This window comes from Chrysemys picta, chromosome 1 (genome assembly GCF_011386835.1).
Source record: "Chrysemys picta bellii isolate R12L10 chromosome 1, ASM1138683v2, whole genome shotgun sequence".
Lineage (NCBI taxonomy): Eukaryota > Metazoa > Chordata > Testudines > Emydidae > Chrysemys > Chrysemys picta.
In genome coordinates, this window is record NC_088791.1 from 28,688,117 (window position 1) to 29,710,746 (window position 1,022,630).

Consider the following 1,022,630-nt stretch of genomic DNA (forward strand, 5'->3'; position numbering starts at 1 on the left):
TGTCAATGAAAGTGGTTTGGTACCAGATTCTTCACACTGCTTCAGAAGTTCTGCACATTCTGTCAGGATTCAGGGCCTGCAGCAGAGCCAGCCTCTGGGCAACCTCACAAGTACAGTTGGCCTGTAGTAGACTACCTGATTGGCTATGCCACCTGACTGGTTGGAAGTCAGGAGACCGGATCTTAAGCCCAGCAGCAGCTCAATGGTGACTCAAAGCATTCCTCCATGGCTGCGATAGCACCTGATTTGTTCCAGTCCTGCTCCTGCCTTGGACCCAGTCTTGCCTCATCCCAGGTAACTGTGTTCTAACACTTGGCTCCAATTTCTGACTCTGACACTGATCCTGGGCTCTGGCCTCTGACTTCGGTTCTGACGCTGGGCTCAGACTCCTGGCTCTTGATTCTAGCTGTGACCCTTGGCTCTGGCATGTGACTCAGTTCTGACCCTGGGCTAAAATTTCTGGTAACCAACTTCTGCTCAGACTACTGTGCCTGACTCCTGCTCTGACTATGAGGCACAACTGCCACATTCTACGTTCTCGTCACTGACACATTCCTCATTTAAGCAGGTGATGTAAGTCTTTTGGTAGCCACATGGGATGGATTTAGTGGCTGCTTTGAAGATTGCTTTTGAAAAGTGTGTGTAAGCATGTTCTCCAGATGTATTATGTGGTATGCACACTATAATTAGGCAATGTATCTACTCTGACACCTTTTTCCAGTCTGATCTTCTATAATTCCACCATAATCTAGGGAGAGTGGGTATTATGGGGAAACAGTTACTCTGAGCTGAGTAAGAATGGGGGGGGAAGGGCTGGCAGTGTGGGAATTTTCCGAGAACAACGCAGGAGATTGATAACGGTTGACTCCCTTGGTTGAGGTTACTCAGCTGAGGTCAGAAGAATAGCCCTGCTTCCACCATGCAGAGAAAAAGGTGATGGCAGTTTAGTGTAATGCAAAAGATACAGATCATTTATAGAAGCCCAGTCTATAAGATACAGATCATGGGTCAGATTCTCCCTATTAACGACTCTATTAATATTTTCAAGTAGGTGCCACCTATATGTTTTCAAGTACATGTTTAAAATGCTGCCACCTACAACACGTATATGCTGGCTTAGGGAGAATTGCCTGAGGTGTAGACTATAGATCACTGAAGCAAACAGCTAGTAATTGATTCCAGCAAGTGACAGAGAGGCTGGGGTTTCAATTTACACCCCCACTCTAAAACATCTAAGAATGTAGCTTTTGATATGAGGGTTGGATCGGTGCCATGTGCAGGTTTTTGGAGAAGCTATTAAAGCTAGCAACACATGTTCATTCTTCCAAGTTCTTCATTAGACTGTACATTGGCCAAACCGGACAGTCTCTACACAAAAGAATAAATGGACCCAAATCTGACATCAGGAATCATAACCTTCAAAAACCAGTAGGAGAACACTTCAATCTCTCCGGTCACTCAATAACAGACCTCAAAGTGGCACTTCTTCAACAAAAAAACTTCAAAAACAGACTCCAGTGTAAGCTGCAGAACTGGAATTAATTTGCAAACTGGACACGATCAGATTAGGCCTGAATAAAGACTGGGAGTGGTTGGGTCATTACAAAACCTAAACTTAATTTCCCCAATACTAATTTCTCCCTACTGTTATTCACACCTTCTTGTCAACTGTCTGTAATGAGCCACTCTCTTACCACTTCAAAAGTTATTTTTCCTCCCTTGGTATCCTGCTGTTAATTGATTAATCGCGTTAGACTGACCTCACACTTGGTAAAGCAACCCCCATCCTTTCATGTATTTATACCTGCTCCTGTATTTTTCACTTCATGCATCTGATGAAGAGGGTTCTAGCCCACCAAAGCTTATGCCCAAATAAATTTGTTAGTCTCTAAGGTGCCACAAGGACTCCTCGTTGTTTTTATTGTCTTGTTAGTAACTAGAAGCCTCCATTCTCTAGGGCTGTCATTTTAGTGCCTTTGACAAGCACTGGATTCACAGGGTTCAAAGCATTCAGAAAAATCAAACCAACAGTTAAACAAAAAAGTGCAGTTCTAATAATATGGTGAACGTGCTGGAGTGCATGGGCAATACAGAGACTAAAAGTCCTGCACCACGTCAAGGATGTATACAGAGCCATAAACTAAACTCAGAGAGTTGGATTCCTGAGAGGATAGCAGGAAAGCTATCACATGCAGGATGCAAGGGCCAACAGAAACTGCAATTGACTGGGCATGCAGAGTCTTAGCTGGGGAAGACCAAGAAAAGCTGCTTTAAAGCCAGTCCTAACCTATGGGAAAAAGTTGTAAACACTAAGATTCCTACATCCATCCTCCACTAATGTAATAAACAGTCACCTTCTCCTCCCACTAGCATCAGATGAGAACATCATCCCTTATCTCTGTAGGTTGGATCAAGGAAAGTAAAAGTATTGGGCATTGACTGGTTGCCAGAATTAATGTCTGAATGGGGTAGCCAATGAGACTCGTTGGAGCTAACTGACAACTGGAATTGGAAACCGTCCCTAGGCACTCACATTGGCTGCCAAATCTATGGTGCCATGGCTAGCTCTTAATCAGAAAATTGCATTGTCGGGAATGTTCCTTCTCAGTTAATTAAGATGCAGTTAATAGCAGATTAGAGAGCTAGGGGTCATGACTGCAAAAAAGTTATGATTTTAATATAGTACCTTCCCTAGCCACAGCTTCTCAAAGCTCTGTACAAAGCAACAAGTTAGATATTGATAATACAGGTGACGTACCTGCAAACATGTTAGCCAATGTGTGCTTAGCAATAGCTCACACACCGCTGTAGATATTTGAGCATGTTTTAAAAAGAGGAATGAGGGTCAAAATTCCAGCATTTACCTCTGATGCTTTTCAAAAGATGACAGGATTTTACTCTTTTTATAGGGCACATACCGGAGTTCAGCAGAATTAGCACTTGCCTCATCCAGCAGACACCACCCAGAACTGACTCCATCTCGTACTTGAGCAGAATGAGCTGTGCTAATTAGAATCAGGATTTGCTCCTTTTTTCATATTTGCTGATCCATCACACATTTACCAGCAGTGCGTGAAAGATTTTGCACTCAGCATTAGATTTTCAGAGTTGCATAGGGATTAGCTGTCTTGTCTGATCTCATCTTAGAAATGTAGGCTGGGGAAGGACCTCAAGAGGTCATCTAATCCAGCCCCCTATGCTGAGGCAGGACCAAGTATACCTAGGTCATTCCTGACCAACGTTTATCTAACCTGTTTTTTAAAAACTCCAGTGATGTGACAGGGATTCCACAATCTCCCTTGGAAGCCTATTTCAGTACTTAACTATCCTTACAGTTAGAAAATTTTCCCTAATATATAACCTTAATTTCCCTTGCTACAGATTAAGTCAATTATTTCTTGTCCTACAATCAGTGGACATGGAAAACAATTGATCACCGTGCTCTTTATAACAGTCCTTGACATATTTGAAGACTTATCAGATCTCCCCCTCAGTCTTCTTTTCTCAAAACTAAACATGCCCAGGTTTTTTTTAAACCTTTCCTCAGAGGTCAGGTTTTCTAAACCTTTTCTTAGTATTGTTGCTCTCCTCTGGATTCTCTCCAATTTGGCCACGTCTTTCTTAAAGTATGGCACCCAAAATGAGACACAGTACTCCACTTGAGGTCTCACCAGTGCCTCAGTTACCTCCCATGCCTTACATATGACACTCCTATAACATAACACGGGCCACAGGACTTCCCTGAATTAATTTCTCCTTCAGGTCCAATAGCTGTGGATGAACTAGAGCATATCTTTGAGAAAAATATCCAATCTTGATTTAAAAATTGCCAGTGATGGAGAATCCACCACAACCTCTTGGTAAATTGTTTCAATGGTTAATTACCCTCACTGTTAAAAATGTGCACTTTATTTCTACTCTAAATTTAGCTAGTCTCAACTTCCAGTCACTGGATTGTGTTGTAGATTAATCTGCAGGACTGAAGAGTCCTCTATTATCAAATTTCTGTTCCCCATGTAGGTATTTAGAGACTGTGATCAAGTCACCCTTTAACCTTCTCTTTCATAAACTAAATAGCTTATCGCAAGAGAATCCAGGAACACAAAGGCATGATTTTCAATCCTTTTATCACTCTCATAGCTCTTCTCTGAAACCTCTCTAATTTTTCAACATCCTTCTTGAACTGTTGACACCAGAACTGGACACAGAATTCTAATAGCAGTTGCACTAGTGCCTAAAGCAGAGATAAAAATAACCTCCTTTCTCCTACTTGATATTCCCCCATCTTATACCTACAAGAATTGCCTGGATCCTTTTAGCCAGAGAGTTAAGCTGAAATTGAGCTCCCAGTGCATTATCCACCATGACTCCCAAGTCTTTTTCAGAGTCACTGCTTCCTAGGCTAGAATCCTCCATCCTGAAAGTATGGGCTGCATTGTTTGTCCCTAGATGTCTGACCTTTCATTTGGCCATGAAATGCACACTGTTTGTTTGTGCCCAGTTTACCAAGCAATCCAGTTCGCTCTAGATCAATGACCTATCCTCTTTATTATTTACCACTCCTCCAATATTTGTGTCATCTGCAAACATTATCAGTGATGATTTATGTTTTCTTCCAGGTTACTGTTAAATACATTAAAAAATGTAGGTCCAAGAACCAATTCTTCTGGGATCCCACTAGACAAGCCCACTCAATGATGATTCCTCATTTACAATTACATTTTGATATGTCAGCCAGTTTTTAATCCATTTAATGTGTGCCATGTTGATTTTATATCACTCTAGTTTCTTAAACAAAATGTCATTCAGTACCTAGTCAAATGTCTTACAGAAGCCTAAGTATATTACATCAACATTATTACCTTGATCAACCAAATGTGTAACCTCAAAAAATGATATCAAGTTAGTTTGACAAGATCTTATTTTCTATATGCTCATGTTGATTGATATTGTATTACCCTCCTTTAATTCTTTCAGCAGTGCATCAGCCATTCCATTATTTTGCCCAGGATCCAGGTCAGTCCGACAGGCCTATAATTACACAGGTCATCCGTTTTACCCTTTGCATGCAAATTTACCCCTACAAATATAAGGGGTAGCCACACTCAAACCATATATGACAAATCCTGAAACACACACTGATTTATATTATATATAGCTAGGTGCAGAGACCTACCCCACTTCATGTTTGTAAGTTTGTTCCCTTGTGGTTCCTGCAGCTTTGGGTACAGGAACTACATTTTCCAGGATGCACAAGGGGAAGGGAGGCAGGAGAGGGGAACAGAGGAGAAGGAAAGTTAGAATGTGAGCTCTGTGAAAGAATGAGGGGTATAAGCCTTAACTTGCCAAGATCTGCAAATAGTTCCGAGAAGGGAGGACGACTGCCAAAGTCCAGAGGAGGAGCCAAACTTTGCACAAGCTGCCAAAAAAGAATCAAGGATAGTTATTTTAGAACCAGGGCCACCCCAATATTGATCTCCATAGACAACCTCAGCAAGCAAGAGAGCTAGTAGGTGTTTGTTTTCTTAAAGGGCTAACCCTCTTTTTAAACTGTGCTAAACTTCCTAGAGAGCAGACTCCTGTGAGGGAAGGGGAGAGCACATGAGAGCTTTCCCTGCTCTTCCTAACTGTCTGGGTCCATCTGCAAAAAGAACAGGAGTACTTGTGGCACCTTAGAGACTAACAAATTTATTAGAGCATAAGCTTTCGTGGACTACAGCCCACTTCTTCGGATACATAAATTTGTTAGTCTCTAAGGTGCCACAAGTACTCCTGTTCTTTTTGCGGATACAGACTAACATGGCTGCTACTCTGAAATGGGTCCATCTGGTTAATTGATCCTTGTACAGAGCTTTCACAAAGAAGAGATCAATTCAAAGAGATCCTAGATCACAGAACCCATCACAGATCTGCTTGATCATAGCCCGGACAGTCAGACCAGAGCCCAGAAAGAGGTGACAGTTTGCAGCCCAAAACTAACTCAGAAAGTAGAGCTGGAGGATACCCACCATTCTGTCCAGATCCTAACTCAATAGTTCATATCAGCTTTTCAGCCTAAGAAAGTACTTGCCACTGAAGTCACCAAGCCAGGGAACTGCTTTTGCTAAGAGAGTAGTTATTACATGCTTCTGGCCAAGGACGAGAGGACCTTAATGCATGCAAGGTCCCAACCTCATCACATTAAAAACTCTGAGGTGGGTTTGAAGCTGGTGAGTGGTGACTATTTGGAAGAGTCCAAAGGCTCATTCCCCCAAGTAAATAGGGCATACAGTGTAGGCCATACCCAGGATAACTTCCTGGGAGTTGCCTGCTTTTTTTTTTTTTTTCCTGCACGCTCTGCCACTAGAAGTGAGTGCTGTGATTCACGTGCATTGGGAGCAGGTTTTATGTTCGTTTCAATCTGGGATGAATTCTCATGGTAAAGTTTTGGGGGGTTTGATTTTTTGGTCTGACTACTCATCCCCTCTGCTTCTTTTACCTAGCGTAACCCTTCTGCCAGGTGTTGCCAGCAGCCACAAAAGCTGGGTTCAGTATCTAGGGGTTCCTTCTAAAATTACAAAACAAACCTGGGAAAACTAAAAAAAACCCCCAGAGCACTCTTAATAGGCAATACTTCTCCACTCACAAGCACTGAGTCTGTGTATACAACAAAGACAACTTTTATTATGGGAGAGGGGACACAGCGTTAATTTGGGAAAATGCAGCAATTAACAGTCTGTAAATAATAAGTAAAACACCTACCCCAAAGCATCTTCACAGTGTCCTTCATCTCCGTTTGTCCACTTGCCAGCGTGAATGTCCAAGGAACCTTTAGCACACCATTTTATCCCTTCCCTTCGCTACATCCCACTCACAGTTCATTGTCAGAGGGCAGCAAAGTCCCAATGCATTCAGGCAGGTTCACCTCCAGACCCTGTGGGGAGAGCAGTCCCTGGCCTTACTTCCACTTCTGTGTTTTTTCTTCACCATCTTTCACTGCTGCTGTCAGGGCCAAATGTAGGCAGCTGGAACAGGAGTCAGAGTTGGGAGTCAAGCCAATGGTAAGAGCCACATTTGAAGACCAGGGCAAAGATCAGGAACAGGTCAGAAAACTAGGAACCAGCCACAGAAGCAGGGTTCAGGAGTCAGGCAACAGGGCAGAGTTCAATGTAGCAGCCAGGTAGAGCCCAGTTATGCAGACAACTTCCTGTGCCTCTCTTTGGGTTTAAACATGAAGCCCTGGTGGCCAATCAGAGTTCACAGTGTTCCTTCAGTCAGGCCCCACGAAGCCCGCCCTGATATAACTTCAGGTTTCATGCTCTCCTGCACTGTTGGTTACTAGTGAGTTGCTGGTTGGGTGTGGGACGGTGCAAGTTGACTGGGAACCCTGTGCACTCAGGTTCAAGACCTGCAGAGTAGTGACAGCTACTACAACATGTCTATGCTGGCTCTACTGCCTAGCCTAGTGATTTTGCCCCTAGTAGGGGGACAAAGGCTCTCAATGAAATCTAGTTAGGCAGCTCTTTTATTGCACTTTTATTGACTCCCCAGCAGGGAGCCACATGGGTGAGGGAATCAAATAACAAATAGGACCCTCAAGCAGAGTCCTCACCAACAGGTGGAATGTACCATTCTGCTTCCCTCTCCTCCCTCAGCTGTCAACTCTCTACCCAGTGATGGGAGAGTGAGATACTGGTTAGGGTGACCCCTTCAGTACAGTTCTGCTACCCTTTAGTCACACAATAAGGATAACATTTCATTATCCCTACATCCAAGACTTAGAATCATAGAATTGTAGGATTGGAAGGTACCTCGAGAGGTCATCTAGTCCAGTCCCCTGCACTCAAGGCAAGACTAAGTATTATCTAGACATCCCTGACAGGTGTTTTTCTAACCTGCTCTTAAAAATTTCCAATGATGGAGATTCCACAACCTCCCTAGGCAATTTATTCCAGTGCTTAACCATTCTGACAGTTAGGACATTTTTCCTAATGTCCAACCCTAACTGGCCTTACTGCAATTTAAGCCCATTGCTTCTTGTCCTATCTTGAGAAGTTAACAAGAACAATTTTTAATGTGTTAACCCAAAATGGCCAAAAAGGATCACATTGGCACCATATAATAAATAATATTTATTATTATTAGCGCATGCAAATGAGGTCTGCTCATTAGGTCTCTTCCTCTGGTTCAACAATAGATGGCGAAGAGTACTCCTTCCTTCTAGAGTCCTATTCGCAATCATTTCTCTGACCCTTCCCCCTCAAAGGAAGATCTAGCATTATATATGTGTTTAATCAAGCTAAAAAGTTTGCTATGAACTCAGGAAATTCCATGACCAGGCAATGTTGGATCTAGGACTTCTTGAATTAGCAGGAGAGCTTGATCCTACAATGTGCCACGTGCCCTGCTCAGCATGTTGCAGGATCAGGCACCTACCAGCTAAGAACTAGAGAGGCACACTGGGAGGGAAGGGGCGGGGGGAAAGTCTTGCCCTGGTGCTGTCAATGGGCATTTTGCCACAGACTGCACCTGGACCAACATCTCACCATAGGTTTCTAGCAGGGCTTGTTCTAGTATGTTGTCTGATTTAATGCATTCTTATGCTAAACCTGTGTCACTGCTACTTGCTTGCTGGACACCCAGGTAAGTTCCAGTTACTTGTTTGCATGAGGGTCATCCTGCCCTTACTTCAGACTAATATACACTACCCACAGGTTTTAAAGAAAATCTTTATAGACTAAGAAATGCATCATAGCTCCATTGTTTATATCTTGTCACAATCCAGAGAGGGAACTGTAAGGGGCGGATTTTTTTAAAGAAACAATCTTGGAATTTAATTAAGGAACCTGAATGAATGTTGTTACTATCTGTGGCTCTGCCTGGCTGATTGGAAGTGTGATTTACACAGTCCCCTATTCAATGGACTGTTCAGCTGGTGTGATTAAAAAGGGGATTTTCTATTATTAGTTCAGCAGCAACAGTGGGCTCAGTGCAGGGCAAGGGGGAAGAAAACACAATCTCTGCTCCCAAAAAGCTTAATCAATCATTTAGGGGCAGATCCTCAGCTTTGTAAATGGTCATAGCTCCACTGAAGACATTGGGGCTATGACATTATATATCAGCTGAGAATCTGCTACAGCCTTGTCTACCACAGGAAGAATTAAAAAAATTACTGAACCAGATCCATCTATATCTTGCAATTTTAGGTATTCTGTCAAATGGTGTTCTAGTCTAATTCCTTTATTTAAGTGTTTGTCTTACAAAATTTGGATCAAATTGTACTTTTTAATGTATGCATTTCCTTTCTTATCTTAACCTCTTTGAAGATACATACTATAGATTCATTTTGACATACTAATTGATCCACCAAAGAACTAGGTTAAATTGTAACCATGCATTACATTTCATAGCTGGAAGTGTATCTATGTTCAGACTTCAGTTTTTAATAAAGCATACAGATAAATAAATGAGCATCCATGATAATCATTACAGCATGAAGAGCACCTGCAAGCATTAAAAAATAAATCACTTAAAGAATGAGACAGCTACAGTTTTAGACACCTTCCTAATGATTTCTTGCTAGGGTAAATGACATGGTTCCATTTTTGCATGCAGTGTTTTTGCAGCTGTGTTGGTCCCAGGATATTAGAGAGTCAAGGTGTGTGAGGTGATATATTTTATTGGACCAAATTCTGCTGGTGAGAGAGACAAGCTTTCGAGTTTACACAGAGCTCTCCTTCAGATCTGCCTGAAGAGATCTGTGTAAGCTTTAAAGCTTGTCTCTCTCACCAGCAGAATTTGGTCCAATAAACAATATTATCTTACCCACCTTGTCTCTCTATGGTTCCATTTGACTCTTTAAAGAGGAAAGGAGGGACTGCAGTGTGATGATGGTGAATACATTTTACCTCTCTTTCACTCACAGGTACACTCACTCACTACAGGTACAACAGAGGTTCAGATTTCAATAGGAACTGATGAAGGCAACTAGTAGTGTGAAAGAATGTAATTTGAAACTGTCATCCATTAAGTGAAGAAACGTAGTCTAAGCATGAAAGGGGGGCAGCAATATATGAATTTGCCACGGTGCCAGTTAGATTTTAAAACTGAAATCCAACATATTAGAATCCAACCGGATAATCCCTTTTATTGAGTCCAGGAAGTGTTATCTTACTACTTTAATCCTAGGTTCATTTCAAGTCAACTTTTAACTTAAACAGTATTTCTCACATCACGATACTGCTTATTGTTAACCAACCAATAATTTATTAACTCACCCAGAACCACAATATTTAATCAACAGTTCATCACCTATAGAAGCCTTAGTGACTCCACATGACTTTGCATTTTCCTTTAGGTTTATAACAGAATTGGCTAGACTGGTCTCGGTAGCCAAAGCTTAAATGACTGTGCTCTTAAATGACACAAGAAGAATGATGGCTTTTTATGGATATGCAAAAAAATAGAAAACTTTTCCAAATTTTAGCCAGCTAGGAATTTTTACCAGACAGTTAACAATAAACTCTCTAGGGTCCCCATCCATCCAAAATGTCTACAACTTTATGGGATGTACAAAGCCCCAGAAGATTAGGGATCCAAACATCAACAGACTACTCAGTTCAGCAGAGTGTTTTGTGTATTTTAAATAAACCCCTTGCAATTCTGTAGAAAGAAGATCCTGATCACTATAGATTTTGAGGTTCAAAGGTTGAATCTCTGGGTCATGGACAGCCCCTTTGCTGCATTTCCCTTCCCACGGATATTCTGAGCGATACAAGTATAAAAATACCTCAGCCAGTGATGTGTCCAATAGCTAAATGCTAGCAAACATTTGACCAACTAGATCAGGGGTAGGCAACCTATGGCATGCGTGCCAAAGGCAGCACGCAAGCTGATTTTCAGTGGCACTCACACTGCCCGGGCCCTGGCCACCGGTCCAGGGAGCTCTGCATTTTAATTTAATTTTAAATGAAGCTTCTTAAACATTTTAAAAACCTTATTTACTTTACACACAACAATAGTTTAGTTATATATTATAGTCTTATAGAAAGAGACCTTTTAAAAACGTTAACATGTATTACTGGCACACGAAACCTTAAATTAGAGTGAATAAATGAAGACTCAGCACACCACTTCTGAAAGGTTGCCGACCCCTGAACTAGATCCTAGAAGAACTTCCTCTTCTATTAGAATACCTGAGGTCTCTGATGGCAACCATCTTTCTTGCCCACTGTTCCGACCATGGCCAATCCCAGTGCAAATCCCTTCATTGCCTTCTCCTCACCCACCGAATTAAAATTCAGCTCCTTGTCCTCAGCTGAAAATCCTGACACAACCTGGTTCCCATTTACAACAGCTCCATTCCTGTCTCCTATGGCTCCAATTGAGCTACCCAACTCTACATCCCATCTGTGGTGTTCTCTCCCACACCTTCTTCTCTGATGTCCCCTTCACCTGGGACTTCCTTCCTGACCCAGCGCACCATGCCACCACCTTCTCCTCCGTCAGATTCTTCCTCAAGCTGTGCCTTTCCCAGCTAGCCTACAATTCCTAACGCCTTTCAGGACAGTGCTCACCCTTTTCAGATAGCTACAGAGAAAAAAAAACATCATGGACCTGAAAGACCATGTGCCCAATTCCATTCCTCATTCACATGGCTTTACTGCCCCCTTGCTTTGGTAAATTGTCTACCCATACTCTACACTGCTCTGTGTGTGTGTGTGTGTGTGTGTGTGTGAAGCACCTAGCACATTGTGGGTCCTATAATAGTTAAACCAGGCAGAGTCAGAGACTCTGACCACGGGGCTGAGATAGCTCTGAAAACCTAATTGCAGGCATTCTGTGGCTGCTGCATAGGAAATGCAATTAGCCTTTATGTCCATAGCCCAGAAGGAACCCGTGAAACACATATGAGCCAATAGCTAGTTTACGATAAGAACAGAAGAACGGCCATATTGAGTCAGACCAATAGTCCATCTAGCCCAGTATCCTGTCTTCCGACAATGGCCAATGCCGGATGCTTCAGAGGGAATTAACAGAACAGGTAATCATTAAGTGATCCATCCCCTTTCGCCCATTCCCAGTTTCTGGCAAACAGAATAGATGGATGGATCACTCCTTCAGCAGACTGGGTGTTACAATAAATTCCATAAAAGTTAAGGAATGCAGTGTATGAACTAAATACATTTTGAGACGGGCCAAGTTGTGGGACAGGCTATTTCAGGCTAATTACAATAAGATCTGCTTTAATCAGAGCAAGGAATATAAAAAATTAATGTAGTGTCTAAAGCTTTCAGTCAGCTGTGTGTGTGGTACAGCACAAATGTGTTTAATACAAATAGCATCTTTATCAGATATTGACCATTTTTGTGTATTCTCATCAGATGGCTCTTTAGATTGCGCTAAACTTTCTTGCCTTCATGTCACCAATGCTCTTTTTGAGCTTTGCACTGAGATCAATTCATAGGACTTATCTTTATTGATTTTCTGAGGCCTTTTATCTTGTAAATATTGTTGACTACTCTAAATTAGTTTAAGCTGCATGTTACTCTAGTTGCTGGTCAAGATTCCAAGTATTAATCATAACCTAATTAGTACTTTTGAGTTTTGCTCTGCAGGACTCAGAATGCAGATTGCACCATGTGTGTACGTGATTCATGCAAGCTAAGCCAGCAGAAACCCTGAAAGGCTAAGATAGTTGTGTAACACAGTCCTGCTATTATACAAGTGCAAAATTCTCAGAAGAAATCGAATATGAAAAGTGGAAGTCAGTAACCACCACTAATAATGAAAGACTATTCACACATCTACTGATTTCTTTTGCTTAATACTCTACTAACAAAGAATTAGGAAGCCAGCCCTTCCCCCACCCCCTCACTCTCAGGATGTGTTTGAGTCATAGTCAAGAGCTTCTAGCATTTTTAACTTAGTTTTGTTTTCATAGACATCTCTAGGGCCAGTTCTTTTGGCAAGGGCAAGAGAATGCTTCAGAAAGCAGTACAGCCTCCTCAGGGTAGGTTTTGACTGCTCTAGCTTCAATCAGATATAACATGATCTTTTCCTGCTGTGGCAAATTGCCTCTGAGCACACCATCAGGGCAGATTTATCCAACCATTGTGACAGGTCACTTTTTTCTGCACACTTTTCGATATCATCAACTTCTACTAGCAGCAAGTTATGTGGCAGTATCCACCCTTTTCTCTAGGACGTTACCCTGGATAAGGTTTAGGGCCTGTGCACAAGATGGCAGCCCTATACACCGTTGCCTCTCTGCCCTGCACACTACAAGCTAGGTTGCCAACCCGCCAGGATTGTACTGCAGTCTTCAGGAATTAAAGATTAATCTTTAATTAAAGATTATGTCATGTGATGAAACCTCCAGGAATCGTCCAACCAAAATTGGCAGCCCTACTACAAGCCATGGCGGGGGAAGCTCCTGAAAGCATGGACAGAGCCACAGTAGACGTTTAGGGCCTATGCAAGGACAGTGCTGGCCTACCACAGATCCCAGAGGGGTTTGCCATGTTTTGGGACAACAAACTCCATCCCTTCCTCCCCCCCTCACCCGCCCTAGTGGGATAATGCAGTGGAATCTCCAGGAGGAAATCCTGACTGAGATTTCCTCACAAAACAAGTCCTCTCCCCATGGCTTTTAACACAGGGGGGACAAACTAGGTCTTGGGGTTTGTCTAGAGCAGTGGTTCTCAACCTACTTATTACTGTGGGCCCACACAGTGTTAGCTGGGCTGCAGGCTGAGAACCACAGTGCCCCCCACCTGGCACCCCCCACACACACACACAAACCCCTGTGCTCAGAGCCCTCTGCCCAGAGACCCCTCCACAGAGTGGGGTCAGGAACAGAGAGCTGGGTGTGGGGTGGGGGGAATGGACCTTGACTCCAGACCCTACTGCATGGGGCCCCCCAACCCCTGCCGTGCAGGGCCTGACCCTGGACCCCACTACGCAGGGCCGGATGACAGCCGCTGCCTAGATCTTGACCATGCCGCTCGCGGCTGGGGGCAGCCAGGACCTCACACCCTGCTGGGACCCTGGACCCTGCTACATGGGTCCAGGAGGCAGCCGCGGGGATCTGGGGGGCAGAAAGGACCCCAGTGTGACAGTGTACTCCCTGCAGCAGTAAAGGATGCAGCTTCAGGGGCAGGGCTGGTTGTAGCCAGTTCCTATAGCCCCGGGGCTCAAGGGAAGTTCCAGAGGGAGGAGCTGGATGAAGCTAGCTCCCATCCCCTAATCATCTCCCCAGGGAGGGGGATGTACCACCTTGTAGCAAGGAGGCCACCACAGCTGCTGACTGCCAGGAAGTTGCAGGTCAGCAGGGGGCCGGGCCTGCCCTGGGGTGCACAGAGGTGTGTGTCCCAAAGGTGGAAGTTGGGGTCCTGGGGACCGCTGTGGTGGGAACAGGCCCCAAGGACTCTGTAGCTGGGTGCCAGCCCAACCCGAGTGGAAGGGGGGGGGATTTTGCTGGCCAGTGAGAGGTCTGTCGTAGCTGGTAGCTGTGAGTCCACAGTTGGGGCAGGATCACGTTCCCTTTTGGGGGACACAAGAGTGTCAGACCCAGAGGGGAGCCCAAAGAGGGAAGCCCAGATGGAAGGTCAGGGGGGGCCAGAGAGTCCACCCACCTTTTGGAGGGAGGGGCTTTCCCAGGAGGAGGGTGAAAAGTCTGCATTCAAAATGCCAGCCCCCTCTCCTGTGGATCAGGTTTTAAGGGAAACCTGGGGATCAGGTCTCCAGGATGAGGGGGTCCATCCAGGTGACCCATTGGAAACAGAAAGTGGGGTGCCCAAAGGGGTCCAGAGCACCCCGGGGAAAGAAGTTGTTCTTGCTACACTTGCAAGAGATAAAACTCTCTCTCCAAGGGGGGGGGGGGGGAATCTCTGCATGGGAGGAACTTCACAAGGGAGTGGGGCCCAGCCCAGAGAAACTCCAGAGGGAGGGGCCGAGGGCAAGCATGGTTGTAGTACACCCTTTCCTGGCCAAAGACCCAAGCACATGCCCAAACTAGAAGTCTTCCCCAAAGAGGCAGAAGAATCTGCATCAGAGTGTCTACCAGAGGGCACAGAGAACTGGGAAAATGCAATAGATACTAAACAAGTCAAATTGAGTGAATGAAACCTGTCCACCGTAGATTTGCTGTTAACCTTGTGTCTTTTGCTAATTCACCTAAGGGATAAAATAAAAGAATTCACACTAGTGGTAAACCCTTTAAAGATGTGGGACATACCTAGTTCGTGGAAGAAGCTGTTATACATGCTGGGGATGGTGACAAGACAGCCCCACCAGCATGTTACTTTACAGCTCATACCTGTAAAAAGCAGCAAAAGCATAACAGGTCCATGCTGCTGGGTAGAAGGGGAAACTGAGGCACACAGCCTCATGGCATTGGTGGCTAAATGCCAAGACACCTCCACTTTAACGGATATTGCTGCCTGCATTCTGTTAGCAATACTACATCCCTACCTGTTTGCAAGCATCTGGGGACCAGGAACCCCAAAACGGGCTAGAACCCCTAAGAGTGACATCATATGGTTTCAAGGTACTGAAAAGGAGTGTGACCAAAGACAAACAGAAATTTTACAGGTACTGCCTCCGCCATGGATAGTGTCCAAGTCTCGGGCAGTAAGTTCAGGAGGAGGGTGTGACAGTGTACCCCATAAGGCTTTATGGGGAGGGGGTGCTTATAAATGTATGTATGACATAACTGGAATATGTTTTGTGCTGCCTGTGCCATGTAACATATCTCCGTAAAGGTTACGGTCTACTATATCTATTCATCCTATTTGTACATATATATCATTTTCTACTTGAGGTTAAGAATATGGGCTGCATGCTTGCTTGGTTTCTAAGTAAGCTTTAAGAAGAACAGGAGTACTTGTGGCACCTTAGAGACTAACAAATTTATTAGAGCATAAGCTTTCGTGGACTACAGCCCACTTCTTCGGATGCATATAGTAAAGTAAGCTTTGTGAGGCATTTGGTCAGCTTCTTTAGGAAGGAATTCGCCAGGTTAAGTACCTGATCAGGAAACACTTGGGGAACAATGCATCTTGGAATGCTCCAATCCACATGAGAAGTCTTCCTGGAGACATGCAAGATACCATGTGGACAATGGCGTCGGCCTGTAAAGACTGAGTCATGCAGGGGCATGTGACTTGCCCAGGTGATTCCAGAACTCCATCTTGGAGCTGGACTTTGCATAGGAGGGAGGAGGGGGGTCTCCACCCACAAGAGTCTATTTAAACCCGTGGGAGACCCCTCCATTTTGGTCTTCAGCTGGCTAAAGAAGGAGCCTCTCCACACCCCCCCCCCCCCGGATACTTGAAGGAGACTGAAACAAAGGACAGTAACTACAGGGGGTGTGAGTGATTGCTGGACCCAGGCTAAAAGGAGATTAGCCTGTAAAAGGGAGTGCTCTGGAACTGGTGAGGAAATTATCTGTATTTAGTTTGATTAGACATAGATTTGCGCATTTTATTTTATTTTGCTTGGTGACTTACTTTGTTCTGTCTGTTACTACTTTGAACCACTTAAATCCTACTGTCTGTATTTAATAAAATCACTTTTTATTTAGTAATTTACTCAGAGTATGTATTAATACCTGAGGGAGCAAACAGCTGTGCATATCTCTCTATCAGTGTTATAGAGGGCGAACAATTTATGAGTTTGCCCTGCGTAAGCTTTATGCAGGGTAAAACGGATTTATTTGGGTTTAGACCCCATTGGGAGTTGGGCATCTGAGTGCTAAAGACAAACACACTACTGTGAGCTGTTTTCAGGTAAACTTGCAGCTTTGGGACAAGTGATTCAGACCCTGGGTCTGTCTGGAGCCAGACGGGAGTGGCTGGCTCAGCAAGACAGGGTGCTGGAGTCCTGAGCTGGCAGGGAAAACAGTAGCAGGGGTAGTCTTGGTACATTGGGTGGCAGCTCCCAAGGGGGTTTTTGTGATCCAACCCGTCACACCCAGATTCTGCCGGGCAGAGCCGGGTGACAGCCAGATGCCTGGAGCCAGCCGCGCGGGACCTGCAGCCTGCCCTATGGGGCCAGTGGCAGCCAGAAGCCTGCTGCCTTTAGCACACAGCTGAGCTGGGCCGCAGCTGCCTGCAGGCCATGGTTTGAGAACCACTGGTCTAGAGACTGAGTGGTGAAATACTTCATACGTAAGGCCCTACTTAACTTGCGATATTGTGGAAATTGTGGATTCAGCAATATTAGGCTTCCATCGCAATTTCAACAGCAGGAGCTCTGCTGTGCCCAGGGTTGATAGTGGGAGTCCAGGCTTCCCCGGGGCTGAAAGCAGGAGCCCCCGAGTCAGCCCCATGTTTCTGCTCTCTTCCCCAGGCAGCCAACAGCAGAAAATTGTGGAAAAATAACAGTGCACTTTATTACTACAAATAATATATTCCATTATTACTTTTCGGCAATTTTCCACGGCTTACCTGAAACTCAGCTGCAATTGTTTCACAATCATCTCACAATTCAAGTAAGGCCTTATTCATATGGCATTTGGAAATATTTCTGTCAGCATTTTCAAAGATTGTGTGTCCTCCTTCCCTGCAATGCTGTTTTGAAGCTACTGATGCAAAGGGAGGAGAAATGCACCTGTCCTTGAAGAAGTTTGACAGAAGCATGCAAAGTCTATATTAAGCCCCTACTTCAATAGCAGTCACTGTGTTATTGCAGGGCCCTGCTGGAGAGTGCGAGGGGGGAACCCCATGGAAATGCCTTATGCAAAGGGCTCTTTTGGGGGCTTTGTAAGAGGGATGAGAACTGGGCCCTTGCCCATTCCCTCACAGGTCACTACAGCCTCTTTTGTTCATGCTGATGTTCAGAACTTCTTTTACAAGGAGAAACCGTACAATGAGTAAATCACAGTTAAGATGGCTCAGGTCTCAAACACATTCCTTAGGTGATTAAATGGAAGCTATAATCTGATTGTTGAAGCTTGACCAGACATTTTGCTTGCACTCCAGCCATACTCAAATAACTTGTAATAACTCTCCATTTGAGGTTAACCTCAAAACAGGGCCGGCTCCAGACACCAGCTTCTCAAGCAGGTGCTTGGGGCGGCCGCTTGGGAGAGGGGCGGCAGGTCCAGGTATTCGGCGGCAATTCGGCGGACAGTCCCTCACTCCGGCTCGGAGTGAAGGACCTCCTGCCAAATTGCCGCCGCAGATCGCGATCGCGGCCGCGGCTTTTTTTTTTTTTTTTGGTTTTGGCTGCTTGGGGCGGCCAAAACCCTGGAACCGGCCCTGCTCATAAAAATCTAGTTTGTTTCCATTTTAAAATGTGTTTCTTTTAAAAATAAAGAAAAATCAGTGTCTAGTCCAGAGGTAGGCAACCTATGGCACACAAGCTGATTTGCAGTGGCACTCACACTGCTCGGGTCCTGGCCACCGGGCCGGGGGGCTCTGCATTTTAATTTACGGTAATTTTAAATCAAGCTTCTTAGGCTTGGTCTACACTACCCCCCCTAATTCGAACTAAGGTACGCAACTTCAGCTACGTGAATAACGTAGCTGAAGTTCGAAGTACCTTATTTCGAATTAGTTCAAACTTACCTTGGTCCACACTCGGCAGGCAGGCTCCCCCGTCGACTCCGCGGTACTCCTCTCGGCGAGCTGGAGTACCGCAGTCGACGGCGAGCACTTCCGGGTTCGACTTATCGCGTCCAGACTAGACGCGATAAGTCGAACCCAGAAGTTCGATTTCCAGCCGTCGAACTTGCCGGTAAGTGTAGCCAAGGCCTTGAACATTTTAAAAACCTTATTTACTTTATATACAACAATAGTTTAGTTATATATTATTGATTTATAGAAAGAGACCTTCTAAAAATGTTTAAATGTTTTACTGGCACACAAAACCTTAAATTAGAGTGAATAAATGAAGACTCGGCACATCACTTCTGAAAGGTTGCCGACCCCTGGTCTAGTCAAACCCACAAGACGCTACAGAGTGTGAGCAACAAACGCTGATTCCCCCGTAACCCATCAGTTACGCAAATATCTGTGCTAAAAATCTTGGTACTGATCCATTTTGAAACCCTGTAATACTGAATAGCTCTCACCAATTCTCATTTCTTGCCTGTAGTGGCAGGCAGTTAGTAGCTGAAGGGCACAATCTGTAACAGCACCTGCACAAGACTTCCTGCAAGATTCGATTTCATGCTGCCTATTGGGTACTCTTACACCTACCTATCCCTTTTCATTTATTTAGATTTTTAACTTTCACAGTGACTGACTTGTATAGAAGGCGTCAGGAAAATCTCTCCATGTGCAACTCCTTAGGTTGTCCTGTCCCACATTACAAGCCACAGAATGGGAGTTGAGAGATCCCCACCATCAGCTTCTTGGCAGTGCAGCTCCACAGCACCGAGGAGTATGGCAAAGGCAATACAGCCTCTAGTGCCCCTCTGAGCTTGTAGAAACCAGGGAATAGCCAGGGCATAGTGATGCACTAGCCGTGCCTCCTCCCACCCACAGCATGCCCCGTTTGCCAGGAACATTCCCTGGAAAGTTTATGGCTGCTTTGAGGACCCTTTATGCCATAAGGCAGTGACAAGTATCCTCGAGCCATAGGTCAAATTCAGACAGGTGCAATAGAGCTGCATCTGCTTCTACCAGGTCAGAATTTGGCCCACACTCCATCTGGTACCAGTAATAGAAATCTGCACCTACTTTCTTCAGTGGCCTACACGTCATCCATGTTACTCCTATCATTTAACCTCCTGCACTCATGCCTTCAGCCTTTCTTCATATGCAGTAGAGCTGATAGGGAATTTTCTGACAAAACAGAATTCAGCTGGAAAATGTCAATTTGTCAAACCTGAAATGTTTGGTGGCAACCTCTTGGGTTCAATGAAATTTTACTGAATCCCAGCAATTTTCATTGAATTCAATTTCCATCAGAAACCAGGCTGGTTTCCTGGTGGGCTGCCAAAGAACCAGGCTTCCAGGGTTTGCCGGTCCAACACAACCTTGCCATTGATGTGGAGCTGGGAGCCTGGAAATCCTGGGGGCTTCTGGGAGCCTTCTTTGCTGCAGAGCTGAGTTGCACAACTCCTGAGTGGGCAGCCCAAGGAGCCAGCTTGCCAGGGAGTCTGGAAACCCTGGGTTCCCTGGCCCTGTAGCAGTCCACATGGTGAGGCTTCCTTGGGATCCCTGGCTGCTCTTGGCCGGAATTGATATGGTTCATAAGAAATTTCAAAACATTTGTTTTTGTTCCAGATCGGACCAAAAGCAAATTTCACAATCCTGAAATTTTGCAGAAATCAGAAATCTCAGGTTTTGGCCAGCTCTAATATACAATGTAAGAGAGTGTGTGGGGGCAATGGAGTGAGAGAGCTGTCCTGCAGGAGGCTGCAAGCCTGGAGCAGGCTTGCTAAATGAGCCAACCAGAGAGATGGACCTGGCCCAAGCCATGTTTAATTTGTGCCAGGGCTGAGTCCTGGCACTTCTGGGCCTGCTCTGTCAGTTAATTGGTTGAGCCCCAGCACCTCGTTCATTACAAATTAAGCACTGGGTCCAAGGAAGGAACATTAAGCAGTTGATTCCTTAAAAGAGAGCTGAAGCAGTTCTTGGGGACTGATGCTGAAAAGCTGCAGGGGAAGCCATTTGGACAGGGCAGCTGCAAGCTGATAAGAGAGATTCTGAAGAAACCCTTTTTGCTCACCCAGGCTCTGAGGAAAGAACTATGCTCTGGGCCAGATTTTTTGAGACTGAGTGTTTGGGGAATTTCCCTTTTGAAGTTTGTCTGAGGACTCCTCCCCTGCAGAAAGTAGCCCAGATCGACTGTGTGTTCATGAGACGAACTTTCCTTAAAGCTTCTGGGACTCATTAAAATAAACCACCTCCCAGATCCTTCTGGGAGGGAAGATGGTGGGGACAGGAAGGGAGCAGATAGGTCACCCCCTAATGCACAGTAGCACAGCTTTCTATTGTTATTAGTCTCTTTCCCTCCTTCCTGTACTGGGCCAAATCCTGCTCTCAGTTACATCACTAAGGAACTGGAGTAACTACTGAAGTTCCAGTCATCTGATGTCAATGACAAGTTCAGGCTCAGGGTTATCATTGGTTTGCATAGTGTTTGCATTTGCTTACCTTGGAACTGTCTGGGGCCTGTCTCCAGCCTCACACACTTTATTTCTCCAGGGCTGGAGAAAGTGACTTATGTTTGCAGTGTGGGCTGTGTGATTTCCTCACAGAACGTGTACTTTAGCCACTGCTCAGCTTGGCTTTCTTTGCAAAGAGCCTGATAACGGCTGTGATGGAGACAAACAGAGAGCAGTGGTATCTTTTTTAAAACCTTCAGTAGTAGGGTCATTGGGTCCAGTTCACTACTGCCCTGCACCTTGTGCCCTCATTTACCTCAATAGAAAGAGAGTGCCAAGTCTGCATAAAGGCTGCTGTCCTGCTGTTACATTCACTGTGACTGCTGCAAATGACTACACCACTTGTGGGATAATGGTGAATAAGGCCCTAATATTTTGGCCTTGGCCCATGTCCAAAGGGAATTAGGCACCTAAACCCCAGATTTAGGTGCCTAAATCCCTGTTTTAGGAAGCACAAAACCTCTGCTAGGCTGCCACCTAACTCTATAGGTCCCAAATTCACTGGTTGCCTAACGTTTTGCAGTAAAAGTCACCTAGGCATTTAAGTGAAGCACTTCAATCTCTCCTGCTGAAGCCATTCCACTTTCTGTAAATACTTAAATAGCTACTGGGCCAGCGAGGGACTTTGTCTATAGCCTGTTTGGTGGGGCACTGTAGGCCTGGCTTGACATGAGTAATTGGACATGGGTGAGGACTCATTTCTTGGGAGACAGGATTAGGGAGGTAAATGGTTCCACAGGCTGGAAACAGACTGTCTGTACTAGCTAGGAGAAAGGGGACCACCCAGGGAGCCATTTACAATGGACAAGATAACAGTGGAATGTAAGATGAGGTAACGGTGTAAGTAGTACATGGCCACGTCATGCTGTACAGAGATTGGTTCCCACAAATGCAGGTGGCTTCTGTCTAGCATGCTGGCTTTTGTGGATCCCATTCTTAGGCATCTCTTTCTCTCCATTCATCCCAGGTTTTGTGGGTCCTATCGTTGTTGCAGTGATTGTCTAGGCACCTAACAGCCAGGTGTTGCTACTCCCAAGTTCCTTTGTTGAGCTGGGCCCTAGTCTACACTAGAGAAGAGCACCAGCTTAGCAAAACTGATGTACAAGTGCAGACACTTAAGTCAATCTAACTCTTGCTCATATCAGTTCAGCATAAGTCTAAATCAGTGCAAGTACATCTCCTAAAAGGGGTTTGAAACAGTTTAACTAGACTGATTTTGAAATTAATTTAGTTAAGACAGAGCACTTTTCTAGTATAGACATGGCCATTTTGAGGATATCATTAGAATTCCTGCCTGAGTTTTATCTGGGCAAGGTAATTTTTGCAAGAGGTTAATGTGATGCTGTATGGACTATGGGAGACACTTTATGATATTGTTGATACCAATATTATAAAAGTGCAAGGAATGTGACCAGATATGCCACGTAAGGTATCTGTGAAAGTGTTATGATTTGCCAAATATGATGCTCTTGTTTATATATTTGTATCACCTTTGTATTGTGAGTTATACATATGTATGGTATATCTGTATTTCAAAACTTGTACTGTGTTTCTGGGTGACACCCCCAGGCAGACTGGCATCAGCACGGCCTAGCCTGTTCGATGGCCCATCAAGGGTCATCAGTTGTACAATGAATCCATTGAAAGGAGCCAGGGGATACACCTTATGAGCCAGCAAGCCATGCAGGGACATGCATATGGCAGGAAACCCTAAGGCTTTCCCATGCCATGTGCTGTGAAGCTTATGTTTGGGACACAGGAAGCACAAGCCACATGGCAAAAGGAATATAAAGGGCAGCTGCATCATCTCCATTTTGTCTCAAATCCTGCTTCTTACATCTGGAGAATCTTTCCTGAACAAATGACTGAATGACCCATCCAAGCTGTGGATGTGTTCCAGAAGGACTTTCAAGCCAGCAAACTCACCAATACTGCTAAAAACCTGATATACGGACTCTGAAGTTTCTGTGTGTATCTGAGTGCTTGACCATTTAACAACTCTTTTCTTTTTCTTTCTTTTTTCTTTATAATAAAGTTTTAGTTTTACACCCTAAAGGATTGGCTGGCAGTGTGGTATTTTGGGTAAGATCCAAACTAATATTGACCTGGTAACGTGGCTGACCCTTTGGGGTCAGAAGAACATTTTGGTATAGTGAGCAGAGTTTCAAATAACTTCTCACTGTACTGGACCTAGGGACTAATTGGGAGCCAGAGAACTGGAATGCAATAAAGGGGGCTGTGTGATTTCTTTTTTAGCTTCTTGATAACCAGTGTGGGGGGGATTAGGAGCACAGTTTGTGACTGTTTGGTGAGTCTAACTTCAGTGTTACTCCCAAAACTGGTGGTTATCTGCTCTCCTTTTTGCAGCTGCCCTGACCTTGGCATTTTCAACGAGGACTACCCTAGGCACACCAGGTCACAGTTAATTCACCAGAAAACCTCTTAATAGTCAATGGTGTGTCCTACCACATTTATGACACTGCAAACGGATGCACTGCCATGAGGAACAGACGTTAATGGAATGATAGTGCAGCAGGAAGACACATGAATGTAAAGATAATCCAGGATCAATCCTAGAATTCTGGATCAGTCCTAGACAAGCCACTTTGCAGAGCTGCTATAGCGCCTCTTGGAAGGATACAAGAGCTGTTTGTCACATGTTTCCCCACCCTTCCCACCAGAGCTGAGCAACTGAGCTGCACATTTCCATTTCAAATGTAGATTGATGTTGTAGATGAAAAGAGGAAAGGTACAATGAGGTGCTGCCAAAAGAAAGCAGTATGACAAGCCTTCCCATCTGCAGAACTGCCCTCTGTGGTCCATGTTCTCTGTATCTGGATGAAGGCCCAGCGTACTTTTGGATCGATCCATGTTAAATCATCTGCCATGCTCCGTGTAGAGGTGTTTTATTATTCCACTCTGCTTGTCATGGTATAAACATACAGGACAAAACTAAAAAGCCGTGTAAGGCTGATAAATAATGGATGGGAACTGTAGTTGTCACTACTGATCACCCTTTGGAGTACAGCAGGAAGCCAATAAAGCACTCACTGGAATTTTTTGTCTGCCCTTAATTTGCAGTCCATGAAAATTTTACATTCAAGCAGCTTAATTCCAAAATCAAACCCACTACTGTGCTAATTATGCTTTATGATTGCTGCTATTGCCAGCTGCAATTCCTAAAGTGCAGGGAGTCCAAAAAAGGCAACTTTTTCTGGCAGAACTAATTATTACATTTAAATGCAAGAATGATATGCAAAAAAGGAGCAGCTCATACTTGCTGTTTATTAAACAAGCCTTAAATATGACATATTAGTCACGGTCTGTGCCATTTTATATTTAAACAGTTATTCCTGTTTCATTGTGGAGATGGTATAACACCTTCCTAAAAAGGAGCACTTCCAAGTGGGGAAATGTTATACCTACTATTGTTACCTGTAAGTTGTGACAGCTGAGAATACACTAACTGAACAATCAGAGGGGAAAACTATTTCTCTCTATTTTTCACCTTCTTTACTTTGTGCAAATACTTTGCATCTAGTGTGTTTCCACTGTTTTCCCCATATAGTCAGTCAGCCAATTTCCCGTTGTTTGTGTGGATCTTTGGCCCAGTGACAGGGGATACTTTAAAACAGAACTAGGACAATGCAATTGCAAACTCTCAGACAGTAGCAGGGGACCTCAGGACAAGCTTAGGATCTGGAACTCCTTTAATTTCTTTTTTAAATGAACAAGGTTCTAAGTTGATGGTGATTTGAGACGCTTATAATAGTATCATGATATTTGCCCTGTGAACCAATACATTTCATGTGGGTTGAGGAAAGCAGAAAAATCTTTAAAGGTTTGGTACAGTTTGCACTGGATGAGAATTTCCACAGTCAGCTTACAGTAGGGGGCCAAAGAACAGGCCTTCTAGGAGGTTAAGCATTTGGTTATTGGTTAGATAGTGAGTGTGCTAGCGTGGTTAAGGGCAGGGGACCAGCAGTCAGGTCTCACAGATTCTGTTTCCAGTTTGTCCACTCATTTGCTGAATGACTTTGGGCAAGTCCTTGAACCTCAGTGCCTCAGTTTCCCCATCTGTACAGTAGTCCTGAAAATAACTACAGCACACTGAGTTTGTAAAACACTTTTATCCAAGGTAGATAAAAGGTGCTATGTATGTGAGTGTTATCGTCGGTTACTTCAGAAGATGTTTGTGCTTTTTGATGCAAATTACTGTAATATGGGTCACAGATGAAAGAGAAGAGAGCTATTTTACTGTTATGACAGCACTAGATTCTAAAAGAGAGCACTGCAGGTAAAATGTTTCTAGCCAGATTTCAAAGGAAATTGCACATCCATGCACCAGTGCAGATTGTATATAAAGTGTTGAATTAAGGGAATTATCCTAAAGAAAGATGGCATGGGAGGTAGAGGCACTGATTTTATATTAGCTACTAACATTGCAGATAGAGATGGCTGAAATTTTTCTGATGGAATGTTTTGCCATCAGTAAATGCCATTTCATCGAAACCAAAACTTCCTGAGGGGACATCTCAATTTCAATGACATTTTGTTTTTAAAAAATTGAAAGAAGGGGAAAAAAAAAACAGCATTTCCATAAGAGTGAATTGTTCCATTTCAACATTCTTCAAATGGTAAGTTTTTCACTTCATAATTAACACCCATTGCAACATTTATTTTTAAAAAAATGTTTAATGTCAAAAATCAAAACAAAAAACTTTGAGTTTATCTAAATGTTTTTCATTGACCACAAACAATTATTTTAACTTAATTCATGGGAAATTTTGAATTTTTTTTTCTATTCAGAACAAAAATAAATTTTGAAATCATGGAATTTCCCACAAAACAGAAATTCCAATACCCACACAGTTCTAATCACAGCATTTGAGACTTACTTCCTCATGCATGTCTTGCAGTTGGTACACAGCTTTGTATTTCCACAGCAAAAGGTTAAGAATAAAACAAACCAACAAAATCAGGAAATTCCCAACTGAGATGTCTGCCCAAACCCTAGTCCATATCTCTGCCCCTCCTCCTGCATTCTAAGGAAGGGGTCTTCTCCAATACTAGAGATTGAAATCTGCTCTGATTTTAGTCGAACAGTCTGAAGTTCAGCTCTGGGTTTTGATTCAGGCCTTTTATAAGGCAGAGGCATTCAAATTGGTGCGCAGCCTGGGATGTATGTAACTAGGAAACAGTGATACCTTGGTTTTATATTAATTTCACCTTTATATGTTTTTCAACTCTGCCAATGGCCAGACAGCAGACAGTAAAACCAAAGACACCACTACAAGCTACTATAACCCATTATTAAAATACAAAACTAGAGCGCTCAAAGTTGGAGATCAAAATAGACTACCTAAGCCCCCAATCCTGCAAACAAGCACACAAGTAACTTTATGCATGTGAATAGTCCCACTGAATTTACAGGGACAACAAGTCAACTCACATAGATAAAATTAATCACATGCTTTCCATGACTGATCCCCATCTTTGCTCCAGAAAGAACTCTGCTAACATGGGTCCCTGCCACAGATAAGTGCGTGTGGCCTTTAACAGTTTCTTTTATTGTTTTGTCCTACTGAAACAAGCAATGAAAAAAATGGTGTCAAGTTTGGATAACCCCAACTGTAGCAGGAGGTTGTAGTAGAAAGAGAGCCTGAGGCATGAGGCTTTGTATCAGAGGCGCGGTAAGAGGCCTGAACTAAAGTAATGGTCAAGCCCTGCTAATGTAAAGCAAAATTAGCAAGAGACAGGCCATGAGCAGTAGTCCGGCTCTGCCTGCATGCAGGCTCACAGAATCTGGCAAAAACAGAGCTGATATTGCAAAAACACACACATTCCTGAGAGTGCTGGGCACAGGACACTCACGTATTCCAAAAGGGTGGTACCAGAACACCCGATACCAAGTATGGTACGAACACACTCCCTGAAGGTGATACAAGGACACACTGACCCCCTCTTAGAGATAAGGTCAGGATGACAGTATGATGGATAGAGGTGTTTTGATTGAACCAACATGTACAAGGTAAAGGGTGGTAACAAACCACATCAGAGGGGCAGTAACCAGCTACGTCAGAGGGGCAATACTTAACTTGTTTGTATTGGGATATGAAAAGGAGCTTCAGAGGGAGTGTCTTTGTCCAGCCCAGGGGGGAATGGAAAATCCTGCCATTCATAGAATCATAGAATATCAGGGTTGGAAGGGACCTCAGGAGGTCAGGACGCATTCACTGAGCTGCGTCCATTGTCGGGGCATACATGTGCTAGCGTAACCGTAGACATTGATCTGGGAAGCTAGGCCCATGCTTCACAGGCAATAAACCTAGCTGGGTGCCTTCGCTACCAGGGGCGGCTCTATGTATTTTGCCACCCCAAGCACGGCAGTCAGGTACCCGCCGCCGAATTGCCGCCAAAGCCACGGGGCTGGCGGACCTCCTGCAGGCGTGCTGCCCCAGGCATGCGCTTGGTGCGCTGGTGCCTGGAGCCATCCCTGTTCGCTACTAAACCAAGTCTTGTGGTCTTATTGGGCAGCTCGATCAGAGCCTGCTGTATGGGCTAACTGGCCTGAGCCAGTGGCTGCACGCAGAGAGCACACACACACAGCCAACATCTCACAACAATGGTCACACAGGCACATGTTCTAGTAGTATGGGCTAGTACAGTGGTTTTCAAGTTTTTTTCGTTTGCGAACCCCTAAAAAATTTCAAATAGAAGTGCAGACCACTTTGGAAATCTTAGACACAGTCTGTGGACCCTCAGGGTTCCACAGACGGCAGGCTGAAAACCACTGGACTAGTACTAATGGAGAAGCATAGCAAAAATTGCTAAATAGTTTTGTATTTTAAAAGCAACTTAAAGCGGAGTTAGGATTTTTAGTCTTTTTGCTCTTTTCTGCAGACTCTTCTGAATTGCAGAACTTCATTGCGAATGTGACTGCCTGCACACAACAGAGGGAAGGAAACCACAGAAAAGGAAGTTTTGACATATAACTATGTGAAATTAAGAACTGCAGCCATTTCTGTTCATTTATAGGAAAGAATTGTAAGCGCTGCTACTGCAAAGGAAGCATGCAAAACTGAACCAACAAAACCCTTTCCAAAACTGCTTACTCATTGCTGCTTTTATAAATCTACGTGGAACCACCGCTTGTGAAACGTCTGCTTGCCTTGATTATGCTGGGCACAAAATATCAAGTCACCAGATCTGTATAGATCACAAGTTACACCCATTCAAATAACATAACCCACCTAGAGGGCAGGTAAGAAAGGCAAGAGCACCTCCCAGTGGTCTCTGGTACTAGCAATGTTCCACCACAATCAATAACCGCACTTGGGTCTAGATTCCCTATTGTGATCAGTGGATCACTGGGGTGCAAATTAGAAACTCCACCTGCCATCTCCTCTATGTATTAACTAGGAGGGAGATTTTCAAATGTACAAGTTCTCACCGACTTTCTAGCCAATAGGAGTTAGGTGCATAATTACCATCTGGGCCTTTGAAAATCTCCCTTTACAACTTTTGGGTCATTAAAATGTTCGAGGGTGTATATAACTGAGGGCAGAATTTGGCTCTTAACTCTAAGCACTTCTATGTTGTTGGGTCTGCCTACACAGCAGCTGAGAGTTGTAATTCCCAGCACAGGGAGACATACACGCGCTAGTTCTGCTCGAGCCAGCACCTAAAATAGCAGTATAGCCGTGGCAACATGGGCAACCCAAGTACATACCCAGGGGAGCGGAGGGGGGAATTGTACTAGCAGTTCACCCGTGCTGCGGCAGCCACCCTGTTATACTAGCTTGAGCAGAGCTACTATGCCTACCTCTACCTGAGCTGGGAATTATACCTCCTGACGGCCGTATTTGATGCAGTATTCCTTGCACTTTGTGTGCACCAGACATATTAGCCCATCAGCTGATTTACAAATAGAAATAAATATTTATTTTGTGTTTTAAATGTCAGTGACAATATACCTTATCAGCTGAACTGCCAAAAGAAACACGCATTTGGTGCAATAAACATGGGGAAGGATTAAAAGTGAAGGGTGTGTTTCTGAGGTTGGTTAGACTGATTCTACATTGGGGCAATTCAAGTGACATAAGTGGAGTTACTCCTGAATTACACCGGTGTAAGTGAAGTCAGACTCAGGGTGGGGAATAGGCTAAATCTTTTTCAGGCTTCGATAACCAAAGATTTAATGAATGAGTCATTAGTTCACCAAATGGAAATAAAATGCACTGTCAATAATCAGTTGGGTGTGCCTGAAATCTTACAACTTGTTAAATCCAAACACAAAAGGTATGTAGGGAGGAGACTAATAGCTGTGAGGATGGCGATGAACGACCAAGCTTTTCACTTCTAGGTGACTAGTTCAGTCCCAGTCAGCACTACGAACCCAGTCAGCTGAAGGCTGTTACTGTCTAGTCCAGCGGTTGGCAACCTCTGGCACACGGCTCGCCAGGGTAAGCACCCTGACGGGCCGGGCCAGTTTGTTTACCATCCGCGTCCGCAGGTTTGGCCGATCGCGGCTCCCACTGGCCGTGGTTCGCCGCTTCACGCCAATGGGGGCGGCAGGAAGCCGCGGCCAGCACATCCCTCAGCCCGGGCCGCTTCCTGCAGTCCCCATTGGCCTGGAGCGGCCGAACCTGTGGACGCGGCAGGTAAACAAACTGGCCCGGCCCGCCAGGGTGCTTATCCTGGTGAGCTGCGTGCCAGAGGTTGCCGACCGCTGATCTAGTCAGTGACTAAAATGAATGGGGGCTTGACTCTTATTTCTAGATGACAAGTGTGCACATGAGAAATAATATGAGCACAAATGGCATTGACTGCTAATCTCAGCAGTGAATATTGAACTAGTCGCCTCTAGAGGCAGTCCTGCGAGAAGAGAGATGAGGCATGATGGGAGGACAGTGCAGGGAAACTTGCCTGGCCAAAGAATTAGGCTGTGGATTCAGCACCTTTCAAAAGACCGGTTTTTCATTTTTCGTTTCATAAACCCCAGACATCATGTGATGCTCTAGAAAGTTCACCTAACAGTGACAAATCTAATGGCTAACTAACATGCCAACTGAATCACTGTAATATTTATTGCATAGCAGCCACTGCAAACTTCTCTAGGGCACTTATTCTAGCGAGCGCTACCTCTGTTACCTTTCACTACAACTCATATGCCACCTAGTGGCCTCTCAGCAAATTACTGTATGACTTGAGTGCCTTTTTGACACACTTCCTCCTGTCATTGTTAGTTTCCCAATCCTGCCTTCCAAGAACAGCCATCACATGGTATCATCAAGGCATAGTGCTGTTGCCACACCAGGCATCAGCTGACGGTGAAACAAGTCCTCAGGCGAGGTTCCTTGCCTTGGATTCTTCACAGCTACACCTACTTCCCTTTAGAATGCCTACAGAGGAATGTTCTATGTCTTTCGACTTCAAACACACACAACCTCCCACATCCCTACTACCCCTCTGCTCACATACACACTTCAATTTGCCAGATCTCCCTTCATTTTCTCTTCCCACCTGGGACTCTGCACTTTCGGCACATTGCCCCCATTCCTGAAATAGCCTCTCTCTTCCTAGACAACACACACTCTACAACCTGGCTTTCAAATCCTCTCTCAAACCTGATCAGAAAATGCAGGGGATCCACCGAGTTTTTCAACTGTTCATTGAAAAACCCCAACCTGAAATTTTTTAGCCAAAACCCAGAAATTTTTTAGCTCTTTAGAAACCAGATAGCAGAAGCAATCATAGTCAAATCACAGTCACAGGGCAAGGCTTGAGTAGGAGCTGAACCGTGTGATCCAAGGAGTTTCCCTGGATACTTATAACAAATGCAGGGGCTGGAGCATTGATTGGTGGAGATGTGGGGGTGAAGGGGTAAAGAGAGACAAGGAGCAGAAACAGGCAGGACACAGAGAAAGAGCAAAGAAGCCCCCCCCACACAGCTAGAGAAGCCTTGGTAGCTTGACCCTAAGGAAAAAAGCTAAGAAGAGAGCTTTGGGGCTGAGTAAGCTCGGAGCTGTGAGCAAAGAAGCTGTCCCATGTTGTTTGATTCCTCCTGTGTTCAGAGAAACAGGACTTGGTACGCTGCTTGTGAGCGAACAGAATTCCTCCTCCTAACAAAAACAGTCGGCCAGATCCCCAAATATTAGCTAATCGCTCGGGTCAAAAAGGAGTAACGCATTATGTGCCTTTTTAATTAGCTACAGTGACTTTAATTAGATCAGAATAACAAGGATAAAAATAAACTAAAAACAAAATGAACTGAGGTAGAGGTGTGAACGGGTCCCTTATATAAGCTGCAGTCTGCCCACCCCCTCCCTAGGTTCAGTCTCCCCCAGCTCCAGCTCTAGCTCTCCCTGCCACCCCCTGACTAGTATTGTTAACTTCTCCTGCCCAGAAGTTCCAGTTCTGAAAGGTGCAGTAACCACATACAGCCACCAAATGCCTTAAGATTCCACATGCCCCAGACTAAAAACTTTGTGGCCCAGGGACCTTTTGTAAGATGCCAACTGTTCCTATGGCAGTGGATATGAAACTGTAACACAAGTCCATCTTTCCCCACAAGAGGCTCACTACGCTGTTAAGCCACACAGGGCCTTTCTGACATTCTCTATACACTCATAGTATGGTACCACGTCTCCAGCACTGGGGTGTTCTTTCTCCTCTTTCCCTTTGTATTTTGTTGGGTTTCTTTTGGATTCATACCTGTTCAGTATACAAGCTTTGGATGAGAGTGAACACCCTTGTATAGGATACCACCACTGCTCAAACAGAGGAAAACAATTTCTCAGTCTAGTTTCTGGGCAGGCACAGGGATGAGTATAAAATGAGCTGGTTATAGTAAAAAAAGAACCACTGCCCAATACCAAACGGAAACTGAACTGCTTGACTTTTGTGACACAGGGAGAACGTACTGCTATAGAGACTAACAGCTATGCCCAAGGGGAACATTTTTCATTCAAGTGTCAATAGAAAAGGTATTCTGATTTTATTACAGCCTCTTCAGTGAAATTGAAATCTCGCCACAACGGTAAAGCTAGAAGGAGAAACTCACTTCTGGGTGGATGTAAGAACTGATTTGGGTTCTTACAACTGATTGGGGGGATAGCTCAGTGGTTTGAGCATTGGCCTGCTAAATCCAGGGTTATGAGTTCAATCCTTGATGGAGCCATTTAGGAATCTAGGGCAAAAATCCATCTGGGGATTAGTCCTGCTTTGAGCAGGGGGTTGGACTAGATGACCTCCTGAGGTCCCTTCCAACTCTGATATTCTATTTCTTCCTGACTCTTGCCCTTCTATTATGAAAGGAGACCACACACTCTGTTCTGATTTTTCTCTGGCCCCAGCAGAAGCCACAAGTACCTGCAGGCGAATTCCATTTTCAGCTAAGTGAGGGGGCTTGCAAGTGCGATTTATAGACACACACTTGCCCCCTGCTGCTAGGAATGCAGCACTACTACTGCAACCCATGGAGGAGCAGGAATTGCTGCCATACTGTTTGTCTGTGTAAAGCTTTGTGTTTTCAATGGGTGGGAGCGGTAGGTGGCCCTAGGCCTGGGGAAGCTAAGGCGGTAAGTTGTTTTTAGTGGAAATACATACACCCCCTTCTGTTGATGCTTTCCCCCCATAGTTGCCCCCCATCCATGTGTGTAAGGGACAATAGATTACAACCAGGGACCCACAAAGCTAGTCTCCAGCCTCTGGGCCAGTCAGGTTAGATTAGAACTGTGTTCTGCTTAGCCCTCGGCTCAGACAGGATTCAGGGAGGAACAAAACCCCAAAGGGTGATTGGCTGTAGTACCTGAACTGTCCTAAATCACCATAGTTTTCTTTTGATGGGGGTTTTAAATATTAACAATGCCCTACTTTGATATATAACAGACTCTTGATTTTTCCTGCTCCTCCTCTCCTGGCTGACTATAAGGGTATGTCTACCCTGCATCTGGGAGCAAGCCTCCCAGCCCGGCTCCACAGACTTGTGTTGGCACGGCTCGCCCTAGCACAGTAAAAGTAGCTGTGCTTTGACATTGCGATTCAGGCTGGAGCTCAGGTGCTGAAGCCCGCCCACCAAGCTTCAGAGCCCAAGCCGCATGGCCTACACTGCTATTTCTACCATGCTAGCAAGAGTCTGTGACCCCAAGCTGGGATGCTCACTCCCAGATGCAGTGTAGATATACTCTCAAGGAGCCTGACCCATCCACACTACAGCTGTGGCGTGGTGAGGAGCCTTTGGTTCTGGAGTAAGAGGAGCTGTGGCCTGTCTCCTCTGTGGTCAGGAGATTCTGAGTGGCTAGGGCGCAGAGTATTGTGATAAGGGTACTGTGGATTTCTTACAATATGAAGAGGAATCCTTTGTGAAAGCCTTTTTCAAATACTTCCACTAGTCTTTGTACCGTAATGGTACTAAGAAGGTGTATTTGGTTGCCAGTGAGTGACATTTCCCAAATGCTAGGTACTGTACATATGTCTAAGGGTAACACAAAGACCAAGATGAAAAAGCCTCCAGGCTCCATTCTTCTGGAAGATGGCAGTGCAGTAAGCCGATGCATGGATTTCTGAGAATCAACTGCTGTTCCTGAGCACTTCCACTGGGTAATCAACAGAAGTTGCAAGGAAAGAGGTAAGTCAGGAGTGCCTAGAGCACTTCTCAGGCAAGTAAAATGGCAAATGAACAGCCTTGACATTGTGCATGAACAGCCTTGACGACATTGTGCATTCTCCAGGCCAGCGTTCAGGTGGGTAGGTCGAGGTGAAGTACAGCCTGTGCCAAAGAGAGGTCTGAGGACTAGGAGGAGCACTGTGGGTGTCTCACTAATAAAGAACATGCATAGGGAGAGTGGCACAAGCTTCCAACAGCTTTATTTATGGAATTGAATGACAGCATTACCAGGGGGGAATAGTAGATGCAAGATTTGAATTACCTAAGCTGAAGACAGCAAAGGACAGCATATAGTTGAGGGAAATGACAATTTCCTTTCTCCGTGTTGTAGCCTTCTTCTCACTTTCTGAAGTGGGTATCCCTCCTATCCAGGACTGTGTCCCACAGTGAAAATCAGGAAAGGTCCTGGAGGTGCAGGATTGGATTTGAGAATGTTCCATGTGCCACCAATGAAAATGGGATAAGGACTGAAAAATTATACAACACACACACACACAAAGACGTTGGCTAGATACAATGGCATAAAAAAACCCCATTCCTTTCAGTGCACTCCCTATGGTGTATTTGTAAATTGCAGTCATGCTGGCTGTAGCAAGGGTCTCTGATACTCAGTGTATACTCATCTCAGTAGAGAGAGGTTTGAAAGAAATTATGATCTGGATAATATGAAAGGGCAGGCAAGGGCTGCGAGCTCTGCAGACTCACTCTTTGGGAATCACTTTATCAGCCAGAGGGGACCCTGTTAAGATGCAGTGATAGAAGATTTAAAGCGTGAAGGTCTCAACACAGCAACCGTGAGGCTGGGAGGTTAGAGTGTTGGCTGAAACTCATAATTCTGTTAGAGATCTGGAGAAACCTCGGGGGAGATAATTTTCAGGAACTGCATGGTGGCATGGCTGTATCCCATCCTTTTCTACCATAACCATACACAGATTTTGAGCTATGCAAACAAAACAAAAAAAGTTGACCCCAGCAGCAGGAGCAGCACTTGTTGTCTTGGCCGACTGCCACCAGCACTAGACCCATCCTGGGGCTCAGTTCCTGCTGTGTTGTTTGGGTGACATGTCTGATGAAAATAAGTGAGCGCCTGCCCAGTGAACACCTGTGTATTTATACCCAGGTTAAACAGAGTTAAAACCCAAGTGAACATGATGGTGATGTTTCACCCTGACCCTTGGAAAGGAAAAAGCAGTAAAAGCAGGGTGTCAGGGTAGTCATACAAGCAAAACGTCCTATTTTTGTACATGTACGGCATTTTGGCTCCTTTAGCTGGGCAATCACCTCTTGGATGATCTTTCACAAACACGGGAAGCCAAGATTCCAGTTGGATCATTTAAGATAATTCACTGCAGGAAGTCCTGGAAACTGATATCCTTTGTTTAATCACAAAAGAGGTACAAAAGAGCTAGCAGGGTGAGCTTTACTTCTGAGGTGCTTTCAACCTGCTCACCTATAAAGGTGCAAATTTATTTCTATCTCCATGGCTCATTCAGCCCTTGGCCTCTTTGCTGAAATTGTCAACAAAGCATGCAGATAGTGGGAGTAGTTTCTGTGACATGGACACATGTCCACTAGGAACTGGACTGGCACCACCAGCTTAGGCCAAACAGTTGGGAGCAACTTTCAGTCACTACCAACCAGATTCAAAGCAGTAGCAGAGACATGTAGAGCTCCATAGTTCATCATCATATAATCACACATCCTCCCCAAATGCACACACACAGCTACTTCAGGTCAAGCCCCCCAATGGGAGTTTACCAAAAAAACCAAAACATCAACAACAACCATAAATCACATAACAGATCCCAACAGAAAGCACCAAGACCTATTGCCATCACATTCTCAGACTGAATTACTGCACTGCTAATATTCCAAAAAATGGTTAATCAACTTCCTGCACAGAATTCCTGGTGATAAAAATCAGTGATGTTTCCCAAAGAGATATTGGAAATAGCCCAGTGCTGAATTAAGGAATAAGCCTGTGGCATCGGTAACTCCCTTCTGTCACAACCTGCTAGGACGGTGTAGCATATTGTGGGCGATGTCTTTAAAATTGTATATTCAAGAGCATTGGAGTGTCTCCCACTGGTTCAAGGCTTCAAATGCAAGGACACATACAGGAAGAGCTCGATCCAGCTGACCCACAATCCACATGCTGTTTACATCTTTAAACTACAGCTCTTTATTAAACTATATTCAGCTGTGTCCTTAGTGAGTTCCAGAGCTCTGGTGACTGCGGCACATGCACGGACAGCAGCTCCAGCTGTTCAACAGAACACTGCAGCCATATTCCAGTATTTAGTCTGTGACAGCTGTTCTCTTATCCATGGTTCTTTTTCATATCCACCAGTTCAATATAGCATACATATATTTCCTGGCTGACAGCCTGTCCTGCTGAGTATAAGGCCATTCACATCCCTGTTTTTAAGTCACTTGCACACCAAGTAAATTAAGAATAAAATGGTCAACATGTCTTTGTGGAGTGAAAGATGGAAATAGTTGCCCACTCTCAAGCCGTGAAACAGTTCATTCCGTCAGCTTCCTGCTACCAAAGAGAGACCTGGTGAGATTTATTAACGGTTAGAGGTTTATTGTTGGGTCAAGGGAAGTGATTTAGAAAGGCAAAAAACAGACACTCTGCAGTGTATTCCTTTTATCCGAGAGTGTTCTGGGGAATTGTAGTCATTGACAGTACACATGTTACAGGAAACATTTATTAACTACATCCAAGGGTAGCGGGAGCCAGACTACTGGCAAAGCAACGTTGAGGGAATTTTATGAAGTGAATCATTCTTAAATCAGGCGTGTTGCATTCTGATATTTACTGCAGGAGTCCCAGCAGAACAGATGGCTTTTCGGACTCCTTAACTTCCTGGGTTAGGGCAGCTCAAGTGAAATTTGGCATTTAACTTTTTTGGGTAGGTTGCTGTTGCTATTGTAAAGTTTTAAAAAAATGGAGACCAAAGCAAGGCTCCAGTTTTGCTATTAGAACCATGCTGGCAGACCTTGTAGTGGGCTTCAATGGGACTCTGCACAGAGGTAAGAACTGCTCATATGGATTTGATTGCAGGATCAGGGCCCATTCTCTCATGGAATTGTACATTGCCACTGGACCAGACAAACCACTGCCTTGCATCTTGCGCAGGTACTCATTAACTCTTGTGCAAAAGTGAGTATAAAAGGGGATCAAATCAGAACGGTGGGGTTTTACACTCACTTGGGCAAAATGAAAATGACTATACAAGGTGCAAGGTAATGGAGACTCACCCCACTGTGTCTCAGACAAACATAACAGCCCTCAGCATTTACTCTAGCCTGTGCTATACGTTATAGGTAAATATATTTTATGTGGAATAACGGTTGCTGCACATCAGCAAGTAAAAAGCCTTTGTAAGCATGTAAAAATATTTTCAAAGATGAGAAACATCTCAAAGTTAGTAATATTATTGTTTTTTTATCACACACAACTTCAAAAAAAAATCATCAGACTACTTTGGGGGTGGGGAGGAACACAGATGTCACTTCCAAACCCACACCTTTTATGCCAAGTCGCAGCCTGGAGTAAGATTTTATGCCCAGTTAATAAGTCTCTAAAAAACTGAGTTTAGAACAGAAATGCTGGCACTTTAGCTAGCACCAGTCAGTTACTAGTTGGCACCATTGCCACTACCTGGCCTTGGCCAGCTGTCTAGACCAGTGGTTCTCAACCCGCAGCCTGCAAGCCGCTTGCGGCCCAGTCAGCACACAGCTGCGGCCCATGTGATAGCCTCAGGGCCATACAGATAGATATATATTGTGTGGATGCAGCCAACAATGATAAATAGGTTGAGAACCACTGGTCTAGACAGACACCAGCCTGTTGTGATTGGATCCAACCACTGGATTCCATGTGCTTCTAAATCCCCTGGGTCTGGGCAGTGACTGGTCACGTTCTTAGCTCTGTCTCTCACTGGTGACTCCCAGCTGCAAACCCCATGGGAGACACCCTCCTTGGGCAGTGGATCCCACAGTCCAGCCATCTTAGAGGCTGGAACCAGTGCTGCAGCACTCCTAAGGTCCCAGGGATAAAGCTAGTCAGGAATTTTTCAACTAATTTTTCCCCCCAAAAATGTGGATTAATCTAAACCAAAACTTTTAGTGGAGAAAAAGGTCAGTCTGCTTCTCCCTCTCTCTCATCTCTCCTGTTGGAGCCATACCATTTAGTATAAATAAATTTTAATTGGGCCAGAGAGAGAGCAAAACTGACTCTATAGCTGGGTAGTTAGGGCCTTCTCTTGGGTTGTGAGAGTCCCAGGCTCAGTCTCTGCTCAGACAGATTATTTCTTTGTTTGAGTTGCATTAAGATTGCAGGGTGATATTTTTATTTGAGTGACTGGAAGTAAGAACAATCTTGAGAAGTCATTTAACCAGAAATACCCCCTTCCAAAAAGGCACTTGAGTTTCCTGTGACTGTCCTGCAGTGCTGTCCTTGGGCCTTGCACACAGGCTGTCAAGTCCATCACTGAGAGCAGGTTGCTCTGAGATTAGAAGTAGAATAGTGTTGCAGTACTGACACACCCACGGGGGATTTACACATCCATCATGCTGGAAATATGCCCTTTACTAAAGTGGAAAATGACAAGAAGCAGCAAAGACCAAAGCTGCTTGTCTCTTGAGAGAGCATTTGCCTCCCCTCCACCAGATAAAAAGCAGAAGCTGATAAAGTCAGCAAACCCTCTATATTATTCCCTTTGAAGTCTAGCAGGGAGGATGCTTTGTTAACTCATATCTGGTTTTAAAACAGCTTGTATGAAAAGTGCTGCCTTTTCTTGGTGCCTGATTCTCCTCCTACTTATATCATTGTAAATCAAGAATGGCTTCATTGTCAATGAAGTTGTACCAGTGTATAATTTATATGAAAGGAGAATCAGGTCCTTTGTTTTTAATTATACATGTGGGCATGTCTACTCTGCATCTGGGAGGGATCCTCCCAGCCCGGGGCCACAGACTTGTGCTAGAGCGCTAAAAACAGCTATGTAGACATTGCACTCAGGCTGGAGCTTGGGCTCCAAAGCTTCCCCCAGCCCAGATTCAGGGCCCAACCCACAGTATCAAATTGCTATCTACACAGCTAGTTTTAGAGTGCTAGCACAAGCCCCCCTAGCACAAGTCTGTGGGCCCAGGCTGGGAGGCTCAAGGCTTGTCTTCATTACAGAGCAAAATTGGCGCTGCTGCAATCGATGCAGCAGCATCAATTTAGCGGCTCTAGTGAAGACATGCTCAATCGATGGGAGAGCGCCCTCCCATCAATTTCTGTACTCCACCTCAACGAGAGGCAGAAGCAATGTCAGCGGGACAGAATTTCCCATCAACATAGCATAGTGTGGACCCTGCGATAAGTAGATCTAAGCTACATCGACTTAAGTTACGCTACTAACATAACTCAAATTGCGTAGCTTAGATTGACCAGCAGCTGTAGTGTAGACCAGGCCTTACTTCCAGATGCAGCGTAGCCATGCCCTATAAGGCTGGGTCTATACTATAATATGTGACCATACTCGAACGCAGTTATGAACCACAGAGTTAGACAACACAAGGCTAAACATGATTTCTTCCAGACTACACTGATCACAGGTCTGTTCAGCATTGTGTCATCTGACTCAGATGTACACAACTGATCAACCATAGTCAAATTCCAAAGTGTAGCCCATGTCTAAAGGAGGAAGGAAAAAACCCACCATCTTCAGGAGTAAGATCATCAGGAAAGAACATGAGGCAGCCCCTCATGTGGAAGAGGGAATTTGATTACATTTATTTTGCCAATGCTGAGAGAGTATCACCTTGTGTGATTGCTGTGTACACTTTGGAGTTACACAGAGCTATGGAAAGTACTGTATTTAGGCCTAAAACTTCAGGCAGTTACTGAACACATAGACATAGAGACAAATACTCATAGACTTTAAGGTCAGAAGGGACCATTATGATCGTCTAGTCTGACGTCCTGCACAACGCAGGTCACAGAATCTCACCCACCCACTCCTGTGATAAACCCCTAACCTATGTCTGAGCTATTGAAGTCCTCAAATCATGGTTTAACGACTTCAAGGTGCAGAGAATCCTCCAGCAAGTGACCCGTGCCCCACACTGCAGAGGAAGGCGAAAACCCCCCAAGGCCTCTGCCAATCTCCCCTTGAGGAAAATTCCTTCCTGACCCCAAATATGGCGATCAGCTAAACCCTGAGCATGTGGGCAAGACTCACCAGCCAGCACCCAGGAAAGAATTCTCTGTAGTAACTCAGATCCCACCCCATCTAACATCCCATCACAAGCCATTGGACATATTTACCGCTAATAGTCAAAGATCAATTAATTGCCAAAATTAAGTTATCCCATCATATCATCCCCTCCATAAACTTACCAAGCTTAGTCTTGAAGCCAGATATGTCTTTTGCCCCCACTGCTCCCCTTGGAAGGCTGTTCCAGAACTTCACTCCTCTGATGGTTAGAAACCTTAATCTAATTTCAAGTCTAAACTTCCTGATGGCCAGTTTATATCCATTAGTTCTTGTGTCCACATGGGTCCTGAGCTTAAATAATTCTTCTCCCTCCCTGGTATTTATCCCTCTGATATATTTATAGAGAGCAGTCATATCTCCCCTCAGCCTTCTTTTGGTTAGGCTAAACAAACTAAGCTCTTTGAGTCTCCTTTCATAAGGCAGGTTTTCCATTCCTCGGATCATCCTAGTAGCCTTTCTCTGTACCTGTTCCAGTTTGAATTCATCCTTCTTAAACATGGGAGACCAGAACTACACACAGTATTCCAGATGAGGTCTCACCAGTGCTTTGTATAATGGTACTAACATCTCCTTATCGCTACTGGAAATACCTCGCCTGATGCATCCCAAGACCGCATTAGCTTTTTTCACGGCCATATCACATTGGCGGCTCATAGTCATCCTGTGATCAACCAATACTCCAAGGTCCTTCTCCTCCTCTGTTACTTCCAACTGATAAGTCCCCAGCTTATAACAAAAATTCTTGTTATTAATCCCTAAATGCATGACCTTGCACTTTTCACTATTAAATTTCATCCTATTACTATTACTCCAGTTTATAAGCTCATCCAGATCGTCCTGTATGATATCCCGGTCCTTCTCTGTATTGGCAATACTTCCCAGCTTTGTGTCATCCGCAAACTTTATTAGAACACTCCCACTTTTTGTAACAAGGTCAGTAATAAAAAGATTAAGTAAGATTGGTCCCAAAATGGATCCCTGAGGAACTCCACTAGTAACCTCCCTCCAGCCGGACAGTTCACCTTTCAATATGACCCGTTATAGTCTCCCCTTTAACCAGTTCCTTATCCACCTTTCAATTTTCATATTGATCCCCATCTTTTCCAATTTAACTAATAATTCCCCATGTGGAACTGTATCAACTGCCTTACTGAAATTGAAGTAAAGTAGATCCACTGCATTTCCTTTGTCTAAAAAATCTGTTACTTTCTCAAAGACGGAGATCAGGTTTGTTTGGCACGATCTACCTTTTGTAAAACCATGTTGTATTTTGACCCAATTACCATTGACCTCAATGTCCTTAACTACTTTCTCCTTCAATATTTTTTCCAAGACCTTGCATACTACAGATATCAAACAACATGCTTGTAGTTACCTGGATCACTTTTCCCCCCCTTTCTTAAAAATAGGAACTATGTTAGCAATTCTGCAGTCATACGGTTCAACCCCTGAGTTTACAGATTCATTAAAAATCCTTGCTAATGGGCTTGCAATTTCATGTGCCAGTTCCTTTAATATTCTTGGATGAAGATTATCTGGGCCCCCCGATTTAGTTCCATTAAGCTGTTCAAGTTCTGTCTACCTCGGATGTGGTAATATCCACATTCCCATTTGTCATCCTGCCATTATCCCTAATCTCCTCATTAGCCTCATTAAAGACTGAGGCAAAGTATTTGTTTAGATATTGGGACATGCCTAGATTATCCTTAACCTCCACTCCATCCTCAGTGTTTAGCGGTCCCACTTCTTTCTTTGTTTTCTTATGTATATGGCTACAGAACCTTTTACTATTGGTTTTAATTCCCTTTGCAAGGTCCAACTCTACATGGCTTTTGGCCTTTCTCAGTTTATCCCTACATGTTCTGACCTCAATAAGGTAGCTTTCCTTGCTGATCCCTCCCATTTTCCACTCCTTGTAGGCTTTCTGCTTTTTCTTAATCAACTCTCTGAAATGCTTGCTCATCCAGCTTGGAATACAACTACTGCCTATGAATTTTTTCCCCTTTCTTGGGATGCAGGCTTCTGATAGTTTCTGCAACTTTGACTTGAAGTAATTCCATGCCTCCTCTGCCTTTAGATCCACAAGTTCTTCAATCCAATCCACTTACCTAACTAATTTCCTTAATTTTTTTAAGTTAGCCCTTTTAAAATAAAAAACCCTAGTCACAGATCTATTTTTATTTATCCTTCCATTTAGTTTGAACTAAATTAGCTCATGATCACTCAAACCAAGGTTGTCCCCTACAACCATTTCTTCTATGAGGTCTTCACTACTCACCAAAACCAAATCTAAAATGGCATCCCCTCTTGTTGGTTCAGCAACTACTTGGTGAAGAAATCCATCAGCTATCGCATCCAGGAAAATCTGAGCCCTATTATTATTACTAGCCCTTGTCCTCCAGTCTATATCTGGGAAGTTAAAGTCTCCCATGATCACACAATTGCCATTAGTATTTACTTCATTAAAAACATTAAAGAGGTCTCTATCCATATCCAAATCACATCCCAGTGGTCTATAGCGCACCCCAAGCATTATCCCAGGGGAGGCTCTAGTAGCTTTCTTCCCCAATGTGATTTTTGTCCAGACAGACTCTGTCTTATCCATTCCATCACTTCTTATTTCTTTCGGTCTACCTCATCATTGATATACAATGCTACTCCACCACCTTTGCCTTTATTTCTCTCTTTCCTAAACAGCACATACCCTTCAATACCTGTACTCCAGTCATGACTACTATTCCACCATGTTTCTGTTATCCCTATAATATCTGGTTTCACTTCCTGCACCAGTAACTCTAGTTCCTCCATTTTGTTACCTAGGTTCCTCGCATTGGTGTACAAACATCTTAATTTTTGCTGTTTGGCTTCGCTCACATTCTTTACCCGATTAGGCACAGACATTCTACTGCTAATATCATCTATTAGACTGGTATCTACACTACTCTTCCTCCTTATGTCCATTCTCCTACCCACGGCGGTATCCTTTCTTACTTCGTTTTCTTCCCTCTCAATGTTAAAATCCGGCGTGGAGATTACCTGGACATCTCCCAACCATCTCCCCGCAATTCCTAGTTTCTTAATCAGTTGTGCTAGCCTTCATCCTAGAAGTCTATTTCCCTCCCTAATCAGCTGAAGTCCATCCTGAGAGAACAGTCCTCTGTCCATGAATGCCTCCCAGTGGCCATACATCCCAAAGCCCTCCTTATAGCACCACTGCCTGAGCTATCTGTGGATCATCATAATCTTGTCACACCTTTGTTGCCCTTCTCTAGGAACAGGCAGAATCCCACTGAAGGTCACCTGAGCCTTGATTTCTTTAAGCGTCTTCCCCAGCCTGGCATAGTCTCCCTTCATACGTTCCAGCGAGAATCTAGGCATATAATTTGTTCCCACATGAAGGACAATCAGTGGATTCTTTCCTGCTCCCTTTAGGATCCTCTTCAGCCTCAGGTCCACATCCTGTATCTTAGCACCCGGCAGACAGCACACTCTTCTGTTCTCTGGATCAGCTCTGGTTACAGGCCTGTCTATTCTTCTCAGTAGGGAGTCCCCAATCATGTACCTTCCTTTTCCTGGTGATGGTGTGATTCTCCAGTCTATCCCCTGTTCCCTCTGGCTGCAAGTCCTCTCGATTCCTATTCGCCCTTGCAATCCTCTGTAACCCATCCCGTATCCTCCTGGGGCTCATATTTGGTGTTGTTATCTCCATTGACTCTTCCCCTCTTCCTATAGAACTAGCTGCTCTTCTCTTCTTCCTTGCCCTCCCACCTTCAGTGACCACCTGCTGTGCCCCTTCATTTTCCAACTCCGCAAACCTGTTCCTGAGCTCTATTTCTCCTTCACTAGCCTGTCTTTTCCTCTGCCTGGTTCTCTTAGTCACATGCTTCCACTGTCCACTTTCCTCACCCAGCAGTCTCCCCTCAGAGTTATTTGGTCCTGCTTCCATCTGCAAGTCTGAGCTTTTCCCTTCAGCCTCCTCCTGTCTTTGCTCCATCATCTGCTCGAACCCCCTTCTAAACTCAACCAGATCTTTTCTCCATCAGTTCCATCAGGCAACACTTCATGCAGATGAAATTCTTTTCAGGTACCCCCTACAGGATCATGTACATACTGCAGCTTCCATATCCAGTCATCTTCATTGTGTCTTCCACTGCTTGGGTCACTACCACTGCTGCCTCTGTATCTGTCATAGCCTTCCCACCTAAGTCCTGTTAGTCCAGGAAACACAAACCAAACCAAAACACCACCCCCACTGCAAAACAAACCCCCAACGAGCACCACAACACTGCCACACACTCCCTTCACTAGCCTGTCTGTTCCTCTGCCTGGTTCTCCTAGTCTTCCCCCTGAGCTCCCCTTGCAAACTCCCCTGTTTACAGCTCTGTTTGCTGGCACCTGTGCCACTGCAGCTGTCTGAGACCAGGGCTAACCACAATATTAATTCCCATGTCCCTAATTTTCCTAGTTAGAGAGATGGTCCACTTAAAAAAATAATAGACCTCCCTGACAAAGGACACAGGGATTCTGCTCTAATTTCCACTTCTCAGATTGGAAGACTGAATAACCGTTCAAACTCCACTGTTCCTAGATCTAGGGAAAGTTGTTTAATTTCCCAACCACTTATGACTTCTCTGCTGAAAGACCTGAATTATACAGACCTTCCACAAGCTTAAGCTGATGGGTATGGGATAAGTGAAGAGTCTACATTATTCACCTGTGGTTATAGAGTGGCAAGGAGACAGCAAGGGGAAATAAAGTAGAATGTTTTCAAGCAGATTTTGCCCTTTCTTTAAAGAGCAGCCCACATAGAAGACTACTGGTTTCTCCTTCTGTTCACTCACTATCTCTTTTTCTATCAACCAAAAATACAGCTTTGTTTACTAAAACTACTTAAAAAAATAAAGCTATGTCATCAAAATAATTTTGAAAACTACTTAATTTTACTTAAAGTATCTGGCAGGATCAGACTGTTCCTCCTCCACTCCCTTAAAGCCCCCTCCCACAAGCTCTCATCTCACAGCAAGATTCCCACCGGCTACATCACATACCTCATGTACTTCCTTTCATAATGTCACTCTGATTCTAGGAACTGACCAGAAGTGTGTTTGGGCAGGTCAGGGACTGACTCAAGAGGATGAATGAAAGACCCTTTCCCCCCAGGCAGGGTTTGCTGCCTTGACATTTACAGTCACTCAGCAGAGTCCAAATGCTGGTAGGATCAGAAAGGATAACCAAGGACATTGCCTTTCTTCACACGGTGTGCAGTAGAATGCTGAAAAATTTAGCAGTGTTCATAGGACCAATGGAATAAATCTGAAGGACACTGTGAATCCCTGCATTGAAATCAGTGGCATAACTTCCATGGGAGCAGGATGGAGACTTCTGCAGGCAGGCATCAGAGACAACAGTGTTTAGGGCATAGGCACCGACTCCGTGGGTGCTCCAGGGCTGGTGCTCCAGGGCTGGAGCACCCACAGGGAAAAATTAGTGGGTGCTCTGCACCCACCGACAGCCAAGCTCCCCTCCCTGCCCCACCTCAAGTCACCTCACCTCCGCCTCCTCCCCTGAGCGTGCCACGTCCCCGCTTCTCCGCCTACCTCCCCGCGCTTGCTGCTGAAAAACAGCTGTTTCGGAAAGGGGTTGGAATGGGGGCGGGGCAGGGGCTGAGTCGGGGTGGGGCCGGGAGCAGACGGGGGTCGAGCACCCACCGGCGCCAGCAGAAGTCGGCGCCTATGGTTTAGGGTTAAAAAATATTTTTAGGACTCCAGGAGACACAGTACAGGTGGGTTTATCCAGCTAGAACCTGTCATAGATGGAGTCATTACCGTTAAAACCAGGGCAATTCTAATCATTAATTGATCCAAATAAATTTGGTATTTAAAGAATTTCCTTTATGAAGTCTGCATCACCCTGAAAAATAACCACATTGTAAGTGTTGCCAACAGCATTTTTTGTTTTTGTTTTTTTAAATGTATATGTACCTTGAAATAGACAGCATTGTCTCTACTTCAATCCAAAGGTGATGTCATTCAGTACCGAGAAGCTACTGGTTCCAAAGCACAGTTTGAAAGGTCCAAGAACAGTTGACAGAGGACAAATAGTTTCTATTTCCTTTATCAGCTCGTGAGTATAATGCAAACACAACATTTTTTAAATAAAAGGAACAACTGTTCATATTAGTTAAAGTGCTAGCTATAACCTCAGTCAGAAAAATACAGGACTTCTGAGAGCTGATTTTATTGAACTGGTTCACATTCCAATTTGCCTTTATAAATATCCTTGATATTCTTTTGCATAGACACTGATCATTTCTGCTAATGACTTTTAAATTGTCTCCTCCTGTTGTGTTGTAGGGTTTTCATGTAACATTGATAGTCAAGTATGTTTTCTTCCTATGCATTCTTCATCCAGTGCATACATTATGGTCATTGTTTTTGTGAAGAACCATTTCTATTTAGCTGAAATAGACTAGTCTTTGTGTCCTGCATACAGAAAGGCAAGTCTGATTTACTATGTTAAATTAGAAATGTGCCAAATTGCTCTGCAAATGTGGGATAATCATTGACCTGCATCTAGGTTGGATATTGTTCCAGGATGACATGTCATGTCTATTTTGCCAGTCATATCACGCATTTCAACAAACCTAGAGAGAAATCACTTTCTGAAAAAATGCAGCTACAACACAGAAGTCTTAAGAGACTGCTTTAAAATATATTCTTTGGAATAAAACCAGTCTTTTTACCCAAACAAAGTCTGATGTCATCCCTTAGTCTATTTATTAGAATTTGTCTGCTTTTTTGATATTGCCTGCAAAACAGACATGTACATTCAACAGGCTCCCAATGAATAGCTGACTGTACCATCACCCATTCCACATCTGTGGCTGTTAAATAGATCTAGGCCAATATCAGTAAGGTGTTAAGTTATTTCTTCTGTTCATTACACAAGATGATGTATTAATAGATAATACACCCTAGATAATAACTATGTTTCTGATACCACAATCAGATTCTTGCAAATACACTCTTCCATCTATACGGAGACCCATTAACTTCATTGTATTTGCATAAATCAGATTGTAGGATCAGGGCCTCTGCCATCTTTGACCCATATCTAGACCCCAAAATTTCATGTAGAATTGCAATTTTGGCAATTTATTTTTGGCATCAGGGTCCTAGCTTTAACTTTTGTGGTTTGTTGCCTCCATCTGTGCCCTCCACACATACTTTGTTTTCATCTGAACAGGAGGCAGAGATGCACAGCTAGATCCCATGAAGAGCCCTGTCAGTTTGTGCCTTGGCCAGCAAATGCATAACTGAAATCCCCCACCACCCAAACCAAGAGAAATATCACCATCACCATGAGAGCCAGATCTCTACCTGTCCCCAGAGCAAGAACTTCACACTTGGTTTTGACAACTGCCTCAGACTAAAAAGCAGGTAAACCCCATTGCATCAGCTACAAGCATGGTTGAGAGCTGGTTTTGTTTAGAATATCCCCAGGTTCGATTATCATTGGGATTCACGGTCTGTTACCATTCAATTTTTAAGTTCTCAGCCATTTTGACTTTACAGATTACACCTGTGTGACAGCATGGGCTTTCACTGCAGTGAGACATATATCTATGTCATGCCAATGGTCCTGTGATATCAGAGGTAACTAACCAATCACCATCCTTACTCTACAGTTGATTTGCATGCAACAATTTCATTGGTTGTATGAGCGAGACTATACAGGTGATGGATTACTTGACCCACCTACCACACCTGTACTGGCTTTGTCCTTCTGCCAGCTAGTTGACCTCAGCAACAAGGGCCAGGTTCAGATGCTCGGGGATCCCCTGAAAACTAACAAAAAACACTGGCTTGAGCCCCAACTAGAGTTTCTCGGATCACTAAATACCTTCCCTCAGTGCCCTTCATGGGCAACACTTCCCCACTTGTTAGTACCCAGTCTGTGTATAAAAGAAGGGAAATTTTATTAGGAGAAAAAGAAACAGCACCTACTTGAGAAAGTACAGCAACACTATCTGTATGCATGACAAGTTAGCAGGAGTCAATTAACTCAGTTCCCCACCTGTCCAGGTGAACATCCAATAGGCAACTGTCCCAATACCACAGCACTTCCCTCTTCTCCATCTGCTGAACTCCACTCAGAGGTTGGTGTCACTGGGTAGCAATTTCAGAGTCCTGATGCACACTGGGGCAGGCCTTTCTCCAGTCCCTTATGAAGCACAGAACAAGGGGTTCTGTTCTGAGGCTTCACCACCTATGCCAGCTATAGATATTTCGGCTTCATTTAGGAGCTGGGTAGAAAGGGGCCTTACCAGCGTTCACTCAGCTCTGCTGCTGTCATCACTGGCTTCCCTCTCTACATTGCACCCCATCAGAGTCATCTCAATCAGCATCATCTCTCTGCAAAAGTCCTCTTCACAGCACAAAGCATTTATTGTAGAGAAATCAGTAGCATATAAATTCCTTGATCAGAACCCTTACCACTAGGAACATACTCCCTATAATAACATGCAACCCCTGTTGCCTTCAGTTCTCTCAGTTAAGCTCTATCACCCAACCATCCACCAGAGTAAGGATGAGTTTGCATACAGTTATGGTGGCTCCCAAAATGTCACAGGAGGAATTCTGGGTTGAATGCTTATGCAAATGAGCTCTCTGTAGCTTCCCTCTGTTCACCAGTAGTTCAGGATAGAAAGTTTCTTCCCTTTGAGAGCGTCTATCCATTTGGAGTGCTGGGTAAATGGTTTATGCAGATTAAGTAGTTCTGTGGCTGCACTCCCCTATTAATTAACAGATAGGAGCAGAGTGCTCCTTACTGTCCAGCACAGAATTTTTCAACCTGAGGGTTGTGAGCCCCAGGGGGGTCGCGGGAGGGGCTTTGTGGGAGTCACAAGCAGGACTGGTGTTAGGGGGTACAAAGCAAGACAATTGCCTGGGGCCCCAGGGCCCCCCGCAAAGCTAATTTACCTATTTCAGCCACAAACAGGGCTACTGGAGCTCCACACCCTGAACTGCATAGGGGGCTGAAGTCCTGAGCTTCAGGTGGGGGGAGGGTTGCAATTTTGGGGGGAGGGGCACGATGATTATTTTTTTTAAGTCCAAAGGGGGTTGCCAGCACAAAAAAGGTTGAGACACACTGCTCTAGAGCTTCAGGCCACAGGGCTTACATTAGGAAAGCATTTAAGGTAGACTGAGTTGCCTTTTAACACAGTTTAGCCGGTGGAAATAGAGAGGATTCCAGCATCATGCGGCCAGTCAAGTCTCCACAAACCATAGTTAGGGAACCATAACTATATTTTTAACAGCTCTGACCTTCATGACTAATGCAGAGTTGAGAGAGATGGTCAACGAGACCTCATTTATTTACTCATTCCCCTGAGCTCCCAACACAATCATCATCACCTCACACTGATCCTGTAGGCCGGGCAACCAGGCTCCAAACAAGGCAGCTGTTGTGAAAGCCTCCAAAATTCTGCTAGGCCTCCATAGCAAAAGAACTAATTGAAAAAGAGACTCCAAAGTAAAAGGCATTCCGGGCAGGAGGGGAGGGATCTGCACTAACTTGCATGCTTTCCCACCCCACAAACCGCATGTCTTCTGCAGCTACAGTTACAGAAGGCTACTGCTGCGGCTTAAAACAGCATTACTCCCACTGTGCACTCGGTCTCCCTTGGGAATGGGAGGAGCGAGTCACACTGCAGTACAGCGGTGGGCCAGCAGCCAATAGACTATGCCAATGTAACCCACACACCTCCTAGGGGTGGTGTTCTGTCCCATCTAGTGGCACTGAGAGAGAGAGAAATGAATTTGCTCTACAGCCTTAGCTAACAGCCATATGGCTTTTAGCTCATGCAATAGAGGCTCATGCACTAAGCTCCAGAGGCGCCAGGTACAATCCCACCCGCCAACAACCACGGTCGGTCTGTTGGTATTACACCAGCACTTTGCTGAACTCCCCCTGCCCTTGTCTGTCTTTGGTCTTACCGATTCTTAAATTCTTTCAGGCAAGGACTATGTGTCTTTATGTTTGAACAGCGCCTGCCACATCTCAAGGTACCACTGCCCCCTTTGTGATTGTAAATACCTAGACAAATTAGGTGTAGGGCACATTCCAGCACCAACTGACTGTGGAACTTGAGGATATAAAACAAATAATAATACCTAGCTCTTACATTGCATTCATAGATCTCGAAGCACAAAGGAAGTTTTTATTCCAACAGACAAGAAAAAACTGTTGTTCTACCTGCCCTATAGATTGTTGCTACGATGGAATAGCCCTGTGGTTCTCAAAATTTTCAACCTGTGGAGCACTTAAGAAAGAGGCAGTTCCCCTTCCCACGCCTAATTGCACACCCTCTCCTTGCTGTCATCTGAAAAAGTAACACACTTGCTTTAATGGAACAGATCTCACTGCTTGATTATGGGCCCCTCTTTTCTTTTTTCAATCTGGGCTGTTTTCTCCCTCCAGGTTTAAGGGCATATCTACACTTACCTCCGGATCGATCCAGCAGGGGTCGATTTATCGCGTCTAGTGAAGACGTGATAAATCGACCGCTGAGCGCTCTCCCGTCAACTCCAGTATTCCACAGGAGCAAGAAGTGTAGGCGGAGTCAACGGGGGAGCGTCCACAGTTGACCTACCGCAGTGAAGACACCGCGGTAAGTAGACCTAAGTATGTGGACTTCAGCTATGTTATTCATGTAGCTGAAGTTGCGTAACTTAGATCGATCCCCTCCCCCGCCAGTGTAGAGCAGGCGTAAGACTTTACCAAGTCTCCTCGTGTTGCCTGCAACCCTCTGTGCTCTGACGCTTCCAGGTGACTTTGCAATTTAGTTCTGTTCCACTTCAATATCAATGTTGTCAGCAAGTCTGATCAGGGTTGACGTTTACATCAAAGAAAGGCTGCGAAAGAAAGACTCATTACCAGACTATTCCCCTGGGGTACAGGCCTACCATGGAGAGTTGTTGGCAGGCATACAAGGAAGATTGGCTTGGAGACTGATGCATGAGCAATTTAATCTTTATAAGATGGGACAATCACCTCTCATTTCAATAGCACATCACTCCACAGACCACCTGGGAGTTCTCCTTGGCCCACACTTGGATCATCATGGGAACACTCCATTTCTCTGTGTGCTCTGCTGCTTGCATGCATTTTCCACTGTTGCTCTAACTTGTATGTGCAAACTCTACAACATAAGGCTAGATCTTTGTTAGGGAAAGGAAAATGTGATGTGCATTCTTTGCTGCGATGGCTGTGCAAAGTTTTGCAATTTATAATATGTGTTATACTAAAAAGTGGTAGTGGCTGCCATTCAGTAGGTTTTAAATCCAAAGACAATCCCAGATCTCATTAAAGCCAATGGATGTGCCAAGCACCCACTTTCAAGCTCAATGGAAAGAGCAATTAAACAGCTGCAGACAATAGACGTTACTGCCTGAGGCACTAAACTCACGGTCAGGTCCAAGCAGAACTAATTCAGGTAGATTAACAGGGGTCTCCCTTGCTGCAGATGCAGGGACTTGGACGTTAGTTTGCACTGCAGCCTGCAAGTGTCCGAGGCAGAGCAACCCAGCTGGGACTGTCTGGACCAGCTGTGAGTATGGCTCTGAGGGAAAGCGGAAATTGTTTCTTGAGCTTACATCTCGCTTGAATGGCAGATATGGGGATTTCTGAGTGAGGAAACTGCCTGCTGTTGTTTTTATTGTGTTCAAGTAAACAAACCACTGATCAGGAGCCTTATTTGCCTCTAGCATCCCTTTTCTGGGCTTTGATAAATCTGAACCTTCTTTCCTGCCTCACTGATTGTAGGGGGATGGAGCTTTTTTCATGGAATGGCCTCTTCCACATACTCCTTCATTAGTTCCGCAGCAGCGTCTAGCAATTCCGGCTGATGCCTTTGGACCCAAACTCTTGCAGCCTAGGGGAAGCTCTGTGTAAACTGTTCAAGAATAACTGAGTCCATTATGGTGTCAGTGTCCTGCCTATCTGGCCTCAACCACCGACTGGCCTATTCAGAAACCTTTTGCACAAAAGCCTGGGAATGTGTCCCACAATTCCATCTGAATGCTCTACATTTTTGACTCTATTTCTCTGATCACGGGCCCACCCTCTTCAGAATAGCAGCCTTCAGGATATCATACTGTTTGGCTTGGTGGTCACTCAGGGCCATATAAGCAGCCTAAGCCTCAAAAGTCAGGCAAGGGGCTAGCTATAGCATCCAAGCACGCTTGTCCAATCCAGCTATCCACTCAAGAGTCAGAAAAAGGCATCAGGGTCATCCCCGGAGCCATCTTACATAGTCCCTGGCCCATCACCCGATTTCCAGTTCCTTCACTGGAACTCACCAGCCTCTGCTGGAGCTGCTGCTGTACCTGAGGACAGTTCCTTGATAAACTCTTGCCTGTGATCTGACAAACATTCATCAAACCCAACTCACTTCTGAGAGAAGTTTCAGGCTCAACAAACCAGCATCTTCTGACAAAACTGTGTTGTGTCAGAAAATTTCTGACTAGCTCTACTACCACATAGGCCATAGTTAGGAACAGAGCTGGACCCAGAGCTGTACCACTCAGTTTGAAGTCTGGATCTGGAATTTAAGCACATGCCTGCCCCAATCCATTTCTTTCCTTCCCTGCCCTGATAAGTTTGGAAATGTCCAGATTTGAGATCACTGTCCATTAGAAAGATGGGTCCTAATCAAGAAATTTGGACCTGGGTTACTCCAAAGCTCAGGTATGTTTGGGTTCAGGTTCAGGCCAATATCTAGTTAATAAAAAGAAAAAAAGAAAAAAGAACATCAGAACATCAGACCGGCCATACTGGGCTAGACAAATGGTCCATCTAGCCCAGTATCCTGTCTTCTGACAGTGGCCAGTGGGATGCTTCAGAGGGAATGAAGAGAACAGGGCAATTTTGAGTGATCCAAGTCCTGTCATCCAGTCCCAGCTTCTGGCATTTCAGGTCATCCAATGGAACTAGCATTTGCCACTGAAGGGAACAGCCAATTATCCCATGAGCAGGTGGCCCTCTCCTGCTGTTACACCCCCAAACACTGAACAGTCTCCAGAAACCACAGTAAATTCCTCCTCATATTGTATAGAATTTCCTTATGAGAACAGAGAGTTAACACCTATAGCAATAGCGAAAAGTGAGCAATGAAAATTTCCACTTGGACCCCACCTACTGGCAAAAATCTCACACTAGATACGAACTGTAATAGCTTTGCTTACTTGTTGGGCTAACTGAGAAATTCTAGTAATGGAAGAACAAAATGAGATATTGAAAAATAATTATTTCTACTGATAAAGGGGTAGTTTGAGTTGTTCTGTGCACACCCAGCATGCAAAAGGAAAAGCAGAGGAATTTATTAGGGGGTCATAATTATAATGTAATATAAGTAATGAACAGAGAATCAAACACTGTAGTACTTACAAACTGGGAAGGCAGGGAGCCCTTTAGGCCCTGATCCCTCTCCTTTCCTTGGCACTTGCTACCCTGTCCAGAGGACAGTCAAATTACATAATAATCAGCAAGATCTTTTTTTCAAGATCTCAGTATCTTACCCCTGTGCCCAAAAAGCTGCTAATCTTCTGACCTTGTTGCTATGGTTCACTTGATCAGAAGCACTGGACTCACTATCTAATGTCAGTCAGCAAAACGAAAATACTGTTCAAGAGTCCAGTCAACAAAATTCAGTAGCAAGATTAAGCCAGGTTAACCCCTTGATGGTTGGCTGAGAATTTATTAGGTTCTAAATGATTTGTTTCTGTGTGATAGAAATATTTACTTTAACAATTAAAAATAAAAGATTTCACATGGTTCTGATTTTGCCTGGTGCCCACGGAGCTATGCAGTGTTATAGGGAGAACTCGATTATGTTTGGAGCAATAGTTATGAAGGCCGCATTGTCAAAAGTGTCCACTAGTTTTCTGTGCCCAGCTTGAGACTCTTTGGGCCTGACTTTCAGAGGTGCCGAGCATCCACAGCTCCAACTGAAGTACTCAACCCCTCGGCAGGAGTGGGGCAGAAATCAAGCCTGAAGTGTGTCCAGCGGAGTACCAAAAACTGAAGCACCCAAAATTTGTGGACACTTCTTCAAATCTGGGCATAAGAGCCAGTGGATAATTAGAACTCTAACAGCTGTGTTTTCACTGAGAGAACTTGATCCAATTTGCAAATTGCTGTCTCTCTTAGATACTTGTATGGCCCCTAATATCTGAACACATTACAATCTTCAATGTATTTATCCTTACAACACCCATATGAGGTAGGGAAATACTATTTTACAGATGGGGACACAGCAAGACTAAGTGACTTGCCCAAAGTCACGGAGGTGTCTGTGACAAAGCAGGAATTGAACCCTGATCTCTTATGGCAGCTCTCTACCCACAGGACCAGCCTTCCTCTCCAGCTCCACTTCCTCTACATTTCAAAATATTTGGATCCAAGTTTTTGGTTCAAGCCAAAGTTTAATTCAAACTACATGAACACCCCCCCACCCACACACAAACAAATCCCCCAGCAGATACTGAGCGATAACTCACCATAGCAAGGAAACCCAAGATAGAAGCAATACGGTATGAATAGAGCTGAGTGGGAACTGGATTTTTAGTTTTGTGGGAGAATCAGCAAGTTCAGGAATTTTGCTGTTATGAAACAAAACAAAAACAACAACAAAATTGAATTTGCCATTAAATTAATTCTGAAAAAAAAAATGTTTCAGGTAGAACAAAACGTTTTGTTCCAATTTTGACTTTTTTCGTTTTATATTACATACACATTTCACAAACTGAAATGAAAAAAATCATTTCAAAGTGAAAAATTGAAATGTTCTGCTCCAAAAAGTGATCAAAATGCTTTTAGAAAACTGCCTTTCCTAACAAAGGTTTGTTGAAATTGGCACGTTAGTGTGAAAGGGTTCGCTTTTGATGAATTGGCATTGTTCTACAGGAAAACATTCTGTCAGGATTCAGAGTAGCAGCTGTGTTAGTCTGTATCTGCAAAAAGAACAGGAGTACTTGTGGCACCTTAGAGACTAACAAATTTATTTGAGCATAAGCTTTCGTGGGCTACAGCCTACTTCATCGGCATGTGTCTGTACAGATCTGTTCCTGTGCTTTTTCATGGAGTTTCTTGAGCAGATGGTGTAGTTTCTTTTGGTAATCCTCAGTGGGATCAGAGGATAATGGCCTATAGAATGTGGTGTTAGAGAGCTGAGATTTCCGACAAGCCCTAACTCTCAGAATACCTTATCATTGGCTGGTCAGTGATCATGAGGATAGGGCGCAGGTACCTAACACCTTCTGAGAGCTGATTAATTCTTCAGTAAGCTCTGGAACCAGAAGGCTTAGGGCATATCTACACTGCATCTGGGAGCAAACCTCCCAGCCCAAGTCCACAGACTTGTGCTAGTGGGCCTCATGCTAGTGTCCTAAAAATAAAACTGTATAGACATTTTAGCTCAGCCTGGAGCTTGGGCTCTCGAGCAAGGGGAGTGAGGAGGGGGTGGAACTGGTGGCAGTGGTGGTGCAGAGCTGACTTTGCAGCAGAACATGACCAGACCAGCAGCAGTGGGGCATAGGTGACTTTCCAGCCTCCCAACAGGCAGTGGCAATGAAACAGTGCCCCAAAGGCAGCAGTGGCACAGAGCTAATGTCACAGAACTAAACCAGGTAGCTGCACATCAGAGTGGGACCTGGTGGTGTAGACATCTCTGGACTGGAGCAGACAGGCTGGGGAGACCCCACTCTTGACTACCACAGATTCTAATTGGACCTATGAGTGGGGCCTTAGGGAGTGAAGATTGTTGTGCGATTACGAGTTTTGGAACACAACAAGCCAAACAATTAATAGTTGGGACTATGAGGTCAGCCATATTCCTGACTTATCTGTAGCCTCCTCCTGGGCCCTAAGGTCCCCTCCTGGTCCCCTGGCTCCTCCCTCTTCAGATGCTCAGTGACCAGCCTTAGCACCAGTGGACCCTGGGTACTTTGAGCAAGGTTCCTCCACTTAGTGGCCTTAACTAATAGACAGTCCCTATGACCTCTAGGACATTACAGTTTATACATACAGGAAATCAAGGACCAACAGACTAGGACAAACAGTGTTATATCCCCAGAAATGATAGGACTAAATTAAAAAGAGGGAAAGGGAACAGGTAAGGAAATCAAGGATATCAAATAAACAAGGACCCAACCAATCCCACAACAATGAACACCACTGTGACGAAGCAGCTCATTGGTGCCAAGGGGCAAAACGTTCACTGTTCATTACCAGCAACTCCTGTCCCAAATCTGACAAACTCACTACACCTAATACACCACTTTCAGGGTATTTATCGCTAAAGCACAGCATGCAAGGTCTCTACTGAAAGCTTGTAACTTATTTATATTCTTAATTACTGTGAGATGTGTGTACAGGTAATGTTTAAAGCGGTGATATTCAGACCTCAGTGGTTCAGGAGCCAAATTAGCAATCAACATTACCCAAAAGAGCCACAGTCGTGTGAATTCATTGTTTCATTTACTATAGTGCTATATATTCTACAGCTCTTCATGAGCAAGGAAACATGTGATCCCAGTAATAGCATCCTGATTGGTTAATAGCTTAGTTAGATTCGTTAATAATTAAATCACACAGAACCACTTGCGGCTCGCGAGCCTCAGTCTGTGTATCACTGATTAAAGGAATAATGTAACTATATTGAAAATTATACCCTTACAGTCACCATCACAGACAAACTAAACATTGAAATTGATTGGGAGTGAAAACGAATGATATGATAGTGAGGGGATCGCCCTGTCTGCAAATAGAACCAAACGGCTGACACCGTATATCACAGGGTAGAGAGAGACACACTGGATCCATTCACTAAGGAGACATCTTGTTTCATGAAAGATTGGATCCTCGCTCCTGGGAAGCCAGTCAGCTCTGCAACAGACTGAACATCGCAGGGAGAACCTACTCTATTAGTTAGGAAAGGCAACTATTAATAAATGTAGGCCCCAGTTTGCGTTTTATGTTTTTGTTTTATATTGTAACCATTTGTTTCCATCACGGTCTCTCATTTCTAGTGGAATCGCTATTCTTTCTTAAATAAACCTCCTTTTGTTTTGTTATAAGTGCTCATAAGTGCTGTGCATTATACAGGAGTGGTGATATACAGTAAAACTGGTAAACTGGGGTACACTGCTCTTTTGGGAGCAGAGGATCTGGGATTTCTCTGAATAGCCAATGCAAGGGGCTGGATATCACAGGGTAACGCTTCAAGGGGATTTATGGACTGGGATTCACCTCTTGTTACTCTGTAAGGCCAAGGCAGGATTGGCAAAGCCCACAGGAGTGCTTGAATGGCTGACTGGTTGGCGGTGTTAGCGAGCTAACACCCCGCCACCCAGGCAAGACTCTCACTGGAAGCAGGGGGCAACAAGGTGACTCACAGTCCTGGGTGCCCTGAGAACTGTCACAACTAGCCACAGACTAAACAAAAAATTATACAGACAAGCTCTCTCTATCTCTCTCTCCTCCAAAATTGTCCATCCTCCTAGGACTCCGCTCACGTCAGGGCAGCCCCAGCCACGTGCAGGCTCTGCGGGGCCTAAAAGTTGGTTGCCCTGGTTACCATTTGGGCTCCTCATCCAGCCCCGGCAGGCTGTGTCTCCTCTACAACAGAGGGGAGGCAGCAGGCTCAATATCTGCCTCTGTGGTGCTGTCTGGAAGCTGCTGAGAGCTGATTCTCTCTGGCCTCAAACTGGCCAGGGGGCTGTGCCCCCAATTAAGTTTGGTTAATTTTATTTAGTCCAATGTATATGGTTATCGTGTTTTGTTTTGTTTTTGTTAGCTATCTTCCCTGTTTCCCCAAATAAAAGGTACTTTGGGTTCCGTATTCTTAATGGACTGCTGAGAGCTTGTGAGCGGGAAGAGTCCCATGCAAAGATGACCAGGGAGGTTTTACTTTCATTTCTCAGGCATCTGGCTCTGGGAACAGCTCTGGGTGGGTTCTCCAGCCATAATTTTATTTATTTTAGAAAAGGACCTGTGGACAGACCGAACCGCAACCCCTGTACCTGCTATTGACATCTGGCAGAAGGATGACACTTGATGGGATTTCCACATTACCTCTTTGGTTTGATTGCTACTTCTGTCATCACCCTCCCTGGGGCTCAGATAAATGCAGAACTCAAAGCACCATAACCTGCAGCAAGACTGCTAATCTTGTCAGGTCTCAAAAAGTTAGGTAAGGTCAAGGCCTGGTCAGTATTTGAATGGAAGTCCCCAAAAGAAAAGGAACCCTATCCATCGACTCCATAGCTTTTGTGCACTAGGCTGCAGCCATGTATTTCCTATGGATTGTGCTGTTCTAACTCTACTTCTAAATCTCCCACCCGCAAATTCTATTTTAATTTTTTCTATTTTTAATACAAATGAAAATCCATTAAGTCAGGGTAATGCTTGGCTCTCACCTTTCTGGGAGTAACTCCCATGAGGTGAGAAATGTCAATATTTTCAGCTTTCCCCTTATTCTCCCCCCAAAAAACTTCTGGTTACTGATGGGACTGAATTGTCTAAAACAAAAAATGATTTGGTCTATTTGGGTCAAATTCTGTTCCGTTATGCTGGTGTAAATCAAAGTTACTTAACTGACTTCAGTGGAGTTACACTGATTTACTCCAATATATTCAACAACAGAATTTGGTCCTTAGCTTTTCATTTTGCCTGGTAACTTGTTACCACTGGAGGGAAAATGAAGCAGGCTGTTAGGAATCCCTCACAAAACCCTTGATCTCACTTATCTCCAGTCCATTGTCTTAGATGAGCCTTGGCAGATGCCAGTTACAGATACATGTAAATTTAAATTCCCTCTCTCTTTGGACTGGTCTGCACACAGATATTGCACTGATTTAGCTACATCAATTTAGTTTGATCTGTGCAACCCCCCTGTGTGCACACTCTGAAATCAGGTTAAAAGTGGCTGACACTGATTCTGATTACATTTGAAAGAGAAGACATTGATTTAAGTGTCCACATGCCCTGATGTAATTCAATCAAGACAGAAATGGATTTTGTCAAACTGCTGACATTTGTGTGTGTAGACGAGGCCTCATTCTGGAGGGGAGCAAGCATCAGGCCACAAGATACAGTCCACATCTTCCTACATTTGCTATGTCTCAAATTCACTTGCCGGTACAAGGCGGTGTGAGTATAACTCCATGGTCCAGTCTGGCTTGCTGCTTCTTAGGGGGTTTAGCCAAAGGCTTCTGCCAGATAAGGGCATCTTTAATATTCACCAATGGCTCCATTGCAGTCTGCAGCCCCTCTAGCTACCCTGCAGCCCCAGGCTACCCTAGACAGGCCCTCTCACCAGCCAGTGCTGTCTAGTCCCAAGGCTGTGCTTGCTGGCTACACTCACTTTCCTCCCAAGAGAAGTTGTGAGTACCTTGCAATGCCACAATACCTCCTCCTCTCCCCAGGAACGGTTTCAAATTTTCCCCTCACCTCTTGTTCTCAGTTGAGTGAGGCTTAGGAGAGCGCAGCCATTTTTGCATCCTGCTGCCCCTAAAATACACCATGTCTCCTTCATACAGGGCAGAATCTGTGTTACTTGAAGAAGTTCCATCCTTTACTGGGAGAGGTAGGAATTCCTATCTCCAGGAAATCATGCTATACACTCAGACATGCTTCCTCCTTGCCTCTATTAGCTAGGGTTACCATACGTCCGGATTTTCCTGGACATGTCCGGCTTTTGGGGGCTCAAATCCCCGTCCGGGGGGAAATCCCCAAAAGCCGGGCATGTCCGGGAAAATCGGGAGGGCTCGGTGGTGCTCGGCCGGGGCCGGCGGTGCGGGGCCGGGGGCATGGTGCCGGGCCGGGAACCAGGGGCGCAGTGCCGGGCCAGGGTCACAGTGCCGGGCCGGGCGCGGGGCCGGACGGGGAGCCGGGGACGCGGTGCCGGGCCGGGGTCCGGGCCGGGAGCCAGGCCCGCGGGGCCGGGGAGCCGGGCCCGCGGGGAGCCGGTCAGCCGGGGAGCCGAGCCCGCGGGGCGGGGAGCCGGGGAGCCGAGCCTGCGGGGAGCCGGTCAGCCGGGGAGCCGGGCCCGCGGGGAGCCGGTCAGCCGGGCCCGCAGGGAGCCGGTCAGCCGGGCCCGCGGGGGGGCGGGGAGCCGGGGAGCCGAGCCCGCGGGGCGGGGAGCCAGGAGCCGGGCCCGCGGGGCCGGGAGCCGGGGGGTGCGCCGGGCCGCCGGGGGCCGGCAGTGCTGGGCGGGCCGGGGGTGGTCGGCCGGGGCCGGGGCCGGCACCCCAGGGCCCCAGCCGACCCAGGCTGGAGCCGCCGGGGGGCCAGCCTGGGCCGCACCTCCTCCCCCCACACCCTCCTTACCTGCTTCAGGCTTCCCGCGAATCAAATATTCGCGGGAAGCAGGGGAGGGGGCGGAGACTTTGGGGAGGGGGAGGGGTTGGGGAGGGGGCGTGGGCGGGGCTGGGGGCGGGGGCCGTGGAGTGTCCTCCATTTGGAGGCACAAAATATGGTAACCCTATATTAGCCCTAAAGCAGGTGAACAAGATTTCAAAATGGAAGGGTCTGAATCATAAAAGAAATCCAGACAGTTTTCAGGAACTGCCCCCTGCCCTCCCATCAACACTTTAACATTTCAACTAATTTTGTTTGTACTCCATGTGGCACTTCATCACATTGTTTAACTGTGAAAGGTAAACTCCACGTTCACGAGAAGAATCGTGTTAATACCACAACACCGCTTGACGTTAAGTGGCTTAAAAGGTATTTATGACTGTAGCAGTCTTTCATTTGAAATCCAATAGTCATTTGTAGCATTTCTGCAAAGAACTGAAGGCGGAAGAACAAAATCAATGACACATGGGTAGATATAAACTCTGGCTGAAGAAGCATCTTAACTAGGGCTGTTGATTAATCGCAGTTAACTCACATGATTAACTAAAAAAAATTAATCGTGATTTAAAAACTTAATCGCGATTAATCGCAGTTTTAATCACACTGTTAAACTATAGAATACCAATTGAAATGTATTAAATATTTTTGGATGTTTTTCTAAGTGGATGGGGGAATGGGAAGTTTTGCCAAGATGGAGGCTGATTAGTTGTCTATGTGAACCTGTACCAGAATAAAAGATCTCCTTTCTCAGTTCTAATCTCCATGGGTCTCCCTACTACAATGGCAATGAGGATAAAATGAAAACATCAACCAGGAAGTTCTACACACTGTGTGAGTAAGTGACAACCTTTTTTTTTTTCATTGCAAAAAACCAAACCAAAACAAAAACTGCATATGGAAAAATGAAATAGTGCAATGCAGAGCAGGAGGACTGGATTCAGTGCTCTCCCAGTACTTCACTCCAAATGATACAGAGGGTGATGACAAGAAATGTGCCATTTTAGTGAGCTTTTATGAAGCAAAACCATAGTTTAATTAGAAGTTTGGTGGTACAGGAAAAGCCCAGGGCCAAATCCTTTGATGAGGTGGTTAAAGTTGTCACTCACTATCATAACCCCATGCCACCAGAGACTGTGCAGAGTTTTAAATTTACTGGGTTCTCCCGCCAATCTGGAATATCCATGGCAGTTATTGTAGCGGAACTGTGCGTCTGTCAGAGCGCAGTGGTTTTGGAGATACATTAAATGCCAGGCTGTGGGATAGACATGTCTGTGGCAGAAATGATGAAAGAATTCAGAGACATCTGTTGACAGAGTCCACCTTAGATTTGTAAAAAGCTCTGGAAATAGCCCAAGGCATGGAAATAGCTGCTCAGCCTGCTTTGGATTTACTGGGAAGCACTAATAGCATGTAGTTAGCCAAACAGTCGCAGGCACCAGGCACAAATTGTCCAGCGTTCTACACAAAGCAAATGAAATGTTAAGTAAACAGAGGTACCTCCATAAGAACACACAAAATTGCTTGTCATGCGGGGAGAAAAACGACCATATCTCCTGCCCATACAAGGATATGGAGTGCTGGATTTGCCAGAAGCGAGGTCATCTTGCAAAAGTGTGCTGTAAAAAATGAACACATGGAAGGGAAAATGTGGGTCACACGGAAGAGGTTCATAATACTGCAGAGGAGGAAGAGGTGCCAGAAGCCGAGGACTCAGTGTATACTATGTTTAATGTTACCAGCAAAAGCCAGAAGGAGAAGCCTTTGAAAGTGGATGTTACAATTAATGGACAAAGATTAATCATGCTGACGGGTACAGGTGCTTCCTGTCTATAATCAATGGCGTTGCTTTTCACCCGTTGTGGCCAAAGGACAATACACCACAGTTGGGAGCGGCAAAGGTGGTATTACATACGTATACAGGAGAACAAGTTCCAGTGAGAGGTATAGTCAGTGTGGAGATGACATAGCAGGACTAAAAGCTCTGTTTGCCTTTAGCAGTAGTGAAGGGGGAAGGCCCCAACCTCATGGGGCCAGATCAATTAAAGGTATTAAAATTTAACAGGGCAGACATCAACCATGTGCATACATAAGTGTAGAAACGCTTCTTGAAAAACATGCAGGAAGGGTCTCTGAAAGGGGTCCCTGGCAGAATTTAGGTGGATCCAGACACTAAACCACGTTTCTTTAAGCCACGGCACATAGTCTAAACCACGTGCCAGAAGGTAGACCAAGAACTAGACTGATTACAGGCAGCTGGTATTATTGAGCCTGTCCAGGTCTCACACTGGGCTGCTTCTATTGTCTCAGTGTTGAAATCAGATGGTGGAGTGAGGATATGTGGGGACTACAAGGTCGTGGTCAACCGTGTGACCAAGTTAGATACATATCCACTCCCCAGGGTTGAAGTTCTATATGCTACCTTATCTGAGGAGAAAACTTTCACAAAAATTGATTTAAGTAATGCGTACCTCAATATCCCTCTAGACAATAAATCTAAACCCGCTGTAATGATCAATGCTCCCAAGGGGTTGTTTTGTTACAACTGCCTCCCGTTCAGAGTGTCAGCGCCTGTGGGTATTTCTCAAAGGATGATGGACAAGGCATGCCACAGGTCTGTGTATACTTTGATGATATCTTGATTACAGAGGAATCTGAATTAGAACACTTGCAAAACTTGGCCTGGGTACTACAAAAACTGGCTGATGCATGTATGTGTCTTACGAGGGAGAAGTGTATTTTCCAGGCTGCTGAAGTCATTTACCAGGGATACAAAATTAATGCAACTGGCTTACATTCAGTCCGGGCCGGCTCTAGGCACCAGCAAAACAAGCTGGTGCTTGGGGCGGCACATTTTTAGGGGCAGCATGGCCGGCGCCAGAATGCCGCCCCTAAAAATGTGCCCCGGCCGCCCTAGCTCACCTCCGCTGCTGCTGCCACGGCGCGCGAAACAGCTGATTCGCGCACCGCTACTTACCCTCTCTCCCAGGCTCTCAAACCCGGAAGGGAGGGGGAGCAGCAGCGCGTGAATCAGCTGTTTCGCACGCCGCGGCGGCTCGGGTCTCCCCCTCCCTCCCAGGCTCTCAAACCTGGGATGGAGGGGGAAATCCCGAGCGGCTGTTTCGCGCGCCGCTGCTCCCCCTCCCTCCCAGGCTTGAGAGCCTGGGAGGGAGGGGGAGAAACGGCCCCCTCACCACGGCCACTCGGAGTCTCCCGCTCCCTCCCAGGCTCTCAAACCTGGGAGGGAGGGGGAGACTCCGAGTGGCCGCGGCGTGGCGCGGCGCCGCTTCTCCTCCTCCCTCCCTCCCTCCTAGGCTTGAGAGCCTGGGGGGAGGAGGCAGGGCTGGGGATTTGGGGAAGGGGCAGAGTTGAGGCGGGGCCGGGGGTGGGGTAATTAAATAATGGGGGGGGACAAAATTGTTTTTGCTTAGGGCGGCAAAAATCCTAGAGCCGGCCCTGCATCCAGTAGAGGACAAGGTACAGGACCATTACCAAGGTGCAACCACCAAAGTTAGTGTCCAAATTGAAATCCTTTCTAGGCCTGTCAATTATTATGGTAATTTTTTACTCAATTTGCCATCCATATTGGCTCCCTTACACAAATTGTTACAGAAAGGGATACAATTCCAGTGGGGTCAAAAACAAAAAAAACTTTTGCAGAAGCAAAGTAATTGCTAAAGTCATCAAACCTTTTAGTTTATTATGATAGTCAGAAAGAACTAGCATAGTCCTGTGATGCCTCACCATATAGGGTGGGAGTGGTACTAGCCCACCGCATATCAGATGGGATCTGAGCATCCAATGAGTTATGCATCAAGGTCACTAGCTCCAGCAGAGAAAAATTTATTTCCAACTAGAACAAGAAGGGCTAGCAGTGGTTTTTGCGATAAAGAAGTTCCACTCTTACTTATACAAGAGGCATTTGGTTAAAGATTCAGACTCAGAAAACCTCTGAAAGGTCTGTTCTGTGAGAGCAAACCTGTACCCTTTATGACATCTGCCAGAATTCAGAGATGGGCTCTCACCTTATCAGCTTATGACTACAATTGCTCTGAGCAAACTTCCTTTACCGGCAAGCCTGCCAAAAGGACCTCAGCCAACAGAAACGATCCTCCCTATTGAACTACTGTCCACTTCTCTAATCGAAACAGCACAGGTGAAATGAGACACAGAGAAAGCCCCATTATCGTATTGAGTTTAGAGAATGGGTACAAATGGCTGGACAGAGAGGGTAAGCACAGAGCTCTAGCATTGTTATTGCCAAAAGGAGTCTAAATGTCAAGGATGAGTGCTTATTACTAGGGTCTCAGGCAATCATATATCCCGTAAGTAGACTTGTGATGCTAAAGTTATTATATGAAGCACATCCTGCTATTGTACTCAAAAAGGACCACGCACACAATTATGTGTGGGGGCAGGGATGGATTGGGAAATCAAGACAGTTGTGCAACAGTGTACAGTTTTGCAATCCAGCTTCAATGCTCCACTGAAAGTTCCTTTGCACCCATGGAAGTGGCCTCAACGACCCTCGGCAAGGCATCATGTAGACCAGTGGCTCTCAACCTTTCTAGACGACTGTATCCCTTTCAGGAGTCTGATTTGTGTTGCGTTCCCCCAAGTTTCACCTCACTTAAAAACTACTTGCTTACAAAATACACAAAATAACAGACACAAAATAAGAAAAGTGTCACAGCACACTATTATTGAAAAATTGTTTATTTCTCATTTTTTACCATATAATTATAAAATAAATCAATTTGAATATAAATATTGTACTTACATTTCAGTGTATTAGTATATAGAGCAGTATAAACAAGTCATTGTCTGTATGAAATTTTAGTTTGCGCTGACTTTGCTAGTGTTTTTTATGTAGCCTATTGTAAAATTAGACAAACATCTAGATGAGTTGATGTACCCCTTGGAAGACCTCTATGTACCGACGCCCAGGGGTATGCACACCCCTTGTTGACTGGAAGGGCTAAGATCCAGGACCCTTTCCCTCTGTGGATAGGTGAGAGGAATCAGGGCCTGCAGCAGATCTAGTCTCCTGGCAGCCTCATCAGTACAGCTGGCTTGCCTGATTAGCCAAGCCACCTGATTGGCTGCTGAGGCCAGCAGGCTGGGATCTTTCTGGCTTCTCAACACTCACGCCCACTAGGCTCCATCATGTTCCTGCTGCTCCTACCTTGCACTCAGTCTTGCCTCTGCTCTGCACCTGCCTCAAACCCCTGCTAGCCTGCTTGCTTCAGTTCCTGACCTCCGGTTTGACCTCTGGCTCCTGACTACAGACGCTGGTTCAACCCTTGGCTCTGGCATCCAGTTTCTGCCTTCCAGTTTTACTCTTGGCTTTGGCTCCTGACGACTGACTGCAGTTCTGACCCCAGCCATTAGGCCTGCTGCCTGCTCTGGCCACTAGGCTAGACTGCCCTGATCCTGGTTGGCTGACAATAGGACTGAGACCATCTTCCTGTGTAAGACAAAGACTGGCATGGGGGCAAGATTTATAGCGCCCTACCCTGGCACTGTGCAAACCTCATCGTGGTGGCCTGCAGCCTAGTCACTGTCAGGAAAAGGGTGCTGCCAGTGAGAGTCCTGAACCGCACCCATCAGCCCATGAGGCTGTACCGCACCCGGGGAATTGCATGAGTCCTCCACCTTCACTGGGATTGGTAATTGGTAATTCCCAAAGAGAGACCAGATGCCTACTACCTTTGAGAGCAGCGTTAGCCTTTGAGAGGCCTGGCTCCAGGAAATAGACATGGGCACTGCACAGACTATCACAGAACAGAGGGAGCATCTGACCCAGCTGATTCAGAAACACTCCACTGCCTTCTCCAAGCAACCAGCTGAGATGAAGCGTGCAACCCACATCCAGCATCGGATCACCACAACCACGTCCCAGCTCGAGAGAGGTTCCCGCCAGTCCTATCTGCCTTATACCAACCGACAAAAGAGATGCTCAATGAAATGAAGGAAGCAGGTGTTATTAGAGAAAGCTACAGTCTGTGGGCAGCCCCCATTGTCGTAGTAAAGAAAAGACAGGAAACTCCGCTTCTGTGTGGACTATCAGAAACAACCAATTTACGTATAAGCATGCATACTCATTGTCCCGCACAGTGGGGGCATTGGCCACCCTGACATCCACCTCTCTGTTTTCCACCATTGACCTAGCTAGTGAGTATTGGCAGATACCGAAGGTGCAGGAGGACCAGGAAAAATGGCCTTCATCACACCAAGCCTCTATACCTAGGGTATCTGCAACCTTCCCTTTTCCTGTCAGCCCTAAAAAAATACCCTTTCACCTAGCTGTCTACAGGGCCTAGCTACTGAAATACCCACAGTGCTTGCCTCTGAGTTGTGGTACAGCTGGCATGCTACTGGCCCCTTAGGGGTTGGTGGACTCCATTACCAAGCAGCCCCAATATTCTAACATAATGTAATAGTTCATAGCAACTAACTGGGCAACTTGATTTCTGTAGCCCCATCCTCTCACCTACTTCCACCTATTGTCCTAGTTCATTGGTTGTGTCATGTTTACCACTCGAATGTAAGCTCTTTGGAGAAGGAAAGTGTCTTCCTAGGAAGTCTTGTGAGGGTGACTGGTTGTAGAGAAAGGGGATGTTCAAATATTTATGGATTATTTTTAGTTGCCGAACCACTGCTGGCTAAGAGGAGCTTGCATGGTTCATTTTAGAAACGTATTTAAAAAACTGTCAGAGGCATCCAGAGCCTGGCTTGGGTGTGTCTTTTTATTGGTTGTATAAGTCAAAATAAATAAACAAGAAAGCATCTCAGGGAGCATTTTAAACACTGGGGAGTGGGGGGGGGGGAACGGAGAATATTTTATTTCTCTTCACATCAAAGTGCATGAACTGACAGTTTGGCAAACCAATAATTATTTTAAAAAGAGATTAAATCAATATAGTTGAGCAGCTGGTAGAGGGCCTCCTAGTCTCACAGATTCTAGGTTCACTAATCAATAGCTTTCTGTAGCTTGCTGCCCTGCAGCCAATTGTGAAGCCTGTCAATGATGTCGAGCTGCTAGATGAAAACAGAAAACATAATAAGCAACAGGATTAAATCCTTCCATAGTCAGTTGGTTGGAACCTTTTCAAAGCTCATGTTCCCTGCTCTATCTCCTGCTGTGATTGAGAATTGTTATAGTTCTAAGTGGGTGACCCCTTTTCCAGAAGTGAAGCCACAGCTGTTATTGCTTTGTCATTAAGCAACCTCACTGACACTATAGACAAAGAGCATTCTGCTAAAACTAAAATGACTAATAATAAATTAACATCTGCTTTAGGGTAACTAAAACAGGATTCACAGTACTCAAAACCCATAATGTTTTAACACTTATTTGTGTGCATTTTCAAAGTCAGTCTCTGAATTCTGTTGCATTTATTCTGATATTATTTTAAATTGCATCATGCAGAAATGATAATAAATTTGGTCTTTAATCTAGAACAGACCTCCTGGTTTTATTCTCTTTCTCTACCAACAGAAGGCCAGGCTAAGGCATTTCAGTTGTACAGTAGACTTTGTTAGAAGGAGATTCTGTGGGCCTGTAGATTTAGGATATCAGTTTTGTCCTGTATTTGGTAAGCAATACCTTTCTGTACCAGTTATCCAGTGGGTAGCACCCACAACGCACCACATGCTGTACAATATATTACAAAATGTATAGATAAGTATGATGGGCAGGTGGTGATAGACCACATCTTGACAATTCAAAGGGTTAATGACACAATTCTTTAAATTTATATATGTACAGTTCCCAATCTCCTTATAGTCATGTTGTTTTAGTTACATGTATGAGTGACAGTAGATTTTTTAAGTTATTTATACAAATCAAAATCCACAGAATTAAAAAATAAAAAGGATGATGTAGCCACTTTTAGTCCTTGTTACTCTAAGATCCTGCATTCCACAAACATCACACTAGTCTCTATCAGTTGGGATTTAGTTGGATAAATCACTTCAAGAGGAGTCATATCCAATAGCCATCATGACAAAGTCATGAAATCTTTGTCCCCTTTGTAGGTGTATAATTATATAGGACTAATAGTATGAGTCACAGTGGTGCAATTCACCTTTCATCCAGCTGTGACTAGGCAACGAAAAAAAAGTCACAGACATTATTTACTCATTGCTTGAAGAGCTAGAACATGCTAAATCAATCATGATTCACCAATGGTGAATCACAAACCCAAGTTCCTTGGGTATGATTCATACAGGTCTTTTCCAAACAGCCTACGTTGCAACGTATTATTGCTTGATTTTTCCACAGCTATTTTTAAGCTATCGTGTAATGGGTTTGGGGACGGCAGTGTGCTAACGTCACGTATAGTATTTCTTTTCCCCTTTCTGTACTCAGATTACCTCTCTGCTGTGGTACAGGTCAGAGGTTAGTCTTTTCAGGACTTTGAGATACATGTTATACAGAGTTAAATCTCTGATGACTCAATCTCTAAAGGAAAACATATTAAAATTATCTATCTATATGGCTACATAACAGTTTCTAACCCTAACAACACGTGTGAATATTGTTAATAACTCTTTTAAAGACAAGCCTTTCACGGGAAATGTGAGGGTCCCCCAAGTCCAAAGATTTTGTACTTGTCACTATCACAAGTTCAAATGTAAAATATCAGTGTGTGTGCACATACGTACACTCTCCTAGGGCTCTTCTCTAGGAGGATTTGCCCTTCTCTCTGGCATGGTGCCCAAACACTCTATAGGGTACACAAGCTCCTTATAATGTGGGAAACAAGTTATAGTCCCAGTCTCCTTCAAACTCTCTTTGAGTCTCTCCAATGCTTTCTTGTGATGTGCACAGGCAGTATTAAGGTTGTTTGGGTGCCTTAACTGCATTTCCATACTTTAAATATTTTTATTTCTTTTATATGTAGCCTTTACTATTAATTTTCTGGGTTTGTAATGCTTGTTTTTGCAATAATCCTGTCACGCCTCTTATCCTTAAATTATTGATATGAACGCTTAGCCTTAATTCTTTTTTAACATAGTTTTAGACCCATTCGTATTTTTAAAGTGATAAAAAATGTCACCCATGAACACTAAGGGTACGTCTTCACTACCCGCTGTATCGGCGGGTAGCAATCGATTTATCCAGGATCGATATATCGCGTCTCGTTAAGACGTGATATATCGATCCCCAAATGCGCTCACCGTCGACTCTGGAACTCCACCAGAGCGAGCAGCGGTAGCGCAGTCGACGGGGGAGCTGCGGCCGTCGATCCCGTGCCGTGTGGATCCCAGGTAATTCGATCTTAGATACTTCGACTTCAGCTACGTTGCATATCTTAGATCGACCTCCCCCCCCCAGTGTAGACCAGCCCAAAATGAGAAGCCCAAAGAGAATGCTTCTACATGATATTTCTAATGATTTGAAAATATAGAAATACTATTTAGCTGTTGGCCTATTTAACTTCCTAAGTGGCTGGTGAAAAGTGCTGGATTAACACCCCTGGAGAATGAAATCTCGCTATACAAAAAGAACAGGCACAGCACAGAAATAGGGACTTCCTCATGCTGCCAAGCCAATGTGCTTCAGCTGTAACCTAATATGGGAGCTCTCGTGGCAAAAGAACAGTTTAATCTCCATACTTATTCAGTCTTTGGCCTCTCTGTTGAAATTGCTAAAGTGTTTGACATTTAGTACCAACTATGGCAGTGGCTTTTGTGATCTACGCAGTAAGAACTGGACTCAAGTTACAAGCTCATTTCAAACAGGCCACCCATCTGGACTGCATTCAAACAAAAGAGGAGATGAGTATCCTATTCCTGATCCCCTGAGTCCTCTAGTTCCTTTGGATGGGCTTTATTGATTCACCAAACTTCTTTCCCAAACATCTTAATGATGTAATGCCTCTGAGTACCATAAGCCAATAAACAGTCCATCTCCAACAGAGGGCAAAGTTATTTTTAACTAACAAATTATTTGCGTTGCACCACTATGTTAAGAAGGTGTTTATCAGACAGTCACAGGGCACTAGTAATTACCACACCAAGAAGTTCTCCAAGTTCCAGCGTGCCTGTTTATGTGGCTACTTTCAAAAACAAAATACTTGCTAAGGGGTCTGTTCAGGTTCTGGCGTTTGTCCCTTCTTCCTTGTAAGGAGTCTTATGATTTTCTCTGGTCATAGGCAGTTAATGAAGATGTGTTAGAACACATCATTTAAACCTATTACACACCTGTATGAGAGTACCATATTAAAATGCTCATGCATATTAAGAAATAAGGAGAAAGAAGTGAAGGGAGAAGAGAGGTGGGGGAGGGCAGACATGAGGAACCTCTGCTGTTTTATCTTCTTCTCTTTCTGCACTTCTCTTCCCGCAAACTTTTCAGTCCTGGAGAGTAAAATTCCATAATGTGTGACACAACATTGCTTGTGAATATCCTTCAAACCACCTTTTTCTATCTCAGAGATCTTGACTCAGTCTGTATCAATCCATCTCATTTGAGCTACTATAATTGTATCTTTATTTTCATTAGAAATCTAATTTTCAGATGAATTTCAACAGACCGGATTGATGGACTGAGACTTTTTTGCATTCACTCAGCTTGCTAAGAGGTTAAATTGTGGGTTCTGTACGATTCTAAACAGGGTGGGCCAATTTCTGCCCTTACCCATTCAACCCCCTTGAGTTCAGTGTCTGGCACTGGTTGTTCTTAGAGGATTGCTGTCCTGCACGGGTGAAAGGGGGAGAGATTATTTTTGCTGCATAATTATAGTTACTCAAATGAAATGGATTGATACAGACTGAGTCAAGATCTCGCAGTTGGAAAAAGATGGTTGAAAAGTTTGTTCTATTAAAAAACAAACAAACAACTTGGTTCTACAAGACAGAGTTCTGAGTGGAATTCCCTACATTTACACTTAAAATGGGCAACAACATTCCAGATTCTCTGGTCCATCAAGTTCACTTTGTTCCACTTAAGCAGCTGGATATTACCACTGGAGAATTCCCCATATGTAGGGGGAGTCTCGGCCAGCATAAAGCTGGTAGAGGCAGCTCTGATGCCTTCCACACCAAAAACAACCCCCCGATCCTTGCTCAAGGGGATGGTATGGGCAGGGATGGATTTATACCTTAAACGCCCCTAGGCACAGCATCTTCAGCGCCCCCCTCTGCCTTCAGCTGCTCTTTGTGATTTCTGTAAAAAATGAAACTTTTAACCCACTTTTAACTTTTAGGCGTCCCTAGAATGCCGGTGCCCCTAGGCACATGCCTACTGTGCCTAATTGGAAATCCAGCCCTGGGGATGGGATGTGTCAGGCTGGAGCATGGAAGGGAAGAGGTCATGAATGTAGCAGAGCCTTATTCCATCAATACTCCAGTAAGGTTAGCTTCCCGGGGGCCTTATGTCAGTGACGTACATTAAAGCTGCCTTCAAACTTGCACTGGGGCTGAGCAACTGCAACTGCGAATCCAGGAGCTGTGACCAGCTCTATGATAGTGCCCCATCTGCATTGCCCCTGAGTAGAGCATCGGCACAAGGGAGAATCAAGCCCAAAATATCTCAGGCTGCTGTGTTTTGTTTCCCCACCACATCTAGATGCTGTCTTCCCATTCATCCCCCAGCCACTCTACGAAGGAATCCTAGCCTTGTTTTCTGACCATAATCTCATATCCACTCACATCTAGAGACTTTTGCTTTGCAACTTACACAAAGTTAAATTATAGCTTCAATTAAATACATAAAATCAAGACCCGATAAGCCATTATATCAAATCAGACACAGTAGTGCAGGAATACAATAAATGGAATAAGGTGATAACTCCCACAGTCTGAGTGGCTACCGTACAGTATTAATTCTCTGGAAATGCCCTGAACATACCAATTGGAACCACCTCACCAATGAATAAAAATCCATATTTCTCCCTTTGTAGTCTTTTTAACATGCAACAGCAACAAGTACCTCAATGGAATCAGTAGAGGGCATTGCCTATAGATTAATGGTCAGCTGAGGCAAGTGACTTCTGATCATTCATCCACAGGGAATATTCTGCACCTGGGGCCTGCTGTGCTTTCTAAACTAAACAACAGGCCTTAGAAATGTTAACTGTTCTGGGTGAGAAATGAAGACCTTACAAAACAAATCAGAATTTTATTAACCATTATTGTTTAATCACAAATTCTGGGTTTCTTCTTCATATTCTTAGGGTGGAACAGCCATAGGGTTAGTAGAAGATATGTCCAGATTCCTGAGCAGGACTCTGGAAGACCCATGGCGTTGTCAACTTTATCAAGAGTCTCCTGATACTTAGTGTTTTACATAAAGCTCCAGGTCTTGGAGACAAGTGATTACATGGGAATCTCAGCTTTGATTTTCAAAAAGAATAAATTTCTAGCCCTCATGGTTCCAGAGAAAAGGTAGAAAATATGATCTGAGTGCAGTCTAATAGCTGAAAACCCAGAAGGCAAATAAAAAGAATACAAAATATATAATTTTTTTAAACTCATGGTTTTGTAAACCAATGTAAAGATTTTTCGGGGGAGCTAACTCAATTTTTGAATACTTGGGGTTGACAATACTGCACCAGACATAGAACACATTGTCCCCATAGCCTCCTCGAAGTTTTACACTAAGCAGTGCGTGCTGGGAGATTACTATAGGAGTTTAATTAAAGCAGCTTGTAATTATGTTCCTTGCTGTTGAGGCTCAGCGCCTTGTTTTAAGGAGCTCCCAGTAACAAGGAACACAGGTTGATTTGCAGTATTTTGAGGCAATAAGTATATAGTCTAAATCAGGGGTGGCCAACCTGAGCCTGAGAAGGAGCCAGAATTTACCAATGTACATTGCCAAAGAGCCACAGTAATATGTCAGCAGCCCCCCATCAGTCCCCCCCCCCGCGCCTCCCACCACCGGCAGCCCCGCCAATCGGCGCCTCCCTCTCCCTTCCCCCACCTCCTGATCAGCTGTTTCGTGGCATGCAGGAGGCTCGAGGGCACAGCAAACTCAGGGGAGGGGTGGAGTGGGGGCAGGGCCTGTGGCAGAACCAGGGACTGAGCAGTGAGCACCCCCCGGCACACTGGAAAGTTGTCGCCTGTAGCTCCAACCCCGGAGTTGGTGCCTACACACGGAGCCGCATATTAATTTCTGAAGAGCCGCATGTGGCTCTGGAGCCACAGGTTGGCCACCCCTGGTCTAAATAATATTTAGTTCTGCCATGAGTGCAGGGGACTAGACTAGATGACCTCTTGAGGTCCCTTCCAGTGCTATGATTCAATGATATACCTACTTTTAGGTGGCTATAAATGGGGCTTCATGCTCAGAACAAAAAAGCTTTAGAGAGGAGGAGTCTAGACCCTGTCCTGTGCTCTGGATCCATTACTGATCTCACAGCATGAGGTGGCTGACTTAGTTGGTCACTGGGTCATTCTCCCAACATAGGGGAATTCACAGGTGCCAAAGAGCCATGCTAATGGTTCCTACACCCCTTTTCCTGGCCACTGGTGCAGGGGTTTGCCTGGGCATGGCCAGGGCATCCCTGGTCACTGAAATGGCCTCTGTGGACATTGTCAGCAGGGTAAGTTAAACTTGGAACTGCACTGACAGTGCCAGCCCCTGGATCATGGGTGCACAGAAACACCATTGCTCTCCTCAACTACACCAGGCACTGCTTGGCTGCAGCTGAGAACCTGGCACATAGATTCCAATCCCTCTGTTTAGCACAACTGATTTGATGCAGATGCTTCAGTCATGTAATAAATCACCTGGATCCCTGACAAAGTCAATGCTTTTGTTCCAGTTCTGGACTAAGGAGGCCAAGGACTCAACCGATGTTGAGTTTAACATCTGCTTCTCCCTGCCTCACTGCTATATGCCATGGCAACATCCCCCTACAGGTACATAGCAGTGCCTCTTCCCAGATAACTTCTGACATACTGGTTTGCTTTTGGCAGGTTTATTTGCTGCTGCTGAAAGCAATAAATGAGATTACAGAGCATCAAGCCCGTTAGAGAATTAGTGCCAGGGAAACAAACACAGCAGCCAGGAGTGCATGAGGATAACAGGGGTGAGCAAAACTACAGAAGTCTGCAAAAAGAACAGGAGTACTTGTGGCACCTTAGAGACTAACAAATTTATTAGAGCATAAGCTTTCGTGGACTACAGCCCACTTCTTCGTACATGAAGTTGATGGATTTCCACTCCATACGGCTAAATGCAGTGCCTTGCATAATGACAGGTTTCAGAATAGCAGCCGTGTTAGTCTGTGTCCGCAAAAAGAACAGGAGTACTTGTGGCACCTTAGAGACAGAAGTCTGGGTTCTTAGGTAGATCTGAGGGTACATCTACACTACAGGGGGGAGTCGATTTAAGATACGCAAATTCAGCTACGTGAATAGCGTAGCTGAATTCGACGTATCGCAGCCGACTTACCCCGTTGTGAGGACGGCGGCAAAATCGACTTCTGCGGCTTTCTGTCGGCGGCGCTTACTCCCACCTCCGCTGGTGGAGTAAGAGCGCCGATTCGGGGATCGATTGTCGCGTCCCGACGGGACGCGATAAATCGATCCCCGAGAGGTCGATTTCTACCCGCCGATTCAGGCGGGTAGTATAGACCTAGGCTTGGTCTACACTACCCCCCTAATTCGAACTAAGGTACGCAACTTCAGCTACGTGAATAACGTAGCTGAAGTTCGAAGTACCTTAGTTCGAATTAGTTCGAACTTACCTTGGTCCACACTCGGCAGGCAGGCTCCCCCGTCGACTCCGCGGTACTCCTCTCGCCGAGCTGGAGTACCGCAGTCGACGGCGAGCACTTCCGGGTTCGACTTATCGCGTCCAGACTAGATGCGATAAGTCGAACCCAGAAGTTCGATTTCCAGCCGTCGAACTAGCGGGTAAGTGTAGCCAAGGCCCTAGCCTCAGACTCAAGCCTGGACTTGCAGAAACAAGGCTGGGAAAAGCAGAGAGCTTGGCTGGCCTTTTATATTTTGGGGGATGAAATGGTGAAGCAGAGATATAAACCCAGAGACTGAAGTGTAAAAGGGCACAATGATGCCTGTTCGGCAGACTGGAACACCACCATTTTCACCTCAGCTCTTCACCCAGGTCTAGCACTAACAGAAGTTTTTTTAATTGTGTGTGAAGACAGTGGCCCCAATCCTGTCTTCAGTCGAAGTTGAGGGTGCTTAGCACCTTGCAGGACTGAAGCCAATGTCTTCCTTTTCCCTGTGCAATGAAATGTGTCAATATTATTAAGAATCTTTGAACAGCTACAAAAAGTTACTAAAAACCAATGGTTCCAATAACCAGGTTATTGTCTGCCAGTGGGTCAAGCCAGAAATTTTGTAACGTACTATACATTATATAATATCTCTCATTTCTACAGTACTGGGAATAACCAGTAAGTATTTCTTGCTAACAAAGGGAACAGCATTAGAATATCTTCATGCAAGTACTGCTTACGAGACAGAGAGGGAAAGGGAGGATGGAAGGAGGGCGATTTATTGTTGTTATGCCAAACAGATTTATCTGTTCACTCAAAGGCAGAATGTCTTCCTAAGAAAAAATCATTGCTAGGGAAGCAGGGGATAAATAATTTATAATATAGATATTTTAAACAAATGGTCTGAATCACAGCTCAGAGAGAATAAACAACACTTATGGAAGTTTTGACACACATCGCATTAAGGGTCAGACTTCTTTTAATTAATCCTAAATACCACAACTTTAGACTTCCTTATTCCCCCATTGCATGCAACAGTAAACTAAATTCTCTAATATAATGCAGCTTTATTTTGGTCAGTGATTTTCATACACACTATTCCCCAAAATGCTTCCCCAAGAGTTAAATAAATCATAGCACAGGAAAGAAAAATAGGTAGTTTCAGATAACATTCAAAAGTTGATGGAGAATATAAGAGGCTGAAAGCGCATGGCAAAAGACCAAAATAATTTTGGTGTTTAGCTTCCAACAGGAAGCCCCCTTCCCACATTCTGGTAGTCAATTTGTCTGTAGCTAACTTCAGATAAAGCAACAAAAATAAAGACTCGTATCTCCAAGTCACATTGTCCAGGTGACAATCAAGTTTATATTAAACTCAAAATAACAATTTGAAATGAACTTAAGCAAAACTCATACTCGTCCAGTGCTTAGGAACCACCACCCCCCTCAGCCCACCCCAGTTATGCTCTAGTCTAGTTGCTTCTTTCCTGCTGGCTTCTCTCCCAATTGCTTTCCTGATTAGGTTTTAGCAGGACTGGCTTTAGGCACCAGCAAAGCAAGCACCTGCTTGGGGCGGCACAATTCCAGGGGCGGCGTTACGGTCATCCTTTTTTTTTTTTTTTTTTTTTGCACTCTCGGAGCTTGGGGAGGCAAATTTTTTGCTTGTGGTGGCAAAAAACCTAGAGCGGGCCCTGGGTTTTAGTAAGAACATAGCTGCCTTCCTTTACCCTACAATTAGAAAGCTGGAGGGAAGCAGCTGTATCTTGCTAAATCAGATGGTGACCTGACTTATACCAATGTGAGTGTGGTCCTTTTAGTTTGTGAACCAGAGATGAGGAGCCACTGGTTCACAAGAGCACACTTCAAAGGCCCTGTACATCCCACTACAGAGAACCAGCAAGACATATGGATACAAGAAGGCTGTTCCTGATGGGAACGGCAGAAGAGATGTTTCTTCTAGCAATACTGGAGAGATTTTCTGAAGGGATAGAGAATAGGCCAATGAAAACTTTTGCTTTCAGTCAGTCTAACAATGGGCCTGATTCTCCTGTCAGTGGTATAAATCAGAAATAACTCCAATGAAGTCAATGGAGATACACTAATGTGCTCTAGGAATTGAGAAGTTTTATGGTCTGTTGTACAGGGCGGCAGACTAGATGATCACCATGGTCCTTTCTGACCTTACAATCTATGAATGTATAAAATCGGTATAAGTGTGTGGAAAATCAGGCCAGTATGATCCCTGGGAGTAAGGGAACTTTGGCCCTAATCCCAGCTATGCCACTGACTCCTTGTGTGAACTGGGGCAAATTACCTAATTTATCTTTGTCTAAGGTTCCCCATTATAAAATGGGGCTAATGATGCTTACTCTTGTGAAGGACTTCCTAGTCTACAGATGAAAAGCATGGTGAATGCCATGTATTATTGTTTTATTATTAGCTAAGAATCTAAACGGATTTCTAATTTTAGATGCCCATAGAATTTACACTTAGAATGCAGCTTCAAAGTGTTAGTCTTGTCTTTAAACTTGCATTTCACGTTTATCTCTGCTTATGGAACAGACCTGCACAGAGAACAGTAAATTCAAATTGTCTGAAAGGTATTAAATACTTTGACAAGAATCCCAAATCTTTTGCCGTTCTCTTTCTTTTTGTTTTGTTTCAGCAAGCTTTGAAAAAGACAAAACCATTGTGTCAGATGCAGCGTCTAGTCACTTAAATACCTACAGTCTTGAAAGCTACACAATCATCTTCCCACAAACAAAGCTCTAAAAAGCTCTTCATAGACCTCAATCCAAACAACACAGACAGAACGAGGAACAAGTGCCATTAAGAGACACTGTGAGAATGTGAGAGCAGTATCAGCGAGGGTCCCATTGGCAGTCATGAATCTGAGAGAAGGAGAAGAGGGAGATCATGCAGGAAGGCGTGGGGAGACAGCAAAAGATTAGAAAGGAGAACCAGACAAAAGAAAGGGACTAGATGGAGTGGAGTTGCATGGGTAGAAGGAACCAAGAAGGCCAGAAGATAAAGAGAAGGCCAGACAGCAGGGAGAATAGGCGGACACAGCAATGGGAAAGGAAGTGGTAGACGGAAGTGTTGGAGCCAGGAAGGGTGCATGCTTTCATTTGCAGCTTCCCCTAGCCCAGAGTGTATGCTGCTTCTGTTTCAAAGAACAAAAGTGTGCCTCCACAGAGCATTTCACCCTAGTCCTCCCTCTGGATTCTTGCCCAAGTTGGAAGGATCCCAAGAGAAGAGGGACTGAAATAAGCAGGGTAGGATATAAGATGGTCTGGAACAAAGGGCACAGTGTTGGGAGTCAGAGATCCTGAGGAATAGCACAGGCTCTGCCACTGTCACACCGTGAGGCCTTGGGAAAGTCACTTCACTTTTCTATCTCAGTTTCTCTATCTGTAAAATGGAAATAGTAATACTTACACATCTACCTTGCAGAGATATTGAGAGAATCAATTGGTTAATGTCTCTACAGTACTTGGAACTTATAAGGCACTATATAAAACCTAAGTACTATTGTTGTTTGTGGTCCTTCAGCCAATTTTCAGACCACGAAAAAATGTTCATGTCCAGCACATTTCAATTCAATTTCATGGGACAATGTATGAAGTGCTTTACTGAATTCAAACACATTACATCTGCTACATCCCCTTCAATCACTGCTTCTGTAATTCCATTTTTTAAAAAAGTAATCTAGTCATTAATTTCACCCCCACCTCATTTTTAACATGTCTACTTTTTCCTCTTGTATTTCTCCACTTCACATCTCCCCCTCCCCCACGCATATTTGTAAAACCTTCCATATTCCCTTCTAGCTACAGGGTTATGAATACTTTTGGTTGTTTTTCCTCCTCTTATCTTTTTCCCTTCAAAACAAGCTCTCTAATCCAGTTTGGTTGCATACTCCTACTTTCATTTTCACTATAGTTGTTTTTACCCTCAGCCCTTTAAGTAGTTCAACATAAAGCCAAATAGATACTTTTCATTCTTTACTTTTTTCCTTATTCAGAGGAACTGAGATCTGTTCTACCTTAATTATGGTATGCAGTTTTATTCTACACTCATGGGCCAGAATTTCTATCTTCAGTACCTAACACTCAGCACTTAAAGAAAAGTGAGTTTTAAGATCTAGAAAGTAGAGAATCCAACCGGCAGAGAAGCACTTCTTCTATTAGAAGTTACTAACTGATAGGAAAGAACCTATTAGAATATGAGAATAATAAGGAATTTTGGCACCAGTGGTCATCAGCTATTGTAAAAAAAGTGAGACCAATGGATCCTGCTTACCTAAAGTAAGGGGACTGTAAAGTATTTAGGGACTATGGACAATTATGTTGTCCGGGGACTCTGGGTAAAGGCCTAATATCACTTAGTTCAGCAACATCAACAGAAGTCTAAGTCTCAAAACAAGGTGCCCAGAGTGTATTAAGTCCCTTTTTAACAATAAATAAGCTATTTCAAGTTTGCCCGATTCACAAGCTAAAATTATTTGGGTAAAAGAAATTCTTAGAAGGACCTGGAAAATTTATGGACAGAGTCTGTAATTTTCCATATGACTGAAAAATATAGAAACCAAGAGTGACTTGGGGTGGGTGGGAAGTGGTTTGGTTTGTCTTTTCACTGTGGATGTACGTCTCCTTTCTTTTGCTTGTCATTTATATACAACTCCGAGTTACGGGTTTAATTGGATTGGTTAGAACCTTCTTACCTTCAGGTGTCAGTGTTACTTGGTTCTAACAATTTAATCCCTTCTGGTAGACAACCTAGGGCCTGATCCAAAGACCAATGAAGTCGATAGAAAAACTTCCACTGATTTCAAGGACCTTTGGATCAGGCACTTAGGCCCATATTCACAAAGGTACTAAGGCACCTAAGTCCCAGTTTTAGGCTCCACTGTGATCCACAAAGCTCCCACCAACCCTGTAGGCCCCTACATTTTCAGGGTGAAAGTTCCCTCAGTGCCTATGTTTCCGCCTCTGAGCATGCACAATGCTGTCTCACTCAAGGCATCTGGATGCCCATCTCCCACCTAAGCCCCAGCGCAATCCATGAAGCAGGTGAAGATAGGTGTTCATCTGCCTAACTCATGTGTGGGGCCCAATCTGGTAGGCATGCTCAGAAGCCACCTACCGGATCAGGTCCCATTCGAAATCTGACTGGAAGAGGTAGCAGCCAGGCAGTGGCCTTACAACTTTTAAATCTGTAGTTAGAGCACTCCACTGGGGCATGGGTCAGCTTCAATTCCCCCTTCTCTGCCGAAGGGGGAGAAAGGATTTGAAGAGAAGTCGCCTACTGCTCAGGAAAAGGCTCAAACCACTGAACTATGGGATATTTAGAGATGGTGTACCCTCAATCTCTCCTGTTGAAGCTGTTCCACTTTGGATTAAATAATGAAAGCATGATTGACCCAGAGAGAAAGAGATTAACTGTATCCTGATGCTTAGGACACCTACCTGGGAGACCCAGGGGCTAGTCCCTGTGTTCCAGTGATGCTCTAATTATTTATCCATAGTGGAACAGCTTCAATAGGAGAGACTGAAAGAGCCCTACATCAGAATATCCTTTGGTTCCGTGGTTAGAGCACACACTGGAGAGGTCACAGACTCCTGTTCAAAGCCTTCCTCTCCCTTTGGCAGAAAAGGGGGAATTGAACCTGGGGCTCCTACATCTCAGGCAAGTGTTCTAACCACTTGGCTAAACGTTATAAGGTGAATGGCTCCTCCTTCAGCTGTTTCTTTGTGGAATGAGGCAGGCAACTCACTCATTCTCAGAGGAAACTACTGTAAGGGATGTAGGCAGTCTGGCCTAGCAGTCACAGCTGGCCTGAGGTCTGCCCACCAGGGAGGGGAGTCACCAGGCAGGAGTTGGAGAAATCACAAGGCCAGGTCCCATAAACAAGAGTCAAGGTCAGAGTCAGGCTGGGGTCAAAGACCAGAGGCTGTACCAGGTTAGAATCGAGCAGTCAGCCTGGAGTCAGAGACAGGAGATCAGAGGCAGCACTGAGCTAGAATCAGGAGGCAGAAGTCAGGGTCCAAGTCAGGCTAGAGCCAGGGATCGGCAATCAGGAGGTGAGGCAAAGTCTGGCATTGCAGCAGACCAAGGTCAGTGTGATTGTCAGACAACTTCATGGGGCAATACCTGGGGTTAAGGAGGGGCACTTGGCCAATCAGAGGGATGCAGAGTACAGTCACACTGGGTCTCTGGGCAGTACTTCCTGCAGTGCCTACTCTCCACTGTGTTCCCTGGGTGTACCGCTGTATACCCTCCTAATGGCACTGTGGGAATATCAGCTACCCCAGGCTCTACAGACCAGAGTTTTAGTCCTTAGGTCCTTACCACCATAGGTGCTGACTCCATGGGTACTCTGGGGCTGGAGCACCCACGGGGAAAAATTGGTGGGTGCTTAGCCCCACCCCCTCATCCCAGCTCGCCTCCGCTCTGCCTCTGCCTCCTCCCCTGGGCGTACCACGTGCCCGCTTTTCCCCCCGGCTCCCAGCGCTTGCACTGCAAAACAGCTGGGAGGGAAGGGGGAGGGAGGAACGCGGTGTGAGGGAAGGGGGAGGGAGGAACGGCAAGCGCTGGGAGGGAAGGGGGAGGGAGGAACGCGGTGTGCTCGGGGAAGAGGCGGGGCCTGGGCGGGGATTTGGGGAAGGGGTCCAATAGGGGCAGGGAGGGAGCAGAGTTGGGGCAGGGACTTTGGGGAAGGGGTTGGAATGGGAGCGGGGCAGGGGCAGGGAAAGGGTGGAGTCGGGGTGGGGCCAGGGGCAGGGGGTTGCGAATACCCACTAGCGCCAGGAAAAGTTGGCGCCTATGCTTACCACAACACCTTACTCCAGGAGAAAAAGTTCCCATCTGTGGACTGCTAGGAGAAATAGGTGACTCCTTGCAGCCTAGACTCAAAAAGAGGGTGTGGCCTAAAACACACCCCTCTTGTCAGCATCTCCCATTGGCTAATTTAGATGAGAGCCAAGTAGCTTGCACCTTTGTGGATCCCATTCTGAGGTAACTGTCTCTCCCAATTCATTAGCCTAGGCACCTAACTCAGACTTTATGGACCACAATGCTGTTCCTGAGAATTTTCTAGGCACTTAACACAGAGTCAAGGTAATTATAACAACAGTCTTGTAATCAAAGTGGTGCTCAGAACACAAAATGGAGTTTGGTAATTTGATATCCAGAAAGTTTGTAATATCAAACAGAACTGATAAGCTGTATGTAGTGTGCCATCAGCAGTAGTCCTCGTGGCATTGTCCCAGTACAGCTGTGAACTGGTCTAGTCTTTCCCAAGTAAGGTGAGCAGGATTTGAGCAGAACTTTGAGTCAGTGTCTTCCGGAAACTCCATGGGGTGCCTCATTCTGCTAATACGTCAATAGTTCTGAAAACTCCAGTCAACCCATTGTTTGAATGTTCATTTCCATTATGAGTTTTTCCTTTCCTGGTATTAAATGATATTCTGGTTTTTCTATTTTTAGTCATGTTTAATGTGCTGATTTCTCTATTGTTTCTGGCAACTTCTTTATTTCTTTTCACCTATTTTATTTTTAGTTTTCCTTATGTAAGTTATCTATTGAATTTCTGAGATAATTATATCTGTACTATACATATCTATAGGATGGCTTTAAAACCTTTAGAAAGGTTACCTTCTCTATTCAACTACATAGGCTAGAATAATTATGTTCCTCCCTCTTGAATTAATAGAACTTTTTCATAAAATGAATTTATAATTTAAAGAAGTTCAGTACAATAACAAATCAAAAAGTAAGATAAATAAAAGTTCTATAAGCAAATTAATAAATTGGTACCCTTACCTTGTCAAAAGTATAAAGACCCCATAATCATTTGGGGATTCATTTTAAAAAACAGCAAATTATAAATTACATCATTTGTCCATTCAAAATATTTGTTGCATAAAACTCCTTGGAATGATTCTATATGAAACAGAAATTATTTTCTTTCTAATAGTTTTCTTACATGTTCTACCTTGCATGCTGAAGGGTACTAAAGCCCTTTACAAATTACAGCAAACAGATACATGCACCACTTCTAGGATGATAAGTGACAACTGTTAAACACGACACAACAACACTAAATAATAGTTTTAGGAAAGAAAGTGAATACTATATCTAGCTGAAAATAAGGGGAAATTAAACAGGCAGAATGTATTAACCCAAATTGGAATTTGGCCCGAGCACCCATTGGAATGCATACTCTTATAAAAGGTGCCCGGGGTCTTTAAGAACCAAGAGTGGGCAGCACCTTGGTTTCATGTTTCATTATTATTAAATATTTGTTTACAGCCGTGCTCACAATGTGCTAAGAGATGGCACCTTCAGAAGCACAGTGCCTGCTAACATCTCCGGAGGGCAATGGCTCACAACTGACTTGGAGAGAAGACTATCTAAGAATGGATCCACATTCTTGAGATAAGCATGACTCCAACATCTTGTGTATAGAAGTATCTGGGTTTTGAAGGTATTACAGAGGGCATGACCTCACCTCTCCAGTTATTTCAACTATAATAGAGGAATTCCTTTACAAGAGATGGAAGAAGTGAGGGAATGTGCATCTATACACATGGGCAACCATCTTGAAAAACCATGGTTACTATGGTAAATAACTTATTTTTTCTCCTTTAAGATTTCCCCATATGGATCCCCACTCTTGGGAGATGAGCAAGCAAGTAATGATGCTCAAGAAGGTGGGTCTGATGACTATTAGTTAAAAGTGACTGCAAGACTGTGTCTTCAAATTGCTCATCTGATCTACAGATCAAATCAAGGGAGTAATGCTGCAAAAAGAGTAGAGCTCTAAGTTGTACCTTTGCATATTTCAATGATTAGACTGAGCTGAGTTGTGCTTGGCTCTTAAACGGCAAAGGGCTTGTCTGCCCTAGAAAGGATTTGCTGGTACAGCTATACAGATATTGTTATAACAGCAAAACCCCTAGCAGAGACGCACCTTATATCAGCAAAAGAGTTATTTTGCTGGCGTAGCTTATACCAGTTCCCAGAAAAAAATCTGCTATACTGACAAAAGGGCTCTTTTGCTGGTATAACTGTGTATTGTGGGCTCTCTGCTGTTATAAAAATGTAGTAAAGAGTCACACCCCAACCAACATCATTACATCAGCAAAAGTTTCTTGTGTAGACCTGGTCTAAGTCACTTTGGAAAATGGGATTTAGGCTCTTAAATCACTTAGGTGCTTTTGAAGATTTTATCCTTGTTCTATATTGATAATTATTTAAGGCTCTTTGGGCATCTAAAGTATGGAGCATCTGCCTGGATGTAAATGAGGCTCAGGGGAAAAACACAGACCAATTAATGGTCTGATTAAAATGGAAATCCACAATAACTTTACACAGGATTCTGGATTGAGACTGAGACTGTGGGAGCCCCTCCATGCCAGCTGGCAGCAGGCCCACCATATTTTAACTCACATCAGGCCTGACACACAATGCCCCAACACACTGTTGTCATAATAGATATCTAAAAAGTGTCATGTAAGGTATCATATGTACACTGATTACATACCAGTCCCAAAAATCATTGTGGGATGTATGTATGTATGGGTTGTGTATACGCTGTTATCCGCATGTGTTGGAAATATGGTCTTATAATGTGTTTAGGAGGCAGTGTGTACACCAAGCCTGACAAAGCCTACACAAAGGCATGTGTATTTGCCTGTCTGACTGGCTTCACTGCAGGCAGAGGACAATGAAAGTACATTTACATATAAGGCTAACAAATAGGAAAAATCTTAGTGAGCTCCCTGGGGGACAAAGCCAGGATGCCTTCCTGGCTCTTGAAGCAGAGACAACGGACTTCGGGTAATATAAGGGGAGCAAAAAGATATTTGTGTTATCCATCGTTTATGGGACATAGGGTACAACAACCAATGAGCCTATGAAAGTTGGTTCCCCTAGTCTGAAGGGCTAGAGATGTTGGTAACTACTTGTGAGTAAGGAAACTGCTTAGGCAAAGACATGCTAAAATTAAGTTTTAGTCCCTAGAAAGCATGTAACCATTTTGTTTGTAACCATACTGTCTTTTTTCTCTTAGGCCTGGTCTACACTAGGCGTTTATGTCGAAGTTAGCGCCGTTACATCGAATTAACCCTGCACCCGTCCACACCGCGAAGCTATTTAGTTCGACATAGAGGTCTCTTAAATTCGACTTCTGTACTCCTCCCCGACGAGGGGAGTAGCGCTAAATTCGACATGGCCATGTCGAATTAGGCTAGGTGTGGATGGAAATCGACGCTAATAGCTCCGGGAGCTATCCCACAGTGCACCACTCTGTTGACGCTCTGGACAGCAGTCCGAGCTCGGATGTTCTGACCAGCCCCACAGGAAAAGCCCCGGGAAAATTTTAATTCCTTTTCCTGTCTAGCCAGTTTGAATCTCATTTCCTGTTTGGACATCGTGGCGAGCTCAGCAGCACTGGCAACGATGCAGAGCTCTCCAGCAGTGATGGCCGTGCAATCTCAGAATAGAAAGAGGGCCCCAGCATGGACTGATCGGGAAGTCTTGGATCTGATCGCTGTGTGGGGCGATGAGTCCGTGCTTTCCGAGCTGCGAACCAAAAGACGGAATGCAAAGATCTACGAGAAGATCTCTAAAGCCATGTCAGAGAGAGGATAGAGCCGGGATGCAACGCAGTGCCGCGTGAAAATCAAGGAGCTGAGACAAGGCTACCAGAAGACCAAAGAGGCAAACGGATGCTCCGGATCCCATCCCCAGACATCTCGTTTCTACGAGGCACTGCATTCCATCCTAGGTGCGGCCGCCACCACTACCCCACCACTGACCGTGGACTCTGAGGATGGGATATTGTCCACGGCCGGTTCCTCGGACATGTTAGCGGACGGGGAAGATGAGGAAGGAGATGAGGAGGACGAGGCAGTCGACAGCGCTTACAACGCTGATTTCCCCGACAGCCAGGATCTCTTCATCACCCTTACAGAGATCCCCTACCAACCGTCCCCAGCCGTTAACCCGGACACAGAATCTGGGGAAGGATCAGCCAGTAAGTGTTTTAAACATCTAAACATTTATTTTTAACAGAACAGGAATATTAAGAATAACAACAATGGGTTTCTCATGATTAGTTTGCCCTAGGCGCTTAACGTTTCAGTCCTGGGCAGTGCAACTATTGAAAAAAAATCTAACAATGTCCGGTTTAGCATGATTGTTCTGCCCAAGCCACTCTACTGTTTAGTCTCTGCCAGTGCAGCTACAGTAAAATGCGGTCTATATGTCCGGGGATAGAGCAGAAATCCTCGTGGGACATCTCGAGGAAGCTCTCCTGGAGGTAATTGGAAAGCCTTTGCATCAGGTTCCTGGGGAGAGCGGCCTTATTGGGTCCTCCGTGGTATGAAACGTTTCCACGCCACGAGACAATCAAGTACTCCGGGATCATTGCCCTGCAGAGCATGGCAGCATACGGCCCTGGTCTTTGGAGGCTTTCCCGAAGCATTCTTTCTTTCTCAGTGTCTGAGATCCTCATCAGGGTGATGTCGCTCATGGTGACCTGCTTTGAATTAGGTAGGGGAATGTTAGTGTTGGGACTGCTTGCCCGTTCCTTTACAGAACTGTAACCGCTGGTTTGCAGCCACGCGGTGGAGGTGGGAGAGGGGCAGCATACAGGGATCTTTCCCGGGGACAGCCGCGAGGGGGTGGGACGGGGCAGAGTTCCTGCTTGCCGGATTGCTGGCAGCAGGGACTGGCATTGCTTTCAATGTGAAAGGAGGCCAGTGCTACTATTAAAGTTTTAAGCTGCCACAAGTCTACGGCTTACCATGTCTGCTACACAAATTCCGGTGTCCTGCCCCGCTTCTCAGATCTGCAGTGCAAGACCCCAGGCACTGAATGCGAAGACCGAGAATTCGACCTTGTCCTGAGTGCGCATGTGATAGGTGCTGTGCATGGTCTTGTTCACAGAGAAAGACTATGTTCTTTGTTCACAACTACATTTATCTTTCTGAGGAATTCACTCCCTTTTTCCCATTCCCACAGCCACATCTGCGACTGTCTCACAACCTAGCCTGGCATCACACTCCCAGAGGCTAGCGCAGATTAGGCGTAGGAAGAAGAGGACACGGGAGGACATGTTCTCGGAACTTATGGGCTGCTCCCGAGCCCAGGCAGCACAGCAGACCCAGTGGCGGGAGAACTTGTCCCAAATGCATCAATCACACATGGAACGGGAGGAGAGGTGGCGGCAGGAAGACCAGCAGGCGACTCAAACGCTGCTTGGACTAATGAGGGAGCAAACGGACACGCTCCGGCGCCTTGTGGATGTTCTGCAGGAACGGAGGCAGGAGGACAGAGCCCCGCTGCAGTCTATCTGTAACCACCCTCCCCCGCCACCAAGTCCCATACCCCCCTCACCCAAAGTCCAAAGAAGGAGGGGCGGCAGAGTCCATGCAAACTCTCACTCCACCCCTGCAGAAAGCTCTAGTAGTAGAAGGCTCTCATTCCCCAAAATTTGACAAGTCCTTTCCTTCCCGCCTCACACAAGCCCCCGTCCAAGTTTCACCTCCCAGTTTCATGTGTAGTTGCTAATAAAAAATACGTTTGTGTTAATTACTGTTTCCATCATGTTCTTTTGGAGGAGGGGGGTAAGGGGGTTGGTAATTGGACAGGACAGTCACCTTTAGCAGGGTACATAGGCGGGGGCAGGTCCAGCAGCAGGGCACATACACAGTGCAGTCACTAGTTACCCTGGTCAGTCTGGGAGGTGGTTTTCATGTTCTGTGGTGGGGGGTGGGTTGCTCTGTGACTTTGTGGCGGGGGAGGGCAGTTACAGATCTTATGCGGCGGTCCTTATCCTGGATCACAGAGCCACGCAGCAGGGGATCTGTAACCGTCCTCCCCCTGCCACAAAGTCACATAGCCCCCCCATACACACAGTCCCGATCAGGAGGGGTGACAGGCTCCGTTGAAACAACCAGTCCACCACTGTGGAGCCTGTCAATCCTGGAGTTTAGAAGCGTCATTTGCGTCACTACACTACACCCGCTCCCCACCACAGTCTGCGTCCCAGGTTTAAAACATTCCCGCGAAAACAGTAATAAAGAAAACGGTGTTCATTAACAAAGTAGAAGTGATTTTATTTCTAAACGTGTGTTGGAAGGGGGTGAAGGGGGTATGTAACTGGAGAGGATAGTCAACATTAACTGGGTAAAGAAACGGGGGCAGGTTCAGCTTCTCTGTACACAAACTTAAAAGTCACAGGTTACCCTGCTCACTCAGGAACCTAGTTTTCAAAGCCTCCCAGATGCACAGCGCATCCCGCTGGGCTCTTCTAATCACCCGGCTGTCTGGCTGGGCGTAATCAGAAGCCAGGCTATTTGCCTCAACCTCCCACCCCGCCATAAAGGTCTCCCCCTTGCTCTCACAGAGATTATGGAGCACACAGCAAGCTGCTATAACAATGGGGATATTGGTTTCGCTGAGATCACAGCGAGTCAGTAAGCTTCTCCATCTCCCCTTGAGACGGCCAAAAGCACACTCCACCACCATTCTGCACTTGCTCAGACGGTAGTTGAAGAGTTCTTTTTCACTGTCCAGGGCGCCAGTATAGGGCTTCATGAGCCAGGGCATTAGCGGGTAGGCTGGGTCCCCGAGGATGACTATAGGCATCTCCACATCCCCAACAGTTATTTTGTGGTCCGGGAAGTAAGTACCTTCCTGCAGCCGTCTAAACAGACCAGAGTTCCTGAAAACACGAGCGTCATGAACCTTGCCCTGCCATCCGACGTAGATGTTCGTAAAACGTCCCCTGTGGTCCACCAGTGCTTGCAGCACCATGGAAAAGTAGCCCTTTCTGTTAATGTACTGGCTGGCCTAGTGCTCCAGTGCCAGGATAGGGATGTGAGTTCCATCTATGGCCCCACCACAGTTTGGGAATCCCATCGCTGCGAAGCCATCTATGATTACCTCCACGTTTCCCAGGGTCACTACCTTTGACAGCAGTACATCAACGATTGCCTTGGCTACTTGCATCACAACAACCCCCACAGTAGATTTGCCTACGCCAAAGTGGTTCGCGACTGACCGGTAGCTGTCTGGCGTTGCAAGCTTCCAGAGGGCTATGGCCACTCGCTTCTGGACAGTCAGGGCTGCTCGCATCTGGGTGTCATTGCGCTTCAGGGCAGGGGACAGCAACTCACAAAGTTCAAGGAAAGTTCCCTTACGCATGCGAAAGTTTCGCAGCCACTGGGATTCATCCCAGACCTGCAGCACTATGCGGTCCCACCACTCAGTGCTTGTTTCCCGGGCCCAGAATCGCCGTTCCACAACATCCACATGACCCATTGCCACCGTGATGTCCTCGGCGCTGGGTCCTGTGCTTTCTGAGAGGTCTGTGCTACTCTCAGACTTCAGACCCTCACCGCGGTGCCGTAGCCTCCTCGCCTGACTTATCTGCATCTGCCTCTGGGAAAGGTGGATGATAAGCTGCGAGGCGTTGACAACGGCCACAACTGCAGCAATGGTCGCAGCGTGCTCCATGCTCGCAGTGCTGTGGCGTCCGCGCTGTCACTGACTAGAAAAGTGCGCGAACTGATTTCCCGCCGGCGCTTTCAGGGAGGGAGGGCGGGAGTGATGGACGGATGACGACAGTTACCCAAAAGCACCCTCGACACATTTTTTTACCCAGAAGGCATTGGTGGCTCCACCCAGAATTCCAATGGGCAGCGGGGACTGCGGGAACTGTGGGATAGCTGCCCACAGTGCACCGCTTCCAATGTCGACGCTTTTCCCGTTAGTGTGGACTCACAAAGTCGAATTACTGTCCTTAGTGTGGACACACACGTTCGACTTTGCAATATCGATTCCAAAAATTCGATTTAAGTAAAATCGAACTACTCTCGTAGTGTAGACATACCCTTAGTATCACTTAAATCTGTTTTGTTAATAAATGTATTCTCTTAAATCTCTGTTTTGTTAATAAATGTATTCTTGTGTTGTTAGAAAAACATCTCAGTGCTTTGTATTAAAGTGAGGTGTGAGTCTTCAGCTACCATAACAGGCTGGTTTATACACTGTCTCTTTGGAGGCAGCAAGCTGAATAGTTCTGTCAGTGTCACAGTGAGAGGGACTGGACACTGCAGAGAGATGTCTCTGGGGAATTCGGGAATTGGGCAAAGTTAAGACTGGCAGAGTCTCAAAGTTTGCTGGTGAAGCAGACAGACTGGTGTGGCAGGGAGCAAAGTTCACAATTGCTAACAGTGGCTCACAGCCATGAATGTCCTGAATAGAACATCACAAGGATACAGGCCCATTTTATCCTCATGGAACTATGTATAGATCAGTTATTAGACCTGAATCTCCCTAACTCTCTGGGCTGATGTTATGGCTATGAGGAATGCTGTCTTCACAGAGAGATGGTAGAGAGAAAAGTCTGACAAAGGTTTGAAAGGAGACCTCATGAGTTTTGTGAGAACAAGATTCAGATCCCATAGCAATGGTGAGCAATGCATGATCAAATACGTAGGAACATGCAGCAATCCTTTCAGAAAGGTACTGTAGGGTAAACAAAGACTGTTGACCTGTGAATCAGTAAGTAGAAAGATGAGGCAGCTTAGTGGATCCCAATAGTTCAAGACAGTTTTACTGTTCCTAAAGTAGCAGATAGTCCAGCAAAACAAAAGGAAGTATTTTTTCACACAACGCACAGTCAACCTGTGGAACTCCTTGCCAGAGAATGTTGTGAAGGCCAAGACTACAACAGGGTTCAAAAAAGAACTAGATAAATTCATGGAGGATAGGTCCATCGATAGCTATTAGCCAGGATGGATAGGGATGGTGTCCCTAGCCTCTGTTGCCAGATGCTGGGAATGGGCAAGGGGATCGATCACTTGATGATTACCTGTTCTGTTCATTCCCTCTGGGGCGCCTGGCACTGGCCACTGTTAGAAGACAGGATACTGGGCTAGATGGACCTTTGGTCTGACCCAGTATGGCCGTTCTTATGTTCTTAAAAACAATGGAGATTTGTCTGGTCATAGACTTCTTGATTTCCAGAAGGATCTTTTGGAACTCAGCAGAACTTTCTTAATTTAGTGTTTCCACCAATCCAAAGCAAAGCTGTCAGCCTGCCAGATTTCTGATCCAGGTAGAGAATTTTTCCTAACCCTGAGATCAGATCCATTAAACTGGGAAGCAGGACTCAGGCCGATTCTAGTTATAGGAGATTAGCTAACTCTAACTCAAATGGATGAGCCCACATCTGGGTTATGAACAGACTGTCTGACTTTCTGGATGACCATCTAGGGTAATGGGAGAGTAACAATTTCTGAAATACCTTTTGGGTGACAGAAGCTGTAATGTTGAATAACTTCTTTTGGTTTGGTTTGGTTTGGTTTGTGACTATTTAGAAATGAAACAGTAGAAATTTTTGCATCCCGGTTGGGTTGCCTCCTTCAAATAACCTCCCAGTCTCCTATCTGACCAACACTGGGAGGGAATGTTGAAGGATGCACCACAGTTGCACCTGTTCTAAGTACTGACCAGGCCTGCCCCTGTTCAGCTTGTGAGGTCTGTTGAGATAACAGCCCAAGTTATTATGACTGGAGACAGTGCAGGCAGAGATGAACATGAGCTTAGAAAGAGCTGTGTGGTTAAATTAACTGTGGGCAATTGTGCTGTTCATAGCCTCTGAAGAGAGAGAAAAATGCAGGCGCTCTTCTGTTTAGGCAGTCTGGCTTGCTGGGAATAACACACTGTAGGCAGGGAACTGTGATCCTCGAAAAACGCCAGTCATGGGGGAGAGAGACGTGGATGATGGTTGGGAACTGGAAGTGGGTGCCTTCACTGGATCATGGAGGTAAATACAGGTGCAGTTGCCCTGAACTGTGACAGTTTGTGCACAAATGCAAGAAGTATGAGGAACAAACAGGAAGAACTGGAAGTCAGTACACAAGCTAAATTGCGAATTAATTGGCATCACAGAGACTTGGTGGGATAAATTTCATGAATGGAATATTGATATAGAGGAGTGTAGCTTGTTCAGGAAGGACAGGCAAGGGAAAAAGGGAGGAGAGGTTGCATTGTATGTCGATGTAACAGAGTAGCTTGCCCCTTGGAGGCTGGGGTGAGCCAATCCTGATTACAGAATAGCTGCACCTCAGAGAGATCAGGCTGATTGTCCTACAAAGAGCAACAGGAGGCTGCAATGAAGGGGGCAGGGAATGTTCAGGGATTAGTGACTTGTAGCAGTGAACGGGCTCCAGCAGAGTCCTGGGAGTTTGGACTTTGACTCCAGCCAGATAAGGCCCGGGAGTGGCCTGCCAAAGCAGGAAAAACCCCAGGCAGGAAGGCCTGGGAGGAGGAAGAGAAATCGTTGTTTGTGTGAACTTTTGGATGGACCTGAAACCTTTATTTTCAATGTTTGTTAATGTGATAAAGCACAACCCAAGAAGGGCTGGGAATGGACAAAAGCATTTTTTTGAGTTTCTTGAACAGTCCAAGAGGAAAAACTAAGGCAGACTGGCTGCAGTGTAACCCTAGGCCACAAGGAGGTACCCAGGAGGCAGCCAGCCCACTACAGCCAAGAACATAGTCATTTGTTCTGAGCTCCAGAAGGAGATAAGAGGCAGACCAATTGAAAGTCACAGGGTGAAAATAAGAGGGGGGGAAAACAGGGGTGACATGATAGAGGTTCTCATGCCAACATAGCTTCAGCTGTTCATGGAGGTAGTTTTATTATACCAAAAGGAGAACTCTCTCCATCAGCATACAGTGTCTTCAGCACTGTATATGTAGACATGCCCTAAGGTATAAAATGAGTTACACCTAGCAAGGGATGTACAAAGCAACAAGAATAGGGTCTATACACATTAGGAGCAAAAGAAAGACAAAGGAAAGTGTAGGTCTGCTACTTAGCAGGGAAGAAGAGCTAATAATAGGATACACCGAGAAAGCTGACGTGTTTAATGCCTATTTTGCTTCAATCTTCACTAAAAAGGTTAATTGTGACCAGATGCTTAACACAATTAATATTAACAACACAGAGGAAGGAACGCAAACCAGACTAGGGAAAAAATATTTAGATGTATTAAAGTCAGCAGGACCTGATGAAATTCACCTTAAGATACTTAAGGAACTAGCTGACTCCATCTCAGAACCATTAGCAAATATTTTGAAGAACTCATGGAGGATGGTTGAGGTCCCAGAGGACTTGAGAAGGGCATGGTGAAAAAAACACACTCCGAGTAGTTACTAATGATTCTAAGTCGGGGCGGGCAAACTTTTTGGCCTGAAGGCCACATCAGGTTTCCAAAATTGTATAGAGGGCCAGTCAGGGAAGGCTATGCCTCCCCAAACAGCCAGGCGTGGCCCGGCCCCTGCCCCCTATCTGACCCCCCTCCCGCTTCTCGCTCCCTGACGCCTCCCCCGGGACTCCTGCCTCATCCAACCCCCCCCGTTCCCTGATGGCCCCCCCAGGACCTCTGCCCCATCCACCCCTCCCTGTCCCCTGACTGCTCCTGGACCCCTCACCCCTGACTGCCCCCCGCTGCCCCATCCAACCCCTCTCATTCCTGTCTGTTCCCCCAGGACTCCTGCCCCATCCAACCACCCCTTCTCCCTGACCACCCCTGGAATCCCTGCCCCTGACTGCCCCCTGCTGCCCTATCCAACACCCCCCTCTCCTTCCTGACTGCTCTCCGGGGACCCCTGCCCCCGTTCAACCCCCCCCCCCCCGTTCCCTGCCCTTTGACCACCCCAACCCCTATCCACACTCCCGCCCCCTGACCACCACCCTGAACTCCCCTGCCCTCTATCCAACCCCCACTGTTCCCTGCCCCCTTACTGCGCTGCCTGGAGCACTGATGGCTGGCGGCGCTACAGCCGCGCTATCCAGAGCACCAGGATGGGTGGCGGCTCTGCAAGAGCCCTTCCGCCCAGAGCATTGTGCCAGCAGCGCAGTGAGCTGAGGCTGTGGGAGAGGGGGAACAGCGGGGGAGGGGCTGGGGGCTAGCCTCCCGGGCCAGGAGCTCAGGGGACGGGCAGGAGGGTCCCATGGGCCGGATGTGGCCCTCGGGCCATAGTTTACCCACCTCTGTTCTAAGCACTAATGGTCAAAGTGAAAGTATGTATCTTGTTGGGTCCCTCAGGAGTGTGTCCTGCGTCTGTTACTATTCAATATTTTCATTAATGGCTTGGATAATGGAGATGAGAGTATGCTTATAAAGTCTGCAGATTACACCAAGATGGGAGGAGTTGCTAGCCCTTTGGAGGACAGGATTAGAATTCGAAATGTACTCAGTAAATTGGAGAAATTGGTCTGAAATCAGCAAGATGAAATTCAGTAAAGACAAGTGCAAAGTGCTACACTTGGGAAGGAAAAATCAAATGCACATATACAAAATTGGGAATAACTGTCTAGGCAGTAGTACTGCAGAAAAGAATCTGGGGGGTATGGTGGATCATACATTGAATATGAGCAGACAGTATGATGCAGTTGAGAAAAAGGCTAATATTCTGGGGTGCGTTAACAAGATTGTTATATGTAAGGCCTGGTCCCCACTAACCCCCCACTTCGGACTAAGGTACGCAAATTCAGCTACGTTAATAACGTAGCTGAATTCGAAGTACCTTAGTCCGAACTTACCGCAGGTCCAGACGCGGCAGGGAGGCTCCCCCGTCGATGCCGTGTACTCCTCTCGCCGAGCTGGAGTACCAGCGTTGACGGCGAGCACTTCCGGGATTGATCCGGGATAGATTTATCGCGTCTAAACCAGACGCGATAAATCGATCCCAGAACATCGATTGCCTGCCACCGGACCCTCCGGTAAGTGTAGACGTACCCTAAGACAAAAGTGGTAATTCTCCTGGTGAGGCCTCAGCTGGAGTAGTGTCCAGTTTGGGGCACTAGACTTTAAAAAATATGTGGTAAAATTGGAGAGAATATAGAGGTGAGCAACAAAAATTATACAATAAACCTGACCTATGAGGAAAGATTAAAAAAACTGGGCAAGTTTAGTCTTGAGAAAAGACGACTGAGTGGGAACCTAATAACAGTCTTCAAATATGTTAAGGGCTGTTATAAAAAGGACTGTGATCAATTCTTCATGTCCACAGAGATAGGACAAGAAGCAATAGGCTTAATCTACAGGAAGGGAAATTTAAGTTAGGTATTAGAAAAAACTTTCTAACTATAAGGATAGTTAAGTACTGGAACAGATTACCAAGGGAGGTTGTGGTTAGACAAACACCAAAGATTGGCAACCTTTGGCACGCGGCCCACCAGGGAAAGCCGCTGGCAGGCCGGGCCAGTTTGTTTACCTGCAGCGTCCGCAGGTTCGGCCAATCACAGCTCCCACTGGCCGCGGTTCGCCACTCCTGGCCAATGCGAGCTGCGGGAAGCAGCGTGGGCCGAGGGATGTACTGGTCGCCACTTCCCACAGCCCCAGGCGAACCACGGCCAGTGGGAGCTGCGATCAGCCAAACTTGCGGACACTGCAGGTAAACAAACCGGCCCGGCCTGTCAGCAGCTTTCCCTGGTGAGCCACGTGCCAAAGTTTGCCAATCCCTGGTCTAGGTATACATGGTCCTGTTTCAGCATGGGGGGGATGGACTAGGCGACCTTTTAAGGACCTTTCCAGCCCTACATTTCTATTAATGGCTCATGGCTGTGAAAATGGCTTCTTTTAACATATTACCTAAATAAATGAGTACTAGTAGTATTCCCGCCTGAGCCCATTTACTCAAAACTAGAACGAACTGAGCTATGCCCTGGTTACATCAGAGATGACAGCTGCACTCTTCTATCTACGTTCTCATGCCTTGTCCATCATCATGTTTGAGTGCTTGTTGTCCTCTGGTGCAGTATAACTGTGAGCATCCAAGGCTAAATTCTTGAAAGCCAGAGAGATAAGAAGTTCTTTGTTTCAGGCCCTTGCCTGTGGAATGACCTACTTGGAAGAGATAAGACTGAGCCAACGTCTGTTCTCAGGCATGCATTTTTGGAAAAGTCTTCCGGCAATAATGAAAGACAAGGAATAACCATAGAAAAAGAAAGAAAAGAATAAGAAAGCTGCTAAACAAAGAATGGTGATGAGCAGAATGCATTAATGACAATTCTGTAAGAATTAACTACCATATTTGGCACTCAAACACTATGGTGATGAGTCAGTCATACCTCCCCCACCCACCTCTCATCCCAATCCTGCAGCACAGCATCCCTTCTGTGCAAACTTGACATTCCAGAAAAGAGTGATTTATTTTTATAATTTGTTTGGTTTTGTTGGGAAGAGAATTCTTCTGTTTTCTTAACTTGTAGGGAGATGAACAATTATGCAGTATAGGTGCTAGGGCTTAGATCTGAAAATTTAAAAGAAATCTCTTTTCTATATATTGGGGGGCAGGGGGAAATCTTTTTCTGAGCTTTTATTTAGAATCTTTCCTTGTCTTGTCTTATATTTGAGACACCAATAATCAACTTTATCTCGGCTAACAAGGTGTCTCCTTGTCCCTTAAGTCCATTTTGTGGACATAAAAAATTCTCTCAAATTCAGTTAAAATATCTTCTCATCAGAACAAAAAGTGAGAACTTTGGAAAAAATTGAAAATCTGGTGTTTTTATTATGAAGTACTCACAATAGACTAATTTTTTCCCCAATTCTTTTGGCAATCCTCACTCCCATTTTTTTTCAAAAACATTCTAAATATGTTATCTAAACAATTATTGAAGTTTTTCATTTACCAAAAACCCACAAAACTGCAATCTGTACCTCACACTTCAGCCCATTTTATATATGTAACACTACACAGGATAGTCCAAATAGATACTTTCTGCTGTAGAGAATGCAGAGCATTGGGGAAATGCATACACATGGTGGCATTGCCCAGGAGTGAAAATACTTTGGAAGCTGGTTTAAAAATATTCTAAAACCTCCGTAACCAGCTACTTAAAAATCATCATCCATTTGCCAACTGAAGTTTTACTTGCTATGGTTACAAGTAAATGCTGTAATGAAAGAGATTACAGAAAAAATGTAATTTTTCAGATTGTTGCTTTGTGCATTTGACTTCTCCTATGTAGGAAGTTAGTCATTTTCCTCTTTTGTTTGTGTGGTTCTTTCCCACAGCAATGAGGTGGAGAAACAGTGTTACAATTGTAAAACCACACAAATTGGTAAGGAGTCTCGGGGGCAAGTGTAGGACCTAAAAAAAAAATTTAGTTCTTTTTTTAAAAAACTGATTAGATTTCAGTTTGATCATGCCCCATTAAATTCAGATATAATTTGGTGCTCAAATTATGGGGCGGGGGAAATAGGGGGCTCATGAATGGCCAGTGGCTTGCTTTAATTTAAACAGTAGTGAGACTTAAGGGGACCATAAAACAGAAGTGAGGTAGCCCCTAAAGCAGCAAGGGCCCCACCAATTTTTTTTCCCTGTAATTTGAGTATGGATATATCCCAGTGTGGCAACAGCATTGCTGGGATACATTAACATCGGGATAGATTTGGAAACGCTCAACTTCTTGTTTCAGACTGCCCGAATAACAATGGCAACAGAATGGAAGTGCCCCTTTGTGCCAAGAACAACAAAGTGGATTCATAAAGTCTGAGAATTCCTGGCAACAGATATTACTCGCAAATTAAAAACTCTAATATGCAGTATTTTTAGATTTGGATCCTTTTATTGGAAATGGATAAGATAGGACCTTGGCAAGCAAGTCACGTAGTTTGATCCCTTCCTAGAAAATAAAGTAATTCTTGATAGTAGAATCCAAATTTAATTCTAGTAGATGTTTTTCTTCATTTGGATTATTTACTGCAGCTCATATTCTCAAAAGGACAAATCATCACATATTGACAAACAAACATCAAGATGTGGAGAGGGAAATAGTGAGGCCCACAAAAGTTTGTGCTTATATCTCAAGTAAATACCGGTGTCTATAGTTTAATAAGATCCTGAATGTCCCCATCTCCCATTGACATCAATGGAAACCCTTGATGTCCAGATCCTTGCAGAAGGCACACACCATCTGGCATGACCAGGGCCTACACGAACAGATCCAAATGTTTCTAACTCTCATTATAAAATCATGAGTCTCATAATATTTGGTGATTTTGTTAAAGTCCCAGCTCATGGAGTCCTGTGATTGTGTAAGAATCTCATTTTTTTTTAAACAAGTAAAAGTAAATAAATAAATCTTTAGACTGCTGAGAATGTGAACCCTAAAGACTCAAAAGACAGAAGGCAAATTAAAAGACCCCCCCCAAATTTACTATTTTAAAAATCTCATGATTTTTAAGCCAACCTCACGATTTTTTGGGGGGAGGAGGGCAACTTTGGTTTTTGAATCCTTGAAGATGGCAATACTGTGATCCTCCTCAACAAAATTCTCTGATACTACAGAAAATCCCATGGGAGATGTTTTATTTAGACTTGACAGGAACTTTGTCTTCTTGCTTTTAAAATTCTTATTATAATCATAATACAGTAGTATCTACTAAGGAAACAGGAACCCATCATTTTGGTCCTCTCTGATGTAGATCTTCATTCTGCTTCCATTGAAGTTGATGACAAAACTCCCATTGATTTCAACGGACGCAAGATCAGGACATCAGGTTGTAAACAAAGAAAATGCTGTCCCAAATTTACATACCGAAAGTGACTGGAGACTTCCACAAAAATCTAAGAGAAATTCTGTGGCTTAATAGAATTATTGTTGTTGTTGGTAATTCAATTGTTCAGTATATGCAATATTTGCATTTTTATGTATTATTACTTGTATTTTCTACATACATTTTTCTTGCCAATAATAAAAGGTATCTTACACGTGGGGCTGCCTTAAGCACTTTTCTCTCTGCACTCTCTTTCATGCATTCATGTGATGATCAGCAGTGCTCTTTCATTGTCAAGAAGCATCAACAGATTTGACTTTCTAAAGAGTAGTAGTGGTAAAATAGCAGTGCTCATCAAGAGAGCCTGGGAGATTCAAAGCTATGGGAGATATTAAAACCTCAGTCCTGCAAATGGTTCCATACAGCCTTCATGCTCAAGTATACATTCTTCCTAACTTACTTAGTAAAGCAATGTCATTGACAAAGTCAGGTTATGTAACTCTTCTTCACTATCCCATTTTACACCGTCCATGAGGCCTTTTGTTGCTCGCTTCATCACCAGTCTATTGCTAATGCAGAGAGGATTGGTAATAATCCATCATCTAACTCCAGTCACAATATCAAACAATTCACCAGTCCTGTATCCGATCCTACTGCGTATCTATTTCCATCGTATGTTGGACATCATATGTCCTTATTACGTTGATCAGCTTGACCATCATTCCGTAGCTCCCAGCACTATTCCACGGGGTCCATAAAATTGATTACGATGGATTTTTGCCAAGCAGTAGCTGTGCTGATGATCTGTCAAAGAGCAAATATCTATTAACAATGCAGGATGGAACTCAGCCCGTTCTTCTCATACTATTTCATCCACTGCTTTCTTCATTCTATTCAGCATAACTGTATGTGATGCTCCGCAGAGGTACCCAGGGTTGGGAGGCACCTCACCACCACCTGCCCTTAGCATGAAGCACCCGTGTCAGCTCCCGGAGGCCAACAGTCTGACAGCACAAGCAGGACTTTCCAGGTCCCTGCACATCTGACTCTCTCTGTACGGGCAGTCCCTGGAGCTTGCCATGCAGTGTCCAGACTTTTATCCCCTGAACACTCACAGAATTACAGGCCCGCTGTTCCCAAAGCAACAGTACACACCAGGTTGTACGATTCAGCTCAGGAGCATCACTTTAGTTAACACCACTGCACTTCGATATATTTATAATGAAAACAAGAATAAGTTTATCATCAAGGATCAGAGATTCAAGTAACAATGAGTAAGAATATTGGAAACAAATGGTTACACATAAAACAAAATCATAACATGCTCTATAGAGACTCAACTTAACTAACAAGTTACTCTCTTGTTTAGAGAAACTTACCTCACTCAAAGTTCTCTCCAGTGTTTTCAGCCAAGTCTTGTTGAGAGCAAAATCACTGTCCTTTTATTGCCTCAGTGAAGGGTGCCCGGGCACCTTGTCTGCCCCCCAAATATAGATGAACCAACCTTTGAAATGCATCTCAAGGTAAGTTTCTTTCCCCTGCTGGTTTTCTCTTCCTGAAGTTCTGTACGTTGCATTCAGTTCATACTGGTGATAGGAAGCCCACTGTGAATGACCATGTCTTGTCTGACAGAAAATCTGTTTTTTCCCCTTTCCTGGTGACCAACCCCCACCCCCCAACACTAACTTTAAGAGCATATTTTCTTATGTTCTTAGACATACATTTCACAGTGATAAGACTCTTTGGTGAACTGGAACATACAGATGAGACTCAAGAGATCCTGGCAAGATGAGACATAAACTGGCCGCAATGCATGCCCCATTTGCTGTGTCAAGACAAAATCGCACACAGCCTGAGGCCCAGCTATGAGCCTCTTGCTGATTTACTTGCTCTCCTGTAAGTCCTGTGCACAATGCCATGCCCACAAACCCATACTCCCAGCCATAGGTGTTCCTCCAATACATTCTATACATTAGGCCCTGGATCACCCGCACCCTATAGCCTGGACCTCTGGCCCATCCAGACCCAACTGGGTAGCCACTGTTGTAGCCTCTATACAGAACAAGTGGGAGACATACTCTTCTGGTGCAAGCCCAGAAATGACAGCCCCTTCTAAGCACTCCCACAACTGGAATTTTGTTAGGAAGGAACAGTCCCTCATGCAGGAACAGGGGATCCTCATTGAGTGACCACTGAGCCACATATGCCGACAGTGCCCATACAGGACACAGGTCCCCCTCACCAGAGCGGTGCAGAGCAACAGCCTCGCCAACCCCAGCCTGATCAGTTTTTGATCTGCAGATCTTGAGCCATAGAGAGTCACCTTCTCACTGCACGTACTGTTGTTCGAGTGCCTGCCCCAAAGAGTCTCCCTTGGTTGAAAGGAACAACTCACTGACCCACAAGGCCTCAAAGAAAACCAACAGAAAGGATGCTGTCATGAGGTATGCACACCCCATCCTCCTTTGGGGGCGGGTCAAGGTTGTGATACCACTGGGGTTACAGTTTACCAGACTCTCCATAGGCTGAAAGCAGCACAGCTCAGGTGCCGGAGTCAATATAGCGGCCCTCGGGTACAGGGCTGTGCCGTCTAATGGCCAGAGTCAACACACCTGCCCTTATGTTCAGGGCTGCATGGCTTAACAACTAGAGTCCATACAACTGCTCTTGGGGTATTGGGGTTGCACGGCTTAGTGGCCAGAGTCTATGCAACTGCCCTTGGGGTCAGGGCTGCATGCAGGAAAGTGGGCCACCGTGTAGGGATGGGCGGGACTGTCTGAGGGGCGGGACTTCCACCACACATAGTGTGGAGTTAACCCGCTTTTGCCCAGTGCGGGGTATGCCCACCCTGTCACAGATGCTTTGAAGAGTACAGCCTCATTCCTTGAATGTTAAATCCAGGAAGAACCTCAATTAATTGCCTAAGGACCTGCAAGTTCACTGGCTTGCTGGCATGGCTCCATATCCCCGCAGCCTGGGCCCAACCCTCCCATGTCCTGCAGATCATGAATCTCTGATAGTGGTCTGGATGACCCACACACCTGCAGTAAAAGGCCACGCCAGATAACAGGTTAGCTATAGCAAGACCATGAACCACCAAATCTGGAGTTCTGGTATAGGTCAGGCCTGGATAGACCCTCAGCCCCCTGAAACTCCTCAAACGCTATTGTGTAATCTAAAAAGGTGCATGGTGCAAGTGCTCCTTGGGCCATGGATATTGCTTCTAGAAACCAATATTCCATAGGGAGTCCAGCATCTGTTCTGGGACTTCCTTGGCCACCGGTGCTCATGCTCTGAATCTGTTCACCTGCAATCGAGAGAGCCTGAGCACATGCTTGCCAGTGAAATTAATATTGTATGCACATTTCTGTTTGGTAGTCTTCATTATTAAACATCTCAGGACAGCAGAGAGTGCTCTGAGAGCCTTAGTCACATGAAGGTTTCCATTCAGGTGGAGTCACTCCTTCCCCTGCCTGTGAAGGGTTGCTGTGTCCCTTGCCTGGAAGGGAAATCTCCCTTCTTCCACACCTCAGTGGGTGAGACACAGAATAGACATAAATAGAATAAGCCCTGGTGTCCTGCCCTTACATCATTCCAGCAAGAGTGGAGTTAAGTGCATTCCAGTTCCTGTAAGGAAGGACATAGGGACAGACAAGCCTCTCTTCAGTGCCCACCATGCACATTTCACAAGCAGGGACTTCTTCCTAGGAGTGGTTCTGCTCATCTCATGTGCACTCCCATGCCCACTTGAGGGCACACAAGGAGAGATATGGAAGAAATTCCAATGCTGAGCCATTTCCTCCATTCAGGAATCTGGTAATGAGTGTTCAGTTCATCCAGTAAGTGACTGATACACTCATACTGTAGTCAGTCTGTGGGTCCACGAAACACCTGTCTGACCAAAAGAGTCCTGCATTGGCACTGACTGATGTGCTTGAGCAGGACTGGTATGCAAGGACAGAGATGGACACACTGAAAGCCATTCAAGACACAGTTTAATAATCCAGGCATTGTCAAGCTCCCACCCACATTAATGCCTTGCTTTAAGGCTCCAGTTAGGATATGGGGCTAAGGGGAGCTGTCTTCGGATTATCCCATTTAACAGTCCAGACCAGCAAAGCTGAAGGCTGCGTCATGCTCTGGGGACATGACTCAGCCTCATGAGCACTGAAGGACAGAAGTACATCAGGAGCTACCATGTTTATCCGTATCCCAGCATCACAGAGATTCTAGGGTAGAGGTGCAGTGGTGGATTTAGAGTTAATGGAGCCCTGTGCGCAGCTTCATTTTTGCCCTCTCACCCCCACCCCTCGGGACCCAGCCAAGAAAAAAGAACAGGAGTACTTGTGGCACCTTAGAGACTAACAAAGGTGCCACAAGTACTCCTGTTCTTCTTTTTGCGGATACAGACTAACACGGCTGCTACTCTGAAACCAGCCAAGAAAAAGAACATTCTCTTTCATCTCCCCCCCATTTTTCATTCTTTTTTCCTTCATCCTCCTCCTATATTATAAGTAATAGGAAGTAAATGAAAATAAAGTGAGGTATCTTGATTGAGGCAGGGGGTTGGGGTGTGGCAGAGGGTGCGGGGGTCGGGCTCTGAGAGGAAGTTTGGGTGTGGAGTGCAGGAGGGGATGCGAGGTGCAGGCTCTGGACTGGGGCAGGGGGTTGGAGTATGGAAGGGGGTGAGGGGTGCAGGCTCAGGGAGGAAGTTTGGGTGCAGGGTGCGGGCTCTGGGCTGGGGCAGGGGGTTGGGGTGTGGGAGAGGGTGAGGGGTGTGGGAGGGGTGAGGGTGCAGGCTCTGGGAGGAAGTTTGGGTGCGGGTTGCAGGATCTGGGTTGGGGCAGGGGGTTGGAGTGTGGAAGAGGGTGAGGGGTGCAGGCTCTGGAAGGAAGTTTGGGTGCGGGGTGTGGGCTCTGGGCTGGGGCAGGGGGTTGGAGTGTGGGCGGGGGTGAGAGGTGCATGAGGGGGTGAGGGGTGCAGGCTCTGGAAGGAGGTTTGAGTGCAGGGTGCAGGCTCTGGGCTGGGGCAGGGGGTTGGAGTGTGGAAGGGGGTGAAGGGTGCGGGCTCTGGGCGGAAATTTGGGTGTGGGGTGTGGGCTCTGGGCTGGGGCAGGGGGTTGGAGTGTGGGAGGGGGTGAGAGGTGCGTGAGGGGGTGAGGGGTCCAGGCTCTGGAAGGAGGTTTGAGTGCAGGGTGCAGGCTCTGGGCTGGGGCAGGGGGTTGGAGTGTGGAAGGGGGTGCAGGGTGCGGCTCTGGGCTGGGGCAGGGGGTTGGGGTGTGGGAGGAGTCGGGAGCGGCATTTACCTTGGGCGGCACGGCTCCCAAAACAACCAGCACACCCCTCTGGCAGCGGCTTCTAGGCAAGGGGGGGCCAGTGGGTCTCTGCGTGCCACTGCCCGCAGGCACCGCCACCACAGCTCCCATTGGCCACAGTTCCCGGCCAATGGGAGCTGCGGAGTCGGCACTCAGGGCGGGGGCAATGCACGGAGACCCCCCCCCCCGCCCCTCAGGGGCTGCAGGGACATGCCATCTGCTTCTGGGAGTGGCGCGGAGGGAGTGAGACTGCGTGGGCAGGGAGTCCCCTTAGCCCTGCTGTGCTGCTGCTGGCACGTCTCTGCGCGCCCCTTAGGTCTCTGTGAGCTGCCTGGGGCACGGGCAGTGTACGGAGCCACCTCCCCCCAGCCAGGGGCACGCAGAGACGTGCCAGCAGCCAGCCGCTTCTGTGAGTGGCGTGGGGCCACCGGCCACGGAATGCTGAGCCCTGCTGTGCCGCCGGCTGGGACACGGGGGCAGATTGTCAGATGAGATTTATCCTGCATTTTGGGAGCCGCCCCCATCAATGGGGGCCCCATGCCACCGCACTGTTTGTTTCATGGTAAATCCGCCTCTATAGATGTGGCTTCTTACTCAACAAGCAGAGTCGCTATAGCTCTATAAGTGAGGGTTCAATGAAAGGGGAAAGTGTGAGAATGTCTTTGTTGAGACATTACAGCCTCCAGTTTAAGTGAACAACTGGATCAGTTCTGCACAGCCTCACATACAAGTTCCCCAGCAGCTCATGCAGTGTTTGCTCAAGGTTCAGCTCACAGGGCTTTTTTAGCACCTTTCACCAGATGATCACCCCCATCATCTCAGTTTCTATTGGGAGGGTGGGGCTCAACAAGGTGTGGGAGTCTTCATTTGCCTTTCAAACGCAGATAATTGTCCTCCCTTGGCTTGTACATTAGACTTGAAAAAGCTGCATTCTCATGGACAAAAACTCCTGCACTCCTGGGGAGGAGCAGAGATAAAAAGGAGACAGGCCCACTACTTTTTGTTTGTTTGTTTGTTTGTTGTGGTGTGGGGAGAAGCAGCTTTTATAACCTCTACTCTGTAGTCTGTAAGGGTACGTCTTCACTACCCGCCGTATCGGCGGGTAGCAATCGATTTATCCGGGATCGATATATCGCGTCCCGTTAAGACGCGATATATTGATCCCCAAACGCGCTCACCGTCAACTCCGGAACTCCACCAGAGCGAGCGGCGGTAGCGCAGTCGACAGGGGAGCCGCGGCCGTCGATCGCGCGCCATGTGGACCCCAGGTAATTCGATCCAAGATACTTCAACTTCAGCTACGCAAAGTTGCGTAGCTTGGATCGATTCCCCCCCCCCCCCCCCCCAGTGTAGACCAGCCCTAAGTGTTGTTCGGATTTATGGGAACTGACAGCCAAGGTCACCAGAACTCAGAGGAAAGTTATGAACAGAGGAAGTTTGCCCTAATGTAACTACATAAGTGTGCAAACCCCTAACTAAAGTGCATCGGTCTGAATCAGGGCTTTAACCCAGAGGCTCTCAACTTTTCCAGACTTTACCATACCCTTTCAAGAGTCTGATTTGTCATGTGTACCCCAAGTTTCACCTCACTTAAAAACTACTTGCTTACAAAATCAGACATAAAAATACAGAAGTGTCACAGCACACAATTACTGAAAAATAGCTTACTTTCTCATTTTTACCATATAATTATAAAATAAATCAATTGGAATATAAATATTGTACTTATATTTCAGCGTACAGTACATAGAGCAGTATCAGCAAGTCATTGTCTGTATGAAATTGTAATTTGTACTGACTTTGCTAGCGCTTTTTATGTAGCCTGTTGTAAAACTAGGCAAATATCCAGATGAGTTGATGTACCTCCTGGAAGATCTGTGTACTCGCAGGCGTTGGAGACCTGTGGTTGAGAACCAGTGCTTTAACCCATTACATTGCTGTAGAAAAGAACCTTGAGTCTATATTCAGAGTGGAAATGGACACTCCTTAATAGTGTTTGATTTTCTCAGTCATGCTGACCACATTCCAGAGGGACAAAGTCACAAGCAGCACCAACATCAAACATGCTAGCTATTGCCAGTGATAGGAGGTTTCCATATGCACTTCCAAGACAGCCAATTTCTTCTATGTTGTTCATATGTTTAGGCTGCAAGCATGGCTGGCGTCTCACAGGGTAGGGGGAGACCATAAGTATGGGGAATGCTCAGACAGAAAGGGGGCTTTGTACCTGGAGCAAGAGCCAAGCCTGGCAGTGTCACACCCAGTCCCACGTCTGGGCAATCAAACGAGCCACCACATGGCCCTGCTGGAGCAGTGATGGGCCTAGGGTAAGAACCAACTAGATTAGCATAAAAAGGCAGAGTCACCTGGTGCATCCCACCCCACAGACCAGTGGCAGACTGGATTTAATCCCTGGTCAAGCCAGCAAGGGCACATCCAAGAGCTGCTACTTCCACCAACCCAAGTCCCGCAGGACAGCGAGCAGCCCCTCATGGGCCTGGTGTTGTACTTAAAGTACTGCACAGGATCTTTTCAGGGGGAATAAGACAAAACGCCACATTTATTAGTAATACATGTATTCATTAACACTGTATTATATGCATATAATATATTACACTTACACTCACACACACACACACAAACACACTCCGTCTTGTTGTTACCAATTAGTTGCTCCCCTTAACTTCACTGGCCAGGTGAGTTAGATGGGGGAGGGGGTGGAGCCGGGCTTCTGCCGATCCGGATCGATGCTCCCATGTTGACAAGACGAGACCCGGGGTCCTCTGCAAGACACCTCACTTTTATAGCAGCTTTTCTCTTATGCAAATCTATACCAGATTCAAACTCTGTGTCTGTGTCCATTGGTCCTTTGTGCTGCTTTCTTTTGAGTGTTGTCCCAATGCTGCAAAGAGGGTGTTTCCAAAAGAAGGTGCTTGCTTCTAACCCCCGAGGCCATCGGTATGTCTGCTTGTCTTTAATGAGCCCACTTGACACGTTTTATTGTCCTTGGGTCTGGCTCCCAGCCCCTCTCCAACGGTTGAGGCTGTCTGGAGGTGCTGCCTTCCATGCCTTGCTCATTCACACCTCATTCATTCAACAGGGCAATTGATTAAAGGGGGGGGGGAGAGAGCTCTTGTTCTACTGCTAGCAAAAAGAAATTTTTCTTCTATCTTATTCTATCCTTAGGGGCTATAATATTATACCAAGGGCAATGCAAAGTTTCTAAATAAGGCTTTGATACAAAGTCCCATGAAAACAGAGGTCACACGTGGGTAGACCCACCACAAGGTTATATGAAGAGGCACAATGTAAAGTCATATGAAAATTATCAGAGATTTATCTACATTGTCCCCCTTTTGACCTCTCAAGAACAATTCTTGAGTGGTCACCATATACATCTTTTGTATTTGTTGCAAACAAACCAAACAATTATAACCAGGTGAATATAACTAAAACCATTACAATTGACTAAACACCAGATATAACATAAACACAAATGCTAACAATTATAATTATAATAATTGGAAATACAACAAAACCATTACCATTACAATAATTGGGTACATTGACAAACAAAATGAGGCCCAAGTTTGATGCTGCAATAGCCATCAAACAATAAAAGTCACTGAGGTCAGGACCTTCTTAAGCACACACAACAAATAAGATTTTGTAGGAGTACCACAGTTGTTATGCAAGGTTAAGCTGATTTGGACTTAAACTAACGTTTAGTTGCCAAAATGTTGCAGAATTTTTTATTTTTAACAATTGTTTTCAAGAGGTTTCTGGGGACCTGAAAGATGGTGCCCTACAATCATGGGCCAAGGTTTTACAGGTTATGGGGGCCCAAGAACTACCCTTTAGGGCTTGGGGAAATAGAACCAGAGTGCATAGAGGAAAGTGTGGAATTAATAATAATACAAGCAAATGTAACTAACAATACAAATGTATTAATAACAAAAATTAACAATAAAATGATTATTAGAGAACCTAACAACAAATAAACCTGATGCACTGGGAACCAAAGTTTTTTGGACACAAGGGGTGATTGATAAGTTGGATGGAGAAGGGGGAAGTAGAGAGAGGAAAAGACATTTGCCCTGTCTAGTGTAGTATTCCCTCTTTTTCTGGACCCAATGCTAGCACAGGACACCACTAGAGACAGACACAGAACATGCAACACAGAACACTGAACACAGACTTTGTCATGACACTATAACCATGGTATTTTATAACTCTTCAGCTGGTACCAGCTCTTCTGATGTTCTGGTTCAGAGCCTGAAAGATAGAAGCTTGGAAACAAATTAGCACAGTGCTTCCACCATGGCAGAACCTGCTTAGTCTCTGCCACAGTGTGTTTGGTACTTGGGGCTGCACAAATGCTAATTGAGTGGTGCATTTTTTTTGTGAGTGTAAATCCTCCCTTTTTTCAATAAAAGGGCGTTAACACTTCATCTAGAAAAAAAAAATCTGTTTTAAAATCTTCAGCCATTTTGCCATGGCCTGGAGATCTGAGGCAGAAGCAGGCACTGTTGTTAACTGTTTCAATGGCATTTTGGCCCTGGGAGGAGGAATTTACCCAAATATCCCCCTTCCCAATCTCCAGAGGGGTCCCAAAGGTCTGCCCCCTTCTGGGGTCTTAAATGTTTCTTCTCCTGATGTTACTGCTGCTGTAAGATTTGAGAGTGCTGTTTTAACTCTCTGTACCCAACCTGTTTTCCAGTTTCTCTATCTGTTGCTTGCCTGGGCCCGATCCTGCTTTTTCCAATAAACAGTTTCTTTCCATGGGCACAAGCCTTGTTCCACTACAAATTTAGCAAGGAGGGTGGGCTTTCCAACTAGCCCCCACCCTTCCTGGTCCTGTTTCTTAAACATTTTTTTTTAAATTGTGAAATTACCACAATATTACTTACAAAAAACAAACAAACATAAACCACACTACACTGCCCAAACTCCTATATCCTTCAGAGTTTGGTTTAACAGAACAAGATCTGTATCTTATGATTTTAACCCACTCTGGGCCAGAGGGAGAGACGCTAAGCTTCCCTCTGTATTACTCGGTCTGCTACCACCGAGGGTTCATACACCAATTATACAAATCCTTCCCCGGATTAGATCCTTCCCCGGATCAGAGTGAGAAACACTTAGTTCTCCTCTTTAGCTCAGTCTTGCTACGGCTGAGGGTGTATGTACCTCTATAACACAATTTAAGCCTAAACTCCTATATCCTTCAGAGTTTGGTTAATCCTTCCCCGGATTAGAGTGAGAAACACTAAGTTCTCCTCTTTAGCTCAGTCATGAACACAATTTAAACCTAAACTCCTATATCCTTCAGAGTTTGGTTAATTAACTGAAAGTTTACGCTCTTTTTCCTCTAGTGCCAGTCTTGCTAAAGCTGGCGGTGTGCACACCAGTTTTATAATAACTGTGGGTTCTATGCTTGCTCCCCCTTTCGCATTCTCCACCAAAATGTTGTACTTAAAGTACTGCACAGGATCTTTTCAGGGGGAATAAGACAAAACGCCACATTTATTAGTAATACATGTATTCATTAACACTGTATTATATGCATATAATATATTACACTTACACTTGTTAGGTAAAAAAGCAAGTCCTCACTCACCTCTCCAGCACCCGAGTTCGTGCGGAGTTGGTATGGGCTCACAATCTGTCAGAGACCAGACACCAATTCGTTGATCAACGGGCTCACACTATCCTTAGCTTGAAAGGCTTCAGAGTAAGTGTGGCAAGTTTATTAGGGGTGAGCAGCAATATTTATACACAGAAGTAAACAAAGTGATTAACAGATCATAATGGTCATGCATAATCAAACAAGATTTTACAGGATAAAACGGGTTAAAATGTACATTCAGAAAGAGATAAGGGGAGATGGCTACTTAAGGGGAGGGGGGGTGTCATGAGTAGTTCGCAGGTCAGAGCTTTGATTAAAAGTTCAGACAGAGACATCAAGTCTGGGTTAAGTTTAAGCTCATCAAAAGTTCAGACTCAACATTCCTCCATTTGTAGCTTTGGGATAACTATTTACCAAAAGCTACACCCCATTTTAAGGAGCCAAGGGCCGCTTGGCAATTTCAGCCTGGGCCAACTCGAAGAGAGTAAGGCCCTTGGCTGAAGTAGGAAAAGAATAAACTGACCCACATGAGTCTATGAGGGAGGGGACACACTGAATACAGCAACACAGTATTATAAGGATTACTATGGCCCCAACAATACCCACCAAGAGTTTTTTAACCCACCCAAATCCAGGCAGCCAATTCCATAAGGCTCCCCACCAATCATAAGGTGGCTGGCCAGAAGAGTAGTTCTTAGCTATTTCCCTTAGATGTTTGGTACGTTGAAAAGTGTCAGAGTAGGTGTCATTTACAAAAACACAGCATTCTTCATTTATGAGGGCGCAAGTTCCTCCCTGGGCTGCTAACATTATGTCTAAAGCCATTCGGTTTTGCAAAGCTAACTGGCGCAGCTGGGACATTTCCCCAGCCTGATTCTCAAATAGGGTCACAGTTTCATTGGTTAAAGATTCTAGTAGTCCCTGTAGACGGATGACACCACCCCTCAAGCTAATGAGACCAGCCCACCGCTGCCACGACAAACCATCACGGATATTAATATCTCTGAAGGTTTCACGGATGTTACGAACGTGGGGAAAATGAGGGGGAGTGAGGGAGATGCGAGAAGGCGGTGTTAGCCATGCCAAATAACATGACCCTGCCCAATCAGGGGAGAGAAAGTAATAAGCTTTGGGCCCGCACACCCAGTATGTTCCATACAAAGCGTTTCGGGTATTCCATTTCTCAAAGTAGGAGGTAACCCACCACCCGTTGGACCACTGTTCCCCTGGTAATGCAGAGGGGTCATTGTGCGAACTGCAGAGGCACAATTTGGTAGTGGTGTTTTCAAAGGGCAGTGTAGTACTGCTTGAGCAGTTGTAGAAGGCAATCGTACGTCCCTTAGCAATTAGTTGGACACCCTTGTGATCTGAGCAGGGCTTCTTAAAAGCTGACTCTGAAGGCCTGCCCACCCATGGAAAAGTTGGATTGTGGTGAGGGATCCACATGTGGGATAAGTGGGATGCGCAAGGCTTGAAGCCAAGATTTTTACTAAAGGCGGTGCCATTAAAATACATGTTGCATTTACTTGTTCCCACAAAAGTTGACCCCTTTTCTTTAACAAAACACAGTGATCCTGTCTGATTGGTTACCCTGAGATATCTGTTAATTGGCACTCCTGTTTTGTCCCATGTAAGATTGTGTTGGACTGGATCTTTTACTCTAGCCAGTGGCATCCAAGTCATATTAGCAGTGGTCAGGGGAATGGGTGTGAAGGGGAGTCCCTGTTCTGCATTTACTGGAAATTGAGTACATACCCAGCAATTACTTCTATTTCCTAAAATACGAGTTTTAACCTCGTGGGAATATCTAATAAAAGCATTATCTTCATAAGCAGAAAATAAACTAAAAAGGCATAATAAAAAGCATACAGTTGTCAGAATAAAAGGTCCTCTCATTTTTTCCGAGTCAATTTAAGTCTGATGTCTGAAAGAGGTAAGCTGGTCCACTGGTTGGAGGCAGTGTCCTCAGTGGTGGCAAGAGCTGCTGGTCTGTCACTGTGGTCCACTACGGCTGGCTTGACGTGGGAGTGGTGGATCCAGGATTTGCGTCCTTCCAGGAACACTGCAGTCTGGGTTGTTAAAAGAACCTGGTGGGGTCCAGTAAACCTCGGCTGGAGGGTGTCGCCACGAACGAACTTTTTGGCCCAGACGAAGTCCCCTGGTTGGAACGGGTGGATCTGTTCTTCCAGCGGCACGGTCTGGGAAAACTGCGAGGCTTTCCAAAGGGTACGGAGGCGAGCCTGTAGGGAGAGAAACTGGCACGCGGTCATATGATCCCCTCCCAATAGTGAAACATCAGCACGTGGTAGCGCCCCGCCTTTGAAATGGGGGTGTCCATAGAGCAGTTCAAAGGGGGATAATCCCAATACACGGGTTGGGCGAGTACGAAGGTGAAACAGGACCAAGGGAAGTACCTGAGGCCACTTTAATCCTGTTTCCTGACAGTATTTAGCCAATGTAAACTTAAGCTCCCTATTCATACGCTCAACTTTCCCGCTAGACTGAGGGTGGTAGGGTGTATGAAAGGAGTGTGAAATGCCCAGTCCTTGTTCTAAACGGCCAAGGACATGACCAGTAAAGTGAGGTCCGCGATCTGAGTCAAGCACGAGAGGGATGCCAAAACGGGGTACAATGTCTCTAAGGAGAATCTTCGCCACTGTGGCAGCAGTACAATTAGCAGTAGGAAAAGCTTCGACCCAGGAAGTCAGAGGGCAAACCAAAACAAGGAGGTGCTTTTTCCCAAAAGCCTTTGGCATATCTGCAAAGTCAATTTGAAGATGTTGAAATGGAGCAGCAGGCGGAGGTCTTCCACCCTTAATTTTTTTAAGAGGCGGAGCAGGTCCATTACGCTGACGTGTGCTGCATGCTTTCACTATTGACAGGCAGTAGGGTTGAATGCCTGGAGCATACCAAAAGCGAGCGATGGTGTCCACAAGGGCGTGCGTGCCGTAGTGACCCCCCTTATCATGGTGCCAGCGAACTGCCACAGGGTATGTGGAGCGAGGGAGGCAGGCTCGGCCATCCGGCATAAGCCAGGTCCCTTTGACCAGAGTGGCTCCGAGGCTCTCCCACGACTGTAGTTCAGCAGCGGGTACTGGTACGGGGTACGGTGGAGTAAAGGAGGAGGCTGCAATAGCCAACATGGGCATGGCTAAGGGTAAGACGGCAGCCGTCTTGGCGGAGGCGTCAGCCAGGGCATTCCCACGGGTGACGGGGCTATCATCTTTAGTATGGGCCGGCAGTGAACTACAGCCAGGACCGAGGGTTCTTGGAGGGCGTCCAAAAGCTTGTGGATGAGGGGGAGGTGCTGAATGGGTTTACCGGCAGCTGTCTGGAAACCTCGAAACTTCCAGAGGTGGATGTGACAATGCACAACTCCAAAAGCATACTTGCTATCAGTAAAAATGGTAACGGTCTTACCAGCGGCCAACTGGCAAGCTCGGGCCAGGGCATAGAGTTCGGCGGCTTGGGCTCCCCAGTTGCCTGGCAGTGAGGCGGCCTCTTGAATGTCCCATTCAGAGGTGACTGCATAACCGGTGAAACGCTTGCCATCAACATAGAAGGAGCTTCCGTCCGAGAAGAGGATGCAATCAGGGTTGTCCAGTGGCACGTCAAACAGGTTGTCCCTTATCTGTAAGATGCTATAAACTACTTCCACACAGTCGTGCTGATCCTGGAGGACTGGCAGGTCAGGAAGTGTGACGAACTGGGCCTGTTCTCACTGTGGTCTGTGAATGCTGACAGGGGAGTGTGCTGGGATAGTCTGCATTGGAGGATGGGATCTGCCCGGGGGCGCATTCCTGAGTGTGTAACATGAGAACCCAGGAAGGGGTTGAAGGCCAGGTGACTCCTGAGCCCGGGAAACTGAACAAAGGCTGTGGGAGGGGTCGCTGAAGGCAGTGTGCGGGAAGCAGGCTGGAGAGATGGCTGGGAGGCAGAGATGGCTCTGACCTCCCAAGGGGGGCTGGGCTGGGATGCCCGGGGACCCCCAGATGGACCTAACTGAGGGGGTCCCTGTTGTCAGTGCCTGCAAGACCTGTCTTGGACTGTATTCCTGTCATCCAAATAAACCTTCTGCTTTACTGGCTGGCTGAGAGTCATGGTGAATCGCAGGGAGCCGGGGGTGCAGGGCCCTGAGTTCCCCAATACTCCGTGACAACTGGTGGCAGCGGCGGGATCTACTGCACCCTGTGGACGGCGCTTCCTGCAGTAAGTGACTGGGGAGCAGTAAAACGAAGGGGGATTGACGGGGACCAGGCGCGCTGAAGAGTGAGAGAGAGACGGTTATTACCCCTGGGAGTGTGTGACCAGCGAGAAGGACTTTTGCAGTAACAGGGTCCCCCGGGGGGATCGCAGCGAGTGGTCCCAGGGGCGGAGGAGTCTGCAGCTCGACCCTGGCAGAGAGGTGGTGACCTCGAGAAGGGCTGGCACACTAGGGGGCCCCTGGGAACTGTGGTGAGCTGTGAGCACACAGGCCGGTGAGTGGCCAGCAGGAAGATGTATGCCAAGCGGCTTAAGAGCGACCTGGTGGAGCTGTGCAAGCAGAGGCGGCTGCGCATTGGGAGGCTCACCAAAGAACAGCTCATTGCCCAGCTGGAGGCGGAAGATCGCGCGAATGAACTGATCCCTGTGTCTCAGGGAAGCAGCCTGGCAAATGCAGCGCAGGCACCAGTGTCTGTCCCAGCTGGGAGTGGTCAGCCGGCTGCTGAGGGCTTCCCGAGACCCCTCCTTCCTATGCCTAGGGGAAGGGTGGGGAGGAGCCCAGCAAATACCGAAGGCGCCGTGACTCCCCCGGCCAGCAGGGGATCCTCCCGGCGAAGCTCGCCGGCCAGCAGAGGATCCTCCCGGCGACGTTCGGCATCCGTGGAGCGGAATTGGCTGGAATGGGAGAAAGAGCTAAAACTGAGAGAGCTGGAGGATCGTGAACAACAGAGACAGCATGAAGAGAGACAGCGTCAGCATGAACGGGAGGAGAAAGAGAGACAGCATCAGCGTGAACGGGAGGAGAAAGAGAGACAGCATCAGCGTGAAGAGAGACAGAGACAGCATGAACGGGAGGAGAATGAGAGACAGCGTCAGCATTACCTGGAACTGGCGAGATTGAAGGGCAGCGAACCCCCGGCTGCGGTGAGTGAGGGGGGACCCAGGACTGCACGGAGCTTTGATAATTGCATCATGGCCCCATACAAGGAGGGGGAGGACATGGATGACTTCCTGGAGGCCTTTGAGACGGCCTGCGAGCTGCACCGGGTTGATCCCGCGGACAGACTCCGGGTCCTTACCCCCTTACTGGACCCCAAAGCCGTGGCATTGTACCGCCAACTGGAAGAGGCAGAGAAAGGGGACTACGAACTATTCAAAAAGGCCCTGCTACGAGAGTTTGGGCTGACTCCTGAGATGTACCGGGAAAGGTTCCGGAGTCAGGATAAAACCCCTGAGATCTCATATCTGCAACTAGCCGCCCACATGGAAGGATACGCCAGCAAGTGGGCTGATGGGGCCCAGACGAAGGAGGACCTGGTCAAACTGCTGGTACTGGAGCAACTGTATGAGCGGTGCCCATCTGACCTGAGGCTGTGGTTGGTGGACAGAAAGCCAGAGAACCCGCGACAGGCAGGCCGGCTGGCCGATGAGTTCGTAAAGAGCCGGTCAGGAGATAAAAGGGAGGAGTCCCAAAGGAGCAATCCCACCACAACGCAGAGAGAGAGTCACCATGGGACCTCCCCGTGGGAAAATACAGAAAAACCCCATCAGAGGGGAATATCCGGCATCAGGACCATCCGACCCACTCAAGGGGTCCCATGGGACATGGGCTGCTACCACTGTGGCCAAAAGGGCCACATACGGGCCCAGTGCCCCAGGCTCAGGGACAGACTGAGCAGGCCGAACCCACAGAGGGTTGACTGGGTAGAGACCCAGCCCGGCGAGAGGCAGCATTCCCAGGGAAGGGGGGCTGGCAGAGTACCACCTGCTAAGGAGGGAGGAGAGCCCCAGGCTAGCTTCTCTGGGGGGCCAGATGCCCTGGATTCAAAGTTCTCCGTTTACAGGGTTGGCGCGGGGCTGTCCCTGCGGAGCGAGTGCCTTGTTCCCCTGGAGGTGGATGGGAAGAAAGTTTATGGTTACTGGGACACGGGCGCAGAGGTGACACTGGCCCGGCCCCAGGTGGTGGCCCCAGATCGGGTGGTGCCCAACACCTTCCTGACCCTGACCGGGGTGGGCGGGACCCCATTCAAGGTTCCCGTAGCGAGGGTACACCTGAAATGGGGGGCCAAGGAGGGCCCCAAGGACGTGGGAGTGCACCACCATTTGCCCACTGAGGTGTTGATGGGGGGGGACCTAGAGGACTGGCCAAGCAGCCCCCAGACCGCCTTAGTTGTGACCCGCAGTCAGAGCCGGCGAGGGGCACTGCGCCCTGGCCTTGGGGGGGGTGCCTTGCCTGAGGCGCAGGACCCTAACCTGGTGGGGAGGGAACGCCCAGGGACGCGGCTCAGGGAGGCTGCAGCTTCGGACCCAGCGGGCGAGAAAGAGCAGGTGACCATCCCCGTCCCAGCTGCTGAGTTCCAGGCCGAGTTACAGAGAGATCCCTCCTTGCGGAAGATAAGGGACCTGGCCGACCTCAATGCGGTACAGACCATGGGACGAGGTGGCCGGAAAAGGTTCCTGTGGGAGAAGGGGTTCCTGTACCGAGAATGGGCTCCCCCAGGGAAAATGGAGTCAGGGGGGATCAGGAGGCAGCTGGTGGTACCCCAGAAGTATCGCCGCCAGCTGCTGTGCCGGGCTCATGACATTCCCCTCGCAGGGCACCAGGGAACCTGGCGTACCCAGCAGAGGCTGCTACGGAGCTTTTACTGGCCTGGGGTCTTTGTTACTGTCCGACAGTACTGCGGATCCTGTGACCCCTGTCAGAGGGGGAGGAAGGCCTGGGACAAGGGGAAAACAGCTTTAGGACCCTTGCCCAGCATAAAGGATCCTTTCCGGAGGGTGGCCAAGGTAAAAAGGGCGGCTCTAAACCAAGAGAGCCCAACGCACAGACCTCCAGACTGGAGCGCTGGGAGAAGACCACAGCCCAGTTGGAGCCCCAGAGGTATGGGGGTGGGAAAAGGGCACAGGCCGCATAAACCTTCCCACATGCGAACTGCGAGTGCCATCAAGCACCCCCGACCTAAGGGGGGGCGTGAAACTGGAGGGGCCTGGTGTAATTCTCACCAAGGAATGGGAGGGATGCGGGGGCATCCATGGGAACGGGGGTAGGTTCGAACTTCCCCAGGTCACTGGCTAAAGTGACCCTGCTCAGTTCGGTCTCGAAGGGGGGAGAGATGTGACGAACTGGGCCTGTTCTCACTGTGGTCTGTGAATGCTGACAGGGGAGTGTGCTGGGATAGTCTGCATTGGAGGATGGGATCTGCCCGGGGGCGCATTCCTGAGTGTGTAACATGAGAACCCAGGAAGGGGTTGAAGGCCAGGTGACTCCTGAGCCCGGGAAACTGAACAAAGGCTGTGGGAGGGGTCGCTGAAGGCAGTGTGCGGGAAGCAGGCTGGAGAGATGGCTGGGAGGCAGAGATGGCTCTGACCTCCCAAGGGGGGCTGGGCTGGGATGCCCGGGGACCCCCAGATGGACCTAACTGAGGGGGTCCCTGTTGTCAGTGCCTGCAAGACCTGTCTTGGACTGTATTCCTGTCATCCAAATAAACCTTCTGCTTTACTGGCTGGCTGAGAGTCATGGTGAATCGCAGGGAGCCGGGGGTGCAGGGCCCTGAGTTCCCCAATACTCCGTGACAGGAAGCAAGGTAGCTGGATTAAGGGGCCCACACCTTTCAAAAATTAGGTTAGTGTCTTCCAAGAGTTCGGCCTCTAGCTGTTGCTGGCGATGGGCCGAAAAGACTTGGGTTGTGCCCCTACGCAGAAGGGCTGACAAGGCATGAGAGGTCCAAACTGTGGTAAAATGACCCAGGGTCAGGCTCTTTGCCTTTGTGATCAGCAGGGCAGCTGCTGCCAGAGTCCGGGTGCAGGATGGGGTTCCCTGAGCGACAGGGTCGATCTGCTGAGAGTAAAAAGCAAGCGGGAAATGGTGGGGCCCGCTCAGCTGGGTAAGGACGCCACTAGCAATTCCGCCCCTCTCGTGGACAAAAAGGTGAAAGGGTTTGCTGTAATTGGGGGGGCGGAGAGACATGGAGGAGGCCACACTGTCCTTGAAAAGAAGAACAGGAGGACTTGTGGCACCTTAGAGACTAACAAATTTATTAGAGCATAAGCTTTCGTGGACTACAGCCCACTTCTTGAGTAACTGAAAGGCTTGGATTGTGTCCGGGGACCACTGCAAAGGATCAGGAGCAAGGTTAGCAGTGAGTCGGTGGAGCGGCTTGCTTAACTCCCCGCAGGACGGTAACCAGGGGCGACAGAAGCCAATTAATCCTAAGAAACCTCGAAGTTGTTTCTTGGTGTTTGGCAGAGGGCAGTTTTGGATAGTCTTTATGCGGACTGGGTCCATTTGTCTTCCCTCTGGGGTTAATAGGAAGCCCAGATATCGGACCTTCTGTGAGACCCACTGAATCTTGTTAGGGTCTACCTTGTGGCCTCTGGTGTGTAGGTATAATAAAAGTGCCTTACCATCGATGCGGAGGGCAGCTTCTTCGCGATTACCTAATAGGATGTCATCTACGTATAGGACTAACGTGGATCCCTGCGGACTGGTGAAGCCTTCCAAGTCGTGGCGGAGGCATTGGCTGAAAATCGTGGGGCTGTCTCTGTAGCCTTGAGGAAGTCGTTGCCAGACATAACTTTGTCCCTCCCAGGTGAAACCAAAGAGATACTGAGAGTCTGGGTGCACAGGAATGCTGAAAAAGGCTGATTTTAAGTCAATAACAGTGAACCACTCAGCATCCCAGGGGATTTGACTGATGATAGTAGCTGGATCAGGAACTACTGCATGAAGAGGGACCACATACTGATTAACAACCCGTAGATCCTGTACAAAGCGCCAACGAATAGGGTCTCCGTCCTTTTTAGGAGGCTTTTTGACAGGCAGTATAGGGGTGTTACAGGGAGTGCGCTGAGGGCGGACTAGCTTTTGTGCAATGAATCCCTCGATAATGGGGCGGATGCCCTCCCGGGCTTCCAACGACAGGGGGTATTGAGGGACTGACGGGGGGGTTAAGGAGGGCTTCACTTGAATCCTTACTGGCTCTGCTGAAAGGAGCAGGCCAACATCAGTGTCAGAAATTCCCCAGAGGGTTAAAGGCAAGTCAGTGAGGTCAGGGGAGAGAGAGGGGGGGGGTTTCCCAATTACCCTGAGTTGGGGCCGAATCTCCTAACACTGTCATCAATAATCCTACCCCTTCAGGAGTGCAGGTTAAAGTAGCCTCAAGCTTACAGAGTAAATCCCGGCCCATCAAAGGGATCGGACAAGCTGGGGAAAAAAGAAAACGGTGAGAAAAACATTTATCAGCATAAATAACATTTAGAGGCAAAGTGAGTCCCAGAGACTGTGGGTTGCCCTCCACCCCAGTTGCAGTTTTAACCTCAGAGGATAGCCAGGGAGAGGGGGCATGATTTAAAAGAGAGAAAGTAGCTCCAGTATCAATGAGGAAGGAGACAGGCAGTCCCTGGACTGAAAGGGTTAGACGAGGCTCTTTGCTGGGAGGGGAGAAAGTGAGGAAGGAGCCAGCTAAAGACATTAAGGAAATAAGACCATCACATTGTTTGCCTTCGCCCCCGGGGTACCGTCATTGAGGAGGCTGAGTTTGCTGCAGCTGCTGCTGTTGCCCGTAGTTGATCCAGGCCTGGGGAACGGGCTGAGCTGGTGGTGCAGGGGTGTATTCGTCCCTGGTGTAAGTATCTGCGGATGCAACCAGACCCTCTGGGCGTCCCCAGGGGCATTCACGTTTAAAGTGACCGGGCTGTCCGCACTGAAAACAATTTCCTGGTGGCTGGGGTTGCCAGGACCCTCTTCCCCGAGCACCCTGAAATCCCCTGCCACGGCCACGGCCTCTGCCTCGAACACCGCCGTGAAAAGCTAAAGCCATCAACTTATAGTCTTCCTTTTTCTCTTTCTTTTTACTACTTTCCCTTTCTTTTTCCCATGCAAAATCAGCTACGTCCAACACTGAAGTGACTGACTCACCTCCCCAACCAGGGCGAAACTTTAAGAAATAATCCCTTACAGGGGGCACTGACTGATTCACAAAAAACGAAATAAGAGTAGGGTGGTCTGCTTCTCTTTCAGGATCCATCTGAGTGAACATTCGGGCCCCCTCCAATAGCCTCGACCAGAACTTTCTGGGTGGCTCATCAGATTCCTGCCGAATCTGCATGAACTTAGCCTGATTAGGCGAGCGGCGAGCCATTTCTTTGAGTCTCTCTAACAATCGCTCTCGATCTATTCGCAGCTGAGTCAGCCTTGGCTGACTCCAGTCTAGGGGATTCCAGACAGCAGCCCATCCAAGTAATATTAACCGCATCGCTATCCCCCCATGTCCTTTCTGCCATCCACAATCTACTACGTTCCTCTCCGGTCAAAACTCTACTTAACAACTGATCTACATCCATATAAGTAGGATTATGACTTGAAAACAATCTTTCTAAAAGTTCTGTGATCTTTCGGGGATTTTCCCCAAAGGACCCTGACAACCGTCCCCATTCTTTCAAGTCCCATTCTAGCCATCCTTTATATTCCACAATATTAGTATGTTGTAACTGGCCATTATTGCCCACAAAAGGTTGGTCGTGCACCTGTAAAGGCAGTACTCTACTTTCACCTTTATCACTCACAAAAGGTTTGGCAGAGGCAGCCTCTGGGCTATTCTCAGGGGAGGGGTATGCAACCTGCTGCATCTGCTTGATCATTTGCCTAGTAATTATTCCTCCCGAGGTGTGCCCTTCCATTTCCCCCTTATCCCTCTGCAGAGATTCCGACCTGGAGTCCTGCAGATTCCCCTCTGCGCCCTGGAGAGAGTCCCCCTGCGGAGGAATAGGGGCAGGGGCAGTGGGGACCAACTGACGAGTCAAAACACGCCGTGGTTTACACCCTTCATCGAAATAACATGGAGGGGGTTCACTCTCGGGAGAATACCTGACTGCCATAATTTTTAAAGATTTCCACAGCTCTGCTGCTGTGTCCCAACAAAACCAGTAACATAACTGTCCCGGATGGTCTTTTTCGATCTGGCTCCTTACTCCTCTTAAGGCAGCCTGTTCGAAAGAGCCATACGAAGGCCACCTCATCTCCGGGTCGGCCAATACCGCGGTATACCCAGTCCAATTCCTTACACACAGTGTGTACAACTTTCTCCTAGACATTCCTGTCTGTACTGGGAGTTTCCCTTCGTTCCATAACTTATTTACAATCCCCAACAGACTCTCAAGAGGCACGCTAGTCCCTTGACCCATGGTGTCTGACAGGAGCCCTCCAACTGGCGTTTACCCTGCTGTCCAGTACACGACCCCTCAATATTGAATTGGCTGGGAGAAATCTCCCGTGGCGCCTGCCAATTCGTATATGAGTGGTCTGACCACTGGACAGAGGCACCGCACCAGAAGGATATCCCGGACGAGCCCCCAAATTGTTAGGTAAAAAAGCAAGTCCTCACTCACCTCTCCAGCACCCGAGTTCGTGCGGAGTTGGTATGGGCTCACAATCTGTCAGAGACCAGACACCAATTCGTTGATCAACGGGCTCACACTATCCTTAGCTTGAAAGGCTTCAGAGTAAGTGTGGCAAGTTTATTAGGGGTGAGCAGCAATATTTATACACAGAAGTAAACAAAGTGATTAACAGATCATAATGGTCATGCATAATCAAACAAGATTTTACAGGATAAAACGGGTTAAAATGTACATTCAGAAAGAGATAAGGGGAGATGGCTACTTAAGGGGAGGGGGGGTGTCATGAGTAGTTCGCAGGTCAGAGCTTTGATTAAAAGTTCAGACAGAGACATCAAGTCTGGGTTAAGTTTAAGCTCATCAAAAGTTCAGACTCAACACACTCACACACACACACACAAACACACTCCGTCTTGTTGTTACCAATTAGTTGCTCCCCTTAACTTCACTGGCCAGGTGAGTTAGATGGGGGAGGGGGTGGAGCCGGGCTTCTGCCGATCCGGATCGATGCTCCCATGTTGACAAGACGAGACCCGGGGTCCTCTGCAAGACACCTCACTTTTATAGCAGCTTTTCTCTTATGCAAATCTATACCAGATTCAAACTCTGTGTCTGTGTCCATTGGTCCTTTGTGCTGCTTTCTTTTGAGTGTTGTCCCAATGCTGCAAAGAGGGTGTTTCCAAAAGAAGGTGCTTGCTTCTAACCCCCGAGGCCATCGGTATGTCTGCTTGTCTTTAATGAGCCCACTTGACACGTTTTATTGTCCTTGGGTCTGGCTCCCAGCCCCTCTCCAACGGTTGAGGCTGTCTGGAGGTGCTGCCTTCCATGCCTTGCTCATTCACACCTCATTCATTCAACAGGGCAATTGATTAAGGGGGGGGGGGGAGAGCTCTTGTTCTACTGCTAGCAAAAAGAAATTTTTCTTCTATCTTATTCTATCCTTAGGGGCTATAATATTATACCAAGGGCAATGCAAAGTTTCTAAATAAGGCTTTGATACAAAGTCCCATGAAAACAGAGGTCACACGTGGGTAGACCCACCACAAGGTTATATGAAGAGGCACAATGTAAAGTCATATGAAAATTATCAGAGATTTATCTACACTGGCCCACAGCTTGAGGCAGCCAGGATTCCCCACCAGGCCATGGGGCTCAGCCCTGCCCATCCTAGGAATTCCTAACCCCAACATCCTTACTGCCCCCACTCCCGCAGGGCCCACTGGGAGGGTAGGCAGCCCTTACGTTGGCCCAGGACGAAAGTAAATCACTCCAAGGTGAAGCTAGCCAGACCCCGTCCTACTGGCTCGCGCAGCTCCTAGCCCACCTGCAGGAGCAGTAGGAGGCAGAGCCCTGGGAGGCTGCCCTGTTGTAACCCTATCCCGAAGGACAGAGGAGGGAGGGTGGGTTGACTGCTGGAAACCAGCAAACAGGAAATGGATCCAAGCAGGGGCGTGCACAGGAATAAAAATTTGTCCATTTTAGGAGGGACACCTTCTGTGCCCCCCACAGCTGGAGGAACTGGCTCTCCCCGGTGCTGGAGAATCTGGTTCTCTCCGCCGTGGCCCCGGGGCCGGTGGAGCTGTCATCTCCTGTCCAGGCCTGGGGTCAGAGGCGCTTGCTCTCCCCACCCCGCCTCTGGAGGAATTCTGTGCTCCAACTGATTGGGGGGCCTCTGCCCCTGCTAGGATTGCCAACTTTATAATGGCACAAAACCGAACACCTCTGCCCTACCCTCTGCTCCACTGCTTCCCAGAGGCCCGGCCCTGCCCCCACCCCTTCTCTGAGGCCCCGCCCCCACTCACTCCATCCCCCTCCCTCCATCGCTCATTCTCCCCCACCCTCACTCACTTTCACCGGGCTCGGGCAGGGGGTTGGGGTGTGGGAGGGGGGTGAGGGCGCCAGCTGCATGTGCAGGCTCTGGGGTGGAGCCATGGATGAGGGGCTTAGAGTGCAGGAGAGGGGTCTGGGCTGTGGCAGAGGGTTGGGGTATATGGGGTGGTATGGGCTCTGGGCTAGGGGTGCAGGCTCTGGGTGGGGCCAGAAATGAGGGGTTCAGGGTGTAGGAGAGGGCTTCAGGCTGGGGCCAAGGGGTTCAGAATGCGGAAGATGGTGCAGGCTCTGCTGGGGGTGTGGGCTCTGGGTGGGACCGGGGATGAAGGGTTTGGGATGAAGGAGTGGGCTCAGGGCTGGGGCAGGGGTTGGGGTGTTGGGGGGGGTGTGGGGCAGCCAGGAAGGCTCTGCCAATGGCAGCTGCGGAGCCGGCACTCGGGGCAGGGACAGTGCGTGGAGACTCCCTGGCCACCCGTGCACCTAGGGGCCGCAAGGACCTGGCGGCCGCTTCCGGGATCTGCATGGAGATAGGGCAGGCAGAGAACCTGCCTTAGCCCTGGGCCCCCAGCAGTGCCACCAACCGGACTTTTAGTGGCCTGGTCAGTGGTGCCGACTGGAGCCGGGGTCCCATTTTGATCGGGCATTCTGGTCGAAAACCGGATGCCTGGCAACCCTAGCCCCTGCTTGCCCACCCTTGCACACACGCCTGGATCCAAGCACATGGCTCTTATAACAGCTCCAAATCTCGTGCCAGATCCCGTGAGATCTTATGGCTCCAAATCAAGTGCCAAATCCCACAAGACCTCAAGCCTACTCTGGAAGTCCCCGTCCTGTGGGGAGTGGAAATCTCACAGGACCTACCCCCTCCGGTCCTTTTTGCCTTCTCCCATTGTGGAAGCCATCAAAACACAACCCTCACTAGGCTTGGGGACCTCTTTCTGAGGGCTATTTCAATAGCATAGCAAGCCAGAGAAGAGGAAGGAAAGGAAGTCAAGGCACTGGGAGTAGACTGCTTGCTTAAGAAGCTTTGACATGAAGGGAGGAGGGAGATTTAGTAACAGGCAGAGAAGGAGGTAGGATTGAGTGAAGTCTTCTTAAAGACAGAAAAAGCAACAGCAGACTTGAAGGTGGAGGGAAAGAAGCCCAAGGAGAGATTATTTAATGATAGAATACCAGGAGGGGCTGAGGGAGGTAACTATAGGAAATGGGAGGTAGAAAATAGTTTCTCATTGAATCACAGCAATGTAGAACTGGAAGGGACCTTGAGAAGCCATCTAGTCTGGCCCCCTCTGCTGAACCAGGACCAAATATATCTAGACCATCCCTGACCACTGTTCATGTAACCTGCTCTTAAAAACCTCCAATGACAAGGAATCCACAACTTCCCTTGGTAACGTGTTCCAATACTTAATTATCCTTATAGTTAGAAAGTTTTTCCTAATATCAAACCTAAATCTCCCTTGCTGCAGATTAAAGCCCATTACTTCTTATCGTACCTTCAGTGGACCTGGAGAACAATTGATCAGCATCCTCTTAATGACAGCTCTCAACATATTTGAAGATTTATCAAGGCCCCCTCAGTCTTTTCTCAAGACTAAATATGCTCAACTATGGCACTGTAGCTCTGCCAGCATAACCTCCTAGAATAGATGCAGCCTACAGCAACAGAAAGGGTTTTTCCATCTCTGTAGGAACAACACCTCCTCAAGTAATGGTACCTAGGTTGAAGGAAGCATTCTTCTGTCAATCTAGCAGCAGCTACACTGGGGGTTAGGTTGATGTAGCTACAGTGCTCAGGGATGTCAATTTTTCACACTCCTGAGTGCCATAGCTAAGTAGACTTAAGTTTTATGTATAGACCAGGCCTGAACTGTTTTCCATCCCACAGAAATGGGTCCTGGTCTACATTAAAAAGTTACATCAACCCAGTTAAGTCAGTCAGGGATATGAAAAATTCACACCCATGAGCAGCATAGTTGGCCTAACTGCCAGTGTACACAGTGCTAAATTGATGGAAGAATTCTTCTGTTGACCTAGCTACCATCTCTCAGGGAGGTGGATACCTATGATGATGGGAGAATCCCTTCTGTCAGGTTAGGTAGTGTCTACAGTGTCTACTACAGTGTTTCAAGTGTAAACAAGCCTGTAGGTCTGCATTTGAAAATAGAGTGGGAAAACAACCTCCTCAACAGCGGTTCCCCAGCTTTTTGCCTGCATAACCCCATTTTGAGACTTGCTGTATCCTCTGACCCAAGACAGCAACAAAGCAATGTAGGGATCAAGAAATCCATGGAATTTACACTTTAAGTACACTATTTAAAGATCTCTAATGCGACACATGGATTTGCATGTTGTGACACAGATTCTCAAATCTGGTGGCATGATAGATATTGCACATCTAATCTCTGATGTGACATCAACAGTAGATCGATATTAAGACTGGATGGACACAAAAGCTTTGTCATGTTTGCAAGCACATTTCTTGCACTCTCATTTTTCATTCATAACTGCATCACTAGACTCACTGCTGGAGGTTGAAGCAGATGCTCTGCATAAAAATGAGTCCATAGTGCCTCTTATCACAAATCAGGAAGAGGAATTCACTGATAAGCAAATGAGGCCAGTACTTAGGAAGGTCCTGTGTGGTGACACTAGGGCAGCACAGAGACAGTGACTTACAATGATTCTTTATTGAGTGCTAAAGAAGCTTTGGGCCCTGCCTTAAGGACACTTACAAGCCAGAGCAGATTCCCATCTCAGAAACGGCTAGCACAGGGTCCTACCAGATCAAGCAGACAGGATGCTCGTTGATAAGGCTGCTGCCTAGAGATAAGGATCTTTTGGATTCAAATCTCTCAGCTGGTTGCTTGCACAGCCAGATGGTGCAAATGGCAAGCCACCTCCACACAGCCAACATGTCCAGACCTGCTCAACAAATGCTGCACCAGGAGGCCACCATTTTACAAAACGGCAGCCTCCATGCCACATGACCTCACATGGACATGCAAGGTCATGCTATGTGAAGGCCGCCATTTTGGGGATGAAAATGGCAGCTTCCTGGTGCGGTGTTTGTGGAGCAGTCTGGACACATTTCGGGATAGAGGGCATCATCTCGCAGGCCAAGTGTGGCCGGTTGGACCCAAAGCCATCTGCTGATGGCGTGACCCCAAATCACAGTTTGGGGACTGCTGCTTTGTGATTGTTCCTAATACAGGGCTTTCTTCCTCTTCGTTTGAACATGTCTGTTTCAATCACTTTGATTAAACGGTTGATCTTGTTATCCATATGGCCACTGGCTGCTTATAATGTCAGTAACAATGCCTGAGTAACACAACCGTTAGTGGTAAATGCCTTTTATTGTCATGGATTTCCCTTGGGTTCTTTTTACCTCTCATTCAGAATGTTGACCTTCCTTATCAGTGAAGTGAGAACTCTTTCTAGCTAGAGATCACATTATTTAACAAGAAGTGCCTGAAGCAAACAAAAGAATGCTTGTAAATTAAGCTGTTTTATTCTTTAAAAAAAAAAAAGATCTGGTTCTTGAGGTACTGATCAAATTAACAAGAGATCAAATTAATTAATGATTGAATTAAATGGTATGCACAGCAGCCTATTCAGAGCAAAAATATATTATTTTTCTAAAGCAGCAGCAGCAATGTCCATAGATATAAATGAAAGGCTTAAAATAATCTCATGTTGGTTTATTTATTTTTAAACATATATAATTTGGTTGGGGTAAGCGATGGGACTTGGGAACGTTTTGCAGATGTTCAGGAAATCGTCATGTGCAAACTGTTCATTCGTTTGCATTAAATACAACAGGAGAAAAAAAAAACAAGCAAAAGAGAAGGTAAAATTAACGGGGGAAGAGGAACGAATTCTCCTTTTGTGGCTAGATGATGAATGTGTGGCTGTGTTAGTTCAGGCCTGGTCGACACCTAAAACTTGGGTTGATCTAGCTATGTTGATGTTGGGTGGAATTTTTCAAACCCCCTGAGTGACATAATTAAGCTGATCTAACCCCCAGTGTAGACAGAATTAGGTTGATAGAAGAATTTTTCCATTGATTTAGCTACTACTTCTTGGGGAGCTAGATTAACTTCAGTGACAGAATCCCATCACTGAATTAGCAAGTGGTGAAGTGCTACAGAGGCACAGCTGTGCTGCTGTAGCAGTTCAAATGTAGACATAGCCTCAGAGAGGTGGATTTACTACAACAGAAGAACCTCTTCCATCACTGTAGCAAGTCTACACTACAGTGGCACAGCTACATTTCTAGTGTAGACATACCCTCAGGCAGGAGATTCAGTCCGTTCTTCAGCCAAACAGAAACACGTGTTCTGGCTAAGGTCATGCAGAAAGACAGGAGTGAGAGACAAAATCAATTTCCTGCATGGAGTTTCCCCTTTCTCCCAGAGGCAGCCTACAGGAGGCACTTGTCAGGTGCACTGGTAGGCTCTAAGGCCCAGACGCACAAAGGGATCCATACTGAGTAACAAAGGGTTTCTTTACCAGGGCTGCCAAAAATAAAAGATGCAAATGCCCTAGGTACAATTTCTTTAATAATCACAACAAAAGATCAAAACAACAGTTCCTAACCCAGATCTTTGGAGAGCACTCCAGTACAGGGTGTCAGGGTAAGCACACCCTGTGGAACTGCTCAAGCTGCTACCTTTATCCTCCTGCTACTGATACGGCTGGTCCCCTGCCAGCAAGAGGCTGCTTCCCCCCCTGACTCTCAGCTTTCAGTCCCATCTCTTGGGATGCCTGCTGCCAAAACTCTCCATAGACAGAGCCCAGACAGCTGTCTCCAGCCTGCTGCTCTTGCTCATATCCTCTGGCTCCCACCCAAGCCAGGTCCTCTGTGACCCAATGGCACAAACTCTCACAGTGGTATTGCAGGGCTTACAATATTGGTGTTTTTCTTAATGCCCCCATTTCTGGAGTGAAGTGAATACATGGAATTTCAGTTTTCAGAGTGGTAGCCGTGTTAATCTGTATCAGCAAAAAGAACGAGTACTTGTGGCACCTTAGAGACTAACAAATTTATTTGAGCATAAGCTTTTGTGGGCTAAAACCCACTTCATCGGGTGCATGTAGTGGAAAATACAGTAGGAAGATATATATACACAGAGAACATGAAAAAATGGGTCTTGACATACCAACTGTAATGAGAGTAATCAATTAAGGTGGGCTATTATCAGCAGGAGAAAAAAAACATTTGTAGTGATAATTTCCAACTATTTCCAACAGTTGACAAGAAGGTGTGAGTAACAGTAGGGGGGGAAATTAGCATGGGGAAATAGTTTTTACTTTGTGTAATGACCCATCCACTCCCAGTCTTTATTCAAGCCTAATTTAATGGTGTTCAGTTTGGAAATTAATTCCAATTCTGCAGTTTCTCACTGGAGTCTGTTTTTGAAGGTTTTTTGTTGGAGTATTGCGACTTTGAGGTCTGTAATTGAGTGACCAGGGAGTGTGAAGTGTTCTATAACTGGTTTTTGAATGTTATAATTCTTGATGTCTGATTTGTGTCCATTTATTCTTTTGCGTAGAGACTGTCTAGTTTGGCCAATGTACATGGCAGAGGGGCATTGCTGGCACATGATGGCATATATCACATTGAGGTGAACGAGCTTCTGATAGTGTGGCTGATGTCATTAGGACCTATGATGGTGTCCCCTGAATAGATATGTGGACAGAGTTGGCAATGGGTTTTGTTGCAAGAATAGGTTCCTGGGTTAGTGTTTTTGTTGTGTGGTTGCTGGTGAGTATTTGCTTCAGGTTGGGGGGCTGTCTGTAAGCGAGGAATGGCCTGTCTCCCAAGATCTGTGAGAGTGAGGGATTGTCCTTCAGGATAGGTTGTAGATCCTTGATGATGCGCTGGAGAGGTTTTATTTGGGGGCTGAAGGTGATGGCTAGTGGCGTTCTATTACTTTCTTTGTTAGGCCTGTCCTGTAGTAGGTAACTTCTGGGTACTCTTCTGGCTTTGTCAATCTGTTTCTTCACTTCACCAGGTGGGTATTGTAGTTGTAAGAATTCTTGATAGAGATCTTGTAGGTGTTTGTCTCTGTCTGAGGGGTTGGAGCAAATGTGGTTGTATCTTAGAGCTTGGCTGTAGAAAATGGATCGTGTGGTGTGGTCTGGATGAAAGCTGGAGGCATGTAGGTAAGTATAGTGGTCAGTAGGTTTCCGGTATAGGGTGGTGTTTATATGACCATTGCTTATTAGCATTATAGTGTCCAGGAAGTGGATCTCTTGTGTGGAATAGTCTAGGCTGAGGTGGATGGTGGGATGGAAATTGTTGAAATCATGGTGGAATTCCTCAAGGGCTTCTTTTCCAGGGGTCCAGATGATGAAGATGTCATCAATTAGTGCAAGTAGACTAGGGGCATTAGGGGACGAGAGCTGCAGAAGCGTTGTTCTAAGTCAGCCATAAAAACGTTGGGATACTGTAGGGCCATGTGGTACCCATAGCAGTGCTGCTGACTTGAAGGTATACGTTGTCCCCAAATGTGAAATAGTTGTTGGTGAGGACAAAGTCACAAAGTTCAGCCACTAGGTTTGCCATGACATTACCAGGGATACTGTTCCTGACGGCTTGTAGTCCATAGATTCATAGATTCATAGATTCTAGGACTGGAAGGGACCTCGAGAGGTCATCGAGTCCAGTCCCCTGCCCGCATGGCAGGACCAAATACTGTCTAGACCATCCCTGATAGACATTTATCTAACCTACTCTTAAATATCTCCAGAGATGGAGATTCCACAACCTCCCTAGGCAATTTATTCCAGTGTTTAACCACCCTGACAGTTAGGAACTTTTTCCTAATGTCCAACCTAGACCTCCCTTGCTGCAGTTTAAACCCATTGCTTCTGGTTCTATCCTTAGAGGCTAAGGTGAACAAGTTTTCTCCCTTCTCCTTATGACACCCTTTTAAATACCTGAAAATACCATCTTTGTGTGGAATGTTGGTGTAGAGAGCTTCTACATCCATAGTGGCCAGGATGGTGTTTTCTGGAAGATCACCAATGGATTGTAGTTTCCTCAGGAAGTCAGTGAGCATAAATTAAGTGTAGACTACAACCAAGTGGCTGTTGGTCCTACACCACTCTTTATGCCCCAGGAGAAGACTTCAGGACACATGTGCAGATCCAACAAACATTGCTGGCCAAAAGGGTCCAATCTCAAGCACAAGGGACACATATACATTCAAGCACATATGGACATATATGCAAAGAACCAGGCTTTCAGACTTCACATTAATCCAAGGTCACGTCTATACTACAGACTTATGTTTACTCAATTTATATAGGCATACAGCCACTGCAGTTAGTATCTCACTTGTGCACGTGCATACTTGGCTCCTTGTGTCAGCGGTGCACATACTCACCAGGAGTGCTTGTGTCGATGCAGAGTGCGGTGCACAATGGATAGGTATCTGTGGCATTCCACTCTGGTGTTATCTGAACCGGTGATCTGCTAGGTCACTCCAATCCTTGACTCTGGGAGCCAACCTTACCCTGCTCCGCTGTGAGAATCCCCACTCCTGGGTATGCCTCTGGCATGTAAGCTGCTCCTTGGATTGTGCAACCGAATGACCCTAGCCAATATCTCCAGTCCCAGAAACAACCCTAGGAACCTCTGTCTTGCAGTATCCAGTTATGCCCGCTGGACACTGTAAGCTTATATGAGTTTGTCAATTTAACAAAAAAATTGATATGTACCTTGGCTTATTATCCCAAGAGGAGTATTTGAGTCTTTGATATGCTTCAAACCAAATGCACTGCTTCAGGTAGAATAAACAAACAGATTTATTAACTATAAAGATAGATTTAAAGTGATTATAACTCAAAGCATAACAAGTCAGATTTGGTCAAATGAAATAAAAGTAAAAAGCATTCTAAGCTGATCTTAACACTTTCAATGCCCTTACAAACTTAGATGCTTCTCACCACAGGCTGGCTGGTTGCTCTTCAGCCAGGCTCTCCCCTTTGATCAGCGCTTAAGTCGCTTGGTGTGGTGTCTGTAGATGTAGGTGGAAGAGAGAGGAAGAGCATGCAAACATCTCTCCCTTTTATCATGTCCTTTCTTCCCTCTTGGCTTTCCCCCCCGCCCTTCAGAGTCAGGTGAGCATTACCTCATCGCAGTTCCAAAGTGACCAAAGGAAGGGGGGTGACTCACTCGAGAGTCCAACAGATTCTTTTGTTGCTGCCTAGGCCAGCGTCCTTTGTTCCTGTGGGGCTGGGCTGGGTTTGTCCCATACATGCCCTGATGAGGTGTGAACTGCCTCTCTACTCTTGGAGAGTTTTTGCCTGGGCTTATTTTAAGTCATGAAGACACATTTTCAGCCTCATAACTATATACTGTACATGAAATTATAACCTATGACATTACTGTAACATTACTATAACAACAATGCTCAGTGCATCATGAATCTTCCGAAGACACCTTACATGACAAACTTTGCATTGGATACCACACAATCATTTTACAAGGATGAACATGGGGGTGCTGGGTGTTCTCCCAAGGTACAGAGCATCACAGAATCCCACTGTGCAACTCAACACCATCCAACACACTGTCTTTTGGGAAGTTTTGGCAATTCATGAGAGAGCCTAAAGAAGTCACACAGGGGTGACTGGGAGCAGGAGGTCAAGTTCCCAGTTTGCAACTGTCTTCATCCCATAATATTATCTGTATCCCATAATTTTCATGCCTTTTTTTCAAAGTCCCACAAAGTCCGCCTGACCCTCCTTACTGTCCACCGTCTCTGACAGAAACATGGAGCCTGCACAGCTCTGTACTGTTGTCATGAGCGTTGCAAGCACAGGGTGCATGATCCTGCAGTATTTGCAAAGCAGCACATAAAACTGAATGAGTGGGGGACATGATGATTTATTGGAGGACAGATTGCTGTGGGACATAGCAAGAACCAATTCAAAGTTGTTGGTGGTGTTCATGGAGCAGCTACAGATGGTTGAGTGCCACTTTTGGACCTAAGAAACAAACACTGGTTGGTGGGATCACATTGTAATGCAGGTTTGGGAAGACAAGCCATGGCTACAGAACTTTCGGATGCACAAGGCCATGTTCCTGGATCTGTGTGCCATGCTTGCCCCAGCTCTCCAGCACAGGGACACCAAAATGAGAGCTGCACCGATAGTGGAGAAGCAAATGGCGATCACACTGTGGAAATGCAATCCCAGAGTGCTACCAGTCAATCGGGAATCAATTTGGAGTCAGGAAATCCACCACGGCGGCTACTGTCATGCAAGTGTGCAGAACCATTAAGCACCTTCTGCTATCCAGGACTGTGAATCTTGGTTATGCGCAGGACATAGTGGATGTATTTGCAGAAATGGAGTTACCGAATTGCAGTGGGGTGATAGATGGCACGCATATCCCTATTTTGGCACCAGACCACTTTGCCAGAGAACAGAAAGGGCTATTTTTTATGGTTATGCAAGTGCTGGTGGATCACCACGGATGCACTTCACAGACATCAGCATGGGCTGGTCAGGAAAGGTGCATGACACACACATCTTTAAGAACACAGGACTTTTCAGAAAGCTGCAAACAGAGACTTTCTTTCCCAACTGGTGGATTACCATTGGCACTGTTGAAATGCCAATAGTGACCCTGGAGGAACCAGCCTATCCCTTGCTCCCCTGGCTCATGAAGCTGTGCACCAGCCTCCTCGACAGCACTAAGGAATTATTCAACTACCTGCTCAGCAGGTGCAGCATCATAGGCGCCATCTTCCTCCGGGCCCTGCAGGATCTCAACCCCCCACTCTGCCCCAGCCCCACCCTCACTCCCACCCCACCCCTTCTCCAAGCCCCCACCCCGCCTCTTCCCACCCCCACCCGCCTCTTCCCGCCCAGTTCCACCCCCTCCTCCGAGCACGTCCTGTCCCCGCTCCTCCTCCTCCCCCCACAGCACCTCCTTCATGCTGCAGAACAGCTGATCGCGGTGGGCAGAAGGTGCTGGGAGGAAGGGGATGGAGTTGATCGGTGGGGGGGTGCGGGGGCTGCCGGTGGGTGCTAAGCATCCACTAATTTTTTTCTGTGGGTGCTCTGAGTCAGCGCCTATGTGCAGCATGAGAGTTGAATGTGCCTTTGATAATTTGAAAGGACACACGCATTGTTAACTCACAAGATTGGACCTCAGTGAGAAAAATATCCCAATGGTTATAGCTGTCTGCTTGTGCTGCATTTAGGGTGACCATATTTCCCAAAGGGAAAATGGGACACTGCCTGAGCCCTCCCCCGAGACCCCCCCCCGCTGTGCGGGGCTGGCCCAAGCCACACGCTGGAGCCCTGCCCCTCCCTCCCTGGGCAGGGCAGGCGTCACTGCTTCCCCCTGCATGTTTTTCCATACCCCGCTTTTTTGACAAAAGTGGGCATTTGTCCCGCTTGCTCTTGCCAACTGATCAAATCAGCAAGAGCAAGTCAGCGTAACAGGGCACTTACATCAGTGGGAGACAAATTTAAGTATAGACACCAAGGTCGACATTAGCTGCCTTGCGTTGACCTAAGTTTGTAATGTAGACCAGGCCTAACTCCAGGCAGGGCAGGTGTGGTTTGAGGGACTATTCACTGAAAGCCCTCTTAGAGGACATACAACAATGTTACACCACCATAATAGTCCCTGGGCTTGTCCCTGACATACATGTTCTCATCCAGCCATTGTCAATTTCACCAGCACAGTTGGCTAATGACTCTTTTAGATAGGTAGTCTAGTGGAGTTTACAAAAGTCAGGACAACACTGGTTTTAGTTTGGGGACAAGCATTGAAAAGAGGGAGATTCCAGGTTTTAGTGACACATCAGTACTGTATTTATAAGAACAGAAGCTGGTTCAAAATTGAAAATTGAAGTATGAGAAATTTCTAAGTGGTTTCCATTCCATGGGGTTCAAAACTGACTGACTTTTCAAAATATTTTCACCGTTTTTTAAAAAAAAACGAACTTATCAAAACATTTAGTATTCCACAATAACGAATGTATTGGAAACCAAAAATGTGAACAGTTTTTAAATGTAAATGTGAAAACAAAATAGTGCACACAAAAATAGCGGCTTTTTGCAAAATTATTCCTTTTTTAAAAAAGTCCATTTTTAATAACTTCTTTAAAAAAAATTAATCCTACCAAAAACTGAGAGTGAGGTGTATTTACATTATCTGGGATAGGATTTGATCAGAGAGTAAGAGTCCATTGGAAAAAAAAAAGGTTACATAGGAAGGAATCGGTAATTTTCTTATTTTGCAGGAAGCTTGAAGATGAGGGGCAGGTAGTTAACATTTGTTTTTTGCTGCTATGATTCAGAGCATTAAAGTCATTAAAAGAAACATGGTGGGTGAGATAAGTATCTTTTATTAGACCAATTTCTGTTGGTGAAAGAGACAAGTTTTTGAGCTACATGGAGCTCTGGGAAGTCACTTAAGACACCTGGTTCTGTGGTATGTGAGATGAGATTGCACTAGTGGAGTCAGCTGCTAGGCGAGGAAGTAGATTTGTACATGCAGATAAAATTAATTAGCATATAGTCATTACACAAAGGATCACTACATATTGATAATACATGAGTGGCTAAAATGAAGTTGATCAGCATCAAAATGTCTATTTGTGCTTAAAAGGAAAAATAGAGAAGGCAAATGTTCTCTGCAGCAAAGCTCACCACACTGAAGAATTTTATCAAATTGAATACGGATATTTTATAATGAAAGGAAAGCTGGGAATTGAGACATTGAGTAAAAATGGCTGTGGTGCATGGAAAATTTTGGAAACGGGAAATTGCCCAAGGATTTTTAACCTCCTCCTGCCAATTTTCTGGAAACACGTAACAGAGAGCATCTGTACAATCTGAGTCAAGGGACATAAAACCCAAGCTCCAAACGGGACCACAGCTGCAATTTACAATTTCTAGAACACGAAAAAGCAGAACCCTCCTGGTCCTCAGATGGTTCCTGCTTCTTTTGTCACAGTAGTCTCACTTTGGCTCTGTCCCCAAGATGTCTGTGTTCCCACTCCTCTTCATGCTGACTTCTTCTCCCTCAATTCGTACTTTCCCTCCCTCTCCTCTCTAGCTTTCTATTGGCCCTTTCCAGCCAGAAACGTATAATGTTTCATACTAAGCATCTTTCTGTTGGACTGTTTTATCTGTCAACTCAATGTTGTTTTCAACTTAATTCCAATTAATTAATACTTTTTAGATTATCTGAAGGAGCAAGAGTGAATTGCAAGCAATATTCATACTGTATAAGAAAATACAGACAAGGGAACCAATTGTCCTTTAAGTTTATAGTAAAGACCTTTTACACCACTCAGGCAAGTTTCTGCTTTTGGAGTCCTGCCAATACTTGGGCAAAAACCCAGTTCCTTAATACACATAAGTCTCTCAATGAAAAACAGAAAGACAAAGAAAAATAATCACAGCCAACTGTAATAGAAGCGTCCCCCCAGCCATTACACAGTTGAATCCCCTCACTAATACACCCCATACCCGTGGCATGCCAGTCTCTGTGATATCTAGGGCAAGAGCTGTGAACCACACCTTTGCTGCAACATCATTCCCCCTACCAAATACAGTAATCTTATTCCAGTTCCCACCATATCACAAGCTAAACACTCTCCAGCATCCTCTTACTCCTTCACCCATTCTCTCTGAACCTATTCCAAGAGGTCTCTGGGCCTCTAGACTGGGCTGTCCCCACCCCCAAATGAGAGGGATTGGACACAAACCCAACCCATATTAAACTCAGATGTGCCTCCATCATTGCCTCTCTCTTTCTAGGCAGCACAAGCCTTAGCCCTCAGTTCCTTCCAGCTTGTCTGTACTAACTCTTCTGAGGAAGCCCAGGTCATGGGGCTCTTTCAGAACATTACCTCATATCTCACCTTCTAGAGAAATGAGCATAAAACCATGCTGATGAGAGAGTCTCTCCTCCCGTTGCCAGATCTGAGAAAACCCTGTATCCCCCCACAAGCCCTCTCTTGTCCTAGGAGGACGGGTACATTCAATACCATCATGTGATGCTTTCTCAGGGTGTCCAGAACTGTGAGACACCTTATTACCCCTCTGCCTCAGTGAGAGAGAGATTTGCTGCTGCTAAATTGTGTGTCACCTCCATGACACTCCACTGTTAGTCAGCCCAACAACCCCTCAGGATGCTGGCAGTCCTTTCCTTGGCTTAAAGTAACTCTTGGTGCCACCAAGCCCTTTGGAAGAATGTTCCACTGCAATACTCAGCCCTTGTCCCTGGACACTGACAGAAATTACCAAGTCTGCTCTCTCCAAAGAGACAATATACACAACAGCCTGTTGGCTCAGCTGAGGACTCACACCTCACTATAATATAACAGCACTGAGATGAATTTATAACAAAGCAAGAATAAGTTTATTAATAAGGAACAGAGATATAAGTGATGGACTGTAAGGTGGATAGAAAGCTGGCTAGATCGTCGGGCTCAACAGGTAGTGATCAATGGCTCCATGTCTAGTTGGCAGCCGGTTTCAAGCGGAGTGCCCCAAGGGTCGGTCCTGGGGCCGGTTTTGTTTAATATCTTTATTAATGATCTGGAGGATGGTGTGGACTGCACTCTCAGCAAGTTTGCAGATGACACTAAACTAGGAGGCGTGGTAGATACACAGAGGGTAGGGATTGGATACAGAGGGACCTAGACAAATGAGAGGATTGGGCCAAAAAAAACCTGATGAGGTTCAACAAGGACAAGTGCAGAGTCCTGCACTTAGGACGGAAGAATCCCATGCACTGCTACAGACTAGGGACTGAATGGCTAGGTAGCAGTTCTGCAGAAAAGGACCTAGGGGTCACAGTGGACGAGAAGCTGGATATGAGTCAACAGTGTACTCTTGTTGCCAAGAAGGCTAACGGCATTTTGGGCTGTATAAGTAGGGACATTGCCAGCAGATCGAGGAACGTGATCGTTCCCCTTTATTCGACATTGGTGAGGCCTCATCTGGAATATTGTGTCCAGTTTTGGGCCCTACACTACAAGAAGGATGTGGAAAAATTGGAAAGAGTCCAGCGGAGGGCAACAAAAATGATTAGGGGTCGGGAGCACATGACTTATGAGGAGAGGCTGAGGGAACTGGGATTGTTTAGTCTCCAGAAGAGAAGAATGAGGGGGGATTTGATAGCAGCCTTCAACTACCTGAAGGGGGGTCCAAAGAGGATGGAGCTAGGCTGTTCTCAGTGGTGGCAGATGACAGAACAAGGAGCAATGGTCTCAAGTTGCAGTGGGGGAGGTCTAGGTTGGATATTAGGAAACACTATTTCACTAGGAGGGTGGTGAAGCACTGGAATGCGTTACCTAGGGAGGTGGTGGAGTCTCCTTCGTTGGAGGTTTTTAAGGTCCGACTTGACAAAGCCCTGGCTGGGATGATTTAGTTGGGAATTGGTCCTGCTTTGAACAGGGGGTTGGACTAGATGACCTCTTGAGGTCCCTTCCAACCCTGATATTCTATGATTCTATGATTCTATGATACTAAGCAGAGATAGCAGGAACAGAAAATGGTTACAAATGAAACAAAAATATAATCACACCTTCTAGTCACTAAAACTTACCTCGACAGGTTACAACCCTTGTCTCAGGCAGTTTTCTTATTTTCAGCCACTTCTCTCAGTGTCACCAACCTCACATAGTTGGGGATCCACCATTCATGGATTGCAAAGACCGCTGACCTCTCTGTTTCCTTAATGATCGATAACCAGATGCCCTTTCTCTTCTCCTAACATTCCCCAAATTTCATTGTCTTTGTCTCAAGAGTCAGGATGAACCCTGGGATTCAGACTTTAGGAGGTCTTCTTGTGCTGATTTCACATCATGACATTAATTTGTTCCTCCTGTTTACCTCTGATGCAAATGAAGTGTCCATCGTGTTGGTTTCACAGTACTTGAATCATAACAGATACCCAGACAGGCAGGTAAATCTACATTCCTTTGTCTGAGGAAGACTTGTTTATGAATCCTGCTTGGCTGCATAGTTCTAAACATATTTTCAGTATACACATACAGCTTTTTAATTAACATACAATGCCTATGATGACTAATGTGACATAGGTGTTCATTTTATATCTTACACAATATTCTTTATAGCAGTGGTTCTCAACCTTTTTGGGCTCAGGAACCATTTGTAACTGTTTATGTCCTGTCATGACCCAGTAAACAGTCTGGGGTAGAAGCCCTGGGGTGGTTTCAGTTGGATCCTGTCCTTCGGGGAGGGTGGTTGGGTCCTGCCCAGCACTCATCCCACACTAGCGGCTCCTGTAGCTCCTGTGCTATAGGGCTGGTTGGGCTTGGCTCTCCACTCCGGGCTTGCAACCTCCAGGCTTGCAGCACCACTCAGGTTTGGCCCCACCCCCCTGATTAGATTAAATGTGTGTAAGTGAAGTTGTGACCTGGAGTGACGTTATTGACATGAACTGGGACCGTATAGATCATTGTTGCAACCAAGGTCCTGTAGTGATCCCAAACCTTTTATAAAGGGGGTCAAATAAGGTGTCTACGACAAGGTTATGTTTTGCTTGTTATGATTATGCTATCTATATGTGTGTATCATTTTTGTAGCTGAAGTTATGAATATTGGCTCTATACTGTCTGTATTTCAAACTTATGCTATGCTTCTGGGTGACATCCCAGACAAGTTGGTGTCAGCTCTGCCTGGCCTGCTTGATGGCCCATTAAGGACCATCAGCTATACAATTGACCCATTGAGAGAAGGCAGATACGCCTTGTGACTCAGCAAAGTATGCAGGCACTTGCCCATGTGACTCCAAACTCCATTTTGCTGTAATTTTCCACAGTAAGAACAAAGAGGTATTCTTACACCTGGAAAAGACTATAAAAGGCTGATGTAGGGTTACCATTCGTCTGGATTCCCCCGGACATGTCCGGCTTTTAGAGTTAAAAATAGCGTCCAGGGGGAATCTGTAAATGTCCGGACTTCCCCCCCCCCATGCAGACCGGGCACTGCTGACAGGGCAGCCGGCCGGATGGTGCCACTCACTTACATGGGGTTCCGACAGCCAGAGAGAGCCCCTCCTCCTCTCCCCTGCAGCTGAGATCACCCCTCCCTCCCTCCCTGCATTCGCAGATCACCAGCCGGCCGTTTGCACGGGCAATCTGGAGCTCCTCCCCCTGCTCCTCCTCCTGGCCAATGGGAGCTGCAGGAAGCAGCAGACAGCACATCCTTGCAGCCCGTGCCGCTTCCCGCAGCTCCCATTGGCCGGGAACGGCAAACCGCAGCCATTGGGAGCTGCGGCTGGCCATGCCTGCAGCCAGTCAACGTAAACAAACTGTCTCGCAGCCTGCCAGCGGATTACCCTGACAGGCCGCACTTGCCCACCACTGAGCTAGAGGGTTCCTGGCACCTGCAGTTCCCAGCATGCCCTGAGGGAAGGAGAGGACGGTGTGCAGGAAACTTTGTGCAAGCCTGTGGCCGAGCATCAGGCTGTTTCTCCCTCTGGATTGCTGGGCTCTGAGGTGAAGGGGGGCAGGTGTCTGGGTTGGGGGCCATGGCTGGGCTCTGGGGGGGGGGGAGGGAAGTGTGTATCTGGGCAAGTGGGGGGCCCTGTGGCTGGGTTCTGGGGGGGAGCGGGTGTGAGTATCTGGGCAAGGGGGCCCCACAGCTGTGCTCTGAGGGAAAGGGGATGCGGGTATCTGGCCTGGGGGGGGGCCATGGCTGGGCCCGTGGGCGGGGTAGGGAGCAGAGAAACAGGAACTGAATTGTCATAGGGGTTTCTTTAATTCTCTACTCCTAGGGGAATTTGTGTGTGTGTCCGTATTGTTACAGACATACTTGCTGACAGGTATTTTGAAATAAATTAGCAAAATACTTGAAACTGGCATGATTATGTAGAGTTATTTTGACAAATAAAATCTGCAGAATTTTAAAATATTGTGTGCAGAATTTTTAATTATTTGGCACAGAATGCCCCCAGGAGTAAAAAAGTCCCTTGACCCTGGCACTTCAAGAGTAAGCAACTGGATCAATTGGTTGTATAAAATGGTATTATGCTAAAACGAGTACCAAGTAGGTCTTTTACGAAAGCGTCTAATGTTCTGAACTTGATCATTATGAGATAGGTATACCTGTCTGTACTTATGAATCTATATATTTATGTATATAGAATAGTAAGTTCATGACATGTTGTGACAATGCGGTTCTGGCGGAACCCACCTGAGAGGGCCAACTCAGGACAAATTGCTCAAATAGGGCAGTTACAGCCCAAGGCTGGGGTTTTTTCCACCTCTAAGGCAAACCAAACCAGCCAGACTAGGAGAACTTCGGTCTCATCCCTTGACTAACCGCAAGTCTCACAAGCAATCTCCTTAGACACTCCAGTTTCCCAATATTACCACCAGTGCCACTCGTTATGGGGACAAATGGTTATGAAAACCAATACCCCAGTAAAAGAAAAAAGGTTCTCCTGATCCCAAAGGACCAAGCCCCAGACCCAGGTCAATATACAAATCGGATCTTCCCCACAAATCACGCTGTTGCCAATCCTTCAGAATCTAAAATCTAAAGGTTTATTCATAAAAGGAAAAAGATAGAGATGAGAGTTAGGATTGGTTAAATGGAATCAATTACATACAGTAATGGCACAGTTCTTGGTTCAGGCTTGCAGCAGCGATGGAATAAACTGCAGGTTCAAATCAAGTCTCTGGAATACATCCCCCGCTGGGATGGGTCCTCAGTCCTTTGTTCAAAGCTTCAGCTTGTAGCAAAGTTCCTCCAGAGGTAAGAAGCAGGATTGAAGACAAGATGGAGATCAGGCATCAGCCTTATATAGTCTTTTCCAGGTGTAAGAACACCTCTTTGTTCTTAAATTACAGCAACATGGAGTCTGGAGTCACATGGGCCAGTCCCTGCATACTTTGCTGAGGTACAAGGCGTATCTGCCTTCTCTCAATGGGTCCATTGTATAGCTGATGGTCCTTAATGGGCCATCAAGCAGGCTAGGCAGAGCTAATCTCAGCTTGTCTGGGATGTCACCCAGAAGCATAGCATAAGTTTGCCATACAGACAGTATAGAGCCAATATTCATAACTTCGACTACAAAACTGATACATACATATAGACAGCATAATCATAACCAGTAAACCATAACCTTGTCCTAGACACCCCATTTGACCCCCTTTACACCAGATTTGGGTGCCACTACAGGACTTTGGTTGCAACAATGATCTATATGGTCCCAGTTTATGTCAATAACGTCACACATGTATTACAATTTCACAGCATGGAGAGGCTCCTCTCAAGCTGGTTGTTTACACAAAGCTAACTTCAAGGATCCAGCCATTGCCAGCCAGGAAAAGACAATGATGGGCCATTAGAGTAAATGGGGAAACATAAAAACAACTTGAAACTGAAAAGAAAACCCCACCTTGATCATCTAGCCTGGCCTTTTACGTAACACAGGCCACAGAGTTTCCCCAAGATAATTCCTAGAGTCTTATCTTTTAGAAAAATGTCCAATCTTGATTTTAAAATGGTCAATAATGGAGAATCCACCACGACCCTTGGTACATTTTTCCAGTGGTTAATTACTCGCACCATTAAAACTTTACACTTAATTTCCTTCATCTGAGGAAAACCCAGGGGGGAAGGGGGGGGGGGAAGAGAATTACATGTGTCAAGAATCCAGCATCATTGCTGACATCATGATTAATTTAAATGTTTAATATTAGCTACTTTAGTTTCAGTCTGTTCATGTTACCATATTTTATGTTAATGTCTTGGACAGAACAGCTATTTTGTGACAGCTTCAAAGCTCATAGAATACCTGACACATCTGCTGCCCCTTTAGTTACATACAGAGATAGTAGGAGAAAATAATTATCAGATTACCCCCATTTGGAATAGACATTATATAGCTTGGCTTTCTGGCCCTCACCTGTTCACCATCAAAAACCCTCTACAATGCAGATTAACTTACAGGGTGTGGGTATAAATCAAACAGACCACACAGTTCCTCTATGCTATAATACACAGAGCTGGAGGCTAGGAACTAATATCAGACATCAAAAACAGTTTTATTAATTCACTTAGAATCCTCCAAAGCAGGTAACCAACTTATGTTAATGCAAAGTTTAGCCTCCCGACTGTGGTGTAGACATACTCCACATAAGCTGTCACAGTCCTCCCTCTATCCATGACTGCTCCACCATCAAGCTCTCATGAGAAGGGTAAGAGAGACAGCAGATGTCATCCTTTTTTCCACCGCCTTCCAAGACTGAAGCAGCTAAATGAGGAGTTTGCCCCAATTTCTGCACCAGCTGATTCAAAATAGGGTAGAAGGACACAGAAACCATATTACACAATGTTTCCTGCCCAGCTACTTCTCTGTTGTGGCCTGTTGTCAATTCCTGGAGTGGCTTCAGCCATCTTAAACAATTTCTATAAGAACTGGAGAAGTGCAAGATCCTCTTCTGAAGAATTCTGGTGATCCTCTGTAGCAGATAGGTAGGAATCCTTTAGATACCAAACACCTAACAAAGTATTGTTGGCAGGGCCGGCCCACAACATTTTGGCACCTGAGGCAGGGAGCTCAAATGACACCCCCATGTCCTCTCGCTTGGGCCAAAACTTTGAAAGGTCTCAATTCTGCTTTCTTCCTGTTCTACTCCTCTCATGGTACTGCTCTGCTACCTATCCCAATAAAGGAGAACTAACAACTTAAAATGCCTTGTTCAAAAATTTTAAGTAACACTTAACTTTCAAACACCTGAACAGCAAATGTAACTTTTCTTATCTGAATAGTAAACACTGGCATTTTTATCTGTTTGAATAATCAAAGTGGTGCTTTCCGTGCCTTCTTGGTTGCAAAGATTTGAACTGCTTCCTGAAGGTCCACAGTCTGGGCCAGCTCATGCTCTATTGAGATGGTTGCAAGGCCGACCAGCCTCTCCTGTGTCATTGTGGAGCGTAGATGTGTTTTTATTAACTTCAGCTTGGAGAAGCTGCGTTCTTCACTGGCAACTATTACAGGAAGTGTTAGAAGTATGCACAGAGCAACAAAAGCATTTGGAAAGAGGGTGCTCATCTTAGTTGTGCACATATATTCCAGAACAGCCTTTGGAGTTGATCCTTCTGAAATGTATCTTGAAAGGGCTTTCAGTTCATCACCTAAATCACTCGCATCAATATTGCGCATGTCATCATGTGTCAACACTGTCTCTAGTGCCCTGCATTGCTGGTGTAGGTCTTCTTCAGGTATAGTCAGTAGCGTAGCTAGTGGGGTGCAGGGGAAGCAGGTGCTTCCCCTCAGCACGTTTTCAAAAAGCGGCGTGCCTCCTGGCCAGCGCTGACCTCCTGCAGGCAAGGGGGGGCAACACGGCCGGAGGAGCCATGGGGAGGGGGCGGCACGGCCGGAGGAGTGGGGGGGCACAGCAGGGCGGCCCGTAGCGCGGGCGGCAGCCAATGGGGGGGGCAGCGGGTGCAGCCGGAGGAGGCAGAACGGGGGAGGGAGGGGCGCAGCATGGCGGCCCACACAGCGTGGCCGGCAGCCGCGGCCGGAGGAGCGAGGGGGGGCGCAGCAAGGCAGCCCGCAGAACGGCCGGTAGCCGCAGCCGGAGGAGCCATGGGGAGGGGGCAGCACGGCCAGAGGAGCGAGGGGGGGTGTAGCAGGGCGGCCCACAGCGCGGCTGGCAGCTGCGGCCGGAGGAGCCATGGGGAGCAGGGCCGGCTTTAGCAAGAGCGGGGCCCGATTCCTGGGGGCGGGGCTTGCTGCAAGCCCCGCCCCCAGGACCCGAGCCGCGCCACGGGGGGGGACGGGACCTGAGCCGCGCCGCGCCGCGCCGCGGGAGTGGGGGGGACGGGGGACCCGAGCCGCGCCGCGGGGGGACGGGGGGACCTGAGCCGCGCCGCGGGGGGACGGGGACGGGGGAACCCGAGCCGCGCCGTGGGGGGGGACCCGAGCCGCGCCGCAGGGCGGGGGGACGGGGGGACCCGAGCCGCGCCGCGGGAGTGGGGGGGGACGGGACGGGGGGACCCGAGCCGCGCCGCGGGAGTGGGGGGGGACGGGACGGGGGGACCCGAGCCGCGCCGCGCCGCGGGGGGGGACCCGAGCCCCGCCGCGGGGGGAGACAGGGGGACCCGAGCCGCGCCGCGCCGGAGGACGGGGGGGACGGGGAGACCTGACCCACGCCGCGGAAGCCGCGCCGGGGGGGGGGACCCGAGCCGCGGGGACCGGGCCAGGCCGCGGGGACCGGGCTGGATCCAAGCCGGGCCAGAGCCGCTGGGGCCTGCGGGAACAGGCCGAGCCTCCCCGGAGCCCTTCTCCCGCCCCCACCACCCCAGCTTACCTTGTGCTGCAGACTGGTGCTTCTTTTCAGACTTCCCGCGAATCAGTGATTCGCGGGAAGCAGGGGAGGGGGCGGAGCATTCAGGGGAGGGGAGGAGGGGGAAGTGAGCTGGGGGCGGGGTGGACAGCTGCAGTGCGGGGCCCTCTTGGCGCGGGGCCCAATTCAGCCGAATCGGCTGAATCGGCCTAAAGCCGGCCCTGATGGGGAGGGGGCGGCGCGGCCGGAGGAGTGAGGGGGGGCGTAGCAGGGCGACCTGCAGCGCGGCCAGCAGCCACGGCCAGAGGAGCAAGGGGGGGGGGTGTAGCAGGGCGGCCCGCAGCGCAGCTGGCATCCAATGGGCTGGGGCGCCGGGCGCAGCTGGAGAAAACAGAGCGGGGGGGGCGCAGCAAGGCGGCTGACAGCCGTGGCTGGAGGAACAAGGGGGGGCGCAGCACAGCGGCTGGCAGCCAATGGGGGGGGCAGCACAGCCGGAGGAGCCAGCCAAGGGGGGGGGGGGCGCAGCGGCCGGAGGAGGAGCCAGGGGGCGTGGCCAGAGGAGGAGCCAAGGGGGGGCGCCTTTTTTATGTTTGCTCCCCCTGCTCTTAGATCCTGGCTATGCCATTGGATATAGTGAAGAGTTTTGGAATATCATACAACATCCCAAATATACTGCTGTGTTCCTTGAGCTGCATGAAACTTCTTCAACTGACTGTATTGCACAATCTAGCACCTGGTTAAAGAATTCAACTTTGAATTGTTGTTTGGGGTCTCTTATGGGATTATCCCATGCATCTGAAGAAGTGGGTTTTTTACCCATGAAAGCTTATGCCCAAATAAATCATAGAATCATAGAATATCAGGGTTGGAAGGGATCTCAGGAGGTCATCTAGTCCAACCCCCTGCTCAAAGCAGGACCAATTCCCAACTAAATCATCCCAGCCAGGGCTTTGTCAAGCCGGGCCTTAAAAACCTCCAAGGAAGGAGATTTCACCACCTCCCTAGGTAAAGCATTCCAGTGCTTCACCACCCTCCTAGTGAAATAGTGTTTCCTAATATCCAACCTAGACCTCCCCCACTGCAACTTGAGACCATTGCTCCTTGTTCTGTCATCTGCCATCACTGAGAACAGCCAAGCTCCATCCTCTTTGGAACCCCCCTTCAGGTAGTTGAAAGCAGATATCAAATCCCCCCTCATTCTTCTCTTCTGGAGACTAAACAATCCCAGTTCCCTCAGCCTCTCCTCCAGACCCCTAATCATTTTTGTTGCCCTCCACTGGACTCTTTCTAATATTTCCACATCCTTCTTGTAGTGTGGGGCCCAAAACTGGACACAGTACTCCAGATGAGACCTCACCAATGTCAAATAAAGGGGAACGATCACGTTCCTCTATCTGCTGGCAATGTCCCTACTTATACAGCCCAAAATGCCGTTAGCCTTCTTGGCAACAAGAGCACACTGTTCACTCATATCCAGCTTCTCGTCCACTGTGACCCTTAGGTCCTTTTCTGCAGAACTGCTACCTAGCCATTCGGTCCCTAGTCTGTAGCAGTGCATAGGATTCTTCTGTCCTAAGTGCAGGACTCTGCACTTGTCCTTGTTGAACCTCATCAGTTTTTTTTTGGCCCAATCCTCTCATTTGTTTAGGTCCCTCTGTATCTGATCCCTACCCTCCAGCATATCTACCATGCCTCCCAGTTTAGTGTCATCTGCAAACTTGCTGAGAGTGCAGTCCACACCATCCTCCAGATCATTAATAAAGATATTAAACAAAACTGGCCCCAGGACCGACCCTTGGGGCACTCTGCTTGAAACCGGCTGCCAACTAGACATGGAGCCTTTGATCACTACCCGTTGAGCCCGACGATCTAGCCAGCTTTCTATCCACCTTACAGTCTATTCATCCAGCCCATACTTCTTTAACTTGGTGGCAAGAATACTGTGGGAGACCGTATCAAAAGCTTTGCTAAAGTTAAGGAATAACACATCCACTGCTTTCCCCTCATCCACAGAGCCAGTTATCTCATCATAGAAGGCAATTAGGTTAGTCAGGCATGACTTCCCCTTGGTGAATCCATGCTGACTGTTCCTTATCACTTTCCTCTCCTCTATGTGCTTCATAATTGATTCCTTGAGGACCTGCTCCATGATTTTTCCAGGGACTGAGGTGAGGCTGACTGGCCTGTAGTTCCCCGGATCCTCCTTCTTCCCTTTTTTAAAGATGGGCACTACATTAGCCTTTTTCCAGTCATCCGGGACCTCCCCCGATCGCCATGAGTTTTCAAAGATGATGGCCAAGGGCTCCGCAATCACATCCGCCAACTCCTTTAGCACCCTCGGATGCAGCGCATCCGGCCCCATGGATTTGTGCTCATCCACTTTTTCTAAATAGTCCCGAACCACTTCTTTCTCCACGGAGGGCTGGTCACCTCCTCCCCATACTGTGCTGCCCAGTCCAGCAGTCTGGGAGCTGACCTTGTTTGTGAAGACAGAGGCAAAAAAAGCATTGAGTACATTAGCTTTTTCCACATCCTCTGTCACTAGGTTGCCTCCCTCATTCAGTAAGGGGCCCACACTTTCCTTGACTTTCTTCTTGTTGCTAACATACCTGAAGAAACCCTTCTTGTTACTCTTAACATCTCTTGCTAGCTGTAACTCCAAGTGTGATTTGGCCTTCCTGATTTCACTCCTCCATGCCTGAGCAATATTTTTATACTCCTCCCTGGTTATTTGTCCAATCTTCCACTTCTTGTAAGCTTCTTTTTTGCGTTTAAGATCAGCAAGGATTTTACTGTTTAGCTAAGCTGGTCGCCTGCCATATTTACTATTCTTTCTACACATCGGGATGGTTTGTTTCTGCAACCGCAATAAGGATTCTTTAAAATACAGCCAGCTCTCCTGGACCCCTTTGCCCTTCATGCTATTCTCCCAGGGGATCCTGCCCATCTGTTCCCGGAGGGAGTCAAAGTCTGCTTTTCTGAAGTCCAGGGTCCGTATTCTGCTGCTTTCCTTTCTTCCTTGTGTCAGGATCCTGAACTCGACCATCTCATGGTCACTGCCTCCCAGGTTCCCATCCACTTTTGCTTCCCCCTACTAATTCTTCCCTGTTTGTGAGCAGCAGGTCAAGAAAAGCTCTGCCCCTAGTTGGTTCCTCCAGCACTTGCACCAGGAAATTGTTCCCTACACTTTCCAAAAACTTCCTGGATTGTCTGTGCCCCGCTGTATTGCTCTCCCAGCAGATATCAGGGTGATTAAAGTCTCCCATGAGAACCAGGGCCTGCGATCTAGCAACTTCTGCTAGTTGCCGGAAGAAAGCCTTGTCCACCTCATCCCCCTGGTTTGGTGGTCTATAGCAGACTCCGACCACGACATCACCCTTGTTGCTCACACTTCTCAACTTTATCCAGAGACTCTCAGGTTTTTCTGCAGTTTCATACCGGAGCTCTGAGCAGTCATACTCCTCTCTTACATACAACGCAACTCCCCCACCTTTTCTGCCCTGCCTGTCCTTCCTGAACAGTTTATATCCATCCATGACAGTACTCCAGTCATGTGAGTTATCCCACCAAGTCTCTGTTATTCCAATCGCATCATAGTTCCCTGACTGTGCCAGGACTTCCAGTTCTCCCTGCTTGTTTCCCAGGCTTCTTGCATTTGTGTATAGGCACTTTAGATAACTCATCGATCATCCCTCTTTCTCAGTATGAGACAGGAGTCCTCCCCTCTTGTGCTCTCCTGCTTGTGCTTCCTCCCAGGATCCCATTTCCCCACTTACCTCGGGGCTTTGGTCTCCTTCCCCCGGTGAACCTAGTTTAAAGCTCTCCTCACTAGGTTAGCCAGCCTGCTTGCGAAGATGCTCTTCCCTCTCTTCATTAGGTGGAGCCCTTCTCTGCCTAGCACTCCTCCTTCTTGGAACACTGTCCCATGGTCGAAGAATCCAAAGCCTTCTCTCCGACACCATCTGCGTAGCCATTTGTTGACTTCCACAATTCGATGGTCTCTACCCAGGCCTTTTCCTTGCTCAGGGAGGATGGACGAGAACACCACTTGCGCCTCAAACTCCTTTATCCTTCTTCCCAGAGCCACGTAGTCTGCAGTGATCTGCTCAAGGTCATTCTTGGCAGTATCATTGGTGCCCACGTGGAGAAGCAGGAAGGGGTAGCAATCCAAGGGCTTGATGAGTCTCGGCAGTCTCTCCGTCACATCGTGTATCCTAGCTCCTGGCAAGCAGCAGACCTCTCGGTTTTCCCGGTCGGGGCGGCAGATAAATGACTCAGTCCCCCTGAGGAGGGAGTCTCTGACCACCACCACCCTCCTCCTCCTCCTCCTCTTGGGAGTGGTGGTCGTGGAACCCCCATCCCTAGGACAGTGCATCTCATACCTTCCAATCGGTGGAGTCTCCTTCTGCTCCCTTCCCTTAGATGGGTCATCTAGTCCACTCTCCACATTAGTACCTGTAGAGACAACATGGAAAGGATGGCTCACCTGTATCTCCATTGCTGGTACATGGACGCTCCTCTTTCTCCTTCTGGAGGTCACATGCTGCCAAACTTCTTCACCATCCTTCTGTCCCTGCTGCACCTGCTCTGAATCTTCAGAACATTGTGGCCGTAGAAGCATCTCCTGCCGTCTGTCCAGGAAATCATCATTTTCCCTTATGCAACGCAGAGTCGATACTTGTTTCTCCAGACCTTGAACCTTCTCTTCCAATATGGAGACCAACTTGCACTTTGTACAGACAAATCTGTTTGTATTTGTCTGTACAAAGTGCAAGCTGGTCTTTAAGGTGCCAGCGGACTCCTTGTTGTTTTTGTGGATACAGACTAACATGGCTACCCCCTGATACTTATCCTGTGCCTCGTAATCAAAATGTCATCTTCTTCGGTGACTCTTGTATTCTTGAATGGGTGGGAAAATAGCTTCAGTGTGAAGTTCCTCTGCCAACTTCTGTGCACTCTTCACAACATTTTGAAATCCCTCATCTGACCAGTAAGACTGTAGGTATGACTTTGCTTTGTCCACTTGTTCCATTGCTCCAGATATATCAAGCTCAACACCTTGGAGTCTCTTGCTTACAACATTTATTTCAAACAGTATGTCATGCCACAACACGAAGCCACACAGAATTTTGAAGTTATGTATATTTCTGGTGATTCCATTTCCCTCTGCCACTATTCTCCCATGAACAGTTCCTGTCATAGCATTATCCTCCATAATGGCAACTATGGCATCATCTATCTTCCCAATTTGGTGTTTGATAGGCTTTATCGCCTCCACTTGACCTTCCCATCGTGTGGCACTCAGTCATTTCACTGTCAGACAGGATGTTCCCAGATGCTGCTTCAAAATTTGCCATCGATGAGTTGATGCAGAGAAAAATACACAGATGCTTTGAATTACATTAAAAAATTCAGCAGCCTCACTAGAAGCTGCTGCTGCTGCATCACTGACCACCAAGTTCAATGAATGAGAACTGCATGGGACAAAAAAAGCTCAAGGGTTTAACTCTCGGATCCGTGTCTGCACTTCTCTGTTCTTTCCTCTCATGTTGGCACCATTATCGTAGAGCTGACCTCTCATGTCAGCTATCGCAATTCCCGTATCTTCCAGCTTTTTAAGAAGCACATTTGTCCTACCAGTTCCTGTAGTATCATCAATGTCAATATATTCTAGAAAATGCTCTCTGACAGTCACCATTGCAGGGACATTTTCACTAGGTTCTGTTATTGTTAAAAAACGTACCATTAAAGTCATTTGTTCCATATGGTTGATGTGAGGTGTGCAGTCCAGAATAACAGAGTAATATCTTGCTGACTTCAGATCTGCCCCAATTTTCTGTTTGACTTTTGTTGCCAGTAACTGTATGATCTCATTTTGAATGGTTTTTCCAAGGTAGTGGTGTATGTACATTTCTTGGGTGGTGACTCTTCTTAGATGCTCCTGGAGTACAGCATCAAACTCAGCCATCAGCTCCACAATTTTAAGGAAGTTTCCATTGTTTGGCACATACAGCTGATCTGAAGTGTCACGCAGCGCTAGGTTTTGGGGTAGCAAGCATTCTCACAATGGCAATGAGCCTTTTCAGAACATTTTGCCAGTAAACAGACTCTGATGCAGTCTTCTCTTGATGCTGATCATCTATGGTGGCCTTTAACCTTAGTCTCATCTCAAGCTCTTTCCACCTATGGAATGCTCTCTAGTGATTTGCTGCCTTCTCATGGCATGCCAGATTTCTAGCCAGATTTTTCCAGTCCTTTGTTCCTGTAGAACCCGATGTGGCTGGAACATTAGACTGGAAGAGCTTGCAACAAAAACAGTATGCAGCATTCTGGGTTTTTGAGTACATAAGCCATGGCCTCTCCACTTTGTCACCATTGGGGATTTCACGCCAGTAATGTGTTGGATGGAAACTTCTACTGTCTTTGGGGAACATGAAGTTTTTCACTTGCTATGGCCTATGAGGTTCAAGGAAGTCCCTCAGGCTACTGCTCAAGTGGGTCCACAGTCCTGGCTCATCTAGACTTAAGGAACTAAACTCAGCAGCAGATGTTTCTTGCACCTCCACCACAGTCTTCTCTGATCTACACTTTTCTTCAGGAATGTGCATGGTTACATCCATTTGAGATGGAGATATGGATGCTGCAGTAGCTGCCAGGTCACCTGCACTCTGACTAACTGGAAGATCAGGCATATCCTCGTCACTCACATCCTCACTGGGGCCGGAAGGCTCACCGTGAACATTTGTGTCAATGTATCTCAGGAGAGCTAACTTCCTGCTTAGATAGAAAAGCTTCCTTTGCTTGCTTGCTTTTTCTGAATGCTGCCCCAGAGGGGCGTTTTCTTCTTTCACTCATGACTGCTGTTCTGTGCCAGCTACAGTGGCTCTCTACACTCAGTTGAAAGGGACAAATAAGCAGGCTGGTAGCAGGGCCTAAGTGAGGGAAGATATCAGCATCTTAAGGGCCTAACTGGCTCCTACTACTTCAGTTGACTGTCTGTTCTCCTAAAGGGGGTTCAGGGAAGCAGCAGGAAACAGGAAGCTCCCTGAGAAGCTGGTGTTAATCAGTCCAGGCTCCTGGGGGTGCTAGAGAGGTATACAAGAGGCTCCTCCTCCTCTCTCTCTCTCTCTCTCTGCAGCTCCTGCTGTTTTCTGTTATTCCCTCTCACTTTTTCTCCTGCCTGCCTGTTCTGTCTCTTGTGCCCTCCTTCCTCCAGCACAGCCCTCCACCATCTCTTTGCATCTAGAGCAGAGAGAATACATATGCACCAGCAGCAGACATAATTTTCTCATGGTAAGGCCAGCCCTGGTTGTTGGAATCCAGTGAAAAGTCATTGCTCTGGCTGATAAGACAGTCATCTGTCATACCTATGTCGACCCTGACAGTCCTCCAGCAGCTGTCCCACAATGCCCGATAATGACTGCTCTAGTCACAATTGTGAATTCCACTACCCACGGGCCACAGAGATCCCACCCTTTAAATCCCTGTGTATTTTTGAAATGCCCTTTCCTGATTGCCCCAGTTGGTGAGCACACCTAGCAGCTCTTCTTTGTTGTGTGCAACTGCCCAATCTGCTACACGCTATAGATAAGCTCCTGCCTGGAGAAGACAGAAAGTACTGAATTTCCTGAGCTTGTGGGGAGAAGAGGCTCTGCAGGCACAGCTATGGACCAGTCAGAGAAACACTGACATCTACAAAAAGAATGCACAGGGAATGTAGGCAAAGGGGTATGACAGGGATCAACAGCAGTGTCGCTGAAAGCAAAGAAACTGCAGCAGACTTACCACAAGGGCAGGGAAGCCAACAGACAATATGGTGCTGAGCCACAGACCTGCCACTTTTACAATGAGCTGCATGCCATATTTGGTGGAGGCCCCATCAGTGCCCCACACACGACCCTGGATACCTCTGAGGAGCACGACAGAGAGACCCCTGCCATGAACAGTGAGTAGGAGGAGGAAGCTATTAAAAAAAGAGGAGAGTGTCCAGGTAAGTTGTAAGCCAGGATCTTTTCGAGACTCCACCGCAGTCTAGCCAGTCCCACCAGCTAAGCATGGATGAGCCTGATCCAGGGAAAAGAACCTTGGGAAAGTGTGGGTATCCATTCTCCCCTACAATATTTAAAAGTGAAGATGGAGCCTGGCCCAACTCCAAGTTAGCAGGACACAGGTACCTACTTTTCATTGTTTTACTTGTATGAGAAGAGGTAGAGGTACAACCAACAGAGACAGAGTTACCTGCTTTTCATTCCCCTGTAGGGTTGGGGGTGAGGGGATAAGCAGTTTGTTTATATACACAGGGATGTCCCTTGTATCCTCCTGAGAGATCTCAATGAAACTTTCATGGAAGTACCCTGCAATCCTCTCCCAAATGTTTACAGGGATTGCAGCCTTATTTCTTCCTCCATGACTTCCTCCATGACTTATTTCTTTCCCAAGACTTCAGCAGGCACCGTTGCAGTAAAAAGGCGAGCGGCATATGGGCCAGGATGGCTTCGAGATGCTAGCAGCAGCTGTACTCTCTTTGAGCTTGTCTACACTGGCAATTAACAGCGTTGCAACTTTCTCACTCAGGGGTGTGAAAAAACACCCCTGAGCGCAGCAAATTGCAGCACTATAAAGCGCCAGTGTAAACAGTGCCCCAGCGCTGGAAGCCCCCGCAGGCCATATTCACCAGGGCTGCAGCTGGAGACCAGTGCTGCACAGAGGTGCTCCAAAGCTGTCATTAAGCATGGGAGTCCCCCATCCACCCAACCCCATGCATCTGTTTAAAACTCTTGTGGGAATAAGGGAAGGGAGTTCTGAAACTTAACTTTCTCTTTCCATTGTGACTGTCCATTTCATCTGTAGTTGCTGTCATTGTGATCTTGAGGAGTGCTCCCTCCACACTCATGGAATTCCTGGCCCTGAGGAGGAGGAGAAAGAAGCGGACTAGGCAGGTCATGTTCACACCAAGATGCTGCAAGTCAGTGGTGCATTGAACCACGAACAGAGGGCCTGGCGGGTGAATATAGCAGATAGACTTAGAAGAGAAAGCAGAGAAGAGAAAGGCCTAGGAGTCTCAGTAGGAAAAGGAGAGGAAGATGCACCAGGACGTAAATGGGCCATCTCAGGAAGAAAACGCAAATGCTTCATTCTTGCTGACCTACAATTACAACAATCACAGGTTTCCCTCCCTCTGCAGTCAATGGAGAGCTCCATTTCAGCAGCACCCTACACCCCCCAAAATTCCACATGTATCATGGACCACATCCTTACCCCTACCGCTCCACACTGCGGGACAGTAAGGAAAACCACAGCTTCACATACACTGACCTGTGAAAGCCATGGCTGGTGTATGTTTGGCAGAAATGGATTTAAATGGACAGTACTGTTCTACTTTTAAAGTTCTGTTAATTGATTTTATAAGTTTGCACTGTACTGTTTTTTAATTGCATATTAATGTTTTGCACTTTTTGATATAAAATATTTTTTTAAAATCATCTTTATTACTTCATAACTTATACTGCAGAAAGCTACCACTACTCAAAGCACATTGTGTAATAGAACAGGACTGGAGAATTCATAGGTAAGCACTGCATAATTCAGAGGTTCATTAAAAGACAGTGTGATATTCACAAATGTACGCCAAGCTCTACACAATTCCTAACAACCCCCAAAACTTCAGGGCCAGGCAGCACTGCAACAGCTCCTTGAATTGTTTTTCACTATGACCCCTAGCAATCTGTCCTCAAAGAAATAATCATGTCCCCCATTATTTCGGTACTTCCTGTGGCTCGGCAAATACAGGAGGATCATTTGTGCTATGTATGCAACATTCACGACAATAAGTGCAGAGTTGTGCGAGTTCCATGCCTCTGTCAGAGATGGACAGCAAAAACTGGTGCACAGGTTTGTGGGGATTTTTCAAAAAAGTGTGAAGATTATGGGATAGAGATGGCATTATTGGATGGAGAAAGTTGCATGATGGGAACTTGACACCTTGCTGCCAGACCTCCTGCAAAACTCATGTGAACTACACATCACATTGTGAAAATTCTCCAAAAGGCATTGTGCCAGAAGGTGCCATATGGCACAGAGATATCTACCCATGGTGCATTGCACTTTGTATTAACACAAGAACTCCTGGTGAGTACGCAAAGTGACAAGTATGCACACACACAAGTGATACACTAACTGCAGCAGCTTTATGTCAATGTAACATGCATTGACCAAAGTTTGAAATGTAGACATGGTCTGAGATTCATCTTCTGGTACAGCAAGAATGGCATTAGTGCATTAAGAAGTTGAAGTAAAACTGTGTCAAAAAACAAAGCTGTATGCATGTTTCCAAAAATAGGCACTGGAGCTGCATAGCCAGCAGCCAATGTCAGAAAAAATGCACCCTAGACAACAGTTTCAACCCCAACTAGAAGGCAGGATTATAAGCACAAAAGGATACCCAGTCAACAAGGTGGTGTTGAGATCCAATGAAAAGCCAGATCACTGGCAGATAGTCTTTTGTGGGGCTCTCCTTTGCCAACCACAATCAAGCAAGAATTGACAACTGCTTTGTAAGGCAACGTTTCTACTGTGTGTGCGAGGAGACACAGGAATGTGGTACATAATGGCCCTAAGGAGCTTGGCTTGTGCTCTAGCCCACTACTTCTGCCCTGATGCATCAAAAAACCTTAAGAACTGGAGGAATTCCATTATCAATTTAATTCTTAAGAGCTAAGTCTCAGCAGTGAGTATTCTTCACAGAGGGAGATTCTTAGATACACAGAAATGTTACTATTCTGTCAAGATTACCTAAACAATTTTCTATTGTACAGTGAATTTAGAGTTTGTTAAGTACACTCATTTCTGAGAGCTCACCATCCCTCCAGAAATATACGCTCGGTGCTCACTAGTTCTCTCTTGTATTACAAAAGCAGGAGACAATCTCAATTATAAATGATTGTAACAATCCTGAAATGAAAGAAGTGGGTGATTATTTTTGGAATTACTGAATTGGAAAAAAAACTTTAACAACGCAGTATCCCCATTGTAGAATTCAAGTGTTTGAATGTGTGGGCTGTGTAAAGAGGATAGTGGAAGAAATCTCCCCTGCTTCCCACTCAAGCACTAGCTTCTAAAAATCCTAGTAAGAGAAACACTTAAGTGTTCTGACTTTTCATCCAGGAAAGTCATTTGTATAGTGACTTAAGTCCTTCATTCACCCTACAAACCTGAGATTAGGACAATGCACATTTTTAATACTTACTATCAATATCTAATGGGTGTACATATAACTATGACCTCTTTGTCTTCTCCCATCATGCAATAGCAGCAACATTTGGTGTGGACTTCATACACCAACAAAGTGGACTGCTGGAGCATGTAGAAGATGGATTCAGAGAAGGTTGAAGATACAGTAAAAGTCTTCCTGGGGAGGAGAGAAAGCAAACTGTACCCAATAAACTAAAATACAGCAACTTACAAAGTTGTTGTACAAGCCAGGCACCTGACATTTGCTATAGATCACTGACTGAGTAGCACCCTCCCCAATCCTCCCACTGCAAAAACAGCAGGAGAGGACAGTCTGCATTTCTGGAGCTGCAGAGTTAGAAGCAAGGAGATGTTTATTATTTTCAAATAAAGGGTTGGAGGGTTTTTTTGCTGTTTGTTTCTTCTTTTAACCTTAAGAATATCAAGTCTCATCCTCCATAATTTTGCTTGAATGTTTTGGAATACAAGAAACTGGAGTGGGAGCTTTCTCAAACTCCAGGGGACTGTGTAGGGAAATATTTGAATCTTTAACAAAGACAGCTTTTTCCTCAAGAATATCTGTCAGAGGTTAAACAAGTACATGTAAACCATGACTAAAATTCCATTCCCCTCAAACTCCTGTGATGTCATTAAATGCTTCTGGTTCTGCAATTGTTCAGAAAGCTCCCCAGCAAAAAAATGGGTAGATATAATTTGAAATGCTTGATATCAAAAACTTCTGAAAACACTTTCAGGTCTCCTTACAGTATAAGAAAACAGCAGCAAAAAATCCCCAAACCAAACAAATCACAAACATTTTTTTACAAGCCTATAAAGATTCAGACAGATTTAAGATCATATGTTGTTTATGCATTATGGAGCACTAGCTCTACCAGAGTTAAGGATGAGATGAGCTCTAAAATCCTCATACTCCCTTTGTCCTGTAAATTGGTGTGTCTCAGCAAGGCCTGCAGTAAAGTTCATGGTGCAAATCTGGACCGATTGGTTGAGAGGGTCCTAAGATATGATGATCTCCTAGAAAGGACCAGTCAGTAAAATTTCCCAGTTCTTATGTTTTTTTATGCACACTTAGGGCTCAAACTATAGCACTGAACAACCCCAAAATGACACTACCCAATTGGATTTGATCTAGCACCTGCTGCCCTATTAGGGAAGAAATATTTTAAAAGTTATTAGGAGTTAAAGTTAGCTCTACAAACTGGTTTGAGCCTGGGTGCAAGCTGCAGTGACTTGCACATATACTGTGGGACTACTGCTCTGTGGTGTGCAAGTTTGTGGAGACAGAGTCACGGGCTAGCTCATGGCAACATGCTGATGCTTGAACCAAAGCAAAATACAAACACTGTGAGTTTAAATCCTACCTGTGGCAAATATCTGAGATTATTCTATGCCAGCATTTTCCTTGAGGCCCTTTTGGAAGTTTGGGCCTAAGAACCGAGCTTTTTGTTTAAAAGCCAGCAACTCATGCTCTAAGGGCCAAATGCACACAGATTGTTTTGAAAATGTCTATGCTCCATCAGGATAGAGAGAGAGAGTGGAGCACGTTTGGGATCATTTAATCAAGGGTTTCCTCGGGTACAACCATCACAGTAAATAATTGATTTTACTATTCAAATTACTCTAAATCCCACATGCATATGGAGACTTGTCATGAAAACTTGTGTGCAACAACAGGTAATTTGTGGTGGAAATCTGGGGTCATTTAGTCAGTGATCTCTCAAGATGTAACCTCCACGATACAAGCTGCTTATAATTTTCAAAATGCTCTACAATCAATGTGCATTGGAAGCTTGTCTTGAAAACTGGTATTCTGCAAAAGCGACTGCAGTAGAATTTGTGGGGCAAATTTTGGGTTACTTGGTCCAAGGCATTGAGGAAATATTCTCCACACCCCCCACAAAAGCTGCTTTTAATATTTTCAGATTCTTATAACTTTTTTGGTGTAGACCTGGGGGTAGAAGGGGGGAGAATTAAGGATCTGATCTCAGGAACCTTATATCACTGAAGTGCCCCTAAGATCAGCTATTCAGCACTACAAGGACCTGTTTAGAAATATTCCAAAACTTATTACATTACAAAAGCTTTATACTCCTGGGAGAATTCTGGGCTACTGTGCGTGCACAGAATTCATGTCCCCTGCAGATTTCTTTGCTTCCCTGCAGAAAAATGACTTTCTGACAGAGAAGCAAAGGGAAGCTGCAAGAGCAGTTACGCACCACTCCCTAGCTGCGCAGGTATATTTTTTCAGGCACCCAGAGCAGCCGGCGGAGAGGTAAATCACCACAGGGTTGGGGACACTCCAGCCAGTAGCTCCTACCTTGAACAGGGATCTCTGGAGGCAGGGGAAGATGGGATTTCATCTTCCCCTGCAAGGAGTGGCTGGGGCTGTGTCAGACCCATCCCTAGAAACCTCCCCCAGCTGCAGGAAGCTCAGCATCCCCCCCTGCTTCTTGCCCTCATTGCTCCTCAGCTGCGGGGGGAGGAGTCCCCCATCCACCCAACCCCATGCATCTGGACCTCCCATACCCAGACACTCCCACCAAGCCTCACCCCATACACCCAGAAGCCCCCTAGCTCTCCATACCCAAACCCCACCCCACTGAACTTCAACCCCTGCATCTGGAGCCCCCCTGCACCCAGACCCCCCCGCACCCAGACCATCCCCCCAAGCTTCCTGCATTCAACCCCCTCCCTGATGAGCCCCACCCCCCACACCACTGACCCCAAACTAGCTGCACCCAGACCCCAACCTCACCAAGCCCTACTCCTCCAGCACCCAGATCCCTCCGCTGAGCCCCAGCACTTTCATCTGGAAGCCCTTGCAGAGTCCCATTGCCCCTGCACCTGGAAACCCCCCCCCCCAAACAAGCCTCTGTGCATCTAGATCCTCCCACACCTAGGCCCCCCACTGAGCTGCCTGCACCCAGATTGTCCCACACAGAATCTTCTTACCCCATACTGAGCCCCTCCACACTTAGATCCTGCCTGGTTAAGCCTGCTTGCTCCACACCTGGTGCACATGGAGCAGAGGGGCAGGGCCCCAGGGTGTTTCTGGGGTAGACCTAGGCCTGTGCTATGTCAGGATCAGGTGCAACCCCACCACTGAGTCTGTGCCCTGGGGGTGGGGAAGCTGCAGGATGATCTCCCACCTTTGTACAACCAGTGGCCTGTGTTCCCCACTGCCATGCTGGAGCCTCTGTATTTATTTTTTGACAAAAAAAGCCTGCAGAATATTGTAGAATTTTAAAATATTATGCATAGAATTTTTAATTTTTTGGCACAGAATGCCCACAGGAGTAGCTTTAGATAGGGTTACCATACGTCCGGATTTTCCCAGACATGTCCGGCTTTTTGGTCCTCAAATCCCCGTCTGGAGGGAATTGCCAAAAAGCCGAACATGTCCAGGAAAATGCTTTGCCAGCATCCCTGTCCCCTGCTTACCTTAGAGCGGCTTCGGCAGCGGCGGCTGCTGCTGCTCCCCCCAGACACCTCAGCTCTGTGCAGCTGAAGAGCCGAGCTGCCCGAGCGCTACCGGCTTCACGGTTTGCCGGGCAGCCCCCAGACCTCCAGACCCTGCGCCCCCAGCTGGGCGCTTTCCCTCCCAGGCTCTGGCTGTGCTGGGAAAGCGTCCAGCCGGGGGCGCAGGGTCTGGAGGCTGCCTGGCAAACCGTGAAGCCGGTAGCACTGGGGCAGCTGTTTCGCGTGTCTGGGAGGGAGGAGGGGGAATGCGGGGCGCTCAGGGAAGGGGGCGGAGACTTTGGGGAAGGGGTTTGAATGGGGGCGGAGTTGGGGTGGGGCCAGGGAATGGGCAGAGTTGGGGCAGGGAAAGGGCGGGGCCGGGGCCCCATGGAGTGTCCTCTTTTTTAAATGATTTAATATGGTAACCCTACTTTAGAACCTCTGCTGACCAACAGCATCCTCTGCAAGCTATTGCCTCCTCAGGAACTCCTCTGTGAACTACACTTGCTGGCTAATGAAATCACATGACGGATCAAGAGACCCAAGCACTACCTCTTGAAACCAAGAACATGCGTGCAAACCTCTATGCAGGAGATTTGGGGACTGTGCACACTGGTGTTCTCAACCTGCCCTTTGGTTGGTGTCTTGGGCTACAATAGGACTTCTTCAGGAAGTGAGAATATCATGTGAAATTTTGAAATTCAGTACCCCAGTGCTGTATGCACAACTCCTCTCCAGGGACAGTTTTAGGGGCAGTACTGTGTCCAGGACATGAAACCTAATATGATGGTGTTAGGCAGGGATCAGAGGAGGAACTAGCTACTACACTGAAAATGACACCAGAGAGGTTGGCATAAGAGTCCTAGCCAGGATAATCACTTCTGTGCCAGGAGAGGCTCAATGAATTCCTGGCAGGAAGCAGTAGACACAGTGGACTGTGTCTGGGCTGGGAACAAGCATGCATGGTGCAGGTACACGGTGCTGAAATCAAGTCAGGGAGCTGGAAAAGGGTAATGTTCAATCATGCCATACATACAAAGAGGTGAGGGCTTGTCTACACTTAACATGCTGCAGGGGCATAGCTGTGCCACTAGAGCACTTCAGTGTAGACACTAGTTATGCCAACAAGAGGCATTCTCCCAGTGGCATTGGTAATCCACCTCCCCGAGCAGCAGTAGTTGTTGCTGGAAGAATTCTTCCAAGGACCTAAGTGTCTATACAGGGACTTAGGTCACTTTAACCACACTGACCATGGGTGTGGTTTTCTCACACCCCTGCTTGATGTAGTTAAATCAACCTAATTTTCTAGTTTAGACCAGTCCTGAGATTTGGAGGAGAGGGATTTAGGTGTAATCTTCATTGAGCTGAATGGGGCAGTTCCGGCCCCTCAGAGCTAGTGGTTCAGCCTATATTCATCAGCACGCTGTGTTCTCCTTCAATTGAAGGATGAAAGAGCCACTTCACACCTCTGTAACCTTCCACAGGGCAGAGCCCCTTCCTACTATTAACCCCTGGAGTAGATATTCTAGACCCTCCCAGCCACCACCTCAAGTTGGTAGATGCACTCTTCACAGGCCATTAGCTTTCACATTCCTCTCTAACCCTCATGGAGGGCAGATGTGGCAGCTGAATGGTGGCAAAGTATACCTAGGACCCCTCTCAATCATGGCCCCATCCCTTCCTCAGAAAACAAAGGAAAGTCACTGACAAACTTTAACACAGAGTGAAGGTTATTATCTACCATGTCTTTCCAGAACACAGAAGATAGATAAACATAAATCTCTGGAAGTCAGGAAATACAAAGTTAAAGTTAACATTTCTAATAGCCCCACACATCTTAACTCTGCCAGTAGGCAGGAGGGACCAAACCAAACCCGATCTAGCCCTAACAATTTAACATTGTCTTCATTTATCCCCAACAATTTCTTTATCATCCCTCGAAAACAACAAGGAGTCCAGTGGCACCTTGAAGACTAACAGATTTATTTGGGCATAAGCTTTTTTGGGTAAAAAACCTCACTTCTTCAGATGCATGGAGTGAAAGTTACAGATCATCCCTCTTTATATAGGTTTCAGAGTAGCAGCCATGCTAGTCTGTATCCACAAAAAGAACAGGAGTACTTGTGGCACCTTAGAGACTAACAAATTTATTAGAGCATAATTGATATGCAAACTAGACACAATCAACTCAGGATTGAATAAGTACTGGGAATGGCTGAGCCATTACAAACATTGAATCTATCTCCCCTTGTAAGTATTCTCACACTTCTTATCAAACTGTCTGTACTGGGCTATCTTGATTATCACTTCAAAAGTTTCTCTTAATTGGCCTCTCAGAGTTGGTAAGACAAGTCCCACCTGTTCATGGTGAGTGGGTGGGTGTGTGTGTCCTCAATATATGTTCTACTCTATATGCATCCGAAGAAGTGGGCTGTAGCCCATGAAAGCTTATGCTCTAATAAATTTGTTAGTCTCTAAGGTGCCACAAGTACTCCTGTTCTTTTTGCGGATACAGACTAACACGGTTGCTACTCTGAAACCTCTTTATATACTTTCACAGACCCCTATGTTAGCTATTAGCAGTACTGAGCCAGGGCTAGTTAGAGCAACTTGACAAATTCAAACTGCTCTCTTAAAAGAGATGCAGCTACAGCTTGAAGAAGCTGGGTTCCCTATTTTCTGGACTGTTATGGAGGAGGTACAAGTAAATGATCAGAGCAGTCCCTATTGGCTCTAAAATTCAGGAATGTATGAAAGAGCTGTAAAAACAACAAGAAAGGGCTGCTAGAACAGCTGCAACTGCCATCTCCAGAGGCTGATATTCCACTATGGATATGAAGAAGATAGGAATGAGTCCTTTGCCCTACTCTAATGAGGCATAGCCTCAATGAAACAAGAGTTTTGGGAGAAGAAGAAACAAGACAAGAGTTCTGAGATTGGCAATTTATGCACTCATGTTCCCACACCCTTGCTTCCTACTTGCAGCACTCAGTAATCTCCACCCCTTTCCTCCTACCTAAAAAAATCCCAAGCCCTACCACAGTATCCCTGTACTCAACTATATTTATACATTGTGTTCTTTCCCATGCATGGTGTAGTACTATAAATGCTTCAGTAAGAATGGCAACTTTCAAACCACTAGCTACCTCATCAGAATGAGGAACTGAATTAACAAGGCTGGGATCTAAACCAGAGGCTGATTTGACACACACACTCCGCACAAAACCCCCCCATAAGCTACAGTGATCAGTGATGCATATTTCTAAGAAATAGCTTTAAAAAGCCAAACACAAAGTCACAGTTCAAACTCCACCTATGTCTATTGTGTTAAAAACATTCCAGAGTCTAAATATGGGATGAAATTACGCTGAACACACAAAATAGTAATGGATAAAATTCTGATCCTATTGAAGTCACTGGAATGTTCATCACTGATTTCAATAGGGCCAGTATTTCACCCATTTTCTTATTTATTGGTATATCAATCCATGGTCCAACTTTGGGAAGCCAATGTCATAAATAAGTCAAGGCCAAATTTGGCCCTTAATACTCTGTACATTTGGGTATTTATTCTTATTACCAATTCAACATACAATAAGGTTTTTCAAGTCAGCATATAAATTATACCAAGGTATAATCTAAGAAAAATGTAAGCTTCAGATAGGATTTATATAAATATACCTTGCTCTTTCATGATTTCCTAGTGTTTTGGAATCTGAAATGGTAGTAGGGTACAGCAATCAGCTTGTCATCACATTTTATGTAAATAATTTAAAAAGCACAGCACCTACAAGACTGATGAACCTTTTGATTTTAGAAAGATATGGATATTGCTATTTAGATTGAAATGAACAATGGTATAGATAACCCAAAATATTAAGATTCAAAGAAAGGGAGAGAACTACTTTTTAATTAAAATTAGCACTGTATAACAAAATTTGACAAATGTCACTATAATCAAATCTAACCATTTCTGCTAAGAAGGAGCAAAGGAATTTGAAGAACCAATAAATTGAACAGGGAAAATCAAGAAGCAGGTCTTATTTCTAAGGACCTATAGGGATATAAATGACCAGTTAAAGCAAGTTACTTGTTCCTCTTTTGGAATTTCCAAGATCCTTTTCCCTCCCCGTACCTTTATCAACTTTATCTTCCCCACTTGGACTATTTCAGTTTTAGTATTGTGAAAGCACCAAAAAAGATTTATAGAAGGATGAGTAAAATGTTAAACAGTTTTAAATATCTAGCAAAGGCTTTGTAGTTTGCCTTAAAAATGGGCATTTGTACAAGACAAGACAGCCAAAACACAAAGCCTCAGTCAAATCGAGCCTTTAGCCATAAACTGTAACTCTCTAATGAGTCCTTGCATACCATATTTTAGCTGCAACTGATTTTCAAAAACAATACTTGAAGGAGTTCATGTTCATATTAATATATCACCACTACCGGACTCTAGACACTGAAGTGACAACCTGTGCTACTTTAACTAAGAAGGCACTAGCTACCACAATAGAGTATTGCTACCTCTATTTAAAAAGGCACTTAGATAATCTAGAATTCTGATATTTGGCCACTTGAACTAATCACTTGCTAGCACTAATGATGAGACTGTATATTGCCTGCCTTCTAGTAATCATCATACATAGTTATTTCTCTTTTACACTAGATTTTAAATAAATATTCTCACTTTAAATAACTTTGGGTTTGTTTACTAGAGCAGTAAATATGTCAAACTATTTGCTTGTTCCACTGAATTACACAAAAGGTATATAACTATCCAACAACTATCCAGCCCTTTTGCAGTTAGTCTCAATGTACTGAAACAGCATTCGTTGCTCTTTCACTTTTATTAAGTTCACTTACATTGACCAAATAAGTGTTACTGAAGTAGAGAGTATATAAAATAAGAGTGATTCAATCGGCTTCCGGTGCTCCATAAAAACAAGTACTTAATTCAGTTATAAAACTTTAGAAATGACTTTAGATACAAAAAGTATAGTACATCCTTTTATAGATCACTAAGGAAACTTTTGCACCATTGAGACAGCCACAAGTTCTGAACCTCCATATTTTTTTTTTGCATCCTTGGTCAAAGCTTCAGTCGGTTGAAGTTGGGAACACTTGGGATTCAAGATACCCTGAGCACATACTAGTGCAACATCACAAAAAACATACATAATCCAATCTGTTAGGAAAAAAATTAAGCAAGAGTCAGGTGCTTTATTATACAAGCATGACAGCAAGTTCCTTTGGAAAATAACTTCTTGGGTGGACTTCCAGACCAGTGAGGTAGTCCCAGGGGAGAGAATGGAAGGAAGTAGACCTTAGTCCCTACTTGAGATGCCTGCCAAATAGTTTATCAATTTTGGGTATAAATACGATAGATGAGGACCGTGGCCCCTACTAGGGAACATAGCGAAACAGCCTCTCAGTCCAGGTGAGGGTGGTAGTCGCAGCTGGTGACAGGGGCCAAGCAGGTTCTCAATCCGGGTTTGGGAGGGCAGGAATCTGGCTCCGTGGAGGAAATGGTCCCATCAGTCTGAGCCATAAAGTGCAGTAGAAGGACACGATCCAGACAAATGCAATGTAAACAGGTGACTGACACTTGTCTCTGTTCGCTTCTTCCAGGGGAAGAGCCTCCCCCCAGATGTCCCCGTTCCCAGGCGGGGCAGCAGCTCACGATCTGGCTACGGGGAAGCGGCGGATCCTCACCACGGGCGCCAGGTCCACTCGTAGGATCTGCTGCGCCTGGCGCCGCGCCGCCTCCAGGCTCCGCGGATTCCAGACGCTGCCCCGCACCTTGATGGTGGGGAAGGTGGTAAGACTGGGGGTGGCCGCTTTCCAGATCTCCTCCAAGGACCGGCCCCCAAAGGGAGCACACGAGGGCACCTCGGCCGAGTCGACCTGTTCCTCCTCCCGCGGGCGCTGCGCTTCCCTGCCGGGGGGACCGGCAAGCGCTGGGGCGCGTTTCCTCCCCTTCTTTGCGCGGCTGGGCGCTCCGCGCTTGGCGCCGGCGGCCGGGGGGCGCCTCCTGGCCGCTCCGCGGCGGGTCCGGTGTCCCGGCGCCGGGAGCCCGTCGGGGACCACGGCCCGGCAGGAGGCGTAGCCGTACACGTCCTTGCTGCGCAGGATGACCGGGGAGAACTGGTGCTTGAGGCTGCAGAGGAAGTTCCACAGCTCCGAGTCCGAGCTCATGAACTCGGTGGAGCGGGGCATGAAGAGCTTGAAGGCGTCGCCCAGCGCCTTGGTGCCGGCGAAGGACACCTGCGACCGGGAGTAGACAACTTTCTCCGCCTCGCCCTCCTCGCCCCACGCCGCCGCGCCGAGCCCGGCAGCAGCTCCCCGGCCGGCTCCCTCCTGCTTCATCCTCGCGGCTCCTCGCTCCAGCGCCGCCTGCCTCCGACTGCAGGGCGCAACGGTCTCGGAGTGAGGACTGGCCTCAGCGCCGGCCCCACCACGCCGCTCGCTCGCCTGTCTCCTGCCGCCGCTGCTCAGCCAGCCCCAGCCGTAGGCGCTCCTTTGCCTCTCTCTCCTCCTCCCAGGGCGGAGAGCAGCGATCAATATCCTACCGCCCGGCTGGAGGGCCCCTCCCCATTCGCTCCTCTCAGAGGCAAGGGGCAGCTTGGCTATTTTCTGAGCGTGCGCGGGAGGGCTGCGCGTGCTCAGTAACAGCCACTGAAGACGCTAGCTGCCCTCACTCTGCCCTTACTTGGGGAGGAGGAGAGAGTGTGCCGGCTGTGAAAGCCGAGGGGGGAGGGGTGGATAAAATCTGTGCAGGGGGCAAACTGAGTGCACTGAAGGCAGGGGAAGGAGAGGGTGGGAGCTGGGATTTGGAAGGGAGGGTAGAGGGGGTAAATGTTACCACATCAGAGGTGAGCAGCTGTTTGGAAAGGGGTTGGGGGTGGATAGAGGGGCTCTCTGCCCCTCCTACAGAAAGGAAATCTCCACACACCCTTACAGGGCTGTGGTCCTACAGGCACAGTCAAGGAGGCCACTCATCCAGTTTTGTACTGGAGGGGCCGTCTTTTTTGCTGGTTTGTCCCCTATCCTGTACTGGAACAAAACCATATCCAGTTCTGTCTGGTATTGGAGAGGGGACACCATTTTGAAAAGCACACTGCTCCGCTCCCGCCAGCACAACCTCACATGCTGCATGCCAGGTCAGGCTGGTCAGGACAGGGCAGTGCCCTTTCGAAAATGTCCCTCAGCAGCATGACTTTGCACACACCACATATGTGAGCTCATGCCAGTGGGGGCAGGGCAGCTGGCTCTTGAAAATGGTGTCCCCAGAGTGGTATGTCCTCGTACACATCATGCATGTGAGATCATGCCAGTGAGAGTGGGGCAACTTGTTTTTGAAAATGCTGTCCCCTGTGTAGCGTGACCTTGCACACACCATACATGTGAGATCACACCAGTGGGGGCAAAAGCAGCTCACTCTTGAAAATGGTGTCTCCTTTGCAGCATAACTTTGTCATAGGGTCAGGGTCATGCAGACAGGGGCTGAGTCACACAAGCAGGGGCAGGCCGACGCTGTTTTGGGAAGTGCCAGAATGTCCAGTATTCTAGGAACATGTTAGTGGGAACCTTAGACACACTGTGTCCCTCTGCCTAGCCAAAGCTGCTCTTCCCTATCTGAAATGATGGCTTGAACTGCTAAAGGAGACAGAATTCAGTTAAATATTTTACTCACATAACTCCTATTTTTAATACATTTTTAGTGTTTAAAAGAATCCCTTATCTGTTTATACGTCTGCATAAAGCCTCATACCGTAATTCACATATTTGTCTTATGTGCTATTCTGATTTCCTAAATTGGACTCCCTTGCTTGTAAACCCCTATAAATATAGTTTCACTCCTTTTAATTATTTTTTTTATTATTTTCTTTTTATTATTCTTAGTACTTCATCATTTACCTATAAGGTGCCACAGGACTCTTTGTCGCTTTTTACAGATCCAGACTAAGACGGCTACCCCTCTGATACTTGTTAACATTGTGCAGCTGGATGTCATTGTGCTCTCACTATTTTTAATGGCAAATAATCATTGGAAATAATAGTTGCAATCACATCTCACATAATAGGCAGCCGGTTTAAAACAAACAAAAACTAATTATTTCATCACACAACACACAACCTGTGGAACTCCTTGCCAGATGATGTTGTGAAGGCCAAGACTATAACAGGGTTCAAAAAAGAACTAGATAAATTCATGGAGGATAGGTCCATCAATGGCTATTAGCCAGGATGGGCAGGGATGGTGTCCCTAGCCTCTGTTTGCCAGAAGCTGGGAATGGGCAACAGGGAATGGATCACTTGATGATACCTGTTCTATTCATTCCCTCTGGGGCACCTGGCATTGGCCAGTGAGAAGACATGATACTGGGCTAGATGGACCTTTGGTCTGACCGAGAATGGCCATTCTTATGTTCGCACTATAGCACTTCTGTGACAGGGACATCCCACTACCATCTTCTGCTCTATCTACACACTCAGACTCAGAGTCCTTCCATTGTTAAACGCCACAGTGCAGTTTTCTTTACACTTGCTCTTTCCACCACCTTACTGCTGCATAGACTGTATTTATTTAGTTTCATTTTCTCCTCAGTTCTGTGCAGAGGAGAGTAGAGGGAAGAGATCTCTCTACCCAGAGATCCTTTCTGGTTCTGGCTCTGCTAGTTTGCCCCTTAATCCTGCACCTCCTTCCTATGTCTTATACCTCCTGTGTTACTGGGCCAGTTTGCTCATTAGTCCCCCCTTCCCCATTCTAATCCATTAATTTGGTCCCAACATTTCCACTTTGGGGGAATTAAAGGTGTTTAAGTGACCAGAGTGCTGGCTCAGTTGTTGGTTCCCAGCACCCACTTCCCAGGACTTCAATAGGTGTTGCTTCCCAGCATTCTGTCAAAATGGCCCAAGTTTTTATTGTGATTTTGTAATTTGCAGTTTGCATCATGCAGTCTTCTGGATTTCCACTTGGAAGTTGAGGTGGAAGGAGCAAAGGGGCAGCTGGGGGGCTTTTCCTTGTTCACAGCAATTCTTCCCAGTCCCATTTTGTGTTATAGAGGCTGAGGGAGAGGTCTCACCAAATAATCATCTAGCACCAACAAAAAAAATTACCTGGTTATCACAGTAGCCCTTCCATCCTACCCCACCCTTTAGCCAAAGCCCTACAAAGTAACTGCACCCCCCATTTGCAACTCCCATTTCCCAAGATATTTCCTTCACTGAAAGCCTCACAATACCACCTGGCTTCAGCTCACTCCAAAATAACAACACATTCAGAATTTCCAATGTGTATGTCAAATGTTCGTGCTTCTCTCACTTTTCAGGTTGCATTTAGAGTCCCTTTACAGGGTTTTCAAGATGCAGAAAAAAAAAGAAAGACTTGTGTAGCAACTTCAAGAGGGAAAAGATCCCCAGAGAAAGAACAAAAGACGCAAAAGGAGAACCCAGATAAAAAGAACAAAGAAGAAGTGGACAAAATTCATATGATCCTAGATTAAAATTATGCTCGTGTGTTTATATAATAATATCTACTGAAATCCCTAGATGCTATGGGCTTTTTGATTATCAAGAAAAAGTTATTGCAATGCACTAAATCAATTATTCAGTTCACTGATGTGTTGAAGATATTGATGTATTCACACTATTTACATAATTAATTTTGTATCCTAGGATAGCAGATTGGTTATGAAGTCCAAAAATAAAGACCATGTCCTCCAGTTTGTTGATTTTTTTGTGAGCCACCATCTTAACCTGGTTCACAGCACCATTCCTCACTGAGTGGTATTCATAATGCTTTCCAGCATTGCAATGCCATTTCTCAGATATCAACAAATCCCATGTCTTTCTCAGCCTGTGACTTTCAATGACTTAGAGACCGGTCCTCATAAAATAGACTAGATATAAATTGAAGAGTCACTTGAATAAAAGAAAAGAGTCCCCCTCTGTGTCCAATGTCTCCAGGAATCCTTAATCTGTGTGTGGATCATTTACATTTTGGAGATCGTTTTAAAAAGGATGAAGCTTAAATGACTCACTGAAATACACAAGGAAAAATTCTTCGTAAGGAGACATTTTGACTTAGTCTACACACTAGAAAGTGTGTGCCAGTTTAGCTATAGTTGCCTTGTCTAGCTGAACTTTTTACTGGTAAAAGAGTGTTTTGTCAGCATATTTTACACTAGTTCCCCAAACAAAATAAGCTATGCCCGAAAGCACATTTTTGCAGATATAACTGTGTCTACGCTAGGGTTTTTGGTGACATAAATGTAAAAAATAAAAAAAAAGTTGCACCCCTAACTGATGTTACTATACTGTTGAAAGTTTTGAGTATAGACCTGACCTTGGAAAACTAATCCCAAAATGAACGAGTCTCCCTACAGATAAGTGAAATTTGGAATATCTTTGACAGTTCTACCTCTTTATTTGCTTCTCTGAAGATATCGGATGAGATCCTTGCCTACACTCTGTTCCTTTTACATTGCATGAAAGGGCTGAAACGCTGTAAAGGGGCGCCCCAAAACCTCATAATCTGCCATGAGTCCCCTCAGCTCAGGCACTGCAGAGACTGCTGTAAACCAATCTCCTAAGGATCCCTTTGCAAGCCCTGGCATATGGGTAAGGCTGAGGACGCAAGGGGTATATTGGGGATGGGACCAAAACACTGCCGAAATTTCAGGGAATGCTGCAACCCATGAGCAGCCTGCCTGAAATTTGACAGGCCCCATGGTTGTTTAAGTTAGAATAGAGATCTCTCCAGTCACCACAACAGCCCAGTATCAGGAGGGTGCTTTCACAGATCAGGGCAATTGAACCTTATTTCCCCTTAGTGGTTCAGCAAGAGTACTGATCCTCAGGCTTCTGGCCCCCTAGCCATTGCCTTTCTTAGGTGGAGACCCATTATCTCTCTCCCTCCTGATCAGAGTATTTCCCTATCATCACTGTGTTATCCCCAGCAAACAACGGTCAGCCTAAACGGGCCGACTTGTTTCCTCTTCAGAGTCTGATAATAGTGTAATTGCCCACATTTATACGTTATCACACAGTTCTTTATAAGCAAGCATATTTTTATTCTTAAGCACTACAGAGAAAAAATTAAAAACAATAAAGAACCTACATGCATGCTAATAAGCTTCTCCCCCCCCCCTTGCCATCTCCAGGGCTCTTCCAACCCTTCCCTAAGGATTGGTGCCTTCCATGGATAGGAGGTCCTGTCCCTTTGCTGGAGCTGAACCAAAGCCCTGAGTCAGTTCACCACCAGGTTATTTATCGAATGTCCTTTCTTTGTCTGCTGGTCTCTAGAGAATCCAGTCAGAACCTTTGAAGACAGCATGAATAGGTATTAGACAGACAATGAGTCCCTTCCCCACAGGGAAGCTTCAAAGAACTGATAACAGGAGGAATTACATTATCATACTCCCTCCTCCTAAAGCAGTTACATACAATCTTACAATAACACATAAACTATGGCATTTTAATACATTAGACTTAATTTAATAAGGTTTAACTTAATCCAGTAAGGTTTATCCTGAATATTATCAGATCTGTCACAGGCACAAAATTGGTTAACCTTTCCCCCAAGCTGCAAGTTGGCACAGTGCAGAATTGTGCCCATTGTTTGAGTGTATTCCTACTCGCCGCCTCCTTCCAGCATTCATTAAGAAGATAACATTTTTAATGACTTTTTTCTAGGGCTGTCACACAATTAAAAAAATTAATCGCAATTAATTGCGCTGTTAAATAATAATAGAATACCATTTATTTAAATATTTTTGGATGTTTTCTACATTTTCAAATATATTGATTTCAATTACAACACAGAATACAAAGTGTATAGTGCTCACTTTATATTTATTTTTATTACAAATATTTGCAATGTAAAAAACAAAAGAAATAGTATTTTTCAATTCACCTAATACAAGTGCAGTAGAGTAATCTCTTTACCATGAAATTTGAACTTACAAATGTAGAATCATGTACAAAAAATAACTGCATTCAAAAATAAAACAATGTAAAACTTTAGCACCTACAAGTCCACTCAGTCCTACTTCTTGTTCAGCCAATTGCTAAGACAAACAAATTTGTTTACATTTGCAGGAGATAATGCTGACGGCTTCTTGTTCACAATGTTACCTGGAAGTGAGAACAGATGTTCTTATACATTGTTGTAGCCGGCATCACAAAATATTTATGTGCCAGATGTGCTAAAGATTCATATGTCCCTTCATGTTTCAACCACCATTCCAGAGAACATGCATCCATGCTGATGATGGGTTCTGCTTGATAACAATCCAAAGCAGAACGGACCGACGACGCATGTTCATTTTCATCATCTAAGTCAGATGCCATTAACAGAAGGTTGATTTTTTTTGGTGGTTCAGGTTCTGTAGTTTCCGCATCTGAGTGTTGCTCTTTTAAGACTTTTGAAAGCATGCTCCACACCTCGTCCTTCTCAGATTTTGGACGGCACTTCAGATTCTTAAACCTTGGGTCAAGTGCTGTAGCTATTTTTAGAAATCTCACATTGGTACCTTCTTTGCATTTTGTCAAAACTGCTGTGAAAGTGTTCTTAAAACGAATATGTGCTGGGTCATCATCGAGACTGCTATAACATGAAATATATGGCAGAATGCAGGTAAAACAGAACAGGAGACCTACAATTCTCCCCCAAGGAGTTCAGTCACAAATTTAATTAATGCGTTATTTTTTTTAAACGAGCATCATCAGCATGGAAGCATGTCCTCTGGTATTGTGGCGGAAGCATGAAGGGGCATACGAATGTTTAGTATATCTAGCACGTAAATACCTTGCAACGCCAGCTACAGAAGTGCCATGCGAACACCTGTTCTCAATTTCAGGTGACATTGTAAATAAGAAGCAGGCAGCAGTATCTTCTGTAAATGTAAACAACTTGTTTGTCTTAGCAATTGGCTGAACAAGAAGTAGGACTGAGTGGACTTGTAGGCTCTAAACATTGTTTTGTTTTTGAGTGCAGTTATGTAACAACAACAAAAATCTACATTTGTAAGTTACACTTTCACGATAAAGAGATTGCACTACAGTACTTGTATAAGATGAATTGAAAATACTATTTTTTGTTTATAATTTTTGCAGTGCAAATACTTGTAAACAAAAACAATAATATACAGCGAGCACTGTACACTATGTATTCTGTGTTCTAATTGAAATCAATATATTCGACAATGTAGAAAAAGATCCAAAAATATTTAATGAATTTCAATTGGTATTCTATTGTTTAACAGTGCAATTAAGCCAAATTAATTTTTTTAATCACGATTACTTTTTTTTAGTTAATCACATGAGTTAGCTGCGATTAATCGACAGCCCTATGTCTTTCTGATGGTCCCATTCTCTCGTAAATAATTTTTGGCCATTGACTACACTACAAATTTGGGGATTTTTTGCTTCCCGCTCATCAAGAGATCTGAATCGGAATGTGCTGGAGGGCACTGAGGCAAATTGACCTAACAACCAGTTTGATCTGCCTGTTCCTCAAAAAGCTAAAAAAAAAAAAATCTTTAAGCTAGAGGAGTTCTAACCTGTCTAACCCACAGGTAAAAATTTAGTCAAATGATATTTTACTAGAAGCAGATGTGGCAGGGCCCCTCCTTCATCTCACCAGACTTAGCACTTCCCTCTCTGGTGATGGCAGGACTGGGGTAATCAGCCCCACTCAGGGGAGGGTTTGCCTTCCCCCTTTCTGTATTCCCTTGGTAATACTTTCAGGGTAGGCCTGAGGGTCAGCCTACAGGGTGATCCTCCACCAAACAAAAAGGAAACAGTCTCATAAACAAAAAAAACCCAGGGGGGTACCTTTTGCTGACTCCTCGCTTGTGCAAGGTGTTGCCCTGTTGGTTGCACTGGAGTGTCAGTCCTTTCCCTAGCAGGCACTCAGGTTTGGCTGTCTCCCCTATTGGAAGGAACATAGCCTCTCACCCTGGAGAAACTTATTTCTCTACTATTTCTCTAAAATTTGTTAGTCTCTAAGGTGCCACAAGTACTCCTGTTATTTCTCTACTGCTACTAGCCTGGCAGTAGCGTGAGTCTCTCTTCCCCTCTCCTCTGCCCCCTGGGGGTGGGGGTGTTAAAGGCCTCAGGCAGCCCTTAATTGGGATAGGTGTCCCTAATTGACCTGAGGTAACCCCTTCTCAGCTTGTGGGAAAAAGGGCCTTTAACATTTTAAGGCTAACATATCGGCCTTCCCAGACCCTCTTGCTGGTGTGGAGCTGCTACTAGGCCCAGAGCACTTGTCTCAATTTTTGTCTGGGCCAGACACGCCCTGCTACCTTGCTGGCTGGTGGTCTCCTGGTTGCTGCTGCTCCTTGAGGGTCCTGCCTGCTGGCTTGCTCCCCAGAGGGGGAGTGAGGGACCCTGCCTTTGCTACCACCTGTGGGGTCCCTCCTGGCTGCCTGACTGACTGTTGGTTGCTGCTGTTTCTGCTGCCTGGCAGCCTGCTGCTGCTTGAGGAGGAGGAAGAGGAGGACTTTTGCTGCTGGCGGAGCGTGCAGGAACTCTGCAGAACATTGTTGAGGCATAGGCACTGACTCCGGAGAAAAATTGGTGGGTGCTCTGCGCCCACCGGCAGCCAAGCTCCCCCACCCCATCCCACCTCACCTCCGCCTCCTCCCCTGAGCGCGCCGCGTCCCCGCTTCTCCTCCCAGCGTAACAAGCTCCGGGAGGGATGGGGGAGGAGCAGGAACGTGGCGCGCTCAGGGGAGGAGGCAGAGAAGAGACAGGGCTGGGTTGGGAATTTGGGGAAGGGGTTGGAATAGGGGCAGGGAGGGAGCGGAGTTGTGGCAGGGACTTTGGGGAAGGGTAGGGTGACCAGGTGTCCCGATTTTATAGGGACAGTCCTGACATTTGGGGCTTTTTCTTATATAGGCTCCTATTACCCTCCACCCCCTGTCCTGATTTTTCACACTTGCTGTCTGGTCAGCCTAGGGAAGGGGTTGGAATGGGGGCAGGGAGGGAGCAGAGTTGTGGCGGGGACTTTGGGGAAGGGGTTGGAATGGGGGCAGGGAGGGGGCGGAGTTGTGGCGGGGACTTTGGGGAAGGGGTTGGAATGGGGGCAGGGAGGGAGCGGAGTTGTGGCGGGGACTTTGGGGAAGGGGTTGGAATGGGGGCGGAGCAGGGGCAGGAAGCAGAGGGAGGTCGAGCGCCCACTGGTGCCAGCAGAAGTCAGCGGCGGCGCCTATGTGTGGAGGGGATTTGTGGCTGGACTGAGTCTTTTTTCATCCTTGCTCCGTTGGTGGTGGTAGCTGCTTCTGTTGTGGAGAGAAGGGGGAGAGGTGTGGAGCACTCCCCTGTCCATCTGTTCCTCCCACTATCGCCTCCACTAGCCCCACTTGCCATCTGGACTTGCGCCTCACCCTCCAACTCAGCCACTTGCCTCACCCCTTTTCTCCACCATTTGGGATTGCAGCAGCAGCAAGCAAAAACAGCTTTGCGCAAGCACAGATGCCTTTCTCCTCCCCTCCTCTGCTGCTTTTGGCTGGTGGACTTTCCCACCCTCTGCTTTGCCCACCAGCCTCCCTGCAGCAGTTTACCCCTTTTTCCTATGCTGCCTGCCACGCCCACCCCTTGCTGCCCCTTTTTTGTCACCCCTTCTGCCCTGGTCCCCTAGTAGATTTTGTTTCCTGGCCCCGCCCAGGCCCTTGCAGTTAGCCCCTGTGTTTTTCCTGCCCTGTCCACCATCTGCTCCCAGTCCATTCCTTTTTCCCTTTGCCTTCCGTAGCCACACCCTCATCCAGTAACCCCCCGGCTCTGTTCACCCATGTCCCCTCCTAACGCGCTTGTGCCCCTTCCCCTCTTATGTTAAGCCACACTATTCACTGCACCCCCCTATGATATTGTAGTCCTTCCCCTCTCCAGTGCGGCCGGAGGAGCCAGCATTCCCATCTCACATTGGGAATTGTGCCACCCCTTCCCTGCCTTGATTGGTGCCCCCATAGTCTCCTCTCTAGGCACCCTCCTCCCTTGCCTGCAGCCTAGTGGTCAGGGCTGGTTGGCCTTTCCCCTCCTTCCCCCAACCCACTCGGTGTTCATCCCTGTCCCCTCCAAGCATGGTGGGGGAAACGGTGGGTGGGTGGGCCCCCCCGTGGGTTCCCCCCCCCCCCCCCGGGTTGACGCTGATGCCCCACTCTGCCTGCTCCGCCAATCCATCCCTGTGGCTACTCTCTCGACCACTGCTGCCAGACCACCTACCATCGCCCGGCGGGCACAGGTGCGGTCCCCATTGCTGCCATGTCTTTCTGTCTCTTCTGGAGGAGACAGAAAGGGTAGAAAGGACCAGGGGAAGAAAAAGGATAAAAGCCCCACCCGGAAGGCCAAGTCCCGCATGGTAGGGGCTACCCCCTCTGCCGCAGCCCCGCCATCAGCCATGGCTCCCCCTGCCCCTTCCCTTGCCATCCCTTCAACCAGCTCTGGGGGCATCCCTCCCTCAACCCCCAGAGCGTACACCCAGGTGGCCGCAGCCCCTCCACCTGCCACCTTGTCATCCATCCCGGCCAACGTCTCCAGTTCCATCTCTGATGGCCGGGTACCCTTTCTCACCCTGACCAGGAAGCACGGTGTCTGTTGTCTCCTGGTGCCCGCCTCACCCCACGTAGAGACCTAATGTGGGCGTTGGTGAGGGTGGTGGGACCCACGGCCATGGTAGTGGCCTCCAAGATGTATGGGAAGGTGGTTTTTTTCCTGGTATCAGAGGCTGCCACCCAGGAGGCAGTGGAGAAGGGCCTGGTGGTGGGGGGCATGTACATCCCCCTCGAGCTCTGGAGGACCTGGATCTCTGTCTCATGAGCCTCCCTGGCTGCCCACCCATATACCTCGAGCTGACTGCATGACCTGCAGCAGGTTTGCTTTAGAACTGCGCCACTGGCACATCTGTACATGCTCATGCTCCATACTCTTCATTTCCTCACCCTTGTGTCCCGCCCCAACACTAAATGGCAGGACCTAATGTCAAGGGTGAGGAACCCCGGTGGGCCAGCCTATACTCCACCTTGGCTCTACGGCCCACCAGGAATATCAGTTGGTGGCTCCTTCATGGAGCCTTGAGCATGGGCATGTACCTGGCGCGGTTCACCTCCGTTTCCGATACCTGTTCCTTTTGTGGCATGAGGGAGACCATGGTGCATGCCTCTCTTGAGTGCGCCAGGCTGCAGCCCCTATTCCAGCTACTCCTGGTCCTCCTTTTACATTTTTGGCTGCACTTCTCCCCACACCTTTTTGTATATGCACACCCTGTCTGTGGCTCCACAAAGTCACGGGACCTCTTTGTCAACTTCCTCTTAGCGATGGCCAAAGTGGCCATCTATAACAGCAGAGAGAGGATGTTGGCTGAGGGGGTTCTTTGCGACCGTGGGTCCTACTTCAGTTCCTCTCTCCGCTCACGTATCCAGGCAGAGTTCCCCTGGGCAGCATCCACTGGCTCCCTTGACACCTTTGAAGAGCAGTGGGCGCTGTCCGGCGTTCTCTGCTCGGTGTCCCCTTCAGGTTCCCTACTTTTGACCCTTTGACCCACATACCCGTCCTTGTTATTTTTTCAGTTGCTCCCACCCCCCCGTAATTATTTGAGTCCCAGGCTCAGTGGATCCTCCCGATAGGCTGGGGGAGGGTCCTTTTACCGTGGGCGAGCTTGCACCCGCCCACCTCCCAAAACCCAATATGAAGACCCACTTGCAGCCATCCGGCCTGACTTTGTCACACAGAGTTACAGGTAAGAAATTACCCTTTACTGCCAATGGAAATAAGTCAATTCTATCCATACCATGGTTATATAAACATAACCTGAAATAGGAATGCACCTGGCAAATAACCTAGAACATTACTGGGGTGGGATACTGTGGAATTCTCAGCAAAAGCAGTAGAGTGAGTTTTTGTAAGTATAGGTTAAAACATATTACACTCCTTTTATGTTAATCCACATTTATTAAGTACTTCTACTTCTTTGCTTCCAGAGTAAACAAAAGCACATAATGCAGACTTAATTTTTGCATATTTAGTGGAAGTATCATACAAAATACCAATCTCCTCTAAAAAAAAGCCATCTCAAGGAAATACATGTTACTCCAGGTATCTTTCGGTAGTTTACAATAGCTCAGTACGATAACAGTAATAATAAAAGTAATAACCCTTAGCAAGTAAATAGCTCTTCCGTTTCATCTTCCAACTGCTTGCAAACTTTAATTAAATTATCATTCACAGCACCCTTGAGTTAGGTAAGTAAATATTACTATTTTACAGAGGAGTAAAGTAAAGCACTGGATTTAAATGACTTACCTAAAAAGGATGGGTTCAGTGATCTAATTCTGTAAGTCTTTTTAATTTCTGTTATGATTCTAAAACTACAGTGATTGTCTGTATTGGAACTGGGATTAGAAATCATGAATTCCGGGGTCTCAATCATTTGAATAAGTTACTAAAACATTCTTTTTGCTATAGGATTCTTGGTAAGGGGGAGAAAAAATCTCTTGACCAAGTGTTGGATGTACATTTTACTCTTAAAAATATCTCATGATGGCTGTGAACCAATTTTCTCTTTACTAAGTCTGGTTTTATTTTTCCTTGTTCCTCCTCTTTCTCCCTTCACTCCATCTAAACCTTCTGCTTAACCACTTATCTTGGCTTTGTCTACACTAGACTGTCCCCTCAAATTTCCCACCATTGCTAGCACTGGGATGGTTCCACTGGTGGGAGCTCTAGTACAGACAAGGTGTCAGTACTTTAACCACTGTTTCATCTAGACCAGATCTGTACCGTGATAGATGACATGGTGGTTAAGACACCGACAGCCAGTCTACACTACTGTTCCCCCATTGTCTTCACTATTGGAATTGCCCCACTGGTAGTTATGGTGGGAAACCTCATAGAAAAAGTTTAGTGTAGGTATAGACTTAGGGCTTTGGAAGTGGATTAAACTAAACCAGAAAAAGGCACTCGTATTCTGGAATAAGTGTGTCTACACATGGAGTTATCCAGGAATAGCTATTCTGCTTTAAATTCACACCCTACCTTATTCTGCAGTAACTTTCATGTGTGAACAAGCCCTTCATATTCTTCTTTCATACTAAGCTTTGTGTCTTCTCTTGGTCATACTGCATTTTAGGCTGGACTGCTGTCCTTCTCCTAGTTCAATTTCTTCATTGAAATTCCTCTTTAAAATACATTTCTACTACTAATAATAATCCTCCATTTAATTTGAAAACAAAAACTATATGCGCTACTTTGGGCCCGGAGCTTCCAGTATATGATCACCCAATGTGTCTTATCTCTGAATTGTGTGGTGTGTACAATATACATTGTAAAATTATTGGGCTTCAGGGTCTGAGCCCCAGCCAGAATGTCCACATTACCTCTTTTTAGCACGCTAGTACGAGCCACACTAACACAAGTCTGTTAGCCCACACTGGGAGACTCACTCCTAGCAGGATTAATCAGGGGTTCTCAAACTTAATTGCACTACAATCCGCTTCTGACAACAAAAATTACTACATGACCCCAGGAAGGGGAACTGAGCCTGCCCGAGCCCTGCTGCCCCAGGTCGGGGAGCAAAAGGCAAAGCCCAAGGGTTTCACCCCTATGCAAGGGGCCTGTAACCTGAGCCTTGCCACCCAGGGCTGAAGCCCTCGGGCTTTGGCTTCGGCCCAGGGCAGTGGGTCTTGGGCTTTGGCCCTGTGCCCCAGCAAGTCTAAGCCAGCTGTGGTGACCCCACTAACATGGGGTCGCGGCCCACTGTGGGGTCATGACCCACAGTTTGAGAACTGCTGGTATAGATCTACCCTAAGTATCTTTGAGGGATCTGGGCCTAAGTCAATAGAAAACTATCAAAGACAATGGCAAATAACTACAACCACTCGGAGGTAAAAAAAGGACCATTACAACACACATGGGATTGCCCTGGCCATGAATAAAGACAAAAGATTGTTTCAGTATATATGCTCCTGAAGAAATTCTGCACCAAAAAATTAAAAATTCTGCACACAATATTTTAAAATTATGCAAAATTCTGCATATTTTATTTGTCAATAAATAAATGTGGAGGATCCAGCATGGCAGTGGGAAGCACAGGCCACTGGCTGCACAGAGGTGGGAAATCACCCTGCAGCCCCCTTCCTGCCCCCAGACTCTGCTGCACCTGACCCTGACACAGTGCATGGGCTGGGTCTGCCCCAGAAACACCCCGGGGCACTGCTCCTCCATGCCAGGCACACCAAGATAGCAAACAAGAGGGAAAGAGCCTCGCACGCACACCCAGCCCTGGTCCCCTGCTCAGCCCAGCAGGATCCAATGTGGAGGGGCTTAGTGTGGGGTGAGAGGATTCTGTGTGGGGCAATCTGTGTGCACGTGGTTCAGTGTGGGGTCTGAGGGGGAGAGTCTGGATGCACACGGGCTCATTGGGGGGGGTTCCAGGTTCAGGGGAAATGGGACTCTACAAGGAGGTCCAGGTGAAGGTGGTTGGGGCTCAGCAGGGAGGTCTGGATACTGGAGGATGGGGCTCAGCAGGGAGGTTTGGGTGTTGGGGGGTCAGTGGGGGGGTCTGTTTGCTGGGGGACTCGGGCTCCGTGGGGTGGGGGGTGAAGGTGCAGGGGGTGGGGCTTGTCCGGGTTTGAATGCGGGGGGCTCAGTGGGAGATGAGTGGTCCAGATGCAGGGCGGGAGGGCCTCAGCAGAGGTCCAGATGCTGGTGGGTGGAACTCGGTGGGAGGGTCGGGGGGGGCTCTGGGTGCAGGGTGTGGCTTAGCAGGGTGGAGGGTTCGGTGCCGGGGGCACGGTGAGGGGGTTCTTTGTGTGGAGGGGTGAGTCTCAGCAGCGGGGTCTAGGTCTGGGGGTGGCAGATCGGGGAGCAGCTCCCCATGCAGTGACCCTTCCCTCAGTGGCTGAGGAGCAATGGTGGCAGGAAGCAGGGATGGGAGATGCAGAGATTCCTGCAGCTGTGGGAGATTTCTGGGGTGGGTCTGACCCAGCCCCAGCCCTGGTTGCTCCTTGCAGGGGAAGAGGAAGACCCGTCCTTCCCCAACCCCAGCCCAGCCGGGACTGAGCCTGGCACAAGGTAGGAGCCAGGGACTGGGTTGTCCCTAGCACCCTCCACCCCACCCCCATGCACTGATTGATCTTTCCACCAGCTGCACCAGGCACCCAAAATGATGCATTTGTGCTGCTGGGAAGGAGCACATGACCGATCTTGCGGCTTCCCTTTCCTTCCCCATCAGAAAGGTATTTTTCTGTAAAGAAGCAAAGCACTCTGTGGGGGACATGAATCCTGCATGGATTCCCCCAGGAGTAAGTATAACACTGAGTGGGGCAAGGCACTCTGGATTCATTCACTGAGGAGACATACGAACATAAGAATGGCCATACTGGGTCAGACCAATAATCCATCTAGCCCAGTATCCTTTCTTCCCACAGTGGCCAAAGCCAGGTGCTTCATGAACAGAACAGGGCAACCATCAAATGATCCATCCCCTGTCCGCTGTCAGCTTCTGGCAGTCAGAGACTAGGGACACCCAAAATATGGGGTTGCATCCCTGACCATCTTGGCTAATAGCCATTGATAGACCTATCCTCTATGAACTTATCTAATTCTTTTTTGAATCCTATTATAGTTTTGGCTTTCACAGCATACCCTGGCAACAAGTTCCACAGATTGACTGTGCATTGTGTGAAGAAGTGCTTCCTTATGTTTGTTTTAAACCTGCTGTCTATTAATTTCATTGAGTGATCCCTAGTTCTTGTGTTATGTGAAGGAGTAAATAACGTTTCCTTATTCACTTTCTCCACACCAGTCACAATTTTATAGAGCTCTATCATATCCTCGATTAGTCGTCTCTTTTCCAAGATGAGAAGTCCCAGTCTTTTTAATTTCTTTTCAAATGGAAGATGTTCCATACCCTTAATCACTTTTGTTGTCATTCTGTGTACCTTTACCAATTCTTGTATATCTTTTTGAGATGGGGCAACCAGAACTGCACACAGTATTCAAGGTGTGGGCATCTCATGGGTTTATATAGTGACATTATGATATGTTCTGTCTTATGATCTATCCCTTTCCTAACAGTTGTAACATTTGGTTAGCTTTTTAGAATGCTGCTGCACACTGAGTGGATCATAGGCTCCAACTTTTACTTTTCTCCAGGGGTGCTCCACCCCACTCTGCCCTGAGCCCCCGCCCCCACTCTGCCTCCTCCCTGAAGCCATGCCCTCACTCCACCCTTTCCCCAAGGCCCCCGCCTGTCTGCCACTGACTGCTCTCCGCCTTCTCCCAACCCCTTCCCCAAGCCACCAAACAGTTTGCCAGCGGAGCCGCCTATCAGCTGTTTGGCAACGCCCTGGGTTAGCTGATCAGTGGCATCGCTGAACAGCTGTGGCTGGTTGGTGCTGAGCACCCACTATTTTTTTTCTGTGTGTGCTCCAGCCCCGGAGCACCCATGGAGTTGGTGCCTATGGAGTGGATGTTTTCAGAGAACTATCCACAATGACTCCAACATCTTGTTGAGCGAGGGTATTTTTCTTGTAAGATTGGATCGTGGTTCCTGGTAGGGGCACAAGAACAGGGAGAGCCAAGGGGCCATGGCCCTCCCACTTTTGAAAGCCCACTTTTTGCCACGGGCTCAGTCCCCTGCCTATCCTCTCCCCCCCCGAAGCCCCACCCCCTGGCCAGGCAGGATGCTGGAGGCCACTCAGGTAAGAGCAGTCCAGGGAGCCCGGGCAGCTGTGGGGAGCAACAGATCCTCTAGCTGCTGGCAGTGTGGAGGCCCAGAGAGCAGCCCCTGGCCTGTGTCCCCATCCTCCAGGCCCCCACCCAGGGCAGATGGAGGGTCCGTGGCTCCCCACAGCTGCCCGGTTGTGGCTCTTTGGCCTCTGAGGTCCCGCCCCCAGGCCAGGCTGGAAGCTGGAGCCAGGTCGGGGTAAGAGCTGTGCAGGCAGCTGTGGGGAGCTGCGGACCATCCACCTGCCCTGGGCGGGGGCCTGGGGGATGGGGACACAGGCCAGGGGTTGCTCTCTGGGCCCCCAAACCGCAGGCAGGTGGATGGGCCTGGGCTCCACAGCCAGGCTCCAGCTTCTGTCTTGGGTGGGGGGCCAGGACCTAGGGGGAAAGAGGAGGGATAGGGGCAGGGCCACAGAGAGGGTGGGGCCTCGTGCCCTCCCCCCACACTTTTAGGAAGTATCTGTCGCCCCTGGTGCCTGCGAAGCCAGGCCGCTCTGCAACAGACTGAACTTTGCAGGGACACCTACTTGATTAAATAAGAAAAGTAACTATTAATAAGTGCAAGCCCCCGTTCACATTTTGTAGTGTAACTATTTGTTTCCATCACTCTCTCCTGTTTCTAGTGGAACCTCTATTCTTTCTTAAATGAACCTTCTTTTGTTTCATTACAAACTGTGTTATACAGAAGCAGTGGTTCAAGGTGAAACTGGGTTACACTGCTCCTTTGGTGGCAGAGGATCTGGGATTTCTGAGGCTTGGTCTACACTAAACCCCCAAATCAAACTAAGGTACGCAACTTCAGCTACGTGAATAACGTAGCTGAAGTCGACGTACCTTAGTTCGAACTTACCGCGGTCCAGACCCGGCAGGCAGGCTCCCCCGTCGACTCCGCGTACTCCTCGCGGCGAGCAGGATTACCGGAGTCGACGGGGAGCACTTCTGAGTTCGATTTATCGCGTTCAGACAAGACGCGATAAATCGAACCCAGAAGTTCGATTGCCTGCCGCCGAACCAGCGCGTAAGTATAGACAAGCCCTGAGAGTAGTTGGCGGGTTGGGGGACGACTGGGTATCACAGGGGAATGCTTCAAAGGGACTCCAGGACTGGGATGGACCTATTGTTAACCTGCAATGCAAAGACAGAGCTGGAATAGCCCAGAGGAGAATGCTTGAGTGGCTGAAAGGCTGGTATCATTATGGAGCTAACACCCAGCCACTGCAGGCAAGTCTCCGTACTGGAAGCAGGTGGTAACAAGGGGATTCACAGTCCTAGGTACCCCGAGAACCATCACACTTAGCATCATTGTTATGATCTTGATCTCCATTGCTGATGAATGTGCCAATATAGTGTTCTTTCACTTGACAGTACATGCTGTAAGAACACAGATGCAAGTTTTGAAGGTGCAAATATCTATGAAATACTCCTTCCGTTATTCAGATAATTAGGGTAAAAAGCAATGTTAAACTAAAAAGGGTTGTGTTCATGTGGTGCAGCTTTTATGAGTTTTCTATGTTCTCATCTTGGGATTTTCTGTAACATGTAGTCCTAGGGCAGAAAAAGCTATTCATTTTAATAAGCTAATAAATATTCCTGAATGACTAGAGCCTGCAATGACAAATGATACTAAAATACAAAAGTAAGACCAAATAGACTACTAATTATGACCTTGAATTCCATAAACATAGAACAAAAGGCTGCAGATTTAGGAAGGAAATCCCAGCAGATTTAGTCAAAATGTTCCATACATTTCATTCTCTGTGGGAACCACCACGTCTAATGAGAGTATAGAACAAAAGTTGTTGAGAATGTTGCAAAAACCCTTTTATTTAGGTCAACTAGTCTAAGTACCTGAATTTTTCAGGGCCACTCTTTATGTGCCTGATCCTGCAGTCCTTACTCACTCAAATGTTCCATTGAAGTCTATGGGAGATTTGAGTGAGTCAAGTCAGAATAAGGACTGTAGGAATTGGCCCTTTTCTACTGCATAATCAGGCATTAGATTGTTTCCACTCTCCCCTGATTTAGTCTGTTTATGAAAATCTGTAGTACATAATCACGACCTCTTTATTCAAGTATGAAGTTGTATTTGGTCTTGAGCCTGCATTGTGACTTATGTGGAAAGACTTGTGATCCCACAAAGCTGCATCAACTTCAATGCGGCTCTACATGGGTGCAGCGGTCCACCACAGTACTACACAGTGTAGGGTTGCGGGGGAGAGTGAAAGGGTTAGTTGTCTACTAACACTTTTCCTAGGTCTTTCTCAGACTTCGTACTGCACAATTTTTAGCTGTGCTATTTGTGACATCCTGGACAAACCTCGTTGAATTAAGTTAAACTTTATTGAATTAGCTTTAACATCTTCAGAGTTATATTAAACATCTTTGTATTAAAAATGCAAAGGTTTATATACTTCTGTGAGGTTGTATGGAACTTCTTTAGCAGGTAGACAAGATTAATGTAATCTCTGGAAGGCATTGGGAACGTCAAAGGGCTTTTTGGAACAATTTTGGAACAATACCTGTGAAGTGGATTTCCTAGGAAGTATGTGGGGGAGAGGAGAATGCTAATTCTTCTCTGAAGTCAATATTTTTAAGCTATGCCCTGAGGCGAGAGACCCATTGTATACTAATTACTTGTTTTTGGAAACTTCTGATCAAAGACCCCTGAACTGTATAAAGGGTGGACTACATATGATCTGAGTGTGTTAGTTCTGATTTGAAGCGGTGATGAACTTGTGACCACAAAGGAAATCTCTTGGGTGAAGTGTCGAAGGACTGTTCCTGCCAGAGCCCATGTTAGAGTTGGGGTGCTGCCTGGTAAGCTTAGGCAGGTCTACACTTAAAACACTGAAGTGGAACAGCTGCACTGGTGGTTAGATCAGAATAACCTGCGTTGTTCAGGAGTGTGGATTTCTCACACCCCTGAGCGATGTAGTTATACAGATGTAAGCTTACAGCGTAGACCTGGCCTTATTAGCATGTGCATATGTTCTTTTATTGTCTTTAATATGTTTTTTCTGTAGTGCTTTTGCCTTAAGAATAAAATAGAACTGTCTGGTAACTTATAACAGTTGGAAATCCCTCTGTTATCAGTCTTTGAAGAGAAAGCAAGCAGGTGTGCTGGGCAGCCTATCACTGCTGGGAATAACACAGTGAAGAGAGCAAACTGTGCAGCCTGGAAATACGCCAGTTAGAAGGGAGTGAGACCCAGGTGTCCACCCAAAAAAGGCAACAGCCGGGGAGCTGAAAGCCTGCAAGTGGGTGTGGGTGCCCTTGTTGGACCACTGAGGGAAAATACCTGCGCAATTGCCCTGAACTGTGACACTATTTCCTATCCATTGGTGTATGAGTTTACATTTATATACTGAAACACTGCACACAATATATGAAATTAAATGTTTTTCAAGTCCACATCATGTGACTCTTATAATTTATATTCATTTTCTGAATTAATGAACATAAGAACAGACATACTGGGTCAGACCAAAGGTCCATTTAGCCCAGAATCCTGTCTTCCGACAGTGGTCAATGCCAGGTGCCCCAGAGGGAATGAACAGAACAGGAAATCAAGTGATCTGTTAGGGGGCTTATTTTTTTACCCTCTTACTTGTTAGGGGTTTGTTTTTGCATGAACGGAGAGCAACAATACCCCAAGTTCAAAGGCGCAAACAATTAGATGTTTATTGGAGTAAAGTATAGGCTTTTGCAGACAGGCTTGAATATCTATATCCTAACATGATCTATCCCTTGTCACCCATTCCCAGCTTCTGCCAAACAGAAGCTAGGGACACCATCCCTGTCAATCCTGGCTAATAGCTATTGATGGACCTATCCTACATGAACTTACCTAGTTCTTTTTTGAACCCTGTTATAGTCTTGGCCTTCACAACATCCTCTGGCAAGGAGTTCCACAGGATGACTGGGCAGAGTGTGAAAAAATACTTCCTTTGGTTTGTTTTAAGACTGCTGCCTATTAATTTCATTTGGTGACTCCTAGTTCTTGTGTTATGAGGAGTAAATAACACTTCCTTATATACTTTCTCCATACCAGTCATGATTTTATAGACCTCTATCATATCCCCCTTAGTCGTCTCTTTTCCAAGCTGAAAAGTCCTAGTCTTATTAATCACTCCTCGTATGGAAGCCATTCCATACCCCTAATTATTTTTGTTGCCCTTTTCTAAACCTTTTCCAATTCCAATATATCTTTTTTGAGATTGGGTGACACATCTGCACACAGTATTCAAGATGTGGGCATACCCTGGATTTATATAGAGGGAATATGATATTTTCTGGCTTATTATCTATCCCTTTCTTAATGATTCCCACCATTCTGTTAGCTTTTTTGACTGCCGCTGCACATTGAGTGGATGTTTTCAGAGAACTATCCACAATGACTCCAAAATCTCTTTCTTGAATGGTAACAGTTAATTTAAACCCCCATCATTTTATATGTATAATTGGGATAATGTTTTCCAATGTGCATTACTTTGCATTTATCGGCATTGAATGTCATCTGTCATTTTGTTGCCCAGTCACCCAGTTTTGTGAAATCCTTTTGTAGATCTTCGCAGTCTGCTTTGGACTTAACTATCTTGAGTAGTTTTGTATCATCTGCAAATTTTGCCACCTCCCTGTTACCCCTTTTTCCAGGTCATTTATAAATATACTGAATAGGACTGGTCCCAGTACAGACTGCTGGGGGACACCACTAATTACCTCCCACCATTCTGAAAACTGACGATTTATTCCTACCCTTGTTTCCTATCTTTTAACCAGTTACTGAGAGGACCTTCCCTCTCATCCCATGCCAGCTTACTTTGCTTAAAGTCTTTGGTGAGGGACCTTGTCAAAGGCTTGTCCACTGCTTGTTGACACTCTAAAAGAATTCTAATACATTGGTGTGGCATGATTTCCCTTTACAAAAACCATGTTGACTCTTCCCCAACAAATTATGTTCATCTATGTGTCTGACAATTTGTTCTTTACTATAATTTCAACCAGTTTGCCCAGTACTCAAGTCAGGCTTACCAGCCTGTAATTGCCAGGATCACCTCTGGAGACCTTTAAAAACATTGGCATCACATTAGTTGTCCTCCAGTCATTTGGTACAGAAGGGAGGAGAAACTGCAAATTTGACACCATCAGCTCAGGATCAAACAAAGACTGTGAATGCTAGCCAACTACAAAAGCAGTTTCTCCTCCCTTGGTGTTCACACCTCAACTGCTAGAAGAGGGCCTCATCCTCCCTGATTGAACTAACTTCATTATCTCTAGACTGATTCTTGCCTGCATATTTATACCTGCCTCTGGAAATTTCCACTACATGCATCCGACGAAGTGGGTATTCACCCACGAAAGCTTATGCTCCAATACATCTGTTAATCTATAAGGGCCACAGGACTCTTTGAAACTACAGTTAGTAGTTCTGCAATTTCACATTTGAGTTTCTTCAGAACTCATGGGTGAATACCATCCAGTCCTGGTGACTTATTATTGTTTAGTTTATCAATTTGTTCCAAAACCGCCTCTAATGACTCCTTAATCTGGGACAGTTCCTCAGATTTGTCACCTGAAAAGAATGACTCAGGTTTGGGAATCTCCCTCACATCCTTAGCCATGAAGAACAATGCAAAGAATTCATTTAGTTTCTCCTCAATGGCCTTATTGTCCTTGAGTACTCCTTTAGCATTTCGATCTTCCAGTGGCCCCACTGGTTAGCTTAGCAGGCTTCCTGCTTCTGATGTACTTAAAAAATATTTTTGCTAGTACTTTTTGAGAATTTCTTCATACAACATACAGTCAACCTATGGAACTCTTTGCCAGAGGATGTTGAAGGCCAAAACTATAACAGGGTTCAAAACAGATCTAGATAAATTCATGGAGGTTAGGTCCATAAATGGCTATTAACCAAAATGGGCAGGGATGGTGTCCCTAGCCTCTGTTTGCCAGAAGCTGGAAATGGGCGACAGGATGGATCACTTGATGCTTACTTGTCCTGTTCATTCCCTCTGAAGCATCTGGCATTGACCATCATCGGAAGACAGGATACTGGGCTAGATGGACCATTGTTTTGACCCAGTATGACCGTTTTTATGTACTCAGATCAAATTAATCCTTTATGTAACTGCACTGGCTCATTGTTTCCAGGCTGAGTAGCACTATCACCAGTATTTAAATACAATTGTCTTTCTGGAATTGTCTTTCTCTATTTGCTCAGCCTCACCCAGACATATGCTAGTATCCAAGTAACCAACTAGCAATTGTGTGGAAATCTTTTTCCAAGATATATAGAGAGGCCTCCAAAGTTGTATAATAAAGGCAAGATTTATCAAGAATTTAACACCATCCACATTTGATTCCCTTGAAGCACCTAAATTGCACTCATTTAATCTGAACTGATTTAATTAAATTGGTATAAATGCCTGTGTGAGCACTCTCATTTTGGTTACATGTGCCTTATTTCAGTTCTGTTTTACCCATTCCTAATCAATTTAAGCTAAATTGAAATAAGCCACTCTTAAACAGAAATCAGGTTTCAGAGTAGCAACCGTGTTAGTCTGTATCCGCAAAAACAACAGGAGTACTTGTGGCACCTTAGAGACTAACACATTTATTAGAGCATAAGCTTTTGTGGGCTACAGCCCACTGTGCTCACAAATGTTTGCACTGATATAATCAAATCAATTACAATCAACCTCTTCTCAGACCTTTGTTCTTATAAATCTACTTCTCGAGGCCAAGAATTTAAAGTTATATTCCTAAATTCATTTACTTCAGTTGGAGCTGCTGGGTGTTCAATACTTGCAACGTATGACCCAATTTTTAGAAGTACCGAACACTCGCCAGTCTCTTTGCAGTCAATGAGAGTCCAAGGTGCTCAGCAGCTCTGAAAATTAGAACATTATTAAGAGTTTAAATAAATATTTCAGTGCCTAACTTTAAGGTCCTATTTTTGAAAATCTTAATTTCTGGACTGTAACACAGTCTGGACATGTTACAACAGAGGAATATACATTTATTCTACAAGTTAAGAGCTCTAAGCCTGTTTCTTTTTCTTCCATTCCCCCTTCCCTTTCTCTGTCTATTTTCTTCCTGACTGTCCCTCTCCCTGACTGTGAGTTGAATCACCACAAGTCCTCCTATTGCTTCCTGCCACAATGAGTCAGTGTTTCCAGATGCAGCACTTCCTTTCAATGACTAATACATTACAGCACAAATTTATTCTGTATAATATATGTCATATTATATCCTGGTATGATTACAGAGTTAAATAATTCAGTTACAAAATTAAAAGGTACTGGATATTAGCAGAAAGGAACAACGGGAGAAACAGGGAAAGCAGAAAAGATTAAAAATTTTATGTAAACCTTGTCTACTACAATAGGAATTTGAACAATTACGGAAAATAGTTTTCAGATACTATGTGTAATCAGATGAAATCTGAAGATAGATGTGGAGTCTTTGGCCTTGGCTACACTTACCCGCTAGTTCGGCGGCTGGCAATCGAACTTCTGGGTTCGACTTATCGCGTCTAGTCTGGACGCGATAAGTCGAACCCGGAAGTGCTTGCCGTCGACTGCGGTACTCCAGCTCGGCGAGAGGAGTACAGCGGAGTCGACGGGGGAGCCTGCCTGCCGAGTGTGGACCAAGGTAAGTTCGAACTAAGGTACTTCGAACTTCAGCTACGTTATTCACGTAGCTGAAGTTGCGTACCTTAATTCGAATTAGGGGGGTAGTGTAGACCTGGCCTTTGAGGCAGAGATTTTACAGGAAGGCTGTTCTAGATGGCAGGATTTTCACAGCAGAAGGCTCTCATGCTAACAATAATTAGAATGTGTGAAGGTGAAGAGCGAGAACGAGAGAGAGAGAGAGAGAGAGAGCTGATGCTAGAGATGTGGAAGGATTGGGAAGACCAGCAGAGACAGAGAAGTACGCTGTAAGGTTTCTGTGCCACCCAACTTGACTAAGGCTATGTCTACACTACAGCAGCTACCATAGCACAGCTACGATGTTGCAGCTGTGCTGCCATAGCATCATAGTGTAGATGCTTCCTACAGCGAAGGAAGGGGATTTTCCATCATTGTAGCTAATCCACCTCTCTAAGGGATGATAGCCGAGGACAGTGATTATCTATAAATCAAAGACCCGCTTGAAGACAGCCATTTACATTTTCCAGAATAAGATTATCATAGTTTCTTGCACCATTCCCAACAACTTCTACTCTATACTATCTTTAGAAGTGGTGGTTCTCACAGAGAATGAAATGTGTGGAAAATTTTGACTAAATCTGCTGGGATTTCCTTCCTAAATCTTCAGCATTTTTTCTGTTAATAGAGTTTGGGGTCATAATTAGTAGTCTATCTGACCTTATTCTTATATTGTAGTATTATTAGCTTATTAAAATGAATAGCTTTTTCTGCCCTAGGACTATATGTCATAGGAAATCCACAAAATGAGAGCGCAGAAGACCCATAAAAGCTGCACTACATGAACCCAACCCTTTTTAGTGTAACATGCTTTTTACCCTAGTTATCTGAATATTTCATAGATATTTGCATCTTCAAAACTTGCAGCTGTGTTCTTACAGACTGTACTTTCTAAAGAAAGAACACTTACCGGCATATTCCACAGGAATGGAGATCAAGAACAAGAATAACTGAACAAGATGACAGTGAGTGAGGGTTGGGTTCCAGAACCTCCTCTACCTCTGTTTTAAGGAAACTAAAAACAAAAATAAACAGTTCATCTAATATTACTATTAGATTTACATTTTACATAATCTACACGAGGTAAGGCATTTTCATCTTAAGTTAAAGAAAGGAAAGAAAAAGCGTACGTGTCCCAAAATGCAATCCTTGGCTCTGACCCCTTTGTCAGGGTCCCAGGAGCTATTCTATTTTATATAGCACGGGTTCTGAAACTTTTTTTTACTGGGCCCCCCCTTTTTAAATATTTCACACACACACACACACACACACACACTCTCTCTCTCTCTCTCTCTCTCTCTCTCTCAGTACCAGACATAGCTTTTGCAGCATCAGTACAGAACCCTACAGAGCTAAGTAACCATCCCATGCCACCTTTACTTCTGTGCTGCTGCTGGTGGCAGTGATGCCTTCAGAGCTGAGTGCCCAGCCAGCAGCTACTGCTCTCCAGCCACCCAGCTCTGAAGGCAGTGCCACTGCCAGCAGCATCACAGAAGTAAGGGTGGCAATACCATACCTTGCCATCCTTACTTCTGTACTGCCTTCAGAGCTGGGTGTCTGGCCAGCATCTACAGCTCTCTGCACTCCCAGCTCTGAGGGCAAGGAAAAAGGACAAACGGAAAAATCACAGACATCTGTTTGTATTTCAAAAAATCTGCCAGAGATTGGAGGACCAAAAAAGAGGTCATATCCAGGAAAACCTGGATGTCCGATAATCCTATTTTGAACTCATGACCCCCCCCTAGAAAAGCGACCCCCTTTTGGGTCAATACCACCAGTTTGAGAAACACTGCTATATAGGTTCATATACCATGCTCATCATCACTGGTGCTGGAACCATTTTTATAATGGGGGTGCTGACGGCGAAAACCATGTATTTGGGTTGTTATTACTACTTCAAGCCAGGGGGTGCGGCAGCAGACCCAGCACTTCTAGTTCCAGCACCTATGCTCATCACCGTAGTATCTGAGTGCCTCTCAATAGTGCATTAAGCAACATGACTACACATCCCTCCCTCTCCTCAGAGGGAGAAGTGTTAACATTGGAGTGTTTTGTTCTGGAATTTACTTTATAATATATAAACATGTTGTTTTATGTTTGTTAGAGAACGCTAAGTCAAAGAAATGCACCTTGCTCTTGGAGCAGATGGTGGAGAGGTCTGTGATAGTCCTTAGTTCCTGGGGGAGTTCATTCCACAGTCTTGGGCTATCCCATGTCAAAGCTCTGTCTCCTGCACAGGCAACTTGTATCCTTATTGTAGATAGTTCCTTTGTGCTAGAAGAATGAAGTGCTCCACCGCAATCTTCACCCTGGGGTTTAGGGGCGAGGTTTTTCTGAGGTGGTGTTTTCTTATATATCCTGTGTGACAGATTAGTATAGATCTGTACATGTCTGAATCGAATTGCAAAAATCATCAACTGAAATTGTAACCTTTTTTAAGAATGTGACCTATATTTTGCATATGTAACAGTAACTGCTTAGAGATATCAAGGGCAGCAAGTCTTATTGTAATGCCTGAAACTCCCTGAGGGACTAATAGAAGAGTCATCAAATTCAACTGTGATTGTGTTCTAGTCACAGTCTAGCGTAGTCTTTGTATTCCAGGGGGTCCACCCCTGGAATAATGGTTTTACCATAGGGAGGAGCCCGGCGGCAGGAAACTGGTTTTCCCAGTGGTAGACTCCACCTGGTGATGCAACAAAATGACACCGGTTCTGAATGATGATTCTTACTGGCACACTAACAAAGTAGAATCAAGGGGTTCTGGTACATCTATCCCATAGGTATATCCCCAGAGGGACACAAGGGAATGGGATAACTCTGGTGCCAGGAGATTTTATCACCAGGTTTACATACCCCTAGGTACATACTCCTTTGCACATACCCCTAGGTATTTTATTGAGTGCTCATTAAAACCCAAGTTTTTAAATCACATCTTATTAATTTGTTTTAGAGAAATACTTACTCCTAACATTTCTGATTTACTGTAGTTCACTTTAAAGCTAGAGACTTTCTCAAACACTTGCTCCAGAAGGGCCAGTAATTTTAAAAGAAACAAACAAACAAACAATCAAAAAACAGGCTGGAAGCAAATAAAATTTCCCTACATTGTTACCAGCTTTGCCCGTTACTTTGGGGTGCACTCATTTATTAGGGATACTCTTCTGGGCGGGGGGAGAGGGGGTTCTGTATTTCTATCAATGTACTGCTTGTGTCACTTGGGTAGGTTTTTGTAGAGAAACAACAATGGTTCAAGGGAGAACACTAGATTTGTTTATGTGTAAACTGATGGCTCAAGAGGTATACGAAAATTGTTTTGTTCAGGCTAGACAATGGGAGCTGATCATTTTTGGCTATGGGCGGTGTTCCTTGGAGGGAGCTCACAATGCAATTAGGGAGCTTCACTATTTTAGATACCAATAAAAGATTTATTACTAGAATTGGTCTGATAACTACTGAGCTGGGTGTGTGCAGGCGTGGGTTCATTAACATCTAGAGCAGAGATCCCCCATCATGCAGTGCTTCCCTGCCTTTCTGGTCCCAGAGTTCTGTGCGGTTCTTGCCTTGGAATCTCTGTTCTCTATTCTGTATGCTAATAGAGATGCCTCCTTGTACCATCTTCAATGCAAATGAAGCAAGGGGAGTTTCCTTAATCCTGTCATCCTTATCCCAGGGGTTTAGGTGTGTCTCCCACTGCCTTTTCATTGCTTTTTGTAAGTCTTTCTTCTGATGCAGATTTGCTTCAAGCAGAGGCAGGGGAGGGATGGCAGGAAGGTCTTTCGTGAGTCAGACAGGCTGGGTACTGCGCTCTGGTTCCCCAAGAACACAGAGCTGACAGGTAATAACATGTAGATAGCAATCTATGTTGTCCTCCAGTAATAGTGACACCTTGTTTAAAAAACATTCATTGCAAGTAAGTTGGGCAAGTGGTTCTCTTGCTATGGTGCCTTTTTGGAGAGAGACTGTATCAGAGCTGTATCCTTTCATATAAATAACAGGTTGGAGATGGGCATATAATATTTCTATCCTTTCCATGAATTGTGGCCTATTCCTAGTGTTAATTTAGAATAATTCCAGTTAACTCTATCAAAGCTTTTGCATGTAACGATAGGAATACTAGAAGATTCTTTTTATTTGAGCTGAATGTAATATTCCTTATACCCCTCTTATATTGACTATTAAGATAACTGTCTTTGATAAATCTTATCAGGCCTTGGTTGATATAACTTGGTAATATGTGATATAGACTTTTTGCCCATACCTTAATTGGAATCTTTACATCTGAATTTAATAAGAAAATTGGTCTGTATGCTGAAAGATCTTTTCCAGTTTTAGAACAAACATTATATTAGTTTGATTAGAAACTGCTATTTCTTCTCCATCAATTCCAAATTAAACCCATTTTTGACAGGTCATACCTGTTTTTCTTTAAGTGTTTCATAATATTCTATTGGCAAGCCATCTGGGTCCAGGACTTTTCTATTTTTCATATCACATATGGTTATTAAGACTTCCTCCCGTGTGATGGATGTTCAAACCTGTCTAACAAAGGAAGCCTGGGTAGGTTCACTTTATTTATATGGGCCAGAATTTTCAAAAGCTTGCGCATGAAAAGTTGGCAGTATGGACGCTGGCTAAAAGGGGAGTTTTAGCTCCTCTGGCTACACCTGGCATTTTCAAAAGGGGTCTTCTAGTAAGGAACACAGAAAGGTCCATTCAGCCAAAGGGATAAGGCTGGGGTGAGGCTAATATCTTTGTGTGGGAAGGTATCCCATAATTCTCATCACATCTGACATCAGAGATGCAGTCCCTCGTACCAGGTTGGATCATTTGAAGGAGGGAGCAGGAGAAATTAAATAGATGAACAAGAGCAAATAAACTCTACAGCACCTAGGCAATATGCAACTGAGCCAGAGAACAGTGCAAGACACCAATGCAACAGTAGAAAAATCCACAGGCAATGATGGGGGTGATGGGTACATAGAAAGGCCAGGTAGAGGCAATATGATGTCAAGAATGGAGAGCAGCAGGAAGTGCAAGATAATTAACATCAGTAAGGAGCATAGTGTTCTATAATTACAGGACAGCAGACCTGGAGCAAGTCCAACATCAGACACCATCTTTAGCATGGGCATGCTCCTCCAGCTTGTCCTTCCACCTATCTTAGAGGATGCTTACTGATCTTCATGCTGTCAGCTCCCCCCACACCATTGCCTTGTTTAGGATGTGTCAGCAAGTTAGTTAGTCCATGCATCAATGACTGATCCAGCAATCATTCTGAGTATATCAGTATCACACTCAGCAAGGTTGCCCTTTTCCTTGTGCCCTTCCCCTCCTCATTTTTAATGCATGTTCAGAATCCACCCTAGGTTCTTATGTGGCAAGAACAGAATACATGATGGTTTGATGTGATATTAAAGCACCCATTTGGGGTGATATAACTCGGTGTGGCTATCCCAAATTCCTGATGATAAAGCCTTTTGCTACATCACAATGTACTTTCTTTGTCATTCATCTGTTACACACGTATTTCTAGATCACCTTCCATCTACAAATCTTAAAATTTACTACAAGTATTAATAAATTAAACTTTACACCACGTTTCTGAGGTGGGTAAATATTACCCCTACACACACATACTTACAGAGTGGTAAGGAAATGGACATACAGGCTAAATGATTTGTTTAAGACCAAGGCAGAGCTTGGAAGAGATCTCAGATTGCTTGCCTCCAATGTCTGTACCTTAACCACACAATTGTCCTTCCTCACACCCAAGTAGAACTAATGAAGAAAGAAGAGGAGGGAGTTTTTAAGTTTATGGAGAAGAGACACCTATCTAAAGTACTTACATGGTCCCCCATAGGATCTGAGAACTTCATAATCTTTATTCTCATAACACTTCTGTTAAGCAGGGGACTAGTATTATCCCCATTTTACAGCAGGGAACTATGGCAAGAGAGATTACGTGACTTGCGCAAAATCACACACTCTGTAGCACAGCAAAGAATTGAACTGGAGTCTTCCAAGTCCTAGACTAACACCCTAACCACTGGACCACCCTTCCTTGCTAGTAAGGTTAGCCTTAGGAACTCTTTATACTGTACCAGAAATAAAACAAGGTCACAGAGAAAAGTACTTTATTTCCCCTTTCATTGAAAAATACTACTACTGAGAGAAGCAGCCATTATTATTTTTCCACTTTCCCAGCAGGTGTCACTATAAGACAATGGTCTCATTTACATCCAAAATACAGTGAGTGATGTATCATTTATAGGGTGCCATAAATGTACATACCACTTGACAGTAAGTTAGATATATTAACAACAAACAAATAATTAAATTCCTGTTCCACATAGTTTACACTCTGAAGAGTAAAGCCCTGTAAAGGAAAAGCAAAGTGAAAAATAAAAGGGTGCTCACAGAAGACAAAATGATATAACATCCACTTAATTACATTATGAAAAAGTGAACTAGTTTAACGTCTTGAGTTGAGCCATTGCTATTTATTATTTGCCTTACAGTAATGCCTGGAGACCCTCAACAAGATCAGGGCCCCATTGTGCTGAGCAAATACTGAAGAATTTATAACTTAAGTTACCAAGAGGGACAAAGAGTGGGAGAAATGGGCAAGATAACACTGCCTTTTATGGAACTGTGGCACAGAGAGATTAAGGTCACAACCCCAAAGCCCATTGAAGTCAATGGGAGTCCACTCACTTCTATGAGCATTGGGCTAGGATCTAAGCATCCCAAGGTCACCAAAGAAGCATGTTGCAGAGCCAGAAATCAAATCCCTCTCTATAAAGTCCCATTCAAGCACCTTAACCATAGAGCCTTCCCTTCTCTCAAGGCATAGGCCTGTAGTACAAAGATAGAACTTGTTTTTCTCCAAAAGCTGCAGTGTTTTAATATATGCACTTCATTTAAATCGGAGTGCCAGCCTACTTCAGATGAATATAGCTTGTTATTCCCCATTAGCCAGGGCAGAGGATTCTCACTTTTTGTACTCCTCCTTTTGTGAAACCCTCTCTGAGTACATTAGTCATTTCGGTGTAATGCCCAGTTCTTCGAGTGACAGTCCACGTGCAGGCCTGGATTAACCGGTGTGCACTGAATACATGTGCACAGGGCCCCCACTCACAAAGGGGTCCCCTGACCACCTGGTCAGTTTTTTAATCAGCCTAGCTGTTTTTTCTCCTGCATTGCCTGTTGTGATGTGCTACAGGGCGGGGAGTGTGGGCATCTCTTTTACAAACTACTTGTAAATTACAAATGGAAAAAAAATGATACATTGCAAAATGCAACCATTGCTGCGTGCATACAGCGGAGTGGCAGCTGCTGCTTCCACTATGGCACGTAGGTAATATGGCCACTGGGAGCACTGTGGTGCATCACTCACATCCTGCTTCATGTGTCAGGCCCTCAACAAGCTGACATGGCAACTCCAGCTCCTCTCGGTGCCAGAAAACAGGATGCACCCAAGGCTCGTCAACAGGGTGGGATGAGGAGTGGGGACCAGGGTGGGAGAGACAGGGGCTCCTGGGAGGGGAATGTAAGAGGGGACTCCCAGGGCTGAGGCTTTTGGGAGTGGGTGGGTGTGAGGGCTCATGGGCTCCTGGGCTGGGACTCCAGGCTCCTGGTGGTGGTGGAACACCTGGGAGGGGAAGAGGAGGGACAGGCTGGTAGTGGGGACAGTGATTGTTTTTTCTTCCTCAGAGGTGGCAAACATATTTGGGCCCTGACCAGATGTGTCTAGACCAAACTTCAATGAATGGTGCCATGACCTGGTGAACAGGGTTGCAGCACCACTCATGTCTGGAGCCCTAGGGAGAAGCACAGGCAGGTTAGGCTCCCTAGGCACCTGGGCCTCTTCTCAGCACTCTCCCAGATGGCCATGGTGATCAAAGCCACATAAGAGTAGGAGGCTTCTGATAGGGGTCTGGTGTCCTGGGTCCCTTTTCAGGGTTCAGCTCAAGTTTGGTTCATTCTGCCTCCTGCTGGCATTGGGTGTCAGGAGCTATGGTGTTCTCTTCAGAGATGTGGTAGCTGGCCACCATGGCACCCAAGTCCACCCTTCCTCCTGGGGGAAAAGGACCAGCTTTTCTGCTTGCTCAACTGCTGAAGTCCAATCCCACAATGAGTGTCTGAATCAGTCCCTTCTTTGTATCAACTCAGATCAAACTAATGTACAGAGCTAGCTGAGACTCAGAGACTCTTTCCCTTAGGAGCTGATAAAGTTCCTCTTAGCCCTGCCTGCTTTTCCAAAGGCAGTAAAGCGTCTTTGTATCAGGAGGCTCAGAGATCCAAATGCTATTGTACTTGCTGTCTTCTGATTTGTATGGTCCCCAGCAAGTTCTGCTTTACTCAGGGACCCTTTCCCTTATAAATGGGAGACAGCTGGGCTCAGACAAGTTCATTTCTAAGTCCCATTTAATAAATCCACCCAAGTGATTAGCCTCCTTAGCAAATGTTTCCCAGGGCAAAAGGAAAGAAGGTACAATACTAGATTTTTAAAAAATAAAATCAAATTGCCATGTTTATCTAAATTTAATATATTTCATATTAAAAAAGTCTTCTCTGATCTAATAATCAAATGAAGATGTTCTCACATTTAGACTATGTCACAAGCTCTGCCTAGTTTGAGGAAGGTGGGGAGGGAGCCCCCAAACTCTTTAATCTGGCTCTGTCCACATGAATTCCACACTTGGTGCACATGCACCCCTTGTGCGCAAGATTGGATCCTTCTGGCCAGCAATGTCTATTAGGATTGCACCTGTGCCCTAGATGTCCTTGTGCCCCACTTTAGTGGAGCCAATTGCACCTCAGTTCCTCCTTTCTATAACGAGACTGAACTCCTGAAATGTCCACCCTTTGCGCGCGGTGCTAGTTTTCCTTTAGATAAGATTATTAATTAGTTTGTATGATTAATTGCCCACTGACTTATATGTATCTTAGATAGTTTGTTAGGCTAGACCTCCTCCCCTTCCAGTACAGGTGTGATATGTTGAACCTAAATCTTTGGGAATGAAGTCTTGTCCCTTGTGATGCTTTGATACCTGTTAATGATGTGTATTCCTGGTGCCTGCTCTGCATAGGAGAGGGACATATCCTGAAGCAATGTTCTATATGAAACTCCTCTAAGAACATTCAGAGCTAGAGAAGCCCACCTGAAGCTGTTCCTCCTTGAGAAGTCAATGCAAGCCTTCTCAGACAGCAAGTGGAAGGTCACAGCCAAACCACAGTGCTCTGGTGAGTCTCTCTCCAGTCCTGGCCCAGTAAGCCAACACCCCAACAACCCCAGCTCCTGGGCCATATCTACTCAAAGGCTCCAGTTATCCACCACTATTCAGGAATGGACATCTTCTGACAGGAGAAGAAAGAAGCCCCACCCCAGGGATGAGCCAAGTCACAGGTCACCACCTCTAGCACATAGCAAGTAGAGACACAAGAGTCAGACTTCTGATACCTCGTGGATGCAACTTATAAAGGACAAAAGTCTGAAAAGGCCTCTGCTGGTGCCCCAGTACTGACCACTAAGAGCACAACCAGTACCCACTAGATCCGCAAACTGCACTTATCTTGGACTCCTTCCCCCCAGCAACAAGTGTCTTAGCACCCAGAACCTTGGCACCAAGTGCTACAGTACTTGGAGCCCCAGTGCCTACCACTTCTGTATCAGTTGCCTCAGAACTGTGCCCAATTGGTACTCACTAGTCAATATCTCAATATTTAAAGTATACATGGTATTGAGTGACTCAACTGCAGGCCCAGAACCAGAGTCTTCTCTCTTTGAGAGATTAAGGATGGTGATATGCAAACCACCAGCCTGTCAGCTTAAGGAAATATCCCCTCTACTGGCCTCTTCTCCACAGTGGCAGGGGACTCAGTTGAAATGGCCTCTCGCTTGAAGGATGCGTATTCCTTCTCCTGTAGGCACTGTAGTGATTCATCACCCACCCATCCACCTTCTACTCCTTGGGTAGCACAATGGGAGTCAGGAAGTGATTCTTGAGAGGATTCCGTGAGAAGTAGCAGGAAGAAATCTGGGACTCATCATGAACATTCCTCCTGGTACCATCCCATGTGTTCCTTACTTCAGTATTCTTATCCCTATCAGCCATGGCCCTGTTGGAGGCCACAAAGTGTGCAGCCATATACCCAGGTCAGCACCACAAGAGTGCGTGGTGCTTTGACATATGAGATGACATGTTCACTGGCCCAAAGAACATATAGTCTAAGGCCTTAATCCTGCAAGATGTTCTGTGCAGGCAAACCTGAGCCCCTGCAGAGCCTCAAAGGTCCATTCACTTGGAATAGATGGCCACATGACTAAGCTATTTGTGATAGCTAACAAAGATATTCATAATGCAAAATTATATTGTCTGAAACTTATGTACAAGTGCTGCGGTTTTCTATCTTGTAGGTACCTGAATATTATGGATTTTGCTTTAACTTTTTCATTTCTATAAAAAGAACATACATGAAGCATTTGCTACACCAGGGTTGATTCTGGTCTATTATATCTGCTTCTAGTTGAAGTGCTGGCTTTAGGGACAATAGTCCGGAAAAGGCAGAAGTTATATTTCCCAGTGTAAATATAGGCATTTTCTCCACCAAAACTATTTGTGTCAATGAAGCACTGCCTCTCTCTCACTGCCACAGTTGTGGTCAGAGGCACTTACGGTGTATCCCCTTCATTATGAAAGAGAATGCTCTGCTGACATCCCCCAGCAGCCTCGGGACTCTGGAACTTGCTCCTGCTATTGGTCCAGAATAGCGCAAGTTTAGTAGTTTTCTGCATGTGCTGCAAAAGCTATTTGTTTCACACGGTTTTTGAAGAAGACTAAAGGCATGTTCCCAGAGTTGATGGGAGTTGGGAAAGAGGTTTTTCTGTGGCTGATTTACTTAAGGGCTGAATTGAGTTGAGATGATTTGTTCCTTTTTTAATAGTAGCATTAAAAAGCAAACAGGTATTATGTTGCAAGATTAGTTAGGTATGAGGATGCCTAGAACTCTTGTAAAGGATTTTTTTAGGAGGGCGGGGGGATTTACACTGCCTAAATCTAAAGAAATAAACACAGTAGTTTAAATTAGAAGCATTTAACATTACCAGTATAAGAAAATGCATCACAAATCCCCTAATAAAATTCTTACCTAAGGTAGCCCATGTATTACTCCAATATACACATGCACTCATACAGATACACACACATACCAACATCCCGCATACTTACACACAAAGAGCACTTCATCTTACAAGGACTAAGAATAAGAAAAATCTAGCTACTCAGCTAAAAGCAAGGGGTATTAGGGTACACAGTTATAGAAAGCTGAATAAAGAGGTTTTCACTGTGTTCTATATATAGCCAGTTTCGACTCAGATGCATTTTTAGTGAGAATATTCCAGAGGCTACTGTGACCTCTCCTATCTGTATCTTAGATTTTAAAATGTCACAAAATGCTTTTTCTCTCACTGAAGGTCTGCTTGGGCATATGAACTTTCTATACATTTCTCCTTTTTGTTCCCATTCACTTCCTCTTTCAGAGTCCTAGCACCACAAGATGATGCAATATTGCATCACTACATAATAGTGAGCCCTTTCATGATAGTCACAAAAACTAGTGAGTTCCTCTCTTTATTTACTTCCTCAAAGACCCATTTACTATCCTGAGCAATAATACCTCTCGGCTACACACATATAACTCATGCAGACTAAAAATGCAGATAAAATCTGTTCTTAATGCATTAAAATTAATTCAGTTTTACACAACTTTATCCACTGTTTTATATTTCAATTGTGCATGTACCATGCAGAGCTGTGCAGGAGTACGTTGCTTGTACTCCCCACCTCCATATCTGCCAGATCTGTAAATACCATCTTTTAGACTACGACATGAGGATTCTGTTTAAAGCCATTTTAAATCAACTAAAACAGGAGGTAAGGCTGCAGGAAGTTCATCTGCAGAACTTTCTGAAAAACCTGGTGTAGCTTCCTGAAGTATAAGAGTTTAAGACATTTTGAAAGATTTATGCAAAATCTATGTATTGTCCTTTTTGCTCAGAGGGAAGGCAGGGCTGACAGTGGGAAAAAGGGAGAAACATCTTCCTTTTGTCCGAGACCAATACAGGTTCGAATGAGTATTCGAGTGAAAGAAGAAAATTGAAACAAAGACAGATTGCAATTCAAAACAAGTGGTTGTTTATTAATGGGGAATGAATTACAACTTGGGCTGGGGAGGAATACCTTTACCACTAGCAATACTATCAAGGCAAAAATATTTACACAACTCTAATTAAAAGAGAAACAAATCGTCAATTAAAAGCATCACCAGAACAGTAATATATGTAACTTGAAACAGTCTATTTACATTCAACAATGAAGAACCGAATGATCTATAATCAACTGTTCACTAAAAGCCAGAACAGACATACAAAGCTGAGTAAACCATACATACATTAATCGAATCCCCTATATACTAATACATGAGATTTGGTACCAAGTAAGGGAGGAGAAAGAAGGAAGAGGCCAAGCAGACAAAATGTTTAAATGTACATACCACACTCCAGGCGCAGCTGACCAGCAGTACAGACACCAGGGGCATGACGGGATGTAACCCGAAACAACACGACACGAGCCGGCTAAATACGGAGGAGACCCTGGCTGAAATGGTGATCAGGCCTTTCAGCTAACACACGGACACTCCCACAGATTTTGGCACGGGACATAGTTTTATTCGAAGACCCTTACTTGTGCCAGCATTCGATTGGTCCCCCGCTCCTACACCAGCCGGGTTCTGAGCTGGTGCCCTCTACGTAAACAGATACTGCACCCGGCACACTAAGCTTATGCACACGACACGCCGGTATTGTAGCACATGGTACCAATGTGACCTACAATTGACCAGGCAGAAGGTTCGAGAACAGGCACACGACACCACAGTGTTGCAAACTACACCACGGTGCTCCGCACGACACCAATGTGACCTTTTGACCGACAATTGGCCATACAGACATCATAGGGTTGCGACACCTTTGAAGACAAAGAGGTGGATATAGGCAAGACCACTTCTGTCTCCATCAGGAGTTGCTGCTGCTACGCCTGCTGCTAAGACTCCAATCGTATTTCAAGAGCTTTGCCTTCTGTGGCAATCAGGGTCCAGACAACCCAAGAGGTCTGCACCCCCAAAGAATAAGCCATCAAATCAACTGGCTGTATACAATGGTACTGTGTATAAAATATGTTGAATAAGATCTTTTATGAAAACTTGAAATGTTCTGAACTTGATGGTCATTATGAAATCATTTCTCTCATTATGAAAGATAGACTGTGCTTATGAGTTTATGTATTTGTGTACGTGTAGAGCTGCACTCATGATTTGTGCTGCAGCAGTCTGCTCCAGCTCACAGCAGGGAAGTGAACCAGTCAGGCTGAGAGGGGCTGCCTCTCCAACTAGATGAGATTAGCTCCAGCTATTTAGTGTTCCACAACCCAGGAAAAGACAAATGATGGGCCATTGAGGCTAATGGGAAAACATTAAGACAGCTTGGCTAGAATTTCTCCATCCTAAATGACCATTAACCACCAGGCCAGGAGAAAGAGAAAAAGAAAATGTGTGTGGTGGGGAAACCCTTTTAAATAGAAGGCTTGAAACCATGGGTGGTGGATGAAGTTTCCCCTGGGAGTGGTTAGCTCCCTGTCCCACCTCTTTCGCCCATGGCCCTGCTCACATTCCACCCCCACTCCGCCCCAGACCTTCCCTGCTCTGCCCCAGGACCCCACCACCACCACCCCCTTCTCACACTGCTGCTCACCTTGTCCCTCCTCACCCCCTCATCCACTGCATCCCTCCTCACTCCCACACCAGATCCCCATGCCCGCCACAAAACACCCCCCTTGCCTGCAGCTGGTTTGCTGCATCACTCCTCATTCCCTACCTGCCACTCACCACCTCACCCCCCCCGCCACTCGCCTCCTCACCCACTCACCTCTTCACTCCCCCGCCTGCTGCAAGACCCCCCTCACCTGACATGTCCCTCCTCGCTCCCCTGTCCACCTGCCTCCTCAGCTGCTGCTCGCTATGTCCCTCCTCTCCCCCCTAGCCCTATGGGGGCGATGAGGAGGGACACAGCAGGCAGCGGGGGCCTCTGGGGGGGGTGGAGTGAAGGAGAGGAGGAAGACTCACCAGGCAGCAACAGCAGGCAGGGGGGGCCTTGGGGAAAGGGGTGGAGCAGGGGGAGGAAGAGGCGGGGCCATGGTGCCCCGGTGGCGGGTCCACAGTGGCTGCGCCAGGGGAGACTTGTGAAAAGGCCTCTGCAGGGTCCTGGAGGGGATGTGCTGTGAACGCTGCCAAGCTGTAGTGTGACACTGGCAAACCAGGTGCCAGCTCAGGTCAGAATCCTAGGCCGATTCACTTGTGTGTTAGTATAGCTCAGAGGTTCTCATACTGTGGGTCGGGACCCCAAAGTGGGTTGTGACCATGTTTTAATGGGGTTGCCAGGGCTGGCGTTAGACTTGCTGGGGCCCAGGGCTGAAACCTGAGCCCTGGGTGGCGGGGCTCAGGCTTTGGCTTCAGCCCTGGGCAGCAGGGCTCAGGTTACAGGCCCCCTCCCCCGCCTGGAACTGAAGCAGCTTTGGCTCTCCCGCCCAGGGTGGCAGGGCTCGGACTTTGGTCCCCCTTCCTGGGGTCATGTAGTAATTTTTGTTCTCAGAAGGGGGTCATGGTGCAATGAAGTTTGAGAACCTCTGGTATAGATCAAAGTGTTAAATGTATGTGTGTGTATTCAGATGTTTAAACTTCACAAAAACTTGTTGAATGTTACTTGTATTGTTTTCACTTATCTGTTCCTGTTATAATGTAACTGCAAACATTTACATGGTGTATACCCTGTGACTGATGATGATGTTCGTCCATCATTATCGATGAAGACCTCGACAACTCATTCTTTCGATGACTGGGCTTTCTGCGTCCGAAGATGACTGATCAGTCCGATTCGGGTGTGGAACGTCCTGTCACACGTCGGGCAAACATGTAATGGCACTGTCGGTGATGTACGAGCAGCTCGGGACTTGTGCAGCTCATGCTTTTTTTCAGCCTCAGCAATACGCCTCGCCTCAGAGGTGTTACTGCCTGTGTGAATGAGGCTGTGCCATGCTGAACGGTTCAGTGCGAAGATTTCCCATGTGGCAGTGTTGATCTAGAAGGACTTCAAAGAGGTCTTCAGCGTGTCCTTGAATCACTTCTTTTGTCCTCCATGGGAGCGCTTTCCCTGAGTGAGTTCTCCATAGAAGAGCCCATCAAAGAACTCTTGTGAAACACTAATGAAGGACTTAAGAGCTTTAACACAAAAGGCTAATTCCAAGCAAATGGCCATTGTGGTGATGACCCCATGTCAGAAACTCAAAGTAGATCCCTCACTCATCATCAAAGGAAAAGCCTACGTAGGTAGAGACATTGTCAGCTTGCTTTCTGTGTGAAGATACTATAAATATGGATTCAAAGAAAGATCCTTCATCTCTGGACTCTAACAGGGCAGAATAACTGAACGAGAAGACAGAGATCCCCAGAGTTATTTCTGGTAGCCCTGAGAGACTTTTGGGAAACTGGCAGATTACTACATCTCTGCTACCATTTGGAATTATAGACTGTGACTCACCTGTACATATATTTTACCTGCTTTAACTAAGGCCTGGTCGACCTAGCAGCTCCAGTCAGCACCACTGACCAGGCCGCTAAAAGTCTGGTTGGCAGTGTACCAGGGCTAAGGCAGGCTCCCTGCCTGCCCTGGCTCCACATGGCTCCCAGAAGTGGCCGACCTGTCCGGCTCCTAGGCACAGGGGACCCGCCCCGAGTGCCAGCACCACAGTTCCCATTGGCAGGTGCGGGTAGTGCACAGAGCCCCCTGGCCCCTCTGCCTAGGAGCCGGACATGCCAGCCACTTCCAAGAGCCGCCTGAGGTAAGCGCCGCCTGAAGCCCGCATCCCTGAACCCCTTCCTGCGATCTAACCCTCTGCCCCAGGTCAGAACCTCTTCCCGCACCCTAATTCCCTCCCAGAGTCCACATCCCATCCTGCACCTTAACCCCCTGCCCCAGCCCTGAGCCCCCTCCCACACACAAACCCCTCATCCCTGGCTCCAGCCCAGAGCCCACTCCCCCAGCTGGAGCTCTCGAACTCCCGCCACACACACATATCCCTAGCCCCTGCCCCAGCCCAGAGTCCCCTCCCACCCTCTGAACCCCTCAGCCCCACACCCCAGGCAGGAGCCCTCACCTGCACCGCAAACCCCTCATCCCTGGACCTACCCCCGGGCCCACACCCCAACCCCTGACCACAGCCCAGAGCCCCCTTCTGCAACCTGAACCCCTCATTTCTGGTCCAACCACGGGGCCCACACTCCCAGCCAGAGCCCTCTCCCCCGCGCCCCAACCCTGCCCCAGGCCATTGAAAGTGAGTGAGGGTAGTGGAAAGCGAGTGACAGAGGGAGTGGGGATGGAGTGAGTGGGGTGTGGGGCTTCGGAGAAGGGGCAAGGCAGAGGACAGGGTAAGAGTGTTCGGTTTTGTGCTTTAGAAAGTTGGCAACCCCAATTTAACCTCTCAATAATTTTCATTAATTTTTCTTAGCTAATAAACATCTAGTTAGTTTACTATAGAATTGGCTGCCAACATTGAATTTGGTGTAAGATCGAGAGTACCAACTGATCTGGGTAAGTGACTGATCTTGGGACTGGGAGGAACCTGATGTGGTGTGATTTTAGGTTAAGTGACCTTTCATCACAAAGTTCAGTTGTCCGGGTGCAAGACAGACCGGAGCGTCTAAGGGGACTCCATGGTAAGACTAAGAAATTTATTTGAGCATAAGCTTTCGTGGGCTAAACCCCACTTCATTGGATGCATGAAGTGGAAAATATGATAGGAAGATATATATACACAGAGAACAGGAAAAAATGGGTGTTGCCATACTAACTATAATGAGAGTAATCAATTAAGGTGGGCTATTATCAGCAGGAGAGAAAAAAACATTTGTAGTGATAATCAGGATGGCCCATTTCCAACAGTTGACAAGAAGGTGTGAGTAACAGTGTCACACCCCAATGGCCCCCTCCCTCAGGGAGTCCCCGGGGAAGGCAGATCAACATTGTATGCGGCTAACGCTGTTGCAAGCATTGCAAAGCATTTTGGGGAGGGTCAAAGGTGTGTGAGTGGAGAATGGAAGATTCCTTTGCAGGAGTACGAGAGGCCAAGAAAGGAGGTGAAGAAAGAAAAAAGCAGAGAAAGGGTTAACTCAGCACTTTAGCTAGCTCCATGTGCAGATAAGACGCTGGGCCCGGCCCAAGGTCATGGGCTCGATGAGAAATTTACAGACGAGAAATCTACAGCTGCCCAGTCGTGAGAAGAGGAGAACTAAGTGGAGCAGAGCTGCAAAGATAGCAGCGAAAACAGAGCGAATGAGGTGCCGACGGTGAAGGCCAACAGAAGACAAAACAAATTCTCCGGAGCCGGTATGTTTTGGGCAGCCGAGAAGGCCACAGCAAGCTGTTTGGGACTGGTACAAAGAGCACCAGGCACAGAGGGCCCTGGACGATGACACCCCCAAAGGAACCCAGGACTTAAAAACCCTCCCAAGAGCTGGAGCAATTCGGAGATTACAGCGGATTCCCCGGACAACCTGGGCCCAAGGCAAGAACTCCCATCCACCCCTCCCCCTCTTCTTCTTATGTTACACCCAGGCCTGTCCAGCCTTGGGTAGTGCATGTGTGAGTATGAAAGTGGGTTAGGGTTTGGGGCTCTAGTGCTCTCTTCCTGCCCCTGAGTGATGTGGGAGCGTTCCCAGTACTCTCTGCTGTATTTTATTATTTTATTAATAAAGCTTTAAAACTTAGACGCTTGGTGTGCTTCATCATCTCCTCCCTGAAAAGTTCCTGTGGCCCAGCCTGATCAACTGTGGCCCAGGCAGATTGGTAACGAAAAACTGTCGCAACAGTAGGGGGGGAAATTTAGCATGGGGAAATAGTTTTTACTTTGTATAATGACCCATCCACTCCCAGTCTTTATTCAAGCCTAATTTAATGGTGTCCAGTTTGCAAATTAATTCCAATTCTGCAGTTTCTCGTTGGAGTCTGGTTTTGAAGTTATTTTGTTGGAGTATTGCGACTTTGAGGTCTGTAATTGAGTGACCAGGGAGGTTGAAGTGTTCTCCAACTGTTTTTTGAATGTTATAATTCTTGACGTCTGATTTGTGTTCATTTATTCTTTTGTGTAGAGACTGTCCGGTTTGGCTAATGTACATGGCAGAGGGGCATTGCTGGCACATGATGGCATATATCACATTGGCAGATGTGCAGGTGAATGAGCCTCTAATAGCATGGCTGATGTGATTAGGTACGATGATGGTGTCCCCTGAATAGATAAGTGGACAGAGTTGGCAACAGGCTTTGTTGCAAGGATAGGTTCCTGGGTTAGTGTTTTTGTTGTGTGGTTGCTGGTAAGTATTTGCTCAGGTTGGGGGGCTGTCTGTAAGTGAGGACTGGCCTGTCTCCCAAGTTCTGTGAGAGTGAGGGATGGTCCTTCAGGATAGGTTGTAGATCCTTGATGATGCACTGGAGAGGTTTTAGTTGGGGACTGAAGGTGATGGCTAGTGGTGTTCTGTTATTTCTTTTGTTGAGCCTGTCCTGTAGTAGGTGACTTCTGGGTACTCTTCTGGCTCCATCAATCTGTTTCTAAGGTGCCACAAGTATTCCTCATTCTTTTTGCTGATACAGATTAAAACGGCTACCACTCTGAAACCGGTCACTATGGTAAGACTGGTAACCATAGGTGCCAACTTCTCCTGGCACCAGTGGGTGCTCGACCCCCCCCCCCCCGCTCCTGCCCCCGGCCCCACTCATACTCCACTCCTGCCCTGCCCCCATTCCAACCCCTTCCCCAAAGTCCTCGCCCTCCCAGCCCCTATTGGACCCCTTCCCCACATCCCCGCCCCGGCCCCGCCTCTTCCCCACCTCCTCCCCTGAGCATGCTGCGTTCCCGCACCTCCACCCTCCCTCCCACAGCTTGTTACACCATGAAACAGCTGTTTCACAGCCACAAGCGCTGGGAGGAGAAGCAGGAATGTGGCACCGTCAGGGGTGGAGATGGAGGCAAAGGTGAGGTGAGCTGGGGAGGGATGGGGAACTTGGCTGCCGGTGGGTGCAGAGCACCCACCAATTTTTCCCCGTGGGTGCTCCAGCCCTGGAGCATCCATGGAGTTGGTGCCTATGCTGGTAACAGTGATCCAGGAGTTCACATTTGTTACTAGCTTGGTGAAATCTAATTATAGAACATACAACCAGTTTGGGGTTTCTGCCCTATTTCTGACAGTCTGCCCTCCTGAGGTTAGGCACTCACAGTTGTGAGCCACTTCAGACAGCATGACGCCTACTACCGTGCAATAGGTCTGTGAATGGAGCATGGAGGGTCCCCTCTGTGGATCTTGGGGGGTAGGAGGATGATCTGGGCCTTAGTTTCTGCAGGCAACATTCTGCTCTTAGGTACACCAGTGCAGCTCAATTATTTTCAGTGGAGTTACACAAGTGTAACAAGGCAACATTGTCTCTGTCATTGGAACATAGTAAACAATTCTGTTCATGATGCATAAACCAAAATAAAATCCAGTTTGCTCTACCATAGCTGTTTGGATCTAAGGTCCTAACAGGAATACAGTTTTGGGGCTTTTTTTGTTTGTTGGAGGGCGGAGTTGGGCACCACAGTGACCAGGTAACCTTAAATATACACAAAACTAGGTTTGAATAATGACAGTTACAATATTCAGAGCAGAGCTGCAATTTAAAGGGATACTGTCACTTGTTTTAGGCCCCAAATTTGGATTTGCCATAAAGTGATTATAATCTCATTGGGAAGTACTACACATTCTAAATCTTTTTTCTATCTACCATTCCATCAAGAAAGTAAGAATTTGGCCCATACTGATTCTTTTTCTCTTTACTCATATTAGTAGACCTATTGCAAGCAAGAATTACTACAAAGCAAGCAGGCATTGGTCCTATTTTTTGAAGGAACCATAAAATCTGTATATTGTATTTTCCCTCTGCTGGCCCTGTGGAAAGTTTAAAAAAAAGAGAGAGAGAGAAAAAGGACACTAGATACTATTTCTGAACTGTAATGAAAGCAGGCAGTCAATGATGCTACAAAACATACACAATGTTCTGACATAGGTTGGTATATAAAGTTAGGTTATTGTATGTTTAACATGACTGCTATCTCATTTTCTTTCAAAATAACACAAAATTAGGCTTGCAAGGATTAGATTTTTATCAGTAAATGCTGAGTTTGCTGTTCACACAAACCAACAAAAATATTTCCATCAATAATTAAAATTTACAGACAGGAAAAAAAGAAAAATGCTGCTTGAGAACTCAGAGTTTGATTTAAGGAAATTTCATTTGTATATTTTGACATAATATTGACAACATGAGTCTAACGGTAATAAAGCTTTAACTTCTTGAAACTCAAAATCTACTGTCATTGAATAACTATTGTCTGACACCCCCCCCCCATTACTTCCCACAGCAGTTAAAATTTAAATCCATAAAAATGGGGGGGAATGCTTAAACATCTATTTTATCCATGAAAACTATAAAAAAATGAAAATTGAAATCTGCCAAGCCTATACAACTAATTTTTGCTAATGCAAAAGGCAGAAAAGATATAATCCTCCATTTCTTGCCCCCTCAAACCTTTAATATAATGACAACATGGCTTTTGCAGTATTTTCACAGCTGAAACGTAAAACAAATGCATGCATTTTCTCTGCATTCCAGATTACATTAGCAAAATGAAGGCTTCTTTGCATGAGAATTTTGATTGAGCTGGCTTCATTTAAATACCAAATTGGGTTCTTCGTCTTCCTGCAGTAAGCTGTGGTACTGTTGCTTAGGTAGAACTCCTGTGGTGAAATGTGAATTTCATTTTAATGCCCAATCCTGACTGACAAAAGGAATATAGATGGACAAATTATAGGAAAGGGTTTAAGTAATTTTTGGAAATCAACTGTTACAGTGCTAATTTAAAAAATATTTTCCAGAGCCACAGCAACCTATAGACACCATATCCGCTTACAGTATTCTCTTTATTACTACATCTTTCACATGAAGAAGTAAAGAAAGGCATGTTTTATGTTTAGAAACTGAAATTCATTGTGGTATAATGGTGAATATTTTATGTATACTCTTCCTAGACCTATATGTAGCCTAAAGCTACTTCAACTATGGCTTTCGATGATGCCTTAGGAAAATTATTTTCTCTACCTTTTCAGCAAATATAATAATCAATTTCTTCATGTATTTCATTGCAAATCACATTATGCTGATTGCTACCTATTTTTAAAAGTCTATTCATATATAATTCTAGCTCAAGTCAACAAGAAACGTAAGTGTGTCATTCATACTGTAAATTATTCCTACTGTCGTTATCATATTATTTTTGACAAATGAAAGTCTTTAAAATCATTATGGGCTAGAAAGATCTTGCAAACAGATCTGCCTGCATGTACCCTGCCCCCACACAGTTCCACTGACTCAGCCAGGCTCCCTGTGGATACAGTGATGCTCCTGGAAGGATCCATTTGCAAGATCTAGCCCTTAAAATATGAAGAACAAAGGGGATTTAATAGCTATTTTATCTATTTTTAAATGATTTCATAATGCATGTATTGTGCAAGGCTGGGTTTGTCACAGTTATAACTAGTGGCACCATTGCAAATTAACTCACATGACAGCCAGCACAAAGCTGAGGGTTCTTCATTGTGTTTTCATTTTTTCCGCAGAAAGGTCCTTGCTCTGCTCCCATTTTTGCAAGAAGGGGAACTTGCTTCTGGGAAGAGTTATGCTTTCACTTGGCTCCAGTGCAGTACAGTGTTTCAGAATTATGATACTTGTTCACCAATTTATAGTTCCTCAGTTACTTTCATGACCTGAGCAACTCTGCTTCAGACTGATTAAAAATGAATATTTAATGACCTGTTACATTGTCATAGAAATTTGTAAAAAAAGTCAGATGAGTGAATTACTTTATTACAAGCAAAAATAAAATGTTTAATAATGACAACTGGAATTTTAAAGGAAAACAGATAGCATTAATGACATGGATGACAGTTATTGTAGCTAGCTCTTATATTTTAGTATCTATGGATTTTAGTAATGCATGGATTATGCCTGTTATTTTGTCTCTAAATGTAAATTAAAAAGGCATATCTAGAAAGGTGATGGTCATTTTGATATATATTAAGGTAGAGGTGGGCAAACAACAGCCCATGGGCCACATCCAGCCCGCGGGACCCTCCTGCCCAGCCCCTGAGCTTATGCCCCAGGAGACTAGCCCCCAGCCCCTCCCCTGCTGTTCCCCCTCTCCCATAGCCTCAGCTCACTGCGAGCTCCTGGGGCAGCGCAGCTGCAGAGCTGCAGCCTGACCCGGTGCTCTGCGCTGCGCAGTGGCATGGCTGGCTCCAGCCGGGTGGTGCGGCTGTAGTGCTGCCAGCCACCGGTGCTCCAGGCAGCGCGGTGAGGGGCGGGGTGGATAGAGGGTAGGGGAGTTTGGAGGATGGTGTGGTCAGGGGGCAGGGAGGTGGATAGGGGTCGGGGTGGTCAGAGGGTGGGGAATAGAGGGGTCGAATGGGGGTAGGGGTTCTGGGGGGGCAGTCAGGAAGGAGGGGGGGTTGGATGGGGTGGCGGGGGGGCAGTCAGGGGACAGGGAGAAAGGGTGGTTGGATGGGGCAGGGGTCCTGGGCGGGCAGTCAGGAATGAGAGGAGGATTGGATGGGGCGGTGGGGGGCAGTCAGGGGCAGAGGTTCCGGGGGCAGTCAGGGGATGGGGAATGGGGGTGGGGGTGGATGGGGCAGAGATCCCGGGGAGGCCATCAGGGAACGGGGGGGTTGGATGGGGCAGGAGTCCCGGGGGGGCCATCAAGGGGCAAGAAGCGGGGAGGGGGGGGGGTCAGATAGGGGGCAGGGCCGGGCCATGCCTGGCTGTTTGGGGAGGCCCAGTCTCGCCTAACCGGCCCGCCATACAATTTCGGAAATCTGATGCGGCCCTCAGGCCAAAAAGTTTGCCCGCTCCTGTATTAAGGCCTTGATCCTGCAAGCTTTTCCTTACAGAAAGACTCCTTCACCCATGCACAATTTAATGCAAGCCACTGGGCAGGGCCAGCTCTGGCTTTTTTGCTGCCCCAAGCAACAACAACAACAACAAAATCGGGGCGGCCAGAACCGCAAAGCAAAAAAAAAAAAACAAAAACAAAAAAACCTGCAGGGCAGCCGGAGCCAGGGTGCAGGGGGACTCCCTGCGCTACAGACGTGCCCCGGCTAGCGGGGGGGAGGGAGCGGGGGGAGAAAGAGAAGGGGGGCGGCCCGGGCTTCAGCAGGGTGCTCGCCACGCAGCCCCTCCCGCCGTGCCGCCTGCTGGGAGGGCTCTGTGCCGCTCCGGTCAGCAGGGAGGGAAGGACGTGGGCTGCCCTGCCGGGCTTGCTACAGACCTGGCACAGGCTGGGGCAGACAGAGCCCCTCTCTTTCCCATGCACAGCAAGCAGGAGGCTCCCGGGAGCAGTTCCAAGGCAGAGGACAGGAGCAGCACACGGCAGTGAGGGGAGGGATAGCTGCAATTGCTAGCCTGCTGGGCAGCTGCCGCACAGGGAACTTAGGGGAGCAGGGAACTGATAGGGGGGCTGCCGGTCCACCCTGGTTCCAAGCCCCCACCAGCTAGCTGCAACGGGCTGCTCTTCCTGCAAGCAGTGGACAAAGCAGGCGGCTGCCAAACAACGTTATGAGGGAGCATTGTGCAACTTTAAAAAGCATGTTCCCTAATGGAACAGCAACAAAACTACATTAACTGGGATGACTTTAAATGAGGAGTTACTGTCCTCCAGATGTGGCCTCACGAATGTCAAATAGAAGGGAATAATCACTTCCCTCGATCTGTTGGCAATGCTCCTACTAATGCAGCACAATATGCCGTTAGCCTTCTTGGCAACAAGGGCACACTGCTGACTCATATCCAGCTTCTCATCCACTGTAATCCCCAGGTCCTTTTCTGCAGAACTGCCACTTAGCCAGTCGGTCCCCAGCCTGTAGCAGTGCATGGGATTCTTTCATCCTAAGTGCAGGACTCTGCACTTGTCCTTGCTGAACCACATCAGATTTCTTTTGGCCCAATCCTCCAATTTGTCTAGGTCAGTGGTTTTCAAACTTTTTTTCAGGTGACCCAGTTGAAGAAAATTGTTGATGCCAGTGACCCAACAAAGCTGGGGATGAGGAGTTTGGGTTGTGGGAGGGGCTCAGGGCTGGGGCAGAGGGTTGGGATGCGGGGGTGAGGGCTGTGGTGTGGGGCCAGGAATGAGGGGTTCAGGGTGTGGAAGGGAGCTCAGGGCTGGGGCAGGGGGTTGGGGTGCAGGAGGGAGGTCAGGGCTCTGGGCTAGGGTGCAGGCTCTGGGGTGGAACCAGGGATGAGAGGTTTGGGGTACAGGAGGAGGCTCCGGGTTTGGGGGGGCTCAGGGCTGTGGCAGGTGATTGGGGCGCGGGCTTACCTCGGGCGGCTCCCAGTCAGCAGCGCAGCGGGGATGCTAAGGCAGGCTTCCTGCCTGTCCTGGCACCACAGACCATGGTGCACCCTGGAAGCGGCCACCAGCAGGTCCGGCTCCTAGGCGGAGGCACGCAAGCAGCTCCGCATGGCTCTCGCCCACAGGCACCCCCCTCCCCCAGGAGCGCTGCCAGCTTTTCTGCCGCCCTAGGCGGCGGAAGGTCCCGCCCCAAAATGCTGCCCCTCCCCAGAGGAGGCAGAAGGTCCCACCGCCGAAATACCGCCGCAGTCGTCGCCCCCCAAATTGTAGTGCCCTAGGCGACCGCCTAGGTCGCCTAATGGGTTGCGCCGGCCCTGGCGCCCCCCCAGTTCCCATTGGCCAGGATGTTATGCTCATACAAAGCACATGGGATCTTTATAGAGGAAGGTAAATACACAGCATTTATTGAGAATACCACAGTTAGCATATGCTTTTTAGACACACACACACACACAATCCTGCCAGTGATGTTCATAGTTACCAGTCTGTTGTAGCTCGAGTCAATCTAATGGCCAGTTAGATTGAGCACGAGTGTGGAGCTGGGTTCTGTCGGTCGCGATCCGATGCTCCGAGGCTTTGCAGGACTGAACCCAGAGTTCCATGGCAAAACACCCCAGCTTTATAGTTGTAAATTCCCATTTGAGTTCATGCATTTTGCAATGTCATTCTGTAATCATTAGTCCTTAAGTGGTGTTATCATTTGATGGTTATTGTCGGGTTTCCCATCGTTATCTCTTATTTGTTGTCTCGTCTTCGGGGGTGCCTGCCTCACCTCTGAGGTCGTCAATGCTGCTAACATGTTTAACATCAGATACAATGGATGTTTCCTGATTGTCTCCTGGTCTTTCCAAGTCTCTCACTTCTTCTTAACCATCTGGACATTTGTGATGGCTTTCACACCTTATCTTTTCCTGATGCATGCATTCCTCATTCACACAAACAATCTCTTACAGAAACCTTCAAAGGTTACAGACAGCAGTATTGTATATTCAGCAGAATACATTGTAAATCAAGCCTTGCTAAATCTTATAACTAAAACAATTCATATTGGGGCTTCAGGCCCTCAACATTCCTCGAATCTTCTTAACATAGATACAATAGAGAATCCTGTCTCTTAGTTCCTAATTTGTAATACATATGGAAACCATAGTAGCTTTATAACTTATTCTAAAACAAAAGGGTGACCATAATCACTCATAAGGATTGTTCTGGTCTGTCATTCCTTTCTGCTATTCAAAAGAGGTGGCTGACAGGATGAAATAAAATCATACATTAATTCTCATAATACATTATAAAATCCAGCTCCTACAAGGAACCAGCCAATGGGAGTCAATGGAGTGCAGAGTCAGTGCTTCCGGGGTGCAGCGCGGTATCAGAACAGGTAGGAACTAGCCTTCCTTAACCAGGCAGCACCACTGATGGGACTTTTAACAGCCCGGTTGGTGGTGCTGACCAGAGCCGCCACCACAACCCAGCACCTTACATTCTGCGACACAGTACTGGGTTGTGACCCGCAGTTTGAAAACCACTGGTCTAGGTCACTCTGGACCCTATCTCTACCCTCCAGCGTATCCACCTCTCCCCCCAGATTAGTGTCATCCATGAACTTGCTGAGGGTGCAATCCACCCCATCATCCAGATCGTTAATGAAGATGTTGAACAAAACCAGCCCCAGGACCAACCCCTGGGGCACTTCGTTTGATACCGGCTGCCAACTAGACATCAAGCCGTTGATCACTACCTGTTGAGCCCAACGATCTACCCAGCTTTCTATCCACCTTATAGTCCATTCATCCAATCCATATTTTTTTAATTTGCTGGCAAGAATACTGTGGGAGACCGTATCAAAAGCTTTGCTAAAGTCAAGATATATCACGTCCACTGCTTTCCCCATATCCACAGAGCCAGTTATGTCATCATAGACTTGCCCTTGGTGAATCCATGTTGACTGTTCCTGATCACCTTCCTCTCCTCCAAGTGCTTCTAAATGGATTCCTTGAGGACCTGCTCCACAATTTTTCCAGGGACTGAGGTGAGGCTGATCAGTCTGTAGTTCCCCGGATTCTCCTTTATATACATTCATATAAAGTGCAAGGTACATGCATGTTTCATCAGAGCACAACTACTTTAACAAGGGTGTAACTGGGTGCTACCACCCAAGCACTCTCTTGTGGCTAGGAGTGGCTCTGCAGAACTCTGCCTCAGTTTTTCATCTCACAGGGTATCTCAATCACTCACCTCCTCAGTCCAACAGTAATTAGAACACTCCTCTCTTGCGGTCCAAATTATTTAATCTTTATACACAGTCCCTCCAGGCCCTAACCCCAGTTCAGCATCTCTCTCCTTGAATCAGAAGCCCCCAGCACTCCTTCTCAGGGGTGGGTTCATAGATCCCAAAGCCAGAAGGGACAACGTGACCATCTAATCCAGTGATTCTCAACCTGTGGCCCATGGGCCACTTGCGGCCCAATCAGCACACAACTGAGGCCCATGTGACATCCTCGGGGCCATACACATTGTGGGCCACACATAGGCGCTGACTTTTGTTTTTGCCGGTGGGTGCTTTTGAAGAGGTGTGTGTGTTTGAAGGGGACACTCTGCCAATTTTGGGGTAAGGCTATTTTCAGCATATTTATACACTTCTTTCATATTCTAGTTATTGAATGTGTCTATCATGGGTATCTTTACTATTTTAATAATTATTCAACAGTTATGAACTACATAATTACATTATCATAAATTACAGTATATTAAAATCATTGCAATTACCTACAAGCTGTCTTCAGTTTAAAGACATTATGTCTCACTGTAGCTTTCTGGATGAAACTATCAGCAATCTTATTTACATCTAGTTCCCTGGTATTGTTTTGATGCATGTTAAGGACAGCTACATTATTCAATTGTGTCTGTCCCATTGATGACTAGAGATAATTTTTAAGTCTTCTGAAGCTGGAGACTGAGTTCAGGATGATACAGGTACAGTAAGAAGGATACTTATGAATTTGCAGTACTCTGGAAACACAGTGCTTCCAGAATACTGCAAATGACTCCAAGCTCTCTTTCTTGATGGGTAACAGCTAATTTAGGCACCATCATTTTGTATGTATAGTTGGGATTAAATTTTGCCATGTGCACTACTTTGCATTTAAAATTGAATTTCATCTGCCATTTTGTTGCCAAGTCACCCAGTTTTGTGAGATCCCTTTGTAACTCTTTGCAGTCTGTTTTGGACTTAACTATCTTGAGTAATTTTGTATCATCTGCAAACTTTGCCACCTCAGTTTACCCCTTTTTGCAGATCATTTATGAATAGGCTGAATAGCCCAGTACAAGCCCCACTATTTACTTCTCTCCATTCTGAAAATGGACCATTTATTCCTACCCTTTGTTTCCTATCTTTTAACTTAATGACAAGCCTTTTGTTATCTTAATCACCCTGCCTCTGTTTATAAACAAATTCCCTCCCCAAGGGCATAAATTGTTAGCAGCCCAAAACTCATCACATTCCACACTCAAGCTCTGACTCCTGGGTGCTGAGCACCCACTATTTTTTTTCCCATGGGTGCGTAAGCCCTGGAGCACCAACAGGGCATATGTAGCCCACAATAGTAAATAGGTTGAGAACCACTGATCTAATCTAACACCTGTGTAACACAGGCCATGGAACTTCTCCAAAATAATTCCTAGACCATATCTTTTAGAAAAACATCAGATCCAGATTTAAAAATTGACATGGATGGAAAAATCCACCATGACCCTCAATAAATTGCTCTAATTACAATTTATGCCTTATTTCCGGTCTGAATTTGTCTATCTTAGTGCAGCCCACAGTGTGTTATGTGGGCCGCATCCAATACTACGTGTATGGCCCTGAGGATGTCACATGGTCCACAGCTGTGTGCTGATTGGGCCGCAAGTGGCCCAAGGGCTGCAGGTTGAGAACCACTGGTTAAATTCCAGCCTTTGGATCATGTATCCCTAGGACACGCTGGACAGCGGAAGATGGCAGAATGACAGCGTGTTTCTGTGCCAGAGACTTAGCTTCCAGCCCCAAAGGGCCTCGAAAATCCAGCTCACTCCTGGGTTAGCCCATAAGGCTGATCAGGAGACAGGGAACCTGAGAGGAGAGGCAGACAGGCCTGGGAAGAGGCTGCAGTCTGCTGCCTCCATCATCTCCCCCAGAGAACCTTCTGCCGTGTGCTGCTGGAGCCAGAATGGGACCTAGAGTTCTCCCCGGCACCCTGGTCCTTCCAGCCCAGCTCTGAGTGAGGGCAACGCAAACCTTGCCGGCATCTAGAGCCCCAGAGAGCACAGGGCCTCCCTTTTCTAGTAGATTGAAGAGCCATTATTAAATATTTGTTCTCTATGTAGGTACTTATAGATTGTAACCAAATCACCCCTTAACTTTCTCTTTGTTAAGCGAAATAGATTGAGCTTTTAGAGTCTATCACTATAAGGCATGTTTTCTAATCCTCTAATCATTCTCATGTCTCTTCCTGAACCCTCTTCAATTTATCAACATCCTTCTTGAATTGCAGGCACCAGAACTGGACACAGTATTCCAGCAGTGATTACACCAGTGTCACGCAAAACAAAAATAACCTCTCTACTCCAGGTTCGCATTAGTTCTTTTGGCCAAGGGTCACACTGGGAGCTCATTTTTAGCTAATCATCCACCATGACCCCCAAATCTTTTTTAGAGTTACTGTTTCCCAGGATAGACTCTTTCATCCTGTAAGTATGGCTACATTATTTGTTCCTAGATATATACATTTACCCATATTAAAATGCATATTGTTTGCTTGTGCCCAGTTTACCAAGCAGGGCCGGCTCTAACTTTTTTGCTGCCCCAGGCAAAAAAAAAAAAAAAGAGCGCCACCCTGCCGTAACAAACCCCCCCCCCCAGCGCCCAACACCCCCCTCCCCCTCCCCGAGTGCCAGGTCGGGCCGGGCTGCCCAAACCCCCGCCCCCGAGCACCGCGCCGGGCCGCCCAAACCCCGAGCGAGGGGCCGCACTGGGCCGCCCAAATCCCAAGTACCGTGCCGCGCTGCCCAAACCCCCGCCCCCCCCCCGAACACCGCACCGCCCAAATCCCGAGCGCCGCACCGGGCCGTCCAAACCCCCGCCCAAACCCCGAACGCCGCGCCGGGCCAGGCCGCCCAACCCCCCTCCCCTAGCACCGGGCCTCGCTGGGCCGTCCAAACCCCAAGCACCTCACCGTGCCAGCCCCCACTCCTCCCAGTGCCGCGCCACTGAAACAAAAACAAACAAAAAACCTTGAGCCAAAAAAACCCCACCGAACCAAAAAAATAAAAAACCCCAAGTGCCCCCCGCCATCCCAAGATGGGGCGGCACCTTGGAAGGGGTGGCCAAAGCACGTGCTTGGTCTGCTGGTGCCTGGAGCTGGCCCTGTTACCAAGCAATCCAGATCACACATAATGCTGAACCTGGAAGGGAAGCTTCTCATACTGACTCTATACGTACATTGCTCCTTTGGGAGCAGACAATCTGGGATTTCCGTGACTAGCTAGCACGGAGTGCTGGATATCATAGGGGAAAGCTTCAAGGGGACATGAGGACTGGGTTGCACCTTTTGTTAACTTGCAAAAGAAAGACAGGACTGGTATAGCCCAGAGGGGACTACTTCACTGTCTGATGGTGTGAGGGAGCTAACGCTCAACTACCTCAACCAAGACTCTCTCACACTGGAGGCAGGAGAAACAAGTTGACTCGCAATGCTGGGTATCGTGAGATCCATCACAGAGTCCCCTGACTTCCTCCATGGAGCTGGGTTCTGTTCCTTTACTCCCTATAGGAGCCAGTCTCACTCCCTACAGTGCTCACCTACAACTGCTTTTTCAGTCCAGCTACAGCTTCCCAGCCTTGTCCTGCCTCGCAATCCCAGCCCTCCTAACTAGACTGTTACCAGCTCCCATTTGACTGCTCTCCCCCAGGGGTCTCTCCTTTCCTCCTTTATCTCCCCCTGGGCCTTGCCTGAGTTAATCACATGACCTAATTACCCAACTGGGGAGGTGAACAGCTCTTGTCAGGTGGGCTCAGGGGGCCCCATAAGGAGCCAACCACCCTGTGGCAAATGGCTTGTGTTCTTAATGTAGTTTTGTGTCCAGTCTGGTGTGAGCTCCACATGGGCCCAGGGGCCCACTTGTGTTGAGCTTATGGTAGGATCAGGGACTTAGTTATCTTAATTTATGTAAATATTTTCTTTTAATGTGTATTTTATTTTCATTCTAAGCCTAATTTAGGGATCTAAATCATAGGCGCCGAGTTTCTAATCTGCCGGGGGGTGCTCCCCCCAGCTCCGCCCAGACCCTGCCCCCACTCCACCTATTCCCCCAAGGCCCCACCCCTGCCCTGCTTCTTCCCACCCCGGCTCCGCCTCTTCCCCACCCAGTTCTTCCCCCTCCCCCAAGCATGATGTGTCCTTACTCCTCCCTCCTGCCCCCATGCCAGAGCCTCCTGACACTGTGAAACAACTGATACACAGCAGGCAGTAAGCACTGGGAGGGAGGTGGAGGCACTGCTTGGGGAGGTTCTGGTATGGGGGCTACCAGTGTGCTCAGCACCCACCTTTTTTTCCCCCATGGGTGCTCCAGCCCCAGAGCACTCACGGATCTAAACCATAATTATTTTAAAAGGTATTAACTAATTGTTAATGCTGTAAGAGTGATCTAGTCCCTTTGACAGCAATAAAGGTTTTGAACTAGTCTCTTTGAAGTTGAAGTGAATGAGTCCAAGTAAGGCCAACTGACTGACAGTAACTGAGCAAGTGGGAGGGGCAAAGTCCTTGTGATTTGTACTGGCTAGATATACAAATATTGGCTAGAAATAGAAAGCTAGCTAGTGAGAGATCCTAGAGAAAGTGTCCACATGGCACAGGAGTAGACATCTTAATTAGTTGTTAGTGCACTAACGTAGAGAGATGTTGTTAAATAACCTAGTACCTTGTCACAGAACAAAAATCCTAGTTAAACTATGGAAATAGAGGACCCAGCACCAACGCTGACACAAGAACAAATAAATATAAATTGGTCATCAACAAGTTAGGTTAGAAATTAGAAGAAGGTTTCTAATAAGCAGAGGGGTGAGGTTCTGGAACAGCCATCCAAGGGGTGTGTCAAGGCTGTATCCCCACTTTGAACTTTAGGGTACAGATGTGGGGGCCTGCATGAAAACTTCTAAGCTTAACTACCAGCTTAGCTCTGGTCCGCTGCCACCATCCCAAAGCTAATTCCCTTCCCTGGGTAGCCCTGAGAGACTTTCACCAATTCCCTGGTGAATACAGATCCAAACCCCTTGGATCTTAAAACAAGGAGAAATTAACCATCCCCCCTTCTTTCTCCCACCAACTCCTGGTGAATGCAGATCCAACCCCCTTGGATCTAAAAACAAGGAAAAAATCAATCAGGTTCTTAAAAAGAAGGCTTTTAATTAAAGAAAAAGGTAAAAATCATGTCTGTAAAATCAGTATGGATATTAACCTTACAGGGTAATCAAACTTAAAGAGCTCAGAGGACTCCCCTCTAGTCTCAGGTTCAAAGTATAGCAAACAAAGATAAACACTCTAGTAAAAGGTACATTTACAAGTTGAGAAAACAAAGTAAAACTAAGACGCCTTGCCTGGCTTTTTACTTACAAGTTTGAAATATGAGAGACTTGTTTAGAAAGATGGGGAGAACCTGGATTGATGTCTGGTCCCTCTCATTCCCAAGAGCGAACAAACTCCCAAACAAAGAGCACAAACAAAAGCCTTTCCCCCCCTCGCCCCCCGAAGATTTGAAAGTATCTTGTCCCCTTATTGGTCCTTTGGGTCAGATGCCAGCCAGGTTACCTGAGCTTCTTAACCCTTTACAGGGAAAAGGATTTTGGAGTCTCTGGCCCAGAGTCGTGAGGTAATTTTTGTTGTCAGAAGTAGGGATGTAAATATTTAAAAAGTTAACCGGTTAAATGATTAAGATTATATCGTTTAACCAGTTAATCGAGATTGCTCCGGCTGGCCTGGTGCAGCCAGGGCTGGGGACCCTTCAGCTGGCCAGCAGGCACGGCCAGTGCTGGGGACATTCTGGCTGGCACAGCACAGCCAGGGCCACTCCAGCCCACCTGGAGCTGGGGCTTCTCTGGCCGGACAGCTGGCGCAACTGGGGTCCCTCCAGCTGGCCAGCCTGGCGTGGCTGAGGTCCCTCCAGCTGGCTGGGCCAGCATGGCCGGGACTGCGCCGGCTGGCAGACACAGGGTTAATGGTTAAGGTCGGTTTACCAGTAAGCCTAATGCTTACTGGTTAACCACTTAACCTTTTACATCCCTAGTCAGAAGGGGGTCACAGTGCAATGAAGTTTGAGAACCCCTGAACTAGAGTAAATGGTGGGTTCTCTGTAACTTGAAGTCTTTATATCAAGCTTTGAGGACTTCATTATCTCAGCCAAAGATTATGGGATTATTACAGGAGTGGGTGGGTGAGGTTCTGTGGCCTGCAATGTGCAGGAGGTCAGACTAGATGATCATGATGGTCCCTTCTGGCCTCAGAGACAAGGGGTATGTCTACACTTGCCAGTAGATCAGCACTGCTGCAATCAATGCAGCAAGTGTCGATTTAGCGGGTCTGGTGAAGACCCACTAAATCAATGGGAGAGCACTCTCCCCTCAATTTATGTACTCCACCTCCCTGAGAAGTGTAAGGGAAGTCGAGGGGAGATGCTCTCCTGTCAACACTGCACAGTGTAGCCACTGCGGTAAGTGGATCTAACAACGTTGACTTCAGTTATGTTATTCACGTAACTGAAGCTGTGTAAATTAGATCGATTTACCATGGTAGTGTAGACCAGCCCTTAGAGTTCACTAATAAGAGTGGGAGTTACTCAGTTTACTGCAGTAGAGTGCAAAATGTACAACTACTTGCTTGGGGCCAAGTGCCATAATATGCACCTGGGGGAAATTTATCCCTCTGTAGAGGGGCATCACAAGGCCTATGTACCACTCATGTTCAACATAAGCCCTACTTTGAAAGGTAAAGTGGTGTACAGGTCTCGTGCTGGTCCACTACAGAGGAGTGAATTTCATAACCATTGCCTTCAGTTTGTGTTCAACAGCACCTTGCAGCCACAACTCTTGAACTTTAGGAACAGAGGGAAGTTAAATTATATACACACAGGGCCGGCTCTAGCTGTACAACTTTTTTGTGTAGAAAAGCCCGCAGTGTTTGAACTATGTACTGATATCTATGACATACAGAGGTGAAGAAGTGATGACCTAGGAGCTAAATTTAAGTTAATGGAAAAAAGTCTTTAGTCACACATGAGTCAAACAGAGACATTTGCTAGGGTTACAAAACAAAAGTATCTGTATTCTTAAAAATAGGACGGAAGTTACAGCTGTACTGGACGAGTGACAGGTTCAGGCCACAAAGATAAATTTTGATAAACTACTAAGGTGTCAAATAAACTGGAAATAAAAATAGGCACATGGCCAAAAATAATCACTATAAGTATCTAAATACCAAATCATAATACAAATACATAATACAAATAGACCAGTAGGACTATATTGTTGGCCTTCAGATCAGAAGTGGGCTATTGAGTGCATAATGTTGAGAGAAATCAAAGAGGCATCTAAATCTAATAAAATAGCAATTACCCATATATAATCTGGTCAAATGTAACAGTGGGTGTAGGGAAGCAATTTCTCAACACCTTAAACAGTTACATCTTGCAACAGCTAGTTCTAGAAGGGAGTAACTATTTCTCCACTGAGGTCTTGCATAGTCTAGGGAGATTTGCACCAGTACCACTATTTACAACAGTCCCAACCCCTAATGCACACACTGCACCAGCAAAAAAACAAAACATAAACCCACCGCTTGCACCACCGTACCTTATTTCAGCTGGTGAACTAGCACCGATGCAAGCCCCCTGTCACAGGGGTGCAGGCAGCACCTCCGGGGGAGGGGGGGGCAGACTGTGCCTCACTCCGAAGTCACACACAGGATTTGTTTCAGCAAGTAGGAACATAGCAGACCGGGCCATACCAAAACCTAGCACTGCCACAACACTTGAGAAAGGGGGATTTAAAACTCCATCGCGCCCTCCCCCAATTCCTCAGAGGCTCTCCTGTGCTCTGCACTGCCCCCCTGCACTGCTCCACTCACAGAGCACCCCCGTGCCCCCCCACCCGGGCAGCCCGCCCCCTGCGCGGGTCACAGGGGATGCCCTGGGCTTTCCCCCGCGCTGTCCTTCCGCCGGGCGTTGCCGCAGCTGCCCTGCAGAGTTGTTCCGCGCCCGCCCCGGGCTGCCAGTGCCCTGCCCCGGCTCCAGGCCCTGGCTAGCGTGGCCCGTGCGCGGCACTCGCAGTAGCTGCCAGGTGCCGGGCCGGGCACCACAGGGCCGCTCCCGCCCAGAGGCTCGGCGCCGAGCTGGACCAAGCGGCTTCAGCTGCCCGCCGCGGCTCCAGGGGAGGGCTCCGCAGCCGGCTGCCCAGTGCGCCGGGAGTGGGACAGGCGGCGGCTGGAGCTCCGGGACTGCAGTCGCCAGGCTCCCTTCGCCCGCGGGTCCTGCCCGCCTCCCGGCTGGGGAAACACCTGCGCAGAGCCGGTGAGTAGTGAGAAGTGGGGCTCGCCCCGGGCTCCAGCTGAACAGACTCGTTTGTTTCCTCCCTGCCTCTCCGGGCTACAGGCAGCTGCTGGGACACGCACCTCCCCGTGCGGTCCGGGGGCGCTGGGTGCGGGGAGGAAGAGGAGGCGGGTTGTTGTAACAGCAGGACTCGGGGTGCAGCAGCCCTGGAGCGGGGGGCGGCCTTGGGTGCAAATGATATCCCGAGGGGCAGGTGTGGGCCTTAGAAAAAACGGGTTTTGCAGCTGTTGTGTTAACTCCAACACACGTTTCCAACCCAACTTGGTTTGAGGGCTTCAAAGCTTGTTTGATTCACTTTTCCTCAGCGAAAGCTATCGTATAGGCCTACTACTTTTACCTTCTGGGAGTTCCCAATTCTCAGGCCCTGATCTTGCAATGAGCTCTGTGCAGGTGGACCACTTGCCTGTGCAGAGCCCCACTGAAGTTAAGGGATAGGGGTCAGATCACCTTGCAGAAGCCTTCCTTACTTTCCCACTGACATAAGCAACCCTGAAAAAAAAAATCTTAATATAGACAAACAGAAACACACTAACCAGTGGGTACAGCTCTAACCGTTGTAACACCAATGTACTGTATACAAAGACTGGGTGGGGTCAGGGATTTTTGGCCCCTAATTTTCTAATGCTGCTGTAGCTCAATCCTCTGAGATTGGTTTATTGTTAGTTCACAAGACCTGGAAGTGTATCCTGCACACAGGTTGGCTATTCTTACAGTTGGCAGGTGTATGTGCTTTTAAACTCCAGTGTGACTGCTGTAGATTTTAGAATCTAAGGAATTTCTGCTAAATCTGCATAGTGACCATTGTAGAATTTATGAGTTGTGGTTTAACTGCTGTGGTGTTCTAAATTCTGTAGCAGTAAATACAGACCTTCTACGCTTTGGAAGAATTAATACGGAAGCATATGTAAATATTTCTTAATATAAATGACAAAATAGGTTAGACTGTTTAAAACCTAGGAAAATTCATAGACTAATGTGTTAATTACAATAGAGTTAACATTAATCATTAATTTAATGTGTCATTATCAGTGTTTTAAGTTTAAATTTATTTTCAAGTTTTTTCTTGCAGTTTTTTTTTCTTCCTGTAGCAATTTAAACTCTGACTCATAACTCTCAACGTATTTAAGCCCTGATCCTGCAAATGCTTACATATGCAAGTAACTTTACCCAAAGGGACTATCCATTTGAATAACTGGGAGTGTAGATTAAATTCTTCAAATCAGGGACTGAGTCTTCCTACATATTGTATGGTGCCAAATAGAATAGGGCCCTAATCCTGATATGCTATAGCTCAAACAGAAGTTATGGGCTTGATGCAGAAATTATTGGGTGAAGTTCTTTGGCCTATGTTATGCAGGAGGTCAGACTGGCTGATCATAATGGTCCCATCTTGCCTTAAAATATATTAATTTGATCTACTGCAGTATAAATATTAAACACTAATAAATGGATTTTCTCATCTAACAAATAACGTCTGTTGTGTCCATCCTATACATATAGGCCATAAATCTTCCAATTATTGTACACACCCTTGTGATTTCCCTGTACCTAGCATGAGAGGGGAGTGTTGGTGGAGACTAAATCGCCATGCAACTAAAGACCAGAGTGTTGTAAATAAAATACACAATAGGAAGAAGTAGGCAGTAAGAGGAATGCTGCAGGGTCCTTCATTGTGAATTTCCTTACTTTCAAACTTTTGTTTGCTTTTGTGCAATATTACTCTATTGTTAAAGTTATGTATAATTTATAACTTTACTATATCTTATTCAAGATTTCTGTTTGAATTTATGGAGGCAGCTAAAAGTTTTAGCTCATTTCAGAATCTGCCACCAAACCTCCCCTTTGACTAGAGATCTAAACATCTTTAAATCACCAGTGGACACAAACATGCTGAGGAACTACGGTAGCTGTTAGAGCATTCTGATTCACTCAAAGTCCTATTGATAAGAAGCATGAATGTGTATGCGCCAGTTGTTAGCATACTTTCTAGTGGGTACCAGCATTGGTATTCTGGTTCATCTGAGATTTAGTAATTTTCTAATGGGTTTGACATAATGGGTATGGGTACATACAATTTTGTGTTTTACAATATCTTGTTTGCATAGTTCAGCATTGGATTGTAACAAATGTGGAAAAGTCAATACCCCTGCACTGGAAGGATACAATCCCCTGATGCAGACACAGAAATTTAATATCCAGTACATTCTGTATGGGAAAGGTTATACTGAAAACAACCTAAGTTGTGTATTTAAACCAATATAGTTACACCAGTATAACCCTCCATGTAGACATCCTTATTCTGCTACGGAGTGCCTGTTTGTTTGTTTGTTTGTTTTTGTTTGGGAAACTAAACTGAAAAAAAGCCACTCCTATACCAAAATACAAGTTTTTCATATGGTGGGTTATGACAGTATGACTTTATCAGTATAACTGGGAAAACATTCCCACCTGGACAAGCTCTAATAGCACTTGATCTTATTCAAAAAGCGAAGTTCAATAGATATTGTGACTATTTCATAATACAAAATATAAAATTAAAGCCATAATAGTAATAACACGTTGTCTTTCTATATAATATTTCATCAGATCTTCTCAAAACACTTTACAAATGCTAATTATGAATTAAACCTCACAACATCATTAAGAACTAGATTAGTAGTATGCCTGTATTGGGTAAACTGCAGCACTAAGAGATTAAGTAATTTGCCCAAGGCATATCTATATTTCTATTGACTAGAACTAGATTTATCCCCGGTATAACCATTTTGGCCTGAGGAGTCCATGTTTCCAGTCCCCGAGACTAAAATGACAAATAGTTGCTAGCTATTGTTGGTGCCCCAATATTGGACCATTTGTCTTTTTTCTTCTGCAAAGATTTCTATTTGTTTAATCAAAGTTTATAAATTAAATTTAAAAATGGTCCAACTTCAGAAGTTTCACTTCGGATAAGACTCTGAAGTTTGAATGGCTCAACTATAAAATTACACTGGAAATCTTTTGAAAACTGCCCCCTCATGATATTTTCAATACTTCATAGTAGGGTCAAAAATATCAAAAGAAACATCATTTTCTTAGTGTTTGGGTATCTCCAGTGCCAAAGAAAACCAGGAAATGCAGAGACTTGCAAAAATTAAATACAACACAGAACAAGAGTTCACTCACTTTTTTTGAAATGCCAAAAAAGTTTTGGCTTAGTTCTTATTTTACCTGAACCTGGCTGTTAATCCCTAGTTACCCATACGCTCTGTTTACATAATAGAAAATGTGATCTTAAAATAACTGGTTTTGTATTTTTGGCTTTCTGTAACTTTGTCATTACAATGTAGATATGGAAATGTGTATTTAAAAAAAAAAAGGAAGAAAGAATAAAAATAGGCTTCCCGAGTGACTCGATTTGCAGGGAACTTCTTTAGTGGTGTTAGATGCCACTAACAAAGGTTCTGTGATTTTTGTCAGAAGCTAGGAACAGACAACAGGGGATGGATCACTTGAGGATTACCTGTTCTGTTCATTCCCTCTGAAGCACCAGGCACTAGGCTAGATGTACCTTTGGTCTGACCCAGTATGGCTGTTCTTATGTTCTTACTTACATGGGTCAATACACATGCCCCCACATCCAAACCGAATTACTATTAACTATTATACTATGGTATAACTCTAAGGACCCAATCATGATTGGGACTCCATTGAGGTCTTCACTGTACATAAAAGAGAGACAATTCCCATCCAAAGGGCTCACAATCTAAAGATAGAGTAGGGCATCTGAACTGGAGTGGACCTGAAGGTGGGGGTCAAGGCCCAAATGGAGATCGGAAAGAGGGACTCTAAGGCCCAGACAATTGGCATTGATGTCCTAATACCATGCACTATGTCTGAAGCAATGGATGGCAGGACCATTAGCTTATCACACAATACTGCCACCCCTGTCCTTTGCAAATGGATGAATCCAAATGAGTTTTTTAATGGCTGGGCAGTGTATAGATTTACTGTCTATTATGTAAGATGACAAACATCAGCTAGTTGATGTTTATCGGAATAGTTGACCAGGAAATGAAGTGTGTTTGTTTTGGAAGAATTGATCTTTAAACACATGCCAACCAACCGTAACAATGTTAGGACTGGTTCTTGCTGGCTTTTGCCAGATCTAAGGAGGCACAGCCATTGAGATCCTAATGAATCCAAGTATATTTAATAATGTCAGGGCAATGGGATTCCATTAGATCCAAGAATGTTTAGGTAAAACATATATGGGTCCATTGACATAAAAACTCACTGCTAGTAGTTTGTGGTTAGGACACATTCTTTCATTTTACAAATTTTTATCTATGGGCAGGTCTACACTACAGGGCTCAGTCAACCTAAGTTATGCAATTCCAGCTACGTGAATAACATAGCTAGCGTTGACGTAGCTTAGGTCGACCTTTTGCAGTGTCTACACCACGCTGGGTCGACGGGACAAACTCTCCTGTCAACTTACCTTACGCTTCTCGTTCTGGTGGAGTACCGGAGTTAACGGGAGAATGATCGGCAGTCAATTTAGCAGGTCTTACCCCCGGTGGATCAATCACCATCCGTCGATCCCCCGGTAAGTGGAGTCAAGCCCTATGATATATAGAGACAGATTTTTTTCTAACTATATTACAAAGTGTATAGAAATTATATTAAAATTATGTAAAAGAATGTTAAGGCTGCAAGTGAAGCACTCAGAAGTTAGGGAATGCTAGAATTAAAGTTGCCCAGGCATGTTTCTGTGATGTTCCCCAGGCTACAATCTGGACTGTTGGACAGCTGCATCCGCTCAGTTCTCCAACCTCAGGTACTTTTTACACTGCTTTGCTGTGAGAGCAACCACTCCAGGTCTGCTCACACCCAGCCTCCAGTGTGTAAATTACCTCTTTAGTCAGCCAGCCAGCCACCCTTGAATGGTACTCCAGGGCGACACCAGCAAATTCCCAGTCCCAGATTTTCCCCCAGTAATGTGCGTCTTGTATTACCCAGTACTCTCCTGAACAATACAAGCTCATATAAAGTCAGTCATTTCATTAATAGAGCTTGATATGCACAAACATTGTTCTCTCAAATGGAGTTCCCCAGACACTTCAATCCAAACACACACTGACCTCAATAAAACAAGTTTATTAACTGCAGAGAGAAAGATTTTAAATGATTACAAGTAAAGAAGCATAAAAGTCAGAATTGGTTATAAAGAAATAAATGGTAAAACACAATACCTAATTTTACAAGCTAAGTGAATTTAAGCAAAAAGGTTTCTCTCACCACATGCTTACAGCAGTCTGGGTGGATTTCTTTCAGCCACGACGCCTCTCCCAGTTCAATGATGCTGCTTTTGTCTTTCAAATGTTATTGAGGCCATGGGTAGAGATGAGGGGAGAGAGGTGATTTGGAGCCTCTGTTCCTCATTTTTAATCTCTCTCTCCTCTTTGAAAATCATTTCCAGCTGGGGTTCAGGTGGCAGCCAGTCTGTTTGCTCAGGAACCTTGAGCTGTTCCATTGCCAAGATGTAAATTTCTCGCTCACACCCTTCTTCCTGCCAAAGAATGGCCACTTAACCAGGTGATAATCCATTTGATTTTGTGGACACCTGGCTGAGGCATCAGTTTGCCTTTTGTCTCTGAGGAACTGGTTTGTGCCTGCTTTTCTAAACTTGGCGTATGTCTCAGCAATGTCATACAGTAGAGTCTTATAACTTTACATACAATGTGGTCACACACATTTTACAAGGACAATAATGTTCAGCAAATTCTGTGTTTTCAAATGATACCTCACAAGGCATACTTTGTACAAAATTGATCATAGTCTTGTAAAAAGGATGAACATAAGGATACAAACTTTCACAGTTTCCCCCTCACCCAGTGTATTTCTGTCCCTGTCATTGCCTACTCCTCTTCCCTTTGCATATGAGTCAGGCTGCTTCCCTGCTTTCAGTTCTGGTGCCCAGCACCACAGTGACCCTCTCATCTAGAAGGAGCAATCTCAGGGAAAGTCTTGCTCCGTTCTGACAGAATCTTCAGAGAATTTAGCTACCAAACTCCAACAAACCTCATGTACAAATGGTGATTTGCGGAGGCTTGTTATTTGGCTAATTTGAGTGAATTTTTATGGGGCTAGAAAAAAAAGCACTTCCATGACCCCAGAGCAACCTCTTCCCCACTTGCCAAATTTCAAGTCCTTGCTTCAAAGTTTTGAGGTGCTGGAGCTTCTCAACCAAAAGGATTAGGAATTTTTTTAACATTTGCATTGGGATTCCCTCCGAGACCTTTTGTACTCGGCTTATCCAGAACACCTTGTCCATTTCTGGGAGAACACTTCATCCAGGTCTCTGGGATCCCAAACATTCAGTTTGACTCTGGATTTCATCACTCAGTTCCTATAGCAAAGCTACATTGAGTTGATCAGACTCACGCGTACAGGTTGGATATAGGGCAAACCACACATCCAAAGTTACACAGACAACCTCTTCCTTTCTACACGTTTATAAAGTACATTGCATTGGCTACATATTAAATCAGACATTTTTGGATTGGGTTGGTTACTTTGCAGGAACCAATCCCTATACAGAATGCTCTGTCTGTGTGCTCTTCACGTGGAACCTAATCTTTACGTTCCAGGTTTATCTTGTCTATAGTCCCTATCATCAAGGTGTTTCTGCTTACCTTAGCTAGCACAGACATCCTGACTCCAGCATCCTGTTTGTCAAGCTCCTTTTTTACAACTTAACCTTCCCAATTATGCCCACTAAGAAATGAGGTAAGTTACTTATGTCACGCCAGGACTACAATTAGCAAAACAGCATATTTCCCCCCCAAACTCATTCTCTGAAGCAGCTGAACTTTAAAAATAAATTAGTCTGAGTCTGACACCCAGCATGGAAAATTTCAGCCCTAACTTTTAAAGTTTGGCAAAGTTAAAAGCAACTGAAAACAGCATCCTATAAAGGAAAGTGTTAGGCCATCTTAACCATTTGCATCCTTGTCAGCTCTGTCTACAATAGATAAAAATGGCTGAAAGCCATTTCTAGCTGAATGAGGTGATATCTTTTATTGGACCAACTTCTGATGGTGAGAGAGACAAGCTTTCAAGCTTACACAGAGCTCTTCTTCAGGTCTGGAAAACGTACTTAAAGTGTCACAGCTAAATACAAGATGGAATAGATTGTCTAGTATAAGTAGCTAAAACATATTTCAAGGGACGATTCGAGGTGAACTGGCTTGTTTTGTAGGTAGCTGTGAAACTCTGAGTAGGGCCATGTCTACACTTACAAGCTTACAGCAGCACAGCTGTACCAATACAGCTGTGCCTCTGTAAGAGCGCTCATGTAGCTGTGATATGCTGATGGGAGAGAGCTCTCCCATCTACATAATAAAACCAGCTCAATGAGCGGCGGTAGCTATGTTGGCAAGAAAGTGTCTCCCGCTGACATAGTGCTGTGTACATGAGTGGGTGACGGGTTGGACCCTTTGAGAAGCCATCTGATGTGCTGAGATACCACTGATTCTACCTGTTCTGCCAGCATGGTCCCCCTTTAACCTGACTTGCTGAGCCAGGCTCTTAAAACATCCTCTAATACAGACACAGGCAGAGCCATACCCAGCTGCAGGTCAGCTCTGGGAAGACTCAGCTTAAGGGACTTGCTCCAGCACTCAGATGTCCACCTCCCTTGGAGTGCAGACCCAAAGATATATTAGGAGATTTGCCCCCTTCCTCAATGTGGAGAGAGGTGTGCACACTTCTTACCCCCACAGTTAGAAATACAGAAACTGGGTTTAATAATAAACAAAACAAATTGTATTAATTATAAAAGGCAGATTTTAAGTGGTAAAAGGGGTAACAAACAGAAAAAAGCAGATTACTAAGGAAATGAAATCAAACACACAAACTAAGCTAATTTCACTAAAGAAATTGGTTACAAATAGTATTTCTAACCCTAGATATTGTTGTAGGCAGTTTGCAAATCTTCTGTGGTTCAGAGTTCCAGTTATATTCCTTTTCAGACTAGACCGCGTCTCAATCTGGATTCCTCCCTTGCCTTCAGTTTTCCTTCTTGGGCAGACAGGCCATGGCGAGGAGGAGTCCTAATTGCCTTCCTCCCCACCCTTAAATAGGATTTACATAAGGCAGGAATCCTTTGTTTCCCAAACTTGACCCCCCCCCCCCCCTCCTTACAGTGGAAAGTTAGAAGTCGTCCCAGGTAATGTTTTAGTATCAGGTGACAAGACCACCTGACCCTCTAGTATCACAGCGTCCATGAGTCAGTGGCAGTATGGAGAGTCCACAGGAAGGCCAAATTTTTCACAGTCTATAGTCCTCGCTGATGGGCCATCTCCCCTGTCTGGTTTTTCCATTGTTGTACCTGAAGTGTTAGTGGGCGTCACCCAAAACAGCATAGTTGAATGCAGATATAGTCAATATTCCTAACTTCAGATACAGAAATGATACAGGCATACAAATTGGATAATCGCATTCAGTAAATCATAACCTTTCCAATGATATCTCACATGAGCGATCTTGCATAAAGTGTATCGCAGCTATGTCATATTCATATCATAAGCATATTTTCATAAAGAATATGGAATGACACGTCACAGAGTGCTTATGCTGGCAAAACTTATGTTGCTTGGGGAAAGGTGATTTTTTCATACCCCTGAGTGACAAAAGTTTTGCCAGACATGGCCTAAGTTTCCCAGACATAAAAAAGAACTCTGTGTAATTCAAAAGCTACTCTCTCTCTCTCTCTCTCACCAACAGAATTTGGTAAGGTAAAAGATATTACCTCACCCACCTTTTCTCTCTAATATCTTGGGACTAACATGGCAACAACAACTCTGCATATTACTAGCTGAAGGCTTTTCAGTGGCCTGTAGCAAATGAGTTGACAGCTCATTGTGTTCCTTAACAGAGTTGCTATTTTGGGTCTTAAACCATGATGGCGATGCTATGAATAAGGTGAATTAGTTACTGTGAAGATTTTTTTCACCTCTGTGAAGTGTTAATTTCAGAGCCTAGGGGTATGTCTACACTTAAACTGCTACAGCATCACAGCTACAGCAACGCAGCTGCATCACTGTAGTGCTTCAGCATAGACCCTATCTACACTGCCAGGAGGGTTTCTCCCATCGGCGCTGGTAATCCTCCTCCCCAGGACACGATTCTTCCATCGACCTAGTGCTGTCATATCAGGCGTTTGGTCAGCTTAGTTATGTCTCTTAAGGTTGTGGATTTTCATATCCCTAAGAGACGCAGCTATGCCAATGTAAGTTTGCAGTGTAGACCAGCCCAAAGACTGTTTCAGTGTTTTGCCTCCTGTGTAGATGGGGCTTGATCTTTCTGGAAACCAGGAAGCTTGTTTAGTGAAGATGGCATCTTAAGTGCTGTTGTGACTAAGGTCTAATCTACATTTAATACTGAGGCCTAGTCTACACTAGCATTTTACATCGGTATAGCCATGTCTCCCAGGGGTGTGAAAAATTCACAACGACGTAGCTATACCAACATAACCCCTGGTGTAGGCTGTCCTAGGTCAGTGGAAGAATTCTTCCATCAAACTAGTTATCATCTCCAGGGGAGATGGATTACCTATGCCAATGTGAGAATCCCTCATCAGCGTAAGTCAGTGGTGGGCAACCTGCAACCCACAGGGCACATGCGGCCTGTCAGTAATCCACTGGCAGGCCACGAGACAGTTTGTTTACATAGACCATCCGCAGGCACGGCCACCCACAGCTCCCAGGGGCTGTGGTTTGCCGTTCCCAGCCAATAGGAGCTGCAGAAAGCAGGAGCCCACACCTCCCTGTGGTCCCGCAGGTTGCCCACCACTGGTGTAGGTAGTGTCCACACTGAAGCATGACAGCACTGCAGCTGTTCTGCTGTAACAATTTAAAGGTAGACAAGCCCCAGATTGACATAGCTACAGCCCTCAAGGGTGTAAAAAATCCACATCCCTGAATGCTGTAGTTATGCTGAACTAACTCCTGGTGTAGACACAACTAGGTCAATGGAAGAATGCTTCTGTTGACGTAGCTACCATCACTCGGGGAGGTGGTGTTCATACAGCAATAGAAAAAGCCCTTTCGTTGCTGTAAACTCTGTCGCTACTACAGGTTATGCCAGCATAGCTATAGCACCATAGTTATGCTGCTATAGTCCCCCTCCCCATAATATAGACCTAGCATAGGCATGGATGTCTAAGGGCTGGTCTACATTAGGAACTTACATCGGTATAGCTACATCTCTCAGGAGTGTGAAAAATCCACACCTCTGAGAGACATAGCTGTACCGACCTAACTCCTGGTGTAGACTGCACTAGGGTGATGGAAGAATTCTTCTGTCATCCTAGCGACAGCTTCTTTGGGAGGTGGATTACTTATTAATCGTGTGATTAATCACACTGTTAAACAATAATAGAATACCATTTATTTAAATATTTAAATAACTGTGATTAATCAACAGCCCTAATTCTTATGTAAAAATTAATTATAATAAAAATGTTTAGTACAGAAACTCCCCAAGATAATGATCCCTCGAGATAGCAGGAATATGAGATGATGACCTTGGCAAACAATGAAGAGTCCTGTGGTACCTTATAGACTAACAGACGTATTCACCCACGAAAGCTCATGCTCCAATACATCTTTTAGTCTATAAGGTGCCACAGGACTTTTTGCAGCTTTTACAGATCCAGACTAACACGGCTACCCCTCTGATACTTGGCAAACAATGCATTTTAAAAATCTTGGCCTACTGGGAAATGTATATTCATATAAATTTCTCAGTCACAAATCTAGCATTTTGGAGCAAAGTCACTAAAACGTAGTCCAACAAACAAATGTTCCTTTAACGTGTCCATCCCTTCTCTTTCTACCGCACCCCGCTCCTAGTTGTTGTCTTTGGCCAGTGAAGACCAAGAGTTCAGAGGTGCTTTTGCATGAGTTCACCTCCCACCCCGGGGGGGGGAAGGAGGTTCAGGGGAGAAGGCACCTTGTCCTCCAGCTTCTTGTCACTCACTCTGGCCGCTCTTGTTTGTTGTGCCACCATTCACTCCACCACTCCATCACCGATGGCCCTGTGACATCACCTTCTGCTGCCACCTGCCACTGTGACCTCTGCGAGTTGGTCTCTTGAGGTTCCACCCAGCACTCAGTGATTTCACCTCTCAGTGGGAGAACCTCACAACGAGTGCAGGCTGGGCTGTCTTTTCCACAGAAATGCAGTCCTGCAGCAGGTCTAAGCACTTAGACCTGATTATTAGTGATTTCAGCTCTAGTGGTCACTTAACAAAACAAAAGACTCTCTATGGAGCCTAATAAGCTCTATCTTTAAATAGGGGAGCGGGATAGGTCAAATAGTGCCTGCAAGTTTTAGGCACAGCCCACACCACCAAGCAAAACCCCTGTCTCTTCCTCCCCTTCACTCTACTGGGATCTGTAATGAAAGAGGTCTTTTTGACTTTCATAACCAATGTGGCAAGCCTAGAAGTACCGGGGCCCTGAACTGCCAAGCCTAGAGGTGCCGGGGCTCAGCCCTGGCAAAAATTAAGTACTGAGGGTGACCCCCTCAATCAGGGCAAGTTAAGTACTGTTCTGCTGCCCTTTATTCATACAATAAGGATAACAACATTTCATGACCCCCACATTCAATACTAAAGTGATTTGTAACTCAACACCAGCCAAAATTGATCACTTGGGCAACGCAGCTCTGTGGGCTGGATACCTAGGTAGAGTAGTTGAGTTCATGTAAATACAGCCTGGTCCTGAAGCCTTCCCCCTGCCCTGGCTGTCAGGGGAGAGCTCATTCAGACCTTGCTTACAAATCATAATTTAAAATTATAAGGTTGGCCAATATTGCCGAAACGAATGTGCCAACATTGTCAAGAAAACAACAGCTGTGTGAAGAAGCTATTCTTCGTTCTTTTCAAACCTATTATACTTTTTTCAGGTACAAGTATTTTATCATATATTGTATATGCTTTTAAAGTGTGTATTAATGTTTCAATTCAAATTTCCAACCAATGACTAAATTGGCAACACTGTGTAACTAGCTGACCACTGTCAGGGTGTTGGGGAAATTCAAGGGGTGGGGGTAGGGAAATCCCTGGTAGTCAATCTAGTCAAAAGTCCTAAGGACTACCATATGGGCAGCATTAGAGCCTTAATTGTGTCTTGTTTAATTTGTTCTTTTTTTTCCTTTCTTTTTAGTACTAAGCATCTATAATTTGGCTCTTTCACATATAGTTCATCTGTATACAGAGCATTTCTTCTAGTCAGCTAGTTTTATGCATATGTCATTGTTTTAATTTTTATTAATGTTTTTATCTAAGTAGGTAATTTTTAGCACATCCCTCCCACCCATGAGTTTTAAAATTAAGTTCTGGTTTTTGTGGTTGCCAGTACTGTAAATATATTTGTTCTGTTCTAACAGGAAAAGCATTCTGACTTTTTTAAAATGAGCAATCATATGTATAATCAACTTGGTTAAAACTTCCTTCCTGGTAAGTGCAGCACTTCCTTTGCATCTGGATATGAAGGCAAGCAAGAAAAGCAGAACAACTTAAACAAACAACTTTCTTGTGAATGATCATTTAAAAAAATACTTTAAAATTAAACAAATGAGTCTTATTCAGCGACTCATCCTGTGCTTTGTTATCAGGTAATGTTTCAATTTGATTTGGTAATTATAAATATGGTGCCCACAGTTATTTGCTTTCCGAAACATTAAGAACGAAGTGTGGTCACCGTGTGTTCTGTTGTTTCAAGTTAGTTTTGTTGTATGTTCTTACCTTTTGTTCTAATATTTACAAGGGCACGATGAGATTGCTGGGGCTTTTTGTAAGCAAATAGAGGGAGGCTTTATGTATAAAAGTTTTTTTTTCTAAAAAAAATGTTGAAATAATTAAGCAATCTAACATAATTTGTGAAGGAGAGATTGAAGGGGAACAAATGTAAGTACATCCAGTCAACTTTGCTTTCCTCAGCTGAATACTCTGTAAATAACTTCCACTTTGATAGTGTAGAGCAGAGACTAATTGTGAGCGATAACATTTTTGCTTTCTTAAAATCAGCAAGATTGTCTTAAAATTTCTTTCTAATTTTGTCTGTTTTAGATATTTTCACTTGCTATAAAATGTACTATATTGTCATTGGCTTGCAAACATTTTCATCATATTAGGCTAAAATTTAGATGTACATTATATAAGGGATTTTAAAAATAAAAATATCCTAACGCTTCATCATGGAGGGGGGAAATAATCAACAGTTTCGCTTTCTGTGGGGTCCACATAGAAACAATATTTGTCTCTTCTGCTACTAACAACATATTTTTCTCCGGAGCTTATTTTGACATCATTCTGTGATACTGGCTCACTAACAGCAAAATGTCTTTTAATTGTTAAAATCCATTTGTGTTAATTTCAGCATCCTCCAAAATACAGGAGGGGAAAAAAAATCAATGTTTGCCAAATTCAAAAGAGAAAATCAGTCGGAGCAAAAAACCATTGTCAAGCTTCTAGAGATCACAGTTTCTACTGAAGTCTGGGAGTTTAGGCCCCTGATGCCCTCACAGGATCAGGTTCACAATTCATAAAATGTATTTGAGTGGATAGTGTTCTATAAATGCACAATTTTAATTAATTATTGCTGTACCTAATGTTTGGTTTTAAAATTAATAGATTGATTCAAATAAGCCATCCTGAACAAAAATAGTTTTATATTCAGAAACTTTTGGAATATATATTGTATATGTAAAGGTTATGCTTAAAGCTTGTAGTTAAACTTAACAAAAAGAGCTAATGTGTCTATAGAAGTACACACACAGAAATTAAATGAGAAAGTGATCAAACATTTGTATGTTTTGCTAGATTTCTTCTGGCATGGAGTTGGGGAATTATGAACAGCCTGTTGTAATGAGAGAGGAAACCAAACGAAGGAGAAGAAGAATGAAGCCATATAGTGCAGCAAGTAATTTGTCTTCAATGGAACTGATATCCATTGAGTTCATTCTGCCTACAAGCAATAAACATACTAAAGTGCAGGAAACAATGTTACTTGAAATAGCTGGCAACTGTACTGTTGAGCAAATGAAAGCACAGATTTGGATGCGTGCAATAGAGATGAGCCAAACCACAGACTTTTACCATAAATTCACCCCAGATCAATTTATTCTTCAATATCAAAAGAAAGGGCAGTGGTATGAAATTTATGACAAACATCAAGTAATACAGACGTTGGACTGCATACTGTATTGGAAAGTGTTACAGAAAAAGGTAGGCAAAATCTATGTGGTCCAGAAGCAAAATCCAGCAGAGGCGGTTCAGGAATTTCAGACGCAGCTTAATGATTTAATTGGCTATGATGTCACTGATGTTAGTAATGTGCATGATGATGAGCTAGAATTTACTCGTCGCAGGTTAGTCACACCACGAATGATTGAAGTAGCCTGCAGAGATCCAAAATTGTATTCAATGCATCCATGGATTACATCCAAGCCACTCCCAGAATATGTGTTTAAAAAGATTAGTAATAACAATATTTTTATAATCATACATAGAGGAACAACTAGCCAGAAAATTAAAGTATCAATTGATGACACGCCAGATATGATCCTTCAGAGCTTTTTCACAAAAATGGCAAAGAAGAAATCTTTGATGGATATTCCTGAGGATCACAGTGAACTGGATTTTGTTCTCAGGGTTTGTGGCAGAGATGAGTATATCACAGGAGAGACGCCAATCAAAGATTTTCACTGGATAAGACAGTGCCTGAAGAATGGGGAAGAGATCCACCTAGTACTAGATGACCCTCCTGACCCCAAGGAGGATGAGGTTCAGAAAGAAGAATGGCCCTTGGTGGATGACTGCACAGGTGTTACAGGATATCATGAACAGCTGACAATAGATGGAAAAGATCATGAGAGGGTGTTCACTATCTCTTTGTGGGACTGTAATAGAAAATTCAGGGTCAAGATAGTTGGCATTGATATCCCAGTGCTACCAAGAAATACTGAACTTACTGTGTTTGTTGAGGCTAATATTCAACATGGGCAACAACTTCTTTCACAGAGAAGGACCATATCTAAGCCTTTTACTGAGGAGGTTCTGTGGAATACTTGGGTTGAATTTGATATTAAAATTAAAGATTTGCCTAAAGGAGCACTACTGAATCTACAGATATATTGTGGCAAAGCACAGGCATTATCCACAAAGGTTAGCCTTCAGTCACATGATTCCCCCAACTCCGATTCTAAATGCAAAACTCAGCTACTCTATTATGTAAATATTTTGTTGATTGATCACCGTTCCCTGCTACGTAGTGGGGAGTACGTGCTTCATATGTGGAAGATTTCAGGTAAGGGGGAAGAGCAGGGAAGCATCAATGCTGACAAACTTACATCAGCAACCAATCCTGATAAAGAAAACTCAATGGCTATCTCTATTGTTTTGGATAAATATTGCCACCCAATAGCTTTGCCCAAACATAGGATAACATCTGACCCCCAAGGGGATAGGACAAGAGCTGAAATGCCCAACCAGCTTCGAAAACAACTTGAAGCGATCGTAGACACTGACCCACTTAATCCACTTACTCCTGAGGACAAAGAATTATTGTGGCATTTTAGATATGAAAGCATAAAGCACCCCAAGGCATATCCTAAGCTGCTTAGCTCAGTGAAGTGGGGACAGCAAGAAATAGTGGCTAAAACATACCAGTTGTTAGCTAAAAGAGAAGCTTGGGATCATAGCACTTTGGATGTTGGATTAACAATGCAACTTTTGGACTGTAACTTTTCGGATGAAAATGTAAGAGCAATGGCAGTTCAAAAGCTGGAGAGCTTAGAAGACGACGATGTTCTGCATTACCTTTTGCAACTAGTGCAGGTAAGGTATATTTGCATTCCTGACATTAGTTTCCTTGAATATTTGCATGATCATTAAAATGTTCCAGTGTTATGAATGACCTACTGTTTGAAGTCTCCAATGTTAATCAAAACACTGCTCATAAAAGGAATTAATAATATCCTTAATTCATTTACCTTTGTTATCATTCACATGTCTACATTAACAGTCTTCTTCAAATTTCCCTTACTACCAGTGTAGCTCTAATGATGGAAGCACATCCTAACCACTGGGTTTTCTAATCCTGCTCAGAGCAGGTCTAGGTCACATGATAGTTAAAGCACCAGTTGTATAATGATCAGCGGAACTGCAGTCAGAGAGCCCATGTTTCCCTGAGGTAGGGTGATCAGATGTCCTGATTTTATAGGGACAGTCCAGATATTTGGGGCTTTTTCTTACATAGGTGCCTATTACCCCCCACCCCCTGTCCTGATTTTTCACACTTGCTATCTGGTCACCCTACCCTGAGGGACTTTTATTGACAGGACACCAGGAAATGTGGGGAGTTTGGTTGGAAGCAACACAGCCACGTGGTCAGAGCAATGCACAGGATTTAATAAAGTTACGTCTTCAATGTAACCTGTATTCAGCTTTACACTAAGTGATTGAAACATCAGTGACCAGTCTGTACCAGTGCTCCTGCTATTGTTGCCACTGTTGGTAATGAAACAATGACAAATTTAAAGAAATTGCTAGTTTAGACAAGGCCTGACACAAAAGTTTTGGGTTGTGCTTAGGTTCTGCTTGCAAAGTTGTATGAAGAATCTTTCATGCTACTGTGCATGCATCTTATCTGGCAATACTATCAATCTTGTACTTTCATGTACTTGTACTTCTCCTTAAAATTTAAAAAGTATAAAACAGTAAACTAAAAGGCATGGCAAGGAACCATGGTTCTAATTCCATACATAGGATTTATTCATTCATAGAAAGTTAGAAAGATCAAAATCAGGGTTTTTTTGGAAAGTGAGTTACAATCCTGTTTGCTTGAAATATCTCATATATGGTCTCTTGCTAGCTGTTGTTGCTGAAAGCTTGAGATCAGTTATACGACAAAGCATTTCAGAGATCTGAGTTTGAAAAGAGAAGTTTCTTTCACTTTCACTATAGTTTGCTTTGGGGTGGGAACACTGCGCCATTGCAACTTGCAGAACTGAGGGCATTATTGATTGCAGATGAAATTTGTAATAGTACAATTCTGTAGAGTAAATGCATATCCAGCTACTCTGGTCCTATTCTGCATCTTTCCATACCTGGCAGCTCTTTCTTTATAAAGGTTATAAACTCCACAGCAGCAGACACAACTAAATATCAAGGAACCTGTGAGCAAATTCTGCAGTAACATTGGGCATCTCCGTGGCAAGGGAGCCTGTGGACCTTGTAAGCCGCACAGGTTCAGAGGTAGTTGCTGACTCCTAAGAAAGTGAAGTTGGCGCTTCCAAATTTGCAGGAGCAGTGCTTCTGACAAAGCCTCTATATACTCTCCAGCCTCATCTTCACCCGTCTGGAGGTTGGGCTTCCCAGACAGGACGTATGCAATTCAAGGTTTGTAAATTTTAAGGCCAAAAATTACCACTAAGATTATCTAGTCTGACCTCCCACTTAACTGCTACTCTGTACGCTCTCCTTTAAGACAGCAGAGCTTACGGACAAGTAGTTGTTTATTTTTAACACATTTTTGCACCCAAATTGGGCTCAATTAATATGCAGGCTGGCGGATACACGAGTGCACACAATGCAGGATGCTAAAATTATTCTTTGTGCATTTTCTAAAATAATTTGTTTCAAGACAATAAACATTAAAATGATTTTAAGAAGGAATAAACTACTGAGGTATTTTTAGTTTCTTTCAAAACAAAGGGAAAAATTCTGGGTTAAAACTTTTATTAAATTACAATAAACACAATAGTTTAATGTAAAACAATATTAGAATGTTTTGTTTTATTGCCACCCCCTCATCTGAAGCTCTGAGTACTGTCACTACAGTGCACCAACATTCATGAGTGTGAAGTTAGACTGGATGGCTTTTGTTTGTTAATCTTCTGTCACAATAATAATGTCTCAAAAAAAAAAACCAAAAACCTAGCATAGAATCATAGAATGCAGTGATCAAATCACATGCAAAGAAACATCAGTGCTTTTTCCAACTTTTTTTCTCTCTAAAGACCTATGCTTTTCCATAACATTTTTACTTTGACAGAGCTCTATTCTGTTGATGTCATCTGTAAATTACACATATAAGAAAATGCAACAAGGTATTATAAATATTTTAAATAAAATATGTATTTCTTTGATTTTTATATGCATTTTTTAGGCTGTGAAATTTGAACCCTATCATGACAGCGCACTAGCCAGATTTCTACTAAAACGAGGTTTGAGAGTAAGTACTTCAAATTTAAACAACATTAAAGTTACAGGCATTGTTAAAATTGACTGTTTCTCAGGAGAATGTTATGTATATTAATTTTAGCCTTTTCTCTGCCTTTAGAACAAAAGAATTGGTCACTTTTTGTTTTGGTTTTTAAGAAGTGAGATTGCTCAGTCCATGCACTACCAGCAGAGGTTTGCTGTGATCCTAGAAGCCTATCTTAGGGGCTGTGGAAAAGCCATGCTACATGATTTCATGAAACAGGTTCAGATAATTAAGTTGCTGCATAAAGTCACAATGGATATAAAATCAGTTTCTGCTGAAAAGTACGATGTCACCTCTCAAGGTATTTATTCATAGGTATTGCTTCATTTGTTATGTAATGTGTGTCTTTTCGCTCCATGTGTATTAAAACCAAGGCAGCAAACAGTACTGTTTCTCTGAAATGTCCATAAGAGTAAATTACTACTTCTGCCTCTGAGCATTACAATATCATTCTTCTAAATAGCCACATAAGTTGTGGGTGTCAAAGAAGCCAATAATATATTCACTTGTGGAAAACTGCATTAATGCGGAGTTAAGGTTGGAGGCACTCAATGGTGCGCTGTGTTCCTGGGTGCTTTCCAGAACTCAAACGTTGTAAAACCAGGAAATGCAGAATTCAAGTACTCTAACATTCTTCTAATCTAAGGCATATGTAATGTGACAAGAAAAAACAAAAGACACATGCTACCATGAAATGAAGAGGTAGGATGACACCACACTATACAATCTTAACTCCTCTCTCCTTTGTGTATGACTGCAACACAGATGCAAGTGCAAGTTAATGCACCTCTCCTGGTATAAACGAGAAGCAGTGTGTTCTCAGTGAGGGGTCCTGGGCTCTGAAATTAATTTTCCTTCTTGATTCATCAGAGCCATGGATGTGGTGTGACCTGCAGGTGATGCTGCAGATGTTTATGCAGACTTTTCCTAGAGAAGTGGAAGGTTAATTGTAGGGATTAATTAAGGAGCTGACTGGTAGGCTCTTGGAAAATGTTGCTTTGAGTTGGGAAAATTATTGGAGATCTCGCTTTCTCTTTTCACGTATTTATTTATTTTTGAGAGAGAGAGAAATGATCAATTGGTATGAGCCTGGTTAGGTGCCCTGTTTTAATTACAATTTGTATTAAAGTTGTGTATGTGTTTTATTACGTGCCTAGCACCTGAGATAAATTTGAGTGAAACCATACTTTTTTATCTCAATTAAAAGTGAATGGATTTTTAATTCAGTTCATTGATTTTATAAAGGATGATACCTTTTTTCAGATTTTATGGTATATTTTACATTTGCTGAAGAAGCACCCATAATAAAACATAATGTGAAGTCATATTTTTCATTAAGCCACTTTCTCAATATATCTCATAAACCAGTTTATGCTCCAAGCTAAAAGTCCTTAAACAGTGTTTTTGATTGTAGTAAGTGCGAGGCTTCATTTCAAGTGTCTTGGAGCATTCTTACCCAGAACGAAAGAAATGTTTACTTCATTTTTGAATATGCCTCCTGCTTTTTGAACAACTTTCCAGATACTTCATTCCTAGAGGAGAGAATTCCTTTCACTACTATACCTGCACCGTGACATCTTACCAGTTCTTTTTCAGCATTTACCATGCTGAATCAACCACCAATAGGAGCTTGTAACATGACTGGTTCCAACAGTTGGAAAACCCAATTGCGAATAGTGCAACTTCATATCAATCCCAGAAAGTGTTCCTTCAGTCCAGAGATCCTGATGTTGTTAATTAAAAAGTAAATTCCAAGTTCATTCCATTGTGAATATCAGCTTTGAAATCCCAGTCCAACTCACCATCCTGTAAATTGATGTTTCCAAGATAAGCCATTACCGGGGCAATCAGTTGTGTGAGTAGACCTGAAACAATGCAGTGTTCACCCTGGATGACCCACGTATTTTTTCAGTCTTGCTATGTTTTCACTTTTATCCTGCATTCCTAAATTCAGGAGGAGTTTTGTCATTTTAAAGACTGTAAAATTGCAGCCATAGTATTTAATAACCTAGACAAACCCTCCTGTGTCATGCCCAGTGTTCAACATGGTGTTTGTTTGGTTGTGATCCTGACAAACCCCGTTAAAAACTTCTACATTTTAGAAGAAATTTAATTTTAATTATTTTACAAAACACAGAGAGAGGCTTCCCCAAACTTCTTTGATCAGAATATCTACTTTTTAGGAGGAAACTTGAAGCTTCTGCAGCTATATATATACAGAGAGAGAGCTTCTGAAATTTCAATCACAGCAATTAGCTTTATGTCCAGCAAGTTGTCTGTCTTATGTGATTTTTTTCTTTCTTTCTTTCTTCTCTTTCACTCTCTCCAAAAATAGTGTAATATATAACAGGACCTGAAAAGAGTACTTGGGTGACCAAGTGTGACTGCTCTGCATTTTTCAGGCTACTCACATGACTGTTCCACTAATGAGTTATCTAACTTGTTTTTGAAAATATGGGATATGTTGCCTTAACTACTGCCTTTGGAAATGTCACTGCCTAGCTACACTTACTTGTTAAGAAATGTTTCCTAACGTTGCTCCCAAACTTTTTCTTCCTTTAACTTCAGCCTGTTGCGCCTTTTGCCCACCATCTCCATTGACTTCCTTTATTTATATTGTCAGTCTGAATGTGTTGGATCACGTCTTCTCCCTTTGGTCTTCTCTTTTCTAGTCTTATCAGTCTTTCAATCTTATCCCCTAATTCTTGTATCTCTGTTTTTACCCTTCTCAGTACTTTTGTTTAGTCCTTTTTTATCTTCCCTCGGTTTAGGTACACAGTATTCCAGGTGCAATATCACCATGGCTATATCGGGTAATATTTCCCTCATTTTTCATGTCAGAATCCCTATGTATATATCGGAAAAAAAAATTCTACACGGGCAACACACTTTAATCTTATACTTGTTTTACTATCTGCTTTCATCCCTGGATCTGCATAATTGCTTCCTAAATATCTTCAAAATAGATATCTGTGCAATTGTTTCCTCTCTCTAGGTTCTAGTTTTGAGTTCTTAAACTAGATCAGCTGGAAAATCTTATTACTTATAGATACCTATGTTCTTTTTTTTTTTTTTAATTAACTAGTTCCAAACCTTTACTGTGATCGCTTTAAGTAATTGGTATTCAATTTCTTAATTATGTGGTTTTATATCAGATAGCTTATTGAAATTAACATGCTATATCCTGAGCACCTTTGTGTAGTAAATCAATAATTACATTGTAGAAAGCTATTAGATTTGAGAAGGCCTATTTTAATAAACCCTAGTTTGTCTTTAAAGAAAGGTGTCTAATTATAATGTTCACATATTGACTCCTTTATCTTGCACTCAGATATCACACTAGTCATCTGGTATTTTCTAGGCCTTTCTTTCCTAAAAGCCTCAAAGATAGGTGTCATTTGTTTTTGTTTTTCAATTCCTGGGTGACTCTTAATTCACTGAACTTTATAGCAAAGATTTTGAGATTTTTCTCTGTTAGTATTTTAAAAATTCTAGGTGCATAAATGCTTTGTCTAGCTTCTTCATTTTCCAGTGGTCCTTTGTTTCCCTTCTAATTTTCCTCTTTTTTTGAGGGTATAATTATTTATATAGTGCCATCAAGATGGTGGGGCGCTTGAATAGCTAGAACTTGTGCATATAGAAATCCCTGTCTTAATTTCTTTTTATTTTAAATTGGTGTCTTGTTTGTTTAATATACAAGAAGAGTACTTCCCAGCATATTGCAGAGAGGGATTGTGACTGGCTAGCTAAGATGGAACAATGTGTATTTATTAACCATTCCAGTTTAAACTGAAGGATCAGAAATCTGGAGGGGCTATGAATGGATCTCCTAATTTACATATATGACTATTCAATGCCTTGTTTACATGATCAGCAGATGTTCTGTTTGCTAGAATTTAAAACTGATAGAGCTGCAGTATGGAACATTCTTTAAGAATATAGTAATTGCTTTGCCCTTGGCTGGCTCCAGGTAACTGGTGGCTCCTTGAGGCTCTGCCTCTGGTTGCTTCTTGCCCTGGACTGGATGGAGGGCTGTGGTCGGTTGCTCACTCCTGGTGCTGGCCGTTGTCCTGGACTGGATGAGGGATCTGCTGCTGCCTGCCATCAGTTTGGGGGATACTCTGACTGAGCCGCTAGCCCTTAGTTGTAACTATTCCTTGCACCCTGGCTTGTGAGGATTGGAGCTCTAGCTGTAACTGCCTGGCTGTTGCTGGAAAGCCTTGCAGTCACAGAGAGGGAGCTAAAGCACTGCCCAACATCACTATAGCTGTAGGTCCAAATCTGTGGCCAGGTGTGGTTGGGGGAACTATGCTCCAGGGAGGCTATGTCTCTGGCAAGAGTCTTCATGGCTTCAGTATTATTCACACTAAGCATCCAAAAATCAGGAGATTTGTTTAAAAAGTTGTGTTCTTGTCTTCTAGTTTTGAACTTTTAGGGGTCATGTTTTCAGGGTTTTTTGTTAATGATGAGGGCTAGAAATGTTTTTTTAATGAAAGCTGAGATTCTCATATAATAACCTGAGTCCAGGAGTTGGATCTTTAAGAAAAACACCAAATTTTACAAGACTAGTGGTAACATCATGAAAGTTGGTAACACTGTGACTGGCTGTCTATGGTTAGACACCCGAGGACATTTAACCAGATAGAGCATCCCTACCAATAGAATCTCCTTGGATTTCCAAATCAGAAGAAGCTGCTAGAAGGTCTTAGGCATAAGCAGTTCAAAAAGGTAGCTAAAAATAGGAGCCTTGCATCCAAATTCTGAGACTTAAAAGGTCTAATTAATTGTAACTTTCTGCTTCTAACTTTTGAACCCAATAATGGTGATTTATTTTTTGCGATTACAGTTATCACACAGCTGAAACAAAAGCTTGAAAAACTGCAGAACAGCAAACTTCCGGAAAGCTTTAGAGTTCCATATGACCCTGGGCTGAGAGCAGGAGCACTAGTGGTAAATATATTTTATTATTTACAAATTCTTCATGGTTTGAACATCTCTTATCTGCAAATATGTGTGATTTACATATCTGCCTCTTCAAATCATGTACCCAAAAGTCTTGACTTCACTTCTGCCATAGATATCCTCATTTATGGTTTTACCTCAGTTCACTTTGACAACCCTATCTTTTCTGTGGTTACTCCCCTTACCTATGATGGATCACAGACCTCAAACCTGAGTCCATGGGTCCCCAGGCAGCACTCAGGTCATGACTGCCACCCAGCAGCTCACCTGAGTAACTAGGGACAGGTTCAAAGAAGGTCTAGCTTGCAGAGGGCCCTGCCCCAAAACACTGGGGGAAACATCCAGACCCCCAACTGGCTAAGGAGCACAACATAAACCAGGAAGTAACAACAGGAAGCTGCGCGAGCAAGTAGCGGAATCCTTGGCTGGCTGTGACTACCTCTGGATTACCTGACTCCTGAGCCCTGCATTCCTTGCTGTTCCTGTCCTCCCATCCCAGACCCCTGTCTACTCCCAGTTCCTGCTGTCCTGCTCTACTTTGGCCCCTGCTGCTCTGCCTTATCCCTGACGCTGTCCTCAGCTCTGATCCCTGGCCTAGCACCCAACTTTGTCTCTAGCTCTGACCTTCAGCTTTGTACCTAATGTTGTCTTTCGTTTTGACCTTCTGCTCTGACCATTAGATCTGATTTCTGCTTCAACCACTAGGTATGACTGCCCATGGCGCAGGCATTGCACCACCTCGTTGAGCCATTGTTGATACAAAAGTCTTCTCTGCCATTTAGAATAACCTTTCTGTATCTCTTCAATATACCAAATTGCTGTTTTATTTCAAATCTCAGCTTAAAAGTTCTTTTCATTGCCTTTTCCTTTCTCTCTGCTTTGAGTTATTACCTTATTTTTGTAAGTATCAGTTAATTGTGCAAAGCATTTTAGGATAGAATTTATGTTGTGGTGATACAGAAAATATTCTATTGCACAGTGTAGGAAGAAAGGCACTGATTGGCTTTGTATACACAGAAGTGTTACATTTATCCAAATGTAATAAAAGCAATCACAGTGTGGACCTTCCGTCTAACATAACTAATTCAGTCTCATAATCTATTTTGTGTAAAATGGCCAGTAGTGTAAAATTCTCTTCATTCATACTTCATTAATGAAAATGTTTTATACTGTAAATACCTAGATAGACAGTAAAATGCCGGTCACTGCAACATGATCACAGACACGTGTCTACCAAATTAAGAGGTTGATGTGGTATGACTATAGAATCAATTAAGCGGTTGATGGGCTATTCAGATACTGTAGATAGAAGTCACAATTGGTTTGGTGGCAATGTGACTTTTTTTTTTAGACACTTTGCTGCCACAACAGCATTTGATACTTTCCGTATAGACTGTGAAGCTCACAACTCTACCAGCACTTCCCTAGATAAGGGAAATAAGTGAGTTATAGGTGCAAATGGTGTGACATCAGAAGGCAGACAGACAGTTATTCACAAGCTATCCCTTCCTTTTATTCCTTGGATACTAAACTCAAAGTAATCTGTGAACAAAGGCATGTTTATTATAGTGGTTACTTTAGTCCAGTGTGAGTTCCACTTTCCATTCAAACACATTTTTTTCTATTTTCTCATATCTTTAAAACCATTTTGGGCTGAAATTTTCAATATTTAGCCTCAGCCCAAATGTTTGAGGCCAATTGGTTCAGTATTTTTAAAGTAATTAAGATTTAAGGCTGGCACTTTCACACATAGCTATAAAGCCCAGTTGATTTTGAATATTTAAGGTGCACTGAATTACATTAGCCGCAGCCTTGCATAAGCATGCTCTGTCCATGTGCTGTTCATATAGAACCTGATCTTTACATTCCAAGTTTATCTTGTCCATTGTCCCTAGCATCAGGGTGTTCCAGCTTATCTTAGCTAGCACAGACAACCTGATTCCAGCATACTGCTTGATAAGCCCATATTTACAACTTAACCTTCCATTCATCTTCCCAATCATGCCCATTAAGAAATGAGGCAGGTTATGGCAAACCAGGCCTACGTTTCCACTCCTTTAATTTTCTTGTTTTTAATGTTAGTATTTGTTTCATTTGTGTCCTATTGCACCTTTCTGTGCTCTTTTTTTCAAGTTTACCAAGCAGCAAAACATCGTCAAAACCACAGTAGTTATAATAATTTGAACCACCCTTAATATTAGGTTAAAAGTACGAAGCAGGGGATGCAACTTCACCTCCGCAGATAGAACCCAGAAGGATCTAATCCCACATTATAAGCTTGCTCTGCCTTTAAAGCATCCTTCAGTAATTTTAACTTTGCCTTTATTTTAATGACATTCTGAAAAACTGGTACAAAATGTAAAAATCTTTCCATTTATCACCACGAGAAATTTAGGTGTCAAACAGAACATAGGCCAATTAAAATAACATTTCCTGGGTCCGTACCAGAAGTGATCCTGTTAAACCACCAAACAATACTTGTCATCACCAACATAGGCAGTTTTTACTTTACCAACATCCCAGCCTCTGAACTGTACTGTGCCATTTGACGACTGTTCCCCCAGATTGAACCCACATGCTGGCAACTCTTACTCTGCACATGTAAGTGCCCTCCTGGTGCAAGCAGCAGTACAAGTCCAGAGCTTTCCGGACTTTGCATTGTCTTGCAACAGAATTTGAGGAAGGAAAATAAAACTTCTTCCACGCCGGACGAGTTGTAGTGCTTTTCACATTTAACTTCATGTTATTGGACCTTGGTTAAATTTCTTACCCTGTACCAATTAGTATTACATCCCTTGTACCAAATTTTTAACATTTCTGTGGGGATAAAATAGGGCAACCCTCTTTGTTCTGTCACTTAAGGCATCTTTTACTTTATATAGCATGTCATTGTTTTTGCCTTTTATCTTTCATGTTCGAAAATTAACTTTATCTTGTACATAAAAAAAAAATTACAACATCATACGTATAAAATAGTTACAAATTCTTTATCAATAAATGTTTTGCTTTGTTGACTTTCAAAATACAGTACTCTAGATGCTAATTCTGGCTGAAACCCTTGCTCATGTAATGGTTGAAGTACTTCTGCTGCTAGCTTCTGTTCATATGCTTGTTCATGTTCCCACAGCCTTTCTATGTCAACCATTGGGGATGCTAGCCTCTGGCCCCACCCCTTGTGCCTGAGACCCACCCCTTTCCCACCGGAGCCCCAAGTCCCCCACCGCGGCCACCGGCCCCTAACCTCAGGCCACCCCGCCCGAGCGCCCCTCGCCTCGGCACTGACCCCAGCTGCCTCGAGTCCCAGGCCACAGGCAGGCCCGCCCTAGTCCCAGCCCACTTTGGGGAAGAGGAGCAGCCTGCCTGGGCTGGGGCCATGGGGGAAGCGGCAGGAAGCAGGAGACGGCCTCGGGATGGAGCATGGGTGAGGCCAGGCCTGGCTGGGGAGGCTCAGCCTCCCCGGGCCTGCGATACTTGTCGCTGATGATGTCTTCTTGGTTTCAAAGTGATATACCAGTCCCAAAAAGCTCAGCTTCCATTTCAGGCTCCCTCCAGGTTTCATTGCTTCCTGACCCTGGCAGGCTTATGCATTCTGAAAGTTTACTTTTTTGTCCATAAAGTCCTTTCAATAGTTTTAAACCATTTTTGATGAAACCCCTGTGACTGCAGATTGGTGAAATTCAATGACACTTGGCACATTAATAAACTAAAATTTATTAAGCAATAAGACCTTAATTTAACTCTAAGCCATTAGTTGGATTTGTTTCAAATCTAGGCTATTTCAATCTTATATATAATTGCTTAGTTTTCCATTTACAAAACACTTCCATATAGGTTTTTACTTCCCAATGCAATTTATTTTACTCTATAATTAAACAAAACTTTTGGATAAAAGCGTTCATGGTTAAGATTAATTTCTTATATTCACTGATCTTTCTTGGTGCTGGGTTGATTTCTGCTTCCAAAGCGCACAGCCATCTGAAAAAGAAAACACAACCTATTGTGGCTCCTATTTGGAGCCTCTATATGGTTTTAATTAAATAGCATGTCTTTACATTTGTTTTATCTCTCTTATAAAACACACTTCATGTACCATGGGAATATTCCATAGTGCATCTCTCACCCTTTATTTGCCATAAAATCTTGTTAGCCGTGTTAATTTTCACATCAAATGTAACTGTTTTGTGAATAAAAAGTTTCCATGTACCCCTATGAAAGCGATTGTCTGATTACTAGAGCCACCTTAAGGCTCAGTGTTCAAAACATTGCTACTCCTCTAACAATGCTTCCCGCCCTCCCATACACGCCTTTGCTGTTGCTCCAGAGGTGTACTGTCTCTTTAATTTTTCATTCTCACCCTGCAGCTCTTTCAGCTGCTGATTCATTACAAGAGGATGCAGAGTCTCTCACTACTTTCTTGGTTCTGGCCATCCCTGCCACAGCCGCAACCATGTCCTCTAGCCCTTATTTAAAAAGATGTTGAACTTCATAAACACATTGAGGTAACAAAGCCAAATGATACAAGCTACGTGTGTTTGGCTTGAGCAGGCGGGTTGGGGGAGAAGGATTTAGCAAAGACTACCAGCAAACCTTGGCAGCTGCTCAAAAGTGCCTGTCTGCTTTTGCAACTTTGAATGAAAGATTGAAATGGATTTTTAGATCTTTAGGACTTTTAAAAGCCAATTAATTTTTTACGTACAAAGTAGGGTTTTACAAACCAGGAGTGTTTGTTTAGGTCCTTAAAACCTTATGTAATTTCTCAAATATATTTGCATTTCTTTTAAGTATTTTAATCAACACCGCTTGTTTTGCTCTAATTATATTTTACAAACTGTACCCTGACTACATTCCCTACTTGTACATTTGGAGGCAGCTAAGTTCAAATGGAAACGCCTAATTTCTTTTTAGTGATTTTGACTAAATTGTTCATAGTCCAATGACTCAAATCAGAGGCCTTGGCTACACTGGCACTGTACAGCGCTGCAACTTGCTGCGCTCAGGGGTGTGAAAACGCCTCCCCTCCCCCCCCCCACAAGCGCAGCGAGTGCAGCGCTGTAAAGCGCCAGTGTAATCAGCACCTGCAGCGCTGCATGCTCGCTCGCACGCTGCAAGCTACTCCCCTCGGAGAGAGGGGACTACACTCGCACAGCGCTGTGAATTCTCATGTGTAGCCAAGCCCAGAGTGTCTCTCTGCCTACAGCAGTCCTTTACAATTGATTATTTACAGACCATTCAATGGCCATTCTCTCTCAGAATGACTGTAAAGATTCCTGGGGACAAAAGCATAGTGGTGGTAGTTGTCACCACCTGACCTCCTCTTGTGTAATTTGTTTGACTACCAGGGTTCCACCAGGCAAGACTGGACCAAGTTGTACTGCTGTAACCAGATTTTGTTATCAAACCAAGAATTCTCTTTTCCCTTACTGAATATTACACCCAATACCTTTACTATACCGGCCTGCTTAATCCTCTCAGCACTCTAACGTTTTTAACATCTGCATAAATATTCCCTTTAACCCCTCACTCTCTCTTTCCTTAAATCACTTACTTATCTCCCAAAGTGACACATTTCTCAGCCAATTTCTCTTAGGAATACGAGCTTATCTTTGTGATTGTTTGCATTCATTCTTTAGCTACACTTACTGTTCTCTTCATGATCTCCCATTGGTCTTATTCTTTAAAGTTTCAGTAGCATTCAACATACCTTTGTCTGTTCTGCCAGGCATTCCTTTCTATAGGAATCCAAAGTAGCTCCCTCTATTCCCTGTATGTTACTTAATTTCTCTTTAGGAGAGACTTCTGTATAATAATTTAATAACATCTTTTTTTGTTTCTTTTTGTTGCATTTCTTGTCTAACACTATTTATTGGAGTTCCTTTTCTACCTGGTTCCAGTCTCCCCTTTTATTTAGGGGAGTCCATAGGGACCTCCTTTAGATCTAACCCACTCCTCCAGTGCCCTGGAAAGCTGAAATTTAAACCCTTCCAATACCATTGCTAAACTTCTGGGTTGTGATCCTTGCAAGTAAAGCTTAATAATATAATATAATATATAATAAACTATACATTACCTGCTCCAGACAAATGGAATCTGAGTCGTTGAACTGCTATATTGGTGTTCTCCTGAGACCTCTTCCACTCAGTTCCCCAAGAACTCAGTTTGACTCCAGTCTTGTCACTCAGGTTCCTTCCTATGGCATACAGCAAAGCTATGTTGACGACAAGTGTAGGGGGTGGGTATATTATAGGGCATACCACACATCCAAAGTTACACAGCAAAACTTTACCTTATACGGTAACTCCTCACTTAATATCATCCCAGTTAATGTTGTTTCGTTGTTACATTGTTGATCAATTAGAGAACATGCTCGTTTAAAGTTGCGCAATGCTCCCTTATAACGTTGTTTGGCAATCACCTGCTTTGTCCATTGTTTGCAGAAAGAGCAGCCCGTTGGAGCTAGCTGGGGGGGCTTGGAACCAGGGTGGACTGGCAGCCCCCCTATCAGCTCCCCTAAGTTCCCTGTGCCGCAGCCTCCCAGCAGGCTATCAATTGCCAGGCAGTTCAGCTGTCCCTCCCGCAACTGTGGTATGCTGCTCCTGCCCTCTGCCTTGGAGCTGCTCCCCGGAGCCTCCCGCTTGCTGTGCAGAGGTGGGGTGGAAGAGAAGTTCTAATGTCAGGGTGTCCCCCTCCCTACCACTCTCACCCTCCCCTCTGCTCCTGTACCTCTCCACAGAGCAGGGGGAGGACACAACAGGGCTCAGGATGGAGGGAGCTTGCTGGCAGCAGCTGCTGTCTCAATTTGCTGATCTACTTAAAAAGGCAATGTACTTAGAGTGGGGTCAGCGTACTTAAAGGGGCAATGTAGGTCTCTCTCTCACACACTGTGAGACACACACACGCGCACACACATACACACACATCTCTGTCTCTCTCTGCCATGCTGTGTCTCCTCCCTCCATTCCTGCTGCCTTGTAGAGTGTGAGGCTACATTAACAACAATGTGTTAATCCTCAGACGAGGGCTCAGACGAGTGCTAGTTCATCATTTAGCAGTAAGGCATTCCCTGGGAAATATCCCACCCTCTGACTCCACCACTTCAACCAAGCTTCACAATCGCTGTGTATACTATTAATTGTTTAAAACTTATACTGTGTGTGTGTGTGTGTGTGTGTGTGTGTGTGTGTGTGTGTGTGTGTGTGTTTGTATAGAGAGAGAGTCTCTTTTGTCTGGGGAAAATTTTTTTCCCTGGAACCTAACCCCCCTATTTACATTAATTCTTATGGGGAAATTGGATTCGCTTAACATCGTACCGCTTAAAGTAGCATTTTTCAGGAACATAACTACAACGTTAAGCGAGGAGTTACTGTATTCCTGCTTATCTTAGCTAGTACAGACATCCTGACTACAGCATACTGCTTGGTAAGCCCCATTTACATCTTAACCTTCCATTCACCTTCCCAGTCATGCCCACTAAAAAATGAGGCAAGTTACTTACGTCAAGCCAAGCCTACAGAGAACACTAAAGCATGAGGAAGGTGATTTGCTGAAAGTCTGTTGCAGAACTAGGAATAAACTTCCAGTTCCCAGTCCTATGTTTTATCCATAAAAATAACTAACTGGATTTTTTAATTTTATTTTCTAAAAGGGAAATTACTGAGATGGTGGGAAAGTGTTACTGCAGTACTAAGCTTGGGAATTCAAGCACTTAAAAATCAGGACGATCCAAAAAATTAAGTCGTCTCTTGCAACATTAATTCATCCATATCTTGCATGTATGTAGCAATTCCTGTTTTCTTTGTGCAGTGTAAACATATTAACATTAACATATGCATATAAGTTTACATTGAAGAAGGCAATCAGGAATAATACATGTTACATGCCATATGTGCAATATGCCTCAATTAACTTTGTTGGAAAAACAGTAAATAAGTTTTCTGAGTTTCAGTGCTGGATTTCACAAGCTTGAAATTGCATTAACAGTCTTTTTTTTATTTTTGTATTTTATACCTGATTACATTAAATTACTTACCGCTGTCATACTGTAAGAATGTAGGCAACACATGTTTTGAGGGGTGGGTTTTGGAGGTAGGAGTTGTGGTTTGTTTGGGGATTTTTTGTTTTTGTTTTATATACGGTAAATACTGTGGTCCAGATCCACAATGTAGCTCCACTGATGTCAACGACTTCTAAACTAACTTACCTCAGCTGAGGATCTGCCCAAATACATGTTTCTGTGTTCTCTACCATAAATTGGAAATAAAATAAAATGCAGTAAACAACTAATAATTCTTAATATTGTAGAGACTTGATACAGATGTGTACTTACAATTGATCTAGCTTCAGATGCCCTCAAAGATGTAATTTTCTTGCTCAAAGTCTGTTCATGCTTTTTAAAATACCATGTTTCACTGATGTTTAAAATAGAATCGAACAGAATCCAGAGACCTAGGACCCAATTCACTTACAATGAAGTCAATAGGAGTCATTTTTTTGGGGCGGGGTGGTGGTAATTAAATGTGTGTTTCTACTCTGCAAACTAACAGTAAAACTGCTATTGTGGGTTTCCATACTTACTGTCTCCCTATGATTTCAGAATCTCATATTCTTGGTTCACAGTTTAGAAGATGGTGCTGTTGGTTTTTTTTAATGGCCAATTCTATAAATTTAGCCTGTGCTCTGAGTCAAGCTGGGTTCTTTCCAGCTCATGCATCATCACTAGTATTAAAAATTCTGCAAGCTAAATTAGGCCTTCTGTGGTAACTGAATAACACCTTTCTCCCCCAACCTTTAAATGTGTTTCCACAGGCATAACTGATTTGAATTTTGTAAACAATGTGTTGATGATGCATAAAAAGCAATAGAATCTGCAGCTAATTCTGTTAGCTGCATTGACTCTGCTGTGCCAACAGGAGTAAAAAGCTTAGAAATGAATTCATCTTTTACAGATTGAAAAATGCAAAGTAATGGCATCCAAGAAAAAACCACTTTGGCTTGAATTTAAATGTGCAGACCCCACAGCCCTATCAAATGAAACCATAGGCATTATCTTCAAACATGGAGATGACCTTCGCCAGGATATGCTTATTTTACAGGTATGATTGCTAAACTGCTATGTGATATGTATAAGAGCCACGTGAATAAAGTATTGTTTGAAAAAAAAAAAAAAAAAAAACCTTTTCCTGTCAAAAATGTATGTAAATTGTATTTATGGTACACTTGGAACATGAACTTATTATTTATTAAATCATATTATGGTACTGCTCAGAGGCCCCAACCAGGACTAGGGCCTCATTTTTTATGTCCTATTGGTACTTTATATCACCTTTGCACCTCATTCCTCCTGTCCTAGTCCTCCTGCATGCATTTGGCTAGATGATAGAATTGAGACTCTGAGTTTCTTTCATAAATTTCACACTTTCACTATCCTACAAAATTAATCTGTCATTTTGGCCATTATGATCCATTTCCCACTAAAGGAAAAACATATTTTTTGTAAACTTACAAAGGTAAAAGACACTGACAGATTGCATTTCTCCTGTATGACCTTGCTGGTTGGTCTGATGGTGGTGTTCCAATAGACCAGTTTACCAATATGAGCATTTTCTGAGGATTTACATAGAAGTTGGTGTTTCATAATGTGGTCAGGTCTTGTCTCTTAAAATAGGGCATACAATAAATATGTATGTTTTATCAGGGAGAGAGACATGATGTGAAGACAGGACTGAGAGCCAAGAAGTATAACGTTCTAATTCCAGTTCTGCCACTGATTGTCTCTGTGGCCTCAGATGGATCATTTTATTCTTTCTGTCTCAGTTTCTCCATCTGTAAAATGGGATAATCCTACTGACTTGTCTCACAAGATTCTGGATAGGGTTAATTAGTTGTTTTGTAAAGTGCTTTTGAAGATGGAATGCTGTAAAAATGTGTATTGTTTTTATGACTAGATTCTTCGAATTATGGAATCTATTTGGGAAGCAGAATCCTTGGACCTATGTTTGTTGCCATATGGTTGCATTTCTACGGGAAATAAAATAGGTACAGTACACTTGATGAGATCAGTAGATTGCAGAATGTCGTGGTGGTAACAAATCACAAAAATTGTACATAAAGTTTATATTGTATGTCTCTGTGTAAGTCATGGCTCTAGGGTGAGCCTTACTTTTGACCCCTCTCTCAGTCATGGCTCTAGGGTGAGCCTTACTTTTGACCCCTCTCTCAGTCCCTCCCTGAGTATTGCTTTCAAGTTGATAGGTCCAGCATCTGCATGTCTCTGAGTGAAATCACCAACTGTGTTTACCCGAACTGGGTTTGGCCCCTGCTATACACTTCCCCTCGGGAGCTGTGATCAGTATGACAATGCAATGACGCCAATCAGCTTCTTCAAAGCAAAGTGTTATTTATTTGTCCATAGATACACAGCAATCAGAGAAAGAAGGGTTAAAACAACATGAAGCCCATACACATATTATCTTATCAAAAGCTTCACATTTTCCCCGAGATGTTGGTAGGCCTGACATATCCTTGGTACCCCCCACTCTTCTGGGAGCCAGGTTACAGTCTGTTTTTCTACAGACCCTGTTTTTCTCCATCTCCCCTGAGCTTCAGGGGGTGTCTCTTTTTAAAACCAAACCGGCTTCTTTGTTCTTTCTGTCCATGTGCTGTCCCCCACTCTCCCCATTGCCAAGGGAGTGTTGTGTCCAACTTTGACAGGGACAAAACTTCAAAGGCCTTGACACCAGTATTATTTGTTGAACAATGATGATGGGAGCTGTCTAAGGCTTGGTCTACACTGGTGACTTCTGCCGGCACAGCTATGTCACACAGGAGTGGTAAGAGGTGTGACTCCTTACTGACATAGTTATGCCAGCAAAAGCCCCTAGTATAGATGTAGCTATCCCAGCAAAACTGCACGTTTACTGGGATGGCTTGTTTCACTTGTGAGGATGGTTTTTACTATTCCACCACAAAATGCAGCTTCGCTGGGATAGCTACATCCACACGAAGAATGCTTTGCCAGTATACTTATACCAGTATAGCAATACTGGTAAAGTGATCCTAGTGTAGACATGGCTGTAGCTTGATCGTCACTTAAAAGTTTTTCCAACATAGCTATGTTGGTTAGGAGTGTGAGAGAAAAAAAAAAGAAGTCACATCTCTAACTGACACATCTAAAAATCCCAGTGTGGACAAACAGTTAAACCAGCAAAAAGTTATACCTTTTGCACTGGTGTCGCTTATTCCATTTGGGGAACAGGTTTAAGCTTTGCTGGCAAAAGAAGTCTTTTGATGGTACAAGCTGCATCTCCACTACAGGGTTTGTCAGTATAGCTATACTGGCATTCCTTTTTAAGTGTAGACAAGGACTAAAGTAATTAACTTTGGTTTCCTGGAGACATGCAGAACTTCCCAGGATTGAGTTAAATTTTTGCATCCACATAGCAGATAACAGCATGATAGTAATCAAATAGGCAGAAGTCCACATAATATTCACAAAAAATAATAAAGGTGTTTCCCACATTCTTCACAATACACTTTTTTTTCCCCTTTCCTTTCCCCCCTGCAACAGAAACTGCTTTATCGGCAGAAAAATATGAAAGCAGTACTGCTAAAATTAAGAATTCTCTAAAATATCTCTAAAGTAATTTTTCTAAAAGTTAAAAATATGTGGCATAGAGAATATGTAATGTTGCAGTGGAAAGACTTCATCAAGATTGCTTTAAGGTCACCTGCATTACTCATTCATGATTTTGTGATTCCTGAGCAATGCAGCAGTCCCAAATTCATGCTTATTAAAATGCAAGATGTTGCAATATAAAGGGTATTTCTCTTTCTTGATACACATTGTTTTTAAAATCAGAGATTACTATTCAAATTATATCAAATGAAAATCAAAGGAAATTAAACATGAATGATATTTGAAAATATTACTTGATACATGTATTTTAACATTAACTGTTACTGTTAAAATGTTTTCAAATTTTGCGGCCTCTCCGTTAGACCATTTTTTTTAGAAAACGTATTATTTTCCAGAAACTATAAGACTTAATTTTATTGCATATAAATTTATTTTAAAACTATCCAATAACATAAAAATAAAATTGCAGGGGGAAAAAATCTGCCATGACTCTCTCTGCTTTTATGGGTTCTTAATAGGTTGCCCATTTTTTATTTCAAGAAAATATATTCTTTCATACTGTACTTCCTATATTCCCTTTTCCATGTGATGGATCTAAGAATTGTGCACCCCTCAATACCACAAAAAAGGACATTGTTGGTCAAATGAGGGGACAGTCTCCGCTCATTACTGTATGTTTTCTCAGGTTAAACTAGTGTTCTTCAATATGTGACTAGTTGGTGCACCACTTCAAGGTCTCCTGGAGGTTACATTCTTTTGGACCAAAATCAGAGGGTCATGATAGGCAAGTGGTCTGCCAGAGCATTCACTTGCGGATTTCCCCAAATCTCATTCTTCTCCCCACTGGTATTCAACATATATATGAAGCTACTGTTTGTGAGCCAACACAGATTGACGTTCCAGCAGTATGGAGACTACTCAGATCTAAATTCCATTAATATCAAATATAAAAAAGAACCATCTTTCAGGTTTTTCAGTACCTGGATGGAGAGCAGCCAGCTGAAGCTGATGATGATTTTGGTGGGAAGAGGGAAGCACTTTGAAGGACTCGCTTCATGTGTAATGCCTCAATTTGCTAAGGGCGTCTTCTTTAAGATTGTTAAGTTTGCAGCCTTGGGGGCCTCTGCATTCCTCTTTGCTAATGAATGCCCAAACAGCCCGTGCTCTAAAGAACACTATCTTTAATGTATTGCTGGCCAGAAGGCTGCATCTTATTGTGTCAGACTCAGATGTGACCAGGGTGATCCATGTGCTTATGACCACTGGATGTGATTATTGCTGATCATTATACCCGTGAATGAAGCTGCCAACTCTGAAGAGGCTCCATCTGTTACAAAGTATAGAAAGTACCTGCTTAGCAACACAGGTTACCAGAAGCACATCAACCCAGTGCTCTCCTCTCTGCACTGCCTCCCCATGAAACAGAATCAAATTCAAGTGCTTTGTCCCAGCAATCAACACCCTCAATAGGATTGGCCCTAGCAACCTAAGAGATCACCTCTCCCTCCGACTGACTTCCCAGGATAGCTGTGTTCCACTGGAACCACAAAAGAGTTGACCAACAGAGGGAGGCTTTTGTACACAGGAGAGGGAACTGTCTTGATAGCTGGACTAAGAGACTGGAATTCACTTCCATGAGAGAGAAGAGTGGCTGTGAACATCACCATGTGTAAAGCAAAATACAAAATTCATTATACTTTAACTTCACTGTCTCGTAATAAGCAACACTTCTTCAGATGAAGTGAGGTTCTTACCCACGAAAGCTTATGCTCCCAATGCTTCTGTTAGTCTAGAAGGTGCCACAGGACCCTCTGTTGCTTTTTACAGATTCAGACTAACATGGCTACCCCTCTGACACTTGTCTCGTAATAACTGTATTACTTTAAAAAAAAATAACTACACACATGCTCAGAATGAAATAGTTATTTCCTCCCAGTAGGAGGATTTGGCCGAGAGTATAGGGGGAGGAAGAGATTGCTATGTTGTCTTTCTCTTATTTGTGAGGCCCTCAGAGACTATGGTAACAAGTGCAGGATAAGAACCTAGACAGATAGAAATGTGTACTCAGGCAGAGCACGCAGGATGCTGAGCACAGGAGTGTTCCCCATGCTGCCAGAAACTTGAGGCAGTGCAGGGAGCACAGCACAAAAGAACTGGAGCCATCAGGATCTCTCCCAGGGATCGGAAAGGGAAAGAGAAAATAAAAATATCCCAATATTCCTTCCTAGTAGCTATGTGTAAGAGCAGGGGTGAGGGGAGATAATGTATCAAATAGTAGCACAGAACCACAAAGCCATGGATGATACCCTGATACTACATTTGCAATATTTGTACTGTAGTGTTGCTTTGAGACATAATGACTTTGAATTGTGACAGTGCAACCTCCTAATGTAAATATCTCAACAGAATATAAGACCTTCACTCTGTGACTTTGTGGTTCTATGAAATAATACGCAGACCGCATTGGTTCTATAAATATAAGTGTTTTAGAAAATAAAATTCTTATTTCCTCTTTGTCTTTTGTAGGAATGATTGAAATTGTGAAAGATGCTACAACAATTGCCAAAATTCAGCAAAGTACAGTTGGCAACACAGGTGCATTTAAGGATGAAATACTAAATCAGTGGCTGAAAGACAGATGTGTGATTGAAGAAAAGGTGAATTCTTAGACACTTTTGAATTGGATATCAAAAGCGCCTAAGTGATTTAGGTGCACAAGTCCCATTGAAAGTCCCAAAAGTGTTCTCTAACACACACACTGCATCCTCTTTGTAAATTATTCTGTTTTGTTGTTGTTTTAAATTGGTTCACAGGTTTCATTAACATAGTTTGTTTTTCCTTTAAAAATAAATTTTACTGTGTGTTGTAGCAGAACAAGAACTATGGTGTGTATGATGGGGTGTCATGTAACAGGGCAAAAGGAAAGCTAACGTCATAATCCTGAGTAACAAGGTGCTTTTTTATCCCTTTTGTTGATGGTATTTGGAAGTGATGCATGGTGAGCTGATTAAAGCAAGCATGGTTAGGCCTGGTCTACACTGCGGGGGGAGGGAGCTAAGTCAGTCTAAGTTACGCAACTTCAGTTATGAAAATAGCATGGCTGAAGTCAACATACTTAGAGCTACTTACCGCGGTATCTTCACTTCAGTAGGTCGACTGCTAATGCTCCCCCGTTGACTCCACCTACGCTTCTCGCTCCGGTGGAGTACCGGAGTCGATGGGAGAGTGCTCGGTGGTCGACTTATCGTGTCTTCACTAGACACGATAAATTGACCCCCGTTGGATCGATCACTCCGGAGGTAAGTGTAGACATGCCCATAGGAAGACTGTAAAAAGCAGCATGGTTTAGGGTTAAGCACAGGACTGGGAGCTAACACTGGCTTTCACACTGATTTGCTGTGTGGCTTTGGGCAAATCATTAACTCTCTGCATGTTTTTTTCCTCTGTAAAAGTGGGATAACAATATAAATGGAGCTCACAAATGTATTGTGGTAATTAATTAATAAGGGCCTGATTCTGCAAGGTGCTGAGTGCAGTGTAGGATCCTGCTCTTAATGCCTATACCGAGATTTGAAGGTGAAGTGTTCTATATAAGCCAGTGGTTCTCAACCCGCGGTCTGCGGGCCACATGTGGTCCAATTAGGACACAGCTGCAGCCCAGCTGTGTGCTAAAGGTCACCAGGCCCTGTGGTGGAGTATGGTTTCCTGGCTGCCTGGTGCGGCAGGGTCCGGGCTGCCTGGCAGGGTCCGGGCTGCCCAGCCCGGCGAGGATCCGAGGTCTGGGGCTGCCAGCCGGCCCCACGGGGTACGGGCTCTGGGGCTGCCGCCCAGTCCCACATAGCAGGGGTCTAGAGTCCAGAGCTGCCACCCGGCCCTACAGGCTCTAGGGTTGGGATCGCCATCCCTGCACAGCGGGGATCCGGGATCAGAGCTGCCCCCCGGCCCTACACAACAGAGGTCCGGTCCAGGGCTGCCGCCCGGCCCCATACAACAGGGATCTGGGGTCCAGGGCTGCTGCCAGCCCCACACAGCAAGGTCTGGGGTCCAGGGCTGCTGCCCGGCTGGGTCCAAAGTCAGGGCTGCAACCCAGCCCTGCATGGCGGGGTCCAGAGTCCCTGCACCCCGGCTCCCCGTCCAGAACTCCACTCCTGGCCCCATCTGTGGAGGGGTCTCTGCAGGGGATTGAGGGGGTGCACCGTGGTTCTCAACCTGCGGCCCAGGTAACAGATTGTGGGCCACATATGTGGCCTACAATGATAAATAGTTTGTGAAACACTGATATAAGCAATAGAATGTTCTTACTTTTATTCTTGCTATTAATTAGTTTCAGGCAGCAGTGGAAAGATTTGTTTATTCTTGTTCTGGTTACTGTGTGGCAACCTTTGTACTTGGAATAGGAGACAGACACAATGACAACATTATGATTACAGAATCAGGTGAGGTTTTTTATGAATGACATACTTAAAATAGGGACTGGGTATGTTTTATTAGACATGTTTTTTAACTGATATTTAATTAATATTTACATCTTACTCATAATTCATCATATCCCTGTACTTTTTATTTATTAACATTAGTATTTAAACCGACTCACAGATATGTAAGACTGCACTGACTGGAAGTTAGGGTGGAAATGTTTAATCGTGTAACATAAATAGGGTTGGTAACATTTTTATTGAAGTGCATAGATTCTGTGCTACTGGTATAGCTGTATGGACATTTATTTCAGCTGTTTTTCCTGTATATTTTTTTTAAATGTATGTAAAACCCACATTCCAAAAAACTAAAACAAAATCAACAACTTGAATACCCTAATTCTACCATCAGAAACATGGATGCAACTCTGGTTGGGCTTAATGAGCATAAGAACGGCCATACTGGGTCAGACCAAAGGTCCATCAAGCCCAGTATCCTGTCCTCTGACAGTGGCCAATGGCAGGTGCCCCAAAGGGAATGAACACAGGTTATCATCAAGTGATCCATGCCCTGTCACCCAATCCCAGCTTCTGGCAAACAGAGGCTAGGGACACCATTTCTGCCCATCCTGGATAATAGTCATTGATGGACCTATCCTCCATGAATCTGTCTAGGTCTCTTTTGAACCCCGTTATAGTATTGGCCTTCACAACACCCTTTGGCAAGGAGTTCTGGAGGTTGACAGTGCGTTGCATGAAAAAATACTTCCTTGTGTTTGTTTTAAACCTGCTGCGTATTAATTTCATTTGGTGGCCCCTTGTTCTTGTATTATGAGAAGGAGTAAATAACACTTCCTTATTTACTTTCTGTATACCACTCATGATTTTATAGATATCTATCATATCCCCCATTAGGTGCCTCTTTTCCAAGCTGAAAAGTCCCAGTCTTATTAATCTCTCCTCATATGGAAACCGTTCCATACCCCTAATAATTTTTGTTGCCCTTTTCTGAACCTTTTTCAATTCCAGTATATCTTTTTCGAGATTGGGGACCACATCTGCACGCAGTATTCAAGGTGGGGGCGTACCATGGATTTATATAGAGGCAATATGATATTTTCTGTCTTATTATCTATCCCTTTCTTGATGATTCCCAACATTCTGTTAACTTTTTTGACTGCCGCTGCACATTGAGTGGATGATTTCAAAGAACTATCCACAATGACTCATCTCTTTGAGTGGTAACAGCTAATTTAGACCTATATGTATAGTTAGGATTATGTTTTCCAATGTGCATTACCTTGCATTTATCAACATTAAATTTCATCTGCCATTTTGTTGCCCAGTCACCCAGTTTTGTGAGATCCTTTTGTAGTTCTTCGCAGTCTGCCTGGGATTTAACTATCTTGAGTAGTTTTGTATCCTCTGCAAATTTTGCCACCTCACTGTTTACCCTTTTTTCCAGATCGTTTATGCATATGTTAAATAGTACTGGGCCCAGTACAGATCCCTTTCGGACACCACTATTTATCTCTCTCCATTCTGAAAGCTGACCATTTATTCCTACCCTTTCTTTCCTATCTTTTAACCAGTTACCAATCCATGAGAGAAAGCAGAATTGGGCTGTTAGTGAAATGGCTTGGTTTCCAATGAACTCAAGCATTTATATACCTTTATGAAAAGATCCTGCGGAATTAGTGAATATATAATATAGTGTATCTTTGTTATAGATATCTATATCCTGGTTAAAAAATAACTACAGAAAGGGTTGTATTATGTATTAAATCCTAAAGGAGTAATTTCTGTGGAACCATGTTTGTTTCATCTCTATTGTATTTTATGGGGGCTTTTCCACAAGGGTATGGGGTGATAAGGATTTAAGACACAAGTTTTCATGGTACAACTTTTTTTATCATGTGACTTGTCATATATATGTTATAAGGTCCCAATAGTAATAATGCCACTAAGAGAAATGGATAAAGATCTAGAAGTTCTGCCTGCTTATTAAGGGATGCAAAAAATAAATTTGAACAATAAATATTTTGCTGCGAGGCTATGATGATGTATAAAAAGGAGAACAAATAGTCTGTTCTAGTAAACCAGAGTTATATTATAGTAAACTAATGTAAGATAAACCATAACAAGGTTGCTATCCATAGTATTATGGATGCCAGTGGAAATATTTGTCTGCTACTTATTTATCAGCCTAATCTTGAATTCTCTTCCTTATAAAGGTAATCTCTTTCATATTGACTTTGGTCATATTCTTGGGAATTACAAAAGCTTCCTTGGAATTAATAAGGAAAGAGTCCCTTTTGTGTTGACACCAGATTTTCTTTTTGTCATGGGAACTGCTGGAAAGAAGACAAGTCTGCATTTCAGTAAATTTCAGGTAAGGAGTCAATCTTCTGCTGTAAATAAGTTAAACAATGTTTTATTTTTTGAGACTAGCATTTAGTGCCTTAGTCTTCAAAATGTAAGACTTCCCTGTTAATAGACGGTATTGAACCAAAATCAAATTCTGGGCTATTTTATTCCTGAATTTATAACTAAATTATCAAATTACCTATATGATTATGGGAACTAGAATTCAAAAGGCACATACGGAGCTGCTTGGCACAGCATTACCCTGCAATGGAAATGAATGGGAAGACCTGTTACTCTATTTCATGTTTTGAATGGGATCACCCAGTATGACATACCAGGATACAGTCCAGACTAATGAGCAGCTGTGTCACCCTTGCCCTGCAACCTTGGGTGCCTTACAATGCCTTGCTGAAGTAGCTCCCACCTGGGCCACTCACAAACAGCCTTCTTGCAAGCAAACCACACTCTGAGTGTCTATGTGTAACTGCAGCCTGCCAACCACTCTGGGTAACACTGTGGCTCTCCCCAGCCTTGGTTATCCTGCCAGATGACCACAACACATCCCCAGTCCCAGATTTCCCCCCAGAAATATATGTCCTGTATTGCCCAGCCTTTTCCTGAACAGTATGAAATATTTTAACTCCGTTACTCTTTAAACGGAATGATATGACATTTTATTATCTCAAATAATTATTCAGGCACTTAAGTTTAAACACATTGGATTAGATGATACAGTAAAACAAGTTTATTAACTACAAAGAGATTAAGTGGGTACAAGTAATGAGGTATAAAAGTCAGAAAAATAACTATTTCTGTTTGGGCAGGGCTGTGGGGTTTGGAACATATGTTAAAAACATCATACAGGGCATTCTTATAACTTTACATACAATGTTGCCATACATTTTATCAGGACGATACTGACCATTACAAGATTTCAAATGATACCTTACGAGACATACCTTGGACAAAATTATTACAATAGTGATTAGGGTGTGAATACAGGGGTGTATTCTGTTAGACCCAGTTAATAGAATCATTTTCACTAGACCATTTATGTTTATTATTAAGTTTCAATATATATAAAATTAGAGAAGACTAATGGAATTTGCTAGAGTCAGCCATAGTGTGAGCAGGTGCTGTGCATACTTCTAACTGCTATGCCAGGACAGCTATGCCTGGCATATTCCTGATCCGCATGCCTATTTCAGTCCTGGAATTCTGTTTCTGAATAATTTCCAGTTGTCCTGAACCATGGCAGGTTTTGTAGTATTTTTTTCATATGTCCTAAGTGTAGGATAGTGTTTCCTTCTCTGCAGTTTAACAAGGAGGCCTTCCAAAATGGCTAAGCACATGACTTTGTAGTGTTTTATAGGACCTGCAGAAGAAACCTATTTAGGAGGCTTAAGAAAGATGAGATAATGGCTTCCAGTGCTGCTGCTGTGAGATGTTTAAAATGGGCATTTTGGGGGTAAAATTTTCTATATTTGAACATATATGTGTTGTTCCGTCTTCAAATAAGCTTTTCTGGAACAAAATTTTCATTTCTAAACACAAGGCAGCTGCCATTTTCCAACCTGTGCTTCTAAAAGTAAGTGAGGACCCACTGCTGGTTTTGAGCCTTTATTTTGAATCAAAAGCAGTTCCAGCATCATCTTAGGGTACGTCTACACTTACCTCTGGGTCCGGCGGCAGGCAATCGATTTTCTGGGATCGATCCCGGAAGTGCTCGCCGTCGACGCCGGTACTCCAGCTCGGCGAGAGGAGTACGCAGCATCGACGGGGGAGCCTCCCTGCCGCGTCTGGACACGCGGTAAGTTCGGACTACGGTACTTCGAATTCAGCTACATTAATAACCTTTGTTTGCGTACCTTAGTTCGAAGTGGGGGGTTAGTGGGGACCAGGCCTTAGTGTGAAGGGATTTCATTGCTCTAGCAGTGCAGAATTCCAAGTGACCTGCAGATCCACCATATTTGTAAGGTGATAGAACATTTAAAAGTCTAACTATTGCAAAGCCTTTTATAAAGCTAGGCATTTCTTGGCTGTTGGAAGATAGGAGAGTTGAACCCCCCTTCAAAGAAGGATTTGAACCGAACATAGCTGTGTACCAGAGCAGAAGTGCTGTTGCAGACACCGTGTAAGCTATGCATGAATGTGGGGTTCAAATGCCAGCGTGAATTGGTAGGTCATGTTCAGTCTGGAAGCAGCAATTAGATAGACAGCAGGAAAATATACCCCAAGAGAACTGTGAGACGACATTGTAGCTACACTGTACTGCAGTTCCCCAGTGTTGATGCACTGAATCAGTGTGAAGTGGCACATGGGACAGTATGACTTTCCCCGGGGTCTGGGAAGCTACACTACTGCAAAAATTCCTAATGAAGACAAACCTGAATTCTGGTGTGGGCCTTAAATCACAATCTTTCCCCGCAAATCTAAATTGCAGTCCTCTCAATCATACGGACATTGTTGCATGTAAGATGGGCAGTCTAATTTCCACTAGTGCCAATAACCAGATAAAAAGTAGTTAACCCGTTCATATTTTCTTGAACTACAATTCTGATAGTATAAACTGGTCAATTATTTATCTTTTCAAAATGTACAAGAGAGGGAGGATTTAGAGAGGTTTCTATAATTAAAAAAAAACGTAACTGCATTTGCAGTTCCGCAGTATTACAGTACTGTCTCAAAATTTCTGTTCTGTCAATGTTTTAAATGGCTTGTTGTCTTCAAAACAATAAAAAGAAAGTTAAAAATAAGGTGAGAACACCAAATAAGATACTTTTCTATACTAAAGCTGCATTTTTAGTTATACCGTTTTTTAAAAATGTGCAATATCTTTTTAATTTCAATAATGCTAGTGATCATAAGCTTTTGTAATAGTAAGTGTTTCATTTGTTTTGACTGTTGACTTTGCTTACTAGGTATTAATGGGAAAGGTTCATTATTGAGCCGTCATTAATTTTTAAGAGAACCTTATATTAATTTGATGTTCAGCCATATTGCAGTTTTATTCTCCAGAGAAATCTTCTGTAGTGTACTGTTCTGGTGTTTATTCCTCTTTAAAACTTCTGATTTCGCCCCTCTGTCAGTTGTTGAAGACCATAGCCACAGGTCATTTGGCAGATCTTAAAGAGGCTGTTAGTTAAAAAATAGTATCTTTGATAAAGAGTAATGCAACATAACATGCAGCTAGCTATTCTATTTCCAAAGTTACCAAGGGCATGGCAAACGTATAAAGCTAGCAAAAAAGACACATGGTACAATATTGTTTTGGTCGTTTCTATCAGAGCTTAACCTAAGTTTTGCATTTTGTATTTTCTGATAGTTATTTAGTGAAGTTAAGATGCGAAAGGCTATTAATTGTGTCTTGAAACTCTGTTTTGCTGAAAGCAATATTGACGCTTCTGTCTTTACCATAAAAGTTCAATTTAGAAGAGCAGAACTCAGATCTGAGAAGAAGAATATTTTAGTGCCCTTGTAGGTGAATTTTCTGGCTGCCTTCAATGCCTTTAGAATTCTGTCTTTGTTCTTAATGTCCAAGAGGGTGCCAGTGGTACTGAATTTTTCTTTTCCAGCTTTTTTGGCTGGGATCTCACAACTCCTTTTCATATATATATATATATATATAATATATATATATATAAAAAATGAGGACTTCTTAAAACAAATCAGAGGTTTGGTCCTCCTTTAATTTGCAGAAGCCTTAAGAATGTCCATTTCTGGTTTTACCCTGTATTTCTAGCATCTTGAGCCTTCTGTCTGCCGGGTGTTTTTTTATTATTATTATTATTATTAGCTTAGATATTTCACTCTTAGCATTTTGCTTCGCCCTGCAGGCTTGATAATGCTGTGTTATTTTTCTAATATTGCCTGAACAACTTCCTTAAGAGAGACCCTGTGGCTACCAAATCGTGTAGATAATTGTTAGGAAAAAGTGATAGGGGAAAAATACAACTTGTCTTCATTTAAAAGTACTAATTTGTAAAAGAAATTGTGTGTTGGGAAGAGTGGGTTTGTACAGTGTACATTAGAAAGATGCCAAAACTTCTAAAACAGTGGCCCCCAAACTTTTCATGTCGTGCCCCCCCCCACCTCTGTCCACCCCTCCACCCCCTGGAGCCACAGTTAGGCGCCAGGGCCAGGCATGTGGTCATGGGTGTGTGGCATGGACAGGGGTAAGGATGCTGGAGCCATGACCAGGCGCCAGGGGCTGAGGGTGGGGCTGCAGCTGGGGGGCAGGTCTGGGGCCAGGATTAGAGCTGTGGCTGGAAGCCGAGGCCGGGGCTGGGGGCAAGGCTGGAGCAGAGCTGGGGACAGAGCAGGGCTGGGTGGCACTCACTCCCCGCTTCCCATGGGCGCTGGCTGGGGCCCTGCCACACTCACCCTCCGAATGTTCCTCTGCGCACCCCACAGTTTGGGACCACTGTTCTAACTAATATCTTTTGGCCCTAAGAACTATCATTTGTCCCTTTTGTTGTGTGTTTGAGGGGATTTTTTTCTTTCTTGCACTATGTCTGTGTCTTCAGAGATCATGTCACTTTATTGTGCCTGCAAGGATACCCTCTGGTCTGTCTATAGCCATGTACCTGAAGCAATCTTCTTCATGTCCTCAATGCATACATATGCTGTTTTCACCTCTGTCTGCCTCTCTTGAGAGAATAGATATCGGCATCCTTTGAGAGTGCCAATTCAAAACTCACTTCAGATTATACGTAGACAATTAGCTTTAGTAAGTAGGTGCAGATTCTCAGAAATCTCAGTGTCCTTAGACTAAACGTGAGACCTGATGAAGCAACTGTTTCTTTATGACACCATTGTTCCTCTGCCCCGGCACCAACAATATTGAGATATAACATCCAGGGGAAAATAGTCTCCCTGGAAACCAAATTTCTTTGATTTCATCAACTGATACAACTATAAAAAGTGCTCACATCTCCTTCAAGGGGAAATAAATACACATTAGTTTTTGTGCCAAAATTTCCTTGTTTGAAATTAATATACAAAAGTAGAATTTCCTCCTTTCTGGTGTCACAGAAAGACAGTAATCCCCACAAAGTTACAGATGAAATGAGTTTTCTATTATAAACTCAACTCTGACCAACATAATCCATCCCTAACTTTGTCAGCACTAAACCAACTGATCGTAGATTTGACTGAAGAATGTATCTGGAAAAATTTAGGCAAATTGAGAGGTTTGGGAGATGAGGGTTTTTAAATAAATTCTCACTTCTGGAACATCTTCCTAACTTGTTTGGCTCTTGTCACTCCTACAGCTGTGCTGGGATCACTCTTTCCAAGGGATGCAGGGAATGAAAGCAGGATTTCCCCCTTAATGGTCATGGCTCCATAGTTAAGTTTATTTGTTAAAATGGGGTATCATGCTGTCTCTTACTAAGGACTAAAAAAACTAACCCTGATTTAAAATGAACACACACTCCAGTAGGATATTGATAGGATTTTGGAGAAAGTTACATGGAAATACTTTGATTGCTTAAGGAGCTTAAAATGACTTATTTTGAAATTTGTGGAAAGTCTAATCTTAAAGATCATTCATACACTTGGAAGTATAGACATTACCATAAAATTTAATTTTGATTTTTTATTTTCTATTGCTTGGTTTTGTTTTGATTTTTTTTTAATAACTATTCACTAGGAAGGATTTTTTTACCTCTAAGCTATTGAAATGTACTCTCAATCTTAACTCTAGCATTAGTGTTTTCTTGAATATGGAGATTCATTGCATTACTTTGCTCAATTAGTTTTGAGAAAACTATTTCTAAAAGTAAATGTAACACAAATTTAAATAAAATGAAAATGTTTACTCGTTAGTGTTTACTAATTAGTCACTTTCTATTATATAGTCTTTTGATTCATTGTACATTTATCCAACCTATAAGAACTGTTTGCCTTTCTAACGTTTTTAAATGATGTACCAATGTAATTAGATGGGGTATATAGGTACGTGATAAAGCAATAGTGATAGCAGAAAATATATTCTTACTCGAGTGAGTTCAGTATGGCAGTCAACACAAACAACACTCCTTCAGCAAAAATGATGCAACTTAAAACTAGAGCTGGTGAAAATGATAGCTATCTATCAACAAGATGAAACTTAACAGTGTTCTCCATTAAACATGTAATCATCTCTGTAAAGTTTATAGATATATAAAGAATATATAAATATTCCCACAGAAGTTCTGCTGAACTTGTTACAAAGTGAGCTCATTTGGATTCTCCCATGATAAATGGAAATGCTACTGAACTTAGAGAAAGATGGTAAATTAATGAGGTTTCTTTCATTGTTACTGGCAATTATCACACATTAGGAAAATTAAACTTAAATCCTCTTTTTCACTAAAAAGCTTATGTTTGATTAATTTATGTAATGCTGTTACAAAAAGCCCTTTAGTTTTTGCAACAAAACATGGACCCATTCCTCAATAGCTGCTAGTGCATCCAGAGCAATGGATGGGGAAGTTAGCTTAATGTTTCTGTTAAAATGAATAGTAGGGAAAATAAGTGTTAGCAATTGAACATGGTTGATTAGTACTGTGTAAATCAAAGTTAAGCAAGTTCCTAAATGAGCTTCCTAAAACCTTTTGTTTCAGTCTGCTCAGTCAGGTAACAACGAAACTTTTTTCCCTCGTGTAGGACATTTGTGTGAAGGCTTATCTTGCTCTTCGACATCACACAAACCTGCTGATCATTCTGTTTTCCATGATGCTAATGACTGGAATGCCTCAATTAACCAGCAAAGAAGATATTGAATATATCCGGGATGCTCTAACTGTAGGTAAAAACGAGGAAGATGCTAAAAAGCATTTCCTAGATCAGATTGAGGTTTGCAGAGATAAAGGCTGGACTGTGCAGTTTAACTGGTTTCTACATCTTGTGCTTGGAATCAAACAAGGAGTAGAAAAGCATTCTGCTTAATGTTTCTGTAAAGTAACTATGGATATAACTAGAAAGTTAACAAGTCTGGGTGTTTACTTACAGCTTATTAGTAATTGAACTATCAAAGTTGCCTTTTAATTTGCTAACAGTTTAAATAGGACTTCTAAAAATGGCAAACTGCTTTGCCCTGAACTTCAAGAATGTCAATCTGTTTCTTACAGGAAAAAAATGTTCTGGAGTTGCTGACATTGCAAATACTGTTTTTTATTTGTTAGTAGCTTTGCTGATGTGGCCTACAATTTTCCCATTTGTCTTCATTGTAGCTTCAGAAAAAGACAAAGCAGGGAGTGGAGCCTGGGAACTGAAACATGGGTACCCTGTGACTTTCCCCTAAATTATGCATGATTGTCAGGCCCTTCAAGATATGGAGGATTTTTATTTATTTATTTTAAATAATCTGATATGTAAGTGCCCCTACAGGATGTATACTTCTTCAGGAGGGCTTTATTACCAAGCATTCTTCACCCTCATTCTCCTTCATTCTTTCCTTAACTCCTTGTTTCCCCTTGACCAGGCCTGAAAGAGAGTCTAAGTTTAAAAATTAGATTGTCCTAGCTATGTTGCTCAGGGTTGTGAATAATTTCATGCTAACCACCAGTGTAACCACAGCTAGGTCGACGGAATTTTTCCATTGACCTACCTACCACCTCTGAGAGATGGATTAACTAAATTCGTGGAAAAAACAGTTGGTGGTAAAAAAATGCCTCAGGACCCATTTGTAAATGTTTATGGCTTGTGACCCAGTAAATAGTCTGGGGGTAGAGGCCCTGGGATGGTTTCAGTCAGATCCCGTCTCTTGGCGGGTTGGATCCTACCCAGCACTCACCCCACAGTGGTGGCTCCTGCAGCTCCTGTGCTGTAGGGCTGGCTGGGCTTGGCTCTGGGCGTTGCAACCTCCGAGGTTGCAGTGCCACTCAGGTATGGCCCCGCCTCCCTGACGGGATTAAATTTGTGTGAGTGGAGTTGTGACTTGGCTCATGAGGTTGCAGTGTCACTCACTCATATTTGGCCTACTTGAACTCCTGTCCTGTTGATAGCTGGGCCAAACCTGAGTGGTGCTGGGACCCCACAGGTTGCAGAGCTAGGAGGAGGGAGGCGAGCCCGGCCAGCCCTGTGGGACTAGATCCACAGGAGCTGCCACAAAACCCTTTGAAACATTCTGGTGATCCAATTTTGTGTCCTGACCCAAGGGTTGAGAAACTGGTCTAGGAAGAACCTTACATTACCATTGGTGTAGCTTCCTGAACCATAAAACCAAAGGCCTAATTGGCCCTTCCACAGAAGTACCCACAGAACATCTCCTTTACCTTAAAGTTCCTGGGTTTGCTCCGATAATTTTCTTTTAAGTTTAAGTGTTTCAGTTTTCATTTTTAAGTTTCTTTTTTAAATGAACATCCAATATATTATATTGAATCTTGATGCTTATATAGTTTTCTTGTGAAATTACTAGAATTCTGCCTATACATTAAAAGCTTTATAAAAGTAATTTCCTTGTTCCTCAAAAGAATCTTCTCTAAGAACAATTGACATTTTGCCAAATGTTTAAGAAGCCCAAAGGTTATTTATTCTTCAGTGACATATTTTCAGGTTATACCAATCAGGAACTAAATGTAATCTTTGAAATCATGTATATTTTGCTATTTATAGTGTTTGTTTTATTTTTAAAGTTCTTTTAAAATAATTGACTATTGCGAAGCTATTTATGAAAGGAATTAAATTGTTTATTTTTAATTTAAGTATAAACTAAATCTAAAGACAAGGAAATACTAGGAGCAAATATTAGGTGTATATTTTTAACTATTTCTCTAATAAGATATCTGAAAATAATGAATTGATCCTATTAATATAACAAAAAGCAAAACACAATTTATAGCATGAATTTTGCTTCTGACTTAAATTATTAAAATGCTCTTCCTGCTGATTAATTGATTTTACCAAAGAGAGAAGACAGCTTACAGTATGGCCTATTTGCACTTGTGCCTATGTAATTGCTTCTTTCATTACATATTGACACGGGTTCTATGTTAAACTCAGATGATCAATTGGATTTGCTAATTTCTGTTATTGTTTGTATCCATCATTTCACACTATTGCTTAGATTTCAACAAGAACTACTGAGAGTGCTCTTAAAGAATTTGTAATAAATATACTGTAGTTGGTATCTCAATTATGAGACATGTAGAGAATTTTTAGTTTTTAAATGTAGGTGTTTAATGGGTTGCTCTCCACAAAGGTATTTTTGATGTATACGGTAAATTTTGATGAGGAGGTCCAAAATGCTTACATGTTATGACATCATTTTCCATTCTATCACATAATGACCCTGTGCAAAATGGTTTTAAAAGCATGCTGAGGTGTAAAATGTATGATTAGTATTGTGTCTGTAATGTGATATTCTTGGGTTTGTGCTCTATAGTCCTGAAATGAATTGTCTCTTATTTGATGATAAATCATGAAATAAAAGGATTTATTTCAAAAATAAATAAATAGTCTTCTATTTCTCCAATAATTCAAAAAACTTGTATGGAACTTCTTGAAGAAATGCTATTCAAAGCCCAGCTTGGAGGAAATTTTTATTCTTAAGTCTAAAACTCTGCAAACAGCCCTCCCCACCCTCCTAATTCTAGGGACTTTGTCAATATGAAACAAAAGAGAAGACTCCAGTTTCATGATTATCCACCCTGAGGGCAAACCCCCATTTTCTAATGGGATTTTATAAACCCTGGTTCTGTTCTTTAAAGCAAATTTGATTTAAATTGTGCTATGATTTTAAATTAAATTCTCTGCTGTTAATATTAGTACCACTTGAGTCAGCAATATCTGAAACAATGGTTGCAATTTTGCCAGGTAATGCCATTCATAAGCAAACCTGTTCATGTAAATAAAGATCTAACAGCAATCTATCCCTGGGAGAGAAGTTTACAATCTACTACTAAGGCCTTGGCTACACTTACCCGGTAGTTCGGCGGCGAGCGATCGAACTTCTGGGTTCGACTTATCGCGTCTAGTCTGGACGCGATAAGTCGAACCCGGAAGTGCTCGCCGTCAACTGCGGTACTCCAGCTCAGCGAGAGGAGTACCGCGGAGTCGACGGGGGAGCCTGCCTGCCGAGTGTGGACCAAGGTAAGTTCGAACTAAGGTACTTCGAACTTCAGCTACGTTATTCACGTAGCTGAAGTTGCGTACCTTAGTTCGAATTAGGGGGGTAGTGTAGACCTGGCCTAAGTTTAAAGCATGTATCAGCAGTTTATTACGTGCTACAAGCTGACAAAAAAGCCTTATCGATTAAAGCAATATATACTATGAAAACAGAATTTGAGGCTAGAATTTAGTAAAAAGAGTTATCTGAAACCTTACAAAATCTGTTCAGGCTATCCAAAGATTATGATAATACAGGAACACAGATCTTTGTTATACACAGACTTGTATGGGGGAGGGGGGAGGGTGGGGAGGGGAGCAGGGACCATTATAGCAGGAATTAAGGGAGAGACCAGAGAGAAGATAGGGGAAAATCAAATCAGCATCTGAGATGTCTGTATACTGATGTGAGAAATATGGGGAATAAGCAGGAAGAACTTGAAATGCTAGTTAACAAACAACTATACACATGACTGGAATATTGATATAGAAGGTTACAGCTTGCTCAGGAGAGACAGGCAAGGAAGAAAGGGAGAAAGGTGTTGCTTTATATATTAAAAATATATACACTTGGACTGAGGTTGAGATAGAAATAGGTGACAGACTTGTTGAAAGTCTCTGGGTAAGGATAAAAGGGCTTAAAAACATGTCATGGTAGGGGTCTGCTAGAGACCACTTAACCAGGAAGAAGAGGTAGATGAGGCTTTTTTTAAACAACTAACAAAATCATCCAAAACACAGGACTTGGTTGTGATGGGGGACTTCAACTACCTAGACACCTGTTGGAAAAATAATACAGCAGGGCACACATTATCCAACAAATTCTTAGAATGTATTGGAGACAATTTTTTATTTCAGAAGGTGGAGAAAGCTACCAGGGGAGAGGCTGTTCTAGATTTAATTTTCACAAATAGGGAGGAACTAGTTGAGAATTTGAAAGTGGAAGGCAGCTTAGGTGAAAGTGATCATGAAGTACATTCTAATACATTAGAAGCAAGAGGAAGACCAAGGACAGGATAGGCCCCTTACTCAATGACGGAGAAAAAACAAAAATAGAATGTGGAAATGGCAGAAGTGCTAAATGACTTTTTTGTTTGTTATCACCAAAAAGGTTAGTAGCGATTGGACATCTAACATAGTGAATGCCAGCGAAAATGAGATAGGATCAGAGGCTAAAATAGGAGAACAACAAGTTAAAAATTACTTAGACAAGTTAGATGTCTTAAAGTCAGCAGGGCCTGATGAAATACATTCTAGAATTCTCAAGGAGCTGACTGAGGAGATATCTGAGCCATTAGCGATTATCTTCAAAAAGGAAGATGGGAGAAATTCCAGAGGACTGGAAAAGGGCAAATATAGTGTCAATCTATAAAAAGGGAAATAAGGACAACCCTGGGAATTACAGACCAGTCACCTTAACTTCAGTATCTGAAAACCTAATGAAGCAAATAATTAAACAATCAGTTTGTAGATACCGAGAACATCACGTCCCTGTGGCCTCCCACTTCCCGCAGCTCTCATTGGCTGGGAACAGCGAACTGGGCCACTGGGAGCTGCAGGGGGCCGTGCCTGTGGATAGTCAACGAAAACAAAATGTCTTGTGGCCTGCCTTTGGATTACCCTGATGGGCTGCATGCCGAAGGTTGCCAACCCCTGGTTTAGATAATACTTTAGTCCTGTTATGAGTGCAGGGGACTGGACTACATGACCTCTCGAGGACCCTTCCAGTCCTGTGATTTCACCAAGAATATGATATTGACTTTAATGGGACCTTCTACATGAGTTAAGGATTGTTAGAGCTAGCCCATTATTTGTAATAAGCATAATATACAGTATCAATATATAATAAACATCCTATACAATGTAGTTAATATATTTCTGTACGGTATGAAGTTGCGAACAATTATTTTCCACATCCTTAAGGCCACCATCCCTTTATCTAGACTTAATGGTTCATGGTGGTGGAGGGGAGTACTCTGTTGGGCTCACTGTGCAGTAATGTGTAGTCCTCTCTCCTCTCATGAGCTGAGAACCCTGCCTCCAGAGCACTTGGAGCTTCTGCCAGCCTGGGCAATGAGTGACCAGGAATTGGACCCAGATCTCCTCCATACAGACAGACCATGACAACTAGGTTATCTGGCTGGCCTGGCAACCATCTAATTTTTAAATAGTTGTGTATTTATGTGGTTGGGTTCTACCGTTGCCTGCCAACCTTTAGCTTTCAGTCCCTCCCATTCAGCCATCCAGTTTGGCAAATGTAATTTTCTGTTTATCCCTGAATGAAGATAAAATATACACTTTGTCTTCTATGGCTTGAAGTGATTCTAACACTCTCAAAGAGATCCCACCTTCTGTTCCATTTAGGCCTCATTGTTGGACTGCAGAAGAAGGTAACACTTGCCACACTACTTTTGAGTTCTAATTATAAGTTTTTAACATCCTGTTTTTCCTCATCTTAATACATATAATTGCACTTCCATCCAATACTATGAAAGCTGTAGACTGGTAAGATTCACCAACAACCAGATGAAGACCAGAATTGGAAAATAGAAAATTCTCTCCACTGCCAGGAAACTCCAAAGCAACACTATGTACGTATTGTCATTTTACCAGATTTCACACACCTTCCCCTTCTGAGGTTTTAACCAGAAAGGAGACATTTTTACATTAAGGCATTGATATGACCCCCAGTACTATAGTACCTGTGCGGCGGCCGGGGAGCTCCCAGGGAGCAGAGATACAGCTTCCATAGTATTGGATGGAAGTGCAATTATATGTATTAAGATGAGGAAAAATAGGATGTTAAAAAATTATAATTAGAACTCAAAAGTAGTGTGGCAAGTGTTACCTTCTTCTGCAGTCCAACAATGAGGCCTAAATGGAACAGAAGGTGGGATCTCTTCAAGCCCTAGAAGACAAAGTGTATATTTTATCTTCATTCAGGGATAAACAGAAAATTACATTTGCCAAACTGGATGGCTGAATGGGAGGGTATTTTTCATGGTAAACCTTAAGAGGTGTGTACTAAATTTACTGTCCAGTGGATGTATCTTGCACATCCACACATGAGCAGTCCCTTTGACTTTAGATTGTGAATTCTTGGTAAACTGTTTTCTTCACTGGGGTTTCTTGGTGCTATCACAATATAAATACTAACAGTAATAATCAGGAGAGTAAAGCTGCTCGCATGCTTAGGACATTTGCGGGAAGAGGTTCTTAGCACCAGCTGCTACAGAATTGGACAAAGAGAACCAGCAAATATGTTAAAAACTTTGCTGCAGGCCTATGGAAACAAGGCTTGTGCTACAGATAAGAAGGCAGTTTTTCCAGGCTGACACTGGCAGCAAAAAATGCTGCCCAAAGATGAGAACAAACTGAAAATATGAAGGCAGTTGCTATTAGCATCACATGTGCCAGAAGTATGCATGCTGAACTGTTAGAGGAAAGGAACAGTTCACATGTGCCAGATGCTAAAATGATACTAAAAATAAATAAATAGACAAATAGAAATATATGTTGTTTTCTTGTTTCATAGCAAGAAATACCTTAAAGCAGCCCCAGGAGCACTATCTATTTTATCCAGCTTGGTGCCTTGGAAAGAGAGAGGTGCTGATGGTGAGGAATTACACACTTGATAGGGAAAACTGGTTCTTTATGTAAAGCCATCCTAACCCCAGGAGGGAGACCTTATTTCAAAGAGTGTTACTGAGGTAGTATTTGAAGTGTCAGAGCCCTCCACAGGACTGCGAAGGGCAAGCACAATCCATCTATTTAATCCAGAGAAATTTAGAGAAAGCTGTAGCAGCTCTAGAGCGATACAAAAGGAGGCTGCCACTCTGGACACAGCATGAGAACTGCCGGAACCACATGCAGGTCAATTTTAAGTAACAAAAGAGATCGGAGTGTGGCACAATGTGCTATCTAGTAAATACAATTGCACCCCAAACTCTGCTTTGATTTAAAGTTACAAAAAGGCCACAGATGCTTTTTGGCCTCTATGGTAACATCATAATTTACAAGTGCTGGTGGTGCTCCTAGAGCTGCAGTGTCAACAGTATTGGTGAACTTCTTGCCAACTTTATTTCACAAGTGTGTGAAGGGGCATACTGAAAACATACTTATCTGCATGTTTCCACAACATTTTGTTGTCGGCAGCTTAAGAGAAAACTAAACCTAATATTACTAGGTATAACCAGGATAGATGAAGAGGACCCTTGAAGGGAGGAGAAAATGATTAAAGGTCCAAATTTCAAAACAGGGTGATGTACTAATGTAGCTCCAAACAAGTTGAATATTATTCTTCAAATTTTGCACAAACATTCTCCTTTGTCTTATTTAGAGTGAATCTGGCTTTTTTCAGGCCGAATTAATTTTCCAATACAAAGTTGTAAGGGGGGGGGGGGCTAAAAATAAGGTTTCAAAACAGAAATTGGTCACAACTTTGACTATGGGCAAGTTACCATCTCTCCATAATGCAAAGAAATTATTTTTACTTACTGTATAAATAACTTGAAAAATTCACTGCCACAAAATTATATTGAGGCAAAGAGTTTAATAATAGCATTCAAAACATGATCAGAAATTTGTTACTAATAAAAATATATGCAGGTACATTAGCTATGATAAAAATTATAAGGGAATATACAACTTCATGCTTCAGGATCTAGGCTAAGTACTGAGTGTCTGGGTATGACATTCCGGGGTGTAACCTGAACCAGTGAGGGGCTGTCACTACCTGCCTGCAACGTTGCGTGCCTCACAATACTTTGCTGCTGTAGCTCCCGCCTGGGCTGCTCACACAGAGCATACAGGTAACACCCTGTCTGTGTATAGCTGCAGCCTGCCAGCCACACATCAGTCACACTCTGGCTTCCACCAGCCTTGGTAACTACTTGCAGGGTGACCCCAACACACTCCCAGACCCGGATTTTCCCCAGAAAATGTGTGTTCTGCACTGTCCAGCCCTCTCCTTTTTTACCTATAAAGAGAGAGGTTTTAAGTGAGTACAAGTATAAGGCATTAAAGCCAGAAATGGTTACAAGAGAAATAAAGTGAAAACACTTTCTAAATTTAATAAACTAGACTTGGTTCTAGGTAAAGTTCTTACCACATGCTTCCAGCAACAGGGCTGACCAACTTTCAGGTCAGTATCTGTTCCTAAAGTCCATAGGCTGTTTCTTTTGTCGTCTTAGGTGGAAAAGAGAGAGATGAGTAGAGAGAGAGAACTTGGAGTGTTTTTGCCTCTCACTTTTAAAGTTCAGTCAGCCTTCAAAATGCATTTTCCTGAGGGTCACCCCTAGTTAAAGTTTATTCAAACAGTAAAGAAGGTGACATGGAGTCTGGTGGTAAAAGGGGCTGCATGCTGTTTCCTCTCACCTTTATTTGGTGAAATACAGATTTTCCTTGTCTCCTGTTTTCCCCTTCTCTCTAAGACCCGGTTTATAACTTAGATGTAAACAAACACTCCTTTGTTTACGGCCTGCTTGACTAGTTCTGCCTAATTGGGGCTATGTGGATTTGAACATATGCCACCAACATCATTCAGGGGGATTCATAACTTTATATATAATGGTGCTACATACATTTTACCATGATATTATTGACCAGTGAGTTATTAGTTTTCAAATAATACCTCACGAGGCATATTTTTACAGATTATTACAATGGTGTGTAGGGTGTGTATATGGGAGTACATTCAGTCACACTGGGGTGGGCAAGAAATTCTCCACATGGGCATGTTATTGTATTAATTCCGATTGTGGGGGGTATGTGTCTTCCTCTGCAATGTTTATGCTGGCCACTGTGAAAGACAGGATACTGGACTAGAGGGACCACTGGTCTAATGCAACATAACAGTTTTGATGTTTAATTGTCATAGCCCTCATCCATGTCCCTGCAAGTCGCAATGAAATAGCCTCTTCAGGAAATCCTTTTTCTCCACCCAAAGTTAGGCTTCATTCTGACGAATCTCATGACAGTTCGTCAGTTGTATAAACATCACTATTTCCTGCTGTATATGCTATGCCTCTCAGCATATCTTTTCATGTAGTTTATAAAATGTTCATTCCAGCTCTCTGGGGGGAAACACCTAGAAATCATAACAACATTAAAATATTTGCATTTGCCCAGAGTTGAAATATTCTAGACGGGGCCCCTTGTACTCTGTGGCACAATGGACCCAGAATCCATGGCAGGTCCCCTTCAGTTCCAAGTCCGGGAACCCGCAATTCCTTGACTGTGTTAATTACATTAATTTGCTGATTTTTTATAGTACATTGCTGAGTCTCCTCTAGCAGTGCAGTAACATCTTTTATGGAGCCCCTGGGTAAGGGGACAAAGTTACTCTCAGTAAGGTCGGATGTTTGGGGTCCATGCAGGTAAAACACCTATCTGCTCAGAGTAGTATGTGGCAAGTGGGTAAAGCTGCATCCTTCCCAGGCTGGTAGGCAAGGCTGATTGGGCCTGAAGAAGGAGGATTGTGACAGCCAAGGGCCAAGCAGAAGGGCTGCAGATGCCAGGCTGGACGCCATCCTTCCTGAGCCTTGAAGTGTGTCAGGGGTTCTGGGGGAGGTAAGGAAGACAACTGAGTGGTACACATGTATCCAAGGCCAGATTAAAACAGAAATACTGTATGTCTGTGCCCAGGGCCCTGGAGCCATGTGATTACATCACACTGTCAGCTTCCATTAGAAAGAAAAATAAGTTCCTAGCCCTCCTGGTTGTGGAGACTTTGAAAACATGACTGTAACCAATGCAGATCTCAGATTGAAGTAATAGCTCATGAGAGCTGTGATGGGGTCATCCTGAACCAGGGAAGGGAGTAGAGCAATGCTGGGCTAGGGAGGCCCTGCCCCTCAACAGGTGCCAGGCATGTTCCCAGTGGAAAAACAGTTTAAAAGGACACTCGTAGGTGAGGAGACAGGGGGAATGAGCTGAATGTGGCATTGGGAAGACAGGCTGATGCTGAGAAGTGTTCCAGGAGTGGAAACAGCTTTGTGAAGGCTACTCTATCACCAGGGTCTTGGGATTCCCCTCTTCTTTAGGAGCTGAAAGTCCTAAAATAGATTTACTGACTGACCAGGACACTAAGATACTGAGGAGAGTCTGCTAAGCCAGTGACTACCCCACAAACTGAGGAGCTCCAGTCTGGTAGAAAGTGACCTTGGGGGGAAATAATTTGGGGGTAGCCCAGTAACGGGGCTGAACACTTTGATAAACTCCTAGCGCCCTGGGTTAGGGCCTGGTAGAGTGGGTAGGCAGGCCTGGGTCCCCCTGCCTTGCTCCTTTGTAGTGACTGAACTCTGGGGGTTGATTGAGGCTGCAGCGGGGGACCCCACTGGAACAGTCTGACAGAAACTGTAAGGCTGTGAGCTGACCACTAAGACATCTGGACATCAGACATTCCTGCTCCAGAGGTGTAAATTGCTCTATTAATCTCAATGGGGTGTTAACTCTAAAACCCTCTGCTCTGGTGGGCGTTACCAGTAGAGGACTGTGGCCTTGGCTACACTTGCAGATGTACAGCTCTGTGAGTTAAACCTGACTTCGTACAGCTGAGTAGGGAAAGCGCAGCAGTCTGTCCACACTGATAGCTGCCCAGCGCACTGTCGTGGCCACATTTGCGGCAATTGCAGCGCTATTGGGAGCGGTGCATTATGGGCAGCTATCCCACAGAGCACCTTTTCCCATTCTGGCGCCGTGGGTTGTGGGAAGGGGGTGTGGGTGCAGGGGATTCTGGGTCCTGTCCCAAGGCCCCGTGATGCATCACTTTGCATCCCAGAAATCCCTTTGTTTCCGTCCACCTTTGGCGCCATCTTTCAACGGTTTCTGTGCAGCGCGATCTGTCTGCGGGAAATGGAGTCCGAACTGCTGAGGCGTATGCTGACAAGTCTCACGAGCACGTCACGTTTGGCTGTCGAACTATTCCTTAAGATCCAAAGTGACAGTGAGAGTGAGGAGTCCGACGATGCTATTGAGCCGCGTAACGCGTACGACACGAAATTGCTTGTGGCATTCACGGATATGCTCAGCACCGTGGAACGCCGCTTTTGGGCTCGGGAAACAAGCACCGAGTGGTGGGATCACATCGTCATGCAAGTCTGGGATGACGAGCAGTGGCTGCAGAACTTTCGGATGAGAAAAGCCACTTTCATGGGACTGTGTGAGGAGCTTGCCCCCACCCTGCGGCGCAAGGACACGAGATTGAGAGCTGCCCTGCCAGTGGAGAAGCGAGTGGCTATTGCAATCTGGAAGCTGGCAACTCCAGACAGCTACCGGTCAGTCACAAACCAGTTTGGAGTGGGAAAGTCGACCGTTGGAATCGTGTTGATGCAAGTTTGCAAGGCCATTAATTGCATCCTACTCAGAAGAACCATGACTCTGGGTAACGTGCAGGAAATAGTGGATGGCTTTGCACAAATGGGGTTCCCTAACTGTGGAGGGGCGATAGAAGGGACGCACATTCCTATTCTGGCACCACCCCACTTAGGATCCGAGTACGTTAATCGGAAGGGGTATTTCTCTATGGTTCTCCAGGCGCTTGTGGATCACCGTGGGCGTTTCATTGACATTTACACAGGCTGGCCCGAAAAGGTGCATGACGCACGCATCTTTCGGAACACTTGGCTGTTCAGGAAGATGCAGGCCGGGACTTTTTTCCCAGAGCGGAAGATCACGGTAGGGGAAGTTGAAATGCCCATTGTGATCCTTGGAGATCCCGCTTACCCGTTAATGCCGTGGCTCATGAAACCCTACACAGGGAGCCTTGACAGCAGCAAGGAATGGTTCAACTACAGGCTGAGCCGGTGCCGAATGACTGTGGAGTGTGCCTTTGGCCGTTTAAAGGGCCGCTGGCGATCTCTGTATGGAAGCTGGACTTGGCCGAAAACAGCATCCCCGCAGTTATATCTGCGTGCTGTGCCCTCCATAATATTTGTGAAGGGAAGGGTGAAAGCTTCACTCAGGCATGGACCTCCGAGGTTGAACACCTGGAGGCTGAATTTGCACAGCCAGAGAGCAGGGCCCAGTGCGGGGCTGCAAGGATTAGGGATGCCTTGAGGGAGCAATTTGAGGCTGAAAACCAGCAGTGATATCTGGTGCCCTGCAGGGGAGTGAAGTGCAGTAGTTCCAATCTTTAGGAATCAGTGTCTGCTTAGCAGACAAGCAGACTTGCAGTGCCTGTTTATTTCCTGGGCTAAGGAGTCTTTTACTTTATGCAATAATAAAAAATGTTTTCAAAGCCAAAGAATCCATTTATTGAAAAGAAAAAAAATTATTTATTGAAAAGAAGGGGGTGGAGTAGAGAATGGTACAATCAGAGATTCGCGTATGTCCTGTCTGGTGTGCTGTGCAGTGAGTGCTGCACTTCAGGACAGCTATACTGCATGGTGATGGGGATTGAGTGCAGAGGGTAAGGGTCGTGGTTTTCAGGGCTGGGTGGTGAAGATACTGGTGTTGGAGGCAGTGGGTGGCGTGAAGAACACGGAAGTTGGGGAAAGTGGGTTGGAGGTGACAGTGGGGCACAACGGAAAGAGTTTTGGGACCAGGGCTGTGGGGGGGGGGTGGCGTTTGCATTTGCGGTACTGCTCCTCTTTCTGCATGGCTACCAGCTCCTGGATAGCATCTGCTTGGTGCTCCAGGATGCTTATGAGCCTATCAGTGCTTTGCTGCCGGTGTGCGGTGCTTTGCTGCCAGTGCGCTGCGTTTTCCTGGCGGATCCTGCTTTCTCTCTCCCTCCAGGTCTGTGCTTTCTCATTCTCTTTAATAGATTGCCGCATCACTTCTTGCTGCATGTCTTCTTTGCTTTTTCGCGGTCTCTTCCTGAGTCTTTGCAGTCTCTGAGCAGGCGATAAGAGGGACGGCTGAGGTCTCAAGGTTGATGCAGCTGTATAGGCAAAATGCAACATTTAACAGAGGCAGCATTGTTTATACCAGACAGAGTAATGATTCCCCCCGCACTTAAGGAGTAGAAAACACACAGGGTCTACACAATAGCATAATTTTCCCGTCCGAAACAGAACACACATATCCCACGAGAGCCTCAAAATGGTGAGTAAGGGGGGCTGATTGTTTCAGGGCTGCACTGTCCTCTGGGTTTCTGTGCCTTGGGGAGAGCCAACAGCTTCAGGGTGCACCTACACTGAACACTGTCCCAACATTTTCCACAGGAGTTCGTCCTGGACGATATCTCGCTGCTGAGGGTGACCTGGGAAGCAAGGGAGGGTCTTCTACTGCAATGCGGCTTCCGCCCTGGCCCATATGCAGCTTGCCTGTGTGCAGCAATGGTCCCCCCGCCCCTCGCGGCACAGTGGCGTGGACACGTTAGCCTGGCTGGGACAAGGACCAGGGTGGCTCTCCCGATAAACCTGCGCAAGCGCATTGCACACATTCTGGATGAGACATTCGAGGAGATTACCGAGGCCGATTACTGCGATGTGATAAACCACATCAATGCACTATTCCGCATCCAGGCATGCATGCCTAACCCTCCTCTCCCAAAGACCCGCACCAAAAAAATTCTTTCCCGAAAAAAAACCGCTTACTGGGAACCTGCTCTTCTGTTTGTCCTCCACCAAGTACCAGCCACTGCGACTGGCTACCTTCCTCCTGGCTCGAGAAGAGCTCCTGGCTGCATGGCTCCAGGGATTCCGGGGTGTCTCCATCCGGCCCACCACCATCACTCCCGTTTTCCTCCTCCTCCTCCTCCACCCGCCCCCCCCGGCTCTGAAGTGTCCATGGTGGTGCTTGGAGTGGAGGTGGGGTTAACACCAAGTATCGCATCCAGCTCTTTGTAGAATCGGCAGGTCGTGGGGGAGCACCCGAGCGGCCGTTTGCGTTGTGGGCTTTGCGGTAGGCACTCCGCAGCTCCTTCACTTTAATCCTGCACTGCAGGGCATCCCGGACATGGCCCCTTTCCATCATGTCCTTTGATACCTTTCCGAAGGTATCGCAGCTGGGACTGTACAGCTTCCTCCCCCCAAATACTGATGAGGTCCAGCAACTCGCCATTGCTCCATGCTGGGGCTCGCTTGGCGTGTGGAGGCATGGTCACCTGGAAAGATTCGCTGATAGCACTCCACACCACACCAGGCTGAGCAAACAGGAAGGGGATTTTTAAAATTCCCGGGGAATGTAAAGGGTCGGTCACATGGTTGGTTACCTGAAGCCAGGGCAGTAGAGTTTGAACTGATGACCAGAGTGGCTAGAACAGGCATTGTGGGTTACTGCTGAATAATTCTGGAGGCCATTCACAGCGCATTGGGTGGCCACACTGGCGCCGCAGCGCTGCAGCGGCAGCGCAATACTTGCTATTCCTCTCGGAGAGGTGGAGTACATGCAGCGCTGCAACCACGGAGATACAGCGCTGCAAATGTCTTGCCAGTGTGGACGGGGAGTGAGTTACAGCGCTGTAACTCGCAAGTGTAGCCAAGGCCTGTGTGTGCAGCAAGGGGGGAAGAGGGCAGCAGGCCAGGCCCACCCAGCCACACAGGTGATACAATTGTGATGCTGAAGTAATTACTGATACCTCTGCCCCTTAGTTCCTGCTGTACTTGTGGCTTCTGATTAGAGAGTGGCCCCTGCTGCCACTCCTGTGGGGAAGGACAAAAGAAAGTCCTATGCTGCTGCTATTCCAAGTAGGGTTGCCAAACCTCTAAGATTGTCCTGGAGTCTCCAGGAATTAAAGAGTAATCTTTAATTAAAGATTATGTCATGTGATGAAACCCCCAGGAATATGTCCAACCAAAATTGGCAACCCTAATTCCATGTGATGCTACGTGGGAGGTGGGGATGGGGGCCCGGTCATGGTGTGTCTAAGGCCCCAGGCTGCCTTAAACCAGTCCAATTTAACCATACTCTTCCCAGTGCTCATGGCTCATTGCCTTGGCCCCTGGTTGCTATGTTCTCCCCTCAGGGGACACACCTTTAGAAATAGGCAAGGAAGATCCTGATGAGTCAGGAGAATTGTTCTGCTTTCTAGGGCTCTGTTAGGGCAGCTGCTTGTGTCACACACTCCCCCTTGTGGTGAAAGCAGCACAGAAAGAGAAAGTTGTAGCTAAGTTCCACTGGAGCTGACAGAACAAAGTGTCAGACATCTGGCTGCTGCAAAATTACAGATTCTGTGGCCAGAATATAGAATCCTATAGAAATTTGGCAATATGCCAAATTCTGTGGGGGGGAAATGGCTTGAGTAGGAATCAGAAAGTCTATGGGGCTCTGGTCATAAGAAGCATTTAATATTGAACTCTTGTAGGTCTGTAATAAGTAAAGAACATACATGGGAGCAGGATATGCTGTGCCCAGAAGGAAACAACAAGATGCAAAGTCAGAATCTGAGAAAATCCACCTCAAGATTTCCTCAGGTCCTGGAAACCAGCCTGGATAAATTTCCAGCCTCATCATCGTGGCCATTTCCCCAGCTTGTTGGCTATACAGATTGTCAGTACTAAAAATAGTCCTCATTGGCATGCTAGCAGGAGCTTGTCAAATGAGAAGGAAAGCAATGTGTCATTTCTGAGGAGGTGGATGCAATGTTTAGGCATATGGCACCAAGCCAGAAACAATCCACCACATTATGGCAAGCGTCTCACTATCTGCATCAATCCAATATTTAACTACGCTGACATATCACAGTTGTAAGCTGGAGAATATCTAGGAACTTATAATAATTCCTGTAGAAAAATAAAAAAATACTACCGTGTGATATAATGTTGGGTATATATTGAAAGTTCACTTGGGACTTGCTGCGGTTACTTTTAGACCAGAGAGAAACAAGCTCAGCTAAACTGAGGAACCAATGTAGTCCAAAAGCATGGTATAAAGATGGCAAGGATAGAACTCTTCCTGATCTCTTTAGGGAAAATGTTCTATAGCCCTCGACCTGTTAAGAAAACTGTACATCCAGCTACTCTTAGAGTAAATATGAGCTATTCTAGACATACATACCAGACAATCATAGCTGTAATGGTAAGTTAGTGTGGGCCTATTCCACAAACACTTTGTAAATCAATACCAGAAACTTGAGGAGACCTATGGTGAGCAAGGCTAGGTTGTGGAGCACCAACATGATATGCTTTGTATAGATCATCTTTCTCAGGAGATGGGCTTCCTCACTGTGAACAAATTAGATGCATCATGAATTTCTTGTCTTGGTGTAAGTACTCGTAAACTGAGTTAAAATGGTCCGACCTAGAGGTAAGTTGGTCATTTACCAAGAAGAATGACCAGAGGATCTGGCCAAAAGTCTTTAAAGTTCACTCGAGCACACACATTCTTTCTTTTCAGAGTCCTCCGATCTTCCCCCAAATCTAATTGGTTGTTGCCTTATCCCAGAAACAGATAGTTAAACAAAAACATTTACTTTTAGAAATAATACCCTGACCCAGCAGGCATATGCATGGACCTAACTGAAGGATCATGGCCTAGGACAGTAGAGAAAACAAATTAAATCAGGGGAGAGATATTGCAGTGTAATCATGGGAATACAACAAATATATGCACAGATATCCCCTCAAAAAGGCAGAAGACCCTATTGATAAAAAGGGCTATGCATGCTTCCGGGAAAAATGCACGTAGCTTCTCATGAGGAAAGTGTTGTGGTTGCATTTGGAAAATACTTTGTTCTTGTTCCAAAATAGGGAGTTCAGTTGTATTGAAATAATTAGGACTCATTTTTTGTATGGTCTGTTTGTAACCTTCTTCATGAAGAAGGTATCCAGATCCTTTTAAGATGAGCAATTGTATCTGGATTATGTTTCTTTTTCCAACATGCAGCTAGGCAGCACCTTGCTACAAATAAGATAAGAAATACATTTTTCAGTGGGCCAACCCCTTTCAAAGGAAGACCCAGAAATGTCACTAAGGATCCAAGGGAAGTTTGCATCTAGTGATTTCAAAGATACCCATCAGGATTTTGAAAACCACTTTTTTATTGACAACCATCCTGTTTTGATGGGTACAGAATTTTGGCTGTAGCAGTCTCCTAATGTAACACTGACAGACCCCCGTCATCAATGGGAGGGATCAAACCAGGGATCTCTAAAGCTTAGTGTATGAGCCTCTACTGTAGCAGACTCATCAAACTCTAGACTGTCTAGGTGCCACTAGAGGGGGACAGAGTGCCACACCAAGCAGGCATGGGTTACAGTAGTTCTTATCTTCTGCCTCTGCTCTGAAGCTCAAATGTGGAAGAATAAGAACAGCTTGGCATCCTTCCATTTTCTTTTTAGTAGCTGAAAAGACCATAGGCTAGCTCATCCCCTGTGCTGAGGCCAGTTTGCCACAAAGTGACTCTAAAGCTGGTGTATCTGGCCACTGGTGAATTCCCAAGTGAGGTGGGAGGCTTAGGTAGAGATTGGTCCCTGCTTCTGGAGTGCCCCTACATTCTAGAATAGCCTTTTGGAGCTGCATTTTATAGGAACCTCAAGCTGCAGATTGGCCCAGGATCAGAGAACGCAAAGGGGTTAAAATTATGGAAGGCCCAGAGACTGGGGAAATGCAACTCCTTCTCAGCTGGGGATGCTAAAATAGGTAGAATTGCCCCTTCCGTTTCAGTACACTTCAGTCACTATGAGGGATGTGAGTAATGCTCAACCTTAAAGCCTCCTTGGTACACCTCCTTGGTACACCAACTTGTGAGCTGAGCTAAGAGGAGCTCTCCTTGGGCTGCCGTGCAGGAACTGGGCCCTTAGCCTTATCTCAAGAGCAAGACAATCAGGACTATGGCTTCTTAATGTATTAGTTGAAATTAGGCTTCATATAAGCAATCTGGAACATTTTGATGTAGAAGTGGACTTTGTAAACCGGGTGTGTGATTGATTATACATGTGTGTGTGTGTGATTCCTACCATGCTACAGATTTTCTACAAGTATAAATCATCACTCCATGCCAGAGAGACTCTTTATTAAAGCAATGGAATAAAATAAACCCTTCAACCCCACACAACTTTATCTACACTGCTTTAAATTCACATCGTAGTTTAATTTGCAATTGCTTCCCCATGTAGACAATCACTCTAGCATCTTTAGACTGATATAACTGCATCCACATGAGGGGGATTCTACTGTTTTTAGTTGAAACAGTACATCAATTTTGTGTGTAGACAAGCCCTTAGTGTAAATGAGAATCAGGTCCAAAGAGGGAAAGTCATCTCAGTGCCGAGGATGAATTTCACCCAAAGAGCAATGATATTACAGAATGAAATATTTAAGTGATTTTATCAGTTAAAGTCCCAATCCTTAATTATGCATGTTGTCCTATTGGGGCAGATGATCTTCTCCCTTGTTCACCAGAAGCAGAGCCGGCTCATAGGCATCCCTCCACACAACCACTTGACTTCCATGCAGGGGACATGTTGAGGGCAGGTCTGGAGCAGCCTGATATGCTCTGACCAGCCCCAACTAGTGGATGGTTCCTAGGGAATCGTACTCAGCTGGTGCAAGTTTGAGGAGTCACCAAACTACTCTAACCTGCACTCAGGGCAGTGACAGAAAATCATCCATGATCCCCCTCCCCAGCAACTCCCATAACTTGCTACCTTCAGCAGAATCTGGACACAGCAGAGATTCTACCCCACTAATGTCAATGGAACGATTTGTATCATAGTGTACAGGCGCTGTTTGTATGAGTGATGTTGCTCTCTCATGACTAGTCCAGAGAGAGAAAAAGGGGCTTACCAGAGGTGACACTGAGGTTGGGGGGCACGTGGGTCACATGCCCCCCCCCAGATTTCTGCCTCCCATTTAGGTTTTCAAACTGGGGAATGTGCCCCCCCCACCCCACCCCAGGGAAAGCACGCCCCACAGTTTGAAAACCATAGCCTTCTGCCAGGAGCCGGTAGATTGGAAGCTGGTGGGAGCCATTCAGGCCCCTGGCCCTCCGCACTGTGGGAGCTGTGGCATTGGCTGGTTGCCCAGCAGCCCTCCCTGCCCTGCTCCTGAGCCAGGCCACCTCTGCACAGGCAGGCACTCCCCAGGCAGGGCAGGCAGCACAGCATGTGCTCTTGCTTCTCTCCTGAAGGAGCCCAGTGCCAGCTGACGCCCCCTGGAGCCAGCTCCTGCCTGCGGAGCCCAGCTGCTATGAGATGCTCCTCGAGGCACTCATTTGATACTGCCCCGGTGCTCCTGGCTCTGCTGCTGCTTCTCAGTCCAGATGCGATGCATGGTGTGGTCACGTGCCCCCCCCACCATCAAGAGTTACGCATCGTCTCTGGGGCCTACTGTTACTGTCAGTAATGGGAGATTTTCTTCAGCTCAAGAAGTGGATGGGGGACTAGGCTGTAGTCCCAGCTCTATATATGTGGCTGTTGTCCTCAAAATATGGATTAATTATGGCATGAATAAGGATTACTTACTGGATTAGGCATTAAAGTGTTCTTGCAAAGTACTCTGAAACTGGAAAAAGCACTCTGTTGGAAATAAGCAGTAGACACTGGGAAATAAAGGTTGGGCAGTTAAACAAAGTATGTGTGTTCCCCATAGAACTAAATAAAAATAGATCTTAGAACATACAAATGGTCATACTGGGTCAGACCAATGGTCCAGCTAGCCCAGTATCCTGTCTTCCAACAGTGGCAGATGCTTCAGAAGGAATGAAAAGAACAGGGTAATTTATTGAGTGATCCATCCCCTATCATCCAGTCCCAGCTTCTAGCATTCAGTGGCTTAGGGACACCCACAGCATGGGGTTGAGTCCCTGTCCATCTTGCCAAGTAGCTGTGGATGGAGCTATCCTCCATGAAGGTATCGTATTCTTTTTTTGAACCCCGTTATAGTTTAGGCCTTCGCAGCATCCTCTGGCAATGAGTTCCACAGATCGACTGTGCATTGTATAAAGTACTTCCTTATGTTTGTTTTAAACCTGCTACCTATTAATTTAATTGGGTGACCCCTGGTTCTTGTGTTTTGTGAAGATAGCTTTTCCTCATTCACTTTTTTCACACCATTCATGATTTTATACACCTGAAAACAATAATAAAAAACTCATGGGGCTGACATATAAGGCATGACTGGCACTGATTATATTCTATTACAGTGGCTAAACTTAGAATTTGAAAAGAATGCTAACATTACAGATGACATGAAAGAAAATGCTTTATAAACAAAATTAAAATCTTCTGTTTCTTATCAAAGTGGTAAAGTAGACTTGTTTTCCATATGCATTATTTATATTAAACAGGGAGACTTGACTGATTGCAAGATTTGAGGTATTTCATTACCAATATTTTCTAGATGTGTTTCTACAATATCAAGTACAACAGGGTTTCCAGATGCTGCCATAAAAAAAATAATTTCATATTTCCCATCTAATAATTTCTATATATGGAGAAGAGTTTTTCTGTTCCAGAATCTGAAAAGGGTCACTAAATGTACATGGCTTTTTTTTTTTTAAATCAAATCCAGATTTACAAACAATCTGCAATTCTGCATACTTGGCATTATAGTGTGTAACTCTGAACCATTTGTGTTTGGTCCCTTACAGTCTGCTGTGCTGAGTTGTATTGCACCATTTTATCAGGCTTAGCCTTTTGGAGCTCCAGGGACACAGCTTCCCTCATAGACAAAGGCCTAAAATTCGATAGACATAGCAACAAAATTAGCAACATAGGTAGTCGACCTAACCCCCCTGTAGATGCAGCTAGATAGACAGTAGGGTGTTTCCATCGACCTCGCTACTGCTTCTTCGATAGATTGATTACCTACTGTGATGGTTCTCTGGTTGCTCAGGACTGTGAGTCACCTTGTTACCTGCTGCCTCCATCAAGAAAGAGACTTGCTGGTGCTTAACTGGCTGTCAGCTCCCTGACACCATGTGTGTGTCAGTCACCCAAACAATCTCCGTGTGCTATGCCAGCCCATGTAGTGTTCATTCCCTTATCCACTGAACAATCACAGTAATACCAGGTCTGCTATCTCCAAAGGAGCAGTACACCCACTAGCTTGTTCGATTCAACTGAGGATCAGCTCGTAACTTAATATCATAGCACTGAGATATAAACTTATGATCGTTTTCACTATAAATATATCAAAGGATAACACTTAAGAGATAGTAAGGATAATAGGAACAAGTTACACATAAAACAAAAGTATTACTCTCTTTCTACAGGCTAAACTTAACGTAAACAAGCTAACCATCAGTCTAAAAGCAGTCTTATCTCACCTACATGTCCTTTACAGTGCTTCCAGCCAGGGCAGGTTGGGATCACATGTTCATTACTATCATTGCACTGCTCCATTACTTCCTCAGGTGCAGGATAAAGGGGTGTCCCTTTGCCTTCTCCTTATCTCCCAAAGTTCACTGTTTTTTCCTCATTGTCAGGTTTATCTGATATCATGATGATCTCATGTCCTCATGTTGTCTTTTGTATGTAAATGACACGTTGACTTACAGTGCTTAACTTACATGTGAACTGAAGTAGACAGCGGAACATACATCCTTTGCTGGCAGAAACGTATTTATCAACACAATCTTAATTCAGACTTTTAGAAACATATTTTTAATATTTAACTTTTATATAGTGTCTGTACATACATTTCACAGGGATATCAATAGTCAGTGTGATCTTGGCTTTCATTTAAGATCTCACATGATATTCTTTATGGATAAATACTATGAAAGCAGTGTAGTGCTCGGTGTAGTGAGTTTGTCAGGCCTGCCAGGAATTGCTGCTACAAACTGAACACTTTGCCAGTTGGCACTGAGGGATTCTTAGGGTCACATTTACATCAATGGAAAAACCCCATCCACTGATGTCGGAAGTGTCTGTGCTACAGCAGCAACACTGTAGCTATGCCACTGTAGCCGCTGAAGTGCAGGCATAACCAAAAATAAACATCTGAATTTCTGTTGTTTGGCATCCACATGTCTTCTCTTCTAAGTTTTATACTTAATGCACAAAAGCTGTGATATAGCCCAGCGTGTTAGTCTTAGAACAATCTAGCACAACATAAATTGGGGTTAAACCAGTAGGGTCGATGCAAGTGTGGAAGAAACACATCCTTTAATAACCTATAGACTTAGAACAGTGAAATGGTTCATTCCGATAATAAGGTTGGCAATTTTCATAGCACAGAATTCTGCAGGTTTATGAGTGTCACACATCATCACTGCCCCAGTTCGGGTAACCACTTCAGAATGGGACTAAGTGTTCTGTTGAATTTAGACAGATGCTCCAGTCATTTATTGAATCAGGGTCTAAGACAGCCAAGCACAAATATTAAGTTCAAGTAAGTCATGTGCAGCAATTAAATTTCTAAAAGAAAGAAAAAGTTAAATTTCCACAGAAAAAATCTGTCTTCCCTAGGGGAGCATATCACTTAGAACGGCAAACACTTCAGCCCCCATTGGCAAGCTAGCTCCCAAGAAATCAAGAGCAATACCAGTAGTGCAATGGTTGTATGAAGGGAATGCTGGCAGCCGATGAGCAATTCAGAACATGCATTGCATGTTTCTCTCCAACAGCTGTTTCCCCTACTTTGCTCCCCATATTTGCCACACAGCAGATGACAACACGGGGTCCTTTGAAGATGTCAAAGCTAAACCTTAGGCTTTATGTAATACTAACAGACCAGAAGCTCAGTGGATCAGAGCACTAGATTTGCAGGGAGAGATTTAATTTTCCATTACTCATGAGATTCCATTCCTCTTCCCACACAAAACAAAAACTTATTCAAGCAAAACTATTCTTATTTAATGTAGAGAGCTAACTTGGGTTTAAATAGTACCTTAGGTATTCAAAAACAAGTCTGGTGGTGGTGCCGGTTTTGTTTTTAAATCACATTTTTACCAGCACTTTCCTCAAAATATTCCTTGATATTTCACAAAATCATAGACATATAACAAGGGGATTTTGCTGTCTTTCTGAAGCATCAGACTAGGTGGACCTCTAGTCTATGGCAAACTGTTACTGCAGCACACATACTATTGGAAAATCGTGGACTTTTAAAAAACAATATTTGAGATTTTCAGCATGACTAACAACATTAGGTGCCCAACTTGAAACATAAAAATGGTGTGATTTTTTGCTGAAAGAAGGTACCCAGCACTTCCTGAAAATCAAGAACTAGATTAATAGATTTTTAAGGCTTTCATTCAATCATCTAGCTGTCTGACCTCCTGTATATCACAGACCACCCCTTTAGTGAGCGCAATAGCTTGAGCTGTTGAAACCTTATCTTCCAAAAACGCATCTAATCTTAACTTGAAGACAGCAAGAGATGGAGAATCCACCATTTCCCTTGGTAATGTGTTCCAGTGGTTAATCACCCTCACTGTTAAAAATGTGTGCCTTATTTCTAATTTGAATTTGTCTGGCTATTGGTTCCTATTATGCCCTTCTTTGATAAAAAGTCCTTTAATACCTGGTTTTTCCTGCTTGCGAAGGTACTTAGAAACTACAAACAAAATACCTCTGTCTTCTTTTGATAAGCTAAACAGATTGAGCTCTAAGTCTCTCACTGTAAGGCATTTTCTCCAGTCCTTGAATACTTTTTGTGACTCTTCTGCACTCTCTCCAACTTTTCAGTGTCCTTTTTTTAAAATGTGGACACCAGAACAGTATGCAGTATTCCAGGATCAGTCTAATCAATGCTGTATTCCAGGGTAAAATCACTTCCCTCCTCCCATTCACCACTGCCCTATTTATACACCCAAGATTTATATTAGCCCCTTTTGCCACACAGCATCAATCTGGGAGTGCATGTTGCATTGTTTGTCCATTATGACAAACCCTAAATCCTTTTCAGAATCATTGCTTTCCAGGATGCATTGCCCCATTCTGTAGGTATGGCCTGCATGCCTTGTTTCTAGATGTATGACCTTGTATGTGGCTGTATTAAAATGCATTTTGTTTGACTTGGCCCAGCTTACAAAGCAATCTGCATTGTTCTTTATGACTGCCCTGCTTCATTGTTATTTCCCACGCTACTAATCTTTATGTCATCCACAGATTTTTATCAGCAGTGATTTCATATTGACCTCTAGACTACTGATGAAATTTTGAATAGTGGCAGGTCTGCTACCTATCCCTGCAAAGCCCCACTAGAAACACCCCTATTCAATGATGATTCCCCAATGACAACTACATTTTGAGATCCATCAGTTAGCCAGTTTTTAATTCATTTAATCTGAGCTTTATTAATATTGTATGCTGCTAAATTTTTAATCAGAATGTCATGCAGTACTGAGTCAAATGCCTTACAAAAGTCTAAGGATATGACATCTACACAGTTACCTTATCTCATTTAAAATATGAAAGACTTTTTAATGGCAAATCCTATATATAACCCATCCTGCACTTTCTTGGCCACAGTGTGATTCCTTTGTATAGGAAGGGGCAGGATTTGGGGAACTTGTGCAAACTGATAGGTTTTTAAGGAACCAAACAGCCCAAAAATGAAGTTTTGGATGTGGCGGACAGGGGTGAACTGGGAGACAAATGGGCTTGGTGGTCAGTAAATCTACTACTATACAACTCTACTGACCATTTTCCCCCGGCAACCCAAAGCTACTGGAGTGGCAGGGGCTATTACATTCACAACGCTTCACTGCTACTGTTTTCTGAGGTGGATTCCTTCCATCCCAAACCTTGCATCAAGGACTGGTTATTCAGTCCTTGTTGCATAGGTGTATGGACTGGCTGTGATGCTTCCCAGGGTATCCAGGGTTGTGACGCACCTTGTCTTTAGCATGAGAAATTCTTATCTGTGCCTGCTGTGGATCAACTCCCTGAAACCATCAGCCTCTGGCAACACAAGAACTGCCTTCCCGGCCTCCGCAGGCCTCACTGTCTCTATACCGGTAAGTGGTAGGGGCATACACCAACTCTCGAGTCCTCCGAGCATCCTTCTGGAATGCTCGACCCCTTTCCACTGAACACTCACAGAACTCTAAAGTCCGCTATTCCTAAAGGAATAGTACACACCAGCTTATAAGATTCAACTCAGATTAGGGTGACCAGACGTCCTGATAAAATTGGGACTGTCCCGATATTTAGGTGTTTGTCCCGCATACCGACTGATGTTTGGTTGGGACGCAATTTGTCCCGATATTTCACACTGCGGGTTTTTGGGGGTTTTTTTTGTTGCTCTGCCGGCAACCCTCCCCCCATGTGTCCCGATATTTTCTTCCTCTCATCTGGTCACCCTAACGCAGATTATCACTAAACTTAACACCCAGCAATTTTATATTCAGTGAAAATAAGAATAAGTTTATTATCAAAGAACACAGATTTGAGTGAGAATATTGTTTCTAATATATAAAACCAAAATCCTAACCTGGTTTTTAGAGCCTCCTAAACTTAACTACCAAGGCATTCCTTTATCTCCTACAAGAGGAGTTGGATCACACTGGCATTGTAAAAGACATTGTCATGACTGCAAGGAGACAAAGAGAATGGTAAGGCAAGAGAAGTGGACAGAGCAAAGGGCACAAGATAGGAAAGATTAAGAGCAGACATGTAAATAGAGGCATAGCAATGTAGAACCCTGAAGCTGAGGACAAACAGTTTAAATGTGATCAATGAACTATATCCACAAGTTTCCAAGATTGTTGATAGAAGTGCAAAACAATGATAGATAAATTTGGGCTCTATAGGGCTTTTAAGTGGCTTTGCTAAAATTAAAATATCTTATCACAACTTTAGCAGACTAGGTGAATGACAGGATACCTGACTCTGTACAGTTGCTCCTTTTGTTATTTGCTCGAGAAATATGTGGCTTCATGACTATCACTAGATCTGTTGATTAGTTTATTAGCTGATCATTTGGAAGCCAGTGAGAGATGCTTTGTACAGCAAGAGAAAAAAACAAAAAACAAATGTGGTATTTTAAAGATGCTTCAGGAGGTCAAAAGTTACTAAGTGATTATTGTGCTCACTCCAGATGTGAGGTGCTTTCAAACAATTGTTACACCATTAAGAGATTGCAAAGAAAAAATCTTCCATATAGCCGAAGAGATTTTGCAGTGCATGTAAAACATTCAGGAATGTTAAAGTTGACCAGTAGTGCCTTGTACCCTTTCAGATTGTGAAATGCACCTATACTTAAACCTCTGAAAATCAGGACATACAGAGTTAAGGTAAAATGAATGTAAACCTGTCTGAAAAATTGGAAATACAGCATTAAGGTAACATCTCGCAAACGATCCTCCCACCCCATGCCCAACGGCCTTGACTCTCCTCCCCATAGAGTTGGCAATAGGCATGGAGACCAAACCAATCCTGACCTGTGCCTAGCAAAATCTGCCAATTTCTGTGTGATGTCCAACATAATGGTATATTATCACTTCTCTTCATATACTCTTATCATGTTAGGTGTCGACCTGGTGAGCCAGGGATTAGTTGCAGTAAATTGCCAGCACTCTCATTGCCATATGAGGAAGTGGAGCTGCAGCTAGAGGGAACAGGGATCCGTTTTGTTATTCTGAGCTGGTTATGGAGTGGGTGATCACAATGGCCCCTCTGCTCTTAAATTCTCATACTTTATAGAATTGCAAGGTTGCTAGTATGACTGTCACCTAGTAGAAAGCCAGCATGTGGAGGTAACAGTATATCAGGAAGAAAGGGGAATGAATATGTGTTTCACCAAGTTCTAACACTCACTCGGTCAGGCACTCTCAGTGCCCACCAGAAACCCACATCTGCACTGGCATGCACACAGTGCCATGCACCTTCTCTGCCCTCTGTGCTACACTATTGCTCTGGGGAGTTCTAGCCATCTGGTGGTTCACATCACTGTGTACCCATGGCTCAGTCAATGGTAACTGAAGGTGATGTCCTAGAGGGAAACTTTAGGACAAGGATGAAATGATGTTAACATTTGGCAAATCCTGGGGAGGGCTGTTTGCCCAAAGCCAAGTTGTCAAGTATAGGTCATGTTTACTAAACTGTATGTCTTTCATAGGATAGATGTACAGTTTAGTAAACAAGACCTAAAAGTTTCCCCCCACTCTTCATGCACTGTCTCCATGGTCCTCTACATGATCAAAAGAATGCAATCCTCTGATCTCTGACAGGGACAGGTTGGGGCATTGTTCAAGGGGAGCAAAGTTAAGGCTGTGTGGCATGGGAGATATTACCTTAATTTTGCATTTTCTCAGTTTTAGACGTTTAAGTATGGGTACATTTCCTATTCTGAAACATTTCAGATTGCTGGTCATCTTTAACTCCACATTAATGAAATTGTTGGACAGTGAATTTTACTTGTTTTTTGAGGAAGTGGTGGTAATGAAGGGGCCATTATTTGAAGGCAGAAAACAAAGGGTCTTCCTGGGAAATACCTCACTGCCACTCAGCTGCCCACGTTAGCCTCCTCGTGGTCCCAGAAGGGCTGGAGGGACCTTGTGGAGGAGGGAAAGTGGTAACTGATGGCCTGTGAGGCAAACATCTACCAAATGGAGGCAATAAGGGGAAGAGGAGACCTATATTCCCTACTCCACTCCAATGGCTAATGTATGGGAAAGGGCCCAAGTCCTCAAATGTATATAGGTATATAGGTGCCTAACTCCCATTTGATTTCTATGGGACTTGAGTTCCTAAATACCATTAAGGATCAGGTCCAAGGTGCTCTGATGAATAGACTTATCGCAGAGATTTGAAGTGGCCCATTCATTTCAATGGGATGTTCCCAGATAAATCAGAAAATGCCACAGAAATGAATGCAGCCTGCCAAAATAGCTTTGAGAAGTGTGAACTGACTCATTCATCTCTGTGTAGTCTCCTCCCTTCTCTCCCAAAGCCTATTCCAGCCCATGTTGAGGAATACCAATTTTCAGGACAGCCTCCCTATGCATGTGGATTTTAGATCAGTCTGAATATTAAAATAATCTCTGGGGGAAGGGGAGGCTGTGCTTTAGGAAACCCAGGATCAAATTACTCAAATTTCAACTCTCCCCCTAGCCCTGATGGGGCATAGCAATTTTCGGAACAATCTGAAAATGCATATGGATTTTAGAGCACTTTGAAATATCAGTTCTTAAAGAAAAAGCTCTGCTCCTGGGGCAAGAGTTTCAAAAGATGACTTGCTGCAGTCTCCCATCCAAAGCAGATGGGAAGTGGGAACATGCTCAGCAGACATTCTCAGAAATCTGCGAAGGGCAGGACTCAACCTCGCAGTGAATCAGTAAAGCGAAGTTACAATGGCTGTAGTATATTGCCCTGAACTACTCCATGAATCTGTTGTCAGATGTATTGTTTGCTTGAGCCACCCTAGAGATCTAACTTCAATGCAAAATAACTTTTGAAATATTGCTTCCCAAAAGGGCCAGTGGTTGCCCTTCTCTTTTAAGGACAGAGAAGATAGTTACCCCATTCTATGGGTCCAGGAAAGCAACTGAAGCAGTCACTGGGAGAGAGGAAGATGGTCCCAGAGAGCAGTTAGTGTTGGGGAGAGGGAAGGTATAGGGCCATCCCAGACCATTGTTCCTTTAAGGGCCTGGAAACAGTAGCCTTTTAGAGTGGATGGGGCAAGGAGCCAGGCTCTCAAGCAAAGAGCTGTAACAGACCCATATCCTGTGCAGATTTAGTATGGGGGCTGGGGAATATATAACACATACTGAGCAGTGGGTTAAACATGGAACTCCTACTGACATCTATCAGAGCTCCATGCAGGGCATGAGGAAAATATGACCCCTTTTCTTAACTGCACAGAAGCAGAATTTCAGACCTCTGGTATCCTAGTGTTTGGACCCCAATGACAGTAAAAGCACCTCTGTCTAGAAATGCAACAATTCTGTTCAAGAGAATTGATTACTTTTAAACCAAATATCCCAAATAATAAGACCTTGTCAAGGCTGGATCCCCACTTTGAACTTTAGGGTACAAATGTAGGGGCCTGCATGAAAACTTCTAAGCTTAACTACCAGCTTAGCTCTGGTTCTGCTGCCACCATTTCAATGGATTCCATTCCTGGGAAACCTTGAAAAAACCTTCACCAAATCCCTGGTGAAAACAGATTCAAACCCCTTGGATCTAAAACAAGGAGAAATTAACCATCCCCCTCCTTCCTCCCACCAACTCCTGGTGAATCAGTTCCAACCCCACTGGGATCTACAACAGGGAGAAATTAACCATCCCCCCTCCTTCCTCCCACCAACTCCTGGTGAATCAAGATCCAAACCCCTTGGATCTTAAAACAAGGAAAAATCAATCAGGTTCTTAAAAAGAAGGCTTTTAATTAAAGAAAAAGGTAAAAATCATCTCTGTAAAATCAGTATGGAAATTAACCTTACAGGGTAATCAAACTTAAAGAGCTCAGAGGACTCCCCTCTAGTCTCAGGTTCAAAGTACAGCAAACAAAGATAAACACTCTAGTAAAAGGTACATTTACAAGTTGAGAAAACAAAGGAAAACTAACACGCCTTGCCTGGCTAGTTACTTACAAGTTTGAAATAGGAGAGACTTGTTTAGAAAGATGTGGAGAACCTGGATTGATGTCTGGTCCCTCTCAGTCCCGAGAATGAACACACTCCCAAACAAAGAACACAAACAACGGCCTTCCCCCCCCGCAAGATTTGAAAGTATCTTGTCCCCTTATTGGTCCTTTAGGTCAGATGCCAGCCAGGTTACCTGAGCTTCTTAACCCTTTACAGGGAAAAGGATTTTGGAGTCTCTGGCCAGGAGGGGTTTTATAGTACTGTACACAGGACAGCTATTACCCTTCCCTTTATAGTTATGACACGCCCCCCAAATCACAGATAGTGTTGGATGTTCGGTTCCACACTGGCTGTGATTTCTTCCTGGAGTTCTAGGAGAAAACAGAGTTAATAAGACACATGTACCTTTAGACATACTACTGATTATATAAAAACTAACAATATGTTTCATTCCAAGAACAATTGTTAATCAGTTAACTCTGGGAAACTTTCCCGGGAGAGTGCATCAGCCACTTTGTTAGAAGCTCCCGAAATGTGTTGTATTTCGAAATCAAAATCTTGGAGAGCTAAACTCCACCGAAGAAGTTTTTTGTTATTTCCCTTGGCGGTTTGAAGCCACTGTAGCGCAGCATGGTCTGTTTGTAGTTGGAAACGCCGTCCCCAAACATATGGGCGTAGCTTTTCCAGCGCGTACACAATGGCATAGCATTCCTTTTCGCTGATTGACCAATGGCTTTCCCTCTCAGACAGTTTCTTACTGAGAAATACGACAGGATGGAATTCTTGATCCGGTCCTTCCTGCATTAAAACTGCTCCCACGCCTCGCTCGGACGCATCTGTGGTTACTAGGAACGGTTTGTCAAAGTCTGGGGCCCTTAGCACAGGGTCAGACATGAGTGTTGCCTTAAGCTGGTTAAAGGCCTTTTGACACTCATCAATCCACTGAACTGCATTTGGCTGTTTCTTTCTGGTTAGGTCTGTCAGCGGGGCGGCGATTTGGCTGTAGTGGGGTACAAATCGCCTATAATATCCAGCCAAGCCTAAGAAGGATTGGACCTGTTTCTTAGACTTTGGAACCGGCCACTTTTGGATAGCATCCACTTTGGCCTGTAGGGGATTTATAGTTCCTTGACCCACCTGGTGCCCCAGGTAAATCACTCTGTTTTGGCCTATTTGACACTTTTTAGCCTTAACAGTTAGTCCTGCCTGCTGGATGCGCTCGAAAACTTTTTCCAGGTGCTCCATGTGCTCTGCCCATGAATCAGAAAAAATGGCCACATCATCGAGGTAGGCAACTGCAGATTCTCCCAATCCCGCTAGGAGACCATCTACAAGTCTTTGGAAGGTGGCGGGTGCATTTCGCAACCCGAAAGGGAGTATATTGAATTCATACACCCCTGCCTGGGTGACGAAGGCTGACCTTTCCTTAGCGGGTTCATCTAGTGGTACTTGCCAGTACCCCTTGGTTAAGTCCAAAGTAGAGATGAATTGGGCATGTCCCAACTTCTCCAATAGCTCATCTGTGCGTGGCATTGGATAGTTGTCAGGACGAGTTACAGCATTTAGCTTATGGTAGTCCACGCAAAAGCGTATTTCCCCATCTGGTTTGGGAACTAGAACCACTGGAGATGCCCATGCACTCTTAGAGGGGCGGATTATACCCATCTGTAGCATGTCCTGGATCTCCCTTTGTATAGCAGTTTTGGCATGAGGTGACTCCCAGTAGGGTGGGGTTCTAATAGGGTGAGCATTACCTGTGTCAATGGAGTGGTATGCCCGTTCGGTCCATCCTGGAGTGGCTGAGAAAATTGGTGCAAAGCTTGTGCACAGCTCCTTGATCTGCTGTCGCTGCAGACGTTCAAGGGTCGTGGAGAGGTTCACCTCTTCCACGCCACCATCCTTTTTTCCTTCGTAGTAGACACCTTCAGGCCACTCCACGTCATCTGTTTCCTGGGCTGTAAACTGGCAAATGTTTAATTCTCTGGAATAAAAGGGCTTAAGAGAATTAACATGGTATACCTTAGGCTTTATGTTGGAGGTGGGGGAGGCTATGAGATAGTTAACAGCTCCTAGGCGCTCCTGGACCGTGAATGGTCCTTCCCACGATGCTTCCATTTTATGGGCCTGGAGCGCCTTTAAGACCATGACTTGGTCTCCTACTTTGAAGGACCGTTCTCTGGAATGTTTATCATACCAGGCCTTTTGCTCTTCCTGAGCATTCTTTAGGTTTCCTTTAGCAAGGGCTAAAGAGTGTCGGAGGGTGCTTTGTAGGTTGCTTACAAAGTCTAGAATGTTAGTTCCTGGAGAAGGCGTAAACCCCTCCCATTGCTGCTTCACCAACTGTAATGGCCCCTTAACCTCGCGGCCATACACAAGTTCAAATGGTGAAAACCCTAAACTGGGATGTGGTACAGCCCTGTAGGCAAAAAGCAACTGCTGCAACACTAGGTCCCAATCATTGGAGTGTTCATTTACAAATTTACGTATCATGGCCCCCAAAGTTCCATTAAACCTCTCCACCAGGCCATTGGTTTCATGGTGGTAAGGGGTGGCAACCAAGTGATTCACCCCATGAGCTTCCCACAGGTTTTCCATGGTCCCTGCCAGGAAATTAGTTCCCGAATCTGTAAGGATGTCGGAGGGCCAACCTACCCTGGCAAAAATGTCTGTTAATGCCTGGCACACACTTTTAGCCCTGGTGTTGCTTAAGGGTACTGCTTCCGGCCATCGGGTAGCAAAATCCATGAAAGTCAGTACGTACTGCTTTCCTCTGGGTGTCTTCTTTGGGAAAGGACCCAGAATATCCACAGCTACGCGCTGAAATGGGACCTCAATTATGGGTAGTGGCTGCAGAGGGGCTTTAACCTGGTCTTGGGGCTTTCCCACTCGTTGGCACACCTCACAAGACCGGACATATTTAGCAACGTCCTTGCCCATTCCCTCCCAGTGGAAGGACTTCCCCAACCGGTCCTTGGTTCTGTTCACCCCAGAATGGCCACTGGGATGATCATGGGCTAAGCTCAAGCGCTTTACCCGATACTTAGTGGGAACTACCAACTGTCTTTGAGGATGCCAGTCTTCCTGGTGCCCACCAGAAAGAGTCTCCTTGTATAAAAGTCCTTGTTCTACAACAAACCGGGATCGGTTAGAAGAGCTGAGAGGCGGTGGGGTGCTCCGCGCCGCCGCCCAAGCTTTTTGAAGGCTGTCATCTGCTTCCTGCTCGGCCTGGAACTGTTCCCTTGATGCTGGAGACATCAGTTCCTCCTTGGACTGTGGACTGGGGCTTGGTCCCTCTGGAAGCGATGCAGGTGCTGGGGCTGTATCCATTGACTGTGAACCGCTGTTCGCTGGTGCACTATGTGGTATTTCAGGCTCTGGCTGAGCCTCTTGAGTAGGGTTATCTGCTGCTTCTGCCAGTTCAGGCTCGCTGGTGCCCTCTGGCGTTGGAGTTGTAGACGGGTTTGCAAGCGCTGGACTCAGGGCTCGCAATGGTTCTGGTGCTGGTTGCGTTGCCAGTTCCGGTTCTGGGACTGGCTTTGGCTGGGTCTTTGGGATTGGATCCACTACAGCTGTTGCAGTTGTTGGCAGGGGATCCAGTTCCACCACCTTTGTCTGGGTCTCCGGTAACACAGACGGGACCCTGGTGGACGGCTCAGGAACAGGGATGGGGGTGAAAGCTTGCTTAGCCTTTGCTAGTTCCAGTTCATGCTTCCTTTCTTTTTCTCTCTCCTCCATCTCTTTTTCTTTCAGCTCCATAGTTCTCTTGTGAGCCTCCTCTTTGGCTTTTTTCAGCTCCATCTCTCTTTTATGGGCCTCCTTTTTGGCTTTTTCTTCTCTTTCTTTTAGCTCCATCTCTCTCTTGTGGGCCCCCTCTTTGGCTTTTTCTTCTCTGTCTCTCAGCTCTATCTCTTTTTCTTTCAGCTCCATAGCTCTCTTGTGGGCCTCCTCTTTGGCTTTTTCTTCTTTTGTAGTCATTTTCCTGTTTTCTTGTGCTGGGTCACCCCCTCTGCAGTTGACTGAAACTGGGAAGCTCTCAGCTCTGGCTGCTGGATTGATGTCTGGTCCCTCTCAGTCCCGAGAATGAACACACTCCCAAACAAAGAACACAAACAACAGCCTTCCCCCCCCCAAGATTTGAAAGTATCTTGTCCCCTTATTGGTCCTTTAGGTCAGATGCCAGCCAGGTTACCTGAGCTTCTTAACCCTTTACAGGGAAAAGGATTTTGGAGTCTCTGGCCAGGAGGGGTTTTATAGTACTGTACACAGGACAGCTATTACCCTTCCCTTTATAGTTATGACAGACCTGGTCTACACTATAAAGTTACGTCAATACAAGGGAACTCACATCAACCTATTTGCGCACTCAAATTTGTTTCTGGCAATGCAGTAAAACCACCTCCCCAAATGGCATTGGGCCATGATCTACCTACTGAGGTCAACGCAGTCTGAGTGTAGATACTGAATGACCTGTGGGACCCTAACAGTCAGCCAGCAGCTGTCCCACAATGCCTCATTCACTGGAACAGTGACTGGTCTAGTCACAATTGTAAATTCCACTGCCTGGGATCACAGAGACCAGAAGGCATTCTGCCCCTCCTTCGCCCTGTTTAACCCCCCATGCCTGTTTTTGAAATGCCTTTTCCTGATTGCCCACCTTGGCAAGAACACCTAGCAACTCTCCCTTGTGTGCATCTGATCATACCAGCTCCATGCACTAGATGTGCTTCTGCTTGCAGTAGACGGGAAGTATTATATCTCCTGGGTCTGGGGGGAAAAGAGTTATGATCCAGCCGTAGAAACATGGACATCTATGGGCAGATTGCATAGGGAATGTAGTCAAAGGGGTATGCCAGGGATCCACAGCAGTGCCACATGAAAGGGAAGTAACTTTGTCAGGCATACCATAAAGCCAGGGAGGCCAGCAATAGTGTGCTGCCCTGCAGACCTGCTGCTTTTACAATGAGCTGCATGCCATAGAAGTAGGGGCCCCACCAGCACCCCACAGACCACTGTGAATACCTTGGAGGAGCCCAAGACAGCGATCCCCGCCATGAATATGCAGGAGGAGGAAGAGGAGTAGGCAATGTGATGGGAAACTCCAGCCATGCTCCAGATCAGGACCTGTTTGAGATCCTGCTACAGTCTAGCCAATCCCTCTAGGCAAGCGTGGATGAGCCTGATGAAGGGAAGGACCTCAGGTAAATGTGTGCATGCAATTTTCCTTACAACGTTCAACTTTGACAATGACACCCATCCCATCCCCAAATTAACAAGAGAAAGGAATCAACTTTTCATTGTTTTATTGATAGGAGAAGAAATACAATGAACAAGGGTAGTGCTGGGATCTGCTTTTTGTTCCCCTATTGGGTTAGGTGGAGGTGGCCATGCAGAGCACTTTTTTATGTGAATAGGGGACGTCCTTTAAATCCTCCTGAGATCTCGATGAAACTTTCATGGAGATACTCTACAAGCCTCTCTCAAATGTTTCTGGGGAAGGCTGCCTTATTTCTTCCCCCAGGGTAGGACACTTTCCCATGCCACTCTGCAACGAGTTCAGCTGGCACCAGTGCAGTAAACATGGCATATGAGCCTGGGCAGCTTTGTGACGCCAGTAGCAGCTGTGTTCTCTGCCTTTGTGACCCTCAGGAGTGATAGAGCAGCTAAAATCTCCACTGCCGGTGGAAAGCAGCGCCACTATTAAGTGCCATTGTCCTATTATTGGTTTCTATGGAAGATGGACTGAAAAGCCTTCTCCTCCATGGGTTGTACTCATTGTGCCTGGGACTGGACAGGGGTCTTGTGCAGAGGGGCTCCAAAGCTGAAGTGTCAATAAGCATTTCTTAGTAAAAGTGCTTATAGGAATAAGGAGGAGGAAGTTTTGAAACGTAACTTTCCCTTTCTGTTGTGACTGTAAATCCAATGGCACATCTGTCTGTTCTTATCAACAGCTTCTGGTGTGATAGCCTTGAGGGATGCCACTTCCATACTTGCAGAATGTCTGACCCTGATGAGGGGGAAAAGTAGGGAACTAGGGAGGATATGTTCAGCAAGTCATTGCTGCATTAGACCATGAACAAAGAGCTCAAGGAGACCAACAGCATGGAAAAGGAAAAAGAGGACAGGGACTAAGTCCCAGCAGTACAAGGAGCAGGAAGTGCACCAGGACATAATGGGTTTTCTCAGGCAGCAAACCCAAATGCTGCAGACTATCTGGTTGACCTACAGGTCCAAAAATCCCAGACTCTTCTCCCTTTGCAATCCTTGGAGTCCTCCATGGTCATTGCTCCCTGCACCTCCTAATGTACAAGGTGGCATCACAGAGCACATCACTACTTCTACCACTCCACAATGGGGTACAGCAAGGAGAACCTAGCTTTACATATCCTGAGCTGTGGAACAACTAGTGTATGTGTAGCCATAACAGACTACATTTGTTTACTCAAATGGACATAAAATGTTTACTTTCTAATTTTAATTTTTCATCCTATTACATTAAGGGTTTGTCTACACTTACATTTTATAGCGCTTAACTTGCTGGCTCGGGGGGGGGATGATTCACCCCCCTGAGTGCAGCAAGTCTAAGTGCTTTAAAGGGCTAGTGTAGACAGGCTCAGCCACGCTCCCAGCGCTCGGAGCTAATCCCCTCATGGAGGTGGATTACCAGGAGCGCAGGGAGAGCTCTCTCCCAACGCTCACACGCGACCACTGTATCATTTTCCACTCAATGTTACATTTTTGAAGAATCGAATCATTTTATCAGTTTGCAACAACTGTTTGCAACCACTACATATAAAAGTACACCCTATAATTAATAGCTTCAGGAACCCCCCCAGCCATCTTAATAAATGTACAGCAATCACTACACCATCCTTAGCAGCGCCCCAACCTCCAGGCTCAGTGAAGACTCCATCACAGAACTCTACTGTGGCTGACTGTTAAAAATGTTCTTTCAAAGCCTCCCTCCAGTGCATACACTTTTGTGGGGCTCTTCTAATAGTCTTTGGTGTCTGGCTATTCAAAGTCAACAGATAGCTTCTCACCCTCTACCTTCCATCCCAGCAGCAGCTTTTGCCTTACAGATATTATGCAGGATACAGTAGGCACTTCTGCCCGTGAGGATATTTTTCTTACCACGATCCACTCCAGCAAGTAAACACTGCCAGAGTCCCTTCAATCTGCTGAAAGCACATTCAACGAGCTGCTGAGCTCATAGCTGGATCTCATTGGTGCTATCATGGTGGTCTGTGTATGGCTTCAGGAGCCGGGGAAGGCTGTGTTCTCTAGAATCACTATTAGCATTTCAATATCACCAATAGTAGTCTATTGCTCAGGAAATGTTCCTGACTTCAGCTTTCATAACAGTCCTGTGTTCTTAGAGATGTGAGTGTCATGCACCTTCTCTGACCTGCCCATTGTGATACTGAGGAAGCATCCCCGGTGATCCACCAAAGCTTGCATAACCATGGAAAAGTAGCCCTTTCTATTACTGTACTCTGTGGCAAGGTGAACTCATGCCAAAATAGGGCTATGCATGGACTCGCCACAGTTTGGGAACCTTAGGTCTGGTCCACACTAACCCCCCACTTCGGACTAAGGTAAGCAAATTCAGCTACGTTAATAACGTAGCTAAATTCGAAGTACCTTAGTCCGAACTTACCGCGGGTCCAGACGCGGCAGGCAGGCTCCCCCATCGATGCCGCGTACTCCTCTCGCTGAGTACTGGAGTACTGGCGTCGACGGCAAGCACTTCTGGGATCGATCCCAGAAGATCGATCGCTTACATCCGGACCAGGAAGTAAATATAGACGTACCCTTAGTGTGGCAAATCCATCTGCTAGATATTGCATATTGCTGAGAGTCACAGTCCTGCATAGCAGGAGACAATTAATGGCCCTACACTTTCATGATAATGGCCCCTATTGTGTTTTTTCCAACCCCAAAATGATTTCCTACTGACTGGTAGCAATCCTGTTTCAAGCTTCAAGAGTGTGATGGTCACTTGCTCCTCCACTTTCAATGCAGCTCTCTGGTGTCCCAATACTCGAGCACTCGGATAAGCTGGGCACACAGATCCAGGACTGTGGCCTTTCACAGCCGCAGCTCATTTTCCCAAACCTGCATTATGATACGATCTCACCAGGCAGTGCTCATTTCTCAAGCCCAAAGGTGTTACTCCACTGTGCGTGGGTGATCTGTGAATGCCACCAATAAACTTCAATTGTTCTTCACTATATCTCTCAGCAAGCTGTCCTTAAAGAAATCCTTATGTTCCCTGTTGTTTCAGTACTTCCCGATGGTCTGCAAATACAGGCAGATCGAGTGTTCTGGATTTGCACCATTCACAAGAGTAGTGTAGAGGTCTGCTGGCTTCATGCTTCTCTCAGAACTGGCAGAAACCAAAAAGTGCTGCACTGGTTTGTGGAATTTTTAACAAACAGCATGAAAATTTGGGATACAAATGGCATTATGAGATGGAAAAAGGAGTCAAGCTCTCAGCATGAAACTATCGTCCAGAGATCCCTGGGCAAGTCATTACTATCCACAAAACATTGCAACAATTTCCCAAAATGCACTATGCTGGATGGTGGCACATGGCATGCTGGGATATCTACCCATGGTGCACCACAATTTAAATTGAAACTATTAAAACAAGCACCCCAGTGAGTACTTGCAGCACCCCCACACAAGCAGCCAGTGTGCATGGGCAATATACAAACTTCAGTGGCTGCATACTGACCTAACTTGCATGGACCAAAGCCCGGAGCACAGCCATGGCTTTACTGTAAGAGGGAAGGTGGAAAGGCCACCTGCCCCAGTAGCTGCACAACCCCTCCCTTTCCTTGGTGCTTTGAGTGGAAGGTCAGACCTCCCCCCAAAGAGGAGGGCTCCCCCGTGGCTGTAAGCCCCCCTGCATCATTGTGTGCCACGCCCAGCTGCACGGGAGAGCAAAGGCTGAGGGCGGCCCTATCTCCCAGTCTCCTTCGGGATTAGGTACCTCTCCAGCCTGGGCAAACCCTGACCTCCCGCCGCTCCGACCATCCCCGGCTGAGCCCCCTGCCCTGCCAGCGGCGAGGCAGACCCCGAGCCGCACTGTCCCCGGAGCCCGATCCCGGGGGAATCCCGCCCCCCGCCCCGGAGCGCAGCGCTCCGCAGTCCCTGGCGGGAGGTTGTCATGGTTTCCCGGGTCACATGCGTGCGAGGCCCCCCCCGGCGCTGGGGGAGGAGGCGGGGGCGGGGATGCTACAGTCACCGCCGGGGCTGCCGCCGCCGCCGCGCCTGCCGGGCGAACCGAGAGCTGCCACTGCCGCCTCCCGGGCTCCCAGCGAGCCGCTCCCGGCACCCTCGGCGGCCAGGGCGGGCTCGGACCCCTGCGGCTCCCACCTGCTCCGGCCTGCACCCGCTGCAGTTCCCCGCGCGCTGCGGCCCCCGTTCCCGCCGCCTCGCCCCGGCCGGCCCCGGCATGAGCATCTCCATCCCGGCGGGGCTGACGGAGCTGCTGCAGGGCTTCACCGTGGAGGTGCTGCGGAGCCAGCCCGGGGACCTGCTGGAGTTCGCGCTCCAGTACTTCGGGCGCCTCAAGGCGGAGGCGGCGGAGAGCGGCGCCGGGGGCGGCTCCCCCGCGCCGGGCCATGAGAGGGGCAGCCTGGCGCCCCGCAGGCCCCCCACTAGGGGGGTCAGCTTCGCCGAGGAGCCCATGCAGACCGACTCGGAGAGCGGGGACGAGGAGGAGGAATTCGCCGGTAAGGGCGGGGTCCCTGGTAGCTCCGCGGTCGGGGGAGGCCCGGGCGCCCCCCCGAGATTAGGTGAGACGGGGAAGGGCTGAGTCCTCTCGATACCCGGGGGGGGGGGTCTGCATGGGGAAACGCAGCTGGGGGCGGTAGTGTTTGAGGAGTGACCGAGAGACCCCATCCGGCCTGGGGGTGCCAGTAGTTCTGGTTTCACAGGACAATGTATTGTTTAGCTTGCTTGACTTCTAGACTCATGTCCCCTTCTCCTGAAGAGGTGTTGGGGCGGGGGCATGAAGCCCAGCATCCTTGCGCGCTTCTCCCTCGCTTGTTGTGAGGATGAGTGATGGGCAGAGCAAGGGGAAGGGCTCAGGACACAACTGTTAGTGTGCTTTGAGCCTTGTGTGCTACGGGTAATGATGTGTGAGTGGAGAGCGAGCGAGAAGGTGCAGTAAGTGAATCCCAGCTCACAGGTGCAGCAGGGCTGCATTTGAAATGATAGTTTATGAACCTTGACATGATGTACTATACGTTTTTTCTTTTGTTTGTCAAAGCACATATAGTTGTTGTGGCAGATGCCCTATCTGTCCCTTCCCGCTTCAGCCTCATTGTATCCCTGGCACTTTCTGGGGCTGCAAATATTGAACATGGTCACAATTGTATTATTTATTGCTGTTGAGTAGTACCATGTTAAAGACTGCAAAAAATCCATTTTCTTAAAAGACTTGCTCAAAAAGGAAACTGAGCAGGCAAGTTGTAGGGAGTATGCTGGCCAGAAAGCTGGAGAATGAATGGGAAGAAGCATCCTGTCAAGTTACTGCTATTGGCAAATTCCACCCCTTCTGTATTTAAATAAAATGACAGACAACTAAAGGTTAGCTTCCTTTCTGTTTGTCAAACTGAACTTTAATAACATGGGTGTCTCCCAGCCACCAGATATGCTCCATGGTGTATGTAAATGTAGCACTGCACCAGATTTTATATTTATGTTGTTTATTGGGTATAGGCCTAAGAGATGACATGTAATTTAAAGAGGGACTAATGATCCCTTCTTTGTAGTAGGGGTATTGGAAGGCAAAAATCTGTATTTTATTGTTAATCAATCAAATAGTATATTGCTATTTCTGTTTTATGAATAGGAAGCAAGATATAGTCAGTCTTTTGGTGCTTTCAGTGCTTTAATGCTCAAGGACATGTTGCTGTACAAATGCACTTAAGTTAATTAAGCATTTTACTTAGATGTGCTCCTGGGTGTTCCATAAGGTAGACAACCAGAGGTTAAAATCTTATTTCCTTTTAATAGTTATGTTCAAACTACCTGCACAGTAGGAAGGCCCACAGAGTAAGCATAGCTGTGAGGACAGCAAAGAATGGTTGCAGTACTTCATTTCACTACAGGCTAATACCGATCCGCCCACAGTTAAAAATTCCCTTTGTGTAGCTGACAGGGTTTATTAGGAGACAGAGCATCTATCAAGGGGCAAACTGCAGCTGTCTCTGAAAAGGTGCAGAGCACTCAGACTACATACTGTGAACTAGTTAACTAAAGGGTAGATTGGTAGTGGTGATTTGAGGAGGGGTGGGAGGACAGGGAAACAACATAAACATATCTTTGATATCATTGACAGTTTAGTGAGAACAGTTTGAAAATGAAAAACTTCATTAGCTCATTGAAATATTGGTTCTTCCAGGTCAAGTTCAAGTTGTATTTGCATAACCATATCCAAAAGCTTGCTGTTTGCCAGCTGAGCTGTGCTAGCTTTGTAAATAAATGAAATGTTTTTATATGCATTTTATCATTGAAAGTCAGATATTTGAGGAGGTGGAAAAAATAAATTAGCTATTTAAGGAGGTGGAAAAAATAAATTAGCTTAAATAATATTTACATCTAAATTGGAAAGTTATATTGCACATTAAGATATTCAACATCCTTGTAATCTTTGCCCCTACATAAATAGGGTTTGTAATTTATAAGAATTTGTAGCGATTAATTGGGTACTGTAGATTTATGTAATAGTTTTGAACTCTGCTGAAACCATTACGTCATCTATGAGGTGAGCAAAAATCCTAAAACCGTTGCTGAGACAGAATGATGATGGAGAAAAATTAAAATATCTTCATTTCTTCATATTGAACATGACTGTCAAACCTGGCTCTTACTATGTTAAAAAGTCTGTTAGTTTAATCCATGGTAAGTAGACTGCTTGTATGTTATATTTATGGTAGTAAATACAGCATTGTAGCTTGAATTTATTATGTGTTATACATGTAAATGTTTATAGGATATTTTAAGAAACTTTCTAAGAATTGTAGTGAATATCCATAATCAACAATAAAAACATTTTATTTATGTTCAATGTTTTGTGGTCTTAGAGGAAGAATGTCATTGTAAATAGTTTTGCTTAAAAAAGAGACTAACCAGGAATTATTTAACTAACTAATTATGAAAATATTTTGGGAACCACTAGGCAGGGATTAATTAATCAGTTCTAATAAATGGTTAGTGGCTGCTTATGTGTAACTTTTTTTGTAAAAGTTTTACTTTTAGCATAGATGTCTGTACCTTCAAAATAGCACACATATATCTACACATTCTCATATTGATAACTGGATGCATAGAGGGATTTGTAGTTTAATAACTGTTTTATGGTTTTAAACATAAACTTAAAATCAATTATTTTTTAATACTTTACACTTCTGTAAGTAGCACCTTTGATTATTAACACTGGAAATGATTAGGAAATGGTTTGTTTGTTTGTTTGTTTGTTTCCTTTGCCTTTTGCATCACTATTTGTATAGTTAGCCTGTTTCCCCTATTTGTGTGGGGCTTTTATACAGGAAGGAGGGGAGAAACATATTTAAACAACTGAGAACATTTGATGGCAAAACGACAAAAATTGCATGGGGCTCAGGAGTAGGTGTAACACCTGAAAGTTCTGCTTTAAAAAAAAAAATCAAGTAAATGTTAAGTTGACAATGTTCCTTTTTTTCATTTGGGAATTCAAACTGAACATTGTTTCATTGTTGAGAACACGTAATTGCCATTGTCCCCCAATTCTTGTTTTGAATAAATGTTTCTATCTATCTAGGTACTTATGTGACTTTCATTCACTGTAGTATTTGAACACCTCATAGTCAATTAATTTTTCCCTTGCAGCACCTCTTGTGAGGTCGGAAAGCACTGTCCCATGTTATAAATGGTGAACTGAGCAATAGGATAGATTTGCCCACTGTCAGACACAAGTCTCTGGCTGATCCAGGAACTGAATCCAGGTCTCCTGAGTCTAAATCCATTACCCTGTCCATTAGATCAGCCTTTTTAGTTACCGAAATTAAATGAAATTTAAGGTCCTTACCTTACAAGCTGTGGATCAGCTTGTGCCATAGGTACCTTTATTTTGAATGGATATCTGAGGTATATGTGATTTCTTTAAAAAATAAATAATAAAAACATTAAACTGCATTCTCGTAACTTTAGTATACTTGAAGAATTGCTTGCTGAGCACACTGGCTGCTTTGCAAATTATTTTTAGATTTTATAGTAAGTATCTATATAAATATAATTCCCATCAATGCATTTGAGTAAGTCCCAGTAACATTAGAAAGAATTATGTCCACATTTAAGGGAGAATTGAGCCTTTATTTTAATACGTTGCACAGATTATTTAGAGACTGAAATTCATAATAAATCATGTGTTATGATGTGCCTGTTGAAAAGTTAAAATTCTTCAGTAAATGTTGTTGGCTTTTACAAATTGTTACCATTTTTATTCTCTTTGAATTGTTCTGAAGTGCCAATGCCATTATGAACCTTATTTTGGTGGAAAATGACTTGCATCATTTATAGCAGCTGTTGTTAAATATTTACTTACAGCTATAGCGAAAGTTCATATTCAACCCAACCTTAATGTGATTTTCTACAGATATTTCTAGAGCCACTGTTGTTGCTTTCTTAGTAACACAATTAACATGAATTATATATACCACTCAATATTATGTAGCCCTTTGGATAATTTACTGAGGTATTTTAACAGGAAAAATGCTTTGGTTTGGATATTTTTCTTTCAAGGCTGACTTTGCATCTGCATATCTCTTATTTGCATATGTTGCTATGAACACTGTTCCTGAAAATGTGAACAATAAAATACATTTATACATTTTAGCTATGTCCACCCTCTACGTCCAAACAATAACAAAATAAAACACTGTGCAAGTTAAAACATTTCTACTGTATCTTACAATGTCATATGAAAGACACTCTTTTCTGTTCTGGTCACTTTATCCATTCTAAATTATTTTTAAAAATGCATTGTGTTCATAGAGATGCGATAGCACTGTGTTATCTGTGGAATTCTGAGTTTCAGACAAAACTTGGTATAAATCTTGAACATGTCCAAATATTAATATTGCCAAGTCATCTTGTACGACACAGTGTGATAAATTAGTTCTAAATCAGTAAAATTAAAATCTGTTTCAGGTTTTTTGTTTTAACTATTTCTGAACATTTACACACGTGAAAAGTCTGAGAACTATAATAATAAATGCATTTTATTAGTTTTCAGGTCAGTGTTGAAAATGGGATGCCTGAAAATCAAATGTGTTATTTTGTTTCCTTCACGATACTACTGTTTGTAAAACTGACATCATAACGCACTTAATTATGTCACCTTTTTGTTTAGCTTCTAGAAGTGGTTAAGGAGGTATTTTCATGTTATTAAAACTTCAAAACAGAGCAATTTGGTTGCAAAAATTACTTCAGGTCTGATATGCAGATATAACCTAGTTGTTATATTAGTAGGCATGAGTCAGTATAATCAAGTGGGTAGTGTAAACAAAACAACAATCTTTATATAGATAATCATAATGATATTTAATTATCAAATTGAGGACCATGTAGAAAGACTTCTGAATTTTGTTAGAGTAATCCATAAAACTAGGAAAATGCTAATACATACAAATGGTGAAATATGTATTTCTATATATAGTTTAATTGAATTTAGTGCTTGTTAAAGCTCATTTCCTGAAGGCCATTGAACAAACATCAGAAACTAATGTCTTTCAGTCATTGTCAACTAACTAAATTTGAACTGCAAAAAGAACAGGAGTACTTGTGGCACCTTAGAGACTAACAAATTTAATTTTAATTTAAATTTGTTAGTCTCTAAGGTGCCACAAGTACTCCTGTTCTTTTTGCGGATACAGACTAACACGGCTGCTACTCTAAATTTGAACTGGTGACCTAGAGGTGAAAAGCTCACTAGACTATTACCAATTTACTGAGCCACTTAGTCTGTTGAAATGGATTCTTTTTAAATAAACAGTTTCAGTTCCCAAAATAGTTACAGAATACTGGTGTAAACTTATATTTTTAACTTAAATAAGTATGGTAATATCTACATGCTCCCTTCAGGGTAGGACTCCACTGGGCTAAGCCCTGCCTCTACAAACCTTAAGGCACCTGCCTGGATGTTGTCATGGGAACAGGTACTGACTTTTATTTTTCCAGGTCGGTGCTCAACTCTTGCTCCACCCTGTGGCCGTGCCCCCACTCCACCCCTTCTCCCGAGGCTCCGCTGTTGCTCTGTCTCTTCCCGTCCCTGCTCCGCCCCCTCCCCCAAGGCCCTTGTCTGCCTGCCCCTCGCTGCTCTCCGCCCTCTCCCGAGTGCCTCCTGCCAGCCGATGAACAGCTGATTGGTGGCCCTGCCAAACAGCTTTGGCTGGTGGGTGCTGAGCACCCCCTATTTTTTTTCCGTGGGTGCTTGAGCCTCCAAGCACCCATGGAGTTGGTGTCAATGGTCCTGGGGGATACTGAGAGAACAGGAAAGAAAAGATCCCTACTCTCAATTCTAGTGCCTGGACATGCCATGGCTTGGAGCAGCTGGGAACTGCAATTGCACAGGACATCCTGCTCATTCCTAGGCTGGATCATGCTCAACATTGGCGGAATCTTTGGGGAACTAAACTCTCTAGCAAGTCTCTGAGCAGGTGTGAATTGTGATTCCCTCTCCCCCCAAAGGCTTATAACTTGGTCAAATTTGGGTAGATTTTTACAGGGATAGCAAAAGGCACATCCCTGACACAACGGCTATCACCTTGCCAAATTTCAAGTCCCTGTTGCAGAGCATGAGGGTGGTGGAGCTTTTCAAATAAATGGTTATCCGATTTTTTTTAACATGGTCAAAACATATTATTCCGTAGCCTGGTTCTTAGGAAAAACTGAATTGTCTTTGCTGAAATTTTCCAGAAGAAATTCAGCCTAAGGCAGATACCTAGCGTGGAAAATTTTAGCCCCAAAGGTTAAAGGTTAGCAAAGTTATAAGTAACTGAAAACAGGGTCTTACAATGGGAAGTATCAGGTAACCTTACTAATAGGCAGTGCTATCAGGGCAATCTGCTGTGTGTGTGTGTGTGTATATATATATATATATATATATAATGTTTGTCTATGTATGTATATGTTGGACTGCATTGCAGACAACTTTTTATTTCAGAAGGTTAAAAAAGCTACTGGGGGGGAAGCTGTTCTAGACTTGATTTTAACAAATAGGGAGGAACTAATTGAGAATTTGAAAGTAGAAGGCAGCTTGGAAGAAAGTGATCATGAAATCATAGAGTTTGCAATTCTAAGGAAGGGTAGAAGGGAGTACAGCAAAATAGAGCCAATGGATTTCAGGAAGGCGGATTTTGGTAAGCTCAGAGAGCTGATAGGTAAGGTCCCATGGAAATCAAGACTGAGGGGAAAAACAACTGAGGAGAGTTGGCAGTTTTTCAAAGGGACACTATTAAGGGCCCAAAAGCAAGCTATTCCGCTGGTTAGGAAAGATAGAAAATGTGGCAAAAGACCACCTTGGCTTAACCACGAGATCTTGCATGATCTAAAAAATAAAAAGGAGTCATATAAAAAATGGAAACTAGGACAGATTACAAAGGATGAATATAGGCAAACAACACAGGAATTCAGGGGCAAGATTAGAAAGGCAAAGGCACAAAATGAGCTCAAACTAGCTTCGGGAATAAAGGGAAACAAGAAGACTTTTTATCAATACATTAGAAGCAAGAGAAAGACCAAAGACAGGGTAGGCCCACTGCTCAGTGAAGAGGGAGAAACAGTAACAGGAAATTGGAAATGGCAGAGATGCTTAATGACTTCTTTATTTCGGTCTTCACCAAGAAGTCTGAAGGAATGCCTAACATAGTGAATGCTAATGGGAAAGGGGTAGGTTTAGCAGATAAAATAAAAAAAGAACAAGTTAAAAATCACTTAGAAAAGTTAGATGCCTGCAAGTCACCAGGGCCTGATGAAATGCATCCTAGAATACTCAAGGAGCTAATAGAGGAGGTATCTGAGCCTCTAGCTATTATCTTTGGAAAATCATGGGAGACGGGAGAGATTCCAGAAGACTGGAAAAGGGCAAATATAGTGCCCATCTATAAAAAGGGAAATAAAAACAACCCAGGAAACTACAGACCAGTTAGTTTAACTTCTGTGCCAGGGAAGATAATGGAGCAAGTAATTAAAGAAATCCTCTGCAAACACTTGGAAGGTGGTAAGGTGATAGGCAATAGCCAGCATGGATTTGTAAAGAACAAATCATGTCAAACCAATCTGATAGCTTTCTTTGATAGGATAACGAGTCTTGTGGATAAGGGAGAAGCTGTGAATGTGGTATACCTAGACTTTAGTAAGGCATTTGATACGGTCTCGCATATATTCTTATCGATAAACTAGGCAAATACAATAAGGTGGGTGCATAACTGCTGCATAACCATACTCAGAGAGTTATTAATCATAGAATCATAGAATATCAGAGTTGGAAGGGACCTCAAGAGGTCATCTAGTCCAACCCCCTGCTCAAAGCAGGACCAATTCCCAGCTAAATCATCCCAGCCAGGGCTTTGTCAAGCCGGGCCTTAAAAACCTCCAAGGAAGGAGACTCCACCACCTCCCTAGGTAACGCATTCCAGTGTTTCACCACCCTCCTAGTGAAATAGTTTTTCCTGATATCCAACCTGGACCTCCCCCACTGCAACTTGAGACCATTGCTCCTTGTTCTGTCATCTGCCACCACTGAGAACAGCCGAGCTCCATCCTCTTTGGAACCCCCCTTCAGGTAGTTGAAGGCTGCTATCAAATCCCCCCTCATTCTTCTCTTCTGGAGACTAAACAATCCCAGTTCCCTCAGCCTCTCCTCATAAGTCATGTGCTCCAGACCCCTAATCATTTTTGTTGCCCTCCGCTGGACTCTTTCCAATATTTCCACATCCTTCTTGTAGTGTGGGGCCCAAAACTGGACACAGTATTCCAGATGAGGCCTCACCAATGTCGAATAAAGGGGAACGATCACGTTCCTCGATCTGCTGGCAATGCCCCTACTTATACAGCCCAAGATGCCGTTAGCCTTCTTGGCAACAAGAGCACACTGTTGACTCATATCCAGCTTCTCGTCCACTGTGACCCCTAGGTCCTTTTCTGCAGAACTGCTACCTAGCCATTCGGTCCCTAGTCTTTAGCAGTGCATGGGATTCTTCGGTCTTAAGTGCAGGACTCTGCACTTGTCCTTGTTGAACCTCATCAGGTTTTTTTCGGCCCAATCCTCTAATTTGTCTAGGTCCCTCTGTATCCGATCCCTACCCTCTAGTGTATCTACCACGCCTCCTAGTTTAGTTTCATCTGCAAACTTGCTGAGAGTGCAGTCCACACCATCCTCCAGATCATTAATAAAGATATTAAACAAAACCGGCCCCAGGACCGACCCTTGGGGCACTCCGCTTGAAACTGCCTGCCAACTAGACATGGAGCCATTGATCACTACCCGTTGAGCCCGACGATCTAGCCAGCTTTCTATCCACCTTACAGTCCATTCATCCAGCCCATACTTCTTTAACTTGGCGGCAAGAATACTGTGGGAGACCGTATCAAAAGCTTTGCTAAAGTCAAGGAATAACACATCCACTGCTTTCCCCTCATCCACAGAGCCAGTTATCTCATCATAGAAGGCAATTAGGTTAGTCAGGCACGACTTCCCCTTCGTGAATCCATGCTGACTGTTCCTGATCACTTTCCTCTCCTCTAAATGTTTCATAATTGATTCCTTGAGGACCTGCTCCATGATTTTTCCAGGGACTGAGGTGAGGCTGACTGGCCTGTAGTTCCCCGGATCCTCCTTCTTCCTTTTTTTAAAGATGGGCACTACATTAGCCTTTTTCCAGTCATCTGGGACCTCCCCCGATCGCCATGAGTTTTCAAAAATAATGGCTAATGGCTCTGCAATCTCACCCGCCAACTCCTTTAGCACCCTCGGATGCAGCGCATCCGGCCCCATGGACTTGTGCACGTCCAGTTTTTCTAAATAGTCCCAAACCACTTCTTTCTCCACAGAGGGTTGGTCACCTTCTCCCCATGCTGTACTGCCCAGTGCAGCAATCTGGGAGCTGACCTTGTGCGTGAAGACAGAGGCAAAAAAATCATTGAGTACATTAGGTTTTTCCACATCCTCGGTCACTAGGTTGCCTCCCTCATTCAGTAAGGGGCCCACACTTTCCTTGATTTTCTTCTTGTTGCTAACATACCTGAAGAAACCCTTCTTGTTACTCTTAACATCTCTTGCTAACTGCAACTCCAAGTGTGATTTGGCCTTCCTGATTTCACTCCTGCACGCCTGAGCAATATTTTTATTCTCCTCCCCGGTCATTTGTCCAATCTTCCACTTCTTGTAAGCTTCTTTTTTGCGTTTAAGATCAGCAAGGATTTCACTGTTTAGCCAAGCTGGTCGCCTGCCATATTTACTATTCTTTCTACACATCGGGATGGTTTGTTCCTGCAACCTCAATAAGGATTCTTTAAAATACAGCCAGCTCTCCTGGACCCCTTTGCCCTTCATGTTATTCTCCCAGGGGATCCTGCCCATCTGTTCCCTGAGGGAGTCAAAGTCTGCTTTTCTGAAGTCCAGGGTCCGTATTCTGCTGCTCTCCTTTCTTCCTTGTGTCAGGATCCTGAACTCGACCATCTCATGGTCACTGCCTCCCAGGTTCCCATCCACTTTTGCTTCCCCTACTAGTTCTTCCCTGTTTGTGAGCAGCAGGTCAAGAAAAGCTTTGCCCCTAGTTGGTTCCTCCAGCACTTGCACCAGGAAATTGTCCCCTACACTTTCCAAAAATTTCCTGGATTGCCTGTACACCGCTGTATTGCTCTCCCAGCAGATATCAGGGTGATTAAAGTCTCCCATGAGAACCAGGGCCTGCGATCTAGCAACTTCTGCTAGTTGCCAGAAGAAAGCCTCGTCCACCTCATCCCCCTGGTCTGGTGGTCTATAGCAGACTCCAACCACGACATCACCCTTGTTGCTCACACTTCTCAACTTTATCCAGAGACTCTCAGGTTTTTCTGCAGTTTCATACCGGAGCTCTGAGCAGTCATACTCCTCTCTTACATACAACGCAACTCCCCCACCTTTTCTGCCCTGCCTGTCCTTCCTGAACAGTTTATATCCATCCATGACAGTACTCCAGTCATGTGAGTTATCCCACCAAGTCTCTGTTATTCCAATCACATCATAGTTCCCTGACTGTGCCAGGACTTCCAGTTCTCCCTGCTTGTTTCCCAGGCTTCTTGCATTTTTGTATAGGCACTTAAGATAACTCAACGATCGTCCCTCTTTCTCAGCATGAGACAGGAGTCCTCCCCTCTTGCGCAATCCTGCTTGTGCTTCCTCCCAGGATCCCATTTCCCCACTTACCTCAGGGCTTTGGTCTCCTTCCCCCGGTGAACCTAGTTTAAAGCCCTCCTCACTAGGTTAGCCAGCCTGCTGGCGAAGATGCTCTTCCCTCTCTTCGTTAGGTGGAGCCCATCTCTGCCTAGCACTCCTTCTTCTTGGAACACCATCCCATGGTCGAAGAATCCAAAGCCTTCTCTCCGACACCACCTGCGTAGCCATTCGTTGACTTCCACGATTCGACGGTCTCTACCCAGGCCTTTTCCTTGCACAGGGAGGATGGACGAGAACACCACTTGCGCCTCAAACTCCTTTATCCTTCTTCCCAGAGCCACGTAGTCTGCAGTGATCCGCTCAAGGTCATTCTTGGCAGTATCATTGGTGCCCACGTGGAGAAGCAGGAAGGGGTAGCGATCCGAGGGCTTGATGAGTCTCGGCAGTCTCTCCGTCACATCATGTATCCTAGCTCCTGGCAAGCAGCAGACCTCTCGGTTTTCCCGGTCGGGGCGGCAGATAGATGACTCAGTCCCCCTGAGGAGGGAGTCCCCGACCCCACCACCCTCCTCCTCCTCTTGGGAGTGGTGGTCGTGGAACCCCCATCCCTAGGACAGTGCATCTTTTGCCTTCCAATCGGTGGAGTCTCCTTCTGCTCCCTTCCCTCAGATGGGTCATCTAGTCCACTCTCCGCATTAGTACCTGTAGAGAGAACATGGAAACGATTGCTCACCTGTATCTCCATTGCTGGTGCATGGACGCTCCTCTTTCTCCTTCTGGAGGTCACGTGCTGCCAAACCTCCTCACAATCCTTCTGTCCCTGCTGCGCCTGCTCTGAATCTTCAGAACATTGTGGCCGTAGAAGCATCTCCTGACGTCTGTCCAGGAAATCTTCATTTTCCCTTATGCAACGCAGAGTCGACACTCGTTTCTCCAGCCCTCGAACCTTCTCTTCCAATATGGAGACCAGCTTGTACTTTGTACAGACAAAGTCGCTTCTGTCCTGTGGAAGAAAGACAAACATGGCACAGCCTGTGCAGGTGACAACAGCTGATCGCTCACCTTCCATATCACCGTCCTCTTAAGAGCTTCCTCAACTGTTGCAGGAACTACTCAGAGAAACCTGCAGATGAAAGCCTCAGTGAGCTCTCCCCAAGACAGCTCCCAGGCAAACTCCCGCTGTTAGCCTCTGCTGTTCGCCGCTCAGCTGGTTCGCTGCTGACTGCCCTTATATACCAGTCAGGCCCACTCAAGGCCCACCTGGAACAAAGCACTCCCAATTCACACTTTTCAAACAAACAAGCAAGCAATCAAGCACACGGTCAAACTGACCAACTGTCCCAGCAGCAGGCACTCAGATACTCACCAACACAGCCTCCCTAATGCAGCACTTAGCGTACCTCCTCTTGGACAGCTCCCAGGCAAACTCCCGCTGTTAGCCTCTGCTGTTCGCTGCTCAGCTGGTTCGCTGCTGACTGCCCTTATAATGGTTCCCAATCCTGTTGGAAAGGCATAACAAGTGGGGTTCCGCACGGGTCTGTTTTGGGACCGGCTCTGTTCAATATCTTCATTAACAACTTAGATATTGGCATAGAAAGTACGCTTATTAAGTTTGCAGGTGATACCAAACTGGGAGGGAGTGCAACTGCTTTGGAGGACAGGGTCATAATTCAAAATGATCTGGACAAATTGGAGAAATGGTCTGAGGTAAACAGGATGAAGTTTAACAAAGACAAATGCAAAGTGCTCCTCTTAGGAAGGAAAAATCAGTTTCACACATAGAGAATGGGAAGAGACTGTCTAGGAAGGAGTATGGCAGAAAGGGATCTAGGGGTTATAGTGGACCACAAGCTAAATATGAGTCAACTGTGTGATGCTGTTGCAAAAAAAGCAAACATGATTCTGGGATGTATTAACAGGTGTGTTGTGAGCAAGACACGAGAAGTCATTCTTCCGCTCTACTCTGCGCTGGTTAGGCCTCAGCTGGAGTATTGTGTCCAGTTCTGGGCACCGCATTTCAAGAAAGATGTGGAGAAATTGGAGAGGGTCCAGAGAAGAGCAACAAGAATGATTAAAGATCTTGAGAACATGACCTATGAAGGAAGGCTGAAAGAATTGGGTTTGTTTAGTTTGGAAAAGAGAAGACTGAGAGGGGACATGATAGCAGTTTTCAGTTATCTAAAAGGGTGTCATAAGGAGGAGGGAGAAAACTTGTTCACCTTAGCCTCTAAGGATAGAACAAGAAGCAGTGGACTTAAACTGCAGCAAGGGAGGTTTAGGTTGGACATTAGGAAGAAGTTCCTAACTGTCGGGGTGGTTAAACACTGGAATAAATTGCCTAGGGAGGTTGTGGAATCTCCATCTCTGGAGATATTTAAGAGTAGGTTAGGTAAATGTCTATCAGGGATGGTCTAGACAGTATTTGGTCCTGCCATGAGGGCAGGAGACTGGACTCGATGACTTCTCGAGGTCCCTTCCAGTCCTAGAATCTATGAATCTATGTGTGTGTATGTATATACTTACACTTATGGAATACATAGTCATGTAGTAGAAAGATATTGGTGGCATAAGCATGGGATGACTGCGCTATTCATGAGTGGCAATGAACAAACAAGTGCCAGTACTAACATTTATGTTACACCACACCACAAAGTGTCTTGTACATACCAAATATATTACAGAGAAAATATATGTCATCATTAGGAAAGTTTTAGCAAGTCTTTTTTTTGTTTGTTTTAAATTACTGACTCTTGTACCACCCTTCTAAAGAAACTCCGCACTCGCTGTGTTTACACTCCACTGTGCATTTATATGAATGAACAACACAATATCAGTTTTTATAACTAAACAGGATAACAATTTGTCCTTGAAAACTAGGCAAGTCCCTGTTTTCAGAACCTGTCCCTGTTGGTTTTGCAGAAAGCAGTGTGTTGTCCTAGTTTTTGTAAACCCCAATAGACTGGATGCCTGAAGAAGCTGTCAGCCAGCAGTGCTCAGCCTCAGAGGCAAACCTCAGGTCTGTCATATAAAAACATTGCCACGCTCTACTCTATGAAGCCTGTCAGTGAGCATCCTCCTTAAGCCAGCTCCCTGCACACAGTCAAATCCTTGTGAAGTCTGAGACTTTAGGCACTGCTGCAAGTAGTGAGCCTAAAAGCATACAGCTATACTGCACATACCTATTAACTCAGATAGGGGCTTGTGTCTATGCTGCTTCTCATTTCCCCATGATCCCAAATGAGCATTGTATTGTAACAGCATTGTATTGCTCTGTGGCTCTATCAATAATGTCTCATTAGTCAGACATCCAAAACATCTATTCATTCAATAATTCAAATGATGCTACATTGTGCAGGAAAGCATGAAATCTAAGATGAAATAGGATGTAGACTGAAATTACAAAGATGTCTGGAATCTGCAGGGATAAAATACAGAGCTCACTGCATAACACCTTCTTCTGCAAAGTGAATTGTACAGCAGCCATGATGATTTGGGGAATCTGTCTATGTACAACTTATGAATTCTGGTTGATGTTATGATATTGCTGTATTTTTTCAACGGCAGAGTATGTGGGAATCCACCATTTGCTGTCAGGGGCTATATTATGTATCTATCAGACCAGGTACAGTAGTTGGTCTTTAGACCTCAAGTGGTTATCTGTTGAGGTGGAAACATTTTGGGACAGTGGGTTGGCTTAAGCTGGGAGAAGCTAGGCCCTTCAACTTCCCTATGGGGAGTGGAGATAAAAAATTCCTAGCAGCAGAACAAAGAAACCTTCTGTTGGAAGTGGAACATGCAAACTTGAGGGACTCTCAGGGCAAGAGAGAGATTGCTTTGGGCATGAGAGAGGGGCATGCTTTCATAGCAGGGGGCCCTGTTTAACTGCAGGACTGGCCAAGGTGAAAGGAAGCAAGCTAAGTTGGAGCAGAGGGGGAGAGAGATGGCATGATTCTGAAGAGAAGTCATTTACAGGAGGGGAAACCTGGACTTTTTAGAGGACTCTTCCATAAGCCCAAATAATGCTCTATAGTAGTGAGGAAACTGAGGCAGGGACTTGCATATAGGTGTGTTTATTATTTTGTCTATACCTGTGTATTTCATGTGCTGCCAACTAAAAAGTAACTTGCTTTAGAATCCTGTGCAGTCTATTGGTGTGTTTGCTTTTGCCATCTTGTGTCTGAAGAGTTAAACTTGTGTCTGAAGAGTAAACCGAGAGTACCCACAAGGTGGAACACTGGGAAAAGTTGTGCATAAGCTACTGTGGAATTTGAGGAAGCCAGCACAAGTCACAGGGCCTAGGTAGTGGGACCACAGGGTCTCCGCTTTCAGGAGGGAGGTAGGGGGAGGCTGGTAGAAGGAGGATCTGAACTCCGAGAGTGCCCCAGGGGCTAGTGCTGTGACTCTGTTCAGACTCAGAAAGCTTAAAAAGCACATATGACCCAGTGAAGTAGGCTCCAAATGCAACAGCCTGGTGAGTGCCCAGCCAGGAGGAGCTCTGCCTGGGCTGTGTGTATGTGACAGCAGACTTGCATCCAATCTGGGGGAAATAAATGTAAGTCACCCCATTATCACTACACCACAGAGGAATCTAGAGATTCCAAATAGAAGGAGAAAATTATCAAGAATGGAAAAGCAGAGAAATTCTGAATCTCTTTACTTGTTTTACTGTATTTTGGAAAACAATAGGGCAAAAAGCCTATTGATTATTAGAGTGAAGTGTTCATAAACATGCATTAATAACATTAAGTACTTTTCACTTGGGTGTTTGCATCTTAGATTGCTGTGCTTAATGATATTAATATTTACAGTAAATGGTCGGGACTAGAGTTTGAGATGGAGAGCTTTTTGAGGTAAATGTTAGTGATGAGTCTAGAGTTCTTACACTTAATTTGGCTAGCAATGCTGGCTTAAAAAGGCAATAGCATGTAAGTTACTGTAATCATAAAGACTTCATTAATTGAATGGACTAGAAAATTATTGCATAAAATAGATTTTTTTTTTTTTTTGGTTTTCAGAAAATAGCATGCTCTCCTTAATGGTTTATTTTTCTGCTTACAATTGTCCAAAATTTTTTGCTGATGATTTATCCCTTCCTTTTGAGGTACAGCATTACTAACAGCATCAAACAGTGCTACGTCCCTACAACTCGAGATGTAGATAAATACCTTTTTATTAATATTTATAGACTCTCTGTAGTGTGACTTTTAATATGCACTAGACAGAAAGAAACCATATCACGTTCCCTGCTCAAGAAACCAAACATTCCTGACCAAGTCTCAGTATAGACTATAAATAAAAGGTGTACAGAATACTCACTGTCAGGGTGGATACAGGCTGGAACCCAATATAGTCATCCAAAATTGTGAGCTTGAGTACTCAGCCTGAGAGAAGGATAGGTGCTTGTATGGTTCTGTCTGACTTGGGCTTTTGATATATATTTTTTTTAAGGTGAAACATTCAGATCTGATATTTGTATTTTGAATTACCCTGGATTAATGCTATCTGTGTAAGTGCAGTAGTGTGAGCTTTCTCAGGAAGTCACTGGAATAGTACACATTCTGATTGCAGTGATCTTGCCCATGATATTTTACCCCGACTATCTTGACCCACCTTTGCCACTGCATGGATGCATAGAGTTCTACCCGCTGCTGGTGGCATGGCTTTTCATTAGCACCCCCTGGTCCACAGGGACCTCTATCATATTTATGCTGGCATAAGGCTTTGGTGAAACTGCCCACTAACTTTTAAGTTTTGTGAAACTGATTAAGTTTGACATAGTTGATATTCAGTAACCTGGCAGAAACATTGGTAAAGGAATTGTTACATAGGTGACAGTCATGCTTTTTAAAGTTTTACCAAGGCTAGAGAAACTTGAGTGAGTACAAATGCTTTCAGGACTAGTAAGCTTTTTTTAAGCACCAGTCTTGGATTAATGATCATTAAAAATATTTTTGATTCCTTGTAAACTAGAATTCAAAGGCACCAGAGCCAATGCTTTTTTCAAATTATACACCACCATGTCTAAAATTAAAGCAGGAAGACTTTAGCTCCTGTTGAACTTTTGCATGGAAAAATGTGGCTTTAGTCTGCTGTATTCTAGCCTAGTTTTTCTGTACCTGGAGTGGGGTATGTAGTTGATGTTGAAGTCAAGTAGTTTTTGTTGTAAACAAGAGATGCAACTGAAAACATATAAGTAGGAAGTTAAGAAAGTGAGTAACTTAATTTGTTTAGCTTTGGTTGGCTAATCACCAGTTTTCTCTGTCTGTGCCAGTGGGCTGGTGGGTTTTTCTAAAACAGAATTTGTATCAATAATATCTCACAATTTCTTATGAGCAAGATTGAGTCCAAATATTGCTGATTCTGGGAGGAATCGGAGTTATCCAAATGTAAAGTGCTAGCTGCTTCTTTCAGTCAGCAGAGAGGGCAGAATCCATAAGTAGGCACCCAGGGTGGATAAAAATCAATGATTTTAAAAAAAAGGATTTTTTTTTATTTAAAATCCGATCTTTTTATTTAAATCGGATTTTTGTGATAAAATGCTTTTTGAGGGAAAAAACCTATCTAAAGATAGTTTTAATTAAGATACACTATAGCTCAAAGATATCTCATCATGGAATAGGAATTATAAATTCTAATTCTATAGTATGAAATAATATATTCATGTAATGTTTAAGAAAAGTTTGGTAATGAGTTCCAATAGTTCATGGATTAGGGACCCAATGTAATGGGGTTCCAGGGGCTTCTGTATAGATTATTTAGGTTAATCTTTCTATCTACCCAATGGGACTCAGTGCTCAGTCTAGAAGATACCATCAGAGATGCTTAGTTCTGCAGTTCTCAAACTGTGGATTTGTGTCTCCAGAGATAACATGCTTGTTAACAGCAAAAATGTTTTTAAACAAACAAATAAATAAATAATATATAGAGGTGAGAAATAACAGACCTCAACCCTATTGTCCCTCTGCAAATTTGTGTGCACAGAGTCAATCCCTTACCTCTCTCTAAAAGTGCAAAGTTTCAAAAAGTTCAATGAATAGAAAATTGTTGGGGGTGGAATAGATTTGGACAAGCAGGAGAAGTCTGGAGAGAAATGTGAGAAGGGAGGGACAGGCAGTAGAAACAAAAGTGAAACTGTTTGAGCAGCATACCAGAAGTCTTGAGGTCTTTCTGAGTGTAGCCTTCATTGATTTGAGATTTACCATACCATTCTCTCACTAGAAGGGAAAACCTATAATGGCGCAGGCCGTAAAAGAGACCCAGTTTGGGAATAAGAACCATTCAAGAAATATATGTTTGCTGATGATGTTTTAAAGAAAGTCACACCAGTGAAGTGGTGGAAGTCACTTAAGCACTTTGCCCTGGTCTACACTACGAGTTTAGGTCGAATTTAGCAGCGTTAGATCGATTTAACCCTGCACCCGTCCACACGATAAAGCCATTTTTGTCGACTTAAAGGGCTCTAAAAATCGATTTCTGTACTCCTCCCCGACGAGGGGATTAGCGCTGAAATCGACCCTGCTGGGTCAAATTTGGGGTAGTGTGGATGCAATTCAACGGTATTGGCCTCCGGGAGCTATCCCAGAGTGCTCCATTGTGACCGCTCTGGAGAGCACTCTCAACTCAGATGCACTGGCCAGGTAGACAGGAAAAGCCCCGCAAACTTTTGAATTTCATTTCCTGTTTGGCCAGTGTAGCGAGCTGATCAGCACAGGTGACCATGGAGTTCCAAAATCGCAAGAGAGCTCCAGCATGGACCGAACGGGAGGTACTGCATCTGATCGCTGTATGGGGAGACAAATCTGTGCTAACCAAACTCCGTTCCTAAAGATGAAATGCCGGAATATTTGAAAAAATATCCAAGAGCTTGAAGGACAGAGGTTATAATAGGGACCCGCAGCAGTGCCGCATGAAGCCTACCAAAGAACCAGAGAGGCAAACGGCCGCTCCGGGTCAGAGCCCCGGACATGCCACTTCTATGATGAGCTGCATGCCATTCTAGGGGGTGCCCCTACAACTACCCCACCTCTGTGCTTCCCTCCTCCCCACCCCCTCCCGAGCTACCTTGGCAGTTATCCCCCCATTTGTGTGACGAATTAATAAAGAATGCATGAATTTGAAACAACAATGACTTTATTGCATCTGCAAGCGGAGATCAAAGGGGGGAGGGGAGGGTGGTTGGCTTACAGGGAAGTAGAGTGAACCAAGGGGGCGGGTTTTCATCAAGGAGAAACAAACAGAACTTTCACACCGTAGCCTGGCCAGTCATGAAACTGGGTTTCAAAGCTTCTCTGATGCACAGCGCGCCCTGCTGTGCTCTTTAACTGCCCTGGTGTCTGGCTGCGTGTAATCATCGGCCAGGCGATTTGCCTCAACCTCCCATCCCGCCATAAACGTCTCCCCCTTACTCTCACAGATATTGTGGAGCACACAGCAAGTAGTAATAATGATGGGAATATTGGTTTCTCTGAGGCCTAACTGAGTCAGTAAAATGCGCCAGAGAGCTTTTAAACGTCCAAAGGCACATTCTACCACCATTATGCACTTGCTCAGCCTATAGTTGAACTGCTCCCTACTACTGTCCAGGCTTCATGAGCCATGGAAGCAAGGGGTAGGCTGGGGTAGGTGTGACTGTGCAGTGCTACCGACTGGGAGAGCAGCCTGAGGCAGAAGCCTCCAGCTGGCATGATATTCCAGGCAGGACTGAATCTCCATTAGACGAAACTTAAAGAAGAGAATGACCTGGAGTCATTCCCATTTTTGTCCAGGCGCCCCCGACCGACCTCACTGAGGCCGGCCCAGAGCACCCACCGGACGACAATGACGGCTAGCAGTCGTATTGTATCGTCTGCCATCCGCAAGGCAAGGCAAGGGAATGTTGCTGTGCAGCACTGCAGTACCACATCTGCCAGCAGCACCCAGGAGACATACGGTGACAGTGAACTGAGCGGGCTCCATGCTTGCCGTGGTATGTCGTCTGCATGGTTAACCCAGGAAAAAAGACAAGAAACAATTTTTTGCCGTTGCTTTCACGGAGGGAGGGAGGCCTGACGACATGTATCCAGAACCACCCGCGACAGTGTTTTTGCCCCATCAGGCATTGGGAGTTCAACCCAGAATTCCAACGGGCGGCGGACACTGCGGGAACTGTGGGATAGCTACCACAGTGCAACGCTCCAAAAGTCTACGCTAACCTCGGTACTGTGGACGCACACTGCCGACTTAATGCGCTTAGTGGGGACACACACAATTGACTGTATCAAATCGATTTCTAAAAAATCAACTTCTATTAAATCGACCTAATTTCGTAGTGTAGACATACCCTTTGATTCAAAGATTGTTGAAGTGATAATCTCACTTTTAAGAGCAGTACAGGTCTGTTGCATCTTACGCGCATTTAACATGCGCAATTTCAGCTTTATGCGGTTGGGGGGAAAAAAAAAGCCGGCGATTCCACGAGTGTGAGACGTGAATCTGCTGTTCCCACTAAAATATTTTTTTGGGGGTACTTGACAGCAACAGCATGTCTTTAGGCCTGTGATAAGGTTCTCCCCTATAATAACCCTGGAAGGTTGGCAACCCCCCCCCCCCCAAAAAAACAGTTTAAATAGTGCATATGCCCCGGAGTGAATCTGCTGTTTCCACTACAGTACTGCTGTTCCCACTACAGTCCGCAGTCTGTGCCTCTCATACTGTGCGCATCTCACTGCACTGAGTGAGATTCTACTGTGCCTGTACTGTTTAAAGATACAGTACGTATTTTTTGTATAACATGGCCCCTAAACGCAAGCCACCTACTTCATTTGGTGCTCAACCGAAGAAACAGCAATTTGTTCCAATGCTGGAGGAAAAACTGGCTGTGTTGGACTTATTGAAAGATGGTATGTCCATTGCCAACGTGGCGCGTAAATACGGCCGCGACGAATCTAGCATCCATGCCATCAAGATTTGAGAGAGAGAAATTCGTCAAGCCGTGGCATCAAGTGCTCCAGTAACTGCTAAGGTGACGAGCCAAGTGCGTGATAAGACTTTAGTGACAGGGCTGGCTTTAGGCCAATTCCACCAATTCCCCCGAATCGGGCTCCGCGCCTAAGAGGGCCCCGCGCCGAGTGGCAGGGCCGCCCAGAGTGGGGGGCAAGTGGTAGAGAATCCCTTCCCTGGCTAGAGGCGCCTTTTTAATTTTTACTCACCCAACGGCGCTCTGTGTCTTTGGCGGCAGGTCCTTCAGTGCCACCGAAGACCCGTAGCGAGTGAAGGACCCGCCGCCAAAGACTAGGAGCGCGGCCCAGTGAGTACAAGCCCCATGTGGTTTTTTTTTATGTTGTTTTTGTTTTTGTTTTTTTAAGTCAACCCTGCCGGGGCCCCGTCGAAACTATTTGAATCGGGCCCCGCACTTCCTAAAGCCGGCCCTGTTTAGTGAAGACTGAAAATGCATTAAACGTATAGTTGGAAGACATGAACCGTAAATGTGTGCCTATGAATGGCAACATGTTGCGAGAAAAGGCTCTTAGCATCTGTGCGCTGTTCAAACCTCCAGCTTAACAGTTTTAGGAACTGCTTCAACCTCAAAAACGTGCAGACTACTGGTGAAGCTGCGTCTGCCAATGAGGAGGCAGCAAAAGCCTACCCCGAACAATTAAAGAAAATCATAGAGGAAAGGGGCTATCTTCCAGAACAAGTTTTTAATGCTGACGAGACTGGGCTCTTCTGGAAAAAAAATGCCCACCCGCACTTACATTTCGAAATCAGAAAGACAAGCCCCTGGCTTCAAAGCAGCTAAAGACCGTGTGACTGTGTTGCTTTGTGGCAATGTGGCTGGGCATTTAATAAAGCCGGGCTGCAAATCCCCGTGCCCTAAAAGGCAAAAACAAAAATCTGCTGCCTGTGTTCTGGCAATCAAATAAAAAGGCTTGGGTGACGTCAGCATTATTTCTGGCTTGGTTCCACAAATGTTTCATTCTCGAGGTCAAGCAGTACCTTGAAGAGAAAGGTCTTGACTTTAAAGTGTTGCTGATCGTAGACAATGCTCCTGGCCACCCTGCAGCACTCTGATTTGCGCATAACGATGTTGAAGTCATCTTTCTCCCCCCCAATACCACCTCCATCCTCCAATCTCTCAACCAAGGCGTCATTAGCTGTTTCAAGCCCACGTACACAAGGCTTACATTCTCACGGATCCTTACCGCTATGGATGCTGATCCCAATGTTAATGTGATGGAGTGTTGGAAGTCCTTCAACATTGCTGATTGCATCACTTATATTAAACAGGCAATGGATGCAATCAAGCCTGAAACAGTCAATGCATGTTGGCGAAACCTATGGGAAGACTGTGCGAATGATTTTAAGGGTTTCCCGACCATTGACAAAGAAGTGAAACTCATAGTTCAGGTGCCCAGGCAAGTGGGTGGTGATGGCTTCATCGACATCCTTGAGGAAGAAATTGAGGAATTAATTGAGGGCCATAGAGAAACATTGACTAACGAAGAGTTAGAGGAACGGATGAAAACGTCTACAGAAGATGAAGATGATGACGAACAGGAAGAACCAGAAACTTGGAATCTTCATAAATTTTCTGAAGTGTTCCAAGCAGCGAAACACTTGAATGATTTAATTTCTGAATATGAGCCTTCTATGGAATGACGCCTCAAAATCACACGTCGTATTACGGATGATTTGAGACCGTACCAAGAAATGTTTGAGGAGCTCAAGAGACAACAGCGACAGTTGCCAATCACCATGTTTTTAAAGAAAAAGCAACCAGCAGCAGCAGAGCCTACACAATCAACTTCTCGAGCTGAACCAGAGCCAACCACTTCGTCTACGACTCGCTCTCCGTCACCCAATCCTGGCCCATCGTCTCCTGGATCGACATCAAGCCCTGACGACTCAATGATAGTGTTGTCAGGGGAAGAGGCAGACTAATCATTGCAGTGTGTACAGTACAAGACTAGCAAGAATATCCAGGATGACTGATGACTGTTCAGGTTTACAGTACTGCACTGTACTGTTTTCATTTTTTATTCTTTCATTCTTCTGTCTGTTATGTTATTAAAAATACTGTAAAATTATATTTTGCATATGTAGTCTTTATTATATACTGTACTGTACATTGCTGTATACAATACATAGTATTGTACAGGGTTGTAGACACAAAACTACTTTTTGGGTAATTTAAGGGATTTTCAAGGGTCATTTTGACTGTACGCGATTTTCGCTTTACGCGCTGACTGTGGAACGTAACCCCAGCGTAAGATGTGACAGACCTGTAGCTTCTTCTGCTGGTGTAGAAAGAATATTTTCTTTGGACTAATTTATTCCAAATTGAGAAATCGTTTGGGACCTGAAAAAGCAGGAAAGCTTGTCTTTCTTTTCCAGATTATGAACAAACAGGAAAATGAAAGTGAAGACGACTGAGTTAGCTGTAGAAGCCAATATTTAAAGTTTCTCATGTTGACCTGGCTGACATAGTCGATTTAATTTTGGTTTTAAAAAAAATATTTCATTTAACTATTTTAGTTACAAACAATTTTAACAAAAACAAACCTGATTTTAAAAAACTTGAATGTTTCACTAAATTCAAAAATTCATATGCTTGTTTTGTTAAAATATTATATATTTGCTGTTGAAGAAAAAAATCCAGAATACATAACGTCATTGTTTAATTGTTAAACAATTTAAATGTCTGTCTGGTGATGTTCTCCTCCGAAACAGCATGGCAAGAAAATCCTCCAAATATTAATGATTAATCTGTTGAATTGGAGATAGTTCACCTCCCAATGACTTCATAAATATCTGCTTCAATTATCTTTGGTAAATGAAATAACCAATCAATCATTTATTTTCTGATATAGTTGTAAAACTAATCTGAAAAGTTTTCAAAATAAATCACTTTAAAAATGTATAGTGTGTACCATCTGAAAATGAAACCTACATCTATCTCTGAGTTGTGAAGAATATGTATTAAGGTTATAACAACCAACAAGAATGTACTTTTATGTAGAAATCCATGATTAAATCGAGTCTTCCTGACTTGTGATTTAAATCAAATCCACCCTATAGGCACCTATACTGATCCTGTTTCTTAGAGGAGAGAAATTGACCTCTATGACAATGACAGATTGTTCTTTTTTTAATACTACTTTTCTGTTTATCTTAAGTTTTGTATATAGTGCCTATCACTTCAATATCTAAGTATTGATTTTATTCCTTAAAACATGCTTCCCTGGTTAAAAAAACATTATCATCCCTGGTTAGGGAAGAAATTAGTTATCTCAATCTAGTGCCTTGCTATTAATCATTCACCCAAAATGCCTTTTGGATTTAGGCTGAAATATCTTCATATTTTATGATCTCTGGACATTACAAAAATGTGTGTGTAAAACTAACATGACTAAAACTTAAGAATACATAGCTCTGCAGAGCACATACAAATTGACACATATTGATATTCCTTTTAAAAACATCACAACTTAAAAATCACACTGGCTCAGTGGAATGCTGTGATAACATCAATACAAATGGTGTTCTGTGGCATAAGTCAATAGATGCAGTGCTCTAAACGGCAAATGCTACCACTGCAAATAGCAGTAATATCCAAAAAAGCACATGACTGCTTCAAGCAGCATTAATTTGTGATGTGCAAATATAGGAAAAAGGAGGTAGAAGAGCTTATGAGTACAGTAGAACCTCAGAGTTACGAACACCTTGGGAATGGGGGTTGTTCATAACTCTGAACAAAACGTTATGGTTATTCTTTCAAAAGTTTACAACTGAACATTCAGTTAATACAGCTTTGAAACTTTATTATGCAGAAGAAGATTGCTACTTTCCCTTTATTTTTTTAATAGTTTACATTTAACACAGTACTGAACTGTATTTGTTTTTTTTTTTCTTTTGTCTCTGCTGCTGCCTGATTGTGTACTTCTGGTTCCAAATGAGATGTGTGGTTGACTGGTCAGTTCATAACTCTGGTGTTTGTAAATTTGAGGTTCTACTGTATCAGAATTTTGGATCCTCTGTTCCTGGTATATGGGTGCAAGATGTATGGCATTCTATAATTCCCATTTGATAGCTAATTGTAGAAGGGCCTTTCTGTTCCAGAATTTGAAGTGGATCCTTAAAGGGAGACTGTCAATTTAAAATCTGTCTGAAACTGTTTCATTCATTATTACAGTAACACCTAAGAAGACTGTAGCTGAAACAAAATAGATAAGGCAGATAAACAGTTTTCTTGAAACCTGGTAGTTCATATTGACATTGTGTTAGATAACTACAAAGCACACTGTAGCTACTGGGAATTGCTCTGTTTTAGGAGTTTGTATATCTCAAGTAATGTGAAATGAACTCTCACTGTTTCCGTTGTGTAACTATTTTGTTGTAAGAGTTTAAATTAAAATAGTCAGGTCAAAGTTTACCTGAAAACATGTCTCTTCTAAAAGTCAGGAGTATAAACATAATTGCTATAACATTTACAAAACTTTAGGCATTACCATGTGTAACTAATACACTTGAAGACTAAAATCAGTCTGGTTGCTGCTGTATAAAAATATTTCTTTTTGATTTTAGAAAGATACAATAGGTCACAATAGAAACACATGTTTCATTTCAAAAATTTAAAAGCAAAGCCAAGGACATATACGCACTTGTTCCGGAAACTGCACTTTTATATTTACTTTTGGCTAGGAACTAACATGGTTTTACTTGTGTTAGATGTTCCAAGACAAAATAGTTTATAGACCTATTGAGTGTCTTTTTTTTTTTTTTTTTTTGTGGTGGGGGAGAAGGAAGCTTGTTTTAAAAGTATTGGGCTTCTCAGTAGTGCATAGTAAAAGGTGACCTGAAGTTTTTCAGTTCACTTTAACTTCAGTCTCATGCTCTTTGATGTACAATTAACACATTATTGACTTTACCACTACAAATTTGTCTTTAGGCAGTGTCTCTTAATGTAGCTTAGGTTAGAGTTAAGGTTGTGTGTGTGAGGAATTGGATGAGTGTAATGTAGATGACTATATGTTGGAGTTGAAAGGCTGTTTAAGTTGTGTAGTCTGTCTGCAATACATTACACACCACTGGTGGCGCATGCAGTGCACGTGGAGCTACACACCACAGTGAGAAGCATACCACATCCACTCTGCAGTAGTCAGTGAAAGGCTCCATCAGAGGGAAGGCAGCAGGGAAAGGCTTCAGCAGCTCCACACTGCTGGAGCCTTTGACTGCAGCAAGGAAAGGCTCTGGTGCGGGAGGGCGCAGTGAAGGGCTCAGCCTTTCCCTGCTGAGGAGGAGGGCTCCAGCAGCAAGCTGGGAGAGCCTTTCTCCACTGCTGAAGTCTTCACTGTGGCGGGGAAGTAGGGTGACCAGACGTTCTGATTTTATCGGGACTGTCCCGATATTTGCTTGTTTGTCCCGCATCCTGACCAATGTGTGGTCGGGACACTGGACAAACGAGCAATTTTGCCCCCCCCGACTCCGCCCCCTCCATCCCTCATTGGCTCCCTCCCCAAATCCCTGCCCTGGCCCCGTCTCTTCCCCATGCATGTGGCACTCCTCCTCCCTCCCAGGCTTGCTGCTGTAATGGCAGGGCAAGCCTGGAGGGAGGGGGTGGTGGCCGGCTTCCAGTTCCTGGAGCTGGTGAGTAGGGGCACTGGGCGGGCAAGGGGGCTGCTCCCCCAGGAGATGGACGGGGGGGCTCCGGACCCCAGCAGCGGTGGGGGAGAGCAGCTCGGGGCCGCACGAGTGGCCATGTAAAGTTTATCGGCTTGGACGGGACCCCGGCCGGCTCCCCGCCCCGCGCCAGCATGTTGCGCCGGCCTCCACAGGCCAGGTAAGGAGCCGAGTCGCCCTCTCCCCCTCGTCCTGGCTCCTCAGCTGAGCCCCCCATCACCCTCCTGGGGGAGCAGCCCCCTTGCCAGCCCCCCTTGCCCGCCCGGTGCCCGTACTCACAAGCCGCAGGAACTGGAAGCCGGCCACCACTGGCCGCAAGCCTGGGAGGGAGGAGGAATGCCGCTCAGCTGAGGAGCCAGGGGGAGGGGGGACTCGGTTCCTTACCTGGCCTGTGGCGGCCGGCGGGACATGCTGACACGGGGCGGGGACGCTACCCTCCTACAGGGCAGGGCGAGGAGCCAGCCGGGGTCCCGTCCCTCCCCCAGCCGATAAACTTTATGTGCCCACTCGCGCAGCCCTGAGCCGCTCTCCGCTGCCGGGGTCTGGAGCCCCGCGCCTCTTGCTCCAGCGGCTCCTTCCCCGTGGGGCGGCGGACGTGCCGCATGTGCCCGGGGGGGGGGGAGGGGCAGCAGCCACGGCGCAGCCGGCACCTGGCCTTTTTTTTTTTGCTCCGCGCCCCCCCCCCCCGCGCGTCCCGATATCCCCCCTTCTCCCCCCCCCCGTGTCCCGATATTTCCCGTCAGTGATCTGGTCACCCTACGGGGAAGGGCTCCAACAGTGCAGAGCTGATGGAGCCTTTTCCCACTGCCTCCCCCCTGCGAGAGGTTTCTCTGCTGCTGGAGTCTGTTCCTGTGGCAAGAAAAGGCTCCAGCAGTAGGGAGGCAGTGGGACATGAAACTGCTAAAAATAGCAGTGTAGACAGGGAGGCACTGCTTGGGCGAGTAGGGAGCTGTGTGGGTTTGTACTTGAGTACATACCCACGCTTTTTAGGTGTGTCTTTACTCACCTAAGTCATGCCTCACGGTCTACACTGCTATGTATACCCAAGCTAGGGGAGCTATAGGGTTATGTATACCACACGCTGCCAAAAGAAGCATTCAGTATAGATGCACCCTTAATGTGTAAATAAAATTTAGTATGTTGTTATGCCATAATATGTTCTTGTAGGAAGCGAAAGGGTAGTTTTTAAATTGTGGGACGTGAAGTAATTTTATTTTAAAAATTACTAAAGATGTTTAGAGAAACAAGAAATGGTAGGCCAGCTGTTACTGAGGCTATGGCTACGCTAGAGAGCTTACAGTAGTACAGCTGCACTGATGCAGCTGTGCCGCTGTAAGCTCTGTAGTGTAATTGCTCTAACTTAACGGGAGAGAGCTCTCCCGTCAGCTTAATTACTCCAGCCCCCGTGAGTGGCAGTAGTTATGTCAGCAGGAGAAGCTCTCCCACCGACATAGCACTGTTCACACCAGCACTTATGTTGGCATAAGTTATGTCATGCAGGAGGGTGGCTAATTCACACCCCCTGAGCAACATAACTTACATTGGCTTAAGCAGTAGTGTAGCCATAGCCAGTGTTTTTCTTAGTGCCTGCTCAAGGGTGTAGCTCCAACTATTTGGTGATGGGTTCTTTTGCATACCTGAGCGGGCATCATGATCAAGACCAAGTAAAATAATCACAGTTATCAAACATGGCTATTTTATTGTTAAAGAAAGGAAAAGAGAACAATAGACAAAACAATACAAATGTCTGAATACAAACAATAAACTGGTTGCTTCTGTTACAGTCTCCTCTGTATGTCTCCTGGAGAGCTTTTAACAGAGATTGCATCCCTGAGAGTGAATACCTCTGGGGGTGCTTTCATCTTGACAAGGAAAGACTAAAGTATGCAATTTTCCAAAATTATTGTCAATTCAGTTTTAATATCTTATTAGATACTTAAAATTGTTTATATATGGGAAAAATAATTTGTTTAAGGGCAAATGAAGACTGCGTAGTTGTTAATAATAACCTAAACAGTTTATAGTTGGGCTAAGTAACCAATCTTAATTACATTCTATGAAATCAAAGAAGGTATTTAAGTAAGTTACTTAGAAGAAGCCATTTAGGGAGCTGTCTTAATACAGGCCAATTATGAATATTAGGAATCTTAAATTTAGTTACATCCTACTATTTCTCTGCATACCAGTGTTTAGCCCTCGTCTCCTCTCTAGGAATTCATGGTCTACATGGTGATCAACAGGAGAAACTGTTAGTCTTAAATTATAAGAACATTTCAATATTCCAACAAAATCATTACAAGAGTATTAAATCTAATCCTTTGGTAGTATCTCCGTTAACTTCCTCTCACTAATCCATATTGAAGTCTTAGGGAGGTTCTTCTTGGATTGATTTCTTCTTGAGTTGTCTTGTTTATTTTATCTGCTTGTGGCAGCTTGCTTGTGAAGTGCTGTTTTTGAGCAGGGTAGCAGAAGTTGTGTGTGAGGGGTGCTCACTTCAGAGTTTTTGTACCCTTCTCTTTCCTATTTTAATGACATTATAGGAAAACACACCTCTTTCAGGCTTGTTTAGATTCCAGGTTAATTGCTGTCACCCTTTCATTGGCTTCATGCCTTTGGGGTTGGCTTAGATGACACGTTAAGCTCCTGAATTGCAGTCTGTTTGATAATATGCAACATTTCTTTAACTGCTTTGTTCTTCTTGTGGCAGAAAAGATCCAGATAACTGATAAAGTTAAGTTTAAGTTTCTTTTTATTTAGTCCAGTTTCTGCAATATTCTCTCTATTTTTAATTAATTAGAGTCTTAACAGGAAATGAAATTTTATTTTCAAAAAGTCTCCATGCTTCTGTTCTTTATATAAAAGTTTTTAGTTCTCAGAGTAGTCTTTTTAATTAAAGAACTCTTACAAAGTCTTTAGCTTAAATAATTAAAAATTATTGACTTTGTAGGAATGATTCTTGACTTCTGGAGTTGGTTGAGAGTTTGCTTGTGCACTGCCAGTAATTAATTAATTCTCCATTAGTATGCATATTCTGTACTTAAATGGCTTCTCACACTAGTTTAGCAAAGTCATTAGATTCCATGTTGATCCATAAAGCATTTTATCATTCTCATAACAATGATATTAGGACCCATATTGGGAGCATTGCATTTAACTAACATATTTGCATTTGAAAATGCAAAAACATATGCATTTTCACAAAGGGGTTTGCTTTTCAATATTTAAGAAATAAACAAAAGTTTAAAACATCTCTGTGACGTTGCACCCTATATCTTCATAGTTGTATGATTATGATATAATTATGATGCATTTTGTACAAGATATGTCTTGTCAGGCGTCTATGGAAAAGTTATGATTTTCTGAATATGATTATCCTATTTGTGGGCATGTATCATTTTTGTATCTGAAGTTATGGACATTGACTATGTATCTATTTCAAATGTGGTTACACCTAGGTAACACTCACCAGGCAAAAGGCTTCCAGTCTAGATAGCTGGTTGTGAAGGGCCTATTCAGGATAATGGGTCATTAAGGATTCCCAGGAAAACAATAGGAGGAGGAGAAGCTTATCCCCCACCTGGTGAGCCTTTCTGAGAGGCTCCAGAGAGCCTGTAAGTAATGGCTGCTATGACTCAGCAAAGGCATGTGACCAGATCATATGACACTGAACTCCATTTTGATACCTGCATTTTTCCACAAACTTGTCTGGGAACTGAGTTTGGAACAAAGGGTTCCTGACATACATTAAAGTATAAGGTGGGGTGTGACATCATCTAGGGGTCTCACTCCCCTCACTAAGACTCTCCTGGAAACATCTGAGGAACAAAGACTGAACTGGGAGAAGTGCTGGTCCTGGGCTAAAAGGGTTTCTAGCCTGTGTATGGAAACCTGGTGGACTGTTTGTATCATCAGCCAGGGTGAGAAATTGCTAATTCATATCCAATCTAGCTAGTATTTTAGGTTTAGTTTGTGGTTTTATTTATTTGCTAGTTAATCTGCTTTGATCTGTTTACTCTCACTTGTAATCACTTAAAATCTATCTTTTGTAGTTAATAAACTTGTTTTTTGCTTTATCTACACCACTGCGCCTTTGAGTGAAGTGTCTGGAGAAAAATCTCAGCTTGATTAACAGAGGCTTGTTGCACATTCCTCACCACGTTGAGGGAGGGGTGAACCGAGTAATAAATTCATACTGGTCAGGGTTTTGACCAGAGTAGGGTGGTATAGCTCTGGGGTCTTAGGCTGGGGAGCTGGGGTTTATCTTGACTGTAGCCTCTCTATTGTTGGTTCATGCAGTGGCTGGTCAAAGCCTGCATGTAACTGCAGCTGGGTGTGTCCCTGCCTGTGTGAATGCTGGTTGGAGTGTAGGCCCGGGGGCTGTCTACAGTTTGTCACAGCAGCACAGTGGGAGAGGGAGCCCAGGCTGGTGAGTCAGAGGGCTTTGTGGTACCCCAGTTCCAGGTGGTACCCCAGTTCCAGGTGCTTTTGTTCCCGAGGGGAACCCATCACAATCTCTAGCTACTTCTGTTTCTTTAAAGTTTTAAATCACAAGCAGGTTTTCTTCCAAGAGGATGAGGGTTGGTAGAGCCCACTTTACCTTGATTTATTGCTTTGATAACACACGCTACATTCCTTTTTACAATTAGGCCTCGACTTAAAATGTGAATATTTACAGGGTTTGCCTTCTTGAGGTTCACTTGTCCTTGCAAGATAGAAGCAGAAAACTTCTGAAATTTCTTTGATTAATTTTAATATTTTTAAACATAACTAGCTGAACATATGTGCTTTTATTTCCAAACATCCTGGCTATAATGTTCTTGTAACTATATCTTAATATTCAGCAAAAGTGCAAACAAGTTATAATGACTTATGTTAGGATAATTTTATTAATATCATTTTGCATCAATTTTGAAGTCTCTCCTCCGCACTTGAGTGGTCAAATCCTGCTTGCCTTGCATGTGTAATTCCACTGTCTTCCAATGGACTAATTATTTAAATAAAACAAACAGGATTTGGCCTGGATGTCTTGTGGTATTTTAAAAAGAAAATTGAAAAGGCAGACACATTAATTCCAAATCACCCACACATCTGCAAAATTAGCTATAGTACATCTAAAATACTTTTTAAAATTAAATTTTAATCTCATATGACCATCGACAAGTTCTCTGAAAATTATATGCATTTAAAAATATGAATATATTTTTACATGCCAGACTAATGAAGCTGTCATGGACTGTCAAATCAATGATGCATACATTTAAAAATGTGTTTTCATGATGCAGCATAATGACTTAGGGCAACTTTTTCCACATTCATGTGGTCATAAGAGATTTCAAAATATGCAACAAAATTGTGATATGTGGGTCTGAATTAAATCCACAAAAGCAATGAAGCACATAGTTAAGGTGCAGGTTTGGGCTATAATGGAATGCAGGCCATATGGGGGCGGTGGTGCTGGAACAATTTTTAAAGTGGGGGGGTGCTGAAGGCGGAAATCATGTATTTGGGTTTCAGAGTAGCAGCCGTGTTAGTCAGTATTTGCAAAAAGAACAGGAGTACTTGTGGCACTTTAGAGACTAACAAATTTATTAGAGCATAAGCTTTCGTGGGCTACAGCCCACTTCTTCGGATGCATATAGAGTGGAACATATATTGAGGAGATATATATACACACATACAGAGAGCATGAACAGGTGGGAGTTGTCTTACCAACTCTGAGAGGCCAATTAAGTAAGAGAAAAAAACTTTTGAAGTGATAGCCCAGTACAGACAGTTTGATAAGAAGTGTGAGAATACTTATAAGGGGAGATAGATTCAATGTTTGTAATGGCTCAGTCCTTATTCAATCCTGAGTTGATTGTATCTAGTTTGCATATCAATTCCAGCTCAGCAGTCTCTTGTTGGAGTCTGTTTTTGAAGATTTTCTGTTGTAAGATAGCCACCCGCAGGTCTGTCATTGAATGGCCAGACAGGTTAAAGTGTTCTCCCACTGGTTTTTGAGTATTATGATTCCTGATGTCAGATTTGTGTCCATTAATTCTTTTGCATAGAGACTGTCCGGTTTGGCCAATGTACATGGCAGAGGGGCATTGCTGGCACATGATGGCATATGTCACATTGGTAGATGTGCAGGTGAACGAGCCCCTGATGGTATGGCTGATGTGATTAGGTCCTATGATGATGTCACTTGAATAGATATGTGGACAGAGTTGGCATCGGGCTTTGTTACAAGGATAGATTCCTGGGTCAGTGTTTTTGTTCAGTGATGTGTGGTTGCTGGTGAGTATTTGCTTTAGGCTGGCGGGTTGTCTGTAAGCGAGGACAGGGCTGTCTCCCAAGATCTGTGAGAGTAAAGGATCATCTTTCAGGATAGGTTGTAGATCTCTGATGATGCGCTGGAGAGGTTTTAGTTGGGGGCTGAAGGTGACAGCTAGTGGTGTTCTGTTATTTTCTTTGTTGGGCCTGTCTTGTAGGAGGTGACTTCTGGGTACTCGTCTGGCTCTGTCAATCTGTTTTTTCACTTCAGCAGGTGGGTATTGTAGTTTTAAGAATGCTTGATAGAGGTCTTGTAAGTGCTTGTCTCTATCTGAGGGATTGGAGCAAATGCAGTTATATCTTAGAGCTTGGCTGTAGACAATGGATCATGTGGTGTGTCCTGGATGGAAGCTGGAGGCATGTAGGTAAATATAGCGGTCAGTAGGTTTCCGGTATAGGGTGGTATTTATGTGACCATCGCTTATTAGCACAGTAGTGTCCAGGAAATGGACCGCTTGTGTGGATTGATCTAGGCTGAGGTTGATGGTGGGATGGAAATTATTGAAATCATGGTGAAATTCCTCAAGGGCTTCTTTTCCATGGGTCCAGATGATGAAGATGTCATCAATGTAGCGCAAGTAGAGTAGGGGCGTTAGGGGGCGAGAGCTAAGGAAGCGTTGTTCTAAGTCAGCCATAAAAATGTTGGCATACTGTGGGGCCATGCGGGTACCCATAGCAGTGCCGCTGACTTGAAGGTATATATTGTCCCCAAATGTGAAATAGTATTTGGGTTGTTATTACTACTTCAAGTCATGGGGTGTGGCAGCACCCCCAGCACCTCTAGTTCCAGCACCTATGTATGGGAGATTCTTTCCTAGGAAGCAGTGACTCTCAATAAGATTTGTGGGTCATGGTAGATAGTAGCTGAACACGAGCCCCCAGTGTGATGCTTGGCCAAAAGAGTTAATGTAATCCTGGGATGCATAAAGAGGGAATCTGAAGTAGGAGTAGAGGTTATTTTACATCTATATTTGGCACTGGTGTGACCACTGCTGAAATACTGTGTGCAGTTCTGGTGCTTACAATTCAAGAAGGATATGGATAAATTGGAGAGGGTTCAGAGAAGAGCCACAAGAATGATTAAAAGATTGGAAAACATGCCTTATGGTGACAGACTCAAACAGCCCAATCTATTTAGCTTAATAAAGAGAAGACTAAGGGAGGACTTGATTATACTAGGGCTACCATACATCTGGATTTCCCCGGACATGTCCAGCTTTTCGATCTATAAATAGCTGTCTGGGGGGGGATTTCTAAAAATGTCCGGGATTTCCCCCGGTCGGCTATTTATAGATCGAAAAGCGGCGGCCAAGTGCTGCTTGGCAGCCAAAGCCCCTTCCCGGCTCCCCCCATCCCCTGCAGGCTTACCACGCTGTCCGGCCCTGCAGCTGTCTTCCCCCTCCTCCCCTTCCCTGAGCGCTCCGCCCCCCTGCTCCTCCTCCTCCCCTGCTTCCCGCGAATCAGATGTTCGTGGGAAGCCTGAAAAGAAGCAGGGGCAGGCGGGCAGCAGCAGGTAAGCTGGGGTGGGGTGGGGGGGAATGTGAGGAGGAGGGCTCCGGGGAGGCGTGGTGCGGCTCCCTCCGGCCCCGGCCGGCCCCAGCGGCTCCAGCCCGGCTCGGCTCGGCTCGGGCCCCGGGGCACTGGCCGAGCGCGCCGGCCCGGCCCCGGGCGAGTGGCGCCGGCTGAGCACCCCCGGCCCAGCTCCAGCAGCTCCGGCCCCGGCCCTGGCGGCTCCGGCCCCGGCTCGGGCCCCAGGGCAGCAGCCCCGGTTCCGGCCGAGCGCGCCGTGACCCTGGCTGGAGCTCCAGCCGGAGCGCAGCCCGATTCCTGGGCATTTGTTAAAACCGGCCCTGGTCAGAGGACAGGGAGGGGGTGGGGTTGGATGGGTCGGGAGTTCTGAAGGTCCTGTCAGGGGGTGGGGAGCAATTGGATAGGGCATGGGAGTCCCAGGGGTCTGTCTGGGGGCGGGGATGTGAATATGGGGTGGGGGTGTGGATAAGGGTCGGGGCAGTCAGGGGACAGGTAGGGTCCTAGGGGGGCAGTTAGGGTGGGGGGTTCTCAGGAGGGGGCAGTCAGGGGACAAGGAGCGGGGGGGGTTGGTGGTTCTGAGGGGGGCAGTCAGGGGGTGGGGAGTGGATGGGGGTGGGGCGGGGCAGGGGCAGGGCTAGAGCGGGGCTCCTCCCCCATCCTCTTTTTTGATTGTGGAAAAATGGTAACCCTAGATTATACTATATAATATTACACTGATAAAATATTAAATAATGGGCTCTTGAGTCTAGCCAAGAAAGGTATAACATGATCCAATGTCTGGAAGTTGAAGCTAGACAAATGAGACTGGAAATAAGATGTAAATTCTTAATGATGAGAGTAATTAACCATTGGAACAATTTACCAAGGGTCGTGGTAGATTCTCTATCACTGACAATTTTTAAATCAAGATTGGATGTTTTTCTAAAAGATATCCTCTAGGAATTATTTTTGAGGAAGTTCTGTGTCCTGTGATATGCAGAAGGTCAGACTAGATGATCATCGTGGTCCTTTCTGGCCTTGGAATCTATAAATCTGTTTTCTCCTTGATGGCACCCTTAGAGAGAAGGATGCTTCAGCAGTTAGGGTGCTAGTCTGGGACTGAGGAGACTTGTTTTCAATGCCCTGCTCTGCCACAGACTTCCTGTGACAGCATGGGCAAGTCACTTAATCTCTCTGGGCTAGATTCACAAAGGTGCTTAGGCAACTCACTGTCTCTTTAGGTGCCTGAGTCCAACACTTAGGCACAACTGACATTCACAAAACCGCTGCTAGCTAACCCCACAGGTTCCCATGGGGATTTAGGCACCAGAATTTTTGCTGGTGGGTGTGGTCAAAGCTGGCTAAATCCTGACACTGCTCCACAGCGAATGAGCTGCTCAGAGCCCCTGATCATGCCTAAACCATGGCAGGATTCTCAAAGTAGGAATTCCCCCCTCCTATTCTGCCTGTAGGGCCTGATCCAGTAGGCATGCTCCATGCATGCATCGCCTGCACAAAAGACTGCTGGGGCAACTAGGTCAGGCGTGTATATGTGTCCCAGAACCCCGGTGGTGAAGGCACTTACCTGGGATGTGGGAGACCTGGGTTCAAGTCCCTGCTCTAAATCAGACAGAGCAGGGATTTGAAAACAGATCTCCCCCATCCAAAGTGAGTGTCTCGCTCTGTTTTTTTCAGAAGGAAGGGCTGATCTGATTTAGGTGCTGAACTCCAGGAGAGGGTTTGTGGCTGATAATCCCAAGTGGAGATGGGCATTTCCCTCTGGCCCATCAGTCAGATGCCTAGGGCCCAGATCATTGTGAGTTGTGCACCTTGGGGCTGTGAATTTCACTGGACTGCAGGGTGCTTAGGAGTTGAGTGTTGCAACGCTCAGCATTGCAACGCCTAAATCCTCTTTGTAAATCTAGCTATCTGTACTTCAGAGCATCCTCTGTAAAAAGGGAAGTACAGTTATTCCCGATCTCAAAGGGGTTTGTGAAGATAAATACATTAAAGATTGGATGCAGTATAGGTGTAGCCATGTTGGTCTTAGGATATTAGAGAGACAAGATGGGTGAGGTAATATCTTTTATTGGACCAACTTCGACTGCACAAAGCTCTTTTTCAGATCTGGGACTGAAGAAGAGCTCTATGAAGCTCGAAAGCTTCTCTCCCTTACCAACAAAAGTGGTCCAATAAAAGATATTACTTCACCCACTTTGTCTCTCTACATTAAAGATTGCGAGTGCTCAGATACTACAGTAATCGGGCCATATAAGTATCTTATCTAGATAGATGCTGCAGTGTGTTTGTAATATCCTACTTGCCATGAGATCTCTGTAATAACTAATGTAGTCAAGCTCCTGTTGATGCTAGACTTTTCTGAGAAATTTCTACCTATTGTACCCATCCTCCTGGCCAAGTGTAAATGGAAGATATGCTATTGAACACTACTTCTATCTAGACATCCAGAAGTCTGAATATTCTGTGAGAGTTATGAAACTTGTGAAAAATTTGTGAACCTGCATAGCAAAAAGTGAGCAAACTTCCCCAGTTGGTAGAGCTGATGTTAGCTTCATTTCTTTCAGTTTTCTTTTCTCCAAATTTACTTCGGTCAATGTTTTAAAAAATTACTCTCTAGTGGTTTTAGAGGGTCTAACTTAAGACATTTTAAAGTGGCCCAGTTTTCAGAAAGTGCCAAGCACCCAACCTCTGAAAATCATGTTCCTTTCCGGGATCTCAAATTGGGCAAAATCTTGGCCATCAGCCTTACTTGGATTAAATCTGAACCAGCTCACCCTTATCCAGTTCTTGATCCTTGGAGAGCCCTAGCAAGATAGTTGGCAACCACATCATTAGTTTCTGATTGAACGGATATAGAATTGTCTTATCTTCACACTGGAGATTCTGCATGCTATATTTGCCATTTTATTTTCTGGTTGTATTACTTCTCTTTGAATAGAAAAGACAATACATGGTTATTAATAAAAACTGATTTCTGTCCATGTTGCCACAATAGTTAGGAGCCTTTACTGAACAGTATGTTCTATTGGTCACACTTTATACTAAGGCCACACTTGAAAATAATTTATACATAGAAAAGGGTTAATAAATTACTGTTCTATGTGTCTAGAGTGCCTAGCACAATGGGGTCCTGATCCAGGATTGAGCTCACACTATATGCTGCTACAATACAAATAATAGATGTGTATTAAATGGTTAATCAGTTGTTAGAGTCCAACAGATCAATAACACCCATAACACATACAAGTCATGTCTGTAATGTGCTTGTAATATCTATTTGTGTAACCCTTAATAAATGTACCCTTAACATAAAGGCTGATCTTGCTACCATGGAGGGATTTTTTTTATTGCTTACAGCAACAAATAGGCTTTCCATTAATGTTTAATTCTATTCAGGAGATAAAAATCCCTGTCTAGCTCAAGTATGGAATAAAATGTTTGTTTTTACCACCCTCCAATCTGCTATTTATGTACAGAAACTATCCATGAAAGATGTTTTCAAATGGATTCCCTTAATTAAGCATGCTCAGGGAGTCAGCTCAATCGTGGTTCTTTAAATCTGCTTGATAGAAATCCCACTACTGGTGAGCCACATGGGTTTTTTTTTCTTTTCTTTTTCTTAAGTATAACTTATTATTTAAAATGAAAATTAGCTAGAAAAGACATCTGGCAGTAGACAGAGCAAAATGAACTTGACTGTCTGGTTAGGACACTGGCTAATCCGTGGTTTCAACAGGAAGTTCTCTTTCTAAATACTCCTGTTGTGTGGTAGGCCAGGTTTTGGACTTTATAAATGAAGTGTAAAAGGAAGAAGGCTGAAGAGAATTCTTAACAAGAAATCTTTACTTTTGGTGCTCTCAGTAGGCTGCTTGGCAGAATATGATCAATGTTGTTCTACTAGATGATCAGGGGAATGGAGAGCCTATTTTACAAGAAGAGACTACAAGAGTTTGGTTTGTTTAGCCTAGTAAAACGTAGGCTCAGGAGGGATAGGACTGCTCTCTATAAATACACCAAGAGAGGTAAACACCAAGGAGGTAGAAGAGCTATTTAAACTAAAGGACAGTGCTAGCACAAGAACAAATGGGTATAAACTGTGAGTAAGTTCAGGCTAGAAATTAGGAGAAGGTTTCTAATCATCAAAGGAACGAGGCTCTGGAACAGTTTTCCAATATTGTGATGGGGACAGTCCCAGATCACATCCCCTTGTGGCACAATGTAGATCTGCAGGCATCCTGCCTTCAATTGCCTCAAGATTCTTGCAATAATTTACTCACATGCTAGAATATTTAAAGTAAGATTCCCCCTTGAGGGGTCTTATTTATTAAATCTTTGCAGAATACAGATTCCTTGGCCCTTCAGTCCCAAACCCTTCTTCTCTTTGGTTCAGGAGTCCCACAGCCTCTCTCATTGGGGCCGGTGCTGTGATTAGGGCCAGCTTTCCCCAGACCTTCTTTACAGAGTGCCCCTTCTCCTTAGTTCAGGGGCCCACAGTCCTTCATCTGGAGATGGTCTGTGCAGGCAGGCAGGCATTCTCTTCTCTGAGCTTTCTGCCTTCTCTGGAGGCTTCTCCTTTATTACAAGGCCTGGACTGATTAAGCCACATGACTTTCTGACTTGTCTTGTGGCTGCAATAATATTTCCTACCCAGGCAAGATAACTGAGTGGGTCACAGATGGGGCAGGACCCCGATCTCTTAAAGGGGGCAGTCATCCTGTGAAATCCAGTAGTGGGGCAAACAATTTAGAAAAAGTTGTAAGATGGTGTTTGATAAATTTATGAATGGGATTATACAATGGGGTTGCCTGCAACTGCAGGGGACTGGACTTGATGACCCAGGAGGTCCCTTGCAATCATATGTTCCTATTCTGCATCCCTGGCAGCCTGCTGTGGTTTCCAAAATGGGGAATTCCATTAACAGTTTTTGCTTATAAAGAGGCTGTGTGTATGTGTTTGTGTATGTTTAGGCTATGTTCAGGAACATATGTTCATGTGTTGTTTGTCAATTAATTATGGTCACATAATACAGTAATACTTAAATGAGAGGATGAACCTAGAAAAGGCTACCTGCTCCTCTTCTGTTCATGTTTTTTTTCTGTTAGGAATGGTTGAATTGCAGTCAAATAAAACCTATTTCTTCATAGTTGAGCTACAGTGTTTGGCAAAACAGTGCTGCAATAGCTTTAGCTGATTCTTAATACTGTATATTCTGCAAACACAAGAGGCAGCCACCTGCAGTTTATCAACAGTATAATCATAATCTAGACCAGTGGTGGGCCACCTGTGGCCTGGTAACATGGCTGATGACCCTTTGGGATCAGAAGAACATTTTGTATATGTGAGCAGAGTTTTTTAAAAAACTTCTCACTCTACTGGACCTAGGTGCTGACTGGGAGCCAGAGAACTGGAATGCAATAAAGGGGGTTTCTTTATTTGCTTCTTGATAACCAGTGTGGGGAATCAGAAGCGCAGTTTGTGACTGGTTGAGGAGAATAACTTCAGTGTTATCCCCAGTCTTGGGAGTATCTGCTCTCCCTTTTGCAGCCTGCCCTGACCTTGGCATTTCCATTGCGGGCTACCCCGGGTCACACCGCTTACCAAATGAAGGAAGGAAAAGCTCCAGGAAGAGACGGACTGACAACCAAAATGATGAGAGCGGGAGGCCAAGACCTCTGGAAAACCCTTGCTCAGAGATTTATCCATTACTTGGAAATGCAGAAGATACCATTCAGCTGGAAGGAACCCACCACCATTTTGCTGTACAAGAAGGGCCATTATGAAGATCTAAAGAACTATCGTCCAATATGCCTGCTCTCACACGTCTACAAGCTATTCACCAAAATAATAACAAACGAACTCTCAGAGTCTGGGTGAGCACTATAAACCAGCTATTGGAGCACTCAAGGGAATACAAATTCCCTTTATGCATTGCCTTCGTCGACTATGAAAAAGCGTTTGACAGCGTAGAGATCAATGCAGTGTTGAAAGCCCTTGCAGAGCAGGGCATCAACACAAACTACATCAAACTTCTAAAGGATGCTCTCTTGTCATACTATTAAAGGAAGTAAACTCTGACTGCACTACGGATATAACTCTTTGACACTCCCCTTCGCATCCAAGTCAAAAAAGGTGTGAAACAAGGAGACACGGTTTCACCAAAACTCTTCACAGCCTGCTTCAAAATGGTAATGAGGTGGATGAACTGGAAGGATGGAATCAGTGTCAACCGAGAGCAGTTAATCCGCCTCAGTTTCGTGGATGATATCATGTTGATTGCTGAACACTATTAAATTACAGAAAATGCTGCAAGAACTTGACACAAAAAACAGCCAAGTCAGACTGAAAATGAACTTCTCTAAAACTAAATTTATTTGGTTTGATGTCTTGCCAAAAGCCCAAATAATAGTCAAGGGAGAACAAATAGAAGAAGTTGAACAATTTGGCCCAAGAAATTAACATGCGCCGCGATCAGGATGGTGAATTTTCGCAAAGAAAAAAAAATCTGGTTGGCATGCATTCAGTTCTATCAAGGATATCCTCCAAGGAAAAATCAACAAGGCAACATGCACCAATCTCTTCAACTCAACAATACTGCCAGCAGTGTTGTATGGCAGCAACGAAGATGGGTGCTGATGAAGATAGAGGAGCAACAACTGTCAGTCATGGAGAAGGTGATGGAAAGAAGAATTCTTGGGATTTCAATCCACGACCAAGTCCCCAATGAAGTGATCAGACAGCAGAATGGAGTGCAGGATGTCCTTGTTGAAAGCAGGTACAGTAAAATGCGATGGGCCGGACATATAGCTAGGCACACTGACAATTGATGGACTACAGCTGTCGCTGGGTGGTTCCCAGGGGAACTGAAACAACCATTCAACCAACATCCAAAGAGATGGGAAAATTTTATCATGAACAGGCATAGCTACACATAGAGAAGGAAGGCCAGGATAAGAGAAGAATGGAAGACGTGTTGTGATCGGCACAGTCTGTATGTGAGCTGAAGGTCTAGGCATGTTGTTCCAGTGCTTAACTACTCTGACAGTTAGAAAGTTTTTCCTAATGTCCAACCTAAACCTCCTTTGCTACAATTTAAGCCCATTGCTTCTTGTCCTGTCCTCAGAGGTTAAGGAGAACAATTTTTCACCCTCCTTCTTGTAACAAGCTTTTATGTATTTGAAAGCTGTTACCATCTTTCCCCTCAGTCTTCTCTTCTCCAGACTAAGCAAACACGTTTTTTTCAATCTTTTTGTCATAGGTCATGTTTTCTAAACCTTTAACAATTTTTGTTGCTCTTCTCTGGACTTTCTCCAATATGTCCACAGCTTCCCTGAAATGTGGTGCCCAGAACTGGATACAATACTACAGGCCTTATCAGTGTGGAGTAGAGCGGAATATCTTGCTTACACCACTCCTGCTAATGCATCACAGAATGATGTTTGCTTTTTTTTGCAACAGTGTTACACTGTTGACTCATATTTATCTTGGGGTCTACTATGACCCCCAGATCCCTTTCTGCAGTACTCCTTCCTAGGCAGTCATTTCCCATTTTGTATGTGTGCAAGTACTTTGCATTTGTCCTTATTGAATTTCATCCTATTTACTTCAGACCATTTCTCCAGTTTGTCAGATCGTTTTGAATTTTAATCCTATGCTCCAGAGCACTTGCAACCCCTCCTAGATTGGTATCATCCACAAATTTTATAAGTGTACTCTCTATGTCATTATCTAAATCATGTGTCAATCATAAGTGACAGGACTTCACCAGTTTCGAACCAATGTAATTATTGTTATGGAGGATATTAAGTGTTGTGGGTTGGCCTTTGCTGTAGTTGAGGGTGGAAGCAATGCCATTTCCCTCCCCTTACTCCCCAACCCAGACATGTGTGATCCAAGATTCCAAACAGGGATGGAGACTGTGTGTTTTAAACATGCAAGTACTGATTTAGTCTAGTGACCACTGTTGTATGAGTGCAAAGCTGGGAAATTTAGTACAAGCTGAGCAATGTCTGTAGGTGTAGGAGCGCATGCAGCACGTGAATATGCATCACAGTGGAGGAATCCTGTGATATTGGAGACACAGGGCAGCTAGCGCTGTATGTCTGTTTTTTTTAATGGAGAGAAATGTGTGTAGGGTTTGTTGTCGCTTATACTGCATAACAATCACACAACAGGTGAGGATTTGTTTAATTCTGTTCAAACCGTTTTGTCTAATGAAAGTTTTGATATGACTCAGATTGTGTCAATTACAACCGATGGCACTGCTGCCATGATCCATGCGCACCAAGGGCTTTTGAAATGTCTGCAAGATCTGAACCCCAATTTCATTTCCTAATAATCTACCAAACCACACTTTGTGCAAAACTGAACGATGAGTATGCAAATGTAATGTTAATGGTGATTAAACTTGTCAACTTCTTTCGGTCCAAGTTATCATTGCAACACAGACAGTTCAAAACCTTTCTTTCAGTAGTATCTGCAGATTATAATGACTTGTTGGTTCATAATGACAACCAGAGGGCAAGGCTAAGAAGGCTGTGGGAAATTTTAATTTATGTGGAAGAATATCTACATAACATGCCTGGGAAAAAGGCAGAAGAGCTACACACATTTTTGAGGGATGCCGCAATGCAAGTGTTACGCTTGGATTACTCTACAGCTCTACAGCCTTAGCTAACAGCCAGTTGGCTTTTAGCTCATGCGGTAGAGGCTCAGGCACTAAGCTCCAGAGATCTCAGGTTCAATCCCGCCCGCCGATGACCGTGGTCTGTTGGTGTTACACAAGCATGAGCATCCTGAACTTTTGTTGATTTGACAGGCCACTTACATGATTTCAACGTAAAGCTACAGGTGCGAAATCGCATAGCAGTGTCACTTCTTTTCAAAACAAATGGAGTCTCTTCAAAAGTGATTTGGAAATTGGGGAGATGCTGCATTTCCCAACATTGCTAAGCTGCCGGGATACTGCAGATGTGAATCAGATGGCATCAACTCTGGACAGGCTTCTTCAAAACTTCCAGCAGAGATTCCAAGAATTAGAAAGTGTTAAAGACATCTTCCTGTTTGTAATGAACCCATTTTTGGCACTTAGTGTGATCAAGTAAAAGCATCCTTTCCAGATGTTGAAAAAGCAAAACTACAGCTGGAGGTTACTGATTTACAAGCGGATGAAGTGCTTAAGGTGCGGCATACTGACACTACATATGAAACTTTCTGGACAACTCTGGTTTTGCACTCCACATATGCACACTTGAGGAAGGTGGCTTTTGACTATGTTTGGCTAGACATATGTCTATGAGACAGCATTCTCAAAAATGAACAACATTGAGCTGCATAATTGCTCCATTCTGACTGATAATCATCTGTGCAATTGCCTCCATTTTGCCTTGACTGAACTCACTTCAAACTTTAAGGCCTCTTTCCAACAGAGGACCTATTACTTTTCCCACTGATGGCAAGTAGTATAATTATACATTATTCATGCATATTTTATTTTAAATCTGTATTGCCATATAAAATTACATTTTCAGTAGTGATAATACAGTTTTAACAGGTATTTCACAGTAAATATTCATGAATCTTTTGCTTAATACATGTGTAGGTGGGTGTGTATTTGTTATTGGAAAGACTTGAATCATAAAAGATAAAGCATTCATGTGTACTAAGTGTTATTTTCTTTCAAATTCTGATACTTATATTAAATAAACCTCAAAAGGCTTTAAAGTTTTGAATATTTATCTATCTATATACACATTGCCTACAATAATGTCATTTGACAAAACACATTCAAAACTTAAAACAGTTGTCTGAAAGTCTTTTAATGTGCTAATATTTGCATCTGACATTTTATCTATGTACTTTCTCAAGTTTATTTTTAGATTATACAGTGATTTGATTTTTCATTTAATGCACTAAAAATGTAAGCAATAGGCCCTGGGTATATTTTATAGCCTTGTATGTGTTCATTGAATAGGAGCAGTTGCCATGTGAAAATTGTTCCTCTGGAATCCAGACCTTGACTATACCTTGACCAAGAAATTTGGTCCTTTACAAAAAATAATTGATTACCCCTGGGTTAGACATAACCCCATGAGTTGATATGCCTCTCCAATATGCAGCTCTGTCATGGTAATATATTGTTTCTCTGGCACCATTTTATTCTTTTTAAATATAAATGTCATTAGATCCTCAGCTGGTGTAAATGGGTGAGGCTCTGTTGACTTCAAATTCTCAGTCTTAAATAGACTTATTTATACTAGCTGAGGAGCTGGTTCTGTATTCGTGTTGGCTGCAGGATCATTCAGAGATAAAAATTGGCAGCAAACTGAAGAGTGCAGCTGGCATCCTTTCTACTACAGTACATTCAACTCTTCTGAATTAGATAATGTAAATCCAATGTAAACCATCAGTTTCCTTAGTGATAGCTCAGACCTTTTTATTTCCAGGTCAACTAGTAGGGAAATGAAAGGACTGACTATTCACTCCTACCTCCATGAATAATCATAAATATATTTTTAATAAGTTTAAAAACCCTCTCCTCTTTATTCCAGGTTATATACATCTGGGAGTATTGTGGAAGATTGTACAGAATAAGCATAAAGATGCTAACTTAGAATTTATATTATTTTGTGCCTGTCTAGGGAATATGTGGATGGGAGGGACTATAAGGGGGAAAAAGGAGGAGGAGGAGGGGGGAGACAGAGGTAAGAGATATTGACATTTGTAGAACAGAAATGCATTGTAGATTAAGTAAATTTAAGTTTAAATTAGGATGACCAGATGGCCCGATTTTATAGGGACAGTCCCGATTTTTGGGTCTTTTTCTTATATAGGCTCCTATTACTCCCCACCCCGTCCCGATTTTTCACACTTGCTGTCTGGTCACCCTAGTTTAAATATTTGTAACTGTCATTGGTAATCTGTTTCAGGTTGTTTCGTTTTGCACATACTATTCAATTCCATGTTCATTCTGAGCTTTTATTTAGACTTAGCCAAATCAGAATGTAGCGGCTGTTATAAAAGGCATCAGATGGCATGTTAATGAAGCTAATTATGCAGCTGAGCACAAGGTGTCCATTCCATATGTAAGCATTCTAAATCCGGATAGAATTCTGTAACAGGAAAACTATTTACTGTAATTGGCTGAGATCATTTCAAGCCAAAGAAAGAATAGGGAGAACCAGTTACATCATGGCTGAGGGAGGTGTTGCTGTTTTACTCTGCAGGAATTTTTCTGTGTAGCAAACACACACATACACACAGTATCAACCATTATATCTTAACCTTTATACCCTGACAGTAATGAATCATTATTGATCTAATATTAGTGTATCCTTAGTTTACCTACTGATATAATTTTTGGGAAAGAACGTAAGTTTCCAGTATTCCACAAAATTTCTCTGCCTCCAAAATATACTTTTCTTTTCTTCCATGCCTTGTTTAGGGTCATCCTACTGTGACTAGTAACATACTTTACTCAGATTCAGGGATTTTACTCTCACTATAAGCCCATATTTATTGTGGTCTCATCTAGTTGTGAGTGACCTTTTAACTGAGTGAAGAACAATATGATAGGATCACGTAATGATAGTCATTTTTCTACACCTTAGATAAGTGTATTTTGTAATATTTTTCATTGCGTATTTGTTTATTCTGTACTTATGATTCAGTATCTTTATTAACTTATATTTTTATATGCTTTTTCTTTAATTTATGTATTTTAATCCTATTATCAGCACCCAAGTACTGTACCTTTTTTCTTTTGACCTAGCAACATAGTCTTTCTTAGGTTCGGTCTAAGTTTAAGGGAAGTTCTAAGCCAATTTAGCTGTGCCTTCATGCTGGGTATAGGCTGTCGTAGGTGGCTTTTGCAGAATAAAGCAATGAAATGAGATGCTAACTTATGATAGGAGCAATAACAATGCCTATAGCTAAGCATGTACAGTAACTCCTCATTTAACGTTGTCCCACTTAACGTTGTTTCAGTGTTACGTCCCTGCTCAGTTAGGGAACATGCTCGTTTAAAGTTGTGCAATGGTCCCTTATAACGTTGTTTGGCTGCCTGCTTGTAAGATTCTGTGGAAGAGCAGCGACTTTACAAGGGAGCATTGCACAAGTTCCGCTTCTCCGCCTCCTCCCCCTCCCTCTCAGCGCTTCCCCCACTTAGGACTTTCTGGGAGGGAGGGGGAGAAGCAGGGAAGCGCCGTGTCTCTGCTCCTCCCCCTCCCTCCCAGAAAATCCTAAGCCAGACAGCTGTTTAGCGGCATTTAGGACTTTCTGGGAGGGAGGGGCAGGAGCGGGGAAGCCAAAAGGCATTATACTGCATACTGTACAGTACTGTACTGTGATTGGGAAGTGCCCCTGGCTTACCCCACACAGGCACAACCCGCTGCAGGCAAGGACGCTAGGAAGCACCTTTCAGCAGCAGCAGTGGCAGCTTCCCCAGAAAACAGGCTCGGATTTTGCCGGGAATGCTCCAGGCCTGCCTCTTCCTGTCCCCACTCCACTCCAGGCCCACCTCCTCCCACCCCCACTTCACCTCCTCTCCGGAGCATGCCACATCCCTTCCCCCTGAAGGTCCCAAGCTGCCAAACAGCTGTTTGGCAGTGCTTAGGACTTCCTAGGAGGGAGGGGCAGGAGCGGGGAAGCGCTGCGTCTCTGATCCTCCCCCTCCTCTCAGAAAGTCCTAAGCGCCGCCAAACAGCTGTTTAGCAGCACTTAGAATTTTCTGGGAGGAAGGGGGAGGAGTGGAGACGCGGGGCTTCCCTGCTCCTCCCCTTCCCTCCCAGCACTTCGCGCTTAGGACTTTCTGGGAGGGAGGAGCAGGAGCGGGGAAGCTAGATGGATACTATATTTTGTAAATCTTAAGTCTGTGAGAATTCTGTTGGCTCTGTATGTGTTCACTGCTTGGGAAACTTCACAGGTAGTGTGTTACATTTTTATAAGCTGAGAAGAGTGATGACTACCAAGCAGCTAGCAAAAGGGATCCTCCCTCCCCGTTTCCCTGCTATTGCTGTTAATACGTTCCCAATCAAAATGACCTATAGCCTAGGGGATGGACCACTTAGCTGTCTTTTGGGAGACTATGCATTCTAGTCCAGTATTTTCCACTGGCTGGCTTTAATGTTCTATGTTTCATAACCCATACTTAGCTTCATGTGTCCAGTCACTTCAGCAAAACCATGGAAATTAGACAGTCCCCAGATTATATCTACTGGGAAAGGGGCCAGTTTCCTAGCATTGATTATTTGTTTTCAGTGAATATCAAAACACCTGTCCTAAGGATCTAGGGGCTTCATATAGTATTAGTAAATACAGCTCATACAAATTCTTAAATAGAAGTATGGACTTCTGGTTAAGGAGCTGGAGTGGGACTCAGAAGAACCTGGCTCAGTTCCTGGTTTTCACACAAACTCTCTAAGGGTATGTCTATGCTATGATAAAAAGCCTGTGTCATAGAATCTCAGCTAACTCAGGCTCACGGGGCTTGAGCTGCGGAGCTATAAAATTGCATTGTAGATGCTTGGGCTTGGACTGGAGCTCAGGCTCTGAGACCCCTCAACATACCCTAAGTCACCCTGGGGAAGTCAGTCTCTTTGTGTCTCAGTTTCCAATCCGTAAAATGGAGAAAATACTTCCCTGCCTCACAGAATGTTGGTAGGATAAATTCATTTTGTGGGCAAGGTGCTTGTATACTGTAGGTTTAGGGCCCATACAAGACCCTAGATAGACAAATACTGGAAGATAAACAAAACAACCTTCAAACAATTATGTTGGTCTGTTTGTTGTTGTTGTTGTTTTTTAAGAAGACTCCATCCTCTCTAATGATCCCAGCCACCCCAGAATTCTCAGGCTCCCTCAGACACCTGAGAAAATTGTTGGGCCTTGTACATGTGCTGAACGTTTGCAAATTTGACTATTTCAGATCTATTGAGAGTAAATATTAGGTGTACAAGAGGTACCCTTTGCTATGCAGATCCCAGGCCATTTAGCACTTTAAACCATAGGTCAAGACCAAAATCTTAAATTCCACCCAAAAACTAATAGGTAGCTAATTCAAATTAAAAATCGCCTGTGCATATATGTACTCTTTCTGATCTAATTTAGGTATTTATATGTAATATATTTTTGCCAAGATACTCCTAACAACTGAAGAGCAGCTTTCTATATTTAGCTTAGTTTTTGAAAGATTTTAAGGTGATAGCCATGCAGAATGCCTCTGATGACAAGGTGACAAAGACATGAATAACAATAGGGAAGCCTGCATTTGAAAGAAAAGGTTGCAGCCTTCTGACTAAACATAGATTGCAGGTGAGGGGGAAGCAGTTCTGGTCACTACTCCTGTCTTAGGGCTAGTGTACACTTAGGGCATGGTTACACTTGCAGATGTAGTGCGCTTTGAGTTAAACCAGCCTTCGTAGAGCGCAGTAGGGAAAGCGTTGCAATCTGTCCACAAAGACAGCTTCAAGCGCACTGGAGTGGCCACATTTGCGGCACTTGCAGTGGCATTGAGAGTGGTGCATTATGGGCAGCTATCCCAGCATGCAAGTGACTGCAACGTGCTTTTAAAATGGGAGGGGTGGCGTGGAGTGTTACAGGGAGTGTGATGTGTGTATGTGGGGGGAGAGAGAGTGGGTTTTTGGGGGGCTGAGAGCATGTCAGCATGCTGTCTTGTAAGTTCAACAGCAGCAGACCTCCCCCTCCCACCTCTCTCTCTCTCTCTCTCTCACAGCATTCCACACTAATGGCTTGCATGCCGGCTGTCAGAAAGGAGCTTTGAAAGGGCATTTCCGCATTCCTACAGGAGTTCAAAACAATGACAAGAGTGGCTACTTGACTTATGGGACGTTTCCAGAGGCCGATCAGAGTGCAGTAACGCAACACCTCGTTCACACTGACGCCCGGGTGTTGTAGCCAAGGCGCAGCAAACATTATTCCTCTCACCGAGGTGGAGTCCCAGCAGCGCTGTAGCTGCGGAGTCAGAGCGCTCTACGTGCCTTGCCAGTGTGGACGGGGAGTGAGCTAGTGCGCCTGGGGCTCCTTTATTGTGTTGTAACTTGCAAGTGTAGCCAAGCCCTTACAGTGCTGCAGTGGCATAGCTGCACTGGTGTAGGTGCGTTGCTGTAGTGCTTAGTGAAGACTCTACCTACGCCCAAGTGAGATCTTCCCCTGTTAGTATAGGTACTCCACCTCCCCGAGAGGCGGTAGCTATGTTGATGGGAGGAGCCCTCTGTTGACAAAGCGCTGTTGACACTGGTGGTTATACTGTGGCCTAAAGTATTTTTTAAAAATAGGAGCCTAAAATTAGACAGTATACTCTTAAATGCTGAGCTCCCAGTAGCTTCCACTGAAATGAACGGGAGCTGCTAGGTGGTCAATAGGTCTGCAAGTTAGGTCATTTTTTAGGCACCCATTTTCTAAAAATCTTGGCCTAAATATCTACTGTTAGGTTTGTGAAGGAAACCTTCCAAGTGTGGGTTTAAGCAATGTTGTTTCCTGGAGTCTGCAGATAGACAAAACATAGCTGTAAGGCAGGGACCCCTCCCCCCAACTCCAGCCCTGCAGGGCGGCGGGAGACCCCTCCCAGCCACCAGGCAATGGGGTCCCTGCAGCTCCCACCACTGCGGGGGAGATGGGGCAGGGTGCTGGATCCTTCTCCCTCCCCATTTTGTCAGGGATGTTTTTAGTAAAAGTCAGGGACAGGTCATGGTTTCCGTGACTTTTTGTTTATTGCCCGTGACCTGTCCCTGACTTTTACTAAAAATATCCTTGACAAAATCATAGCCTTAGTGATAATACTTGAATACATGGTGAATTCTCATATACTTATTGAGCATGCTTGACAGCTCACACATGGCAACCTCAGGAATGGCTGGTGGGTGTAGGGGTTTCCTTACAATTCAGTTAACCAGACTAGGGTTTCCTTACAATTCAGGTTTCGCAGCCAGTCTGTGAACAATCATTGCACAGGTTAACCTGTTGCAACCTCTGATATAGTTTAAAATTGGAAGCAGAGATTTGAATAACTTTTTTCCCATCAGCTAAATGACTTTGAGTGGTTCTTGTGAGACAAGGACTGAGTACATTGGTATAAGCAGTAACACCAGGATGAACTTATAAAGCAAAAATGTCTGACAGTGCTGTGCATCATAATGCGTGTTTCAGATAACAAGATCAATTAAATATTACAGCAAGCATTTTATTTAACCTACTTTTATATTCTGACACAGAAAATTAATCCATCAAACAAAATGTAAGTTTCTTGTTTTTAAAAAAGGAAAAAATTATAAGATCTGCTTATGTGGAAACAAATATGTTCCCCAAGAGCAGCATTCCCTTCCTATTGTTCTGTTTGCTCCTACAGCCACTTTCAGCATGTTGGGTTATCAGTCCAATACAAATTGAAAGCTCCTTCAGGCAGGGCTCTTGTTCCTTTATTTGCATGTAAAGTATTATGCACACCAACAGTTTTGAATAATAGCAGAAACTGTTTTTCACAGATAAGGGATGCAAGGTGCGTGCCATTTTTTTCATTATAGTCAAGGTTAAATAACTAGCCAATTTGCAGCATAATGATTAGCTGCAAATATATGTCAAAAGAAGACTACAATGGAGCTGCTTTGTAATAGTATTTTAAAAATACAAGAATTTTAAAGTCAATATAGAATTGACTTTAATATACAAATTTTAAAGCTGGAATAATAAGTTGGAATCTTTGTATGGCTTAATGCAGGGGTGGGCAAACTTTTTGGGCCGAGGGCCACATCTGGGTGGGGAAATTGTATGCAGGTAGGGGGTTGGGGTGCGGGAGGGAGTGCGGCGTGTGGGAGGGGTTGCGGTGTGCCGGAAAGGGCTCAGGGCAAGGGATTGGGATAGAGGAGGGGTGCGGGCTGTATGAGGGGGCTCAGGGAAGGGGGTTAAGGTGCAGGAGGGGTGCAGAGTGCAGGAGGGGGCTCAGGGCAGGGGTGCAGGAGGGGTGCAGACTGTGGGAGGGGGCTCAGGGCAGGGAGTTGGGGTGCAGGAGGGGTGCGAGGTGCAGGCAGGGGGCTTAGGGCAGGGAGTTGGGGGGTGGGGTGCAGGAGGGGTTCGGACTCTGGCACGGCGCCGCTTACCTAAAGCAGCTCCGGGGTGGCAGCAGCACACACTGGGGCCAGGGAAGGCTCCCTGCATGACTGCCCTGGCCCTGCTCCGCTCCAGGAAGCGCTGCGGCCCCTGGGGGAGGGAGGGCAGAGGGCTCCGCGTGTGCTGCCCTTGCTGTGCCTCCAGGTACCTCCCCCGAAGCTCCCATTGGCCGCGGATCCCCGTTCCCAGCCAATGTGAGCTGCGGGGGGCGGTGCCTGGAGGCAAGGGCAACACACGGAGCCCTCTGACCCCCCACCCGGGGGCTGTAGGGAAGTGGTGCATGCCGCTTCTGAGAGCGGTGCGGGGCCCGTGGTGCGGGGCCCACGGCGCCACGAGGCAATTCCGCGGATAGGATCCAAAGCCCTGAGGGGTCGGATCTGGCCCCGGGCCGTAGTTTGCCTACCCCTGGCTTAATGTTTGCTGGGACGTCATGCTAGCATTTCTGTCCCCCTGATACCACAATAATGGGGTTAAATAGATAGACACAATAGGATATGGGACTTAAAAAAACAAGAAATTGCAATATTTTTGCTCTATCAGAAATAGACTATTTATCAACAGCTCTGTTCTTGCTGTTGTGTGGTGATATTACATACTGAAATTAATTTTCAAAAGATTCGTATTGAGAAAATTTGAATACTTTTACTCCAGGAGGAATTCTGCTCCAAAAATTTCATGCACAGTATTTTAAAATTCTGCATATTTTGTCAAAATAACACAATATACTCACTCCAGTTTCAATTTTTTTGGTAATTTATTTCAAAATACCTGTCAACAAGTATGTCAACAATACAGACAACAGCAAAAAAGATTCCCTCAGGAGTAGAGAGTTAAAGAAACCCTTACAACAACCCAGTTCCAGTTGGGGGAGGGGCAGGAGGGTGGGGGAGGCCCAGAGCCCAGACCCCTGCACTCCCATCCCTCCCATATTGCAGCCACGGGGCATCCCCCGGCCCAGACATCAGCACCCTCCTCCCTCCAGAGCCCATCCGCAGGGCATCGCCCGGCCCAGACACCAGCACCCCCAGAGCCTTTACTCCTCCCAACTTCTTTACTGTCCTGAAGGGGGACATGGTGCGGTGCGGTGCGGCCCTGCCCTTCCTCACCCTTTGCCAGAGCTGGCTGGGTCTCCCGGGCCCACTCTCCTCCCAGGAGAATGAGGATCAAAGAGCATGCAGCCTCCAGCTCCATCAGGCGGGGTGCTCTGCTCACTGCAAACTGGGCTCTGCAGAGTCCAGCAGCTCCTAGTGGTGGCCAGCAATTCTGCAGGGGAAACACGGAACTCTGCAAAATTCTGCATTGTGCAGTGGTGCAGAATTCCCCTAGGAGTATACTTTTGACAAAAGTCACTGGGTGGCATTGTTGCAATCTTCAAAATTCTTTATCATAGTCTGAAAGCAAGCTTTTAGTTTTTGAAGAAATAATTTCCGACTAGTTTTTTTATGCAGTGTTATGTGGTAGTTCTTTAAGAGAAGCTGTGGCAGATAGCAGAGAGATTGCTATCTTCTTTGCTCTCTATATTAAGAGGCCATTCTTGGAATAAAGTAGCTTCCTGGGAAATGGGTGTTGGTGTGTGGACTGAGATTTCTGTAAGAGGGGATTTCTTGCATGCAGTTTCTGACTGCCTCTGTTTCAGGTCTGGTGCATATATATGTAAATAAAACAAGTTACACACAGAATACCCAGATTTGACATCATTCATTTTCTCTTTGACTGGAAAGCTACCCTGCAAGGTTGCAGAATTCTGCTATCACTCAGTAAATGGGAGATGCTGGTGTTAGAAAAATGGTTGACTGCTGTAGCAGTCGTTTCATGTAATCAGAGAAATTAGAGCTTGAGCTTTTAAGTAATTGTGGTTATGAGGCTTCTCTTGGAAGACTGTTCTGCAGTCTAATGGATTTCATTGTTAGGATTTTAAATGCCAAAAAGAAATGTAGTCTATACTACAAATGAATGGCTTATAAATTCATCTTAAACGTATTGAGCTAAAGGAGCACAAAAATTAGCAACTCGTGGTTTTGCATGTTTGCCTTATTTTGTTGCTTATATTTGTGAAACTGTAGGGAGTTTGTTGATTAGGACATGCAGATGAACGAGGACAGAAACAGATAGATTTAAGCAACAGGCTGCTGCAACTTTATTAACATAATACTGAGGAGGTACACTATCTGCCATGTCTCCCCCGACTCTCACGTACCAGGCCTTTAAATGTGTCCAGTATAGGGGTTTTATGGTAGGAGTCCTATAATCCATAACTCAGGGTAGACTATCTTCAGCCTACTCCTACGTTTCAGCTCAATCGTTTTGATCCTCTCACCCTGCCTCCTGCAAGGATACCAAAGAAGGTACCAAAGAGACTGTGAAGACTTCCTGTCTCTCCTTCTCCCACAGTCACAAAGATCCACCAGTGAAATCGCAGGTCTCTTACTTCTGGGAGCTGGCTTTTTTGGCCTTTTCTCTGCACTGGACTGCAAATTGCAATGAACTAAACCTTTATACAAATTACTAATATTTCATGTATCAGAGGGGTAGCCGTGTTAGTCTGGATCTGTAAAAAGCGACAAAGAGTCCTGTGGCACCTTTGTAGACTAACAGACATACTGAACCATAAGCTTTCGTGGGTGAATACCCACTTCGTCAGACGCATGTGGTGGAAATTTCCAGAGGCAGGCAAGAATCAATAATATTTCATAGTCCTACTCCTATTTAACCTAACTGTGCCTCCGTGCCGGTGTGAGGAAAGTGAAAGAACCCACCGAGTCTCAAATGGGAAAAAAATTCTTCCTGACCCATACCTACAGCATCCTAAAAACACAGCTTCTATACTACAACCACAGGGAGGGCGGGTGGGAAAGCTGAAATGGAGTGAAAGAGTCCAAAATACCCAGAAAAATGTTTAAATTAATGAGGGGAGGGAGTGAGGTGCCGATCAGCTCCTGTTTTCCTCTGTCCGGCTAATGAGAGGCAGAGAGTCTGTGGAGAAGAAGGGGCCACCATTGCATTTCCCCAACATGTACTCCCCCTTCCTTCCTTCTGTTCACCACAGTGCTGGTCCTATCAAGTTATCCTCCTGTTGAACAAGGTAGCAGGTGTCTGTGCACCTTTTCTTACTCTGCTTCTTGAAGGAGCAGCTGATGTGTTGGTACGATGTCTTTAGCAATGTGAACGTTAATAAACATGTGGTGGTGGTGGTAAGTGTTTTAAAGTTGTAGGCTGACGCTGTTTTTTTAAAATTTGTTATTACCCCAGCACATTCCACATAGTAGAGTTTTCCCCAACCAGCAACTGTTTCTCTTGCAACATCCAAATCAATTCCATCTTTATTTCGTTTTTCTCCCTCACACCATGGCTCACAAAACCAGGGCTCTAGCATAGTCCTTACCTCAGGGGGTGGCTCCCCAACCTCTTCCTGCTGGACTTTCTGAAATGTTTTTTTACAGCATCTTATAAAGTACCAAATCCATGCATGTGAATGCACAGGCACATACTCTTCTTTGTCCCCAGCAGAATTAACTCTGCTGCTGCTCGATACTTCTTTAGCAATGAAGGCTTCGTGGGGAGCCTGCCCCAGCAGTGCTTCCTGTTGTAGTAGTGTCTTTCTTTGTAGGGAGCCATCTGGTGGCACTTTCTCATGGGTAGATCTTATCATTTAGGGGAGATGCAGCCCCTTTCCACTTTAGTGGAGAAGTTCAAGGATTGTTTCCTTATCATGAAACCCGACAGGAGGACTGTTATCCAAACTTTTGTCTTCAGTAGCAGAGTATTACATATATGTGCACATCAGCAGGCCTGTGTTTTGCCATTTGGGGTAAAGATTGCTCAGGGCCCAAGCAATGGTTTTGTTTGTTTTTTTTTTGTTTTTGTTGTTTTTAATCAAAAATGTAAGCTTAAAGAACAAGAATAGAATTATCATCATGGTAAATCACATCCCAAAGGGATGTATCCTCTTGGCAGATCAAGTGCCACCTGGATCAATCTCTGGGTAAGTCCTTAAGATGATCTGGCTGAATATTTAGTTTCTGTCCATCACTGACAATCTTATCATGCCACCAAATCTTTTGCCACCCACATGATCACTGGCTGTGTAACAGCATTCCTTGGTGTATTCCATTTTAATAATATGCCCATACCAAGAAAGCCGCCAGAACTGAACCAGTACTAATGGAGATATTTAGTGGGTTCAACTTGGAATATCTTCATTTCTGATCTTGTCCTGCCACCTAATGTGGAATAGCTGACGAAGATGACAAGAATTGATAATATCAATCCAGTGTTCTTCACCGTCCTCGGTGCCCATGATTCACTATTGTACAATAAAATTAATATAACTGTGGTTCTGAAGGTCAGCAGCTTTGTGGCAAGCTTGACATCATAGTGTCCACGCAGAGGTTGCTGAAGGGCCTGAAACATGACTGCAGCTTCTGATATCTGAATGTTCACATCTTTTGAGCATCCTCCAGCACTGTCTTTGAAACTGCCCTGATATTTGAGAGTTGCTCCCTGTTCAGTGTCCTGCCAGTTGGCTGTAATTCGGAGTTGGAGGCTGTTTGATGATTTTAATCAAAATGTAACCTTAAAGAACAGGAACAGAATGATAGGTAAATTTGGTGAGGTGTACTTATGAAATTTAAGGGATACATTTTATATTTGTAATATTACTGCTATAGGTTCCAAGTATCAGAGGGGTAGCCGTGTTAGTCTGTATCCGCAAAAACAACGAAGAGTCCGGTGGCACCTTAAAGACTAACAGATTTATTTGGGCATAAACTTTCGTGGGTAAAAAACCTCACTTCTTCAGAGGCATAGAGTGAAAATTACAGATACAGGCATAAATATCCTGGCACATGAAGAGAAGGGAGTTACCTTACAAGTGGAGAACCAGTATTGACAAGGCCAATTTAGCCAGAGTGGATGTGGTCCACTCCCAATAATTGATGAGGGGGTGTCAATACCCAGAGAGGGAAAATTGCTTTTGTAGTGAGCCAGCCACTCACAGTCCCTATTCAAGCTCAAATTAATGGTGTGAAGTTTGCAAATGAATTGTAGCTCTGCAGTTTCTCTTTGAAGTCTGTTTTTGAAATTTTTGTTGTTGAAGGATGGCTACTTTTAAATCTGTTATTGAATGTCCAGGGAGATTGAAGTGTTCTCCTACTGGCTTTTGTATGTTACCATTCCTGATGTCTGATTTGTGTCCATTTATTCTTTTATGTAGAGACTGTCCGGTTTGGCCAATGTACATGGCAGAGGGGCATTGCTGGCACATGATGGCATATATCACATTAGTAGATGTGCAGGTGAATGAGCCCCTGATGGTGTGGCTGACGTGCTTGGGTCCTATGATGGTGTCACTAGAGTAGATATAGGGACAGAATAGGCAACGGGGTTTGTTAAAGGGATTAGTTCCTGGGTTAGTGTTTCTGTGGTGTGGTGTGTAGTTGCTGGTGAGTATTTGCTTCAGGTTGGGGGCTGTCTGTAAGCGAGGACTGGCCTGCCTCCCAAGGTGTGTGAGAGTGAGGGATCGTTTTCCAGGATAGGTTGATGATGTGCTGGAGAGGTTTTAGCTGGGGGCTGTATGTGATAGCCAGTGGTGTTCTGTTATTTTTCTTGTTGGGCCTGTCCTGTAGCAGGTGATGTCTGGGTACCCATCTCGCTCTGTCAATCTGTTTCCTCACTTCATCAGGTGGATATTGTAGTTTTAAGAATGCTTGATAAAGATCTTGTAGGTGTTCGTCTCTGTCTGAGGGATCGGAGCAAATGTGGTTGTATCTTAGAGCTTGGCTGTAGACAACGGATTGTGTGATGTGTCCTGGATGGAAGCTGGAGGCATGTAGGTAAGTATAGTGGTCAGTAGGTTTCTGGTATAGGGTGGTGGTTATGCGACCATCACTTATTTGCACTGTAGTGTCCAGGAAGTGGATCTCTTGTGTGGACTGGTCCAGGCTGAGGTTGATGGTGGGGTGGAAATTGTTGAAATCCAGGTGGAATTCCTCAAGGATCTCCTTCCATGGGTCCATATGATGAAGATGTCATCAATGTAGCACATGTAGATGAGGGGCGCTAGGGAACGAGAGCTGAGGAAGCGTTGTTCTAAGTCAGCCATAAAAATGTTGGCATACTATGGGGCCATGCACGTACCCATAGCAGTGCTGCTGACTTGAAGGTATATGTTGTCCCCAAATCTGAAATGGTTGTGGGTGAGGACAGAGTCACGAAGCTCAGCCACCAGGTGTGCCGTGGCCTCATCGGGGATACTGTTCCGACAGCTTGTAGTCCGTCCTCATGTGGAATATTGGTGTAAAGAGCTTTTACATCCATGGTGGCCAGGATGGTGTTTTCAGGAAGATCACCAATGAATTGTAGTTTCCTCGGGAAGTCGGTGGTGTCTTGAAGATAGCTAGGAGTGCTGGTAGCGTAGGGTCTGAGGAGAGAGTCCAAATAGCCAGATAATCCTGCTGTAAGAGTGCCAGTGCCTGAGATGATGGAGCTTCCAGGATTTCCAGGTTTATGGATCTTGGATAGCAGATAGAATACACCTGGTCGGGGCTTTAGGGGTGTGTCTGTGTAGATTTGTTCCCATGCTATAGCAGGGAGTTTCTTGAGCAGATGATATAGTTTCTTTTGGTACTCGTCAGTGGGATTGGAGGATAGTGGCCTGTAGAATGTGGTGTTGGAGAGTTGCCTGGCAGCCTCCTTTTCATAATCTAACCTGTTCATGATGACTACAGCACCTCCTTTGTCAGACTGTTTAATTATAATGTCAGAGTTGTTTCTGAGGCTGTGGATGGCGTTGCGTTCTGTACGGCTGAGGTTATGGGGCAAGTGATGCTGCAAATGGGGTTTTTTTACCCACGAAAGCTTATGCACAAATAAATCTGTTAGCCTTTAAGGTGCCACCGGACTCCTTGTTGTTTTTGTGTATCACTTGCCCCATCACTTAACCTATAACCTCACTTCAATCTCCCTGGACACTCAATAGCAGATTTAAAAGTAGCCATCCTTCAACAAAAAAACCTTCAAAAACAGACTTCAAAGAGAAACTGCAGAGCTACAATTCATTTGCAAACTTCACACCATTAATTTAGGCTTGAATAGGGACTGTGAGTGGCTGGCTCACTACAAAAGCAGTTTTCCTTCTCTTGGCATTGACACCACATCCACCCTGACTGAATTGGCCTTGTCAATACTGGTTCTCCACTTGTAAGGTAACTCCCTTCTCTTCATGTACCAGGATATTTATGCCTGTATCTGAAATTTTAACTCCATGCATGTGAAGAAGTGGGGTTTTTTTACCCACGAAAGTTTATGCCCAAATAAATCTGTTAGGCTAGGTCCACACTACCTGCCTGATTCGGCGGGTAGAGATTGATCTTCCGGGATCGATTTTATCGCGTCTCATCTGGACGTGATAAATCGATCCCAGAAGCGCTCCCCCCGTCGACTGCGGAACTCCTGCTCGCTGAGAGGAGGAAGCGCTGTCGACGGGGGAGCTTGCCTGCACCGCGTGGACCCGCAGTAAGTAAACTTAGTTCGATCTAGGAAACGTCGACTTCAGCTACGCTATTCTTGTAGCTGAAATTGCGTTTCCTAGATCGATCCCCCGCCCCAGTGTGGACCAAGCCTTAGTCTTTAAGGTGCCACCGGACTCCTCACTGCTATCGTTTGTTTCCTGGACTTATGAAGTGTATACATTTAGAAAGCCGTGCCATAACTAAAAAGGATGACATTTGGTTTTGTTTTAAAGGTTGTTTTTTTTATTTGCTTACATATTCACTTGATTCCCCTTCCTGTCTCCGTGTTCTGCTGTTTGTGGTCAGAGCCATCATAGTTCCTCACCGGGAAGACAGAAAGCAGCTCCCTCTAGACCTAACTATTCCCACGTTTGTCACAGAGTTGTTCTTTTTATACAGACTGTCATTGAATATAACAGCCAGAATCTGACAACTAAAGGGAAGAAAAGCCCTTTACAGTGAAGTGACTTCTTAAAATTTTATTTCATATGAAGATCCGTATTGGACAGTCGTGAAGATCCGTATTGGACAGTCGTGTAGCTTTTTTGTGTTAAACAGCATTCTTACCACAGCAGCTAGATTCTATAATCGTCCTAGATGTGCGTTTCTTGAGATGGTTTAGTAGATTCTAAGGCCAGGAGGGATAATCTAATCTCACCTCCTGTATAACACAGGCCATATTTCACCCAGTTACCTCCCTATTGAGCCAAAGAACTTCTGTTTACCTAACATGTATTTTCCAGAGAAGCATCCAATCCTGATTTTGATTTGTTCTGATTAGTTTAGTTCATCCTAATTGTTAATCTGTTTTTATGAGAATTAGAAGACAAGCTGGTGTTAAATCGTATAATGTAAGAATTAAAGGGGTAGCCGTGTTAGTCTGGATCTGTAAAAGCAGCAAAGAGTCCTGTGGCACCTTATAGACTAACAGACATATTGGAGCATGAACTTTCATGGGTGAATATCCACTTTTTCACATACATCCGTTAGTCTATAAGGTGCCACAGGAATGTAAGAATTGTGATCGATATAACTCAACCGCTTTTCTAAGGTTTGTGGAGCTCTGAGAAGTGAGCCGGGCTTGGAAACATAAAAGATGGAGCCCTAAGCACAACTAAGCCCCATCTATAAGTCTGGCTTCATTCTTGTTAATATGAAGTGAATTATCATGATGTAGTGAAAAAACTTGAGTAACTACTTTTAAGTCAGTGTAAAATCATGTAATGAGATCAGAAGCAGGTTCCTAAACTCTGGATAAAATTCTGGCCCTATTAAATACACTGGCCCCATTGAAATTGATGGGAATTTTGCCACTATTTCACTGCTTGAGTATTACACTAAAATATGTGATTTTGAGCTGATGTTGTATACATAAATAGTGCCTTCCATCCACAGATCTCACGCCAATTTATAAATATTAAGCCCCTCAACACCCATGAAAGGAAGGTAAGCAGTATTCCCATTTTACAAACAGAGACAGATTTGAGGGATCTAGAAATGTAAATGCTAATCTTTTAGTTTTCATTTAAAACAAAAAACCACCCCCAAGAGGTTTTCTATTTAAAGTGTTTCTAGCGCTTTGTTTTTTGAAGATATTCTTGAAACTGAGTAGCTGAGATTGAAAGTTTTGCCTCTTGATGGTTCCAAAACATCTTGGGTTATTCACTGTTCTCACCCAGAGCAGTCACCAAGAGAAGGCATTTTGAGTTCATTAGATCAATGGCCACCAGTTCATTAACTTTTAATTAGCTACCTCAGCTGCCACTAATGGCAGTAGCATCACTCTCAGCCAGTTGTCTGCCACAAACTTGGCCCTTTTGAGCAATTAAATTGAGGGGACCACAACAGGGGGCAGCTCAATAGTATAAGAACTAGTGAACTATATATAGGACTGGCAGCAAGGGATTTCTTCATCCTCTTATGATCTCTGACACTGACTTTCTGTGAAAAAAAAATAATTTTCCCCCCTTGGTTTCCCCTTCTATACAATGATTATCTCACAGGGTGTTGTGATAACCAGTCGATGTTCATAAAGGGGTATGTAAGTGTTAAAATATAAGGAAGGGTATGGTATTGATAATTCCGGTTGGTTCATTGGGTGATGGAAATGTTTTTACTAATTTTATATAATTTGCAGTTGTTTTTACAGTACATGATCCCACAGTTATGGATGGATAGATACATATTTAAGTTTAGCCTCATTTTCATCATTCCCCTGGTACCAAATGTATCTGTGTACTTATTTTCATTTTTATCACCAAAATACATTTTAAAAAATTCTGTAGCTGTGCACAGTTGTCTGAATTGGGTTTTTCCAAGTGTGAACTTTGTATACAGACAGATATATTTCCACAGTTTGAAACATACAACCATTATGTAGTTTAAAAAGAAAATGGTGTCTTTTAAAGCACAGTGCACTGTAAGCCAGACTGTCACACATACTGCACAGGAATTTATTTATTTCATAATTTAAAGTCAGAGACTTCAATAAAAACATGGTACGGATAGCAAAATCTGCCTCTTTCCTGTCCTTTGCAGATGGTGTTCCTTTGTGAAAACATACAACATATTTTCGTTGGAGTAAAGCAGAATTCGAAAAGTCACGTTAATATTTAAATGACATCATGCACTTAGATGAGATCATCCTCTAATTGAAATACAATGTGCAGTTGTGGTAAGGAATTAAATCTGTTAATCAACAGGAAACATCAAATGGCACTAAAAGCAAACTGGATGTATTTGCCACTCAGGTTGCTCCTTTCAGGGAAGACTCATTAACCAGATTTTACAAACCCATGTTTGACCCCTTTTTATAATTATGCAGAACTCAATATACTATTTTGCTACTGCAAATCAATAAATACGCAGCCTTTTCCAGCCAGTTTTTGGTGTACAGTCAATTTGAGCATATCTTAGGGCAATATCATTAGAACTATTTGATAGAACCATGGGTGTGTCTTCACTGAGTTTGGTTTCAGATCAGTTATTATATTGGTAGTACAATTATATTGGTAGTACAACTGTCTCCGCAAAGTTCCTCTCCCTGACCTGTTGAAACTCTTTTAGTAATGTCAGGGGACACTATTTTATGTCGTCTTAGCAGAAGGATGTCAGTTAGGTTTCAAGTGTTTTTGTGATATGAAATTGATTTCACATACTGCAGCTACCCAAACAGTCATTAGATGATGGTTACTTTGGTGACTGAAATGGATTTGAATTGATAACTCTAGAGGCAAAAGGAACCAGATTCCATTTACAGATACTGTTTATAGATGCTGTATTTTTAATCAGTAATGATCTGAAGTATATCACCTATAATTGCATTAGCATTTGGGTACATAAGAACATAAGAACGGCCATACTGGGTCAGACCAAAGGTCCATCCAGCTCAGTATCCTGTCTACTGACAGTGGCCAATGCCAGGTGCCCCAGAGGGAGTGAACCTAACAGGTAATAATCAAGTGATCTCTCTCCTGCCATCCATCTCCACCCTCTGACAAACAGAGGCTAGGGACACCATTCCTTACACATCCTGGCTAATAACCATTAATGGACTTAACCTCCATGAATTTATCTAGTTCTCTTTTAAACCCTGTTATAGTCCTAGGCTTCACAACCTCCTCAGGCAAGGAGTTGAATCAAGCACAGGTTGACTGTGCGCTGTCTGAAGAAGAACTTCCTTATATTTGTTTTAAACCTGCTGCCCATTAATTTCATTTGGTGGCCCCTATTTCTTATATTATGGGAACAAGTAAATAACTTTTCCTTATTCACTTTCTCCACACCACTCATGACTTTATATACCTCTATCATATATCTAATGGATTAGTAAGACATGATTTTCCTTTGAAGAAATGAAGGAGTCACAACAGAAGCTGCTGAACATCCTACATACCTCGACATCAGCTCATATTGCGTTCCCCATCAACGAGCCTTGTTTGACCCAGCAAAACCCATATAACAGACACCAGCCACAATACCTTTCACTTGCAAGAGAGCAGACAAAAAATATGTTCCCTCTAAAGATGTGGATTTTTTATTTTCTCATTAATATTCAAATTCTTTGATGTTGACACTGCAAATGAACATGCCAGACAGCACCACACTAAATCGACCCCCTAAGACAAGGACTGGAAACAACTACATTTATTTGGAGGAAAGTCATATTCATCAGTGACCCTACGATTTAGGATCGCTAATTATCAAGCTGTTATGGCAAAATACAATCATATCAACTACCTTAAGTTAAACGCCTTCATCGAACGTCTCTTAACTGATCAAAGAATAGTTTTAGCCGATCATTCCTGAGGGTCAACTCTTCGCAAGAACAGTGTTGCAGGCCTCTCTGGATGCTGCTGATAACAGCTGCTATCTCCATCTCCACGGCAGTTGTCATGCAAAGAACCTCATGGCTTCTCCTTTCTGGCTTTCAAAAGAATGTACAATCCACTGTGGAAGACTTTCCATTTGAAGGATCAAAGTTGTTTTTTTAAAAATGGACACATCTCTCCACACATTAAAAGATTCTAGAGCCATGTTGCATTCCCTGGGAATTTACACACCTACTCAAAAAAGAAGATATAGAAAGTCACAGATGGCACAGAGATCCCGGCCTGCTCTGTTCCCTCCTCCCCAGAGCCATTATGAATCCCAACGGAAAGGACAACTACTACAGAAGTGAAGACCAGCTGCCCCACAATCTTCAAAATCTCAGCCATTTACATCTAAACACCAATTTTGATGTATTGCTCAAGCCCTCGAGTTACCATCCTCAGCTTTATTTGCTGCAATGACCCAAACATCTCCACCCCTTCAGCGACCACCTTACAATTTGTTGTCAAAACTGGGAGTGTATAACCACAGACAAGTGGGTACTGGAGATCATTTCCACAGAATATTTGATCCACTTTACCTCCCTCCCTCCTACTTCCCTTTCCTCCCTAACCTCCTTCAGGGATCCTTCTCGCGAGCACCTTTTACATCAGAAAACAAACTAACTATTTTCTGAACCTAGGTGCTATAGAATCAATTTCCACTTAACACAGAGGGAAGGGCTTTTATTCCAATTACTTACTGATACTGAAAAAGAATGGTGGTTGAAGATCCATTCTGGATCTAAGGTGACTCAATAGATTCGGAAAGATACGTTTCAGGATGGGCAGCAATAATCCCATCTCTGAACCAGGGAGACTGGTTTTCGTCCCTTGACTTACAAGATGTTTACTTTCATATCACAATCCACCCATTGCACAGGTGCTTTCTAAGATTCAATCTGGGTCAAGAACATTTTCAATGCAAAGTGCTCCCATTTGGTCTATCGCAGGGTTCGGCAACCTTTGGCATGTGGCCCGTCAGGGAAATCTGCGGGTGGGCCGGGACGGTTTGTTTACCTGCAGCATCCGCAGGTTTGGCCAATCACAGCTCCCACTGGCTGCGGTTCGCTGTTCCAGACCAGTGGGGGCTGCGGGAAGTGGCGGCCAGCACATCCCTCGGCCCATGCCGCTTCCCACTGTCCCCATTGGCCTGGAACAGCAAACCGCGGCCAGTGGGATCTGCGATCGGCCGAACCTGCAGATGCTGCAGGTAAACAAACGGTCCCGGCCCGCCAGCGGATTTCCCTCTTGGGCCGTATGCCAAAGGTTGCCGATCCCTGGTCTATCATCTGCACCCAGCGTGTTCTTGAAAGTCCCTGCTCTGGTAGCAGCACACCGTTGCAAACTCCTGAGTACGTTGAACAATGTCTTTTGCCACAGGTCCAAGAAACAAAAGTTCCTTTAATGTGCTTGTAGGTTAAGTATAAAATTAAAGAATTAAAGTTAGCTTATTGGTTAAGGAAACGTATATGTGTTGTAAAGAAAGACCCTGACTAGCAAGTAGAAGAAAGGCCTTGAAAATAATGAATTATAGGACCAAAAGGAATAAAGTAGGGAGGATATCTGGTCCAAAGAATAACTAATGAAATAGAGTAGAACCTCAAAGGTACAAATATCAGAGTTACAGACTGACTGGTCAACCGGCCACCATGTGGAACTGGAAGTAGCCAATCAGGCAGCAGCAGAGATTTAAAAAAAAGGAAGCAGCAAGTACTGTACTGTGCCTGTATTGCATCTTAAAGGTAGGCTCATCTGGGCTGCCTGTGCCCACCCCACCCCCACTCGCGAGTGGGGTTGCCAACTGTCTAAGCGCACAAACCCAAACATCCTTGCCTCGCCTCTTCCCCAAGGCCCTGCCCCTCCCATTCTCAGAGGCCTCACTCCAGCCCCTCTCCCTCCATCGCTTGCTCTCTCCCACCCTCACTCACTTTCACTAGGCTGGGACAGGGGGTTGGGGTGTGGGAGGGTGTTTGGGGTGCAGGAGGTAGCTCAGGGCTGGGGCAGAGGGTTGGTATTTGGGTGGGGGCTTGGAGTCTGGGCTCTGGAAGGGAGTTTGGGTGTGGGAGGGGGTTCCAACCTGGGGCAGGGGGCTGGGGTGTGGGAGGGTGTTTGGGGTGCAGGAGGTAGCTCAGGGCTGGGGCAGAGGGTTGGTATTTGGGTGGGGGCTTGGAGTGTGGGCTCTGGGAGGGAGTTTGGGTGTGGGAGGGGGTTCCAACCTGGGGCAGGGGGCTAGGGGTGAGGGCTCTGGCAGGGAGTTTGGGTGCAGGAGGGGGCTCAGGGCTGGGGCAGGGGGTTGGAATGCGTGAGGGGGTTCAGGGTGCAGACTCCAGCCGGCACTTACCTTAGGTGGCTCCCGCAAGCAGTGGCATGTCCGGCAGCAGCTCCTAGGCTCACGTGCGGCCAGGCGGCTCTGTGCACTGCCCCTGCCTGCAAGCACCGTCCCATTGGGCCGCGATTCCCTGTTCTCGGCCAATGGGAGCTGCGGAGTCAGCGCTCGGAGCAGTGGCAGTGCGCAGTGACCCCTTGGCTGCGCTTCCACCTAGGAGCCGCTGCTGGACATGTCGCTGCTTCCAGGAACGGCGTGGAGCCAGGGCAGGTAGGGACCTGCCTTAACTCTGTTATGCCACTGGACTTTTAGCGGCCTAAAATCTCTTGAATTGGCTTCAGTAGCCTCCAGGAGATTGAGCCTGATTATGGGAGACTCCCGGCCAAACCGGGAGGATTGGCAACCCTACTTATGGGGCAGCCACTTACAGGAAGACACTGAGGCTGCCAGCTCAAGGCTGCTGAAGCCAACAGAGCAGGAGCAGAGCTGGGGTCTGGGCAGCTTTCACCCTCTCCTGCCCATTCCACTGGGAGAGGGAAGTGCTGTTTTTAGCCCCCCTCCCCTGGCTGGAAATAAGGGTGAATTGTCTCATATTGTTTTTATCTGAAGTCAGTAATTGGAAATGACATCACTTGTTTGTTAAAGTGTATAAGAAGTCAGCTCTTAAAGGGTTCATTGCTAATACCTGCCTCCCCTCTCCCACCACTGCACCCCGCTCACATTTGTTGTCCTCGGTTAACGAAGACTGAGTTCAGAGATACATTCGTGTGAGGTCACCTCCTACTCGGAGGATCCTGTTTTGGAAAAATGTACTGCTCTGGAAAGCGTGTGTCACTTAACATTTCTGAAGGAGGAGTTGTTGTTATTTCACCTAGATGCCCCAATCAGGGTAAGAACCCCATTGTGCCACCTGCTGTACAAACATGTAGTCATAATTTGTCATGAGGAATGGACAGTCTTAATCGAGAAAAGGTATAACAAGTTAGTGTGACTAACAAAAGGAGGGAAGAAGGAAGGGAAGATAAGAGTAAGAAAAACACAAGCATGTGGTTTCATAGGTTAGCTATGACATAACTTGGAACCATTTCGCAACTTCAAGTCTATTTTTGCATTATTTTTTAAAAGAGAGCCACAAAATGTAATTTACATTGGCCAGGTGGAGGTCTGAACCTGGCCCAGTGATGCCTGCCAAATCCATTACACCCAAGATGAGATTCACCTCTGCAAAAAGTAGTCATTATTTCATCCTCTGCCCTCCACAAAGGTTTCTGCTGGGGTGGGGCTAGATCTAATATTTGCCAGTGGGAATGACTGAGAGAAGGCTCTGAGACTATGAATATTGTATACACCCCCACCTGTGTTGGTTGGTTCCTGACAGGCTGCTTTTCCTTGTAATGGAATTGTGGTCCCTTTGCATCACTGCAGTCTAGTCTCCTGGTACGCTTCTGGCTACTAGGATCTTCTACTACCATCTGTGAATTTGCACCAGAATGTGTAACTCTGCTCCTGTTCCCTCTCCTAACAGAGTTTGAGAGGCTGTTAGCAGCTCTATGGGATTCAGACTTTCTTATTTCTTAAGCAGTTCTTATTTCTATGTGCATATGTCTACATTCCAGAAATGCTATATAAGCCCCAGTGAAATTAAGCGGAGAAAAATTTTCAATAAATTTTCTTCATTTAATGTTCATACAGAATGATTGAGAGGGTTTTATACAGTTAACCCTAATAATATAAGAAGGAATATTTATATAAAATAGGTGACTCCCACAGTTTAAAATACGTCATTCTGATTATCATCTCGGTCTCTCTTTCAGTTCTATTAAGATTTTAATAATTGATCTCTTAACCTGCTAGGGTTAGAGATAATTTATTATCATTTGAAATCAGATTCTAGTATGCATTTTGATGGTATAATATATAAAACATTGGTTTCTAGCGCTAGCAGTATTTGAGTGTGCTGGTAACACTATGCAGGAATTGAAGTAGAGCCAACCCCCTCCCCGTGCAAGAAAGTAGTCAAAATTATATATATCTTGCAGCCTGTCGGGGTTAGAAACAAGCTGGGAATCTCTGTTTTCTCAGTGTGTATAGGGCACATTTATAGGTAGTTTGTGAGTCACTGGTGCCTTGGAGCTACACATGGAGCTTTTTTTGGCATTGTTCTTGACTTATGTGAACAGATACTCAGCTGTTTAACTTTTGATTCCTCAAGTGGCATTTCAGGTTGGTCCTTTTTTATGCAAGAGCATCTTTACATCTATACATTTTGTAAAAATAAAATCCACTCTATTAAATGTTTGCACCCAAGTTTGCATCATTTGTAGACGTTGGCTTCTTGCAGTCCTAGTTATTTAAGTAACCGATGCAAATATAAAGTATTTCACAATGAGACATGGCAATAAGTACATGCATATAGTAATGCTTAAAAAGAGAGTGAAAATGATTTTTTAAATCTTAATTTCTTTAAATGTCAGTGATAACTGACCATAACACCTTTTGCGACTTTGTGTTCAAATATTTAGATTTAGAGGACAACTAGCATGTTTCTCTGAAAATCTACAGAGAATTGTTAAACAAAATAATACTATTTTTATAAAGTGTTATTTTTTAAAGTTCTGTCTTTAAACCATTAATAAAATCTAATTATGTCTTTCTATTTTTCTTTTAGCTCCAGTGATAAACCGGTTCACTAGACGGGCATCAGGTAGGTTTGATAAAGTTGCATGTTTTCATTGGCCTGTATAACTGTATAACTATTGAAACAACATAATAATTATGGCTATTATGTTAAATATGTTGTAACATTAATCATATGTGTTCACAGATAACTAACTTAAATTTCTCTAAGTTAGTTATCTGGTTTGCTGAAAAAAAAATACTGTATGTACAATGACTGTTGTTAAGATTTCAGGCATCCTGCGATTTCAGGCATCCTGCAATTCCAGGGTCACAGAATTTGCCATAGAATTCTCCCATTGTTACAGAACTGGTCAAGATTCTAAGTTTACTTTAAAAAAAACAAAAAACAACAACAAAAACCCCTGAATGTTTCTGGTGGTGATGGGTGCAAAGAAAATATCAAAGGATTGTAAACCAATGTTGTTGCTCTGAATTGGCCTGCAAGCTCTGAGATGCAATATTGTCAAGCCCGAGCATTTAGAAATCATGAGTTGGCCCCCCAAAAATGATGACATTAAAAAAAAATTAACTTTTGGGTTATTTTTATTTGTTGTTTGGGTTCATAGCCTTTGGGTTTCCTGTTTTCAAATGTTTTTCCACAGCCATGAAGGTGAGAAACTTAGCTTTCATTAAAAAAAAAAAAAAAAAAAAAAAAAAAAAGTGGATTGACAAGCTGACGCTTTAAGAAAATCTCCAGTTATCCTGAGACCTATAAAATTGTGAGCTGGCAACACTGGAGAGGTGAACTAGCTCCATTATCTCAGTGAGTTAAATTTGAAACCTAAAGAAAACAATACTGACACTTTTTCCACTATGAACTATTTTACTATTGATCATTGTAACTGAAACAGATAGTTTGGGAGTGTGGGATAAGCACACTGACACCCATGCTACCTGTCCTGCTTCCAAAACCTCTAGGTTCTTCCCTGGGAACTTCAGCTATGCTATGGTCAGCACAAAAGTCTTTGCCATATTGAAAACTGAAAATGTGGGAACAGCATAAAATAAATGCAAAGTCACATGCATGTATGTTTGCAGGACTGGTGCCTGTGGTAAGTGACACACACATTAAAGAAGGATAATGCATCACAATACCTAGTTTATTTTATGTTTGCATTTGTAGTTTTAATTACATGATAATATTTCATGTACTCCAATATTGTATATTTTATCAAGCTAATGAACTGTTAGCTAACAGGAGCGTTCACTAAAAGTGAGGATAGATATTTTTGGTGCTACCTATAGTGTGTGATGGTTGGCAAGATTATACTGTAACTTTTTTTTTTTATCAATAGTTGACTTTTTAATGAATGAAAGCTGACTACCAAAGGAATGACAGCTTTGTATTTTAATAGATGGGTTCAATTCAATAGAAAAAAGTGAGTTAATATTGTAGAGGGAAAATTTCAAAAATTACTTTTACAACATTGGGAGGAAAACAATGGTTCGGGACACTTTTTTTCTGCACGCCTATATCTGAAAAACAACACTGTAAAAAACCAAACCAACTCTTGTGGGCCATTAATGCATAGTGTTGAGTCCAACGCATAGTGTGCGTTTGTCTATTATAAAGAGAGAAAATGGAGTTATGTCATTTAGAAAAGTGATAACTGACAAAAACAGCTTTTTCTCCTTAAACAAATGTGACATTTAGTGCACTTGCTTAGAAGCCTATGAACGGATTAGACTGTAATGACTTCACAGGGCCCAGAATGGTCTATTGTGTTAATGATGTGTGCATTAACTGTCTCTAATATGATCCTGGGAGTTTTGACTAGGTAAGGAGTTGAGAAAAGAACTGGAAGGCTTAAAGAAAATTAGGCCCATTTAAAAAAAAAAAAAGAAGCACTAGTAACAATCTCTGTTACACCCCATGTGGTTATTTTACAGTAACATACAGTATATACCTACAATTTGCAGGACCAGCCTTATTATAATAATCATGAAGTAGTTATTTTTAAAACAAAAAAAGTCATGAAGAGTGATATTTCTTATTTTTATTCTTAAATGCTCACTGGTGATGGAACTGGTATAGCATATTTTTAAACAGTGTATTTGTAAAATATAAGGAGACATTGTATGAGGGCTGTTGCTGACATCCATACACTTTACAAAGACATTTTAAAATAAGTGGAGTAATCTTGAAATGCAATTTTTTGTTCTTCTTCGAGAGATGTCCCTGTGGGTGCTCCACTCCAGGTGTTGGTGCGTCCCTGCGCCTTTGCGCGGAGATTTTTGCAGCAGTACTCATAGCGGCCACGCATGCTCAGAGGCTGCCCCCCACTGTGAGTCTAGGTTGATAGTACGCATGCGTGGCCGGTCTCCTCAGTTCCTTCTCTACCGTCCCCGGCCTGAGACGGAGCTCAGCAGACTCGTTAGGAAATCCCTCACTCTTGCTACAATTACCCTTTTAGTAACTAGTTTGTTGTCAGTTCTTTGTTAGTGTAGTTAATTATCTCGTTTTTCTGTTACAAAAAAAAAAAAAAATTTCTGTCAGCCGCAGCCGCTTTGGCCATGCCGGGCTCCACAGGCTTCAAGCGCTGTGCTACATGCAAAGAAGCTATCCCACTATCAGATGGCCACTCAAAGTGTATAAAATGTTTGGGAGAAGCCCACATTCCCCAAAAATGTGCCCATTGCTGTAAACTCAGTTCCAGGGCACGGAAGGACAGGGAGCTTAGACTTAAACTGCTCCTCCTGCAAAAGTCTATCGGGTCAGTTTCAGACCCAGGCGCTGAATCCAGCTCCGCTGCCCGCCACAGCCCCCCCGCCTCAAAAAAACTGAAAAAATCTACAAAGAAGGGGCAGCCTTCTTCACCAAAGAAGGTTATGAGGCAAAAGGTTTCTCCAGGCAGATCAACGGTCTCCCTGCCTGTGTTTCCTCGCCTCAGCAACTTTGATGAGCCGGGCTCTTCAGGAACCGCGCAAAAGCCGCCTGAGGCTGCGGCGGCGGCGCGAGGCATCAGGCTTCCAGTTGCCTGCCTCTATTATGGCACCGTTCGGCACCGCGACGGACGTGGTGCCGACATTTTACAACATGCCTGATCCCCTGCAGGCTGATGTTGCCCGCCCGGCACCGACCGCGGCACCGACCCCCGTGGTGCAGTCTGACAGGGAGGTCACAGGCAAAACCCCTGCTCAGAGGAATGCTCCCGCACGGCAGCCTCCCCCTGCACAGCTTTCACCTCACGCAGGACCCTCACTATTTCAATTTACTCGGACAGCAGATCTCCTGGTATCACCTATCCTGCAGTCTCCCCTGATGAATGCATGTTCTTCTCCAATGCCTGAGTCAGGATCTGAGCAGCCTTCCTCCAGTGAGGAGGAAACTGACCCACAGGGAGTTTTTTCTCCATATCAAGACTCCCACTCCCAGACCCCAGGCAATAGAGGTTATAAGAAAACTACCTCATCCTACTCTCAGGATCCTGCCTCCTGGGGGGTGAACCCCTGGATGGCACCACCTATGCCCTACCCACCACCATGGCAGTATTGGACACCATGGGCATCGTACCCTCGGGAGTACGTGTGCTATGGCAATTCGACCAGGTACAACACCAATCCAGCGCCGCCCCCTGACGAATATGCCAGTGACACAAGACACCTGGCAGCACAGTCACACTTCCAGGATAAACCTAGCCCTGCTCCTATTCCAGCAGAGCCGGAGCTAATACCTGAAGAAGCATTACTTCCCCTTCCTCCGACACCGTCGGATGACTATGCAAAATTCCAGGACCTCTTTAAAAGAGTTGCCAGTGACTTGAGAATTAACTTGGAGGTAGTCACTGAACAACAACATGAGCTAACGGACATCCTACAGCCCCCTTCTTCCTCCAGGGTGGCATTATCAATTAACGCAGCCCTTTTAGAACCCGCTAAGTCCATCTGGCAGACTCCAGCTACAAGCCTACCTACCTGTAAACAAGCGGACAGGAAGTACTTTATTTCTCCAAAGGGCTCTGAATTCCTTTTTACCCACCCGGCACCAAACTCATTGGTAGTAGACGCTGCGAACCAGAGGGCTAAACAACAGTATTCTCGTTCCGCCCCAGCCAACAAGGACAGCAAACGATTGGACCTTTTTGGTCGTAAAGTATACGCATCCTCGACCCTACAATTTCGTATAGCTAATTATACTGCAGTCCTTGCAAAATACGACCACAAAAACTATAATAAATTCATGGATTTTATTGATGACATTCCAGAACAGAAAAAACAACAGTTTAGAGCTATGGTTTCCGAGGGACAAAGCATATCACGCACTGCTCTCCAAGCGGCCCTCGATGTAGCCAACACTGCAGCAAGATCGACCGCTACAGCAGTAGTCATGCGACGGGGTTCATGGCTCTCCTCCTCTTTTTTTCCTCGAGAAGTTCAGAGCACCATTGAAGATCTTCCCTTCGACGGTGACAAACTTTTTGCTTCTACCACGAACGACGTGCTTCATTCAATGAAGGACTCAAGGGCAACCCTCCGGTCTCTAGGTCTCCAGACACCTATGACCAGAAGACGGCAATATAGATACCAACCGTATCACCGGCCACGCTATCCCGCATTTACACAACATTCCCATAGACCGCAGCAACAACAACAACAACGTCAAAGACCAAGATTCCAGCGCCGTCGTCCAAATTCTGCAGGGGCACCTCAACCCCCGCCAACTAATAGGCAGATTTGAAGCCTTGGTCGAGGGTTTAGAAAACAGCGCTCCCACTTCAGCCGACACACCTATCTTTGGACACTGCCTACGACCATTCTCCCATCAATGGAAGAACATTACCTCCGACAAGTGGGTCATAGAGGTAGTTACAATTGGATACGCCATCCCCTTCCTCTCCTTGCCTCCCACCCACCCACCCTCCCTGTCCCTCTTCAGGGACCCTTCTCACGAGCAGCTACTCCTCCAAGAAGTGCAACATCTCCTTCATCTGGGAGCAGTAGAAATCGTGCCAGAACGACACAAAGGGAAGGGTTTTTACTCCCATTATTTCTTAACAGAAAAGAAAAATGGGGGATGGCGACCAATCCTCGACCTCAGGCGGCTCAACAAATTTGTCAAAAAGCAAAAGTTCAAGATGGTTACCCTCACCACCATAATCCCAGTGCTGGAGCAGGGCGATTGGTTTTCTGCCCTCGACCTACAAGATGCCTATTTCCATGTCACTATACATCCGTCCCACAGACGCTTCCTTCGATTTACCCTCGGTTCGACACATTTTCAATACAGGGTACTCCCCTTCGGACTGTCCACAGCCCCCCGTGTCTTTTCCAAGCTCCTAGCTGTAGTCACTGCCTACCTCAGGAAACAAGGGGTCATAGTATTCCCTTACCTCGACGATTGCCTCCTCAAAGCCTCAACATTCGACAAGGCTCTCCGGTTCACGTGGCTCACCGTCGATTGTTTCCTATCTCTCAGCCTACAAATAAACAAAAACAAATCCACATTACGCCCCACCCAGCACCTGCAGTTCATAGGAGCAGACCTCAACTCCCAGACGGGGTTGGCATCTCTCCCACCCGATCGTTTCAACTCCATAAGCCAACTGGCCACAATCATTCGCAACAGTCCCCAGGTGACTGCCCGAGACTGCCTACAACTACTAGGTCACATGGCCTCGTGCACTTTTGTCGTCCAGAATGCACGCCTCTACATGAGGTGCTTCCAAGCGTGGCTGGCCACGGTTTACAGACCGAATATGCACTCTCTAAACAAGACTCTCTCCCTACCTGTCCGAGTCAAAGATTCTCTACACTGGTGGACCGTTCACTCCAACCTCTGCTCTGGAGTCCCGTTTCTTCAGCAGGCTCCATCACTCATCCTGACCACCGATGCATCTCTGACAGGCTGGGGTGCACACATGTCTCACCACACAGTACAGGGGCTATGGTCGTCAACCGAGACCTCCCTGCACATAAATGTCCTAGAACTTCGAGCTATTTGCAATGCGTGCCATCACTTCCTGCCACTAATCAAGCATCATCACGTACGCATAATGACAGACAACATTGCATGCATGTTTTATGTAAACAGGCAGGGAGGAGCTCGATCCCATTCGCTGTGCACAGAGGCTATGAAGCTCTGGAATTGGTGCATTGCGAACAACATCCGGGTATCAGCTGCCTATCTTCCCGGGGTAATGAACACCACAGCGGACGAACTAAGCAGACGCTTCCCATGGGACCACGAGTGGGAGATAGACGAGAAAACCATTCACAACGTATTCAGCACTTGGGGTTACCCAACAATAGATCTTTTTGCAACTACAAAAAACAAGAAATGTCCCAATTTCTGCTCCAGAGCAGGACTGGGCAAACATTCCCTGGGGGACGCATTCATGATCTCATGGCACCGGAACCTACTCTATGCATTTCCCCCGATACCAGTTCTCAACAGGGTCCTGATAAAAATACGAACGGACCGAGCCAAGGTGATCCTCATTGCCCCGTCGTGGCCCAGACAACCGTGGTTTCCGTTCCTCACCAGAATGTCGATTCAACCACCAATCTCCTTGCCTCTCATTCCAAACCTCCTATCTCAACAACACGGCCGTTTTCTCCACCCCAACCTGTCCATGCTTCACCTCAAAGCCTGGTTCCTACATGGTTTTCCCAAAACGAATTAGATTGCTCTGAACAAGTTCAGAAGGTGCTCCTACATAGCAGAACACAATCTACTCGCACGACCTATCTTCAAAAGTGGAAACGATTCACACATTGGTGTTCCGCTAAACACCTTTGTCCCACGTCGGTACCTCTTTTGCTCATACTTGACTATCTATTGGGCCTTAAGCAATCCGGCCTTTCTTTCAGCTCCATCAGGGTCCATTTAGCTGCTATTACAACTTTTCACGACAGAATTGATGACACGTCTGTCTTTGCTCATTCTATCACTAAGCGTTTCCTCAAGGGACTACAAACCTTATACCCAGACATTAAACCACCTACCACCCCTTGGGACCTTCATCTAGTACTGTCTTGCCTAACTCAACAACCATTTGAACCCCTAGCCACGTGCTCCCTTTTACACCTCTCGATGAAAACAGCATTTCTAGTGGCAATTACCTCTGCCAGACGGGCAGGAGAAATAGCAGCTCTTATGGCAGACCCACCATATACGCTATTTTTTAAAGACAAGGTTACCCTCAGATTACACCCCAAATTTCTTCCAAAGGTGCACTCGTCATTCCACATTAATGAGCCAATACACTTGCCGACTTTTTTTCCGAAACCACATGCGAACTCGTTCGAAGCCTCAATGCATACACTAGATGTACGCAGAGCCTTGTCATTCTATTTGGATAGAACCAAACCTTTTAGAACTTCCTCCAGACTTTTTGTCTCCATTGCGGAGCGCTCCAAAGGTACGCCTATTTCTACCCAGAGACTTTCGAACTGGATTTCCCAGTGTATCCGGTTGTGCTATCAGATGAAGAAGGTTACACCTCCAGACGGCATCAGAACACACTCCACTAGATCTCTGGCTGCCTCTGTAGCATTCTTACGTAAAGTTCCCCTGGCTGATATTTGTAAAGCAGCCACCTGGTCCTCTGAGCACACATTTGTTAAACACTATGCCCTTACTCAAGGCCCTCTATCTGACATACGTTTGGGCAGGGCTGTACTATCAACGGCGTTCCTATCAGATCCGAAGTCCCTACCTCCTTAAGATACACGGCTTTTAAGTCACCTGGAGTGGAGCACCCACAGGGACATCTCTCTCGAAGAAGAGGAGGTTACTCACCCTGTGCAGTAACTGACGTTCTTCGAGATGAGTGTCCCTGTGGGTGCTCCACTACCCACCCTCCTCCCCTCTACTTCGGAGTTGGGGGGCCTCCGTTGTAGAGAAGGAACTGAGGAGACCGGCCACGCATGCGTACTATCAACCTAGACTCACAGCGGGGGGCAGCCTCTGAGCATGCGTGGCCGCTATGAGTACTACTGCAAAAATCTCCGAGCAAAGGCGCAGGGACGCACCAACACCTGGAGTGGAGCACCCACAGGGACACTCATCTCGAAGAACGTCAGTTACTGCACAGGGTGAGTAACCTCCTCTTGTTGAGGCATTGTGCATTGTGGTGCTTTTGGTGCATTGTGATATTCAAAATGCTCTTGCAGATGGAAAAGCCAGATGTTAATATTCTGCCTACTGCAACTTCATAGAATTCAATAATTTTAAGTTGATTCATACTTTTAGGAAATGCTAGCCTGCCCAAGTGGGAAAAAATAATTATTTTTTAAAATATGGATTCCAGTCACCTTGAGACATACTTTACCAGGACTAACTAATTTTAAGGTTCTGAACTCTGCAGGGTTAGTGACTTTTAAGTCAGTGCCACAGAAAGAAATCTACATCAGGCTTCTACTACTTCTTTTCAAAGCCTAGTACTCACCACTACAATGGATAAGTTGTTTGCTATCTTTCTATCATAATTGAGATATTCCTTGCTATTTTAGTATACTGAATAAGTTTCAGTGCCTCTGCTTAGCAGAGCTAGAAATTAAACAGCCAGAGATTAATTGTTGAAGCACCTGCTGATAACAATATAAGGCATTTATTATTTAATAGCTGTTCCATTAGCATACTGTGAATATACTAATATGCTATCAGTGTTCCATTTGTTCATGGAGGGCAGGTATATAGGAGAAACAGGAAGATGTAATTGTTCCTGAATTTTAATACTTAAAACTCAATGAGATAAATAATGTATCTCTGTGCATGCGCACATGCACACTGTGTGTGTATAAATGTGATATAGTGGAATGATTTACATTCTAAAAGCTGCTTTAGGTTGTTCATAACTTTCTGAAATTTTCGCTTCTTGGCCTGGAATTTTCTATTCTTGGTCTCTGCCAGAAAGTGGATTATTTTAAGGTTCAAGAGGAAAGTGATTTAGCTGCCTTTTTTGAACAGGTGGAGAGTGAAAAATACATGTTTCCCATTCCCTCAGATTCTTGACTTTTTACAAAATGGCCCTACAACTGGAACATTTGGTTGGTATTTTTTATTACAATAGTGCCTAGTTACTGACCAAGAATGGACCCTCTTGTGCTGTGCACTGGATAAACAGAGTAACAGACAGTCCTGGCCTTGAAGAGCTAATAGTCTAAATAGACAAGACAGACAAAGTTGGGGAAAAGGATAGAACATACAAGTAGAGTGCGCAGTTTGATAGCAGTAAACATCATGCTGCTTCCACAATTTAAAAAAAAAAAATGGACTGGGGTTTTGTTAGGAGGGAATTAGAAGACAAAGATGAGGGAGTGGGAAATGCTGAAAAGGGTAGAAGGATAAGGCAGGATTGAAGAGGGAGAAGGGGAACAGACAAGGAAGGTGAAATGAGGCCATAAGGAAGGGAGCTAGAGGAAGTTGGGAGTAGTCAGTCAATCAGCAAGGGGAGAGACTATCCAGAGCAAAAACTGTAGAAAGCTATTTGATAGCGTCATCAGTATCTGTCTGTCCCTACTGCAAAAGCTCTGACGCTGCTTGCATGTTTGCTCCTGCCGCCCTCAATGTCATTGGTGCCTGGAGTTGGGTCTTATTCAGAATTTTTCTTTGCCAAACCCAAGTGACTTGTGAGGTGGGACGAGCAGTATGAGTCCAATGACTGAGGGGAGTCATCCCTGCACAGTTGTGGTCTAGGCTGCTGGGAAGAGGGATAGTCCTGTCTGGTCCCTTTCTTGCCCTGTATCCCCTCAATGCTTCTGTGCCTGCTGAGGTTAATTCTGTGTCTGCTCTTGTAAGCTTCAATGTTTTTGGACCCTGGGATTGGCTTCTCTTAGGAGATTTGAAATTTGAAATTTAGCATGGAAATAGCCCTCATTGAGGAGCAATAGCTTTCCTTGTTATGGAGGTTTTGATTCATCTTGGTAGGAAACCTGGGACTGAAAGCCTTTTAAGATCTTGTGCATACCTCAGCAGATGCCTCAGGCTCTTGTGCTTCAGTAACTTGGAAAGCTAGATAAATAGGTCATCTATTGCTCTTATGTAACACATTTTTTAATTCAGAAGTTGTAAAATTGGAAAATACTCATTCTATTTAGAATGAATCTGAACTATAGAGCTGTCAAGGTTAGGTGACTTGCAGTGCTAGCAGAAAGCTTGTTCTTTAAGATGACATATACCTGTAAGGGTACCTCACTCTGGCAGTCTCTGAAGCTCTATAAAGAAGAAAATAGGACAGCTGGACATGATATAAATGTATGTGGCACCTCAGTGTGTCACTTGGACTGTGACTAACTGAAATTGAAATACTAGAAAAGGAAAACCATGCTTTCACAATGCCTTATTGAAAAGAAGCAGCTCTTTTGGAAAGTGCCTGTTTTATTCATCTGGTAATTACTTAACTGACTGTATCCTGCTTAGTCATTTACATACGATGGTGAAATACATTTTTAAAGTGGTTTTTTTTTTTTTTTGCTAGTAAGGTAAAAAGAAATGAAACCATTTTAGTTTAAAATTTGCAAAAATGAGTTGATAGTGATTAGTTTCTCATTTTACTGAATTGAAAATCAGTAATAAAAAAACTAAACACATCAAAGTAGTTCAATTTTTATTAAGATAGAATTAATGTTACATTGTCAAGGTAGTTTTCAGCATTTTAATGATGTGATAGTGTTTACATGTACTGCTGCTAGTTTTCCTTCAGTGATTTTCATGATAAGTGTGCCAGCTATCCTAAGAAGCAATGAAGAATTCTTACTGAATTTAGTCTACTTGGAAAAACATGATATTAATTGAGGAAGATTTAATATAATTCATTCCTTCATGGAACTGGACAGATGATTTAAGTTTGGAACAATACAAGTGGTATTAAATGTAGTTGCAGTGTTAAACACAAGTGAATAATGGCAAAAACTGATACTGGAAACCAACAATGGAATATGTTATTGGGGAAGGGAAGAAACCTTTGAACTCACAGAAAGTTGAAATGTTCTCTGTGATGACAGCCTGTTGGAATTAGTTGTGCTCCACTTATGCAGGCGGGCACTCACTTCTTATGATAGTTTCAAAATAGAGAAAGAAAAGAGGATAATTTTAAATAAAATGGTCAGGTATTTTCATTAAAGGCAGAAGATGAAAATGTATTGGAATAAATGATGAATTAATATTGACATACTAAAGTATCTGTACATGCCATGCCTAGAGCGCAGGTAGAAGGAAGAACTGTTATATATTAAGCAAATCAAATTCTGATGTCTGGGGATGGGAGAGTGAGGAGCTTATTAATGGGTCTGTGATGCCAATCTACTTCTTTCAGGGGAATCATCGGATTCTTAAAAGTCTGAATTTTCTGTACCTTGGTATTTTAAGACAAGAATTCATGTCCTAACTCAAAGATGTCTGGGTTCATCCATGCCTCTCATATGCCTTTAGACACTACCTGGCTTAAATGCCCAATTCTTCACAATTTTATTTTTAAGGAACGAGAGAGAGAAAGAGAGAGAGAATGAACCATTCAATTAACACACCCAATTATTTTATTCAAAAAAACTATTAAACACTAAGGCTTGTCTACACTGAAAATACTCCAGTGACGCAGCTGCACCTCTGTAGCGCTTCAGTGAACTCTACCTACACCAACAGGAGAGGTACTCCCAGCGGCGTAGGCACTCCACCTCCCCGAGAAGCGGTAGCTAGGTTAATGGGAGAATTCTTAGTGCTGTCTACACCGGGGGTTAGGTCAGTTTAACTGTGTCGCTCAGGGGGGTGGATTTTTCACACCCCTGAATGATGTAGTTCTACCAACCTAATTTCCTAGTAAATCAGGCCCCAGGTTGCAAAGTCAAGCACTTAACTGTTACGGTTAGCTGCACTTGCAGTTGCCTTGTAACCTTAGCTTTAGTCCCTGGTGCATATGCATGAGGACAGTCTTTACTGAGATGATCAAAATTATTTTTTCCACAGGACTCTGTCTCATTCAGTGTACTAGATAGCTAGATATCAGTCTGTGAAGTGACTGTTCAAAATTCTGGGTGAATCGGTATCCTGCCCATCTCTGTCTGAAATAAGAGAAGAACATAATTTAGCATTTTAGGTAGCCACCTTTCTAGTCTTGACACCTGAAACAGAACCTGTCAGATCAATTCTTTAATCAATTTTGACCGTTTCACACTTTAGTAAGGGATTTGAACAGTTTTGATAAACCAATTTGACAATTGGTTGATATAAATTTGAATCAAACTTCAACAAAATAAATACAGTATAGGAAGAGAAGGCTAGTTCCATAACTAAGTTGTTAAATTCCATTAAGCAAGATCAGAGCTAACAGCTTTCGAGACAAGACTTTAAGACAGATTTTTCAAATTAATAATAAATATGGTTGGTATTTATCCATAAGCATTAGTTTGCAAATATGAGAGTATTAGTATAACATCCAACAAATTTACTAAGATCTCCTTAGTGGATACTGTAGAACAGGGATCAGCCACCTTTGGCATGCGGCCCGCCAGGGTAAGCACCCTGGCAGGCTGGGCCAGTTTGTTTACCTGCTGCGTCCGCAGGTTCGGCCGATCGGGGCTGCAGGAAGCGGCACGGGGCAAGGGATGTGCTGGCTGCCGCCCCCATTGGCCTGGAGCGCCGAACTGCGGCAAGTGGGAGCTGTGATCGGCCGAACCTGCGGACGCGGCTGGTAAACAAACCGGCCCAGCCAGTCAGGGTGCTTACTCTGGCGTGCCGTGTGCCAGAGGTTGCCGATCCCTTCTGTAGAAGATTTTAATGAATGCTAAATTGTATTGGATAGAACACACAACATTATTTTTCTCTGATATATTCTCAGTTCTCTCAGTCTAACTGTGCAATTTTCTATATTAGCAACCAATCAGTTTGCTTCCATTACATTTAACATCCAGGCCATCTCTTTGTGACGGAGACTCATTGGTGCCAACAGGCAAAGGTTTCAGTTTTCTTAACAAGCAATTTATGTCTCAACCTGGGCAAACTCACTACACCGAATACATTATTTTCATGGTACTTATCCATGAAGCATAGCATGTGTGGTCTCTACTGAAAGCTTGTAACTTAATGATACTCATAAGCTCTGTGAGATGTGTAAGGGTACTAGTTAAGGAATAATGTAATTATATTGAAAATTATACCCTTAGGGTCACCATGAAAGACCAACTGTAAACATCTAAATTAATTGGCAGGGGAAAGGAATGATCTGACATCGAGGGGATCACCCTGTCTGTGAATAAAGATAAAAGACTGATTCAGTATATCACACGGTCAAGAAAGACATTCTGGGTCCATTCACTGAGGAGGCTCTTGTTGAGAGGGGTTGTTTCATGAAAGATTGGATCCTGGTTCCTAGGAAGCCAGCCAGCTCTGCAACAGAGTGAACTTTGTGGGGGTGGAAAATCTACTTCATTAGTAAGGAAAGATAGCTATTAATAAGTGTAGGCATTAGTTCGTGTTTTATATTGTAACCATTTTTTCCATCACTCTCTCTTGTTGCTAGTGAAAACTCTATTCTTTCTTAGAGAAACCTTCTTTTGTTTTATTGTAAGTGCTCAGACATGATTTAAGATTAAACTGGTAAACTGGGGTACACTGCTCCTTTGGCAGCAGAGGATCTAGGATTTCTGTGAGTAGCCAGTGTCAAGGGCTGGATATCATGGGGAGAAAGCTTCAAGGGACTTGGACAGGGGTGCACCTTTTTACCCTGCAAGGCAAAGACTGGTCTGGCATAGCCCAGAGGAGAGTGTTTGGATGGCTGAGGCTGGTGGTGGTAGGGAGCTAACCTTCAGCTCTTGCCTACCAGAGGCAAGACTCCCTCTTACTAGAAGCAAGAGGTAACAAGATGACTCACAGTGCTTGAGTCACACGCTTGTACACCTAGCAAACATTAGCATATACTATTTTATTTTCCTCCCCAGATCCACCTTTTGAATGTCACTTTTACCATTAACTGGCAATATACCAGAGAACACAATAGCATTACAGAGGTGCTCAAAGGAACTACAGTTCTAGGAAATAACCTTTAAATCCATTAATGCAAGTGCTTGTATTTTACCATTTGAGGCTAATGAAACAAAACAGTTAATATGGATTAAATAAAGTTTGTATGTATAGCATTTTCATATGTAGACTGTATTTTAAAAAACATTTCGGAGCAGATGGCTATTATCAGTTCTTGTTAAATATTTCTGATTTGCTTTCTCTAATTTATTTCAGCATCTGTAACTACTGTGGTCTTAATCTTAATTTTTCTACTAATTTATTCTTTCACAAATATAGTTAACACTTGCCCCTTGATAACTAATTAGGGAGAAACTATTATCTCTATTATAGTTACAGAATAAATGAACCACCTCTTTTAAGCCTGTTTGTAACATCAATTTTGCCAAAGCGGATCCATTTTGTCTGCAATGTCACCTGGTGTGATTTTTATGCTTTGGGGAAATTCCATAAATGAGGCATTTCACTTTTTGAGCACTTTCTCTTTATTGTTGAACAGTATAACTCAAATGGATTGGCCCTTAAACTTCAAATTTAAATTCAAATTTGGTTTAAGAGTCTGGACTTGGCAAATACTGATGTTTTGAGTAGTTCTGGGTAGGGGATGGGATATTAAGTTATTTAATGTCATTCCTGCATACATTTTGAACACCATGTGCTAGTTCATTCGCATTTTAGGAAATATACAGTGGCTTGATGTTTGCTTCCTAAACGCTGTCAGTTCCATATGCCTTATGGGAAGCATGAAGCCTTGAGCTACATATTTCTTAAATTGCACAGTGGTTTAATTAAATAACTGACGTCTCTGTGATAGGGTCCAACTCACCATGCTAGCGCCTCCTGCTGGCTGTCCCGAGGATTAGCTCTGCTAATCCGTGCGCCTTCTTCTAGGGAAGTCTCGCTGCCATCACTTCTGCTCCTGGACCCATGTCGTTCCAAAAACCACAGCAGTACCGCAGTCCAACAGTCCAGCCACTTCCTCAGTGGCAAGTGGGGGACCCAGGCTGGCCCACTACTATGAATCACCTGTAGTATCTGACCAACCCCCAGAATTGCATAACTTGTTTTTTGGTTGTGGGTATTGGGTAGTTGGCCAAAGCTTGTACTTTTGTCCTGGTTACGTGGTCTTGCTATTCCCGAATCTGCATTTAGCTGGGTTGGCAGTCAGGCTGGCTTTGATGATCGATTTTAATACCTCATGTGGCTGTCCCAATCTGGGCTATATAGTATATTGTCTAGATAAGCTGTGGCATAGAGTCTGTGTGGAAGTAGCACTCGATCCACTGGCCTCTGAAAGGTTGCAGCCACCCCACGAAGTCTGAATGTCATGGTCAGAAAGTGGTAGAATCCGAAGGGCATGGCAAAGGCTGTCTTTTCCCTGGACTCTGGAGTCAGCTGGATCTGTTAGGTCATATGTGCACAGGTACCTGGCTACCCCGAGTTGTTCCAGTAGCTCGTGCACCTGTGGCATGAGGTATGGACCAAACTTGGAGATTATGGTGACCTTCTGGAAGTCAATGGAAAACCTCATTGTGCCATTAGGCTTCAGGACAAGAACTATGGGGCTCTGCCATTCACTGTGGGATTCCTCTACTATGCCCAGATCTAGCATTGCATGGAGTTCAGTCTTGATGATGTCCCATATCATCTTGGGAGGGGGCTGATGGTCCTCCCTCACCGTCTCTCCATGGTCGGTCTCAATGCACTGATATGTCATGTGGGTAAACCCAGGAAGGGCAGAGAATACCTGAGGGAATACTTGTATCAGCTGATCCATCTGGGCTTTTTGTTCAGCCCCAAGAACTTCCCCCAATTTGACAGCGTTATTAGCCTCTGTTGTTAGAATCTTGGGTGCTAGTTCAGGGTCAGTGGCGACGGGGGTGATAAGGAAGGCTTCCCTGTCACACCAGGCCTTTAGTAGGTCGACATGATAGACTGGGGTGTCTTTTTTTCTTTTCTTGGATTTCGTATCTCATAGTTGACTGGGCCTGTGCATTGCAACACCTCAAAAGGCTCCTGCTGTTTGGCTAATAGCTTGGACTCTGTGCTTGGCAACAGCAGAAGAACTCAGTCCCCTGGCTTGAACTCTTGTAACCGGGTTCCACAGTTGTGCATCATTACCTAACTTTGTTGGGCCTCCTGTAGGTTCATGGGCAAAGGCCCCCAATTTTTTAAGCCATTTGTACAACTGAAGGCCATGTGGGACTAGGTTTTCTGCTCATGGTCCCTGGCTTTTCCAGGACTCTTATAATAAGTCAAGGCTGCCACGGGAGTGTTGGCCATATAACAGCTCGAAGGGGGAGAAACCTGTGGATGCTTGGGGAACCTCTTGATTAGCAAACGGTAGTGGCGGCAACAATTGATCCCAGTGTTTGGGGTTAGTGGAGGAAAACTTCAACATCCCCTTACGGGTCTTATTAAAATGTTCCAGTAAGCTGTCAGTCTGCGTATGGTAGACCAATGGTTTTTAACTTTCTATCTTAAGGAGACTACATGAGTCCTGCATCAGGTTGGATGTAAAGTTGGGTCCCTTGTTGGTCAAGATTTCCTGTGGCAGGCCTGCCCTAACAAAGAGTTTCATTAACTCACTTGCTAGCACACTTGCATTGATAGAGTACAAGGGACTGTCTTCTGGGTGACATGTCACATAATCCACTATTAATGATATGTATCGATGGCCTGATGATCTGTTTTCTAAGGGGCCAACTAGATCCAACCCCTATCCTCCTCTCAAAGGGGGGTTTCTATTAAGGACAGTGGGACAAGAGTTGCCCATTTGACCCCCTTAGCCTCAGAGTTGGCACTCTGGGCAAGACGCACAGTAGTCTGCAACATTCTGGAACACCCCAGGCTAGTAAAAGCAAACCATGAGGTGTTCAACAGTTTTCTCCTGCCCTAGATGCCCTGATCAGAGAACCTCATGGGCGAAGTGGAATACCTCTTGCCTGTACATTTTGAGGACCAGCAGTTGGGCCCTACTTTCCCCAGTCTGTCTTGCTTGCTCCATGCAGTAAAGCTGTTCTCCCTATCATTTGAAACATGGCCATTGTTTCTCTGTGTGGGGGATCTATGACTTTCCCCATTTACCATGGCTAATTGGTCATACATACGGGAGAGGGTTCGATCTGCTTGTTGTTCCCGCACAAAACTGGTGCCTTGGGTTAGGGTATCTGCATGGTCATTATAGGTCTTAGCTTTGGGCTGCAGACGTGGTTGGAATGAGGGTTGGGTTTATGGTCCCTGTCCAGGATTGTTGAGTTCGCTCACCTCCACCCACGTAGGTTCTATGGGGAATGACTCTGGTCCGGCAGTTATGCGTTTGCTTGTTTCACCAGAACCTCACTGAAACACTCCCAGTCCCTGTCCAGTATAACTGATCAGGCCAGTGTGGATGCTGTGCCCACCCATACAATCACTGAATGTCCCCCCACCATCAGTTGTACTTGTTGTGAGGGGTAGTGCCTTATGTCCCCACGGACACACTGGAGGAGGATCCATTCCTCCAGTGTCCTTCTCTGGGTCTACAAGTTGCTGGCGGATCAGGGACTGGTTACATCCTGAGTCCACCAACCTTACTACTTTCTTACCCACACCAGGACTACTTCCAGTTCTTCTTACGGTCTTTAGATTCTGCGGGCCACACTCACCCATAGTCACATTCCATACAGGGGCAGTCTCTACAGAAGTAGCCCACCTGTCCACAGGAGAAGTACTTCCCAACTGACGGTGCAGACGTCAGGTGGTGGCGTAGCCCGCCATTACCCGGTCTATCTGGTTTCTCTGGGGTCATGCAGGAGGTACTATTGTGGAAGACTTGGGGTCCTTTATGTGTGGTAGAGGGTTTTGCCAACTTCCTTTCTTTTTGTTCCGGCTTGGGGGACTTAGCTTCTTCTTGGCAATTGGGGGTCCTTTTGAGACCCTGTCAGGCCTCATATGCTGCATCACTCGTTCTCAGCGAATCTCTATCTCTCTGAGTCCAACTTCCAGATGTCTCAGGGGGATTGTAGACAGCTTTGTAGTTTTCCATATGCCTACGGCATCCTTCATGGTCTCAGGTCATTGTCTTAACACTCAGGCCCATCCTCCTGCCTGTAAGATCTGCTCTATGAGTACGAGCTCTGCCACCTGTACCCCTGTCCAGGGGTCTCACTTCAACCACTTCCAGAAGGGATCTCTGAACTTCTGGGTTACTGTTTGTGGGTGTGCCCCTGGAAGGTATGCCTCTTCCCGGAACCGCCGCCAGTGAGTCTCCTTAGTGATGTCCAGGTAGTCAAGGATTGCCTTGTTTACCTTTGCATAGTTCCGGGACGATGCTGAGTTGATGCTGAGTCGAATTCTCAGTATGTGGTTTGGGCTGGTCCCGACAGGTGGGGTGCCACAACACAGCCCAGTGTTCCGGAGGTGTCGCATTAGGGAGGCCAGGAATGGTGTTTGCCTTCCCCGCGCCCCCTCCTGTCACCTTTTGAGGCTGGAGTGCAGACAGCATTTGTTGCGCTGAATTCTGTTGTTGCTCCTGCTGGTGTATGGCTAATTCCCCTAATTTCCTGTTGTTGCTGCAGCTGCTGTTGCTATTGCTGTAGGGTGGCCTGCTGCTAATCCATTTCTAGATCCATTTCTCAGGATGGACTTTACAACTCTAGGCCTCCTCTTGTTTTTTTTCCTCTTCACTGCTCAGCAGGGCTGATCGAATGTTACAAGTGATGGAGAATGCAGGCAGAGTCCTTAGTGGTTCTTCTCTCAGGGAGTGGGGGAATCTGACCATGCCCAGTTAGCTACAGTGGCTGGTCACAACCCGGACCCCACTTCCCTACTATTTGCAGAGGGGTGGTTCTGCCCTTGTGGGCCTCCTTAGGACTCTCCAGCTGAGGGATCAAAATGAAAGTTACAAACCCCCATGCATTCAAGGATACTCCCTCCCTGCAATCCCAGCAAAGGAGGTAGGGGTGGATTGGTGAATCTATGGTATGGCCAATGATCCAGCCCCAGCATAGTGGGTTTGGAGACATCACTCTGGCTGGGTCACTGAGACAGGCTTAGCCTATCTGTCTTACCCTGGGAGTCTGCTGTACCCTCAGGACTGGGGTGAAAGTTTCCTGCCTAGTAGTTCCCTCCACAGCTTCAGGAGTCATTCGTGCAGTCTGCTGCTTAGGGCAGTTCTGCTCCTTCTTCCCCTGCTGACTTCAGCTTCCTCCTTTTTAAAGGCTCCCTCCCTAACGTGCATGATTGACAGGGCTGGAGGGGAGGTGGGGCTAGCCCTGCTGCAGGGCCTCTCTGGCCCCTTCCTTGTCCGTGTGGGGCGTATACACCCTGTCACAGAGGGAATAACAGAGCAATTATTGAGTGAGCCATCCCCTGTCCAGTCCCAGCTTCTGGCAGTCAGAGCATGGGATTGCGTCTCTGACTGTCATGGCTAATAGACATTGATAGAACCTATCTTCCATTAACTTATCTAATTCTTTTTTTGAACCCAGCTATACTATTGACCATTCCCCTGGCAATGAGCTCCACGGGTTAACTCAACACAGGTGTGTTGTGTAAAGAAGTACTTCCTTTTGTTTGTTTTAAAACCTGCTGCCTGTTAATTTCATCAGGTGACCCCTGATTTTTGTGTTACATGAAGGAGTAAATACTTCTTTATTCACTTTCTCCACACCATGATTTTATAGACCTCTATTATATCCCCCCTTAGTCATTGCTTTTCTATGTTGAACAGTCCCAGTTTTTTTAATCGCTCCTCATATGGAAGCTGTTCCATACCTGTCATCAGTTCTCTGTACTTTTTCCAATTCTAATGCATCTTTTTTGAGATGGGGCCACCAGAACTGCAAGCATTATTCAAGATGTGGGTGTACCATGAATTTATAAAATGGTGTTATGATATTTTCTGTCTTACATATCTCTTTCCTAATGCTTCCTAACATTCTGTTAGCCTTTTTGACTGCTGCTGCCTAGTGTGGAGGAGGAAGGGGGCAGGAAATGTGGTGGGGAGCTCCAGCCATGCTCTGAGTCAGGACTTGTTCAAGACACTGCGCAGTCTTGCCTGTCCCATCAGGCAAGCACAGATGATCTGATGGAGGGGAAGGAACCTTGGGTAAGTATGTGCATGCATTTTCCCTACAATATTTAAAATTAAAGATTGCTCCTGGCTCATCCCCATGTTAACGAGACAAAGTATCGACTTTTCATTGTTTCATTCATATGAGAAGAGGTCAAGGTGCAACAGCAAGAGGTAGAGTTGGCATCTGCTTTTCATTCCCTGTTGGGTTAGGTAGGGAATGGCCATGCGGAGCACTTTGTTTATGTGAATAGGAATGTCCCTTTTATCTTCCTGAGAAATCTCAATGAAACTGAAACATGCAATCCTCTCCTGTAGGTTTCTAGGGATGGCTGCCCTATTTCTTTGTCTGTGTCAAGACAGTTTCCCATGCCACTCTGCAATGATTTCAGCTGGCACCATTGCACGAAACAGGCTAGTGGCATACAGGACCAGGCAGTTTCAGGATCCCTGTGTTCTCTGTGCCTTTAGGTATGTCTACATTCAACTAAAAACCTGCAGCTGGCCTATGCCAGCTGACAGGCTTACGGGGTTCAGGTTTTAGGGCTGTTTAAATGCAATGTAGACTTCTGGACTCAGGCTGGAGCCCAGCCTCTAGAACTCTGCAAGTTGGGAGGGTCCCAGAGCTCAGCCTGCAGCCCAAGCCAGAGTGTCTACACTGCAATTAAATGGCCCCGCAGCCCGAGCCCCATGAGCCCAAGGCACCTGGCGTGGGCTAGCCACAGACCTCTAATTGCAGTGTAGACATACTCTGTGATCATCAGGAGTGAGATATCAGCTAAAATCACCACTGCCTATGGAAAACAGTGTCAAGATACAGTTCCATTACCTATAGCAGTGCCTATGGAAATAGAGACTGACATATTATAGCTTTGTGCAACAGAACAGCCTTCTTCACCCCAGTGGGCCATAATCTCCATCGCTGGGGCTGGAGGAGCAGTGCTGTGCTGAGGCATTCCAAAACTGAAGTGCCTATAAGCATTTCTTATTATGGGAATAAGGTGGAGGGAGTTTTGGAAACTTATCTATCACTTTCTATTGTGACTGTAAATCCAATGGCACATCTGTCTGTTTTTACCAGCATCTTCTGTCCTGGCGGCCTTGAAGGGTGTCTCCTCCACACTCACAGAACACCTGACTCTGAGGATGAGGAGAAAGAAGAGGAATAGGGAGGACGTGTTCTGCAAGATCTTGGAAGTCACTGCTGCATCGAACCATGAATGAAGGCCTGGAGGGCCAGTATGACCGACAGCATGGAAAAAGCCCAGAAGTCCAAGCAGTACAAGGAGCAACAGATACATCAGGATATAATGGGTCTTCTCAGATAGCAAACCCAAATGCTGCAGACCCTGGTTGACCTACAGGTTCAAAAATCCCAGACTCTCCACCCTTTGCAGTCCTTGGTGAAGACCATGGTCGCTATTCCCTACAGCCCCCACCATAGACTCAGAGACTCAACATACTATGTGGCATCACATACCTCCTTACTCCTACCAGGTCATGCTGGTGGACAAGGAAAACTACTGCTTCATGTACACTGAGCAGTGAAAACCACAGATGGTGTATGTGTAGACACAGAGGTTTACATTTGTGCACCTTGTACTCCCTTTCCAATTTTGAAGTTTCACCCTGTCAATTTGTTAAAAATGTGTATAATGTTGCCTATGGTTTTTCTGCATATTGATTTTCTGCACTGTTTCCCACCCATAAAATTTCCATTTTTGGAGAATTAAATTATCTTTATTAGTTCATAATAAATATTGCAGAAAGCATAGTGGTTGTCAAAGAAAACAGTACTTGTAAATGTACAGCAAGTGCTACAGAGTTCATAGTTTCAGGAAAATACCCAGTCATATTTATAAATGTACAGAAAATATTACACAATTCTTAGCAACACTCGGCAAGAGAACACTAATGTGGCTGATTGCTAAAAGTGCTCTTTCAAAGCCTCCCTCAATCACATAGCTCTACATTAGGCTCTTGTAGTAACCCTTGTGTCTGGCTGTTCAAAGTCAGCAGACAGCCACTCCACCCTCCTCCCTGATGGCAGCTATCCCCCCCCTTTGTCTTACATATATTATGCAGGACACTACAGGCAGCTGTAACCACTGGGATCTTTTTTTCACTGAGATCCAGTCTTGTGAGTAACTATCACCAGCATCCCTTCAATATACCAAAAACACATTCAACAGTCATTTTGCACCTCCTGAGTTGGTAGTTGAATTTTTCCTTAGTGCTGTCCAGGTGGCCAGTGTACAGCTTCATGAGCCAGGAGAACAAGGCTTAGCCTGAGTCTCCCAGCATCACTATTAGCATTTCTGTCAAGTATCAGAGGGGTAGCCGTGTTAGTCTGAATCTGTAAAAAGCAACAGAGGGTCCTGTGGCACCTTTAAGACTAACAGAAGTATTGGGAGCATAAGCTTTCATGGGTAAGAACCTCACTTCTTCAGATGCAAGTCATGCATTTCAAGAAGTGAGGTTCTTACCCACGAAAGCTTATGCTCCCAATACTTCTGTTAGTCTTAAAGGTGCCACAGGACCCTCTGTTGCTTTTTATTAGCATTTCAACATTGCCAGTGATAATCCACCTTTCTGGAAAGAATGTCCCTGCTTGCTGCTTTCCGGACAGTCCTGTGTTCTTAAGGTGTGAGATTTATGCACCTTCCCTGACCAGCCCACCTTGATATTGGTGAACTATTCCCTGTGATCCACTAACATTTGCATAACCATGGGAAAAGTAGCCCTTTCTGTTGATGTACTCTGCGGCAAGGTGGGCTGGTGCCAAAATGGAGATTTGTGTGCCATTGCCCCACCGCAGTTTAGGAACCCTATTGCTGCAAATCCATCTACTATGACCTGCACGTAGCTGAGTCATAGTGCTGCACAGCAGGAGACGATTAATGGCCCTACACACTTGTATGAGAACAGCCCCCGCTGCGGATTTTCCAACTCTGAAATGATTTCTCATTGAGCTGTAGCAATCCTGTGTTGCGAGCTTCGAGAGTGATACTTGTTTCTCCACTGTCAAAACAGCTCTTATTCTGTTGTCTATGCACTGGAGGTGAGCTGGGGAGAGCTTGGCGCACAGATCCAAGAGAGTGGTCTGACATATCCGGAAGTTCTGCAGCCACTGCTCATCCTGCATTATGATACAATTCCATCAGTCAGTGCTTCTCTTTTGGGCCCAGAAGCAGCCCTCCGCCATCTGCAGCTGTTCTGTGAATGTCGCTGACAACCTTGAATTGTTTTTCTTTGTCACCCAGCAAACTGTCCTCAAAGAAATCCTTCTGTCCACCATTGTTGCAGTACTTCCTGCAGGCCTGCAGCTACAGGAGAATTACATGTACTGTATTTGCAATCTTCATGCAAATAGAGTAGAACTGTGTGGTCTCCGTGCTTCTATCAGAGATGGTGCACATTGAAATGTGCCACTTGGGTTTGTGGGACCTTTTTTAAAAGGTGGGAAAACTATGGGATATGGACAGCATTATGGGAAGGAGAAAGTTACATGCTGGGAACTTAACTTCTAGCTCCCAAAGATCCCTGAGCAAGGCATTTGTATCCCACAGCACACTGCAAACATTTCCCCAAAGGTATTGCTTCAGATGGCAGCACGTGGTACATCACCCTTTGCATCAACACAAGTACTCCTGCTGAGATGTGCAATACCAATCCAATCAGCCCAAGGGTGTATGCTCCTGAGTGATATACAGGTGAATGCCAATGTAACTTGTGTTGACCAAGGTTTGTAGTGTAGACAGTCAAATTTAAGGATTGAGAGGAAATGCGGTTTAATGAGTGGAGCCAGTATTTTTGGAATTTGATCTTGTTCTTCTGATGAATCATGCGATCGCCCCAAAAGCCATTCATACTCCTGCAGGTAATAGTTCTGTTATACCAGTCTGACGTAGTAGAGTTGTGAGGTTTTTTGACCTCCCTATGTAGTTTTTGTACGATAGAACATCTGGCACCTGCTAAAAGAATTAAAAACCAATTACTTTGAGTCCATAATAAAGAGCCCTTTTTAAGCTTCAGATCTTTCTGCTGCATGTTGATAATGGTGGCAAAAGTGCTCTTCTCTCTTGTAAAAAGCCCTTTGGGGAGGTAATTTTTAAATCAGAAATGTGTGGTGTATGTTTGTTTTGCTTTTAAAATTAAATTATTCAAAACTGTGTTAGAAAAAGCACTTACCATCTGTACAGGACCAGATACACGGGAAAATCTGGGACAGGTGCTTGACAATTGCAGATGCTAACTTTTATTTATTTAATTTGTTTATTTATTGTATTAGACCAGATCATTTTACTATCACATGCTGTAGAGGAGCGGACTCACCCCTGCGGCGCCTCCAGGTGTTAGCTCTTCCAGCGTCCTGGAGCACCCTCTGCAGCCCGGTGATCCGCCTGTCCTCTGGCCCCTGTGTCCCTCCCTGGACCCCGGTGCCCTTCTACCTGGGGTGCTGCCCCCTAGCAGTAACCCTTCACAGCTCTTAAGGTTTCCCTTCCCTGGGGAACCCCCACCCACTATTCCCACCTTGCCTCAGTATAAGGCTACTGCCAGTCATCGTCTAGCCCCACACCCTGGAGCAGACTGCAGTATCAGCCTGCTCATCACTGGCAAGGTTGGGTTTGGACCTGTTGGCTTGGCCTACCCCTGGGCTTCCCTCTGCAGCCCCCAGTACCTTTCAGCCCAATGCTAGGCCGCAGCCTAGGGCTTTCCAGGCTGGAGCTCCCCAGCTCCTCTGCCTTTCCCCGGCCCTGCTCCACTCAGGTACCCTGTCTCTAGCTTCCTGCAGCCAGGCCCTTCTCTCTCTCTCTGAATGCAGAGAGAGACTGTTCTGGGCCTCTGGCTCACAGCCTTTTTATACAGGCCAGCTGGGGCCTGATTGGGGTGTGGCCCAGCTGCAGCCACTTCCCCAATCAGCCCAGCTTTTAGAGTTGCAGCCCTCTGCAGGGCTGCTTTTAACCCTTGCAGCCCTCTTTCAGAGCTGGTTTCAAGCCCTTCAGGGCAGGAGCGGGTGTCCACCCCGCTAAACATGCAAAAACTAATGGTAATAAATATATTATTTGTCTAAAATGCTTCTTCATAAAGCAGCAAATCACAAAAGACTGTGTTCTAGTGGCAGTACAGCCCTGTGTTAGGAGCAGCGTGAGATTGCATTGTTCCAGGGAGCAGTGAAAGGCATGTTGATGGAAGGGTCAGAGCCATAATTCTGCATACTCCCAGCCCCCTTTCTTTTGAGTTGTTTAGTTGGCATATTTTTTTAGTAGCTGTTGAGCTTCAGAGGCTGTAATTCTGGCCCAGTCTTGTAGGTTTACCTTTACGGCCATAGGCATAGCTTGACTTCTATATTTGCGAGGGGGGAGGCAGTTCCAGTCAGGACAATAGGGCATGTGTGGGGCGGAGGAGAGGGGGCAAATTCCATGCCTTCCCAAGGCTTGCAGTTTGAGGGCAGAGATGACCCATATCTGCTGATAGTGGGGGTGGAAGGGGGGAGACAATTTAAAGGTGTGTGTGTGTGTGTGGGGGGGGGGGGGTCATGTGACTGTCCCACTCCATGTGTTGCCTCTGGGTGCAGGAACCTTCCAGCCCCACCTCCCTGGCCCAGGGCAGCCAATCCTGCTGGCCCCTGGGGGCTGGGGCCACAGAAGCAGGGTGCACATGACTCTGAGCCAGGGCCAATGCTGGCGGGGGAGACGGACGACTCACAGAAAAAAAAAGTTTCTCTCTGGAGCTCCCGCGCCCTTGCGGACACCTCAGGGGTGCGGGCAATGCTCCTACCTGGCCTGAGCAGAGGGAAAGCTGCTCATGATGCTTTCCCCAGTGACCCCCCCTGCCCTGTGCCTGCCCCATGTTCTCCCTGCCCTGCCAGAGTTACCTGCTACGTGAGCTGCCGCTGCTGCCGCCGCCTCCCCAGCCGGGCTCTTGCAGGCAGCTGCTGCGCTGCACAGAGGCAGTGACCTGGAGCGGTCACCCTCACCCAGCAGAAGAAGTGGGTCCGTCCCGTCCCCTCCACTCCCTGTTTGGGCTTGGCTGCTGGGGAGAGGGGCTGAGTGAGCTGGAAACATGCCAAGCCGGAGGTGCAGCATGAGGAGAACAGAGCCCCTTTCTACTCCCCTGGCAGGCCAAGCAGAGAAAGCCCTGCAAGGGCAGTTCAGCGCTTGCAGAAATCAGGGGGAGGCAGTGGCACGTGACTGCATGACCCCAGCACGTGTTGCCTCTGCTTGCGGTGCCGTGTAGAGTACAGACACTGCATGCTCAGCTAGCACAGGTAGCAGCGTAGATGTTGAGGCACTGCTTAGGCGAGTCGAGCGTCCTACACACCTGAACCGAAGGGTATGTACCCTGCACAGCACTCTACAATCCCAAGCAGTGCCTCACACATCTACACTGCTCTGTTTAGCATTGTGGTGTCACTTCCCTGCCACGGTGAAAGACTCCAGCAGAGGGGAAAGGCTCTGGCAGGGGTAGGCAGCTGGGAAAGGCTCCCCCTGACAGAGCCTTTCACTGCTGTGTGCAGCTTCACATTCCAATGAGTGTGGACACAGCCTGCCTTTCACTGTGGTATGTAGCTACTCATACCCTACATGCCCACCACAAGGGTAGACGAGGTCTTACATGAACCAAGAGCAGTAAGGCTCCTTAGTCCTTCCCTCTACTTATGTGTTAATGTACAGAGTGGGGAATAATCTATCCCAGAATACGTAACAGATTTACTGTGTGTGTGTAAAGCAGTACATATATAGCTTTTGGTATGAAATCGGGAAACACTGTATAAACTCCAAGCCTGAATATGAAGCTGTCTCCTGAGTTTTAAATCTTGAAGTTTCTCTGTATGCAGATTTTCCACAATGCACTGACATAGCTTGATGTGATTTTTTTTTTCTTACAGTATTCATGGACTTAATGGTTCATCACTCATTAGCTATCTGAATGATGACTTATCTGCTAAAATACATTGTACTACAGTTTACAAGCAACAGCCAATATAGTTCATGATCTGGGATAGCTCAGTGGTTTGAGCATTGGCCTGCTAAACCCAGGATTATGAGTTCAATCCTTAAGGGGGCCACTTAGGGCTATGGGGCAAAAATCAGTACTTGGTCCTGCTAGTGAAGGCAGGGGGCTGGACTCTATGACCTTTCAAGGTCCCTTCCAGTTCTAAGAGATAGGATATCTCCATTAAAAAAAAAAAAAAATGAAAACTAGTTTTAAAGGTTTTCATATTTTTTTGGTCACTGACTTTCCCTCTTCATGTAATATATTTATATGTATGTAAAACATATATATGTGCATGCACACACACACACAGAGTAAACAGCATCTTCATTAAAACAAAAACAAAAGGTCCTAAAGGGGAAACTAAAACTAAAAATGCGTTACTCATATTGTACCAGTAGACACTGTAGATTTTTACTGTGGCTTGATGTATATCATTAACAAACAAGTGGTAACTTCCTATTCTGCATCTGTGAAATCACTGTTTTGCGCAAAATAAGAAATACTACATATGCTTTTGACATCTTGTATTGTTGTCCAGGTTTACTATGAGCATGCCAAAATGAATAATTGCCACATGCCACAGTATATATTCAGTGAATAGTACAAAATTTTATCATGAGGAAAAACATGCTTATTTGATACAGATCTAAGAAGAGCAATCCGATTTTGATCAAGACACGCAGCAAATGGATTTTAGAGCAGAAAGCTGCAACTTTATTAATGTTAAGCTTTTAAATGGGAGGGGATGGAGGTGTTAAATCCCTCTTCCCTCCCAGCACTAGGTGCTTACTTGGGTCCAGTGGCCTGCATACCAAATAACCAATATTCAGGGTTGACCTCCTTCAACCAATCTCTGATGCTGGCCCTTTTGAGTCTCTCATCTGCACTGGACACAAGCCACATGATGAAATTACAAACGTACAATTTTTAATTTCCTGTCCTTTCTCCTTATTAACCTAAAAGCACACTTCCAAGATGCTGTGAGGAATGCAAAAAACAAATAAAACTCTTGACATCTTGCCAATTTTGCCTGGGGGGAAACCCTTCCTGATCCCAAATACTAGTGGTTTGTTCAGATCCCCATACCATCTTGGAAATGCAGTTCAAACTATACCTCCATTGCAGGGCAGAGCAACACTGCAGCAAACTCCAAGCTACAACTTCAAAGTGCTGTCTACACAGCTATTTTTAGAGCGCTAGTGTGAACCCTGCAAAGCTCCAAGCAGCCTCCTTAGCCTGTACATTGTTTGATCCAGGGCAGAGTCGTTAGGTATAATGACTCTTCATTGCCCCAGGTCTGGTAGGTATGTGCTGAGCCTGCAGCCTGTGTCAGCTGGGGGTGGAGGCATTCCCTGATTCGGTTGTTTTATAATAACTTCATAGCATCAACCAGAATTAATAAGTTGTATCTACAGATTCTTCACGTCATCACAAGGAGATTGTCTGGTAAAGGAGTGTAAACAGAAGGGATAATTTGGGGAGAACATGTTGGTTGTGCTCTGTGGTGCATGGTAGTTGTGGTAGTGGTGAGGTGTGTCTCTGTGGGTAGTGTAGTAGAGGGTATGTATTATAAGGTGGCTTAGCTTTTCACTATTGTGTTTTTGTCAGACGTGTTTATCAACGTTAACTGTTGCACAATAAATGTGTGTGCACATGTGTATACATATACATGAACAGTGTAGGACCCTTATGTTTTACATTTCCTGATTTTTTGTTTGTTTGTTTGTTAATGGTAAGAATCTAGCTCTGTATAAACATAGTCTGTTGCCTTTGGTCTAGAAAGATACTGTATATTGAGCATTAAATATATTGCTTTCATGCTTTAGTAAACAAACAAACAAATTCAAAATAGATTTAAAAAAATACTTAGTGCTGTGTGTCTGTAGTTAAATAGTAGGTCCCTCCCAAGGTTATGGGATCCCATGAGCTGTATCTCTTCTTGCCCTGTACAGTAGCTCTTTTTCCATAATTTAGTTTTCTAATGACCATTAGGGTTAGCTTGCATTCTTCTTTGAATGCATGCTCATGTCCATTCCATGTTAGGGGTGCACACACCACATGCACAGTCTCCGGAGATTTTTCCCTCAGTGGTATCCGTCGGGTTGGCTCTAGCGCCCTCTTGTGCCACACGTTCATGTGCTGGTATAAGGGTCCCAGCTGGCCCCAAACCTTCTCAGTTCCTTCTTACGGCCCATGATGGTTGCTGGAACAGCTTCTCTTGCCTTGGCAAGGCGTTCATCAGTGGTTCTTGTTATTCCCTCCTTTCTTTATAAGTTTTGTTCTCTTCAGTTTATTTCCTTTAGTAGTAATGTAAATAATTGGACCCTCACGTTGTTTAGTGGGTCATCCTCTGCCCTTGGGGCCAGGCATGCCCTTGTCTCCTGGCTTCAAACCTTGTGCCTCCTGTGGCAAGCCCATGCTGGTGAACAACCTGCACTTCAGCTGTCTGACATGTCTGGGGGAATCTCACATTTGAGTGAATTGCCAGATCTGCCACCAGTTCAAGCCTCGTACGAAGGAGGACAGGGAGGCTAGGCTAAGGTCCATCCTGATGGAAGCTGCATTCAGACTGGCGTCAGAGCCAAGCCAGCTGGACACGGCACCGAGTACCTTGACATAAGCGCAAAGTGCTCCTCCAGTGTCACGTGTCTCTCACACCATTCCACTTCACCGGTGCTGAGGAAGAAGCACAAAAAGCAACGGTCCGAGAGGGAACGTTCCCTGGATCCAAGGAAGGACAAGCAAGGGAAGTGCAGCAGGGTGTGACCTGCACTGGGCCACTCCTCTACCCCCACCCCACAAACAGCATCGTCGACTCCGCCCTGCTCACAGGTGTCGTTGAGTCCGGTGCAGGACCTACTGTTGACACTGGGGGGACATTGTGGCCCCAGAAGGATTGCAGTGCCATCGACCCTGGAGGCATATGCTGTGGCCATCGACCCTGATGGGGTAAGATCTGGCACTGGTGAGGATGTCAAGCAGAAGAGAGCATGTTGCCCTGAGTTCCTATCTGGCTCCAGGTCCTCCAATACCAACCAGAGGGAAACTGACCCTACTGAGGTTGGCAAAAGCTTCCCTGATCTGACACCATTCCCCGGACCCTCGGTATTGGCCGGTGGAAGTGACAGGTATTGCCTCCCCTGGTCCCCGCAAGCTTACTTGTCATCGGAGTCAGAGGTGGAGTCATGCACCCAGACAAGGGGCCGATACCAGTACCCAGCCTGCATTCTGTTGGATCCTGGTGTGGGTGCCCCTCCAGGCGCTTGATCCAGTGGGCAGTGGCTTGTGAAGGTCCAATGGCCTTTTTTGGAATCCAGGTTTTTTTCCCCTGGTACTGGGACTGCCTTCAAGCCATTCATACTCAATGGCATTCGAGAGAAGGGCCCTTTTGCTGCACTGTCCAATACTCAAGATTTGGAGCTATGTGAGGTGGTCGGGGCAGAAGAAGAGGAGGAAGGCCTCCTGCTGATACAGGCTTCCTCCTCCCCAGACGAAGATTGAGTCAGGATTGAGTGGCTCGGCACCTCAGAACAACTTTAGAGCTCACCTGGAGCTATTGAAAAGGGTAGCTTCTAACCTAGGGCTAGAAGTGGAGGTGCTTAAAGACTCCGCCCACAGCCTGATAGACAAGTAGGCTGCGGCAGCCCCATCAAAGGTGGCCCCACTCCTCAAATAGGCTGTTATGGGTCCAGTCAGATCCCTATGGCAGACCCCACCCTCTCTTCCCCCCACTTCAAAAAGAGCAGAGAAAAAGTACATTATTCCTGCCAAAGGGTAGGAATACATATATTCCCCTCCCACTCCCGGGTTGCTTGTGGTCGCAGCAGCCAACAAAAGAGACCGGCAAGGGCAGCAGGGTGTGACCCTCAAGGCAAAGGACTCAAAGAAGCTAGACCTGTTTGATAGAAAGATTTATTCTACTGGTGGATTACAGCTCTGAATCTCCAACCTGCAGGCCTTGCTTTGGAGGTAAAATTATAACATCTGGGACTCCATGTCTAAATTCAAGGACTCACTGCCCCAGGAGTCCAGACAGGAATTCTCTGATCTGGTGGAGGAAGGAAAGACTATAGCCAGGGCCTCCCTCCAGGCTACCCTGGATGCAGCTGACATGGCTGCCAGAATGATGGCATTGCGGTAGTCATGCAGAGGTGCTCTTGGTTCCAATCCTTGAGTCTACCACCAGAGGTTCAGCAGTCCATTCAGAACCTTCCGTTTGAGGGAACTTCCCTCTTCTCAGAACAGATGGATGCAAAACTCCATGGCCTTAAGGATTCTAGGGCCACTCTCAAATCCCTGGGCCTTTATACCCTGGCACCTTCGAGGAAGCACTTCAGACCTCAACAACTGGTCCGCTTCTCAGCTCTGCCATCATGCCACGACTTGTTTAAGAAACAAAGCTGATCAAAGGCCAGTCCGAGGCCCAGTTGAGAGCCAGCATCGGTCTAGTCCAAGCTACTTTCTGAGCCCTGGACCTATTGATAAATGAGCAGAAGTCAACTCTCATCCCCGTTCAGAGGATAGAGTTTATCGGTGTGATACTCTATTCCACCTGGCCCAGGGCCTTCCTCCTAGAGGTTCGCTTCCAGACAATGTTGCCGCTGATGTTGCAGGTCAAGGCCCACCCTGTCACAACAGCTCGTTTATGCCTCAGATTTTTAGGTCACCTGGTCACATGCACTTACATGGCACAGCATGCGAGACTGCTTTAAGCTTCAGACCCCTTCAAGCTTGGCTGGCCTCAGTGTACTGACAGAGCTGTCACCATTTGGACTCAGTGCTTACAGTTCTTGCCCTGGTCCTTGCCTCCCTCAACTGGTGGAGGGATCCCCGGTCGGTGGGCTTGGGATTCCCTTTGTTACTCCCCAGCCATCAGTATCCTTAATCTCGGATGCATCTGATCTAGGGTGGGAGGCTCACCTGGAGTTCCTCACCTAGCCTATGATCCCAGGAGGAGCTCTCCTTGCATATAAATGTCAGAGAGCTCAGAGCAGTGCACCTACCATGCTAGGTGTTTCTACCCCAGATTGCAGGCAAGGTTGTGTGAGTACTTGTGGATAACATGGCAGCTCTGTTTTACATCAACAGGCGAGGAGGAGCGCACTCGTCCACCCTGTGTCAAGAGGCTATTCGTTTGTGGAATTTCTGTGTAGAGCACTCCATCCACCTCAAAGCTTCTCACTTTCTGCGAGCTCGAAACACGCTGGCAGATCACCTCAGCAGAACTTTCTCTTCTCGCCACGAGTGGTCCTTTCACCCAGACATAACCAGGTCCATCTTCCAGAGGCGGGGGTTTCCCCCTGGTAGACCTGTTTGCAGCCAGACAGATCAGGAAATGTCAACAGTTTTGCTTGCTGCATGGTTGCAGCCCAGGCTTGCTCACAGATGCCTTCATACTCCCATGGATAAAACACCTGTACTACACATTTCCCCCCATTCCTCTTGTGCACAAGGTCCTGCTGAAAGTAAGGTGGGACAAAACAAGGATTATTCTTATAGCCCGTGCATGGCTGCATCAGCACTGGTTCGGCATGTTATTGGACATGTAGGTAGCGACCCCATTGCCGCTCCCTTCCTTCCCCTCTCCTCCAGGACATAATCTTGCAAGGTCATGACCGATTGCTCCATCCAAACCCCAGGACCTCCATCTGACTGCATGGAAGCTCCATGGTTAAATCTGGCAGAGCTAGCTTGTTCAGAACACGTCCAACAGGTCTTGCTAGGTAGTAGGAAGCCTTCTACTAGAGCTACTTACCTCTCCAAGTGGAAGCGTTTCTCGGTGTGGTCATCCCAGTGAGGCTTCTTACCTGCTCGGTCACCTCTCCAATCCATGCTGGACTACCTACTCCATCTGAAACAAGGTGTAACTTCGCTCCCACCCCATGTTCCTCCCAAAGGTGGTTTCGCAGTTTCACAATATTTAGGATATTTTCCTGCCAGTGTTTTTCCCAAAACCACACAAGAATATAGAGGAGTGGCATCTCCACACGCTGGATGTTAGACATGCCCTGGCCTTCTACATAGAAAGGACCAAGCTGTTCCATAAATCTGTGCAGTTCTTGGTGGCAGTAGCAGACAGAATGAAAGGCCTATCAGTTTTGGCCTAGAGCAGGGGTCTCCAAACTTTATGAAATGAGGGCCATATTAGATTTTTGAAGGGGCTTCGTGGGCCGAAGCAATTGTGAAAGAAATTAAATATATGCAAAATCGTTAAAAAAACAATACTACTCTACTATGTCAGTGTTGCATTAAATTCTAAATCAGGTATAAAAGTTAATCGATGCAGGTACTGTGAAATCACACAAAATATTTGTCAATACATTAAAAATCATTTCACATAATTTTTTTTATTTTATTTCTAAAAACTCACACATTTGTATCATACAAATACTGTTTGGTTCTATTAGTGCTGTAGTTAAAATTTAACCATTATGAAATTGTTAATTTCCATCTTATTTACTCCATTTATTGGAGATGTAATTAAGCATCTGGCTTGTATTTTTACTCTAAGGCAGGGGTCCATGCCTGCTTGGCTGCAGCAGCAACTCTCCCCTAAGTTGGCTCCCCTTTTGGGGGGGACACTGGTTCCCAGAGGCACTCACCCCTCTGCACAGCTCAGCTGAGCTACCCCCCACCCCACCCAACCTGCACGAGCTGCTGTTGGTGTAGTGAAGCATGCTCAGTACACTGTAAGTGCACATTTCTAGCAGAGCAGTATCCTTCACTACACCGGCAGCCCCTATCCCTGCCTGCTCGGCATGTCTACTCAGCTGCAGCCTGCCTGTTTGCTTCTCCCTGTACCTGCTCGGCTGTAGCAATGACTCTCCCCTAAGTTGGCTCCCCTTTTGGGGGGGGGGGGGGGGGGAGACTGGCTCCCAGAGGCACTCACCCCTCTGCACAGCTCAGCTGTGCTGCCGCCCCACGTGAGCTGCTGGTGGCGGCCCCTCCCCCTGCCTGCTCGGCTGCCTACTCAGCTGTTCGTTTCTCCCCTGTTGGTTGGAGGGCTGGACAAATGGAAGCCCCAGGCTGGATCCGGCCCGCGGGCCGTAGTTTGGAGACCTCTGGCCTAGAGAATTTCATCCTGGATCACTTTCTGCATTCATATGTGCTATGAGCAGATGGGCGTCCCTCCACCTGCCATCTCGATCACCCATTCAATGAGAGCTCAGGCTTCATGTGTGGTGTTTCCAGCCCAGGTCCTGATCCAGACATTTGCAGAGCAGTGACCAGCACATATCTTCTCCTCCCACTACACCATCACCCAGCAGACTAGAGATGATGCCACATTTGGTAGAGCAGTGTTGCAATCAGGATGTCCATGAACTCAGAGCCCACCTCCTCAGGTACATCTTGGGAGTCACCCAACATGGAATGGACATGAGCAAGCACTCGAAGAAGAAAAAACTGTTACTAACCTTTCTGTAACTGTTCTTCGAGATGTGTTGCTCATGTCCATTCCATGACCCACCCTCCTGCCCCTCTGTTAGAGTTAGCCAGCAAGAAGGAACTGAGAGAGTGTGGGGTCGGCTGGGCCCCTTATACCGGCGCATCAGCATGCGGCACTAGAGGTCACTAGAGCTGGCCCGATGTATACCATTGAGGGAAAAATCTCCAGTGACTGTGCATGCACACCTAACGTGGAATGAACATGAGCAACACCTCTCAAAGAACAAGTTATGGAAAGGTTAGTAACTGCTTTTTTTCTCGTTCAATTTCTTTGTGTATTCCCCATTTCTGTGTCCGCAAAGACATTACTTCATCTCGTCTCCTATGGTAGGTGTACAAATATGTAAATTCTTTTCTCTTGATTTTATTTTTCTACTTGTTGATATTTTTGCCAAATGTTCAGTTTGGTTTGATTTGAAATGCAGCAAGCAAATCAATTAGAAATTTATTTATTTATTTTTAAACCTTAATGTTAATTGGTTTACTGTGTGGTTTTCATTTGGGTTATTATAAATAATACTACAAATGAGTATTTTGATTATTTTATTGTATTTGGTGATCCAATGCAACAAAATGCTAGGAATTACAATTGGTGCATTGATTTTATTTCTTGAAAAATGTGATGTCAGCTGAACGCTTTATTAATGGGAGCCCATTGGGTTTCATAATCTATTCATTTTATTGTAGCATTCTTTGGGTCATAGCTAAGACAGCAAGAGTGCCAATGATAATCCCCAGTGTGGGGAAATAGAGCAGGGGGCCTTCTTTTTAATAGCCAGAGCTGTGAATCGAAAGCCCCCAAAATAAACCCTCCAATAGAGATCTGTTATGCTAACTACCCTTACACAAAGTAGCCCAGGCCAGGGCCTGAACTAGACTGGATTGCACAATTCCCTGCCAAACTCGGTCAAGGGTCATGACCAGAGGAGGGGGGGGCAAGGAGGCAAAGAATAAAAAAGCCCCAGCAGCAGCACTAATGAAATATGTTCATGATTAATGAAATATAATAACCACTTGTGTGAAGCAATAGGTAACTTTAGCTAAATGCAATTTCTTGACTCATGCAGCTTCTCCTTTGGGTGATCTGTGACCCACTCCGTGATTCCAGCTATCTGCAAAAATAGCCAATCATAGATCCTCTTTAGGCGTCCCATGGAAACCCCCCCCCCATCTTTAACCAAAAGACCCCAGAAAATAACATGTGTCTTGAGAAATGTCCCCAAACTGGTGCCAAGTACCACCCCTGGGGAAAACCACCAAGCGCTCCTCTACCCAAATAAACATCCAATTCTCAGAAAAATGAGGAAGGTGCCTAGGAGGGACGGGGGGAGGGGGGGGAACTGACCCCAACCCTAATTTCTTAACTCGCGGTTTGGGGAGGGACTGACCCCAACCCCAGTTTTTAAACTCATGACGTATTGTTTGTACTTTGCTTGCGGTTTAATGAAATAAAAACCCGCCTGCGAGCGGCCCTCGGGGTGTCAGTCTTCGGACTGCACCCCAGTGCACTGGTATGTATGTCAATAAACTGGCCTCAGGCTTGAGTCTTTGAACTAAAATCATTGCGTGGGTGTCTTTGACCACAACACCAGTTTTGACATGCTCATAACTTTGTGGGAAATAACTTTTGGGATGAAATTTTCTCTACTTCATCTCTGTCTTGAATGGAATTATTTTTGAAAGTTGGAGTAAAATTCCTTCAACCATTTTGAGTTCTGCCAAGAGCTGAAGCAAAATCAGTGTTTCCATTTTTTTTTAAATTGCAGTGCTTCTCACAGTTAAATCAAAATGGCTGAATTTTGAAACTTGGCATATGAAGAATCCCCCCATTAAGGAATATGGCCATAACTAAGTAGAAGAAAATTGGTTGGGCATCGTTATAATTGAGAATCAGTTACCATGAATTCTTGGTTTAAAATTTATGTAAGTCTCACTTAAGGCCTAATCCTGAAAAGTGTTGAGCATCTCCCATTGACTTCAGTGGGAATTGAGGTCCAATATCTTTCAAGGTGAGGGCTCAAAAACATGCATTGTGCAAGAGAGCAGTTTTAGATGTTCATTTGTTCAGTGCACATTTTTCATGTCATTGGGCACCAGGCAGTATGAAGGATTTAAAGTGACTTAGGTTCTTCATAAATGTTGACTTATCAATGTATGTTATTACTGGCTTAAGCACTTATGGACTAACTGTGACTTAAGAAACATATTTACTTGCATGGTACCAGTTAGGATTTCCCTTTTATTTTCATCCACTGTTACAGTGTTAGATCAACAGTAACTGGTGACTTCACCTGTGACCTATATCTATTAATGGGCAAATCAAGACTTTTTAAATTTACTAGACTCCCTTTTAATTAAGCAGTATGCACCGTAGTCTGACTCATGGATCATCATAAAAACATTAGTGAGTGTGTCACTGAGTGGAATTACTTCTTTTTATGGCATAGTTGCTACCAATTCAGACTGATGGATCCCTCTGCATCTGTGAGATAGGTAGTAAACAATAGGAACTATGCATTTCTAGCCAATCTTGCTATTTCCTTTTCTTCCATTTTTGAGTGAATATGCTCTGTAAAACATCTCCCTTTTGTTAGTGTGGTGAGTGCAAAGTGAAAACTGCTACATTCATGGACACTAAAGACCAAACACATAGATAGCACTTTCAGTGATTAGGGCTATTCATGAATTGCACACTGCTGCTAGCATGCTGAACAGAACAAAGAAAGGTTACTCAGCAGGAAGGAACAACACAAATCTGGGACCTCCAGGCTAACTGAAGATCTGCATTCTCAGTAGACTTGTATGAAGAACTGTGTTTTTGGTTTGCTGCCAATTTAAAAAAAAATGGGATGGGAGCGTGGAGGGGGAAATCATTTTGGGTTAACCTGAAAATGACATTTTTCAACATTTTAGGCAAACTGAAAAGTTGAAAACAATTTCATTTCGGGTTGAACAAAATACTTCATTTTGACCAGGAACAAAATGTTTTGTTTAGATTTTAAGTGCTTTTTATTTTTAAAAAAGATTAAAGATTTTTTAAACATTTGACTTTTTTTTTCTTCTCAAACCACTTAAACATTTTGTTTTTAAAATGTTGAAATGAAACATTTAAACTCTTTTGGGTTTATTTTTTGCTTTTTTCCCCTGACAAGAACAATTAGGAAAAACGAACAAGAATTTGTTAAGTGTCTCCAAATCTGCATTTTTAACTTTAAAAAAAGTTTTGGCTGAAAAATTTTGCCCAGCTCTACATTTTATTTTGCGTTTTGTAATGTACTTGGAATAAAATAGATTGGGTAAAGCACAAATAGCTGCTTCTTTATATTGCCTTGCCATTTTGCCTCAACCCTAACTTGGAGGGATCACATCCAAGGAATACTGAAAGTTCAGTTTTCAGGTTGATTAAGTCCTTGATTTCTTTGTTGTTATAACCTCTCCCACAGAAAACAGTGAGGAAATGATCACTGTCCAATCTCCATTCCCTCTGATATAGGCATTGGGAAAATCATTAAGGAGTACTGGCTGAGTTAGTTCATTTTAAATTACTGTGACATCTTTTAGAGTCTTTAGAAGGTTTAAATAAGTGTGTGTGTGTGCGCATGTATGTGAGCGTGCATGTGCCCTCAGATGCCCAGAATTATTAAAAAGAAAACTTCATTTTATCTTTTTTTGATAGTCTGTCAGTTTGTTTCTTTAAGCAATCCTATTTTATTCATGTGTACATTAATCTATTGTATGCTTATCACAATATCTAAATATGGAGAACACTAAAATAGACTGACCCACAGGCCAAACAATATGGCTACACAGCAAACTGTTCTCCACTCACTATTGGTCCTCTGTCATTTAAAGATCTACATTAAAGAGAAGCATTTTGCACCATGTGGCATTAAACTCTAGAAATTTATTCTGTATTATGGTGGATTGAAGACCCAGAGTGGTTGGGTAGTGCCTAGGTGAGGGAGCGGAGACCCTGAACCATGTGCACCCTCTTCTCTTGGATCTTTAAGCACCATGTTATGCATTTTCTTTTTATTATATTCTTACAGATATAAGGAATGGCTGGGGACTGCGGGGGACAGATGCACCACTATGAAGGAGCAGAGGCTCTATATATGGTGTATCCGCCATTCTCTGGATCCCACAGGCTACCCATACTGTATGTACAGTGCTTTTATGTAGTGTATATAATTTTATTCTGATATGATCCTATAGCTAACATACTTGGGTTCATCTTTATGGGGTGTATAACAATATGAATTAATTTCATGAGGCTGCAGAATAATTTTGAGGGCCTGTTGCAGTGCCAGTTTTAAGTCAATGGGAATCTTTACATTATTTTTACCAAATTTTTAGCCCCAAGGAAATAAAGAAGTTTTGTCTTTTTTTAGGGTATTTTGTATAATCGTACTGAAATCCTTTGTAATTCATTTAAGGAACTCAGTGCAATATGTCATTGCATTTATGTATGTATGGTATGTACGTATTGTAGTGCTGAAAGAAATTAAAATATTATATTGGACTAGATTATACCAATTAAAACTATTGCAAATATTGTGAGAGGGGGAGTGATGTGCTCAGTGTAAAGATCCATTAACTGGTAAGTCCATTCACTAGGTTGGCAAGTACTTTTTTAAATTTGGTGAGCCCTGCCTTCTCTGTTCTGATAAAGGAGCTAAGATTTCAATTGCTATCACAGACAGCAATTGGCAGAACATTTGCTATAGCTTTGGTTGACATAATAGGTAGCATTAATTAAGTTTTCTTAAACTGGAGAGGGAAGGTTTAGTAGTCCAAATGCTGGATTGAAGTAGCAGATTCTTCTTTGAGTAGTATCCCTATGGGTGCTCCACTGTAGGGGTATTTGTGTCCCCACATATCAGATTGGAGATTTTCAGTAGCAGTGTCTGTTCGGCTCCCATGTACGTTCTCCCCGTCTCGTGCTCTGCCTCAGTGCTATTTAGTGTTGTGCAGGCAAATCACCCTCAGTTCCTTCTCAACCGCCTTGGGCCTGAGGCTAGGTCTACACTACGGGGGGGCGTCGACCTAAGATACGCAACTTCAGCCACGTGAATAGCGTAGCTGAAGTTGCGTACTTTAGGTCAACTTACCTGGCTGTGAGGACGGCGGCGAGTCGACCGCTGCCGCTCCGCCATCGACTCCGCTTCCGCCTCTTGCCGCGGTGGATTTCCGGAGTCGACGGCAGAGCGATCAGGGATCGATTTTATCGCGTCTTCACTAGACGCGATAAGTCGATCCCCAATAGATCGATTGCTACCCGCCGATCCGGCGGGTAGTGAAGACGTGCCCTGAGATGGGGCCTTAGCACAGTCTGATTTCAGAGTTCCTTATCTATATCTGAACTATACTATTAACAGAGAACAAAAGTAATAGAGTTACTGTTAATTAGTGTTAATACTCCCCTCCTTTACTTTCAATTTTTTTTTTCTTTGTTTCGTTATTAGAATAGCTAACTTCCTGTCTTTAGTTAGTTCTTCTTTGACTCTTCCCACTCAGGAAGTGAATCCTGGAAAGGGTATGCCTGGCTTCCCTGGGTTTAAACATTGTCTCTCATGCCAAGAAGCCATTCCAGGTCAGCGACAGACATTCCTGTTGCATTCGCTGCCTCGGAGAGTCACAAGTGCCTCAGAAGTGCACTTTTTGCCTGACACTAAAATCAAGGGCTAGGAAGAACTCTGAACTAAAATTAAGACTCCTTATGATGGAAAGTTCACTCAGACCAGCCTCTGACCCCAGCTCTGGGATTCCCCCTCTTCAGTAGTCCCTGATGAGACCAATTCCATCAGCGTCCTTGGCTCAATACTCTCCGGTAACTTCAAAGAGGAAATCTTCGGATTTCTCTCAAAAAGTTTCAAAGAAGTGGGCTACAAGTACACTGACTATGGAACTGACCATGAAAAAATGATTCTGGACAAGGCTGACCACCTCAGTACCGGCCTATCACTGGGTATCCACAAGGCTGCAAGCTCCTCGGGTAGCAATTGTCACGCTGTCTGGAGGGATTCACAACTATGAATACCTAATTCAGGGCAGACTGTCAGAAAACAGGGTAGGTACCTGAAACTGGTGGTATGTTCTATAATTAGATTTCACCAAGCCAATAACAAATATGAACTCCTGGATCACTATACCAGTCTTAGTGTGGAGTCACAGACAGTCCCCTTAGACTCTCCAGTCTATCTTGCCACCCAGACAGATTGAACTTTGTGATAAAAGGTCACTCAACCTAAAAATCACACCACATTAGCTTTCTCACAGTCCCAAGAGACTGGTCACTTACCCCAGATCAATTGGAATTTCAGATCTTACACCAAAAACAATTGGCAGCCAATTCTGTAGTAAACTAACTATAGTTTTATTAGCTAAGAAAAATAGAATGACAATTATTGAGAGGTTAAAGCAGGTATAATATATGTACAGGTGAGTCACAGTCCATAATTCCAAATGGTAGCAGAGATATAGTAATCTGCCAGTTTCCCAAAAGTCTCTCAGGGCTACCCAGGATAACTCTGGGGATCTCCGTCTTGTTGTTCAGTTATTCTGCCCTTTTAGAATCCAAACAGTCCAGAGATAAAGGATCCTTCTTTGAATCCATATTTATCATATCTTCACACAGAAAGCAAGCTGATAGTGTCTCTAACCACATGGGCTTTTCCTTTGGTGACAGTGAGTGAGGAATGCACTTAGAGTCCTTGACCTCACAATGCTCACTTGCTTTGAAATTAGCATTTTCTGTTTAAGTCCTTCATTAATATTTCACAAAATTTCTTTGATGGGTTATTTAGTTACAGGGTATAGACAGTGTAAATGTTTGCTGTTACATTATAACAGGAACAGATAAGTGAAAACAATACAAGTAACCTCCCATTAGTTTTCATTAAGTTTAAACATCTGAATACATACTCATACATTTAACACTTTGATCTGTATTAACACACAAGTAAATTGGGCTGTGGCCCTGGATTGATCTGGTCTGCCAGTGTCACACTAGTATTGCCAATAAATCTAAAGACCCTAAGGGCGCATGCTCAGGAAGATTGCTACCATCAGGGGAAAGGAACGGTAGAAAGTGATCTAGCTCCTCTAAAGTGGCACTGATTGGAGTCATCTAAGGACTCAGTTGTGAATACTTAGCCCCGTAGAAGATCAGAACTCCCTCTACTGGCCATTCATCGGAGTGCAGAAGACTCCCGGTACCATTGACTCTCTCTACATCACTGAGCTTGCCTCAGCAATACTGTTCGCCACTCCAGTACCACAGGAATTTTGTCTCTGTAAAGACTTACTAGTCTCAGACATCTGACTTGCCTCTACTCGGCATTGACATGATCTCTGTACCAGCCACATCTTGGTCCCCTGACTTATGTGTGGTACCGAGGCAATTTTCTCCAGTGTTCATGACTGTTCCACCTTTGTCAAGCAAAGATGAAGAGGATGATGATGACAATTTATATGCAGTCTCAGTGGAAGGCTCTCTGTTACAATATCAAGGAGACAGCCATCCTGAAATCACTACAGCCCTAGTTTACTGCCATTTGGTATGGACACCCACGCCCTTTGCACCACCTCAGTGGCCCTACTGGGACCCAGGGCGGCCTATAGACAGCAATTCTTGAGGACCTCTAGTGTCACCCAAAGCGACAGAGGAAGATCGTCTCCTTCATCTTTTCTATCCAGACCCCCTGATCCATTTGAAGAACAGGAAGTGAAACTAGACAAGAAGGTTACTCCTGTGACCAACATCTCTTCATCTTCTCCTGATGAAGCCTTTATGCCTCCCCCACCAACCGTGGCAGATGACTTCATCCATTTCAAGATCTCATTAAGAGAGTAGCAAACTAGCTAAAAATTCTGCTTGAACATAAGAATATAAGAATGGCCATACTGGGTCAGACCAAAGGTCCATCCAGCCCAGTATCCTGTCTGCCAACAGTGGCCAATGCCAGGTGCCCCAGAGGGAGTGAACCTAACAGGTAATAATCAAGTGATCTCTCTCCTGCCATCCATCTCCACCCTCTGACAAACAGAGGCTAGGGACACCATTCCTTACCCCTCCTGGCTAATAGCCATTAATGGACTTAACCTCCATGAATTTATCTAGTTCTCTTTTAAAGCCTGTTATAGTCCTGGCCTTCACAACCTCCTCAGGCAAGGAGTTCCACAGGTTGACTGCGCTGTGTGAAGAAGAACTTCCTTTTGTTTTAAACCTGCTGCCCATTAATTTCATTTGGTGGCCCCTAGTTCTTATATTATGGGAACAAGTAAATAACTTTTCCTTATTCACTTTCTCCACACCACTTATGACTTTATATACCTCTATCATATCCCCCCTTAGTCTCCTCTTTTCCAAGCTGAAAAGTCTAACCTCTTTAATCTCTCCTTATATGGGACCCCGTTCCAAACCCCTAATCATTTTAGTTGCCCTTCTCTGAACCTTTTCTAATGCCAATATAGCTTTTTTGAGATGAGGAGACCACATCTGTACGCAGTATTCAAGATGTGGGCGTACCATGGATTTATATAAGGGCAATAAGATATTCTCCATCTTATTCTCTATCCCTTTTTGAATGATTCCTAACATCCTGTTTGCTTTTTTGACTACCACTGCACACTGCGTGGACGTCTTCAGAGACCTATCCATGATGACTCCAAGATCTCTTTCCTGATTAGTTGTAGCTAAATTAGCTCCATATTGTATGGGTAGTTGGGATTATTTTTTCCAATGTGCATTACTTTACATTTATCCACATTAAATTTCATTTGCCATTTTGTTGCCCAATCACTTAGTTTTGTGAGATTTTTTGAAGTTCGTCACAGTCTGCTTTGGTCTTAACTATCTTGAGCAATTTAGTATCATCTGCAAACTTTGCCAACTCACTGTTTACCCCTTTCTCCAGATCATTTATGAATAAGTTGAATAGGATTGGTCCTAGGACTGACCCTTGGGGAACCCCACTGCTTATCCCTCTCCATTCTCAAAATTTACCATTTATTCCTACCCTTTGTTCCCTGTTTTTTAACCAGTTCTCAGTCCATGAAAGGATCTTCCCTCTTATCCCATGACAACTTAATTTACATAAGCCTTTGGTGAGGGACTTTGTCAAAGGCTTTCTGGAAATGTAAGTACACTATGTCCACTGGATCCCCCTTGTCCACATGTTTGTTGACTCTTTCAAAGAACTCTAATGGATTAGTAAGACATGATTTTCCTTTGAAGAAATGAAGGAGTCACAACAGAAGCTGCTGAACATCCTACATACCTCAACATCAGCTCATATTGCGCTCCCCGTCAACGAGCCTTGTTTGACCCAGCAAAACCCATATAACAGACACCAGCCACAATACCTTTCACATGCAAGAGAGCAGACAAAAAATATATTCCCTCTAAAGATGTGGATTTTTTATTTTCTCACCAATCTTCAAATTCCCTTGATGTTGACACTGCAAATGAACAAGGCAGACAGCACCACACTAAATCGACACCCTATGACAAGGACTGGAAACAACTGAATTTATTTGGAGGAAAGTCATTCATCAGTGACCCTACAATTTAGGATCGCTAATTATCAAGCCGTTATGGCAAAATACAATCATATCAACTACCTTAAGTTAAATGCCTTCATCGAACATCTCTTAACTGATCAAAGAATAGTTTTAGCTGATCATTCCTGAGGGTCAGCTCCTCGCAAGAACATTGTTGCAGGCCTCTCTGGATGCTGCTGATAACAGCTGCTCACTCCATCTCCACAGCAGTTGTCATTCAAAGAACCTCATGGCTTCTCCTTTCTGGCTTTCAAAAGGATGTATGATCCACTGTGGAAGACTTTCCATTTGAAGGATCAAAGTTGTTTTTTAAAAAATGGACAAATCTCTCCACATATTAAAAGAGGCTGATCCCCAGTCTCTAAGCAAAGATGGATACTGGACTGCATTACCTATTGCTATCGCACTTATGACCTTCAACCTCATTCTAGAGTATGAACTTACTCCCTGAGATCCCTCTTCACTCCCATAGCCTTCCTCAAGATCACAGAAAATGTAGAGCAGCGACTTGGACATCTGCTCATACATTTGCTGAACATTATGCAGTCACCCACTGTAGTAGGAAGAGAGTCTGAGATATAAGCCTTGTATCAGAAGCCTGGCCTGAGGCCTTTAGCTAAAGTAGTGGTCAAAAGTTTGCTAATATAAAGCAAAGTCAGCAAGAGACAGGCTGTAAGCAGGAGTCAGGCTCTGTCTGCGCACACGCTCAGAGAGTCTGTCAAGAACGGGGCTGGTATTGCAAAAAAAAAAAAAAAAAAAAAAAAAAAACAAACACACATTCCTAAGAGAGGCTAGGCACCGGACACTCACACAAACACATTCCAAAGGGATGGTACCAGAATACCCCAATACTAAGTATGGTACAGCCCCCCATTCCCAAATATAACAGGAACACGGCCTCTCTTAAAGATAAGGTCAGGATGACAGTATAATGGATAGAGATGTTTTGATTGAACCAATATGTACAAGGTAAACGGGTGGTAACAACCCATGTCAGGGGGCAGTAACTAACTATGTCAGAGGGGCAATACATAACTTGTTTGTATCGGTGTATCAAGAGGTATTTCAGAGGGACTGCCTTTGGTCAGCCTGGGGAGGGAATGGAAAGTCCCGCCACTCACTGAGTTGCATCCATTGTCATGGGCATACATGAGTTAGTGTAACTGTAGACATTGATCCAGGGAGCTAGGACCATGGTTCATCGACAATAAACCTGAGCGTGTTCCTTCGTACCTTAACAGATCTTGTGGTCATTGGGTGGCACACATGGAGTTGGCTGTGCCAGGTGTCTGCGCAGAGCTGGGACAGCACACAGGGAGAACACACACACAGCCAAACATCTAACAACACTCACAACTCAGCTTCTGATGCCATATTTAGCTCCACTGTATTATTGTCAATATTGGATTTGATTCCAAAGCCCCACCCCTCCATTAGGGGGTACTGCTGTAGCATCAACTAGAGTGGAGCACCCATAGGGACACCACTCAAAGAAGAAAGGGTTACTCAGCTAGTGCAGTAACTCTGGTTCTTGAAGGTGTTCCCCCGTGTGGGTTCTCTTCTACCTGCCCTGCTCTCATCTGCTTCGGAGTTCTTATCAATGAGCTCTGTTGTAGAGAAGAAACTGAGGACAATTCACCTGCACAGTGCAATGTAGCACCAAGGCAGAGCATGAACCAGGAAGAGTGCATGTGCGGGACGAATGCGGGATCTAAAAATCTCCGATATGAGGCGCAGGGATATGAATACACTTAGAGTGGAGCACCCACAGGGACACATGTCTCGCAGAACTACAGTTATTGCACAAGGTGAGCAAACCTTTCTTAATCTCAACCACAGGTTTAGGCAGGATTGAGTGAATCTTTCATCTTCTCAGGTAGATAACATTTGTTATATCTAACTGTCCATTTTCCTGAACATTTTACCTTATTTGTGTGGACAATTGCGAATACATATTTACACATGGACTCGAGCCTCTGCTTCTTTAAAACTTGGCCCTCTAGTGGGCAGAAGAAATAGGAAGCCTGAATCATTTGACCTAAGCCAGGGAAAGTGGATATTAAAAGAAAGAAGAAGAGGGAGATAATATGAAAGGGAAGAGAAAACAGAAGAGAGGACAGTCAGTTTTTTTGCCATTTAAATGCTTCCAGATTGTACTTTCACTTTTGGTTTGAAAACAATAAAATTCTCTGGAGGAGCTTCAGGCACCTAGAACAAATAAGAACTATAAAACCTTCAAATAAGTTTCTGCTTTCATAGCCACTCTGCATGATAAAAAGCTGCTTTATTCTTTTCTTGCATTGTGCTTGGATTACTTTAAATGTGTTCAATAGATGTATAAAATAGTTTGCTTTGCTTCAGTAATATATGTAGTTTATTGGTGAACACATAATTGGCTGAAACTGTTGGATGGAATTGGCTATATGATCTGGAAGTTTGCAAAACTTCTTTTTGGCAGTTTTGCTGAATTACGTTTCCCTTACATAACATACAAAATCACTGTTAAGACATTAATCCTTTTGCATGGCAAAGGTATAATAGTGAATCTTTTATCCTGAACTTTTCCTGAAAGAAAGTGCAGAATATATGAAGAGGTCTTTTTATTCTCGCCTATAGTTATCTTTTTATTTTAGGCAGTTTTATTATAATTGAAATATAGTTTTCTTTTACAGTTTGGCAAGTTGCCTGAAGAAGAGTACACTGCTGAGAGAGCGGGAAAAAAAACCCCATTTATTTTACAAGTAATTGTCCTATATACAGCATTTGTATTCAGATTAATTTCTGTTCACAATATTCCAATCCTGTTACTGTGTTTAACACCAGCAATGTTTTTTTTCTCCACATTCTTTAGGATTAGCATAATTTTTAGATGTAAATCTAGCACCAAGTACATCCATCACTGAGTACAGTCTGGCTCATTCAGCTGGAACATTTTTGTTACTGTGCAGCACTGTGGGTACGTCTACACTATGAAATTAGGTCGAATTTATAGAAGCCGGTTTTATAGATAACGGTTTTATACAGTCAATTGTGTGTGTCCCCACGTAAAATGCTCTAAGTGCATGAAGCCGGCGGACCGCGTCCACAGTACCGAGGCTAGCGTTGACTTCCGGAGCGTTGCACTGTGGGTAGCTATCCCACACTTCCCGCAATCTCCGCCGCCCATTGGAATTCTGGGTTGAGATCCCAATGCCTGATGATGCAAAACAGTGTCGCAGGGGGTTCTGGGTACATGCCGTCAGGCCCCTCCCCCTCCATCAGAGCAATGGCAGACAATCGATTCGCGCCTTTTTACCTGAGTTACCTGTGCAGACAACATACCACGGCAAGCATGGAGCCCGCTCAGCTCAGCTCACCGTCACCATATGTCATCTGGGTGCTGGCAGACGTGGTACTGCATTGCTACACAGCAGCAGCCCCTTGCCTTTTGGCAGTAGATGGTGTATTACGACTGGTATCAGTCGTCGTTGTACTCCAGTTCAATCATAGGCACCTGGGCAGACATGCTTTGTCTCCTGGAGACTCAGTCCTGCCGGCAGTCCTATTGAATCGTCTTGACGATGATGGCTAGCAGTCGTAGTACAGTATCTTCTGCCAAGCACCCAGAAGATGCTGAGGGCTATCAGTCATGCTGCACCGTCTGCTGCCAGCTTAAGATGTAAAAAATAGATGGACCGGATTTGTTCTGTATTCATTTGCGTCCCCCTCCCTCCGTGGTCAACTGTGCTCTCCACGCTGGGCAAACAGGAAATGAAATTCAAAAGTTCGCGGGGCTTTTCCTGTCTACCTGGTTAGTGCATCTGAATTGAGAGTGCTATCCAGAGCAGTCACAATGAAGCACTGCGGGATAGCTCCCGGAGGCCAATAATGTCGAATTCCGTCCACACTACCCCAAATCCGACCCGCAAAGGCTGATTTTAGCATTAATCCCCTCGTCGGAGGTGGAGTAAAGAAACCGGTTTAAAGGGCCCTTTAAGTCAAAAGAAAGGGCTTCGTCGTGTGGACGTGTCCAGGCTTAATTCGATTTAACCCTGCTAAAGTCGACCTAAACTCGTAGTGTAGACCAGGGCTGTGTTGCAGTATTGGTAACTTTTACATTGAATGATTATGTAATCATTAAACCTGAAATTTCCAGAACGTATTTGGAACTGGAGGCAAATTAAAAGCAAGCTGTACTTCAGCACTAATATTTGAATTGCAAGATATACGTGGAGGGAGAAGTTTCCCTTAGGGTTCATTCAAGCAGCTCTTGGAGCCTTGAATATTCCTCTTATTTTCTCTTTGTTCCTGTCCTTGAGAACCTCTCAAGGTTTCTTTAGTTGTTGCTGAAGAACACATGAGGGCACTCCCTCCCTCAGGACAAAAGGGCCAAACTCTAGGTCTGGATTCTAATACCCTACAAAGAAGGATGCTCTATTGTTAGAGTTCTAGGTCAGTTTTCCTGGAGAATGACCAGCTGGGAGGCATGGTTTCAGTCAGTCAATCTCTAGGAAATAGAAGGTACTTGTAGCTACTTTAAGCGATATGTCTGTGTATATTTAAATATTAAAAAGACCTTAGGGTTTTTTCTGTTATATATGTGATATCACATGAATGTCATCTATCTGATCTCTCTTTTTATTGGGACCCCTTCACCATAATGTCTGAATTTCTCTGTTGTATTACTTTAAATGGAACATATGGACCAAAGGTGTTAACATAACTCAGTCACTGTCCAGCGTTAAACAATGTTAATCCAGGTTCAGAGTTTGGTATACAGAGACCTCAGCCTGCTTAATACCATAGCAAACACCATTACAGTCCTTTTAACCTTTTCTTAAAGACATAGAAAAGAAAAAAAAAGTTAAAGCATTTGAAATGTAAAGTATATTAAGTAAGGCTTTCATTTGTAGCCAATTAGTTTACTACAAAATCACTAGATTCAATTTAAATTAAAAAAAGACTACACATTTTAATAACATTTAGTGTTCCCTTTCCCTTTAACTGGAGAGAGGTTTTAGAAGGAAAAAAACCCACGTTGTTTGACAGTCTCTTAGATGGTATCAAAGACTGTAATAACTGTCCTTTTGGGTAAAAGAAGAAACTAGTTGAGATGAGCTGGAGTTGTTACTGCTGCTGTTAAAGTCTGGTCTTGTTTTATCTCAGATGGTGCTTGAGATTCAACCAGAGCTGATAACAGTGGTGATGTAATCTGGGTACCTCTCTCTTGCCCAGTCTGGTCAGGACATCTCTCAGGATCAGGATGATGAAGGCCCAGGAGACAGGCAGCCATGATGATGAAGCTTGCTCCAGTAGCCTCTGTATTCTCTCCCACCCCCCAAAAAGCTTTCTTTAATGACCATAAAGGGGATAATGGTGGAATAGCCCATTCCCTCATTATTTTGTCCACCAATTAGACCTAATATCCAACACACCAGTTTGGTTCATTAATTTCTGGTTCTGCATCTTGTGTTTTTACCAAGCATGATTTCAATATAGTCCTGGAATCATAGCAACTTGGCCTTTTTTGTTTTTGTTTGTTTGGAGTTATTTAGCCTGGCTGGCTCTTTGGCACCTATTTATAAATTCACTACTGAAAGCAATTTGACCTATTTTCCATCAACATTTGTTACTTTAGGTTATTGTAACATCTTACAAATTTTCATATACTCTTTACAATTGGAGTAAAGTTGTAGGAGAAGTTATTAGAATGCCTCCCAAATACAGTATTCTAAAATAGAAATAACTATATCTTTCTTCCTTTCCAGTCAGTAGGAGAAATGATTGGATTGTATATGTAGTTTTATTTTTAAATGAATGCATGCGTGTGTGACCATATGTATGTAAAGAATTCACTGAGGGATAGCTGAGGTGAATAAGTGAGTTTTGTGTTCTGAAAGTGGTGAGTCTGTTTATTCAGATCTTTTGTGTGAGTAAGTTCCATGGCCCAGGTCCAGCTCCTATGAAAGTTCTGCCTCTCACATTCATTTGCCTTCACCTATTGGCTGATAGTTTCATTGTTTGGGTGGAATGTAGCCATCCTGGTAGGTCATGTTTATGGGAGGGAGAGGCAGTCCCTCAAGTAGCAATGGGCAATCCCTTGGAGGCCTTGAATATCAGATAGAGACCATGAATTGGACTTTGTATTCAATGAAGATCTGGTGCAGAGAGTGGAGTACTGAAGTGATGTATTTGTGGTGACTTGTGTTGCTAAACAGAAAGGTTTCTATGTTTTGTACCTGTTTAATCTTTTCCAGGGTGCATGGCTTCATAACTAGTTGGGAGCTGCAATAATTAAGCCTAGAGACACATATGCATGGATCACGATGACCATGTCTTTGCTCAGCAGGAGAGGGTGCACTCTCTTTGGTCAGTTTCAGATGGAAGTGGGTACTATTTTCACCTCATCTGTTAGGCACCCAGTAGCACTGGGAAGTCCAAAAGGACCACAAGGCTGTAGACTGTCTTGACAACTATATGCCCTGTGGAAGTGGAGAAAGGGAATTTGAACATAAATATCTTAGTCTCTAGGAATAGAGCAAGAGTCAGGCCAACAAAGTCAGGCTGACACTGACTCTAATAACGCGAGACTAGAAGGCCTAGGCGAGTGGGAACAGACTAAGAGATACTGTTTTGATGTTGTGTTAGATAAGAATGGAACGTAGACTGTGGCAGAAATTAATGAGAAAAAGTGAGATATCAGGAAGGAATATGTATAAACAAAATGCAGCTGTTGATCATTACTGTATGTGACAAAAGGTATAAATGCTTGCCTTAATTGTTTATCTAACGGAGACCTGCCTTGGGCGGGGGGGGAACCCATGCCCATGAGTACTCTTCTGTGCATTTGCAATTGCTTGAAATAAAGCTGCCTCTGGCTTGTTGCTTCAAACTCAGAGTGAGGACTCGTTTTTCTCCCACAGCCCTCAGTAGTAGAAGACGTTTTTCAAAGTGCTCTCCTTTTCCTACTGACATCATTTCACTCTTTCCTGAGTTAATCTTTAGCCAGCTTCCCTTCAATCACATGCTGATTTTGAGTAGACACAGAGAGCTGAGAGATGGTGCTGGTGATGACTGGTGAAAAGGAGCCTTAGAACTGTCTGTCACTTGCATATTGCTGGCACTTCACCAGCCTCCTCCTTACAACTTCATGTAGAGGCTGGAAAATATGGGAGAGGGAATTGAGCATTGTGGGATTCCATAAGATTTGGCAGTGGAGGAACAATTTCCCATAGTATCCCTCAAGCTCTGTTCTGAGAGGAAGAGCTAACACCAGTTCAGGCCATTTCTCCTATAGCCTCTTGGAGGCAGGACAGGAGTACTTAATGATCAACCGTATCAAATGCAGTGGAGAGGTCTAGCATGTTGAGTATTGCTGTATTTTCTTTGTTTATGGATAGAAGGAGGCAATTAATCAGTGCAACAAGTATTCCTCTATCTGTACTGTGCCCTGGGCTGAAGACTTAACTGAGAGGAATTTATTCAGGGTACTGGCAGCTTAAGAGGTGGTGTTTGAGTCTTCATTTTCCTTGTTTCTTGATTAGCTTGCTTTAAAAAGGGTGGTGGCTTGCGAGGTCTCTAGTATCGAGTAATGATTTCTTGCATATTTTAGGGTGGGTGACCCTCAAAACAAAAGTGGATAATTTTTGTTATAGGGATCCTAGGATTTCTCTCCTTTTTTGCATTCTGAGAAGAACCGGTATCAAATTTGTATGTGGATGCCCTGAATGTTGTGTCTCCATGACTATTTAGCAAATAGACCATACTCTTGGAAGGATTGCAATTTGTTTCTGGTCCAGCTCTTGGCTTGTTGGTGGCTTAAAAGGCCATTCCAGATATGGGTGAGCATGTCATATGTTTGGCTGTATTGGGTACTTCTAGAGGATTAATGCCTGGTGTGGTAGATTAGCCAATTGTTTTATCAAAATTCCATTTAGTTTATAATAAGAGTTACTTACATTATTTTGCCTTCATATGTGTTACCAACATTATCTCATAACGTTAATTTATATTTTGATTATGGCTGAGTAAAATAACATGTATTAGTTAACTAAGAAAAAACACAATTGTTATCAAACTCCTTTAGTTAAAAATAAAGCAAATTTTGTCAGCAAAAAGTCTAAATGGGTTTTCTGGAAATGTGGAGGAAGCAGATGTTGAATATCAACTTATCTAAATGTCTGGTGGAAATGTTTTTCTCAGAATGAATTTTGGCTTTGTGTCCTAATTGCTTCTTTGGTTGGGAGCTATTTACAGAATATATGGTCGGCAGATCTTCGATACGGAAGACTGTTTGGAGGTGTTCCAATGTCTGTTCAGTGAAGGTGCCCAAAATCAATATTCTAAAATTCTAGTGATATTATCAACAAATGTGTAAATGGAGAAAAATTGTTATTCCCTTTCCATGCCCCTATTTTAGTGAGGGCTGATTCTCTATATCTCTACAGTATCCTATGGAGCCACATTATTCCATTTTTTGCCACTGCACTTATACTAAGTGTGCGGCAATTCCCAAAAAAGGGCAATATTTTTGAAGATAAAGTTACCCTGCACATGCACATGAAATAAGTGATATATTATTTGGGTCTTTAGATGAGGTATGAAGTGGAGCTGTCAAGTGGTGCCATAAGCCTATAATCAAGGTGAAACAATGATATCCCAAATGAATGTCATTTTTTGCACAGTTCCAGAAACACTGCAACATGACTATGACTATAGTATTTACTGTCTAAGTTAATTTCTACACCTTAATATGAAAGGTACCAGATGGTTAAAGCTACCAAATGATAATATATTAAGAGATTTTTGTTGGTTTTACATGGGCAAGTATTTTTTTTAGAAATAATGAAGTTGCTTAGCATGTGGTGAAAATGGCAAATATCAGTGTTTTGCAAAATACGATCATGAAATGTTTTCACATTTCATATTAATCGTCAACGCATTTCAAGTGATTATAATAGTTTTTTCTATATTTTCAACTGAAATTTGCTGACCAGATCAGTCTCACACTGAAGGCTGTGCACCAATAGCAGTAGATTTTAATTCAGTGACACTTTTGCACAGGTCAGTGTTAGTGTTAGAGATGACAGTACACAGCTTCTTATTACAAATATGCAAAAGCTATGAGAGAAAGAGGTGGGCTAACAAGAAGTAGTGAAGACAAAGTCCACAAACAAGTGCTTGCCTCTGCACTGAAGAGGGATGAAGAGTATGTTACAGCTCTTACTAGCCAGATCATCAACAATATGACAAACTCATCTGACTCTGAACCACATGCAGAGGTGCTTATTAACTAATCTATCTATTAGACTGCATGTAGCATGAGTTGCACAAGAGAGTCTACTGAAAATGGCAGATGTTGGTGAACAAATAGAGAGATATATGAGAGGAGCACTTGATTCTGATGGGACACAGCTTCTTCAGCCCAGTCAAGAAATCTGGCATCAAAACGACTGTTGACATAACCAATAAGACCAAATTTTAAGTTTGGCAAGGGAGGGACAAATCACAGCAACTACAGTAACTCCTTGCTTAACGTTGTAGTTATGTTCCTAAAAAAATGAGACTTTAAGCAAAACGATGTTAAGCAAATCCAATTTCCCCATAAGAATTAGTGTAAATGGGGGAGTTAGGTTCCAGGGGAAAATTTTTCACCAGACAAAAGACATTATACATACACCTCTACCCCAATATAACGCGACCGGATATAACATGAATTCGGATATAATGTGGTAAAGCAGCTCTCCGGGGGGGGGCGGGGCTGTGCACTCCGGCGGATCAAAGCAAGTTCGATATAACACGGTTTCACCTACAATGCGGTAAGATTTTTTGGCTCCCGAGGACAGCGTTATATCGGGGTAGAGGTGTATATATGTCTTTTCTCTGATGAAAACAATTTCCCTGGAACAGCATTATATATATATATATATATATATATATATATATATATATATATATATATATATATATATATACACTGTACACAGCGATGATGATTGTGAAGCTTGGTTGAGGTGGTGTAGTCAGAGGGTGGATTATTTCTCAGGGAATGCCTTACTTCTAAATGATGAACTAGCTTTTGGCTGAGCCCTCAAGTGTTAACCCATTGTTGTTAATGTAGCCTCACACTACTAGGCAGCTTGAATAGAGGGAAGGGAGACAGCATGGCAGACAGACACACACCGTGTGTGTGTGTGTGTGTGTGTGTGTGTGTGTGTGTGTGTGTGTGTGTGTGAGAGAGAGAGAGAGAGAGAGAGATGTGCATTGCCCCTTTAATTAGGCTGACCCCACTCTAAGTACATTGCCTTGTTAAGTAGACCAGCAAGTTGAGACAGCAGCTGCTCCCAGGAAGCTCCCTCCATCCTGAGCCCTGTCGTATCGTCCCCCCACCTATGGAGATGGGGTAAGTGGGGAGCAGGGAGGGAGGGGGACACCCTGACATTAGCCCCTTCTCTATCCTCCTCCTGCACAACAAGCAGGAGGCTTCGGGGAGCAGCTCCAAGGCAGAGGGCAGGAGCAGCACATGGCAGTGGGGGGAGGGACAGCTGAACTGCCGGTAATTGATAGCCTGCTGGGTGGCTGCCGCACAGGGAACTTAGGGGAGCAGGAAGCTGCTGGGGGGCTACCAGACCACCCTGGTTCCAGGCCCCGACCAGCTAGCTGCAATGGGTTGCTTTTCCTGCAAGCAGTGGACAAAGCAGGCGGCTGCCAAAGGGAGCTTGCATTGCGCAACTTTAAACGAGCATGTTCTCTAATTAATCAGCAACGTAACAACGAAACAACATTAACTGGGACGACTTTAAGTGAGGAGTTACTGTATCAGTCCAGAAATTGTTTTCTGCAGAGCCCTGTCCTTAGCAAGATGAAATGATCTTTCAATGGCAACGGTTCTTAGTCAACCAAAAGGACCAATCAGAAGAATAGACAAATTTGAACTAGGGCATTAGCTGGACTCTCATTCTGAAAGAATCCATGAAGTATGCAACAAAGAAACCACAGTGTACATCAGAGATGCCATGACTGGCATATAAATAATGGCTGAAGACAAACTCCATAGTTTGATGAATTGGCCGCTGAATACTGAGGCAGGTCCTAAGAGGATTTGACAAAGCTAATCCTATTATAAAAATCTTTGATAGATATGACAACAGTAGCTCTGTGAAAACTGTAATAAGACAGCGCTGAACAGGATTTAAGATTGGATGCAAGAAATACCAGGTGATTGGTGGATGCCCTGTTGCCTCAATGCAAAAAGTTTCTGAACATGGCATCCAACAAGTCACTTGTAAATTCTTCTGTGAATATATGGATGCACTTGAGAGTGTAAGAATTCACCCAACACAAACACTCCTCCTTGCTGGAGGCTTTTCCAATGGCAAAGTCCATAAACAGTAAAGGTGTTGAAGAAGCCCAAGACTTCTACAGTAGTCAGGAGGAAGCAGACACAAGGAAACTCCTGTGTGCTTTATGTGCCAGTATGGCTTTTGGTGTCAAAGGAACCATAGTAATTATGACACCTGATATAGATGTTTTGGTTCTTGCTGATCACTACTTCCCAAAAATGGAACACATTAGATAACGCTTCAGAGATCTTGCCAAATTGGGAGAGCATGAAGCACAAGCCACAATTTCTGCAGCAAGAAAGTTGGTAGCAATGCTGTATGACCAGGGCAAGAAAGAAAAGGAGTCCCACAGGGATCTGAATTGCTTATGCCTCAATCTAGCCATTAAAAAGGACATGTCACTGGCTGAACTCCCACCATGTGAGGACAGTTTGAAGAGCATGTCAGAAGAGCATCTTGTCAAACAAAGATTTGGATATCTTCACACATAGATAAGCCAGATATTCGATCACCATTGCAATATGGATGAAAAATGAGAATGGTGAACTAATTCCTGTATTCTTCAAGGGCCCAATGGCACCTGAACTTCAAGACCTTATTTGTGCATGTAACAGTAGGAGTCATTGAACAATCAACTGTGTCTATAGTCAGAATAATCTTCCCTGCACAGAACTGTGTACATGCTAAGGCAATGAAGACTATGGTAACCCATGTACTCATGACAGAGATCATAATGATGAACAAAATGATGATAATGGTGTTGACTAGAAATGTCACAAGCACTATTACATTTCAGTGATACTAGTACAAATTTCTTCTTAGATTTTTTTTTTTTTAACCCTTTAGGTTATTGATGTGATGGTTTGAGAAATCCACAAAGAAATCCAATTTTATGTCTTGAAATAACACATAGTCATTAAGCGACTAGAAACAAATGCAAATATTTCAAAGTGGTCATTTTAATGTGTTGATGGTGTCATTGTTTATCACTTTTTCTGGGGTAATGGAACCATTTGATAGTTCCACATCATACTTCATTGTTAAAATGGACATAATAAGCTTTAAAATAATGTATGAGGTGCATGTGTGTAGAGAGCATACACTGTCAACCAAATCAGTGGTGTCTACCACTCACTTACACTCCTCCATCCTTGCTGCTGTATTTCAAGATTGCTGAACTTCAGTGTTGTGACGCTTTTAGGGATGGTGACCACCCTCTCCTTTTGCATGTTGCTTAGTCCTAGCTATATAGGAATGGTGTTGTGATATAAAACAGGCTCGGAACCCCTGCTCTGAATAATGGTTCCCATCTTCCCACATGAGGAAAACATGGATGACATTGTCTGGAATCTATCTATGGTGTTGCTCAATTGGGCAGAGAAGTGCTTGTGGAGCAGTATGAGACATAAAAGGGCCAAAATACCAGTGCAAAGCTAATTGTAAACAATGTCCACAATTTAATCAAGTTTTAAGTAAATTAAAGCAAATTAATATTATAATGAAAAGTATTAGGCAAATTTAACTAGAGGTCTTGCTACCAGAGCCACCTATAATAAAATATAAACAATCATGCATTGCAAGCTTTCTTATAAATGTATTCTTTTTTCACCCTTCTTCCTCCCCAAATAAGAGGTTCCATTCTATTCCAAAGAAGTGCACACATATTATTCCTTTTATTGTTAATGGGTTTGTCATGGTTACATGGCTAGCTGCACCTTGCCTCCTTTCTGTTTTTAGTGAGTGCAGGCCCATAGGTGTTAGCTCCTTACTTGTCACAGGGTGGAATCACACAAGACTTCCCCTCTTCGACCGGGACCTGGCTACTGTACCTTGTATATCTGTGGCAAGGCACCTCTTTTCTCTCGCCAGCCTTAGCACTTCCCCCTCAGGCAGTGGTGGGCCTGGGTAATGAGCCCTACTCAGGCAGGGTTTGCCTTCCCCCTTCCGTGCTCCCTTGGTTTATTTTCAGGGTAGGCCTGAGGGTCGGTCGAAGGGTGATTCCCCCACCAAAAAAAAAAAAAGGAAACAGTCTCAAACAAAAACCCAGGCAGGTACCTTTCATTGCCCCCCTTGCTGGGGACAGGTGTTGTCCTGTTGGTTGCCTTGGGGTGTCAGTCCTTCCCCTAGCAGGCACTCAGTTTTGACTATCTCCGCTATGGGAAGGGGCATACCAGGTGATTGTATGGAGTAGTTTATTTCCATGTTGCCACTAGCCTGGCAGCAGCTTGTCTTTCTCTCTCTCTCTCCCTTCCTTTCCCCAGAGAAGGGGGTTTTTAAAGGCCTCAGGCAGCCCTCAATTGGATTCAGCTGTCTGTAATTGACCTGAGGTAACCCCTTCTCAGCTTGTAGGAAAAAGGGCCTTTAACATTCTAGGGCTAATATATCGGCCTTCCTCTTGCAACCATCTGGCCTGACTTTGTCACAATACCAACTGCTTGCCTCCCTGAGGGTCTGACTGGATTTTGAAGCACCTGCATTTCTTCCTTTCAGGAACCTGAAACCAGGGATATAGTGACCAACAGCCTTCTTAAATCAGAGTATTTTATTTAGTAGTCTGAACAAAGCATTAAAGAACAAATTATTTTAAAACCACAAACCCCCTGAACATGTCTGTCTTACATAATGTTCTCCCTTCCCATAATGGCCACCTGGGGAGGCCTATCTTCTTCTGACGTTCCCCATGGATACCTGTGTCTGACTGTCTTTTTCAGTCTGCTTCTCCCCATACCTCCAAGAGAGTGTGCTTGTAAATCCATCTTCTTTGTTTTGAATGAGGCTTATTCAAGTGTTGGTGGACTTTTGTCTTTACTGGGTCAAAACATTTAAGCAGGCTGGTAAGAGACTGAGCCAGAGTTGTTATATAGCCAGTAGTTCTGGGGTTGTCCCAAACAACTCTGAAGTGGCAACTGTTAGGTGACCATCTTGACCTATTTTCTCCTTCCTGTCTTGATGAGAAATGCTTAAGACAAAATACTCATGCAGAAATCACCGTCCCAATAACCAAGTCAACATACATTATTCATAAATATTACAGAGCAGCTCCATATTCATTGCAGGCTTCCTTGCTCAGATCAGCTTCAGTTATCTCTCAAACTTGGATAGCTTAGTGGTTTGAGCATTGGCCTGCTAAACCCAGGGTTTTGAGTTCAATCCTTGAGGGGGCCAGTTAGGGAACTGAGATAAAAATCTGTCTGGAGATTGGTCCTGCTTTGAGCAGGGGGTTGGACTAGATGACCTCCTGAGGTCCCTTCCAACCCTGATATTCTATGATTCTTACACAATCCCTGCCTCCTTAACCCTCTCTTACCACAAAAACAAAATTTGATAATAGTTGGCAAGTTCTCTCGTCATCTCCTTCCTTCCCATTTTCCAACTTGCTCATTCTTCACATTGGTCTCTGACTATGAGGCCTCCTTTTATCATCTGCATCTGATCTCTGTTCCCTTGAACCCATCACTTTTCATCTCCTGTCATCCTTGGCAGCTACCTTCATCCATACCTTTAGCCACTTTCTGTCCTCTGACTACTTCCTTCAGTTTTCAAGCATTTGGTTGTGTTGGATTTAAAAAACAACAACAAAAACCTCAATTTCTTTCAGTCCCTCTAGCCTCCCTAACTACTGCTTCCCTTTTGTCTCAAAAATCCTTCTAGATAAGTTAAAATGGCACTTGTCCTAATTGTTGACCTGTTTGCTGACTTAGTTCTACTGTTAGCTGTTTTCTTTCTTTTCTTGACTTCTGTGACTCCTGTGCTTTCTAGGTTCTTTTCCTACCTTGCTGACTGCTCCTTCATTTAGCATCTTTAATGCATCATCTGCCTGTTCTCTGCCCCCGCTTGTCAGAACCCTGTAAGGTTTTTTCTTGATCTTTTCTTCCACCGCTACATGTTCTCTTAGTTCTAGCTGTCCCTTTTATGCAAATAATTCCCAAAGTTACTTTAGTTCCAGGTAGCCTGTCATGCATCTTACTTCTTCTGACATCTCTTGATTGTCTTGCCACGATCTCACACATGTTCTCTCCAAAAACAATTTTTTTATCTTCTACTACTTGTCCTCCACCTCTTTTTCTTTCTCTTAAGTTCACTGTCCTTACTGTCTGTCAGGTTTGTAAACTCAGTGTCCTCTTTTAATCTTCTGTCACAAGAGTGGCCAAACTTTCTGACCATCCGAGCTACATACAATAATCTTCAAATGTTCAAGAGCCGCAAGACACGCACAACCTGCCCTGCGGGGCGGTGCCTGCTGGGGCATGGGGCTTCTGCCCTGCAGGGTGGCGCCTACCAGGGTGCGTGGCTTCTGCCTCAACACCCCCCCCCCCCCAATGGGGCTAAAGCCCTTAGTCCCAGCAGCCTGCCGCAGGTCAGACGTCTGAAGCTTCCCCCCGCCAGTCTGGTAGGCGGAAAAGGGGGGAGTGTGGGAGGCTCTGTGGACTGCACTTTAACCGTAAAAGAGAGTTGCATGCGGTTCACAAGCTGTGGTTTGGCCATGCCTGTTCTATCATGTCCCCTATATCCAGTCTCTCATGAAATCCTATTGTTTTATGTGGATACAGCACATGTGTACACACACACAAAGTACATCTGGTTTAACAACAAAAAACAATTTGCTACACTCCAGATATTTTACAGTCTAGGTTAAGACATGACATGAGTAGAGTTGATAGGAAGCACTTGTGGATTTAAGGGGAAGCAAGGATAGGTGCAACAGAAAACCACATGGTTGCTTTGGTTATTAATGTGAATGTCAATTTCTACTTCCTCATTAATGTAACAATATTTACCATTTTCTCACTCTCTCCACTTCTGACATCCTTGTCAGTTGTGGATATTTCCATTGCTAACTCCCTCTTGAGTCAATTGTGGGTGCTTATCATCTCTGAAAATCAGATCACTCTTACTTAGGTTTGAAAATTTTGGCTGTAGTAGTTTTGTAGTAAGTGGTTAGATTAGTTTTCTGTTCTATTTATTGTAATATATTTGGTCATTAAATATAGTGGAAATTATCTAAATAGTTTGTTATGAACATTTACATTGTTCATTAAATCATCATTGTGGCAAATCCCAAAGAGACATGACCTATTTGCAAATCAAGCACCACTTTGCTCCATCTTAGGGTGGCCTGGTTGTATATACAATTTATGTCCATCTCTTGCAATCTTATTGCACCACCAAAGCTTTTGACACCCATGTGATAGTTCAGTAAAAATCAACTGTCAATATTTTAATACTTTTTGGCTTTCAATTATTTCAACCATTTTATGATATATAGTATTACTCCTGGGGGAATTCTACGCCAAAAAATTAAAAATTCTGAACAAATATTTTAAAATTCTGGATATTTTATTTGTCAAAATAACACAATATAATCAGGCCAGTTTCAATTATTTTAGTAATTTATTTCAAAATACGTGTCAGCAACTATGTCTGTAACAATACAGACAACAAAAAAGATTCAGGAAATGTTTTTTGACAAATAGACACTTCACAAGGCATATTAATATAGAGTTCTGAGTAATAATTCATTGAAACTATAAAACAGAAACTTATTTACCATACCCTCCAGAAGCAGTGCAAAGACTTGGGGGAGTCAGAGGTAATGGATGAGCTGAGGGAGAGGGAAGTCATTGCTGGGAAGGAGTCTGGGGGTGAACTTTGAGGGCTGTTGGATGTGGGTGGGAGAAGTATGGAACAGGGTTTTTTTTTTGAGCAGAGAGAGATTGTTAGGGAGCCTCCCCCGTGCAGATCCTAACTGATCCCTAGCCTCTCGCATTCAGTCAGACACATCTGCCCCATCCCCATATGTTCCTGCACCCCCACTCCCATTCAGCTCCTGCCCCAGTCTGTTCCCCCACTAGTCTTTTTGAATAGCCCCATGTGCCCCACACTGTCCATCTCCCCCCCATCCCATTCCTCCTGACCTGGCCCCACAGGCAGGGCACTGTGAGGAAGGCAGCCTCTTTCTCTTCCCTATCCGCAGCTGGTCTGCTCCCACCTGGGAGCAGCTGCTCTGTTGTGACATCACAGTGGCCCCTGGTGGGTGAAAAACATAATTGCAGCACCTTTCTGGCAGAATGTATTTTCTGCTTAAAAAAAAAAAATCTGTGTGGCACATGAATTCTGCCCATGTGCAGTGGTGCAGAATTTCCCCAGTATAAAAGTCAGTGATTCTCAACTTATTACACATTGTGGGCTGCATATGGAAAAATCACACCCCCCCCCCCGAGTGATGTAACTTACATTGACTTAAAACGGTATCTACACTGTGCTATGTCGACGGGAGACGCTGTCCCTTCAGCTTAGCGTCTGCCTCTAGGAGAGGTGGAGTACTGAAGTCGACAGGAAAGTGCTCTGCCCTCGACTTATCGTGTCTTCACCAGACCTGCTAAATCGACGTTGCTGTTCTTTCTGACTATAACTGCATTCCAAGGCCACTGCCCATGGTGTCTGTACACACACTATCTTGTGCGCGGAGTCTTGGATCACTAAGTGCTGTTATACACCAGTAATCAGTTGGAACCTTTTATATGATAATGTTGCTGCCTTAAATACACGTTACATAACACTACTCAACCTTTATCTTATAGAGTTATTTCTTGATAGTCATTTGATACAAGAAACTGAGTGATTCCTTTAGTAAGTGATAGCTCTTCCATTACACTAATGAACTTCTGGAAGTGTGAAATATGCTTTAATGGTTACTGTTATCGTTTTTATTCCATAATGAGGATATGATTTTAAGAAACTTTCCTGTGCAATTAATTTTATTGTAACTAATTCTTGTACCAAAATGTCTAGAATCAGTAAATAAATTATGTTTGTAGTACTGTGAGCTGCAATTAACCACATATTTCTGAACAGATTAAAGACAAAGTATGTAAAGAGAATTGTGTGTGTGTGTGTGTGTGTGTGTGTGTGTGTGTGTGAATTTAAAAAAATCCAAACTTGACAAAGTGGAAGTCAGAAACTGATAATAAATATTGCAAGGATTAAATGTAAACTATAAAGGAAGTATATTCCCTACTCACAGTGTGGAGTAGAAAAATTATTTAAAACGATCAGCGTGATACACCATGATCTCTTTCTAATAATATTTTCTTGTGTATGCAAAGTATGCATAAATGTAGTGCTTACCAATGGTGAAAGCATGTTGACTTTTCTTTCTCCATATGTTTAGTGTAATGAATTACATACAGTCTCATTAATTATTTAGTTATTGAAATCCTCTTAATTTTTCAGTATAGCAAGAGGATGAATAGCTACCATATAAATAGTATATATATTACCTTTTCTATGTTCTGAGTGTAAGTGAGCTATATATTTATTTTAATGTAGAAATTTATTCATTTCTGAAGTAATTTTATTTCCATTTGTTTTTATAAGATAGAACATACTGTATATAGTGATCAGTGAAATACTTTCTGGATTTCACCTTGAATGAATGGATGAACCGTAATTTACAAAGCCCAAATCCTCCTCCTGGCAAGGCAATATATTTCACTTGTATGCAATTCCCAGCATGTGTGGTATTGGTAATGTAATACACTTCAGTAATTCATCTTTTTCTTTGGAATTTTTCTTTAATCCTAGCCTTGTTGATTTATTCAGGGTTCTGTGTGTTCGAATGTCCATCTCAGTGAATGAGCTTAGTGATACAAGATAGTACACAATTGGAAGATTTAAATTAACAGTTTTACTTTGTCAAACTAAGCTGTGGGGAAAAATGGTGGCTGTCTATATTCTGTTTCCTTTTAGTACTTGCATGATAATTATACATATTATACTGTATCACATGAAACTAGGGATGCTTTGTAGAATAGAATGGCTAATTATGGTGACTATTACATAAAATGATGATCTGGAGTGAGCAGTAGCAGTGAATGTGAGTATGATAAAAGCTTCATGTGCTTTTTAACCAGGAATATGGGATGAGCTAGAAAGGAAAAGTAATACAAGCTATCAGCCATGAATGGAATGAAAGATACCTAGGTATGACTTGATCAAAAAAGAGCTCTAGAAGTGTATTCTGATCACAGCTTAATAGTTGTATCGGAGTAATAGTGAGGAAGTGTGTAACTTGTCTGGAGTTCAGAAATGCACAACATAGAGAACCTTTAACACTGCATGGGCAACCTGTAATCCCATAGGACAGAGTCGGAGCTGATTTGTTTGTATTGGGAAAACATGATCTCCTGATCATAATGGAGCAACTTTCTAGCAACTTTTCAGTAGTGACACTTTATGATACCACAGCATCAACTGTGTTCAGGAATGTTAAAACCATGTTTGCACATCATGACATTTCATGGACTATAATAACGCAATGGACCACAGCTCAAGAATAGAGTATAAAATTTATGAATTTCAGCATAGAATATCTCGTCTTGAAATACCCACAAGCAAATGAATTAGTAGATTGTGGAGTCTGTAGAGTGAAGAAGTAGCTCAAATAAGCAATTGATGGAAAAGAAATTGCACATTTAGTGCCATTCAACTACAGAGCGATGCTTCTGCAGTGTTGAAAACCACTGGCTGAACAGTTATAAAATAAACATATACATACTCAATTACAAGATATAAGACCTAACCAAAGGAAGACGGATAACTCTCTAGTCCTGGCAAAAAGATTGACAGATCAAAATTATAACAGAAGAACAAGGCCTTTATCACTTAATAAACCATAGATTCTGCATTGGCCAGAACAAACTACAGTTATTAAAGAAACGTCACATCATCAGTAGTCAGTTATGATAGAAAGTGGAAACCATTTTTTGAAGGAACCTGCTAATGACCTAAGAATGAGACAGAGTGAGAATGAACATATATCAAGGAAGAGTGAAGGGAGAACAGATACACTAAAAGGACAAAAATACCTTAATGGATTGCTTCAGCTTCCGGTTGTGTGAAGAGACTAAAAAGATTATTTAAAACATAGATAAGCCTAAATTCAGTTTTCTTCTCAATAGATCTAGAAGGCTGTTAAACTGTCTGAAAAGACTGACTGAGACCTGTTGATACTGTGATAATAACATAAAAGATATCAAGTTAAATAAATGTTTTTGTTAGAATCTGTTAGTGTAGAGAACTGGAGGTCGGGGGGAAATGGGAAGTACGCTATACTGTCGCAGGGAGTCTATTGTGTTTATACATGCTGCAAGACACTATGCAGTGCTGCACTATGCTTCCTCTTGACACTCTAACTCTCTCAGACAGAAACCACTTGCAGAGTGTGAGACAGAGCATACAGCCATGCTAGATTTACAGCATATCACTGCTGTTTACTTTGAGTTATTTTTAAGTAAATAGGTTACCCTAAAACCTGACTCAGTCATCACTGAAATACTACAGCTACCATAACACTGTTTATAAGAATATTTTGTTTATTTAGAGAGACAATTCTGTAGTTGTTCAACAGATTTAATGTTTCCTTTTTATGGGCATATTTCCATTTACTTTGGACCCAATCCAACTGTAGTAAAATCAGCAGGAGGCTTTCCGTTGATTCCATAGAGAGTTGTATTGGGCTCGTTAAATTATTGAAACTGTAAAGTTTTATAAAATGGACATTGTAGGCAGTTTGTAGGGTGCCTAGCACAGTGGAGCTCCACACCTGGTTTGGATCTCTGGACACTAATGTAATATAAATATTTAACAACAATAATATGCTTCATGAAATAGTAGCCCTTAACAGGAAAAGAATAGAGAGAAATTATCAGTTACTACAATTCAGTATTGCACGTGGTGTGTTTCCTATTATTATTTCTGTAAATGCTTATAGAATATGTTGCCTTTTGAGAATCAGCTTAAACTCTTCATTTTTCTTTTGTTTTAGTATGTGCAGAAGCTTACAATCCTGATGAAGAAGAGGACGACACTGAGTCAAGGGTATGTAACTCATTGGGTGAAATGCTTACCTTTCAGTTTTCAGGCATTAGAAATAAATAAATAAAAAAAAGAGGTCACTGATGATAGTAGTTATAGAACCAATGTAACTATTCTTTTTCAGTATTCTTTGATAGTATATGAGACTTTGTTCCAAAGAACTGTCATCCGTTTAATTCCTATAGTAGGTCCCTGTGTAGGGCCCAATTTTAAAAAATATTAAAAAATGTTTTGAGTGATCTTCCCTGTGATACCTAGTTTTTTGATGAGACCTTTCTTGTTCAATGATATATTTGCCCAAAGGGCCCTATGCTCTGAAAGTAGTCACTTAATAGCCTTATAATTTTGCAGCAATATCAATATCTTTCCAGGGGGGGAAAGATAAAATTGCATAGCTATTTTCTAATTTAGATAAAGATAAAATTGCATAGCTATTTTCTAATTTAGAAATGCAATAGTTATTTGTTTGGATTAACAAAACTAATATTTTTAACAAATTAGTAAGTCACCCCTTCAAAGTATTACATTTACTTTGAGGATAAAGTAGTACAAGTATGATTTTGAGGCAATTTTTGAAGCTGTGCCTCATATCAGTTGATTGCAATATTTTAAAAGTAATTTAAAAGTGATACCTTACATATGGTGTTCTAGCTATGAAGCTTCATTACACCTTCTTAAGACTGTGAACAAAACAAACAATTTGGTTGCCAATCAAGTTACTAAATTGGGATGGGCCGGTCTTCTTTTCTAATTTAGTATATCTGTATCTTGCTTGGATGCTATGCAGTTTGTTATTTACTGTGTGAAAATTCTGATGTAAATTAACCCAGCTCTGATGTGCAAAGTGTTGGGAAATGATATGGGAAATACTCATGGCAAATAAAAAACATTTCCAATGGGACACATGACTTTGGTGTTACATATCACCACAATATGTTTGAAAAACAAACTGAGAACAATAGTAAGTTGTTTTAGATAACAAAATTTGAACTCTCAAGGTATCCCATGAGGGTTTGCAAAAATGAATTGGATGTTAATGGTATAGTGGCTGGATAAGCACAAACAGATTAGTGCTGCTCTCCCTAATACTGTGGTGCAGTGCTAAATCCCTGGCACCCATAGGCTTGGCTGTTCATAGTTCTGGTATCTCTGGGCTTGGTGCATCAGTTATGAATGTAAAAAATTGCTTGAGCCTTGGCACCTCTTTCCTTACAAATTAAGCACTGCTGTGGTGTAATGTCTTTATTGAATATGTACCCAAGTCCTTAGGGTTTTGAGGCAAGAATGCTGCCAAGGGTGTCATACTATTATATAAACTTTGTTAGCAGGGTTAGTTCAGCGTTTCAGCTATGTGCTCTTTTATGATGATCATTTTTAAGGTTCTGCATTGAGAAAAGAAAATTAATTCAGGAATTTCTATTATATTTTTCAGATTATTTACCCCAAAACAGATGATCAACGAAACAGATTGCAAGAGGCTTGCAAGGACATTCTTCTTTTTAAGAACCTAGATCCGGTAAGAGATTCTTTACAGTGAGCAATATTTAGTAGTGTCAATAAGATTTAATTCAGTTAGAGTTTGATATAAACATTCTTGCAACAAACTTACATCTTGTAAGGCAGAGATCGGCAACCTTTCAGAAGTGGTGTGCCGACTCTTCATTTATTCACTCTGATGTAAGGTTTCGCGTGCCCGTAATACATTTTAACGTTTTTAGAAAGTCTCTATCAGTCTATAATATATAACTAAACTATTGTTGTATGTAAAGTAAATAAGGTTTTAAAAATGTTTAAGAAGCTTCTTAAACATTTTAAATAAAAATGCAGAGTCCCCCGGACCGGTGGCCAGGACCCAGGCAGTGTGAGTGCCACTGAAAATCAGTTCGTGTGCCGCCTTTGGCACGCGTGCCATAGGTTGCCTAGCCCTGTTGTAAGGTAATAATAGATTTGCTGCTGCTTCTCTTGAGCTTTTTGTAAGCTGTATAGATGCACATTTCACAAAAGGAAAAGTATTATGAAAATGTGTGAGGTGTATAGAGCACAGTACTTTCCTTTAGTACCAAATAACATAACACTGATATTGGGTGAAAGTGAAATACATTAACATGATTGTAAAATGTTTTGCCCTTTCAGAGGCTTGTTTAAAAACTGTTTTAAGAGATTAAAAAGTGTTGATACATATAAATGCACATCAATTAATTACAAAACTTTAAGAAAGTTACTTCTGATGTTGTTTGTTTTATATCATCCAAAAGTGTGTTAAATGCCTCTCAGAAACCTCATAAGGCAAGGTCCCTGCCCCAAACAGTATACAATCTAAGGCTTGATCTAAGCTACAAAGTTAGGTTGTCATGAGTTGCCTTGTAATGACCTAGCTATGCATGTGTCCACACTCAAATTTGTCTCCTGCCAATGTAAGCGCCATGTTACAGCAGCAGTGATGCCACCTCCCTGAATGGCGTTGAGCCGTGGTTGATGCAGTGTGACATAGATTACACAGGGTCTACATTCAACCCTAACAGTCCTCCAGCAGCTGGCACATGATGGCATATATCACATTGGTAGATGTGCAGGTGAACGAGCCCCTGATGGTATGGCTGATGTGATTAGGTCCTATGATGATGTCACTTGAATAGATTCATCATAGGACCTAATCACATCAGCCATACCATCAGGGGCTCGTTCACCTGCACATCTACCAATGTGATATATGCCATCATGTGCCAGCAATGCCCCTCTGCCATGTACATTGGCCAAACCGGACAGTCTCTACGCAAAAGAATTAATGGACACAAATCTGACATCAGGAATCAAAATACTCAAAAACCAGTGGGAGAACACTTTAACCTGTCTGGTCATTCAGTGACAGACCTGCGGGTGGCTATATTACAACAGAAAAACTTCAAAAACAGACTCCAAAGAGAGACTGCAGAGCTAGAATTGATATGCAGACTAGACACAATCAACTCCGGTTTGAATAAGGACTGGGAATGGCTGAGCCATTACAAACATTGACTCTATCTCCCCATGTAAGTACTCTCACACCTATTATCAAACTGTCTGTACTGGCCTAGCTTGATTATCACTTCAAAAGTTTTTTTTCTCTTAATTAATTGGCCTCTCAGAGTTGGTAAGACAACTCCCACCTGTTTATGTTCTCTGTATGTGTGTATATATATCTCCTCAATATATGTTCCATTCTATATGCATCCGAAGAAGTGGGCTGTAGTCCACGAAAGCTTATGCTCTAATAAATTTGTTAGTCTCTAAGGTGCCACAAGTACTCCTGTTCTTCTTTTTGCGGATACAGACTAACACGGCTGTTACTCTGAAACAATACAAATAGTAGTACATTCTCTTAGAACTTCCTCATGTCTACTTATTATGGCAGCCCCCTTACTGAACCATTCTCAGTGGCTATTGCCAGCTCCAGAGGGCAGAGCTTAAGCTGCATTGTGGAGATGGCCTGTACGTAACACTTTATTTCCTGTTTTTCTGAAGTTTAAATTTGCATTACTTTAACTCTTCCTTTCCTGGTGTTCAGAGGTTTAAGTTTAGCTGCCCTTCACATTCTGGAAGGACACTAGGCACCAGTGGGCAAACTTCCTTTTGTGTTAACCAAGATTTTGGGCATTTAATTTTCACGCATACAGGTTTAATGCTTTGATATCTGCAGCCACTTTGTATAGACTGGGTGAACGTCTGAAGGGCATGTATCCTGTTACACAGTTAGCTTTATTTACATGTATGACTTATTTTATATTAAATTTATTAGGCTGTTTGATGTCAAAATGCACCAGATATGCCTCTTTGACTTGACATTCAGTGTTGTGCTGTAGGGGGCTGTCTGGGTCTTCCAGGAGCTCCTTGTTAAAATTCTGTTGCCACCAAAATGCGAGGAAGGTCAAGAGGATTTCCATGCCAGTGATGTAGTTTATTCCTTCCTGGATATAATTATATTATCTCTGTCAGGGATGACTAAGCTCATTATATATGCACATTTTACTTTAGGAGTGGACTGGATTATATTAAATTGCAAATATTCAAAAAACAAAAAATTCTTACACCCTCACGACATTGTCACTGTCATGCTGTCTGGACACCCAAAACTGGTGGTATGTTCTGTAATTATATTTCAGCAACCCAGTAACAAATGTGAATTCCTGAAGTACTATAACAGTCTGATCATGGAGTCACAGACAGTCCCCCATGGGCACAGAAGTCACTTGGGCAAGCTGGACTTAGTGATAAATGGTCACTTATAACAAAGATCACAAAATATTAAAAATATTGCTCCCAGTCCCAAGAGACCAGTCACTTACCTCGGGTCAATGTGTACCTTAAATTTCACACCAAAGACAACACTTTTAACCAATCCTATAGTAAACTAACTAAGGATTTAGTAACTAGGAAAAATAAATGAATTATTTACAGGTTAGAGCAGGCAACATATGTACACACATAAGTACAGCCTGTGATTCCAAAAGGTGACAGAGAGATGATAGTCTGTCAGCTCTGAGTGTCTTTTAGGGCTAATCCAGCTTGACCCTGCGGATCTGCTTTTTTTCCTGGCTCCAGCCCTGCCAGAGTCCAAACAGCAAAGAGATGAAAAATATTCATGTCAGCTATCTTTATTTCCCTCTTGACAAGCACTACTGCATATAGCTTGTGTAGGCACAATTAGCAAAGTCTTTGTATCGTGATGCCTCACAATGGCCCACTTAGTTCTGATAGTCCTCCTTGATGGGTGAGGGAATCACTCCTCCTGCCTGAGTTCACAAGTTCAGAGCAGGCCTTTTGACAGTTATAAAGTAAAACGTAAATTATTCCTTATAACATGGGATACAGACATAAGTAAGATTAATGCATATAGCAACTTACAAGAATTTTATAAAGTCTAAAAACTAACCATGTCTTTACAAATTCAGCAGCTATCTTGAACAATATTAACATACAGGTGAGCTGGTCTGGATTCCAGCTATGCATGTGTCAGTGCTCAGATGATGCCTACAGCCTTGGCAGTAGCTGACACCTGGTCTGCCAGCATCACAGTCACTCCACCCCTAACTTTAAATTACACAGAGTGAACACTGTATTACGCCAACATTTTTCAGAAACAAAGTATAACTGCCAGCAAAGTGTAGTTTAATATGTTTCTTTGCCAACTGCTGGTGTCTCTTCCTTGTATAAAGTTCTGGAAGAGCATTTCTGATGAAACAAGAAAGCAAATGAATAGTTACATTAGTTCATTCTGTCTGCAAGTACTGTTGGTATGCAACTACAGCGACAACTTTGGTGAAGACCCTTGTTAAAATAGATATTTGTAGCACATCACTGCTGCTGTTCTTTATCTAAATAACACTTTGCCATTGTTCTGAGGTGAAACAAGTATTTAGTTTACACAGTCAGTGTTGGAAAGTGCTGGGAGGAGCCAACCGGTTTGGCTTGCTTACACAGGTTGACTTCAAAGATGTTTGAAGTATCATTAAGCCTGCTTAGTGGAGATGTGCGGTTATTTGAGAGGCAGTTGCAGCTATCTGGGAACAAAGGTAAATTATGTGCTTAAGAGGGTTACTTAAGGAGAATATTAATTAATATTCAAGCATATTTAGGAGTTTGAGTCAGCTGCAATTGGTATTGAAAAAGGAATATCTTTTGTTTTGCTTATAAGCAGATGTTACAGGAGGGAGCTAACAATCTTAGACTGGATTAAAGTGCTCTGTCATCGGTAATAAGAAACAAAAAAATGGGTGATAGAGGCCTTTGACATGTGAACCTTAAAGTCCCAAGTGGGCTATAAGGGCATAGAGTTTACGCTTAATTGTTTTGTGTATATAAAATGGGGGCGGGGAGCTGTGGGGGTCCCCCTGCTGCCATGGCAGACGGGGAGCTGCGGGGGTCCCCCTGTTGCCCACGGCGGCTGAGTAGCCCAATTCAAGAGCAACACAGATTTCACAGATCCATGTGTTGTCTGAGTTAGAGTCCATGATTACAACACATTGCTTTCGTCTTTCTCGCTTTGCATCCATCCTCTGGATCAAAGCTGCTTCACGTTCAGCTGTACCCTGTGCCAGATTTTCCCTCCAAATTGGATGGGATTCTGTGTGCTCCTCCCAGCTTTCTACACTGATGTTGAATAACTTGATATCATATATTATATAAAATAGGTCAGACAAAGAACTTTGTGCTATGTGAAATTTTTAGGTATCTTAAACTCTACTTTGTAACTATTCTGTGCCACTCTTGTGATGCTTTCTATATTATTCAACTAGACTTTTTTACCTATTTTTATTGTAGTAATTTTTTTCTGTTTCTGCAAAACTGCCAGTGAAATGTTACTTCATTTAAGACTACCTGAATTGAATTTTTTCCTGTACTGTAAGTGATTAGATGGCGAGATGTATGAATGTTTTATTGTGAACAACGTGGTGAATGAAGGATGATCTGGCTATGAGATGGTAACTCTGAGATCTGTATGACAGTATGCAAGGAGAGGTTTGTGATTATAGATGAGGTATTGTGGATGGGAAGAAGGGAGTTTTTGGTGGCTAATAATATCTATTCAGCTCTTAATCTATTTTAAATACATTTTTGTCTGGGAATTTCCTTTTATTTTTAGGAAATATTTAAAAGCAATGATTCAGATTGTAAGGCCAGAAGGGACGAGTATAATCATCTGTCTGATTTCCAGTATAACACAGGCCATAAAACTTCCCCCAAAATAATTGCTAGATCATATTTTTCAGAAAAACATCTAGTCTTGATATAAAAATTGTAAGTGATGGAGAATCCACCATGAACCTTGTAAATTGTTTCAATGGTTAATTATGCTCACTGTTAAAAATTTGCCTTATTTCCAGTCTGAATTTGTTTAGCTTCAACTTTCAGACATTGGATCATGTTATACCTTTCTCTGCTAGATTGAAGAGCCCATTATTAAATATTTGTATCCCTTATAGGTGCATATAGACTGTGTGACATTGTGCAGTCTATATGGTTTTATAAAAATATAAGTGAATATAATGTAACTGGGATATGCTTCATGCAAAAGGTCTCTTGTAAGGTATCATTACAAAGCTCATAATCTACTGAGTGTGATCATCCTATTTGTAGAAATGTGCCACTCTTGTATCTAAAACTAGAAATATAAAACATAACTCTGAGGGCTTATTGTAATTATGTAAAGTGTGGGCCATTAAGGATGGTTTGGAATCTTGATGACTCCCATTGTCTGCAGATGGCTGTATTTACCTGTGAGTCTTCCCGTATATGTGTGTGCTGGCAAGTGAGTAATGAAGTCTTGCAGTGACATGTGATCATGTCACCTGAACTGGAATCCATCTTTAACCTGGTGCTTTTCCAGTGAGGGGGGGTGGAAACCCAGAGGGACAAAGGGTTCCCGCCTTATGCAAAAGATATATAAAGGGGTGGAAGAGAACAAGGAGAGGGAGGAGCCTTATGAAGAATCCCCTAGCTATCACCTGAGCTGCAACAAGAGCTGTACCAGGGGAAAGAATTGTGCCCAGGCCTTGAAGGTGTCCAGTCTGAGAAAAAACTTACTGAAGCATCTCTGAGGGTGAGATTATCTGTATTCAGCTTGATTAGGCATAGATATGCGCATTTTATTTTATTTTGCTTGGTGACTTACTTTGTTCTGTCTGTTACTACTTGGAACCACTTAAATCCTACTGTCTGTATTTAATAAAATCACTTTTTATTTAGTAATTTACTCAGAGTATGTATTAATACCTGGGGGAGCAAACAACTGTGCATATCTCTCTATCAGTGTTATAGAGGGCGAACAATTTATGAGTTTGCCCTGCATAAGCTTTATGCAGGGTAAAACAGATTTATTTGGGTTTAGACCCCATTGGGAGTTGGGCATCTGAGTGCTAAAGCACACTACTGTGAGCTGTTTTCAGGTAAACTTGCAGCTTTGGGACAAGTGATTCAGACCCTGGGTCTGTACTGGAGCCAGACGGGAGTGTCTGGCTCAGCAAGACAGGGTGCTGGAGTCCTGAGCTGGCAGGGAAAACAGGAGCAGAGGTAGTCTTTGCACACTGGGTGGCAGCTCCCAAGCGGGTTTCTGTGATCCAACGCGTCACAGACTGTAATCATGATCACCCCTTAACCATCTCTTTGTTAAGCTAAATGGCTAGTATCAAGGAGCTCAATTAGTACAAGGCATGTTAATCACTGTTAATCAATTAATCATTCTCATGGCTTTTCTCAATCCTCACCAATTTATCAGCATCCTTCTTGAATTGTGGACACCAGATCTGGATGCAGTATTCCAGCAGCAATTGCACCAGTGCCAAATACAGAGGTAAAATAATCTCTGCTCCTACTTGAGACTTCCCTCTTTATGCATCCCAGGATCACATTAACTCTTTTGGCCAACCGTCACACAGGAAATTCATGTTCAGCTGATTACACTGCTCTACAGCCAAAATGCTTCTGAAATAAATGTAGTCAAACGTTACTAATTCTGGGTCACTGAGAACGAAAATGATGCTTAAAATTGTTGATTGGCTTTAGTTTTCAAGATATGCTATTGGGTCAGTATATGACAATTATTGAATGATCAATTCCTTGTCGTCCAGTCTCAGCTTCTGGCAATCTGAGTTTAGGGACACCCAGAGCATGGTGTTGCATCCCTGACCATCTTGGAGCTATCTTGGCCTTCATAACATCCCAAGACAATGAGTTCCACAGGTTGATTGTGTGTTATATGAAGAAGTACTTCTTTATGTTTGTGAAAACTGTTTATTCCTATCCTTTGTTTCCTATCTTTTAACCAGTTGCTGATGCATGAGAGGACTGTCGCTTTTATCCCATGACTGCTTTACTTTGCTTGAGCCTTTGGGGTGGGATCTTGCCAAAGGCTTTCTGAAAGTCCAAGTACAGTATACACTATATTCACTGGATCACCCGTGTCCACTTGCTTGTTGACACCCTCAAAGAATTCTTATAGATTGGTGAGGCATGATTTCCCTTTTAAAAATGGTGTTGACTTTCCCCAACACACTGTGTTTTATTTATTTGTCTGATAATTCTGTTCTTTACTGTAGTTTCAACCAGCGTGCCTTGTAATTGCCAAGATGGCCTCTGGAGCCTTTTTAAAAAATCGGCATCACATTAGCTATCCTCCAGTCATCTGGTACAGAGGCTGATTTAAGTGATAGGTTATATACCACACTTGTTAGTTCTGCAATTTCATATTTGAATTCCCTCAGAACTTTTGGATGAATACCATCTGTTCCCGGTGACATACTTCTGTTTAATTTATCAATTTGATACCTCAATCTGGAACACTTCTTCAGATATGCAACCTAAAAAGAATGGCCTAGGCATGGGGATTTCCTTCACATCCTCTGAGGTGAAGACCGATACAAAGAATTCATTTAGCATCTCCGCAATGGCTTTGTCTTCCTTGAGTGCTTCGATCGTCCAGTGGCCCCACTGATTGTTTGGCAGACTTCCTGCTACTGATGTACTTAAAAACAATTTGCTGTTAGTTTTTGTGTGTGTTGCTAGTTGCCTTGCAAATTATTTTTTGGCCTGTCTAACTCTACTTTTACACTTGACTTGCCAGAGTTTATGCTCCTTTCTATTTTCCTCTGTAGTATTTGAGTTGCAATTTTTAAGTGATGTCTTTTTGCCTCTAATTGTTTCTTTTACTCTGTTGTTTAGCCAATGTTGGTTTTTTTTTTTTTTTTGATCCTCTTAAAAATATTTGGGTATACATTTAGTTTGAGCCTCTGTTATGGTGTTTTTAAAGTTTCCATGCAGCTTTTAGGCATTTCACTCTTGTGAGTGTTCCTTTTATGTTCCCTTTAAGTAGCTTCTTCATTTGTGTGTAGTTCCCCTTTTTGAAGTTAAATGCTACTATGGTGCATTTCTTTGGTATTTCTCTCCCTACAAGGATGTTAATTTCATTACATTATGGCCACTATTACCAAGCTGCTCAGCTATATTCACCTCTTGGCCCAGATCCTGTGCACCACTTAGCACTAAATCAAGAATTGCCTCTCCCCTTGTGGGTTCCAGGACTAGCTGCTCCAAGAAGCCGTCATTAATGATCTAGAAGGATCATGAGTTGCTGAAGAAAAAAACTGTCCTTTGTCCCCAGACCTTCCTGCCATTCTGTTCACCTTTCTCCATGATTTTCTTTTCCTCGTTTTGCTCCCTACCCTGGCTCTGAGTGCCTCTTTTCCCTCCCACTGTTCTACTGAATCCTACTCGATGCTGAAATCTTAAATTGTCCAAAGTGAGTGAAAGGTAAATGACAGGATGTCATTTTAACTTGTGAGCAGATTATGTAAAATTGTTGTTGAAAGGAAGAACAGAATCAAAGAACTGTGTGAACTGAGTCTTTTTGGAGTAAAGGAATTACTGATTATCAATCTTTGGTATTTATATGGTTCCCTCACCATAGTATCTGAGGAACTCACAATCTTTAATGTATTTATCTTCACAGCATGCCTGTGAGGTAGGGGACTACTGTTATCCCCATTTTATTGTTGGGGAGCTGGGGCACAGGGAGACTGAGTGATTTGCTCAAGGTCATACAGGAAGTTTGGGATGGAACAGAATTGAACTGAGATCTCCTAAGTCCAAAGCAAGAACCCTAATCACTGGATCATCTTTCCTATCGTGGTTTTTATCGTGGTCTTTTTCACACCCCCAGCATCTCATCCAAGACTTCTGGTGCCCATGGCACCTACCTTAATAGTCAAGTTGGAGCCCAGCTCCTTGTTCCAGATTGGCTGGTGCAAGCACCATTTCAACTGTACATATAGGGTAGTGCCTTTAAATCCAGGATATCTTGTTTTACATGAGTAGTAGGGAAGTAAATTTGGACTCATGGAAGTTTTCTGTCTTTGTACTGGTCATGACTTTCCATTCTTTCTATCCTGCTTGGGTTGAAAAAGTGCTGCCATCACTGGGTCAGGCATTGGGAGTTTGTATCGGCAAATTTAAATGCTGGTGTTTCTTTGGGACCAGCTGGTTTGATGAATAGACGTGCAGTGGGGAGAGCACTGTTCTCTCTCCCCCCTTTCAGAAGGGCCCATGTTACCAAATCTATGAAGTGACATTAACAAGATACACAGGTATCCCAATGGTGGCAAATTAGTGGGCTCTCTATTGTTTTAAAAAAGAGCAACTAAATAGCATTTCCAAAGGGCAAATCACATTCCATAAGCACTCTCCTATCTGAAGCAGGAGCCCCTATCCAAGGACTCCTGTTGACTAGGTTTTTAATCCATCTAGAATATATAGCAAATACAGTAAAAGTTTGGTTATGTTCAATGGCTGTTTATTATCTATTAGAAATGTCTTCACAGTCCCCTTGAGATAGTTACCATATTTATTTTCCTGACTTGAAAGGAAATTGAGACTAAAACATTATTTTGTCCATGCAATGTGTGCATTCAGGATGGTACTTAAAACATGATACTAAGATTAACTAGTTAGAAGGTCCAGGAGCGAAAACTTGTAATTTTTTACTTGACCTGGAAAAAAGCATCATATACTGTTCTAGGGAGATGTCACTAACAATAGAAAAATTACTATGCTATAGGGTTTTGATGTATATATTTCTCGTTTGTACTACCTATAACAGTGTTACTGAGCTTATACATACATACAATTTTGTTGCAAAACTCATTTTAAAAGAATCATTGATCTTCAGATACACCAGTTAGGTGTGAACATAAGCATACACACATGAATGGTAATTACGAGCTGGGGGGTAGCAACCCGTCTTGCCCTGAGAGCCAAACTCCTGGATGTAAATGAGCTCTGGGGAGCATAAAGAGCTTAGACACTCTACTAAGCGAGAATTGCACAGCTCTACCGCATTATATTGCTAGTTTGACTTCTGTATAAGTTGCAGGTCAACTTTTGTGATGCAATTTTAGCAAAAAACATTTTCCTACAGGGCCCAGGCCTCTTTCAGTGCACAGAATGGATAGTGCTCGGTGAATGAGGCAGTTCAAGACTTTTTCATCCCCAGCATTTGGTATGTAACTCATGCCTAGTGTGCTACACTTCATCCAGGTGCTGGACTGAATATGGGTTTTTAAAAATTTCCTCCTGGCTTTTCTGTTTTCCTCATCACAGTAGTACGTCAGTACTTTGCACACGTGAATGAATTCCTCTTCACAGTACCTCTTTTTGAAGTAGGGAGAGGTATCATTACTTCCTACTTGTATACAGTATTATTTTAAATTTAGACCTCTGCATACACTTCTGGTTTTTTTCTTTCTTGTTCAAGTTCTGACTCTTCTGAGTTCCTGCTGTTTCATTTTGTGTCTGTTTTATTGTGCAGGGACGCCATGAGCCACAGACATATTTTATGTATGTTTAAATATAAAGTAAAAAAACCCAAACTATGTAAAAGCAGTGTTGCTAAGATTGCAAAGTCAAGCACTCAAAAGCAGGAGATGCCAGTATTTAAGTTTCCCGTGCAGTGTTAATTCAGCCACTTGTTCACATACATAGAGATACAGTCCTAATTTAATAATCCTACACTAACTTTTCCACAGGAGTCCTGCCTCATTCACATTAAAGGATAGATAGCGGTTAGTGAATGAGGCAGTGGTTAAAAACCAAATACTGAACAATATTCAGTATATGTGTGGCCGATCCCTTATTTACTTCATGCCATCCAAACACTGCACTAAATTTGACAGTCATCACGATAATGTAGACTAATCCTAAGTGTGCTTATAACTGTACATTGTTGTCTTAATACAATTTCTAAAATGTGGCTATATGGGACTATATCAAGTGATTCTTTTATTCTCTGTTCCTAAAGGCACTAAAAAGTTGAAATGACAACACATGGTCCCCAATGTATCATGGATATTTATACACCTCTACCCCGATATAACGCTGTACTTGGGAGCCAAAAAATCTTACCGCATTATAGATGAAACTACGTTATATCGAACTTGCTTTGATCCGCCGGAGTGCGCCGTACCCCTCCCCCCCCGGAAGCGCTGCTTTACCGCGATATATCCTAATTTGTGTTATATCGGGGTAGAGGTGTATTTAGAAGTTGCACAAACTGTGCGCCCTCTGGGCATACTTGCCAAAAATACTAATTAACAAATTAAGAGGCATGCCTAACAGCCATTGGAAAAGTTGTGTATCGAAGTCTGTATTTACTTCACCATCAAGACTTCTACTTGGACAACTTATTTGGACAACTGTGCAAATTCTTTCTCCCAGTATAATTTTTGCCAAGTTTTAGACTATTCATTTTGTACAGCAGAGCATAACGTTTTGAAACAGCTGTTTGAAGATGTTGTTCTCATGAATATTTCAATGCCAAATGCAACAGGTAACTTCTCTTCTTGCAGTATGAGATCAAATATGATTTAATTTGAATCAAACAAACAATTTTGCCCCAATGTATAAAATCAATTTGTGTTAGAATGGTTATTTTTCCAGTGAGTCAGAGCCATTTTACTTCAGCATGCAGCCAATTTGCATATTGTGTGAATAGAGAACTAAAAATAAATCCTATGTTTTTTCAGTAGTTGTCAGTCATAATGACAACCACCTACATATTGAATGTTTCCTTAGTTCTGTGCTATGAGGTTATAATTACAGGGAATGATAGATTTTGATTGATTAGAAAGACAGATCTTGTATGTCATGAGATTAAAAAGAGTGCTCAAAGGCATTGTTAGACTGTCTACATTAGATATTTTTGTTTTTAAAATTTGCCACAGTTGGTACCTCTGTACAGCTCTGGGGGGAGTGGTAGCGCTAGAATGGACTGTCTACCAGCACTTTAACCACTGTATTGTCTAATCCTGCTCAGAATAGGTGTAGATTATACAAATACGTGTGGCCACCAGCAGCTGGTATACACTTGTGCTCCCACTCTTGGTACCACTGAAAGAAGCAATGGTGTGAAATTTTGAGAGAGAGAAAAAAAATCTAGTGTAGACACAGCCTCACTGTGCTGCTCTCTTTGCTGCCATCTGAAGTCTGTGATCCTGATTGATCTCACCCTCATGTAAATCAAGAATCTCTCCACTGAAGTTGTAGTAGAGTAAAACCAGTGTAACTGAGACAATAATCAGGCTTTTTTCCCCCATTATGTATCCAGGCTAATTATGGATGCTCATATACATTTTGCTTTGGAATAGGTAGTAAAGTTACTTTGTGAATTTACTGCAATTTAACCAGTCTTTTTGCCTTCCCCTGCTATAACAAAGATTTTGGGGTGAAGTACATTAGCCACAACATTTCAAACAAAGACAATATCTTGGACAAGAACTGTAATATTCAAGTCCTTTGTGTCAGCCAGGAGTCTTTGTGCATGAATTCACTATCAACTGTGGATGTGTTGCTAGGAAAACCTGATTTCTTCCCTATCCCTTAGTGTGAGAGGATGGCAATGATTCTTTCTCTATCAAAAAAGGGTATTTATATTATTCTAAGTTATGCTGTCATGATAGAAACCCATGTTTCCAGTCGCTTTCTCAAAAATGTTCCTTTTCTGACTGACATTAATACACTTATTCTCAGTCCAAAGTGTAATTATTTTTGAATGGCCTAAGAAATTCCACTGAGCTGTATTAATGAAACAAATACTATATAAATATACTAAATAATTCTAAATTATTTCAACCCACTTTGTAATAGAGCTTCAAATTTGGCATGTACATAGTTCTCAGCGAGGAATCTGTGCTTTGTTGTGTTTTTAACAAAATAACAAATAATGAAGTGACTGCAAAAGTTGTTAAAATGGCATAATGTGCATGTTTAGTACACCATTTTCCTTAAGGAAATGTGTCTAATTTAAATCAAATCTATCATATTTGTAATGCTGCTGGTATTGTAGTATAGATTATCCAGATGCCCCAACTACAGCATTCCATATAGCACATGTGCACACCTTGCAATAAAAAGCTGCATCTGATTGTGTTTTATATGTATGTAAACACAAACTACATTAGAAAAAAACTAGTAACAGAGCACTTAAAAGTAGGAGCCACCAGAATTAAGGGTTGCCTGTATATATGCATTATGACAGTCCTAATTACACAGTTACATACTATTGTTCTCACAAGGCCCATGCTGCTTTTAGTGCACCGACTGGACAGTGCTCAGGGAATGAGGCAGTTCTGTTGTTTTATTATCACCATTCAGTGTGTGACATCTATGCCTTATGTACTACACACCATCCATAGGGTCCCCCACCAATGTCTCTTAAGCAAAGTAAGCTGTCCTGGGATAAGAGGGAAGGTCCTCTCATGGATCAGTAACTGGTTAAAAGATAGGACACGCAGGGTCAATTTTCAGAATGGAGAGCGGTAAATAGTGGTGTCCCGCAGGGGTCTGTACGGTGATCAGTACTGTTTAACATTCATAAATGATCTGGAAAAAAGGGTAAACAGTGAGATGGCACAATTTGCAGATCATACAAAACTAGTCAAGGTAGTTAAATCCAAAGCAGACTGCAAAGAGTTATACAAAGGGATCTCTCAAAACTGGGTGACTGGACAACAAAATAGCAGATGACATTCAATGTTGATAAATGCAAAGTAATGCACACTGGAAAACATAATCTCAACTATACATATAAAATGAGGGGGTCTAAATTTGCTGCAAACTGCTCAAGAAAGAGCTTGGAATCAATGAATAGTTCTCTGAAAACATCTGCTCAATGTGCAGCAGCAGTCAAAAAAGCTAACAGAATGTTGGGAATCATTAGGAAAGGCAGAAAATATCATTTTGCCTCTATATAAATCCATAGTACGCTCACATCTTGAATACTGGTCTCCCCATCTCAAAAAAAAGATATATTGGAATTGGAAAAGGTACAGAAAAGGGCAACAAAAATGATTAGGGGAATGGAACAGCTTCCATATGAGGAGAGATTAATAAGACTGGGACGTTGCACTTGGAAAAGAGATGACTAAGGGGGGATATGATAGAGGTCTATAAAATCATGACTCGTGTGGAGAAAGTAAATAAGGAAGTGTTATTTAATCCTTTTCATTCCACAAGAACTAGGGGTCACCAAATCAAATTAATAGGCAGCAGGTTTAAAACAAACAAAAGGAAGTCTTTCTTCACACAACGCACAGTCAACCAGTGGAACTCTTTGCCAGAGGATGTTGAAGGCCAAGACTTTAACAGGGTTAAAAAAGGAACTAGGTAAGTTCATGGAGGATAGGTCCATCAATGGCTATTAGCGAGGATGGTCAGGGACGCAAAACCTTGCTCTGAAGTGTCTCCAGCCTCTGATTGCCAGAAGCTGGGAATGGGTGACGGGATGGATCACTTGATGATTACCTGTTCTGTTCGTTCCCTCTGAAGCACCTGGCATTGGCTACTGTCAAAGGCCGGATGCTAGGCTAGATGAACCATTGATCTGTCCCATTATGGCTGTTCTTATGTTCTTATCCAATGCTGCACTGAATATGGATATTTTAATGGGCTTTTCTGTTGCGCTCATCACGGTAGTCCTGAATGTTCACAAGCATTAATTAATTAATTAATCTTTACAACACGTCTTTTGAAGGAGGGAGAAATATTATTACCCCCACTTCACAAATGGGTGGTGTCAGAATCAGCATTGGAATTAAGTTCTCATTTGCATCCTGTGCCTAGTTGTCTAGAATATGGTGCCTCCAGGCAATTCATTTAATCTCTGTTTCCATGTTCCTATCGTTAATATGGGAGTTATCATACATAATTACCTACCTCGCAGCGGGTACTAATACCCTTGCTTTATGCAAAACCAGTGCTCAGAATGTTGACACTCTTTCATTTGTTGAATTGGGGTGGCATATAGGAAAGGCAATTAAAAACAAATGTGTGGACCAGTTGTCAGAACAATGATACTATGTGTGTGAGCTCCTTCTCTGGGTCAGCTATTGAGGAGGAAACTTGGACAGGGAGAAGAAACATCAGTACTGCATCAGCAACTAGCTGGATGCCACACTGAATGTGCATGTGCAGTTTGCAGAAATCTCTTTGTGTAATCTGTTGCATGAATTGAAGAATATGATAGAGTTGCTGAATTTAAAATATCTTCTGAATCTTGGAGAGAATAAACAGGTTAAGTTCTAAAGCATCTATCTAAAGGAAATTGTCTACATAGACATTCTTGGCAAGATATTTAGAAATTAGAGGTCTTCAATGTATTTAAACTGTGAAACCTAAGTTCCATCTGTACATTTCTATATTTCTACTTGAGAGTTGATTTAATTGAATGTATCCCTTGATACTTCTGACTCCATATGTAGGTGGTAAAGTAAAATATTTGCTGTAGTGGTGTCCAAAGCATAATTCAGACTGTCACTTTATTAGTCTGCTACATTTCTTTATAAACCTACTTATTCCATTAAAATTAAGTGGTGGTGTATCCAGTGTGTGAAATCCTACTCACTGACTGCACTAGTTAAGTCCAGGGTTTATCTATTCAATTGAAGCATTGCACACATTTAGTCTTGTTTCTGTCCCCACGTTATCTAGGCATCGTATGATTTACCTTTTCATAATGGTTTACAATGGGTTGGAAACATATTTTCCCATAAGTTGGCTCCAAACACTACCACCGATAAAATATTTCTTAGCTGTTTTATAGACCTCGTTTTCTAACTTGTATACTGTATGTGATCTCTAAGGGCAAAACTATACCCTCAGATATTCATGTACAACTCAGGTTGACGTGCATGGAAGCTATATGCAAGTCTCTGAGGTTAGAATGTGACCCTTGCATCTGAGAGGCCACAGGTGTAGAAAAAGGGAGGTGAGGCAGTTGCGCAGGAATGAAGAGAAATTAAGGTTGTCATTTAAATTGAGGGAAAAAAACAGGGTATCCATTAGGTCCAAACAGACAGAAGCAGTGATGTAAGCCTGGATAGGTTGAGGAGAAGGTCATTTTAGCAGGAATATTCTCTCATTCCCATGAGGCAAGATTTTAAAAATCACCACCACTGAAGCCATGAGAGTGGATGAGCTTTTGCCTCAGGGATGGGGTGGGAGAAGGAAAGGGTCAAAAATAGAACCTTTGGGGCCATCAACACATTGCACAGTATTTTTGTAGATGCCTATAGAAAGGGAAGGTTGCACATAGAGCCTTCCAGTGGATCAGCAGTTCCCAAACTTTATTAATTCACATTGTGTGTCCCCTTCTTAAAAAATTATGAAGTGAATTGATGGAACATCAGGGTCATGCACTACCAGTGGCACACATGCCATAATTTGGGAACCCCTGCTAGATGCCTACAGGAAGAAGGGCACATGTTATAGATGATATAAATTAATAAAAGGAAAAGAAAACTCAATTTAGCTGTTGCTTCTGTATATGTTGGACGTAGAATTATAGAAGTACAAGACTGGAAGGGGGCTCTTGAGGTCATCTAGTCCAGTCCTCTGCATTCAAGACAGGACTAAGTATTATCTAGACCATCCCTGACAGGTGTTTGTCTTGACATGTGCAATACTTTTAAAAAAGGTAGATATTCATATTTTCTGAAGTTACAGTATATGTAGTTAACATGGAGGGGCCCACTTGCCTCTCTTGAACGTCCTGGATTGAATATGTGCATACACCTGCTTTTTTTTTAAGCTTTGCGCTGCTCACTGTGCCTCCTGTTGGCTACTGCCCTCGTCAGGTGAATCTTCGGTGACGCAGCCCTTCAGCTGAGTCACAATTTGTATGCTAATAAAACAAACCCCTTCCAGGGTACAAGTCCAACAGGGCCTATCCCAGTACTCTGGTTATAGCCCCTCCTGGGCTTGCTTCCCAAATGGTCTCTCAGCCTCTGCTGGGCTCTCTCTCACTTGTCCCTTTTCTGGTATGGAGCAGTGCCCCCAGGGCTTCCTCCCTGGGGCTCTTCACCAGTTATCCCAGCTCTTCAGCTGAGTCCCTCTTTACAATTCAGTTCACTCCCTTTCCAGGGAGTATCAAAAATTCCCACAAATGCTGACCTTCTTCTGGGTCTTTAGCCCTTCTCTGGGCTACGTCCCTTCTCAGTGCTTAAGCCACTTCCCATGGGGGTGGGGGGGAACCCAGACCCATCCACTACTCCAGGTCCCAACTAAGGGATCCTATAAGTAGCAGTTGCCTCCCTTTACCGGGGCCACTTCCCCACAGCCCCAGTACTTTCATCTTCACCTTTATCTCAGGGCTGAAGTCTTTCTTGAGTCCCTTCAGGCAGCCAAGAGCACCTTCCTTGGTCCCCTGGTCCCTGTCAGCAATTGCTCTGTCAATTCCTGCAGCTAGCCAGGAACACCTTCCTGCTCCCCTGGCTCCAGCCAGCAACTGAATGTGGGCTGTCCAGTAGCTCCTTTTTATATATGAGCGTGCTGGACTCTGATTGGCTGCTTCCCTGTAGCTGTTCTAGGCAGCCTGGAGGACTCACCTCTACTGCTTTTTCCTGGGGCAGGGTGTGGTAGGACCAGGAGGTCTCCCGCAAGGGGCCTCTGTGCCTAGTATTCCCCTTCACAAGTTATAATCTATCTTCAGTGTGCTTCATCGATACTAATTATATGTGACTAATATTATGTAACTTCATGTATATTTACATGTGTATAGCTTCACATACTAATACACAAGACATGGCTATTGTATAAATAAATGGGGAATTTCAATATTGAAACATACTAGTTCAGGTGCTACTTACAGAAGTCAAGTAAATACTATATTGCCACAAATATATCTACCATTGTGTGACAGGGTGGGGGGTCCCCATCCAGTGCAGCGTGAGTGCACGCCAGCCTTTAAGCTGTCTTCTGTCTCAAGACAGTGAGGCCTAGTGTATAAAGTCAATAGGCTTGCCCTGGTCGGCAGGGCAGGGAGGCCTAGTGGGGGTTGGGCAGCCTCCCTGTGGTGGGTGGCAGCCTGGGTAGGGGGACCCGAGCCCTCCCTGCTCTAACGGGTCCCAGCCCAGGGCCCTGGTAGTGGCAAGTGGACTCACCACTTAGTCAGTGGGGAGCCGCCCAAAACATACTGACTGCTGTAGGGACAATGGCTAGTCCCTCCCTGGGCTACTTCCTACCATGACTCCTGCAGTCCCTTGGTCTAGATGTCTTGGGGGTCTCTGGTTTCCTTGGGTTGTGCTGCTCCCGGGGGCTCTGACCTGCAAGTGGCATCCCACTTGGTGTCTGCCTGGGTCTCAGCACCTCCGGCTCCCACAGTCTGGGACTTTGGCAGCTCCCGGGCTGGAGCCTGCAGCATGTGTCCTTCCTCTCCAGTGGTCAGCCCAGACTGAGCAGGGAGGCTGCTCCCCTTTATACTAGTGCTACACCTTGAGCATGCCCAGTAAAGAGTGGGGGCATGGCTTCCTCAGCCCACAGTTTGGAGTTAACCCTTCCCCATCCAGTGCGGCGTGAGTGCACCCCATCACACATTGGTTAGCAAAGCAACAGTTAATATATTTTATGCGGCTGCAGGGGATGCCAAGTAATATATTGGGTATCACACCGGATATCAAGTAATCTTGCATTATTAAGTGAAGGGACAGTTTTGGAAAGGATTGTTACAGGGCACTGCATTAGGAAAGTGAATAACAGCAGTATTAAAACTGCAGGTGTGTCTTTGTGCTCTGAACACAATAGAAGGAAAGATCTGGAATTAAAAGTTGAAATACTGACTGAAAATCTCACTATTTTTCTGATAAATTGACAGATTATTGTAACATGAAAATTTTATATATTTCAGGTGTGCTATCATCATCTGAGCTATGTCCAGTGCAATATTTGAAGACTAAATAGAACATTTAAACAGTTAATTTGTATTTTTGAGGGTGATACCATAAAATCAGAGCCTAATTTTCATTTTATGGGGTTTTTTGTTATTGTTTTTTTAAATAGGAACAGATGTCTCAGGTATTAGATGCTATGTTTGAAAAGCTGGTTGAAGGAGGGGAGCATGTCATTGATCAAGGTGATGATGGTGACAACTTCTATGTAATTGATAGGTGAGTGATTATATATTATTGTAACACAAGGGATTATGCACAGTTGTATCAAATATATATGAAAATATATTTTTGCATATACTTGCAGTTGAATCAGACAGGTGTGTGCATGTATGAAAGAAAATGCAAAGATATTTTATTAGAGTTAAAGAGTAGTTGAACAGTTAGTAATAAAATGTTTGCAAGGGAACATGTCACTGGTCCTTTAATGTAATGTTCTGTCACAAAGACTATTTGTTAACTGGAAACTGATTTAACGTAACAAATAATTGGAAAAGATTTAGCATTCAATATTTGATTGAAATCTTATTACTAATACTAATACTAATACTTAATACTAATACTAATCTAATTCTCAATGCTGTTGGTAAAGTTTCTTGTTCATAAGAATAAAACTTACATTTTCAAAGAATTGCACAGATTTTAACTACACTTCCCATGTGAGTCTAATACTTCATAGTCAGATTAATAGGTAAAATTACAGACATAATTGCTGAAACAGTGATTTGGGACCACCCTTTGTGTTGCTGCTGCTGTTGACCTTTGGTTAAATTCTTACCAAGTCATCAATATAGGTCAATGCACTAAACTAGTGGTTCTCAAACTTTTTTTTCGCGGACCACTTGAAAATTTCTGTGGGTCTTGGTGGACCATTTAATGATCTTTCCAAATCTTGTTTGTACCATTAGCTAACTATGGTAAAGCGCTTTGGATAAAAGTGCTATATTAAAAAAAAGTTAATAAGAATTAACATTTTTTTGTTCTACAAATAAAAGCACACAAATCATATTTTAATATCAGTAGTCTTACCTTTCTAATGCGATGGATGTACCCTCTCTCCCCCACCGCAGCAGCACCCGAGATGGGTCTGGGAAGATGGGGGTTCTCTCCCTCTCTCCCCCACTGCAGCAGCCCCCGAGCTGAGGCTGGGAAGGAGGGCCGTCTCTCCCAGGCAGCCACAATTCTTGCGCTGGGGAAAGTAATCTCTTTCTCTGACTGCCGCAGCCCTGCACATCCCAAATTCTCCCAACCCCCTCTTCTCACCCAACTGCCCTCTCCCACCTACCCCCTATTTTTCCCCAAGGCCACCACCTCACCTTACATGTGCGACTTCTCCAGGGTCCAGGCACCTAATTAGTAGGGCCATGCTTGCGCAGCTCCACTAATTAGGTGGGTGGCCCTTCATTCTGCCGTGTGCGGCTGCCCAGGCATGCAGCTTAGAGGGAACTATCTGCGGACCACCTGAATGGAGTTCGTGGACCACTGGTGATCCACGGACCACAGTTTGAGAACCTCTGCACTAAACTTTTACTACCTTCTGTCTTCAGTTTCAGGTAGGATACAATGATGTAGTCAGGGCTATTAATGCTGGCTTCTAGAGAGAATCCCCAATGTACTCTGTATATATCTGAGGAGACTGTAACACAGAGTTGGGATTCTTCACTAAAGGATCCAAGTTTCTCCCATTTTTTTGGGCTTATGGCTTAGCCACTTCCTCTTCAGAAAGCTACAGGGACTTCATTGAGTTCTTCCAGATACATGGCTGTGAGGTCTAGGTGACTCTGACCATCTGTCTACAAAGTCCTTGACCATGAAGGGAAAGGAATTGTAGAGACATATGCATTCCATTTCAGCTACTTCCAAAAAGAAAGGCTATAAATATTTGGCACTGAACAGGCTAATGACACAGCATCAGAGAGGGTGGCTGTCATATTTTACTTCTTTCTCAGAGCAACAACTATCGATAAATATTTTTGTGGGCTTGTTTTGATGTTTAAAGTTAAAACTTTATATTAGATGAGTATACAATATTTTTATTTTGCATTTGTTACTCTTTAGATAAGGACTCACAGTATGTTTTGCCACCATTTTCACTAATGCAACTGTACATTGCAATATATCAATTACTGTTTTAAAAAACATTTTACATGTGAAATAACTTTTACATTTTTAAATTAATTTAATCACAGAAGCATAGTTTTCAGAAACCATTTCTTTGTGAGGACTTTGTAGATTACACAGTTTCATGGTTAAAAAGAAATTGTTAAATAATTTAGGCTTAAAATGTGTTCATCTTTATTTTTTAATAATTGCCATTTTGATTTTATTTATATGTAATTTATAATTGTAATTCCAATTCTGTTTCTTTTTTTTATTTTTCAAGTGCAGAGTTACCATGTCCTCACAAAGAAGTAGCAACTGTCCCCTTTAAAATAGCCACCATTTCTAGGGCATACACAAATAAGTGAGATGACCCTGCAAGCTACTCAGTATCATTTAACTGAACAAAATGTATATTTCCAGAGCAGTACCATCAGTGTAATGCATGGTGCATAATCAGCTTGGTAAACTAAACAAACAAGGTAGTAAACTAAACCAGCTAACTGCTCAGTAAGGAACATGGGGGAGTGGAAAGGGTGGATGTTTACTCACTGTATTTGTGTATTTTGTTAACAGAGGAACATACGACATTTATGTAAAATGTGACGGTGTTGGGAGGTGTGTTGGTACCTATGATAACCGTGGAAGTTTTGGTGAGTTGGCCTTAATGTACAATACACCCAGAGCAGCTACCATAATTGCTACATCTCCTGGTGCTGTATGGGGTTTGGTAAGTGAAATGTTTGTTTGAATGTATTTTTCATTAAAACATTTTTGTCTTTATATAAAATAATTTAAAATTGTATAGCTGTATCTACACCTATTTGAAATTGAAAAATTGTCTCATAATTGGAAATGTATCATTAGGATAGAAGCCTTTTAAAACTTGCAGAAAAATCCTGGGCAAATACTGTCTTTTCTCAGACCCTGAACGTATGCTTTAAGCAAACTTGAATATTAGAATGGCAATTTGATATAAGAACCACAACAAAAGTAATTTTGGAAAATACCTCAATAACTTTCAGAGCTTAGTTATCATGTTTCCAACTGTAAGAGACATGGCAATTATTTTGCCAAATAGTAAATATTTTCTTAGATCTCAAAAAACATGAATGCATTTGGCTACAGTATAAAAAAATCCACATGGTGCTATTTGTTATGCTTACTATATCTGGAATCTGCACAATAGGTACTTTGAGAAAGCTGTTCTACTTCAAGGCTTATATGTTGGTCTGGTACTTGATTCCAAGGTGCCAATTCAGAGCAGTCCTTGGTGTAGGGGAGCATAGGTGGCTTTCTGCCACCTTGATCCCTTAGACTGCTGAGCTTTCTACATAACTTGGAGCAGCCTGAATGATGCTCTAAATTGCAATGGATTTTAATGGCCACCCAGGGCCATTGTACTAGTGGGATTACAGTGCATTCCAGCCACATCCCCTTGAGTTGGGTGGTGTGAGAACAAGAGAGAATAACACACAGTTGGGTACCCCATCTTTCTGCTTAAAGGATTGTCCCACACCAGGAAATTCCCTTTGCCCACATAGGGCAGTTTTATGGCCCCTTTGTGCTGCTGAAGTGGTGCCAAGGATCTGGTCCCATGTGTTTGGTTTAGCTAACATGAAGCTCATTACTTGAAATAAATGTGCTGAGAACTGTGGGATGAAATGATTTAACTGCAACATTTCTGAGATGATTTTTTAATCATCTGAAATTATATATTTTGTTTTCCTGGAGTCATTTACTCCAAACTTGTCATACAAAGCTAATATATGTTGGTAATAAACATAGTCTGCAATTGAACCTGAAAGGTTAGGCAGCAAGGGTAGGATCCATGAAGGGACTTGGGCGTTGCAGTGTGGAACGTCATGGTGCCTTATTTTTGGGTGCCTAGAAAATTACAGGAACCACACTGTGATCCACAAGCGAACTTAAGTGCAAGGCTTCCTGTACAATGAAAGGGGAGGGATAGTCCCCTTAGAACATGATCCATAAAAGCCAGCACGTTATGTGAGAAACAGCCTAAGCTAGCCAGAGAGAGATGCCAATGAGAGGGGTGTGTACTAAGCCCCACCCCTCTCTCAGAGATAGGTGTCTAAGTCCAGACTTCAGGGGTATGCCTATCTTTGCTTAGCGATCCAGGACCAGGAATCCCTCTCTTGGAGTCAGGCAGCTAAGGTGCCTGTTGCAGGAATGAGTTAGGTGCTTGCCTTGCGCCATACAAAATGGGGGTGGTGCCTAACTTGTAGCCCAGTGGTTAGCGCACTCACTGGGGCTGAGATGTGGGAGACCCAGGTTCAATTTTCCCCTCTCTGCCAGAGGGGAGAAAAAATTTGAACACAGGTTTCTCACCTCTTGGGAGAGTGCTCTAACCACTGAGCTGTGGGATATTCTGATGTGGCTCTCTCTTGTTGAAGCTGTTCCATTGTGGATAAATAATGAAAGAGTTTTTGGAGTAGAGAGACTGCACCCTGGGTCTCCTGCCTCCCAGGTGAGTGCTCGAACCACTGAATTAAAAGTTATAAGGTGGGCACCATCATCTCCACCTCCTACTCCTCTGGTAGCTGGATTTTTAATGGGATCTGATCCAGTTGGTGGCCTGTGAGCATGCCTACTGGATCAGGACCCACATGCAGCTTAGGTGGATGAGCACCTATCTTCCCCTGGTTTGGGGGGCTGGGTTAGGTGGGGTTAGGCATCCGGATATACATGCCCAGAGGCAGAAACAGAGGCACCAAGGGAACTTTTACTCTGAAAAATAGACACTGAGTTTAGGCACCTAGAGAATTTTGTGGATTGCAGTGGATCCAGAACTGGGACTTCGGTACCTCAAGCTGGAGCTTAGGTACTTAAGTATCTTTGTGAGTTTGGGTCTTTGTGTCTGGTTCCTAAACGTGTATTAGGTGGAATGTTGGTTCAAAAAAGGAAGGTAAACAGCCAATCTGCCTCAAAAATATAAAATCATAGAAATCTGAATAGGAGTCAAAAATTGAACCTTTTTATGGTCTGAAAGACTAACTAATTCTCTGTAATTAGTTAAGAAGGCTGGCTTGGGATGCCCTAACATTTAGTTGGATTACACAGACATTATTCATCCTTCTGAATTTGTAACTAAAACAAGATCTTAAAGGGACACTTAAAATCATCTTAAAAATTACATTTCCACCTGAAAGTGTTGTAATTGCTATTGTTACAAGTAACAATATAAGATTACTAGAGCTGAAACTGATTGTGGGGTGGGGAGGAGAAATCACTTTTCAGTTTCTCATTTGTTGATTCATCAGCAGTTTGGGTAGAGTCAGTTTCAGTTTTGTTGATGTCCATTTGTATTTCCTATCTCATGCATCTTGTTTGGGGGCAGTTTGTGTATATGCTCTTCCCTGGGCAGGCAAGAAGGCCAGTAACTGCTGCTGCACAGCTGAATCTGAAACTCAATAGGCAGCAGCTGTGCACAGAAGTAGGCAGGTGAGGAGGAGCGGGCACCACAATGTTTGGTGTTGCTCTCGGCCTGCCCAAAAAACCCTTGCAAACATCACCAAGGAAGATGAATTTTTAAAAGAGGAATAAAAAGATGGGCAAGAGATTTGATTTCAAAGATCTCTTATCAGAAAAATCAGTTGTTTGAAATGATACAATTTAAAATATCAAATTTATTATGCCCCTTTTAATAGAAGGCCTCACTGAATAGGGTTACCATTCCCCCGGATTCCCCCGGACATGTCCGGCTTTTTGAGCTAAAAATAGCGTCCGGGGGGAATTTGTAAATGTCCGGACTTCCCCCCCCCATGCAGAGCGCGCGCGGCTAACAGGGCAGCTGGCCGGATGGTGCCACTTACATGGGGCTCCGACAGCCAGAGAGAGCCCCTCCTCCACTTCCCCCTCCTCTCCCCTGCAGCAGAGATCACTCCCTCCCTGTATTTGCAGATCACCAGCCAGCAGTTCACACCGGCAGTCTGGAGCTCCTCCCCCTGCTCCTTCTCCCCTGCACGCTGGTCTGAGCGGCAGGGTAAGGGGGCCAAGGGGTCGGAGAAGGGGCAGGGAGGTTCTGGAGGGGGCAGTCAAGAGACGGGGGGGACGGGAGTTCGGGGGGTGGTTGGGGTGTGTGTGGATAAGGTTTTGGGCAGTCAGGGTACAGGTAGGGGGTCGGGTCCTGGGGGGCTGTTAGGGTGGGAGGGTTCGGGGGGGCAGTTAGGGGACAAGGAACAGGGAGGCTTAGGTAGGGGGTGGGGTTCTGGAGGGCAGTTAGGAGCAGGGGTCCCAGAAGGGGGCAGTCAGGGGACAAGGAGCGGGGGGGTGTGTTTGGGTGTTCTGGGGGGGTTGGCAGGGGGTGGGGAGTGGTTGGATGGGGCATGGGAGTCCCAGGGGTCTGTCTGGGGGTGGGGGTGTGGATAAGGGTTGGGGCAGTCAGGGGACAGGTAGGGGGTAGGATCCTGGGGGGCAGTCAGGGGACGGGGTCCCAGGAGGGGGCAGTCAGGGGACAAGGAGCGGGGGGAGGGTTGGGGGTTCTGAGGGGAGCGGGAAGTGGGAGGGGCAGGGGCGGGGCTAGGACAGGACAGGGGCGGGGCTCCTCCCGTCCTCTTTTTTGCTTGCTGAAATATGGTAACCCTATCACTGAAGTACTTAAAAACATATAAAATTGCCCCCTAGTGGCTGATTATAATCATTATACATTTTACCTAATTCTTTTATGCATTTTCCTTCCTGTGCTAACATTTTCCTTTAATATACTTTTTTTCTTCTCTTTGTGTTTTCAGGACAGGGTAACATTCCGGAGAATCATTGTAAAAAACAATGCCAAAAAGAGAAGAATGTATGAAAATTTTATTCAGTCATTGCCATTCCTTAAATCTTTAGAAGTAAGTTTTCTATTGCATTATTTTAGTGGTTGTGGCATGGGGTTTTATCTTGGAATAAAAACTTCCTTTAGATTAAAATTTTGCACATCTTTCTTTTTGGAGAAGGGACTTCTGAGGAAAAGTGTTGAAATTTCCAATTTGATCCCCCCTATTGACTATTTTAGTTTCTTCATAAAGCTTGATGCTATAATTTGATCCACACAGCAGTCCCCAATCGGGATCTGCCTGGAACAGGAGTCTGCAAATCAACTTGTAGGATAGAGGCCATAGAACTGCAAAAGATTAGAATATTTTTGTGGTTTCCAGCCTTCCATTTCTTAAACTGAATTTTTGCTGGATATTAATAATGTGAATTAGTGCTTTGGGCATGTTGAAAAAAGTGAATACTTTCATTTAAAAGATATATTTTTCTGCACACACATGCACTTTCTCCAGTAAGTATTTTGGAAGACTTAAGAGCATGTAGATTTACCATACAAAAATAGAAACTTAATTAGCATGTATGTTGGTAAACCATTCCCAGGAAAATTGTTAAACAGAGGTCTCTTTATCCCTTTATTGTCAATACAGATGGCTAGGGACATATTATACTGTATATAGGTTCATAAAAATAGGTATTAAGGATTAGCAAAACATATGTTTAATATTTTTAACAAAACATTTTAATATTCCCATTCTTTTTATAAAGCTATCTGAACGCTTGAAAGTGGTGGATGTAATAGGCACCAAAATATACAAAGATGGAGAACAAATCATTACTCAGGTATGGTAGTGTCTTAGTTGATTTAGTTTTTGCGTCTATAAGTAAAACTACTGTATTATCTATAATGAATCCATTCTTTTAAACTAAGTGAATCTCAGTATAGTACACATAAAGGGAATAAACTGGTCTGAAAAAAATGGTGTAGTTCAAAGAAATATGTTGTTATGATGATGTAAATTCCAAATAACAATTTAAAGCAAAAAAAAAGTTTAGTACAAATACTTGGCAGGCTATTTCAATTAATTTTCCAGTGGCTTTTTTACCCTTTTATAGTTCCATACTGAGCATATCTGTGGTTAGTAGTGTGTCTCTTTGATGACAAAATGTAATTAATTCTTTCTGGGATTTGGAACATTTTGTTAGCTTTTACAAAGCTGTAAATGGTAAATGCCTATTGTGGAATATTTAGCCAGTGTCTGATTGGGGGTTTTCTTGCCACTTTAACAGCTACTTTATTTCATCTGTTGTATTTTAAGAAACAACATGTTTGGTTGGTCGGAACAGAACAAAGTAAACTATGCAAATACTATAGAAGAGGAAGGCTTGTACTAGTAGGTGCTGAAAATGGGTCTTATCATTGAGTGTCTGTTTTTGTTCCTAAAAAAGAACAATGTGAAGATAATTCCATCAGGGCAGATTGCAGGCAACTCAGACTCTGTGTTGCCTTTGGACTTCCTTTAGATGTTGGCTTAAACCTCTCCTATGCTTATTGATACCTGAGCATTCATGATAGGGAATAATTTTTGGGATTTTATGAGTTCAAAACCCTCTAGAACAAAAGAAGGTGGCAATTGGATTTCAGGCTGATTATTTCTGTCCACCAACCCAATTCTGCTGTTGCCCACTGATCCATAGGGGAGCAGCTTGTTTGTCTTGGGGAATAGGGATAAGTATCCTCCAAGTTATCCAATATTTTCTTTTGCCTCTCTTGGTGCTTGATATTGTGTTTTGTCCATGGCTTAGAACTGAGGTCTACATGGAGCCAACTGTGTCATTTTCTTTCAGGAGAGCTTGTTGCTCATCTCATCTCTGTATGGACATTTTAATCCTTCTATGCCATGAGTGTGGATTTCTAAGTAGGATTAGCTGTTAGCCTCTGACTACATATATTTTAATGCATTTCTTACTGTTACTACAAAACTAAAAAGCAATATTCATGTTTTCATTACTTGCTTTTTTATTTTTAATAGGGAGACATGGCTGATTGTTTTTTCATTGTAGAATCTGGAGAAGTGAGAATTACTATGAAAAGGAAGGTAAAAACCCTAACATGAATTTAAATTTTCAAAATCTTGAAGTCATTAATATATTCTAAATGTTAAACAGCAGATGTCTGTAGTTCTCACTGCAGTTTTCTTTATTCTTTAGACATGTTTAAATTCCATTTTAAGTAAAACTGTACATTCTGCAACTGCAAGTGTCTCTTATTTTTACCTTATCTGACTTTTCAGAATAAACAGGATGTAGAAGAGAATGGGGCGGTTGAAATAGCCCGGTACTCCAGGGGACAGTATTTTGGAGAACTTGCTCTTGTAACTAACAAACCTCGAGCAGCTTCAGCATTTGCTCTTGGCACTGTCAAGTGTTTAGGTACTGATTCAGTGATATTTTTGCTTGCTGTGACTAATATAAAAAGAATCTTTTTACTTATCAAAGGCTGCATTTATAATGTACTGCATGTTTCTTCATACCATAAAATCAGATTTCAGTCACCCAGTAGCATTTAAAACCATTAGACTGTTAGATTGTACTGTACCTGTTATAGTATATTCCTATCTACACTAGAAAAATTACTTGTAATTGACAACTGTGTCAACCATGGACCTCCAATGTCTTCCCTCTTCAGATGGAATTGAAAATGGTTTCCAACTAGCGCAGACCGGGTCATAATACTTTTAATCTGCATAACACTTAACAGACAAATAAAAAACTGTCCTTGCCCAGTGGTCAACCAACACCTAAGAAACAACTGCTTAATATAACCAACCTTCCATGCTACCTTATTTAATCTAACTTCCCATTTCTGAGTAAGTTAGCAAGTAGTTAGCAAAGTCTCTGGCTTTACCAGCCCATGTCACTCTGTCAGGTTTCAGGCTGAGGCACAGAGACAATAGTGATTGTGTTAATAGAGAACATCATCTTGTCTGTGGACATGATGTACAAATACGTGTGTTTTCTTCTGGATCTTTGTGGCATTTAAAACAAATACTACTCCTTCTCCTTTGAGAGACCACAGTGGTGAACTGGAAAGATGGCTTCAATCCTTCACCTGGGACTAGCCTCACAAGTTCATGATGGACAGCTGTTCCTCCACCTCCAGAGTCATCATCTGTATAATTCCTCAAGGGTCAGTCTTCCCTTCTCTTACACAGGAGAGGACCAAGACTGTGGAACTCAGTACTAGAAGTGATAAGTGACCACGAATGTCACTGCATTCAGAACTAAATGCAAAACTTATTTCTTTAACTTAGCTTTCCTTCAATAATTTTGTTATTTAAAAAAAAACCTGAACCTACATTCAAAACAAAACAATTAACTCATACCAACTGAGTTGACATGGTTTATGGGTTATTTAGATGTTACTTAATGCACCCCTTAATGCTGAAATGTAGGATTCTTTTGCATGGTTTAAGGTTTAACTTCTCAATCATATCATTATATAACCCTTCCATTTTATTAATCTAACTACACCTCTACCCTGATATAACGCTGTCCTCGGGAGAAAAAATCTTACCGCGTTATAGGTAAAACTGTGTTATATTGAACTTGCTTTGCTCTGCTGGATTGCGCAGCCCCGCCTCCCCCCGAGCACTGCTTTACCGCATTATATCCGAATTCATGTTATATCGGGTCACGTTATATCGAGGTGGAGGTGTATTAGGAAAATTGTAAGATACAAAGGCAAATTTTGTATTCTTAAATGACAGACATCAGGCTAGCAAACAAAATGTTCTCTGTTTATTCACAAAACTACTAGTTTTTAAAAATAAGTCTCCCCAGCCAAACAAAGATAAACAAGCAGAACACTGGCTAGAGCACACAGATAATACCCGAGAAACCACTATGATTACTGTTTAATAGGTTCATTCAGTGCCATTAGACTCATAACTTTGAGCAGAAGATAAGAAAAGCAAAGGAAAAGAATAGATTAGACACCAAGATACCACCACCAAGTTCGTTATAGAATCATAGTGGTAGAAGGGACCGCAAGGCTCATCTAGTCTAACTGCCTGAGGTTCCTTTTGGAACCTCTTATAACTATAGTCTGTAGAAAAGTAGTGTGCTGAAGCCCTTCCCAGAGTTATCCAGTAGGTTTTGTATTCCATGAAATCTTAACGTAGAACATGTTTTCAAAACAAAGTTCCCAACAACCACTAAATTCTCCTTGACAAACCTTATTTAAGCGATCTTAGATATTTCACAAAGTTGTAGGCTATCATACTATGCTGATAGGCACAGTGTAAATACCTAGATAAATAGATATCCTGAAGAGTTACTACCTAATCTTGAGGATAGTTTTCAAACCTTTTATTTGCATTATATCCTACCCAGACTGAGGACAAAACTGTGCTAGTTGAATCATTTAAAAATATTTTTAAACTGGATAGCACACTCTTCTTGTGTAGTGTTGGATGGGTTTGGGTGTGACATCCATACACTGTTAGGTCATGTCTACACACAGTTTGTGCACCGATTAACTGATTTAGACACCAAATTAGCTCAATCAATGCAACACTGCTAGAGTGGACATTCTTAAATTGGTGTAAGACTATCTTAAATCAGCTTAGTTTAATTCGAAACTGATATGAGTGTCCACACACAATTGCACTGATTTAACTAAGTATGTTTAAAATCACACTTCTAGTTAAACTGGTACAGCTTTGTGTATAGGCCAGGCGTTAGAATCATTCAAATGAAATGTACAGAGTGTGTTGCCTAACTGTATCTATAGTAAGTAAGCAGCCATGTTTATTTTAGTGCCACAAAGTGAATTGTACTATTTAATATATTGATTCATGATTATGCAATAGATACAGTTTAGATTGTAAATTCATATGGGCATGGACATTTTCTTTTATCTGTCTGTAAGGCTCTATGCACATTTATGGTGCTGTATGAATAACAAAGATAGCAATTATAAAATTAACATTTAAAATCTGTGCATGATATCAAGCTGTAAATGGTGAGATTCTCAGTTTTAGCAAAGAGTGATATCTGAAGTAAAAACATTCAGGTATGTGTTAGCAGGAGCATGGCTCCAGCAACTTTTTGAAGACAGAAAGGAAGTAAAGAGAATGAGACAACAGGAAAGCAGTTTTGATGGAAAGTATGTATAAATTACTGGCAATTCCAAGATAGCAAAAAATTGGGTGGCGGTGTTTTGTGTGTGTGTGTGTGTGTGTGTGTGTGTGTGTAACAGAATTGTTCATTTTGATGTTTTAGTCTAAATGTGTATTTTCTCATAAGAACTGCCATAAGTAACATATTAAGACATAAGTTGCAAATGTATGCACATTTATGCCATAATTTGTACTATATAAACTTGTAGGAAAAATTGTGTGTGAGACTGAAAAAAATGAGTTTTCCTGGATATGGACTTTTTATTGACTTACTAAATTTTTCAGTGCTAACCTAATAGATACAAAGTTAGTTCTAGACTTTTTTTAAAATGTAAAGTTTCTTGAAGTAAAAAACATAAATTATTGACTACAGCATTTTTAGTTCTCCTGATTAACACTCCGAGTGAACCAATATGGATAACTATACTTTTAAATTGTCATCCAAAGCCCGGATCCTGCAAAGACTTATGTATTGATATCAGAAGAACTATTCCTACTAATAAAGTTAAGCACATGCATGTTTGCAGGATTGGGGTCAAGGTATTATTTAGGTCTGAATCATATGGGAAAAGTTATCTCCAGCTCTACTGACATAGTATGGGCCTCATTGATGCCTTTCCCATTATAATTTAAAATTCTACACAATGAATGTCATAAACTCTGAAATTCATTTCTGCAGCTGATGGCCACATTCATTACATTGTCTCTCTCTCTCTCTTTTCCCCCACCCCCTTTTATCTTAGTTATGGATGTACAGGCATTTGAAAGGCTTTTGGGACCTTGTATGGAAATTATGAAAAGAAACATTGCAAACTATGAGGAGCAGCTAGTTGCTCTGTTTGGAACAAACATGGACATTGCTGATCCCAGTGCATGAAATAAAGTATGGAACAACAAGATCTGTTATGAGAAAATAGCACAGTAGTGGTTAGTCCACTGAGAACATGCCTATCTTCCTGTAGATGCCAAGCATTTTCTGTGATTTTACGGTTTGGTTTTTTTTTTGTTCTTTGGGGTTTTTTTGTTTTTGCCTTTTTACATATTACAATGGATGTATCAGTAAACTAAATAGGGATTTAATAGACTTTGGTCCTGATTTTCAGAAGAGCTTAGCACCAGCAGTTCCAGTTAAAGTCAAGGGTAGCTGTAGATGCACAGCACCTTTTGAAAATCAGTTGTTTGTATACAGCATTTCATAAAGAATAGATTTTAAGAAAACACTATGCTGATGAATTTGTTCAACCAGCTTCTGTTCTATAAAATAGTTAAGATTTTCTGGAAAGACTGTTAGCTTGAATGTGATATGTTTAAAGTATTAATGCACACAGTGTTCATTAGTATTGATAATACAGAAGGTATGCTGTAGGTATCCATTTCTGCCTATTACAATTGTCATGATTTTATGTTGCAATTACTATAGCTGTATAAAAAAGAAATAACTCAAAATTCCTCATAACAATAAGGCACAACAATACATTTTGTGTAAAGTTCATTACCCAAGTCTTATTTTAACATTTGTGATTTGGTATTAAAGTCCTCTTTGCTTAATATGTCACATTTCAGCAAGCCCACTTGGAAAATATTGTAATATCTTATGCAATTTAGGGGATTTTTATATTTTTGCAATAAACTGCATTTTTATTTGTTACATATACGCGGTATATTCCTCTGTTGAGAAAGCTGGCAAATTAATCTTGATGCAAGCATGTTTTTTAAAAACAGGCAAAAGTATTTTATGTAGACAATTGTCACATTCTATCTAATCATGCATAACCTACATCATTTTCCTTCTAATTTCTTTCTTGTTTCAAAATGTATGCATTTTGTCTTTTCCATATTTATTTGATGTCTACACTAGAGTTAATTTTTTGTCCTTAGAAATCACTTATTTTTCTCTGTTAAATCTTTCCCATTTCAAGTCAAATGTTCTCTGTATCTCTTTCTTCTTAGTAGAGTCTGACTTTATATACTACAGACCAGATTCAACTACTAAAGTGTTGAAAGCCATACTAAAATTTTTGGTCCCGGAAATCCTTACCAGCAAGTCTGAGAAAGAATGTGAATCTAAAAGATCAATAATTTGAAAGGCTGTTTTATACATGTTTGGAGAGCACGTTATTAAAGCTGACAGGTTCTGCTTTGGTCTTCAGAGACCAAAGGCCTGTAAGACATCATAAAAGACTGTCATTGCAGCAGTCGAAGGATGGGGTAAAGTTTTGCTCTGCGACGAAGGAGAAAGTATTATCTTACTTAAAATAAGAAAAAAGAGTTCATTTCTCACTAGTAAAAGTGTGTAACTGGAAGTATCAGACACAATCCAATTCTCACATTATATATTGACATGTTTATTGCTCCATGTGGAGAGGTAGTTCACATAATGACAAGTTGCAGTAGTTCTATCAAGACAGAACCAGAAGCGTTTCAACAAGGTTGCTTGATCCCTGTTTTAAACAAATGAAAAGTTACACCTTACTTTTCTTCTTAGACAATGACTTTTCTAATGCAATGTATTTGTGTTTGTCAGTTGGTATAATTATATATCCTGTAGTTATAGTGATCTGTTCTGACAATTTATACAATCATACTTGAATATGAAACTATGATTATACAATTCTATTACTAACATGTAATTTATATCGTATAATATGATATAAATTATAAATGAACATTGTTAACAAAAACAGTCTCAGCAGAATTTACAAGTGTCAACAATTTTTTTACACAGCCTCCTGATATGAATAGTTGCACATATTGATTGCCTTTGTACTTTTGATTTATTGAAAAAAGTGAAGTCTGTTATACTAGAAGGAAACATCAGGTAACCAAAATCTGTATGTCATTCTATATGCTTAATCTATAAAAGTTACTTATTTTTTGCACTAGCTTAATGTTATTCAGAAAAATGCTAATGATTACTTTTCTGATGATGAATTCCAATCAAGGCCATAAATGCTAGTAACAATATTTTCAATATTGTTTGTTATATTTAAAGTTTCCTTACAATAAAAAACACTTTTATATGTATGTGTGTGTATATATATATATGTAGATGTGTTCATTTTTATAGTTATAAGTGAATTATTTATAGCCACTTATTAACACATTCATAATTTTTAACACTTTTGTAGTGCTTTAAACCTTCGAAGAGCTTTACAAACATTGAGCCTCTTGCTCAGTTCTTCATGTATTGGGAACAAATAAAAGAGAAAATAACTTGAACTCAAACAGGATGTGTATATAGCAACTCTGGACACTCACTCAGTATAGATCAAATTCCAGGACATGATCTGCTGATGGCTACTTTTAACCATTTTACTGCAAACCCATGGTCCTTTCTCCTCCACCCACCAGATAAACTCTCCTTACCCAGTTATAAACTGCAGCTAAATGTCAAATGCAAGAGGTGTGATAACTATAAGATAAACACAGAATTTTGGGTTTAATGAGGCCCAGGGTCTGTGTCTGTGTTGCAGCAGGTTTTTTTTTTTTGTTGGCAGATAAATTTTTCAATTTAAAATAGAATGGGGTTTTAGCAGTTGAGTGCATCTCACTAAACATTAATAACATTTGATGTAGTTTTAATATAAATATAATGTAAATCATTATGGCACAGTCAACCTTAATTCCGGCATTTCCTAACTATTGAGTGCTTACCTTTGCAACCTATGCAATGTTATTTCAAGTTTCTTTAATGTAATCTTTTATACAGTTTGTTTGTGAACCACTGCCCTCTACTGGATGGAACATCTGGCCTTTTACTCATTCTCTCTTCAGAAAAGAAAATTAAGTTTGAATATAGAAAGCACATATCATGAGTTTTTTGCTCAGGTTGTCAAATCAATTCAAATATTCATTTTAATAAGATTTAAATCTGAGGATTAGACTCATGGAATATGCACATATTCTCTCTCTCAATGTATTATATATTTTGTGGAGTGTGATATCCAAGGCCCAAGTCTTACGGTCATATTCACTAGTTTTGACCTGTGCAGGCATCTGTGCCAATGGATCATATTGCTGTATAAGTTTAGAATTTAACCAGCACTTTTAAACTTAACGTCTGTAAAGAACTTTGAATCTTCACGGAATTCCTGTAAGATTTTGGGGAAAGCACTTTTATCTTTGGATAGAAAGTGTTATAAAAGGCGCTAGGGATGAGCTCCATGGAAAAGATGATTAAGCATTAGGATGTATTGTCTTTTCTGAGGTGTCTCTACAGGGATGGAGAGAGGAACATGTGTCCCGCAACTGCCTTCTGGCCACTCTTCACCCCTACCTTAGTGCTGACCTTACAGAGCCCTCTGCAGCATCTGGAGGAGTGGAGGAGAGGGTGCACATGCAGAATGGAGAAATCTGCATCTAAAGGGTTTCTGCCAACATGGATCTGGAGATAGATGGCAATCGAGACCATTATTATTATTTGTACTACGCCCAAAGTGACCTGGGAGCTGCAGACCCATAAGAAACAGGTCCCGTCCCAAAAAGCTTACAACCTAATTAGACAAGTAACAGAGTGGGGGAGGGGAGAAAAAAAGCATGCAACATAAAAACTTGTTCTGTTTGGTGGGGTTGTTAAATTCATCTACTTGTGGGAATTAAAATTTAGCGAAAACTCCCTGATATTTTGTCCATATCCTTTCTGTCCCTCACACAGAAATTCTTTCCTGGTGGCCTTTCCCTTTAGAGCATGCACCTATAGAGAGCATGAACAAAAGTCAGAGAGAAGGTAGAGATTTAACATCCCCATGCTAGCGGACCATAATTTCACCACTTAGCTCTGTGGGGGAAATGAAACAGAATATGACCCTTTCCCTAAATAGTGTACCAGACAATCGTTCAGGAATGTGTGTGGACAAGTTAGACTACAAAGGAGGAATCTGAAACTGCGGAGGGGAAAGCCCTGTTGAGCCTGGCTGTGTGAACATGAAGCAGCATTAGACTTTAGCAAACTTTGTCCTTAACCTCTCAAAAGTAAGACTGCAGTTAAATAGATATCTTTAGTTAAATTATATTTTATTTCTAATAGGGCAAGAGCCTGTGCTGTACCTCCTCTAGGCATAGTGAACTTCAGTTTTCTAGGTGGTCACTCCAGTGCCTTTAGACACTGAATTCACTGTGAAAAAATGCTTCGTAGGGCTAGAAGATTAGGAGGAAATGGCTGGTGCAATGTAAGGCTGCAGTCAGTAAATGGATCCCTACAAAGGAAAAAAGCCTGACGCATCTGTATTGTAGAGTTTATGGCTGAGAAATAAGTTGCATTTAAGTTATTCTAAATTTTAAAAAACTGGCTGAGTGTCTAGACTCTAATAATAAAGGTAATATTAAAATTGATACAAAACTGTGTAGGGCAAATTCCAGGAGAGGGGGAACAGTTTTCTCTTTGGAATACAGTACTATAGAAGTCTTTGAAATAAAGGGCAGCAAATCTAGACTTTTTCCAACAGATGGTCTTCCCCCATACATGATGATTTTGTCTAATACTTCCCAGACCAAAAAAAATGGACCTGATGGAATTGACAAATGAAGGACCAGTTTCTTAAAGAAACTACTCTTGTTTGGTCTAGCAACATGAATCACCAGCTACTTCCAAAAGGGCACAGTGCAAAATTATATATTGAGACAAGCCAGGATTTGTGAAAACCATCATCGTTTCACTCCTTAGCCAGCTGACATAAAATATCTTAAAGTGGTCCATTGACCAAGTATTAAGCAGCTTGCACTTAGTTGCTCAGCTTTTCATAAAATTTTGGTTGACATTACAAGGCAAGAGAGGTACGCATTAGAAATACATCTGCTGATGAGCATGCCAATTGCAGTGTGGGATAATGTAATGAGAGATGCTATTTTGAATGGATTTTCTCCCTTTGCTCCAATTGAAAATAGAAATGTAACAATGTGTGCTGGTAATAAGAATCCTAATCTGAAAGGCATCTTTAATGTCTCAATTTTTTTAAATGGTTCCTTTAGAACAGTCCAAAACACACAATTAATGTGTACTGGTAGGGTCTACTCTTTCAGCACTTTCAGGAATTCAAAAATTCATGTAAGAATATTTAATTTATCAACAAAGTAGAAATATTTTCTAGAGTAATGCTTCTATAAAATCTTTCCTATGCAAAAGTGTATAAATATTTAAGAAAATTTTTAAACTCTTAATATTCAGAATATTGAGAAAAAAGATCTCTGAGCTTGTCTATTGTAATATTAGACATTTAATATTATATTTCATTGTTCAGTATCTTTGGAGTTGAGTCTCAACATTTACTTTGATTATACACGTATTCTTTTTAATAATGTCAGCTTTTCAAACTGAGGAAATGCCTGTAAAAGGTGAATTATTTTGGTATATAGTTCAGCACAGGTATTTTGAATTAGATTCTAAGACAGGGATTGGCAATCTTTGGCATGCGGCCCACCAGAGTAAGCCCCCTGGCAGGCTGGGCCGGTTTGTTTATCTGCCGCGTCCGCAGGTTTGGCTGATCGCAGCTCCCACTGGCCACGGTTTGCTGCTCCAGGCCAATGGGGGCTGCGGGAAGCGGCGCGGGCCAAGGGATGTGCTGGCTGCCGCTTCCCACATCCCCCATTGGCTTGGAGTGGTGAACCACGGCCAGTGGGAGCCACGATCGGACAAACCTGCGGACGCGGCAGGTAAACAAACTGGCCCGGCCTGCCAGGGGGCTTACCCTGGCAGGCCTCATGCCAAAGGTTACCCATCCCTGTTCTAAGACATCAGCTTTTCTACGCCATTGTTTTTGTCATACAGTGTATTAGTCTGATGAACTTGTATAAAGAGTTTTATAATTACCGATTCTCACCCCCAGAAGATATTGCATGTTCCTGAAAGTGAAATACACCTCTATCCCAATATAACGCGACCCGATGTAACACAAATTTGGATATAACGCGGTAAAGCAGCGCTCTGGGGGGATGGGGCTGCGCACTCCGGCGGATCAAAACAAGTTCGATATAGCGTAGTTTCACCTATGACGCAGTAAGATTTTTTGGCTCCCGAGGACAGCGTTATATCGAGGTAGAGGTGTACCTTCAAATAAATCCATCTGGATTGAAATAATCCACCTTATTTTACTAATGGACAAGCTATCATTTCCCATAGATGACAAATATCAAGATTTCATTGCTTTACAATTACAATAAAATCAGGCATCTGCTTCCTGCAGTCCTGTGTCTTGATGCTCAATAAGTAAAACTGGGATAACGTGTACCTTGATGCTTAGTAAGTTATATTGTAGTCCCTGTGAAAGTTGTACTACACTATACATTCATTTATTAACAGCCAGAAAATAGTACTCTTTTCTGGTGGCCATTAGTAAGAAGTGGAACCACTTTTCTTTTAACGGCAATAAACTTTAGTTCTTGCTCATTTTCTCACACAGCACTTTGCTAGTATATGTTAAGATAATGCATCATAGGCTATGCCTGAGAGATTCCTGTCTTATAGTGAATATAGTTTTTTTTCTTTATATTTATTTGTGTGCATTCCCCTATTAGTTTCGTTCAGATAGTATGTTACCAAATTGTAACAAACTCTAAAGCGAATCGCTGTATCTGATTGGTTAGCTGAGATGAGAGTGGGTTGGGAATGGAAAAGGAGGAATGGATTTTTTTTTCTGATTTCAATCCACCCCCACACAATCTCTGAGCTATTTGTTACTGAAGTTTTCATATCCTTATTAAGATACTGATGATGATTTTTAAATTGTCAAAACATTTCTGTTAGTATTAGAATTTTTAAGGTGAAGATCTGGTAGATAGGAAACAGAACTCGACCACAGGAAATCTGGGTTCTGTTCCCACTTGTGCCACAGATTTCCTGGGTGACCATAGGCAACTCACTTCATCTCTATGCCTCAATTCCCTGTCAGTAAATGGGGATGCTTCCTAATCAAACAGGGTGTACAGTGATGATAAGCTCAGTAATATATGTGAGGTCCTCTGATATAGGAACCTAGAAAGGGCACTGCATAGGAACCTAGAAAGGGATTTTTTGTGTTTTCCCCCAGACTACATTTTGAGCCTCAATTACCACTGCCACTTTAAATGCAACCAAAGTGTTGTCTGATAATTAAAGCACTGGACTGGGAGTCAGGAAAGCTGAGGTTTAGTGCTGCCACTGACTCACTGTTTGACCTTTGGCAATTCACTTAACCTCTTTATGCCTCAGTTTCCACAGCTGTAATATGGGGATAATACCTTCTTTACAGGAGTTTTTTTGAACATTAATTAAAGCTAGTAAATCATTTTGAGATTTTAAGTTGAAAGGTGGTAGAAAAGTACACAGTATTATTAAAGTCAGAAACCGAGCAAGAGCAAAATCATCACTTCCAGTCTTATGCTATGACTCAGTGCAACATCAGCTTGGTAGTGAAAGAGCTCCTGTTGCGAAAGAAGAGAAAAAGCAGCTGTTCACTCCAAGACTGGACAAAGCCCAATCCCCAGTGCAGGCTATTACAAAATGTGCAAAAGAAGCTGAACCTTCCCAGAGAATTAGTTTTGTGAACAGAAGATGGTGACAGCAAACATGATTTGGAATAACTAAATCCACAGGAGCAAAGGGTAAGCTTTTTAAAATTCAGTAAGAGTGCATGTGTGCTGCTGATCACTTTGAGTTCTACAATGATACAGATTATGGAGAAGATCGTTAAATCCTAGCATTCAATGGTTCTGTGCTATCTTGAACTGAGCTTCCTGCAATGTGCTCATTGGGATTCATCTAAAGCCCTGCCACTAGGCCTATCACTTTTTATGGCTGATTTCCTGGGTTTATAGATAGGATGCCCCTAGCACATTTCCAGGATACCGAACATTCTGGGAATGGTGTGGGCCTGCCCCTACTGGGGCATGATTTTGCACACACAATGCATGTGAGGTCAAAATGGGGGTGCCATTTTGAACAGCACTCTGCCCAGTCCCTCTGGCATGACCTCACATGCACAGTATGCACAAGGTCATGGCTACAGGGGTGGAGTGGTGCACTCTCCATTATGGCATCCCTCTTCTGACACCAGATAAAACCACACCCCATTTTATCTCAGTACTGGATGAGGACAAACATTGCAAAAGCAGGTCTGGTTAAAACTGCATGAGTGGCCTGCCTACTTATAGGCCCAAAGCCACAAAGGTATTTAAGCACCTAAACCCCAGATTTAGGAGTCTCAAAGTTTGTCGCCACTGCAGTAGGACAAAACTCTCACTGAACCATGTAGGTGCCTAAACTCACTTGGCACCTAAGTTTTCAGGGTAGAAGTTCCCTAGGCACCTACATTTCTGCTTTGTGGGCACACATACTGCTCCCTTCCTGTAAGCGACTGGATACCTACTTCCCACCTACGGGCTTCTCTTCATGTACAATGCTACAGCTGCGCAGCTGTGCCATTGTACTGCTTGAGTGAAGATTCTTCTGTCGGCAGAGTTAATCCACCTCCCCAAGAGGCAGGAGCTATGTCAACAGGAGAAACTCTTCCGTTGACATAGTGCTGTCTACATGGGGTTTGTGTGTGTGTGTTAGGTCAACATAACTACATTGCTCAGGGGTGTGAATTTTTCACATTTTTCATAATATGTAGTTATACCAATATAGGTCTGTATTGTAGATCTGGCCTAAGCCTGAGAGTGATCCACTAATTAATGAAAGATAAGTGGACCAACATCTAAGTTGCATGCAGGGCCTGATCTGGTAGGCAGCTTCTGAAAATGTGGATAAATACTTAATAAGTGGGTGAGAGAATGATTCTGCAGTCCAGTGCTTAGGGTACCCATCTGGGCTGTGGGAGCCCCGGGCACCAATCACTCTTTCATTAGTTATCCAAAGTGGAACAGCTTTAAGAGGAGAGATTGAGAGAGACCCACATAAGAATAGCCCATAGCTCAGTGGCTAGAGCACTCTCCCAAAAGGTGGGAAGACCTCTGTTCAAATTCTTTCTCTCCCTCTGCCCGAGGGGGGAAATTGAACCACATCTCAGGCAAATACTCTCTTGGCTAAAAGTTATAAGGTGGGGGGCAGCCAGGGCTGTCTTTACCCGTACGTAGGGCTACCATATGTCCGGATTTCCCCGGACATGTCCGGCTTTTCGGTCTATTAATAGCCGTCTGGGGGGGATTTTTAAAAATATAAAAATGTCCGGGATTTCCCCCCGGTCGGCTATTTATAGATAGAAAAGTGGCGGCCAAGCGCCGCTGAGCACCCAAAGCCCCTTCCCGGCTCCCCCCATCCCCTGCAGCCTTACCACGCTGTCCGGCCCCGCAGCTGTCTTCCCCCTCCTCCCCTCCCCTGAACGCTCCGCCCACCTGCTCCTCCCCCGCCCCTGCTTCCTGCAAATCAGATCTTCGCGGGAAGTCTGAAAAGAATTAGGGGCAAGCGGGAGGCAGCAGCAGGTAAGCTTGGGGGGGGGGGGGCGCGAGGAGGAGAGCTCCGGGGAGGCTCGGCCCTGGCCGAGCGGCGCCCGGCTGCCCCAGCGGCTCCGGCCCAGCTCGCGCCCCAGCCTGGACCCGGCCCGGCTTGGGCCCCAGCACCCCTGGCCCGGCTCGGGCCCCAGCCGAGCACCTCCAGCCCGGCCCCAAGCCCCACAACCGCGGCCAGAGCGCAGCCCGATTCCTGGGCTCTTTAAAGCCGGCCCTGGTCAGGGGACAGGGAGGCGGGGTTGGGGGGGCCTGTCAGGGGGGCAAGGGTGTGGAGAGGGGTTGGGACAGTCAGGGACAGGGAGCAGGGGGGGTTAGATGGGTCTGTGGTTCTAGGGGGGCTGTCAGGGAGCAGGGGTGTGGAGAGGGATCGAGGCAGGCAGGTAGCAGAGGGGGTTGGATGGGTCAGGAGTTCTGGGGGTCCTGTTGGGGGCGGGGAGCAGTTGAATAGGGCATGGGAGTCCCTGGGGGTGTGTCTGGGGGCAGGGGTGTGAATATGGGGTGGGGGTGTGGCAGTTCCCCGTGCCCCCCAAGCCAGCCCCCCCCCACGAGGGGGCTGCGTAGGGCCCCAGAATAGCTAGGGACAGCCCTAGGAGCAGCCACCATCTCTTTTCCCTTTTGTGTATAATGAGGCAGCCACCTAGATCATTTTTGCAAGAATCACCTTAGATGCCTACAAAAACAACAAGGAGTCTGGTGGCACCTTAAAGACTAACAGATTTATTTGGGCATAAGCTTTCGTGAGTAAAAACCTCACTTCTTCGGATGCATAGAGTGAAAGTTACAGATGCAGGCATTATATACTGACACATGGAGAGCAGGGAGTTACTTCACAAGTGGAGAACCAGTGTTGACAGGGCCAATTCAATCAGGGTGGATGTAGTCCACTCCCAATAATAGATGAGGAGGTGTCAATTCCAGGAGAGGAAAAGCTGCTTCTGTAGTGAGCCAGCCACTCCCAGTCCCTATTCAAGCCCAGATTAATGGTGTTGAATTTGCAAATGAATTTTAGTTCTGCTGTTTCTCTTTGAAGTCTGTTTCTGAAGTTTTTTTGTTCAATGATAGTGACTTTTAAATCTGTAATAGAATGTTTTAGATGCCTAATCTACCTGAGTTCAGGCACTGGGTTCCCATTTGTGGCTCATTAAGCAGACCTAGGTGCCTCCTGTAGCCTGGACACAGGCACCTGTCTTTATGAGCGGCTAGGACTTAGAACACAATGCTCTCATGCGCATCTCCCAGTAGCTAGCTTAAAATGGCTCTCTTAGATGCTAGGCATCTGTCTTTCCTCCCATATTGTACAAGGAACCTAGATGCCTAATTCAGGCTTTGGGGAGTGCAGTGGTGTTCCTGTGTTTTTTTTGTTTTACACATCTAAAAGTTATGTAACACGTTGCAATGCCACAGTCCCTTTGTGGATTCCAACTCCATTGGCAGTTAGTTCTCTCCTCTCTTTGATAGCCGAGAGAGGGTCTTTAGAGCCTCAGTGCTTAACTTTTTCCACAAGGGCCCTCCCATCCCATTTGGCACCATAAGAAAAGGCAGCATGTGCCTGCCTCCCATGAACCCGCTCTCCCCCCAGCCTGCGAGGCAGTGAGCAGCACTCTGGCTGGCTGCACTAGACCTAGGTGCCACTGCCCCTTCATCTTAGTTTCTCTCTGCCTAGGCTAGAGCCACCCGCTAAGTCTCCTGGGTAAAGTTAACCCGAGGGGCAGATACACGTGTCCCTATGACTCTTGTTTACTATCAGCCGAGCGCTTCGCGGCGCATTTTGGGGCTTGTTGTCCAGCTGCCGCCTGTTTAGTAGCCCACGATGGAAAAAGAAACTGCATCTCCCAGACTGCAGGGACTTCGCCACTGACCAATCGGAACGCGTCTTTAGGGTGATTGACGTGCCATTCTGTGCAATCGTCTGCGCAGGAAAGTCAAAACACACCCGCCCTGTGCGGTGGAATCTTGACGGGCAGGTCAGAAGGCCAATAGCAAGAGGCCGTGCCTTGAGTCGTGTCTACCCTAGCCACTGAGGACGAATCCCATCGAGGGGGGGCGGGGTTTCATGGAGGGGGAGAGCGACCGGAGGGGGAATCTGCGGGGAATCTCGAAATGGCGACGGGTTTGGTAAGTGCTGAAAAGTTTTGGGCTGAGGCGAGAGGGGGCCAGGACGGGCGAGGGCGGCTGGGCTGGGGCAGGAGAGCAGGGACCGCTGTTGGGGGAGGCTGTTGGTTCGGCTCCCCGCCTCAGGGGCCACCGGCTCGTTCCCCACCCAGCCGCGGGGTCCCGATTCGCGGGCTCCTGCCCAGGGCCAGGACTCGACTCAGCGCGACCCACATTCCGAGTCGATGTGTCTGTCACGGGGGGGGCGGGCGGGACCCTGAGCGCCCCCCGCCGGCGCTGCCGTGCAGGGGCCTCCGAGCGCAGCGACCACCCCGCGGGGAGCGCAGCGGGGCGCCAGCGAAGTCCTGCGCAAGTTCGGCGTCCGGCTGCCTGTGCCAGCCCCCGCCGGAGGCGCGGAGCAGCGCTGCGTGGCCCCTGCACGGGGGGGGGGGGCGATACCTGAACCGGAGGGGATCACATCCGACAGACGGGCAGAGGGCCCCCGGGGAGCCCTAGTGCGGGTCCGCAGCCGCCGGAGGGGGGGGCGCGGGGCGACCCCACTCTCCCCATCCCCCACCAGGCTTGTTGTTACGCAGCTTGAATGAATGGGCCTTGCGCGCATGCGCCGTGCTGGGCAGAAGTTTATAAACAAGGGCAGCTTCCAGGCGCTGATCACATGACCGGGGGGGGGGGGGGGGAGAGGGAGGACTGGCAGCTGCGGAGCCTGTTTCCTCCCTGCAGCCTGTGGCTAACAAACCCTCCAGCCGGGCCTTGGTCTGTCACCGCGCGACTCCCTGCGCTCGCCCCTGCGGGGACAGCCTTACCGGCGTCGGCTTCGCTCAACCTGCCCACTGGGCTTGTGGTTCATTGCCTACATCCAGGCTTCTTTGTCTTGTGAGTCAAGGACAGGCCTTTCTACTGCTGTGTGTTTGGACAGTGGCTGGTTGCAAGTGCTGCTGCAGTATAAATAAGAATAACCCCACATCCCGTTCTGGAAGTTGGTGGTTGCCTAATGACCATGATCTAATTACATTTATTAGGGGCAAACCGAGGATAGTCCCGACCAGTAGTTTGTATAGCGCAGACCCTCCCCCCTCTTTATCTAGTCTAATTGAAACGGGCTAGATCAGATGATCAAAAATTCAGAGATAATCTGGAGAATGGGAACGTGAGAGGACGCGGTGCCATCTAGCGGCCCTGGGAGAGATGGCCTGCTTCTGGACCTGTGTGGGCTGAGGTGAATTATGAGCAAAATTTAGACAGAAGAATGTGAATGGAAATTGGGGGCCTTAAAAGAAAAAATTACTAGCTGGCTGAAAAGCCATAAATGCACAGGACAACTTTGGGTGGATGATAAGCAATGATTTCTTGGGGGAAAACAATTTTTGATGTTTGTATTTGAATTAAATACAGGTATAGAGTGTTAAACTAGCTTTTGACAGTAGCTTCTTCTGAAGGTGCAGAGAGATTATTTTCGTTTTAGTTTATTCAAGTAGTTTAGGTCAGTGACTCGCAACCTTTCCAGACTACTGTACCCCTTTCAGTAATCGGATTTGACTTGCATGCCCCTAAGTTTCACTGCACTTAAAAGCTATTTGCATACAAAATCAGGCATAAACATACAAAAGTGTCTCAGCACTGAAAAATTGCTTATTTTTCATTTTTACCATATAATTATAAAATAAATCTATTAGAATATAAATACTGTACTTACATTTGAATGTATAGTAAGTATATAGAGAAGTATAAAGTCATTGTATGAAATTTTAGTTTGTACTGACTTCAACAGGCTACATAAAATGCGCTAGTGTAAAACTAGGCAAATATCTCAATGAGTTGATCTATCCCTGGAAGACCTCTGCATATCCCCAGGGGTAGTTTACCTCTGGTTGAGAACCACTGGCTTAGATCAATGACTAGTTAATTCAAAGTTCGGAAACCAATTCAAAAGCTTGTTTTCCTCTTCCATCTGTGAATAAAAACAAGGTCTGAGAGAATGAGCTACCAGTTCTAAAATCTTGAAGAACATGGTGACCAGAAACAATCAGTTCAATTCACTAACTACAGATATTTCCTTTGTTTAATAAACGAGTTAGTTTTATATGTAAAACATGTTTTCATAATTTTTTAATAAAATTTTATGTATCCAGTACAGCAAATGTAGTTTTATTTATCTTAAAAAACTATTTTAAAATGTTTCTGTGCATTTAATTGAGTTTTAATTCCCATCTAGATAGAGCTTGACACAAATCACAAGTAAAAAATTAATAGTCATCTAGGATGCATCATTCACTATTTCTGACGTAAAAAATTAAGAATCTGAATAAAAGTAAATTAAGTAGATTGCGCAAATTAATCTCTGTATATATATTTAGATATAGTTTTCTCCTGGTTAGCAAAAAAAAGCATGAAATTTAGTGTGTATTTAGGTGCAAATCAACATGTTTTAATGGTTACCAACCAAAAAGAACTAACCTTTCTTTAGGAAAATAACTAAAAAGTACAATTGCAAAACAAGATTAAAATCAATTATTTAACTCAAGGTTTTCTGCTCGCTGATTTAAATTATGATTAAATTCAGTGATTTAAATCATTTTGATTTTAAATCAATCCACCCGGACACTAGACGTTATTGAACATCCTCCTCAGTTATAATCAACTGAAAAATACTTCATCTTCCTTATATGATATGAATACTACCATCCTTCTTTTTTCCAAATATAGAACAGAAATATTTATTGTACGCTTCTGCCTTTTTTGCATCATTATGAACACTTCTACCATCTCAATTTAGTACTGAGCTTATACCATTGCTAGGATTTCTTTTGTTCCTGGTATACTTAAACTCCTTCTTGTACTTAGCCTTGCCAGCCATGGAATTTTTTTTTAGGTTTCCTTATCAACATTACGCACTTCATAGCTTCTAAAATATGCAATTTGCTATCTATGTCTCCCTCTCTACATTTGTTATATATTGCTTTTTTATTTCTAACTGTTCCCTTTATATGTCCACTGAACCAGGCCATGATGGGCTATTAGCCAGGGTGGATTGATTCAAAAAGTAAAAGTTTTATAACAGTTATAACATGAGTTATCAACATCAGATGTCAACATATGCAAAATAAATATTCTTAAATAAAACTTTAGGTTCTCAAGCAGCATTTTTCTTACTTTGCCTGTCTGTAAATTTTGATTATTGTAGTTGGAAATATTTTCTAATCAGTTTGTATGTGTATGGTCAAATCAACATTTACTGATAAAAATTGAATACTTCCAAGTCTAAAAATATGCTTAATCAAACACAAGTTATTGGGCTCAATGCAGGGATAACAGGATGAAATTTAGTGCCTGTGATACAGGAGGTCAGACAAGATGAATTAATGGTCCCTTCTGGCCTTAACATTTATGAAACTGTAATTCACACCTAGTCTCTTATCTAATATGTCTTCTAAAGCGTGGTGGTTCACTCGTACAAAAGTCAAAATGAAAACGGTGTCCCAGTCCTCAGAAGCTTATAGCATTTTTAATTTCTTGCAGTAGGTAGACATGCTCCCCTTTCCTGTCCAACTTTCTAAAGACTTCCAATGCCCCTTAAAATCTGGCCTATGAACTGCATGATCCTGGAGTAATTTGGGGGTTAAATAAAATGTATAAGCATGTACATGCAACTTTCATTTGGAGATAATTATGCTGTTATCCAATTCAAACAGGTAAGAGGATCCTATGTGTGGCATTTAAACGGTTTGTGTAGACTAGCACTTCTTTGACCCTCCTCAGAGAATAAAAGACAGCTTGTAGAATTGGATAAAGCCATTGGAGTTCAGTATGTCTAATTCTAAAATACTCTGTATACAGCATAATATATTGTTTTACTGGATTTTCTGAGACTTTGGCAGTTGGTTGAGGGGAAAATAATGCCAAAAGGAAAACCACAGGATATAGTTTCACCCAAACATCCCGGCTCAATGTGGCTTTGGTAGATGTTGCTCATCTTTTGCCAGAAGTCTCACTAAACCCCATTTTTTGAATAGAGATACTTATCCATTTTAATAGAAGGTATATATCCCAATAAATAAACTCATTAATTATTGTCAATTTCTTAAACATGAACAGCTCAACTAATTTTTAAAAGTTGTGTTTATACAGTCATTCACATTTGTCTTTGTTGACCAAAGGAAATAAAATGTTGTTACAATGTTGTGCTACAATTCTGTACTTCTAGCAAATATATTTATCACAAACGTTTTTGAGCATGAAACTGAATTAAAAAGAAAACCATCTGTACTCTCAGGCTAATTACTGTTTATTCCATGGCAGTAACATCCTAGGGGAGAGAAAAAAGCATATGATGCCCAAATCAGACTTTAATCTACCAGGATAAAACATTGCAAAATGAACTTGGACCCATTTTTTTTCTTTCTTATTTGTCGAAGGCGTTTCTAGACTTTTGCATACGAGAGATTTTTGTCTGGTAAAATTATTGAGAGCTGGAAACATCAACTCATTTGCTGACTGGACCTCATGCACCCTGTACAGGTTGTATTGGTCATAGGCTTTGAATTTTATTAGGTAAATTTTATTATGAACTTAGCATTTGTTTTAGAGAAATATCTTCCCTGTGGAGCAACTAACTCCGTCATTTTGGCAGGGACAGAAAAATCAAGGAGAAAAAAACAAATCCATGGAAGAAGAGAAGGAGGAAGCAGAGAGAACACAAGGGACAGCAAAACTAGGTGGAAGGGAGGAAAAGAAGGGCATAGACAGAAAAGAAGAGAGAACAGCCTCAAGAACGGATAGTACTCTGATTTGTTGTGATCCCTTCTCCACCTCCTCATGAAGGGCCAGACCCAGATGGAGGATGGGGAGAAAAAAGCCAGAAAGAAAATAGAATGAAGGAAGGAAATAGGGATGGTAAAATAAAAATGACATGATGCATGTAGCATTTAGATAATGATGTTTATGTACATAAATCACTTTCTTCATTTCACTGTGTAGTCCCCTGAAGAACGCCCAAAGCTCTGTTAGAACAAATTCTACTTTCAGCTACACAAGTCTGAGTTGAGTAATTAGATTATAACTGACTTGGAAAATGTGACTGCATAGCTGAACAAATTTGGAGTGGGAAGCAAGGTGATGGCAAAATATTGATTAGGAGACTTGAGTCAAATTATTGCTAATGCTAGACATAACTAGATCGACAGAGCAGGTATTTTTTTAAAATTGCATGCCACAGTAGCGATTCTCTCCCCCTTCCCCTCCCCCCCTTTTCTACCCCAGTTTGCCTTTTCAGGACTAAAATGTGTTGTGCAGCATAGATGTCTTTGAATTGATTTTTTCCATATATGAGTTCTTTTTAACCAAATTCAGGGTGTTGGCGCTTCCCAGCTGTGTGATATCAAATGATGGCTTGTCTACATTGGTAAAATCATGAGGCTGCTAATGGGTTCCTTAGACTAGCCAGATCTTTTAGAGGTGTTTAATCTCAATCATTCCACTAATAATCTGTCAACAGGTGTGTAGGACAGACCAAATAATTCAGTAGCAGAAGACCATTATTGGCATAAGTTGTCAAAAGACAGCTGTCATCTTGGACAGCTTTTGGTTGTGATCGTTATCATTGGGTTTGGCATTATTTATAAAGTACTCCTTTCTTCTTCTCCCTTCACATTGTATGAAAAAATGAATTTTTTCATACGATAAATCCTTCTAATAAAAGTCTTACAAATTGGTATTATGTACAAGATTCTATCGCTGAGCATTTGATTAAAGTATAGAGTTTTACTAAAATATGAGCATGCAGTTTTATAACTTTAAGTAGATGGTAGTAATCAGTAATCACAGCTAAAGCTATAGGCCATTTTCAGACATAGATGTCTAAAGTTAGGCATCCAGGCCCTGATCCGTCAGGTCCATATAGTTGATGGGCATTCATTTTGTTCACAGGTGAGATAGAATGAAGAAAACTGTTCCTCAGGGCAGCCTCCCTGAAACAAAGCATTCCACTATTCTGATGTTCTTCATTTCTACTGTCCTCATTGGAGATGCAGCAGGCCATGCTTTCAAGAAAATTCTTCCAATAGGAATACAAATACTAATTTTTACTGATAGCTTCTGTGTTTTCCTTTCTGTGACATTCGTGGTGAAACTGTTGTGGGGTTTGAACTGATGAGAGCTGAACAGCAGTAGTAATGTGCTTCCTTGCATTTTGCTATGAATAAGGGATAGCTATATGCCAAAGTATGAGGAGAAGTTTGGGAGTCCTTGATGCTGTTGACCACAAAGTGTTGCTGACAAGGATGTGGTTTCTAGTAAGGGTGGATAGTGTTGGTCATGTGGCTGTGCAATTTTTTAATAGTATTGTACAACTCTGATTGAAAAAATGAAAAGACTCCCACTGACTCCAATGATAGCTGGATCAGGCCTTAAATGAAAGCTCCCCGTGGGCAGTTATTGGCAATTGTTCTTCTGCTTCTGAAGTCCCTCTTATGCAGAATACCACGGGGCATTATTTTGCAATCCTTCTTGTTGAATGTATATGTGAGGCAATTAGAAGTCCTGTTTAGCTCTCCTCAGCTTGAAAGGACACAGATTCTACAGTAATATAAATAATAATAATAATAAATGGTGAAGGATACTCATGGCCCCAAAAGTGCCTCTGCCATCAGGTTTCCCCACTATAGAAAACATTAATGACTTAATAGACATGCAAAAACTGGCCATAAATGAAAATAAGACAAGTGTGCAATAGTGTCAAATCATTTAATTGTGGTAGCGGAAGTCTATTTGTAGTGTGGTTGTGGTTGATTTTCAAAGGAACAAATGGGAGAGTTAGGCTTAACTGTCCTGTATGCCTTTGAAAATCTTCCCTATTATTATTATTATTGTCGTTTTTTATTATTTATATTGTGGTAGCATGTAGCAGCCTCTACCAGGTCAGGGCCCCATTGTTCTAGGCACTGTACATAGTAAATAACAGTCAGCCCAAAGAGTATATAATCTAAAAGACAGGGTGTGAGGTGGATGAAACAAGTTCATAGGAGGGTACGGTAACAAAAATAGGCTATTTTAGCACAGACTTGCTGCGTGCACAGTTGATAGCCAGTGAGTTACGGTAATCTCAACCACAACCTGCTTAACCATTATCAGATGGCAGTTTTCTATATACATAGAGCAGAGGGAAGATAGTCTCACTTCTTAATAGATTATTTTTCAAATGATTATAGTGCATATGGGATGCACATTTAGTTGTCTTGTGGCTTGGAATTTTCTTTGTCAGTTATCCATCTCTTTGTATTCTATCCTGTTATAAAACACCCATGATTACCTTTTCAGTAATACTTTTTGAAAGTAGTCACGAATTATGTTACAGTGGCTTTAGTCCATCATTACCTGAGAGACCAGTAAATAAACCAAATTATTATAGCTAAAAAAGAAAGGTTTGTAATCTTTAGGAAACAGCAGTTGTGCAGAATAACCACCTCCTCCTCTCACAGTTGGTACTAACATTTAGTAGTATTCATAGATTCTAGGACTGGAAGGGACCTCAAGAGGTCATCGAGTCCAGTCCCCTGCCCTCATTCCTTTTATTTTAAATGTTACAGCACCAAGATTTTAGGAAATGAAGAAAGCAAGCTGTCAGTGTAATTAAAATGCGTAATGAAACTTACTAAAATTGGCTTTTTGTTCTCCACTACAACTAAGCATTTTGGTAATACAAGAAGTTAGATAAAAGTAGTAGATAAGATTTTGGATAAGGGAGGGCTTGGTGATAAGGCAACAATTTGTATGTGGAGCCACATGACACACCTAATATTTCATATTTTTTGTGTGTGTGTAATTTTGTGTCTTTTCAAAGTCAGAAAATTTGAAGCATCCTAACATGGTGTGGGAAGTGAAGACGAATCAAATGCCTAATGCAGTACAGAAACTCCTGTTTGTAGTGGACAAGAGAACTTCAGGGATGAGTGAGTCATTGGAGTTACTGAAATGTAATGAGAACCTGCCATCTTCTCCTGGATATGCATCCTGTGATGAGCACATGGAGCTTGGTAAAGAATTTAATAGCTTTCTAAAAGTTACATAAAGGGCCCAGTTCTGTAGTTGCTCCATGTGTGAAATTCCTATTGAAGTCCATGCAAGTTACACACACGGAGTAACAACAGAATCAGTCAAATTTTTCCTCTTTTTAGGTTTACTTCTGTTTTTATAAGTGCAGGAAATATGCATGGTACTATAGTTGATGTATCATGCCATCTTACAGTCCTAAGACACAATGGTTTCCCTGTTTAGCCCATCCACCCCATTCACATACAAGCAGATGTTGACAGAAACTTGCTTTCTTAACTCTGGGCTGTAAGTTTCTGCTCACAACTTCCAGTGAAGTTCTTTTTGTTGGGGTAGAAGTACACAGACAAAGCTTCACATCTCGTCTCCCAGGTCCAAGTCCAAATGCAGATTCGGGCCTAGAGGAACATTTAGCTTCATTCGTATCCTGCTCAAGAAAAGCAGTATATAAATAATTGAGTAATGTGTAATTAATAAAATATTCACATTATATGAAGTTACACAGTAGTTCAGTACATGAAGTACAATAGTGTTATTAAATGACAGGAGTAGAGTGTATATTGACGTCAGTAAGAACTTAAATAACAAATGGGGGAGTCTGCTTTCGCAAGAATGTTTAATATGTAAAATGTGTAGGCTACTGGTCATATGTATGAATAACTGCTGCATTCATGGCTTCTGAAATATCTCTCTCCAGATTAGCTGTGAAACTTTGACAGAAATAGCCCTGGATGTTTATAGTTTTGTAGAGGCTTTCCTGTTAGAGCAGTTAGATTGTAGTGCTTGATATTCATTGAACATTTTAAGTGGTGTATTGTAAAGACACAAAGTAACTTAATTTACTGATTCATCAGGCTCAGACGGATGCTATTCCCCCCTCCCTCCCGCCCCCAAATGTTGGTCTAATGAAACCTTAAAAATACTGCATCTGCTATCGGAACCACTTTTGTATGTATTTATTTGTGTTCATAACTTGATCTCTAAAAGGATATGTTCAGTTTAATTTTTTTATTAAAATTATTGCCTAAAAGTAAAAATGGGCGTTTAGAGAACCATTCTATTAGGGTCCTATCTGCAGTCCTATATAAGTAATATAGATGTGATAAAGGAATTTGAGAAGCACAGATAATTGCTATTTAGAAGGTTTTTTAAGTTACTGTGTCCCTTCTCCTTTTGTTCACCACAGATTCTTTTATCCACTATTGTTAAGTAAAATTCAGCCATGGAAATAAACATGATTTCTTGTGCACTTGTTTGTAGATGATCTTCCTGAACTACAGGCTGTTCAGACTGATACTACCCCATCTGCGCTCTTTCAGCTTGGTACAGATGTTTCACATCAAGAATATTCAAGGCCTTCATGGAACCAGCATACCTCGAATAACAATTCAGAAAGTGCTTATTCTTGTGAGAATGGGGTGAGCTGGTTGACAGAACTGGCAAACATAGCCACTAGTCCACAGAGTCCTCTCATGCAGTGTTCTTTTTATAACAGGTACAGGCATTCATTTTGATTCTTTTAGTTCTAAAATATGCAATATTGTTTATGGTGTTACAAACATTTCCTTTATTCTTCAGAGGACTCTGTGTCCCAACTGAAATTCTGAGCATTACTTATTTTAACCCTATTTTTGATCTTCCCATTCCTGCATGATAGCCACATTCCTTTCCCAGAATACAGCATAGGACTCCTTTTAGAGCCTATTGCAGCAGCTTCATAATTGTCTATATGGGATGAAGTTGAACAGTGCTAGGCAGTCTCTCACCACAAAGAGATCAGAATATACTCGTCCTGCTGTGCTGCTGTATGAGAGACTATAGATATATCTGCATTGCAATCGGGAGATGTGATTGCAGCATGTGCAGACATACCCAAACTAGCATTGATCTAGTTAGATCAAAGCATGCTTGAGTATGTCTACATGTGCTGCAATCATACCTCCCAGTTGCACTGTAGACATAACCTTGTGTCACAAACAGTGGAAGCATAGCATGAGAGCCAACCAGACTTGTGGCAAAGGGTGCTTAGATTGAAAGCTGCTCTGCAGGTTTAGTTGGAATCTGGGGTGCTGGCGTGTTTCTTGTGGCTCTCCTGTCTATGCAGCACCGTCCTTCCACATGTGAGTGTGGGAATGAAGCAGCAGGAGAACTATGGCAATATATTGTATTTTTAGAAGAACTTCTCATTTGGGTAAGGAATGATCTTGTCATTTTTTTAAAACTTTCTGCATTGTTATTGCCAGGCATACCTGGTTGTATTAGAAATTGGCTGAGATGCTAAGGAAAGGTATGGACCAAAGTCATAATTACAGGAGAAAAACTGAAAATAATTGTGTGATGAAAGTGTGAAGACTTTTATGGGGTATGGTAAATGAAGTGACTTACGGAGTACAGATTGCCTAGTGACTGCATATATAGAAGCTTAAGAACCTAAGTTAAATCACTAAACATGGGTATTAAATTGCTCCTACACAATGTGCTAAATGTCTGCCTATTTTGGATGTTCTGATTTAATGATAAATTCAACTGTGTATAAGGGAAAGCTATGTGTGTATATGGCTGTGTGTAAAATGTGAACACAGGCAAGATGTTTATGCACAAAGTTTGGCTGTAGACAAAGAGTATTGTCTTTTAGATTGAAATTTATATATGAAAAATAATTGTAAAAGAAAATCTATTTAGAGTAATACTAGCATAATCTTGTGATGCCAAAATATCAAGTTTTATTTTAATAAAAGTTAATTTTTCATTGTAGATCATCTCCTGTTCATATAATAGCAACAAGCAAAAGTTTACATTCCTATGCACGTCCTCCACCAGGATCCTCAAAGAGTGATCCCAGCTTCTCTAAGCATCACTTAGATGAAACATCAGTCAGACATGAAAGGGTGAGTTGTCCTGAAATGCTTGTTAAAGTATGTGAAGAATCAGGACAGGCAGGCAGAAGTTTTCAGAAACAGAAGAAAGTACAAGAATAAAAATGTATACATTCCTAAAATCCTTCCTATTGTAAGCAGGGCTTTGGAGCGGAGCCCGGAGCTGGAGCGCGGAGCAGCTCCGGAGCAGTGGAGCTGCAGGTTTTTGCCTGGAGCTGGAGCGGAGCAGGAGCACAGCTCCAAAGCCCTGATTGTAAGGTTTTTTTAGCACCAGCATTGTGGCTGTACACGACACAAATATAAGTCTGTAATCTCCTTGGGTAACAATCTAAAACACATACAGAGTAGGTGTACTAGGAAATGCAGAGGAGGAAATAACAAGTTCTTGTTATTTAATTATTGTATTTTGAACCTACACGTGTTGATATTGTGAAAGAGGCGATGCCCCAGACCTTTAAAGATATGAACAAAGGACCAGCCTCAAGATTATGCTCTACATTGCCATTAGCGTTCCCTCTAATTTTTTATGTCCATGTGCGGAATGAATTTTGTTATGTGCACCAGTATGTGTGGGAAGGGGCTCATGGCTGGGGCAGAGGGTTGGGGTGCAGGGGGGATGAGGGCTCTGGGAGGGCATGAGGGGATTGGGGTGTAGGAGGGGACTCAGGGCTAGGGCAGAGGGTTGGGTGCGGGCTCTGGGATGGAGCCAGGAATGAGGGGTTTGGGGTGCAGGCTGCCCCGGGGCTGCTGTGGGGAGAGAGGACTTCCACTCTCCCCGGCCCTCTATCGCCACAGCAGCTCGGGGCTGGGTGAGAGACGCCTCTCCCCGACTGCAGCAGCTCCGGTAGGACTGGGCTGGGGGAGGGGCTCCTCTCCCAAGCAGCTCTGGCAGGCCTGCGCCGGTGGCAGGGCTCCTCTCCCCGGCAGCTCTGGCGGTGCTGGAAGGGGGCGGGGTGCCTCTCTCCAGTGGGGCGGGGCCGGGCCGAGGGAGGGGCGCCTCTCCCCGCCTGCTTGCATGGCCTTGAGAGGTTGCTGTGCAGCTCTACAGAGAATATAGATTGCCATGTGTGTTTTTCAGCTCTAACGCCTGTCTGTTGGTCTTTATGTCTGATCCTGTTCCCACTAAACTCTGTGGCAAAACTCTCATTGGCTTTAGTGGAAAGAGTATGACGCTTTGGAGACTGACAACACATTTAGCCACATTGTGGGATGATGGGATGCATTGGGTATTGGAAAAGTATTTCCTGTAGCTGACTGAGGAATGGAGTTGAAGGGTTGTGAAAAAAATGGTGTCTAGACCTTGGCCAGAAAGATGATGGCTCTGTTCCGCAAATAGACAAGCATGAAATTGAGCACCGGTTCAGATTGACTCCCCTTGCCTTGAGCCTTTGTATCCCTGTTTCCAAGGAATCCTCATTTTACAATCCTCAGCTTGAAGTCAGTGTGTAAAAGTTAAGCACATGCGTAAATATTTTCAGAATTAGCCCTAAAGATATTTGTTAAATCATTTTATATATTTTTGTTTTCTGAATAGGCAAGTAGTGAATCAGAGTCTGGTATTTTCTGCATGTCATCGCTTTCAGACGACGACGATCTAGGATGGTGCCACTCTTGGCCCTCAACTGTTTGGCACTGTTTTTTAAAAGGTAAAATAGCATTCATTGTAGGATCCTTTTTTAATAACAGCTGCTTCTTTTGACAGAAACTTACTGACCTTTTTCTTTTCAAATATCAGGCACACGTTTATGCTTTCACAAAGGACACAACAAAGAATGGCAGACTGTTGAACATTTTATTAGAGCTGAAGGCTGTGAAAATGAGGACGATCTCCTAATGGGAACTTACAAGGTAGTCCTTTAATGTACTGAATCCTTTACAGTAACCGTAGTACAGTGCTTATATTGTGTGCAACATTACCCACGTCTTGTTGCATCCGAAGGGTTCTTTTTTGGTAGATGCAGCTGTGTATTCTGCTTAGGTGTCTGTGTGCCCAGTGCACTGGAGCTGGATAATTTTGCCTAGCAGTACCCGTAGAAGACAGGTGCTCATAAACCCTCCCTTGGCTATATGAGTCAGCGCTGCCATGACCCCCCTCAATTCCTTCTTATCATCTGTGGCTGGAGTCAGAGCTCTGTGTGGTTCACAACCTCTCTATTTCTTAGTGACTTTTTCTAGTTTGTATATAGTTCATTAGTATCCTTAGTATAGTGTTAGTTAAATTTCTTGTTAGTTAGCTTTAGTTGAAGTATTTTACTGGGGATGCCCTCACTAGGGTTTAAACATTATCTGTCATGTGGGGAAGCAATTCCTGTCAACAGTCTCCACACGCGGTGCTTGCTGTGCTTAGGCGAAGCCCATGTCAAGGAGTGTTTGTTTGCAAATTGTTCACGACATGGATTCAGGTGGTGAGGGATCTTCGTCTAAAGCAGCACCTGCTTGAACAGTCCATGTGGCTTGCTTCAGCTCTGAGGCCTACATTGGATCAGAGGTTGCCTTTGGGTTCTGAGAGTGCTGTCTGGAGCTGGAGCAGACGGGGAAGTTGTTCCCCCTAAGGTGCGCCAAGGAAAAGATCACATAAGACCAATCGAGGCCGTTCAAGATCATCTGCGTCCTCCAGAAGGAGCGCAGACTAGCACAGTGTGAATGCCAATGTGCAGATTGGAGCAGGTTCCGTCAACCACTCCCGGGTACCGTGCAGGGAGGTGAGAGAATCCCTTACCATTGACTACAGTTCCAGCCCCAGGGCATCCGTTGAGTCCGGTACCGACAAGGGCAATGCTGGCACTGACTGTTTCTGCGCCGGTGGCCTATCAAGTGGCTCCTCTGTTTTTCTGTCCTGAGCTTGCCCTTGCTCCAGGCCTTTGCCAGGCTTGCGTTGTTTATAGCCCCGCTGGCTAGGCGGGCAGCTGAAACCTTTGGATCCATCGGCACCGCACCACAGTGTTTCCCTTCTACAGTCAGTGGAAGTGGGGCTGGTGCCGGGCTCAGCATCAGGGAACTCCTTCAGCTCCCCTGCCATTAGTGCTGCACTCACCGCCCTCCACTTTGGCACCATCAGTGACCTTGGACTTCTGCCAACTTTATGGTCAGCCATCGCTTCTAGCTCAGGAAACAATGGAGGCATATTTGGTGCTGGTTGTAACATTTCCACCATCAGCATCAGTTTCCTCTTCATTCTGGGCTATAAATGAGTCAGACCAGTTGCTCACCCCCTCTGGGCTCGCTCCACCTTTATCTCCGGAAGCTCGGGATTCCTAGGTGTCCAGGTTGGTTTATTCCTTCTTTCCATTACCTAACCAGCATTGGGTGTGGAGTGCTATGGTTACCAGGATTGGTATGCGACTTGTGGTCAGGATGGGGCCCCTGGCCTGACACCTTCTGGCCACCAGTGGCCATACCAGTGGCCTGTTCACCTAGTGGCCACCTGTTCATACCAGTGGCCTCCCTGGAATCTGTGGGACGCTCCTTGGTTGCGGAGGTCCACCTCCTCATCTAACTCTAAAGCGAGATCACTGTTGATCTGCCACAGGCCCAGGCACCAGTGAACCTTCCCTTCCAGAGCCTCCAGAGTCGTCCCATCCAGGTCTGACTATCCTGGATCAGGATCCAGCTCTGGCATTTAATGGCTTCATCTTCATCCCTGGACAATTCCACTGTTCCTGGCTCTTCCTCTCCTTCAGTACCAGAGGATTTCAGGCATACCAGGACCTTTTGCGGCATGTGGCTGCTTCCCCGCATATTGAAGGAAGAATTCCTTCAGGAGAATACCCATAAGTTTTTGAATACTCTGCTGCTATCTGCTCCTTGGAGAGTTGCCCTCCCTATTAATGATGTACTCCTAGAGCCTGCTAGGGTTCTGTGGAGCAGTGGTTTTCTCAAACTTGTTTGATTGTGCTGCCCGCCCTTGTGTCTGTAGTAGTTTATGCCCCCCCCCCCATCCCCACAAGTATGTATATCAATAGATGTGGCGGCGATGCTTCACTTGGACCAGTTTTTGCTTTGTTTTTCACTTGAGTTTTTTTTCTTTCTGTTGCACGAATGAGCCAATGATCCATTGTAATAAGAGCAAAAGCAAAACCGCAATTGTGGTCCGTGCTTACGATTAAATGTGCACACTGTGTCATAGCAAATCAGTTAATGTACAGATAGCAATGACTTTGCATAATGCTATGCAAGCTTAACAGAAATCCGTCAAAATGCACAGCGCCATCTGAGGACCTGATATGTCTGGAGGAATTAGCTTTGCTAGTTATTCATTGCTGTGGGTAAAATGTGCGCAGTAAGGTTTCCTCCCCCCCCCCCCCCCTAAATCTTCTCCCCCTCCCCCCAATACATTCTGTGCTCTCCAGCGGGGTCCACCACCCAGTCTGAGAACTTCTGCTCTGGAGCATGTTGGCTTCAGTACCTTCTATGAAGCGCATGGAGAAACGCTACTTTGTTCCAGTGCAGGGATTTCAGGTTTTGTACTCGCATAGGGCCCCAAATTCCCTGGTTGTAACCATAGTGAACAATAGAGCCCAGAAGGGCGGATTTAAGTCCACTTTCAAGGATGAGGACATTAAATGGATGGACCTGATGGGCAGGAAGATTTAATCTCCTTTTCTTTGCAGATGCATATTGCTGTCCGAGTAAGACATGTGAACTGGATGTCTGTGTCTTAAGTTTACAGACCAAGTGCCCAAAGCCTCAAGGGAAGAATTTTGGGTTTTTATTACCGAAGGCTGCTTGGTGGCTAAGACTTCATTGGAGTCCATGCTGGACATTGAGGATACTTTGGCCAGAGTGATGGCCTCAGCAGTGACCATGAGAAGGACATCCTTGCTGCAAAATTCGGGCATTGCTCCTGATGTGCAACAGATCATAGAGGATTTGCCCTTTGACAGCCAATATTCTGCACTCATTCAAGGACTCTAGGACTATTCTACCGTCCTTGGGGGTGTATATCCCGGCAGTGCAGAGGCACCACTACGATGGGTGGCAGCAGCAGCAAAAGTATCATTTGTAGTACACATTTGGGCAGCCTTTTGTTTCCCTAGAAAGGAGCATAGGTCCCAGAGAAAGAAGGCATTCAGCTGTGGGGTTTGGCCAGTTGACATGCCTTGCCCTGCTCCCCTCCCTCCCCCCAGTGCCAACTTTCACTCTTTAGTCTGGAGCAGTGTTCCAGTTGTCGCTCCCTTCTCCCTGTCCCCTCCATTTGGGGACAAGCTAGCTTGCTTTCAAAATGCTTGGGGCTTGATCACCATTGACAGGGGGTTTTAAGCACCATCAAATCAGGCTGTGCCATCCAGTGCCTTTCCATTTCCCCCCCCAGAGGGGACCCCTCTCATGAGATACTGCTCCTCAAGCAGATTCACTCTCTTCTGGCTTTGGGAACAATGGAGGAGCTTCCTCCAGAACGCCACGGTCAGGGTTTCTATTCCCAGTACTTTCTGGTACCCAAATCCAAGGGAGAGGTAAGACCCTGTCTCAACTTTTGCAGCATCAACAAATATGTCCGATACATAGAGTGACCATTTGGAACTTCATCGATTATCCTCCCTGTGCTGTCTCAAAACGACTGGTTTGTTGCTCTGGACATTCGTGGTTACGATTTTGCCAAGCCACAGAAAATTCTTTTGATTTGTTGCAGCTAAGCATCATTTCCCTTTGGCCTCTCTTCTGCTCCTCAGGTTTTTACTAAATGGTGACTGTCCCTCCAGAGGAAAGGAATCCACATCTTCCCATATCTGAATGACTGGTTAATGAAGGACAGATCCAGAGAGGAAGACCTTTCTCATGTCAGCACTACACTGCGCTTCCTCGACCATCTGGGTCTCATCCTAAACATCTTGAGAGTATTTTTGCTGTATGACTTCATTCAGGCGATTCACCACTTTTGCCTTAGTCTGCAGTCTCAGCCTTCCATGAGAGTTGGATGTACCTGAGGCTCTTGGGCCACACATTTTCGTAGATGCAGGTGGCCCAGGTTGCAAAGTTGCATCTTTGCCCCCTTCAGATGTGGCTCAGGACAGTTGACTATCCAATTCTTCACTCCTGGACTCCTTGCAGTGGTGGGCACTTCTGGAGAATGTTTGTCAGGGCATTCCCTTCATCTGGCCCTTACCAACCAGGTCTGTTCTCACCGATGCCTCCCTGATGGATTGGGGAGCACATCTGGGGTCGCTGAAAGTTCAAGGTCTGTGGTTGGAGCAGGAGTCCTCACCATATATCAGCATTCTGGAGCTTTGGCCCATCTACAATGCATGTCACGCTTTTCTGGACTGTATCAGGGGCTCATGGGTCACATACTTACTGACAATACCACCATGTATTATATGAACAGGTAAGAAGGTGCATACTCCAGGATGCTCTGCCAAGAGGAAGTCAGGTTGTGACAGCTCTGCATTGAGGTGAGTATTGTTCCGATAGCCAACCACTTGCCCAGTGTCCAGAATCATCTTGCAGACCATCTCAGCAGGAATTTTTACTTGAGTCACAAGAAGTCCCTGAAGACAAGTATCCTCCACGTCATCTTTGCAGTGTGGGGCATTCTGACAATCAACCTGTTTGCTATGAGGGACAACAGGAAATGTGACCTGTTCTGCTCTCCAGGAGGCCTCAGTCCAGGCTCTCTGTCCAACGCTTTCCAGCTCAGCTGGCAGTCGGCTCCTGTACGTTTTTCCCTCAATCCCAGTCATCCCACAGGTCATCCTTGAGATGAAAGAGGACTAGGGCAAGCTAATTCTCATTGCCCCAGCGTGGCCAAGGCAGTGTTGGTTCTCTGATCTTTTCATGTTGTCAATTCAACCTCCCATACCCCTTCCTCTCCATCCCAACCTGGTCACACCTTATGTCCCCCACTCAGCTCCCTGCATCTCATGGCATGGCCGCTTTCTGGCTGAGTGAGGAGGAAGTGCAGTGTTCGACAGCTGTTCCAGATCTTATGAAGGGTCAAGTGGTCGCTTCACAGATTATCTCTAAATGGGTAACATCCTGTATCAAGACTGCATATGAAATAACTTCAGCTATGTCTCCTCAGTGAGTGTGAGCTCATTCTGCAAGAGCGCAAGCAATGTCAGTAGCATTCCTTCGTGACATCTCAATATCGGAAATTTGCAGGACTGCTCCATGGTCGTCCATATGCACATTTATGAACCTTGACGCCATTATCACATCTTCCAGAGTAGATGCAAGTTTTGGTAGGGCAGTCCTGCAATTCTTGTTTAGGTAGACTCCGAACCCCACCTCCTGAGATCGGTACTGCTTCGACTCATCCAAGTGGAATATAAAGCTGCATCTACTCGAAGAAGAAACTTTTACTTACTGTACCTGTGGTTCTCCCAGACGTAATGCAGATGTGTATTCCACAATCCACCCTTAGTCCCCTCTGCATTGGAGTACGGTCTTGGTGTTCAGTGCAAAGGAACTGAAGGGGGTCGAGGTGGCGCCGTCTCATACGGCCAGGGCAGGAGCTATGAGCATGAGGTGTAAGTGCCACCCCTTCCCCCTCCCCCATGGTGTGACAGATTTTTGTTACCAATCTGCCTGAGGCCACAGTTGATCAGGCTGGGGCCACAGGATCTTTTTTGGGGAGGAGATGACGAGGCACACCAAGTGTCTAAATTTTAAAGCCTTATTGATTAAAAAATAGCAAAGAGTGCTGGGAACGCTCCCACATCACTCAGGGGAAGAAAGAAAGCATTAATGCCCCAAGCCCTACCCACTTTCATACTCACACACGCACGACCCAGACTGGCCAAGTCTGGGTGTAATGTCAGAAGAAGAGGGGGGCGGGAAGGTGGAGGGGAGTGCTGTCCTGGATCCAGGCCGTCCAAGGATCCGCTGTGCTCTCCAAGTTGCTTCAGCTCTCAGGAGGGTTTTAAGTCCTGGGCTCCTTTGGGGGGAGGGGTTCATTCTGCTCCTGGTGCTCTTTGTGCCAGTCCAAACCGGCTTTCTGTGGTCTCTTCAGCTTTCCCCAAAACACACTGTTTCAGGGCCGTGAGACAGTTCTGTTTGTTCCTGGCTGGACTTCACCATCTCGCTCCTTTTCCTGGCCCCGCATTTTGTTCAACAACTTTCCTTTCTCACGGCTGGGCGGGATGGGGGTTGGACTTCCCCCCCCTTCTGTCTTGGCAGGTAGCAGCTGGCCTTGGGCTGGAGTCAGCTTCTTATCTTCGGACTGAGCTTGCTAGCTGCAGTGTTGAGTTAACCCGTACTCTGCTTTCTTCTTTTTCCCCCTCCTCCCCCCCTTGGCCTCTCGTACTCCTTCAAATGAATCTTCCACTCTCCACTCAGACACCTTTAACCCTCCCCAAAATGCTTTGTGATGCTTGCGACAGCGTTGGCAATATACAGTGTTGATCTACCTTCCTAGGGGACTCCCTAAGGGACTCCCTAAGGGGAGGAGGCCATTGGGTTGTGACAGTGGGTACTGCTAGGCAAAATTCTCTGGCTCTGGTGTGCTGTGCGTGCACACACCTAAGTGGAATACACGTCTGCATCACATCTCGAAGTACCACAGTTACAGTAACCATTTCTTGTAAAAGATGCATATTGAATCTGTCCAGTGCTCATCACTATAGTGTCTGAGCACCTGAACATAAAACAACTGAACATAGTACTTATAGATGTGTTCTGAATGTTGCATAATCTCTTACTGGCTTGTGGGGTTCTTCTAACTCTTTGGATGCTGGTATTTTTCAGTGTGCAAGAAAAATGATATGTTTGCAGTATCCACAGTATTAAATTTTTCTGAAAAATCTGAAGCATGGTGGGAGGGATAGCTCAGTGGTTTGAGCATTGGCCTGCTAAACTCAGGGTTGTGAGCTCAATCCTTGAGGGGGCCACTTAAGGATCTGGGGCAAAATCAGTACTTGGTCCTGCTAGTGAAGGCAGGGGGCTGGACTCGATGACCTTTCAAGGTCCCTTCCAGTTCTAGGAGATGGGATATCTCCATTAATTTTTATTTTATTTTATTTGTGTGTGTGTTTCTAGGACTATGGTTCTGATGGTTTGAAGTTGATATCTCATGAAGAAAGTATTTCATTTGGTGAGTCAGTATTGAAGTTGACATTTGATCCTGGTACAGTGGAAGATGGCTTGCTCACCGTAGAGTGCAGATTGGATCATCCATTTTATGTTAAAAATAAAGGTAGGAAAATATTGTATGTGTACAGCAAAACTCTCAGGAGTTATGTAATAAGTTCTTCTAAGACAGTATCTGTAAATCTCATAACCATCTCCCACAGTAGTTGAAAGCAGCAGTATTCCCCATTCACATTACTCTAAATCTGCTTGAAAGAAACACTGGAATTTGAACAATAAAGTTGGTAGAAATGTTGTATGTGCTGTCTCTTCTTGAAAGGTTTAGCAAATATGATAGAGAGCACAGAAAAGACAGAGAGAGAGCAAATAAGGGAGGCTACTTACACTTCCTATATCTAAATGTGACACTTAAGGCTTGGCTACACTTGCAAGTTAGAGCACATTAAATCAGCCCCAGGCGCCCTAACTCACGACCCGTCCACACTGGCAAGGCACTTAGAACGCCTGGACTCTGCAGCTGGAGTGCTCCTGGTAATCCACCTCCACGAGAAGCATAACACTTGCTGCGCCTTGGCTGAAACACCCCAGCATCAGTGTGAACGAGGTGTTGCATTACTGCACTGTGATTGGCCTCCGGAAACGTCCCATAATCCCCTTAAGTCACGTGGTCACTCTTGTAATTGTTTTGGAATCGGCTGCAGGAATGCAGCTATGCCCTTTCAAAGCTCCTTTTCTGACAGCCAGCATGCGTATCTGCTCCTGGACAAAGCAACCATTAGTGTGGAATGCTGCTTACTGTAAGTGTGAGAGAGAGAGGCGGGGGAAGAGGGGGTCTGCTGCTGTCTGAACTTACAAGACAGCATGCTGACGCTCTCAGCCCCCCAAAAACCCACTCTCTCTCTCCTCACATACAAACACAACACACTCCTGTCACACTCCCCCCTCCCCCCATTTGAAAAGCACATTGCAGCCACTTGCGTGCTGGGATAGCTACCACAATGCACTGCTCTCTGTGGCATTGCAAGAGCTGCTAATGTGGCCATGCCAGTGCGCTTGAACCTGACAGTGTGAACACATGGCAGCGCTTTCCCTGCTGCGCTCTCCGAGGGCTGGTTTAACTCACAGAGCTCTACATCTGCAAGTGTAGCCATACCCTTAAAGTTGGTAAAATGGTTACTTGGTTTGGTTTTCTGTTCTTTTTTTGCTTGGATAAAAAGCTTGTAAATGAGGTAAAAATGAACTATACCACATCAGTAATTACACAAGCAGAAGTTTCTGATTTTGCTTTTGGGGAAAAAGGTAAATAAAAACTTAATCTGGACTAATACACCGCTACCTCGATATAACGCCACCCAATATAACACGAATTCAGATATAACCTGGTAAAGCAGTGCTCCGGAGGGGCGGGGCTGTGCACTCCGGTGGATCAAAGCAAGTTCAATATAATGCGGTTTCACCTATAACACGGTAAGATTTTTTGGCTCCCGAGGTAGAGGTGTATTTTAAATCCAGTTTTGGGAAACCCAGTTTTTCTTTTGTGCTCTCTGCCACGCGGGATTGGCAGTGATAGATCTCTGCCAAGACATCAGAGCTAGAGCTCACTAGGCTATTTGTCTAATTTAATTATTTACCCCTGCAGGTTGGTCGTCTTTCTATCCAAGCTTGACTGTGGTTCAGCATGGCATTCCATGCTGTGAAATGCATATTGGAGATTTGTGTCTACCTCCAGGACACCCCGACGCCATTAACTTTGATGATTCAGGTGTTTTTGATACGTTTAAAAGGTAACTTCTGAATAAAATGGCTTCATTACTTTTCTGAAGAAAAGTTGCATTAACCCTGTGGACATGTAAGTCTACTAATATGTGAAAGATGTGCCCCAGGAGGAAGAGGAATTGTTTATGATGGTACAAGAGGGTATAAATAGGAGAGTAAGACTTCAGGCAAAATGTCAGAAAACCTTTCTGATGGTGAAATCTGTTTGTCTATGGAATAGTCTCACAAAGAAAGTGGTGGCAGCCCCATTGCTTAGGACATTTCAAACTAGACCAGATAAAGCACTAGAAAATATACTGTATGGAACAGTCCTACACTGGGTGAGGGAGTAGCGTGGGCTGGATAACCTAATATTTGCCATTACAGGGTGCATTAGTTGGCTATTGGCATATGCTTCATATACAACCCACTGTCTTTAGCCATCCGAGCAGTTCCCCAGTAACCAAAGAACCAACCAATATGACATGGCTTTATTGCTCCTGGAAAATGGTTCCTTCATTTTAAATGTTGTCTGATCAGATTTTTGAGAATTCTGCAGAGAAGGAAGAGAGAAAATAGTTTTGATCAAACTGATTTTCCCATACTTCTTTCTTCCTAAATTCCCTAGCTGATTTGAACCCCATCTTTATCCCCATTACCCCAGCAGCTTCCCTTCCAGCGGCAGATTATGGTCCGGTGATCACTTTGATCTTTCCATTTCTATTGGCACTGTCAAAGTTTCCTGTTCCATTTTTTTGGACTAAAACTACTACTGAAAGGGCATCAGGGTTGTTGGGGATGAAGGAAAAATAAAAAACTGCCTGTCCCCTGTCTGGACACTTATCAGGCCCTGTCTAGTTCTTTGGGCAAAAGGAGGAAAGCAGTGAAGAGATCATGAGGCAACAGTTGTGGGCAGCAGGGCAGAGAAAGTTTAAAAACAAAACACTCAAGGCCCCAGCTGTCCTGGGAGTGGGAAGATGGGGAAGCAGCAGGATCACTGGGAGACAGAAAGCTCCTTTCCACATTTCTCTGTCCCTCTTTGAGCTGGCAAACTAGGCTGTCAGCAGCTTACCCTACCCTCTTCCCCTTTTGCAGTTCTTTACTCTTCCAAGCAGATTTTGGATAATGACTATTTCCCATCCCAGAGCACTAAAGGGAGAGAAGAAATCCCCTCTGTAGACAAGTGAGTCACATGGTATCTGTCTGATGCTACTTTGATCTTCTGTTCAGAACAGCACTTCCAGCCTGTATCTCAGCCAGGAAGTACAGGCAGGTGATGGAAGTGCCCAATTCAATTTTAAAAATTGGGGTTTATGGATTATGCACATTTTTAAGTCAGTTTTGTGGTACAAGTTGGTGTTTTAGAGTGATAATTGAATGGCACCTCTTTTTTTTTTTTTTTTTAAGGGCATAGGAACACTGTATTTTAGTCATTTATATTTTCCCCAGCTATGATCAACTAAAGGCCTTAGCACTTGAATGTCGCATAAGCAATTAAGAGTGTCCTGAAACTTGGTGGAATTAGGCAGTGTTGTTGTAGCCATGTTGGTCCCAGGATACTAGAGAGAGAAAGGTGGTTGAGGTAATATCTTTTATTGGATCAACTTCTGTTTGTGAAAGAGTCGAGCTTACTCAGAGCTCTTCTTCAGGTCTGGGAAAGGTACTCAGAGTGTCACTGCTAAATACAAGATGGAACAGATTGTTTAGCGTAAGTAGTTAACACCCTAAATGCCCCAATAGTAACTACGTGGGTGGAAGCAGAAAGTCACTACACTCTTGAATTAACTCACACAGGAAAAGGGTAAAAGTCAAAAACACCTCATCACCTGTGGGTGAACACTTTTCACAAAATGATGACTTTATACCTGGTTTCTCATTCCTCATCCTCAAAGGAAGCCCGCCCAACACTTTCAAAAGACAAGCCTGGGAGCTTAAATCCATAACTTCACTAGACACTAAAAATCATGGACGAACAGAGACACTGGATTTATGGCTTATTACAGCAACCTGTAACCCACTAACAACCTTCCCCAGCTGTTTCCCTTCCACCCCTTCCTTTCTTCCCTGTGACTGAGGGGTGTTAACGGGCCACTTCACCTTGAATGGTCCCTTGAAATGTGTTAACTACTTATGCTAAACAATTTTTTCCACCTTGTATTTAGCAGTGACACTCTAAGGCCTTGGCTACACTTGCGAGTTACAGCGCTGTAAAGCTGCCCCCAGCGCTGTAACTCACTGACCGGCTACACTGGCAAGGCACGTACAGCGCTGTATCTCCCTGGGTACACGGCTGCAGGTACTCCACTTCCCCGAGAAGCATAAGAGATACAGCGGAGTGGCTACGACTCTCCCCAGTGAGTGTGTACCAGGAATCAACCTGCAGCGCTGTACTGATCACCTTGTCAAGTGGCCAATCCTCTCCATTGTTGTGACCGGCTGCAGGAATGCGGAAGTGCTGGTTTCAAAGCTCATACCACGGAGAAAAAACAAACAGTTTGCTGTTTGCTTTGAGTGAGTGAATGAATGAGCAGGGGGCCGGGAGTTCGGAACTTGCAAAATAGAGTGCTGACACGCTCCAAAAAGCGCACACTCTCCCCCCACACTCCCTGTCACACTCCACCCCACCCCCGTTTTGAAAAGCACGTTGCAGCCACATGAATGCTGTGATAGTTGCCCATAATGCACCGCTCCCAACACAGCTGCAAATGTTGCAAGTGTGGCCACGCCACTGCGCTGGCAGCTGTCAGTGTGGACAGACTGCAGCGCTTTCCCTACTCAGCTGTACAAAGACAGGTTTACCTCACAGCGCTGTACAGCTGCAAATGTAGCCAAGGCCTGAGTACCTTTCCCAGACCTGAAGAAGAGCTCTGTGTAAGCTACACTCTCTCAGTAACAGATTTTGGTCCAATAAAAGGTATTACCTCACCCACCTCATCTCGGTGGAATTCTCACACTTCTGCCACTAGAGGGTGGAAGATTATCATCTGTGAATTAAATCATGTACTGTATCAATTGAATTAAATCATGTATTGTATCTGTTAATTTTTCAATGAAAGTTGCTATATAAGTACAAAAGTATGCTAAAGCAATTGTTTGTGAAGACATTGTTTATAATGTTAGTCTCTGTGAGTAGTGTGTTTTATATTTGCTGTTAATATAAAAAATTATAAATGAACTACAGACTTTTTCTGGAAGGTTTATGGAGATGCTCTGTTTTTCATATATTAAATACACTGAAGCATATTATGTATAATAAAAATGTAAATGAGTAACACCTTTATATAGACTTTAGTCCTTCTTTAAGTGCAATTTTCAACACAACCTTAACGATGAAGTCACTACTGACTCTTCCATAATATGTATTATACAAAAGTCTGTATATATCTTAAATGCTATACTAAAACTTCACATAAATACTGATGGGGCTTAGTGAAGGCTCAAATTGAAGGAAAAAAAGTACTCTCCCAGATTTTGTCCACAAACCAAAGTCTTCCCACTTGCAACTTGAGAAACCAGAATCAGATGCCACTCACAGTAAATTGTGTAGAATAGATGTTCAAAATACGTTTAGCTATCTCTGCTGAGTACCACTGGCCTCCTTAGCTTAATTCTTCCTCATTGGGGTTTGAGTAAGGCATGTACATTAGTGATGTAGGAATCTAAGCGGTCATTTAAAAACAATTGTTTCTAGATGCCATGGTTGTAAGGAAAACCTTGAAAAGGTGAACTGATGCAGTGATCTTTGCCTGAGTCTGCTGACAGCCTCTAGCAGAAGGAGCCACTAAAGTCAGGGAGAAAGCTGCCAGGCTGTACATACGTTGCCAGAGCAGACCTGGCCCTTATTACCATGTGGTGAGCTTTGGTGCCCAGTTGGTTTCTGCAGGATTGGCTCCCACTGGTGGGGCTCAGATGCCGTCTGGACTCCACTTTTCCTCTCTGGTCTTTGGGCTCCGAGTCACTTTGTGGGTGAAGTAGTGGTTGTACTCTTCCATGTGCTATTCACTCGAGGTCCTCAAATGAGTTGTTACTGCCAGCAACCATCACATACCAGGCCTTGAGTGCCTTGAGCGCTAACAGAGGCAAAAGCAGAAGGTGGACTAACGTCCAAAGCAGAAATAAAAGAAAGTTGTTCCAAAAGGAGGTGAAATGAGACCAGAACTACAACTGGCATACAAGGGGAGAGTCAGTAGTAAACAACAGCAGATCTTGGACAGTTGCCTCCCACCACCACATTGTGGCGCATCTACCAAAGTTGTTGACTAATCTCTGTACCAAGTCCAGACTAAGTACATCACAGTTGGATGTATGCACGTTTTGGGTGAAGCACAAGAACTCTAAAAATGAACAGTGGAACAATTAATTAGGGATTGTTCAGGAATCAACATAGGTTTTAAAAGTAGGACCTGTAAATTTCATTCTAATTGATTTACTTTCTAATCAAGTGATGTATCTTTTCATTCTAGTTATGATTTTACACCAATGGATTCTTCTGCAGTTTATGTATTAAGCAGCATGGCTCGTCAGCGTCGTGCTTCTTTATCTTGTGGAGGATCGGGCAGTCAAGACTTTGAGAGATCAGAATGCAGTAAAAACTGTGTGGCTGATGGATCATCACAGCTTTCCTCCAGTTCTTTGTGTAGTAAAGCTGGCAAAAGCCACAGCTCAGGGACTGCAAGTACTATGAGTGCCACTTCTCCTAACAAATGCAAAAGACCAATGAATGCCTTCATGCTTTTTGCCAAAAAGTACAGAGTTGAATATACTCAGATGTATCCAGGGAAAGATAACAGGTAACAGTACTCAACTTCTTAGTTTTGACCATATAATTGATCTAGCAAAGTTTGCAAGTCCCATTTTTAAACTTATAGCAAATTAAGTTTCGCAAGTGAAATAAAATGTGTATGTATTGTTCCAAGAAACAAACTGAAAGCTGCTCACATAAGGCCAAACTTAAGAGGAGGCTTCAGACCTCAGTGAACTTGACAACTAGTGTCAGGGCAGAAACTGGTTTAATATCTACTTACTCTTATTGTACTTTATGTAGACTTGATCTTGCCTTCAGAAGCATTTCAGCAATGTTTGTGTGTGTGCAGTGCACACAGACTTTGTACATTTTGGTAAGATTCGTTCGGGGGGGGGGGGGGGGGGAAGACTGTTGTCCTTTCTGTGTTACAGTAGGGAAAGGGGATTTTTATATCTTTCCTCCCAGTCTCTGATTGTGTCTTGACATAAGATTGTAAGCTCTTTGGGGCAAGGAGTGTTTGTCTTTTTGCCTCTGTCTATACATCATCTAGAACAGTGTGGCCCTGATCCTTGATTAGGGTTTCTAAGTGTTGTTGTAATCCAAGCAATAATGTTTTAACTATTCCTATGCCATTCTTTTGTTTGCACTATAAAGCTTGAAAAATCCAGTTACCTAGTCACCAGTGGTGAGTAATAGGTAGCTATCCCTGGCAAGAAGGGTTAAATTGGTCTATGTTTTGATATGTGTGTAAATTTTATTTATTTATATATGTATATACACACACATACATACAAACAATTTATATATAATAAATGTTTAGACAAAGATATTGATTATATATAAATGTACATATGAGATATAAATAATATGTAAGTTTTTATATCTATATATGTACATAGGTATGTTTGTGCATATTATTTATAAAATGCTTGTGTTTTTATATACAAGTTCTGAAAAGAAATCTTTTGCCTTTATATGAGAATAGAATCATTTCTTATACATTACAGTACTAAACCTAGCAAAAACTAAAGGTAACAGAACTACAGAAATGTAAATTGAGAGGATTAATTGGCTGCCATCTTATATACAAGATGATGGTGGAAATGCTTTGACCCAGAGTTAAGAAATTAAACCCTGCAGCACAAATAATCCCTCTGCTCTGCCATATGATAGAGTTCCATAATGGGTATGGAGTCACTTCAATGATGCATCTTTGCAAATGTGTCTGTCTTCAGATTCACTAAAACGATCACTGAGAAATCAAAACAGCCAATTAGAAAAACATAATATAATTTCATTTAAAATACTGATTTCAAATGGAGCAAGCTGGAACTGCAGTTGGGTGAATTCCAAGGAAGTTTTAACATTTCCATTTGTAGATTTAGGCTGAGAAAAATAACTGAAGATTAACAAGTAACTGACATTCTGGAATGAAACACTTAGGGCCTCAGTGGGAAATGCAGTGCATGGGAACACGGATATGCTTTTGTCTTTTAAAAAAACATAGTGCAGCATCAGTCACTAGCGTTGGGTTTATCGATTCTGCAAACTTGTGACCAGCAAAACAGCCTTTTAGGCAGACTAGTGGAGTGTTCACAAATTTGGATATGCAGAAGCAATCATATTTATTCAAATGTATACAACTGATCAAATCACTAAGAAAATTTTACAGTGTATGGTGTATGTTTAATTACAGCATAATCAAATCATTAATTTGTAAACTCAGGTTCTGACCTTCCATTGCAATAACAGCTATGCCATTTTTGTTTGTTTGTTTTGCTTACACATATTAAATAGCATATGTGAACTGGCTTTCCCAACTGGGTTACGTTTTTGGGGGTGGGGAAGGGGAACACAATGTATCTAACCCATCAAAGGTTAGATTCATCAAGGAGCTTAGGCACGGGGATGCTCAGTGTCTCAACACCTAATTTTTAGGCACTTAGAAAATCAGTGAGATTCACAAAGCTTGAGTTAGGTGCTGAGGCTTCCTATAGAATGAATGGAGGAAGCTAGCTGCCTTAAATAGGATTCACAAAAGCCAGTGGACTAGTTGGCTCCCTGCCCAATGTAGCCAATAGGAGTGTTTCTGCCTGACTCCAAGCTGGTGCGAGATGCCTCCCTCTGCTTGGGATTCTCAGTTGCAAAGCCTTTATTGGAGATAGGCACCTATGCTCTTTTTGCAAGCTGTCCCAGGGGAAGCAGGGAGGAGCTCTCTCATAACTTGTAGGCCCGGGCTCAGGGTAATTAAAGAGTTATAGGATTGGAAGGACTAAAACCTGGGTCTTCCACATCTTGGGTGGTTGCTCTAACCAACAGGCTGGAGAGTCATTCTTATGTGTTTGTGTGCGCTCTTTGGCACAATGACACTTTAATTAGTTAATCTAATAATGGAACACCTTCAACAGGAGAAATTGAGGGAAGCCAGCATCCAAATATCCCATAGTCTAGGGGTTAGGTCACTCACCTGACAAGTGGCAGATACCTGTTCAAATCCCTTCTCCCTCAGGAGGTGGGGATTTAAACCATGGTTTCCCAAGTCAATGCCCTAACCACTGGGCTAAAAGTTATGAGGGAGCTCCTCTGCCTCCTGCCCCACAGTTGCATTAGGCCAAGGAACATGTATCAGTCACTGGTTCATGGATCACACTGGGTGTAGGTGTCTGGCTGCCTAAAGCGAGGCAGCAGTGCACGTGCTCAGAGGCAGAAACAGCCAACTTTTACTGCAAAAACTTATGTGCCAAGTATGATTAGTGCATACAAGGTTTGGCAGAAGCTGAGCAGGGGGGTTTGTGAATACCTATGGGGCCTGATCCTGGAATGTAGGCACCTAAAAGGGCACTTAGACACCTAGGTCCTTTTGTGCCTTTAGCCCCAGTCTAATAAAATAGTGATCTGTGAAAACCCCAGTATCTAGGGCAACATCCATTTCATTCTAAGGCTTGAGCAGAATGCTCCTGATCCAAACCGGAGTTAAGATGATGCTTTAAGTGTTTCAGACCTCAGTAAGCTTGACAACCGCCAGGGGTTTATTGCCATGTAGCCATCAGTGGATTTTATCCTGTATGCAAAAAAATTTAAATAATTTTTGAGTGACATGTAAGTTTTGAAAGTGGAACATATCTGAAATACAGCCACTCGTCTTTAGTATAATTGATGGAAACAGATACATAGGTTCAGATAACTTTAAATGTGTAGCAGAAGCAAATTTAATGGCATGTTTAGTGCAGACTTTACAAGGACTAGATCCCAAATTTAGACCTGTAATAATTCCTTCCTCTTTTTAATTCATCGTAAGTAACCATAGCTGTTTGGTTACATAATCAGATGCCTTACTAGAACTTCAAAAGGCCAGCAGATGCTTTTTGGGGCACCCTAAAGCCATGAGTGAGGGAACACAGGTTGCGGGGGAGGGGCAGTCTAGTGAGGGATGTAATTGGACAGGTTTGTGCATGAGTTACTGCTGTCTGTAGAAGAAATTTAGAAGAGGCTTAAAAGGTCATGGAACTTCACTAGCCAGATTTTTCATCAATCTCTGTACTAGTACTGGGTGGTGAGCAGCCATGCTCCATTTCCTCTTTCACATGAAGCTCTTACTTTTCCACCAGATTTGCTGAAGCTCAAAAACCATATAGATTCAATACCTGCGTGCGCAGCTTTGTCTCTTGGAGGTATCAGGTGTCTTGGGCATGAGAGTGTTTTACCGGGCTGCCCCGTACACATTTAAAAAAACTATTTAGGAAGGTTTAAAACTCCTTGCCCTATAACTACCAGAGACAAAACAATAGTCATTATACCAGTAACCTTTGGTTTAGAGAAACATGGTAAAGTACTAGAATCAAAAATATAGCGGTGGCAGGTCCCCCCAGAGGTCAGCTAGACTGTCCCCTCCGATGCTAAGGCTGGACCAAGTATACCTAGACCAAAGCTATAAGCAAGTAATAATCATATAATGTTGAATATTAATATTCAGTAGTCATGCCTGGGTTGTTAAATATGTGTAAGCAGCAATTTCATCCAGTTTAATAAAATGACCAGAAACAGCCTGGGTACTGTCAGGCTGCTCACCCAGGCACAATTTCCTGCCTTTGCACTGTAAATGGAAGGTCTGACCCCCTTTCTCATTGGCTAATAGCTAGACCTGTAGTTAATGCCAAGGTCACTATTTGTAAATCAATTTTCCAGCTTCAGCAGGAGGAGAGGGCAGTATTTGAAACAAGAAATAACTTTTTTTTTAAACTGTAGTTTAGTTCCTTGAACTCTGGCTGGCTGAGATGTATATAATAACTGGTTCAGCGATCTCCATTTGCCCTAATTAAAGTGAGCTGCTGTAGCATGCTTCCCATACATTGGGGAATATAGAGAGCGTCAGTATCTATAGTTGGAAGCCCTGTAGCTTGAGGTGACGCCCTTTAACAAATTCTTCATTTAGCTGAGTCACAGCGTCCTCACTCCATAGCACTTGATGAGGTACCAGTACTAAATGGTGGCTGTCTGAGAGGGGCAGCTTTTGGTGCAATTGGACCATATCTTGAAACAGAGATATTTATGAAACATTCTAACTAAACTAGTGCATGTACATGTAGAACTAATCCTGATTACTTAGAAATATGAACCCTATCATTGAAAGACACAAATTGACCTACCTGTGTGGATTTACCAGAGACAGACTAATGTCTGAGCCTTTGGTCTCAGGAGTCTTCAAAGCATCTCGCAATACAGGCTTAGTGATTAGTAGAGATTAAATTGAGCTTCCATGTTGCTCCCTGGGTGCTGCGTAACCCATAGGGTTCTGGCTGTGGTAGAACCTTTCAGAATTAGTTTGTCTCCTTGTTGGTGTGGAGCAGAGATGTGTGACACTACCCAGACGTGCTTGACGTTGCTGTGCTTTTCCTGATTTTATTAGGGAGCCTGTAAACTGCCGTTTATGGTGAGCTTTTTTACTGATGTGTGTGTCATTGAGAATTCGAGGGGGAGATCACTCATCCCATGTTTTCATGAATCACTAATAAAACATTCTCTGTAATTTAAAGAGGATTTATTAAAATGGTGGGGCTGTGAATTGTATTTTGTCTGAACATCTAATCACCATCATTTTGGAAACAGTTAAGCAATATGGCACAATGAGGGGAGATGTTGTCCAATGGGCATAAGGCCTATTAGGTGTAAGGTAGACAAGTTTTTTTCATGTTAAGCTTTACGAAATAATCAAGGGGTGAGTCATAACATGGTCCCTTACTGCTGTCCAGACTAGAACTTGTTCAAGAGCGTAACAGTCTGAGCTTCCCCTTCCCACACCGGCTAATAGTAGGGGAACTCTGAACTCATCTACCCAGTAGGTCAACCCGTCAACCACAGGGAATTCCATTCTAGTGCGTTTTCATTAAACAAAATCTTTTGTTCGGTTGCAGTCATAGCAAAATCACTAGCCTAATTATGAGGCAGCATCTTTTCAGCAAGTCCTGCCATATCATTCCATAAAATGAGGTGAAAGAGAACAATTTTGTAAATATTGTGTGGTTGTACATAACGGGTGACCAACCAGACTCTTAACTTTCCCACTTTGTTAGATTACAGTATGTGATGTTCAAACTTACTTTTAAATGTCAAAATATGCCCTTCTAGCCTTACTCTGTTTAACAATAGCTGGGATCTTCCCTGTGACTATTCAAAGAGGCATAGGCCAGTCAGAAATATGCTCATACACTGCAAAGAGGAAATTGTTCTTGTGTGCTTTCATGTCTAACATTTTCTTTCTGATGACAGCCTTTTACAAGAGACAAGAAATGTTGTGGGATTTATAAGAAATTCCTGCCTTGACCGTTCTGTAAACATTTATTTTGCAGAGCCATAAGTGTGATACTTGGTGACAGGTGGAAGAAAATGAAAAATGAAGAAAGACGGATGTACACGCTAGAAGCCAAGGCTTTGGCTGAAGAACAAAAACGTTTAAATCCTGACTGTTGGAAACGGAAACGAACAAATTCAGTATGTTTTGTCAAACACTCGACTGCATTACATAGTTTACAAATAAGTTCACACGGTCCCATGTTTTTCTTTTTCTGCAGTATATAGTAATATAGTATAGTAGACCTCCTGCTCTCCTTTGTTGCACTAGCCCACACTTTCCTTTTGTTACTCTATAGTCTTTAACCTGCTGTTGCAGTTGCTGTCACAGTCTGGTCTGACTTGAGGACAGAGGGCAATTGTCCTGTTTCAAAGCTGATGCCACTGTGACTATGTATTGGGTGGAAGCCACTCACCCTCATGTTACACCTTAAAAAAACCCACATGAATTCCCCTGGTCTGAAAAGTTTTTTCAAAGACTATGGAGTCTGTAAGGACTTCAACTTCAAGAGCGTGAATGAGACAGCTTTCTCAGGAGTATATGCAGGTGTTGCTTTAGGGCTTAGACAGAAATGCTGCAAGAGCATGGTTGCTTCTCCACTTACTACTGTACATAGAGCCGTCAGTCCCTGGGCTGCACAAAGCACCACCAAATCCCTGATGGTATCACCAGGCTGGCTGCTTGTATCTTTCTGGGCAATTTATCATTCTAGCAGCTACAATGGTAGAATTAAAATTAGAAATTGTGTAATAAGGCAACAAAACTTCATGTAATTCTATTAAAGCTTGCAGTAATCCATTATGGTTTAACTAAAGACTTCTATCTAGTAACTGTATTTTTCCCAGTAAGGTGGTCTTGGGAATCACAATGTGAGATTGCCTGTGCCAGTCTAGCCTTGGGCTGATAAGAGAGCTTAGTGTACATAGGCTAGTCATGAGGACCAAATTAAACTCAGCTGCACCTGTGCATTTGAATTGAAATAAATGGATTGTGTGCATGGCCCTGAGAGCAACATTTCAGTCAGTCTTGGGTTGGCCTCAGCGAGGGGGAGAACTTGAACACACTCCTCCTATGTGTTGAGATTTTTCCTGCTAATGCTTTTTGCGTGTGTAGCTACAATGGTGATGGACATCATAGAAATACCTAGGATGAACTACCCCCATGACAAAGCAGCTGTAGCTAGTGATTTGTGCAATTGTTACACCTTGCTTGAGGTTCAGACAGCAAACAAGCTGATTCAAGAAACTCTCCAAATAACTATTTGGCTTCACTTGTTAGTCTAGGGCCAGAGTTAATTGTTAGCTCATTTTGCAACTACCCACATGTCAGCATGTTATTTTTTGCATGCACCTTGATCAGCAAATGCAAATATTTCTGTACGTTCTGTAAATAAATCTTTTTCACATCTCATATTACTTCTGCATCTGTATTTCTCTTTGATTTGTAATTGCTAACGTGGTGTCTCTTTTGTTACTGTTTTTACAGGGCTCACAACAACATTAAATCGGAATTTTACTGTTCTTAACTATATTTACAAAACGGCTGACACATGATGGAGAGATTTATGAAGATCAAGGTCTTACCATTTGTTGTGAATTTGTGAGACCACAAAATACTGGCATTATCAAGTCAGAAAATGATTTAACATGAGTGAGGATTTGCTTTTTACAATAGAGCATTCAGTAAGCTAAAACTATCAACATTTTAAACCAAATTGCCTTATTTTTCTTCCAAACTTCATATATGTCTATCAGGTAATATAGGCTTGAAAATGGATATCCTGTGGTGCTAAGTAAATTAGGAAAAAGAAGAGGAGCTGTGTATAAATGTTTTATTTTTTAAAAATGTACAAAAAGGGGAATTTTAAAATATGTAACAGCTGTTTATACATTGATTTCTATTGCTGATTAATATGTATTGCACAAGCCATGTAATTAATTATGATTCTGGGAGCTGGGATTTCCTGAAATGGCAGAAAGCATTAGAGAACTCCTAGTCTGCCCCATGCCAACAAGCTACCAGATTGTGTGGTAAGTGGACAGTGTAGTGTACCATAGCAAGAGAGTTGCCTAGTGGGGTGCCACATATACAAATTATATCCATGGTGTGATGTTTTTGCACCAGCTGACAATACTGTGAGCTATTATTTCCAATGGAAATAATGGCCTGGGCCAGGATGAAATGAATTAATAGCATTGCATTATCTCAAGAAAATATTGCAAATGATGATTGTCACCATTGTACTTTTAACTTTGTGTTTTGTCTCCTCTGCCACATAGTCTATGATTATATATTTTTTTGCCATAAGATATCTTTATGGTGGGGGCAAACTTTGCACTTATGTAGGTGCAACACTTGCACTTTACTTTTTTCCTCCAACTGTCTAAAATTAGGCCAGATACATTAAAATTACAGCTGCTTTTGCTGTAAACTTTTACAATCATGGCTGTTCCTTACTAAACAAGCAGTGTGGTTCTTTTTTAAGAATCACAGCTGCAAATTAATTGTTCATGATACATGTCTACAGGATGTTGCCCCTAAGATTTTTGCACACTATATTCTTGTATATTATTTCAAATAAATTTGTAAAACTTCTTGGTGGTGTTTTTTTTATAAACTAAAGAAGACTAGTCATTAAGTCAGGCCTGCAGAAATACACATTTTAACTATTGCAAATCTGTATAAAGGCTTGTGTAGTTTCATAAAGAACCAAAGATGTAGAATATTTTTACTGCACACATCTTGTATGTTTGTTGCTTTCTAATTAGGAAGCTGCTTATTGAATTTTAAATATTGAATTCAAGATCAAACGATAGTAGATGCTCTTTATTACACTTGTAGCAAAAAGATAGAAAATCAGAATTACTTCAAAGCGCTAACGATGCTGCAAAGAATCAACTCTACTTCATTTTGTAAATTAAATTTTTTTTTGTGATAAATAGTGCTTTTTACATGGAATGTTAGACAAACTGATCTAACTCTACTGAAGTTTAGAGCCCTTCATTCTAACATTATAAAAAAAAAAAGCTATCTTTCTGCATAACACTAATATTTAATCACGCTCTTTTTTGTGCCATATTTACAGGAAAATAGCTAAATGTACAGGTATTATTTATTAGAATTCATTTGCTGAAGAATATAGAACATTTGCGAAAGTCTTAATTTTTGTTTTTTACCTTCTAAATGCAGAAAGGATATTAGAAAATATTAGGCAAATATTGTTTGAGAATAATTTTGTGTGAAATTATATTATTCTATTACAATAAAACATTTCCTACTGTTTAGACAAAGTTGAGGAATACAGAGTACAAAAAGAAGATGTTAGAACCTTTATTAGACAGGGCTTTTTCTAATAGCACTTTTGAAAAGGATGGCATATTCGAAAATAATTATTTATATTAACCCTATAATCATTCATCTGTCAGTGCCCAATTAACAATATAGAATTTGAGTAGCATTGGGGTCGGAGGCTGTTACTGAAGCGTAGACATTGCTTTCTTCAGCAGTTGAACCATTATGGGATAGACTGGTGCAAACTCCTTTCCTTCTCTTGTTCTTACCGACTGAACATAAGCTTCCAGTGCGCCTCTGAGTTAAAAAATAAAAATAAAAAAAATAGAGGATCATTTTCATTGTAAAGAAGTTAGATTAATTAATTAGTTAAGTCTATTAGAAAACAATTATTTGTGCAGCAAGATATTGGGACCCAAAGTAGATTTGCAAGCTAGAACCGGGAATACTAAAAAAGGTTCTTGACAGCATAAACACTGAACAGCCATCTCCGCGCTCTCGCTAAACCAATGTTTTCCCAAACTGTTGGAAGCTCAGCCCCTCCCCTCTCAAAAATCAGGAAAATAAAATTAGTCACAACCAATCCTCCAATCCTGTGTGATGTTAGACATTTTCATTTATGATTCTTCACAATCCCATCCTCCCACACCCATTTTGTGAAGATCTACTTCATCTCCTTTCAGCAGTGAAATAATTAGTGGCCGTTTCTGCCTCCCAGTGATTGCTTCAGGCTCTCTGTAAACTCAGGCAGGCATGAAGTGAATGTGTTCTTCTCAACCAGAACAGCTAACTTTTTCTTTTTAATGAAAGACTCTGGAAAAAAATCGAGAGGGCTGTAGGTGGCTCCTCTCTGCTCCACCTTTTGGGAAATACTGCTTTTACTGATAACACATTTTCACATGTATGTGTGCATTTCTACTGGATTTTTCTTATGCAACTGTCATGCATGTTGCCAGGATAAGTATGTAGATTAAGGCCAGAAGAGATGATTATGATTATGTAGTCTGACCTGTGTAACACAAGCCATAGCTTTCACCCAATAATGGGGTTGAACTAGAGCATATCTGAAGACAGAACTGGGTCCTGTGGGCTTGATTTATCAAAGGTGGTTTATTAATATTAAATGGTATGCCCTAGTTTTTAAAATAAACTAGATTTTGATTTTTACTGTTAGATGAGAAAATTATTAACACTACTTAGTTGAGTATTTACCAGTAATTCAATTTACTGTCAGACTCCTCTTTTTCCATCCCACAAGAGAGACAGATGGAACAATAGTACCAACTATCCAGTAGCAATAAAGTTGAGAGTGAGAATTTACCTCTAAGCTCCAGTCTGATCCTCCCTTTCCGTTAGACTTTACCATAGCAAAAAGGTAGAAAAGCTTAGAAAAATAAGCAGCAGTCCCCTTCCTCAGAGAGTGGATTAGGGAAGAGGAGCTGACAAACAGTTACTAGTAAATAATTTTCCCTTGTTATACATTTCTTTTCTCCAGTTTAGTAAGAATCAACTCAAGGCCAGTTGGTTACAGCATGAACACTTTACCTGATAGTGCTATTAGCAAAATTCTGCCGAAAGGCAGGTTGAGCCGTCAGCAGGTCAAGCTTTGTGAATGAGTGCATGGCTGCCTTATTTCAGAAGCAAATGGCTTTGCCCTCACTGCCCAAGAAATACAACTGCCTCAGGGGATGAGGAAGGCTGCCCTGTTTGTAAACTAGGCAACAACCTCCTTTATCCATCTGTTGAGGACAGACTTAGCAGCTCTATTTTCTTTATAGCATCCCTCAAAACAAACAATTAGAATAACAAATTTTTTAGAATGCATTTAAAACCCACGGAATGCAGCTTTCTATTCTGAAACACAGCTGGGACAGGGCAAGAGGTAGAGATTAAAATAGGCTCACTGATATGGAATTCCTTGTTCACTTGTAATAAAGTCTAGGCCACAGGGATCGGCAACCTTTGGCACACAGCCCGTCGGGGAAATCTGCTGGCAGGCCGGGACGGTTTGTTTACCTGCAGTGTCCGCAGGTTTGGCCAATCGCAGCTCCTACTGGCCGCGGTTCGCTATTCCAGGCTGTGGCAAGCAGCATGGGCCAAGGGATGTGTTGGCCACCGCTTCCCACAGCCCCCATTGGCCTGGAACAGAGAACCGCGGCCAGTGAGAGCTGTGATCGGCTGAACCTAAGAACACTGCAGGTAAACAAACCGTCCCGGCCCACCAGCGGATTTCCCTGATGGGCCGCGTGCCAAAGGTTGCTGATCCCTGGGCTAGAAGATGAACAACGGTTTGTCAGGGAGGAGGGAGAGAAGCTGAGGAGGATGGGGAAGTTTTATTCCTCAACTCTCATAGCAGCCTTTAGGGTGATCCATTTGAGAGGGAACTTGCCTAAAGGCTCGAAGAGAGAGGAATCCCATTGAACAAGAGGGAAATCCTGCTGAGGAATAAAATGGGCTATAATGGTTTCACAGCCCACTTTTAGTGTAGTTGATAGTGATGCTGAGGAGGTAGAAGGCTTCACATCCTATAAATACTGACCTGGACTGTCGATTAATCGCAGATAACTCACGCGTTTAACTCAAAAATTAATCGTGATTAATGGCACTGTTAATAGAATACCAATTTAAATTTATTAAATATATCGATTTCAATTACAACACAGATACAAAGTGTACAGTGCTCACTTTATATTATTTTTATTACAAATATTTGCACTGTAAAAATGATAAAAGAAATAGTATTTTTCAATTCACCTCATACAAGTACTGTGGTGCAATCTCTTTATCATGAAAGTGCAACTTACAAATGTAGGCTTTTTTTGTTACATAACAGCACTCAAAACCAAAACAATGTAAAACTCTTGTAGCTGGTGTCACAAGATATTTACGTGCCAGATGCGCTAAAGATTCATATGCCTCTTCATGCTTCGGCCATCGTTCCAGAGGACACGCTTTAATTAATTAGAATGCAATTCAATTAATTGAGACTGAACTCCTAGGGGGAGAACTGTACGTCTCCTGCTCTGTTTTACCTGCATTCTGCCATATATTTCATGTTACAGCAGTCTCGGATGATGACCCAGCACATGTTCATTTTAAGAACACTTTCACTGCAAATTTGACAAAAGAAGATACCAATGTGAAATTTCTAAAGATAGCTACAGCACTTGACCCAAGATTTAAGAATCTGAAGTGCCTTCCAAAACCTGTGAGGGACAAAGTGTGGAGCATGCTTTCAGAAGTCTTAAAGAGCAACACTCTGATGCGGAAACTACAGATCCCAAATCACCAAAAAAGAAAATCAACCTTCTGCTAGTGGCATCTGACTCAGATGACGAAAATGAACATGTGTCGTTCCTCATTGCTTTGGATCATTATCGAGCAGAACCCATCATCAGCATGGACGCATGTCCCCTGGAATGGTGGTTGAAGCATCAAGGGCCATATGACTTGTTAGTGCATCTGGCATGTAAATATCTTGTGACGCCAGCTACAACAGTGTCATGCAAACGCCTGTTCTCACTTTCAGGTGACATTATAAACAAGAAGCGGGCAACATTATCTCCTGCAAATGTAAACAAACTTGTTTGTCTGAGCGATTGGCTGAACAAGAAGTAGGACTGAGTGGACTTGTAGGCTCTAAAGTATTACATTGTTTTATTTTTGAATGCAGGGTTTTGGGTTTTTTTGTACATAATTCTACATTTGTAAGTTCAACTTTCACGATAAAGAGATTGCACTATAGTAGCTGAATTAGGTGAATTGAAAAATACAATTTCTTTTGTTTTTCACAGTGCAAATATTTGTAATCAAAACAAAGTGAGCACTGTACACTTTGTATTCTATGTTGTAATTGAAACATATTTGAAAATGTAGAAAACATCCAAAAACATTTAAATAAATGGTATTCTATTATTGTTTAACTGCGAGATTAATCGTGCACTAAATCATAATTAATTTTTTTAATCACATGATTAATTTTTTTCATCGCTTAACAGCCCTAGTACTGACATTTCTGAAAGTCAAGGGCTCTAACTGAGCAAAGGCATAATGAGATCCAATAGTTGGAAGCTGAAGTGACAAATTCAGAGCAGAAATAAAACGATCAAGGCAATTAACCATTGGAACAGATTACCCAGGCCTGTTGTAGAGTCTCCATCATTTGAAGTCTTTCAATCAAAAGAGGATGTCTTTCTAAAAGAGATGCTCTAGATTAACCAGAAGTCAAGGACTGGATGCAAGAATTGCTTGGTGAAATTCTACAACCTGGTCATGCAAGAGGTCAGACTAGATAATCATATTAAAGCCCTTCTGGCTTTAAATTCTATTGGTATAGAGAAAGTAAATTAGGAATTGTTATTGGCTCCTCCGAAATTAATAGGTAGCAGGTTTAAAACAAACAAAAGGAAGTATTTCTTCACACAACACAGACAACCTGTGGAACTCCTTGCCAGAGGATGTTGAGAAGGCCAAGACTATAACAGGGTTAAAAAAAAGAAGTAGTTAAGTTCATGGAGGATAGGTCCATCAATGGCTATTAGCCAGGATGGGCCGGGATGGTGTCCCTAGCCTCTGTTTGCCAGAAGCTGTGAATGGGCGACTGGGGATGGATCACTTGATGATTACCTGTTCTGCACCGTGGCAGGCAAGCCAGAGGAAGTATAGCAAACCCATGCTGAGAGAGTGAGAGTGCTGCAGAGAAAGGCACAAAACCAAATCTGAGGGAAATCAGCACCAAGGAGCAGGGTATTAACTCACCTAGGGTATGTCTATACAGCAGCTGGGAGGTGTGATTCCCAGCATAGCTATACATACATGCAACTAGCTCTGCTTGTGCTAGCACCTAAAAATAGTCATGTGGCCATGGTAGCATGTGATGGCCCCTGGGTAGATACTCGAGTAGCCAGCCTGAGCCACCGCCCATGCCACAACGCCAGCACTGCTGTTTTCAGGTGCCAGTTCTGCTTGAGCTAGCTTGAGACATGTATGTCTATCCATGCTGGGAATCACACCTCCCAGCTGCTGTGCAGATATCGCCTTAGTCGCCTGAGAGAAACGCAGAAGCTAAACAATGAACCTAAACTCCCTCAACGAAGGTCAAAAATTGGGCATGGGGGTGAGCCCTACTGACAGCAATAAGCAGAAAGTTCTATTGAGAGAAGGAGACTGATCTGAAGCCTAGGGTCCTGCACTTGCAGCTTGTTGGAGGGAAGGAAGAGAATCTGAGCACAGCACTGTAGCCTCTGAAGAGCTTGAGATTCAAGCCCTGCCAGGTGATCGATGGGCTGCAGAGAGAGTCCAGTGCTTCATTTTATTTACACATCAAAGACCAGAGGGGGGTATTGTACTCTCAGTTGCTGGGCCTTTTACAGAAGGAGCTAGGTTTCCAAGAGCGGGACTTGCTAGCCAGCTAGGTTTGTGTATGGTCAAAGTACCACATAGATAAGCTCTTGCTGCATTTTCCAACTCCTTGCAGATCAGAGGTCAACTAACAGTACCAGCGTCTTTCCTGTTGAAGCCATGAAATACACGAAGGCTAGGTCTACACTACCCGCCTGAATCGCCGGGTAGAAATCGATCTCTTGGGGATCAAATTATCGCGTCTCATCGGGGCGCGACAATTGATCCCCAAATCGACGTTCTTACTCCACCAGCGGAGGTGGGAGTAAGCGCCGTCGACGGGGAGCTGCGGAGGTCGATTTTGCCGCCGTCCTCACACTGGGGTAAGTCGGCTCCGATAGGTCAGATTCAGCTACGCTATTTGCGTAGCTGAATTTGCGTATCTTAAATCTCCCCCCCGCGTAGTGAAGACCTGCCCTCAGGCTGTTGAACATCACATACGCAACCTTGGTATCCTCTTGACAATGTGGAAATCACCTAGAGTGGTATACACAGTGGTGAACTGGAGCCGGTTCCCACCGGTTTGCGGGAACCAGTTAAATGTAGAAGCCCTTTTAGAACCCGTTGTCCTGGTTCTAAAAGGGCTTTTAAATTTAACAAAAGCTCCAGCAGCTCCCTGCCCTGCCCCCGGCCCCAGCTCACCTGGCTCTGGCTCCACCTCTGCCTCCTCCCCTGAAGGCTCCCCCTCCCGGCTTCCCGCGAATCAGCTGTTAGCGCAGGAAGCCTGGGAGGCCTGAGAAGGAAGCAGCAGCTTCCTGCAGGTGAGCTGGGGCGAAGGGCGCGAGGAGGGCTCCAGGCGCCGCGTGGCTCTGGGCGGCCCCAGCCCTGACTCCGACTCCGGCCAGGTGGCGTGGCTCCGGCCCGGCCCCTGGCTCCAGCCCCGACTCTGGGCCGGCCCCTGGCCCCAACTTTGGGCCGGCCCCCGACTCCGGACCGGCCAGTGGCTCTGGCCCCTGGCCCCGACTCCGGGCCAGCCCCCGCCTTCGGGCTGGCCCGTGGCTCCAGCCCCCGGCCCCCGACTTCAGCCCGGCCCAGCCAGCAGCTCCGGTCTGGCCCCGACTCCGATTCCGGGCCGGCTCCGGCCTGGCCTCTGGGCCGGGCCCCAACTCCGGGACGGCCCATGGCTCCGGCCCCGACTCCGGGACAGCCCCCAGCTCCGGCCCCGACTCCGGGACAGCCCCCAACTCCGGCCCGGCGCCAGCAGCTCCCGGCCCTGACTCCGGGTGGCGCGGCCCCCATCTCCAGGCAGCGCGGTAAGAGGGGCAGGGAGCAGGTGTTGGATAGAGGGCGGTGCGGTGGATTATGGTCGGGACTCGGGGCGGTCAGAGGGCAGGGAACAGGGGAATTGAATGGGGACAAGGGTCCTGGGGGGGGGCAGTCAGGAAGGAGCAGGGGTGTTGGATGGGGCGGTGGGGGACAGTCAGGGGCAGGGGTTCCGGGGGTGGGCAGGGGACAGGGAGAAGGGGTGGTTGGGTGGGGCAGGGGTCCTGGGGGGCCATCAGGAATGAGAGGAGGGGTTGGATGGGGCGGCAGGGGGCAGTTAGGGGACAGGGAAGGGGGGTGGATGGGGCAGGGGTCCCGGGGGTGGGGTGTCAAGGAACATGGGGGGTTGGATGGGGCAGGGGTCCCAGGGGGCGGAGGGGGGCTGTAGCCCCGCTGAGGGCCGAACCTCCCCTAATACCAACATGGGCAGAGCCACCGGGTCCGGCGCCCGCCCCTTAGAGGTCACGGCCCCGACCCGGAAGTATAAAAGCCCGCCTGCAGAGCTCAGTGGAGCCCACGGCGGCGGAGAGAGCAGACGTCTCTGGCCGAGCTCCCGCTTGGGAGACAGACGCAGGCCGCGACTGGCCTGCCGACTTACCAGGCCTGCCGAGCCTACCTCTCGCCCGCTACCCTGAGGAGGACTGGCCAAGCCTGCCCCGTGCCAGCTACCCCGAGGAGGAGCCAAGCCTGCCCCATGCCAGCTACCCCGAGGAGGACTGGCCAAGCCTGCCTTTCGCCCAGTACCCTGAGGAGCCGATGCTGGTGGAGAGCACCGAGGACACTAGGACGGCCCAGTTACCATACGAGGGGAGGGTGGAAGTAGCCCGGGGGCAGCCGACCCCAGTCTGGCTGCTACACTGCCAGAGCCGATGTTAGTGTGTTGCAGCCAGGATCCCCACTGACAGCAGCGGGTTTCCGCTGCTGCTGGGGCCCCGGGCTGGGACGCAGTGGAGTGGGAGGGCCTGCGTCCCCCCTGCCACTCACTCCTTGGGTGGCAGACTCCCCCTTTTCCCCTGGCCTAGAGAGGCTGGGACCTGCTACAAACTGACCCAGCCCCTGCTTAAAGGCCTGGGCTTCTGACTGACTATTTGCTTGCTGCGCCGCCCTGACCTACGGCCTGGGCTGCTATAGACATTGTCTCAGCCACTGCTTAAGGGCCTGGGTTTTCCGAGCTACTGACTCAGCCCCTTTTTGAGGGCCGGAGCTCCAGACTGTGTGATTACTGCCCCGCCCTGATTGAGGGCTCGGGGCTCTTTTCTGACCTGTTGGCTCAGCCCCTGTTTACGGGCCTGAGCCCCCTAACCGTGTGTCCGTTGTCCCAGACTGCCGCTGGGCCAGGACTGCTGGCGTACCAGAGCGAGGCAGTGGGATACCCCACAGCCCTGCTGAGGGCCGAATCTCGGCCAAGACTACTACAGGGGCACAACCCCTTCGTGGGGTGAGGAGGAGGGAACCAGTTGTTAATATTTTGGTAGCTCGTCACTGGGTATACATAATGCTGTATTACACACCACCATTGAAACAATCTACTTCGGATGGTTACTGAAGAAACCATGGCTTTCTGAAGAGGACTTTGATACATTAGGAAAAAAAGGAAGAAGCATGTAAGCAGGGAGATGTCCATGAAAGTAAATGGTTGAAATGCTTTTTCTGGGCCATGGTACAACGTGACTGAGATCTACATCAACTCCCTGGTCGATGAAGTAGAGGACGGCCTAGAGCACAACATTCTTTGTCTTGCCTACAAAGTTATCATGCACCTGGCTGGCAGCCATAAGCAGCCTTCTAATATTCTGATCACGAAACCAGATACATTTCCCTGCCCCTCAGTTGATGAAGTCCTGAACCATGCATTCTCATCCCTGCACTATTCTGTCAAGCTATTGACTGAATGTTAGGACTTGCCACTCCACACACTAGAATAAAGATTGGTCAAGAAGTGGTCACCAACAAAACCAGGCTGCCTTGCTTGTGGAGAAGCCATGGAATTTCAGTTCCGCCCTTCAAGGTTTCTAAGACTCTGCTTGCATTGTGGGCTTGAATGTCTCATGGCAGAAGATCAAGATCCAGAACCTCAAGGCTGGCCACCAGCACACCCCAGTCAAGCACCATGGGAAGTGTTGACGAATTCATCTGCTTACACTGCAGAGTGCGAACAGTTGCAGCAAACCAGGTGTCCTCTGACAAATAGGTCTTGCTGCCTCCTGCATGAAGTCTGTCTCTCACTTATGGACACACAAAAGTTTCTGTGCTGAGACAACATTCAGGATCTACCGAAACTGCATACTGCCTGTACTGCTATACCTCTCACAAACCTGGAATCTCTTACAGGCACCTTGGAGAGGCTAGCGGGATTCTATATGCACTGTCAGCATCAAATCCTGAACATACAGCGGTTCGACTTTGTAAGAAATGCCATTATCTCTGAGAGACCTGGCCCTCCTCCAGTCGCTCACTACATTAAAAAACAGCATTGCTTGCTCTTTGGCCAAGATGTACTAAAACACCCCAACACACCATCCTCTGAAACTCTCCATCGGTGTATGAAACTCTCCATCTTGACCCAGCCTGGCATTGTTTGTGGGGCTGCCCCAGAGATTTGTGGATTAGCAGGATAGGCCCAGTTCTGTGAACTTAGCATCATATCAGGCATTGTAGAGGTGATCAATAGAAGTTACTGTGGCTGGTGCCATGGTCCTCAGTAGATTACACATTTTTGAGGGAGAAAATAGAGGAGAAGAAAGCACCACACAGTAAAAGGACAGCCTGAATGGAACATAGAGGGAGAGCAAATGAGGCACTGAACTGAGTAACCATGGAGCCTGGAGTAGTCAGTTACCACAGCTACTTGGGGTAACTCCTCTACAGAACACAGATAAGAAGGAAATGGCGGCTGGAGTACCAGGCAGTGCCTCCATCCCACTGCAGGGCTGGCGCCCCTACTGGAACCAATGGACTGAGTTTGGGAAAGTTCCTTCCCTGGTCATGCACAGGAGCACATCAGATGGACATAGGAGACAGAAGTGTTGAGAGTCTCTGTGTTAGGCTTAAAGGGGTAAAAAACAAGGGAGATGTCATGCTAGGAGTCTACTACAGGCCACCTAACCAGGGGGAAGAGGTGGATGAGGCTTTTTTTAAACAACTAACAAAATCATCCAAAGCCCAAGATTTGGTGGTGATGGGAGACTTCAACTATCCAAATATATGTTGGGAAAATAACACAGCGGGGCACAGACTATCCAACAAATTCTTGGACTGCATTGCAGACAACTTTTTATTTCTGAAGGTTGAAAAAGCTACTGGGGGGAAGCTTTTCTAGACTTTTGATTTTAACAAATAGGGAGGAACTTGTTGAGAATTTGAAAGTAGAAGGCAGCTTGGGTGAAAGTGATCATGAAATCATAGAGTTTGCAATTCTAAGGAAGGGTAGAAGGGAGAACAGCAAAATAGAGACAATGGATTTCAGGAAGGCGGATTTTGGTAAGCTCAGAGAGCTGATAGGTAAGGTCCCATGGGAATCAAGACTGAGGGGAAAAACAACTGAGGAGAGTTGGCAGTTTTTCAAAGGGACACTATTAAGGGCCCAAAAGCAAGCTATTCCGCTGGTTAGGAAAGATAGAAAATGTGGCAAAAGACCACCTTGGCTTAACCACGAGATCTTGCATGATCTAAAAAATAAAAAGGAGTCATATAAAAAATGGAAACTAGGCCAGATTACAAAGGATGAATATAGGCAAACAACACAGGAATGGAGGGGCAAGATTAGAAAGGTAAAGGCACAAAATGAGCTCAAACTAGCTACGGGAATAAAGGGAAACAAGAAGACTTTTTGTCAATATATTAGAAGCAAGAGGAAGACCAAAGACAGGGTAGGCCCACTGCTCAGTGAAGAGGGAGAAACAGTAACAGGAAACTTGGAAATGGCAGAGATGCTTAATGACTTCTTTGTTTCGGTCTTCACCGAGAAGTCTGAAGGAATGCCTAACATAGTGAATGCTACTGGGAATGGGGTAGGTTTAGCAGATAAAATAAAAAAAGAACAAGTTAAAAATCACTTAGAAAAGTTAGATGCCTGCAAGTCACCAGGGCCTGATGAAATGCATCCTAGAATACTCAAGGAACTAATAGAGGAGGTATCTGAGCCTCTAGCTATTATCTTTGGAAAATCATGGGAGACGGGATAGATTCCAGAAGACTGGAAAAGGGCAAATATAGTGCCCATTTATAAAAAGGGAAATAAAAACAACCCAGGAAACTACAGACCAATTAGTTTAACTTCTGTTCCAGGGAAGATAATGGAGTAAGTAATTAAAGAAATCATCTGCAAACACTTGGAAGGTGGTAAGGTGATAGGGAATAGCCAGCATGGATTTGTAAAGAACAAATCATGTCAAACCAATCTGATAGCTTTCTTTGATAGGATAACAAGTCTTGTGGATAAGGGAAAAGCTGTGGATGTGGTATATCTAGACTTTAGTAAGGCATTTGATACGGTCTTATCGATAAACTAGGCAAATACAATTTAGATGGGGCTACTGTAAGGTGGGTGCATAACTGGCTGCTTAACTGTACTGAGAGAGTTGTTATTAATGGTTCCCAATCCTGCTGAAAAGGCATAACAAGTGGGGTTCCGCAGAGGTCTGTTTTGGGACCGGCTCTGTTCAACATCTTCATTAACGACTTAGATATTGGCATAAAAAGTACGCTTATTACGTTTGCGGATGATACCAAACTGGGAGGGATTGCAACTGCTTTGGAGGACAGGGTCATAATTCAAAATGATCTGGACAAATTGGAGAACTGGCCTGAGGTAAACAGGATGAAGTTGAACAAAGACAAATGCAAAGTACTCCACTTAGGAAGGAACAATCAGTTTCACACATAGAGAATGGGAAGAGACTGTCTAGGAAGGAGTACGGCAGAAAGGGATCTAGGGGTTATAGTGGACCACAAGCTAAATATGAGTCAACAGTGTGATGCTGTTGCAAAAAAAGCAAACATGATTCTGGGATGTATTAACAGGTGTGTTGTGAGCAAGACACGAGAAGTCATTCTTCCGCTCTACTCTGCGCTGGTTAGGCCTCAGCTGGAGTATTGTGTCCAGTTCTGGGCACCGCATTTCAAGAAAGATGTGGAGAAATTGGAGAGGGTCCAGAGAAGAGCAACAAGAATGATTAAAGGTCTTGAGAACATGACCTATGAAGGAAGGCTGAAAGAATTGGGTTTGTTTAGTTTGGAAAAGAGAAGACAGACGGGACATGATAGCAGTTTTCAGGTATCTAAAAGGGTGTCATAAGGAGGAGGGAGAAAACTTGTTCTCCATAGCCTCTAAGGATAGAACAAGAAGCAATGGGCTTAAACTGCAGCAAGGGAGGTCTAGGTTGGACATTAGGAAAAAGTTCCTAACTGTCAGGGTGGTTAAACACTGGAATAAATTGCCTAGGGGGGTTGTGGAATCTCCATCTCTGGAGATATTTAAGAATAGGTTAGATAAATGACTATCAGGGATGGTCTAGACTGTATTTGGTCCTGCCATGCGGGCAGGGGACTAGACTCGATGACCTCTCGAGGTCCCTTCCAGTCCTTGAATCTATGAATCACCCAAGACTGAGGCTATGTTAAAAGGGTGTTAAGAGTGTATCTGAGACTCATATAACTTGGTTGTATTAAGAGCTTTCAAATGACCAGAGAACTGCAGGTGAATGAGCGCAGTAGAACTCCCTGAGGTGCTCATATGCTTTTATAGAACATGCTGCATGTTCCATTTTTGTAACCATATACTAATGAGTCACCACATACCAACACAGTCTGAACAGCCACTCAGACCATCTATACTCTCATATGCTAATACAGGAAGAGCGAGCCCTCTTCCCAATTAGAAAGCAGGCTGCAGGCATGTTAGCCAGTGATCAAATTATTCCACTCATTCATCCAAACTAACAATGAGTGCCGGGATTTGGTCAACTTCCTGAATATTCTAAGCAGCCTCAGCCCTCATTCCCACTCTCCCCACTGGTGCTCCACAGAATTACCAGCCATCCACCGCCTGCAACAAGTGCACAAGAAGGATCACACAGGACTGCTGCTTCCACACATGGCTGGCATTGGGTTTGAGAACAGTGACGAGGCAGCTAGAAAGCTGCTGCTGGCTGCATCTCTGAGCAGCACTTCCAATGTGGCCTGTTGACCCCCTCTACACACACAAGTTTCAATAGCTGCAGCGCTGATTGGGAAGAGTCCAGTGTTGTCCCCATTCAGATTTTAAATGCCCTGGGGAGAAGTGGGAGAGGTAGAGTGGAGGGAAATGGGGGGGGGGGAGAGGAGGAGGAGGAGGGAGTTGTTAAAATAACTATGCATTTGTTAAAAATGACTTCTGGTGGGAGTGAGGGGAGCCCAAATAAATCTGTTAGTCTTTAAGGTGCCACCAGACTCCTCGTTGTTTTTGTGGATACAGACTAACACAGCTACCCCTCTGCTGCTTAAGGAGCTGTGTGTTTGGGGCAGTGCATGCAGATGCTACATGAGAAGCAGGGGTGTTCAAAGGCCCAGAGGTGATGAGGGGAAAAAAACACTTCAGAAGAACGAGACACAAAATATTCATGTAAAATAGAGATGAACCGTTCTCCCCGGCAGCCAGGACCTTTTCATCACCCTGGACCCAATACACTCCCAAGGCGGGATCCTGGACCCTGAAGCCAGAAAAGGCATCTCTGGTGAGTGCACATTTGTAACTACAGTACAAGGATCAATTTGGAGCGGGCAAATCTACTGAGGGGGCTGCTGTGATCCAAGTAGCCAAGGCAATCATTGACCTTCTGCTAGCAAGGGTAGTGACTCTGGGAAATGTGCAGGTCATAGGGAACCCCATTGCAGCAAAGCCATCCACTATCTGTGGTGGGGCAATAGACGGAACACATATCCCTATCTTGGCACCGGACCACCTTGCCAACCAGTACGTAAACCACAAGGGGTACTTCTCAATGGTGCTGCAATGGTCCTTGTAAACACCTCGCGCATTATCCTGCAGTATGTGCAGAACCTGGCTAAGAGACGGCAGCACAAGGACAATTGTGAGGAGAACATGGACACAGACATTCCTAAAAGCACAGGATGTGGCAATTGGGACATCCTGGCGGCAGTGGGGCAGGTTGATACAGTGGAACGCCGATTCTGGGCCCGGCAAACAAGCACAGACTGGTGGGACTGCACAGTGTTGCAGATATGGGATGATTCCCAGTGGCTGCGGAACTTTTGCATGCGTAAGGCCACTTTCCTGGAACTTTGAGTTGCTTTCCCCCGCCCTGAAGCACAGGAATACCAAGATGAGAGCTGCCCTGACAGTTGAGAAGCGAGTGGCGATAGCCCTGTGGAAGCTTGCAATGCCTGACGGCTAATGCTGGTATAACTTTTTTGAGATGAGGAGACCACATCTGTATGCAGTATTCAAGGTGTGGGCGTACCATGGATTTATATGAGGGCAATAAAATATTCTCCATCTTATTCTCTATACCCTTTTTAATGATTCCTAACATCGCGTTTGCTTTTTTGACTGCCAGTGCACACTGCGTGGACATCTTCAGAGAACTATCCACGATGACTCCAACCAAGATCTTTTTCCTGATTAGTTGTAGCTAAATTAGCTCCCAGCATATTGTAGGTTAGCTGAAGATGCATACAGTTAAAAAAAACAGGACTGTTCATCATTTGGGATGCAGCAATTTTTAACTTAGGAACTAAACTTGGGGTGGCAGCTTCATTCCTCCTCGAAGGAAATTATGTAATTATAACTAGCATCTTGGCCCAATGACATACAGCGATGGGTCCCTCAGCAATATTGATAATAATGGTAAGGTGTATGGCACACAGTGAACTCAGTCATTGAAGAACGCTGTCAGATTTCACTCTTAACTTGCTGAGAGCACAAAATTGTGTCACTTCTTACAAAATGTTTAACTTATGCTGCCGAAAGAGAGGTTCCTTCCTGTCTAAATCTCTAGTTTTATTTACAGTATTATGAGACAGGTTACATCATCACATTATATAACTTACACCAGTCCTAACTTACAAAAACTAGTTTAGACAATGTGGCATAAAAAAGTGAAATAGTGATGCATCATTTTACCATGACAATTCTGTACCAGGAAGAGTAGATCAATTTATTCCTACCGAGTACATTGTAAAGATACTTGTAAATAAGGAGCAGTCAAAGAATTAGATGCTTTATGGGCTAAATGAATATCATGTAGCAGGCAGCACTGAAACAGAAACAGGATCATATTCATATAGAAATATGTCATTTGTGTATATTCCAAATGTTTAAGAAAAAGGAAGAAACCCTGTTTATATAATCTACAGAACCTGGTCTCTAAGGGATTAGACCCAATATTGCCCTATACTCAGCATCTTCAAATCTAATAAAGGACATAAAATCTGTTCATTAAGTCTTTTTCCATTTCAAAAGATCAGACGTGATACACATTACAGATCTCATTTGTAACAGCAGGCTACAGAAAGAGGGTTGGTGGGATGCTCTGCATATATTAATGTTTCATGAAAAATGCCATCAGATGTAAGAAAAAAAATCTAAGTTTAAGATGCCCTCCCACATAAAGAAGAAGAGAAGAGGATTTTAAAGCACTTATTAAATTACTTCACTTGCTTGCTCAAAAAGCAGCTTTCTTGGAATTCAGGACAAGCTGATTATATAAGACTAGATCTTTTTTTTATAAAACATTCTTTCAAAACAAGAAGATTTATATCTAAATTAAAATAAATTAACAAAACTATGATCTGGATACTGTCCCTTAAAGGAATTTCAGTATATATCAATAAAATGGATTAATTAATTAATTTGTTAATGTTTATATACTTTGAATACTAAGGCCTCAATCCTGCCATCTGATTCACTCAGACAAACCCTTATTCAGACTGTAAGCTCCCTGGTGCAGAGACTATCTGTTTGTTCTGTGTTTGTGCAGTGCCTAGCACAATGGACTCATGGTCAATGACTGGGGTTCCTAAATACTCTAGTAATACAAATACTACTACAAATAATGTACATGGCCCCATAAAGGCACACGGATCACCATGAAAGATCAGATTACAGGATCAGGGCCATGAATTGCTTTACAAATAAGTATTATTGTTATTATTTTAAGAGAGAGTGCTATGTAAACTATAAGGCAAAGAGGAGATACCTATGGAAAATAGACTATTATGCCATAAAAATACACCAGTATGGCTCTAACTGTTTAATCAAAATATTACAAAAGCTATTATATGTAAACACAAAATAGTAGGAATAGGACTATATTTTATTAAAGCTTGCAAAATAAGTAGCTCAAATAATTGTGCTATAGTTCTGCCAACCAAAAACTAACTTATATCAAAGTATTTTTATGAACAAGCTTGTGTTGGTTGGGTGCTTTGCTTTTGTTTTTTTATACCATACACTTATCGGCAAATCAGGGCCAGTCGGTCTGCAATCTGATTGGCTGGTGCTAGGTTTGTCTGACTTAGCTGGAAATTTAAACAGTCCGTGCATGAAGAGGAAAACCAGTGTCTGTAACACAATACAACCTTGTGGACTGGTCACACTTTTGCACTTAATACCAGGGTGGACTAAATTAAGTTGTAACTCAGTTTCATGAATAATCTAATACTGAGGTTCACAAACTGATCTTTGCCAGTGCTAATAGGAAGGGGGTCATTCTTGAGACAATTTCTCTATTAAGATATAGTCCACACTATGAAAATGTTTCAGAACTCTTGGTTCAATATACTGGGCCACCTTTTGATCTCTATTACACCTGGTGTGACTACATTGGGTTCAGTGGAGTTAATAGGTTTACACAGTGTAAGTGGAATCAGAATTTGACCCATGACTGCAGCAGTTCAGAGCCTACAAAAGGCTCAATTTAACTTCCATTAAAGTCAATGGAAGGTCTACAGGAGCTGGATCTGACTTGATACTTTATTAAGTAATAAGAAACCTTGCTGAAAAGGGAGGGGTTTGATTTTTAAACTGTAATAAAAGTATGTGGATCAACTAGTTTACAAAATACAATTTTAATGCCAATAACTCAGTCCCCAGGTATTACCCCAGGACCTAGGAAGACAAACAAGAAGGAATACAAAAATAGTTCATTAATAGCTATCAGCTGGCCATACTCACACTGTGCAGGGTTTAAAGTATTTAGTCACTCCATAGTGAACAGAAGGAACTAAGGATTTGATAACAAGCTGTGAAGAACCTGATAACCCTACTACAGTAATATTTAAAAAGCAGCTCTCGAGCAGCTGCAGTCATTACAAACTGAAATGGCAGTAAATGTACCATTTGTAAAGATGCACCAGAATTAATTTCCCACAAGTAATATTATACAATAAATTCTACATTACAAAGTAAAGGGACTACGAATTCTTCTAAAAACCATTACCCAGTGATAATCTGCAACAGTAATACATGCCTTTGGGATTACAAAATTCAAGTGTTTCAATTCTTCTTAGGCCTAGTCTATGATATGAAATTTAACCATGGCTTAACATGGTTTCAACAATCCTGTTAGCTGAACCAGGCCTGAAGGGGTTTAGCTGTAAATGCAGACAAGGAAAAACTATTATCAGCACAAAGTTAGCTAGCACAATTACTGAAATACTGTTCAGATACAGTTAAATGTCATCACATAGTTCAGATCTTAGCAGGGCTTCTACAATACTTATAGCTGGAACAAAATGCAATAGCAAGCCTGGCCACAGGCTTCCGTAGCCAGGGTCAACTGCCTTGTGTTCTTTCTGTTGGTTGCAAAGAAAGGGGCAGACTAATTTTAAGCGGGTTCTGTTGACTTTGAAAGCCCTTAATGGAGAGGCACCTCCTCCAAAAGCCTTGCCCTGGCTGGTGACAGTATAATAATACCATCTCCCCTGTAGGGCCTCACCATCACTCTATGGATCAGCAGGGAATCATGCTTTTGGTTGGTACTTTTGGTATGTAGCATGCTCATCCTGGGCACCTATCTTCCCGATTTAAAAAAACACCAGCTTTTTGTCAGAGTAGTTTTTGTCTTGATTGCTCTTCCCCTGATGCTTTTATGATGATACACTGACTTGTTTATATTTTGCTCTGTTTTTATAATGTTTAATTGCATTATCGCGGACCCCCAGGGGTCCACAGATCCCAATTTGAGAAACACTGCCCTAGACGCTTTTGAAAATCTCATCTATACATAAAATCCCAGCCCCAATTAGGTCAATTGTCATTGACTTAAATGGATCCGAGATTTCACCCTAAGTGATCATCACCCCATAATGCTTCAGCAGTGGTGGGAGTGCTGTAGAACTACAACCTACCCTCAAGATTTCATGATTTTAGATAAAAGAAAACTTAATTTTTTTTAGCCAACCTGCATTATTACATTCATATCAGCCAATGTGTGACCTTCAAAAGACTCCTCTATTTAAGACGTGAAGAGACATATTTTGCATATTTATTTTAGATGTTGAATACAAACATATAAGGCGGCCATACTGGGTCAGACCAATGGTCCATCTAGCCCAGTACCTATCTTCTGATAATGCCGATGCCAGGTGCCCCAGAGGGAATGAACAGAACAGGCAATCATCAAGTGATCCATCCCCTGTGGTCCACGCCCAGCTTCTGGCAATCAGAGGCTGCTAGGGACACCCAGAGCATGGGGTTGCTTCCCTTCCCTTCTTGGCCAATAGCCATTGATGGACCTACCCTCCAACAACTTACTAGTTCTTTTTTGAACCCTGTTATAGTTCCCTGGCAACAAGTTCCACAGGTTGACTATGCATTGTGTGAAGCAATACTTCCTTTTGTTGGCTTTAAACCTGCTGCATATTAATTTAATTTGGTGACTCCTGGTTCTTGTGTTATATGAAGGAGTAAATAACATTTCCTTTTTCACTTTCTCCACACCATTCATGACTTTATAGACCTCTATCATATCCCTCCCTTAGTTGTCTTTTTTCCAAGCTGAAAAGTCCCAATCTTTTTAATTCATACAGAAGGTGTTCCATACTCAATCACATTTGTTGTCCTTCTCTGTACTCTTTCCAATTCTAATAAGTCTTCTTTGAGACAGGGCGACCAGAACTGCATGCAGTATTCAAGGTTTGGGTGTACCAAGGATTTATATAATGGCATTATGATATTTTCAGTCTTATTATCTATCCCTTTCCTAATGGTTCCTAATATTCTGTTAGCATTCTGACTGCCGTTGCACACTGAGAGGAACGATGCAGATAGAGTCACTTAGCATTTACATATTCTAAATGCAACAGGTTCAAATATAATAAGGTGTAACATAGAAGAAAAGGAGAACAGTTTAATAGTTGTACACTAGTTTCCAAATTCTAATTCCAATTGTATGTGAGCCACCACATGACAATAACTCACAGATGCTTATGAAATAAATCTGTGCTAAAATACATCAACCAGCCATTCTCTTAAGTACCCTGTATCTGTTCTGTATGCTATCATTAGCTTAATGACGTATAAATATTTACAGCAGACTTCTATTGACTATATATTTTAATTTCTGTTTAAAAAGGATAGGTAGATAAGTATTTCTTTTCAACACAAATATTGCTGGCTGAAATTTAAATGCCAGCCATTATAATTTCAGCAGAGGATTGGAATGTCCACGCACAAAAGTACACAGTCACAATGTTGCTTCCTAATCACATTGGGTTAGATTGTGAGCAGCCCTGCAAGAGGATCTCCTGCAGGGGCTAGGCACCTTAGTGAGGGGGGTGGGAGCATTGTCCTGGCTAGCACCAATAGCAGTAAGAGACTCCCAAAAGGGGGCAAGGACAGGCAAGGCTACAGCCCCAGTACCCCTTCACGTGAATCAGTGGAGGTGGCGTAGCACAAAGAGCCAGCTCAACTGACATGCTCCTCCATCATGCATCACTTGAAGCCCCAGGAGGGATTCTAGCTGCATTTGAAGTCCTGCAGGGCCGTGAAATGCAGCACTTCCCATCCCATCCTCCAGAGCACAGGCTGCAGTGCCACTGTCAGGCCTTTGTAAGCATGTCATATGCAACGTAAACAAATCAAACGTTAACCTTTGCCCCTGAGTAGCATTTTATAATGAATCCAGTGTTCCAAAAGGACCCAAGGCTCAGATACTATGAAGTCACATGGTCAATTGTTTGCATGGTCTTGTCAAGAAAGAGTTATTTCCCAGTACTATTAGAGTTCTGAAAACACCTGCTACAAGGGACTCATCACTTGAAAGGTCCCATTGTGTCTGAATGTGTTTCAACTACCATTGCTGCACATAACTTTTAAGATTATTGGAACTGAAAAAGATCGGAGACTGAAAAATACTCTTCTCTGTCTTTCCAATTTGTTTTCTTTGTGCACTTTTTGGACAGCATTTTGTACAGAATCAGTTTCACTGCTTCCCCATATAGTCAATTATATAGTCTATAATAATAGGTGAAAACAAGTCAGGGAGAGGACACAGGACTTATGACTTGTAGATTTTGTTAGCATGTTGGATAATTGATCCAGTGATGATCAATAAGTAGAAGCAAGTTTATAGAATAATCAGAAATATGTAGCTCCTTAGCTATGCACCGTTGTTGAATTTCTCTATTACATTTCTTAAAGGTCAACTGCAGGTTTTGAAAAAAACTGCAAAACTCTTTTCTAAGATTCTAAATCAGGAAAAAGTCCATAACTATTATGGGAAGATGTCATTAGTGCACTATATTAACAAAATCTGAGACAGTTACTACCTCCTATAGATCCTGAGCTGATGATTTCTCTGGCAGAATGAATGATACCACAACTATCATAAACAAAACTTTTCCATTTTGAACACCTGTTTTAATTCCCTTTGTTTATGGCTGTGATGTCACTCACTTCTAGCATCGGAAGCAGGAAGGCTGGAACCTAGATTTCTCAAGATATTAAGGAGGTAATTTTGTGAAAATATAGTGATTATTACATTCCTAAACCACTTTGTGTGCATTTTCCCTCTTTTAAAATTTAACTAAGGAGTATTTTGGGGTGGGTTTTTGGGGGGAAACTCTTTGCAGCTCACCTCTAAAGATGGGCAGAACGTGACACTCTTTGGAACAAATCCCCTACAGCTCACATCTTACTTCACAAGAGCAATCCTGGTTTTTCAGCTAAAATACTGCTTCAGGTTAATACATCCAAACAGGAGAATAATTGTTTTTACCTTATGAGAATGAGTCTGTCCTTTTCAGATGGATGGTCATCAAGCCATTGGGAATAACGGGCAATGGACCATTCTGCTCTCTGATACACAGAAATATTGGCAAACCCATTAAACACTGGTATATAAAAGATATTTGCTATAATGTCAAAGAAATATGCACAATTGTCAGACACAAAGGCAAACTAAATTAAAGTCAAGAGAAGCTGGTTCATCACTATCACAACTGCTAATCAGCAATAAAAATAAACAGTCTCTCATCCAGGGCCGGCACAACCCATTAGGCGACCTAGGCCGTCGCCTAGGGCACTACAATTTGGGGACCGGTGACTGCAATGGTATTTCGGCAGTGGGACCTTCTGCCGCCTCTGTGGGGGGTGGCATTTTGGGGCGGGACCTTCCGCCGCTTAGGGCGGCAGAAAGACTGGTGGCGCTCCTACTCTCATCTAAGAAACCTTAGATGACACAAAGATGTAGATTCACTTAGAATTCTTACAGGGAATTTTTCCTCCATCTCCACTGAACGACAGACTTGAAGAATTTAACAACATAAAAGAAAACAACAAGAACTCTTTTCATGGACATATTTTAAGTTATGAATTGCTAGCTCTAAAATGAACACCAGGAAAACTCCTACATTTATCTGGAGAATAAAAAAAAAATTGAGAACCCAATTCAGTATAGCTTATCTGCAGGATGATTGGTTTTTTGTTTTTGTTTTTGACTTCTACAAACTAACCAAAATATAAAACCAGTGACCTGAGCATCCTCGCCACAAACTAATAATAACAGAACCAATAAACTGTATCCTGAATGTGGGGGTTCAAACAAAAGCTAATTAGAGCAGATGCACTGATGTATAGCAGAGTTAATCTATTAATGGAATATTTCAAAAAGGAAGATGGCTTGACCTGATTACCTGGAATGGTGATTTTAATTCAGGTGGTGATCTTGTAAATAAGAACTGAAGAATAATGCTGAATGGAATAATATCTCCCACAGCTGGACTATTGGCAATATGCTCACTAGTCTGGAACAGCAGTGGTCTGGAAAAAGCACAAGTTACACAATATAATCATGAAAAGAAAGGAAAAAGATACATCTTAGAATATTATTATTTATAGCGTGCCAATACTGTGCTAGGCCTTTTAGAGAGAGAATTATTTCTGCCTATGCATCTCATTTGTTTTTTGCCGCTTTGCATCATTGCTTTGTAATGCAGAATTTGGCAGGTGATCATTTCTACAAGAAGCGTATTATTTTAATTAAACAATCTCCCAACATTGCAATGCAAGTTCTATCTTTCTATGAAAACCCTCGGTCTGACTACACAGTTCATTATCATAAGAACTAACATCAAATACAATGCAAGAAGGTACAATTTAGCTGACATTAGCATGACAAAATTCACCAAATTGTAGTTACAGTATGAATAAAAATTAAAAGGAAAAATACTAATTTGTTGCTAATTTGCGTGTGAAGTTGCCAGAAGGTTTTAAATTAGAATCACAAGCAACAATAAGTAGGAAATTAATTTAATATTATTTGGCCACATTACCAATTGCTAGAGATCCTCTGATTGTAACTTACCTGAATGACCTCAACAGCCTATAAGACTTTCCTAGATCAGACACTCGCCTGCAGAGTGGGGCCACTGCTAACTCCATCTGAAGAATAAAAAGACTTTTACTTAAATCAAAATGTCCCCAAATGCAAAGCTCTGCATCTAATTGGTTTGTCTATAAACAATAAGTAGAGGTCGTGGGACGGGTCATCAGCATATCAATAATTGCCATGTTTGGCGTCAGGAAGAAATTTTCTCCACACGGCAGATTGACTGGGCCAGGGCTTTTTTGATCTCTTATTTGCAACACCACAACCATCATGCAGCAGGCAGTGGTTATGTTGGCTACAGACTTTCTGGTTCATGGAGCAATTATGTGAGAGATACAATGAACTTTCCCAATGAGTTTGGTGTGTTGTTTATCTCAATACGTTTCATCTTTACTGGTGGAGGAAAGTTCTCCCCGTATCCCACAATCTGGGCTAAGATTGGAAACAAAGGGGATAGTAGACAGACATTGGTGATCCTATTGATGGGGCCTTATTACTGGAAACAGGTCTAGGGCTCCCTGACAAAAGTGACTGATTCTCCTTCTGGTGAAAGGGCTTGTTAAGGGATTTATGATTGAAAACACACATCCCCACAAAAGACTTGGGCACAAGCCTACATGAATTAGAAGACGACTGCTGGGACCTATTGTCACTAACACACATTAAAGTGTGGTCATAGTCAAAAGAATGTCTCTGTAAAAGTGATAACTTCTTAACAATCTGCTCTGAGTGATCTCTGCTGCCTTCAGTAACAAAAATAAGGTAATTTTTTTTAAACACTTAGCACTGTGAAACTCTTACTGCCTTTGGAGAGTGAGATAGTCTCTGTTCTGGTGTGTACATTGTTCACAGAGTCCAGAGAACTGAGTTTCAGCTGCAGAATCTTGATTAATGGTGAGGATGTATAAGCCAAAAAGAACAAATTAACTTTTAGATTTTAAAGTTTAATAAAACAGAAGTTGAAAACACAATGTTTCTACACCTCTACCTCAATATAACGCTGTGCTTGGGAGCCAAAAAATCTTACCGTGTTATAGGTGAAACCGCGTTATATCGAACTTGCTTTGATCTGCCAGAGTGCACAGCCCCGCCCCCCCGAGCACTGCTTTACCGCGTTATATCTGAATTTGTGTTATATTGGGTCGCGTTATATCGAGGTAGAGGTGTATTAGTAAACTGAGAAAACATTATATGGAGTCACTGAAATACAAATATGGAATCCCCACAATACCAATAAGTTGCAGCCAGAGCGCTTTTATCCAAACATGATGAATTTTCATTTTTGCCATTCGAGAAGGTGGAACTCAACAATAGTGGGATGGCAACTTAATTCTGTCTAAGTAAATTTTTAAATCACTAACTTAAAAGACTATTCAGATATCACACACTTGTATTTGACTTTCATTGGCTGATTCTTTCTATTTCCATGTAACATACAACTAAATTAAGGTTCAAAGGGGCAAAGCTAAAACTGAGTAGCCAGAGCAGGATAGTGCAAACAACCAGACACTATTTAAAGAACATTACTGAACTAGCTTCACTGGTGGCAAGACATTTATAACAAGGCCTTTAATATTCTTGTTATTTCCAATCATGTACTGATATCTGAAACAGAACCATCAGATCATATGCTGACAAACAGATTTCATAAAGAACATTTAATTGTACACGCGGGATTCTTGGTTACTGTGAGCATGAGAGAACAAAGTAGGCATGGTAAACTGTGCTCATACTTTCAGACAGGTTCATTTCTCCATAGTGAAAATGATAAAAGAAAGCATGGCAGTTTTGATAGAATAAAGTAGTAATAACAGGGGGATTTTCAAAGGTCCAAATGACAGTTAGACATCTAACTCTCACTGAAAGTTAACAGGGTTAAGGGTGAGATTTCCCCAGCACATCTTTCCAGTTCCTGGGACTGGCTGGTGGTAGGAGGAAGCATCTGCCTTTCAATGAGAGCACCCTTAGGTGCTTTAGACAATTCCACCCTAGGCACCTAACTGCTGTTTGGACCTTTGAAAATCAAGATATATGGAGCAAACTGCTCCTTATGACAAGGAAGGGAACCAAACAAAGGTGACCTCATATTCCGCCTTTTCCTAACACATTTCCCCCCCAAAGTGGATTATAATGTGGAAAGATTTTAGTTGTACTTTTGTTTCCTACAGCAAAGCCAAACACTTACATTCATTAAAACAAATTTCAATTCTCTATATTATATAAGCTTTAGGAATGTCCCTAAATTCATATTTTTTGGTCTTAAGTATTTGAAAGAACATACTTTACTTTAGAATACTCTGTCCCTTAAGTGTCAACCTTTATTCATTCTACTATTCATAATAATTCATTCTAATTATTACTATTGCCAGAACTAGACAAACTTAAAAGGCAGCAGATGGCTGCATCGTGAAGCACTAGTTGCCAAAGAAATATTTCTTTGTAAGCTTGGAAGTCTACAGTAGACTCTAGAATTGAGTCATGCAAAGTGGGAATAGAGTGAAACTAATTTGGTAAAAATACACATAAACAACAAACTCAGATTCTCTAGATCTCCAGCGCTACAGGGTCTGTACTGTACCTTGATGTATTCAGTTAAATTCAGAGGAGTAAAAGACTGTGCTTTTTAATTTGATTTTTTTATTTGTTAGACTGCATTAGATTCTTCAATGAGGGGTGTGTGAGCATATTTCTGCAATGAGGGGTGTGTGTCCTCATTCTTGTATTCACACTATGTCCAGTTTTTATATTTTAAATAAAGATTGCTGTTGGCCACGATAACAGGTGCTGGAGCAGGGCCTGTGAATAGTCTGGATGGCAGCAACACTCATTTCAGCCACTGAGGAAGGGCTTTTGTCAGAAGAGCTGCCCTTGGTCAATCCCAATACTTTTTTCAGGTGCTGGGATTGGCTGGTAGGAGGAAACATCTTTCTGTTTGTCCTACCAACAGCAGTTGTATCAACCTTCCTTCCTATAGCTGCTTATAGATACACCTTGTTTAGCTATAACAGATATATTATGATTTAAAGTTACTGTTTCCAATGTGCTGAGATGCACAGTTATGCTGTATAATGCATTTGCAGGGCTTCATGTATTTTGGGAGGGTCTGATCTCTTACACAGCAATGTGCTATGGACTTTAAAAACATAAGGATGGGGCACATTTTTGGTTCCTTCTTTTATTTTTTTCCCCAGGTCACAATTTTGGGAGGTCAGATGCCCAGATTAAATTAGCTTCACAGTTGGGGTTAAAATCAATGAGTGTAAGCTGGTTTTGCAACCTTGTGAGAGCTGAGAGGTAGAGAAGATAGGCTTTCCCATGCATTAAGCACAAAACAAACATCCCAAGTCCATGGGGTCCACCCTCATGGATCTGCCAGCACAAGCTCTGGGAATTTCCTGGAGCAGAAGCTGGTATAGCTTGCAAGTCTGTTTAGGCCTTGAACAGTCAGGACCCTCAAATATGCGTGTTGAGAGGGATGTGGGATGCCAGTGATGGTACAAGACCTACCATTGCCTCCCAACCCTTTTAATGTTGGCCAAAATCCAGTGCTTTTAAAGTTTTATTTTGTTTTATGTAATTCAATAAACTTACAGATTCCTGGTCAACTTCTATATAAATTTATGTCTGATCTCAGAGACTCCTGCATGCTGTGAACATCTAACCCTTAAAAAGTCTGTTTTATATTACCCTCGCCCTGTGACCCTGTTGCAGCCCATGGCTATAGTTGGTCTATTATTTGTTGCACTATTCACTGGCTAGCTATATTGTAAAAAACGGTGTCACATGATTGTCTTGTCTGAGTGGATTATGTTCAGCAACCTAAAGGTGAAGTTAATACAACGCCCACATATAGCATGCATCTACTGATGAATGTTTTTAAACAATCTTCCATGGTGAAGTTGTTATTCAGTGACTACTGTGGAGTTTGCGAAACCTCTCATTACTAAAAGTTTCTTTTTTCAGCTGGAAAATATTAACATGAAAATATTTCAGCAACTACTTTTCCTCCTGCCTTAAAGAATTCCAAGTTTTCAAACATTACCTAAAAATGCTTTTCTCTAGCACTTGAGCAGCAGAGAATGTTGAAACAAATATTAGTGGCAGAGCAGAGGAAGAGGTTACCTACCTATAATGGAGGTTCTTTGAGATGTGTGGTCCCTATTTGTATTCCAGACGTGGTGCGCATGCCCACCATGCACCAGAGCCAGAAGTTTTTCAGCAGCACTGTCTGTTGACTCGCATGGTCGCCTTACATCACCACATGCTCCATGCGACATGCCCTCAGTTTCCCACTTACCACTGCATAGAGAGTCCACAGCAGAATGGAAGGTGTGCGGGTATTGGAATACAAATAGGGATCACACCTCTCGAAGAACCTCCAGTTACAGGTAAGTAACTGTCTCTTCTTCCTCAAGTGATGGCCTCTATATGTATTTCAAATGCAGGTGAGTACAGAGCAGTGATCAGCTCTGAGATGGGTGCGAGGATGCAACGGATGCTGCAGGATGGCACATACTATGGTCATGTCTGTGGCTGCTCAGTGGTCGATGATGTAGCGCACTGTGAAGGTGTGGACAGAGCGCCATGTTGCCACATGGCAGATCTTGAGCCAGGGATGTCTGCCAGGGAAGCAGAGGTGGTCGCGTGCACCCATGTGGAGTGTTCCGTGATTCTGCTGGGCAGCATCACATTGGAGCACGCATAGCATTCTGTAATGCACTTAGAGCTGCAACTGCATATGGGCTGCAAGGAGAGGGACTGTTCTCTCAACTGTTTTGCAATGGCTATGAAGAGGCATGGAGAGGCACAAATCCTGTCCAAATAGAAGGGTGCCCTCTGGACATCCAGGGAGTGCAGCGTCCTGTCCGCAAGAGTGCCGGGTGGTTTAGGATGCAAGACCAGGAGATGGGTGAACTGGTTGAAATGAAACTCGGAAATGACCTTTGGGAGGAACTTAGGGTGAAGACACAGGGAGACCTTGTCTTTAAGGAAAACTGTATACAGGGGGTCAGCCATCATGGCTGCTAATTCACTGACCTGCCAGGCAGAGGTGATGGCCACCAGGAAGAGGACCTTCATGGATAGGTGGGCATGTGGCCCAGTAGATAGAATAGAGGCCTCAACCTTGTATGGAGGGATGGCCTTTAGTATGCCTCTTGTACAACACTACCGCCGTGGCGTACATAAACAGACAGGGTAGCACCAGATCCCGGTCACTCTGCATGGAGGCCATCCGCCTCTGGAACTGGTGTCTCTGCCACAACATCGTGCCCTATGCGGTATACCTCCCAAGGGTGCAGAACTCCATGGCAGACTCACTCAGCAGGTACCTCAAGGTGGGATGTGGGGACCAGCAGATCCGTCTGGCCTAGTGTCCAGGGCACATCTGGTTGTCGGCCAAACCAAGGAGGGGTACACGGAATGGACCTCAGAGAATCCTGCCATGGCTGAGGAGTATGCACTGGTGGGCTATGGTGACCCTCAGTCATCGTGGGAGCCGGCGATGCCGGGAGATCTCGCTTCTGCTTCACCTTGCCCTCTCCCTGAGGGCGTGGCCCTGTGAGGTTGTCATGTGACATCTCACCTGCCCAAGCCCGGCTTGGGGAGGAAACGCAGTGCATCGCAGCAGTCTGCAACGGGGACCTGCTGCAGTGTTCATGAGATCCCTTGCGGCCACAGGCACCAACTTCTCCTGGCGCCAGTGGGTGCTCGCGCCCCGCTGCCCCAACTCCACCTCTGCCCCACCCCCATTCCAACCTCTTCCCCAAAGTCCCTGCCCCAACTCCACCCCCTCCCTGAACCTATTGGACTCCTTCCCCAAATCCCCACCCCAGCCCCGCCTCTTCCCCTGAGCGTGCCGCGTTCCCGCTCCTCCGCCCTTCTCCCACAGCTTGTTACACCGCAAAACAGCTGTTTCACGGCGGCAAACACTGGGAGGAGAAGCAGGGACAGCGCGCTCAGGGGAAGAGGCGGAGGCGAGCTGGGGCAGGGGGGCAGCTTGGCTGCCGCCGGTGGGTGCAGAGCACCCACCAATTTTTCCCCGTGGGTGCTCCAGCTCCGGAGCACCCATGGAGTTGGCGCTTATGCTTGTGGCTCTCCTTGTGTGCCTTCTCACATCTTGGCAGTATTGATGGATCCAGGCATGAAGCCGAGGGTGTAGCGCTCACCGCTGGCGAGGGGCAGTGACTGTCGGCACTGATGGCTTGGGATCAGATTCCACATGAGGCCGGCGTGCCTCTGCCATGAGGAACTTGCAGAGCTGCAGAAGTCAAGCGTCACTGGTCCTTGATGAGTAGGACTTGCAGATATCGCAGCGGGCGACAAGGTACATCTTGCCCAGGCAGTAGAGACAAAACGTGTGCTCGTCGCTCATGGACAATGAGCGAGGGCATAAGGTGCAGTTCTTGAACCCTGGGATGTGGGGCATAATCCCCCAAAGGGATCGGGGAGGCCCCATACGGGGCTACTATATACACTAACTAATTAATTTATTTACAGAAATAAGAAAATTGAAGCAGGAATAACTATCTACCTACAATGGACTGTCATTCTTGTAGAGGCTACAAGTGCGAAGAGAGGATTCTAACTTCGACCATGTGGTAAGAGGGAGACTGAGGGCACATTGCTCCGCACAGCCTCTTATAACCTCACAAGGAGCATGTGGTGATGTAAGGTGACCATGCAGGTCAACAGACACTGCTGCTGAAAAACTTCCAGCTCCAGCGCATGGTGTGGATGCGCACCCACTTTTGGAATACAGATAGGGACCATCACTTGAAGAAGAATTCTAAATTATATGAAAAAAGCTGACCATGAAGGAATGTAGAATTGAATTTTCCCACCACATAACAATTCTAAAACAATAAGTATTTAAAGTAAATTTTTCAGCTGTGAAAACACCTCCAAGATACTGCACACTAAAAATAATTTCCTTCTTCTAGAAAGAGAGAGCATCAAACATTTAGTATACTTTAGTCCAACTAGTTTTTGCCTTTCTGCACTGCAACCCTGATTAAAGGTTAATGGTTCCTTAGCTTCCATCATAAGAGACGAGCAAGGAAGGATTTCTTGCATAAATAAAAATACTTTGCACTCATCTGGCCCCTTTTGATCTGAAGATCTTAAATCTCTTTACAAATGTTAATTAAGCTTCACCAGGCATGTGATATAACTAAATATACTAATAAATAACCATTTTACAGCTAAAGTGGGGCACAGACAGGTTAAGTGTCTTTCAGTGTACCCATTTCCCACCCCACACAGGCTAACCAGTAGAAAAAAAGTATCTCGGTTGTACTAGTATTTACTAGCACTGACTTTGCAATAATCATTTATTTTATGGAACAGACACCATCTTTTTATTTGATTATTTCACTAAAGAGAGGGGCCATACTGTCCTCCTATTATTTCTAATGCCTGTGATAGGGTGCTTGGAGGGCCGGGTGGCCTAGTGATTAGTGATTAGTGCACCTGCCCTCCAACCCCTTGTTTCACTGTCAGAGAGGATGGTAGTGGTGCCTGGTTCCTGCCCCAGTCCAGGAGCATTTGGGCTTCCCCACTGCATCTAGGCCTTTGTCCTTTAGTAGGGCGTGGTAGGGGGACCTGGTCCCTCTCTCTCCACTGGGTCCCAGGTCAATGCACTGTAGGAAGTAAACCCAGCAGGTTCCTCCCCATAGACAACCTAAATCTGCCACCCTGCTACTCCCCACTTATGTGCTACTTCAGTTTGGGACTTGGCCCCTATAGTCCAAACAGTGAATAGTTTCACAAAGTCCAAATGAGCAGGGCCTGCAAGACCTCAAAGTGGAAGGTGGCCAGAGAAGACACTGCCTAGGGGCCATACCCACTATGCAGTATCTCTCAGGGTCCACTTTCTGTCTGACTTCATGAAGAAGGATTCTTCTCTCCTGCAGCCTGTCCACCATTCCTTTCCTGGGTTTCTGAGCTCCTTTTAACCCACTCCTCCAGCTAGAGCATGCTCATCAGGCCTGTAGGAGCAATCCTACCTGGACCCAATACTGCCTTTAAAGCCCTTTGGGCCCAGCATGTGGTTTCTATATACCCCACCACAGTGCCAAATTAGGATTTACTGGATGCAAGAATGAACTTTACAAAACAAGACGCAACCCCCACAAACTAATAGTTCCCTTGGACTTTCACCTACACTCAATTCCTGAAACTCTAGTTTAAATTACCGAATAACCGGTCATGACTTAAAATTGGTCTTTAATCTTATTAACAGAGTCTCCTTCCACACTGATTTAATACTCAAAACAATCTCTTAAACATTACGAATCTAGTCAAATCCTTTTTATGGGCTGCATAGCGATCTTAAAAATAAATACTGCTCCTTGTCTCCTATCTACGATGAGTATAATTCCATAATATCAATAAACTCCAGCTTCATTTGAACTACTAAATGCACAAAGACTTTCACAAAATTCTAAAGAAACCTTAGCAAAATGGAGTAATATCACTAGATGCGTCAAAAGGTTTAAAACTAGCGTTGGTTGAAATTTTTCCATTAGAACGTTTTTTTTCCATCAGAAAATACTGATTCAACCAAATCAAAATGTTCCATGGGACAAGATACAGAATATAGAGAATGTCAGCAGAGTTCACGATGCCTGTAGCAACCCTTGGAGCATTGGACAAGAATTAGAAATACAATGAAACAAACAAAAACTGCACAATAAATAGAAGATTTATAGAACTATAACTACAATGAATCATAAAGGGACCAAGAAAAATTGGTTGCGCCAATAATGGTGGAAAACAATTGTAACCACTATGTTTGGGATGGCTGTCTAACAAGTGTGGTCTCTTGTAAATGCTTCACCACGTATACGTACATAGCACTTAACTATGTTATATTATATCCTAAAGGGAAGGAAAATTTTGTCTGACTCCATCAGGTGATCAGTTTATGTTGTGTAGCATGAGGACTGATGGCCCTTGCAATTTTTAGCCTAGTTTGTGTCTGTGCAATTTTTTATTCTCATTAATGTTTACATTATTCCTTATGAGTTTAGAAACTTTATCTCAGCAGACTATCAATATCTATGTCCAAATATTGAGGAATCCTTGTTCCTTCCAAATAAATTCCAGAATATGTAGTGTTTAAATTTCGTTCTCTGCTTTACTGGCTCTATCAATCATTTAGAGTTGCATGCCATATAAAGGGCAATGTATGATTCTAAAGCATATTTTTGAATCTAAGAGTGTCTAAGATCCATGGAGGTCACTGTAACCCGAGTGGCCTTGGTTTTGTTACAAAGTAACAAAACTCTTCGTAATGAGCAGGTCAAAAGGTTCTCCAGTGCCCAGCTGATACCACATTGGAAATATAAATGTCAAGAAAATGTCATCTAAGAGGGCTCGACTGACCCCAGAAAAACCACTTCCAATTTAACTAGTTCTAAAAGTGAAAGGAAAGGTTCGCAGCGCATCCAGGGTAGTGAATGATTTTTATTTTTTCAAAAACTCCACCTTAACCAAATACGTTGCTCCAGAAATGAACAGTAGTTAACTTATCAGTAGTCCCATTCTTGGATCTTGTGCAGATGGCTTCTATAAAAGTTCTAAGTCAGCATGAATTGCAGGCAATTCAACCCTCGAATGTTGTCACACTTTTAAATCATAGGAATTCCAATAAGTGGTACAATATAGGACAGTAATCCTGCATCATTGCAAATATTTTTAGGCATTAAGGTGCATCTTGAGTGTTACAGAATATTTCATGTTGATAGTGCTCATATCTGACAGCATGTCACACAATTAGCCAAAGTGCCAGAGAGCATCTATAATACACAATTTTATAATGCAACAATTTTATATGGCATTGTGGGGATTGTATAGAGGTTCTCAGTTCACTGGTGATATATATACTGGAGGACTTGAACTGACTGCTGATAAGTGGTAGGGCTGATCTTCCCCCCCGCTTGCAATGCTAACAGAAGGGAGAGATCCATACTAGAGTACCATTGCACCAAGCATTTTATTTTTACACTAAGTTTTCTATGGCCCAGTATATCAGATCGCCCCTGCCAGGCCTCCTCGCTAGCTGGGCTGGAAGCGCTGCCACCAGAAAAGCTGAACAGCAACTAAGCAGCAGCAGCAGGGGAGGCCCAGCCTACGACCAGCATCCAGCTATTTCTGGTTACAAGAACAACTTAAACAGGGAGAGGAGGTAGGGGGGAGGAAAGAGGAGAGGAAGGGAACACTAGACAGGGAAAGAGGAAGGACTCAGAACCAAGCAATTGTAGGTCTAGTTTAAAATCTTCTCCTGCAGCACAAAAGCACAGAGATCGGAGAACTCATCCCATTGCACATTCAGTAAATACAGATAACACAGTGGGAGACAGCGTGTAAACCCCCTCACACTGAGGTAACAACATACCACTGCCTTTTAGATAAGAGGCAACTCTTACTGTAACCTGACTGATAAAAAAAGATGCATTTAGAAAGATAAAGAAAGGGGGTATTTTCATAATAATAATATATATTTATAAGGCACTCTATACTGTAACATCAGATATAAATACTTACTGAATTTAAGAAGTACATCAATATTTATGCAGGAGAAGGAATCAATTGTCCTCCTCGCCCCACATTTTAGGTCATTCTGGCCCCTTTCCTGCTCCGACTGAAGTCAGTGGAAAATCTCCCATTAACTTTCTTGCTGAAGGATTGTGATGGTACAAACTAGTTGGTGAATCCAGGTGGTTTATTCAGCGGCATGTGGCTGAGGCATTTACACAGTTTAGCTTGATGAAGGGATGAGCCTTGAAGGCCACAAGACCTGGTCCCACCTGTTCCCTAGTAGTAGCCAATTCCACAATTAAGGGCTCTATATGAAACGCTCTGTCACCAGCCTTCTTGGATTTGACCGTCAGCTATGTCAGCCAAGGCACCTGTTGAATGCAGCTGGAGGCAGAGGCTGTCTCTGAGATGTTTGGATCTTAAGCTGCACCTTAGAGCTTTGAAAATAAGGACCAATACCCTGAAACTGACCTAGAATTAGGATAACAAAGTGCTGAATATTTGTGTTACGTTCCCTAACAGGTTCACTTTCACTGTATTACTATTAAGATGCTTTCATCTGAAAATAGGAAGTAGCTCACTGGAAACTGGAATTATCTACTTGATTGTGCTTAGTTCACCAGTCAAATATACATTAAGGCAAAAAATATGAAACAGAGAAATTGACTATGTCACCAGCAGAAACACAGACAACATTGTCATTCTTTCAGTATTCACAGTAAGATGCAGGCCTTTCACACTCTGTTTATGTTTATTTGTATGCTACAGTACAAAGTAGGTCAGTCCATGACCATAATCAGTGCTGGCACTGTGGGACATAAAGCAATTAAGAAAGGAAAACCATCTTACAGGGAGGTGGCGTGGGGGGAGTGGTAGCAAATGATGGATCTAGCACTGAAGAATATTGTTCAGTATTAAACAGTTTCAAAATGCTGATGAATTTCAATGCACCTGTATAGGGTTTTACTGAAATTGCCTTATGATGAGAAGGGCCCTCATTGATTATTTAGAGGATAAATTTCTCAAGATTCAATTTCTCACAGGATGAAAACTTGCAGACCCAACTAAGTTGTATAGATAACAGGCAGCTTCAAAGGGGGGGGGGGGGGGGAAGTGCTTATTTACCAAGTATCTACATGTTTCCATTAAAAGAGGGAAACAAACAAAATGGAAGCCAGCCCTGGTTAAGTCTACCTGTGCAAAGTCAGCAGCAAGTCGCATTTTCCCACCTTCACCAAGGGGTCTCAGTAGACTGGCATTGCGAATAAAAAGTTCAATTGCTCTCTGAGCAATGGCTTCTGTGTTGTCAAAGACAAAGTCGAAACACTCGAAGTGTCTGAAGTAGTCGCTCATGACTCTTGCTATGAAGCCCTGTAGTTCTTTCATGTACAGAGAACAAGGGACATCTGGTTTTCCTGAGCTGGGTAATGATCTGCCAAAAATGTAAAAAAGATGCTAAATCCATTTTTATAATACAACTAAAAATTATTAAATTTCTTTTTAATTTTCTTCTTATCCCATGTAGTAATTTTCCTTGGTGGCATGAATTACAGCATCCTATTTCTGCTTGGAACAAAGGAGTGTGTAAATCCTCTGGGACTGCAGTCTAAAAGATCTCTTGATCTACCATTGCTACCATCAAGAGATAGAGGAAATCACCCCGTCCTATCCAGCTTGCAGGCCCTCCATCAGCCTGGAGTTTAAAGCTCTAAATCCGGCTCCCAAATTTAAGTGTCCCAGCTGTTTGTATAATATTCTAATAGATCACATAATATCAAGCTACATGTCACAAGGTTACTAGTGCAGTCTGTCCCAAGCCCAATCTCTGCAGAGAATTAGTCTCTTAGATTGTTCAAGTCCCACACCCAGGATTATAGGCACTCTCTTCTAATCAGTGAAGAAACAGAGCCCTGCAAGATATAGGACATGGTAATCAGTAATCGCTCTCTTTCTCTTTGAATTATAGCCAGGCTGTAGAGCCCTCCCAGACGTCAATGGGAGTTGAGAGCACATAACATCTTGCAGGATTTAGTCCAGTCTGAATCAAAAGATCAAACCAGAGAGTGTGCTAATGCCAGCAGCAGGAAAGGTTGCAGCAGGTAAAAAATATTGTAAAAGCCAAGTGGAAAAGCAAAAGGGAAAAACATCTTTGAAAAGATACTGTTTTCAACAGATTTTTTTTTTTTTTTTTTTTTAAGAAAGGAGAATGGATGAACTGTAGCAAGATGTGCAGGGGAAGCAAACAGCACCCATTATGGCTCACCATTACTTGTGACTATGGAGCCTCTCACTCTAAGATAAATGGTGTCAGAGTGCACGTACCCACCAGGACCAGGCTCTCATAGCAGGTCTCAAAGATAGCTATGTCTCTCTTCGTGAAAGGCTTTCCAAACCAGGAGAGTCTGTTCAAAATCAACCTCCTCCTAAGAATGGTCATACTGGGACAGACCAATGGCCCATCTAGCCCAGTGCCGACATTGGCCAGTGCCAGATGGTTCAAAGGGAATGAACAGAACAGGGCAACTTTCAAGTCATCTATTCCTTGTCGCCCAGTTCCAGCATCTGACAATCAAAGGCTTAAGGTTACCCAGAGCATGGGGTTGCAACTCTGACCATCTTGGCAAACAACCATTGATGGACCTATCCTCCAGGAATTTAACTAATTCTTTTTTGAATCCAGTTATAATTTTGGCCTTCACAACATCCCCCGGCAATGAGTTTCGCAGGTTGACTGTGTAGTGTGTGAAGAAGTACTTCCTTTTGTTTGTTTTAAACCTGCTGCCTATTTATTTCATTGGGTGACTTGTGGTATGTGAATGGAGTGAAGGAGTAAATAACACTTTGTATTCATTTCTCCACACCATTCATCATTTTACAGACAGACATCTATCATATCCCCCCTCAGTCATCTCTTTTCCAAGCTGAAAAGTCTCAGTCTTTTTCTCTCTCCTCATACAGAAGTTGTTCCACACCCTTGATCATTTTTGTTGCCCTGCTCTGTACTTTTCCATTTCTAATATAACTTTTTTGAGACAGTGTAACCAGAACTGCATTCAGTATTCAAGGTGTGGGTGTACCATGAATTTATGATATTCACTGTCTTATTATCTATTCCAGGGATAGGCAACCTATGGCACGCGTGCCGAAGGCGGCATGCGAGCTGATTTTCAGTGGCACTCACACTGCCCGGGTCCTAGCCACTGGTCCGGGGGGCTCTGCATTTTGATTTAATTTTAAATTAAGCTTATTAAACATTTTAAAAACCTTATTTAATTTACATTTTTACTTATATATATTAGACTTATAGAAAGAGACCCTCTAAAAACGTTAAAATGTATTACTGGCACGCGAAACCTTAAATTAGAGTGAATAAATGAAGACTAGGCACACAATCCCGACCCCTGATCTATTCCATTCTTATTGGTTCCAAACTTTGTTAGTTTTTTTCACTGCCGCTGCATATTGAGCACTGAATTTCATCTGTCATTTGTTGCCCAATCACCCAGTTTTGTGAGATCCCTTTGTAACTCTTCATAGTCTGCTTTGAACTTAACTATCTTGAATAATTTTGTATCATCTGCATACTTTGTCACCTCACTGTTTACTATGTTTTCCAGATCATTTATAACTATGTTGGACAGCACTGGTCCCAGTTCAGATGACTGGGGGACACCACTATTTACCTCTCTCCATTGTAAAAACTGACCATTTAGTCCTACCCCTTGCTTCCTGCCTTTTAACCAGTTGCGATCCATTAGAGGACCTTCCCTCTTATTCCATGACTGCTTACTTTGCTTATACATTTTGTAATACAACTGGTCAAAAAATGAAAATGCGAAAATTTTAGAAATTTTGCAGCTTTCATTTTATAAGGTTCAAAACTGACCCCCATGATTGTTTTTTCAAAAATGTTCACTTAATTTTTTCATGGGAATTTTAATCTAAAACCTTACAGAAAATGTTATTGAAAACAGTTATCAGAATATTTTATTTACCAAAATCCATTTTTCAGTAAACAAATTTTGATAACCATTTCAGAGTTTATAATGTAGATAAAAATGTCTATGAAAATTTTAGATAAAAAAGCCACAAAGTTTTTTCTGAAAAACAAAACTGTTCACAAAAACTTTGGTTTTGAATAAAGCTCTTCTTACTTAAAAAACTGATTTTTTTTGACAAATTTTACTTTAAGATAGCCAAAATAAAAGGACAAAGGCAAGTGTGATATGATTTTGGCCACTCAATTCAATGGCCAGCCATGTTGCTGAGTTCTGTGCAAAAAGACAATCAAGTATCATGAGCTCCCAGACAAGTGATCCTGTTGCAAAGGCCACTGTGGTATTAACAGTATATTATGCATATACAATATACTTTACCAAGAGAATGCCATATTATGAAGATAGTAGCTGATTACCCAGAAAAATCTTCCTGATGCATAGTGATGATAATGGCCTCCACTGAGTCTCCTACCGAGTTCAGTAGGGGTTGCACAGCACTACCCATGAGATCATGGATTGTCTAAAATAAAGTGAGAGGACGAAATCAGTAATGAACAAAAAGTACATACACTGACACCACCAAAATATACTGATTTAAGATAAATTTAGTACAGACATTTGCCTCCTTTATGTTACCAGTGCTCTTTTATTCCACACTGGAAACATTTAAAGGAAAGGAAAATGGAAGTCTTACAACATTTAATTTGTTCAACCATTTCAGTAAGGTAGAAAAATAAAGGCCACTTTACTATTACTACTTTATTTCATAGTGGTGGTGCACTTTGACATCCCCTGTATATAAAGATACATATTTTAATGCAGACACATAAGCCTATTATCCATTCCTGCTGTAGGCATGCCTCCTGTCCTCTACTTGTCATCATCACTCAAGACAGGGAATATAGAGGGATGGGTCCAGACAGCCATCACCACAGAAACCCAGATGTACAAGGTTACTAATCACCCCGAGAGACAAAAGCACCAAACTGGTGAGGAAAGAGGGAGTGGAGGATCCAGTGCTTATTGTGTGAAGATTGTAGGGAATTACATTTATTGTCAAAGCAGATGTATTGGTTCATCAGAATATCAGCACTCTCAAATACAAATACTACTTAAATCGAAATAGCCTACTCATCCACAAATAGTTAGAGGAAGTACAAATTACAGATAATTTGAAATTAATGCATATTTTGGCCAGAAAGTAAGGTCTATATTGACAAAAAAAATGCCAGAACAAGACAAAACTCACAAGTTAACTTACAGTACCCATTGTAAGTATGGCAAATACAACAAACGTTCGATCTAACTTTATAGCATGTTGACATTCAATTACCTTTAAGGCTGTAGCTATAGTTTGTTCAGCAGCTGCTGGGAATGAACTCTGGCTGGAAACTACCTAAAATATGTAAACAACTGTTAAAATAGTCAAAGCTTAGTGAATGATTAATGACCCCAGAATTTTGTTTGGACTGAAAACATATTTAGCTATTCCCATTACTGAAACACAAGTTGGCCATATTTATAAATAATGAACACAATGTGTTATAGATGGACAAGATTTTAGAAGTTAGAAAATTCAGCAATATGAAACCACTTTGTCAAAAAATACTTTTGTCCTTCTTGCAGTATTTAATAGCACTTTGCAGCCCAAAAAGTTCAGCAGGTAAATCATAGTGACAAAATAATATTTTAATAAAAACATTCTGATTCTAGGGAGGGATTTTTGAAATGCAGCATCTACTTTTCAAGGGCAATCTGAAGATGCCAGCTTGTCACTGCAGTTATCCAGTCACAACATTTTTAAACTACGAAAAGTCTACGGGTTAAAAACAAAAACAATACCCAATTTGGTCCAAAATGAAGCATCTATATTTGCCAATGCTGCAAAATAATTATGGTTTACATGGTATGAAGAACACTGACATTTGAATAAACCCGAATTCATTATCTGTCATTTTGCTTTCTTGATATGCAGTGAAGCCACATTCAGTTCCCACTGAAGCCAAAAGTCCGATTCCCATCAGTTCAACATCTGGATAGGCCTTTAATTTTTCCTTATGCCAAATATTCATTTTGAAATCTCTAATTTCCAAGACTTGTAGCTTGAAGTAAGAGACACACAACATGATAAAAGGTAAGTGGTCTGTTCTCCTACTGATGTGCGTGGGATTTATGGAGAGCTGTGCAACTGTAAATAATGGCAGGAATTCCTTGTAAGTTAAAATCCTACACTTTAAATATTGCTCAAATCCCAGCTACAGTAGCATTTGGACTAGATGTCAAGGATTAAACCTGGAAACATCCCACCAATTTCCTTACAGTTATCAATATGTTATATTTATCTCATTTAAAATAGTGTATTGACCATTAAATTCAAAGTTAAGAATGAATCACATCAGATCTCTCTCCAATATCAAAGCACACAAGATTCATTACATCAGAGTTAATCTACCATCTGTTTGCAAAACCCAGACAGGTTTTATATGCTTTTTGAATCTTTTTATTATTATTTTTTTCAAGTCAGCGTCCGCATTCGTGATCATGTGTTTATTCAGACCAAGATTTTATCACATTGAGCAGACACGGTTTGTTCTGGTTTATACTGACTGTGTAACCATAGTCAGCACTGGGTCAGTAAACTTTATTGGGTATGTCTATACTGCAATTAGACGCCCGCGGGGCTAGGGCTAAGAGGCTGTTCAACTGCGGTATTCAGGTTTGGTTTGCAGCCCAAACTCTGGGACTCTCCCATCTCGCAGGTCTTAGCCCCTTAGCCTTTTTGCGTTGGAGGGTTTGGGAATATTTGTTCCATTCTAAATATTGTTCTATATCACTGAAAACCAAACTGTTTTTTATTAATTATTACAGCAAATTCAGTTGATCGTTTAGTCACCTAAATTCAAGAGAAAAATCTATATTCTATTCAGTTCTTTGACAGTTTCCTAATTTACCACATCACAGGTAAAATGATACGTAAGTACACAGACAAGCCAAAAATGTATGATGAAAAGCAGACATATGCGAATCCATCAAACAATATTCACTAGTTATAACACAAGCCTCATTTATGCACAAATCACAAACTTTGTTCTATGCTGCTGTTCAAATAATCTTTAAAACGTATTTGTATAAGTTCTCATCAATGCAAGGCTGACTAAGCCTAAGAAAAAAGCAAAGAATGTAATCAAAATTAATGGCAAGAAGTTAAGTATCGCTGAAAGCTTACCTTCAGCACTGATTGGTGTAGCCTGTACAGTGAATTCACTACAGCCACATTCCTTCTCTGTCCTTCTGTAAGGGGTCCAATCACTTGGCTGGCATCTCCTTGGGTGGACAGCTGCATTAAGTAAATAAATAAGCAAGTGATTTTAAAAATAGTATTATCAGAATGTCAACTCCTTTCTCTTCAAATAAAGTGAGACCTAAAAAGTAAAATTAGTTAAGCTGAGTGTTGCCTTTACCATTCAGAGCGGACGAAGTAGTATGTCATTTGTAGAAGACAATATCTTCCATTTAACCCATAACATATAAATGCATACATATTACACACACACACCTACATATTACACACACACTCACTCAGCCCAGGGTCCCAGAAGACTTGTACAAGCAGGGAGCAAGGGCTCTCTCCTTCCCCTGCTTCTCCAACGGGTGCTGCCAAAGCAATCCACTTGGAGACACAGGCTCTCAGCAGTTTGCCCACTTCCATAATCTGAGACAGTAATTAGAGTGACTTGTCAAAGGGCACACTGTAAGTGGCAAAACAGCAAATAGAACCATCTCCCAGTTCCCTACTCTAATCACAAGGCAAGCTTCTCCCTTCAATGCAGATTTTTGTTGTAATATATGCTTTTAGAATGACATACACATTAGTAGTTCAAAAAAAGAAATATAAATGTGATGAACTACAAAAAACAAGCAAAACAAAACAAAAAGAATAGGAGAGTGTGACAGGGTGCTGATTAGAAAGACTGCAGAATCAGCTCCCTGCCATGCCAGCCCCCTTTAAGTGAATAAAGTGGCGCTGGCTGGAAAGAACCTGCCCTAATTGGGGAATGAGAGCCAGCTGACAGCCCAATTAGTCCAGGGCTATATAAGAGGCTGGGAAGAAGGAAGCCAGGGTGGTGGGACAGAGGAGAGTGAGGGAGTGCAGGCAGGGAGAAAGCCCTTCCCTCCCGGGTTCAGACACAAGGAACCCAGAGCTGTGTATGCTGTGAAGGTGGTGGGAGCACAAACTTGTAAATAAAAGCACCAGTGGTTCCTGAACCCGAGGGTCTCTGAGTGACTTTATCTGAGCATAATCGAGGCAGGAGCAGGAGGGCCAGCTGCACTCTGCTACAGAGAGATCATCATGTGCTATTCCTAACATTAAAGGGAGTCCTTGCATAAATCACCACAGAGCAAAATCAAAGTTTATTCCAAAATAGTGAACACTGTCCCTTCACATTTAAAGTACATGAAGAATGTTTTCTTGGTCATACAAATGATGCTGAAATCATAGTGCAAGGATCAGACATATGACCATTTAACTATGGTCCCATAAGGATATCACAGGGAATGTTTACTATTTAAAATAAAGTCAAATTTGGAAACATAACTTGAAATTTTCTTATACACCCAGTAAGGTGCAGAAACACAACATTCTGTTAAAAGAACTACACTGGTTTAAGTTGATTGAGTGAATCTTAAAAAAAAGACTGTCAAGCAATTACAGCAGGAATACTATTAATACAAAACTTCACTGAACTATGATTCTGTTATCATCTACATATATTCCAAGGCACAAGTTTATATTCAATTAAAGTCCCAGAGAAATAAGCCCAACGCTTAAGATTCTCCAGCAAGAAGGCATTAAAACCCCCGAACAAATAGTAAGTGACCTTTACTGAAATCTATTCAAACAACCTATTCATAACTGCTCAGAAAATAGACAGTCAAAAATATATACATGAGTAAAAATTTTAAAAACATTCTGAAAACATGTAGCACAAGCATAACAAGAGAATACTTCTTAAAGTGTTATAACACAATAAATCTTCATTAATGAAAGAATATTGCTTTAACTCACAGTTCTTCTAAGGATTTGAGCACTCAACATAAACATCTTTTTTTTTTTTTTTTTGGTTTTGGCTGCTTGGGGTGGCCAAAACCCTGGAGCCGGCCCTGGCTGCCAGCTCCCCCCACCCTCAGTTCCTTCTTGCCAGACACTCCGACAATGGGGAATGAGGTCGGGTCATGGAACGCACATGAGCTACACATCTCGAAGAACACCAGTTACGAAAAAGTTAATTGCCTTTTCTTCTTCGAGTGCTTGCTGATGTCCATTTCATTGTAGGTGACTCCCAAAGCAGTACCACCGGAGGTGGGTAGGAGTTCATGGACATGTCGATTGCAACACAGCTCTGCCAAAGCCAACATTATCTCTGGCCTGCTGAGTGATAGCATAATGATTTGTGAACATGTGCACTGAGGACCATGTCGCAGCTCTGCATATGTCCTGGATAGGGACCTGTGCCAGGAAAGCTGTCAAAGATGCTCGCGCCTTTGTCAAATGAGCCCTCACTGTTGGAGGGGGCACAGCCTGTGCTAACTTGTAGCAAGTGCGGATGCAGGTGGTGATCCAAGCTGAAATTCTCTGAGAGGACACTGGAAGACCACCTTTCATCCTGGCGGCTACTGCAAGAAAGAGCTGAGTCGACCTGCAGAAGGACTTGGTATACTCTAAGTAGAATGCCAATGCCCGCCTGACATCCAGAGTATGCAGGCACCTCTCCTCATTATTCGTGTGAGGCTTCAGATGTAACACGGGAAGGAAAATGTCCTGGTTGATGTGGAAGTGCAACACCACCTTCAGCAGGAAAGCTTGTAGAACACCGTATATGGGGGCTCTGAAGTAAGAGCTCTAATCTCGGAGACTCACCTTGCTGAGGTAATGGCTACAAGGAATGCGACCTTTTATGACAGGTGGGCAAGGGAACACGAAGCCATAGGCTCAAATGGAGTGCCCGTGAGCCTGGAAAGGACCAGGTTGAGGTCCCATTGAGGAACCGGGTCCCAGACTGGTGGAAACATTTTTTCAAGGCCTTTCAGGAATCTAGCCATCATGTCATATGAAAAAACCGACCTACCCTGGACTCGAGGGCGGAAGGCCAATGTGGCTGCCAGGTGAACCTTGATTGAGGAAAGGGCGAGGCCCTGATGCTTTAGGTAAAGCAGGTAATCTAGAATGCACTGCAGCAATGACTGGGTCAGGGAGATATTCTGCTCCACCACCCAGGAGGAGAACTGCGTCCACTTTGCCAGGTAAGTGGCTCTTGTCAAGAGCTTTCTGCTCTCCAGGAGAACCTGTTGCACCTGACAAGAGCAGGCCAACTCCTCTGGGTTCAGCCATGCAGCATTCAAGCCTTGAGGTGGAGTGACACGAGGTTTGGGTGCAGTAGCTGACCATGGTCCTGCAACAACAGGTCTGGGCGGATGGAAAGTGTCTGCGGGGACGCTACGGACAGGTCCATGAGCATGCCGAACCACTGCTGGTGTGGCCAAGCTCGGGCAATCATGATGACCCAGGCCTTGTTCCTCATGATCTTCAAGAGGACCTTGCTTATTAGCGGAATAGGTGGGAAGGCGTAAAGCATGTTCCCTGACCAGGACAGGAGAAAGACATCGGAAAGTAAGCCTCTGCCAAGGCCTTGCAGGGAGCAGAACACATGACACTTCCCATTCTGTCTGGTGGTGAACAGGTCCATTCAGGGAGTCCCCCCCTCAGGAAGAGCATCCTGACAACCTCCAAGTGAAAAGACCATTCATGGTCAGAGAAGAAGGACCTGCTGAGGCGATCTGCCAGCGTGTTCCTCATGCCAGGAGGGTGCGAGGCTTCCGGGTGGATCGCATGCTAGATGCAGAAGTCCCACAGACAGAGGGCCTCCTGGCACAGGACCAATGACCTGGCTCCTCCCTGTCTGTTGCCATAGAAAATGGAGGCCATGTTGTCCATCAGCACCTGCACCACCCGGCTGGAGAGGTGGGGAAGGAACACCGTGCAAGCCAGCCGAATGGCCCTCAACTCCCTGACGTTTGTATGACGCGCAAGCTCTTCCCTGGACCACAGGCCCTGCGTGCACAGTGTGCCCAGATGCACCCCCCGACCCGAGGTTAGATGCATCCAATATTAGTGAGACCATGGGCCGCGGGCTTGCGAACTGCACACCTTCCAGTACCATCACTGGGTCAGACCAACATTGCAGGGCAGTAAGTATCCATGGCAGGATTGTAAGGATCTTGTTCAGGTGATGTCTGGCCGGGGAGTAAACAAACACCAGCCATAACTGAAGAGGGCAAAGCCCGAGCCTCGCATGTCGAATGACATATGTGCAGGCAGCCATGTGCCCTAGAAGTCTGAAGCAAACCCTGGCAGTGGTGAGTGGGTGGGCAGTGACACTTGCAATGAGCTCTGACATTGCCCTGAACCTTGCCTCCGGCAGAAAGGTTCTGGCGTGGGTCGAGTCTAGGACCGCTCCAATAAATTCTAGCCTTTGAACTGGAACCAATGTTGATTTTTGTTCGTTTATCAACAGGCCCAGTGCTTGGCAGGTGGCTCGTAACATCTCGATACTGTGCTGAACCTGTCCTTCCAATCAGCCCTTTATGAGCCAATCGTCGAGGTATGGGAAGATCTGAATACCTTGACATCTGAGGTAGGCCACTACTACTGACATGCACTTTGTGAACACCCTTGGCGCCGAGGCTAAGCCAAAGGGAAGCACTGCACTGAACCAACCAGGAAACGCAGGAACCTCCTGTGGCCGGGGAACATCGAAATGTGGAAGTATGCAGCGTACCAGTCTCCGGGATTCGGGAACAGAATGATGGAGGCCAGAGAGACCATCCGGAACTTCAACTTCTTGAGATATTTGTTGAGGGTCTGCAGGTCTAGAATGGAGTGCAGGCCCCCTTTGGCCTTTGGGATAAAAAAGTAGTGGAAGTAAAACCCTTTTCCCCTTTGGTGCTCGGGGACTTCCTCCACCGCTCCCACCCATAGGAGGCTTTGCGCCTCCTGAATGTGGCAAATACTTATGAGAAGGGTCTCTGAAGAGGGATGAGGAAGAGGGGTAGAAGAGGGGTATAGAAATGAACTGGAGGGTATAACCCTTGCCTCTGTGCTGAGGACAGGGCTCTGAATCTATGGAGCTGTTGCGACTTAAACTCTTCCTCACCGGGCCTGGCATGTAGAGGCCCAGGGAGCACAAGGTGGCCCTAGAATCTTTCAGGCCATGTAATTTAGCATCTGTTTGTTCTGAAAACAGGGCCAGGCTATCGAATGGGAGGTCCTGGATGGATTGTTGGACCTCCATTGAGAGACCTGACGACTGGAGCCAGGACGCATGCCTCATCGAAATGGCCAAAGTCATGGTCCAGGCCGCAGAGTCCGCAGCAGCCGAGGCTGCCCGGAGGGCTGCTCTGGTCACCGCCGTGCCCTTGTCGAGGATAGCCAGGAATTCTTTCCTGGGCTCCTCCGGCAGCGAGTCCGCAAACTTAGCCATCAACTGCCATATATTGAAGTCATAGCAGCTGAGCAGGGCTTGATGGTTGGCACCCTCAGTTGGAGGCTTGAAATAGAATAAACTTTTCGACCAAATAGATCGAGCCTCCTTATTTTTCGGCGTCGAACCCAGTTGACCCTGCCTATCGCGCTCACTGGCCACGGATACCACTAGCAAGCTTGGGGCAGGGTGGGTATACAAATCCTCATATCCTTTAGCAGGAACAAAGTACACCTCTACCCGGATATAACATGAATTTGGATATAATGTGGTAAAGCAGTGCTCCAGGGGGGCGGAGCTGCGCACTCCGGTGGATCAAAGCAAGTTCGATATAACGCGGTTTCACCTATAACACGGTAAGATTTGTTGGCTCCCGAGGACGGCGTTATATCGAGGTAGAGGTGTATTTTCTTTCTGTCCATTTGGTGATTGGGGGCAGGGAGGAGGGTGTCTGCCACAGGGCCTTAGTAATTTTTGCCACTTCCTCGTGCACTGGGGCCAACGGCTCTCGGTGCTGCGGCTCCGGTGACCTGTGGTGGCACTCAGCAGATCTTCGATGGTATCCCGGTGATCTACGCTTCAAGCTTAGAGAGCATTGCCACTCCGTACACCTGGAGCGGGAGTGAGAGGATCAACATCTTGGAGACCACTGATGCATTCACGGCAATCCGTAACGGAGCTCTGACGGCCAGTGACGGGGCTCTGGGGACCGACGTTTGGATTCTCCGGAATGGCGCCTTGAACTGGGGGACCACTTGGACACTCCCGGCACTAAGGCTCTGGGGACCGGCGCGCCTCCGCAGGTCTGCGCCCAACCACTGGCATTCAATGCCCTGAGCCCGAAGAGTGCTGCCTAGAGTCAGGGGACCGACGCTGGGAACTCTGGCAGGTAAGCGAACCCGCATCCGGAGGTTAGTGGCGCTGCTCGGGCAAGCGCTTTGGGGCACTCCCCGGAGCGGGGAGTGGTGCCACACTGATGGAGAACGTTGGAAGGTGCCCATGGCAGGCTTACCCCTCGAACAGGGCACCTCCGAGGCTGGGGTGAGGGCGGCTCCGGAAGGGACAATCTGTCTGTAGTGGCCTGAAAGGCGTCTGGTGTAGACGGCACCGCCAGGTGCTGAGTGTCTCTGCCACTACCCGGGGTGGCGGGCAGGTCTCGAGCCGAGTTCGACAGCTCGTCTGCCACTGGAGCCTTGCCACCAACCGGAGGCAATGAGCTGCCCCTTGCGGGACTTTATTCTCCTCCGGCTCTCTCCTTCGCTTTACGGGTTCCAGGAGAACATCCCCTACTGGCCCTTTCTCTGATTCTTAGTCGGTACCAGGGATGAGCGTCAGCATTGGTTGGATGTCGGTGCTGGCGACGCACTCTGCACCGAGGCCGTGGTGCTTGGCGCAGAGTATGATGTCCTCAGCTCCAAGGCCTGTGCAAGGGCTGACTCCATAAAGAGCGCTTGGAAACGAATGTCCCGCTCCTTCTTGGTACGTGGCCTGAAGCTTTTACAAATGTGACACTTGTCGTTCATGTGGGCTTCCCCCAGGCATTTCAAACAGCTTCTATGGGGGTCGCTGACTGGCATGGACTTTTTGCAGCAGTCACAAGGTTTGAAGCCTGTGGACCGGGGCATGCCCCATCCCAAGGCTAAGTCCCATATGGGACTATCTAACTATTTTCTACTAACACTAAGGGAACTATTACCTAAACTACTTAAAACAACTATATACAATCAAACTACCACTGTGGCGCTGTAGGAGAAGTAGCTTCCAGAAGCAAGAAGACATTCCAGCACCATCACTGGCGGTAAGAAGGAACTGAGGGTGGGGGGAAGCCAGTAGCATCCCTTATACCACGGCATACATGCGCCACTCAAGAGGGCGCCAGAGCCAGTCCCCTAAGGATACACTGAGGGGAAAACTTCTGGCACCGGTGCACGTGGCGAGCACACACACCTACAATAGAATGGACATGAGCAAGCACTTGAAGAAGAACAAGCAGAGTCAATGGCTGATGGGAGTAAGTAGTCTCTAGTAGGGAGCTTGGAGTTTTCAGAGAAACAGCTCTAGTCAGAGAAGGCCTAGAAGACCCCCAGCAGGAAGTCTGGGGGTATGGACTAAATGGGGATTTGAGAACTTTAATTTTGAATATTTTGTGATACTAATAAATCTAGCCCAAGGGTTCTAAGTTGCTAAATATGCGAAGAGTTTGGGTAGAATTTAAGTCTTTTGAAGGAGAGATTGAGGCAGGGCACAAGGGGGCATGAGGGAGGTGACCTACACGATGACACATGGTATGACTAAATTAGCCAGTATTTAACTAACATCCTACAAATATTAATTTTAGGCAACTTTTCATTCACATGCAAGTATGTAGTGATATAGCATTACAACTAGTCTGTCTTGAGTCCCTATCCACCACATTTCTTGCAACAAAATCAGTTCAATCCTAATTCTCCAGAATTAAGAGTCCATCTCAACTGAGGTTTCTCACATCTTTTCAAAGAGAAAAAATGTACCTTCTCCTAATGCCTCAGAAATAGTCTGGCCTCCAAAAACTATCCTCAGACTAGCAGAAGTAAACTTGGTGCCTCATATGTCGGCAGTTCTTTTCTTTCCTGATGAGAGCAACCATGTAATCTGGCTTCACTTCCATCTCACTCCCTGATATTTCAACTTCAAGAGACCTGACTGATTTTAAGAAATTTGCTCTGACAACAACATTTTCACAGATTAATAATAAAACAGACTTGTCTTGAGTTAAAGTGGTAAATCAGTGTGCTGAGGTTACGGTTTAGACTTTTACCAGCCATTTAGTGCTCAATCATCATCAACAAGGCAGGAAATGCAGCTAATCTGGAAAGAATAACAATCCTTCCAGTGAATGCATTTTTTTAGTCAGTTGTTATTAGACTTGCCCCGTCCAGCTGTGCTTGCTGGAGGATCAGCGGAGTCTTTTGAAGTAACTTTAAAATTGGACCCACACAGATAGAGAAAATTCTCTCTACCTGATGCAGTTTGGCTTTTAGACATTTTGAAACCACATGGCAATGGCTCCTCAGCTCTTGATGAAAAAACCTAACTTCAGGGAACTGATACAGGAAAAATAACCTTTCTGCAGGAACATGCAACTCATGCACTCAGCAACTGTTGTGCACAACTTGACAGACATCAACAAAAAATGCTTTAAAACAATATTTTTCTAAAATGATTTATTTTTTTAGTTCTTTCAAATAATCAACTTGATTTCAATAGAAGGATTTGCTGAGCCCTTGTAGATTGTAAACCACTATCAGTTTGAAGCACGGAGCTGGTAAATCTTTACCACAGTGAATAACATTTGAAACCCAGCTGTACTGGGTTCACTGAGGCTGCCTTTAGGGATACATGCTACGAGACAACTAAGATCCATTGGACATAAACCCCAACATTTGTAGCTTGGTATGAACTGTCAGCTGCTGTCTCTTGTCTATCCTTGCTGATACACCGGTGAATTCCAGGATCCTGTCCTGAGGCAGGAAGGCTTTGAGGGTTGATCTGTGTCTAGTGGGGCTTCAACATACTCCATTTGTTGCCAGATAAATTGGGACTTTCAGTCATTTAACAGGACTCCAACATGCTTGTGATCACACAGACTGATTTTCTGAAACCCTCTGGGATGATGTCCTCGATCAGCCACTTTATTTATCTAGAGAAACACATGCACTACCATGTTATGCAGGTAGGCTATTATTATTACCACTAAGCATGTCATGAAAATACGTGGAGCAGATGCCAGACCAAAGAGCAAGAGAAGACTTTGGTAGTGCTGTTCCTCTTCAACACATCTTAGATACACGAGGCTATTTTCCAGGTAAGTGTCTGCAAGGTCCAAAGCATTTTGCCTGTTGCCTTCCTCTAGGACAGACATGATGCCTCCACCAGGGCAACCATATGGAACTCATCTTTGATCAGATCTTGATTCCATTCCCTAAGATCTAGGGTGCGCTAGAGCCTTCCCATCTTTTTGGCTACCTGAAATGATTTGTGTTGAAGCAGGTATCAGAGCTCTGAGAAAAAGCAGTTGCCAAAACAAAGGAGATACCAAAAAGTCGGAAGTGCCTAAGACAATAGGTAGAATATATGGTACAGCCACGTGGGACATAACTGGAAGGTAAGGTTTAAAAGGGAACCTAAAGGAAACATGAGAAGCAGTGCTGAGATGCAGAACAATGGGCAATGACCAACAAGAGGAGCACCTTTGCCATCATGGTCAAGAACTTGCTAGAACATTTAGAAAGCAGCATTTATGCTCGTAGTTTGTGATGTAGTATGCCCATATGAACAACACTAGTGAAAGAATGTTAAAACTGGTGAAATGATTTTAGCTGTGCTAGCTGAAATTAGTACAACCTTGGGATGGCCTGAGCTGCTTTTAACAGAGTCTGATCTTGTCTTGCAAAAAATAAGGAGTATACTGATCAGAATGTTCCTAACTTAAAAAGTGAGAGTCTTGTTATATGACCCAAATCGGTTCTGAATAACATAACGGTTTGGGGAAAAGAAGAGCTAGTGCCCATACAGCTGGGGTAGAAGGCTTCTTGAAAGAGACAATTAAAGATTCCTAGAAGAAACAGAAGGGAAACAAAATGTGAATGAGTGTGAGATTGAAATTAACAGGTGAGAGTCCAACAACTGTGCTAGCCAATACGTAGTCACAAAAACATTCAGAGAGAAAGCTAGGCTGGAAGTGAAAAGTTTTTTCTCAGACCTTATTCAGCAGAAGTTGAGGGCTGACAACTCAGTACTGGGTAAATCTGCCATTCACTAAAGAAGTCAGAGAAAGGCACTCTGTACTTTAAGACATCTGAGGGGATCTACCAGTTCCTGTGTGGAGCCCATGTCTACATACAGACAGGGAAAGCCATGCACCAGTGGCTGGGGACATGAACCAAGTCAAACCGAACATAAGCAGAGTATCCAGCCCTACATCTCCAGCTAACTGCCTTACCTTATTCCTGAGACTACCTTGGACAGAAGATAATGATTGTGGGGTCATACTTAAGTACTAAAAACCTAGTTGGAGTAACATCTAAGACTATCCTTCTTGGTATCCAGCCAAGAATTCTTTAAATACATAAAAACACAAAGTTGTAATCTGAAAGACACTGCAACCTGTGTGAGAAAAGACAGAATAACTGATAAATAACTTTTTACATTTTAATGGTGTACTTGGATAATGCAATAAGAAAATTTTGCCTAATTTGAGCCTTGGTTTCTGTAACTGATAACGAATGAAATGCTGCAAATTGAATGAAATGTGAATCTGCATTTTGGTAGGTTTTGTAGTATAATGCAGGAACTTACAGAATTGCATTATGTTGTCCTATAGGATTTTTTTAAATTAATTTCTTGCTTTTAACAGGTAGTAATGAAAAAAGAATTTAGTTTACTATGTGGGTGGAGTCTTGAGTTCTCTGTCTGGCACTATACTAAATGCTAACTAATTTGGACTTTTTCTGTAGGAAAAGTCAGCCTTCTGATAAAACTTTTCAGGAGTTTAGGACTTTGTTTAACTTGAATTTCAAGTGAATAATAGCCATGTTTGACAGTGAGTCGGGAGGAGGGGCTAGCTTGCATTCTGTCTTGCTACCACTGCCCTCAAGGGTCAAAAAACCTGAGCAAAGAGGCACAGTCAGTCTCATATTAAAGAGCTAAGACCTTGAAGCAAGTATCTTCCACAGATGGTATTTTTACAGAACTCCATTTACTTTCTTTCTCCATCATAAACTCCCTCTGAAAATCCCCTCTTTTAAAGGACTAACTAGTAGCATCATAATCTAGGAGGAGTGCTGAAGAGAGCTTAATCAAACTAAGACTGAAGCAGTGCCCTCCCAGCAGAGCATCTGATCTAGCTCTAGGATCAAGAGCATAATATTTTGTGAAAGCATGACTTGAACTCCAATTGTTCTTCTGATATTTTTCAAGAATAGACACATTCCTGATGGTCATGCTCTTACAGAATGAACTTAATCCATCCAGTACTTGGACTTCTGCTTGATCATAACAAGTTATTATAAAACACATAATCCATTTAGAAAGCTTCTGATTCAACAGGGCTAGGTCCTTCAATTTCTCCCCATAAACTATAAATAATTGGGAAGATTTACAATTAGGTTTAGTGATTGCAAAAGATGTCCTTTTATCATCTGATCTGTGTAATTTCACCCTGTGTAATTTCTCTGTCAAGAATAAAGAGTTTATTGGCATCAGTTTACCTATTTATAAGAAAATCTGCTGCCACTGAAAGCAAACATTTTATGTGAGGTTTTAAATCATATTAACTTTGTTGAATACAGTATAAATAGAACTGGCCATAAGCATCTGCAACTCACTCTTTCTCCCAGCTGATGTTCTGGCCACAAAAAGAGCCATTAGCAAAAAGAGTAGGTAATCTCCCAGAGTTTTAAAAGGTAAAAGTTAAATTCAAGTGCCAAGGGTTTATGAGGTCCCAGACAGGTGAGAATAAGTTTTAGAGATCTAAAATTTTTTTAAAAGAGCTCATAACGAAAGAGTGAGAAGGGATCCAACAGCCTCAAATCTATAAATAACAATAGCTGCTATATGAATATATCGATGACAAAGATAACCCTGAATCTTTCAGAAACCACCAATATTCTAAGATATGGAGAACAGAACAAATCTCAGGTTTCTCCTAACAGTGTAAAAACTACAGTATAAGAAGTTTCTACTTCACCACATAGGATTCTCTTGTAGAAGGTCTGGATTCCCTAAGAAATGTTTTTACCCTTTCTACTGACTCAGAGCTTGGTTACACTTGCAAGTTAGAGTGCACTAAAGCTGCCCAGTGCGCTCTAACTCACTCCCCATCCACACTGGCAAGGCACGTAGAGCGCTCTGACTCCATGGCTATAGCACTCCTGGTACTCCACCTTGGCAAGAGGAATAATGTCTGATGCGTCTTGGCTGAGATGCCCCAGCATCAGTGTGAACGAGGTGTTGCATTACTGCGCTCTGATTGACCTCTGGAAACGTCCCATAATGCCCTTATATCAAGTGGCCACTCTTGTAATTGTTTTTAACTTGGCTGTAGGAATGCGGATATACCCTTTCAAAGCTCCGTTTCTGACAGCCGGCATGCTTATCTGCTCCGAGACAAAGCAAACATTACTTAGGAATGTTGCTTGCTGTCAGTGTGAGAGAGAGAGAGGCGGTGGGGAGGGCGGTCTGAACTTACAAGACAGCATGTAGACACACTCTCAGTACCCCAAAACCCCACTCTCTCTCCCCCCATATACACACAACACACTTCCTGTCACACTCCACCCCACCCCCCACATTTGAAAAGCACGTTGCAGCCACTTGAATGCTGGGATAGCTCCCCATAATGCACTGCTCCCAATGCTGCTGTCAGTGCCACAAATGTGGCCAACCCAGTGCACTTGCAGCTGTCAGTGTGGACAGACTGCAGTGCTTTCCCTACTGCACTCTCTGAAGGCTGGTTTAACTCAAAGCGCTCTACATCTGCAAGTGTAGCCAAGCCCTCAGAAACTTCAAGATACTGATAGGGAATCTAGCCCTCCTTTTGAGATGAGAGATCTGAAAATAATGGAAGAAAATTGATTTCTTGTACATGGCTAATGGATCTGAATACCGCACTGGCAAGAGTCAGACTGGACCATTTAAAATCACCTGAGCTTTTTCTCAATTTATCTTAACATCTTTAGGACTGGAGGAAATGAAAGGAAGGCAGATAGCAGCCTTCCTCTAATGGAAAAAGAAAACATTCCTCTCTAACTCCAGTTGTTTGCTTGCCCTGGAACAAAACTTCTTGGACAAGATATTCAGTAGTATCTAGTGGTTTTGGGTGCCCAAATGGTGAGACACATTGAAGAGACTCTGATTTTCATAAGATGTTTGGCACCCACCCTCTGAAAGTCAGCACCTTTAAGATATCTTGAAAAAAACAGGCACCCAAAACCTGAGGCACTCAAATTCACTAGTCACAATTGAAAATCTTGGCTCTTGCATTTGGTGTTTTGCCAGTCTGAGGTTTGCCCCATTGAACAAAAACAGAGAAAGCTATGGAGGAGTTCAGAGACAATTTGTGTTGATCCTGATACTTTTGACTAAAGCCATTTAATGAATTCTTCATACCTGCCAAATTAATCACTGAAGGATGAGTCCTGTTGTGATACACTATTCCCAGAGGTGAATTTCCTCCAGCCTGCTTCTACTGGTTTCCTACACACTGGACTATTTAGAACCAAACTCCACAAGGCAGAGGAAGTGCAGAGACCCTCTACATAGCTGCTCAATCCATCCCACCAAGGGCTACAAGACACAGAGAGCCTTTAAGCAGGACCAACAGAGTGGGGTGAATTCCACCAACACATAAAAAGCATAAGCAATTTATTTAATTACCATCTGTCTTTTTAAATGACTACTGATTCAGTCCATGCATTAATTCAATTTATAGTACTTCAATTACCATTTTTAAACTGAATAAGCAAATAAGCTTTACATTGTTAAGCTCTAACTTGCTATCTGGTGAGAGCTATTCCAAAATAATGAAAACTCCAAAGCCTCTGAAATAAAGTGATATACATTTAATCAAATGTACTTATTTAAATTCAGTGTGAATCATAGAGTTTAACTTGATATGAAACCAATCAAACCACATAATATGAAAAGCTACAAGCACTGTGTAATCATGCTGTTTTTCTACCTGTTAGCAAAACCACATGCTAGATTTAAAGTACAATTTTTAGTCCACTTTACCAGCAAGATAAAATACAGTACATAGTACTCCAAGATGTTTAATGCCTAGTTAAACGTTTTCTGTATTTTAGCCAAGAGCCTCAAAAAATATTCCACATTTCTTATGTGAATCACGATCCAGCTAGCAAAGGAAAACATGAAGGAAATATATGAATATTTATCTCCTAATCTCTCTTTCTAAATCATTGCAAATTCAAATGAAAAACATACAAAATGTGAGTAAAGTTTTCAAAAGCACCTAAAGTTACTTAGGAGCACAAAACCTTGGGCTCTGAAATCACTTATCACATAGACACTTTTGAAAATGTTACCCAGTATGACTAATTACTCTTTCCTAATGAACCTCTGATTACTTCCAATTTAGGCCCATTGCTATCTTTAGCTTTTACTATTTTGCTAAATTAATAATCTTTACGACATTATTTTTAGTGTTAAATAGCTTGCCTGCGCATGATATTTGAGCCTGCATTATTTAATCCTTTTAATGTGACAAATATTGAATTCATGTTTGTGTGTTTTACCATTTAAATAGCATAGATGCATGTTTTTCAATGGCAGTCATGTCTTCCAATACTTATAATAGACATTATGGACTCTAAAAAAATTATATCTCAGACAAAAGTCGGGGGTGAGGGGAGAATAGTGCCTCATGGTACCGTTGGCTTGTGGCACAATCATTGACCAGTTGAAGCCTCCCCATAAATGTCACTTTTATTATTGTTTTTGACTGTTTGCAAGCTCATTAAATTTCATTCTACATTCCAACAGTTCACAATATTCGACAGTGAGACAAGAGGACTCGATACATTTGCCTGGAACTGTCAGACAAATCTCATTGTTGGAAGATGTCCTGAATAATGATTCATCCTTAAACTGAAAAAGCACGATTCCATTCAATTCAATACCACACAATACAAGACATGGTTTAACTTTCATAAGACCACATAATAAAAGTGACAACCAGAAATTTATCTTATGTCATTATGTTAAGGGTCTAGCAATATTTCCATTACAAATAAAGTCTTTGATGGGCTCATAAATTTGCTCCAGCAAAAGGACCATCTAAAACCAATAATTTTTCTGACACCATGGATCTTCACTTTTTGTGCAGAAAGATATTACCTTATATCATTATTGCATTGCCTAAATGTACCTTTGCTTAAACTTATGAATAAGTACTGATAGCTTAAACTGGTTATCAGCACAAACATGGATTCTGTAAATGCTCCACACCTCAACTGAACTATGAAGAAGTAATGAATAAGCCTTGCAAGTATCATCACATTCTGATGACACCTAGGAAACCACAGCACTTTTTATACAGGATCAAACTTATCTGCTCCCACCTGAATCAACAGAAAAACATTCCAGATCCAAAAAAATGGCCAATGTCTTAATAGAACAACCTATGCACATACACTGACATCTTACAGACTACCCTAGGGGTACTTAAAGGTAATTATTATAGGCCTATTTCAAGCCACATCTGTATTCTAGGAAGTCAGGAAATCAGCACAGTACATGCAAATGTGTAAAAGATAAAATCATCATAAAACAGTAAGTGAACTGAAATACAGCCAATAGTTCAAAATTTTAAAGGAACCTCCACCTACAGTTTCACAACTGGAAACGGGCACAAAAGGAACAATTGAATAGTTATGTGTCCATTACATCATTAGCACTCAAAAATTTGTTCCCACAAATGTTTGTTAATGTAAAATTCCAGGTGCAAAATCAGAGACCATTTTTAAAAACACAGATGCAATGTTTATGCAAAGTTGATGTTCTAGTAACCTCTGTAACTGCATCAAGATGTCAATAACCCAGGGTATAGAGGGCCTTACCAAACCCTTTGCTTTTGTTTAGACTTGTGGTTGAATGAGACTGGTGTGGACTGATCATCTGGCACAAGGAGGCCTCTGAACCCTCTGCCACCTATGAAAGGGTACTCTAGGCTGTCCCCCAAACACCCCAATGCATATAAGAGGTTTGGTGATAGGCCAAGGATGTGTTCTGAGATCCACAGCTGCAGTGTCTCTAAAACCCCAATGAAGAGGCTGTGAAGCTGATGGGCTGAATGAGCAAGAACTCTTTTGCCAATACAAGCTGCATCTCCACTAGAGGTATTTGCTGGCATAGCTATACTGGTAAACCCTTGTTAGTGCGGACAAGGCCTTAGACTTTTTTTCATTTCCCACAGGAGAAAACGGAATTGTGGTCCCCCTACAACAACATTTTTCAGTTTCACTAGTCTTGTTAGTTTGTTTTTTTTCCTCTCTCTCTCAAACTGTTTGACAGAAAAGGGGGAAGTAACAGGGAGTACCTATTAAGCTAGACACTTTCCGCCCTATATCTTCCTAAACAGCAAAATCCTGACTGAACTCAGAGTTAAGGGTTCAAAAAAGCTCTTATTTCCACGAATTTACAAATACCCTGTGTTCTAAGAAACTACATAATTGAATAGTCTGAAAGTCAATCACTTGCACCAGGGTGTTTTTTATTCTCAACATTTTCTTTTTAAAAATCACACTTTCCTTTTACATTTTTGCTCTCCTTAATAATCTTAGTGGCTGAGCCACAATCTTCCATTACAAACTCTGGGTCAGTCACGGTTCTTTCATCATTGTAGATTCTGTATGAATACTTCTTGCATTCTGGGCTGTGAACAAAATAATCCACTGCACATATTTACCTCTTCATTCCCTTGATTTAACATGTCACACACTTTTTCCTATACAAATGACACTGTGAAATTCCATTTAAAGATGGCGTTGCTTTCTCGGTTCAGAGTTTAAGCTGAAGTAATTGTTATTTTTGCATTCCACATTGGCTTTTTAGCATTTTCTTCCCTCAATCTCTTCTATGAAATGATATTTACACAATAAGTAAAAGCAGTGATCATTCTAGATTACGTTTAAAAAATTTAAACAAAAAGGAATAACAGAAGCCATTTTATTGGCTCTCACCCTCCCTGGAAGATAAATGAAGCCATAATTAGCAAAGAATGAGAACTTTCTAAACTACATTAACTAGAGGCATATGCCACACCTTGTGACTACCAACTATTTGACTCAAGATAAACTGAAAAAATACTCAAGACTGAGATGAAGAATAAGATGCTAATTATCACAAAAGTTTCTGACGATGGATGGGTGGATATGCAGGAAGGTGGCTTCTACATTGATGCTCAGTAATTACTTTCTGGTTTTTTGACCATACTTTGAGACAAGATCAGCTTTTTTGCAGTAAATTTAAAAGATGAGATGATATTTTCTGTCCATATCCTCCTCAAGCTTAAAGGAAGAAAATAATTCGTTACGACCAGTTCTGAATGCTGGCCAGTAGGTCAAAGACATTTAAGAACAAGGTGTTAATGCTGCATACCTGTTAAAAAATGGGAAATTGAAAACAAATCGCTGTTACTAGCAGCAAGGGCTTAATCAGTTGCAACAATATTAAAGACCACATTTGAATCCACTTAGTAAAACCACCACAATGTGTTTCTTAAACTGGCAATCTTATTGGCAGCCTCAGTAAGGAGACCAGTGACAGAAGGACTTTGAGACAAGATATACTCCTCACTCCAAGAGCTGGTCTCTCTGGAGCAATATTGAAGTGCAATGGCAGGAAAATACACTGAGCCATACCTGTTATGTGGGTAAATGAAGACTTCATTCAAGAACAGCAATAGTGAAATTGACTTTGAATTATATATTCTTGTTAATTTTAAAAAATGTATTTGGTGTTGAGATACTACAGTGATGGGCACTCTAAAAATATCTTATATGATAGACAGATAGCTGAGGAATATCTGTCCATCTGGATATTAAACTCACTAAAAATAGGACATTAAATTAAAGGAGGCATTAGGGTGCACTAGCATCCAATGCTACGTCAACCATATTGGCATAAAAATGTGTTGGATTAAGGAAACCAATGTAACAGACTTACTATTCCAGGTACCCATGCTATCAATCCAACAAGATTTTGAGTTGCCAAGTACTCATCAACACCCCAGAGTGTATAACCTGTGCTCTGTCCTGGGTCTCAACTATGCAATGGTGTTAGATATGTTGGTTGAAAACTGTGGCTCAGTCACTTATGGCTGACATGGGCTACAGAAGGAAAGTTACATGCAGGGAGCATACCTCTGAAATATCCCTCATTTTGAGTGATGTTGCTTTTAGTTCCAATATTATATATGTTCCACAGAAACTTGGCATCTCCCTCACATTTACCATTTACACCAGAAATAAAGAACTACTAAACTGAGGTTACAGAACGAATTTTATACTGAAGGATGGAATCCCACAGCATTTTAGGTTTCCCACATGAATAATTTGTTTGTACCCCTCATTCTGGGCCTTTCTTTGACACACATTGTGTCCCACATTTGGGCATTGGCTATGATAGCAAGTGAAGTCCTGAAGCAAGTGAAGCAGTCACAAGGTTTTATTGCTTCACAGATTCTTAACTAACAGAGTTAAAAGACATGCACTAACATCAGAGCAACAGCACAGAACCGTTTTATTGCACAGCCTTGCCATAGACAAGACAGACACATTTTGCCAATCCTTTAAGTGAGATGCATAAGAGAAATTAGATCCTGCAGAAGTTGATAGCATAATTCTCTCCACCTGCCAAGAAAATCAAGTGGGTGAGTTGATTTTTACAACTCTGCCTCTGCATATTATTTTATTTGTTCATTGGTCAAAAGACAGCAGGGCAATTTGTACCTGACGGTTAAGTCTTGTGCAGGGGGAAGGCAGCAAGCCAGAGCCTCCATAGCATTGACAGCAAGATAGAAGGGGTAGCAGTGGGATTCTGATTTGAATTAATACCAGTGTCTGACAGGTTGATTGTGACTTTGGGGGGGAGAGGGGAATTGAAAGAGGTCCCTGGGTTCAAAAAGCATGAGAACCACATCTTCTCTAGGCAACTGAATTTTTATGCTCACAGTACAACACATTTTATCTATGTGCAATGGGTGGGTGTGTTAGTGTATTTTAATCCACCCACATGCACAGCTGAACAGAAATAGCACCGAAGTAAAAGAACATACAGTACTTACATTACCACTCACACACTGTGAACTAACTGAAATCATCACTCAAAATGAAGAAAGAATGGGGGGGAAAAGAATCTATAAATACTCTAGGCAACAATCCTGCACTGGGGAAGGGGATAGACAAGATAACCCAACAGGTCTTTTCGATCTAATTTCTATAAAAATCTTTGGCTCTTGGGATTTACTTTTCTGCATTATCTAACATGTATACTGACAACGGTATGAATTTAGACCAGGGTTTCCCAAACGTACAAAGCTTTTGTCCTTTTCAGGGACAAATGTTTCACTACCCTCTCTCCCCAAGACCTCTAGTTCTAACCATGAACACAAGAAACATGTCTAACTGCAATCAGACCAAAACACATAATTATGTTACCAAAAAGGAACTTTAATTATAAAGGAATTGCAACATTTTAAATACATTCAAAATTCAGTGCAGTAGATAAGCAGACTTGTTGGTGAAAATTGTGCCCCGGGAGGTCGAACTGAGGAAATACACTTCTGCTTCACTTTCAATCAACAGGTGATTGTGACACTTTCATTTTTTCACAACCAGCAAAGAGAAACCTGACTTTCAGATAGGATGACCAGATGTCCCGATTTCATAGGGACTGTCCCGGTTTTTGGATCTTTTCCTTATATAGACTCCTATTACCCCTCACCCCTTGTCCAGATTTTTCACATTTGCTGTCTGGTCACCCTACTTGCAGAGAGTTAAGGACAAAGTGGGATGAGAACTTTCAAGGCTTCTGCTCCTAAAGCTGGGTTTTCCTCTTCCTTCAGAGAGAGCCAAAAGCTAAGTTCCTGGCTAGAGAAAGTCATGGCAGCGACATGTCGCTGGAGAGGCCTGTCACTGTGTCTTAGAAAAGTGCAGTTATTGCTGCCAACTCTACAGCATCTTATGAAGAGGTTGGTGAGTCACCTCTTTCCCTTCTGTGGGTCTGCAAGAAGTAATTCCATAGGTGGTTCTGAAATTCCCTGTGATACAGATTTATGAGTCCCTGATGGTTGCTAACCAGCTCCTCAGTTCCTTGAAGTCTAAAACAACAGGAAATGACTAAAAGTTTCCTCTCTGTGCTCAGGAAATACAACTACCAGATTTTCTGATTAACTTTCCTACTCTATTGTGCACAAACAGAAAATTCCTATTTCCAGCTCTGGAGAGAAGAGTTCAGATCATTTTAGTACCCAATAATGTCAGCCAGGCTGACTAAGTGTGCTGCCCAACATGAATTATATCAAAAGGTATTAGCAAGTGAAGATGGATGATCACTGTGGAAATCTGTACTTCTGCTCTTAATTCAGAGTCAATTAATTAATCTGTACTTCTGCTCTTAATTCATGTGAGACATCTCACAAGGAATTGCTCGTGAAGGAAACCCATGTCAACACAGAACAATGCAAAGAGTCAAGAATTTAGTGAAGTTCACTCCTTTAATTGCTTCATGAAGGACCCGATAGAGCACTGGTGCCCCACCTTTTTACACAGGAGGGCCACATAAATCTAAGCACAACATTGTGTGGGCCAAACAGATTCTACATATTTTAATAAGATTTAAAGTCACCTGAATTGATTTATATTTTAAGTTCAGCTTGTTTCGTATGCATTTAGCTAAGTTGTTTCTATGTACAATATTGTCTGTTTACACATGTGTGTAAACTAAAATGATATAAACATGACAACAAAATGCTAATGAACTGGCCGTTAGTATACTGTGTTGAAGCAGGTCACAGGCCTTATGAAATGCTCTTGTGGTGGTGGGCTGTGTACAGCCCACGGGCCTTAGGTTGGACACCCCCTTGACAGAGAGTAAGAGAAGCCAGCATGGCCTCTATAAAGAAAAAATCATGCCTTTTTAATCTAATAGCAGGCCAATGTAATAGTTAATAAAGGCAAACCAGTTGACAACTTATTTAGTCTTTCAAAAAGTCTTTTCCAAAGTCCTTCACAAAAGGCTATTAAGGAAATTAAGTAGCCATCTGGTGTCATGGATTAGAAATTGGCTATAAAACAGAAAACTAAGCGCAAGACTAAAAGGGTCAATTTTCAACATGGCAAAAGGGTAACACTGGGAGTGCAAAGGTTCTATACTAGATTCATGCTAGGTACTGTTTCATATATTTATTAATGATCTGGAAAAGAGTGATCAGCAGACAAAAAATTTTAGGTAATCAAAATTAGATACAGCTACTATTACTAATAAAAGAACGGTTAGGAACTTCAGAGAGACGGTGAATGGGCAACACAATGGCAGATGAAATGCAGTGTTGACAAATGCACCAAAATCTGAATTAGCTACATGCATTGCTGGTTTCTAAACTAAATGTACAAACTCAGAGCATCAATGAGAGACAGGGTGACCCAATTTTATAGAGAGAGTCCGGATATTCAGGGCTTTGTCTTATATAAGTGCCTATTAGCCCCCACCCCTATCCCGATTTTTCACATTTGCTAGTGAGAGAGAAGCTTAATTAAAAAACTCTGTTCAGTGAGCAGCAGTTGTGTTAAAAAAAGCAAACAAAACATCAGAATGTATAGAGCATGGACAGAGAAACATTACACCTTCACCAGGAATATGATACTCAGTTCTGGCCACCTACTTTCTCTCATATCTATAACAACATAAAATTAAGTCAAAATTGAAACAAAATGTTATGATCAATCCAAAACATTTTTTTTCCTGAATTTTCTTTTGAAGAATGTTGACATTTTTGGGGTTTGTTTCAATTGGGAATGAAACCATATTTCAAAATCCTTTATAAAACAGAATTTCCACCGTTCACACGGCTCTAGTTCTAATGCACCTTTGCAAAAGAGCAAATTTTCAATAGAACCATCAGAAACACACTTCACACACACTAGAAGCTGTGCAGCACCTCAGATAACTCATCAAGTTGAAATGCTAAGTAGTCACTTTTCTTGGGTTTGGAAATCTGTTGCTTTCAGACATTCTCAGCCATAATTCTAGCATGAAGTGAATCAGTGTTATTTGACAGAGGCACTATTTGCCATTTGGTAGCTGCTTCAGGTCCTAGAAGTTTTGATAATATGAATATTGAGTAGGCAAAAATAAGATTTTTCTGTAGTTGTATAGTATACAATTTACAGTATTGCATGGTTTGTAGAAATACTAGAAAATAGGCCCGACGGACATAAGTATTCTCTCACATTGCCAGTCTGAGTAAATCAGATCTCTTGATTTTTCAAGGTTTCCAGTTTGTTCCCCTAAAACTCCTCGGATTTATCTTCCCATGATGAATGCTCGGTTGCAAGATATAGCAACAAAGTTGAAGGCTTCATGCTCTCTCACCTAGCACTTCAGAACACAGTCTGGTTTCAAACTAATTGATGCAAAGCCACATATTAGCATACTTTTGCATTTTCTTTTTTTCCCTCTGAGTTGTCTTTGGAACAACATGCTGCTTTACTAGGCACAAAATGATCCATTTTCTGAATAACTCAGTCAGAAATGAGCTCCAACGAAGACTGGGCGGCATGAAATATTGTCAGGGGAGGCACAGTGCCCGTTTGCAGCTGACATGTCTGGTGTCCAGATCAGTGATGTGGGCATAGGTATTTTGTGTTGTACATCGAATCATAGAATATTAGGGTTGGAAGAGAACTCAGGAGGTCATCTAGTCCAATCCCCTACTCAAATCAGGACCAACACCAACTATATCAGTAAGTGATATTGTTAATATGGCGTGTGCTGTATTGTAACAGTTAAATCCAGGCACACATACATAGGTACAAGTTTGCTGTTTTATTTGCAGAGGCTATAGCAACCTACTTCTTGCACTAATATGCACTGACAATCTAGCTGGAGTTATAAAATCAGAACACAGTGGCTTTAAAGGGAGGCCCCATTACAGGGCTTTATGTTGTGTATCAATTTAAAAAACCATTTAAGTGTATTAATTATTTTCAAAATGTTAGATTTTCTGCATGACCTGCCATGGACCTCTCCCCTACCATGCCTCTTCACTCTCCTTGAGGTTGCCCAGCCCACACTTTGGGAAACCCTGATGTAAAGCATTCAGTAGAAATTGTCACTTGGCAACCAAAATATTTACCAATACTTTTCAATTTTTTACAGCCCATTCAAGTACAGTACATGCCTGAAGGTAAACAGAACCCCAATAGCAGAGCTATTTTATAGTAAATTGTTGTGTAACAGTATCAGCAGGCATCCACTACCAAGTTTCTATCACTGAATGAACATTATAGTGCAGTACTTGAATTTCAGTGAAATCTGATCCTGCCTTCAGAACTACAGCTGTTTAAGAAAATACCTCATTAACACATGTAAATAACCAAAACAGCCACTTACATTGTGTATAAAAGTTTTCCTATTGCAGGAAGAAGGTTTTTTAAAATTTAAACTGATGTTCGCAACAAAAGTATGAAAACACTGACATCAGAAATCATGGGGAAATTGTACATATATTTAAAAAAGCAAAATGGTTCCTATTACAATTCCAATCACTATACTTCCAAATGTTGGTTTCTTGCTGCTCTACTGTTCTGTTCAATTTCACGCTAGGTAGCAGTGCGTGGCAAATGGTCAGGAATGTGTGACATGACAGTAAACAAGCTCAAAACTGAGCACCATTTAAATACACATATGTGAAAAATATGCCCGAATTTTGATCCAAATAAGGGTCCCAAACTGAAATCTTTATTTGCATGTACTAGGATTTGAATATAACAAATAAGAGGTATTATATAACAGACAGACCATCAAGCGTTAGTAGCTATTACACTAAATTTTAATTATTTTAATTCCACTGCAAAACAACTAAAATCCTGAAATTTCAGTTTATAGTCAACAGGGCAAGTTCTGCTTTGACTTACATACACACAAATCCCACTGCAGTCAGTGGGTCTCCATGGGTGTACCCAAGAGCAGAATTTAACTCAAAATGCATTCAATACAATGGAAAGTGTATTCAATAGTTTTATGTACTAGGATTCCGGTGCTGTTATTTTAATAAATCTGTGACAAAAAGAAAACATCATATCTTTAAAAACAACATTCTTTAGAAATTGAAAAATGACTTACAAGCTGCTCAGACTTTACACCATATAGTTGTATGGTCTTTGCCACATTTTTTGAAACAGCTAAACTGAGGTTTGGGTCCACAGCAGCCACATTTAGCTCACTAGAAACAAAGGTGATAGATATTAATTAAAACTAAATAGTCCAAATTGTAACAAATTAACTATTAATAACTAGTAATATGGCATGTCAACTTCGAGGAGAATAGTATATACAACCAAAATTCTATGAGGCACAATGGTTCAATTTACTGTTTAACAAATCTATTCAGGAATTTTATGAGCTGAGTGTATCACTTCCTATTCTGATGCTAAGAAAGAACTCACAGTGAGTAAACTTGGTACTGCAGCGTGTATGCTAAAATGATATTATTCCCCTTGGGTTCAAAGTATTGACTTCAATGCATTGCTTGGCAAGCAGAATTTGGTAGAGGCAAGCACAGAGTCATTCACCGATGAGGCTAGGGAGTAAACTATGCAGAGATTCCAAGGTGCTTTGTTTGTCACAACTAATAGGCTTTATTGTAAGCACAATATGCAGTACAAGGGACCCCAAAATAGATGGACGGCAACAAACTGAAGAAAACAACAAGAAATTATGGTCCAAATCACTCCCTGGGGAATCCCTGTCAGGAGGATGAGTGCTAACTCCTCAGCACTATTTCCCTCACGTTCCCAGAACCCCACAGACATCCATCTGCTAGGTAGGGCTCCATCTACAAGGCGCTCTGCAGAAATTTGCGGACAAGAATAGAGATAGCTATCCAAGCAGCATTATCCTCCTATGGGTCATGCTGCCAGAGGTAATCCTCCAAGTGCTGAGGGAGATGTTAGGATTCACAAAATTGGGAAGCCTCACCCCTAGAGAACTTCACAGGGCGCTAAACTTCACTAGCTAGACAACTCAGTTTTCCTGCCCTTTGTGAAGTTCCCCTACTTCCTCTGCAAGATGGGGCATCAGGGCCCATAAATATGTGCAGTACAGTCCAAACCAGCAATACCGACTCAGAGGCTTGGGAGCCGCAAGTGGCTCTTTGCAGCACATTATATTAAAACACTGTGTGGTTTACTGTGGCTCTTTTGGGTAATGTTGATTGCTAATTTGGCTCCTGAACCACTGAAGTCTGAGTATGACTGGTCCAAACCCTAAAATGAGATGAGCACCTGTAATTCCCACTGAAGTCAACAAGAGCTGTAAGAGTTCAACATTTTTCACAATATTAACACATCCAGTAAATTACATAGAATGCTATCTATTCATGCTAGTGTTTGGACCAGTCCTTGCTAAATAGACTAAAACACTGAAATCAGGGATTAATGAAAATGTTCCATTTGTGATTTAAACATTTCAGTTTACTTTTTCTAACTGGGATATTCCTCTTCATCTACTATTCTTGTCATTTCATTTTTTATGCAACAGATTGTTTTAATCGGAGATTTAGTTTATAGCCAAGCAAATATCATCTTCCCTTTGATACATTCAGAATAATGTAGTTGTAACACATTTACACTAGATTTAAAATGTCTCTTTTTTACTGCATTTTAAGCACAATCATGTGAATAACATTACTTATGTGCATGCTTGCAGAGAGCAGACCCCATATGAATATTTCAGAATTACTCCTGCACAACAAAATTCAAAAGATGAACCCTGATTTAATTTCAGTGCTAATAACTTCTATAATTAAAGGGGAATCAAACATTTACTGTTAATGAAGCTTCATTTCCAAAATTTTAATGTAGAAAATAAAAAGACATGGTGCAGATTACATGTTGCAATATATTACAACCACTTACCTTGCTATAGTTTTAATGATGCTGTCAAGTTCATCAGTGGAAGGAGGATTCCGACCCCCAGGGGGAAATACAAGGTTGATGGGGTCAAAGAGTCGAGATAATGACTTTGACAAATAAGCAGCTTCATAAGATTGCAATGAGTCTTTCAAGGCTTTTTCTGAACTGTGGGCATAAAACAGCATTATCATTTTCTAAAGTTGAAATATATAGTAGCAAGTTGAGGCTGGGACTCCTCTGGAGCTTATAAACTCTGTAGGAGCCAGAACTATATGTACTGCCCAGGAGTTATTTTTTCCATTGAAGAAAATAACTGTTCAGTTAGCCTCCCTACATAGCCTCCCTGTGCACTAGCTCCCCCTGAGGCCTGTTGTATGAAACAACTTTGGTGTACCTAAATCACGTTATTCTTGAGATATACAACATTAGGAAAGTGTTCCAAAAGTGGGATCAGAGCCTTTGTTTGACATCACATATCTCATAACAGATGGCCTGAGCCCCACCCAGAATATGCTAAAAAATTCTCCTCTCACGTGGAGCTACCTGTATAAAACACCAGGGAGAAACGACCATTTTTGTGCTGGCTTCAATATTAAATTTTAAAACTACATTTAATATACTTCCATCATTACAATTCCTGTTAGTGAAAATGATTCAATAGTAGCTACTATGTAAACTCTACCAGGGGAATTATGACTTTTATACTTAGGAACGATAGGACAAATGTGTAGGGTGGGATTTTCAAAAGGGTTTGGCACTGACTTTTCTGGCTTTCACTGAAGCCAATGGCAAAACTCCCATTGACTTCAATCGGAGTATAGTTATGCACATGCACAGCACTTTTAAAAATCTTATCCGACATATTTATCCTTTTGCTCATAAATCATAATAGATTTATTCACCAGTGTCAAACCTAATCTTCTCCATATTTAACAGGAAAATCATGTACATTCTAGAATATAAAACAGATATGGTGAAAATCATTAGGAACTGAGTATCTGCCACTCTGTAGTGATTGTGGTACCACAAAATACAGGAAGACACTACAGTAATTGCATTTGCACCAGATAGGCAAATGGTGACTTTTAATAATTCCTATTTGCTGTCTACAGCTATACACAGATGTAAAGACAAAACTAGCTACAAAGTACTGACACAGATCAAAAACATGAACCTTAATGTGTCTTCATTTTATTTAAAACAAACACACACACACACCCCATTTGATAGAAAGACTGCTGAAAAAGCCCTTAAAATTCTAGCTCTCCTGCAGGGGATTTCCTGCTTTGTGAAGCTGAAAAACCCTGAGTTCTTGTCTAAAAAAACTCCCTTGTTGCAGGATGGGTGCCGGCAAAGTGCATTAGAGGAGTGTGATTGGTAAAATGCTCTAACGTGTTGCACTTTAACTGCCCCAAGTAGACTCTGCTGGCGCACTCTGAAAGGTGCCTAGTTTATGTGCACAGGCACCTTTTAAAGTATGCCAGCAGGGTCTACATGGGACAGTTAGAGCACAACACGTTAGAACACTTTACATATCACAGCCCTCCAGTGTGTTTTGCTGCACCATGCAGACAAGCCCTATGGCGCTAGGATTGTATAGTTATCTCGTCGGATACAGCAGTTTGTGCTAAACATACTCATAATCCTGTTTCTTTTGCATGAAAATGTCATGTGTATCTTCTTCCATCTGTTGCAGTTCAGCAAAGAGATCTGTATTTCCACTTGCATTAAAATTTCTTTGAATATTTTGACTGTATTGTTGTAGGCGCTTCCACAAGTCATTATAAAGTCTCAGTAATTTAGGGTATTCTCCTTCAAAAGCTTGCTTCAAAAACACAGAAGCTGTAAAACAAAACAATAAACAGCATTCATTATGATCTTCCAAACTAGCCTCTTTGATAAAAATAAATAACATGGATCTTAGCACTTAAATTGGTACATTCCTATACAATAAAACTGAAGTATTACTATATCTACAATTAATATCACTATCACAGTATATGCAAGTGACAAATATAAAAGTGTCTAAAACACTGTAATGCATCCCTGCACAATCTGAACCTTGAACATAAAAACCTTGCCTTGTACAATAACCATCCCAGCTTTGTTATACGGCATTTCATGACCAAATTATTATTTTATTACTGTTACTATTTATCAAGCGCAACAGTATGCTAGGTTGTTTATATCTAAAGCATTTTTCAATGATAGTTTTGCAATGGAAAAATCTATACTTTTGTTTCATTTTCAAGGCACATATTTAAAGGGACACAGATAACTTGAAGTAGGCCCAAATCTTTAACAAACCTTAAAGTTATTGTTACAATCTGGTGGGAGAAGCTCTTCAGATTTAAATATCTGAAGTGTTCTGCTTTTACACATGCTACTTTTTTTTTAAAGACGATTAAAAAACAACTGCACGTTTGTCAAATAAAGAATGATAACACGAGCTGTGTTATTTTCAGCCCTGGAAATCATGCCACAAAAAGTGGAAAGTGAAACAAATTTAGAACGGTTTAAAAAAAGGTTGATGATATCTGTGCTCTGACACCACCTGACTTTAGGGATTCCACCATCATGTTTTAGGTGAGTAGAAAATTGGCCCTTTAATATGGTGGCCTTCAGGGTCTGAACATATGCTTCAGTTCATCCATTCGCACCTTTACACTTCACCATCTGAACCATTCTTTTTACTCATATACATTTTTCATTTTAACCATTGTAAGGTCCATATTTTTTATTTCCATAGTAATTGGATATTTCATTGTGGTGAGCTGATGTCTGTAATAATTTTTCCCCACAGCACAAAAATAGGTGCTGGACTGTTATTCTTTTATTGTTTATACTTTGTCACACATTTATTTTCTTCTCTACGCCTAATGGCCCAGTCTTGCTCCCACTGACGCAAACATGAGTTTTATGATTTATGTCAGTGGGATCAAGATCTAGCCCCTACTCTACACATACAAAAGTAAAAAAACATAGCTGACTATTACAAGTTACTAAACATCTCCTATCCCTGGGGGCAGAAGTCAAGAAATTTGTTTGGCCTTGGTTTCCCCTAAAAATGTATGGGTTTTTTGCTGTCCCGTTTTATTTCACATGCTGCTTTAAAAGCCATTCTTCTTTTTAAAAACACTTTGGTGAAAAGTGCTTCTGCCTTTAGTTTAAAAAAAATATTCAAGACTTTTGGAGTTCTTTGCACTTTTCAATGTTAAATATGCAGTTTTCTGTAAACAAAAATATGTAAAAAAACCAAAATTGACTACATATTGCATGCATCATTGCCTGAAAACTCACATATACTGAAAAAAACAGAACAGCATTTGCAGCATAAACATCCTGCTTTCACCAAACTTTTATTTAAAAATAACTAACGAGTGTAAGTAGCAAAACAGTGGTGTTTTGATTAATAACTGTGTTCTAAATTGCTGACAGGATAGAAAAGTTACCTCAATGTTGAAATAAAAATTGTGCCTCTTGCTGTCACGGTTTTACAGTCTTAGGCCCTATCCTGCAAACACTTATGCATATGCTTAAGTTTAAGCACATGAGACTCCTATATTTGCTGGATCATATGAACCTAGGTACCTGTGTTAAAGGTAACATATAAGACAATCTATAAAACAAAACAGTTTTTAATATAGTTGAATAAATTTCCTTCAGGAATCACCAAGTTACTTAGCAACTCCTGAACAGAAACCAAGCAGCTACTTCCTCAAATTAATAATACTGCTATAGAACATCGTAGGCCCAGTTTTTTAAAGGGATATCATAACGACTGAGCCCACAGAGATAAGCATATGCATGTTGCACCTCATTCGTATGTACAGTACCAAGATTGGGGATTTTCAAACTTCACATGAGTGTAAAGGGTATTTTTGTGACTGCATCCCAAGTACTTAACTTTGACAATTCAGCCAGTTGCATGCTGCACTGTTATTTACTGGCAACAATGTTTATGACTCTTCCTTGATTTAGCATGATATTTGTACAGCATATTTTGCATGTGTATTCAGAATACCTCACCAAGATTTACAAAAAAGCTCAGCTTTGCTTTAGGTGCATAATGCAAGTGGCCAGATTTTCAAGATTGCTCAGCATCCAAGAGCACAATAATAAAATATTTGCTCTTTTAATTAGGTTAATGTTTATGGTTTTGGCTGACCTATTCACTTTTGGCCTCTGGAATTATAATCCGTTATTCCACAAATTTCCCCCCTCCACCATGCCATTGCCAAAAAAAGGATATTTTTATATTGGATGAGGAATGTTAAATAAAGCAAAGTACATATCTTCCTAAATGCACAATAAAAGTCAGGGGAAAAGTGTGATGATCATAAATACATCTATCCTCAGTTATGAAAATATATGTATGAAGAGTAACAGGAGAAACCACAGCTGCAGATCTGATAGCTGGAAATTACAAGCAAAGGTTTATTGAATTGACATATTTTCAGACCAACTCTAGAAGACATCACAAATCACACATGTTAAATACAACACTTACAGTCTGTTGCTATCTGAAATTGAGAGGAAAGAGTCTGAGTTACTGCAGTCCAAAATGTGTACAAAATATCTGACTGGCCTTCCTGGGCGGGGGGAAAAAAAGAGAAGAAAAGTTCAAAATATGTCATAGGCATAAAAACTGCATATATTACATCATAGTGCATTTGCCAGAAAAAGATTCCCTGGCCATCCCAAGTGTTTTAATAAACTTCTACTTTGTATTTATTTTTTAGTACACAATATACAAAAAGCTGCAAAATATAAACATTATGGTCATCAGTAGGCAGGGGCTAACTACTGTTAGCAAACAAAAATAAATGCAGCCCTCAAATGCAGCCTTTTCCCTGGGTTTTGGAGGTCTCCTCTCAATGCACTTCTTGCTGGTAATGGGTCTTCTAGGGACAGGGGCGAGGGAGGGCAGAAATAGTCCAGAACCTAATGGGAACGAGAGAGCTATTCCCCCTCTCTCCTTGTGAAGCAGAGATCTGTCCATACTAAAGCTTCTGAAGTATGATCACTCTGGTATAATTTCCAAGGGTTCCCATATGATAATTCAAACTAAGAGTTTACAGTGAAACCTACAGTCCCCTCACCAGCAGGATTTGTTGCCAGGAGGGGATAGTGGTGTGCCCAGCTACTGCCAGCAAGGCAGACAAGGAGGGGAAGCAGGCATCGGTTCTGAAGTGATCAATACCTGGAGCTTTCGTGCCAAAGTGTCAATACCAGGTGATACATGAAGCTCTGAATGAGCTGGTACTGGGACATGGTACCTGGTGCCTGAGTGGGTGCCAGAGGGACCTTTCTTGGGCCATCCTTGTCTATGTCAGAATGAGAGGATTTCTACATTTTAGAGCTAGAACCTGGCAAAGATGACCTGGAACTGAGGGGAACAGCACTCCTTTCATCCACTGATCCCAGGCGTTTTATCAGTCACAGAGGAGGATTTCTGAGAGATATGACCCTCAGAATTACGAGCGGAAGAACAGACAGGAGCACTTTGTGAAGAAGACAATTCAGGATTTTCAGTCCCGATCATTCCAGGATCTCTCCAGCAAAGACAACTTCAAGTAAGCCTCTTTCACCTTGCGTGTTCTCTTGCAAATGGCATATCTCTCAGGAACATGCCTTTTACCAAATACCTGGTGTGCCCCATATTAAGGGGCAATACAGCCTCACAAGGAAGACAGCGTTTAAAACCTGGGGTTCTTTATTCTCCCATAAAGGCTTGACCCAGTATCAGAAAAGTCTCAGAGAAAAAACATTTTTAAGGAAAAAATGACACACTATGAAAGAAGTGATGAGTGAAGACTAAGGGTATGGTTACATTACATCTTATTTTGGCATAACTTATGTCGCTCGGGGAGATATATAAATCACAACCTGGAGTGACGGAAGTTACACCGACATAAGCATCGTTGTGGAAAGCACTAGGTCAGTGGAAGAGCTTCCCCTGCCAACACAGCTTCTGCCACTCGCGGGGGCTGGAGTAGGTAAACTGACTGGAGAGCTCTCTCCTGTTGGCTTAGAGTGGCTACATTAGAGAGCTCACAGCAGCAAAGTTGCATCGGTGCAGCTGTGCCACTGTAAACTCTCTAGTGTAGTTGTGCCCTAAATAAGTAACTATCTACAGGTATTCACAACTATTTACACAAAAAAAGGAAATCATACAGTGAGTGAGAAGCTTGGACAGTCCGTAAGGGCTTATTTGCTCTTCACAGTTAATTTGGATTAAGGCAGGGTCTGAATTTAAAGCCAGCTATTCCTAAATAGCTCCATGTAGAGAGAAGCCCTGAGTTCCACTTCGCAGGCACAGGCAGTAAAAAGGAACTGAAGGGTGGATGGGTGACTCCATCCTTTATGACTTTGGTGGGAGGCACGAGGACACTATGGGTATGTCTACACAGCCAAGAAAAACGCAGGGCTGGCCCGTGTCAGCCGACTCAGGCTCACAGGGCTCTGGATACGGAGCTGTTTCATTGCTGTATAGACTACTGAGCTTGGACTGGAGCTGAGATCTGCGACCCTCCTACCTTGCGGGGTCATAAAGTCCAGGCTCCAGCCCAAGCCCAGAAGTCTATACAGCAATGAAATAGCTGGGCAGGCCAACCCCCATGAGCCCAAGTTGGCTGGCACGGGCCAGCCGTGGGTGTCTAGTTACTGTGTAGGCATACCTCCAGGGCACATGCATGGCTCCAACAGATACTGCAGGCCAAAAGAATCCGCCAAGACTGTAATGCATATAGACAAGCATCTGAAGAAGCAGCTTAGAGTTGGGAACAAAATTATGTGACTTTTTTTGAAAAATGAACAATTATGCAACTGCATAATTTCATCATGCAAACACAAGGGGTGCTGATTTATTTATTGTACATAAATTGTTGTAACTATAAATAATACAACAATAGATAAAGATATCACACGCTGTACCTTGCAAACAATCTACAGTAACTGTATAATGGACAATTCTAAAAATCATCAAGAAGTCCCATTTACGTGTTTTTATAATAGAGTTAGACACCAAAGGGCTACATAGTGGAGTTACCATGAGCCTTGAATAAGAGGCTATGCACAGTTGCACTTCTTCAGAATCAGAATCAGACATTCAAAATTCAGTTTCTGTTTCCTTTGCGCTCCAAGGGGCAGCGAGATGCTCCTGTCACATATGTGACACAGCTTACCAGCGTGGGGGAGGGATAGCTCAGTGGTTTGAGCATTGGCCTACTAAACCCAGGGTTGTGAGCCCAATCCTTGAAGGGGACCACTTAGGGATCTGGGGCAAAATCAGTACTTGGTCCTGCTAGTGAAAGCAGGGGGCTGGACTCAATGACCTTTCAGGGTTGCTTCCAGCTCTATGAGATAGGTATATCTCCATATATATGTATATTTTTTACCTGCTCCTCCATGCCAGCTCACCTGTGTTAGCCCGTGCATAAGTGGGGTGGATTCCAGGGTCTACCCACTCCCAACCCATCTACTCGGGAGAGGGAGTAGCAGCTCTATAACGGTTGCTTCCTCCCCTCTGCACAGACTGGTGATGCAGGTAGCCCACAGAGAGGAATAAGGATGTGTCTTATTCATCCATGTTGCCCAGTGTGGGTCGGTAGTCAGCTCATAATTCAGCATTAAGAAAATAAATTCTTGAACAGATATTGCAATTCTCAGATATGGATATGACTATGTTTGGGAGCCTTCATTTGTTTTGTCTGTTCTGCTCAACAGGAAGGACTTTTATGTATATAAATTAAGCAACTTACTTGATACTTATGTTTGCATTTTTGTAAAATGTTTAGTCCCCTTTTCTCTAGCAAGCAAAGATGACCGTTAATATTAAGTAATAATTCAAAAGCTGTAATGTATAAAAATGTCTTTGGTGTGTTTTAATTTGGTACAAAAGTATAAATGTCAAACTATTTACTTCCTCGTTTCACAGTTTTATATTTACCATATGCAAACTGTTTTAAAATAATGGTCTTTCACCACCACTGATACAGTAAATTAATTAGCTTTAAAATTCTCAATCCTAAATTGGAAAAAGATTGACAATGAAGTTTGTTAATTCAATTCTTAGTCTAAGTGAATAAAAATTACTTTAAAATGGCTTCTTTTTACCGCAGTGACCACCACATAGACTTATAGACTTTAAAGTCAGAAGGGACCATCATCATCTAGTCTGACCTCCTCTGTACTGCAGTCCACAGACCCTCACCCAACCACTCCTCAATAGACTCTTAATCTCTGGGTGAGTTACTGAAGTCCTCAAATCATGATTTAAAGATTTTAAGTTACAGAAAATCCATCATTTATACTAGTTTAAACCTGCAAGCATGCCCCATGCTGTAGAGGAAGGATCTCTGCCAATCTGACGCGGGGGAAAATTCCTTCCTGACCCCAAATATGGCGATCAGTTAGACCCTGAGCATGTGTGCAAGATCCACCAGCCAGACACTTGGGAAAGAATTCTATGTAGTAACTCAGAGCCCTCCCCATCTAGTGTCCCATCACCAGCCATTGGAGATATTTTCTGCTAGCAGTCATAGATCAGCTAGATGCCGTTGTAGGCAATCTCATCATGCCATCCCCTCCATGCACTTATCAAGCTCAGTATCTTTTGCTGGCTTTCTCAGCTGAGGGGCCACAGATTGAGTGGGGTTGGAGAAAGACAAGCCAGTGCAATGTTAGAGGTAGTCCCACAAGATCCTATTGTCCGATTCAGCTTGGTAAATCCTAGGCTGAAATAACATTTTTAGATATAGATATAGATATTTTGGTGCTGTCATTTGCACAACAGCCAACAGTATACCAATCAGGCATAGAGCCACCAGCTTCCATTTCTTCCTGTTGTGTCCCTCTGCCTTACGCAGGGGATGTATGGTGCTCATGGAATGAATCACGGCTATGTAGCAAATGAGGTTTTTACCTAAGATACCAAAATTGAATGGCATCCTATTAAAAATATAGGAAGAGAAACTGAGGAAAAATCTACATAGAGAATCCAAAGGGCATAATACTGTGTCCAAAATTTTACACTGATTTCACACCTACATTTAGAAAAAAAACAGAAATGTATGCCCATTATAGGACCATTTTAGAACACAAACCTAACTATGGAGTCACTACCAGGCTTCCATAATACAGTAGAACCTCAGAGTTACGAACTGACTGGTCAACAACACACTTCCTTTGGAACCGAAAGTATGCAATCAGGCAGCAGAGACCAAAAAAAAATAAAGCAAATATTGTACAGTACAGTGCTGTGTTAAATTTAAACTACTAAAAAAATAAAGGGGAAGTTTAAAAAAAAAAAAAGATGCGACAAGGTAAGGAAACTGTTTTTGTGCTTGTTTCATTTAAATTAAGATGACTAAGAGCAGCATTTTTCTTCTGCATAGTAAACTTCTAAAGCTGTTTTAACTTTTTGGGGAAAAAAAACAATGTTTTGTTCAGAGTGACGAATAACCTCCATTCCCAAGGTGTTCATAACTCTGAGGCTCTACTGTATAAGATATAGCGTATCACTAAATCCAACACTGAAATGAAATGAAATATAGCAACTGATTAAAAGTACATAGAGAACTATACAGCAGTTTATGGCACAAACTAGAGAACAGTGTATCCTACTCAAACTGCAGGGGGTATTGAAGTGGGCAGACTGTAGTTATCAAAACTGGTATCTGGACAAGACATCACAAATTCTCCAACTTGTGCAAGAAGTGCCACAAGATCTTCAATGACACAAGCATTCAGAAACCATTTAATTTTTGTTTTACCAAAAATCTACAATTTCTTTTCTTACAATATTGTTTTCTTACCTACTTGTTTGTGTCTTACTGCTTTTCTTTTTTAAATGAGTGAAATCAAAGGAAAAAAATTAAATTATTAATTCAGTAGCTTAGAAAAAGACTATATAATACAATTATTCAGGTAAGGAGTTAATGGACATGCAAATATTTTTCTAAAAATAAGTTTAAGAAACAATTTGTCTGAATGCATTTCATTCAGAATGCTGCATTTTTAATCAAAAGTTATTTTCTTTAAAAGAGTAACATACAGTTACGGATCACAGAGACAATTCATATGTATTATTTAAATAGATTATCATTTTTTAATCTTTTAGAAAGTAACCAACTCCACAAATTGGGCATGACTCAGAAGTGGGAAGGCTTTTTCTAGGTCAGCAAGAGAAAGACAACCGTGGGCCCCTTTAAGGATAGCCTCTCCCTGCCTTTTTTCATCCCCCCACTTGTGGGCAGTCAACTTCCTCATGCGTTGGGTTTGATGAGAGGGGCTCCTTGGCAGAACAAAAGTGTACAATTTAAGCTTATTGGCTCCCACACACCCTGCAGTTGGGAAGAACACCCCCATCCCCACTGCTCCTTGGTAACTGGCATTAAAAGTAGGATTGGGGTTTGGGGCCTTGCTGTGGTCATCATGCTAGTAGCCTTTTTGGACTGGGAAAGAATTTTTCCCTCACTGCCAGATTTGGCTTGGGTGTTGTATGGTTTTCTTCCTTCCTCTCAGCAGCCCAGGCCCCCAGAGGGTAGGTTAGGTTTTAAAATTTGTGTTGTTGCAAATTGGCAGGTGCCCAGAGCAGGTGCTTGCTCAATAGAGGGTCCGGTTCCCTGACAAACTAGAATTGAAGCGCAAACAGGAGAAGAGGTTACACTCCCAGAGCAGGCACTAGTTTAAATGTGGAATTTTCTTGAAAGTAGTATCCGAACAATCAAACACACACAACTTGCACAGGCCTCACTGCATCTGAGTCTCTCTGCAGCACATGCCAAACTCTCCTGCTGCTGCAACTACACTTGCTCCCCAGCGCTGTCCCTTTTGACCTCCTCAACAGATCTCCAATCCTTAAAGAGACAGAGCACTAATAACTATAACCTTGGCATTCCCTTCTGAGTGCTGCAAAGTCGTTTCCTAAAAAGGTGGGGAACTGGGTTGGGGCTTCTGTCTGACAGGGCAAGGAGATAATCCCTTTTCCTCAAACACTCAACCTTTGTACAGGGGGAAGGCAGTGGGGTCCCACCAATGGGACCAGGTTAAAGATGTGGAGAGGTGGGACTGAGGACAGCCCTCCTCCAGGTGGAATGGATTACAAAGGAGGGGCGACCTGCATGGGATAAGTTATTGCCAGAGTGTTTCCCAGATGTGTTACTTAATAAAGTTATGGCCTAGTTAAACTACACTCCTGGCAATGTGTCTTCCTACAGCATATGTCAACCTGAACATTGCCAGGCCTGAATTTTACATACCACTAAGCACACAGTTAAGGTTCTTTTTATAAGAGGAAAATAATAGTGCGTGGGAGCAGAGTGGTTCTGACCACATTAGCTATGGAAGACAGAGCTGTGGAAGGAGGAGATATGCAAATAGATCTTGGAGGGACAATCCAAGCCAAAACTATAAAAAACCATTACTCAAGACACATACAGAATCAGCTTCATTAGATTACAAAGAACAACTTCTACAATGAAATGAACTGTCTACAGTGTATCATTATAGGTTTTCTAACATAAAATCCATTCCAGAACACAGATGTTAATATTTTTAATTAATTTATACACTGAAATTTAGAAACCAGGATTCCATTTCTTTCTTTGTTGAAAATTATACATGAGTGGAGAAAGTTAAACTACATACACCAGAAAAAAACCCTAATGCTTGCTTTGAAATCTAGTCACAGACAGATTAACATCTTGTGATACAATCCCTGTAGTAGAAGCAGCTGACAAGATGAGTAATGGACTGCATCCGATTATCTTCAGCTCCGTGGCAATCATTTCCCATCAGTTTCCTATCTCTTAACCAGCAAACCTGGAAGAAGGTCACCATTCTGTCAATTTCTTTTCTTTTCTTTGCCCAATGAGTAGGTTTTAAAAATGCAGGGAACACATGAATCTCTGTAAATTAAGAGGTCTGATTAAATTACCATTGGCTGGTGTACAACTGGCTTACATGAACACTGCATGATTTGTCAAATTCCTTAAGTAATATAGTCTCCAAGAAGTAAATCATTGCATTAATGCATATAATACAGTGCAGTTCCCCTTTTCATGCAATCTATTATTTTCTTTTTACAAAAAGAACTTTAACTGTATTTAATGGCATCTAAAATTCAGGGATAGTAATATTCAGGTCAACATACACCTCTACCCCAATATAACGCAAGCCGATATAACATGAATTCGGATATAACGCAGTAAAGCAGTGCTCCGGGGGGAGGGGGGACTGCACACTCCGGTGGATCAAAGCAAGTTCGATATGACGCGGTTTCACCTATAACGCGGTAAGGTTTTTTTGGCTCCCGAGGACAGCGTTATATCGAGGTAGAGGTGTATTCATATATTTCTCATTATGGGACATATCTGAATCAAACTTTCAAAGCCTTATTCCTATCAACTGAAGAGCTATACATTGTCAGAGAACTGTATATGCATTCATTAAACAAGTAATTCCTGCATAAGCAATATTGTGGAAGGTTTACCATGAACTATACTGTATACACTCTGCCTGATTCTAATATAACACCAGAGTGAATGAGAAAAATACTACTGAAATAAACCTTTATGAGATTAGGATTGACCCCACAGTATTTATTACTTTTGTTTTATAGACTATTCTGAAAAGAATGCGTTATTAATTCCATAAATGTTTTGGAATATGCCAAACCAATTCTATATATTGAAAAGTTACTGTATTCTGAATATAAAAACACTGACTGTAACCTTCATCTATACAGTGGCTACTTTACACACCACCACTGGTGCCAAGAAACTCTAGTGCAGGCATAGCTGGCCAGGGGAGGGTCATCCCAGCACAGGAGGATCCTCCAGTGGTACTGGATCAATTTAGTGGCTCCTATGTAACTCTGGTAGTCAGTGTAAAAGGCATAACCAATGCTTCTCTGCATCTTGACAATCCCTAATTGTGGGACAACTGGAGTCACTGGCAAGCAACATAAATTAGAGGAACTCTCCAACTGCCTTGGATTGGCCCAGTGCACAGTCAGTCAGGATTGACTAATTATAAAAGTACCTTTAAATGACACGTAGGCTACCACTACACTAGAGAACTTACAGTGCTGCAGTTGCCGCTGCTGTAAGCTCTCTAATGTAGCTGCTCTAAACCAACGGGAGAGAGCTCTCCCATCGGCTAAACTACTCCAGCTCTCCTGCCAACTTAGTGCTGTCCACACCGGTGCTTATGTCAGTGTAACTTATGTCGCTCAGGGGGATGCTTTATTCACATTCTTGAGCAACGTAAGTTATGCCGACATAAGCTGTAGTGTAGACATAGCCCCAGACTACTAAATTACTTCTGAAAATGGGACATAGGCATTTTTGTAAATGTTATTCTTAGAGGTCTACATTCTCTTCTATTTCATCATGTAAAGTCCAAGGAAAATTATCAGAAATTAGATTCCAGTTTCACCCCATTCCCTACCACTGCATTTTTCTCCCTCTTACACAATTTATAAATTAGACTCAGTCTCACAAACTTTCCTCGAATGAGTATTCCTTACTCATGCACTGAAGCCAATGGGACTCTGCATGAGTAGGGGGTTGCAGGATTGGGTCTTTTCTCAACAACACAGTTTACATTAGCACACACATTACACAGAAAAAGCTGGGGCATGGTGGGAACAACATTGGTTATGTTTAGGCCAAGAAACATAATATATAGTATGGGACAAATTCTGATCTCAAATACTTTGGAGTAACTAGCATGGGTCTTGCATCCACACATCTGATGGCAGAAGATGACTGTAAAAGGAGGTCTCTGTACCCTCAAGTATACTGTAACTTTCTGGTATGGGTCATGATTCAGCAAAGCACTACTGTCTCATTGTTCACCTGTACTCCCCCATCTGTCTGTATCAAACTGTTGTTTTTTGTCTTATACTTAAGAGTGTAACCTCTCCAGGGTGGGGACTGTCTTTTTGTTCTGTGTTTGTATAGCACCTAGCACAATAAGTTCCTGGTCTATGACTGGGATACAAACAATCACACACCACAAAAGCACATCCTTAACTTTAAGCATGTGCATAGTCCCATGGACTTCAACAGTATTTCTCAGATACTTTAAATTAAGCATGTGCTTACTTGCGTCATTAAATTGGGGTTATAATTAGCTATTACCATAAAGGCTTTTTCCATCTCTTATACTTTGATTTCACATGTTGCCTTGAAAATTACTGCCTTGGTATTACCCTTGTGTCCAGACAATATTATTGTGCATCTTCCTCCACATTAACTCGTTCTTCCCAGACGAACAAAGAATGCTACATCAGTGAAGAATAATGCCTCCTGGCACTGTCCCTCAGACAGTGGTAATTCATCTTACTGCCCAGCATGGCTGAGCCTCATAGGAGCCATAATCTGGACATTTACTAGGATATACTTAGGCTATATCTACACTTGAGATCTTACAGCGGCACAACTGTAGTGATGCAGCTGCACTGCTACAAGATCTTTCATGTAGCCACTCTATGCTGATTAAAAAGAGCTCTCCCGTCGACATAATTAAACCACCCCTAACGAGCAGCAGTAGCTATGTCTCCCGCCGACATAGCATTGTGCACACTACCACTTATGCTGGTGAAATTTATGTCACTCAGGGTGTTTGTTTTTTCCACACCTGTAACAGTCTTCTCTGGGGGAGCGTGTCCTAGTGCTCACGGCTGCAACTTCTGACTGCCAAGGGGGTTGTGGGAAGGGGAGCCCAGGCCCTCCCATTCCACTGGACTCTGACCCAGAGCCCTTTGGGCTACCAGTAGTTTGGCAACCAAGGCTGTTTAAGACTGTCCTCCTTGGGCCTCTTCCTCTCGTCCATCCAGCCGTCTCCTCCCCCCCCCCCCATGGGGTCAGCTTAGTCCAAGGCTTTCCCCTGGTGTGGAAACTGAAACAACAATAAGTACATCCACATTCCACAAGATACTTCCCTCTCTGGGTGTCTCTGGGTTGGGTCCTCCCTTCCCTCAGGGACGGCCCCTTTGAGCAGCTTTTCGGAGTCTTAGGCGTCCCTCTGCTCTGCTGGAGCTTTGGGCTGCAAGTCTGCTCACCTCAGCTCTGCCACCCAAATGAGCTAATTCCCTGCCTTTTAATTCCTCCATCAGATGGAGCATTTGCATCAGGTGTGGCAGGGCAGAGCTGGCTGAGCCCAAAATAATCCCTTAACACCTTGTTGCCCAGTGTGTGGTTTGTACACCCCATCACAACACCCTTGAGCTACATAAGTTTTGCCGATATAAGGAGTAGTGCAGACATGGTCTTAGAGCAAGCAATACTGTAAATTAAGGTTATCTGAAGTAAATCTCTTTATTGTAAAACAAGATGATGGAGTCCTTCCCTGGAGACCGTACCTTGATGCAGTGGGAAGTCCAATGACCCAGAGAGCTAAGCCAGCGGTAATTTAACTCCTCACAGTGTTACCCAAGCCAGACATGTCAAAATTAGTGACCAAACGAAAAGCAGTCCATATGTCCTCCAAGTTGGGGGTTGAGCGATAGGCCAACAACTTCTCTTTGTAAAAATGTTGTGCTACAGAAATACAAGATAGCCATTCTGGCAAATAGCATGATAGAGAGGGATGGCAGGGCATTCTTCAGGTCCTAAGTCAGTGGTTCTAAACCAGGGGTACACGTACAGGGTCTTCCAGGGGTACATCGACTCATCTAGATATTTGTCTAGTTTTACAACAGACTACATAAAAAGCACTAGTGAAGTCACTACAAATTCAAATTTCATACAATGATTTGTTTATACTGCTCTGTATACTATACACTGAAATGTAAGTACAATATTTATATTCCAATTGATTTATTTGATAATTATATGGTAAAAGTGAGGAAGTAAGCAATTTTGCAGTAATAGTGTGCTGTGACATTTATGTATTTTTATGTCTGATTTTATAAATTTTTAAGTGAGGTGAAACTTGGGGGTACACAAGACAAATCAGACTCTTGAAAGGGGTACAGTAGTCTGGAAAGGTTGAGAACCACTGTCCTAAGTGACATGACAGCATGGGAAGGATTCAGATTCAGAAGATGGAGTATTAGTTTATATTTTAGTATGACAACAGAAACAATAAGAACATTTTAAAGATACAATATCTGGACATTATATAAAATTCTCCTTTTGACAGTCTTCATTATTACAATACAATGTATTGTAGATAGACTGAAATAAGTCTGTTCCTTTTATAGTTGGGAGTCATATTAGTATTGTAGTTGCTCAAATCAACTGCAAACTCCACATTTAGCTTAACGCTGCCTACTCAGAGGATTACAAGATTATTTTAGATGGTATGTACTGCAGGCTGGTAAAATCCAAGTGATAAAACTGCATTCCCACATGCTCTTATGAAACTGGCTTGATTCCATAGCTCAAAAAGTATAACCCATTTTTCAGTAGACAGCTTTTGAAGTGTCAATAAATTGCTGAACACCAGTGTCATAGAAGCAAAGATGTTTAAAGTTCTGCAGCCCCCACTACCATACAATAATATTAAGTATGACAAACTGATTTAAAGTTAGCTTTGAACACAAAATCAGAACAGCTTACCTAATTTAAAAAAAAAACATATAAACTACTAATTAACTTTGAGAATTACTGAAATGCAATCTCTAGAGCTCTGTTCTTAATATATCAAGTTAGTATTTTATATCAAATCCAGATTAAAGAAATGAGAATGAAAGAGTACCACTATATTCAGTATTAGAGGGTACCGAAAACATAAGATTTATTTTTTACGAGTTTGTCTTCATTACATCCTAAATAGCAGAGCCACTCATGACGTAAGTTCAGAACTTAATGAGTACAATAACCTCCCATCTGTGAATTATCAGATTTGTGTGTATTTAACATTGCTATTCTAACATCAAAATACTATACCCACTCTGATATGCTACTCCCAAGCAAGTTCACATTTCACAACCATCCCCCCACACCTTATTTTTCCTGTGAAAACTTTGATATTTTGACTAGGATATGAAAAACATCTTTATTGTCAAGTCTCTTTGAAATGTAAAACAATACAGAGAATATAAGCTATTTTCTGCAGGCTCGTGGAATAAGGCTTTGCATACTGATGCACACAATGTTCTCCATCTGTAGTCAAAAGCCTGGCATACTGAAAGACAGATTTGAGAACATCACTCGGAAAACTGAAGATATTTAAAGTACAACCTAAATATTTTTTCCACCAATAAAGCAAGAGTGCAAGTGATTTAATAATTCTGTACAGCAAGACCTCATGGGACTGAACTAAGGAAAATCCATTTGCACTATTTCTATAGCAACATAATTGCCAAATGTTAGACTATGAACAAAAGCTATCATTTTCAGTAGTACAATTCATCAGTACAGAAACAGACTAATGCAAAACGTGTTCTGAATAAACCCTTGATATCTTCTACAGGTAATCAGGATTAAACTACAAAAAAGATTAGTGCATTTAAATTTCTGATGTTGTCTACATTATATATTGCAGGTAAATTTATTCAATAAACACCATCATGATTTTTTAAAAGAAATCTTTCTTTTACTGCAGGGCTTGGAATTTCATTACACTGAGTCTGATCACTTTAAGCCGAAGGTATAATGGTTTCTAGATTTCCAGCAGCAGTGCAAAATTAAAAAGGGTGTTTTTATGCAACTGATAAAGTAATTAAAACTGTTTTTAAAATAAAACTTCCTGAACTAGAAAATAAAGGTTAAGAGTATATAGTTTTGAAACTCACCATTAGAACACTTAGGTGATTCCTAAGAAAATCTATTTCCAAGCAGTAAAAATAATAAGTTCTTAAATAATGTCCTGTGTCTTTTAAGTGCTTCAAAAACATTAATCCTCTCATACCTCTGAAAGATAAGTATAAACTGTAAAAAAATAAATCTAATGCTTCAGAAAGTCAGTGGCCACCCAAGAGACTAACATTTTCTTGTACCCAGAAAACAGGTCCAGCATTGGCAGCAGTGTAAGGTTTCCTACACTCTTCTAATATGCTTTCACCTTGATCTTGAGGGGGGGAAAAATGGTTACTTACCTTTCATAACTTGTTCTTCGAGATGTGTTGCTCATGTCCATTGCATTCTAGGTGTGTGAATGCCCACATGCACAGCTGTCAGAGATTTTTGCCTTGGCGGTATCCGTAGGGTTGGCAGTGGCACCCTCTGGAGTGCTGCACTTATGCATCGGTATATTAGGTACCGCCAGCCCTTCTTGCCAGCAACACTGACAGAGGGGTAGGAGTGCGGGTAATGGAATGGATATGAGCAACATATCTCGAAGAACAACAGTTACGAAAGGTAGGTAACCATTTTTTTTCTTCGAGTGCTTTTTTGTTGTTGCTTTGATTCCATTCTAGGTGACTCACAAGCAGTATCCATGGAGGTGGGCTCAGAGTTCACAGCCGTGTGGCTTGCAACACTACTCTACCGAAACCAGCGTCGTCTCGAGCCTACTGGGTAAGGGCATAACGAGACGTGAATGTGTGAATGGACAACCAGGTAGTGGTCCTGCAGATATCTTGAATTGGCAGTTGGGCTAGGAAGGCTGCCGCCAAGGCTTGCACCTTAGTTGAGTGGGTGGCTACAATCGCCGGTAGAGGTACTTTTGCCTGCTTATAACAAAACCAGATGCAGGTGGTAATCCATGATGAAATTCTCTGGGCAGACACCGAAAGATCTTTCATCCTGTCTACCATCACGACAAATAACTGTGTCAATTTCTGGAATGGCTTAGTCCTTTCAATGTAAAAGGCCAATGCTCTCCTGATGTCCAGAGAGTGTAATCTATGCTCCGCCTCTGACTCATGAGGCTTTGGGAAGAAGATGGGCAAGAATATGTCCTGGCGCATATGAAACTGTGAAACAACCTTGGGCAGGAAAGCTGGGTGCAGCCTCAGCTGGACCTTGTCTTTGAAAAACGCCATATATGGCGGCTCCGAGGTTAGTGCCCTAATTTCAGAGACCCTGCGGGCACATATTATCACCACTAAGAATGAGACCTTCCAGGAGAGTAGAAGAAGAGAACAGGAAGCCAAGGGCTTGAAGCGGGGGCCCATGAGCTGCGCCAGCACGAGATTCAGGTCCCCAGAAGGGACTGGATCCCAGATATGGGGATAGAGTCATTCTAGACCTTTCAAAAACCAGACCGTCATGTCATAAGTGAAGATCAACCTGCCCTAGAATGGAGGGTGAAAGGCTGAAATAGCAGTCAAGCGGTCCTTAATTGATGAAAGAGAAAAGCCCTGGAGCTTGAGATGCAGAAGGTAGTCCAGGATCAACTGCAGCGAGCCTGCTCAAGCCAAATACCCTGGTCCAAGGCCCAGCACGTGAATCATTTCCACTTAGCCAGGTAGGTCACACTGGTGGAGGGCTTCCTGCTGCCCAACAGGACTTGCTAGACATGGGCGGGACACTCCTGCTCTGGAACATTCAACCACGCAGCAGCCAAGCTGTCAGGTGCAGCACTCACTGCCAAGTCTGGGTGCAGAAGACTGCCGTGTTCTGAGACAGCAGATCCGGCCAGAGCGTCAGCTGCAGTGTGGTCACCACCAAGAGGTCCAACAGAGTGCTGAACTAGTGTTGGCAAGGCCAAGCCAGGGCTATCAGTATTACCTTTGCCCTGTCTTGTTTGATCTTCATTAGAACCCTGTGGATTAATGGCACCAGCGGGAATGCGTACATCAGAGCCCCCGACCGTAGGAGTAAAAAGGCGTCTGACAGGGAGCCTCTCTTGATCCCCCAAATCGAGCAGAACACATGGTATTTCCTGTTCTGACAAGACGCGAATAAGTCCACTCAGGGAGTTCCCCACTTCTGGAAGATCACACTGACCACACCCAGATGGAGTGACCATTCTTGGTGAGCTGAGAAGGATCTGTTGAGATGATTTGCTAACACGTTCCTGGTCTGGGGAGGTGCGCAGCCACAAGATAAATGGCATGCCACACACAGAAGTCCCAGAGCCAGAGAGCTTCCTGGCAAAGGGCTGGCGACCTGGCTCCGCCTTGCTTGTTAAAATAAAACATTGCGACGGCGTCATCCATCAGGCCCTGTACCATCTTGCCCTCCAGGTGGGACCGGAAAGCCTGGCAGGCCAAGTGAACCGCTCTGAGCTCCCTGACATTTATGTGGAGGGAGCGATCGTTCTGCGACCAGTGGCCTTGCATGCTGAACCCACCCAGGTGGGCTCCCCATCCCAGGTCCGAGGTATTGGAAACCAGGGTCACCAATGGGGACGGGGCCACGAAGGGAACGCCCTCCAGCACCGATCTGGGGTTCACTCACCATTCCAGGGACTAGATATGGTCCAGCACCCTGACTACCGGGTCTAGATCGTGCCTCTCGGGGGCGTGGACTGATGCCAGCCACACTTGCAGCGGCCAGAGGTGGAGCCAGGCATGATGGACCACGTAAGTACATGCTGCCATGTGGCCTAACAACCTCAGGCAGGTGCGGGCGGTGGTGAGTGGGTGGTCCCTTATATGTGAGATCAAGCCCAACATGGCTTGGAAACGGGCGTCCAGAAGGAAGTCTCTGGCCCACGTGGAGTCGAAGACCGCGCCTATTAACTCTATCCGTTGCACTAGTATGAGGGTCTATTTCTTTTCATTTATTAACAGGCCCAGGTCGTGACAGAACACACCAGATTGAGGCTCCTCTGCACCTGATCCCGAGATCTGCCATTGATGAGCCTGTCATCAAGATACGGATAGACCTGGACACCTCAGATAAGCAGCTACTGGCACTTTGTGTACACCCACGGGGCCAACGAGAGACCAAAGGATAGCGCCGTGAATTGGAAATGACACTAGCCCACCAAAAAACTGAGGACCCCTCTGTGTCCTTAAAAGATGGAAATATGAAATTAAGTGTCTTTCAAGTCAAGAGAAGCGTACCAGTCTACCGGATCCAGGGCAGGAATGAAGGAAGCCAGGGAGACCATGCGGAACTTCAACTTCTTGAGATATTTGTTGAGGCACCGCAGTTCCAGAATGGGTCTTAGGACCCCTTTTGTTTTCGGGATTAGGAAATAACAGGAGTAGAATCCTTTCCCCCTCATTTCCCGAGGGACCTCCCCTCCACTGCCCCCAGCTTCAGAAGGCTGTCGACCTCCTGAATGAGGAGTTCTCGTGAGAAGGGTCCCTGAAGAGGGACGGAAGGAGGGGTGGAAGAGAGGGACAGCTGAGAATTGCACGGTGTAGCCCAGAGATAATGCTGATAATGCATAGGCCTTTTACAGGCAGAATAGGGCTTAAAACCTGGGGACGGGGGCATGTCCCATTCTGGGGTAAGTCCCCTGCCGGGACTTTACTAACTACTAACACTTAACACCTACTTACTCACTAACTAGTGTAAACAAGTACATACAAAGAACAATAGCGAAGAGGTGAGAGAAAAAATGCTATCCGCTTGCAAAGCAAGGGGAAGGGAGAACCCAATCATCACGGGTGGTAAGAAGGAACTGAGAGGGCGTAGGACCACTAGCGCCTAATATACCAATGCATGAGCGCGGCATTCCAGAGGGCGCCACCGCCGACCCTACGGATACTGCTAAGGCAAAAATCTCCAACAAGTGTTCACATGGGCATGCACACACCTAGAAAGGAATCGACACTAGCAAGCACTCAAAGAAGAACCACATCTCAGGTTGAAGGATTAGTTCTATCTGCAAGTCTATCCAGTCCTTAGCTTCTCTAGTGAGACTGGCAAGAACAATAATTAATGCAAACAACGGTGGTGGTTTTGTTAAGTGTATTCTTGTTCACTAGGAACCAGACTGAAACTACCAACTCATTTCACGTTAGCTTTCACTCATCATCAAACCCAGCAAGCCACAGGTGAAGAGCAACACATGCCACTATCAGTCTCCTGAGTCAGCCACGCCCAACCCTCCCCCTCACTCCATCCCCCCAAGAAAAAACAAACAAAAAAACCATCTATTCTTAATGATGGTGCATTTTTAGACATTGTCCCACATAAAAATAAAAATAAAAATTAAATTTAAGGGAAAAGGAAAAAATTACGTTCAACACAATGTAGTTAGAATTTATTTCATATAAGCCCCTGAATCTGCAATATAAATTTGTATTAAATTTACCTCCATGCAGGTACAAGAGTTTATTCAATTCCAGGATTGGGGCTTAGAATGCAAACACATTATACCTAAAGGCAGGGACTGTAGCTCCAATCCTGAAAACATTTATGTACATGCTTACCTTTAAGCACATGAGTATCCTCAATGAAGTCAATGGGCGTACTTGTGTTTAAAATTGAGTATTAAGTGTAAGATCAGGACTGATGTCTTTACTCATGTCTTGTACTGTGCCAGACACCATATCTGTACTTAACCAATTAGTAATAAATAATAATAATATTTAAGTAGTTTCTGTGCCCACTGGTGCTTCTAAAAAAAAAATTTGTGGAAAAAATAGCAAAAAAATCATACCTATAGTAATTAAGGAAAAACTAAATAAAATTATATTTTCTCCAAACTCAAAGAAGGCAGTAATTCTACTGGCTTTTCAGTTTTTCCACTTGGGACCATTTGCAATTCTGTCAATAATGGAATGTGAAAACATTCACATCTGAAATGAAACAAGCTACATTTTTTTTTGTCAATTTTGCAAAAAATAAAAAATAAAAATGTTTTCAACAGTATTTTTGTGAAATGCAGATTTATTGTTGGTTTTTTAAAATTTATTTTTAACCCCTCCACCCTTCCCCCACATTCCTAGGCACTTTTGTGTAACTGAAATTTCACAATTCCAAAATTGACAATTAAATAAAATAGACTGCTTATACAACTCCAAAAATACCCACCAGGAAGTATGAGAAAAAAAGCCTTCCACAACATGCAAAAGAATAGCTCTTATGTGGCACTTTTAATCAGTTTATCTTGAAGTGGTTAATGAAGGTGGCCAATATCATTATCCCCACTTACAGATGGGGAAACTATGGCACAGAGAGGGGAAGTGATCTGCCGAAGGTCACTCAGTATGCCAGTGGGAGCTGGGAATAGAACTCAAGTCTCCTGAATCCCAATCCAGTGCTCCAATAAATAAAATAAAATAATAATAATAAACCCCTTCAGCCCTTCGTCCACCCTCTTCCCAAAAAGTCTGGGGGAATGATGGCCTTTGCAGTCTAATTGGGTTGTTAACAAATCTGGGCACTAGCAGACCAAAGGGAGGAAAGAAGAGTGTTCTGTCATTGGCCCCCTCCTGTCTGAATGGAGGGAGCCCCAACTCAAGTGGGTCCACCAATCACAATTTCCAAAAACACAAAATGTTTTGTCATGCTGTTAAAACTGCTTTTCACTTTGTAATGCCACTAACTGAAATGTGTGGGAGTGGAGGATCTACCGTATGTGAAGATCAGAGTTCAGTTTCAACTCTGTATCACAAGGAGCTCAATCAGAGTCTTACCTATATGATTAGGGAATGGGCTCTCATAAAAAGATAGGCCAGATACTGAGATCAATGTTAGCTTAGCTATGGGCCTCCACAGGAGCAGGATTAGTCACTAGCTATTGAAAGGAGAAAGAAATAGGGTAGAACAGTTGAAGTTACCTACGAGTTCTTTAAAGGTGAATCAAATCTATTTTTTAAATAAATACAAAATCATTATAAAGAACAGAATCATTAAGAGAACAAGCACAACAAATTAAATTATTTCAAAATGTATTTGTAATTTTAATGTTTAAACATCAGTTTTAAAATAAAAATTACTAATACATTTCAAAACAATAACATGTAAAATAAGTTTTTCATTCTTTTGCCTGAAAAGTCTGAGATTAACCCATCAAGATTCACTGAAAGAATATCTTGGCAGGAAAAAAAAACAACAGTTCACCTTTAGTTTCAATATTATTATTATGTCATTTTTAAGTCTACATATGTAGATGGAGGAGGGTAATGAACCAAAAAGCAACCAGTTTCCTTATTATTAAAGGGCGTGTGTTTATCAAGGCCGGGGTCACCTCTCTCATGTTTCTTCGGCTGGCGCCTATACTGCCATGGTTAAAACAAGAAAGCAGGTTGGAAAGGCAAAGTGGTAGTGCAGCTGCCACAGAAGATGACTAATAATAATGTTGACATCACTAATTGTAATTAGTACACAGAATGCAGAGTGGAATGTCATCTTCATATCATCTGGTGTGGGCATGCTGCCTTAGAAAATGGGTATAATGCTATTACATTTAGCTTGTTTAATTGTTTAGCTCAGTTTACTAATGAAACCGAACACAAAGAACATCCAACCTTCTCTCCCCTCTCTACATCCTTTTTCAGAGGACTTGAAGATGGTAATGCCAGCTGTGAACTGGTGGTGGCTTGGATTAGTATGAGCTATACAGTTTTCATGAGTCAGTGCTGTGATTATTTCTTACTGGCAATGTACATCGTAGTTCTTGCTCCCCCAGACAGCTGTCTGTACAGCTCAAACTGAGTGGATTTACATGGCTTCCCAAATTTTAGCTGTGACTAGTACTTGACTGCTTTTGGCTGAACACCATCAACACTGATTTGTGTGGCTTTGTTGCCTACACTCACCACATGATGCTGCACAGTACTTTTTCCTGTAGACCTCACACTGGGTGTTACCATGATAATGGCTAAGAAAAGCCCTGTGTTGTACGGTATCAACCTGAGAAAGGAAGAAGTAAAAAAGCACCATACTATGCAGGATGAAGAGTTGCAAGAAGACCTGATACTGTATTAGCTATCTCATTCCCAGAATAAGAACTGTCCAGCTTTGTTTTATACTCCTCTATGCTGATCTCATAATTTACTGAAGAGGTTACTAATTGAGAAGGAGATATATATTTGTTTCTCCATGGTTATTATTTTTAAAATTCATTCTGGCACCATAGGCTCAGTCCCACATTATGAAATTAATGGGAGGGGAGGGTGTTCAGTACCTCAGAACAGAGGCTCAGCACTTTATGGATTAGAACACAGTATTTCATTTACTGGCCAGTCTTTCCCTAATTTAAGCCTACAAAATTCCTTCCATTCACTTGGGTATTCTTTAAACACTGAGATAAAGAAGACTTCCCAGTCTCTCTCTCTTGCTCGCTCCCTGCCCAACCTCCTTTCCCTAAGCCTCCTCCGACGATTGGGAAAGCCCCCTCCTGGTTCAACAGCCACTCCTCAAAAGTAATGAGGGACACTGGGGATGGATCCAGGAGAGGGAGCTGCTACGTATGGAAGATGGAAAGCTCATTTACATGAGTTCTCTTCGCATCCAAACTGCTCCACAACTTCCCAGTGTGCAGGATTGCTCCATTTGTTTGAAGGGTCATTTTCCTCTTTTAAGAGGTTGGCCTATTGCAGAGACAGTTTGTGAAGCCCAAGGGCCAATGGATAATTTTTGCAAGAGCAAGTTTTTGGTATGCAGAGACATTTACCTAAAGCTTATCCACTTCTTTGGGTTTAGAAAAAGAAAAAGAAAAAGAAAAAGAAAAAGAAAGAAAGCTAGTCATTTCCTCTCAAGGAGATATTTCAAAGTGTCTGGCCACAGGGCAATGCTATACTCCGTGTATTTCAGAGTGGGCTTAAGTAATCGACAAGTAAGTTCACTGTGTTCAACCTTTTTTATTTGATTTTACTGTTGAGAAAAATTTACATATGAATAATTTCCCAAAACCATTTCAAAAATTAAATCTGTATGAATTAATAAACCAGCCATATGCATAGAAAAGGAGATGTCTGCATGAAAACAGACAGTAAAACTTCTTTTGGTTTTGTTGTTTCCCATTTACTAACTCAGACAAAATGGCTTCAATATTGCTGTTCCTAGCCCTGAAGGAGACCATTAATCAAATTATTCCAAAGAAGACTAGAAAACAATACAAATGAATGGACAAGGATGGGTATTCATATCTGGGCCTTTGAAAGGAAAAAAACAGACGTGATTATTTTTTCGGAGAAGAAATTGCCAAAAAGTAGAGAAACAGATGGCTGAGAACACTAGATACCACATGAAGACATATTTTCCTATGAAAACTAATGCACAACATTAATTATCCAAACTACACAGTATATTATGGGGTGACAATAATGATCACTAATAAAAACTGACAATGGTGTCTTATCGGTTCATTTAAAGAAAACGAACACAATTATTACAAGACGACGTCTATGCCCTACAAATATACCCCACAGATCATAAACAGTCCACAAATGCACTTTTCTATGCTAGTCTGACTTTCACCACTGTCTCATTACTGAACTCTAAAACTGTAACTGAAAGGCTCCTCTCATCACATTTTCCTTAACAGAACCACTCACTGTCTTTGTAAGAACTTATTCAGCTAAATGAAAACTTTACCTTAACTATTTCCTCAATGAAACAGACATGTGAAACAGGGTCTCTCTTCTTTATCAGTACTTTTTGCAAGTGCTGCACCTGTAAGAGAATTTGTTTTAAAGATAATTTAGGTTTTCTAATGTGGTATATGCAAAAAATGCACTAATGTAGAAGAGGAAATATAGGGACTGAATACCTGTGCACAAGCTGCACAGATCTGATCCATGAGTTTCTCCATGTTTGTCCAGAGGGCTGCTCGGAAGGCTGCAGTGTTCCCTGGTGTTGGCATAACAGCTCGGCCAGGGCCACCTAAATATATTTTGAAGGCAACATATCAATCCATTTCAGGATTTAAAAATCAAGACCAACATTGTCAGCTGTGAGTGCCTAAATGAGGTTAAAACAAAAATCCATCTATAGGCACCTAAAGAAGTGGCCTGATTTTCAGAAGTGTTGAGCAGTCAGAGACAGCTTGAAACAACAGCTCTGAGAGGTGTGAACAGCCCCAATCATCTCAATCAACTATTAACTCTGAAGCCTAGTGAGGATACTTTAAATGTCAGCATTATTAACTACTTCAGTGCTTCTCATCTCAGCAGAAACACAAAGCCAATGTACTTCTCCACTGTTGTAAGATGTACTGGCAGGGTGACATGGGACAACTGGTTGCTGTCAAGGATATAGGCACTCACCTGAACGCTTTTGCCTAAGGGTATTAGAATTACAAAAATAAGACATTCTTTTTAACTGAAGGAAATACCATTAAGCAACCTTCATCTTCCTTGAGAAGCCATATGCCATTATTATGGTTCTAACACAAAATTCGAATCCCAAACTGTGTTGTAGAGGCTTCAAATTAAAATCTGACATCTAAATCTGTTTTGCATTTGTGTTCTTCAATGCTCCATGGTACCACAGCTTAAAAAATAAGGGGAACTAAGTTTAATGATGCAGTGATCCCTCAAGTTAGAAACACTACTTTGAGATATTCCCATTTGACAAAAGTGTTTGAATACATTGGTCTGATTTGTTGCAGTGCTTACAAGTAATATACCAGTCTCTGTGGTCCTCTCACAAATGCAAGTAAGGCAGAATCAGATTCCAGGAAACCTTAATGGTTTCCATGATGCATTCCTAAGAATGCTAAGCATTTTTCTCCCACATGACTGAGCACAATGCAATTCTGCCAAATGACCAGAAACTGTTATGCTGTAAATTAAATAACATGCCCATACTGTACCTCTTGTAACTGTCTGGGATGGCTGAGTCAAAACTTTGATATCCAAAGCATTGTTGATGTTCTCCTCTAGAGATGCACAGTACCCATCCACTACATTAGAAATGGTATCCTTCAAAGTTCCAAGGTTGTGGAAAACCTGCAGCGCTGTTCCCACTTGAGTAGGATTCTAGGGAGATAAGGGGAAAATGTTAATCTCTAACTGTATAATGGTTTTGTTTATCCATGATGAGATGTTATTTCAATATTAAAGTTAACGTTCTAGAGTTTGCGGTCTCATTTCATTTATCATCAGGTGATTGGTCTCCTTACAGGGGAACAGGAAAGAGGAAAAAAGGGGAAAGGGTTGATTTACTTTGATGTTACTATCTCACTACTCAACAATGAGTTATACATAGGGCAGCATCAGAGGGAGAAGAGGAGAAAGGAAAGGAGATGAAAACAGTGATGATTATGGCAGGCTACCAGTTACAGATCCAATAGTTCTTGCATAGGAAAATTACTGTACAATATTGAGTATCACTGTATCTCGGCTATCTCCAGTTATGAGACAGTTAGTAATACTATAGTTTACATGTACCTGCTACACTTCTGTCTTTTAACTGTCAAACTGTTGATTAAACATGATCAGGGATTGAAAAATCTACTCCTCCACTCTCCCAGGGCAAGTAGGGAGCTTTCGTAGGTGAATGCCATCAATGTATTCAAAAATCTAAGCTTTCATTTTTTAAAATGAAGTTTCTAGCTCTTATGATTTTGACAATAAGTTTACAAATATGAACTGAGTGTGAACTAATGCCATGCTATCTTCCTAAGTCTGCAGACAGATAGCTCCAGTGCCTCTGTTGATGTTCAGAGCTTCCCCCTAAATACAACAACGTGAAAACCAATCATAATATTTTCAATGTCACTGCTGTGCTTCAGAATTCTTTGGTTAGGAATAAAACTGATAAAAAACCCTGCAGCCAAGGCAGGTACTGGAGCTATTCAGCTCAGGTTGGAGAACAAAAAAGTGGAGTCTTTGGGAAGGGTAGAGTATTGGAGACAGCCCCTCCTCTCCCCCCTCTCTCCCCCTCCCCACACAATGCTGCTTCTCCCCTCCTCCATTCATAGAAGATTGGTGGGTGGGGTTGCATATTTCAGATACCCACTAGTGGGAGGCGGATCCAAAAATAGTTCCCTTCCATTCTATTTATTCCCAGTGCCCAGGGCCGGACTGAGGACAGCCGAGGCTCAGGACACCCCCCCACATGGCCCCATGCAACTTGGCCCTACCCCTGTCCTTTCTTGGAATGGCAGTGGTAAGGCCACATAAGAGCAGTCATCTAGGAGACCACCACCACTCCTCTTTGGGCAGGCTGGATCTCCCCTTCCCAAGATCACTGTCATCGTCTGTCCCGGAGGAGGAGGGAGACTCAGCTACCACCCAACTGAACAAAGGATGATGGGGTGGTAGCAGTGAGGAGCTCCCTGCACAGACACATCCAGAGGAATGAGTTTCAAAATTCAGACTCCAATGAAGTAAATGATGCAGTTCATCCCTCTCAGAGCTATTGTTTCAGGTGCCTGCTGACCCAGGCAGACATCACTAAAGAAGATAATCTTGAAAATGTGGCTGACTATTTCTTCACAACCAGGAGGGCTGGAACCATAATTTTGAAAAACAAAAGCTGAGATTTTAATGTCAAATTACTCCTGGAGCTGAGGCCCCAGCAATGGGGGAGGGGGAAGGAAAGGGAGAGAAGCATTGACCATGAACAGGGGATCCCCATATCTTCATGGGTCTGTAGCTAGTAGGATTAGTCCTCTGACAATTAGATGTGTGGTAAAATTTCCAAGCCTTATGTGTGGGTGGGTTTGAGGGGGTGGGTGAACGAGCAGGAGAAAATGAAAGATTGGTGGAAAAATAAGAAAAATGAAGCATGGCAAATACATATAGACAGATATTGGAGGCAGGGGGAGAACAAAGAGAGAAAACAATGTAGGAGGGTAGAGAATACAATAAATGGAAAAGGAAAGAGTGAGAATAAGAATGAAATAGACACTGAAGATTACTAAGGAAAAGTCACTGATCTATAATAGGACTAAATGGACTAAAGATAGAAAGGAAAAGAAGGGAGTGATAGTAAGACAGACTGAATAGTATTTGGTGAATAGGTTATTTGATTAATTTTACTAGTGATTGTTGAATAATTTATTCAACAATTTTTGTAGTATTAAACTTGTCCTATAGCTGGTTTAAATACTATTCATTTAATATATTATTAAAGGAATAAGATAATTATGTCTATTTGGGAAGGCTCTGGCAGGAAACTGCAAAGATTTGTAATACTTTTTAGCTGCTGGGTATGGTATATATTAATTATTGGGAGCCAGGGGACAGAACTACTGAAGTAGTCTGTTCTTTTTAAATACATCAAAGACCACCTAGAGCAAAGAGCTTCTTTATATGAAATGAATGTATAAATAAGTGTTTAACCAGCCATTTGCACTATGTTACATTTAAAAACGGTATAAAATAGAAACTTGATTGACAATGTTACAATTAAGTAAAAAGTCCAACAAACAGTACACAGCTCTCTTATTCCTTTAAACTGCTGGAGGTGTGGCCTTGGGGAGTCATGGCCACATAGGTATTTCACACAGGTATTTTATCCTGGGTAGCAGGACTCAGGTAAAATATTCAAGCCCTGAAAATAATATACTAAAATCATTTTTTTCATTCATTTGCTTCACACAACACTCTTTTCCCCAGGAGGGTTCAGAACACACAGCTGGGGCATCATTAATCCTAACTGAATTTTACTTTTTATGCATAGCTAGTTTCTAGGTTTAAGCATGAAAAGTACAAAAACTAGAGTCTCTTTTGGGAACAATTGTATTGTGGAGAGAGAGAAATGTTGGAGGGCAAGGAAAATAAACAACAATTATACTAGCAGACTGGCATATACATCTCAGAATTACAGTGTTTAGCATAGATACATTATTCAATGGAAGCTGGAAAACAGTCTTGCAAACTTCCCACTGCCAACAAGTTTTGCTTTGGGGAAAAACAGGAGGGCAAAATTCTTCCATCTGAGAAACCATTAGGCATAGCTTCCAAATGTTTGTGGATTTGTTTGAGCAAAAAAAGCAGACCTACTTTTGCCAATGTCTTTACTATCACAAAGGTATATTCCCAAAGTACAAACTTGGCTACAGAAGTTTGCTGATCTATACTAAACACATGGTCACGCACAACCATATAGCTGGAATTACAGGGTGGTTATGTTCTTTCAAATGCCTTGTTCTGACCTGCAAACACAGAATGGACTCTTTGTATTATTTGAACATATGTGAATAGATAGATAATTCTATTTGTCTACTATTAATCTATGTTTCTGCTGAGACATTATTGTCCTAATAGATAACAATAGACTATTTTGCAAGAGATTATCCTAAAATAAAAATGTTAAGTATCAGAGGGGTAGCCATGTTAGTCTGGATCTGTAAAAAGCAACAGAGAGTCCTGTGGCACCTCATAGACTAACAGATTTATGCTCCAATACATCTGTTAGTCTATAAGGTTAAATGTTATAAAAATGTTATAACTTTAAAATAAATCATGGCTGCTGTAGCCAAGAAGTTCGGTAACAAATGCAAGTAGTACAGGCTACAGCATTTTATAGTACATCAGTAGCAAGGTAAAGCCTAATGTGCATGCCGCAGCAGTAAAGCAGGTGTTTGCAAGTCTCATTTCATTGACTTACATAAACACAAAGCTTTAACCCCTCCAACATCTACAGAGCCGCAAAACTCCCACTTGAAACAGTCTTAAATAATGTTAGATGGCAGAAATTAAAGCCCTGAGTTGACCTAAGAACACCTCTTTCTATCCAAACTACTACTCCCTTTTTGGTGCTTCAGCATACCAAATATGGTAGACGTGCTGATCTAAAGTTAAGCTGAGTTATGAATACAGAAAAATCCCAGAAGCCATCAGTTAAACCTTTGAGCCAACTCCACACCTTAAAGAATGGTTCTATGGTGACAGATTTTAAAAAGTGACTGGGGATTTTGGGTGCCCAACTTGAGACACCTTGAAGTAGCCTGATTCACAGAGGATGGGTACTCAGAAATTTCTGAAAACAAGGCCCCTGCAAAGTGTCTCAAGTTGGGCACCCAAAAATTGAGGCATCCAAAATCAGTGGGTTCCTATGTATAAATAGCACTTACCTACCTACCAAGCAAATCTGCTCCCTGTGTGTACCAGTTGCAGTTGTTCACTTTAGTAACTAACATTAATTTTTACTGTTTTTCACTCCTGTTGGCACAGCAGAGCCAACAGTTAAGAGAGAAGTAAATGACACAGAATCGTCAGGAGATAATAAATATGAAACCCCATGATGATGTGTTTATGGTCATTTCTCAGACTAGAACCTCATTTTGTCACTCCTTTCCCTGTGGAAATAAACCTGTGCAGCTCTGATGGTGAAATTTTGTTTGCAGTGTCAATTGCAAGGTCCTTAAACAAAATGATAGAGTTTACAACAGAAATTTCCGTAGCTGTTACCTCTCTCACACCTTAGTGTGGAATACAGTTTATTTTCTTTTGTTAACTGCCAACACAGCAGCTGACTACATTATGACTGTCAAACTGTAATGTTTATTAAAAACTCACCTAAACAGTCACCTCTCTGGTTTACTAACTGAAGTATGATGGAGTTTGCCATAGTTAAGAAACATAGTTTAAGTTTACACAGGCACCTTTGACCAGGGGTTCATGAACTTATGCATCCGAAGAAGTGGGCTGTAGTCCACGAAAGCTTATGCTCTAATAAATTTGTTAGTCTCTAAGGTGCCACAAGTACTCCTGTTCTTTTTGCGGATACAGACTAACACGGCTGCTACTCTGAAACCTTCACACAGTGTGGAATACATCTTAACAGAGATGATGTCATGGGCCTCCACCTCTCCTCTAAGTCATGATGGTGTTGGCCACCTTTACTATACATTCATGATCAAATAACATCCGTCTGCCAACTACAGCAATTGCTTACTTGAGAAAGCAAATTAGGAAAGTAGTGAATTCTTAAATGTCTTTTAAACCATATTCATCAAATGGAAAGAGCAGAGGCAGCACCCTGTGACCAGGCAGTTCTCTGAGGAAGTGCTCCATGGATCACACTCTGGGACAGGGGTAGGCAACCTATGGCACGCGTGTCGAAGGCGGCACCCGAGCTGATTTTCAGTGTCACTCACACTGCCCGGGTTCTGGCCACCAGTCTGGGGGAGCTCTGCATTTTAATTTAATTTTAAATGAAGCTTCTTTAACATTTTAAAAACCTTATTTACTTTACATACAACAAGAGTTTAGTTATATATTGTAGACGTATAGAAAGAGACCTTCTAAAAACATTAAAATGTATTACTGGCACGTGAAACCTTAAAATTAGAGTGAATAAATAAAGACTCGGCACCCCACTTCTGAAAGGTTGCCGACCCCTGCTCTGGGAGCTTCTCACCCAAGGGAAGGAAGACTTAGCTAGACTAATTTACACACATCAGAAGGTTTTCTGCTTTACTTAGGAAAGTTCCACAAGTGACTTTGATTGAAGTCTTTATTATTTAGAAGAAGATGACCCTGTTCAGAGAGGACTGTGGCAGGAATTCAGAGAAAGAGGGCTTTCATTGTAATCAGTTGTAAAACAGCTGACGTACTGTATATAAAATTTTATGTTTTCAATCTCTTACTAGCTAAGTGGCAAAATATTCACCCCTTCTCCAAAAGGAATAAAGATAATACAATACACATAAACAGAACTGGAAAACATAAAGGGCTTATTAAGTAAGTTCAACTAAAACAAGATTCATAATTAATAACAAATCATTATTCCATAATGCATCTATAACAAATTACTTGCCAACGTTCTGAACAAGAATAGCTACACATAATTCACACACAGCAAAATTCCACAGCATTTAAGACAACCAATATTAGAAAATAGTAACTGAGCCCTGGAATAGAAGACAAAAACTGGGAGAGCTAAATTAATTTAGAAAGCTAAGATGTTTTCTTGTGATTGAAACTAAATACATTTCAGATACAACCTTTCAGAATACTGTAAATGCTTTTGAAGGACAGTTTCCAGAATGAAACCTTACAATACTTTGGACATATACTTTAATATCAAATAACGCCATTTGATCCAAAACTTGCAATGATGAGAAGTATTTCAATTGCTTTTTTGCATCTGGTTCATAAAGGCAATTTTGCTTGCATGAAATACTATATGTAATTTCCATCACAACATGGCTTTATACAATCAGCTTAACAATTAATACAAGCCTCCTTTACACTTTTTATTACGATTCTAAATATGAGAACCATTTAGAAAGGAATTTTTAATATATTTTTAGTAACAATGGGGCAAGCTCAGCCTTCGTTCTGCAGCTGAAAATCTTCACTCAGCCCTCTAGTTACAATATTTAGTAATTCTCAACCTCCGTCTCAGCTTCTGCCACCATCCAGGGCACTACCTCCTCAGACAACACTGCCGCCTCAGAATAATTCTGTTCTGACAGGAGTATTTTTGTGTCCTTTCCATCAAAGTCCAAGAATACTGCTCCTACAAATACATGATCTCCACCAGTCTAGTGACTGGGGGTCCAGAGGTAGCTCCCAAAGCTATTCCAGTTGGCAATATGTTATTTTGGTTTCAAAACTAGTATATAACTAGAATAGCATCCAAACTCATGCCTAATGTTACTGTCCTTAGTGAGGATTAACAGTAGGACATAATTCGAACGTAAAGTTTGAAGGGGACAGGGTGTAACTAACTAATTTTTCTTTAAAGGAGACCCTTTTTTTTCCTTTTTTGCTACAGCCACTGCTATAACAAAAGACAAAGAATACTAACAAAAAGTGTGTGTGTGGGGGGGGGGAATTCCAAAAGTGCTTGCAGCACTCAGAGGTGAAAAGCAAAATCCACTCTATTCCCAGTAGTGACAATGCCTTGTGGATCTAAATTACCTATTCAGTAATTCAGATACTATGGAGATAAGTGCTACAGAGAACTGTAAGAGAGACAAAAAGATAATGGAGCCTTCACTACCCACCGTTTACTCCTCATTTTCATAGCCCTCACTATGGCAAGTGGCTTTTGCAATTAAAAATGACAGCAGTAGTCTCCTTTTGGAGCCCACCAATCCACTTCCTTTAATCAGCCTGCAAGGGAGTATGCATACTTCAGTTAGCCAACCAGGGACTGGATTTCCTAGCCCTTGTCAGTGTGAAGAGCAAGAGACCAAAAACTGTGAGAGAAATATAGTTATAAAGTAACTCATATAACTTCCAGAGTGGTGAAACATTCAAAATTGACCTTTTGGTCTGTAGATTAAAAGTAGCATTGTTAACTATTAAGATACATAGCAGAGGAGCACTATCCTGACAGGCAAAAAGTCCTCTCTTTAATGCATGTCGTAGTCAGACATCAAATACTTCTTTTGAATGACTGGCAAGATTTGTGGTTTTCTATGAACTTTCATTTCCTTCAGTAGTTTTTAATCTATATTTTTTTCCATTCATGCTGGGATAGCTGAAATGACATAGCCATTAAAAATAATGTGACAACATTAAAGAAAAAAAATCAGCACAAAAATACAAAAAACAAACCAAACCAAAAATCACAGCAGCAAGGAGCCCCTGCTAAAGCTGGAATACAGGAGTTCAGGTAAGTGGGTTTGTAACTTTCATCTTGTATATGGCATGGTTCTTAAAGTTACTTTTTATTTATTTTAAACTAATTTAGAAAATCATGCTATATAGCAGGGGGAGATACAATTTACCTCCGCTCTTTCAAACCAGCTCTATGGGTTTCTTAAACAGCTGATGCATACTGGGCCATCACGGCAAAGCTAGGACTAGTAATTTGTAACTTTAGGGAACAGTTTAAATAATGGTAGCAAGGCATGTGATTAGAGAGGATTAAGATTTCCTGGGGCGCTGGCCCAGAGCAAGTAGTGGGCCCCTCCCTACACCTTCCACCTGCAGCCCCACCCCCATTCCACCCCCTTCTGCCTGCAGCCCCACCCCTTTCTGCCCCTTCCCTGGGACCGGCCTGCATTCCACCCAGGGTGTTCCCCATTCCGCCCCGCCCCCCACTGCAGCCCCGCAACCCCTTTTGCTCCTTTCTCCACCCCCCACTGCAGTCCCAAGACCGGAGAAGCTCTGTCCCCATGCCACTGCCCCAGGGCCGCAGCGGGGAGAAAGCCCTTCCAGTCCCAGAGCCGCTGCAGGGGTCTGGGTGCTGGGGCTTCCCCTGCCACCTCCTGCACTTCTGGGGGGAAACAGGGTCAGGGCAGGAGAGCTTGAGCGCAGGGGCTTGCCCTGCCACCCCGCGGCTTCTGCTGGGGACAGGTAGGGGGCACTGGAGGGGGATTGCCCTGCTGTACCAGGGTTGGGGGGGGGGGCTTCCCCTGTCCCGCAGCTGCTGCCAGGGATGGGGGCTGCTGGGGGGGGGGGGGGGGATTCCCCATCTCACGGCTGCTGCCGGGGACAAGGTCAGGGGCTGCTGGAGGAGCTTCCCCCGCCCAGTGCTAGTGCTGTGGAGCGGGGTTGGGGTGCGTGGGTTTCCCCTGTCCCACCCACCTGGTGACTGAGGCTCTGGGCTTCCGCCAGCAGTGGCATATTTTTTCCATGGGCGCACCAGATGGTCGGGGCCCCTGCACACAGGCCCCGTGGGACCAGTGGCTCATTCACCACTGCATGTGATTAGTCTTTAATTATTTAAATGCTGGACATCTGTCTAAGCATGATTAGTAAGGATATACAGTATACATTGGTGAAATATCACAAATCCTAAAGCAATAGGCATCTTGTATCTAAGGCCGTGCGAATAACTGATTTTTTGGTTCACTAACTGACCCCCCCCCCCCCCCCACCAAAAAAAAATAGATTAATTTCAGGTCAACCGGAAATGAAATTTTTTCAAAGTTTTTTGTTCAACCCAAAACTAAATGTTTCATTATGTTTGAGCTTTTAAAAAAAATTATAAAACTTAAGTGAATTTCTAAATGAAGTAATTTTGAATAAAAAAAATCTAAACATTTAATTTCAAAAATATCAAAATGAAATGTTTTCATTTTTTCAGAAGTTTGGTGGGTTTTTCAACCTAAACAATTCAACAAATTCAATACAAATTCACATGTTTTCATCAACTCGAATCTGCATTTTTCAGCAAAAATGTTTCATCTTAAAAATTTTGCCCAACTCCGCTTGCAACTGCCTTGTGACAGAGATTTAAGTAAATGATATTTAAAGGTGACCTTCAAATAAAGAGAAATTTGATAAAAGTGGAGCTATTGGAAAGTGAGGTTTCTTTCTGTTATCAGCGTTAAAAATCTGTGGGAAGGACAGTCTCAGCAGGATGAAAGAGGTACTAGCAACATTCATGCACGCACATTTCTCAAACTACAGCAGCGTTTCTCAAATGCGGCCACAAGCAGCTACCGGGGCTTTTCATGCAGCCACAGCCTCCTGGGCAGTGACGGGGGGCAAAGCAGTGGACCCTCCCCCAGGGTCAGCAGCAAGGATTGGGATCCGCCCCGCTCTGGAGCCGCAAATGCCGGAGGAGTAGGCTTTAGCCCTGGAGTGGCAGGGAGCAGATCCAGCCATGCAGCTGTAGGCTCCAGCCTGTGCCATGAGGCGACAGGTGCCAGCCCCGGGCTCAACCCCGCATCGGTCCTGGCCACCCTCGCATGGCTGCAGGACTCCTATCCGTCAGCTCACCCCCCACCATCACCCCTGGCCCCTGCTGCCTTCCTACCCACCTCCTTATCCAGGACTTAATTTGTCCTCCAACTTGCCAGTGCTGAGTAAGTCTGTTGTGAAAAGTTATATTTTATGTTAATATCACTTTTCACTTTCTCCCAGCTAGCTAGCAAGTCTGCTGCTGTGAAAAGTGATAAACATTCAAATATCACTTTTAACAGAAACAGACTTACTAGCTAGCAAATCTTTAAAAAAAAAAAAAAAAAACGAAACAAAACAAAAAAATCCAAGAACATGCAAAGTACCTTATCTGTTTCTATTCTGTTTAGGTCCAGTAAAGGATAGAGACAACTGTACATTATTTTTATTATTGAGTCCGCAAATAAATCCCTACATAAATAAATTACACTTCTACCCCGATATAACGCGACCCAATATAACACGAATTCGGATATAACGCGGTAAAGCAGCGCTCCCGGGGCGCAGAGCTGCTCGCTCCGGCAGATCAAAGCAAGTTCGATATAACGCAGTTTCACCTTTAACGCGGGAAGATTTTTTGGCTCCCGAGGACAGCATTATATCGGGGTAGAGGTGTACAATGATTTGGACATGTAGATGTGCATATTTATTGTTTTTTCCTAAAGTTAATTAAGTATTTTAGGAAAAAATGTCAGAGCAGCCACCAGAAAGAGTTGGTGGCCGCACTCTGGAGCTACCAAAAAATTCATTGAGAGAACCCCTGGACTAGAGTACATCTGCAGATGTGACACACCTACAGATCATCTTTAGGAGCAGAGTTTGAACGTAGAAGAGACTAAAAAATTGCAAATAAATTATTACAGTAAATCAGATCAAGACATGTTTATGTAGATAACAGACCTTACAAATACTAGTCAATTTCCATTAGGGTGAACTGACAAAAATGCATCATTTTTTAGCTGACAGGAAAGAAACTTACTTCTGAGGTTTATAATCAGATCAGTTTTGCAAGAAAGGTTGCTGTAAAAAGGATGATGTTAGAGCCATTCCCTTTGGAAATAAAGCAAGTGCTTTTGCTACATATAAAGGTTTCATTTTCTGAAAACACAAGTATCATGCACGTCTCCTAATCCACTTCACAGTAATGAACCAAGTGAGCTACAAACTATATATATACACATATATACACACCTACACACACACACACACACACACACACACAAATATATACAAATTAGACAACTATAAATGAATATGATCAGGCTAGTTAAAAATCCTAATCAGTGACTAAAGACAGATAATAAGGAACATAAGAAATACTAACCCCTTTGGGACAGAAGTTGGGATGTTCTAGATGCACAGTGCATTACTCAATAAACGATTGTGTTATAACTGATGATGCAAAAGGGTTAAAGACTACACAAAGGAGGAGCATTTTTTCTAAATTAAATTCTAATACACAGAGGTAACAGATGAATTCAAGTTTTTAGAGAACCAAATCTGTTATTAAAAAGTTAAAATCTCTTTAGAGTGTTTGGGCACAAGATATAAAGACAAAGTTAATGCAAGCATACAGAAAGAATCAGAGTCGTAGGACTGGAAGAGATCTCGAGAGGTCATATAGTCTAGTCCCCTGCACTCATGGCAGGACTAAACATTATCTAGACCATCCTTGACAGGTGTTTGCTCTTAAATTCCACAACCTCCATAGGCAATTTATTCCAGTGTTTAACATCCCTGACAGGAAGTTTTTCCTAATGTCCAACCTAAACCGCCCTTGCTACAATTTAAGCCCATTGCTTCTTATCCTGTCCTCAGAAATGAAGGAGAATAATTTTTCTCCCTCCTCCTTCTCCTTGGAACAACCTTTTATGTACTTGAAATCTACCATCACATCCCCTCTCAGTCTTCTCTTCTCCAGACTAAACAAACCAATTTTTTTCAATCTTCCCTCATAGTTCATGTTTTCTAGACCTTTAATCATTTTTGCTGCTCTTCTTTGGACTTTCTCCAATTTGTCCATGTCTCTCCAGAAATGTGGCACCCAAGAAATGGACATAATACTCCAGTTGAGGCCATATCACCGTGGAGTAGAGTAGAAGAATTACTTCTTGTGTCTTGCTTACAACACTCCTGCTGTTACATCCCTGAATGATGTTTGCTTTTTTTGCAACAGTGTTACACTCTTGACTCATATTTAGCTTGTGATGCACTATGACCCCAGACCCTTTTACACAGTACTCCTTCCTAGGCAGTCATTTCCCATTTTGGATGTGTGCAACTTATTGTTCCTTCGTAAGCCGAGTACTTTGCATTTGTTCTTATTGAATTTCATCCTATTTACGTCAGACCATTTCTCCAGTTTGTTCAGATGATTTTGAATTTTAACCCTCTCCTCCAAAGCACTTTCAACCTCTCCCAGCTTGTTATTGTCTGCAAACTTTAGAAGTGTATCTCTATGCCATTATCTAAATCACTGATGAAGATATTGCACAGAACCAAAACTGATCCCTGCGGGACTCCACTCGATATGCCCTTCCAGCTTGACTGTGAATCACTGACAACTACTCTCTGGGAATGGTTTTCCTACCAGTTATGCACACACCTTATAGTAGCTCCATGTAGGTTGTATTTCCCTAGTTTTTTATGAGGAAGTTATGCGAGACAGTATCAAAAAACCTTACTAAAGTCAAGATATACCCTATTGCTTCCCCCATTCACAAGGCTTGTTACCCTGTCAAAGAAAGCTATGAGGTTGGTTTGACACGATTGGTTCTTGACAAATCCATGCTGACTGTTACTTATCACCTTATTATCTTCTAGGTGTTTGCAAATTGATTGCTTAATTATTTGCTCCATTATCTTTCCAGGTACTGAAGTTAAACTGACTGGTCTAATTCCCCAGGTTGTGCTTATCCCCCTATTTTTAGATTGGCACTATATTTGCCTTTTTTCAGTCCTCTAGAATCTCTCCTGTCTTCCATGACTTTTCATAGATAATTGCAAATGGCTCAGAGATCTCCTCAATCAGCTCTTTGAGTATTCTAGGATGTATTTAATCAGGCCCTGGTGACTGGAAGACAACTAACTTGTCCAAATAATTTTTAACTTGTTCTTTCCCTATTTTGGCTTTTGATCTTACCTCATTTTTACTAGCATTCACTATGTGAGATGTCCAATCGCTACTAAGCTTTTTGGTAAAAACAAACAAAAATATTATTTAGCACTTCTGCCATTTCCACGTTTTTTGTTATTGTTTTCCCCCTAATTGAGTAACTGGCCTACCCTGTCCTTGGTCTTCCTCTTGCTTCTAATGTATTTGTAGAAATGAGGTTAGAAATTAAAAACGCTTTTAGCAAATCCCTCTAGACTTGAAATTGGTCAGCCCAGTATCATTATACTTGGGACACCACCACTATGAATAGTGATTCTAAAGTATCAGAGGGGTAGCCGTGTTAGTCTGAATCTGTAAAAAGCAACAGAGGGTCCTGTGGCACCTTTGAGACTAACAGAAGTACTGGAAGCATAAGCTTTAACTTCAAAGGTGCCACAGGACCCTCTGTTGCTTTTTAGTGATTCTAAACAAAATCATAAAAGCTATTTAAAGAGTTCAAACAAGTGCACACTTAGACAAAGTCAGCCACCTCAATTAGTGCCAGTCAAAATGATTTCAGGGAACAAAATTCATTATTTATTAAATTGCTGAAATTTTTAGGGTACCGGGTCAGAGTACATTGTCAGCTTATTATTTATTTGCAGATAAAACAGTTTATTAGAATAGCAGTTGAAGATGAAATTGCATTTCAGTAAAGTTCAGCTACATCCCAAAGCCAATATTACACTCTTTTCACAAAGATTTCACATCTTTATAAAAAATTCTAAGTGTCAGAATGTCTGGAAATGAACAGTTAAGGGGCCCACCTTATTTGCCACTGAAGTATAATCCTTCATTACTCACTAACATTCAACTTTAACTTTGCCCCCTAAAATTTGAAAAAAATATATGACAAAAGGTCAAACTGACAGTTTACAAGAAGATAAAAATCCCATTTCCTATTCAAGGGATCTTTTTCCAATTATCAGTTTTTTATTTTGATCCTTGCATATGTTTTTCCAAATATTGGGGGGCAAAGTTAAGTTGTCAAACTCTTGTACAGAAGGGAACATCAGTTTGAGGTGTTAGCTAGACTGCACGGAAGCACACTTTCAATCTGAATGTGTTTTTAACCAGTTGTTTTGTTTCTGAATTTCCCAAGTTTTTGAGTGAATACTAGAAGTTTAAACATAGTTGGTGTATAAGATCTACAGTAGAGGAATCCTTTAAGTTTTAGTGGGACACATTTGAAATTTGCACCAGCTTTTGGTATATGTAATTTCTCTTTTATTTGCAACGTTAAAAACATTAAGAAAATAGCAATAAGCCCCATCACCAACTCAACTTCTGGTCAGTATTTCCAATCCTCTGCCCCTTAGCATAACAGGAGTACGGCAATAGAAGCTCTCTCCAAAGATTATAGTTGAGAAAATTATATAGTAACAACAAATCACTAGAAAGCAAAGAAATAAGACTTTTCAGCACAACTAAAAAGCTTGCCAGAACACTTACTCCCTGTAACAGTGTCATCAGCATAACAGATGGTGAAGAGCTAATGGAACAGAAAGGCACCAAGAACTGTTGTAAAAAATTAATACATGAAAAATCAAGCAATATTCCAGAGTTTACCAAGTCTAAGGCTATAAACATGACAACCATTTTTTAAAAAAGGAGTCTTCTACCTTTAAAGACAGAGGCCAGTTAGTGCTCAAGAATTACAAAAGTATCTTAACAATATAACAATTGAACTCAGAGAGTATGAATGCACAGGAGAGACCAGTTTGATAAATATTAACATGAAATAGTGAAATGATGGAATCTGACACAAATCAAACTTACTCAAGTGCTGCTCTCACCTCCCACACAACTTTACCAATTTTTAAAGCCCATATGAAAAAAATTCCAATTTAGCATTTAATTTTGAGATTAAGTTTCTCTTTTAAAGACGTAGCTCTCATTTTCTGATGGAAGAGAGAAGTAAGGCAGCAGTCTTAAGGTGCCACCATTGCCCTTCTGTTGGCCCATCCCTGCAGTTGTAGACTGAAGTCCCATTACTGAAACACAGAGGTGGGAGAACAGAGGACAGGGCTGGGAACGTGGTGGCTGTCTGGTGCTGATGCCTGCTTGCTTTCTGCCCATGTCATCATTTAGGTACTCACTATAATCCCATAGTCAGTCAATTAGTGAAGGCTGGGCCATTTGAAGGCGAGAGAAGTTTTAAAATTAATGGCTAAAGAGGAATTAAAAACAAAAGTTTGGGGCTTAGTTACTTAACACTTTAAATGGGCACTGTCAACTTGATTTTTTCTAACTCATAACAATTTCCAGTTTCTGACAGGAGATCCTTTAAATAGTATGTCCTGAATATTTTTTTAAGTTTCTATTAAAATGATGAGGGTTTTTCCCTTCCCTTGTAGATGTTTATAAATATCTTTTCAGCAAGGGAGTAAGTGACTAACTGGCTGCACCGGTTACTGTATGCAAAGGAACTGATTTCTGGAAGGGGAGGTTACTTACCTGTAACTGAAAGTTCTTCAAGATGTGTGGTCCCTATCTGTATTCCACTGAGGGTTATGTGCACACGCCATGCGCCCGGAGCTGCAGCTTTTCAAAGTAGTAATGTTTGTCGGCCCACGCATGTGCCCTTGCGTTGCCTTGTGGTTTCGCCTGAGGAAATAAAGGGTGGAACGGACCAACCACATCTTCAGTTCCTTCTCCACCACACATCTACCAGATCCGCAGCAGAGGAGAAGGAGGGTGGTATTGGAATATAGATAGGGACAACACATCTCGAAGAACCTCCACTTACAGGTAAGTAACCTCCCCTTCTTCTTTGAGTGATGGTCCCTATTGTATTCCACTGAGGGTGATTAACAAGTAGTACCTAAGTAGTGCGCGAGGAAAATGACGGAACCGTGGAATGGAGAACTGCTGTGATGAACAAGGCATCTGTTGCAGAATCATGCACTGGAGCATAATGAGAAGAAAAGGTGTGTATTGAACTCCATGTGGCTACCTTACATATGTCCGCAAGGGGCACGTCGTGGAGCACGGCAGTACTTGATGCCTGCACTCTCATGGAATGGGCCGATATCCCATCTGGTGGGGACTGTCCCGATAGTTGATAGCAGAGCATAATGCACCCTGAGACCCACTTTGAGATTCTCAGGGTGGATATAACACGCCCTTTAATTCTCTTGGCTATGGCAACGAATAGTCTAGGAGACTACAGGCTTCATCCACTGTAGGTGAAAGCAAAGGGAGTGAAGCCGCTGTTCCTCATTTGAGGTGTGTGGTTTGGAAAAGAAGGCTGGCAAATGTGTGGGTTGGCTGAGGTGGAAGCGGGAAACCACTTTTGGTAGAAATTTGGGATGCAAGCACAGCAAAACTTTCTCTTTTTGAAATGTGGTGAAAGGGGTGTTTACCATCATGGGTCCCAGTTCGCCAACCCTCCTTGCAGAGCTGATAGCCACCAGGAAAGCCACCTTTATGGAAAGAAGAGAAAAGGAGCAGGAGGCCAGGGGTTCAAAGGGAGAGTTCATTAATGACGTAAGGACTAGGGACAGATCCCATTGAGAAGCAACAGGCTGAATGGGTGGGTATTGACATACAAGGCCCTTCCAGAATCAAGCAGTCAAAGGGTGGATAAAAACCAAATGTTCCTCCACCTGAGGGTGGAAAGTACTAATAGCTGCTGTGTGCACCCTGACGGAGTTGAGAGCAAGTCCCAAGGCCTTCAGATAGAGGAAATAGTTCAAGTGCATCAGGATGTCAACATCCTCGGGGCAAGACCGTTCTGTTGAGTGGAGGAGGTGAAACACGCCCATTTAACTTGGATCAACCAGGATCATCTCATGGAGTCTTTCCTGTTACTGGAGAGGACATCTCATACTGCCAATGAACATTCTAGTGCTAGCGGAGGTGTCCATCCAAAAACCAGGCTGTCACGTGAAGCCGTGAACAGAGGACAGGCAAACAGAGGGAGTTTGCCTGGGAACCATCAGAGAGGGGCTACAGTGAATGCTGCATTGGGGGGCTGTGTTGTGAGCTGGTGGGGTGAGTATCTGAGTGTCTGTCTGCTGTGACCATTTCTTTGACTGGAGCTAGTTGCAGGAGCCATTTGACCGTGTTTGTTTGTTTGTTTGTTTGTTTGAAAAGTGTGAATTGGGAGTGCTTTGTTCCAGGTGGGCCTTAAGTGGTTGATTGGAGGGAAGGCTTTGAGCCAGGCCAACTGCTTAGAGCCAGCAGCCTTATAAAGAAGCAGCCAGTTGCGAACCAAGGGAGTTCCCACAGAGGGGTTTTTTTGTTTTTGGCCTTTCAGGCTTCTGTGAACAGTAAATACAACATCTGAAGAGGCTCTTGGAAGGAAGACATTACGGATAATGAGCGATCAGCTCTTGTGACCTGCACAGGATGTGCCATGTTTGTCTTTCTCCCAGAGGACAGAAGCGACTTCATCTGTACAAAGTGCAAGCTGGTCTCCATATTAGAAGAGAAGGTATCAACCCTGTGTTGCATCAGAGAAAATGAAGATTTTCTGGAAAGAAGTCAGCGTTGAGTACTGCAGGCACAGCATGCTGAAGAATGTGAGAAGGCAGTGCAGAATGGGGAAGAAAATTGGCAGCATGCGACCTCCAGAAGATGAAAGAGGAAAATGGTTTGGAAGAGTCACCTGAGGGAAGGGATCAGAAGGAGACCCCATCGACCAGAAGGCAAGGGATGCATTGTCCTAGGGATGGGGGGTTCCATGACCACCACTCCCAAGTGGAGGAGATGGGTGGGGGTGGTCGGGGACTCCCTCCTAAGGGGGATGGAGTCATTCATTGCCGTTCAGACCGGGAAACTCGGAAGTGTGCTGCTTGCCTGGAGCTAGAATCCAGGATGTGCCAGAGTGTCTGCCGAGATTGATCAAGCCCTCAAACCACTACCCCTTCCTACTTCTCCACATGGGCACCAATGATACTGCCAAGAATGACCTTGAGCGGGTCATTGCAGACTACGTGGCTCTGGGAAGAAGGATAAAGGATTTGAGGCGCAAGTCGTATTCTTGTCTGTCCTCCCTGTTGAATGAAAAGGCCCAGGTAGGAACCATTGAATTGTGGAGATAAATGTGTGGTTAGGCAGATGGTGTCAGAGAGAGGGCTTTGGATTCTTCGACCATGGGATGTTGTTCCAGGAAGAAGGATTACTAGGAGGAGATGGAATCCAACTAAGAAGAGAGGGAAGAACATCTTCACAGGCAGGCTTGCTAACCTAGTCAGGAGGGCTTTAAACTAGGTTCGCCGGGGATGGTGATTTAAGCCCATAAGTAAGTGAAGAAGTGGGATACCAGGAGGAAATACAAGGAGGACGGTACAACAGGGGAGGCCTCTTGATTCATAGTGAGAAAGTAGGGCAATTGGCTAGTCATCTTAGGTGCCTGTACATGAACACAAGAAGCCTGGGAAACAAGCAGGAAGAATTGGAAGACCTGGCACAGTCAAGGAACTATGATGTGATTGGAATAACAGAGACTTGGGTGGGGTAACTCACATGACTGGAGCACTGTCATGGATGGGTATAAATTGTTCAGGAAGGACAGGTGGGGGAGAAAAGGTGGAGGAGTCGCACTGTATGTAAGACAGCAGTATGATTGCTCAAAACTCCAATATGAAACTGAAGAAAAGCCTGTTGAGAGTCTTTGGGTTAAGTTTACAGGTGAGAGCAACACGGGTGATGTCATGGTGGGCATCTGCTATAGACCACTAGGCCAGGAGGATGAGGTAGACGAGGCTTTCTTCAAACAACTAACAGGTTTCCAGATCACAGGCCCTGGTTCTCATGGGGGACTTCAATCACCCTGATATCTGCTGGGAGAGCAATACAGCAGTGCACAGACAATCCAGGAAGTTTTTGGAGCGTGTTGGGGACAACTTCCTGGTGCAAGTGCTGGAGGAACAAACTAGGGGCTGTGTTCCTCTTGACCTGCTGCTCACAAACGGGGAAGAATTGGTAGGGGAAGTAGAAGTGGGTGGCAACCTGGGCAGCAGTGACCATGAGATGGTCCAGTTCATGATCCTGACCAAAGGAAGAAAGGAGAGTAGCAGAATACGGACCCTGGACTTCAGAAAAGCAGACTTTGACTCCCTCAGGGAACTGATAGGCAGGATCCCCTGGGAGGTTAATATGAGGGGGAAAGGAGTCCAGGAAAGCTGGCTGTATTTTAAAGAAGACTTATTGAGGGCGCAGGAACAAGCCATCCCGATGTGCAGAAAGAATAGCAAATATGGCAGGCGACCAGCTTGGCTTAACAGAGAAATCTTCAGTGAGCTTAAACACAAAAAAGAAACTTACAAGAAGTGGAAACTTGGACAGATGATTAGGGAGGAGTATAAGAATATTGCTCGAGCATGCAAGGGTGTAATCAGGAAGGCCAAAGCACAATTGAAGTTGCAGCTAGCAAGGAATGGGTTTCTACAAGTATATTAGCAACAAGAAGGCGGTCAGGGAAAGTGTGGGCAGGGCCGGCTCCAGGCACCAGCTTACCAAGCAGGTGCTTGGGATGGCCACTTCGGAGAGGGGCGGCACGTCCAGCTGTTCGGCAGCAATTCGGCGGACGGTCCCTCACCCTGCTCGGAGCGAAGGACCTCCCGCCGAATTGCCGCCGCAGATCGCGATCGCGGCTTTGTGTTTGTTTGTTTGGCTGCTTGGGGCGGCCAAAACCCTGGAGCCAGCCTTGAGTGTGGGACCCTTTCTGAATGGGGGAGGCAACCTAGTGAGAAATGATGTGGAAAAAGCTGAAGTGCTCAATGCTTTTTTTGCCTCAGTCTTCACAGACAAGGTCAGTTCCTGGCTGCTGCACTGGGCAGCACAGTACGGGGAGGAAGTGTGCAGCCCTCAGTGGTGAAAGAACAGGTTAAGGACTATTTAGAAAAGCTGGACATGCACAAGCCCATGGGGCCAGATCTAATGCATGTAAGGGTACTGAGGAAGTTGTCTGATGTGATTGCAGAGCCACTGGCCATAATCTTTGAAAACTCGTGGTGATCGGGGGAGGTCCTGAATGATTGGAAAAAGGCAAATATAGTGTTCATCTTTAAAAAAGGGAAGAAGGAGAATCCAGGGAACTACAGACCAGTCAGCCTCACCTCAGTCCCTGGAAAAATCATGGAGCGGGTCCTCAAGGAATCTATTTTGAAGCACTTGGAGGAAAGGAAGGTGATCAGGAATAGTCAACATGGATTCACCAAGGGCAAGTCATGCCTGACCAACCTGACTGCCTTCTATGATGAGATAACTGGCTTTGTGAATATGGGGAAAGCAGTGGACCTGATGTATCTTGTCTTTAGCAAAGCTTTTGATATGTATTCTTGCCAGCAAGTTAAAAACGTATAGATTGGATGAATAGACTATAAGGTGGATAGAAAGCTGGTTAGATCGTTAGGCTCAACAGGTAGTGATCAACGGCTCAATGTCTGGTTGGCACCCAGTATTAAGTGGAGTGCCCCAGAGGTCTGTCCTGGGGCGGGTTTTGTTCAACATCTTCATTAATGATCTGGATGATGAGACGGATTGCAACCTCAGCAAGTTCGCAGATGACACTAAGCTGGCGGGGAGAGGTAGATATGCTGGAGGGTGGGGATAGGGTCCAGAGTCACCTAGACAAATTGGAGGATTGGGCTAAAAGAAATCTGATGAGGTTCAACAAGGACAAGTGCAGACTCCTGCACTTAGGATGGAAGAATCCCATGCACTGCTACAGGCTGAGGACCAACTGGTTCTGCAGAAAAGGACCTGGGGATTACAGTGGATGAGAAGCTGGATATGAGTCAGCAGTGTTCCCTTGTTGCCAAGAAGGCTAACGGCATATTGTGCTGCATTGTAGGAGCAATGCCAGCATATTAAGGGAAGTGATTATTCCCCTCTATTCGGCAGTGATGAGGCCACATCTGGAGTACTGAGTCCAGTTTTGGGCCCCCCCACTACAGGAGGGTTGTGGACAAATTGGAAAGAGTCCAGCTCAGGGCAATGAAAATGATTAGGGGGCTGGGACACATGACTTATGAGGAGAGGCTGAGGGAACTGGGCTTGTTTGGTCTCCAGAAGAGAAGGAGGAGGGGGGATTTGATAGCAGCCTTCAACTATCTGAAGGGGGGTTACAAAGAGGATGGAGCTAGGCTGTTCTCAGTGGTGGTAGATAACAGAACAAGGAGCAATGGTCTCAAGTTGCACTGGGGGATGTCTAGGTTGGATATTAAGAAAAACTATTTCACTAGGAGGGTGCTGAAGCACTGGAATGGGTTACCTAGGGAAGTGGTGGAATCTTCATCTTAAGAGGTTTTTTAAGGCCTGGCTTGACAAAGCCCAGACTGGGATGATTTAGTTGCGGATGGTCCTGCTTTGAGCAGGGGGTCGGACTAGATGACCTCCGGAGGTCTCTTCCAACCCTAATCTTCTATGAGTCTATGATCTGAGGATTGGGGTGTTTAAGACTGCTATTGTGATGTGTGAGCAGTTCTGGAAATGTTGGGAGCGGGAGTGGAGGATGTTTCAACATGCAAAGAATCAGAAGAAGCCAGAACTGGTGAGGCCAGAATGAAGCAATCAGGATGACCATCACCCTCTTCCATCAGAGTTTGTGAAGGACTCGTGGCAAAAGTGGCAGAAGATGGAAGGCATAGTCGATCCAATCCAGCCAGTCAATAACCAAGGCATCACTCTGTGAGTCCTTCCCTTGAGGAGTACTGAATGCACTTGGTGTTGGTGTGAGATGCAAAGAGGTCCCTGACCAGAGTTCCCCATTGACCAAAAATGTCCGCAATTACCATGTCATGCAGTTCCCATTTGTGATTGGCTGCAAAGTTCCTTCTGAGAGCACCAACAATCTCGTTCTTGGTCCCTAGTAAGTAGGCTGCCACCAAGAAGATACAGTGTGCAAAGCACCATTTCCAGAGGCGCACTGCTTCCATGCGCAGTGCTGGGGATCTTGTGCCTCCTTGTTTATTTATGTAGTAAACCATAGTATTAAACCATGCCCAACATGATGAGAACATGACAAGAATGGATGGATGGTAAAAATGCATGGCATGCCTTGAATTTTGTCAAGATTGGTGAAGTAATAGTAAATCCGAAGAGGAGGACACTGTGTTGGAAGTGTCGCGGACCCACCATGAACCTCAGGAACTGTCTGTGGGTCAAGTGGATGTAGCCGTGGAAGCAAGCATCCTGCATATCGAGAGCTGTAAACCACATGCCTTTTTATAGCGAGGGAGACCTCTGGAACTTTGGTTTGCGAATGGAACGGTTGAGGTGTCGGAGATCCAAGATTGGTCTCTATCCCCCTTTCATCTTGGGCAGCAGGAAATATTTGGAATAGAACTCTGTGCCCTGAAAGGCTGCAGGGACTGGTTCCACTGCTCCTTTCTGCAGGAGGGAGTTCACCTCTAGGGTAAGAATACTGTTGTGAGAGTGATCCCTGAAACGGGCTTGGAGCAGGTGGTGTGGAGGAGGTAGCATCACAAACTTGATTGTATAGCCATGTCAAATGACATCCAGGACCCACTTGTCCGTTTGTTATTGTGCTCCATGCTGGGAGAAAGAGTTTGAGACAGCCCTCTTCCTGACCTGTGGACCTTCAGACGCTTCTGTGGATGTTCGTATTCTTGCTGGTGATAGGAACTGGGAGTTCTATAGCACTGTGTAGGCAGCAGGTGGTAACATTTTCGTTTCAGCACTGGTGTATATATGTCTAGGAATTGCAGGGTGGCTCTACTCTTTCAGTGAGTGTAAGGAATCATCTGTCTTCTGGTTGAAGAGATGTGGTTCATAAAGAGGGAGGTCCTCAATTGTGCTTTGTACCTCTCTAGAGAAGCCTGAAGAATGTAGACAGGATTCCCTCCTCATGACGATTCCAGTCACCATTGTACAGAAGGACATATCCAAGAATCAACCACAGCCTGAAGTATGGTCCTGGAGACGAACTTGCCTCTGCAAAACAGCTTGGAAAGCAGGCATGATCCTGCTGAGGTAATTTATCTTCTTTGGGGACGGGGTTGGAATGGGGGCGGGGCAGGGGTGGAGTCGGGGTGGGGCTGGGGGCAGAGGGGGGTGCCATTAGAAGTCGGGCCTATGTCAGTACCATCAGACCCTGGTTGACCAGCACATCATCCAACCCCAGTTCCGAACGAGTACTCCATGAAGGACAGGGTGGTGAGACAGGGATTCCTCCCGGGTTGAGCAAAACAGTTCTGAAGGCGAATATTGGGGCCACAAGCTCCAATATGGCCAATCTGGTTGATCCTGCTTTTGCTGGAGTGGTGCTCATGGATCCGGGTACCAGTGGCTACTGGGCTGAGGCAAGGGAGGGTACTGCCATGGTGCTGTCGGAACTCTCTGGTAATTATGCCTTCCGAATGGAAGCAGCAGACCATGCATAGTATCCGATTGCTCGGACTCAGAGGAATGAGTGGGCCATTAAAATTAATGGGAAAACACTGAAACAATCTGAAACTGAAAAGAAAACCCCAGTCTTGGAAAACTAAGACAGGAGGGAGTTTCTCCCACTTTGAATATCTATAGTGAGTGAAGAAGAAAAAAAACCTGAAAAATATTTTAAAAGGGAAGGGGCTTGAAGTTAAATCTTCCAGAAACTGAGGGACAATTATTTGGCAGGTGCTGTCCATGAAATGCAGGATCCCCTGTATGAGAGGGGGTATGCTGGGAAACTGTTAAGAGGCAATAGGTAACTTGTATTAGAAAAGGGATTTAATCTAATTTGAAAGTGTAAAGCCTAAGGTTGTGTCTTTCTTTTCTGTGTAACTTGTATGTATTTGCTCTCTCTTACTATTTCACTTTTGAATCTATGGTTTTTCAATTAAATAAAGCTTTTATTTATTTTTACCCAAGCAGGTCTCTGTTGAGTGCATAGAGTGTGGGTGTCAAAGTGAGCTGATAACTGGGGTGCTGTTCTCACACCTTTGGGGGTGACAAACCAGAAGGGAAAAGTCAAGAGTGTCTGTATTTAAGAACTTGGAGTAGAAAGATTTGGGTAGACTCAGGATTAGAAGGGCTCTAAGGATCACCCTGCCAGGAGTAACTAAGCTGGTGGAAGCCAAAGTGAAACATTTATGCTTATGGGCTGGCTTTGGTGTCAGGGCTCTGAGTCACAGCAGCACAGTAATAAGGCACCCAAGGTTACAAGGCAGGCGGTGACGGAACCCCTTGCTAGTCTGGGTGCTATGCCACTGATGTTTTGGGGATCGCCCAATATCCACAATGAAGAGAGAGTCTTACATAGCCTAAGAAACAGGGAACATTATCATTAGTTTTGTCTGCGGCTAACTAACAGCTGCAAGGTGGTGATGTGAGGTCTGTCCCTTTCTGATGCAATACCTTGTATAATATTGTATGCCACTTTAGGGCAACCCAAAGCATTAAAGCCGTTTTCTCACAAGAACACCACTAAACATGTGAGTAGTCCTACAGTGTGTCATTGTACAACATATCAAGATGAAGCACTTATTCAGGAGGGGAGTAAGGAGGAATAAAAGATATGAAATCAGATTTTCAACCTGAGAAAAAAGCAAGAGGAATTACATTAGCTTCTCTGCATAAGATACATGCTTTGTCAGATTTTTGACTCTGCCATATGCAGATGTGGCCTAACAATGCCTGATATGTATTTCTCGGTTCACCTAATTACATTATTTCAGAACCTGTTAACAATCAACAGTCAACAGTACAAAACACAAATGGAATTAAGAGCCTGGAAAGGGCATTTAACAGCAACATATTATGTTATCAGGAGGGAGTCAACCTCACTCTAGTCTTAATTTTGAAGAGAGGCAGAGATACAAGAGTGCCAATTAAAATGATTGAGATAGATTACACAGAGATACAGATGAAGACAAAGGGTCAAATTCTGCTCAGCTTCACCTGTGCTACACCAGAGAATTAAGTGCAACTGAGAGAAGAATTTGACACCCATGGTTCATCTACTCATAGTTTGATCACAGATTTAACTAAATCTGCTTAGAAACTGACTTAATTAAATCGATGCAAACCATTTGTGTGGATACTCATTTTAGATGAAGACTGCCCTATTTCTATTTAGCTCAGAAGTTCTCAAACTGTGGATTGGGACCCCAAAATGGATTGCGACTCCCTTTGAATGGGGTCGCCGGGGCTGGCTTAGACTTGCTGGGACCCAGGGCTGAAGCCAAAGCCTGAGGGCTTCAGCCCTAGGCGGCAGGAGTGAGGTTGCAGGCCCCCTGCCTGGGAGTGAAGCCTTGAGCTTCAGCTTTGACTCCCCTGCCTGGAGCAGTGTGGCTCGGGCTTTAGCCCTCCCTTTTACACCCCCAGGACAGTGGGGCTTGGGCAGGCTCAGGCTTCGGTCCCCCCTCCTGTGGTCGTGAAGTATTTTTTGTTGGCAGAAGGGGGTTGCGGTGCAATGAAGTTTGAGAACCCCGATTTAGCTTAAACTGGTTGTTTATTGAGGTTATTCCAGCTTAGCCCCCTAGTAGACACAGCCTATGGTGAGAGAAGGAGTTTTTCTGGTGCTGTAGGAACCCCCCCAACCACCACCCGCATTTTAGCTATTGCTGACAGAAACACACTTCTGCCAACATAGCTGCATCTACACTGGGGTGTTGGCATAGCCACAGCTGTGTCTGTAGGGAGTGTGGTTTTAAATGTAGACCAAATCTTACTAAACTGATTTAGTTAAAGTAATGCAACTTTTTTATTTTGGACAAGTCCTCAGTGTCCATTCTCATCTTGGCACCATTACATCTAATCTTACTATAATCTTATCTGACTTTCTCTTCCTTCACTATTTTCCTTTCTTGATTTGCAATAAGTTCAAGCTCCTGTTCCTTACTTCACAACTCCACCATGCCAACATCTCATTTCATCCTTCACCCATTTTCACCCCCTGTAACCTTTTCCAATTGCACCTCTATCTATCCATCTCCCTCTCTCTCAACTTCACAGCTATTTTCAGTCCCTGCATTTAGAAGAATCTCCAGTTCCCACATTGCCATGCATCATCTTTGTCCTTTTTCAAATCTGACCTTACAGCACATTTTGTTATAAAGCCTCTCTCAATTAAACTCTTGACCAGTAGCACCCCATGCCTTTCAGTATTTGCCTGGTGATTTAATTATCATATTTGTCTGAATTATCCTTAAGCTTTACAGGCAGGTACCTTGTTCTTTTACAGGTTAGCACATATTTCTGGACTTCACTCAGTTTTGAAGCATGCTCTGTGTTGCCCAATGCAGAAAGGAAGACATGTCCCTTGTCTTAAGGATTTTATAGCTTAAACAGATGGACAACATAGAACACAGCAGCAGACTAAAGCAGCAGCCTCTAATTTAAAACCTCCTCTTTCTGTGAAAAACTAAGATCAGTGTTACTAAACATTCCTATGTTTTCATGACTGATGTTCTGTTAGGAATATATCTAGCGTGACAATGTATGACATTTGATAATTGCTAAGGAGCCAAACTAACTCACATTTCAAAATGCCTTTCTTCAGTGTTCCAGGTAATGTCTTACATTTCACTAACCATCTATTACACGTTGTTAACAACAGATTGTAAGAATATGCTTCTGCAGATTCAATTGGCATTTTGCTTCACACTGGGTCTGATTGTGGAAAATCTAACTCATAAGCAGTGTGTGTGAAGTAACGTCTATAGAGGTACTCGTGTGAGTGTTTTGCAGGCTTGGGCCTTTTATTTTTAACTTTAAGATTCAAAAGAGTTCAGTTTTAATTCTCTCTATAGCAATATCTAGCTTTAAGCCAATCTTAAAACCAATCTCTCTAAAGGAAGCTCTAGTTTTAATATATTTTGGGCAATGTGCCAGATCAATGAAGATTAACCCTTCAGAAAGGTAAGCCTGGGACAAGGAATTAATACATTTAAATATCATTCAAAGGGTTCCTAGATAAAACCATCACTAAACAGATTACAAAGATTTTGGCAATTGACTGAAGTGATTATTCATACAAAAGTAAAGTAATATAAAAATTATGACCTTTCATTTATCACTTACTACTTTACCACAAAAAAAGTTATATAAAAATCCTGTAGAAATTATACTATATTTACAAGAAGATCCATTTACAGAAACTACTTATAAACCACTTTCTTACACTATCATAAAAATAGGAACAGAAATTATGGGATTTCCTGGGCCTCAGTATAATAAATCCTTACAAATAAACACCGGAAAATGCAGGGCTATTTGTTGTATAGCATGGTAAAGTACAGTAAAGTACTTGCAAATACCCCATTATCCTGTCTGAGATTTTGGGCCTAATTCTGCATTTATGAGTCACAAACACCTACAGGAAATATATTTTAAAAAAATCAGTCACATAAACCATGTCTGTCAATCCATTTTCATTAACCATATACATAAGCTGGTAGCTGTGAAGAGTCTCACCTGTACAAAAACCACAGTACTGCAGATGGACACATTAGCCTGCCTATTGTACCACTATGTAGGACATATGCATTATGGAAGGCGAGAGGGTGGGGAGGATAAACCATTCTACAGCACAGCTGAAGGCAGACATGAAAGTCTGCATGATCCTATAATCTGGTTTTAATTCAACATGCACATTTCAATAAATGCAAACTGTCCCACCAGAGACGGTATGATCAGGATCCTTTCTACAATACAGTGAGTCTATCAACATTTCTATTATTTTCAGGGATTAATAACTCAGCAGTATAAAATTGAGTTTAAGCTGAAATGTGAAAGATCTCAGCTCCAGAACAGTTTAATTTAAAAAGAAAGTATCTATTCTGCCATTGATTAACTTAAACAGTGAAAAGAATGAATTTTCTGATTTGAAATGATTTCTGCACCCTGACAAGTCCTTTTACAATTTTTAGACATGTTGATTTCCTCAGTAAGGAAAGGTTTAAAAATTAGATTAATTCCTCCACTGATTTTTTTGTTTCCCAATTAACACATAATTAATTGTTTCCCTGCATTTCTAACAGAAACCTGCTTGGCTGATTCATATCATTAAGACATTAATAAATCACCAGGACTGGATAGCATTCACCCAAGAAGTCTGAAGGAACTCAAATATGCAGAACTACCACCTCTGGTATGTAACCTATCATTTAAATCAGCTTCTGTACCAGATGACTGGAAGCTAGCTAATATGACATCAACTTTTTAAAAAGGCTCCAGAGATGATCCTCACAATTACAGACCTAACTTCAGTACCAGGCAAACTGGCTGAAACTATAATAAAGAATAGAATGATCAGACATTTAGATTACTACAATTTGGTAGGGGAACCATCACCACAGTTTTTGTAAAGGGAAATCATGCCTCACTAATCTATTAAAATTCTTCGAGGGGGGGGTGGTCAACACACATATTGACAAGGGGGATCCAGTGGACTTTCACAAAGCCTTTGACTATGTCCCTCTGCAAAGTAAACAGTCATGGGATAAGAGGGAAGGTCCTCTCATGAATCAGTAACTGGTTAAAAGATAGGAAACAAAGGGTAGGAATAAATGGTCAGTTTTCAGAATGGAGAGAGATAAATAGTGGTGTCCCCAGGGGTCTGTACTAGGACCAGTTCTATTCAACATATTCATAAATGATCTGGAAAAACGGGGAAACTGAAGCGGCAAAATTAGCAGATGATACAAAATTACTCAAGATACTTCAGTCCAAAGCAGATTACGAAGAGTTACAAAGGGATCTCACAAAACTGGGTGACTGGGCAACAATATGGCAGATAAAATTCAATGTTGATAAGTGCAAAATAATGCACATTGGAAAACACAATCCCAACTATACATACATAATGATGGGATCTAAATTAGCTGCTACCACTCAAGAAAGAGATCTTAGAATCACGGTGGATAGTATTCTGAAAACATCCGCTCAATGTGCAACATCAGTCAAAAAAGCTAACAGAATGTAAGGAACCATTACAGAAAGGATAGATAATAAGACAGAAAATATCATAATGCTACTATATAAATCCATGGTACACCCACACTTTGAATACTGCATGCAAAAAAGGCAACGGTACAGAGAAGGACAACAAAAATGATTATGGGTATGGAATAGCTTCTGTATGAGGGGAGATTAAAAAGACTAAGACTTTTTAGATTGAAAAAGAGACAACCACCAGGGGATATGATAGAGGTCTATAAAATCATGACTGGTGTGGAGAAACTGAATAAGGAAGTATTATTTACTCTTTCACATAACACAAGAACTAAGGGTCTCCAATGAAATGAATAAGCAGCAGGCTTAAAACAAACAGAAGGAAGTACTTCTTCACACAACACACAATCAACTTGTGGAACTTGTTGCCGGGGAAGTTGTGAAGGCTTCAAAAAAGGGATTCAAAAAAGAATTAGATACGTTCATGGAGGATAGGTCCATTAATGGCTATTAGCCAAGAAGGTCAGGGATGTAACCCCATGCTCAGTGTGTCTCTAGCCTCTGCTTGCTAGAAGCCGGGAGTGGACAATAGGGAATGGATCACTTGATTGCTTGTTCTGTTTATTCTCTTGCAAGAACCTGGCATTGGCCATTGTCAGAAGACAGGATACTGGGCTCGATGGAACATTGTTCTGACCCAGTATGGCCAGCCTTATGTTCCTATCTATGGGCTTGTCTACACTTGAAACACTACAGTGGTACACCTGCAACTGCACTGCTGTAGCACTACTGTGTGATACTACCTACACCAATAGGAGGGGTTCTCCTATCAGCATAGACAATCCACACCTCCCTGAGAAGTGGTAGCTAGGTCAAAAGAAGAATTCTACACTGGGGGTTAGATCAGCGTAACTATGTTGCTCAGGACTGGATTTTTCACACCCATGAGCGACATAGCTGGGTTGACCTAAATTTTTAGTGTAGTCCAGGCCTACTCTGGGAAAGTAAATGCCCAGGCACCTCAAAAAAAGTAGAATTTGAATTCAATGTATGCTTTCAGTATATCCACAGATAACATCATCATTCATCACTTGTGTTTATTTGAATTGTTAATCACTAAAATAAACCCAAAAATTTATTTCATGCATTTATCTATCTATCCATGCTTACTCCAGGGGGAATTCTGCACCACTGCACAATGCAGAATTTTGCAGAATTCCCTGTTCCCCTGCAGAATTGGCACTGCAGAGTTGCTGGCCGCCACTAGGGGCCGCTGGACTCTGCAGAGCCCAGCTCACAGTGAGAGGAGTGCCCCACCTGGCTGGACTGAAGGCTGCATGATTTGCTTGATCCTCATTCTCCCGGGGATGGGAGAGGGGCCCAGGAGACTAGGGTTGCCAGGCATCCGGTTTTCAACCGGAACACCCAGTCGAACAGGGATCCTGGCAGCTGCGGTCGGCAGTGCAGTGGGGCTAAAGCAGGCTCCCTGCCTGCCCTAGCTCTGCGCAGATCCCGGAAGCGGCTGCCAGGTCTTTGCGGCTCCTAGGCACATGAGCGACCAGGGAGGCTCTGCGCGCTGCCCCCGCCCTGACGGCCAGCTCCGCAGCTCCCATTGGCTGGGAACTGCAAAGCTCCCATTGGTTGGGAACTGCAACCAATGAGAGCTGCGAGGGCAGTGCACGGAGCCTCCCTGGCCGCTCATGCGCCTAGGGGCTGCAGGGACCCGGTGGCCGCTTCCTAGGAGCCGTGGTAAGTGTCACCAGGACCCCACACCCCCAAATTCCTCCCACACCCCAACTCCCTGCCTCAGCCCAGAGTCCCCTCCTACATGCAAACTCCCTCCAGGAGCCTGCACCCCTCACCCCCCCAACACTCCAACCTCCTGCCCCAGTCCTGAGCCCCCTTCTACACCCCGAGCCCCTCATCCCCAGCCCAGAGTCCCCTCCTGCATGCAAACTCCCTCCAGGAGCCTGCACCCCTCACCCCCCCAACACTCCAACCTCCTGCCCCAGTCCTGAGCCCCCTTCTACACCCTAAGCCCCTCATCCCCAGCCCCACCCCAAAGCCCGCACCCCCAGCTGGAGCCCTCACCACCACCACCCCGCACTCCAGCCCCAGCCCTGAGCCCCCTCTTAAACCCGAAATCCCTCATCCCTGGCCCCACCCCAGAGCCCGCACCCCCAGCCAGAGCCTCACCCCCATCTTGCACCCCAACCTCCTGCCCCAGCCTGGTGAAAGTGAGTGAGGGTGGGGAAGAGCGAGCGACAGAGGAGGGGGCTAGAGTGGATGGGGTGGGGCCCCGGGAAAGGGCAGGGCAGGAGTGTTCCATTTTGTGCCATTAGAAAGTTGGCAACCCTACGTGAGACCCAATTCTGACAAAGAGTGAGGAAGGGCAGGGCCACACCATACCCACATCCCTTGGCAGGACAGTAAAGAAACTGGGGGGAGAAAACATGTGCAGAATTTTTTGGCGCATAATTCCCCCAGGAGTAGCTCTTGCACATGGGTGTATTACTATACCTAAGCATATTGCCAAACAGTTATGGAAAGACACAAAGTAGGCATTACAAATGAATGTGATTGAAGGCTACATACAGTACCTACAGAGCTTAGTAGTAATAATACCTAACCCCATTTCTATGGTCCTTTGCACGTTCTAAGTCAGGAGTGAGCAAACTGTGGCCTACCAGCCCATTTAATCCGGACCTCGAGCTCCCACTGGGGAGTGGGGTCTGGGGCTTGCCCCACTCCCGCCGGGGAGCGGTGTAGAGGGCCATTCCGCGAGCATGTGCCGTGGCTCTGCTCAGCTCCCGGAACCAGCGGCATGTCCCCCCCTCTGGCTCCTACGCGTAGGAACAGCTGGGGGCTCCACACACTGCCCCCACCCCAAGCGCCGCCCCGGGAACTGCAGTCAATGGGAGCTGCGGGAGCAGTGCCTGCGGATGAGGCAGCGCGCAGAGCCGCCTGGCCACGCCTCCGTGTAGGAGCCAGAGAGGGGGACATGCCTCTGCTTCCGGGAGCTGCTTGAGGTAAGCGCTATATGAGGCAGTATGGGGCACTGAATAGAGGACACAACTAGACATCAAAAGACCTGAGTCCAAATACAGGTTTTAACAATGACTTCCTGTGTGACCTTGTGCCACTATGCCTCAGTTTCTCCATCACTGAAGGGGCTAATGGTCCCCACCTATGTAAAGCACATTGAAATCTATAGATAACAAGAACAATATAATTGTAAATAACTTCACCAATTATTTTATTTTCAATTTCCAAATAGTTCATCCCTTGAGAACAAAAGGTGAGAAATTTTATCCAAACTGGCATTTTTAACGGTTAAAAACACCCCAAAATAGGACTTAATAATGAATGTACCTAATCAATCACAAGTATCGTGTCACTAGTGAAACATTATAATACATTAGGAAGGCAGTTTTGAGTTTCAAGGAAATAAATACATTGAGGGATACAAAGCATAAAAGCAGAAACAATTTCCCCCCTCTCCATTGCAAAAGAAACTTAGGAATAATAAATATATCCCCTTCTTAGCGTCTTCCTATTCCTTTCTCCTTCCCTGACCCTACTGCAATAGTTGATGCTGGAATCTGGCAGGTAGTTTTACTTTTTAAATAGGTGATTATTCTCTTTGATTTGAAACACTTGTCATGACAGGTTTCCATAGTGCTTACCTGCAGCAGCCACTCCGTTCTAAAAATGTACCTTTGCAGAAAAAAAGGCCTAATTAAGTTGTGCAGTAGACTGCACCAGCAGCACAGGCAGAGAAGCCAGGGAAAGGAGGAAACACATTTCAAACATGTTGGGATTTATTTTTTCCCCTAGTGCAAGTTGTAATTCACTAGGATAATGACAAGGTTATTCGTTATACCAGTCAGAGCAGGGTAATTCTTGGGAAGAAATTACAGCTATACAGTAAACAAAACATTTGGGGAATGGCAGCTTTTTCAATATTTTAAAGTCTATTTATACATTATGGAGAGGATGGGTGTTCCAGTGGCTAGAGCCTGGGCTCAGGAACCAGGTTCAATTCCCAGCTCTGACACAGATTTCCTATGTGACCTTGGGCAAGTCACTTAGTCTTGCTGTGCCTTAGTTCCCCATCTGTAAAATGGAGATCATAGTATTTCCCTACCTCACAGAAGCGTTGTGATGATAAATGCAATACAAATAGTGAGGGACTCAGATATTATGGTAATGTGGACTATTTAAAGTACCCAAGATACACAGACAGACCAATCTCAGCTAAATCTTTATTGAATCCATTGATCTCTCACCTCCCGTGGGACTTAGGATTCCACAGAACAAATTGCACTTTTCCTAAATACTCCTGGCAAGAACATGCAGAGAACATAAAACTTGTATAGGGGACCTTTGGTAGATATGGGAATGTTTAGGAGATTTTTGGTCTCTGGTTCCCCTTACATCTGCATAAAATTTTAGTAATACAATATTTAAGTGATCTAGAAGTTGGTTACTGATTTATCAAAAATACAGCAACAAGTCATCAAATAAAATTTCTCAGAGTGGCACTATTGTTGTTTACAATATCCATCCATTAAACTCATTTGTAATGGAACTGGCACATGGAATTAATTCATGTATGACACCTGAAAAGTTTACTTGTAAAATTAGAGGATAACCTGCAGCTTTAAAAAAAAATAAAGAAGAAAACATCAGTGCTTAAAAACACATCTGAGCTTTTCTCCTAGTTCTACCCAATAATGGAGGCCATGGGGATTGAGAGGGGAAGAAGGAATTAAAATATATGCTGTGTGTAGGTTTATCTATCGTTTTTAGACCAGGGTGGACAAACTACGGCCCCTGGGCCATATACAGCCCACCGGCCGATTTAATCCAGCCCTTGAGCTCCTGCTGAGGAGCGGGGTCTGGGACTTGCCCCGTTCCCGTGCTCCAGCCGGGGAGCAGGGTCGGGGGTTGCTCCACGCACGTGCCGGGAACTGTGGCCAATGGGAGCTGCGGGGGCAGCACCTGCGGATGGGGTGGTGCCTGCGGACGGGGCAGCGCGCATAGCCACCTGGCCATGCCTCCGACTAGGAGCCAGAGAGGGGGACATGCCGCTGCTTCCAGGAGCTGCTTGAGATAAGTGCCGCCTGGAGTCTGCAATCCTCTGCCCCAGCCCTGATCCCCTCCCACCCTCTGAACCCCTCGATCCGAGCCTGGAGCACCCTCCTGTGCCCCAAACCCCTCAATCCCCAGCCCCATCCCAGATCCTGCACCCCCAGTTGGAACCCTCACACACACTCGCACCCCAACCCCCTGTCCCAGCCCGGACCCCCCTCCCGCACTCCGAACTCCTCAGTCACAACCTGGAGCACCCTCCTACACCCCAAACCCCTCATCCTCAGCCCCACCTCAGAGCCCGCACCTCCAGCTGGAGCCCTCACACCCCCAACTCCTGCCCCAGCCCTGAACTCCTCATTTCTGGCCCCAACCCAAAGCCCGCACCCCCGGCCAGAGCCCTCACTCCCTCCTGCACCCCAATCCCAATTTTGTGAGCATTCATTGCCCGCCATACAATTTCCGTACCAAGATGTGGCCCTCAGGCCAAAAAGCTTGCCCACCCCTGTTTTAGACCCTACCGGCCTAATACAATATTGGATAACCTATTTTTCTGATGAAATGAAACAAATATATTCTCCAAGTATCTGTAAACAATACATTAATAATTTAGTAGCTCTGACTGCATAATAAAGTAATTCTAATGTTCTGGCTGGAAACACCTCTTGGCTACAAACTAAAATGTCATTTAAACCATGGAAAGTTGCCAGAAGTAACTGATATTCAAGACTTCCCAAATTGCACAGTGGATCTGTTTACAGAAATCTTGAGTATTGCCCAGAAATAAATCTACAGCATATATCACTATTTTTTTTTAACATAATCACATAAATCCCTGGTGTGTTATCCAGGTTTTTAACAATTATATGCTAAACAAGTAAATAGCTACTCCCAAAACAACCAATATTCTGCAGCACCAGTTCCAATACACTGCCACCATCGGATACAAAGAAAAGGTACAACACATGCTAACCTGAAAATTGGAGGAAGGCAGCAGATCTGCAGGACATTTGAAGGAAAATTACTACTTTTTCTTTGTGCTTCATAGAAATGCCTCATGCCACAGGAATCAGGAGAAATTAAATGAGTTACTTATATCTATATGTAGTATTATAGCCATTGTGTTATAAAATTTGAAGTAATTATTGCAAGTATAAATCAAAGTTTAAATTTGAAAAGTGAGATACATTGTTGTGTAATATTTAAGATTTTATGAAGTTTATTTTTACAAAACATCTTATGTTGGTGAGTTGAAAGTATAAATGCCTAGACAGAAAAACTTGACTGTTTCCCTTTGAAGATTTTTAGGAGTGCCATATGAGAGCTTTTAAAAGGACACTTCACTCCACAGATGGGGATAGTAATTTCTTTTTGGTGCTAAGTCCTAGATCTTGCATAGCAATCTGTGCAAGGCAGCTCTTTACACTCACACAAAGTCCCTCTGAGTCAACGGTACTTCCCTGAGGATACACAGCTCTTCCAGTGTGGATTGCTTTGAAGAGTCATGCCTTAAGTTAATAGCCTTTGTAAATACCAGCTAGTAGGATTTAAGTATGCTAGGAAACGTTGATATTACCGTTAAATGCACACTAATTGTTTTACTTGGAGGTCTGGTCTACACGGGGGGGGGGGGGGTGTCGATGTAAGATACGCAACTTCAGCTACAGGAATACCGTATTATCTTATTCTGACTTGCCTCCCGTCCTTACGGCGCGGGATCAACGGCCGCGGCTCCGGCGTCAACTCCGCTACCGCCGCTCGTTCTGGTGGAGTTCCGGAATCGATGGGGAGTGTGTTCGGGGATCGATATATTGCATCTTAACAAGACGCGATATATCAATTTCCGATAAATTGATCGCTACCCGCCAATACAGCGGATAGTCTGGACGTACCCGGAGAGTTGAATAATTCCACTAAGGAATTTATACTGGAAAGAGTCTTTTCTTGGAGTTCATTCTCTATCTCAAAGAATATAAAAATCTTCCCTACTCTGATTAATAAAACAAAGTATTTTTCTAGCTGTCTAAACAGCAATTTCTTGGATGATACCCCTGTTTTAAGATTTCTCACTTCAAAAATGGATATTGAATGTTTATTTGGGGGGGGGGGGAGGTAAAAATTTTTTGCTTTTGTTTTTCTGAGTTATATACAGAAATTTTCTCTACAAGGCCTCTCCCTACCCCTTACACATGCCATCTGGCTTCCTTCAGTGGCTTGTCCTACACAGCAAATCCATACCAGATTGACAAGACCTTGTGGGTAATCAGGATCCAGGGAAACAGGCAGCTAGAAGAGTCAGAATTTAAATTTGAAGCTTTATGACAGACCACATTGAATCCCTTCTGTTCCACCCGGAGAGAGCATATTGTTAAGCCCATCTACGTGTGAGTAGGGAATCAGACTGCCTTTAGAGAACTGCCTTCTACCCACATCAGTCTGCATGAGCCATGTTGTGATGGTTATTGATATTGTTGTGAACTATTCCCAATACTTACCAACCTGGGGGATAAAAAACGGAACTTCAGAATCAGATGGTTGAGTTTGTTTATAGCAATGATACTCAGACCGAAGCTCCACAAGCTGCAAGTGGCTCTTTAATGTGTCTCTTGATGCTTTTTGCAGCACATGATATTAAAATCCCTTCTCTCTCAGCTCCATGGGAACTTCTTCTACGGCCCCTACCCGCAGGAGGGCTTGCACCTCCTGGATGAGAAGCTGCTCATGAGAAGGGTCCCTGAAGAGGGACGGGGAAGAGGGAGGGGGGGGGGAAGAGAGATGAAGGAAACTGGAGGGTATACCCCACTGCTACTGTACGAGGACCCTTTGGTCCGTTGTTATGGCAGTCCAAGCAGGGAGGAAGGGCATTAAAGGGTTCAAAAATAAAAGGTGGGTTGGATCCTGGTTGCAGACTGGGAGGTTGCCCTCAAATGTCCCCTCAAAATGCCTGCCTATTTCTGGGCATGGCATGGCTAGAGCCAGACTGAGCCCCCTCCGCCGGCGCTTAACCCTGGCATTGCCTGTAGCAGTTGCTCTTTCTGTGGTAGGGCTCTGCTCTGGCCTGGCATGAACCTCTGTGTCTGCTGAGGTTTAAACCTTTTCCCTGCATGGGCTGGGGTGTAAAGGCCCAGAGAACAAAGGGTGGACCTAGAGTCTTTCAGGCCATGTAACTTGCTGTCCGTTTTCTCCGCAAACATAGCTGATCCATCGAACGGGAGGTCCTGGATGGACTGTGGGACCTTCGCGGAGAGGCTGGACGATTGCAATCACGATGCCCACTTCAACGGCACCGCTGATGCCATCACCCTGGCTGCGGAGTCGGACGCATCTGATGCTGCCTGGAGGGAGGCTCTTACAATCGCCTTTCCCACAGGAAGCTAAACAGGAGTTTAAGACCATACTGGACGAGGTGAGTCAGCAAACTTGGCTGTTGACTGCCATACATTAAAATGATACCTCCTGAGCAAAGCCTAGTGATTTGCTATGCGTAACTGTAGGCTGGCCATGGAATAATTTTTTCTGCCATACAGATTGAGCTGCTTTGCATCCTTGTTTTTGGGGGTCAAGTTGGTTTTGGGGTTGAGCTGGTTTGCCCCTGCCCATTGGCAGCCAAGACAACTAAATACCCGGGGAAGGGATGTGTGTGTAAATATTCAAAACCCTTTGCAAGGATGTAGTATTTGTGTTCTGCCCTCTTAGAAATAGGAGGCAGGAAGGATGGGGTCTGCCACAAAACTTTTACAAGCTTCACCACCTCATAGTGGACAGGCAGGGTGACCTTTGCTGGAGCTGCCGCAGCCAAAACATCAAACATCTGCAGGCTCCGACATTTCTTCCGTCTCCAAGCCCAGGTTAGCAGCCTCCAGTTTAAGCAACTCCTGCTGTGCCTTCACATCGTCCTGCGGCACAGTGTGTGAAGGTCCTGCTACTGCCTCATCAGGCAATGAGGAGGAGGCGGCAAGCAGGGGGAGGGGAAGGGCAGGCTCCGTGTCCCCTGCCTGGGGTTCCATGTCAGGTAGAGGTTTCTGTGCCCTTGGACAGATCCCTCATCCGAGTCAGCGGGTGGGCAGGATACCATCGCTGACCACCTCTCTGATCCCCTGAGATTGAGCGCTGCACCTGGGTCCCTATACTCTGGGGAAATGCCCAGAGATTACAGAATTACCAGGGCACTGCCCACTGGCCTTATGGCCACACATTTGCCACTGGGCCCTGGGGAAACCCCACTGGCTGTACAGGGAATGTCTGGCTTCTGGGCACCACCATCTTCTTGCTCTCAGAGCCCAAGGAGGAAGGGTCTTCCCTTGGTGACCAGGTCGGAGCCACCAAAGGATGTGCTTCCTCATTACATCGGGAAGTCCCATGCCTGCCCTCTGGGGAGCACTACATTGACCCCTGTCACCTGCCTGGCAACGCTGCCCATAGGACTGGGAGTGCTCTGGGAAGCGATGCCTCCAGCTTTGGGGTTGGTGACCGGGAGCGCAAGCTGGGTGTGGGCAAACGGTGCCGAGGTTCTGGGGACTGACAGCGCACCTCTGGGGCTCGGTGCTGAGGATCTGGGAACCAGTGCCAGGATTCTGGTGTTCAGTGCTGGAACTCAGGGAACGACCACAGGTCTCTGGTGACTGCAAATGCATCTCCAGAGGTTGCTGGCAAGGAGCTGGTGATCGGAATGGAACCGGAGTGTGGTGCCGCAGGGATGGGGATCTCTGCAGGGGCCCCATAGCAGGTTTTCCCCTAGACATAACTGTGAGTGGAGGGTCCCGGGGCCTATCTCCCCTGGGTGTAGGCGGCACCGGCAGGGAGAAAACGTCCTTCACCGTTTGGACAGCCTACGGCATGGTCGCACCACGAGGTACCGGGTGCCCCTACCATTCCCCAGAGAGGGAGGCAGGTCACGAGGTGGGCTGGATCTGTCAGGTGAGGCTGCTGCCTGGCTGTGTTCCGGTGAAGATGAGGTAGCCAGCATGGACTTGGCTCGTCTCTGCCTTTCCCCTTAGTCTTATGGGATCCTGGAGAGCACCCACTCCCGGTATGCTTCCTGTGCCTCTTGGGCGGGCACCAGTGACGGGGATCAGTGCCAGGAGGTAGTTGGTGCTGGAGATGCAGTTCTGACCGATGCCGAAGTGCTCAGCACCGAGTCTGAGTGGGTCAGCTCAAGGACTGACTCCATGAGGGGTGCTCAAAGTCATATGTCCCGTTCTTTCTTGGTCCGGGGCTTGAATCCCTTGTAGATGTGGCACTATCACGAATATAGGACTCTCCCAGACACTTTAAACAGCTCTGATGTGGATCGCTGACTGACATAGGCTTCTTACACTGCTCGCAAACACATGCATACCCCACTGCTGTCAGCAGAGGGACTTGTGTGTGCTCAAATCAATCAACAATGCTGGCAGCCTCATTAGCTCTCCTAGTGTCCCCGAGCCTTCTGGCAGCATGCACCAGATAACCCAAACTCGCAGTTTACCTTGTATGTCCTTGACTACTGAGATGACCCCGGGGCCGGCTCTGGGTTTTTTGCTGCCCCAAGCAAAAAAAAAGCCGGAGTGCCGCCGCCGAAACAAACAAACAAACAAACAAACAAAAAGCCGGAGTGCTGCCCCTTGAAAACTGCCACCCCAAGCACATGCTTGGGACACTGGTGCCTAGAGCTGGCCCTGGATGCCCCTATGTCTGGAGTTTTGATTCACAATCAGGTGCCCCTTCTACAGGGTCTCTACCCACTGGCCAAGCCTGGAAACCAACTACTTCCATTGAATGTGCCTGGGACAATGGTAGCACTAAGGACTCCAGTACATGTGATAACATACCATCAGTTAACATGAATGTTGTCTGCCTGCTCCTAGATGAAAGGAGACATGGCAGGATTTCATGGTAGGTCTCAAACTGGGACTCTAGAGTAAACAATGTCACCGATTTTAAAACTGGCTGCAGCTCTGTCACATGACGTCCGACATGGTTGTAAGTTCATATGATTTTTTACCCATCCTTGAGGGTGATACTGATTAAAGCTGCATAACCTTTTGTATCTTAATGGGAGTCCTGCTAATTATATTAACTTGTGCTTGTTCCAGTCCTCTTCCTTTAATTCCATCATGGTCATGGTCAGTACTTATGGGCAAGGGAACCTATTGGCAAAATGCAATATTAAGTCAGCATTATTCCTCCTTCCTGCTCATATTTGTAATTTTTTATTTTTGAGGGACATTTTCTTTCACTTTTATTTTGAAGAGACTAAAGTTGATGACCTATTCTGTATTGTGTTCAAATAATTTTATCTTTCTAGAATGAGTGGTACTGAAGCCCCACAGTATTTATGATTTCTTATGTTGGCAAGTTGGAGTGAGGTGAACCCCAGCTTCTTTTGGAATCATTCCAAAATGTGACAAGCAGATCTGTGGTCCAATTTATCAGGAGAAGACAAAAGAGCCTTCTGCTTGCCTTGTTTACTTACCCTACTACCATTGCTCTAGGCGGTGATGAATCTCTGCTGACTAATCTTGTTTGCTGTCAGAGCATATAACATAACCCTGCAGCAGTTATAATACCCTATTGATCATCTGAACTTAGCCTGCTGAATCATTGCTCCACTAAGACCTTTAGGGTAATGTCTACAGTGCTGCTGGGAGCATGCCTCCCAGCATGGGCAGAGAGACATGCTAGCTCTGCTTAAGCTAGTGAGCTAAAAATTGCAGTCAGCGACATGGGCTAGCTGCCTGAGTACAACCCTGCCCAATCTCTTGGGTACATACTCAAGTAGCTAGCCCATACCGCAACATTCATTCTGCTATTTTTTGCACACCAGCTCAAGCAAACATAGCTCCTGTTTGTCTATCGAGGCCAGGAGGCACACACCCAGGTCCAGTGTAGCTATACTCTTTGTGCCTGCCTAGATGCAGCAACCTCAGGGACCAGAAAGCTATACTTTGGCGATGACTTGATGGTATAGGAGCAACTCTTAGAATTTACTGGCACTATTGATCGACTGAATGGGTCCTGGTCCTACAGGTCCACTTGAAAGCAGCAACGGGTCTAAAATTTGGCATATACTGAAATTCAGCTGTTACAGATATTGCAACTGCTTGCAGTATCTTTGGGGACCATATGGTGTTCAGTTTACGTATCACTGTTTGCCAGGGATGGTATGCAACTCCAGTGGGGAAGGTTACCACCGCTCCTCCAGGAACTAAAAACAGTGGGGGATGATTATGACAAATCACTCAGGTTGTAAACACCTCCAGAGAGATATCACTCCCTCAAGGAAGGAGTCCATATACTGGTTCAACCTGTGTTTTACAGAGACCAACAGACAAAGAAAGGACTTTTGGCATAAAAAAGCTGAGTCTAAATTGACACAGGACCTTCTTTGGATTTAGCAAACAGACAGGACCTTCTGTCTTGGAAAGATTTTGGCTTACTAAGATACGTTAAGACTGATGGGTAACCTCTGCTAAGCTTCTAGCATGTGTATAAGAACACTTGTTTTTATATATTTTCTCTGTAAAGCTTTTACTCTAAGAATAAATTTATTTTGCTTTGTGAATGTTGGTAACTGGTGTACATTGTTGTAGCCCCTAGAGAAAGGATAACAACAGGGTGCTGGACCCCAGTCAGATCTGCTGGGGAAATCACAGTGAGGCGCAGTGGGACTGCAAACCTAAACCCCTACCTGGAGGGAAAGAGACGCGGACCTCTGCCCAAGAGAGGTGATGGCTGGCAGCCTGAAAACTTAAGTGGGTGCCCTTGAGGAGGACCAGGAGTGTGTGGGGAAGGAGGGGGGTGGTGTCAAAAGTGCAGTTAATACTGAAACTGTGATAATGGTAAAATAAGCTGAGCACTGTTCCTGAACTATGGTCTCTGGGGGGGGATTATTTCAGGCTATTATCTTCCTCTTTGTAGTCATGATATGGATTGAAAATGTCTGGAATAAAATGATCCTGTTCTAGCTCAAATACCAGTAAAGAGGTGCACTTCACCAACAGGCAGTAGGGTAAATCTCCCAGGAAAACACATCTGATACAAGATTCATGTTTACGCGCCTAATATCTATTTTACATTAAGGCACAATGCCAACAGTATTTTCAATGCTTTGTCTTGTTTCAAGTCTTAGGCCTTGGCTACACTTACCCGGTAGTTCGGCGGCGAGCGATCGAACTTCTGGGTTCGACTTATCGCGTCTAGTCTGGACGCGATAAGTCGAACCCGGAAGTGCTCGCCGTCGACTGCGGTACTCCAGCTCGGCGAGAGGAGTACCGCGGAGTTGACGGGGGAGCCTGCCTGCCGAGTGTGGACCAAGGTAAGTTCGAACTAAGGTACTTCGAACTTCAGCTACGTTATTCACGTAGCTGAAGTTCCGTACCTTAGTTCGAATTAGGGGGTTAGTGTAGACCTGGCCTTAGACTTGAAAGCCAGAAATGATCCAGTGTTTGGTAGGACTCAGATGTGCACAATGATCAGTAACCCATAGGACCCTAACCCTACCCAACAAAATTTTCCAATCTGTTTTTGTTTAGAGTTCAGTCGAGTCTTCCCCTTAAATGACTGGCACCGAAGGAAAACATTATCCAGATTTTCTCAGACCTTGGCTGGTCCTGTCCAACATATCTTGGAAGCTTGTTAGTTTCATTTCACACTCGGACAGAGGATTTCCCAACCTTTGCAAGGATTTCCTGGTACAGAGTTCTAGACAGCTGGGTGCAATCTGGAGTTCCAAGACAAGACCCACATTGGACTATCATGCAGATTCACCCAACTGTGCTCACAGCTCTGGAACATTTGCACTTGCTGTTCTGAGGTTCTGACATTTAAAGCCATTTTTATGCTAGCCCCTTTTAGAGAATTTGTGGTAGAACATTCTTGGGACTACTCCAAACAGATTCTTGTTTGGGACACCTGGTGGGCAGAAGGCACAGTTTAGTTTAGGTTGTATTTTTCTCAGAATGTGCAGGGCTGAAGCCTGAGGCCCTGAGCCCACCACCTGGGGCTGAAGCAGAAGCCTGAGCAACTTAGCTTCGTAGGGAGGCCTGTGGCCCTGGGCAATTGCCCTGCTTGCTACCCCTTAGTGCCAGTCCTGGCTTTTATATGTAGAAAATAGTTGTTGTGGAACAGGTGGGCCATGGAGTTTTTATATCATGAGGTGGGGGAGGCTCAGAAAGAAAAAAGGTTGAGAACCCCGGGGCTAACGCACCTCTTTTGTGGCCCTTTCTTCATGAGGGTGGAGTCATTTGGGGGTTTCAGTTTGAGGCCTTAGAGTTCCCTTTGTCTACCTGAGCCTGTTAGGGCCATTGTTTAAGAAGATGAACATAGAGAAGTGGCTACATGCTGAGTACTAGTATGGAATTTCCAAGCCCAAATAATGTAATCAAGTTGCAGCTATTCACCTAAACCATAACTAAAGGTCACTGGCAGTCTCAGTGTGCCAATTAAATTTTGACATCATGGGGAAATTAAAGCATGGTAAGAAGTATAGTTTTAATCTTTAAATCAAACCCAATGTCAAAAATATTTCTGCCTAGGATAACAACCCATACTAATTCTTTACTACAAGACACAGGAATTTCATAGAGCTAAATTAATGTGTCCTAAAATTAAGCCTATTGGTTATTTCCAATGTGTTCAGTCTTTTATGGATATAGGATTTTACTCTGCTGTACAGGTCAATCCTAGTTGTGGCATAAAAAATTATAAATTGTTACGCTTTTGAAAACCTCGGTTTAAAAAATTAGTTTTCAGGTCATTGTTAAATTGTTAAAAGTTCAAAAATTCAGAAATAAACCAAAATCTCCAGTATTAATCCAGCTTTTTGCACCTGCCATTCATGGTGTTCAAAGATGTTACTTGGTTTAATAAAAGTATTGTAATGCTATGTAAGCCAAGACGACAAGACCTACTCTAATTCAGACAAGATACGTGAATTTTCTAAAAAGGCATTTACAGCAAATAAATGAAAGTATGCTGTTCATGTATTCCTCCCGACACTTGGTTTTTTTTTTTGTCCTTGACCACTCAGTATGATACATTGATAACTATTTTCACGTTATAGATAATAAAATACTTTATTTTTAAAAATATGCACAGCCGATGTCTTTGAGCACATACAAATTGCCATTCTGGATCAGACCCGAAGTCCATCTAGTCACTATCCAATCTTTGACAATGGCCTCACAGAAGGTGTAAGAACTACAGCTGATCAGAAATTTTCCAACTGAACATTTTTTGGTCAGAAAATACTGATCCATCGAAAGGGAAATGTTTCATGAAAACATGTCACCTTTGACGAAAATTTGTTTCAACACAAAAATTGAAAAAAAGCATTTTGATAATGGAAATGTTGTGATTTTTCTACCTCAAAAGGACATTTTGTTTAAATTGTTTTTATTTCTTATTATGTAATATAAAATGAAGTCAAAATTAGAATGAAACAAACCAGTTTGATTAACCCAAATCAAATTTTTTTTTTCATAATTTCAGTTTGCAAGAAATTAGTAATTTTTTTGGTTTTGTTCTGTTCAAGAATGAAAGAAAATTTTGAAATTACAAAACTCCTACAAAAAATGTGGTTCCCACACAGCTCTAATAAGAATCTGGAGGAACTTGGGAGTAATCTGCCACCTATAGTAGGTCTCAACCTAATTTTTAATAGTTAGAGATTGACTTAAAAACTCTGAAGCATAGGTTCAATATCCCTTCCAAAAATTTTGGTGGTATTATGACAACCCTGGATATTCTTGTTACCCAAATAAATGCCTGGTCCCTTTTGGAAACTAGCTAAATTATTAGCATCAATGACTTCCTAGGGCAAAGAGTTCCAAGTCTAATTACATTTGTGTGAAGAAGTATTTCCTTTTATTAGTTTTTGAATTTTCCATCTTTCAGCTTCATTGATTGACCCCTTGTAATTGTGTTAAAGTGACAGGGAGAGAAGAATCCCACATTCTATGTTCTCTATCCTATTATTTTATATGCTTTTATTGTGTCCCCCCCCCTTATTAATATTTTTAAGGTATATAATTTCCATTTCAATCTTGTCAGTCTCTCTTCATATAAGACATTTTCTGTGCTCCTAATCTTTCTTGCCTCCTTTTCTGGACACCTGCCATATATTTTTTGAAATGAGTGACCATACAGTATTCTAGACAAGGCTACATCTTTATTTATATAGTGACATAATATTTTCTGTGTTATTCTCCATCCTATTCCTTTTGTATCCTAACATCTTGTCTGCTTTTTTGACAGCTACACACTGTAGATAACTCATTGAAGACCTCTGCTCGATGACATCCTGGTCTCTTTTCTGAGTTAACACACTTAATTTAGAACTCTGTAAGGTATATGTGCAGTTTATATTTCCCCCCGCCCTTTATCAACACTGAATTTCATTTACTATTTTGCTGCTCATTCATGTAGCTTGTCTAGATGTCTCTGAAGTTCTTTGCAATTCTCTCTGGTCATGACTAAGGCTCCGTGTTTGTCATGGAGGTCACAGAAGTCACGGATTCCGTGACTTTCAGTGACCTCCATGTCTTCTGCAGTGGCCTGGGCGGGTGGCCTGGAAGCTGCCTGAGCAGCTCGGGCAGCCCCTGCCCAGTCACACCAGCTGCTGCTGGGGCAGTCTCAGGCCCCCCGATCCCCAGCAGCAGGAGTTTGGGTGTGAAGGGGTTGAGGGCTGGAGTGCGGGGCAGTGCTTACCTGGGGGGGGGCTCCCCAGAAGAGTGACAGGGGCTCCCCTCCTTCAGCTCCTAGCTCCACGTGCTGCCTCCGCCCTCAGGCACCGCCGCTGCAGTTCCCATTGGCCGTGGTTCCCAGCCAATGGGAGCTGCAGAACTGGGGCTTGCAGCAGAGCGGAGGCAGCACACAAAGCTAGGAGGTGGAGGTCGCCGCTTCCGAGGAGCCAGGTATGGGACCTGTGCCAAGCTCCACACCCCCCAAGCACCCGTGGCACACCCCCAGGCCGTGACCCCCGCCTAGCACCTGTGGCACCCCCCACCCCTGGGCCGTGCTGCCCCAGCACCTGCGGTGCCCCCAGGGCTGCCCGCCCCCAAGTTTTAGTTGGGGTATATAGTAAAAGTCATGGACAGGTCATGGGCCGTGAATTTTTGGTTACTGCCCATGACCTCTCCGTGACTTTTACTAAAAATACCCGTGACTAAAATGTAGCCTTTGCCATGACTTCTCTAAGCAATGTTACAAATAGGGCGGTACCGTACACCGTATGAGTAAGATATTTATAGCCGGTACTCCGTACTGGAAAGACATAGGAGGAGCAGAACGGAGGGCCGCCCACTCCTTCAAAACTCTTAGATGTATACTATTAGGACCTGGTGACGCATCGCTTTTTAAATTATCAATTTGTTCCAGGATCTCTTCTTCTGAAACCTCAATCTCTGAGAGTACCTCATATTTATTACCAGAAAAAAGTGGGTCTAGGGTAAGTATCTCTCCAACATTCTCTGCAGTGAAGATTGGTGTAAAAATAATTTAGCTTTACAACAATGTCCTTATCTTCCTTAATTGATCCTTTTAACCCCTGGTGATCTAACAGACCCATCAATTCTTTTGCAGGCTTTTTGTTATTGATATACTTGAAGAATTTGTTATTTGTTTTTACACCCTGATCTATTTCTCTCATATACTGAGTGCTGTAATGAATATAAATGAAATCCATGTAGAATAATTTTTAAAAATACAAAATTAGTTAACAGATTTCCCACTAATTTTAAAATAGTAGAGATAAACATTACTATCATTACTCTCAAGAAAAAGTCTGAGTAATCAAATGGGCTTCACACCAAGGCTTGAAGGCAAACAGAGGCAGAGTCCACTGAACCAACAAGGAGAGTGAATTCCAGAACTGAGGCTGTGTCTACACTACAGAGTTTTGTTGACAAAAAGCAGCTTTTGTCGATAAAACAGTGAATGCATACACACTGTGATGCGACTTTTGGTGGGAAAATACCCTGTTTTGGCAACAAAATAAAACCACGCACCGACGAGTGCGCAATTTTTGCGCAAAATTTTTGTTGACAAAGTGCCAGTATAGACACCATGCTTGACTTTATCGCTTTAATTGGCCTCCATGAGGTGTCCCTCAATGCCCATCCTGACCACTCTGGTCAGCAGTTTGAACTGCCCTGCAGCCAGGTAAACAACCATCCGCCCCTTCCGCTTAGAAGCCCTGGGAATTTTTGAAATTCCATTTTCTGTTAGCTCGGCATGAAGAGGTCTCATTGCATCTTCCCAGGTGACCATGGCGGCTTATCGCAGCAAACGCTCTCCCGCTTGGACCACTGCGGAGCTGCTGGAGCTGCTCAGTATATGGGAAGAGGAGACTGTGCAGTCCCAGCTGCGCTTGAGCTGTAGGAATCTTGATACCTACGGGCAGATTTCTCAAGGCTTGTGTGAAAAGGGCTATGATTGGGACACACTGCAGTGCAGAGCGAAGATAAAGGAGCTGAGACGAGGGAGACAAACCATTGCTCCAGTGCTGCACCTAAGACCTGCCAGTCCTAAAGGGAGCTGAACGTTATCCTTGGTGGCGACCCAACCTCCACCGCCAAGAGCCCCATGGATACTTCAGCAGGCCTGGAGGCAGTGGAAAGAGGACCTAACCCAGAGGACGAAGTCATTGATGAAGATGTGGAGTTAGACAACGATGTGACGCGCTCGGTGGGGTTGCCCGGTGGAGCAGGCAGCCAGATACTGTTCACCACTCCAGAGGTGTTTAGTCAGTCTTGGCAGTTGCTCTTCAGCGAGCAAGAAGCAGGAGAGGATACAACTGGTACGTCACTGAGGTTTGTGTAGTGCAGACGTGGGTTCAGGCTGCCTGTGTTTCTGTGTGCTGGACATTCCCCTGTGCAGCTAATCAATACAGCGGAAAAGCATGCTGATGCACGCCGAGATCTCATGGGAATCCTTCAGAGCAGCGGTTTTCGGCCCGTGAGCCGCATGCAGACCATTTAGCACACAGCTGCAGACCAGCTGTGTGCTAAAACAAATTCAAAATTTGCCACTCTGATCTGAAATGTGGCAGGGCTGGCTGAGGGGGAGAGAGCGTCTGGCAGCCTGCTGGAGCACTCCTGCCATAAGGGGGCTGGTGAGGGGTGCTCTGGGTAGTGAGGGGGTGGAGTGCTGGGAACTAGGGGTTTGTGGAGGTGCTGCAGAACCCCCAGGTTTTAGGTTGCCCAGCCCTGCATGGCGGGGCCCCAGCTGCCCGGCCCCATGCCCAGGGCTCCGCTCCTGGCCCTAGTCAGCTGCACTGCAACCCTTGCCGAGTGCTCTTTTCCTCATGTAGAGCGCCCCACCCCCACCCAACACTCACCATGCTTTGGGTGTTCCCTGAGATGTGTACTTGCCAAGGGTCAGCGAGAAAGTGATTGTTATGTTGCAAAAGGTGTATTTAACTGAAATGTTTCAATGCTGTGTGTGAACTTAACAATCATGCTTCTGTGCATTGTTCCTTGTGATTTGGCAGATGTGTCCTTGAGAAACACCTCACACACACCAGCCAAGCATCTCTGCCAGATGAGAAAGCGCCCAAGAAGGAGCAAAGAAGACATGTTCCAGGAGGTACTGCACTTCTCCATTGCAGAGAAAAGGGAATACAAGGAGTGGAGGGAAGCCGAAAGGCAGGACAGAAAAGAAAAACATGAGTTTGTTAAGGATGCTACTGAGCAGGTGATTAAAGTCATGGAGGAGCAAATGCAGATGCTGAAGTCCTTAATAGTGCTGCAGACTGAGCAGATGCATGCCCACACTCTCCTGCAGCACATTCAGAACTCTTTTCTGTGCCCCACCCCCCAACTCCACCTGCACAGTCCTTTCCGCTTTCCGGGACTTCTCTGTTTCTCCTTCACTCCAGCCCCTCAGACAACTTTCAAAATGATAGTTGGACCTACACACAGCTCTGAAAGTCTGCCCTTCCCTGGTACCGCCTTTCCCACCAAGTGTCATATTGTGTGTGTGTGTGTGTGTGTGCGCGTGCGTTTCTTGTGCAATAAAGCAAAGTTTTTGAACAGTAACATCTTTATTTGTTTCCTACAAACTGAGATAGCAGGCACTACCAATATATACTCAGACAGTTTAATAATTTGCTTACTGGAATGTAAGGCCCAAAATTTCACCATTGCTTCCTAGGAAAATTACATGTAATGTAACATTGCAGCAACAATCACAGATATACATTACTGGTTCTCATTTTCAAAGTGTTGCCTCAAAGCCTCCCTAATTGGAATTGCCTCGCTCTGGGCCCCTCTGATAGCCCTGGTATCTGGCTGCTCAAAATCTGCAGCCAAGTGGTCTGCCTCAACACTCCACCCCTGAGCAAATCTTTCACCCTTAGCTTCCCAAAGATTATGCAACGTACAACACGCAGCTATGACCATGGTATATTACCCTCATTGAGGTCTAACCTGCCATAAAGGCATCACCAGCGTGCTTTAATGTGCCAACGGCACATTCCACAGTCATCTGGCACCAGCTGTCCACATTTCCTGTGTAAGGTTTCATGAGCCATGGCCCTAAGGGGAACGCAGGGTCTCCCAGGATCACTATAGGCATTTCAACATCCCCCACTGTAATCTTCTGGTCAGGAAAGAAAGTCCCTGCTTGTAGCTTGCTATACAGGCCGGTGTTCCTGAAGATGTGTGCGACATGCACCCTCCCGAAACACCCCACATTCATGTCAGTGAAACACCCACAGTGATCCACAAGCGCCACGGAGAAGAACCCCACCCTATTGATGTACTCTGTTGCAAGGTCATTCTGGTGCCAAAATTGGAATATGTGCACCATCTATTGTCCCTCCATAGTTAGGGAAACCCATTTCTGCAAAGCCGTCCACTATTTCACACACATTTCCCAGAGTCAGGGTCCTTCGTAGCAGGATGTGATTAATTGCCCAGCACACTTGCATTAACACAGCCCCAATGGTCGACTTCCTGACTCCAAATTGATTCGCAACCGACCAGTAGCAGTATGGAGTCGCCAGCAACTACCACATGCTTCTCTACCAATAGGTCTGCTCTTATTCTGGTGTCCTTGTACCGTAGTGCTGGGGCAAGCTCTGCACAGCTCCAGGAAGGTGGCTTTCCACATCCAAAAATTCTGTAGCCACTGCTCGTCATCCCAGACCTGCATGACGATACGATCTCATCATTCAGTGCTTGTTTCCCCAGCCCAAAAGCGACGGTCCACCAACTGCAGCTGTTCTGTGAATGTCAAAAGCAATCTAAAGTTGCTGCTATCCATATCACACAGCATGTCAGGCAACTGGGAGTTTTCTTCTGTTGAAACTTTGTGATTAGCTGCACTGCCATCCATGATGTCTTCATGACAGTTATCGGAGTATAGGAGAGCAGTGAAGGATCCATCACTTCTCACAAAGATGCCAGGGTGCACAGCAAACAAAGGCTGTGGGAAAATGCCATGAAAGAAAGCTGGAAGCCTATGGAATGCTGGGACAGAAAGCAATGCCTCATGGGACACTGGTTCTGGTACCAAGATGCGCCGCAATCCACTCCGCCTTTCCCCAAGACCTAGCCCACAGTGCATTGCTCACACTGTTGATGATAGCGCCCCAAGTGTGGACATGCTCTGCCGACAGACGGAGCGAGTGTGAACATGCAATGCTGATTTTTATTATAGCGCTTTTTGAGTGTCGACATAACTTTTGTCAACAAAACTCTTTAGCATAGACAAGGCCTATGTCTACATACGGACCTTACAGAGGCACAGCTGTACCACAGTAAGATCTCTTGTGCAGCATTCTATGCTCGCGGGAGATTAATTAAACCACCCCCAACAAGCAGCGTTAGCTATGTCCCTCTTCTGCCGACATAGCGCTGTCCACACCAGCACTTTTGTCAGTGAAAGTTATGTTGGTCGGGGGGAGAGGGTTCACACCCTTGACTGACACATTTTGCTGACAAAAGTGCTAGTGTAGACAAAGCATGAGAGTCCAGCAATGAAAACACTCCGCTACCAGCCCCTATATTCAACTCTATTGTTGTTCTAATCTATTGCCATGGATTAGAAAAATCCCAAAATATAAACAAGGATTTCAACTCTTGTGAAAATACACAAAGAGAAAGTGGTATCTCCTGTAGATGGGACCTGAACAACATAGGGCTTGAATGGTAAATATTCTAAGAACACAGTAGTTGCCAAACAACATCAGATCCATGGTCAGTCTAGTTCAATATCCTGTCCTTAACCAGAGGCTTCTGAGAAGGTACATAATGGGCAATTCCCATAATGAACCATTATGTAATAATGACCTCACAAGAAATGTTTTCCTAACCTCCAGCAGACAGTGGTTGCTCATGAGGGTTATTTTATTTTATACTCCTATACAATCTAACTGTTGTTCAGGAATGATCTTTGAACTTTAACTGCTTGAGTTGGACGTTAACTGAGACTGGAGGCAGAGACCAGATGCACCACAGGGTAGAACCATTTGCTCACTGAGTGGAAGATGTTGGCCATCTCTTATGTCATTTTTGCTGACTGATTAATAGAGAAGCACTATTGTTGCCTGCAGAGATGGTTGCTCTGTCCTCCTAGCTGGAGCTGCCGAATTATGAATTGAAAAAACGCAGAAGGAAATGATGAAAGTTGAGTAGAAAAATAACACATTCACTAGCTAACATGTGAACCAGGCTTCACAAACACATGTCTTTAATTTGTTATTGAAGGACTGGTTATATATTTTCAACTTATATGTGTGCCCAGCCTTATTTATTAAAAAATAAATTTATCCCCTGTTATATTGCTACAATTTTAATTACAGAAAACTGTTTTTAAGATACATTTTATTTATAGATGTTTTCTCTCTATATATAGGACTAATTCCTTTCTGAAACAAAAATTGTGAGGGTTTTTCTCCCAAAAATTAGTCAAATGAAAAATGTGTTCTACTATTGCCTTTAATGAAAGATACAGGCACTACAGGAATTATTATTACACTTTGGTATATGTGAGACTTTAAGAATATATTCTAAATTTAGATGGTAGTAGGTATAAAAACGAATGTAGAAAGTATGCTGTATATTTTGTGTTAAAGACTACAAAAACTACATTATTACCAACTAACTTGAGCAAATACCAAGTAACTTGAGCTAAAATAAATTAAATTTTGGGGGTGTTTTTAAGGCAATAATGAATCATAGACTTTATTGTGGCAGACTTTTAGAGTACCTCTGAGATTCAATTTCTATTTTTCAAGACTGTATCATCAAATAGCATAGAAAGATCATTAGTATAGTCATAAAGATATAAAGTAGGCACATGTGATTTTAAATGCAAAAGTTAAAATTTTAAATTTCATTGTGTGTACAGTTAAAATTGGGTAATATGTCATTTGTACAAAATGTTAGTCTAGTTTCTGGCCTCTCCAAAAACTTGAGTGATGCTATATTTAATCCGAATCAAAAAGTCTATTCACTCTCAAAATTATTGGCTGATTCTGACAATTGCTTGGTGAATCAATGCAAGTTCCATGCATGATGCTCCGTCATGATTAGGCACCATGTCAATACAATGTAGATTTAATTTATGAGCCACATACTTCTCACATTAAGATATTTGTGAAAACTCCCCTGATTTCAAAGGGAGCATGATAATGATCTAAACCAACAAAAGCCAAGAAATTTTCAATTAAAAGGATACTCCATTCTTCCTACATATGGAAAAATCACATATTGTTCCCAGCCTCTAAAGTATGATATGATAAGATCTCTGCCGCTGTGAATTGGTATAGCTCCACTGACGTGTGCTAGCTTACACCAGGAGAGAATTTGCCTCAGTAGGTGACTTCAAAAGAAAATATCAACATTAACTTTAAATTTCCTGATCATTAATAAAGAAAAGCAAAAAGTAAAAATAAATATAGAAAAATCCTCTGCGACTGAATCCTTACTGACAGCCCAATTATGCAAGTGCACATGGCTAACTTTACTCACTTAGGGTATGTCTACACTACGAGAGTAGTTCGATTTTACTTAAAGCGAATTTGTGGAACTGATATTACAAAGTTGAACGTGTGTATCCACACTAAGGACAGTAATTCGACTTTGTGAGTCCACACTAACGGGGCAATTCTGTGGTCTGCATTATGCAGACCAGACTAGAGGATCATAAGGGCTCCCTATCTGGCCTCAAAAATCTCTTAATCTTATATGACATCATCATTTACAGTTTGCATCAAACCTGGCACAAACTGGAGTTAAAGATCTCATGAGCTAATGACGCTTTCCCACGACTATGAATAGAAAGAATATTGTTGAGTCTTCATGAAGAACCCTACTTTGGAACTATTAGTTTTGACTTGTACTGTTTTGTTGCTGATTGTATTTTATAGTACTACAACATATAGTTCTAATATGGGTACCCAGCTGAAATCTAGGTTCTGTCCCTGAATTCTTCAAGTTATTGCTCTGTGAGAAATTAGTATGTAGGAATCATAATTTTATAGTTTGAACTATTTTAAAGACTTACTTTTTAAAAGCCAGACACACACAGGTTTTCTGCTTCAAAATCAAAACCTATCCAAGGAAAACTTGAATGACCTCAGTCCTTTATCCTGAGTGTTACATAAATGTGTCAGGTACAAAAGGAAAAACATTAGATGTCACCTGGGCCACCAACCACCACAAATGTATCAACTGCTACTGAAATCAGAAGACTGAACAGCCTTTCTTTTTATAACATAAAACTTGGTTTTATGCTATTCACCTCAGTTTTCATTTCTTACAATTACGAAGACTAACCACTGTAAATCAGTATCTTAATAAAAGAAAAGCAGCAAAGAAAAATAACAATCTGAGTATGTGATGAATTCTCAAGGAAAAACATCAGAAGAGTTCACCGCACAACAATATTTATAGAACCTCAAACAGAGTCTTTAATTAAGAAAAGTTTTTGCTGAATCTTGTTAAGAACGGAGATTAACGGATAGCAAGGATTAAGCTGTTCTCAATTAGATAGGTATACTGTACTATAAGTCTAGTAAGCACATTTTGCAATAATACCATAGTCCATATAAGTACAGTGAATTTTTGTATCGCCAAGCCCCAAGTTAGTTGTTAAAGACATTTTAAGAACACATTAAAAAACAACAATGGCTACCAACTGTGAATTAGAATTTCAACAGAAAACACTAGTAAATGTTTGCATTGCTGTGTGCATCCTTTAATACTAAAGTAATTAGTGAAGACTTGTAAAAGACGTGCTATTATTTATCCAAGAAGCTTTGTCCTCAATCCCTAATCTCCTGCTAACTGCCATCTCCAATATTTGTTCTAAGGAACACATGGCCATCAGTCATCCCAACTAATGACCAACAGAACTACTGGAAATCAACAAGAAGAAGCATATGATTTGCTGACACACCTAGTATTGTATCATATGCACAACAACAAACAAGTTGTGTCACGAATCTCAACTGAGGTCACAGGTCTGTCAGTCTTCTTCCCCAGAGAAAAATGTGAAGAAAGAAAAGATGGCAAAAACTTTCATTCATTTGTTGAGATAAGCTGAATTAAACCTATTCTTGAACAGGGGTTTAAACACCCACAAAACCCAAACTTCAGTCATTGAAGTATTATGACAAAATATCTCAGTTACAAACTCTGGTTAAAAAACCCTGTGTTTTTAACTCGTGTGTCATATACTTGGTGATGTCAAGAACCACTCCTTTACTTCCAAAGTGTGGTTTAGAACAACCCTTTCATACCAACCCTGGGTCTGGGAGAAGTCACTGTAAGTTTACACATATGCATGAAGCAATAATTAAAAACTGCCATCTACCCTTAAAGCTCATCCTAACTATATAGCTCATTCAAAACCAGTCAACCAATAATAAAGCAGAGTTTGAAATATGAGCCAGCTCCATCGCTGTTTAAAAAGAATCCAGTTACAGTGGCAGAGAAATAAGCAGGCTGAAACAAAGAAGCCTCCATGATGAATTCTAAGATAAGTTATTTTTACACCAACAAATCCTCCCAAAATCAACTGTCAGGAAAAGACAATAATTTATGTTGGGATGTGTGCCTAGTGGTTAGAGCAGAGAAAATGGAATCAATAATCCTAGGTTTTGTTACTGGCTCTTCTATTGATTTGCTGCACAACTATAGCCAGCTCACAACTTCTCTTTGCCGCTATGCTTTTGCGAAATAGAGACTATAAATACCTACTTAACCCAACTGTTGAACGGGTTAATGTTTGTGAACCACTTTCTGAAAGATGTTATAAAAATGCAAAACATTATCGTGGTTGTTAATTTAAAATGCCTGTTCAGAATATAATGTGTGACATAATAGTCCCATCATATTGGCAGCAGCAGCGGAAAACTAACTGCTCTCAATCAGACTAGGGAAAGCTGGGTAAAAACTGTGTATCAAGTATGTAATACTTTCAGAATACCTTGCTATTAATCCTTCCCTATGAGTTAGAAGAGATATGGTCTCCATGGATTCCTCACACACACGAATGGTAGCTATATGCCCCACCTATATTCTTTTTGTATACAGAAAAATCTTACATTAAATTATTAATTTAATTGCAGTAGCCTTGGAACCCTAGTCATAAACCAGGACCCCACTTTGCCAGGCACTACACAAACAGAGAAGATCTCACAAAGGTTAACTTCCTGCTGCTTAAGTTTTTTTTTTTAAACGAGTATTACCTTGACTTCCCCAGATGGAATATTATAATGATCTGTGTAAACATTTAATTATGGTTGCCAAAAAGCAGACTGCATGCACTGCTCCCATTCCCTTCCATAAATGAATTGTCCGACATATCTGAAATGCCATCATTATAATATAGAACAGTACACATACAATAATGCCTAGCTCTTATATAGACAAAGATACAGAGGATATTGCCATTTGAACTCCCTTCCATTAATTCATAGATTTTATATCATGTGCACATAGATCTTCATATGGATAAGTCACAAAACCTCTCCCATGGCTGTACATTCATCTCTCTCTCATCCCACCCACCCCTCCCACCACACTTAGTTTTAATGTATTGAATTATCCTCATAGCTTGTGGGATTTAGTAATATAAACTGTTGTTTTATGAACTGTTTGACATTTGTCTACTAGGTAAAAATATATTTAGCATTGTCTTGCTTCTTTATTATCTTTTGTCATAAACACTGAAATACCATGTTATGGTATACGTTTCTATAAAGTCTTTTTTGTTACATTAACTATTTGAAATACAACACGATCTGAATTACTGCCGAAAATGTTAAGAAAGAAAGTCATGGTTTCTCTAGTGTTGTACAATTTGTTCCAATGAGAAAACATTGATCTACACAGAGAAAGATAGAGATGTAGCAGTGCCTACGAAGAGTCTACCTAGTATACAATATATTTGCTAATAAATATTTAAAAGAGTATTTCCATATAGCAATAAATTTCCAGTTTCTGCAGTGTTTTGGTTTTGCTTTTGCTTTTTCTCTGGATCTGGGAAAACCTTTGTGTGTTACTGTAAAAATACAGTGCTGACACCACAGGAAATATGCATAGTGACTTCTAGAAGGGTGGTTCTTACTAAAACATAAAATATGTAATCTGAAAAGATAGTCTACCTCACTTGTGGTTTGCACATTTACAGTCCTTAAATACAGGGGTTACATAGAGTAATACAGAAGTTAATGAACAGGACATTAGAAATTTATTCCAGCTATTCCAAGGCTCAAACACTCTATCATCAGTTCCTATGGAAACTAAAAGGATATTCTAGGTTATATCAGTATCAGCTGATCATAGTGCAGAGAAATCTGTGGTTTATTTTAATCCATAGCTCAGAAGGTATAAATGCATTCTTAATGTTTCTTGCGGATTCTGAATTGCCCAAGCCTGGTAAGCAATTCAGTTCCATTAGATCATGCTTCAAGATAAACTGAACACTTTTCAGACCACAATAGTAATGGACAAATCTCATAAGGTTGGTCAAGCACTGTGAAGTTCACCATTCGAATGCTGAATATAGCTGTAATACATATTTAGAAGATGGTCTTTGGGTGCGGGATGAGTAATAATGTGTTTAAATTATTTATTTTACATGGTAGCTAACACGCTCTGAAGTTAAAGAAACATAACCTTAGATTTACAGAAACCTCTTTTAGTAGTTCCTTGTATCAGATGTTGAAGGAGGTTGATTTTGGCAGTTCGAAAGGTTGTGTAACCCAAAACTGTAACACTGAAGATGAACAGTAAATTGAATAATGCAATATAAATAAGTACTGTTCTGCTAAAAAGAAAATAGTGCATGAGGATATAGGAAAGGTGGTAAAGATGTACAGCCAGCTGACTCTGGGTTCATCTACATAAACTGTGACTGTAAAACAGCAGATGCTAAATTGATTTAAGGCACTTAGTTCATCTGTTTTAATGTCAGCAGGGACCACTGCAATCACCTAGCTGACGTTCTGCATAACACAGGCCATTGGACTTGCATGACTTAATTCCTGATTCAGGTCCAAAATCACACAGTGATGACAAATTCACGACAACCCTTAGAAGTTTGTTCCAATGATTAATTACTCTCACTGTTAACATTAGTGCCTTACTTCTAGTGTGAATTTGTCTAGCCTCAAATTCCAGCCTTTCAATCTTGTTATACCTTCGCCTGCTAAACTGAAAAGCCCTCTATTATCAAATTCCTGTTCCCCATTTAGGTATTTATAGTCCAATCAAATCACCCTTTAGCCCTCTCTTTGATAAGCTAAGTAGATAGAGTTCCTTGAGTCTTTCATGACAGGGCATGTTTCCCAACCCTTTAATCGTTCTGTGGCTCTTCATTGAACTCCCTTTAATTTTTCAACATCCTGCTGACACCAGAACTGGACACACTATTCCAAAAGAGCTTGCACCAGTGTCAAATACACAGGTAAAATGTTTCTCTGCTCTAAATAGTCTCTCTAATCCTATTCAATATTCCCCTGACATTATCTAACTGGGATGGCCCCACACACATTTTGCACTGAAATAACAAAAGGTGTGATTTAAAACAATTTGAATTAATTGGTGACAGTATAGACAAGCCATAAGTGACCCTATCCAGTTCCTACTGAAGTCAATGGGAGTCTTTCCATTGACATTAATCTAATTAATGAGTTGCATCAAGCCTTTAATCGGGTTAAGGACCCAGTGCTTGAAGACAGTTAAGTTAAAATAACGGTTTCCTTTGAATTTAGTGGATAATGAGCATCACAAGCTTGTTTTTAAGACGAGGTGTTCTTTAGACTGAAATTCAAGTGACCATCATTTTGTGTTGTAAATCATAGACAAGGGTGGCAAACATGTCAGAGAAAGTTATGATGAACACCTGGATCATTTGACGGGATGTGGGCCAAAACCCTAATAACACAAAAGGATTTAATATATTTGAGGAAGAAAGAACATGTATCCTCAACATGATAAAAGATGTTTTTTGTGGAATGTATTAGCTAGCACCTAGATTTCAACTTGACCAGCTAACACATGCTGAAATACAACTTGTTTTTCTCTAATGTGGCTAAGTCAGCTTCCACAGAGCCCCCTGTAGCCCACTGTGTCACTATTCACCCTGCCTCAGTGCTCTATCCACCTGAGGAAGACTCCCAGGCAGTAGTTTCTCTTGGCACCACCCAACAAGGCTCTGTTAACAAACTTAGACAATAGTCCCCCATGCAATATATACGGGGTCTTCTTCCCCTCCTGGGCTCAGATCTAATTTATTTCCCACTCTTCTCCAGAGTACTGATTCTCAGGGCTTTTCCCTCCTCTGAGAGTCTCCCTTCTTCTAGGGCCAGTCACAGGAGCCAGACTCCCTCTTCAGTCCTCTTCCAGGCTGTCTGCCCAGGAGTTACCCTTCTGCAGGGCGTACTATAGGAGCCAGCTGCCCTCCTCCAACTGAGTTCTCACGGCCTTTTGTGTTTTATGGGCATCCCTTTCCAAGCTGGGTCTAGTAACTGAACATGGCCACATGATCCCTAGCCAATCAAGATCAGCTGATCCTACACGTCAGGCTAGACCCAACTCCCCTTAAAGGGCCAGACAGCTGATGACATGTATATTACAAAACAGAACTTGTTCATTAAAATAGGATGGATAACGTACTAAACACCTACCTTTTATCCTACACTTTTCCTTGACTAGGAAAAAGTTTGAGCTAAGGTGAGGCTTAACTATTCCCGGTTAGCTAATCCCAACCTATACTCAAATCACTTTTCCTAGAAAAACAAATCAACAGAGTCAAAGGAGTTAGACAACAGTTTGCAGCTGATAATACCTAGCACATTGCTTTCTATAGTTCTGACTCCCAACCTGTATAAACCAGGAAAATTAGGTGCATTTAGCAAACATGTTAATTAGCCTGTTTTTAAACCCCAGGTAGCATTTAGAGCAGACAGCTGTTTGGTGTTTAAAAATTGGTGAATTGGTTTTGGCCAACCCTAGGGTTGACTCGGTCTCACACTTTTTAAGCGCCAGTGTCTTTGACTACAGTAGGTGCTAAGTAGTGTTTAAAAATGTATTAATTAACATGCTGTAGCTAACACACCTCATCGGCTAGTCTAGACAGCGCCCTAGCATGAGTATGCCAGAGCTGTAGCTGCACCGCATTTGGAAAAGGCGAAAGATGTCCCACACATAACTAGTCCCGCCCTCGCCCTGCCGTCCCTTTTTTAGTTAATGACCAAGTGGCATTAATAGGTTGGGCATTAATAGGGAGTAGAGACTGCACTTCACAGTAGGACTCTGGCTAGTCACAAGACTGGAGTGCAAAGGAACAGGTGGATCAGAGCACTTTACACCCCTCTCACCCTTTCCACACATGCACAGGGACACTGTAAGCACATATACTTCTCACTCTGCTTCAAACAGCATACATCATGCGTGCACATACATGCACAAAATACCCTACTCCAGAGATTATTTATAACAAAGTAACAAACCTCAAACCTAAGCTTTCTCTCTGAGCTTGGCTGTCCCTAGGACATTCCCTGCAGGACCTCTCCTTACTAGGTTCTAATTTCCTCTGCCCAGATTGATACTCCAATCCTCCTAATATCTCTGCTGGAATTAACAAGAGCCACTTGCTGGTATGACTGCACATTCATGCAAGGTTCAAGCACCTGACATTAGAATGACTTAAAAGACTTGACCTACATTCCTATGAAGTGTCATTGTGTACCACCTTATTACAGACACAAAAATTGAGATAGCTACTTTGTCAGGATCTCCTCCAGGGGACCAATTTAGCCAAATAACAGTGAAACGTAATGACTGCTGCTTAATGGGTACTATATTAGAAAAAGTTCTGACCGTGTTAAGGGATTAAATAATATTTAAATGAGGGTTAAACAGGTGTAAAATTCTGAACTCCACTCTTTTAAATAGTTATAGTCTTTTAAATAGAGTTGAAGTCCAATAAAGAAATATGTAATGTGAATGCCATTTTTAGTCTTGAATTTATATTCCATACAGCATTTTATTATAATTCAAATATTTTCAGATGTGTCATGAGAGTGGCATACACTCTTCATAAGGACAAGAGGTTGTCTTAATTTTGTGTTCTAATTAAGGGGATTCTATTGTATTCTTATACAAAATAAAGTGGAAAATTTATAATAGTTGCAATGTTAACTAGGGCAGATAAATGCATCATTGCAACAAGACCAAGTGACATTCTGCTATACATCACTCCTTACAATTCTGGATTGGGTGTAAGTAATAGAAACATGATATAATATGGTATCAATTATATAGGTACATGGTGATGTGAAGGCAAGAACAGCATGCAACTCATGGTTCATCCTCTGCCTAGGACTGAACATCAGTATGTGGAATATGGAACGCACTGCACTGCATGAGACTAGAGATGAAAAATAAAAGAGTCCACAGAAATTATAAAGGAAGTGTCTATAGCGTGATTAGTGAGACTATTTCTTCAAAGTGGTGCTTTCTCAAATCCTAGGTAATTTTCAGATACAATATCCATAGGATGACCAGACATCACATTTTTAAAGGGACAGTTCCATATTTAAGCCCTCCTACAGGTGTCCCAACTTTTTCTTAAAAACAGGCAAATTGTCCCGTATTTTCTGTCTCCTCCCCCCACACACCCCATCAGTACTGGCGGGTCCTGCTGCTGGTTGGATCCCTGCTCGCTAGCTGCCTGCCCACCAGCAGTGAGTGGGGGGGGGGTCCAGTGGCCGACGATGGGGGTGAGCGCGCAAGGCTGGTGGTGGGGCAAAGTTGCAGCGCGCGTTGCCGGCCTGCTGATCCAGCATCACAGCCCCCGCTGCATGATAGCTGGACCTAGACACACAATCACCTTTATTTTTTTTTTCTACAAATTTAGTTTGCAGGCATTACCAATACATGCACAGGCATTGTTAACATTGTCTTACAGGAATATAAGGCCCAAAATGACAACATTGCATCCTAGGAAAATTAACACCTCTGACAGAGATATACATTACTGGTGCTCAATGTCAAAGTGCTGCTTCAGAGCCTCTCTGATTCAAATTCCCCCCTCTGGGCACCTCTGACAGCCCTGGTATCGGACTGTTCAAAATCAGTGGTCAAGCAGTCTGCCTCAGCACTCCAGCCCTGAGCAAACCTTTCACCCTTAGCATCACAGAGATTATGCAACGTACGGCATATGGCTATGACCATGGGAATATTATCTTCATTAAAGTCTAGCCGGACATAAAGGCAACACCAGCATGCCTTTAATGTGCCAAAGGCACTTTCCACAGTCATCCAGCACCTACTCAGCCTGTTGTTGAACCACTCCTTACGGCTGTCCATGTTTCCATGTAAGGTTTCATGAGCCACAGCTGTCAAGGTTACTTAGGGGCTCCCAGGATCATTATAGGCATTTCAACATCCACTGTAATCTTCTGGTCTGGAAAGAAAGTCCCTGCTTGTAGCTTGCTTTACAGGCTAGTGTTCCTGAAGATGTGTGCGTCATACACCTTCCCAAAACACCCCAGAATGTCAGTGAAATGCCCACAGTGATCCACAAGCGCCTGCAACACCACGGAGAAGTACCCCACCCTATTGATGTACTCTGTCACAAGGTGGGTCTGGTGCCAAAATTGGAAAGTGTGTGCCATCTATTGCCATCCAGTTAGGGAACCCCATTTCTGCAAAGCTGTCCACTATTTCACGCCCATTTCCCAGAGTCATGGTCCTTCGCAGCAGGATGTGATTAATTGCCCTGCACACTTGCATTAACGCAGCTCCAATGGTTGACTTCCCAACTCCAAATTGATTCGCAACCAACTGGTAGCAGTCTGGAATTGCCAGCTTCCACACAGCGATCGACACACGCTTCTGTACCAATTGGGCAGCTCTCATTCTGGTGTCCTTGAGCCGCAAGGTCTGGGGCGAGATCCGCACGCAGTTCCAGGAAGATGCTTTCTGCATCCGAAAGTTCTGAAAGAGCCACTGCTCTTCATCCCATACCTGCATGACAATACGATCCCACCATTCAGTGCTTGTTTCCTGAGCCCAAAAGCGATGGTCTACCCTATGCAGCTGCTCTGTGAATACCAAAAGCAATCTAAAGTTGCTCCTATGTCAGGCAACAGGGAGTCTTCTTCAGTCAGGAACTTGATGATTAACGGCACTGCCATCCACGATGTCTTCATGACAGTTAACAGAGCATAGGAGAGCAGTGCAGGATCCATCACTTCCCACAAAGATACCAGGGTGCACAGTAGAGAATGGCTGTTGCAAAAATGCCACAAAACAAAGCCAGAAGCCCATGGACTGCTGGGATACAAAGCAATGCATCACAGGACATTTAGCCAGGTCCCAAGATGTACCGCGATCTGCTCTGTCTTCCCACAATACCTACCGACAGAAGGTGTGGAGCTGGGCTGTGGGATAGGTACCCACATTGCAATGCTCACATTATCAATGATGGTGCCCTCACTGTGGACGCGATCTACCGATAGAGGGAGCAAGTGTGAACATGAGATTCTGATTTTTATTATGCCAACTTTTGTGTGTCACCATCACTTTTGTCAATAAAAATTGGTAGTGTAGATATAGCCTTTGTTAATGTTGCTATTGATGATTAATTGATCTCATTCCCTGAGGCAGAAATGTAGCAGACTGCCTGCATACTAACATTGTTAATGTTCCTATTGTTAGTTAGCTGTTCCCATTCTCAGTCAATTCCCCCAGAAGCATAAAACCTGTAAAAGTTTTAAGGCCCCTTCATTGCCAGAGTGATGTAAAGCCTTATAAATGACAGCATGGGAATCAGCTAGGAAGATCTTATGTGCTTTCTCACTTTTTTCCTGTGCCAAAGTAGCACAATGGGGTTAGATTACAGTGCAGGATTTATTTTACTTAGCCAATAAAATACTTTGAGGGCAAATAAAACATTTACCAGTCAATAAAATGTCAGGACAATCAGAACCAAGCACTTCCCAAAGTACGCGGCCAGGACCATAACAATGATTAGCAAAATTGTATGACTTTCATGTGTGAAAGTCTGAGCAATTTAAAATAACATTCCACTTTTTTTTTTTTTTTGGCTGTTTGGTGTTCTTTAATGTAGTTAAATGAAAATCCAGGATTATAACTGGAATGCAGAGTATTAGTTACTAAGCATTTGTAACTTAATTTTCACATGTTTAGGAAATGCTGAATAGCTATTGTGTTTTTTTCTATATTGTAGTTTAAATAACTTACCAAAACAATTGAAACTTGTGTGATTATATTGCATTTTTTGACAAATAAAATTTGCAGAATTTTGAGGGGCGGGGGAGGGATTGGTGCAGAATTTTGAATTTTTTGGCGAAATATCCCCCCAGGAGTAAAAAGAGGAATAGAGTAAAGAATTCCTCTTTTTTGTGGGTTTTCTTCCCTTTCTTCCTTAATTTGTTTGGGTGTAGTTGGCAGAGGTGTTTTGGAGGGGTTTTTTGAGAAAAAAATCGGTCTTAACCATTATTATGAAAAGCTACAATGGTGTCATTTACATTCATTTAGATCAGAAAGTAGTTATTTATTTTACATTTATTTATTGGATTCTCCTACATTATCACCAGTATCTGAATGCTTCACAAATATCAATGGATTTATTTTCACAGGATCCATGTGAGGTAGGAAAATACTATTATCTCCCTCTTATAGAGCAGGGACTGAGGCATAGACACATTACATAATATCCCCAAGGTCTCACATGATGTCTTCGCAGAGCAAGAACAGAACCAAGAACCCAAGAATAGTTTGTCTGCATCTCAGTCTAGGGTCTTAACTACAAAATAATTTTTCCCTAAGATGTACTGTCATTCTTCACTCCTATAAAAGGAAATTCCAGAGTCCCAAGACCTCTGCTAATGAAGGTTTGCCTCCCACTCTTAGTTTTTCGAATATTGTTGACAGTCCCAAAGTACCTAATGTGTGCAGGGTCCTGAAGCATCTCTTCTGTCTATAGAAAATCTAAACTAATAAGCTGTCCATAAAGGAAAAATTGCTAGAACTTCTACACTTGCAAAAAGTTTTTTCTAGAAGCACACATGGACATACATGAATGGGATCAAAAAACAAATCAGGAAGTCATGGTCAACACAACTATATTTAGATTACCCAAAACAAGACAGGAAAGATAACCTTATGGTTAAGGTGCAGGAATAAGAGTCAGAAATCCTGAGTTTCTTCCCAGCTCTACCTGGGCAAGTCACCTGACTTCTTGGTACCTCCGTTTTCCAATGGCAAAAAACAAACAAACAATATAGAGATACTACTATTAATTCTCTGACTCATATGATTATTCACTGCTTGTAAAGCATCTGGAATTCCTCAAATCAAAGGCACTATGAAAGAGCTAAATGTCATTATCATCAGATGGCCCTGCCTGGTTTATTTTGCAAACTGAAGTTGTGAAGGATGCAGACGACCACCCAGGTAGAAAGTTGCTCAGTCAAGTCCTGGTGCCATCTTACAGCCCAATCCTGCAACCCTAATATGAATAATTTCAATGACAGGTTGGTAGGGGACATACAGAACTGGGTCCTCTCTGGATCTGAAATTTGTTTCAGGACTCAAAGTTCAGCAGGTGGAAGTTATACTTTTGTCATAGATTAACCACTGACTCCTTCAATTCAAAACTGAAGTGTATTTATGTGGGTTCTGGTGGGCTACCCTTGTATGTCGATGGAATCAATGTGTTTGCAGGCAGTCGTGAGAAAGAATATTGTTTAACCAAGCAACCACTCTATCAATGGCTTGGTAGCCATTTATAATGATCTTTTGTCTATCTTTGTTGACAGTGCCCTGTTCATTGGCAACATTCTCGCAGGTCAACATAGTTTACTTCAGATGAACTGAGAGCAGAAAGAGCAAGAGTGACAGTGGTGAAAGTCTCATGCTGAGCCTGACCAATGCTAGTATTAAAAGTTTTGAAATCTTATGCTTTGTCTCTATAGGAAACAAAAGGTTTCTTCATCTCCATTATAACATCCACAATACTATGCACAGCAAAACTATTCCAGAAAGTTCACAAGTTGGTTAATCCTAGCTGGTACAGAGTAGAGATTTTCACTCTGAAGAATTTTCATGTTACTGAAATTATTCAGATCCCCATTGAGCAATATACTGCTGTGTAAAAAGAACAGTATCTCACGCAGACAATTCCAGGCTTTACTCACTAACGTTCAGCGTGTGTCACTGGCCTTGGATGTGCTGGGGATGCGTCAAGCCACAGCCTGAAAGTTGGACCAATATCCATTATTGATACAGATTGCTGATGTTTCCCTTCAGGAATGACAGGGTATCAGAATACCAGAAAGCTGTTGGAAGATCCCTGCTAAAGAAGCCAATTCTTGATGCTTGCAATTTTGCTAATTTTCAACCTGTTTCCACACATCAGTTTCTGGTAAAAGGCCATTGAAAAGGCTTTGACAGGGCAGCAAGGGAGGTTCTTGAATCCTCACATTCCTTTGATATAGGTCAGTAAGGCCTGGGTATGGGATAGAAACTGCACTGATAAAATTTAACTGTGATCTCCCTCTGTCAGAGGATGACAAAGTGTGCATGACGATTCCTTAAGATCTGGCAGTAGTCTTTGATGTCACTGTTTGTGAGGTTTGCTTGTCTTTGTGACTCTTAGCAGGGATTGAGTGGCTCCATTTTTACCCTTCAGAAAGGACTCAGAGGACAACTGTGGGCAATTACTTCGCTATGCCAAGGGCCCACTCATGCAGGGTACTGCCAGGGTCTATTTTTTTCTCCTGGAAAAAATATCCCCCCGAGATCAGGCTGTGGAATGAGCTCTCAAAGGGAATTCGGACTGAGGTCTTGGAGCAACCCCATGGTAGAAGCCTAGCTCCTCTGCGACCTTCACCTGCTGGGAAAGAAGATGGTGCTTCCCAGGAACCCAGCTTTGGGGTTCCAATTTTAAAATAAGCCTCCTTTTTCAGAGGTGTCAGATAAATGTGAAAACTCCATCTTCCCTCCCACAACTACAGAAAAGAAGGAGCTTTTGTTTTTTTCCCTTCAGAAGCTCCTGGATGCTGTGAGGGGGGGATGCTCAGTTATCTACTTTTCTCCATGAGCTTTCTGGATGCTTATCTTTGCTGCTCCCTTTAGTCCCCTGGCTACTTCAACAAAAGGAAAGGAGAAAGTTTAAAGTTTTCCCACTACACAACCCTTCTTATCATCCACTATTTTGGGGTCCTTTGGCTCATAGCTTTTCCAAGAAACAGTATCAATAGCATGAATTTGATATTATTCTTGACAGGTTCACTACTGCTTAGGTTTCCATAGAACAGCTGCAGTGAAATTCATCAGTCTGGTAAATTTCACTCTGCTGTTGATTGGAAGATCTACAAGAAGTGGCAGAGACAGTGGCGGTATCTATCTGCAGACTCAGGAAGACAAACAGTACATTACTTTATATTCAAGTCATATCTCTAAGGTCATCTTCATGGCCATAGAGGAATAGCTTAAATTCTGAAGAAGTTGATAGCTTATGCTCCCACATTAGCCACAGAAGAGAGAGATATCATTGTTTTTAATCCTACTCTTGGGAGGTGCTCAGATACAATGGTGATGTGGGCATCAAAATAAGATTAGGTTAGACAGAAAGAAGATTGGAAAAACATCCTGCTCGACCCTAGCAAGAAGTGAATGGATTTGTCAAGCCCTGCTGCCAGTTAAGATCTCTATATCTTGCCACGGGTAGTAGGGATTATCTAAATGATTAAAGATAATAGCAGCAATTTCTTCACTGGACAGATAGTTGCTGAAATGTTAGAAGGGGAAGTTTCACCTTGTCATGTGCCTCATGCCATCATAAGTCAGGGTAGCTTCACATGGAGAATAGTACAATTCTAGGAGACAGGTGATGAATTTTTGGTGCTGTTACAATTCTTTTGCTTAAAAAGGTGACACCTATGTGTTTCTCATAGTTATAATTTTTTTACTCTCCCTTGCCTCATTTTCAGATGCATACTGATGAACTACTTGTAAGAGGGCTCATCAGAAGAAGGATGTCAATAAACTGGAGAGGGTTCAGAGAAGAGCTGCAAGAACAATTAAAGGATTAGAAAACATGGTTTATAGGACAGACTCAATCTACTTAGTTTAACAAAGAGAAGATTAAGGAGTGACTTGATTACACTCTATAAGTACCTACATGGGGAACAAATATTTAATATTTGGCTCTTCAATCATGATCCAATGGCTGGAACATAAAGCTAGACAAATTCAGACTGGAAATCATTTGTACATTTTTAACAGTGAGAGAAACTAACCAGAGGAACAATTTACCAAGGATTGTGGAGGATTCTCCATCACTGACAATTTTTAAATCAAGATTGGATCTTTTTCCTAAATTATATGTTCTAGGAATTATTTTGGGGAAGTTCTATGGCCTATGTTACACAGGAGGTCAGACTAGATGATCACAGTCGTCCCTTCTGGCCTTGGAATCTATAAAACCTGGATTGTTTATATTAAAAAAAAAGAGCATTGAGTATTTGGCTTATAAAGGAGATGCATGGACTTTGCAAGCATATACATAAAAACACACACAGTCAAATACTGGTCTTACCAGTCACAACTGCGTTCCTTTCAAAACGGGGGGGGGGGGAGGGGGAGAATCTAGAGATTTCTATTTCAAACACCACTCAAAATTATCCTCAGAATAATCTCAAGATACTATATGTCTGAATTAAGATCCTGAGAAATGATAGATTATCAACCTGTATCAAAACATCTGATCGAATCCTGTGTGTATTTTTCATAAATGTTTGAAGAGTGGAATTATATCTTCCTTTTTTATCACTTCCTTAAAAGAAATTAAATACTTTTTGTTTTGTAAATTTCAAACTGTCTTCTGATTTGGCTTCAAAATGAAAATTGTATAATGAACTGAGAATACAAGATTAAGTTCTAATTCCCATGGATCTTTAGTTGTTAGTTGGATACATGGAACAGGAGATGTTTACAATGCAGATTGCATTCAATAGAATGCCTTATCACCAGGTTATTGATGGATAATTTAACAAGCAATTTTTAATCATTTCCATGTGCAGTATATTGTGAGAAACAGAAAAATAATTTTGTCTCACACAATCATTAATTACAATTCTGTCCACAGTATCAACCCAGATCAACAGAAGCACAAACCTTTTTCAAAATAGCATGTAGAATACAAATTAGAAATATAAAATGTTCTTTGCATATTAATTTGTATAATCTCAAACCTTTCAGATGTACAATAGTATTACTTTTTAATAATAAACACACATCTGCATATCTACTTAATAATTTTGCCTTCTTTGCCTCAGTCAGTGTGAATAAGCTTTAGCATATGTAAAGTACAGTAACAGACATGTAATTAAGTCTCCTTGTATTCACCTTGTGATTTATGTTCTTTAAGTTTCCAGCCCAACATTACATACAATTGTAAAGAAGCAGACCTCATTATAGACATTATCTAGCTAGCTTTTTAAAACATTATAGTTAAATTCCCTTCTCCCTCAAGGTGGTTGCAAGAATACTCAGAAATAAACTGTTCAGGAAATACCACTTCTGCAAAGGTTTTCATAATATGACTAGATACTTTGGCATAGTATGCTAAAGACACATTCAATACTTGCCACCTGGTCTTGAGAACAGAACAACATTCAAAATCAGCTAACTGAAAATACAAAGGGCTATAAATTCAACTCACACAGACATGAATCATGAAGGTTGCTAAGACAAAAAAAAACATCTGTTTAATGTAGTAGGAACATAATCTAGAGTGTTTACTATTTAAAGAAAAATTCAGGACATAAAACCACAAACTACAACTACTGAATGTGTATATACACATCCAAATTATTCCAAAGTTATCACATTAGAAACTACAAATGCACTATCTTCAGCTGCACAGAGGCATGCCTGCTCAGAAAGGATCAAATAGGAAGTTGAGCTATTTCATGGCTTCTCTTATACAAAACACAAAAGAAAGAAGTAGGGAGAATCCCAACTCTCTTATGGTCAACATCCAGCCTTGAAATGTATGAAAAGTAAATATATCTGTCACATAAATACATACAACTACAATGATAAAAAGTTCTAAACAAAGACATAGTATCTGTTGTTCATCACTGTAATTCTATATTTCTCAGGACAATGGAAAGAAGCACAATCTTCTAAAGCAAATTATTCTCTTCATCAAGAAATCAGTGAAGCAAACCAAGCAACATTTCATCATGACAGTTTCATCTTTCTTTTTCTTCTGATACAATTAAGCACTAATAAAGTTCTTCCAAACAATCCCAGTTTGATTGGAAACCGGTCACTCGCTAAACCACAACAGGCATCTACTCTAATAATCTCTTGATTATCTTGATACAGTCTGAAACGTCTAATAAAACTATCAATTCTTCAAATGAAGTGAGACTAATTTTCCTGGGGTTTGTCAGCCCTGTGTTAGTATTTAATATGAATAAAAAATTGTCAGACAAGGTCAAATCTGACATGTGAAAAGAACCCAAACTGAAAGGAGTAAACACTAATCTTAAAGATCTTTTTGCTATATTTACAATTAAGGCTGTCAATTAATCAGATAACTCACACAATTAATTCAAAAAAATTAATCGTAATTAATCACATTTTTAATCGTAGTGTTAAACAATAGAATATCAATTGAAATGTATTCAATATTTTTGGATGTTTTTCTACATTTTCAAATATATTTATTTCAATTGCAATACAGAATACAAACTGTACAGTGCTCACTTTATATTATTTTTTATTATAAATATTTGCACTGTAAAAATGATAAACAAAAGAAATAGTATTTTGCAATTCACCTCATACAGGTACTGTAGTGCAATTTACAAATATAGACTTTTTTTGTTACATAACTACACTCGAAAACAAAACAAAACAACCTAAAACTTTAGAGCCTACAAGTCCACTCAGTCCTACTTCTTGTTCAGCCAATCACTCAGGCAAACAAATTTGTTTACATTTGCAGAAGATAATGCTGCCCGCTTCTTGTTTACAATGTCACCTGAAAGTGAGAAAAAGCATTGGCATGGCACTGTTGTAGCCAGCGTTGCAAGATATTTATATGCCAGATGCGCTCAAGGTTCATATGTCCATTCATGCTTCAATCACCATTCCAGAGGACAATGCGTACATGCTAATGATGGGTTCTGCTCGATAATGATCCAATGCCGTAAGGACCAACGCATGTTCATTTTCATCCTCTGAGTCAGATACCACCAGCAGAAGATTGATTTTCTTTTTTGGTGGTTTGAGTTCTGTAGTTTCCGCATTGGAGTGTTGCTCTTTTAAGATTTCAGAAAGCATGCTCCACACCTTGTCCCTCAGATTTTGGAAGGCACTTCAGATTCTTAAATCTTGAGTCGAGTGCTGTAGCTATTTTTAGAAATCTCACATTGGTACCTTCTTTGTGTTTTGTCAAAACTGCAGTGAAAGTGTTCTTAAAACGAACAATGTGCTGGGTCATCACTGCTGTAACATGAAATATATGGCAGAATGCAGGTAAATCAGAGCAGGAGACATACAATTCTCCCCTAAGGAGTTGAGTCACAAATTTAATTAATGCATTATTTTTTTAATGAGTGTCATCAGCATGGAAGCATATCCTCTGGAATGGTGGCCGAAGCACAAAGGGGCATACGAATGTTTAGCATATCTGGCACATAAAAACCTTGCAATGCCGGCTACAAAAGTGTCTTGCGAACGCCTGTTCTCACTTTCAGGTGACATTGTAAACAAGAAGCGGGCAGCATTATCTCCTGCAAATGTCAACAAACTTGTTTGTCTGAGAGATTGGCTGAACAAGAAGTAGGACTGAGTGGACTTGTAGGTTTTAAAGATTTACTGGTTTTATTTTTGAATGCAGTTATTTTTTGTACATAATTCTATATTTGTAAGTTCGACTTTCATGACAAAGAGACTGGACTTCAGTACTTGTATTAGGTGAATTGAAAAATGCTATTTCTTTTGTCTTTTTTACAGTGCAAATATTTGTAATAAAAATAAATATAAAGTGAGCACTGTACACTTTGTATTCTGTGTTATAATTGAAATGAATACATTTGAAAATGTAGAAAACATCCAAAAATATTTAAATAAATGGCATCCTATTATTGTTTAATTGCGCAATTATTTTTTCTATTTGCTTGATAGCCCTATTTACAATAAAAAATTACTGCCTACTTCCTCTTAGATATTGTTTTCAATAGGTTTTTTGCATTGGTATAATACACACTAGGAAAGCCATACTGATAAAAGTCACAGTTCTGCTAAGACTCAGAGAGAGCTGAGTCCTGCAGGATAAGCTGAGGAGAGCCACTCTGCACTATGGGTTATATGGTAACGAGCCCTGTAACCCTGGCACTGGTTAACAGGTTATATGGTAAGAAGCCCTACAACCCCCATACTGGAAACAATTAAATGCCTGGTATAGAAGAGCAGGGGCGATGGGCAGATAGAACTCCTCCCCTGTGTTAAAGTTTAAAAAAAAAGATGCAGCCTGCCACTTAATTCCATGCTCTCATTTTGCTGCTGTGTCGACATCAAAACCTACCATAGACTGGCCTTAAGCAGGCAAGAAATCTCAGTGTAAGTATAAGTATGAGACTCAGACTGGTCTTTTTTAGCACTCCATTATCTAGCACAAACAAATATGGTAAAGGAGTATTGCATATAATTGATGGTCTCATTTGTTTTTTTTTCCTTTTTCCTATTAACTTTCAATAGAATTCCTCCACTTTATATCTTCAAAGCGATTAAGCTTAAACCAAGTCTTTTACCCTTAAATGTCACTGAAAATGCAGGGAACATTCATGCTATTTTAATGTTTTTACTTATAATCGCATTCCTAATTTTTTAACATGACTAGAAAATTTTGTGAAAAAAAAGCACACAAATGTCTTTTTCTAATATTCTTTGTTTCCCATAGAATCCCAACTGACTAAAGAACTATATTAGACCAACATTCCACTTACGATAATTAAGGGGCTTTAAATTTAAAATAAAGGGTTATTTTAATTATAAAAATGTAAATTTATTTTAAAAATACTAAGGCAGGAAAATAGAAAAATGCAGAAAAAAGCATAGATGGTATTGTAAATAGTTAAATAATAACACATTTATTCAGGCCCTTTAAATTGCAGCTAATCAGATTTAGTATAAATGAATATAATTATGCACAATCATTCTGATACTCCTTAAAGTAGATTTTTATCTCAAAGTTTAAGATGTCTTTTAACGTTTTAATAGGAAAACTTCTGAATCAGTTCATTACACCAAAGCACAGCTAAATGGCAGCAGATTCATTGCAATTCTCAGAAAATACATTTTTCAAATTCATTTGTAATGTTCAGTAACCTTCAATATAAAGCACAGAGCATTATGTTAATACAAAATATTTTCAATTAACAAACAATCCCCTTACCACAAAAAGAAGTTTGTTATTTTATGGTCTATAAAATATACATTTAATTTTTCTCAAGTTTTCAGGCCCTTATTCTGCAAAATCTTATTTTTGTGAGTAAACTTATTAATGCAATTAGCCCCATTAACTTCTGTGAGAGTCCTTATGTGAGTAACAATTACTCAGATGAGTAAGATTTGTCAGGTTTGGTCTCTCAGTTTGACAAGCTTATAGTAAACAGAATAATTAGCTTCAAAGTTCCATATTTATCTTTGCTTTTGAAAATGAAAAAAAAAAATGTATTTTACCTGAGTCTCTACCCCTTGCTCAAGTAAGCGTTTAGCCTGATTTTCAACCTCAAGTCGAGCTCTTGCAATAAAAAGCAGGTCATTTTCAATTACTTCTATTCCAGAGAGGTCTATCCCTTGCGAAAGATAATCTATAAAAGCAACAGAATTTAGGTAAAATTAAAAAATTCTGACATGTATGATCATGAAACATTTACAACATACAGGTATTTCTGACATTTTCACACAGTACTTGATGTAGCATGTATTCAAATAATGTATTGTATTAAACAAACTGAAAATCAAAGGAAAATTATTCACGAAGTGAGCATTACTACAGTAAATTCACTGCACTCATTTCATAGCTTTTCTGTAAACCCAGACATTTCCAAATACATGGATATTATAATTAAAGTGCAGAAATCATGATTTAGTTTGCAGCCGATATGTCAAAGATGACAGAAAAATCTATTTTTAAATCAAAGAGGAAGGATGGTCAAATCTCTTTTCATTATTACAAGAGTGTTTATCTGTTGAAAAATAAAATTATGAGTGTTACAAAAGTCATCCTATATCCACAGTTTCCTTCTTTCTAATCCCATTTGAAAAAATGTCTCACCCAAATAAGGTATTTCCACATTTCTATTCTTTTATAGCTAACTTATCTAGAGGCCCGATCTTGATCCTCTCAGCAGATACAGGGCATTTTTATTTGTCTGTTCTAGTTCCCTTTGAGTACTTTCAAAAAAGAATACCAGGAAGACAACAAAAGCAAACATTGTATCATCAAGTCCTAATTTTACACTTTCCTTCCAGATTAGGCCATTATGAGTTTTCCATTTGGTGTACAAAAATTGTTTCCTCCTGTTCACCAGTACTTCAGCAGATGATAACTGATCACTGCCAGTTGCTCTGTGGCACGGGTGCATATTACAAATGATACGGCAAACAATCTAACAATTTTACATCTAAATTAGGTGGAAAAAAATCTAATTTACACACGTGCACCCAGAATAATGCCCTAACAGATCATTTCTAATACAGATAGTACATATCATAGATACCAGACAGATTATTTTTTAAAAGTATCTGAAGTATTCCCCTTTCTCTGTACACCCTGAAAAAACTCATATTGTGTGGCTTTCCAATACCCATAAACTGATTCACTGCCATCTCCCTCCCAAATTCATGCTGTCTTCCCTCCAAAACATTATGATATGCCTCCCTCAACTTATTTGTAGCCTTCTTTTCAAGCTGAGGGGAATGAAGGGAAAGGAGTAGGTTATTAGTATCTTCTCCCCTCCCATGCTGTACTCAGTGTCGGAATAGAGAAGGAAGCCATGCTATGCTAACGGCTGTCCTGGGCTCAGGAAGAAGTGGTCAGTGGAGCACCTATCCTGCTTTTCCTTCCATCAGGTACCCACATGGTACCAAAGCCGAGCAAGAAAGCATAGTTCAGCAGCCAGGGCAGCTCTCTCTTCCCTCCCTCCTATCTCCAAGAAGGGACAGCCTACCACAGGTGGGGCTGCTAAGTATCTGCAGCCAAGTTGACAAACTGCTCCTGGCTCACAGAGGGTGTTGCTGCAAAGATTGCTGGCCAGTCCAGAGGAGATGATGAATAAGAATTAGGGAGCACAGCCCCTCCTGCCTGCAGATTAAAAAAGGCAGCACTCCATTGGGTTTCATCTGTAAATGTTCAATTTTTCCCCCCCATGGAAACATATTCTGCAGATGTTGACGGCAGTGATTCTGGCAAACCCCTAAGAAAACTTCCTACTTGCCACAGACAATTAGGAGAGTACATTTTTCAAGTCCTAAATAAAAAATACTGCCATTTCCTCACAAATCAGTCTTCAAATTAGGTTTCGTCATGCCAGCACAGTACATAGCATTTACAATACATCAGCAAATCAAATAAAAAATTGGTAGATCAGGGATGTGGCTATTGTGCTGAATTGGATACAATTACAAAAGAAGTCTTACAAATACACACGCAGAAAGAGTAAGGAGAGTACAAGTTGTATATGTTTATACAGTAAGATTTCTAAACTTAATATTGCTGAACTCTAGAGAAACATAAAAAGATATGAAAGTTGATCACTTTTTTCAATGCGAATTCTGTGGCAATAGCCTCGTTCTCATGTCTGCTTTACCCGAACATGATGCAATTTAAATATATTCACTGGAAATACCAAGCACACGGTGTAGCTAGCTAATCCGATATAAGGGCTAGGGATCACACTTGTACTTCTACTGTCTAAGCAATGAAGAAATAATAGAATGAAAATAAAGTCATTTTATCCTACAATAACTGAATATGTTGGCATGTTGTCTAATGGTCAGAAAGCAGCCTAGTATTTGGTAGCTTATGTGCGCACACAAAGTCAAATGATAAAGTTCTGAACAAAAGCAAAGAAAATAGTTAAGGTGGGTTTTCCTTAAAATAAATAATCAAGGAATAATTGTGGTATAATACACCATAACCTACCAATCTGAAAATAATTGTTTTTTCATTGTAACTGACACTTAAAACTTTCTAATTTCTTAAAACTGTTATTAGAGAGACATAGTGGGTGAAGTAATATCTTTTATTGGACCTGTGACACTCTTCACCCCATAATCAACATAGTGATATAATTATGACATGATTATGACATAATTATGATGCATCTTGTACAAAATGCGTCATGTAAAGTGTCAATAGGAAAGTTATGGCTTGCTGGATAGGATTATCCTATTTGTATGAATGTATCATTTTTGTATCTGGAGTTATGATTATTGACTATGTATTTGTATTTCAAATGTGCATGCACCTGGTTAATACCCATAAAGCTTTACATACAGTCTGCCAGCACACTATGATTGGCCTGTTCAAGTTGAATGGCACATCAACAAAGACAATGGGCCATGGAGAAAGCTTATCTTCACCTGATGAACTGTCAGTCAGCCTATGGATAATGGCTACCATGACTCATCAGAGCATGCAAGGGCTTGTGACCAGTTCACATGATACTGAATTCCATTTTGGTACCTGTATTCTTCCACAAACTGGACTGGGAACTTGTCTTGGAACAAAGGGATTCCCGCCATTTGGAATAAGCTATAAAAGGGGGAAGTGACATCATCAAGGGGCCTCACTCTCCACCTGGAAATACCAGAGGAACAAAGACTGAATTGGAGGAAGTTCTGGTCCCAGGCAGGAAAGAAGGAAACCTGCCCGTGTATGAAACCTTTGTGGACTGTTTATACTATTTAATACGGTGAGATACTGCTTAATTCAAATCCTATCTAGTATATTAGGATTAGATTGTGTTTTTGTTTATTTGCTAGGTAATCTACTTTGATCTGCTTACTATCACTTAAAATCTATCTTTCTGTAGTTAACAAATCTATTTTATATTTTTACCTAAAACAGTGTGGTTTGAGTGAAGTGCTTGGGGAAAAATCTCAGCTCAAGACCAAGAGCTGATGCACGTCAACTTTCCTTTGTAGAAGTGGCAGACTGGGTAACAACTCATATACTGGCCAGGCTTTTGACCAAGATAGGACGATACAGCTCCGGAGTCGGAGGCTGGGGAGTATTTTGGCTGGAGCCTCTCTCTTGTTGGTTCATGCAGTGGCTGGCAGAGCATTCATGAACACAGCTGGGTATGGACCCTCCCTGTGGATGTTTGTGTGAGGGCAATCTTGGAGGGCTTTGCAGCTTGTCACAATGTCACAGTGTGAGAGGGAACCCAGATTGGTAAGACAGAGGGCACAGTGGTACCCCAGTTCCAGGTTGCACCCCTGGGGGGGAAGGGGTGGCTAGGGTGACCAGACGTCCCGATTTTGTAGGGACGGTTGCGATTTTTGGGTCTTTTTCTTATATAGGCTCCTATTACCCCTCACCCCCATCCCAATTTTTCACACTTGCTGTCTGGTCACCCTAGGGGTGGCCTGTCACAGGACCAACTTCTGTTGGTGAGAGACGACAGAAGTTGGTCCAATAAAATATCCTGGGACCGATATGGCTACAACACTACTTAAATTGTTATTATTTTAATTTATGATGTTATTATTTTAAATTCTTAAATTATTTCTTATGCATGGCATATATTATGGGATAATTTAATATAAAAGGACAAAACCGTCTTACTCCCATACATATTATGCAAACCTTAGTTTAAAAAAGTTGGGTTTTATTTTGACAGTAACTAAACTTCTTGAGTGAAAACCTGGTCCTGTTAATGTCAATGAGAGTTTTGCCATTCATTTCAATGGAGACAGGATTTATTACATACATTTTTATTAGGGCTGTTGATTAATCACAGTTAACTCACGCGATTAACTCAAAAAAATTTATCACAATTTACAAATTAATGGTGATTAATCGCCGTTTTAATTGCACTGTTAAACAACAGAATACTCATTGAAATTTATTTTGGTCTGCAGTGCTTTGGATCTTTATCGCGCAGAACTAGTCGTCAGCATGGACGCATGTCCTCTGGAATGGTGGCTGAAGATTAAGGGACATATGAATCTTTAGCGCATCAAGCACGTAAATATCTTGCCACACCGGCTACAACAGTGCCATGCGAACGTCTGTTCTCACTTTCAGGTGACATTGTAAACAAGAAGTGGGCAGCATTATCTCCTGCAAATGAAAACAAACTTATTGTCTGAGTGACTGGCTGAACAAGAAGTAGCACTGAGTGAACTTGTAGGCCTTAAAATTTTACATTGTTTTATTTTTTGAATGCAGGTTTTTTTGTGTGTGTGTGTGTGTATAATTCTGCATTTGTAAGTTCAACTTTCATGATAAAGAGATTGCACTACAGTACTTCCAATAGGGGAATTGAAAAATACTATTTATTTTGTTTTTTACAGCACAAATATTTGTAATCAAAAATAAATATAAAGTGATCACTGTACACTTAGTGTTCTGTGTTGTAACTGAAATCGATATATTTTAAAATGTAGAAAACAGCCAAAAATATTTAAATAAATGGTATTCTATTATTGTTTAACAGTGTGATTAATTGCGATTAATTTTTTCAATCGCTTGACAGCCCTAATTTTTATGTTTTATACACTTTGGTCACTTGAACCCATGATCTGTTGTATGTCTAACACTTTCTTTAATACTTATAAACTGCATCTTAATTAATTTAGTTATGTTATTAAATATATATTAAAAATCAACCGCACAAAACACAACTACAATATGATACTGAGTCCAGATTAAAGTGCATAAGTACATTTTATTTTATGGGCATCTTATTTTGGCTTTAAAACCAGGTCGGAACTCAATGGCAAGTTAATGATTTATTATTTATTTTTAATATCAAATGCTTTTTAGCCATAGATATTTCTCATCTACTCTCAGAACTGGAAAGCATTTTTTATCAGTAAAAGCAGTTAATGTTTTTAGAGGAGCAGTATGGTTTAGTGGACTGGGATTGGAGGCAGAAAATCCATTGTAATTCCCACTCTCCCACTGATTCACTATGTGATCTAGGGCAAATCTTTTAACCTTTTGGTTTCTCAATTTCCTCTTCTGCAAAATGGGGATAATCTTTACTTACCTTACAGAAATGTTGGGAGAGTTTGCTTGTTAGTGCACTGCTTCTCAAACCTTTCATTTTGTGGAATATCTCTATAAATTAGAGACAGAAAAGATCTAGGGGGGGTGTTCTAGACCCTCTTCCTACCAATACAGGATTGTTCTGAACTGTACATTTATAGATGTTTTCTATAGAAAATAGTGTTTACATCACTTCCCCTGGAAGAATACTCAACAGTCTAACAGATACACCTCTACCTCGATATAACGCTGTCCTCAGGAGCCAAAAAAATCTTACCACGTTATAGGTAAAACCACATTATATTGAACTTGCTTTGATCCATCGGAGTGCGCAGCTCCGCCGCCCAGGAGCACTGCTTTACTGCGTTCTATCCGAATTCGTGTTATATCTAGGTAGCAGTGTACCATGGTCAGGACATTGCCCCCACACCGCGCCCCACTCCAATATATACCTCTAGCTTTTTTTAAAAAAAAATATGACTCCACTGCTCTTCATTACAATCACTGTACTATGCTAACTAATTAATTTGCCTCCTTGATGTTCATGCCCTAGAAATAATTAGATTTATGGCCTCACTTAGCAAAACTCTTTTAACCTTCCCTAATAAACCAGCCGCTCCAGCCCCCCTATATTTTGAGTTACTTTTATCAACTCATTTAACTCTAAGAATCTGTCTGACAATAACGTGCTCAAAACTGAACACAAAACATATCAGAAGTCACATGGGGAGTATTATTCCCCTGCACTGTGACACAATACAGCTGTATATGCAATCCAGCATAACAAAAGACTTGTGTAGTGCCACACGATAAAGCTTGATAATGCAGAGAGAAAACCTACCCGATCAACACTGAATGTCTAATAGGTTTCAGTTTAACAAGGACTGGCTGACAAATACTTTTGTATGTGGGTGTGTGTTAAGAACTGAACAGAGAGAGGGACAGAGGACAGCAGAAAGGAACTCCTCCTGTAAAGGCTGCTAATGAAGTACTGTACACAATAGAGGTTTACAACACTGATTTTGGGGGTGCAGCATGTCACTTTCCCCCAGATTACTGACTACCAATTTTTTCTGTGAATATGCTGGCAAACCATAGGGTAACCTTGCTCCTGCATCCATTGAAGTCAATGGGCTTTTTGCTACTGATTTCAATAAGGCGAATGATACTCTTAAGGGTGAGGAAACTAAAGAGGTTCAGAATCTGTTCTCTGAAGCTGACACACCAAATTACTGCGTAACTTCAGGTAAAATGGGATAAAGGAGGCATGGTATAGCCAGGGCCCCTCATGCCTCACCATCACAGAACTTGCTGTGGATTCCTTTCATCGTAGGAAAGGAAGGAAGCACTACTGTGCTCCAGAAGCCAAGCTTTTGTTAAACAAAATTAAAATATGGCTCTGATCCTTGCTTCTCACAGAAAAGCCTGCAGAAGGGGCCAAAGGAGAGAAAGTTTCCCCTATTGTCTACTGCCCTTCCCAGAGAACCAACCATGGGGCTGACCACCAAACTGCCTGGATCATCTTAACATATGATTGCAAGATATAAGCAGGAAGCCAGGGCCTCCTGTGGGAGAAAGTGTCCCTCTGCAGAAGCTCTGGCTCCAGTTGTTGACACCACACTACACCGGGACTGCACTTCCAGGACCCTTCCCTGGAGAGCCAGTTGATAAGTAATAAAAATATTGTTTTCCCTCAGAGTTCCACTGGGCTGCTGGGTGGACGTGCATCCCAATTCCTGGTCCTCCCACTCTGACTCTGGCCCATCACCCAGCCTCCACTCTTCATGTGGCCAAGGTGTCCTCTGTCCAGTCTGTATACTAAAGGTCACTGCCCCTTGCAGACCTCGACCTTGTGTTCCCTAGGGTTACCATTCGTCCGGATTCCCCCGGACATGTCCGGCTTTTTCAGGTTAAAAATAGCGTCCGGGGGGAATTTGTCAATGTCCGGACTTCCCCTCCTCCCCCCCCATGCAGAGCGTGCGCGCGGCTTACAGAGCAGCCGGTGCTCCAAAAGCCAGAGCCAGAGCTGCACTTCCCCCTCCTCCCTCCTGAAACTTGACACCCCTCCTCCCTCCCCCCGCCCTGCACTCACAGATCGCTGGCCGTTCGCCTGGAGCTCAGAGCATGCTTCCCCCCCCCCCCCCCCGCTGTGTTTACTGCAGCACAGTAAGGGGGCCGGGGGCCAGAGAAGCGGCAGGGAGGTTCGGGGGGGGGGTAATCAAGAGACAGGGAGCAGGGGGGAGGGTTGGATGGGTCAGGGAGTTCGGGGGGGGGCTGTCTGGGGGTTGGGGGTGTAAGGTTTTGGGTAGTCAGGGTACAGGTGGGGGGGGTCTCAGGGGACAGTTAGGGGACAAGGAGCGGGGGGGGTGTTTGGGAGTTCTGGGTGGGGCTGTCTGGGGGTTGGGGGTGTAAGGTTTTGGACAGTCAGGGTACAGGTGGGGGGGGTCTCAGGAGGGGGCAGTTAGGGGACAAGGAACAGGGAGGCTTAGGTAGGGGGTGGGGTTCTGGAGGGCAGTTAGGAGCAGGGGTCCCAGGAGGGGGCAGTCAGGGGACAAGGAGCGGGGGGGGGGGGGTCCGGGAGTTCGGGGCAGACTTTCTGGGGGAGAGTGGATAAGGTTTTGGGCAGTCAGGGTACAGGTAGGAGGTAGGGTCCTGGGGGGCAGTTGGGGGGGTCTTAGGAAGGGGCAGTTAGGGGATAAGGAGCAGGGAGGCTTAGGTAGGAGGTGGGGTTCTGGAGGACAGTTAGGAGCAGGGGTCCCAGGAGGGGGCAGTCAGGGGACAGGGAGCAGAGGGGTTTAGATGGGTCAGGAGTTCTGGGGGGGGCTGTCAGGGGGTGGGGGTGTGGATAAGGGTTGGGGCAGTCAGGGGACAGGTAGGGGGGTAGGGTACTAGGGGGCCAGTTAGGATGTGGGGAAGGTCTCAGGAGGGGGCAGTCAGGGGACAAGAGGCAGGGAGGCTTAGGGAGGGGGTGGAGTCCTGGGGGGCAGTCAGGGGACAAGGAGTGGGAGGGAGGGTTGGGGGTTCTGAGGGGGCAGGAAGTGGGAGGGAGTGGAAGGGGCAGGGGCGGGGCTAGGACAGGGGCGGGGCTAGGGCGGGGCTCCTCCCGTCCTCTTTTTTGATTGTTGAAATATGGTAACCCTAGTGTTCCCTAGCCCTCAAACTTTGAAAATTCAAACTGAGCATAAACAGATGCACTAATGTCTTCTTGAGTCCACAGCCAGCCCAAACAGCAGCTCTGACAAGTGTACCCTGTCCCAGTCATCTCAGTCAAGTGTGAATTCTGAAACCTAAAGATGGCAATGTAGAATGTCAGCTTAGGTACCTATTTCAGTGGTGCTCATTTTAGAAAAAAATCCAGATAGCATGCTTACCCCACAATTTCAAAATGCTCCTATGTCTCCCCAGGTGCCAGAAGTGAAAGCCAACCCCTGCCCAAATGCCAACACCTCCAGCTTCCTCCCTGAAAACTTCTACAATGAAACTATGTATCGTTGTCAATATAAAGTTATGCGCAACATCAAAAACAGAAAGCCTGAGGACAATGCATTTCAATGGGACTCCAAAGCAGAAAGGTCAAAATGTGTGCAGGATTCGGGGCTAGATTAGCTGATGGAACTGTTTTTAGATTAGTGCTGGTACTCTTACTGGTTGAGAAGGTCACATGACCTTTAAAAAGAAAAAGAAAACCTCAAGGGACAATGTCCCCACACTAGAAACATCTGTAAGTGTTTTTCTGCCAGTGCTAAAAACAATGGAAACTGTAACATAGGCAGGAAATGTGCCTTTGCCATCTAAACAGACAACATAGCTATAGACACGTCTATCCCTTCTCTACAATAAAGCCTCTCCCACTGGTAGCACGAGCAGAGCTGAACTGGTGAAGAAAAACACTTAACTTTCTTAGCATAGGCAAAGCCAGATAGTAACCACAAACACAGCACATTTAGAACATTTAGAACATTTTTCCTAAAGGTAACAATGGTATATATACACATCTCAGCCTGGCAATTTTAGCTGATAGGAAAAAAATTTGTCCTGAAGAGTTTGAAAAGCTACCCCCAGTTACTTAATCCAGAGATTAACAAACCTTGAACTTGTGCTTCAGGCACTGTATCCCACTGTCAGTCATGTCTGCTCCCCATTTACAATCAATATCCATAGACTCACGGTCACAGAAGTTTGAGAAGAAGAGAACTATTAGTGGTTCAGTTTAATGCCCAAACAATATACAGAAAGAAAGGCTGGTCTTCCAGTGAAAGTAGTGGACTCAAGTGATCAGGGTTCAGTTCCTCTGTGACCTAGCCCAAGTCATTTACTCTCTCTATACCTCAGTTCTCTATCTGTAAAATTAGGTTAATAATACTTCCTTTCTCTCATCCTTTAATTTTCTTGTCTGTTTAGATCAGGGGTAGGCAACCTATGGCACGCGTGCCGAAGGCGGCACGCGAGTTGATTTTCAGTGACACTCACACTGCCCAGGTCCTGGCCACTGGTCCGGGGGGCTCTGCATTTTAATTTAATTTTAAATGAAGCTTCTTAAACATTTTAAAAACCTTATTTATTTTACATACAACAATAGTTTAGTTGTATATTATAGGCTTATAGAAAGAGACCACCTAAAAACGTTAAAATTTATTACTGGCACGCGAAACCTTACATTAGAGTGAATAAATGAAGACTCGGCACACCACTTCTGAAAGGTTGCTGACCCCTGGTTTAATCTGTAAACTCATGTATACAAATGCAGCCCCAAACTCATTTTGGGCCTCTAAGGACTATTGTAATACCAATAAAAAATAAACAACAACAACACAGACTGGATGAGTGAACTCTTTGTTATTGATGATACATATTGAGCTTACTGTAATGTTTTAACACTGAGCATATATGAACATATTTTTGTCAGAGATGTATTTGTAATAGTTTATGGAAAGTTGAAATTCTGTCTTAAAATTATAAGTTTGATGAACAATATACATAATGGTTTATAAAAAACAAATAAAAACCTTGCGTGTCCCATAATATGTTGACATTGCTAACCCAGTAAGTATCACACCTTATTAAGCTTGGAGTGCACTGCTGGAAACATTTTGGGGACTTAAAATACAGATTACCTGATGAATCCCTTCATGAACAAAAATATTATATGCTAAAGAAAAATACACTGAGCACTAGGGATTAGTGACATTTATAATCTATATCAACCTGAGAAAGGGTTGGGACTTTAGGTCTCTTAAAGGAAGAGAGATTTTGGTCATTAGAATTCCAAATTTTCTTGGTTTACTAAATCTGAACAGCTTTTCTAATCTACCAAAAAAGAGATGCTGCTTAATTATGTGCTTTCTTTAAACCAACATTTCCCAGATAGTTATATAACAGGAGTTTAGCTGAGCGAGATAAACCTGACATCAGTACAGCATGTTATGTAGTAAAACAATATCCTGAGCCAAATGGCTGTTTTTGTAACTATTTAGATGACTCCAAAACTTGGAATCTTTCTATATTTGTGATTTCAGTTTCTGACCTCTAATGCTATCCGACAACCTCATATGATGAAGATATGGTGGGGAAAATGCAAGATTAAAACAAAACACTCATTGAGAGTTGTAAATAGAAAATCTATGCGCATAAAGACAGAATCCGTATGTGCTTCATACAAAGCACATAAGTGATGATGTACTTTATATTACAACTGTATTGATCTTGACCATTCACTAGAAGGGAGCAAACAGAAACGTACTAATAGCAATGGTGCAATAACAAAAGGAGAAACAGGAAAGCAAGAAGTAAACCAATATGATTAGATGACAAGGCTTGAGAGCTTATTCAAGTCAAACAGAAATCCTTCAAAATTTGGATATGCAGCACCAGTAAAGCCAATAAGCAGGAGCCTAAAATTACAACATACAATATGGAAGAGGGAAATTAGAAGGGCTAAAATTGATTTTGAAGAGCAAATAGCTAAAAACGTAAAAACAACAGATTCTTTAGGTATGCCACTAGCGGGAAGTCTGTGAAATAATTGATGGGTCTGCTGGATCAGCAAGGGTTAAAAGTAAAGACTGCTGAAAATCAATAATTTTATATTTTTATATATATATATATAAAAATAAGTGTGTGTGTGTGTACACACACACACACACATATATACACACACACACACACGTCCTCCCCATCGACATGCACTGGACCTGCTCTTTTCTGGTAATAAAGATGAAGTTCTACGAGAGATTGAGGTATCAGAAGAGGAAGTGTTGGAGCAAAAATGATAATTTAAAAAGCAGTAAGTCACCTCATAGGCCCAGATGATATCCCCCAAGAGTTCTGACAGGGCTTAAGAATGAAGTGGCTGAGAAGCTAACAAAAATGTGAGTGCTTATTAAAACAGCTACTGAACCGGAGGGTTGGAGAGTAGCAAACATTGTACCTATGTGACCCAGAGAATTTAGAGATCAGTAATCCTTACAGCTGGAGCTGGCAAGTTGTTTGAAATAACAAAAAACGAATATTATATTCTGCTATTTCAGATGTTTTAAGACTAATCAGCAGAATTTCCACACAGAAAAAATTGATTAATTTTTTTGAATTTATTTAGAGCTCTAGAAGGCCTTTGACTAGGACCCTTGCAAGAAGCTACTAAAAAAGCTAAGTAGTCGTGAGTGTATTATAATGGATCAAAAACTGGCTAGGAGATAGAAAACAAAGGACAGGATTGTATGGTCAATTTTGATCATAGCAAAAAGTTAACAGCAGGGTGCCACAAGATTCTATACAAGGCCTAGTGTTTAATATATTTATTGACAATCTGGAAATGGGGGTGAGTAGCCAGGTAGCAAAATCTGCAGGTGGTACAAAGTTATTTAGGTTAGCCATGATTGGCAAGGACTATGAGGAACTTCAGAGAGACCCAAACAAGCTATGCAACTGGGTAGCACAATAGTAAATATTCAATGTTGATAAATGCAAAGTAATGCATTTTGGAGAGAAAAAAGTGAAATATTCATGCACCTTATGAGGTTCTTAGTTAACTGTATTAACTCAGGAAAAGAATCTGTGTATTATTGTTGACAGTTGAATGAAGAGTTCTGCACAATGTGCAGTTGTAGTAAAAAAAGCTAACAATGTTAGAATGCATATGGAAATGGATGAAAAATAATATGGAGCATATTAAAATGCCATTATATAAATCAATGTTGTGGCATAATCTAGAATACTGCATACAGTACTGGTCATCCCATCTCAAAAAGAATTACAGCATTAGAGGGCATCCAGAAAAGGACAATGAATATATGAGGAAAAACTCTCATATGACGAGATTGAAAAGACTGGGATTGTTTACCTTAGAAAGGAGACAAGTAAGAGAGAACATGATAAAAATATGTAAAATAAATCAATAGTATAGAAAGGGCAGATCAGGAGCTTCTGTTCTCCCTGTCACATAACACAAAAACAAGGAGGTACTCAGTGAAATTAAATGGTTGCAAATTCAAAACTGATGAAAGGAAATACTTTTCCACAAAATGCATAATGAAGCTGTGGACCTCAATGTCATAGGAAGTCATTGAGGCAAGAGTTTAGCAAAATTCCAAGAAGAACTGAACATTTATATGAAAAAGACTATTCAGAGTTATATTAGTTAATGTTTACAAATTTGGGAAGGGGTAATAAACCTCAGGCCTCAAACCAATCTTTAACTACAAGGATTAGGAGGAGATCAAATGTGGGGAGCAGATTACCCTACATCTACCCTACCCTACATCTGCCTACAGTGAGGTTTCTCGCACCTTCCACTGAAGCAACTGGTGCTGGCCACTGTTGGAGATGAGCTATTGGACCAGATGGACCATGGGTCTGTTCCAGTAGGGCAATTTTTTATGTTCCTAATAATAATGCTAAGTATAGGACTGGTTGCTGAAAGAGGAAGTTATTGTATGGTTAGGATTACAAACAGTACTTGATTTACGGTTCTGTTATATAGTTGAAACTCTTCAGGGCAAACAATATGTCAATCTCTGGAAGTACCATGTAAATTTATGGTGCTATGTAAGTTACTCCAAATAAGACAGATATCACAGTATGTTGGCATAATTTAGTTTACTACATAACAATTTCAAAAATGTAAATCCCGGGAACCGCACTGGACAATGATAGTAACTCCCGTGAATAATGGGCTTGAATAGTGGCCAGTAGTTTAATCAAGAATTGCAATAACATCAGTGCATTTTTACAGACTGATTTATTAGGAAAGAATTGTATTCTTTCGAGCAGTTAAACAGAAGAATATATTTTTTAGATATTTCAGCCTTAGCACACAATGCCTACGAGAAACAGCATTTCACCAGTGTACTGTAGAGACTTCGCTAATGGCATATTTGTTCATCAGCAGTACTACATATCTGCAAATTATGGGGAACCAGGAGATAGAGTAGAAAATGAACAAAGGATGACATAACACATGAAAGCTTTGGGAACAACAGAGAGAACCACACATTAAAAAGCAACAACATGACTTAAAGTACTGTATTAAAGCTCGAGTCTAGTTGTCCTGTAGTCAGTCAGTTAAAATTGTTGAAACTTTCATTATTCAGGTTAAAATTTTCCAGGCTTAGTCTCTTTCCAAAAGGTGAGTTTTCATTTGGAACTGTGAGCAAAAACAGTGCAGTCATTTTTAAGTATGAAAAAAAAATTTTTTAAAGAAGGACTTTCCTCATAAAATTCTTGCAGGTCCTCTCCGCTTTAAACAGTTCTGCTGCTAAAACTTCTGTGCACAAATACTTGAAATATGGTATCAAAATACACATTTTAGTTGCAGGAGGGTAAGTGCTCCAATGAAAACTGGTTTTTGTTTGACCAAATTATCCTTTGAAAATTGCACTTCATGCATTCAATTGAGTTTTTAGTATTTTAGCAACATTTAGCATGGCAGTAGGGCTGGATTATTGGGGCTACACACTGCATGGGGTTGGCTGCTCCCCCTAGTGCTATGTGCTCTAGTCATAGTACCCCAGTAGAGGGTATGACAGCTGAGGCAGCCTCAGGACAGTTTTTCACAGGTATTTCTAGTGGTGAGTGAGAGAGAGAGTATGTCAGTTGCTTAGGTCTCTGCCACCTGGAGCAGGATTTAAAGAAGATCTAGGGCATTTGTGACAAAACCAAACAGTTGGAAAATATACAATTCAATCTCAAATAAACTGTAATTTGTACCAGTAATTAACCACATACACTTTATTCCACACTGTTAAATAGGTCCCTGCCATACACATTATTTTATCTTACCTGGCTGCTTCACTGTAGGGGAAAGACCTAAACTTGTCCTCATTGATATTAAAGAGCATCTAGACAAGGAGGAAATGGTTTTCTCCAGCATGGTGAAACAAATGGCTTTAGAAAACTCATATGTGTGGGGTAGGGGTTGTCATGCCTACCATACTCTTGGGTTTGTTTTTTTCTGTTTCCAAAATATGACTATCATTGGACTGAACAGAGAATTTATTTTAGGTTATAAATATTTCCTACCTAGTACTGTTATCATCATCTATGACCAATCCCTCCCACAGTGGAAAGTTGTGCGTTTCTCACAGGAGGGTGCATTTCTGAGTTTATGCATGCATTAAAAGAACAAGAATAATATTGGGGGATGAGTGAGGAAAATTGATTATCTATTTTTAAGAGCATATGAAAATAGTGTTTTATGCATCTTGATGGAAGAGTTAATTCTTTTTGTTCTCTCAGTCTGGAAATCAGATGCCAGGCAGGATCTGGAACTGATGGAAATGAATTTACTTCTATTTTTATCATCATCACTGACTTGACAACGAGCACCATATTTTGGAGGCATTCCTGTGAAAATGCCATGATTCAGAAAATAGCTTAAAAGCATCAAGACAAACATTACTTAGGTCTAATTGCAAGTTATGCCTCAGAACTCCCACATTCACTTAGGCTAAAACAGTGGGGTTTGAACTTCTTTAGCTCCGCCCCCTTCCATTTTTTTCTAATACATGTAGATGCGTGACCTCATTGAACATTTATTACTTTCATTCACTGTACCAACCAGCTTCATATTCTTTTGCTAAGAGAGCTTTGGGGTTTTTTTCCTAACAGAGGCAGATCGGCTAGGAAATACCACTTTTTTCCCCAGCCTTCCCTATCAGAATACTGCGTAACATACAGGATGGGAAATAAAACCCTTTAATATTATCCGTTTCTATGAGGTAACCCTGCTGGCACTGACTTATCCCAGCATCTTAAAAGGTGCTTCTGAAAAACAACAGGATACACATATATATAGCTTTATGAATGCACTAGGAAAACACATACACACAGACATACAGAGTGTTTGTGTGCTAAGAGGGGGGTGGTGGTGATTGCATACTAGCACAAATTTATTTTATTGTAAAAATCTGGCATTAAAACTATTTAATGTGTGAAACACAATTTGTTACTCCTTAAGGCTGGAGTAAGAGATATGGAATTACTGGGAAAAAGAATTCAAGCCCCCAAGGAGATCCCTAGCACATATCCCAGTTGTTCAGTCATTGACAGCTTACTATTTCATATATTTGAGGAACTGACATATGTGGGTACGATGCCCTCACTGTATGCTATGCAGTCTGGTGATCCTGTACTTTTCCAAGCAAAAATAAACAACAGTTAATCTGCTTTGTAAAATTCTTTCTGTTCTACCACAAAGTCCAGGCACAATGTGTGAACTTTTTGATGTGCCATAGACACGATTAATATTATTATGGTGAAAGGGTCTAATGGTTGCTGGCAGGTGAGTCTTGAATGCAAAGACAATCACTGATTTCATCAAAGCCAGTGGATGCACAAAGCACTTTCAGGCTCAACGGAAGGAGGAACAAGCTACGTTATGTAGGAAGAATAGCTGGGAGCTATGAGTCTACCACATGAAGCAATAGGCTGCGTGGCAGGTCAGAGCTGAGCCATGTGGACTGAGGGGTTTCCCAGGTTGCAACACACTGGTTAGGATACTGGTTTGCAGCCTGTGTGTGTGTGTTTTGGACAGAGAAAGCCTGGAGAGAACTTGCGAGCATGATTCTGAGAGGAAGAAGAGAGACAGGACAGATGTTGCTGGAGTGACAGATTTGGGGATTTCTGAGCAAGGAAACAGCCAGAAACAGAACTTTGTGTACATTTTTTCCTAAATAAATAACTTTTCACCAAGAATATAACCGACACATACTCCTGATTTCTTACTCTAATGGAAACAACCCAGTAAGGCCCTAAATTTTGGCTATCCACGGGGGCCAAAAGGACAACAATACATTCACACTGCAATAACTTTATTATGGTTAACAGCTGTAACTGAATGAGAAAAATGTGAAAAAGCAACTTTAGGAATTCTCAAACCTTTTCATAGTTTGAGCCACATTTTGCAAATGACAAGGGCAGAGAGATTAGATGCGGGCAAAGCGGCAGCAACTTTACTAAAACGTAAAAGGCAAATCAAAGTAACAACTATAGACAAGTATCAGAGGGGTAGCCGTGTTAGTCTGAATCTGTAAAAAGCAACAGAGGGTCCTGTGGCACCTTTGAGACTAACAGAAGTACTGGGAGCATAAGCTTTCGTGGGTAAGAACCTCACTTCTTCAGGAAGTACTGGGAGCATAAGCTTTCGTGGGTAAGAACCTCTCTTCTTCAGATGCATCTGAAGAAGTGAGGTTCTTACCCACGAAAGCTTATGCTCCCAGTACTTCTGTTAGTCTCAAAGGTGCCACAGGACCCTCTGTTGCTTTCAACTATAGACAAGCCCATCTCTCACCCCAGCAACAAAAGAGGCAGTGAAAGAGTGACTGATGAAGTTATACCACTGCATTGTTTCAGTCTGCCTGTATCCATTTGTTGTGTCTTGTCTTAGATTGTAAACCCTTTGGGGCAGGGATCATCTTTTTGTTCCGTATTTGCACAGCACTTAGCATAATGGGGTTCTGGTCCATGACAAGGTCTCCTAGACACAATGGTAATATAAACAACAACAGAGGAAACAGCTGCCTCCAATGTGCTTACCCTGCCTTTGATGCTCAAAGTTCAGATCACCCTTACTGGTCTGGGCCTTGCAAACCAGCTTCTATCTACAGTCTTGATGGGCTCATGCAATGTCATGGCTTAATCAAGGCCTGCAACCCTGCCAGTTTCCTTGCAAATCCAACCTCCTTTGGCACAAACAGTGGTCTGATGCCTAATTTACCCCTCAGCTTCCGGGGAGTTGGGAGACCCAGCCACCAATCCCAGTTACTCTAGCTCACCAATATTAAACTGACCACAGTTATCAAGAAAAGTCACCCGTAATTTCAACCCTTTTGAAACACACCATACCATTAATTTAACTGAAGCACCTGAATACCCAAATGGAGAAGTTCATGCCCATGAAACACAATCCACACAATAATTTCAAAGTTCAAAAGGCATCTGTAACCCAAACAAACCTCAGATCCCTGTGATTATCTGATACACAGCACGTACCCTATAAATATAGATGAATTTGACACAGCCAATGTAACCATTAGCATTTAAAGGAGGGAGTTTAGATATTTGTGGCGGCAGAGCAGGAAGAGGCCTTCTCCTGATGCTCCCAACAAAGGGAGTTTAGGTGCTCTCCTAATCCTGTAGTCCAGCATTAGCTGAGATGGTCAGCACTTTTTCATAAAGATATTATATGGAGGTATCCACCTCTCCTCTCATTCGGGATTGCATGCGTCACCTACTCACTCATTCATAGTCATGCAACATCACTGGGGCATCTACATCAATTTCTGAGATGGAAAAATAAAGTATTGATGTATTTTTGAGTTTCTTTTGTTAAGCATTTTGTCCTTTTTGAAAATGGATGTCTGTAGAAAAACGCTGTGAGCAAAGAGGAGTCAACACTGTGTGATCTGACATTTGCAGAGCAGAGTTTGGGAACCTTTGAGACAGAACATTAAATTTCTACTATTGTGATATTATGTGTAACAAAGTGTTCACCTCTCTTTTGCTATCCCGCTGCCTTTGAAAGAGTACACAAGGTTTAAGACCTAGAAAACTAAAACTCACTCCAGCTTCTTGAGAGAAAGAAAATCTTCAAGAATCGTGATCATCCAGGCATGCTCAACAGCTCCAAAACCATTTTGGTCTAGCTAAGACATTTTTCTGAGTTCTCCATGATGACAAATTACTGAGGAAAGATCTCCAACTCTGATGTCATCTAGTGACTGAATTAAACCTTTTTAAAAATTAAGTACATTTTCGGTCTACATCATGTAAACTCACAAGAATTAAAGAAAAAGTTGCAACACCAAAAGGCAAAAAATCAGATATGCAATACATCTCTAACATTTACATCGATAGCATAAGGCAAAACGAGATATTGTCATTTGCACTAATATATTTCTGTATCATCGGAAACATTTTACCCACCTTTGTAGCTTATATATGATCATGTTATATATTATTTCAAATACAATCAAAGATATCATCAGTTCATACTTGTGCCAGCATTCCACCACATTTTATTCTTCTAATTAAAGATTATTATTATTATTCATTAAAGATTCAAGATTAAAAAAAACACTCCCTCCACAATCAACCCACTGTGGCTTCATTTACAGTAAAAGTGACAGCAATAATCTCAGGAGATAGCCAGATTTTCAAACTCATACTGGAGTTATTTTAGAGATACTAGTGCTCTCCTGGAAGCTGAGTCAATGAACCCAAAATTAGAGCCTTCCAAATATCCCTCCAGGAATTCTTTGCGGGTATATAAAAGTCATATGCTTCACTGATCCACAGGTAAACCTAGTTGTCCCAACTGCCCTAAAACACACACATGTAAACAGACTTAATAGAAGCATGGATGCAAAGTCATGAACAGCATATGTGAGAGAAATAAGGAGATAGCAAAGAGGGGGGATGAAAGAAAGAATTAGCAAAGAGAAAAAAGAGAGATAAGAGGCACCGGGGAAAATGGTAAGGGAATATATGAGAGGAGGAGGAAGAGATGGGAATGGCAGAAGAATAAATTAAAAATAAGGAAGAGAAATTGGGGATAGAGAAAAGAAAGAGTCGGAAATGGAAAACAATACAAAATCCCATCAGTATGTTCAGGCTGGACTTGTTAATTAGCAGGAATCATATAGTACATATCAATAATTTTCCACTTCAACAGTTCCCTCCCCTAACCAATTCAGTAGTGCGTTACTTACTAACCTATGCCCACTGCATTCCCACTCAAACTTCAGGAGAACATCCAAGACTGGGAAACAAAGGAACTGCCAAGCTTTTTATATAAATCTTCAAATTGCAAATACACATCACTCAGAATGTAACAAAAGTTCCTTGCAGAATATTTCTTAAATTCTAGCAGATGTACAATACACAATCCCTCCCTGAAACTATGCTTCATGTCAGTATGAAAGTAGCACAAAGTGGGGGGGGGGGCACTCACTTCTGCAGGAAATAACTGTATTAATGACATATTGCAGTCACATCATAAACTCATATCATAGCAATTATAATTTCCACCTAATTGGACTGCTCCATTGGCTGAAGAATGACTTCTTGTTTCAGGAAAGAGACAAGGGCTCATCTAAGCAAAGATATTTGCCACAGTGTTTTTGATTTACCAAAGCTCCTAGTATGACTAACTACTAAAAATAAGGAAATATTGCACGGTGTAATATATACTTACATGGTGGCCTGTCATGTGTCACCGGTCTTGAACCTAGGCATAGGGTTGCCAAGCAAGAGCCTTACCCTCTGTGCCACTGCACCGCAAGGTCAGATGAGGGAACTGCAGCTAACACTCAGGGGTGCTGGAACAATTTGTATAGTGGGGGTGATTAAAGCCATTGAACCAAACTGTAAACCCTGTATATGATGGAAACCACTTCAAGCTGGGGGTGCAGTAGCACCTCCAGCATCCCTTGTTCCAGCACCTATGCTAACACCCCACGTCCAGAGGCTACATCTATTGACTCAACTGGGTCAGGTGACGAGTAGCAGACAGCTCATTGCACATGACCAGGCATAAAGCTTCCTGTTCCTGTCCCACCCCTTGTTTGAGCAACTAGTTGCCAGACCTGCTGCTGACCAGAGACCCTAAGACCAAGTTCCTGCCTCTTTGGCCTGGTCCTGCTCCTGTTTCCAATCCTTGTTCCTTTCCCTAATTCCAATGACTGATTCTTGCTTGACCCTTGGAGTGACTTCTGACTCTAGTTCCAGCAGAATCCTTGGCATGGCTACTGACACTGACCTTTGGTGTGGCTCCTCACTCGGATTTTGGATTGATCCTTGTTGTGAACTCCAACTGTGACCCAGCTCCCACCGCAGCTCTAACCAGGTCAGACCGCCCCGTTACAGGCCCTGACATTGGCCTGACAGTACCATTATTTGCATGGCTTTAAGCATTTTAAATTTATCATTTCACAGTCAAATGGCATTTTTGAGCAAACTTTGTATACGAGGCAAATATTAATATAAATTTCCATAAATTCTACACTGTGCTGAAACTAATGTAAACAATTATAAGAAAATGAAGGAAAACTTATGATCTATACCAAGATCTTCCAGAAACGTTAATAAATTCCCTTAATCTGTCCACTCTGAGACAGCAGGGAGATCAATGCAATTATTCTTGGTTCTAAATGTCATCAGATTTAATTACTAAGCAAAAATAAAACAAACAGGTATTTAATTGTTCGGTGCCTAATGAACTGCTACAGAAACAGGTATTGTCTAGGGGTTTAGGAACAAGATAGTTCAGTGGTTCCCAAACTTGTTCCGCCGCTTGTGCAGGGAAAGCCCCTGGTGGGTCGGACCGGTTTGCGTACCTGTCGCGTACGCAGGTTTGGCCAATCGCGGCTCCCAGTGGCCTTGGTTCGCTGCGCCAGGCCAATGGGAGCTGCTGGAAGCGGCGCGGGCCGAGGGACATACTGGCCGCCACTTCCAGCAGCTCCCATTGACCTGGAGCAGTGAACCGCAGCCAGTGGGAGTCGCAATTGGCCGAACCTGCAGATGCGGCAGGTACACAAACTGGCCCAGCCCGCCAGGGGCTTTCCCTGTACAAGCAGCGGAACAAGTTTGGGAACCACTGAGATAGGGAATCAAGTTTTCCAGTCATAGTCATACCAACTATCTGCTGACTTGTGCAAGCCAGTTAAACACTCTGCCTTAGTTTCTCATCCGTAAAATAGGGATAACACTTACTGAACTACTGCATTGAAAGGATAAGACTATATTTGTATAGCACTTTGAACATGAAAACCAATCTGAGTCAAATCCTGGTCAACTGAAGTCAATGACAAAAATTCCCACTAACTTCAATGGGACCAGGATTTGGCCTTATATAAATTGGAGTGAAATGGAACAGGGGTGTGTATTTGTCAATTCCACGGAAGTATGTGGTTCTCTAAAAATGAAAACACACACATGCTTATGTGCCTCACTGAACCAGGGATATATTCAGATAAATTTGGGTGTGAAATGAATGTACATGGCCCATGGCAAACTAGGAGAGATGCTCATCTAAAATATTTTAATTCACAATGTCAGTGACTAATGCCCTGTTCCTGCAAAGGCTTGGGAAATGTCTATACTACAAAGCCCATTCCTTAAAGGGTAGACACAGCATATGCTGTGGAGGAGGAGTTCTGCTGGCATAGTAATACCACTTCCCTGAACAATGTTAACTATGCTGACCGAAGCACTCTTTTGTCAGCATAGTTATATGTATAGTGGGGGTTTCGCCAGGACAGCTGTATTGGCTAAAGGGGGGGATTTTTTTCACACTCCTAGTTGACATAGCTATGCCAGCATAACTTTGAGGGCAGAGTAAGTCTAATACTCATCAATAAAAGTAAGCATGACGGTAAGTGTTTGCAGAATTGGGACCCAGGAATCTTCAATAACCTAAAGTAGTGGCTGCTCACTTCTAGTTGTATTTCAACGGTTTCTTTTAGGGAAAAAAAAAATCTTTACATGATTCTTGTAAATCTCCTTTTCACGTAAGGATATACACACAAATGGATATTTTGGAAGATATAGAGAGCCTGGTTCACCTCTAATTTCCTGAGTGTAAATCAGGAGTAACTTCAATTAAGTCAATGTTACATTGGTGTAAAACCATGTTACGTAAGTTCATAATCAGGTCACTATTGTAGATTTCTTAGTTTCAGAGGTTTCTGTTTACCAATTGCTAAAATACCCTGGTAATTGGTATAGTATAAGTCTAGATTAGATAATATCAGCTAAAGATTTCATGGGGTATAACTTTCTGATAGAATTAAATAAAAAGGATGAATCATACCATTATGTTGTCCTTGTATCAAAACTGTCACCATTTTCTGCTCTACACATCTAGTTATGACTTACATCCTACTTCTACCATTCTCCTCTTCTCATGGCTCTCTCTCTCTCTCTCTCTCTCTGTATACTTCCTTTTAACCCATACTCACTCTCATGCCTTCATCAAAACATTTAAAGCAGCAATTTATGTTCTGTAAATCAAGTTATGTTGGCCTCCTCAAGATTTTTTTAAAAATTGATGTCTTCAATAAAAAGAACACTTCATCTCCTCCCACATCTTGTGTGGCACATCACCAATAGCTTCCTGTAATTAGCTGCAGAATTACTCGATTTCACCAACTTTTCCGTTAACAGATGGTGCATACACTTTAGTCAGTCAGATTTACAGTACTTCAGCTACTTTTCGGCAGATTAAACTAACTGGCATTATCGACTGTTTCTGTTAGAGATATTTAAAACATTTTTGAAAATTTTAATTTTAAAAACAAATATGTGAAACTATCTTCTAAAGTAAAGGCATGAAAGTCTTTTACTCTCTGAGACCAACCTGTGGCTGAAGTTCTCTTGGTTTCTTCTGGTCATAACTGAATACAACATTAATGTTGGGATTGATTTTTAAGAAACCTATGATGAACAACAGCTGATGTAACAGTAGTGTTCAGTATCTGATTATTTGCATTTGAAGTAAGTGCTGCAAGTGCTTCTCCTTTCAAATCCCAAGGTGGATATAAAGTTGATCAAGATTCTAAATCATAATAACCATCAGACACTTGTCAATGGCAGTCATTGACAAGAGTCACATTATTAATGCTTCAAATGTTCATTTCCAGTTTAAGTGGTTAATGCTGAAAAAACAAGGTAGCACATCTCATTCTCTCCCCCACCCCACCCCAATATTTTTTTGCAGTAGCTACAAAGCAATAATATAGGTACAAATTTGTAAGACAAAAATCTTGTCCCTAGTGCTGAGCACAAATTACTGGGCTCTGTCTGGGAAGATCTGCAGGGACTACGGAAGCAGGAGAAGAAATCCCCCCCCTCCCCCGCCAAAAAGTGCCAACTCACTTTTAACAGCTCACAGACTTAAATTACTATTTGCGTGTGTGCATGCAAAAGAGAGAAATGGAGCCAGTAGATCAGCAGAGCTTTTCCTCGTCCCCCAAAATATTTCTCTGACTCTGATCAGGGAACTGTAGAATGGTATAGGGACCCACAAACCACTTACGCTGGCTCTCCAAGATCTGTTCCACCCACCACTGTGCTGCGGAAGCACATCAATTCCATTGTTTCAGGGCTTTTCATGCTCATGCATGTGGGGGACATGATTTTCTCCTAAGGAAAAACCATGTTCACACCCCTCTATATCCCATACCACTCACAATGTACATTTCCTAATTTACGAGTGACCACAGATTAACATTTCACCCAAACATACAATTATCTTAACCATTGTGCTATATAATTATGTTTTTTTTAAGAGACATAGTTTCTCCTTTCATTAGGTTTAGCATGGTTCAGTATCAAAGCCCAATACTTTATAGGATAAGAATCATCACTCACTTACATTTTAATTTTATTATTGGGTACTGCAATAAGAGCTCACTATTAAAAAAATGTATTCTGTAGCTGAGAGTACATATTTATTATTTCCATTACCAAAACGTCTAGGTGCCCCAGTCATGGACTTGAATCCATGGAGCTAGGTGCTGTACAAACACAGAATAGAAAGATGATCTCTGCGTCAAAGAGTTTATAATTTAAGTATAATTTTATCACTAGTGATTACAAAAGAGCCTTACTGAAAGAATATATTCATAATCAAGAAAACCACAAATGTAAGGAAGCTCTTCAATTGTTAAAGGCATAAATTGTTGATAAACAGGCTGAAATTAATCAAATGAATGATTATTTGAAACATAACTGTATGTATACAGTTATATGTATTTTAGCAGCCAATTATGTCAAATATAATTGATACAAAAAGGTTGAATGGATCAAAAAATTTCCTGCTTCCAAACTGAAATATATATATATATTGTGTATACTGAAGTATGATAATTATATAATTAAACATTTTAAAAATATATATGGGTTGATAATTTGGATTTCAAAGTGGTTCACATTAATTCTTCTGACTAACTACTTGATGCAACTCAAACTGTTAAAAAAATGACAGTTTTTGTTAGTTTGCTATGGGGATTTTGTTTTTTAAACACACTGCATAAAAAAACCTGTGGATTCTAGAAAGAATTAAATGGTAACAAGAATGCCCTTTAGGTTAAAAAAATGTATATTTTTACAGCATCAGTCCACCAATTGTTTATGGGGATTAGAAAGAATCTTCTTGTAGAGGTAAATTATTCCATTATAATGTTTATTGAACTTCTCTCAAACATCTGATATTAGCCACTGTAAGAGATAGACTAGTGAACTAAGCAGATCATTGTGCTGATCCAATATTGTAGTTCCTATGTACCTAACTGACAAAGCATGGCTTTTGCTACAAGAAAGCAAGAAAAAATTGTCCAAAGCAGAAAATTCATCAGAGTAAAATATCGGTCTTCAAGTTCATTCATGTTGCCGTACACAGGGGATTACTACTACTGAAAATTGGAATCGACAGGTAACAGCAGAAATGAGAATCTTATTTTATATTAAATATTTAAGACTCAATAACATTTGCAACTCTTATATAGCAAATGTTCTTGCTATCAAATAGGGACATCCCTGTTCAGAAGATAGGTATATAACCCACACAATCTAGTAAAGGTTTCTGAAGCCATTATTTCTATTGAAATGATAAAGAAGTACTCTATGGCTTACATGCACAATCAGCAAACAGACATGACATGACTTTGTGCAATATAAAAGCCTGACCTAAGCAGAAGCCACAACACTTTGTCATGTTGCTAAAAATAGCTCAATTGGCTTGTACAAGTAATGAAATATTAATTTCTAAAGCCAAAAAAAGGCATCAAAAAGTATGAATATTTTTGCCACTAAAACTCACTGATTCACTTCACTAATGTTCTGACAACCTTTACCTGCTTCTTTTCCAACTGTGAACATTTGATGAGGGAGGTTTTATCTGTAAGAGTATTCGTGGAAAGTAAAAGCGCTGTATTGTGTGTACATGTGTGCCTGACTATTCACAAGTGTATTTGTGCACAAGATGCCTCTGCAGCCAATCTAAAAGCTGTTTGTGGGCTGGAACATTGAAGGGGAAGAAAGCAGAAGAGAAGGAAGAATAAAACCCCCAAACACACAATTGTTTAAAAAAATTAATTAAAAAATGAAAAGCATTGATGAGGTAGGTGCATGGCTGGAACTACCACCAGGAGAGATGTCAGAAGAATCTCTAATTTAGTAGTACATCAGACAGAGAAGCATGCCAAGTCATCCAACTGTATGCCTGAAGTGTCACCAGGAAGTAAAGAAAAGTAATAATCTCTCTTCTAGGATTTTGGCCCCTTTGAACCACCTTTCCAGGATGGCTCCAGAGGTTTTCAGTTGTGCTGCATTCTCATGAGCTGCCACCACTGCCCAGCTCACTGAGCAAAGGGCTGCTTGAGTTCCCAGGCAATGGAATTATTCTGAGCAATAGGCCAAGCAACAACATTACCTTCATCACATCCATTGTGGGAGAGGGCGGGGGGAGAGGCACATCCTGATGATATGAAAGACCTGCATGACCATGCTCACCCAGAATTGGGCTGATGCTGTGACTATGAGTGAGGGGGATCTTGAGCACCAAGACGAAAGTTAACGAGGCCATGTGTTGCTGGAAGAGCATGAACAGGCAATTCTGGAGGGCATACATCTACTGGCAATGCTCAAGGAGGCAGTGGAGGTGGGCCAGCATCTATTGAGGCATTAGTGGAACAACACATAGAGCGGTACACCAGCTGCCTGGTGCACTGATGCAGTACCGCACTGAGGCACTGACCCAGCCTTAGACACATGAAACCCCAGCTCAGTTCTGGGCTCTTGAAGCACCAGGGTGATGTGTCTCTCTGAAAGGGATGCAAAGCTACTGCACTTTTCAGGTTTGGAACATTCTGAGCAGTTATAAAGAACTGTCAGTTGGCAGCAGTTTCAGGAATAGTGGGTGGAGAATGAATTTAGGAATGAAGTGGGCTGACTGCAGCTTATAACAAGAACCCTCTCACTGGTCTAACATGATTATTTTGCTATTACTTTACTGTTCTTGTTGATATTCTAATCCAATTAAAGACATTGTAGGTAATTAAAAAGCCATGATTGGCTGATTGGATTTGGGGAGACATAACACAGATAGTATTGGTAAATAAAATGACTTATTAGGACTGGCAGAGGCACGGGGAGCCTGACAAGAGACTGGTATAGCAGTGCCTTCAGAGAACTTGAATTAAAGCCACAGGGCCAGTGTGCAGCTCAGTCAGGGAGCTCCTTCACTAACTACAGCCTAAAGGAACTGACTGAAAGCCTCTAAACAGACCTGAGGCCCTGGCAACTAGCAATAGCAGTAGACAGGGAACTAATCTCAGCTACCAGTGCCTCAAAGTACCAATATCTTAGAGTTGTTGGAGTTCCCAGACTTTCTGTCACTAGAAGCTTCACACCAAAATCAGAATTCCATACTGAAGGTTTGATTTAAAAAAAAAAAAAAAATCAGTGGTGTTTTTTTTTTTTTTTTAAATGCTGCAGGTCTATGCTGTAGGGAATACTGGGAGAAATATTTGATTTTACAAACAGCTGTAAATTCTCTGGGACAAGGAGCAGAGTGGATAAAAAAATCTTTTTTAACAAGTTTTAAAAATGGATTTTTTTTGTTATTTAAATTAGATATAGTTTTTTTTAAATAACACTTAAAATTAAATGTGAAATTGACAACATATAAGATCTAACCTTATAATACTCTATTCAAATCATTTCAGTTAAATACCAAAAATATTAAGCAGTACGTTTGCTGCCAAGCTTTAAAACCACTGAACTGCTAGAAGTCACTGGATAAGCACCTGGAAGTGGTAAGCCAGAGTTTGACAGCAGGAGCCTCTTACGCAGGTGCAAAGAGAATATTTTCTTCATTTCAGTTTATTCAATTTAGTTCAGTTCAATGACTAGTTTAAAGTTAAGAAACAAATTAGGAGTTGACAATATAGGAAAGCTTGTTTCCCTCTTCTAATCTATGAATAAAAACCTGGTGCGAGAAGGTAAAATCTACTAGTTCTAAACTCCTGAAGGACACGGCAACCAGAAACAATCAGTTCAATTCACTAACCACAGATAATACTTCCCTTGTTTAATAAATCAGTTAGCTTTAAACGCAAACCATGTTTTGATAAACTTTTTTCTTATGTATCCAGCACCTTATAAGCTAGTCTTATTTAAAAAAAAAAATTTTTTAATTGAATTGACTTTCCATCCAAATAGAGCTTCACAAATCACCAGTAAAAAATGAATCATCTCAGTAAATGAGTCAGTCACCCTTCTCTAACATAATACAAAAGTAAAAACTAAATCTAAATAAATGTAAGTTAAGCTATATGGTTGCTTAAATAAATGTGTACAGATAGACAGTATCCTCTTGGTTAGCAAAATAAACACAATTTAGTGTTAAGGCTATATTTAGTTGTAAGTCAACATGTTTTAATGGCTATCAACTACTAAGAATCAACCTTTCTTTAGGAAAAATAACTGAACAGTACCAATGCAAAATATGATTAAAATCAACAATTTAAATCAAGGATTCCTGTGTGCTGATTTAAATCAAAGCAACTTAAATCAATCCACTCTGACAAGGAGTGTGTGTCCCTACATGTTGGTAACAGTGCCTTGTACAACAGAGACCTGATTCTGACTGGAGACTCTAAGACTCTATTTGTAAACAAATAATAAACAATAGGACTGTGTAATAGGAATTGTGAGAAAAGTGTTTCTGAGTAATGAAAAATAATTTTACTCTGCAGAGACTGATTAAGAATACTCCACTATCGTTATTCTGCTGATTTGGTGAGTGACTGCTGGGAATGAGTCAAGTATTGAAATGGCGCTAGGGAAAACAGGGATGTGCTGAAGGCCACAAACTCTCTAGGAGCAGTAGACATATACATAAAACTCTGTATCCACTAGCAGGAGATAAGACATAAAATTTTGTTTACTTTATGGAATTCCACTTCCTCACTTTCTGGTGCGGAATCACTGTAAAGAGAGGTACATAAAAATAGGCACACCCTTACAAATAAAACATCCAAGTGTTTGTATACCACTAGGAACAGGGAAAGGGCTTTGGTGGAATGCCTGGCACTGGGAGAAGATCTGAACATAACTAGTGTTTCAGAAATAGAGTAGGAGAAAAATCAGATTGAGTATCACAAGCCCTGCAACAAGCTATACAGGAAAGTCAGATTAGTTACAAGGCTGAGGGGGGAAATCACACTACGTATAATGGAATACATACACTACTGAAAGAACATATCTGAGTGGAGACAGTCTTGAGTCAGAATCTGTAAGGACACAAAATCTGCATGGATACAAATAGTATTAACCAAAACACAAGAGTGCAGCTGAAACAGAAGTAGGGCTCAACTGATTTACAACTGGCCTTGACATTATGGAGAGAGATGTGGTATACACTGTACTAATGGACCTGGCAAAATCCATTACTGAAGCATAATGGCTTGTGACTGGAGGTCTGGAGAACCTGCCACACCCCCTGTCTACCTTACTTGTCTATTATGTCTGCAGCCAGTCCAGTGGAGACAGAACAGAGCCCTGTTAAAGCTGCTCCTCAGTAGGAACAGCAGGCTGTGTAAGAAAGAGGTACAGAAAAACCACACACACACACACACACACACACACACACACACGTTCAGCGTTTTGTTATCCCAACCTCCCTCACTTAACACTATGCAAGGGAAGAAGAAGCAATTTCCCCTTTAAAAAAAAAAAAAAAAAAAAAAAACTACTGTTCCTTCACTAATGAATTGAAAAAAAAAGCCACTATTTAACAAATGTTTTTGCTCAAATGATTGTGCAGCTGACTCTGCAGCAGGTAACTAAAAACTGAAAAATTTCCTGCCAGCATCACTGATCATGCTGGTACACAAAGCAGCAGAGAAAAATGAAGCATGTGGATTTATGCTGCATAGGAGAAAATGGAAGTGCAGGGGTGTGTTCAAAAGAAGAGGGAGAAGGAATCAGTATCTGCTAATCTTGAATGGGAAAATTAAACAAGATGGCAAAACATATTATGACCACATCTTTTTACTCTTAAATAATATTGGCTATTTTGAGGGAAGGGATAGGGAATTAGTAGTACGATTCTGTTTTACATGTTTAGAATATATTCATCATTTAGAAGTAAGGTCAAATATTGTACCTAAATTGAGTGGGTCATTTTAACAGCGAACAGCACTTTTATCTTCAACATAAATCTGTAAAGATTTCAGTTTTAGCCCCCAAGGAAGCACTATAGTCACTTTTAAGAGTCATTTAGCAAAATTAATGAAAAATAGCCAGAAATCATGGCACAGGAGCAGAATATTTGAGTAATTCTACTACTTCCATATCTGCTAGGAGACACCTGTGTATTGAGCAACCATCCCATGATATTGCTATCCCAGGTCTGTTTGCAGATATATTTCTCCTTATTCTCTATAGCAGAGGGAGATGAACTACGGCCCGCGGGCCACATCCAGCCTGCAGGACCCGTCCCTCTGGCCCCCAAGTTCCTGCCAGAGAGCAGGGTCAGGACAGGCTTGCAGAGGAGCCAGCCCAACTCCCCGGCTAGCTCCTGGCCTCTCCCCTTCTGCTCCCCTTCCTCCCTGTCACAGTTCCCAGAGCTCCTGGACAGCGTGGCTGCAGCTCCGGCCGAGCAGGACAGCTATAGCGCCGCCAGACCTGGTGCTCCAGGGCAGTGCGGTCAAGGGGCAGGGAGAGTTCTTGGGGGGCGGGGGCGAGGGCGAGGAGCAGAAGAAGTTGCAGGGAGGCAGTCAAGGGGCCAGGGCCCTGCTGCCAGGGACAGGGACAGAGCAAGCCAAGGTCCCCCTCCACCCCTGTGCTTGGCCCCTGTTCCCAGCAGCCAAGCCCAGATAGGGAGCGAGCCCTGCCCAACTGCCAGACAGAGCAGCAAAACGAGCAGCGGAAATGCCCAGGGAAAAGGACTGAGCCCGCATTTCCCCCACCCCACAGGTAATGTGGGGCAGGGAGAGCAGGGAGGATTGGATAGGGGGCAGGGGGATCCTAGGGGGGCGGTCAGGGGCTGGGGAGCAGGGGAGATTGCATAGGGGCTGGGGTCCCGGGGCTGGTCAGGGGGTAGGGAACAGGGGGGATTGGATAGGGGATGGGCGTCCCGGGGGGGGGGGGGGGTGGTCAGGGGGCAGAGAGGAGGGGTGTTTGGATAGGATGCTGGAGTCCCAGGGGGCAGTCAGGGGTGGGGAGCAGGGGCCAAGCCACGCCTCGCTGTTTGGGGAGGCATAGCCTCCCCCAGACTTCCCTACCCAGCCCTCCATACAATTTCTGTACCCGATGTGGCCCTAGGGCCAATACTTTTGCCCACCCCTGCTCTACAGTCCTCTCCTCCGCAGGTAATGAAGTAATGGCTCAAGCTGCTCTGATACCCCTACAGGAAAGTTGGCAGGACTGGCCCAGCAGTGGAGTTGCAAGCTGTTTACTTAGGATTGAGGAGGAGTTGGAGAACAGAGACGGTTGAGCTCACCACTATCTTTTGCTGGACGAGGAGAGCAGGCAGCCATCAGTATTCCTAACCCCAGGCATTCAAAAATCATGAGTCAGGCTCCAAAAATCATGATATTGGCTTAAAACTCTTGCGATTTAAAAAAATAATAAATGATGCACTCTTTTTATTTGCCTTCTGGTTTCTGAACCTTTCAGGTGCACTCACTTTATGTTTTCTAACTTTCCTCTGCAACAAAGTACAAGTAAAGGTATCTAAAAGGGTGTCATAAGGAGGAGGGAGAGAACTTGTTCACCTTAGCCTCTAAGGATAGAACCAGAAACAATGGGTTTAAACTGCAGCAAGGGCGGTCTAGGTTGGACATTAGGAAAAAGTTCCTAACTGTCAGGGTGGTTAAACACTGGAACAAATTGCCTAGGGAGATTGTGGAATCTCCGTCTCTGGAGATATTTAAGAGTACGTTAGATAAATGTCTATCAGGGATGGTCTAGACAGTATTTGGTCCTGCCATGCAGGCAGGGGACTGGACTCGATGACCTCTCGAGGTCCCTTCCAGTCCTATAATCTATGAATAAAGTCAAATGTACATTCTTTTTAAGGAAAGCTGAGATTCTCATGCAACCTCTTGATTCTAGCTGCTGAGGCATTAAGAAAAACTGCAAATACCACAAGATTTCCCATAAAAATCATGAGAGTTGGGGAATACTGAGCCATGGTGCAGCTACGGCACTGCTCCTCCCTCCTTTCCAGTAAAACAGATACCAGTTCCACAGCTGGGTCAGAGCTGCAAGCTGATTTACAGGAAGGGAGAGGGCATACATTGTGAGGGACCTGTGCCCCAGAATGCAAATGGAGACTGTAGTACCTGTGAATACAAGTTGGGGATGGGATGCACTATGGCAGCAGGTAAGTAAAATCATAGAATATCAGGGTTGGAAGGGACCTCAGGAGGTCATCTAGTCCAACCCCCTGCTCAAAGCAGGACCAATTCCCAACTAAATCATCCCAGCCAGGGCTTTGTCAAGCCGGGCCTTAAAAACCTCCAAGGAAGGAGATTCCACCACCTCCCTAGGTAACGCATTCCAGTGCTTCACCACCCTCCTAGTGAAACAGTGTTTCCTAACCTCCCCCACTGCAACTTGAGACCATTCCTCCTTGTTCTGTCATCTGCCACCACTGAGAACAGCCAAGCTCCATCCCCTTTGGAACCCCCCTTCAGGTAGTTGAAAGCAGCTATCAAATCCCTCCTCCTTCTTCTCTTCTGCAGACTAAACAATCCCAGTTCCCTCAGCCTCTCCTCATAAGTCATGTGCTCCAGACCCCTAATCATTTTTGTTGCCCTCTGCTGGACTCTCCAATTTTTCCACATCCTTCTTGTAGTGTGGGGCCCAAAACTGGACACAGTCCTCCAGATGAGGTCTCACCAATGTCGAATAAAGGGGAATGATCACGTTCCTCGATCTGCTAGCAATGCCCCTACTTATACAGCCCAAAATGCCATTAGTCTTCTTGGCAACAAGAGCACACTGTTGACTCATATCCAGCTTCTCGTCCACTGTGACCCCTAGGTCCTTTTCTGCAGAACTGCTACCTAGCCATTCGGTCCCTAGTCTGTAGCAGTGCATGGGATTCTTCCGTCCTAAGTGCAGGACTCTGCACTTATCCTTGTTGAACCTCATCAGGTTTTTTTTGGCCCAATCCTCTCATTTGTCTAGGTCCCTCTGTATCCGATCCCTACCCTCCAGTGTATCTACCACTCCTCCCAGTTTAGTGTCATCTACAAACTTGCTGAGGGTGCAGTCCACACCATCCTCCAGATCATTAATAAAGATATTAAACAAAACCGACCCCAGGACCGACCCTTGGGGCACTCCTCTTGAAACCGGCTGCTAACTAGACATGGAGCCATTGATCACTACCCGTTGAGCCCAACGATCTAGTCAGCTTTCTATCCACCTTACAGTCCATTCATCCAGCCCATACTTCTTTAACTTGGCAGCAAGAATACTGTGGGAGACCGTATCAAAAGCTTTGCTAAAGTCAAGGAATAACACATCCACTGCTTTCCCCTCATCCACAGAGCCAGTTATCTCATCATAGAAGGCAATTAGGTTAGTCAGGCACGACTTCCCCTTGGTGAATCCATGCTGACGGTTCCTGATCACTTTCCTCTCCTCTAAGTGTTTCATAATTGATTCCTTGAGGACCTGCTCCATGATTTTTCCAGGGACTGAGGTGAGGCTGATTGGCCTGTAGTTCCCCGGATCCTCCTTCTTCCCTTTTTTAAAGATGGGCACTACATTAGCCTTTTTCCAGTCATCCGGGACCTCCCCCGATCGCCATGAGTTTTCAAAAATAATGGCCAATGGCTCTGCAAATCTCATCTGCCAATTCCTTTAGCACCCTCGGATGCAACGCATCCGGCCCCATGGACTTGTGCATGTCCAGTTTTTCTAAATAGTCCTGAACCACTTCTTTCTCCACAGAGGGATGGTCACCTTCTCCCCATATTGTGCTGCCCAGTGCAGCAGTCTGGGAGCTGACCTTGTTTGTGAAGACAGAGGCAAAAAAAGCATTGAGTACATTAGCTTTTTCCACATCCTCTGTCACTAGGTTGCCTCCCTCATTCAGTAAGGGGCCCACACTTTCCTTGACTTTCTTCTTGTTGCTAACATACCTGAAGAAACCCTTCTTGTTACTCTTAACATCTCTTGCTAGCTGTAACTCCAAGTGTGATTTGGCCTTCCTGATTTCACTCCTGCATGCCTGAGCAATATTTTTATACTCCTCCCTGGTCATTTGTCCAATCTTCCACTTCTTGTAAGCTTCTTTTTTGCGTTTAAGATCAGCAAGGATTTTACTGTTTAGCTAAGCTGGTCGCCTGCCATATTTACTATTCTTTCTACACATCGGGATGGTTTGTTTCTGCAACCGCAATAAGGATTCTTTAAAATACAGCCAGCTCTCCTGGACCCCTTTGCCCTTCATGTTATTCTCCCAGGGGATCCTGCCCATCTGTTCCCTGAGGGAGTCAAAGTCTGCTTTTCTGAAGTCCAGGGTCCGTATTCTGCTGCTTTCCTTTCTTCCTTGTGTCAGGATCCTGAACTCGACCATCTCATGGTCACTGCCTCCCAGGTTCCCATCCACTTTTGCTTCCCCCTACTAATTCTTCCCTGTTTGTGAGCAGCAGGTCAAGAAAAGCTCTGCCCCTAGTTGGTTCCTCCAGCACTTGCACCAGGAAATTGTTCCCTACACTTTCCAAAAACTTCCTGGATTGTCTGTGCCCCGCTGTATTGCTCTCCCAGCAGACATCAGGGTGATTAAAGTCTCCCATGAGAACCAGGGCCTGCGATCTAGCAACTTCTGCTAGTTGCCGGAAGAAAGCCTTGTCCACCTCATCCCCCTGGTTTGGTGGTCTATAGCAGACTCCGACCACGACATCACCCTTGTTGCTCACACTTCTCAACTTTATCCAGAGACTCTCAGGTTTTTCTGCAGTTTCATACCGGAGCTCTGAGCAGTCATACTCCTCTCTTACATACAACGCAACTCCCCCACCTTTTCTGCCCTGCCTGTCCTTCCTGAACAGTTTATATCCATCCATGACAGTACTCCAGTCATGTGAGTTATCCCACCAAGTCTCTGTTATTCCAATCGCATCATAGTTCCCTGACTGTGCCAGGACTTCCAGTTCTCCCTGCTTGTTTCCCAGGCTTCTTGCATTTGTGTATAGGCACTTTAGATAACTCATCGATCATCCCTCTTTCTCAGTATGAGACAGGAGTCCTCCCCTCTTGTGATCTCCTGCTTGTGCTTCCTCCCAGGATCCCATTTCCCCACTTACCTCGGGGCTTTGGTCTCCTTCCCCCGGTGAACCTAGTTTAAAGCTCTCCTCACTAGGTTAGCCAGCCTGCTTGCGAAGATGCTCTTCCCTCTCTTCGTTAGGTGGAGCCCTTCTCTGCCTAGCACTCCTCCTTCTTGGAACACTGTCCCATGGTCGAAGAATCCAAAGCCTTCTCTCCAACACCATCTGCGTAGCCATTCGTTGACTTCCACGATTCGATGGTCTCTACCCAGGCCTTTTCCTTGCACAGGGAGGATGGACGAGAACACCACTTGCGCCTCAAACTCCTTTATCCTTCTTCCCAGAGCCACGTAGTCTGCAGTGATCTGCTCAAGGTCATTCTTGGCAGTATCATTGGTGCCCACGTGGAGAAGCAGGAAGGGATAGCGATCCAAGGGCTTGATGAGTCTCGGCAGTCTCTCCGTCACATCGTGTATCCTAGCTCCTGGCAAGCAGCAGACCTCTCGGTTTTCCCGGTCGGGGCGGCAGATAGATGACTCAGTCCCCCTGAGGAGGGAGTCCCCTACCACCACCATCCTCCTCCTCCTCTTGGGAGTGGTGGTTGTGGAACCCCCATCCCTAGGACAGTGCATCTAGGACAGTAGGTCTGAGAACAGTAGTACCTCACCTGCTGATTGCCTCCTCTTCAGCAGTCACCTCACAGCTCCACCCGCTGAAGTCGGGTCTTGATAAGGATCAGAGGAAGCCCACAGCGGTGACTGATTGGGAAGCCCGCAATCATGCAAGCAAAGAGAGGAGAAAATAATTCTACAAAGATGGATCAATATTTTATAAGGGCTTTAGGACCAGCGGAGGGTTGCGTTCTCATGAATTATAGGATTTTCCTGTTCTTTTCCTCGCACCCTCCTAAGAAGAAAATATCCCAAAATTCAGAAGTACATGCACATGAGCTTCATGAACTGGGGACCTAGTACCCCCCAGGTCCAAGTTTGTTAGACTAATTCTCACTAGCAAATGTTTCCACAGGTTGACAACTATGCTTCTCTTTCACTGCACTGTGGAGATGCCTCATCCTATACCATGAGTAGCTTGCTACTATCTCTAGCTAGTGTCATTTTTACTTCAAAACAGGTGGTATGACTACAGAGCACAGCAAAAAGCTGCCAAAGGTTTTGGCACATTCTGCTGAGTACTTGCTCATGATCTGTAAAATTATGCAGATCATTAACCTTACATAAATTCTAAGAGGCTGGGTCTTTCCAAACACATGCAGAATGCAGAGATTATCACTCCATAATACCATTGCCAAGGAAGGCTGCAAAGGTGGAACCACTAAACCTTCCTCCTGGCTACAGGTAAAGCGTAAGAGGTTAGAAAAATAAAAAGATTACCAAGGTTGAAGGGGCAGCAAAACCCTCAATAAATTTCCAGTATGGCAGTAACTGCCTGCAGGAGGAATTGTTCTGTCTAGGTACTTATATGGCCTTCTACTCCATAGTATTTAAGCACTTACAATTAGGCCAGGGGAGAACCCATTTTTGGATAAAATAATAATGAGTTTGAAGGCAATGCTCATTAATTTTCAGTATGGATCAACATGCTAGATATGGCTAGAAAATCTTATTAGCAGTATGAAATTCCTGATAAGTTTTAACAATCCATTTGCTTTCTAGTCTAATAAAAAGCAACCAAAATATTTTATGTGCAGAAGTGTGTGTGATTGTTTTGTTTTTGTCTGCATTTTACATTTTTAATACAAGCAAAAGCCCTTGTGTATATTAGAAAAAAAGTGCTTTTGCTGGTATACTTTATTTTGTTCAAGGAACCAGTATAAGCTATACCGGCAAAAGCACGTTTTTTACTATTATAAATTGTGTCTAGAGGGAGTCTACCAGTACAGCTATACGAGCAAAACTTTTCTAGTGTACACTGGACTTAAGCTGAAGCTTTACTTTTGCATCTTAGAGTTGAAAGAGCACAACATCAAGCAGAGTATGCAATCACACTGCTCCACGATAAACATCTATTTATTTAAACTTCCAACCAAACACCTGGACCATGCATTGCTAAGCAAACAGAAGCTTAAGAATAAAGTACTATGCTATTCTGCAACATATTTTTGAAGATGGGCTACTGTTATCCTAGTAGACTTTAACATCAGAAGGGACTATCATCATCATCTAGTCTGACTTCCTGCACATTGCAGGCCACAAAACCTCACCCACTCACTCTTGTAATAGACCCCAAATCTCTGGTTGAGTTATTGAAGTCCTCAAATCATGATTTAAAGACTTCATGTTACAGAGACTCCACCATTTACACGAGTTTAAACTTGCAAGTGACCCATGCCCCATCGTGCAGAGGAAGGTGAAAAACCCACAGGGTGTCTGCCAATCTGACACAGGGGAAAATTCCTTCCCAACCCCAAATATGGCAATCAGTTAGACCCTGAGCATGTGGGCAGCCACACACCTGGGAAAAAGTTCTCTGTAGTAACTCAGAGCCCTCCCCATCTAGTGTCCCATCACCAGCCAAGGGAGATATTTGCTGCTAACAGTTACAGGTTGCCTACAATGGCATGTAGCCTGTCTCATCATACCATCCCTTCCATAAACTTATCATGCGCAGTCTTGAAACCAGTTAGGTTTTTTCCCCCCACTACTCTGCTTGGAAGGCTGTTCCAGAACTTCACTTCTCTCATAGTTAGAAACCTTCATCTAATTTCAAGCCTAAACTTGTTGATGGCCATTTGTTCTTGTGTCCACATTGACACTTAACTTAAATAACTCCTCTCCCTCTCTGGTATTTATCCGTATGATATGTTTATAAAGAGCAGTCATATCTCCCCTCAGCCTTCTTTTGGTTTGTAGCTCTTCGCTGTCTGCCTGGAACTTAACTATCTTGAGTAGTTTTTTATCATCTGCACATTTTGCACCTCACTGTTTACCCATTTTTCCAGATCGTTTATGAATATGTTCATAGATTCATAGATTCTAGGACTGGAAGGGACCTCGAGAGGTCATCGAGTCCAGTCCTCTGCCCGCATGGCAGGACCAAATACTGTCTAGACCATCCCTGATGGACATTTATCTAACCTACTCTTAAATATCTCCAGAGATGGAGATTCCACAACCTCCCTAGGCAATTTATTCCAGTGTTTAACCACCCTGACAGTTAGGAACTTTTTCCTAATGTCCAACCTAGACCTCCCTTGCTGCAGTTTAAGCCCATTGCTTCTTCTTCTATCCTTAGAGGCTAAGGTGAACAAATTTTCTCCCTCCTCCTTATGACACCCTTTTAGATACCCGAAAACTGCTATCATGTCCCCTCTCAGTCTTCTCTTTTCCAAACTAAACAAACCCAATTGTTGAATAGGACTGGACCCAGTACAGACCTCTGGGGACACCACTATTTACTTCTCTCCATTCTGAAAACTGACCATTTATTCCTATGCTTTGTTTCCTATCTTTTAACCAGTTACTGATTTATGAGAGGATCTTCCATCTTATCCCATGACAGCTTACTTTGCTTAAGAGCCTTTGGTGAGGGACCTTGTCAAAGGCTTTCTGAAAATCTAAGTGTACTATATATCCACTGAATTACCCTTGTCCACATGCTTGTTGACACCCTCAAAGAATTTTAACAGATTGGTGAGGCATGATTTCCCTTTACAAAAACCATGTTAATTCTTCCCCAACAAAACGTGTTCATCTATGTGTCTGATAATTCTGTTCTTTACTATAAGTTTCAACCATTGTTCCCGGTACTTAAGTTAGGCTTACTGACCTATAAATGCCAGGATCGCCTCTCGAACCTTTTTTAAAAATATTTGTGACGTTTGCTATCCTCCGGTCATTTGGTACAGAAGCTCATTTAAATGATAGGTTACATACCACAGTTAGTAGTTCTGCAATTTTACATTTGAGTTCCTTCAGAACTCTTGGGTGAATACCATCTGGTCCTGGTGACTTATTACTGTTTAGTTTATCAATTTGCTCCAAAACCTCCTCTAATGACACCTCAATCTGGGATAGTACCTCAGATTTGTCACCTAAAAAAGAATGGTTCAGGTTTGGGAATTTCCCTCACATCCTCGGCCGTGAAGACCAGTGCAAAGAATTCATTTAGTTTCTCCACAATGGCCTTATCGTCCTTGAGTGCTTCTTTAGCCTCTCAATCGTCCAGTGGCCTGACTGGTTATTTAGCAGGCTTACTGTTTCTGATGTACTTAAAAAATGTTTTGCTTTTACTTTTTGAGTCTTTGGCTAGCTGTTCTTCAAATTCTTTTTCAGCCTTCCTAATTATATTTTTACACTTCACTTGCCAGTGTTTATGCTTCTTTCTATTTTCCTTAATAGGATTTAACTTCCACTTTTTAAAGGATGCTTCTTTGCCTCTCACTGCTTCTTTTGCTTTGTTGGTTAGCCATGGTGGCACTTTTTTGGTCCCCTTACTATGTTTTTTAATTGGGGGTATACATTTAAGTTGAGCCTTTATTATAGTGTCTTTAAAAAGTTTCCAGGCAGCTTGCTGGGATTTCACTTTTGACACTGTACCTTTTAATTTCTGTTTAACAAACTTCCTCATTTTTGTGTAGTTCCCCTTTCTGAAATTAAATGCTACCATGGTGGGCTGTTGTGGTGTTTTCCCCCCAAAGGGATGTTACATTTAATTATGTTATGGTCACTATTACTAAGCAGTTCAGCTATATTCACCTCTTGGACCATATCTTCTGCTCCACTTAGGACTAAATCAAGAATTGCCTCTCTTCTTATGGGTTCCAGGATTAGCTGCTCCAAGAAGCAGTCATTTAAGGTGTCAAGAAACTTCATCTCTGCATCCCGTCCTGAGGTGACATGTACCCAGTCAACATAGGGACAGTTGAAATCCCCTTTGAGTTTTTTATTTTTATAGCTTTGCTAATCTCCCTGACCGTTTCCTAAGGACTGCTCAAACAACATCATAGATTCTCCCTTTCTAGACAGCTCCAAACAGAAATGTGATTTTCAGTTTGGCCCAATCCCTTTCACAATGCTTTGTTCATGGATCTATTTGCCTTCTGCATTGCACAGTCCATAGGACTTCCATGAATTAATTCCTGTTTGAACTAGACCAAATGTTTGTAAAAAAAAAAAAAAAAAAGTTCAATCTTGATTTAACAATTACAGTGACAGAGAATCCACCACCACGTTTGGTCAGTTGTTCCAACTATTAATTACCATAACTATTCAAAATTTGCACCTTGTTACAAGTCTGAATTTGTCTAGTTTCAACTTCCAGCCATTGGATCTTGTTAGAACTTCATCAGTTAAAGCGACGAGCCTCCTATTATAAAATTTCTATTCAACTGGTAGGTATGTTTAGACTGATCAAGTCACCCTTAGCCTTCTCTTTATTAAACTAAATAGACTGAGCTACTGGAGTGTCTCGCTGTAAGGCTTTAATCATTCTCATGGCTCTTCTCTGAATCTGCCCCAATGTATCAACATCCTTCATGAATTGGGGACACCAGAACTGAATACAATAGTGGCTATATCACAGCCAAATGCAGGGGTAACACAACCTCCCTGGTTCTACCCAAGATTCCCTTGTTTATACATCCAAGGATTGCATTAGCTCTTTTGGCCACAGTGTCTCACTGAGAGATCATGTACAGCTAATTATGCACATGACCCCAAGTCTTTTTCAGAGTCACTGCTTCCCAAGATAGAGTGCCCTATCCTGTATGAAGCAACAGAGAGTCCCGTGGCACCTTTAAGACTAACAGATGAATTGGAGCATAAGCTTTCGTGAGTGAATACCCACTGCGTCTGACGAAGTGGGTATTCACCCACGAAAGCTTATGCTCCAATACATCTGTTAGTCTTGAAGGTGCCACAGGACTCTCTGTTGCTTTTTTACAGATCCAGACTAACACGGCTATCCCTCTGATACTATCCTGTATGGTCTACATTCTTTGGTCCTAATTATAAAACTTTATATTTAACAATATTCAAACACATACTGTTTGCTTTTGTCCAGCTTATGCAATCCAGATTGTTCTATAGCAGCAACCTGTCTTTTTCATTATTTACCACTCCCCCAATTTTTGAGTCATCTGCAAACTTTATCAATAACGATTTTGTGTGTTTTTTCAGGACATTAATAAAAATGCTAAATAGAATAGAGGCAAGAAACAATCCTTGACAGACTGCATTAGAAAACACACGCACTCCATGAAGATATCCAGTTTACAGTAACATTTTTGAGATCGGTCAGTTAGCCATTCAATGTGTGCTATGTTGAATTGTATCATTCTAGTTTCTTAATAAAAATGCTGTGTGATACCAAGCCAAATCCCTTAAAGAGCTCAAAGTATTTTACATCAATAACTTTGTCAAACTTGTAATCTCATAAAAAATAACAAGTTAGCTTGACAACTTAATTCTTTATTGACTAGTTGCCATTTAAGTTGCCTTTAAGGTGCGCGCTTGCGCGGCCACACACAAGGCCATCAAGGGCCGCGCACCAGTCGTGCAGGCACACACACAAGTAAGCATGGAGAATGTGGAGGGTGTGGACAGTGGGTTGAGGTGACAGGGATTTGGGGGAGCTTGGAGTATGCAGGGCTAGGGAACAGGAAAGACGCACCTCTCCTCCAGCCGGGGCTGTGGCAGGGATGAGAGAGACGCCTCTCTCCCCCAGCTCCGGGGCTGCGGCAGCCAGGAAGAGAGACGTGTGTGTGTGTGTGTGTGTGTGTGTGTGTGTGTGTGTGTGTGTGTGTGTGTGTGTGTGTGTATGAGAGAGAGAGAGAGAGAGAGAGAGAGAGAGAGAAAAACACAGTCTCTCTCTCTCTCACACACACGCACACTTTCTGTGTCACACACACATACAGTCTCTCACACACATACACACGCAGTCTTTCACACTCACCTCCCAACACATACTTTTATTATTGTTGTTGTTGTTACTTCTTCATGCAATGCACATATATTCTCTGTAATTTTATTCTTTCAAAATGCTATTGTATTATTTTTTACTGGTCTTTGCATTTCATAATTTTTATTTCTCTCTTATGCTTAAATTTAATTATTTGAGTAGTGAGTTCTAAAATGCCTAACTGGAGTAATTATCCCTATGGTAACTTTTTAAAAAAATATATATATATCACATCTAGCTTTTTTGTTTCTGCTGGTGGCGCACATCCGCACAATTGCCTCAATATTGGTGCACATAACAAAATTTGTTCTGCACGTAAGTGGAAAAAATTAGAGGGAACATTGATTGCCATACTTTATTTTTGCTTAGGATCGATGTCTCACTGACAGGCTTATAATCACCCAGGTCATCCTGTTTACCTTTTTAAATATTGGCACATTAGCTTTTTTCCCCTGTCTTTTGGAACTTCCCCAGTGTTCAAAGACTTACTGAAAATCAACATGAATGATCCAGGGAGCCCCATGCATATAAGCTTACCTTTATGTTTTTTGAAGTGGAAAAAAATTAATATTTTTAACTGTTTACAAAATATACCAAAGAATACAAAAAAGAGAGATAAGAGGAATCAATACTGCATCACTTCACAATGAAACTAAATAATCTACAGATCATGTTGTAACTCATGTTGGCACCAAATTCTCACCATTTTGTACAGCAATGGCACCTGTGTCTATTCTGTGTTCCACCGACTCAAAAATGTATCAATGTGTAAATGTTACATTTAAAATAAGGTAGGTGGGTGCATAAGTACACTCTGGCAAAAATACACAGAAATTGAAAAGCTTGATATGGACAGTGCAAAATTCAGAAAAGTAATGAAGTTAGAAAAACATCAAATGAAAGATTATCCTTCTTTGGAAGGAATCCATTCCAGCAAGGAATTGAACTAGGGAACATTGAATTTAAAATGCAGTGGAGCTATTTAGGAGCTATTAAGCCAACATAAATTCTGATTATTCAGTTAATAACATATAGTGTCATTCTGTTTCAAACATCCAGCCATTGCTTCACATAATTTATTCACCCTAGGTTATAATTCTAAATCAGTTCTCTTCTTGAGATGTAGCTTTAAAATTATATAAGCTACTGCAGAGGTGAAAAGATGAAAGTTTAGGGGAGTTGTTATTATGTAGCACATGGGGTAGTCAATAGACGGACCATGGACCAAATCCAGACCGCCAGACAATTTTGAATGGACCATGAAATTTTTTATTTACTACTTATTATTATTATTGTTGTATTATTGTCTCTGGAATCTGGGCCTTGACTATTCCCTGACAAAGAAATTTGGACCTTGACAAAAAATAATTGATCACCCCCATGAAGTGCTTACACCAATTAAAATTTCTTCATTCTGTATAGGGTATGTTAAGTTCTTATAAGATTCTGAGGGCCTCTCCTGAAAACATGTACACATAATTTTACTCACTGATGTAGTCTCGTTGACTCTAGTAGGGATACCACAAAAAAATAAAGTTACTCACATGCATAGGTCTTTGGAGGGTTGGGCCTTTCGTCAAGTCTTGGTTTCAACAACACCAAGCACATATTTGAATATATTCAAATAAATGTAATGTCAAAATACTGAAGCAATACATCTTAGTATGCTGCTTGGAAGCAAAAAAATCCAACATGTTGTGCTGCTTTCTTACCTTTCCAACTTTATTGTGAACCCCCGTTTTCTCAAGCAAGACAAAGGTCTGTAGTGCTTAATAAAGGACTATGTACAAGACAAACAGTTCATTTTGAGATGTCTTACCACGAAAAAAATCTGAAAATTTTGTAAACAATGAGCATGTACTATGCAATCCAAAAAGTATTTTCTCCAGAAAGTAATAAGGGACTGAAAAAAGGCGATTAGAATGAAAATGACCTCTCAACTTTAATTCTAGCAACAACCAAATGATATTCCAATAAAGGAAAAGAATGACGAGAAAGAGAAAAGGGATCCTATGAAGCATTGATCAGGAATACTGAGCCTGCTAACAAGAGATAAGGCTATAAAGAGAAAGGTTAAGTCCAAGGCAGTCCCTGGGATGTAGCATAAGGGTGTGTGTGGGGGGGTTATATTTACATAAAATTGTAATTATTAACAATTATTACATTAAATTGTAATTATTGTAATTAACTCCAGAATATAGAACACAAACCTCAAAATTACAATAACTCCCCTTCATAGAATAATGGTAACAAATTTTCAAGGGTAGTATTTTAGACCAATTTAAGCGGGGAAAAACTAAATGAAATCTCTCTGAAGGAAAATAGGCTATACAGATGGAACTCTAGTACTGTGGGTTTTGCTTCTGGGAGATGCAGCCTGCACAAGATTCTATTATTTCATTACAAATCTGTTGTGTGGGGGGCGGAGGAAGAGTAACTGTGTTACAGAGATAAAAGAATGGCACAATTGTTGTAAGAACATCCAGTTTTCTCTATGTATTTCTATCCATCACCTTCAGTTTTCCATTTATTTTCCTCATTTATTGATTCTGACACTTTATCGAAGAAAAATTCTTTACCATTGTAGAGGACTGTAAGAATGACCCTTAACAGGACACTGCTAATTTATTAACTGCAAGTGAATCATTAAATAGCCCTCAGTTTGAGAGGATGCAGAAAAACAAAGAAAGATGATCAACCTCCATCAGGAGAGAGAGGAGGACTGGCAGAAATAGCAGCTGTGCCACAGCTCAGATTGGATTTGTGTTGGCAGAACTGTGAAGTGAAGCCTGAAACATATTGTGCCTTGATCTATCCTGCCTCCTCAATAAAAGAGATCTAAGGAATTTAGCACTCATGTTTTCCCTTTCATTGAATATTTTATTTACCATGATTTATATACTATCAAATTTACAATGCCTAAAGTGCATCATTAAGTACATACTGTCCCTTAGAACACTGACATTTTCTAACACTTCACACTGATCTAGCATCTTTCATCTTGGTATCTCAAAGTGCTTCATAAACACTAATGTAACAGATGTAGTGAATTTGATAACCCCATTACTATCTGAAAATTGTGCCTTGCGCCTATTGTAGTTACAGTAACACCTCTGATAACTGGAAAGTCAGTGAAGAAAAGTATATTTTCAATTTGTTTAAACTGTACATTTGACAGCACTTTGTGCATAGTCAATTTCAGTAATCCCCTGCTCCCATAATCTATTAGCCAATTTCTCCCTTCCTGAAAAGGCCCTTAGAAACATCAACAAGGGAGGAAAAAGTCCTTATTTTTTCTCAGGGACAGTAGATCGATCAATCATTAAGCTAATGAAGAGTGCTCTATCAGAAACTGAAATTTTAATAAAATCATTTTTTTTAAATTAGGTAAAATGTCTTTTTAAGCCTCCTAGTCCTGTGAGTCAACTTCAGTATTTTCCATAGTAACATAATGAATGATTATGATCACATAATATATAAATATTCATCTCTCTCTCTCTCTCTCTCTCTCACATCAGTCATCTGAAAAAAATGAGGTAAACAGATGTGTTCAGTTGAAATCCCTTAAAAATAGGAGAAAGGAGTGGAGACAAAAAGGAAAAGGAGTGAAAATGTAAAGAGAAAAATGTAGAGAAAAAGAAGATAAGAAAAACAAAAATGGGTGAGGGCACTGAGGCATACAGAAAGAATACATCAGGAAGTGATACCAAGGGTAAAAATATTTGAGGTCTTATTATTTGGTGCCCTCACCTAAACGTGCAGAAGTACTACCAAATGTCTAGTTTGATAGTCCACTAGATAGAGCAGAATAGGTAATAATTGCCACTCTTGGGTCCATGAATCTGTGAATGGGCTTGGCAAGAAACTTCCACAACTCAAAGCTTCAAAACTGAATGGAAAACTAAGATGTTAAGGCTGCCACTAGTTCTTCAGTGGTCAATTCCTTTGTGACTGAGGTCAGCAAAAAAGCTCCCTGGGATTGGGACTGCTGCTTTGATGCTCTCAATCCTCTCATGGTTGGTCTACACAGGAAAATTGACCAGAATAGCTATAGCTGAATAAATTAATCCGCAACAGTTATGCCGGTCAATTTCCCCATGTACACAAGCACTTGGAGACACCTCTCTGCATCACCTCCTAACTGTGATCTTTGTGTTGTGCTTCTCTTGTCTCCATTTCTTCAAAAATTTAAAATTTCTGTTTTGAATAGGTAGAAACAGAAAGCTTGTCAGCCATTCTTGGGTGAAGAGGGCTATAGAAGTTCCCTTCCTCCACACCCTGCAGAGCTCTACACAAGCTGCCAGATTACTTAACCCATCCATCACATGAGGGAAGAGGATTTGTACAAGCAGCAGCTTTACTGTAAAGAGTATTCTTTAAATGAATAAAAATAAACTACTCCATACTGGGGGGAAAAGACCCTGGTTAGTTCAAAGTGTAGCCTGGTAGGCTCAACTTGTGAATAGAATATAAACTATAAAGTGAAACTGTAGAGCAAATACTGATCTAACCTACTCAAGGCATGATACAGTGGCTATACAATTAAAAACACCAAAACATAAAATTATGTTAAAAGTTTCATCATCCAGGTGACTCACTCATAAATGTTACCCTTATCAATATATCAGCCTAGACATTCAACTAGAATAGCTAATATTCTGCTAGAAAAAGCAGTATGTTAGCCAGCGCCCGCCGCCCCCCCGCGCACACACATATTATTTACTTTTGGAAATTTACTTTTGGAAATTACACTAATAGGTAAAGGTTCTTCCATGCATGACATAAAGAAGCAACTTTGTTAATGGTATCAGCTTAAAGTGAAAGATACTAATTTAGATACTAATAATTAAGGGTTCTTTTCTGTAATAATTCACCGCCTTGTATCAAAGGTTGCATAAAGACTGTAAACAGAGAGGCTAGCATCACTTACGTGCCATTTTTCCTCCCCACACCTTCCCCTCCCCCCCTTTTAAAAAAAATAAGGGTCCAAGCTGTGGCTCTGCAAGGGAAACAAATTAGGAAAAAATAAATCTTTTCAGGTGATTTAAAAATGTAACCTGCAGCTGCACAGAATATTTCAAGTCAAGAAGTTTCTCTATTCAAAAGCTGAAGAGACACTCCTTTGCAACCACAGATGAAGGACAGAACCCACAATCCACACTCCTTATTTCCAAATATAAAATTAGATACCCGTAGCCTATGATCAAAGAGAATTTTCCTGCTCTTTGTTAAAAGAGTTTTCTCTGCTCGTGTTTTTTTTAAACCATTGTTTCTTTAAAATCTGCCTTACCTGGCTGCAAAACCTCTTTCTGGACTATCAGAAAGATAGCAGGGGCAGTCTGGAACCTTTTATATATTCTTATTATAGAATGAATACCTAAGATTACCTAAAGAAACATTCCACTTAAAAAATGTATTAAAAATGTCACTCTGAGTCCACACAAATTCTGCTTTGCAACATACATTTTTTCCCAGCTCTTTGAATACGTAAATATTTACAGACTTTGATCATCCATATCATTGTAAACTGGTAAAGAGAGAAAAGCAAGTCATTCAAATGATACTGCCAGGGTATTTTTTCCATAATTTTAAAGCGGCACTCTGATGGATGAAGGGAAAGGAAAATCTTTTTTCCTACCAATTTTACCATTGTACAAAATGCTGTGTTTTGTAAAATTGCTCAGGAATAGTAGGCACTTGCATTTCTAAATAATCAATAATACTTAGCACTTACATAGCGATGTTCATCTTTAGATCTCAAAGCACTTTATTAAGGGGAGAGGTACCTCTCCCACAATTTTTTCCAAGGAAAACAACTTTCATTGGCCAAAAAATGATGGAAACTCCTTGAAGAGTCTCAAGTGATTCATTTAAGTCAGATTCAAAGTTCACATAAAAGATGTCACATCTAGGGTGAATACAGGAAACTACATTTACTAAATCAGCTGGCAGACAGGTGAAGCCAAAGGTGAGGTTGATGAGTGTTCCCAGGTAATAAAGAAGCACCTGTGGTATACCATTTTGAACCCAGCATCTATATGATCTGATAAGAACTACAAAATTTCTGATAGCTTACACTTTGAAAGTTCCAGCTGCCTAACCCTATACCAAAAAATGCCTCCACACAATAGCATAGTTAGAAGAAGGATTTTTGGAAGACAAAAGTAGCAGTAACATTTTCCATGATTGGTCAACTTTTTGAAGGTCTGCCTTTCAAAACCCAAGCGGACAATTTCAGTGATGCTGGATTTTGGAGAAGGATGAAGCCCAGTGCCTTTTTTCTAGATACTGAGGGAGGTCTCTGATTAGTTTTACTATTGTGCTCTACCCAAGGATGATGAGGCTAATTTGGAGTTACCAGGATCAGAAGAGACCTGTCTTTTTGGATTTTCTAGGGAATTGTCAGTTCGGGGTGTCACAGGGAATGCATAAAGCAGGTTATCTTTCCAGCAACGGGACGGGGCAGCTGTAGCCAAAAGTCCTGGATCTGGACCTTTCAAGTCATACAGATGAATTTTAATTTTTCTGATGTTGCAAGGAGAGCAAACTGGGAAGAGTCATTCTGGAAAAACTGTTCAGAACCCACTCCCTTGGATTTAGTGGTTCTTGAATTGAACCACTCATGTCTGAGATTCCATTTAGGTGGATCATCAAAGAGTTAATCTCAGTCTCTTCCCAACTGAACAGCAACATTGCTTGCTAATAAAGCAAATCATAGCTCTCCCCTTCAGTCGCTAAGATAGGCAACCTTAGAAATATTTTGAAAGCTTAACAAAAGGCAAGAGTACACCAAGTTAGATTGTACCAGAGCTGTACACATTTTTCTTACTGTGCAGACCAAACTCCCTGTACCACCATCTTCCTCCAGCATGCCCCCCATTTGAGCAGACCAGCATCAGTCATCAGAATCTCAGTGTGCCTTACAAAAATAAATGCCTTGCAGCAAAGGTCACCAACATAAAGAAGAGACTTAGCTTTTGTGGGCATACATCAATAATCCCAGTCATAGACTTTGGGAATGTCGTCAGATGTGAAGCAGGAAAAAACAAAGTGGGTGCATACATAGTTTTGCCTAATGAGCTATGCCCAAATAAGACACCCCAGTTCCCAACAACTGCAGAAGCAACAAAATGACTTCTGAGTAATTTGGAAGCATTATGGACATTCGGTTGCTGGTTCTCAAACCTTTTCTCCTATAGAACAGTTTGTCCTTATCTTGCTTACACTTGAATATACAGATAGCTCACATTTTAAATAAAAATAGACATCTTTTTCCTAAGATTTTTATGAATCCATGCATCCTTAATGTGAATATTGCAACTGAGGTGGTAAAAATAAGTACCTCTGTGAATGAACATCTCTACCAGAATGTCAGCCAAATATGGGAAAAGGTGAATTCCCTTCTCCCTGAAATTTGTAATGACCAGACACCATTTTTGTGAAGACACTAAAGGCGGTGTATAAACCAAAAGGATCCTGATACTGATAATGCCAGTTGTTATGAAAAAAAATCTGAAAAACATGTGTCAGATGGGCATTTAAAGAAAAGTATCGATGAAAATGATTTAAGTCTGATAATCTGCCATGGAAATATGAGACAAAATTAATATCAGCGTTTCCATCCTGAGTGATATCTTTCTAATATATTTGCTGAGATGCTTCAAGATGAGGAGATGAAGGAGAAAGAAGAACTCAAATGGGACATTTCGATGAGAGTTCTGAAGTTGCTGAAAGGGGCATGAAGTGATACCAGCTGATGAACAGCACTTTCCATTCCTATTGCCAAAAAGATTCATTTTCAATACTTCAGAGGAGTTGCTGCTAATTCTGTGGTTGCAGCATAACACGAATCTTTCGCCACTCCAGACAGACCTGGAGTGCACGTGTTTACCAGGGGAGCAATATTTGGCAGTGGCAGTGATAATGGAATGGTTTTAGTTGAGTCCAACAGCCACAAGCTTCATAAAGGATGAGCCAACATGCTCTACTGATGGTGGACTGGAGCCCTGGCTCTGCTGGAGAGTCTGGAACATGGTTTGCTACAGGGCATTTTAAACATTCCCCCGCCTTGTCAGCAAGCTTGCAGTGACAGCAAGGAGCTTTGTTCTCCATCCTAACCTGTTTTGTTACCATTTTGTCCTCCCGATTGTGAAAGGAGACTTAACAAGCAACAGACGGCTTCCTCAAGCAAAACTGAAGTTGCCCAAAGAGACTGTATTCTGGCAGGATGAGAGACTGCATTGCTAGTCACAAATCCAGTTAAAAAGGAGGGGGAAAGCTTTTGTTACAAATTATTTTTTCTGCCCAGAGTGAGAAATTGTAGCTGTCTGCTCCTGCTGTAGAGGCAGAATACCTGGCCACACGATGGGTGGGTGAGCATTAGGAAAGGACAGTTACCTGTTCCGTAACTGGCGTTCAAGATGTGTTGCTCAGGAGTATTCCACTATAGGTGTGCGTGCTCACCATGTGTACTGGTGCCGGAAGTTTTTCCCTTAGCAGTATCTGTAGTGGGGGAGCACCGCTACAACCCCTGGAGTGGCGCCGGTATATCGCGCCATAAAGGGGCCTGCGTGCTCCCCCCACCCTCAGTTCCTTCTTGCCAGACAACTCCGACAGAGGGGAAGGAGGGTGGGACGTGGAATACACCTGAGCAACACATCTCAAAGAACGCCAGTTACGAACAGGTAACTGTCCTTTCTTCTTCGAGGGATTGCTCATGTGTATTCCACTATAGGTGACTCCAAGCTATACCTGATGGAGGCAGGTAGGAGTTTAAGACTAAAGTTTTAAGGTTACCCGGGCGGAGCACCGCCCTACCAAACCCGGCGTCATCCCTTGCTTGGGAGATGATCGCATAGTGCGATGAGAAGGTGTGGACAGAGGACCATGTAGCAGCCCTACAGATGTCCTGAATAGGGACATGAGTCACATAGGCCGCAGACGAGGCCTGGGCTCTCGTCGAATGAGCCTTCACAATAGGAGGCGGGGGAACCCCTGCCAGGTTGTAACAGGTGCAAATGCACAAGGTGATCCAGCGGGAGATCTGCTGGGTGGACACCGGTCGTCCCCTCATGCGCTCGGCCGAAGCAATGAACAGCTGGGGAGACTTCCTAAATGGCCTGGTTCTGTCCAGGTAAAAGGCCAGCGCTCTGCGCACGTCTAACATGTGCAGGCGGCATTCGTCATTGGAGGAATGGGGCTTAGGACAGAGGATCGGGATGAAAATATCCTGATCCATGTGAAAAGCCAAGACAACCTTTGGCAAAAAGGCGGGGTGAGGGCGAAGCTGAACCTTGTCCTTATGGAAGACCATATACGGCGGTTCAGAGGTCAGGGCCCTGAGCTCGGAGACCCGGCGGGCTGAGGTGATAGCTACTAAGAACGCCACCTTCCACGACAAGTGGGACCACGAACATGTGGCTAATGACTCAAAGGGAGGCCCTGTGAGGAGGGGGAGAGTACCAGGTTTAGGTCCCAGAGAGGGACCGGAGGTCTGGCCTCAGGGAATGCCCGATCTAACCCTTTCAGAAACCGGGCCATCATGTGTTGAGAAAACACAGACAGGCCCTGCACCGGGGGGGTGGAAAGCCAAAATGGCCGCCAGGTGCACCCTGATGGAGGAGGGCGCCAGCCCTTGGGTTCTAAGAGACAGGAGGTAATAGAGGACAAGCTGGATAGATGAGGAAGAGGGAGAGGAACCTCTATCCCTCGCCCACATAGAGAACCTATACCACTTAGCCAGGTAGGTTCGACGCGTGGAGGGTTTCCTACTTTCCAGCAGGACCCTTCTCACATTCTCCGAACACCTCCCTTCCTTCTCATTCAACCATGGAGCAGCCACGCTGTCAGGTGGAGCGGGGCGAGGTTGGGGTGGAGGAGACGACCTTCCTCCTGCGAGAGGAGGTCCGGGCGGAGCGGCAGCCTGCGAGGGGGGGCTGCTAAGAGTTGCAGTAGGGTCCCATACCAATGTTGACTGGCCCAATCCGGGGCTATGAGGATAACCTGCGCCCCGTCCGACTTCACCTTCTGTAATCCCCCTAATAGGCAGGGTCAGGGCGGGAAGGCATACAACAGGGGCCCCGACCATGGGAGCAGGAACGCATCTGACATCGCCCTCTCCCGCCCTGGAGCAGAATCGGGGACACTGGCGATTCTGGGTGGTGGCGAACAGATCTACCTGGGGAGTACCCCACTGCAGGAAGATCCACCTGGCCACCTCCTTGTGCAGGGACCACTCGTGCTGTTCGAAGAAAGCCCTGCTCAGGCGGTCCACGAGCGTGTTGCTCTTGCCAGGCAGGTAAAAGGCCCGCAGGAGTATGTTGTGGGCTATACAGAACTCCCACAGGAGCTGGGCTTCCTGGCATAAGGCCCAGGAACGGGTGCCCCCCTGCTTGTTGACATAATTCATGGTGGTCGTGTTGTCCGTGAGGACTCTGACCACCTTCCCTTGTATGTGGTGGCAAAAGGCCACGCACGCCAGGCGCACGGCCCTGAGCTCCCTGAGGTTTATGTGCAGGGTCAGTTCCCTGGGCGACCACATACCCTGGGTCCTGAAGTCCCCCACGTGAGCTCCCCAGACCAGATCCGAGGCATCCGACACTAGATCTAGTGAGGGAGAGGGCTCTCGGAAGGGAATACCCCAGAGCATGTTGCTTGGGAGAGACCACCATTGAAGGTGTGCCACCACCGTTGGCAGCACCGTGACTACCTTGTCCAGGCCGTCCCTGGCCTGGGAGTACCGGGAGGCCAGACAAAGCTGAAGGGGACTCATCTGAAGCCTGGCATGTCGCACCACATAGGTGCAAGCTGCCATGTGGCCTAGGATTTGCAAGCACACCTATGCCGTGGTTACCAGAAAGGCCATGACCAAGGTGATGAGAGCTTTGAGCGTCTCGAATCTGTCCCATGGGAGGGAGGCCGTGGCCACCCAGGAATCTAGCAGCGCCCCTATAAAGCTTATGTGCTGAACGGGGATTAACGTGGATTTCTCCTCGTTTACCAGTAGGCGTAGAGCTGCGCAGATGTCCAACAGGAAACTCATCTGCTGCTGCACCAGAGACCAAGACCGGCCCTTGGGGAGCCAGTCGTCGAGGTAGGGGAAGATCTGCAGCCCTTTCCTCCTGAGGTGGGCCGCCACCACCGCCATACACTTCGTAAAAACTCTTGGGACAGAAGAGAGGCCAAAGGGGAGGACCGTAAACTGGAAATGGTCCTGACCCACCAGGAAACGGAGGAAACGCCTTGACCCTGAAAAATGTGGATGTGAAAGTACGCATCCTGGAGGTCCAGCGCCGTAAACCAATCCCCCTGGTCTAGGGATGGAATAATAGAGGCCAAGGACACCATGCGGAATTTGCAACGAACCAGGAACTGGTTGAGATTCCGCAGGTCGAGGATGGGCCGAAGCCCGCCCTTCGCCTTCGGGATGAGGAAATACCTGGAGTAAAAACCCCTGCCCTGGTATTCCCGAAGTACCCTTTCCACCGCTCCCAGGAAGAGGAGGCGCTCTACCTCCTGGCGGAGGAGGAGGGCATGTTCCGGGATCCTGGCCGGCTGCCCGGACGGGGGACAGTTGGGAGAGGTTAAAACAAACCGCAGCCTGTACCTTTGGGAGATGGTGCTGAGGACCCATTGGTCCGACGTTATATGGGACCATTGCAGTCGGAAGGCCGATAAACGGTTCATAAAAGGCAACTTTATTAACTGGGTGGGGGGTGCACTGGCAACAGGCCTGGTGACCCCCCTCAACGAGTCAAAAACGCCATTTTCCCGGCAGTTTGGCCTTCAAGGCCCCAGGCCCTGGGGCCGAATGGGATTGGCAGTGGGACCGATGCCTTTGTTCCCTCTGCCGCTTAGGCGGGGGTTCGTATCTGCCCTGAGCCGGAGGAGCAGAGGTTTGAGGCCTGGGCTTGTCCTTATGGGGTGGGATGTAGAGGCCTAGCTTCTGCAGGGCGCTGCGGGAGTCCTTCATCCCGTGCAGATGGGTGTCTGTCTGTTCCGCAAATAGGGCCTTGCCATCAAACGGCAGATCCTGCATTATGGATTGGGACTCAACCGACAGCCCCGAGAGCGAGAGCCACGACGCCCGTTGCACGGAGACTGCGGAAGCCATCGAACAAGCGTCTGTGTCCGCTGCATCCGAAGCCGCCTGGAGAGCTGCTTTGGCCGCGGCCGCACACTTGTCAATCAGAGCCCGAAACTCCTTTCCGTCCTTGTCCTGAAGAAGGGGCTCAAACTTGGGGAGGGATTCCCAGAAGTTAAACTTGTACCGGTTCAGCAGTGCCTGGTGGTTGGCCACTCTAAGCTGGAAACTTGCGGACGAATAAACCTTTTTTCCAAAGGTATCCAGTCTACGAGCGTCCTTGTCTTTTGGTGTGGGCGCGGGCTGGCCATTCCACTCACGGTGGTGGACCGACTCTACCACCAAGGAGTTCGGAGCTGGGTTGGTGTATAGGTACTCGTGACCCCTTGTGGGGACGAAGTACTTCCTCTCGGCCTTCTTGGAAATGGGGCAAAGAGAGGCCGGGGTCTGCCAGAGGCCAGTGGTGATGTTGGCTAATCCCTGATGGAATGGGAGGGCCACACGCCCCGGTACGAGGAGGCAAGGACATTGAATAGGGTATCGGAGGGGCTCCTCCATCTCCTTGGCCCAGAGCTCAAGGTTTGCTGCCACCCTCCTAAGCAGCTCTTGGTGTGCTTTGAAGTCCTCTTGTGAAGAGGGAGGCAGCACCGCAACTGAATCACCCTGCGCCAAAGAGGTGGATGGTGCGGTGCCTTCAGCAACCGACAGCATCGTAGACTCGACATCCAGGTCCGGTGCCGGAGTCTGTGCCAGGGGTTCGGCACCCACGGTCTGATCCCGGTGCCGGGGAGGTGACGCAGGGCGGCCCTGAGAGGCTCCCGCCGCGGAGCGAGGACCCGGCTGCGCAGGTGCCTGAGGCCACGGTGCCCACTGGCACTATTGTCCTTGCTAGGGAACGGCCTGGAAATGAGACGCATCGGGCGCCGGCAGGGCTTGTTGCTCCTGCGGCACGGCGCAGCCCGGCACGGCCTGGGGAGAGACGGCTGTGCGCCGACGCCGAAGTCCTGGAGGAGCGCACGGTGCCATAAGAACGACTGGAGCGGTCCCTATCATGACGGCACCTGCCCTGAGACTTCGACCTGGAGGAAGTCGAGAGGTAAATGTCCGAGGAGCTGTCTCTGGACTCCCTGCGGTGCCTATGTCCACGGCGCTTCAGTGCCGGGGACTCTCAGGACGCACCCCGAGCATGGCCTCTGTGATGGTGGGAGCTTGAGTGTGAGCGTTGGTGCCGACGGCGTCGAGACCTGTTCCTCTCAGACTAGCTGAAGGAGGAACGGCTCCGCCTCTTGTCATCTCTTCGACGGCATCTGAGACCGGAGGAGTGGGATCCGCTCACCGAAGAGCAGGGACGCAGAGTCGACGTGCATCACGGGGCTCTGCTCAGCACCTCGATCCAGGAAGGTACCTCGACCTCCGTCACCTCCGGGGAGGGCTGATGGGCGCCCAAGGGCGGCTTCCCACGGGATCGGTGGCCCGACTGAAGCAGCGCGCTCCCAGCACCGGAAGCGCTAGGATATCACACGCGGCCTGAGCTGCCTCCAGCGTCGAAGGCATGCGCACCTCAGGCAAAGCTCACGCGGACGGGACTGGACTACTTCGCTCAGTGCGAGTCGGAGGTCTATGTCCCGATGGGGATCGTGGGCTGCCCAACTCGGGTCTGACCTCACCCCTCTCCTTCTCTCAGCGCCGCTGAGTCTTCCCTTGTTTCTTAGCAGGGGAGCGGTGCTGGCTCGTCGACGGTGCCTCGCTGCGCCCCGAGGACGTGGTACCAGGAACGGAATCAGGACAGCGAACCAAAGGCGCTTTGCTACACGCCGAAGACGAGGTGCCCGGCGCGGGGGCAGCTCGGCGCGCTGGTGCCGGGGCCAATGCCAACTCCATTAGGAGAGCTCGGAGTCGGATCTCACGCTCCTTCTTTGTTCGCGGCTTGAAGGAGCGGCAAATTTTACACTTCTCACTAACGTGAGCCTCACCCAGACAGCGAAGACACTCAGTGTGTGGATCGCTTCTGGGCATGGAGTTGCGACAGGAGTCGCACAACTTGAAGCCTGGGCCACGGGGCATGCCCCGAGACAGGCACTCGCGAAAGAAAGTTCAGCAAGGAAAGTTAGTGAAACAGGAAACCACTAAGGCTATAACGCTGCAGCCAAGGCTGAAGCAAGTTCCGACTACCTTCACTGGCGGCAAGAAGGAACTGAGGGTGGGGGGGAGCACGCAGCCCCCTTTATGGCGCGATATACCGGCGCCACTCCAGGGGTCGCAGCGGTGCTCCCCCACTACGGATATTGCTAAGGGAAAAACTTGCGGCACCGGTGCACGTGGCGAGCACGCACACCTATAGTGGAATACACATGAGCAATCACTCGAAGAAGAACTGAATCTGTGACCTGTGATCAGCTTCAGACTGGTTCTGATCGCTGATGAGTGCATGACTGCCTGTCAATGAGGCCTGCTAGCCATACACTTACGTGAGAATATTCAATATTTGGTTTATCTTTTGACAATGTCCTTCATTATTCTGCTGGCAGTAAAATTCAAAAACAGACCAAACCATAACAAATAAATTCACACTTCTTTCAAATTACAATTAACAACTAAATTTACACTTGTTTCAAACCACTTTAATCATTTCACTAAGTCAATAACCAATAAAACTACCCTGAAGAAACATTGCTGCCAACTTCACAAGCAAGCAATAAAAACAGCATGTTCACTGGAATTAAAACTGCATTTCTTTCTATTTAGTTATTCATTCAACTGGTGCATTAGCCAAGACTCTGTACCAGAGATTAATATTAATTTACATCAGCTGGGTACATTTCTAAAAGGCAACTTTTAGAGTTTTAAACGTTCAAGTGGTGGTGATTAATTCTGTTTCTTCAGTGTCTCACATCACTATTGTGCTCTGACTGTTCTCAGCAATTTCTTTTACAATTTATTTTTGACAACATATAAAGTTACAAATAAACACACAGAAGAGAAAAATAAACCAAATTCTCCACAACAATATCACGGAATATGGAATTGGCAACTAAAAACAAAGTTACAAAACAACAGATGAGCAATTTTCTATGGACCCTATGCAACCCACATCTGTCTCTGTAGCTGTTGGCCTGCTGAAGCTTTGGGACCAATTCCTCTCCCATGGATATCACTGGCAGACACCCCAGGGTACAGCTACACTGCATCTGGAAATAAGCCTCCCAGCCTAGGTCCACAGATTTGTGCTAGCTGGGCTCTAAAAATAGCTGTACAGAGGTTGTGGCTCACACTCTCAAGCCTGTCCCCTGACTACAGATCCTGAGCTCCAGCCCAAACTGCAACATCTACAACAGCTATTTTTAAAGTGCTAGAATGTGCCCCATTAACGAGAATCTAAGGACCCAGGCTTGCTCCCAGATGCAGTGTATATATGCCCACTTTGACTTCAGCAGGAGCAGGTCTGGGCCTCAAAGTGATTTTTGTAAAGGTCACTACCCACAGAGTTTGCGCAAGATTCTGAGAGGGCTTTTCTCTTCGTGCGGTGGCCATGTGCAACCACTCCTGGCATTACATGGCTTCTCAAAGGAGACTCATTCCTAGCTTCTCCTTCAAAAAATTTTCCAAGACCTTGCAACAGATGTCAAACTGACAGGCCTGTAGTTACCCAGATCACTTTTTTTCCCTTTCTTAAAAATAGGAACTATGTTAGCAATTCTCCAGTCATACGGTACAACCCCTGAGTTTACAGATTCATTAAAAAGTCTTGCTAATGGGCTTGCAATTTCATGTGCCAGTTCTTTTAATATTCTTGGATGAAGATTATCTGGCCCCCGATTTAGTCCCATTAAGCTGTTCGAGTTTGGCTTCTACCTTGGATGTGGTAATATCTACCTCCATATCCTCATTCCCATTTGTCATCCTGCCATTATCCCTAAGCTCCTCATTAAAGACTGAGGCAAAGTATTTGTTTAGATATTGGGCCATGCCTAAATTATCTTTAACCTCCACTCCATCCTCAGTGTTTAGCGGTCCCACTTCTTCTTTCTTTGTTTTCTTCTTATTTATACGGCTATAGAACCTTTTACTATTGGATTTAATTCCCTTTGCAAGGTCCAACTCTACATGGCTTTTGGCCTTTCTCACTTTATCCCTACATATTCTGACCTCAATAAGATAGCTTTCCTTGCTGATCCCTCCCATTTTCCACTCCTTGTAGAATTTCTGCTTTTTCTTAATCACCTCTCTGAGATGCTCATCCAGTTTGGTCTACACCTCCTGCCTATGAATTTTTTCCCCTTTCTTGGGATGCAGGCTTCTGATAGTTTCTGCAATTCTGACGAAGTAATTCCAGACCCCCTCCGCAAGTTCTTCAGTCCAATCCACTTCCCTAACTAATTTCCTTAATTTTTTTTAAGTTAGCCCTTTTGAAATCAAAAACCCTAGTCACAGATCTATTTTTGTTTATCCTTCCATTTAGTTTGAACTGAATTAGCTCATGAGCGCTCGAACCAAGGTTGTCCCCCTACAACTATTTCTTCTATGAGGTCTTCAATACTCACCAAAACCAAATCTAAAATGGCATCCCCTCTTGTTGGTTGAGCAACTACGTGGTGAAGGAATCCATCAGCTATCTTATCCAGGAAAATGTGAGCCCTATTATTATTACTAGCACTTGTCCTCCAGTCTATATCTGGGAAGTTAAAGTCTCCCATGATCACACAATTGCCATTAGTATTTACTTCATTAAAAACATTAAAGAGGTCTCTATCCATATCCGAATCACATCCCAGTGGTCTATAGCACACCCCGAGCATTATCCCAGGGGAGGCTCTAGTAGCTTTCTTCCCCAATGTGATTTTTGCCCAGACAGACTCTGTCTTATCCATTCCATCACTTCTTATTTCTTTACAGTCTATATACAATGCTACTCTACCACCTTTGCCTTTATTTGCTTTTATTTCTATCTTTCTATCTTTCCTAAACAGCACATACTCTTCAATACCTGTACTCCAGTCGTGACTACTATTCCACCATGTTTCTGTTATCCCTATAATATCTGGTTTCACTTCCTGCAGCAGTAACTCTAGTTTCTCCATTTTGTTACCTAGGCTCCTCGAACTGATGTACAAACATCTTAATTTTTCCTGCTTGGCTTTGCTCACATTCTTTACCCGATTAGGCACAGACATTAGTGGGGCCATGAACCTCAAAGTTCACCACTCTCACTCTGTGAGCAGCAGAATATTAATTTTGAAGGAAGGGGAAGGATTTGAAAGAGGCAGGAAAATGTCCCTCTTATTTAAGAATGTTTCCACTTTGAAGCTATAGACACAATTACACCATCCCTAGGGAATCATGGCATAGGTGGGGGAGATGTGCTAAGTCTACATGGTGCAGAACAAACACAGTAAAAATGTAAAGGAGCAGATTTCCCTTCTTTCTCAAAGCAGGTTCACTGTAGGGTGTTGGAGGGTTGCTATGCCACAACCAAATTACCTTAACCACAGCAGGAGGACCTGTTTATAGAGCCAACATTCACAGAATTCAGAGAACTGTCTAGGTATGTTCTGAATATTGGACATTGGGTTCAGCTTTTTTTTTTTTTGAGATGATGCAAAATATCTTTATATCTTTTTTACACCAAGTTATTGTCAAACAAGGATGTTCTCAGAAGACAGTGTTCAGATACAAGAGTAGTATCTAACAATATAAAATGCTGAATTTCTTCTTTGACAATAAACCTTACTTAGAAGGAATAACCGGGAAGTCTGTATCTACAGATATCATCATGACTACCCTGAATAGTGTATTTAAACTATTTCACTGCACAATTTTAATTTATTAAAGCTGTTTAGCTCACTCACTTCTGTAGTCTCAATTATCAGATCCCACAACTTCACTCTCCTTTGCTCATCTCTCTCAGCAAAAAGTCTATCTCACAAACTCCAATCCCTGGCTCATGGTACACAGCCATTTCCTCCTCCCATGCAACTAAATATAAAGTGATGCAAATGAGATCACTAATAAAAAGGGTCAGAAGAAAAGGGGAAATGGACCTATCCACAGGAGACTTTGAATACAGTAGTTAATGGACCATAGGATTGACATACAGAAGATATGTTTCTTAGAGAAAGTAATTACCACCCAGTCAGCACACCAAACAACAGATTATGATATGCTGAGTGATAAGAGTTTTTTAGTAAGATACAACCACAATGTACTGTACCTAAATTTCTATAGCCAGTTTGTGCAATTCAGAATGTTGGATTTTGACGTATGAATCCCTGTAAGACTTAGTTCCTGGGTATTTTAGAAAGTACCTCTCCCCTTACTTTATCTTGCCAGTTGATGTCAACTGGACTGTTGGAGCTACTGGCCTTTATATATGTACATCTGGAAGAAGGGCAGGCTCCAGGAAATTCAGTTCCCTCTTTGGGCCAAGAAAGCCTGTGTTTGATAAATTTCTAGGCTATTTACTCAGAGATGGGCAGATTCTATCTTTTGACACACTAGAAAATGCTTCAGAGCTTTACTATCATTTTTGAAATTGGATAATTAAATTCACACTTTTAAATTATGCACAGTATTGTTGAGGGCCTACAGTAATTTAAACAGGCACCGTATGTGAGCTGGAAATAAAATTATATATGTGTACACACAGACACACACACACACTCTTGTCATGTTGCCTATACACCACTGAGTTTGTCAGAAGGAAAAATTAAGTGGAAGGGTGTGACCTTACTTTTCCACTCAGGCTGAATTATTTATTAACACTAAAGCACTGAACTTGGCAGATGTCCTTTATTAATATCAGGTTGAAGAAAGAGAAATTTAAGCACAAACACGTAGTGAGCTCAAAAAAATAAAAGGTGACAAAATAAATCCATTTCCTGCATTTTCAAAAGGAAAGATGGGTCTTACTGTAAGACATGGAGCAGACCCAGGAGACCTCAATTAAATTCCTAGATCTGGCCTCGACTTCTTGTATGACCTTAGTCAAGCACTTCCTAACCTAATAGGGTACTGGCCTGTGAAGATAAATTAATGAGTCTTTGGCCTGGTCTACAGTACGCAGTTATTTCGGAATTAGTCGAGTTAATTCGAAATAAAACTGATTCCGTTCACACGACCAAACCGTTTTTCGATTAAAAGGGCTCTTTAATCCGATTTCTGTACTCCACCTCGGCAAGTGGAGTAGAGCTAAAAATCGAGATCGCAGTGCCGGATTACAGGTCGAATTGCATCCACAGTACATTATTGGCCTCCAGGAGCTATCCTAGAATGCTCCCTTGTGACCGCTCTGGACAACACTCTCAACTCCAATGCACTAGCCAGGTAGGCAGTAAAAGCCCCGGGAACTTTTGAATTTCATTTCCTGTTTGGTCACCAACAGGTGACCATCAACACAGTCCACCATCAGAGGCAACCATGCAGAGTCCACCATCACAAGAGACCACGCAGTCCCGGATTCGCAGACGAGCTCCAGCATGGTCCGAACGGGAGGTACTGGATCTCATTGCATGTTGGGGAGACAAATCTGTTATGGCAGAACTACATTCCAAAAAACAAACAAACAAACAAAAACGCAAATACATACACTAAAGTCTCCAGGGCCATGATGGAAAGAGGCTACTCCAGGGACACACAGCAGTGTCGTACAAAAATCAGGGAGCTCAGGCAAGTGTACCAAAAAGCCAGGGAAGCTAACGGCTGCTCTGGGTCACAGCCCCATACATGCCGCTTCTACCGTGAGCTGCATGCAATTATGGGGGGTGACACCACCACTGTCAGAGGACACCTGCAAGGGGGGAGTAGCACGGAGTGAGGAGGAAGAGTCATTGGAGGACAAAGAGGAGGAGGACAGTGCACAGGCGGCAAGTGGGGAAATCCGTTTCCCCCCCTAGCCAGGAACTATTCTTAAAGCTGGAGCCAATAGCCTCCCCGCACTCCCAAGGCGGGCTCCCGGACCATGACCCTGGAGAAGGCACTTCTGATGAGTGAGAGCCTGACCAGAGACATGCGGTGTGGGGTGGAGAGAAACCCAGCCGCACTGAGCTTTTCACATTTAAAGGACTCATCCCTGCTCAGAGGCTCATCGGAGCCACGCGGTGGGTGCATGTGAAGCAATCATCCCAGAGAGCCCACAGGCCCTCCTTTTATATAGCAAACCCACCAGGCATTGCTTGCTATGGGAAAGGGGGCCCGGCAGTTTGAAAGCATTGAAATGAATGAGGAAGAAGCAGAACCCCGCATGCCCCTAGGGCTTACCATGGCTGCCTGCAAGCTGATTTCTGTTGCCCGGCCGAGTGCGATGGCTTACTCACACCAGAGTGGCAGGCACTTCAGTATAGGAGGCAAAATGCAACCTTGTACAGAAAGAACATGTGCTGTGTACTATGAATTACCTGTTTCACTGAGAAAAGTATCCCCTTTGTTCCCTAAAATGTATCTTTTAAAATGCTACCCTCCCTTTTTCCCCTCCTGCAGGTGCGAATGTTTCAACGCGGCCCCTATCTGCTCCGTCCCAGAGGCTGGTCCAGATTAGAAGGTGGAAAAAACTAACTAGGGATGACATGTTCGCCGAACTCATGAAGTCCTCCTGCACTGATAAGGCCCAGCTGAATGCATGGAGGCAAACAATTGCGGAGTCCTGTAAAGCGTTAAATGAACATGAAGAGAGGAGGGACGCATGCGATGAAAGCAGGCAGGATGCTATGGTTAAGCTCATGGGGGAGCAAACTGACAGGCTCCGCTGTATGGTGGATCTAATGCAGGAAAGGCAGCAAGACCACAGACTGCCGCTGCAGCCCCTGTATAACCGCCCTCCCTCCTCCCCAAGTTCCAGATGCCCAAGAACACGGGGGGGGGGGGGGGGGGAGCTACAGGGACCCACACACTCAACCCCAGAGGATTGCACAAGCAGCAGAAAGCTGGCATATGCGAAAAAACGGTTATTCACCTTTTTATAACTGTTGTTCTTCGAGATGTGTTGTTCATGTCCATTCCAAGCCGGTGTGTGCACACCACGTGCACGCCAGCCAGAAGATTTTCCCCTAGCAGCACCGTAGGGACGGCCTGTGCGCCCCCTGGAGTGGCGCCTATATAGGGGCCCGCCAACCCTCCACCCCCTCAGTTCCTTCTTACTGCCGATGACAGCTAGCTGGAACTTTGCTCGCTCTTGTAGCAAGCCTAGCAGTGTCTCTATTAAGTGTATATAGTTCGTTTTTTTACTCATAGTTCAGAGTTAGTGTTAGTTGTAAAATAGTTAATAGCTGTTCGGGGGCTTCCCCCCAATGTAATCGTCGCCCCGTCCTGGGGCATGCCCAGGTCCCCAGAGTTTAAACTCTGCGTGGACTGAGGGAAGTTTATGCCGAAGAGTGATCCACACTCTTCCTGCTTGAGGTGCCTCGGGGAGAGCCACCAAAGAGACCGGTGCAGTATCTGCAAGGGGTTCCATCCCAGGACTCTTAAGGACAGAGAGCAGAGACTTAGTGTGCTCCTGATGGAGGTGGCCTTATGGCCACACTCGGACCCTGAGCCTGCCGACCTGGCGCCCAGCACCTCATCCTCGGTGTGCAGTACTCCAGCACCATTAGCAAGAGAGGAGGCCCGGTCTTTTGATTTGGTTTCTGGACTTGTCCTTCCCTCCTCCTCCACCCCCCTAACCCAATACCCCCGTTCCCCGGTCTACCTTCTGATTTCTCTCAATGTGTTGTGCAACAAATAATAAAGAATGTTTTTTAAACAATTGTGACTTTATTTCCTTTCATATATTTAGGGGGCGGGTAACTTCAAGAGAAGCAAACACAACTGTCATACCATAGCCTGGCCAGTCATGAAACTGGCTTTCAAAGCTTCTCTGATGCGCAGCACGCCCTGCTGCACTCTTCTAATCGGCCTGTTGTCTGGCTGTGCGAAATTGGCCGCCAGGCGAGTTGCCTCAACCTTCCACCCCGCCATAAACGTCCCCCCCCCCTTACTCTCACAGATATTACGGAGCACACAACAAGCAGCAATTACAATTGGAATATAGATTGTGCTGAGATCTAACCGAGTCAGTAAACTGCGCCAGCGCGCTTTCAAACGTCCAAAAGCACATTTTATCACCATTCTGCACTTGCTCAGCCTATAGTTGAACTGCTCCTTACTACTGTCCAGGGTGCCTGTGTATGGCTTCATGAGCCACGGCATTAAGGGGTAGGCTGGGTCCCCAAGGATAACTATAGGCATGTCAACATCCCCAACAGTAATTTTCTGGTCTAGGAAGTAGGTCCCTTCCTACAGCTGTTCAAACAGACCTGAAGATGCGAGCGTCATGCACCTTTCCCAGCCATACCACGTTGATGTTGGTGAAACATCCCTTGTGATCCACCAGTGCTTGCAGCACCATGGAAAAGTACCCCTTGCGGTTTATGTACTGGCCGCCCCGGTGTTCCAGGGCCAAAATAGAAATATGGGTTCCATCTATCGCCCCGCCGCAGTTAGGGAACCCCAGCGCATTAAAGCCATCCACAATGGTCTGCACATTTCCCAGAGTCACTACCCTTGATAGCAGCTGGTTAATGATTGCGCTGGTTACTTGCAGCATAGTAGCCCCCACAGTAGATTTGCCCACTCCAAACTGATTCCCGACTGACCGGTAGCTGTCGGGCATTGCAAGCTTCCACAGGGCTATGGCCACTCGCTTCTCAACTGTGAGGGCTACTCTCATTTTGGTGTCCTTGCGCTTCAGGGCAGGGGACAGCAAGTCACAAAGTTCCATGAAAGTAGCCCTATGCATACCAAAGTTTCGCAGCCACTGGAAATCATCACATACCTGCAACACTATGCGGTCCCACCAGTCTGTGCTTGGTTCCCGGGCCCAGAATCGGCGTTCTTTGGCATGAACCTGGCCCAGCGCCACCATGATCTCCCAATTGCCACATGCCGTGCTTCTAGGAACATCTGTGTCCATGTCCTCATCAGTATAGTAATCGAGCTGTCGTCACTTCCTTGCCCGGTTTTGCAGGTACTGCACATACTGCTGGATAATGCGCGAGCTATTTACAATGGTCAAAACTGCAGCGGAAATCTGAGTGGGCTCCATGCTTGCCGCGCTGTGGCGCCTGCACAGGTAATCCTGGAAAAGGGGCACAAAACGTAGGAGAGCAGAGTGGCAGCGGAACAGATGCTGTTTGGTTCACGATAGCCAAAAAAAGGCGGGAAATGATTGTCTTCTGTAGCTTTCACGGAGACGGGAGCCCAGGACAGACAACATGGAGAAGCTCGGTAGCGTGAGAAGAGCGGGAAAGCAGAGTTGGCGGCAGAAGCTGTGCTGCTTGGCTCACGATGGCCGAGCAGAGTTGGCAGCGAAAGCGATCGATGAGGAAGAGAAAGAGTAGATACTTATAGAGATTACATAGAAAGACGAGAGGAAATGCGAGGTGGATTCATAGTACCAGGAGAGAAGCGGTGCACCGTACTGCACTGTCTGCTGAAAGCAGTATGGCGTCTGCACGCCAAAAAGGCGCGAAACGATTGCCTGCCATAGCTTTCACGGAGGGAGGAGCGACTGACGACACACACCCAGAAACACCTGCGAGAATGTTTTTGCCCCATCATGCACTGGGAGCTTAACCCAGAATTCCAATGGGCGGCAGGGACTGCGGGAACTGTGGGATAGCTACCCACAGTGCACCGCTCCGACATTCGATGCTAGCCTCGGTACTGTGGACGCACTCCGCTGAGTTCATGCGCTTTAGTGGGGATACATAAGACCGAATGTATAAAATCGCTTCCGAAAATTCGAATAGAATAATTTCGTACTGTAGACGTACCCTTTGTAAGGTGCTCAGATATTATGGTGGAGGCCAAATAAGTAGACAGATTACTTAATTCAGAGAGTAAATCCATACCATCTCTTAATGTTCCAGATAGGCAAGGACAAAATTTCTGAATCTAGAGTATAGTATTCCCAATGTGAAGGAAAGAAAGGAAGAATTAGTAATTGGTCAGGTCCCAGAGAACTATACCTTTCTTTTAAAAGGGGGGAAAAAAAGAGGGCTTGGGAAATTATAGACCAGTGAGGCTAACGTCAATACCTGGAAAGATACTGGAACAAATTATTAAACAATCAATTTGTAAGCTCCGAGAGGATGGGAGGGGAGAGTGGTAGATATGCTATATCCTGATTTTAGTAAGGCTTTTGACACTCCCACATGGCATTCTTATGAACAAACTAGGGAAATGTGGTTTAGATTAAGTTACTATAAAGTAGATTAGGTAGCTGTAGAACTGAAAGACCATATTCAAACAATTATCAATGGTTCACTGTCAAACTAAGAGGGCGTATCTGGAGGGGGCCCACAGTGGTCGGTACTGGGTCTGATACTATTCAATATTTTCATTCATGACTTGGGTAAGGGAGTGGAGAGTATGCTTATAAAATCTGCATCTGACACTAAGCTGGGAGGGGTTGCAAGCACTTTGGAGGACAGGATTAGAGTTCAAAACGACCTTGACAAATTGGAGAATTCGTCTGAAATCAAAAAGATGTAATTCAATAATGACACGCACCAACTACTAAATTTAAGAAGGAAAACAAAGATACAAATACAGTAACTCCTCACTTAACGTTGTAGTTATGTTCCTGAAAAATGCGACTTTAAGTGAAATGATGTTAAGCGAATCCAATTTCCCCATAAGAATTAATGTAAATGGGAGGGGGTTAGGTTCCAGGGCAGCTTCCTCTACTCTGCAAGCACTAGGGGCGGGGGGCTCAACCCTCAGCCCTCCCACTCCACCCCTTCCCCCAAGCCCCCCACCCTTGACCCACCTCTTCTTCCCCCCCCCTCCTCCCCTTTTATTTTGCACACTGCGTCCTGGCTCCTCCCCCCCACCCCCACGCCGCAAGCCAGCTGATTGGCACGTTCAGGAGGCATGGGAGTGAGGTGGGAGGTACGCTGAGTCCTCGCCCTCCTTCTTGCCCGGGGCAATCAGCTGGCTTGCCGCGTTTGGGAGGCAGGGGGAGCCTGCACGCCAAGTCCTCGCTCCTTCCCCTTCCCTCCAAAACGCTGCAAGCCAGCTGATTGTCATGGGCAGGAGGCGAGGGAAGGAGGAGGAAGCCGCTGATCCACAAGGTCTGCCAGCAGGCGCTGGGGGGGTGGGGGGGGGCGTAGGGAGGCTGCCAGCTGTGGAGAAAGCAGGCAGCAAAACAACGTAAGAGTGGAGCATTGCACAACTTTAAATGAGCATGTTCCCTAATTGATCAGCAAAGTAACAACGAAACAACGTTAAGCGGGACAACTTTAACTGAGGAGTTACTGTAGAGACTAACTGGGTAGGCAGTAGTATTGCTGAAAAGAATCTGGGGGTTATGATGGAACAGAAACTGAGTATGAGTCAACAGTGTGATGCAGCTGCAAAAAAGGCTAATATTCTGGGGTGTAATAACAGGAGTGTCATTTGTAAGACATTGTCCCATTCTACTTGGCACTGGAGGCCTCACAGCTTGAGAACTCTGGCCAGTTCTGGGAGCCACACTTTAGGGAAAGATGTGGGCTAACTGGAGAGAGTCCAGAGGACAACAATAATGGAAAAAAAATTAGAAAACCTGACCTCTGTGGAAAGGTTAAAAAACTGGGCATGTTTAGTCTTGAGAAAAGACGACTGAGGGGGGACCTAATATTAGTCTTAAAATATGTTAAGGGCTGTTATAAAGAGAATGGTGATTAATTGTGCTCCATGTCGACTGAAGGTAGGATAAGTAATAATGGGCTTAATCTGCACCAAAGGAGATTTACGTTAGAAATTAGGAAATAACTATCCTTACAGTTAGAAAATAAGTACTGGAATAGCTTACCAAGGGAGAGTGTGGAATGTCTATCATCAGAGGTTTTTAAGAACTGGTTAGACAAATACCTGTCAGGAATGGTCTAGGTATTCTTGGTCTTGCATCAGTGCTAGGGATTGAACTAGATAACCTCTCAAAGTCCCTCCCAGACCTATATTTCTATGAGTAAATTATTCTATATTCCACACAAATGAAAAATTTGATTATTCTGGACCTGAAATATAACATTTATCTGATTTCTATGATAACACCAACTTTTATTCCTCCCACCAAATATACTGTAACAGCTGCTTTACTTTAAATTTTCAAGATCATTAAAACTGGACTCTAGATTTGTATTAACTATACTAAGAAGCTTACATCAGCCCAGCCTTATTGTTATCACATTTCTTAAGTGTATATATGTTATTCTGAAAAATATTGCTAGTCCCTAAACCCATCGAGTTCTTAGATATAGATACACTTAAAGACCACCAGGAAATACCCTGTTACAGTATCCTATAGTAGTCAAGATATATTTCTAATTATGGTAATACTTTGATTATGGAAGAGAAGGGATTATATTCAGGGAGTCTACAACCATTTCAATACAGTTAGGCTGCTGGCATTTTTTTCACATTGCCAACCAAACCAGTTTCCGACAATAAACGTATTATACATTAGGTGTCTACAGCAAACAAAATTTTTACAAGATAGCTTGAAGGCTATTTCACATAAAATGCGTCTTTAGTGGAGACTATTTCCAGCCCATCCACATAAAGTTCTAAAATAGTAACCATAAGGGCAAAAATTCCTTTCCTCCCTTTCCTTCCACATATAGATCACACATATTAGTTTTAGCAAAGGGGAATTTAATTCCTCTTACATACAGTTGCCTCTCAGTATGGGCCATTTCGAAGACGATATCAGTGCTATTGCAGAATAAGTATACAAGCTACAATCTCTCCTGAAAGCATACAACATGAAAACTGGAGGACAAAGTTGGCCTGTTGTGAACATATGCATAGTTATCCTGAAGCCAGATGTATGTATGTTGTTTCTTAGCTTGGCTTTCTTTAAATGGGTGACTGGAATACTGTACTGTTTATAAGTATGATTACTTTAGAGAAGCCATACAGGGAAGGCATCCCAATTTTCCAGAGCACTTTTCATCAAGACATCCTGACCCGCTTTTGAAAATGCAGTGTCCTTGAAAAGAACACATGCAAAGTTATTTAAGTACTAACATTTGCACACAAATGACAATCAACTGCATGCACAAGTTTTAATACTTGAAAACTGCAAACAAAAAGAATGCTGAAAGCAGTCCATTTAAAAATCACGCGCGCGCACACACACACACTCACTAGTTACAGTATATAAACTTAGAGTCTACGTGAGTGGACTCTAAGTGCACTTGTAAAGCAGAAAATAGCTCTCTTCTCCTACCACCTATTTTATTTTATTTTAATGTGGGGGGAGGGGTTGGATGCCTTGAAGGTTACTTTTCCTTTATGATTAAATCTTTCACCCATTCAAAAGCTACCCTAATTGAAGGCAATGGGAATTTTGCCATGACTTCCCGTGAAAGTGGGATTTGGCCACAAACATCCCTCAGCACTGATCTCCCTGAGTAAAAATCTCTGGAAACTACTTTTTGGAGATTGAACAATTGTAGGGAAGTAATTCTGTGCAATGAGAAATTCATACTCAATGAAACACCTCCCAACTCCAGAAGGGAGAATAGTCAATGTGTGTATTAAATATTAGTTACTGATCTCTAAATCCTAAGCAAGGTATGGGACCAGTGGGTGAAAGGAAGTAGGGAGGAAACAGTTGATTCTGGTACTTGATATGCTCTCATTGTCTACAAATCTATAGGTGTGTATGGTGTTTTTCACACAGATACAAGTCAACATAGAAGGTAGCATATTTCCCTTTAACTTAGAATATTTTTAAGAAGAGTGTTTGAGATATTTTAACATACAAATAGCCCAGCTTAAATATGCATAGCACTACATTAAAACTGTATGATATATAATAAAGCTTAGTATAGTCTAAACTTAGGTATGTTGTTGTACTACAGCACATACATCAGTCTAGGCTACAGATTGTTCTGATAGACTAGAGTAAAGGCTGAAGTTGAGACACTGCAATACCTTAGATCAATTTCCTTGCTTTTATGCATTTATCATAAGATTTTATTACTCATTCAATTCCTCACGTGTCTGTTTATGGCACCTGTATAAACAGCTCAGGCATCATAGTCTGCTTGAGCAACAGCATAAAGTATCATCACTCCAAAGATAATACTATGGTGGTGGGGGGAGAAGACAATTTACTGAGAATACTGAACATTTTAAAATGAAATATTAAATCATATGAGGAGATAGTACTCTATATACAGTACTGGGTATAAAGATGCTTCTGTTTCGGTTCTGAGAATACAATGTAAGATTATCACCGCTAACAAATAGAGATGAATGAGCTCCTAGATTAGAATTTAAATCTGGGCCGGTCTGACAGTTTTAATTACTTCTAATTATAATTCACAGAAAACAAATCTTTGCCATCAATAAATTTTATTTTGTTGCCTGAAGAAAGGTATGGGATGCATTTGTTATTGACAGATATATGTAGAAACATTCTTAGTTACCATGGCGGATCACTGAACTTTTATTTGAAATCAGCATGTCTCCTGGATAAACTTTACACATACTCCAAAGCAAATCATATAAAGAAACGACAGAGAAAAAGAGGCCAATAGGACTTGGTTATCATTGCACCAGATTGTGATACCCTTACTTATGTTGAGTAGTACCTTACGCCACAAGTCAGCTCACTGAAGTCAATGAGACTACCTGGAAAGTAACACACTCCTCATGCAAGTAAAGTGCATCAGAATCTGGGGTAATCTGGGGCAGATGTGGTAATTAAAGACCACAAGTCTCTTGTGGCTTCTGAAAATGGCTAAAGGAATCTTTGCTGCTAGAGCTATTAGAAGGTGTATAACAGGAGCAGTTAATACATGGACTGCAGGCCAAATCTGGACCGCCAGATGCCTTTGAACGGACCCCAAAATCTTTTTATTTACTTATTATCATCATTACTGTTGTTTTTTATTATTATTTTCTCTAGAGTCTAGACCTTGACTCTACCAAGAAATTTGTCCCTTGACAAAAAATAATTGCCTACCTTGGTATATATGATCATTTCTGCTTATACTAAGCAGAAAACTGGAGGAGGCAGCTTCCCATTCAGGACTGAGTCAGATACACCTAAGTACAGTTCCCTACTTGAAAAAATATATATATATATATATATTTTAAATGTTGGCAATTCCTCTTGCAACCACTTGTTTGGTGGGGTCTCTAATAATAATTATTAAAGCTGATTTTAGTTTATGTAGGGGACTAGGAAGAGTGTTGTTTTTCTTATTGCAAAATAGCAAGTATCACAATGTAAGTATCTAAATTATTTTAATGGTCATCATACCCAAAACACGTTAAGGTGCTTGAAATATTCCAGTACATTGCTAAACAAAGAATTTGCACTTGCTTTGTAGTCTGTGGAAGATTTACTTTAGAAATTTCCAAGCATTGAGAAACTTGCACAAATCTTGTTCAAACACACAAAATGCTTAAATGAAATCACTGTAAAACAAACATCCTAGACTTTCAAATGTTGTGAAGTTTTTGCTCAGTTGAGCTCATTCTACAGCCAACACATATGCAAATGCTCTGTTTTATACTCTATCATTCAGCAAAAACAACAAGGAGTCCTTGTGGCACCTTAGAGACTAACAAACTAACTATTTGTTAGTCTCTACGGTTCCACAAGGACTCCTCATTGTTTTTGCTGATACAGACTAACATGGCTACCACTCTGAAACCTATCATTCAGCAGTACAGCTAAACATGAAAGGCTACAGAATACTGTCTTCCCCATATAGTATTAGAAGGGAGCAATTCCCACACACACGCACACACCTGGAAGCTGAGGTTGAGCAACAGCAGCTGTATTTTTATCTAGATTCATAACAGTTACATGCAACCTTCCAGAGCGCCAAGCGCTTTCACAATAATTAGAATTCACAATAATTAAAGTAGAGTTGTCAAGTCGGTACTGTAGAGTCCTTGACGAGAGAATGGAAAGCTCTCAATACCAGCCAAAGTGCTCAAAGTTAAAAAATAACAGTGGAAAAAATAAAATATCACATTTCATGGTCATTTAGTGTTTTTTAAAAGAAACAGTTTGTGAGCACACGTGCCCATGTCGCAGCACCCGCTACTAGTCTCAGGCATTTCTGCAGCTCCTGCCCCAGTTTCCCATCTCCCCAGAGTTCCTCAATACACAATCAAGGCCTGAGTCATACAATAGCACCCCTTCTTTGGGACTAGCTTATTAACCTACAATAACTTAAAGACAATCTTTCTCTACCCTGCCTCTTGCTGGGTGCACATGTCCTGGGTCTGGCTGCTTCAAAACATAGTATCTCTTTCCAGTCTCCCACCAGGCACAGCTTCTCCTTTCTGGGCAGGGTGACCAGATGTCCCAATTTTATAGGGACAGTCCCAATTTTTGGGTCTTTTTCTTATATAAGCTCCTATTACCCTCCACCCCCATCCTGATTTTTCACACTTGCTGTCTGGTCACCTTATTTCTGAGGCCTATCTTCAATTGTCCCCAATGAAACACCAAATCTCACACTCTCTTGCTGCTTCACTCATCCCCCTTTAGAGTCACAGGGTTACCTTGGCTCCCTATTCTGGGTCTGTAATCTCTAAACTTTCAGGCTGCTCCTTTCTGAAGACATACCAGACTTAGTCTCTCACAAGCTCAGCCCCAGCTCAGCCAGCTGGTCATGGGCTGGCTCCAGCAGCACTCCCCCAATGATCCTGACCCTGGCCATTTTCCCTCTCCTAGAAGGCTCTCAAGACCGTTACGAAACCCAGGTGCCTTTCTTTTAATCACTCAGGTGATCAGTCCAGGAGTACTGGCCCCAGCTCCCTCTTAAAGGGCCAGACACCCTGTGACACAGTCAATTTAACATTTTCTATGAAATCTGTAAAAATCGTAAAAATACATCCCAATAATCACTTGCATTTATATAGCAAAAACCATCATTAATGTTTATAGGGATTTACCCATTTCTGAAAGGTAGTCTCTTCCAGGGTGGAATATGGAAGTCCTGAGTAGTAAAAAACCTCAGTTTTACACAATGGAAGTGATTAGAGGTATGTAAGTACTTCCGTAAAATGGAGAAGTTTCTGAAGATGTCTATTTGACAGACAGGAGACAGTCCAAAACTAATTGGTTAATTCAGGGGCGATGGAAACTCACTTTGAATGGGGGAGGAGGGGCAGGGGCTACCATTTGCGACTGGGGGTATGCAGCAAGGAGCCCAGCGTGCAGGGGAAGCTCAGGCAGTGCCCAGGGCTCTGGGTAGGGTCTCCCCTTGACCTTGGAGACATACAGTAGGCTGAGAAATTGGAATGGCCAGGACAGTTACAGCAGAAAAGCATCCCCATGCCGGGCACCCAGAACAGCCATGCATCTGGCTCCCTGCTTTGTTGCTGCTTTTACACAACTGGCAGCGGCTCCTGCCCTTGAGAGGAAACAATCTCCTTCTGCCCCCAGTGCCCAAAATGACACAGCTCTGCTCAGTCACTGCTTCCCCAGCTCTGAGGGGGCAGGGCTAGAGAAGGAAGACTGCCTTATCTCACACCCTCCCCAGGTACAGAGGATATATTGTTGGGATGAAAATAGATCAGCCCACATAATATATACATTGTGGTGGCACTAGGCCCCTCTGCCCACTCCCTGGTTCCACTGCCCCAGATCAACTGGCCAGTCAAATACTGTCAAAATCCACAAAAATGGTCAGATACTTTAAAGCACTAATTTATAAGAACAGTAACGACAGTAACAAAAAAGAGTAAGACTTTATTGTTTCCAACAGGCTTAGCCTTAGACAGATACTTATGCTTAATTACAAAAGCCAAGTTACTTAATTGAGTTATTTTAACTTAGAAAAAAGTAAAATGATGGTCTAAAAAAATTGAAAGAATGGCACCATGATCCAATCCAAGAGGTGGGCTATCGCTACGTCAGGGCATTCTTCTTTCACTATCTGACAATATTTTGCCGTGGTCAAATAGGCAGACAATTGACAAGCTTGTCAAGCCTAGGATTATGAATGCTTGATTTTACAACACTGATGCTCTTTGAATGTATTTTTTTAAATGTAATTTTCTAATTTAAAAGAAAAAAAAAAAAGAAAGAAAGAAACCCAGACCCAGAAATTCTCTCTTGTGGAACCAGCTTGGGTCATCAGCAGAGTTTGGACCACTAGATCAACAGCTCAGACACTACCGCTTGAGATAATGGAATAACTAGTAGCAGCAGTAGACTGTCATCCTCTCTATGAACCAACAACTAAGAGGGAAGGAGGCCGCTGGTTTTCACAGCTATTTATTTACAGCCGAGGAATGTAGAGACTCAAGACTCTTGGGTTCAGTTCCAGGTTTTGGAAAGGAGTGTGCTATAATAATTACAGACCTTGCTGCTCCTTTGCCCCCTGTATCTCTCTCTTCATACCTCTAATTCCTCTACACCCCACCCTAGCTCCTGGTCTCCCTTCCACTTTGCACCCCCACATACCTGAGTCCTGCCCTTTCTCCTAGATCTTCTCCTATATACCATCCAACATCTTCCCTCCCGCTGACTTATGTTTCCCCCCACCCCATCCTCACCCCTTCACTCCTCCCCAGCCTCCGCAATACAACCCTCCTTCTCACTCCCTTCATATACAAGTCAGGTTATCTCCACCTCCTTCTCCATACTACCTGGGCTCCAGGACAAGAGGGAGGAAGGATTGTAACAGAGCACAGGAGAAACAGTCTTTGCGTTCTCAATTCTAGTGCCAGCATCACAGCAGTCTCCAGCAGCCAGGAGGAGCAACTGCAGGAAAAAAGTCTCTGCACCCCAGGATGGAGCATGATCAGTGCAAATGGCATCTTCAGGGAATTTAACTATCAACATTGACAATCATTTACTGACCACATGTAAAGAATTTTCTTTCACATAACTTTGCCCAATTTAGATGAATTTTCATGCAGAGAACAAAAATAGCACCCCTGACACCAGCACAGCCACTCTCTCCTCCCCAAACAGTGCCAAATGTCAAGCCCTTTTTCCCCAGCAGGGAGGTATTAGAACTTGGTGAAACAGCTTAAAGATTTTTTTTTAAGATGACAAATCAATTTATTTTTCTCTAATCTCATTCCTACAAATGGCTGAGCCATTTTAGGTGAATTTTTTCCAAAAAAATTATGCCTATGGTAGACATCCAGAATAGGAAATTTAGCCCGACTTATCCTTTGGCAAAGCTATAAGCAACTAAAAACAGGCTCTTATAATGGAAAACGTTAGTCAACCTTATCTATATCCAGCACTGCCAACTCCATCTACAATAATGACTAGTAGAGAAAGTAAATTGGGATGCTCTTATTCCCCAGAGGGCGTTTTTTTCTTTGACCCCCCTCCTTTTTCTGCTCTACACTTTTTTGGGGGTGGTGTCATTCACTCACACTATTTCAACTACCATTTCTAAATTAATAGCTTGCAAATCTCACCATCCATGCACACCCGCCTGACCTCTCTCTTTACAATACCACTTCTCTGTAGATCTCTCTACAGCAAATTTAAGTTAGGACTGTCAAGCAATTAAAAAAATGAATCACAATTAATCACACTGTTAAATAATAGAATACTATTTACATATTTTTTGATGTTTTCTACATTTTAAAATACATTGATTTTAGTTACAACACAGAATACAAAGTGTACAGCTCTCACTTTATATTCATTTCTGATTACAAATATTTGCACTGTAAAAAACAAAATAGTATTTTTCAAGTACTATAGTGCAATCTCTTTATCATGAAAATTGAACTTACAAATGTAGAATTATGTACAAAAAAACTGCATTCAAAATTAAAACAATGTAAAACTTTAGAGCCTATAAGTCCACTCAGTCCTATTTCTTGTTCAGCCAATCACTCAGACAAACAAGTTTGTTTACATTTGCAGGAAATAATGCTGCCTGCGTCTTGTTCAAAATGTCACCTGAAAGTGAGAACAGGTGTTTTCATGGCACTTTTGTAGCTGGCATCACAAGATATTTACATGCCAGATGTGCTAAAGATTCATATGTCCCTTCATGCTTCAACCATCATTCCAGAAGACGTGTCCATGCTGATAACAGGTTCTGCTTGATAACAATCCAAAGCATTGCAAACCAATGCATGTTCATTTTCATCCTCTGAGTAAGGTTCCACAAGCAGAAGGTTGATTTTCTTTTTTGGTGGTTTGGGTACTGTAGTTTCCGCATAAGAGTGTTGCTCGTTAAGGCTTTTGAAAGCATGCGCCACACCTCATTCCTCTCAAATTTTGGAAGACTCCTTAGATTCTTAAACCTTGAGTCGAGTGCTGTAGCTATTTTTAGAAATCTAATATTGGTACCTTCTTTGCCTTTTGTCAAATCTGCAGTGAAAGTGTTCTTAAAACGAATAACATGTGCTGAGTCATCATCCCAGAATACTATAACACGAGATATATGGCAGAATACAGGTAAAACAGAGCAGGAGACATACAATTCTCCCCCAAGGAGTTCAGTCACAAATTTAATTAACACGTTTTTTTAACGAGCGCCATCAGCATGGAAGCATGTCCTCTGGAATGGTGGCCAAAGCATGAAAGAGCATATGAATGTTTAGAATATCTGGCATGCAAATACCTTGCAATGCCTGCTACAAAAATCCCATGTGAATGCCTGTTCTCACTTTCAGATAACATTTTAAATAAGAAGTGGGCAGCATTATCTCCCATAAATGTAAACAAACTTGTCTGTCTTAGTGACTGGCTGAACAAGTAGTAGGACAGAGTGTACTTGTAGATTCTAAAGTTTCGCATTGTTTTGTTTTTGAGTGCAGTTATGTAACAAAAAATAGACATTTGTAAGTTGCACTTTCACGATAAAGAGTTTGCACTACAGTACCAGTATATAGTGAATTGAAAAATACTATTTTTTTTATCATCTTTACAGTGCAAATATTTGTAATAAAAATAATATAAAGTGAGCAGTGTCCACTTTGTATTGTGTTGTATTAGAAATCAATATATTTGAAAATGCAGAAAAAAATCCAAAAATATTTAATAAATTTCAATTGGTATTCATTGTTTAACAGTGCAAACAACACTACGATTAATCACGATTAATTTTTTAAATTAATTGAGTTAATCATGTGAGTTAACTGCGATTAATCAACAGCCCTAATTTAAGCTTAATGTGATCAAAGCTGAACTCCTTATCTTCCCTCCCAACCCCTCTCTACTACACCAATGCTTTGTCACCACCACCACCATCCTCTGTCACTCAGGCCCATAACCTGGAGATCATGTTTGACTCCTCCTCCTCCTCCCTTGCCTCACACATCCAGGCTACATCAAAATCCTGATGTTTTTGTCTCCATAACAACTAAAATCCATCTTTTTTTTTCTCTCTCTCTCTATTCCTACAGCTAAAACACCTCCATCCCCTCAACATCTTACATCTTTATCCAGCCTCTCCTGGAAGAGAGCTGAAATTGGAGTATCTATGGGAATTCATCTATTGAACTCAACAACAGGTCCCCAACACACCCTGAACTCTTCTGTAAGTGAAGCAAGTACATCTCTTGCATGTATTTTGTATGTAATTCACCTACTCCAAGAATCTGTTCTGTCATATGCAACTGTTCAAGAACAATGCTGACGGAACTTGTGATCAGACTCTCATGGTCAACACGGCCCAGAGAAGTCAGAAGGAGCTGGGGAAAAGTCACAGAAGATGCTGTGCAGAATCTCTGGGTCCCACTGTAATCTTTGTCCACCTCAGTATTTTCTGATTGATCTTGCCCAGAGAAAAAAGTGGAAGAGTTCAAGTTACCTAAAGTGCCACAGATGTGACCACTTGAAAATTAGAAAGTTGCATCATCAGCCTACATTATATCAAAATAAATAAATACCACTGATGCTAATCTGAAACAAAATTAAATGCAAACATCTGAATTACACAACTGTATTTTTATATACGTACACAACAAGGGTACGGCAATTTTACAAAAATAAATACAATTAAAACTGCTAAACAGATAACGCTGATATGCAATAGCTATATTTTAACATTTGATAATTTTTCAACTTTTTCAAGAATTACATCTATAGACATTCAGAATCATTCAAAAACATTTTGATGTGGAACATTAATAGCAATACATCATTTTAGAGTAAAAAATGCCTAAATTATCTCTGTTATCACAAGACAATATCCACTGAATATTATTTTGGGCCGCATAGCTTTAATTCACATCCTAAATTAATTTTAGCATTAGTCCTAATTTATGAAGACAAGGAACTAGGTTATTCTCCTCCTCATTGTATGGATGTTAGCAACATTGTCTATACTAACAGAATAGAACAGCAAAATAAATTATAAATCTAAATATTTAAAAAGTGAAGACTACATAAAACAAAATTCCAGAAGGTCAAGGGCTCAGGAACAGAGGTAGAAAGAGTATGGAATGCAAGAAATAAAATATACACTGACAAAACATATGGTGCATTTACAAAAATTAGTCAAACATTTTTAAACAGGTTAGTATTTCCTTAAATTTAATTTATGTTGTCAAACTGCATAACTGTGCATGTACTGAACATGGTAATAGGATCTGGAAAAATCACTTTTTAGATTATGAACTAAATTGGGTTTTTACCCCCTCATAATAAACAATATGAACATTCTATGAGCATTCTAATTCAGATTATCATTATATTTATGTGGTGTCTACTTATCCTGAATATAATTTATTCAGATATAAAGATCTAAATGCTGACCTGCATATAAACATACTGGTTGAGTATGGTTCACAGAAAAGATGCAGCAGTTTTGTATCAGAGGTAGTCTTAGAACAAAGAACCTCAGAGACAGGATATATAACAAGACATACTCAAACAATTTGCTAGAGGCTTTTAAAGTAGTATACATTTCATCTAATTTTCCACCAGTGTTTTGTCATGTGGTACACATCGTACAATCAACAAAAGTAGAGAGAAATGGTAAAAATAAAACATATATGCCTAACATATTCCAGAATTATGCACAATTCATTTGTAAATTTAGCCTTTTTACAAAAGAATCCTTAAATAAAACAGAAAAAAAATCACTCCCATATATATGAAGCACAGTTTAAGCCAAACATCACTGACCAATCAAAATTAGTGAATGCACTGCATCTCTCTGCAGTGAAGAGAAGCGACAAGGTAGGCTGTCATTCTGCAAAAGCTGTCCATAGTAAGCTTTCCTCCGAGAAGTATTGCTGTTCCTTTTTAGAAAGGCTGAATCTAAATGTCTCTGGAGACGAGAAGCCTTCAGTATGTTAAATTACTTTCATTATGTATTTTCAGATGCTTATTGATTCTACAATAGGACGAGTGGGAGACTGCAGCAGCCTCTAAAGCAGCACTACATGTTGTATACATTAGCAGTATGCTGAAACAATGGCACAACACAGGCACAAATTTTCATTAAGGTCATTTTTTGAAGATATGCTTATGACCCTCTTTCCCCTGTACTCTGCTAACAAGTGAACAAAATGAATCCCTCAAAACTGGAACTGCTTCATCTGCATCGAGAACTGATCAAATCCTTAGTGGAGGTAAGATATATTCCTTATTATGATATTCAGCAACAGCAGTGTTTAACAAACATATCTGAAGGAAAAAAGATATCAGGTTCAACTTAAATTGAGCTTTTATCTTGTATTTCTTGCTTGACAATACTAATATTTTTCATTAAAAAAGTACAATTGTTAAAATGTTATTTTCTAAGGATACATTGTGGAATATTTAGAACTGTTTTGTTCATATAACGTAAAAACAGTGCATCTTAAGCTATAACAGTACTGCTAAAAATCCTTAATGCAGTCAGAAGATTCTTCTCAACACCATTTCCAAATATTGAGTCACATATGTTGTGAATGTATTCAAGTACTCCTTGAAAGACCATAGATTGTCTGCATTTTCTGGTATACTTATTGCTTTTTGAAGGCTGAGTTACGTGACTAATCTCTGACTTATTCATGGAGGGGGGGGGAAATGTTAGTTTTTGCAACTACCTTTTGTGTTACCCTAAAAACATTTAAATAATCTACATACTTCACCCAATGGAAATGTACTTGTAAAAATTTATTTGCACAATATTTTATATTTTATATATTCAAAGCAAGGAAATTCAAGGCCATGTGCAAATTAAACAAATGTATTCCCCATGAAGCAACTAAGGGTCAGTTAAATTAGTCATATGAAGGCAAAAGGACACATAGTACGTGTAAGCTAGTTGCTCACAAGACCTGTAAAAATCATATTTTCTAGCTGCATTAGTAGATACTATCTTTTTGCCCAGTAATTTTTACTTCAACTCTTGGCTTTTAACTCCACATTTAATATTTGCAAAATATGCAATCCATCCAACATATTTAATTTTAATAAGATGAAAAAGAGGGAAAGATTTTATTAGGAAATAGTGAAAATATGCTCACTGATTTTATATATCTTCTATAGGAATCAATTTTAGAGATCCATTTTAATTTACACATATTGCATAATTTTAATCAAATGATACCTTATAAATATATTCCTGAATAACTTTACTGAAAAATTATTAGAAGCAGCCCTATTTTTAACCTTTTTTTTTTCCCCCTTTTTCTCACAAGGGCATGCCGCATCTAATTCAGTTTTACTACTGACAATATGAAGAATGCAATTGACTGGGCATCTTTCTAGCTGTCTGATCTACAAGCTACAGGATGTACTTATAATATAAAGTCTTAAGAAATAAAGGAATTAGAAGAAAACCATGGAACAGGTTCTATTTCTACGTAAGTGTTTAACACTTCAACAATATACATAGAAGATTAGCACATCTGCTCATATTTTCATGAAAAGAAGATTAATATAATGGTTTATTCCTAAAACAAAATGGTGAGCATTTCTTAAAAAGGGATTTATAATTTAAAACCAGATTTACGGAAACTACTGATTCAAGAAGAAACAATGAAACATGAATTCCCAAAAGGAGAATGTGCATACTTCATCAGCAAGCTAAACAAGGGTTTAATCAAGCTTTTTTTACACTACATATTAAGTCACTTCTTTGTCATAATGACTAATGGATATTTTTTCTCTTAATTTTATGACCTTTTATGTATTCTCCTTTAATGAAAATAAACCAAATTAAGCAGTCCATAGTTTCCATCAAAGCACATGAACTGGATTTTACAATGTAAAACAACTTATGTGACAAAGCCATCACTCTAAAGTAATGAGAAGTATTATAAAACCAAATGTGCAATTGTAACTAAAGGATGCCTAAATATATTTTTGAAGCCAGAAATTGGATGTCTCTGTTTTTATTTTCATTTATCCTGGAAAATAAAAATATGCTGCCATGAGATGCAAAGGGGGAATTTAATGTCACTTAAAAGAAGTTTTGTTTTTATTGGTGGCTTTAGAAAGCAGAACAAACAATATGCACTGGTCTCTAGAAATATTTCAGGAAATTAAGTCCTTTTGTTCAATCACAAAATTGTGCTCCTGAAGTGTTCTGAAGTGTTGGAACCAAAAAAAAAAAAAGGAAACATTCTGCAAGGGATGAAATAGAGCACAGCTACAACTCAGCTGCCAGGTGAAATGCATGTCAAAATTCTGTCAGTGACACCATGTATCAATTTATGACAAGCTGCTACAGTGAGCTGAAAGGCCCTTGAGGCAACAGAAAACAGGTAGGTCAGAAGCTGCATGCACCCAACCTCTGTTTGACATTTACAAGGGAACAGAGCACTGTTCTTGAAATGTATTTTGTTAATTATCTTCCTATCTTGACATTTCTGCATTTATTTAACTACAAATCTATCTGATGTGACAAAGACCTGATGCTTAATCTGTTTGTTAGTAAAATCTGGCACATTTAAAATTTTCCATTTTCACAAGCTTTCAGTTAGCTTATTCTTACAGTTAAGATCATTGCTTGTTTTAGCAGAAATGACTAATCTTCTTCTGGCTTTTACCAGTTCAAGAGAATTCAATTTATCAAGTAACGCATTTGGAATCGTTTCCGTAATATGTCCATAGCTAATAAGACCACATACACAGGAAATAGTACTGTCCTGAAGCTATTTACAAACTTTCTTGAGGTTGCATAAAGTGAAAGTTGAACAAAGCTTTTGAAATATTTCTTGTTTCATTGCACACCTGAGGCTCATTCAAATTTTTTGTTTTTAAAAAGGCATGTAAAGTAGCTCTTGATGCATACAAAGAACCTTCATGATAAAAAGTTTGCAATTAACAGTACTGCACTATTGTGGCTTCTCAGAAGTGTAGATAAATGTATTTGCATATTACATCAAGAGTGTGCATAATTCATACTTGCATTAAAAAAGCAACTCATTTTTATTCTCCTTAATGCCTTCCATTTACTGTATTTAGAGAAGAACAATGGTCTCCATTTAAATTAATCCTTATACCAAATATATTTTCATTTTAATTTTATAAGTGCTCAAAATTCCAAGGACCACCACACCAAAAGAAAAAAAAAATCCTTCCTTCCTTAGTTTATTTTATTTATTAATTTTGTTATAAAGCCATGGCTAGTTTTATACTCTGTTAAGAACACAAATGGTACAATGGCAGGCCTCTTAAGCAGATACTAAATTTCAATTTATTAGCATTTGTAAGCCACAGAAGGTGTGGCCATAACATTAAAAAAAAAAAAAACACAGCAGTGATTAATGCTACATCACTGAGCCTTATTGCCTCAAAGCAGAGATAAACTTTCATTTCATGATGTAAAAAACAAACATAATACAAACAATCCTGTTGTGTCTGTCTCCTTAATTCCATCATCTAATTAGATTACAAATATAAATATGTTACTAAATACTCCTGATACACGCAAGTCCATAAATCAAAGGGATAGTATTTCACCAATGTGGCTAATAGTAAAAGTATTTATATTTCCTGAAGTAAATATTTAAATCAGCATATGGAAATGCGATGCTTTGAAAATCTACTTCATTACAGATGAATAGTTTAAATGTAATTTTACAGTTGAAGTTATATATACAGTGACTTATAATATGAAAATATATATGCACATATAAATATACATATGCACACAGGCACACATATATAATATATGTGCACACAAAATTCTGAAAGAAAATTTAATGTATAAACATTTTAAAAAGTTTTAAAAAATTTCAATGAACTCTGGAATTGCAAATCTTCTGTCAATCGCATTTTTACAAAAAAAGTTTTCAAAAGAAGGAGGTAAACAAACCTATGGAAGGGAAGATCTATTAAGTGATATTTCAATGGTTTACAAGCGACTCCCCTTCATTTTTCTGACCTCATTTTTCCTAAAAAGGTTTTTTAACATTACTTTATGTACTAAGTTTTAAATACATACGGACATTCTTTTAAAATGGCCCTAGACATGATAAAACGCAATGTACTAGTATAGCTTGTTCTACCACACGTGGCTCTCACAAAGGACACATCATAAACAAGGCCTTGTTTCTGTAAACAAAGGCTTTTAACAAGTTTTTTGGGTTTTTTTTTTTTTTTTTACAATCATGTTTTGTTTTAAAAGTTGATGTTGTTCTAGATCCTCAGATTTCTTAGCCCAAATCATGCACAGATATAAATATATAAAAGATTAGATTTTGATAGAATGAAATACCTGTTTTTTCTGTATTTATCTGAAATGATTTTAAACGTATCAGAATCAAATATATAACTATTTTCTCTCATCTTTTAGGACAAAAACAACTGCAACAAAAGAATGTGCTTCTCTCCCATTCCGGAAGTCAACATGCAGTCTGAATCTAACATTACAGTTCGAGATGCCGCTGATGACATCAACACCAATATGTACCGAGCACTGTCATATCCATTAAGCTTTCAAGTTTCTCTCACTGGATTTCTGATGTTAGAAATTGTGTTGGGACTTGGCAGCAACCTCACCGTGTTGGTACTTTACTGCATGAAATCCAACTTAATCAATTCTGTCAGTAACATTATTACAATGAACCTTCATGTACTTGATGTAATAATTTGTGTGGGATGTATTCCTCTAACTATAGTTATCCTTCTGCTTTCACTGGAGAGTAACAGTGCTCTAATTTGCTGCTTCCATGAGGCTTGTGTTTCTTTTGCAAGTGTTGCGACTGCAATCAACGTTTTTGCTATCACTTTGGACCGATATGATATCTCTGTAAAACCTGCAAATCGAATTCTGACATTGGGAAGGGCTGTGATGTTAATGACATCAATATGGATTGTCTCTCTTTTCTCCTTCCTGATTCCCTTCATTGAAGTCAATTTTTTCAGTCTTCAAAGTGCAAGTACTTGGGAAAATAAAACTCTTTTGTGTGTCAGTGTAAATGAATACCACACTGAACTGGGAATGTACTACCATCTCCTAGTACAAATTCCAATATTTTTCTTCACCGTTATAGTAATGCTAATTACATATACCAAAATACTCCAGGCTCTTAATATTCGAATAGGCACAAGATTTACAACAGGGCAAAAGAAAAAAGCCAGAAAGAAAAAGACTATTTCTTTGACCACACAACACGAGACTACTGATGTGTCACAAAGCAGTGGCGGGAGAAATGTAGTCTTTGGCGTAAGGACTTCAGTTTCAGTAATAATTGCCCTACGGCGAGCTGTAAAACGACATCGTGAACGACGGGAGAGACAAAAGAGAGTCTTCAGAATGTCCCTGTTGATTATTTCAACATTTCTTCTCTGTTGGACACCCATTTCTGTTTTAAACACTACAATTTTATGTCTGGGCCCAAGTGACCTTTTGGTAAAGCTGAGATTATGTTTTCTAGTTATGGCATACGGAACAACTATATTTCACCCTCTACTTTATGCATTCACTAGGCAAAAATTTCAGAAGGTCCTGAAAAGTAAAATGAAAAAACGAGTCGTTTCAATAGTGGAAGCAGATCCCATGCCGAATAATGCTGTAATACATAACTCATGGATAGAACCTAAAAGGAACAAACAGATTACTTTTGAAGACAATGAAGTGAGGCAGAAATGTTTAGTACCTCAGGTTGTCACTGACTAGATTTCAGTAAAGTATTCACCAAATCATCCAAGAGGAAATATATGAACAAACTGTAGAAAATACTGCCAAATAAGGGAAACTTTTTAAATATTGGCTAGACTGTAAATTTTATATATATATCTATATATATCTTATATAGATTAGGCCTTGTATATTCAATTTCTTCATTACTTAATATACATGTTGCATGGCAGTTTGTTAGAGTAATATCGTGTATATCTGTCAAAAAGATATTAATGTAAGTCATATTTTCTAAAAAATAAATAGCCTTAAAGCAGTGTACACTTTTAAAAACAAACATTTGTATGCCTGATTCTCTGTAAATATAAAAATATTTTTAAATAAGCCTTCCACTCCAGAAATACTTCATTTTCCAACAACATGCGAGATTAACAACTTGCACGATATAATATTTTAATTCTTATCTGTGGCCTCTGTTCTTCAGAAATAATCTGCAGCTTTGTGAAATCTGGAGATTTTGACTCCACGTTCAGATGACCTATTCATCTAGCCTGTAATGGCTCAGTGTGCACAACTGAAGCACATCCCTCAATTAACAAGGACTAAAACTATTACATTTTGGCAGTGGAAGCAATATTTTAAAGTTGAAGTTAGTCCAGAAATGGAAGAATAATTTTTAATGCAAAAAAGTTCTTATGTATACAAAAATTGTTTTTCTTTGTTTCCATACAATAATCTACACATCTTTGAATAATCCCATTCCCACCTCTTCTTCCACTGAAGGAAAGAAGATTAATTCAGGGCCCTGGAAGTAAAATGCAGTGAAATGGGGAAAATCCTATGTTCCAAGGTTGCCCAATAAATAAATAAATCAAAAACAGTTTATACAGAATTTGTTAGTCTGTTAGCGTTAAAGATTGATGTGATTTATTAGCTGGCCCTCCAAAATGTGAGGATCTCCAGGGGAGTCGCTACATATACAGTCAAATGTCTCAATTAAGCAGGACAGCATACTTTTCTCCTCCCTAACTTTTCTAGTATCCTGTCTCTAGCATCCAGCACTGTCCAGTCCTGATCACACAGTCATCTTGCCACACATCTATCTAAGACAGCTGCGGTAATATTCCTGGATCTACTTTTACTGTCATTATGCACTTGTACAGTTCCATTTCTTCTCCCTCCCTTTTCTCCGTCATTTTCAATCATCCCTTCAACTAAAATCCACATTTAAGAACCAAGAAACTGATAGAAGATTTCATCATATCTGGCACCAAATGCAAAAGTTAAGTATCGTGCTAATCAGATTGGTATAGTTGAAGGCTATTTGCTATCCAAGCTCTGAAGCCAGAAATTTGGAAGGAATAGCGCCCACATGCATCCCCTTGATTTGATAATGTTCCAGCAGTTAACTTCAAATGTATTAAGGAAAAGAAAAATCTATTTTACTTTTATTGTAGTATAATCACCTCTAACTGTGTATGAATTGCTCCCATTAACATAAGAATAACTCCTAATAATTAGTGTTAATGCAAGTTCCATGCATAAAAAGCAGAATATCCCCTCAACATGAGATTTTCTCTCTTGCAATATTGCGTATTTTCTTTTACCTAAAACTAACATGCACCTGGATGTTAAGTAAAAATCTACTTCTTATCCAAAACCAAATACAATAGCTCAGATTTTATGTACACCTATAGAGAGACACAAAAAGTTGTACGAATATTTTAAAATGTCTCTTTTTCATTTTCTGGAAGAAAACTATCATTTTAAAGTCACAATGTTCCTTCTTTTTGCAGATTACATCTTTCCACTCCTGCTACATCTAGCTATCTTGTACGCTCAAATATATGAAAGGGAGGGAAGGGGACACTATTAAAGTGTTAATATCACAACATGGTTTCTTACACTCAAATACGATATTTTTAAATAAAGACGTAATGTGTATTTTTAAAACTTGCAATCATCTGAATATGTAAATAAGGCTGTAATACCCCACGGACATATGGCGGAATTAAAACAGTTGTAAGAAAAGTTTTCACTTTCAAACGTACAAAGGGTTATTGACATTTTCAGAGTGCACTCTCTTTTTTTAAAGCTCAAATACTTTAGAGCTCATTCATCATAAAGACAGCGTCAATGAACCGGAAAATGTCTTGCCGATAATTTCCCTTTTTCTAGCAGCATCTCCCACAATTCTTGATGTCTGGGCTGCTCTGGGCATTCTTGCAACTCATGGAGGTAGATTAGCATTTTGGTGCCACCCACTGGCCATGCCCCCTCTGCTTCCACTTGTGGCCAGATGAGTTATTTCAAAATTGTAAAAACTTATATAACAATATTAGTAATAAATACTTCAGAGGTAACTGACCAACTAAGTTTAGTGGACCACAACAGGGAAAAAAAAAGGGGGACAAAGTAAAAATCTCACTCAGCATCTGACCTTTTGGTTCTTGAGCTAGTTAGGGTGGGTAGAATTGTGGAAGATGCATAAAAGGAATTATCAGTAAAAAAATTTCCATTCTACAGTCCAGCATCTTCCACAGTTCTTGAAGTTCTGGGAAGTAGAGAGCAATGAACAGATGTAGGGAAGGTTATAGAGAAGGTGGGAAGAAAAGGAAAACAGTATCCCTTCTCATTTATAACATTTGTTCAAAGGGCAAAAACCATGTCCCAATCACGGCCTGCACTAACTTCCTGCAATAAGACGCCTCTGCAGAGAACAGGAAATCTACCTTGTAGTGCTTGACCAGGTGGTTGCCTTACATGTTTCCACTATGGATGCACTAGTTCTTTCTGCCCATGAAGTCACCAGGGATCACGTTGAGTGTGCCCTGATCCCTTAAGGAACCAGAATCCTCAATGTCTTGTATGCTTCTTCAATACATAGTCTAATTCACCTAGTAATGGATGACTTGGAAGCTCTGGGTCCTTGGCATTTCCGGAGGAAGGATACGAACAGGGCACCCGATCTCCGAGTAGACTTTGTACATTTGAATCTAAAGCATGCCACTTCTCCTTGGTGGCCTGGGACAGAAAAAAGGGAGACCGACCTCTGGGGAAGCATGGAGGAAAGAGTTCACCTCTGGGATATACAATTCTGGAGTTCTGAGCACCACCTTGTCCTAATGAAACACACAGAAAAGCTCCTGCATAGGAAGCACTGACAGCTCCAAAACTCACCTGGCAGATGTGATGGCAATCAGAAAGCAAGACACTGATGTGAATGGTTCAAAGAGATGGTTCATCAGGGCTCTCAGTACAAATGGCAGTCCCACTTGGGAAAGAGAGGCCTGATTGCTGGTTTGACTAATCAGACTGCTTTAAGGAATCAGGCTATGTGGGGGGGAAGGGAGAGGGGTATTCTGCCAAAGAACCCATGGATCCTGTGACCATCCTGCTACAAAGGACGGACACTTGACGTGCAATGGTGCTAGGTTGGGGACCTCTGTCCAAGCCTTCTTGGAGAAATTTCAAGATTGCAGAAATCAAGGAATTCTGGCTATTTGCTTCATGTTCCTGGCACCAGCACAGAACTTGGTCCAGATAGAGGAGTATGCATTCAAGGTCAATACTCTTCTAGAATGCATTCTGATGACTTTAGAGGCCAGACCCAACAACACTAGCACTTCCCTTTCAACAGCCAGGCTGTTAAATGCAGATGGTTCCGATCCAGATGAAGAAGAGGACCGTGTAAGAGGATGTCCTGTCTCTTTGGGAGCAGTACTGGAGGTCCTATTTCAGCTCAGTTAGGTCCAAAACCCAGGCTCTCCTTGGCCAATGTGGGGTTACCAATATTATCGTCACCTGTTCATTTTATTTTCTGGACTACCTTCCCTAATGATAGGAAGATTGTAAACACACAGAGGAGGCCCTGAGGACATCAGTGCGATAGTGCATCTGTTCCCTTGGATTCGGGGTCCACCTCCCTGCTGAAGTACTGTGGTCTCTCCACGTTCAAGTGATTCATGAATAGATTGGTTGAGGGAAAGCCAAATAACTGGATGATTAACTTAAAAGCCTTCCTGATGCAGGCAACACTCAGTTATTCATCTTGATCAATCGGAGCAAGATCAGTAGGAGCTACCTTGAGGGATATATGAGAATGTACTATCCATCCAGTGCATGATTTCCATCACTTAGTTGTATAGCGTTGGGCTTCTTTTTCCTCTTGGTTGTTCACATAAGCAACCATGGTCATATTGTCTGACTGAATCAGAACGTGTAGCAACAGCTTGGCTGCTCTTATTTCTAGATGGCTTATGCTGTCAGTCCTTTCCGCCGGCTATCAGATGCCTGTTTTGGACCCCCAGTGAGTTTTCCAGCCCTCCAGGCTGGTGACAGTTGTGACAATCTGGAAGGCATAGAGGCTGACCACCATTTTAAAGGTGTTGATCACCTGTGCTGGAACCTTCACTTGATCCTTCATGGGTTTCAGAGAGTGCCCCCATATCTTTAAGATGAAGCCTTGAAGGGCCTGATGTGAGACTGTACCCATGGAGTGATCCCTATGTATGATACTAGGTTGGGGGGGCGAGGAATAGCTCAGTGGTTTGAGCATTGGCCTGCTAAACCCAGGGTTGTGAGTTCAATCCTTTAGGGATCTGGGGCAAAATCAGTACTTGGTCCTGCTAGTGAAGGCAGGGGGCTGGACTGGATGACCTTTCAAGGTCCCTTCCAGTTCTAGGAGATGGGATATCTCCATTAATTTAATTTAATTTTTGATTTAGGTGGGGTCTAGTGGCTGAAAGCTTAGTGGTTTTAGTTTCAGGCCTCTTGCAGTTCCAAAACAATTTGAGGAAGTCTTGAATCTTCTGGAACTTCTCTAAAAAATGGATATATTCTTGCTATCAAGGTACCTGTGTCCACTCCTAAGTGAGTTATTTTGGTCGATGGAATCAAGGAGATAATAATGGATAATAAAACCATGCATCTGCAGGAAATTCAACATCAGGGACGTAGCTCTGTGTGTTGTTGCTGGGGATGGAGCTCTGATTAAAAGAGGTCATCCAGGAGGGGTAAAGGTGGATTCCCTGTAACCTATGTCTGGCTATGATTACCACCACCGCCACCACCACCTTTGTAAAGACCTGCTGGGCTGAGGACAAGTCAAACTGGAGTGCCCGGTACTGACAATGCTTCGCGCCACTAGCAAACCTCAGGAATCTGTAATGGCAGGGTCTGATAATTATGTGGAGATATGTATCCACCAGATCCACTGAAGTTATAAAGACACTGTAGAGATTTCTTCATTTTCTTAATCCACTTGTTGAGCCTTCTGAGATCTAGAATGGTTGGATTCCCCATCATTCAGAAGTGTACAATGAAGATGGATTAGAACACTGATAATTTTTCTTCTGAGGGGGCATTCTCTATTACTGCCATATCCAAGAGATGAGATATCTCATTCTGGAATAGATTGCACTTTACGGGGTAATTCAAGATAGGAGACCAGATGAAGAACGGATGAGGTGGAGTCCGTAACTCGAGGGATCATCCCTGACTAACTATTTCCCTGGCTCATGGGTCCATGGTCAATGCAACCCATTTCTCCAGGAAATGGGAAATTGTGCCCCCTAGCTTCAGCTCCAGGCAGGGTTCTATCATACAGAGGCTTTGGGAGTGGCAGGGTTCGCTTGGGGCTTTCCTCCAGAGCTACAGTTCCACAGCTTTTCTCTGGAGAACCTGTTGTCCTTTTGATAGTATTTCTCTGAGGATGAAGGCCAAAAGGAGCACCTTTGTCTGAAGGCTGGTCTGTACTCTCTCTCAAAGGCATGATGTGGCAGTGGGAGGGACCATTTAGATTTTGCAGTATTGTCCACCACTATGTTGTCTAGCTTCTCTCTGAAAAGCAGGGCTCCTGTAAATTTGGCAGACAGCACTTGCTTGGTGTGGCTATCCACTTTCCATGGACAGATCTATAGGTCCTGCCTGGTCACTGAGCTGGAGGCCATGGCTTTGGCTGAGAATCTCATTGTATCCAGTGAGATATTAACAACGATATGCTGTTGCCAGGGAAACTTTCTTTAACAGAGCTGAAGTCAGGGAAATCTCTACCCACAAGGGCTCTGTGATCTTCCAGCTAGGAGAGAGCTATGCCCTCGAAAAGCAAGTAGCTGCTAGGAACACCTGGAGGGAGGCTGAGGAGTCCACAAAGTCTTTTTTGAGAGAAGCCTCCATTTTTGTATTCCCTGGGGTCCTTAGGATAGAGCTCCCCTTCTGAGGGGATAATCGTATCTTCTGCCAGGGACGCTATGGCAGTGTCAACCTTCAGTATCTCAGCAAAGCATCTGGCCACAAGCAGGAGCAGATGGCACATGCCAGCGTGGTGGTGCCAAAACACTAATCTGTCTCTGTGTGCTGCAAGAGTGAACAGTTAGCCCAGACATCAGGAATTGTGGGAGATGCTTGGCTGCAGTACAATACTTTATGGTATAAAGAAAGGGAGCATGGTCCAGTAGTTAGCTCAAGGGAGGGACAAAGCAGGTCTACACTTAAGTGCAGCTGAACCGCTGTAGCACTTAAGTGAAGATGCACCTACACTGACAGAAGAACGTCTCTCATCAGTGTAGTTAATCTCCCTCCACAAGATGCGGTAGCTATGTCGATGGGATAAGCTCTCCCATCAACATAGTGCTGTCTACACGGAGGGTTAGGTTGGTATAACTTCCTCATTCGGGAGAGTGGACTGTAAGTCTGTAATGTAGACCTGGCCTTAGCATCAGAGTCATGTGTGTTCTGCTCCCATCTCTATTGCCAAACTTGCTGTGCAATTTCAAGCAAGTCATTTAAACTTCCTGTGTTTATGTTTCCTCATCTGAAAAATGTGAATAATGATACACTGATATCCTCACAAGAAAGGCACTATACAAAACCGCAAAGTATTAAGCATTTTACAGCCCTGTAAGTGTACATGCTTCTTTATAAAACATACCATAACACATGCGCTCCACAGAAAGCTTAAAATCTCAAAGACAAGACAAACCCTGGGGCAACAGTTCAAATAAGGAAAGTTTGTTCACAGATCATTGGGACTCTAGGAAGGGGAAGAAGTCGATTTTAAGGAGGAATATGAAGGAAAAAAGAGGGGAATGGGAGAACAAGAAGTTGGATGCTACTGCAACTGTTGGTGGCAGCATGAAAAAATAAAGCTAAAAGTGGGAGGAGACAAATGGAATATGAAATAAATATTGTTGTACAGCGTGAAATTGGCTAGTACATTTTACACTCCCCTCACAAAAAGTCATTAGTTCAATTCAAATTCACACATCTTATCCTAAGGCAAGTAGGGTTAAAAGAGAAATAGAGAAAAAGTCTGAATAGGGATAGGAAATATTGGAGTCTCTAGGAGAACTAGCTTAGCCTTTAAGAACTAGCCCTTATTAAAACATTGACAGAGAAAATTACCATGTTTTAAATTTGTTTTCAAGATGACTAAAATACTGTCTAATGAAAGGTCACTACATGGTTGAACTCCTTAACTTTATTTACCAAGGCGTCTTCCCTCCCTGAATATTTAGGTAAACACACATGCACACTTTTTATAAACACACAGAGGCACACACACTCTAAAACAAGAGTTCAACATTAATTTAGCAAGAAATTTAAATTTTAATTGATCTAATTTCTTTTAGATTACTTAAAAACAACATATTAAAGTAAAAATGGAATCCGGCATGAAGGCATTTTGCATGTGTACACATCATTTTTAAAGTTATTTTTAGCATGTAGAGAGCATATCTGCCATCTGAATAGACAGAATCACTGTGCTCTGTCAGACATTACTACAAAAAAAATTCTTATTCGAGATTTAGAATATACAAGATACATATTTACCTGGACAACTGGAATAGCTTTTTTGCTGTTAAGTAATGTGTGTATCACAACATGATGAAAAATTGTAGACAACGATGTATTTGTCAGACAGCAGAACAGTTGCATGGTTGAGTGTTCTCAGGTAAATATTTGTTTTCTGTGAACAATTCTGGTTTCCAACTCTCATTCCCTCTATTCTTTTTTCTTTAAAGACCTTATGGTTCATCTTTTTAAAATCTATGACATGTATGATAACATAGTATGTAGATGAGAGTATTTCAATTTGAGTCTTGTCCTGGGGGAAAAGATGCACTATGCACTTCTCAAAAGAACAGAGGCAATAACAGCAAGCAGGGATTTTCAGGCCTTCAGAAATCCTTCCTACCTTCTATCACCAGTGTTATACCAGAGCTACTGTCCTTTATATTGTCTTCTGTTCATCTTGTCAAACTTAAGGCATTCACTATCCACCTGATGATAAACATTCAGCTCCTCAGAGGAGTTGAATCCTTAAGTGATATGCTCTCTGTCAAAGTGAGCATGACTTGCACATAAAAACAAAAAATCCCATATATAGCATCTTAACAACAAAATGTTAAGAGGTATAAACTGTATTATCAAGTTTCAGGTTAAGAACCTTTTTATCCCCCAAATTAACACTGGGTTAAAATGCCAAGAGTTCACTATCTATCCTAATAGTGACATCAACTGCACATTGTGTGTATTGCTTTATTTATCCACATCTGCAGGGAGGGGACTTCTCTTGTAGTTTTCCAGTCAAGAGGCTTCCTGTTTTGTTCCCCCACCATCGCCCAAGGGATACTGTCTGACTAACCTCAAATATACTTACTGCTTTGTGTCTCAGTATGTTCTTAATTACTACTCCCTAATCCAAAGTTTAAAACATCTAGATAAGAACTGTAACTGGGTTAGCACATTTTCTTTATTTTCATCTAGGTACTAAAGGGGCACTTAATTTCAGACAATTTTTTAAAGTTTTCTCTTTACTGGTTATTGTTACAACTAAACATGAAGATTACTGTAAATCAGGGGTAGGCAACCTATGGCGCGTGTGCCAAAGGTGGCATGTGACCTGATTTTCAGTGGCACTCACACTGCCCGGGTCCTGGCCACCGGTCCGAGGGATTCTGCATTTTAATTTACTTTCAAGTGAAGCTTCTTAAACATTTTAAAAACCTTATTTACTTTACATACAACAATAGTTTGGTTATATATTATAGACTTATAGAAAGAGACCTTCTAAAAACGTTAAAATGTATTACTGGCACACGAAACCTTAAATTAGAGTGAATAAATGAAGACTCGGCACACCACTTCTGAAAGGTTGCTGACCCCTGCTGTAAATGAAAGATCTGAGGGGGGCAACATTTTTTCTTGTGTCTGTTTATCCATTTTGTATATTGCCACTTTTCTCAGTTCATAGAGGTCTTTCACACAGCAACAACAAAAAAAAGGATGTTTTCCCACATCATAAAACCTCAAAATCTCTCAGATGCATATATAGGATCTGAAACTACTTAGCCTTTTAAAAAAAATTAGATTCCAAATGAAGAGTGTAAATGTATGAAATGTGTTATGTTTTCAGTATCCTTATGTTTATTTCTGCATTACCTTTGTCTTAACAACTCTACACTCAGACACACTAATACGAACACTGCTATTGGCAGGCAGCATGTCCTTGTTTCTCTTATCAACTAGATTTAGGAAATACTCATTTGCTGTTCCGTTATCTCGCTATAATCTTTAACTTCTTACACTGCCTTGTAATGGTTTAACTTGATACTGCATCTGATAAACACCTCAATGTTATTGCTGGAACAACATCATTGCAGTAAAACTTGTCTTTTTGGCTGTGTCAGACTGCTATTCCCACAGCCATATTAGGCCAGATTTGCTTTTAATTGTGCCAGGCTCTCCCACAGCCTGCCGTACATTTTGCATCATAAATTAAGCACTGGTAGTGGGGAAAAAATGCTTAATATCTGATGACAAATCTATTGCTTCACATAATGCTTAATGTATTGCTTCTTCATTACACCGTTATATTACTGCGCTGTTATACCATTCTCCTTCTTTCAACCCTGGTTTTAAGATTTTCCAAACATCCGAGGGAGATATACAATGGAAAAGAAAAGGGAAGCTTCACCTGTTGGGAAATTATCACCATCACCAGTGAGTATGAATACACTATCATCTACAAACCAACTGAAGTAAAGATATCAGAAGCAAGAAATTCAGTAGAATACTAGTCACACAATATGCATACCCTTGTGAAGCAAGAACTGAAAACAAATATAATAGCTTCAACCCTGAACAGGAAAGAAGGCATCACTTCTGCTAACAGCTGCTCATCCGAATCTAATGAATGACAACATCAACAACTAGAAAGGGAAAAAGGGAAAAAGACCTGATGAATTTTTTTTTCTTAAAGTGCTTCCTTATGCTCTGTGGTCTAACAGAAACAGTCTCAATACACTACATACCAGCCCCAAAGAAACTATCTGGTAGAAAAGAACTCATGAAAAATTAAGTGTATGGAAAACTTAATGTAACTATAATAACAATAAGAAACACCCAGATGTGTCATTATGTTTCTTTGTTGCTGCTTCAGTCTTTAAACAAACGCTATTCACAAGACGTTACCATTTTCACTACAGGCAAGTGAACTCATTATAGAAAGAGGTATATTGTAACTTAACAAATACAAACAGTGTCATTTAAATTATAAATGCATCTCTTCATAATCTGAAATTTGCATGGATAATTGTGTTAAGAAGATGTGATCATAAGGCGTACCATTCAGTGTTCCACCGTTTGCACCCAATATATAGGAATGAACATTTAGGTTTAATAATGTGTTACCAACTGTACAATTTAGTGCAAAATTAATACAAATTTTGATCCTATTATTTTACACTACTATAAATTATTTTTCAAACAGAAGTATACACCTTATCTGTAGTCTTACAAAAGCATGAAGATGACCACACAGAGAAGTCAGAGACTTCTTTAGAAAGATTCATGCAGACTTAGCAGCTTTTGCCAACTCTTGTTTAAAGTAAAGCTTACAGTACAGAATTCAGACAAGGAGTTTAAATAAAAGGGAAACAAAAGTTATATAATTTGGGGTTTATTGATTTTCTGAGACTTTGTTATGTTGCAATTTTGGGTTATATGTTTAAAAACACTGACTAAAGGCCAATAGCCTTCTATGATATGAATTAGAACAAATAAAGGTTTTTAAAGCCTTTGTCTGATATTGTAGACAACCTGCTATATATAAGCCATTCCAAATGTTCCCCAAACATTTGGAAGCTCCTTGTTTTAATAAGGTTAGGTGCTGTTCCGAAGTCAGAGAGTCTGCCTTTGACATATAAAGCATGTAACCAGATTGTATGCCTCTGGGCAGTGGAACACTGGAATTTGGCTGGTGGACAGACAAAAACAGACTAACCTACTTTTAATTGTAAAGGTTTTGCTTGTATGTTTGTTTTTGTCTTAAAGTCTTTAAGAAACCTAATATGTTGATTAACTTTTGGAAGCTATAAGCCTGATGCCGCTGAACCAGACATGAAGAATTACAACCCCTGCTCTGAAGACAACCTGTTTATTTTTTAAAAAGCTATTTCAGACATCAGGAACTACAAAAATTTCCTTCCACGTGCTCATTAACTCATACCTCATATGGAATCACATTTATCCATCCTTTAGTTCAGGCACAGAGGACCTTCAAGAGACAACCAGGTCACTTTCAGTGTCTAACCAAGAAAGTATGTGGTTAGGTTTATTACATTTAGGATTAGTCTTTCGTCTTTTTTTTTCCTCAGCTCTTTAGCTAGATCCTTTGAACCTGAATCTGCTCCCAGTGACGTCAATGGGAATTTTGCCACTGAAACTGATGGGAGCAGGATTGAGTTCTGATAACTGTTGACCCTCTTACGAGAGGTGGACCAAACAATTTTTTTATTTCAAAAAGTATGACAGAATTTTACATACACACACACACACACACACACACACACACACAGAGACAGACCAGTATTTCAAAAGCTTACAGCCTAAAAGCTAGACTGTGCTTTTAGATACTGCCATGTGCAAGGGGCAAAAAGTAGCTGTGCTGCCCCAGAAGGCAGCAAGAAAAGGGACCTGCTCCCCTTTGATTCCAGGGGCAAGAAGTCTTCTACTGCTCCTGACCAGTAAGAGGTTACTTCCCACCCTACTTTTCACATGCCCGTTCAGCATGCTAGCCAGTGCACTGGGAGCTGAGCAAAAATGCCCCTCAGAACTCTCTTTACCAGCATGGGAGGAGGTGGCGGAGTATCATGCACTCAGAGCTTAACCACAGCCAGCTGACAGGAAGCTAAACACATCTTGCCCTTAGCTGGACTGACCACAGAGTCATAGTAAGCATCATATCTGCCAGTTTGAGTATTCCCAATCATGTTTAAACACAAAACAATTTTCTAGTGTACAAGTTATTCACACATTCTTTGGCTGAAGTGTTGGGATTCACCAAAAGACATTTTTTTTCTATGCTGAAGGCATGTTTTCAACCAGATAAAACTGGAGAAGCAGCACCGTGGGTCTGTTTGAAAAGAGACCATCACTAGGATGGCTTGGCAATTTTCCATTTATGTCCATAATTGATCAGGTTCCTTATGGGTTCTCACAGATTCATAGTTTAAGGTCTGAAGGGACCATTTGATCTAGTCTGTCCTCTTGTATATCACAGGGCATTAAATTTTACCCAGTTACTGTATTGAACCCAGTAACCTGTGTTTGACTAAAGCATAACTTGTGTTTGTGTAAAGCATGTCTTCCAGAAAGACATCTGTTCTTGATTTGAAGACATCGGGAGATAGAGAATCCATCACTTCCCTTGTTTCCAATGGTTAGTCATCCTTTACAATTAAAATAAATCAAAGATTTTTAACAGAATTTGTCTGGCTTTGGCTTCCAGCCCAATGGTTCTTGTTATGTCTTCCTCCACTATATTAGAGAGCCTTTTACCACCTGATATTTTCTCCCTGTGAAGGTACTTATGCACTGTAATCAAGTTACCTCTCAATCTTCTTTCTGATAAAGAGCTCAATCAGTTAGCTTAAGTCTCTCACTGTAAGGCATTTTCTCCAGGGCTCAACTAATATTTGTGGCTGTTTTATGCAAACACTTCTATTTTTCAATTTCATTTCTAAAATGTTGACACCAGAACCAGCATCAGTCTCAACTGTGCCGTATACAGAGGTAAAAATCAACTTCTTACTCTGACTCACTATTCCCACTGATATATCCAAAGGTCATGTTCACCCGTTTTTCCACACCATTAAACTAATGTTTATGTTCAATTGCTTGTCCACTATGACCCCCAGATCCTCTTCAGAGTCTCTGATTTCCAGGATACAATCCGACTTTCTGTAGGTATGGCCTGCATTCTTTGTTCATACATGTATAACTTTGCATTTTGTTTGAATAGGCCCAGCTTACCAAGAGATCCTGATCACTCTATATGACTGCCTGTCCTCATCGTTATTTACCACCCATCAACCTTTGTTTCATTCACAAAATTTTAATCAGCATCAATTTTATATTTTACCTCCAGATCATTGATGAAATTGTTGAATGTCAGACCTTCTACCAATCCCTATAAAACCCCACTAGAAACACCCCCAGTCAATGATGATTCTCCACTGACAACTAGTTTTTGAGATCTGTCAGCCAGCCAGTTCTTCATGCAATTAAGATGTGCTTATTGATATTTTATAGTGCTATTTTTAATCAGAATGTTGTGCAATACTAACTCAAATGCCTTACAAAAGTCTAAGTGCATTATATAATTATGCAATTACCTTTGCCAGGCAAATTTGTAATCTCAAAAGAATGAAATCAGGTTTATTTGACAAGACCTATTTTCCATAAAGCCATGTTGACTGGCAATTATATTCCTATCTTTTAATTGTTTATCAATTGAATTCTGTATCAGCTTTTCTATTATTGCCTGGGATTGATGTCAGGCTAATTGGCCTGTAGTTCTCTATATCATTCCACTTGTCCTTTTTTAATATTGGCACATTAGTACTCTTCCAATTTCTGGAATTTCCCCAGTATTTCAAGATTTATTAAAAAATTAATATCCGTGGGCCAAAGATCTCCTTGCCAACTCTTTTAAGACTCTTGGGTGCAAACTGTCCAGCAATGCCATTGTCAAAATGTTTATTCTCAGCAGATGTTAAACACCTTCCTTTGTTACGAATAGACCGGAAAATACTTTATCATCCTCTTGTAACACAAATACATCACCCTGCTTCTTTCCAAATATAGAACAGAAATAATTATTGAATATTTCTGCCTGCTCTGCATCATCATCAATTTTACCATCTCCATCTAGTAATGGACCTATATCATTGCTAGGATTTCTTTTGTTCTAATATTACTTTTAACAATTCCTTATTGTCATTAGCACTGCCAGCCATGGATTTTCCCTGATGTCTTTAACTTCCTTTATCAATTTTCTACAGTTCATAACTTCTCATTTATATCAATTGCTATTTCCTCTGATTTTTGTTGCCGTCACTTAACCACTAAACCAGGATGGGGTTATAGAGGATAACTTTGGCTTTCTTGATTGTGGAATTGTGGCTTTTTGCCCATCTAATAAATTCTTCTTATAAAAATCCCAATTTTCACTCACATTTTTCTATCTAATTTTTACCTCCTCTAACGGGTTGGCACCCACCTCTTGCATGCACCTTCTGGTCGAGTGCATGTGCCTGCAGTCTCTCAGTTTGTGGTGACCCCTGTCAATGGTTTCTCAGGCAGGTTTTCAGTGACCGGCCAAGTCTCACACACTGCCTGTACATGAAACAGAACAAACCCCTTCTGGGTATGCAATCTAACTTGTCCTGGCCCTTTGATGGGCCATACCCCCCAGGGCTTCCTCCATGTCTCCACTGTCTTCCTGCAACCTTCCCTGTGCTCAGTCAGTCCCAGCAGCCAGCCAGGAGCTTTCTCTTGCTTGCCCAGGCCCTGCCAACACTGAGCTGTCCATGGTCCTGCTGCTCTTTCAGCCAGCCAGGAACACAGTTTTCTCTCTTCCAGCTCCAGGCAGCAACAGACTGACTCCGGCCCTGAAGCTCCTTTTATGTGAGCCTGCTGGGCTCTGATTGGCTGCTCCCTGTAGCTTCCCTCTTTGGTTGCTTCCCTGGTAGGAGGACTTCCCTTCTGCTCCTCTCTACGACTGGATATCATAGGACCCTGAGGCCTCCAGGCCTAGTTCACCCCTTCACATCTCCCATTTTTTTCCCCATAATTTTCCTCAGCTTTGATAATTTAGCCCTTTTTAAACACCAAGTTTAACTGGTTTTATTGATTGGGACTGTATTTTGTTTGCCCATATTGATCATTGGACCTTAGGCAAACACCAACTTCCAATTCAGTGGTCTCTCTCATGAGGTCCAAAATATGAATTTCCTCATGTTGGGTGAAATACCTTTTGTGTTAGAAAATCAAATTTCAGTAATGTCAATAATATCAAATTTCTTCTCATCAATTAGAATCTACCTGTTAGCCAGACACCTAGCACTGGTACATTAGCAAATGAAAAATTTATTCTCTTCATATTTTTTGGTCACATCAGTTCAATTTGTTCACTACATACTAAGTTGTTTATAATGCATTTGCCTCCTTTGTGTCCTCCTGACTGCTCCAGCCAGTCTCCAATCAAGAATAGCCCCCTGCTCGTGAGATGCAAGCTGTCCCATTTGCACAATCCCCTCTCTCACTAGAATTTGGCCCAAGGTTCCATGGAACCAAAACCTTCAGCTTCACACCAATCATGCAGCCAACAGTTCACCTCTAGTACTTTCGGCCTTCTCTCACTTGTGTATTGCAAGATATTGTGGATCTCAAAGAACATCATTTGAATTTTCCTCTTCTTCAGCTCCCTTCCAAGCTCCATAAAGTCTTCTATAATCCACATAACTCCATGTAATGCTGTCTCATTGGCTCCAATGTGCAACATCACAAGTGGAGACTTGCCAAATGAATTAATAATCTTGTCCAATTTACAGTTACAGGTCATATTTTTGCTTCAGGAAGTGCACTCACTGCTGCACTGCCTTCAGAGCTGGGTTGCCAACCAGCAGCCATGGAGCCTCCTGGGAGGTTCCTGGAGATCTGTCTGACCTGGCCCAGGAGCGGCAGCTGCAGGGGAAAAGGAAGTCCCGTCCCTCCCCAGCACAGCCAGAACTAGCAGCTGAGTCCAGCACACATTAGGCTTCCCCTCCCCTATAATAGCCAGATTTCACAGGAAAGATCAGATTTTACAGTCTGTGACTTGTTTTTCATGGCCGGAAATTTGGTAGGGCCCTAATTATAAAACACAACATTGTCTAGGCCAGTGTCCACATTTTCATCTATTATTCCAAGTACAATCATCTAAAAGCCTGTCCTCCCCAACACACACACACACACTCCTCTCTTTCAGTAGATAAAAGGTTTCTGCTTAGTTATTTGAAAATTAAGAGTTTTGAGGAATTGTTTCAGACTTTTCCCTACTGATCTTATTTGTTACAGTTTATTGGCAACTTACAAAATTTAAAAAGATTCTTTAAAAAAGACTTTTTGAAGGTTTACCATTAACCTCCATTTACAACCTGGGGATAATCCCTTTCCTTTTCTCCCCTTTCCTGTCTCCTCTCTCCCTGCACAGAACTATAGTCTTAATTCCTTCTCTCTCCTTTGTCGCATGTAGGTCTGGTTTACTCCAACTGACTTAGAAAGCTCTGGATTTAAAATTTTGACAGCTTGTCAAAACTTTAGAGCTTGTACAGTGCCTTCAGCGCTTGACAAAAGATAAATCTTCCATTCTTGGACTAAAATTTAGACCACCCTCTTCATCTTATATCCATAATGATAAAGATTTATAAAATCACTGTGGCTATCTAGTTACAAAATATTTTGCCAATGGACTCAAAAATAATTCACAGAGATCCCTAGTTAGATCCTACAACCACCACTCTGGCTCGAAGCCACTTTGAAGATTCTAGTAATTGAAGTACTACACATCTTCTATCTGGTTAAACATGGGCATCCACGCCTTGGGGAATATTTATATTAATGGTTCTTTCAAATCCTTTGACACTCTCCAGTGTGAATATGGTTGTCCGGCTGCCAAGCATAGAAACACTTAAACTCAAACATTGTTTTAGAAAAAAATCTCGGGATAAAACTATAATAAGAGCCAATTTCATATGCCATCTGGGATACAATAATCCTCCAGATAGAAACTAGGCATTCATTAGCAGAAACACAGAAACAAGGGTTTTATATTATGTTTGTCTGTCAGATAAGGATTCTTTAAAAAAACAGCGAGAGGGGAATTTGATAATAATGACAGAAGTTTTACTTCTGAATATCTTTAGCTATATATTCAATTACATTCACTATGTTTGATCAATAGCCAAAAGAAACTCAAAAACTGTTCCCCTGAAATTAAGCTATTTACATAATATTACTTTCTCTCGTTTAATATTGTGAATTTCTTCTCCATGTCCCTTATTTCCACCACTTTCTCTGCTCCTCATTTCTACTGCATCATTCACAACTCCTCTGTTTCAGTTGCCTAAAATGCCCCAGTTTTCTCCTTCATTTTGAAGGCCACACATCACTGGAACCACTGCTGACGTACATCTAAGCTATTACTACAGTCACTAAAGGGTGTCATCAGGAAGCAAGTGGATATGCGATCATACTTTCCCACAGGGACGGAAGGTCCTGCAGACACAAGCACTACTAGCGTCTGATATCACAGATAGCACACAACAAAATTTAAATGCAACCTAACAAACTGTGACTGCAGTACCAGTGAAGTTCTCCACTACTGGTCTCACCCATCTCACCACAACTTGAAGACATCTCTTTACATCCCATTGCCTCCCTCTTCTCTTCTAGTATTTGTCTGTTCATTTCTGCTACCATTTCCTTGCTGAAGTCTTCATTATCGTCACACGTGAATCAGCAGTGTGATTTCTGAAGCTCCAGATTTTGTTCGGTTTGTACAGCATCTAGTACAATGGGGTCTTGGTCCATGACTAGGGCTGCTACTTACTATATGGTAATACAAATAAATAATAATGAAGTAGCAGCATCTGGGGCCAGAGAAGGATGCAGCATAGTGGATGCAGAGCCAGAGTTTTTCAGTAAGGCAGGGAACAATAGGAGAGAGGAGGCGGGAAGGAAGTAAAAATCCCTTCTCCCCACAAAAAGTGTGAAAATACACAACAGTAGTCTTCATTAGATTTACAACCATAGGGCAACAACTAAAAATACTGTGCACAATATATTGAATGCTCTTTTAAATCCACTGTAATAAAATATTAACTTCTGACATGTTCTGTAAATTGGACATTAAGGCATTCCAACAACATAACCATTAAGATTCAATCTTTTTAGAATAAAAAACAACTATTAAATCATGTCTTAAAATTTGACATAATACAGCGCTCTGATGAAGTCTTCATATTTGGGAATTAAACCCTATTGAATACACTGGATTTGAGCAAACAATCAAAGCATCTTAGAGCATCTATGAGAACCAAAAGCTTAATCCTGTGAAAAACAGATATCACAATCTTTTAGGGATGGAGTTGTGAGCAAGCGTCAAGAGCAGGGAAATTACTTTTGACATAGTTTGTGGGTATTACATTTTTGCAAAACGGAAGCAACATGGCGACCTATTCTGGAGTTAATTTGAATGTTAATCACATAATGAGTGCTTGAAACAAAAAGTACTTGGGTCAGAGAGGTGAACTAAAGCGGAAGGTCTTTCAGGAGTTTCTTTATCTATGATTTTATCTGCAAGAGCGATAAGGAAAGGCCTGTGCCTTTTCAATTTAATTTTCTAATCACAATGGTCAAAGACTCCAGCATGTTATTAGCCTGGCTCCCAGAGACCCAACTTCCCTGCAGTAAATTTAACATCAAGCAGTTTAATTTAAAAAACAAACAACCAATACATCACTGAGCTTTCCTGTTCATGCACAGGAAGGTTTTCTTACCCGATGATAATACTATTGCTTTGGTAAATTCTTCTTATTTTATATTTTTATTCCCTCAGTAACAAGAAGTATTTTGTGCTCTACTGACTCTGCATATCTTTAAAAATTTCTAATTTCGAAGTTGTCTGTTTATTCCCAGTAAAGCAATTGATCCTCTTATAGAATTTATTTAGTGTACATGTCTTTTTATTTTCTTCTGCATTGAATCACAGCTAGAAGTTGTCACAGGACCTGGTTTTGTAGGAGTACCTGTCCACACTGCTTATACAACTACAACTGAGAACTTCATTCACTAAGACAGGGGTCGGGAACCTTTCAGAAGTGATGTGCCGAGTCTTCATTTATTCACTCTAATTTAAGGTTTCGCGTGCCAGTAATACATTTTAATGTTTTTAGAAGGTCTCTTTCTATAAGTCTATAATATATAACTAAACTATTGTTGTATGTAAAGTAAATAAGGTTTTTAAAATGTTTAAGAAGCATCATTTAAAATTAAATTAAAATGCAGAGCCCCTGGACCACGTGAGTGCCACTGAAAATCAGCTCATATGCCACCTTTGGCACGTGTGCCATAGGTTGCCTACCCCTGCACTAGGACATTGATATTTTTCCCATGCACTTCCCTAGACCATGGTAGTAAATCCTGTCCAGCTAGAAGCAGGGAGGCTTTCCTTTTTAAAGCTTTGTAATAGGACTTGTTCAAATACCATGATGATAAATTGTTAAGACTGAACAAATCCATGCTGACCCAGAGATATAAAATTAGCATGGAATAGAAGATCAGGACTCAACATCTTGTACAGAAATTATTCTTAAATATGAACTGATTAAAAACACTTCATTTTCCTTTTTTCCTCCATTATCTTTTTTGCATTGGTTTCCTGTTCTCAACAGGAAAACATTGCTGAATCAAATGATAACACCTGTAATAGCCTCTTGTTTTTTTGTCCATGGTGTACCCTTAGCTCAGTGACTTCTTAACTGCTATGGGCCACTAGTCAGATCCAATATGGCAATTTCTACGTACAGATACATATTACAGGGAATTTAGTATTTTGTAGATATCTAGAGAATCAATCTGTGCACACAAATTGGTAAAGAAAAATGACACACTATATATATATATATATATATAATGCTATTTTAACTTAAGATCTTATTTCATCCAATTTCAACATAGCATCTGATTGGTTGCTGTAGCTAAATAATCACAAAGAAATATTAGAAGAAACAGAAAATGTTTCAAAAAAGGGAGCATTTTTAATGATTCCTCCACAAAAAGATAGTAAATGCTTTACTTTTGAAGTTACATAGAAAATTCAGTTGTCCTATAAACGGTTTATTGTGCCAAATTTTGAGACTAAATCTAGTCATTCAAGTGCGAAAGATTTTAGACCTGTTTTAAGTGAAAATCTCAATACAACTTTAAATATGCAGTTGCTACTGACATCTCCATAGTAAAACTATACATCTCCTAATATGTCTTTGCTCTGCTTTGAAGTGCTGTGGAATACCACCACCTTAATAAAACCTTTCAAAGAGGGAAAAAAATGATTTCTGGTTTTCCTCTGATAAAGAAGGAATTTTTTTAAATCATCTCCACCTAACATTTAGGATTTGCTTTTATTACTATGTTATTTTTTCTTCCCACTGAGTAATGATCTTTAAATCAAGACCAGCTGAAAACCTTCATAAAAGGAGACATCTGGTCTCAAATTCAGTGGTACAGTTGTTAGTTTGAATTAAGTAAAAAAAAAAACATAAAATCAATGTTCTGTAAATGTTAAAACACAAAAATGGTCAGAAAAGCCTATGGGTATATTTAGTATCTAAGGACTCAGATGTGCAAATGCTATAGTGCACAGATTTAAAAATTTTATTAAGATGATGTTAAAAAAAATAGTGAACAGAGTTTGAGCATAGAAGTTTCTGGTTATCAGGGAATAACATACAGATTATGGAGGGTGCAAAGTTTGGCTTAAGATAAGGTGGCATGAGGAATACATGATCTGCAATATCCCCGATTGGGGGTAAAAGGTTGATGGGTCAAAGTAGAGACATTGAGATATGAGGGTATGAAGTTCAGGTGTGGATTATAATGAGTGGATATGATGATGGGGATGGATTGACCCTCATTTGGTGAGATTTAATGTTTAGGGAGTTTAACTACCCACTGTAGCAAGCACTTGGAGTGAAATCCTGGCTCTACTGAAGTCAAGGGGAGTTTTGTCATTGATTTCAATGGTGCCAGGATTCCACCCTCTGTCTGGTAGCAAGTGAGATTCATTACTTAACCAGGGCACACAATTCAAGTACCACACTTATGAAAGTCTATTAATACGTTTTCTCTAAGCATTAGGGAAAGATTGTAGTTTTTCAACATGAAATATGAGAACAGTGACACCTACGTGATTGTATTTATTATTTTTGTATTTATTATTTAGATTTCTGAAAGTCCTTTGACAAGGTCTTGCACATCACTTAAAATAGTACAGAAAGATAGTGAGTGATACAGACAGAGAGCCTTAAAATAAAAAGTACAGAGCTAATACTCAGATGGTATAAACCATGGTAAATGTTAAAAAAAACTTTTGAAAGCCAAATTAACACATTCATTTTAACTAATTATTTCATTCAAATTAATCCCACTAACTACTTGCTTAAGACCTGGTTAAAACAAAAGATGCATTGGTCAGATAATGGGTTTGTACTCTTCACTATTCTAACTTAGAACATTATGGCTGATACTTAAGCATTTTCATCCAATTGTTCTAACAAACAAATAAATAGACTTTCATTTGCATAACAGCATCTGTTAATTATAAAAAGACAATTATTATCTAATAATTTTTGATTACAGAGTATGAAAAGATCAGCAATGACAAATATGCACAACAAACCTTAGGATAATTCTGAATGTTTAATTGTTCAGTCCTCCCACATTCTATTTTTAGAAGATGGAATTTGAATACCATTAAATCAAAGAAGAAATAACAACAGCTGCTAAGATTTTGTATACAACAGCTATTACTAAGATCTGAGAGATTAAAATGACTTTCAGAAAGGCCACAGGTTTGGCTAATTATTTTTAAAGAAACAAAATACATTTAATTCAAAATATGATCTACTCTAAACCCAATGGAATAATGGCTTTCAAAAGCCAACATTATTGCTAAATAACCTTCCTTCTCTGCAGGTATTCCATGTAGTCACAGGCTGATATGAAATTAGCTACTCTAAGTAAGTCTTTGCCCAACATGTAACTCATTATCAGAGGATTTCTCTTGTAATTAGTCAACTGTATCAAGGTAAGCCTCATGAAAAATGTATGTCTACATTACAATATAAGCCCAGGGTTCAAACTCAGACTCAAACTAACACTCCTTCTGTCTACACACAAATCATGCTCCAGGGCTCGGACCCAGGTCCTAGAACCTTATGGGGGTGAAAGCAGGGACCTACGGTTCAAGCTCTATTGCTTTGCAGTGTTGACACAGCCCCACTGGACTTGTGCTCTGGGAAATTGTCAAAAGTATCCCACGTGCCAACTTCCTTTGTCCTTTGGATAGTCAAATTTTCCCACACTGCACCGTCAACAAAGGGCTAGAGCTGCCACATTCTGGGAGGGAGTTAGGAAGTCTGTGACATGTGCCTTTGGACACAGGCCTACATAATGCAGTGTAGACATGGGAGCCCAAGGTTGTGACCCAGGGTTCAACAATTCCTAACCTAGGGTTGCAAGTGAGTGTAGATGCTCAATCCCTAAGTTAATAAACACAGAGTTTGCTAACTCGAGTTCTACAAACCTAGGGCTTACATTGCAGTATAAACTTGGTCTCTAATTCAGATCAGGAAATAGACAATTCTTTAATTTCATCTTAAAAAACAAAAAAACTATCAAAAACTAAAACTGCACTTCTCATGAGCAGAAACTTAAATGCCACTAAAATAACTAAGAGGACTCACCAAGTTCATTGAGACTCTGGGCAGCTTTTGTTATCTCTCTGCTTCCTCCTTGCAGCTGTCCTTGAAGTCTCTTACTTAGATACAAGATGCGTATTATTCTTCGCAGCAAGTCACAGGCTGCCTGTGTGGAAATTATGGCTTTAAGTGAATATTCAATGTTAGCTATATATAGATTTAGGGCCCAATCCTGGGAACTCTTGAGTATATGCTTGTAGTTAAATACAAAACACACAAACAAGCATTTGCAGAATCAGAGACCTAGTGGTTAGTTAGATGGACACTGATAAACAATGACAATTTTTTTATATATATTCTATGACTTTATACAACACTGCTCACTATTTTAACTATTAATGCTACTGTGCATGATGCTGTTCAAAAGCCTCTGATTTTATTTGCTATGCAAAAATGAAATATTAACACTTGATAAATAAGATGTGATGTAACTTATCAAGCCAATTTACCTTTATTTTGTATAATGTCTTTCACAGAAAACTTTACCCATGACAGTAAAAAGCAGAGACTGGCTTTTGTTCAGCTGATCAAAGTCTGACCAGAAGCAAAATAAAAAAACAAATATTGATTTTGTTTGTTTTGTTTTATCTCAGGAGATAATAAATCTTAAAGCTGACCAAAACAGTCAATATATGTATTGCCATGTACTCTCTGAATATCTGAAACACTCCATTTTGGGAAATAAGAAACCAATTTTAGAATGGTTACTCTCAAACTCAGACCAGAAATAAGGCATAAAGTTGTAATGGGGAGAGTAATTAACAACTGAAACCATTTACCAAGGATCATAGTGGATTCTCCAGCACTGACAATTTTAAAATCAAGTTTGGATGTTTTTCTAAAAGAAATGCTCTAGGAATTATTTTGTGGAAATTCTATGGCTTGTGTTATATAGCATGTCAGATTAGAGGATTATAATTGTCCCTTCTGGCCTTAGAATCTATGAAAACCTTTGTTCAGTCAATTGTTAAGTCAACTTAATTCATAATCTTGTAAAGTGTTTTGAGATTGGCTGGAAGGCACGAAGTAATATCCAAGTATATCTTATTCAGGAAACACGGCTGCATATGCTTTTGCTTTGCCTTTGTTAACATTGATCTAGGACACAATACTGTTGACTTCTGAGGCACTTATAATAGGTTCCTGGCTTTTTAACTGACTGTTCTCAGACAAATCTTGAGGCAGGTTTTCCTCTTCTAGGTAATAAAAAGCAGAAGGAGAAAGAGCTTAAGAGGCACATCCAAGCCACAAGAGATCTATTTTCAGACAAGTTTTTAAATGAAATGGAGGGATCCAAGAAGGTTACTCCAGATGGTATGAGATGCAGAGGGGAAGGTTTTCTCACCAGCAGTGGTGAGATTGCATGAAACAACAGATAGGAGGTAGTACTAAAAAGTAGAGGAGTAAAAAAGCAACATGGAAGGTTTTAAAACAAAAGGAGAGCAATTATAAACTAGATATTGGGGATTCAGGTCAGTTCATATAGGTTTAGGTTGCTGTGATCATGGCATATCGTACAAGCAACATTCTGGGCCTGCTGAAATCTTAAGAAATAGGACTTAGAGATTCAATGCAAGAAAAGACAAAGAAATGGTGTAGATTTCAGCAGAAATGGAATCCATGCAGTGAAAAACTACAAGGTTGTGGCAGTGGAAAGTGTCAAATTTGCAAACATCAGAAACAAGTATGATAACAAAATTATGAATAATGGAGACACATAAGAGGTTTGTGAAGATGATGGAAGGTGGAGTGATTCTGGAGTATATATCTCTTGCCTAAGAGAGGATCTTCTGAGTCATTTAATTTAAGGAAGTCAAGATGAAATTAAGTTAAAAGTATTAAATATTTAATAAGTTAAGTAATTATCTGACAACACTGCAGAGTACATAATGTTTCGTAAATTGAAGTGTATTTAATTTCTTTGGAAATCAAACATGCAAGTACATATACATAGATACATACACCCACACAAATGAATACATCATGTAAGAGAAAATCCAAAGTACTGCTTGTTAGTCACTCCCCCCTCTGGATGCTAGCACAAAGTGACAAAAGCGAAGATATTTTCAATTTAGTATCCTTCAACATCTAGACACAACAAGAAGAAAATGAAAGGGATGCCCCACTTGAACCCAGATGATTGAAAACACAGTAAACCTCAGAGGGGTAGCCGTGTTAGTCTGAATCTGTAAAAAGCAACAGAGGGTCCTGTGGCACCTTTGAGACTAACAGAAGTACTGGGAGCATAAGCTTTTGTGGGTAAGAACCTCACTTCTTTAGATGACTTGCATCTGAAGAAGTGAGGTTCTTACCCACGAAAGCTTATGCTCCCAGTACTTCTGTTAGTCTCAAAGGTGCCACAAACCCTCTGTTGCTTTTTACAGTAAACCTCATCGCTTTTGGCACCACACGTCTTGAAGAGTAATTTTTTTTCAGTGTTGCCAGAGGACTTCCCCACATGACTCCCTTTAATGATAATGGAAGTCATGTGGGGATCATACTACTGTAACTTACTAAATGTTTGTAATTCATTTAATTTGCTTCTTTAATTAGAAAAATATTAATCCACATATATTTCTATCTTTTACAGTCTATGAACTAAATTTCAGCAACAGAAATGAAATAGCAGCTTTGTAGACTATAATGTGCTTCGAAAGTACAGTATGGTGCCAATATTTTGCTTTTTGACTTAACTAAAACTGAACATCCACAGAAAAATTCAGCCAGATGTGAACCCTAAGATCAGAAAATAACAATCTTTAGAAGATTGCTTATATTGCGTACTAAAAGCCTATTTCATTTTTATGAACTTATTAAGGCTACGTTTTAGTCATGGGCATTTTTAGTAAAAGTCATGGACAGGTCACGGGCAGTAAACAAAAATTCACAGGCCCGTGACCTGTCCATGACTTTTACTAAAAATACCTCCCAGGACTAAGACTTGGGTGGGTGGTTGCAGGTGTTCGGGGGGGGGGGGAGTGGGGGGGGACACAGTGCAGGGGCGCTGCGGGTGCAGGGGGAGATGGCCTGTGACACCGCTGGTGCTCGGGAGGGGGCGGCACATAGACCAGGAGTGGGACCCCTGCTGGTGCTGGGGAGGAGGGTTGGCGGGGCTGGCAGGGGCTTCCTACCTGACTCCGCATCCCTGAAGCTCCTAGGCAGCAGAGGCGTCAGAGAAGGGGCCCCGCTGCTCCTGCTACAAGCGCTGGCTGTCACAGTTCCCACTGGCCGGGAACCGCAGCCAATGGGAGCTACGGGGATGGGGCCTGCGGGCACGGGCAGCACAAAGACCCTCCCCCACTGGCCCCTCCGCCGCCTAGGAGCTGCAGGGCCATGCCAGTGGGGGCAGGGGAGCCCCCCAGCCCAAGTAAGCACCCTCACACACCTCCAACCCCCTGTCCCTAGCCCTGAGCCCCCTTCCACACACCCAAACTGCTGCTGCTGGCCCAGGGGCTGCATGGCTTGGGTAGTCCCTGAGCCAGGATCAGCCGCTGCAGAGGTCACGGGAAGTCACAGAATCCGTGACAGACTCGCAGCCTTACTTATTATTCACTATTTCTCACACACACACAAACAGGTATAGCAATTGATCCCCACAATGAATTATCAGACTGAAAAAATAAGTAATGGAAAAAGTTATATTTAGATATAAGAGCAAAAAAAAAGAAAACGTGAAAAAGTGTTAGTTCTGGAGTAGGCTGAAAATAAACCACCTACAATAATGGTTATCCTAATTTTGATCATAATAGGGAGAATATTTTATTACTTATGCCAAATTTTAGGTCAGAGAAAAGAATTCTTAAGAATGACAAATATGTAGACATTGCAGCTACAATGTATAATTTTACAAAAGCAATTTTACACTGATTTCTCCTACACCTTTCCTTTGACAGTGTTTTGTTTTACCCAAGTTAATAACGGTTAATATTTTAAAAGGTATTTATTCTTTTTACACTGATTAAAATGGGAGTTCCACTAGATTATATATTTGGGGATTTCAGTGAAGAAAAATCTTAATTAACAGCTATGTAGTTCAGTGGTTTGAGTACAAATAAATGAATTGCTATATTCTATTTTTCTATGGATTATATTATATTTATATGCTGAAATTTAAAGGCAGAACAAGTACTTCACACGTAAAGAACATCTGATAGACCATCTTCAAATAATACATAAGATATTGAGGTCTCTAAATATTTGGACTGACTAGTTCAACTGAAAGCAAAAAAAGATTCTTTCTTCCTGGAACTGTTCCTGTACCAACATACTAATAGAGAGGCATTAGCTGCTGTGGTTAAGGATTAAAAAAAAAAATCCAAGAACCTCTTATTTTCTAACCTCTTGAGTTAGTATTTAAATACTAAATGCTTTCATATTTTTTAACCAAGACCTTCCTCAGTAACCAGAGATTTGCCTGTAGCTGTTCCAGTGCAAGACACAGCCCTATGAGCAATCAGAATATCTGACTTTTCTTAAGTGTTCTGCCATGTTCCCAGTTTTATTGTGTCCACCACCTTCTTGTCTTTAGAACAAATTTATTTAGTTTGTGTGTTCTTTACTGGAGAACTAAGTACAGAAATGGTTCTAATTTTTGTCTTGTTTTCTATATAAAATGTAAAATTCATACTATATGCAGTTTATAAATGTGTGCTTGTTCGAAGGAGCTGTGGAAATGTTTGGTTAGGTAGGTCATTTTCTTTGCAGTTTTCTTTCTAAGCTACATGTACCTCATCCGCATATTTTAACTGTTAATCCCCTTTAGCTTGTGATATGCAAAGGCAAGACTAAGACCATGCTCAGAAGAGGATTTTATGATGTAAAGGAGGAAGCTTGCTTTGTGATTCTGCTGAAGACCCTGGAATTGTGGGGGCAGAGCAAGGCAAAGTATACCACAGCAACAAAGCAGAGAGGTTAGAAGTTTGACAATGATGTCATGAAGGGTGTGTTTATAAAGAGGTCTTTATACTTTAAAACAGGGGTTCTCAAACTGGGGGTCAGGACCCCTCAGGGGGTCACGAGGTTATTACATGGGGGTCATGAGCTGTCAGCCTCCACCCCAAACCCTGCTTTGCCTCCAGCATTTATAATGGTGTTAAATATATAAAGAAGTGTTTTTAATTTATAAGGGGGGAGGGTGTCACACTCAGAGGCTTGCTATGTGAAAGGGATCACCAGTACAATAGTTTGAGAACCACTGCTTTAAAACACTTAAGGATAGCAGAATCCAGACCTATGCAGGCTGAGTAATACCTCCCTCTAAGAGTAGTCTCATAGAAATCAATGGGACTACTTGCAAAGTAAAGTACTACTTAATACGAGTAACAGTAGTAGAAACAAGCCCTTAAACATTCTGTGATTTAGCAAAGTCATTCTGCTGCAATTCCAAAAGGATTGAAACCTCAACTGTAGTGCTGTTTGCTTAGCTAAAAATCAGACACTTATCAATTTGAAACTCAAAAGTGCAGTTCATAATAATATTGGAGAAGACAAAAAGCTACAAATGGACAGGAAGAAAAAGCAAAGGGGATAACAGCATCCATAACACAAGTAAATCTCTAGCTTTACAGATACATTCCTAGTTCATGCACCGAAGCTACTGTAAATGTGCATGAACAGAAACTCAAATATTTAACAATAGTTCATTTACCTTTCAGGGTTTTGTGTTTTCAAACTATAAGCTGCATTTGCACATGGCAGCACCTCTCTCCAAGTTCTACTGTACAATTTTTCACTATTATAAAAACCCATTGTTAAGGTGTTTAACGTCTACTAAAAAGAGTTTCCTTCCAGTCCCTCTCTCTTCACCAATATCTATATTCTCTGCAGGTTTCACTTATGTATTAAAGATGAAGATAACTGTGTGGACAACATTTAGTACAATTGGCTGCACTTTGGCCATCCCTATATCAAATAAATTATTCCCCCAAACTCTTCATTAAATTGCAATTGCATTAAGGGAGAAATAACCTCAACAGAACAATACCAAAACATAAAGTTTGATATCAAACATAAGGAAATAGAGGTACAGGAGACCAAACAACCTGTACTCTGCCCTTGTATCCGCACCCACCTTCAGCCCAAATTAATATACACCATCCATCTAAACAGATACACCTTCAGCATTAAAATGAGCCACCCACCCTATTATGCTGTCCTTCAATATATATTAACTAGGGCTGTCAATTAATGGCAGTTAACTCACATGATTAACTCAAAAAAATTAATTGCGATTAATTGCAGTTTTACTCGCATTGTTAAATGATAGAATACCAATTGAAATTTATTAAATATTTTAGGATGTTTTTCTACATTTTCAAATATATTTTGTTTTCAAATACAACACAGAATACAAAGTGTACACTGCTCACTTCATATTATTATTTTTTATTACAAATATTTGTACTGTAAATGATAAACATAAGAAATAAGTATTTTTCAATTCATTTCATACAAGTACTAAAGTGCAACTTACAAATGTAGATTTTTGTTACATAACTGCACTCAAAAACAAAACAATGCAAAACTTTACAGCCTACTAGTCCACTCAGTCCTACTTCTCATTCAGCCAATCGCTAAGACAAACAAGTTTGTTTACATTTATGGGAGATAATGCTGCCCACTTCTTATTTACAGTGTCACCAGAAAGTGAGAACAGGCATTTGCATGATACTTTTGTAGCAGGCACTGCAAGGTATTTATGTGCCAAATATGCAAAACATTTGTATGCCCCTTCACGCTTCGGCCACCATTCCAAAGGACATGCTTCCATGCTGATGATGCTAGTTTAAAAATAATGTGTTAATTAAATTTGTGACTGAACTCCTTGGGGAAAAACTGTACGTCTCTGGCTCTATTTTATCCGCATTCTGCCTTATATTTCATGTGATAGTAGTCTCGAATGATGACTCAGCACATGGTGTTCATTTTAAGAACACTTTCGCTGCAGATCTGACAAAACGTAAAAAGGTACCAATATGAGATTTCTAGATAGATACAGCACTCAACCCAAGGTTTAAGAATCTGAAGTGCCTTCCAAAATCTGAGAGGGAGGAAGTGTGGAGCATGCTTTCAGAAGTCTTAAAAAAGCAACACTCCGATGCGAAAACTACAGAACCCAAACCACCAAAAAAAAAAAGGTAAATCAACCTTCTCCTGGTGGCATCTGACTCAGATGATGAAAATGAACATGTGTTGGTCTGCACTGCTTTGGACTGTTTTCCCCATCATCAGCGTGGACACTTATCCTCTGGAATGGTGGTTGAAGCATGAAAAGATATATGAATCTTTAGTGCATCTGGCATTTAAATATCTTGTGACGCCAGCTACAACAGTGTCATGCAAACGCCTGTTCTCACATTCAGGTGACATTTTGAACAAGACGTGGGCAGCATTATCGTCTGCAAATATAAACAAGCTTGTTTGTCTGAGCAACTGGCTGAACAAGAAATAGGACTGAGTGGACTTGTAGGCTCTAAAGTTTTATATTGTTTTATTTTTGAGTGCAGTTTTATTTGTATGTAATTCTACATTTGTAAGTTCAACTTTCATGATAAAGAGATTGCACTACAGTACTTGTATTAGGTGAATTGAAAAATACTATTTCTTTTGTTTTTTACAGTGCAAATATTTATCAGAAATAAATATAAAAAGTGAACACTGTACACTTTATATTCTGTGTTGTAAGTGAAATCAATATATTTGAACATGTAGAAAACATCCACAAATATTTAAATAAAGGGTATTCTATTATTGTTTAATCGCAATTACTTTTTTTAATCGCTTGACAGCCCTAATATTAACTATAGCATATCTCCATAACAAATCTGATTGCTTATTTTCGCTGTCTTTACAACTCCTCTAGCACTGACCTTCAGAATTAGAAAGTGGCAGCAACTGCAAGATGAGAATGGGAGAGGTTATATTTTCTATATTACTCCCGAAAACAGGGATGAGGCTAAAGGAAACAATTTTTTAAATCAATTAAATGAATAACATGGGGTTTAAGAGAACATGGAAGGAAGAGGTATTGGCTCTCTGAGGGGAAATACTGTTTCTAAAAAAGCATAGTTGGTTTCACTTGTGGGTCAGCAGACTCTAGAAGAGTTGACTCTCCCCTTCCATCCCCCATCGCCCCCACTACACTAATCTAATTACTACCAACTTTCGTCTCCTACTTTTCACAGTAAGGAAACTGAATTTTGCCTTGCAAAACTAAGCATTGCCCTTTTAACCCATAAATAGTTGCACCAATGCATTACAAGGATTTAAGTTCATTGAGGAATTGAAGTCTCTACCAAGATGTTTTTCTTCATATGGTAAGTGATTTAACTTTTTTTTTTGAACAGTTTAAGAAATCTGGAAGCAAAATAATTATTTTGAAAAATAAAGCTAAAATAAGGTAAATTTATAATGTAATTTACCTGAAGCTTTGCCAGCTGTGCTGTGCGAGACACTATTTTGTTGTATGGATCAATGATTTTGGCTCTTATTCTATTAAGAAAGGAAATACTTTTTAGAAATGTAATATAGTGGAAAAGTTCAGAATTGATAAATACTTTTCATCACATAATGAAAGACATACCTGTCAACAGTACTTTGTAGAGCACTAATTCTAGTCTGCATCATTTGAAGGACACCTGTAAAAAGAAAGGCATTTTACATACAGTCAATTAGAGCATAACTCATCTGACATAAAGTTGTAAATTTCCCACTTCCAATACATCTTTTTATATAAAGTGAAACACTGTATATTTAGAAATACACTGTACAGATCACAAGTCAACTAGTAGGTTATTTAAATGTATTAATCTATTATACACAATTTAGGGCCAGATCCTGAAGCTTTTTAGTCACAAGTAAGTCCCAAGAAAATCAGTGGGACTACCTTTAGATGAAGGTACACATTACTCCTGGGGGAATTCTGCGCATCCGCGGATGCGCATAATTCATCTGTCTTGCATAATTTTGTATTTCCACGCATAAAAAACATTTTGCCTAAGAAGTGCTGCAGTTCAGCCTTTTGCCCACCCGAGGATGCTGTGGCACCAGAACAGCTGGCATGAACACAGTTGGCTGTTCTAACATCACAGCAGGCTCTGGTGGGCAAAAGGCAGAACTTCTTAGGCAAAATGTTTTTTATGAGGGGAAATACAAAATTCTATGCCCAGTGGTGCAGAATTCCCGCAGGAGGAGAAGTTCATCACAGCACCTGCCCATGGAGCCAGGTTAGGACAAAGTGGGGCACACAGGGCTGCTTGGGGGGGGGCACAGACTGGGGTTCAGAATGGCTAGTGGGGGGACAGACTGGAGCATGGGCTCAGGAGCTAGTGGGGTGACAGCTATGAGCCCGGGGTTGAGGGAGGGAGGCTGCAGAGACCCAGGGGGATGAGGGGTGCTGGAACAGGGGCAGAAGTGCCTGACTAAATGGGAGAGGCTTGGGGTCAGCCAGGGTCTGAAAGGGGGAGGCTTCCCAACACCCTTAACAATCCCACCCGCCCCCTAAGAAAAACCTCATACCCAATAGCCTCCAGGTTCTCTCCTAGGCTCCTTCCCTCTCCCTCACCTTTTCCGTTACCCCCTGACTCCCCAAGCCTGTGCTGCTTCTGACAGGTGCAGGAAATACAGTTCTGTATTGTAATTTAAATAAGTTACACAAAGTTCTGTATTAACATGCCTCATAAGGAATCTATTTGTCAAAAAAACAAATTACCAGAATCTTTTTTTTTTTTTGGTCTGTATTGTTACAGACATACTTGCTGACAGATATTTTGAAATAAATTATCAAAATAATTGTAACTGGCATTATATTGTTATTTTGACAAAATATGCAGAATGTTCAAATATTGCGTGCAGAATTTTTTATTTTTTTTGGCGCAGAGTTCCCCCAGGAGTAACACATCCACGATTAGTGAATTCGGTCCGTGGTTCAAGAATACTCTTGGATTCTTCCTAATACTAAGCTCTCAATAGCTACATCAGCAAGTAAGGCTCTTTCACCTTTGGTTTGGCTAGAGGGGACTCCATCCCATCCCGGCAGACAATGGCCTGGCCTCAGTTATTTGCACATTCCACTATTCTTTGGTTACAGCAATGCCATATGACATGAAGTCATCAGCACTCAGAAAACTCCAACTACTACAGAATACTGCAGGGCATCTCCTCAGCAACAGAGGCTACCACAAACACATCAGACCTGTCCTCTACTCTCTACACTGGCTTCCCATAGAAAATAGTCAAGTTCAAGGTCTGAATCCTTATCTTCAGGGCACTCCCTGGCTTGGGCCAGGGTATCTAAAGACCCCTTAAATCTCTGGGATGAAGACTGTCATTAACAACTACACTCCTCTAGAACAACTGAACTCTACAATAAGAGCAAAGTTTGTCTGGGTAGGAGACAGAAATTTCTCTGGGGCTGGTCCGAGACCGTGGAATGAACTCCTCCCGGAACTAAAGAGGATCGCAAACCTCACCACCTACTGCTCTAAGTGCAAGGTGCATTTCTTTGACCTTGCCTTCTCTAATACATAGCAACCTTTTAAAAAACCACCTTGCAGAACAAGACAGTCCACTGCATATGTTTCTTCCCCCTAAGGAGAGGATGAGAGCACAAACAACACGTGACGGAAGTGTAGTCATATGGCTTAATACACTACTGGAAGGTGCTCTGATACTACGGTGAGAAGTGCGGTACAAGAATCTATATAGAATACGGTGCTATTCAATGTGAGTAAAGATATCTCCATCTGAACCTTGCTGAAAATCAAATTATAAATCCTTCTAGACATGAAACCATAAAGGGCAAAATAAGTTTACTGATGCTTTAAAGTAACAACAGCTTCAAACAACAAAGAAAGAAGTCATATCCACGGCACCGTGACTCAACATATTTTCAGTTCTGAACAAAATCAGCATTTATAGTCTGCTGCACTCCAAGAACACAGTTTGATGCCCAGCACGGCTATTCAGATAACACAGTTAGAACACAACTGTGGGAGTCTGGGGTTTTGAACTTGTCATGCTTAGCATACAGATTTGCCATGTAACCAATACGCATGTTTGAGCAATGGTAAGAGACAAGACACGTACAAAGGCAGAACTCACTTGGCATTGGTAAGAATACAGACAACCTGCAAAAATCATTAATTCAGAGAAGCCAATGCATAAGAGGAACCGAAAATCCAATCAAACAAGAACGAAGAACTGAAACATAAATGCCCATGTTCAGGCTGCTTTAGTTAAGCATAAGTCAACAATACCACTATGAGCTCCTGTTAAGTTGGCTACGGAAATTACCAGAAAAAGGCCACACAGGGATATATTTTTACTAACATGTTAGATAGCCATTTTAGCTGTTTCTTTTAAGAGGGCAAATAAAAAATTCTTGTTTGCAGATGTGTAGTTTATACCCTCTTCAAAACAAGAAAAGATTATAGAATAATTTAGCAGCAGGACATTAATCCTCACTATTTTGTGTGTGTGTGTATATATTTTTAGTGTCAGGCAGGATATAAAGCAGGGGTGGGTAAACTTTTTGGCCTGAGGGCCACATTAGGGAATAGAAATTGTATGGCAGGCCATGAATGCTCACAAAATTGGGGTTGGGGAGCAGGAGGGGGTGAGGGCTCCAGTTGGGGGTACAGGCTCCAGGGGTGGGACCGGAAAAAAAAGAAATGAAATTAGAAGTTAATGGAGATATCCCATCTCCTAGAACTGGAAGGGACCTTGAAAGGTCATTGAGTCCAGCCCCCTGCCTTCACTAGCAGGACCAAGTACTGATTTTGCCCCAGATCCCCAAGTGGCCCCCTCAAGGACTGAACTCACAACCCTGGGTTTAGCAGGCCAATGCTCAAACCACTGAGCTATCCCTCCCCCCGAAAGGTCATCGAGTCCAGCCTCCTGCCTTCACTAGCAGGACCAAGTACTGATTTTGCGGTAGTTCAGTGAGTTCAGGGTGTGGTAGAGGGCTCCGGGCTGGGGTGGGGACTCCAGCTAGGGGTGTGGACTCTGGGGTGGGGCTGGGGATGGGGATGAGAGGTTTGGGGTGCAGAACGGTGCTCCAGGCTGGAATCGAGGGGTTTGGAGGGGGATCAGGGCTGCAGCAGGGTGTTGGGGTACAGGGGGAGACTCAGGGGTGCAGGCTCTGGGCAACGCTTACCTCAAGCAGCTCCCAGAAGCAGCAGCATGTCCCTTCTTCAGTTCCTACGTGAAGGTGTAGCCAGGCACCACCCCTGCAGCTCCCATTGGCCACAGTTCCCAGCCAATGGGAGCTGCCAGGGCAGCGCTTGGGGCAAGGGAAGTGTGCAGAGCAGAGCCCCCTAGCTGCCCCTATGCGTAGGAGCCGGAGGGGGGCCATACCGCTGCTTCCGGGAGCTGCATGGAGTGGCCCCTGACCCTGTTCTCTGGCTGGAGTGCCAGAGCAGGGCAAGCCCCAGACCCTGTTCCCCAGCAGGAGCTCAAGGGCTGGATTAAAATGGCTGGCAGGCCAGATCCAGCCCATGGGCCGTACTTTGCCCACCCCAATCTAGATAGTACAGTATAAACTTCCACCATAGACCAGTGTAAACTGACAGAAGCCAAGCATTCTTCAGCACTTGTATAATTCACAGTGTATTGCAAGGTAAGGATAAACCAGGACCAAAACTCTGCAGAATTGACAAAGAAAGATGATGCTGGTCTGTCGCAGTTCCTCCAATATGGTGGCAGAGATGGGGATGTTCATGAATTCCTAGTTCTCCTACTGAGTTCGAAAGTTCCACAAAAACCACAGCTCTGTAGCACCTTATTAGCCCAATAGTTTATTATTATTATTATTATTTTAAAGCAAAAGCAAAACAAAGAAGTTCAAACAGAAACTGTCAATTTAAGGTTTTTACTTAACATTTATCTTTACATTGCAGTACAAAAGAAATAATCAGAATGAACTGAAAAGGATGTAGAGGAATATTCAAGTACTCCCAATTCAAACTACTTAACTGTATAAACGTAAAATACAATATTACACATTTTAACAAACAACCTTAAATCTGCCAGCCACCCTCCATCTCACAGGGATACTCTTACTGTTCACAAATACTAAATCTTCACACTTTTTTAGTCTTTGTTTACAAATGACTCCTCATACGTTGTATAAACATGTCAACTCTTCTCTCCTTCATGAATTGAGAAGTTCTAAACTGACTTGATGACTGGGATGTTCAAAGACCTGTAACATTTATTACAGTAGAGCAACAGTTCTGCTATAGTTAAGATCAGCTTTCTGTTTAAAGCTCGACTGTTCTAAGTGGTTTAAAATCCATATGGTTAATCGGATTGCCTTGAAATGTGGTGTGCCTTAAAGGGGCAAAAGATACGGTCAGTAATCCAAATTTGGGATCCCCAAGATGCAGACCCCATCAAAAACAGCTTTTCTGAAATGTTGCACATTCTGACTTTTCCCCCCCCCCTCACAGATAGAGATCAAACCAGGGCTCAGATCATCATACCAGGGTCTGAAATGCTCAAGGGTTACCCCAACAGAGTGCATGGCACTCACCACCCTTTTGGAGGAAATCAAACTAAATAGTATTGAAAAAGAGTTTCTTCTTTAGTTCTTCATCATCATCACTTGTTGCTCCAAAGACACAGCCAAGACCTGGTGTTGTCACTTATCTTGAATAGCTGTTCAGGAGTACGTGATGTTAACAGGGGGCACTTCATCAGGCTGTGTTCAAGTATTTACCTAGATTCTCTACACTTACATTTGGGGTCATTCCTCAGCTTCCTCTTGGTCATATCACCAGTCTTTGCTATCTCAGCTCTTGCTCAATTTAGAGTACACCAGTGTTTTCCTTCAAGGTCAGTAGAGTGACCAAACAGCAAGTGTGAAAAATCGGGACGGGGTGGGGGACAATAGGAGCCTATATAAGAAAAAGGCCCAAGAATCGGGACTGTCCCTATAAAATCAGGACATCTGGTCACCCTAAAGGTCAGTACCTGGATGGAGTTATTCTAAAGTAACCAGGCTCTTCAAGATCATTGGCATTTCCCACCATTTTGTTACTCAGTAGCCATCCACACTGATATTCTCCAGTTAGGCACACTAAGATTTACATGCCTAATAGATGACACTGAGCATGTGCAGAGAGGCTAACTATTTGGAAAACTACCTCTATATCATAGAAGATGGGAGGCTCTGAGAGTACATGACAGTCATCAAGTTCAAGCACTAAAAGTTCAAATCCAGGGTAGAAGTTAAATAACAGGCATAATGCTCCAATCTGCCCCTAAAAAGGGGGGATTTTTATTTTGGGGAAACTTAATCTGAGCATAGCAAAATACTGTATTCAGAAGGCACTGAAACAATTGGTTGTTGTAGTTTTAGAAAATAAACGACAAAAGCAAATGCTTGCTGGGAAGGAGGGTAATAAGGGGTGGAAGAGTAGATGGGAATAGGAGGAGAGGTTGCAGGGAGAGGGCAAGGATCACATGGAGAATAGGGCCACGGCACGTGTCTGTCCAACAGTCCCCTCCCATGTGTGTGCGTGCGTGCATCACTATTTGGAGGGCCCCAGTCCATCTACAGGGGTGTGACACCACATTTCCATGCCCCCCTCATGTGAGCCAGGTTCTGGAGGGGGCTTCTCTACCTTGGGGAGTCTAACCCTTCTCCCTACCCCCTCCATGTGAGCTGAGGTTCCCTGCCACCTAGACATGTCTGAGCCCTGCTCCCTGATCAAGGATGCCAAATTCTGGGAGACCCACTGCTCATCTACAGAAGCGTGATCCTCCATCCCTGCCACCCCATGTGAGCCAGGGTCTGGGGAGGGAGATGGCACTTGGTGGGAAACTTGGAACAGGCATACTCAGAGCATACACCAACAACACACTGCTGAAACTGGGGTGACGAGCAGGGAACAGGTTTGCTTGATACTCTCCAGCACTGGGGAGGGAGATGGCAGCATCCACTGACAGAAATGGAGCCGTTGACATGACCTGAAACAATCACTTTGAGACATGTAATCAGAATGGACAATGATAGACTCCTGAAAAAAGTTTTTTATGCAAGCTGACACTCAGAAAATGCAGGTATGGTCAACGAAAACACTTCAAAAACACCCATAAGCAGAATCTCACCTCATGCAACATAAATATTGATAACTTTAGACAGCCACAGACAGATCTGAACAGAGAGCAACTGCCAATAAAGGTTGTAAACACTTTGAGGAAGGCAGAGGTGAAAAAATGATCAAAAAAGGAACAAGCCACATGCCAGCTCCTTACTGGGAGCCTGCACATTCCTGTGTTGACAACTGTTCACAATTTTGCTCCTCATGGATCGGACTATACAGCCACATTGAGAACATACCTAATGCCACGACATCATCAGATCGGATAGCCATACATTCTCTTAGTATCAGAGGGGTAGCCGTATTAGTCTGTATCCACAAAAACAAGGAGGAGTCCAGTGGCACCTTAAAGACTAACAGATTTATTTGGGCAAAAGCTTCCGTGGGTAAAAAACGCACTTCTTCAGATGCATGGAGTGAAAATTACAGATACAGGCATAAATCTATATTGGCACATGCAGAGAAGGGAGTTTCCTTACAAGTGGAGAACCAATGTTGAAGGCCAATTTAGTCAGGGTGGATGTAGTCCACTCCCAATAATTGATGAGGAGGTGTCAATACCAAGAGAGGGAAAATTGCTTTTGTAGTGAGCCAGCCACTCCCAGTCCCTATTCAAGCCCAAATTGATGGTGTTAAGTTTGCATCTCAGGCTATATAACCAAGGTAACATGTGACCTTCCACTAAGCTGCTGTCTGCGATGTGTGTATGCAGGAGAATAGGGCAGGAGACAGCAAGGAGCATCTGCTTACATGTTAATGGCTTCTACAGTGCCATCTAATGGCTTAACAGGATGAGAAGGGGAGAGGGGCCTGGGAATGGTGGCGGTGGGGCTACATGTTGCAAAAAAGTGGTGGGGCAGGAGGTGGAGAAAGAAGACTGGTGTATGTGTCTCTCTCATGTGGTTAGAGTTACTTTAACAACCATGTAATAAAACTGTCAAGATTTTAGGACAAACCATGGATGAGATCTCTCTCACCGGACACGTTAGCAACTACACAATGAAAACATTTCAAAGGACAACAATTACCGCATTCTACTGTAACAAAATGTAGAAGGAAGGGGAAGGCACACTTAGGGAATCACACTGCTCAGTGGTTTGAGCATTGGCCTGCTAAACCCAGGGTTGTGAGTTCAATCCTTGAGGGGGCCACTGAGGGATCTGGGGCAAAAAAACAAACAAAAACAAACAAACAAACTGTCAGGGACAGTACTTGGTCCTGCTAATGAAGGCAGGGGACTGGACTTGATAACCTTTCAAGGTCCCGTCCAGCGCTATGAGATAGGTATATCTCCACATATTTTTATTTTTTAACTCTGGTCTCCTAGTGGAAAGACCACTGACTAGGACTATTCCTAGCTCTGCTACCAGTCTGCTGGGTGACCCTGGGCAAGTCACATCACCCCTCTGTGCCTCAGTTTTCCCATCTGTAAAATTGGGATAATGATGTAAAGTTCTTTTAAATCTATTGATGCAAAGCACTATATAAAAGCTAGGTCTTCCGATTATTACCTAGCCTCAGTAGCACATTAGCTGTAAGTCTAGGTGAGAACAATAACTGCCTAAAGGACCATTAATTCCTACCAACAAGCATTTCTCTTTCTGCTTAAAAAAATAAATAAAAAGGGAGGAAATTAAATTGCAAAAGATTTAGTTAATGCAGAGTTTAGCAGTGATAGCCTGTGCCCCTTCAGAGTTCAGCAAAACTCACGCTTTTGAACCAGGAAATACAGAATTAAGAGAAATGTTCATGTAATCTTAACTCTCCCCTCTTAGAATGATACCCCAATATGCCCATAACACACCTTCCAACTCTACCTTTTCACTATAATGGACAGGTGCTACCTGCACATGCCTTATGCTCAGACACTGAAAACCACACTTAGGGGGAAAAAAATTACAACCCCATCATGCTTGCACATAGGGTGCCACCTAAATCTATGAGCCACCTTTGAATTCCTGGCTCTCTCACCTTTTAAACGTTAGTCTATTAAAGTTTTCTTCTTAAAAAAGGTATTTGCAACCCTAACTCCACCTTACATGTTTTTATTCAGGAATTTACTGTTTTGTGGCTATAGGGGAAAAAATACCTCAGTGTAATGTTAGTGTATTTGCTTGGAAGCTGTGAGGTGGCCACATTAAGCCTTTCAGTTTTTGCATGGCTAAAATTTCTCTCCCCCCACTAGCTCAATCCAGTCCACCCCATCGAACCATATCACTTGTCAAGCTGCACATTGTTTCATAGGTTTTACCATCCATGTGCTCTGGAAGGTAGCAGAGGTAGGATACGAAGAAAAGTGTAGGGAAAAACAAACAAAAATTTAAAACAGAGACATGGAGAGGTTCACAGTCTTGCCTAAATGAATTTCCATGGGATGTAATGTGATCCAGACTAGAGTATAGGGAATGACAGTCAAGATTCTACTCTGATACAGACTTGCTGTAATGCCTTGGACAAATCATTCAACTTTTGTGGACAATGAGTTACTTTCCTATCTTACAGGGAGACCATTAGGCATAACTAATTTTTGCACCGCTCTGCAAAATCAGTGGACAAAAACCACAAGCCTTAATTATTAAGGCTATACAGGGTAGAAGCGCTGAGAATAGAATTTAGAAGCTTCTGGCTTTTTGCCCTCTGCTGAGTCCACTAGTCTATAGTGTCTCTATGCAGTGCCTTTCACCTATACCAGAGCTTATTAGGATATCCCCAGGGTATCTTTCAGGCTAGGCTTTCTTCATGTGATCCAAAGCAGCTATTGCAATTCATGGAGAGAGATTATATTGTTAAAGATTTTAATTCTATAATGAAATCTAGACTGAGTAATTAAGAATAACCACAAGCAACAGTTCTCATTAAGGCCAATTAAAATTAAACAAATTTGAAGTCCCTAGGCCAAGCCACTTTCCAGACTGACAAAGATTTTTTTAACTGTTTAAAATTAAAGTACTTTGCTAACATCCCTCAAATATGCTGTATAATCCCAACCCTGACAAAGACCAAAAAGCCCCAGCTTTTTTTAAAAAAAGGTCTCTATGTAGATGAAGGAGAAAACTTAAATTTCAGGTGGGTTGACTGATAAAATTTTTATTTCATTGGCGGGGAGGAGGAGGTGGTAAAATGTTAAAAAAAGTAAAACCTTAACTTTGGGAATTTAAGGTTTGTACCTTTAAAAAAAAATGTAAAAATCAGAATTTGCTCTCCACTCCCATTACCCAAGTATCTGGCCCCATTTTGGGGTCTTAATATCTACATCCTATGAATCTATACCTAAGGCACGCCTACACACATGACCACTCAGGTTAGACACCCAAGTGGGTACGAATTCAGTGCCCAGGGAGCAGGAGGATGTGCAGCTTTGGGAATACTGACATGCAAGAACTAATGCACAGTTTCTCACTAAATGAGCGGGTGGGGAGGGGGAATAAATTAGAACCATCTTTATGAACACAATTCCAGCAACAGAGTCAAAGAGAGCAGCATATAGTACTATAAAGAAGGATGCAATTGCAATTATTGGTTATAGTTTGTAAGATAGACATTGAATTCAAAAGAAGGCAGCATGAACCAGGGGTTAGAGCACAGGACTGTAGTTGGGCAACCCAAACTCTGATGCCAGTTTTGAAACAGACACAATGTATGACTCGAACAAGCCATTTAACCTCTTCGTACTTTATTTTCATGAGTTTCAAAATGTGGGTAACTTACTATATATACACTGAATAGGGGTGGTTCAAGGCTGAATTAATGTTTAAAGAACTTTGCCATCGTAGAGCGAAGTCTCCAAGCAAGTTCTATTGTTAAGACTTCCCAATAAGAGTAGAGCACCTTCAAAACCAAGCGTGGTTTTAGGGCATTTAAGTTCAACTGGGGACAAACTGCTACTAGGTGAGGAATGTGACTGGGGGATGTTTATCAGTCCATTAATCAGACTATCAACACTTGCCTACTTCAATCATTTGAATGTGGAGTACAAACCATCTTCCTAAGCATTCATTTGCCTGGCAATTTAGAAAACACTAGCATTTTAAGGGTTGACACTGCTGAGCTCAGGAGAAGTGTTTAGCAATTTTGATACATAAGTCTGACAACTCATTTTTCTTCTTTTTTGGCACAGACATTTCTCTGCTTGTCTGGCTGGCTATAACACAATAACTTTTGAACACCACATCAGTTTAATTCCAAAATTTCAAGGAACGTTCTAGGCATCAGAGGCCAGAGCCCTTTTGATTTTGCTGAAAATTAGAAAACCAGAAGAGGAAAATGGGGGACACACATCCCCTGACATCCGGTTAGCACATTCATCAACTTTAACCAAGTCTATAATTGCTGAACTGGTTGAAAGCCTGTACTGAGAAAGTAGCTATCAATGGTTTGCTGTCAAACTGGGAGGTCATATCTAGTGGGGTCCTACAGCGATCAGTACCATTCAATATTTGCATTACATGTCTTGGTTAAGGGAGTGGAGAGTATGCTCATAAAATCTGCAAATGCCACCAAGCAAGACTGTTAGGAAGAAATTAGCAAGACTGTAAGGGCTAATGCAGTGGTTCTCCAACTTTTGTGTTGCTGACCCCTTTTATATAGGAAACCTCTGAATGCAACCCCCCCTTCTAAATTAAATACATCTTTTTATATATTTAACACCATTATAAATACTGAAGGTAAAGCAGGGTTTGGGGTGGAGGCTGACAGCTCGTGACCCCCATGTAATATCCTGACCCCAGTTTGAGAACCCCTGGGCTAATGGGACCCAAAATGTAATCTTAAAGTAAGTGAGAGTCTGAAACCTTATATCTATTTTGAAAAACCACATAATGACCAGTTTTTCATGCAGACATGATAGTTCCCAAATTAGGACTTTTAGGTCAGCAATTGGTATTATACCAGACTCCAATCAGTGGAGTAAAATTCTGTATTTAATTTGGCAGCTTCTTACTACAAAAAGGAAGTGATGCAATTAAGACCACAAAATAACTACTTTGAGTTTTATTTGTAGATTAAATGACATTAGAAACATGTTGTCATGAATACTAACTTTGTGAATGGTGGAACATGTCGCTGTATGGTGTGTTAGTTGATAGACTGGAGGCTACTGTATGGAATTTTTAGAACAATGTGAGTTTTCAAGATACTTACAGAAACTTGATTGCATTATTTAAGTTGCTTAGAACATTCCTTCCATTAACAAATCTTTCTATAGTGTAATTACATTAAAAACGTATTAACAAAATACTCTCCTTACAGCTCCATCTGCTGACATTAAAGAAAACTGCCATGCGTTAATAAAGTAAGACCTCTGTCGAGTAACATTACTACTCAACAGTCTGATGCCACCTTAACTATGAAGCTATTAACAGTGTCTCCATTATACTAAAAATTAACCAGCATAAAATGAATTTATACCTTCCAGAGATCCAATCCCAGTTGCCTGTGCCAATAAGTCCTCATGTCTTGCAACTACCTGAAAAATGAGACCAATAATCATTATTTGCAAGGCTAATTCCAAAAATACAAACTCAGATTTTCTTTAAGCATATATCCATGAGTGGGCTTAGAAGAGAAAAGTAATTCTTAGGGTAGGAAGAATCCATGAGTGATAAGAAACCTCTCTATTTTTCCCACCTGCTTTACAGACAAACCCCTCTACCTTGTAAACTCATTTGTGTCCATAATAAATTTTAAATCAGATGAGACTCTTCACAGTCAGCACCAAACTGATATAGTTTATGTTTTAAGGACACAGACATTTTATTAATATAAACTTTTTATTTATTCACTTATTTTTTTCTGAATTAATGTTCAGCATCTGGCCTAGCCAGGCAGATTACAGCAGATGATGTTTAAATTTACCCACCATCCAGTGATTAAACTTAGTCCTTGCCTTCTTCACATATTTAATTAAATCCTGGATTTTTCTAAACCCAGAATGCCAGTTGTGTCAAAATATGACATGTGGAAAAACATTTACAAGGGATAAATTGAGAAAAATTCAAATTTCTTATACAGTTGGGACATGAACAAAACATTTACACAAGTCTCTAGAAGAGAGAAGCTTCTAACTAGCCCACAGTGTCACCACACCCTGTAAAGTATTTCCAGTTAATTCTACATTTAGGACAATCATCCTCTTAGATATGCACAGTAGATCTGAAACTCTGCTCTCCTTACATGAATGTTCTTTTATTGGTGTCAAAGGATGTTCCACACAAGGAGGGAGATCTTTCATGAAGCTCTGAGAAAAGTGCATTGCTGTTCTATTACTTCTGCTAACAAACACTAATAGTATGAAAATGCGATTCCTATGAGGAAAATCCCAGATTTACAGGTGTATTCTACACCTGATAGATATACATAGGGCCCTGCCAAATTCATGGCCGTAAAAAATGCATCACAAACTGTATAACCTGATCTCTCCTCCCCCTCGATATCTGGCAATTGTAGGGGAGGGGCAGGACTGGTGACATCCAGCCAAGGGTGCTACCCTGCTCTGAAGGCAGCGCCCCCACCAGCAGCAGCAGTGCAGAAGTAAGAGGGGCAAATCCTGCGATTCCCCACAACCTCTTTTTGGGTAGGGACCCCAACAGTTATAACACTGTGAAATTTCAGATGTAAACATCTGAAACCGTGAAATTGACTATTTTAAAAATCCTCTGACTGCGAAACTGACCAAAACAGACCATGAATTTAGTAGGGCCCTAGACATAGATGCACTAGTGTTGGGAATGGCACTGGTTATGCAAACAAAGAACTACACCCCTTACATTTATAATTTTAGCTTTCTATTTATTACATTGTTTGCTAACCGCAACAATTATTGAATATTTCATATCATCCATTAGTACACAGTCTCTCTGTGTAGTTATTTTACACATGATCCCCACTTCAAGAAGCTCAGAATCTATCTGAAAGTAGCAAATAATCACTGTATCAGTTACCTGATCACTCAATAATGTAAATTTAGATTTGTCTTATGTTTATAACAGGTAACTTTTTAAAAACTGGTTCCCAATGAAAATGTCAGAAAGCAGAAGAGAGGAGGTAGTGCTTCGAACAAGCACTGTGGTTAACTTTCTTGAAAGACACACACTAAGTATGACTAGGTAGCCCGTGGAAATGAGCCTCCTAGCCCAGGTTAACAGACTCAGGCTCATGCTAGCGCTCTAAAAACAGCTGTAGACACTGCTTTGAAATTGCACCTCAGACTCTGAGGACTAGGGAGGCAATTTCAAATGCTGCGTACACAGCTATTTTTAGAGCACTAGTGCAAGCCCAAGTCTATGGACCTGGGCTGGGAGGCTCGCTGCTGTGGGCTGTGTAGGCATACCCTTAGTCACTAGTTACTGAGAATGTGGGGAAACTTTAGGAGCATGCAAGACTGAAATACTGAACTTTTAAACCAGGGGTCTCAAACACGCAGCATGCGGCCCACAGAGCTCTTCCCTGCAGCCCGTGGAGCTCCCCATGCCCCCATCCGTTACTTCCTGTGGCCACCAAACTCCCCTCACCCGTGCCCCCCCCCCCGAGTTATTTTCTGTGCCTGTTAAGCTCCCCGTGCGCTGCTCCCCAATGTTCGGGGCACTTGCCACCCACACACACCCTCCCCGGAGTGTCTCCCGGCACCCACTTGCTGCCTCCTCACTGCCCCGAGTCTGGAGCCTGCAGCACATGGTGACTCAGGAGCCTGCAGCACACCTTGAATCCGCTCTGCTCTGCAGGCTGCCGGCTTCCGGCAGGTCCTAGTGTCCCTCTTCACTAGGGCCAGGGCAGGCTGCCCTTCCGCCCTAGTCCTGAGCCTCTCTCTTCAGTGAGGTGCTGCCACCCTGGAGTCGCTCTAGGTAAGCAGCGCCACGCCGGAGCCCGCACCCCAACCCCCTGTCCGGAGCCCCCTGCCACATCCCACACCCCAACTCCCTGTCCTGAGCCCCCTACCACACCCTGCACCCCAACCCCCTGCTGCACCTCTCACCTCTCCTGCACCCCACACCCCAATTCCCTGCCCTTAGCCCCCATCACACCCCGCTCCCCTCCTGCACCCTAACACCCTGTCTGGAGCCCCTGCCACATCCCACACCCTCCCCCACCCCAACTCCCTGCTGCACTCCACACCCCAATTCCCTGCCCTGAGCCCCCTGCCGCACCCTGCACCCCAACCCCCTGCCACACCCCACACCCCAATTCCCTGCCCTGAGCCCCCTGCTGCACACCTCCTGCACCTCAACTCCCTGCCCTGAGCCCCCATCACACCCCAAACCCCTCCTGCACCCTAACACCCTGTCTGGAGCCCCTGCCACATTCCACACCCTCCCCCACCCCAACTCCCTGCTGCACCTCTCACCCCTCCTGCACCCCACACCCCAATTCCCTGCCCTGAGCCCCCTGCTGCACACCTCCTGCACCTCAACTCCCTGCCCTGAGCCCCCATCACACCCCGCACCCCTCCTGCACCCTAACACCCTGTCTGGAGCCCCTGCCACATTCCACACCCTCCCCCACCCCAACTCCCTGCTGCACCCCTCACCCCTCCTGCACCCCACACCCCAATTCCCTGCCCTGAGCCCCCGCCATACCCTACACACCTCCTGCACCTCAATTCCCTGCCCTGAGCCCCCATCACACCCCGCACCCCTCCTGCACCGCCTGGGGGCAGAGAGGGGGCAGAGTTGGGGTGAGGACTTCGGGGAAGGGGTTGGAATGGGGGCAGGGAAGAGGTGGGGCAGGGGCGGGGCCTCATGGAAGGGGTGGAGTGGGGGCGGGGCCAGGGGCAGCAAGGGGTGGGTGTCGGTGATACGGCCCTCGGGTCAATGCACTAGTCCTCATGTGGCCCTCATGGTCATTTGAGTTTGAGACCCCTGTTTTAAACTATATTTGTACACGATTGCCCTGAAACAAATGACATACCTGGCACTTACTTGTAAGTGAAGCTCTTTATCCAGTTGACTGATTCCTTGAGCAAGTTTTGCTAACTGTTCAGCTATCACAGCTTGATGAATAGATTGAGAAGTATAAGTCTTTACATCAAAGTCTTCTCTTAAAAAATCAGCGTAACATTCTGAAAAATATATTTTAAGCTGTTTATTTTTCATACCACAAAAGTTACATACGTATTTAAGGATGTAAAGAACTGCAGGTACACTAGACCTACACCCCATGCTATTAGCAGGTGTGGTCTGGTTTCTATAATATAACTGGACATTGATTTAAGGAGCAACCATTAGCAAAAATATCGAATTTAAAGGAGTCATGCTTGATCACATCATTTTTATTGCCCACGTCCTGTTGCCTAAATCCAAAACTGGATAAAGCCACCTTTTCAGGAATGCATTACACTAAAACTATACTACCCATTTCCTCTTCAGAATTTTGTAAGCTAAATAAGATGAAGTTTTATCCAGAGTAAAACTACTGAGAATCTCAAATAGAAAACTGACAACTGCAACTGACTCCATCAAATCATATCGCAATCTTGTAAACGGATTAATTTATATGGAACTAAATTAAAACCACCAAAAGAATTTCATTTGTGATCCACGTCAGAACTAAACAATGATTACAATGATTTATTACATCTCCTAACTCTTTTAGTTTATTCTAGCCATGATGATAAAAATTGAAGTGGAGGCATACAGACAACTCTCATAATAGGATTTTGCTTTTTAAAGAGGAGACTGCAATTCCAACATGCAATCAATCCACATAACAAGATGACACTAACATCAGCACAATTTAAATACAGAGTTCTCCCTTCTTAGAGAGAGGAAGATGTAATCAGAGGACAGGCGAGGAACCTGGAATTCCTGAGCTAGCAAGCCTTGCATACAGAGACTAACAGGACATTGAGTCAGAAGGAGCCCCCTTCTACCCCCCCCCCCCCACAATATATACAGAAGGATCTCTTGTGTGTAAGGGCCACTAGCAACAACACAATTCCTAACAACTCCATTTAATGCCACAATAAACCTGAAGCACAGGGACTAGAAAAACTCCCAGCAAGAGCAGTTACCCCCTCTTTCCAGCCAGCAGGACAGACAGTGAGCTTGGTGCATGGGGACCTGCAGGAGCAGCAAGACAGCCACGCAAGCAGAGACAGGTGCGACAGGGATCCCCTGCCACCAGAGCAAACTCCTCCGCAGCCTCCAGCTCTTCCGCCTCGCAGCCTTCGGTCCCTAGTCCGGCTGGCAAACCCAACACAGCCCGCACCACTAGCCTGGTGCCAGTCCCCTGCAGGGCCCCTCTGCTGCCCAAAGCCCTGTGTGCCCCCAGCAGAGCCCGACTGCCCGGTGCCCTCACTTCACCTCAGACCCTCCGCTGCCCAGGTCCCCCCGCTCCAGCACCCCCCACTCGTGTCCCGCCGCCCCCAACTTCACTATTACCCCGCACCGCCTGCTCCCCCCACGGACCCCGCGCCAGCCCCTCCTCACCGTCCCCCAGCAGCTCCCCGAGAGCCAGTCCCAGGGCAGGGGTACCACCGCCGCTTCCCGCCGCGGCCTCTTCCATGCTGGCAGCTCCCGGAGACCCGTACGTCATCCAAAAGCGACCGGCTAGTGGCCACGCCAGAATTCCGCGCCTCCGCGGTGTCTGTTGGCAGGGGTGGTGCTGAGGGGGGTGAAGGGTCAGAGGGGAAAGGTCGTGCTGGCCTGGCATGTTCCGCCTGCCTCCCGCCGCGGGTGAAGTGGAGATTGATGCTACGAGGGGTGGGGGCGGGAGCGAGGGCGGGCACAAGGGGGGGGGGGCAGGACAGTGGGGAGCAGTATTGGGCGCTGGGGAGAGGAGCACCCTGGCATACCTGTCTCAGCATCGTTCCCTGCGCCCTCTTATTGCTCTACCTTTTCCCTCCCCACTGTCTTCTTCCCGTTGTTCCTGTCTCTACCCCCATTCCCTGTCTTTTCCTTCTGTCACTGACGATGTCTTGTATACTTCTGTCGTATTCATGGGCATTGGATTTTTCACGACAGCAATTAGAGCTAAAATTGGTAAATCCTCTGTATAGTAGAGCTCTGGTCAAGTGTAGGTAGTCTCATGGTCTATCCAAGGCTGTGATCAAGTGTCTTGATGTTTTTTGTCTTTTGGCCTGGAGATGAAAACCTTGTCTTTGTTTGTGGGACCTTGAAGTGAAAAAATTCTCTAAGTTATATCTCTTCCTTTCTCAAGCTCTGTGGCATAAACTAATTTTTCCAAGTATCTGAGCATATTTTCTATTGTATTTCTAGGAGATTCAGTTAGCTGAGAGTCAAGTACCCATTTCTGTGTTAGTCATGCGTTGCACAAATGTAACAAAAATATATTTGTAGGTGTATTGCTTTCTGTTGCAGAATGTTAAATATAAGACACATACTAAGGATATACTTAAAACAGAAATAATGTAATCCATAAACTGAGGACAGCAGGACACTAACTTCTCACCAGGACATAGCCCCAGACCTTGGCAGTGGAACCACCTTTTCCCACGCCTTCCCAACCTAACCACCCCCATCCTCCTTGTGAAGTTAGTGTAAATTCTATTAACCTTTTTGTTAACTAACTTTGAACAGTTATCCATTGCTGTATGTTATGAGAACTGGGAATAAGTAGTAAGATTTCTGTTTTAAAAATTGTTTTCTTTTTCCAGATTTTAAATAGTATTGAAAATCATAAATGATTAGTGACGCCATAGAAACCACACAATGTCAACGAAAGGATCCAGTAGATTTGTTTCATTCTGGGCACTTTGTAAAAATATGTGCCCCTATGGTCCGATATTCAAAGTAAGTAACACATCATGTTTAACTATACACTTTCAATGGATTCTCCATGTAAATATATGTTAAGTATAAAAATAAGTCTGGTTACTTTTTTTAACAGTTTGGAAAACATGCTTCAAAACATGCATGTTTATTTGTTTATACTGTGGTAATACCTAGACACCCCACTGTATTAGGTGCTGTATGGCTAAAAGCACTTAGATAATTTAATTTTAAAATAGTTTATTTAGGAAACCAATGTATGTTTTGGGTTTGTTTGTTTGTTTCAATTCAAATGTCCATATACTTACAGGTTGGCTTTCAGAACTTTGGTCAGGAAATACAACTGTGATTTGTGTTATACACCAATGATAATTGCTGCTGATTTTGTCAGATCTGTGAAAGCTAGAGACAGTGAATTCACAACAAGCAAAGGTATTTATTTTATATGTTCTTGCTTTTTCAGAGGATTTTATGCAATAATTGATCTTAGTAGATTCTCCGTAACTTGAAGTCTTGAAATCATGATTTGAGCACTTTAGTAACTCAACCAAAGGTTAGGGGTCTAGTACATGAGTAGAGGGGTGAGGTGCTATGGCCTGCAATATGCAGGAGATCAGACTAGAGGATCATGACAGTCCCTTCTGGCCTTAAATTCTGTTAATCTAGTTGACCTTCTGTTTTCCGGTTGTTAACTGGAGGTTGATTATATTCCTCCAGGGTTCACAGGACTTGTCAATACTTGAAACGCTACAGCTTCACAGCTGCAGCACTGCAACTGCACCACTGTAGCACATCAGTGTAGACACTACCTATGCTGATAGGAGGGGTTCTTCCATCAGCGTAGGTAATCCCGCGCCTTGAGAGGCGGTAGCTAGATAGACAGAAGAATTCTTCTGTAGACCTGGCACTGTCAACAGATCAGAATAGCTACATCTCTCAGGGTATGGATTTTTGACACCCCTAGAGAAGTAGCTATGCTGATGTAAGTGTCCAGTGTAGACCAGCCTTTAGCACCACTGCTGCTGAGGTACTAAGCTTTGCAGACATAAAGAGCATCAGACCTGACACTATGTCTACACTACCACGGTAAATCGACCTACGCTATGCAACTCCAGCTACGTGAATAATGTAGCTGGAGTCGACTTACCTTCGGTCGACTTACCTTACTCTTCTCGTCGGGGGTAGAGTACAGGGATCGACTGGAGAGCGATCTGCAGTCGATTTGGCGGATCTTTACTAGTCCTGCTAAATTGACCGCCGGTGGATCAATCTCAGAGCGTCAATCCCTGTAGTAGTGTAGACCTGCCCTTAGTATTTCTGGGCTTATAAGTACAATAGCAAAGATTTTTGTAGTTCAAGGCTTAGAAGTTCCACAGGACCTTATATTCAAGGCTTAATTTTTTTGTGGTTTTAAAAATTCTTTGGGACCTTCAGCGCTTAGCTTTACGTGACTAATTCTTCTGGTTATCTGAACCTGCCAACTTTTTTGGAGGTTTCAGATGTCCTCTGATGCCTTTGTAAAATTAAGGAGCAGAACTCAGCTGGTGTAAATTTTTATTACAGTTCCATTGAAGTAATTGACAATTATACAGGGAGGGATAGCTCAGTGGTTTGAGCATTGGCCTACTAAACCCAGGTTCAATCCTTGAGGGGGGCCACTTAGGGATCGGGGCAAAATCAGTACTTGGTCCTGCTAGTGAAGGCAGGGGGCTGGACATTCAGCCCCTGCCCTAGTCTCTTCTCCTCCACTAGCCCTTATGAGCCCCTGTGTGATGCCCCCCTCCCCAGCAACCCATGCTGTCTGTCACCCATAGTCCCTGTCTCCTGACCTGGCCCGCTGCAAAAAAATCTGCAGGTTCTTTCTCTTCCCTCGCTGGCCAGGAGCTGCTGCTGTGTTCTATCGCCACAGCGCCATCTGGTGGGCAAAAGGCAGAACTGCAGAAGTTATTTGCTGCTGGGAGCTGCTGCTGTTCTTGCATCACAGCGTCCTCGGTGGGCAAAAGGTGGAACTGCAGCAACATTTCAGCAGAAGTTCTTTTCTGTGCAAAAAAATTAAAACTATGCATGGCTCATTAATTATGCACATGCAGTAGTGCAATATTCCTCCAGGAGTATCCGTCTGTGAGATATGGTCTGTGGCTTGTACCATGAAGGCAGTGGAGAGTTTGGTCTCCAGCCATTAATTAGAGGATTAGGTTTGCAGTTTATAATCCCATATTTAGAGTTTTCTTTGGTCTTGTGGTGCTTTTGTGGCATGTGTTTAAAAAAATCAGATATGGATAAAGGAATGTAATTAAGGTTGGTGCTAGAACCTTTATTATTTCTAGACTTGCTGACATTTTAGGTTTTGAACTATAACCTTCTGATTTTCTTACTTTAAAAATATATTTAAAAATGAACCCTGAATGTCTTTACTTCTTAATTGGTTATTAAAATGTCACCATTATAAGAACCCTATTCTGAACACTTCCTAATGTTTCCTTATATTTTGTGTGTCAGAACATCCAAGTTTAAGGCAATATAAGAAATGAAGTCTGCATAGATCTTTTAAAAAAAATACTTGTCTCTCTTTCTGTCATTGGAGACTATTTTTATTCTGTAAAAAGAGTGGGATTCTAATTTAGAAATAAATGTTTCTGCTAAAAAATATTTTCTTGTGGCAACACACATTGAAAATACTATTGCTATTAGAAATTTATTTTCAGTTATGCAGGAAAGGAAGATATACAAGGGATGGACTTTATCCAGGAATAACAAAACATTTATAAATTTAGAATTCTTGTTTACCATTTTTTTTAAATCTTCTATTGTTATACTGATTATGTTAAAGACCTGATTATGTTGACTTACTTGAAGAATTAGTAAGGGTAAGTTTCGTATGTAGTATGCATTGTTCTTGTTATGGTATATTCTAAAGAGCTCTCTCTTTGACTAGGTGATCGCCCACTGATTGTTCAGTTTGCTGCTAATGAAGCACAGGTTTTATCTGATGCTGCCCGTATCGTCTGTCCTTTTGCAGATGGAATAGACCTAAATTGTGGCTGTCCTCAGAGGTAAAACTTTAAGAAGTTGAAAGAATGTTCCTAATTGTTTCAATCAGTATGAAAATGAAAAAATCACTTCCTAGTTTTCCAAATCCAAAGGAAATAGTGATAGATTAATGGTAGTCCTTAAATGTAGAAATTCTGATTTGTCTTCCCGAAAAAGCATTCAGAGAGCAGTCTTAGGACACGTGCTGCATCAGTGAGACAGTAGAGTCCAGGCATATTACCAATGTGCCATTCTTTGTGTCTATGTTGAGAGTTGACTTAATAGGGAATTAGCAACCTTTGGTGGACAATTGTTGAAGATTCATTAACAATGACATCAAAAATGCTGCACACTGACTTTCCAGACAGGGAATGAGAGCTTCATTGCAAGTGACTTGGTAAGTATATTGAGGGAAACTTTGTGGCTATTCTCAAAATGTTGGTGTAAGTCCTGGTGCCTGAGAGACTTCTACTAGTAAAGAATATCCTTTGAAATAACTCTTCCTTCTGTATTAAGTCATGTAATTGTTTAATGTTCCGTGAATGCTTAGAAGAACTATTTGCATCTTTGATTAGGTGATAAATGTTTGTCAATGAGATCAGTGATCTGCTCCTCACTTAAAATCTTCCAGATTTTGTTCTTGTATGTCATGATCCAGTTCAGACTGAAAATATTCATGCACAATTGAAAACGTTAAAATATTTGGTTCAAGTTAGGCCTATTAAGTGGTATTGGCGGTGTTTTAGTCAAAACACATTTTACAAAGTGAAAACATCAACTATAAAATGTAGGGAAGCACAACCAAAGGTAACTTGTAATTAAGTGCAAGTATTTAATTACTCAAGTGGTCTAATTAGATTCTCATGGTTTGAAATAACAATTATCTCCTAATAATTTTACACACAGAGAGAAACTAATACATTTCTATCTTCCAACCCAGCTGTTTTGAAATATCAAATTGAGAGGTTTTATGTGATCAAAGCTGTATGGTTCTATTTTCTCTGCACAGTCCACCCAAGAGACCAAGCTTTCAATTTCAAAACCATAAGAAAATCTGTGTTCTGTTTTTGGTTTAGGGAGTTTTATTTGTTTGTTTTGGTTTTTGTTTTTAATTTAAAAATGTGCCTATAAGGACAAATTATTTAAATACTAATAAATAGCTGCAATTAGGTTAGAGAAAACAGTACATCTGCCATTCTCATAGGTATGGTTTTCACAGTTAGACTAAGAGGGACATTATTTACATACAAATAAGGGCCTTTTTCCAACAGTACATTCTTTATCCTCATAAAAGTAATTTCTCTTTGAAAACAGCCCATGACTCTATATAGAAGATGAAACCTGAGAGAAATCTAACTGTTTATTGGCCCACATCACATTGTATCTGAGTGCCTCAGAAATGTTAATTTATTTTTCCTTATGATGCCCTTTTGGGGGCAAGGGGATGGGTAAAAATGTTATAATTTAGCTGATTAGAAACGGAATTGGAGAGAGACTAAGTAACTTGTCCAAAGTCACATAGGAAATCCTGGGGCAGAACCAGGAATTGAAGCTACGTCTCCCAAGACCTGAGCCTTAACCATAAGAATATCTTTCACTCATAGCCAGTACTATCTCTGCCTTCCTCCTTGTCGACAAAATAATTCACCAAATGTGTTGAGAAGGAAACTGAAATAGTGCATTATGTTGAAACTGATCTTTTATTGCAAATATACAATACAAACGTTGTTCTCTTTAACTTAAAGATGGGCAATGGCGGAAGGTTATGGTGCTTGTTTAATAAATAAACCAGAGCTGGTTCAAGATATGGTGAGACACGTAAGAAATCAAGTAGAGAACCCCAGATTTTCAGTATCTATTAAGATAAGGTAAGTTTAGACCACTACTATGTCTCAGAACAATGAAGCATGTTTATTATTTAATCAAGCAAAACAGGAAATGTGTTGGGTTAATATTACCTTTATAGAAAAAGTGCTGTAAGCATGGTCTGTGGAGACTCGCACTCAGCTTTTTAGTAGGTCAACCCTGAGATCTTTAACAACCCCAGCTGGTCAGGATCTGTTTTCTTTCTCATCCAAAACACATCTGGGGACATGTAATCCTACAAAATTGCAATCAGTGTTTCTCTGGTGCTACACATCGTCAAGTGTGCTTTGGTTTGCAAGAACACACTGATATCCAAAACAACATAAAAGGCATGCATTTTTTAAAAACTCAGAATTCAGGAGAAGTAAAATGATCACAAGCTAGTTGAATAGTTTTGTATTGTTTATTCAACCATATCACCTAGTGCTTTGAACCAACCTAAGGAAGCTTGGGTCAAGTTACCACTTGGATGGGAGCTCTCAAAGGAAAACTCCACCAGAGAGGTCCTTTGGGGCCATCTGCCTGTCCCAAGTCAGGATAAAGGAGGAGGGTTGGGCGTGGGGCTAGCAATTCCACCCCGTAAAAAATCAACCTGCTATAGAAACGCCAACAACAGAGATAACAGAGACTTTTAGCCTGGAAAAAGAAGGGTCTTCGACTCGAAGACGCATGACGCTGGGTGGTGAAAGTCGTGAGGAAGCCACTAAGCCGATTACCCTTCTTGCAACCAGGAGGATTACCATCAGTACATGGAACGTGAGGACCATGTACGAGTCAAGAAAGATGGCACAGGTCGCAGCAGAGATGAGGAGCAACAACTTGACCCTACTAGGCATTAGCGAGACAAGATGGACGCAAGCTGGACAAAGACGACTGTTGACAGGAGAGCTGTTGTTGTATTCCAGACATGAAGAGAGTGACGCACCCCACACACAGGGAGTAGGCTTCATGTTGTCCAAGCAGGCACAGAGAGCACTGATTGGTTGGGAGGCACATGGTTCCAGGATCATCACAGCATCCTTCAGAACTAAAATGAAGAGGATTAATATGAATGTTGTACAGTGCTATGCTCCAACCAATGACAGTGAAGAGGGGGACAAAGACTATTTTTACAATAGACTTCAGAAAATATTAGAGATTCTCCCAGACAAAGACATTACCATCCTTATGGGAGATTTTAATGCCAAAATTGGACCTGGATCCAACACAGGATATGAACAAGTCATGGGAACCCACGCCCTGGGAGAGATGAGTGAGAATGGAGAGAGATTTGTGGATCTGTGTGCACTTAACAACTTGGTCATAGGAGGTAGCATCTTTCCTCACAAGCGGATCCACAAGAATACCTGGGTATCACCAGCAGGCACGATAGAAAACCAGATCGATCATGTCTGTATTAGCAAGAAGTTCAGAAGATCTTTGCAGGACGTTAGAGTTAGAAGAGGAGCAGACGTAGCGTCCGACCATCACTTAGTGGTGGCCAGATTGAAGCTGAAGCTGAAGAAGAACTGGATAGACGCGTCAGATAGAAGAGTGAAGTTCAACGTTAGCCTTTTGAAGGATCATAAGATCAAGGAAGATTTTGGACTGACGCTGAAGAATAAGTTTTCAGTACTACAGGATCGGTCTGAGGAAGACAGTGTATCCATCAGATGGCAGAAAGTGAGAGAGACACTTAGGTCAGCATGCCAGGAAGTGCTTGGAATTAAGAAATATCAGCAGAAAGAGTGGATCACAGCAGAGACCTTGACTAAGATAGAAGATAGAAAGAAGAAGAAGGCAGTAGTTAATAACAGCAGGACTAGAGCAGCAAAGGCTAAAGCGCAAAAAGAGTATGCTGAAGCCCATAGAGTAGTGAAGAGGAATATTAGGAAGGATAAGAGAGATTATGTGGATGGACTGGCAGCAGAAGCGGAGCAGGCAGCATACAACGGTAATATGAAACAGCTGTATGACATCACCAAGCGACTGTCTGGAAAGTTCAGCAAACCAGAGCGTCCCGTCAAAGACAAGCAGGGAAAGTCTATAACAGAAATAGAACAACAGATGAATAGATGGGCGGAGCACTTTGAGGAACTCCTGAATAGACCAGCACCATTAAATCCACCAGACATTGACCCAGCCAATGAAGACCTTCCAATCAATTGTGATAGACCAACCAGAGATGAGATCAGAAAAGCCATCACTATGATGAAGAATAGGAAGGCGGCTGGACCTGACGATATTCCAGCAGAGGCCCTGAAAGTAGATCTGGATGTTTCAGTGGAAATACTGTACCCCCTCTTTGAGAAGATATGGGAAGAAGAAGTGATTCCAGCAGACTGGAAAGAGGGATATCTTATTAAAATCCCCAAGAAAGGAGACCTCAGCAATTGTACCAACTACAGAGGAATCACACTTCTGTCGGTGCCAGGGAAGGTCTTCAACTGAGTCCTCTTAGAGAGAATGAAGGATGCCGTCGACCCACAGCTACGAGATGAGCAAGCAGGTTTCCAGCAAAATAGATCATGCACCGACCAGATAGCAACGCTCCGCATCATAGTCAAGCAGTCTATGGGGTGGAACTCCTCATTGTACATCAACTTTGTTGACTATGAGAAAGCATTCGATAGCGTGGATCGAGAGACTCTCTGGAAGCTCCTTCGGCACTATGGCATCCCAGCAAAGGTGGTCAACCTGATTAAGAACTTATATGATGGCATACACTGTAGAGTGATCCATGGAGGGCAGCTTACAAACCGCTTCCAGGTGCGAACCGGAGTCAGACAAGGATGCTTGTTGTCACCATTTCTCTTTCTCCTTGTCATTGATTGGATTATGAAGACATCCACTTATGAGCGTAGGAACGGAATCCAGTGGACGTTGTGGACCCAGCTTGATGACCTGGTTTTTGCCGATGACCTTGCACTCCTTTCGCATAGCAAACAGCAGATGCAAGAGAAGACCAACGTAGTGGCAGCCATGTCATCACAGGTTGGCCTCAACATCCACAAGGACAAGATCAAGATCCTCAAGATTAACTCCATCAGTAACGACCCAGTCACACTGAATGGAAGCCCTCTGGAAGAAGTGCAGTCCTTCACCTATCTAGGCAGTATCATCGACCAACAGGGTGGCACGGACGCAGACATCAAAGCAAGGATTGGTAAGGCAAGAGCAGCTTTCTTACAGCTCAAAGAACATCTGGAGCTCTAGAGAGCTGTCTTTGGCAACAAAGATTAGACTGTTCAATTCCAACGTGAAATCAGTCTTATTATATGGAGCTGAAACCTGGAGGATAATTAAAACAACCACCAGGAAGATCCAGACCTTCATAAATAGTTGCCTTAGAAGGATTCTCCAGATCCGCTGGCCAGACACCATCAGCAACATCTACCTCTTGGAGAGGACCCATCAACTTCCAGCAGAGGAAGAAATTAGAAGGAGAAGGTGGGGTTGGATAGGACACACACTACGCAAGCAGCCAACCAACATCACTAGACAGGCATTGCGGTGGAACCCCCAAGGCAAGCGGAAAAGAGGCCGTCCAAGAAACACCTGGCGACGTGACCTTCAGGCTGATAGCATAAAAATGGGCTATACCTGGAACCAGCTAGAGCAAATGGCCCAGGATAAAGGACTCTGGAGATCTGTGGTTGGCGGCCCATACCCCAACTGGGGTGACGGGCATAAGTGAAGTGAAGTCTCAAAGGAACATAGGGGAGACAAGAAATGATGTTGGTAAGTTAGTGATATTCTTCCTCCTATCAGTTTAGAACTAGATCTAGTATGGTATTAATGGCATTGTCCAGCTGGAGAAGCTGTCTTTTAGATGAGGCATTAAAATAGATCCTGACAAATCATGATTGCTTAAAGATTTGATTACATTCCTTATCAAATTTCAACTTGAGTCATTCTGCCTACCTAAATTCCCACTCCAGTTTCAGTTGGAAAAAGATATCCTTCACTTCATTGACTTCTAAAATATTGTGATGTGTTGCCATGTTGCATTTCAGTGGTGGAGGCAATGACTCCTGTGTAGGTTTTGTATATCAGCAAAGTTTATGTAATAAAGATCTAAAGTTGATTGAGATTTTTCAGAAAGAAAGGTGCTATATAAATGTGAGTTATTTCATTATTGGTACAGAATTATGCAAAATTATATATTTTTAAAAGGCTTATGGGTTTCTGGCAATTGTTATAAAGTTTGGACACCCTTTCAATTTTAGTGACAAGATTAAACAGGATAATACTAAATCAAGGGATATTAATTTATTAAAATAATGTGTTATATGATAAAAGATCAGTTCATCTTCCAACAATAATGTTCTTTTTTCATTAGTACAATTTTTGTTTATTCTGCCTTATGGTGGGATTTCATGCAGTTCAGATAACTGTTTGATGGTGAGGATAATTATTACATTCCTTGGAATTTTAGAATCCATGATGATCTAAAGAGAACTGTAGATCTCTGTCGAAAAGCTGAAGCAACTGGAGTTTCCTGGATTACAGTTCATGGGAGAAATGTAGAAGAACGACATCAGCCAGTACACTATGATGCAATTAAAATAATTAAACAAAATCTGTCTATACCTATTGTAGCTAATGGAGATGTTAAAACTTTAAAAGATGCCGAGAATATTCATCATATGACGGGGACAGATGGTAAGAACTCAGCATACTTTGGGTATTATTTCAGTAAATTTGCTAGGAAATGGACTTTTTAAAATATACATTTGTCTGTAAGTTGAACTTATATTTGAGTGTTTTGCACTCTTCAAGGAGAGAACTGAGATACGAAGTTAGTTGGTTCTGACAGCTTAAGGATTTATGAGCAGACACACTTAAAAGCTGTTACCAGCACAAAATTCTCTGTTACTCTCAGACATTAGGGGCACCCACCTTTACCCTTCTGTGGGCTCAAGATGTAACCCTCTTAATTTGGGCACCCACCCTTGTCCCATTCCTAGGGCTCAGGCGTAACCTTACACTCTAGGGCACTCACCCTTACCCTGTTCCTAAGGCTCAGGTGTAACCCAGTTAATTTAGGCCCACCACCCTTTCCCAGTTCCTAGGGCTCTAGGCAAAAGGCATCTAACTTTACTCCTCCTTGGGCTCCAGGCTCTATGTCTCCAGGCTTTCCTCCTCCTCCTCCAGGTAAACACCCATTCCCTGTGGACTCAGAGCAAACACCCATTTCCTGTTGACTCAGGGCTTAATTTTTTGCGGGTTTACAGGGTCTTTTACCAGCAAAAGCGCATTATACAGTAATAGCCTACTTAACCTCTATTTATTAACAATCACCAAAACAGAATGCACATGCTACACATACAGTGCTTACCACTCCCATTAAGAGAGAGGAACTTTTCTTGATGGCCAGTCAAGCTCAGGTCATCTGGGGGACTCCAGTTTCTGCACGGTGTCATTGGCAGATGTTGAGGTCTGTCAGCTGTGATCTTGGGGCTGTGTCCTGGAGTTGGTTCCCAAAAAACTTCCTTTTGGACCACAGTTTATATAGTAAAACTTGAGTCCTGCTTAGCTGTACCTTAACTAATTATTTTACTAAAATATTACTAATCAATCCTAACATTGTTAAACAGTTATTTAACCAATCATACTCTGCCACCTTAATTAATTTACACCTAGCAAAATTAATTATGCAACAGACAAACAATCAAAGAACCAGACAGAGATCCTACAGATAAACAATAGAGAAGTGGGGACCATAAAGACAAAACAATAAAGAAATGAGGATTTCACAACCACAACTATCGATAAGTGGTTTCTTGCCAGACAGAATGCCATCAAACTAAGGTGGGTTTTTTTAACCATCCTAAGATCTGTTTCTTTATCTGGTGATAGTGGGTGCTATTAGGACAGGATCTCCTTAGCCAAATATTACATTGTTTTCATATAATTTAGATGGAATGTGAGGATGTGACTTCCTGCTTCTTAGCTAATGGCTGCTGCTCTCCTAATATGGCTGCAGACAAAGGCTTTACAATATGGCTACCGGAAAAGGCCTTATCCTTACAAAGCTTTAGAGTACTACTATGCATAACTATGAATAAGTACCTCCAAGGCAAATTGAAAAAGCCCTTTATTTAAATACTGTATCCCACCCCTACACACAGAGAACCCTCAGACACTCATCATCCTAATATGAATGATTAATGACATTATTCGAGAGTTCTTTTTGACATATAACAGTTCCTTCTGTTCCTACAAGGCAGTGGTGGGCAACCTGCAGCCCATCAGGTTAATCTGCTGGCGAGCTGCAAGACAGTTTGTTTACATTGACCATCTGCAGGCATGGCTGCACGCAGCTCCCAGTGGCCGCGGTTCGCCGTTCCCAGCCAGTGGGAGCTGTGCGAAGCGGTGGCCAGCCTGCGCCGCTTCCCGCAGCTCCCATTGGCCAGGAACGGCGAACCGTGGCCACTGGGAGCTGCAGGCAGCCAGTCAATGTAAACAAACTGTCTCATGGCCTGCCAGCAGGTTACCCTGATGGGCCGCAGGTTGCCCACCACTGCTACAAGGGGTGCCTCAGTGGCAGCCATTTTGGCTCTTGCATGTGGGAGATGGATCTGTGACTGTGGCAAGTGAAGGGAGGAAGGAGGAGTACTGTCCAGCCAGATACTTGACAAAATTCAGGACAGTTAGTTTCAGCTTTATTGTTTCCTTGTACTCCCCAGTCAGTCTGTCTGTGTCATAGAAATGTAGGGCTAGAAGGGACCTCAAGAAGTCATCAAGTCCAGCCGCTAGCCCCGAGGCAGGACCAAGTAAACATAGACCATCCCTGATTGGTGTTTGTCCCACCTATTCTTATAAACCTCCAATGATGGGGATTCTACAACCTCCCTTTGAAGCTTATTCCTGTGCTTAACTGCCTTTATAGTTAGAAAGTTTTACCTAAATCTCCATTACTGCAGATTAAGCCCATTACTACTTCTTCTGTGGATACAGAAAACAATTGATCCCTGTCCTCTTTATAACAGCCCTTAACAAATTTGCCGTCTTCCAGGTTCCCCCCTCAGTCTGCATTTCTCAAGACTAAACGTGCCCAGTTTTTTTCTCCTTTCCTCATAGGCCAGGTTTACTAAACCTTGTATCATTTTTGTTGTTCTCTCAATTATTCAGTTTGTCCACAGCTTTCCTAAAGTGTGGTGCCCAGAACTGGACGCACTATTTCAGCCGAGGCCTCACCAGCTAGTGCAAGTGTTCTTTAAGTCATTTGAGTTACACAAGGGATGAATTTGTTTCCTCGCTATGGGTCAATCAGTAGTAAATTTTGCTAAAAAAAACAGGATCATCCTATGTTTAGCTAATAAAAACAAAATATTACTGGAGGAACTGGGAAAGAACTGAGAAAGAAAAGTTCCCATTCTGTATATGCTGTGTTTTCTTTCAAATCCTCTATCATGAAGTGCTATTAAGCTGGGTAGGCTGGACCTCTAAATATCACAGGTAATCTTGGATTTGGACTGTTAAACAGAGTTTCCCAGGGTGCAATTGCCATATTGGCTTTCCAGCTTCTACTGCTCTCTAGTTAGCTCTTCACAAGTATTAGATACTGTGGTGATGGGTGCTATACAAAACTCAGGTAAACATAAAAAAGATAAAAGTTAAATTGCATATTAACACTTCTCAAATTTTCCATTTGAAGGTGTAATGGTTGCTAGGGGGCTCTTAGCCAATCCAGCCATGTTTGCAGGATATGAAGAGACACCTCTGAAGTGCATCCAGGACTGGGTTGACATTGCTCTTGAACATGGGACTCCTTTTACGTGCTTTCATCATCATTTAATGTACATGATGGAACGGATAACTTCAAAACAGGAAAAAAGGGTTTTTAATGTTTTATCAAGCACCTCAGCGGTTCTGGACTACGTTAATGACCACTACGGGGTGTAATAGCTTTTAAAGTATTTTAATCATGTGAATATTGCATTTTATATTTTAGAGTTGTGGGTACTTTGTGATAGTGATAGGTTTCCCCACGCTTATATTTATTAGTCAAAATCACAGTGCATTGGAAGATCTCATGCAGTGTAACATTACTGGACATTTCTGAACTGATCATATTATATTTTTATATTAACATTATTTTCAACTCAGGAAACATTCATGACTTGAAAATAGCTTTTATATATATGGCAACGCATTACCATACACAGAATTGTGATGCTGTAAGCAAAGTGTCTTATGAGAAAATAAATTATATATGCAGTACCCAAGTGCTTTCAAAGATCACTCCCAATGCTGCTACCCTTACTCATGTGAGTAGAAGGGCCACAGGAACAGGCTCAAAGGGTATTAAACAGAATTATATAGAATTGTTCCTTTAATTGAGAAAAGCTCAACTGAGAAGGCCAGCTAGTATTTATCTAAAGTGAAGATTCAGTTTTTATGTTTGGTTTTAATTATGTGGGCCCCTAAATCACAGAAGAGAAAGGCTTCACACAACTGCCCCTCTTTAGAGTCAGGTGTCCCATTTGCTGCTCTGAAGGCCTGAAATCCCTTAAACTGGCATTGAATTTAGAGTTCCAGATTTTCCTAGCCAAGTGGAAGAAAATTAATATATTAATACAATAATATAATTAATATTATAAACCTCCATTAATTTTCAAGTGGAAGATATGTCTATTTAATGTTAAGTGATACTATAAGTACAGAATGAAATTGTTTTGGTAACTCAGGTCTCAGATCGGACCTTGAATCAGTGCTTGAAATTAAGCATGTGCTTGTTTTGTCCCCTTCACTTCAAAATAGCACTTCACTTCTCTGCTTCAAGTTATACATGTGTTTAGGTACCTTGCAGACTTGGGGCACAAAATTTAAAAAGATTTGTTCAACATGCACTATGTACAGTATATGTTCCTAAGATCAAGTGGGTAAGGTGATATCTTTTATTGGACCAACTTCTCTTGGTGAGAGGTAAGATTTTGAGCTTACACAGAGCTCTTCTTCAAGACTGGGAAAGGCACTCAGGCCAGGTCTACTCTACAGACCTATCTCAATATAACTACATTGCTCACATGTGAAAAATCCACATCCCTGAGCAACATAGTTATATCAACCTAACCCGCTGTGTAGACTGCGCTATGTCAGCAGGAGTGTTTCTCCCATTGACATAGCTACCACCTCTCAAGGAGATGGATTAACTACGAAACTCTCCCATTGACTTAGGAGTGTCTTCACCAAGACCAACTCCTCAGAGTGTTACAGCTAAATACAAAGTGGAACAGCTAAGGAGTTAACACATCTTGCAAGAGACCATTCAAGATGAAGTGGGTAGATATCACCTCTACAGTAATAGGATAAAAGAGGTGTTAGTAGGTTGCAGATTTTTGTAATGAGCCATAGATCCAGTGTCTTTCTTAAGTACAGTAACTCCTCACTTAAAGTCATCCCGGTTAACGTTATTTCCTTGTTACGTTGCTGATCAATTAGAGAACATTCTCGTTTAAAGTTGCACAATGCTCCCTTATAACATTGTTTGGCTGCTGCCTGCTTTGTCCACTGCTTGCAGAAAGAGCAGCCCATTGGAACTAGCTGGTGGGGGCTTGAAACCAGGGTGGACCAGCAGCCCTCCCTATCAGCTCCCCATTCCCCTAAGTTCCTGTGCGGCAGCCGCCCAGCAGGCTATCAATTGCTGGCGGTTCAGCTGTCCCTTCCCCCACTGCCATGTGCTGCTCCTGCCCTCTGCCTTGGAGCTGCTCCTGGGAGCTTCCTGCTTGCTGTGTTGGGGCGGGGGGGGGAAGGGGGCTAATGTCAGGGTGTCCCCCTGCTCCTGCCCCCCCCCCACTTACCCCATCTCCATAGAGCAGGGGGTGACACAACAGGGCTCAGGACAGAGGGAGCTTGCTCCCAGCAGCTGCTGTCTCAACTTGCTGATCTACTTAAAAAGGCAATGTACTTAAAGTGGGGTCAGCATACTTAAAGGGGCAATGCGCATCTCTCTCTCACACACAGGGTGTGTCTCTCTGTCTCTGTCTGCCATGCTGTCTCCACTCCCTCCATTTGTGCTGCCTTGTAGAGTGTGAGGCTACATTAACAACAATGTGTTAACCCTTGAGGGCTTAGCGGAGTACTAGTTCATCATTTAGCAGTAAGGCATTCCCTGGGAAATATCCCACCCTCTGACTTCACCACCTCAACCAAGCTTCACAATCGTCATTGCTGTGTACAGTATTAAATTGTTTGTTTAAAACTTATACTGTGTGTGTATGTATGTATGTATGTGTGTATTTATATATTAGTCTTTTGTCTGGTGAAAAAAATTTCCCTGGAACCTAACCCCCCCCTCCCCCATTTACATTTAATTCTTATGGGTAAATTGGATTTACTTAATGGCATTTAGCTTAAAGTCGCATTTTTCAGGAACGTAACTACAACGTTAAGCGAGGAGTTACTGTACATGATTTTTGGTGTCTAGCAGTTATGAATTTAAGTTCCCAAGCTTGTCTTTTGAAAGTGTTGTGCAGGTTTCCTTTGAGGATGAGGACAGAGAAGTCAGTTACGGAGTGATTATTTTGTGAAAAGTGTTCACCCACCCCAAACACATCACCAAACTCAACCATTTAATCCTCATCCATAACAATTTTACATTCAACAACAAATAATTTACCCAAACCATGGGAACAGCCATGAGTACTGGGATGGCTCCCCAATACATCAACCTTTTCATGACTACCTTAAGGAAGAATTTCTGGACAAATGCACTACAAAATCAATGATATACCTGAGATATATTGATAATATATTCATTTGCTGGACAGATGACCAGAAGAACTCTGTGTAAGCTCAAAAGCTTGTCTCTTTCACCAACAGAAGTTGGTCCAATATATTATTTCATACACCTTGTTTCGCTAATATCCTGGGACCAACAAGGCTACAACAACACTCCTAATAATATATGTTCCTGTATAGTGTATAATAATGACATGACAGAATGTAACCGGGTATAGCAGGGCCCCCTTTGCTCCTGCCTCTGCTCTGCTCCAAAAACCATTCAGAGACCTTGTGGCTTAGCAATCACCGGTGCAGTTTATTTACAGCATGCAATCGCACCACACACAGCTTGGGGGTTTCAGCCTTAAGGACTCAATTTCTACAACCAAGCCACTCCTACTCTCCTTCCACTCTCTGACTTCCCCCTTTCCGTCTGTCCCCTTGGCTTCTTTCCTCTGAGGTGTTTATGCAGCCCCAGGCTAGTTAGGCTGGCAGCTGTTTCCCCTTTGCCAATTAGGCACAGGTTTCTCTAGCCAGCTCCAATCTACCTCCTGTAATTGGAGCTGGCGTGACAGAGGACTAGCTCAGCAGTTCATACCCAGCACCCTGTCACATAGAAATAGGATAAAATCAGTGCGAGTAAGAAGCAGTCTTTCTTCTGAATTACACCAAAAAAACAAAAAAATTTAAACCTGGTTCTCTCAGCCAGGTTTTAACAATCTTGTCTTTTGTTCACCCAAGCATGATTGTCCTTACGCACTGTTTTTTTCATAAGCAAAAGGTAGTGAAAATTAGAACAAGGTAGTAACATTCTGCACCTGGTACAAATTTGAGTCCAATGTAATGAAGATTTTGAACAAAAATCACGTTTCATATGGCATACGTTTATACAGAAATTCATGCCAGTAATTGGTGAATTATAATGAATTAGGAGTTTGTTGACTTTCATACCTCTGGAAGTATCAATATAATTACTGGTAAATATAAAAATATTTTCTAATTGTCTGAATCATATATGTAATAATTTTGTAAGTGATTGGACCTGATTGGGGTGGTGTTCTGGTTCCCCCCCAACCCCGAGTTTTATTTTGGAATAAATGTTTGTAATGTGAGACACTTAAAATATGGCAGCAGAAAAGAGAGTCATTCTTTAGTTTTAATAAAGTATGTGCCACTGCTGAGACATTACAATAGCATTATGTAGGTTTATTTATTGAAATAAAGACAGTTTACAATTTTGAGTTTTTCTGTCAGTAGCATTCAACATTTATATTGTCAGCAAAAGAGACAAATCTGAGGATGATTTAACAAGAAGTCAATTGTTGAAGTCCTGCAATACTTGAGAGAATGAGATCTGTTCCATTTAAGAGGTGCTCCCACGTGCTCCAGAATGGTTGTCTTTGGGTTTTTGTTTACTTGTTTTGCTCACTCTACACATTTGTCATATGTTAAAAATAAACTTAGGGTAACAGTCTGCTGGTGAGATCTGCTAAATGGATCCAAAGCTGATCTGCCTTCCATACATATCAAGTGACATCAGTGAAAGATCTATAAATAATGAAGAGGAAAATCTCAGAATTTAGATTAACTGAAAAAAACTTTTGGATGGTGTGGCAAGTCCCCCCGGGATGCAACCTGGAACTTGGGTACCACAGCCCTCTGACTCACCAGCCTGGGTTCCTTCTCACACTGTGCTGCTGTGACAAGCTGTACACAGCTCCTGGTCCTACACTCCCACCAGCATTCACATGGGCAGGGACACACCCAACTGCAATAACATGCAGGCTCTGGCTAACCAGTGCATGAACCAACAATAGAGAGGCTACAGCCAAAGTACCCCCAGCTCATTGTAGGTGTTTACAACTTAACATATTTCAGTAACACATTGTGACATTCTGTACCTGGGGGGAACACCCAGCACCCCCATGTTCATCCTTGTAAAATGATTGTGTGGTATCCCATGCAAAGTTTGTCATGTCGGGTGTCTTCGGAAGACTCATGATGCACTGATAGTAATCGTTATAGTGATGTTATAGGTTATAATTTCATATATGTTATGAGGCTGAAAATGTATCCTCATGGCTTAAAATAACCCCAGGCAAAAACTCTCCAAGAGCAGAGAGGCAGTTCACACGTCATCAGCCCAGCCTCACAGGAACAAAGGACGCTGGCCTAGCCAGCAACAAAAGACTCTGTTAGGCCTTGGCTACACTTGCGAGTTACAGCGCTGTAAAGCCTCCCCCAGCGCTGTAACTCACTCCCTGTCTACACTGGCAAGGCACTTACGGCACTGTATCTCCGTGGCTGCAGCACTGCATGTACTCCACTTCTCTGAGAGGAATACCATGTATTGCGCCGCCGCTGCAGTGCTGCGGCGCCAGTGTGACCACCCAATGCGTTGTGACTGGCCTCCAGAAGTATTTGGCAGTATCCCACAATGCCTGTTCTAGCCACTCTGGTCATCAGTTCAAACTCTACTGCCCTGCCCTCAGGTAACCAATCATGTGACCCTCCCTTAAAATTCCCTGGGAATTTTAAAAATCCCCTTCCTGTTTGCTCAGCCAGGCATGGCGTGGAGTGCTATCAGCAAATCTTTCCAGGTGACCATGCCTCCATGCGCCAAGCGAGCCCCAGCATGGAGCAATGGCGAGTTGCTGGACCTCATCAGTTTTTGGGGTGAGGAAGCTGTCCAGTCCCAGCTGCGCCCCAGCCGTAGGAATTACGATACCTGCAGGAAGGTATCAAAGGACATGATGGAAAGGGGCCATGACCAGGACGCTCTGCAGTGCAGGATTAAAGTGAAGGAGCTGCGGAGTGCCTACCGCAAAGCCCGCGACGCAAATGGCCGCTCGGGTGCTCCCCCCGCGACCTGCCGATTCTACAAAGAGCTAGATGCGATACTTGAGGTTAACCCCACCTCCACTCCGAGCACCACCATGGACACTTCAGAGCCGGGGTGGGAGGAGGAGGAAAATGGGAGTGAGGGTGGTGGGGCGGATGGAAGCACCCCAGAATCCCTGGAGGCATGCAGCCAGGAGCTCTTCTCGAGCCAGGAGGAAGGTAGCCAGTCGTAGTGGCCGGTACTTGGTGGAGGACAAACAGAAGAGCAGGTTCCCAGTAAGTGGGTTTTTTTTCGGGAAGGAATTTTTTTGGTGCGGGCTCTTTGGGAGAGGAGGGTTAGGCATGCATGCCTACGTGCGGAATAGTGCATTCATGTGGTTTATCACATCACGGTAATCGGCCTCGGTAATCTCTTCGAATGTCTCATCCAGAACGTGTGCAATGCGCTTGCGCAGGTTTATCGGGAGAGCCACCGTGGTCCTTGTCCCAGCCAGGCTAACGTGTCCACGCCACTGTGCCGCGAGGGGCGGGGGGACCATTGCTGCACACAGGCAAGCTGCATATGGGCTAGGGCAGAAGCCGCATTGTAGTAGAAGACCCTCCCTTGCTTCCCAGGTCACCCTCAGCAGCAAGATATCGTCCAGGATGAACTCCCGTGGAAAATGTTGGGACAGTGTTCAGTGTAGGTGCCCCTTGCAGCTGTTGGCTCTCCCCAAGGCACAGAAACCCCGAGGACAGTACAGCCCTGAAACAATCAGTCCCCCTTACTCACCACTTTGAGGCTCCTGTGGGTTATGTGTGCTCTGTTTGGGACGGGAAAATTGAGATCCCTTCCCTTTATAACTCACTTATCCTCCGCCATTCCCAAGTCAAGGGTCGTATATACTGACTCAATAGCATATCTTGAAAACTAGAGCCAATCAACAATTTTAAGCATCATTTTCATTCTCAGTGACCCAGAATTAGTAAAGTTTGACTACATTTATTTCAGAAGCATTTTGGCTGTAGAGCAGTGTAATGCACCACTCCCAATGGCGCTGCAATTGCCGCAAATGTGGCCACGACAGTGCGCTGGCAGCTGTCAATGTGGACAGACTGCAGCGCTTTCCCTACTCAGCTGTACGAAGACAGGTTTAACTCACAGCGCTGTACAGCTGCAAGTGTAGCCAAGACCTCAGACTCTCAAGGGAGTCACCCTCCTTCCTTTGGTCAGTATGGAACTGCAATGAGGTAATGCTCACCTGACTCTGAATGAGGGGGGGTGGGGACAAAGCCAAGAAGGAAGAAAGGACATGATAAAAGGGAGAGACATTTGCCATGCTCTTCCTCTCTCTTCCATCTACATCTACAGATACCACACCAAGCGACTGAAGCGCTGATCAAAGGGGAAAGCCTGGCTAAAGAGCAACCAGCCTGTGGTGAGAAGTGTCTAAGTTTGTAAGGGCACTGAAAGTGTTAATATTAGCTTAGAATGTGTTTTGTTTTTATTTCATTTGACCAAATCTGACTTGTTATGTTTTGATTTATAATCACTTAAAATCTATCTTTATAGTTAATAAATCTGTTTGTTTATTCTACCTGAAGCAGTGCATTTGATTTGAAGCATGTCAGAGACTCCCCTTGGGATAACAAGCCTGGTACATATCAATTTATTTGTTAAATTGACAAACTCATATAAGCTTGCAGTGTCCAGCGGGCATAACTGGCCACTGCAAGACAGAGGTTCCTAAGGTCTGAGACCGGAGAGCTCAGATGTGAAAAACCCAGGAGTGGGGGTTCTCACAGCAGACCAGGGTAAGGCTGGCTCCCAGAGTCAAGGATTGGAGTGACCTAGCAGATCACCAGTCCAGATAACTCCAGAGGGGATCGTCACACATACATAGCAAAACTTCATAACTTCACAGACAACGATAGCACATACAAACCAATGAGATATTAATGTTTAGTAGATCAAGACATTTAGAATGATACCTCACAAGGCATACTTTGTACAAAATATATAATTATATGACAGTGGTGAATATGGGGTACTAGGGTGTCACAGATGGATCCTGTTTTCCATTGAAATAAATGGTAAAACTATTGAGTTCAATAGAATCAGGATTCTTTATAGTGTTACTGTTTATACCCTTCTTGGAAGTTTCACTAATCAAATTTTGTACTCAACCGCCCACTACTTATCTTTAATTGCTGAGTTCTGTAACTCTTTGTTTTATGTACTCATCATGAGCAGGCCTGCTGAGTTCAGAGAGTCAAGAAGGGAGGATTATTAGCTGTGATAACTTAACATAATTAATTAGGCTTCTTTTAACATTGGGAGACTGTTCATTTAATCCATGGTAGACCATAAATCAGGGGTGGGCAAAGAGCTGCTTGAGGTAAGCACACACCAGAGCCTGCACCCCTGACCTCCTTCTCTGCCCCAACCCCATGCCCCAGCCCTGATCCCCCTCCCACCCTCCGAACCCCTCAGGCCCAGCCCAGAACACCCTCCTGTACCCCAAATCTCTCATTCCCAGCCCCACCCCAGAGCCTGCACCCCCAGCCAGAGCCCTCACCCTCCCACACACTCCAACCTCTGCCCAAGAGCAGAGCCCCCTTCCACACTCAGCCCCAGCCCAGAGCCCCCTCCCCCGCATCCCAACCCCCTGTCCAATCCCTGATCCCCCTACCACCTTCCGAGCTCCTCAGGCCCAGCCCGGAGCACCCTCCTGCACCCCAAACCCCTCATCCTCAGCCCCACCCCAGAGCCCGCACCCCAGGGGTGAAAGTAAGTTAAAGGACTTACTGGTACGCCTGAGCCCCGGGGTAGCAGCAGCAGGGCTCAAGCCAGGGCCGGTGCTACCATTAAGGCAAACTAGGCGGTTGCCTAGGGCGCCAAGATTTGTGGGCGCCAAAAGTGGTGCCCCCAATTTTTTTTTACAGTGTTCCTGGGCTGGGCTGCCAGCGGGGCGCTGACACATGCAGCTCAGACTCCCTCTCCCAGCGCAGTGGCACCTCCACTTCTCCTGCCTCCCAGGCTTGCGGCGCCAATCAGCTGTTTGGCACCGCAAGCCTGGGAGGGGAGGAGAATTAGAGTGGGGGCGGCGTGCTCGGGAAGGAGGCGGAGCAGAGGTGAGCTGGGGTGGGGAGCTGCCGCACGGCTCCCCGGGCCGGGGTGGTGGGGAGCTGCAGCGGGGGGGGGGTGCCTCAGGGAGGGAGGGAGCTGCCGCAGGGCTCCCCACCCCAGCTCCTCTGCTACGCCCCCTCCCCGAGCACGCCGCCCCCGCTCTAATTCTCCTCCCCTCCCAGGCTTGCGGCACCAATCAGCTCTTTGGCACCGCAAGCCTGGGAGGGGAGGAGAATTAGAGCGGGGGCGGCGTGTTCAGGGAGGAGGCAGAGCAGAGGTGAGCTGGGGTGGGGAGCTGCCGCACAGCTCCCTGCCGGGGAGCTGCCACGGGGGGCGCCTCAGGGCGGAGGGGGGGCAGGGAGCTGCTGCAGGGCTGGGGGGGGCCCAAGGTGGAAGTTTCGCCTAGGGCGCGAAACTTCCTTGCACCGGCCCTGGCTCAAGCGGTGCTTTGAAGGGCCAGGGCTCCCCACAGCAGCAGGAGCCCCGGCCCTTTATAGCGCTGCTTGATCCCCACTGCCTGAGCCCCAGGTAGCGGTGGCACGGCTCTGGCGGTGATTTAAAGGGCCGGGGCTCCCCACAGCGGCTGGAGCTCCGGGCCCTTTAAATCACCACCAGAGCCCTGCTGCTACTACCCTGGGGCTCGGGAGGCGATTTAAAAGGCCCTGTGCTCCAGCCACTGCAGGGAGCCCCGGGCCCTTTAACTCACCAGCGTGGGGAAGCTGGTCGGGTCTGGCACGGCATACTGGCTCTTGCTGGTACGCCATACTGGCCCGTACCAGCTTACTTCCACCTCTGCCGCACCCCCAGCTGGAACCCTCACCCCTCCCCCCCACACACACACACCCAACCCCCAATTTCTTGAACATTCATGGCCCGCCATACAATTTCCATACCCAGATGTGGCCCTCAGGCCAAAAAGTTTGCCCACCCCTGCCATAGGTGCTGGAACTAGAGGTGCTGGGGTTGCTGTCCCGCGCCCTGGCTTGAAGTGGTTTCCATTATATATGGGGTTTACAGTTTGGTTCAATGGCTCTCAGCACCCCCATTATAAAAATTGTTCCAGTACCCCTGTGGTAGACATGGAATGCTTGCCCCATATTGGGATTATTTTAATATTCATTACCTGCATATGCAGCTGGGTGTTACTAACTTAGGGCCTGAACCTAAAATGGTAAGCATCGTCTGTATGGGGCTTTGAGTTCTCCAATCCCAGACATCTGTGCCCACGCAGAGTCTAATTTAAATCAGTTGGGCTCCATGTAGGCTCAGAGTTTACCTATAGAAAGTAGCATGTGCAATTGAGGCATTAGCTGATACCAATAGTAATTTAAGGGTTCTTGATTGGGCCCAGTTCTCCAACACTACAGTCAATGGAAGTTTTGCCATTAACTTAGGGTTGCCAACTTTCTGATTGCAGAAAACTGAACACCCTTGCCCTGCCCCTGCCCCAAGGCCCTGCTCTTGCCCTGCCTCTTCTCCAAGGCCCCGCCTCTGCTCACTCCACCCCCCCACCTCCATCGCTCACTCCCCCTCACCCTCTCTCACTTTCACTGGGCTGGGTCAGAGGGCTGGGGTGTGGAAAGGGTAAGGGCTCCAGCTGGGGGTGTGGGCTCTGGTGTGAGGCCAGGGATGAGGGGCTTGGGGTGCAAGGGGGGCTCCGGGCTGGCGCCAAAGGGTTTGGAGTGAAGGAGGAGGTGCAGGCTCTGGGAGGGAGGGGACTCCGGGCTGGGGGTTGTGGTGAGGGAGGGGGTGAGGGCCCCAGATGGGGGTGCGGGGCTCTGGGGTGGGGCCAGGGATGAGGGGTTTGGGGCTCTGGGCTGGGACCGAGGGGTTCAGAGTGCAGGGGGGCTGCATGCTCTGGGAGGTAGTTTGGGTGTGTGAGGGGGCGCAGGGCTGGAGCAGGGGGTTGGGGTGTGGGAGGGGGTGAGGGCTCCAGCTGGGGGATGCAGGCTCTGGGGTGGGGCTGGGGATAAGAGATTTGGGGTGTAGGAGGGGGTGAGGGCAAGGGGTTGGGGTGCGGGAGTGGGTGAAGGTTGCATACTCCGGGTGGCGCTTACCTCCGGCGGTTCCCAGAAGTGGCTGACATGTCCCTGTGGCCCCTAGGCGCAGGGGCGGCCAAGCAGCTCTTTGTGCTTCCCCTGTCCGCAGGCGCTGCCTCTGCAGCTCCCATTCACCATGGTTTCAGGCCAATGGGAGCAGCAAAACTGGCGCTCAGGGAAGGGGCAGCATGCTCTTACCCCAAAATCTCTATTACAGAATAATAAGGAGGTGACATATCAATTACAGGTTCGACTCCTACCAGCATCTATCAACTGGGAGAGTTAGAAATCTGTGTGCCTCCAGCCCGTGTTGCATTGAAATAAAGGACAGACAGAATATAACTGTGACGTTATAGACATGAACTGTGACTGTATAGATCATTGTTGCAACCAGGGTCCTATGGTTGCACCAGGTCTTGTACAGAGGAGGTCAAGTGGGGTGTCTACGGAAAGGTTGTAGTTTGCTGGTTATGATTATGCTGTCTGTATGTGTGTATCCTTTTTGTATTTGAAGTTACGAATATTGGCTATGTACTTGTATCTCAATGTGTTTGATTTTAAATAGCCTCAGTGAAGCATTTGGTTAGCTTCTTGAGAAAGGACTATTCTCAGTAAGTGCTCAATCAAGAAACACTTAACTGACAATGGACTTTGGGAGATGCCAATTCACATCTGAGCTTTCCTGGGAACGTTCAAACTAACATGTAAACAATGGCATCGGCCTGCAAAAAGCTGAATCGTTCATGGACATGTGACTTGCCCAGGTGGCTACAAACTCCATCTTGTTGCTGTGACTTTGCACAGAAGAACAAAGGGGTTTCCGCCCACAAGAGAGAGAATATAAAAGGCCCTGGATGCCTCTCCATTTTGTCTTCAGCTGGCTTAAGAGATAGCCTCTCCATCCCCAAAGAGATGCCTGAAAGAAACTGGAACAAAGGACAGTAACTATGGGAGTGTGAGTGATTGCTGGACCTAGACTAGGAAGGAGTCCAGTCTGTGAAAGAAGCTTATTGGAAAATCTCTGGGGGGGGAGATTTCATCTGTAATCAGTTTCTTAATGTATAAGGCTTAGACGTGTTTGGTTTTATTTTACTTGGTAACTTCCTTAGTTCTGTCTGTTATTACTTGGAACCACTTAAATCCTACTTTTTATACTTAATAAAATCACTTTTGTTTATTATTGAACCCAGAGTAAGTAATTAATACCTGGGGGAGCAAACAGCTGTGCATATTTCTCTATCAGTGTTATAGAGGGTGGACAATTTAAGAGTTTACCCTGTATAAGCTTTATACAGAGTAAAACGGATTTATTTGGGGTTTGGATCCCATTGAAAGCTGGGTGTCTGGGTGCTAGAGACAGGAGCACTTGCTAAGCCGTTTTCAGTTAAGTCTGCAGCTTTGGGGGTGTAGGTCAGACCCTGGGTCTGTGTTGCAACAGATTAGCATATCTGGCTCAACAAGACAGGGTTCTGAAGTCCCAAGCTGGCAGAGGAAACGGGCTCAGAGGTAGTCTCAGCACATCAGGTGACAGTCCCAAGGGGGTTTCTGTGACCAAACCCGTCAAAATAACCTTAAACAGAAAGAAGATTTATTAAGGGAAAGTTACAACAGGGGGAAGATTCACTAATGGGATCACTACAAATACCTAAGAATAGATTCCAGCAAGGAGCATAAAGCCCAGACCCTTAAACCGTCCCTTGGTTAAACTATTAAGTGCCCAAAAAACAATGACTGTCTCTCTTCTACTGCAGATGGAGGACACTGGCAACTGATGGGCCGTCTCAGAATCTCAGGAACATCGGAGGATCTGGCTCTCTACCGCCAAAGCAGGAGATCAACAGATCTGGGCTAATGGCAAAGCCTTCACTGGATCTTTTGGTAGAATACAGGAATCAGGTAAGTATCAAAGTCCTTGGCAGGTGTTAGTAGCCAAAGTCTTGATCCAGTGCTCTTGATCCGATGGTCTTGTTCCGATGCCGCGCAAAGAAACTGGATGTGGTTGCCTCGATGGTGGACGGCAGCGTGTCATCGCTAACAGTTCCTTATATGCTCTCTGTGGCACGAATTCCTGAGGCACACTCTGGCAGACACTGCCCCCAACCGGTTCCAGCCAGCTCTCAGTCCCTCAAGTTCTGGCAGGAAACAGAGTTTTGGCGGGAAAATGCCATGAAGAAAGGATACCAAGATGGAGTTCAAACCCTTCCTACCACATGCACCATCTTGAATTCTTAGACTCCATTTTGAATTACAGCAACGTTAATTATAATACATAACAAAGGTATAACTATACACCAATAACACCTTACAACACGGAGCCTCCCTTGCCACCCCTGTGCCTAGGAGCCGGATATGCCGGCCACTTCTCGAGAACCACGCGGAGCCAGAGCAGGCAGGGAGCCTGCCTTAGCCCCGCTGCGTTGCTGACCGGACTTTTAAATGCCCGGTCAGCGGTGCTGACCAGAGCCACCAGGGTCTCTTTTCGACCAGAGGTTCTGGTCCAAAACTGGACGCCTGACAACCCTACATTAACTTCAGTGGTTGAAGGTTTAGTTACATGGTCCTCTGCTCTTGCCAGATGGTATATGTGGGTTGACTTCTGCCCATACAGAATGTATTGCATGATGAATCCTGCTCATGTGCCACCTGAGGCACATTGCACATATGCTAAGAAGATCAGAAGCTTAGATGGCAGGCACTTAAGAGTAGGAATATACATATAACCTGCTATGAACACTATGCTGCATTACTACATGAATAACAATAAATTAAAAAAAATGTTTTATGCTGGGTCATATTATTCCAAATAAATCAATTGAACAGAGTAAAAAAGAAAACAAAACCAAATTCCAACATCAATGCTGTATTATACTTTTCCCTAATTTGAATATTGTGTATTTATATAGCATCACCAGTGGGCAAGTATCAGAGGGCAAGGTATCACAGAGAGAGCAAATACCCACCACACTGAATATCTTAGAATCAAATTCAATGTAGTTTTTAGGCTGACTTCATTTTACCTGAGATCTAAAGATCAGCAGATGCCAGTGACAGATAACATGTTGCTACCCTCACTGCAGGAAGCTCCTCGTGTTGCCAGGCAGTGAGTAAATACCTCTGGTACCCTTTAAGCTACTGTCCTGCTATTTGGAGAGGACTGGGTGGGAGGCAAAAAGTCCTAGTTCTAATCTTGGCTGTATCTGTGGCTCAGTGTCAAGGCACTTTTCTGTCTCTGTTTCTTTGTATGTAAAATGGTGAGAATATTTATAAGGCTTAATTACACACAAAAAACTACATTAAAAGGACATTATTACGAGTGGAAAGCCAAACACTCAAAAGTTAGGGAATGCCAGAATTAAGGTTATCTGTGCAACCTTAATTGAGCCCTCTTGTGCATATGTATTCTGGTAGTCTTTAATTACATGATCCCATGCTGTATACTCCACAGGACTCCTGCCAAAGGCCCGGTCCTGACACAAAGGCCAGCCCTTTCCTCGGCCAAACTTCAAGTCCGTGCTGGGGCATCAGAGCATTTCAAATAAAATGTCTCAAGAATTTAACAAGAGCAAAACAATGTATATTACCTAGTCTCATTTCTAAAAACAGTTGAATGATTTTGGGTGACATTAAAAAAAATTAGCCTGAGACAGACACCCAGCATGAAAACAACAAGGAGTCCGGTGGCACCTTAAAGACTAACAGATTTATTTGGGCATAAGATTTTGTGGGTAAAAAACCTCACTTCTTCAGATGCATGGAGTGAAAGTTACAGATGCAGGCATTATATAATGACACATGAAGAGTAGGGAGTACCTCACAAGTGGAGAACCTGTTGACAGGGCCAATTCAATCAGGGTGGATGTAGTCCACTCCCAATAATAGATGAGGAGGTGTCAATTCCAGGAGAGGCAAAGCTGCTTGTGTAATGAGCCAGCCACTCCCAGTCCCTATTCAAGCCCAGATTAATGGTGTTGAATTTGCAAATGAATTTTAGTTCTGCAGTTTCTCTTTGAAGTCTGTTTCTGAAGTTTTTTTGTTCAATGATAGTGACTTTTAAATCTGTAACAGAATGACCAGGGAGGTTGAAGTGTTCACTTACTGGCTTATGTATGTTACCATTCCTGATTTGTGTCCATTTATTCTTTTGTGGAGAGACTGTCTGGTTTGGCCAATCTACATGGCAGAGGGGCATTGCTGGCACATGATGGCGTATATAACATTAGTGGATGTGCAGGTGAATGAGCCCTTGATGGTGTGGCTGATGTGGTTGGGTCCTCTGATGGTGTCGCTAGAGTAGATATGGGGACAGAGTAGCCAATGAGGTTTGCTACAGGGATTGGTTCCTGGGTTGGTGTTTCTGTGGTGTGGTGTGTAGTTGCTGGTGAGTATCTGCTTCAGTTTGGGGGGTTGTCTGTAAACGAGGACTGGCCTGCCTCCCAAGGTGTGTGAGAGTGAAGGATCATTTTCCAGGATAGGTTGTAGATCGTTGATAATGTGCTGGAGAGGTTTTAACTGGGGGCTGTATGTGATGGCCAGTGGTGTTCTGTTATTTTCCTTCTTGGGCCTGTCCTGTAGTAGGTGATTTCTGGGTACCCGTCTTGCTCTGTCAATCTGTTTCCTCACTTCCCCGGTGGGTATTGTAGTTTTAAGAATGCTTGATAAAGATCTTGTAGGTGTTTGTCTCTGTCTGAGGGATTGGAGCACATTCGGTTGTATCTTAGAGCTTGGCTGTAGACAATGGATCGTGTGATGTGTCCCGGATGGAAGCTGGAGGCATGTAGGTAAGTATAGCGGTCAGTAGGTTTCCGGTATAGGGTGGTGTTTATGTGACCATCACTTATTTGCACTGTAGTGTCCAGGAAGTGGATCTCTGAGGTTGATGGTGGGGTGGAAATTGTTGAAATCCAGGTGGAATTCCTCAAGGGCCTCCTTTCTGTGGGTCCATATGATGAAGATATCATCAATGTAGCGCAAGTAGAGTAGGGGCGCTAGGGGACGAGAGCACTGTTCTAAGTCAGCCATAAAAATGTTGGCATACTGTGAGGCCATGCGGGTACCCATAGCAGTGCCACTGACTTGAAGGTATAAGTTGTCCCCAAATCTGAAATGGTTGTGGGTGAGGACCCAACATGAGAAATTCCAGCCCAAATGGAATTTGGTTTGCGGGCAGTGAGGTTTTTTACCCACAAAATCTTATGCCCAAATAAAGATTGGCACAGTTATCTGCAACTGTAAACAGGGTCATGTAAGGGGAAACGTTCGGCAACTTTAACAGCGCCTATGTCTACGGTGCTGTGAACATGCTTTAATCATGCTCAGTGTTATTGTTCTGCCCCCATCCCATCCTCTGGAGTTCCTATGGGGTGGGGTCCTCCTGGAGGAGTCAATTTTGGAAGAGCCAGAGGTAAATAGGCTTGACAACTCTGACTGAAGCTATTCCGGAAGATCCCCTCCCCACCATGATATAATGCCATTTTCTTAAAATATCCTATTCAAAACTTCTGGATTGCTTTAAATAGTCACCAGGAAAACGATATCGATTCTGGGAGACTCCAGGCCAATCCTGGAGGGTTGGCAACCGTAGAGGTAAAGGTGGGAAGGGATCTATGATCCTGACTTGGGCATGCAGCAGCAGCGGCCTCTTTTGCCAGACCCAGCGACTACTGCTGTCGGTGGCCAGAGACAACAGGGGTCTGGAGGCGGGAGAAAAGCCAGAAGCTGCGGGAGGGCAGAGCCAGCAGGGACTTGGGAAGGTAACGAGGGCCAGTCACGGCAGGGGTAAGTTGGCTGCATGTACATGGGGGGGCAGGTTTCAGAGTAACAGCCGTGTTAGTCTGTATCCGCAAAAAGAAGAACAGGAATACTTGTGGCACCTTAGAGACTAACAAATTTATTAGAGCATAAGCTTTCGTGGACTACAGCCCACTTCTTCGGATGCATCCGAAGAAGTGGGCTGTAGTCCATGAAAGCTTATGCTCTAATAAATTTGTTAGTCTCTAAGGTGCCACAAGTACTCCTGTTCTTCTTTTTATGGGGGGGCAGAACTCTGTTGTGCTCCCGGCCCCTCCCAAAGCTCGCTCATTGGGCAGAAGGAGGCGCCTCCCCTTATGCATCGCTGCCCCCGACTCCCTCAGCCCTGGGGGCCCCGCCCGCAGTCCCGCCCCAGCCTCCCATTGGGCGGGGAGGCTGTGACCGAGCCCGGCTGCCCGCCTCAGGCGTCAGTCAGCGGGTGTGGAGGCCAAGGCGTCGCTAGTCAGCCCCGCCTCAGTCAGGCCCGGCCGCCTCACGCTCAGGGGGCTGGAGCAGGTTTCCGCGGCGGCCCCGAGGCGGGAGGGAGGATTTTGTTCCGTGTGAGTCAGTGAGAGCCTGACACCTCCTCGCCCCATGCCGGCCCCCCGCCCTGCCTCGGCCGCACATCCCAGCAGCCTGGGCAGGCCCCGCTTCCCCCGGGTGAGCCGAGCTCCATGCTCCGGAGCTTGCCCAGGCCGGTAGCGGCGGCGTTTCCTGGCGCTTGGCAGAGGCGTTGGCCTCCGCGCCGGGGAAGGGGTGGGGGGATCCCTGTGCAGTAGCGTTGTCTTGGGAACGGGGGGGGGGCGTCTCAGCCGACGCCCGAGATGAAGGAGCCGCCAGCAGGGCCCGGGCGTTATTCCCCCTCGTAGCGCGGCGCGCTGGGCGGCTGCCCGCAATACAGTGCCCTGGCGGGAGGGGAGGCTGTTCGTGCAGCCTCGAGGCCGCCCGAGCTCCTCAGAGGGGGAGGGGGAGGCTTGCGCGCCTTCTCGGCTAAGTTACTTAAAATCCTCGTCCTTTACCCAGTCACCCAACTTGAGGCCCCTCCCGGGGATGAGGGAGTGTTTGGGCCTTAAATATCCGATTTAACTTGAAATGGAGAAGCTTGGCTCAGCCTGAGCTCTGCTCATTGCGGGATTTATCCTGCGTGCCTCAAAGCCAACTTGCAGTGACTGCTCTGTCCTCCCCTGCAGGCCGTCTAGGGAGAAGATGACTTTTCAGTGGACAGCAGTTGCAACCTTTCTGTATACTGAAATAGGAGTGATTTTACTGCTCTGTGTACCGTTTATTTCTCCACTAAGGTAGGGATCCACTGTACACTAAATGGCCTTGTGTTAAGACATCTTATAAGGTTTTTATTTACATATTGCTGTTGTAACACACCTAACGTTGAGGTTCAGGTATATTTTCATTACCACATTTGGGGCTGGTTGAGAACTGAATTCAATAGGAGCTACTTGGTGCTTAACTAGGGTTACCAGCTGTCCCTGTTTTATAGGGACAGTCCCGATATTTGGGTAATTTTCTTCTATAGACACCTATTACCCCTCCACTCCCGTCCCAGTTTTTCACACTTGCTGTCTGGTCACCCTATGCTTAACACTCTTGAACATCAGGCTGCTTATTTAGGTGCCTAATCCCACACCAAGGAGCTTAACTTTAGGCATCTATTTTTGAAAATCATGGCCAGAACTGTGTTTTCCACACCAGTTGCTAATAATTATTTATTTCTAGTCATAATTCTAGTGTGCCCTCCTCTCTCACTCTCTGTTTCAATAAGAGGAAAGTCAGTCCATTTAATTTTATTTTCTGAATGCTCAGTTTAGAGGAAAATGTATGGGTTTTTTCATACTAAGTATCAGAGGGGTAGCTGTGTTAGTCTGGAACTGTAAAAAGCAACAGAGTCCTGTGGCACCTTCTAGACTAACAGACTTTTTGGAGCATAAGCTTTCGTGGGTGTTTCATCTGACGAAGTGGGTATTCACCCACAAAAGCTTATGCTCCAATATCTCTGTTAGTCTATAAGGTGCCACAGGACTCTGTTGCTTTTTTCATATTAAGTTATTAGTGGATAAATAGGCAGCAGCCTCTTTTCAGAGGAATCTGAAAAATCAGAGGTGAATCAGTAGCTATTTTCCTTGGTGCTACCTTGCACCAGGCATTGGGAATGGAAGGAAATATAAAGCACTCCTGCTTTTCAGTGTTGACTAGGTGCAATTTGTGAAGATTCTTCCAAAAGTAAAGAATTCTCCTGCTTGATGTATGGAATTTAACAGAGCAGTAAGAGAGGCACCTATAAGCTTATACGAGAACCAAAGAAATTGGTGTTAGTCCCAGAAACAGGCCAATATACAAGTGTTTTAAACCTATGGTAGACCTTACAAGTGGAAATGTTATGGGTTGGCATAAAATATATTTAGATTAATTTTTTTATTCTAATGTCAAATCAAATTTAGAATTGTCAAAATAAGATTAATTCTAGTGGCACCATTCATGCAATTAGAGTTGTGACATTTATTTTAGGATTTATAGCTAGTGTCCTAAATCCATATTTCTTCACAACTCCAAGAGCTGATTAAGGGCCTGTTCCAGAGTCCACTGAAGTCAATGGAAAGGCTCTCATTGGCTTCAGTCAGCTTTGGAGCAGGCCCTGAAGCAGAATCTATGAGAGTCAGGCCTCACAGATTACTCCCTGAGACAAAGCAGTGAAGTACGAGACAGAACAAATGGAAGCATGCTGGACAGGTGATTGGATTGCTGCTGACTGGCTGCCTAGTGGCTGGAGTGAGCCGAACTGTATAATTTGGCAGAAAGATCAAAGACTTGGGAGTTGGAGGGAAAAGGAATCTATTCTAGGGGGCTGGGAGGAAGAGTTTCTTTATAGGGATGTGAGGGGCTGGGCTAGTAGGGAAGAGTTTTTCTCTGAGCGAGGTGGAAGCTTGAGGCAGAAGTAAGAATCTTCCTTGAGGGGGTCTCCCAAAACTTTGATAGATCTGTGCCTCATTTAGCTTCCACCCACTCATGCACAACTTTAGATCTTGTTCAGTTTGGATTTACACTGTGTTCATTAGCCAGATAGGTGTTTCTCCTTTAGCATGGGTGGGTCCTGTGGCATCACGTCTGCCAACAGAAGTATTGTCATTACTGCCTGAGTTCTGGAAAACAACTGCATGTCCTGTGCTTGTTCTGATAATGGTACCATTTCAGACAGCTATATTTGTTTCTAAATATATTTGTCACCGATCACATTGTGTGAGTAGGCTTTTTAGCAGGTTGCAGGGTACCAGAGATGGAGATATTTGGGCACAAACCTTTGCTAGCAGGGAGGTTTGAGCCTTGGAAATATTGTGAAGGCAACATGCTCCACCTATGGGAAAAGAAGTGACTTTCATCATTCTGGCTCAGACAGGAACTGAATTCAATGTCTTTTGGGTAAGGCTTTGAGGATGAATGAAAGAAAAGAGGGATGTTTATCCTTAGGCTTGGAAGACTCTCTGAAGATAGTTTTATTTTCTCCTCTCTGAAACTTTTTGGAGGGGAAAAGGTCAAATTCATTGCTTAGGTGATTAAGAAACTGTCAGGTATAGAGTTGCCAGTACTATGCAGTGGTGGGAGGCCAGTGAGGAAGGGGTTAAAGAGATCCTGTGGGCACAGTCAGCCCAAAGCCAGTGCCCCTGTGAGGCCCCTCAAACCTGGAGAGGAGCTCCTTCAAAGGGAGGAGCCAAACACAGTACAGGATGGCACTCTTAGAGAAACACAATGGGAACACCGATCACCCAAACCCCTTGGAGCAGGGACTGCTTACCAGCAGAGCTGCTAAAGAGCTTCAGCTGCTTGGACCCTCTGGAGAGGTGGAGGGACCATCTTTACTTCTATCTATCTATCTATCTATCTATCTATCTATCTATCTATCTATCTTACATCAAATCACAGAGCATGCGGCCTGGGCCCCTAATGTACTCAAGGTTAGGAATCCAGCTCCCTTTGCAGAGATTGCTATTATGCCCAGAAGGAAGGGGAAGCTGCCTCCCTAAGGCTACATCTACACTACGGGGGGGGGGGGGGTCGATACGCAAATTCAGCTACGTGAATAGCGTAGCTGAATTCGACGTATCGCAGCTGACTTACCCCGCTGTAGGGACGGCGGCAAAATCGACCTCTGCGGCTTCCTGTCAACGGCGCTTACTCCCACCTCCGCTGGTGGAGTAAGAGCGTTGATTCGGGGATCGATTGTCACGTCCCGATGGGACGCGATAAATCGATCCCCGAGAGGTCGATGTCTACCCGCCGATTCAGGCGGGTAGTGTAGACCTAGCCTAAGACTAACAGCCAGAGGGCTCCACTTCACACTCCAAATAGGCAGTACATCAATGCCTACAGCCAGAGAAGGATGTCTGGGACAAGAGAGGTGCCCACCCTCACCCCAAAGGGATGTCTTAGAAATACAATCTATGACATGGTGGAGAATGTGGGCATTCACTTCCTAAATCTGACACAAGGGTAAACTGGGGGAGATTGAAAGCCCATGCACGTGAGAGATAGAGAACCCAAGCAGCATGGGTCCAGAGCAGTGGTGCAGGTGGTTGACGGAGAGCCAGCAACAACAGGCAACTCAGTAACAACAGCTCCTTCAGCAGTTATTGCAACAGTTGGGTGCCCAGCAACAGCTGCAGATGAGCCAACAACATCAGCTGCTATGAGAGATGGTGACTAAGCAGAAGACCTGCAACAAAACTTGGTACAATAGTGACTGATGGGGCAGCCGGGAGTCCAGCAGTTGGCTGTGAGCCCAGGGCCAGTGCTGCCACTGTTACATATGAAGTTGACTGAAATGGGTCCTGATGTCAAGAAAGATTCTGTGATGTCCACTTTAGAGCAGATGGCAGTGGCCTCCCAATGCCTCCAGAGCATTGGACCCTGCCCAGCACAGGCAGACTACCAAGAGCTTGACCCAGTGGCTGCACAGAATTATACACTGGTTAAGGCTGCCATGATGGACTTTTTCTATATTAGTGAAGAGAGAGACAGCTGCTGCTTCCAGTCAGAAACATATCTGCGGGGAGCATGGCCACAGGGGATGGCTCAGAAATTGAAGGGCCATTTGCTGGCGGTGGTTGCAGCCAGAGGAGCAAATTGGAGCTCAAGTGGATGAGTTAATACTGGTTGAGCAGTTCATATGAATAATCCCCACTGGGGGACTACCCAGGGTCTTTAACTGAGGTGAAGGAAAACTTGATGGCTGCTGAGGAACCTCCAGGGATTTGGGGGAAGGACATTCTGGGGCTAGAAAGCTGACCAGTCTGATGTGAAGCCCAGTCAGGAGATGTCCCTGATCAGCAGAAGATGTCAAGTATGCTCCCTTTCAGTTAAGATGACACCTCCTCACCCCAACTCTGAGCAATTCACAGCGACAGGCGAGGAGCGGACTGGAAAAACTTAACCAGGGCAGTTGGTCCTTGTCCCAGCTACTGAGACTAAGTACGGATTTAAATGCCAGACCCCTACAACAGGCAGGGTTGACTTTGATCAAGAGAATGAGCTCACACCATAGCATGCTAACCTGTTTCTTGTGTCGGCAGCTAGGAACCCAAGAGAATGCCCCCTTTTGGAGTAAGAGTATGCCGAGGTATGGACAGCAGAGAATAGCATAGAAGTAAGGACCCACCAAAATAACGGATCAGGAGGACAAAAGTGAAAGGTCTGTTGGACTCAGGATGAGGCCAGAACTTGGTACAGATTCCCTTAGTCTCACCTGGAGTCCCTTTTACCCCAACCATCTTCCTCCAGTGCATATATGGGGATGTGACGGCCTACTCCAGAAGACTATGGGTCGACATACGGATACCCTCCCGGTGGCTATATCCTCAACGCTGGTCTGCCACTGGCTGGGATTGGTGGTACTTTCGAGAAATTATCCACAAGATAGGAAAACCAGAGACCGCAACCACTGACACAGTCTCAACACCTGGGATTGGTTCTGGACTGGTAGGGCTAGTTGAGTTAAGAGAAGCAGAGGATCTCTAGGAGAGGAGTTTGAAGCCCACTGGACACCCATCCAGGATGCAAACAGGCAGTAGCCAGTGGATGACTGTTGCGAGAATTGGAAGCCCTGACTCGTGATGCAGATTTAGTCTGTGAATGGGGGACAGGGGGAATCCTACAATGAGTAGGGCTTATGATCAAATTCCTGCTATGAATGATGAAATTTTGATGTCCGAGGCAGTGGTCCCATTTCATAATCTGTGAAGTATGCCTCTAGCAAGTTGAATGCAATAAACAGACTGAGGAGGTAAAGACCCAGTTATTGGTACCTCCGTTATACAACCGGGCACTCCTACAGCTAGCTCATGACATCCTATCTGCTGGGCAGTTTGGACAAGGTTTTCTCCCGGTCTCTGTATTGACTCATTCCTGCTGGACCAGTGACCACCATTAGCTCAGAGAATACTGGGCCTCTTGTCCATAGTACCAATTAACTACCCCAAAGAGCATCACAAAGGCCCCTTTGATCTCATTCCCCCGATCAAAACTCCCTTAAGGCAAATCAAGACTGATATTGTAGACCTCCTAGAGAAAAGTGTGGTGGGATATGAACACTTGCTTGTGATCCTGGCCATCCCCACTAGACTACACAAAGGCAACAGCAGTTGCCATGGAACTTTGAGCAAGGATCCCCCCCCAAAATACTGACCAATCAAGGGACCAACTTCACATCCCAGTTAATGCAGGAGTTATGCTCCTTATTGAAGATCAAGTCTCCAAAGACTTATGTCTGCCATCAACAAACAGATGGATTAGTTGAGAGATTCAACAAAATCCTTAAAGTGATGCTAAAAAACAATTTCTATCCTCTGATCCCAAGCATTGGGATCAATTACTTCCTCCCTTCTTGTTTGTCATAAGGGAGGTAACTGCAAGGTTCCACTGCATTCTCTCCCTTTGATCTGTTTATATGGGTGACAGCCTCGAGGAATATTAGACCTTCTATATGAGGGCTGGGAACAGCATGGCCAGATGCTATGGCCCAGTATGTTCTCCATGTCAGGGATTGCCTAGAGTCTGGGAGTTTTTGCTTGTGAAAACCTGTCGGGGGGGAGACGGGAGCTTGCAAGAACAAACATAACCAGGGTGCATGCCTACTGACCTTCCAACCTGGATAATGAGTACTTTTGCTACTCCTTAGTATGGAATCCATAGTGCTAGCCAGATGGCAAGTGCCTTTTGAAGTGGTTTTTCAGTTGACCTTGTGGACAACAAAGTCTGCCTGCCTGGCAGGAGGGGGAAAAAAAACAGTATTTCCCATGTGAACCTGTGGAAGCCTTGGAAAACCAGGGAAGGGATGTTTAACTCTTCTCACCTACCAGAACCCAAACTGGGGTTTCAAACACCCATTCACCAAGAGCCTGCACAAGTACAGATGGGTGCCAGTCTCCTAAACAAAGAGCCTGGGTTTTACATCTCGGTGAGGCCTTCTGCAATGTATTCTCCACTGCACCCAGATGGAATTGACTAATACACCACCATATCAAGACAACATACCCTATGCCACAAGTGGATGAGCTGTAGCAACATTTAGGAGCTCCCAAATACCTCACTACAGCAGATTTTACAAAAGGCAGATCCTCTTCCCTGCTGAATCACAAGAAAAAACGGCCTTCTTGATACCCTTCAAGGTCTTCCACTTCCTGACAGTGCTTTTTGGCTTGCATGGAGCAGCCGCAACATTTAATGGACAAGGTTCTCAGACCTCATCAGCAGTATGTCATTGCATTTGGACAATATTTATAGCAACAACTGAGACGATCATGTGCAGCAAGTACGAGCTGTTTTTCAGTTGCTGGCTGAGGGGGGAGGGCTCACGGCCAATCTGGCCAATCAAGAAGTTAGTTACTTGGGTTATAATGAGGGAGGAAGCCAACCTGAGCCACTGATTATCATAGTGCAGGTATTGTCAGCATATCCCGTTCTCTAAACAAAGAAAGAGGTAAGATGCTTTCTTGAACTAGCTGGGTGATTTGTCCCTGGCTTTTACCACTATCAGGGGGCCCCTCTGATGAACCTAATAAAAGGCGGTAGTCCAAAGAAAGTCCACCAGAAGGACAACGGTTAAAAGACTTTTAACACCCTGAAAAAACAGTTGTTCCGAGGGCCAGTCCTCTTCACTCCTTATTTTTCACAGGAATTCATTTTACAGTTGACTCCTCAGGTTTAGGCCTGTCACAGGAGAGAGCAGCTAAAATACTTGTTGCCTGGACCCTGTGGAAGGATGGAGAGGCCATCTTTGCTTTTATTTTTATTTTATTTTTTTAAAGTGCAGGACCCTCAGCCTGGGCCCCTGAGGCACTTAGGAGGTTAGGAACCTAGCCCCCTTCGCAGAGACTTTTTGCCTTTTGAAAAAACAGTCGGGTGAACCCAGACTGTCTTGTGACTTGCAGGATTATTTTGTTTACCTCTTTTGTTTTGGACTGCTATTATGCCCAGAAGCAGAGGGAGGGAGAGCTTCCTCCTTAAGACTTACAGCCAGAGGGTTGCACCGCACACTCCAAACTGGTATTACAGCAATGTCTACAGCCAGTTAAGGATGTCTGGGATGAGAGAGAGGCCATCCTCATCCCAAAGGGATGTCCTAACAACCTATGGCGTATGCATTAAAATGGTTGCCGGTATGTACCACCAGTCCTGGACTTCTTCTCTCCCACCTCTGCCCGAGAGTCTAATAGGTCTGAGACATAGCAGCCTATGGAGAATTTCAGCCCAAATAAATTTAGGAAAGCTATGCATAACTGAAAAAGGTATTCTGAAAGTTAAACTAAACTATAGTGATAATCTGTAGAAGAAAGCTGCTGTATGGATGTCATTACAGGTTGAATAAGAATATCTGGTTTTATGATGTATGCAGATATTCAGTGTGAATTACAATGAAAACATTAAACCCAGTTTCATTTATGCTGTAACTAGGATTTCAATTGTCTTCAGTTGATGAATAATTCATTAACCCACAATACTACTAGGTCCCAGTATTCATTCAAATGTTAAACATGATGCTTGATGATATACTCTGGCTCATTTGTGCCATAATAATGGGATATATTGGGCTCTTCTAGTGTCCAGTTTATTTTGTGCTAGCTCTGAAGTTGATTTACAGCATTCAGGTCTCTTAAAATGTTATTCTGAAAGAACAAAATCCTTTTGATTTAAATTACATGTTTAATTATCTTGTTAACAAAACTGTCATAGTAATCTTGCTGGATCAAAGACTACATTTAGCACTTGTGACAATACCTTAAGGCAAGTTTCAGTGGCTTTCAAGTTGTAGCACTTTCAAGCGAAGCACTTCTAGATGGTCTTGTGAGCTGAGTCTGTCACAGCAGTTAAAGCAGGTACAGTTGAAGCAAGGAAGTGGTCCTATTGTTCTTGAAAGTTTCAGTTACTCAGGCCTTGTCTACACTGGCACTTTACAGCGCTGCAACTTTTTTGCTCAGAGCTGAGCACTGCAAGTTTCAGCGCTGTAAAGTGCCAGTGTAGACAGTGCACCAGTGCCGGGAGCTGCGCTCCCAGTGCTGGTAGCTACTCCCCTCGTGGAGGTGTTTTTTTGTTTTGTTTTTTACAGCGCTGGGAGAGCTCACTGCTTTAACATTGCTAGTGAAGACATGCCCTCACTTGTCTGTTCAAGCAGCGCTCCTGTGTGACTGTGCTTATTTGGGTTAATGGACAGATATTAAAATTCTGATAATAAGCAAAACTTCCTGTCTGGTGAGTATATTAAAAATACCAAAATACAAATATCTGGACAGATGGAACCACTCTGCCAAGTGACCCATAACAGAGGAATTGCCATATTGGATCAGATCAGTGGTCCATCTCATCCAATTCTTGTCCCACCAGTGGTCAGTACCAGCTGCTTTTGAGGAATCAAATGTCTGGAATGACCTGACTGGTCATAGAAGTTTCTTCCTAATAAATCATAGAATATCAGGGTTGGAAGGGACCTCAGGAGATCATCTAGTCCAACCCCCTGCTCAAATCATAGGATTCTATGATTCTCTCCTTTAAGAACCACAAATCTGCCTTAAATCAATTGTTTTAAATTAGCACAACTTCTGAGCATCTTCTGCATATAATGGAAATTTGTTATATTTATATGATATTTATTTGGATAATATTGCACACAATTTTTTTAATCCTTCATCTGAGGATTGATGAAGAGACTTCCCATTACTTTCAACAGGATTTGGATCAAGTCCTTAGTAAGCTGCAAACCAACAGAACACACACAACCTAACAAAATACAAATTTTAAAAATATTTGTGGATCATAATTATTTTTTGATGAAACCCTTCTGGCTCAAATATTGAATAATTCTCAGATGATAAACCACTAGTAGATTTGGGCCAAATAATGTAGTAATGTAAATTGGGGCATAGCTCCCTTGAAATCAGAGCTATGCCAGTTTACACCAGCAGAAAATAGGGTCTTCTGTCTTCCAGTTTCTCTCTTACTGGTTTGCAGTTCATTTAAACATTCCAGACTTCTTCTGTTGTACTTTTTGTTTTGCAAATCTGAAGTTTTTGCAGATCTATCCATTAATGTCGAATGACTAAATAAAACAAAGCAATGACATTCATCATCCAAGACCACTGTTTTTTGTTTTTGTTTTTGCGGGGGGGTTCCATTTTCTGGAGACTGGCTTCCATAGTGTGTATATCTTTACTCTTGATCAGAGATGTTAACTCCCTCCCCTAAAATGTAAACCCAAGAGTAGGATACATCTCTTCATTTTTAAGGAAGAACACGGTGCCCAGTATAGTAGGGAATTGCTCAATGAGGTGGGGAGCTTTTTTTTTTTTTTTTCATTGTTAAAAGATATGCCCTCTGGAAAGGAATCACTCTGGCATAGTGAGTTACAGCCACTATTTTTTGTCAGTTTACTTCATTTTAATGTGAAGATTTTATGATTTACAGATAGTCTTTTCAAGTGAGTTAGGAAAAAGCTATTTGCAGGTAGCTAAAAATTAAATGGCACACTATGGATTATGCATTTTCCCCTGAAGTTCTCTATTCTGTAATGGGTGTAGCGCATACAAGTAATAAAGCTAAGTTTATAGGCAAAAGAATGTACAGTTGGAAAATAGCTAGTATTGTGACAGATTTTTTTTCAATATGAATAAACACAGTTTGTCTAACATTTTCTATTTTGGTTGAAGAGAAGTTAAATTGGCTTGTAAGCAAAGTTGTAGTTAGCTTAACACTATTAAATTATATTGCAGTTGAAAGAGTTGTTACTAGATCTTGACTGGTTATTATGAATTAAAAGTATTGACAAACTCTTGTGTAAGGTGGTTATCTTCTAATGTTCAATGTTTGGGTGATTAACACAATGTTATTTTACAGATGGCAGAAGATCTTTATGATTCCACTATGGAATAAAATAGCAAATTATTGGAATAAGGCATTCCTAACAATAATCGTTCTACTGATTGTTTTGTTTCTTGGTAAGTAGTAAATCTTTCTTCTTGTGTGTTGAAAATTGCTTAAAGGGTACACGGGGTCCATGGGCAATAGATAAACAGGAAGAGTACGAACTTAACGTGACTAGAAACATTTTTGATATTCTTTAAATTTCAGTTCAAACACTCTTTTGGAGTGATAAGGTTTGTGGAATGATTTTTTTGCCTTGATCCAGTTCCTAATGGGTAGGTACATATGTCAAAAGACACCATCATAGCTGGCACTATTGTATCTAGACAGAGGACAGTGATATAGCATGGTGACCGAACTACCTAATCACTCCAGAATGATTCCTTCAGGTGGGTCAGGCACATTTCAAGGGCCGTTGAAGTTGGTACTGCCACTACAGGGATTTGCCCGTTCTGTGGACTGAGGAGAAAGCATATATTTCTAGAGTTCTCAGTCTTATATAGTAGCCTAATACACTGTGCCACACACACATTGGAAAAAAAAAGACAAAACAATTTTTGTTTTTGTTTTCAGATGCTATTAGAGAAGTGAAGAAATACTCAACTGCACAAGGGACTGAAAAGGCTGCAAATATCAACCCCAATGCCTATGATCATATTCAGATGAAACTTTTTAGGTCACAAAGAAACCTTTACATCTCAGGATTCTCCCTGTTTCTCTGGCTGTAAGTGTAAAATTTGCTATTCCAATTTGTGGACAGTGTCTCTCATACAATAAATACTGTACAAGGCAGTAACAAAAAGATCAGAAAGCTGGATGGACAAATTTATAAGAAAAGGTTGGAAGAGCTAAATATGGATAGCTTGGCTAAGATAGTATAAATGCTAAAGGGATTACTGAATGTAATGTACACAGCTACAACTAGAAAAGGAAAATTTGGTGTGACTGTTAGGAGAAACATCTCAGTCAGGAGGTTATTTGGCAGCAGGTGTTTCTATGGGGAAGTTGTAGGAGCCCAATTTTGAGACTTTAAATCTATACTAGATAGGATAATAGAAAATGTATTTTAGGGAACAAACTTGGACTTGCAGTGAGATGGGACTAGATAATCTAGTTTTTTCATCTCCGACTTCTATAACTGTTGATTTCCTTCTTGGAATTTGTCCGTTAAGAGTATTTTTTTAACTGCAGATTTGCAGTAAATAAGTTACAGCACCATTAAAATAATCCTAGTAGCGAGCATGTTGGTATTGAGAACCTAGGCTCAAATCTAACTTGACTGTTTCACTGAAGCTCAGCAAGAGCGTGGATCCTTAAGAGCAATATTCCCAGCCTCCACAGCATATGCTTGGCTATTGAGCACTTTTTGAGAGATGGCTAATCACTATATCCTTTTCAGCAGGTTTAAGTGATTATGCAACTAATAACAGATCAGTGTAAATTTCTAAGTGAATGTTTGTGTTAACAAAGTAGCTAGCCCATTTATGTTAAGGAAAGATGGGCAGAGCCTACCTAGAATTAAAGACCCACCCACTCAATCAAGGGAGGGGGCCATAGGACCAAGGATCAACTAATTTCATGGGACAAATAATGAAAAGAGCAGGAGTGCGTGTCCTTGGTTTAAAACAAAGGCAACAGTTGGGGACATTGAGTAGTGAATCCTCTACTCAGTGCCCACTGCTCAATAAAGCAGTCAAAGGAGTTGGCGTATGCCACCGAGAGGAACTCTGCCCAAATACCTGAGACAAATAGGTACCAAAAGTAGGCATCACAGTTACAGAGAACCTCTTTGTCAAGTTGCTTCTTCCTGGACTGATGTATGTCTCTTGGCCAGTGCCAGTAGGAGGTTGACTAAAAGGTCCTGTTACATCATTGGGTCATAGACTTGGGAATTAATAAAGGAAAAGATGTGGAGAAAGGTGCAGCCAGAATCTCAGCAGGAGGTTGTGGAGGAGCCAGAAAAGAGGCTGCAACCTGGTACTGCGGAAGTAGGCATGCTCTAGGGTCTCGCTGGGGACAAATATTGGGTTCCGTGAACTGTGCCAGCAGAATGCCTGTGCTCACTGCTCCATGGAGGAGCCCCCAGATTATGTCCTCAGTGGATCATGGAATCAAGGTGGAATAAAAGCTGCTGCAGTGGGAACCTCACCCTCTGCAGGGGGTAAAAGATCTGACCACATTGTATCGGGGTGAGACATGATGGTGAGGAAGTGGATGGTGTGGAGCATAAGCTGTTCTCGAGGCACTGTTCAGAGGTGGATTGCCTGGATATCATTCAGCCTACTCAAGTGGGGCATGGAGGTGAGGGAGAGGCCCAATTTTTGAGGTCTGAACAGTCCTGGGATAGTGATGGGCATGGAGAACCTTCTCACAGCACCCATTTGAGATAAGCAAGAGAGGCAGGAGGCAAAGCAGCCTTCACCTCCTGAAGCATCTACAGGACACAAGGGATGGACAGCCCCATGCACTGGGCAAGCACCGTTGGATCCACCAGTCCCACCGACCACATTCCAGGAAGTCTGATTCTGATGACATTAGTCAAGCTGGTCCTCCAGTGCACCGGGGGAGCCATATTAACCTATGCATGAATATGAGAGTTGTGCAGCAGGGGCTTGAGGAAGAGCTTGCCTCTTCTCCCTCCCCCCTGCCCCCATCTCCACAGCGGCCACAATGCACTTCTTTGCAGAGCTTCCGGGTCCGGAGAAGATCCTGGTAAAAAGACCAGTACCTCAGAGAGATCTTGGGTGAGAGACCCTCCCCCAAGGTGGTTATGAAAGCTTCCACAATTGTTGCTAGATTGAAATATTTTCTTTTTAAATGAAAACTCTTATTTTAACCTGTAGAACAGATATAACACAAGTCACAATAGCACAGTCTCATTCCCCCGTCTTGCTTCTACCCTGCCTTTGAGGGACCACATCTAAGGATGAAAGGATGGTTAATTGTCCATGATTCAGTCCTTGGCCTCTGTACTAAGCCCTGGGCCCCAGTAGGCACCTACTGCGGGGGTGAAAGCCTGAGACACCCTTCCCTATTCAGCAGAAGCCAGGGGCAATGCGTGGAGAGGGGCACATAGTCACGTGGTCCCCAGATTTTTGCCAGGGCTTGCTGGACCTGCTTGGTCACCTGGTGCCGCCAGGCCCCCTCCCTGCATTGCAGCTGCTGGAGCTGGCAAACGGGGAGCTGCATCCGTGGGGAGAAGCAGCAGAGAACTGCAGGGAGAGCCATTGCATTTGCTGCTCTCCCCCCCCACGGAGCTAAAGCAGCGATCCCTCCCAGTAGCTCCCAGAAAAAAGCATAATGGGGGAATCACATGCTCTATTATTCGCAGTCTGAGCAATTTGAAATGAAAACTGCCACTGTCTCCCCTAGGTAACCTTAGCTGATATCACCCTCCTGAGGGTAGTAGAGGCGGCAAGGGAACAGATGCTGCAATGATGCCAGCAGAATTAATATTGGAGTGGTGTGGGAAACTGTCCTACTATGGTGGAAGAAATAAGGCAGCCCTCCCCAGAAACCTTCTGCAACAGATTGCAGAGTACCTCCATGAAACTTTCCTGGAGATCTCTATGGAGGATTCCCAGGCCATTCCTCTGCACATAAACCGTTTTTTCCATGGGGCTCCCTCTGCCTAGCTGGTGCAGCCACTGAGAAGCAGATAGTCACCGTACCTCATCATTTAAAAAAAAAAAATTAAACAGTATAAGAACATGACCCCAAAATATTAGTTGGAGTTGTATACTCACCAGAGATGCCTTTCCCGGCATCAAACTTGGCCACAATGCTGTTCTGAGACTGGCTGGATTGTTCCTGGGTTTCAAACAGCTCCTGGCTCTCTGGGAGAATGGATCCCCTGCTCACTTGTCTCCCATTCTCCTTTTCCTTATCCTAGTCCAAGACCACCTCAGTGTTGCCTGTGGTGGCCCGGGACTCCGACTCCTCAGGTATCTATGCTGCTCTTTGGGGTTGTGGGGTCGTCGCTGGGAATCACATGTAGCTCGTTGTAGAAGTGGCATGTCTGTGCTGCAAAACCAGAATGACTGGTCCCCTATGCCACGTGCAGTCTTTTCGTAGGTGTCTACATTTCTACGGCTGGATCAGAGCTGTACCTGTACAGACTCTTCTTCACACAGACCAATAAGATCCACCACCTCCTGTGTACTCCGGGCTGGAGCGTGTTTGGGACATTGAATCTCCATGATCCACTTGGCTGGTGAGCTCTTCACGCTGAACAGACAGGAAATGGAATTCTAAAGTTCTTGGTGCTTTAACAGGAGAGGTGCTGTTTCTTGTGTACCTGGCTATTGAGCAACAAAGTTGAAAACATTCACCAGAGCAGTCACAGTTGAGTATTGTGGGATACCTCCTGGAGGCCAATAAAGTGGACATAAGCAAGGCACTGTCTACGCTGCCTCTTCGACCTAATAACATTGATTTAAGCACTATGCCTCCTGCGGAGATGGAGTAGTTAAGTCAATGTAGCAGGCGAGTTACATCAGTAGAATGGACGTGGTAGTGTAGACACAAACTTAATTAGATCAATGTAAGCTGTCTTCAGTCGACCTAACTGTGTAGTGTAGACCAGGCCTAGAAGGTTAACAGGTCTGTTAATGCTTCTCCCCAGAACAAGGATGAGGCAACCACTTGGATTTGTGAATCCAGGCAGCCATCTTACAAAAATAATTTTCGCTCACTGCTGCCTTGGGCTTTAACTGAACCAGTAACGTATTGCCGAAAGGCTCTGGTAATGTAAGGAGAGAAAGATGCATCAAAATGAAGTGGAAGTTTGTGTGTGTTCAGAATAAAGAGGATCTTTGAGAACCTGAATTATACCACTTGGACTCAAGTGTTCTCTTGAAGCATTGGTAGGGAGGTGAAATTGGTGTGTGTTCCTAGTCAGAATTATGGGGAGCTGTCATATTTGGATATCTTGGGAGTAATCATCGCTATAAAATGAAAAACTCTCAGACTTTGTCACACTTTTGTGTACGTGTGTTTTTGTATTTTATTACTTGTTAATACAAAACAAATGTTTTAGATCCAAATTCATCAATAGAATGCATAGAAAGTAATATGCAAAAATTACAAATACATTTTAAAATGAAATTGAAAAGTGCTTTTACCCTTGCCTCCTACAAAGGTTCTTATACCATGTTTATTGCCATAATATCTTAGCACCTGAATCTTGAGTTCATGGTTCTGTTTCTCCTATGACATTAAATAACAGTACAAGCACCTTCAACCTTGTAAGCAATGGAGGTCCCTCCCCCACTTTTTAAATATGTGTAATGTTATCCTTTGGAACAGGTGACACTCAGAACTGGAATTCAGGTCCTGAAAGGTTTTTTCACTTTTCAAGTTCTAATTTTAACTATTTGTCAACATTAAGCTTATGCATGTGTCCTATTAATTTAAGATCCTAAATAGTCTCTCTTAAATGTATTTATAGAAGTATTTTGTTCACCTTTACATCTAAAATAAATCTTAACAGAAAGCAAAGAATCCTATTAGAAAAAGTAATAATGCTTAAATTCTCACTGTTTCTTCCTCAGTGTACTGAGACGTACTGTCACCCTTATTACTCAGTTGGCAAAAGAGTTGGGAATTCAGGTAGCTATGGAAATTCAAGTAGCAAATACTAATGAAGCTGCCAGAAAATACATGGAGGAGAATGAAAAGTTGCAACAGGTATTTTGATTGCCTTTTTAATTATCTTTTTAAAAGGAAATAATTACAGCAAAAACTGTCTGAGCTGTAAGACCCATTGGGTATGTCTACACTGCAATTAGACACCCATGGCTGGCCCATGCCAACTGACTCATGCTCGTGGGGCTCAGCCTAAGGGGTTACAGTCCTAAAGCCCAGACTCCAGCCCGAGCCCTAAAGTTTACACTGCAGTTAAGTAGCCTCTTAGGGCTCCTCTCAGTTGTGGAGCTGCTTTTTGGGTGGGTTGACCTAACATGAAAACCATTCTTCTGCATAGTTCAGCCCACTACCTACCCATCATTTGTATGGCTCGGTCATATGATGCCAAAATATTAACAAGGATTCTTTGTCTCAAAAACTTTCCATCTCAGTCAGTGATGCGTTCCCTGGGTAAGTGCTCTCTCCTTAGTCTCCACAGGCTTGTGTAGGGGTTCAGAGCATGTTTGTGCCTCCTCTGGCTGTTAGTAAAATGTCTGAGCAGAGAAAGTGCTCCAGACTCCCTTGCAACTTTGATACCAGCAGGAGGGGGTGGGCTGCATAGGTTTCAAGATTTCCATTCAGTTTACAGCAGTTGTTTGACCCTACCACCATGATTGCCACCTCATGCTTCTAGAACGGTGGGCCCCAAATTGTGGGGCATGCCCCACAAGGAGGACACAGATGAATGTTCGGGGTGGGGGGCAAACAGTGAGGCCCAGGCCAGCCCCCATGTGTGCCAGGGAGGGATCACCATGCTTTCAGCCCCACTCTGCCTTCAGGCGCAGTTCCGCCCATAGACCATCTCTGCCCTCATTCCCTCTCCGTCCCCAGGCCAGCTCCATCTCAAGCCCCAGCTCCTACCCCATCTCCAGTTCTGCCCCCAACTCTGCTTTCAGCCCAAGTTCTGCTGCTGAGGAAGCCTTAGCTGGGCTGTAATGGAAGGGGGCATGGATGGATGCCCTTACTGGTAAGCGGGGGGTACAACTGTAAGAGTTTGCGCACCACTGTTGTCGAACAACGTGCAAGGGGGGATATGCAGGAACTATGAGTTTCATCCCCTATGATTTTAATTTTAAAAAAATCTAATTACTGTGATTCTATAGGATATCATAGGTTCAACTGAATTGGAATGCATGGAAGATCTCCAAGGAACAATTTAAGGCTATAGGAAATGGTGTAGATGATTCAGTAGATGGCATTATTTCCTGTCAGTATTGAGCTAGTGGTAGAGGGACTATTATGTTGATGGAAGTGACATGTTTCACAAAAATAGAGAACGGAGGTCCTCACCACTTGTGATCATGAAAGGAGTATTTGGACCTTTACTGGTAACAGAACCTCTACTCTTAATCTGGCCAAATTCCAATTTAGACAGTTACATTCTCTCTACTTAAATTTCTTCCATGGTTGAATTTGACTAAATTTGTATGGGTGTTTTAGTGATTTTTTTTTTTAAACTACTATGCGTTGTGGTGTTACACCAAATGTATATATCGCCCCAGAGGTGGTTGTATTTTAGTAGTGGCTGATGTGATTGATCTCTCTAGTTCGCATGTCTTTCTGCACAGGATTTTTGAAACACACATTTATATAGCACTCTTCTTGAAAGCTGTTGTTCACTGATAAGAACAGCCATACTGGGTCAGATCAAAGTATCCTCTGGTCCATCAAGCCCAGTATCCCGTCTTTCAGCAGTGGCCAGTTCCAGGTGCCCCAGATGGATTAAACAGAACAGGTAATCATCAAGTGATCCATCCTCTGTCGCCCATTTCCAGATTCTGGCAAACGGAGGCTACGGACACCATCCCTGCCCAATAGCCGTTGATGGACCTATCCTACATGAACTTATCGAGTACTTTTTTTTAAACCCTGTTCTAGTCTTGGCCTTCACAACATCCTTTGGCAAGGAGTTCCACAGGTTGACTGCCTTGTGTGGAAAAAAGTATTTCCTTTTGTTTGTTTTAAATCTGCTGCCTATTAATTTCATTTGGTGACCCCTAGTTCTTGTGTTATATGAGAGAGTAAATAACACTTCCTTATTTACTTTCTCCACACCAGTCATGATTTTATAGACCTCTATCATATCCCTCCTTAGTTCACTCTTTTCCAAGCTGAAAAGTCTGAGTTTTCTTAATCTCTCTTTATATGGCAGCCATTCCATACCCCTAATAACTTTTGATGCCCTTTTCTGAACCTTTTCCAATTCCAATATATCTTTTTTTGAGATGGGGCGACTACATCTGCATGCAGTATTCAAGTTGTGGGTGTACCATGGATTTATATAGGGGCAATATGATATTTTCTATCTTATTATCGATTCCTTTCTTAATGATTTCCAACATTGTGTTAACTTTTTTTACTACCGCTGCATATTGAGTGGACGTTTTTAGAAAACTATCCACAATGACTCCAAGATCTCTCTTGAGTGGTAACAGCTAATTTAGACTCCATCATTTTATGTGTAGTTGGGATTATGTTTTCCAATGTGCATTACTGTGCATTTATCAACATTGAATTTCATCTGCCAATTTGTTGCCCAGTTACCCAGTATTGTGAGATCCTTTTGTAGCTCTTCGCAGTCTGCTTTGGACTTAACTATCTTGAGTAGTTTTGTATCGTCTGCAAATTTTATCACCTGACTGTTTACTCTTTTTCCAGATAATTTATGAATATGTTGAATAGGACTGGTTCTAGTACAAACCCCTGGGGGACTCCACTGCTTACTGCTCTTCATTCTGAAAACTGACCATTTATTCCTACCCTTTGTTTCCTATCTTTTAACCAGTTACCAATCCATGAGAGGAACTTCCTCTTATCCCATGACAGCTTACTTTGCTTAAGAGCCTTTGGTGAGGGACCTTGTCAAAGACTTTCTGAAAATCTAAATACACTATATCCACTGGATCCCCCTTGTCCACATGCTTGTTGACCCCCTCAAAGAATTGTTGTAGATCGGTGAGGCATGATTTCCCTTTACAAAAACCATGTTGACTCTTCCCCAACAAATTCTGTTCATCTACGTATCTGACAATTGTGTTCTTTACTATAGTTTCAAACAGTTTGCCCAGTCCTGAAGTCAGGCTTACAGGCCTCTAATTGCCGGGATCGCGTCTGGAGCATTTAAGTTACTTCCACAGTTAGTAGTTCTGCAATTTCACATTTGAGTTCCTTCAAAACTCTTGGGTGAATACTATCCAATCCTGGTGACTTACTATTGTTTAGTTTAAAAATTTGTTCTGAAACCTCCTCTAATGACACCTCAATCTGGGACAGTTCCTCAGATTTGTACCTTAAAAGAATGGCTCATGTTTAGGAATCTCCCTCACCTCCTCAGCTGTGAAGACCAATGCAAAGGATTAATTTGGTTTCTCCGCAGTGGCCTTATCGTCCTTATCGACTTCCAAGGTTGCCCAACACTTTGCTTGAATGAGGCTCATGTAATAGCATGAATTGATTAAATCAAAGGATTTAAATCACAGATTTTAATAATGATTTAAATAATCAATTTTAATCATGTTTTGCTTGTTTTAATCATACTTTTTAGTTCTTTTCCTAACAAAGTTGATTCTCATTGGTTGGTAACCATTAAAACATGTTGATGTGCAACTAAAGATATCAAATTTAGTGTAAAGGCTGTTTCTTTTTGCTAGCAATACACTTATTTAAGCAATTATATAGCTTAACTTATATTCAGATTCTTGATTTATGCATTTATTCTTTACTAGATGAATTTTTGTGATTTTGTGTTGAGCTGTATTTGGATGGAAGTTCAAAATTGATTAAAATGCACAAAAACAGCATTTAATTATTTTATTAAATCTACCTTAAATATGCTGGATGCACTATTTTTTATGTATCAAAGCATGGTTTGCCTTTCAAACTAATTTATTAAACAAAGAAAATATCTGTAGTTAGTAAATTTAACTGATTAATTCTGTTCACCACGTCTTTCAGAGTTATAGAACTTGTAAATCTCATCCTCTCACGTTTAGTTTTCATTCATAGATTGGAAGAGGAAAAGAAGTTTCATGCTTTTTCAGCTCCCAGTTGGTTTCCTAACTGTGGTTAGGACTGTGGTTCCAAATTGCTTAGCCAGTGACTTCCACCAGTTCAGTGGTTTGACTTTCTTTAAAGCTTGGCAGCAAATACAAATTGCTTAATTTTATTTTTTAGTATTTAATCTAAATGATTTTAATTCATTATAAGGAGTTTAGGCCTTCACATAAATGATTAATTTCAAATTTTAATTGTCAGTATGTTTATTTTTTAAAAAGAGACCTGTTTTCAGTTTAACTAAAAATCCAATTTAAACTAAAACTGATTTTTATTTTTTCTTACATTTTTTTAATCTACCATGTCATATAATCAATTACACAAACATCTAGTATTATGTTAGCTATTGGCTTGCTAGCTACTTTCATTATGACTGTTACCTGGGGATTAGCTAATTTGTTTATACACTTACAATTTAAACTTTTCAAAAAAATATTGTTTTAGGAAAAGTAGAAACAAAAGGTTTAAAATTTGCCATTTGAAGTAATCCTTTGGCTGGTTCAATACATGGTATTGTTAAGGAAGGAACATTAATGTATTTCATCAGTGTTGTGTAACATAAGGAATTTTGCCTGGCACTAACTAGTTGGATCTCTGTAGGAAAAAGTTAAAAGCAAGAAGTCAAAAATACAAATTTTGGCAGTTTTGTTTCACAACTGAGATTCTGGTCAATAAAACACATTGTCAAAATAGTTATCTAGAGATGTGTTCAAGCATACCTTCAATGTAAGTAGACAGTAACAGCTTGTGGAGCCAGGAACCATAACTGTTTTTTGGTAACTCTTACGTATGTGAACAAACTTTAAGATCAATATGTACTAGAAAGGATATACAAATTTATTGGTAATTTGGGTAGGTGTCTTGTAAGGAAATAAGATCAATAGAAAGAACAGGAGTACTTGTGGCACCTTAGAGACTAACAAATTTATTTGAGCATAAGCTTTCATGGGCTACAGCCCACTCTCTAAGGTGCCACAGGTACTCCCGTTCTTTTTGCGGATACAGACTAACACGGCTGCTATTCTGAAAGATCGGTAGAGTGGATTGTAAGCAAGTCTTTGTGTAGTCCATGATTCTGTGCTCATGGAATTTGGCATTTTGCCAGACTACCATAGACTCCCCTGTTTTGGCTGGGAAATCTGCCATTTTGCTCTAGCCAGATGCCTGACATCTTGCATTTTCTGTCCTGCTGTGTTGTGGCTGCAGCTTCCTCTTCCTCTTTCTGTGCTGCTTTCGCTACAAAGGGGACACACATTCTCCCCTCTTGCAAATAACAGAGTCAGAAAGCAGAGTAGCTCTCCTGGCTCATCAGGATCTTCCTTGCATATCTCTGGAGGTGTGTCCCCTGAGGGGAGAACAGTGGCAGCCAAGGGCCACGTTGGTGGGTTGCAGGTGCTAGGGAGAGCTCCATCCCGCTTGGGATGCAAAGTGTAGTGGACCTGGTTTAAGATAGTCTGGGTCCCTGGGCACACAATGACAGGAGGTTCCTAATGGCTCTGCCCCTGCACTAAAGCCCCACCCCCCACTTGAAGTGGTGGTGGAATAAGGTCCACTGCTCCCACAGAGAGATGAGAGCAGAATCATGGAGTCCCTTTCTTAGCCTGGCAGGAATGGCATCAGGGTCCCCTCCCTCTTCTGGAGAATAGCAGTTGCAGCATTTGGGATCACTCTCTTGCCCCCAGAAAAGCAAGGGTGGCCCAAGTACTTACATTAGCAGCCAGGGTGTATCTACTTCAGTGGGCCAGGCCTGCTGCTGTCTTCCCCTCCTGTCACACACACAGTCCTCTGCTGAGGTAGCTTGCAGGAATTGGGTGGGGGAGGGGATTGAATTAACATTCAATTGAGGAAAAAATGGGCAATTCTACACTCAGAGCTGATGTTTGTCTACAGATTTGGGTTACCTCTACAACCATGAGGGCTAAAAAAAACAAAAACCCTTTTTTACTGAAAGTTGAGATTCTGATATAGCCAAATGCTTTCAGGAGCTGGGCCCATAGGTATGGGCCTATAGTTGCCTATTCTTTTGTCCAGCCCTGGAAGCATGTGTATGTATTGGTCAGACTCTCTGCATATGGACACACTTCACAGCCGAGGAGAAACAGAGTTATGCCAGTGCCCCAGCTCACTAGTATAACCTCTGTGGGACACAGTGCTCTCTCTACAGCCCAGCTCTGACCTCCCAGGGTCCCACTGTCAACCAGAGAAGGATGGAGCTTTATTCACTCAGCTGGGTACTTGGTATTTATTTATCTCAGCTGGGTACTGTCCCCACAGAAACCTTAAACACCCAACCATATTGGGAGTAACCTTCCTCAGCAATAAATTATGAAAAAACAAATTAACCTAATGAACACTGCCACAGAACTGAAGGACACTTGCTCTGAAATTGTGTGGTGGAGTATAAGGGGCCCATGTTAGAGGTGACAAATCCATAATCAAACACACCACCTCTTACATTACTGACTACTCCTTCAACATTTTATTTGGTAGCTCCTCTTTCACCCGTCTTGGATGATGTCCCAAGATTTTTATCAAGGGCCTTTGCTCTTTCTCCTGAATACTCTGAGCAATCTCATTTGATCTCATGAGTTCAGCTCTTTTTCCTACGTACCTGACTCTTGTGTCTGCCTCTTTACCTTTGAATGATTTGTATGTCCAGTATCCTCAACCCTCTGTCGCTCTGCACAAGAAAATGTGTTGCTCCTTTTCTTCACCTGAAAGCTTGCCTCTTCCCCTGCTCTCCTTAAATGGGACAGTTCACGTTCATGTGCTTGATGTGGGAGGTCAGATGAGCGGAGGATTGAATTTCTTTGAAGGGAGAATACTGGGGAGGGAGGAGTAGGCGCACGGGAAAGGAAGTTGTAGGAGAAATGAGGAAAAAGAGTCACAAGAAACAGTGACTAATCCTGGATATTTTATCATTTTATAATTAAGGCACAACAGTTATTTAATTGCTTGAAATATAAAGATTTATAATAGCCAGTACAGTAGGTACATCACTTTTATTTAGTGCCTACTACAGCTTTTGTGTGGACTTCCAGGTGCTTCGCATTTCTGGAAAGAAGATAAAGTTGTATTTAAGTACCTAAACATCTTATTAATATAAAAGGTTAAGTGATGACTTGATCACAAACTACAAGTATTACCAGGAGAAGAGATTTCTGATAATAGATGCTTATTTTATCTGGCAGAAAAAGGAATGATGAGATCCAATGTTTGGAAGCTACCCCTGGACAAATTCAGAGTAGAAATAAAGCACAATTTAACAGTGAAGGTAGCTAACCATTGGAGCTGCTTACCAAGAGATGTGATAGATTCTCTATCACTTGCAGTCTTTAAATCAAGACTGGATCTCTTTTATTTTCAAAGAGATGCTATAGTTTAGACACATTGTGGGTTTGATGCTGAAGTTATTGGGTGAAGTTCTTTGGCCAATGTTATGCAGGAGGTTATAATAGACAGTCCTAATGGTCCCTTTCAACCTTAAATGTTATGACTATATTGATGGATGCTTCTGTTTGGGGTTTTTTGTGTTTTTGTTTTGTTTTTCCCCAGAGTTGCTAATCTTTTATAGCTTCCTTTTGACATCAGTGGGACTTGAAGACATCCAGCACATTGTAGGATCAGGGCCAATGTTGTTTGGTCATTTGTATTACTATCTAGCAGTAATTTAAACTAATACTAACTAAACTCACAATTTTTTTTTTTTTATTTATTTTTTTGGCTAGGCATTGAATGAAAAAGGGAAGTGTGAAAATGAACAGGCTCTAGAAGAACACAATAAAAAACTGAGGAAAGAAACAGAAAAACTGAAAGCGGAATTAAAGAAAACTTCGAATGGTAACTTTTTTTTTTAATTGCTTTCTTTTTAATGAGAATGACTTGGCTTTCTATGCCTCAAAGCTTGGTCCTTAAATTCAATAGTCTAAGAAATGTCCTAACAAAAATATCAGATTCATCATATTTATATATTCGAGTAATTTTGATTTTATTTCCTTTAAAAAAAAAAATTAAGCTCACTTGATCAAATAATCCCTGGTGTAGGTCAGGTGAACTCCACTTACTTAAATGGAATTTGAGACCTTTGTAAGCAGGTGCTTTTGGCCCAGTATTTCAGGTACAGTCAATGTCACTTTGTCTTACAGTAAATGTGTTATGCAAAGTTGTATGTTGTAAACAATTGTAATGTAACTAAGGCACTAGAATTATAACCTTGAGCTGTTTTAATTCAGTGGGTAGGTCTTGATATCAGAGTGTTATACTTTATAAGAATGCAATTTACAGGTACCAAGAACCTTTTATGTCTTGTAATATATAACTAGGCTTGGCAGAACTGCGATTTTTACTTTTTTAAAATTTTGGTGGATAATATTGATAATTTTAAAGCATTTTTCTGTTATCAATTTAAATTTTCACTTGCAGGAAATTATGGAGGGGTTAGACAGTAATGACAGAAGTGCAGATTTGTAGAGAGGTCAGCTGGGGCTCGTCTCTTTCCGGGGCAGCGGGGAACCACACCACCTCACTAAACTCACTAAACTTGTGGGCAATTAGTTCGGCCGTGGGAGTCTTCCTCTGCAGCCTTTTTGAGGGTAGAACTAAACACAGTAAGCCCAGGCCCTAGGTCAGGGTGGGGCAATGGTGAGTCAGGCGCTCAGGCCGCGGCTGAGCAACTACAGTATATAACAGTCAGCCCAGGCCCTAGGTCAGGGCGGGGCAATAGTGAGTCAGGCGCTTAGGCCCTCAGGCAGGGGCTGAGCAACAACAGTATATAACAGCAAGCCCAGGCCCTTGGCTCAAAAGGACCTGGGAAAGGGGGAGAATGCCACCCGCGAGTTGGGTGGCAGGGGGGACGCAGGCCCTCCCACTCCACTGTGTCCCAGCCCGGGGCCCTAGCAGCAGCAGAAGACCTGCTGCTGAGTCAGTGGGGATTCCTAGATTCTAGGACTGGAAGGGACCTTGAGAGGTCATCGAGTTCAGTCCCCTGCCCTCATGGCAGGACCAAATACTGTCTAGACCATCCCTGATAGACATTTATCTAACCTCCTCTTAAATATCTCCAGAGATGGAGATTCCACAATCTCCCTAGGCAATTTATTCCAGTGTTTAACCACCCTGACAGTTGGGAACTTTTTCCTAATGTCCAACCTAAACCTCCCTTGCTGCAGTTTAAGCCCATTGCTTCTTGTTCTATCCTTAGAGTCTAAGATGAACAAGTTTTCTCCCTCCTCCTTATGACACCCTTTTAGATACCTGAAAACTGCTATCATGTCCCCTCTCAGTCTTCTCTTTTCCAAACTAAACAAACCCAATTCTTTCAGCTTTCCTTCATAGGTTATGTTCTCAAGACCTTTAATCATTCTTGTTGCTCTTCTCTGGACCCTCTCCAATTTCTCCACATCTTTCTTGAAATGTGGTGCCCAGAACTGGACACACTACTCCAGCTGAGGCCTAACCAGCGCAGAGTAGAGCGGAAGAATGACTTCTCGTGTCTTGCTCACAATGCACCTGTTAATACATCCCAGAATCATGTTTGCTTTTTTTTGCAAAAGCATCACACTGTTGACTCATATTTAGCTTGTGGTCCACTATAACCCCTAGATCCCTTTCTGCCGTACTCCTTCCTGGACAGTCTCTTCCCATTCTCTATGTGTGAAACTGATTGATTGTTCCTTCCTAAGTGGAGCACTTTGCATTTGTCTTTGTTAAACTTCATCCTGTTTACCTCAGACCATTTCTCCAATTTGTCCAGATCATTTTGAATTATGACCCTGTCCTCCAAAGCAGTTGCAATCCCTCCCGGTTTTGGTATCATCTGCAAACTTAATAAGCGTACTTTCTATGCCAATATCTAAGTGGTTTAATGAAGATATTGAACAGATCCGGTCCCAAAACAGACCCCGGCGGAACCCCACTTGTTATGTCTTCCCAGCAGGATTGGGAACCATTAATAACAACTCTCTGGGTACTGTTTATCCAGCCAGTTATGCACCCACCTTATAGTAGCCCCATCTAAATTGTATTTGCCTAGTTTATCGATAAGAATATCATGCGAGACCGTATCAAATGCCTTACTAAAGTCTAGTGTGACAAAGTTCCTTCTCTATCTTGGTGGGTTCTGCGCTTATTGGCGGATTTTCTTGCCTCAGAGATTCTCCATGTGGGTTGGGGAACAGCCCAGAGACCTTCCCCTCTGGTAGAACCCACAGTCCAGGTCAATTGGGAGGTTTGGGGGGGAACCCAGTCCCGCCCTCTGCTCTGGGTTCCAGCCCAGGGCCTCGTGGACTGCAGCTGTCTAGAGTGCCTCCTGGAACAGCTGCACAACAGCTACAATTCCCTGGGCTACTTCCCCGTGGCCTCCTCCCAACACCTTCTTTATCCTCACCACAGGACCTTCTTCTTGGTGTCTGTTAATGTTTATACTCCTTAGACCTCCAGCAGCACGGCTTCTTACACCCACACCACAAGCTGAAGTGAGCTCCTTTTTAAACCCAGGTGCCCTGATTAGCCTGCCTTAATTGATTCTAGCAGCTTCTTGATTGGCTGCAGGTGTTCTAATCAGGCTGTCTGCCTTAATTATTTCCAGAAAGTTCCTGATTGTTCTGGAACTTTCCCTGTTACCTTATCCAGGGAAAAGAGACCTACTTAATCTGAAGCTAATATATCTGCCTTCTATCACTCTCCTGTAGCCATCTGGCCTGACCCTGTCACACTAGGTATACCACATCCACAGCTTCTCCCTTATCCACAAGACTCGTTATCCTATCAAAGAAAGCTATCAGATTGATTTGACATGATTTGTTCTTTACAAATCCATGCTGGCTATTCCCTATCACCTTACCACCTTCCAAGGGTTCGCAGATGATTTCTTTAATTACTTGCTCCATTATCTTCCCTGGCACAGAAGTTAAACTAACTGGTCTGTAGTTTCCTGGGTTGTTTTTATTTCCCTTTTTATAGATGGGCACTATATTTGCCCTTTTCCAGTCTTCTGGAATCTCTCCCGTCTCCCATGATTTTCCAAAGATAATAGCTAGAGGCTCAGATACCTCCTCTATTAGCTCCTTGAGTATTCTAGGATGCATTTCATCAGGCCCTGGTGACTTGCAGGCATCTAACTTTTCTAAGTGATTTTTAACTTGTTCTTTTTTAATTTTATTTGCTAAACCTACCCCCTTCCCATTAACATTCACTATGTTAGGCATTCCTTCAGACTTCTCGGTGAAGACCAAAACAAATAAGTCATTAAGCATCTCTGCCATTTCCAAGTTTCCTGTTACTGTTTCTCCCCCTTCACTGAACAGTGGGCCTACCCTGTCTTTGGTCTTCCTCTTGCTTCTAATGTATTGATAAAAAGTCTTCTTGTTTCCCTTTATTCCCGTAGCTAGTTTGAGCTCATTTTGTGCCTTTGCCTTTCTAATCTTGCCCCTGCATTACTGTGTTGTTTGCCTATATTCATCCTTTGTAATCTGTCCTAGTTTCCATTTTTTATATGACTCCTTTTTATTTTTTAGATCATGCAAGATCTCGTGGTTAAGCCAAGGTGGTCTTTTGCCACATTTTCTATCTTTCCTAACCAGCGGAATAGCTTGCTTTTGGGCCCTTAATAGTGTCCCTTTGAAAAACTGCCAACTCTCCTCAGTTGTTTTTCCCCTCAGTCTTGATTCCCATGGGACCTTACCTATCAGCTCTCTGAGCTTACCAAAATCCGCCTTCCTGAAATCCATTGTCTCTATTTTGCTGTTCTCCCTTCTACCCTTCCTTAGAATTGCAAACTCTATGATTTCATGATCACTTTCACCCAAGCTGCCTTCTACTTTCAAATTCTCAATCCTGGATCATGGCTGCAACACACTGACATGGGTTCTGAAGTGCTGCAGCCAGACTAGGGTTAGCTGCCCCCGGGCTACTTCCAGACTCCCTCTCTTGAGGTACCTGGGTCAGGGTGGTGTCCTCAGGGGGGGTCCAGCACCATGGGTTCCTCGGGATAGCTGGCAAGGGGCAGGCTCGGCACCTCCTCCGGGTAGCTGGTGCGGGGCAGGCGAAGGCTGTCTTCTCCTTAGAGATGGGGTCGAGCGGGATCTGCCAGTACCCCTTACTGAGGTCGAGGGTGGTGATGAAATGGGCCTAGGCGGCCAAGCAGTTTGTCCACATGGGGCATAGGATATGCATCGAACCTCAAGATGGTGTTACCTGCCGGAAGTCTATACAGAAGCGCCGTGTTCCATCGGGCTTGGGTACCAAGACCACCAGACTGCGCCACTCACTCTGCAACGGCTCGATGACTCCTAGGGCTAGCATGGCCTGTACTTCCTCCTTGACCTCCTGCTGCATTCGGTGCGGCAGGGGCCTGGTCGTCTCCCAGATTACCTTCCTCGGCTTGGTCTGGATGGCATGATGGATCAGGGTCATGTAACCGGGTAGGACTGTAAAGGTTCTCCTGAAAGCCTGCAGGAGACATTGGGCTTGCTTTCGCCGCTCCTCCGTGAGCGTGTCGCCAAGCTGGGGGCCTGCGGGGTCCTCTGTCAGGGACGCGCGGGGACCCAACTCTGGTTCTGGCAGGTAAGGGTTAATAGGCCCTCCCGCTCTCGCCGTGGTTTCAATAGATTCATGTGATATCGCTGGGTTGTCTTGTGCCGGTCAGGCTGGTGGACCTCAGAGGTGATGGGCCCCACCTTCTGGACCACCTCATAGCGTCCCTGCCGACAGACCAGCAGCTTCGATTCACTCGACGGTAGGAGGAGCAGGACCCGATCACTGGGCTCAAAGGCACAGATCCACGCTTCCTGGTTATAGGTTCGTGCCTGGGCTTCCTGCACGGCTTTTAAGTTTTCGTGTGCTCCGGCCTGAGCGAGGTGCTGCTGGAGAACGTACTTCTGGAGTCCCTGGGTTGGCGACGGAAACTGCTCCCATGTCTTCCGCATTAAGTGTAATAGGCCCTACGGGCGACAGCCATATAGTAGCTCGAACGGGGAAAATTTTGTTGATGATTGGGGTACCTCGTGGATTGCCAGCGGTAAGGGCAGGAGTGGCTGGTCCCACTGGCGTAGCTCCTCTGAGGGGAACTTGCACAGCATTTCCTTCAGGGTCCGATTGAATTGTTCCACCAGCCTGTCAGTCTGTGGGTGGTAAACTGAGGTGCGTAACTGTTTAACTCCCAGGAGCTCACATACCTGCTGCAACAGCCAGGAGATGAAGTTGGTGCCCTGGTCCGTTAGGATTTCCTGGGGCAAGCCCACTCGAGCTAAAACCGTCACTAGTTCACTGGCGATGGTTCGGGTGGTTGTTTCTCATCTCCTGGTGAACGCTGGCCAGAAGAACCGCGTCAAAATCCGGGCGAGGGTCTTTTCATGGCCCAAGTGCCCTGCGGCAAGGATGTCATGTGCAAGCTTTATTACTGCTCGGCGGTGGCACCGAGGCACCAGCAGCTGAGTCAGTGGTTCTTCTGTGCGGGGATCCCGTTCCACCCGGTAAAGACGGTCATGGCGTAGCTCGAAACGGGGCCACTGATTTGCGCGATGTGGGTCAATCTGTAGGCCCAACTAAAGGCAGGGTCTGCTCTTTGATCGTGGCAAAAGTGGGTGTTAAGTCAGGGTTTGACAGCCGGCCCAGGCGGGGGGTCCCTCGGGGTCCAGGTCCTCCTCCTCCAGTTGGACCTCGGGGTAATGTCCTGCCAGTGCAGGGGTCGAGCGGAGGATCTCCTCGAATGCCAGTCAGTTATTCCCCAGGATCACTGGGTAGGCTATTCAAGGTGCCAGGCCGACTATCATCCGTCGTGTGACCCCAGCCACCGTTGGCGGGATCCGGGCACTGGGGTAGGGCTGCATGTCGCTGTGGATGCATTGCAGCCGGCTCGTCCCCAGGTGGAGGTCTGCCCGGGGCCCCAAGGTTTGACGGATTAGCATCTGGCCACAGCCCAGATCGATCAGGGCCAGGGTTGGGGGGTCCCTGACAACTACTGGAACCATGATCTTGGGGGACCTGTGGCAGCCGGGCCCAGGTCTCTCCCACACAGATGTGGCTGAAGCGCATTCAGTCTCAGTGCAGTCATGCTGCAAATGTCCATATTTCCTGCATAAAAAACAGGGCCCAAGTTCTGGGCGACCGCCCCAAGTGGGGGCTCCCATCGGGTCCCTGGGGGGATTCCGATGGTCCTCTGGAAACTCGGCACTTGGGCCGTGGATCCTTGTCGAGGTGGGAGTTCGGGGCATCTGGCCTGAAGCCCTGAGCGAGCCTCTTGCCCGCGTGGGAGACTCCACACTTCGGTCTGAGTGCCCCCTTTCTTTTCGGGGTTAGGGCGCTCTGGCCCTGGGGTGTGGAGTCTGGTAACTGGCTGCACTGACATTTCAGCCGTGAGGCAGTCTTCCATCAATGCTGTGGCGGTAGCTAGCGTCGCTGGCCGATGGCGAAGCACCCAGGCCCTTCCTCACGCTGGGAGGATGTGTACGAACTGTTCTAAAATATTTGTTCCGTGATCTCGTCCGCGGTCCTCCTCTCTGGCTGTAGCCAACGCTTGCACGCTTCCTTCAGCTCTTGGGCCACCAACCAAGGTCTGGTGACTGTGGGGTAGGTCTGGCTCCAGAACCACTGCCAAAAGGTTTCTGGGCTGACGTCCAAGGCATCCAGGATTGCTGCCTTTACCTGGCTATAGTCCCTTGCATCCTCTGTAGACAGCCCTCTGTACGCTGTTTGGGCTGTCCTGGTTAAGTACAGGGTCAAGAGAGTGGCTCATTGGTCAGGGGCCCACCCTGCAACCAGCACCGCTCTTTCAAAAGTGGCTCAGGGTCGTCATTGGGTCCCATCCTGGTCAGCCTCACTGGCGCAGTGATGCGGGGTGACCCAGCCATGTCCCCTGGCTGGGGCTCCGCGGACTGCGGCAGTGTTGTCGCCAGCTGCTGCAGGCATTGTCGCTGCTGTTGCTGGTTCTGAACCCCCAGGTGCTCTTGCTGTGCTCCCAGCTGCTGGATGAGCTGCTGCTGGAACTGGGCCGCCTGCTGCTGCTGCTACTGGAGCTGGGCCGCTTGCTGTCACTCCTGGCTCTTGGTCAGGAACTTGATAAGTTTGTCCATATCCATGGCTCTTTCTGGGGTACGTTCTCTCCCCCAGACTGCTTCTCACAGGGTTTGAGGGATTGTGCCCACGTTTTCCATCACGTGTAGAAAGGTTAGCCAGGGCTCGTCTCTCTCCAGAGCGGCGGGGAACCACACTGCCTCACTAAACTCGGGAAGATGTCTTGTGGGGAATTAGTTTGGCCACGGGAGTCTTCCTCTGCGGCCTTTGTGAGGGCAGAACTAAACACAGTAAGCCCAGGCCCTGGCTCAGGGTGGGGCGATGGTGAGTCAGGTGTTCAGGCCCTCAGGCCCAGCCGTATATAACCCAGGCCCTTGCCACCTGTGAGTTGGGTGGCAGGGGGACCGCAGGCCCTCCCACTCCACTGCATCCCAGCCCCGGGGCCCTAGCAGCGGCAGAAGATCCGCTGCTGAGTCAGTAGGGATCCTGGCTGCAACACACTAACATGGGTTCTGGTAGTGCTGCAGCTAGACTAGGGTTGGCTGCTCCCAGGCTACTTCCAGACTCCCTCACTTGAGGTACCTGGGTCAGGGTGGTGTCCTCAGGGGGGTCCTGCACCATGGGTTCCTCGGGATAGCTGGCGTGGGGCAGGCTTAGCAACTCCTCTGGGTAGCTGGTGCGGGCCAGTCCTTGGGTTTACCGCAGGCTGCTGGGGTTTCCCAATCCCAAGCTAGGCTGGAGGCGTCGGGCCTCCCTGGCGGCTGCCCTATCAGTGGGTCTGGGGTCGGGCCTTTATACTTCCAGTGCCACGCCTGACCCTCTGGGGGGGTGGGCTCAGAGCTCCCTGGCTCCACCCACTCTGCTGTTGGGAGAGACTCGTCTCTCTCTGCGGCGGCAGGAACCACACCGCCTCACTACAAGATTCAAAAAGTTAGTTTTATAACTTTAAAGCACAAATTGTCAACATCAAATGTCAAAATATACAAAGAAAATATCCTTAACTTCTTAAGCAGCATTTTTCTTACTTTGCCTATCTATACATTTTGATTAGCATCGATGGAAACATTTTTCATTAGTTTGTGTGTCCAGTGAAATTGACATAAACTTAAATTTACTGATTACAAATCTAATCCTTCCAAGCCTATGTATAATCTTCCTCCTCATACCAAAAAAGGATGGTGTATGAAAAGTTTATTCTGTGCAGTGTACTTTTTAAACCATAGATACAAGGTAAGCCCTTACTGGAATTCTGACTGTGTGTGTTTTATTTTTTTAAACTGTAGAGACATTAGCTTTTCTTTTCTTTTCTTTTTCTTAAAAGGGGGGGATGATGTTTTTTGTAGCATGACACCATATGTTATCAGCTACCATGTTTAAGGTTTAGGCTGTCAGAACTGCTTTCTTGGTTAATTGACAGTGAGATAAAAGCAGATTTTACCTGTTTGAAGATGTCCTATTTGGATCTTTCAAGGTGTGTGACATTTCTGAACACCCACCCATCTGAAATTAATGTTTTAGATAACATCACTTGTGACCTTGTAAAGATCAAATAGATGCAATCTATTCCAAAAATATTTTTCCTTGACGATATACAAAATGCTGTTATCATAAAGTAGCAGTACTCATGAGATCACAGAGTGGTCAGTTCCCTGGCTAGAGTAGTATGCCTTTGCTACTAAACTGCACGAATAGCAACTCCAAACGCTTAATGAATCATAGTTGTCCGTTCTAAACCTGAAGACAAATTAAAACTGCAGAACAGCTGTTTTTAGTTGGGCTTGATGCATTAATACAGCAAGAATCCATTATTTTGAAAGGAGGGGGGTCTCCTTTACCCTTTTTCCTGCCAGGCAGGTTTGATTGTGGGTTCTCCGTCCCCTGCTGTTTCCTTACAGAAAGGGAAGAAAGGCTTCCTTTGAAGTGACAAGCTCGTTGAAAGGAGAATGTAAATGCATATGTGTATTTATACTAGCAGGGGATAGCCTTAATATATACAATAAGCTTTTTAGCCAGAAATGTAATAGAAAGCTGGGGTGAAAGTAGGTTTATCACATGCCATCCCAGCTGCAGTCCCTGCAGGGGTTTTGGGGGATGTCCTTCAGCTAAAGTGCACCAAAAATAAGTCTCTACAAATTCAGTTTAAGAAGTTGTATTGTGAGGAATCCGTTTCTGACACTGTCATATGCATAAAATTTGGTTAATAACCATGCGGAGATTCCTAGGCACCTCGATAATACAAATAATAAAGGTCACCCTGCCAGGGTATGTCTCTACACTAGATTTTTTTTTTCTTAACCTTGAATTAGTTAATTGCTATTTAACTTGAGGTGCTTAACATGAATGTAAAAGCTAGTGTGGGCACACCGCACACGTTTGATCCAGGCTATATTTTTTTTCAATTTTTATATCAAGTTATCGAGGTATGTCTTTTGAAATTTCAGAATATAACTTCCTTAAAACTGAGCCATGGAATGTGAAACTTCATGGTTTTTAAAAGTAAGACCAGTGCATTAAAAGAAGTTTTTCAATGCGTTATTTTTAATAATCTCAACTTTGATCTTGCTTATCTGGGTTGCGCTTCGGTGAGCTCTTATGACTGAAAAATCTTTGAAAAACCTTCCATTTCTTCCTTTGTATTTGCATAGTTGCAAAGTAATGTCTCTTTGAAGTTTCCTTTTACCTAATCATGACAGGCCTAAACCACAAACAAAATTAATGGAAAAACCCTTTATGGTTTTTCCTAGCCTTATTTTGGTAAAATCCAGTATAGTTTGGCTGGAATATTCAACTGCCTTAGAAGACTGTTTTTGCTCTTTGAATGGCAAATAAACTGTGTACACAGCATATTACACCAGACATCTCTTGCTGTAATTTGAAGCTGTTCATGAATCACTTTGTACATAATGATGGAATCCTGTGAGTGGTTCATTTGCATTAAACAGTGGCAGTACATTAAGGCACCCTAGTGCTGCCGTACGTAAAGTTTCGGTCAGAGTTGCATTTAGAACTAAAATCCTTCTGTTTGACATTTTAATAATAGAATTTTGCATCCAGATCAACACACTAACTTTATGGGAAAGGTGAACTTTTATGGTTTTGGTTCAATATGAAATCTTTTTGAATTTTCTACTGGAATCCAAATACTGAAGGGGTGTTTTTTGGAGGCCCTCTGAGGAGCAGTCTCTTAATTATATGAAAACTTAAACTCACACACCAGTTTGTAAACACACCATTTTTCCTAGAGAAGACGAGGCCAGAATTCTAGATAAGAGGTTTACCTAAATCTGAGAAAAAGTGGGAGAGGAGGTGACAAAGATTTCAGACAGCTTTTTGTTGTGTTTTGTTCTGGTTTTCCCATCCCCATTTAGGCCTCTCTTTTTTTTTTTTTTTTTTTAGCAATGTGAAGGAAAGTGAAGGAAAGGGGGCTTTTATTTTTCTTTATTACAGACCCACATACTGAGGGCTTTACAGGCACCCAGCAGTGGGTTAGCTAGCACTTTCAGAGCATAAGTCCATTTTTAGCATACCTGGACATGTAATTACATGTCCTTGGAGAGAAATTCTGAGATGGCAGTTTATAGATGCACATATATATTATGAAGACTGTTTCACTACTGTCTTAAAATGACGAGTGCTGGCAGGATTTAGTAGTGGTGATGTAGACCTGATGATCATGAGTGAGTGACTTCTGGTATGATTTTCTGTATAAAGCCAAAAAAATGAATCCAGAAAGAAGAAAATATTTCTCGTTTTGCACACAGGTACATTTCAAGACTATAATTGCTTATAATAGGAAAATTTTTATCTAAATTCTCAAGGGCCCTCAACCTGTCTGCTAGCACTGTACCTACTACCTTTTGCATGTAGACAAGTTTACTTATGGAAAACTTGTACATACAAATTTGCAGGGGAACTTCTCGAGGCTATTTCTGAAAATGTGAAGTTTCTTTGTGTTAGTTTCCTAAATTTCAATCAGTAGTAAACATAATAGCCCTACATACTGAAACACCATAATACACTATTTTGCTAGTGCCATAAATTGTCTAAAAACCCACAATTAAATAAACTGGTCTGAGTTTAATTTGTAGGACTTTCCTTTTCTCAGTTATCCTTTTCATGAATGGGTTAGAAAAGTCTTGCCTAGTTTAATATATTTAAATGACTTTTTATTAACCTCATCCACTTTGTCTATATATTAACCAGGCATTTGTCTTATCTATCCTTTCTCACTTACGGATCCTGTACGTTAGTGAACTATTGAAATGTGAAGTATTTGTTCATGACCATGGGCCCTTTTCTGAGGGAAGTACAGCAGAATTGACCTGCTCCTTTTCCTCCTCAACTCCCCTTTTCTTCTGCAGGCACTGTACTAACATCTAGTAAAAGCTACAGCTTTATTTACACATAACAAAAAGTTACACAGATTTGACAAGTATTAATCAAGCATTGCAGCAGAACAAATCCCTGCCAAATTCTTCAGTAGCATGTGGACATCTCATGATAATGCTCCATTCCATATGATTCGCACCAAATGTTCTGCCTGTATCTGAGAGCATGACAACCCTTCTGCTCTTCCATTCCTATATATTTTCATTAAATATGACCCTTCTTCCATACCAGACTCCATCCATATCAAAGCTGTTCCACTACACAGAATAAGAAATCCAAACTAAGAGGACACAGAACCCCACTGACATGTTCTCTTTTTTTCCTGCCAACCTTCCCGCCACAATAAGCAAAAGGGGTAACATGTCTGTCTTTTTCGTTGTTTAATGTGGCATTCATGTTTTGCAAAATGTTGAAAGTGTGTGTGTGGGGGGGGGGGTAACTTTGAACTTGATGATGGCTAAAATTTTCAAAAGTGCATTTGGTGCTTCGAAGCTTGTTTGTCACTTTTGAAAATGAGATTTAGAGTATGTCTACACTGCAGCTGGGACTCGTGCTAACTCAGTCCAAGCTAGTGTGCTAAAAGTAGCAACGGGGACATTGTGGCACTGGCTGAGACTTGGGCTGGCAGCCTGGGTCCAAGCTCAGACAGCTAGCCCAAGCTGCCTACAGTATTGCAATCTCCACGCAGACATTTTTAACACAGTAGCGCAAGGTGAGCTAGCGCAAGTCTGTCTGCCCACACTGGGAATATCACCTCCCAGCTGCAGTGTAGACGTACCCTCAGGTGCTTTTGAACACATATTTACATAGACACACACATGCAGAACTAAAAAGTATTCAAAATAGTTCTCAGAGGCTGATAATGGTGTGTGTGTGGGGGGGGAGATGCTGCTGAAACAGGATCCTGGATCCTTTAAACAGATTTGATTTGTGTACAAAATAAGTGTAACAAGAACATTGTGTTGCTAGTTCTCTAGGTTTTATGTGGGGAGGTAAGGGATGGTTTTGGCCAATCTAGTTTTAAAATACACACACTTTCAAGACCTATAATATTACAATCATTCATTCATTTTTTAATTTAAAATACTGTAAATTGATGCAAGATTGTTCAAGATTTGAAAGGTCTGAACAAAAAACAGGGACATGTAAAAGCATTTGATAAATTTTATCACTACCAGTGAGAGTTCAGTTTGGGCATTATGTAGGTTTTTGTTTTAAAGAGGTGGGGGCAAACAACGCGGAGGGGGCATGTGGGGTCCCCCCAGATGTACTGTTTGGCTTGTACTAAGCACGTTCAGTAATACTGCTGAAGCTGGCTGCCCTCACTCTGTGCCTTCCCACCCCCGCTGTCGGCAGGCATGGGTCATCTATGGGTTATGAGAGAACCAGGCTGAAGGGATGTGTGAAAATGCCCTTTACATGAAAACCTTCACAGGATCTCAAAACATTTTACAAAAGTGAGTAAACATCGGTTTCCATCTACAAATGGGGAAATTAAGATACAGGAAGGTTAAGTGACCAGGTCAGGTCACATGTTGAGCTATTGGCAGAGCTAGATATACAAGACAAGCCTACCATGCTCCCATCCTTTTGCTTTAACCTCTAGAACAGGGGTGGGCAAACTTTTTGGCCCGAGGGCCACATCGGGGTTGCAAAACTGTATGGAGAGGCCGGGTAGGTAAGGTTGTGCCTCCCTAAACAGCCTGGCCCCCGCCCCCTCACACTTCCCACCCCCGACTGCCCCCCTCAGATCCCCCAACCCATCCAACCCCTCCCTGCTCCTTGTCCCCTGACCACCCCGCCCCATATCCAACCCCCTTGGCTCCCTGACTGCCCCGCCACCTATCCATACCCCCGCCCCCCTGACAGGCCCCCTGGGACTCCCACACTTATCCAACTTTGCCCCCCTGGTCCCCTGACCCCTCCCCCCTGAACTTCCGCCCCATCCAACCACTCCCTGACCCCTGGGACCCGCTGCTCCTTATCCAATCCCCCCGCTCCCTGCCCCCTTACCATGCTGCTCAGAGCAGCATGTCTGGCAGCCATGCCGCCTGGCCGTAGCCAGACACACTGCCGCGCTGCCCTTTAGGGGCGCGCAGCCCAGAGCGCTGCCCGCACTGTGACTTGGCTGTGGGGCAGGGGGCACAGCAGGGGAGGGGCCGGGGGTTAACCTCCCCAGCCGGGAGCTCAAGGGCCGGGCAGGACGGTCCCACAGGCCGTAGTTTGCCCACCTCTGCTCTAGACCATAACTTTATTAAGAGGCATCCCATTCAATGCAGTATATGTCATAGCTGAGTATTTCTGGTTATATTTTTTCAAAGTGATATCCTTAACCCTGGCGAGGAGGGCTTTTGCGGGGCCTGTGAATCTACTTAAGCACCATGTTAAGATGTTATGAAGTCCCTCCGCAAGGGACAAACTTAATTTACATTTGATAAACATTTTATCCAATTGCTTGGAATTGCTCACTCAGTGTAAAAACAGTGAAAATGCTGGGGGGAGAGGAGCCAAGTGAATTAGTTTTTAATGAAGAATTAACATTTCTGAGGGATGTTTCTCTGATTAGAGCACAGTACTGAGAGTCAGGAGATCTGAGTATTACTCCCAGCTCTACAACTGGCTTGCTGTTATGTCGGACAAATCACTTATCCTGTTTGTGCCTTATTCTCCCTGCCTGGAAAACGTTTTGCAAATACACTTTGAGATTCTCTAAAGAAAGTGGCCTTTCACATAATCTTTCAAACTACGCAAGAGCAAAGTATTAGCTATTTTAAAAAAAAATTACCTTGCAACCAATACTGATAAGTTTTAATTACTGCATGAATTATCTGGTAGCAAAACCGTTTCCCCAGTAGAGGATTAATAGTTTGGGCAGGGGAAAGGCCTAAGAATTGCTGTGATGATCTGGTCTGCCACTTCTGCAGAGAGGACTATGTGGTAGGAACGTTGCAGCTTTTCCAGTTATTAGGGTGGAGAAGCCCTCTTAGAACAATTCCACTCCTCTTCTGTGGCCCAGGCAAGAGCATCCTACCCTTGCCCAATTGAGTTTTTAAGGCTGGGAGTTGAGTACAAAGACTTTGAGAGTGGGAGGTGCTGAACATGTTCTTAAATCTACACTTTTCAAAGCATGTGGTTGGTCACCAGTCAAACATAAATATTTTCATAAGTTCATAAGGACAATAAGGATTTTTTAAAATACAATAGAAACAAAAAAAATCCTGACAATGGTATTGGTCCATTACTAAACGGCAATGATAAATTTATCAGAAATAATGCAGAAAATGTAGAGGTCTTCAGTAAATATTTCTGTTGTTTATTTGGGGTAAAACATGATATAGTCTCATCATATGGTGATAACACACTTTCCATTTCACTAATATCTCTGGAGGACGTTAAACAGAAGCTACTAAAGTCAGATACTTTAAAATCAGCAGGTCCAGGTGACTTACATTCAAGAGTTTTAAAGAACTGGCTGAGGAGCTCTCTGGACTGTTAATGCTGATTTTCAATAAGTCTTGGAGCACTGGGGAAGTCCCAGAAGACTGGAAGACAGCTAGTTTGCCAATTTAAAAAAAAGGTGAACAGGATGACCTAGGTAATTATAGACCTGACAACCTGACATCAATCCTGGTCAAGATAATGGAGCAGCTGGTACAGAACTCAATTAATAAAGAACTAAAGAAAGGTTTTGTAATTAATGCAAATCAACATAGTTTATGGAAAATAGATCTTGTCAAACTAACTTAATATCTGTTTTTGATGAGGTTACAAGTTTGGTTGATAAAGATAATAGTGTTGACGTAATATACTTGTGCTTCTGTAAGGCATTTGACTTGGTACTGCATAACATTTTGATTAAAAAACTAGAATGATACAAAATTAGCACACATTAAATAGATTGAAAACTGGCTGATAGTTACATTTTGAGACCAGTAAACAGGGAATCATCATTGAGCAGGTTTGCTTCCATCAAGGTCAGTTCTTTCTTCTAGTCAACATTTTTATCAATGACCTGGAAGAAAACATAAAATCATCACTGATAGAGTTTGCAGATGATACAAAAGTCAGGTGTGTTTTAAATAATGGAGAGGACAAATCACTGATACAAAGCAATCTGGATCATTTGGTAAACTGGGCACAAGCAAACTATTTTAATACAGCTTAAATGTATGCATCTGTTAACAAAGAATGAAGACCATACTTGCAGGATGGGGAAATCTATCCTAGGAATCAGTGATTCTGAAAAAGATTTGGAGGTTGTAGTGGATAATCAGGTGAACATGAACTCCCAGTGTGATGCTGTGGCCAAAAGAACTAATGTGATCTTGGGATGCATAAACAGGATAATCTTGAATAGGAATAGAGAGGTTATTTTACCTCTGAATTTGGCACTGGTATGACCTTGCTGGAATACCGTGTCCAGTTCTCCTGCCCACAATTCAAGAAATATGTTGATAAATTGGAGTAGGTTCAGAGAAGAGCCACAAGAACGATAAAGGATTAGAAAACCTGCCTTATGGTGATAGTGTGAAGGAGCTCCATCTGTTTAGCTTGACAAAGAGAAGGTTAAGGGGTAACTTATTTACACTCTACAAATACAAACGTGGAGAACAAATATTTAATCATGGGTTCTTCAATCAAGCAGAGAAAGATATAATCTAGTGGCTGGAAGTTGCACCTGGACAGATTCAGACAGGAAATAAGGCTTATATTTTTAATGGTAAGAGTAATTAACTATTGGAAGAATTTACCAAGGGTCATGTGGCATATGCTGGCCATTTTAAAATCAAGATTGGATGTTTTTCTAAAAGATATGCTCTAAGAATTATTTTGGGGAAGTTCTATGGCCTGTGTTTAGACAGGAAGTCTGACTAGATGATCATTATGGTCCCTTCTGGCTTTATAGATGCATAGATTCTAAGTGTTTAGTCCTTTATGTTGCTATAAGGATTTTTCTTTGGGCTTTTTCCCTTTAAAAAGAATAAATTGGAAATTAAATGCAAAACTTGTATTAAGGTAACACAATCCTAACATGCAAAATCAGTGTAATCTTAGCTATTTTGCACATTTTCTGTTTTATTCTGGTTAAACGTATTTGTTCAATGATATTGTCATAAAATTCATATTGTAGAACATGAGGATGTCCAGTGCAGCTAAGTTAATGATTCAGACATTATTATTGTAGGTGGGCATTTACCATAGGGTTAATTGGATTGTAATGTGTGGCTCACAGGGAGGTGTTCAGAAAAGGTGGTGGGGAAATAACTCTGCAAAGGCAGCACAATTCTTCTCATTCTGTAGTCCCCAGCAGGGATCAATGGGGTTGTCCTTATTTCCCCACAGAGATGGAAGGGACAACCTGGCCTTTGGTTTCCTTCAGCTAGGATTGGGTGAGGTATTCCTGTCAAGAATCTGTTGTGGTCAAAACACTGAGACAGTGCAGTGAGTTGTTTGCTTTGTTGATCTACAGATATCTTTAGACATTTTGTTCATGTTTAGAGATATGGGTGTTTTTAGTTACAACCAAAGCAGTGTCCAGCTTCTTGTAAAACAGCCCAGTAGCTACTATTAGATCAAGTTACCAAAATATTGTATGAAAAATAGTGCAATGGCATTAGATTGTGAGATCCCTAAGTATGAAGAAAAACTACTAAATCCTGGAGTATGTTTCCTTTTTAGTTTTCTGTACAGCATAGAGAGGAACTTGAAAGTGAAGAGGGGAAAGAGAACATATGTTTACTTTTATTTGCAATGTAAATATTAAACTTATTTTATACAGAGTAACACTTATTGATTTGATTCCCCTGTGTGAGAGTGTCAGATATATCAGTAGCAGAAGAGAAAATTTAAGTAATATAAGAAAGGAAGAAAAGTTCAGCTAAGATTGTAAATATAATGGAGAGTCCACTTGTCAGATGTGCAGAATGGCTGGCTGTTCCAAATGATGGGCATTGTGGTGGAGAAGGTTCTTACATTAATGCTGGCAAGATGGTATTAAAGGACGAGAGGAGGCCAGTGCAAGACTAGCAGAGAGGGGGAGTGAAAGGAGGAATAGAGACACAAGGAGTGAAATCCTGGCTCCATTGAAGTCAGTTGGAGTTTTGCCATTGACTTCCGTGCAGTCAGCATTTCATCCAAGGTCTATGAGGTAAGGCTGTGGAACGTTTAAAAAAAGAGACCATGGAAAATTTAAAAAATAAGGTTGATTTTGAACTAGATTGTCAAATGAAGACCCAGTGGAATGCCTAAAAAATGTGGATGATGCAGTCATCCTTCTTTGGGTATATGTGAAGGTAAATAGTATCTTCATATGCTGGAGTCTGGAGACCTAGGTCTTGGGAAGGTGTAGAAAAGGAAATTCCAGAAGTGAGGCATAAAGAAATGAGGCATGGATGATGGTTTCAACAGAGGAGCAGTCAAAGTAATAGCATAGTAAGTATTGCCCCTGTTTCAGACTAGTTCCCTTTTCCTTCTCTTCATTAAGCACTTATGTTTTGTTCCATGTCTGCTGAGAACAGCATCTTGGTTTATGATTACATCTGCAACTTGCTAGGCATGTTCTGGGGACTAAAGAAGGAATGGTCACTATCTTGAGGAACTCATAGTCTAAGGACACTGACGGGGGTTGAGGGAAGGCAAGCAACAAAGGTAAATTTTTTTTTTAAGGTCACCTTTTACATTTTGTTACTATCAGACTTGCTTTTAAAAATAGCTTTGTGGGTTAACCTCTTAGGCTAATAGTTAATAGCCTGTATTGCAATGTGGGTGATCTAATTCGGAGTCTGTCTCTTGCTACCTACACTAGGAGGTACTATACAGGCAGCACACTAAAGCCATGTCTACACTACAGCGACTATAGTGGGACAGCTGTGGCACTGCAGCTGTAGTGTAGATGCTTCCTACGTTGATGGAAGTGTTTTTTTCTTTTGATGTAGATGATCCACCCCTTGGAGAGGCGATAGCTAGGTCAATGGAAGAATTCTTCCGCTCGCCTACTTGCATGTGCAAGTTAGGCGAACCTAACTATGTCACATAGGGAACAACATTTTTCATAGCCCTGAGCAATGTAGCTAGGCCAATCTAATTTGTAGGTGTAGAACAGTGGAAAAGGAGTGCTCTTTATCACCCAACAATGGCATTTTTGGCCCTGTTGATGAGCTTTAAAAAGTCCTGTTCAGCACTTCTTAGCCATAAGGCTGCTGCCTGTACTGAAGGGCCTCAAGTGTTGTGAGATATACAGCAGGACTAAAAAGGAGCTTGGAGCTTCCATAGAGAAAGAGAGGGGGTGGGATGGGGAGAATTGTTTCATTCCTAATTAAAATGTTTTTGAATTCCATGGACAAAACTGCTTTGCCCTTCTGAAATCCCATTTCATTCCTGAGTTATAGTCTTAAGTCAAAAAGGAGCCTGGTTTTGGAGTGATCTGTCACAGCACAAAGGAATTTCACATCACTTTAGTTACTTGGTAACATTTTTGCTTAGGAAAGGCTAACACATTAATAATATGAATATGAACATGTTGCTGGGGAATATAGCACCTGGTCCTGCAAGACTTATTTGCTAAGTAGTCCAATTAAGGTCAATAGGGCTAGACTATTTGCAAAAGTAAGGCTTGCAGATACTTGCATTTAAGATGCTTGATGTAACATCTAGGTAGACAAGTGGTGGTGTATATTATCAGGCTGGTTACTTTCATGAGCATAAATCCAGTATGTATTTAAAGTAATTCAAACTCCGATCACCTGAAACATGTCACATTTGTCTAAACTTGGCATATCATATAGTAATCAAATCTTACTGCACAGTTGATCCTCCAGTAGATATGCAGTCCCTAATTCTGGGAACAGAAATATAAATCAAACTGGCCTACATTTAAAAAAAAAAATCAGTTTGAGACACTTCAGAATGCCATTTTTTACAAATGAAAAATTATTGGTGAAATCTGACTATATGTAAAATACATATTTTCCTATCAAAGTTAAGTGAATTATATGACAAATTAGATTTTACTCCAAAAAGCAAATGGACAGAAAAGATACTGCAGCACATAGAACATCTTCTCAAGTACCAAACATTTAAATTATTTGAACAGCTTGACTTCTGGGTACCACTAAATAAGACATTTCTGCACACGGAAAACTGGATAGGCATGCAAAACACGCTGTCTCCAATAGAAATGACATTCAAACAGATCTTAAAACCCTCCTGTAGCACTATTTGACACTATAGTGACAGTTCTCTAGGACGAAACAGGTGAACTAAAGAGCAAATAGATGACTGGGAAATTGTCTTGGGCAGTAATGGCAGCCCTAATAGGCAAAGCCAATTGTAAGAATTGTTCTGCTCCTAAAATGGGGGGACAGGAAAAAATCGCTATACATTGGAAAACTGTTCTAACAGGAAGTCACCTCTCCATATTCTTGAGACTGTGGTACAAATAGGCTTCTGGTTGTAGAATGATGTGAGAGAGAGTGAATATTGCTCCCTAGCCCTTTCCTACATTCTGACACATCTTGGTTGAATGTAACAATAAATCTCCAAAATAGCTGCCCCAAATTATTAAATCATTGGCTCAAATCATTTCACTCTGTCCAGGTTTGGACACAAAAACTAAATGTAATGTAAGACATAAAGCTGATCACATCAAGAATTAGACAATCATACCGTTCAGTAGATGGTGCAATTCTTTATAAGGTCATCAGCTGTTTATAAATGTATTTCTTTTCTGACCAAATCTATAAAGGAACGGGAATAGAAACTCATACACTATATTAAACAATATGAACTTCTTCTGAAACTTTCCAGTGTAATACTTCTGAATTTCATTTTCTAGAGGTAATAACTCTCTCAAACTACTTAAGTACCAAATATCTACTTACCTGTGATTATTTAAAGTACAATGGCAATACTTCATATTTACACCAATGTGAGATCAGAATCAGACCCTTAGATTTTTAAGTCAGTAGACATAGACTAATGCGAGATCAGAATTGGAATGTATATTTCTGGTGCACATGCTGTTAAAGATAGAATTGAAAATTTATTCTTGGACAGCTGTAGCATTATTGCATAGATGTTTCTTCATATCAAAATGCAGTGACTAAAGTGTTTTAATAAATTCACTTCTATATCTTATAGCCCTTTCCAAGGCAACAAATGAAGTGACTGCAATTAAAAAGCAATCTGAAGGCCTTAAAAGAGAATATGATCGCCTTATGAAAGAACATGAACGGCTGCAGGTAGGTGGTTGTGGTTCACTGCATGAGCAGAATGTTCTGTAATTGTACTAACAAAATTACACATGTTGGATGTTTCTTTTCCAAGAGCAAGAGAAATTATCAAACCCTTCAGTATATGTTACAATGGAAATTACTCCCTGAAGGACTTTTCAGCTTGGAAAAGAGGAGACTAAGGGGGGATATGATATATATAAAATCATGAGTGGAGAAAGTGAATAAGGAAAAGTTATTTACTTGTTCCCATAATATAAGGACTAGGGGTCGCCAAATGAAATTAATGGGCAGCAGGTTTAAAACAAATAAAAGGAAGTTCTTCTTCACACAGCGCACGGTCAACCTGTGAAATTCCTTGCCAGAGGAGGTTGTTAAGGCTAGGACTATAACAGGTTAAGGGTAAGGAATGGTGACCCTAGCCTCTGTTTGTCAGAGAGTGGAGATGGATGGGAGGAGAGAGAACAGTTGATCATTACCTGTTAGGTTCACTCCCTCTGGGGCATCTGGCATTGGCCACTGTCGGCAGATGAGATACTGGGCTGAATGGACCTTTGGTCTGACCCAGAATGGCCTTTCTTATGTTCTTAAGGTTATAAAAATACCTAGTAGAATTCTGCCTTCTTGCAGGAATCTTATGGCAAAGCTGGGTAGTATTTTTCTGAGGTAAGGAAAGGAAAGGTGGCATCATCAGATTTCTAGGTTGATGTGCTATAGCTTTGAGGTTGAGTTCAGGATTCATGTGAAGTCCTTCACTCAAGGACTGAGCCTGAGAGCTTCAAGAAGGTAATGGAAATTACAATGAAAGGGAGGGTTTGGGGTTGGTTTTTGTTTTATGGTTTTAAACATTCCTCTGATGTTTGCAATCCAAATGCTGCAGCATTGTTAATGCTCGAGAACCAGGAAGCAAGAGACTACAAACAGGTCAGTCTAAACACACTGTTCAAACTGAGTGACGTGCAAGATGTTAACAGGAAGCCTAACTGGCAAAAGCTGAATAACGCTTTTAAAAATCATTTCATGGATTTTTATTGGGCTTAGGGGTTCAGAGGCATTGAAATGCTATAAAAACATAGTTGGTGCTGGTAGCACTGCCTGTTAAGATTGCCAGACCCTTCCCATGTAAGACCCTGTTTTCAGTTGATTAAAAGTTGTCAAACTTTAATGTATGGGATGAAATTTTCCATTCCAGGTGTCTGCCTCGGGATAATTTTTTTTTTTTTGAAAGTTTTTCAGCCAAAATGGTTCAGCTGTTTCCAAGAACAAAGTTGTGGAAAATATATTGTTTTACAGTATTAACAAAATTCTGGTGAGCTTTTTTTGAGAGGCTCTAGTGCCCCTGTGCTTTGGAGCAGTAACTGGAAATTTGGCATCCGATGGCTTTTGTGTCAGGAATGTACCTGTGCTGTTGAGAAAAATTGTAATTTAGTCAAATTTGCACCAAACATTTAAAAAACATTCACGTGTGACAGCTAAAACATCTGAAGATTCCATCTTCCCTGAGCATGCTGCAGTCCCTCAGAGCACCTGTACTGACTAGACCAGGGGTCGGCAACCTTTCAGAAGTGGTGTGCCGAGTCTTCATTTAATCACTCTAATTTAAGGTTTCGCGTGCCAGTAATACATTTTAACCTTTTTAGAAGGTCTCTTTCTATAAGTCTATAATATAACTAAACTATTGTTGTATGTAAAGTAAATAAGGTTTTTAAAATGTTTAAGAAGCTTCATTTAAAATTAAATTAAAATGCAGAGCCCCTGGACCGGTGGCCAGGACCCAGGCAATGTGAGTGCCACTGAAAATCAGCTCGCGTGCCGCCTTTGGCACGCGTGCCATAGATTGCCTACCCCTGGACAAGACTATGCATATGCAACCCCCACAGAGTGACTGAACATATTCCAGCCCAGAGCTTTAGGGCAGAAGCTGGATTTTCTCTGTAATTGCAGCTCCCTGCTGCCTCAGGCTGGGCACTAGAACAGAATACAGGGAGCTAGCTTCTCCTGTGCTGTCAATGGCATGCAGACCCAGAAACACAGTTTTGCTGCTGCACAGGGAGCACGAAGAGGAAGCCACCTGACTTAAATACAGAGAGGACAAGAGCAGGAAAAAGGAATGGGGGAGGGAGGGAAGGGGGTAGATAATTCTATTGACTCCTACATCAGCAAAATTGCCTGCTGAGTTCTAAGTCTACATCTACACTACAGGGGGGGAGTCGATTTAAGATACGCAAATTCAGCTACGTGAATAGCGTAGCTGAATTCGACGTATCGCAGCCGACTTACCCCGCTGTGAGGACCGCGGCAAAATCGACCTCCGCGGCTCCCCGTCGACGGCGCTTACTCCCACCTCCGCTGGTGGAGTAAGAGCATCGATTAGGGGATGGGACGCGATAAATCGATCCCCGAGAGGTCGATTTCTACCCGCCGATTCAGGCGGGTAGTGTAGACCTAGCCTATGTGTAGAATCTTCATTTTGGGTGGTGATGTAGCCTCCAGAAAGAATACAGATGGCTTTCAGGAGGAGATTGCAGTCTGTTGTGGGGTTTTGTTTTGCCTTTGTTAAATGTTGTTATAAACCTTTGATTTGCAAAATGAACAAACTTTATTTCTCAAAATGAAGAGAATATGGAACTCCATGTCTTTTGTCACTTTTGACAATTGGTGGACTTAAGCTAAAATCCCTATGGGCTTGTCTTCACTATCCGGGTAAGTCGACCTAAGTTATGCTACTCCACATAAGCAAATAATGTAGCTGGAGTTGACTTGACTTAGGTTGACTTACCCTGGTGTCTTCACTGCGGTGCATTGACGGGAGATGCTCTCCAGTCGACTTACCTTACTCTTCTCGAAGGGGTTGACTGGAGAGCGCTCAGCCATCGCTTTAGCAGGGCTTCACTAGACCCGCTAAATTGATACCCGCTACATCGATTGCAGCAGCATCAATATCCCCGGTAGTGAAGACAAGCCCTTTCTTATATATAGGAAATCAACATGAGTGTTGAGGAAGACAGACTTTTTCCCTCAACCCAGAAACCAGACCCCAACCGCCTACATAGCTGCATCCATACTGCAGCTTATAAGCTATAGCAGGGGTGGCCAAACTGCAGCTCGTGAGCCGCATGCGGTTCTTTTACAGTTAAAGTGCAGCTCGCAGAGCCCCCCATCCTCCATCTACCAGACTGGGGGTAGGGGGAGCTCAGGACTTCTGCCCTGCAGCAGGGTGGTGGGGCTTGGGGCTGCTTCTGCACAGCAGAGACGGGTTCTCGGGGTTTCAGCCTCACGGGGTGCGCTTACCAGGGCTCAGGGCTTCGGCAGGAGCAGGGTTGAATCGCTAAGCCCCAGCAGGCACACCCCAGCTCTCAACCTTCTGAAGATTTGTCATATCTGGCTCGAAGGGTCAGTAAGTTTGGCCACCCCGAGCTATAATAATAGCTGCAGCCTACTGGCCCTTTGGGGGCATATGGTTGTAGCTAGTAAGTCTGCACAGTGTACTGGCTATATCTCCCAGCCAGCTCGCCCACCCACAACCCCTCCCAAAGTCCCTACGGAGAGAACTCCATGGATCTTAACTCTGGGATGTGAAGTCCAACTGTGCCATTTTTCATCTTCTTGGTTCTCCTCATGCAGTGGAACTATAGTGTTTCTGATGCATTCTGAACTTGTGTGGCCACAGAGAGAGCCCAGTATCTCTTGCCCTTTCAGGATTTAACATTAGGTTATTCATCCTGAGACATCCGTTTCTAATCTTGCCAAATGCAAAGATTGTTCATTTGCTTCTTTCTGACTTGTCTGTCTCTTTGTTTGCAGGACTTCCTAGATGAAGAGGAGGACAAGAAAGACCAGTAGAAGCAATTCAGGAAAGACTACTTTGATATAACTGCACCAGTGTGAAGTCTCTTGTTCTTTTCTTTAGCCTCCTGAAGTAGATGGCACAAGGTTTGATTTTCTTAAGAAAATCAAATGCGCTGTAGTTCACTACTCAGATTCTACTTATAGCTCTTGGTTGCCAAATATATTCTGTGTTGCAATGAGAATACAAAGTGATATATGGGATATGCCTTGAAGTTTATATTTCAGTTCTTGTGAGGAAAAATGTAAGCATATAAATGGAAATTTTCCATCTGCACTAACAACTCAGATGATCTCTATCCGTTTGCTCTCAAAAATGGTAAAAGATCATGAACAATAACACCAATTGCTTGTTACATTTGACTGGTTTTGTAAATCACACCAAACCATGAAAACATGGTGACTTTAACCCCTTTTTGCCAGTGACTATCAGGAGTCCTATGAAATTTGATTACTTATGGGTTAAATAAGACTAAATATTTTTCCTTTTCCATTCTACTTGTGTAGAAGGATTTGATTGACAATCAGTTTAAAAAAAAAAAAGTAATTTCTAAATCCACCTTACACTAATTTGTTTTTTCCCATTGTGCCACACAGATGGGTGTGTTTCACTATTATCCATTTTGCATGCCTTTGGGTTATTCTTTTGGAGTACTTCAGAATTTTTTGTCATAAAAAATAGCATTAGTGGGGTTTTTATTATTCCCTGATTCATTTGTACAAGGATTTAAATCTATTGTTTACTTTGTGTGTGTGCCACTGAGTTTTCTTGCTTTGGAAAGTGTAAAATTCTTTGAAGAATGTTCATGTATAATTTACTTATACTGATGAAAAGCAATTCACGGTTAAGGAGTAATTATACAATACCTCAAAATAAATATACATTTGTTTTTACATTATCTGTTTTTTGCATCTGACAGCTAAATTCTGAGTAATTTTGCATTAGTGATTCAAATTTTGTACTTAGAAGTTGGATATGATTGTTATATTAAAGGGATTGTTTAAGCTTATGAGTTTGTGTGTTTGTGGAAAATATCCATTTTATCTGATAAACTGTCTCCCTTAAAATCAGAGTTTATAATTACCCACATGAAGAACAAAACATTTTCATAACATTACTATTTCACTTGCCTTGTCCAATAAATATGTATGTTTTGATGCTGATAATGGTGTTTTTAAATTGATACAGACCAGAGGGTTCAAAAATGAATGTTAATGCAGAAGTTCAGAACAGACCATCTGAACACAACATACCATATAAGGAAGTATGTGCTCAGCAATGTTATTCAGCCTAGCAGGGAGGTTAGTGGCATATGCTTCGGGGGAGGAATTTTTTTCTATATAGAAATTTAAAACACTTTTTGAAATTCAGGCAAAAAATGAAGAGCTGGTAATGCATCTTGGTTTTGGTATATCTTTGTTTGTGAGTGTTTTCTGATAACACTTTAGAAAGTAAGGCCCCAATCTTGCAAGATGATCTGGAGGGAATTGGGGCTCTGTGCAGCCACAAAGATCAATCCATGCCGCTCAACTTTTAAAATTGGAGCCTACCGCTTTTATGGGTCCAATTAAATGCTTTTATGTTATCAGTTTGTCTATACAGTAAATATGCCCTGGACACAATCTTAAGATTAACATACAAAAATCTACATTTCAAAGAACCTTAGAAGTATAAAATCAAGTACCCAACAGTTTGAAAATGCCAGAATTTATGGTTGCCCATGTATAGTACCTATTTTTCCCTACTTTTATTTTCAGAAACAACTGAACAAAAACAGCTGAAATTAAAAAGCAGCCTAAGGCAGACACCCAGATTTAAAATCTTTAAAAATTTTGACAAAAACATAAGGAACTGAAAACAGGTGCTTTTGAAAGTGTTAGGGAACTTTAACTACTTATGTTTCTATCTGCTCCACCTGAAATAGTACCTAGCATTGTGAAGGATCGCAAAGTGTTACATGCGATAGAAAGGAATAAAGCACTCTTGCTGTGAAATGCAACTGTAGTTTTTAGATTAACAGTACAGAGCAACTCTGCACTACCATTTAGGTTAGAATTCTTAGAATATCACATGTTTAAGGTGAAGAGGAGAGTGGGATCATTGTATATCCTGTTTTATATACAGATGCATACTGGGTGTAAATCATTCTCTTTAAAAGTTTTATAATTACATAAACTTTCCCCTCAGCCTAACAATTAAACACTGGCTGAATTGGAGTAGTTGTAGAAGCCAGTCTTGAAAAGATCTGGAGGAGGACAGGACAGTAGCCATGCTTATCAGTATAGGGAACGTGTTTCAGTAAATGCAGATTTTAAGCAACCCCTAATTTTCAAAAAGCAACAGGGGGTCCTGTGGCACCTTTAAGACTAACAGAAGTATTGGAGCATAAGCTTTCGTGGGTGAATGCCCACTTCATCAGACGCAAGGCCACAGGACGCTCTGTTGCTTTTTACAGATTCAGACTAACATGGCTACCCCTCTGATCCCTAATTTTCAGACTCTCTAGTTTGCCTCCACCTCTTGTTTCTGTCTTAGAGATATTCCATTAATGGTACTTTATCAAAGTGCATGACAGTCAGATCTGTTAGATTCCAGCCTTCATGTTAAGTCATTCTGACAACTGGGTTCAAAAAGGAATTAGGTCAATTCATGGAGAATAGGGCCATCAATGGCTTTTGGCCAAGATGCTCAGGGGTGTACCCTATGATTCAGGTATCTCTGAACTTCCAATTGCCAGAGGCTGGGACAGGAGAGGGGATGGATCACTTGAAATTACCCAGTTCTGTTCATTCTGGTTGAAGTGTCTGGCATTGACTGCTGTTAGAAACCCCATCCATACTGGGTTAGCTGGACCATTGGTCTGACCCAGTCTAGCTGTTCTTTGTTCATTAAGCATTGCTCACAAATATTTGGTTTCATATTACATCTGATGCTTATTAACCTTTGAACTCAAGAGTTTCACACTTTCCATATTATTTGTCTACATAAAATTAAAACAATTTTCCATGTTTTCAAAATATAACCACACTTATTTGGAAAGAGGGTTATAAGCACATTACAAATATTACAGCAGGTTTAGTGAACACTGGCATTTCTAAATCTTATTTTTAAAAATATTTTACAATATAGTGCATGCAACTGCTTCACATTGGGTTTTTTTGCACTTTGGGAAAAAGTACTCTGTTGTCCGGTTATCTCACAATACCTATAGCGTGCAGGGCTGTGGCCATCAATAGAAATGGTGGTAGTGATATTATTCAAAAAAGTCCCAATTTAGCAATGTGGACAAAGAATGGAAGAACCCAAATTGACAAATATTTGGCTCTTGCAAGATCTTGATCATGTGAGGGAAGCTCAGATGCTCCTCACAGATTATCTCTGGTACTTTATAGTTAAACTAGTCCATGCCAATATGGATTGAGTCAAAATTGCTTCCAGATTTAGCAATCAGTTTAACCCTGTGCATGTTAACAGAAATCACTTTGGGAAAATTTGAGTCCAAAGTGGGCAAGATAGACTCTGCTCTAATAATACTTAGCCCTCTGTGTTACACTGTCAACGCGTTTTGAACATAGGACCAAACATTTACTGGTGGGTGATGGGTAAAGACAAAAGAAAAAAGCTTCCCCTGCTTTTGTGTCCCTCAGGCTGGAGCCCTGCACAATGGCAGGTGATAGGGACTTACTGCCCCCTCCTAGCACCCACGGGTGCCCATCACCCTGAAAGGGACAGAAAAGACGCAGGGTCATGTTGCTCCCTCCTGTGGGCACTCGTTAGTGGAACTGAATGAACACAAAGGGGGGAACACATTGCGCTCCCCCAAAGGCTGGTGTCCCTGCATGCCTGGAGTTCCAGGAGTATACACCCCCAAACCCACCGGCTTGCTCACCTCCACTCCCCTAATGGTCCTGGTGTGTTAGTAGCACCAAGTGCTTATACACTTACTAGATTCTCAAAGTCTTGAACGTTAGGCTTGGCGGGAACTCCACAGGTGAAGAAACCAGGTAATAAGTTGAGTGACAGGGAGAGCTAACTCCAGGAATTCCCTGGTATGCAGGAGTCCCAGCCTTTAGGGGAGCTCCATGAGTTCCCTCCCTTCGTCTCCTTTCAGCTCCACTAACCAGTGCAGCGGGGAAACATGACCCAGAGTCTTTCCCATCCCATTAGGGGTGACGTGCACCCATAGGTGCTAGGAGAGGCCGGTAAGTCCCTATCGCCTGCCATTGTGCACAGCTCCTGCATGGGGATCGCTAAAATAGGGGAGGCTTTTGCTTTTCCTACCACGGACCCAAGCAGCAGCCAGGAAATGTGTGACCCTATGTTCAAAATAGGCGTATCACAAAGTGCAAAGAATTCTTAGAGCGGGCGGGGGATCTTGCTCTAATAGTCCCTTCCTAAACTTCCCTGGGGTGGTGCCACTCTGCGCTATTCCCAGTGCAGAGCTGCATCTAATAGACCGGACAAAGCTCTGAATGATCAGAAATGCGTATGAAAGGAATCCCTTTCCAGTGCACACGTATCACTTTGACCACTTGTATCCCTTTTGTTTCATACCCATAACTTAGTCACTAGGCGTTAACAAACCGAACAAGAACCTAACAATCTTCTAACTAAGGAATAGTAACGGAAAGTCAAACAAAAGAAAAAGAGGGGTTGAAAAAGAAGTGATGTAGGTTTCAAGTGACAAACGAAGCCCCCTCCCAGCCGCCAGCGTTCGGTGCCACACTTGATAAAGGTGCTCTGTGAAGCAGAGTAAGGAATGAAGGTTCTCTCTTGTCCCAGGTTTCCTCATTCACCTCCTCCACATTCACCTACCTCAGTCTTGGGGCGGGGGGTTATTTTGAATTAGCGTGACGTTTTTTGTTTGTGTTTTTCATTCCTCAGCTCTTTTTTTTTTTCAAATACTTTTATTTGCAACACAGGTGGGGTTTTATTTTTCACATCTAGTGTCCTCAATCTCACTATCCCTTCAATGTGCGATCTACAAAGTTCAGAGCATCTCCTCAAGATGTCTGAACACCGTGGACAATCAGAGCTAAATTCATTCCTGGTTTATACCTCATGCACACTTCCGTGAAATCCCTGGGTTGCTTGGGCTGTGAACCAGGGCTGAATTAGTCTCCCTCTGATTTTGACCCTAATTGATGTTAGCTGAGGTCAGTCATGCCGATTCTTCTCCAAACTTCTTCCAGTGTTACAGGACATCCTTAACGAAATCCGTGGCTTTGTTACTATCCTCTGCTGAGATCCCGGTTACGTAGATATCAAAGGACGCTATCAGTTTTGTGGGTATTTGGATGACATCGTATACAACATACAGTGCCAAAAATTGAGCTTATGTAGGATGGTATAAACTAAGGAAATCTGTGTTGTTTTTAATGATTTTTCCAGTTCCTATTACTATAACCAGAGGGGTAGCTGCGCTAGTCTGTATCCACAAAAACAAGGAGTCTGATGGCACCTTAATGACGAACAGATTTTTTTGGGCATAAGCTTTCGTGGGTAAAAAAGGTGCCACCGGACTCCGCGTTATTACTATAACCGCCATTTAATACTTCACCTGGGGTCCAATACACTTTATGTGATCACTTAATCTGCATTGCCCTCATTCTAGCCCCTAAAAAGATTAACAATTGTGTTTGATCACGGTAGCTTATTGAAGTGAACCTTTAAATCTGTTTTCGTTCTGCTTCATTTTTTATCATGAGTGGATTCTAAGTCTACTTAGAAAGTCTTTGACCGCACGTGGTGTCCCTATATCCTTGTAGTATATAATGTTAAACTGAATCCAATCGCAATTCTGTATTTCACGATCCACTATTCCATTCTGGAGGCTGTATCAAATTCATCAGACCACGTCCCCTTAATAAGTTAAATACTTCTACTGCAAGTGTCCAAGGGAAGGACTCCTGAGTTATTTCGCATTGACTGTTACCCAGATAGTTGTGTGTGGTTATTGTCCGTAGTGATATGTGTGTGATACACGCTTTGGAAGCTGACTGCTTTACTCACATGCTTAAAATCTTTGCTGAATCGGGGCCTCAGGCTGCACATGAGGGAGCTGCTGGTATGGCTGGCAATTCTCCGTACCACGGAGAAGGCGTGCAGGGATAGGAGGGCGGATGGGAGCATGGGAGGAGCACAAGCCCCACCTTTTCCAAAGTGTTGTATGGACTGCAGAGGAACTCATCATTATCTCCCTCCCCGCCACAGGACTAGGCTACGGTGTGGTGTTGGAGGCCTGTGATATACAGAAGGTCAGATCAGATGACCTGGAGGTCCCTTCTAGCCTTAAATACTATTACTATACGGGCCCAGCCTCGGCTGGCATAAGCCCTCTCGCGTAGGCTGTACAGTCACCGTTCATGTCATGCATCTCCTCCCCCAGCAGCAGGGCTCTGGCTCCACACGCGCTCTGCGCTGGGCACTGCTACTATATGTATATTCACTGCTCCTTCCTGCGGATGTGGCTTCTGTGGCAGCTCGCGCGTGCCGCTGACACTAGTGTGTGTGTTAACACGCTCGGGGGCGATACACCCACCCTTGCTGAGCTCGAGTTCCCTAATGGTCCTGGTATGTGGGCAGCACCGAGCGCTTATGCAGTGGCTAGATTCTCAAAGCCTTGAACATTGGATTGGCAGGAAATAGACTAGGGGTTGTTTTTTCAGATGAGCGACACGGGGAGCTAACCGAGCCGTTCCCCCCCTTTGGCAGCCACGGGGCAGTGTTTAGCCCACTGTGTATATGCAGCACGTGCGACTCTCTAACAACCAGGTCGGGAGCCCCGACGCTGCCCACCAAGGGATGGGGACTGTAGGCGAGGGGCGAACAAGGACACACTGGGGACGTGTCGAAGCGGCTCAGGGAATTGCTTACTGGAGCAGCCCCAGGAGTAGCTGCCACCCCCTGGCTGTGGGATGGGGAGGCAGAGGATGCAGCAGACAGACAGACAGACAGCTCCCTCCATCTAGGTCTAGGTTTCCGGAATGAGAATAACCCCATTTCCCAGCTAATTCATTAATACTAATAACCCGACACCCTCAGCTTCCCCCTCCGCTGCATGCGGGGTGTCTCGGGGGGCTGCTGGCAGTGCAGGTCGGGAGAGCAGGGGCAGGGAGCTCCCCATGGGGAGCAGCTTGTCCTTGAGGCCTCTCTCTCCTTCCCCCGTGCCCCGGAGTGGGAGGGTGCCAGTGGAGGCAGCAGGGGCCGGGGCAGGGCTTGCGAATGGGGGAAGGGGGAAGAGGGAGGGCAGGCGGCTCCTAGCTCAGGCTGGAGCCGGGTGGCTTTGTTTCCCCATAAATAAAGAGTCCGGCGGCGGCTGCCCTATAAATGCTGCGGCTGGGCCGCCTGCCCTGCCCAGTGCGGGGGCTTCGAAGCCAGCGCAGGTACGGCCCGCAGCGGCTGCCCTCCGCCCAGGGACACCGGGCTCAGTGAGCTGGGAGCCCCAGGGCCAGCGGGAAGAGGGGGGATCCTGGCCCGGAGCTCTGCGGTTCCTGCGGCCGGTGATTTCAGGACCCGGACAGCGCTGGGCTGGGCAGGGGCTCTACGGGCCGCAGGGCTTGTGGGGGGTGACTCGCTGGCTGGGCTCACGGTGCGCTCCTGGGGGCGGTCTGGGAGCTCCGTGCTGAAGGGGGTTCGCTGGGCTCCTGGGTCATAGGCTGGGTTCGCAGGGAGGGCTCCCTAGCGATGCAGCGGGCTCGTCACTGGGTGCAGGCTGAGCTCTTTTGCAGTGCGCGCTCGCTGGGCGCTGGGCGCAGGCTGGGCTCGGGCGCGCCCTGGTGCCGGGCTGGGTGGGTGGCGGGCTGCGCGAAGCCCGGCAGGTGGGTCCCCGGGGTGGCTGCGGGCGGCGCTGATGGTGTCCCGCTCTCTCTCTCCGGCGCAGGCAGGGCCATGGCAGCAGGCGGCCGGCAGGCTGGGCCCATGCCGGACCTCGGGCGCTATGTGGTGTCCCGGCCCATATACAGCGAGGCGGCCTTTCAGGAGGAGAACGAGAAGAGAGCGCACCTGCGGCCGACCCTGCGCGAGCGAGTCCAGGGAGCCTGCAGGTGAGAGCAGGGCCGCCGGCCGGGGGAGCGCGGAGGGGACATAGTCCGGGCAGGGAGTCCCGCGGAGACTTTGGGGAGCCCGGGGCCGCGAGCGCGGGGTCACCTGCCTGGGGGCCCAGCCTGTGTCTGGGCAGCACTAAGGGCCGGTCCGGGCGCGGAGGAGCGGAGGGGAAGGAGGCGAAAGGCTCGGCTGCTCCCGGGTAGCCCCAGCGCCTTGCGCGGGTCGTGTTCCCCGGGCTGGGGGCAGAGCTCCAGGGCCGCCCTGCGAGTGCGCGGCGGCGGGACTGACATCGCTAGCGGTACCCGGAGAAGCGCTGAGCTCCCGGCGTGTGGGAAGCAGACTCCAGCCTGTCCCTGCGGCGCACTTCGCTCGGTATTCGCCAGTCGCCGGGCTGGGAGATAAGCTCTGTCCAGAACACCAGGGAGAGTTTTCACAGGTGCTTGGCTCTCGCCCCTTCACTGCTCTGTTGATTCCTTCTTCTCCTTCCATTGCTTTTGTGACCAGTTGAAATCTTGTTTTTATTTGACATAAACCACGCAAGTAACATTTAGATGGTTTCCGGCTTGTTAAACCGCCAGATTCCGCTCTGTGTAAATCCAAGAGACTCTGTCGAAGTCAGCGGAGGCGCTCACATACCACGGGGATGGGTGCAGAGACTCAATAGAAAGGAGTCGAATTTGACCCAACACTGTCCTTATTAGAAGATACATTTAGCACGTGCAGCGTCTAGCCTCTGGAGTTCCTTTGAGTGTGTGGAGTTGCTCAACCATTATTCTTTGTTCCTGGAAGTAATCTTGGCGGTACATAGAAAATGTTGCAATTACAATTCGATTGCATGTTATAGTCCGAGGCAGATTGAATCCTTTTTCTTTCGAGACTGGTTGTTTATGCACACAAACAATCATATCACGGGATCAGAATAAACTGGACCCAACTGAAGAAGCAACTTTCGATCCTATAGCAAAACTTTTTATCAAAAACAACATTACTGCCAAAAACACATATTGCTCTGCCTGTAACTACCTATGTAATAAGAAAATAGCCTAAAATAATGTAAACATTGATAATCCTTCGTTCTTTTAACATTCAGGGGCATTTAGGGACACCTTTACTCATGGTGAGTAGCATTTTACTCCTCAGATAATACTTTCATACTAATAGGACTACACACAGAGTAAGGTGCTATCCAGTGTGAATAAGAGTGACAGACTCCGACCCTCTGAGAATAATCCAATATTTTGTTTGGAAAGGTGACCAATTCAAAATTATTTTCAAAGTAGATCATTTCTTATTTTAGAAACATGAACAAAAACTAAATGCTGTGGTAACTCACCCATTGGTACAAAATCTCTGTTGAGAAAGTCCACTTTGGTTACTGTGTGTCACCAAATACCAACGACTGGTTTTGCAAATGAAATATTTAAAATGTTATGATGGGTGAAACTTGCTGGCAACTGTCACCGTTTCCAGTCGTAAATACTAAGCATTATGGACCAAACCTGAGGTAACTCTTAACTTGAGAGTAGAATTTGGCACTATAAAATCAGTAAATAGTAAACAGCATTCAGACAATTTCTACAAAATATTCCCAATGTTCTTTTGGCTAAATATCACCTACTGAGATCTGTTGGTAGGATTTTTTTCCACTTTCCAATTATGATTTCACAGGGGTAGGTTGACAATTTAATTATCTGGAGGTTGTTGTTTTTTTTTGGCAGCTGTTCAAGAAAAAAGGCCTTTCAGATAACCAAGTCCTTTCTCCCTGTCCTGGAATGGCTACCTAAGTACAGAGTAAAGGAATGGCTAGTTAGTGATATCATCTCTGGTGTCAGTACGGGGCTTGTAGCTACTTTACAAGGTAAGGACCAGGCAGATTTTATCTGTTATTGAGGAGAAACTGGATGTACTATATTGACATTCCCATAATTATGTCTTACCCTTTTCTAATCAGTGCTTCAGTGTTAACCATGATTAAAATCCATGAAGACCAATGTTATTTTATATTGTATATGAATTAATATTTCACAATAAATCATTGATTTCCTTAATTTAGCCTCCTTTTTCTGTTTATGCAATATTGGCTAGCAGATTGCAATTTCCTTGAAGTTGTTATTCAAATATATTTGCCCTGTATCTTTTTGATTTTTTTTTAACTCTATGGACATAAGGTGAACATTTTAAAATTGAATTGTGTTACTCAGTTATTTGTGATTGGTTAAATAAGTCACTTAGTATTATTTCTGTTCCCCAATTGGCTGAGCACCTCAAACACTTGTCTATCCAAATGTAAACTCATGAATACAACTTTCTGTTAACATTTGTGCCAGTAAAGCTTGATTGCTCAAATGTTTGTAGTAAACAAAAACAAAAGAGGCATGAACCTGGCCAAATTTTAAAAATTGGAACAGATATTCACAGAACATAGGTTACAATATTCAGCTAGCTTTGTTTAATACATTTATTAATGATAGGGAAAGTAGATAAACAGAGAGGTGGTGACCTATACATACAGATGACTAAGCATTAGTTAGATTAATCATGACTAGACAGTTGTGAAGAACTCCAGAAGGAGGTAAGTAAGAGCCCCATTCTCGTCCCTGGACCTTCTGATACTGGCCACTTTCAAAGACAGGACTAGATGGGCTACTGGTCTGTTCCAGTATAGTAATTCTTTTGGGCTAGATTGTCCCTTCATCTAGACCTGCATGCAGATCTTCCCCATCCTGTGCAGACGATAAAGTCAGCTGCCTCCACAACTCTGTTGTCCCCCTTCTGCCCCTCAGTGGGTTCAGTATCTGTGTATTACAGCTGCACCTAATGGCCCCAAACAAGATTAGGGTCTGATAGTGGCAGACATTATATAAACATAGTCAGAAACACTCCCTGCCCCAAAAGCTTGCCATTTAAATAGGCTAGCTGGACAAAGGTTGGGAGAATCAGCCCCATTTTACATCTAGAAGAACTGAGACATAGATAATATCAGATGACTTGCCTAAGGTCACACAGGAAGCATATGGCAGAGCTGGGAAAATCTTCTGATAACCAGGCCAAGCAGTGGCAGTATTTTAACCACTAGAACATTCTCTCTCTTTCTCTCTCTCACACACACACAAACACTTCTTAAAGTTAGAATCCAGCAATACGATTTATTTTAAAATATACTGTTTAAATAAAATTTCGACTCATATGCTTCCTTCTGGCACAAATGTACATAGAGATAAATTAATACAAAAGTTCTGTGGCTTGGTCAGAGCTACATACCCTGCATATAATTCCCAGCCCAAGCTGGCTGGGTTCATAGTAGCCAGGAGATGGAACAAAAAAACTGAGCCAAAAAATTAAGCAGATGGCAGGGATCCTCAAATGCCTTGGTCCCCAAACCAGACAGATCCCAAGACTCGTCATGTGTGCAGCTCTTCAGCCTTCCCACCAGTCTATTATTTATCCTGAAGTCCTGGTAGCCCTTTGTGATACCTCTGAGAGGGGACTCAGAGACTCCATAGTGGCAGTTAATGCTGACTGAAGCAGCATTAAATTTCTGCACATTTTACTGGGGATGCTCCACAGTTCTAGGGGTGGGAAGGGATATGACACTTCTCCAGATCCCCTTATCTCTCCTGCCACTTTATCAATGTAGCTGATAGGTCAAACAGATATGCCGAGGAAGGCAACATGGCTATACAGGGAAAAACATCTTGCAAAGGTGCTTTTCTGCTCTGCAGGGCCCCATCATAGCCTTTGTTACTAACTGGTTATTTTATTGGTAAGGAGCAAAATTTTCAAATATGGGTGCCTAAGGTTAGACATCTAAATCCATATTTAGATACCTAAATAAAAATGGCCCGATTTCCAGAGGTGAACTATAAATGGGCATCCTTGTTTGAAAATTCCAGCCATAATTGAGACTTTTTTGGCACAAACTTACCCCTGGAAAGGTAGATCAGTTGCTTTCACAGCAAAGCTCCCCTGCCTGAACCTCACAGAGCCCTTAAAATTTGTGCCTGTGTTTTGTGAAAACACAAATGGCAGGTGTAACACTTAATACTCACACCTGTAACTACCTGGTTGGCACTCTCAAATATGTTGAGGCACAAGCACTCAGATTTGTGCCCACAACTGAATTACAGATGCAAACTGTATTTTCAAATTGTGCCTGGCTGAAAGGAAGCTGCCTTCCTGAAAATTTGGCCCATTACTTGACCAGAGATTAGTCTGTTGTGAGATTTGTAACTAAAATTATGATTATATATGATTACAGGTTTGGCATTTGCTTTACTGGTTGCAGTTCCTCTTGGATATGGTCTCTACTCTGCGTTTTTTCCCCTCCTGACATATTTCTTCTTGGGAACATCAAGGCACCTCTCAGTTGGTAACTGCATTTGTTTAATTTCAGTTTCAGTCAATTATCTTTTGTTCACAATGTTTATGTTTGGCGTGAGTATTAATATTCAGTGTGAGGCAGTCATTTTATTAACCATATTCGCTGTATTGAGCTTTAATGTTGGCAGGTTTGTGGGGCTTAAAACATATTTTGGCTCAGTACAGAGGGCTATGCATAATGCTTAACTTTGCTTGTTCCCATGCAAAGGTTTTCTGCTTATATTTGTGCTGAAGTTCATCAGTCCTGTGTTTTGCTGGACACCATGCAGAATCAAAACCATGGAGGCACAGAGAAGTTCATTCTAGATTATTTCATGAACAGGCGCTTTGTCATCATAAAAACGTTTTAACTAGTTCATTAATGTAGAACTGCTTATTTTATCTTGCCAACACTTTGATTTTGTGATGTATGTAAAGTCATGCTTTATACTGTTCATCTTTACAGGACCTTTCCCTGTGGTCAGTTTGATGGTGGGATCTGTTGTGCTGAGCATGGCACCTGATGACAAGTTCCACATAATGAGCAGTAATGCTACAGGGCTTAACAAAACGCTGATAGACACTGTATCCAGAGATGCACAGAGAGTAGTGATTGCCAGTACCCTCACATTTCTGGTTGGAATTATACAGGTAATAGAACTGCCTCAAAGATTCAGGTTGATGTTGCTTTTACTTTCTTAAATAATTGGCAAAAATGCAGCTTGAAATAGCTTATTAGGGCTCCCTTCCCATGGTAAAACACACACGGGGGGGGGGGGGGGAGGAGAGAAAGTCATCTGAAATTTACACAGCTTTCAAATGACAGTACATTTCCCCCATCATGGCAGGAGTGCTGGAACAATTTTTATAGTGGGGGTGCTGAGAGCCATTGAGGCAAATTGTAAACACTGTATATGATGGAAACCACTTCAAGCCAGGGTATGTGGCAGTACCCCTAGAACCTCTAGTTCCAGCACCTATGCTTCATAGGAAAAGGTTTGTGACAGCATGGCTGGGAGTGGAGGAGACAGAAACATAGCTGAGTGACTGCAAAAAACCTGAGGCAGCTATACGGAAACCAAGTTCCAACAGCATATCAGGGGTCGGCAACCTTTCAGAAGTGGTGTGCCGAGTCTTCATTAAACTCTAATTTAAGGTTTTGTGAGCCAATAATACATTTTAATGTTTTTAGAAGGTCTCTTTCTATAAGTCTATAATATATAACTAAACTATTGTTGTATGTAAAGTAAATAAGGTTTTTAAAATGTTTAAGAAGTTTCATTTAAAATTAAATTAAAATGCAGAGCCCCCCAGACTGGTGGCCAGGACCCGGGCAGTGTGAGTGCCATTGAAAATCAGCTCGCGTGCCGCCTTCGGCACGCGTGCCATAGGTTGCCTACCCCTGGCATAAATCTTAGATCATCAGGAAGGAGGGCCTATCCCTGTACATAGATCTGCAGTTCTTCCTTTGTCTCCCTGGAAGGTTGGTGTGAGGGAAGATGGTCCAATGAGTCCTGGTCAATACAAAAAGAACAAGGCATCTCTAACGTAGAAAATGCATAAGTAGACACCAAATAAGGTAAAAGTGGGTGAGAATTTGAGCTACATAGGACACAGATGAACATCGTGGATAGGGAAGAAATCCACAGCAACTGTCATGCAAAGGAAAGAGTCCAAGGCACCATATAAATCCTGCTGTCCCATGACAGGTAGTGATATACCAAAGTTGTTCTTTTGTCCACTTTTCTGTTGAAGACCTCAGGAGCAGATTCTGCTGCTGCTCTGTACACTGTCCTCCCACTGAAATCAGCAGCACTCACAGTGGCTACACTATGAAGCCCTTCAAGTTTTGCTTAATAAAGTAGTTTCAGACTTTTCAGATTCACACAGGGCCAGGTCACGTGTGATACCACTACTCACACTGAGTAGTACTTTACTCCACAGATAACCTGATTTACTTCAGTGGGACTATTTATGGTATAAGGTGCTAGTCAATGTGAGTAAGGATATCACAATCTGGCCCAATCTCTTGCCATTTGACCTGTTCTCAGCCAGCATACTGTATGGGACTGAATCCTGAGCATTTTGTAACATCGTTGTTGCACCTTTTAACTGTTTAGCAAACTCTTATTTCCTGGTGATTTTTCCAGCTTGTGTTTGGAGCGCTTCAGATCGGTTTCATTGTGAGGTACCTTGCAGATCCCCTGGTTGGAGGATTCACAACTGCAGCTGCTTTTCAAGTTTTTGTTTCACAACTGAAAATAGTCTTAAATGTTTCAACCAAAAATTATAATGGGATCCTTTCCATAATATATGTAAGTATGCCCTGCTGATTTGCTTTTGGTTGATGCCACAATTTCTCCATAGCAGTCTCTCTTCCATCTTCTGCCTTTATTTCCTGCAGGGGTGATATCCATAATAGATTGAGGGAATATAGGGTTTTCTTCAAGGATTTGATCCTGCTCCCATTAAGGTCAATAGATTAATAGGTGTTTGGGTTTAATTGACTTGAATGGACCCCAATTCTGCATTTGAGGAAGGCTCCTTTTCTTTTCTGCTGTTCATAGGATGTCACAAGACTGTTATGAGGTCAGTTTAATTCACTTTCAGTGTCCTGGGAGAAGGAACAGGTCAGTGAGATGATAACATTTGGATACAATAGTGGAGCCAGATTAATACAATGGAGGCTGACAAAATATAGGATGATCGATGTGACTCTTTTTTAATTTAAGTGGTAGAGACCTGTCTTTCTGGAGGAAAAGGTCCTGCGTTCTGTCCTTGTTAATGACTATGATGTCTGTGTGGCCATGTGTTATAAAGGGTGCAGTCCTATGAGGTTAGGGAATTACTACAACACATTTGAGATATTGTACACAATTCTTGTATTATTTTTACAAGGATATCACACAGTTATGGAGGATGTAGCAGAAAAATTAAAATAATTGATTAAGGGACTTAAACGTATAGCTATAGAGAAATGCTAGAGATATTATAAATTAAATCTTCCCATCAGATCTGTGGGGTAGATCTTGGAGAAAATGGTCAAATGAAGAATTATCTTGACTGCATTGTAGTAATATTGATTTCCTGGATTGTCCCATATTATAGAACCTACAGCTTTTCCCACTGAAGCTAATGAGTATTTTCATTGACTTCAGGAGGAGCAGGACTGAGCTCAAAGGGCTTTAGACAGGCTTTGGCCAAAAAGAATCAGTCTCTATTTAAAATACTACTCTCCTGACATTAGTAGAAACGAAGGCCAGTTCAGGCAGAAGTATATTCAGTTCTTTGCAATGTTTTGGAATGTCCAGTCTATTAGTGTATGGAGTGGAATAAATTGGCATATGGATTAGGAGTAATAGTGAAATTGAGAAAAAGAGAAAATCAGGCAGAGTATTTGGAAAATTTTCCTGACAGTGAGATGTGTTAGGCTGTGGAATAATCTTCCTAGGAAGTAATGGAAGCTCTAGCATCTTGGGACATTTAAAATAAGATCGGACATAACACTAAGTAATGTACTATAGCAGGGGTGGCCAACTGTGGCTCGTGAGCTGCATGCGTCTCTTTTACAGTTAAAGTGCGGCTTGCAGACCCCCCTCCATCCCTCCATTCTGCATCTATCAGACTAGGGGGAGGGAAGCTTGGGGCTTCTGCCCTGTGGCGGGGTGGTGGGGCTGGGTGCTTCTGCTCAGAGGTGGGGTGGTGGGGCTGGGTGCCTGCTGGGGGCGGGGAGGCACAATTTAAAGGTTCATCCCTCCCAATAGCTTGAGTCATGCCCCCCCAGGCATGCCCTCCCCGGCCCTCAGCGGCCCCTCCCTGCAACGCCCAGATGTTAGCTCTGTGGGGAGAGGCAGCAGCAAAAGCAATGGCTCTCCCTGCAGCTCCCAGCTGTTTGCCACTGCCTCTTCCCAGGGCTGCAGTTCCCAGCCTGCTGGCTCCAGTAGCTGCTGTGCAGGGAGGGGTCCTGGCATCACCATGTGACTGAGTGGGTCCAGCAAACCCTGTCGAAAATCTGGAGGCCACGTGATCCCATGTGCTCCCCTCCCACATCACCTCTGGCTTCTGCCCAATGGGGAGGAGTGGTCTCGGGGCTCCAGCACCACAGGACATGCCTGCTGTGGCTTGGGGCTTCAGCAGGAGCGGGGATGAAGCCCTGAGCCCAGGCAGGTACCTGCCATGGGGCTGAAGCCCCAAGCTCCTCCTCCCTGCAGAGCTGAAGCCCCGAGCCTTGGCAGGAGTGCCCCAGCTCTTGAAATTCTGAAGATTATTGTATGCGGCTTGGAGGGTGAGTAAATTTGGCTGCCCGTGCACTACAGGGAGCAATGCTGTACTGTGATGGAGATGTACCAGATGACCTCTCAGGTTTTTCCATCTGTGTCTTTTATGATAGCCAAAGGGAAGTGCAACTAGGAAAGATATATTTTGAAAAGGAATTAGATGGTGCTCCCAACTCTGGTGAGCCTAAAATAAAGAGCTCCAGCTCTAAGTTAAAACTAAGTGTCCTTGTAGTGTAACAAGTGAGTCAAGCAGCTCCACTGTGTACAGAGCACAGGAATGAATGAGTTCTAATCCCACCTCTGATAGTGACTTGTGTGGTCTTGAGCAAGTATTTTAACATCGGTGTGTCAGTGTACTTTCCCTGTGTAAAGTAGGAATAATAATAATATGTGCTCACCTACTTCACATGGGTGTTGGGATGGAATTAGTAAAAAGGGTGTGAATAATTAGTAGTCCTCTCTCTGGATCAACCTCCACATACTTAGTATTGAAAACATATTATTTTTACCGTTTTGTCAGCAGTTTAAAATTTTTTAAAAATCAGCTGCGCAAATTGCAGAGTGCAGTAAAACAATAAGGTCACATCCTCCTTTGCCTAGTGCTGCATGGATGGAGAGATCCTGCCCATTACACACTTGCTGTAGGAATCCTCCTGGCCAGGGCTGACTTCCAATGGAGTGTTTGGGCACCATGAAGTGAGGTGTCCTTGGTTTTCCCTAGAGCAGGATCCATGATGGCAGAATCATATTCTCTGGCTATGGACAATGGAGATAGGGAGGCTGAGCAAATATTTAATCCACACACTAGATTCCATGCTCCTTGGGCATATGGTGAGTGAGCCAGTGTTTTAGCCATGCATCTGCTAGCTCCTTCTTGAGCACCACGGATGGATCTTGCCTCCTATATGGGCAAGGAGGAAGAGGCTCCATATGTCCTCTTTCTTGCCCTGTGCTTCAACAAAACACAGGCAGAATTTAACCCTTGTTATGTAGTATTAATTATACAGAAGTTAAAAAGCATCTGATAAAGAAGAGATCAGTTATTCTCATAGTTGTGCTCCTTCAGTTAAATTCACCATGAGATCAACCCACTGATTCAGTGAGAGCTTGATAGTGCACAAAAGAAACTCACATTCATAATCAAATTCCTCAGGCCAGTAAAAATGAGCATATGGGATGGGACAGGTAGTCCCTGACCTTCTCTGAGATTTTGTGCCTGCTTCTCTATATGGGCTATTTTATCATTCTATTTAAGTGGTTTCAAAGTATTTTGAATTTTCTTTAATTTTTTTCAGACCCTCATCGAAATATTTCAAAGAATTGGTACCACCAACATTGCAGATCTCATTGCTGGGCTACTCACCATTTTTATTTGTATGGTAGTTAAAGAAATAAATGATCGATTCAAACACAAGATCCCTGTTCCTATTCCTATAGAAGTAATCGTGGTAAGCAAGTACCCTAATAAGAAACACAGCAGACTGGGCTGATTGCAGGAAGATCAGAGCAATGTTTCAGTATTAAAACCATTGTTTTATTTGATTCCAGACAATAGTAGCCACAGGGATCTCATACGCTGCTGACCTGGAAAAAAAGTACAATGCAGGCATTGTTAAAACCATTCCTAGAGGGTGAGTGCACCTGTCTTCTGAGACACAGCTAATATTTTAAATGGCTATTAATGAGAGTAGTAAAAGAATAATTGTGAGAATCAGAGAGAGAGACAGTTTGATTCACAGCCAAACATTTCCTGAATTCTAGTCCTGGCTCTGTCACTAATTCCCTCCATGGCCTTTGGTAAGCATCTCCCTAGCTGTACAATGGGTATAATAATACCCTCCTTTGTAGAGCATTTTGAGATCTATAGATGAAAATGCTATATTAGAGCTAGGTATTATTATTAATAATAATAATCAGTTAATGTTTGTAAAGTGAGTGTGTGAGTATGGAAAATGCTGTATAAATGCTAAAAGTTTTTAATAATTATATTTGATATTTACCTAGGACTCAATCTTGAAAACCCATACTTATGTGAGTAGTCCCATTGTAGTCCTTATTCATACAAATAGCCTAGTCAAAAGTACTCCTGGCATACTCACAAGAGTAAGGTTTGCACTGACAGTGACTTTCACCTGTAAGATCTAAGCATTTTACAACGATAACCTTCACATTCTGTTTGGTGTGCAAGCCTTAATAAATTGATATTTGTAAAGGTCTTTCAGACTCTTCAGATAAAAAGTGTCCAGTATAGAAGTGTGAAATATTGTTAATGTAATAGTGTTATTAATCATATAATGTCCAACATAACCAAAAAATACACTTCTTCGCTTTTTTACCACAAGGCCAAAGTTTAGTCCCCCAGATTTTGAAACCAATGGGGGTTTTGTCACTGACTTCAATGGCCAGGGCTGGCCTTATGGGTGGACACTGTGGGCAACTGCCCAGTACACCGTGGTCAGGGGGCACCATGGTCAGTTCCCCTCACATACCCCAGCTAGCCCAAGGCCCCTTTAAACTCAGAGCGATGGTGCCGGAGCTGGGGAGGGGCAGGGATGGGGGTGCTCCAGCTGGGGCCTCTTACTGTGTGCCGGACTCCAGTTGCTAGTCCCGGCCAGGCAGTGGAGGGACGAGACTTCTTCTTCCTCTGCACAGGCCTCTCTCTGAGCCAGGTCAGACCCATCTCTGGGAACCTCCCCCAGCTGCAGGAAGTTCTGCACCTCTGCCCCCTGCTTCGTGCCCCCATAGCTCCCCAGTCAGAGGGGAGGGGTCCCTGTACGGGGAACTGCCCTGCCATCTGACCAACCCCCATGCCTAAGGGAAAATGGCGCCAAAATACAAGTTCATCCAGCGTGCCATTTTCCCTAAGGCCGGCCCTGTCAATAGGACCAGGATTTGGGCCATATTGAACAAGGTAATCTTGTTGTATGGTCTGCAAGTGTTCCCATCTTTTTGTTAATTTGAAATATTATTGTTCACGTTACAAGTAGTATGTATGTCCTGCTGCCTTGAAGCGTCTTGATAAATCTAGTAAACACAGAATTTGATCAAAATTGATAATATAAATATGTTTTCTTAAATATTAGGTTTTTGCCTCCTGAGCCTCCAGCTGTCAGTATGTTTTCAGAAATGATAGCAGCCGCATTTTCCATTGCTGTGGTCGCTTATGCTATCGCTGTGTCTGTGGCAAAAGTCTATGCAACGAAACATGACTATCCTATTGATGGAAACCAGGTATATGAAGCCCAATTAATTTAAAAATTAATTAAATGTAATTTGGGCATGAAGGATGCTTATATGTCCAAACTGGAAAAGAAATTATACAGATTTATCAGACACAAGTGAAACTCTCATATGTGAAATTAATTAAACTATTTGGAAAAGCAGATAAGATATGGTCCTGCGACACAGTGATATATAGAGATGAGACTGGTGTGAGTTACCCAAGACACTGAACCAGAGCCTCAGTCCTAGTTAATCTCCTCTGTGTTGTTCCAGTGACATCAAGGCACTGAAAGATGCTCTCAAGAGGCAATGGGGGATAACCATTACGTAGGAGAATTCTGTGGTGATGTAAACCTGGAATAACTGACTTTATGTGGCCTGCTTCCACTTCTCTGCATAGAGAGTGTTCTGAGGTGGCTGGTGGCAGGGAGGGGCAATGCTGGGCTGGTGAACCAGTACCTGGAAGATCACTCCAGTCAGCATAAGTTAGGCCTGGCCTACAGTTAGTTTTTGTACCAATTTAACTCTTTCAATTGGGAGTATGATTTTATGCCTGTATTATTAAATTGGCACATCCCCTTAGTGTAGACACAGTTATACTGGTATTAATGTGTGTATGTCTGTACAGCTTACTCCTGTAAATGTATGGGTGTAAGCTGTGCCAGTGTCGGAACCTTTATACCACTATAACTGCATCCATACTCAGGCGCTGGGGTTGTATTGCTTTAACTATAGCCATTTCTAAACCAAGTTAGTTATAGTGTTATAAAAACTGTAGACAAACCCTGTGGTTGCTCAAACTGTCTCTATTCCTAGGATCAAGGGAGATGAAGAAATGGCTTAGAGCTACCTTTGTCTCCTCTATTCATACTGAACATATATTGCATCCTTTGAATATGTGGGAAAATTATATTCGCTACAAAAAATGAGCCAAGCATGTTGTTTAACTGGTCTTTCTGTCCTTTACAACTAATGAATAATGCCCCAATTACAATATATCTGATTTTAGAAATATTTTAATTTATTATGTAACCAAATTGGCCCTCTAAGCATGTGAATTATGAGTGGAGACGCCTCTATGTTGGCCATTGTGTATCGTGAGGCTATAATACACAATGTTCACATTGGGAAACACTTTACATTAAGGCTGCCTAACATGTCTTCACTTGCAGTTTAATAAGGCTAAGTGGGTAGTACAGCTGCGTGTTTTCAACATTCTACCTATACTGTCCTGTTCCAGAATACATTAGGTAGCGATTACAGTAGCTGAATGATTGGTAATCAAACAAAATTATGTTCCTTCTAGTATTAATACTATGCCTGGCAAACATTCAACAACAGAAAGTCCTAGAAAGAAAGCTAGATTACTAATCTACTTAAACTAGATGAGTGAAAAATAATAACAGCATAAAAACAGGCAATGAAAGAAGGTTTGAGGGAGGATCAGTTACCTTCTTTCATCAGTGATAATTAGGGCCCTACCAAATTCACGGCCATGAAAAACACATCATGGACCATGAAATTTGGTTTCCCCCCCATGAAATTTGGTCTTTTTTGTGCTTTTACTCATACTATACAGATTTCATGGGGGAGACTAGTGTTTCTCAAATTGGGGGTCTGACCAAAAGGGAGTTGCAGGGGGGTCACAAAGTTATTTTAGGGGGGTTGCAGTATTGTCAACCTTACTTCTGCAGTGCCTTCAGAGCTGGGTGGCTGTTGGCCAGGTGCCCAGTTCTGAAGGCAGCGCCCCACCAGCAGCCGTGCAGACGTAAGGGTGGCAATACCATACCACACCACCCTTTACTTCTGTGCTGCTCCCTTCAGAACTGGGCGGCTTGAGAGTGGCGGCTGCTGACTGAGGGCCCAGCTCTGCGCAGAAGTAAGTGTGGCAATACCATACCGTGCCATCCTTACTTCTGCGCTGGTTCTGGCGGCAGCTCTGCCTTCAGAGCTGGGCTCCTGGCCAGCTGCCACCGCTCTCCAGCTGCCCAGCTCTGAAGACAGTGCCGCTGCCAGCAGCAGTGCAGAAGTAAGGGTAGCAGTATTGCAATCCCCCCTACAATAAACTTGTGACCCCCCCCACACCTCCTTTTTGGGTCATGACCCCTACAATTACAACACTGACATTTTATAGCTGAACTCATGAAATTTATGATTTTTAAAATCATATGGCTGAAAAATTGACCAAAATGGACCGTGAATTTGGTAGGGCTAGTGATAATTTGTTTTAATAGACTCATAGATTTTCAAACTTAATAATAGAAACAGTCACTGATCTATCGCTAGCATCTTCTTCCAGAGCAAAGTTGTGTTGAAATCTGTGTGGATCGTCCAGGTCTGTTCTATTTAAGGATCTGGCTGCAAGATCCTACCCTGGTAGTAAAAATATAAACTAAGGGCTCATCCAAACAGTTTTTGTACCAATGTAACTATATTGGTTTAGAAACTGATATATTTAAATCTGTACAACCCCCCATGTATGGATGCTGTTATACTGGTATAAAAATGCTTATATTTAGATAGCTTATTTTGGTAAATTTATGGAATTAAGCTATACCAACATAGGCATCTTTATACTGGTACAACTGTGTCCACACCAGGGGATTGCACCAATTTCACTATATTGGTTTCTAAGATGATGTAGTTAAATCAGTAAAAAAACTGTGTGCAGATCAGCTCTAAAATACTTAACAGCAGCTGTTGTAATGAATCCAGTATTTGGCGTAAGACTACTGTACTTCTCACTTTACAGGCTCCTGTAAGGAAATATTATCTTTGCTGTGCAAACAGGGGTGCTGGAACAATTTGTATAGTGGGGGTGCTGAGAGCCATTGAACCAAACTCTAAACCCTGTATATGATGGAAACCACTTCAAACCAGGGGTTGCTGCCGCCCCAGCATCCCTTGTTCCAGCAGCTATGCATGTAAATGACATCTTAAAAAATCTACATTTACATCATCATCTAATTTTCTTCTAGGAATTTATTGCCTATGGGATCAGCAATGTGTTTGCAGGAGCTTTCTCTTGTTTTGTTGCTACCACCGCTCTATCACGTACTGCTGTCCAGGAAAGCACTGGTGGCAAAACCCAGGTAATGGGTTTATTTTACTATTAATTTTAAAGATATTTCAGTTTAATATTGCATAGGGCAAAGACTTCACATAGGGTTAACTCCAATATGCTTGTATGTATGTCCCTGGTTGGGCTGACAGTGGGATTTGAACCCAGGCCACATAGTGCTAAACTCATGAAATACCACTGCTAAACTAAAGGCCGGAATACTGCAAATGGAACCTGTGACACTCACCAACTTCTTATGTAGACCAGCCACTAGAGGGACACAAAGACTTTCCTACTATGGGTTACACTTCACATAAAACCAACTATACACTATTTATTTAATAGTAGGGCCATTCAGAGGGCAAGTAGCAGGTAGAATATGGTGCTGGTGTGGATTTTCTCCTCTTCCCTTACACAAAGTCACCCTTTCCCAAGGTACTAATTTGTGGTGATTTACATGGACTGATGAGACTTAATCACTTTATATAGTTGAATTGTTTCTGGATTTGGCCGTGTATACTTAAACATAATAAATATTTTAACACGTCTCCTTGTTTACAAAGAAATATAAAATATACCAACATACGCATTATTCATAGTGAGTTTGAAAACATTGCAGAGAGTCTAAAAATACTTGTTTCATATCAACATTACTATTTTCTTTGCAGGTTGCTAGCATAATCTCAGCAGGGATTGTACTGATTGCCATTGTGGCTCTGGGGAAACTGCTAGAGCCCTTACAGAAGGTATGATGCTTCTCCTATCTAGTATTCTTACCCCGGCACCATTTAGGCCATATGCTCAGTTGATGTAAATTGGAGGAGCAGCGCCATTTGGAACTGTGCTGATTTATACCAGAAGGCTATCTGGCTCATAGTGTACAATTTTAATTTACTTAATAACCAGAAAGTGTCCCAAAAACATACAGTGTGTTATCTCTTCTGAATAACCCACTTTTCACAATCTCTCTTTGCAGTCTGTGTTGGCAGCTGTTGTCATTGCCAACTTGAAAGGGATGTTCATGCAGGTGTTTGATGTTCCTCGTTTGTGGAGGCAGAATAAGGCGGATGCTGTAAGTCATTTACTTTTTTCCTAAATGTTTTGGTTCTAGTTCTCTTTTTGTGTGTTAACCCCACCCAATTTACTCATAGTTTCCACACTTTGTTAACAGAAACAGAATTTTGTATTGTTAACACCAAAAGACTTTAAAACAGATTATCTGGTCCATTAACGCAGTTTTGTGTTAGTCTCCCAACACAAAACTCCCCTAAAGCCAGCAGATCCAGCCAGTGAAAATTTCTCCCTGTGTAGAAGACACTTGTGACAGCTTCTATATCACATTCATTCCTAGTCTCCAATCGGAAGGGGAGTATTAGAAGAAAGGGGGCTTGATCAGGTATCCCTGTGTATTGGCCATCCCTTGCTGTTAACAACCAGCAAAGTTTAGAGTTGCCTTCTAGTTCAATCAGCTGAGCTGCAGATTAACGTAAAGACAGCCTGAAGTCACTTTTACCACCCCACTCTGGTCTTTTGCTGAGCACAGTTTGGCTGAATGAGAGAATCTGGCCCCTTATATTCAGATTCTGAACCAATGCATAACCAGTCCCCAAATGTTCCCATATAGCCTGCAACAACAACATTAGTGTGGACCATGCCTGGACCAATATCATCACAGTCCTCACCAATAAATGTTTTTTCTTGCTTGGAGCAGTAATAATCTGTGCTGCAATGTGTGCATAGGGGCCCTTGCTGTGTCAAGGGATGTATGCACAATTACATCTAGATTGTGCCCTCAGACCCCTATAATCTCATCCCAAGGCACCCTCATATCTCTTATTGGAGTTTCTGTGGAGCAGGTCCATGATGTGCTTGGGGGAATCAGGTATTGCATGGAAAGTATCATCTCCACATAATCTCTAATATGCAAAGATTTTCTCATGAATGCCTATGAACAGTGCCCTGCCTGTAGCCAAATCCCAAAGTCCTTCCTCAATTTTTACTCAATCTTTTTCTTGGGTAAAAATCTCATTGACTTCAGTGGCAGCTGATGGTGCTCAGCACCTCACAGGGTTGGGTCCAACGGGAGTTTCTGAGCTATGCCTGAGTAAGGAGTTCAGGAATTAGCCCAAGTAGGCAGCACAGACTTCAAAATGTGTGTCCCCCACCTTCCCCACCCGGTTTATGTGAAATACTATCCATTTGTGGTACAGATCCTTCTCCCAGAAATAAGCGGGAGCCCTCCTTTGCCACTACATATCTGAGGGCAGACTGTCATCCTACAATAAATTAGGTTCTTGGGGAAATACATTGCTTCAAATTCCTGGAGTAAAAATAACAAAAATAGCTGCTGCTGGAGAGAAGTAAAGACAATGAGAAATTGTATCCTCTTTAACTGTACAAGGGATCACTGAGTCCCTGCTAGACTTCGTTACCTTAGAATAGCTTGATAATTTATTGCCTAAGAACCAAATACGAATAATAAACAAAATAAAGATGAGCAAAACTGGCTTGGAAATAAAGGAAGAGTTTAATATAGAAGTCAGCACATAGTTTGGGTATTTCGACCATCTTCAAGCTTAAATTCTTTTGTTGCTATTATTATTTGGTGTAGTGATTTTCTGCTGTGATCAGAAGCTATTTTCTTTTTTAATTCAGAGACACTGTGTCTGTGCTTTCCTCTCTAGATGATCTGGATTTTCACATGTGTGGCATCCATCATTCTGGGTCTTGATTTGGGATTACTTGCTGGCCTTGTGTTCGGATTACTGACAGTTGTGGTGAGAGTTCAGTTGTAAGTAACACAGAAACAGCAAGACCAGTCAGTGCTATACCATGAAAAGTAAGGGAATTTAGGGAAAAGAAGAGAATTTATGTCTGAAAATCAGTCATATTGACCATGATTTTGAAGTGAAAGGAAATCTACCCTTCTGTTTCTGTAAGAGTGTTCATAGATTCCAAAGCCAGAAGGTACTGTGTTGTAGTCATATTGATGTAAAGGATACATGCATTATTTTTGTGATTGATCTACTCTATTTTTTACCTGGCCATCTGTCATTTAGGTACCTATAAAAGATCTTAAAAGGGATGGAAGCATTCAAAATAAAGTATAAGAAGTTATATGAGTAGCTATATTTTATCAATTACTATTCACTCAGCATAGAACAGTACCATTGGGGGGGAGGGGGGAATACACACGTTGAGACAGATAACATTTTGGCAAGTAACATTCTCAGCATCTACTTATTCTGGATGTCATTATAAGGTACCTGTAGAGTAGAAGACATGTGCAGACATATGTGTGCTGTGTGACCATTCCTCCCCTTCCCCCACCCTTATTGCTGCTTTAAGATTCCATTCCAAGGTTCACATTTTAGCTGTTGACTATGGCTCTGGTGTTCCCCGCAATGCCTAGCACGGATGAGAGCAAACATGTGGAAGAATAAGTGAGACTGAATGGAGGTGATGGGGGACTTCACAGGATGTTGCTCCACTGCTCAGACACCTTATAACTCTCTCCCGGTTTTCTTGCTGAATATACAAGATAACACCTTTCCTTCCACCTGGAATCCAGAAAGCAAAGCTGACATCAAAGCCAGTCCATAGCTTTGCTGTCAGGAAGTGCTTAAAAGTGGTGCAGTCAGTATGCTTGAGCCACCATAGACCAAAGCGAATCACATCCAAGGAAGGGCCTGCTATATCCAAGGGAATCCCCTGCAGCGCCTCCTGCTGGGGCTATTCCGTTTGCTGATTCTCACCATTCTGTAAAAGGCTGTGTGTAACAAGTCATCCCATGTTATAAGTTCCTCAACTGAATGTTAATTTTACACCATGTTTTCTTTTTGTTTCTGTTAGTCCCTCGTGGGGTGGCCTTGGAAACGTTCCTGGCACAGACCTCTACAAGAACGTCAAGAACTACAAAACTGTAAGCGTTTCTGACTGCTTATTTTCCTAATGGCAGCCTGCAAGCCAAAGTGAGGTACAGAGTTCTACCTTGCAGCTCTATGGTAGGGTTACCATATTTCAGCAAGCAAAAAAGAGGACGGGAGGAGCCCCGCCCTAGCCCCACCCCTGCCCTGCCCTAGCCCCGCCCCTGCCCCTCCCACTTCCCGCCCCCCTCAGAACCCCCAACCCTCGCCCCGCTCCTTGTCCCCTGACTGACCCCTCCTGGGACCCCTGCCCCTAACTGCCCCCCAGGACTCCACCCCCTATTTATGTACAGGCGTGACTACCTGCCCTTTCCTGGTTACTATACGCGGCCAGTCCGCATCCACATCCAGTAGTTAAAATAAATAAATAAATAAACTAATAATTTAAATTGGAATTTCATCCATTAATAAGTATTTATTATATAGTTAAAACCATTCTATTGAAGGGCAGATATTAAATAACACTAAATATGTTAATGTTCAAAACAATATTAAAAATTTGAAAATTTAGAGGATGGAAACCAAAATAGCTAAAATTTAGTTTTGGCAAGATACACGGAATGGAAACTCCGGGATCTTTATCTGTCACTGAATATAGCCATCATACCAATAGTGGAATATAAAACAAGTCTACATATACTCTCCTTAAAATTTTTACTTCTGTCCATTCCCAATAATTGTAACAAATCATTATTACCTTCACTCCACTTGCCACGCGCCCCAAGCACAAAACCAAAGAAGTGGATATTTTTACCTCCCGTTAAGTTTTTAATTTCTTCCTCTAACTCAAGATAATAAGCCACCTTCTCACTGTGGGCTTGTTCCAAACTTCCGGCATTATCCTCCCATCGCACTGTAACATCAATCACCACTGCTGTATCTCCTTTTATAAATATAATATCCGGCTTTCTTAACTCACCCTTACTATTTCTCAAATGGGGCTCTATCATTGCCTTCCACCCTAATTTACCAACCTTATCTACAACTGCAGACACTACTCTATTATGCCTTTTTATCCTAGCATTCTTAGTCTTATAACATTGTCCTGAGATATGGGGAACAGTCTCCCGCACTTTACCGCACCATCTACAAAGAGCATTCACACCTCCTCTTCCTCTTGCTAATGTCTCCCTAGTAGGATAAATATTTGCCCTAAGCTGCAATGCTGCGATATACACTGACGATTTAACTTTACTAGAGTTTCTAAAAATCGAATTACTAATTAAATCATTTTTAAAATATTTTATCCCTATTCCCTGACATCTCAGTTCCGACCATCTTAAAAATTCCTCTTCCCTCCATTTCTTGGGATGAGATGTTACTGCACTAAATGACAATATTTTATCCACAAGATTTTCTCCTGCATATAGATAAGATAGGTCCATCCAATCATCTCTCGAGACAATATGTCTCCTCCATTTACGAATTAACATATTTGGGATTTGCACACTAAACTTAGTGAGAGCTAAACCACCATCCCTACCTCTAGAATAAAATATCCCATCTGTGGTACACTGAGGTAAATGTAAAATCTCTTTAACTATTTTTCTAACTAACACATCAAGATCGTCTAAAAGATTAAAAGGGGGTTCTATTAAAAGAAGATTATAAAATAGCTTCGGTAAGATGTATGTCTGTAAAATTAATATTTTTTGGGCCGGTTTTAATGGGGCCTTAATTAAATTCTCACTCCAATCTTTCAATTTTTCTTTAAGTACCGGTCCCCCTACACCTATCCAGGGATCTATTCTAGCCCCTAAATATTTTTCAAAATCCCCTGGTTGAACATATTCAATCTTCTCTGACCCTATCTGCCAATTATCCTTAGGATTAACTACATAGGTTTTATGTTTAGTTAAAATATGAAAGCCTTTCGTTTTCTTCACATTAACAGAGAGATTAGTATTTTTACAAAACTCCTCTAAGATACCCAAATTTTTGATCATTCCTTTATATGAGCTACTTAAAATTGCCACATCATCGGCAAAAGCCAATGACGTGACACTATTACCCTTAACATAAAAACCACTTCCTTCTACTTCTAATCTAGTTAAAAGGGGATCCATAGCAATATTAAACAAAATTGGGGACAACGGGTCACCCTGCTTGACCCCCCTCCTAATTAAAATAGACTCAGTAGCTTCATCACCCACCCATACCCTAGTTGTGCAATTATCATAAAGGTCCCTAATAATATCTATAAAATGTTCATCTATACCAAATCTTCTCAACCCGGCTATTATATGTCCGTGTCCCACAGAATCAAATGCTTTAGCCAGATCTACGAACACTATTGCAATTTCATTCCCATTTCGTTTAGCCCCTTTAATCAAATTATCTAATATAGCAATATTTTCCTCACACCCAGGGGCGGATATAAACCCTTTTTGTCTACTACATATCTTAACTGTTTCCACCAGTCTTTTTGCTAATATTTTGGTATAGATTCTAATCCAAACTGACCCAATTGTCAATGGTCTCCAAGATGTTAACTTCTTCATTTCCTCCTCATCTTGTGTCTTTGGTATTAAAATCGTTCTATTTTTCTTAAATTCATCTGGTACCTGTCTATTTAGAAACCATATATTAAAATTTTTTGTAAGTATTAAGGAGTCTAAATTAAAAATATCCCACAAATTGCTCACTTTTACTTTATCTGGGCCAGGAGCACTATCTTTTCTTATTTCTGTTAAAGCTATTCTAATCTCATCCACAGAGATCGGACTCATTAATATATCATTATCCGCATTCTCTGTGGATGATGGCCACCCTATCATATTACCATGTCCAATTGTTCCCAAAATATTTACATAGTATTCCTCAATTTCTTTCATAGGGATAGCACACTTAGCCTTATCTGGCTCTCCCATTATAATGCAAGTCAATCTTCTTCTATCCTTATCAAATAATTGTTGATAGAATTTATACTTAGCTTTCTTTGTAGCATATCTCCTAATTGCATTAAATTGCTTCCTTCTCCCCTCCTTTCTAATCTTCCCTTTTCCTTTATTCCTCAACTCTATTTGACTTTCATTTCTAGGGTCCTGTCCCTCTACTAATGAATAACATAATTTTTCCAACATTGCCCATCCGAGAGCTTTTGTTAAATCCTCCTTTAATAATCCTTCAATTTCCCCTAAACTATTTATTATTTCTCTTCCCTCCCTACTTTGTTTTCCCCGTTTACATATTTTCTCCACTAAATCCACTTCTGGATGTCCTTTTAGTGGGAAAATCCTCTCTCTTGGGGGCGGAATTTCTAATATATTTACTCTAATGTCCTCTACCTCAGTCACTTCCTCCCTATCTCCTGTTACCACTAACTTCTTCTTTGCTAATTCTCGTCTTTTATCTGATATTTGTTTATTCGTTTTGGTCCTCATCTCGCTCTCAATACATTTATTTATATTCCTTTTCCCAATATATTTCCTTTCCAACTGTATAAGCTGCGCAACCTCATCTTTAGTCCATATACGAGATCTAGTCGATCCCTCTTTGATCTTACTTTTAGCAGCCATATCTTCTTTTCTTTGCTCATTCCTCACAGCAGGGTGTCTATGTCTACAGTGTTGGCTCAATCCAGATCTAGTATGAAAACCAAGCCCACAGACCGAGCACGTATGGCTCTTCATTGGGGTATCCGCCTTCTTGGGTATGCACTTGGGGTAGTGGCAAGCTATATTATGATATTGAGAAGATTTTCCACATTTACTACATACAACTCGTATGGCTTTACTTTTATGAACCACATTAATGTGTTTGGCCCATTTACCAAATGTTGGTAATATCTGGGGACATATTGGACAATTAAAACTATCAACGGGATACTCTAAATAAAAAACCCCATCCTTCCACGAACTACTTTCTAATATATTTATATTACTACCAATACTGTTAAGATCCTTATTACGATCCCTATTAAAATCAGTACTTGATTCCCTAACATATGGATCATCAAATGTACTTAAATACTTAAAATCTGGATTAAAACTGTCCATAGTTAAATCATTAAAAGTGTCCCTTGTAAAAACCATCGGTAAGATAGATAAAATCTCCTCACCATGATCATCACAAACATTCTCCTCTACCTCCTCTCCATGCTCCACTGGGAGGACTTGATTCTCACTCTCATTCTCATGAGACTTCATTATAGTCCACACCATTTTATCCATTGGTCCAGCGACCCTGATCACACCCCTAATATATTTAACACTGTCAGCCGGGGCATCAAAGCCAACAGCGGGGGCGTTATTAACCCGGTCCAGCGCCAATCCGGTATAAAAATATAAATTACTTTTTTCCATAGCTAAAAGATTTACCCTTCTCAGGGGGAAACTAACCCTTTCCAGGGGGAAACTAACCCGTGCCTGGGGGAGACTACCCTTACCAGGGGGAATCTAACCCTTACCAGGGGGAGTCAACCCGTACCTGGGGGAGGCTACCCTTACCAGGGGGGCATCCATGTGGCACCATATGGGGCTGCCCAACCCCGTCCCACACCCCACTGAATGTGGGATGTGGGTTCGTCCTCCGCAATCCGCCTGGCTATCCAAGCCAGTTACCGACTCTCACCACGAGGAGGTAGCGGTTGGACTTGCAATCCAGAGGCTTTCCTCAAAGAGGGGTCCCAAACAGCATAATGTCGAGCTCTAACGGGCGTGTGAGAAAAGGCTCAGATCTTGGTAGGGGTTGCCCCTATTGACCGGGCTCACGCCCACCCCCACCTCACCGATAACCCATTCTCTCACTACCCTCAGGCAATGTTTCCGTCCAAGCCCGACAGCTGAGAGGGTCCAGAGACGCATGGAGAGCCATTAAGAGAGCCTCCCTGCCTCTTGTCCCCTGACTGCCCCCTCCTGAGACCCTCTCCCCATCCTAACTGGCCCCCTAGGACCCTACCCCCTACCTGTCCCTTGACTGCCCCAACCCTTATCCACACCCCCAGACAGAGCCCTGGGACTCCCACGCCCCATCCAACCACTCCCCACCCCCTGACAGCCCCCCGCAGAACTCCTGACCCATCTAAACCCCTCTGCTCCCTGTCCCCTGACTGCTCCGATCCCTCTCCCCACCCCTGCCCCCTGACAGGCCCCCCCAGAACTCCCAACCCCCCCCCCCTGCTCCTTGTTCCCTGACCACCCCTCCTGGGACCCCTGCTCTTGACTGCCCTCCAGAACCCCACCCCCTACCTAAGCCTCCCTGTTCCTTGTCCCCTAACTGCCCCCTCCTGAGACCCCCCCACCCTAACTGCCCCCCCGGACCCTACCCCCTACCTGTACCCTGACTGCCCAAAACCTTATCCACACACCCCCGGAAAGCCTCCCCCGAACTCCCGACCCCCCCCCGCTCCCTGTCTCTTGACTGCCCCCTCCAGAACCTCCCTGCCCCTTCTCCGACCCCCTGGCCCCCTTACCCTGCCGCTCAGACCAGCATGCTGGGGAGGAGGAGCAGGGGGGAGGAGCTCCAGACTGCCGGTGTGAACGGCCGGCTGGTGATCTGCGAATGCAGGGAGGGAGGGAGGGAGTGCTCTCAGCTGCAGGGGAGAGGAGGGGGAAGTGGAGGAGGGGCTCTCTGTGGCTGTCGGAGCCCCATGTAAATGGCACCATCCGGCTGGCTGCCCTGTTAGCCGCAGGCGCTCTGCATGGGTGGGGGGAAAGTCCGGACATTTACAAATTCCCCCCCGGATGCTATTTTTAACTCTAAAAGCCGGACATGTCCGGGGGAATCCGGACGAATGGTAACCCTACTCTATGGAAGCACAGCTCCTGAAGATAATGGATCTCAGTGTAAAAACTTCCATCTGGAGCCAAGTGGTCAGACCACATTGCATGCTGGGAACTATAGTTTCTGGGAGCTAAACCTTTATATTAAAAGTGAAGGTAGCTAGCAATCAGCTCCTTTTTATATAAATTAGGTGCCTACTTGGATTCTTGGCAAGTTATCAAAGTGATGCTCTATTAGGCTAAGTTTGGATGCTGCTGCTAATTAGGTAAATGTAATATACATGCTTGACCTTGAAATTATTTTGACAACAGGTTGTTGAACCAGAAGGAGTGAAGATTCTCAGATTTTCCAGTCCTATTTTTTATGCTAATATAGATGGATTGAAAAGCAGCCTGAAATCCACTGTAAGTAGTCTGTGATGATTTTGGAGGTTTGCTATTTAATTGGCTTTGGAATTTCTACAGCTGTTTGCCTAGATAAAACAAAAATAATTTTGATAACTTGGTCCTGGTTTCTATAGGTGGGGTTTGATGCAATTCGCGTGCATAACAAGAGGCTCAAAGCACTGAGGATGATACAGAAACTGATCAAGAAAGGAAAATTAAAAGCAACTAAGGTAAAGTTTGATTTTTTTTCCTGCTCTTTGTTAAACGGTTACTGTCATGGATAATAGCTCTATATGAAGCAAGATGGCTTTGTTTTGGTTCACATTGATGTGATGTAAGCTTCCGTGTATTTTATTTTTAAAATAAAGAAGAGATGGTTTTGACAGATCACGGTTGTAGGAAGTATGGACCCTATATGGGACTTGGGAAGCTAGGGGTGAAAACCATGTATCAGGCCACTGGAGGCAACTACACTTAGTGGTAATCTATGCGGTGTAGCAAAGAGCATGTTTAGCTCTTTAGCCAGAAGGTGGCAACATTCACCCAAAAGACAGCAGACTGGGCTGTGTTAGATGTTCAAGAAGGCTAGATGGGTATATTTCTTAATGGACTCCCTGTAGAGTAAAAATATAATTAGGAAGGTCAAAAAAGAATTTGAAGAGCAGCTAGCCAAAGACTCAAAAAGTAACAGCAATTTTTTTAAAGTACATCAGAAGCAAGAAGCCTGCTAAACAACCAGTGGGGCCACTGGATGATCGAGATGCAAAAGGAGCACTCAAGGAAGATAAGGCCATTGTGGAGAAACTAAATGAATTCTTTGCATCAGTCTTTATGGCTGAGGATGTGAGGGAGATTCCCAAACCCAAGCCATTCTTTTTAGGTGACAAATCTAAGGAACGGTCCCAGATTGAGGTGTCATTAGGGCAGGTTTTGGAACAAATTGATAAACTAAACAGTAATAAGTCACCAGGACCACATGGTATTCACCCAAAAGTGCTGAAGGAACTCAAATGTGAAATTGCAAAATTACTAATTGTAGTTTGTAACCTATCATTTAAATCAGCTTCTGTACCAAATGACTGGAGGATAGCTAATGTGACACGAATTTTTAAAAAGGGCTTCAGAGGTGATCCTGGCAATTACAGGCCAGTTAGCCTGACTTCAGTAGCAGGTAAACTGGTTGAAACTATAGTAAAGAACAAAATTGTCAGATACATAGATGAACAGAATTTGTTGGAGAAGAGTCAACATGGTTTTTGTAAAGGGAAATCATGCCTCACCAATCTATTAGAATTCTTTGAGGAGGTCAACAATCATGTGCACAAGGGGTATCCAGTGGATATAGTGTACTTAGAGTTTCAGAAAACCTTTGAAAAGGTCCCTTGTGCAAGGCTCTTAAGCAAGGTAAACTGTCATGGGATAAAAGGGAAGATCCTCTCATGGATCAGTAACTGGTTAAAAGATAGGAAACAAAGTATAGGAATAAATGGTCAGTTTTCAGAATGGAGAGAGATAAATTGTAGTATCCCCCAGGGGTCTATACTGGGATGAGTCCTATTCAACAAATTCATAAATGACCTGGAAAAAGGGGTAAACAGTGAGGTGATAAAATTTGCAGATGATACAAAACTAGTCAAGATAGTTAAGTCCAAAGTGGACTGCGAAAAGTTACAAAGGGATCTCACAAAACTGGGTGACTTGGCAACAAAATGGCAGATGAAATTCAATGTTGATAAATGCAAAGTAATGCACATTGGAAAACATAATCCCAACTATACATATCAAACGATGGGGTCTAAATTAGCTGTTACCACTCAAGAAACAGCTCTTGGAGTCATTGTGGATAGTTTTCTGAAAACATTCACTCAATGTGCAGTGGCAGTCATAAAAGCTAACATGCCTGGGCTTTCAATCTTCCCCAATTTACCCTTGTGTCAGATTTAGGAAGTGAATGCCCACATTCTCCACCACGTCATAGGTTATACTTCTAAGATGCACCCTTGGGGTAAGAGTGGGCACCTCTCTTGTCCCAGACATCCTTCTCTGGCTGTAGGCATTGCTGTATTGCTGATTCGGAGCATGGGGTGCAGCCCTCTGTTTCTGAGTCATAGGGAGGCAGCTCCCCCTCCCTTCTGGCCGTAATAGCAGTCCAAAACAAAATAATTCTTCAGAGTGATGGGAATCATTAGGAAAGGAATAGATAATAAGACAGAAAATATCATATTGCCTCTATATAAATCCATGGTATGCCCACATCTTGAATACTACATGTAGATCTGGTGCCCCATCTCAAAAATGATATATTGGAATTAGAAAAGGTCCAGAAAAGAGCAACAAAACTGATTGGGGTATGGAACAACTTACATACGAGAAGAGATGATTAAGACTGGGACTTTTCACCCTGGAAAAGAGAAAACTAAGGGGGGATATGATAGAGGATAGAAATCATGACTGGTATGGAGACAGTAGATAAGGAAGTGTAATTTACTCCTTCTTATAGCAGGAGAACTAGGGGTCAGCAAATGAAATTAACAGGCAGCAGGTTTAAAACAAAGAAAAAGAAGTATTTCTTCACATAAAGCACAGTCAGCCCATGGAACTCTTTGCCAGAGGATGTTTGTGAAGGCCAAGACTTATAACAGGTTTAAAAAAAGAACTAGATAAGTTCATGTAGGATAGGTCCATTAATGGCTGTTCTGTTCATTCCCTCTGAAGCACCTGGCATTGGCCACTGTCGGAAGACAGGATACTGGGCCGGATGGACCATTGGTCTGATCCAGGATGGTCATGCTTATGTTCAGGGGCGGCTCTATGTTTTTTGCCGCCCCAAGCATGGCAGGCACCTGGCTTTCGGCGCTGCGCCTGCGGGTGGTCCACTGGTGACGCAGCTTCGGCGGCATGCCTGCGGGAGGTCCGCTGGTGCCGCACGATCAGCATCCCCGCCGCCGAATTGTCGCCGAAGCCACGGGACCGGCAGACCTCCCGCAGGCATGCCGCTGAAAGCTGCCTGACTGCCACCCTCACAGTGACCAGCAGGCCGCCCCCCGCGGTTTGCCGCCCCAGGCATGCGCTTGCTGCGCTGGTACCTGGAGCCGCCCCTGCTTATGTTCTTATTATAATGCGAGTGGCAGGAAGCTCGACATTTGTTTTGATGTAATTGTTTATTTTGTGATACGTACTGAAATGGAGAGTGGAGATTCTTTTTCCAGCCGATGTTGCCCAGACACTTCCACATTCAGAAAAACTATCTGAGCTGTGTACCAGGCACCACATGCCACAGCGTTGGAAATCTCTATGTTTGGGTGAAATATAGGTGGGTGTAGGAAAGGACCTGTGACTATTTATCCATTCACCAGCCTCAGATGATCACTGAGAAGCCCAAGGTGCACAGTTGTGTAGCATAGTGCACTCTGATATCATTCACTGTGATATGACTGTATTGATCATTCACCTCTCTTTTTGGTGATATGCTGGGAAGGGGAAGTCCCTGGCACTGGGATGTGACTGTGTGAGACACCCAGGATTACACAGAAAGAGCAATGTACACATAGTGTCAAGTCTGGTAAGTGGACATACACCTATGATCACTAGAGAGAGGAAGTCAACTTGGCCCACAGAGAGCTGTAACCATCCAATGCTGCATCTAAATGCTTTGCAGTGTATCAAGGTGCAATAAAGATCAATGCTCCATCATAAACCACTGCAACTTGGAAGCTTTATAGAACATCATGGCTGCTTCAGAGTCAAAATGCATCTGGTCAGTACTCATTAGGGAGGGGAGCCATTAACTGCTGATAACATGTTTAACTAACTGGACAATTCTCCTGATAATGGGCAATATGTTCAAACATGGGCATCTGAAGAGGATAATCAAATTGCAAATATGAGGTGTCAGTTTGAACCTCATCTTCAGAACTTGACCCATCTAGTGAACTCTACCCTAGAGTATTTTCAGGGCCTGGGGAAAAAAAATCCTTTCCCTCCAGCACGCAGGCAGCAGTAGAACTCCTCCATGGCTGCTACTATAGCCTTGGGGTTGAGGTTGGAGTGACCATTGGCAGCTGTGCCCACAGTATGTTGGGGAGGGGAGAGAAAGGCCAGTGGATCTGGACGCAGTGCATTACCTGGTCCTTCCTTTATTCCTTCTCCTCAGCCCTACATCTGTTTTACGAAGTTATAGACTGGCAGTCTCTTCAGAGCTGCATTCTGGTGCACAGAGTGTAAATCCCTTACACAGGCTCTTTATATTTTGCCTCCTATATGCAGAAGAATTGCATTGGTTTTCCTGCCAACAGGGCATTCCACAGCTGCTTAAATGGGGCAACATTTATTGTGCTAAGTGTAAAATGGCCATTTATACCATTAAGTGCTTATATGAGTGTCCAAATGTGGAATGTAGATGTCCCATTGAAGTCCCCACATTTGAAGGTTGGGAATAAGTGTCAATTTTTGCCAGTTATTATACTGCAGGATGCTAGATTTTTGTTTTCTTTCAAGTTTATATGATGAAATTTTCAGGTAAGTGACAACAACTCTTGACCCTTGGATTGTTATTGCAATAAATGTAATACATAAAATTCAAAAATAAAAACATCAACCCTAAAGAGTCTATAGGGTAAGGTTCCTCAAGTGGAAGCTTGTTAGTTGTTTTCTGGACAGTGGTTTTCCCATATGGCTCTCCTCCCTTCATGAACAAAAACACAGGAAAGAAAATACACTGTATGCAGGGAGAAGTGCTAATTATTGGCTCAGTCTTGTTTCCATTTAAGTCATTTAGTGCAGGGTATGTCTGCACTAAATTACTTAAATTATTATTGGCTTATTTAAATTATTAATGGCTTACTTAATTATTATTGGCTTACTTAAATTATTAATGGCTTCCGTCATTATTGCTTAAATAAGCTAATACGGAAAAATTCCAAAATCTTTGTCCCTGATTAAGTGAATTATTTCTTATATTGTCTGTTCTGATTAGAATGGCATCATCAGTGATTCTGGGACTACCAATGAAGCTTTTGAATCTGATGAAGATCTTGATGATCCTGAAGATCTTAAAATTCCAACCAAAGAAGTAGAGATCCAAGTGGACTGGAATTCAGAACTCCCAGTCAAAGTGAATGTCCCCAGAGTGCCTATCCACAGTTTAATTTTTGACTTTGGAGGTGTATCATTCTTGGATGTTGTAGCCGTGAGGACAATGAGAATGGTAAGTCTTTTTTTTTTTTTTCCTGTGCAGTATTAGTCATTAGGGACAGGTTGGCTGAAATTAATTTTGAGTTTCCCAGTGTATGTTGGTTTGTGACACATCTTTCATATTTCTATAACAACAGGTAGATTTTGGTCTATTTATAAATTAGAAATTAAAAAACTATAATAAAAACATTATTAAGGTCGTAAAGACAAGCACTTAAGCATTAGAAAATGCCAGAATTAGGATGCCCGTGCAACCTTAATTTGGGCTCCTTGTGTCTATGCATTGCTACTATCTTTAATTTACATGATCGCATCTTTTCCCCATGGGATCCATGCTTCAGTCAGTGCACAGGATGGCCAGTGCTCACTTAAAAAGAAGCTATTCAATATTTTGTTTTATTCTCATTGTTCAATGTGTGGCCTCATGCCTTATTTCCTGCACACTATTCAGACCTTGCCATGAAGACAAAACTATTAACTTCCTCATGGACTTTTCTTTAGCACTCAGCACTATAGTATCTGACTACGCTAATATTAATCAATGTACGTTCACAACACCCCTGAGAGGTGAGGGGTATTATCCTCATTTTACAGATGGGGAGCTGAGGCACAGAGAGATTAAAATGAAAAGTATCCACTAATTGTGGGTGCCCAATATGTGACACATAGGACCTGATTTTTCAGAGAATTTAGCATTATATAGCACTTGGTATGTTCAAAGCATTGACTTCAACTGCAGTTCCTGAGTGGTCAGCACTTCTGCAATTCAAATCCCAGGTTATTAAGTTGGACATCCAGAAAATGAGGAACAAACAGTTGGTCTGCAAAAAATTCTTTTCTGTTCCTGTAATCCTCTGGCTTATTGACTATGCATCTTCCAACTTCTGCAACAAATGAGGCAGGGGTCCCACAGACCATCAACCTTTTTCTTTCTGAGGCTCCCTTCAATATGCTATAAAAACTCCATGTGTGCCACAACTGTTTTTTTCTGCGTATAAAAGCCAGGGCCGGCATTAGGGGGTAGCAAACAGGGCAATTGCCTGGGGCCCACACCAAATGGTGCCCCCACAAAGCTACATTGCTCAGGCTTCAACTTCAACCCCGGATGACAGGGCTCAGGGCTCCAGACCCATGCAGTGGGGCTTCTATTTTCCGCTCTGGGCCCCAGTGAGTCTAGTGCTGGCCCAGCTTGGCAGACTCCCTGAAGCCTGCTCACGGCCCCCCAGGGGGCCCCAGACCTCTGGTTGAGAACCAGTGCCACAGACAACCTTCTGTACTGCACAACCCCAATTCATTCCCGGAGCATATCCATAGTGTCATGCAACCATAATCATAGATGGCACGGTCAGCTTTGCCTTTAATAATCAAAGTCTGGCCACTGACAGAAACAGCATACTGGAGTAGATGGACTTTGGGTCTGGCAATTCCTATATTCCTATGAATAAAAGAACACATGATTCGGGATTGTGGTGCAAATACTCAAAGGAAAATGAAAAATGTAACTAATCTTTGTGAATACAAATACTGTTTCTTAAATGTGTGTGAATAAGAAAATGTTTATTGCAAACCACCCCCTTTTTTTTCCAGATAGTTAAAGAGTTCGAGAGAATTGATGTGACTGTATACATCGCATCACATCAAGGTAAACATATATGTATTATCACTAATGCACAGCATGAAGGATAGAATAAAAGTAATAAAGGATCTGTGGATTGGATCTCTGGAAGTACTTTTTTAGTAAATATAGTTAAAAGTGAACTGAACTGCTCTTTTAAACAAATAAATAGTTAAACTGTGTCTGGCTGTGTCTGCAGGCGTACAAAGGTGTCTTGGGGAGAAGTGAATTTAACTTAGAGAGAACCCACTATGATAGAATTATAGGTCTATACATTTTATTGTTGATAATTGTTAATCTCTATTTTGACACTTATTTCTTCAATTATTTTCAAATGTATCAGTCTTTTATAACTTTGTTTTTTGTTCAGACAACATTATAACAAAGCTGGAACAATGTGGCTTCTTTGATGATAACATCAGAAAAGACATGTTCTTCCTGACTGTCCATGATGCTGTGCTTTACATACAGCATGAAATGATGCACAGGGACATCCAGGATCCTATTTTTGAAAAGGTGAGGCCCATATAGCATTTGTTTTTCTGTATCATACTCTAGCTGTAAATAGTTTTCACAGTTTGTGATAAAGGGAAAAAGCTTTAGGAACTAGATGAAGAGTTGTTTAAAAAAAGCAAAAGATGTTCATACAAGGTGCTTATAAACTGGACAGCTTGTGTTGTATATCTGATGGCCTGCAGATCTTTTCTAACTGTTAGAGGATTATTAATTACTATGTATCATTTATATTGCAGTAGTGCAGGTTGAGATCCCATTGTGCTAGGCACAGTCAGAGATACCTGTGCCTACCGATGGGTGTGTGTGTGTGCAGAGTGAGGGCAACTGGCTTCAGCAGCATTACTGAGCATGCTCAGTCCAACCAAGCAACAAATCTGGGGGAGGAGGGGTATATGACCCCACATGCCCATGCCCCACCCCCCACATCACCTCTGCAACACCACAAACATGTAGTGAACCAGTGCTCCCTGCAATTCCTGAGAAACTTTAGAACACTGAACAGATTGATTCAAATCCTCCATACATTACAAGGAGGCCCTAAAGTTCTAACTCTGCCTCCATCCAGTGCCTGTGCTAACCCATTGGGGGCCTTAAGCAGGAATATTTTTGGGCCCCCTTACAACACACTAATAATTAATAGCCCCCCCCCCCTTGAGCTACTCAGGGCCCTAAACAATTGCTTAGTCTGCTTATGCCTAGCACTGGTTTTGCCTACACCCATCTTAAATATGCAGCCTTGATTAAGGCCATACTCTCCACCAGGGGCCTTCAAATTTTGTGACTGTCCTCACAAAGACAGCAGTATGGGACCCTGAATTTTTGGTCATTTTTGCTTGTCATATCAGACTCCGGAGGAGTTACTCTGCAGTATTTATGTATTTAAAAAGGTTGCATACCATTTTAACTAACCTATGGCTGCATATACACAGACACTGAGTCATCACCAGGATTACAAGCATGGCCTTCAGCATCAAAAGCACAAGTCTGTACCCCAAGAGCTAAAAGAATAATTTTGTTAATTACGAGTAAGCAGCAGGTTTTTATGAGGGGAGGCAGTAACACCAAGGCTTTTCATGGTAACATAACTTTATTGGTACGGTTGCAACTTTCATTTTGTTCACAATACTTGTTAACTTTTCTCTTAAGATTTCACTGATGCAGGAATCTAAGGAACCAATAGATTTCTCAGAAACAGACAAGCTTGATGATGAACTTGATGTTCAGGAGGAGGTATGGATCTATCCTTTTAATTAAATAAAGCATGTGTCCATGATGTATGCATATTTATCTTAACTATAGCAGTATGAGTGGTGCTGATACATGGGGCCAGCCAAGAAAAAATAAAATAAATAAATAAAAAACAAAACACCATAGCCTTGTGGGCTCTACAGACTTTGGCTGACTGGCTGATCCAGGGAAAATAGTGACAACAGAAAGAGTGGGTTGTGGGATGCCCAAAGTTTGCCTTCCCTATTCACCTAGCAGTCAATGCTAGTGAGGGAAGTCACAATGAAGCTTTTTTGAAGGTGTAGAAGGTGCCACATGTATTCATGCTTCTCCACCTCAAGCACCCACAAGATTTTATGCCTGCTTCTACCCTACAGAGGCTTAATGTTTTTATTTGAAACTGTTCTCCCCATCCACCAAGCACCAGCCAGTTCTAAAAGCCATAATTTACCCCTAATATTTTTAAGTTACCTCAAGTATCAAAGGGGTAGCCGTGGTAGATCTGTAAAAGCAGCAAAAGATTTGCTGGATCTGTAAAAGCAGCAAAGAGTCCTGTGGCACCTTATAGACTAACAGACGTATAGGAGCATGAGCTTTCGTGGGTGAATACCCACTTCTTCGGATGCATGTAGTGGAAATTTCCAGTGGCCCCTGGAAATTTCCACTACATGCATCCGAAGAAGTGGGTATTCACCCATGAAAGCTCATGCTCCTATATGTCTGTTAGTCTATAAGGTGCCACAGGACTCTTTGCTAAGTTACCTCAGGGACTGAAAAAGAAACAGCCTGACTCCAGATTGACTGTTTTGTGAGGGTTCAACCTGCTACTTGACAACCAATGTTTACTGGGTGTAGGTCATCTACCTGATTGACTACTGAGATGAAGCTGCCAACCAGAGAAATGGCTTCAAGTTACAGCCTCTTTTCAAATTATTTCCTGGTAGACTCAGTCAGCCAGCACTGAACCCCTTGGTTGTACAGTAATATATGTGCAAAAGTTGTTCTTTTTTTAAATATGGTGTGTACACAGAACTAATCACCCATTTCCCTCTCGCCATCCCCCATCTTTTAAAACTTATTTCATTAGGCCATGCGCAGACTTGCTTCATGAAGGAAAACTATTACGAATATCTTGGACTCCATGGCAATATTCAGGCACCAATACTATATAAGCGTTTTCTGCACTGGGACTTGTCTTTGCACTTGAAGAAAACACTAATTTCTTTGTCTGAACTCCATCGATCTCTATAAATCTCCAAATTTTGTCTATTGACATGTAATCCTTGAAACAATCAAGTTTGATCAGAAAAATGTGTTCATAGAATCAGCGTTGGCAAGATATGGGAGGCAGATCATCAGAACTATTACAGAAATTGCAGCTAGTTTTAGGGTTTGTCAGTCTGTGTCTATAACCCACTGGTATATCAATGCATATAGGAAAAAATAGCTTCTTTATGGTAACTCGGCCCCAGGGGTTGAGGAGATTGTAAGCTCTTCTTGGGGGCAGGAACTGTCTCTTATGTATTTGTATTGTGCCTAGCACAATGGAGCTCCAACCCTGATGGGAGGCCTCAAGGTGCTACTGTAATAGAAATAATAAATTCCTCACAAAAGAGAAGCAATAGGTAGTAGCAGCCCTAGGCCCTGACCTGCAAAAGGATCTGTAATCCCATGCAATTAGTTTCCCAAGACGTTAACACGGCTGCATTCTACAACACACGTCTTTAAAATTTATCTATTAGTCATTCAAAATAATTTCTGGGTTTGTTGCAGTATTACAGTCTCAATATAAAAAATCCCTTATATAACAGAAATGGAGTACAGGTAAAATGTATTCACTCAAAACTGTTTACTATATTGCTATAAAATGTTAACCATATATATGGATAAGGCTCAATAAGAGGGACTATTACTTAAGAGTCTTGGTTCTTTAGTGCTATTTTTAGTAACTCATGCACTCCTGGTTAATAATCATTACTGAAATTAAACCTATATAGATTGAACAGTACCTTACTCTACAAATAGTCCCATTGAAGTTAATCGAATTTGTAGACTGGCTGCTATAAAACTGGAGTAAAGATCTGACTTAATATCTAGTTTGGTTTTTGAAATGGGATTATACAGTATCATTGGTTTAATTAAGAATTATCTGCATAAACTGTTTCATTCTTTTAATACTCTACAAACTGTTTCTATTCTTTTGAAAGTACACATTTTTTAGAAGTTATGCTACAATCCCCTAGTGCAATAATTTACACAAATTAAAGGATTACAAGAAAACCTTTTTAACTTCTGTTTTTAAGGCTTTCTATTGGCTATGTAAGAAATGATTGTTCCCATGTAATGATTATATGTTTAGATGAAAAATTACACAAATTGTTCATTAAAAATTAAATTAAATTGTAAATAAATTAGTTTTAAAACTGAAATTCCTTGTGGCAACTACCAATATACAATGTTGAAAAAACATGCCATAAAAACCATACGTAGTCCTTACAATACATAGGTTTCTAGATTAGATCACATTTATGTTCTAAACTTCGTGATCATTTTGGTATCTTCACATATTAAAATTACAGTGAAATAAAATTTGTAATTAAAGTATCACACAAAATTTCGACCAACCACACAGACATTGCACACAGAAAATTACCACCATCACAACTGGCATTAATTGGCAGTCTCAGCTGGGAAGCCAAGCACTAAGTAGCACAGATTATATCTCTAAGAACCTTGCTGAACCTCCATTAAAGTCAGTTGATAGACCCCCAGTGACTTCACCGAGAGTTGGATTGGGCCTTTACCCAGAGATAGTCCTTTTTCTGGCAGAGCTGAAACACTGGCATAACAGTGTGATGCTGTTGGATAAACAAGGGGTTTTCAGGACAGTCAAATAGGCTACTACTACTACTACTTTCAAAAGCACAAAGGGCTCAATCCTGCATGGTGTTGAGCGTTCTCATCCAATCCAGGAAAACACAAGCACATACTTAAATTTAAGCATGAGTAGAGTCAATGGGACTATTCAAGTGCTTAGTGCTTCATTGGGTCAGGTTAGAGTGCTCGGCACCTTGCAGGACTGACCTCCACATTCACAAACTTGCTCAGAGCTTGACTCTGCTATTCTTATGTATGTTGATGTGAAAATGGTGGCAGAATTGAGTTTCAAATAAACTGCCACTGATGTCAATGGAAGTGCTGTGTGTAGAACAATGAAGGATCAAGCCAATTTCCCTCAGAAACATTACTTCTCATCAACTGTTGTCCATTTTATATACCTTTATATAAAAGAAACTGTAAACACTTACAAAATACATACTCTTTTGATTAACTTGAAAATTGTTAAAAGCCATTTGGGCTTTTATTTTTCTGAGGAACATGTAGTAAGGAATATCACGAAATAATAGAGTGGTACTGGTAGAACATACTTGTCTTGCTAGAGATTGGCCTTCACTCTGAAGTTTGAATCCTGATCCCAACTTTCCTCAAATGTAAGTCGCTTTGGATCCAGTATTTTGGTTTGGCTCTGTCTCGCATTTTTGCTGCCTGAGCATTTAAGAAGAGTAATAATAAAATACAAGGATATTTAAAAATACATTTTCCTTTTAAAATGATTTTTTTTTTAACCAGGATGAATTAATACAGAATGGGGGTATAGGACAATTATTCACACTCATGGGCTGCATATACACTTATTATGTGAGTCATGTTTGTATTTGAGTTTACTGGTACAGTATATTTAGAGTTATCCAGAGAAGAATGTTCTCATGGGTTTCCATTACATTCTTAATTTACTACACCCATCCAAGCTCTAAGAACAACAATAGACATCATGAAGAAAATTTCAAATACCTCTGTTCAATGGGGATGGGGTGGGATGCAAGGGAAGACATCCTTATTTTTATATGAAGGATACCAAAGTAATGTATTTTACAATATAATTAAAACCCTGCAGAACTTTGCACTCATGCATAAACCCCTCAGAAGCACCGCTGGATATACTTGTTTTTCAAGCATAATACAGGAATGGCATTTTTCTAAGCATTTTGTGACTATTAATACTGCTAGATCTCTGTATGTTTAAAGGTTTACCTTGAAAGAGAGAGAGATTTTATTAATCTTTTTACCGTCTAGAAAAGGTGCTGTGTTTTACAGGAACGTTGTCAGTGACCTAAGGAATAAACATTGTGCATACTGGAAACCCCCCCCGCCCCCATATTTTATCTCTTTAATGTTCTCAGAAATGTTATCACTTTCATACCAGCTTCCCTCATTGTAGGGTCTTCAATGGAGATCGAATTGGGCAATAGTGACTGGAAAGACTCCCACTGAATTGAATTTAGTGGGAATTGTTACTATTTTGACCTTAGTTGAATTTACAATACACTTACATGAGAAGCTAACAGTTTCTCCTACTGTTAGTTTGCCCCCTAGATAGATCAAAACACAGGCGGCTCGTGAGCAGATGACTGGAAACAGCATCAGCCATGAGCCCCTTAAAAGCTGCAGAACAGCTGCTGTGGATTCTTGGCTCTGCAGTTGTGGCCACTCGCTTTAGCCCCAGCCGTAGACCCTATGGTGATTTCTCAACGATCTTGTGCAGGAAATGTCTCCACACACTGAAACTCCTCCAAGGCCTGGCTGCAGGCAAGATTCCTATCATGGGCAGTGGGTATCAAAGGTCAGGGGAGGCTGAGCCTCCCCAAACAGCATAGCCCCACCCACCCCCAGACCTCCTCCTGCTTCCTGCCAGCCCCTGCGGCTCTTTCCCCGTGGCTGGGACTAGTAGAGGGCTGGCCTGCAGCTAGGGACTCCAGGCGTCTGAAACCGGTGCTTGCACCGCCTGTCCACCCGGCACTGGGGGCTGTGCCACCCGCCTGGAACTGGGAGTGCTTGGGGAGCTGTGGGGGGAGGGGGCCCTCTGAGCTCTGGCGGGGAAAGGGGGGGCAGGGTCTCAGGCAGAAGGAGCGGGCCAGGGGCTAGCCTCCCTGAGCCCGCAGTTCACCTGCCGCCCATGGTTCCCATGGCTCTTGAGAGAGAAATAAGTGCTCCCTTCTTTGTCCTCCCCTGCACTTGCAAGAACTCATTGCTCCTGTTATGTGTGCAGAGGCCTTTTGAAAGCTCCACATCCTGCCTACTACCCATAAGGGCAAAGCCTGGACAAATGACTGTATCCTACTGACTTTCTATACAAAGTTAGACATTGCAAATATAAGTTAGGGTCAGAGAAAAGTTACAAGAAGGCCCAGAGCAGGGATCGGCAACCTTTGGCCCGTGGCCCGTCAGGGAAATCTGCTGGCGGGTTGGGACGGTTTGTTTACCTGCAGCATCTGCAGGTTCGGCCAATCTGTGCTGCTTCCCGCAGATCCCATTGGCCTGGAACGTCAAACCGCGGCCAGTGGGAGCTGCGATCGGCCAAACCTGCGGACGCTGCAGGTAAACAAACCCGCCCAGCCCGCCAGCGGATTTCCCTGATGGGCCGCGTACCAAAGGTCCCTTTGGGCTAGGGATCAGCAAAAAGAAATGGAAGAAAAATAACAAAATGAGAAATTTGGAAAAAAAGCCAGGCCAATGCAATACAAGGAAAAATATTCGAACACAGTTATACTGATTGGGTGGGATAAAAATGGGAAGTATAAATGCTGAAAGACACCAAATTGTGAGGAACAGACATCAGTGCAACGTGGCATGACCAAAAAAAGCCATTAATTCTAGATAGGGCTGGCTAACAATTACATAAAAATAATTGCCATTAATCACAAGATTAAAAATATAGTTGCAATTAAATCGCAGTTTTAATTGCACTGTTAAACAATAATAGAATACCAATTTAAATTATAAATATTTTTGCATGTTTTTCTATATTTTCATATATTGATTTCAATTACAATGCAGAATACAAAGTGTAGCATGTTCACTTTATATTATTTTTAATTACAAATATTTGCACCGTAAAAAAGAAACAAAAGGTAGTGCAATCTACAAGTCAACGCATGAATGGATATACAAATGCTTAGCATATCTGGCACATATATACCTTGGAACGCTGGCTACAACAGTGCCATGCGACTGCCTGTTCTCACCTTCAGGTGAAGTAAATAAGTGGGCAGCATTATCTCCTGTATATGTAAACAAACTTGGATGAACAAGAAGTAGGACTGAGTGCACCTGTAGGCTCTATATAGTTTTATTTTTGAGTACAGTTATGTGGAAAAAATAATTCTACATTTGTAAGTTGCACTTTCACGATAAACTGACTACACTACAGTACTTGTAGGAGGTAAACTGAAAAATACTATTTCTTTTGTTCATCTTTTTTACCATGAAAATATTGGTAATCAAAAATATGAAGTGAGCACTGTACACTTTGTATTCTATATTGTAATTGAAAACATAGAAAACATACAAAATATTATCATACATTTTAATTGGTATTCTTTTATTGTTTAATAGTGCAATTATTTTTTACCGAGTTAATTTATTTTGTTTAAATTGCCTGAGTTAACTGTGATTAATTGACAGCCCTAATTCTAGGCTGCAGATGCACTACATACCTAAGGTAGCTGGTGACATTCCCTTAGGTGACTCCTGCACCTAAGGAAATATCTTTGTGCGTACACCGGAAAGATACTGGCAAACCACAGGGAGGTCAGAGAAGAGCTACAGGACCCCTCAGGCCGGGGCCTGGTTCAGAAAGCAGATTTGGAGCCTGGGGACGCGCTGCCTGTGAACCTTAGGGGGGCATGTGGCTCACTCATTGCCAGGCCTGCAACCTTTGGTGTTTTCCATAATTCACCAGCTGCCGGAGTCGCGCGATACGGGGAGACTTTCCTCATTCAGTCAGAGCCCAGAGTCCGTGTCTAGATCATGTAGCTGCGGACAAAAGCTCGAAAGAGCCACTGGAGGGATCCCGACGGGCTCGCCCCCCCGCCCCCCGGCCGGGCGGGGCCCTTGTCAGACACTCCGCGGGCTCCCACAGCAGCCCGCCCCGCGCGCGGCCCACCAGAGCGCCTCGCACACCGCCGGCCGTAGCTGAGACTCCAACTCCCGGCATGCCATGGGCCACGACAGGCCTTCAATGAAGAGTAAATGTCCCAACATGGGCCAGTGGCGCCCGCAAAGCATGCTGGTAACTACAGTCCCCGGTCCGGCCGCAGCGCACACTGGGAGCTGTAGCATTCGTTTTGCCCACCGAAGCAACGTCCCCTGGGCACACGCGGCTCAGTTCGGTTCGGTTCTCCTTTGAACAGACCCCCCACCCCCATTGACAGCACAGCTTCCGCTTCCGTTGTCCGGGTGCTTCCGGCCCCGCCCTTCCGGCGCGGTGACTTCCGCTCCCACAGTGCCCCGCGCCGAATCATGGACCACAATGGTGAGGAGGGGAGAGGGAGGGAGCCGCATTTATACCCGGCGGGCCTGCCCCGGGGCACTGCGCGGTGCGGCTCGGGGAGCCGGCCACGGGGAGACCCCCATGGGGAGAGGGCCTGGGGAGCGGTCTGGCGCCCGAGGCCTAGCGCGGCCTGACCCCAGCGCCGCCGGCCCACAGTGTGGGGTGGAGGGGTCTCGGCTGGGCCTCGCAGTCCCCGCGCCTCCCTCAACCCCCACCCTGACAGCGGGCCCTAGTCCCTACCGGGCTCCGCCGCGGAACAGGCGCCGATCCCCATTGCCTTCTTTCGGCGGGGCCCTGAGCAGACGGGGAAGGCTGCTGCGACTGTCCGCCCGGGGGAGCAGCCGTAGGCTGTGAGACTAGGTGTTGTGTGGTTTGTGTGGCCCCCGCCGCCGCCCGCGTAGCCATGCGCTGGGGCAGGGGGTACTTCAGCAGAACTCTCCCAGACGTCACTGCCAGAGCAATGTCCGAGGCTCGTCATTTTGGCCTGAAGGATCGGTCCACTTTGTACTAACTTAGCAAGGGACTCTGGGTCTTGGTGTGTAATTAGCAGAGGATAGGAAACACCTGTCTAGATCTGCTATGCTATCAGTATGTACTGTTTGTATAACGCGCTGCACTTTTTGTAACTGGTTCTCATCCATTGGTCTAAGAAGCAGACAAGTCAGTAGGGATTGCAGACTAATATAAAGGTTGCAGGTTCAAATCTGCAGTGTACTATGCTGCTCCTTTGGCATCGTATTCCATGCATTTTACTGGATGTGTGGGCCTGAGAGGAGCATTTAAAAATCAAGGTTTTGTCTGGTTAGTAAAACTTGAGGTTTATCATAGTGGCTTTGGTTAAAACTTTATTTTCTTGTTCTGCTTGCAGTATGCTATGTTGATGTCCTCAAAGTTTCTGGCCTACAAATATCTGAATTGAACACTATTCTTTACTCCACAAGTCCTCCTGTTATTCTTTACCCGGTTGCTGCAAATCCTCCTTGGATGCACACCTTTTGTAACTACTGTATATATATAGCTTGGGTTTGGGGATTACTTTGAATGTAGCCTGGAGTTCATCACTAAGTCTAAGATTTAATCACAGGTATTTTTAGTAAGTCATGGACAGGTCACGGGCAATAACCAAAAAGTCATGGCAAGTGACCTGTCAGTAACTTTTACTAAAAATACTGCTAACTAACTCTTACCTGCTGGAGTGGAGGGGTGGTGTTACAGCAGGCGCTGCTGCTTCTGGGGGTGGGTGGCGGTCCAGGGCCCTGCTGATGCCACTTCTCCGGAGGAGAGCGGGTGACATGTGGCCCCGCTGCTGCTCCCGGGGAAGTGGGGGGGCCGGGCAGCCTGCTGCTGTGAGATGGCCTGTGGCCCCGCCACTCCAGGCCACAGGATGGCCCGTGGCTCCACCGCCACCCCTCTGGGGCAGCGCCTGGGATCAGTTGCCTGGGGCTGCCGCAGTAGAGGCTGGTGAGGGTCAGCCACTGCAGCTGCGGAAGTCGTGATGGTCCTGGAAAGTCACGGAATCTGTGACCTCCATGAAAGATTCGCAGCATTGTTCATCATGTACCGAAACAAGTGACTAAATAAGAAGCTACAATTCTGTTTGCTAACTGACGATTAATTAAAATGTGTTGGAACACAACTGAACATTTAAATTTATAAAAACTCATAAGCATAAGATTCCTCTTACATGAATTTGAGTGGGCTCTGGTAGTTTTTATTTGGGTCAGAACTGTGACAAGAGACTCAGACATTCATAGAGATGTGTTAATTTGTGGTGTGACTCCATTGACTTCTGAAGTCAGTGGAATTACACCAGACGAATGTGGTCCATAGAATTTGAGAGAGAGAGAAAAGACGTATTAGATCAGTCAGTCTACTTCAGGGGTAGGCAACCTATGGCACACGTGCCAAAGGCGGCACGTGAGCTGATTTTCAGTGGCACTCACACTGCGCGGGTCCTGGCCACCAGTCCGGGGGTGGGGGGGCGGCTCTGCATTTTAATTTAATTTCAAATGAAGCTGCTTAAACATTTTAAAAACCTTATTTACTTTACATACAACAGTAGTTTAGTTATATATTATAGACTTATAGAAAGAGACCTACAAATGTTAAAATGTATTACTGGCACGTGAAGCCTTAAATTAGAGTGAATAAATGAAGACTTGGCACACCACTTCTGAAAGGTTGCCGGCCCCTGGTCTACTTCCTGGAGGTCGCTACAGGTTTTTTCCTTACTGTAACTTTTTCAGTGTTTTATTCAGACTAGTTTTTAAATCCTCCAAGTGTTGGGGCTGTAGCCATTTCCCTAGTAATCTCCCTTTTAGGAAGTTGTTTTTCTAATATTTGGTCTATAGTTCTTTATTTCTTTGCAATGTTATTTGTGTTGTTAGCACAGTTAGTGCACATGGGGTAAATTGCCCAATAAATAACCAGAAGAGTTTCCCCGTGTAAAAGCATGTGCAGGTACAGAGGGGAGGTACGTGTGCTCTTTTTATCTGGAATATTGTATTTCACAAACTAGATAGGTTTTCAGATGGAGGGGACTTAACTTGCAGTATCATCCCGTTACTCTTGATTATAAATACATTCTCTACCATTCTAAACAGTTCTTACTTTTTCTCCTGTGTTAGCCATACTGATACATACTTGATTCTTTTATTCTTCTCTCAAAAAATACCTCATTCAGTTACTCAATGCCAAATTAAGCCCCATAATCATCTTTGTTACTTTTCTCAGGAAGTTCTGATCTTGAAGTACCAGAATGTAACTTTGTCTTGTATGTATCTGCACTGGCAATGAGATGGACTGGATAGCCTAAAATGTATATCTGATCTCTATATTCCATGTGTGCAGACACATCAGTGTTCTGCAGACAGGGACTATCGGGTTTTTTGCAGTGCCAAAGCATGCAACTCAGAATTGCTCCCCCTGTTGACCTCTGCTCTGAAATTGCAGTGCTCCTTTAAGTTGGCTGCCCAGGAATGCATGTGAGCAGCATCATACGCTTTATTATAAAAGGATTCACGATTTCCCAATATGAGGAACATCCACAAGCTTGATTTATTGCCTATGTAATGCACCAGTCCAAACTGCCTCTGTGTGTCTCATTACTACTTTGTACTCCTCCATATATTTTCCTCTTGTCTTATACTTGGGTATTATACTTAGATTGTAAACTGCTTGGGGCAGGGACTGTCTTTTTCTGTGTTTGTACAGCACCTAGCACAGTGGGGTTCATATCCATCACTAGGGTTCGTAGGTGCTACAGCAATACAGATGCATAATATTTTCATGTAATGAGGACCCTGTTTATTGCCTAGACATTGTCCTTGCCCATTGTTTTGGGAATTGGCATGTGTCAAGGTGTCTCTTCTCTCCCTTGCACCAGAGATTTAAGATTTAAAACCGCTCTTAAGAGGGTGTGTGTGTGTGTGTGTCAGCTAGATAAGTTCATGGAGGATAGGTCCATCAGTGGCTTTTAGCCAGGATGTGTAGGGATGGTGTCCCTAGCCTCTGTTTGCCAGAAGATGGGAATGGGCGACAGGGGATGGAAAACTTGATGATTACGTGTTCTGTTCATTCCGTCTGGGGCACCTGGCATTGGCCACCATCGGAAGACAAGATACTGGACAAGATGGACCTTTGGTCTGACCCAGTATGGCCGTTCTTATGTGTGTAGAAGGATTAGCCTTTAATTTAACATATATATGTTATCAGATGTGCTGGTAAAGCCTTGGTAGTTCTCTGTTTTCTGTATTTGGTCACTGATGTTCCAGTGATGTGTTAAATAAGATGTTATAGATTCCAAGGCCAAAAAGGATCAGTCTGATCCTCAAGTCTGACCTCCCCAGGCCATAGAACTTCCCCAAAATAATTCTTAGGATGTCTTACTAAAAGATTATATCTTCATTTAGAAATTGTCAGCGATGGAGAATACACCATGACTGTAGTGAATTATTCCCATGGTTAATTACCCTCACTCAAAAATGTGTACCTTATTTCCAGTCTGGATTTGTCTATCTCAGTGGTCTCCAACCTTTTTATGCCCAAGATCACTTCTTGAATTTAAGGGCAACCCAGGATCTGCCCGGCCCCTTCCTCCAAGGCCCCGCCCCACTCACTCTACCCCCCCCCCCCCGGTCACTCGCTCTCCCCCACCCTCACTCACTGTCACCAGGCTGGGGTAGGGGTTTGGGAGGGGGTGCAGGCTCTGGGCTGGGGCTGAGGAGTTTGCAGTGTGGGTGGGGGCTCTGGGCTGAGCCTGGAGCAGGGGGTTGGGGTGTATGAGGGGGTGTGGGCTCTGGGAGTGAGTTTGGGTGCAGGAGGGGGCTCCGGGCTGGGGCAGAGTGTTGTGGTGGAGGAGGGGATAAAGGGTGCTGGCTCTGGGAGGGGGGGCAGGGCTGGGGTTTGGGGTATAGGAAGGAGTTCAGGGTGGTGGCTCAGGGCTGGGGGTTGAGGTGCAGCCTCTCACCAGGTAGCAAGCCATGCTAAGGCAGCCTCCGTGCCTGCCCCGGCCCCGCGAAGGGGCCAACATCCCCTTGCGGCCTCTGGGAGCGGGGGATGGTACATGGCTCCGTGCGCTGTCCCTCTCTGCAAGCACCGCTCCTGCAGCTCCCATTGGCTGGGAACAGGGACCTGTAGCCAATGGGAGCTGCAGGAGCGATGCTTGCAGACAGGAGCAGCATGTGGAGGGTTACCCCTTCCCCCAGAGCTGCGGGGCACACTGGCCACATCTTGGAGTGGCGTGGGACCGGGGCAGGCAGGGAGCCTGTCTTAGCGGCAGCCCCGCTGCGCCACCAGAGATCTTCTAGGATCGACCAGTCGCGATCGATGTGTTGGTGACCACGGTTCTAGCTTCATCTTCTACCTATTGGATCATATTATACCATTCCTGCTAGAATGAAGAGCCCATTATTAAATATTTTTTCTATGTAGATACTGTAATCAAGTCACCCCTTAACCGTCTCTTTGTTATACTAAATAAATGAGCTCTTTGTGTCTGTCACTATAAGGCATGTTTTCTAATCCTGCAATCATTCTCATGGCTCCTCTGAACCCTCTCCAATTTATCAACATCCTTCTTGAATTGTGGGCACCAGAAATGGACACAGTATTCCAGCAACAGTTTAACCAGCACCAAATATAGTGAGGTAAAACAGCCTCCTACTCAAGGTTCCCCTGTTTATGCATCCCAGGATCACATTAGTTCTTTTGGCCACAGCATCACATTGGGAGCTCACATTCAGCTGTTTATCCACTATAACCTCCAAATCTTTTTCAGTCACTACTTCCCAGGATAGAGTTCCCCATTCTGTAAGTATGACCTACATTTTTTTTGTTCCTAGGTGTATACATTTACCTTTAGCTATATTAAAACACATATTGTTTGCTTGTGCTCACCTTACCAAGCGATCCAGATTGCTCTGAATCAGTGACCTACCCTCTTTATTATTTACCATTCCCCCAATTTTTGTCTCATCTGCAAACTGTATCAGTGATGATTTTATTTTCTTTCAAGTCATTGATAAAAATGTTAAATAGCATAGGGCCAAGAGCCGATCTCTGTGGGACCCTATTAGAAACGCACTTGCTCAATGGCGATTTTCCCATTTATAGTTACATTTCGAGGCCTATCAGTTTTAATCCACTTAATATGTACCATGTTAATTTTATATTGGTCTAGATTTTAATCAAAATGTCATGCGATACCAAGTGAAATGCTTTACAGAAGTGTTGATGTAATATACTTAGACTATTACCTTTATTAACCAAACTTGTAATCTCATAAATAAAAGATACCAAGTTAATTTGATACGGTCTAGTTTCTGTAAACGGTTGTTGATTTGCATGAATAATAGTACCCTTCTTTAATTCTTTATTAATCGAGCCCCATCTCAGCTGTTCTATTATCTTGCCCAAGATCATAAACAGAATATGTTTGTCTTTTGGTTTCCTTTGCAAATAGCATATACAAAACCATTCCTGAGGGAAGATCCTTGTTCTTCATTAGTTGTACAGTGGTTATTCCAAGGAGCCCTAATCATGAATTAGGGTACTACTGTGCAAGATGCTGTACAAACACACAATAAAAAGACAGTCTCTGCCACAAAGAAGTTACAGTTTGAGAGAGAGACTGATTCACTCCTAAATTGACTTCATTATAAATGTCATATTACTGCATAATTGCACTTATGACCAATACTGTTGGCATGACCTGACAGTTTGAAGGTACCATGTGAGCAGTAGATTAAGATTTTTTTCAAACAGGTAAATTCTGGTAGAGTAAATGAAGTCTTAAACTAGCTTTAATAAAATCAGTGTTTTCCTTGAAATGTCTCTGCTAATATCTAATCCTTTCAGAAACTAATGTATAAAATAAGTGGAAAATGACAGTAAACATATTTTTCTCTTGTATAGACAATGATTTGCAAGGCACTAATAGTTCTGGATCGTTGGGTGGTCTTGATGTTCGCAGACGAATCCCTATAAAGCTCATCTCCAAACAGCCTAACAAAACCAAACCTGCACCACGCGCTCCAAGAATTATGAACAGGATGCCTTCAAAGGCACAGGCTGGTGATGAAGGTAAACTAATTTAAATAGCTTAATGCTATAGAAGGAAAGGGTATTAATTTATTATTATTTTTACTGCAGTGGTGCTCGGGGGCCCTATTCCATATTGGAGAACTAATATGTTAGATGCTGTCCAAACTTATAAGAATACCTGATAGAGCTCTGCCTCTAGGTGTTGCTGCAGTATACAAAAAGGTCTCTGTCTTCAGAGCGTAGCACTATTTCTGTTACTTTTGCTTGCAGAGTGGATTTAAGCCAGGCTGCAGACATTGGAAATGCTGTAGCATTTCTTGATGATTGTAATGTAGAATGGCATGTGTTTTTAATAGCAACTTGGGTCAATTAGAAAAATTATGGTATGTACTAGAAGTGTTTTTTTCTTTTCTTTTTTTTCTTTCCCCCTTTCCATTCCCCCCAGAAGAATTTGATTATAATGAAGAGGAGCGGTATGAGTGCAAAGGAGCTGACATGTTTGGGAATCCAAGAAGATTCCCTGGACACATATTTTGGGACTTTAAGGTACACTCATGAATTCAATAGTTCTGATACTATACATTACATCTGAAATCATAGGGTGTAAGCTAATTCTTACTATTCTCAGTTAGAGTGCAGAGCACCCTACTTTTCTTTAGAGAAATCCAATAAAAAATAAGCGCTACCACTGCTTTTTGACTTCCTGAAAATATATTCTGTGCTGTGTTTCTCAGATTGTATGTAGTTCTCTGTTCCTTATTAAATATTTGTGAACTTTCAAGCATATTGGTAATAACCTAATGAAATAAGGAGCCCTAATGAATGCTATTTTGACAGATAAACTTCCTCGGAGAAAAGGATGATACCCCAGTCCATTTCTGTGACAAGTGTGGATTGCCTATCAAATTGTATGGGCGCATGGTGAGTAGAGCTGTATTGATGGAAAAGCTACCCTACTGTGAACTAACATGAAGTCTATACCTGTTTTTGGAAAAGTTCTCAGTGCTCCCATTGGCAGATGGGTAGTTAGCTAGTGCAAGTGTAACATCATGCATAACAGCTACTTAACTTTTTTTTTTTTTTTTTTAAATAGGAGTGTGAGCTTCCCACTAATTAGAATTATTGTAAAGTTAGGCCCTGATCCTGCATTGAGATGCACACAAATGCATATCTCTCCCATGCAGAGCTCATTGACTTCAGGTGGGCTCTGCATGAGCAAAAGGGTATATTCCAATGCATCTCAGTATAAAACCAAGGCCTTAATTTGTACAAGAACTCCGAACTGTTCTTGTTGCATATATTTTCTGCTGATGTCCCCTTGCTTAAGGGGTAAAATAGCTTTGGAAGAGTGGCTGACATGCAGCTTGATCCTGCTGCCATTGTAGTCAATTTAAAAATACCTATTGACTTCAGTGGAAGCAGAATAGGCCGATTTATCCTTAAAGCAACTTCTTTTTTTAAGCTAAGCATTGTATCTTGCTTGAAGACTTTAACTGAGTTAGTAAATACTAGAAGTTAATTTCTATGCCCCTTTAAAACAGTGATATAACAGAATGCAAAGAATAAAATTAAAATATTGACTACAAGTTAATGGGTGCTTAGGGATCTGACTTAGTGGCTTAATTTTTTAAAAATTAGCGTTGTATTTTGAGCCACTAACCTTTATAGTTCTCATTCAGGACAACCAACCTATATTAAGATCCTCATGGGAGCTTTTTAAAAAAAAAAATTGTATAGACTGTGAAATCATTTGTGTTGTGTTAAGTTGTAATCTTTCCTCTTACTCACCTGCTCCTACTAGCATCTGTGGCATGTTGAAAAGCGTTTCAGGAATGTAGTTTGATTAGGTCTTGCCTACACTATGGTTATGACCAAGTCGGGAGGAATTGTTACACCAGTTTGGCTTTTGACCATTTAAAAGTTGTTGTGCAGACTGGCCCTAACTATGTCTCTGTAATGGGGTTTGTAATGTAATTGGATTGTCCAGATTTTTAATTTGATTGTGGGAACATTAAAAACACACCTACGCTACATCTTTGAACCATGTTTTTACTAGATTGGGAAGAACAATGTGGTAACTTGATTCCTTGAGTCATTTATAGTTGTTGTACTGAAGTCTCAGTTTTAATGCCAAGGCTCAGATCTGCCAGTTAAGAACTTTATAGGCTGCCCTGTGAATCAAGCTCTGCTGTGTAGTCTCTTCTTTCTTTTAAAACATGAGTGAATACCAGTCTATTTGGAGAACTGTACCCGTTAGCGAGACATGGACCTTGAGCACTAGCTGTTAAAGCCACTGTGTCCTGTTCAGTTGAGCCTTTGCTGACCTGTCACAGAACCAACTATTCCAACTGCTAGGATGGAAATTTTCAACTTGATTTGGAGGAGTGCAAGCTCCATCCAAGTTAATGTGTGTACAGTTACATGGGAGATTGGCAGAAGAAGTGCACTGAGTCCTGCTAAAAGACTATGATTAGCGAGGGGAAGCCTAGAATGCCAGTTGCTAAAGCATGAAGTACCGGTACTGGTGTTACCAAGTCCCAGTAGCAGGAACAGCTGAAATATATGGCTGTAGTTTCCATAAAGAGCCTTGCCTCGCTGCTATAGGAAGAGCTTTGTGGTGCATTCTTTTATTTAAAGTTTTGCCTATGTGTTTTGCATTTTCTTTTTAATGGAATTTACCTTTTTCAAGCTATTTTTGAAAGTGTCCCATCAAAGGTACTGCATATTTTGTTACATGTCGCTGTATCATGTCCATTTCCCAGCATGCATTTCACAGACAACTTAAATGTAAGAATTTTATTTTCAGGAAGATACAGAATGAGAGAGCATGTTCATGAGGGAGGAATGTAGCAAAGCTTATTTAAAAATACATTCTATAAATGACATACTGGTTTACACATAATGGTTTAATGAAGCGATTGTTTGTATGTCTCTAGATACCTTGCAAGCATGTTTTCTGCTATGACTGTGCTATATTACATGAGAAGAAGGGTGACAAGATGTGCCCAGGGTAAGTTCACTAGTGATTGTTTATTAAAAAGGGAGATATTCTGGAATAATTTAAACTGCTAATTCTCACATATGTCTTAGTTAACGTACATCATTTTTGTTTGGTGGAAAATCAGCTCAGTAGGAAGAAGCAGCAAAGAATGCTTTTGCTGCACTAGAGGGGTTGTAGTTTGACACTACATTGTCATCCAGATACTGAGAGATTCAGTTTAACTGTTGATGTTTAAATTAGGGAAGTCAAGCTGTTAGTTTAAAAAAAAAAAAAAAATAAAATCTCACGATTAAAAAAATAATAAATACCATTTATTTAAATATATTTGAAAATGTAGAAAACACAAAAATACTGATTTCAATTACAACACAGAATACAAAGTGTACAGTGCTCATTTTATATTGTTTTTTATTACAAATATTAGCACTGTAAAAAAACAACAAAAGAAACAGTGTTTTTCAAATCACTTAATACAAGTACGGTAGTGCAATCGCTTTATCATGAAAGTTGAACTTACGAATGTAGACTTAGGTACAAAAAATAACTGCATAAAAAGAAAAAAACAATGTAAAACTACAAGTCCACTCAGTCCTACTTCTTGTAGGCTCTAAATTTTACATTGTTTTGGTTTTGAGTGGAGTTATGTAACAAAAAAAAAATAGATTGCACTACCGTACTTGTATGAGGTGAATTTAAAAATACTATTTCTTTTGTTTACAAATATTAGCACTGTAAAAATGGCAATCAAAAATAATATAAAGTGAGCACTGTAAACTTTGTATACTGTTGTAACTGAAATCAATATATTTAAAAATGTAGAAAAAAATCCAAAATATTTGATAACTTTCAATTGGTATTCTATTGTTTAACAGTGCGATTTTAAAACTGCAATTAATTGCAATTTTTTTAGTTAATCGCGTGAGTTAACTGATTTGATTGACAGCCCTAGTTTAAATAGTAAATAGAAGATACTTTAAATAAGTAGTTGACGTATTTGTGTTCAGTCTTCCCACTATTATCTCCAATAGAGCAAATGACAGTTCACTAGTAATTAAGACTCACTTACTAATTGTGTACCCTAACCGTGTCCCTAATCTCAAGAACCCCTTCTCTTTTGTGCTTTTTGACACATCTTAGAATATGATAGATTATGGGATGTCAGTTCTAAACTTCTCCTCAGGAAATGTTGATGTACTTTGTAACTATGCTTCTATAGGAGACTGTCTAATTTTGAAATATTGTAATTTAATTTGAATTAAGGAAATACAAGCCTTTCATGTTGTGTTGGCACTAAGAAATGTCATTTCTAATATGTAGAATTGTGGAATGAACATTTAGTGTAAATATTTCTAGTTTCAGAGCTGTTGGTGATGATAATAAACCAATCTTTTTTTCTAATTTAGCTGTAATGATCCCGTGCAGCGAATTGAGCAATGTGTGCGAGGGTCTCTCTTCATGTGTAGCATTGTTCAAGGGTGCAAGAGAACATATTTGTCTCAGAGAGACTTACAGGCTCACATCAACCATCGTCATATGAGAGCTGGAAAACCTGTTACCCGTCCTCCACTTGAACCTGTTCATCCTCCTATTGCCCCACCTCCTGCTGAAATTCCTGAGCGTTTCATAATGCCACCTGATAAGCATCATATGAGCCATATTCCACCAAAGCAGCACCTCATGATGCCACCACCTCCTTTACAGCATGTGCAACACGAGCATTATAACCAACCACACGAGGACATTCGTGCACCCCCAGCAGAGATGTCAATGGCTCCACCACCACCACGCTCGGTCAGTCAGGATACGTTTCGTATTTCCACGAGAAAGCACAGCAATTTAATAACTGTCCCTATTCAGGATGATTCAAATTCAGGTGCTCGAGAACCACCTCCACCAGCCCCAGCACCTGCTCATCATCATCCTGAATATCAGGGTCAACCAGTGGTATCCCATCCTCATCATATTATGCCTCCACAGCAACATTATGCACCACCCCCGCCACCACCACCACCAATAAGCCATCCAATGCAACATCCTCCCCAGGGAGCAGGTACTCCTCATATGGTTTATAGCCAAGCTCCACCACCACCGATGACCTCTGCTCCACCACCAATAACCCCTCCCCCTGGACACATAATTGCCCAAATGCCACCATATATGAATCACCCTCCTCCAGGACCTCCCCCTCCTCAACATGGTGGCCCACCAGTAAATGTAAATGCACCCCCTCCCCATCACTATAATCCTAACTCTTTGCCGCAGTTCAGTGAAGATCAAGGAACTCTCAGCCCTCCTTTTACACAGCCTGGGGGAATGAGTCCAGGGATGTGGCCAGCTCCAAGAGGGCCTCCTCCACCCCCAAGAATGCAAGGCCCACCTTCTCAAGCCCCACTTCCTGGACCACATCACCCAGATCAAACCAGATATAGACCATACTACCAATGATATTAACAGTAATTTGAACTGAGTATGCTATGGGAAGGATAAACTATATACAGCAGCCTTTTAATGAATCTGTTTTTGGGGTCTCTTTTTTTCCTTTTTTTTTTCCCCTCCCCCTTTCAAAGAAATACAATGGTTGTGACTAACACACTCTGGGAACTTGACTCTTGATTAATTTTTATACCTTGACTGTAGGACTCCACCTTCAGATATACTGTAGTGCTAAGATAAGTGGCTCAGTAGATAACAGCTACATGTTTTTTTTAACAGACTTTGTGTCCCTAGTGAGGTTAAATCTCTGAGAGATGGTCATTTGTAATATTATTTCCTGAAAAATTGAACACCCGTTGTACCACTCTATTGTTTTTGTTAAATCCGATGTTTAGTTTTATTTGTGATACTTTTTTGTTAACCTGTGTACAATAATTAAATTTAAATATGGTTGTAAAAATGCTGGGTTTTTATGTGAATTTGAGTACAGACACAATTTCTGAAAAAACATTTCATGTTTTGACACCAATACTTTCCCATCTGGCATCATAATAAAATGTTTGGTGTAAGAGACATTCAAGTTTACCTTAGCAGTAACAATTGTTTGTAGTAAAGTCTGATGATCCAAGTTTAAGGAGCTGTAAATCTGAAGTGCAGAATCTTGAATTTCATACAGATTTTTAAATTTTGAGGCAACTTTGGGAGCACAGAGCGAATGGTACATGAAAGACACAGTTTTGGTGATGACATGAAACCATGTGGTCTTAACATTTTAAAATCTTAGCTCACTTCTTGTTTGGAAAATTCTGGTTAACTTGAGATCTCATACACTCTCTACTGGTGTTGAATTCATGTCTTGTGCATTTAAATGGATGGTTTCACATAAAAGGTGCCATTTACTGACTCACCACATTCATGCTATAAAGGGATATGATTTTTTTTGGGACTTGGTTTTTTCTTTTTCTATATAAAGGGTAATGTAGAGTAGGAAAGTATTCCACTTTGATAACCTGGAGTTAGGGATCTGACCTCTCTTATGTAGATTAAAAATACATATGTATAAATCATGTCAAATTTTGTTGCCAGATTTGATGAAGTGGCTAATGGTTTACAGGATTTAATAATATGTTTTTAACCATGGTCTTAAATAGATTTGACACAATGTCAGGTCCCGTTAGGCCCAAAATTTAGGTTTTGTAAAACTTTTTTTTTTTTTTTTTTATCCATTGAAAACAGATGTAAGAAATAAATGTCCTATTTAACACTAGTTGTGTTAGTGCAGGAGAGCCAGAGAATGAAACTGTTTACACAGCTCTCATTGTCCAAGCGGAGTGCCTACTTTTTATATTGCAGTCGCATTAGTGTTGAAAAATAAATGTTTAAAAAAAAAAACTTTTAAAAATTAAGGGGGTTTAGAGGTAACTAAATTTATTTTTGACCTAGGTGTCTGGTCTCTCCTACCTCTAAAACAATGTAGGAAACCATCTGTTTACTGGAATTTTCTCAAAGGCTTAATTTACTTCCGTAAGTTTTGTTTTTGCCTTTCACCTAATAGGAGTTGTTAGCATTGAGCCTGTCAGAGCACCTGATGGCAGAACATTCCAAACTTTATAATTTTGCATATAAAATGAGTGGCTGGCAGTTAGGGCAAGGACTCTGTTAGGCTTGTGTTCTGTTCCTGAATCTGCCATTGATTTGCTGGGTGATGTCGGGCAAATCACTTAGGACCTGAGTTTTGAATGTAGGTGCATGCAAACTCCATAAACGGGTGTGAAAATCAAATACTTATTTTGCACAAATCGCTATTGTGTCTAATTGTCCAGTTGCCTATACAGTTGTAATGTGACTAACTTCAAAAAAAATCAGGCTTCTTTGCCTCTATTTCCCTATCTGCAAAATAGGAATAATACTCACCATTGTTAAATGCTTTGACATCCTAGGAAGAAAGATGCAAGTTATTATAATATAGGGTTAGTTGAAACTTTACCATTTGAGTGTGAGGGGAGGGAGGGAAGAATGACTCAATAAGGAGTGTTTTGTTTCGTGGTTAATAAATATGTAAGGTAATTTAAAGGTACCCCCTCTTGTGTTACAGAATATTTTGTTCATTATCAAATCACTCACAAGCTAATATCTTCAAGCAGATTTCATTGTATACACAAAGGAACCTATCCAACAAGGTAATTCCCCTATCTTAGGGGAGACCTTGTCTTTCTAAGGTTTCTTAAGGAATTTTATTTGGCCTCTTATTAAAGACCAGCCTATACTAGACAACTATTTAATATTTTTATTGGCTTAGGTGGTTCTAAGTGCAGGCTTCATTATATATAGACTGATGTTTATAATTCTAGATACATAAGGATAACACAAATCTAATGAGTAGGTTACTATTGAAAAAGATTTGTATTCAGTAGAGTCCAGTTTTACTCAGAACTTGCTTCCCTTTGACAGACTAAACATAGGTAATGTGCTGTCTATTGAAATTGTGGCAAACTCGTAATTTAGTGGGCTTCAGAAATGTTCAGCAGCCATCTGCATTCTTTAGGTGATTATGAAAAATTTGCTGATATTTCCATTTTGGGCCTAGTTTTAGGAATGGTCTAGATTGCATTTATTGTGGGGCCGTATTCAATGCTCATTGAAGTCGATAGAAGATTTGGGTCACAGACGCTTTATCCTTAAGACCATGGTCTCGTACCATGCTGACTTGTTTTCCTTTAAATCACTGGTAAAATCCTCTTGTTGATTACTATTACGGTGGTCGGGCTGTTTTATTGAATATTTAAGGGCAGCTCACAAGCACATCACCTTGAATAAAATAGGAAATGTACTTCCTTTAAAAAGTCAAGAAAAATTGGCATTTCAGAGCTTAGGGTTACATCAATGAGTCTTCCCGTTGACTAATGGGAGTGGAATCTAGGTCTTTATGCTGGAGGTTGCATTTTTCAGTAAATGGCCCTCATGTAAGCAGAAATCATTCTTACACAACACCCCTTGTGTATTCAAGTGAGTACTTGGCCAAAATCTGCTCACGTATTTACACCCCTGTAAATCATGAGTACACCAATGTAACAGAGAAGAATTGAGTCCATCATTTTTGCATGTTCCCAGAAGAAACAGATTTGCAGTTTAATTGCATTGGTGGGAGCCCAGGGTTACACAGAAAGGAACTTTTCAGAAAAACTGTTGCTTCCAATACTAAACTCAGAAGTGCCAGTTGTCAATAAAAACTTGTGTATATGGTACACTTCACAGTCAAAGTCATAGTGACAAGTGCTTCTTACCCTGTAAATTCTTGAGATTCTTGGCTTGAATGAAATAAGTACTGTTTCCTTGTAAAGATAAAATTATCGAGGTGATTAATGGTTTAGTTTGATTCTGAATAACAAATGGCCCATAAGATCATGTGCGCTCCATTCATTCACAATATGTTGCTGCCATTCAAAAATAGCTCTCATGTTTCAACAAAACTCTTTGGCTAATAAATGTATAATATAGTCATTCTGAGATTCTATAATTACATATAGGCAAATAGAAGTGCTAGTGTGCCAGTCATTTAGACTGAGGAGAATGAGACTTCCAAACTGTTAAATGGCTCAGATAAATCTTTTTAATTGGTAAGAGGCTTGGGATGATATTTTGAAAACAGTCTAAGGAATTTGGACCCACTTCCTTTAGTCAGCTTTGAAAATCTTGACCCCTTCTTATAATTGTGTGTTCTATTTGCCTGAAGGATTGGTGGCAATAGCACAGGATCAGGCTGACTGTATGAGTGAGTTCTTCACTCTTAGTTAGGGTGAATGCTCTAAAGCTCACTCTGTGCATGTATGTTATAAAGTTGTTTTCTTACTTTAAAAAAATGAAAAATGTGATTGCCACTGTTATAACTGACTCAGGAAAGTTTTTTGAACTATGGCAGAGACCAATCCAATACACAGTATTTCTGCATCTTTCATTATATTGCTTTTAGGGGTGACAAGTTCATTCTGACAAACGCTGGAGAGGAAGTACTAGTGCTTGTTTTGCATTACTTGATTATTTACAAATGTAGCAATACAGGAAACTGTATTTCTGTTCTCTGGTGCATACTTCCGATCCTTCCAAAGTGCAAATTCAGCAACATTTTTTTAATCTAGTTCAAGTACAGCCTTTCTATATTTACTTATATCCATGGGTAAATTTTAAATTCATGGGTTGTGTCTGGTTTTGTGCTAATTCTCAAGTAAGTTGTTTAGCTGTCTTTTTCTCTTTGGACACATCTTGGTGGCAGAATAGGTACAATGTCCCATCAGAAGAAGAGCTATGGAGTATAATCTCAAATGAGTATTTAATGCAGGGGTAGGCAACCTATGGCACGCGCGCCAAAGGCGGCATGCGAGCTGATTTTCAGTGGCACTCACACTGCCCGGGTCCTGGCAAATGGTCCAGGGGGGTCTGCATTTTAATTTAATTTTAAATGAAGCTTCTTAAACATTTTAAAAACCTTATTTACTTTACATACAACAGTAGTTTAGTTATATATTATAGACTTACAGAAAGAGACCTAAAAACATTAAAATGTATTACTGGCACGCAAAACCTTAAATTAGAGTGAATAAATGAAGACTCGGCACACCACTTCTGAACAGTTGCCGACCCCTGATCTAATGCATGGGAAATACGATTTGAACTTCCAAGTTTCTAAATGTCAGGAAAAATGCAGTGTACAATGTACTATGCAAGACTTGTGTTCATTTTTATTTGATCTCTGTCAGATTAGGAAATTAAAGGGTTATATGAATTGCGTTTCCATTTTGGCAGATTTAGTTATTTAAGGAGTTAAAACAATTCTTGCTCAGTTGGTATTAATCATCTCAGTCTAGTAATGTTACACTGATAACTGATTTTGCAGGTAAATTATATACATTTTGTATATATGTATACATATATACAAATTATATAGCAAAATTGGAGTTGAAATAATGCATTAGCTTTGATTATTTGGGAACAATAAATGAAAATTGTGGGCTTTAGTGCTCCAATTTTATTCTTAAAATAATAAGTTAGTCACCGGAAATTGTGAATTGTATCTTACTACCTCCGCAAAACTCATGGGTATTAATTCCATTTTGAATGTAGTTTTATTTGTTTGGTTTTATGCTAATAGCATCAACATGGATTGGAGCCCAGTTTTGCTAAGCACTTTCATACTTTCAGTATCGGCAAAAACGAGGAGTCTGGTGGCACCTTAAAGACTAACAGATTTATTTGGGCATAAGCTTTTGAGGGTAAAAAATCCACTTTTTCAGATGCATGGAGTAAAAATTACAGATGGAGGCATTATTATACCTGACACATGAAGAAAAGGGAGCTACCACTGGAGAACCAGTGTTGACAGGGCCAATTCAATCAGGTTGGATGTGGTCCACTCCCAATAATTGATGAGGAGGTGTCAATACCAAGAGAAGGAAAGTTGCTTTTGTAGTAAGCCAGCCACTCCCAGTCCCTATTCAAGTCCAAATTAATGGTGTTAAATTTGCAAATGAATTTTAGTTCTGCAGTTTCTCTTTTCAAAAACAGACTTCAGTTTTTTTTGTTGAAGGGTGGCTACTTTTAAGTTTGTTATAGATTGTCCAGGGAGATTGAAGTGTTCTCCTACTGGCTTTTGTATGTAACCATTCCTCATGTCTGATTTGTGCCCATTTATTCTTTTGCAGAGAGACTGTCCGGTTTGGCCAATGTACATGGCAGAGGGGCATTGCTGGCACATGATGGCATATAACATATTAGTAGATATGCAGGTGAATGAGTCCCTGATGGTGTGGCTCATGTGGTTGGGTCATCTGATGGTGTTGCTAGAGTAGATATGGGGACAGAGTAGCCAGTGGGGTTTGTTACAGGGATTGGTTCCTGGGTTAGTGTTTCTGTGGCATGATGTGTAGTTGCTGGTGAGTATTTGCTTCAGGTTGGGGGGGGTGGGGGAGGCTGTCTGTATGCGAGGATTTGACTGCCTCCCAAGGTCTGTGAGAGTGAGGGATCATTTTCCAGGATAGGTTGTAGATCGCTGATGATGTGCTGGAGAGGTTTTAGCTGGGGGCTGTACATGATGACCAGTGGTGTTCTGTTGTTTTCCTTGTTGGGCCTGTCCTGTAGGTCACCTGTAGGTGACTTCTGGGTACCCGTCTCACTCTGTCAATCTCTGTATCAGGCAATCCTTGACCAGAAGACTTTACAATCTAAAAATATTCTTTGGAATGTCACTTTCACACCACATTACTACATGTCGCTCTTTGGGATGTAAGATCAGTCAAGATGGCTTTAAGCATTGAGTGGTCTTGTGGTTAATGTCTGGAGTGAGACTCTAAAAATCTGGGCTCAATTCCTGGCTCTGCCACTAACTTCTTGTGCGACCTTTAGTTATACTATTGATTACAAAGCCAGAAGGGACCATTGTGATCTTCTAGAGTGACCTTGGGCAAGTCGCTTAATCTCTCCATGACTCAGCTCTCTATCTATTAAATGGGGATAATAATTCCTTGGTCCGTTTAGGCTGAAATTCAGAAAAGCACTTAAGCATATTCTTAAAGTTACATGTGCTTAAGTGTTTTCCTGAATAGGGATGCTTTTCTGAATCAGAGCCTTAGATTGCAAGCTCTTTGGGCAAGGATTATCTGTTACTATGTGTGTGTACAGTGGCAACTGCAAAGCAGGCCTGATCTTGGTGGAGGCCTCTAGGCACTAATGTAATAAACCCAAAATAATCATCATCAGCAACATGTTTGCATAATTTAATGTTTCAGTTTAAAGTACAGTTCTGTTCTGAAAAGTGTAAAAATTCTCTTTAGATTCCTAATCTCCATCACTATCGTATCTCTCGTGTAGTTTAAAGTTTCTCTCTCACAAACTCCCAAGTCCAATCTGCTCAATTTACAAATAGGAAGATGTTTTCTCCCTTTCTGCTTGCCCTGCAAATTTAGCCTGGAACTTGAAAGTCGAGCTGGGTCTTTTCAGGCATAAACATCACCATTTTCAGCTGTGGGGGCTTAGTAAACAATTATTTTGATATGAACTGTAATGGAATGCAGTTGACTCTCTCCTACCTATGTTAACCCTGCAGTGCTAGTGGGAATGATGGTAACACACATTTTATTTTGATCAGGAAAGCAGCAATGACTGAATACACAAAGGCAGTGAGGCAGTAGGAGGGTTCGAGTAAAAAGTTTATATTTTTACGTAGTCACTCTGCAGAGTAGAACCACAACTCCATAACTTAGGTGGGGGAAGTGTGATTTAGTAGTTTATTTAAATGTTTCTAAATGTGTTTTAGAGCCTCTTGATGGGGCTGCTTCTGTCTACCTACCTATATCTATATCTGCACTCGATCATAGAATTAACGATTCGAAAATATTTTGAAACTAGCCTTCATCTTAGAGCTGGGTGAGTCCCAAGGCAATGCACTCACCAAACTAATAATAAAATCACTTTTACTAATTCTAGTGACTCCGTGTATGCATGCACTTATCCATTTCTTGCTCACGCTGCCTTTAAATGCTGTTATCAGAGAGCCCATTTTGGGAGGGCACAAGAGTAGGGAGGGGAGTGATGAGACTTGTGGTGAAGTGTGCTCTGTGTGGGAAAGGGAAACTCCTATCTAGATTTAAGATGAGGCTAGGGAACAGACTATATATTCATAGATTCTAAAGCCAGAAGGAATCATTGTGACCATCTGGTCTTACCACCTGCATAACACAGGCCATAGAACTTCCCTGAATTATTTCCTATTTGAACTAGAGCAGGTGTCTTAGAAAAACATCCAGTCTTGATTTAAAAATTGCCAGTGATGGAGAATTCATCTCAACTCTTGGTAAATTGTTCCAATGGGTAATAACCTCACTGTTAAATATGTGTGCCTTATTTCCAGTCTCAATTTGTCTAGCTTCAACTTCCAGCCATTGGATCTTGTTAGACTTCTGTCTGATAGACTGAAGTATGAAATTTTTGTTCCTCATTTGTAGGTAAAGCTAGACTATGATCTAGTCACCCCTTAACTTTCTCTTTAAGCTAGATAGATGTTTGTTCCTGGAGTCTGTCACTATAAGGCAGTGGTTCCCAAACTGGGGTTCGTGAACTCCAGGGGGTTCGCGAAATGTTACAGGGGGTTCTCGGGGGGGGGGGGGACGGGGGACGGACTCCCTAATGGCGGACAGAGCTGTCCCTAGGGACCCCAGGCAGCACGGGGCCAGCAGCCTGAAGCCCCTGAATATCCAAGAGCTAAGAAGATAAAAGCAAGCATTTCTATCACACTGAGGAGATTTAAACGTCAAGATTCCTTATAAGAAATGGAAAGGGAGGTGAATATTTTTTGCTGTTTTTAAAATTAAATAGGCAGCTAGTATTGTTTTTTAAATTATTATGAAGAACAAATTTAAGCTTTTTTGTAACGTGTGTTGTTTGCCTGGACTGCTCAAGACCTGAATGATTGTCTAAGAGGAACTCTTTGAGTTGTCTTCTTAAATATTTTTATGCTGTTTCACATCTGATATTCCTTGACGAAACATAGGAGCCTTGTTTTATAACCGGCTTATTCAAAGTGATACAAGCTACGAAAGTGAGATCTTGGAAGAGGGTTGCCATTTTCATAATGTAAAACAAATTCTGTATTGATAAATAATAATTAATAGCGTGTAATAAGCATGTCATAAAAATACATTTTATATTTCCAAGTTCACTGCTTTTATAATTTATACTCAGGTAAAGGAGAAAATCCCTGGAAATATTCATTTTTAGGAGGGGGTTCGTGAGACTTGACATTTTATTGAAAGGGGTTCACAAGTTGTTAAAGTTTGGGAACCACTGCTATAAGGCATGCTTTCTAATCCTTTAGTCATTCTTGTGGCTCTAATCTGAACCACTTCAAATTTATCAACATCCTTCTTCAGATGACGACACCAGATTGGATACAGTACTTCAGTAGTGGTCACACCAGTGCAAGACACAAAGGTAATATAACATCCCTACTCCTGGTCGAGATTCCCTGGTTTATACATCCAAGGAATGCGTTAGCTCTTTTGTCCACAGCACCACAAGTTTACCAAGTGATCCATATTGCTCTGTATCAGTGATCTATCCTTTTCATTATTTACCACTCCTGCAACCTTTGAGTCATTAGCAAACTTTATCAGTGATGATTTAATGTTTTTTTTTTTTCCAGGTCACTGATAAATATGTTAAATAGGGTAGGGCCAAGAACTAATCTTTGAGGACCCCACTAAAACACACCTGCTTGATGATGATTCCCCACTTTCAATTACATTTTGAGACCTGTCAGTAAATCATAGAATATCAGGGTTGGAAGGGACCTCAGGAGGTCATCTAGTCCAACCCCCTGCTCAAAGCAGGACCAATCCCCCACTAAATCCCCAAATGGCTCCCTCAAGGATTGAACTCACAACCCTGGGTTTAGCAGACCAATGCTCAAACCACTGAGCTACACCTCCCCCCAAACCAGTTTTTATGTGTACCATGTTAATTTGGTATCATTCTATTTTTAATCAAAATGTCTTACCATGTCAGTTGCCTTACACAGAAGTCTAAATATATTACATCAACACTATTACTGTTATCAGATATCTTGTTTTAATGAGATTACAAATTTATCAAGTTAGTTTGACAGGATTTATTTTCCATTAACCTATGTTGATTAGTATTAATTATGTTATACTCCTTTTATTCTTTATTAATAGAGTCCTGTATGAGGAGCTCCATTATTTTGTCTGGGATCAATGTCATGCTGACAGGCATATAATTGACTGTGTCGTCCTGTTCACCCTTTTAAAATATTAGTATAACATTAGCATCCTTCCAGTGTTCTGGAACTTCAGCACTATGATCCAGGTCCTATTCTTAATAAACAAGGCTTTAGATAACATTTTGTAAACAGTTGGAGAATTATGTTGTCATAGCCTTGTCTACATGGGAAAGTTAGTGTGCAGTAAGTAACCATGTGAATTGACAGTGCACTAGCTACTCCACACAACTCCCTGGGTGGACACTTTCTGAGCATTAGAAGTGTCTTTGACTATCTCTACACTACAAATAAATACCTGCAGCTGTCCCATGCCAGTTGACTGGGCTTGTGGCGCTTGGGCTAAGGGGCTGTTGAAGTGTAGTACAGACATTCGGGCTTAGGCTGCAGTCTGAGCTCTGGGACCCTCCCACCTTGCAGGGTCCTAAAGCCCAGGCTCCAGCCCAAGCCTGAATGTCTACGTGGCAGTCAAACAGCCTCTTAGCCCAAGCCAGCTGGTATGGGCTAGCCATGTTGTTTTAATTGCAGTGTTGACATATCCTTTGTGTGTTAGGTTAATGCATTTTAATACTCCCGAGGGCACTTCTGGTGCTAAGTAAGAGTGTCCACACAGGAAGTTTGTGTGGAGTAGCTAGTGTGCTGTGAATTCTCACTGTTGCTTGCCGAGCACTAGCTTTCCCATGTAGACAAGCCCTTGCAGACACAAATATAACCTTTATGTATCCTCTGGCCCTATTTGAGATGTCTGTCACAGTATTTGATACACATAGATAATCTACCTGACTCCTCCTCCGCTCTCCCCCACCCAAAACCAAAAAAGTGTAGCAGTTTATGGCTTAAAAATGAAAAACTGCTTTTGCTCGTTCACTGTTGTACATTGCATTGGTCTTTTTATGTGACTGTCTTCTGTTAGAGGATACAATCAATTAAAGTTGAAAGTGGAGTTGTAAATGAACCAGAGGGCTGCCTACCAAACATGAGTGATGCACAGCCATTTAGACACTTTTTGAAAAGGAATTTCCTTTATAAAGATCTGACAGCTCTCCAAAAAGGTAAAAAGCCACTAGGTTTGCTTTGTAGCTTATCATTAAATGAAGAAAGAAAGAAAGAGAGCAGAACATCATGTTGTGTCCAAGCAATGCTGACTTTAGAGGCAGCTCAATATTTAGTTTCCAGGAGGCCGCTCTTTGAAGAAATAAGCCACAACTCTGCTTCCTCAAGTGAACCATGTAAATGGCAATAAAACATGTTCTGTGTGGTCACAGCCAAGAAGTGGGAGACCTACCAAAGGAAACAATAGAACGGAATGGGTAATAATCAAAGGATGAATGGAGAAATAGCAAGAAGCCTGGAACTGGGAAGTCATATAAAAGGTAAAGGTACATGATATTCCTATTGTCAATGCCAAAACTGGGAGTAAAGTGATAAGGAGTCAGAATGGAGAAGTAGGGAAACATGACACTGAAGCACAAGGTTGTGTGATTTAAATGGACTTGTGCCAAGTTGGACAATGGTGAACAGTTTTAGGATGGAGCTTTATGCTCTGTTAATTTCCAGTGAACATGTTCCACTCAGATGGAAAGGAAAAGGGTTGAAATAACACTGCTTGGTTCCTTGGGTGGGTGGAGGGTCATGATGTGAAGCTCTGCGTCTTCTAATTGTGTTTCATTCATGGCATATTATAGTTATTGGTTATAGTGAGATGAGCACTAAAGCTGATTTTTGTCTGGGCTGAAGCTCTGAAAAGGACTCATTTTTCTTTACATGACCAAAACCAGCCAACATTAGGTGTTCAGACCTTTTTGAAAAGAAAGAATTAGGGCCTGCTTCTCTTGTCAGCTACACTAGTGTAACTCCAAGTACTTCATTAGTGTTACTCATGACTTTGAGGTAAATGAAAGGAAAATTAAGTCCAAAGTGCCTGTTTTTTCAGTATCTGACACCTCGTCAGTCACATCTGTGCACTGTGCTTGGATAATGCTACCACCTTGACTTGTCAATATTTTATACCCACTGTGTAAATGCTTACACAAAGGGCAAGGCAGAGCAGGGCTCAGGCCAAAAGTGAGAGCTTTAGGGTGAGATCTCTGAAGGTACTTAGGCATCTAAAAACAGGACTTAGATACCACTGCAATCCACAAAACTCCTCCTTGGCTGCCACCTAACCCTGTGGGTGCCTAAATTCACTCGGTGCCTAAGTTTTTGCCTCAGCGCATGCCACGCACTGCCTCACTGGGGATTGTAGTGCTGTTCCTTTGATTGTCTAGGCACCTAAAAGTTAGGGACCTTGGTGCTCAGTGTTCCAACGTCCCTTTGTGCATCCCACCCTAGCTCATTGTTCCCTGAATTGACTCCAACAGCAGAAATCTGGAGTGAATTTTAAAAACGCCATACTTAAGACAACTTAAAGCAAGAGAAGAGAGTTTTAGCTGTGAATTCTGGGCAGCTGCAATGAGCTGGCTGCTACAGGATTTGCAAGAAATACATTGTGTGTGGTGTCCAGTTACATATATAGTTTAACTGCTACTTGCTGGTGTGTTGTGGTACCTTCAATAGTACAAATAAAGATCATAAAGAGAACAGCGTAGGTAGGTGGCAAATGCCTCACTTGGATTTCATTTAGGCCGGCCCTCTGAAGATAGTAAGTGTGGCTAGAACAAAACCCAGGATGAGTCCTGAAATAGGTGTTAATATGCAGACATAACCCCATTTCAACAGTATGCTGTAAAGTATTTGAACTATGTATACTAGCCCTATTCAGTTCACTAAACACAGCTGAATGATACTAATCTTGTTTACACTGTTAAGGATAAATATAAAATCTTACTTGTTTTTTTTAGATTTAAGATCTGTGAAAGAAAGAGGAGGGCCGTGAAAGTGTAACCACAGTTTTACAAATAATTGCAGTGCCGCTGTGGGTGGCTCCTTGTCCAAACTTGTGCTAAGTCTGTTCACCATGGGTCATTCCATATTCTTCCAGATCATTCAGATGCCTGGTGGTGGTCTGTGTCGGGGGGGATGCAGAAGAAAGCTGGGGTCAGTTGGTCAGGATTTGCAGTGTCTGCTTCCCCACACCTCCCTCGTACCTGTTGAAAGGTTTTACCATGCAATGGTCAGTCGTGCTTGATATCCATGAGTGAATTTGCCTTCCAATGGTGGAGTTGGAGCAGCACAATACAAACCTGCATCTCCACAAGGTCTTGGCTCCTTGGGGGGATGGGTGCATAATTTCTTTTTTATTCCCCTCCCTGACTCTTTTTGGCTGTTGCTCCTGTCACAAGAGCCTGTCTCTTTCCTGGTTTTCTCTCCTCATCACTTGATAGTTGAGGGTTGGTTTGGTGAGAGTGTGCATGGGAGGCAGGGGATGAGAATGGTTTTACCAAACTAGACAAACTGGTAACTTGATCACTGTCTATAAGTACTGTACCTACCTGATGAACAGAAATCTGATAGAGGGCTTTCCCACTGGCTGGAAGTTGAAGCTAGACAAATTCAGACTAGAAATAAGTGCCCATTTTTAATAGTGAGAGTAATTGCTGTTGGAACAATTGACCAAGGATTGTGGTGGATTTTCCATCACTGGAAGTCTTTAAATTAAGATTCTATGGTTTTCTAAAAGACCTGCTGCTGTTCAGTCACAGCTATTGGACCAGAAGCAAGAATTAATTCAAGGAAGTTCTATGGTCTGTGTGGGATACAGGAGGTCTGACTAGAGTCTCACAATTGCCCCTTCTTGCCTGAAAATCTATGACTATATAAGCCCACCTGTCATGGGAAATGCAGTTTGGCTTTCTAGCAGCTCTGCAGCAGCAGCTCTTTGAGCTGGGTCCTGGGGCCAATATGTCTTTGGCAGGAGAGTGATACATCCATTGGCCATACATCCAATTAGAACTGGAAAATGTATAAAGGAGAGGAACAAAAATGATTGAGTATGGAGCAGCTTCCGTATGAGGAGAGAGATTAAAAAGACTGAGATTTTTCAGCTTGGAAAAGAGATGACTAAAGGGGGGAGGATATGATAGAGAGCTATACAATCATGAGTCACTCAGAGTATGTATTAATACCTGGGGGAGCAAACAACTGTGCATATCTCTCTATCAGTGTTATAGAGGGCGAACAATTTGAGTTTGCCCTGCATAAGCTTTATGCAGGGTAAAACAAATTTATCTGGGTTTAGACCCCACTGGCAGTAGTCTCTAAGGTGCCACAAGTACTCCTGTTCTTCTTTATACAATCATGAATGGTGTGGAGAAAGTGAATAAGGAAGTGTTAGTTTCCCCTTCACATAACACAAGAACCAGAGGTCACCTAATGAAATGAATAGGCTTCAGGTTTAAAACAAACAAAAGGCAGTATAGGGGGTAGCCATGTTAGTCTGTATCCACAAAAACAACAAGGAGTCTGGTGGCACCTTAAAGACTAACAGATTTATTTGGGCATAAGCTTTCATGGGTTAAAAAAACCTCACTTCTTCAGATGCATGTGGTTTTTTACCCACGAAAGCTTATGCCCAAAAGGAAGTACTTCTTCACACGATGCACAATCAACTGGTGGAACTCATTGCCAGGGGATGTTGTGAAGGCCAAAACTATAATGGGTCTCAAAAAAATTAATAAGTTTAATGGAGGATAAGTCCATCAATGTTAGCCAAGATGACCTGGGATGCAACCCCATGCTCTGGGAGTCTCTAGCCTCTGACTGCCAGAAGCTGGGTGTGGACGAGAGGGGATGGATTGCTTGATTGACCTGTTCTGTTCATTCCCTCTGAAGCACCTGGGATTGGCCACTGTCAGAAGACAGGATACTGGGCTACATGGACAATTGATCTGACCCAGTCTGGCTGTTCTTATGGCTACAGTGCAGAACAAGGCAAAATTTGGGAACAATGTCAGGTTAGCAGGGAAGTGAAAAGCTATCAAGAAACCAACTAGTGTTTCCTGTAGGCCCATATTTGGGCTCTAGCTTTTGTATTTATCAGTAGATGTGTGCCTCAGTCTTTGCATCGCTGTCATCTAATGTGATGCAATGGAACTGTAATGCCATTATATAAGTAGGCTTGGAAGGATTAGATTTTTGTTGGTAAATGTAGATTTCACCATACACATACAAACAACAGAAAAAATATTTCCATTGATAACTGAAATGTACAGATGGGCAAAGTAAGAAAAATGCTGCTTTTAGAGTTGATGTAACAAGATTTACTTTGTATATTTTGACATGAGATGTTGACAATTTGTGCTTCAACAGTTTTATAAAAGTTTAAATTTTTGAATGCCAAAATCTGCTGTCATTAAATAATTTCCGTATCTCCCCATAATTTCCCTCAACTCTGAAAAATTTAAATAGGGAAAAAAGACTGAACCTCATAACTTTGCAACTGGGAAAATTATATTTGATAAAAATCTAAAAAGATGCTTAAAATAAATATCAGTATTATCTGTTGAAATTATAACAAAATATAGAAATCTAATTCTGCCAAGCCTATATATAGGTAAGACGACTATCTAGCACGTGGCTGGGTGGAGCTCTTTTTGGCATCTGGTGGAGCCAAATAAAGTGGAATTTTCACAATCCTAAGATGTAGCTTTAGCAAAGTACAGCGGCAGTTTACTATTTTCAATCCTCTGTAAACTTTTGGATAACAATAAACCAGTGTGCCACCTTGTTTGTTTCTACACAGATATGTGTACGCATAGAGCTATTAAAATAATTATTTAACCATTCACTATAAATGTTCTCTCTTGTCCTGTGTTTTGTTTTGTGCATTTTACATCAGTTTCAGCCAAATACAGGCATCTTCTCCTGTGTTTGTAAATTGCTGTGTATATTTGCTGCACTATATAAATATTTCACAATAACCATGTGAATCACTTTACACACATTTGTGGAATAAAATATCGGGCTGGTCAGTTTAAAGATAATTCAGTCTAGAAGGATATCTCATAGGACCCAAAAAGAACTTTAAATAAATTATGTACAAGTTGAAGATACAATGTGACAGTCAACTATTAGAATATACTATATACATTACAAGATTTCAAACGGTTATAAGAACACAGTATATACTCTTGTTACTATACTGGTTGTCTATAAACTGTTCGAATAATATACACATATATGTACAAATGGTGTTAACATTGCTTAAACCACTGTTTCTCCTTTGGAAGAAGATAAGTCAAAGTATAAAATCAGAAAAACTACATAATTTTAGCCTATGTATAAATATATGTAGTGTATAACAAGCTTGTTCCAAAACTTGAAACATAATCACATGTAATAAAGTCCCTTATACAATGTATCAGCATATCTACAACTGTCTTCGTATGCTGTACATCTGCATTCATCTTCTGTAGCTGAAAATCTGGTTGTTGGATGATGTGATTTGGGAGAATTAGAATTTTGTTTCTGTTGGCATCTGTGGAAAGAAACAAAGAAATAAATATCACTTCTGGATAAAGATGTTCTTATGTAACTATCTTTCACTAAGCTATACAGGAGGATTTTCCAATCTAAGAGCGCGCAAGGGGAGATGGGGTTTAACATTTCCAATCTCAATCATATTATCCTTAGTGGCAATTCTGCGGCCCACTATTTTGGGAATATTTCCCTCTCACTCCTTTACCGACTATCTTTCCCGCTGCCATCCCTCCAATCACAATTACAGTCAGACCCCTGGCCGTCAAATCCAGCAGCTATATCTGGCATTTGGGTAAGTGAGAATAATGCTGTGCGGAAGAAGAGGTGAGGCGCTCACTAAGCACAACTCCTGACATCCTTGTTTGGGGCTCAGTCAATGAAAATTTTTAAGGGCAGGTGCAACCTGAAATCACCTGTCCTTAGCTGAGCCTGAGTGTGGAGCTTTCAGCCAAGCAGGTTTGAGCTCCATCCCCTTCCTATACAGGCTCCAAGAGTAGAACTGCTCCAGCCCCAAGTTGTAGGAATATTCAAGGGCTGTGAACGCTTGGGAGGAGTGTTATGGTGAGGAGGGAGGGGGACAGATTCAGCATTGATAAGCAGTGCTTATCACATCAGCTGACCTCTCCCCATCTCCCAATGTGGAAGTGCATCTGCCTGTTGCCAGCCCAGAAGGCCATGGATAATTTGTCCTGGCTGGGCCATAAACCTCCCACTACGGCTGTTTATTTGCCTTAAATAAAGTGCCAGCTACCAATCAGTGAAAAAGTTAAACAAACTGGATAGCTCATGGGGATGGAGCCTTTTACACCAAGGGGTTACTTTCTGAGTCTGACCGAGGTGGTCTGTGATTGGACATTATCGTCCTCCTGTTGGTGACTCATGGGAAGCAAATTGACCATCTCAGTCCCCATGGCAGTGCTGAAACCATAGCCAGAACTGGCTACCTGTGAGCTCAGTGAGCCTGAAGAGTGAGTGGGCTTGGAGTCTGAGCAACACTCAGACCCCTAGAGGTGGGTACAGGAGACAATGCTTAACACTGTGAGGCCAGTGCCTGTGCTTTCTCTTCTCTCTGTTGTGTCCCGGGAGCTGGTGAGGCAGCACCTTTCACAAGTGCTTGACTTCAGCCTAAATGTGTTTAGAAAGTGAAAGCGCTGTTGATCTTCTGTTGCTGCTGACATGCAGGGGGGAAGGGAGGGGGGCGGCCTTACCGTGTACGCCCGGTTGCGTAATTCGCCGTTTGTATTGATAATATAATGATCACTGCTTCCCATCTCCTGTAGTGAACAGAGGGACTCAGGGTTAGAAAATACCCTCTATTTCCCTCTCTTTTTAGCTAATTTCAAAGGTAATATTGCTCTAAAGACTCATAAAATGTAACTCTTGAGACTCTTGGCCATAGTGTTCCCTCTGTCTGTGCGGCTGGAGGGGACAGAGTCCTAGTGGCGCAGGGGTTGGTGTGGTGGAAGTGCATTCTCTGCGACACTCTTCCTGCCCCTCCTTCCAGCCAACTCTGGTGGAGCTTGCTGTGCTCCACCGCCCTGTGGAAGCAGGATTGGGATGGGGGGTGGCGCTGCTCAGTCAATGGCCTCATCTCTTGCTTGCCCTGCAGCATCCCATGCAGAAATCTAAGTGGAAATGAGGTCTTGTCTAAACACAAAAGTTGCACCAATTTAACTGACTCAGTTTAGAAGCTATTTAAATTGGTACCATTGGTGTGAACACCCTTCAGTTGGTTTAAGAGTGCCTCATATGGATTTAATTTGAGCTGATTCCTTACTGAATGAAGCTAAATTTAGATCAGCTACTTTTAAACTGATGTAAGAGGCCACACATGGGGCTTGCACCAATTTAATTACATCAGTTTCTAAACCGATTTAATTAAATCAATACGACTCTTGAGTGTAGACAAGGCCTGAGAATCCAAATCCAAGCGTCATCTCCTCCCCTGAGTCCCTTCTGCAATTGCTGCTGTAGGGCAACCATGGAGTACGGATCTCTGCAACCCTGGAGGAGCCAAGTTGCCAGCAGGGAGGGGAGATAGGCTGGTTCTCCAAGGACTTGGAAATTCCCTTTACTGTGGCTCCATCAGAGTGAAAGGCCACACCCCTGCCTTTATTACAGGCCTCTGAGCCCTGTCCTCTCAAGGTGATGGTTTCGGGGGAACTCCACTGCATGCAATTTCCTGGGCTTCCTGCATCCTCCATTGGGTGTCCTGGTAGGAGGGGATGACCCAGCCCCTTGAGACTATGTAAACAACTGCACTGTGAGCAATTTAAGGTGCAGGGCCTGCTCTAGGTTTTTTGCTGCCCCAAGCAAAAAAATTTTTGGCTGCCCCCCCCCCCCCACCCCAGCCCTGGGCTCACCCCCCTCCCCCAATTGCACCCTCCTGCTGCCCCAGCCCTGGGTCACTGGTAACTCGCTCCCAGGGCGGGTCATTCAGCAGGAATTTTGGATGTGCACAGAACACAGACAGGATTGGTTCCCATATGGTTACAGAACTGCAGTAAAGTGGAACAATTTTCAGCTTGTGTGACTGGAGGATATCTGGATGCATATTATAAGACTGTCCTACATAAATGAGGAAAAGCTGAGGTGCCTTTATTATTCTTTTGTTCCATTATTTGTTTCTATGGGGAATGCACTATCACGGTCTTCCTTTTAAACAAATAAAACTAAAACTTAAAAAAAAAAAAAAAAAAAAAGAAAGCAATGGCTGTTGAAAATAGTCCCAATCCTAGTAAACCACTGGGAAGCATTTCTTGCTCAATTTATTCTACTTTTTCTACAGCAAGTTACAGTGGATCAGTATATTTGATTTGGGGGAAATGAAGTAACAGCTGCCCAAATTGAGCTTGAGCACCCCTGAATTTTGAGGGTGTTCAGATCTGGAAGGCAGGTACTAGATTCCCTTTCTGAATATTAGCTATATCTGGAAAGGAAAAGTCAATTTCTGCTTCCATGGTTCAGAAGTGGAAATCCTCCTAAGTGCCTGGTACTGTATCTAAAGCTGCCCAGGTCCAGAGCCTCCTCTCCCTTACTTTTCATTTTAAATTCTAGTGGGATCCACATACCTCCCTTGCTAGGCTTCAGATAGAGAGGTGCACCATCCATTTAGTCCCCCCAATTCCTTCTTTGGGGGAGAGCCCAGGGCTGGGGTGGCAGGTGGTGTGGGTGGGGGGGAAGAGCCCAGGGCTGGGGCAGCAGGGGGTGCGGGTGGGGGCCAGAGCTGAGGTGGCAGGAGGTGGGGGGGGGGGGGGAAAGCCCAGGACTGGGACAGCAGGGGAGTGCACGTGGGGGCCAGAGCTGGGGCTCCAGGGGGTGTGGGCAGGGGAGAGCCCAGAGCTGGGGCAGCAGGAGGGTGCAGGTGGGGGCCAGAGCTGGGGCGGCAGGGGGTGTGGGGGGGGGAGGAAGAGCCCAGGGCTGGGGCGGCAGGAGGTGCGGGTGGGGGGAGAGCCCAGGCCTGGGGCAGCAGAGGAGTGCAGGTGGGGGCCAGAGCTGGGGCAGCGGGGGGGGGAAAAACCTAGAGCTGGCTCTGTTCCTACCATTCACAGCAAGCTGCAGATTTCAGTTCCATACTCCTTTCCCACACCCTTTCCTGTTGCTAGTGGCCAAGGGAATGCTGGGAAATGTAGTTCGTTCCCTGCTCCAGGGCTGGCTCTATAGGCAGGGAGCTAACCAAGGAACTACAGCTCCCAGGGCCTCCTGTTGGTTCTCAGCTCCCATGCTGGATTCTTGCGCCCCTTGCAAATCTGCCGCCCCAAGCAACTGCTTGCTTTGCTGGTGCCTAGAGCCGGCCCTGTTAAGGTGTTACTCCAGAGAAGAATGAACACGTAGCACAGTGGTTACCTTCATGGGTTTGAACTTTGGTGAGCAGGAGCCGTTCTTTTTTACCAAAATGTGTAAAACAGCATCGTGAATGCTGATGAAAAACATGGAGGGCTTAATCTCCTCATCAAAAAATGCACATCTTTCCAGCTTGTCCAGGAAGCCCTCTGCAGGGAAACAGAATCAAACCACAAACCAGTGACTGACAGGCCTGCAGTCATTAAGACAAAAATGAATTCTCAGCATATCCTTTGAATGAGCACACAGAATTTTCTAAGTGGGTTAGTTTGGCTGCCACAAGGCCTGATTCTCCACTGCCTTGCCCCTTTGGCATTTGCTGTGCTAAGTGGGCACCAAACAGTACATTCTCAGCTGGTAGCATTTCACATCTATCTTTTGTGCACTTTGCACAGAAGTGATGATACAAGCTGCACAGGAGAGGAGAACTGGCCCTTGTTGTTTTGTCTCCTCATTTAGGCCCCATCCTGTGGTGCTTTATGCTAACTTGTAAGGGCCAAAAAGTTTACAAGCAGTGTGTGCGGGGTGGAGGTTAGGGGTTGGAGAAACCCTACCTATGGGCTCTATGTATCCTCTGCATCATGCATAAGACCTTCATGGCAGGTCTCCGCAGCACACTGCGGATGGGGCATGGGCAGTGTGTCCATGTACAGTCTGGCTCCATATGGCTGTAATTTTGCATAGCCAGTGTCCCCTATGCCTGCAATATTGGGACATGGTTGGTCTGTGTGGGTTCCTGAGGCTTCACTCTTAGTTTGAGTTCCCCAGCTACCTGTACAGCACATGTTTATGCAGGCTCCCTTTGCTGTCCCAGGGCTGGGAACTCACTAGCTTTCAGGGGGGAAGACAGAGAGAGCATAGACAGAGGTGATATTTTTTTATCCTTCTAAGTCTGAATATTCACAAGTGGACTGAACCTCACTCTGGTGGGGTGAGGGAAATGGAAGGATGGGGAGATCTAAGATGGAGGAAACCATGAGGGTACAAAACCCTGAAAGGGGAAAAATGGACCCATGGGTATTTAGGGTGGGTGCAGATATTTTTACACATCTGGGTCCCATTTCCTCTTATCCACCCTTGGTCACACTTACATGAAAGGCTGACTTTAGCCAGTAAAAGCTTTATCTCATTTCAAGTCTGTTTAGTTTGGCTTGTTGGTTTTAGTCAATTAAAGTCAGTACTGCTGATGCCTGCAAGACTCTTTTAATTTGAGTCTGACTAGATGCTTTTAAAGATTCTTTTAGTATAAAAATTTGGTTTGCCCCTTCTAATTGTGTGGGGAAAGCAGTGTGTTGCTAGAAGAGGCATAACTGATACACGGCGACGAGCAATTGGTTGCTTCAAACCAAGATTAACAGAAATGGAAGAACTTACCTTGTGCTCCCACAATATACACATCCACATCAACCCGGACGAAGTCTTTTAAAGTCTGTTAAACAGAAAGCAGGCATTCCTTAGAGACTAACTCTTTTGCCATGAACTCAACAGCAATGACAGTGATTGTCTACAGCAGGTGTACAGTACAGTTGTAAGATAGCATTTGTATTTTGAGCACAAATAAATGGATTTAGGCTGCCATTGGAGTTAGTGACAAAATTTTCATTAACTTTAATGAGTGCAGAATAGGTTCTTTAGATTGATGCTGGACTTTGAAGCCAACCTTCTTTTGTAAGATAAATTTAAAAAGTTTATAATAATATATTTTAAGAAAAGGATCAATATTAAATAATATTAAGAGCTGAAAATGAAAATCTTTGATGGAAAGACAATGCCCCAGTGTGGTAAAGCATCGTTGCTCCTATTTTATAGATGAAGAAACTGAGATTTCCAGAGTTAAAGGACAGAATTTTCAAACATAAAGCTCAAACAGAACTGCAATTCCTACTAAAGTTAATGGAAGCTGTGGGTGCTCAGTTCATATGAAAATAAGGCTACTATATAGGTGCCAAAGTGACTTGTCCAAGGCGACTATGGAAGTTGATGGCAGAAACAGGAACAGAACCAGGTGTTCTGATTCCCCGTTTTATGTTTAAAATCTGAGACCATGATTCATACCTTATTGCTGTAAAACGTCCAGAACTGTTATCTGGTCAAGAAAGGAGTGTATAGCCATTGATATAACTGACTGGAAAATTTAGATGAAAATGAACAAAAATAGTTTTTATCAAAGTTTCCATGAAAAATCTAAACTTTTTTGTCAAAAAAATGAACACACCTAAGTTTTTGATGAAAACTCAACATTTTCCATGGAAACCAGACACTTTTTGTGAAAAATTTCAGGTAGTTGCAAACCCAATTTTCTGTGGAAAAAAGGTTTTGATGGAAAATTTTCAACTAGCTCCAACTACTGAGTCTTTATGCAATCTATTACTGATCTCCTATGCACATACAGGTGTACCTTTAAGAAACATAGTACATTTACATTTTTTTCTACTTGTAAGCCCTGGCTAGTTGTTTCATGAAAGGTAATTTACCTGTTTGAGGACTCTCAAGGCAGAAACATCAAAAAATGATACTGCTGTGAAATCAAGAATGAGGCTGTGGATGTCAATTCTGGGCACGGTGATGTTGGGAGGAAGTTCTGCATTCCAGTCAATTTGAAATGGTAAGTCTGCCATGTTAGTGGGCTGATCCAGCTCCTCTATTTTATTGTTGTCCAATTCTTCATCAGAATCATTCAGACCATTAACAGTGCAAATAAAGGATTTCTGTATTAAAGAGAAGAAATGGCCACAGTAAACATTACAGCCTCAGGTGTTGTCCAGCGATAAGAGCACACATTGATGTGTACACTTGAATAGTATACTGAGGCACTGGAGAGCTGAAGCCCTGATTGAATGCATCATCATTCACTACTTGTGCTTCACACTGGAAGGAATTCTACCTCCCTGTAGTTAGGAGCCATTTTGAAATTTCTGTTTTGTTCCAATTAATCAAGGATTTAGCACATGCGCCATAGCCCCCTGAATGGTAAGACTCCTCTGACTTCAGTGGGCTTTGGGTCAGGCCCATAGAAAGTGTGAAGGATTTCTCCTCAGAGAAAACCAAGTACTAGTTGTGAGCAAACATTAACTATAGCTCAAAACTTTTTCTCCTTGTGATCTGGTTCTACAGTCTGAGGGCAAACAAAGATCGTTCTGAAGAGAAGAGAACTTTGCCTAACATTAAGGCTGCAGACCGTGGTCCAGGGTGTTTATATTAACAAGAAAGCAACAGAGGGTCCTGTGGCACCTTTGAGACTAACAGAAGTATGGGGAGCATAAGCTTTCGTGGGTAAGAACCTCACTTCTTCAGATGGCATCTGAAGAAGTGAGGTTCTTACCCACGAAAGCTTATGCTCCCCATACTTCTGTTAGTCTCAAAGGTGCCACAGGACCCTCTGTTACTTTTTACAGATTCAGACTAACACGGCTACCCCTCTAATATATTAACAAGCTTATTTTTTAAGCTTGTATTTAGTTTAACAAATGATAATATGTGGGAATACGTATCCAACCTTACATTATATTGACACGGGGGAGGGTTTCAAAGGCACAATGGGCAGTTAGGTACCCAAGCCCAGACCCTCAAAGCTATTTAGGTGCCTAATTCTGCCCTTTGAGGATTTGGGCCTCAGCTCCCACTGAAAGTCCATGAAAATGAGATGCCTAAGGCCTGGTCTACACTGGGGGGAGAGGGGTGGGGATCGATCTAAGATACGCAACTTTAACTATGAGAATAGTGTAGCTGAAGTCGATGTATCTTAGATCAAATTAAAATTACTTACTTTGCGGGATCGATGGCCACGGCTCCCCCATCGACTTTGCTTCCGCCTCTCGCCGAGCTGGAGTTCAGCAGTCGACGGGAGAGCGATCGGGGATCGATTTATCGCGTCTACACTACATGCGATAAATCGATCCCCGATAGATCGATCACTACCCACCAATCCGGCAGGTAGTGTAGACATACCCTTTGTCTCCCATGTGCTTTGAAAATCTTTCCCCTAATTTATACCTCTCATCTCTGCTAGATAATAAGCTACATAATATAACACTTACAGGTGTCATTTGCAGCTCTCCTTTCTTCAGCATCTTTCTGATTTTCCTCAAAGCTTTATTGCGTTTGCGCAACACCCGCAATGGATTAAAACCAACCTGCAAAATAACATCTTGATTAACATTCCAGATTTCTTTTTATACAAACAAAAAAAATTCCCAGTATCCTCAGATCTGAGAGAGAACTTGATATTATTCTAAAAAGTGATTAGTGCTAGTAGATTCTTGGAGAGTGACCAAGTTAAAAAAAACAACAACTCCAAACAAACCTTAAATGAATTCACTATTGTGAATTAAAATCAAGTACAGAACTGTCTTGAGAAAGATAGTTTGTTGCGTTTAAGCAAATGCTATGAATCTCCGAACCAGATTCTCATCTCACTTACACTGGGGTAAATCTGAAGTTATGCTTCTGGACACAGTGGTTCCATTGTTTAAAATGGATTAACATGGTGCAACTGAGATTAGTGTTGGGAATAGGCCATATCCCGCCTGATTGAATTGGCCTCGTTAGCACTAATCTCCCACTTGGTAAGCAACTCCATCTTTTCATGTGCTGTATATTTATACCTGCCTACTGTATTTTTCACTACATGCATCTAATGAAGTGGGTTCTAGACCACGAAAGCTTATGCCCAAATAAATTTGTTAGTCGCTAAGGTGCCACAAGGACTTCTCATTGTTTTTGTATTCATGGGTTTGCTGGTATGAATAAGGGGCCTGATGCAAAGCCCACTGAAACTAACGGCAAGGTTTAAAAGGCTTGGGCTTGTGTTTACTTGGTATTGCCTCAGCGCAGGTGGCTGGATGTGACCTCTCGAGGTCCCTGCCACCTCTACATTTCTATGATTCCATGTTCAGGGAGAGCAGGCCTTGGGCTTCAGTATCTCCAGTATTCTCATAGGACTGGGATTATGTCATTGATAATGGCGTCACTGACCCTGAGGTTGTTCAAGGAATTATTCTCTCTGCAAGGCTAAATTGTCCACTCAGTTTGTCAATTATTTATTTTAAGACTGAACTACTCATTAATAATAATAAATAAATTACCCTGTCCTCATGTATTACTTCTATCAATGTAGAGGGAAGAGGCTGACTGTTGGGAATGAAAGGTATAAGGAAACTGGGTTGCTGTGGAGGGCTAAACAGTAATGCTGATGATGAAAGGGGGATGTCTATTGTTTTTAAACAACACACCAGCCACCAAACATGTAATCAGTAAGATGTGGCCTATCATCCCTTATCACTTGGCTCGTGTGCTGTCACTTGCCCCCTTCTTCTGCCTGTCTTTTTAGACTATAAGATCTTTGGGGGAAAAATGTGTCTTACTCTATATCTGGGGAGCGCCTAGAATTTCTTGGTTTTACTGCATTTTAAATAGTAATAATAATACTATCCTCTTGTGTGTCCTGTGTGATTGTGGCCTTTTTTTTTTTCAGAGGGACTTTTAAGAAAATATATAATTACAGTAGAAGTTCAGCACAACTGTAAGATAGGCTGTCATTTTCTTTCTTACACACACACACACTCAGTATTTGAAATGAACGCTGAAGGCCAGGATGCCAACCAGAGTTTAAGATGGAAGCTAGCCTAAACATTTTTGTCTATAGAGGTAATTAATGATAATAATGGTAATTGTAGTTGTATGTTTCTACTCTTTTTGGGCTCAGTTCTAGGCTAATTAAATCATAAACATGCTGAACGTGCAAGTTAATTATTATTGTTAATTATTAAGTTTTATTTATCTTTAATTTATTATGTAATTAGAATCATAGAATATCAGGGTTAGAAGGGACCTCCGGAGGTCATCTAGTCCAACCCCCTGCTCAAAGCAGGACGAATCCCCAACTAAATCCCCAAATGGCCCCCTCAAGGATTGAACTCACAACCCTGAGTTTAGCAGGGCAATGCTCAAACCACTGAGCTATCCCTCCCCTCTCCCCTTCAAATTCATTCATTTGAACTCAAAGTAATTCATTTAAAGTGATTGCCAAGAAAAAACTTACAGAGGTGATAAGTTTCTCCTGAAAGAAGTCAATATTAGCAAAGAATATCGGGGCCGGACAGCTGAAAATCTTCACTCCCTCTGGCTCATATATCTACACAACAAAGTAGGGGCGTTACTTACAAGTGTCTATTGCACAGAAATGCATGCAACAGATGATGTAAATAATATACAGGCTCTTACGTCTACATAATCCTTTCTGTTTTTGTAGATGTTGCTTCTTCCAACATTAGCCAAAAGAGTGCACTTTGGACTGCAAACAAATACAAATCAAGTTATTTATACATCATGCTGGAACATAATGGAATGAACAATTGCTGTGGTCTTTAAAGTCTTATCTTGCTGTTGGAAAGCTGTACTGCCTTAATGGCTGATAAAATAAAATGATCTCAGCATTATGATAATTGTACTGGTCATGTAATCAATCTAAGAGCCTTTTACTCTAAACTAAGAAAGAAAATTAACTATGAAAAGTAAATTCAAATGGGAGAAGAGTATCTATATTGACAGAGTGCTGTAGCTTATTATGGGCCAGACTGTGACCCCCGTATTCTTACTGGCAAGCATTACGCACGTGAGTAATAATTAGAATAATACTTAGCTATATAAGAGCTAGGTATAATTATTATTATCTAGATTATATAGTCCCATTGAAGTGTGATTCACATGCCTTTTCTCATTAACAGGAAGCAGAACACAACATTCCCCTTGACTTATAATATTTAGTATCCAGAATTATCCCCTAGAATTGATTTTGAGTGCAAAGTTGCAGGCCACATTGAGGCTGGAAAATTTGGTCCTCTATGTTTTAAATGAGTTTATTTTCAACATGCAGTCTTGATAGGGTTTACGTTATATTCAACATTTACTTACAACTGTGTGCGGAACACTATGGTCAGGAGTTCAAATCCTATTGAAACTCCTAGTCCAATAGCAAGCCCCAGTATTACAGTACATAGGAAAGTCACAATCCATATCATCTGTAAAAAATATACACAATTTCAGATGTTAAATTACACTAGGAAGCAAGAGTATAAACACAGATAGGGAACCAGAAACTCCGGGTCTGATCTCGACTGTGCCTATGCTCTTGGGTAAAAATCCTTCTTAGTTAACAGAACTGAGAGAGTGAGATTTACCAATCTCATGGGTGTGCTGGAAGGATAACTTAGTTAGTTAATGCTGGAAAGTCTTTTTGAAACTGAATGCTGTATAATAGATGTGAAGTGCTGATATATTAAAAAAGCATGACTTTGTATACAAAACTAGTTGAATGCGCTTAAAAATATCTGGCAAAAGGACAAGGTAGAATGTAAATCATGATATTGGGAAAGGTAATATTTGTGAATATAATCTTGTGTCGAGAGAGGAAAGTTTAGCTACTATGAATGTATTTAATTGAAAACTGGAAGTATTTAAATAATAATTATAAGAACACTTGGAATTTTTTATCACAGGCCTCAAAGTGTTTCATCATGCAGGGTAAAGATCCATATCCTCATTTTCGAGCTGGAAAACACTGAGGCCCACAGTAGCTACGTAACACAAAAAGTGAGTGGCCCTGTTCGGCACCGAACCCAGATCTTCTGATTCTACGAGGTATGCCTTGTCTACTGGCAATGCTGCCTTTCAGTCATTTCTTTAGCTTTATCATTAGCAGTAATTGCCAAGCTACACTGTAAGTGATGATTCATTTACATAGCTCTCATTGGCAGTAATGGGAGCTACATACATGTATTGAAGTGAAAATAGGTCCATAAATGTGTAGCCAACAGGCCACATATTTACCAATTTTTCTGTTACTTCTTTATATAATTGATTTTGAATGGTGGGATTTTTTTAATGAAGAAGACTGATGAAATGGGTGAATGTGAAGATTAAAGAGAGAGAACTGAGCTAAAAGAGATGAGACTGAGTGAAAAAACATTTTAAAAAAATCTTGTATAAAAATAAAAATGCAGGTCAGAGATGTGTTCAATGCAGTAAAGCAAGGCAAATAAACTCAATCTTTAAGAGAATTTGCAAAATAAATGCCTGTGCAATTGGATTTTATTCTTAAGTGTAAATTGGCTGCTACTTACACAGTCATATTTGTCCTTTTTCCATAAAACACCTATTTCTTTGAACTGCATAAGCATCCCCTTTAAATTGCCGAGAGCCAAAGCTGCAAGGACTGACTGTTAAAAACACAAAAGAGAGCAAATGCCGAATGTTATAATTACAAGATTCTAGTAACAGACACAGAGCATGGGCCAGAGGACAATGGGTGCTTCCTGCTACATTGACGCTGTGGGCCAGGATGTGCCATTAAGCTAGAGCACTGTATTAGATGCCTTCTGCACCTCCCCTTTAAGATAGTGGAGCATGTGCTTCTATTTGTGGCTGGCCTGCTGCACTGGCCAGTGCAGAAGAGGGTGGGGCCACAGCAGTGGTGGTGCCAGTCTTTGTGAGCAGGGAATGGTGGGTTATTGGTGGCACTGACCACACACAGCAGCACTCTCCATTCTGGCCTGGTGCAGAGGGGAGGCTCTGGGGGTGGGCTGGAAGATGGAGAGCGAGCCCACCTTGCACTCACCCAGCAGTGGTGACTCCTGTCCCGCAGGACTGGACCTGGGACCCCACTGTGGGTATTGTGACCTGGCGCACAAGGTTACAGCGCCATTCAGGTTTGGCCCAGCACTCCTCTGTCATGACGGAGAGCTGGCTGGGCCAAGTTGGACTGAATGGCGTTATGACATTGCACACAGGGTCACGGTTCCATGCTGACACATGTCCCAACATTTGGAACAGGGAGCCTGGCCCAGCCCTGTGGGACAGGAGCCACTACTGCCAGGGGAGAGTGGGGTAGCCCCGTGTGAAAATTTGTGTTGTAACCTTCTTTTGTCAGTTGCACAACATGCTTGAAAAGGTGCCACGTATACACCTAAAGGCTGCTGGGGGGTGGCAGGGGGCTGTTGCCCTCCATTAGCTCTGCCACTAGGTTTTTCATTGCCTCCTCTTCCTCCTTCTCCCTCCCCTATTTTCTTTAGGGCCCTCGCAAGGAGCAGTCCCTGGGCTCAGGAAAGACCAGGGGCTGCATTTGAGCATGGCCCCTTATCTGGAGAAGCAAATGGCCTGGTTAATCAGAATCTGATCTTATCTATTTGGGAGTTTGTGTGTTCATTTCTGTGATGTTTGGGTGTCCATGCTGACGTAGCGTGTCAGTCTGTACTAACTTCTCTGCAGGTTCCCTAAGGGGCTGGGGAGGAAGGAGAGGAAAGTTGCATGTCCCCATCAGTCCCATCCCTTATGAAAGACGTCCTATAGAATTTAACAGGCATAGGGTTATGTGAAAGCTTCATAGGCTTTTGCAAAATTACTCTAAAACTCTATAGTGTTGACTGGAGAATGAGATCCATGCTATGGATTTTTGACCTTACTATAAATTTCTATATCATGGACATAATTCCCTATGTAATTATCAAGGGGCTCAAAACACCTCTAAAAGTGTTACCATTTTCTATTAAACTCTATTGACTATAGATCACTTCCTCCCCAAACACGTGGGGTTCAGGGAAGGACCAGCTGACCCTTCCCATCCGTCCATGCAGGCAGGGACAAATTCACACTTGGAAAGTCCCCTCTGTGCATTGAGCTGGGGAAAACAATCAGGCCCTGACATAATCCTGCCCTGCTCCTGAAGTCAATAGCAAAATTCCTATTGACTCTAGCTGGAACAGCGTCAGGTCCTTGATGAGCAGGAATAAATCCTATGCAAAAGTAGAGAATACCTTCTGTAATGGTTCCAGGAGAAATCCAATGGCCACGATGACAATCAGGACAATGACAGCAGAGAGAAGACCAGCAACCTGTGGAAGAAAAGGATTTCACCATAAGTCTGTATCCTAGAGCACTTTGTGCAGCCAGTGCTATGTAGCATTCAGCTCTGTCAACATCTTGTATTTGCAATACCTGTGTTTTGCCTCCTGTGCTTTCCTGCACACCTGATCTTGACAGCGATGTACTTGCAGCAAATCCGCTGAATGCGCCACAAAAGATGTTACTCAGGCCAAAGGCAATTAATTCCTAACAGAATAATGAATATGAGGTTTTTTAAAGAAACAGTTCTGAAAAGATAGTTCATAAGCCAAAGCATTTTTAAAGCTATGTTCATTTGCAATGTACTATGGTCATATTGATTTAAATGTTTCTTGTTTACCTGGTTGCCATTTATGGGGTAATCATACTTGACAGAATATACTTTAGCGACTGAAAAGGCAACTGCAAATCCAACAATCGCTATGGAAAAAGCGTCACCCACACAACTTTGGAAAACCCTCATATCAAGTTGAACAGGAGGCTTAAATCTGTAAGAGAACCCAAAAGAGAGAACTGTGCCTTAACGGGGTGCTTAAGAAAACAGTATGGTAAGCAAAGCATTCAGTGAGCTTGGTGACAGTCCATCTCTTGTGCTATTTTAACTGTGCACTTTTCTGTAGAAGTGGGACCACAACATAATCTTGGCTCTAAATGCCAATGAACTTCAGGGATGTTTGAATCGGGATTGGGACTTTTCAGATTGAGTCCATTCCCTACTAATCTGCAATCAGCTCAGTTTGTAATTCAATTACCAGGCTCTCTTTACCGGAAGTCAAATCCTAAGGTGTCAAGCACCTGTAATGAGCATTATTATTTGTAAGATACACACAAGGCCCTTCCTAAGTCAAGGGCTGAATTGTTGCTGAGGCCTTGCACAGGTCCTCTGCACTGGAGTGGATTTCGCTCTATAGGAAAAAACTGCTGTGATTTGTTCTGGTTCTTTAGATAGTTAAATAAATATTTGCTAAGGAAGGTCAGTCACTACGTTTATATCTTTTCCTTATTTCCTGCTCCCTGGCTTTTTGGACTGGAGCTTTTGTAGTCCCAGGGCAATAAAAAGACATTCTTCAATGAACTGGTTTTTCAGTGCCCTTAAATTGATCAGTCTGAAATCTGAGGGTCGGAGCCTGTTGAGCAGAAGTAGCTGTTCCTCTGCTGTCTTCATCCACTGAAGCACCAGTGACTGTGAGCACTGTCCTGCAGGGGCAGTCAGTAACATTTCTGTCATCAGCAAAGGTTGCAGCAGTGTATTGTCATGTTATGTTTCTTTCTCGTGACACACTTCTGTGCTTATATTCTAAATGTAGGTATTTATGCCCTATTTGTCATGGGGGATTTAGAGATGTCATAGTAATCTAAGCAAACTGAGTCGTAATAATGTAATGAATGCTGTATGTGACCTGGTCAGTGGGGTGAAGTTATTAGATATTGAGTTACAAGACTTTTTTACATGAATGTATTGTTCTAGTTTAATAAGGGGTTGTGGGAAAAGCAAGCAGGAGAGCAACACAATAATTACAGATAGGCAACCTCTCAAGAAACACATTAGACAATACAGGACATTGATCTACTTCTAGGCTGTTTTGCCAGGCTGAAAACTAATAAATCAAAGGGTTATAAATAGGTAACAAACTTTCTTTGGAGAGCAAGAGGGAGCTCAATTGTCAGGAACTATTGAGGGGGACAGGCTTGCTTTAAGCAGACTATTTGGCTACTGGATACCACTGTTATTGCTGCTGGAAGGAACAGAACTCCAGGCACTGAAGACAGGTCAGGCCCATTGAGATAATCATAGTTGATCACAGGGGACTGCAGCTCAAGGACTGGTCTGAGTATGAGAATTGCACGATTCCACTCTGAGATAGCTGACGGCCTGAGACCTGAGTCAGGGTATGCTCAAAGACCAGGATGGGGCAGAAGAGCAATTAGTTCGGTAACTCTGACACCCCTTTTCCTAGTATTCAACTGGTCATTTCACACAACAAGGAATGAATTAATTAATTCTCAGTTTCTTGGAAGAAAAAATGCTTTTCATTACTGAATAGCTCTTATCTATTGAAAATTAGTCTGTTGAAAGCTGTGATATTGTTGAATGCAAAAAGTTTACTTAACTGCTCAGAAGAAGTAAGTTTTATTAATGCAGAGTATTTAATTAGAAGGCAGAGATGGGTGAATTCTGTGGCTAAGAACTTGTTTAGAAAGCATATTGTGCTCCACCGGAAAGTTTAAGAATTATACTCTTACCCTTTTTCTAGTTGTCCAATGACATCAACTTGAAACCTCTCTTTGAAATTACAGGCATAGGATATACCTGTTGCTATGACTGTCTGTAAGGTAGCAAAATTATCTACATTAGGAATTTGCAAATAAGACCACAAAAAAGTCACTATTTCAAACCATCCTTTCGCTTCTTCCTAGCAAACATTGCCTCTTTGATGTGCTTTCTAATGTCCTTACTAGTGGTAGATTAGGCCTCCAAAACTAGACATTTTCCTGCTATTCAGAGCCGAGGCGTAGCCAGCATGGGACATTTGGGTGGGCCTCGACTTTGGGTGTGTGGGCAATGATGGGGGAAAGGGGTAGGAGGGATCAGGGAGGCAGGAGGGATTGGGGGGGCCCGCCTCCCCTCTATCTCTTCAGCCGGCCTTGGGGGAGCGATAGACACTCTGGCCAGGGGTTCCTCGGGTCCCCCTGCATGCACCCAACTCTGGGAGGAGACGCTGCTCTCCAGTGCACACGGCTTCTGGCACCCATCTCTGTCCCACCGCCCCACGCCGGATCCAGCTCTCCAAGGCAGCAGGCCTGTCTTTTTTGAGGATCTCCTCTGCCACCGACACCAGGTCACCCGCTCGCCCACCCTCCTCGTCTGGTGCTCCCTCCCCTTCCGGTTGGGCGGGGGGCACCCAGTGTGCAGCGTCCTCCAGGTCTGGGCAGGGCTAGTGCTGGGGCCGGACCAGAGCCGGAGTTGGGGGGCTGGGCCTGGATGCTAAGTGGGTAGGCCATGGCCCACCTAGGCCCACTCATGGCTACGCTCCTGATTCAGAGGTAAGTTTTAGGTGTTACAGGTGTGTCTGTGTTCGTAACCCACCCTGAGATTCCAGCAAACTTTCTCATTAGTGGTGGAATACATCCTTACAAAATGGACATTTTCTGCTCTCCTTGAGTAAAAAAAAGTACTACAATAGTCTATAGTACAACAGCAGTGTTTCTCAACCCTTTCCGGTTGGGGACCCCTTATTCAGCGTTTTGTGACCCCATTACTCTTGCTTTCATAGTAAATGTAAACACTGTAGCCATGATACGGGCTATATACTTTATTTGTGTGTGTGTGTTTTAAGAAGCCGACGGAGAATAATGGACCTTGAAGAATATAGGAGACGGGGAGTGAGACAGTGGGAGAGGGTCAACTACATGGACATGAAAGGGGCAGAGCTACTGCACATAATAGATCAAAGGGTTATAAATAGTTTGATCTCAAAAACACTGAAAGTTTTGGCCACCCCAAAGTTATTCTGGAAATCTGATTTATTGATTGCTTTAGATTGTAATAACATTTTCAAGCCTCATGACCCCCCTGCCAGTTGTGACCCACCAGTTGAGAAATACTGCTCTGCAGCTGTCATAGCTATAAAGGGAAGGTTAACAGCCCTCCTGTGTACAATACTATAAAATCTCTCCTGACCAGAGACACCAAAATCCTTTTACCTGTAAAGGGTTAAGAAGCTCAGGTAATCTGGCTGACCACTGACCCAAAGGACCAATAAGGGGACAAGATACTTTCAAATCTTGGTGGGGGGGAAGGCTTTTGTTTGTGCTCTTTGTTTTGGGGGTTGTTCACTCTTGGGACTAAAAGGGACCAGACATCAATCCATGCTCTCCAAATCTTTCTGAACAAGTCTCTCATATTTCAAACTTGTAAGTATCAGCCAGGCAAGGTGTATTAGTTTTATCTTTGTTTTCTCAACTTGTAAATGTTCCTTTTGATAGAGGGTTTACCTCTGTTTGCTGTAACTTTGAACCTAAGGCTAGAGGGGGTTCCTCTGGGCTCTTTGAATCTGATTACCCTGTAAAGTTATCTTCCATCCTGATTTTACAGAGATGATTTTTACCTTTCTTTCTTTAATTAAAAGCCTTCTTTTTAAGAACCTGATTGATTTTTTCCTTGTTTTAAGATCCAAGGGTTTGGATCGGTGTTCACCAGGAAATTGGTGGAGAAGTCTCTCAAGGCTACCCAGGGAAGGGTTATAGTACTTGGGAGGGAGATATTCTGGGGGGGGAGGTAGACAGAGTTTCCCAAATAACTCATAAATAATTTGTGTGGTGGCAGCAAAACCAGATCTAAGCTGGTAGTTAAGCTTAGAGGTTCTCATGCAGGTCTCCACATCTGTACCCTAGAGTTCAGAGTGGGGAAGGAACCTTGACAGCCGTAGAGTTCCAGTAGAATGCTGTAGTGCTTGGTTTTAAGGGGAGTGTCTGATTTTACAGATAAATCAGACATAAAACATTTCATGAATAATACTTTTCTCTCTAAAGATATGTTAAATTATAAAACAGTGAAAGAAATGTAAAGCACATAATGATATCTCTGTCAGGATATAACCCACAATGGTTTTTGTCAAAGACAGAAAGAAGACAGTAGTTGAGAAAAATACTATAGTACGTAGAAACAGGTTTAAAACCCTGCTTTGTGTGGCACTATTGTCACTATACACTTGAAATAAGGAAGTGGAATAATCCTTACCACAAAGAGTTCAATTGGGATGGGCACTGGTAGTTTGGCTTTGTATCGCTCATTAATTTCTTTCACCACAAACACAATGACCAAGATAATGAGTGCTGTGACAAGATCTGCAATGTTTGTCTTCGTGATCTGCCCACCAATCTTTCCCAGAGTCTACAGAATTAAAAAGAGAGAGAGTGCTTTGAAATAGGCTGCCTTCGCTTGATGCAGTGGGCATCACCTTTTAAAAAAAAATAAAAATATTTATATTTCTTTAATTATTATTTTAGTCAGGATTTAGTTCTGGTGGAATGGTTTGGACTGAGACTCCTGGCGAGTAAAGAATGGTATTTATCCACAGATAGACAACAGCAATGCTAACTTCTCCACAATGACCCTCAAACCTGACTTCCTGATCTCCTCTCTAGGGGTGAGATGGTACATCTGTTTCCATGCTCTCCACTTAGCTTATCTGCTGAGACTGCTACCAGCAGGAGTGAGGAGTTGTGATACACATGCTTGCCAGCCAGGAACTGGACTGAGAACAACAAACAGCTTATTACATTTAGGACACCAGACAGCCATCTGGTGATAATAACTGTTGGCCACCACAAACCTGACCCAGAGTGATAATGATAACATACAGGTGAAGGGCTCTATTTCCCAGATCCCAGGAAGTCAGAAATTTTTGGGAAAAAATAACTGAACACATAAATAAATCTTCAGCAAGTCAGCTCTTTCTTTCTTTGTTTCTTTTGATTTTTAATCATGCAACCAGACCCCTGGGAGCTAAACCCAAATGAAAGACATCTACAATATTGCATTTATTTATATTCCAGTCCAATAAGAATTAGTAGATATAAGAAAATGCCCGAGACAAAGCTACATGGACTCTGAAGGACATGCTAACATATTGTAGAAAAGGTCATATAATTAGCCTATTTGTGCACCCAATACAATATCTAAATATCATTATTTTGTGACAATAACACATCTTTTTGCAAATTGCTTCTTTTTTTTTTTTACTCTGAAGATTCGGTTGGTGTAACTACTTGGTGATCTAGAGTCTGATATACTCTACTTGTCTATGTAACCCACACACCTTCTGGGTGTGGGGCTCTGTTCCATCTAGTGGCACTGAGACCACTTAGAGAGAGAGAGAGAGATTAATGACATTGCTTTACAGCCCTAGCTAAAGACAAGTGGCTTTTAGCTCATGCAGTAGAGACTCATGCATTTAGCTACAGAGGTCCCAGGTTCGATCCCGCCTGCCGACGACCGGGGTCTGTCAGTATTGCATCATGTTGTTAGCAACTGAGGAATACTTACACAGAAAATTGAAAGTGGTTCCTTACATCCAGTAACCGGTAGCTGGAGTATGAATTTCAGCTGAGACACCACAACATGGATAGCTGCAGCAGTAGTGAAACCACTGATTAATGACTGAGATAGATAAATAATTACGAATCCAACCTGTAGTGCTCCCAAAAGCAACTGTAACACAAAACAACCAATCATTTGTTAGATGTAGTTAGAAGAGAAGCACAATATTGTTGACCCCAAACATTCAAAAATCATGATTGGGATTGGTTTATGAATTGTGAGTTTTTTTTTTAAATAATACATTTTTTTTTAAATTTTGCATTCTGGATTCTGAGCCTTTAGGGTTCCCTTGGTTCATGTTTCCAAGCTTTTCTCTGCAAACCAAGAGGATTAGGAACTTACTTTTAAAAAAAATGAAAGCTGAGATTGTCACCTAATCTCATGACTCCAAGATCTGGGGCTTTAAGAAACACCCAAATATTGTGAGACTTGCATGACAGTGGGCAACACTGGAAGCATAAGTAACAGTCATTCCTACAGAAATCCTAAACCTCTGAGTTTTACTTTTGATCCAAAGTAAGGGTATAGCTACACAGCAAAGAAAAGCCTTTGGCTGGCCTGAGCCAGCTGATTCAGACGTGCGGGGCTGTTTCATCGCTTTGTAGAATTCTGGGCTCAGGCTGCAGCCCCAGCTCTGGGACCTTCCCACCTCATGCCAAGTCAGCGGGCATGGGCCAGCCGTGTGGGTTTTCTTTGTTCTGTAGACATATCCTAAATGTCCTTGCTGTTAAAATTTTCAGTGTATCCATATTTCTTACACATTATAAATCTTTCATGATGTGGAAACATATATATGCATTCACTACACAGGAATGTGTTCTACAGTATTATTTCCAGAATAAAATGGAACTAAATATATTTGTCTTCCTCTCTGACTTCATCCTTATACTGTATCACTGTTATATGAAGCTTCCTTCAATATGACTGTTTACCTCACCAATATAATGGCTCTATTCTGTTCTCAGACCTATGGATATGTATCACTGCCCCTCTAGGAAAAATCTGGTTAATGATTTTGCAATAAGTGGGGCATTCTGTGCTTGGATAGCCTGTGGGATCGGGCCCATGCACAATAATTGTTTTTAACAGAAATGTAGCAGCATATGAAAGGTAGGGCCATCCTTAATGCCCTTGTCAATAGCCTGCAAGTCAATATCTGTAGAAGCTTCCAAATAGCTCACCCAGATGGCTCCTGGTCAATGGGACAAATTCATCCAGTTGGGAGGATGATGGTGGTGATGGTTTAATTTATAGTCCCTTGGGACTGGCAGCATGGAGGAAGGATAGATAGATAGATATCATTATGAGGTACCAACCTGAAAAATTCCAGCAAGGAGTGATACAGTTGCTGCCACCTGTATCTTCTCGTCATCTAGTGCCGTAGAAGTCGTTAAAGTGCTGTTTCCAACACTCTCCTCATCGACTAACTTCATAACTACTTCTCCCACCATTATACTCAGAACAGGGAACGGACCTAATTCACACAAAGTAATGCATTAAAGCTGGACGGGTAAAATATAAGTTTCCATCAACCACAATTTTATTTCATGTTTGAAAAAAGTTACAAAGCTTTCCCAAATGGAACGGTGTGTAATAAGTTACGTCTGGGGATTTTCATTTCTTTATTTTCCACATGAGTTACTAAAACGTAAACTATGAAAGAGAGCAGAGTAAATACTGTGCAATATGACTTAACTTACCAACAGAGATATGTCTGGAAGTGCCAAAGAAAAAATAGCCTATGACTGGGAAAAAGGCTGCATAAAGTCCATACCCCGGGCGAACATACACTAGTAAAGCAAATGCTAGACCTGTAATAATAGAAAACACAGGGAAAGTTAAGCACATATTAGAGGTGGAAGTCTACAGGATCTCTCGACATGGACTTACATGGTATTTTGATCTTAGAAAGAACAAAAACAAAGCAAAAGCATTTCCCAAAGATTACCTTGCAGGACAGCCACCAGCCCTGTGCTGAGCCCAGAGACAAAGTCACTCAGGAGCCATTCCTTGACGCGATATGCTGGCAACCAGGAAGTTATAGGTAACAAACCAGTGGCAATATTCTTGGCCTTTTGTGGGGAACATCTGAAATATGTGACAAACCACAGTTCAGGCAGCTAACATCTTTGAGTCAGTCAATAGTGAAACCTAATCTTGATATATAAAACTAAAGGATAAGAATTTAGATTTCAGCCTGTCAGAGGTATCCAACATGGAACAACCTGCCTGAGCCATAACCCCACTGTTTCAGGAATATTTTTAGGCAAAAGAGTGACACATTCCTCCATGGTGGGACTCCATTAACAAGAGTTACACTAGGGGTCATCTGAGTTGAATGGATGGAGTTACCTCAGTGATTAACTGAATTGAATGGAGTTAAGGGATGAATTTGTCCCTCAGTGTTGAGAGTTAATGTTTGTTTTCTTCAGAATGGGAGAGGTGGATGTTGAAGAAACCAACAGCAAAAGCTGGGTGAAAGTCTTTATGAGACTAGCTGGAAGGAAGATTGTAAGACTCATAGACTCATAGACTTTAAGGTCAGAAGGGACCATTATGATCTTCTAGTCTGACCTCCTGTACAACGCAGGCCACAGAATCTCACTCACCCACTCCTGTAACAAACCCTCTGATCTATGTCTGAGCTGTTGAAGTCCTCAACTTGTGGTTTAAAGACTTCAAGTGCAGAGAATCCTCCAGCAAGTGACCCGTGCCCCACGCTGCAGAGGAAGGCGAAAACCCCCCAGGGCCTCTGCCAATCTGCCCTGGAGGAAAAATCCTTCCCGACCCCAAATATGACAATGTAGTTCAGAATATTTGAGAGTTAGGAGGTAGCTCAGGGGATCTATTTCTAACATCAATATTTACAAAAAATGTTTCTTACCTAAAACATACCCTCAGATGATCCAAAAAGGTTTTATGGTATCTGTGCACTTTCTTATGTTCTTCACCAAATGAGTTCTCTGAGTATACCGGTCTGGCCACAACATACTGGTTGCCTACAGGTTCAACCATTTTTCCTGAAGTGCTGGGTTAGGATGGAAGATTCTTATGTATAGCTCTTTGACACTAGTCACTTAAAAACCTGAAAATAAATAACAGAATGTGCCTCTTAAATAACTCAGGAGGAGCATTATGAAGTGCACAGATGAGTGGATTCCAAACTGAGCATTACTACCTTTGAAGATCAAAAGAAACAGGATTAAGAAAAATAAATTTTGTTTTGTCAGAGTGACCTCCTTCCCTCCCCCTCACATTGCTAGGGAGCACTTCACTAGGGAAAGAAAGCTATTGTTCCAAAAGAGACAGTCAGAATGTTGAGATTGGGTCAGGGTTAGCTTATCTCCTAGTCAAGTGTTTACCAATAAAATCTACCTCAATCAAGGGAAACTGATTGTTTTTAATACAATTTCCTGTTGTTACACTGAGCGTGAGGAACACTATGGGCTGCCAGGAAGTTTGGGAGCTCACTGAATCTGACCTAGCAACCTAAGGAGTAAAGATGTGTCCAAGCCTTTGGACTTTGTGAAAGCTTGGAACTGGAGTCAAACTTTTTGGCTTGGCTCCATAGAGACTAATGAATGGCTGTATGCAATAATAAGGATAACTTCCTAGATTATTTACTTTTAAGTAGATGTTTCCTTTACAGCTTCTTGCATGCTTCTTCCCCAGGCACCTGCACAAGTCTTCATCACAGTCATCCCCTCAGTGTTATTTTCTATCCTGTTCCTCATGCATACTAACATTGTATTTGTCTGCACTGAGCAGAAGTTTTTACTGAGCTGTCCACTATAATCCCTGGTCTTTCTCCTCAGTGGCTATAGGGAATTTAGAATGCAGCATTGTGAATGAGTAGATTATTATCATTCTTCCTAGTGGGCATTACCTCAATTTTTTCAACAATTAATTTAATCTGCCATTGGGCTGCCCATTCACCGAGCTTGGGTAGGCTCCTCTGAAATTCTTCAAAGTCTTCCTAGTTCTGATTAGCCTAAATAATTTTGTGTTGTCTGAAAAATGTTTCCACCTCACTGTTCATCACCTGTTCCAATCATTAGTAAATCTATTAGACAGCATCAGTCCTAGAACAGAACCTTGGAGCACCAGCTGTATAATCTTTCGCCATCTTAAAAACAGACTGTTTATTCCTACAACTTGGTTTTCTGTCTCTGAGCACAGAAGTTTCCAAACTGTGTTGTGTGGATCATGGTGGTCAGAGGAGAGGTGGCTGGCCACTTAGTGCTAGTTCCCCCTTGTTTCCAACTACTGAACTGCATTACAATACATTAAATAAATATCTAACATTTTGCTTCCATGTATGCAATTGTTGAAGTTGTCAGAGGTATGTTATATATTTGCAAATGGGAAGAAGTGGTCATGATTGTGACTGAGAGGACAGGTGCTTAGTCATGAAACAATCTCTGCATCAAAATCTGGTTCCCACCATGAAAAAGTTTGAAAAGTTTGGTTAGCCCCTTTCTCATCCATGACAGAACTCTACATGTTACCCCATGACTATTTAGTTTCTTAATAGCCTCTTGAGGGAGACTTTGTCAATGGCTATTTGAAAGTCCAAATAAATTATGTCAACTGATTCTCCTAAAACCACTCTTTTGTTGATATGCTGTTTTTCGCCTTTGGCAATGGCTTGAGAAAGTATTTTCATAGATGATATAACAACTTTTTGCTACAAAAAAAAATCAGACCTAAAGGTTCTCCAAAATTTGAAACTAAGCCATTGCACACTCCACCAGACAAAAATAGTTAAAACCTAGGTCCAGCCGTAGCTGGTTTATTCTTCCAGATCCTGTCCCAAATTCCACTGAAGTCAACAGGAGTCTTTCCATTGACTTCAATGCCTATCTATCTTTAGTTTTATACTTCTGCCCATCACCGTAGTATCTGAGCAGTTGGATCAGAGCCCCAGACCTGAGGCTGATGGTGTTTAAATAGATGTGGTGTTTTATTTTATTCTTTCTTCATTGATCCTTAATCTGCATGTCCTAGACATGTTTCTAGATCAGAATTTCCCTCATCAGAGATTTTAGCGTTGTTATATTTCCCAATATATGAGAATCTGCATATGAACCTTTTAAGCTTCATGTTGCAAGGTCTAATGCTATTGGAATTCCTTCTTCAATAGTTCTGTGCTTTGTATGTCACACCTGATGCACTGTATTAATTCTTTGAAACACTCACAGAAAATAAATATTAAAACATTGGCTGTACTTATACATCTCTCAGACATTTTCCCCTGATGCTGCAGCATTTATGAATTCCTTAGTCAGCACTTTGGTTTTATTGCCCTTCTTTTATCTTCCAGAGTGCTAAATTAATTTACTGAGCTCAGAGTACATTGAGTATGTTTCTTCAGGACTCTCCTGTACTCAGTTCCACTTCACTATTCCAGTTGACTCTTTACAATAGCACAGTTGTTTTCTTAAAGTTTGTCTTGTTCAAGATAAGAGGCTCTCCCTTATAGAAACCCAAATATGTTAAGCCGCATTCTTATTAGATTTTGAACAGTGTCCCTTAGGTTTTCAACTACAGTTCCGGTGCCTTAAAATTCTTCCATCTTGAAGAGGATTTCTTGCTCCTCAAGGTGCATGTCACTGAATAACACTGAGTTCTACATGACTACATATGTGCTTCCTTCTCCTGTATGTTGTATCAGGAATCTATCCAGTACCCCACACAGTACTGTCCTTCTACTGCTTCCTCTGATTTTATCCCTGTGTATGTTCAAGAAGATAAAATCCCAGAACCACTTGCATTTTGCTTAGGAATTAATTATTTTAAGCTTCATTTTCCAACCCTCTTTATCATTAATTACTTTAAATATTTGAAAGAAAATGTAATGCTGGATAGTCCTGGAGACTGATGTCCTCTACATAGCCACAGAAAATATGCAGCACCAAGAAGTAGCCTAATGTCAGTTTCCTAAACTGCCTTGCCAAAGTGTTTCTGCCTTTTAATCTTCCCACTGAGACTGCCATCTAGTTCCAATTCTGTTAGTGGCTTTTGTAATGTGGAGGCCTGTCCATTGGGAACTAGACTCAGATTACACCAGTCACAGAACAGCCATCAAATGATAACAACTTTAACTCATTATTAGCCAAGGTTGGATTTGAACTGACAACCTAGAGATAATAGTCTATTCTACATAGGTTCTTGTATTGATCACATCACTCTGGTGTCTGAACACTTTCTAACAGTGCATTAAGCAATATGGCTAACATCTGTCACCTATACAAGACTCTATCCCACTACTAATCCCCTAAAATATCTATGAAGCCTTTGATAAAGCACATCTTATTGTATGCATGCTGTTATTTGAAACTGTTAAATACATAGCTGTTTGAAGTTTCTGTAGGATTTTTCCCCTCACGATATTACAAATATAATACAAATATATATAGTTCAAAAGCCACCAGCAAATAAACAAATTCTGTAAAGAAGGCTTTTATCTTTCTCAAGAAATTATATAACGTAAAACATTTTGTTTATATGTCATGCTCTTAGAACTAATTTATGCATCATGCACACACATTGGTAGTTCTGAATCCTACCTGATGTGTTTTCTATGAAGCCCTTTGGAAGAAGGTATCCAAGAAATTCAAGGCATAAAGTTTCTCTGAGTCAGTGCAAGCAGCTACTGCTGTTCTTCATTTCAAAATTTCCCTATATACTGGTGGAAGATGTAGTCATATGGGGAGCTTTAATAACTAACTTCCATTAACTTTTACAAGAATATGAAGATTTCACTGTAGCCTTGACCATTGAGCCTATACTCAATCAGGATGATAAGAGTGGTTTCCTTAAGTTCTCTGTGAGATTGCTTAATGCTGTTTGGGGAATTGTTTTTAGTGGTTTGCAGAGTTTAATATAGACACATGAATAAAAACCCAGAGAAATTGCTTGTTGCAATCTTGTGCTCTTGTCCTGCCACATCTCCTAAACAGAGACACGCCAGGTCAGTACTTGGATGGGAGATTTCAAGGAAACTTCTGAGGCCTGGTCTACTCCTGAAACATATGTTTTAGGTTGCTCTGGGGCAGGGGTAGGCAACCTATGGCACACAACCGAAGGCGGCACACAAGCTGATTTTCAGTGGCACTCACACTGCCCGGGTCCTGCTCACCGGTCCGGGGAGATCTGCATTTTAATTTAATTTTAAATGAAGCTTCTTAAACATTTTAAAAATCTTATTTACTTTGCATACAACAATAATTTAGTTATATATTATAGACTTACAGAAAGAGACCTTCTAAAAACGTTAAAATGTATTACTGGCAGGCGAAACCTTAAATTAGAGTGAATAAATGAAGACTCGGCACATCACTTCTGAAAGGTTGCCGACCCCTGGTCTACACTATGGTGCTACAGTGGCCCAGCTGCAGTGCCGTAGCTCTGCTAGTGTAGCCTGTGTAGCATAGACAAGCCCTGAGTGTTGTAGGATGCAGTGGTGGTAATTCAGTAGGTGGTACTCTTCATTCCTGAAACAGCACGCCAGCAGGGTGACGTTGGAAATGTCAGCTTTTGGGGTTTAGGTGCCTAACGATGCAGGTAGGCACCTAGTGGGAGTTTCAAATGTGCCAGGGGGCCTAACTCCCATTGACAGTATCCCAGAAGGGGAGGACTCTAGTGACTTGGCCGGACAGCTGTGTCACAAAGAGGAAGGTGCAGCTCATGGAGCAAGACCAAGAGAGCGAGACTACAGGCTGAGGAACTGCAAGACGAGGGCATGAGGCTGAAAGAGCTAATCCCCAGAGCAGCTAGGAAGAGGCACCACATGTGAGGAGTAGAGGTCTCAGTAACAGGCACTTGTGAAAACTTTACTCAAGATACATAACAGAGGTCACGTCCATTTATAGTTGTTAAAGGCCCTGTGGTCGGGAGCCACAAAGGGACAAAGCACGGCTGAGCATTGCAATACTTAACTTTCAGGTGCTTAGAAAAGCACAGGAACAACACTGCGACCCACAAAGCCCGAATTAGGCACCTCAGCTCCCTATATAATGGATGGAGAGAGTTAGGGGCTTGTATGTCTACACTGCAATGTAAGCCCAGGGTTCAAACTCAGGCTCAAGCCTAACCCCACTTCCCTCTACGCACATATTACGGTAACCCACGGCTTGGACCCAGGGTCCCAGGACCCTGCGGGGCTGTGCGGTCTGAGCTTGAGTCAAGCTTAACCCAGGGTTTGAGCCCTATTGCTTTACAGTGTAGACATAGCTCCTACATCTCAAGTCCTGGAAGTCCTCCAAAAAGTATCCCACAATTCCATAACTTCCTTTGCCCTTGGTACCCCAAGATTCCTGAAACTACTGTGTAGAAAATGGAAGAAATCCCCCTTGGCATACAGCAAAGCCCAGTGAGTCAGTGTTTAACCCTTCCATTGACTTTTGACCACCAAGCTGCAAACACATCATCAGAGAGCCCTCCATGTTTGCAATGGAGACTGAACAGAACAAACCTTTTGCACAGTGCGCTGCTTCATGGGAGCTCAGCCTGATTTTGGTAAATCTCTGGTGTGAGGCCAGCAAAACTGTGGATTTTAGTAATGACCACAAATTCCAGCAAACGGTGAAGAAGCTGGCAGCTGTGCAAATTTATCAGCTTGGTGACCTGTGCAAGGAGTGGATTAAGTGGCTCAAGAGTGAGTACCGGAAAACCGGGAATCAGAACCACACCTTGGGCAACTCACCGGCCCATTTTATGAGGAGTTTGACTGGGCACTGAGCACTGCACCCAGCACAGAGCCAACTGTGGTGCATGATGACCTGGTCAGGTGGGATGGTGCCTTGCTGGCACCAACGTCCAGTATTGGAACTGATGGGAGCCAGCAGTCAGTAACGAGTGAGGACTATGAGGTCCCTGTGTTGCTGAAATTGGTCCCAGAGCAGGCTTTGGAACAGGATCAGCAGCAGCAGCAAATTCTGGGTCCATACTCAGAGGAGCCATTTGATGCACCCCCTGAGGAACAGCCCCCTGCAGAACCTGTAGCAGACACAGAAGCTGCCCTGAGTTTCTGTCACCATAGTCATGTTTATTAATACAGTAGTGAGCGGGATTTCTGTTCTATGAACCAATGCAAAAGTTATGAGAGGCCCCGGTTAGCAGCATGTATTTGCTAATTGCCGATTTTATGCAGTGGCTTGGTGTTCCACCCTCCCTCTCCCTCCCACCATGTGGAGTTCAAAATGGTAGCTGGGAAAAGCAAATAGTAAACCTTTAAGGTGAGGTTTTAGTGGAAAGGCACAGATTTTTGCTAGGGCCATTCCTATTTCTTAAAAATAATAACCTTACATTGCCATGCCTGTAAGTATGTTGCTCTGTAACCATTCAATGGTCTATCAAGCCACCTGGAGACAGTGAACTGTGTAGTGGTGAGGGAGGTGGAAATATGTTCCATTTACGAATCTAGTCCATTTCCGTTCAAGGTAGTTCAGGCAGCCCATAGGTGACAAAATCATTTGTACCATATTCGACTGGAGTTTGAAATTTTGTCCAGAAATGTGCTGGTGGAGAGAGTAGGGAGCAGGAAGGCTGTGGAGTTCTGTGCGTTTGCATGCAGCTAATCATGGGTGCTGATAACTGCAAACTTTTCCAGAAGCCAGAATACCAGATAGGTAGTCACATCTCAGGGAAGGGCATATTTTCCAGGGCCAACTCGGAAGCTCACCAGCCCACTCCACTCAGAGATTTGCTGTTCAGTCACTGTATGTTTGAATACCTTGGTTGCATACACTACATGTTTCCCATCAGCAGCTTAGAATAACATCTCCCTTTGCCAACTGGGCACCACAAGAACCGTTATGTCCTCCAAAACGTGGAAGGCCTGAAAGGATAGAAAATTTTTTTGTAGCACAGCCACTGATGGCAGCCTGCCCTCCCGCACCCCTGCAACCCAAGTAGCTTTGCAATTTTCTAAAATCAAAAAAGCAGCTTTGCATTTGTACCTCAGCACTGTGCCTGCAATTCTTTCGCTACAATTTATCAGGCTGTGTCCAGGGAGCTTCTGTGGTCTGAAGCATCCCTCTTACTATATATTGAAGTTCAGCTTGTAAACGTAACATTTTATGTTGCGCAAGGATTTCCTGCACTGAGCTATTGATACAGTAACCCTCTGTTTCTTGTCCTGTTCCGGGCCCCTCAACCTCGGCAGGCTGCTGTACTTCCACGACCGGCCCACACTGCAGAAGAACCTGGGTCACTGCATCTTCACGGATCATTCCAAGAGGAAGTGTTTCCCTGATGAACTTTTGGCTGAAGTTCTGAACAGGGCCAACAAGTCGGCCCAGTACCAAAGACAGAGCGACTTACAGCTAGAGGAAATGCACGGCAAGAGGCAAGAGGAAAGGATCAGGCTGGCTGCACACAGCTTGAGGACAGGGTTTCAGCATGTGAGCAGGCATTGGCTTCACAGTTCCTGCTGCATCACTCACACCAGGGCCTGAGTTCCCTGTGCGGTACCATGTGATATAATCCAGAAACAGCTTGGAAAACTCCATGGCTGGGTGGCCCATGCAATCAGCCCCCCATGAGTGTCTGTACAGAGCAACCTTACCCCATGCAGCCCTCCATATTGACCCCTGCCCCCAGCGCTGAGTGCATGGCAAATGGGGAAAGGAGAACAGGTGGCCAGGGGACATGCAATGGCAGGTCTGTCTTCTATGTAATTTCACTGTTCGTACTTGTTAATGCACTTGTTAGGTTTTTTTTTCCTATAAGGGTCTGTTGTTACTGGTGTTTTGGAGTGGTAATGGCAGCTAGCCTGCCTGGTAATGGGTGGATGTTGTACTTCTCTAATACGTGCATGTGTGTATGTGTATATATATATATATCTATATTGTGACAGACCCAGACCAGTGGGGTACAGGAGTCTGGTAGAGGGCAAATATACTGGTCACTGGATGAGTAGTTTTCTGTTCCCTGAGTGACCAGAGCAGGGGCTGCACTAGAGTAATCAGGAACCTGCTAGAACCAGTTAAGGCAGGGAGGCTAATTAGGATACCTAGAGCCAATTAAGAAGAAGCTGCTAGAATCAATTAAGGCAGGCTAATCAGGACACCTGGGTTTTAAAAGGAGCTCACTTCAGTTTGTGGTGTGAGTGTGGGGAGCTGGGAGCAAGAGGCACAAGGAGCTGAGAGTGAGAGGGTGTGCTACTGGAGGACTGAGAAGTACAAGCGTTATCAGACACCAGGAGGAAGGTCCTGTGGTGAGAATAAGGAAGGTGTTTGGAGGAGGCCATGGGGAAGTAGCCCAGGGAGTTGTAGCTATCATGCAGCTGTTACAGGAGGCACTATAGACAGCTGCAGTCCACAGGGCCCTGGGCTGGAACCCGGAGTAGAGGGTGGGCCCGGGTTCCCCCCAAACCTCCTAATTGACCTGGACTGTGGGTTCTTCCAGAGGGGAAGGTCTCTGGGCTGTTCCCCAACCCACATGATGAATCTCTGTGGCAAGAAAATCCGCCAATAAGCGCAGGACCCACCAAGATAGAGGAGGAACTTTGTCACAATATATAAAGTTTTTTATTTACTCAAGAAAGTTTATTTCTATCACTGCTTCACATCATACAATGTGCATTCAAAATAATAATGGTAAACACATGATCAAGGGCAATTAGGAATTAATAAGCAAAGACTATCCCTCAATACATTTATCTATAGCAATTCATACTTCAATCACTTCCTTACATCAATCCATACTGTGAATTACCCACCTCCTACCATTTCATAAGAGGTCATGTCATTCATAAGTACATTGCATGACACTAAAATTCCACACCCCTCCCCAAACACCCCACCCTTCCTCACAATCAATGAGCCCCAATACCACCCCCCACAACAAGCACATTCATAAAGGTACTAGTCCCCCTCTTCCATTGGGCCATTCAAGTCCATAATGGGGGGGGCACAAAGCATCCCTGACTTCTGTTGCCTGGGTGCATCCAGCTCCAGTTGTGGTAGGTGCTCTTTCTGGCTGAGTGTACTGATTCAGTGGCCCTTGGCTGTCATAGGTCCATTCAGGAGGAAATGGCTCACCTCTGGCTTCTCAACGATTGTGAAGAGCACAGCAAGCCACAGTAATGCGGCCAATGTTGGTGACACTGGACTCCAGATGGGTCTGCAGACATCTCCAAGGGGATTTCAATCTGCCAAAAGCACATTCAACAACCATTCTGCACCTGCTCAAAGTGTAATTAAACCATATTTTGCCAGACCCTCTGAAATCAGAATACGGTTTCATAAGCAAAAGCAAAACTGGGCAGGTGGGGTCCCCGAAAATAACAGTGGGGACAGTAACTCCATTGATAATGTAATTTGGTGGGAGTGGTGTCCCAGCCTGCCCAGGAATGTAGACTCCTGATTGGTAAAAAAAAAAACCCTGGCATCATAAATTTTCCCGGTGCAACCCATGTTGACATTCATAAATCTCCCTCTGTGGTTCCACGCGGGCCTGTGGTTTATGTACTCATGTGCTCTTTGAGGAGGGCGAACTATGAGCACACAAGTTCCATGAATGGTCCCGGCACAGTTTGGAGACCCCATTCTCTCAAAGCCAGCAATTACTTCAGGAACGTCTTCGATGCCCGCCACTTTGGGGGTAAACCACACACCTAATTGCCTCAGAACCCTGCACCACCACTTTACCCACAGTTGACTTTCCAACCTCAAATTAGTTTGCAATGGACCTGTAGCAGTCTGCGGTAGCCCGCTTCCAGACAGCTATACAAACCCGCTTCTGGACCAGCAAGGGTGGTCTCATGGTGTATTTTTATGCTAGCAGGTCACAGAAAACTGCTCAAAAAGCTCCAGAAATGTAGGTATCTTCATGTTAAATTTCTGGCCCCACTGCTGGTCATCTCAGGCCTGCATGACAATGTGATCCCACCCGGCTGTGCTTGTGGCCCTGCTCCAGAAGCACTGGTCTACATAGGGGGCATCAGCAGCTATTCTGAGTGCAATGATCAGCATCAGCCAGTGCGAGTCTGCCATGCCTTCGTACTCCATCTAATCTGTCTCCTCCTAAGGTGACCAGATACCAAGTGTGAAAAATCAGGACAGGGGGTGGAGGGTAATAGGCACCCATGTAAGAAAAAGCCCCAAATATTGGGACTGTCCCTATAAAATCAGGACATCTGGTCACCCTACCTCCTCCTGCTTCATCTTAAGCTGTGTCAAGTGCCTTTAATGGGTCTGAAAACATTGCTGAAATGCTCACCAGCACCTCACCGAAGCCCTGCCTGATTCCTGACACAGGAGAGAAAGTCCAAGCAAGAGAAGTTCTTTAAAAGTGCACAGACCATCAAGCAGTATTGGTGGGCTGTTCAAACTTCCTGTACTATGCAGGTTGGGCAGTCAAGTTTTCCCCCAGTGTACCACAGTCAAAGGGCTGGAGCGGCCATGTTTCAGGAGGGCACTAGGAAGCCTGGGTTTGTTTGACTTGGGTCTGCATGCTGCAGTGTGGAGGCCAGAGACCTAGGTTCAAGTCTGAGTTAGAAAATTCTTAATGTAGGATTAACAATCAGTGTAGACACTTCAAGCCCTGGGTTCTCTAACCCAGGATCAGCTAACTCAAGTCCCACTAATCCAGTGCTTACATTGCAGTGTAGACATAGGCACCAACATCCCCTCTTTCCCCTGGGGGCTTGACCCCCCTCTGCCCCCGGCTCCGCCCCCCACTCCACCCCTTCCATGAGGCACTGCCCCCATTCCAACCTCTTCCCCAAAGTCTTCGCCCCCTCCCTGCCCCTATTCTAATTCCTTCCCCAAATCCCCACCCGTTCCCTGCCTCCTCCCCTGAGCACGCCACTTTCCTGCTCCTCCCCCCACCCTCCCGGAGCGTGCTAACGCTGCCAAACAGTTGTTTGGCAGTGGTCGGGCGGGAAGTGCTGGGAGGTAGGCGGAGGAGCAGGGACGCAGCATGCTCATGGGAGGGGGAGGAGGAGGTTGGGTGGGGGAGGAGGGGAGCTTGGCTGCCAGTGGATGCAGAGCACCCACTAATTTTTCCCCGTGGGTGCTCCAGCCCCAAAGCACCCACAGAGTCAATGCCTATGAGTGTAGACATGCCCAGAAAAAGCCAGCAGTCTAGCTGTAGAGCTGCCTAAGCTAGCCAATGGAAGATGCTGATGAGAGGCGTGAGAGGTGCCTAAGTCCAGGCTGCAGGGAGGTGCCTCTCTCTACTTGCAATCCATACCTTGGAACCCCTCTCCTGGAGTTAGGTGGCTTACGCGCTTTAGCTGTTTCTTGTGAGAATTAGTTAGGCAGCTGCGGGAGGAGAAGGTGGTACCCACCGTATAACTTTTAGCCCAGTGGTTAGAGCACTCAACCTGGGATGTGGGAGCCCCAGGTTCAATTCCCCCCTTCTGGCTGGCAGGGAGAAAGAATTTGAACAAGGGTCTCGCACTTTGCAGAAGAGCGAAGTAACACCTGAGCTATGGGACATTCTGATGGCAGGCTCCCTCTATTTCTCCTGTTGATGCTGTTCCACTGTGTAATTACTTAAAAAGTCATTGAGCCACAGACTCTGTAGTCTGTAGTCAGTGACTCTGTAGTCAGACAACCCACCTGGGAGGTGGAAGAGCCGTGGCCCGGCCCCCTGCTCCAATACAATAATCTCTGAATTTGGCCCAGTGTCTTAAGCAAGACGGCGTACATGCACAATTGGGTGATGGGTGAAGGAAGGGCTCTTGCTGCCACGTAAAGAGAGTATGACAAGCAGAATCTATGCCCCGTGCAGTTTTGCTGGTTCACAATAAGGAGGAAGTGGAAATTTCCAGTAACTAACTAGTACTCAGAGCCATCCCAGGCCAGATAATTTTTAATTCAGATTTCTTTATTGTACCCTGGCATTTCAAGTCATTTTTATGACATGCTGAGGGTTGTAAAATTTAGAAAGGCAGCAATTTTGGGCTGATGATTAAAATTTATATGTTTACATTATACCACTAGTGCCACCAAAGCAACGTGCAGCACTTTGTCTTTCATAATGCAGAGTTTTGCAATCTTCACTGCCAGTATTACAAATGATGCCAGGTTATTCTGAGTACAAACAGCAGAATTTTTAATAAAATATTTCAATTATTTTACCTTTTAAAAATTGACCACATTTTTCTTAAAATGTGAACTTTCTTCATTTTCATTGGAAGCTTGCTTCTTGCCAACTTCACAGTGTGAGTTTCTCAGCAATAAAAGGTCTGTAACAAAGTTCAAAATTTTAACCATATTTGTACTGAGTCTGGCTACAGCAACATGCACAATCTGCACTACAACAGGGGCTAGTGGCATGTGAGATCACAATGAACTGAGAATCATAGCAGTGAGTGGAAGCCAAGTTATAAAGTAACCCAGGTCTGGTTTTGATGGTCCATGGGGAATCAGGGAGGGCAATACATTGGAGCTTGGCTTGCTCTGTGCTTTGGTATGGAACTGGTCACTCTAATGCTGTTTACAAAATCATAGACTCTGAGGCTGAAGGGCCCATCACAATCATCTAGTCCAGGGGTAGGCAACCTATGGCACACATGCCAAAGACGGCACGCGAGCTGATTTTCAGTGGCACTCACACTGCCCGGGTCCTGGCCACCGGTCTGGGGGGCTCTGCATTTTAATTTAATTTTAAATGAAGCTTCTTAAACATTTTAAAAACCTTATTTACTTTACATACAACAATAATTTAGTTATATATTATAGACTTAAAGAAAGAGACCTTCTAAAAATGTTAAAATGTATTACTGGCACGCAAAACCTTAAATTAGAGTGAATAAATGAAGACTCGGCGCACCACTTCTGAAAGGTTGCCAACCCCTGATCTAGTCTGACCTCCTGCACATTGTGGGCCACAGAACCTCACCCACCCACTCCTACAATAGGCCGATAACCTCTGGCTGAGTTACTGAAGTTCTCAAATCTTGATTTAAAGACTTCAAGTTACAGAGATTCCACCATTTACTCTAGTTCAAACCAGCAAGTGACCCGTGCCCCACATTGCAGAGAAAGGGGGAAACCCCCAAGGTCTCTGCCAATCTGACCTGGGGGGAAATTCCTTCCTAATCCCAAATAGGGTGGTCAGTTAGACCCTGAGCATGTGGACAAGACTCACCAGCCAGACACCTGGGAAAGAATTCTCTGTAGCAGCTCAGAGCCCTCCGCATCTAGTGTCTCATTTCTGGCTGCTGGGGATATTTGCTAAAAGCAGTTCCGGATGGGCCATATGCCACTGTAGGCAACCTCATCATCCCCTTCCCTCTATAAACTTAGCAAGCTCAGTCTTGAATTAAGTTTGTTTTTTGCCCCCACTGCTCCTCTTGGAAGGCTGTTCCAGAACGTCACTCCTTTGATGGTTAGAAACCTTCATCTAATTTCAAGCCTAAACTTGTTGATGGCCAGTTTATATCTATTTATTCTTGTTCCAACATTGGCCCTTAACTTAAATAACTCCTCTCCCTCCCTTGGTGTTTATCGCGCTGACATATTCATAGAGAGCAGTCAGATCTCTCCTCAGCCTTAGTTTTGTTAGGCTAAACGAGCTAAGCTCCTTAAGTCTCCTCTCGTAAAGCAGGTTCTCCACTCCACTGATCATCCCAATAGCCCCTCCCTGAACATGTTCCAGTTTGAATTAATCTTTCTTAAACATGGGAGACTAGAACTACTCAGACTACTCCAGATGTGCTATCACCAGTGCCTTGTACAATGGTAATAACACTTCCTCTCCATGTCGTTTTAATACAGGCTAAGTCCTGGGGGGAATAAATAGCGCCAATACAGAAAAAATAGGCCTGGATTTGCCTCACCCCTGGAAATGGTTGGAAGGGAGGGCTCTGGGGTGTAAAACTTCACAGCATTCCCCTGGCAGAGCTTTCCTTGGATTGGTTCATCTAAGGGGCAGGGTTTGCACCCCTGAGGAATAGCCAGTGGCTTTGGTCCCAACAGCCACAGATAGCCCAGAATCTAGGCAGACTCTGTGGGATCTGCAAGAGGCTAGGGCTATCACCCTTGGGCCCTGTACCCCAGCGCCTGCTGCAGCATCCCTCTGGCTCCTTGGCAGCACTGCTCCGTACAAGTCACACTGTCAGGGAAACTCCTCCAACAGCTGCTCCAAGGATATCCCTTTAATGATGGGTTTGTCTAGCATGGAGTGGGGATGTGGGAGAGATAATGCACTCCGAGATATAAGCAGGGCTGGGGGGAGACGCTGCACAACCTCCAGCAAAGGCTCTGACCTGTCACATCACACATACTTGGATACAGCAGCTTGCTCATATTGTGTAGAAAATATGAATGTCTTCAATTGTTAGCAGGAATATTTCCATTGCATTGCTGGAGCTGGCTGCTTTCAGTCAATCATTTTTGTTCCCATTGTGTTTTCATTGATAATTCTATTAACTTTTCTCCATTAATGTGGACCCAGCCCTGTGGCTTCTGATCACGCTCCTGGAAGAACAAAGAAACCCATCATCTCTCGCACATCTCACATGTACAATAAAGCCAAAGCAAAAAAGAGAAGACTTCAGCCACATGAGGATGTGCTGGCTTCAGCAGGCCTAGTTACCAGCTGAGGGCCGGCAGACAGGGTGAGAGATGGTGGGCAGAGAAACTTGCTGCAATCACCCTCTTTGGGGGAGGGATCGAGAGAAGTTATCACAGCCCCTGAAGGCCATGTGGCCAAGGTGACTATGGAACGC

The 1,022,630-nt window shown here is 43.3% G+C and overlaps 12 protein-coding genes and 1 long non-coding RNA gene across 54 annotated transcripts; 9 read left to right on the plus strand and 4 right to left on the minus strand.

Moving 5' to 3' along the window:
* Positions 1–85,826: 85,826 nt before the first annotated feature.
* On the plus strand, positions 85,827–88,425 carry LOC135972999 (uncharacterized). The gene is made up of 2 exons (XM_065554131.1): positions 85,827–86,203; positions 87,193–88,425. The coding sequence occupies exons 1-2, from the start codon at positions 86,032–86,034 to the stop codon at positions 87,666–87,668; spliced, it is 648 nt and encodes a 215-aa protein (XP_065410203.1). The 5' UTR covers positions 85,827–86,031; the 3' UTR covers positions 87,669–88,425.
* A 74,275-nt stretch (positions 88,426–162,700) lies between these two features.
* CCDC71L (coiled-coil domain containing 71 like) lies at positions 162,701–165,777 on the minus strand. Its single transcript, XM_005292379.4, has one exon. It carries the CDS (start codon positions 165,517–165,519, stop codon positions 164,830–164,832), a length of 690 nt encoding a protein of 229 aa, XP_005292436.2. The 5' UTR covers positions 165,520–165,777; the 3' UTR covers positions 162,701–164,829.
* Positions 165,778–224,663: 58,886 nt separating this feature from the next.
* Positions 224,664–275,970, plus strand: PIK3CG (phosphatidylinositol-4,5-bisphosphate 3-kinase catalytic subunit gamma). Of its 5 annotated transcripts, none has more exons than XM_042848609.2 (12): positions 224,664–224,797; positions 238,707–240,722; positions 243,055–243,120; positions 243,229–243,454; positions 248,000–248,103; positions 257,058–257,204; positions 258,057–258,147; positions 262,274–262,404; positions 264,072–264,183; positions 266,397–266,554; positions 268,085–268,117; positions 273,181–275,970. In XM_042848609.2, the coding sequence occupies exons 2-12, from the start codon at positions 238,719–238,721 to the stop codon at positions 273,460–273,462; spliced, it is 3,354 nt and encodes a 1,117-aa protein (XP_042704543.2). In that variant the 5' UTR covers positions 224,664–224,797; positions 238,707–238,718; the 3' UTR covers positions 273,463–275,970. The 5 variants fall into 5 exon arrangements, with proteins under 5 accessions (XP_042704543.2, XP_005292419.2, XP_042704545.2 ...); XM_042848611.2 differs by lacking the exon at positions 224,664–224,797 and adding an exon at positions 229,283–229,421; XM_042848610.2 differs by lacking the exon at positions 224,664–224,797 and adding an exon at positions 237,348–237,499.
* A 36,080-nt stretch (positions 275,971–312,050) lies between these two features.
* Positions 312,051–481,965, plus strand: PRKAR2B (protein kinase cAMP-dependent type II regulatory subunit beta). 3 transcript variants are annotated; one of them, XM_065554177.1, is made up of 12 exons: positions 312,051–312,789; positions 380,913–380,948; positions 446,095–446,147; positions 447,577–447,660; positions 466,998–467,104; positions 469,562–469,715; positions 473,737–473,838; positions 474,527–474,601; positions 475,792–475,857; positions 476,053–476,191; positions 478,850–478,928; positions 479,685–481,965. In XM_065554177.1, exons 1-12 carry the CDS (start codon positions 312,159–312,161, stop codon positions 479,704–479,706), a joined length of 1,548 nt encoding a protein of 515 aa, XP_065410249.1. In that variant the 5' UTR covers positions 312,051–312,158; the 3' UTR covers positions 479,707–481,965. The 3 variants fall into 3 exon arrangements, with proteins under 3 accessions (XP_065410249.1, XP_023965980.2, XP_005292417.2); XM_024110212.3 differs by lacking the exon at positions 478,850–478,928 and having other exon boundaries at positions 312,061–312,789; XM_005292360.4 differs by lacking the exon at positions 478,850–478,928 and having other exon boundaries at positions 312,063–312,726.
* Positions 481,966–491,315: 9,350 nt separating this feature from the next.
* On the plus strand, positions 491,316–526,357 carry HBP1 (HMG-box transcription factor 1). Of its 9 annotated transcripts, none has more exons than XM_065561261.1 (12): positions 491,399–491,475; positions 496,100–496,362; positions 499,307–499,499; positions 500,776–501,010; positions 502,271–502,403; positions 503,926–504,037; positions 504,127–504,239; positions 511,365–511,521; positions 513,055–513,199; positions 517,634–517,960; positions 523,761–523,902; positions 525,248–526,357. In XM_065561261.1, the coding sequence occupies exons 2-12, from the start codon at positions 496,360–496,362 to the stop codon at positions 525,263–525,265; spliced, it is 1,578 nt and encodes a 525-aa protein (XP_065417333.1). In that variant the 5' UTR covers positions 491,399–491,475; positions 496,100–496,359; the 3' UTR covers positions 525,266–526,357. The 9 variants fall into 9 exon arrangements, with proteins under 9 accessions (XP_005292408.1, XP_005292410.1, XP_065417333.1 ...); XM_065561569.1 differs by having other exon boundaries at positions 491,406–491,475; positions 499,307–499,415; XM_042848616.2 differs by lacking the exon at positions 491,399–491,475 and adding an exon at positions 492,126–492,688.
* Positions 525,579–827,926, minus strand: COG5 (component of oligomeric golgi complex 5). The gene is made up of 22 exons (XM_005292354.4): positions 827,666–827,926; positions 826,157–826,296; positions 822,651–822,708; positions 810,722–810,776; positions 810,561–810,630; positions 802,126–802,246; positions 693,944–694,074; positions 620,887–621,052; positions 619,843–619,955; positions 619,668–619,745; positions 597,830–597,911; positions 594,957–595,161; positions 593,323–593,484; positions 591,530–591,629; positions 567,313–567,423; positions 565,420–565,482; positions 564,503–564,606; positions 561,283–561,520; positions 549,523–549,599; positions 548,852–548,978; positions 547,936–548,015; positions 525,579–527,350 (listed from the first exon to the last, which is right to left on the minus strand). The coding sequence occupies exons 1-22, from the start codon at positions 827,886–827,888 to the stop codon at positions 527,236–527,238; spliced, it is 2,619 nt and encodes an 872-aa protein (XP_005292411.2). The 5' UTR covers positions 827,889–827,926; the 3' UTR covers positions 525,579–527,235.
* Positions 773,348–779,609, plus strand: GPR22 (G protein-coupled receptor 22). 2 transcript variants are annotated; one of them, XM_065562439.1, is made up of 4 exons: positions 773,348–773,430; positions 773,575–773,825; positions 774,882–775,046; positions 777,986–779,609. In XM_065562439.1, exon 4 carries the CDS (start codon positions 778,010–778,012, stop codon positions 779,309–779,311), a length of 1,302 nt encoding a protein of 433 aa, XP_065418511.1. In that variant the 5' UTR covers positions 773,348–773,430; positions 773,575–773,825; positions 774,882–775,046; positions 777,986–778,009; the 3' UTR covers positions 779,312–779,609. The 2 variants fall into 2 exon arrangements, with proteins under 2 accessions (XP_065418511.1, XP_065418567.1); XM_065562495.1 differs by lacking the exons at positions 773,348–773,430; positions 773,575–773,825; positions 774,882–775,046 and adding an exon at positions 775,637–775,949.
* On the plus strand, positions 827,772–842,071 carry DUS4L (dihydrouridine synthase 4 like). 8 transcript variants are annotated; one of them, XR_010591406.1, is made up of 8 exons: positions 827,772–827,911; positions 828,853–828,988; positions 829,278–829,399; positions 831,903–832,020; positions 833,743–833,865; positions 838,281–838,507; positions 839,489–839,656; positions 841,506–841,644. XR_010591406.1 is itself a non-coding variant. In XM_024110210.3 (8 exons), exons 3-8 carry the CDS (start codon positions 828,879–828,881, stop codon positions 841,751–841,753), a joined length of 948 nt encoding a protein of 315 aa, XP_023965978.2. In that variant the 5' UTR covers positions 827,798–827,911; positions 828,557–828,729; positions 828,853–828,878; the 3' UTR covers positions 841,754–842,071. The 8 variants fall into 8 exon arrangements, 5 of the variants coding, with proteins under 5 accessions (XP_023965977.2, XP_065417152.1, XP_023965978.2 ...); XR_010591398.1 differs by having other exon boundaries at positions 839,509–839,656; XM_024110210.3 differs by lacking the exon at positions 839,489–839,656 and adding an exon at positions 828,557–828,729 and having other exon boundaries at positions 827,798–827,911; positions 841,506–842,071.
* A 16,641-nt stretch (positions 842,072–858,712) lies between these two features.
* On the plus strand, positions 858,713–908,987 carry BCAP29 (B cell receptor associated protein 29). 4 transcript variants are annotated; one of them, XM_065562596.1, is made up of 9 exons: positions 858,713–858,909; positions 859,540–859,647; positions 869,738–869,838; positions 870,338–870,488; positions 873,828–873,977; positions 875,317–875,452; positions 883,231–883,342; positions 904,040–904,140; positions 907,936–908,987. In XM_065562596.1, exons 2-9 carry the CDS (start codon positions 859,556–859,558, stop codon positions 907,972–907,974), a joined length of 882 nt encoding a protein of 293 aa, XP_065418668.1. In that variant the 5' UTR covers positions 858,713–858,909; positions 859,540–859,555; the 3' UTR covers positions 907,975–908,987. The 4 variants fall into 4 exon arrangements, with proteins under 4 accessions (XP_065418668.1, XP_065418803.1, XP_005292407.1 ...); XM_005292348.3 differs by having other exon boundaries at positions 858,869–859,009; XM_065562731.1 differs by lacking the exon at positions 873,828–873,977 and having other exon boundaries at positions 858,713–859,009.
* A 6,217-nt stretch (positions 908,988–915,204) lies between these two features.
* SLC26A4 (solute carrier family 26 member 4) lies at positions 915,205–951,959 on the plus strand. 4 transcript variants are annotated; one of them, XM_005292346.5, is made up of 21 exons: positions 915,205–915,363; positions 915,861–916,023; positions 917,743–917,882; positions 920,283–920,393; positions 920,850–921,034; positions 922,534–922,698; positions 925,956–926,108; positions 926,209–926,291; positions 927,744–927,891; positions 930,861–930,974; positions 931,612–931,689; positions 931,920–932,015; positions 933,628–933,734; positions 934,796–934,865; positions 940,905–940,997; positions 941,114–941,209; positions 945,955–946,185; positions 947,760–947,814; positions 948,158–948,303; positions 949,450–949,533; positions 950,618–951,959. In XM_005292346.5, the coding sequence occupies exons 2-21, from the start codon at positions 915,869–915,871 to the stop codon at positions 950,639–950,641; spliced, it is 2,334 nt and encodes a 777-aa protein (XP_005292403.1). In that variant the 5' UTR covers positions 915,205–915,363; positions 915,861–915,868; the 3' UTR covers positions 950,642–951,959. The 4 variants fall into 4 exon arrangements, with proteins under 4 accessions (XP_005292403.1, XP_042704557.1, XP_065416770.1 ...); XM_042848623.2 differs by lacking the exon at positions 915,205–915,363 and adding an exon at positions 915,458–915,480; XM_065560698.1 differs by lacking the exon at positions 915,205–915,363 and adding an exon at positions 916,603–917,141 and having other exon boundaries at positions 915,855–916,023.
* Positions 951,960–952,875: 916 nt separating this feature from the next.
* LOC135974498 (uncharacterized) lies at positions 952,876–956,221 on the minus strand. The gene is made up of 2 exons (XR_010591760.1): positions 956,085–956,221; positions 952,876–953,076 (listed from the first exon to the last, which is right to left on the minus strand). It is a non-coding gene; the product is annotated as an uncharacterized LOC135974498 (long non-coding RNA).
* Positions 956,222–956,757: 536 nt separating this feature from the next.
* CBLL1 (Cbl proto-oncogene like 1) lies at positions 956,758–969,357 on the plus strand. 14 transcript variants are annotated; one of them, XM_024110208.3, is made up of 7 exons: positions 956,821–956,902; positions 962,199–962,230; positions 963,335–963,502; positions 963,909–964,009; positions 964,301–964,384; positions 966,400–966,473; positions 967,868–969,357. In XM_024110208.3, the coding sequence occupies exons 3-7, from the start codon at positions 963,463–963,465 to the stop codon at positions 968,907–968,909; spliced, it is 1,341 nt and encodes a 446-aa protein (XP_023965976.1). In that variant the 5' UTR covers positions 956,821–956,902; positions 962,199–962,230; positions 963,335–963,462; the 3' UTR covers positions 968,910–969,357. The 14 variants fall into 14 exon arrangements, with proteins under 14 accessions (XP_005292399.1, XP_005292400.1, XP_042704558.1 ...); XM_065561996.1 differs by having other exon boundaries at positions 963,912–964,009; XM_065561791.1 differs by having other exon boundaries at positions 956,841–956,902; positions 962,017–962,230.
* Positions 969,358–984,621: 15,264 nt separating this feature from the next.
* SLC26A3 (solute carrier family 26 member 3) lies at positions 984,622–1,011,631 on the minus strand. The gene is made up of 21 exons (XM_008173661.4): positions 1,011,511–1,011,631; positions 1,007,826–1,008,026; positions 1,006,890–1,007,029; positions 1,006,642–1,006,752; positions 1,006,258–1,006,415; positions 1,004,888–1,005,052; positions 1,003,580–1,003,732; positions 1,001,083–1,001,165; positions 999,179–999,326; positions 998,932–999,045; positions 998,751–998,828; positions 997,062–997,157; positions 995,854–995,960; positions 995,164–995,233; positions 994,982–995,074; positions 992,979–993,074; positions 991,416–991,649; positions 990,316–990,370; positions 988,945–989,090; positions 986,307–986,372; positions 984,622–985,096 (listed from the first exon to the last, which is right to left on the minus strand). Exons 2-21 carry the CDS (start codon positions 1,007,954–1,007,956, stop codon positions 985,073–985,075), a joined length of 2,268 nt encoding a protein of 755 aa, XP_008171883.2. The 5' UTR covers positions 1,007,957–1,008,026; positions 1,011,511–1,011,631; the 3' UTR covers positions 984,622–985,072.
* Positions 1,011,632–1,022,630: the final 10,999 nt, after the last annotated feature.

Excerpts from the sequence above, each read along its gene's own strand:
- LOC135972999 (XM_065554131.1), top strand. The coding sequence starts at position 86,032 with ATGTTAGCGGACGGGGAAGATGAGGAAGGAGATGAGGAGGACGAGGCA. Across the intron at positions 86,204-87,192 it reads ATCTGGGGAAGGATCAGCCA|CCACATCTGCGACTGTCTCA; the intron begins GTAAGTGTTTTA and ends CCATTCCCACAG.
- CCDC71L (XM_005292379.4), bottom strand. The coding sequence starts at position 165,519 with ATGAAGCAGGAGGGAGCCGGCCGGGGAGCTGCTGCCGGGCTCGGCGCG.
- PIK3CG (XM_042848609.2), top strand. The coding sequence starts at position 238,719 with ATGGAGTTGGGGAATTATGAACAGCCTGTTGTAATGAGAGAGGAAACC. Across the intron at positions 243,455-247,999 it reads GTACGATGTCACCTCTCAAG|TTATCACACAGCTGAAACAA; the intron begins GTATTTATTCAT and ends TTGCGATTACAG. Across the intron at positions 248,104-257,057 it reads TGAGAGCAGGAGCACTAGTG|ATTGAAAAATGCAAAGTAAT; the intron begins GTAAATATATTT and ends CATCTTTTACAG.
- PRKAR2B (XM_024110212.3), top strand. The coding sequence starts at position 312,159 with ATGGTTTCCCGGGTCACATGCGTGCGAGGCCCCCCCCGGCGCTGGGGG. Across the intron at positions 475,858-476,052 it reads GAATTACTATGAAAAGGAAG|AATAAACAGGATGTAGAAGA; the intron begins GTAAAAACCCTA and ends CTGACTTTTCAG. Across the intron at positions 476,192-479,684 it reads TGGCACTGTCAAGTGTTTAG|TTATGGATGTACAGGCATTT; the intron begins GTACTGATTCAG and ends CTTTTATCTTAG.
- HBP1 (XM_005292351.4), top strand. Across the intron at positions 511,522-513,054 it reads ATTTTATGTTAAAAATAAAG|GTTGGTCGTCTTTCTATCCA; the intron begins GTAGGAAAATAT and ends TTACCCCTGCAG. Across the intron at positions 513,200-517,633 it reads GTTTTTGATACGTTTAAAAG|TTATGATTTTACACCAATGG; the intron begins GTAACTTCTGAA and ends TTTTCATTCTAG.
- GPR22 (XM_065562439.1), top strand. The coding sequence starts at position 778,010 with ATGTGCTTCTCTCCCATTCCGGAAGTCAACATGCAGTCTGAATCTAAC.
- COG5 (XM_005292354.4), bottom strand. The coding sequence starts at position 827,888 with ATGCCAGGCCAGCACGACCTTTCCCCTCTGACCCTTCACCCCCCTCAG. Across the intron at positions 826,297-827,665 it reads CGGGGAGCTGCTGGGGGACG|AATGTTACGCTGATTTTTTA; the intron begins GTGAGGAGGGGC and ends TATATTTTTCAG. Across the intron at positions 527,351-547,935 it reads GACAGACTCATTCTCATAAG|AGGCGCACTGGAAGCTTATG; the intron begins GTAAAAACAATT and ends TTTTTAACTCAG.
- DUS4L (XM_024110209.3), top strand. The coding sequence starts at position 828,879 with ATGATTAGTGACGCCATAGAAACCACACAATGTCAACGAAAGGATCCA. Across the intron at positions 828,989-829,277 it reads CCTATGGTCCGATATTCAAA|GTTGGCTTTCAGAACTTTGG; the intron begins GTAAGTAACACA and ends ATATACTTACAG. Across the intron at positions 832,021-833,742 it reads AATTGTGGCTGTCCTCAGAG|ATGGGCAATGGCGGAAGGTT; the intron begins GTAAAACTTTAA and ends TTTAACTTAAAG.
- BCAP29 (XM_065562596.1), top strand. The coding sequence starts at position 859,556 with ATGACTTTTCAGTGGACAGCAGTTGCAACCTTTCTGTATACTGAAATA. Across the intron at positions 870,489-873,827 it reads TTCTCCCTGTTTCTCTGGCT|TCTTTTCGTAGGTGTCTACA; the intron begins GTAAGTGTAAAA and ends TGCCACGTGCAG. Across the intron at positions 883,343-904,039 it reads ATTAAAGAAAACTTCGAATG|CCCTTTCCAAGGCAACAAAT; the intron begins GTAACTTTTTTT and ends TATATCTTATAG.
- SLC26A4 (XM_005292346.5), top strand. The coding sequence starts at position 915,869 with ATGGCAGCAGGCGGCCGGCAGGCTGGGCCCATGCCGGACCTCGGGCGC. Across the intron at positions 917,883-920,282 it reads GCTTGTAGCTACTTTACAAG|GTTTGGCATTTGCTTTACTG; the intron begins GTAAGGACCAGG and ends ATATGATTACAG. Across the intron at positions 946,186-947,759 it reads CCGTGAGGACAATGAGAATG|ATAGTTAAAGAGTTCGAGAG; the intron begins GTAAGTCTTTTT and ends TTTTTTTTCCAG.
- CBLL1 (XM_005292342.4), top strand. Across the intron at positions 964,010-964,300 it reads ACATATTTTGGGACTTTAAG|ATAAACTTCCTCGGAGAAAA; the intron begins GTACACTCATGA and ends CTATTTTGACAG. Across the intron at positions 964,385-966,399 it reads TCAAATTGTATGGGCGCATG|ATACCTTGCAAGCATGTTTT; the intron begins GTGAGTAGAGCT and ends GTATGTCTCTAG.
- SLC26A3 (XM_008173661.4), bottom strand. The coding sequence starts at position 1,007,956 with ATGGTTGAACCTGTAGGCAACCAGTATGTTGTGGCCAGACCGGTATAC. Across the intron at positions 995,075-995,163 it reads ACAGAAAGGATTATGTAGAC|ATATATGAGCCAGAGGGAGT; the intron begins GTAAGAGCCTGT and ends TTTGTTGTGTAG. Across the intron at positions 993,075-994,981 it reads AGGAGAAACTTATCACCTCT|GTTGGTTTTAATCCATTGCG; the intron begins GTAAGTTTTTTC and ends GTTATTTTGCAG.